Source organism: Numenius arquata, chromosome 2, assembly GCF_964106895.1.
Source record: "Numenius arquata chromosome 2, bNumArq3.hap1.1, whole genome shotgun sequence".
In the NCBI taxonomy this organism is placed as follows: domain Eukaryota; kingdom Metazoa; phylum Chordata; class Aves; order Charadriiformes; family Scolopacidae; genus Numenius; species Numenius arquata.
Window position 1 is genome coordinate 28,172,284 of NC_133577.1, and position 1,122,115 is coordinate 29,294,398.

General features: G+C 40.1%; 10 protein-coding genes across 17 annotated transcripts; 3 read left to right on the forward strand and 7 right to left on the reverse strand.

Annotated features, from left to right (window-relative positions):
* Positions 1–202: 202 nt before the first annotated feature.
* KIF26B (kinesin family member 26B) lies at positions 203–302,989 on the forward strand. The gene is made up of 15 exons (XM_074168140.1): positions 203–265; positions 533–934; positions 93,865–94,398; positions 126,462–126,628; positions 196,797–196,980; positions 238,327–238,533; positions 240,073–240,166; positions 242,369–242,631; positions 245,531–245,714; positions 251,761–251,920; positions 281,179–281,341; positions 282,484–285,919; positions 299,152–299,354; positions 300,725–300,875; positions 302,405–302,989. Exons 1-15 carry the CDS (start codon positions 203–205, stop codon positions 302,551–302,553), a joined length of 6,360 nt encoding a protein of 2,119 aa, XP_074024241.1. The 3' UTR covers positions 302,554–302,989.
* A 19,392-nt stretch (positions 302,990–322,381) lies between these two features.
* SMYD3 (SET and MYND domain containing 3) lies at positions 322,382–744,846 on the reverse strand. 3 transcript variants are annotated; one of them, XM_074168177.1, is made up of 17 exons: positions 744,683–744,846; positions 738,753–738,755; positions 693,600–693,663; positions 682,245–682,352; positions 681,155–681,212; positions 676,795–676,935; positions 550,418–550,455; positions 549,310–549,325; positions 537,725–537,744; positions 453,733–453,744; positions 410,421–410,488; positions 407,829–407,931; positions 399,872–399,982; positions 377,708–377,795; positions 374,109–374,283; positions 329,910–330,018; positions 322,382–323,098 (listed from the first exon to the last, which is right to left on the reverse strand). In XM_074168177.1, exons 1-17 carry the CDS (start codon positions 744,844–744,846, stop codon positions 322,997–322,999), a joined length of 1,380 nt encoding a protein of 459 aa, XP_074024278.1. In that variant the 3' UTR covers positions 322,382–322,996. The 3 variants fall into 3 exon arrangements, with proteins under 3 accessions (XP_074024278.1, XP_074024279.1, XP_074024280.1); XM_074168178.1 differs by lacking the exons at positions 453,733–453,744; positions 537,725–537,744; positions 549,310–549,325; positions 550,418–550,455; positions 738,753–738,755 and having other exon boundaries at positions 676,799–676,935; XM_074168179.1 differs by lacking the exons at positions 399,872–399,982; positions 453,733–453,744; positions 537,725–537,744; ... (1 more) ...; positions 550,418–550,455; positions 738,753–738,755 and having other exon boundaries at positions 676,799–676,935.
* Positions 744,847–751,354: 6,508 nt separating this feature from the next.
* TFB2M (transcription factor B2, mitochondrial) lies at positions 751,355–763,376 on the reverse strand. The gene is made up of 8 exons (XM_074168228.1): positions 762,970–763,376; positions 761,911–761,999; positions 760,839–760,992; positions 760,298–760,446; positions 758,717–758,806; positions 756,081–756,143; positions 754,646–754,797; positions 751,355–753,221 (listed from the first exon to the last, which is right to left on the reverse strand). Exons 1-8 carry the CDS (start codon positions 763,292–763,294, stop codon positions 753,035–753,037), a joined length of 1,209 nt encoding a protein of 402 aa, XP_074024329.1. The 5' UTR covers positions 763,295–763,376; the 3' UTR covers positions 751,355–753,034.
* Positions 763,377–763,426: 50 nt separating this feature from the next.
* Positions 763,427–821,864, forward strand: CNST (consortin, connexin sorting protein). 2 transcript variants are annotated; one of them, XM_074168659.1, is made up of 12 exons: positions 763,427–763,556; positions 765,415–765,510; positions 779,350–779,787; positions 787,108–787,313; positions 791,299–791,329; positions 793,884–793,970; positions 794,443–794,557; positions 797,110–797,131; positions 797,313–797,409; positions 802,424–803,307; positions 816,443–816,578; positions 817,564–821,864. In XM_074168659.1, exons 3-12 carry the CDS (start codon positions 779,400–779,402, stop codon positions 817,767–817,769), a joined length of 2,172 nt encoding a protein of 723 aa, XP_074024760.1. In that variant the 5' UTR covers positions 763,427–763,556; positions 765,415–765,510; positions 779,350–779,399; the 3' UTR covers positions 817,770–821,864. The 2 variants fall into 2 exon arrangements, with proteins under 2 accessions (XP_074024760.1, XP_074024761.1); XM_074168660.1 differs by lacking the exon at positions 763,427–763,556 and adding an exon at positions 764,250–764,399.
* Positions 821,865–851,033: 29,169 nt separating this feature from the next.
* SCCPDH (saccharopine dehydrogenase (putative)) lies at positions 851,034–859,707 on the forward strand. The gene is made up of 12 exons (XM_074168566.1): positions 851,034–851,299; positions 851,516–851,628; positions 852,502–852,582; positions 853,036–853,165; positions 854,491–854,540; positions 855,038–855,168; positions 855,703–855,820; positions 856,948–857,067; positions 857,167–857,223; positions 857,757–857,868; positions 858,701–858,782; positions 859,209–859,707. The coding sequence occupies exons 1-12, from the start codon at positions 851,089–851,091 to the stop codon at positions 859,312–859,314; spliced, it is 1,311 nt and encodes a 436-aa protein (XP_074024667.1). The 5' UTR covers positions 851,034–851,088; the 3' UTR covers positions 859,315–859,707.
* Positions 859,708–862,525: 2,818 nt separating this feature from the next.
* On the reverse strand, positions 862,526–897,795 carry LOC141475362 (protein ELYS-like). The gene is made up of 35 exons (XM_074163715.1): positions 897,675–897,795; positions 896,192–896,445; positions 894,433–894,613; positions 893,456–893,663; positions 891,323–891,439; positions 889,838–889,922; positions 887,190–887,340; positions 884,921–885,053; positions 884,652–884,833; positions 883,801–883,862; positions 882,876–883,004; positions 882,280–882,370; positions 882,105–882,194; positions 881,801–881,941; positions 880,948–881,052; positions 880,120–880,213; positions 877,596–877,719; positions 877,414–877,470; positions 876,636–876,782; positions 875,764–875,951; positions 875,445–875,589; positions 875,217–875,348; positions 874,044–874,191; positions 873,804–873,954; positions 873,453–873,560; positions 872,799–872,979; positions 872,351–872,548; positions 870,597–871,047; positions 870,194–870,296; positions 869,469–869,575; positions 868,158–868,342; positions 864,918–866,454; positions 864,028–864,161; positions 863,455–863,561; positions 862,526–862,780 (listed from the first exon to the last, which is right to left on the reverse strand). Exons 1-35 carry the CDS (start codon positions 897,793–897,795, stop codon positions 862,651–862,653), a joined length of 6,477 nt encoding a protein of 2,158 aa, XP_074019816.1. The 3' UTR covers positions 862,526–862,650.
* A 9,812-nt stretch (positions 897,796–907,607) lies between these two features.
* On the reverse strand, positions 907,608–938,313 carry LOC141474044 (protein ELYS-like). The gene is made up of 27 exons (XM_074161729.1): positions 938,193–938,313; positions 936,710–936,963; positions 935,183–935,363; positions 934,192–934,399; positions 932,824–932,940; positions 931,339–931,423; positions 928,691–928,841; positions 926,426–926,558; positions 926,157–926,338; positions 925,314–925,375; positions 924,380–924,508; positions 923,776–923,923; positions 923,606–923,688; positions 921,780–921,977; positions 919,394–919,541; positions 919,156–919,306; positions 918,497–918,607; positions 917,844–918,024; positions 917,396–917,593; positions 915,643–916,093; positions 915,238–915,340; positions 914,513–914,619; positions 913,202–913,386; positions 909,964–911,500; positions 909,075–909,208; positions 908,502–908,608; positions 907,608–907,827 (listed from the first exon to the last, which is right to left on the reverse strand). The coding sequence occupies exons 1-27, from the start codon at positions 938,311–938,313 to the stop codon at positions 907,698–907,700; spliced, it is 5,595 nt and encodes a 1,864-aa protein (XP_074017830.1). The 3' UTR covers positions 907,608–907,697.
* A 14,498-nt stretch (positions 938,314–952,811) lies between these two features.
* On the reverse strand, positions 952,812–992,350 carry LOC141462570 (protein ELYS-like). The gene is made up of 35 exons (XM_074144515.1): positions 992,228–992,350; positions 990,745–990,998; positions 987,045–987,225; positions 986,059–986,266; positions 984,692–984,808; positions 983,204–983,288; positions 979,142–979,292; positions 976,175–976,307; positions 975,906–976,087; positions 975,054–975,115; positions 974,028–974,156; positions 973,432–973,522; positions 973,257–973,346; positions 972,953–973,093; positions 972,105–972,209; positions 971,277–971,370; positions 969,647–969,770; positions 969,465–969,521; positions 968,125–968,271; positions 967,254–967,441; positions 966,935–967,079; positions 966,707–966,838; positions 965,543–965,690; positions 965,308–965,452; positions 964,961–965,068; positions 964,291–964,486; positions 962,828–963,025; positions 961,065–961,519; positions 960,691–960,796; positions 959,940–960,027; positions 958,659–958,843; positions 955,124–956,942; positions 954,229–954,366; positions 953,660–953,750; positions 952,812–953,004 (listed from the first exon to the last, which is right to left on the reverse strand). Exons 1-35 carry the CDS (start codon positions 992,346–992,348, stop codon positions 952,812–952,814), a joined length of 6,807 nt encoding a protein of 2,268 aa, XP_074000616.1. The 5' UTR covers positions 992,349–992,350.
* Positions 992,351–1,021,752: 29,402 nt separating this feature from the next.
* On the reverse strand, positions 1,021,753–1,044,584 carry SRD5A2 (steroid 5 alpha-reductase 2). Its single transcript, XM_074168990.1, has 5 exons — positions 1,044,295–1,044,584; positions 1,025,545–1,025,708; positions 1,023,587–1,023,688; positions 1,022,394–1,022,544; positions 1,021,753–1,021,819 (listed from the first exon to the last, which is right to left on the reverse strand). The coding sequence occupies exons 1-5, from the start codon at positions 1,044,576–1,044,578 to the stop codon at positions 1,021,753–1,021,755; spliced, it is 768 nt and encodes a 255-aa protein (XP_074025091.1). The 5' UTR covers positions 1,044,579–1,044,584.
* Positions 1,044,585–1,088,891: 44,307 nt separating this feature from the next.
* MEMO1 (mediator of cell motility 1) lies at positions 1,088,892–1,117,897 on the reverse strand. 5 transcript variants are annotated; one of them, XM_074164173.1, is made up of 10 exons: positions 1,117,739–1,117,887; positions 1,105,146–1,105,227; positions 1,102,808–1,102,876; positions 1,100,808–1,100,920; positions 1,099,278–1,099,389; positions 1,098,186–1,098,328; positions 1,096,938–1,097,014; positions 1,091,278–1,091,382; positions 1,090,824–1,090,895; positions 1,089,247–1,089,936 (listed from the first exon to the last, which is right to left on the reverse strand). In XM_074164173.1, the coding sequence occupies exons 1-9, from the start codon at positions 1,117,797–1,117,799 to the stop codon at positions 1,090,872–1,090,874; spliced, it is 786 nt and encodes a 261-aa protein (XP_074020274.1). In that variant the 5' UTR covers positions 1,117,800–1,117,887; the 3' UTR covers positions 1,089,247–1,089,936; positions 1,090,824–1,090,871. The 5 variants fall into 5 exon arrangements, with proteins under 5 accessions (XP_074020256.1, XP_074020265.1, XP_074020290.1 ...); XM_074164155.1 differs by lacking the exon at positions 1,090,824–1,090,895 and having other exon boundaries at positions 1,088,892–1,089,936; positions 1,117,739–1,117,897; XM_074164164.1 differs by lacking the exons at positions 1,090,824–1,090,895; positions 1,102,808–1,102,876 and having other exon boundaries at positions 1,088,898–1,089,936; positions 1,117,739–1,117,799.
* Between the last annotated feature and the right edge of the window lie 4,218 nt (positions 1,117,898–1,122,115).

Consider the following 1,122,115-nt stretch of genomic DNA (forward strand, 5'->3'; position numbering starts at 1 on the left):
AGAGAAAACCCCATCCCCAGGCGTTTTCACGAGAACTGACGGCATTCCGGGGCTGAGCGATCCCGTCGGAGGCGGCGGAGACTGCGACGGGCAGAGGGAGCAGCCTGCCCGCTCCGCGGGGGACTTCCCGGGACCGGTTGTTCCCTTCGGATGCGGACTGGGAAACCTGTAGGAAATTCTCCCGCCGCGCTGCGAAGCCACCATGAATTCAGTGGCTGGAAATAAGGATAGGATTGCCGTCACGGCGCGGAGCAGAAAATACGGGGTAAGTTGTCGGAGGAGGGGCGGCTCGGAGCGGTGACCGCCGCCGTGCCGGTGCTCCCGCGGCCCCTCGCCCGCCGGTTACCGGCGCCGCCGGCTATCGCCCCTCGGCCTCATTCAACTTCTCCGGTGCAGGGCGGAGCGGCGGCTCTGGGAGTCCCGCAGGGGCGGGCGAGGCGCGGGGGCAGCCGCGGGCGCGGAGCGTCCGAGCGAAACTTGCCGGCACGGCCGGGCCTCCCTGCCTGACCCGCTGCTCCTTCTCCCGCTCCAGGTGACCGACCCCTGCTCCCCCACCAAGCCCGCCGCCCCCTTCTCCCCCGAGAGCTGGTACCGGAAGGCGTACGAGGAGTCCCGGGCAGGGAGTCGCCCGGCCCCGGAGGGAGCGGGCTCTGCCCTGGGCTCCTCCGGCACCCCGTCCCCCGGCTCCGGCACCTCTTCTCCGGGCTCCTTCACCGGCTCGCCGGGACCCGCCTCGCCTGGCATCGGCACCAGCTCCCCCGGCTCTCTAGGCGGCTCACCGGGTTTCGGCACCGGCTCGCCCGGCTCCGGCAGTGGCGGCGGCTCCTCGCCGGGCTCCGACCGCGGCGTCTGGTGCGAACACTGCAACGCCCGCCTGGCGGAGCTGAAGAGGCAGGCGCTGAAACTCCTCATCCCTGGGCCCGTCAGCAGCAAGGTGAGCAGGGGGCCGGGCGGAGCGGGGGGGTCCGTGCGCCGTCCGGCGCTGCGGGGCCACAGCCACCTGGGAGCGGTCCCCACGGCCACGGGGGCAGCGGGCCGGCTCCCGGTTGGGACTGCCGGCCGCCTGGGCTCCTCTCTGCCGCTGTCACCACTGAGGGTTTTGGGGTTTATTTGGGTTCGCCCCTTCTTCGTCGTGTTCGCTTTTCCCATCCCCTCCTGCTTCCTGTGGAACTGCCAGGTTTCGAGAGGGGACTCTTTGACAGTCCCTCAAGCTCACTCCTTGCGTCCCTCTTTCATTGCCTTGATGGTGATTTTGTGCTGTTATTTCCTGTGTACTTGCTCTTGTTCCCAGTGAGGGGCAAACAAGGGTGGGAATGTCACACGGGAGTCATTGGTCCCTTCTCCTTTTGCTGTCTTTCATCCTTATGGGATGAATTTGCAAAATATTCTGAGACTTGGCAGCCAACTTAGTGGTAAGATGTGTATGGTCTGATGCACACGGTTTGTACTTCCATTGCAGGGCTAGATGCAGCAGAGACCCTCCTGTAGTTTCGGGTTCAGATGAGACATTGAAATGCTGTGTGAGCCTAAAGGTCACCCAGGGAGGCTGTGGCAGACCATGACATTGAACTGGGGTGTCATTAATACAAGGACAACCTGCTAATGCTTTTCTCTTACAGAGAATTATTTTTAATAGTAAAACTTAAAAATACTCAAAGCTGCTGGACCCTGAGTAATGGGTTGAATAATCCTGTGCCTAAAGAGTGTGTGAAAGCATTTCTGAAATCTGGCCTCAGGTTTTAAGAGCTGACTGATCATGGATAGAGTTGGAAGTCTTTTTGCCTCTGTTGAGTAATCTGGTACCTCCAAAGGCATACTCTGAAATTCCTTGGTTTTGTCTTGTTTAGCATTGGTTTTTTTTTCCCCTGTTTGTTGTGCATATAAGGATTAAGGCTAACAGCCCTGAAAGAGTGACCAGCAGCCCTTGGCTGACCCCATGCTACCAAAATAGTAAGCACTGGGTTCCTCCATAGCAACCCTGTGAGCGTTGTATTGTGAATGGGTCTACAGCTCCCAGAATGTAATACAATGCAATTTTGTTTGCCCTGTTGGGTCCAGGTACTATCAAATGATAATATTTACTCTTCCACTTCAAAGAGTTTTCGTTAGTGGTTACGATAAAGAGGTATCATGGAAAAGAGCCGCCTGCTGAGAAAGGGTCCCTGATATTGCTGTTGTGTTGTACTCTCCATTATTTATTTATGTGCAGTTTGAGAGGGAGTTGGTGCTTTCTTGAACAAAAGGCTCAAGGGCTGGTTGTTACCTTGTCTTAAGAGCTGGCTTAACTGAATTATTAATGAAAAGGGAAAGGTGGAAATACCAAAATAAATACACAATTTAACCATACTAATACATGGCTGATTCCCTGGAAAGTGGCCCTGTACCAAAATCTTCACAAATTTCAGGCTGTGTGATTTGACAGTGATTACTAGCTGTGGGTATAGGTGGGAAATTACTGATACAGATACAGGAGCCATCAGAATAACTGAAATTGGGGGTGGAGGAAAGATATACAAAGCCTTGATGCTTATGTTTCCCTCACACAGTGTTAAACAGAAATTGACAGATCTTGCAGTCATGTAAAGATTTGTATAGGTTTCTCTTATTGTATTAGTGGTAGTTGTTGCCTATGCTAGCTTTCCTGACATGTTACCCTTGTGTTACTACTGTTATTTGCTCTGTTCTGTTGTTCACATAGTTTATCTGATGGTCTTGCACAGGCCAATCTTTATTTGCGTCAGTAGTAAGCTTTACTTCTCCGTTTTTAGCCCCCTTACCTATGTTCTTCTTTTATCTCCTTCCCAAACATTCCAATTCTGTAGGAGTGCCTTTTTCAAAACCATTGCTATCCAATGTGTGTGCTTAGGTGGTCTCTGTGGGCTATGGTGACCCTCTGCCTTATTTGCTATGCTTAATAGTACTTATAGGCTCAATCCTGTTGAGGTGCTCCAGCATTTGGTGTACAGTTCCCTTCTGCAGATGGGTGCTACCTGACTGTGCCTATTTGCAGAAGCATCCTTTTCTCTCATCCTTTCTGGCTTATTTACAACTGTTAAGAGCTTTCTGGGTTTGTGATTTCTGTCTTGAGCAGATGCTGCTGAGCATAGTGAGGTGATATAAGATACAAATATCATGGGTAGTGCCATTGACTTCTTTGGATCAGGGTTGCTGTACTGGTCTTGCAAGTTTGTTCTTGCTGGCACCCACTGGGTAGCCTGATCAGTGTCTGCCTAGGCGAAAGCAGGATCTCTGAGGGTGAAACATACAGAGTTTCTTGCAAAAATGTGGAAACCTGTCATGCGCCTGGGTGAAAAAACTTACTTCAATCTGGACTGAGACTGGAGTCTACCATGCTGTGTTAATGTAGCTGGCATTTTTCAGGATCCTGTGAGGTCTGCTCTTGATTGCTGCTATGGGAATTGGATCGAGGTGTGGGGCTAGAATTGATCCTGCCAATGAGTTCGGTGCAAGAAGGAGCAGATCACATTCCCGGTTCTGGGTATTCCCTCGGAACTTACAAAACATCTTACAATTCAAGACTGTAGTGCCCAGCAGGACACGGCTAATTGGCAATACACCTTTATTAGGGCAATTAAATGGAGCATTTAAAGTGTATCAGTCATTTCCTAGTCAGCTAGATCTGGCTGACTTGCGTGATGATTTTTGTTGGTGCTGTTGAAGACAGCCTAGAAATTTCATTAGCATTAAAAATGCCTCCTGAAAGGAGGTTGTAGAGAAGCGGGGATTGGTCCCTTCTCCCAGGTCACAGGTGATAGGATAAGAGGAAATGGCCTGAAGTTGCGCCAGGGGAAGTTCAGATTAGATATTATGAAAAATTTTTACACTGAAAGGGTTATTAGGCATTGGAATGGGCTGCCCAGTGGTTGAGGCACCATCCCTGGAGGTTTTCAAAAGACGGGTTGACATAGTGCTTAGAGACATAGTTTAAGTAATGTGGTGTGGGTTTTTTTTTTTTGTATGGCTTTCTTTTGTGCTTTTTTTTTTTTTTAATCAGAGTTAGGTTGATGGTTGGACTAGATGATCTTAAAGGTCCCTTTTAACCTAGATGATTCTATGATTCTATGATTCTATGATTCTATGATTCTATGATTCTATGATTCTATGATTCTATGATTCTATGATTCTATGATTCTATGATTCTATGATTCTATGATTCTATGATTCTATGATTCTATGATTCTATGATTCTATGATTCTATGATTCTATGATTCTATGATTCTATGATTCTATGATTCTATGATTCTATGATTCGTCTGTGGTGCCTGTTTCACAATTATACTGTATTTTGAAAGGTATATAACCCTGGGTATTGTGTATTGCAGAACAAGCAGAATATGAGGCTATCTGTGTGCTGACACATATCTAGTAGCAGATACTGGAATCTGCAATAACTTACCCGAATGTGAACCTACATTGATGTTTTCTACAGTGTGTAGTCATGTAAAGGTTTGTGTATGTCTGCAAAGTGTAATAGTATACTTAATTGCTGCATAAACAGACCAGGCTTTATGCATGAACCTATGTACTGAAGCTTTTCGTTTGATACAGAAACCCCCACACTTAACCTAGAGCAAACTCATTCTGAGTAGCTCATTGTTAGTGTTGAGCTTTCAGTTTTAAAGAGAAGCATTCTCTACTAATATATCAACAGGACGAAAACTTGGGATTTGGTGCTTTTTTTTTTCTTTTTGGTGAGACACGAAGGTGAGGAATATATAATTATAGTTGCGCTACTTTAATTTACCCATTTTAAAATGCCAGGTTCCCTGCCAGTTACAAAAAGAAAAATGCTACATGTTTCTTCTTCCCCTCTTGTGATATAGATGTGACTTAATGCTGTACAGCAATTATCTGCATGCAAGGGGTTATGTTTTACGAGAATGAAATCTTATTGTAACCCCCATGCGAAGCATGCCCGTGGGAAATGACTAGCGCAAGTGGTTGTTATAGCTGCACATTGCAGTTTGTAGCTGAAAGGATCTTAGAGCCATTGGCCATTGTTTGTGGGTTTTTTTTGCTACAATGTCAAAACATTTGTACAATGATAAGGATTGTCTCAAAAATTGTTATTTTTCTTTTATTTTAAGCTTTTTCTTAGGCTATGTTTTCAGAAGTGTAGCATAGAGGTTTATGACATCATACTCCCTATTTATCAGAATTTGTGTGAAATCTAGTCGCCTTGGGTTCGAACCTGTGATATCCTTCATCTTCAAAGGAACACTAGCCTTGCAGGCATCACAAAAAAAAAAATCATTAAGTTTAATTGAAGAGTTGCTATACTCATGTGTATCAAATCATATTGTGTGTAAATAATCCATTGAACACTAATAAGAAAAGTCTCAAGATGGTGAATATAGATTTGTTAGTATGGGATTCCAAAAATCCTGAATACAGCCTTAAAGCCGAGGTAATTTGAATGTGTAGACATTAATATCTGCTTGGGCATGTTGTGATTGGGTCAGGAAGTAAGGATGCTATTTTTAAATGCTAGAGATGGATAGCAATGATGTTGTTAGGTGATCTATATGCTGTACTATCCCCTTGCTAAAAAGTGTGTGCCTCTAAGAATTGAGTAAATTCTGGTTTAGCACAGTGTGTCTGTGAAGGGGTAAGGAAAGGACTTGTATTCAGGGTACAGTTTTGGTTTCCTTTTTCACAAATTTACTGACGCTCTATCTCATTTTTTACTTGTGTATGGTTGAATTTGCCTTTTTCAAAGGTGTTTAGTAGTCAAAGACTTGACTAATAATTATTAATAATGAAGAAAACCCTGAAGCTGATCTAATAAATAGGTTCCTGTTAGCTTGTAGCTACTTTAGAAACATTTCCAGTAGAGACAGGACAGTAATGAACCCTTCCTCAAAGCTTAGCAAGTGGCAAAATAATGGAATTTCATTTCCGTCCAGACCTTTAATTTGTGATCAAGCACGGTCAGTCTGTATGGTGACTTAATTCACTGTGCAAAAATCTCGGGCACCTAATCATTTCATCCCAACTCATTGTAATGCAGATAGGATTATTGCATTAGAAATGTGATTTTAAATGGCCTGAGGCAGTAATTTGTCAGCATTTGGAAGGATTAACTCCATTAAAGTTTAGGCAATAACAATCGTTCTTTTGTGTTGCAACACCAAACATTTAGCATAACTCATCTGTGAATCTTCTTACAATTGTATGTTTCCTGGTAAGTTGGGAAACCACAAGCTACTTCATTTGCCCTGGGATTACAGCTGCTTACAGAGGTCCGGAGGAGACAAATGGATATGCCTTCACCTCTGCTGAATTAAAGTAAACTCTTCTCTTGGAGCAGCTGGAAGTCTTGCTGTCTTGCTGCTGCAATCCACAGTGTCAATATGTGGAATGATATAAATATTTCTTTTGAGCTTGCAAAGGTTTTTGAGGAAAGGGTGAAGATACTGTATGTTAAAGGTTGCTTTTTGGGAAGCTGTCGGTCTGTTAACTCTGCAGCTTTCTTCGTGTGATTGCCATTGTTGAGTGCCCTGGAAATTAGGAACAGGCCTATGACTATATTTAGTCAATTGAAACTATGGTATTTTTCCTATCAGAACAGAAAATACTTCTAGGAGACCATAGGCAGAGCTGTTGGGGGTGGTGGTGGGAGTAAAATCTCTAGGGAGGAGCAAAATTGTGATGAAACTGGGGGGGGGTTTGGTGTGTGTACTTTTTTTTTTTTTTACAGAGACTTGGCTGTGCATCTGAAAACACTGTGTTCAGAAATACACAGTTAATGCTTAGTCTGTAGCTGGCCTCTTTGTGCTGGGCTATTATTAGGTGACAAATTTCCTTCAAGGTTCTTTATACCCACCATGAATGCTGCACCGATCTCTAAAATCATCTTGTATCTTTAGACAGTCTTATTATTTTCCTAGAAGTAAATGTTGCAACATTTGTAGCAATCTTATATAACGAGCATAAGATTTTGGCTTATAATTTTGGAAGGGGAGGAGGAAGAAAGGTAGTCCGTGCTGAATTTCCCAGGCAGTGTTAGAAAGGGTCATGCATTACCAGTATGGGCCACTGGCATGTAATGGGATTCACGCCTGTGTCAGCAGGTTATTAGAACACTGCAGTGCTGTGTATATAAGGTTGAAAGACATTTGCAGTTTTGCCACATCAGCAGCACATAGCCTTTGACATCATATAATTGGGGTGCTTCCAAGCACTGAACTTGCAGCCTGCCATGGCAATAAACTTGACTGTCATGCTCTACATAATGATGTAGTAGGAACTGCAGCATTTTGTGATATGTGGTCTGCATGTCATAAAGCATGAGAGATGTCTTAAGTTAAATTGCAAACTTAGATCTCAGCAATGTGTCATGCTGCAGCTTGAGAGGTATGGATGTTAATAAAGTGGGAGGAATACAAGCATGTGGGCTCTCCCCCTGCCATAGGATAAATATTTCCTAGTACATGTTATTTGTTGCTGAAGCTGCAATCCAAGAACCATCCCTGATGGCAGAGAAGCAGATTGCATGTTCATTTTGAATTAAGCAAGCTGTAGTATGTAACAGCACCCTGATAAACAAAGTAGTATCCCAAGAGTGGAAAGTTCTAGAAGTGTCTTCTACAGTCTCTCCAATTGTTGGACCAAATTTTGGTTGCACTGTGACACTGATGGAAGTCACAACAATTAAGGTATTGCTCTTCTAGAAAGCAGTGGTAAAGTAATAATTGCAAGCAGCCTGCTGCAGTCCTGCACTGAGGTGTTGCTTTTCTTTGGAAGCTTCAGCTTGCATGTTTGAATGTTTGTCAATGTTTCATCAAACAGTTTCTGTTAAGATGGGGTAGTCAGTGGAGCAAGGTTGTGTTAGATGATCATACCACAGCTGCATCCTTATTCACAGGTTTATGGAACTCAAGTCCCCAGTGACTTCTCTTGCCCAGTTTTATTTTCAATTGCCTTCTATGCAACTTTCCTACATTAAACTAGGGTTTTAAAAAAAAAAAAATACATAACTGAGCATAATTAAGCTGCTAAGAACTGTGTTTAGATCACTGGTTTTGAAAACTGAAATACATAATCAGACACCCTTTTGGTACAGTTATAATATCTTGTAGCATCTACAACCAGAATATGCATTTGTTTATGCTTCTTTTCCCTCCACTCCCCTCGTTAGATGATATTACTCTATAGCTTAGTAATGTTTCAATGAGAGCATTTTTGAGGTTTCTCCAAGTAAAAGCACAGACCAACACAAGACACTTAATAGGGCAGGGAAACGTTGACTGGACTGTTCTGAGCTTGGGATGGAGGCTATTCAAAAGATCCTGCGAGAAATGTCAATTATTGAAAATACTTTTCCGTTTATAACATGAACTATTGCTTGTTACTTTTAAAAACAACAAAGAAATGGGGAGGGGGAGAGAAGAGGTCCAGATCTGAACCATAGCAGTCTATTGACTTAAGTGAAACTTGCCCTGGTGATTGGATTCTGACTTAAGCAAGATGAGCAGGATTTCTGTTAGGCCACAGCTCTACCTATCCTATACCTCTAACCAGGGAATACTTGCTTATGTTTAAAGCGGCAGTCAGACATGCTGCTTTGGATGAGCAGGGCTAAGACATCCTGGCCCCTAGGGGCTTCCCAAGTGCCTTTTCTTTCTCCTCTTATGAAGGTCATAAGTTAGCAACCCCGCAGCTCTCCTGTGTGAATATGTGGTGGCTTCTCCCTGCCTTAGTCCTTATCAAAATGATAGATAGTTCAAATATTTTCAATAGCGCTGCTTCCTAAACTCAGATCCTTTTGATTGAAAGGTCAGGGACTGACTAGATGCGCTATTACAACAACACATGCGAGTGATGAGAAAGGTACTGATGAGCAGCACGAATGCATCCAACTGTAACCTCAGCTGTAATTAGTACAGAATATAGGGATTATCTTTTAATTACTTTATGAAAGAGAAAGTAAAGGAAAATATGATACCAGCTGTATAAATGAAACCATTTAAAGAAATTGGTATGTTCAGTTGCAGCTCAGATCTATTGTTGTCCTAACAGAATTAAATTTATTTTATTTGAAACAATACAGTGTAGTAAGGCCATTAAAAGCTACTTACCATTCCAGAATTGTTGTGCTTCTTAAAATTTATTTTCACTTTCTGCTGTGTTTACTTGTAGTTGTCACTAAGATCTGCTATTCTGTTCAATCTTTACTATTAAATCATATAGCCTGTGGTCGATCTTGCACTTCTTATGTATTATAAAATATTCTATGTTTTCTAGGAGGGAAGAAAAAAGATTTCAGTCTGAAGGTTTCTTCAGACTGGTTTTCTCTGCTCAGCTTTCCTCTGAAATGGTATTCAGCAGTAGTCTTTGTGGGAGAAAAAACAAACAGAAAAGAGACTGCCAAGGAAATCACGTTTGAGAGACCTGAGGGAACTTATGGGGTATTTATTTGGACTTGGTTTACGACTCAGGATGAAAACAAAAGACTTCCCTCTCCTCAGAAGAAACTGAATACTTCTAGATTCATATATGCAAATCCTGTGTTGGTATAAACTTGTTATGCCTTCATATTAAACAAAGTAGGGCTGAGTCTGCTCACTTTGTTGCCCTGTAAGTAGGAAAACTTAATTTACAGGACCTATGGTATCTGCTTTGTTAGAGGCTGGTCAATGATCTTATTCAATGGATTTGGTGATTCAGGGAAAGTATCAAATGCCTTCTAAAAATTAATTTTTTCTAGTAAAAAAAAGTACTGCAAGCCAATGGGAGTGTGGCTCTGGAAAACACTTTGAATTGCTTGGTGGTGCAGTGTGTCAGAGGAACTGTGTATGCTGGAGATAGAGATATCCTATCGCAGTATGACTGATGTAAAGCATCCATCCAGCTCTAGTGTCCATAGGAAAATCTTAAATTTGGAATACAAAATGTCCTCTCTTCCAAATTACCTGCAAGTGGAACTTGCTTTATATGCATTTCTTTTACAAATGTGTTTTGTCCTACAGATTTTCTGTGTTCTATTAATAACAAGCCTCTAACTTATATTTCACCATGTCCCCTAAAGCATAAATACTTTGACATGATCGTTTACTTGCACCTGAGTATTCACAACAGGTTCTCTATTCCATGAACTTGCATGGGAACAAAATTCTACTCACATAAATATTTGGAGAAAAGCAAATGAAAGGAGACTTTGACATCCACCACAGTAATATTTTCTTTTTCTGAAGAAAAAGTGAAAATTCACAGTGGTCAGGGGGTTTCAACTTTGTGCAGAACTGTCTGAACAGACCTGTCTCAGCTGTGGAATTAACTTTTCCCAAGTTGTTTCATTCCCTCTTTCTTTCTCATCCTCATAATTAACTGAAGATAAATGAGGGTTCAGGACTACAGCCCCTCAATTTCTGTGGGCTGCTGTGTGGTTCTGTTGGGAATTGCCCGTTCCTTTTATCTCAGGCATACTTGCAGGTAAGATTCCTGCAGTGCTGAAGAAGATGGTTGCCCTGGAGTCTTTTGCTAGAAGTGGTGTGGAACGTGGCCTTTGCATGCTTTTGCCCTGACTCATATCAGAGTCACTTGGGCAAACTTCTGTCTTACCAAAGCCAAATTTGGACTTGATTACGCTGAAGTTATTCAGGTGAGTACGCTTCTGCCTTCTAACTGATAGCCTGAATGATTGTATGCTACTATTTCAATTGGACAGTTTTATTTTTCTTGTGCCTCTTAGCTAAATGAACCTCTGACCTGTTAAGTGCCAAATGCTGAAAGAATTACCCGTTTACTCCATCCACCTGATGGACTCCAGCAGAAAGCCTGGTGTGCAATAAGGCAGTTCTGGCTTTAAGCAGGCACTGAACAGCAAGAATAGAAGTCATTACTCTTCATTTCTCTATTAGTTTCACTGCTCATTTAATAGTACCGGGCAAAGAAAAACATTAATATCCTATTCAGCAGCCAAATGCACCAAACTGGGAGTTGTGACTTGTGTGTTTTCCTCTTTTCTAATGGTATCATTAAAATTTAACAAGTCCTCTAAATCATGTTAGTATTCCCTGGGTTGATATTGCTGAAATTGCTGGCAGCGTTCCCACAGGAAGAGTTAACAGTGGCTGAGGCTGTGTGGCTGGCATTTGTTGCTCGGAGGGAGGTGTTGGGACTGGAGAAGCCCTGGCACCAGAAAGGCACAATGAAGTCTTTGGTGACAGGGGCATTTGCAATACACATACATATTCTTTCCTATTCATCTCCCTTTTCAGTCCCTCCTGCCTTTCCTCTCCCCACTAGTCCTAAAGCTGTCATTTCAGCTCATGCTCGTTAGACTTCTAATGGAAATTCTTGACAATAAGCCTGCATACATGTGAACCTAGCAGGAAGGCATATAAGTGTGCTAGTTCATGCGAGTGTCAGATTTAAGAGATTGTTAGACCGTAGATGGCTTTTACTGGAGGTCGAGAAGGCTAACAAAGTGGGAGATGCAATTAAAATAGTATTTGTTAGAAAGGAATAGCTAGCTGTCTGGGCAGACTGAACATGGGGAAATGATGGGTAGCTGGAAGACCATTAATGATGGCTTTGTAAGCAGTTCTGCAGCATGGGTGGTAAGCCTAAATCCAGAGCTGCTCTTTTAACATGCCTAATAAGACTTGCTTTTTTTCCTGTGTGTCAAATCCATTTTTGAATAATGGATTTGACAAAAATTCTGTGGATTTTGGTTTAGATTTAGAGGTGGGAGAAAGAGGTGGGTGAGTAAGAGAAGGAACTGACTTAAAGAGCTTTTGGGTGCAGTCCCATTACCGTGAAAACAAGGCTCTGCAAGATTTTGCAGAGTTGGTTTTTGTAAACTCATTGACACAGTATTTCTGCGAAGAGACTGTTTGAGGAATATGAGATGGGACAGGCAGCACATTGAAATACCTTCTCATTTTAAATAAACGGTATCTCATTCTTGATGAGAGCTCTGATATTACAAAAAAATATTTTCAGAATTGCTTTCCCTATTGCAGTAATCTTTAATTGTTAGAGGTACTTGATCACGTTTCTGCTTTATCCTTTTCTTGACAAGTGAGCTGTTGGGTGTTTGGCTTCAACACAGTCAACTATTTTTAAAGTTGGAAGGGGTGAGGGTAGGCACGTACAGCAAATTGGCCAATATGTTTTGTGAGAATAGGAAAGACCCACTGCAAGGGGAAGTACAGGTCTTTGAGAGGAAGAGGACAGACTATGGGGACAGAAATGAAGTGGGGAATGAAGTATGCCTTGGTTGGTCCAGGGAGTGAAGGAACACTGCTTCTATGGGAAAGCACACTGGGGAAGCAGGGTGAAATGGGTGATGGAAACCAGAGTTCTTTAAAAGGCTGAGCTCACTGTTGGTGTGTTTAAAGCTTTACAGAAATAATTCATATGAAGGTTGTGTTTTGTTTTGGAGTGTGTGTGGTGTGTGGGGTTTGTTTTTCTTCTTTTAAAAAAGCCACACCTGCAATTTCTCACCTGTGTCTCAAAACAGAAACCAGCAAGCAGCCAGAAGAGTAGAAGGCAGTAAACCCAAAGTTGCCTTTGGTTTAACGTACTTCAGTATCTTTCATTTTGAAATTAGATTTTTCCAAAGACTAAAGTACTGGTACATCTTGTGATCTAAGGATATAACTAGATTTTTTTTTTTCTTATACCTAATTAATTTGTTTCTTCTTTACCAGTCATAAGTACCTACATATACTATATTGTCGATTTGAGACTTGGTGTAATATAGGGACTCAACCCGTTGTGCTAGCAGTTTCACTCAACATAGCAAATAAATTACTTTCAACATATTGTACCAGCAATAGTTATGAATTCAGCCTGGCTTCTCCTTTTCCTGTGCCTGTTTCTGAAGGAAAAAAAGTTTGATTTCCAGATTAAGTTGAATTCCTACGGAGTTAATAATACTACAGAATTAGTGAACTTATACTTGACAGTCTAAGCGCACGCTATTAAGTAGTAGTACTTGTTCCAAATAATTAAAAAGCAGAATAGAAAAGACTTAAGGTGTGAGAGGAGAGCTAAAGGTGTGGGTACACATGAGGACTGAATTCACTGGCACTGATGGCTCCAAATGAAGCATTTTACAGACTGAAGTGCTTTAAATTGCCAACCTTCTTTGTCAGTCCTAGTTACTTAGGTCTTTCTAGCTTGGTCTGCCACTGTCTTGCCTGTTTAATATTCCACTTAAGTGTAACAAGAGTTGAAACATCCAAGATGCCTGTATCTCCAAGAGTCAGCTCTACTGATGTGAATACTTGTGTTAGCTGTTTATAAGCAATGAGTAAACAGGGGTATAACGAGGAGGGGGGAGGAAGGGAAGGAAAACTGTTGTGACTTGTCTTAATTTGCTGTTCTTTTTTATCAGCAAAGGAAATAAATTCTGTCCCTTTCCTACTCCAAACGCATGCTCCTTGGATAATAGGAATCATTTCAATAAGCACACACTGCTAAGGCCCAGATAAGAGCTATTTCTGTGCCTGAAATATCAAGGACCAGAGTGTGCTACGTGGGAAGCTGGTGCAGAATCATGCTGCTGAGGAAGCAGTGTGTAGTAATGCGCATGGGTGACACTGATAAATGGCTCCTCTAAGCAAACGTCTGCAGCAAATTGTCAGACTGAGACTTCCCGGCATACCCTAGACCTCTGCATGAATGAAATCTCTGTTGTGCTGTTATTTACCCACCTCCATATGAAATGAGAGGGTAGGATTCATTGCTTCAGTGTAGCTTTTGTATGAGTTTGCTCTATTTATGTACATATATGTGTACGTGTGTATATATTCCTTTTTCTGTACTGCTTTCTCCAGCAATGGCTGCAGAACTCCCAGTGTCCTCTCACTGATTAGCCATACAGCTTTTTTAAATAGGGCAAAATGGCTTTCAGGGTAAAGGACAGGTCTTTTACTTCTGGAAACCTAAAATGAAATGTGTTCTATGTATTCTGTTCTTTGGGCAGATGCATATATAATTAAGGTAAGTAATAAGCATGGCTTGGTTTTTGTTTTATTTTGTTGTGGCTGTTTTAGTAGAGGTGGTGGTGGCTGGGAAAGAAAAGGGGAAGGTCTTGGATTCTTTCTTTTCATTTTTGAGAGTCATGATTACTGTCTTCAAAAGGCAGTGAGACAGTCTACAAATCCATTTTTGCACTGAAGTAAAGCCTCTCATCTTTTTCTTGTTAACACTGGACATCACTGCATGAAAATAATCTGACTTGCTCTTTGCCTTTCTTCAATGTGTATTTTTTTTTTTACTACTTTGAGGCAATTTTCTAGAATAATTTGTCACTGAAACGGAAACTCGTAATTTAAGCTTTGATGGAAAGATCCCTTGAGATCAGGGTAGAATTTCTAGCCAACCTGGAAAAAAAAACCAATGGTAGTCAGCATGCAGTACATAAAGATCCAGGTAAATTGCCAGCTCTTCTCAATTCCAGCCAACACATCGAACCTCAGGGCTCTGAGAAATGAACTTCTTGGGGTTGAGCTGCAAGGATTTAAAATGGTCTGCTGACAGGGCAGCAGAAAGGTAACGCTGTGTGTCAGGACAGGAGGACTTATGCACATGTAACTTGGCTACCAGATTACACTATCAAGCACCAAGTTTGTCTTCACTGGCAATGTAAATAAATCTGACAGAGTTCGGGTGCAGCTGAGGTGAGTATATATGTCCTGTCCCACCACCCTGCTGTGGTGTTGATGGCTGTCCACAGCTGTCAGCTCCATCCTGCTGCTGCAGCTCTCTTTAAATTGTTGCTTGACTGTTGGAGCCCTCAGCTTCTTTCTATCTTAGCCTTTGACCTCAGGCTATTTAAAAAAATAAAAGCTTTAATATTTTCTTGTGATATGGAATGGGACTTTCCCCAGTGAAGTTTCCATAGGAAAAGACCTTAAATCACTCAACAGGGGGGAGGACTGATGCTCCTAGAGGTAAAATCAAGTGGTTTGTAGCACTTAGATGCTCATGGAAGTCACAGGACTTCACACAGTTGCAAATATTCGCATCAATGTGCCCATGACCAGAGTACACACGTAGATCTCGGTAAAATGTCTGCTGCTTCTGTTTTTACAGCTGAGGAGAGGAGATACAGAGCAACTTGGTGAATAACTCCAGTTACATAAAATGGAGTGCAGGTTTTTTACATGCCTGTGCTCTTGGCTAATGTGCTTTTTCCTTTCTTCCTAATGTTGCCCATCTCATTCTGCAGTGGTTCTTGGATGTTGGCTCAGCATTGGCCCTCCTGACTCTGTACAGAGAGGAAGGGAGTTGTGCTTTACATTTCAAAGCTGTCAGCCTTAAAGGGATTGGAATATGGCAGTTGAATATACAGTAACTAATTACCCAGTTACAACAAAAAGTCTTTTAGAAAGACCTTGACTTCTGATTCTTTGATTGGTACCAGAAGCTGGCTGTTTAACAAAAAAACAAATCGAAAAAGAAATTGCTAATGGAGTTGAGTGTCTTTTTGTGATTTTTTTTTTTTTTCCAAGAAAGTGTTTACTAATTCTTTTTTCTTTCCTACCTTGGACAGTTCATATCTATGAATAATTTAATTGTCCTTGGCTGTCTGCTGATGTGAATGGCATGCTGTTAGGCATTCCGTATTCATGTGGTATCTGTTAATGTTTGTTTTGTATTCTGTCTGCCTCTCTGCTGGAGATCAAATGGATGATGCAAGGCTTGACAACATATAAATGCTATTAAACTGTATCTGAAAGAACAGAAAGGGGCCCTTTGTCACTTCATTAGTTAGAACATTTAATTGGAATAGGTTGTTCAGTGTTTTTCTCACTAGTGGAGAAGTAAATGTTAATGTGAAAGCATTTTTCTACTTTTTGAAAACTTTGTCTTGAATATGTCTAGAATTTATAAGCAGCAATTTTTACTTGTTTACACAATATCTCAGATGCGTTTCCTCTGTTTTCTGTCCCTAGACATTCCTTGTTACTGTCATTATTCACAAGGTTTAAACTGCAGAAATACCAGTTTTCAGATTTTAATTCTCTTCCTCTTTGTTGAGGATTGCATTGCTTTAACTGCTCTTGTCATGATGCTTTCAAGCAGGAAAAAAAAGCATCTTGTAACTCTTTTCTGTTTACATCCTTTCTGATCCAAGCATAAACATTACTATTGGTATTCCAAACATTTTTTAAATCCTATCTGTAATCCTCATGAGCCTCAGGTTGAGACTGTGAGAACACTAGGCAGAAAGCACACCCCAAGCTCCACTGTTGTCTGGTGACACTGGTGAATGGAAAACCAGGCTAATACTTCACCACAATTCTATAGAGTGATCTCAGAGATGAATTTCCCTTCTGAGAAAGCATGTTTTTTTTTTCCTGAAAGATGAAGCTAAGAACAAGAAATAATGACATTTGTTATCATGAGTAAATCACTTAATGCCTGCTTTCCTGCTGGCTATTACATGAATAGTAACTTTTTAAGGTAATGTTGAAATTTTTCATCAACCACAATTAAAAAGTGCTTGAGTAAATGCTGCTGCTCTAACAGCCTGCACTTTTGTAGATATTTTGGCGAAGTTCCCCAAAGCTGTTTATCTTCTTGTGGTGCCTACCAGAGTCCGCTACATATTGCTAGGCTTTGTAAAACTTGCATAGCCCTGTAGGTAGCAGAGGGTCTTTTTAAGTGCTTCTGGTGCTGGTTGCACCTAGTGCAGAGGAATAACTTTCCATAAAGCTGACCCCACTGTTGCTGGATGGCTGGATTGCAGATGCATGCTTGCTTTGCTTGGCCAATGCCTTGAGAGTCCAGTCCTGTAGTTCTTGTTTCTGGATTTCAGCCAAATAGCTGTGGGTTCTGAGAGCGGGCATCAGTGCTGCAATGTCTCTCAAGGCAGGCATGTTTGGAGACACTGTTCCCACTGTTGACAGTGCTGGATGTGCTGCCTCTTTGTCTGTGGAATGACTTGTTAGGCTGCCTTTAATTTGAACCATCTGTGGCAACCTGCATGCTCTGTTATAATACTGTTTTTATGTCAGGCCTCCAGCAGCATGCTGTGAGTGAGCTGGAGACTGGCATGGGAATTGAGGTAGAAAATCCACTGGAAACATAGTGCAGTGCATGTACAATTAACTGGAAAATAATTATGCTCTTTGTAAATGGTACATCCTGCACCAGACTCCATCTTTGTTTTTATTGTGGCAACTGTAGTGACTCTGGTGAAATTACATGGTGTAAAATGAGGGTGAAATCTATCTGTAAGTGTTCCAGCATATTAGAGGCCTCCCCTGTGTTGGGTGAAGCAGTACTGGAGTTTGTACTTCCTTTCATCATTGTCTGTTGAAGGATACTGTCAGGCAGTCTGAGGCTTGTTAGAGCACCCAAAACATGGAGTTGCTAATTGGCTACAGCCCTGTGCTTTCTTTAGATACTGCTGTTTCTCTTCCTGTAACCAGCAAACACACTGTACACCTCTTGTTTAAGGAACTTTTATGCTGTTTTAAATTCTCTACCCCATTTTCTACTCTCTTGATAATTTTCTTTTCCCTAACTAATGACTCACCTGGACAGGATTCCTGCTGGCTGTGATTACAGCAATAAACTCTAACCCTAAGGAAATGGCTTGCTGTGTTGCCTGGCAGCCAGGATCTACAGAAGCTGGTAAAACAGAATGGATCAGGCTTCACTTCTCCTTCATTTTAATCTTATTATTGATTAGCAAGGAAAGCAACTTACTGTGAAGGATCTTGTCAATTTTCAGGTTGGCCAAGTTATTCTAAAATTTGTTGACTTAATTTTTCATAGTTGCTGTGAATTCCTTACAACTTGTAGCAAACTGCAAAGGTGGTTCTGTAAACAGACCTTCTTAAGCCTGGCTTAAAAATTGAGAACTAAAACAGGAATTTGTCATAACAATTTTTTTTTTTCTTCTGCATGTTAGACTTCATTTTATAGTGGTGTTTAGTCAAGCCTTAGTATTGTCTTTCATCTGGTGGTAGAGAATCATGAAAATACAGTTTGAAGTTAGGACCTTGGGAATATATTATTGTCTTTAGCAAGCTTGCTCACACATTAATAACTAAAAGCAGCTGTGTAAGCAAGAGTTTTGAACATTGAACAAAATGGGAGTGAGCAGTGTGTATGTGGGTATCTCAAAGCAGGCCTCACTCTGAGTACCAGGTGTTATCAAAGAGCACCTCTCAACTAACATCAGAGGTGATAATGTGAACAAGCTGTCTGAGCTGGGGTGACATGGCACAATGAAATATTTATAGGGCTAACCACAGCCTGCTGCATTGGCTGCATGAGAGGAAAGGTAGATCTGCCTACAAACAAACACAGGGCTAATAAAGCTACAAGTTGTTTTTGTACGTCCATTGCTCCTTTTAATCATTATTTTATCAAATGTCAGCATAGATGGAAAATTCAAACCAAGCTCACTGATCCAATTCTGTGGAATTGGAAAGGTGTGTAGTACACCAGTGCAGCTCCCCTTGGATGGAGTGCTGCCAGACTTGATGGTAGATGTTTTAGATTGGAAGGGACTCCTGGAAGTTACCTAGTCCACCTTCTCTTTAAAGCAGGGTGGACTTGAGTGTTAGATCAGCTTGTTCTGGGGCTTGCAGAGTGAAATTATGAGCATCTCCAAGGCCAGAGATTGTACAGCCTCTCTGGTACACTGTTCCCTTGCTTCTGCAGTTCTGTCCTCACGTGCACATTCTTGTGCTGTCTCGTGTGCCAGCGCTTATTTTTTGACCTTGTGGTGAGCCTGTTAGGGAGCTAACCTGGCAGAAACAACCCCTTCCCCAAACCCATGGTACTAGCGAAAAGGGAATTCAATGCATGAAATGCTACTCAGTAAATCAGACCTTGTTTCACCTATGTTCTCCTTCAGTCTGGAAGGATTTGTGTTTTCTAGAGCCAAATATCTACACCCAGCTGAGTGATTAAGACATTAATTGCTCATCTGACATCAGAATATTTGTAAACATGATGTCTACATATAGCCACAGGCAAATGATTTTTTTTTTTTTTTTTCCCCCACAGTTTATGACTACATGATGAAAAACTGTACTTGTAACTAGAGGGGGAAAAGCCAGCCTTTTCATATACTGCAGTCTTAGTAATTATGCTTCTGTTAGTGTCACAATTTTTTTTGGCGGTAGGTGATAGAAAAATGGGCAGAGGTTCCAATTAAATTATGAGAATACCTACTGTTAGAATTGGTCTCAAGGCAGTGAATTTAGAATTACAATGCAAGTAGATGGACAAGTATAGTATTGACAGTAGTAACAGTCTAAATATAGTGTTTCGTGCTCTACTTATGTGTGGCCGTGAGTGACCACTTGCAGTGACAAATACTGGATTAAGTACCATCTGATTGAAGAAGGTCTATAACAAGGGGGAGAGGTGCTTGAATACCATAAATATATTTTACAGACACATCTGTGTTCCCCTGCACAGACTGAAAATATGTGATTTAACTCTGCTGAGACTGAGGTGTTTGTGATGGGCTGTCCTGGTGGCTGTCTCTTTAACAGTCAGTCCAATGCAGAAGGTTTCTTTTCTGCAGCTGTACAACATGAAGACCTTCTACCTTGAGCTGCTTTTCCTAAGTGGCAAAACAGTCTACTGTAAGGCCCTTTGTGTTTGGGAGGGAGTGTGACAACAAGTGCATGGGGCTTTTGCTGGTTCTGTATTTTTGGTCAGCACAGGCAGTAAGCTGTAAACTCCTCTGAGACATGTGCCTTAGGTGTTCAGTATTCTATTTCAGCCTCGCCATGCTGTGCCTATGAGCAAAGAGGAGTATCTACTTAATGAATCAAACATTGCATCTATGTTGCAACAGAATGAATTCATATTTGATTGAGTACTTACAATAATAACAGAAATTCAGCATCACTTCTTAATCTGCAGTCACTGAAAGATTCTGCCTTATTCCTTTACTGTTCACTAAGGCTGAGATCCGTGAGGTCTGGATTGCTAACTGGAAAGTATCAATGGCTCAGCAATTTATGTTCAAGATATGAATGGACATGTATTGTGAAAGACGAGGACTTTTGCTAAAGCACCATGAGATTTAACTCATCTGCATTATAATTAAAAGGACATTACTGAAAAAACAACTTATTAGCCACAAAATAGCACATCATGGTATTACCAGTTTCTCCTTGGGTTGTGAGTTTGTTGTGGGATACCACTACACTTAAAATTATATCCTGGGCACTTTACTGTGCTACCAAACTTAATTTTGTTATAGCTCTCCAGTAGCCACAGACCTTAAAGCTGATCTTGTGGTCCTGTATGTTAAGATTTCTCTACTGAAGCTCATGGTATTCCACTGATGCAGGGAGTAGATAAGAAACTGAATTTCCATCTTTTTGTAGCTGTTGTGCTATTAATTCACTTTATCTTCATTCAGCTGTGGTGGAAAAAAAGAACTAATTGCAAGTCCCCTGGCTGTGACTGCTGATCATACTTTGGAGTTTAATACAAATATTAGGCTGCTTCTACCTGTTAGAGGTATTTCAACAAGCTCAAGAAATCCTAGGAGTAAACATTGCTCTACTTCTGTTGCATCATTCACTGCCCTTTTGTTAACACTTCTGCCCCATATACCCAGTAACTCTGTCTTTTTTTGGAATTGTAGCTATTTTGACAAGCTTACAAAGAACCCCCAAGTTCCTTTGCAGAAGCTTCTTGGTAAAAATAAACCCATACTTCTAGTTGTCAAATTTTAAAGAGATAGTAGGACTAACCTCAGGCCTGGGTGCCAGACACCAAGCAAGTATGCTTTTGAATTCACACGGTTCTGAGCTTGTTCCAGCCCTATCCATTCCAAGGAACAAATCTGGAAACTCGCTTATTGCACCTGTCTTGGGCAGAAATAGTAGCTATGGACTGGCAAGGTAGAAATGAGCCCAAACAACAGCTTTCCCTCTCTGAATGGAGATGGATGTGCCTGCAGTGGTGGGAGCACTGATGGTAATAGAGGAATATGGGTGCTAGATACCTATTTTCTACTTGGACAAATCCTCTAGAGGCTGGTCACCTGGGTTTGCTGACAGAATTGACTAGTGTCATTCTGGTTCCACATGTGGCTGCTGTCCTGTACTATGGGAGCTTGCCAAGCATGAATGATGGGAAGAGAAAAGGCCAGGGAAAGTGGGGGTTGGATTTTTTTTTTTCATTACCATCAGTTTCTAACGTCCTCTGAGCTGCCTACATGTACCAATGAGTATCATACTTAATAGGAACCTTCCCTTGTTCACATAGTTTAATTATTCAAAATATGCTAAGACTTCTTTAATATCTGGACTTAGTTCTAGTAATAAATACATTGGTTCAGTTTTGAAAATGCACTCAATTCACAAGTATTAATGAATTATCCTCTAGCCTTTTGTCTGCCTTGGGGGATATATGACTAGAGATCAAAGGTATGGAGGAGTGAAATGACTTGTCACAGTTACAGGGAGCCTGATAGTTTGATCCCCAGGACTTGTGTTTTAATGACAAAGCAATGTGACATAGTGAACAGTTGCTAACCGATGTGGAAGCTGGAATTATCATTCTTGCAGTAGCATAGATGAACCTTATGGCCTTGAACAAACTGTACTACCTACAAGTTACTTTTACCTTTGTTTCTTTGCCCAACTCCTTTCTCTTGTCTACTACGGCTGCAAATTGTCAATGGGAAAAAGCTGTCTGTCTTTATACAGTGCATGGCGTAAAGGATCTTGATTTTTCATTTTTTTTAGCTCTTGCTTCAAAGTGCTACCAAAATATGAAATATAAAACAAATGTAGAAACAAACTTTCTATGTGTTACATTCTTTCAGGTTTTACTTTCTTTAATATATTTTTTCATTGCTACTTTAGCTCCATGAATATCCATAGTGCTCTAGATTGCCATAAAGCTTTATTTTCTAAATACCCAGAAACAAAATTACTTTCTCCAGCCTAGTTGCTGCTATTTTACAAATTATATGCTCAAACAGCAGTCTCTTCCACTCTGTTGCTTACCTTCCTCTTATTTTGGATTACAGAAGAACCAGGTAGATTCTTTTTTGATAGTCCTGCTCTATGTTTCATTGTTTCTTTTTATTTTTAAATAAACTGGAAAACTTATATTAACCTCAACTATAACTTGCTGTTCAACCAGGACTGACTCCATCCTACTGTATCTTTTAAAGAAAGAAGTGTGTGTTAACGTCACAAACACATCTTCTCTCCAAAGGCTCTATAGTTTCAAGCAGCCTGGTTGTCTGTGTAATGCTTGCTGACACTCAGAACTTTGTCTTCTAATTGTAGCAGGGCAAAATACAACCCCTGTCAGAGTCAGTGGTGGGTCAATGGAGAACAAAGGCAGTAATCAATCCAATGCCTAATTAAAGGCAGTGGTGCCAGGAAATGATAGGGAATTCAACAGCTTGACACTCAAACTTCCCTAATTGGACTAGTGTTCTTTATAACTGCCCTGTGCCCCACTCCATATTGCCCCCGTTATGATAGCAGTATCTCACTCTGTTTAGTGTTTTGCTTTGCTCTCAAGTTCAAGGCAGAGGTGGAAAGAGGGATCCATTAGCAGTGACTGCTGCAGTCTTATACTCCTTCACTTCACTTTTTTTTTGTTTTCTAAAAGCTCAGTTACTGAATGACGATTATAAGCAAGTTGATAATCCCATAAAAAGAGGTGGTATGGCTAAGAGGAACATGCTGAGGCTGCTGCTGTTCTCACATTCTTCAAATGAGAGGGCAAGTAAGAGAAACAGTACTTTGGGATGGAGAAGATGACTTTGGTTCATTAACAATTTCATTTGAAGTGTTGTGGTTTCTGCTTTTTCATGAGATTAAAAGGAACTCCTTCTGAAGAACTGCAGGCCAGAAGAGGAGCTTAAAAAGCAAGTATTTGTGACAAAGAAAAAAAATTGCTTTCTACATCCTATAACTGTATAATAAAGTCTAGCAGTTGCTGCAGGAATCTAAGAAAAATCCTACAAACCAGTTAGGACTTTTCTATAAGTGTAAGGACAATAAATGTCTGTTAGCTTGAGCTGTGCAATATGTTCTAGTTAAATAACATCTACCTAAATTCTGTCATTTCTGTGGGAAGGGATCCTGCAGAGCATCTTAAGTGCAGAGAAGAAATCCCAATGGAGTCTTCAGTAGCTTTGCAGAGAAATGTGTCTTGAGCATCAGACTAATTTGTTGTACTTCTGTGGAAAATTCCCCTCCCACACTTGATATTTTCATAACTATTGGAGGTTTCTGTACAACAGTGAGAAATAGTTAATTCTTTCTGAATTTAATGTTGAGAAAAAGCTGCTTGGGAATGAAGTGTAATGAGTGTCTGGAAAAAACAATGGCAAGACAGTTTTTTTTTTTTTAAAGGACATGAAAGTCTATAACTGGGGACAGAGAAGATAAGGTTGTGGGTGGTAAATTGCAGCAGGAGAAATAGTTAATATATAGTTGATGCAGGATTTGATTCTGAATTCTTGCAACTGTATCACTTTTGTTACTCCCTCCTCAGCTATATAATAAGATGTTGTAGTACAAGCTAGTCAACCATAAGTAATTTCGTGGACTTCAATGGAATGTTACCCGTGTAACATAAACCAACATATTTTTGAAGGGCTGGGCTGTGGCATTAGTGTATGCCTGGTAGCAGGGTGGTGAGATAGAAGTCTCCCTGTGTGCCAGCTGCCCATCAGCATCAGTGAAATATATGCCCATTCAGTTTGCTTAGTAGCATGAATGCCATGTATACTGGAGACAGATATTTCCCTGTAAACATAATGAGCTGAGATATTTTTGTTTTCTTTTCAGAGAAATTGCAGGAATATAACCACATCTACTAGTTACTCATTGGCATAGTTAAGTGAGCTATGCCTATGACTCTTATTCCCAGGTATTTTTTAATTGAGAGTTGGATGTCACCGAGTAAAGGGATTCTTCACTGTGAAGTGGGAAGACCATTATAAAACAGTATTTAAAATACAGAGAAATGTAAGATATACTATTTGTGCTAATAGCGCTTTTTTTTCACCCCAGAGCCATATAAATGTTTCAAGGAGAATTAAATTTTGTACATAAGTAAAACAGATCTGAGAGAACTAGATATTCTCGAGACATAAATGAAGCCAGCTCTCTAGTCTTGTTGCCTTGTGCACAACACCTGACTGCAGAATGAGCTCTGTAGATAAAAGGGTATTGAAGGAAGCACTGAATAACTTCTTTTGGGTAACAGCTGGTGTCGATGACACTTCTAAACACTTTTAAATTATGTAGATCTTAAAGCAACAGAACAATTCTTATGTATACCAACAAAGTTGAGTGGAGTTGTTCTCTAGTACCTAATGACAATAATGAAAGTTAATCCAAGTTTGAACTTCAAACCATTTGAAGAATAACTAATGAACACAACTAATGAGTGGGCTTTCTGTATATATTAGAAACAATGTCTCTTTGTATGTTACTTAAAGTTGGAAGTGTCTCAGTTGACTGTTATAAGAGGTGTGGAAAACTCTCCACAGGCTTACAGGAGGCTGGGTGGCTTAGGAGACAGGCAAACTATGTACCTTGCAGGGAAGCATTATTAATTCCAGGGGACTGGCCTGTGGCATAGTCTAAAATGTGTTTATAATCTTTCAGCACTCTGAGCACTCTGATATTGCCTACATCCCTAACAAGAAGGATCAGAGGCATGCAGATGGGGAGAGATGGACCCACATTTCAGTGTGATAAGTACTTTGAAAAAAGAACAGCAGCTGCTTCCTGTTGAATCTCTACTGTTTAACTCAGTCTAGTGGTATAGGAGTCTTAAATTTTTTACGTGTAAAAAAATTTGAATAAACAGATCTACCCAATCAGCCAGTTCCTAAGAGTTGGGATGTAGTTTTTTTTTTTTGTTGTTGTGTGTTTGTGGTGTTTTTTTTTTTTTTAATATCTACAAGGTATTCTGATGCATTAAACTTAGATCCTTTTCACTAAAGAAAAGAATTTTGGAGAGCGGAGGAACCAACCCCAAAATGTAATGAAATCTTAATGTTGTATCCCAGGCTGTCAAAGGCTAGTGCATCACTGTTTATCTGCTTAGATTGACAAGTTTATTAGTATCTTTTTGTGTGCTCTAATAGGTTGCTGTGTACTGGGACTTAATAGCATATTTGTGCTGCCAGCAACATATTTAGTTTCAACCCCCTGTCCTGGGCAGGGACACCTCCCACTAGACCAGGTTGCTCAAAGCCCCATCCAGCCTGGTCTTGAATACCTCCAGGGATGGGGCATCCACAACTTCTCTGGGCAGCCTGTTCCACTGTCTCACAACCCTGATAGCAAAGACTTCCTTCCTAGTATCCAATCTAAATCTCCACTCTTTCATTTTAAAACCATTACCCCTTGTCCTAGCACTACAATCCCTGATAAAGTATTCTTCTCCACCTTTTCTGTAAGCCCCTTTAGGTACTGGAAGACTGCTATAACATCTCCCTGGAGCCTTCTCTTCTCTAGGCTGAACAACCACGAGTCTCTCAGCTTGTCCTCGCAGGAGAGGTGCTCCAGCCCTTTGATTGTCTTTGTGACCCTCCTCTGGACTGGCTCCAACAGGTCCATGTCCTTCTTATGTTCGGGGCTCCAGAGCTGGACGCAGTACTCTGGGTGGGGTCTCACCAGGGTGGAGTAAAGCGGCAGAATCACCTTCCTTGACTTGCTGGCCATGCTTCTTTTGATGCAGCCCAGGATGCGGTTGGCTTTCTGGGCTGCCAGCACACATTGCTGACTCATGTTGAGCTTCTCAACAACTAACAGCCACAAGTCCTTCCCCTCAGGGCTGCTCTCAATCCATTCTCCACCCAGCCTTTATTTGTTGAACTTCGAGGTGTGCATAGGCCCACCTCTCAAGCCTGTCCAGGTCCCTCTGGATGGCATGTCTCCCTTCTAATGTGTCAACCACTCCACACAGCTTGGTGGTGTCAGCAAACTTGCTGAAGGTACACTCAATTCCACTGTCCGTGTCACCAACAAAGATGCTAAACAGCCCTGGTCCCAGTACTGACTGCTGAGGAACATCATTCATCACTGGTCTCCACTTGGACATTGAGCCATTGACCACAATGAATGTGACCATCCAGCCAATTCATTATCCATTGAGTGGTCTGTTTGTCAAATCCATGTCTCTAATTTAGAGACAAGGATATAATGTGTGACAGTGTCAAATGCCTTGCACGAGTCCAGGTAGATGATGTCAATTGCTCTTCTCTTATCCACCAATGCTGTAATGCCATTATAGAAGGCCACCAAATTTGTCAGCCACAATTTGCCCTTAGTGAAGCCGTATTGGATGTCACCAATCACCTCTTTATTTTTCCATGTGCCTTAGCATAGTTTCCAGGAGGATCTGCTCTGTGATCTTGCCAGGCACAGAGGTGAGACTGACCTGTAGTTCCCTGAGTCTTCCTTTTTCCCTTGTTGAAAACAGGGGTTATGTTTCCCCTTTTGCAGTCAGTGGGAACTTTACCTGACTGTCACAACTTCTCAAATATGATGGACAGTGTCTTAGCAACTTCATCTGCTAGTTCCCTTAGGACTCGCAGATGAATGTCATTAGGTCCTGTGGACTTGAGCACCTTCAGGTTCCTTAGATGGTCTCAAACCTGGTCTTCTCCTATAGTGGGCGATTCTTCATTCTCCCAGTCCCTGCCTTTGCCTTCTGCGACTTGGATGGTATGGTTAGAACCCTTGCTGGTGAGGACTGAGGCAAAAAAGTCATTGAGTACCTCAGCCTTGTCCATATCCCAGGTGACCAGGTCTCCCGTTTCCTTCCAAAGAGGGCCCACATTTTCCCTAGTGTTCATTTTGTCACTGACAAGAAGCTTTTCTTGTTGCCCTTGATGTCCCTTGCCTGATTTAGCTTTATCTGGGCTTCATCTTTCCTAACCTGATCCCTGGCTGCTCTGACAATTTTTCTGTATTCCTCTCAGGCTGCCTGTCCTTGCTTCCACCCTCTGTAGCCTTCCTTTTTGCATTTGAGATTGTCCAGGAGCTACTTGTTCATCCATGTAGGCCTCCTGGTGCTTTTGCCTGACATCCTTTTTTGTTGGGATGCATCCCTCTTGAGTTTGGAGGAGGTAGTGCTTGAATATTCTAGCTTTCTGGGCCCCTCTTCCCTCCAGGGCTTTATCCCATGGTCCTCTTCCAAGCAGATCCCTGAAGAGACCAAAGTCTGCTCTCCTGAAGTCCAGGGCAGTGAGCTTACTGTGTGCCCTCCTCGCCTCCCTATTTAGCTGGTAGCAAGTTTCGTTGAGCAGAAGGACCAGCTAAATTCAGGGCTCTTTCTAGCTGGCAGATCAATAATACAGCTCTGCTTCTATCCGGCAAGATATGTTTTCCCAGCCTCATTCTGTTTTTATTTAGTGCAGTGGATTTTAATCACAAGGTTGGCTGATGTACTGTATAGAATTCAGCACAAGATACATGTCTGTTTTAATTTCTCCTAAACTCGATGCAGAGAATAATGCTGACTAGGAGAAAACAGGATGAGTAGTTTTTTAGATAGAATTTAGAGAGTTTGTCAACTGCAAATGGAGAATTTTCTCTGGCTTTTGAGTGGATAGAGTACTTCTTCAATCGTAACTGAGTTTCTTTGATGCAGTGGTTTGAAAGCATCCATATTATGATTAGTGCTTGTTATTACTTCTAATTTTTATGTATGAATTTAATCAGAAAGCCTTCTGATGGAGTGATGATTTGTTGTCTGCAGCCTGCATCTGAGAGTTATGCACAGTATTTGTTTGATAGCTGCTATTGTTTTGTGGCATTAGGAAGACCAGCTGTCGCAAAGTGCTACCAGTTGCACTTCGAATTGCACTTTGACTATTTATATGAAAGGTTTGGGCTGTAACTGAATTTTCCATAGACTAGTGGCTGTTTACCCACTTTCTGGCCCTGAGTGAAAGTGGGCAAGTGAGAAGTTTTCAATGATAGAATGTGTCAGGTGAAATGCAGCACAGGACCGAGGCCTTAGCATGCCAGATCTTGACCTCATGATGGACTTACACGTTGGAATGAGATTCACACAGGGCTATTAACTTATGCCTACCTTCTTATGAAATCTTCTTTTTGAACTGGCATAAATGACAAAATTGGTATTTTCTTTCTCATGTGTATTCAGATTTCCACTACATGCCTCCTAACCCATAGCCATTGCTGAGCTTTCAAGCTCATTTGATTCCAATAATATGTTTCTCCTTTCATTTGTGTTTGCCATTAAAAATCAATATTTGCTGACACCTCCCCAACATTCAAAGCTGAAGTTCACTGGTGTGAGCTATGAACACTTGCTGTCTGTCAGACACAGTTGGGCATTAATTAAAGGGAAATGACAGACTCCTTAACAATGTTGTTATATTTTTAAGGCCAATAATGTTTTCTAGCATGTTACATGAGATTGTCATATTCATAATATGGCAGGTTAGGAGTAGAAAGAATACAGCTCACTGGAATTGTTTAGAAAAGTTTGTACACAATGTCATGTTCTTTCATACTTCATTAGTGCTGGTTGAGTTGTCTACTGCTTTGTTTTCCCTTTTCACACCTCTCAGACTCACTCCATCATGTTGGCTGTTGTATTTCATTATTTACATCTCATGCTAAATGCTAAGTATCTGTGAAAAGCAGGGTCCTATTATGGTGCACACTGTGTACACAAAAGAAAGGACAGCTCTCTGCTCTTAAATGATAGCAACAACATTTAGACTAAACAGAAAGTCTGAGGGTGTTCCTCTGAGTATTTATTCTCTTGCTTGTGAAATGGAAATACTGGTTAATCATGTTACATCAGTAGTCATCCACCTAGATAGCTTTCTGTTCTGGAAGATTAGGATTATATTGAGAACACTTCTAAATGCTGTTTAGACCCAGAAAAGGGGCTGCCATGCCACCCGGAATATGGTGTCTTCATATGTTTTCAGAGCATCCAGGAAGACCTGTGGAAGGATTTTAGGACTGAGGCCATAAGGTGGAGATGCAAGTTTCATAGACTTGCCATGTAAGTCGTTGCACGTTCTAATGCCTGAGTTTCACTATCTGAAGTACTACAAGCAAAAGACCCATTGTACAAGGGCCACAGGAAACTTTAGCAGTTTTATGTTTTCTGCAGAAATCTTCTGGTGAAAGGGGTTGTAAAACTTCTATGTGCTGTGGTTAAACATATTATCACTCTAACTTATCACCACAATGTTGATAGCTTAAATGGATTTGATGATTAAGTCAATATGAATAATTTGACATGGTAATAAAAAAAATAAATTCTAAATTGCAAACTGTAAACACAGCTGCTTATTCTGCTTTTATTGTAGAAGCAAATGAGAGAGAAAATGCCATTATATTGATATAAACTTTCCCCCAAGTCCCTGAACTCTTAATGGGTAAGATATTGGAGGCAAAGAAAATCTTTCCTCAAACATCTCTGCTCCTTTTTCTCTTCCTCTAGGCAGCTGTTTTTATGACCATAGGGAAACTTTACCCTGCAAGGGTTATTCACCACCTGGGTCATTATAACACTATAGCTCTTAGGATGTTTCTACCCAAAGGCAAAAGGAGGTAACTTTGGTAAATGGCCTATAGTTCTAGGTCTTGCATCTTTCACCCTGCCCTGTGCTTAGTGCTCTCCTCTGTAGACAGAGGTGGACAGGAATTGGACTGAGAAATCAAAAGCAATGAAATGCTCTCACAGGTTGTTACCCTACTTTCAAATTAGCTAAAAGTGGCAATGCGATCAAACCCTTGTGTTTATATTGTGACAGCCTTTTTCTGGGGAATGTTCTTCAGTAAATAGTCAGTGTATTCGTGGCTATAGCTCTGATCTGGCAAGTGGTTGAACTGGTAGGCTGATTCTGTGACAATGTGTCTGCGAAGGTCAATAATGGTTACTGGGTGTAGGTAAGTGGTTCTTATGCTGTAAGCGTGACTGCCAGCTTGACATGCCAGCAAGCACTTTATTATCCGGCCTCCCCCTTCCTTGCTGCAGTGCCTGGAGCTTACGCAATTAGTGCAGTGTACTTCTCTTGTAGCAGTTCCACCATTCTTGCTGGCTTTGGGCTATCTGTAACGTATGGGCTTCTTCATGAAGCACTGGGGGGCTGGTCTGTGTCCACATATGCATACCATCTTGGTACCCTGTGTTCAGAGGCAGCGTAGTGTTTTGGCATTGGTTTTGTTGTTTGGTACGTCAGTAAGGTACATGGTGTATGTGATATTCATATGATGCTAATGCACAAGCCCCCTCTTCTGCTTCTTGCTTTTGTGTGAACCAATGCATGGCGTTTCAGCTAAGTAGTAGACAGTAGTCTGTGTTCATAGGAGCATGACTCTCTTCAGTCTTTTAAAATCCACGGTAGGATGCCTGTGTGAGGAAACCCTTGATTTTGAACTCAAACAGTTTGTCTAGACTCAGGCACAGCTTCGTTCTTAATTCTCTGTGGTCACTTGGGCAAGAGCAAAATGAGTGCAAAAGGGTGGATATCATTATTCCATGTTTGGTTTGATACAGCCTGGTCCTAGTGAAAACGTGTAATGTGCAAGGCAGCAGGGAGCACAGGATGTTCTCAACTTGAGCTGATTCTGTCATCAATGATGTCATGTAATTATGTCAGATTTTAATATTCAGACCTGTTGGATTTTCTGTGTTATTTTCTTTCAAATACCTACGAAATAGAGTATTTTTGATTTTCCTGAAATCAGCACTGTGCTCAGCTAAACACCTAGTCTGCTCTTCATATAATGTCTGGAGAAATTCTTGGGGCTTCAGAATAACTTTTGCTTGGATGAGGGTATCAGCATTTTGTCTGGTGGATATAGCTGTAAAAGAAATGCTTTGGAAGAAAGGTCATGTGTGCAGGGGATGAGTTGCCTTTTCCTGTGCTGTTTAAAAGACTATTTCAGATGCAATATGTTATCTGTGTTGAAAACAGCATTAAGTGCTTTATTGCTGTCATGGTGTGGGCAGTAGTAGAAAGGAATTACACATACTGGTAGAAGAGAGCTTTGACTTGACTTGCTGTGAATCACTAATCAGGTGTTGAGTGTGGGACTAAATATTAACACCTTTCAGGACACTAAGCACTTATAACTCTGCCTTAAATCCCTATAAAGGTACTTAGCATGGAGAAGGCAGAAGCGATTTTTTTTATCGGGTAGTCATGCCTTTTTGAAAAGAGTTCGTTGATTTGAGAGGCAATTCCTAATCAGGCCCAATGGTAAGCTAAATTTCTAGTTCAAATGCAACAGTATGTCAGTAATACTGAACAAATTCTGTTTTCTGGATGCTTGAAAGGAGTAGGTGATCAAATTATACATGAACCTTGCTTCCAATCTTCCCCAACCAGTAGAACAGCCACCTAGCAAGCCCCTCACTGGTGGGCTGACCCCAACTGGAAGGTAAGCCTCCAACCATTTGCTTGCCCCCTTCCAGCAGGGATGGGATGAGAATTGAAGGGCAAAAGCAAGGGGAAAACCCTCATGCATTGAGATAAAGACAGTTTAAGTGCAGAAAAAAAAGGACCCCCCTCAACTCCACCACAAAAAACAAGCAATGCAAAAACACTCACCACCAGCAGACCAATGCCCAGCCAGGCTCTAAGTAACAGTTACTTTAGAAAACCTCTGTCCCCAAGTTTTACTGCTGAGCATGATGTTATATGGACTGGAACATCCCTTTGGTCAGTGGGGTCAGCTGTCCTGTGGCTGTGTGCCTTCCCGACTGCTCGTTCACACCCAGGCTGCTCACTGGGACAGCAGAGTGAGGAACAGAGAAAGCCTTGGGGCTGAACAGCAACAGCTGAAACATGGATATCTTACCAGCACTATTCTGGTCAGCCATCTAAAACACACAGAGGCTGCTGTGAACAAAATTATATCCACCCCAGCTAAATCCAGTACACCGTCCTTGTTAAAAGGTTGAAAACCCATGGTTTAGCAGAAACCTGTCTGGGAGGAAGGAAAAAACCTTGTACAGTCAATATTGCCTGCCTGTCCAAAGCAATACATTGTTAAGAACCTAATTCTCCCTTTTTTTTTTTTTTTTTGTATGACTGTTTGTTTGTTTGTTTTCATTTAAGTTAGCAAAACAGAGAGGAAATTATGTACCAAATGCCTAGACAGATGTAGGAGATGGAGAGGAAAGGATGCATGGTTGTCTATATTGTGGGGTTTGTTGTTGGGTTTTTTTTTTTTGTAGTGTTTTATTTGAGGTCGTTTGTGGGTACAGATTGTAGATACCTGGTTTGTACAGAAAGTAAAGGCAAAAAGCACAACTCCCATCTCTTTTTGATCTCCCCCTTCAAATATTAGTTTGTGACTTACCCTTTACTTCTTCCTTATTTTAAGTCTTGTGATTCAAGTAGTTCCCATCACATTTCTAACCCCCGCTGTTGAATGGCAACAGAAGAACTTGGTACAGACAGGTATCTTGATCTGTGCATCTGCTCAGGTATGACTACTTGTGGGGAAAAAATACAGTATATGAATACCTATATTTGGAGGCACAATTTTATTTTTACCACCAAAACTATGTGAACAAGTAGAAGTAAAAAAACAAGGTTAAAGTCCACAGTCAGTTAACTTACTTCTTCCAAGCTGCTTAAAGCATCTATTTTGCATGAAGTTCTAGACTTGCTCTCACTTTAGTCCCAAGTTTGAAAAATGTCTGAATAACAAAACTGTCATTGCCATTCTTCCTGATAATAGAGAACTAGCTGCAGTTGTGCAGAAAATACTGAGTGTGCCTGTGGGCTTTCTCAACATGCAAAATGATTCTAAACTATAGCCTGCCTTTAAAAACATCAAATGCTATTACTGGAGAGACTATATTCTTTAGAATAAGCAAGAGGGTGTAGGAAAGGAAGAAAAGGGTCAAATTGCCTACAGCAAGTCTTATGCTGTAGGTAGTGATGGACTGGCAGGTTGTCAAAACACAGACAGACGCTTCTGTAATGTATGAGCAACATGGCATCAGAATGAATGAACAGTGTTCTGCTTTTCCAGCCTCCTTCCACCCCCGTCGCGATATTAGCTGCATTGCATAATTTGTGTGTGTGAAACATTTTATAAAGTCAGTATGGTGCTTGTCAAACTACCTGTCATTATCCCCCTTGTAAAGCAGTTATTCTGTCTGCTCCTGCTTTGGTCTGCTCTCTTCCCCTAGGGAGATGCAGCACAGCTGACTTGGATTTCAGTTTCAACTGCTGCCTAAAATTGTCCCTTCTAAAAAGCATTGATTGACTTTTGGTGGGGGAGTCATTTGTAGAGCTGGAGATAGATCTATCAATAAACCAAGACTTAGGTGCTTTTGGACTAGTGAGAGAACGCTGGTCACATTTGCTTCTTCACTTGAATGAGTCTATTAACTTCATTGAGTTAATTGAGTGCTGACAGAAGAGGTGAATCTCTCCCTTGATTTTGTATGTCCCTTTTAATTTTGTTGTTTATTTTTATATCTTAATTTTTTTAACTTCTCTTAAAAAGTACTGTACATTTTTGTTTAAAAACATGTACATTTTATGCTTATGGTTGTATTATTAGGAAATCCTGCTGAATGTGCCTGATTTTTTTAAAAAAGTATTTAAACTCATGCTTGCAAAGCCAAGTTTTCATCACTCTTAAGATTTCTAAGACCAGATTTTTGTCTTGCAAAACTAGCAAGTGACAGTTGAGAGAAAACTCCCCACATTCTTTCATATTTCAGGTTGTATCTATGTGGAGGGAATGGATGGGAAAGGCTGGTAATTTTTACTGCTGATGAAAAAGTTAGATGCAGAAGATGAGTTTTCAGGTAATGTTTCCTGAGTGCTCTAGGACCTCACTTGAGGGTGTTCAAATACATTTCTTGCATCTATTCTCCTACAAATTACACCTATCATCTAAAAAGCAAAATATTTTTACTTTCTCCTGAAAATAAAATGCAGCTGTTTAATTCAGGGTGGCCTGAATTGCACAGAGACGGGCAGATTGTATTATAAAGAATAAAAAGTACAGCAAGATGCACAAAAAAAAGTATCCAAAATTAGGTCCCAAATAAATGTTCATCAAATTTGCCAGGCCTAGTTGCCTCCATCTTCTGACAGGTTTCAGGTGGCCTACAACATCTCAGGTGCTTGAGAAGAACTCCTGTCAGTGATGTAGGCAAGCCTTTGCATGTGTGCCCATGTATGTGCAGGAGGTAAGTAGCCAGCTGCTCTCGATTTGAATTTATACTTGTTTCTGCTGTTGCTATTTATGCGTAGGTGGGCATAACTCTCTGCAAAAAGCTTGGAAGTGTGTTTCAACTGAGGAGACTCTGACATTGCAATGTATTAAAATCACAGAAATAATTGGGCTGTTACAGGCACAGAGTTAGTAAGAGATGCATGCCAGCAACAGGCGATGAGGAGGTAGGATATGAGGGTGTATGTGTAAGGTCAAGGGGAAGGATAGGTGATGGGAATCTTCAGGGAAGATGAAGGGACTGATGGGGTTATGCTGCAGGTTGCCTGGAAGTGTGAAGTATAGAGCAGGGATATTTGTGGGGAAAAACATTGGGTTTGGGTTAAGTGTATGGGGGGAGGAGACAGGGGACATCCAGGCGCTATAGGGCATTGTCAGCTGCAGGTTTGATCTGCTGGCCTCTGCCCAGATTGCTGTGTCCCAGACTATGCTCTGACTGTGTTTGCTATAGGTAAAAACAGATAAGCGCTTCTTGTGGCACAATCTCCATAGTAATCAAGGAAACAGTTTGATCTTGTTGGGTAACTGGGTGTACTAGGTTGGAGGAAAGCTGATTGTTGCTTATGAGCTGAAGCACTGTCCCTCCAAACATGCTGTTAGAGTGACTGAGCAGCTGGGGCTAGTTGTTGCCTTGCGCTGCTGCAGGACTAGTGTTTTACTTGCCTGTTGCAGAGCAACTTGTCAAGGTAATTCACAAATGGGTGTGCAGTGCTCAATATTATGACCCACACCAGAAGTTTAAAGTTTAGGTACAGATGTTCTTGAGAGTAAAACACAGCTACAATAAACCTCTCAAGTGAAAACAAGGCCTGGAAGATGCTTTTTTAGGCCTGTTAAAATCAGTTTATGAAAGTGGCCCATCACTTTGTAATGCTGTCCTTGGTCTTTCAAGAACATTTATTAGTCGTCTTTAGCATCAAGTTCATCCTCAAACCAACATTTCCTTTTGCTAGTGTGTGACATTTCTGTGTTAGTGTGGTACAATTCCAATTCTCTCCTATAGACAGGATGATTTTCTTGGCAGTCTGTGATACAATTATATGTTGAAGCATGCAGTGAGGGACTATTTTTGGCCAGTGATAAAATGACAATGATTGCACATAATTGCTGAAAACAATTTTGAATTTTATTAATGAGATACTCCAAACAACATCTTGCAGACTATTGTCTCAGTTAACAGCCAATTCGTAAGAGTTGTGTTGTGTAATTTGCATTTATTTCCCCTATTTATATTGAAATGACACTTGCTGTCCATAATTACCCATCCTCCAGATACAAGTTGTTGCTTTTTAGTTGCTGTTTCCCTTAAAAGAGTGGAAATAAACACACAATTTAGAGATGTATTTATTAGTCTCATCCAGGGTATAAGGAGAGTTTTTATTATGCATCTGTTTCCTACATTTTGGAAGAGTAGCTGCAGGCACCAAGAATGATTCTGATAAAGATTTAAAAAGTGCTGAGGCTGATCACAGGGAAATTTTTTTTTTTTTTTTTAAATAGCATGAAGTGGTGTTAGAGATCTCTCTGGTCCTGGTCCAACAAAGACTTACATATTTAACTTTCTATATTATGCTACCATTGGGACTATATAGAGTAAAGAATGTGCAGTAAAGAAAATGAAGGGAACAAATCTTAGCAGAGGGGAAAGTTCTAAATTGTCATGTTGATTTAGGGTGTAGTTTGGCTCTACTCGTGGGCGGGACAAGGAAGCGTGACTGACAATTACAGTTGTTGTGGTTGTTCTTAATCTGGTGCTTGCATATAAGGTAATAACTCTCACAAATCTGTCAAGGAATAAAAAATTTAGTTGCACGTCCTGCATAATTTCTCCCCAAGCTTGTAATGGTCTTACGGTTTACTTTCAGGGTCGGGCAGAGGGATAACTGCTGCTTATTCTTCACGTGTCCCAATTTCAGGTGGGTTCATCAGCAACCCCCCACCCCTCTTTTTTCTCTTCCCTTCTATTGTCCTTGCAGTGAAGGTATGGATGTACTATCCTCAGGGTAGTTCGGTTGAAATTGATAATGAAATCAGTTATAATGAAATCAGCTCAGCTGAGTGTACTCTGTCAGCTGGCCCTGCTTTGGGAAGGAGGTTGGATCTGAGGCTTCCTGAGGTCTGAGGGGTTCTGTGATCCTGTTCTGTGATAAATGCATGCTTTATCCCCATGTTCTAGTGATGCTGAATCCAATCTGAGAAATAGGAATTACTCTGCCAGGCTATATGTAATACTTCCCTTTTTTTATAGCATTGCTTTAGGAAGTTTATTTTAAGTTGAAGTCCTAGTAGTCATCTGGGATCAAAACACTAGGAAAAGCAGTTTTCCTCCAGAAGATCAATAGAGGAGGCTTTTATGTGCATTATTTCTTCCCATAAATATTTTAAAATGTTATAGGTGTGAGGAAATGTAGTCTATTGCAGAAAAATGGAACGAAGATGAACATTTCCACTCTATTTTGGGGGGCTTTGTTCACCAGTACTCTTTGTTTCAAGGTAGAAGAAACACTCAGGTAAACTTACTGTTTTGGGCTAACCCCTTGCCCAGTTATTACAGATTTAATAGAAGTGCATATGGTTGAGAGATTTCTAGTTTGTTTTTGTCCCCCTTCTCATCAAAGCGCTTATCTACTTGGGGAGGTATTACTGCCGGTTTCCTGTAGGTGGTGTTAAGTGTTGTATAATGATGATTTATCTGACAGCAGGGGAGGATGAAGAGAAATTTCAATTAAACAATTATTTTTTTTTCTGTGGTGAAATCCTAATGCTAACAATACCTATCCAGTGCTAGAGGAACTCCATCCACAGCTTTGATATTACCCTCTACGGGGAAAGAGCATGCAGTAAACTTCTGACTTGGATGTGTCTCAATTACTGAGCATTCTTCAGATTTCTGTGTCTGTTGATAACTGAGGGTGTGTATGATGATATTCAAAGATTTTTTTTCAGAAGAAATGCTGTAATCTTCTGATTCCCCAGCCTCTGCAGGTATCAGCAGGAGGAGCTGATACCTTAGTTGTTGTGGAATTCATAAGCTGGGTTGTATAGGCTGAGGAAAAAGAAATGAAGTGCATCTCTCTCGCTTTCTTCAACGAGGTGCAAATAGGATGTGTCACTGTGCAGTTCTGGTGAACGGCTACGTAGACAGTTGAATTTCTTGCTTATCTGATGAATTATAGGAATGCTTCCACAGATGCTACCCAGTGCAATTAAATATGGAAGGTACATATCTCTCTCCCCTTTCTTTCCACTCCATTTGCTGCTGCTAGCTTTGCCTTTGTGCTGACTTGCTCAGGAGGAGCAGAATTATGGGATTTGGAAATGCATTTCTCAAAATAAAAGCCTTCCACATAGTTGTTACATCTTTGAAGCTGATGATAAAAGATTTGTTGTGACTTTTTTTTTTTTGCTTGTGAATGTGTGAATAAATTTTTTTATGAATTTCTTGTTTGTGATGTCTCTCAACAGTGAGTTTAACAGCTCTTGGCCCTTCTCTTCTCCTTTAAACAGGACCTCAAGAGCAAGTAGATCTTGAATGAGCAAAAATGTAGCTCTTGTAGGGGGCTGAACTGGTGGAAAGAATAGACTGAATCACAAAAAGCTTGCAAGTCTGACAATAGAATCATAGAATTATATAACAGTTTAGGTTGGAAAGGATCTTAAAGATCATCTAGTTCCAATCCCCCTGCCATGGGGATAGTTGAACAAACTTTGCACTTATTAATATAATCATAGTTTCCTTCGGCTTTTCCAGAAGGCTACAATAATCATAAAAATGAAGGATTTATTTCAACTTTGCAGGTAGCAGCACTGGAAACATCTTAGTTTGTTGGGTCAGCTTTGAAGAAACAATGCTATTAAACAGGCCTGTAATCAAACAGACCTGCAAATAATAGTAACCACTGGGTAAGAAATTATGGTCTCTTTCAGGCGCAGGGAATATCTAATTAATCCCTGAAGCTATGGGTGGGCTAGAATGCACCTACTGTGATGTCTGGAAGATGACACCTAAGTGTAAAGGGGCAGGAGAGCCAGAGGATTAATGCTCTATTTAGAAAAAAACCAAAACCAATCCCCTCTCCCCTTCCCCCAACCACAAACAAACAAACAACAAAACCCCCCCAAAACCCAATGCCAAACCCCAAAAATCCAAACAAACAAACAAACCCTCCAAACAAAATACAAACCATAGTATTTCTTTTCCTCGAAGTTTTTTATAGGATTCTCATTAATTTTTCTTTTGTAAAGGTCTGTCTTTGTCAGGTTTTGAGGAGAGGATTGGACCCAGATGCTAACATGCACAGTGTAAATATCTGTCTATCACGCAAACTTTTGATTATTTTTATTAATAGACATTAAAGGCTGTACACAGTAAGCACAGTTATTGGTACTTGCAGGAGGAAATGGTAGTCTTGTGTACTTGTGGGTTGTGTACTTGTGGGTTGGAGCCCTTCAATCTGTGAACTAGTTTTGACTCCTAAATAGATATGTGTTTGCTTGCCTTTTTCTTTTTTTTTTTTTTTCCCTTTTCTTTTTTTTCCCCAAAGTCTTTATTATGAGTATCCTCAGGAGGTCTTCAGGTGCCAAAATGGCTTGTGTCAAACAAGAGTTAACTAATGTAAAACATGAGTCTATGCCTTTTCATAGAAAATACTAGTTTTTCTGTTTCCAACAATAACGTTCTTGGTCATCTGGTGTAACGTCTTCTTGTCAAAGCTGAAAAATACTTCACTATTAAAGATAGAAACATCTTATTTGCAAGACAATTTAATCTGTACTTGTGGTTGGATGTGAATGTGAGACAAAACAGAAACATGGAGGAATCTAATTCCTTCTGGGCAGTTATGCACTATTCTTTCTGTGGTACACACCTTACTTCTTTGTGTGTGTAGTGTTTAAAATAGTTCCTTGGGTGTTCGGATTTGTAAGTTAAGCCACTACTAGTGATGGTATGAATTTGAAGTGAAGTAGGAAGTTGAATAGGGAAATATATTCTACTTAGTCTTTGTACTGTCTCACACATACGCTTCTGAAAAGCAAGATTTTTTTCCCAGATAATTCCATTGTACTGTTTCGTTTGCAGGAACAATTGATGACTTGTAAACAAATATTAGTGTGCTGATATTTCTTTTAATTTTGCAATAGTTAGATCATCTATAAAGTTTAAAAAGGTTGGCACTAAGTAGGAGGGACAGCATCTGAAAACAAAGGAACAGCCCTGGAACAGCCCTATTGAAATCTACTATTCCAAAAATGGACTGGTCCCAAGAACTGAAGAAGCTGTAGGATGAGTGATAAGACATCTACTGTGCCATCTGTGGCCTCCTGCTGCAGGTTACTGTATCTGAGCAGTATAAAATAATAAAGTTTAATTTCAAAAGCTTTAGTCATACTTTTTTGCTATATAGTCTATGATTTTTTTCCCCCTTATTTTATAGATAAAACTATTGAGATTTTGTGTGTGGTTTTCCTCAAACTGTAAGTTCTGTGAAGGCTATCATGAAGTGATGTGTCCCTTCCCTAAAACTTTGAATCAGAAATCTTCAAGAGCCTAAATCTGTAGTGGAATTGACAGTTTGTAAATCGGTTCTCCCTTTATATTTTGAAATAGTGTTACCTGTTTGTCATATAGCCATGAGGCTGCATACAGAGTACACTTTCCTCCCTTCTTCCTCTGCTTTAGATGCTGCCCCAAGGGAGACATGGTCCTTGAAAAAGAGGGTTTGATTACATGAGCGAAGGAGAACTTGACCTTCAGATATTGTACCCTTTATAACTGGGAGAGGGGAGATAATGATTTAAGTATATACTTGATGGAAGAGAGATGTGCAAATCTTGCTTAGGGAGGCAAAACTCTTGTGCTCAATTACTGTTTTACTTGAAAAAAGCTTGATAGCTTTATCCCTGCTGTTTCACTTCAGGAACAGTAACTGATGCGGCAGACAGACTAATAGGGAGAGAAATCCTTACCAAAGCTTTCCAGAAGGTGATGTTTCATTCTGGGCTTTTTTGTCTGGTAGCGATTGGTTTGCAAGCTTGCAATCTTGAGCTTCCAGTCTTGCAACAACCTTCTTCTTTCCAAAACACATCCTTGTATTCTACCTTGTCTGCTCTAGCCGGTGATGTATTTCTTGAGGTAAAGGAGTGCTTACAGTTGCTGCTAATGGCTGAGAAGTGAGACATTCCCAGGCTGTTATCTAGACATAGTTGACGCTTGAAATGCAGCTTTGTGACGTCATCTCCGAGTGGTCATTAATCTCTGTGAGGTAATCCTATTTGCCACAGGTCACCATTGTTTATGTGAAAATGAGCACATGAAACATAGTTTTGCAAGCATACTTTTATGTGCTCTTCAGAGCTGTTTTGATGACAGTTTCAACCACTTCATGACACTTAATGTCTAGATGTCTCTGGAGACTTGAAACACTCATGGTTTCAAAAGTGTGATGGAACTATTTATGTCTGAGTATTTCTGTTCAGCCTGATAGCAGCTCTCTTAACATGTGCTTGGGCCTGGGCAGTTAATCTATGTGTCAATATGAGGATCAGCTATTATTAACTTTCTGAAACTTACATGCTCAAGCTTTTATAAAAAACCATGACTCAGTACCTAAGTCAGGTTATTGTTACTGTTGCCTGACAGAATGATTTCCAAACTTGAGCCTATCAAACATTGTGCTTCTTGGAGACAACAGCGTGTCTCCAAACCAGCAGGATAAGAGTGCTAGAAAGCGTTAGACTCTTTCTTCTCTAAATACTGCAAGGCTACTGCTCAAGCACTTGTACTGCTTCTTGAATTTTAGTTGGAGAAATAATGAAATGTCTTTATTTGGAAATGGAGAAATGGTATTGCGTGTTAGCCCTGACCTTTAAGGTAATACTTCTCCTGGAAGGATAAGTTCCACAAACTCTGCAAGTGTGCTCAGTCTTTCATTGAGTCACTGTTAAAAATGCTGTGTAGTACTCGACCCTGAGTAAACCCTTGTAGTGCCATGCTTCACATTCTACTAGCTTGATAGTGAATTACCAAGAACGATTGATCAAGAATGTCTTTTCAGCTAGCTGTGTGCTTCTTTAGCTGTGACTTGATGTAAACCATGCTTCCTTAGTCTACTAATTAAATATTGTGTGATATAGCTCAATTATATTCAGGCAATTAAGTTGCACGTTTACTACTTTTCCTGCTATCTTTTAAGTCATATACTGACTTGACATTATTTGCTCTCTGTTATTCCCTACGTGATTCCAAGTTAAGTTTTCTTCTTTCATTTCAGTATTTTTATGGGTATCAAAGCTATTCTGACCATGCCTTCTCATCACTTCCTCTCTACAGATAGCATTTCAGTTTATCCTTTTGGGATTCCACCTATCCTATATAAAATCTTAAAAACTACTTTATTCTTTAAGTGTTCTCGGTACATCTCGTTAAACTATGCAAGCCTACATATATTCTGTGTGCCTACATATGTTATTTTATCTTTTTTTGTTGTTGTTATTTTAAAATTCCTAGTTCTTAATTCTGATTAAAAATAATGTGAAGCCTAAGGTAAAAGTAATTCAGTCTGTGCTGTGCCATCGGGTATTCCTCCACATTCTTTGTTGGTTAACAAATGACTTTCCTACAGTAATGGATCTGTCTATTCTGCATCCTTTCACTTCTAATTATTAATCTAACTTTCTTATTGTGATTTCTTATTTCCCTTGGTAGTTGTGACTCATAGTGTGCCTGTGCCGTAGCCTTTTCTGACTTTTGTCTCCCTCTGCTTGTACTAGTCTCTTTATACTCACCCGTATCAATGTATCTTTGTTTGCATTTTTGTACTACTTTTTTTCACTTTTAAGATCCTGAAAGAGCTCTTGATGAAGCCTTATTGAGCTCCTGTTATATGTCTTGACTTTCATCGCCAGAAGAACATTTTGCTGTTGGGCCTTTTAGTGCTACCCTTCTACAGAAAAGACGAGCTTTTCATTTTTCCCTTCTGAGTTGCTTCCTATGGGATCACAAACTCCCTTGACTCCTCTCCCCCCCCTCTCCCCCACCCTCCCCAGCTTTTCGTACTCATTGTTGCAGGATCACTTCAATCTTAAATGCCTTTTATGCTTGGAGTCTGGCAACTAGAGGCATTTGTTGCAAAGGAGGTTACAAATGTGATCACTAATTTTGATATAATTGACAAACGAGAGTGACTAGAGGCTGAGGGAAACTTGAGCCCGGAAGGGCTCGTGTTACTCAAAATCAGATTAAATATCTAGAAGGGGCGAAACTCTCATGCATCAGGGCACAAATGAACCCCTAAATGAATTGGTATAGAAGAGATGGATGGACCGTTACTGGGATCAGATACAGCTATTTCTGTGCTTTTTCTGATAACCTGAGGGGTGGCAGATTGGTGTATGGTTTGTCAGAAAGAGTGGAGGAAACAATTGCTTCTTCTACTGTCTGTCAATATGTGTGTATTTTTGGGATAAGGATTAGATAATCATAATAAACATTGGTGTGGCTACTGGCCACGATAGGGAATTATTTTGTTTGGGTATGTGGGATCAGGTGCCAGTATCTCTAATGGTGATGTCTGTTGAGGGGAATTTCTTTCAGGTCTCATGGAATTATTTTAAATCTACCCTTGTAGTAATTAATTTTGCTTATAAATGAAATATATGCAGCTGTATCTAGAAAATACATATGTGTGGGGAGAGATAATTAAAGATGCAGTATTTTTCACATTGCAGTTGATCTGTGTTCACCAGCAGGATTGGCTTAATGCTTATTGTCTGTTTTATGATATCCATGTCACAGACACCTGTATGTGCATGACTGCTTGGAGCACAGAGCAGCTGAGCTTCCTCGATTGATGCAATGTCTGTTTGTCAGGAGTAGGGATGGTGGCTTCAGCCATAATAGTGCTCTGAAGTTAATTGTTTTGTCAAATTCTTTTCTGTTTAGAAAAGGACCATAAGTCCTTCAGCTGCTTGTTTGTTGTTGTTGTTGTTGTTGTTGTTTTTTTAACTGTTTAAATCATGTTCCCATAATACTTAGTCTTTTTTTTTCTTTTTTAAATCTGTTACTTGGTATATAGTATATCACAAACTTTGGAAACTATGAAATTGCTTTCCACAGGAGTGCTTTTTTGTTTTGGGATTTCTGTTTTTCTTGCCAATTAACAAAATAGTTTTCCTGTGTTTTTAAGGGCATTGCTGTGGATGAAGGGGCGTTATGCTTCTTAAGTATGGTCTACTGTGAGGCAGGCAGACCACCCATTTTCAAAACATTCCAGAGAACAAAAGATGTTCATACTGACAGATCATATGTTCTGTCATTGTAGCACCAAACTATTAAGTAAAACTGTCCCTCAAGGCAAAGCATTTCATTTATTTTCCTTTGAATGAGTAGCACGTTTATTAAGATGTTCTAAGTGACTAAATCTAGATTGTACTGCAGGGAAGGAAAATTGATTTATCACAGCTCTTTGGTATTAGATGTTTTATATTTAGTGGAATTATCTTTAGTTTTAGATTAAGGAGAGTATTTTGATAGGAGGAGAGTACCAAGTCCTGCTCTAGAATATGCAATGTGTTGTTTTTAGACTTTCACTCAAGAAGTTATGGCAGCGACTAATGAGAAATTCTGATAATGGATGCTTGCAGGAGTGAGAAAAGGCACATGAGCAGCATGTGTGTACCTGTCTTCATCAGGTATAAGGACAAAACTTGGTGTTCTTACACAGACACTAGATCTTCTTTTGGGGAATGAAGACAGACATGGTCATGCTGAACTCTGCTTGCATATTCTCAGTAGGTGTCATCTGGTCAACATGGACTGTCATTAGAAGATATAACATTACTTTTCTTGAGCTGATATTACTTGTTTCACTGAGAGGTCAGAAGAGATGAGAGAAAAGGGTGAACTGAAGAAGGCAAAGAAAGGAATTCTGTGTAAGGCGTGAAAGTGTTTGAGAGATTATGTGCTTGTGAGTGATTGCGGAGGTGGGAGGCAAACATCCTCTGTGTCTGCATTTTCATCTATACATGGGATCTTGATCTGGCAGAAGGGCCTGAAGCTCAGGGAGACAGTGGGCACACAAGAATTAGTGGTAACAGTTAAAAATCAAAAAAAAGTAAAAACCCAGCACCAGATGGTCTAACCTTGTGCAGTGCTACTTGGTCATCTCGTGGGGACACATGGTGCTGATTAAGCTTAAAACTGCAAATAATGATATAAATTAGCTGGCCAGTGGTAGACTGTTTATGATCCCTAGCTTTTCAAGATTTTGTTACCTCATCTGAAAAACATCAACTGAGACCATCATGTCTAAAGCTTTCAGGAGAGAGTTTAAGGAAAGCAAACGGTAACATTGCTAATGATTTCTCTTTCTCACCCCTAGACCTCCCCAATCTCCCCCTTTCTCTCTTTCCCTTAATTATCCTCTGTTACTCACTTCTACACGTACTGTAACTCTTGGTACACTGAAACTGTTCATGGGTTTTCATTCCATCTGTGGACTTGGGCTCTGTCCTCTGGACTCTGAGTTTGGTTTGGGTATGGCTTTGTGACTGAGATCTGCTACTGAGTTTCGGCAGTAAAACCTTCTCTGACGGGCTGTGACGCTGAGAGAGCCACCGTGATGCTCAGCCTCATTTCCTCCGTGAAAAGTTGAAAAAAGGGTGGATTGAAGTATTACCTGGCTTGTTTTACAGGGATGGCAAGCTGCCCAAGGAAGGGGTGGTCTGTACCTGAGCTCTTGAACAGTTTTAGGACATGTGCCTCTGACTTTAGCTGATTTCTCTGAAACCAGATACAACTGATGATGATAGTTTGTATCCCTTGATTCTAGTATAGCAACAATGAATTATCTAGGGAGGGATGAGATTTACAGCTCGCTGGTTGCAGACAGCTAATATAACCACCTCAAATATTGATGTAAAATCTTTCTAAAACTTGGACCAAAGTCGACACCCTACCTGTGCTGCATGCTAGATGTTGGAGCCTGTTAATTCTGACCCGTACTGCTGGGTATCTTGCTATGTAATCCCCCATGACACCTGAGCAAACAGAGATAAAACCCGAATCATCTGTCTGACCAGGAGTATACCCACAACAATTGTGCAGAAATCAGGAACACACTTGTTAGTAAATACTAGTAGACTACAGCTTAGCTTCCTATTCAAGACATTCCTCTGTAGCCCACATGTATTTTATTTTTCTCATTTGTTCCTTTGGGGGTGGGGTTGGGGTGTGTGTGTGGGGGGGGGTGGTAATAATCTACAGAGCTTTCTGAATGTAATTTATTTTTTTTCTCCACCCCTTCAAAAGTCTCTTTCCCCAATAGATGCAAGCATAGCCGTGTGGTCTAACTACAAAATAGATTGTAGTCAATTCTGCCATCTGCTGATGATCCCTTCTGGCTGCTTGCCATCATGCTTATGATATGTGGCTAAATCCAAGTCACTTGAGGACATTACTAGGATTCGGCCTCTGCTATAGGTAAAGAGAGCCAAAATGTACCCTGACTTTTGATAAAACAACTATTTTTGTGCTATTAGAATTATTCTTCATGTTCTAAATCAGGATTCACAGGCAAGAACTGTGTGTGTTCCTGTTGCAGCTTATTAACTATGTCATATAAATCTCTTCATTTCTGCTGATTGCAAAAAAAGGGAAACTAGCCAGTATTTTGAGTGTCCTCAATTGCTGGGGAATGTAGGCAAAAAGAGGGGATTAATTTGTAAGAGTTAAACCTTGCCTGTATTGGTCTTAGGACATACAAAACTTGCTTCTATTGCAGTTTGGATCAGCTAAAATTTCAGCAGTGTATTATTTGTGTGCTGATGATTTGGTGAGAGGGCCTTCCAGAAACAGGGGATCTTGCAGTATTTGTGTTTTTGTGGGAAAAAGCAAAGAACGGAGTGGACCTGTATCCAGCTGTTGATTTGTATCTGCATTCCTAGTCCTTGCCTTGTCTGGGGTCCCCAGTGCTTTTCTGAATGTATCCCACCACCAAAACCTACTTCTTGGGCCAATCTCTCCCAAAACCATTGAACCACAAAGGTGACAAAAATGAGAGGAAACCTACAATGATCTGGCAGTAGATGACTTATGGCACATGTTATAAAGATACAATACTGAAACAATCTCTGAAGATACACCACTTCCTTTTTTTTTTTATTTTTTATATTCATTTTTCTTATAAGAGAAACTGTTACTGTGGCTGCAGTAGTCAGGATGGAAACGGTCTCAAATAAGCTATGTGATGTCAGTCCTCATTGCCTTAGGACAGACTGGTCACTAGAGGAGGGGAAAAAGCTTGGTATATTCTTGCTATATTGCACATCAGGCTGCATTTTAAGGGTTTTGCATCTTCCTCAAGAAGAGTCAGTTGGTTAGAGCAGAAGTTCTCTCTGGGCCATGTTTCTGATGTAGTGTTTCTTACATGGTATTTCTAATGCTATATTTTAACTCCTTTTCAGTGGCTGAATGTGTATGGAACATACAGAAAGCAAAGAAGTGTCCACTGGAATATTTAAAACATATGTATGCTGGCAAGAAGGGTGTGAGAAAGATTTCAAAGAAATGGGGAGTACAGTGATATTTTAATAACAAACTATAACCAAGTAACATGCTTATTGAGGAATCTATCCATGAGATCTGCTTGGAAAGTGATTATCTCTTACTCTTGAATTCCCATATCTTGTCTTTTTTGCTGCTATGCTTTCTTAAAGCATCATTCATACCTGCAAGTAACTCCTGCCTTTGGAGAGTTGAAGCTAAGACTAGAGATGCTCCGTGATGCTTTTTGTATCTTTTTTTTTTTTACACACTGCAGTTTTTCAGCAGAGGAACCTGGAAACTCAATGACAGGCCTGGCAGATTTTCTTTCCCTTGAAGTCCTCTAAAAGTTGTACTGTGACTTGGCCTTAATTTCTACCAGGCATGTCATAGGTAAAGCTACCAAAGATTAGTGTAGGAGCATAAGGAAGACTAGAGAAAGATCTGAGTAGGATTAGATAATGAAAAAATAATTAGAAATTTTAGCCTCCAGTCATGGAAGTACTTAAGCGTGTTCTTTATTTTAGACACCATGACTAATTGTAAGAAAAGCAGTTGGAATTACAGAGGCTCTGATGCAGTGCAAGGGAGAGATGTTGCATAGCTTCCATCTGTAGTATGATTTTGATCTGTTAAGTGGAATCTACTTTTCAAAAAGGTTCTCCACCTTCTTGCATCACACCATACTGATCCCTTTGTGTTTTAACTGAAATTCAAAGAGGACCTGGAAGTTGAGGAAGTAAAAATAGTGGGAGCGTTTCTCCCTAACTGTGGCTTCCCAAATACACTTTGTGCTTATTGCTTTCTAGGACTAGATACTCCTCTTTCCAACTTCTTGACGGGAGAAGCAGAAAGTTACCTATTTGTTAACAGTTCAGATTCCCAGTAAAAAGAACAGATATGACTTGGGAGTGAGGGAAGTGAAGGGAGAGTGTGAGTGGGTATGAACTGAAGAGGTTCTTGGGTTTTGCAGTAATTCAAGCTCTGGCTTGGATTACTGCCAGCCACTGGAGGTTACAATGCTGTGGGAGGAGAAAAGGGGTAGGTACACAGATTTATTTAGCAGTTAATTCAAGTGGTTTGTAAGCTTTTGAACGGTGAGCAATTAGCCCAGTAGGGGAGCTCTTCCACTGTGTCTTGTGATGCGCGCTTGCTATTAAGTGTTTATAACAGAATGAAAGCGTGTTGTGTTAAAACACTGTGTACTTAACAAGCAGCATGCCTCTTAGCTAATCTAACAGACATCCTGTGTTTGGTTGGAGAAGTCTAAGAGGTCAGCATGGCCCTTTTTTTTTATTTTTTATAATGTCATTTAAATCCTTGTTGACCTCCATCCTCTTATGAAATAACTGAAAAGTTAAACCCACAAATTCAGCAGCTTTTCTTAAAACCTTAAGTGGTTCACTGACACAGACATTGAGAAACAGGGCGTCAGTGTCTCCTTATCATGCCTGAATGCTAGTTGATATGCATAGCTTTTTATTTGAACAAGCTTCTAAACAGAGAATAGTGGCCCTTAAATAATGGGAACTTGTGCCTTTTCATTGTTTATTTATTTATGTTTTCAAGTATAAAATTTTACATTTGCCCTATTCTCTTCTGTGTCCATACTCATGGGTTGTATCAGGAATATCAAGTTTAAGAGCTGTTTTATCAAAGCCAAGTTTGGGAATGTATGATCTGGGGTGGCAACAGGACACATTAACTGAAGGTATTAAATCTTAGCCTAAGTAAAGTTTTAGTTGTACAGTCATGTTAAATGAATGTAAATAAAAGATAATGTTTTTTTTAAAGTAGTCTGACCTGAAACATCTTCCTTTCTTGACAGATGTCTATTGCTGTCAGGATAGGTGGTGGCAAGTTGTGAATTTGGGATACAGGAGAGATGCAGTAGGCTTTATGAAATATTTTAGTGGTGAAGTGAGTAGGTGAGGTGCTATATAATCATACATCCCCAAAGATGGTTGATATGTTAAGTTTGGAGACATAGGATAATAGGAAGAGTTCTCTAACTAAGAACTTAAAAGGTACAGCGCTACATGCAATTAGAAAGGTGGAAAATAGTAACTGACTTTTTGCTGGTTTGTTTGTTTTGAGCTCCTTCCAGCTATAAGCCAGTTGTGCAAAGGAAAGAAGAGTGGTCAGCCCACTACACATCTCCTGTGCTCAGACGGGGAGTTTCAAACTATTTTCCTAGACCTTCTTTCAGTTGTCTGTGGGCACAAAGCAGTTATTTAGCTGTAAGACTGGTGTTTAAGGACTAGGAAGCGAGAAGGGATTGAGTTTCTGCGAAGAGGAGAAACCTATTTCTGCAGAGGAGTTGCCCTGGCGCAAGCTGGTCTTTCAGCTGTGAAGCTGTCAGGACTTGGGTGTGTTGCGAGTGAGGAAAGAGGGGCTGACATCCCGACTCAAGATGGCAGGTTTCTGTTTTTCTGTGGGAACTGGCTGGCAGGTTCCTGCCCCCAGGGACACCCTCATTTCTGGGACTGTGGCTGCAGCAATGTCTCTGTCACATGATGCAGGTATGAATTGCATTTGACCCAAATCTTTGGAAAGCACTACTCCTGCTTCAGTGAATGCTATGTGAAATCTGTTTTGCTTTAGAACAGATATATGAGGGAAATTGTTTTCTCTTGCAGTCCTTCATTTTGTTCCCTATGCAGCAAATGCTTTGTTCCTACTAAATGCTAACAGCTGCTGATAACAGACAGGTATCAAGCCTTCCACTGGTTCCTGTATAATGTGAAGTATGTTCAAGGCTCCCACACCAAAGCACCAACAATACTGTAAAATATTTACCTCCTTCCAGCTGTGTTTTTTTAAGAAGTATCTACTTTTTGCCTTCAGAATCTGTTTCCATCATAGTGAATTCAATGTTTCATGGAATTTTTTTAAAAAAAAGCTGTTTCAATACAGCTTTCCAAACAGTAGGCATCAAGCCCCTTCCTCCGCCTTTTATCTGTAATACTGAATTACCTTCTACAAGTCATTGGTGCCAGTCATGTCTTTGCACTCTAGCCTCTGGAGAGGTTATTATTAAAAGTCTTTTCAGTAGACATGGCAGCAGCTGTTAAAGTATGTTTTTCTTACAGGTAAATGAATGTTTACCTGCAAGAAAGTCAGTCCAGCATTTCTAAGCCAGAAGAGTCTTGGGTTAATAGCAAGAGTTGTGAAATATGCAGCCAATCTCTGAAATAATTCCAGATCAAGGCTGAACATATTGAACACTGTATGTAAACAACAGTATTTGTGTTGGAGATGGATCAAAGCTCTCTTTTCTTGTTTTAAATGGCTGAAGAATGAACAGGTTAGCTACTAGAGAGTAACATTCATTTTACTCATTTCAGGCCTGTCTTATTAGCAATGGGCCTCTTTCCAGCCTTCACCTGTTTCATGTGGGGCTACTGAACTGCAGGGCCTGCAGGTTCTGCAACTGAGTTTTCAGGGTAGCAAAAGGCAGCATTCAGCAAATACGGTTCTAGGGATTCACTTGCAGGAAAATATACTTTAAAATAAGCTAAAGTACTTCTTCAAAACTTACACCTTATTTTTTGCTTTACTGAAGAACTGACTTCTTACTTTTTGCCTTCTTTTTGTCTGTTGCTTCATTGCCGATTCAAGATATTTTACTACTTAGTGATTTAGTTTCTTTAACCGCCTTTGCCAGGGAACTTTCCTGACAATGTTTTTAGAAATAGAGATAAATGAGAAATTGCTTGCGATTCATTCACTTTTTACATGCTGAGGAACTTGAATGAATGGCAATAGTAGGCCTTACATAGTCTGTATTGACTAGCGTGTTATGCTATGTGGCTTTTCCTGTAGTCTTTCTTCTGCTATGGAATAAATGGTAATGGCATACACTTGGGTCCAGCAAACCAGAGAGAAGTGTTTTCCAATGTAAGTGGAGACCTCCACATCAGAGGCTGCTAGCAGAAGGTATTCCCATGTTTGTTATCTGCCTTGATCGGAAGTATTTGTGCAGGGCAGATGTGCAGGGCAGCCTCCCATTTCTGAGGCTCAGGATGAGCCTGTCAGTAGAACAGAAGTTGTGAAAGTCACGTAGCACCTATGGCACACCTGTGGATAATGCCATGCAGAGTCAGCATCAAAACCGGGACTGGAGCCTGGGATAATGTGTGAAACCTGCAGTGGTCCCTGAGGTAAAGCTTTGTGCACTGACTTTTGTTTTCCTGTTAATAAGGAATGGAAATAGCACATGCGGTAGGTTAAACTGCACACAGTAACTCCATTGTAGAGTTCATTCTAGACTAAACAATGGCTTTACCTGAGCTTTCTGCTTCCTAAATCACTGACATTGGCTCCCCCTTCAGAGAGAGATTGCTCTCCTTTAGTTAAACCCCAGAACTACCATAGCACCAATTCACAGATCTGTTTTTACATTTTATTTTTCCTCAGGTTTTCCTTTCTTAAAGCTAAAGAAAGAGAAAAACAAACTATTCCAAACAACAAGAGAAAAAAAATAAAAGCAAATCACGTGGAGTTTGGCCCTTTTCCTGAAGCAAACTTGGCATGCTGTCTGCCTTTGAGACATCCACATGTTCTAGGTTATAGACTTTTATTTTTTATCAGCAGGATTTACTGTGGTATTGTAACCTGATGGCGCTAAATATAGCACTGATGATCAGTTAGTCCTTGATTATACAGGACAAGATTTAGTCCCTCCTATGTTAGGAACGTAGGTATTGACTGCTAAGCAGAATTACTATTTTGATGTGTTTTTTTGAAATAAACCCCAAACCAGAACCAAACCAGTCTCTGTCCTTAAGTCATCCTCTGTTACTAGATATATTACTGGGGAGTATCAGGAACTAGTTAGTATCCCAAAGATTTGCCTGCTGGCACTTGAAAAAGCAAACCATACTGCAACAGTTACCATGCATCTAGATCCCTTTTTTCTAAAGTAAGAAAGATGGTTTTGCTTTCATTAGCAGATATAGGGAAAGGTCATAATGGAAGTGATAAAGGGGTGATTTTTAATAGATTTTCTTTCACTGATACAGTTCTGTATAGGTTTTTAGAAGGGAGAGAAGAGGAATGCAATGAGTCAAGTGTAACTACGAGGTTGTAATTGGTGGGAAATGCCACTCAGAGATCATTTCCTTACACACATAATCTATGCTTGGAACAAATCCTGAAGATAAATTTGGCTTCCTGAAGGGAAGTGTAAAGATCTGAGGATTGATTTATTACAGGGCAGCCATAAAATATTTGGGCTTCTGGGGTTTTAAGTGTACTCACGTTTGTTCAGAGATAACTGACAGGTGGTAGCAATGTCTTACACAGAAAAGAACTAGCGAATTAAAAATGTGACTCATGGCAATTCATAAAATATATGTATTTGTTTAGAAGAGTTACTGTTCATAACCTTTCAAAGACGAGATCATGAGAAGAAAGTAAAAGAAAATATGTTGGAAGTCTGATGCTTCATTTAAGTTGTACCTGTGAGTTTTAAAATCAGAGAGCACGCTGAAGGGTATTATGTTGTCTACAGACAATACAAATACCCACTTGCATGAAGTTTTGTTAGATCTGTCTGATAATTAGGTACAGTTTTGTGCTTTTCAGTACTGACTCTTCTCAACGTAACTGCTGGGATGTAAGAAACAGCATAATGAAAAGTTGTTTTGAAGTCAGCTATTTGAAACTACATTGTTTTTTTCCATAAGGTTCAACTGTTCAGAGCATTCTTGAGAAGAGTAACACAAGTAAGATATGTTGTACATAAATGTGCTGTTATAATGCTGTACCAATTATTGTAAGTAACGAGCTGAAGAAGATAGCAAGTAGCATGGAAAACATCATTTAAATATTCAAAGGAAATTTATGAAAAGTTCTGGTCACAAAGTGTAAACCGGTTGTTTCTTTGAAAATGCTATTAACAGGTGTTAATATATAACACTTGGTTTTACCTCTTCAGAAGCAGCAGCACCCTATTCCTCATAGAAATAGAGGAATTCTGATGAAGCATGTTGTCTTTACCAAGGTGGAAACTCACATGTAATGAATTGAGCATGTGCAAGGAAGGGTCTCCTAGTTGAAATGCTAAGTCTGGTCAAGCTTGTTATAATGGATTCGGAAAGGTATTTAGGCATATAATTCTCTGAAAACTGGTGAATCTTGGGCATCTGTATGCTGGCAGTTTTAATGGGGAATCTGTATTAGAGGACTGACCAGATTTTGAGTTTTAAACTCGCCCTTGTGGCTTGTCCTCTTTTCACTGGAGGTGACCAGCAAGGAGCTGCCAGCACCAACATGGTGAGAGGGTGAGGTGTAAGTCCTCTAAAGCTCATTTACAAGAAACTGCATTTTGTATTAGTTTCTTATCAGCAACAAAGCTGTTCCGGATCTTTGATTTAAACTCTGGGTACCTTCTTTTATTATAGTAAAACCTTTGAGGAGAGGAAACGGAAATCTCCAAACCAGTAAAAAATTTTCTGCTTAGAAATAAGATTTCTTCAAAGTTATGATTGAATTGATTTAACTCCTGGTCCACACAGTAGATCATTTGAACACTTTGTGCAGAAGAAAACTGTTCCCTAGGTGAAACCTCAAATGTACTAATTAAGGTTTCTTGCTTTTTCTTGTAGAAAGCTTCCTGTTCTCTCAGTTCCATATCTTAACATTAGTGATCCCAGTTGATCCCCAAGTCTTTGGCACATTAAGTTACTACGTCATCTGCTCTGCAGTGATTTTGCACATGTTCTTACTCCTGCATTTGTCTTGTGAAAAGTGCAGATAGATGACAAGTTAAGCCCAGCAGTGTGAGGTACTCCCATGAAAAGAGCACAAGAGGGCTGAATTGTGGTAACTTCAGGCCTACCCTTTAGCAGCTTCCCCCCTTCTTCAGTAATTTGTGATAATATGGTGTCTTGTGTGTGAGTAAAAAATCTGGATACAACAAAATATTAAACCTGAAAAAAATAAATAGCTGGTTGTTTCAGGGTCTCTTTTCAAGTTTTCTGATCATATCTGGAAATGCTTGGCAAGATTTTTGTCATTTCTACTTTTAGTGGTTCAAAGTCTTTCAGTTATTTATCGGTGGTTTCTTGTCCCAAACCGTATAGTCCACAAGTGACTGTTTATTGAAGGGACCCACGGTGTCCCCTGGCTTGTGCTTTCACAGACTGCTGTGACTTCTGCTTCCAAGCTCTGAATCCCTGTTTGGCGCGTACCAAAGGTGAGTTTGGTGAGTTTCATTCTGAACTTTTGTTTGAATCTTAGCATTTCACTCAACGTTCATGTGGGCTGCTCGAGTGGGCCTCCAAATAGATTTCTGGGAGTGGAGTTCCATAGGAAATAGATTGGACTGACTAAGCTGTGTCTGAAGTCCCTTGGGAGAGGGCCCTCCCATGAGAATCCAGTCAAAATCATTCTTGGCAGAAGGTGCCTGTAGACATGCTGTGTGTGCATGGTTAAAAAAATATTACTAAAGCCTCAGCAAAGGATTCTACTGAGTTGTTATAATGGCTTTGGTAGATTTAACCTTGAAATTTTCTGTCTGAGAATGTAAGGCTAATTTGTAGGATTGAGAGAGATTTCAATGACCCCTATCTTAACTCAGCTGTCAAAAAGACAAATTTACCCCTTTCCAAAATTTTCCTTATCATTCATCACTTCTGGTTTAGTCTGAGAGCTCAACAACTCACTTTCAGTTGCCTACAAACACACTGTCTGTGTATGATAAGGAGGCATTTTCTAAATTATTTTGGGAAATGAAAGCCAGAGAGAGAAGTTAATTTTGGTAGCCTTTTGTTTAGTTTTACAATCAAGTGTCTCCCCGCCCCCCCCAAGTCACTTAGAATACACCAGTTTACTTAAAAAGTTACGATAGTTCTTAACCTGAATGAAATACATGTCAAACTAAATTAAATTTACTCTTTGGAGATTGCAAGCCCATACCTATTCTTTCAGAGCCTAAGTCTAGTAATAGATTTAGGCGTAGAAATAACTTATAAAGTTCCATAGCTGGTTGAGTGCCCAATATTGGCCGTTACAGGCTCTTGTTGGTTAGTTGTTTGTGTCTGAAGTTGGGAAAAAAGAATTCCATTGTATGTAGCTTTTCCTGGTTCCTCTGTTTCTCTCTTATTGGGAATAAGCTGCATTCAAGAACAGTTCTTACTTAGGGGCTGCATACTGCTTTGGTTTCTCATGGACCAGAAGCGGGTAGAGGTGGGTTTTTTGTTTTGATTTGATTTTTTTTAGTTTGTTTTTTAACTATGAAACATATTTTAGCCCTGCATAAATATACACTGTTAGATTAATTTCTAGCAAAGTATAAGATGTTAATTTAGATCTCCCTGTTAGTATGGGCTGCGTCTTAATCTTTTTACTTTTTAATCGTGTATATGAAGGTATGGTTCTACTTCCTTGCTCCTCTGGTAAGGAGGCAAGCCGAGAGTTACTTTGTTCTTCATTGTATTTTTTGCCTATTTCGGAGCTAATAGACAGGGAAGTTGGAAGCAACAAAGTTTAAGTATGTGGAGAGTTTTACCACGTTAAAACCAGTGTAAGAAGAAAATAAAGTCTTGCAAATTTATCACATGACTATATTTGCTTCTAACTTGAGTGGTGAGAGTGTGGTTTGGGCAAACTGCTTGCTATACTTGTGCGTTGCTCTTGATGCATCGGAATAGCAGCTCAGAAAGACAGTTTAGAGGAAAAGTGAGATTATTCAAGTTTGAAAAGCAAGGTGATGTTGGGAAAAATGATTCTAAGAGCATTTTGAGGAAAAAAAAAAATACCAAAGAATGAAATATTACTGAATTGTAGTGCTGTAATTTTTTAACTTACCGCCACAAACTGCATTTCAGTCTTTGTACATAAATTTTAGTGCAGTGCTCTTCATATCATTTATGCAGACAGCTTTTCAATCATCCAAGCTAATTTCATTATAGTGGGATAACATTCTCAGTTTGTTCCACTTAATCCCAAATATTCTTTTTTAAAGTTTTACTTAGCCTTACAGGTAAAGAGCAAACTGTGTGTTTCATGATATCTCTTGCATGCTTCATGGTATACTGATGTAATTGAATTTGCTTGCATAGATAAGATAATACTTGTCTGTTTAGAAGCTGCTGTAGGTAAGCCCAGACCATTTGGCATTTCAAACTTCAGACCTCAGACTTCCTCTCATGTACTTATTTGGATGTGAATATGAAGTTTTGAAGTCAATAAGTATTTGGGATGTGGCTTTAAAAAAAAAAGTGAGGACCCCTGCTCTTAAGTTTGAAACATTTTGGAAAAAAACCCTGAACTGCTCTATTTTAGAAGGCATGATGTGTTCTGAGAGACTATTGGCACAGTAAAGATGCAAAGCTCAAACTCCTGTGCTACAAGATAGATATGAGACAATGCAACAGAGCTTGCATGGGACAAAACTTCTTCCCTGACTTTGTTATTGGAAGTCATAGGTTGTTGTTTAACCACTTTTGCAGCGTCCTACCTTGTAACGTGAGTGAGAGAACAAATAATGTCAAAAGCTGCTAGGCTGACTTAGTTCCTTCTCCATAGTTTCAAGTGGTTGCTTTTGGTTTTATTTTTCATTGTTTTCCTTTTTTAGTATTTGAATACATAGATTTGTTTTGTTTATAAAGTCTTGAATTTGGAAAATATACTATGTCATAATTCAGAGGCCATAACTTGTAGCTGACAAATTTAAGAATAAAGGAGAAATAATTCCTTCAGTTTTGCAATAAGAGAAATATTCTGGACTATTATTGATGGCTGCTTATCTCAGGAAATTGTTACTGGAAGAAGTTTTAAAGTAGACAATATCTTCCCACAGCTTGATGTCGTAATGACAAGTAGAAAATTTGCCAAGTTTTCAGAAATGAAAAGGCTGACACCATGTATACCTGCATCCATAATACGACACTTCAATTTTTAAAAATCTCTGTAAAATTTTGCTGTTTATCAGTGTCTGTGTGTGTGAGGACGGAGAGTGGGGATACTGTTTAGCTGTTCTGGAAGTTTGGTACAGTGACTCTGAAACAGCTCTTACCAGCTCCTGGTAGCATCACCATGTTAGCCCCACACAAGCTCTAACAAATGTTGTTCACCCCTGCAGCCTCCCCGCTGCCCTCCCAGAGCTTGTTGAGATCTCAGGAGGGGTGAGCAGCCACTGGTGGTTCCTCCTTTGTCAAAAGACAGGGCTGAAGGGAATTGTCTCCAGGCAATCTTCCTTGTCCTGCTTCTCCTGGCCTGCTCTGCTGGGCAGAGAAGAGGAGAGCATGATCTCCCATCCTGCAAGAAGGGAAAACCCAAAACCTTGACAAACAGTCAAGTTCTGCTGGATCAGTTTCTCTATTGACTTAATGCGTTTAGTGGACTGTTTTTGTTTTTCTTTTTTTCTCTTTTTTTTTTTTTTTTTGAGGGGAGAGTTAACGTGTGATTGAATGAATAAAATAACTTAAAAATCACAGTACAACTCTGAAGAAGCCTGACAGCAACTAGAAAGGTACTTTACAGTTACATCAGAGGCTGTTCCTTGTCAGTGGCTTGCTCTGGTTTCATGATTAGGAGGCTATTAACTGATTTTATAGTGCCTTTAAGGATTATCTGGTCTCTGGTCAAACTTACATTGAAAAACCAAACCAAAACAACCCCTGTCAGACAAGAAAAAACCCCAAACAAACCAACCCACAAACAACACCTTTTCTGTTTCACAAAGAAATGAGTCTGTTCTATAATGAACCATTTTAATTTGTTACTTTTAAAAATAATTTGTCTACTTTTTTATTTCTCTTCACTTTCCTAAGTTAAAAGCATGTTAATGTAATGATTGTAGCCAAGAGACTTTATCCAGGCTTCCTTGAGCAATGAGAAGATGAATCAATAAGTAGGTGAGCTAGAGAGTCGGAGAGCTACTAGGGGAATGGGCAAGGATCTGAAGAATACCAAGACAAATCTTTGCTTATTAACATGAGGTAAAAGAAAGAGAAATCAGTTTCTGAAGAAGCCATTTCTTCTTAGGCCCTATGTTTGTTTTTGCCTCTTACTCCCTGGAGAGGATAATTAACCCAGTCTTAAAAGGACAGAAGTGCCATTAGTAGGTGTGTTCAAAAAATACTGTGTTCTAGTGACAACCTAGCAGTGGGTTTTTCATATGTGTATACATAATCCACTCAAGCTATTCCCTATTCACCTCATCTGATTCTGTTCCCTCCTTCCACTTAGGAAATTCAGTGTTCTCTAAAGGCCAGATAGGGGTTATCAATCATGTTCAATATTAGGTTACTTGCAGAAGAGAGTCATTACCTTTAATGTGTAATAACCATGCCATGAAGATAATACAATAAAATCCAAGAAATGCAATTTAGAAAGGCTTCCTGCTCAAGCTTAAAAAAAGAATACGTTATAATCTCATCCTTAGGGTCACAGAAAATCTTGTTTATTTTATTCCTTCTACTTTGTTTGTGCCTTTTGGGGCTTCTTGCAGAGTAATGCATCATCTGCCTGGGACGGTTCTCAGTGTGGATCTGCTGCATTCAGCTATTTCTATAGAAACACCCAAGAATACTTTCTGTTGTAGTATAGGTGCTGTGCTAAGGGCTGCTGCAGCGCAGAGAGCAACTGTTGTGTTGGATTGTGATTTTAATGGTCCTGTGAAAAATGTTATGATTTGAAGAATTACAGGGAATAGGACTACACTGTACTTCTGACATGGGCGTGAAAGATGCCCAAATGGAGGTACTGGAAACATGGAAAAATAAGAAAGCTTTTTGTGTTCAAGATTGTCCCCAGGCAAGCAAATGGCTGTTTTTTGGAGTGACTTCAGTGGGAGGGAGTGTTAGGGTGTGGACCTGCTGTCACTGCTTTTGCACCTTTGGTCTTGTTTTCCAGCACTTACACACTAGCGTGCCGGGCTGTCTCACCAGAAGGGAGCAAGATAGTGCCAACTTTAGAAGGTGGAAGGGTAATGAGATAAGTAGCAAAGTAGACTTCTCATAAACCTCTCTATCTTGGGAAGGGCAGTGTAGCCCAGTCATTACAATCAGACTTCGGTGAGAGATTCCCAGCTCTGACTGGATTTCTGAGGAATAGTTTAATGCAGTGGTTTAAAAAAAAAAAAGTTACTAGCTCTGTGGTTTTAGACTTTACCAGTGTTTCTCTACTCCTCAGATACGGCTGGTAGGTGTCCTTGAACGAGGAACACGTGTTTTTTCTCAACATGTTGAGTAATATTCTGACTCAGCTGCAAGAATTCTCCCTTCGTTTACTTTATTGACAAATGTTTACCTTTCCAAAATGTTTGGTAAACTGTTAATTTTCATTTTATTTCACTATTTCTCTCTCTTTTGGATACGTCCCCACTAGGCTATATACCATTCTACTTACTATAATCCAAATCTGAGCAACAGCAGTTTCTGCTAATTTGATAAATTCAGTTTTCTGTGGGGAAGTTCTCAATAGATTTAGGGCTTCCAGGAACCATTCTCTCTAGAATTAAAGACTGTAGTCTCCAGTTGGCTGTGATGTATTTCGTTGTTAAGCTTTTAATGGGGATCCTACTCTTTTCTGTTGGAGTATGTTTCCTGTTGCGGTTGTCTTCAATTGTACATATCTTGAAAGCAAAGAGTCTTGTTGAGTGAAGATGATCTTGGACTTACTCCTTCATTCCTTTTAGGTACGTACTTATAAGTCAGTGAGCAACCATGCAAAGTAATAAAATCAGTCAACTAAACTCAAGTTCCTTTAGATCTAAAATTATAACTAAGCAATGAATGGAGTTTACAGTACTGATCCTCTGTATTATTAGCAGAGGTAATGAGTTTGAGAGGGAAATCTAAACAAGAACTGGAACACTACTGGGAAAACTTGGTTAAGGATTTTACTCCAGAGGAGGACAACAGAAAGCATGACAGCTAACCAAGCTTCTGCCCCATTCCTACACAAAGGCTTTGGTCAGGTTATGTGGTGCCAAGGGGCCTGAGGTAGGTCCCACTGGGAAGGAGTAGACTGTGGTGGTAAAATTAAGTGTTTTGCCATTTCAGCTCACTTAATATTTGACCCTGAAACTTGATGTTTCATCAGGCAATATTAGGAATTCTGCTTCTTTAACAGTCTTTATTAAGTACAGTGGGTACGAGTTTGTAGTTTCACTGGATATTTCTTTATGTAAATAGTTTGAAAGAAAAAGGGAAGAATTTGGATTATCTCTATGGGAAATGTCTCTTTCCCCAAAGCTCTGAAAAAAATGGTATCAGTTAAAAATAGAGGCAGGTGATTATACAGAAATCTCCCCTCTTCCTTAGTTGTATCTCTTCCCACATGTGCAGCCAAAACTTGAAATGGACTTGCTCTTAACTATTCTCATGATATTGATATTGCATTGTCCCTGGACACTGAAATAATCCAGGAAATGTGCTCTCTGCTTAAGTGCAACTTTAATTCGAAAATCACATCCATAGCAGTTCTCAGAAATCCTATTTGAAATTACTAAGCATGATTGCTCATGCTGGAAGTGCTTTAAAAATCAGTCCAGTCAGATACTAGATGCTATTTCAAGTGACTTTTCTAGCCAATCTTTGTTACTCAGCATGGGTCAGACTTAGAGGCTCTGCGCATCAAATATAGTCAACACGCTGTGATTGTTGTGTGGAGTAAGAATCTTGACAAAGCAGTACGGAATAAATTATAAAAGGAAATCATACTTGATATTCTCTAGAAAAACATGAAGTAGATTTGCCAAATTGTATCTGTTGTGAATTAGTGTCTTGGCTTGAATTAATAAGAGAAGATTTTCTAGAGACTATTATCTGGATTAAACTTGTTGATGCAATGTGATATTTGATCTTTTAAATATCTTTTTCCTAATACTGTACCTATTGCTAGTCAGCACTAACTAGACATTTCTTATTTTTCTAGCCTTAAAAAAAAAATTCTGAAACTTTGATTTTTACTGTAATAAAGTAAATGTTGCATAAATGAGAGAACAAATGATGCAGCTTGTGTATACTCCTGTGGTTGTTATCAGATTTTGCTTAACTGGAAACTGCATCTGAGTAAGAGCACTAGTGTTTGGAAAGATGTTGCTGTGTGGTGAATCCTGACCCAGTACTGGGGGAGGGGAGTGTGTGCGTGTGCGGATGGACAAATCAAGATAGATCTATTTTGCAGCAAATTGAACAGGGCTGTGACTAAGTCTGTATTTCCTTCAAAGATGTTCTGAAATTTGACTTAACTGCTTGTTTATATTTGCTGCTCTTACTTGTCACGAAACTAACACACCCTACCCTTAGTCACAAATCATTTCACTTTGTCCTGGGCTTTGCCTGTGTGCAAGTCAGAGAGGAAGATGCCATCCAGTGTATCCTGCAGCTGTTTGGACTAGCACTGATTTAACTGCTGTTTCCATGCCCCATCTTTAAGGTTATTTATCTTTCATATTAAGTTGCCAACCAGCTGAGATAACTCATCTTTCTCAGAATAACTCTCTGCTGAACTGGTTGGAGATACCAACATTTAGATGAGTGTCTGGCACTCAGGACCCAAAACAGACAGTTTGAATGGGAAGCAAAAAGCCTTCGATGAAGCTACAAATTGGTGGCAGGTGGTGTGAAAAAGTTTAAGAGTAAATCATGCAGCTAAGCATGCAACTTTCTGCATCCTGATTTCTGGCTCATAGCATCTTTCCGTGGAAGTATTCTGTAAGCTGTGCGTTCCCAAGGGGGACTGGACATAATCACAGACAGCAATTGATAATTAGCACCGCAGTTTAGGAGCAAATTGTCTCAATTTAGTTCTCCTCTTTTGAGAGAATGACGTTCTAAAGTGAGATATGCTGTCATAATACCCTCAAATTGTAGTGGTTACTGGAGATCTTTGCTCTGCTGGCACCCATTTTAGCTCTTTAATTAGGGCTAGGAAAGAAGATGGATGTTACCAGTTTAGATCTTACATCATTAATAATAAGGCGGCAGTTAACTATGCTTTGTTAAACAATGCCACTCTGGAGGTTTGCCATTTTATGTGTTGTTGGAGAATTTGCCCACTCTAGTTTGAAAATTAGTTTGCTGTGTTGTTAGCTTTTAAAATAAAAGTAGCTTGTTACAAAAATTATTTTTAAGGCAAATCTTGTAAATAACTTTACTTAAAGGGATATGTCTCTTGTTTTCTTTAGGCTGCTGTCCTTCACTTTAAAACTGCATAGTAGTGGATAATGTGCCTTTTCTTAAGCTCTTTTTTTTTTTTTGTGGGATTTTACTTACTGTGTATAAACCCACAGAACAAAACCAAGACTCCCGTAAAACTAGATAGGCCTTGTATTCATGTATGTGTGTCTGTGAGGCTTTGTGGTTTCCTGTGAAATGGAAACTTGACATAGACGTGTATGTTCTACTTCCGTAACTTGGCAGCAGAGCCTGTCAAACTGGGAAATAAAATTTTTTCTGAAGGGAGGGTAGATCTAGGGCTCCTACTCTTTTGTTGTTTTAATAGCATTCCGCTTTTGTTTTGCTCTAAGAAAATGATTCTGTGGTCTGTTTAGTGCAACCAGAACTTCAACAAGGAGAGATGGAGGACTGGTAAAATATCCATCTGGTGCTCACAAACACAGTTTGCTTGGATTTGTGATAGTAATAAAATGACACTAAAATCCTAAAAGTACATTTACTCAAAGAGGATGGCTTTTACTTTGGACTCTTAATGGAACTGCAATGGCTTGAGCAAAACTAGTTCCATAGTTTAACCTTGTCTCTGAACCTTGCGGTTTCTGTTAGGTTTTGTTGTGATAGTTTTGCACAATGCTAATTAAGATTTGTACTGTGGATAACGGAAATGGAGGCATCAGTAATGTGAGGATATGTGGGCACAATATAATCTAGGGTAGTCAAGAAATATTCAGTTGAGCTTGTTGTATGATTTTTATGTTAGATATCTGTGACTATACACACAGAAAGTGGTTCTGCTAAGCTGAGTTTATTATTTTTATGTGGATCTATGTAATGTATTAGTTCATTGTCTTAAGATCACAGGAGATCTTAAACATAAGGAGCATGCTTAGCATGACAGGGTAGTGTTGTTAAATTCTTCTTTTCTTTTGCTTTTATTAGGTTTAAATTTGCCAGTGGTTCCTGAGCTGTGGCTCAGCGTACTTGTTAGAGGGGAGTGGTATGGTTCGGTGGGACTGATTGTCTCCAGTTGCCATTCACATTAAGAGAAAGCCACACAGATGATGTGCTTGCCTAATGACATTCTGGGGTTCCTATCATCTCTGGACTGTTACAAAATTATGACTTAGAGAGATACGGACTTTGTGCAACAGGAACTGGTAGGGACTGTGTCTTCAAGATCCTTCCAGTAAGTCATGGACTGTCCAGTGAAAGCCTTTTGGAAGCCTTGATTTGCTGCATTTTATGTTTCTTATGATATGAAGTTTAAAAAAATTAATTATTCCTGTGAGTTTTGCCACAAGATTTATTTGAGCCGTTAACTGCTGTGATGAAGGTGATCCCTGAAGTCTTCAGCGCAAGCTTGGTAACAGATGACTTTGTCAGGACAATATATTGGATCTGTTGAAAGCAAATGATGTATGACTTGAACAGATCAGGCTTGTCTTGGATTTTTGTTCTCTTGTAGTGGAAATTTTGTTGCACAGTCCTTCACCTGATTATTTAATAAGGACAGATACACTGGAAGTTATGTGCAACACATCTACTACTGTACAACAAACATTAAAGGTTTAGGATTTTCTAATTTGAACCTAGATTTTCATTTAAGTCTATTGACAGAGGGGTTCTTTACGGGGAGACAAAAAAGACTTGTTATGCAGTCGATACTGCTTTTTTGTTTGTCCCATTCGGCTAATTGATCCATTTCTTCTGAAGATTAGGATATGGAATGGGCCTGGGCTCCTTGCTCTCTGTTTCTCGGTGGTGGCTGTTTTGTATTTCTCATTGAAGGGAGCTGGGGTGTTGGAGTGGGCACTACTTTGGCTCTTTGTTACATTTAAAAAATATGACAAAACAAGAAAGAAATGCCAATTTTCTATTCCTCTTAGAAAAGTGTTGTTTTCTTTGTTCATGTGGCTAGTCCAAGGGAAAACAGCAGGACAGTGTTTGTGAGGCAGGAAAATGGGATTTGTTCTTTGAATTTGTAACAGAAATACTTACAGCTTGAACAAAATCAATTACAGTATTTGATCTGCTTACAGATTCAGCAGATTTTTTTTCTTACTTGATGAAGCAAAGCTTGGAGCAAACAGATGGAAAGTATCATGGGAACTGGAATGAATGTAGCTTTTGGTAGGAACCAAAATGTGATTTGATTTAGTAGCCTTTAATTCTCTGTATTGCATTCAAGGAACAAAATGAGTCTTCCTGTGTGTTATTCATCACCTGTAATTTTCCATAAGAGTTTCTCAAAGTCTCCTGGAGTAACTGTTTTTGTTTCACATATCAAAGGAAGTGAGATCAAATCCTGTTATGGTGTTCTTTTCCATCAGGTTAGCTGAGTTTTCTCATTTTAGAATAAACTTATGGGAGGTGTGGGGGGGTGGTGTGTGGGCAAAAAAAATAAAGTAGTATCCAACCAGCAATTATTTGCAACTTAAATATTCAAAATAAAATTGCATCTTGTTAAGCCAAAATAAGAAGAGAAATCTTAGAGAAGATTAGATAAGAAAGACACCCCACAGATACTATGTGTGCGTAAATGTGTTCCATGTGAACATTGCCGTCAGTGTGCTCAGCTCGAGCAAAGAACCTTGACTGTGCAATAGTATGTAGGTCCTCTAGCCCTTAAATTGTCCATTATGGAAGAAACTATTGTTTCTGTAGCCATGAGAGGGCAAACTGCTCATGCACAACCCATCTGGCCCCTGACTACCTGGGGACTGCTGATTTCCTTCCCTGTGCAACCAGAAGTATCAAGTGTGGGATTTTTTTGGGGGGGTTGGGGTTTTCTTTGAGCAAACTTTTTGTGAGATAGTGCCATTGTCAAAGCAAACTTGCTGTGGGAAGTGTTTGTACAACCTCCACGGGGAAAATGTTTCTCTGGAGTCTGAGGTGCAACATCTGGGGAAAATGAGGAGAGATCCTAGAGAATAAAATGTGTTGTCAGGGTATTCGGGTAAGTACGTTCATAATAGACCTAGGTTCAAGTCACCTGGCCTGAGCAAAGCAGAGTACCCACCACCAGACTTAGGAGAAACTTTGTCCTTTTAGAGCCATTTTATATGAGGAGATAAAACTTTTCTTTTCCCTGACCAAGTGAGCAACAAGGTTTATTGCTTGGTGGTTCAGACAGTGGTATTCTGCATAAGAGTATGATGGTAAGAAACAGCATCTCTGTTACCTACAACTTATACAAACACCCAGTCTACTGGGAGGGGCACAGAAGACAGAGAAGCAAGATACTGACTTTTGTATGCGTATCATAAAACAAATAATAATCTGGCTTCAAGTTCTGCAAAGATATTCTCATTTCATCCAATTAGCAGTGGCACAAAGACATTTTCTAGACTAGCAGACCAGATTTTGGTGTCTGAATCTTTGCAATGTTGGCAGTGGCGTTCATCGTGGAACCTGGTGCTCTGTAACTGGAGTTGCAAGCTCTGGTCTTATGTGTTTGTCCTCCAAATGCATGTCTTGCATGGAAAAGTGCTGGGTAGGCTTTTTGGCTGGGTGCCTTACAGATACTGGTTGTAGAAGCTCACTATCAGGAGGAAGCTGTGGAAGAAGAGATTTCAAAAGAGGGTGTGTATTACATCAGAAGAAAAGTAAGGTGAGAATTTCACTGTTGACTGACTCTTTGGTCATTGACATCAGTGTGAATTTTATTACTGTCTTGGATTTGCTGTGTCCTCTTGGAAATCCCATTCTTGAGAGAAGCATAGCAGCCTAGATCTACCTCTGGCTCTGATCGCTTTTGTACTGTTCTTGTGACACAGCCATGAGTCCAGTTTTAACTGACTAGTAAAACTGAGTGTACAGCTGTATTCTTGAGTGGGTCATGTGCTAGCAAGAATGCCTAAAATGCAGTCAAATTTGTTCCTTTTTTTTTCTGCAGCCTGTTCAGAGACTCAGTGTCTGAGAAATATTCAGTGGCAAACAGGAGGGCACATGACAAAGTCGAACTGCATCTGTTTCCTTCAAAGCTCCTCCTTTTTCGCCCTTGCCTCTGATCTGTCCTAGTATTTTGTGCAACAAAAGGAAGGCATTTCTTTGTGAATTTTGCTGCTTATTACTGAGATTTTCAATTTAAATTTTAACCTAGTGAATGCATCCTAAGAAGAACCAGACTGATACTCAGTTGAGTACTGGCCTGCGCATCATAAGCTGGCTGTTACAGTTGTTCTGCATTGGAACAACAGCGATTCCCAGATATTCATGGTTTTGAGAGAAGTCAAAGGGCCAGACCAGAACATGTGAAGTAGAAATGTAGGCACAATTTTTAAGGAACTATGGCTGAATACCAAGATGTATGCGGTGGTGGTGGGGATGAAATTGCAGCTTAACAAGCTGTGGGAGTCTTGTTGACTTTTCCCAGTGATTTGACAACTGCCTGTTGTCCCAGAGCTGGGGCAAGACCCCCTGCCTCCTGACGCCAAGGCATGTCCACAGGTGGCCGGGCTGTGTTCTGCATGTGGTAGAAAACAGATTCTGTGAACTCTCGGTGGTGCTTGCAAAGTACCTACTTACCTCAAAGTTGATGGTAACTCACTGCTATTTCTTAAAGTGCAAGTCTTTTGCCAGTTAAGTTTACAAGAAACCTTGGAGACTGGCTGTCAGTTAAATCCCCCACCAAAACCCCACCACTTTACAGCTAATCTTTCTGATTCAGAGGCATGTTGCTATACCCATTCTTTCTTCCACTTGAAAGCCAGTCAGTAGCTGCCAGATGCTAATAAAATTGTAAGGGATGGAGATGCTAAAATGGCATCCCTTTGGTACAACTAGTGCATTCCAGGGGCAGCAATAAATGCTATCTATCAGAGGCAGGGAGCCATTTCACTCTAGCACAGATGGTTTAGTGTAGCTAGAGGAGAGGGGGGAGGATAAATACCTGAGGGCTGACAGGGGAATTGTGGGCATTGCAGACTTGCAGTTGGGATGCAGGACAGGGCAGCATCAGAAAGATGTGACCTGCCACAAATAATGCACCTAGACTTTAGGTGAGATTTACAGTTCTGTATTTGTCTGCCTGGGTATATGATATTCATTGTAAATAGTAGCCTATTGAACTGCAGGAGACAATGTGTTGCTTGGCTGTGCTGCTTGCTCAGTTTTCATAGGAAATAAAACCCCAAGCAAAAACCCAACGCCAAAACAAAAAAAAACCCAAACCCACCAACAAGAAACTCCTTTTTTTGGCCATGTATAAGGTATAACAACCAATCACGAAAGCAGCTTGGCTCTAAGGACTAAGGGTTTTTAGTCTGCTCCTAACTTGTGAATTTTGAGGTTTCTTTACTATAACATTTTTTGCACTCTGTAAGGTAATTTCTATGCTAACTTTGTTAAAAAAGAAACAAAAAAAAGGGAAATTGACACAGTGACTCCTTTTAACAGGATTACAAGGAGCTAGAACACTTCCTTTTTGTGCCTGAAAGCACACTTTTTAGCCTGCTTCTCTGCCCACTCAGGGAGGACAAATTAACGAACATCTACCAGGCTCCATTCACCCTTCTGAAATCTAATTCCTGAGACTTCTCTTGTGACCTCCTGTGAAGGGGCTCTCTGCTGAGAGGGAGCCTGATTGTTTTGCAGAAATGGCTTCATGCTTCCACCACTGCGGGAGAGCACAACTTGGAAACTAATGAGTTTTTAGTGGTGGATGATGGAGACCAGGCTGATGGGTTTCCATTTTTATCCCCACTTCCCTCCCACCCTTTCCCCAAATTTTTGCTGTCGTTATCGCCACATCCAGCTGGGATTTGTGAACAATTTGGCTGGCTCTCAGCCCACTGTAGTAGGTATTGCTGAAGCCAAGAGGAATGACTTGAAGAGGTGCAATAAGAGGAGAGGCTGGTGTGCATAGAGGTATTTTTCCAGTGAGAACTATTTCTCCTCTGCTACTTTCTTGTGCCCTCTTCTATACTTCTGTTATTTTTGGCATCTAGGGACCTATGTCGTTAAAGCCACATACAAACATGGACTCTACTCCAGTAGTAATTCATTAAAGCCCTCTTCATAGTGCTTTTTACAGTTCTGTAGATAAACCTTCTTGATTAATTTTCTATTTCCATTTCAGTTGAGCTGCAGCTGGGTATAGAGGTAGTGGCCTACTTAGCAACACTTTTCCTTCACCCTTTTCTACACCAGAGCTACTCTATATTAATTTAACTTTGCCATGTTTTATTTAGGCTGCACCTAACCCTGCAAATCCCATAAAACAGGTGTATCTTACTACCCTTGTGTACTACTGGACGTTGCATTTTAGTTAGCAAAACTTAGTGATACTGCTAGGAAAGCAGAGCACTGGAGGAACTTGATAAGAGTATGTGGATAAGTTTCCCAGACAGGGTGGACACGCAGGCTGGTTGAAAGAGTATATTTTTATTTATTTAATTTTAACTTCTTGTTTTTAAGCATGTAGGGCTGTGTGTCAAGTATTTGACTAGCAGAGCTACTATTATGGCCAAACTCAACTAACTTTTCAAGCTAAGAGTTGGAGGGTTCATTGTGTTCAGCTGTAGAAGTGGTGCACCTCCTGATCTCCATCCACTGTTTTTTTGGTGCTAGCTAAGCTCTGCTGGAGAGGGGCCCAGGGTTGCAGGTATCACACTGCCCAGTAATAAAGGGGAGCTCTGCCTGTAAGCGCAGAGGATGCGAGACCTTGGGCCGCTGAGCTGGCAGTAAAACTTTCCCTTAAGGAAGCGGTGCAGGTTGCTTCTTTCTGACTTATAGTACCTCTTCCTTACCCTTCTCAGCACCATTCAGGTTGCCCTGGTGCCACATTTGAAGAAATATGGGGGATGGTAATTTTAACTTCCTGCCTTTTCTAACCATGCCCTCTGTCCATAAGGACTTGAAGATCTTGATTCTTAATGTTACTATGGGTCACTTTTCATCTCCTTAATGCTGCTCTTCCTGCTCTAGTGTGGCAAAGATGATAGGCTTAGGTTGTAACAAGTCTGAGAGTGCAACACTCATCTCCCTGTAGCTAAATATGCCATTGCACACAGACAATTTCAGTTCTAATTCCTATTCATCAGGTGTTTAATGGTGCCCAATATTCTGTAGCATGTGTGTGGGTTGTTTGGTTTTTTGTTTTTTGGTTTTTTTTTTTTTTTTCCAATAATCAGGATTCCCTGGTTATTTCCTATCTGAGTATTAGCTATGCCTGCTCTATTTTGAAAATTAGGTACGTTGGTGTAATGTGCCCAGCTGTAGGCAGCACTGGGTTGTAGGCTCTATATAAAGATGCTTATTAAATGCCATTTTTTCCCATTTCCAAATGTGTCCCCTGTGAAGTTGAATTACTGAACAGGTGCATATAGTCTAAGAAATGACACCCAAACTGTAGAAACAAAATAGTAGGAGATGTAGGTCAAACTTCAGTAGTACAGCATTTTTAATATGAGGATATTATGTCACTGTAAAAAGACTGAGTGGCTATTGGCTATTCCTTTCAGTTAATATCAGCCTCATATTAGGGGATTATTACCAGTATAATGCTGTCTGCTCTTCAGAAGGTGTCTAGTCAGAAATGTATTAGCTGGGAGCTCTATGTGCTGGTTGAAAGAATCTGACTTAGTCTTGCAGATATATGTGCTGAGTGGGTCCTCAGGATTGCTTTGGGATATGGGAAGGCTGATTTGCTTTACAACTGTGTGTAGCAGGTCAATTAAAACTGGATTGTAATTGAAGCTATACCAGCTTGCCCAGGCAGGACCTACCCCTGCTGCCCCATACTAACAATAAAATTGAGGGTTTTACATGATGTTTTACATCATGTGTAATTACCAATATCTATATCAGATTTGCACCAAAGGGTGACAGTGTTTCCAAATCAGAGTGGGAACATGGAAAATCTACCTTGTCAGTCAATAGAGAGGTGCAGAGAGACAGAGTAAAAAGCCTAATATTGCCCCAAAAGCATCTTATTTATTCAGAAACTGATAAAGAAGGTGCCATAAATAGTCAGCTACTGAGCAGAAACTGGGAAATGTCAGTATCAGTCAGAACTGTGGTGCCAGACAGGAGCATGGATGAGTTTTTAGAGCTAGTTATTTACCTCTCTCTTCTCATTCCCTTGATGTTAAATCAAAGTTTGGTCTTAGTCTGATCTCTCCCGTCGTGTGGATTCCTACTTTGGCATCCTGCCTTTTGAGGGTGATCTAAATCCTCCCATGACCTAAACTTTCGTCTAATCTGTATCAGCACTGTAGCTGTCAGAAACATGTGGATGCTCATCTTTTAGAAAGCTTTTGAGATTAGGATCCAAGCTTCTGGTCAGAAGGACATCAGCACTTAGTGGTATCCCTGCTGCACAGGCACAGGAGTGCTGGCATCTGCTTGTGTGATTCACAGGCCATGTGGCTCCCAGCCACACTTGCAGGTTCAGCAGCCGCACTGAGAGCAGGAGTCAGCCTGGAGAAAAGAAGGCTGCAGGGAGACCACATAGCAGCCTTCCAATATCTGAAGGGAGCCTACAGGAGAGCCGGAGAGGGACTCTTTGTCAGCAAATGTAGTGACAGGACAAGGGGTAAGGGTTTTAAATTGGAAGAGGGGAGATTTAGGTTAGATATTAGGAGGAAGTTCTTTACTGTGAGGGTGGTGAGGCACTGGAACAGATTGCCCAGGGAAGTTGTGGATGTCCCATCCCTGGATGTGTTTAAGGCCAGGCTGGATGGGGCTTTGAGCAACCTGGTCTAGTGGAGGTGTCCCTGCCCATGGCAGGGGGGTTGGAACTCGATGATCTTTAAGGTCCCTTCCAACTCTAACCATTTTATGATTCTATGATTCTATGATGTGCTGTGACACAGAGAGGGGCAGGCTGGCTGCACCTTTAGCTTTTTTCTCAGTCTGGGTACCACTTGAACTGCAACAAGGGACCAAATGTATTAAGCCAAGCTAAGTCTGTGGCTGTACAGTGAAAAAAAGAGGTAGCTGTATTAGAAATGGTGTACCTGCATTGGCTTTGAGCTAACTAGCCTGGAAAATAACCAAGAAGAAATAATAATATGGACTTCAGAGGTAACTGTCCAAAGACATGGGAGATCCTGTTACGTGCTAGGCCTTATAACCCTGATTAAACACTGCAGGTCCATTAATCATACTAATTGAATAACTGTTGAATAACGTGAGTTTAAGGCACCTCCGGAAAATGATTCAGAAGACCTCACATCTCTGGGCAGTTTGGGGACCCTGAAATGATGATGATCAGTACTTCAGTGCTCACATCCAAATTTGACAGGGTGAACTTGTAACTGAAGTTTGTGCCACTGTGCCTTTGTTACAGTGAAGGCCTGTGCTGTTAGCGTCAGGGCACAGAAATGCGTTGTCTTCATTCCTATGAGCCGTGTGAATTTTAAGTAGGGTACATATGCTATAAAACAGAGCTGCTTACACTTTTATCAAGTGTTTTGTGAATGGCTTCACTATTTGCAACTGGGACAGGAAATTAAGGATGGCTGCTAAATTTGTGTTTGCAGTTTTGGTGAGGACAAGCAGGTGGTTAGTGAATGTCAGATCAAAATGCTTGTCTTTCTCTTTTCTTTCTGTAAGTAAATACTGAAGTCCCAACACTTGTAAGGGCCCATACTGTGAATGATGCTGAAGTAGTTTGATGGTGCGGAAGAACCATGATAAGTTGCTAATCCACTGCTTTTGAGGACAGGAAGACATACTGCTTTCAAGGATAAGCCCAAAGAAAATCAATCTGCAGCCAGCAGAAAAGGCCACCTCCATGTTGTTTGGGACTGCATTTATACCAGAATTTTTAGCCACATTGTTCCGTAAATTGCTGTAAACTTTCAATTTTATAGTGATGCCTTTTATACACTAGTGCTGTTCACTTTACTGTTTTTGATTATTGTGAAGGTTTTTGTTCTATGGGAGTGTGCGTGAGGGGGTGTGCAGTTTTGGTTTTGTTTTTTTTTTTTTTTCTTCTGTGCTCCTATGTAACATTTATATTACTTGGTACTGTGCTTCCACATCCCAGGGAACCATCAACATTTCATACATCAGATTTGCTGCAAGACTATTGTTCATTTTAGAATTCAGAAATCCATATTTAATTTTAAGATATTTATTGTTTTTGCAGTAATTATTTCTATTTAGTAAATGAAATGGGTTTAATGTTAATGAACAGCAAATTAAAAGAGGACAAAGAACAGAAACACTCAATTTCCTGGTTGTTCCGTATTAACAGAATAATCTTGAAGTCATCTTCCTAGCTTAGTTGGAGACAATTGATGACCTTGTATAGGATTTGGAATATATGGATTTGGTTCCTGACTCTGCACAGGCTCTGTTTAATCTGGCTGTGATCTCTAGATGTTTCTTGGATGTAAATAAAGCTGCCACAGCAGTGGTGGGTTCATCCTGTCATGACAGAGTCTGTATTCCTTCTCCTGTACCTGTCACTACTTACTTGGACTAGAGGAGCAGGAATGCCTGACTGCATTATTTTCTAATCTTTTGCCAGTGGGAAGTCCAAAGTTGATATTCAACCTGTGGACTAATGGAAAGAAACAATTACAAGTGTGGTGTTTTTCTGTCATCTCAGAGGTGCTGCACCACTTCTGTTATTCATGTTGGTTATTCTGAACACTTTAATGGGTATAGTTTTTTGGAATAGACTTCTAGTCATTTAGGAAGTGTCTAAGTGAGCCTAGCCGTAAACTGTACTGTTAGCCTTTGTTCTTCTATGCAGTAGTAGGTGGAGTTATACTTTAGTGCCTAAGCCGAGTTGAAGGATGAGACTTAACAGATAGAAATCACTCTTGGCTTATGTACAAAACTAATGTAAGTTGCCTCTTTGTGACTTGTATTTCACAGTACATTTCTGTATTTCTAACACAAACATATGCTTAGTGTGGTGATCTCAAGAGCCTCTTTATCTTGGTGGTGTCGTTCAAAGTGAAAAATGGTCTGAGAATTGTAAGGTAAGAGTCTGAACTAAAATAAATTGACATAGTATATGGACTTGTGCTAGGCTGATTCATAAAGTTTTTTCCGTGCTCCTTTTAAAAATGCCCATTTCTTTTATACTGTTCTGTTTTGTGAAGTTTTCTCCTGTGAAATAAAGTAAGTACATTTTTTTTCCTTTTCTTTGTATTACTTTTGACCTTGCCTCAGCATAGATGACATTGGAAGTGGAAGTCATATGGAGTACCCCTACTTCTGGGAGAATGTAAGCAGAGCTGGTCAAGGCAAGGTCTTTGTGCTTTCCTCTCTTTGTGCTTAAGGAATTCTAGGCTGGGGGTTTGCATTAGGAATTCATGCAAATAAACCACCAGGAAAAAATTCATTTTTTCTGTGAAGAAAATGACTTGGAATATGTTTCAGTATTTTAGCCATATTATGCAAAAATTACTTGAAATATTATATTCATTCTAACCGTTTGATGGATTTAGGGTATTTTTATAGTCAGTGGAGAAAAGCAAAGCCCTCCAAAGGTGACTTTACAAACTAAGACACTCTTAAAAGTAACCTGTCTGCCTCCTCTAACTATATTGTGGCCTTAGTCTAAAGTGATGTTAGAGTACTCCATCTCTGTATATCCCCTCTTTTTATGTCTTTATGATGCTGTCCAAATGCTGTTCAGATATGAACTGAATTGAAAGCTTTTAAGTCATACTGACTCTTTTAATGCCTGATATTACCTGTGCAAATTCTTGGTTATACTGCTGTGTCACTGAGGAACTGCTAATACTATTAGTTGTGTCTTTTTGTGGATATGTGTAGTTGTCAGCCTTTCGGGAGAGGTGAAAACTGTGGTAAAGGAACTATAAGAGTCACAAAATCATTCAACTTGACTTGTGGCTATGCCCCAAAGCCCACTAAGTGTGTGGACTGCTCTGATTTAAAGATATGGTTCTCAGACTCAGCGTTGATTCCTTAGATGAAAAGTGTGCTTGCGCCAGTAGAAACCAGTCCCAGGTCTTTTAGTTACACTAATAAAATCATATCTCCAAAGTAGACGGACTTGTCATTGAAGGATCCCTAAATGAAGGAGATTCTAGGTCAGGAAGGCTAATGCTTTCTATGCCGAACTTCTCATGTAATGAATGAGCCTTCCCTTCGTCAACAGAGTTTCACCTTGCTTACAATTTTGATTTTTTTTTTCCCGTTTACTTCAACTTCTTGCATCAATCCCATTCACACTCGCTTATTGTTTTCTCCTTGCCATGTTGATTTGCTGGACTTATATTAACAGCCTGCTTCATAAGACACTATAAATCTTACTCTGGATGGAGAAAAGTGGATATCTCATCAGTTCATTGAAGGAATCTTGGCAGAGAAAAAAATGTACTCACTCCACACACAAGTGTTAGTTGATTTGCCAGCTGGGCAAGATCTGGCTTTCAAGTGAGGTATAATTGCTTCTAGTTTTGTGTTTAGTATGATCTCCCACTGTTTCCTGATGTCTGGGCTTCGGTCACTTGTCAAACACAATGATGATCTGTATGATAACACAAGAAAGAAAACCTTGCAGTGTACCCTTGCTAGTCTGTGGATTTGTGAGATACTTTGCGAGATCAAAGCAGAGAACTAAAACTTTTTTCTTAAAATTATGATTGCTAATCCAGTAGATGAAATAGAAGAATTTGAGGGGTATCTGTTAGTCTGTACTGTATGGAACATAGCTTGAGAGGCATAAATCTGTATTTTTCAGCTTTTATATATACCTTAAAGATTTAAGTTAGGCTTAATTTTCTTCAGACTAAAAGTTGAAAGGGATATGCATAGAGAAGTGCACAATAAACAAAGCCTTCAGTCTGTATTTCTGCTACTGCCAAAGCATAGCTCCTTGGCAATGCAACCTTTCCTCCCTTCTTTGCAATGATTTCTGATGAAATACAGTGTCAAACCTGGAGTGCTTAGTACATGGTCTTAGCATAGCTAAAACATTAATTAAAACTCTGAAATAGAAATGGAAGATCCAAGACTACTCTTCAGAGTGAAACTGCAAAAAGTGCTTGTTTTTGATGGAGACACAGCCCTCGTGCACCCAACTTTAGGATGAGTCTCAATGAAATTCATTGCAAGTCTCCCTGCAGCCTGTTCCACATACAAAGTAGTTTCCTTTTTTTTTATATATGAGTATATTGTGATTTGCATGGTTGATTCCTGTTGGTATTAATACCTGGTATGTCAAAAGAAGTGTTCATACTCTTTCATGTGCTTCTCCGTCTGGGGAGAAGAAAACTAACCGTTTAATTTACAACTGAAAAATGCTTACATGCTGCTGTGGTGAGTGTAATGGAACTTAGAACAAAGTATCCACTCTCATGATGTCTGCTCACTAGTGTTTGTGTTTCACTTGGATCAACATCCTTCTTCTATTAATGGTACTGTTTCTGTACCATATCTAAAAAATAAATTATCTGTTAAAGTCTTCATTACACGCACAGCTGAGCTGGTGGAATGTTGGTTAGAAGCTCTGTTAGTAAAAATTAAAATCTTGAGCAGCAGCACTTCCAAAGTTACGGAGCTTTTCAAACTATGGCCCAATTGAGAGGTTGATATTCATGAGCTGTTTTGAAGAAGCAGACACTGAGGAAATAAATACGTAACTGGATGGTATTAATTTGCTCAGATATTTGATCAAAGGTTGCTTATGTAAGGAGAACCTGGTAAAATAGAGGGCCCTGGGAATTTGCTTTTCTGTTTGTTCCTTTTGGAAAGGGAAAATAGAATGCTCCAAGAACCTCATTTTACAAAATTTAAACTTCTCTAATTTTAAATGAGAACGTGATTTTCTTCATTTTGCTGAGAAAGTGGAAAAGGGAGTTAATTATCAGCATGCAGTGATCTAGCATTTCCTTAGTGTTAACTGTTGTGTGCTGTGTTCACTGATAACAGTTTGAAGTGCCATATACAAAGCAATCCTATGTTTTATCGGAGGATTTTTTTTTTTTTTTTAATTCATGAAAGGCTGGAAAACGTAAAGTTGTTGCATATTTATGCAGGACTTACAGAAGAGCGGAGGAGTTAAGAAAAACTTGGGGACTATGTGAAGGGAAAAATGGAAAGAGACTAAATCCTGGAATTTGGTCCTAATGGAATTAGTGTGAGCAAGACCAGGCCCTGAGCATTTAAAGGATATAGAGCACTAAAGATCTGCTCTTGTTGCCTGACTGCAGTGCAAGTTGTTTATCGTTAGAAGCAAAAAATTGGATTCTTTCTTGCTCTTGCAAGATTCAGTTTCTTTCGGTTAGTATTTTACATTAAAAAAGCCTAATGTGTTTCAAATTAGGGTAATTTGAGGTTTTGGATAAGAGCTCTCTAATAAATGTAATCAAGAAAAGATGTTCCATGGAGTAAGTCGCATAATAACTGGATTTGTTACTGTGCTTTTCTTCCCTTTCTCCTCCACCCGCCCAACACAAGAATAGTCTACAGTTATTTTTAGTTTTATAGGGTTTCTATTTTATTTTAATTTTTTTAGTCACATATTGCAGTGGTATCTTGACTTCTGAAAAGTTTCTGGTAGCTGGAAACCCTGGGGAGCTCAGAGGGGTGGGAAAGTGCTGGGGGGTGGCCTCAGGACCCACAGCTGTTTGCATGGTGCCTCTGTGCTCTCCGAGAGCAGAATAAAGAGAATGGTACAGCAAATATCTTTTGAAAACTGAATTTTGTACTGGTGTTAAGGCTCAGTGATCCAAGTCAGGGAACTCCACAGCTGTGAACAGGGTGCTGTGGGTCTGCAGTGTAGGTATTTGGGTACCATGCTCTTTGGTCAAGCCTTTCTACAGCCCAGTGGTAGGTACGACACCCATTTCCCTCCCGTGGGGTTTTCCGCACACAGGACTGCTGTGACACCAAGTTAAAATTATCATCTTGGCAGTTTCTTATACTATTTACTTCTGTTTTCACAGACTTGTTTTAATATGAAATTAATAGGCCTTAGCAGAAGACAGAGAGACAAAATTTCTGTAGGTTACTGGACATTATGAGCCATTAAAGCTAAAATACATCCCTCCCTGTGGAAGTGCTTTACAGCCTTGTATGGCTATGTGAGGAATCACCAGACTGCACACTACTTGCTTTACCCTAAAAAATCCTTTTTGTTTTAGACATTGCACATAGTCAACCTGTTTCTTGGATTTATCTCATGAGTGATGTACTAAAAGCTGCAAATGAAACATGACATAAGAATTACTTTCTGGGGATGAGACCTGAAAGACATTTTAATGCACTGAATCAAGAATACGCCTAAAATGTAAGGTAGTGTCCCAAATCAAATGGAAGCTGTCAGCAGGATGATGGCTGATTCTTACCCAGGCAGAGTATTTACCAAAGGGCTACAATGCACCAGTTTGCACATTTGCTCCTGTTTTGGAGTGTGCCACAATGTATTTGACAGTAGACATAAGCATATGTGTTCTGAGCCCAGTTTGTACATGTACAGTATGTGCTTTCTGCTCTATCACTGTAAATGAAGCCTGACTTCTGAGGAAATGAGAGAAAATGACTTTTAGTAGCAGTGGTTGCTGTGATGAGTCTTCATATTGGCCTCCTATATGAGGTATACTCACTCCATAGTGAGTATGCCTAAAGACGTGGAATCTTTAGGAATCATGTCCCAGATGGTGGTTTGAACTCTGGATGGGTTTTGCACCTTGCTCAATTTGCTGCGTCTGTTCTACCAGGTACCACAGCCTACACAGAGATCTGCATTGCTCCAAAAGAAATGAGAAAAAGGGTTAGGAGCTTCCATCTGAACATCAGGAAACATTTTCACTGTGCAGGTGATTTAGCACTGGCACAGATTACCCAGAGAGATTGTGGAGTCTCTTACTTGGAGATACTCAAAAGCCATCTGGAAATGTTCCCGGGCAGCCTCCTCTAGGTGGCCCTGCTTGATCAAGGAGGTTATACGAGATGACCTCCAGGGGTTGTCTCTAACCTCAACTGTCCTGTGATTCTGTTGCTTTGCTTCCTGCACTCAGATTGTACCGAGTACTCTTGGTTCAGCCAGAACTGGGGACTGGGGCAAGGAGAGTATAGGAAGTGCATGTTTTCGGGTTTTCTGTTTGGGGCTGATGTGGTCAGGGAGGAGTCAGAATTATTTATTCATTTAACTGCAAATTCCCTTCTTGAAGTTAAAAACAATTCTAAATATGATTAAGAGGGATAACTTATACTGTCTTCAAACCTTTGAGATTTATTTTTGTGTTGTTCTCTGAAAGCTGACTTTATATGTTATTAAGTAGCAAAAGAGATGTTCTGCATCAAGTTTTTAAATGCTAACATGAACATGAGGAAACTAGCCATAGCAGAGTTCAGAACAGAGACATTTCAGTGCTTATTTGTGTGTAAGAGTGCTGGGAACACCTTATGCATCTGGCATGGCTGACATTGCTGCCAAGAATAAATGTGAAAACAATTGTGTACAAAGCCTGGCTGGGAACAGGGGCAGGAGGTGTGGAATCAGAGGTTCACATCTGTTACGGAAGATGGTGTAAAATGTTCTAGCTGTGCAGGTATAGCTCTCCCTAGAAATAAAATGACCTTAATATGCAGTAGTGTTCAATGTTTAATTTAAAAAAAAAAAAGCCATAAAGACTCTGCATGTATATACACACATCAAACTTCGTTACAGTTATTATTTGCACTGGATATACCAAGTGATGTGTCCGTAATCCTTCTCTTTCTGTGTCCCTTAACTTTCGCATAATAAATTCACAAAATGCTATAGAAGTGGATGCCAAAAAAGGTCTCTGGTGGAATTTTGCGAGAATGCCAGAAAACGTTCTATGGATGGTAACATGGGAGAGTGAGTTAAATTACAATGCTAAATGCAGGATTTAGTTGAGAACACCAGAAGCATTTAAAATTGGGGGAGAAGGGGAGGGAGGGGGAGTTGAACTTCCCAGTAACTCCAGACTGCCAGTCCCTATGGTAATCAGTGGAGTCCTCAATGCAGACTCTGTAAACATTAATAAAACAAAAAGGTCCCAGTGTTCTAGTATCACTTCTGGAAAAGCATTGAAGATCTTAGATGTAGCTTGTGTAGTGTTGATAAAAATATGTGAAATAATTTCAGAGACTGAGCCAGATTACACAATTCTGTTTATTAATATCAAACTGTGCAAATGGTTGCAAAAATAGCTAAAATGCTTGTAATTAAAAATATATCAAGCTATTTGATTGTGCCATGCAACTACATTTCCACACGTAAACTTGAAGTATGGGTAACAAAAAAACCCCTTCACCTTAAACATACTAAGCGAAGCCAGTATATTTCCAAAATGGTCTGTTGGCATATAGGAATTGGGTCCTTACATACAGCTCCCAGCTTGCAAGTGTAGTTTGTTCCTCCTATGAGACATATCTACTATTCCTGCTAGCTTGAGTAGCGCTATGTCCTAGGGCTCTGGTACTTGTGTTACTCTGCTTATCAGAAAAAGAAAAGAAATGAGTGAATTCTTGTAGGGCAGTCTCTATCCTTTGCCCAGGTTCTGAGAAGAAGGGCTGACAATGGAGATTCTGTTCTATTTTTTTAGTATTTTGATTACTTGGTGGTTTTTTTCTCCTTTCCCCCTTGCTTTCTCCTTTCTCCACTATGTAACAAAGCCCATGTGATCTTTGAGGAGAATTTCTCTTCTAACTTAATACATGGAATATCTAAAGCTAAGCCTCAAGCTTAGAGGTAGTGGCAGTGAATTTCAAGAAACTGTATAAATCAGCAATCTTTGATTTTGAAGGTCTTGGATGGTATTAAATTAGGTCAGTTGAGTTGGGACACTTGTCTTTGGTTGTGTTGATGTGCCATGACAATTGATCATTTCCCATGCAAGATTAGTCATATTCAGAGGTGCATGGCAAGAGCCAAGTAAATGACACTCCTGTGCCAAAATGGGGACTTGTCCTTCTGACAGGTGGTGCTGCTGCACTAAGCAGCCTTGGCATAAAACAGCCTATACATGATGGTGTCCAGCAAGACCTGGAGAAGCTCAGGTTCCCTGCTTAGGCCACTGCCCTCAACAATTAAGATGGGTTTCTACCAGACAAGTGGATTAAAGTCACAACATCAAGGCATGCAGAGGGTGATTTCTCTCACTAGGTCTTAGCTCTGCAGCTTTCGTACTTGCCTTGCTCCTCGAAAACTGTCTAACTTCAGCTGTGTGGAGAAGGAGAGATGGTGGCAGGGCTGACTTTAGCTGACCCAACACTCCTCCATGGCGCCACATCTGTTTGTGGTGAGCTGGACTTCGGGCCTAAAAGTAGCACAGTGATGGCTGCTCAAGAGCCACACCTTCTGCAAGAATAATAGATATATGTCTTATCTTGCCATGCCTGAAGGTAAACAGTGCAGCTTCTGGGGAGATGGAGGTTTTAAACCCCAGAAGGCTGCTCTGCCAAGTGCTATTGGCCTAAAGGAATGCAGCCTCACCGCTGTGTGGAGAGTATGATGCAGCTGCCTTAGCAGCTGGGGAGGATCTAATGGGTGAATCCTAGTAGAACACAGCTCTGGGTGTTTATAACCACAAGATACAACCTCATGTTTGGCAGCTTTTCTTTGCAACGTTATGTGGTTCCCCTGCTGGGTGTCACTGCTCACAGTCTCCATGTTGCTCCTCATGGCTGATCTAAGGGCCTCAGGCACTAAGGTCCAGGTTCCAGATACTGCTATGGGAGCTCACTGCAAAGGACAAGCACAATGCTCCATATTGCCATGCTTTGTGAATCTAGCCTAAAGCCACAGTGGCACCTTTAATCATGGCTGATCTGCTCAGACTCCTTCTGCTCTCCTACTCTGTCTCCATCTCACTGCGGCTCTTCTACTACAGCATTAGAAATAATGAGGTTTGGTGCTAATTCCAAGACACTGTGCTCCTTAGCCCGTGCCCCATCTTCTTCAGTGAAGAACAAAGTAATCTCTGAAGGAACTGTCCAGGTCTCTGTGAATCAGAGAGATGCATGAGAGAGAAATAGAGACTAATATTAAATTTAAATTAATGAGACCCAGACTCTTGAAATGAAACTAAGGAAAATAAGGTAATGCAATGGTAGGAAAGCTTTCTGTCTTGCAATTGAAGTTGGATTTCCTTACTCTTTTTCTTTCTGGATATGTAGCTTTCAGCTATTCAGACAAAAATAAATTTAAGCTAGTACAATAACAACTCCTTGTTTCACCCTTCCCAGCACTGTTTTCTTTGAAGCATCTTTCCAGGATGATGTTGACAGTATGCTTTTATTTAAAAAAAAAAAAATCTAAATCCAGATGTCAGCTTGTCTGTCAATAAATAACAAAAAGTAGATATTTTTTTTTCCCCAGGCTGTGTGAATTATGCAGGTATGTAGATTTTGTAACATGTTTACTTAATCAGATGTGCTGAAATTCTTACAAGGTGTTTTAAGGCAACAGTGGTTTGCTCTACTGATCATAAATCATTTTTGTTTGAGGAGTTATGTGTAAGTTTTCTTAAATGTTGTTTAATTTTTGAATCTACAGTAGTAGAGAACCTGGAGCCTGAGTTTATAGAGGGTTGCTCTGTAGATTAATTGCAGGAGGTGCCCTCGGGTAGGGACAGAGGGTGGGTAGCCTTATTCAGTGTATTTCAAAAGCAGTGCCATAGTGGCAGTGGCTACCTCTAGAACTAATCGCTTAATCCTTTCAGATGCCATTTCCTTTTCCCTATTGATTATGCTGTAACTGGGTACACAAGGAGCCCTGTATTAATCTGAAGTCATGAACAGTGTCTTTAATCTTTACAAAGGTTGGAAATCCATTCTCTTCCCCAATCATTAGAGAGCTTTTCAGCTGACACTGTAACCTGAGGAACATTGTATTTTGGTTTGAGGCTGGCTAATGTTACCAGGCTCTACTGGAAGCTTTTTCTTCCCCCTCCTCACTGGTGTGGTGTGTAGGTTTTTTTTTTTTTTTTGTGTGTGTGTGTGTTTTTTTTTTTTTTTTTTTTAATGTGGTTCACATGGGGACTATTTGGAAAAAGATTTGTAATCTTAGCCTTCATCAGACCACACAAGTCAAGAGGCTGATCCCCTCTTGGGCTTGTCAGCAGTCAGCTTATTCAGGACAGAACGTGAGCTGTGGTGAGGGTGGGGGAGGCGTGTTTTTAGCCCACACTTGTAGATCAGTGTCATGGGGGGCCAGCAACACCGTGCTGTTTGGCAGTGAGGGCTCATTATGTGCCTGTCCCCTGAGGTCCCACAGCAAGGGCTTGAGGCTTCTGTTTGCAGTGAATGGATGTGGGGAGGGGAGTGCTTGGCCTCCTTCTGAATGCTTTCATTGAGACCTTGGTGAGAACGCTTTCCAACTGAGCCCTGTCACATCCTCCAGCGTTTGAATTTCTTGGGATCTTGTGGGGGTGCGGAGGATGGGATACAGGCTGTGGAGGTTGTGACAGCCTGGGGTTGTACAGTGTGAGTGAGTACTTTTGAACAAACCCAGTAGTCCTGAACTGAAACGATGCCTACTTTCTGAGTTTTGGATGTTCTTTTTTAATAGGCGATAACAATAAAAGTGGTGATTAGCTGTACTCCAGAGCTTCCCTAATGTCACAAATCTGACTGTAAAGATATGTATTGAAACAGAGCATTTACCAGCCTGGAGAAGTGCAGTGGTAAATGCTAGACCACGTTGCTTGCTCCTGGCTGTAAGTGTTCAGAAGCAGCAGTGTTCCCAGGGGGCTGACCAAGGCCCACAGAATCATATTGTCCTCTATATCAACTTCAGCTGGCTTCAGATCCTTGAACGTTTCTGCTATACTCACATCACCAGATGCCTGGCAGCAAAGTGACCCATCAGCCTCGGGACCCAAGCCAGTACCTTCCCTCAGAGCAGCAAACTGTGTCAGCTTGAGTCAGTGCTGGTGTGGTAGATGCCTTCTGGATCACTTTGTGAGGAAGCAGCCAAAAGCAGGTCCTTTGGCATTTGCAAAAGCCACAGTGAGTGGAGTTGGAGCTCTCTTCTCATGTAAAGCCACACTCAGCAGCCCAACAGCTTCCATCCCGACCACAGCTTCTTATCTTCCCCACATATATTCCTGCACTCACCAGCCCTTCAAACCCAGTCTCTGTCACCTACCCTTGGCACAAAATACCAAATCCTGTGCAATCCCTGCCTAAGCATATGCAGACAGTCTGCTGAATTGGAGCTGAAGCATATGCTGAAGTATACAGATTAGCTTATAGTTTGTGTAGAAAGTCATGCACAGACAGTTTAATGAAATTTAGTAGGTATGTTTGCAGCAGACTTAAGAGAAAAAGGCTGTGTATTATGGGCTTGTCATAACACTCATTCTACCACTTGAGCTGGGTTGGCATAGTTAAACAGTGCAACTGCCCCAAGGCTGGAGAACAGAGCTTTACCTGGTGAAAAGGTGTCCCATGCGCTGCAGTTTATCCTCATACTGTATGTGAGACAGTCGTGACAGTGTAATTCTGTTCCCACTGAGAGTTGGCAGATTCTTGTTACTTTTATTAAGTTTTTTTTGGATCTTGTTTTTTCTTCTTCCTTCCCTTTGCATACTCTGAATATTTATACCATGCTAACCAAACATAAGCTGATCTGCCAACTAGAGCAGAAACCTGCAAACAACTTTGCTCCTGAATTTATTCCCAGCTGAAAAGCTGAGGTGTGCTCCTGCTTCCTGTCCCTGTATACTAGGTGGAATAAATGTTCTTTCATGGCTGCTCTAATGCTCTTAGATTTCTTTGGCTGCATGGAGGTTGGGGCCACTCAGCATCCTCTAGGATAAAGATTTTAACTTTCATGGTGCATTTTTTTTTTCTTATGTCTAGTATTTTTGTACAAGCATAAAAATGGTATAAATATGTCTGAACTATTGTACATGAGAAATGTGTAGAAGGGCCATTAGAGTTGATAAAGTTCGAGAGAGAGAAGTGTATTTCATATACAAATTCACTTCCAAATTTCACTTCCAAAGAAGTCTTTGCTGTGTTACATCTCATCTTAGGGGTTCCAGGGATCACAGTCAATGATTACAAGTGATTCCATGCACACAAAAGAAATTAAGGAAAACCATAATTAGACAATTTGATAATAAGATCATTAACAAGCTCTTAATATAACTGTGTTAACAGAAACAGCTATAAATACAAAACTATGTCTGGTATTACATCAAAGCTGAGGAGCTTTCACAAGCAAATGTAACCCATCCTGAGCTAATGTAAAACTGTTAGAATAAAGTTTCAATGGGTTGCACTGGGCTTCTTTTCTCAGTTCACGTTATTAATAAGCACAAAACCAAGTGCTAATAAAAATCATTAGTAATGTCATACACATCCAAAGTAATAAGTATGGTATCAATTAACCCAAAGCTAGGATCGGAGCACAGAGTGAGGCAGAGCATCACGGCTGAGAGGCAGGAGAAGGGTCAAAGGGCATCTGCTGCTTTTGGGAGCTGTGCACCTGATAAGCCTGGAGAGCCTGAGGCTGGACTGCAAAAGGCTGCACAAACCAGGGGAGGGAGCATGAGCATTGTATTGCTGGCAAGAAAGGAACAGGGTGGTGGTGCTTTTCCCACTCTGGGGGGGAAAAAGAGGGATTTCCAAGAGACCAAGTCACTGAAATGTAGTTTGAACCTGGATACGATGGGAGTTTGAAGAATCCTGAGGCAGGAGCAAGCAAAGCTCTTTTGCGGGTGAATGGCTTGGGGTGAGAAAGAGGTGGTAAATAACAGGCCAAATGTTACTGAGGGAGAAAGATTTAGCAGATCGAAGTGAGACTGTGAGAGCCTGTATGGCTAGACAGCAGAGGACATTAGCAGCCTGTGGTGCAAGTGGTTGTCAACACCTGGTATGTGGCTACTATTTAGAGCAGCAACCCGCTGCAGGCCTGGTATGTGTCAAGGAAGATGTTTCAGACAGGTGCTGTCAAACCTCAGAACTGCTTACAGGATGCTCTTCTGCAACTTCTGTCCTCCCGAAACACAGCATAAAGTCTTTTGGGAAAGCAGGGTGGCATACAACATTTTAATAGAGATGTTGTGATCTTTCTCTAGGTCAGCAATTCTGTATCTTTGCCTACCCTATCAGTAGACCTTCAAATTATTTCTATCAGAAACCAGTTGGATAAACATTAATCCTTTCATGGATCATTGCCTTGATTTCTCCTCTCCCTCTCTTTCGTCCCCCCTAGTTCACACCATTAGCTTCAAGGAGGTATCTCATCTTCTCCCTCTGCAACCTCGAGGGTTGCACAGTGATCTGGGACTCTGCTCCATGGTCTTAACTAATCCTCCAGCTTTCATGATGCCCACTTGTTTGATACTGGGTGCGTTCACATGAAGGAAATGGCTGTAAAGAAGGCAGGTAACAGCTCTGCAGATGTTGAGTTGCATGTTTCTTTGGTCCAGCCAGGATAAAAATCTGGTAGAAATCACCTGTTAAAACTAGTGTGAAATGTGACTGCCACTGAGTGGCAAGAGCAGGTTTGTATGCAGATTGGAATGCTCTGCATGTACAAAAATTAGAGAATCGGTGCAGAGGGGAGACTCGCTCCAATTTCCAAATTACACGTTTTTAACTATGTTATCTATCTAATGCAAAATGGAAACAGAGAGAAGAGGCAAATACATTTCAATTTCTCATGTGCCTCTGACTGTGAATATGCATGGGAGAGACTTCATTATTACTGTGAAGTGACTGTTGTCTTTGATATACTTTCCCAGTTGTTAGGAACAAAATTAATTCTCTGTTTCCTAGATGGCACACATATATACTCTATCTGATTTGAATAAAGCGGGCAGGATTTTACTTGCAGTTTTACTAAGATTAAGATTTCTTGGGTTGCCTGGTGTTTTCACGTTCAAGGACAGGAAAGAAAGTCAATTTAAGGTGTGAATTTCAAATGGCTTTGTTAGACTGCAGTAAAACTCTTAACTCCTCAGGTTTTAACTGACCATAGTTAGTGTTGTGCTAAGGCTTGCAATGTTCTAATTCTAGTCAGTCCATATCTTTGACCTTCCCAACTCCTCTGCAGTTGAGTTGAGAAAGGTGAAAATCTGATAGTGACAAAAAAGAAACCAGATTAAGAGACCCTGAATGAGTGTTGCTTGAGGAGAGCAGATCCTAGATGAATGAAAGGTATCTCTGCTGAGCCAGGTTGGAACCTCAGTGTGAAGTGGGGAAATTGGTGACATTGTTCTGAAAGCTGAGCGAATTAAAAAAAAGAAAAACCAAAAGGAACATTGCACGTGCAAAGGCAAAGCTCTAACCATTGTAAAAGTCACCAATAACCTGTATTGATTTTTTTTAAATTTATTTATTTTTACTCCAAAACAGTTATCTTGCATGTTTAAAGATACTAATGTTTCTTAGAGTGGGGAGAAAAACCTAAGTGTGAGCATGCGGAAATGGTTTAAAAAAACAGTATAAAAAAGGCTGAATAGAACAGAAAATTTTTGATTCTCTGATGTATGTCAATTGTAGATGTGCCGAAGCTGAACAGATTTGATAAAAATGTTACATACTGAATAGTTCTTTTGAGAATGCTAAGTTATGAAATAAAAACCACAGTAATAAAAACCACAGTAATCTTCCTCATCATTGTTTGCCTAAAATAGAAGGGATATGATTCTCATGTTGAAAAGCAGTTACAAGAGGTTTCAGCTTGCTAAAAACTCCTTTATAAATCAGTAGAACAGTAAGTACATAGGTGTCACAAATACTGTCCCGACCTTCACACTTGTGATGTTTAGTTACTAGTGTTCAGGTATGACAGCTGTTTGAGAAATCACTGGTTACAGTGTCAATAGTAGCTCAGTGCTGCCGTTCATCAAAGAACTGTAATGCTCTTCTCACAGGAAAAGCAAGCTCAAGTTTGAAAAAGTGGAGGTGTATCAGAACAGTAATTGCTGCTGTAGCCTGGTTACTCAAAGAGGTTCAAGTGATCTGTTGATTTGATGTAGCTTGGAATAATGGGGAAGTTTGAAAGGATCAAAGAAAAACTAATGTTATTCCAGCATTTTGACAGGTCTGGCCCATGTAATCATAGGTCAGTCATGCTTCATGCTTATCCCAGATGGGCTTGAAAGGGTGGGTAACAGGATATCAACAATAAAGAACAGTTTCTATATGAATGGCAATCAGAAAGGTTTTATGAAAAAAAGGTATCATCACATTTACCACATTGGTGATGAGTGAGGCTAAACATTTTCTTGGTAAAGCTAACCATTCGTAAGCTCTTGAAAGCATCTCATTCTAACAATAGTTAGAAAGTTCAAATCAGTAGCCAGCCCCTAGTTGAGTGAAGAGGCAGCAATAGCAACTGAGTTCTGTGTGGTGACTGGAAACCTGAGCCAAAATGCATCTGTGATACATCTGGGTTGCATGCGTGACACAAGACTGCTTATAGCAATGATGCAGAAAAGTACTAGAGGGTCAAGGTGAATAACCAGTTGAACAGAAACCCGTAGTGTGCTCTGGTGGCTAAGAAAGCAAATGCATTGTTCAATGTTCAGGCAGGAAAATACAAAGCAAGGAGGAGAGAATGGAGCTGCTGCTTTTTTCCAGCATAAGTGGTGAGGCTTCTGCAATTCTTTGTGCTATAAAAAGGGTGCTGACAAATTCTGCCTCTTCGGCAACAGCTGAGTTTGTCTACCACATAGCTGTAGGAGCTGCTTCCCTCCAGGATACCCTAATGCATGCTGTGGCCACAGATTCAGTCTGGATTGCAGAGCTATAGACAACTGCATAGCAGAGCTCATTCGGCAAAGCCTGGATTTGCACCACTGAATGTATATTTATATTTTCCTGCTGCTATTTCATCTCTTCTTCCCAACCCAATTAAAAATTTGGCTGCTGTCTAGTTATCAAATGCTAACACAAACACCTGTGTGCCAGATGTCTACAGCTGTAAGTCCATCAGTGCTGATCCATCATCAGAGCCATAAGCCAATCCATGGAGCAATTGGAAAACACTTTTTGCTTTTCCTCTTCTTCTGTCCTTCCTCCCCATTTTTAATCCTCCTATTTTTCCAGGGTTTCCTCTCTTCTGCTTCCTGCTGCTGCAAGTTTGTAAGGTGAGCCTTGCTCAAACTTTCTGTTTCTTTCAGATAAGAAAACAGAGAACCTAAACCAAAGGAGCAAATTTTTCTTGCTGCAGAGTGGCTGGTTTAAACTGACAAATGTTGAATTATAAAAGCCCAAATGTCAGTAGTATGTGCCAGCTCAAGAAAAACACCTTGAAATTATTAATGTTGTGAGGGCTACACCAGACAGGATTAAGATTTGATTTTTTCCTCTCCAACCCCCCACCTCCAAAAGAACTGGTGCCACTGTTCTCCCAGATGTGTTCTGGAGATACTGAGTGTAGTTCAGCACTCTCATGGCCTTTTTGAAAGTGAATGCTTGAGTCAGCAGCAGAAATCAGTTCTTCAAGTTTAAGGAACAACAATGATAATAGAGATGGGATATGATAACACAGCAGAGGTTTTTACTTCAGTTGGTAAAACAGTCTCTTTACAAGGGCTTGCTGGAAACAGGCTAATATAAAAAGCCTCTTTTGTATTCTACTGTGCTTTCCTCATGACCTCTGTCTCTTCTTTTGCCCAGGTTCCCTACTTACTTACTAACTCCTCTCTCCTCTCCCCAACATGTAGTAACAGTGCTTATGGGGGGGATGTTCCTGGTGGGGAAAAGAGAGAGTTTCAGAAGGACAAGAGGGAAACGTGTTCTCCTTTTCTAGCAAAGGAAATAGTTTCACTTACTCATCTGGGAGTGGTAATTGATGGCTTATGCGAAGAAGACATGTTGGGTGTGAGGAAAGTCTTCTGTGACAGAGAAGGTAAGGCAGTGTGGTCTTGCCCAGAGCAGATGTTAGTTGCTGTGTACAGAGCAATAGAAAAAGGGAGGCCACCTCGCTGCCCCCCTGGTCTTGCTCACGTGCAATTTTGTCTTTTACTTAACAAAACATTGCTTGTGCTAGCAGAGATCCTGCCACCGTAGATAATTCAGATGATTCAGTCTTTACTTCGCCAAGCTAACTGATTTTTATCCAGGGGTTCCTGGCTCAGTTTGATTGTACAGCGCTACTAATTTATAGTCATAGTGTGTTATCTCTGTCATGCTTATTTGAGGAAAAACTCCCATTGACTTCAGTTTATTTGAACATACTTTTGCTTTAACATAAGTGGTGCCATTGTAACAGTGAGGAGCTGTTTTTCAACTGTTGGGGCTCTGGAATGCTGAAAACAGCAAATCTCTGAAATGTGGCCGTGAAGATGATAGGATATGTTTAAGTTAGGGTGCAGAGGCACTTGGGAAATAATCCAAGTGCCTCTGGAAAGTAAATTTACAAGTATAATCTCTTTATTGGGCTGGAAAGTATACCCTCAAGAGAGAAAGGAGAATAGAGGAGATTTTTTTTTTTTTTTTTTTCCTTCCCCCTAGCCATGGAACTAACAGGATTGTGTTTAGAGTAGAGATGTTTGCAGAGTCATGGAAAAACATGTGTTTTTTATCAGGGTAAGTCTTCTCTCCTACTAATGTTTCTTAATTAGTTCTTTTACTCCCTGCCTGTGGAGAGTGAGGGTCTGGAAAACACACTTCTTCCTGGGCAGAACTTTGATCATTGCTTTCCCCTGCTTCTCCCCTCACCTTGTGTGATGGATCACATACCAGCAGTCATTGCTGCCTGGACCTTTTCAGAAACAAAAGAACTCCATGAGTCTTCTGTGAACATCTTCAAATGGAAGCTGACCTCTGTGATTTAGTTAGTATTGACTGCTTTGTTTTTTGCTGAAGAGTGATGGATAATATTGGTGTTGAAGAACATAATTTGGTAAGGAGGTCTTGAGATCCATTGTATAGTTGAGTTTTCTTTGACGTAATGACATAGGGTTACAATGTCTAACTTGTGTAGGCTATAGTTGATCAAATCAAATAGTTGTGCACAAAATCCCTTATTAGTGTTTGTCTTTTATATGTTTACAAAAAAGTAGTATGTGTATGAGGTATTTGTATAGGAATCTATGATCAGCGAGGTTCCGTATAACATGTAAAAGTGCAAATTGCTGATCCTATTTCCTGCCCACTTCTGCCCACCAGTTGAGCTCTGCCTGCTTTCATCATATCTTCTTGTGAGCTTTGTGTAAATACCTGTATGAAACAGATTGTTGAGGATGATGGGCACCAAGCTGGGTAGCAGGAAGGGAGAGATTATTCTTCATGTAGTCTGCTTTCTTAATTATGGAATTAAAATGTCATGAAAACTATACAGCAAGGTATAGATTTACAAGGGGAAATGAAAGAGAGGATGCTTCTGCATTACCTTACATGATCATACAGCAGTGCTGTTCCCCCTTTTCCATGAGGTCAGGACTGCATTTACCCTGGTACAGCTGTCTGCGTACTTCAGTTTCTTAACTAGTGCCTGTTTGCTGAGTACGTTCACTGGGTAAATCAAGAATTCCTCAGCATACCTGTCTATGATGGGTCTCTAAAAAGCAAAACTTCTTTCCCTCATCTGTCTTTCCCTTATGGGTTTTTAGTTCAGGACCAAAGATGAGGGATTAATTACTAGCTGGTTACCATGGAGAAGATGAACAACTAAACATAGCTGGAATTGGTGTTACTTGAGCTTGAAAACTCAAAGGTAATGTGAAGAGACTCTTTGCAACAAAACTCAGTGTGCACTCTGTTTAGTTCACTGCTTGCCTTGTGCATTTATGCTATGGTCTGTGTTGTGACTGATCTCCTGAAGCTTTCAGACCTCTTACATGCCTTCATTTGTTTATTATAGGAGTAAGAGTTTATACTAATGCTGTTTATACTAAAGATGGGTGAACCATTACAGCAATAAGAGAAACCATCATGAACCTTTGCCCTGAACTCAAACCAAACTTTTTTTGTGACTTTTAAAGTTCTGTTTCAGTTTTCAGTGTCACTGTACTTTGTTCTGTCAGGACTGGAAATGAGTGCCAAAATATAAATGGTATTTCCAGTGTCAACCTCAGATTTCACAAGCAAATCTGCTCTCATGCCCAAGATTGTGGAGTTTCTTAGACCTCACAAGTTTCGGTAGTGAGTATAACCTTTCCAACTCCTGCTGCTTAGTGCAGCTAGCTCAAAGCTCTTATCCTGTGAGGCTTGCCCATCATTATTTCATATGGGACAAGATACTGTTTATTGAACTAATAAGCAATCCTAAGGGAATGTGTACAGATGGTTGCTTGCAGATGAAATACTGAAAGTGTCATGTAGCTGCATTTCCCTGCTATTCAAGCAAGGGTGTAGTGATGGTCCAGTTTTGGCCTCCTTCCTGTTAAATGTGTTTCAAGGCTGTCAGCTGATTCTTATGTGAAATTACAGTGGAGCTGCCCAGTGCAAAATAAGAAACTAAACTCTCTTTTAAAGTCTATCAGATTTGTTTTGAGAACAAAATGTGACTAGTTGTTTCTGGAACCTGAGTTTCTCCAAATTTATTTGCTGTTCTGTAGGGTTTTGTTTCATATTCCAGACTTGGACCTGGTGTTGAGGTATCCATCTAGTAGAATCTGATAGATTAGTAGGGCCAATCTTGGGAGTAATCAATTCAGGTTGTGCCTGTTTTCCTCCTTTCTGCTCCTGAGGAGGAACAGTCTTCCTTCTTCCCTCCCTCCTTCTCTCTGTTTATTGTTGTATCAGAAAATGATCTTATGTTTGTTTTAACACTGAGATGAAGCTGAACGCACTGCTGTCCAGCACTCTTTAAAGTTGGTGTGCTACTTGAATATTTATATCATGCTGACATTTGCTTACTTTAGAGAAGGCTTTATTTCCTTGGAATATTTATCATAGTATCCAGGAATTTCCATCTTGAACTCCTGCTGGATCTGAATGTTGTATATAATTACCTGGGTTCAAGCCTAGTTGCCTAAGGGAAGTTGACTTTCAAAGAACAACAACTAGCTCTGTTGCCACTAGCTAGCTGAAGGAAAAGCTGGCAAGGTTTTTTCCTGGACTGACGTGGAGGAGCCTGGAAAGAAGACTCACACCTCACTTCAGCTGTATAGGTAGCTTTGTCTAGCTCATTATGGTAGAAATAGAGAGTCTTTCCCTGCATACCTGGCATCATGGGTGGGGTGCCTATATCTGATGTGATCTCTTGACCTAGTTATGGTCTGGGATGGAAAATAAGATTTGACATCTTTTGCAACCTGTTTTTTCCCCCTGATTTCCACCAGTCCTTTTCCGAAAGGTTAAGGGGGGAGGGTTGGTGCAGAATCCAGTTCCTGTCTTCCTGACACACTTTGATGCTCTGACCCCCTTTGTGCATAGAATAGGAATGACCAGCTTGAGGCTTGATCAGATCTCAGCCTCCTGTTGTTTCTCATCAGCTTATATGACTCTCTTGGGCTTCTGAGGCTAGAACTGCTCTTTTGCTGCTGTGCATAAAAAGGCACCATGATTTATGAATCAATTAATCACTGCATGCTGAGGAGCTGTTCACGGTAGTTAAACAGTGAAAATAAAATGCTTGAGTATATAATAAAGACAGATCATAATGAATATGACCCTCTACCAATGAATTCTCTCTCTATATATATATATTATACCCCCTACCCATTCTTTCCCAGCACAGCCAAACTATCAAGACATGAAATTTGTCCATCTTGGATGGCATGGCGTTCATCAAATTACTTGATAAGGGTGGCGTCTATTTGTGTGATTTCTTCTGTCCACTCCCATGCACTCTCCCAGATTGATTTCAGTTTGCTGCTAAAGCTGATAAAGCCACAAAGATGAAGAGGGAAAAAAAAAAAAAGATTCTGATTATACTGATTGTAAATCTTTTTTTGAGTAGTCATAAGAAAATCCACCAATAAGTCTCCAAAACTTAAGGAGGTGAAGTCTGCTCTGCCTGGTCTGTAAAACCACAAAAATGTGGTGTGACATTTCCAAGAAATATTTCCGTCACCTAACTGCCATTGTTTGTTCTGCATAACACACACACTTTTGCTGTGTATTTCTAAAACTGTGTGATACTGTAAGAACTAAGCAAGACGGTGATAAGCTCCTGCTAAGACTGTTGTTTGACTTCACAACTTACTGAATTTAGGTCAGCATTCAATGACTGTAGTCAGATCAGGGTGCGTATTGCACTGTGGAGAGTACCACTGATACTCAGAGATCTACCCGTGAGATAAGGATGTGAGGTTTTAAACCTAACCATGTGGTTTTGCATCAAAACTATATTTTCCAAGAAGAAAATTATTCCTTATGAATTATTGATCCTATACGTGTTCTAATTTCTAAATAAAATTACTATTTTATTTTACATTAACAGCAGATACCCAAAATAGTGGTAAAACATTTGATTACCAGAAAAATTTGTGAGTTTGTTGTTTTTTTTTTTTTTTTTCAGCTGAAAAGTGTATTTTTGGTAAATGAAATGCTGAAAAGCTCTTGAAAACTTTATCAAATATCTATCTGTTTTGAATTCTGGAAAGGATTTTGGGAGAGTGATGGTACTTCTGTTTTTTCATTTTTCCTTTACAAGCAGGCTTTAAAATTTTATGTTTTTGTTACAAGGTATTTCCTGGATTTTCTGAATACCAAAAACTGGCATTGATGTGTAGATGGACTTGTGAACCTTGCTGCAAGCCCACTGGTTTTAGTGGAGGTGCTCTTGATTTCACCTGTGTAACTGAGATTTCATTCAAGCCAGAAATTAGGTGCACTGGTGTGAAGCAGCTTAATTCATTCTCTCTGCCATGCATTGAAGCTTGCAATGGAATTATAATATTTGCCACTTATCAGTAAAAGTAAAATAATTTTTTTTTTCCAGCACAATCTAGTTTCTCATTTTTGTTCAGCTCTACTGCTGGCATATGTTGACTGTGTCTAATGGCCTTTGTTTGCATTCTAAGCTTATCTCATAAATTGGCTTTTGAAATGCACAATCAGCAGTAATAATGTTTCACTGCGGTGACCATGGTTAAACATTTCTCTCCTGTTCCCCCCTCTCCCTTCTCTGTTTGATTTTTTTAGGACCCAGGTTTTTCTTCGGTGATTCATGACAAGCTCCAAGTTCCCAATACCATTCGTAAGGCATGGAATGAGAAGGACAACAGATGTGACGTTTGTGCCACGCACCTGAACCAGTTGAAGCAAGAGGCCATTCAGATGGTGCTGGCCTTAGAGCAAGCTGCCAACTCAGAACATTACGATGCCTCACCAGGCTCTCCCCCACCTCTCTCCAATATCCCCACGTTAGTGAGTCCCCGGCACATGGGCAGCCTGCAGCCCAGGGACTGGGCATACCTGCCTGCTTCTTATGCTACGTCTAATTATACAGGCTTTGTTGCCAACAAACACATTGGTAAACCTAACAGTCTAGGAATTGTCAACGGGGTGGAGAAAAAAAATGGCTCTCCTGGACACCAAGCCAAGGTCAGTTTTCAAATGGCCACCAGCCCCAGCAACGGTAATGTTCTCAACTCTGTAGCAATCCAGGCTCATCAGTACCTTGACGGCACCTGGTCTTTGTCGAGAACAAATGGAGTCACTCTATATCCCTATCAAGTAAGTATTTTTTAATGTAAGAAACCTGTTGGTTTTCTTCCCATCGAATCTTGTGTGGGCATGCTAACACTGCTTGCTCCTGTTGGGTAGAAGCGTGAAGAGCGCTCATATAGTGAACACCAGAACAAGGAGTGCTATACGTTCCTGTTTCCCTGATAGGGGATCAAGTTGGAGGAGACACAGATCACAACCAGTATTAATTAGAACACATTTTATTAATTCAGCTGTTATTAGTAATAGAACCAAGCTGTTTTTTTAATAGCAGATAACTATTCGTACAGTGTATGCAATTATTCCCTCACACAGTTCTTGCTCACAATATTTGACTGGAGCAACAGCCAACCACACTAGTGCACCAGTGACTTCTGGGTTGGTATTCAGGAAGTACCCAGAAGGTCTTTTTGTTCATCATGTGTGCATATGATCCTATAGTCTTTGTCTACATATAACAGGAACTGCCTTTGTGTTCCAAATTACATACATTCTTATTGATGCTAGTGTGTATGCTGGTGGACTTCTGCAGATTCAACTGATTCTTGGTGTTTTAATTTTTATCAGTTCTCATGGATTCAACTGGTCCACCAGTCTCCAGAACTTAGCAGTTCTGGGGAGATTTTCCTGTATGTCTCACATGTTCTTCTTCTCCTCTTTGGCCTGCTGTTTTCTGGTACACCACACCCATAAGTACCTGTAGACCCCATCCACACCAGCTGGCACAAAAGGGCTGTTTATGACAGGGGGTAGGCTTTCCTACGCACTTAGCTGCAGGTGGTGGGATTTTCAGAGTGCCCAAGCACTTGCAGATTGCAACACAAGCCTATTCTTTCTGAATTCTTCCAGCTGCCTCTGTTGGCTTCCTTAGGCACATAAATCTTTGGAAGCTGGTCTTTTTACTAAGTTATGAATGATAAGATAAATGTTAAATATTAATTTAGGAATCTATCAGTATGAGTAACTGATATTACAGCCAGAAAAAAAATGTTATTCATAAGCATTAAGATATTGTTAAACACCAAAGAAGACTTGGTAAAACCAGAAGTGAACTACAGTTATTTTATCTGGAAAATATGTGACTTTATAGTTTTGTGGATTTATGCTCTAGTGAACCTGAATCACATTTGGGCAGGTCAATATGTGATCATAGTTTGATCTAAGAAAAAAAAGACCTGATCTAAGAAAAACATCTAAACAAAGAAGGCTTTTTAAGAAAACAGAATAATTATTATTTTTATTGGGAAAATCAGTTCAGTTTTATTGCATTCACAATCTTTTAGGTCCATATTCTGTGAAAATGTGTTTTTTGTTTACTTTTGAATAATGTTCATGGTTCCTAGATACTTCATTTTGTGTTAAAGATATTCACTGAGGAGCATCTAACATTCAAAACTTTCCAGTCTGATCCTATAGTTTGGCTCCAGTTAGATTAAGGACTGTTCCCTACCATTTCCCTCTCCTTTCAAGAACTTTGAAATAGAAGAGACTGTTGTGTCCCCCCACCCCGTACCCCATCCCCACCCCTCCTCCCCAAAAAAAGAACCCCCCCCCAAACCAACAGAAAAACCCCCTAAGAAGCCCCCCCAAAAAACCAGACACACAGAAACCCCCCCCAAAACCCCAAACAAACCTAGTGATGTTGGTCTGTGATGGACTGTAAGTTTTATATTCTCTTTGAGATTCTGCCTTCAAATGTTAAAATTTTCACTTTACTCAAGTGTCACATTTAATTGTCCGGTCAAGGAATAATAAATGATAGCTTTTGTCTTTAAACACGTTGAAAGGACTTTAGCGTTTGGTTATGTAGTATCTGTATCAGACTGGGAATTAGTCAAGCAAGAAGAAAAGCTTTAAAAAGTAATTTATTTGTAACTTGAAGTAGCAGGAAGATGCAAGCTTTGCTTTTTCTGCTTTTGTGTACAATCTTACTTGCTACACATTTTCAGAATGTTTTAGATCTCTCTATCTTTTTGTTATGCGCTTACAGTTACAAAACTGCTGGGGAAGAGCACAAGGAAGATGAATCTGTTACCTCATCGTAATTAGAACCTTTCTTGATTTGAAGATGAATTAAAAAAAAAAAAGAGGCACAAGCTACTTACTTGTGAATGTCTATATATTAATTAAATTTTCTTGCTTTCCCTTAAGAACAGTGATTAGTAAAACCTCACTGTGCATTAGCTAAGAGGAAAAGAAAATAATTTCTAGGGATAAAAAGCCTTGCACTTCAGAGAGGTACAGTACCCTTCTACATAATAATCTTGTTAAATTGATGTCCAGGGAGAAGTCAAGTCTCATGGCTCTAGACTTAATGGCGCCTGTTGTAGACACCTCCCACTGTAAATTAGCTTTTGTTAGACAGTCTCGATAACTTGACAGAAATGGTTGAGTACCTTGAAAACTGACTGTATTTTCTTGCTGGAAGTATCACCAAAAAGAGAAAACATTTAAGTGACGTTCTGTGGTTTAGAATTGACTCAAGGCAATTCTAGGCACCAAAAAGTATTCCTACTATTGTAAGTGCTAGGATGTTACTCCCTTCCTAGGATCTTTTGCTCTGGACTGCCTGGAATTAGAACCTTGTTATGGGGAATGAATTACAACTTTCGTTTCAGTTTTGGCAGAAAAAATAAGATAAAAAATAAAGTGAGCATTGAGATATTGTAGGTCTTAGCTGCTGCAGTAGTGAAGGGTAAGTCTTAAATGACATGCCCCTATTCAGTAATTGCTCTCAGGAGTAAGTAAAAAAAAAAGAAGTCAATTTATACACTACCAGATTTAGTAGTGTGTTTTATGTTCAAAGTCTGAAAAATAGAAGCAGTAATACTGTGTTTAACTGGAGATGCATGTCAGATGTAAAAGAAACTTTCTAATAATTTCATGGAGGCATTATGGGAACTCATCAATGGAGTCTCCTAAGAACAAGTCAGAAATAACTGCTAAGAATTGTCTAGGCAAAACTGGTCCCACCTGGAGATTAGGAAATGGCGTAGATGACCGCATCAGTCCATACCAGCCCTGTTTTATGCAATTCCATATTTAGCCACTCCTTGATGAAAGAGAGATTGGGTTCCAAAAACCTGTGATGTCCCCTAGGCACAGCTCATTAATGAGCAGCTGATGCTCTTTTTGAAAGGGGCTGAATCAAATTGTGCTGGTAAACGGTCCTCTTACAAAACAGTGAATCAGAGGCAAGGGAGAGGGAATTGATTGATTTTAAACAAAAGGCATGGCCCGTTAAAGCCCTCCTGTGAACACCAGAATGCTGAAATGGTTACCTGGTCAGGGTAAAAGGGACCCCTTTCTGCTGAATACATGTAGGAAAACACTAGCCAAAATTCAATAGAATTTGATCCAAAGTCTGAAAATCATGTTCTTTTAGTCATCGGCAGGTAGCATTTTTATGCCCTGGGGATACAATCCTGTATTTAATACTTGTAAAGGCTTCTGTTGATCTCCCTAACAGTCAAAGAGATTTCAATCTCTGCTCAGAGAAAACTCATTTAAATTGGTGAGGTTTTACTTGAGAAGTGCTGTAATTATTTGTGCAGCTGCTAATGTGAATTATAGGATACCACAGCGTTCAGTACATTTCTGTTGCTTACTGGTTGTTATGTTAACACTTCTAAAGAAACCTTTGGGTCTGGGGTACTAATGTAGGAGCCAAAAGTCCAAATACCTTAATGAAATGATTGCTTCTCATAAGTTTTATAGAGAATGTGGTACTAAATTGAATACATTAAATTTTTATTACTTTATTATTCAAAGCTGGTAAAGTAGCTGAGACAAAACCAGCACATTAAAGAATGAGATAGATTTGCATCCTTGGTAGTTCAGACTGATTTTTGGATTTGCTTTCAAAGGGAAAGGAGTTGACAATAGTAACTAGATTAAGCTGGTTACACTAAAATACTTTTTCTGGAGTAAAAGCGTTCTATTATTTAGAAGTAGTGGTTCCTCTTTAGAACGGGCACTCTCTCTTAGCTAAAATCAACTGCATGGTTCTCACATGTTGTTGTGCCTCTAAACCAACAGCATGGCATTAACTGCATTGTGTGAACTGCAGAACATAAAACAGTGGTCACTTCCTTGGTCCTCTACTTACCTTCCTGAATTCACATAAGAATCTTTTCGTGTCTAAGCAGAATATTTTTAAAAAGCAAACAAAAAAAAATTTTAGCACAGCATGTTTCAGAGACGGGAAGGTAAGAAAGAACCAGAGAACTGGAAATGGCCAACTGTTCCAGGAACAATGTGGGCCATGAAAGGGAAGGGTGGGTGACAGAAAAGGTGGCTGTTGATGTGAGTAGCGTGAGCACCTCCTGCTCCATACCTTGGGGTTGTAAAATTTGAATTTGGTAAGGAAAAAGATGGTGCATGTAAGGATTTGAGTAGGGGTGTTGTGTACATAACGATATTAAAGGAGAAAGTGTTCCTTTCTCCCTTGCTCTTAAAAAGACCCTTTTGACCAAAACTTTGGAAAATGAGATCTTAGACTACTGAGAGCCTCTTGGCCCCAGGCATAACGACCTCAAGCGTATTCAGAGAGTTATCAAAGGCTTTGTGTACAATTGATGAAAGCCTATAGTATGTGCTTTCTGTTTCCTCTTTATGTATAATGTGTGTTTAGAAGAACACTGTTCTCTGAGAAAGTACCAGCTTGCTCTGGAGTTTTGCAGTGAAGAATGATTTGTTTGGAGTTTACTTAGGTCACGGCTGTCTCATAACACATCAGCTCTTTCAAGCACAGGCTTTTAAAAAGAAACTGGTAATGATTAGAGTTGGGCACAAGATGGAGAGTTCAGATACAGAGCCAATGCCTGTGTGTGGGGTATTTCCATCCAGGATTTTGATTCCAAGCTTCTTTTTTCCAAGTCTCTGCTGTCTAATTTATTTCTCTTCCACTTGCTGCTGTTTCTGCTGCTTCTTAAAGTGTTCAGCAGGATAAAGCTAAAATGTTAATGATTGCTACAACAGTGCCAGGGTAATTTAGGTAGCTTCTAAAGTATATAATGCAAGGTACAGAAATCAAGTTACTTGCTCCATCTGTAGACTAACAGGTGTCTTCTATAATTATTCCATGCTTCTTAGAGTGGGGCCTATTTTGCCAAAGCATCTTAGCAACTAAACAAAAGGAGATTTGTATACTGTGTCTTCTAGTACCATATTCATATGTGACCACACACGATTCAGTATGAGATACCTAACGCAGGAGGTATTTTGCCTTTGTGCAGTTTGGTTTTGATCTAGAAATTTTTGATTGGCTTTTATTTCAATAGAAATTCAGTCACTGAATGTGTAAGATCCACATTTGAGCGCGATGGCTCTCTGAATGTAGTAGAAAACTTTGTTTGTATTGCTGTGAGCTCATGAATGATGCTGCTGCACAAATGCGTGCAAACTCTTGCACTGATGGTTTGGGTTTTTTTTCATTTGTGACCTGGACTCTAACAGCGAAGTAACTCTAGTGAGACTGTAGCATGAAAGTGCAGGAATTTTATTTCCAAAGTTTGTTTGACTGGGCCAAGAAACAGTCAAACAAATTCATTGGCACTGAAATGATATCCCTGCTTAATTATCTCTGTTGCCCTCATCCCCCATGCATTAGTTATCTCTGAAGTAGCTCTCCTCTGCCTAAAAGTCTTTTTATACCACATCACTAATAATTAGATATGACCCTACTTAAGTCAGTGTATGTCATCAGCTGACACTTTGCCATGATTGTTTGATCATTCAATTTGTATATTACAGGAGTTGGCTATTTGTATTTCATGCCTCCTGTCCACCCCCTCAACTAACAGCCCAGTTGTATACTGATTCTCTAGTATCATCCAGAGGAGAAGCTAAAATCTATGTGAATTGTAGGAGGGGTTTCTTTTTCACATTACTCTGGTGTGATTTGATCTCTTAAGCATTTTTATGCATGGCTTAATGACCTTAGAATCATTACTTTTCCCCTTCATGATACTGGGGTGACCAAGGGAAGAAAGAGGTAGAGGGTATCCCATGGACTGAAAAGAGCTAAGTAGGCTTATCCTATGAGTATGAAAGCCCCATGACTCAGCTGTGATGTGAGGAAGAAATCTGTGGATTATTAGAGGAGTGAGTTAATCCTATAAATTAGCGAAAGCCAACAGATCACAATTAGTGAGGATTTGGAGTCTTGGTTTCCTCCCCTACTCTTTAGCTTAAGGATTTTGTCCATGTGTGAGATTAGGTTCTTTTCTGAGATAATAGCTATGCTGATTGCTTGCACCATTAAACAAAGTATAAACTGCGAGGATGGGAGGTGTTTTAATGGTTGGAAAAATGATGTAGAGATGTGATGGAGAGAGGGAAAAGACAAACTGATACATGGACCCAAAATTGTCCCTTTGTTTCCTATGCTGTAAATAAGGTGGAACAGAATCAAAGAAAAATGGTCAACTTCTGCTTTATTTCATAGTTCAAGAACATAGAGAGTTAAGTTAAAAGACAGCCAATTTGGAAGTGAGAAGAGGAAATACACTTTTTAGGCAATGTACAGTTCTATGGAATTTATTGCTGTAGAAATAGTATTGAGGCCAAGAGCTTAGGAAATTCATAAAAGGATTATGTATTTATTGGGCAATAAAAATTCCCTTCTTTCTGATACTAGGTTAAACAAAAAAGTAAGAGATAAATTTCCATATAGCATAAGGCAATTGGTATGTTATATTCAATGGAGAAGGCTTCCTTTAAATACATCCAATACATAGCTAAGGACTAGTATTCCTGAAACTACTACTGAAGCTTTCCAGCACAGGTGTAACTGGGCTGACTGGGAGAAGAATACTGATGTACTTAGTGCTTAGACTCTTTGTCCCTCTATTCGGGAAGTGGCCCTTGAGTGGCAGCTCGAGAGAGCCTAGATTAGAGCTTGAACATGGTGAAGGATAAACACCAGATAACTGGTGCTGTGTTTTGGATGGAGGCCTGTGATGAACAGATTAGTGAAGAGTGCTTTTCCAACAGTTCCAACAACATTGCCAGAGTTCAACGTTGTGTGTTGTACATTTCAGAACTTTTTGTTTTTTAAATTTCTTACTCAAGTGTGTGAAGATTCATGGCTTCAAAAAACTCTCTTAGGTTGAATCACCCATATGAGCGACATGTTGGTCTTTAAAGCTGCAAACATTCAGTCCTGTGGCTGATCTTCCTCCTGTATCTTGCTATTGTTCAACATGTGTTGCAAGAAGAGAGGAAATAGACATGTACAAAACCAAGGGAATGATGATGACAAAAGAATTAGAAAGCAAATTTTTAGGAGTTTCCCTTTAGATTCCCAAGGTTTGCCACTCGAAGAAGACACAAATCAGTGTATTGTCTCCTGGACTGGGACATTTGTTTCTCACGTTGTTTTACAGAAATGGGTCATAGAACTAAGATTAGATTTAGGAACATAATCATATGTATTTTTGTTTGCTTTTTGTAAAATCCTGTTCTAACCTTTGATTTTGCTTAGAAAAAGGTTTGGGCTTTTAAATATAAAGAATTGCATTACTGTGCAAAAAATAGGTTGACAAAGCCTTTTTATTTGATACTGTGCTGTGTTTCTGGGAAGCAAGGAATAAATAGCTAGAGGCTGATGTAACTGAAATGTGATTCCACACAGCTATCATGTAAAACCATTGTTTTCTTTTCTCTAAAGTGTTTCTGAAATGGCATCTGAAATGGAGTATCAAGTTCTCTGTTGGGACAGCTCTCTTTAATTCAGTGGATTTGAGTTAAAGTGATTGGTGGTTCCCTTATATTTCAGAGCATTGCACACTTGGGAGGTGGGTGTTGTCAGATAAGATACATTTGAGGCCAGACTCTCTTCTGTCGCACTCCAGGACAATTGCTTTGCAGTTGACATGGCTACATCGATGTAACACAGATAAGAATGAGACCCATGTGAAGCCTTATAAGATCTGATCAGTCAGAGCGTGAGAACAGCTGTGGTGATGGGAGTGAATATGGCATCTTGCACTCTAAGTGGGCTCAACTTCCCTTTGGGCAAGATGGGGATGCTTTCTTTTTCCATACACCTCTGGTCTGACCCCTGCTGAAGAGTCTGTTGGAACTGCTCCCCTTGACAAATGAAAGCAGAAGGATGATCATCCAGCAGCTTTTGAACTTTGAATGTGCGTAGCTGTATTTTATGAAGAATAAGAAGGATTGCATCTGTACAGTGTGAGAGAAAAAAAACCCTCCCAGCTAATTAAACTATCTTTTTTTTTTGTTTTGTTTATTTTTTTAAATCTACAAACTGCTCTGAGGAGAAATGAAATTGCACTTTATTTTTCACTCCCACCTAACCTCTCTAGTTAAACCTTTGGAGCAGTTCTGGATTTAAGGGGAAGGGAGAGTAATGAGCTCTCATCTTCCAAGGGGTTGGTTGGTGCTCATTGTGCTTAATGTCACTAGCAAATCTCAGCAGAAGTATCTGTAGCTTTTCCTTGCACGGGAGCACAAAAGTCACCATCATTCATGTCATTAAGGTATCTGAGGACTTCAGTTTTATAAGCCAAAAAAGTCTCAGGTCTGTCTGGTAGATATGAACGTCAAGTGACTAAGCTGCAGCCAGTGCAAGGTAATAGTTGTATGGGTGGGAGTGCAAGTGAAATGTTTCTGTTGTGACAGCTCTTTGAATAAATGTATGCATGCATCTGCTATGCTTTACTTCAAATTGTTTGATTCTTTTATGAATTTCTGAAAGTGGCATACGTATGTGTTTATTAAATAGCAGGTTAAATTTATGCACAGGCTTTTGGCTAATGGGAAACCCAGAAAAAGAATTAAAGATTTGAACTATGCTTGATGAAATCACTCCTGCTTCCTAACTTCATTGTGGCTGCATTGATTTACAACGAGTACAGCTTGGTGTCACTGGATAATTATAAAACACACCTGTGATGCGAATTCTGCAATTTCTTTACACCTTTTACTGCACTATCTATTACTTGGCAAGAAATCAAGGCTATTACTAAAAGCAGAGTTCAGGCCTAGTTTTGAAAAATATTTCTATTTTAAAGCATATAGAGTGGTACTTACTTTCTTGTAAGAGACAGATAGCTGATAGATAGCGTTTATTATTGCTTGTCTTCCTTCCTGAAAGGTTTTAGGCTACTGGAGCTAGGCAGTGTTGTGGGATTTAAACACAAACCATAAGCACAGTCATCTCTGTTTTATTCTTGTATGTTTTCTCAGTTACTGCAGTGGAACACAGAAGATGAAAAAATAACTCAAGCGTTATTAAAGAAATGATACAGAATGAATCAGAAATTATACAGAACGCATCAGAGGAAAATGTATAGTAATGAGATATCATCAGTTCTTAATTGATTAGTCTCTCTGATCCCTGAAGACTTTGTGTGAAGTTCACTGCCAACGTGCAGGAGGAAAAAATGGATGTGACACGATTCTCAATTGTACCATGCAGGTATATCATGGCAATGATCACAGAACTGACAGAGAAAATGTGCTCAGAAATCTTTGTTGACATTTGGACCAGCTTCTATGAAAGTCATCATGAAGAGTCTTGCAATGTTAGACAGGTTTAACTGAGGGTTAGTTTGCAAGCAAGCTTGTGGAAGATTTCTGATCTTTTTTTTACTTTAAAGTAATGTAAATGAAAACATCATTGTCCTGTTCAGCAAATCATATAACCAGCTACTATTCTGGTGACTTAGGAGAAGGGCACAGCTAAGGGTTAGAATCATAGAATGGTTTGGGTTGGAAGGGACCTTAAAGATCATCTAGTTGTAACCCCCTGCCATGGTCAGGGATACCTTCCCCTAGACCAGGTTACTCAAAGCCCTGTCCAGCCTGGATTGAATGCCTCCAGGGATATGGCATCCACAACTTCCCTGGGCAACCTGTTCCAGTGTGTCTCACCACCCTGACAGTAAAGAATTTCTTCCTAATATTTAATCTAAATCTCCCCTCTTTCAGTTTAAATTTACTCATTGCCATTACCCCTCATACTGTTGCTACACTCCCTGATAAAGAGTCCCTCCCCATCTCTCCTGTAGGCCCCCTTCAGATACTGGAAGGACGCTATAAGGTCTCCCCGGAGCCTTCTCTTCTCCAGGAAGAACAATCCCAACTCTCTCAGCCTGTCTTCATAGGGGAGGTGCTCCAGCCTGCTGCTCATCTTCGTGGCCCTCTGCTGGACCCGTTCCAACAGGTCCATGTCCTTCTTAAGTTGGGGGCCCCGCAGCTGGGTGCATACTCCATGTGGGGTCTCACAAGAGTGGAGTAGAGGGGCAAAATCACCTTCCTTGACCTGCTGGCTGCACTTCTTTTGATGCAGCCTGGATACGGTTCCTGGCCACCAGGCCTCCCTGAGAAATTACAAGAGCATCAGAGGGTATTCTAAGGTTTGGCTATTCTATTTTATTTTAAGGTGTAAATGCTAAATAAACGATCAAGTTGTTTACATGTAAATAAGTTTTTTGTGGGGAAAAAATCCATTTCTCATGTTACCAGCTTTTTATTATTCTCTGCCCTAGTGAGTCATTATAAGGGTCTTTGCCTCTCTAATCCTAAATACCTGAAAGTGGCATTTGCAGCCAGGATTTAGTAGTGATGCTGATTATCTCCTGAGTGTTGTCTTGCACTTCAGAGCCTTTGTAAAGATCCTTTTAAACATTGCCAGAGACCAGATTATCAAGATTTATTCTGCTTGTATAAAAATAGGTGAAATGCAAAAACCTGACCTTATGATAGCTAGGGCTAGATCAAGATTTCTGGAACAGGGCTTGAGACAGGGGTTATGTATGTGCAGGTTATGTAGATTATGAGACTTTTCCAAGCCCAGTGATGTGGGTTTCTCTGCTGCTTTTTCCATTTACTACTCAATGACTTTGGTCATATATTGTGAGTGTTTGCCTCTTGTCCCTGCCCCTTCAATGCTTTGTCTGTGAAGCAGGGACAGTTGGCACTGGTGCAAGAGGCTGTTAGTTCTGGGACCTTTAGGCATTTTATGATATAATGAATATGAATAATATTGCACTTTATTCCTCCTATGTTCTCCAGTCGAGGTGGTTTCAAACGTGGCAGAGGAGGCTTATTATGGCTTGGTGTCCTTTTGAGCCTAAGAGAGCAGGAGGGCACCTATTTGTTAAAAATGCTTAACAGAAATACTGGAAAACAACTGATTGCTCCTAAGTATCCCATTTATGTGCTGGACAATTTTATATCATTTGTGATAAAGATTTTTGTTAACGTTATTTGCTGCTAGTATTCTTGTGCCCAATTTGAATAAATTGAGTAGAAATGCCTCTTTGTAATTTCTTGGAGAATCCATAGCTGGTACCACAGAAAGCCAAAGGACCTGTCAGTAGCCACAACCCTACTAGAGCAAGAGAATGGTTTGTGCTTAGATGATTAAAGAATTTGCTCACAAGACTTTTTAAATGTTGCATGGACATGTAGTAGGGAAAAATGAAATTCTACCAGGAAACACAGAATGTAAACTCAGCTGAAAGAGAACTGGAGCAGTAACTGTATAATATTTTGCAGCCTTTAAGGTCCATTCCTGTAAAAGGACCTAAAATACTTTGAGCATCAAACCCAAAGTACATTTGAAGGAAACCACTGTCTGTTTGTCCCCGCTGACTGCGGGGGGGGGGGGGGGTTGGACTAGATGACCTTTGAAGGTCCCTTCCGGCCCAGATGATTCTATGATTCTATGAAACAAATCTTGTCGTCCCATGCTTTACATGTTAAGAAGCAGATGTACAGGAGAGTGGAAGTTTATGCCTGAGATGGGTACTATGCAGTTTGCGAAGAGTTGAGAAAATAACTTTTTATTCTGTTACAGTCAGGACAAAAAGGGCCATCGTGGCATTTCATAAGTGGAAGTTAAATTTTTCTGTGCCTGCCTGGAAGAATCAATATCAGAGAGGATTATGAAACAGAGAAATTATAAGGGTTCACAGAAATTTGCAAAAACTCTGGAAACAGAAGGGACCAACTAAAAATATCTTGCTGGTTGACTGTTTTTTAACTTCAAATATGGCTTAAACTGGAATTTTTATCAACTGCACAGAGTTCATACACTTTGCCATTTACAAGAAGCTGCTACTGTGCTTTCTGAAAAGAAAAAACTTGAAAACAAGACCTTTGCTTTAGAGAGATGCACTTGAAAGCATGCCCTTGGGAAAGAACAAGACTACAGAAGTTTTAAATTGACCTCTGAAGTTTTTTAGGTTTTAACATCAGTGAAACTTCTTCTTTCAAAAAACTTGAGTCCCTTTTTGTTTAATATGCTTTAATTCCTAATAAAGGTAGTTCCAGCAAATACTAAAATCCTCTCATCCTTGTACAATGCTCTGCTTCCTCCTATGGAACTTTTTGTAATGCTCTTCTGCTGGAAAATTGGGCTTTGAAACTGTAAACTTTTTTCCTTGAACTTTCATAACAATCTGTTTCTGTTAGATAGGACTGAAACCTGTGCACATGAAACTTGCTGTCGGTAGGGGATGCTATGCCGGAATGGGTATTTTAGAATTCTAGTTCTCTGGGTTGGTCACAGTAAAATGCACCCATTTTATGAGGCTTTTGTTGCTGTGGCCACTGTGAGCAGAGCAACTTAGTGGCAGGAAGTATTTAGAGAATTATCCCTGAATTTTGGTTTAATGCATAAATAGTATGGAGAATTTAATGGTTTAATGCCTAAGTATATTCATTCCACTTCTGATTTTTTGGGCGTGCTTGGTCTAGTTTCTTTATTTGTGTGTGCATGTATTTATGTATATACACACACAAATACATCTTTCTTCCACTTAATTTCCTTTAGGAAGACTGTTATGCTGCTTTTCCAAAGGAAATTGCTGATAAACTTCAGGATAGATTCTGATCTGAAATCAAGTTCACTCCACTGGTGACAGAGCATCATCATGCTTTTTGCTTTTAGTAACTCTATGCCATTCCGCTGATATGAAGAAAATCAAAGAATCAGAGTATACCGATTTCTGAAAGCTAGTAGAAGGGGGGGAGTGGTTTAACTCCTCTTAAGGATACCCATTAAGCAGCAGTATTAGTTTTAGGCTTGGTTCCTTATTATCCTACATACGCAATAGCGCTCCACCTTTTGGAGCTAGTTCATGCCCTTCTTGTATTCCCTTTTTTTTCTTCAGTTATACAGATTACAACATTGCGCTTCCATTGACCTGTAGTCAGTGATCCGTCTTTTGGCGTGTCACTGTGGAGCAGAAAATCAGTCCCTGATGCTCTATTAAAAATTAATTAAAATGGAGTAAAGCCTTCCTTCCAAAAACTGATTTAGAAGTAACTTCTGAAACTTTTACAAATCCAGTAAACAAGTTGAAGGGGAAAAATACAAAACATTTCATGTGAAAATAAAAGTTCTCTGTGGAGCGCTGAAAGCCAAAATGAAAACTGAAGATAACCATGAGGCATTTATTATGGTTCAGAATGGTTTACTAGAGCTTAGGCACCATTTCAGATGATGAGCCTGTTTGTTGTTTTTGTATTTGGACTTCATTGAATGCATTTAATTAAACCTATTGTAAATCTGTTTTATTCCCAGGGGGGCAGTTAATGTAATCTTGCTGTTTGCTTATAAAAAATATTAACTAACAGTTCCTGCACTAATTTTAATCACTATTTATTTTTAGACCCTAGTGAAGTGTGTTTTGTCAGTTTGGTTTATTGTGCAAACTCCTTGGGGCAAAGACTTTTTGTCTTTGTTTGTGTCCTATGTAGAAGACAGCATATATTAATTGTTGCTATGTTTAAACAAAAAAAAAAAAAAAAAGAAAGAAAAAGAAAAAATAAGTAGAGAAGTGCCATTTGAAGTTTTTTTTTTTTTCTTTTATGCTGACTTTTATGAGGAAGAAATAAATGTAGCTATAAGACTTGACTGTATACTTTGAGACAATTTTCTTAAGCTGAAATTTTCTTTTAACCTTCTGGCTTTTGACTGTTAAGATCTATTAAGTTTTCCAAGTAGTTTGTTTGTTCTGTCTTGCCTCTTAGGCTGCCAACAGGAAAAGTGATCAGGGTGTATAACAGAAGAAGAATAAAAATTAGCAAATGTTAGTGGTAAAATTAGGAAATAATAAGCCTACAAGGAGGCAGAAATTAAGAAAATGACATGGGCCTTAGATAATGTACTGAGATTAATGTACTATAGATACAGGCAATAATTGATAAAAAAAACTGGAAGAACATGCTGTATATGTACTGTGAACAGATTTTGCTTTGAAAATATATACCAATATATACCAATACGGTACCTATGAGTAAAGAGTAAATAATTGGCAGTGTTTACTGTGCACGCTGCATTCCAAAGTTAAATTAAACACATTAGGTAGTAAGATGCATAGCACTTTGCGTAGAACTGCCATTTCTTTGTCTTTTACAGCCTTCTCCTAGACAGGAAATGGCTGATACAAGATCATTAAAGCTATATGGAGTCTACCGTTTGTTTGATCTAAGTTCTGCTTTACTGGAAAACAATCCTTGATTAATCAAGTGGTTATTTATTTGCCCACCCAAAATTCTCATGAGAGGTTATGCTGATGGAATTTGAAAGTATATCCTTTTTTGAGGAGTGGTTACCATTTGTTAGTGCTGCAGGTTATGGACATTCAATTGTTCCCTCTTTTGCCTTTAGCACAGCCAAACTAGAGCCAATGCGTCTTCTGCTCTATTATTCACTTTTCAGAACTGTGCATTTTTTAAAATATGCATGTCTGTAGTTCATACCATCCAAACCGATCACTGATTTTTTTTTTTTGAATGCTGTATGAGAGAAGTAATTATCTTGGTGTTGTCTAAAAAGTAGTCATCTAAAATCAGTGGTGAGGAGAAAATATTGTTGTTTATCTGACCTTATTTAGCTGATCAGGAGAGATGGGGATTTGTATTAATTACTGAGTCTACAAAAATTCCAGCTGAGAATGGCCAGTCAGTATGCTTAAAGTTCTCAGTGTACAAGGACCCTGATGTGAAAAGTGGGAGTATGATCTTCATACTGTAAAACTGTCATAGTGAAGATGGATTATGATGGTTCCTGCAGACCAAAATGCAGATTACATATACTGGGGAAACATCGTTGTGTGCACTTGAATTAAATGCTCGGTCAGCTTTAGTTAATGTGATGTTCATCTAGCTGCTGGAAAACTATACTTGGCTTGGATCCCTTCAAGACTTGCAGATTGAATAATGGTCAACTGAAACAATTTGGATTGAAAACATGATAGAAGTTGCAGCAAATGATATGATGCAAACCCACATTTATCTTGGAAAATAGAAAACAGTAGGAGTATATGTAAAAATCTGTGAATATGTTTAGTGCTGTGCAAGAAATATCCATCCTGTTCAGCAGAGTACTGTAGCCTGATGCTCACAAGTCAACCTCTTTGCTGTGCCATTGAAAGGTGACCAGAACACAGAGAGGCACAGTTCTTTAATGGTTTACACTACACACCAACAGAACTTAATTTGGTGTTCAGTTGAGGATCTGCTCCTCCTCTTTTTGCTTACATTAGCTGAGAGGGCAGTAAATCTAGAGCAAACAGAAGATAACATAGCATAACCTGGCACCTCATCAGCTGATAAAATTCACTGCAGGAAGTAGCCTCCAAGTCAAATGCTTATAGTTGAGTGATTTTTATGACTGCTAATAACAGCTGTAGCTATGCAAACTAAGGTAATAAGGCAATCAAACCTATGCCTTAAGGCATTCACCTTCAGGGCCAGGAAGGAACTGTTTCTGTCCAGCTGGTGGTTTCATTTGAGGGCTCTTCTGGCACCTTTTGAACTCTTTTCATGTATCCTTGTTAAAAATGATAGTTGTTGCTGTCATAAAATGATTTTAAAACCTCACCAGGACAATTTTATTATTAACATGAAAGAAAGACAGGTGTTTGTGTATTGTGACAGAGGTTAGAAAGACCAACCTTGTTAAATTTACAGAGAGGTCACTCCTGCTGAGGCACAGCTTCTGCAGAACTGCCTGTGGGTGGTTTTGTTGTTTGGTTTGGTTGTTTTTTTTTTTTCCTCCTTTAGCAACAGCATACTGACTTCTCTGGAAATGAGACTAATTCATGTCTGCTTCTATTAGCACTGAAAACTGTGAAATTAGTTATTGCTACATCTCCATGTTGGTACCATGGAGGAAAGAAGTACACCTGCAAGGGACTATTAATAGCAGGGACAGAAAAGGGAGAGACAGCTACTCAAAGCCAAAGGACAATGCAATTCAGCATGACTGTTACATTGTGAGATGGTGGATTAGGCCATGGTTTGTGCAATTCACTGTAAAGGTGGAATCTTACAGTGTGGAAGTTGAGGCTAAATGCTGTTTCCCTGTGAGAAAAGATGAACATGATATCATTATGCTTTTTGACTTGAGAGGTTGGCTGGTGTTGAGGTCTTGCAAGGTATTTGTATTGAAAGGATATGGTGTTGACTTCTGAAGAATGTATCAACATCTTTCCTTGTGAGAATGAAATCAGAGCATTTCCTAGGCAAGTGCAAGGCTCACAGTTCTGAGGTTTTTCGAAGTGGAATTCAGGCCCCTAAAAGTGTCTTTCCTGCAACACTGCTCTGTTGATACTTCTTTTGTTTTCACTTCTGCACGTATTAGTGCATTTTTTGGCCAAGTAATAGCCAATGCCTCACATTTACATTTACCCCCAGTGAACCCTTCTGAACATATGGTGTAACTTTTGAGCACATCTGTATTCAACTTTGCATACTGGCTCCTATGTTGGCTATCCTAGCCTAATCTAAGTGTTAGGACTCAGACACTTAGCTTGGTAACTTTTTAGCAAGCTTATTAATACATGGTAACTGTGAATATATGTTCATAGTTCACAGCAAATTCAAGATAATTTGACTTGGTTTCCTTGACTTAGTTCTAGAAAAGTGACTATAAGAGAAATCATTATTACCTTGCATTTGCCGGAGGCTACATGTGTGTATGTGGACAGCTGTTATGACTCAGCACAGGAACTTATTTCTGTACCTGAGCCCTCATAACTTCAGACAATGCCAATCAGCATTCGGAAAGCAAACTGGCTCCTATATAGCATTACAAATGGTGAGTTAAATGGTTCACCTGAATATGTGCGAATTCAGTGATATTAATTTCATTGTGAGCTTTAAGCTGATATCAGCATGTTAAGAACTAAATTTCATGCGGAAGGTTGGGTACTTTGCAGTTCTAAATGCTTCCTATGGAATCAAGTCAAAGCACTAAAGATGCTTTCTTCTTCATGAATGAGACCAAATGCTCTTTTTAAGATGAGAGATCTTACTGGAATGCAGGTAATACACTGGAACGTGTTGTAGCATTGGTTAAGCTAAACTTGAAATGGAGGGAAGGAACGCATCAACTTAATGACTAGACACTAAGATCTGAACACAGTATTTATTTTTTTAAAGCTTTCTTTGCTGCCCACAGGTATCAGTGGGTTTTCAGAAGAGCTGAGAGTACTTGGAGATTTAAACCTGTCTTGACAGATACAAATTTAACAAAGCATTCAAATGTTCTCCTTAACTTTTATTCCACTAAAGGATGGATCAGGATATACAAGACTCTACTCAGAGTCCTTTCAGAAGATGAATTTTTAATATTTCATTGAGGCAGCAAAAGAGAAAGCTGAGTAAGCAGTATTAGTAATCATTGGCATCAGAGGTTAACTCATTTAATCAGTTTTAAAAAATGTACTTCTGTGTGAAGATGATTTAGGAAAGTGTATGGAAGAGAATACTACAGAATCTTCAAACTTAAAATATTTGATGAGTTGAGAAAGATTTCTCGGTCTCTGTCAACTTAAATCTCCCAGGCTTCTAAATTGCTTGGTCGAAAATATGCCTGGCTTCTAAATGGGTTCACTCTTCTCTGCAAGCAGCTCTTTTGTGTTTGTTCATGCCTCATGCAAGATTCAAGTCCTGGTTCCTCCCTTTTTAGGCACATTACTGATAGTCTTATGACCTAACACACAGAGAAAACAACTTGAATTATTGTGATTTCTGCCAGCACTAATATAACTAAATCTTTGGCAGCAGTTTATTGAGAAGCTGATACACACCATTTCTTTCTGATGGGGAAGCAACTGGAATGGTAGCAGTTTCTAAATAGATTCAAGGCATTTGATAGATCCTTGGGGGTCAAACCCATGCACCTTTCCATGAGCAGCTGGGTAGGAGACCCACCAGATATGTGCTAATCTTGCCTGCCAAAAAGGTCAGATCACGAGGTGATTATGTTTGTGGGTTGAATTTATGTTATGCCACATTCTTATGCAATAATCATTTCAGGAATCTCTAAGCCTGCCAGATTTTTGTTCATCCTGGAAATGTAGTTCTGTCTCCTCATGTTTTCATGGTAGAACTTGATCATATGTCTTTTAAATAAAGACTAACGATCCGGTTCATACACCTATTTGTGGAAAAACTAATGGTGTTTTTTATTGCTTACTTTCTTGCTAGCTATAGAAAGAGATTGCTTTCTGGGTCAATAATGCCATTTAAGTTAAGCCCACATGCTGACACACTCTGGTAGCTTCTAGAGCTGTTTTTGTCAACTGGCAAGTGAAAGGTCAATGCCTTACAGATTGCTGTTTGTGATAGGGAAACAGCTACAGTAAGATTTGAACTTCTTACGATGTCTTGACATTGCTGGCAGGTTAGTAACTGATCGGAGAAATGAAAGTTTGTTTTTGTAACAACTGTATTACTCTTGCACATAGTGAACTAGAGAGTCTTGTGCCTCGGCTTCAAAAGTGCAGTCACTTCATTTAGCTGCTGCCCTATGTGTACAGAGAGGAAGAAGTCAGATGTGCTCATCTTTCATGGTCAGCACACACTCTTCATTGTTGCACTAGTTATTTTAGCACAATTTGCCTGGCTGCTGAGGTCTTAAAAGGTAACTATTGGAACAAGGGATTACAGTGCGGTTGCTGAATCTGGATGTATGAAATCAAGTTTCAGCCACACAAAAGAAGGCCTTTTCTCTTGTAAAATGTTGCTAATCTGATAGCAAATAAAAGTCCCAGTAGAAAAAGATCCAATTAATTTCCAGCTGCACAGGTCTATAATGCAGCAGCAGGATATACAGGTAATTAAGAGAATTAATAACTTTAATAAAGTAGATTTAAAAAACTTCTGAAAGCTAGAGGCAACCTCAGCCTTCCCACAGATTGCCATGTCAGTGTTGTCCTCTTTATGAGAAATGAAGCAGTTTTATTGTGTTGCTACACAGTATCTTTTTGCATTTCTAAAATGCCTTGAGACACAAAAGTGAGGCCAGAACCTCTCTTTGCTAGCTGCTGCTCCTATTTTTCATTTGCTGAGTAAGTATGGAAATATGGCAGTTGGGAAACCTCGCGTTGCTGTTTTGGCCACAGAGACTTGGCTGGTGGAGCTTCATGAATGAGAGGTGTATTTGGGTCTAGCTGATGGTGCTTTACTACTTTACTCACAAGGAGTAGCTCACAGCATTGCAGAGGTCCGCCTGTGGGGAGTCTGCTTCACTGGGGGAGCTCTGGGGTATGGAGGGTGAGCAGATTTACATCCCAGGATGGCTGTCCTCCTTGTGGGTTCCTTGGGGAGGAATAGGAGAGGCTGGCATGATCCTGAATGGACATCAGAATACACTGAGGGTATTGAGGAAGGTGGGTTATGATAGTTCTTGTGTTTTTGTAACAATGTAGAGGCCCTGCCTTTCTGAAAATAGTTTGATAATGAAGTGATAACCAATAAATAAAATTTGCAAGCTATGTCACTCGGACCATAGGAGCACTGCAGACTAGAATCTGCAACTTCTGTACAAGGATTATGTTCACTTGAGGTAGATATTTGCTGTCCTGAATGCTTTAGATCATGTAATTTCCCCTCCTCTAATTTTTTTTCCTCTGTTTGCTTTTCTGCTTAATAAATATACCAGTACAAAGTAAGCAAGAGAGAAGCAGGCTTGGTCAATACTATTTCAGACTCAATATACTGTTTCCTTTTTATGTAGATAGAGTACTAACTATTCCTTCCCTGGATTACTTAGTTCAGGAGGGTACTGGCAAACTGAGAAAAGTGAATTCATTGCTAAGCCAGATCAAAATGAGCCTATATCTCTCACGTCTCAGTGGTGGAGGTTGCTTGGGAATGTGCATCAGTTTATATTTATGATGTTATGGTCTGTATGGGAATTTGCTGATCAAGCGAATGAACCATTGTTATAGGCTTAATAGTCCAGATTTCCTGTTTTATAATAAAGCTTTCATTGTTGTCAATGCAATTCTTATTCAGTATTGTTTTTTAGGAGCGCATACTCAAGAAGTAACTCACAGATTTTCAGGCAGTACCATTGCACTATATGTTTTGGTTTTATTTGTTTGTTTTGCTTTGCTTTTCAGCTCAAAAGCTAGGGCAAGAATGTGCACTGAGTGAATGAGTCGAAAGAGGGAGAATACTGGATGGTTGAGAAAATAGTGTCATTATTTACAATGGACAATACAGAATAAATAAAAAAATTCAATTATACTCTTGTAAGGCAGAACTCTTAGGAGGAAGAATCAGAGGAAAATGTCTTCCAGTAGAGAAATCTATCATTATTTGGTTGTCTGATCAGCCTGTAAGTAGCTGATCTTAAGACATTCAGTGATTTGTTGCAAAATATTTCATTTAATGGTATGGGCTCTTGACTGTGAGATGGAGCTAACTATCATAGCAGTTTTGATGGGAGGATGTGCCCATGTCTGTGCAAACGGGGACTTCATCTGTGCTGAGTGCAGCGGATCTGTGTTAAATAGCTATCTTTTATATAGAGGAACATGGGAGGTGGTTGCAACAGTCAAAGGTCATCTTTCTTTTGGACTGCAGGAAGCTGGAGGTTGCAATTAAGCTCTAGGTGCTGTCATGGTAATTAAGTAATGTTTAAGTAAAAGTAGTTTATGTTAAATACACTCTGACTCTTCCTTGTTAAATGCAAAGCATAATCAGCATTCTTGCCGTCCCAGTGATTTTCCCTTTGAAAAACTTCACTCTTTCCAAGGTGCACTGTTTTGTCTCTAGACACAAAATCTGTGCCGTTATGGTAACCCCTTCTGCTAGATCAATATTTCAGATTTTGCATGTAAATTTGAGTAAAGCAGGAGCAAAGCTTAGCCAAGGACCCTCCCCAGAGTGTCAGTATTCACAATGAATAGTGAATTGCCTTTACTAAGCAGTATTTGGTATGTCTACGTTCAAGAAAGAGACTGAATGCAATAGGCGTTATGTATGTCCTTTTTCAGTGTGTTCTTCATAGAACACATTCTTTTAACAGGAAAGGACTATCAGGAATTGCTGTCTTGCTCACACAGTGTCTGTATCAGCGGTTGCGGTGATCTCGAGCTATAGCAGCTTAGTATTCTGCTATGAGAGAAAAAGGTCATAATCAAATGGCAAGATGCTATAAGACTGTGCCAGTGCCCTTAGCTACAGGAACTTGCAACCGTTTCAAAATTATTTTTTCTAAAGGTGGATTTTGTCCTGAATAATTCCTTAAATGTCACCTCTGTTGTGAGTGATTTGTGACAGATGTGGAGTATGTCCTTGGTACTCCATGGTCTATTAAAAATGACTGACTTAGCAAATCTTCACCACTTTCAAGTTGCTCTGATTGAATGGTGTAATTGTTCCTTTTTGCCCTGTGAAGGATGTGTTAAAATTAATTTGATACTTGTGTAGGCAGCACAAGATTCCTCTTACCCTCTACCCTTCTGCCCCCAAAACCCCACTGCAGTTTACTGGTAGTTCAGTAAACTCTCTACCAGATTAACCTCAAAGCATTTGAAGCTGTATTTGACAATGCTATTTGAAACTCACTTGTTAAGTATTTCCCTTTCCTATTTTCACATGCTAACCTCTCCCAACAACACTCTAAAATTATGAAATTGAAATATAGTAAATGGCAAATTATCTACGTTTTTTTTTTTTTTTCTTTTTGGCACTGAGCACAGTGGGTTCCAGCTATGACACTGTCCTTTGAATGCCTACCATACATAAATTTATGCTGCACGTTTTTGTTACTGCACAGAACTTAATGCAGAACTTCCATGTTAGGCAAAACGGATAAAGTCAGATAAAAGAGCCAAATTGCAGGAAGAGGATGTACTACTTATTGATACATTCCCTTGTTGAGAAATGCCTTCTCTAGATGAAGTAGAACTCCAGTATTTCCTTCATTACCTTCTGTCACCTCCAGCCTTGCTTGTTTTCTGATGCTGCTTCCTCTAAGCAAGTTACTGTATTTCCATGGAAATTTGTAGTGGCTGGGAAGCTGGTAGCTTACTGAAGACTTAAGATTTTTATCTTGTTCTGCAATCCACCACACTGTCACATCAGATAGTAAACTCTTATATGCTAAAGAAAGTGGAAGAATTATTTGAGTTTTCAAAATTAATTTGTAAATTATAGTTCTTGCCTCAACCTGTAAGAATTAGAAGGAGTAGTTCAAGCCCAGGAAAAACAGGGTTGCTTAGTTCTTGGGAAAGATTTGATATTCTATACATGTGTCAGAAGAAAGACACGTGTGAATGATGTACTGTGAAATGCCTCTCCCAGTGCTTGTTTCATCAATCCCATAGACCAGAAACCAGGCTTCTTGAGCCAAAGAGAATCATAGAATCATAGAATGGTTAGAGTTGGAAGGAACCTTAAAGATCATCGAGTTCCAACCCCCCTGCCATGGGCAGGGACACCTCCACTAGACCAGGTTGCTCAAAGCCCCATCGAGCCTAGCCTTAAAGGAAGGCTAGGAAGAAGAAAGAGGAAGAATAACTTTATCTTGTTATGACAGAGTAAACTGTGATGAGCCAAAAGCAGTTGGACAGAAGGTAAAAAATTAATCTTTTCAAAGAACCAGAATACCTGATTGTGCGTAATAGAAAACTTGAAACGAAGCTCCTAAGCTTGTGTTCTAAGCAGGTTTCTAAGAATTTATGATGGTTTTGGTGTGCTAAAGCTTTGAGAGAGACAATCATTAGAGCTTCCTTCAACTCATCTTTTAAAGGGGGTGTCTAAGAAGAACATTTTTCTTGGTTAATGTAGACATTTGCTGTGTAAAATAAACCTGGAAGTAATTTCGGCAGAATTTATTGGGCGGAAAATTCAGTGCTGCGCTGAATCAAGAGTAGATTGCCAAAGAAGTCATTCATGACCGTGTGTGTGTTTATGAAAGAGAGCTTTCTACCTTCTGTTTCTTCTTGCTAGTGAGCTTCTCTCCTGAGATTAGGAACTCTGGGCACGGAGGATTGCTTTATAGTGATTTTGGACACAGATTTCTATCTTGAATTTGACTTCTGACACGGATACATTTCATACATTTCTATGCATCCAGTTCATTCATCAGTCATTGACATTAATTAGATTTTGGGGTTGTTCCTGAATGCTTCACTACTTCCAGATCGAAGGATGTTTTACATCTTTCATCAATGCTAACTTCGATTTGTACAATAATTTCAGTTGGGAATCCTTAGTTAGAAGCTTTAAAAACATTAATGAGCTTGGCTGTAAAATGCCCTTATGTAAATATAAGTAACCTCATTCTGCATGATGGCAAGTCTTATGGACAGAGTGACTCTTTAACTGGAATAGGAAGAGAACCTAGTCTGGCTGACACCTGTGGTTTAACTGCAGCACCATCTTTTTCCTATGAAGTAGAGAATTTAAATCATGACTTATCTCCAGTTCTTGCTGTATGCTGTCAGAAAGCAGTGAAAGAGGAGGTTAATGGATGCCTTGCTTTTATGAGACAGGAGGGAAAAATGGGGCCTTGGGAGGGACATCTGTCTTGTTCCATGTGCACTTAAAAGGTTTTTATTCAGGCATGAAAGGTTTCATTGTTCCATGCTTTGTCTTTTTGTTGCTTATCCAAGCAGTGATGTGCTGCCAACAATTTGATAAAGGATTTTCTCAAAATATATCCTATAAACTAATCTTAAACCTCATATATATGCTATATGGGTACTCACAGAAGAGAAGGGAAAGAGAATCAAGGAATCTATTCTTCTTTTCCCCATTAAATCCAGAAACAATATCTGGTGAGAGAAACAGTGACACCGAAGAGACAGACTTATGTGAACTGTACTTGCCAGGCACACATTATTGGGGGGGCGGGAAGGCCAAAAAACTAAAAAAAGAGAGTGAGTTTGTTAGTGTTCATGTTCAGAGTGTGATTTTTCAACTACACCTTTTGAACTGGGATGAGAAAAAAAAGAATTTCTCTAAGAGCTTTGGACATGTCTGTTCTATGAGTATTTTGATATATCCTGGGTGCATTTACTCAAGTTTGTTTATGTGTGAACTTCAGCGAGCAATGTCAGGGGAGACAGGGATAATTTGATACTGTGACTGGAGGACAAAGTAAATGAGATGGAAAGATTACCTCCAAAGCCCACTCTTCAGTTTGGTATAATAGTTTAAATTAATTTTACACTCTCCAATCTATGAGGGAAAACAAGGAAATGGTGACTCGCAGTCAGTAGCCTCTGGATATATGAATTATCTGTATTTCTTTCTGCTCACTACTTTATGTATATCACAGAATCACAGAATATTTTTGGTTGGATGGGACCTTTGAGGTCATCGAGTCCAACCAATCAAAAAAAACCCAAAAAAACCCCACCACACCAAAACCAAACCAAATGCCCACAACCACACCCCACCCCACCCACAAACAGACACAAACCAACAATCTCGGGCACTAGAGCATGCCCTGAAGTGGCATGTCTACATGTTTCTTAAATACCTCCAGGGATGGCGACTCCACCACCTCCCTGGGCAGGCTGTTCCAATGCCTGACCACTCTCTCAGTAAAGTAACTCTTCCTAATATCTAATCTAAACCTCCCCTGCCGCAACTTCAGACCATTTCCTCTGGTCCTGTCATTATTCCCTTGGGAGAAGAGGCCAACACCCACCTCTCTACAACTTCCTTTCAGGTAGTTGTAGAGGGTAGTTGTAGAGGGCAATGAGGTCCCCCCTCAGCCTCCTCTTCTCCAAACTAAACATGCCCAGTTCCCTCAGCTTCTCCTCATATGACTTGTTCTCTAGACCCCTCACCAGCTTGGTGGCTCTCCTCTGGACACGCTCCAGCACTTCAATGTCTTTCCTGTAGTGAGGGGCCCAGAACTGAACACAGTACTCGAGGTGAGACCTCACCAGTGCCGAGTACAGAGGCACAATCACTTCCCTACTCCTGCTGGCCACGCTATTCCTGATACAGGCCAGGATGCCGTTGGCCTTCTTGGCCACCTGGGCACACTGCTGGCTCATGTTAAGCCGGCTGTCCACCAACACCCCCAGGTCCTTTTCTGCTGGGCAGCTTTCCAGCCACTCTTCCCCAAGCCTGTAGCGTTGCCTGGGGTTGTTGTGACCGAAATGCAGAACCCGGCACTTGGCCTTATTAAACCTCATCCCATTGGCCTTGGCCCATTGATCCAACCTGTCCAGGTCCCTCTGTAGAGCCTTCTGACCCTCAAGCAGATCAACACTCCCACCTAGTTTGGTGTCATCTGCAAACTTACTGAGGGTGCACTCAATCCCCTTATCCAGATCATCAATAAAGATATTAAACAAGACCGGCCCCAAAACTGAGCCCTGAGGGACACCACTGGTGACCGGCCTCCAACTGGATTTCACCCCATTAATTACAACTCTCTGGGCATGGCCATCCAGCCAGTTTTTTACCCAGTGAAGAGTACACTTGTCTATGCCATGATTCGCCAGCTTCTCCAGGAGAACACTGTGGGGGACGGTGTCAAAGGCCTTACCAAAGTCCAGGTAGACAATGTCCACAGCCTTCCCCGCATCGAGAAGGTGGGTCACATGGTCACAGAAAGAGATCAAGTTGGTTAAGCAGGACCTCCCTTTCATAAAGCCATGCTGGCTGGCCCTGATCCCTCGGCTGCCCTGCACTTTCTGTGAGAGCTCACTCAAGATGATCTGCTCCATGATCTTTCCCGGTACTGAGGTCAGACTGACAGGCCTATAGTTTCCCGGATCATCCTTCTGTCAGATGGGCGTCACGTTGGCCACCCTCCAGTCATCTGGTACCTCTCCTGTTGACCAGGATTGTTGATAATGTAGAGAGGCTTGGTGAGCTCTCCCACCTGCTCTCCGAGTACCCTTGGGTGAATCCCATCCAGCCCCATGGACTTATGCGTGTCCAGGTGCATAAGCAAATCATTAACTACTTCCTCCTGGATTACAGGGGGGTTGTTCTGCTCTCCATCCTTATCTTCCAGCCCAGGAGGCTGAACACCCTGGGGGTAGCTGGTCCAACTATTGAAGACAGAGGCAAAGAAGGCATTAAGTATCTCAGCCTTCTCCTCGTCCTTGGTCGTAATGTTTCCCCCCGCATCCAGTAAGGGATGGAGATTCTCCCTGACTCTCTTTTTGTTGACGTATTTATAAAAACTTTTTTTGTTGTCCTTTATATTAATGGTCAGGTTGAGTTCCAGCTGGGCTTTTGCCTTCCTAATTTTTTCTCTGTATAACCTAACAAGATCTCTGTACTCTTCCTGAGTTGCTTGTCCCTTCTTCCAAAGGTGATAAACCTTCCTTTTTTCCCTAAGTCCTATCAAAAGCTCTTTGTTCATCCAGGCCGGCCATTTTCCCCTCCCTTTAATTTTGTGCCTCATGGGGACAGCCTGCTCCTGGGCCTTTAGGATTTCCTTCTTGAAGAACGTCCAGCCTTCCTGGACTCCTTTGCCTCGCAGGATTATCTCCCAAGGGACCCTCCCAACCAGGGTTCTAAACAGGCTAAAGTCCTCCCTCCGTAAGTCCAAGGTGGAGGTTTTGCTAACCCCCTTCCTTCACTCACTAAGAATTGAAAACTTGACCATTTCATGATCGCTAAGACCAAGACAACCTCCGACCTCCACATCTCCCACTAGTCCTTCTTTGCTTGTAAAAAGTAGGTCTAGCGAGGCACCTCCCCTGGTAGGCTCTCCTACCAGTTGTGTCAGGAAGTTATCTTCCATACACTCAAGGAACCTCCTACACTGCCTGCTCTCTGCTGTGTTATATTTCCAGCAGATATCCGGTAGGTTGAAGTCCCCAACCAGAACAAGGGCTGGCGATTGTCAGACTTCAGCCAGCCTCTTATAGAATACTTCATCAACCTGCTCATCCTGGTTGGGTGGTCTATAGCAGACTCCCAACACAAAATCCCCCTTATTAGCCTTCCCCTTCATCCTTACCCACAAACACTCAACTTCGTCACTGGAATCTAGCTCTATACAGTCAAAACACTCCCGAATGTATAGAGCCACACCCCCGCCTCTCCTTCCTTGCCTGTTCCTTCTGAAGAGCTTATAGCCACTCATCGCAGTATTCCAGTCGTGACTGTCATCCCACCACGTTTCCGTGATGGCGACTACGTCATAGCTGTCCTGCTGCACCATGGCTTCCAGCTCATCCTGTTTGTTGCCCATGCTACATGCATTAGCATAGATGCACTTGAGCTGGGCTCCTGATTTCACCCCCATCCTTGGCCCTTTACCCCCAGGCTCATTATCAGTGGGCCTGGTTTTATCCCCTTCCCCCTCCACCTCTAGTTTAAAGCTCTATCCATGAGCTTTGTTAACTCCTGGCCTAGTACCCTTTTCCCCTTTCGGGATAGGGTTTTCCCATTGTTCGCAATCAGAAATTTCTAAATGTCTATCCCTTTTCTCAAATAAACAACAGAGCGAGAGTCCTCACTAACCCACCATCCTTCAAGCCTTGGCATGCTTCCCTTGGGTTTAATTCTGACAGGCCCAGTTAGTTCCCCATCCCCCCTCATATCTAGTTTAAAGCCCTACCAATGAGCCCTGCTAACTCCTGCCCCAAAATTCTTTTCCCCCTCTGGGACAGGTGCATCCCACCTGCCCCCAGCAGGCCAGGTGTCTCGTATAGCTGCCTATGCTCAAAAAACCCAAAACCCTGCCAATAACACCAGTCCCGGAACCACGGGTTGACCTGTTGCCTCTCCCTATTAATTTCCTCATTCATAGTTGCCACTGAAGGGATAGAGGAGAACACAACTTGCGTTCCTGATCCCTTAAGCAGCCGTCCCAATATGTCCCAAATAATGTCCAATACAAATATATATTGGATTCTGGGAATAACTGAGGACTTATTAGTCAAATATTGCTGGCATGTGTCTAGTCAGGTACTCAGCGTGTGGATTGCCCCAGATGTACAAATTTGTGGAGTATGAACAGTACTCTGATAAGTACTAGACACAAAAAAGACTCCCAGCCTGGCCCAGAATGTCATAACACTGTCTTTGCCCTTCATCTGTACTGTCCGTATGACCAAAGGGACAATTCTGTACTTAAATATCAAGTTCTAGTTTGTTGTCCTGTTCTTAAGGAAACCTCAAGCAGAAGATCAGGTTTTGCTTGAACTAGTTCTGAGTGAGGTTATGAATGTTGCAGTATCACAAGGTACTTTTGTGGGCTTTGATCTGTATAACATCAAGTGGTGTTGCAGGCTTCCCAGATAAGGAACAGTAAAATGTTTGAAATTCAGGGAAGTATTTCAGCTTTCATTGCTTCTGGAGACATTTCGTTGTTGAAAAATCCCACTTTGGCAGACAAAGTAAGCAAGTGCTAAAACTGGAAACCGTTAGATTAGGAAATACTGGACTGTGGCTTAGGCCAGTTCTTATTTTGTCTTAATCCGTCTATGTCTTGCATTTAAGTAAAACAGAGTATGTTCCCATTTTGGTATCCTTGTAATACACTACCAACTAAGAAGTGTCTCTGCTGAGGCAAAGAGTAAATCAATGGAGCTCAAGGACATGTGCGTTTGGGAGTTTAGTTCTGAGAGAGCTCATGCTGAGAAATGGATTTTTGCCCAGGAAGCGTGCCGGCATGAGTGAGGAAACCAGGCAGTGGTGCTGGACCCTTAGGACTGAGAAGGTGCTCAACAAGCCCAACATGCCCCATTATGAGTGTCTATCCAGGGCAGCTCTGGGAGGGTTCTCTAACATGGCTGTTTACACTGGAATGCTGCTTTTCACAGATAATATGTCAATGTCAACAGTAGCTTCCTGTTTTCTGCAACAAAGCAAGCTGTGTGAATGAACAGGGAGAGCTGCTACCTCTCTAGCAAGCTCTGGTGGTCAGTACCAGACAGATGTTTTGCAACTTGCAACTTGAGCAGCTGACCATCCCTGTAGTACTTGGACTGTTGTGGAGGATACATGATAAAATAGCAGTACTACTGAAAACCTATATTTATATAGAAACACCCCTATTCTGCATTTGTCCATAGTATGTGCAATTCCCAAAATTATTATTATTTATCTGTCTTCTGTCTCTGTCCTGTGGTTAGTGCAGTTCTCCACAAATGCTGAATTGTAAGTATGTTTGATTATTTCCAGCTTCTTATTAAGTTTCTTTGCATTTTACTATAAGAAAACCATGACCTAAACACAGGCTTTATAAGATCTTCACGCCTGTTTATTAAAATGCATTAACATTCCATTTGTTGACTAATATCTATTTCTCTCTGAGTGCATAGGTGAGAGGGAACGGCTTGTATTTATATCTTTCTAAAAGAATCTCATGTCTCTCTGGTGAGTATTTGATTATTTTGGAGTGCTTATATTTAAGAACTAGTTATTCAAAAGCTCATGAACCAAGCATATAATCAGCTTCTGAGGAAGCTTGAGAATAACACCTTTCAGGAAATGTCCACAATCAGTTTGAGGCTTTTTATTGCTCTGTTTTCTCTGTGCTGTTCACATTAATAGGACTTGTGGATATGGGCATGAATCACCTGAAAGTCTTTATAATCACAGAAACCATTTAGTTACTGTTTTTGAGCCCACGTCATGATGGATGTTTTCTGGGTGTCCCAAACATAGAGACATGCAAATCCTTTCCTGTTTTCCAGCTGGCTGAAATGCCTCTCTCAAGCCTCGCCATCTTGCAACTTCACAACTTGCAGCTGACACCAATAGAAATGTGCTGCACTGACTGTGGGAATTCATATTTGGAGCTGCAAAACTTTATTTGGCAGAAGATGGGGAGATCACGATTGCAATTGAGATTGCAGTTGAGATAAGTTAACTCATCAACTTAACTGCTGTCAGGTTGCTGTGGAAGTGAGTAGCACTTCCTGGTGACAGTGAGCAATGGCAATTGATTAACGGTGGTCCATCCCTGATTATAGGTATATGAATTGGATGGACTAAGAGGTTAGGTTTATAAGTGTTCTCTGCTCTGAAGGGAGAGCTTTTTAAATCTGTGTGCTTAGCAGTTCCAAACATGGTAGGGGATAAAATTGGTTTCAGGACAATTTGAGGGGATAGGGCAAAATCTTGTGCTAGTTCACTGCAGATATAAATAGCTGAGTTAGCAAAATTTATGGAAGATTTGAGAAAATTGTTTAGTGAATTCAAATGTATTGGATGCCCCAGTTGACATAGATGGGTTAGCAGAACACTGAAGAACAAATGTCTATTTGCTTGCTTGCTGGAAATGTAGGGAGGTATTCTGGCAGCAAGCCTAAATTCGTATGTTTAACAGTAGTATGAGATTATTTAAGTCCAGGATTTCAGCTATAGCCTTCTGAAAGCACTGTTCATTCAATATAGTGAATCAGTAAATTAGAAAGGCTTCAGTGTATGACTGATGATAGGGGTATTTTCAGCAAGCTTACTGGTTCCTCGTAAAATAGTGGCTAGTTTAACATTCTTGTTCTTGAAGTACTACAGTTGATTGGCCTAAAATCTATGTAAAATAAGGATAAACTCTTAGATTATCATTTTAGCTGTAGTAGAATGGTAACAATTCTCTATAAGAGAAACAGAGGTGGATTGACAGTGTAAAAAATGTTGCCATATCACGTCTTTTCCTCTCCCAAATACAAATCACAGTTCTTCAACTTTGCCTTTAATAACTGAAATGTTTAACAGCTCAAATAAAGATTGAGCAGAAAATGAACTGCAGGATGATCACAAATACTTTTCTTGATATGCCTCACAAAGATGTTCTGTTACTGTGGTGATAAAGATAGGCATGAGAACTGAAATTGAACAGGTGAGAGACTGATTCTTGCAAACTTTTTGCAGGGAGAAGGAAGCAATGCCTTGGATGATTGCCAGTAGTAATTTGGGAGGGTTCTTTTTAGGCATATGTTGCAATTTTGTGATGTGCATTAGCGAACAAAAGCTATTTGTGGTTGAAATGAGCAGAGGAGGAAAGAGAAGTTAGGAATTGCATGAAGTACAATAGATGACATCGTAGTATTGTAAATTCATGTGGAAGTAATAGTCAAGAAACTGAAATAAGTTTTCAGGAGGTACTTCAATAGGGCTGACCCAGTTTTCTCTGAAGTCAATAAAGATCTTTCGCTTAATTTGAGGAGAGCTGGGTCAAGTCTGGTTGAACTCCCATTTCTTTTCCCAGGCAATGAAAAGCTGAGATGAGGCTTCCTAAGAGGGGAAAGAATGTTAAATGGGCTATCAGAAGAATGAAACCATAGGATGTTTAAAACCTTTTAAGAAAGCCTATGAAAGTGAGTGGTAATGATCCCTATTTTAGAGAGATGATAAATAGTCTAGGATCCCAAGGGACTTCTTCCTGTGCTGTTTGCTGGCTTTTCTGGAGAAAGGTCAACAGAAGTACTTAATACACTAGTGATTAATACACTTATTTTTACAAAGGCAAACAAATGTTTGTTTTTTTTTTTTTCCTGAAGTAAAATATAAATATCTTACACATATTTAAGTTGTCTGTCTGGTATCCTGAGGTAAAACCAAGCAAGGATTATGGTTTACTTTCTTTTCCATATGGATGGAAAGCCATAGGCATTACTGACATTTGTAGTGATGGGATGAATTTATCCCATTAGTTTTAATGCAGACAAGGTTAGAGTTGAGCCAAAGTACTGTAGATAGCATGACAGAGCAATAAACTTTTTCACAGAGCAGCAAAGACGTAGTGAATGAAATACCTCTCTTATTCCATCTACAACCCAGAGACACTTCTGGATGAGGAATGGTCAGCTAGTGAGCTTTAGCTGATGACACTTGATTTTTTCTGTCTTCAGATATCGCAGCTTATGACAGAAACTAATCGAGAGGGCCTGACTGAAGCAGCATTGAACCGCTACAATGCAGATAAACCCTCCTTGTACAGCTTCCCTGCTTCCCAGAGCACGTATGTTGCCAGTGAAGTATCCACAGGCACCTCGGTGGCAGCATCATTTTTTGCCAGGTAAGAGAGATTTCTTAGATTTTCCTTCTCTGGAAATGAAATTTCGTTCAAAGTAGATGATTCTGTAGTGAAGAAGTGGGGTCGACAGACTACAGCACACATGTTGAAACATGGCTATAGATATTTATCACAAACTTGCTGAATTACCATGAAAATGTTTAATCCATTTGGATGCATTTGTATGTAAGATGGGGATAATACTTCTACCCTCTTCTATGAAATATCTTTTTAACTGTTGTTTTGGTTTAAAATGTGATTGCGCTTCCAGAAGAATACCTGAATTAGTGACATTTTTAGAAGGGTGTATCCCTGAATGAGAAGGGCCTACCCAAGTAATTTTTGGAGATAGGCAATTAATTGTACAGTTAACTGGAGATGGATATATTGTTTTGCAGGCAACTTTCAGGCTCTCTTATTGAATTTTACTTTCATTTCAGGAAATTATCAATATTTCCACTTTCAGACTGAGAAGTTAAGGTTACTGATTTCAGTTTCTGTTCCTCTCATGCTGTTGAATTGACCTGAGGGTGGTCTAAACAGCCTCAGAACATCTTTTCTGTTCAATATTCAGACATTGTTTCAAAAAATCTCAGGATAAAGTTTTATTTAAAAATGTTATGGCTATCTTTATTAATTTGTTAGTAAAACTTGTTTGTTAAATGGGCATAGCAGCTAATAAGTGAAATATCTACTATCATCAACAGAAATATTTTTCTGTGCAGAAATATGCCCTTTGAAGAACATAATCTTTTTAGCCCACTTGAATCCTTATGTAACTGAAGAAGTTGAAATAATCCTTGTCTTTTAATTTTTTTCAATAATTAGAATATTGGCTTGGGAAGAGTTGTGAAAGTAATGAAATAAAAAGAGAATAAGCTAATTTTACAGCACTTACAATCCAATCTAGTGAGAGATGCGAACTTCAAAATATGGAGTGAACTTTTGAATAAACATCTCAGGCATACTCACATTAACCTCCTGCCATTTAGAGAGCCAACTATTAGTAATTCCACATGATTCTATTTTATTTTAAAGGTAAATGAAAAGCTTATTAAGTTGTTGCACTCTGTAAATCTGGTAAGAAGACATTCCTCTCCTGTTTTCCTTACAAACATGAGGATTGCGTATGTTCAATCAGTGTCACACCATAACTGAATTATGTAAAAGGATTAAGAGTAGCATTTTAGAAGACCCAGATAACATTGTTTGGGGCAGCTCTGCCATTTTTTCTTTACAGATGTGATGCTGCAATAGCAAATGTGAATGATGACAGTGGTTTTGATTTGCTGCCCTTTTCTGTTTAACTGCTGGCAGTTTAAATTAAAATTGCTGAATGTACTCATATGGTAATATCTAACCAGAGTGCAGATTGGGATTAGCACATATTTTAGCATGTATTAGTTTATGAAGATGGCACAACTCATTTGTTCTTCATTGTTTTACTGATTTATGCAGAGAGAATACATTTGCTCTTAATATACTCTGTTGAAATGTAGGAAACTAATTAAATTTACTCAAAATCCCTAGTGTAAATCACAGCATTTTAATTAGAACTCTGTTAGTTTCTAGCTGATGGTGTGAATTCTTGGGTATGCTTGGCCCAGCAGAGTTCTCATGTTTAGCCTGTTTATTTTTAAACTGTACTTAGCAAGACAAAAATGCCTGGTTTAGTTTGGGTTATAGCATAATTAGAATAATATCACTTTTATATAAGTCAGTTTTGTTCTGGACTTCAAGTTATATCACCTGCTGACAGTTCAAGAAGCGAATCCAAGTCAGTTGTTAAATGCTTGACCTTTTAACAAGAAAATCCACAATTGTTTTCAAAACATGGATCTCATTAATTTTTGGTTTCCATCTTATGTGTCTATTTGCATTTTTGTAAAGTTGGGATAAGAAGTGTATGAACCCATATATATGTGTATTGTAAAACACGAAGTAGAAGGCAGCAGTTGTCAAACTCATGGAGATGGTGCACTGTTTACAATATGAAAGTCATTTCTGCCAGGCTCGTGAATTCTAAACTTTTACTTTTTCTGATTTTAAGTGACATATGGAGTAGTGACTACCAGCCTTGCTTGTTCTTTGTGAATGTGTGTCACACATGATGCTTTCATGGTCAGTAAGTAAGAAATTATTACACAGCCAGGGAAATTTGCTAATGTGAAGCTGAAGTTGGAAGTAGAAGAGTAGAAAATATTCTTTTGAAATTTGAATAATGTCCTACAGTATTTCACTCTAAGTTCCCTAACAAGCAAAGCAAACCTCATATGAGGTTTACCAGGTGCACTGGCAGCCCAGAAAGCCAAACGCATCCTGGGCTGCATCAAGAGAAGTGTGGCCAGCAGGTCACGGGAGGTGATTCTGCCCCTCTACTCTGTGCTCATGAGACCCCACCTGGAATACTGTGTCCAGCTTTGGAGTCCTCAACACAGGAAGGACATGGACCTGTTGGAACGGGTCCAGCAGAGGGCCACAAAGATGATCAGAGGGATGGAGCACCTCCCCTATGAAGACAGGCTGAGAGAGCTGGGGTTGTTCAGCCTGGAGAAGAGAAGGCTCCAGGGAGACCTCATAGCAGCCTTCCAATATCTGAAGGGAGCCTACAGGAGAGCTGGGGAGGGACTCTTTGTCAGGAGATGTAGTGACAGGACAAGGGGTAATGGTTTTAAATTGGAAGAGGGGAGATTTAGATTAGATATTAGGAGGAAATTCTTTACTGTGAGGGTGGTGAAGCACTGGAACAGGTTGCCCAGGGAAGTTGTGGATGCCCCATCCCTGGAGGTGTTTAAGGCCAGGCTGGATGGGGCTTTGAGCAACCTGCTCTAGTGGGAGGTGTCCCTGCCCATGGCAGGGGGGTTGGAACTAGATGATCTTTAAGGTCCCTTCCAACTCTTACCATTCTGTGATTCTATGAGGCTCAGATATAAAAGTCATCCATCATCAGGAAAAAAATCTAATTAACTAAAATGCTGTAGTCTGGAGGAAATGTCAAAGCATCCATGGGAACTTTTGGTTGTAATTACTTGAGGAACATCAGTAGTGGAATACTGGGAGCTTGTAATTTTTCTGTTCTTAGGCACTGCTAGTCCAACAGTGATACTCACTTGACTGGCCTACAGCTGGCATTGAGCCTCGGAGAAGTGTCTGAAGGCCATAGTGACTCTCAACCTTTTGAAAAGCCAGGAGACTTACCAGTTGTTTCAATACTTGACTGTTAAGTTTCATGATCTATAGCTGATAGGTTTCCAAGCCAGTTAAAAGGGCTCCAACTTCTGTGAACTGTCATTTGTCACGATTTCGCTGCAAGAGAACTTATATGTCAGGATTCCCATGAGACAGTAGGTGAATGTTTTAAAGGAACAAATATCGAAAACTGTCCAAAGTATTCTGCTGGTACACTTATGAATATTAGATGATACAGGTATGAGTAATGAATTTCTAATGGTGATTCTGACACAGAAACTGAATTCAATCAATTGCACTTTTAATGACAAGCACCAAATTTACCTTTCTGTTCAGGGCTATCATTCATTTTTTGTCTGAGAGATCCTCCGATCCATGCTAACTTAGCATCATCTTCCTTCTTACTAGTACATATTTGTGGTGAAAATAATTCATTTAGAGAAAGTGAAATAATGGTAAGATTCTTTACACAAAAAGAATAATTTGTGGAGCGTTTAGGATATTTACATGAGTTAGCTTTTGCTGCCATTTTGGATCTTTGTCATAAGAAGCACTGCATTTTTGGGCCATTGCAGTCTAAAGTGTACTAGCCTCTTGTGTCCTCCAAGGACAATGTTGGAGTGTGCAACCTCCAGCTAAGGGAGAAGTATATGCCAGTGCAGATGGGGACAAAGAACTGAGGGAAAGACCTTCTGTCTCTTGTCTTCCCGATGTCTCTGTGAAGCTCTAGCAGGTCAAGGGGCGTTGTACTCAACCTTGCTCCTATCTATGCTGGTTTCTACATGAAGAAAGCTTCTGGGACTCTGACTTCAGCTTTGGCCTGACTACTCCATGAATAAACCTGCCCTTCTGAATAGAACTTCTCTTTGGTTGACTGGGCTGTAGAGTTTCAACAGTCTCTCAAAGGGTGATAGCACAGTGCAGGAACTTTAAGTCACAACTGAACCAAAGCCTTTCAGTTGTCCTTACAATGCCTAAAGGTTTTTGGGATCTTGGTACTTTTCCTTGTTTGCCCTTTCACAGTAGACTTGCTTTCTTGGAGAGGAAAAACTTTTATTGCATCAGGACAAAGGAGAAGCATAAAAGCCAATTTCACTTTGGAACTCAAAAAACACAAAAATTTTTGAGAAGGAGAAATTTTTAAATGGTAGTCCTAAAGTTGTTTCCTGTTGCTGGTCAGGAATTGTAACAGTGTATCTTGAACAAAAGCCCACTTCAGTCTGATATAGTCATATTTGGATAAATTGAGCCTAATGGGAATATAGGTAATCTTGAAAGTAGCCTGAAAAATCTGTTCTAGGAATCATTTTCCATTTCTTCATACAGCTTAAACACTAAGCAGGGCCACACAACGCTACTGTTATAAATGTAGCAAGGCATGTTTTTTAAATTAAATGCATAAATGTCCCGATATTTTAAAAACTTCTTATTTTGAGACAAAATAAGAATAGAAAACCTTAGCTTCCCTCCATATGTAACTGACATGTAGCTACTCAGCATGGGGTAAGCTCTAGTTATAGTTACCTCCATTCTTGGAAAAACTGCCCGTGACCCTTTCCATACTCATTCCCCATCCCTGTGTTTGGCAGCTAGTGGAGGAGGAGGTGAGGCAGTGCCTTACTGCCAAAGGGTATTGAGAATCTTGTGTTCAAAATGCTGCTGAACCCTTCACAGATTTCCTTTCCACTCTTGAGAATCCTTTTTTGAATATTTTTTAAAATTCTGGTACATATTGTGTGAACTACAAAGCTTATATGAGAGTGCCATTTGTGGGACCCTCCTGTTAAAGCTGTTGTGCTGTTTCGATGACTTAGCACTCCAGAGACCCCAGAATCTTATGCCTCACTGTTTTTTGCACACATGTGGTAAACTCTCATCACACAAATTTTGGTGTTTGCTGTTTTTCCTTATAGGTGCAATACTATGTGACTTTTGTTGAAATTCAAAGTAAGGAGCTAGTCTGCTCAATCTTTCTATTTATGGGGAAAATTTTTAAAGCCCAAAGGCTTGGAATCAAAGAGCACCCAGGGCTTTTCCTTAAAGACTGTATATTGTTTTAATTTAATCACACCATTTTAAGCTCCTGGTTTGAATTTTTTAGAGGTCTGGTGGAAATTCACAAAAATGGACTTTTCCTGGCATCGCAACAAAGGTTTTATTGGAATATGCGCAGCAAAACCAGGAAAGAAACAGCTAGTAGAGAAGGAAATGGGTTGGAGTGGGTATTCCTGTACCACAGAGCCCAGCTTCGGCCTGGGAAGCTCCATGGGAGAAAGACTTGATTTGTGCTAGTAGTCCAGCTGTAACTGGTGTAGCTGAAGCATTACACTAGCAGATGTGGATCCAGGTCAGGAATCTCCTCTTGATAGTCCTGTAACTTGTGCAGGTGCACAGCAGGCTGTGCAGGCACACCCAGGGTGTTGGTGCTGCTGAGGCCTGGGAGACCTCTCAGGAAAGCAGCTGTGAACATTGTCAGAGAGTGAAAGCTGCTTGTCCCATGCTCTGTGCCTTTCCAGAGAAAGTTCTCTTGAAGTTTTGAATGTTTTTAAATGGTCTGAACTGCAGATGACTCGGAGGACAACATTTCTTCATGCTGAAGAGTGGTGGACCCAACTGCTTTTTCAAGCCATGCAGTCATTCCCTGGTTTAGGCACTGCTTGAGAAGTCCTCTATAGTGGTGACCTCAACATGCCTAAGAGAAGATTATTTTCTGAGGCTTCGGTGAAAACATACTTTGGTTTCTTGCTGTCTAAACTATGCAGAACCTAACAGGATTTTCTTTCATTAGCTCAACAAACTGAGTTTAACAGTTAAATTGTGGTCAGTCTCTCAGACATTTTTAAGAACTATATTTTAACAACTCTGATCAGAATTTCTACTCTTTTCCCTCATCCTTATCATATACTGCATAAGAAATATGTAAAAACAAGAATGTTAAGATAAAAGATCCATAGACAGTCTTTCAGTAAGAATGCTGGCAGCAAGTTTTAAAACATCTGTAAATCATTTTCACAAATATTTCTACCTTCAAAGCCTGTCTTGGGGCTGACTAGTGGGGAAAATTTCAATCACAATGATCTCAGTCAACCTGAAAGACTGTGAAACAAATATTTGAAATGGGCACTTAGATTTGAGTGCACAACTTCAGGGGCTGATTTTTTCCTACTTGTTCAACGTGCATTAGAAATGTAGGACATCTGTGTTCATAGTCACTGGTTTTCTGTGCTCCCCGTTGCTGTGAGAGTGCTAACTGACAGGCCATTTCTACGTCCTGTTACTGGTGTTATTTCATGTGTATAAAGTAAATGTCAATCAAAAGGGAATCTTGACTCTCCTGAAGCCAAAGGCGGCTGGCAGGTGGGGCATAAAGAATGCTCTTTTTCTGTGGTTCAATGTAAAAAAAATAAAAATGTCCTGTCAGGAAAGACTGAGTGAGCTACATGCAAGAATAGCCAGGGCCTGGTGGTAGAGGCAATGATCTGATATGCAATAAAAAAAAATCAGGACTTAAGCGGCATACCTAGATGAGGAAAAACAAAGGTATTTGAAGGGTCTCTAATTTTGCATGGTAGTTCTATCTTGGTTCCCAAACAATTTCCAGTGATAGGGTTTTTTTTTCAAAGCTGACACATTCCCCATGGCACTTTTGTTTGAATCAGTTCATATCTTTTAATTACAAAAAAGTTTAGCAACAGGATTCCAGACTAGGTCAATTTCTAACAGGAATTGTGTGGGTATGTGTTGGAAACCATGGTGTGTGAATCTTTGGATATTTGCATGCTGCTGTTACTTACACAAAAACTTAAGAAAATATATGCACTTTTAGACTAGGTTGGAAATCTAGTCTTGATATATTTAATTTGGCACTGGGCTGTAGACAGAAATAATTTGGACTTTCATGCCAATTAGATCCACTATATGTTGGCTGCAGATTAATTTCTTTCATTTACATCATAAAATACAGATAATGGACCTTGATTTTTAAACAGGATTTTGGGAGTGATCCATGGAGCTATAAAAAGCAATAACCTAAAATTGTCCTTAGATTATCGTAGAATACTATAGTTGCAGGGGCATGCCATCTGCTTAGCCTCAAAGCACATAACTGATAAAAATGATGTAATTCCTCCTCACAATCCTAGTATCAAAGTCATCCACTTCAGATGTACAGGGGCATTTACCTTAAGTTAACAAATATAGTTTTCAGGACTAAGCATGTTTTAAAATTAATTATTTAGAACCATTTAAAGTAAAAGATTACCATCCAGGAACAATTTATTGACTGTTGAACAGAGAAATTAAAATTCCAATCCACAAAAGGTATGTTACTTTGATGTTATGTCGGTATTGAAATATGCTACACCTGCTTCTGTGCACTGTGCAAGGTAATTATTTTCTGATCTGCACTTGCCCCTCATACAGTATGCTTTGTATTGATGGTAATGTCAATCACTGAATAAAATTGTTATTGAAATGGTCATCAGGATTTGGAGTTCCTTGTGTAACTGGTTAGCCTTTTACAGTCTTGAGAAATCTTGATAATTTTCTAAGCTCCTCTTTCCTCCCTTTTTCTTTGGAAAGTTTTGTGGTAATATGTTGTTTCTCTGTGATGCAATCTCCAATTCCATTTTATGAATATCTGGTTCTGTAAAGCAAAAGATGCATACCATGAAAATCTTTCTGCTTAAGAGATTATTTTAAAATGGTTGTCTTGTCTTGTAAGTATAATTCGTTATATTAATTATTTCTAATATGTATTGCCTGAAAACCAGAATGTTACAGTTTTTGTGATTCATATAAGAATTTGTGGTGTTTAGTTACAGCTTTTTGTTTCTGTAAATGTGTGAGTTCTTTGCATCATTTTTGTTTCTGCTTTATGTACACAAATGTGTGAATTTGTTTGCACTACTATTTTTTTATATAATCAGTTATGTTCAATTTTTGAATTTAAAAAATTCACCTGGGATTACATTTATATGTGCTTTTCCCTCCTTTTTCTGATTGCTTATTTTCTCAATTACAACTCTATGAAAATTTATGGTAACTAGGGTCTCTGTTAGCTAGTAAGCAGACACTGTCCATCTCTCATATGCTAGTCAATAACTGATTAATGCAAACACTACTTAATCTACTTCATGCAATGTACATGCTTTGTAGAAGCTCTAAGTGTTATGTAGCCTCTGTTGAGGCAGAAGGAGGTAAGTAAGACACTTCCTGTCTTCAGTAATTGGCAATGGCCTTTGTCTGATGTTTCTGAGATGTTACCATAGCTGAAGGTTTGCTTTCTCTATTTGTACCTCACTGATGGCTGCTATTACAGATAAGAAGCTTTAGACCTGAAAATGACTGTGCTGGCCCTATTCTTGCTGCGACTCTCACATCTTAGATGTTGTGTACCAATAAATGCTTTGCATTGCAGGGAAGAATATCGAATGCTGGTCATATGGAACTGAGGCACTTGTTATTTTACTGGTTTACTAAGGAAGGAGGCAATTTTTCATGAATATGTATTCCTAATTCTCCTATGTGATTTTGAGCATTCAGTGCAAAAGTACCTACATGTATGGAAGCCGAACTCCTGCTGCTTTCCATACACTATGCTAAAACAGAGGCAACTTCTTTTCTGCTTCTCTCCACATCTTGTGATTTCCTGCTGATTTCAGTAGATCGCACGGGGGGAGGTTAACTAAGGATAGATTTGGCCTTCCAATTTCTAAGAGGGCTTTTAGGGTGCCAGAGTACTTGCTACATGAACATCTTCTCTCCACTGATTTAGGAAAACTTTAAAGGAACTGAGGCTATTTCCTTCCCTTGGCACTGCCTTTCCCTGCACCTGACATGTACATTGAGAAAAATTGCTAGCAGCATATGCAGTAATCCCTCAGCACCTGTTACCAAAGACTCCTGGTGTTTAATCTTGTGTTTTACTCTTAGGGCAGTGGAAATAAAAATGGACAGCATTAATCTTCTGACTTCTAGTATAGTTGTGACTGCCAACTATAGCATAGGCAAGCTCATGTTGATTTACTGTTTTGCATATTTCTTGCTTCCTTTAAACCTTGACATAAGAGTTCTGATTTATAGTGTCTCTATCTTGGCTTGCGGAGAGAGAAAGATGAATTGATGTAGTTGCACTGTCTATAGCAGAAAATTATATGCACCACCAGTTGTTTTTTCCCCTCTGTTCTTAACACCATCAAACTAACCTTCACTCAAAGAGATCATAAATCCATAGTAACAAGACTTTTTCCTAAACACCTGGAAGTTCAGTGGCAAACTTTTTATTCTGCTTACTGCTTTCCTGTTACAATACGTACTGTTACAGTGCTGCCCCAGCAGCCTTGAACTTCCAGCTGTGATTTACCCTGTCTGTAGAGTTCTCCACCACCTGCTCAGAGTCAAGTGTTTTCTTAACCTTGAGAGCAATCTATTCAACTGATAAATGGCTTTTCCTTACAATTATGAATGAATACAGACCATTTTGGTTTTCATTGCGCATGGAATAAAAACTTGTAACAAGAAAATGGGTTGAAATATTGAAGTATTTGTTTATTGCAAAATAATTTAATGTTGGGTAGATAACTGCCAGTTGGGCTTGTATATATGCATCCCTGTGATGCGATTATAAAATCGGGTAAGATCACAGTACACCTGTATACATGACTAGGTGGAGTGTAGCAAATAGAGATTTAGAACCTCACCTCTTTGGCCAGCTGTAAATTGAACATAATGGCCATGTTACAGCTGCTGTCCATTGGCATATTGCAAGTCAAAATATTGGTTTGGTCTCTTCTGAGTCACTCAAGCTCAGGATTACATGTATGTATTGCATGTAGGACAGGGGTTCCAGAGGTTTCTACCACACATCTTGATTTGACACTACTAGTTGCCTTATTAAAGGAAAAAACAAAAAATGAATGTACACATTTAGGAAACAAGTAATTACAGGAACATTGCAGCTAACAGAGACACTTTTTCCTGTGAATCCATTTCATGACTTTGGGATGTAGCTTTAGAGGTTTTCTTATTGACTGGAGAAATCTAGAGGCTTTTACCTCAAGTGTGTTTTCTGTTGTTTGATAAAGAGTTGGCAACAATTTCTTCAGTGAAACTGTTGACAGGGTCTGCTTCTTTTATTCAGCTGTCTATTTTCAGGAAATCAGTTGAGACTCGGTTTCTTTAAGATCTCTGTTCTTCTGGTTAAAATTGGTCAATGGATTCAAATGTCCTTTTTGGACGTAGTCAGAGAGATTCACATAGATTGTGTATTAGTCATCTTCATTTCTTTGAACAACAAGGCTAAAAACTACTGCTGGTAACAAGTGAGGCAGTCTTTGGTTTTATTATCCTAACAGTCATGAGAGAAAGGAACCAAGCTAGTTACTGTGTTGTGAGAATTACAGCAAAAATCTTTCTGAATCTAAGAAAGAATGCTGAATAAGTGAAAACTCTGGAAATCTAGGCAAAGACAGAAAAGACAATATTAGAAGAAATTATTTCTGTTCCTTTTCTGTATACTTCTTTGTATGCAAATATAGGGGTAAATGTCAGCCCTTCATTAGAAAGGATATGTACATAGAAAGAAACGGGACAGCATTGTGTCTCTTGTTCAAGCCATCTGTAAGCAAGCTGAGTTACTAACCTGTCCAGGATGGAGCATATCAACACTGTATGAAAGTTCAAAGTTGCCTAATTCTGCTTTCCCTTTTCATTACTGAAAGAGAACAAAATAATGTGAATCTAAACTTTCCCATTGCAATACCTATTCCTTTTCCAGCTCTCATCTTCCACCATGTTTGTCCCCTGCCACAGCAGCATCAACCTTTTATTAAGACTGTACTACTTTATTTCAGCTATGTGATCTTGTGGAAATATCTGAGTGGTTGCGCAAGGCGAAAGATGGCTGAGTTATGTCCAATGATGTATTTCGAATATGTGTGAGATAGCACTGTTCAGAGATTCCCAAGGGCCTCGTGACCTTTAGTTCAGGTCAGTTAATTAGCCTTGGACTTCCTGTTTGAACTTTGCTTATTCTGATTTATTTTGGTTTTCTCCGTAGGACACTATGCAGTAGGGTCTGCACACCAAACATGGCATTTCTGTATACCTCAACTGTTGCCTGTCATGAGTGAGACAAAAATCATTATGAGATAAAAGATAATTTCTTAGATCTTTAAGTTGTAAGAGTCTTTAGGTTTTGTACACTTAGGTTCGTGGTGTTTGTTTTTTTACTTCTCTCTGCATGCATGGAGGTCAGAAGTGGACTTGCATGATGATAGCTGAGAAAAATAATCCTATGATTCCACATGTTGAAGAGAACCATTATGTATTACAAAACTCATGAAATAGTGTTGAGAACTGATAGGAGTGAGGAATACGTATATATCTTCTAAATCAAGTTATGCATGGGAATGGGATTAGAAGGAAGGAAAACAAAATAAAACTCTGAAAAGGCAACAGAAGGATTTCATTAAGTCATGAAATTCTGAGAGCACCAGAGAGCTAACATGCCACTGTTTAAGGAGGGTTTAGAGGAACAATCCAGGTCTCCAGGAGCAATACTGGACATGCCATTGATCAGGGCGTCATCAGGGCAAACAGGAAAATACCTGCAATGGTATAAAATTTAAAAAAAAAATTAAAGTATTGCCAATGAGTTCAGGATTATGGAAAACAGGTGTTGGTTGTACTGGCTTGAAGTGTTTTTCCTGAGGTGATTACATGTTAAGTTAATAAAGTACAACTTTATATACGTACAATACAATCTATGTGGATTTTGCTGAGCTATTTGAGTTAACACTCTGAATTCTTGATTAATACATTGCAGCAATGTGAAACAAATTGGGAATGCTTTAAATAGACTAAACTACATGAAATTATGTATTATGTTAAGTGACTGCTCCTGTTGGGATTCTGTAGAGATACAGAACGCCATAGGGCACTAACTGGAAAAATATTGTTAAACCTTTCAGATGGTGTTGGGAAGGTTGTTAGTAACAGATTGCTTAGTTATGTGGGCCAACAATAGGTGTTACATGTAATATCGTAAATCTAATAGTAAAGAATGTAGACCATGCTTACAGAATAGGGGCCTATGTACTGAGAAGAACTTACTGGAAAGGAGCTGTGTTTCTTGGTTAATTAGTTGCACATGAGCTCAGAGTGGAGCACTGTGGCCAGGAGGGCTAATGCAACTCGTGAATATCTTTAAGAACAAGAACATATGAAGAGAGACTAGGAAGTTACTATAACTCTGCATTAGGAATAGATATGACCACTGCTGATTCTGTCTGGTTCTGATGTCCACAGTCAAGAAAGATGCTGAAAAAATGGAGGAGTATAAGAGAAGAGACAATAAGCTGGTTAAAAGTTTGGAAAACGTGCATTGCAATAGCTTTACTTAAGTTTATTTAGAGAGAGATGTGTTGACAGTGCAAGGAACCTCTGCAGGGAACAGAATCGTGATGCTAGAGGACTCTTCAGTCTAGCAGACAAAAGCATGTCAAGATGCAGGATGTAATGGCAGGAAGTTGAATCCAGACAAACTCAGAATCATAATGAAATGTGCATGTTTAGGAAAGGGCAATGGCCTGCTGAAATGAAGAGTAGCAGAGAGTTCTCTTTTAGTGTGTGTTTTTTAAATTTAAATTGATATTTGAACAAAAAAGGCTGTAGTTAACCACAGTCTGGGGGGGGCTTTAAGAGATTTAATGTAGGGAAGATACATCATTTTTGCTATGTGGGAAGTTATGTTAGAGAGTCATAATAGTCTCACTTAACAATTTGGGAAGACATACTCAATTGTGTGTAAAGGTACAGCAATAAGGTATGTATTTCCGTTCCTCTTTCAGACAGCAATGCTGTAACAAAGCCCAAGAAAAAAATTGCCATGGAGTAAACTATTCATGTTCTTAATTTAGCTAGGCGAGATTAACAAGTCTTTTAATCGATGGGGTTTTTGTAGATGTACTTCAGAGGTTTTGTCTCGGGTTTTTTTTTTCTTCCCTTTTTTTACACTACCAGTATCTGGAATTTTCATTTTTGCCTTTTTATGCAACAAGATGTGGGAATCTGGTTTTTTCATAGCTTCTCTGGGCGCACATCTGCTTCAGTGGTGCATTGTTTTCCTGTTTTTTTGAGATTCCATCAGTTTCTTGTCGGTTTCAGAAAGCACATCAGTATATATCACTAAAAACCAAAGTAAAAATAATAAAAAAAACCCAAACCATAAAAACCTTCCTAAAGTTATAAGTGCTTTACTTCTTCCTTTGCCTCTTGGGTTGAGGATGTCAGTCAGCAAAGGTGATGCGCGTTCATTGCTGACACAAGTAGATCAGTAAAAATCATATGACTGAGAAAAGAGCATCGTAATATTTTGATATATAAATTAAGAGAAGTTAGCAGCTGAAGCTGAAATAAAAAACATGTTGTATCTGAAGGCAAAGGCTTTGGGGCAAATGTCTGTGCTTTAAAATTACTGGGATGAAACCAGTGAAAAAAAAAAAAACAAACCCCTGAAAAATCCCAGCTGTTCCACTTGATGGCTCATAAAATCCGAATAAAGTCCTTCAAGGGCTTTTTTTATTAGATGGAGACTATTTTTTATATGCATAGTTATGGTAGCATCTGGTTCCCATCTCTGGGAATTCAGAGAATCCACAGGCACCGACATGCTGTCTGCTGCAGAGACGCTCTACAACACAGATAAACGCTTCAGACAAGTGCTCAGTACATAATGTAATTGTCTGCAAGCTGGAAAGATGTTGGGGTTTCCTGGGAGGAGGCAAAATCTGAATCAGTAAGTTTGATTAACATAAGCAATAGAACCAGCCCTTGCATAAAATTTCTTTTTTTCACCTGTGAAGAGTAGAACTGATAAGCTAGCAACACCTGAGTCAATAGGATTAATCAGTCAAGAAGGTAATCAAGGCATACCAAAACCAAAAGGAGACGATGGGTTTTCACAGAGGCTATATCTTTCACAGAGGTTTCAAACAATGGGATCAGTAAACTAATTGTCAACAAATTTGAGCAGGAAATATAAAGGGCTTTTTTGAACCGTCACATTGGGTTTATTAACTGTGGATTGACAAAGAAAAGGAGAATTTGCCTCAGTTATTTCTGGTTCATCACATTTGTCATTCTAATGCCTTATCCTTTCTACAAACAGGATTTGTGTGTAAGAAGTGGTCACATTGTTGTCTTATGTGAAATTATATTACATCATGGTAAGAGTTTGTTACATGTTATTGACATCTGGTATCACAGAAAGCAGAACCTTCAGGATGCCTTGAACATGGGCACAGATCAACACTGCTGATTTTCTGGCTTATATAGTGCTCAGCACATTGTTTTTGCTTAACAAGCAGTATGATAGAGCAAATAGAGAGGACATGTAAAAATTTTGCTTCCCTTGTGGCTGGAGATGGAGTCAACTTCAATAAGAGTCAAATACGAACTGCATTTAAGTACATCTTGAATGAAGCTTACCTTCATCCCTGCTTATACCTGCCTTATGCACATATATATGCAGACGTGATAGCAGATCTCCTTAGAGAAACCACCTTTGTACTGTGTGAACATGCCTGACTTTTGTATAGTAACCTATAGGTCACTATACAAAAAGCAATATACTGGAAACCGGATAACTGGGCTAGGCATCCCTGAACCTGAAGAGAGTTAAAAATGACAGCTCATGCAACCCAAAGGAATGCCTTTAATATGCAAAGGTGGAATAGGTCCTTGCTCAAATAACAGCAGCTGAGAATGTTCCACTGTGCATGGAGGACTGTGGGCTCCACAGGTCCACTGGCAGCAAGTGAGAGGAAGCAAGCTGTTTCCTAGACTTGGAGAGCAGGGCTGGGCAGTTACTGTAGCTGCCCTTTCTTCCCTCCAGCAGCCACATCTAAAAGAGAGTGGCCAGCCATTATGTGTGACTATACCCAGAAAGAAATTTGGGACTGTGACTCCCTTTTTCACACAGGTGCCTAGTTCTGCGATACAAAAGGGCTGTGGTCTAGGAAAGAGACATTATTTAAGAAATGTCTTAAATGCATCCTATGTGTCAGTTTATATGTTTGCAGCATGCCAAGCTGGGATAATGTTGAGCCAAGTGCCTCGATCTTCCTATACTCTATGTATAGAAATTAGGTGCCCAATCTGAGGTTTTGACTTTCCCATTAATAGAGTTGCTAAGAAATTTCCATGCCTAAGGATCACATGGATCTAGGCTGAAGTTTACACCTGAATCTGAAAAGTGTGTTCAGACTAAAAGTTTCAGGTTTAATTTGCATTAAAAATAACAAGTACATCATGAATACAAGAACCATATATTCCTATAATAAAAATTTCAAAATTGTTGAAGAGACCAGGTTTCCAAGAACACTGAGATGGGAATGATTCAGGAGCCTAGGTCCCATTTTCAAAAATTGTTGACACACTTATGAGCTTAAGTAACAGTGACTACCGCTTCAGTCTTCCTGCACATCTAGGTATCTTCTGAAATTGTACCTGTGAAGTGATTACAACTTTTTTAGTACTTCCAGGAAGCAGATTTTGTAGTTGTGTTCTGATTCAGATTTATCTCTCATTCTATCATAAAGCACTATTTTTGTACTTTGAAAATTATGTTTATTTTTAATTCCTAACAAATAACTACACTTAAACCCCAAACACATTATATAATATGTTAGCTCCAAGGGACAACATACTAAACTAAACCAGATCCTTTTCTTTTTCTTCATGCCAGCTCTTTGTTTAGCAGTATGGCAATTGCACACACATATCCCAGATGTTCATGGAAACAAAATTCCTCTTTAATTTACAGCAGAATCTGGTTTTATCCATTGTTGGCTTTGTATTTGTCAAACGCAAATGTTTAAAGCCTTATACTCAAATATACTACAGTAGTATTTTTGCATGCTTCTTAAAAGCAAATGTTTGTAAAATCACAGAGTGATTCGTATTGGAAGGAACACCTGGAGGTCATCTAGTCTCACTCCCTGCTCAGAACAGGTCCAGTTACATCAGGTTGCTCAGGGTCATGTCTCGTGGAGCTTTGAATACCTCTGGATGCAGTTTCTACAACTTCTGAGTCCCTGTTCCACTGGTTGGCCATGTTCATGGTGAGGAAAAAAAAGGATTATATAAAGTGAATTTCCCATATTGCAATTTGTGTCTTTTGTCTCTCCTTCTCCCCCTGTGCATCTCCAAGAACAAATCTGGACTTATCTTCTCTAAACCTTTCCGTCAGCTGTCAAAAGCACTAAGAGTTCCCTTTCACCTACTGAAGGCTACGTAAATCCAGCTGTCTCAGCATCTCCTAATATATTACATGCTCCAGCCCCTCACCGTCCTGGGTGTTCATTTCAGTGGGCAGAGATCGTTGTCTCGTTGGAGAGAAGATCATGGAAATACGCCTTCAGTGAGACACTGTTCATCTAACTATTGCACAGTTTGGCTTTTGCTTGGATTGGTCTTGGAGATCACAGTCAAAATCTGAACTTTAAGATTCAGGTTTTAATCTCTGAAGTTGAATATATTTTCCATTGCTTTCACCCGAGCAATACATAGTCAGGAGGGAATGAACCAATTTATATATTTGGTACAATGATGTGTGATTTCAGATTTTATGTGTAGTAATTTCTACAGCTAATGTTTTCTCTCCTCTTCTCGTAGTGAAATATGGGTAATGCTGTGTAACACCCACACTGGTTCATTTGTATTTGCTTTGCAAAGTCGTTGACCAGGAGTCAAACAGCATTGACAGCCTGAGCCACTGTTTCACATACTCAGGAACTATTAAATATCGACATTTCATGGAAAAAGCCATCATTACAGACTGCCAATTTGGGCACCAGATGATTGTGGAGAACTTGCAAAGGATTTTTCCCTGGAGAGCTTCTTCGTGCAGGCTGCTGCTGTGGCCTAAGGGCAGATGGAGGCTCAGTCAATGTCAAGGTATTGTCAGGTGCTGCTAGGCTGGGGGGCTTTCCATGGTGGGTGGCAGGGCAGGGTCAGGCAACCAGAGCCTGTCCCACCACACAGGCAGGAGTAGCTGGGAGGTACCAGGCCAGCCCCATCTCTGGGTATCAAGCATCTCCCTGGGAATGGGATGGCTCAGCAGGGCCCATGACTGGGCAGGGCAGGGCTGTGGGGATCTGGAGACTGGACCTGCTGCGGCATTGCTGGGACACGGATTGATGGCCCCAGGGGCTGACATGGGGTCCTAGGCCTTGCGCAGGACCTGTAAGGCCTGTGGATGCCCACAGGGCCTTGACAGACCTGAAGTTGGGGCTGGGGTTAGGAGAAGGGCAAAGCCTGGACCTGCAGCATGTGTGAGGCTGGAAAGGGGGTGAGAAACAAGAGTGCAGGCTGTGAGAAGGTTTCTCACCTGTGAGTCTGTTCATATGGGCCACAGTGCTGGGGGAGCTGAGGCTTAGCCAAGGCCTAGCATTAGGGTTAGAAGGCAAAAGCCCAGAGCTGCATCTGGTATGGGGCTGAAAAGGGGCTGCAAAACCACAGAGCAGGCTGCAAAATTATTTCTCTCTCAGTGATTTGCAGAGGGATTTGGCTGAGGATCTGATTAGTACAGGAGAGGGTATTGCTGCATGGTCTGCAAAAATTGTCAGACTGTAAGCATCGATCAGATTCTCAGAGCACGTCCCAATCCCATGTCTGCAGCATGTGAGAAACAGGCCAATAACTAGACCTCTCTGAACTGTAATTTTTCTTGTACGGCTCAGTTTGTTCAACACTCTTTATTTTTACTCTGGAACTAGTGTAATTTCGAACTTTTTTGACTCCCGCTATTGAGGGTCAGCAGAGATGCATAGAGGAGTGACATTCATCTCCGTGAGCCTTACTGCATTGGCAACTACTTCAGCTACTAGTGAAACGGGGAATAGAGGAGAGTCAGGAAATTCAGCCCAGGCACAATTCATTTTGCACACAAGCCACAGAAAAAACAGCAGCAAGTGCTAATTATGGTTTTTAAGTTAAGTATTTCCTCTTTATGTGTCTGTTTGCAAACAGCAAATTCCCTCCACACCCACATAGTTGGAGACACAAAGATGATACTGGAGAATGCAAATAATTACTTGTCTATAATTTGATGTCAGACTTTCCTCCTTAGTTTGGTGTCCCGGTTTGAAGTAAAACCGAACCAATTTTCTGTTCTGTAATTTTACATCTTAGCTAGGCCTCTTCTAACTGTCTGAAATTAACCGTATATTGTGGAGAAAACTGCTTGTTCTCAGAATGATAAGACCAATGTTTGTGCTCCATGCCAAGGAATGGTATGCAGAGAGGCCCTTGCTTATACTTATTGCTATAACAACCAAGGTCAGCCAATTTTTGTTATTTCCCCCTTAGAGGGTTGGAAACGGAGAAACGTAAAGGGGTCACATCTGTAGGGAGGAGTGGACAGAACAGGTGACCCAAACCTGACCAACTGGGGTATTCCATCCCATCTGCCCCATGCTCAGTATAAAAGCTGAGGGATCAAAGGGTCACCTCTCTTTCCTGCGATGGCCGACGTCCAGAGAGGACTCTGTCTGTTCATCTGCCTTTGATCCTGATCCCTGTGTTCCTGACTCCAGAGCTGGAATCCAGTTCCCATTCATCGCTGAGCCCAGCCTGGGACTTCCCCAGTGCCTGCTGGAGACGTGACTGTCATCCTGGGAGCTTGACATGGTTTTGTATATATTGTATCTATTTCATTATTTTCTTTTTTTTTTGTTTTGTTTTATTTTAATATTAATTCTTCATTAAAGTTGTTTAGTTCATTCTAAACTTCTAAATCTCCTTATCTCTTTCTCTCCTCTCTCTTTTGAGGGGGGAAGAGGGGGGGAAGGGCCATCTGTCAGTCTGGTTTTGGTAAATTCAGCCCAAACCCCGACATATGGGTATCAGAATAGGAGATTGTTTAACTTGCTCAGTGAGTATCTCTTGACCAGCTGGATCTGCCTGGTTTTACCCAATACCTTCTGGCCTGGCAAACACAGGAAAATAAGTGCAAACTGGTGAAGTGCTCACAGAGCATCCCTATTCACCCTCAATTCTCTTCTTCAGTACTTTGGGGAGGTTGCTGTTTTCTGGCACTTGCTTTTGCAATTGAGCTCTTTATGAGCTCACAAGTCTTTAGACAGTGTCCCACCTTGAGCTGGAATTTTATGCTGGAAAATAGTGTGGATAATGTTGTTTAGAATTTCTCCCTTAAGGGAAAAATTATTCTTCTCTTTCTTCAGTCTGTTGCTTCAAAGTTGATGTTTGTTGATAAGTTGTACTCGTGCCCATGAGACCTGGCTGGCACTGTCTCCTCACTATGCCCTGGTTTCTCAGGAAGAGCACTCCATGCTCCTACCAGGCTACTAGTCTGCATGCCAGCAGAAAGGGTTGAGGCAGCTGGAGAGATGAACTGCTGGTTTAGGGAGAGCTACCTGGCTTGGTGGTCAGGTGAATCAGCAGAGGATCTGTGCTTAGCTGTGCGAGGACTTGTCTGGTACCCCGTAATGCATATATTCTCTGGAAATGTGCAGGGAATGTTCTGATTCTCACTCCCTTCCCACCAGGGAAGATGCAGCTCCTAAGAAATTGTAGTCTTCTGGCCATGATATTCCCTGTATTTTACCAAAATTCTGATAGAAGAACAAAGCATGGTCAAGTAAAGGAGAGCTTTAAAAATCCTTAGGACGAAACAGAGGATGTGGTATTTTGTGTTCCCCTATATAAGCTAGGTCTTAGGGATTTAAGGGCAAAGGAGCTCTTTAGTCTCCTGACTCCTGGTTTCCTCTGTGCTTTGATAGGCAGAGAATATTTTTTTTTCCTTGGTGCTTCTGCACCACTGTCAACACATTGACTTGTGGTTCATAGTGATGTGGCTACCAGCATTTCATTACAGTGCAGTATAGATGTCTAACAGTCTGATCTTTTCTGATTCATATGATACTCCCATTACATCAATCTTCCTCTTCTGAAAGGATTTCCTACCTTTGAAGTTTTCCTGTGGCCTGTGGAGATTCTTCAACATTTTGTGGTTCTCCGGTCATCTCTCCCAACTCATCTTACTATTTAATCCTACTTTCCTGTTACCACTGTTCCTTGGCTCCTTCTTTGTTGGTATTTGCTTCCATACGGCTCTTAGTTCAATAACTTTAGGACACTGAGAAGCAATTTTTGCTGTGTAATCTTTTAAAAATCCTATCCCTCAGCTTCTCCAGATGCTTACTCTTGCCCTGGTTTGGCTCTACACCTTCCCTTTTATTGTGCTAATGAAACTGTGGGCCTGCCCAGTATGCCCAATGTTAAGGTTTTTCTTTTTTTTCTTTTTAACCTGAAACATCCAGTGATTTGGTTTACAGCTTTGTGTTACAAGGTTGATTCAGTACAGCTGAAAGGGGCAAGAGGTTGTGGTGGGGGCTAAAATGAGAATTTTGTAGGCAAGGAGAGGGAGTGTTATCTCTAACTGCATTCTAAGTTATACTGTTGCACCTTTAAGGCATGATGATGGAGAGGTACCACATGCCAAAACATTATTTCATAAAAGCAACACAAACATTTTGGTGGGTATTTGTATGTATCAAACTGTAAATGTTACTTGTTTAAGTACTGAAGTGTAATAAAGAAAACACTTGGTTTTTAAATTGTTGATGCAAGCCACACCAGAGAGGATGTTAGCCAGTTGCCAACCTCCAGTTTAAGATTTGGGTTTATCTAGATCGTGAAGTAACTGAGATTTGAATCCCACAATAGCTGATAATTATATATCTGTACAGAAAGGCTGCCTTGGCTCTGTTCAAAATAATTTGTAAGCCACTGTAAACAATAAAAGCTTGAGAACGGGTGCTTTGAGTCATATGTAAATTCTCATAGACTTGTTAAAATTTATGGTTTCTAAATATATGCAAATTATGATTAGCAAACAAGTCTAAATGATGACTGCTGAGAGAGAAGAATGAGTTACTACCTTTATGTAAACATTCATGGAGCTTATTGAAGTAGTCATTATAAATTGTATACATGTCAAATGTTGAGTTTTTTAATTCACCAGTCAAGACAGTATTACCCTGATTGTTGCTAAAAAAGCAATCTTAAATGATTCCTGTGATGTGCCAAAGTAGCCACAGGAGGTGTTGAGAGTGGCACCAAGTGCTTTGTGGTATCAATTTTCCTATCATTTAGCACCAGAAATTAGTCTTTTCCTTCTCTCTGATTTTTTTTTTTTTTTCCCCTCCTCCCCAAATTCAGTAGGATTCTACCAAACAATAGCAAAGCTTGCTACATGACCATGGAGTCCTTCAGGTCAAATTATGCATGTGCTCAGTATTCTGGTGGGGTTTTTTCTGCAGGGACGTGGCCGGGGAACAGGAATGCAAGTTGTTCCCCAGAGTTCTCGGAGGCATCAGTACACTTCAGGCATTCTGCAGGCTGGCGGGGATTCACCCCAGTTGTCTTGGTGAGGGACACTTGCCTGTTCCTCACGTGCTGTGAGGCTTCTCACTCCTCTTTTGCATCCTTCCTCCCCCGCAAGCTCTGTCCACCTAGCAGCCATTTCTGCAAGGAGCTCTCTGCTCTGCCAGGTGGGCTTGAGTTGGTTTGTCAGGACTGAACAGTGAACTTAAAGGTAGATGATGTTTTGTTTTGATCTGCAGCTTTTACAATGCAGTTCTTTGCTGTTTTTTGAAACTTCTCTACCATTTCGAAAGCACACTGTTGCTCATGGAGATCCAGTTATGCACCCTGTAAAACAGAGCTGCATATTGAAATTAATAAAGAATAATTAATAAAGAAATAAAAGAAGGCGATATAATTAATGCAAATCAGCATGACCTTACAGAAAATAGCTCTTGTCAAAATGACTTGTAATCTCATGAAAAAGAAATACCAAGTAGAGTTAATTAAATATAATTGCATTGATGTGAAATTTGGTAGTTGAGGACTCTTAAGTCTTCTGGGTGTGTAAAGAGAGGCAGTGGCTAGGACATAGACTCAGAGTTGAAATAAGATCTTTACTGTGAAGACAGTTATCCATTTCAGATTGAAGACTGGTAAAAGCTTATTATTGGGGACTTCTATGAATGTGTTTCTATGAATGATCTGTGGCTTGTTATATGAGGGCAGCCGTGGTGATCATGATGATCTTTTCCAACTGTATAAACCATCAGATCTCGAAATGGGAAGGTACTGAATGTCGGCTGGGGGAGGGTGAGACGATGATGAGCTCATCTTGCAGAAGCGGCAAGGAAGTCGTAATTAGGAGTCAGGGATAGGGCTGGGAGAAAGAGCTGAACTGAGAAGCTGTGTACTCTGAGAGACAGTGGAGCGGTGTATGTACTTTTCAGTGAATAGACATTTATGTTAAATACTCAGTTTGCAAACATGTTTTTCTAAATGTTTCTTAATTGTATAATTTCTCAGTTGTAAAATTATGGATCTCACTCTTCCACCTACTGTCATGATACATAGAGCTTGATATTTGACCATTTGACTTTTTTTCTTTTCGAGTGATGCTATTTGTATAGCAAGTTTCTGCTGAACATGAACAACGGACATACCAGTTGCACTACAAAATAGAAAAAAATCATGTATCTAAATATATGCTTACTGCTATTTCTTAACTACATTAAATAGTACCTTCTACTACTAATGTACCATTTAAGTCTATGGAAAGTCTGAGTAAGACATGGTATTCAAGCTTCATCACTTTGAGAACAGCCACAGGATGTTTTGCCTTAGGATAAACTTTAGTGAAACTGAGCTTGGGAGAGCTATGGAGATTCCTTTTGGGTACAATTCTTTTCTTTCTATGCCCTTATTCTAGGTCACATTTAGTAGCTTGCAATTTACTTCTGACTAACTTCCAACATCATGTTTTAATATCCCTTAAGGATTTCAGTTGCACTGACTAACACAAAAGAATCATAGAATCATAGAATGGTTAGAGTTGGAAGGGACCTTAAAGATCATCTAGTTCCAACCCCCCTGCCATGGGCAAGGACACCTCCCACTAGAGCAGGTTGCTCAAAGCCCCATCCAGCCTGGCCTTGAACACCTCCAGGGATGGAGCATCCGCAAGTTCTCTGGGCAACCTGTCCCAGTGCCTCACCACCCTCACAGTAAAGAACTTCTTCCTAATATCTAACCTAAATCTACCCTCTTTCAGCTTAAACCATTACCCCTCATCCTATCACTACACTCCCTGATAAAGAGTCCCTCCCCATCTCTCCTTTAGGCTCCTTTTGGGTATTGGAAGGCTTCTACTCATCTGTAATGTGAGCAACCTCATTCAAAGGCTCAGAGATAAAAAATATATTTGCCTGTCAAACAGTTAAAGTCAGTTTGGAATCTAGAAATGGTGCAAAGCCTTTCTTCATTTCTGTTTTTAATGTAATGGACTGAAGTACCTCAGAAGTATCAAGCCTATCTTTAGCAAGGCTTTCATGCTCTCGTTTCCAAATGTTGACCCTTGCTTCACCTCCCTCTGGTCACTGCCTGCATTACCCAGTTGGCAGAGTGCCTTCCACAAGGACCTCAGCAGAACCTTGTTGCCTGTTGTTTCTTAGGAGAACCATGGTTAAACAAGATGACTAATGACGCTGGCTTTTAGCAGTGGAAAGGTGATGTAAAATGCAGTTTGTCATTATGGCTCATTCACCATGCTGTGGGCCTTGCTGCTGGAATCAATGAGAAGTCAATGGAATGATTAAGTACTTCCTTGGTGTTACCTCAGTTCACGTGCCAGATTGCATCTGTGTCTCTTGCTGCTGAACTTTATACTGGTCTTCTATTATTGCCATCATTGTCCTGCTATTAGTAGTTCATGATGCAGAAGACCTCCTGTAAAGACAGGTTTTTTGAACTTAAAAGGATGTGAAATATGCAAGTTAGTCAAATCAGTTCTGAGATGGTTTTGATTATTTTGCCAGCTCCCCATTTGCCTCTACAATATCTGTAACTACTTTTTCAACTGAACAAAATAACATAGTCAGTTGTCAGCTCAAACCTGGGCTGATTTTAATCTTCCTGAATCATCATAATTCTTCATTCTTGGTGCTTCCTAAGTAAAATCAAGAAAATTAATACTTGTGGTAAAAGGCTTTTTTCTTTCAGATGTAGCCGTGGACAAAATTTTACCTCTGGAATAAATGTGCAGTTTATCCAATGGTATTCCATACTTGTCTGCAAAAGAAAGGAGTAGAAATGTTACATCTGGGCTCTGCACTTCAAGAGTTGCAATAAAAATTTATATTATTCTAACCTCAACCTGAAAAAGTAAATATGCTGTGTAGCTCTTCGAAAGCTAACTTTTTTAATCTCTTGGTAGCATAGGTATATAGAGATATTCCTGACATCTGTATCAGCTGCATTCTTTTAAAAATATTAAAATGATGAATTTTTTTTAAAAAATGCACAGTTTAGTTCATTTTCTTAATAACTTTAGTATGGGAATGCATTTTCTTTATAGGAAAAAAGGTATTACTGGGTTTAGTATTTCTCTTTGATTATTTTTTGGTTTATTTGAAGGTTTTTGTATAATTTCAAGAATGTGGCTTTAGACATCTGATATCAGGATAATTAAAAAGCTAGAACAAAATTTGAACCAATTTCATTTGTCTGCATAGTGTACTGGTGCAAGCACAGACATTATTAGATATGAATTATCATCCTGGAGTTTTGATCATCAGGATGAAGAGGCTGATTCAGTCATCTTTGAATCTCATGGTTTGTAAATGGCAGAACATCCTTTAGTGTGGCAGCTCACCCAGTGTGTTCAGGCGTTACTTCTGGTCTTTGACCTGCATGAGGATCACCCCAGAACCACCTTTTACTGAAACTTTCAGCAATGAAACGTGCTCGAGTTTGCATATTTGTGTGTGCTTATGCTAGGGATGTGGATGGGAACAAATGCATTTTGCTTCTGTGGAAAGTGAGTAAATGTTGGTTTACTTTTTAGTGTAAATTCAGAATTTTTAATTGACCACATTATTTTTGGCAGTACGTGGGACAGGTAGAGAGAGTGATCCAGTTCCTGCTGAAACCAATAAAAGTCTTTAATATGATGGAAGCTGTGTCAAGTTCTTGGTAAGGTGTCTGATAGCTCTTAGGGATATTTATCACTTTTAAAGTAACGTCAACAGATATTGCACTGCTTTGGATGAGGTAACCTGTTAGCTCAGGGCTTCTTTCTGTTATAACCTACATGGAATAAGTCTTTCTTTACTTGCAGAGAAAGAAGGCTTTAACTTTACAGAAACTTTGTAAAAGAACAGTCTCTGTTGAGGCTATAGCTGATAATTAACTGGATGCCAGACAAGGTAGTTTAGATAATAACATAAGAAGAATTTGTACTCATTAACTCCATATTCCTATTAAAATCAAATTTATTTTCTCTCTCTCTTTTTCTTTTTGGCATTTGGATTATAAATTGTACACAATGTCATGGGCCACTGGACAGTCATCTGAGTGCAGTTTGCTCTGAATAAGTGATGCTGAACAGCATTAGGCAAGCCTTGTTCCTTTACAGAGATAATTTTAATTAAATTTCAATTGACCTAAAAAAGGAAAGAAACTAATTAAAATTATTAAGAAGTATTTCAGTTGACGTAATCTGTCAGTAAGAAAGAGAGAAAATCAATCTGCCACAGAGTTTTCTGGCACCGTTTGTAGTCAAAGCCTTTGCATTATGATCTTTATTGACAGCTGGAGGGGAAGGAGTTACCTAATCAGTAGTATCAAATCAATACTTTTATACATAGAGCAGTTCTGAATAGCTTTAGTGGAGCACCTTTCACTGTTAAAGAAATGTTGGCTCAGTGTTTTCGTAATGCATGATTTTCATCATGTATACATTTAATCTTGACACAAATATCTCTACTGTTCTTATGCTCCTCCTAAATGTCCGTGAACTAGTGGCCATGGTAACCCTCGCTCACTGTAGGTTAGGTTACCTCCAACACTGCCTTACTAGGACAGGTTGTTAATAAGCATAATTTGCTGGTTCACTTGTACAAGGTCATTCTTAATTTCCTTCTGGTTTTACTATTAGCTAGGCATCGAAGAATCTCAGCCCTAACATCCCTAGAGTGTTGTTTTTTCACCTGAGGAAAAGAAAAGGAATATATGTGTATTTAAATATAAATAGTGCTTTGTTTAGCATTTTGCTTATGTGTCATCTTATCAGTTTGCTATTTATTTATCCATTTTTTTGTTGTTGATATATGAAATTGTACCAATTCACGGCTCTGCACTCTATGTCTGGAGCCTCGCTGTATACATTCTAGTTCTGCAGATAAGATCTGAAAAATGCTATAGATTTATTGCCGTCTGTCTGCCTGTAGGCTAGTGTATGGTAAATAGAGGGCTATTTGCATATGATTATATAATTCCACCCTTGTTGTTAATACATTAATTGTGCATCATTACTCTTCTGCTTCATTGGGAACTCAATTCCAGTTTTGTTGGTGAGGGCCTTGCTGTTCAGTCATTTGAAATGGAAATTAATGCAAAAGATGAGAATTTGGGAAAACACCTTGTTATTTTAAGGGTCATTTTTCCTCCCAGAATCAAAAGACTTGCAAGTTGCCAAAGGGAGATCACTTCAGAAAGGGCTATTTGGCCCTTTTCTATCAGTTTACAAATATGCAATAATTTCTTTTAATTGTGAGCCTGCTGGTCTTGATGGTCTTAAAAGATTGTAACTTACATCAAATAACAAATCTCAGATTTGCAAAGCAATTGTGACAGAGGTTGCTATTGTTTTCCTTATGTGATAGTGACTTATTTTTGAAGTCACAATCAACATATTTATCATGTGAAGTAACAACATGATTCTCTGTCCCACGTGAGTAAGATAGACTGTACTTTACATTAACAAACTTATTCTTGCTGGACTTCATCTTTCTCTGTATCGGTGTTTGCTCTTTCTGTGTATTCTCACTTAGAGCCATTAGCTGTAAAGAAAGAAATACATTTTTACAACTTTTAAGTATCATTAGCATTACAGAACCCATAAAGCCATAGGAGAGGGAGTTTCTTTGGCCCACATATTTCTATTTTCCTCCAGGAAGCGTAGAGCTGTGTGCACATCCTCCACATGAAGGCAGAGGCACGAGGCAGTTCACCTACACCAGCTCCCCTTGGCGCTGAACAAGTGAGCCAGAAAGGACACAGTTTTCTTTCAGCTTCAGCATTTTGGGCTGGCAATGGGAGAAGAAAAAACTTGTGAATTTGAAAGCAAAGTTAATTTGCTCAGGATAATTGAAAGACGGTGAAAAAGGAACCTCATGCTGCCTCTTTTAGCAACATTTCAGAGTGGAAACAGCTGGAGGGTTCAGGGCTTACGAGTCTGAATAATACGTAAAGAAAATTAAATGGTGTTTGAAACACCCTGGATTGCTTGTCCTTTTGCCGTACAGGATATTTGTTTGGAAGTTATTTACTGAGCTCCCTTCTCCAGCCATTTTAGTCCCAACTCAAAAATTAGTTATGTAACTATTTCTTAAAGGGAATAAGAAATTAATTTTGGAAATTAAATTCCTAAACAGTGTTGCAAATGGTTGGGTGAAACTTTTTGAATCCTCTAGTTCTGGCTGGGTCATTAAACTAATTAATACTTCTGTTGCAAATGATACCTCAGCTGGAGAAAGCAGAGCTGAAAATCTGATTACAGGTCAAATATTTCTTATCCCTAAACATCATGACAAACCTGCAGTAACATGAAGTAATCAGGCTGGGTTGTCACAACTTTGTGAGAAATAGAAATGTGGTTTCTGGACTAAAGAAGAGAAAGACAGATGACGGGTAATGTTTAGACCTGTTTTTATTTCACCTCAAGAGAAAGCTGCAATTATACCTAAAAAGTCAAAATTTTCAGTTTAATTAACAGCAGAAGCTGATTCATGCTTCTTTGCATGTCCCATGGTGGTGTGTATGCCATGTGCAGTCACCATAGTTTTTAGTCAGTGACCTTTGATCTTTAAAAGTGAAAAGATTGAGTACAAGACAGTGAAACCTGACTGGTTTGTGAAGTCACTTCGCAGAAAAGTGGCTAATTCTCTTGACAAAGAAAGGGACTTGTTTTGGTATATATATATATTGTCTGCTCAAAAAAAAGACTGTGAAAAACATCTCATATTTGTAAGGATGAACAGTTTCTGGAATGGAATGTCTGAAGTAGTGATACAAGTTTTTAAAAAATAGGCATAAAATGGAAAAAAAAATCCAGCATGCTGCTGCTTTGTGGTGTTTTCTATCCATAGATAGTGATGGAATACTTCCACAATATGCCAGTGTTGGCACAGCAGCATATATCACCCCATTTCAACCACCATTGAAATAATCAAAATGAGTATTTGATTCAGTGTCAAGCGATGGTTTGGAAAGAATCTTCTGTATGTCCAGGGGGTGTCCAAAGATTAGTTTTAGACGCCTACAGAAAACCCACAAATCTATGAAGTGCCAAGCCATAAATAATAAAAACTGTGTTTGTTTCAGGTTAATGAGTCTTTTAATGACAGAAAGAAATCACAGAATAGTTGGTTGGAAGTACAAAGTGCTGTGCTCCTTTCTTTTTGTAATGGCTGCTGTCTTAGCGTTGAGCTGTGTTAGCAGAAAACTATTGACTGGATTTAGTTAGATCTGCTGGTAAGCGTGAGTTGAACAAGCACCAAAGTCAGTCCTAGAGAAGAGGAGGAACCGCAGAGCTAGAATCAGAGGAAGGAAGAAAATACTTAAAATCTGCAGTGAGAGGTGCTGAGGACACTTGTCTCTTATGAAATGCCCAGTGTCAGGTGACTCATAAGAATGGTGACAAACATGGCATCATTAACATGTGTCCAGGTGGGATCCTGTGGTTCAACCCCTCATTGGGGTGCTCCTTCGATAGATGCCTAGCTGCTGCTGCTGCTGCCTGTGACAGAGGGACACTTTAGTTGTATTAGGCACCAGAGAAGCATCTTCCCTCTGAGAGCATAGGTTGACTGTGACCCAAAAGCATCCATTAAGAACAAGTACATTGTTCGTTCACTCAAACGTAAATAGCAAGAAAGGAGATAAAACAGCAAAAGGTCTCTGTGTTCTTACGGAGATCTCCTTTCCTTTCAAATTTTTTAAACTTAGCGGCTTATCCTCCTACTTGTAATACACAGGCCAAGCTGCTACTCTGTTCATGTGGTGATATTAGGATCTTGCTCAGGCAGCTGCTGCATTTGTCTCTAGCTTGCTCTCTCTAGCTCGAGGACTTGCATGCATTGGCCTCACCTGCATCCTGCATTCTGCGTTTGCTGAGGAAAAGAACCTGCATCTAAGGACACTGGCATTTCTTCAGTAGGTAGCTCCTTTTTTCTCTTGTTTTACTGAAGCAGCTGATGTTCTTTCTGAAAGCACCTTACCTCTGTTTTGTTTCCTGCACCCTCGCGTCATACAGCTTCCCCTGATTTAATTCTGTAGGGTCAGATAAGTTGCCAACTCGATCTACCTTCAGTGTAAAATCCACATGCATAAAATTGGTAGCGATCAGATTGCCCTTGTTCTTTGCAGGGCAGCTGTGGAGAGAAATGTTTCCTATAATAATGCACTTTGTACAAAACAGAATGTGGTTTTAAAGACTGCTCCAAGTATTATGAACAGAGGGGTCTTGATAGCTAAAGTTTGAACTCTTGTGTTGCCCTACTTCTGGGTGCTTTAACCAGATAACCCAACTAATTTTAATGTAGCTTTTTAAAAAATGAAATGTGCTATACTATATATTTGCTACCTCTCTTGGTGACAGCTGTCAGGTTCCCAAGATAATCCAACAGAGACAATAAATCGTTCTATCAGCCTGCTGCAAGGTGGTACCTTTGGATCTGCATGTGTTGCTAGAATTGTGTGAGCTAAATTACTCAAACTTCTGTCTATGTGAGTTCATATTTTTAGTTTCTATTGAACAGATGAAACCAGGGATATGTATGCGCTGCCTCTGCAGTTGTCTTACCTTGCGGCTTTGTAACAGTTTCAGACTGGAGTATCTGTGTTCCTGGTGCTCCCATTCTCTACTTAGCATAAGCATGTATGAGAGGTAAAGGAATAAAAGCCAATTGCTTTTATAGTATTTTCATAGTGAAGCAGACTCTGCATGACTCGGTCAGGCACTACTTATTTTTTATACCTCAGGCTACTAAGGCATGAGCTTACATTAAGCACTTGGAGTTTGTAGTTGGGCTTTAAAATGTTGAGCATGTACCTCAGTGATTTCTGAGCTGGGATTTTTCAATATCAAAAGTGTTTCTTTCAAGGGGGAGCACCAAGTAAGAAAAAGACATCAGGCAATGGTTTCATGTTCACAAATTGGTAAATTTGTTTTAAGGCCATCCAGAACCAGATGAAAACCACCAGGTAAATGGTGTGAATCAGTGAAATGATGTCAAGCCATTCTGCCAGTTCATGTTTGTTTAAGGTATATGAAGGGCTAATTTGCCCTTGTAGGCTTTTTCAACTAGATTGAGTATAATCTGTTCTCCCAGCATTTGCAGAAATGCCAGCATGAACAATCCATCTAGTGATGTAGCTAGGTCAAGCAAAATACAATTGTACGCTTTTCTCCCAGTTAGAGCAAATTGTACTGCCAGGTAAACTGGAAATATGCAGATGTAGTAGTAATGGTTGTAGAACCATTACTGTAATCTTTGAGGATTAGTGTAAGAAAATATGGATGCTCAATTATGATGTATATTGTAGAAAAATAACAACTTGATGAGCTGACTCAAACTTTTTTGTTCACCCGTTCCCAGTTAGGACTGTATGCTGTCCTGGTGGTACACACCCACACAAGAGGCTGGATATGTAGCAAAGCCCAGGCTAATGTATCTGCTGGGCTTATTAGCATGGGCTCTACAGTGGCACTGCAGGAGGCAGCAGGGGTAAAAGGATGCTGATGAATCAGCAACATGACTGTTGTGAGATGAAGAAACATCTGTGAAGCTTTTCTGAAAAAAAGGTGAGAAAACCAATACAGTCATGGATATTTGCTGACATTATGAACTTTCACACAGCATTTTGTTTTTTCTTTGGTGTGGGTCATGGTCTGCTGCTATCACAGTAGGGGTGTTTAACAAGTCCTAGTAAAAGAGAGCTGTGTTTGTGAAAGCTGCTGTGCAGATTTTGTTGTATGTTAAAATGGAAAGGCAGAACAATCAATACACTGAGACATACCATTAGGCAAAACTGAATTGAAGATAAATATATTTTTTCTCTTTGATACAGAGTGAGTCTTTGTACTGGGGAGCTCAGCTGTTAAATGACTTGCATTTTACTTCCAGGATAATGTCTACTTTTGACCATGATGGTTTCAGAACAATTTCTTTAATATACTGTAACACACAGTGGCTGCAAAGGCAGTGCTAAGGTAATGGTAATCCTCTCTTAATTGCAGCCCTACTGTGTTAGTGGTTAGCACGGTGCTCTTGCTTTACATTTTTTCCTTTGTAATATATGCTTCACTGGATTTTGAAAAATGCAGCAAGAGCTTTGAAGATGGACAACACAATTCCTTTTTCACAACACCACAAGCCTGCATTGTGGATGCAAGAGGCAATGAAGTATTCAAGCAGGAAACACGTTTAGTGGATTAATGGGCAAGAGGTGTGTTCAAATGTATTTCTAAGAGTTGTCCAGAAGAAGGTGGATGATAGTGCCATAGTGCTGAGACTTTTATTGCTGTCAGACGCTATCCTACAGGGTTACTTCTGGTTGTTCACAGTGGCTGTTTGACTCATCAGCCTCATAGCAGCCAGATTAGTTCTGAGTAAGGCTATGAGAAATTGCCTGTACCACCACATAGATTTTCTGGACTCGGCCTGGTGAGTTCAGCATATGCAGTTTGTGTGGGCTAGGCCAGAACCTCACAGAGAGGTTGCTGAAGGCAGGATTAGCAGTTTCAAACACCAGAACCAAAACTGTCAGATAGGTTTTTTATACTACAATACTATAGTAGTTTTATTCACGGTTTATTTAAAACATGACTTAAAGACTGCAGTTTGATTTCCAAAGTCACAGACTAAAATGAGAATGCTTGATCATTTTGTCAATTTACATGAACACGTCAATTATTAATATACATGGAATGGAGATGTAGACATAGAAAAATATACTTGTACACTAACTGAATTATTCCCTTCTGAGTTCTTTTTGGTGGGAAATTATACAAGATGTAATGAAGTCTTGGAGTGGAAATCAAAGAAATGTCACCCTGTATGATTGGGTGTAATGGCACCAAGGGAGCCTGAAAGTATTGTCTCAATTTATCATTTCCAAGACAAGCGCCTTGCATTTTAAATGAAGCAGTAAAGCCTTCAGAAATGTTCTTTCAAACAGCTCCACTTCTGTATGTTATTTTCATACTGTATTTGATTTCTTGGCTTTTAAAATATCTTTTTGGTTGCATCGACTCACTGCTGGTCAATCATATTTTTCCAGCTACACAAGGAAACTAAAAATTCCCTTTCCGGTTCCCTTTCTCTCTCCACCAAATAAAACTGCTGACCAAAACTGTTGATTTTTCCTTAAGAGTTTTGTCTGATTGAGACCCATAAAATAAGGGTCAGCATTAATGTCTCTGGTTTTTTGCCAGCTCAGTATTTTCTTATGCTAATACACCTCCTATCTCATTGCGTCCTCCTTTTCACTGGTAATTTTCCATCCTGTAGTGACAGAATGATATGAGGTTGGAAGGGACCTCTGGAGATCATCTAGTCCAACCTCCCTGGCAGAGCAGGTCTGCCTAGAGCATGTTGCACAGGACTGTGTCCAGGTGGCTTTTGAATGTCTCCAGAGATGGAGATGTAGCGGTCCATTATAATAGGAATCTTTAAAATTATTCATTCATTTGCTTTGTACTTCATCATTTCCTGTTGGCTACTAAAGTGTAAAAAGTGAGCTTTCATGATTGTCTTTTCCCCTGCTTCCCTCCTGCCTTCACTTGCACTGCTCTTCGTAAAAACCTACTAAACCGAATTATTTTTCTGAAAACTTTCCGCTGCACTTGTGCACATTCTCCTCTTAGATCGCTCCTGGGGAGAGCTGGGATATTTGTTTCATTGGTTAAAAAGTCCTGTAGAATTTGGTAGAGGGCTATCTTGTATTCATAGACTTCTTAAAGCAGCTCATGGGATTTAAAAGGGTAATGCCTCTCTGCCATAGAATTCAGTTAGTTACACAAACATTTTTTTGAACTCTCCTATGACCCATATGTTGTTTAGAGTAATTTCTATAGAGTTTGTTTAATTTCTTTCCAACTTTTATTGGTTTCATCCTCATTATATTTGATGGGAATTTCCCATGAGAAGAGGATAAAAACTGAATGAAGTATGACTTGAAAAAAATACCCTCTAGTTGTATACATTTTTTGTAGAAGAAATGTAGAACTGTGTCCTTAATTGGTAACATAATAAATTGATGTATCTGCCTGCATTCTCTTAGGCTTATACTGTATTTGGGAAAAAATGCAAAATTCAAAATGTTTTTCAAATTATACAAAGCTTACTAAAAGATTGAGTAAAAATTTTTCTTAAAAAAATTAATATCCATAATGTAACACTGAAGTGCTTGCACTGTTTTCCTATACTTCCTGAACTTCAAATTTATGTCATGATATTAAAAATGCCACAGTATAAACAATACGTACTCTGCAAGATAAAACATTATATCAGAGTAAGTGAACATCAGGATAACAATACAGACTGTAGCACTGTATCTGTACTATCACCTCTTGTTTCTTATGTATTTCTGCATAAATGTAAATATAGAAAGTACCTTTTCTAAAAGTTGTGAATTTTGTTGTCTTTTGCACTTCCCTCTCAAATTCTGAAAGCACAGTATACAGTCTCCTGTCCCATTTGAAGCTACTACTGACTTCTTAAATTTAGAGAGAGCTGTGGATTGTGCATGGCAGCATAAAGGAAAGCTCTATCATATGGACCCTCTGTCCCTTGATATAAATACACTGTGTACTGGTAGCTTATATTGCGCCTTTGTTGTACATTCAAGTAATATATGACCAAGCTACATCTCTGGAGCTGAAAGTGCAGGGTTATCTGTTAAAATACTTCACCTATATTGATGCGTTCCAACCAGTGATACCTGTGACACAATTAGCGCTTTTCATTGATCTAGGATATGGTAGTCACATTTTAAAATACTGTTAACATAAAAGCATAAGTTTTTTTGGCTTTGCTTTCTTTTACAGAGAAGTAATTTAGGGTTGCTATAATTTTCTTTGCATCTTGAATATTGTGCAAAGCCAGCCCCTTGACCATGCATGTGGGCTGAGATAGAGCTCAGTATGCACATACTGACTGGTTTGAACTCTAAGTATGGCTATATCAGGTTAAGAATTTCCATGGCAAACCTGAGCACCGAGGTCCAATGACTCAAGACTCCTTAGAGTTGTCAGGGCATTCAACGGTTTTAGATATCTTCTATAGAAATACATCTAGTAGAGGAAAACACACACACTTAATACTTCTTCCCTGTGTTTTCTGTTTATATTGAGACTCCAAACCCTGTGCTTTTCAACACACTTTTTGTATAACACATAGGTGTTTTTTTCACATAATTTACAGTCCCTTCAAGTAATAAGGTTGTTCTTCATGGCCAATTAATCTGGGAGGGAAATGAAGACATTTACACAACACTTAACACGATAAAACTTTACGAAATCTACACGTGTAGGAGAATGTTAAGATTTCTAAACAGGTAAGATACTGATTTGGTAAAAACGTAGAAGACAGTTTTGTATAGGTCCTATATGGAAGAACCAAGAACAGAAAAATCAGCAGTTCAATTTACCCAGCTTCTCTGATAGAAAACAAGGCCTTTGAACAAAGAGAAATGCAGTGATTGCAAGCCACGGGTCAAATGGGAGACTAAAATGAAAACATGCTGGTATCTCTGCTGGTTGAAGTTCCTTTGTCTCATGCTTTCTCCTTTGACAGGATTTTATTTCTGCCACCTGCGGTTTACCCACAGTACTGCAGTACAGCTGAAGATGTGTGCCACATTGCACTACTTGCATTTTCAACCTAATTATTCTTGTGTGATCGGAGAAGCTAGAAATTGAATTGTAAACCTCAAGGGCTTCTAAAGTGAAAAGTCAGGAAGAGATGTTAAGGTTATCACTATCAGCTCTGTATGCTTAATTAGAAGTTGAGTAGCAGATTATCATTTGCTTTACCAGTGTCAAAAGCTTCATTAGAAGTGAAACTGTAATGAAGGGTAGCATGTGGCAAACAGTTTGTGCACCATAACTAAGGCTTGTTTATCCGGGGCAACCATTGGAGAGAATGAGAGGAGAGAAATGCTGGGGCTGGCATTATGCATATGAATGAAGTAATGAATTTAAGTCAGTACTTCTAGGGATCTGTTGAAACCAGTCTTACAGGGGATAAAGGGTTTTCAAGACATTATGGTTTTCGGTTGCTGGTATTTCCTTTTTCCTTAAAATGAAGAACTTAAAGATGGGACAGAAACAATAGGAGTCCAATGGAAAGCCAGTGCCCTGATACAAACAGTGGGATCAAGGGGAATAATGTTCTGTATCTGTGGACTGTGGATGGGATTGGGTAATTTTCCTCACTACAGGGATGCTACGTTACTTTGGAGCCTTTGTTTTAAAACCCAGCTCCCCAGACCCCCCAATACCATATTTGTAGATGACAGCTACTGAGCTCCATCCTACCTGTTCATATCACCTTAAAAAAAAAAACGCATCTTGAGCTTTAATTGTGAAAACAAGGAGCACAATCTGTTGGGGCCTGATGTTACAGAGCTTTCCCAAGCCTCAGTGAGCAAGTGATCCCAATGTGCATGCCAAGCCTTGCAGACAGGCTGGCTCGTGTTAGCTCTGATAACCACAGCATTTGCATTTTCACCCTCAACTGCTGATTTACTCCAGTGCTTTTACATCAGATAACTTATTTAAATAATGCTAACTGACAGGTGAGGAGCAGTCACTAAGAAAGCTGTAACGGCTTAGGTGGGCAGAGGGAGATTTGTGGGTAAAGATATTTAAGGAAAACAGATTTTAGTTAAAAACATTAACCACTGGATGCAAAAGAGGTGTACTGCCAGACAGTTTTCAATGTGTTTTTTAGTGTCTCTTCTATCAATGGCAGATCTCTGGTGTATGTGAGCAACAGCAGGAGATTCCCATTTTCCCTTAGCACAGGCTGTTATATAGTGAAGCAATTCTGCACAACAGGAAATGCCTTTTCAGAATAATGAGTGGCAAGAGTTGGGTATGTGATTTGGATTTCAATTCTTCTCCTAATGCTAGCATTGCTACTAGCTTTAACAGGAACATTTTAATATAGACCAAAATAGAGGAGATGTTTCTTCTTCTGAATGGAGCAGTGGAAGTGGACAAAAGTCTTGTGGCAGTGTTCTGTGCGTGGATGTTGCGTAATTGCATTAGGCAGTGTGAGAAGTAATGGCCTTACTCATTGCTGCTTGTTCTAAAAAATTAGCCTTTCACCTGAGTACTGCTGAGATTACTATTAAGAAATGTTGTCTCAAATAAGCAAGTATGTGTTATCCAGCCCTGTTTGGGGATTGCCTTTAGTCACTCCCAAAGTAAAGTGAATTATCCCTGGAGCTGTGGAGATCTAAGCTTACTATTTTTTCCCCACTTTTTAGTTAAGCAAGTAAACTTACTAGATTCATCAAGTCCTCCTCTATATGCTTTTGTTCCCAGAGAAGGCTTTCCCTACAAATGTATTGAGAATATTAGCTGAAGCCTGTTGACTTGCAGTGATTTGCTTGTTCCCTTTGCTTGTACCAGCGTGAGGAAGTCTGAGAAGAGCAGACAAAAGCCTGGATGCAAAAACTGTCGCATGTCTTCTTGTGCCTGGATAGCAGCGATACCCATTCTTTTTTGCAGGTACCTGTGGCCTGGTGTAGTGTCTCCCTACACATGACTGAACTTGTTTTCATCCCAAGATCAGCCTGTAGCTTTCACTCATCATTTCACAAGGCCGACCTGTGTCCTGTTCATGTAATGGATGTGTGTCAGGCCACACGACAGGGAGGCAACAGAGCCCTTGGGGAAGAGAATGGCCAGGAATTGGCTGATGATGCCAGAACAATTCATCTTCCTACAGCCCACTCCCTACCCCTGGCTGAAGGCCCTGCAGGAAAACAACGGTGGCAGGAAATCATCTGTAGGTGGATGAATTGTCTTGAAAGCTTGGCCCTTGCCTGCGGTCTGTAGGTGTGGTGTACGCTGATACCCTGGGGATCATTCCTTTCTTAGGCTTTTTGAACTTTCTGGATTGGTGGCAGTGGTGTGATGATGATAATGCTGATGATGCCAGTGAGGGGAAGAGTATTTTTTGCTGAACTCCAAATATTATCAACGATAAGTTCAACAGAAGTAATGTGAATAGCATCTGGTCTACTACCTGTTAACATATTGAATGCCTTGAGCATGTTGGCAGTGCTTTTGGTATTATTATGAGCAGCTTGTCAATACTGACTTGATTTTCTTTAGAGCCCTCAGAAAAATCTCCAGGAGTGCCTTGTGGCTTATATTGTCCTCAAACTCCATCACAGCAGAGACGGGCTCCTGCCCAGCTCTGAGATAATGCTGAATTAGAAAAGCTAAGTTATTACATTCTCAAGCATCTGTGAGGTCATGAAGGTGCCTAAAGATGATCTAGCCACAAGTGATACAGTAGGTAATTTCTTCATGCTTTATAAGTGTGTCAAGTAGATACCAAGGATGTCAGCTTAGCTGGCATGCCCATTCCTTTATTTATTTGTTTGTTTATTAATTTTTCTGTTGTTGTTGTGACTGCATGCTGCATACCGGGTACACAGCTGGGACTACTAGCCATTTTCCTTAGTCTTAGCTGCGAAAGCAGGCTCTTTAATGAAACTTTAAATTAAATTCTTCCTTTCCATTGGCAAGTTTTTCAATTTTTCCACTTAATGAAAAAAAGATCCCATATGTGGAGAGGAAAACATTCTCCATGCAAATGTATTCAGTATGTTTTGTTGTGGACCATATATACATGGCTCAAAATTTTTTTGGACATAGATACTTTGTGGTTAAAATGATGAAATTTTTTTCATATAAAATGTCTTAGGCAAATATTTGAGCATGCTTAAATGCATGTATAGTGCATTTTATGATTCATGCCCGGTAAAATTGGGTTTTACAGTCATCTTCTGTATTGCAATAGATACTACTTGTGCTTGTTGGTACTGTCATATTCTGACTGACTTGGTTTTTATGCATATAATTAGGCACCTAGTGACATATGTATCCCATTGATGTTCTGAGTAGCTGTCCAGGGTTTAAAAAATTACACTTAGAGCTGTTAGTCTTAGAAGACTGGAAGAGACTTCTGCAGTGAATGAATTTTTTTTCTCTAATCTATTTAAACAATACGTCTTATCTCAACAGAAAGTGTAGGCTCATAGCAGTACTTGCTGAGTGAGTTTCTGTGGCCTGTGTTATGCAGGAAGTCAGGCAGGATTGCAGGATGATGTTTTTCCCTTTATTACCAAAAAACCCTCTTCTGTAACATAGCTTCTTCAGAAACTTACTCAACTCTTCCCTTCTCTTTTGCAGAATTTCACAAATTAGGCTTATATTATTGCATCCCACTGTTTTCACACAAGCTTTAAAAAGGCAGATTCAACCACAGACTGTGTTTTGAAAGGAGTGTTTGTATGCTTTTTGTACATTTGGCAGTTGCCATTGTTAGTTTTTGTCAGTATAACTCAGTTTACAATATAATGAGCTATTTGCTCACATTTGCTGCAGAACATGAATAGTTGCATATGAGCTTGTGCACACGTGTGCATGCCAGCATATGCCAGCACATAGCCATTTACACCCACACATGTTCCTTTCCCAAACATCCAGTTTTAATGATAAGTTCAGTGACCTGGCCTGTTACTTTATACATATGCGTTTTGAAAGGAGTAACATTGCTTGCTGTATTTCGACACTGTCCCTATAATACAGCAAGAGGTATTACGTGGCTCTTGAATGCTTCTGTGAGTGTTTAACATAATTCTATGTTATAGTTGATTCTCAATTGCACAAGAAAGAAAAACACCTGGAAAAACCCAGATAATGCAGTACTAAGGAGAGACAGCTGAGTGACCATTATGCATAGCCAACCCATCCACAATTTGGATAGCTTTGTACTGGAGCTCCTAATCCAATGCTGACTTCTGTGGAGCAGATAGGAGGCCAGGGTTATTCACTCAGCCAGAGCATCCATCTGTGCTGCTCTTCATTGCAGCTAAGATGATTTCCAAGAACCTACAGATATAGGAAGCATTGCCTGAACGGCTCGTGTAGAGGCACGTCAACTTGGGTCTGACTTGTCTTGTTAGCTCTACGTGTCCTACAAGAGGGTCCAGCAGGAGCTAATATCTTGTACTTCAGGAGTCTCTGCACGTGTGCTACTGTTGATCTGAGATAGCTAAATTGTCCTGAAATACTGAAAGATTGATTGAACTTACAGAGTGGTGATTAAGCACTAGCAACTTTGGACTCAGGAAGCAGAATTTGTTACGTGAGCTAAAGGAATTAGTCTGTTAGCTATGCATAAGTAGTAGGTTTTAATACTTTTTGAATTCAGCCACTGGAAGGAAAGATATGATCTTGAACATTAAAGCAAGTATAGTACAGAAAGATTGCACTTTGGACCATTTGTAGAATGCTTTTATTTCCAGAGCAGCTGTGAACAGGTCTTATCTGAAAAACATTGTGTGTAGATGTTTTTGATGAAAATTTAAAACATTTTGTTGATGTCTAAATTTTATATTATATTTTACATTTTATAAGTTACATATTTTAGATTTATGTTTTTGTAAAGAGGAAGCAACCCTTTCTCTCTCTTCCTTTAAAAAAGAAAAAGAATTGCGTGCAAAAATTGTTGCTGGAAACTAATTGGAACTTTTGTTGCCTCAACAGAATTGTGATTTCTTTCTTAATCTTTTATGTGGGCTAAGTTTTCTACCTGGACTAGGTATTACTGGTGGTACAATGCTATGTGTGCTTTCTGTGAAGGAAAGATGTCCCATAAAAGACCCCAACCATTTACATTTCCTTAAAATAAAATTTTGTGTTAGATCTCTTCCACAAGAATTGTTTTTGACCCATACTTACAAAAGACATGTTAAAAAATTTAGATCTTCCCAGGAAGAATTTCTTAGGCATTCCCTGACTGCAAGGAAAGCTGAAGACATTGTACCAAATAGTGCACAATTGCAGGAAAAGGGTAAGAGCCCTATTTTTAGGATCTCTTGAGCACTTCAGAGGGTTGTAGATGTTATGTCCTTGACAGTCCTTTACACTGTCCTTGATATTCTCAGCACACACAGCCTGTTCTGGAGGGCATCCACTCAGTGATAACTGCTGAGGATCCTAGCAGTATTGTTCAGTGGAGCAAGGCTTCAATTTGATCTGAAATGAAATTTCAGATCATTTCTCCATATGCATGTTATGGATCATTCCACTGTATTGGTTAATTGTGGTCTAGTGATGTAATTGGAATTCTGGAAACATAAATTAGTGCCATCTTCAAAACGAACCAGAGCAAAGTGACATGTTTTATTGGTTATTCCATTTAGATGTAATGTAATTTCAGGTACTTGTAGAATTATAACATTGAGGCCTAATATGACAGATTCTGTAAGTGGCTAGATTTGGTGCTTGATAAAAATTAATATTGAGGCAGGCCTTTCTTATTATTATTTTGGTCTGAGACAGGAAAGGTCCTCTCAGAATTATGTCGAAGATTCCCCAAAATACTACTATTACTACTTCACCAATCATTTAAATATAAATCAAACAGTATTTTAAAATTTGAATAATTAAGAGTAATACAAGCAGCTTAAATAAACTTGTGGTTTTTTCCACACACTGTTTTCTTATCATGGCATGTAGTCTGTGAGCTCTCAGTGAGCTCTAAGTGACCACTGGAATAGAACCCTGTGTATTTAACATAAGAAATAGAAATTGTCAATCCTGCTTCAGATTCCAACTCAAGTTAATGAGACAGATACTTATTTAAAGAAAAATATAAAAGAGAAGTGAACAAGTAGATAATGATGTGCTTTCCTCCGATTAGTTTCCCTAGTTCCCTTTCTACAGTACATTTGATTGCAGTGTCCATCGAGCATGATATGAGAAGAGGAATAATTGGAAGCGAGAGAAGAGGGGGCCTGGGAGCATTGCATGGAAGGTGACTGGGAGAGCCAAGGGCAGGGAAGTGAGTTCAGTATTTTCTTTGTGTGCTTTCTGTCAAGTGGAGTTCTGCTTAGTGCGCTGCCGTGCTCCTGACAGCTCTGAGGATTCTGCTCATTCTCATCCTAAATTGGTTTCTGCAGTTACAAATCCAAGAGGAAAAGTAAAGCTACTAATTGAATGTAAAGGCTTTCTGACTTGGCTCACAGCTTACTCCAGGGCTGCTGAGTGTCTACTTGCAGGCCATAAGGAAGAATGAGTTTTCTGTTTACAAACAGTGCATTTGGCTTGGCTGAGACTGCCCATTTGAAAAAAAAAAAAACACCAAAAAATCCCTGGAGGCAACACTGAGATTTTACCGCAGTAGGTTATGCTGCAGTCTAAACTGACAGTGCTTGCTTCATAGGCACATTACCAAGGGAAAAGATGCAGAGTTGTTTTTAATCTTAGGAGTAGCAACTGTTTTCTTCTTTTAAGATTTACTGTCTTGAAGCCCTGAACAGAGCAGGTAGTATTTCCAGAGTTAAAACAGCTGGCTTGAAAGAATAAGACAACACTCCAGAAGTGGGAGTAAGAAGAAAAACAAAGGAAAAAAAATAGCAATGAAAAAATAAGACATAATTTTTCTTAGTTTCTCATGAAGTATAAGGTCTAATTATTTGTTTTAAGGCTCCCTCTTGCCTCCATTGAAGCTCCCCTGGCACTCAGTGTGTACTGCTGAGCCCTGTTGTCCTACCGTGGGGACACAGGACTGGTGAGTGCTGGTGGGGCAGCTGCCTCTGCCCCCTTCTTCCCTATCCTTTCCTAACCCTTCTAGCAGGAGCCACTTTCTTCCTACTTTTTGGACAAAAAGAGGCATCATTCAGTGCTGCTGCAGGCATTCCCTATCTGCCAGGCTGAATTCTCTCTCTAGGCTGGGGTCATGCTGAATTGATTTGAATGGAAAAAAAGTGATATTTTCACATGCTCATAGACTTTGTCTTTTCTATTTTCAGAAATACATTTGCAAATCTTTAAAACCTCCTGTCAGCCCCATCTCTCACAGCCTTCTGTTTTCTTATGGATGTCCGGACTGTAGTGTGGATAGGCACGGGCCGGATCAGTGCCTGGGAGTTGCCTGTGCCGTTCAAGAGTTAGTGTGGGTGTTTGGCACTGTCTCAAAGAAGACCTAGGCATAGCTCACACATTGGCATAGACTAGAGATCATCCCCGGTGGCTGTGTTTGGGTACAGGCACCTTTAGGTCTGAAAGTGTCTAGCTGAATTCTTTACCAGCTGGTCGTGAGGCCAAAATACGATTCCTTGGCCATTTTATGTACAAGCATAGGCACAGCCATGAACTTCAGTTATCTAAGTGCCAGATGACACTGTAAGACTTGTCCTGATGCACCATCTGCATGTGCTGCAGGAGAGGACTTTTGTTGTGGTCCTGGTCTGACTTGGCTCTGGCTGAAGTCTCTGGTTAAATTACCTTTACCTTTGTTGTGGAAGCAAAGCTGTACCACAAAGAAAAGCTTAAAACAAAATATCACCTTCGTCTGCCATGTTTGTTACTAGATTTTTTATTTTTTTTAAATTCCAAAGGATTGTCAGAGTGTTCTTCAAGCATGGGATAAGTACACTGAAGTTAATGCTAATGTTCAGCAAAATGTCTGAAACTGTCTTTTGGCTGAAAGAATGCCTCACTTAAAAGATAAGGACTGGATTTCTAAAGATTTGGTTTTAGGTATTTAAAGCAGCAAATCAAAGGTGCATACAAGTGTGTCTTCAGCATTTTCAAAAAAACCACACCACTTCCATATTTAGTGCCAGTCACTTTTTACCTCTTGTGAATTTGGAGATGAGGGTTGTGTTTTCTTTCTGTGTGTTTACAGTGCAGTGGGGTGCACGATAGGGCTATAGAAAACAATTAGTAATTATAACCAAACCTTTGGCTATGGTAAGAGTGGTCTTGTGTCTGGGCTCTGCTTCCAGCAAGAGGTGATCAAACTGGGGAGAGGACAGGAGCGTGGTGAGAAGGATCATACCTAGAAAACAAAATCTCTAAGGATACACTGTAAGAAATAGGGCTGTTTAAAAGAGGAGATTGAGGAAGGATTTGATGATAGTCTAAAAAAGTGGAAAAGAATGTTTCCACCATATTTATGATGAATGTGACAAATTATAACAAGGATGTTTCAGACTGGACATTTGGAAAACTTTCTATACAGTAAGGAAAACAGAGCACTGGGGTAAATAGCCTAGGAAGGTTACGGAGTTGCCATCATTGGATGTCTTTAAGAATAGAGCGGGCAAGCATCTGTCAGAAATGGCATAGGTACAGTGGGCTATGGTTGGAAAACTTGGATCTGTCAGTACAGAGAAGATTAAAAGTTTTTGAGCCAGGTTTTCACAATACAAAATAAATAAATAGGTTCTATCCACAGAAATGGTTATTCATGTACAGAAGTGACTGGAATATAAAGATATAACTGAGCGAAAGTTGTGCTTAAGAATAACATTATTGCAGTTTTTATTTGACTTTGACTGGCTTTACATTGTGGCTGTCTACAAAGAATGATTTAGATGATGTAGATAATTGCAAATGGAAATTTCTGCAAACTTTTGGCAAATCTGTTCATTCACTGTAAGTGGATTTTGCTGCTGAAAGGTTTTTCCATGTGCAAAGGGAGTTTGTGATGAAAGATTTCTGTGTGAATGAGTTTCTGCAGAGGGGCTGCTCTGTTTTTCTGTTTTGGGAAAGCTCTGCACAGAAAGTGTCCTCTGACAGTGAATTGACTGTGGATGCAATATGCATTACAATTTCAGCACATAAATCATTCTGAATCGGGCAGGTAATGTCAGCTCCAGTGGACAGCAGGATGCTCAACGAATTGCATTTTGACACACTTTCAGTGCTCCTTCATGATTTCTTTTTCAGTCAGTTTCCCCTATTTGCCTCTACTGTGATCTGTAATTCACATCACTCCACTTCTTACCCTTGTTCTTTTCACATGTTGTTGTTGTTTCTTTGCCTTTTTTCCTTTTCCATGTTCCCAGTATAGTAGGCTCTGTGTCACTGGTGTACCAGATGCCATGATGTCGCCCTCTCCCTACGTTTCCTCTGAATACTGCTTTGTTCCAGCACTCACAGTCCAAACCTCAACAGACCAGGCCATGGAAAAGCATGTACTAGGTGAAGAAGACCTTTGTAGTTACTTCTGATATTCTGAAGTTATAGAGGACTCATTTGAAAGTTCATTGGTTAGTTGTCACTGGCTCAGAAATGGAAGTACTAAGATCAGTGATTATGTATGTTCCTGTTCCTGGTGGGTGCACTTATGAATAAATATTTGGTTGTCTAATCATGAAAAACCAAATATTTTACTTCTTGTGATGTGGGCATACTTTTGATTAAGGAGCTGATAAGAAAGAAAAATTCATTTTCAATGAGGAAAAAACCCCTAGGTTTCTTGGAAGACGGATTTTTGGAAAAATGATTATAAAGAGCAGCAGATACTTAGAGGTGCTTCTGAAGTTGAAGATGTGGAGAAGACCTATGTGTGCAACTAAAAACAGAAGTGATAGTCTTGTGATTTTCTGCAAGTATCTTGAGGAGGCCATACCTGATGTATGATGTAGTATTAAGCTGATGTCTGTATAACGAAGGATGTTCGTACTAAACCAGATGTTGAAATTCTCAATCTATGGAGAAGCTGAACTCCTACAGACATCAGCTTAGATAGGAACCTAATAAGATGCTCTCGATGTCTTTTAGAAGATCTCCACAGACTGTATAGAAGCTAGAGATAATCTTTTTTTGGACGGCTCATTGGACAGCTCAGGTTCATGTGGTTCAGCATTATGTATACACCCGATTGTTTTCTATGCACTTTTCCTCACTGGAGGTGACATAAATGGAAATTTATGTGGAGATCTGGGAAGAGAAAAGAAAGTTACTGATTCAGCGTTTGGCACTCTAATTATTTGTTGCTGCTGTCAGAGCTACCCTTCTAAAAGGAAGCCTGACTGTGACTTTTGCTCTTAGACTTCTTTCTGGGTTAGAGCATGTCTACGCAGCCTGAGGGATGCCCCAGGGCCCTCCTTTAGTTTTATATATAAAGCATTGCTCAAACAGCACTTTTCCCTTTTTAAACTCAGACAGTATAGAGAATTGTGTGCATTTGGTGAATTCACTAATAGGCCAACCCAGTCTAATCATACAGCGTAGCTGTTGTTTTAAACCTAAGGCATTCCCAAACGAAAATGTTATCAATTTTAATGAAAACTCTTAAATTATTTTCTCCACAAATTGTAATTAGAATAGTTGCCTCTAAACAAGTCTCCACTGATTGTTGCTACATTACTCATTGTAAGACTTCTTTCTTTTCCTATATTCTTTTCAGAATGTAAATTAATTTAGATTCTAATAATTTGCCTCAGATCATGCCAATTAAAAAAAAAAAAAGAAGAAAGATGGAATAGAAATATTTTGTAAGTGACAATTAGATATCTTGCACTGCCTTAGATTGTATTTCTGGTGGGGTTTTTTTCCCTAATTTCCTTTGAATACAGTTTCACATTTCTTTTCACTTCTTTTATCTTTCAGGGGAATTGTCAGCAGAAAATTCTAATCTAATTATTTGTGGATCATGTTCTTGCCATGGAATGCCTTTCTTGCCACAAAGCCCTTTGATAGGCTCCCTGTGGTATTTTTGGCTGACTTCTTCCTAGCCTGGAGTTTTCCTATCCACATCCTGGTCATGTTATTGAGGAGAAAATGTAACACAACTCCTTTCACTAAAAGACCTTCAGGATTCACACATGTTAGCTTTAATGTGGCCTAGTCAAGCCATTCCATGTTCATGTTAACATGAAATGCTGCTCCCATGCAATACAAAATGTCATAGGTCCGCTATGGACTGTGGCTTAGAACAGCATGTCTGAGTAGCCAGGTGGTGATCACACAGTCACAGCATTTTCGTGGCTTGCTAGATATTGCTGTGGTCATGCCTGCCAAACCAGAGCTACACTCTTATGAAGCAAAAATTGCATCAGGTAATGAAGCATTGTTACGGGAAGCAGAGCCAAAGCAGTATCAAGTGGTAAGAGCTCCTACAGAACACAACATATGCTGGCATGCCACCAAACAGTGGTGAGTTGGTGTGTGAAGCAGCAGTTTTTGCAGAGCAGAAGTAACTTCTGGATCAAGTTTATGCTTGTTTAGTTCACTGTCCTCTTTATAATGAGCAACTTGCAGCTTCTGAGGAAATGCAAGAAATTCTGTGGGGTCTAAGCATGAGTACTTCGTCTGATTACTAGTACAGCACTGTGTGCTTCATTTGATCTAGGACTCTTGAGTAAGTAGCAATCTGTGCATCGTCAGCTTGGGCAGTCAAGTGGTATACAGTGTCTTCCTGGCTGAGACAAGTGGCTGCACACTGTGACTGTTCCTTAACAGACCAGGGCAAGGGAACAAATACCCTGCAGAAATGAAGGAAATATTGAGCATGCAAGTCCTCAGCTAGGTTGGAATGGCATTTCTTCAACAATCTGGGTTTAGTACCAAGATTTGCCATTTTAGTAACTCAACTGTAGAGAGCATGTTAAGCTGTGAACAGCACTTAGCTGCCTTTCTTCTTGTTGTTTCTTATCATTTAACCTTCATTATTCAATATTCTAGTTCACAATAGATTTTCAGCAAATAAAGTATCCAAAATTCTGATAGAAGTGTTGAAAAAAAAACCTGTAAACATTAGATGGAACAAAGATCGTAATTTTGGAAAAAGCCTTTTTTTTTTTTTTAACAACAAAGCCCAGATCCCTTTGTCAAAAGGAGTTCTGCAACTTAGCCAACTGCAATAGAACAATTTCTGGAATATATTAGCATTATATATTACAGTTTGCCACCTCCTGCTTGTAGACAACTCCAGTCAAATTGGAGAAAAAGTCTGTAAACCTGGAAGGTAGGATCTGGAAAAAACCTTAAGAGATTTTTTTACAGAAACAGAGACTAGCACATAGTGCATGAAAGCCAAAATGTGGCATGTATCTGAAGGTCAGCTGGAGGTTAGTGACAGGAACAACAGGCACAGGATATGTAGCTAACATTTGGAAATTGTAGTGTAAATGGCCAGAACAGTCAGGTTTCTGCTAGAGAAATAAATGTTATGGCAGCAGAAGAGAGTATTTTGTTGATCTTTTGACCCACTATTAAATAGTGATTAAGGGTTAACAGTGTCAATGGAAAACAAGGTCCTTCACTGATGGAGTAGTCAAGGCTCCTCTGAACTTTATCATCTTTCTGCCATACTCTGACATCATAGCACCTGGGAAAGGATCTGTTGACTTGTCAGTTAAATTTGGATCTAGTAAATTTATCCTCAGGTAGTGCTTCATCATTTCATCTTTGTCAGGGACTGTTATTTTAGTAGCTATGGACACCTGTGGACAGGATACAACTCCCATACTCTTAGTCAAAGATGCTCTGTAGGAGTCCAGGTTGTTTTTCTGATAAATGTTTTCCATTAACAACCGGGACTGCTCAGCAGATGAGTATTTATGTCACCATCTCTCATCTTGCCAGACTTGTGATTTTCCTTCTCTTACTACTTACATTGCAGAGGTCTCTGCCTAAGCTGTATTTATGTAGGTGTGTGCTGAGACTGTGGGAGGAATGGGACAGGATGCTCCTTTGCCTTCACATGCTGGAAGGAGAGAAGTCAATCTATGTTCCCTGTTCCCTCTTTACCTCTCCAAGGGTACAAAGCATCCCAATGGGTGGAGAAAGGGATAAGAACATGTTCTTCACTCATTCTCTTGACATATATGCTGTAGCCAAAGAGAAGGATTAGTTCTGTGGGAGGTATGATATACTCCATAAATATGTGCTGTACGTGCTTCCCAATCCTTACCCCTGTATCCATCTCCTGAGTCAGTGTAATTCAGAGCCACCTCCTTACCATTTCAGAGGTTTTAATGGTATAACCCAAAGTCACTGATACTGGCAGTGAATTCCTGTTGTTTTACAGTGAGGCAGTGCCTCACTGAATACTCAAAATGAGCATTTTTATTAAATAGTGGCTGATTATTAAGAACATTAGTTACAGCAGGGCAGTGCTGGTTAGTTTAAAAGCCACATTATTTTCACAGCCAACATTTACAGAAAATGCCCATGATGGCAGAACCATTGCATTTTTAAATATAAACTATGGCAGCAGTGAGACACAATTATGCCCACCTTGTTATTGGAGCTAAAGTATACAGCACTGAAAATACTGTACTCGGAAAGAAAATTGATTCCTAAATATCAGCTTATGAATTGTCTCAAATGAATTGGCTTGAGCACAATACACTGTTAATAACATTTAAGCCAGATTTTAGATACTTAGATGCTTAACATACAGTAGCTTTAGATACTACTGAAACCATGTAGAAACTATTCAAAATTGGGCCTTTTTATTACTGCTAAAGTGAACATTGTACTAAGCCTTGAAAGAGAGAGCAATGGATTTAAAAAAAAAAAAAAAAAAGACTACAAAAAGTAAACACAGTTTCAGATGGAGGAGAAAGCCATCTTTTAATTCTATTTGTGGGCTTTGCACCAGTTGGGCTAGCCATGTGGGTAAGGGAAGCAGGATTTGGTGCTGGGAAGCAATAACACTGAAGAAGACATAGGGATGGAGAGATGCAGTATGCAACAGCTAAACTGTATTCTCTATTTCCAGAAATACTGGCATGCAGAAAGGAGAGTTCCTCTTTCCAGTGTTATGATGTGCAGGAACATGGGAAATACTGGCTGCAGTGTTGTGGGAGAGATTGAGAAATGAGGGCATTCAGAGGAAGGGATTAAGAATAATTAACACGTCCTAATAAAAAGGACTAAATATGTATAGTTTGGCTAAATGATGACTAATGTGGCCTGAGGGATAGGACAGCCCACAAATATTTGAGGGAAGTAACTCCCCCAAAGAGGGAGAGAAGAATAGTTATTTAGCATAAAGGATGAGTTGTAGCTGTAAGTAAATGGAGGAAATAAAACAAAGAAAAACTTAATCTGAATATTGGGAATGATTTCCTGAATGAGAGTTCGGTTATTACCCCCTGGAATAATCACTCTAAAGAAATGTGGGAGCCTGACTTTTCCCTGTATTAAATGCTTGTCTGGAAAAATGCCACATACAACTGGAGCAATCTTAGTCCTAACATGAGAGAAGAGAGGAGATCTAGGGATCCACCACCCCTAGGCTCTCTGATGTTTGGGTTTTTTTTCTTTGAGAAATCAGTTCAAATTTCATGTTATATAGGCAGATGTACTTGTATACATGTAGCTGCCTTGGGCAGGATGAAGCCCTGTGTCATGGCAGGCCAGGCTCTGGTTGCCTGGGGAGCAGCTCTGCAGAAGAGGACCTTGGGTCCTGCTGGGCAGTGAGTGGGCACAGCTCACAGTGTGCCCCAGCAGCGAGGGAGGGCACCAGCATCCTGGGCTGTATTGAGAGGAGTGGAGCTGCAGGCTGAGGGAACTGATTATCCCTCTTGGCTTACCTCTTGTTATACTGTGTCTGGGCACTGCATCCAGCTTGGGGCCTCCCAGTGCAAGAGACCTGGACAAGCTGGAGGGAGCTCAGTGGGGACCACCGAGGCCTTGGTCTGAGCAGGGGGATGGACTAGAGACCACCCTTCCAACCTGAATTATCCTATGAATTATCCTTGTGTCTCCTTTGTGCTGGTGGTGCTATTGCCAATGCCTTTCTTCTGAGTGGACTGCGGTGTGCTTGCTGTGCACACTGTATGCAATATGATGCTACTGGGACCTTATGTAAATGCCATCACTTGAGTTCTTGCAGCTGTGGGGAGATGGTGCGGTATTGCTCAGAGTGTCTCTGCTGCAAAGAGGGCATGCTTTGCTTGCTCTGACATCCTGTCTCATCTCCAAACATTTATACCTAGGCCAACTGAGTATAAAATGCTTTAACATCTGAATTTTATGCAGGTGTAAACAATTAATGACTTTGCAAGGTAGTGAAAAATCAGGCCTCAGGTCCTCAGGCCTGCATGGTATATCATCAACCCTGAGCAGGCTCCGTTGTTATTTGAATAAAGAGACATGCAACAGTGATTCTAAAATCTCGGGAGAGTTTTTGCAAACATGGTTAAATCAGACTGTAGTTAGAGAAATGAAATTGAAAGTCATGTTATGACAACAGCTGGGAGAACATTAATAGGATGGGCCAAGATAAAAAAGGACCATTGTTTCACAGAAAAAGAGAGAGGGGACGCAGGGAATCACTCCTCATCACACTTCTGGCTACACCTTGATTTCATGCCACAGTTTACTGACCCCTCTCCCCCTTCCTTCTCCTTGTTGTGCCAACATAACTCTGTGTGTCTGTGTTGTAAACCAGATCACTGGTAGGCTAAAAAGGCAACTCTTCAGCGGTGTGCTTGCTCTCCCGACATGACAAGCTGTGACCAGCAGGGCAGCAGAGGTAAATGCAGTTCGTGTTGGCTGTTACACATGTGCCTTGGCTTTTGCACTGCCGTAATTGGACTTGCCCTTTCCATCAGCCATTCCAACAGCCCATGTTTGCATGTATACAAGAGAACTATGTGCTACAGCTATTTATGTTTATATGTACTTTGCTATGTAAATTATATTTAGCTCATTTAATTACAGAGGTAAAAAGTACATTTTATGCATGTGTTTATAGAAAAAAGTGTACATTTTAAAGGCTTAACCTCTTCAGCTTTCTGCAAGGGAATTCTTGAGTTACAGCTTAAATAGAGTCCCAGCAGGTGTTTGCATCTCTTTCTGCCTCTCCCAGTTACACACATGCTGTGCATCTTGCTCTTTCATAGCCACACTCACACGTTGGATAGCACGGAGGAGAGAAACAGATGCAGTTTCTTTCAGAAAGCTGCAGGGAGAAGTTTATAATGGGCTATTCAAAACCTCCTATAAATGAGAAATGTATTGCTAGAGCAGGTACTGTGTGGAGCGGGAAGTTACCATGAAATTTAGTTGAAATACCTTCTCGGATGAAGTCTATTTGGCAGTGGTTGTGTATGCCTGGGGAACCATGACTCTTCCATTCCTTTTGGCTTTGGACCATCCCTGTGGATATGGGGATCTTTATAGCCGGCTGTCTTTGCCTCCATACTGTTGCACTTCCATGAGGGAAGCTGCAGCTCTAACCAGGAACATTTGAGCAAAAAGTTTTGTTATCAGACATAAAGAAGAGTTTCTTTCATTTGATTATCTAGCCATAACGTAGTAATGATAATGATGGAATGGAAGGCAATGTAAGTAATATGGTTATAGTTACTTGGATGGTGAATTGGGGGAGTTTTATTACCTTCTTTGTTGCTTTTGTAACTTTCAACATGCCCATTTTAAAAGTATAATCAAAAAAATATGTTTCCTTGGTTTATGCATTAGTCACTATGAAAAGTTCCTAGCATTGAGATATGCAGATGTTTTTTCATGAAGGGGAGGCTTTGTATTACATGTGAAAGACATGCCCAAATGGGTCTTTCTCTTTTTGAATCAGTATACCAAGAACTAAATGGATAAAAACCAGTAAAGCATTACCTTAACCTTTAGCAATATTCACTTATTGTAATTTGCTATATTTACTTATATTTTTATTAGCTGGCTTCACTTTCATCCTTTCATCTCTTTTCTCCTATTTTAACAGTCATTTGTAGATTAGGAGGCCTTTAGTTTTGTATCTAATCGGGATAAAGAGTGGGACAAATTTCAAGCTCTCCATGAACCAGCTGCTATGAAATCATGCAGAAGTATGTGGAGTGACGCTAACTTAGGTTTCCTGAAAATTTGGCCCAGATGTCTTGTGCACAGTTTTATGTTAGTGCCTAAATTATGGGTTTTTTCCTTGAGCTTTGGAAAGTTTCTCTGTGGCATTGCATTTCTGGATATGTACTGTTTCTGATCTATACACCCGAGCAGTCTTGGAAGAAGCAGGCAGTGGTTGGTTGGGGTAAAGCTCCACAAACCTGAGTAGTGTCCACGCAATTCCTCCTTTAGTTCTCACCGGGTTAGTAATTAAAGCTGTATAAACAATTGTTTTTTGGTTTGGCATCAGAAATGAAAGCAACAAAATTCTGGTTTGAGTTAGACACAACATTCTTTTCAATCTCATACAGAGAATTTTATTTCTCTTTCCATGTATGCTGAAGCTTAAAAAATTATGCATATGTGGTTTTAAGGCACTGAAATGTTTCACTGGTCTTTTTGAAATTCTAGTACATCCCCTCATCCTAAACACTGTTTGTGACCAAAGCTATTAGCAAAATTCCTAACTTAAAAAAACCACCTAACTTAGAAATCTAAGAAACTGAGGACCACATCCTGCTGTGTGTTAAATGTCTGTTGGTAGAGGGAGCATGTAAGCTCTCTGCACCAGCAGCTCCGGGCAGCACTGGAGCACTCGCTGGCTAAGCTGAGGTAGTGGCTAATGAACCAGCTGGTATACCACAACCTTGAGGGACCCTCCTAGGGTCCCAGCTAAATTGTACATAGATAGCTGATGCTTCACTCATTACCTTTTGGATAGGAAAGTGCTCCTTTGTCAAGGAGCAACCACATGTCCCCTGCCTCCCTGAAAGTGTATTTACCTGCCCTTGAAGAATTTAGACCAGTGTTAGTGACTAGTGCCTGTAAATATGACACGCTGACTGCCACCCTCATCTCTGAGCTTACCATTTGTAAGGAAAGACCTATTTTCCCCTTAGCTTTGGGATGATATAGATAGCATGTAGGCTTAATCTCCGTGACACTTTCTTCCTCTAATTCAACCTGCAAGGATTTATGTAACCAACATTATTACAGACTAATTAAAACTAACAGTCTTCAAATGGTCACACATACTTCTTTATACTTCCTTTGCTTGTGGTGATGTGACAGACGGTGTTCAAGCATCCAGAATAACTGTGCTTGCTTCCTGTTATATAAGACAACTCCTTAAAATAGACTACTGAGAGATTTTTTGTGTACATTGATGCTCCCCCCCTCCCACCCCCAACCAGTTTGACAGTATCACAGCACTATCCTCATATAAGCCAGTGTGACTGCCCTTCTGCTTCTGCTGTAATCTTTAATCTTGGTGGAAAAGAACATGAAAATAATCTTTGTTTTGTTTTTGTCATTCCACTTCTTCCTTTGGCATCAGACAGAGAAGGGGAGATGGCATGGTCACATGCCCTGTATTTATACTCCTTTAATTACCAAATGTGTTCTTCTTTAAGTTTTTGTGATAGTTTATCTGGAACAATGGCAGCCAGCCTCTCTGTGCTTGCAAGCCATTTTTACTCCCAGCCAGGTGTTCAAGGGCTGATGCAATTCAGTCATGCTTGAAAAAATTCTGCATCTCGCTTGGTAAATAATGATTGTGTAATCATGTCTTGCTCTCCTAACACACATTGTGGTAACCCCGGTTTGGCTGGCAGCCCCACCAGTCAATTTTCCTGAGAGTCTCCTAACAGTCACATTGGCAAGCTCCATTCATGAACTGGTTGTCTTCTGTTAAAACATTAGGGCTTTCTGTAATCTCTTCCTTCCAGAGAATGAGAATTTTCTACTTCTGCTTCCTTCAGCAGCAATACAGGCCATACATCACGGTATGGATTCAGGTCCACAGACAGGAATCCCTTTAATAACTCGGAAAATGCCTGTTCCTGAAATTTGTCCAGCCCCTTAAGTCTCTCCCATTAGTCTCAGTAGGAGCTAAAGGCATGCAGCACACATCAGAGGAGGTGCTTAGGTCCTTGCAAAACTGAACTTGCACGGCAAATTTATCATACATTCAGAAAAAAGTGATCTCAGATTGGCCTCAGTGAGCTTCAGAGCGCTATCTTATCTCCTGAGATTCATTGAAACTCCCCCTAACATTACTGATTTGCATTGAATGTGATTAGAGCGTGTCTCCATGCAGTGTTAGAGACGTGAAATACAACCATGCAAAAAGGCCCCACAGATACACTGTTTCTCCTGGTACAAAATGCTGTCTAATTATGTGTCACATAGTCCATGAGTCTTCTTTCCGTATCTTCATTTTCTGAGGTAGATATTTAGAACAGAAAATAAATCCAAAGGGGAGTGTAAGTATGTTCTAGCCTGGGGAACAGAACGGCAAATGAAAGTCTAACTTAATGCAGTGGGCAGGAGCTAATAATAGACTAAGGACTGTAACATCACCCCCGAGTGACCATCAACGTGTTAGTGATGAGCTGAACGCATTTCATCTACCTGCTGTGTTTCCAATATTATTTGATTAAATGAATTGATGGGGCAATAACCAGACAAAGCAAAAAAGAGGTAACAACATATATGTAAAGTAGCAACAAGAGCACATAATGAAATGAAAGAGGAAAGAACTCGGTGATACTGATGACTGAAGGAGAGAGATCTGTGGGCCAGTAGCTTTGGCTGGTGCAGTGTTCTGCTGTTCCAGCTGAGGTGTGAAGCAGCATGATGTTGTTTGCCCAAGCTAACAAGGCCCCAGATTGACTCCCCATCCTGTGCTCCACAGCACTTCTGTCCTTCGGTTTGCACGTGCAGGACTGGTGTGGGTGTTAATGTCTGCAAGGTAAAGTGAAACAGCTGTATTGCATGTGTGTGTTCAAATGTATATTTCACTGAATTTCACTGAATTTTTAGAGTTGGAAGGGACCATAAAGATCATCTAGTCCAACTCCCCTGCCGAAGCAGGATTGCCTAGAGCATGTCAGAGCATGTTACTCAGGACTGCATCCAGGCGGGTCTTGAAAATCTCCAAAGAAGGGGACTCCACAACCTCCCTGGGCAGCCTGTTCCAGGGCTCTGTCACTCTCAGCGTAAAGAAGTTTCTTCTCATATTTGAGTGGAACCTCCTATGTTCCAACTTGTGCCCGTTGCCCCTCATCCTCTCACTGGCAACCACTGAAAAGAGTCTGGCTCCCTCCTCCTTCAACCCACCCTTTAGATACTTATAAGCATTGATGAGGTCTCCCCTCAGCCTTCTCTTCTCCAGGCTAAAGAGTCCCAGCTCTCTCAGCCTTTCTTCATAAGGGAGATGCTCCAATCCTTGAATCATCCTCGTTGCCCTTCGCTGGACTCTTTCCAGTAGTTCCCTGTCCCTCTTGAATTGGGGAGCCCAGAACTGGATGCAGTATTCCAGTTGTGGCCTCACCAGTGCAGAGTAGAGGGGGAGAATGACTTCCCTCGACCTACTAGCCACACTCTTCCCTATGCAGCCCAGGATTCCGTTGGCCTTCCTGGCCACAAGAGCACACTGCTTGCTCATTGTCATTTTGCTGTCTACCAGGACTGCATATAATGCAGTCATTTTTGTTGTGTGGCGTATTTCTTCTTGCCAAAATTTATGTTTAGAAATTTAATGAAATACTTCTTGTGGGGTAAAAAAGTTGTGTTATCAGCTACTTTAATCATCCTCCAATATTTGTAGAGTTCTGAGTTGTAATATTCAGTCTTGAATGACTGCTTGAGTGAGGCTACTTCAGTGATGCCTACAGTTTATGGTGGTGCTGCAAGTGGGCAAACCAGAAAATTAACTAAAAATGGCCTAATTTCTGAGAGCATGGGAGGCCGTGCGGCTGTGTGCAAAGCCATGCAGAGGAGTCCCTTGGCTGCTCTATCAGCCCCGCTCTTCACTGCGAGTCTGATGGGTCCTGTTAAAGCCAAAAGACTGCTTTTAAACTCTACAGCTCTGTGAGAAGGTGCAGGGTGGATTCTTTTGGTTATGAGAAAGGAAAGTGCTATGATATGCTGGTATCTGCAAGCAGCCTTTTAGTAAGGGCTGATTGCAGTCTGTATTTGTTGGGTATTAGGACACAGAAGAATTGGGCTGGGAGGAGAAGGGAGAAGGGAGAGTCTGCCTGAGGCTCCTCAGAGAGTACGGCACAGTTTTGTTTTGAGGCCAGGAGACCTAAACTGATAAAGGTAGGCAGCTTAAATAAGTCCCAAATGGATCAATTCCTTACATATAGAATGAAGTTTTCATTTTGATCTGAAACTTCAACAGGAGAATGTTTTACTCTGGAGGAGCTGGAGATTTCTTTAATACAAGGAGGCAGCCCCAGATGTGCCAGATCAGCCGGACAACTTCATTTTAACTACACTACCCACTCAATAAGGTTTCCATCCTCTCTTGTTTAAATCAGATAATAACATTTCAAATGAGAGCAGAGTCTTGTGACATTGGAAACTAAATTCCAAGTTCTATTTTCTGGCTAGCCATTGTGTTAAGGAGTTTATGGTTCTTTAAAATGACCAATACACTGGATGTGTTGAGGCAATCAAATTTTCAGAATGGAAAAGAAGGGCTTCTCTTGCTGCAAACACAGGGTGAGGGAGCACTTGGACTGCTTGTGCCTTGCAGGTAGCTGAAGTAGGGCAAAAGGAACAAATTCTTATCTCTCTGTTATCTTCTGGTCTGGAAAGCAAGGTGTACTCATTTTTTTCTGTACGCAGGATGTGCTTTTCCAGATAACCAACAATCCAGACTGCAGAGCATCAACATACACAATAGATTTTCTCAAAAAAATGTGAAAAGCTATACTGCTATAATTCTAGTATCAGCTGATGAGTTTTGAGGGCCAAACTGATTCCTTGTAGTACTCTAGACAGTATATACTCTAGGCCTTCTTCCATAAAGCCCTTATTCTGAAAAAATGTACCAGAAAGATAAACCAGCATTCTTGAGAGGAACGACAATGAAAGAAGTTTGACTAGAAAGCTCTATCCATGGCAAGATGAGGCAACCTGAGCTTAGAAGATGGACAATTCTGGAGGCAGATTGCATCCATCTGCCTCTTGTAAGTAAGCATAAGCTGACTTCCTCCCATATTTCTCTAATCTGAGGTAGTCCATACTGTTCCTGGTATGACCAAGGTTTTCCTTTGAATGTGTTGCAGTAGTGCACACAAACATCTATGAAATTTAGAGCTGTCTCATTCTGTCACACAGTGTTTGACAACAGTGTCTAGCTACAGTATTCGGTCAATAGGGTGCCTAGCCAATGTCTAGCTGTGTGCTCACTAACAGAAGAAGACACAGTACCTGACTGATTTTCAGAAATTCAGCTTAAGTGTTTTTATCTTTGACATTACAGAGATACTGTTTTCTGCACTTTTATAGGTGATCTCTCTCTCTGCTTTTCCTGCCTGTCCATTTTCATCTTCAATTTCAGGGGCTGACTTCTACAAAATGCATCATTGTACTGTCTTTATTGCAGAGGGCTTGATTCACAGCCATTGAATTCCATGCTTCTGTTGATGTATTCCTTTCAAAGCAGTAGAGACTTACCATTCGAAATGAGTATCACAGTGCTGAGTTTGTCCCAGGTGCTATCTTTCTCCAGTTCTTCTTCTCCTGTCCTCTATCTCGTATAAAAGAAATATAGTAAGAAATACAATTTTGTCTTATTCTTAGGGTGCTATGTGACAGGGGAAAAATTGCAACTGTTTGTTGCAGAGAAGACAGATGTTAGGGTGTGACTACAGGCTGTCCTGCATCTTACTCCTGGAATGCATAAGCTTTTCCTATATAGCAAATGAGAAAGCAGGATAAAATGTATAGTAGGACGATTTAGGTGTACTTTGACAACTATAGAAATTTCTGAGGGAGGTGTGGAGAGAAAGAATTACTGGAAATGTTTTCCGAGTTGAACAGAAAGTGCTGTCCATAAGATTCCTAACTTACCACTCTGGTTTCTTGACTCTGAGATATTTATTATGAAGGAGGTAGATGAACCAGTTTTCCAGACCTTCTCATCAAAGAAAGAACTTCACAGAGAAGTGATTCTGCTCTGATGAAGGCAATGCAGTGCCCTGATCTCTTGTGTCAGGAAGAAGCATTACTAAGAGGTCTCTTGGAAGAGTTATTTTCTTCCCGTTTTTTCAAGTATTCTCTGAGTTGTTGGTAGAGGCAATTTTTTGCCTACTGTTTACTTTGATGATGAAGACCAGGATTTTTTGAAGAATATGCTTTGTAGCAAGATGCTGTAACATAGGCGATGTGCCTTTTGATAGGTTTGCACCAAGTAGTAGGTGCTGTGGGTCAGTAACTTATGGGTCATTGGACAGGGAGGAACCAAAAGACCTCAGTGCTGAGAGAGCTCACCCAGCTTTCAGGAGGCCAGCTGTCCAGGAAGAAAATTTTCAGATGCAGACATCTCTGGGAATGCTTCAGGTATTTATTGAGCATGGTTTGTTTTATGAAAGACAAGAAAAAGAAAGTGTATCATGCTATCATGCATGACTAGAGAATGGTGGGGAAAGACAACAGGATGGCAAGAGGAGAGCTCAGCGTTACAGCTGAATCTCCCCACTTAGGAAATGAGGTTTCATTCTGGCTGTACCAGCCAAAACATTCATGCCTTGCTGTCATTAGAACAAACAGCAATACTCTGGCCTGCAGATGACAAAAATATATCACAACATCAAGGTCTGTATCCAAAAAGAAAGAAGAGGATTAGTTTTATATGCATTTTAAGAGGGAAAAGAATTTTTCTGGCTAATATCACTGCTCGTATTTGTCATACCTACCATGGACCCATGAGACTTGGAGACTGCAGTCCCTCTGGTGATCTGGAAGAGCAGACCAGACCCTTGCTGCTCCCCCCTCACACCCATCAGTCTCCACTGTATGTTATCAATATTGAACATGAATTACTGGCATTTATTCAGGTGGAACAGAAGGGCAAGTATGGGTATTATCAACAAATCACAAAAGAGGTTGAGGTCCAAGTGAAAGCAAACAGCAGATAGATTTCTTTGATATCTTTATATGTGACAGGATGCATTTAGAGAAGTACTTTTGGCATAAAATTTTGAGCCATAGTAAATAACTTGTTTTTTCATTTTTAGAGGTATTTTCAAAAATTTACTTTTGCTAAGAAACAAAAATACATGTCAAATACTTGTTCAGTTTAGCAGTATACCTGACTGTCTGAGAAGTGCCCTCAGAACTGAAAATTAATTGGCTTTCACTGAAATTTGTACGGGTCATAAGCAAAAAGCTGCAGATTAAAGGCTTTACATCTCATGAATTCTGCTTTTTGATGCCTGTGACACGCATCTGTGTCACTTCTTTCTGGCAATGTCTCACTACTTCGTGTGGTGTATTTAATTTCATGTTGCTTTTTATTTCACTTTCCTGGAAATAGAAAAACAAGAACAACAGGTTTATTTAAAAAATAACAGTAATTGCCAACAGTAATAGTGTTTTCCAGTTTCATAATTTTTTGTAATAATTCCTTCTGCAGCATGATTAAAGTAGGTTAAATATTAAGGTCAGTTCCCAAAGGAGGTGGGGTCTGAGGAAGCAGAATTCTGAGCATTCCTGCTAGAGGTTGGGTGCATAGGACTTCCCCTGCAAATGGTAGGATATGAGGACCTTTAGTGTTGTGTAGAATTGCTTCCTGATTCTTCAGTAGATAGAGATAGAAGGTTTTATAACAAAACATTGAAGGTAACTTGGGTGAAAATTTTACCATTTTTTTCCCCAGCAAGAAATGTGGATTTGATTCAAATTAAATTTCTCCATCAGCTTCTGCTGATTTAGTTTATGTCCCCCCAGAAAGTAAACAAGAATCAAGGAATTTTTAATGTGTTGTGGTTACACCCTTCAAAAAGTAGTTACTAATGTTTTCCATTTGAAATTTTACTTTTACATTTGCTTCAATTATATTTAAATTAATGTTCTAAAAATGAAACCTTTCATTTTGGATTGAATAAATTGCTGAGATTGATGCTAAGTGATTTTGTTGAAACTTCTCAGTGAAAAGCTGTTTTGAAAGAAAAAAAAGCAGAATATTTTTATTATTCTCAGAATTGCAGTAACATTTCTTTCATGGTATCATTGCATCACAGAGGCTGGAAGGGACCTCAGGATATTTCTAGTCCAACTTCCTGCTCAAAGCAGGCTCAGCTCTGGGGTCAGACAGGTTGCCCAGGACTTTATCCATTTGGGACTGAAACCTACCCAAGGACAGAGACTGCACAGTGTTGCTTGGCTGTCCTCAGCGTGAAAAAACTTTTCCTTATACCCTGCCCAAACCTCCCTTGTTACAACATATGCCCGTTAGCTCTTGTTCTCCTTCCATGCCCTGGTTTGAAGAGCCTGTCTCTGTCATCTTGGTACCCTTCTCATAGTTACTGGAGGGAATGCTGTTAGGCACTTCCTAAACCACCATAACTATATATGTGAATCTGCAAGGACATCTAGATTAAATTACTATTTGCAACTGTCCATGAATTTCTTTGTGCTTCAGCATATCTCTGTGAAGGTGGGATTGTAACATTTTTATTTTGTTTTGTCTGTTTCGCTTCTAAGCTGTTGCGGCTGGGCTGATTTTAGCACATGTGCAGTCTTTTGAGAGGAGGACCTCAGTCTTGGACCTTAACGTATTATACATAGTAACGGTGATAGTCTCCAGTAGCTTAGAGCAACTTGTCTCAAAGAATTATCACTATCTCATGGTGATGACTTAAATAAGTACAAGGCAAGATTACAGGAACATTTAGAGGAAATATTTTTGACTATGACAGGAGATTGCTTGTCAGAGCTGGGCTTAAGTGCATTGAATTTTCAGTGCATCTGTGTTGTCAGAATAGTTTACCATTTATATGCTGATGTTATTTTAAATGTGCTGGCCTCCAAAATATTGATGAGGCAAAAAACCCTGTAAAGCTTACCTACCTTTTTTATGTATCTGTTTAATTGTTCTGCCAACTAGAAAGTTAAACAATGACAAAATGGACTGTGAATCTGTGTGCTGGCTGCTTTTCCTCCTAGTGCTATGAGAGGTTTTTGCTGAATGGGACAGAAATGAAGCAAAATAGCTTTCCACACAGCGTGTGGTCAGGCTTTAGCATCCAAGGTAATAGAATAACTGTAATCGTATAAGCTTCATAAAATTTACAGTTAAAGAAATTGCTTTGTATGATTTTAAGGACTGTTATTAAATGGCCAGCAGTTTGTGGGCCTCTCATTGCAAAGCTTCTTTTAGTCACGTTTTTGAGTTGTCATAACTGTCATTACTTCTTGGTCCTGAGGAGAGCCAGCGAGGGTCTGGCTAAACAGGAGTCCTGTCCCATGGTTTGAAGTTTGCTAGGTTGTCTCACACATGGGGAAAATCTGTTTGCCAGACATCCCTGGTGGTATTTTCAGGAGAAGACAGTGTAACTGTAAACCTATGCCCCTAATATTTTCCAGCTAACACTTGAAAACTGACAGACCTGCGTGTGTTTCTTGTTTTACACAATAACAGTACAAATATAAAACAGTGCATGTCTCCTTTCTTATTACTTAGTGGCAATGCTGGTGTCTTACAATCTAAATCTTTAGTATATACAGGCAATACTTCTTAATACCCAAAACTTGAGCTGAACGGAGCTTGTTTCTGACCTTTCCTTGAAAGATACTAGTGCTCTTGCCCTTAGCTCTGTGTGATTGAAATGAAGGCTACACTGGTCTGTGGTTTTCAGTCTCCTGCCTATGCAGTTTTCCCGTGGGACTTGGAGATGCATTGCCAAGTAACCATGGCAGTAATTGGTAAGTGCTTACATTCGAATTCATTTGAGTTATAGTAAATGTAGCTGTTTTTCTTCCCATACTAAACTACTGCTAAACATCTGATTTTGTTTTATCCAAGTATAATGGTTCAGCTTGCTTCATGCACTAAGCATGCAGCGACACATATCCAGTTCATCCTCGGAGCTTTCCAAGAATGGGATAATGCTGTGAGCACTGTCATCTGTCTGACTACCATATTTAATAAAAGCATTTTTAAGAGAGAAAAATAAGCTAGATTAATAATAAAAACAACCTCTACCTACTTAAAAAAATTGACTACTGATTTGTCTTCTGCGTTTGAGTGCTGAACATTTTCTTAGAGTTGGGTTCTTCTGCTGATCACCAAAATCACTCTTTTCTCTAAAAATCCAGGTTGATTATGTGTGCCTGCAGTCAGTAACACAGCAGGAAATGCAAACCTGGTCATTTTTATAGTGTGTGTGGTGACCTGGATCAGTAATGCCTGAAATTTAGGAATTGTACTAAAAGGATAAGAGAATGAGGAGAAAAAGATTTGGAAAGAAAGCAGAAATGATCTTTCTCTAAATGTATCAAGCTATTGAGTCAAGATGGTTTTCTTGACAGATATTATTGAAGGATAAGCGTATGATTTCTTGTAGGAGTTCCAAATGTGATAGTTCATTTGATTTGTTACTTTTTTGGTCAACATTACTTCTATGCATGAGAGCTAATTAATGATTCTGTTGCCAAAGACAGAAGGACATCTGTCACTGAATTAGGGTTTTTCAGAAACTTTTAGGTTAGGTATAATGATCTTTACCGGAGCACAGTGATACACAGTGAAGACAATCTTGTGGATTGAACAGTAATGACATGAGCAGTGGTTTGTTTTGTATCTTGTCACATCCTTGTCTAAAACTGGGAGTTTCACCAAAAAAACAGCTGTGTAGAATATGAGCCCTCTGTCCTGAAATATGTACTTAAGTAGGACTTTGAGGTTCTCATTAAGCTATTGGTCTTCAAGCATATTCATCTTCATTTTTGTGCAACCTAGGAGCAGGTCCATTGCCAGTGATTTACCCAAAATTGAACTTGATATAAGAGCAGATCTGAGCTATTAATTTCAGTAAGATTGCCTGTGTACAATAAGGCTCAGGTTTTATAAGACCTGTCCTGAATAAAGTTTGAAGCCCTATTTTGACTCTGTTAGAATTAAATAAGTTAAAAATAATGAGTTTCTGGACAGTTACGATACAGTTCCAGGAGAGAGCACAGTCACTAAAGCACTGTGGCCAAAATGTCTGAATTAACCACCCAAGAAGTGAAAGATTGGAGCCTGGGACAGCTTTATTGTTGCTATGAAATTGAATGCATGCATAAAAATAAAGAGAACAATAAGGGGCAAGTGTTTACTGGGCATTAGAGAGATGTTTATTATACCTTCTACAGCATAAGCAGAAAGCTCAAATTATCTCCAGATTTTAAAGGCATTGTAAAATAATTAAACACAAATACTAAGAATCTTACTGGAACTACAAATCCAGTAAATGTTCCTCTGAGGATTCTTATTTCATTTTTTACATATCTTACTAGGCTGCAACACCACAGCCCTGGGTTTGGCCACACAGAGAATTAAAGTGGAGTAAAGTTGCCCAATTCTCATTCGTAGCTCGTAAGCCCTGTTGGAAGGCAAGGAATGTGGGCTGGGAAGGAACATGGCAAGCCAACTACAAGATTTGTCACTGTCTTTTTGCTTTCAGTCTGGATGAGAAAAACTGTTCCATGTAGAGGTATGAGAAAAAGCCCTTAGAGGTTGTTCTCACTCTGCCATGGAGCATGCTTCTCAGGTGGTACCCCTGGTTTGCTGCAGATGGTGAAAAGGCAACCTGGCCCCTTGCAACAGAGCATGGCCATTAGCTTGTTGGTTAAAGGTCCTGTAAAGCACCTCTGTTCTCTTTGCTTTAGAAGATGCAAAGAAAGGCATGGCACAAAGGAGGCCATGGCTCCTGGCCACATCATTGCCCTCCACATAGAAAGATGAGATTTTGTATGAAACCACATTTATTGCCATGTGCCTCAGATTTTAAGGTGGGGGAAGTACTTGCTATAGTAATTCAGGCATATTAGCCATGTCAAGTAAGTATGATTTAGACCACTCTTTGGTATGAGCCAGTTCAGAAGGTTAAAGCAGTAGCAGCCAAACCAAATTAAATGTGAGGAAAGAAGCAAGGGAGGTAAAGGAATATGCAGACAGGGCAGTGGCAGGTATGGGGACTCCCCTTTTGGTGGTAATACTCAGGTCAACTTGGCTGTAATTTCACCTTAATGAGCCTGTATCACCTATACAGGTGATTGGGAGAAACTGAATCACTTTTGGTGATGATTCAGAGAAGCTATGATCCCTATAATTAGAAAAAGTGAACGTTCTATTTAGTGCCCTGTGTCCAGTTTGCATAGGCAGCATATAACTGATATAATTCAGTAACTAAATATCCCGGAGAAGAAGGCACTGTTGAGTGACCCTGTGTAACTGCAAATCAAGACTGGCTTTTCTCATAGAAAAAAAGCCTGCATGGTTGAAATTTAGCTGTATCCCATCAGTTTTTACCTTACAGCTACATGAAGATCTATATGATATGATTATATAAACACATTTACCCAAACCAGAAAATACACTGTGAACCCATATTTACAAACATTGCAGTTGGAAATAATAAAACTAATGGCAAGCTTCCAGTATGTTTTTGTTTGACATTACATCCGTTAGCTAGAATACTATGCAGATTACATTTTACTTAGCAGGTGACAGTCAAGAATTTCTACTCTTTCTACAGGAAAAATTATGGCCAGGGTTTTTTTTAAAAAATAATAAATTGATAGGGCTCTTGTGTTGAGAGTGGGGCTGGGGAATGGTGTCTTTTACTTTTGGGTGCCCAACCTGAGACCATAGGATATGAGTGTTTCACGCTGGGTAACCAACACTGTGGTCACAAATGTATTTTATAACTGTATTTTATCACTAGTGATACATCTGCACAGATATGCTCAGTTAGTTCAGGAGACCAATTTCCAAACTAAGCTTCTATCTATTTTCCAACCCAGCACTAAGATACAGCAGGCAAGGCAGTTTTGGCTAAGCAAAGATAGTATTTTAATTACTAGGGAAGACCATTAATCTCCTTTGGGCTTGTCAAACCAGCACATCCTCTGGTAAGCCATCCCTTGCACATGTAAAGTTCATACCTCACTCTGTGAATGGTACAGCAGAGAGTATTTATCTTATAAATTAAATTTATGCCTCCAAATAGAGAAGAAAAACAATTTTTTAGTTTTAATGAGAATTGCGAATTTTTACATTAAAGTTAGCTAGTATATGACTGTTTAGCCTCCACAGCTTGAGAGACATTTTCTCTGTGGAAAATATGACATGAAAGTGAGCATATTTGCAATTTTTATTTTGACACAGAAACTGATATGCCAGCTCACTGGCCCCTATGATCTGGAATTCTGTGTCCAAGGGTGATAAATACTGGATGCATTATAGTGTAGTATGAAACTCCACTAATGAATAATTATACGGAGATATGCACCTAAGGAAATTTCTTCAGATGTCAGTGGTGAAGGGGCACGTCAGGTATTGAAGCGTGAGAGTCAGTGTTACTTATCAATGGTGACCTTTGCTGACACAAGTGTGAATAATATTTTAATTATTCACTTAAATGTCTAATCTCCTACTGAATCTAATGAACCTTCTGGCCTTACTGACCTCTACTTTGACAGTGAGTCCTAAAGTTTTAAATTTGCCTTGGATGATATGTTGGGTAGAAAATAATTTCTTTTATCAAGCTAAATAAGCCTTCCTTGAATTTTATTAGCAGTGCCTGTTTTCTTAGTTAAAAGAGAGGTAGCAAATATGCTATGAGTCGGCATAGCTAGGCTCACTGAAATTCATGATCTTACATGAATTTACGCCAAATGAGGTCCCAGTCCATTCTGTTGGAGCTGGAGGCACATGAACGTTATGTATCGCAGGGAGGCTTTAGTTATTGTTCTTTTCTTTAAGTGCCGTATCACATCGTTTGTGGTTTGTTGTGGTTTTTTTTTTCTCCACTGACTATTGCTCAGCAACAAGTGGATGTATGGGTTTGTCCTCATTTTCTGAAGTTACTTTTTGTGAGCAGCCAATGTTAATTAAGAAGCTATGAATTTTGAAGCTGTTCTTTCCACAGTGTTTCCTTATGTATGTTGTACTGTAACCATTACCCAGTGACTTCTCTAAGCAAGGTATTTACAGAGCTTTCCATAATGCCTTTTATTTTTGTCTAAATTTTCATCAACTTCATTCTTGTATTGCTTATAAGTAGTATGAATAACTTCCTTAGCAGAGATCTTCGCAATACCCCTAGCAGTGCCTTTGTTCTGTGTTAAAAATGGATGATTTAATCCATTTCTGTTCATTCATCTCTCTAGACAAGTGTCCAAAGACCATACTTTGCCCCCTCACGTCTCACAATTACTTCTAAGCTGTTTCTATTACTAAGAACTTCCATTTCTTCAGTGAATCCCACAGAAGATCTTAAGATTTCAGAAAGTTCATATCAGTCATGAATTGGCTTCCAGTGTAGGGGAGTTAGCTCTACAATAAATGTGTTTGAAAATCCCAGCCTGCCCCTGGAGTTTTAAGGGAAAAAAATGTATCACCATTTCTGCATAGATGGAAGGTGAAAAGCATTCTGGCTACCCAAAGATATACACCTTATTAAAATTGTATTTTAAAAAACAAAAAGCAGAGAATGTCTTTCAGGAAATGACCTCAGTCTTTGCTATGGATCAGGTAGACATTCAAAGCAGTTCCCCTTTCCTGCCAGCAATCCATCAGTTTTATCTGGATTGAACTTTAATCAGCTTTCTAACACCCCTTCTGCAATCTCAAATCTTGATCTTGTGATTATTTCATCTGCCACAAATCTTGTAAGCTTTCAAAAAGTCTCCAGCTGCTTGTTTACATAGGGACTCAGGAAAAAAATAATCCAAAGTAACTGAAAGTGTGAATCCAGAGTATATTAGCTAAAAGGGATTAAATCTGCATTATTTTGGAAGATAATTCAGTAAAATGACATTGAAGTCAGTTCTGTTGTGAATGAGTGTGTCCACAGAGTGGTCTAGTAAAGTTTAAATTATGCACTTTGAAAATTTAATTTGGATCAAGTTCCTTGTGTGTCTCTGTGGACACAATCCCTACCACAGCCGTACCGCACACAGCAGGGAAGTGCTTTGCATTGCACTGGAGCCCACTGCGCTCCCCTGCATAGTTCATAGCTGATAGCACTGGGCTCAAGTGGCATGCAACGTAACTTGGAGTATCATCAGCTTATTCTCAATACATAAGGCCATGCTGCCGTCATCACCATTACCCTTCCTGCAGTAGCATGCATAGTCTCAAGCGGAAATCAGAGTCCTATTATACTAGATATTAAAAGAAAACAAACTAGCTAGCTCCTGTATAAAGAGCAGAGTCTAAACAGCTGCTGGCTGGGCTGGTCAGGCTGTGAGCCACAGCAACATCGGGTCTCCTGTGGTCCAGCCTGGTCCTTTGCCTGAGAAGTCTGGCTGTCCAGAGAGTCTGCATGGGAAGGCCATGCATCTGACTTGAAAAGTAAATGGAATTTCTAACCTCCTGTGCTAGATCATAGGGCCAAATCAGCATCAGCTGGCATGACTTACTGTGTTCAGAGCAATGCTAGCCACCCAAGCTGAACAATTTTACTCACGCAGATGTGCTCATAAGAAAGCCACAGTGTACATGTTTGTGTCATATTGCAGCCTACATCTGGTGAAAATATCCTTCTCTTCCTAGTTAAATGCTCTGGGAATTACCTGAGGTTTATTGCCTTTTTGATCCCTATCAAAATTCAGTCAAGTCTGGTAGGGCTTGTAAATGATCTTCTAGTCTGCCGTGCATTTGATTTTTTTCTCCTTGGGGAAAAATGGAAAACCCCACGAAGTTGTGAGAAATAGTTCATTGGTTTTTCATCCATTTTGCCAGTTGTAGGCAAAAATATAAAGGAAAATTCAGGTTCTTCCATTTGAATGTAATCTCAAAGGTTATAACTGTCAAACTAGAATATAGTTCCAAGGTTTTGAAAAGGCCAAGTGCCTCCAACAATGTTTTTTCTTTAAGAAAATGCCAGCTATGGGCTTGGTTGGGTCAAGAAGTGGTTTGTATTACACTGTTTGCTGGAGAATCATTTAGTGGCAAGAGGGATAATGACTCTGTCAGTCAACTTAGAAAATGGCTTTTAGGAAATGTATTTTCATCCAAGGTGAGTCAGTGGCACCAGATGTATAACCAGAGTGGGTGGAACCACTGCCTATATTTAAGACCGGGCTACTGTGCTTGACCACAGGAGTAAATTTTTCAGTGTGTTTGGCCAACATTTGTATTTTCAGTTGCTGCACATAGAACAAGATTTTGCTTAAAATTATTTTATAATGAAGCTAAGACATACAGAAGATCTTGATTAAGCATGGAAAACTTGGTAAAAGCATTAGTGATGGACACTGTGGAAGCTGAAATAATTGAATTCTCTTGAACGATTGAACTGTTGCTGGGAAAAGGAAAAATTGGTGCTTTTTGCTTTTGTTTTGACCAACACATTTTGATTATGTTTTCTGTGGAAAAGAAAGCAGACTCTTAAAAGAGAGGGCCAAGTCATAAACTACAGTCTTCAGGCCAGAGGGAAGGGGAAAGGGAAGGACACGGACAAGAAGGTGGTACAGAAACTTCTGAGTTGTAATTTTGTGTCTGGTCAATTAAAATCTCCTAGTGTTTTTCTTTTATTAAAAACTAATCTATCTGGAACTGCTTTGCACTTGCCATAGGCTAGAAGAATACATAGTGGCAGTGCACACAGTGTGCACACAACCAGCTGACATACGGCACCTTCATGCCCAGTGTTAATTTGTTTATGTGTCTCAGATGTCTGATACAAACACAAGGTACTTGCATACTGAAATCAGTGTACACATATATATTCGATCTTTTTTTCCCTGACTGCTTGGGATAAAATAATGTCATGACTTTTCTAGGTTCAGTGTTGGATAATATATACCAATACCAGTGTAATGGATCTAAAGCTTCTTAAAACTTAGGAGGATTTAGAATTATTGGTCTTGACTGTTACACATCAGCAAAGTAAGGAGAGCTACTGTCAGCACAGACTACTTTTATACCTATCTTAAGTCATAATTTGTCTGCCAAAGCAAACAACATGAAAGGCCTCATGAATTGTTATATCCATGTCTCCTTTGAGATGGTGCTCCAGTGAACCTGCTCTGTTTAAAGCGCCCCTTTTATAAAAGGGAAACCGTGGGATGGTGTGATTAATATTAACATTATCCCTGGGCAGTGCAGAACACACAAGTGTTGGAACAACACAGCTGCAACAAAGCCTGAATGTTGAATTGTGTCTCAAAATAAAGCATTTTGCAAAACAAAAGTACTGAATGTTTCTGTTCCAGAAAAGCTTAGCTTTTTAATCAAAGTCTATACAAACTCCAGCATTCTTATCTAAGATTCTTCATTGTTTTCTCTGCTTAGTGGTTAATGCAGCTGTAGTTGGTATAATTGTCTTCATCTCACTGCAACAGCAATATTTTCATTGGTCGCCGTTTGTTTAGTTTTTAGACTGGCTTATGTTTTAAGAGGTGATAAAAATTTGAAACAGCTAGTGCAAGGCTTCTTACACATCAGCAAATTCACCTGAGCATTTAATACTAATTAACTTAACCGTGGCTACTTGCATTCAAACATTGCACAAGTACTCATTTTCTAATCAGAGACACAATTCTGTGTGAATCATTTGGTGACTGAACTTAATTTTAGAACAGAAATTGCCATTGATTTAATTGAAGGCTTTGGAGCTTTCTTGCAGGCTGAATTGTTTCAACAGATGAGATAGTGACAGAGACCTGATTGTGACCCTACTTAATGCAGACTGTCTAAATTTGGAGCAACTTTTTGAAGTCAGTTGGATTAAGCTAGTAGTAATGAGTTAAGAACAAGAATTATAAGACTGTTGGGATCAATGACATCAAAACCAAGATCCTACTTAAACAGTAACCTGATGAATACCTTTCTTTAGTCTTGACTACTTGTGTTGATGAGTTTGGGGTTGTTTTACCTTACTGTTCTCATTTTTCCCACAGAGCCGCTCAGAAATTGAACCTGTCTTCCAAAAAGAAGAAACACAGGCCTTCTGCATCATCTGTTCCTGAATCTCCTCTCTTCTCCACCAGCTTCAGCAGCATCCTTCAGACTTCCCCACCCCCTGCACCACCATGTTTGTTAAGGGCAGTCAGCAAAGTGAAAGACACCCCTGGTCTGGGCAAGGTAGGCCTTACAAGTATCACTAAAACACTTGTTTTCTTTGGGAGAAGATTTTATCCTTGTGCAAAATATTAAGGGAATTGGAAGACCATGTCCTTTCTCAGTTGGCTTTACTGTAGTTGGTCCCTGAACACATGTAAAAAGGCCTAACAGCGTAAGGTACTTAATTAAAGTTGAAGTTGACTTGACACGGCCAGACCTACTTGTGCAGCAGTAATACATTTCAAGGCCCAGCTAGACTAAACACGCCTGCATTGGGACCACAGTGCTACTACGTGGTGATAATGTCTGTTCTGCCAGGGTTTCTAGAGTTGGCCTCTGTGGCTGTGTTTAAAACTGCGTAGCAGTTGCTTGCTGTGGTATATTCTGGCTTCCTGATGCCCTTGTTGTCCAAACTGGTGTCTTGGCTGGACACACCGTAATTTGCTTCTGGATCATGTTTCCTGTCTTTCTTCCAGTACAGTCAGGATAAGGCTGGGCCACGTACCTGAACAAAGCCTGTGTTGATAATAATGAATTGCTCCTTTTCCTTTTGTCATGTTATTTCCTCCCATTCTCCATAATCAAACCCTCTTAAAATGCTGTTCAGGTGCATACTTGTAATGGAAAATGGTTGAGGTGAGGGAGGGAGGTGGCTGTATAGTTTGCTATTGCTTTGTTGTTTGTCCGAGTGGCCTTTCCTTTTTCCCTGTCACAAATGGAGAACTTGGCGTATTACATCTGGGAATACATGCATGTGGTTGCTGAGGACAGCAGTTTGCTTTAATCAAGGTAGTTTCTTATGCAAGCATCTGTGTGCATGGCTTTTCCATATTCATTGAGTACTAAGTATTGACAATGAATCTGGTGAAAATTTTTGTGTTTAGAAGAGAAATTGTAATATATGATCTAGGGGTGCTGAGCATAGGATGGGCTTCAGAATTTTCTTTGCTGATTTTGGATACTCGCTTTCCTATATTGTGCAGTTCCAGGGTCAGTTTGGGTTTTTTTGTTTGTTTGCTTGTTTTTTTTCCAGAGAACAATGGTATTACTTTTATGGATGGTTTATTGCCTATTTGAAAAGGGATTCCCTCTGCATAGGGATCCCTTCCTTTCCTCTGACGTGGTAGGTGGGAAGAAATGTACAAATCTGTCACGATGTAGTAATGCATACTCTGAATTTAATGGGAGGAAGAGTAAGCTTGAACCCGTTCATTGTTTTAAGAAGCTGTTATGGAAAACATTTACAATAGAAGCCATCCTCTCAAGATTCTTACTTTTTTTTGTGCTTGGGACAGGTTATATCTGAATAAAAATAAAAATTTCATTGAAGAATTATGAAGGGTGTGTTCATTAAAACAAGGGACAAATTTCCCTCGTTGAACTGTGTAAGCACTTTCCCTGATTATCGTTTTTCACGCTTCCCAAGAAGAGGGTCTACACACACAGAAACACAAACATAGCTCTGTCAAAACACTGCAAGCTTGATATGAACCTTTTTTGCTCCTCTAATCATTGGTTTCCAGTGGATAGGGCTTGGGAAACAGTTTTGCAATATGCACAAACAGACCTATGATTTGTTTCTTCATCAACACCATGTACCAGACGAGGCTCCAGACTTTCAAGCTGTGTAAGTAAAACTGAAATATTGCAGTCCAGTCAATGAAGGAGGATATGTTGTGGTTTTCAGTTTAGACTTATCATCCCGTAGCTATCAGAGTATATAGAAATAGCTAAGAGGTTTTAAAAAATGTTGTAACACATGCTTGTCCAAAGTATTAAACTAAAGCATGTTAATTCATATAGTCAAAATAGAGAAAATTCTTTTTTTTTTCCTACATTTCCATTAGCAAAGATATGTCAAACCTGCAGTTTCTGGAATTCAGTTTCCTTTTTCACCTCTTTGGTTTCTCCTAGGGGTCACCTTATAATTATGACCTCAAGCTTTCATCAAAGTTTCCCATCAGCTTACCTCTGTAGCAAATTTTCATTTTAATATGTCAGAAATAGGTGTGAGGCATAATAAGTAAATAACCACAGGATAACAATGTAATTTATCTGTCAGAGTGGGAAAACTTCAGACGAGGTAATGGAATTTCCAGCTTGTTTGCTTTTAATTGTTATTGTTGTTATTTATACATGTTCTGTTCAGTTTGGTTGGCGTATTTTTTGATAGCAGCATGCTAAAAACTATGTTACTTTCCTCAGCGTTTTCTCTCATATAGTGTTTTCTGTAAGGGTATAAATCTATAAAATGTGGACCCATGTGGAGGAAGTAGGTTCAGGGAAGCTAAACGTTATTTTCAGTGCCTTAGGGTTTTTTCTGGTTTGTGTTTAAATAGCATTTTACCAGGAATCCCAGTGTGATAAAACTCTGTTTCACATTGTGTTTGAGTGGGCTGGGCAATTTCTAACATGACAGTTTGTTACTGGAAATTCTGGTTCACCAGAACTGGAAGGCTGGCCATTGCCAAAGATTCTGGATTTCTGAGACTGCCCGGGACAGCTGTGCACAGACTGTCCTGGGACAGGCTTCCTGGCAGGCAGGCTCTTTGCTATAGGTCTGAGAGCCCCAGCACAGATGCTGGGTGTTGCTGGCTTGATGGCAGCTTGAGAGCTGTCAGTTTGCCAGAGCAGGTGGGTATCTGAGACACTGCAGGGTAGGAAGCTAGGTATGCTTTGAAGCTTAGACTTTGAGGTTAAATTTCATTTCATAGTTTTCTAAAATGAACTTGTCACCAAAAAGTTGCCACTTCTAGTAGAAATTTCAAAGATTCTTCTTATTGAAAAAAATTATCACAGTGATTTATTTAAAATTGTCGAGTTTCTCAGCTGTCATGTGCAGGCATGTAATTTTTGTGAGCTAAACTAGAAAGACTTGCCTATAACAAATATATTTAAAGTTAAAGGTACAACTGAAGAGTCTAAACTGAAAAAAGAGAAGACAATTAGAAAGTATATATTCAGGTTGCATGCTTCACTCCTGTTCTTACAAAAGGCCTTGCAAATCAAACTGTACCAACCTGGCATTTGGAAGAAGTATTATTTGAAAGTTAAAGTTCAGCTTCACAGAAGGAGGGAAGTGATATTAATAATGAAATGTTGGGACTGCATAATCATCATTTTACTTCAGTGTTAGAAACACCATTGACACTAGCAGAAATACAACAGCGTCAAAGTGAAATAACATAGTAAAGGATCAGATTCTCTGTTGCACTCATTTCCAAAAAGCTCTCCCTGAAGTAAAACAAAAGGTCTGTGACCATGTTGCAAATACGTTAACAGTTGTTAACATCTGGGGTTGTATGGGTCGTAACTCTGGGCAACATGCTCTGGGCAATCCTGCTTCGGCAGGGGAGTTGGATTAGATGATCTTTATGGTCCCTTCCAACTCTAAAAAATTCAGTGAAATTCAGTGAAATTCAGTGAAATTCAGTAACATACACACGTGCCTTGGGTTTGCATTTGCTGGCAGAGGGAGCTGATCTTGGGTGGTAGTGTGGTATCCCTACAGTTGTTTCTTGAGAGTTTTCTTTTGGGCTGAGAGACAGTCCTGCTCCATAAACTGCCTCAGCTTGAGCATTGCTTTGCCTTCTCTCTCTGCTGTCTTTGAATCATCATATTCTCAGAGCGGCAGATTCCTTTCGCTGGGTTTACACACAGAGAGAATGCCACTGTCCTGGATGACTGTATGTGCAGTTTTGCCAAGTCCCATCGTTTTCTGGAATGTACTTCGTAAGTCTGTCTTGTCCTTTCTGATAATGAGCCAAGAAATAGAGCAAAAAGGCTTTCCGTGCAGAAATAACGAATTATTCCATGCCTGCAGTCAGATTAACTATTAAAAGTATTCTAGTAAGGTTTGCTTAGATTTGCTCCCCAATCTGTTTCCCTCCTTCTTCCCCCTGTCCCTCTCCTTCCATTTTCTATCAAACAAAACCAAAACTAAACCAATACTTTTGATGAAAATATGAAGTGTTCCTTCTGTGAAAGATGTTGTGTTGCTGAATCCCACATTACACATGAAAAACACCTTGAACGAAAAGCTTTCTGCCAGCCTTAATAAATAGGTTGTTTTCATATGGCACAGGGTTTATAATGAATGGATTTGGTCTCTGTGCTTGCTTTCATTTATTTTTTTTTTTGTGTGTAGTCTTATAAAACTCTGTCACTGAGAGGTATTTGTTATGTTTGGGCAGAAATTAGTTTACTGTTCGTTATATTTTATTTTTGGTGTGATTGTTGTTTGTTGGTACTTGTTAATCTCAAAATAAAATAGCATTATTTGTGTGTTAAAATCATCCTTATGCAAAAGGTTTCTACCAGGGAGAAACAAGTCATCATTGAACCTTGTTCGGGTAGTCATTTCAACCTATTAGCAAAATGGACTGTAATTTGTGATACTGTGTTTACTTTCATTTTTCTGTAGTACCAGGACTCCTATTTGCAGAGCCTATCCCCATTTTGCTAAATCATGTACAAATTCAGGTAAAAAAAAAACCAACCTGTTTCTGTCCCAGAGCACTTATGATCTCAGTGCAGAGAGGAAGACCAGACAGACAGAGAGACAGGAAGCAAGAAGAAACAATGAGGTATTATCAGTCATCTTGATAGCAGTGTCCTTAACCCATCAGCAGTCTAATATTAGGTACCCCTTGTCAAGCTTTGGTAGGTGTTGTTGAAGAGGAGATTATTAAAATCTTTGAAGAGAGAATAATAGGTTACACTGCAGATGCTTCTGAGGAGCCCTTTCTAAGTGTGTAGAGCAGGGTAGGAAGCAGCACAGAGAGGGGGTTTTGAGAGTCTAGTAAGTGAGGTGTGCAGGAGCCGATCTCCTGGCAGGGGCTGAGTGTGGAGCCTGACTGGGAAGGTCCATGAATGGGAGCTGAGCCATGGCCAAATGCCTAGAATGCCCACAAAATGCTGGTAGGAGATTGCCGGTGTGATAGACGCTCCTGAGTCATACACCTTTCTCCTAAGGATCTGTTCCGCATACTAAAGAAGGTTCAGTTAAAAATAATTTTTCAGTGCCTGGCTGTAAGAATTTTTCACTTCACTGCCATCCATCTTTAAGGTTTTTTGGAAAGGATCAGAAGAGGTTCTCTTTCCTTCATAAAGCGGAGGTTCTCTCCATCACTCAGGCGTATAGGGGGAAAAAGTTAACCATTAGATGACAAATGCTATTTTAAACCCTTTATCACAGAAAACAATTTCTGAGGTGAAAGCTAGTTTTGCCCAAAGTTACCATGGTTACTGAAATGGAAAAAAAAAAAGAGGATGATCCCTTGAGGTATTTAAAGGAGACATATGCGTTCATCTTTGTTGTCAACAGGATTGTTGTACAAATTAAATAGTTAGTTCTACTTGGAATGAAATCCAGGTGGCCTTTTGCCCTCCAGATAGAGTTGCTCAGAACTGGTATTTTCCTCACTAAATGTACTGTTTGGACCTGGAGGAGGCTTTCACGCTCCTTGGCTAGATTCCTGATAGGTGGGCTTTTCTGGGAGGAGTTTTAATACCTCAAGCTGCTTTAAGAAAAAGGTGAAATTAATAGAAGTTGGAAGAAGTGCTATAAACAATAATCTCTTACCTCTCAATCATATTTTCTAGGCATACTTGGTTTGTCTTTAAGTAAAGCTTATTCTGGATGTGGAAGTACCAACCCAGGCATACCAGGAGTATGTCAGATTGCATTTTGGTTGGTTGTGAGGTTTAAGAAAAGAAATATTTTAAAGAAATTTCTATGCAGTCATGTTTCCATAATTCAGAGAACGGCTGTAATTTCTGTTCCTTCTCTTTGTGAAGTGCAGAAGCTGCTACTTCATGGGAGCTAGGAGCACATATCAACCAAGTCTGCTAAGGGAAAACCTGGTCTGTTGCCTAAACTTTACCATGCAAGAGAGAATTCCTGCATGGAGAAGTAGGGCTGCATTTCTGCACAGTTCCTGGCCTGACAATCTATCATTCCTGACAATGGGATTCCTAAGGTCAGTTGGCAAGGAGCAGATCCCAGAGAGAGGAGCTTGTGGCAAGTGAATGCTAGTGTAATGGTTTCCTGGAGCATTGCAGAGGCAGGCAGGTAAATGGAGGTGGACACCAAGGAATAGGCTTACACTTGAAAGGGGAAAATTGAAGGGAGAATACCGTTGCTGTCCTTACATCTGACTCCACTAAATGGAGCAGTTCTGCTGTATGGCATTCAGAGTGCTCCACCAATCTGGGCACCATGTGGCCAAGTGTGATACTAAGGTATCTCTCTCTTCTGTTAATTCCTTCGCCTCTGCTGATTTTCCATAAAATAAAGCCATCCTTCAAACTAGTGGACATCTCCCTTTTTACTTCGGGGGGGCAGTGAAAACAGCAACACAGAAAGTGAGGTTTTTCTAGAGAGTAACCTACAGTTCTTAAATGAAACTCTTAGCTTTGGGAAAAAAGGCTTCTCTTTCTATGTCATACAGGAAAACTTATACCCTAATCTGAGGACCAACTACTGGTGATAGCAAATATGGGTAAGAGACTGTTGCTCAGTAAATTCCTTTTTTTGCCTCAAAGAATACCAAAAATAGTGTTCCCCCCCTTAGTGACGTTTTCCTATATGTATTCAGAAATTGTACTAATGAGTGAGCTTGTGAGCATGAGAAGTGGATTGAGGAGATTTCCATGTGGAATTGAACTGGACAGACAAAATATGAAAAGGGCTGTGCCTCACTTTGATAACATTTCTTATCTCTGTGTTAGAAGAATCAGTCCTCTCTGTGGTTCTTTTATAGTACATTTCATCCAGGTAAAGAGCTGTAACGCCCAGTTTTGTATTGTTTGGTCTGTTTGGATTAATTTTCCTGTAAACATTTCAAAAGAAAATTAGCTAGCTCAAATCACTTCAGGCTGGTGCTATTAGGTTTTGTATATTCCTAAGGGACTTTATTTATACAGTGCTCTCTGCATTGTCATAGATGCATGATTTTATTCCAGGCAATCTACAACTTTTAGGTTAGTTGACTGTTTTCTTGATTGAAGTCACTTAGGTGCGTGAATGACCATAATTTGTAGACAATTGGTTGGCTATAAACCTTATGCACAAGGCCCACATCGATCAATTAATTTGTTTCAACGTTGTCAACCTAATGAAGCTACAGAAATCTTTAGTACTGGTCACCTAGTAAGTATGCTTTAAACATATTCTCATGTTGTTGAAATAGTATAACGGTACAGCGGCTACATTTTAAAATCTCTTAAACATTGAAGGTTATACAATTTGAATGAAAATTACTGGATTTTTCTAGAATGTAAAAACTCATTGGTTTTAGCACTTGGATTTCCTCAAAGTTTTTCTGAGCCACTGTATTTTTATTTCCTTTGCTTTTCAATTTAGGTTGAACTGCTGGTTGGTATTTTTGGGTATTGTGACAGTTCTAGTTAATCACTTCCACTTCATTTTTAAGACTTTCAGTAGTACTTTTTGAAATGTCCCCTTCTTCCCTGTTCTCTCCCCCATACCTCTCACCTCATTAAATTCATTTTTAAATCCATGAAGAAGAGGTTAATATAAATCAGGAAAGTCAAGATGAAAGAAACTGAAAACTACAAGGGTGTTTCTCATACAATGCTGAGGAAGGAATTTAAATGCTGAATAGTTTGCTAAACCTGGGATCATGGTAAGTTTTCTGAGATCTTATGCAAATTGTAGGCACTATCCTTTAAGCACTCAGCTGTAGGCCTTATTACAATTTTTTTTTTTCTTTAAAACTTCCTAGAGGTCTTCTCCTACCAGCCTTTTCCTTTTGTGTTTGACTCCTCTCGGCATGTGTTTGAGAGCAGTGCTCAGTGGTGCAGGCGGGATGGTGACACTGCAGGAGGCTCCACTATAGCACTGCTGTAACATCATGGGCTAATGATTCAGTTGAGCCTCTTGATTCAGCTGCAAGATTATTCTGCTTTCCATTATCCTAAAGGTCTGGGCTTTACCTCATTTCTCTGGTACAAAATTGACTTAAAGAGATAACCAGCTCAGCTGAGGAAGAGCCTAATGTGAACTCTTATTTCAATACTGAGTATGCCATTAGATATATCTCTTCTCATTCACTGTCTCCCCATTTTTGCCTTTTCCTTTAGGAATCAAACCCATTTTTGTGTATCTCTCTGGATACATTTATCCATTTTTTGTGCTTTTATGAGAAGCCCGTATCCCAATGCTCCAAGTCATTATTTTCCTATCTTTTTCCTCACTTCTTCCTGCCACTGTTATTGCACTCCCTTAGGCTGCAATTCATGTTGCTAGCTGAAGTCAAATGATCACTAGCCTTCTAGTCGAGGATGGTCATATGAATTCCTCCTATGGAGGAATGGAGAGAAGTGCTACCTATATTAGGATGGGTTGACTTGCCAACCAGATATTCCTTTCTTTTTCAGTTGATTAAAGAGGCAACCTAGACAGCTGCTTTAGAATGAGACATCTGTGTTTTGGCTGGCTCAAGTAAGGTGAAATGAGTCTCTCCTTGAGTAGGAACACAGACTCTTCTTGTGTTCTGCTCTGAACTTTTCACTTTAATAGAAAACCAGCTACTGGGAGATATAGTAACAAGATGCTTGCAGAAAGTTCTAGATACTTTCATTCTCTCCTTCAGATGGAAGTCTGCATCCTCTGCTTTCCAGTCTAAGAAAACATCAGAGGGTCACTATATGGTACCAGGTCTGGTCGAGCAGACCTGCATGCAACTGAGCAGGTTGCATAAAGCAACCAGACCTTCAAGGAAAAAGACCAAGCAAGCTTTTGCACATTTGGCCTTATGCAAACCAAAGATCAGAACTGATCTTTACTGATTTGAAGACCAGATATGTTCAGCTGTAGTTATGCCAGGATGGATCTGTGAAGCTGCTCACAATATGCACACCCATTAAATTAGAGCCTCTGTCCCTCAGATGCCCAGATTCTCATTGCTCTGCAATAGGACCTGTGAATCACTTCCAGTGAGGACTCTTTCCCAGAAAGGTAGGCAGTGTGACTTGGGTTTGGAAATATTTCATTAGTGCATCTGAATTCCTGATACCCAAATGCCATTTCATTTTCCAAATGTAAATAGACTTTTTCTTCTATATTGTTGCTAAAGTGATTAGCAGTTAAAAGATATTTCATTGGATAGTGAGATATGAAGTGCCAGGTAGAAAAGCAATACTTTGATGTTCCCATTTTTCTTTAGGAAACAATCTTTCTATATAGTAAAGGTAAAAACAAAGTTTGAAATCACTGATCTGTTTGATCTTAAAAATTCAGGAGGTAGGTTAATAAGTTTTAAGGCCTGTAACCCTCAATATGTCTCCTGTAGCAGTGAGAAATGGAGGCATCTGTGATGGGTGAATGGGAAGGTATATGTGTAATACACACTATACATATGGTGTGTGCATTTGTATCTACAAACATATATAGGTGTGCATATATATATGTATAAGCATACTCATCTATCCTTCCCCACCGGTACAGTGGGAATATATTGCAAAAAGTTATATATGGAGTTTCTGAGCAAGTTATCTGAAAAAAACCTGAGAGGCTAACTAGCTATAGACTTGCTTTTATTTATAAACTAGCAGACTCTTTTTTTAAGAGGGAGAATTCAACATTGCCTTAAGACACTCCCAGTAACCTCTCATGAATTTTAATCAAGAATAATCATCCCTCTTCTTGCTTAGCTTAGTCTTCCCATACATTGCATGATCTTTTTTTCTCCCGTGAGGTGGTTGAAAATGCTCATACAAATAGCAGCATTTTACATTAAATTCTCTAGGTATCTGTGAGGCTCTGCTGCATTTCTGTAGATCCCAGTTGGTCTCATCCATATTTATTGCTGCTGGATTTTTCCACAGATCTGTTCGATTTACAATGTTTGTACTGAAGGGGAGACACTTACTTAGAAAAAGGTGTGGTGTCAAAATGTGGTGTGTATTAAAATGCCAGGAGGAAAGCTGTACAATAACCTTTACAGCAGCACATACTCAATTACAGAAATATAAATGTGGGAAAACTTAAAAACTGTTGATCCTTTCTTCCCTGCCCCCTTTTTCCACAGAAAATATGACGTGTATTTCAAACTGTATAATGTGAACATAGTTATCTTTGCTTTAATGTCTTGCCCCCTTCTTTGCACCATTCTGTATTGCTGGAATTTTATCCAAATACAAATCTTGATTTGTAATAGAAATCTGTTCTTGACTAGCTTGGCCGCAGCCCCTAAGCCCAGAGTCTGGAAGCAGCGTGGCTAGAAAAACTGCTCTCCCTTACCTCCACTCCCCTTCTCTCCCCGCTGTCTCCATCCCCAAGAAAATACCTTAAAAATTGCATTTTTGTCAGCTATGAGGAGCAGTGCTAAGGTATGTGCTGGCACGAGATCTGACAGAGGCACCAAGGATGCATATCACCTGGCCACACAGAAGGAGAAGGCATGCACTCTGATTGATAACAGCGTGTGCAGATGTGATAAATACAAGGAGGCCCAGGCTGCTTTTGGGAAACGGAATAGTAATGCAGAGGAGGAAATGGGATTCCCCCAGGGCCTGGTGCTCCGTGAGTGGTGGGAATCATGAATCTCCTCAGATGGGAGGGAGTTATTCATCATAAAGACTATTATGCCATGCGAGACATTGCTGAAACAGAACACCACCAAGCTATTTCCTATCTTATCAGGGTGTATTAATAATGCAGCAGTAATAATAGAAATACAAATTAAAAATAACTGGATGGGCAGATAAACTGAGTTCTTGAGATTAAGGGGATCGGGAATTGCTTCAAACAGTTAATTGCAGAGCAGCACATAGAGGGAGATTTGCCTTTGCTCTTTTGCCTTTATTATTTTCTTATTCTTCATCTTATCTCTGTGAGCATTACTTCTGGGGCTTTTACATAGACACTAATAGGCACAATATTTCCTCAAGATTTCAGACTGTTCTTTTTTATCTCCAAAGAAATGTAGTATCTTTTGCTGATCCATCTAATTCAGTAGGGACTAATAATGCTGAATAAGAAGAGTATTCTGATTATTAGCCTTCCTCTACATAAACCTCTTATCATTTTCTCCTCCCACTCCCAGCCCACAATATAAAGGCAGACAAGACATTACAAATGTCAAATATTCAGGTTTCAGGATGAATTGATGCAAACTGTTCCCTGGAGGTTCGTAAGCTCCTTCTGAATTGCAATGGCATGAAATCCCCAGTGTCCACAAATCTCTTGAGGTGTAGTAGCTGGGCTGGGCAAAGAGAAAAGTGAGTATCTGGTTCTCTGGCACTGGATTGTGCACCCCCCAGTCATCTCTTGCACGGCCTATGTCTGTCAGTCACTGACCTGGGAGGGCTTTACCTGATTTGGGGCTTCTGCATGGTTCCTTTCAATAGAATTAAAACAATGACTCAGAACTACTCTTTGGTCCCCTGCTGGGTACCAAAATGTGCCTTACTTAGGGCATGAGACTGCTGTCACTTTGATTTCAAGTCCCATTTGCTAAATGATTTCCAGGACACTCAAATTCTACTCCCAGTGAAATAGGTATTGGAGCTACTGCAATGTACAGCCATTTCACACAGCTCCATCCAAGCAGCACTAGCCCACTGAGAGATAAGGCTATCAAGGGAAGGCCTTTTGATTGAACACATGATACACTGAAAGAGCAGAAGCTTAGCAAAGAACTGCAGCACAACTATTACTCCAGCATTTTTCTGGAAAGCAACATCGTTTGTGATACTAGCAATATGGGAGCTCAATAGAAACGTAAATTATACGTTATTCTGCTTTTTACACGGTTTTAGTAGTTGAAAAAGCTTCTGTATGTAATATTGTTATTACTGAAGAATTCAATCTACCATAGAGAATACTTCATCACAGTTGGTTGCAATAGGAATATCCTCCATGATTTGTCAGATTAAAAAGGTCGAGAAAGCTGTTGCTTAAATATTGTTTTCTTCAGTAACAGGAGACAGAAGAAAGTCCTTTGGAGGGGAGGGGATGAGACAGAACTTGGAAAGGGGGGAGGATGTGGGATGGAAGGATGAACATAGCAGTAGGTGAATTCACCAGCTTTGTGGTTAAGGTGAAGCAATGAAAGTAGGTAATCTATATTGGCCAAATGAGAAGTGGGCAGATTCCGTTCACCTGTGCTTACTCTTGACAAAAGCAGTGTGTGAAACATTTTTATCTTATGAACTAGATGACTGAAACACTTTGAGTGCACGAATTCATGTGGATGGTGAAACTTTCAGGGTTCATAGGCATTTTTACAGAAACTGCCAACAAATTGAGTATCCATGATACTCATTACCCATCCTAATAGCTGCTGTCATGTTATTAAAGTCCAAATCCAGATTCTCTTCCCTTTGTTTCCTCCCCAGAAATGGTTCACAAATGTTTTCCACCTACCTGTCCATGTCTCTGATCTGCAACTTATTGTTCCTAACTGCCACAGGTGTCTCTTGTTTATCTCAGTTTTGCTGTTTCACCTCCATTAGCTGGGACGCTCTTCTCACCACCACGGGACCCTCAGGTTGTCTCTCCCCTGAATCTGCGATCCTTCTACCTGTGCCTGTTCCGGTCTGCGCACTGCATGTTAAATGTCAACATTTCTTCTCATTCAGGAAGGCTTTTTTTTTTTTTTCTTGATGTGATTTACATATGTATCAGTAAATGGTTTGTTTTTTTATTGCATCTAAAGGGAGGAAAAGGGAAGAAAGGAAAGACATGCAATCAGTTACCGAAAGCTCCAGCTAAAGTATAAAAATTGAAACTGTTCTTCTCATATGTCTGGGTCTCCCTTCACTATATTCTCAGGCAGTAATCACAAAACAATGATTAATGAGACAATCCTTGTTTTAAGGCGTTGTTGGCATCCACTATCTCTCAAGGCTACACCGTGGGGATTTGGTCAGGGGACTAAACAGATCTGCAAAGAGTACCACAGAAGCAGGCTATTAGTATTTTCTTGCAGATTTCCTAGTTATTGTCTAAACAGAAAATATACAAGGTGGGCACCTGCCCTGCATTTATTTATTTTGTCCTCACTTTTTCAAGGAAAGTTTGTAAGACCTGAAAACACCTTCTAGGCTCTAAGAGTTTTCATAGGAAGCCTTTAATCTCAGTGGGGGTTTTGTGATTTTCTGGGGGTTTTTTTTGGTGTATTACACAGTGATTTATATCAATCTCCTCCTACAGGGTAGTCCTATACCATATGGAAACATGGATAGAAAGGATATGTTCTAGCTAGCAAGTCTAAAATACCAGACTGTGGACAAAGCTCAGCTTTCCTTTCTCTGCAACTTATCTTTACCTCTCTCAACCACCCTTCTACTTCTGTTTAACTTGCTCCCTCATATTCCAATTCTTTTTTTCCTTTATTTTTACGTTCTTTTTCTACTCTGAGATAGAAGAGTATTCACCAAATTCTCTGACCCCCTTAAAAATCTTTTAAAAATACACTACCAAGTAGACATGTCCATTACTTAGTCCAGGACCAAATGACCTGACAAGATAGATAAAGCAAAGCTGTGGTAACACGCTTCCTCCCTCCCTTGTTCCTGACACCTTAATCCTACAGCATTGCCGCCCACCAATACCCCTCGTTCATCTCCTTGGAGGAGTGTTAGCATCTTCCTCCTCATTGGCAGAGGCAAAATGCACACAGCCTTACATTGCAATGTGCAAGTAAATTAATCAAGTCCAAAATTTTAATGGTTGTTCAAAGTCCAACTGATAAGAAACTCAAACTGTGAGTGGTTAAAGGCTGGTAATTGATTTTGATACTTTCTGGAGCCTGACCTTTCATACCTCATAATGAGCTTTGTTTTAGCTAATTTTGGAAATACAACAAATAACTAAGACTGAATCAGAAGCTGAATTGAGCATTTGTCATGTAAATGTTACCATCTGAAGCAAATTTCTTTAATACTAGATACCAAAACAGGCTTCAGTATGGAAGGCAAAAGGACGTAAGGCTCTATAAGAATGATTAGTTTCTTAAACAATATGAATGAAATTCTGCTACAAATCTCGTTAGCAGAAGGCAAATGCTAAATTAAAATGGTTGTTTCATGAACACTGTGTGTTCCTGCTGCTGGGATTTTAAGAATGGAAAGATAAATTGTACCTTGCTTTTGCCTGGCTGTGCAAGTCTTGGGGGATGTTCACAGATCTGCTGCTTTTGTACCCACCCAGTAACACCACATGTAACAGCAGCACATGGTACTGGAGTTCAAGGATTATTTAGGACAGCAGTCACCCCACAGTGGGAAGGGGGTCCTCCGGCAACTGCCTTTTCCTGTGTGGGGATGTGCAGGAATTCTGTTCTTTGGATCCCCAGAGAGATGTTATGCTGGAGAATTCAATTTTTCAAAGAGACCATGAGAGCCTGTTTCATTTTAATAGTTTGTAATATATCCAAAAATGGAAGCAGAATGGAAAGATACTTTCTTAAAAGGAGAATTTTAAGACCTGGTATTTTCAAAATAGAGAGAGTCAGAGCAGTGGAGAAAAAGCTGTTGGTGGTCTCTCAGTGAATAGACAAATAGATCAGGAAAACCAGTATGTGAGTTAGCAGTCTTGACTGAGAGCCCAAGATTAAACAGGCACAGACACTAAACAATCCTCTTGCCCTCTGAAATGGCCCTAATCAAATAGACTTGAGGTATGTTAATAGGTAAACTGATCTGGATACAGTTTATGCAGTACCTGGTCTGTTTAGAGAAAGATTTTGGCCTCCAAAATTGTCAACATGGCATCTTCCATAGTTTTTAATTTACTTAATTTAAAAAAAAAACCCAAACAAATAACATGCTCTGGGCAATCCTGCTTCAGCAGGGGAGTTGGACTAGATGATCTTTATGGTCCCTTCCAACTCTAAAAATTCAGTGAAATTCAGTGAAATCTTGATTTATGCACGTTGGGCAGGCTGTCCCAGCAATCATGCCTTCAGTTCACATCCCAGCCTGTGCATGCAGAAATCAAACAAAACCACCTCTGTCATGCAGTGGTGTTTTTTAATTTACACAAACCAAATAGCTGCCAGAGACTACATCAAGTTCAAGAGTACAGGGGAGGAGGAGGAAGGATGAGGAGGATTTTAGACTCGCAAGAAGAGCTTCATATTAAGTGAGATGTTAATTTGCATTTGTTGATATTTAGTTGAGCTTGAAAGTAAAGGCTGTTGCAACCCCCTAATATAAAAATGCTTTTGCTTGTGCTTTTTTCGCCCATTAAGAAGCCAATTTGTCTGTGTTTTACTGATCTTACAGATAAGACGGAAAGAAGTGAAGGTTCCTTTCAATTCAGACTGAAAAAAACCCCAGTGTTACTCCTAGCTCTACCTAGACATGCTTTTGTCATCATGGTTCAGATCTGGTCCCTTTGAAGAATTTCTTCTGAGTAGATGTTAAAAATGTCACAAAAGAATGAAGGAAAGTAAAAATGAACTGGAAATTCTTAGACGTTGCCTGGCTCAGTTCTTCGCCTTCATAGAAAGTACACAAGGTGGTAGATAAATCATTATCGCAGAGTAAGCAATAATTTTTATGTTATTATGTAAATTGCTTTATTCTATCAGTTATATTCATCAGACCCTTATATTTGTGGATCTGTAAGGCTGTCATCTGCAATTCCTGGGTTTTCTTTCCTTTAAATTTCCAGGGAGCACAAGCAGATGGGACAATACTAAAAAACTTAACTGATAATAGATGGTGGTGTAATTTAGTATAAATCAGATACAGAATACAGCTCAGAGATTAAAGCAGTATGTTTTGATTATGAAGAGTTCCTTGGAAATAATTCTTCCTCTTGACCGTGTGGGTTTTTTTCCTCTTTAAAAATAATTGCAGCTAATACAGCTGATGAGGTGCAGAGGGAATACAGGCAAAGTGAAAGAGACTGGTAGGAGCCGTATAAAAAGTGTAAATGGAGGTGCACAAGGACTGGTGGGCTGGGCTCATGTTATTTCTTTTGTTGTTGTTTTTAGCTACTCCATATCACAAATAATGAATATTTTTTTTGTTTGGTCGTAGAGAGGTTACAAGGATGCTTCTGATGTATTTGCATTGATACTGCTTTAAGCCACTGAATATTGTTCTCAGAGGACATTCATTGCTATGTGCTTCTGACAAAGAGAAATAATTTCCAACTGAGAAATTAGGTGCTTCTGAGGACTAGCCTTTTAGGATAGTGTCTGCAGTCAGAAAGGCTAATCGTCCAAATGATAGACATGCATGGTTGACTTTCCTCTTTATGCAGCCTTGATTGAGACACGATGAGCATGCTGCTGGCCTTTGCGGTGGATAATTTTGTTAGAACAATGTCCTCCGGGAAAGGCTTTTATACAGCAAGGATGACAAGTGTGGCAAATTGCTTACAAACCCCAGACCTAGAGGCTTCTCTTCCTGAAAGCTGCCAGCACACAGTACAGCAGTGCTACAAAGCTGGGATTCAATAGCTGTTTCTGCTGCTGTAAAAGGTGTCATTTTTTTCCAAAACTCTTTGCTTATTTTCTCAGAAGGCTTGTTTTCACAGGACCAACAGGTTTGGGAGGCCCAGAGTACGTGAAAACAGAACAGAACCAAATGTTAACAGTGAGGACTGCTTGTTTTTATACCAATAACAAGAGAAGCGATCACCTCCTGATGAAGTGAAATAGGGCACTATCTTCTTTCCATTCCATTTCTGATAAAGAAATTTTTTCTGTGGCAACTGCAACCTCTCGCCCTCTAGTTTTCTTCCTTTTTACCTTTCCTGTTTCTGTTGTTAACTGACAGCAGCTGCCGAGAACATTATATCCCATTGCATTTCTTACATACTTTATAGTAGCTGCACCACAAATATATAGTTTGTGATGTGCTGGTCTTCTGATCTGTGTATCTTCTGATACATTTCATGGTCGTGAGGACTCTTGTTCTAATTGCTTGCAGTCTCATCAGCAGAAATGGCCTCTGCAGTGAAATGAAGAGGCAGGGCATCATTACCACAATGTGTGACAGATCGGAAAGAATTTATAATCTAATTTCAGTTTATTAATGACTGTGATATTTAACTCTTCCAGCCTGCCCTTTTACTAGCTGTATCTAGTTTTCTGGACTGTAATACCACTTTTACTCTGCAGAATACAGCCTCTGACTACAGCTTGCTCCTCATTGCTTTATGTCTTTGCTTCCAGGAATATGGTCCTTCTACGTTGCCTTCCTTAGTTCCACTTTTTCACCCTCCCACATTCTTCTCAGTGCTGCCTTCCTCATTGACTCCCTGTTTTGGAATCTGTCTTTTCTCTTACACCAGTCTGTGTCTTCACTCCCATCCAGCTTCCGCAAGCTGTCCTGCTGACCTTACTCTGTTATAAAAGGGGAGGAAGATGCCGGCACTGCAGCAGAAGACAATGATCGAGTAGGTTGGGGCAGAGTTCTGTGAGAGCAGCTCTGCTGATCGGTACTTATTTACATCTGCTAAAGATCTGGTGCCTAAAATCTTAGGAACTTGCACTTAATTCATCATGTTTTATTTTCTTTATAGGTAGGAGAAGTAGATGAGTACTTGGTTTTATTCTGGTTATGTGAAAAGGGGCATACAAAACAACAGTAATTTGTCCAGATGCTCTTACTGCAATATAAAATATCTATATTAGCTTATATTTGAGATATTACTTGCTAGAAACAGCATTTTAACAGACTTACCAGAGACAGAAGCTTCCCATTCTCTTTCCCCTTGCTCAGCTGTTGCTGCTGCTCACTCTGTGTGGGCCAGAGTGGGGCTCCCAGCTCCCCCTTACACTCACTTCCTGACCTCTCTCTGCTGCCTTCTAATGTGAGGATATGCTACTATTTCTCCCATAATGCTTTTTATTTCTGCTGATGCCATGATCTTTATTGTACCTTTAGGAAGTATTTTTATGTTATGAATTATATTTTACTCCCACACTGGTTTCTCTTTTCATAAACAAGCCTTACAAAAATCTCTGCGTTGGGCAGTTACATATAAATTTGATCCTTTTGTTTTGTTCACAGGGAGGATAAGGTAAATGATGGATTGCATTAATAAAAAAAAAGTGTATTGCTGTATGTAAACTGGTCCCTTATGGTATAATATACCTCTCTTCAGCCCTGTATCAAAAATGTGTTGAACAAGGCATTCATTTAGAAAAGGGGAAAAATATCACCTAGCCTGAAAGCTGAAGCCTAAAGTTAGTACAACATGAGGGTTAGTGAAGCATACAGACGCTTCTTTGTCTAAACAGTGTGCCAAGGAGAAAAAAGCCAGAAACGACCCACCTGGAATGTGGAAACTTTGGGACCATAAATGAAGAACCCCATTTTCACTTCAACAAAGAGTGTGTTTAGAGGTATGCTCATTATTTATTAGTATGTTCACCCAGAAAGCTACGCAAAAGCTGAATAGGCTGCTCTGGTTTATGCACCCTGTGGGACATGACAGACTTCTCCTGCTTTTCTATTGAACATAACTGTAGATGTTGTGTCAGGATGCACGCTAGTAATTGTAGAGAATAATCCAGGCAAATCCTGGCCTCTCCCAGCCCACCCCTCCATCAAGAGAACTGTTGTCATGTGGAATTAAAGTACTCCTGAAATGATTTACCATGGCTGTTACATCATGTTCCTATTTGAAACTCTCAGGAGGTTATCAGCGCGGTTAATTCATGTGTCATGGATATTGTTGAAGTTAACAACACAAATCAAAGTATATTTATAATATTGGTTTAGAAGTCAGATATTTAGAAATGTGTACATATTTAAAAAAGAAAACCCTTATCATTCAGCCAAAAAAGTAACGCTGGATTTTCTGTCATTAAACTGACAGGATGTTATAACTGCTGTAAATAATAATGACTGCTAAAATCTTTTGGCCTCCCCAGTGTACGAATCAACCAAACATGGATTAACCAGTTTCCCCTGAAGTGGTTTGCACTAATCCAATATCCTCTGATAACAGGAGAAGGCCTTTAATTAGAACATTTTGGTTTCTCTTGTATGTATGCTATGACTTCTCAGGAAACACTTTTTAGCTTTATGGAGTTCAAAGTCAAGTAAACTTTAAAAATCTATTACCTGAATGATGCCTGGGGATATCCGTGTAGGGCTTTTGCTGGGACACTGGGGCTGGATGCATGTGCCTTGTGGTTCAGATGAGAAGTAGTTTGAACATTACCAGAAACAAGATGGACAGTTGCTTCTTCCCTTTCCTTAGACTGGAAAGTCTGCAGATGGGTGTTATTGGGCCACATTCTCAGTCCCCAATGTGCTTCACTTCATACAGGACTGATGTGAGGGATAACAAGGGTTCTAGGTGGCTCCTCACCTTTCTTGTGAGTTTGCACTGTCTTTTGTTCTCAGTTGCAAGAGCTGACGAGTTGCAGGGTTGCTCTCACGTTTTAAGTGGCCCTGCCAGCAGCCATTGCTTTTGCCTGAGAGTTTTTGGAGTGGTGCGTGCTCTTGCAGCATTTCCTTTGCTTATTGCATGCCTTTGACACAGTGATCCTATCTGGGGCTGTCCGGTGGGAATACAGACTTCCTAGACATGGGAAGCCCCTTACATTGTGTACATTACATGAATATTGGCTTAACGACTTTGTTGTGCTGCTGCAGAGAAATACAGAAACCAAATTGCTCTCTGAGGCTGACAGGCAGACAGACTGGCAGCAGCCATCTGAGTTGAATGGCTTCATTTTCATGTTTTAACAAAAAACAAGAAGGAAGTTATTAAAGGTGACAGTAGTAGAAGACAGGTTCTTTGGCAGTTTCTGCCCTAGATGTCATTACGTTCTTTAACTAATAACCACTTTCCTTTCTGGTAATGTCACCTTTGCTCTCTTCTACCCCTTTTGGTCATCAAATTTATAGCAAAATGATTAGGGGTTGGAGGGAAAGAGACGATGAGAGGAGAGGCTGGACAGGAAAAGCAGTACTAAGTTACTTTACTAGACTACAGACAGGCTTGCGGATGAATAACTTCACTGAAACTTTCTTGTAGCAAAGCAGAAAACTGCCCATCAACATGGACGCCTGAAATACCTGTGAGTTCTTGCTGAGGATGGGGAAATGCTAAGCACCTAATAGCTAACGTTCTCAAGAACCTCAGAAGATTACTCTTACATAGCTTGTGTTTGGGTTTGTTAGGATTTTCAGTGTGTGTGATCAGGTTGGTGTTCTTCCCAGAAAATCAGGATTACTCCTATTTCACAATTCTATAGACTTTCTCTACTTTGGGGGAATTAACAGCTGGTCATGGAGAACCTTAACATGGTTGCAGTGCCAGAGATGCGCCAGACAATTTTAATGGGATTTAAGATTTAAGCAAGGTTGTCAAGTCTCATGTGATGTGTATGAGACTGACTGCAGCTGAACCTTGTCTTAAGCTCCCCTACAGCCAGAGCTATATCTCCTGTTTTTGAAGCTTGGTGAAATGTCCTTTTTGCTTTCTGACCTGCTGACTGATGTATTAACTAGCTGTGCCTAGTGTGTTGGGCTGAGGAGGAGGAGAGGTGTGGCTGGAGCAGTACATATTTCATGAAGTAGTTCTGGGGCTCTTGCACCAGGTGAGTGGACATGCAGCTGTCCCATGCATACAACGTGTTGGTATGTGATTCGGCACATGGAGTTTCATGCACTGGAACAGGAGAATGATGAATCTAACCAGACATCTGTTTTTGACTCCCTCAACAGACATTTTACGCTCTCAAGAGGTACATTATACCCATGTGGGTTTTCTCTTGACTACCTAAGCACAGTCTTTCACCGCATAAACCAGTCTTCCACATCAGTTGTGAATTTGGCTCTGTTGCAGAACAGTAATGATTTAAGCAGCTGAGAATCAGAGAAAGGAGGAAGAGTGAGGAGAGAAAAGAAAGTTAACGTCTCTCTCTTAATGAACACAGCCATTTTAAAAGACTTTACTGGGGACAAAAGTATTTATTTGATACACAGTTATTTTGCAGTGTAAACGGTCATCTGATGAACTCATGCTAATTAATGACCTCTCCATTTCTTCTTTTTTTTTTTTCCCCTTCCTTTTTTGAATACATTTGGAACCTTTTGAGAAGGCTGTGTATAAAAGTATTAAAATTCACAGCTTGGGGGAGAGAACATTGATTTTATCATTTTGTGTAGCCACATACATGCACAGACAGAAGCCAAGACACTGAAATAGTCTGTAACAAATGGATCTGATCCAGAAAAGTCTATGTAATTAGATTAGCCTTTGGCCTGGCAAACACTTCATAAAGTTCCGTTAATACAATATGAGAGACCTAGTAAAATAAAGAGTAATTTATAATGTGCTGAAATTGGAAAAAACTCCAACCCTATCCCTTTTTAATTTCATGGCAGTGAATTCACTGGATAAATATATTTATCTGTTGGTCACAATAAGGGCATTGAACTAGGAATGCTCAACTAACAAGCTCCCTATTTTTTTAGAGCAGTATTTTAAAACCTGTACAGCTCTCAGTTGAGACAGATTTCCCTTCCATCATGCACTGAAAAACTGACCTTTAGTGACAGTCATTGTTGTTGTTTTTATCTTTGCCATCAGTTTGTTCAGTGTTGTTTCAATGATCTTCTCTTCTAAATAAGACTGGAAAAACAGATGACATATAGGACCAGGTTATGGACCAAGTCCAAATGATTGGAGAAAAACAGAATCTGAGCTGTGGCATAACACATGGGTGAGAGAGCAGAAGCTTTGGCAGAGCACAAGAAGGGCCCACCTCTGCTCCTATTACTCTAAAGGCAATTGGAATTTTATCACTGGCTTCAGTGGCAGCCTAATTAGGTCTCTGAAGGCTTTTGAAAGATCCCTCTTGACATCTGATGACTGTTCCCTGCGGTGTCAGTGCATGTTCTGTCAGTGCAAAAGATGGCTCCACATGGAACTTTTTTTTTAACTACAAATTAATATTATAGCACTTCTTTTGTCACTGTGTGTCTGAAGAGAAGTGCAGCCTTGTCCATGAAATACAGTGTGAGTTTGTTACAAACACAGACAAATGGCACAGTAGGTTAATGCAATATTCTATCTCTAGACATCTGGGTTCACACCCCTGTTCAGACCTTGTGTAAAAATGAGTTTGTAGTCCCAAAGTACTCTTTAGCACACCTCATTCACAGTACGCCTGCATGTTTTGGCAGCTTTCCATCTCTGGGCAGAAGAGGCTTAGGACTGGAATAGCAGTAGAGCTTTTCCAGGTGAGAAATGAAGAGCGCTGATAGAGAACTACAAGAAAATCATTCAGACTGTCTCTATGGCAGATGAATAGAAATACCACCAATCCAAGGCAGAGTTTTTGGTGCTTGTTTGGACACTTCCACAGTGCCACTTGTCCCAGGCAATTACAGTTCTGCACCTTTATGCCTTCCCTGTGTGCCTGAATGATACTGTAAGGAAGGTGAGATCCTGCAAGTTCTGGGACTACCTAACACTCTCTCAGTAATTTAGGGAGTGATGTTGAAATTTGAGGCGATGTTGAACAATGCCTTACTTTTAAAAAAATTCATTCCATAGAATTTATCAGGAGAGAGTAGTATTTAGCCTGATGAAGTGTTGGATTCATTGATTGTCAGATGCTGAGGACAAAGCAGCATCTTTTCTCCTCAAGATACTAGAGTATCTTGCAAAGTAATTAGTAGCATACAACTACTGAGTCACAATAGTAAGGCGCAGAGAATTGAGTCATGTAGGAATGTATAATGGAATGAAGGGAAGGACAAGAAATCCTGCTCTTGAAGGCATTTAGCACAGTTGGAGATGCCAGGACATCAAATAGATCCATACAAACTCATGAACATGCCTTCGTGTATTTGGCAAATATTAGGTCAGTGGCCTATACAGTCCAGTCTTCTGCTGCCTCTATCAAAGGCCACTGCCAGGTGATTTAAAGAACATCTTAAACTAAATTGCAAACTGTGCAGCAGCATTGGCTGGGGAAAAGGAGAGGAAGGATTCTTTCCTAACACCTGTGGACAATTAGGTAACACTGTGTAGTAGGTGGCTTGATTATTCGTAGCATCCCCTTGGGGCCATAACTGCAGAACAAATCCCGTTAAGGTTACACCATCATCTAGATACTAAAAAAAAATATAAAATAATCCAGTTGCAGTGTTTACCTTAATAGCCTTATGTAGTAGCGAGTACTGCATATTGAAGGGAAATGCCTGGTATTGTCATTCCTACAGTTACTTTCCCTGCTTGAGAATCCAAAGCAAATTTTTTTTTAAATGTTTATCATGGGATGTTAGAACTAAAAAAGCCAGCTTCATCTTCCTGTCATTTATAAACCTTTCTCTTACTATAGTCCCGAATATCTCAACAGCAAAGTTCCCAGTATATGGAGGGTAGCTGAACCTCAACACAGGGATGATGTCCCACTTGCGGGAATTCTACAACTGGCCATACTGATGCAGAAAGCGTTTCAAGTGTTTGGCTATGCATAGGTTTTCTTCCTTCTCTTCACCAAGGGCATCAGCAGAGTTAAAGTAATAGGCTATGTTCAAGCCCCGGGGGAGATGTTCAACCCTTGGGGCAGTGGTGGTCTCCAGCCAGCTCTTCTCTTTCTCTTCTGAAGAAAAAGGTGGGGAATGAGGCGGAGGAGACTCAAAGGCTAAGTCCAGTCCCCGGTCCCCAGCCCCAGGTACTCCTCTTTCCAAAGAGTTTGACTGTTGTTCTTAATAGTTTTCTCTGTTGTGAGGGACCCACTTTTTGGGCTTACTCTGACCATGATCTCCCTTTCTTACTTTTGTTCGTTCCTTCTAATGAAATCTTTTCCTACCAGCCTGAAAAGATCCTGTTAATCTTGAAGAGTTGAATTGACTTCAACAAGTCGACATCCTGTGATTACCTATCTGTCTGAAAGATAGTTTGTGGATAAAGTCAGTGGGCCAGGATTTCATTTTGTATATTTTGGCTTGTCTGTGGACAAATATTGACAAATATTTGAAAAACATTTTAAATATCTATCCTTCATTTTTCTTCAGAGCAGTTCTGTATACTTGTCCTCTACATTTTTATTCTTGTGCAGGAACTATTTGCAAAGGGTTTATGATTCAGATTTCTACATGCTTTTCCAAGTTTATATGTGAAAAGCAATCCTGCTTTTCCTTTGCAGACTCTTTGGAAAATGTAGATTTGAGATAGTATGCCATGTATGCCTACAGAAACTTCAGTTTTCTGCACAAAAGTGTGTTGGCTTTTAGGCTGGATTTTGGGGGTATCTTTTTTTTTAACTCATCTTGTTTCATACTAAGATAATGAATTGCTTTTATTAGTGGTGAAATGTGGTGAATGTATGTAGACTTTGCTCTGAGTGTGCATCTCTAGAGAGAGTAACGTGTAGATTAGCTCTACAAAATACGTTACACTACTTCAAAAAGATAATTGTGTGATTAGAACCCTATAGATATCAGTTTGCTCTGTCTTTATTTTCCTCAATTTTGTGGAGTCTAATATAAAGGTTTTAATTTTTTTTTTTTCTACTGGTATTTTCTTAACTCTTTCAGTACTTAAGTGTTTAATACATGCCCAGTTACTAGGTCTAGTTCTTCTAAAGCAACAACTTAATTATCTAATGTCATGTTTTGTATTAGTAGCTGTATTTCAGGATAGCTGCTCCCTGTCAGGTCATTCTAGTTCACTATATTCATCTAATCAGAATATTTAAAAACTGATGAAATTGATTGAAAGTTGAACTAAAAATTGAGCCAAAAATAGCTGAAATTTTTTCAATCAGTTTTTGTTTGGTTGTTTTTTGATTATGTTGGGTTTTGTTTGTTTGTGTGCTTTCCCCCCCCCAAAAAAATGGTTTGACCGTACCCCATAAGTATGGAGTATTTTAATTTCAAAATTACTTTTTGTTTGTATAATGCATCATATAAACTACATTTTCAAAATATTTTTAAAGTCAGTGAGAGGAAAACATGTTATTTTTTTACCATCACGGACTTCTTAAATTAATCCAAAATAATTTCAGCATTTCTCAGAAAATTTCAGCCATGGGGATTTTTATTTCTATTCAAAACAAAATCATATTTTGAAATATAAAAGTTTCTGTCCTGGCAAAATAGAAATTCTGAGTAATGGATCTTTAAAGATGTAATTGAAAGTTCTCAAGTTAAAATGTATTTGTGATTTTTTGTAATCAAAAGATCTTCAACTGTATGTGTTGGAACAAGATACAAATTTTCAATTTAGATATATGTAAGTGAGAGTCCTCTTACCAAGAGAAAAAGAAGGCTTCTTGCAAAATAGGCTGATCCGAGTTTGGAATTTTAACTTCAGGGAAATAAATGCCACATTGCGGAGGTTCAGCAAGACAGTCTTTGGGTTCATCCCTGCCCTTTGAGGGAGAGAGACTACATTTTATGATTTTTGTAGATATTTGCAACAGTGAGTGTCAGTTGCCAGAACTGAGTAGCTTGATCCAGTCACATCTATATGGTCTATAGGGGCTGAGCTCCACAGGATCCAGAATGCCTTCTTTGCCTGTAGTATCTAAGATTTCCTATCTGATGAGCTGAGGTTTGCTCCAGTCTTCAGAGGTAATTAAAGGTGATTAAAATATATCCAGATAAGAAGTTTTGGATTCAAGTGGTTTTTTGAGGGTCATGTTAATATAGCAGTCTAGAAGTAATCTGCTAGGTATTAGAAATCTCTCTCCTGTGTTAGGGTTATAGGAAATAATGGCATCCCGAAACAGCAAATAAACCACCTTTTTCAAAAGGAAATCACTGGAGAGCCAAGGTAGCTGATGCATAAAGCAGATTCCATGTAACATATTCAGGCATCAGTGTACCTCATTAATGGTAAAACTTTTCTGCTAGGTGAGCTAGTAGGAGGAATTCTGAGTTACTCTTATCTGGAAGTCATTTTAGATTAATAACAATTTCTTTCTCATGCCTTTGTCCATCTGGTCACTTGCAATATTTCAGAGGAGGTTGCAGTCTGTGGAAGTAAGAGACATAGTAAATAGACATGCAGTAAGAGACATAGTAAATTAGACTTACTGTGCATGTCAGTGAGCTATAGAGAAAAGATTTGAACCATAGACCAGATAGTTTGGAAAGAGTTATTATGATCTGTCAAGTCAATAATTGACATTTTAGAAAAGCCCTCAGTATAAATCCAGTTTGGATTCATTTTACAACCTATCAGGCCATTAATCAGGGCTTTGTAAGGTTCCCTAATGCAGTTTTATATAATGTATATTTTTATGTTTTGACATGATGGACTGTAACAGCTTAATTAAAATAATATTAAGAGGTTTACGGATCCCACACTATCCAAGGACATCCAGATATAGTCACTCTATTGAAAATGTACCTTGTTCTGTCTTGTTATTACACTGTGAGTGGCATATGTCCTGAAGCATCTTGACAGAGACCATATTTCTTGCAACATTTACGTAAAATGGTAAAAATTAATGACAATATGCTTTTCCTTTACTTTGGCGAGTTCATATGCAATATTCACCTTACCAAAACTTGTACTGAATATTAGCTAATGTGTATTCACATGCAGTCAGGTAAGATGTCCAGCATCTAACAAAAATACAGTAAGAGCAGTGGTATAGACAAAGCTGTGTGTGAACCATGACATATTATCATTTATTAGGCTGTATGTTATTCAGTAATCTGAATCAAAAGCCAGAGGTAAATATGCCTGAAGTTGAAATGCACACCATCCAAACTAAGATCTATATCCCAATTTTTTCTTTGTATAGCAAAAATACTATGTAAGAATGAAAGATACTTTACTATTAAAGAAGTAAGCACAGAGCTGCATGGTTTGCAGCACTCACAGATGAGTGTTGCTTTGAGGACAGTCCTTAAAAAATTGAAGGGCTAATGCACAGCTATAGTACTGGACAAGAAGTGATTAAGGCAGCTTTAGAAGTGCAATTAAAAACCCGCATCGTTAATTTTTCACCGTAATAGTTGTCATAATGCCTGTGTCTGTACCTGAGGCTTCTCAGCCAGACAGATTTGTGGTCCATTATGTCTAAATGTGGTACTGCAAATTCCAGGAACTATTTGGAAGGATTTTATGTACTGAAAGAAGTGAGGAAAAACCAAGTAGATCCAAGTTAGGACTTTGGCTCCACCAGTGTAAATCTGAATATTGTTGTGGTTGGCATGAATCTCATTTGGATCCTGGCCCAACCCTGGCCACACTCACTTTCTATGTTTCTCACGTTTCATACTGATGCCTGTACTCAGGCTGTCCCACTTCAAGACGTACCCTTTTCAGGTTTTGTGGTATAAAACCAACCTGCACCAGACAGGCAGGCAGTATAGCTGTCTCCTTCCCCACCACACAGTGCTGATTTAGGATGAAGTATAGATATGAAGTTTGAGTATTTCATCGAGCTTCATTCTATACTGCACATTAAAAATCACTCTGTAAGTGCTATTTGTTGTGGTGTCTTCTCCCTTTTATCTTTCTAATATATTTTACCTTGCTCACTTGTTCTGCCTATGCTCTGATCTACTGTGGGAGAATGCTTCTTAAAAAAAAGCATTTGACCCCCACCCCTTTTTTTTCTTCATTAATTCTCTCTATGTTGTAATGAGTGACAAAATGTTACCAAGCATCAAAGATCATTTCTTCCCTGAACTAAGCTACAGTAGTGACAAGCATGGGGGATGAATTAGCTTAAAATGAAAGATCCCTTTACTGCTCCATAGAAGGCTAGTTGCTTCAATCATTTATGAAACCTATACACTAACTGCTACTTTCCTAACCATTGTCTGGCATGTAGGGCCACCCATGACAAATAGCAATGTTACCACAGAAACTTTCATAGTAGGTGGAAAAGGACTGTTTAAGAGATGGATTTCTAAACAAATTCATTGGTGTAATAGCTAGGATATCTCCAGTAGTGTCAACAGAGATGCACCAAGGCCTTTGCTGAGTGATATCAGTTTTAAGAATGCTGGATCTCATTGTTAACTCACAGTGACATCATTGCGACCAAACTGGAAATCATAAGATTTTAGAAGAGATGAAGCAGCCACCTCTGTCACCCACCTGTGAGAGAGAGTGGATGAAGACATAAAATTGTTGCCTGCTCAGCCTTACCAAGACCATCCACTTGTTCTTATCCACCATCAGATCACTCTCTCTGCACCAGAAAAGAGAGAAATCAAATTGTCACTATAGTTCAGGCTAGCTAAAGGTGAAGTCTTCTAGAGCAGCTCCTAAGTGATTAAGAGCTTGATCTTTAGAAAGGAAGATTACATGGCTGATGCAGTCCCCATCCTGGTGATAGGTGCACTGGAAAGAGCCTTGCTTGTATATGTAGAGTCCAGAATGAGATTATTCTTAGTTATTTAAATAGCATGCCTAGAAAACTGATCACACTAGGCTTAGGATTTGACAAGGAGGGATCACTTTGCCACTTACAATGAAGTTTTTTAAGCCATGCAGGACTGAAGTGAACTTCATTAAACCTCTGTTTTCATCATCTTGCTCATATTTGTCAAGAGTGATTATAGCCCTTAACTATTGCTACTCCACTTACTGCTGGATGCAAATTATCAGCAAAGGAGCTGGAGTTACTCTGTGCTTCTCTGTTAGATCTTTTATTAAGCAAAAGAAAAGCTTTCCATAATAGTCAAAACTGCTTGATCCTTTGATTGATGCTTCACCTAGATACCAGGAAGAGGTAACGTGCTTAACATTGTCTTGGTTTGTAATGTTTGTCCAATTACCTCGTTAATCTGAGTTTTTGAAACCCAAATATAAAGGCCTTTTTGCATTTGTACTGAGCAGCTCAGCCTGTCTAGGCTTACAATAAGGATTGTTTTAAAGGCGTACCTGGAAAACAAGATAAAATAATCCTATATAACTAGCAGTTTAGGGACAAAGTACTACTGTGGCAAAGTTTTGCTTTAAAAGGCTATTGTAATGACTATTGCTTTCATACTCAATAAATCCTTATTTTGTGTTTTGGTCATGGAAAAAGCTAATTACACTCAAAAAAACATTTGCAGAACTCAACGAAGTTTGTATTTATAGTTCTTGTGGACAGCAGCTGCAGGCTATCAGCTTGGACCCTTGATAAATTATTTTGACATTTCCTACAGACACCCCTTACGAAAAAAGTTTTTTATTTATTCTCAAATGTTGAATTCTGCATTATTGATCAGATGCCATTCATTAAAGGCTGCTACTTGCTAGAAAGAATTACAGAGTCCCTAAGCTACATACAACATAATGAATTATTCTGTTGACGAACAGCAACCTTAAAGGAACGTTAAGGTTTCATGGTTAAGCACTCAAAAGTCAGGAAATCGCAGCAGAGGTTGAAGATAATGGGAATTTTGCCTGAATTAAGATTGCAGAATTGCAGCTGAGGGCATGTACAAAAAGACTACTAACAAGCACTGAATATTTATTTCAGGGCAAGTGGTTAGTTACCTGGTCTATTCACAAACACCGCTGTTACTTATTACAGCATTTAACAGGGCAGCAAGCAGTGGATGAAATCATTAGTGGCAGGGGTCACTAGGCAGATGGGCACTTTGTTGGCTGTTTCTCATTGCTATAGAGTTCCATTCTTCAAGGAAGAGGGTCAGTTGCAATGTTATGCTGTAACTACAGCTGAGGGTAAAAGTTAGTGGCTCCCTGTGATGTGAGGCAAGTGTCACTTGTCAAAGTACTGTTTCCGTTTAGTTCTCACCTGGGGGGCTGCTGCTTAGTTTTGTCTTTTTTGTTGGTCTGCCTCTTTGATTTGGTATGTTTGCTTCTGTTATTTAGGTAGTTCAGTACAAAAAACACAGGAAAGCATTACAATCCTGATATCTTGGTTCTGTAATCAGAGAGACCAGGATCAGTGCTAAGTATACCATACCATCCTCCTTGCCTGCATACCTGGATTTCGTCCCATGGGAACACAGGAGGCAGTGGAAATGACTGGCACTGTATCTGGAGTCAGATGCATGCCCAGGAACCAATATTGCAGGTACAACATGGAGATCATTTCCACCAGTAGTGTGGACTTAGCTAATATGTCTTTGGATTTTTCCAAGTGAGTAAGAGACATCACTTACACCACCAGAGGCTGTGTTTGCTGATCCACAGCTTTTAGGAGCAAATTTGCTCAGACATAGGACTTCCTTGGATTTGCTTTTCTTCAGGGGTAAGAGTCAGCTTGTAGTGCCTTCTAGAGGCTACTGAAAATCACAACACAATGTTCACTGCTGCTCAGAAAGTGATTGAATGTTAGGACTGGGGAATGCATTAGAAAAAAAAAAATAAAATTGAGGAAGGGCAAGCAACCAGAGCCTCAGCAGCAGATTTTGGGGGAGCTGGGAGAGGCAGCTTCACGTACTGTATGTACCCAGATGAGACTCTTCTGGGGCACTCCTCTCCGCGCCCCTGAAAGCAGTGACAACATCCCACAAATGGCACTATGAACCAAGCCCAATAATATCCCCAACAGGCTGTAGATTTGATTCAGGCTACAAGTTGGCTTATTGGAGCCCGTGGCTCTCTCCTGATAGTGTAAGTTCCCCCAGTTTGTGTAGGATGCAAGTGGCACGTGAACCATGCGGGTATTGGCAAAGCACAGCTCGGAAGGGACCAGTGGGATGTCAGTGCAGCCCAATGCAATGGGAGGCTCACAGGAAAGACTGTTGGTTCACTGTTGGGGATGGGATATTATGGAGCTATATGAACCTTTAGAGGCATCTTGTATGGTCTTGTCTTCTGTTCTCTTGTCCCAGGCACAATTAATAATCCTGTTTGTTTCAGAGCCATGCAGAATCAAGCCCACCATAAAAATCAGTTCCACAGATTTCTGTTAAAGCTCAAGAAATGCATTTTTAGTAAGAGATAATATATAGCATTACAAATGGACCTCATTAATTCTAAGTGACTGGCTGCTTGGGCTCTGTAGTTATTGTGCCTCCCTGTATCACTGCCAAAGATAGAAACATGCAGGTAGTATTAAATAGGATACAACATGAAAGAAAGAGTAAATTTAATAACAGGTTTATGCCCTTGTAAACATTATAGCCTACAGTTATGGGATAAGAAAGGGAAGAAATAGAGTTCAGGCAGTCTGTTTAGGCAAAGTAAGCCTTTCCTGGGTTCTTAGGTGATTCATTTGTTCTTATGCCTTACTTCTGCAGTTGAAAAATGAGCATAATTGTAAATATACATCTTAATGCTGTCAGAAGCCTTTACAAAGCTGTCTAGGATCTTTAAGTAAAAGGTTCACTAACAATATAGATCATATCAATGCTTGGATGCAGGGTTGATCATTTCCTCCTTTTTCAAGTTGCCTTTTGTTGGTGGTTGCTCCTAACTCAGGTAAAATTCTCATCTCGTATACTTGCAGGTAAATAAGGAATTATTGCTGAATTCAATGACATGATAATGTATTAAATTTCTCACTAAAGCATCTAGCTCTAATCCCTGAAGTCTCAGCTGATTGTTTCATGCAATGTATGGCACTGGAGGCTGGTTATACTCCTCTTCTGGAGACTGGATTTCTCCTCTGAAAACCCAGGCACATATTATATATCTCACTATATTGCCTAATATGATAATTGTACCTCCTTCCATTTATATAGACCCTCTTTAGCAATATGGTCCCTTGCTTTCCTTGGAATTCTTTTCCTTCTCATGAATTCTCAAATCTTTTTCCTAGTCAGTACCATGAATCATCTCCTTTGTTTACTGGCTGTTATTACCAACTGCCACTCCAAAGTTTTACACATCTTTTTCCACACTTATCTGCATTAAACTGCAATTTGTCACTTCTTCCAGCTTGGCTTAAATAATGTAAATCCTTCTTATCTGATTGCATCGCTACTCATTATTTATGGTGCTATGCCATACACTGTTATGTGCAGACTGGGGAATCTTCTTTTATCTGCAGTCATGGAGATCATCTTTATAAATAATGGAAAAACTTACAATTGTGATTATACATCTTCTGTGCAATACCTGTATATCCTTTGTTTCTCTACCACTGAAAAGACATCTCAAAGGCATGAGTAAAGGAAACTTTGTCTTTTATCTGCATTCTTTCCATAGAAATTCTTGTTTCCTTAGACAAAAAAACAAAAACAAAACAGAGAGCCTTGTTCCTCTGGGAGTTCCTGTTCTCCTGAGAATGTATAATGTAAAGCCCTCAGTGCCACCCTTTCTCTAATTAGGGGTAAGATGACCTGCCTGCTTAAACTTACCAAACCACATCCTGTACACTTTTTTCACAGCTTCACAAATGGGAAACTGGGGCTCTTAGAAGTAATATAGCAGACATAATTATCAATGAGCATGCTTGAGATACTGCTACTGTTGATATTGCTACTGCTTTCTATCACCTTCAGTCCTTGTGGCAGCTGAAGCGGTTCAGTCACATTTTGCTGGAAGGGCAGGTTTCTAAAATGAAACTTTGAATGAGTGATTCAAAGTTCTCTTCAGACTTTCTGCACTGCAGCAGGATATGAATATGGCCTATGAGAAAGAGCCAAGTGACTTGCCACTGCTGGATGCCTGATGGGATGATGGCAACCTTATGGTGTAGCAAGAATGACAGCAGCCTTGTCATCTATTATGATAACAGAGAAGTTCCTTTAGGGAGGCTTGCCCCAGTGGTGCTGCAAATGTGTTTTCTGGGTTTTGTGAATCTGTCTGTAGGATCTGTAGTTACTGCACTACCCAAGTTTCTTGTGTTTAAGTTAAAGAATGGAAAACATAGACAAGCTGTGCAATGTTCTGTGGCTGGGACTATGCCATGGTTTAATCCCAGCAGGCAGCTTAGCCCCACACAGCTGCTTGCTCACTCACTCCCAGCGGCATGTGTGAGAGAATCAGAAGGCTAAAAGTGAGATAAAGATAGTTTAATAGAAAAAGCAAAAGCCATGCATGCAAGCAAAGCAAAACAAGGGATTAATTCACTGCATCCCATTGGCAGACAGGTGTTCAGCCATCTCCAGGAAAGCAGAGCTCCATCATGTGCAACAGTCACTTGGGGAAGACAAGCACCATAACTCTGAACATCCCCCTTTCTTCTTTCCTCAGCTATTATTGCTGAGCATGACATTATATGGTATGGGCTATCCCTTTGGTCAGTTGGGGTCATCTGTCCCAGCTGTGTCCCCTCCCAACTTCTTGTGCATCCCCAACCTACTTGCTGGTGGGGTCATGTGAGGAGCAGAAAAGTCCTTGACTCTGTGTAAGCACTGCTCAGCAATAACTAAAAGATCTCTGTGTTGTCAACACTGTTTTCAGCACAAATCCAAAACATAGCACCATAGAAAGTACTACGAAGAAAAGTTCAGTTAAAACCAGTACAGACTATAAAGTAAAATAAGCAGGAGCAGGAAACGCTCCTGGGCACTGGCACTGAATCGTTCATATACCTGCATTTTTAACAAGATCCCTGGCATGGTGTTGGGCCACTAGACTGCTCTCCCAAACAATTCCAGGCATAGTTTTTAAATTAGCATGGGCGAAGGACCATCTTGGCAGACCATTGAATATGGCCGCACCATAGCAGAGGGTGAGAATTACAGGGAAGGATGCTGGCAATTTTGTGCCAGGGAAGAGTTTTTGCCTTGTTTAATTTACTAGATAGATAATTTCTGTCTAAAGACCCTTTGGAAAAGTTTGTATTAAGTAGAAAAAAGGAAGGGGGAAACTCTAAAACGTCACTGAAATGAAGCAAAACGGGGAGCTCTTGAAATTCATGGCAGCCAGTTGTACTTGCTCCTCAGAGCAGAAAAATTCTTATAGGTATAGGAGTGAGGGAAGCAGAGAAAATGTTTGCAGTAGTGTGTTAGAGGCTTAAGTAAGGTATCTGCTGGCTTTACCAGTAGGTGCATGCTCACATATCTGCAGATCCACTGCAGGGAAGACAAGACTTGCCAGCTGATCCCATGTTGTTCATTCTGGGATTGTTGAAGGCTGTTTGGTTTGTTCCGTTCTTATGAAAATGCCACTGACAGTGATGTTTAAAGATGTTAAAAAAAAACCCCAAAACCCTGAAATTTCATCCCCACACATGAGCTGAGTTAGGCTGTTGTTGGCCCCATCATAGATGCAGGTAAACTTCTGTGGATGCATGTTCAGGTATGTACTGAGTGTCAAAAGCTGGGGAAAAAATCCTCCTCCTGCTTGAGGCAACATGCAGACTGTCCCAGCTATGTGGGTCTGAAATGCAGACTTCCCTCAAAGAGATCAGAAGGAAGCAAAAGGAAAACCAGGAACACTGTTTGTTGCATGTGGGGAAACTTAGTGAGAGATTGTTTCCATGACAGGATCATCCTCATGTCTTTTTTATTTTATTTTTTTTTAAAGAACAGAAGAAAGTTACAGTGCTCTGTGTTAATCTTGTAAATGCTGAAGTAGCAATGTGACAGCTGAGTGACTAGGCTGATGTGCGTGCTGGTTTCAGACAGTGTCGGTGCTCAGCACTGTCTTTTGACCGTACCAAATTACATTGACAAAACTCAAAGCTACTGCTGACTCCAACAGGACAAGAGCCATGGCCTGTGACCTGAGCATATTTCACACCAGATTTTACTAATACAGTTACATCACCCAATTGAAAAAGGGTACAATCCCACGAAGGGCAAGTTCTTCAAATATTGTGATTGGTGTTTGGGCACACTACACTTATACTACTTCCCATTATTGCCCCAGATGCAAATTAGTTTAACTGCTGTACAGGATGGGGTTGATGAGCTGGTAAAATTTTAGCAATTACACAAGAAAGAAACAGAGGGATAGTTGTAAAAAAGGGGTGACCTGAAAGCCCTAATGGTATTTTTTTCAATTGTTTTCACCTTTTTCCAAAGCAGCAGTAGGGGTAACAGCCATTTCCACAAAGAATATGAGTGATCAGGCCTGAGCATTTTCTCACTGGTGCTGAAGTGAAGCACTGAAGCCTACAAGAATTACCTTTGTGAAAATAGAAAGAGGGGAGAATGAGGCCTGTTTACACATGCTTCCTGACCAGCTTACACTGGCATAATTTACCTGTTTGGTTTGTTGTTTGGTTTTTTTTTTTTTTGGTGTTTTTTGTTTGTTTGTTTGTTTTCTCAAATGTGACCAGGAGACTTCTATTAAAACATCGACTCATTCAATTCTATATTTGTCTGATTCTGGCTCAGTCTGTTTAGCTTTACATCCTAGATTTCATTTTAGCATGATCAGTTAATTGTCTCATAATCTGTAAGAAAGATCCTCTTAAATGCTTAATAGACCGTTGCTTTATTTTATGAGCACTATAGAAAGGCTAGCTTTACATCCACCATACAAAATCATGTACGTGCATAATGTTTGGAATGTCATAGATTTCTTGTGCTGTAGTATTTTGTGGCTGGCTACAGCAAAAATGCATGCCTGCCACCATTATTTACAACTGTAACAGTGAGAAATTACAAACCCCACTCTTCATTAACCTCCAATAAGGCTGTTCCTGCAGCCAGTGATTGCCATTACATTGATGGAGTGCTAATACAGCTCAATAGCCCCGGCTGGCCTGTCTCGCCGTGACTGCACCGCAGCTCCTGCCTCCCACCACTACCCAGCACACGTCCACCAGAAGCTGCTCAAATGATTGATGAGAAAAGCATCTCATAAAGGCAAGCACAGCGCCCAAAGCAACAGCTGTCTAGCCCTGTCCCTGCAGTAATTAGATAAATGAACCCCAAATGAAATCTTACAGGCAGGAGTAGAAGGAAGTGATAATATTCCCAATGTTAATCTCTAATCGCTTGTGTTGCCTCATTTCAGCCTCTGTTTGTAGATATTCATGTTTGATACAGATTTGACACAGCTTACTTCTCTCACCTTCCGTGCTCTTTTCACTGCCGGTCCTCCAGACAGACCCCTGCAGACACAGGAGACATGGGAGTGTCAGTGGCTGGGGCTGGACTCTTGTTTTCTTTTTTTTTCCTATGGCACCAGTTCTACCTTGCAGAGCCTGCTGAACCTTTGTCCTTCTCAACAGAGTAAGAAGATAACAAAAGGTCCATGGTAGGTCACGAGTTTAGCTGGGGAAAAATCCTGCAATTAGCAAAGAAATAGTTGATGTGTATATAGGGATGCACTAGATAAAAAAGGAGAAGGCAACAGAACATGGTTCAGACAGCTGAAATTGTAATAGAGCTGATTAAAAGGTCTGCGCTTATTTTTACAGTATAGAAGCATAGTGATATTACGGCAATTCCCCTATATCTTCCCTTCATGCTACTGAATGGTACCTGTGAAGGAACTCTTCAGTGCCAATAATTATGATTTAGAGAAAAATTAATGAAGAATGTGTATATATTAAATTTTTATATATATCTTCAGAAAATGTATATCCATTTTAAAAATTGCGTATATAATTTCAACACACACAAACTTATATATGCATAAAATAAATACATAGACAAAATACAAAGAAAACCTGTTGAGGAAACCTAAACAGTGCAGCTCTGATTCTGCTTTCATTTGTGGCATTGCACATCAGGAGTAATATTGTGGAATTCAATGACTGTAGAATGCAATCAAGAACAGAACTAATCTTTGTAGGCAGGAACGAAAATCCAGAGAAGTAAATGGGGGTCCTGTTGGATAGAATAGTTGTCAAATGAAATCCTGTGAACTCACAGGAGAAAGCACATTAAAAAATGCTTCCAGCATGAGCAGAATTAAGATGTGAAGTTATATCCTAGAAAAGGCACAATAATGATGCAGAGCAAGTGGCCTTTTCTTTTATTCTCTCTTTTCAGTCTTAAACTAGGGTAATTCTTGCTGAGTTCAGCTAGATTTGCATGAGTGTAAAATTAGATCAAAATTAGGCCCAGGTTGGTTGTTTTACCAACAGTGCATATCTCAAGAGACTGCTTTCATGTTTCCCAGTAGAAACAGTCAGAGGTGCGTCTAAGGCTGGGCACTGCCAAGACGTGATCCCTGGGATTCAACTAAGAATTTCTGGCAGACTGAGTGGTCCCATTAATCGCAAGTGGTATCTCTTAAACCTTTCAATTACAAGAGATTAGTGGGAAACTGTAGTGTTGGACTAAAGGAGTAATGACACATAGGAAGTGAAGCAGAAAACCTGCATTCTTCTTTTTAAGGAAAAGTTCAATTTACAGTTTATTTAAATATAAATTGCAAGTATAAAGTATTAGAGTTCTTAAACTTCACTGTTCAGTTAGTTTCAAATTAACCGTACTGTATTTCTGCCTTTTCCAGAGCAGCACTGTGATCTTCAGCCTGTCTGTTCCTGAAATTGAAGTCTGAAGTCTTTTAAGTCCATTAAGTTCCTATGCTATCCCCATAGTTGGCTGAGTTACGTTCACCCGTCCTCACACTGCCTCTCCTGTGGCGTGGATTGCAGGGGCCAGCACAGACTTGAGCCTCCCCCCACTACCCTCAGCTATAAATTGCATGAAGGACTGCGAAACATCAGACCAGGAGGCAACAGTCTCCCATCATTTCTACTTCTCTAGCTTAGTTGATTTACTCGTCATAACCACTGTTGGGAAATGCTTTGCAAGAATCCTTGGATTTAGGTTACATGCATAATAATGGAGTGCCTACCTAAGGGCAACTGCCAGTCCTTTGAGCCCAGTAATGACTGAATATATCCGTATGCTTGCAGTGAAGTAAGGTTCGACTCAGCCCATTTTACAGATGGGGAGTGTAAAACAGATTGTATTACTCTAATTCACAGTCGTACTGTATCTGAAGCACAGCCATTAGGAGGGGTCTAGCTCCTCAATCTCAGCCTGATTCCCAGACCACAAGCCTGCCTCTCTCCTGAGAAGATACCTGTAGCTCAGATATTTTAAAATCTGTTTTGGTCTGCCTAGCTTATTGGGCCACAGTGATGTATGCAGTTCTGAATCCCAGTATGTGTTTCTCAGGGGTGAAGTTTGCCTGTATCTTGCCTGCTTGTTGGGTTTTTGCTGTAGTCACAGCTCCCATGGCATATAGTGGACATGTATTTTGCACAGCCAGGATCTAATTGTTTTCTCAGTTAATGCAATGTAAATCAGGAGTAATTTGAAAGAGTTACACTGGTGTGAAACTGGCCTGGAAGAATGCTCTAGGGTTTACAAATCACCAGATGAGTTCAAATAATCTATTGCTACTACTTGTGTTCAGTGTCCGTCACACTTATGTGCCCACCTTTATTTTTGCTAGCATGTGATTTTTGCTAGCATGTGATTTTTGCTGAAGACTATCACACACACAGATTTGTGTGCGCTGCTGAATTTGGGCCAGGCAATGTGCTGCCCAAGAAAAGATTTTTATTATTCCTACAACAAAAAGAGTAACTTTAGACAGCCTACAAAGTAGCCACCTACATCTCAGATAATCATTTAAGATGCCTGTGGTGGTACAGAGAAAGCGGGAAGTATTTTCGGAGTGCAACTCGTCTTATCTGGAAGGCAGTTCTATAAAACAGACCATTCAAATGAAGTGCTAGAGGTGCCTGTTTCTATTGTCTACAAAAGCGTCAGGCAACTGGCTTGGATGGAGACAGCTCCTGCAGGCTGGTCTAAATGGGGGTGAGAGGAGTTACCCATGATAAGCTGTGCCAAGGTGCGCAGAGATCTTCATGCCAGCTGCAAAAAACCTAGCAAAAATGTGGTCCAGCTATCAGGATATACAGACATGTAATCAGTATGATGCTCCTCTGCCCTAACACACATGAACATGATCTTTTCCAAACTAAATGTTTCTATGATTCTACATAGACATGGCACTTAGGGGCATGTTTTAGTGTTGGACTTGGTAGCTTTAGGTTAATGGTTGGACTTGATGGTCTTATGGGTTTTTTCCAACCTAAGTGATTCTATGAACCATTAAGTCTCAAAACAAAATCCCCAAAGCACAAGAAATACAAAGGTTCATGGCAATAGCAGTATTTTTATTGAGAAATGTCTATATTTGCCAGAGTTGAGGAGCCAAATGGTCAGAAAATGTATGCTGTTAGACAGCTCCTGGGACTTCTGAGTTGAGCTCTCTTTTTATAGTGGTTCATTCAGTTTATCTGATGCTAGTAAACTTTTGGGATTTCAGTTAAATTGGTCCTTTACTGCAGGGAAAGAGAAAGCTGATGCCTCAGCTTCTATCACCATAGCTGTTGGAAGTTAGGAGGATTTGCAGTATTACTTCAGTAAGAAGTGACAGGTACTAATCTGATTTTGTGTGAACAGGTTTAAATCAGGACCCAAACCAGTGATATTATATTTTAACAAAACCGGTGTAGCTGAAATTAAAACTGAATGTCCATACAGAAGGAACTCTTAGACTGCCTGTATATGAAGGGTTGTTAAATTTCATGCACTATCCATTCTCTAAAACCCAAAGAAACTTAGCCCCAGGGTATTCAGTTAACTCTCCTTTGCACACAAGGATCAAGGATCTGGAGAACGTGGATTCATAGATGCCACAAATACACATAAATTTATAGGGAAATAGTTTTCTAAAGCAGACAAGTATTTTATTTAAAGTAGTTGAAGAATAGCATTTATTTCAGTTTCAAGCAGATCGGTCTAATACTCTAGATATTGGCATCTGTTTAAAAATGTGGGACACAGTACAAAAAGCCAAAGGCATCCAAAGTTGAAAATAGGAAAACAGATTACGACTGAGATTGCTCTTTGTTGCTCCTCTAGGATTCACAGTGTTGAACTCCCTCCCTTCCCTGCTAACTTGACTAGTGCCTCCCTTCTGACCTGTGAGGAGACCTAGGCCTGGAATAAACATTCAGACCTTGCCCAGTTCATGTGGACTGACCGGGGTGTGTTGGCTGCCTTTGTCCCCAGTAGAAATCAGCTCTGCTTAGGGTTGGGTTTAGAAGAATGCATTTGGCAAAATATTGTAAGCGGCTTTTTTCAGTTAGAGGTTAGGTTTCATAAACAGCTCAGACGAACAGTTGAGAAGAGAATGCATTCACACCCAGGCAGTACTTTTTCCATCAACTAATTGTGTAAAACTGAAATCATGTGCACAGATTTATGACATTTTTACCAGTTAATGACAAGTTGTTTTCCCAGATTAAAATACATGGAGTCAATTTGCCACTTTGATTCGCAGATATTTAGAGAAAACATCACAAAAATACTGAATAATCCCAATTAATCTCTGATCTCATTCTGTCGTCTTCAAAGGACTTGGATTTGCCCAGATTGTACTTCTCAAATCAGCTGATTTATTTTCATGTGGGATGAGTTTAGGCCAGCATGAAATGAGATCTCCATGCAAAGAGTACCCGTCTCAGTAAGGCCAACAGGAACTGCCGTCTTGTCTAGCTTTTAGAGCTACAGTATCCTCCCAGGGTACATCTGCCATTGCAATAGCAGATGTGCTCCCACACTATGCTATGGTGACCCTTTGTGGTCATTTGCATGCCAGCTGTGAGTGGGTTTGATACAAGTGGCATACAGTACAGGAGCGTTAGGATGAAAGTTCTGTGTGGTTGGTGTGAAAGTCAGTCTGTGTGAGGACAAAGTGTGTGCAGGTGTGGCTAGAGGCAAGAGCTGGCAGAGAGATGTTTGCCCTGTAAAGTTCAGGAATTTGTGTGTCCGCAGGTGGTGAATTTATGGGGAGAACCAAAGCCAGACTCATTGTCATGAGTTTTACTTACATCTAAATTGCTTACCAACTGGGCTAAGCATGCAGTATAACCTCATTAAATCCATGAAGATGTATTTTTGTTTTAGGAATAATGTCTTATTATGTAGCCATTTAATGAGTTGTGAGCTAACATGTTCTAACAAATCTTTAATCGCTTATTACATTCCACTCCCTTGACAATAATTTCAAAATATGACCATTAAAATGGGGCTCTTTTCACAACTCTTTGATGATCACACTTACAACTGAGCAGTTCATCTTTTTGCATTTGGATTAGAATCGGAAAGGTGTAAATTACAGATCTGGCTTTTATGTGCTTTTATTGATCAGACTGCTTCATAGAAACCGCAGCAGTTCTGATAGCTTAGCAGTATCTAGATTACCTTTCAGCTTTCTTAATTGGGCCACTGGGGCACAGTTAATTTTCAATTTATATTGAGAGTAAGGCAAGGTGATGTAATACCACATCATTGTACTTAAGTAACATGAACACTAAAACACTATAAAGTACCTTGTAATAGCAAATACACAAGTTGCTTGTTGCAGTAGATGGAGATGAGTTCTAGCTTATTCACTGTGTATTTTAGGCCAAATTCTGCCTATAATAATTCCTGTGTCTTCATTTCCTGTGACTTCCACTGAGACACTAGCTACAGCAAGCAAGTATGATTTGGTTGAGTGTAACTGGAAAGTTCATTCAACATACTAGTCTAGAGCGTCCAACAGACTAATCAAATGCGGTCATCTTTTTGTGTGTTTACTGACAGGTCAAAGTCATGGTGCGTATTTCTTCCACCCTTGCCAGAGACACATCTGAGTCCAGCTCTTTCTTAAAAGTTGACCCCCGTAAGAAGCAAATCATGCTGTATGACCCATTGGCCTGTGGAGGTCAGAATGCTTTCCAGAAAAGGGGCAACCAGGTTCCACCCAAGATGTTTGCTTTTGATGCAGTTTTCCCTCAAGATGCATCACAGGTAGGAAATGTATGATCAGAATAGTTCTCTAAACAATAGCATGCACCAGAGCCAAATTTGTTTCTGCTGCAACAGTAGTACTTTCAGTAGAGTTACACCAGGGATGAATTTGGTCCGCCAATGTCATCAATAATGAAATCAGTTTATTAAATTGTATCTTGATAATTGTGTGCTTTCTTTATTCTTTAATGTAAATAATTGCTCCTAAAATTATACATGCAATAAATGTGCTAAATGGTGCCTAGTAGGCAAATCCTCAATATCAACAAGTTATTGTATATATATTATTTTGTGTATACAGCAATCTGATCAGAACTGCAGTTCTCTAACACAGTCCTCTTCATTAAGAAGTCAAGGATTATTTATATAGTGTTCTATTGTACAGTTTAAAATAGGAGGACAGGGAATTTAGTCCACAAATCTTTATTCATATGTATATATTCAGATTTCTTATTTTTATTAGACCTCTTTGGTTTGATGAACTATGTTACCCAAATGTCATGAGGAGGACAGTAGAAGCATAAAGTAACATTGCGAAGTATAATTAGAAAACCATACTGTAAGGCTTCTTCTGTACTTATAAACTTAACAGAGTTAGGACACAGGGCCAGCTAAAGCACTGTTGTATGACCGTATCATTAGGTCAATCCCTGACCTAGTTCTGGTCCAGGCAGCTAGCACCTCCCACACTAATGCCTGGATGCAGTTCAAGGGCTGTGAACAGTCCCTTTCTTGGCCCATTTTATTTACTATTATAGTGATAGTCTAGAAATACCCATGAACTACGTAAATTTACATGATTTGTTACCAAATCTGAAGTGCTTCACATAAAAGCCTAAACTGCAAATTCTGATTTATTTTCACCCACTGTTGATAAGCAGTTGCTGCAGAAGCAGTGTAGACCATTCAGCCTGCTTGAACCTTAAGTCTAAGAATGCCCAGAGTAAATTTGTGTGTTGTGCTTCTTAAAATACTGCTTCAGTCTTCAGGATGGAGCCTATTGCTGCTAAAAACTAAGAAGACTCATAATGAAGAGAAAAAATAAGAAATGTAACTTAGCTAATACCAAAGAGGCTGTTCGTTCCCCTTATGTTCCTTACCCTTCCTTGCTAGAGGAATTGAACTCAGCCCGTAATTGGGCAGATAATACAGCCTGTAAAAATTCCTCATTATTTGATTTGGTTTTAATCAAAAATTTATTTTTAAAGTCCCCTAAATAAGCAGTTCTAACAAGCTGACCACATCCCCTTACAGTTATGCGTATTTTGTTTAACCCTTCAAAGGATGTTGATGCTTCAGCAAATGAAACTTACTTGACTCAGAGCAAAAGTCCTGCTTCATATGTTTACACAAATATGTCACATGAATGAGATAAGCAGGATTAGACTTTTTGATACTTCAACATGCTGCCTGAAGCACTGATGACATTATGACCATTTTCCAGTGAAAATACTCTATTGATTTTCCTTACTATTGTTAATGATTTTCTTATCTTTCTTTTTTTTTTCCTTTTTTTTTTTTTCTTAATACCTGTGACAGGCTGAAGTATGTGCTGGGACCGTGGCTGAGGTGATCCAGTCTGTTGTCAATGGGGCAGATGGCTGTGTGTTCTGCTTTGGCCATGCCAAGCTTGGTTGGTATTGTTAAATTTCCCTACTCAAGCAGCAAAGTGAATATTTTTAACCCAAGATTGCTAGTACATTAGATTAGGGAAAATAAAATTTCATTTGTTTGTGCATACTAATTGTATTTGAAAGTGGTACACTGTGCATGACCTTGTACAAAGCCTTCACCTCTCACACTTCTATTCACTTTGCATATTGTCTAAATGTTGGACAGCATGCTCTTTGATACAGGTTATCTTTGAGTTGTTGCTTCGTTCTGTTCCCTGAGTACAACAGCAATATTTAGCACTGTCTTCAATTTTAGCACTGTCTTCACATCCAACAGTGACCTACAGTTTTACAAATGTGCCTGGTATTGTAGACTGTTTGCCAAAATGCCACTTTTCTCAAGCTGTGTAAAGGCTCTGAATATCCACTCAAGTACTTGATGTGTGTGACACATCTGTTCAAGTGCTGTCACTGGGCCCTCAAATAGTTTGGTTTGTATTCTGTTCCCTGATTAGACAATTCAATCACTATTCGCTTCCTATTCTAGTCTGGTGGAAGGTGTCCCTGCCCAGGGCAGGAGGGTTGGAACTAGATGATCTTTAAGATCTCTCCAACTCTGACCATTCTATGATTCTATGATTCTGCCTCCAACAATTCTTATGCTAATGGTTAACTGAATGTTACCAATGGATCAAAACTGGCTCTTTGCAAATGCATCAACAGCATTTCAGGTATTCATGGAAATACAATGAAAAGGAGAATCATCATCATTAAGAAATTATTCTTTTGAAATAACTGTATTTCAAGATAATCATGTATTTTGTTCATGCTTATCTAAAAGTATTTCGAAAATACTGTGTCTGTAATGAAGAGCGTTGTATTGTATGTGTGCAATGATCTCCATTCTTTACTGTCTCAAAGAAACACAGATGTACACACACAACTTAAAAGGGTAATTCAGTTTCTCAAGTGATAAAGAAGATCAAGTGTATCAGACCATGATTATCCTAAATTATAGATGACTAAAACTGAAGAGTACTGAATGCTGCAATGCCACCAGCTCTGGTACAATGAATGGAGCAGGGCTACTGGTCCAGCTAACCAAGGCCTCTCTGGGCCAGGTGGGAGTAACACTAAGATTAGCACGTGGATATTTAACCCCTTGTGACCTGCCAAACACTACATGGCAAATGAGATGGAAAAGAAAGCCACCAGATAATGGTGTCTCACAATTGCTACATGTCCTTCAGAGAGGTGGCCTAGCCAGGGCTTTGCTGGAGCATGAGTTGAGTCTTGAAAGTTGCTTTGTTAACTGCACCACCACCATTCCACCAACTGTGGATGCACCCAGACTTTGCCACAGACACATGGATAGCAATATTTTCTTCGCTGATCTTTTTCCACATAGATTCAACATAATAAATGAAACAAGGTAAAGAAGCCACAAGTACTTGTCTGAAAGGATGTATACTTTCATCATGTGGCTTATATATTTAGGAGCTTTAGAAAGTTTGGCTAAGAGCATTATAAGTAGTGACACGTAAAGCAGCACAAGATACTCTGTGTGTTCTTAATAAGCAGATTTTTACAGCAGAGACAAGCCAGAGCTATAATTGCAGAGTCAAATATTAGCAAACCAGGGGAAGGTGTTGACCCAGATAAAATATATTTCTTGTTGTGGACCCACTTATGCACGAAATGACCACAGGTACCTGGTTTTGTTTTTTTTCTATATGAAGTTAGATCTTTATGATCCTAGGACCAGGTTTATGTCAATCCCAACCCCAGTCTATGAAGCCTAATATAGTGCTTTGAAGTAAAATGGTATTCAAAGAGTACCACACTCACAGTATCTGAAGCACGGATTTTCAGAGACCATGGCACTCCTGCTCTGCTCAGTTCTCCCCACTATTCAGCTACATCAGAGGCTGCAGTGTTGAGTGGTAGGGACCTGCAGCACCCTGCCTGGGCATTGTGGGTTGTCAGGGGAACGTGTGAGGTAACTATGTTTGAAAGCAGCTCAAGATTTCATCTGTTAGTTTTAAATGTTCTCCATTTTCCATGTACTATTTGTCTGCCTTCCTATCTCTCTCCCTTCTGATTGTTCTTATTGTAAAAAGCTGTTTTCATGAGGCTGTGCGGGATAATCTTTCTTGGCAGAAGGCTGTGAAGGTCCTGGGAGTGATGTTGTTATCTTCTCTCCATCTCCCCATTCCTAACAGGGAAATCATACACCATGATTGGGAAGGATGATTCCATGCAAAACCTTGGCATAATCCCTTGTGCCATCTCCTGGCTCTTCAAGTTGATTAATGAACGCAAAGAGAAGACAGGAGCCCGCTTCTCTGTCCGAATTTCTGCAGTGGAGGTGTGGGGGAAAGAAGAAAATCTGAGAGACCTATTGTCAGAAGTGGCTACAGGCAGCCTGCAAGATGGCCAGTCCCCAGGTGTCTACCTTTGTGAGGACCCCATTTGTGGCATGCAGGTGAATCCAAGGTTCATTTTACACTGAAACAAGCAATGTGACTTTTTTTTTTTTTTTTCTGAGCTATTGAGGTGGTTCAAATTCTAGAACTACTCAGAGCATAAAGTTTATAGACTTGAAAGTGTTTACTTTAAAACATGCAAGAACTTTATGACCTGCAGCTGCAGGGCCATCTGCTCTCCTGGCCTAAATATTTGTACCTCTGGTATAACTGATGTTAAGCAGGGGCTTGTGTTTGCAATAAAATGTGAAAACATTCAGTGCAAGCAAAAATTCACCTCATTCTTAAAAAAAAAATAAAAAGAAAGTGTGATCTCTCTTTTGTAAAACAACAAGCTAAAATATTTACAGTACTGCACAAATAGCTGGAGGCCATTAATATGGCTGTTTATCTCTTTATAAACTACATTATTTATAGCACTTGCATTAGCAATGTTGTAGGAAGCATTAATTGCTACTTATTAATTGCTGCCAAGAAATAAATTCCTGAGCTGGGCAAGCCAAGAGTAACTCGAACTCTTCTCAGGTTTGGAGGTTTAGCAGGAATGAGTTACTGGCTCATGTATTTCCTGGGTAACCACTAGAAAGTCTTAGCAGCTCTTTTTTCCACCCCCTCTTGGTTTGAGGGGGAAAAAGGCCTATTCTTTCATCCTGCTGTCTATGAGGGAATATATCTGATTTTTTTTTTAAGTAGATGAAGAGGGAGCAAACCAGCATGATGGAGCCTGAATACATTCTTTCAACCTTAAAGGCAAAGGCTGCTTCTGTCCAGAACCTGCAGGGCACTGGCTATCCAAGGATGGGGAAGGGAGGGAGGAGGGTACAAGTCTACAGTGTCATGTACCCTATTTCCAGCTCCAGGCATCTAGAAATCATGATTCACATCCACAAAAGTCATGAATTGTGTGATTTTAAACAGCAAGTAATGAATTTTGTGTTTTATCTCTTTGTAGTTTAAGCTTTTTTGACATACTTAGATCATATTTTCCATTCTTTTCCATTCTACTCGAGCACTACAAAGCTGCATCTTGGTTATAAGCAACAATTAAGGTTTGCATTCTCGCTTGACTCCTGGCTTTAATGCTTTATGAAACATTTTCAGTAGCATGAGACCTCACCCCCTGGTATCCAGTAATGGGTGCAGTTCAGTGAGTATAAGATGGGAGATTTGAGTTTTCACAGTTCCCATTTGGGTGATAGATGGGCCAGTTAAAATCTGAATTAGCATACGTATGCATGTTATAAATGTTACATAACTGTGGAACAACTAGCTGCTCCTTATAGTTTAATTCTTTCCTATAGTATTTAAGCACAATAGCAACAATAATAAATATTCCATTATTGTTGCTTATTTTCATATATATAGAGACAGAAAAACCTTTTACGAAATGAATTATTTTAGATCAGTGGAGAAAAGGTAGCTCCATGAGACATTTATGTACCTCTGCAGTGTAAAATACTGAATGAAATTGTGAGGAAAAAAAAGCCTTTTTGCTTGTGTTTACAAGTTTACCAAGTAGTGACGTTCTGGAGTCATGTGTCCTACACCTGAATTCTCAAAACCCTCAGATGAAGGGAGGATATTATATTATAACCATACAGATATGCAAGATCAGCAGTGTGTATAAAAAATGAATAATCACCATATGTCATACTGTCTGTCATTGGGCCTTTCCAAGTATGCACATTTTCTTGTTGCTTACATTAGTGAGATCAACCCCCAGACTTGCCTGCCTTCTGCTTGCCTTGTTAACTCCTTCCTGCCCTCCTGCCTCTTTCTGGAGGGAGCTTAGGCTTCAGCTGTGTCACCACATCCCATGCAGAGTCTCAGCTTTATCCCTCCTCAGGCTGATTAATGGTCATGAAGAGAAGACAGGAGCACTGTCTTCTTTAGAACTTAACTTTTAGCTGTATTACATAGCAGGGGAACAAACCCTCAGAGTGGGAGTTCCTCACTATTTTTATGTGAGACAAAGCAAGTCTATTCTATTGGCTGTGGGGCAGCTCTGTGTACTGCCAAAACTAATGCCATCAGATTACACTGTCACATGTCCCTTCCACAGAGAAACTAATCCTAGGTGACATGAAACATGCATGTGTTCCTAACATTAGGGGGGGGTTAATAATATCTGCCCACCTATGCTGTCTGTCACTTCAGAGAGATAAGAGCAGGCTGGTGCCTGGGACTGAGGTCCAGCAAATGTGAATGTATGTGTATTACCTGCCTTCTTCCATTTAATGGATTGCCCTGACTCATGAGCAGGTGCATAAGCTTGTGGTATGAAGGGGCAAGAAAAAAGCTTCTCTTCTGTGCTGCTCCCCGCATGCTATGGTTCTGAACACAAGCTTCACTCTTGTTATTTCCCAGATTCACCTGTGGACTGCTCCCTTCTAAAACTTTCTGAAGGGTAACACGTAGTCCTGCCCTTTCCAGTCTCCACCAACTGTTAGTTTGGGATTGATGTGTCTTCCACAATTATTTTTTTTTTCACTTCTAACCATCGGAAGGACACAGTTATTGCCAGAGCCAGCAATACAGGTAAAAAAAGGCAGTAAAACCAATTAAAATAGCAAATAAAGAATAAGCCTAAATAGCTTAAAATTCTGGGAAAGTGAAGGAACAAATTTATGCATCTGACCAGCCCATAGGACAGTTTTCAGTTGCTGAGGTTTATTTGTAACAACTGCCACCAGAAGTACCCTAAGTAAGAACCCCCAAAAGCCTGGATTCAATCATGGGGCCAGTGTCAGGAGTGTCTCATTCCACTGGGCACTTCCTCCTTTGTGGTCCTGTCAGAAGCCAATGTATCTAAAGCATGCGTTGACTAAGGGAAGTTGTCTAGTAGTGTTGACTCGTGTGGGAGTTTCTAGATCATTTCTCCCTTGTGTTAACCTGCAGCTTCAGAATCAGAGTGAGCTCCGCGCCCCTACAGCAGAGAAGGCTGCCTTCTTCCTCGACGCTGCCATCGCCTCACGTCGCAGCAGCCAGCGGGACTGTGACGAGGAGGATCACCGCAACTCCCACATGCTCTTCACCCTGCACATCTACCAGTACCGCATGGAGAAAAGCGGCAAAGGCGGAAGTAAGCTGTCTCCTTGCTCTCTTCAGTTTCCTCCACGCATACCCAGAGACTAGCTTTAAGCAGGTCTCCATTCAGAATGCGGTGGGGCCATTCCTACCAGCAGACTGTCCACCTGCCTGGTAAAGACCCACCAAAGGCCATTAAAGGCCACTGGGGATTATTCCCATTAATTGTCAATTTGGTTGCAGTTGTGGAGATACTAACAGTTAGTCCTCAACACCATGTGGGCCTCTGTATCTGAAAAATAAAGTGCTTTTCAGATTGACTTTTAGTATTATCTTTACTGATAGTGTGGAGGTCATGGATTAAAATATTGTGGCGATGAGAATTCCCTGCCACCCTTAGACTAGCTGTTCCCCTTCAGCACCTAAATATGGCAGTGTGTGTGTAAGCTGATTTTGGCAATGCCTAAACTGTAGCTTTTCTTGGAGATACCTGATATTTTAGTCGCTGGTCCAAGTACATGTGCACAAAGCACTCTTGTGGTTCTTTGTAAAGGCTCTGGGCTTTTCAGGTTGGCTCGCTCCCTCTCTCATAGGTGCTTTCACTGGCTTGTGTCTTTACTTCCATCTCCCAGTTATAAATGAGTAGAAGATGCTTCCATGTCTACTTGCATGTTTCTATAATTTTCAAAGGTTTCATTTGACTCATACCACTTATTTTTTTTATTATATTTATCTTCTGTTTCAAGTCTCCCAAATTGTTTATAACTGGAGATAGACAAAAGGGTTTTTTAGTAAGTTCCAGTGTTAAAAGATTTGTATGATATAAGAAGCATCCCCACCGAAAAAGAAAACTTTAACATTAATTTTTTTTTTTTTAAATAATCATTTTTTACATTGAAAAAATGTTTGTTTGAAAGATACCAGAGACCTCTGCTTCTTTAAATTTGTGGGCTTAAGCAATTCAGCAGAAACAGCATATGCTTCAGCTCCTGGCTCTGTATAGGTTATTTATAATACAGAATAGATTGCAAGCTATGATGTGAGAAGTGAGTAGTGGGTGAACAACACTGCGGTATTAATGTCTAATGTTTGAATGCAGAAAATTTACACTGGTTGTACTTATAAGGAGAGGAAACCAGGAATTTGCTCTAAATGGAAATACAGTTTGCATGTGTTTAAGTAATAACCCTTGTGGAATTGGCAGGCAGAGTTTTCAATTAACTAAAGGTTTATTAATTAACCGCCCTGCGGTGGAAAGGAAGACTATGAATGTTCAGACAGACTGGTTCACAGGAATAAAGATGGCTGATTTTGAGGGAATCATTATTACAATTATTTAATGCTCCATCCTTTTTACTGCACGCAAATACATGTACATTCAGTCCTTTTCTACTATTTTCAAATGCAATTAATAAAAGTCAAAAAATTATTTTCCTGTGGGTCTACTGACTCATTTTCAAAAAAGAAGGCATGATCCTGTTGGATTCTAGTATGGCATGCTTTGCCCACTGCTTTTCCTTATATCTTTGTCTCACCACCTCCTGTCTTCAAGTTCCCATATCTGAGTGGCCTCACAAGCCAGGCAGGGTCAGATCTCACTGATAATTGAATGAGGGGGGAATTCCAGCTGCTCAGAAAGGGCGCCTAGTGATTATCACTGTCTCCTGCTGTAATGAAGGACTTCTCAGAACAAAAAACACCTTGAAGATAGTAGAGATGTATAGACTCCAGTAACAGGATTAAAAAAGGATAGGAAAAAGAAAAAAAAAAAAAAAAGGAAAAAGAAACCCAGCTTCTAAAGGATAAGAGATTAAAGGGCTCGCTAACATATGATTTTGGTAAAAAATTACTGTTAGAATAACGCATGGGTACTGTACTTGCCTCCTTGTTACATTCATTACCAGGAATGTCATGAAACATGCTTAGCACCATTGAAATAAATGGCATTTTGGCAGAACTGGCACAGTCATTTTTCAGCTGTCAGCTCTCCAAAGTCTCTGTGACCATAGACAAAAACAAGTGTTAGGATGTTCCACTTCTTTTCTCCATAGTTGCCAAGCATGTTAGTGGAGAACTTGTCTAACAAATAACTTCATTTTCAGATCAAGCAAGTGGATCTGCCATCCTAAAATTGTCTTACTTTGGCCTGTAAATTAAATAAATAAAGAAAGATAGGTTAATTTCTCTTATTCTGAATGTCCTCAGCCTGTGTAACAGGAATATGTGTGGAAACAATATGACTGAGATTTTGAAGGGTAGTGATTTCTTTAATTTTCTTTTTTTTTCCCAATACCCAGTAATCTTGGCAACAGACGTATTTATTATATATAATTCAGTAAAGTCACCTGCAGTCATTTTCAATAACAACTAAACACATTTCTTTTGTTTTCTAAGGAAATCATTGGGGGATACTCAAAAAAGGTAATTTCAGCCTTTTGAGTGTAGCAGTCTTAGAGGACTTGGGGACTATTAAGTCTAAGAGTTTTAATGACTCATAGAGAGGAGGCAAAAGTCCTCCATGAGCAGTTCAGAGGAGATGAAGGTGCAGCTGTCTAGATGATTCCCCAGGGAAGCCTGACTTTCTGCAGTGAGTGCAGGAGCCTGTGGTGCGTGTGAATACTTCCCCATGAGATGTATCCCACCACTTCCCACCACTGCGAGCACAGTGGTGACACATCCGTGGACGTGTTTAATGGTTTGTCATATAATTTGTGGAGTGTTACAGCATTTTGAATGTCTAGCCACCAGCATTACTTTTAATCATTTATTCTTCAGTTCTGTTTTGTGATACTCAGCATGACTTAACCAATATCGCAGTATAATTTAATATAATTTAATATATGCAAGTCCTGTGTTGCCCAATACCTGATGTAGCTGAAGAACTAACAGGACTTATAAGAAGCAGAAGTTACTGCATATTAACAATTGTTGACAGAGATGCTGGATACATTTTTGGAATATTATTCTCAAATCCCATAGCATAAATGACTTTCACAGAAAAAGCCTTCTTTCTACTTTCTTCTTCCCTTTTCTTTCTTCTTCTCTTTTCTTCTTCTTTTTTCTCTCTGCTTTGCTTTTATTTTCTTACCTTCTCTTCTTTCTCTTTATTCATGTATCTTTTTTCTTTTGTCATAAAAAGATATATGCTGGAAAGCAGCTCTACCTGCTGGAAAGCAGCTCTGTAGAGAGAGACCTTGGAGTCCTGGTGGACAACAAGTTGACCATGAGCCAGCAATGTGTCCTTGTGGCCAAGAAGCCCAATGGTCTCCTGGGGTGCATTAAAAAGAGCATGGCCAGCAGGTCAAGGGAGGTCATCCTCCCCCTCTGCCCTGGTGAGGCCACATCTGGAGTCCTGGGCCCAGTTCTGGGCTCCCCACTTCAAGAAGGACAGGGAACTACTGGAAAGAGTCCAGCAGAGGGCTACGAAGATGATGAAGGGAATGGAGCACCTCTCATATGAGGAAAGGCTGAGAGAGCTGGGACTCTTTAGCCTGGAGAAGAGAAGACTGAGAGGGGACCTCATCAGTGCTTATAAATATCTAAAGGGTGGGTGTCAAGAGGAAGGGGTCAGGCTCTTCTCAGTGGTGCCTGGTGACAGGACAAGGGGCAACAGACACAAGCTGGAACACAGGAAGTTCCATCTGAACATGCAGAAAAAATTCTTTACTTTGAGGGTGGCAGAGCACTGGAACAGGCTGCCCAGAGAGGGTGTGGAGTCTCCTTCTCTGACGATATTCAAAATCCACCTGGATGTGTTCCTGTCCAGACTGCTCTAGGTGAACCTTCTTTGGCAGGAGGGTTGGACTAGATGATCTCTGAAGGTCCCTTCCAACCCCTACAATTCTGTGATTCCGTGAAAAATCCTCTCATAATTTTATTGTTGTTCATTTTAATTAGCTATCACCCACAACTGAAACAGAATTATAGAATTTTATATAACACATTCTACAGAAAGGCTTTATATTTTTATAGAAAGTTTTATGTCATGCAAGACACTGGGTAGTAGGATAAGCAGTGAGCCCTGCGTTTTACAGTGCTTGCAAAATGAAATATCTCTCTCCTTATTTTTTCAGTTTATGTTAAGATGCTTTAAGTTACAGCTAATAATTATATATACCCTTAGTAGCTGTATGGTTTCTATATTTATATACATTTTTCATAGTAGACTTTCTTCCTATGAGCAAATATTCAAAATGATGTGTAAACTTATTTCCTTCTACCTCCTGTGGTACTTACATGTCTGTATACCATGGCATGGTACCACAGCTACTGAATGCATTGAAAAACGATGCTTGTGCTGAGAGGCTCAACATGAGCCAGCAATATGAGCTTGCAGCCCTGAAGGACTGCATCAAAAGGATCATGGCCAGCAGGTCAAGGGAGGTAATTCCCCCCTCTCTTTTCCGCTCTGGTGGGACCCCACCTGGAGTACTGCATCCAGCTCTGGGGACCTCAGTACAGGAAAGACATGGACCTGTTGGAGCAGGTCCAGTAGAGAGCCACAAAGATGATCAGAGAGCTGGAGCACCTCTCCTATGAAGACAGGCTGAGAGAATTGGGGTTGTTCAGCCTGGAGAAGAGAAGGTTCCGGGGAGATCTTATAGCAACCTTCCAGTACTTAAAGGGTGCCTACACAAAAGATGGAGAGGGCCTCCTTATCAGGGAGCATAGTGATAGGATGAGGGGTAATGGTTTTAAACAGAAAGAGGGTAGATTTAGATTAGATATTAGGAAGAAATTCTTTACTGTGAGGGTGGTGAGGCACTGGAACAGGTTGCCCAGAGAAGTTGTGGGTGCGCCATCCCTGGAAGTGTTCAAGGCCGGGTTGGGTGGGGCTTTGAGTAATCAAGTAATCAATAATGGTGGAAGGTGCCATGGCAGGGGGGTTGGAACTAGATGATCTTTAAGGTCTCTTCCAACTCTAACCATTCTATGATTGATGAGGCATTTCCAAAACAATGGAATGTATCTGGAAACTTCTTTTATAAGGTCCCCAGGAGGTAGTTCCCATCACCATCTTTGCTTGTGAACTGGTCTTCCACCACCACTACTACATTTTTTTAATAGATGCATAAGTTGAGGTGCTGTGTCAAAATGACTGTGAATTTATTTGCATAGAGATAAACTCAGATGCGAAAGTATTTCCACTCCTGTTTAAGTTATCTTTGTGTCCTTAAATAGTGCTCTTAACTTTTGAGTTAAGATCCTAGAAATAAAACTGCCTTTTCCTACAGATTGCTTCTAACTAACTCTTGAGAATAGGGAGGAGTGCTCAAAGATCAGATGCCAAAAAAAAAAAAAACCCAGCTAGGAAATTGTCCTGAGATAGTAGAGAATTAGAAGTACTTCTAAGTCTACATAGTCCCCATCCTGTGTTCATAAGGAACCATAGGCTTTTAAAGAGAGCAAATATCGTTCATCTTGGTGTTTCAACAGTAGCATCTTTTAACTTTAATTACAGTGTGTTGATATAGAGTAAGCAAGAAAAAAATGTAGGGAGCCACTGCTAATTTTACAGAAACTATTTTCAGAACAGAGCAGCTTGTCCACAATCCATTACCCATGGCATGCAAACCTTTTCTTAGCCCAAATGATAATGTAAAGTATATAGACTTAAAGCAAAGTTGAACATCCTGCAGACACCACAGATTCTCTTGAAGATCCAGTATTCAAGATGGGAAAGACAAGAGAAGCTACCACAGGATCACTGCTCACCAAGCAGCAATTCCCAGCCTGTAGTTTTTCAGACAGAGGAACAATAATGACAAAGACAGAAACAGAGCCAACTCAGGTACAGGCTAATAGAGATATATTAAAACAAAAGAAAAGCAGAGTGGTGACTCCCACAGAGTTAAACCTGCAGGAGCAGGTGAGTACTGAAAGCCTTGGCAATTTTTAAGCAAGTCCAGAGTGGACAGCAATGCACAGCAATGAAGGCTGACAGCGAGTTAACAGGACCCCTACAGTTTGTTGCTGCTAACATGAATTAGGAAAGATTTCCGGATTGTTTCTTCTTCACAAGTCATGCTGAGTCTTTTGCTTTCCTGGGAAGCTGCTTTTGGAGGCACATGCTAACTGTTTGCTTTCTTTGTTTATGGCAGTGTCTGGAGGTCGCAGCCGCTTGCACCTTATTGACCTGGGTAGCTGTGTGAAAGTGCTCAGCAAAAACCGGGAGGGAAGCTCTGGCCTCTGTCTCTCATTGTCCGCACTGGGGAACGTCATCCTTGCCCTTGTCAATGGAAGCAAACACATCCCATACAAGTAAGTGGTATTCTGTGATATTCTCTAATGAGAGGATGCTTGCAAGCAGTGGGCTTGTCTGAGCCTGAGGCAGACCTCGGCTAAGCAGGGAGAGAGTCTGCTGGGGTCAGTGCAGCCCCCTTGAGATACGGCAAAACCTGCCTAGGGTCCCCTGACACCTGATCGAATGTTGTATCTGGTAGCTACACTGTATTTGACATGTGGGTTTCAAAGGAAGAAGCCTGCTGAAATCGGACTCAGATAGGTGCCTTAAAGATCTTAGAAACAGATCTTTAAGTTCATCACAGTATGATTTCAGTTTTTGGGACTGTTCAAAGATGTTTTTAATATTTCAAAGCATCTGAAAGCCAGTTTCATATTTTCTCCACAGAGGCAAATGTTGCTGCCATAATGCAGCACTACAAAGAAAATTTTTTTGCTGTCCATTGTGTGGAGTTTAGTTTCTTCAAAATGTGTGTCACAAGCATAGAATCACAGAACGGGTAGAGTTGGAAGGGACCTTAAAGATATCTAGTTTCAAGCCCCCTGCCAGCATGAGCACGCATGAGCACGCATGTTTGTCATGAGATTCTTTCTGTGATCCAAGGTTACTTTGCATTTTATTTTTGTGTGATTGGAATCTCAGTGTCAGCCTTTCACTTGCAAAAAAGAAGTAGGCCCTATTTGTCACCCTAGACAAGTGGCCTTTGCTACTGCAGGTAGCTTCTAGGAAGTTAGAGTAATTGCTCACCTACTGGGTATGTTTTGCACTCATTTTTCTTCATCGTTGTTTCACCCCATTTGTCATGTGTGCAGGTCTGAAAGCAAGTTTGGATTCATTACCCAACTCAGGCAGTCTTACAGACTTCCTGTTGAAAAGTTTCTGATTTTGTGGATGGTATTGCTTTCCTCTAGCCTAAAGCATAGGGAGTAGCAACTAGCAACACAGGAATGGCTTACAGTAGTATCTTGTAATCAAATTGCTAATGAATGTTGCCATTCAGGAAGGACATGTATGTGATACTCTGGAGTTAGGAACAAGAGGATGACATGAAAAATGAACCAAGTCATTCACAGACCATATTGCAGTCCATACATTTTACCCTTTTTATCATTTTAAAGGCTACAAATACGATTATTTTTTCACGTTCATTCAAGATTGCAAGGCACTGACAAATTTTACTTCTTTGGTTTTATCTTCATTTTGGAAAATAAAGATGAATTGAGTTTGGTTATAATTTTATTTTTCTTCTAACATTTATTTTCCAAAATTATTTGGCAGTCTGGGCTTTAAACATGCTCTCTGGAAATATTCCTGTTCCTGGAGCTCAGTCAGACTGGAATTCAGTTAAGGGCCAACCAAATTTGTACATATAAACGTTCATGAAATATTTTGTGGATCATGCACCTAATCACAGTGTGAAAATAGCTTGAACTCTGCACTTCACAAAGGTAGCTCAAACTGTGCTTATCAAAAACCTGTCTTCCTTCCTCTTGGATTTTATGGATTGAAGGGAAGGCCAACTGTAGGAATAGAAAAAGTGATGTTAATGATGCTCCCTAGGCTAGAACTAAACACACAAGGAATAGTTACCAAATACAACAGCTGTCTTTCCTGGCAATGCCTGACTGGGAGAAAAGCATTACCAGACATGTCTTCTACTTACTGCACTACCAATCTCTTTCTGCTGTGATTCCCAGCTGTTGCACTGCTGAACTTACACTGCCCGAGGTGCCAGCACACTCACTCATCAATGTTTCTGTACCGCTGAAAGAAGATAAAAGATCTCTTCAGCCAGCATCTCCTCTTGAATTCACTCCTGTAAGAGCAGATAGTATAGATTATAACTATAGAGATGTGGTTTGTCATCTGTAAATCAGAGGTGATGTCTCTGTTTCTATGGGGGACTTTTAAAATGCAATTTGAAAAACGTATTGGCATATTTTGGAGCAAATTTTGTCTACTTCTTCATGAGAAGAGTGGAGAAAGCTTTTTTTTCCCAAATGTGATCTACTCATGAACAACGGAAATAAGAGTTTTGGTGGCTGGGTGAGCATAAAGACTGTTTGCTCAGTGATCCAGCCCTAGAGGTGTGTGCTGCTCCTTGGCGGAGAAGAGAGGAAGGAGGGGGTGTGTGCTGCATTGTAGAAGAGGCTGGCTGAGCATCCCATAGACTGATGTGATATGTGTTCAGTAATACGTCTTGTTTAAAGCAACACCTAGCCTATCTAGCTGACATATTTCCCTTTCTTTAGGGGTGTTCTCTTTCACTGTTAGGGATAAAATTAAAATTTTGTTAACTGCCTTTTTTGAGTGTAACCAAAGGAAAACAATAGAATTTTTTTCTTATGTGACAGCACTGCATATTGTGTGTATGGTCTCAGCAAATTTCATAGAGCAGCACACAAAGTGGAGCATCTTTTCTTTATCTGAGCTGTTAAGCAACTATTAAGTATTTTATGGCAGCCTGTCAGTAGGCACTGCATGGCTTCCTGGGAGCCCAGAAACACAATTTCATAGACATCAAGTTTTCTCTTACTGCAGAAATTTAGTTCTCTAAACTCTGAGAGGCTGCAAGCTCTTAAAGTCCCTTCAGTGCTGTATCCAGCTTTATCTCCACAGGTAGTAGTTGTAGGAAAAAGCTTGTTCAGATTCATAGCTGGTATAAGCAGATGCGACTGCATTGCCTTCAGTGGGCTCTGTGTTTATGCCAGGAATGAATTTGCCTTTCTGCCTGTAGTCTCTATGTCAAACACATGCTGGTGTTCAGCACATTTTGCATTTTTATTTCTTACACGTAAGTCCAAGCCTTGGAAGCCATTAAATTTGAATCTTTCTCTCTCAGGAGCACTGCACCCCTTCCGCCTACAAATTTTGGGAATACTAACACAGATTGACACTGGCTTTAGCAGGAATTTGTCTACTAAAGTTGTAAGAAAGTAATGTAGAAATTTTCAGACTTCAAACAATATAGGTTGATATGGTTTGGGATCTTGTCCTGCATTCAAGTTAAATTCAATGTGGGTTTGAAGCAATATAATGGGCAACCGCCTGCAGCTAATGAATGACCAGGCTGTGATTTCTGCGAGTTCGTATCTTTCACATATGTACTTATAATCTCTCTAATATTTCAGTGGGTTATCTCTTTGTCACTATTAAAGTCCAGATATGTTTTGAACCTTACTAATCACATCATTCTGTCTTGGTATGAACCAGTGAGTTCTTCCAGCTCAGTATGTTGTATAAGAATAGAATTTTTAATTTGAATTAAATACATTGCCATTTAATGTCACCCGTTTCTTTTGCTCTGGAGTTATGAGCAAGTCCCTCAAAAGACTGGGCAAGAATTATTTTCTCTGCATGAATGTCAAATATCTTCATAAAAATTGGAAAGGGGCACTTGCAAGCCCAAGGGAGTCAGCTCCATCCCTGACCAAGTTTGACAGGGCTCAGATCTGCTACAGGAGGAGAGTTTTGCTAAGATGCAGTAATTGTTAGTGCCATTTTATTTTTTTAAGAGCATTTCAGCTTTACATTAGTGCTGCATTATCTGCCTCTGATTTCCAAGATGAATGTGTTTTAAACCCTCAGATGAATACCCATTTGCACAAACTCCAGATACTGGTTTATATAGCTCACTATTCAAAAATTACTCTAGTTGCTAGGCAACAGAGATAGTGATAATTCATGGTAATGCTGTTTTGGAAATAATCATTTTTATACATTTTAATGACTATGAGAATGTAAGAAAACTGTTTAGAAAAGTGCAAGGCTGTATGAATTTCTCTTTCAGAAATTGTTGCTTGTTTTATTTAATAGGCTTCTCTCTTAATGTGCTATTGCAATGTGCTAGTGTTTCTGGAAGCATCCAGAGCATTAAGTATTTTGAACTACACACTTATGCTTATCCAAAAAGGGATTCTTGCCCATAAAATAGATGGGCGTGAGTCAAAAGCATGAATTTTATTCTTGACAATTCTGCTTCTCTGTCATAAGGTTGCAGTTCCTCCCAGATCTTACATGCTGATATTGTTTTTTAATCCTATCTGTACAAAATAAAATGATATTAAGTGACTGGTGCAAGGTTGCACAAGAGGCTATGTTATAAGATCTAATCTGGTGCTTAAACCATAGGCTAATCCATTTTTTCTTTCTGTATGACCTTTGGAAAATAATTTATTTCTGTATTTATTTATTTATTCCCATTTATAAAACTGAGCAAGAAAAAATTAAAGTAGGATTTGTAAAGGGCATTCAGACTTGGCAAAAAGACTGCTTACATTTTAACTGTTGCTAGGACTGTGTTACCATATTTTTTTCACTTTTTTTAGAGTTAAGGGCTCACATAGATGATCCTAATGGGATGCAAAATTTGGGTTTTTTTGGTCAAGGGTAGACTATTATTGCTTTTAAGTGAGGAGGAGAAAAGGGAAAGTGTTGGATTATAGTATTGTGTTATAAAAAATGAGCCTAAAGAATATGCTGTATATCAGATATTTTCTTTAAATTGTTAGTCAATTATTTGAATAAAAATGAAAATGAGGTTTGGATGGATCCAGTAATTCAGATTCTTTTCTTGGTTAAATTGATGTATCTATCTGCAATTGTTTCATCTGTGTAAAAAAACTGTGTGAAGAGAACTGGGATCCCAGGTATCTTTTGTTTATATGTCTTGCCTTTGCAAATATAGCATGAGTTAGATTATTCTACTCAGAAGAAATGTCAGCAAAAACTTTTCAGGAAGAGATAAGGAAAGCTAAAAACCAGTTTACAATACAATTCTTGTACCATAACTAGTATTAGTACTGGAGATTTATCCTTCTTTATGAGCTTATACTAAGTCTTAGTTTTGTGTGATTCATGCAACCATGTCTGCTGAATTCAATGCCAAAATTGAACTATATACCCAGTGAGCAATCTGTTTAATGGTTACTTCATCAGCGCCTAAACCTAAAGTAATTATTTTTTTAATTAAGAGATTTCAATCGCTTTTGCTTTCCACTGCTGCATCTACTAGTCTTGTCTTCCTTGCCTTTGCTTCTCCTCAAGAAGAGCACGTTACAAAGACCACAGAAAGCCTCAGAAAAAGTCTGGTGCTGCCTTTGGAATCTCCAGTCTTTCTGTGTTAATTTAGTGTTGAGCATACTAGAAATGGAACTGTTTTACTATTTCACTTGTGGAAATATAAGAGCAGAAGAAGGGGAAATAAAGAATGAAAATGAAGACATGAGTGACAGCTGAAACAGAATCACAGGACTGGGAAATGCCCCAAAATGAATGGGAGAACTCCAAGAGATGCTGACATAATGTGTAAAGGACACAACAAACCACAGAGAAGAACTGGGAAGCAAAAGAGAAAAAGAAATGAGCCCATTCAAAAAGAGGAATAAGCCTGAGAAATACCCCTGAATGATCCAATTGTAGGAGAGTGGTCAATAGAGATTTTGTTGAATGTGAAATAGTTCCTAATTAGCTATCAAAAACATGAGCTGCTCAGGAACAAAAGAATTGTTCCATGATGTTGGCAGACAGGTCATATGGGCCGGAGTGTTGGCTAACAGACACTAAAGCTACTGCAGCAATGCCATATGATACCAGCTGAGGACCTGGCCTTAGGTGCATGTTTTTTGACACTAGCCAGAGTGTTTTGGCAATGTGGAAGAGCAATGTGGTTGCCAGCAAGGGTACTGAAGCACTGTCAGTGCGGATATAACGAGGACTTGGAGCATCTGGCAATTACTTTCACCTTTGGGGGTTTTCTGTAGCTGACAGTTTTACTAGGTTGAATTTCTGTCAATTTTCTTCTTTATTTCAGGGAACTACATAAAATAGATGGAATCAGGGATGCACGGTCTGTGAATGTAGGAAAACTTCTTGCGTTTTATTAGAGTAATTTAATCTGCAGCTCCGGAGCAGGAGGATAACGGATTTTGCATGCTCCAGCAATCACTGTTGTAGTGTTCATCAACAATGCACTTTATTGTAGGACAGTTTGTTTAGCTGATAGTGCAGATTTGAGCTTTATCTGCACGTCTTACAACACTGTGTTTCATCATCAAGTTAATGAGAGAGAGTAGACAAAATCCTCAAGGAAAGCTTCAGTGGAGCTGCCATTCCCCAACTTTGCGTTTTCAACTCAGTCCTGCCAGACTGGCAACGTGATAATTATTGGAGCAGAGGTGTCTGCGTGCATGTGTAGTAGATGTAAGTGAGTGTGTTGCATTCACTGAGCATTATCCCCGTTACACCAGTTTTACAACAGATCTCACTTGACATGCCTCCATTCTGCACAATTGTTGAAGTGGGAAGAATCATGCCTCATGAGCTAGCTCTTTTAATGCTCTTTGAACTGCTCAATGAATTACCGCTTTACAGATACTGTAACAAGCAAGTAATGATGGACTGCAGAATGAAATGAGAAGGGAAATGCTTGTGGTTTATAGTCAGATTTAATAGCAATTACTAATTGCATTTAAATAGCCATTCCTATCAGCGGCAGATAGCTGCCTCATGGAAGGACACTACTTTGGTCCCAGGCCAGCACAGACATGACTGGTAATGAACAAGCAATCCAGTAGCGTTCAGTTATTGCTGAAATATAACTTGAGTGGGACCCAAATAGGCCATTGTGGTGTTTTTATATACAAATGAATCTGTACTTAATTCACTAAAATGCCATTTTGAACCTTCAGTCAGGGTATCCATCAGTTTATTTTCACCTGTTCTACCACTGGTTCAGGCTCAATTGAACATTAATACATTTTCTCTCGTGCAAATGTGGTGATAATTAATTTCATGTATAATTGAACAATTTTTAAATAGTCCTATTCTTGGAATAACTAGCTCTTCTGCAATGCAACAAATCATCAAATAGCATGCAGTAATATTTATTAGCCTTATTTCATGTTTTTAGTTATCTCCAGTTTCTTGAATAGTTGCATATGGATATGATCTGTGAAATTAACTTTCATTTCCTTACTGATCCTTCTTTCCCTGCACAAAACCCGTGTGACTCAGGGCAAGAGAGCAGAGACACCCCACTGCAGATGACCAAAGAAAATAGCTTTTCTTTATATAGCGCCAGTATGTAGCCCCGTGTTCAGAGTTGGGCATCTCATCACTAAGAAGAGGTTACAGTTTGGAGAAAATTTAAGAGAAGCAAGAAGAACTATGAATGGTCTGAGATGAAAGGGTTATTCACCTGAAAGAACACTGTAACAGAAATAAAGCTTCATAGCTGGCAGGGAAAAGGAGACCTCTGAGAGGGGAGATGACAACTACTCTGTAGTATTTGAAGGATGTGAATACACACAGGAGGAGACATTTTTTTCTGGTGAGACAAAGTGTCAGAATGATTTCTTATCCTTAAGTAATGAGACAGAGGAATATAAACTTCAAAGCATGCTAGCAGTGATTCCTGTTAGTCAATGGAATAACTTCCCAAGAGCTGAAGTGAACACTTCATTGGTAGAATGATTTAAAAGCAAAATAAACATGCAACTAACAAATATTAATTTGCAGTTATATAATAAACAGTTCCTGATTGGATAGGGGCTAGGCTTATGCAATTTCAGTGCAGAGTTCTGGAGCCAAATCTTTAACAATTTTCAATAGCTGTACTTCCATTTTGATAATTTATCTTCATCCTTGTTTGGAAAGTCTTTGCACATGTCAGGCAGTTATAGAAATAAACAATAAAACATGCTCTAGTGTGTCTACTCGAATCTCCTCTGCTTTTAGGAGCCTGAAAACTAGCAGTCAGCTGGATTGTTACACTTGCATGGCATCAAAGAAATCCAGAAAGTCTTAGTGGTGTCTTTCTCAAGACTCTACCCTATCATGGATAGGGGATGTCCAGTCCATTTCTGTGCCAGATGATTTAACTCAGTTAACCACTTTTCTTCCTTCATCGTTTAGTTACACTTCTTTTTTAAGGTCTCTTTCTCTTTGAACTGCAAAATCAAGTTCTCCCAGTGCTTGATCCAAAACTCAGTGTAAGTCAATGGAAATCTTTTTATTGGGCTTTGGCTTAAGCCCACAGATTAGTAAACATGCTTATATCTAATTAGATGAGATAATCCTCAAATCCTTGCTAAGGGATATTGTATACTGTAGTTCATGTTCAGTATTTGATGATTAACAGCTTATTTGTTGAAAGAGGTAGTATGCGGTTAAGTGTTAACTTAGTGATGAGGTTTTCTGGGATTGCAAGGGATGTGATCGATGAAATAGGTGAATGTGAAAACTGGAAATGTACAATCATCTATTGACTGGTTGCAAATAGGTCTGGAACCATGAATTTGGAGCTCAAGAAGGTTATACAGAAACTTGCCACATAAATAGGAACTTGTGACTACTGAAGTAGTACAAGCAGGACTATTTGATTTTCCTCTTCAATGTATATAAATAGTATTTGTGACTTTAAGTTAAAAATAAACAAAAACTTGGTTTATATTTTCTGGGCAAATAGTCGAACAATTTTTCTTCATACTCTTTCTTTTCTGCCACTCTGTTTACCACCACACCCTGAATGGAGTGACAGGCCCTAGCAACTTTGAAGCGAACTGCGTGCTTGTAAATACTGAATATTTCAGCCCGTTCGTCCTATTGATTCAAGAGCATTTGAATGGCATTGCAACTGCAAGATGTTTTTTCCCACGCAAACTTTTATTGAAGCTCTTATTTTCATAAGATGTTTATGAGGAAAGCAATGAAGACAGTCCTCTTGTGCTCTTCAGGTACCAACTAGCTTCTGCCGGATGATCAAAGTTTTCTAGCTGGTGGTTGCCTTCAGGCTTGTACACAATGAACAGATGTGAAGTGAATTTTTTAAAATATGCCTTGACTTTTCAGAGTTAAGCAGGCTGGTTAGAACTATCTTCTGAAATATTAAAATTATCTCTTTCTTCTGCTGCTGAATTAACTTGTTAGATTATTTTAATTTCTAAAATTTTGTTTGTTTATAAATGCCATCAGGTGACATGCTTTCTAGCAATATGTGACAAGACTCAGTAAAATTAATTTCAGACAGCAGGCTTAACTGTTTTAGCTGTATTTTTTCTCATCAACCCATCAGCAAAACTCTTCTACCTGCCATATTTAAAATTATTTTCCACCAGGTTATTTGCGAGGGGTGGGGAGAGCTACTAAATTATTTCTCTCCCTATTCCTTAGTTTTGCTCTTGGGCAGAAATAAAGCTTCACTCATTTTGAAAATTAATGACAAAATCTAAGTTCATACTGTCAGAAATACCACCCCTTCTGGCTCCCTTTGGTACGGCTGGTTCTGAAGTGCAGAGAGCTGGGTAGCAGAATGGTGGCAGTGGCTGTTTTGGTTGCTGTTACAAACCTGAGAGCTACAGAGATACAGTCTTTAGTCTCTATGATTAGAAGAAAAGGAGAAAACTGGGAGCTGTGGTAGACGTGAAGGGATTTTTTGGCTTGGAAAAGGATGCACAATGTATTCCACTCTGCAGGAGTGGGTCCTCTCACCAATTGAAGTCTGTTTTCTGCTGCCCTTGCAGTAGACACCTTGCACAGTGTCCTGCCTGCCTTCAGCAGAGCTCCAGAGGACAAGGCTCTCGCATAGCTCCTGTGTCGCGTGTGCCCTTCCCTTCAGGCAGCTCAGACTGCACTAGGCGCCTGAGTCTCCTTGGAGCAGTCTTTTAAGGATCCAGCACAATTTTCATGTCTGCCTCCAGCTATAAACAGTGTAGCAGAATCTTTTGTGCTCCTAGACTGCGTTTCCTCTCTCTTGCAAACAACAGTTTTCACAAGCTCCATGTGATGTGCTTTGAAGTTACAATTCTGTGCAAGAGGAAAGGAATTACATGTAGTATCCAGCTTTGCTACCCAGTCGGCATGTACTGCATAATAAAAAAGAAGATGTTTCCAAAGGTACCATGTTAGAGAAAGAGAGAGAGTATTCTAGGAGCTCTGTGTACTCAGTCAGACCCTGCTGACATGGACCTCCTGAATCCTGCTCATCTCTCTCATGCGGACATTGCTGGAGCCATGGACGATAGTTTTTCTCATGTCAAAGTTATCCCAGGGTAACTGGTGTGAAAGAGGGGCTGATGGAGCACCAAAGCTGGATAAGATTTGACTCTGAAAATACACGTCTATGAAAGAACCAGTTGGCACTCTACCACATTGTGCTCCAGTGAAATTTATGAAACGCTGCTGTTTTTTTTCAGCTGAGGGTTAAGGCTGCTTACTGTGAAGTGTGTGTTACAGAAAAAGTGACGGTGTGTTTTGGTAACCTTTAGGATCTTTGCATCATACAGAATATAAAATAAGCCTGTTAAGCTGGTAACAGATTTTCTTTTCTCTTGTTAGGTGACTACTGCCATTTTGGATGGCTATGTGTTGTGTAATGGCATTATAATCAGTGGCTTTTGTTGTTTTTGAGCTACTCTTGATTGCAGTCCTCTGTGAGTTCCTTCACCTGGAATCATTTATGTGTGTGTCAGACATAAACTTCAAGTAGGTTACAGAACTGGCAAAGTCCTTTGTGTCCATTTGCATGTGCTGTGTCAGCTCCCCTCATGTTCATCTCAGCCCAAAGAGCCCCCTGGCTATAAGGGTGTTGTCTGGGGGAAAGTTCTGGCTGCTGTGAATCTGAAGGTGATGCTTTGAGTCTCTCTACTGCACATCCTGTGCTCCCAGGGGCTGTCACTTATCTTCCCAGCAGGGTCAGGGCTTGTTCAGGCAGGGACATGATGCTTTTGTGGTGCTGTAGCAAAACCCCTCTGCTCTCTACTGGTATCACAAACACATCTGTTAGGTATACTCTGAAAATTGAAATGGATTTTGTCATACTCCCAAGAAAATTCATAGTTTTGCTTAAAATTTTCTACCAAATGTCTTTTTTCACAGAGAGATAAGACAATGAAAGCAAAGAATTACAAGCAGGACAATAAATTGGCCATTGGAAACAGATAGCACAATAAGGTTTTCTTTACAAATTGGGTCATTTGATTAGAGAATAATTTACATTGTTTAATATTTAAGATTTTGAATTTTCTCTGATAATGCTATTATATCACACCTATGCAAAAGATAACATAGCCCTTAAAAATACATTTTTAATTCCATTGACTAGGTCCCATCCATCAATGGTGCTTCTCTGTGGAGCAATACCTGATTCTTTTAAAGAATCTCATCTTCACACTAATAACCATTCAGATGCCTAATCAGAGGGCAAACTCTGCTGTTGCTAAAGGTATCCTTTGCTGAAGGCTGGAGAACAATAGATAACTGCAAAGAATAACAACAAAACACTACATCTTTTCAACAGGGAACAATTAGTTGTGAGCTATGAATAAAGAATGTTGCGGGCTGTGTATGAAATTATAGTAAGGTAATATTCAGCTCTAGCAGTAACAGTGTGTGTATGTGAGAATCATTTTGACTAGCAATTACACATCTATTTTATACATTAAACAGCTATGTTATCTCTCTATTGAAACTAAAGTTCAGAACACAGATAACTTTCTTAATAATTTTATGTTCCTATCCATATAGATATAAAACCAATAACAGTATGCTTCATGATAAGTGTGTTCAACCAGTGTGTTGCTTCACCTTAATTCATCTCCCAGAAATAAAAAAATCCAAATGTTTCCTACTAGTATATAATCTGTAATCCATATTAAACCTAATGAATTCCATATTCTTTTCTGTGTATTATCCATTAATTCTGCCAGTAACTGGAGCTTCATATAAGTTCCTTTTTAAGACTGCAAAATTTGGAAGTACAGTTCTATTGTGCCAGAAGCCAACTAATAAAATTTACTAATGACTATTGTCTTAAACACAAAGGGACAGAGTTAAGTATTCTATGCTGGCATTATAAATTATATGTTGCCCATATGACCTTTAACTGCATTTTGTAATACCTAAATGTGGGAGTAAGTTCTCCTTGGTTAATCTCATAATATGCAATAGGAATATGTACAGTGTTTTTTCCTGCTGGCTCCTTTTTCATAGCAAATGAATATCTCCCATCCCTATGGTCTGGTTATGTTCATATTGAAACATTTCTGGCAGTTAAATCTGCTAACTTGTGCATATTTAAGTAGAGAACATTTGGGAGATCTAGAAAGATGGGCAGAGAGCAGCAAATCTTCACTCCTCTTGTGGTGCAGGTTCCAGTAAGGAGAGTCCTGAGGGATTCTTGCTCCTTTAGCCCACAGTAGGAAGAAAAATTCTCTACCAACATATTTAGGAAAAAGGTCCAGCTTCTTGCAGATCAAAGGTTATGCACTTATTGTCTTAAAGACAGGGCTATATGAGTGTTGAGAACTTGCTCAGCATACTGTCCTCTGCCATTAGCCAAGTTTTGAAATACCCAAGTATGGACCAGCAATGGATGTGTTTGAGTGGTTAATTTAGAGACATAATTTAGTTTTCCAGGCATTAACGTGCATTTTTACCATCTTTATTTTTGACTCATTCAGAGTAGGAACCGGTAAACACTGGTATGGGTATTGCTGTGTGAATCTCATAGTTTTCATAACAGAAACTCCAGCCCAGTTGGTTTGCAGGAAATGAGATAGCCCCTAAATGGGATCTTGTGCTACTTCTCAAATATTTCTGTTATGGCTCTCAATCTGTTTATATTAATCATTAAATATAGAACTTTTATATACCATGATGCTCTTAATTTGCATGAACTTTACAGAATGTGGATCAGATATATTTTCCTACCTGTTCCTAACTACATCTTACCATCTTTAATCCTTTGCACTCATTGACAAGTGGTAACATTATGAAACATCCTATTCTTTTCCTTCTTTATCTCCAGTGTATTTCAGAAGTAATTTTAATTTATCATATAGTTTTGGCAAATAACTGTGAAGCACTTGTTGTCACTGCTGCAGTATCTTTAGTCCACGGTTATTAAGAATCTGAATTCTGGTTGCAGTTTCTCAAGTACCTTCATAATCTCAATCATGCGGGGGAGAAGGAGGTAAACATAATTGGAAGCCACATTTCTGATTCTGGGGCATTCCAGGGGCACAGCGCCCCATGCTAAACCTTCCGGAGGCTCAACTGGCAGCAGTCACCCCAGCGTGTTTGTTGGGCCACCCTTCTGCCTGACATCTCCACAGGACACAATGCACCCTGTCTCTGACATGTCCCCTCTACTAGCAGCAGTCACATCCTTGACATTTTCCTGTGGTAGACTTGTAGGAGACCTGCAGGAAATAGTGTCTTGACTGCTGTCTCAGTGACTGCTTCTAAACATTACCTGGTACTATATATGATGCTCTTTTACATGGTGGAAAAGGTGTAGAGATGTGTGAAGCTCTCACCCTTTTCTATTTTCTTTTATATTTGCCAGGTCTGAAATGGAATGGTATGTTCTGCTGTGCTAATTGATTAAATGGCATCTATCACAACATAAAGAGATCAAACAGGATTATTTTTTCTCCCGTGTTACCATTTAAAGCTCACAATTCTGCTCAGATCATTAGCATACAATTTTCAGGTGAGCTAGCCAGAAGGTCCCTAAATAAAAATTAGTAGAAAAGATTAGCTAGGAAAGCTAGACTGGTAATGAGCTGTTGCACTATGGTAATGTGCTAGGTTTATAGTTCATATCTAGCCCTAATCAGTGATAAGTACAAGTTGTCAGCATTTGATAGCTAATTGGTGTTTCTTGGAATTGCACTGCAACAAAAACACTGAAATGAAAACAAAGCTTTTCTTTATCTATGACAAGTTAAGAGTTAATTATAAATGCTTGGGTCAAATACACCTCTTAGGTACATTATATGCAAATCTTCTGCACTGAGGGAAGTATAAACTTCTTTGGTCCCTTTTGGGTCATTATTACTTTTTTTTGAAATTGGTACAGCAGTGGCTTTGAAAACAAGAAGACCATTAAACCATTTGCTATGTATTTAATGTCGTATGTCACACACACAAAAAAAACCCCCTAAATCTGAAATACTGGAAAATATTAACAATGCAGTAATGACTTGAACTCTCACAACCACCCATTTGTTATTGATTGTATTTACTCCGTGTTCATTTGAGAACTGCTGTCCTCCTAAAGAATTAATTGGACATAAAATCATAACATGGATCTGAAAATTTTTAAAGCAGGAATAATCTAAGCCACAGGACATGAAAGACTTAAAAGCCTGGCTAACTTGACATCTGCGTGCTGAGATTTTTGTCACTGCACAGTTATAATTAGGTGGCTCTAATCACTCTCATAATGCTAATATGGGAAACGTCCTATCTGTCCTCAGTAGCTGGTGGTGGGAATGACTGCTATGCACAATGTCGTGCTTCAAAACTGTGAAGCTTGACAAGCTCTGTGAGCATGACTGGCTCTGACATGCGTGCTCCAAAAGATATTTAGACACCTCCTGAGAGGCTGAAGTATACATGATCACATCATCTCGGTGCTAGTCATCCAAATACATTTTTTAATTGGCCATTTAATTGACTATTTCCAATCAGATTTAACACAGGGACAGGCCTTCAGATATCTGAGGTCTGTGCAAGACTCCTGGGACTGGGAGAGGAACAGAGCAGAAGCAGGCTGGGCCATGAAGGTGTGAAGTCAGCAGTTACCTACCTGCTCCACTGCGTGCTGGCTCGCCACCAAGCTGAGCCTCATGCCAGCCAGCCAGCACACACAAGCCAACAGGGAGAGAGGAAGGAGCTGCAGCTGGAGTGGATGAGTTAGGTGGGATGTGGCAAGGTGAGGTTATAGGGACTATAGAAGAAGGGGCAGCAGAAGTGTAGGAAATGGAGGAACACAGAACACAAACCCACAGGAAACTAGTCTTCATTAATTCCTCTATTCATAGAAAAACTTGTTCATTTATTCAGATCCTCACTATTTGAAATGCAATTAGATTAATATATTTTCCTGCTGAGTAAAATTCGTGCAGTCAGCAGACGAACCCCTCTCTAAATGATTTGCTCATCAGTGTGTATGAAGGAGGAGGAGGGATAGAGAGAAGAGAGGAGCTTGAATGAGTTCACTGCTACATTGTCTGAATTAAGTGATCCATTTTTGTTACTGCAATAGCTGCAAAAGTTAACACTGAGTTGTTAAAAAAGTCCTGCTAGAACAAAAATTCAGTATTAGCATTCACATGTGAGAGGAACAAATCCTGAAGGCCTGAGTTAAAACTCACTTTAGAGCAAATCCAGACAACAGGTATTGCCTTCTCAGAGTGGTAAGCCTTGAAATATCTTGACTGTTCTGAGACAAGGAAATCTGGAACAGCTGTCTGTGCATTTAAATTCAACACTCCTCTGAAAATGGGGATACATTTGGATGCAACTCTCACACTGTTTTATGCAGACTTGAAACCTAATGTCAGAATTTCTAGGTGAAAGATCAGTGGTAAATGTAATCTGTCTAGACCTGAGCAAAGAACTGAATTGGTGTCCCCTGAGAAATTATTAGTTAAGCTGAAGAAGACAAGGAGCTGTAAGATGCAACAGATAGTGAAGATTGATGAGACAACAATAGCTAGTGTTGAAGTGGGAGCTTTCAGACTAGAGGGAGTGCCACCAGGGAAGTTCTTCAAGGACCAGTTTTGGGAGAGATTTTATTTAGTGTTATTATCAGCAGACTTGGCACAGGAGCAGGAGCATGCTAATCATAGTGGCTGGTTACACAAAGCTGAGAGCCATCATCTGTACAAAGGAAGATCAGAACATCAGATGGGAGCAGCTGTGGGACCTCGAGGGCTACTGTAATAGAAATAGCACTAATGCAAGGGCTTGCCCTGATGGTCTGCTAACTATTTCTACTGAAATTTGGGAGCTCATCAGCTAAAAAGGGGGTGGTGGTTGTGTGCTGATTTAGGCATATTGGTTAATGAACACAGGTGTCTACAGCTGATGTAACACTGAGAAAATAATGAACTCTAAGCAGGCATTAGGAGTGAAAACAGAAAAACAGTAATGCCCTTATGCAAGGGGCTAGAAATTCCTTTCGTGGATGCAGTTTTGGTCACCCATATAGATGAACGATGAATTCAGACTGAAACAAGTACAAGAAAGACTGGCAAGGAGAGAAGGAAGGCTTTTAATGTGAGAGAAGATGATATGAATTTGGTTTACATACCCAAATAGAGTTAGGGAATAGAGAGAGTGTGATAAGGAGACAAGTACCTAAAGGGTGGGTTGAAGGATGATGGAGCTGGACTCTTTTCAGTGGCTTCCAGCGATAGGACGAGGGGCAATGGGCACAAGCTGGAACATAGGAAGTTCCATTTAAATATGAGGAAGAACTTCTTTACAGTGAGGGTGACAGAGCACTGGAACAGGCTGCCCAGGGAGGTCGTGGAGTCCCCTTCTCTGGAGATTTTCAAGACCCGCCTGGATGCAGTCCTGAGTAATGTGCTCTAGGCAATCCTGCTTTGGCAGGGGAGTTGGGCTAGATGATCTCTAGAGGTCCCTTCCAACTCTGAGAATTCCATGATTCCGAGTGTACATCTGTACATGTGGCAGGAGCATTCCCATCCCTGGGGAGTGACAGCAGTGGAAACCAAAGGGCTGTGTTGGAGCATGGGCAAATAGAGAAGTAGATGTCTTCCAGCATGCCACTCTGAAATGGAAGTGTGTGGGAGCAGTGCCAGGAAGCCCTAATATTTTTAAGGATGAGTTTACTAAATGCTTAAGGGTTATCCGTATCTGGTAGGGACAGGAGTTTCTCCTCATCCTAAGCATCACCTTTGCTTTGATGACATCCACCAGGGATCAGGCTCACAGGACCAAACAATGCATTTCTCTTTCCTCCTTCTCATTCTGTCGTTGTTGTCCATGTGCTCTCATTAACAGAATGACTGCCTTTCCTCTTGGCCTCTCTTGTGTTTCCAGACACACTGACAAGGGCTGGGTTGACTGCATGCTGAGGAACACTCTTCCCTACCCTTAGGAGCAGACATGCAGAGGGGATGTAGCAAGGAGGCAGAGCCTCGCTGTAAACCTCTATAACCTAACACCAAGAACATAAGAATGACCATACTGATTCAGGCCAAATGTCCTTCTAGTATCCTGTCTCTGTCTAAATTCAACAGCAGACACCAAGGAGAGAGTGTAAGACTAGAATGAGTACTTTGTCAAAATATTCCTGCAACCTCAAGTATTTTCAGCTGCAGGAATTTCTGAGCTTGAGCAGCGACTTTGTAAACAGAAGGGGTATCTTCCAGACATGTTGTGAGTCGAGTTTGAGGCTTTTTGAAAACATTTGAAGGTTGAAAGGAGCTTTTTATGAAAGACTGGCTCAGCTTGTCTTTGAAATTTTAATTTAGTACTTCTGGGATTTTGAACAGCTAACTCGTTAATAGATATATTTTTATCATTTCAAACTAAGTACATACAAACATTAGTAGTTGTATATTACTTTCTGGCACTCACATGTTCTGATTAGCAGTCTTGAGGAGAGGCAGATATTAACATGGAAATACTCAAATTTACAGTTGATTTTCTGGGCATAATAGATACCTATCAAACTCTAAAGCATGCTATGGTTATCTTAGGTAAAATTGCAATCTATGTAAATGGCAAGTTTAAAAGAGTTCCTTTCCTTTGCTGTCACAGGCTATTAAGAGATCTCTGAAGTGTAGAAGATACAAGAGGCTATTGAGGAGCTTGTCTAATTAATGGTATTGTAGTGGGCAAAATATATAGAAGAATCCATTTAAAGGGGGAGAGAAACTTCAGATAACATGAAAAATGCATGTGCATCATTAATATTTTAAATTGCTGCATAGATGAAGATAAATGTATTTTGTTACAGCCTATCTCCAAATGGTTTAAATAGCAAATATATATACATTAAAATAATTATTTATTGATTTGGCCACTCTTACTTACAATACATAGTACTTATGTGGAGACTGGGGTCCCTCATGCTTTATTTAGAGTCCTCTGTGAATAAAGTATGATGGAGTGTGAGAGGGGTAAAAGAACCAAACTTTTAGGTTTTTTGTGCCTGTGTTGATGGTTAAATTCCCACTGCCCTGCAGCAGCTGCTAGATTTGGCTCTATGCTGCCAAAAATATCATCATAAACCTGCCTCTGGTTCCATGTTTTAACTTCAATGCCGTGTACTTGACTTCAGAAGGGAAGTAAAAGGGGCTATTTTATTAATAATCTCATGTACCCTGTCACTAAATCTGTAAAAGTCCACGTCAGACCCTGCTGAAGCTTATGGGAGCCTTTTTTCTAGATTTCAGTGACAACTGGGTTTGAACCACAGTGCCATGGGTTTCAGTTCAGAAAATCTCATTTTTGGAGCTTGTTTTCAGATGTCACCGAAAGCAGGCATGGGTAAAGAATGTTTCATCTATGATCTTTAATTGCCATGCACGATCAACATCATCACTATTGATCACATCTATAAATCAGCCCACCGCACGAGTAGCTCAGGCCATCCGTGGATAAAAGTTGTTGCTGTCTGATGGCATTCATTTTTATGTGAAAGGAGTTTTTGGTCTCTCTCTAGTTCCTGATAAGCTCACCCCACCCCTATTGACTGTTGGCAGTAAAAATATGGAGGCCAAGGTCTTGCAGGCCAGAGAACGCTGTGTTCATCATATTCTGCAAACATTGTTGCAAGTGTCTAAAAAACTTATTTTGACCCTGAAACTATACATCGAATAGTAAAGCAAATGGAGTCTGTGAAGTGAAACCAGCTTTCTAGTCCATTTTGCTGTTTAAAAGCAGCTCGGTGTAAAGGAGAAGCTCAGCTTTCTTACACTTCTCAAAAGAGAAGGAATGTGTAAAGTTGGACAGCAAAATCCATACTTAGCCACTTACCCAGATTTTTAGAAGGAGATGGGCATGCATATTGTCTGGTACCTGTACATATTGCCTGTCCATGCCAACACAGTATTCCTAAACAACAGTCATGGGTTTTTAATTCCTAGATGGTTTGGAGCCAAGCAGCTGAGGCCAGTGTGTCCCCAACTGATAAATAGGAGATGACATACAAGAAATTCCCACATCACTTGGCTGTTGCAAAGTCCATCTTCCTTGCTAATGGATAGGGATTGCTTCTTTTAGCAGCTTTTAGCAGTTTCATGCTTCTCTGTGAAGCAGAGTTTGGAGCTGTATATGAAAAGGAACTTTGAAGGGTAATAAATTGATTACCAAAGATGGAAGCACGACTTGAAGCTTCTGACTGTTTATTTTGCTTTAATGCTCTTAGTTTTATATTTTTGCAGCTTTACTTTGTGTTTTGACAGCTTATAGGTAGGACCTACTTTCATATTGAGTGCATATTTTTTGGTGTACTGATCTAAATGAACAGTTCTAAGAGCATCAGCATTCAGAAAATTATGTTTCTAACAATTTGTCTCTTAAATTTTGACAACCAAATGGTATAAATACTGGCTGAAAGTTCCTCTGTGGTTGGGAATTTCTCTCATCTGTGTCCTTTCTCTAATGTGTCCAAGAGGGAGAGTTAAAGGAGTTTCAGTCTTGTTTCTGTGGGACCACTAATAAGATTTCTCTCCATCCACCCAGCCATCAATTCTCACAGCACTTACAGTGACTTACTATCTTTGAGGCTTTTATATTATTTTCTCCAATTTTCTTCAAATCGGTCAACAGGCTGGAAGTTTAGTGCTGGAGGTGATGAGGCAAGCTTGGGCACAGGTGCATAGGCAGTATGAACTCTTAAGCCTAACTTTCTTTGGGAATACATCTAGTAAGTGGCATAGATAAATTGTATAATTTTCATAATATTAATGACAACTGAAGTCTGCCTTCTTTTTTCTGTTTTTTCCTTTCTGCACAGCAGCGTGTGCACTTTCACAGCCCTCTGCTCTATTGCTGTGTGCTGAAGGCTCTAGGAGGTCAGCATATAAAATCTTACTTATAAAAATGTGAAGTATTTTGCTGAGTGACCTTCCCAGTTTCCTGGATATGTCATCTATTTACGCTAGTGGCAGTGCCAAGCGGAGTGGTTTCTAAAACTGAACAGCAGTCAATTTATTTTCAGGTACCACTCCATTTGGGATTGCAATTAGGATAACTAGAGCTGCTCTCCAGCACAGGAAACTGGGAAGGTCATGCTGCCAAATTGTTGGCATCTTGATGAAGGAGTGTAAACTACTGCTGTCGCTACCGCAGATCAAATGAGCCTAACCAGAATGAAGTAATTATGAAATCCTCCCAAAAGATCATGAATATTCATGGATCAATTACAAACATTTGAGGTTAATTTTCGTTTGAGGAAATAACCCTGGTATTCCACTCTCAGTAGATATGAATCATAACACTCCTTGCAAGCAAAGGGCAAAGCGCTGTTGCTTGCTGCTCAGGGTCACGGGTAGCGCTGTGTGCATGGCAGCCAGCTGCCTCTGGCTGGGCAGCGTGGGAGTGCTCAGTGTGGCAGCGAGCAACCTTTCTGTGTCCCCTCCAAATCACCATTCACCGGAGTGGCAGCCTAAATGGTCACCTAGCTGCCTGGGATGTGGGTAATGCAAGGCTTATGACAGTCTGGTATGCAAGTCTGTCTTTGCAGTGAAAGGGGAGTTGAGGTGGCTGGTGCTCCACCTTCTCTGCAGGGGCTGTCACCGATGGTGGCTTTTCAGCACATGTGACCCCAGCAGACACTGGCAGCATCTGAGCTGCAGTGAGCTGAGGCCTTCTGAAAAACAACCCCTTTGCTTAGCCTCTTGAATGCAGAGGGAAGAGCCTTGCTTTGATCAGCCTACGGCTTGGCCCTGGGAAGGTGGTGGGAGCTGAGGGCAGCAGCGCTGCAGGCAAAGACACTGAGCAACAGAGTGGATCCTGCTCTTCATGCTGACGGAGAGGTGCTGGAAATGCCCTTGCTGGGTGTCTCTTTGCTGTGCTTGTGCCAATATTAGCCAGCAGAGCAGCTGGTGTGAATGTGGTTTCCAGAACATGTCCTCAGAAGATTGTCAGGGGATGTTTCCTCATGCTTCTTTCTTTCTATGTGTTTTCCCCTATTGCTGCCCACAGGCACAGGCACTGGCCAGCCACTCTTCACCCTTTTCCTTCCCAGTGCTCCCGCTGTGCTGCCAGGGCGCAGGCAGCCCAGAGATGAGGCAGGCAGGCTCCCAAGCTGCTCCAGTTGCTATTCAGCAGCAGATACGACTGTCGCCTTCTCGTATCAAGCAACCAAATGGCTTCATAGAGATAAACTGAGCCAAACTGGTGGTTGCCATAATGCTTCCAAATAAGTCGGCCAAACAAGGAGGAGTATGGGGGAAGGGAAGGCGTTTTCCTTCCCTTTGTGAGTGTACCTTGGTAGAAGTTAGCATGGAGCCTGGACACATGCAGAGTCCTTAAATTATTAAAAATCTGGATCATTACTGATTTTAACTGTGGGGTGGTTTTTCTCCTGTAAATGACAGTCTATTTACTGTGCAGGTTTTCTAAGCCAGTGGTGTTGCTGATTTTGGGGAATCTGGCTTTAACTCCAAAATATAGTTGCTGAGCCTAATTAGCTCCCTGGATTAATTGAGCTTCTGTTTTTCAGCTAGAATTTATTAGGAGCTGGCACTGTAATGAGACAGACCACTAGGATCCTTCTGCTTTTTGATTATCTTTGAGCTTTGTGTGTTTTTAATGGTTGCTTGTGAATGTGCTGCCCATTGGAGTACAGAGGGGAAAGGGATTTTTTTTGTCCATTTTCAGTGCAGTCCTCTCTCTGAAACCGTCATTGGTCTCCATCAGAACTACCCTCCCAACCGCCTCCTCCCTACCATTCCAACACTTGCTCTTGTTGTGTCTTTAAAGTACATTTGAATCTCTGAGTTGTCATTCGAGTAACATGTTGTCCTGTAAATAAGGGTTTACGTCTTCAGTTTGATATTACCAAATTGTGAAGTGCACATGAACAAAACCCTGTAAATTCAGGTAGCTGGGGCAAAGACTGCGAGGAACTTTTTTCTCTCATTTGTCAAATTATTTAAATGAAGCCCGTGCTGCTTTAGCTTCACTGGTAGCACAAGGCAGAAATGAGAAGATGGAGGTGCCGTCTTTCTCTGTGCTTTCCCAAGGCTAGCGTAGTAGTGTGCAGCTCAGACCTGGGCTGGCAGTGTCAGAAACCACAGGCTCTTTAATACCTGGGTAAAAGTGGAGCAGGGGTGTGATAGGGACTGCTTTATTGTGAGTTAGTTCTACTATGGATAAGCTTTAATTGGTAAGATCAGTCAGCAGGATCTCCAAAGAGTGAGGTACTTTATGTCATTTTTGGATAACATACTCCTTGGCCATTTTGCAGACTATTGAAGTTTTATTAGTTTCTGGAGCATCTTCTATACAAAAGCTACAGCTCCTGAATGAGCTTCTTTTATGGTGAGAGGGACTGTCTGTTTCAAGAAATCAGAGTAGCTGGAGCAATTTGGACTCTGTCCTTCTGTCATTAATTTTCTTTTCTGTCTTTGGTGAAAAGAAACAAAATATGCTATTTTGTGCATTTCCCATATGCTTATGTCTTGTCACAGGCACAAGGATTGTTCTGCGGTATGAAATTTGCATAGACTCTTAAAAGACAAGAATTATAGGGGAGATCCCCCTACAATTTATATACATTTTGTAATTCTAGAATTCAAGTATATGTCCCTTTTATCCTATACTTGGATGCAACAACACCTTTCTCCTGCCTTTGACTGCAGCAGTGTCACATCCCTTCCAGATGTGATTGTGATTTTCCCAGTACATGAACCTTTCTGAATTCTAGTGCACTTCATACCACATAACTAACTGCAGTGGCAGTGGAGATTTCCACTTTGCTTAATTTTCCCTTTTAGGCTAGTCAGCTTCCACTTGGAAAAAGTTCATGATTTCCCCAATGCCTCATTTCACCAGGTGAAGGATTCTCCAGGTTAAAGGTCCAACATATTCACCATCTTTTGTCAACTGCCTCGCTTTGTTCTGCTAACAAAGCCAGGCTCACGTGGCTGAAACACCGAGGGGTTTATCACTCCACCTGGCCTCATTTCACCTGTGCCTACATACATTTCTCCCATTTCCTCTCTCCCTCTATCAAAATTATTAACAGAAAGGGAAGACACAGCGAAGGGAACTACACTGGCTCATCATGAACTCAGCTGTTACACACCTGTAACATCCTCTATTGGGCTTGTGCTTTTTAAGCTATAAACTGTCCTCTGTAGACATTATTTCCATGCAGTAAGAGCCAAAACCAATTGGAGTATTTATGTGATTCCCTCGTTATGCTAGCATTTATTACTACGAATAAAGCAGTGCATCAGCACAAGGGAGCAGAGTTAAGATCAAAAATAACTACCATAGTTACTGAGATTTTTCCTTTGACATACCTCTATAAATAATTAGATTACAAGACACCTGAGGGCATACATAATCTGATCCTGTAACAATAACACCTTGAGGGAGTTGACAGCCTTCTCCTTTTGGCCAAGTGCCTAGGAAGACACTAAGGTATATGATTAATAGAGAGCACAAACACACACCCTTGCACATCCTAAAGCTTAGTTATGATATTGTATTGTGTCCCTGGTGGAATGTTATTGTTTCTATTCCTGATGGTGCTGCTGTAGTCACTGAATAGCCAAAATCCTCATAGCAGTGGAGAGGAAGGGGAAGACAAAGAAAATATTGGTTATCAAGGTGGGGGAAAACCAAACCAAACAAAAAAAAGCATATAATAGGAATGGTTAAATAATTCCATAGAAAAATCTTTATTTCAAGACTTTAGCTGGATCTTCCTCTCCCATATTCCCTTATTTTGTGGAACAGTCTTGTACTTGTCTCTCCCATACTGAGAATGAGATGCTGGGCAACGAAGACTCCTGCAAATTTCCTGACCGCAATATTTATTCTTATTGCTTCATTTTCTATTCATGAATTCTATTTTGCAGCCCTAAACAAAAGCAATTACCATTTGCCTCTTTTCTGCATAGCTTACTTCAAACACATTGCTCACACAGATTCTCGTAAAGCTGGAGGACCTAACAGAGGAAGATCCAGGAAGGCACTGTCCATGCCGTGCCCCTCACCCTGGCTGGCGCCTCACCTATGCAGTGTGATGCAGTCAGACATGCCAAATTATGGTGGGGTTATGGGGTTCCTCTGCTGGGGATCGGTGAGCAGTCAGGGGTACTTGAGTGGGGAGAGGGGCGTTGGAGGTCAGGCAGTGGAGGATCTTAATGAGAGCAAGAGGTGAGGAAAGAGGAGATTACTACTGGGAGAGGGTCTAGCAATGATGCTAGAGACTGGCAAAGTCCGGTGTAGCTGGTTAGACCACAGCAGGACGAAGTGGTGAGGAGGGCTATTTAGGTGAGGGCTGGGGGATGAGGATCATGGTATGGGAATGGGAATGAGAATGAGTAAGCAGGTCAGATGAGGAAAGCCCAGGATAGACACTGATAGAAGAGAACAGGATTGTCTGATGAGAGAAGAGCATGGCAAAAAAGACGTGAACACAGGAGAGCACAGCTTTTCTACAGTGCAGCAGTGCTCCTGAGTCTCACTGTTTCTCTACAGGCAACTAATACTAGCAAAACCTCATGGTAATTTGTGTCACGTCGCCCTTCCCTATTGCTTGTCCATACAAAAGGTGTCAGCTGGCTGCTGCTGACAGCTGGCCAACTAGTTCAGCAACTGAGTCTTTTTAATACATTGGAAGGTTCCAGGCTTGCTGATGTCTCATTGATGAGTAAACACAAATCCACATGAAATGACAGGAAAAATATAATAAGAGCATTCAGATTGTGAAATCAATCACTATAGGGCCAGGAAATGCCAAAATTAAGGTTGTCCTGGAAAACTTACTCTGGCCCTGTGGTATATATATTGTGTTGTCTCTGCAGGATTTCCCCCTCACCCCTAAAATTATCTTTCTCAAGGCAGATGTAGGACCTACTTTGGACGTGAATCAGGACTGTACAGGGATCTGGTCATTGTCGATAAATTCCTTCGCTAATTTGTAGCAGAAGTTTGAAGGTATATGGAAAATGGGACTGAGGGCTGTGGAAGGGAAGGGAAGTATTCTGAAGGGAGCTGGTACCATCTTCAGAACTGGCTCTGCCAATGCATTCCTAAAAATTTTAGGTGATATATTATTTGTATGTTCCTGGTTTTCTGGGTATCCAGACTGAGAATCAGCTGCCCCATTTTCTCCGCAACAGAAGTCAAAGTTAGTTGTACTTTGAATATAAAAGACTATATAATGCTCAGTACTCTGAAAGATCAGTGCTTCACACCAAACACCTGTAGTTAGTGAAGTCTTCAGTTCTGCAGGTATTATCAGGGGATTCTGTACTTCACCTCAGAGGCATTCATCAGATACTGCACTGATGAGATCCACTGAAAAAAGAGGGCCTTTGAAAAAATCAGTCACTCTGAATTCAGAGCTGAGTTTGTATAGTCCTAACAGCAGATAAGGCACAAGTCCGCACATTAAAAGGCAAGGATTAAATGAAAGACTGAATAACTTCTTTTTCAGTGAGCACTGTTTATCCTGTGCGGTGATTGAGGCAGGGGTCTAGTGGAAAAATAGTATGCAGTCATGAAATTAAAGACTTTGACTTAATGCACATAGGCAAGTGGGATTTAGGCAGTGTCCAAGGAAAATTATCATGGTCTTCATTCTCTTCTGAGAATCTGAAAGATTCTGTGTTGTTTGAATCTGAGTATAATTAATCATTCATGAGGAAGGAAAATACAGATATGTATAAGAGGAGCATAAAGATGTCTATTTTTCCTTTTTACTGAGCAAGTGAAAGGACTAATTTACACTGATCTCAATTTGCATGGTGGAGTCTCAGAAGAGAAGGAATAAAGAACACTGTGCTCACCACAGCACTGCCAAATCTCTTTTTTGGGGACACCTTTATATACCTGCTAGAGTTTGATACCTGCTAAGGTTCCTTGGTGGTAGCTATTGAGAGACTCAGAAAATAGCACGATGAGTCCTCTGGTAGCTGCTGTAATGTGAAAGGGTGGAAATATGAAGGAGATAGGGGAGGAGCATGGAGAAGAGAGAGCTCCTTTTCATGTGAAGGGCTGCTACCCCATGGAACAAACTGGAGATTTCTGCCTGGCAATCTGCAGAGTTCTTCCTTTCTGGACCCTGTGTACCATACTTGCTGACATACTTCTAGAGATCTGAGTTTAGTTTCCTGCCCCTAGGGCTCCTGCCTCTGGACTTCTCCAGAGATAGAGCTTTGCATACTTTATTTTTGGGTTTTACCTGTGTGGGATGTATGAATAGTATTTAGCAGTATTTTGCTGTAGCCATGATGATCTAAGGAGCTAGGTAAGAAAAGTTTTACAAGTAATGGCAATGTATTTTATTAGATCAAGTGATGCAGTTAGAAAAATGAGGTAACTTTTAAGTACTGAAAAGGCTGCAGAATGGACTTAGTGATATAAAGGCTCTGGAGTCTAAAGTGTGGTATCCTTCCGATCCCACCTTCATTGTTCTCTGTGTGTTATATCCCCATATTCACGATTGGTTACGGTAAAGTTCCTAAACTATAAAAACATTAGTGGATGGGATAGAACTACATTTAAAATGAAGATGGCTGTATCAAATGGGGTCATTGTGCTGGCATATCATTTTATTGCTTGTGGAGCAGAATAGGAGTGGACCATTAGCATTCCTGAGGATCTCCCCTTTGCTATAAAGACATTGGTGCAATTCACTGTGCTGCTGTGAGAAATCTGGGGCCTTCTACAAACCAGCCTCTCTTTAATACAGGGAGTAATGTGCACCCAGGAGCAACAGCCCTTCGGTGAGCTTCTACAAAATTTCCTGTGTCTTAGTTTAGTTAGCACAGCTAGAAGATCAACAAAGGTCTTTCTTCTTAAAGCTCTTCCAGTGCAGAAGTGCAGACCATCTCTTTGTAAAACTTCTGCTTTCACAGGAAATTTTGCTTTTGCAAATACCAGCTCATGAATCACCTAATGAAACAAAGCAGAGCCTTTCTTTTTTTTCAGGCAGAAATGCCATGTCAGCATTCAGAAGAACAAAGCATCTACTTTGTCTCACACTGTCTGTCAAGCAAATTTCAGTGAGACATCCAAATATTTTACCAATATTTTACTTGATGAGGATGGGGTGAGTTAAAAATTAAGCTGCACATTTTTGTGTTACTATGTTCTCTTTGATTTTCTTTCTTTCCTTTAGAAGTTAGGTGCTATTGTGAAAGATCAGTGACCATGAACAGATCAACTTGTCTTATGACAATGTCCAGAACGGACAAAAACCCATGTTTAGCAAATTTCTTCCTCTTTATTTTATTTTTCAATGTACAATACTGACATGAGGCTAGTTACTTTGTCTGGGTGTAAAGTGAAGTTGATAGTCAAGATGCAGACAGTGCTAAATGAGCTAACTCTAAAATTATAAATCAGTGTTGGCTGAGCTTTTTTGCTGCTGGGTGTCAGGCTTTAATCCTAAACAAATCTGCCCTTTAGTTCCTATCTGATATATGTCAGAGGATCATTTGAATTATAGAATAGGAATTTCCTCTGTATCGTCATTCTTCTTGCAAGTGTGTATTTCAGTACAAGGCAGATGGCAGAGATTATTTTATATTCATAATGCATATACCTCTAGGAGAGCCACGCTGCAGTGTGCTGATGCTGGCTGCATGGGTTATGTGTTCTCAGGAGACCGACATGTTCAGAATGTATTCTTTTGCCCTTTCCCCTGTCGTCTCATGTTTTGCTATGATAGTAGCACTAGCAAATAAAAGGCTTGTTATTGATTTCTGTGCAGATGTTAATAATTTTTGTGTAACTCTGTATTGGAGTGGCAGTAACTGATGTACAAAATTTGACATCTTAATTATTCCTTGATGGAAAGGAGGGCCACTAACCTGAGATACAGCAGCCTATTAACTCTGGATCTGTGGATTCAAAGCAGCCTGAGGTCATAAGTGAAATGAGTGAGCCTGTCTCAGTGTAGTCTTTATGGACCAACGTTTGCTTCTCAAAGACACCAGAGTCTCTTCAATGTGTATGGAGCAGATAGAAGCAGAAATCCTGAAACAAAAAATGTTTTACTTCCAGTATTGCTAGCCTAGCTGAAATCACAAGTACTGGAAATCTCAGGAGACGCACAGTTTATGAGCTCCCCAGCCCTCTTGCTAGATGCATCAAAATATGTATCCAAAATGCTGTTGTTTATTCAATCAAAAGAGAGGTTCAAGAATTTTGGTGTTTGTCTGTCAGTCCCATCCAGTAGATATAGCTTCAGTTCCCAGCAGTTGGAGCTTTATAGAGAGTTCTTGTGAGCTGGAAATATTAAGTGGACAACCAAGGTCACACACACACCATAGGTCCTTAGTAGATATGAAATGGTGAGCTCCAAAAATCTGATCCCCTGCCACTGAAGGTATTGCTATCATCACAACAGTGAAAGCAATTCCTTTAGCAATAAGTAAATATCAGGCTGATGCCGTCTTTGCTTTCAGCCATATGTAACTATTATTGTAAACTTTTAGTGTAGGAGAGGCTCTCTTCAAGAGGATGCCACTTCCCGACTAACCATCCAGTTGACCTGTACTCCTTGTAGATAAAGCTCTCTTTAAAAATTATATCATGCATTTCTGACTACGGGATTAGATGACCACCATTATAGAAGCATTATATATGCATTATTATGCTGTTAAAATTGTCATGCTTGACAATTCCTATTCCTAGTCCAATCACAGACAGCCCCACAATAAGGCATCAGCATTTCAAAAGCTATACTATGCTGAACAATAGAGTAAATGGCAAGGACAGAAAATTTGATTCTCGCCTCAGTGGAAGAAAAGATCTAATATGAAAGAACAATTGTGCAAAGTCTTAGGGCTTGCTTGTTTTGTATTTCACCAGCATTATCTGAAATTAATTTCAGTGATTTAACTAATATTATTACGGAGTTATGCAGTGCCCTAGCAGGCAAGAAAAAATGTGGGTCCTCTAATCTAATCCTGTGCACTGGAAAAGGGCAGCAGTTTGATGTTTGCTGCAGCGGCTCCTTAACCAGTCCCCAACACTGGTCTGCATCTCTGTATTGGCAGTGGTAACGGTGCAGAAGGACTGACGCTAGAATAAGACAGAAAAGGGGAATTTGGAAGAGGAAAGAAGTTCAAATTGCAGTCCAGGGTCTCTAAGCATGCTCAGCTGCAGACACAACACAGTGCAAACCTGAGGAAGGAAACTAATTAGGATTCCATTAAAAAGAGGAGAAAAAATCTTGCTGAGACCCAAGTCACATCACGATGGTCAAAGTGAAACCTTGCTCGCTAATGTAGCCTTAATTCATTTTATTTTGCAGAGACAGCAAGCTCACCATGTTGCTTCGGGAGTCCTTGGGGAATATGAACTGCCGTACCACAATGATAGCTCACATTTCAGCCGCTGCGGGGAACTACGCTGAGACGCTGTCCACCATCCAGATTGCATCAAGGGTCCTCAGGATGAAGAAAAAGAAAACTAAGGTAAGACAATGTATAAGTCCCTTCTTGTCATGGTGGAGGAGGGAGGAAGAAGGTCCCTAAAGGATCCTTGATGGGGTAGAGCAGCATGTAACAAAATCAGAAATCAATCCCAAAGTGCATGGGTTGTATGTATCCTGTCCTAAGCGAGTGGCTTAGAGCACATAGCAGAGACTAGGGCGGGTAAACTCTCCAGCTTCAGATACGGAGGAGCGAGTTCAGACATATCTGCTAGAGCAGGTTTGTAATCTGGCCTCATTTAACAGTATAGCTGTCAGAGAGCATTTATTTTCAGTTATGCTCTTAGTGCTAATGAAATAATAAGGAATGAAACTGCTGTAGAGTTAAACGAAACTGGGATTAATGAAGAATTAGATTCTCTGTACTTCTCAGAGAGAACAGGAGCAAAATAAATGCAAAGCAGTGTGTCCATTGCCAGCACTGATGCCCCTTTTATTCCCACTGCTTCTAAATATGGGTGGTAAATTTTTCCAAGGAGTGAAGATGGCTTGTATCCGCTTTCATGTTTTAGAGTCCTGGTTCCTTCTATATGGCTTATGGTGTGAATTGGGCACAACAAGTGAATTTTATGAGTTTCATTTAAATTGACAGTTTATGGATAGACAAAACCTTTTTCGTCAATGGATTTAAGAGAGACACATGAAGGGATTTAGTCCACACACCATCACAGTAGCATGTCTCCAGAGACATTTGAGTGCATGTTATGCACTTCCACATAGTGGTAGTATGACCAAACGGGGATTGCCTTTATTTTCTGTGCCTTATTTGTGTAATGAGTTTTCTTGTTCCTCTTCACACACACACACACACAATCAGCAAAGCCTTTGCCAAATATCTGATTTCTTTGACAAGACTCAGTTAAGGGAGAGATCCTAATCGATTTGTTCACTTTTTTGTTTGAAGTGTCATGATTTTGAGTGGGACACAGAGTCGGTGCATTGGGTTCTCCATTGAACACTGTTGTGTGTTTGCTGTAGTACTATGGATAAGAAGCTTCAGAGCTCTGTGCCTCAGTTTGGAGAATTGCCAGTTTAGATGTGACTGTGACCTTTTTGTGTATGTGCTTTGTGCAAGGAGCTGTTTGCAATGCTGAAATGTTGTGGTCTCTCTCTCTCATATTGCAGTACACATCGAGTTCTTCTGGAGGAGAGAGCTCTTGTGAGGAGGGCAGGATGCGGAGGCCAACCCAGCTGAGGCCTTTCCATTCTAGAAACACTGTTGACCCAGACTTCCCTATTTTGCATTTATCAAGTGACCCTGATTATTCATCCAGCAGTGAGCAGTCGTGTGACACAGTGATTTACGTTGGCCCCAATGGCACTGCCCTTTCTGATAAGGAACTGACAGATAATGAGGGTCCCCCTGACTTTGTTCCCATAGTTCCTGCTCTTCAAAAGACCAAAACCGAGGGCAGGTTGGAGGAAGTTAGTGAATCAGGGCCCAGCACATCTGAAAGAGACTGCCTGAAGTGCAACACCTTTGCAGAGCTCCAGGAGAGGCTGGATTGCATAGATGGCAGTGAAGAGACAGACAAATTCCCCTTTGAAGAGATGCCTGCTCTATTTAGCTCAGACCAGATGTCTAAGTGCTCTGTCTCAAGCCAGCTGGCAGAGCTTAGTCACTTACCAGAGTCAGATAAGGAAGATACAATGCCAGAATGTCAGCATCCTGAAAGAGAAGCCAAGGAAAATATAAATGCAACACCCAGCAAAACTAAGCGAAATCACTCCCCTGTTCCTGTTGGAGCTCTTACTAATGTTTCGACTCCGTCTTCTCCCAGGAGTGTAACAGGTAGCTCTAGTAAAGAGCTTAGCTCTTGTCAGTTAGCACACAGCACCAGCTTGCAGAGCAGCAGAGAAGGTCTCAACACATGTGGATTTGTGGAAGGCAAACCTCGACCAATGGGTTCACCCCGGCTTGGCATTGCGAGCCTCTCAAAGACATCTGAGTACAAGCCACCAACTTCTCCATCCCAGAGGTGCAAGGTCTATACACAGAAAGGAGTTCTGCCCAGCTCCACTCCTCCACCAGCTCCCCTGAGTAAGGATACTGGGATGATGTCTAGTGAATCTTTATTGCAGCCAGACATCCGGACCCCACCTGTAGGCATGAGTCCTCAAATCATGAAGAAATCAGTGTCCTCTAGCAATGGGGATTTTGAAGAGACCATTCTTGGTGAAGATCAGCAACAAAGCATTTCTCCAGAATCCAAGAAGGAGATTCTGAGCACCACCATGGTGACTGTGCAGCAGCCATTAGAGCTGAATGGAGAGGATGAGCTGGTGTTCACCCTTGTAGAAGAGCTGACCATTAGTGGGGTCCTTGACAACGGGCGCCCAACCAGTATCATCAGTTTTAACAGTGACTGCTCTGTTCAGGCTTTGGCCTCTGGGTCTAGACCAGTCAGTATTATCAGCAGCATATCTGAAGATCTTGAATGTTACTCCAGTGCAGCTCCTGTGTCTGAAGTTAGCATCACACAGTTCCTTCCACTTCCAAAATTGGGCCTGGATGACAAATCCCAGGATGATGGAAGCAGGCGCTCATCCATCAGCTCATGGTTGAGTGAAATGAGCACAGGGAGTGATGGTGAACAGTCGTGCCACAGCTTCATAGCCCAGGCATGCTATGGGCATGGGGAAGCAATGGCAGAACCCCCTGTCTCTGAGTTTGCAAGCACCATACAAAGTGCCAGCATGATTTGTGTAAGTGACAAACAGAAGCCAGTGACTGACAACATGCTTATACTGTCAGAAATGGGGGAGGAAGCTTTTGGCAAAGTGCCACCTATCAAAGGCTGTAAAATATCAGCTCTAGGGAAAACTACTGTCACAATTAAAAACACTGCAAACCTCAGCAGCTGTGAAGGCTACATCCCAATGAAGACAAACATTACCGTGTATCCATGTATTGCCGTTAATCCCTTCAAAGCACAAGACACTGATGATGCTGTACCAGCAGTAACTGCAGACTCAAAGGTTGCTCATCCCCATGATGGGAAAGAATCCAATGCTAAGAAGGACATCAAATTTGAAGACCCTTGGCTGAAGAGAGAAGAAGATGTACAAAAGGACAGCTCTGGGAGCAGTGATGGGCCAAGGACTGACACGGCCACAGTTTCAGCCAAGCCTGAGCACAGCACAAAGCAGTACTCAGTGGACAGGTTTAGCAGCAGCAGCAGCGGGGACACCTCTATCTCCCCAGGATCTGACAGTCTAAAGAGGATTGTGGATGGGTGTGAGGTGGCAGCATCCAGCTCTGCAACCCAAAGTCCTGTTCGTTCCAGTGACAGCTTGAAGAATGGCAGCCTCCCTCGAGGGTTCCCAAAGGCAAGCAAGCTGGAGGAGCCTGACAGCCACCTCCACCCTACTGCCACTGACACCAGCGGAGTCAGCTCTCCTGTCCTCCCCCAGTTTTCTAAGGCTAGCCTTGACAAGAAAATGGCCTCTCCCAAACACTGTGTCCTCACTCGTCCCAAAGGGACCCCTCCCCTGCCACCAGTGAGAAAGTCAAGCTTGGATCAGAAGAACAGAGCCAGCCCGCAGCACAGTGCAGCCAGCAGCACCACGAGCAGTCCCTCCAGCCAGCCTGGCTCCTTCCTGGCCAGCTTCCCAGAGGAGCTGAATGCCAAACAGAAGGGCCCTGGCATCGACAGTAGTAGCAACAACAGCAGCAGCAAGCTCTTCAGTGCCAAACTGGAGCAGCTCGCCAGCAGGACCAACTCCCTTGGGAGGTCCACAGGAAGCCACTATGAGTGTTTGTCGCTGGAAAGAGCAGAAAGCCTGTCCTCTGTGAGCTCCAAAATGAGCCCTGGCAAAGACACCACCATGCCTAGGGCCGGAAGGAGCCTCAGCCGCAGTGTCATGTCCTCACCCACCAACTCGGGCCTCTCCCAGTCCGCAGGTGCCTCTCCAAAAGCCAGCCAGTCGAAGATCTCTGCAGTCAGTAAGCTCCTGCTGGCGAGTCCCAAGGCCCGCAGCCTGTCTGCCTCTGCCACCAAAACACTCAGCTTCTCGACCAAGTCTCTGCCTCAGTCCGTAGGGCAGAGCTCCAGTTTGCCTCCGAGTGGGAAGAACATGTCCTGGTCAACGCAGTCCCTCAGCAGAAACCGGGGCTCCAGCCTTGCTTCCAAATTGCCCCTTCGGGCCGTCAATGGGCGGATTTCAGAGCTGCTCCAAGGGAGTGCCAGTGCCAGAGGCTTACAGGCACGGGGAAGCTCAGAGGCAGAGGAGCGCGGGGGCCTTCCTGGAGATGAGAAGCCAACTGTTCACATGCTGCCTTCCCCTTACAGCAAGATCACCCCTCCTCGGAAACCACACCGCTGCAGCAGTGGTCACGGGAGTGACAACAGCAGTGTCCTGAGTGGGGAGCTGCCCCCCGCCATGGGGAAAACAGCCCTGTTCTACCACAGTGGGGGGAGTAGTGGCTACGAGAGCATGATGAGGGACAGCGAGGCGACGGGGAGTGCCTCTTCAGCACAAGACTCCATGAGCGAGAACAGCAGCTCCGCGAGCAGCAGGTGCCGAAGTCTCAAAAATCCAAAGAAACGATCAAATGCAGGTAAGCTGACGGTGATGTGAAAGAGGGACGCAGACCAAAGCAGATAACTAGTATGTGGTGGGGAGGCTAGCCTTAAAGGTGAGCTAATTCGGTACCATTTATATCTTTTAGCAGAGAAGTGAGGCCAGGGTAAGTGTCCTAGGCTTTGAGTTTCTTTATTTTGCAACATGCACAAATCCTGTGTGGTTTCATTGCCTTTGCAGTGGAGTCTGCCGCTCAACCATTTCACTTAGGTTTACTTCACATGAACAGAAGAACATTTTTCCCTAAACTGGTTAGTATTGCCAATGGCAGCCATATTCAAGTATTTATTTATACAAATATCCTTCTGATTTGATTCCAGAAAGAGGCCTTTGTGAAGCAGTGAAGTGTAACTGTTATTTGCAAGCGCTTCAGACACAGACTCCCCTCTTGGTATGCACATGTTGCACCAGCACAAGACTTGCTGAGTACCAGTATCTGTTGTCAGCCCATTTTTGCTCCTTGTGTTCTCTGGATGCCCAAAGGTGCAAGATACCCCACAGCTGAAACCACTGCTGAGTTCCTACTTCCCACCTAGAAGATGGAAAAAGTTCAAGGGGCCCATGCCCCTTGAAAGATGTTATCCTGCCTCTGAGACTCTTGTTTTTTAACTTTTGAGTTATCTGTCCTTCTTTTCCCAGTAATTTATTGATAACAAATAATAAACAATATTATATGTAAAATATAAATAAAAAATATAAATAATATAAATAATATTATATAATAATATTATTATTATTAAATATATTTTATATAATATGAGAATTACTGCACTGGAGCACTTGCACTGTTTAGTGATCATAGAAGGGATCAGAAGGACTTCATCTTTGTTCAGGTATTATCCCCCATAGCTTTTAGACTACATCAGAACTTTCTAATTAGAAGGCAAGAGCTTCCTGGGTCATACCAAGTCTGTGCAGTTGCAACTGGTGCATCTTCCCACCAGAACGAGTTTCAGAAAATTGCACGACAGGAATAAGAAACACCCATCAGCTCGTCACCTCACCTTTTTCCTGGGTGATGTTTTCCCAACCTGAAGTGTGAGTCCTGTCTAACCTACTTTTGAAAAGAATACACATTGGCATTGGAACTGGTGTGCGTAGGTATGTGAAATATCAGTGGCTACTTATCCTACAGTAGTGCTACCTGTCCAAAATGTGTCATTCTCATAGAGTTCCTGATTCACCAGCCATTCCCACTTGCTGTGATACTCACCTTTGGGATTCATTTGCAGTGAACTGAGTAATGCATAACTCTCCCTTTTTTTATACTCTTGACTGTGGTAGCAGGAAGAACATGTGCAGGACAGATGTGAATACAATAGATACCACTATTAAAACCATATCCATAAGAGCGTGGCTGATTATACCTGTTCAGAGGATGCATCTGAAAGTGATCACTCTACACAGTGCAAGCACAGACCAAGTGATGAAATAATCTTTCTGAAGTTAACTTTGCATCCTATGAGAAAACCTCTTCCTTATCTCTTCATTTTATGTGGCAATGAATTGATTTTCCTCTTTCTGAAGAGCTGCTCCTTTAATAACTCCTTTCAAATATAAACTTTTTAATGGTAACTTGCAAGAAAAAGAAGGATTGTTTGTATGTTATGGAAAAGGAAAACAAAGTTGTCCACAGAGATTGTGTTTCTGAGTGTATACTGTGAACTGGATTGTATCTTGTGGAGAAACTGCCTGTATGTTACGGACTTTTTCCACAGGACAAGTTCTGTGCAAACAGGCATCTGTGCAGGTCAGGGAACAGAGAGAAAGTTGCAATGAGATTTATCCTATTAGAGACTACAGGACACACACCTTTCCCTGGGGGAGTTACTTTAAAAAAATACTCTGAGAAGAGCTTCAGGCAGAGCCTGTGGATTCTTTAGACTCCAGAGTTTAGCCCAAATTTACATCAGTAGGAGACCAGGATCTGTTTACTCTGATGCTCATAAAACTAGTTTCATTTCACTTCTCTCTCTCTGCTTAGATAGCATATTGGACAAGGCTGGAGGAAAACATCGTCTTTATGTTGTAATTATAGAAAAGCTTCAGATCTGTGTGTTGTACTTTATATCAGGGTTATATTTTGGCTTACAGCTTTGGCTTTCGATAACCCCCGTGTAGGACTGAACATTGTGTCAGTGGCCATGAAGAGGGACTTAAGAAGAGAGGACTGTCTGAGCCTCAGGTTTTAGGTTGCTCTTTTAGCAGTCTGGAAGACACAGCTGGAGAGAAGAGACTTTTCCATGGTCTAGCCAGCTTTGGCCTACCTGGTAGAGCAGTGACGCTGGTTTGTCGTGCTGTGCAGATATGCAAAGGTGAGCAGGCATCTTTCCTTAGCAGGATACATAGAGAATCTAAGCTTTGCTGCTTTTTTACTGCTGTGTAACGTCTGACCTGTGTTTTTCACCAAATACAGCTTTTTCGTTGGCTGACGGATTCATCTCTTTATTCTAATTTCTTGTTAGGTTTAGTTCTTCTCTCCCTTGTCAGCAACATTGCTACCTACCCATTGTTGGACCTGAATGTCTGGGGTGGAGGGTTTTCAGTGGAGGGCCTGTATCCCTGGAAGTTGAGAGCCCCAGTGGGCTCAGCATAACCTGGCACGCTGACCTCCCTCAAAGTACTTTGCAAAGCTGCTCTCTTGATTCAGCCTGTCACCATACGTGGAGACATTCTAAGTGTGTTATTTCTCCTACTTTTGAGAGTGATCCCCTATATTTGCAAGTAATTCCTGTATTGTTTCGAATGACTTGTATTTGTGTATAAGTACAACCAGGGGTTTTATGCAAATTTTAAAAAATAAAATCTTTACTACCTTCCATATCTCTAGTAGCAAACTACTGCCCAGAAATTAATAAGGCTTCACTTTCTTATAACCCAGCTCCTGTTTGCATTTGGTCCTGCAGCAGTGAAATCATAATTCTGTTTTGATGTGTTTGATAATAGTATAATTTTTCACATGTCAGCAGATTTATGATGGCATAAAACCAGGATTATGATTCAATGCAGGAGAACATGAAGGAGGAGCTGATGTATAAGGGAGAATAGAGCTGTTCACAGATATATTTTTATTGCATAATAAACAAAAAAAAATGCAAAGGTTTGCAATCTTTCACCCTCTGTAGTATCTCCTTTCTGTAGGTCAGTTCTAGTGTGAATGTTCTCTCTTAAGGAACACTTTTTAATGAAAAAGCAGACAAAGGTTCTGAGCTCTTAAAAGACAGATATTATTTTAATACATAGTGTCAAGAGCATTAGACCTTCCCTGATTTGCAGTCACAGATCCACTGTGCTGTAATGGATATGGCACTATAGATATGCTCATTTCAGGTCAGACAACCTTGTCCACTTTATTTATGATTATTATTAACAGAAATGCTAGCTGTCAGACACGATCAACATGAATCAGCCGAAGGCCCCTGTAAGAGGAGCTCTAAAGAGTCTTTAAGAGAATCACCAGCAGCCCTGTCAGATCTCACAATTACTTTTGAAGTTCTGACACATTGGAGAGACGTCATTTTTTTTTTTTTTTGAGATTAAGATCTTGTCTTTCAGTGCTTTTAAGTGCATTATTTGTATGTGTAGGTGCTTCTGCCCTGAATGTCATACATGAAGCCTCAGACCTACATTGACAGCTTTTGAAAGATAAAGCTAGTTCATATCCTTCAGTGTTAGCCTTAGGTTAAATTTTGAGCTCTGCCTGGGTACCTGCACATTTCACAGACAGCCCACTATTGTGTGTACAAAATTAAAATAAAATTTTAAAAAATACATATTTGCCTCTTTCAAATTCTGGTACCTACTGAAAAATCATGTGTTTACATCATGAAGCACATACGCCTTTCTCCTGAAGCTAACCTATCCACTTAATAAACATTTCCATCTTTCTCGCATTTAATGTTGGTCCTATAACATCATGTCAGCATATATTGCCCTAAAGTGACTGCTTATGGCAGAAACAGGGCTATTTAGCCCTGATCTACGGCTGTACATTTTGAAGCTTTGTACAGCTGCTCTTTAATCCACCCTGTGGTGTAAATATTATTCCAGACCCTATTTTACAGATGGAGAAATGAAGGCAGAGAACTTTACTGACTTGCCCAATGCATACGACTAAGTGAGAACCAGATCCAGGGTTAAATGACAGGAACCCCTGGCTCCTAATCTCCGTCTCAACTGATTGGGCTGCACATCCTCCCCTGCCCTTGCTGAGCACTGGAGGGTTTCATTTGTTATTTTCGTTAGTGGCAAGGCCCTTTCTCCCTCTACACCCGTAAGCATCTGTGCAGCTGTGTTTTCTCTGATTTCTTTGCTCACTCCATTAGCCTTTCACCTGTAAGAAACAATTGGCATCTCAGCCATGCTTCAGGCTCTGACTCTGTAGTCTCCCCTCTCTCAGGCAGGCAGTGCTGTTTTGAGCAGTGCACTGAAGTGTTAGGGCATAGTTTGTACAGTGATCACAATTATATACTATTTTTTAATTCCTCAGAAATTTCAAGTGCAAAAGCCCAGTGCTGCTTTGTAGAAAGGCAATGACAAGGATACTTTTATAATACATACTAATGTGTTTAATCAGGAAATGCATTTTGGCTGACCTCTATTTTATGAAAGCCGTATTTGTATCCCGGGAACATGACAGGTATGAGAGGGAGGCGGGGGGAAGGTGGCAGTTTAGGACTTGCAAGATCTATGTTGTATTCTCTGTTGTGCTGCTGATTTGCTATATCACCTTGGGCAACTCGTGTAATTTCCGTGCTCCCTGGTGACTAGCTCATAAAACTAGATAATGGTGTTGTGAAAAAAGTAGCAGCAGGTTCCTTAGATCAGAAGTGTTACCTACCTGCTTTTTGCTCTTCTGCTTTGTTTTTTAGCATCTTTTCCCTAGTTTAGTTCAGAAGTGTGTGGGCCTTACTTTAAAATAATTCTCAATGCAAAACATGACTTCAGAGATGTAGCTTTGATGCTAGCTCCAGGTCCTGCCCACTGGGAGCCAACAGAAAACAAGAGCCCAGGCTCCACTGAGCTTTACCCACTAAAGCCAGGTCCTGTTTGCATTCCCATGTAATGTGCACAAATGTGTTGTTTCTCCTTTTTACCTCTCTCTTCCCCCCGCCTCCCACCTATAGGTGTTATTTACTGGTTCCTGCCCCTTACAATGTTTCACAGCTGACTGGAAGGAGACCTTCCCTGGGAACTGCAGAACGGGAGGGGCTGTGAGATGATTCATCACAGACAAGGCTTTTCATAGAGACCGCAGAGATCATCCTGAAGCTGTTTTCTTTCCTGTTCCCTTTTGGGATAGAGTTCGGTGCCTAAGAGAGTCCCCGTCCCATGTGACATTGAGTTAGACCCAAGAGCTGCAGTGTAGCACTGCTTGCAGTGCTCTGCCAAGTTGGGACAGACCTCTGCCAAGGAGTGTGTCTCCTTTGATTTGTCTGGTTGCAGTTTTGTGGAGCTGAGTCTAAGCCTACAGATTTACTGGTGCTGGGGCTGGTGCCAGCAGGGTGATACGCTTGGGGTAGCACTCTGTGACCCAAGCAGGCTTGGGAGAGCAGCAAGCGTGCAGCAGCCAGCACAACGCACTGCTGGGGACTGCTGCCTGTCGACTGCTATGCACAGACCCACTCATGGGGGCAAAGACCCAGAAGCTGGGCATGAGAGGATGTGACTTGTGTGTGAAGGATGGAGATAGTCAAAGAGATGAGGCTTAGAGGAGAAAGTCCTTACCTGTAAAGTGCTTTCAAGGTGGGTCAGTCTAGGCCAGTTCAGCCTTCATGAATGTTGAGCCTCAGTTAACATCAGAAAATAAAAACCTAAGGGATGCTATTGATAGTAAGGCCAAGTAGAAATGAGACTTGGGAAAAATCAAGGTTTCAAATTACTGACTTCCTAAAGTTTAGACCCGTGCCCTGAGTTGGAGTGTGTATCTCAGCATTTGCAGGACCCAGCTATTGCCTGTCCAGGATAGGATTGGCACACGTGTATGTGTGTGTTCATGCACATGCTTTAATCTTCTTTGTACAGGGAACCTGCCTGACTATAGATAATTAAAGATTCCTGCTGCAGCAGTTTATAGCTTTTGCAGTAAAGTTTCATGACTCCTTGCAGCTCTTTCTCAGTACTAAGTTTCACCACCAAAGCAGAGCAAATTGCTACATGATTTTAAGCACTTTAATAAAAAGACAGACTGTTAAGACATGACAATAATTATCTACAATTAGAGTTCTGTGCTCTGGGTTTCATTGATGGAATGGTTTTAAAGATGGAGATTTGGAGGTTCCTGGAAAGCCCTGAAAATTCTATATTTGAACACATTCAATCTCTGGAAGCACTTAGCCCTGCCTACGGAAGCAGCAGAAAAAGCCAGAGGCTGACTTCATGGGCTGTAAATTATGAAAGTCCGTCTCCAACCAATATTGCAGTCCGTCTCCAACCAATATTGCAAAGCATCACATTTTGAAATGTGGCCAAAATGATAATGATGAAACAAAACACCAACAAAAAGAGTTTGAGCCTTTCTTGTTGAATCCAAGTGAAAAGGAATTTGGTTCGTGTTTAGACTGCCTAAGGCACAATGTGGGGAGCTGAAAATTGCCCTTTGTATCATGAAGCGGGAGGGCACCTCCAGCATTTCTACTTTAACTTGCTTACAAGTGATGGTAGCTAATTGAAATCCTGCATTATGCCTTTATCATGACAAAGGGTGTTAAGAATTATACAGGAAAAAGCTGTTTGCATGCAGGTGACCACTTTATGCATGTGACTGCTGGCTGGACAGCCCTGGGGGGAAGCAGAGGGAGGGGAAGTACAGGCTTCAGCTCCAATTTTTTTTTGTTCATTAAAACAACAGCATTGATTTTCCCAGGTCAAAGCCAGGCCATTTCATGCAGCAAATCTGTGTTGAAAGGGATCAGAGTAATCATTTTTTACACGCTTGACTACTGCATGCCAGCGCTGAGCTTTCAGCCACATGAACATAGGAATGATTTAATAGAGGAAATGGCAGCAGGCTATTGTGCACAGTGAAGGCTCCATGTAACATGCATGACTGAGTCGCACACCATTAGGCTGGGTGTAAATAAAACCTGCTCATGACACTGCCACAGAATTAGCTCACTGGAATGCCTCCACCACTGTCTAGTTGGGAGGCTCTGGCTGCAGAGCCACTTCCCCCTCCAGCCTCTGCTTTTGCTGCCCCAGCGACGGGGGGAGCAAACAAAAACCTCTTAAACAAAAATCCAGCCTGAAGTGAGATAAATATTTAGGAGAGACTCTGATCATTTTTTGCTAGGAATCGTGGGTGCTGAATCCCCTGTTGATGTGCATCTTCCCTGGAGCATCCCCCAGATTACTTGTCAACCTGCCACGCTGCAGGAGGGCTGCTTCCTGATCTGGTTTCAGCAGTGCTCATTCACCAGCTTTAAACTGCCCTGAAAAGCTCCTTTTAAAGTGAGAGAGTAATTCAGGAAGCTAGGTTAAGAAATTAACTGTGTGGGTAGATAAAAATTAGGAGTAGTCTGCACCTCAGCATGTTCTATATACCAGTACAGAAGCAACATATTTAGTACACGTATGGTTGGAATGTTATAAACAAGGGCTGCTTTATTTCTATATACAGCAAACAGTGATTTCTAGCCTCAAGTGTCCTTGTACTTCTTATTGATTCACAACTGCAGGATTGCATACAAGTCAACATAGAATTTGACCGAATTATTTTACAGTGAGGTGGACATAGAAGATTTTTTTCTCAATGATGGATCCTTTCAGTGTTTCCTAGTCCAGGTGTTCGGGTGCAACATAGTCCTTCCCATGTAATCTGAGTTGCCAGGATGAGCAAACGTTGTTTAGATGTTCTGACAATAAATGCCTGGATTATTTGGTGTTTGGAGTACTATGGCGATGTGCTCTGCACTGGGGAAAGTGCACTATAAAATAAACTGGGAGAAAGGACGTCAAAGAAATGGGGAGGAGTTGGTTCAGTCATGGACAATTGCTCACTAGGGCAGATCCCATTAGGAAATGGGAATGAGAGGAGAAGTCAGCACTGTGTTTTCAACTCAAAGCAGGAGCCCCATTGTCAGACAGTGAGGAGCAGCAGGGGGAGCAGGACATACAATCTTTGCTAGTAAGCAAGCAGTTTGAGGCTACATTTGAGGTCGATGCTATTGCTACTGGAAGCACAGTATTTCTTTGAAATGAAGCCACAAAAGAAACAGTGGGAGTTTAGGGGCACTGCTCAGCTTAACCAGGGTTGGTTTTTGTAATCGCCTTGAGTTTGGATGGATTGTCTATTGAGAAAAAACGAAATACTGAACAACAGGTTCTGTACAGAAAGGCAATTTTACCTCCCATAACATTAAGTGCAGTGGGGAATAGTTTTGGCTCCACATCCTGCCTTTGAGTACACACTATAAACTACCAAAATTATGATATATCAAGTTACAGTTTCATTTTCTCTTTGGAATACCTTGAAATTTCTAGGACAGCACTTGTTTTGCATTCCATTCAGATGTATCCTGCTTTAAAGATATATGCATCAGGCTTCTTTTCATGAAGATTTTGCATTTATACTTTTTGCCTTTACCTTTTTCATAGAAAAGATGCTCAGGCTGGAATGTGTGCTTGGAAAGCAATCTAAGGAGAACACTCAGAAATATACAGTACTTAAGCAAAACCAGACCTCTTAGAATTTCTACCCTCTTCAACACAAACTTTTATGAGCACACATCTTTATGCAGTTGGGCAATTTTGCTGACGTCAGTGAGTCTTCTTGTCCTTAAAGTTACCCTTACATACCTGGCTGGCTTGGTCTGTGTTTCTAATACTTTAAGGCTTCTCTGGGCTTATCTTTGCTGAAGTATCTTGTAGCTTCAGTGCCGCTCTTTCGTTAGATCAGCTTTCACGCTGCACACCTCCACTGCTGTGTTACTCCCTTTATCTTAATTTTAACCTGGCCAAACCTTAACCTATAGCTCAAGGTAGAGCAAAAAATCTGTTGCGAAAGCAAATCTTGTGTTCTGTGCATTTTCAGAGCTATGTCATACTCTAATTATTCATACCCAAGCTAGACTCAAGAGGGGTTATTCTGAGTGTGGATAAATTCAAACTAAGTGAAAAACATATCCTCCAAGACATTTAGCAAACGGTGTGTTGCTTTACATGCTGTATGGTCATAAATGAAAGTGTCACTATTCTGTCCTGGGTTCAGCTTACAGGATTTCTTTCAGTTAGTTTTTGGTATAAATTTCTTTTTTTTAGTTGAGGAGTGAATCCCATTTACCTGGTGGGAGGGTCAGTCAGTTTGCCAAGGTGCTGGGCAGGGTGCACATTCTCCCAGTCCCAGCCAGTGGAGCAGAGACGGGAGGGACCTGCTGATAGCTGCTCCTGCTGAGCTTCCAGGCTCATAAGGAGCCTTCATAATATATGTGCATGAAAGCAGAGGAGTGATGTGCTGTAATTCCTACAAAGCATTTTATTTATTATATAGTCAAAATTTATGAGATTCTAACCCCATCAAGTGCTCCCAATAAATTTGGGACTTCAAATGAGTATTTTCTATGTAAATGGAAAACTGTATTCATTTTAACAATTTGATTGTTGTGTCTGCATGTTGATACGGATGAGCAAGCTGTCAGCTGCTTTGTGACACTCACTCTGAAGCTCTGCTTTGGCTGTATCTCCCTACTGATCCCAATTAAAGTGAAATCAGAAAAAATAGAGGCTAAATGGAGAGGTCAGTGGCAGGAGTCTCCTGTCAAAAAACATTGTTTTTTTCTGTACCTGGGCTAATAAGCAGCTTATTAATCAGTGCATGTTTAGAATAAACTGGATTCAGTTTTGCCTGACTGCAAAGATGCAGGAGATCTTTCATTTTATTTCTTTCCAAAGCACTCTGAAGCTCAGATAAATCATCCTGAGTCAGCATTAAAGATAAAAAGACATCCCTCTTTCTTCTCTGCATCACATGCAGACGTACCTACTGCAACGGAGCAGGGAGACCTGTGCGGACGGCCCTTGCATCCCAAAGGAGCCCCTGGGTCGATGGCGGTGAGTCTGCCTGCCTCAGCAGCTCTGCCCTGCCACATTGCCCCGCTGTGCCGAGAGCTTTGTTGTGATAACCCATGGGCTATCCAGGCGCAAGCTCTGGCTAGAAAAACATAATAAGCTCATGTTAGCATGTCTCCTGCCACTACTGTAGTCTCTGCTGCCTCTTATCTGAGGAGTAAGCGCTATTAGCCAGAGCTTCAGGTCAGAGCCCTCCTAGACCACAGGCTTCTGTTTCTCATTGAGCTAAATGGATATGAATGGCAACTAAATGCAAAAACATTTACCATCACTCCTCTAATTCGTATGCTGGTGGCATCTGTTTTGCTTTGCTCCAAATAAAAGCCTGACATTGTTCTCATGGTAAGGTGAATTGTACACATCCACCTGCATTCCCAGAGTGTCTCAGATCTGGGCTTTGACTGTGGTCAGAGACACAGTTTTTCCAGTGGGGAAAAGTGCTCCATTACACAAGAAGGTGGTGTTAACAGCCACAGTGGGGAAAAAAGAAAGAGGGAAGAAAATCAAACATCACAGAAAAAGGCACTACCATAGTCATAGTTCAGCCATGCATGGGAGAGCCAGACAGAAGGAATTTCCAATCTGCTCAGCTGCTTCCTTGAAATGCTAGAGCTAGTCTGAAAGCACGGCATGAAAGAAGACATGACCATCAATGTGGGGCACAAAGTAAAAAGAATTAGCAGCACTCAGCTGCATTACACAGGAGGACAATCTGATGCTTATAAGTGTTGCTGGCTCTAAAAGTTGACAAGCAGCAAAGATAGGAAAGAGATTGCTTTCACACTCAAACAAAATTTGAAAGACTGCTACTGTGAGACACCATAGCCAAAAGCCTAAAAAGTATTTTAAAACATATTTCATGCCTAAATCCTTTTGGTCTTGAGTGACACAAGGGATGTACTCAGTGCCCTTCACATCTAAGCAAGTGGAGGGTTCATTTCCCAGGAAAGGCTGAGCCCATTGCAGGATGTCTCCCTGCATGCAACAAAATCTAATAGACCACCACCCTGTCTCACAAATCTTCAAGTTTGCAGCTGCTTTCACCATTTGGTTGCCTTTCTCTAGCATCACTGACAGGAGTCACCCTTAGCATTGCAGTTTGTTTGGTTCTTCCCAAACTGTGTCTGTCTCATTGTTGTCGCTTTTTAGCTATGGTAATGGGTCAGGTCTTGCTTTTCCTTTTATTAAGATCTGATTCTTCTCTTGATCAGGCAGTTTAATCTAGACATTAACTGAAATGCATTCAAGGTAAGTGAATGCTGGCATTGACTTCCAGTGGCTGGTACCGCAGGTCTAAAATAACTCGGACTTGCTGGTATTTGTAAGGCTTCATTTGTTCTGTCATGGGCTTTTTTGCTGGCCTGCAGTTTGAGTAGTAAATACAACTGTGATGTGTCACAGGATGGGCAGCCCAGATCTCGGGCGGTTTGGTATAAAGTGGCCCTGTAGAGCTCCCTGTCTATATGCCTTGGCTGTGCTCTCCTTTTCTTGCACAGAGTTATCTGAGATGCATTCAAATAAGAGCTCTGTAGTCTTAGGTTTTGCAGATAGACAGCAAAATAGACTGTTCTCATCCATTTTAGAGCTTCTTAGGTTAATTACTGGTTACTAACTGCTGGCTTCTAGTACAGACTGCTGCACTCAGAAATCAATGGGATAAGGTGTGATAGTTCGTGAAGTTGGCAGAGAAACCGACTCCCATGAATGAAACTAGACAATGCTTTGTTACTTAAAAATGCAAAAACTAGACAATCAATAGGTATTTTTGTTTAGGGATTATTTTTTTTTTGGCTTTCATTGAAGCACAAAGTTGGCAGATATGTTGAAGCTATTTACATTCAAGTTTCAATAAATGTAGTGCTGGAGACTCCTCTAAATGATTTTATCTTGTTTTTAAAATAAAATCTGCATGATCATTCTGTATCCCTTCCCTGCTGGCATCAGTTTTGTTCTTGCAGCCAAGAGAGTCAGTTAATAGTTTCATTCAAACTTGCTGGCTCCAGCTTTTGTTTTTGGTTTCCCCCATCCCTTCTATTCCTGCTGTCTCCTATGGGGGACCCTGCTGGAGTTGTCAGCTACAAAACCTTTTATTTTTTTTAAACCCAGCTATTGCTTTGATTGTACTAAACCAAGGAAGGAAATGTAACCAGTTGTTTTTTCTTTTTTGTGTGTCTGTTCTTTTTCCCAACAAACCATATGCTCAACTTCCTTACAGCTGCCATCAGGCCAGTGACGTACTTTTTCTCCCTTGCTTTACCTTAGGCCCTGACTTGGCAACTCACACGGCAGATGCTTTCCATATGGCATAGGCTTTATCAACCATGGTACATTTTCAGCTATTGCAGTGCTCCCATCCACTGTGCTGGTATTGTAAAGCAGGGTGGGTGTGCATGGGCATGGGTATTGAAGCAGACATAGTGACTAACCCTTCTGCCAGCCCATCATTCTTGCTGCTTTCTTGCCCATCACCAGTGCTGCATTAAGTGCATAAGCGGGAAATGTTTTAATAGAATAATCTCCTGAACAGAGACGAGGCTAATGCAACTCTGGTGGCAAGCTTGGCATTTTGTCCTCTCTAGTGTTTTTACTTCTTGCCAACCTACAATGGTGTTATGCAAAGGACTAGGTGGTGGTATACTGGCGCTCAACTCCAGCATAGTAAAAGAACTTCGATATCAAAGTGCTTTTTGTGCTGTGATTAAAAAACCCGAAAACCACACCTCCCCTGGAGATCATCTATGCAGTGGCTGGGTAATGCTTGCATTTGGCTTTAAGAGTCAGCACGAGTGAAGAGAGAGGAAAGCAACCTGCTCTCCCCCTTCATTGACATACCTGTATACACCGAGACCTGAGCAAAGGGAAGCAGGCACAAGCTCTGGAAACTTTAGGGTACATATGCCCTGTGAGGATCAAATCCAGAAGTCAGGTACCAAAGAATATGTGAAGATCTGACTCATGGTGAGTGGGTACAGCACATTGCAGCTACAGCTCACTCCCAACTTCCATGGCCTCCCTGGGTTTTCACTCCATTTTCTTCTGAGCGTAAGAAGACTGAATATATAGTTTGTAAACATGTCTGAAGATAGAGCAGAAAGGAGAGGCAATAACTGTGCTAACATGAAATGGCAATTTCTGCATTTGCAGGTTCACAGAGACGGAGGCTTATTCCAGCTTTATCACTTGATACCACTTCTCCAGCAAGGAAGCCCGCCAACAGCCCTGGGGTCCGCTGGGTGGATGGGCCCCTACGAAGTGGGCAGAGGGGGCTGGGGGAACCCTTTGAGATCAAAGTCTATGAGATAGATGATGTGGAGAGGCTCCAGCGGCGACGAGGTGGGGACAGCAAGGTGAGTACAATCCATGTAATCCATGTATCCCTTCTCCTGGAAGGTGTAAGGGGGAATTCAGATTATGCGTTCAGAAATGTGTAGTATCGTATATAATTAATTCAACAGGCAGCAAAACCTATTATGTCATTTAAGAGCAGTTATGACTCAAGTTATGCCTAATTCTGTAGCAGCTAATGGACATTGGTACCTTGAATTTTTGTCCCTTGCTTACAGTCTTGGTGGTTTGTGTGCTCCAGCATCTTGTCATATTTGTCTTTGAAGGCAGAAATGGTGCTGAGGCACTTGAGAGTGCTTTGGGGGTATTATTTTCAGGAGAGCTAATGTCTTCTCTCTGACAAAGTTGTTCCTGCAAACCTCAGGCCTCTAAATTTACAAAAAGATCAGGGAATTGTGAAGGTCAGCTCTTGAGAGTTATGATTGGGAAGAGTATCTGAAGTTGGTGAAATAGCGCCAATTTTAGAGTAACTGTGTATATAGGTTTTATTATTATTTTGAGGCACTTTTTATTCCCAGCTCCTGTCACTTGGTTAGCCTGTTTGTGATGTTGTTCTCTGATATGATTTTGTATGGAGAAAAAGAATCACTTGCTGGCATGGGCTTTCTACTTCACCTACACAGCAGACTTGTGTACAGAGCAGAAGGAAGAATAGTGTCAACGTGGGCTTGGAGGAGGATAGTTCTGGTATTGGGAATGCTCCCATACTAGCGAGGGTAGCACAGACTCACTGCACATCTTGATGGCTGCCATCCCTCAGAAGTCATGCGAGGCCAGGCTGGGTGTCCCAGAGAGCACTGCACCCTATGCTGTTGCTGTGCCCCATATCTTTACAGAAAATATATCTTCTTTATTAATGGTTGTGAATTACTAGAGCTTTTCATAACATATTCCCTTTGTTTAAGGATGTTTTAAATTTTATATCGCTACCGGTTCTCTTATTTTATAACATGACTACTGCATTTCTTATGCGCCAACCACAGAGAGGAATTTAGGATTTTAATACAGCAAGCAATGGATTTCCTTATCCCAAGAGCTTAGATTTTCTTAGCCAAACTTCTGGTGACAGAAACCAGAAATGTTTTGCTACAGTTAATCTGATTTCAAGATGCTGCCTGTTATTAATTATTATGGTTTATTATTAACTATCATTGCAAAGTCTCCAAAGCTCCCTGATTGAAAACATCAAAACCAAACAAAAGCAATAAAAATAAAACAGATGATAGATTATTTCATGCAGTGATTCATACACTTCCAGAGTAAATGGCTCATTGTCAGTATTATTGGTTGAAGGATCATTCGGCTGAATGAATCTGGATATTTCTTCCCCTCTTCACCTATTCCTTCCCTGCTTCTTTTTCCTGGTTGTCAGGAGGTGATATGTTTCAATGCCAAGCTGAAAATCCTGGAACATCGCCAGCAGAGAATTGCTGAGGTCAAGGCCAAGTACGAATGGTTAATGAGAGAACTGGAGGTGACCAAGCAGTACCTGATGCTGGACCCTAATAAATGGCTCAGTGAATGTAAGGGCGTCATTTTATTGCCTGGACTCATAGGTGTCCTTTGGTTTATTTCATGGAGGGGGGACGGAGAGTAGCAGAAATGTTTGCTAAGAATGAGATGTGAGCTATTGTGTTTGTAAACTAAAATGAACCAACATATGACCTAAGGGCAAGTTTTAGATTGACTGTATTTCTAGAACTAGTCCCTATAATTCTTACTAAATGTTGACAGTAGAACTGAACAATCCTTTTTGCCTGAGAGCTGAATGTTGAAATGGTACAGCATTGTAGTGGTGAATATTGCCATTGGTAGATTAACGTTCAAGCGTTTCAGTCCACAGCTTCTGAAAATGAGATATTTTTTTTTGGCCTCAGATCACTCAAACATATGAGCAATATTATAAACCTGCTCTTCTACCACAAAATAACACTGTGGAGCAAACTTGTCCCTTGGCACCACTGGGCTTATGTGAAAAATTAATTTGGTCCATTTTTTATAACTATAGATATGTAAAGTTCAGAGAGCTTAAAAGGCATTCACATCTAAATGAAGAAGGACCTCAACACCTCAAAGGAAAAAATATAAAGAATACTGCAGTAATTGTACAACAATTTTTAGTATTAGCAAGCAGACTAGTTCTAGAAAAAAAACCCTATTTTCAATTTATTTAGCATAATTTCAGGTAGCAAAAGGAGGTTGGTGGGTGTGTTCTCTTAAAGCATCCTAACTCTTCCTTTGATAGCTGCCATAAGTTAAGACTAGATTGGTACAACCTGCGAAACAACCACGGTATATGTTTTAGGAACGCTGTTAAGGAAGAGCAGTAAAAAGAACAGATGTAAAGGGAGCAGAGAATTTGCCATGCGTTGCTGTCTGCTTCCTGTGTGATGCCTTTGCTTCTGATTCCAGTGTGATAAATGCAGAAAGCCTCAAGGAACGGCACAGACCTCAGGGACCAGATAAGATGGGAAGTGCTGGTCTCAGACAACCTATCTCACACTCAGCTTCCAGGGAAGCCGCTGCCAGCTGCTCTCTGGCAGAATACTGGCCCCTATGTTGGAGTGATTGATGTGTACACCTTCCCTTGCAACTCTTGAGTGGTCTAGTGAGAATCACATGGAATAGGTAGAAGTTTGAGGAGCAAGGAGGTTGGAGGTTGGTTTCCAATTCTGAGTTCTGAATTCCACAAAAGACTTGGCCTCCCAGGGGAGGTCAGCAGAATGTGTGAGAGACTCAGTACATGCTTAGCATTCAACATTTGCTTAAGGGTGTTGGAGTGCTGCAAAAGGTACCTGCAATTCTGGAGAGGGTGGCAGAGCATATCTTTCAAGAAAGCATCTAATGCAATCTTAACAGTGTTTTCCAACAAGCTGATATGCCATTTTAATAGCCATTAACAGAAAAGGCAACTTTTAAGGACAATGGCAAGCCAGAGACAATGTTTTGTACAGTACTGATGGGTTTGAAGACTTGAATTAACTCTCTCTCTCCCACCAATCAGCACTGGGTTTTGTTTGCTTTTCCTATCTGTGTATTTTCTTTTTCACAGTTGATCTGGAGCAGGTATTTGAGCTGGATTCTCTGGAATACTTGGAGGCCCTGGAGTGTGTGACTGAGCGTTTGGAAAACCGTGTCAACTTCTGCAAGGCCCATCTCATGATGATCACCTGCTTTGACATCACCTCTAGACGCCGATAAAGTATGAACCTCAAGAGAATTTCAATGCGCATCTCTGCCATCCTCCTTTTCCCTTCTGAATAGCATCCCAAAGACAACAGAATGAGGATGAAGGTTGGAGTCAAGTCTCAGCTGTGTGTATGAGAGATTTGCTATACTAGACAGAAAAGTCTAAAACAGGACAAGCATGAAAAATAGAGATATAAGGTTGTTGATTCTCTTAGCCTAAAAGAGCACTTTGAGAAACTTTTAAGGACATGTCTGTAAATAAGAACTGCTGGCAGAAGACACTTCTTTCCCTGCATTAGCTGAGGGAGGAGGAAGGGTGGTTGTAGGACTTCCATTGAGAGGTTCATTAAAAAAAAAAACTATCCAGAAAAACTGTTTAAGTGCCTTGCAAATCTTTATTATCCAAACATTTATGTTCATACTTTATTGTGTACAGATGGTGCTAGTCAAGAAAAGAAAAAGGAAAAAAACAAACACACTTTTAAAATGTATTTACAGCTTGTTTTTCTCTTGGTGTTTTCTCCTATTTCAGACTTGCTGTTTCTAAGTAACTTGTGTTTGTAGAGATATTTCCTAATCAGTACAACATATGAATAAATGTTAACTGTCTTTTCTTGTTACCAGAGTAAGGGCACTCAAAGAGAAATTCAACTTTCCCAGATGACAAAAAATATTTCTAGCAGAGTAAGGTTTGCTTATATATTCTTCCATACTATCTTACATGCTGGAGGACACAGTAATTTTCCCAGCCCATAGGTTCTGCAATGTATGAGAGAGGAAAGGTGACATTACAGTGACGTAAATATCTTTTCCATTTGATCCAACCCCCATAACTTGTTTTCTTTTTCATGTATTTTTAGCTTCGTACTGGCTAGAGTTATGGATGAGGAGGCACTTTTATCTTAACCCCTTTTTCTGGTGCTAATAACTTTCTGGAAAATTACTCTTTAGGCTGAGAGCTCCCATGCTTATCAGTCCAAAAATGAGTGATTTATTCTGTCTTTCTTTCTTGAGACTATGATTGATAAAATTTAGCTTCACCTCTTTTTGACATATACCACTGCAAAACATGTTTTGGCAGCTTTTGGTCCCTGGCCCAGTCTGTCTGTAGTCAAAGACATACCTGAGAAGTGCAGGCTCTGCTCAGCTCAGCACGTCTAGAAATAAATGGGAGTCGTGCGTGAGTGGATATAGCACTTCAGGCATGTTGACTATGGCATTTTCCTTATTTTCCTCCAGTATTGAAGCCACGGCAAAATTCACATTGACATCAAAAGGACAAGGGTCTGTGCATCAATGCACAACCAAATGTTCTACTTGCTTGTGTTTATCTACAAAGCAGTATGTGAGAAGGAACATTCTTTGTGTTTCTTAAAGAAATGTGTGAAATCTGCATTTTAATTACATATGAGCATGAAGAATTATTTTGTTGAATTAGATTTCTTCTTCTATATTGAAATAAGCCCATTCACAAAAATTCCTCTCACATACAGTTGTGCTACCCTCCTGTTGATTATGAGAAAATAAGAGCAATATTTAACATATACTCAATATGCATCAATTTACTGCTGTACTTAAATGCAACTCTTCTTTTACCTGCACCATCATATTAACTCCACCTTACAGTAGCCCAAGCATCAAGCCCCAATGGAAAAATAACCCTACATAAATACTGACAGATTTTCTAATGGTTAGCTAAAAAAAAAAAGCTTTTTTTTTTTTTTTTTTAAAGCAAAGCAATAACATTTATATCGTTTTATTTTCTTTTAATACTCTTCAACTTGTAATAACAAATCTTATTCATTTTATTAGCCTTGTCACTAGATTTTGTAAAAGATCCTTCTTACGTCCTATAGGATAATTTGGAGGGAAAAAAGGTCCTGTATGAAAGTCTCTTACTAGTCTGTTCCACAGCATTTTCTCATCATGAAACTCATATTCCAAGTAAGTATTAGAGACATAGGTCTGATCTCTTTTCCCTTTTCTCTCAAGGCAAAAAAAACTCTGGAAAAAAAATCCCAGACAATGCGATTGTTTCTCTGTAACGATTTCAGTAGCACTTGTTACATATCAGTTCTTTTGAGGCCATCTCTTCTTTGCAAAGCCCTATGAATTCAATATGACTCCACAGAGCCATGGAAATTGCCCCTGCAGTTTTGTGCTGGATGAAAACCTAGTGCCTTTGGGGTATGGAGTGCCTCTGTGTTTATGGGCTTAGTCCCGCGGAGCCCCAGGTACACGCTGCCAGGTCACATACGCACAGGAGAGAGACTTTCACAGCCAGCTCCCATCTCTCACTCGACTGCGTCCGAGTACCGCTCTCACCTGTGACACTGTGCTGAGCCCGTCTCCCAGGCCATACCCCCACGTTCAAGGAAGAACCACCCCCCCACCCACGCTATGCACATGAAATTAAATGTTGCCTTCTTTAAGCTTAAGCATTTCTGAAAATGTGTTTGCTGGAAGGTGGTCATTGGGTAATTCGGCCACATTGTCCTTCCTCTGCTGAAAACAAGCAACTCAAAATGAGTGTGTTGGGCTCCCTGGGAGCCTGCGGTGAGATGGTAAATGGCAAGTGGTACAGTAAAAGTAAACACACACTTGATAGAAAGAAAGCGAAATCCTAGCAAATGGTGCAGGCACAGAATGCATTATTATCAAGAGGTGCCCTCTCACATAGTCTGGGACTTGCAAAGAAGTGGTGAAGTTTCTATAAATCAACTGGACGCATTTCAGAGCTATTGTAAAATATCTATTACGTGTAATATTCCTCAGCATCATTAACTCAATTAGTCATTGTCTCTAGATTTGGTATTTCTGTAGATTAGGAAGCATAGCAAAAAGCGTGTCTATGTAGCCATTATTTTAAAAAGTGAGAGCATATGTTTGCCCTCTTTATCACAATGGACCAAAATCGATTCCTGAAATCAAATGGATTATGCCAAGGATGAATTTGGCATACTGAAAATACTAACTGAAGCAGAATCACAGTCCTTGCAAATATTTTATTTCTGAGGACTTAATTAGAGTGGCCGTTGACACTCCCATCATATACTCATATTCATACCCTAAAATCCATACTCATCTTCTCTTTTTTGACTTTCTGTCAGTGCATTTCAGAGTTTGCCGCTATTTTAGGGAATTGTGGTGGCTTAAAGCATAAAAGGGAATGAAAATTTGTGGAGATTTGACATCTGCAAAATGTTTTCTCATTGAAAATAGCTTTTTACTTCAGAATTTGTATTTTTATACTTCAAATATCTGCAAAACAGATAATTGAAAGCATCAGGGCCTTATTATGAAATTGATCTTAGTTTAAGATAGCTAGCACTTTATAGAAGACCCATGCACTTCTGCAAGTCATCCAGGAGGTCCCATTCTTTAAGCAATTGCCAGTGCAATGCTGTTCGTATCCTGATTTTTTTGAAAGACATCAAGTTGCCTAAAATACGCATAAGCAATGTGAATGGACATCTTAGTCATTTGCACATTCAGAAATCAATCTTATTTCCCTGGGACAGCTTTAGTAGGAAACAGCAATGTTAAGGTAATTAGGTTTGAAGGTTAATTCTTTGTTCACATGTATGACAGGAGATCCCAGTTCTTCATTGTCAGGTTGTGTGACGGCTGCAGAATAGCACCACTGCTGCTCATCCCCACCTCTGCGCCCAGGCATGGGCATCTGGGCAGTTTGGGCCTCATTCTGAGAACTGCTCGGCTTGGCACACATAAACCTTATTTATACAAGGGACAGAACTTGCTTTATAGCCACTAATTCAAGTGAAACCTTAAACGGGAGAGTTTGGCTGCGATCTGGATTCAGACATCCCACTGATCAGTGTGAGCTCTTGCAGCGGGCAGAAAGCCACGGGTTGCACACCCACCGACTCCTGATACTGGGTCACTTCGTATCCTAAAGGGTGTGGGAGAGCCCTAATTCCCAGTGCATTTGTCAGAACGACACATGTCTTTTCTCCTGCCATGCACATCTTGTATTTCCCTCAAATTGTCAATTGCCAATTCATTCAGATCTAAGCAATCAGAAGTATTTCACAGAAAGACAAGGAAGCAAAGTGATATCCAGGCTCTCCTTTCTTAGCTCTTTACTGGGCATGTTCTCATCTCACCTGTGCAGGTATAAATGAGGCACAATTGCATTAAGAGTCTGGAGAGTTATAGCAGGATAAACACAGTTGCATGGAAAAGGAAAATTCATCCACCTGCCATTTCTGGGTATTTAGTGTGCTGCTAGTTATATAGTCAAAGAATATGTTCCTCTTACCTATTTGATACCCCCTTATTTTGCCTGAGGGCCAAGCACAGGCCTGTCACTGAACATCTGCTGGCTGCAATCCAGTCTTGGAAGACTCCCACTGCCATACAACGTAACTTCTGAAACTTGCAGCTACATAGAATAGTAACCAGTAAAGAGCAATGGCATGATCCTCTGGCACAAAGCAAGCTAAGTGAAAGCTGCAGATAATGTACAAAAGAAGATGAAAGGTACACACTGATAATTTTTTTTTTTTTCATCTCTGAACATGGCAATTACGGAGGAAGAAAGCTGGAAGTGATGCTGAGAGTAATGTACAAGTCCCAAGCTTGCTCACAGGATGGACTTAGTACCTCTTAAAGTGTTGTGGTTTTTTCATTTCTCTCAATAATATGGTTTGTCTTAAAATAGCAACTATTACCTGTGCAATGGAATTCAAATTTTATGCCAGCTGCAGTATCTAGACTTTTTTACAAACATTGTCTTTTACAACTGTATATAGATACAGACCAATGTAGGTGTACACAGCCTGAGACACACACCACCACCCCAGCCCCTATAGTGGGGAGGTGGGGGAGGTGGCATTCACAAATGGAAACAACACAGAATCATGGAATCATGGAATAGTTTGGGTTGAAAGGGATCTTTAAAGGTCATCTAGTCCAACCCCCTGCAATGATCATCAAAGGGACATCTTCAACTAGATCAGGTTTCTCAGAGCCCCATCCAACCTGATCGTGAATTTCTCCAGGGATGGGACATCTACCACCTCTCTGGGCAACCTGTTCCAGTCTTTCACCACCCTCATTGTAAAAAATTTCTTCCTTCTATCTCATCTGAATCTTCCCTCTTTTAGTTTAAAACCCTTACCTCTTTTCCTGTTGCAACAGGTTCTGCTAAAATGTTTGTTCCCATCTTTCTTATAAGCCTGCTTTAACTACTGAAAGACTGCAATAAGCTCTACTCAAAGCCTTCTCTTCTCCAGTCTGAATAATCCCAACTCTCTCAGGGGCTGTCCTCACAGGAGAGATGTTCCATCTCTCTGATCATTTTTGTGGCACTCCTCTGGACCTGCTCCAACAGGTCCATATCTTTCCTGTGCTGAGGGCTCCAGAGCTGGATGCAGTACTCCAGGTGAGGTCTCACCAGAGCAGAGTAGAGGGGCAAAATCACCTCCCTTGTCCTGCTGGCCATGCTTCTTTTGATGCAGCCCAGGATAAAGTTGGCATGCTGGGCTGTGAGTGCACATTGCTGACTCGTGTCTGGCTTTTCATCCACCAGTACCCCAAAGTCCTTGTTGGCAGGGCTGCTCTCAATCCCTTCATCCCCCAGCCCGTATTGATACCAGGGGTTGCCCTGACCCATGTCCCTCTGCATGGCAACTTTTCCCTCCAGCGTGTCAGTTGCACTACTCAGCTTGGTGTCATCTGCAAACCTGCTGAGGGTGCACTCAATCCCACTGTATATGTCACCAATGAAGTTATTGAACAGTACTGGTCCCAATATGGACCCCTGAGGGACACCACTTGTCATTGATCTCCATCTGGACATTGAGCTGTTGACCACTACGCTCTGGGTGTGACCATCCAACCAATTCCTCATCCACCAAACAGTCGACCCATCAAATCCCTATCTCTCCAATTTAGAGAGAAGGATGCTGTAGGGGGTGTCACTCCCCTTCCTTGTCCAAGGAGTATCAATAAAACCTTTCTCCTTGCATTCACCAAGATGAAGCTGACTTATGCCACGCTATAGGGAAAACTTATGCTTTAAACACTTTTGAATGCTTCTTTTAAAGGTCTTTTCTTCCCCATGTTCTTCAGCTTACAAAGCCAAGTTGCCGCAGTTCCCATGTAGAGGCTGCCGTTGAAACTTTAAAGCCTGTAAAACTAAGACAAATGAACTACTCTATAATTGGGGGTGTCATGAATTTAAGGCAACACATCTTACAATCATGGCTGTTAAATGCAACAATTTCTGTGTATGTGTGAGACATACAGCATACTTACATCAATTGAAAGCCTGGACTCTTAGTTGCCTGTGAGATAAAGCTTTCTGTCTACTCCTAATCGTTTTAAAAGTGTAACTTTAAGCTTCTGCATTACAAAGTACTGCCTAAAGTAAATACGATTCTCATAAACCAGAGGTTGAGTGGCCCTCTGATGCCAGCTCATATGGGAAGGATGGTTGCACAGCATCAGGGATGCACCAGCTCACTGCAGAGATCAAAGCATTTGTATCATTAAATACTGATAGAAGGAGATGATGACCATGCAGACAGGTGCTATTTCTCAAATCCCCTGATGAGTGACATACCTTGCTTAATTCTGATGTCCTCAGTGTCTTTGTTTTGTTACTCCACAGGCTTTTGCATTGGCAACACCCAGCAGTTTTTGGAGACACAAGACTGGCCGTTGCTAGCTATTACCTGATCTGAAACAGGTTTCCAAATAACTATGGCAAACAAAACTGTGAATGATTTGTCAATGCAAAGTTAATAATCTTTATCTCTTGCATTTATTGTGCGCTCATCCCAAGGTTATCTGAGCTTCCATACCTGCTCTTGGAAATAATAAACCATTTTATTATTGTCTTTATCTTTTCTTCTTTCTCCTTCTCAAGCAAGCTTTCAAAAGAAAAAAAAAAGAAAAAGAAAAATAATTTTCCCTTGAAAATGTAGCACCCTTTTCCTAATCTCATTGAAGTCAATATGGATTTTGCCACCAGCTTCACTGACAGCAGACTTGTGCTCACTTGTGCAACATTTTGAAGCTCACAAAGGGCATGATGATTCTGCAAAGAATGAATGGGCTGAAAATGAAATAGTGACGTTCATCTGTAATATTTCAAACCACCTTCAAACCCCTTCTGGACAGGAAATAAAACACAACCCAAACTATCTTACTTTGAGTGGTCCTACTTAAGTATTGAGCAAACTTTATAATAATGATAATAAAATGGTGCTTGAGGCAGTTTCAGCTATATTACATATTCTCTGTATACTATAGATATGGATGTATTCACCCTCTATATTGTATATGTATGTGTGTGAGTATTTACATATAGCACACATACATATATGTTTTATGTATGCATAGATACTAACTTTTCTAAGTTTTACTTCTTTCCCTCTCATAGCTGAAACTGCTGATTACTAACATCCACATCATATTCTATGTATGAAGGATATAATTTATTTGTAAACTCAGGATGTTCTTGTTTTATAGAGTTGCTTGTATTTTATAATTTATTTACACATCATGGTTGGAAATGCTTATCTAAGTGCTATGCATTGAAGTGTATGTTTGCTAAATCCATTTCACTCTGTCCGTGGCTATGTTCTTTCTCATTATAACAGTGGTATAAAATAGGGCTAAGGAGGGGACAGACTGATAGATACAGAACTTATGCTGGTCCCACCAGTGAGTAATTCCAGAAGAGGATGTATCAGTAGTGGATATATATATTTTATCAACTAAATTTTATGGGGAAAAAAAAAAAAGAAAAAGAAAGAACAACATGAGGACCAGTTCCAATTGTGGAAAGTCAAGGCCATTTCCAAGTTGGTCAAAAAATGCATTGAGCCTTTTGCCATTAAAATTGTACAGTTTATTGTTTGCTGGCTAAAAAATATCCCTTTTGTGGTATCTGAGGTGTGAAACATTGTCAAAAATACGATGTCTGGAAAAAAAAATCAAACTATAGTGGCATTAAATGTTTACTTTTATCTTACCAATACATTTGCCTCCCCCTCCTGACTGTTTCACTTTGAATGAGAGTATTTATGAAAAGGCAGAGAAGAAGGTGCTTTTGACCCACAAGAGGATGCGCTATTATACTAATGGGAGAGAGCAAGGTCAAACCTGAAAATAAAACAACCGAAGGGGTTCTACCAAGCAAGTATTGCTGAGAGGCAAATTCACCAGAAAACAACAATAAGGAATTGTGGGGTTTGATAGTAATAACAGAAACATTACAACCGAGCATAGCACCATTAACTGCTCCCCTGCTGCTGTCCAGAAACAGAAAGACAGAGTCACGGGGCCTGAATTGGTCAGCCTTTCATATACGCTGCTTATTCATACATGCCTCCCCATATTAGCGGGGATTGCTCTGTCTGCGTCTGTGAGCAAGGGAAAAATCTGAGGCCAAACAAATGATAAAAATGTATTTATAAGCATAATTTTTTATCACCTCTGGGAACTGTGTCATATTTCCCTTGGCCCCCATGGAGGTATATAACACAATGTAAGAGTAATAAAGAGTTTTGAGTCCATTACTCAAGACATGCTTCTCCCTCAGAGAATCTGGTGGCAGGTTCAGCTGACCCCTGAACTTCTGCTAAGGTGTGCACAATATCTGCTTGCCTTTTGCTCACGTTTGTGGTGTTCCCTGTTGATAATTAAGGAAGTGCCTCACTTGCAAGGCAAGATGTGAATTAATGCTGGGAAAATCTCAAATGCCCCTTAACACTTGGGTAAGCCCTGATGAGGATACTGTGCTCTTCCCATTGGAAGAAAACAAGAAGTCTTATTTCTTGTTGGGAAGAGAAAAAAGGAAACTATTTAAAAAGCTTCTTAAAGACACATCATATGCTAGCAGATGAGTCCCTCATATGGCCTACTTTAGGAGGGACTTGTTAGCCTGCTAGGAATCTAAATATCTGATTGACAGTTTGGTAAGCATTTAAAATAGTCCTTTCTTCTATCTTGTTATATCAGCTCAGTGGCAGAGCTAGCAGTCACAGTGGCAGGGGCTGCAGTCATCTATAGCGACCAGCTCTTCCAAATGAAAAATACCAAGGTGGCTACAGAGGCAAAGGCTGGCATGTAATGAGATGGTATGGTGGAGAGGTGGGAGTTTCTCCTCCTGTCTCCTCTCCCAGCAGCAAACCCTATGACTCCAGTACTACCTTAGCTGTTGCCCCTGGGCCAGTGAATTTGCATGCTTGTGCCTCTCCACAGTAGCTGTAAATGAAGATAAACAGCCATTTCTTTTGTCTGTGGGCTGTTCAGAATAGCTCTGATTTGCTCTAAAGAGCTAAAAGGCTTATTGCCTATTTTTGAAGTAATTTATCTTCATTGCTGTTATCATGCAACCACATCAGTATTAAAGAGCCCGAAGTGCCTTACAGTCACAAAACCAGAGAAAAATGGTTTAGCGCAAGTCCTAGACTTTGTCTAAGGCAGAACTAATGGTGAGGAGTTCCGTATGAGCTCAAAACCAAATCAATTCACTCTTGAAGTTCTGCAGTCTTACAGACCTCAATGCTACACAAGTCCAGTTTGGAGAAAGACAGCCAGGAAATGTTTCAGGCATGGAATGAGAGCAGAGGCTCACACCTGGCAACAGGTTGGTGTCCTTATTAGGCCTGCTTGAAACTAATGCCTCCTGTAAACTAATGCCCTAGCCATGACCAAGTCTGAACTTGTCCTTAAAACCAATAACTTACCAGGCTAAAAATCAGGAAAGGGTTTAGTGTGGGAATATGACAAGCCCCCATCTCCTCATGGTATCCTGAACAAGCTCCCCAACTGTTGGAAAACCAGAAGGGGAAGTAATTACTAAAGCTGGTTCCTCTCACACATCTGCCTGCAAACCACTGGGGCTCCCAGGACCTCACCCTCATTTTGGTTGGCAGCGCTAGCTGCCTGGAAGCCGCTGAGGAGAGCAGGGAGCAAGAAAATTCAGCTCCCAGTGTCTCAGATGAACACAACATTAATGTTTAGATCCTCCGCAAAAAGGCCATCTGTGAGCGGATTTTATGTTTTATGATTATCTGTTAGTATTCTTGACAGTTGCCAATCTGGCAGTTTTGAAGGCTGACATCTGCTATTTTAACCACTGAGCAATGCTATACTGGCTGTGACCACACAAATGCTCTACATTGCTCAAAGACCACTTTCATAACCTCCAAAAGCAAGTAGGTAGCTGGCGCTCCTATCCACTCTCCCTTGAAGAACAACCCTGGCAAGTACTGACTTGGGAAAAGCTCTAAGACAGCTGGAAATGGTCCATCCCCAATGGATGCTTGTCTAGGGAAAAGATCTGCATTCATTTTCATATGTGTTTAAGTGTGTCTCTTCTGTGGAAACTTATTGCACAGGCTTGGCACCCATGCTTTGCATCAGATTGCAGGTTACATGCCAACCATCTGGCAGCCAAACGTATGCAGCTGTGTGCATTTGGCACACATCCAGATTTCCATTTCTGCCTCCTAGATACCCCAGTGCAGCCAGATGTGTGGGTGCAGTATGTGGGACTTGGGGCTTGCTGCTTGGAGGAACTCTCACACCTCCAGCAATGGAGGACCTTTGTTACACTCTGTAAAAGGAGCAATGACTGTCCTTGTCCCTGTCTTATCCCTGCTCAGCTTCATTCTCTGGCCAGGGAGATGGGAGAAAAACTGACATTTTCCTGTGCTCTGCAGACTCCTCCACACCAGTGCCGTCGGATGCTCTGTGCCACTGAGCATGGCCCCTTGCAAGATGTCCCTTGGAGCTTGCTTGAAACAAGCACACCCAGTGGCACTGAAGGAGTAGCAGTGTTTTCACCTGCCTTGGCTTTTGTGCTGGTCCATGCACAGTGGCTCAGCTTGCTCCCATCTCTGTGCTGTAGCTGGGTGCCCAGGGACACAGCTATGAAGAGTCACGGTAGCTGTGGGAAGAGTCACAGCCCTGTTTTTGTTCAAGAGCAAGCTGCTTACTCCTAAACCATATTTTATTGAAACCTCACAATACCCAGCAAGAGGCACCACGGGAGCCAAACAAGACACTGTAAACATAATTTTCTCATAATTTCCAAGGACAATGGAAGGCATGGCAATTACATGAATAATGAGAAAGATAACAGTTCAGCTCCTTGCCCTGTGGCTGGTGACTCCTGCTGCCCCGAGGGGCTGGCTAGCTGGGACTCATGCCTGCTCTGAGTTTCCAATGGCTCAAAGAACATCTCTGAAGGTTATATGTAAAGCCATTAAGATGCTGTGAAATACATAGAAAAGCTTCTGGACAGCCTCTAAGCCTTGGCATTGCAGACTTTACATCCATCGGACTCTATTCTTTCTGCTGGCAAGGCCAAAAACAATGGAAACACCAATCCTGGTCTGCTTGACAATTGGCATTGCAGTGGCATGAAGTGGTCTGCAGAGTGGGACAGTCACAGGACCAAATACTATGGGCACACTAAATAAACCCCTGGCCTAGCAAGAGGGCTTCACACCTGAGATTTTGATGAGGCTGCATTTAGTCTGAGAGCACCGGGGCACTGAAATACTTTCACAGTGAAAACATTGCTCTGGGCCTGATTTCTCCACCCAGTAAGATCACCTAGGCACTTGTGATTCTTCTATGAAATATCTATTTATTGCCTCTCTGAACAATTCCTGGCTTGTGTTTATGTCCTGTTAACAGTTTGCTTTCCAAATTTTCCAAAAGTTTCAGGTTTTCCAGCTCTCTGTGGCAGGTTATTGTAGACATCAAAGTCAAAGCATGTGAGCCTCCCTAGGAGGTCATTGCAAAGCCTACTGAGGTGCTTCTGAGCTGGCTGGTTTCACCACTGTGTATCACCTAGACACGAGGACAGTGATGCTGCCTGTGCACAGACCCCGTGACATGTCCCAGTGGTTACAGGCTTGCTCTACAGCCTGAAACTGAGGCCAGTGCTACAGGAGCAGGGAGAAGCCAGTGCTATGCTGCAGAAAGGCAGGACAAAGAGAAGACAAAGGGAAGACAAAGGGGATGGCAGAACCAGTCCAGATCCACAGATGCTGGTGGATGTTCATAGATTTTTCCAGCAATTTAAGAACAGAGCAATACCAGATGAGTTGCAGAGAGGATGAATGTGAGGGTGCCTTGCTCGCCCCTACGAAGGCATGGGACACTCAGTGGGACCACGTGGCTGACGGCCTGTGGAAGAGACACCGTCTCATTTTGGGAGTCATTTCACTGTCACACTGGATGCAGAAAACCCGCTGGGGCTAGAGGGGGAAAAAAACTGAAACAACCCAAACCACTATAATCTGATAGTTATGTCAAAGCCAGCTATGAAGATTTTGACTGTTTTTTCCCTTCCTCAAACAGGAACTTTGTGTAAAATTGACCCTCATGCTAAGCCATTTTGACCTCTTCATAAGCTGGCACCATAAAGTGTGGAGGCTGTTATACTGCCTTATCTTGCTGGGATTGTAAACCTTTGAGCTTTAAATTCCCTCTATGACCCTAGAAATTCTTCCCCAGGCAAGACAGAATAGATCTTTTTCTTTTTTTTTTTTTAAAGCACACAGCGAAGTAACCCATAATTAAACCCCAAATAATCAAAGTGTTTGAGATGGAACAACTGTAAACCCATTTCTCTAAGAAATCATACACCTGACCACATCCTAGAAGCTTGGCTTGGCTGCAAAGCCTCTCTGGCTGGCCAGGAGCTGGCCCACTCGCTGGCCTCCACTTCCCGCAGTGAGATTTTGCTGCAAGACGGTTCAGACAAGGCCTGAGGTGTATGGCAGGGCTGGGCGAAGGCTGGCGCAGGATTGCTTGTGCCAAGACTGGGCTTCTCTGCTTGGGACCATCTGCCGGCCTGAGGCAGTTCAGGGTTTCCACCATTTTCATCTGGCAGACTGCATAAGCTTTTTCATGGGAGTTGCAGATTGTAGAAGGAATTAAAGCCTAAATACAACAAGGTTTGCTTTCCTCAGGTGTCTTTTGCAAACCCCCCTCCGCAGGCGTCCCCAGACCTCAGGCTGCAGAGCCCTGCTCCACAGAACAGTGGTGACAGCTGAATGCAGCTCACTGCAACCCCCATGGCCGGGCGTCGGGGGAAGGCAGACGGCGCCAGGACTGGCCCGGCTCAGGCAGCACCAGGGAGTGACAGGCACAAAAAAGCTGCCATGGTCCAAAGCTGACGTAGTAGTTGAAGACTTGTCCTGCTTAACTGTTGTTCTCTGACACTTGCCAAGAGAGGAGCAGCAAGCTAAACATTTCCGTGCTACTTCAGAAATTATTATTTTGGTGGTGGTTTTTTTTTTTAATTTTTTTAAATAGAGCTTTTTGCCCTCTGTGCCCTCCCTCCTCCCCCCACCATAAGCTGGACATGATATCTTTTTACAAGGATAAAAACCTCAACAGCTTCAAGTGTGATGGTCCCTGGGGAGAGGTTGGAGCACTGGCAGAGCAGGACACGAAGAGGGCAGTGAGGAAGGCATGGGTTTCCCTGTGGCACAGAGCGGGGAAGCGGGCACTGCCCTGCAGCTCATGAAATGCTGGCAGCTGTGCAAGGTGGGGGACCTGCCCCAAGGCACCTTCCTCCTGTCCTGTGAAAAGCACAATGTGCTCTAGAGTTGGCTTTGGCATGTTGCTGCGTTCCCCAAATGTAGAGGAAAGGTGTTCGCTGAAGGCATCACATCAGGCAGGAGGAACAAATTTTGTCTTTGTCTTTGCCTCCCCGCCGGCTCCCCATTTGGCTCTGGTCTGTATTGAGATACCTGCCTGGCTAATTGACTGTCTGACAGGGTGTGGCCGAGAGGAAAGAGGCCCAGGTTAAAGCCTGTCTGGGTCATGGGCTAGACTTGAGTGAGTTCGTTGGCCTGCAGAGCTCTAAACCTACAGCTTTTCTGCAGGTCTGCAAACACCAACCAGGGGCTTCTCATTAAACTGGCCTTTTTCCAGCTCACAAGCAGGACAAGCTCCTCACTCCCACCACCCAACAACCATCATTTCTTGTGATTTAGCAGCAGATTTCAAAGGGCTGTTCCACAGCAGAGAAGATGTTGGTCTCTTGACGAGCTTCTCCACCACCTTGCAAGGAACACCTTTGCCAAGACTTTAGATATGAATAGCAAAATGAACAGCTTTATAGCCTGGGTGTATCAGAGTGGCGTTACATAGATTGCACAAAGAGCTTTGTGACTCCGATGAAATGAACTTGGACAATGCCCATCTATAAGATTTTTATCCATCTTCCCATCTACCAGCCATAAAGCAAGGTGGCATCCTTGCCTGATGGCTGGCAGGCTGCTCCATCCCAGTATTCCTCAGGTCTTTCTGATTTCCAGAGGCTTTGTGTTGGCAGTTTAAGGCATCTTTGCCAATTCCCTTGTTTTCATGTTGAGTTGCAGTTTAACTCCAGTAAAATAAACTACAAACAAACAAACAGCCCAGCAATCAACACAGACCTATTTACAGAAAATAAAAAAAACACCAAACAGATTTTTTGACTGTTTTTCACAAATTATGTAACAGTCCCCACAGAAACCATTTGATAAGGGGAAAAAATATTCTTTGTACACCCTCGTTACACTGACCTTTTAAAATACCATTATTTACTGGTGCCTTCAGCCAGAGACGTTTAGAAATTAACATTCCCAACTTGTGACAAAGTATTGCCCTCACCCAGCATTCCTGTTAGCATGATGGGGAACATCACTGTCCAGTAATGGCATTTTGATCATGGTCCTGTATAGGGCATAAGCTCGGTACAAGACGTTAAAGTCATTAAAGAGAATATAAAACCAGAAATTTCTAGTACCTCACTGAGGAATTTTTCCCCAGAGCCTGATGTGACTTTGAAAAGGAGACTGAAGTACAAGAAGGACCCTTGCATCCAAATGGAAGAAAGGAAATTGCCCGGGAGAAGCAGAAACAGTGCTCTCCATGCAGTCAGTGACTGCTCCCTTTCACACAGTCCCCATCATCTCTACTACTCCAGGGGAATAGTAGTTCCCAGACCACCAGCTGTCCCTCATCCATATAGCTACCGCTGTAGAGAGACCAATTCCTCTCTGCAGCAGTGTGATGCCTGTGCCTCTCTCCAAAGACCACAACAGCTTTTCCATCCTTCACTGTGGGTTCTTGCAGTGTGTTGCTGCCAGTGGGAGGGATGGCAGCTCTGTAACTTCGCAACGTCACTTTGCTGTCTCCAACTTGGCAAGGGATGGCACAAGGAGGATCAGGCCTACCTGTTCCATCACACGGTGCTCAGCACCACACCTGGCACATACTACAAAGGAAGGCAACACTAAAAAGGCTTCATTAAAAGGAGTTTCATTAAAAGTAAATGGAATTACAGCAGAGAGTAGAGCACAAGTCCTGGGGGAGGGGAAGAGTGGAGCTCTGCTAATTTTCTCATCAGATGCCCTTCTCTATTACCGTCTCCTGGCTTCTGCTCTGAAAGTCAAGTGGAATTGTCAAGAGGAATCACCTGTGATTTAAAGTGCAGTTTTCCTCCAAGAAGTATGTAAAATTGCCACCTTCCTATTCCGAGCCTCTGGGGACTGGGAATCAGAGCTGCTGAATTGGAGGGGCGGAAGAAGAAAACTCTGCTCTTCCCTCCAGTCTCCTCAGCCCCACTAGACCAGCCCTTGGTGGAAACAGAGGTGGGGGACCAGGGTCCTTAGCTTCAGGTAAGGAGACCAGCAAGTGCTGCCTGCCTGAGCCCAGGAGATGGAGGGGAGCTTTAAGCAAAGCTGCGTGATTACCCGCTTCCTCCTATCCTGGGGTCAGTCGGATGAAGAGATTGTGCTCTGTCCTCATTTAAGCATCTTTGGAGTTAAAAAGGACTCAGGCAGAATGCTTCAGCCCTGCTTGCTTGCTATGAGCCCCATCAGAATTTGGTTAACAAGGTGCTGGAACATCTGAGACTACTGGAAAGCTTGTGTGTATGTGCCTTTCTCTGCATGCCTGTCTCTGTAGCTATATAGAGATATATTTAAAAGAAGGTTAATTGGTCTTCTGGGAACTATAAAGAACTTGTTAGGTTCCTCTGTGTGAGCAGTGACTGTATGAAGCCTAATTACTAAGCCTGAGTTATTCTTTTTTTGGGGGGAGGAGGAATCTCTAAGGTCCTTATTAAAACCTACAAAAATTCTAAAGAATGATGGAATTAGAATTGATTTGTCCATGTTGATCACAAGTGCAAAGCAAATCAAAACGTTGAACTTTCCCCATGAAATACTAATGGGGGTCATATAAGCATGGCTTACACATCGCTATTGGGAGGGTAAACAGAAACCCCTGTGCTGAACAGCAAGAATAGCAGGCTGCAGACCTTCAGGTACGGTGCACTTTTTACGTTTAGGGCAGGAAAAATACACACTTAGATAGTCTTGTAGCGAGCATTTTACAAACCAGCCATCTCAAATGTATTTTAGGCTGATTAACTTTGTAAAATCAGAACTGAAACAGAAAAGGACTTTTGTATAAGAAAATGTACCTTGATAGAAAAGAGAAAAAAGAGAAAAAAGCCATTTTAAAAAGCAGGGTCGGGGGAAGAAGAAAGAGGGGCTCTAATGTGGCTTTGGTCTGAAATCATAGAATCATAGAATCATCTAGGTTGGAAGGGACCTTCAAGATCATCTAGTCCAACCATCAACCTAACTCTGACAAAAAAACTCATCACTAAACCATGTCCCCCAGCACCGTGTCAATTTTTTGACTGTGGTTTAGAGTTTGCTGCAGTGCTGTGAGTGGAGACCAAAGCTTTCTCAATGTGGTGGAAGCATGACTTAGGCAGGGGCAGCTCACAGCACTCTGCCTGTGTGTGCCAACTCAGTTTTGGTGGAACTCTCAGGCAACACCTGTAATTACAAGAAAATACAATGATCCTATTGCATCCTGTGCATCCCGCAATGACAAAGCCCAGCTATGGACATCAGTCTGACCCTGGCTGATTTGCCCAAGGTCAGACAGTTTCTGATGCAGTGGAGAAGCCAAGCCAGAACTCTACACCCGTAACTGTAAGACCTTCCTTCTTCTCCTTGTCTTATGGGAGATTTAATTCTGAATCAGGGAAAAAAAATATCCTTATAATTGGCACAATCTCTGTGAAAAGCAGAACTCTGTTCATTAAGAGTCTTGCGGTGGCCAGGGACTAGCTGGAATGTGCTGTGTGGGGAAATAGCCTCTGTATTTCATAAATATGCTGTGTTAAAAAAATAACAAGTCTAAGAAAAGGTAGCCTTAAAAACCCAGCCATCAGGAAACAGGGCTACAGCAAGAAGCAGAGAAAGGGCTGAGGAGTGGGAGAGTTTTGCTGGCACAAACCCACGCACAACTCCACACGCAGGTTGATAGATTCAAGGAAGTCACAGCCCTAAAAAATTGTTTCACTGCATTTTCTCACAAGTGTCTTTACTTTCTACTACCTCTGCTACGTGATGCAAGTTCTGTTTGATAAGGGCCCAGAGAGTTTATACTTCCAGCATCAGGTCAGTACACCTTCAGGGTACAGATACAGAGCATTACACCACGCTTAAAGAAACAGCACAGTTTAGGGAACTGATTTTTATTTTTTTTATTTTTTTTTTTTAAGACAGATGTTTTGTTCAACTGTTATCAATGATTCTCAGCAAAGCCGTACCATCCCCCATGTTTTTTTGCTATATGTTGGTATTGCTTTTATTCCAAACACATACTACACTGCAATGCTCGCTCTAAGTGCAATCTAACATTGCTGCTCCTGGACTAATTTAAGGAATAGTGACAAATGAAAAGTAACTGCAAATATATTTCTAAACCTTGTGGTGAACCCAAATTACCGTTACTTTCCAAAAGGTACTGGAAAATTCTCTGACCTGCTGGAAGCAAGTCTGCCTCTCTCTGACTTTAGCATCTTTATCTTAGCAAGCTGATACCACCTGAAAAATTTGACAGATATTATTCTTGAAGGCCAAAACACGATGTCTGTGCAAAGGCAACTCCAGCTACTTTGAGTCTTAGCTGAAAAAATAAGATTACTTGATCTGAAATGAGTGCTTATCTAATGTTCCTTCCTCACTGGCACGCTTGCTTGCTACCGCACTTTCAAATGATGCATTTAGCTAAATCCCTCTGCAGTCACCGGCAGCCTTTTTTGCAGAAAATAGGCTGGAGTGGGAACATTGGGAGAGAAAAATCTGCCCTGTGACACCCTCCCCTGCATCATCAGCAGCCCTGCCAGTGGTGTTAGTATGTGTGAACCTCCAAGGGAAACCGCTCAGTAAGTGACTGAAACCAACCAGAAAACTTGACTCTTTCCTTGATCAAGCTGAAAGAAATGCAAGTTTTGCATCAACAGTAAAGAATATAAAGCATGAATTATACCTCTGTACTAAGGAATCTCCTCAGACCAGCCCAGAGAAGAAGACCAGGCAGGGCAGGCAACACGGTGGTGCCCTCAGGACACTGATCTGGAAATCTGAGCCACAGACCAACAGGGGCCCAGTTTGGTGTCTTGCATTGCTCGGTGAGCAATTTCCTACAGCCCCACCATCTGCTATACACCACTGCTGGAGAGAAAATACCAGCGTTGGTAGATCCTTCAGCTTGATGTAATGTGGCCTTTCTCATCTGACATCAGGTAACTCTGGCTGTGCCCTAGTGCCCATTCTTTCTTGCTATTGCGCTTGTAGACTTGAGGTGTTCTTGGACCAGAAGCCAGCGCTGCAGTTCATACACACAGACGTGTCTGCACACACAAGAGCTGGCGGGCCATCTCCCAGTATATGCTGCATAAACTAATGCATCGTCTTACCCTACATTCTGAAGTCCCTTCCATTGGAAAAACTTAGTATTAGTTATGTAATCATGAGATCACATCATCTTTATGCAAAAGCACATAATTTCTAATTGCATGTGCCCCTTTAAAACCAGAAAAGAGCTCTTGAAGACTGGCTACTCCTCACATTTTCTGTTTGTCCATCAGTGATGCCATTACTTTGTCAGAAATCCCAATAAATGCAAAGGTCTGACCTTTTCCCCCAGATAATTTCCTTTTCATAATAGCAAGAAGATCCAACCAGGCAGTGAATTTCTGCGAGGATTATTGCACTTCTTGGGTGGCTTGATATGACTTGGCCTCTGGCACCAAGCCATGCTATGTACTCCAGAAATGCACCGCATTTCATAGGTTATTGCTTGCATATTACTGCCGGGCAAGTGAACGCTCCATACGCTGGAACAAATTCAAATGCCTTGAAAGGAGATATCTTCCTCAGCATTGGCATTCATGTGCTGTGGCTGTAAATTACGCCCAGAGTGTTCATTTTCTTTTTAAATGTGTTCTCATCTCATAATAATTAATGGTGTCAACTTACTGGTGTGAAAAAAGCCTGACTTCACAACAACTACTGGATTAATGAAATAACAGTCATGGCTGGAGTAGCAGCAATAAATTGTTAGAGGAGTGACACACCTGAAGTGATACTTTCAAAGGCCTTAAATTATTTAGGATTCAAAATTGCTCATAAATATTTGGCTTTTGTTAAGATTTGTTTCTGTGTTAAAAATGGAAGTCAGCAGCTCTGGCAAGAACAACTCTCTCGCAGATGAGTGTGGGGAAATGGGGCGCCTGTGCTTTCCAAGACATCCCTCTCTCCCACATAAATGACCTCCAAATTCAGTGGTCATCTATAGGCCCCAGAGTTTCTCTACGTGAGAAAGTGAAATCCAAACCCCACAGGCTCAGAAAGGTCTAGAAGCCACACTGCTGAGCTCATAGGTCCAAATCTCTCTCTTGCTAAATCTGGTATGAAGGGAGAAACTCTTGAAGCAGTCAAAAGGAGGAGAAAACAGAGTAAGCAATTTCCACATAGATAACCTTTTGATTAATTTTTTTATTCAATCTATTTTAATATTCAATATTATAACATATGAAATGCAGGAAGAAGAGGGACAGAGCCCTGCAGATATACTGGGAAGGAGGAAAATCTCATTTAGAACACTGGAAAACTTATTTGATGTCAAAGAGCACTGGATCAGGCTTTTGTGAACCAAACCTAAGGGCAAGGCAAAGGGAAAGAATATATTAGCTCTGCTTATAATGTGTCTAACATGAGATCCTTAATTGCTGGAATAAACAGGTATAAAAAATTGACTGCTGATATAAATGGAATTATATCACTTTATAACTGATGAAGACTCTATATGTGTTTCCCAATACTTATTATCAATTGAAGTAGGTGTTGTAAATCGATTTGGTATTGTCAATTAGATTGTTTGGTAGGAAAAAAAAAATCTGAAAATTTCATATTCCTCCAAACATCAACTCAATTCAGATCAATTCAGCAAAACTTATAAATATTAAACATTTTTCTAAAGCAAGTAGAAGCTAATGAAAAGACCAAAATAATCAAAAAGCTTCCCAATGTAATAAAAAGCATTTGATTTCCTTTCTCCTTAAATTCTTTGTTTTCCAGGCTGAAGGTTTTCTTCACTGTGTTCTCATGACGGCCTCACACTGTTCCTTTATCTCCATCAAGGCTTGCATCAGGCTGTGGTCTGCCCCATGGGTCACCTTCATAATATTATAGGCCTTGAGGAGAGAACAGAAGGGGACACGTTAGTCATTGTGCAGACCGTATGAAGGGGTTGGTCACTGCAGCGGGGCAGGGATGTGAGTACTGGTCCTCCTATGGTTGGCAGCTGGGGATTTGAATGCATGGCATAATAGAAATAGCAGTGGGGTATCCCAAAGTGTATAATGATTGCCCCTGGAAAAGGAGGAGGCGCTGACACGTTATTCTTAGGTGTTAAAGCCCACTAACATGTTACACAGGTGGATGTTTGGAATAGTAGGGAAAGATACTTCTGCACTGAGGCATGAAGGCCATTTTAAGATTGGTCAAATACAACACGCAAGGTTTTGATACATTATTGAAAAGATGACTGTAATGTTCATGATGTTAGTAGCCTCAAAGTCCTGCGAATAGAAATGGATCAATGCTTAACCAATGGAATAAAGTGCCTTAACTGTATCAAGAGAAAATATGCATAGCATGAAACAAATAAGTCCACTAACAGTTTCACTCTAAAAATGCATACACAGGAATGGTTCTTTGCTGGTTTTCCCAGGGATTATTTTCTCTGTGTGTTGGTCATATATTGCTAGGCCAATTTACACTTGCTGATATTGTCTTTAGTGTTGCTGATTCCCTGTCACAGATATGTCTGAAATACTCTTTTCCTAGCTCATATTTAGATCATCACTCTGTGATGATCCAGGTCATCACTCTATGACAATTCTGCTTCTTCCAACTATTAAATTTCTTCTGCAAGAAGAGAAGTACCAGATGGAAATGGATTCAGCACTTCTGAAGAAAGGAGAAGGGAGCTAAAGGTGTTCTGGTAGGAAAACAGACATCAGTGATTTTTCCTCATTGCAAACTGAGGAATTGTCAAAAATTAAATGGAGCCTGTGTTTCACTGAGTTCCTGGTCCAATCAGCTGATAACATTCATCTAGATCAGCTATTGGATTGCAGAAAAAGAATCTTTTTGGAAACAAGTGTTGAGTAAGAGGCCTTATTTAAATTGAAAAGATAAACCCAAAAATAAATATATTCTTTGGTGGAATGAATGAATGAAAGACTACTTTCAAATTCTATAGACTGGCAGGCATATGGAAATTCTAGCATAGTTTATTTTTCTTTCAAATTAGCTAATTTTTAAAAGAAAAGGGAGACAGCAAAAGAATGAAAGAACAAATTGAGATAGCAGTCAAAACAAAACAGAGAGCAAGGAGCTCTAAAAAGAGTCAAGTATGTTCTAAGCTCCCAAATAGAACTACCAAAAAGAGTCAAATATGTAGACCTACAATGTTCTACTACTAAATGATAAAACAGTTAAACAGAACAATGGACATGCTTTCCTCACCATTAGAAATTCCTCAAAAATGTGAAATAAATTCAGAAATCCTCAATTTTTGAATATTTCTATTTTAGCAGAAATACAAAGCTGGTCATGTTTTTGCAAAATATTTGCAAGTAAGTTATAATTATATTCTCTGAAAAGACTACCTAAATTGTTCTTAGTGTTCTGCTTTTCCTAATTTAACACATTGGGGAAATGTTGTAAAGAATAGATCACAAAAATATTTCAACATGGAGTGTGAGGTATTAAGCTGTACAAAAGCTTTTTTTTTTTTTTTTTAATAAATAATTGAAAAAGTAGTGTTAAAAGCAAGAATAAGAGCCAGTCCTTACCTGACACAGACTGGAATGGGAGACGGGTGTACACTTGCATGGAATAGGAATCCCTGGATGGTGCAAAGCAGGAGATCTGCAGGTGGGATCCCATGTGTGTTGCAGTGCAGCAAGACATAGCTGCACCCAAGCAAACTAGGAAGGGACAGGACCACCCTAGAGCAAAGTGGCCGAGTGAATTGGCCACGGATCCAGACACACTTGGTGCACAGTGTTTGCATGCCATGGCCAAGAAAGCTGATGGCTTTATTGTGAATGACATATGCTAAGAGCTGTGCATCTGGATACATCTGAGTCACAGTCCCGGGGCAGCTGACCTTGACCTTCAGCCCACCTACAGGACAGAGATCAGGCTAGTAGTGATGGACCTGGACAACCCGATGCACAGCCACAGATGTCCATATGGATATGCCACTGTTAATAAGCAAAAATTCTTAATATAAAACCCAATCTTGAGATAACACTACCATTGCTGATTTCTCTCTCATCTCCAACATTTCCTTTCCATGTGCAGATAAATGCACCCAGTCTTTAGCCATTTGTCTCCTTCAGGGAGAAAATAATTCTCATGCAATGTACTGTCTCACACACTGCAGTACAAGTCAGAGCCAGCTGTACTAAAGTTAGAATAGCAGTGGCTTCTGTAATCCCCAAATTAAACTGGTATTAATCTATGTAGCTGTTTTTGCAAAGGTCAGTGCAAAATTGGGGATAATTTCACCTCCAATGCAAGGAATTGTTTTACTGGGCAGAAGCAGGAATATGCAGGCTCTCTGAACACTCCCCTGCTCTCCTAAATCTCACAGCTAACCTGCAGAGTCCAGACTGAGCAGAGGCTTGTGGTCTGTGTGGCCTTCCTCTCAGCTAAAAGAACAAATCTAATTACAAAAAGCTATAGTAATCACAAGACAGGAACACAAGCCACAGTGTCATCAACCACACACTGCCTCCCTGAAGAATAAAAAACCCCATTAGATTAGTGGTACGGCTGTTGCTCCATGAATGCAAATGAAATGCAGCACAGTCGTTTGCTCCTGCTTTGCATAGGGATGGGACGGGATGCCCATCACCACAGCTGCGGGGAACTGTGTGCAGATGCGGGACGGCACCGCTCCATCACAGGGGAAGCAGAAAGGAAATGGCCACGTGCCAAAATGGCACGAAGCGAAATGATATTTCAGAGGGAGTGTCTGTGTTTTTCTATCTCTCTTGATTGAAGGGGACACTTATTAAAGCAGGCACAGGAAAACCAAAATCACAGTTACTATCAACCACAGCTGGCAAACAATTCAGCGTTTGAAGCAAACACCTAGAGAAAGAGGATTTCTTCAATGTTGCTGTGAAATCTGAGAGGGATTTTACCCCAATTCCTGTGCTTTCCGCCTTCACACCAGGGATTACAGTAAGAAGGAAAGCGATATTGTATTTATTGCAGGCCTTCATGAGAGAAGACAGCCATGCCCATCAGGTCATGGGAGGACAAAGGTCCTCCTGTGACTGTGCCAGCCAAGTGCAGGGTCTGCAGGGGAAGCTGGCTGGTCAGTGTCATACATGTGTGCATCCTCCTGCCTGCCTGCCACCGTACCCACCAGCCATCACTCAGTAGCTGGGCACCACTACCCTTCTTGGGAAGGCACCACCATCATCACCGCCGCAGCCCCGAGCATGGAGCAGACTCCGAGACACCGTGCTGCAGCACCCATTGGCTTTCTTCAAGGAGACGACGCTCAGAAATGAAGTCTTCTCCTTGAATCCAAGCCTTCCTCTCTGCCCCCTGCCTGTTCTCCTAAATCAAGTCCAGGTCCACTCAGGTTATGGGCAACTGAAGAGGTGAGTGTACAGTCCTGTGAAGGTAACAAATGACACCTAACAAATATTTATGCTAATGAATGAACCTCAGGGCAAATCTATACACTTGCTAGGGGCTCCTGTGAGCTCCTGAGGTGCAGACCCATCCTGGGTTCCTGCAAAAGTGCTGCTCCCCGGTCGAGAAGCTTTTCTCTTCACAAGACAGCTTGCTGCAACTTTTATTATTGCTGCTTTTTACAGTCATTCCAAGCTCTTTAAATTAGATTTGTCAGAATGGGCTCCAGCTCCAGTCTTTTGCTGACAAAGGTTTTCCTGCCCTATAATTCCATTTGTTCTCCCACCATTGCATCTTTCATATATATATGTATATAAATTTAAAAATAATATGTTGTTTGTACAATAAACCAAGGGCTACCTTCAGGTTTTATTTCAGAAGTGGAGTATTGGCTCTCTGTAACACTTGTATTTCCAAAACCTGGCAAATTAGATTCTGCAAAGCCTAATATACTTTTAGGGGGTGATTTCATTTTAATGGGTAACATAAAACCTTCCACATTACTTAAGCCTTCTTTGGGGGTGCAGGGCAGAGAGTTAAACCCAGAGGGCACTAAGAGTAAGGTGACTGTGATGGTGATTCATTTTCAGGTGGCACCGAGAGCAGCAGTAAGGGCTGGGCTGCAGAGCTGTGTATGAAGATCTACTGGTCTTAACAGACCGCGCATCTGATGCAGAGAGGCTGTCAATCCCCAGCAGCTCTGAGGCTGTGCCTGATTAAGCGGGATTTATATGAGTGAGGTGAATTTCACTCCGATCTCAATTCCTCTGCACCTTACACATCCTTCTCCTTAATGCTGCACTGAAATTATTCTGACGAGGGCTCCAACGGGGTGCTATTCAGTGTCAGAGTGTATTAAGAAGAGTAATGAAGCAGAGAAGGTAATCGAGTTTCTGCTCTGAGCATGTGGCATGTTCTGTTGACACATCTAATCACAAAGGGCCAAACTGTGTTCTCATATAACTCTAGGACATTATCTGAGTTAGATTAGGAATCACATCCTTTACTTGCAACAAACTGGGAATTTTATCTTGCTCTAATTTGTTCCAGTGTGGACAGCAATGAACGGAATCAGTTTCAGACTTTATCCAAAGAAGCGTTGTGTCCTGTGCTTACAAGTTGCATGGAGAAACAGGATGACAAGGTTTTCCTCCTCTCAGCTGTGCTCCCAGAGAGTGGGAGTTCAGTCTCTCCATCTCACACATGTGGGTGAAAAAGGGGAGGCTGAACAGGGAATAGGCAAAACCAGAACAGGATTAGTTTGTAAATGGTTCTGCATCCCAGCTGTAGAACACTTACTGTGTCCTTGTGGAGCACTCATGGCTTGGAGACCACAGTTAGAAACGCACTGAGGTATGGCATAGAACAGGAAGCAGCACCTGATTCTGCCTTTTCAGGGAAAGAGGAGATCACAGCTTGGAAAAAGGTTTCTGTGTTAGGCATTGCTCAGTATTCAAAGGATAATACAGTAGCAATCTGGCTTACAACGGACTTTTTCACTAAAAACATACAAAACCCCATCACAACTTCCACCTTCACTGATGAGCAGCATTCAGATGTCTCTAGGGGAATTCACTCCAGTTCAATTTAATGCAGTATCATATTAGAAATGCAATTAGAAGAATGCCTGTTGATATATTGTGGTAGTACGAATGAAAATATAAGCTCCTCTGACTGGGGTCTCACTCCACCTGCTAAGATGGAAAGACTGAATGTTTGGAAATTATAAATATTATGGGGGAAACAGCAGAACAGATTACCTGGCACATGACAGATATATGACTTACTTCTGAATACTGCGTGGAAAATAGAATTGATTACTCTTCCATCTGCTTTTTAATGATCAGAATTGGCCATAATTTAAGTTAAATATATCAAGTGAAGATTTAAGTTACCAAGACTTAGTAAGACTGTCATCGTATTAAATACTAATTTATTATTTCAACATGTGGAAATTATCAGTTATTCAGCTTGCATAATTAGTCATATATTAAAACCAAATACATATGGGGGTTGAAAAAAGTAAGTACAAAACACTAAGTTATCTAGAGAGTCCTGGCTGATCCTAACTTTATAGGAGATCCAGGCAGGAGTAAAAACCACTTCTCCCCTGCCCCCAGTGCAGACACCCATCCCCTTCTATCTCAAGCAGCTGCCCCAACTCTTTCCCACAAGACTAGCACTTCATATAGTATAGATGTTAAGCAAAGGGGACATACAGCCGACTTCTGCACTTCTTTCCAACACTTGGGCCAGCACTGGGGCCCTCTCCTGCCCAGCAGCAAGAGGCAAGTAGCTGGGCCAGGTGGCTTTCTGCAGCACCCAGCAAAGGCAATGAGGAGGCTGTGTCAGGCCTTGGAGGTGGGCCAAGAGATGAGAGGGGGAACCACACGGACCATCTACTTTCTTCAGGCCAAGTTGACATCAGGACAATCAATAATACAAGGGAATAAGGGTAAGACCTCTTTGGGGGGAACTGGAGGCAGCACACCTTTCAGGGGGAGAAAAAACACCCTAGCAGCAATTGAGGGATTGAGATGGGAAGCAAGTGAGAGCTTATGCCCTGAGGACATGTTGTACATGGAAGGGGATTCTTCAATATATTTAAGATGATACTAACAGCAATATAATGGCAGGACAAATAAAAGCCTGGGGTAGGAGGAAATTAATATAATAAAGTCAGCTCAGGTACAAGAGGGATGGCTTAAAGCTGAAATGTAACTAGCAAAGCACCAGCTGCAAAACCAGATCAAAAGAAGAGAAAGATGATGAACGATTAAGAAACAGGAGGGATCAAGAAGCATGCCTGTTGATTTGGTGTGGCTCACAATAAAAAAAAAAAAAGCATTAAAGGCAAAGTTCTCCAATCTGAAATCACAGATCTCTGATAGGGGATAAGGAGGGTAGAAACTGCAGCTCTGCGCCTGTTCTTGTACTTTCAGTGCTCCCAGATTCACTTTGCTATGGTGAGAAGGAGAGTATGAGGCACTGAGATACTTTTATCTCTTCAGATCTAATAGTAATTTTTCATCCAGGCACCTCTGAGTTATCAAACTGTAATTAGCAGTGACTGATACTGGAGGAAATCAGTGCCTGAAACGCGAGCGACAGTGACCCATCACCACACTTGTCTGCAGCCTGAGGAACCACCAGTGATGGAAAAAGCCATGAGGAGTATCCAAAGGTGTGAGGTACAGTCAGAGCGGAAGTGGGGGACACACAGCAGGTTCGGGGGAAGAGAGGGAGGGGGACAGAGAAGAAACAGTTCACAATACTGACCTGTTTCAAGGTCTCCAGCGCTTGAGGAAACATATCCTGACTGTACTGCAGTTTGCCCACTCGCATTAGCTGGACAGCCCTCAGTGGATGGAAACCAGGATAATACAGTCTGCAGAGAAAAAAGAGGAAAATGTGTCACTGTCAGCTCTCACCTTCACAGTCACTGCCTCTGCAGAGATCTATTAGGGTGGGACTGCAAAGTCACTGTGAATGTTAATAAGCTACTCAGAGAAAATTAGCTGCACTACTGAGAAGCATGAAATACCGAGGGGAATTAGCAAATTATTACTCTCCATCTCAGAGGAATGCCTTTAACATTATCCTGTTAGAAAGTGACGGGAGTGGGATTATTTAATTCGCTACTGTTGGAGAATAAAATAGCATTTACTGTAGTTAGTGTCACAAACAGTGGTCGTTCACAATCCGAGATCTCTGGAGAGTTATAATTTTTAAGAAGGAAGTTTCAGCAGGGAACCCAGTCCTGGATCCTCCAAGATGAAGGAAAGGGACTGCAGGGAAAGCAGGTATGTAGCATGGAGGCCACCATTTCTGAGGGTTTGCTTGCTGCTCCCTGTTAGAGAAGGAACTGGTGCTGCACATTAAAGTAAACATCTCAGTCTTGGCTTGTGCATCTAGACAAGGTATCTGCTAGTGTGAGGATACACTCCTATTCTTAATTAATTTCACAGAAGCAGTCTCACTGGAGTTAATAAAAGCAGAACTATGTTCTCTTTTTTTTTTTTCCTAGGAAGTAGGTGGAGAGTAATGTCATCATTAATTCCTCTCAAGATGTTCTTGAAATGTCCATGCTTTCATGGTGGTCGGTCCACATTTCCAAATCCCGCCAGCCCTTGGCTCACAACACCTGGATTCCACCCCAGCCCTGTGAGTTGGATGTGGAGAGCACGGCATCTCAGAAGAGCAACCTTGGGGCTGTAGAAAATTGTTGATGTGACTTGCCTGGGACTGGCCAGCAGGAAACATGAGGTGAAGGGACACACCTGGAAATTAAGTCACTTGCAAAAGATCTTAGATCTTTTTTGACTAACTACACAAATGAAAGAATAAAAGCCTCAAGCACAACTCACCAAAGACAAACTTCCTATTTGATCAAATAGCAATTTATTTCCTCAAGTACACCAGCAGTGTGCTTGAGGAGTGTCTAAAAAAATACAAAATTTGTCACAACTGCAGGAAGAAGATCCAATAAGCTTCCCAAAATCTACTCTGCATGAGTAGGACTAAATGCATGCTAAGAAATTAAATGATGTAAATTTGTACAATGTATAGGAATCTTGTGACAAGTCTGCATGCAAATGAATGAGTTATCTTTCTCCATTATTTTTCACTAATGAAAATGCAAACACGATTAAATACAACTAATTGTTTAAATGGCAGTGTATCTGTCTGTCCTTACAAATCTCAAATGAAGATATGTAAACACCATGGGAAACGTTTTCACACCCAAATCCCCCTTTTCTGCTGATCCTATGCAGTTTCAGTGAAGACATACAGAAACACATGGGAAGCATGCCTGGCAAGATCTCAGGAGAAACTGCTCTTGATCTGCCAAAGCCTCTCATGAAGCAGCAGAAACCAACTCCTCAATGAGAACAATCCATCCTGAATTGCCACAAGCACTCCCTGTTCAGACCCCTTGTGGGCTGCAGTTCAAAAAGCCTGGAAAGCCAGCAGACAAGAAAGAAGAAAAATTATAGCACTTATCTCAGTCCAAACTGACCACTCAGGAGCTTCAAGGATCCAGTTAAACAAACACTGGAAAATTATCAGTAGGTTTATTTTTAGATTTTGTTTCTGGTTATTACATCAATTAACATGGTGCTATCTGCTACTAGTTAAATAGGGAGAAAATGCAACTAAGTCAGAGATTTTGGTGTGAATTAGTGAAGAGTAATAGAAATTGCAGCACTAACATGGCACAAATGGGAGTAGTGAGCATGTGCACAACTTTGTGAAAATTGCAAAAAAATGATGCCTATATGATTGCATACTTCTGCACTCATCTGTGACTGCTGCAAAGGAAGGAGTAAAAAGGTCATTCCCTCTCCCCTGGGCCACCGAAATGCCAGGATGCCTGGGGCAAGGATCATGACCACAGGAGAAGGAGCCAGGGAGGCAAAGACTTTTGCATGAGATGATAACTCATCTTTGCAGTCCCTACTAGACTGCCTCTGCTGTATCCTGACAGCTCTGATACTTTTTCCACTGCTCCTTCATGGCCTCTTCACATCTCCTTCATTCCACACCTTTACCTTTCATCCTTTCAACCATCTTTTCAATGCCTCTCCTTTTCCTCTCCCTCCTGAATAACCAGCCCCACCCAAAATACCAACACAGAGAACTTGGGTCCTGTCTCGCCTGCAGCCACCACAGGGATGGGAGCTCACATGGACAAATCCAGGCTATGCTTTAGTTCAGTAACGTGGCATCTGCTAAACTTCACACAGGTCCATCAGAATTCAGAATCTGCTCCTCCATGCAAACAGGTTTCTTTCTGAAATGTATGAGGACCATACATTTACCTGTAAAGATTTAGGACTGTGGTATATGGCATACCAGAGAAAACAGGCAGCAATTTAGCAATGTCAGGTTCTTGGCCCAGACTATCAGCCATAAACTAAAGCACATGAAAATTTAAGATGAGGACAGAGGAGTAAGTGTGAAACAAAGAGCCCTGTGCTCATAAATATTTACAAATCTGTTTTACTGAGCTGATTTATGCTCTATCTTATGCACGTACATAGTTACATTTTGCAAGCCTTAAAATTGACATTTGAAACAACTGTTTATTATCATACTCTGGAATAAATCTATTAAACTATTGGAACACCTTTTGCAGAAGCACATCCATTGAGTAAGTTTACTAGAGAAATCCAGGCAGGTTGCAGCTCTTCTGGGAGATGTGTAAGTGGGAAAAATGCTGCTGGCTTCTTCCAGGCATACCTAGGATTCAGTATTATGAAAAACTGGCATGGTGGAAAGAACTAAGGAGCAGTGTCAGGTACTTATGAGCCAATTTATTATCCCCACATATTGCTCTGAACAAACCGAAGTGGATAGATTTAAGAATAAGGAAGACATTTACCAGCCAAGGAACTGATACCTAAAGACTATCAACAGGAGACTAAGACAACTATAGAGAAATACATGCTCTAAAACACGTTACAGCTTGGGAAGAGTAGGATTTCAATCTGAAAAGGATTTTATGAGATTTACCAAGGCCTGAGGGACAGGAAAGGGAAGAGTAACATACTGAAAGCTGAAATAAAGATAGTTCTGTGGAGTGATGTTTCCTGGCCCTTGGCACTGGTCAATGCCCAGTAGTCCCCTTGTAAAGAGAGATTAAACAGAATACAACAACTAACAAGTAAGGCTGCACTGTAAAGAAGAGAACTGAAGGAGGCTGAGAAATATCTGTACATTTTGTATCACATCCTCTGCTTATATAAGACAGCACAGCTTTGTTCCTATCTGTGACCAAAAGCATCTATGCTGGTCTGTCTCTCCAGCCTGCCCTCCTGCCTATCAACCGGTCCCCCCAGTTGGGTGTCATCTGCAAACCTCACAGAAGTGCCTTCTGTTGCCTCTTCCAGGTCATTGGTAAAGATGTTAAACAGGATGAGTCCCAGGACAGACCCCTGTGAAACCCTACTGTTACTGTCATCCAAACAGGGTATGATCCAACAGCCATGACCCCATACTCTGTAAAGCAATACCTGCTTCTAATACACCATGAGATCAATAGCTCCTATTTGTAATTCAGTCACAAGGTTTGCCTTGATTAACCCTCAGAGTATTCACTGATCATATACTTTATAAAGAAAAAAATACTTTTCTTCTTTCTATATATTAGCTCTGAATCTCTTCAAGCAATCCCTTGTGTTCTCATGTAAAGGACAACCCTTGACAAATTTTAGCCAATGCCTTCTATTTCTTAATACTGTAGTTCCATTAATTCCACTCAACTTATCTCCCATTACTGGGTAAATAATCAGAGCTTTTGTGTTCTCTTGTGAGTTAAAGCCTAGTATCGAAAAAAAAAGAGACTATGCAAAATCACTGCCTCTTCTGATGCCTCATGTTTTAAAATAAAGACATGCCTACTATTCCCTGTAAATCAGTGTGTGAGGTTAACATTTACACTGTTGTCTTCAGCCTGATGTAATTAGAAGCAGGAAGGATTTATACAACCTGAAGTAAGGGTTTAAAGCGGAAATGTTACAAGGCTCTTTAATATGGTGACATGTAAAAAGTGATGCTGTACATTAAATTGGTTTGCAGTACCTTTTAGTGCAAGTAAATATGACAGCATAAAAGACATAAAGCAGTTTTAGGAGCCCCAGCAACAGAGAATGAATTAAGAGGCTCCTGGGCTTCAGGAAAGGTGGTGAGCAGAATGCAAAGGGGACAGCGGCAGCCTCATGACACAAAGACACTAGCTACAGCTGGTGGAAATGCTTACCTCAAATATAGCACCCAATAAGTTCAACCTCCTCTTTTTTCTCTGACTCACTCTTGATTTCTGAACTGCTCAGTACTTGAGTACATTCATTAAAGCTGTTCACTGAACTGCAGCTTAGGAATTATCTTTATGTTGTCCAGTTATTTGGTTTTTCATTATTCAGTGATGTGAGATGGTCATAATTCACATGATAGTATTTCTATTCCTTGGCTGGGATGATCAATGGGTTCTAAATATGGCAATTATGAGAAACATTTTTAGGACAAATTTAAGGACAAATTATTATTTGTGCTAAAAAGTACAAAACATTTGGTATCAATCAACATTACCAGGGAAGGACCAGTTATTTTATCTCAGGAGCATAAGACAGGTAAACTAACTCTGCTCATTTAGAAGGTCACAGATCTTAATGTCAAAGGTGCTGCAGCTGTTCAGTCTGATCTCTTACACGTTTCACCTAGCAATTCCTGCTCCAAACCCAGCAATTTGAGGCTGAAATAGTGCTTAATGAGCAATGTTCTATTTATAGAAAATAATCTTAAGCAGCTTTATACACAATTTGCTCAATATTAGTATTTTTTAATAAGCATGAGCCCTGTGCAAGAGATTTGCCTGGGATGGAACAAGGTTACAGGGTTATTTTTGGAGGAAGTGGGAACGTGTTATCGACACTGGACTAAGTGTCTCTGTTTTGCATGCTAAGTATTAGAAGTCTAGTTGGAACTGTAAAATTTCTAAGGGCAATATATCTACATTAACCTGTGTATAATCTTTAGAGGTCCCTGTGAAAGCTTTCCAAAAGAATACTGGCCTGCCTCTCATGTTAATAATGTGTTTTTTCTTGGAATAATAATGGTGTTAACCTGTTATTCTTTCTGGCTTCTGTTTCTCTCTCTTTCTTTTCTTCTCTTAAAAACTTCCTATTTATCATGGATGGCCAGATAACTTTAAATTAAGTCAGTACCTTAAAAATCCCCTTATACCTTCAGCAGCAGCCATGTCATTTTTGGAGTAGTGAACTAATTTCTTTACCTGTGGCAGGCCTGATATACTCCAGCTGCCCTGAAATGTTTATTGTCCATTTTATCTTCCCATCACAGTGTCTCATGGAGATGATCAAAGCATCAGTGAACAGTTTAACGCTGGCATCACTCTTTTCTACTTTTTCCCAGATTTGACCTCTCTCATGTGGACTTTGGGATCAGCTCCTCAGCACTAGCAGGGAGGTCTTCCTAGAGGTAACCGCTAGTGCACATCCCTAAAGCATTACAAAAAAGCTTTGCCAGTGATAAAAATACATTGTTATTTCCAGCTTAATGCTGGAAATTAGCTTACAAACTAAAGCAGGAAAAGTTACGTTCTGTTACTATTACATAAAACTATTAATTGCCCCTAAGAGGATTACGCTTCTTCTGATTTAACCAATAACAGCAGAAAGGCAGCATAATTTTCTGAACCAGCTGGGGTCTGATATCAGTAGAGATGTGTAGACTTAACACCTCTGATCAGAGTTCACTTGGAAGTCTCCATATTCTTATAATATATCCTGGCTATACATCTTTTGCAGTTTAATTTACATGTGCTCTCTATCTGTGTTATTGCTATATTGGCAAAACTCTCGGTATCCCCAATATTGAAATTTTCACCAACGACCACAACTTGTGTACGAGCATCATCATACCAAGCACTAAAAAGCATGGCATGACAGTCTTTGTTCTGCACAGATAAGACATGAAGGCCCAGGCAAATGAAGTGGTTGGTCCAGTGTTACAAGAGAAAACCTCAGGGAAAGACAAGAACCTAGATCTCGTGACTTTAGGATATTTTTTGGTTCATGCAGAGCCTGGTTCTTGTGTCTATGCTATCTTGTCCATCTCTCTGGCTCTGCCAATCCAAATTAAAGTAAATGCAGTTTTATAGGCTTGACAGGCTTGCTGTATTTTGCAAATGAAATGTAGAGACAGTAACCTTAGTTTAGAAACTTTTGCGTCAGATTGCCAATTTGTTTTTCTGATTTTTTTTTTTTTTTAATTCTGTCCTCACTCACAAAATGTCCAGTTATTTTAGTGAAACAACTGCCTCTGCAAACAGTTCAGGATTTAGATCTGTGAAATTATGGCTCAAAATATTTTTCATTACATCTGCATCTCATACTGTTCCATTACTATTTGTTTCAGTAATTTAACTGATGTGATCAAATAAACAATCACACTTCTTAATTGATTCAGTTCTCAAGAAATGTTAGCTATCCATCTCAGAAATAATTTCCCTCTGGCTGCTGATCATTCTGCTGTACTCCTTATGGTGATAATTTATGTCACATTAAAATAGATATTGTTCCAGATTTTGGTTCTGCCAAGATTTGAATGATAACTTTAGTAAAATGACCAAGTGGTATAAACTGCAATTTTCATCTTGGCTCTCGATCTGTCTCACTCATCCACTTAAAATGCTGACACTATCTGTTGGAACTGTCCACTTCAAATTTTCTGTTTTCTTCTGGTGTTAAGAGATGTTAAGGAAAGAAAGAGTGCTCAATCTGGAATGGAAGTAGGGAAAGATTTTATATAGATTGTCTCTGTGTCCTGGCTGATCTTCAAAACATCTTGTAGCTCTTGGCTTTTTTGTCATGAGTTCACCATCTTTACAGCTAAAGATGGTAGGATAGACTGTCGCTGCAGATAGGAACATACCATCTTAGTCCTTGCATAACCAGAACAGCAAGAGATTAAGGTCAACAGTTCAAAGGATTTATAAAAAGATGTTAAAAGCCATACAGAGTAGGTTGGAAAAATGCCAGAAGACACAAGAAGTGTAGGAAAAACAGGAAAGGAAGAATGGGAAAGCTAGTTAAAGAGAACATGCATGAGAAGAGAAGTAAAATATGGAAGGAAAATGTACACTAGAGACACTGTAATTTGTGACAAAGGCTTTGGTGTCACCTTCACCTCCAGTGGTGAACCTATGACTAGCTGTTGATGTTAAGAAAAACAGCCCACCCTCAGTATCTTGTACAGCTGAGAATACAACTTCAAGACTGTCTGCAGACACAAGCAATGCAAGTTTTCTTAGATTGTGAATCTACAGGTTTGCATGATCTCTCCTCTTCAGCCATAGAATCAGAGAGCGACAGGAAAATAAAAAGCACTGCTGGATCCCTTATTCAAGTTGCAGATAACTCTCCTCTAATCGATTCCCTCTGCTATGATTTGAGTCTCCCCAGTATCAAAGCCACATGCATCCAATTGCTACTAGTGTCAGTAAACTTCAGAGAGGTCATGCGAGTGTGTGTGCATGTGTGCAAGCACAAACTGCACAAGGAAGGATGCAGCGGGTAGTACTGACATCCTCAGTGCAAAATGTCTTCTCTCCACTCACCAGTATCTCAGAACCCCTCAGAAATCCGTTGTAATACAAAAGACTGATAACATGTGAGTTAGATCACTTGTTTAAGCAATAGTATCAAACTTGTTTTCTCTTCTATCATATCTATCATATCAGATAATTCTCCAGAGAAACTTTCAGGTGTAGCACAATGACTCTCTCTCTCTTTAGAGAGATGATTACAAATACCAATTTCAGATAGGATGGCTGAAATCTGGAGAGACATAGTAATTTTTCTCATGACAGCTGTGGGTCAGGAAAGAATCAAAGCAGCATGTTCTTGGCTGGATATCTGTCACTGTCCACTTCCGGGGACTAGACAGTTATTTTTATTTTTATTATGTTTTTAATACACATAGATCAGTGTTTTAGTAGGCATTTATATATACAGTGATAGGTTCTGAAGTAACCTGGATAACTCGGGAAATAGATCTTGGAGTTATAACGGATAATTCTGTGAAAACAATAGCTCTGTGAACATTATGGTCAAAAAAGCAAAACAAATATTAGGATATTTTTAAGAAAAGCAAACAGAGAAGTGCTGTAAAAATCCATCACGCCCCTACATGTTGGGTATTGCATGCAGTTATGATTCTGTCTTGTCGGAAGAGTTGAGTAGAAAGGTATAGACAGAGGTGATTAGGACAGTTAGAGGCAGTGCAATGAAGGAGTAAATAAATAGAACTGGACAAGCCTGCAAAAGAAATGATTGTGGAAGGACTTGTTGATGGATCTACAAAATCACAGGTAGCATAGAAAAGGTGAATGAGGAATGACCGCTGTCTCTCGTAATAACCAGAAGATATCAGACAACTGGCAGGTTCAGAACAAATAAAAAGGTGTTCTGTCTCACTCAGACACTAGTTGAACCATCAGCCCAGTACCTCAAGGTGCAGTTGATTTTTGATCAAATAGCAAATGGATAACCAAGTCCAGGTTCATATTGTCTTCTTCCATGACTACATCATTTGGCACGTTACAGTCACTCTGTGATCACCAAATCTTCTTCCCTGTTTGCTATTTCCAAATCATAAGCTTCCAGTTTAGAACACGTGGAAGACTGTGGAAGAACTCATAGGAATGTCCCTCTTTTTTGCCTCTTTCTTGCTCAGTTTCTTATCCACCTTATCATTTTTGTGCAAATGACCAACGACAATGACAGTAACTCTGTAATACTCCACTACATTCTTCTTTGATAAGACATTATATCATCTTATCAAAATTAAAGTCTTGCAGGATCTATTTTTAGCAAATCTACACTGTTTTTTACAGCATTTTCCATTCCTTTCACTTTTTTCTCCTTTCATAATTTGCTGTAAATCTTTGAGGTGATGGCCCTCTAGTTCCTCCTTCTAAAGTACTATGGGTCTTATTCTTCAATTGTCTAGTGTCACCTCTGATGTGAGGATGTTCTTGGAGCACCACTTTTACTTTTTTCTTGCTTTTTGGATACTTACTGTCAATAATAAAAGCAACAGTAACAGCTGAATTGGCATTTACAAAATTTAGTGAGATTTTTATGCATAACTTGTTAACAGCATGTCTGAACAGGAACTCCATTGCCTGATGTCAGATATCTCATTTAGACATCTAGACTTACTCGTCGTGCCTCAGCTTTTTTATTGTTAAGATGAGAATACTGATCTGTTCGGTGGAGCTGATATGAGGGGTAAATTCAATTATGTTTGTAAAGAGCTTTGAGAGCTCAATAGGAAGACTCTGCAGAAGTTCAAAATATTAGCACTAGTTCTGAAGAGAACTACAAATCTTTGGTAAGCTACACAGTTAAAATGTGACAGCTAAACAAGACCATCTGTCTGAACTGGAGAACACTTAACTTCCATCCAGTCACTCAGCTGGCTAGAAAATTTCTTGCATGACCCAAAAGGCATGTAAATTGCTCCAGACTTTCCTAGGAAATAAAACAATCTGGAAGAAAGGGGAGGGGGAAAATAGCATTCTTTACAGAAAAAAAGAGACCTGCTATGAACTTTATGAACAGCAATCATGAGCAATAATCCCTCCCAGGCTCTAAAGTGCTGCCTGAAATGTTGGCTGAATACAAAGGAGAGATTTTTTTCTGGTAACACCACTACGCCTCTTCATAACATGGAAAATGGTGTGCAATACTTCAAAAGACTGAGGCATGCTTGAATTCTCTGTTTGTAATTGAAAGTAGCATGTTCACTGAGCAAGAATTTTTCAAGGAAAGCCAGGTTTGCTGTACACCTTGATTAATGAGCACGTTTGTACCTTGGCAGAACAGGCAAGGGTTAAAAAAAAATTAAGAGAAGATTGCTTGAGGAGGAAATAGATCCATGAAATGAATATTTCAATTCATATAAAGTAAAGCAATTCTCAAGATTTCATGCTTTACATGGTATCTCATATCAGTAGCTAGTTTAGTCTGTGAGTTACTGTCTCCAATGGCTAAATCCAACATGTATGTTACAGATAACAGAACATCTCAAGGCACTTTCCACTGATGTAAACCAGTACAATGCCACTGATCTTAATGCTTGATGCATAGACTGCCATGGTTATATCACCTTTTGCTAGCATGTGGAACATCATGCTTTTAAGAGCTATAAAACAATGTTAATGTCAGCATCACAGAATCAAAACAAAGTTTCCAGAACATTGCTCAGAATGCACAGTACTTTGGACTAAAAGATTTTTGTCCAAACAGTACAGTGTTTGGACAGTGTACAGTGTCCAGTGGGTGTTTTGCATTGAATTTCCTCAGCATGAGATTTGGGATTACATTGCTAGATTAGGTCATTAGAGGTTCATGTCTTGACATGACAAGGATATATTTCTATAGGCAAGATAAGGGATGAACAATTCATTTAAGCTAAAGCGCAATGCATTCAGGGACCTATTGAATAAATTTCTTGAGTAAAAACAGAAACAAAGAGTTCCCAGACTGAAGATATAGGACACAATACACAGGAACCCAGTTCTCAAAGAATTAGCTAGTTTTTCTCCCACTTAATGGCTACTACATAAAAATACATGATGGGTCTGTTGGAAGGCTAGCATTTTCTCCAATCACGGGATTTCCAGCCCTTGTGAGGAGAGCCATGGAAGGGTGGCCGCCTCTCTGGGCCAGACCACAAATGCAGTGGCTGAACATGACACTGAAGTATATGGCCGTGAGCTCACCATAAGAAAAAAACCAACCAAGAAAACCCCTGGAAGCTGCACAGGAAATCCTGTGGCGTTACTTGACAAGTACCTAATCAGTCCAGCCCTTACAACGGTACTCACCCGGGCACCAGTGGAGGCACAGACATTTCGTGTCCAACCTCCTTTCCCTAGAGTCCCTCCTGTCCCCTAGACATCCCATTGGTGCATCACACTTCTGACAGGAATCCTCTGAAATAACCTGATAAATGTTTACCTTGTACCCTATTCACTGAGGGCAGCAGGCACATAGGAAGAGCTACAACTGCACTATCATGCTTAAAGCATGTGAATAAATGGCTTGTAGCAGTCCAAAATTACGAAACAGTGAGCAACCACATTTCTTTCTCAGCCAATGGTGTGGAGGCAATTAGCACATTGATTTATGGACGAGTGGAGGAGGGGAAATGAGCAAAAGAAACACATGTGGACTCTATCAAGTACTATTTTTTTCTATCAAATGTTGGTTGTGTCCCACTGAGCTAAAGAAAGACTCTGTAATACTTGGCCCACAGTTCCCAGTAGACAATTTCCATGCAAAGAGACAAGGTTCACAGTTCTAGCCCAGAAATAATAGCCAGTACACTGGGAAGAGCTCCAGCAAGCTGTTGTGCAAGTGCCTCAGAACTGCCAGGGTAACCGATCTATGAGCCCTGTGTCCCAGGTTATACCCTTTTATTTGCTAAAACCCTTTGGCATAATACTTACTATTGGTTTCCCATTACATGTACCAGCTGTGTCTCAGGCAGAACCCCCAATCTATCTTACAAGTCATTATTTCAAACAGTAAGAAGAAATTCCCTTTTCTCCCTCTTCCCCCATACTTGTCTCCTGTTTTCTTCTCCATTTTCCTCTTCTAGTTTTCCTATTTTTCTTTCCTACTCTCTCTATCCTTACCCTTACATTTTCTTCTTTCGCTATTTTCTATCCCACCAAGTTGCTTTCTTCCCCTCTAACCTCATTTTGCCATCTTTTTATTCATCATTTTATAGTTTTTCCACTCCCAGGTCCTGTCTACCTACACATATCCAAAGCAATGTGTCCTGTGGAGGCTGATTGCTCATTTGGATGGTCTACATGCAAGATACACCTCTTTGAAGCAACTGTTAGACCACTAACAGCTGTTTCAAAGTAAACTCCCTATATGCACTGAAAATTACATGTTAGGACATGCAATGGTGTACTGTGCATGAAGCCTCAGGAAACTACCCATTGATCTATGACATGTCCATTAATCTCTGCAGCCTAAAGGGCATCTTTCTAACTTGATACAGGAGGCAGTCATGAAAAGAAATCTGTAAATACTCCTTTGTGGGGCACAGGAAAACCATATACTGAGTCTTTGCTATTAAATATGGATCTACGGCATGAGGCAGGCATCAAAATCTAAAATGGCATTTACTTGCCTCGAGCTAAAACAAAATGTCATGGCGCCATCTGATTTTGCAAAGTAGCACAATGGGATCTCACCATTTGATTGTCAATTTGTGATTTCTCTGAAATATGGCTTAGATATCTCTTGGCTTTCATGGCATCCATTTGGAGGATTTTTGTATCACTTCCAGTTTGTATTTCATGCTGGGCGAGATGTATCAATAGAGTGCAGAAAAAAGCCTCTGCTAGGTGACAGCTTCTCTCCCAGAAAAATGGAGATCTTTCCTGGAGTCACCTTGCAGATGCATATCATGGCACTGCAAGCTTTTGTTAAAAAAAAAGGACTTTATGCTCTTCCTTGGAGCTGTATCTTCTTTCTTTCTCTACTCATGGTGGTACATCAAGTAATGTTCTTGGTCCATTTCCTCCCCTTTTTCATAAGATTTTGTCAAAGGACCAGGAACTTGGACTCACATGAAAGATCAGTTCTTAGAAAGGACTCTGCTAACTGCTTGTTGGCTTTCTGCAGAATTGTTTGGGCAAAAACTATGACATATCTTATCACTGTCCTTGATATTTAGGACATTTCTTTACATTGTTCCTTACCAGTTGAACAGCTGATGAGAGTTGTACCATCATATAAGAAGGTATATTTCTCAGTTCTAGCCCCTGCTTGGTTGGTGCTGTCATTGACTGTCATCCTTAGCCTTGAACCATCAGACTTGCTCTCATCCAGGTCCGCTATGGATAGGCAACAGGATGGACATGTTGATGGCTGAGCTCCTGCTTTACTTTTCCTAGCAGCTTTGCCATGTGTCCATTTTCCCTATCCCAGACATGTTCTAGATCCTGTCCTAAAGCTGAATGACAACTGCTTTGGTGTTTAGGCCATGGTTTTGAGATCTGACATCCCTTCTCCTCAGAATTTGGGGGTTGGATTACTGTTGCAATTTTTTGGTGTAAGTTTTGTTTTAAGTCAAAAGATAATAATTACACGACAAGGAAACCCAAAGTCATGCAGGTCTTTTTGACAGTGCGCTTCCAGAATAGAGGTAAGAATAAGCCCACTTCTGAACACGGAGTTGTTTAGCTACAAAACAGCAGAAGGCCTTGATAGTTTACCCATGTAAATGACGATTTTTATATATTGCTATAAAGTACAAAAAATGCTAACCATGCAAGTAAGTTTTGCAAAATACATAACCTTTTTCATTGCTCGTTTGAGGCATGATACAATAGATTCTTTAAAACTGCAGAGTATTAACTTTTCCGTGACATTTGTTTATGAATAGAGATGATCCAAAAGGGAAATTTTGCTGTGCACAGAAGTACACTGACAGCATGAACACTACTGTGTAGTAAAAGTATTTCCATCATGACGTAAGTAGATTTAAAATGAATGCATGCAGATATGCAGATTGCCTTAGCATTTAAAAATATGAGCCTGGGCAGATTAAATATAACCATACACAATTTTTTGAATTCCTACATGATAGAACACAGATCAAGTCATTCCATGTAGTATGTCATACAAAACTATACAACACACATAACATTTAAGCCAGTTTCATGTGGAGAAATGCTTATATCGGAAAACAACCATTGAAAAAGGCTCAAAAGAGCCTTTCCCCTCAAAAGAGAAGGAATAAATGGAGAGATTACTGAGTTACAGGGTACAGGAATACCCTGTTTTGTCTCCACTCCAGAGCACAGACACTGATCTCTTTCTCTCCTTTCCTTGGCAGCCTTGTCTTCTTGCTTTGGGAACTGCCAAGCCTCTTCTGAATCCTCCACCACCAAGTCTCCCTTAGCTTTTAACGAGGCTTGCCCATGCCCAAGGCCCCTTCATTGAACATCCTTCCTGTGTTTTTGCCTGCAAAGGGCTTCTGAAAAGATCACTAACCTCCACACCAGTCAGTCAGTCAACTTGTCATTAACAAGTCATCAGACTTGTTAATTGCATCACAAGCCTCATATATAGAGTAGGGTAGCAAACCTGAGACATAACCTTGGTACCCTGTACTCAACTACTTCCATCACATACTTTCATTGTCAGCACTTTTCTAGCATGACCCTACAAGCAAAATCTTTATTTTTAAAAGCAGTGAATGACCATTTTGATAAAGAACAGATTCCATAAATCAGAGTAGTGAACAAACTGATAGCAATTCAGGCATTTAATACCTGTAGAGCAGCTTACCCAGTGTATCTTTGTCACCCTGTAACCATCCCAAAACATTGCTATTGGTTACCTCGCTGTATGTGTATTACTGTATCACATTTAATTTAACACTTTATTAAAAACTCTATGAACTCCAACAAATCTCTCTACGTAAAAGGTAACGTCAACAACCCAAAACATATTAAAGACATTTTAGACGTACATTAAAGGGTGTTTGGTCAAATTTCAGTTCTACACTTGTCAGTGTACGTGGGAGTATCCCAATTAACCCTGAGTTGACTTGATTAGAAACTATGACTGCTATATGAAAAATTTTCCAATCACAATTTCAAATTTTCAGCATTTATAATATGTGGGCAAGCACACTGATTTTCAGGAGGAGTTTGGAAATAACTGTAATTCTTGGGTAGACATAATTCTTCTGCATAGTACCAGAGTTAGACAGCCTGTCTACCTATAGACTTTCAAGGTTAATTTGAATTCGTTAATGGTGTGAATTTAAAGTAATTGCTTCAGCCATGTTGTAGATGCTGTCATTGAAAACTAACGCAGGGTCGTTTCATATTTAGCTTGATTCATTTCCAAAGTAAATTGGGCCATACTGCACTAAATTGAGAGAAACACAGTTAGTTGAAAAGATTAATTAAAGCACTTCAAAATCTATTTGGGTTATTTACCCTTGAGGCAGAAACATTGCTCAAACAAAAATGGTATGCTTAAAAAACCAAAAAGCCTATGCTTCTTCCAAACATTGGACCAAAATGTGCATAAAGTTCAAATCCTATGATGAAGATCATGTAAGTATCCTCTCTTCAGAATAAGTGGACAGGAAGTAGCTAGAAAATTGGCTAATATGGAGAAAAAAAAATATTTGTCCTTCCAGATACTAGACAAAAAGGGGCAAAGTGCAAACTAGATACAAGAATGCATTTTGCATTATTAGGTTAATAAGCTGGTTGTGCTACACTTTAATACAAAATGGATGGTACAATAAATATAAATTGTGAAGTATTAATCAGAAATGGCGTATTATGGTTAATGTACTAGCAAATACCAAACCGCCAACAAACACATAAATTCCAGTCTCCACCTATGGCTTACGAATTATTAAAGGCTATGGCGGATTTTGTCCTTTACAAAATGCATGCTTTCCCATAATCGTGTTTAGTGGATTTTCTGCACAATCCCCATGTGCATACTGCACAAATCACACAGTGTCTAATCAGATCCGAATATCTGATTTGAATTTTTATTGAATGCTGACCTTTCCAATATACATTTCATTTGTGTTTGTATCTAATATATATATCGCGATCTCAAATATTCCACTCTGCCTGTGTTTAAACAGAAGGCAGCGCTAAAGCAGTTCACAGGAAAAATGGAAGCAGAACAAAAAGAATAAAAGATTTTTAAAGCAAAGTGAAATAGCTAATTATTGCAAGCCTAAAAACTAGGAGCAATTCTCCCATGTGTATGGGGGCCAGTACAAGTCCTGTACATCAATTAGGCCCACTTAAAGCACATTTTAAAGGCTTAGGATTTATGTGGTGCGTAAGCCTGGGGCTGTCTGTCTGCATGTGAATTTCATCTTCTACGAATATACCTGTCAAGATAGCTGAAATCTGAATATTAAGGAGGTTGTTAGCAAATCAAAATCAAAATTCTCAGACATTGTCACCTCAATTGTATTTGTCACACTTCCCTTTCTCATAGCAAAACAAAGTGGTTACATTCACAAAGCAAGTGCAAGCAACTGCAGCCAGCATACTAAATTTTCTCATTTAAGCCGCCCTAAAGAGGAAGATGGATGGTACTCTCTGAAGAAAAAGATTGTTTCTCTCTCTTGCCCTCTTTAAAGGAAGAGGTTTTAGTGGTACTCAATAAAATTCATTTCTATGTCAGGAAACACAGGGCAGGACAAATACCGTACTAAGCTCCCAAGATGCACAAGCCTTCGATTACCTGCTTTGTTCACATAAATATAAGACTTTAAATGCATGATTTAATTGCATTATATAAGGAGTTAGAATTTGATCCCTGAGGAACAATTATTTAGGATTCATGGACTCTTAGTAATTAAAGGTTTGTCCATTCCTTTATATTTCTGCATTTGTCATCATTTCTAAGGAAGGTAGAATCCTGAAGTCTAGAACCTCTACTTATCCACAGAATTCAACAGAAAACGTTATTTTTTTATTATTATTTGAGAAATGAAACATTTTGACAAATATGAAATAAGGGCAAATCTACTGGAATCATTTAACTCATAATTCCTGGAGAAAAGCCACAGATAATTCAGATGGGTAATTTGCACTGAAGCACTGAAAGCACTACAGAATTCAGGCTTTGCATTGTACTGGACTTTCTCCTATCAGATCCTATCTGATCTATTATCAATACCAGATTCAAGAAATCTTTTTTATTTTTTTCTTTCCCAATTTAATTTCTGGGCATTTTTCTCTGTATCTACTTAGGTTTCCTCTCATGCCAAATTACCAAAATATCACCATTGCCTCATTTAAATCCCTCTTAGCAAATTACATATTCTGCAGTGCCTGAAGAAAGCAGAATTTGAGCCTTTTTGCACCCTAGGAATCCTTTAGTCACCCCTGCCACTGGATTTTTTGGGAAACGTGTTCTGTCCGTCTATCTTTGAGTGTGTTCTGTGAGGTCATTTCATGTCTTCGTGCTCTACATTTCACTGCACCTTCTAAGCATTTGAGCACTAATTCCATCTCTATTCAGGAAAGCATTTAAAGTAAGTGCTTAAGCATCTGCTTAGTTGACTTCTGTGGGCCTTATGCACGTCTATCTCTTTTCCAGAGCTACCTGCAGTTAATTCTAAATAGTTAACAAATAATCAGTTCTGCTACTATACTTGAACGTGACTTTAGAAAACTCTTACATGACAGTAAGAGTAGGATTTAGCCAACAGTATATTCACGCTGTCAGCTCACAGGCATCTAACTTTAGATGCCTGGACAGGAAGCTTAATCTTCCCAGGTTCCCAGTACAGGCAGTGCAGAGTCAAGGGCTCCTTGAGAAGGAAATCCAGAATAACTAACTCTGTTGAATATCCCCCAGCATTAATAATTCAAGATCACCTTATGAGCTCAGTTTTCTGTCATCTTGACTCAGACTCCGAACCTGGGGGCAATTTGCACCACACTTTGATTCTCCAAATTGAAACAGGGATACAGAATGATTGATTTTGCTTGTAATTTACTAATCCATGACACATACGGGAAGCTTCAGGACAGTTCATTTCTATAGCAACAACACACTTCCAAAAAGAGAAGCCACCTGACTGCAAACTTCCTCCTATAAGTATGTTGCATGTGCAAACTTCATCAGTGATTGCATTTAATAAATGCTGTGGCAGTAAAAGTCTATAGACTAAAAGCACAATTCTCAAAGGGCCACATTTTCTAATTTCTTTGGAAAACAGACACAATCTACACCATGAAAAATTTAATTGCACTTTAATTACCAGTCAGCTGAATAGCATGAGATATGTATGCCTTTGTTTTTTAATAGCTTCTGCCACTTTCAACAAATTGTGGAAAGAAATAATGGATGCCTTGAGTATTCTTTCTGTCTGCTTCTACAAAAATGAAAAAAAAAAAACAAAACTAAAAATTCAAAATGAAGATTCAAATTCTTCTAGATTAGTCATAATCCAGGAGGAACACTAGCAATAATGATTATGGATACACAAACACAGCTGCAGCATTCCCAGCAGTGGCAAGGTAATGCAAAAATTTGCCCCTTTGGTTGAGTTCTGCTACATTAAACTGATAAAAAACCCTTGGCTGGCTGACTCAAGGTTCCTTCTTTGTTTTATAAGGTCAGAGCTTTAGCATTTGAAAAATATTTTGTATACTGCAGTATTTATCACATTTCCTTCTACAGAGGTGTTGTAATCATTCAGGAATAGCACAGAACATCGCATATATAGCGAAACCTTAATGAATAAAAACATACTAGCATTTTGAAGGATTTTATTAAAAGGGTTAATGTTAGGGAAAAAAAAAGGGAAAAATGTTAGGCTGGATACAGCGCAGTCTAGCCTGGCTTTCACATCACACCCGACATACTGTTGCATCTGAATAGCATACAAAATGACAATATGTTGACAAAGTCTCTGTAGTGCTTAAACATTCTCATAACTGAAAACAAACCGACATTTAAAAAGGGTTTCTGTTTAGAGTTATGGGGAAACAGGCAAACCAGCATGTCTTTGTTTTGGCCTCAATGTCTTTTGTTCATGTTGACCTCAAGCACAGGAGAGCTTCCTAAGTATAAAAGTATGGCTGAATGAATTAATTCAATACATACAATTGTATTCAGTACATGCCATTGGGGAATTAGCAAGAACAGGAAACGTGTGATAGGGAGAAATTATTTGTCTATCCATGCTCATAGAAAGAGGATGGAAGGAAATGTATGTGTGAAGCTTTGTGCTTCTTACCATAACAGATTTGTTTGACCATAGGACACGTGTGTTAGCTACAAATGAACATCAGTTACAAATGTAAATATCCCTCTGGGACTGAGGAAATTTTATCTTTGGTAAATCTTTATCAGGCACAGTAACGTGGACTGTTTTTAATTATTATTATTATTATTATTATTAATTACAACTACTACTACTATTTTGTTTTCTACTTTTTAAGGGAGGAGTTAAATAGTGAAATAGTCACACAGTCCCTGATATGGATTATTTAGAGAACCAGGGCTGCTCACTGTGATAAATCCTCACTGCTGCTTTGCTGAAGAGATACATCATACAAGAAAATATTTGGCCTCTAAAGATACAGTACTGTCAAAATTGAAATATCAAAATGCTCCCACTTTTTTTTCACATCAAGAATCAATATTACACTGAAAGTGTAAATGAGGCAGAACCAGGTATTATCATTAGCAAATCACAGAGGAGAGTAAAGAACTTGAAAGGAACACCGTAGATAAGTATTCAGCAGATAAAGAACATTCACTGGAAGCAACTAATTTTGAGCTGCATCTTGCATGTTTGTATATATTTAAAGCCCTCAAGTTTCTCCTGCAATTATTATCATGAAGACAGAGTATAAAATAAAAGAAATTTGCTATATCTTTTTTTTTTTTTCCTGGTAAGCGTGAAATGCAGGCTTTTTAATATCAGAACATTATTTTTTAAAATAAGAACCTGGAAAGCCTTGATGTTTCAGCGACATTTTAAAGTCTGACTAGAGGTTACAGGGAGGTTACTATTAGTCATTGCTTTCTTACTGTTGTGCTCCTTTATTCCCACAAGTTTTCCATAAACAGCATGAATTTGCATCGGCAATACAGCATTGAAGGAAGACATTAAAGCATGGACAGCTGAAGAACTGTTACATGAAGAGTCAGAAACATTAGCTGGTGTAGCACAAGTGTTTCTTAGAGGATTTGCACTGGAGAATAATATTCTTCCTCAGCGCTTGCTTTATTTCCTCTGTCCGGGATGACTAATCACAAAAGCACTGGTATTAAATCAGTTAGCAGAGCTGAAAACCAGCAAAATGTGTCAAAAGTAGATGAATTTAACCTTGCAGTATTCAAGGAATGGAAACTATACCCTGGGGCACATTAGAGAAGTACATGGATAGTAATTACCTAAAAGGAGATAACCAACGTGGATTTAGAAAGGCAAGAGCCTCCCTAACTAATCTACTTGACCTTTATCATGAGGCTAAAGACAAGGCTGATAATGGGCTCTGCAAATAAAAGACTCTGTTTGTATTTTCAGGAGGTCATGTAGGCATACACAACAAATAGATGAAAGGGGTGAAAAGAAAATAGCTTTATAAAAAACTCTGAAAACTCATAAGAAAGCACGTACTGCAAGGGAATGCATTTAACCCTTCATCGCCCACTGAAGCAGATGCACACACAATTTCTGTGACCTGACAGCAGCACTGTGGGACCATTTGTTACATCAGACACATGGTAAGTTTGCACAGTAATGTAAACTGTAACCAGGGAGTGTAGTTCCATGGGAGCTGATGGTCCATTTAAATATAAGGGGAAAATAATATATAACCTACAGGGATCTCAGCATAGGTCAAAATTTGATTTAACAAACTAAGCAGCTATAGCACATGAAAACCCTTTCTACACTGAGCTTTTCTTTTTTAATTTTTTTTTTTCTTTTTGCCAAGACAGCAGATGAACCTGCGGAAGGCAATGCTGGAGGAGGGTAACAAAGGTAAAGCTACTCTCCAAAAAAATGTCTTTCTTGAAACTGCTCTTCTACCTTATGACAGTCTGCAGATGCTTTGGGTGGGGAATGGTTGGGCTATAGTGAAGGTCTACCTTCTGACAATCACATCCAAAGTCCACAGAAGTCAATGAGGTTTGGATGATGTCCTTGCAGTTTCACTTCCCTCTAACCAGGTGCCAAGGTGCTCACGTGTCCATTTGGAAGGGAGCAGCTAAGCTCTAGTGAGCTGACTATTTTCCTCATTCCTGCACTGCCTGAGCAGAGGAGCTTCTCCCCTCAATCTTCTTGGAAGTTGGAAAAGATCCTCTGCTAACTTGGTTGGAGAAAGGACAGTTTATGAAATGAGAACTTTGTGTGACAGGAACAACCTCTTCCTTGGAGAAAAGAGAAGTCAAGTTATAGGGTCGTCATCCATTTTCCACAGGAGCTACTGGAAGGAGGACTAGTTTTCTGTCTCCCATAGTAAAAGGAAAGGCCAACAGTGATGATACACATTTGTACTTTCAAGTTGCTGAGGTCATGGGGGGTAAAGGAGAAGAAATTACAGGAATACACATATGCACCTCCCAACTCATTCTTCACCAAGGAACAGAGAGAGGTATCAAAGAAATGAAGATAAACAGGTAGGAGTCAAAGAAGCAGTACGGAGTGTAAGAAGAATTTGTGAGAGGAAGGAGCCTGATCCAAAACATCTCCCTGAGGTCAGCTACTGAGACAAAGAGAAAAAGAAGAACGTGAAATGAGGGATCCTAGAAGATCCATACTACCTCTAACACTAAAAGTTCACATATCTTTAAACCCGAGAATGAAAATACATCATGCTCCTTCCTGGAATATTTTCTACATCCTTCTTTACTGAGCATGCCTTTTTATCCATGCCTGCTTCACTGAGCAGACAGTGGGCATTGTCAGCTCTCCTTCACAGGGTCACGAATACCCTTCCATATTGCCAGCTCCCTCTTAGGCAAGCAGGCCAACAAAATATACCCAAGTCAGCAATCTTGCATGGTAGTGAGCACAACCAGTGAATCAACACAACTCTCTCAGGTCTAATATCAGGTTTTGCAGCTCCAACCCAAAATATTCTGTGATTCTGTGATTCTGTGTGAAAGGAGGCTTGTTTACTGCCGTAACCTCACCCACAACTTAACTGCGAAATTTGGAACACCCGGATTTTGACTTTGGTCACTGTTGCCAGTGGTACAACTGGATCCAGCACAAACACACCACATTACTATCTTCTTGTCTTTGTTTCAGAATAAAGTGCTTAGATGGAGTATTTTAGGTAGCTCATGGAAGTCAGCAACCACTCAGAAAGTGTGAAGTATCAGGGCCAGGAACACAGGAGAGAAGTAAATTAGATCTGTAAACTAGACTATACAGTAAGCTAGATCATATGCGTAAAAAAAAAAATAATTAAAAAGTCTTCCACAGATAGCATTCATTTGTTGATGCAAATCATTTTGCAAACATTTAAAGTATTTCACCATCTATATAGCATCCGGAAATGTACACATTACAGTTTTTTTTCTCCTCATTTCATAAACATGCTAGAAGCAGCACAAAATATTCTGTTCTCTGATATGAAGTGGAACATACTTGCCTGCATTTTAACTGAATTTATCAGGTCCCTGATTTTGTTTCACAGTCCATGACAACTTGAATTCTACTGAAATAAATATTCATAGTATGCGTATTCCAGTCATATGTGCGAATTTGTAAACTTAAGCTTGGTTCCCATAATTAAAGCCATCAGTAAGAATTCTAAGATGGCTTTGTGCTTGTGCAGAAACTTGCAGGAGAATTTTCTCAGTTTTTTTTAATGCCAGCGTTTCGCTGGAAATGCCTTAATGCTCAGGTAGAATGGAAGCAAGCATTTTTACCAGAGGGATAAAAGATGAGCTTTGGGTTTTAAAGGTTCACAATACAGTCACAAAGTAAGATATTCTAAAATATTCTAAAACATAGTCATTTAAATAACTCCACCAAAACTAAATCTGGGAAAACTACAAATATGCTCATGGCTGTTCTGAGGACAAAGGAGAAATGAATTTTGGGAAAAAAATTAGTTGTTATTCATTATTTTCTTAGCTCTATTCATAATTAGCTCTGTTCAGGCCCAATTCTAATATCACTGATGGAGGTCCGTAACCTCTGGCTGAGTCGAGTCTTGTTGTGTGGGATTGGCACACATTCAACTGCTGAAAAATCATTATGGGAACTACAAAATGCAAGATGGTGATATATCCTAATGGAGTAGTTCCCAGGATATGGTCCCTTGAGAATTGCTTTGGGTTTGCAAGAGTCTCCCCTTGAATCAAATATCTCATTTTTAAATGTTAGGAAAGCATCCAAAGGTGAATATTGCCTGCAGCAGGAGCAACATCCAGGCAGTGGAAGTGGTGACAGTATTAGGGGGTAAACAGAGAGGCAGGAAGGAAAATTCTGTGCTGCTGCTTGTCATTTGTAGATTGTCTTCTAAAAGAAAAAGGTTGGCATTTGGAAAAGAAAATACATACCTGTAGCTGAGTGGGCAGGGGTGGGAAGGTGCCTGGAGAGGGATAGCAATGTGAGGAAATAGGAAGATAGTGTTTGGTGTTGATAGTGGGGCTATGAGGGGGGAAATGAGAATCCAACGCCAGGTGGGAAAGAGAGTAACTCCTGGAGATTTAGCAGCTGCCAAAACTGTCTTGCAAAAAGAATTTGATGCTCCACTGCAATCAGAAAACTGATTAGCTAACACTATCAGTTTTACCTTAGCACTAACAGTGCTAAGGTACCTAACAAACTGATATGTTCCATTGTCTCTGCTTAGTTACACTAATAGGAGAAACATCCCCCCTAAAGTTTAAACTTTCAATTTTTCCCTGCTACACTTTCTCTCAAGCTGCCCTTCACACCTGGAAGAAGCTTCCTATAAGCATCCACAAAACTACTTCATTAGCTTTCAGCAAATTCCTCATTAAAATTCCTCCTTGTCACAGTTCCTGAATAATGTCTAGATTATGTGGTAATTGGTAACACGTCATGCACGCCCAGTAGTCAAACCATCTAAGGCTGGAAAGGACTGATGTCCTGGTCATACTCTATCTTATTGTTAGCTTGTCTTTCCCTGACCTGCTGGCTTTATCTTCTTCTGTGATAGCTCGGGAAAAGAATCCCTTTTTTAGCCTGATAACAAGATTTATGGAGCCTCATCTGTCTGCCAGTTCTTCTCTAGTAACATCTAAATCCATTGGCCAATTTTAGCTAAATTTGGCAGTGAAGGAGAAATCTCAAAGATTCTTTAGTACTCTAAAAAAACAAGATGACAGAAGATAAAGATACCAATACTACGTTCCCCAAGGTAAAGAACACAGTGTGAGCTTGCCTCCAGATAGATATCATAGAATCATAGAACGGTTTGGGTTGGAAGTGACCTTAAAGATCATCTAGTTCCAGTCCCGCTGCCACGGGCAGGGACACCTTCCACTAGACCAGGTTGCGCAAAGCCACATCCAGCCTGGTCTTGAAAACTTGGAGGGATGGGGCATCCACAATTTCCCCGGGCAACCTCTTCCAGTCTCACCGGAGACATTTTATGATTTTGTATGATGGAATATTATTATTTTATATGATGGAATGCATGCAGGAAAAATATTATAAATTTTTCATTCATGGGAGACTGGTTTGTGCACTATAAAATCATTATGCTGTCTGTCTAGTGAATTCTCTGATGTGTAATAAGTTGTGCATGAACACTGCAGCATAGTTATCACTCAGTCAATCGGGACAAAAAAATCAGTCAATCAGAATCAAAAATCTTATGGAAAAATAGTTCCCTAAGTTCTGGAGACCAGTAAGCAACTTGCTTGTTGACTGTTGGCATGGGGGTATTTTTCCTTTAGAGCTGACATGCCACTGTCCAGAGCTTCTAACAGCCAGAAGTTGTCCTGGTGTTGCTCACAGCTATCATGAAGTACTTGTGTGTTAAGAAGCAGCGAAGAGCTGCAAGGCACATACTGAGCCAGGTTCTGAAATCCTGTGTTTTGAGGAGCCCCCAGACTGTGAGTTTCCAATATGCTCGTTGCACATGTCTGTAGCCAACTTTTCCGTATGCTTGTACATTTATGGATAGCACTTCAGGGAAATCTGTGGCTTACAAAAGGCAAACATTTAAATGTAAAGAAGAAAAACAGATCTCCTGAGTGACTGTTGTTAGCAAACTGTCTTCAGGAGGAGAATAAACCAGACAACATTCTATAAAGTATGTCTACTTAATAACATTTTTTTCTGAGATAACAGAAAACAAAATAGAAAAATTCTTCTTAATAGAGGGCTGGATACATAAATATCACAACTCTGGTTACTGGTATGATTTGTATCAGCAGAAATTTAAAGGTCAGCGATAGCTTGGTCGAAGGGCAACACACAGGTTGGCGTCAGGGATGAAACAGGGCAACATGACACAGAAGGCAGATCATGTACAAAATTGGGGATATTTTCACACTAGAGAAGGAACAAAGGTGGCAGCTATTAAAAACAAGGCAGTACATAAATCAGGGCTTGCTCCTACAGACGGTGGTGAGCGATTCCCAACACTTCCACTACCAAATATATTGTCAGCGTCAGCCAGAGGCTGGATTTATTCTCACTATTTAGACTTACACTTACACTACACACTGACTTCATTTTTCTATCACTTCAAGTTAGATAGTATCACTACCTCTGGTCCCTCTGATCCACCAACCTCTCTTTGGCTTCTTTTTAAAAACATTTTGAAATCAAAAGTCACCGTACTGAAGTCACTGAAAACCAAATGCTGTGAAAGAGTAAAGAGGGCAACAGTCATACAAGTATCAATCTTCACAAAATTGGATACACAATCTTATGACAGTTTTGGCCCCACATAATGTCCATGCAAAAAAAAGTTTCTGAGAAATGTTAAATACATAAATATCAGCTTGTTAAGGATTGCCATTCAAAAAAATACCATAATATATGACAAATTCCTACGCTGCACAGTGTGCTCTTCAAGAAGAGGAAAGTAATGTAGTTGGACAGTTTCAAAATTATTAATTATAAGTTTCCTTTTCATTTCCCTGAACTCTTACTCACTAGTTTTCTTCATTGATGTTAAGTTAAAAAGTGATAATTAAAAAAAGACTTGATAATGGTTTTTTTTGCATTATCTAAACCCCTTTTGCTTAGCAGAAGAGGGTGTGTTATACAGTGAAGAGCATTCTACTGATGCCTTATGAAATCTTCTTTGCTTGCTAAATCAATGCTTTGTCTGGGTTACATGATAAAATAATTTGTAATCTCCATCAGACTGTGAAAAGCAGCTATCTTCAACTACCGAGAATAAAGTAAAATTGCAAAATGTGGCTACACTAAAATTAAAGAGCAGACAATGCTTCATTGAACTCAGGGAGAATTAGAAACATCTGTCAACATATTGTAACAAAAACTCCTACAGTGAACAAAAGTCATAAGTGCAGCTCTCTTACTTCCAGAGAAGTTTGCTAATTTAAAAATTATGTACATGAAAGAGAATCAGGTCCTGAATTTATGAAAGTGTCCTTACTCATAAAGAATCAAGGAAGAGAAATATGCTACAAGCTCCACACACAAGATTCAAGCATTGGATGATGGGTGTGTAAGTGTGTGACTGTCTGCACTTCCAGGAACATGAGAAAGGAGGACCTGTCACTGCATTGCTCCTGGATAATGACTCACCTAGTAATAAATTATTTCAGCTGACTTTTCCCAGGAATCCTCATTATCAGATGAGACAGACATGGAGATGAAGCCAAGCAACAGCCACTGCATCAGGGGTGGGGAGTACTAGGGAGAGGTCAGAAGAACAAGTTTCTTACCCAGTGTGTGAGATTTGACAGCTCTGAAGATACTGGGGACACTTCCATATGACTCATCCACAAGCCATCTACAGCTGACTGATCTACAACCAGCACAACAGATGAAACTCATCCCCTAATGAAGCCAAGAGAATTTTGCCAGTAACTACAACAGTGCCAAGTATTCCACCTGAGGGCTTTGAATTTTTTCCAAACATATTAACCAAAGATTGTGTTTACTTTGATATATAAAAGATTGCAGACTTGACAAACCCTCTCAACTCTGTCCAGGCAGGGTAGTAAGAACTGCAGTGTATGCAATGACTTTTTTTCCACATAACGTTCAAGTAACATTGAAGTTGCAGACAGGATTCGAGATTTTCCTTGGTTTTAAAATTTTTGCCCTGTTTTTACCATGGTAATTTTTTTTGCTCCATACATTAAAAATAAAATAATTAAAACAAACCAAATCAACAATTCTGTAGCACAAAAAGCAGGCAGGAAAGCAAATATTTCCACTGATACTGTGCAAATTCTGTTAATCTAAAGCATTCACTGAGATATAATATCACGGAGCACTATGACTGTAAAATACAGATGTTGAGCTCTGATGACATCATTTCTAAGAAAAATATGGGCCTCAGAATAAACAAATATATTGGTTGCTATTTATGGCTCTGTTTCACTTTCTATTGTACTTTGTCTCTGTCCCAACGTGGGTGAGAAAGGGTTTAGCTGCTGCCCATAGCTGTGCCACTGAGATGAGTAGTGAAATGACAGAGTTCAACTGGTGGGAACACCAAAATTTACCAAAACCTTCCTTTGTGGCTCGTGGTCGTTTTACACTACCATAGTAAGATAGGTGTGAAGCTTTTTCCCTGCCACCGGGACATTAAAAACTGCTTTTTGCTATGTGGACTTTTTGGTGTCTATTAATACATTTGAACATAAGCTTAAATTTCTCTCTTTATAGGCACCCCGTATGTTACTTCTTATTTTCTACAAACTTGTAGGAACTTCATATGCTTGACATCTCTGTCCTTATGCAAGTTGCTAGGTAGCACTAACAAGCAAAGGTACAGACAACACAATCACAGAAGCCTCATTGACACCCAAATGTCTTTAATTTCTTAGTGATTGCTGCAAGAGGAAGCATTTACTGGGACAATGTAAGGCATTCTTTCAGCATGTCCCTGACCCTTGACGTTCTGCTCTCCTGTGCTCTGGGCAGAAAGAATACACACGATACACTACTACTGGGAAAAATTGAGGGGTTTGGTCGGTTTTTGGGTTTTTTTTTTTGCAGCTCTACAGCTTTTGCCATACTTTGCATAGTCAAGATTCACTTGGATTTGAAGACGTATGACCTTTGTTGTGCCTTTTAAAAGCATGCTAAGGATGTGTCCTCCTACCAACAGCACATGAAAACTATCTCAATAGAATATTATATACTATACCCTGAAGAACATATAAAATGTAGTTTTAAAGTTAACTGGAGACTGCAACACACATAATTCACAAGAGCAGAATTATATTTCCAGAGACACATTTTTAATATTGTTTCTTACTCCGCTCACCCCAGGCAAATTTCTAGGAAAATTCAGCTGAAACAATATCTTTGCTACAGGTACAGAAATCCTGCACTACACAGAAAGCAAGATGTTAGAAATCTACATGCTCATTTTTCATTTGGGAGACACATTGATTTGATTGCTTTCAAAAAATGAAAAAAACCCCAAGCTTCTGAAAATCTAGCCTTTCTTTTGAATCAATTATTAAGCTGATTTAAGTCAGTATAAAACACTAGGATAAATATCAATGCAGGTTATCTGTAAATTCCATCCCAAGGTTCAACTCGGTGCAAATTCTGGAACGCAAAAACTAAATTGTCATCGCCACAATGGCACACAACTCAAAAAACATAAAGTAGTGACTGTGGTGACGGTTTGCACAAATATAAGGGTCTTCCAGATCTTGATATGGCGCTTATTATTTCTTCATATTAGCAAGTGGTGGAGCTCAGAAAGTCAGCCCTAAGGATACAAATGTAATGTCTCCCTTACGTACATACCCTAGTGTAATTCAAATTGCAACTATATCCATTGTCTGCAGAGTTTTACAATATGCTTCAACAGATCTGTAGGATGCTTAACATTTTTCTATTAAATGCTACAGATTTGTATGTCACTTCCGTACAGCTCTACCTCATTTTTATAGATGCTATTGATTTATACTAGAATTTTAAGACATGCGTGCTATAGATTTAGCTTTCCATTGAATTGTAATGAGAGTCCAGCATCTTATTCTTTATGTTGTCACTGAATCCTTGAACTTTTTTTCAGTTCCTTAGCATATACCCACAATGATAATGTACTTTTTACCGATCTCATTATTTTAGGAGAGAAGCATGCCTGTTAAGTAAAAGTCCCTTCCTGATGAATTTCTGTGCACCTATTAATGTTAGGATCCCCACCTGCAGCTACTGGCACCTTACTGAAAATACAAGCATATGTGGCCTGTGTTTATTTAGGTTAAAACAAGGAAGCATCCAACAAATCTGATAGAAGCTGCATGCTTTCATGAATCAGTCTATTTTACAGGTTCCATCTGCTCTTAAGTGTTTCCCAGAGAACAAATACTGTGTCACTATACCGCATATTTCCATTGCGCTATCCCAAACACACTTAAGCTGCTGACAGATTAATGCTTAGTTCACTTGTGGCATACATTCTTGGGTTCTTACACATGTTCTTATAAGGAAATGGAACTCACTAAGCACTTAATCAAAGTTGGGGTAGTGTTATTGTATTGAATACAACACACTAACTTTGTTTCAGGAACAGGCTAAGGTATCTCTATATAAGCCATTGCTGTCACTAGCACTGCCAAAGACCCTGGAAATCAAATCACTTTTGTCAACCTCAGTTAAACAAAAGCAAGCAGAACTTTGCCAAAGGGTAGCCCTGGGGGATAGGGATGAGCCACTTGAGGGGTGTGCAGAAATGGCCAAAGGATTGTGCTGTTTACTGGAATGCAACTTGTGTGGCTTAAGCATGCATATATTTGCTTGAAGCCATTACAAATAGATCTTCATAAAATGACTGCAAAGACAGGGAATAATAGGCAGATATAAAAACCAACATCAACAAAACTGAAGTAAAATACAACCCAACTTGCTAAAGACATCAGCAATCCATGAATTTACCTAGCTAGGAAGCAGTGACAGCAAGAGAAACTGGTATGAGTATATGCAAAACATATATACACCATGAATATCTGCATTTTTGCCTGGGAGAAAGGTAGTTTCATGGAGAATCCTTTACGCCCGTACCTGTTGTAAAACAAGTTTGGTTAGTTCAGAGCAGCAAAGAATCTCCCCTTGTCTTATGTTTAATTATAGGGCACAAAAAGGAAGAGAGAGCATTTTAGGGTGAATTGTAAATTCAGAGAAAACAGAGAAATTGTAAATAAATTTTCTTCCACATTCAACCAGGCAAATATATGTCCAGTTCTGACCTTTGAAATACATTTTATAGAAGAAAACTTAGTGCTTGACTCCCTAAGCAGGCTGATATATTCAAAAAAGGAAAAAAAGAAGACCCAGGGAACTATAGGCCAGTCAGCCTCACCTCTGTGCCCGGCAAGATCATGGAGCAGATCCTCCTGGAATCTCTGCTAAGACACATGGAAAATAAGGAGGTGATTGGAGACAGCCAGCATGGCTTCACCAAGGGCAAATCGTGCCTGACAAATTTGGTGGCCTTTTATGATACTGCCACAGGCTTGGTGGACAACGGCAGAGCAACAGACGTCATCTACCTGGACTTATGCAAAGCGTTTGACGCTGTCCCGCATGACATCCTGGTCTCAAAATCGGAAAGTCACGGATTCAATGGATGGACCACTCGGTGGATAAGGAACTGGCTGAATGGCCGCACTCAAAGGGTTGTGGTCAGTGGTTCAATGTCCAATTGGTGGCCAGTGACGAGCGGTGTTCCTCAGGGGTCTGTACTGGGACCAGTGCTGTTCAACATCTTTGTCAGACACATGGACAGTGGGATAGAGTGCACCCTCAGCAAGTTTGCCGATGACACCAAGCTCGGTGGCGCGGTTGACACGCTGGAGGGAAGGGATGCCATCCAGAGGGACCTGGACAGGCTTGAGATATGGGCTCGTGCAAATCACATGAAGTTCAACCAGACCAAGTGCAGGGTCCTGCACCTGGGACATGGCAATCCCAGGCACAAATACAGGTTGGGCGGAGAATGGCTAGAGAGCCCCCCTGAGGAGAAGGACTTGGGGGTGTTGGTGGATGAGAAGCTCAACATGAGCTGGCAATGTGCACTGGCAGCCCAGAAAGCCAACCCCATCCTGGGCTGCATCAAGAGAAGTGTGGCCAGCAGGTCGTGGGAGGTGATTCTACCCCTCTACTCTGTGCTCGTGAGACCCCACCCGGAATACTGTGTCCGGCTTTGGAGTCCTCAACACAGGAAGGACATGGACCTGTTGGAATGGGGCCAACGGAGGGCCACGAAGATGATCAGAGGAATGGAGCACCTCCCCTATGAAGACAGGCTGAGAGAGCTGGGGTTGTTCAGCCTGGAGAAGAGAAGGCTCCAGGGAGACCTCACAGCAGCCTTCCAATGTCTGAAGGGAGCCTACAGGAGAGCCGGAGAGGGACTCTTTGTCAGGAAATGTAGTGACAGGACAAGGGGTAATGGTTTTAAATTGGAAGAGGGGAGATTTAGATTAGATATTAGGAGGAAATTCTTTACTGTGAGGGTGGTAAAGCACTGGAACAGGTAGCCCAGGGACATTGTGGATGCCCCATCCCTGGAAGTGTTTAAGGCCAGGGTGGATGGGGCTTTGAGCAACCTGCTCTAGTGGGAGGTGTCCCTGCCCATGGCAGGGGGGTTGGAACTCGATGATCTTTAAGGTCCCTTCCAACTCTAACAATTCTATGATTCTATGATCCCCCCAATTATATACACCATACCATTATTAAAAAACTGGCTGGATGGCCGTGCCCAGAGAGTTGTGATTAATGGGGTGAAATACAGTTGGCGGCCAGTCACCAGTGGTGTCCCTCAGGGCTCAGTTTTGGGGCCAGTCTTGCTTAATATCTTTATTGATGATCTGGATAAGGGGATTGAGTGCACCCTCAGTAAGTTTGCAGATGACACCAAACTAGGTGGGAGTGTTGACCTGCTTGAGGGTCAGAAGGCTCTACAGAGGGACCTGGACAGGTTGGATCAATGGGCCAAGGCCAATGGGATGAGGTTTAATAAGGCCAAGTGCCGGGTCCTGCATTTCGGTCACAACAACGCCAGGCAACGCTACAGGCTTGGGGAAGAGTGGCTGGAAAGCTGCCCAGCAGAAAAGGACCTGGGGGTGTTGGTGGACAGCCGGCTTAACATGAGCCAGCAGTGTGCCCAGGTGGCCAAGAAGGCCAACAGCATCCTGGCCTGTATCAGGAATAGCGTGGCCAGCAGGAGTAGGGAAGTGATGGTGCCTCTGTACTCAGCGCTAGTGAGGCCTCACCTCGAGTACTGTGTTCAGTTCTGGGCCCCTCACTACAGGAAGGACGTTGAAGTGCTGGAGCATGTCCAGAGGAGAGCCACCAAGCTGGTGAGGGGTCTAGAGAATAAGTCCTATGAGGAGAGGCTGAGGGAACTGGGCATGTTTAGTTTGGAGAAGAGGAGGCTGAGGGGGGACCTCATTGCCCTCTACAACTACCTGAAAGGAGGTTGTAGAGAGGTGGGTGTTGGCCTCTTCTCCCAAGGGAATAATGACAGGACCAGAGGAAATGGTCTGAAGTTGCGGCAGGGGAGGTTTAGATTAGATATTAGGAAGAGTTACTTTACTGAGAGAGTGGTCAGGCACTGGAACAGCCTGCCCAGGGAGGTGGTGGAGTCGCCATCCCTGGAGGTATCCAAGAAACGTGTAGACATGGCACTTCAGGGCATGCTCTAGTGCCCGAGACTGTTGGTTTGCGGCTGTTTGTCTGTTTGTGGGTGGGTGTGGTGTGGGGTTGTGGGTGTTTGTTTTGGTTTGGTTTTGGTGTTGTAGGGTTTTTTTGGGTTTGTTTTTTTTTTTTTTTTTGTTGGTTGGACTCAATGATCTCAAAGGTCCCTTCCAACCAAGAAGATTCTGTGATTCTGTGATTATCACCAACAGCGAAGGCTTTTGGCACTGAACTGTATGTTGCCGACACATTCAGTGAAATCAGGATCCACAAACCACCACTGATTTCTATGGAGCTCTGTCTTTTTATCAGATAAATTATTGTCATTCTTCCCCTGCTTAACTCAGCAGGGTCTGAGTACAATTCACTGTGGGTTTTTATTAATGTCACTGGATGCAGTAAATGCTCCATCCCTGGGGTTTTTCAAATGCAAAGATCAGGCGCAGTGACAGTCCTCACCACTGCAAACAGGAGGGAAAAAGTCATACCCCACTGCAATATCTGGAGTTGACTGTTCACCAATGGACAGTTTAACACATCAGAGGTGTATAACCACTGTATTTTTTTGTTCTCCTCAAGTTATCAGAAGACAGGGGTACTTATCTGGGACAATGCTGCTCTCAGAGCAAGGCAGGGGGTTGAACGCATGGAGTACTTAACAAAATTATCAATTTTAGTGAAAGCCAATATACTTTTATTTCTGTCACAGCGTAATGTTTGGGGACAACCTTTTTAGCAGCACCTATTGCAACAGGACAAAGGCTAATGGTTTTAAAGTAAAAGAGGGAAGATTCAGACCAGATATAAGGAAGAAATTTTTTACAATGAGGGGATTGAAACAGGAAAATGTTGCCCAGAGAGGCAGTAGATGCCCCATCCCTGTAAACATTCAAGGTCAGGTTGGTCGGGGCTCTGAGCAACCTGATCTAGTTGAAGATATCCCTGCTCATTGCACAGAAGCTGGACTAGATGACCTTTAAAGGTCCCTTCCAACCCAAACTATTCTATTGTTCTATGAATCTTGATGCTCTGTTACATGAAAAAGACCTTTTTTTTTCCCCCTCCCTCTCTTTCTAGCTCTCTAGTGGCACAAGCAACCTTGCAGAATTTCAGTGTCTTTTGATACATATTCAGCATTGGTAGAGCTCACCTGCACTGCAAACATGCCAGCAAGACAATACACAGATGATCTTAATCCAGACAGGCAGCAACAGATAAAGCTTGAGTATGCATTCAGGATGTTATCTTACTGCAAGCACGTAAACCTGCTTTTCATCTCAAAATTCTGAGATGTTGAACTCGTAGAGGTAATGTTACCCAACTTTGTTACGTATTTTGAAATCTCTTGAAAAACCTTATGCTGGTGTAGTACTGAGACAAATATCTAAGATAACTTATCTCTAGCTATTGTCATGAGAGCAAGCAACTAACTAGCAGTACATTCCCCTGGTCATAAGTTACTTTGTGTGATTTTTTTGTAAGATTTGAGAAGGTACAATGTGTTTCATAGGACACAATGTCTGTGTTTCAGAACACCTCAAACAGTCCAGCATGCAGCCTTTTCCCATTCTTCCCAAGTAAGATCTTCAGTTGTATTTAGATAAACATTTTTAAAACATGTTTTGTGCCACCGTCTAAAGCGAAGTTTTCCACAAAATGCTGTGGTAAATCTCGCAAATTCCCTCTATGACAAGAAAATTAATCTCCCAAATGTTTTTCCTTTTTATGACTGCATATACTGAGGCTTTTGTTTTGTAGCAATGTAGGATCTAATTCAATTTTTCAAAGTCTGCCAAGCACGCTATTGCATGAAAAGATTTTCTTTTCTCTTTTCTATTTCATCAACAATAAATTGAGTTGAAAGACCTGGTTTAGGATGCTTCTACTTGTTGGCTGTCACTTTTGCCAGTTTTCAGAAGACTTCTGAAATGCTGGCCAGCCTTAAAAATACATTAAATCCTTGGTGTGCATCATTCAACATACCTGAATTAATATGGAAATGTATTCGTGATGTGGCTGTAATGAACACACTTTGATTCCAGAACTTTATCTTCACTTCTGGCAGCGCATCAACCATACCTTCCAAAAGCACACTGTACAGCTAGAGAAAGCTGATTTTCCTTTTAGGAAAGTATTTGCAACTGTAGCAGTATCAGTTTTCTTTGCCCTCTCCCTCCTTTATCTTTTGTGATGATGGGGAGAACTTAAAAGGAAGGCTTTTCCTCCCTAATTTTTATATTTCTGGGCTTCTTCTAGTTATTCTTTGGTTGCTTATATTCTTCCCTCTCTCCCTTTACTGGTCATGTGTGTATTGCATTCCTCAGTTTTCCTCCAAGATGACTTTGTTTTGCTTGTAAAATATGATTTTTTTTATAATTCATTAGTAAACTTGCATAATTTTCTGAAGGGGATTTTTTTTTTCTCTTTGATATATTTATCTTATTCTCACTTTTGTCAGTTTTCATGGCCCTTTGGACAGCCTACTTTCTGTTTCTCAGAGAATTTCTTCTTACCAGTGCTGTAGCCTAGCCTGTCTTTTGTTAGCCTTCCAACATTTGTAGTCAGTTACCATCTTTGTTTGTCTCTCTAGCCACAGTCATTTGCTTTTTGTTTCTTTCTTGTTACTTTCATCTTCAAAGTCACATTACTAAAGGTGATTCAGGCTTCTGTGTTTTGCCTGATGATGAAATGACAACGTGAACCTGAGAAAAGAGGTTCCAGTATACCCAAGGGAGGAGAAAGGCATCTGGGAGAAGGGAGGGGTGGGAGAGGAGAAACACTGAATCGGCTGCTTAACCATGACATTGGATTATCTGGGGCTTGGCATACATCTCAGGGTTAGATAACATCAGACAGCGTTTGGGGTTCTGGCCTAAAGCAGATAGATAGATTTTCTAGTATAAAACCAGAGAGGAAAGGAAGGAAGAAGCACCTTCTGCAGGACGTGAGCATAAGGTCACATCACACCGTCAATCCTTTCACTCTAAATTGCATAATCCAACATTTATATGTTGTACAGAGAAGTAAGGAGAAGATTAGCCATTGACTAAATTTCTGAAGGCCAGGAGCTGTTGTATTTATGAAGCAGTGCAACTAGTGTTTGTGTAGCAGTCAGTATTATTCTCAGTATTTCCTTGAGTAGTCACCTATGGCACAATTCTACTGCTAATTCTATGAGGCAGAGTGCAAACCTAACGTGGCTATGTCACTTCTTATACCAGGATTAGATAATTTACAAGTAGTTCTGATACCTCCAAATGCTCCCTGTATAGAAAGACTGGATTTTCTGGTTTTATGGGGTTAAGAAAAGCTGACTAACAGACCTTGAGCTTGTAGTCTACCATCACACCAGTAACTGTGTGGTCTCCAGGATTTGCTCACTGCACTAATTAACCTTTTCCTCTCACCTGCATGTTCAGTTTTTTCTCTTCCTTTCCTGTCAACATCAGTCTGGGAAATTTCAGCTTTACTCAGCATCACCCATTCCGCTGCAGAACCTCTCTGACCTTCATTCTCTGTTTTCCCTGCTGGATGGATCATCTCACTAGGAATTTGGTCAATCATTGACACGGTTATTGTTTGACAATACTTCCTTCAATTTTCTGGTTCTGCACGACCCTTTTCAAAGCTCTGTCTTTCCATCACTCACTCCAAGCTCATTGATTCACCCTTTACACAGACTCTACTTTCTTCAATTTCTTTGCTCTCCTTATCTGCTGCTCCTTTCCTCTTCCCTCTCTCACAACTGTGTTTTAACTTTTCAGTAACTTTTCCACTTTTTCAATAGCAAAAAATATTGCTTTTTCATCTTCTTCAGCCTTTATCTCTAAGGTTGTTTAGACTGTTTTCTTGCAATTTATACTACAGTTTTCCTTTTTCACCATTGTTCATATCTCCACCACTAGGAACTCTTAATTGATTCTCTCTTAAAAGCACTGCCAAGTCTCCACTCTCTGCCACCTCAACTCAAATTCACAATTTATTAAAACAAAGAAATAGATATTTTCTGAATAAAGTCAGACTCTTCCTAATTCTCCCCCCAGAGAATGCTTTGTTCCTTATGACTTCTCTGATGCAATTTTTCCATGCCCTCTCTCTTTTTTCTCTTTCATCAGAGATACTATTGTAAGTTTATCTTTCTTTTTTAATGATTCTCCTCCCCTTTGTCTCCCTTTTCACCGTGACTTCTGCCTCCAAAATAGCTTTTTCAAAGCAATGTTCAGTTACTGTCAAAGCAGTCCAAAACTCCACATATGCTTCATATGTATCTATTTTTAGCTATTAATTGTTCCCTTGATATCACTTCCCAATCCCACTTTAGCTCAGGTTCTAACCAAACCTTTGTTTAGAATCTCTATGCCACCAACTCCCCCCTTTTTGTCTTAGCAAAATTCACAAAGACACTGTGAATTCCCAAAAATCATTCTCAAAATCATTCCAGCTGAGTAACTACACTGCATTTTTCCCACAGCACACAGGTCTTTGTAATATCTACTCAGGCATTTTTAGGTTAGCATGTGAGAGCTTTGGTTTTGCCTAGAATGTGTTTAATTCCCACTTCTATTTTATTCATGTGTGTCCTTTAATTGGTGTGTAATAGCAAGCAGACTAATGAAAAGAGCTCAGATAAGGGCTACATAAGTCCTTTGTAAATTTTGAGTATGCATGTACTAAAAAGAAAAAAAAAGGATCCCCTGATTATGAGATAAAGATACCAACTATTCCTGCTTACGTAAAAACAAAACCAAACTGAATCTTTCAGTTCTGATAGGCAGGTAGACTAGGACTGAAATTTTTATTCCAGAAAAAGCTGGAAGCCCTGAATGGTCTTGTATCTTAATCTGAAAAAGATCCCACAGTGCAAATAAATAAATAAATAAATCTTTACAGATGAAGTAATCATTGACAGAGAACACAGCTCTTTCAAGAAGTTTCTTAAAACACCTTGGAAGTGCTATGTGAGAGATGGAGAAATCAACACTTGTAGTTGTGTCAGAGAAAAATGAAACTCTGGGAATCTTTTGGGTTCTTCTGGGTTTTTATTCTGGGAAATGAAACTCTTGGTGATTTAGTTCACTAACATCACTAGGAGATTACTGTCTGTAATATTCAGATTCATATAGCTCTTGGCATAAGTGAAAGGTGAAACTAGAAACTAAAACTGAAAACTGAAGCTAGTTAGCACCAGTATATAAATATAGAGCTACTGGATGAACACTGTCAGAAAAATCTTGCAGCAATGAAGCTATTTAACAAAGTCTTAGCCTACCTAAGAAATGTGGTATATACTGAAAGAGGTACTGCAAATTAACGCTGATGTTGCTGAACTTATGTGTGATAAGAGTATATTGGACAACCTAGAGACATCAAAATTATGCCTGAAAAACAGCTGGCATGACTGGAGAGAATAGTAAGAAATTTTACCCATATGCACAATATGTGAAAATGAGGAAAGGTAGATGGTGGAGCAATTATGGGAGTGTGAGCTTATAGGAGTCATTGAGAATTATGCAGCTCTATCACTTTTGGGGACAGCATGTGGTTGTAATGGAAGAATACAAGAAAAACAAATAGAAAAGAACCAAAGAATGGAAGGTGCTGATGCTATGCAGACATACCTAGCAAGCAAGCAGCAAACCGAAAAATCCATTTCCTATGTGGGAAATGGATTGATCAGGACACAGATAACTTGGGCACCAGATTTCAGACATAAAACATTTCTTTTTCTGTTTTGGAAAAGGCTGTTGAGATTGGAGGGATCTGGAGGGGAAAAAGTAGGGAGGAATGGAATATAGGATTGGACTGCTGAAGTGCTTTAAGGGATTCCTAAAGATATCAGGCCAGGGACAAGTATGCTCCCTGTTTATCTGTAAAACAGGTACACTGAAGCCAGAAATTGTGCAAATACTGCTACAAATATCTGTATTTTGGAAGAGTTACCTACAAGAGACAATACACTCTCCAATTTATACCAGGTTCTCCTACCATGAGGGCCAAGAAAAAAGAACCAACTGGAGTTTACAGTTCTCATGGGTTTGTGGTGTATATTTTTGCCCTTTCAGATTTGCACAAGAGCTATCCAAACTTCTCCAGAACACAAACCATCTTTAAGTTTCTGATTAAAATAACAAATATGCAACAAAAAATTTTACTGAGGCCTGTGTTATCTCACATAAAAGATTTGTGAGATAAAGTGGGAACAAAGACAATTATCATACAAATGACACAAATGTTCATATATATTCTAATTTTTTGAAAAGCTATATAACACGACAATATACAGAGTACAGAGCATGAGAATGTCTGCCTTACACTAGGAGACACGTTCAAGTGAAGAATGTTTTTGTTAGACTACAAATATAACAGTCTCTCATGAGGATTTCTAACGCCTTCATGAACTGTGGTGGTTTGTATATGTGGTCTGGCCACCACTGATTTATGCTAATAATGTCAGCTAATTTCATATAACTCACTAAACACAGGCAGTGAAGAGTGATCCCTGGGAGGAAAATGGAGAGGTGATCTTGGTGCTGTCCACTGTTTCTACCTGCTTTAGCAGTTTGTCACTATCAAGCTCTCATCCTTCTGTTGATTTCCTTACACTGACGGTGCACCAAGGAGGCCTGGTGCTCTTCACTCACTTTATGGCAACAGCTCCCTGAGGTCCAGTGAGTTGTGATGCCCCCAGTCTTGCACATTTACACAGACACAACCTACTTTTTTAGCAAATGTACCTCGTTCTTCTTTTCACAAACCTCTGTTTACTTAGGACTACTGTCTTACCAGCTCTAGATAACAAATCAATGGAACCATTCATGAACCAAAAATCAATTCCTAAATCTTACTTCACACGTTTTTGTTTAGGCAACCAAAAGAAAGGATACCTCAGCTATTCAGATTTTCCCATTTTTTTAATCTCTTACAGTTCTTTGGTAAGATTTTTTTTTTTCTCTTCTTTCCACATATTTTGCTCTAAACATTAGAGATAAATGCCCATTTATCTCTAAGTGGCCATTTTCTAAAACCCCAGAAAAGTGAGCAAGGTAGATTTCATTCTTTTTGTTCCTTGTTTCATTCTTTCTTTGAATTGCTTTCTCCACCTTCACATTTTTGTCTCCCTCTCAAGTGATCCCAGAGGTAAGATTTATGTTTACTACTGACGTTTATGATTAAGACACTGAACTTTGGTCCCTGAATTACTACTGTCTCTGGGTTCAGAAATCTGCCAGCCACGCACAAGTCCCCAGGGGACCTCCCACAACCAGGGTGCCGATTGGCGCTGAATCCAGACTTTAACCCTTAAGCACTAGCATCCCCCAGTGGTCCTATTTATCACTGCAGTTCACTTTTTTTTTTTTTGAGTTTTTTAAGTGCTCTTTCAATGTAAATGTTAATTCAAGCCAAGTGCCTCATAACTAGTAGGTACTCAGGAGTTTGCTGAACTCCGTAAAGAACCATATATCTTTGATCATAGGTAAAGATGAAAAAAAATTAATTTGTTTCCAGTCACGGCATATATCATGAGTGTACTACAAAACACCTATCTGTAAGAGCAGGATTTTTTTGTAAAATGCATTTGAAAATGGGGGGAAATCAGACCAAAAGAAAATCAGACTCTTTATTGGAGAGCATTTTTGAAGAAGAGAAAATAAGTTCAGAGTTTCTTCCAATAAGATTAGATTCTACAGCTATTTTTGGCTTTTTTACAAGATCATGACTCATGGAAAAGACACTATAGCAACCATCAATTTTTAATCCTCTTGTTGACTGAAGTTCACATACTTAGAAACTACAGTCCATCATATCTACTGGATTAGAATTCTACATAAAAAAATCCTGGCTGAAATTTCATTCACGCAATGAAAATTCAACCATGTTCTCTGAAAATACTCAACAAGAAGCATATGCCAGTCACTGTTCTTTAACTCAGCCCTTTGCAAAACAACCAAAAATTGTGTTGACTGGGATTGTTTTTCTGTTCCCTAAAAAATCTCACTCACTGAGGAAAGGTGAAGTAATGGGATACTGCAAAACATCACTGGAAGGGGTAGGAGGAGTGAGAAGAAGAGACAAAGGATGCACACCTCGCACAAATATGGGATGCTTGCACCTACCCAGCTCCCTCCCACTCCAGAAGCAGAACAGCCACATCAGCACAAGCCCTGTATCCGTGCTGACTCAGCGGAGGGGGGATGGAGAGGGAAGGATGTGCAAGGCTGCCAGGGGAAGAAACGGAACAGCACTGCTGCACAACACTTCTGTACAGCATGAAATGAAGGAATTTCCTCTCATTAATGTTGAAGCCCTCCAGTAACTTCAAATGTTGCAGCACCAGAGATGAAGGATTGTTAATTAAAACAGCCCATCTGAAAATCAGTGGGTTTTACACATTAGGTTTAAGTTCAGCAGATGATGAGCAGTGCAGAACAGAAAAAGATGAACGTTTCTCCTCTCAGTATAAGAATCTGAACAGAGCTGACGCAACAGGAGCCCAGAGAGGCGACACAGCTTTACCCAGTCCCTTCTGCTTCCTAAATCCAGTAGGCCCATGGTGTCACTTAGCTACTTCTTTTCCTCCTATTACTCTTGTTACAATAGCTGAGGACATCCAGCAGAGTTTTATAACAGGCGCATACTTCCACTCTTTGTCTATATTGTAAGCAGAATACTTGAGAGAAGGGAAAAAAAAAAACCACCCCAACCCAATCCCCAGAACATTTGTGCCTTCTCTGCAATTTAAGGGCTAAATGCTGGGGTCCTTCCTCAGAGGTAATCTAAGGGAAGTCTGCCTTACTCGGTATCTCTGAATTTGATTCTTCATGAGCAGCAGTCAGCCCAGAGTGCAAATGTGCTAACCGAGACATGACAAACCCACGTAACACCTCTTGCTGATATTCTGTTATTATGTGGTTAAGGCTCATGAGTATTTTTGAAAGGAAGTTTATTTTTGCAAGCTGCTGAATGCTGACTATGATGTGGGGCAGCTTTCACTTAGGCAAATGTCTTAACTTTTGCTAAGGCTCTTGGACAGACAGACTATTACTGTGACATGTACAAGAAAAGCTGTGTAAATAGATTTGGCTTAGGCTACTCAGTGAAAGTACACGTTGTAGGTTTTAACAAATAATGGACAGTTACAGTTTAGCATAAAAGGAGAAGGCAGCCTTTCATCTCGACAGCTGCCATCTCTCCCCTTCTTTTGGAAGTTCTAAAAATATTTGAGAGGTCCTAAATAATGTTCCTCATAGGCTATTGTCACTACCTAAAACACAGAGGTCAGTACTCAGTACGACAAATCAGTTTCATGTAGTTTAACCACCTGTCTCTGCCAGTTATATGAAGTGGATGATTCTGAAAATGCCAGGAACCACCATAATGAAAACATACGTTATGATACAAAGTGTCACACAGCACTGAAAATTAATCCTGCTGCTAAAGAAATGGAAGATGCACAATAAACAATTAAAATTGTTTTTGATCAAATCTCCAGAGCCTTACAAGTTGTAACAATGATTTCCTATTTATATGGACCACATGAATTCTCAGGTGATTCCCTGTGGAGAGCTGTATGAATACTTTTTCCAGAGCTGAGGAAAGGAAAATAGATAGCTATAATGGAACTGCAGGAGCAGCCAAGCAGTAGATTGATTCAACAGGAGAAATTCAGTGCATCCCAAAAGATTTCCTAGGATTTGCTCTCCTGCTGCTTAGGGCACAATTTGTTGTAATGAGAAACTGAGGATTTTGTTTCAGGTGTGTCAAAGCTTGTAGTGATGACTTAAAGGTATAAAGAAAAAACAAAACCTGAAAATCTCTTTTAAATAATGCTTTTGGATGAGAAGAGAACACGGAAAAGCTCTTCAAGGTGCTAAAAAAGTCAAATACCTCATGTAAATAGCATTGCTTAAGAGATACTAATTGAATGCACTGTAGAACCCTTTCCTTCATCTCCAAACTCCTGCATTAACAGCTTGAAAACTACAGTATATTTCAGTAAGCAGAACAGAGAAAGCTTTATTAAATTATCTGGTAAAATTGCAGTTGGTCTCACCTTAATCTCTGCTCTCTGAAATGTCTGTAGAAAAATCCTCAGTTGTCAGTTGTGAAGAACTGAGTTAACAAGTTATAAAATCAAAAAAAACAAGTGAGGTTTTTTTTATTTCATAAAGGAACATTTAAACAGGCAGACTACTCTGTTCATCTGGAGCATGCCACACAATAAAAGGCTGGCAGGAAACATGTACTGCTGCAGTACTACGTAAGCCCTGTTTGAAAGATTAAGTGGGACATGCATGATGTGAATTTCACCCTGAAGAAATGTGAGAATTTGCAGGCACTCATGCCCTCTTCTATGAGAAGTAATAGTCATTATGAACACTGAGCTTCTCTACAGCTCCGGTGTACACCAGCCTATGCAGTTTTCTTGCTAATTACTTTATAGTGAAAGCTCTGAAATGCTGTGTTGTTTCTCAAGTGAAGCCCAAACTTTTATGCAGAAACAGGCTGCCAGATGAAGTTTCCTCAGGCAAAATGCTGAAACCTGATGGCATCTTGGTTTGCTTAGGGAAGACATGTAAAATCCGAGATGTTCATATTCACAGTAGCACATATTGTTCACCACTAGCATGCTCATCTCACTTTTCAACATCACACTATGTACTAGAACATCGTATGGTGTAGAAGAACCAACAGAGAAGAAATGGACATTCTAAAAAATACCTTACCAAGAATGAACATTCATGCGTGAATGACATTGTATCTGGACGTTCAGCACAGGTTTACATTTAGTTACAAACAATGCAAATATCCAGAATCCAAAGATTAGAGTCAGAGAGCTTTTAGAACAGACCAGAGCAGACAGCACCTGCTCTTCTTCCACTCGATGACCGAAGTTGCATTACAGATCCAAGCTCCAACCAATTTCAAGACCTACCACATGAAGTGGGATCTCCTAGAGCATCCTTCCTTATGGATAAAAGGCCATCAGACTCAGAAACTCTCCCAACATATACCATAGGAGCAAGTACTGACCAGGAGAGAAGAACAGGAACAGCAAGTGCTTCACCACCTCGGCCCATTTGTTTTTTAATTTCCAGTTGAAACTGCATTTTGAGACTTTTTTTTATTCTTTCTGTAAATTCTATGTATAGATTATACAAAGAATATACATTATTTCAGCCAACTACCTGCCCCTCAAGCTTGACCTGGCTCAGCATAAAACACTGATACCCTCATGGCAGTGGAGTCTGAACCAGAAAGTCAGCTTCTGATCAGGGATGGGGCAGCATCTGAACACATGAAACAGTCAGGAGCTAATAATCAGTTATTACTATAGTTCCCATTATCATTTTAGTTGCTCTCATCCTGACTGTGGAAGGAGAATGAGAGTTCTGCCTCATCCACTAACCTGGAAAGCAAGGCAAGATGTACAGCAAGAAATAAAACCAGTAAGAAGCATCTATATGAAATGCAGTATTTGCTTAATAAAGAGACAGTCCCCCCTCCCCCATCTTTGGAAACCATTGAACCAACTACATCTCTTACCTGTATGGTCCCAGAGTCCTGCTGCCATAATACAAAGCTTCTTCCCAGGATTCAAGGTTAATACAGGCATCCATGGCACAGTCAAGCATTTTCAGCTGATAGATATTTGTGTCTGGAAGACGACCCATATTGCTGCTCAAGAGATTCTGGCATCTTGCCAGAATCCGCTCCCACTCTTTTATTAGACTCAGTTAAAGAAATATCTTTAATCAAACAAAACCACAAGTTCTAAATGTTGTTAGCAAGGAGTAAGAGCTATAGGGCATTAAGATAAAAAAGCTGCCATCATTCCAGACTCTGCTTCAATTCTTGCAAACATACTTGAACTCAGAAGTGGTAGCTTAGGTAACTATACTTTGTTTTCATTTAGCAAAACAATTTCTAAAGAAGGCAGTATTTCAGAAATAAAGGGTAAAAGCAAGATGAAAAAATGAAAGGATATTTTAATACATAACTAAATTTCAAGTACTTTTTATTTAGCTGCTGAAATATTATTATTTACTTAAAATACTCCTCCAAACCTTACACCTAAGGGCACTAACCAATGGAAACATGTCTTAATGAAATGTCTCAGCAGCTAAAAGAAGAAATTTATTTTTTTAGATTTTAAAATAATGACATACTTTTAAGCTGCCCAAGACTTGGTTTAGAATTCTTATGAAACTAGAACCTTTTCTCGCAATTAATTTTCTTTCTCCTTGAGACAGTTGTAAAGAGCATTGTTTTTTTTCATGTACAGTTGTATGTTTCATGCATGAGAAAGAAAAGTATCACAGTTCTGATGTCTTACTGTACTTCAGGATTAGGTATCTTGTCAGTAAAGATTTTTACCTCCAGTGCTACAAGAAGATTTTTTGTGTTTGGAATAGAAGTAAGCTGGGGCTTGCACCCACTTTACTTGGATATTCGTGGCCACAAATCACTTATTTTCATTGCATTCTGCACTGGTTTGACTTCTCCGTGGACCAGATTCTTCTCTCTCTGACCACACCTAAGCTGAATACCGATACACCCGAATTTTAAATGAGTACTGTCATCTGGGACTTCATGGGAGTCGCAGCATGCAAGCAGTGTAAACACCAAAAAGATACCATACACACCAGTAAGAACAAATGAAATAAAAAAAAATAGACTTATAGTAAAAGAAGTAATAACATTGTTTGTATCACAGTCCTTTTCGTACAATCAACTCAAGGAATTTCAGCAGTTATCTTCATGACATTACTGAAAATACTATTCACCCCAATTCAGCAATGGATTTAAGTGTACAATGATAACTCTGTGATGAAGTAATTAGTCCTTTCTGAACATGGGAATATTTACATACTTCAAATTTAAGAATGTGAGCACTATATGGCTGGGCCAGGATTTATAGCACAGTTGTTACAAGGCTAAACTAATTATTTGTGAATTGCTCTCATGCCCTTGGATTGAAAGAACCATATAAGGGAAGGAATGTGTTATTATAAAATTGCACCTTAACCTTTATATCTCTGGCAAACATCCATGTATTCTTTACAACTGATTAAGGACAGACAGACAGAAGAATGAAGGATATTATTTCCACTTGATACAATTTTTGTAGAAAGTACAAAGCACTGACATTCTTGAAAGATTACCATTTTAACTGATGCACAGTATTAGTCTGTCTGCTTTTGCTTCTCATTATACTCCTTTGTTCAGTGACTAGCATCTAATAGCAGATATGCTACATTGCAAAACCTGTTCGGACCAAATTTTCAGGTACATAAATTGCAAACTGGAAAACCCACTCTCAGCTGCAACAGGACAAAAGGGAAGCTGGCTGTCCTGTATCTGCCCAAGAACAGAGGAGCCACCCTCAAGCAGCTCTGCTACTGTTGTGTGGCCTCAGATGCAGAGGAATCCTTTTCCCCACAATAATCCTCTTGCATTGGGCTTTAGCATCTCAATTTGTATGCTTAAACTGGAATTTGAGCCTGAGTCAGCTCACTCACCCATATTGTTTCAAGTCCTCTGACTGCAAATTTAGCATTACAACACTGCATCAGTTATCAACAGCAGCTCAGGTTTTGGAAGTCACTAAGTAATTGTTGGTTTAATTTGCTAAAAAAATTAGACTTGCAGAAACTAATGACTATGCGCCTCAGTCAGCAAGGAAGGGTTTCTACTCATTCTTGGCAAGTAGACAAACTTCGAGCCCCCTCTTCAGGTACTGCACTCACTGCATGCCAATTAGCACCGGTATTGTGGTGCAATGGAAGGAAAGATGACACATTTCAAATAGCTCATGTCTGACAACAGAAGCTGAAAGGACAACAAGGACATATTTTTTTTCAACCAGTCCTGATACCTTTTACTACCATGTGTTTGATTCCTTTCAAAATATCAGTTAAATCAGTAAACTTAATTAAAGACCCTAGCAAAATTCAGTAGGTGCAATTCCTCCTGCAATTAAATATAGGAACATTAAGTAGGACTGGCTCCATACTTTTGGTATAAAAATGATTGCAACTGCATGTTGCACATCTATAATTTAACTTTCATGTTAAAACATTGGCCCTGAAGTGTAACTGAATGCCTGAAGATCTATTTCAGTATTGTCTGTCTCAATCCAGTGACTACAGAGGAACTTAAGACAGACTAAAAACTATATGAAGATTAAAGTTAGATGCGATGAGTGTTTCCCTTTTGTTAACAAATGAATCCCTCTGGATTAGAAAGAAAGAAACTCAGTTGTTTGGGGTTTTTTTTACAATAAAAATTGTGATCACTTGTTTCCAACCTGGAATATCACTATGCAAACTTGTCTTTTATGCTACTGAAAAGGAGTACTATAAGATTTAATTCTTTCTAGCTCCAGAGATAGCCCATGTTTCTGAAAATGGTCAGGCACCTTGCTACAATAGACCAAATTCACAGTCAGTGAAATTTCACTGAATAGACTAAGATGAGAGAGGGATCAATCTACTCATAGTCTTCTAGTAAAAAAGCCCACCTCTCTTCTGCTCATCTTTTCTTGGTTGTTGCTGTTCACTAGTTTTTTTTTTAATTGGATTGAATATCTACGTGATGGCCATTAGGCTCCAGTTCTGTTTATTAGTGCAAGATCATCTCATTCAATTTGCTTAATTATCTATTATTATAACTTATTATGATTCTATGTTTGCAGTGAACCTGACTCTGATTATGTCCTTGTTATAGTCCTTGTTGAGCAAAGAATGAGAACCTAGAAATGTTCACAACTGGACTAACGGGACAAAGAATTTAACAACATTCCAAATTAAGCTTTATTTCATTTAGAAATGGATTTATATGAAGTGGTAGGCTGTGATGGCAGAAGTCTAAACCTGAGCCAAAATATCCCTTCAAATTCTAGGTACCTACTATCCCTGCCATGAAGCAGTTCCAGTCCAAATAATTAGAAACTCTATTATTTTTAATACAATTAAGAATATGACATGGTTTAAACATCAAATGAATTAAAAATACATTTTAAAACAACATAAAAATGTAAAACTTTAGGAAATAAATCTCAAAAGATGAATAGCTTATTAAGGGGCTCTTTGGATTGTTTTCACAAGTGACTGACAGACTGTAGCCTGTCACTGAAAGGATACCTTCTTTCGATTTTGGATATCTCATTTCATTTACAGCATCTTTGACTTCTTTCCAGGCATGCTCTTCACCAGCCAATTTCTCAGCATCCTGGTTAATGGAAACAAAAGTATTTGATGAGAAAAACAGTAAACTGAGAATACGCAGTAATGATGAAAACCACGGTAAAAAAATTACACTAACTAAAGCTGCTTGTGGGGATTGCATCACTTTTTTTTGTAAATACACAAAAAATCATTTCACCTGGCATTCATACTCACCCTATGTTTGCAAGCAGATGAAAGATATCAAGAAAAAAAAAGATATAAAGAAAGATTAATGCAAACTTGGAAACACTAAATACTCAAACCAGATACAAGTTTTGCAACAAGACCTATGATCAACCAGAAAAGAGAAATAATAGCATGTGATTTTTACTACCCAAATGCATTGAGAAGATCAAATTCTCTCAAAGACCTGCTACCTAATACTTCACAGATCCTCTACCACACTGTAGAAAGGATTTAGCAAATAATTTTGATGAACCATGTGGTGATTATAGAGACTTTATAAACAGTGGGAGTCTACCTTCATCCATTACAGTTATAAGCATGAGTTTACAGGAGAAGTCTACTACTCAGAAAAAGATGAACTTCAGCTTTCTTTTATAACTCATTGCTATTTTTTCCCTATTCCATCAGATTTGATAAACAGTTATATTTTCCCATCAGTTTGTCATAAAGAAGGCAAAAATGTTTAATGGCTACAGCAGTAAGTTTCCCTTTTAACCTTTGTTTCCCTAGGCAAACCATTTGGAACAAATTTATTAATGCATCTACAGACACAGTTGAGCATCTTGTGGGATTTCCAAAAGCATCTAGATACTAAATTTCCATCACTGTCAGCATTTAAACACCTTTAAAAATCTGGCCTTTAAGACACTGCAGTTCATTATCTCTCGCTCTCTCCTTATAAAAGGCCCTGCTGCTCACAAAAGGGTTTGTAAGTGCAAATTCTTTCAGGAATATTTTAAATACAGTTCTAAAAAAAACAGCCTTCAGCAGGGGTGGGGGCTTGGAGATGAACAGAGACGGTGCGTGAAAATCTATCCAAGCACGTTGTAAGCAACTGATGATCACTGGGCATCACAGGATTACCTCTGTTAAAAAGCCTGTAATCTGTATCTGTCTAGAACTGCATAATTTTCTTATTCCACTGCTCCTTATTTACCATAAATTCAGAACAGAAAATATTTATAGTGAGAATCAGCACTGACTTTCACATTTGATTTGCAGTTTTGTCTTTCTATCTGCTCCATGAAATAGCAGACCTCTGTGTATTCCTGGGATGAGTAAATGAAGATTAAATCAAGATTGGTCTCAGCTGCCCCACCATTCTGTAGAGCCTTACAAGAAGGGCAGCCTGACCCCACTGGATTTTGCATGTGTACTTCCCCTACAATCAGTTCTCTGATCAAAAAGATCACCTGGAAGTAATTGTGTTCATAGCTGAATTTGCCATCAGAAGGCATAAGGTGAATGTTAGGATAAACAAGCTTGTACTGTAGAAATTTTATCAGCACAGTTAATGTACATACCCAGCATTGTGACAGACTTCCCCTGAATCTGTTAGCTTTAATGTAACCTCTACCACTGATTTCAGAACTCAACCTATTAACCTGTAATAATTTGTCTCTAAAACATCTTTGTAGATCAAGCACTGCTCACTGATTGATCCAAAAGGTAAATCTGGCCTGTAAAATACTAATAATAATGTCTGTGAAGTTTTAGGTTTAAGGAGCTACCTGAAAAAGAAAAATTCTTTTAAGCTATCTTTTCCCACTGGCCCAAGTATAATTGTCAGTATTTCTGTAACATGCTGTAAGCCTTACAAATAAAACCTCAGAAACATGGGAATTGGGACAGATTTATAGGTGAAGAAAAAAACCAACCATACAGTTGTTACAGGCAATGACTGATGCATCATTAGGGCTCGCTTTGCACACAGTGGGACATATGGATGAATCAGGTTAAAGTGTTCATTGACACAGGATTAATCTTTCTCTTTCTTGTGCAGTCTTTTGAGTTGCTTTTCATTGTCTTCTAGCATTTCATTAACAACACAAAGCAGTGCAAGGTTGGGGCTTCCTCTAACCTTTACACCAGTGCACAGGGCTAAGTCATTACTGGCTTCATATCCAGGTAGAGAATAGGAAGTGTCTGTTGGACCAATAATCTCCCAGCCCTCTCTGGATTCATGGTCTTTATCCTTTTGTAAGAGACTTTAGGATGAAGTGAGCTGGGCAGGATGCCCAGCTCTGGGAAGGATTTAAGTCACAGGTTTCAATGAGACAATGTTCGCAAAATGTGGCATTTGGGGGATTGGCTTACATAAGAACAAGCAAAGACAAGGCTAGCTGGGCCTTTTACACCTCTACTATTCTTCATCAGATTTTCATATACCAAAGAAGTCCTGTCCTTTCCTAAACAACACTCTAGTTCAAGGCACGGAGGCTGCTACCAAACAGGCAGCCAAGCAGGGACTGCAAAATAACCAGCAGGGCTTGTCACTGAGAACACTTCCGTCTTCTGGCCTAATAAGCTTTTTCCAAGTAAATTTTTTCTCTCCCTTGGACAATACCTTGAAAGTCATGGCCATGTGATATGACTAAGCCAGCTAAAAATACAAAGCTGCCTTGGAGTTGGAATTATGGAAATAATTGAAGTGATTAATAGTTATGCCAAACTGTTTAATTTAATCTAAGAGCATGGCCGTAACAGCTATGGGAGATTTAGCTTTCCACAGAGTAACACCCATTCAAAGCATCTCTTTTCAGAACATGTTCCCAGTCAAACCTCCAGGTGTGCAGAGCTGCCAACAACAACGGCAGAAAGGCTTTTTTCATCTGTAGAAAAGGAGAACCCTAGCTGAAGAAGAGGAAGAGGCTTTTGAAAAAGAAGGAAGAGTTAGCGACTCGTGCCTAATTATTTTCCTTATTTCTAACATTGACACTAAACGTAAGAGTTTGTTCTTCAGAAAAACAAAATATTTGTGTCTTGGTCTAAAAAATAATTAGACTAGATAATCTAGTCACAAAAATGCATGACAACTTTATGATGGCTGAAACTGGCACTCTTTTCAATTCAGCTTTCACACACGGAGGCATGCTGGAGAAAAATGAGGTGTTGAAGTCTCATGGGGAAAGCAGAAAAGATGGCTGCAACACATGCTTCTCCATGGCAAGAACACAACCTCGCAATACTCTTAATAACACAGGTACAATCCATTGGAGGCAGAAGCATCACTGGATGTGCTAGCTGAACCCACAATCTAGAGCGCAAGGAAAGATAAAATTGATGCTGTGACTTCTTTTGAGCAATTATTCCAGATGGAAGATGGTTCCAGCACCTGCTTTCCACTTACTTCAAGCATGTGCAGAGGAAACTTGTTCATTAAAACGTGAGTTAACATGCAACAGCAACATTTCAACTCCATCTCTCTATGCTACCAATACCATGGCAGGTGCTACTACAGCTTTCTTGAAAAAACACACTTGGGGAACTGTCATCTTAACACTGAAGCTTTCTGGAAAACTCCATGGTCTACCTATTCCTTGGACTACCTATCCCTGACTACTTAGACCTGTACTTCAAATCCTTTAGATGGAGCAATTTCCAGTTATATTTGGTCCTTCTAGTAAAACAAGCTATAAGCTAAACTCTTCACACCTGACATCTCACATCTTGAATTTAGTTAGGGAAAATAAAAAACAAAGACTCACCCACACAATCCACTTTACTCTGCTCTGGTGAGACCTCACCTGGAGTACTGTGTGCAGGTCTGGAGCCCTCAATATAGAAAGGACATGGACCTGATGGAGCGGGTCCAGAGGAGGGCCACCAAAAATGATCAGGGGGCTGGAGCACCTCTCCTGTGAGGACAGACTGAGGGAGCTGGGGTTGTTTAGCTTGGAGAAAAGGAGGCTCCGGGGAGACCTCATAGCGGCCTTCCAGTACCTGAGGGGGGCCTACAGGAAGGCTGGAGAGGGTCTGTTTACAAAGGCCTGCAGCGACAGGACGAGGGGCAATGGTTTTAAGTTGGAGAAGGGGAGATTTAGATTGGATATTAGGAAAAAATTCTTTACCATGAGGGTGGTGGAACACTGGAACAGGTTGCCCAGGGAGGTGGTTGAGGCCCCTTCCCTTGAGATATTCAAGGTGAAGCTCGACGAGGCCCTGGGCAACCTGGTCTAGTAGGAGGTGTCCCTGCTGACTGCGGGGAGGTCGGACTAGATGACCTTTGGAGGTCCCTTCCGGCCTGGACCAATCTATGAATCTATGAATCCAACGAGACAAAATTCTACCCTTGAAATCTATTTGGCTCTTCAAAAGGGGCAAATGCAAAATATTCTGTAAAGCAAAATCTTCCTGACATAAAGAACCATTTTTCCTACTCTAAATTTCACAGTAATTTTGCTGTATAAAGGATGCAAGAACAAGATTAATTTTTTTAAATATTTGCTTGAACATCATAATTTCTATAGCTTGTAGATCAGAACAACAACATTTTTTGTTTTCCTTTCAGAATACTTGCAGCTTTTATATCCAATTATTCTCCAGACTTTTAAATTTGTAGATAGTCATTGCAATCTTTGTTTCAGGAGTCTGAGAACAAACATGATCAGCTCTTTCCAGTGCATCCTGTAAATGCTCATATAAATAGTCTGTGGTACATAATACATGACTAAATGTCAGTATTAGCTTTAAATATTATGCAGTTTTACAAAGTTTAGGTTCCATTAGTGACACTTACAAAAATGAAGATATAATCACTTATAGCAAAGCTATAACAAAAGAGAGACAAAATAAGAAAACCAGGGGATATCTGATGAGGATTATAATCTGTTTGCATAGTGACCAAATGTAAAATGTTCTGCGGTTCTGGCTTTAAGTGATAGAAAGATTTATTATAACAGCACTGTCTCCTGAAACAATTACAGATATCAACCACCACAGAAATATGCATTTACAAATGTTCACTTGCCCCATTCCTTCCTACTCCTTTGCTCCCATGTCGTTTGTAAGAATTTTTAAGATATCTCTCTCTTCTGCTATCCTAGTGTTCTGAACACATCCCATCCTTAACTGAACTCCCCTTAGAAAGGACTATAATCTTCAAAGTACAGATACATTTTTCTCTTTCCTTCCTGTTACTTCACACTACCCCTCTTCCCCTGACTACTCTTCTGTTTCTTATACTCCCTAAAAGTGCTCCCTACCTATTCAAGTGCCACCGCTTTTGCAAGCAATGTCAGCAGTCACTGTTCTTTGCTATCCCAACATTTAAAATCCTGAATGTTTAAATATTCCCCCACAGACAGCACATTCTCTGAGAGATCTCTCTGTTATCAAAACAAGCATATGTCACCCAGTCAGCGTCATTGCCCTCTCGGCCCAAATACACTCCCGTGGCCCCAGAATTGCTCACCAGTAATACACTGCACCTCCAAAAATATCCTGAACGTTGAAAAGGTTGATTAAGGGCTAGTCCTTCTTTCATACCTAGGCCACAGGATAGAAATAGGACACAGATTTTCTGTCTTCTCTACAAAGTTAATCTGTCTCCTCACAGATGGAGGTAGAAAAGCAAGCCAGAGATTTGCCACAGAGAGGAACCGTGAAGCTCTCCCCTCCTCCCTCCACAGAAGGGAGAGGTGGGGACAGGAAACTCCAAACAATAATTAACTCCTACACATCTTTTTCTTCTTCCCAGCCTTCCTCCTATAAGAAGTAGGTCCAAGGGCATCCTCATTATGTGTCTATTTCCAGTGTTCAGGTGTCCAGTCCCATATAGGCAGAAATGAGCAAAGCTTTGTAGGGGGTACTGGAGTGCCAGGCTGCCCTGAGAGGAGTAAAAAACAAGGTCTACGCTTTTCTATGATTAGTATCTTCTCTTCTAAATACACAAATGGTATACAAGAGTGCAAATACCTTAAATATCCGAGTATTTCACATAAATTGCTGACCATGGCTTACCATTTGCTTAATTTCTAAAAATTTAAGTGGCAACTTGAGATGTGCATCTCACAGAACAATTCTGATCAACTTGATGGGTTGAAATCAAAAGAGGTTTTCTTAGGCTTTGTTTGCAGAAGGTGTCAGAAGAGCTTAGACACATTTAAATTAGGGCATGACATTTTAAAACAGATCTCATACTTTAAGCTCTGAAAGCATAAACAACAATTTTCTATTTCTGATTCTATTTAAAAGTGCAGCAACTACTGAACATATGTTTCTAGTAAACCAAATAACTCATTGTTTTATATCTGGCAGCAAAAGGAAAGCATTAAATGAATAGAAGATATTGCAGATCTTCTGAAGCTTCACTTTCAGTAAGACGAAGAAAAATGTCAATAAAAAAATGTGATATGTAAGTTGCTGTACTGCAGGTAACCTGAATTTGTGACTTGAGTGCTTCAGAGCAAACAGGGTACAAGGACCTGTCGGGCAATCACAGGTGCATGCAACTACAGGTACAGCAAGAGAAAGCACACTTGAGCAGTTTACCAAAATATCTGAGGTCATCTGTTATAAAACATTTTCAGTCTTTCTCATTTCCGTAGATAATTTGTGCTCAACTTTGAAGCTGCAGTTTTGTGGTGGAACAGCAGTTTGTGATAGAAGACTGTATAGCTGAAGAATGTATACTCACTGGGAAGCACAGGCTATTGCAAAGCAACCTGTGGTACTAGAGTTTGACTCCACACTGGAACCTGGGCTGGATTTATATTTGTATATTGGATGAAGTTTAAATTCAGAATCAAAGACCCCTCATCTATTATTATAAGGGCTGTGGTTTATAGAAGCCTACAGCTTCAGCTGAGGATTTCACTCACCTTCACACTTGCAAATGTACTTTGTTAAGAACTACAAGTGTGTGAAATGATCAGTGCACAAAGCAAGGTTTAAATGTGATTTCTGAAGTTTTGAAAGCTCCTCTATCCTGTCCCATGAAAAATAATGCCAGCTCCATAAATGCCAGTTCAACAATCCTTTCCAACAAGGTTGCCCTGACCAGGAGCCGAGCTGTCAGAAGAGAAGACCTCGTGTTTGCTGTCATATGGCTCTGAAGAGCGCCAACGGGACACACGGCAATTCCAAAGCTACTCTGTCTGCAGACAAAAACAATGTTGTGTTCTGTGTGAGGCTATTGGGAGGTGGTGAACTTGGCTTCTGAACTAATTGAATTTGTAATTTTTAGTTTTGAATTCTGACAGCACAATAAGACACATTGCAGTTGGATGCCATATTGCAGCCGTGCAGTACATTGCTCAGTATTAGGCAGGCTACATTACCTCACATAATCAATACCAGCTCTTCACGGATTACTGACTCCGGTATCTGGAAGTGCATAAGAACTGCACAGGCTAGTAATAATCTAAATTGTATAGGTATTGAAAAATTTAAGTTGTTCACACCATTCACGTTTAAGTGCTCTACTTAGGCATTCAAATCAAGATGAAGGTTTCCCCAGACCCTGCATACAATTAGTGCAAAAGATCTTCACATGGCAGTATGAATAACCTTCCCTTAACTTTATCCAACTTAGATATAACATTACAGTATTTACTCAGAAATTTTAAAAGACTAAAAAGAGGCATCGAAAACAACTGTGGGAAATTTATTAAAATGAGATGCTTTTCATAAAGAGAAAATTAAGAGCAGCAAGTCCATTTTCAGAAGTAGTTCCATTTAATAAAATTAAATAGGACTAAGATGTTTATCCCAATAATACCTTAGATTTAATTAAGTCTAAAAGTATAAATTAAGAGAGGAGCAAATAGACCAACAGTTCTCAACCTCTCCAGTTGCAAGACTAATATCTGTCAGGCTCACAGCTCTACACACCAAAAACAGTAACTGCATTTTTGTCAGACTCATACTCATACTCCACTCTTACCCATTGCAATCCCACTTCAGCTATTTCTATGGTTTTTTTAGACACACACATTTTTAAACAGCCTTTTCAAAGATCACTGCATCTGTATATCGTATATTAGAGAGGCAATCTCATAAATGTTTTATATTGAAGTAAAATGACATCCCTCTTCCTACTGACTGCCCTGCCTACAGATTCAAGGGTTACATTAGTCTTCTTTGCCAGAGGAGAACACAATGTTTTCCATTTCTACTCAGGTACCCACGCTGAGATTCATCTGACCAAGTGTAGTATTTTGGGCTACCTTCTATTTGACAGAGAAAAAGAGACACTCTCAGGGTGTAATTTGTATTATCCTAAAGCAGGCTCCAAAAATACATCAGATGAATAAGAGTCAAAGTGTGCTCATTTTTCTTCATTTTATCCATAAAGGAAGTCTAGAGTAACTAACCCAGATGCCGACATTTACACTGTAGCTGTCTGAGATATGGTGAAATAAATCATAGCTGTAGATCCTCAAATCAGATGTGGAACATGTGTTCTACCTTTGCAGTGGTTGTGCATTATATTTCAACGGGTCTAATTTACCAAGCAATTCCAGTTACTCTGTATTATTTACCTGTTCTCATAAGTGTTTATTATTCTCTCAGTCTTTGTCATCTATGAATTTTACTGGTAATGATTTTGCAATTACTTCCAATTCATTCATGAAAATGCTGGGTACTGTAGAAACAGGCTTATTATGGACACACTCTGAAACTATTTGGTAAGCATTATATATAACTGATGATTACAGTGATTTAATGTTGAAGTGTGTTGTCAGAACAACCTTTAGAGTGTTGTAGTGGGTTTGCATGGCATTGTTTTGGTAGCGGGGGGGCTACAGTGGTGGCTTCTGTGAGAAGCTGCTACAAGCTTCTCCCCTGTCTGATAGAGCCAATGCCAGCCGGCTCCAAGACAGACCTGCCGCTGGCCAAGGCCGAGCCCGTCAGTGATGGTGGTACCGCTTCTGGGATAACATACTTAAGAAGGGGAAAACAAGTTGCTGTGCAGGGGGTTAATGGTGGAGCAGATATCCACCTGCAGCCTGTGGAGGACCTCCCACCCACAGCAAGTGGGTATCTGCCAGAGCGGCCTCCCAAAGGAGGCTGTGGCTCTAAGGAAAGCCCATGACGGAGCAGGCTCCTGGCAGGACCTGTGGACCCATGCAGAGAGAAGCCCACACTGGAGCAGGTTTGCTGGCAGGACTTGTGACCCTGTGGGGGACTCACTCTGGAGCAGGCTGCTCCTTAAGATTGCACCCTGTGAAAAGGACCCACGCTGGAGCAGTTTGTGAAGAACTGCTGCCTGTGGGAGGGACTCATGTTGGAGAAGTTTGTGGAACACTGTCTCCTGTGGGAGGAACCCCACGCTGGAGCAGGGGAAGAGTGTGAGAAGTCCTCCCCCTGAGGAGGAAGAAGTGGCAGAAACCTGTGATAAACTAACTGCAATCCCCGTCCCTCGTCCCCCTGCGCCGCTGAAGGGGAGGAGGTAGAGAAATCAGGAATGAAGTTAAGCCCAGGAAGACGGGAGGGGTGGGGGGAATGCATGTTAAGATTTAGTTTTTATTGTCTCATTATCCTACTCTGATTTTGATTGGTAATAAATTAATTTCCCAAAGTTGAGTCTGTTTTGCCTGTGATGGTAGTTGCTGAGGGATCTCCCTGTCCTTATCTCGACCCATGAGCCTTTCATATATTTTTTCTCCCCTGTCCAGTTGAGGAGGGGAGTGATAAAGCAGATTTGGTTGGCACCTGGTGTCCAACCAGGGTCAACTCACCACAAGTGTATATATATTTAGAACGCATATGTATAAATTCCTGTAATAAGACAAAAGACACCAAAAAAGCTCAAAGCTTTCATCAGTCTTGAACACCACAGCCCAACTGAATTTCTAAAAAGACCAATAATGCTCAGAGATAAAGTGTTATTATTAAAGCTTTTGTGTTTTACATGCACTCTTTGTGATAAAAACCTAAGCAAATAACATTACAGACAGTATTTCCTCTCAGCAGCATAAAAAGCAGCATACAAGAATGCCAGGCAATTTAGCAAGAAAGCAAGATAGTATCTAAAGAGAGCTGTCAAAATATAAACAATACACAGGGCTAATACACAGCTAATCTTCACCATAGCATTTTGCCTGGACCTGGGGACTCTTCAAATGAAAGGCACGTGCATTTAACACATTCTGAAGTCATTACAGTTAAGTGTTGGTCATTCTGGTCGCTCAACAAAGCATTTCCCATATTTATTTGTAAATTAGATACCTTAAATACTACTCCTTCTGGTGAAAAAGGAGTCATAATTACACTAGGGCTATCATAGTTCTTTTCATTGCCTTTTCTCTGTACTGTTTTACAAAATCCTAGTGCTGCACACAGCTCAAATCCCTGGGGATGACTGGAACTTTGCAGGCCCAAAACCCCAGTGCCTACTCCCAGCCGAGACGACGGAAGTTGCGGTTTATTCCATGAGCAAGAGGACTGAGTTTTGTGTCTGTAACAGCACTGCCTTTATAAACGTCCTGATTTTAGGCGTTTAGAGATGACTGCAAAATTCCTATCCAAGCTGCACAGGTTACAAACCAAAATAAAAATTGATTGGAACATGGGAAGAGATATAAATTGAAGTTCCCTATTTATCAACTCATAAAAGCCAGAGGATGGGAGGAAAAGCAAAGGAAACTATTTACAGCATAGCATCAGAGAAATAGGGAGAAATATGCCAGACCACCCAAAATTTCTTGGCATGTTTGTAATTCCATCACCATCTCCAGCATCAGTCAAAAAAAACCCTGTGGGTAATTGGTTACCTGAGGAAGGATACTGTTCAGCCTAATCCCTAGCAATTGTGAGGCTGGTATTGCAGGTTGTCTTAGACATTACTCATTTTTTAAGGCAATCTCTAGTTCTATCTTATCAAACAAACTGACAGCTATAAGGCAAATCTGCTTTATTCCTTAATTCTGCAACCTGTGGAGACACAGAGTGCCACTGAGGACATTTAGTGGCTGAAAAGAGATATGTAGGTCCGAAATCCTCAGAATACTTAGGTATTCACAATCCATAATCCAATCCACATTAATCAGTGCATTGAAAAATGTACTTAAGTTTATATGCATGCATAAATCCCATTAAAGTTAATAATTATGTGAATGACTAAACACTTCACTAAGTAGAGGTGTAGGTATTTGTGTATCAAAGTTCAATTTATGCTTCAGGGATTTGAAGAATTTGTGCCCATTGAATTATTGGTTCTAACTGAAGATATACTGACATGAAGTTAGATATTTATTTTGAATACTAATATAAAAACTATTTAATATCTAAATGCATGATATATCACATGATAATATGGTATCTATACTAGTTATGTTTTGTAATGTATACTGCAATGTAAAATACCAATATTTACTGCAGTATATGTTTTCTGAATGAATGGGTATGAAATACAGGGAGTTTATGGTTTTGAAAAGCACATGAAACATGGTTAAGATCGCACACAGTTGATCAATCTACTCCATACCTTAAAATATTTGACAGATACCAAGTGAAAGTGGCAATTCCTAGAGTGCTGATAAAAATTGACTGCCTAACTCACTAGCACGTTGCTTGAATATTCAGTGTCAATGCCCAAATCCACACTGACCAGTCTCCAAGTTTTTTGAAGTCATGAATAAAAAAAGGTTGAATTAATTTTGTTCAACTGCAGCTCTTCAGAGAGCACAGCATGTGGAGTTTCCTCCTCTAGAATTTTGCCAACAAATTTGATCGTCCCCTAGCTGCATATTAGTTTCATATAACCAAAGGAGCAGTATGCAAATACCTTTAAAAGATTTTGTACAGTGTTTTAGTCATTTCAAGAACTTCTACTTTGGAGAATTATTATTGACTATCGTCTAACTAACACCAACTTAAACTAGTAGAGGTTCTTCCAGTCTTTACAGGAAGCAGCTAGAAACACTCCATAAGGCAAATGAGTGCTTGAAACAAACTGTTTCCAGTACTTTTCTAGTACTCTATTATTCTGATTCAATAATATGGACATTTTAGTCACTGTCAGAAAAAACAGGAAAATGTCCACAACCCAGAGAGAGAAAAGGACATTCTCTAAAATGTAATAATGTCACGGAAACTATTATAAGGCCTTTAAATATTTCTCAGGGCCTTCATCTGCTGTTTGAATAGCTATCACACAGCTGGTTCCTGCTGACTGTCGTTACAAGTTTTTAGGTGACTCAGCAATCAATGGTGATTGGCCAAGGTGACTCAAAGCAAGGAGAGGCAGACTAGATCACAAAACGTGTACTGAAAGTTAGACCTCCTGACTCACGTGTAAGCAACTGTTTATGGGACCTGCTGGAACAACATAATCTAGTGATGCATAATTTATATTGGATTTCCAATTTTCCAAAACAGTTCATGGTACTAGTAATGTATCTCTCTGTCTCCTGGTAAGTACTCTCCACTAAGTGCTTCACTCATCGCTTATAAACACTGTTTTCCTAAAATATTTTTCCTAATCAGATGGATGAACATCACCCCTCTAAAAAGCATGCTATCTCAACCCCTCCTTTTTAAAATTTCTTTTGCAGCTGAGGGTTTGGGGTAGGGGAGAACCAGCTCACTTTGCATGGATTCCTACCTTCATTAACCACATACAACGTACTAGTGAAAACTTCACAGCATCTTTCTCCCCTATACCAAATGTCTATAGATTCAAACTACGGTATTATTAGGCAGTAGCTAGAATCTTATCAAAAGCTTTCAAAGCTCAGGACTCATTTTGTGCATGGAAATGATGCAAACTTAACATAAGGGTGTACACCATAAATATTTTGAGAGTAAAATTTAGTTGTCTAGATCTTGTCAAAGAAAGTGCAGAAACTCTAGTTTATATCCAGCACTTGTCAGCACTGACTAAGGCAAAGTTTCATGCCTTATCTTTTCTAAGGCAATATGATGCAGCAACATATTTTTCTTAATGACTGTGGTCAGGTAAATCTTTGGGTAGAGTTGGGATACACTGTTTTACCAAGCTCCCCAATTCAAATCACTGTTTGCAGTGTAATCAACGGCTTTCATACAATTCACCGGGCAGTCTTGTGGAAAATAGCAGGACATCCTGCAATGGGTCAACAAATTACACAGTCCTCTGCTGTAACTCGCATGGCTACAGTAAATTCAGCCTTGTCAAGCCTGCTGCCTTTTACACAACAGAAAGTTCCTATTCATGGCTAAAAATAAAGCTCACAAATGCAAAATTTGTAACTACAGCTTTAATTACTGCATTATTGTGTTATTAAATTATTGGCACATTGCTTACCATAGCAATTTTTCAATCCAAAGCATTCAGTCTGCAGTTTTACAGTCTCAAAAGTTATAGACTTCCTTGCTATTCAGATGAGCTCATTCTGGCTTGAATAGACTTCAGAGAATATTATTTAAGGACTGGAACTGATTTAGGCACTGAAGAGCCTGAAAAATCAGGCTCTTTCTTACGCTTTGATGCTTCCTAAAAATTCAGCCAGAGCCCCAAACTTTGAAGAATTACACTGTCAAAAAGAAATTTGAATGAAGTCATGATACCTGATGACCTTGCTAGAGGGTCCTAAATCAATCAATAAATCAATCTTTGAAAAATAAAATTAAAAATAACATTTGGCTTGTGAAGTGTCTAAAAGTTTAGAGGCAGATGACAGAAATGCTATCTTCATTTAAATAAGAAGAGTAGAGTGAAAGATGCACTTCCACAATGTGGCATGGGAAACAACAACATCTTTGTAGTAAGTTTCATACTGAGATATTCTAAAGAATAATACATCTTTTTAATGTTATTTATATACCGGGCATTTCTGTATCTATTTTATAGAGGGAAATATGAAACAGGGCAGTACATTATTTACCAAAAAACACAAAAAAATAGCAGCAAAAGACAACAGCCACCAAAATGTACTCTGTGTATAATATATTGCTCACTAAAAAGGTACAATATCTTCAAAATTGTCCGTCTGTTCCATACATGTACCCATACACATATGCATACAATATATGCATATATAATATAGCTTTTCCTTTTAAGATCTCTTTTTTTTGCAGTGTAGAACATGTCCACTTCACCACATAAAGTAATTGCAGTGAAATGGATCACAGAATACACCTGCAAGTAGACAGGTTAAGGAGATTGTTTAGTTCATAGATTTAACAATGGGACAGACTACCATATTAAAATCTGGATTACTAGATGAAATTTTTTTCCAGACTTTTTCTTAACCCATTCTTAACCCATATAAAGCAAAATGATGATCAGGGCCCACTGTGCACAAGTCTGTTTTACAAAACCACTCATTGTTCCTTTCATTGGAATTATCAGAAAACTGGGACAATAGACAAAGCAATGAAGCTAATACTTTGTTTTATCAAGCATAATAACAGTAATAACTAGCTCTAATGACCATCCCAAGGAAGCTGGATGTCTGGAAAGGGGGAACACTGATAGCTGGGCACTTAAATATATCCACTAGAGCCTGACACAGTGATGAGAGCAGATTCCCTTCCCTTGGCAAAAACGTGTCTCTGCTTAAAATCTGCCAAAAGATATAAATTTCTTCTTATAAGGCTGGGTCAGAAAGGAATGAGATTCTGCTCCCCTCAGATGAGCAGAAGGCCGGGCTCCCAGGAGAGTGCCACACTCTAACTCCTGCATCAGCTTGAAATACAAAATTGTTGGACCAAATTGATGCAGACTTCCCTATTAAGGATCCCCTGAACAAGAAAGGAGTCTGCATACAGCTCTCAACTCCTGTCTGTTTATAAGAACAGCAGTATCTTTTCTGTGACCTTTGACAACCCAAGTGAGCTCCAGCTGACTGCTGCCAAGTTGTGACCAGAGCATACTGAGGCAGTCCCGAAGGAACTGGGAGAGGTAAATTGTCATGGAAAACTGATCACAGTCCATTTGTCATCGTCTGACACTGGCTGTGGGACTGCCCTTTGATGGAAAAATATTACAGTGTTGAAAGATGGAAGAAGCCTCAGAAGTCATGTAAGAAATGCTAAGAAGCTGAAGAGATGACGCCTTTGTTAATGAACAAGAGAGCCCAGAAATTAGAATTGGTTGCCTTGGTTTTCAGTGTCATTTTTGGCACTAGAAAAAAAAAAAACGGCCTCTGTCCTTGGCTGTTTGGAAATACATCCCAAGAGGGTAAGATCCTCTGAAAGGGAACAGAAGAGTGTTAGACTGACTGTTGCATTTCAGGAACATATCCAGGCTTTATGTCACTACCAAATGTCTTGCCACAAGGAAGGAGATGTTAATCAGCCAACTACCTATGGAAAGAATTAGCATTGTGTCCCAGTGGGCTGCTAATTACTGCCACTGGCTTTTGTACACAGTGGTTATGCTAACGTTGGGCTGAAAGGGTAGGTGGGTGAATTATGATTGAGCTCTGGCCTGACTTCCCTCTGTAGTTTGCTTCAAAGGCAGTTCTAGTGGCAAAACAGTAAAAAGAAGATGAGGAACGAAGAGACAATTTCTAAAATAAACTATTGCAAACCCTATCTTTTGATAGGAAATGGAGTAAACCAGCATTTTGTAGAACAAAGTCCTGATCCTTTTTTTTTTTCCTTAACACACCCTTAGTACCTCAGTACTTAGCAAGTACCTTAGAATCATGACTACAGATACAGATGCTCCTACTTTACTCTTTGCTTTGATCAAGAAACTTTATGTTCAGTTAGCTGTATGAATAGGCTTGTTTTCAACAATGATATTTAAACCTTGCTTCTCAGGCTTTATCATTTGAATTAATTTGGAGATCTCACCTTTCATATCATTCTTGTAAAACTTAGTGAGAATTTAAACGGCTGAAAATAAATAAATATTGGGGAAACTGGGACACAAACTTCTGGAACTTGACAATTCAGCAATCTAAAAAGGCGCTTCTTAGCATGCAATTTTGTATTTCCTGTGTCCTAAATATACGTTCCCTGAGGGAGGGATGATATTTTTGTACTAACACCAGTACACTGATCATAAATGAAGCCTTTACATGCTAATTCAAAACAACAGTCCATAATAATATTCTTCATGTATTAATGCCTCTGTGATTTAAGCACATATTCTTCAATGGGATTCAACCTCCATGAGGCAAGTCAACCACAGATATATGCTCTAGCAACAAATTTCATCAACTGACATAGAAGACCATTTACATTTGATGAAATTCCTAAACTACAACTGTGTTGTTTCCTAGGATAGGAATAGAACGTCAAAACTTCTAGTAGGAAGTTTTCAGGAACTTAGTCACTTTTTTTATAAAAGAGCTGGTAGATATATGGAAATGCAATACCAGCTAAAGAATTGCAGGTGACATTTTTATGTAGATGGCTTGGCTGCTGTTCAGAGGACCTAATTTTGAGAGTCCTTGAGTTGGAAACTGGACTTACGATGTTCTCTACCAAAACTCAGGTTGCAATATAAATAAGTACTAAGCAAAGCAATAAACTGATTAAAGGAATAACGTACTTACTGGCATTATGTTATTATTAGCTTTGGCAACTATCAAATACTGGCCAAATATAAAAATGATTCAGATTCAAACCCATTGCTCTTGACCTTGTAATAAATAAAAGCCTTCCAAAAACCAAGATAGACTAAAATATTAAATCCTGGCTCCAAAGGAGAAAGACGACTAATAACAAAGTGATTCTATAAGCACAATTCTCCCTGAAATCCTTGGCTGAAAATGTAGAATGTGAACAATACCCTGGCTCATGACTGTGGAAAAAACTGTTCTCCATTTAAAATGTTTGTCATCAATGTAATCCCATCTTTAATTACAACTAATGTAAGGGGCTTTTATGTGCTGGAATGGTAACACATTGCCAGGAGTTCAGCTTTTAGGAAGGCACACATTTCCTAATTAGAGTGGAGATTGATCTTAAAATGGAGCAAATAATAATGTATAAAGCTGTCAGAGATACAATGAACTGAAGACATTACAGTAGCAATAACAGAGTACTGACACCCAAGAAATATTCTATGAGTGACTTTTAGAAAGACATGGTATTTTTCCTCTTCTACTTCCTGATTATTTTTTTTTTTCAACTTGGGCCAAAATCAATTAAAAATATTGGTTAGATTTGTAGCTTCTGCTATTGAATTTGGCAGTAACTGTATTTCCAAAAGGTGCACCTTAATCTTTTCTTAACCAGTTGACATTGATGTGTTAGCACTTGCTACTCTTCCCTTGTCAAATCAGCAGCCAAGCTGCTTGACCAGCTGCTAAGAGAGACTGGTAAGCATTATGGTATGACCTCTTAGAATCAAAATGCAGCTGACATTGAGGCCCAGGCACCGAAAATTATTTGAGATCCAAAGGTCCAGCTAGTTGCTACTGTCTGCCTCCACATTTTCTCCTCCTTGATGACAGGTATGCACCTGGATTATTCCATGGCTGTGCAGAGATTCACTTTGAAGTCCTTTCATCAGCAATGACCAGTGAGGAACGTTTGCTCCCATGATATGCAATGCAATTGTGACTGCACAGGCATGGACCTCTCCATTTGGTCTAGGGCTGTGTCTGTTCACACTGAGCATGCCAGTGTGCATCAGCTGAAGTTGATGCTCAACTTCAACCACTTCAACAAGGTCCCAGTGGTTGGGCTGCAGCATAAATGTACCTGAAAATCTGGACTTTGCCGTATTACAGTCTCAGATCTAGACAATTGTGCAAGTGAATTGTATATGCTTAGGCAGGGGTTAGGGAAGATTCTTATGCTGTATGAACTTGCTGCATCTAGCTAAAAAGACCAAGTGACTGTGAATTTTAAAGTCATTGCTGGTGTTGGAGTGAATTTTGCTGTTTTATACATTTGTGACATAAAATACTACAGTAAACAAGAAATAAAGAATATTTCTTAATAGATAAGTTGTCTCTTAAATCATAGGTCATCAGAGACCTGAAATATTAGAAAAAGCCCACACAGAATCATGTAATCTAGAATGGCAGAAGAGCACTTTGACACATTACTCTTGTTTGTATGCATAGCTAAACCATGTGATTCTAGTATGATGTAACTACTACCTAAGTTTAATCAATTTTAGCAAATGTAACAGTGAAGAAGCAGTGACACTGGCTGTAAGATATATTTGGCTACAGCCAGACACAAATGCTTGAAGTGATCCGCATAATCAGCTTTTACTGACAATCTGGATGCTAAGTGTGCTGAAACATACATACTTGCAACTGCACTCTGCTACCCGTGTCAGCCAGCACAGAAACATAATCATGTGATTCTTGATTTTGTGTTCATATATACTTCATGGATCACCATAATTTATTTCGCCCGACTTTATCTGTCTAAAGTGCAGGCATTTACTCAAAGGAATTCCTTTAACCTCTTTTATATTCATTGCAGTTTTCATAGATTTCTACTGCAACATATTATGAATGAGCCGTTTGTCTTTTGTTTGGGTAGAAAGGGAGGCTAAAAACTGGCTTGGATTAGATACTTAAATAAAGTTAGGAGAAATTAGTAGCATTTTGTAGACTAAATCTGTTATTTGCTCATGTAGAGGTCTCTGAGGTTAAATATGACCTTTTTTTTTTCATTATTTTTTTTACAGCACTAAGATACCACAGGTTAATGGGAACTGCATAAAGCACACAGTTAAACCTCAACTAAGTCTCAAACCATTCCACTTGAAGAAATTATTCTCATTAAAACAAACCTATCAGTTAAAGGTAAAAGATCTTAGAAAATGCAGCATTCTTTGGACATCAGAACATTCAGCAGAAGTAAATTGCCATCTTAATGCTGCATTTGGGGAAAATGAGCAAAACAGAGCTTCACAGAACATTCACCAAAAAATGGTCCCTGATTTAGACAGATTGGTCTGGTTTCTAGTCAAAAATCTGTTTAGCACCAACTGAAACGGTAGCTTAAAATGAATTACCCAAGGTCACTCATGAAGTCAGTAACTGACTTGAGAGTAGAAACTTGATACCATCTTCCTTCTTCACTTGAGCATGTAACTCTAAATGAACAAGCCTTTAGAAAATACAGCAGGAGACATTAACTTCACTGATGAGAAACTTGCAAAGTATTTTTATAAATATGAATAAATAAGCTCACATGTAACTAAGTACCAATACATATAAGGTTTATATGCCCTTCATATAAACTTTAAGGTATACTTCCTATAGAATTCTCAGGATCGCTTTAGAAACATTACAAAAGATATAGAAGATATAGAATAAAAGCTACAATGGATATGACTTTCTCAGCCTAGAGAAAAGGAGGCTGAGGGGGGACCTTATTGCTCTCTATAACTACCTGAAAGGAGGTTGTAGAGAGGCGGGGGTCGGTCTCTTCTCCCAAGTCACAGGCAACAGGACTAGAGGAAACAGCCTCAAGTTGTGCCAGGGGAGGTTCAGGTTGGATATTAGGAAGAATTTTTACACTGAAAGGGTTATCAAGCATTGGAATGGGCTGCCCAGGGAAGTGGTTGAGGCACCATCCCTGGAGGTGTTCAAAAGACAGGTTGACATGGTGCTGGGGGACATGGATTAGTGATGGTTTTTTTGTCAGAGTTAGGTTGATGGTTGGACTAGATGATCTTGAAGGTCCCTTCCAACCTAGATGATTCTATTCTATAGTTTTACTGTAAGTTGATGTGTGCATCTCAAGAGTGATTTGTCTGCTTTCCTTGGTCCCTAGTATGTGCTCAGCAGCTAGGATGCACACTCAGCAAGACTGGAACTTGGAAATAAGAAGAAGCTATGATCTCTATAAGTGGTTCTTAGAAAAAGGATTCTAACTTTTTTGATGAGATGACTACAACTGAAAAAAATCCCCAACACCCAAGAACTTATTTGAAGGCCTAAAGTCGAACTGGAATTTGCAATTTTACCTATAACAAAGTTTTATGAGATGGATCACTCTTGACTAAATCATGGTATTTACAAGCAATGTTGTAATCTGGGAATTTACTGTTAGCTGATCATATTTGTTGAATCACAATGTTGAATCTGCCACCCTTGATGACGCAAAGTTGCAGCAGTTCTCTGTTCTGTTCACAAAGACTTTGCCTTTTAAAAATTTTCCAAGATGTCTTGGAAATTTGTCTCAGTATCAGGGGTATTTCAGCACAGATATTATTGAATGACTTTTAAGCATCTAAATCCAGTCATTCTGTAATTTAAAAACCCCAGAATTTCCAAAAATATTATCTCCATTGTAGCTGCAGTGTTACATGCCTCTCAGCTTACTGACAGTGTCTGAGATTAATGGGAAAAAATAAAAATCTGTGTTTCCAAATTAGTCATGTAAACAGTTGTATTTATAAAATCTCTGTCACAGAGAAATAAAACGCAGTACTATGAGGACTACTGCAGATTATATCTAATCATCCTAGACTGAGGCTGAGGATAAAAATGTCTTCTTCATAGACATCAACAGACAAAGCTGACATGAGGTTCCTAGTCCTTCACAGACCTCTTTATATGGTAACAATGAGGGAAGTACAGAATTTCAGAATGCAGTCACAAAGAGCTTTCCTAACATTTTGCAATATTATCCCCACAGGGAATTTTGACAATGGTCGAAAAAGATATATAGAAGATGAACTCAAACAACAGTTAAAATTTTCAAAGAGAGAAAATCATTAATTATTTTTAACCTATGTATGAGACTTTTGTTTTCATCAATATATGCACATATAATTTCACTACAATATTTTTTGATGTTGTATGTTGACTCTTATAGTGAAGTGCACTCCAGCCTGTGGATCTTGTCTCTTAAAACATTCCACATGCTGAATGGTCTTTACACCACTTGTCTACCCTTTCACAAACTGTTAAGCAATCCTTAAAGATTCTTTAGCTTGCTTACTTTTCTTAATTGTCATTGCATCTGTGAGGATACCTTTCCCCAAAACTAATCTAAGATTTCATGGCACTTGAGTTAGCATCTTTGAAAGAAAGACAAAAAGACGTCTTCCCTTCACTGCCTCCAAGTAGCATTGCAGCAATCTTGATCAGGCACAGAACGCCAACAACTTTTGCACACGGACAGCAAGTAATTTAGGGTTATGTCATAAACCTGAAACTTTTCTGTGTTCTCTTTTTTGAACTGCTTACTGATGAATCAAAGGATAAATGCTTTTGCCTTGATACTTTGCCTTGAACACAACTACAGACACACAACTGTCCCACCCAAAACAGAGTTTAAACTTTGATGTGGGGTTTTGTTTGTTTTTTTTTCTGTACAGCAATTATTTCATGAATCATACCATGCTCCTTGGAATCACATTTTCATCATAACTTTCTTACCATTTCTAATATACTGGGAACACATTTAGCTATGGCAAGTGACTCACCCAAAACAGGCATTTGTGAAAATAAGAACAAGTGTACATATAACTAGAGGGACAAAGTGTGTAAACTGCTATGAAGCCAGCCTCATTTTGCGTATTCCATTTGACCTCATGAGGCTTGGAGACAAAATTATTCTGGCCAGGCTGTATAAATATGAAGAAACCTAGAATATAATTAAACCAGGCTAGGCTGAACCCTAGTAAAAGTTTATGCTGAACAAAATTTTATCTACTACAACTACTGACAAGCTACTCCAAGAACTTGTGAAAGAGACCATAAAAACTACAGTCATCCAAGGAGGCTCACCACCCTCTCTAACTACTGCTGAATATGTCTGGTAGCTCTTGAAAATTATTGATGCAGGTGTTTTCTCAGAATTAATTTAACATTATTATGAGGATGAGCACAGCCTTCCTGCAACATCAGACAAGTGGCTTCAGTTAAAGTTCCAAGATTATTCTTTCAAATAGAAAAAAATAATCCCTTCTTTTCAGCTTAAAGTCATGTTAACTCTCATGTTCAGAAGTCCTTGAATCTCAAAAATGATCCAAACCACATCTCGGAACTGAAAGTGGTTCCTAGCTTTATGAACAATGCATGTTTTAGCAAGAAATTATTCTTATGTTGTCAACATTTCCTGCTTTTCTTTCCTTCACGTTTGTCTTTCATAGGAACACAAACAACACTGAGGCCAGGGGTCATTTTATTCTCTATTCTAGCTATTCGATTCATAGCAAAAGATAAGTATTACGTAAAGGAAGGGAAGCTGCTGACAGGCCTCGGAAAATTCTGTTTCATTGGCAAGGAATTTCTTCACTCAACCTACCTTTTCTTGATCCTGGCAGAGAGGACAGTCACATTCAAAGCAATACTGGCGCATCAGTTGCTTTTGGCGTTCGCTGGTGGGCACCAGTGATTCAATATAACTGATGGTGAGCTGTGTGCAGTACGTAAAAGCAGAGTTGGTATATTTAAAAAAAACTCCATGTTCAGTGTATGTATAGCTAAGGTAACATTTTTGAATACAATGTTTTTACAGCATAAAATAGAATTTTATCTTAACAAATTATTTCCTAGAAGAGAGTGACAACTTCTTCAAAGGGAAAAAAAAAGGTCAAAAATAATTTCTGTGGAGGAACACTTTTTGACATTGCCAGTTCCATATTGTTTGAAATTATTAATCCCCTCCAAATTATCACTACTTCAACTTTTCATCCTAATTTATAAGAAAAACAAAAAAGAAAGAAGAAACAGGGAGAAAGAGAGAGGAAAAAGCAGCTCAGTATCTGAATTCCATGTGCAAAAAATCTCTTTTTCTATCTAGCTCCAAAGCTTAAGTGTGTATTTAGCACTGGATTTATATAACATCCAACTATCTCCAAAAATGTTGTCTCAGGGAAGCCCCTACTTTCTCACAAATATATGCTTGAGCCTGAGAAAAGCTCCTTTTATGTCATACCCATCTCCAGTATGTCTGTGATGTTTCTTTTGTGACCATGGAAGAACAAAAGCATTGCAGTCAAAGTTGTTGAAACAATTGACAAGAAAATCTATTAAAATGATAAAAGAAAATGCTTATATTTGTGCCATTTTCAATGGCTCACGCTGTAGAGAGTGAATTCCAATGAACTACAGAGAAGTCTGTAGTTTGTTCACTTTGATGCCTGCCAGAAGGAATATTACAGGGCTAAGCATTTGTAGCATTCTTCAAATGTTTAAAGTGCACAGGCACAAACTAACGATAAGGGAAAGCATATAACAAAATAACAGCCCAGCTCAGACCAGCATTCAGTCATACATGCTATTGAGTGATTACACTATAGGCTCAACACACTCTGAAACACTCCAGAGAGGTCAGAGCTAAAAAAATCAGGTCACATTATTTCATCCTGAGCCTAGACACTTCAACTAATTGGGAGAATTTTCACATGGTTCTCAGTTAAATCATGAGAATCCACTCAAAGAAATTACAGGAAAACCTGACCAATTTGTAGTAATGACTATGAAACCCATTGTCAGAACCTGCATTTTGCAAATTAGTGAGCATTCTAATTAAACGAGCAATTAACAAGCAACTAAAACAATGCCTGCATTTTTTTTCATTTATTATTACCATGTAATTTGATTACACGTTGAAGGAAAACTGTATTAAAAGAAGATCACTGAGATGGCAAAGTCAAGCATTTAAAATGATCATAAGCAGAAAGCCTGCGGAAAAAAATAAGTATGGTCTCATAATTGAAGATTAATAGTATAATTAATGAAAGAGAGAAATTAAAAGTTCCACAGATAATCAAAAGTTAGAAAGTGTGAGAAGATTTTTAGGTTTTGCATTCTATATAATGTTGTTCTGTCCCAGCTTATGCATGTCTGAGCCAAGAGGGGATTAGTTTCACCACTGCTGGTTTAGAGCAGAACAGTCTGTACTACATTTACCTGGGAGCTGTAGGCTTCCATCTGAGCTTTCTGTGGTGAACGGGTGGAAATTGTTTTGCCTATTTCTTTTCCACTCTTTTCTCACAAGCTTGGTCTCTTCTGCTAAATTCTCTCCAATCTGTCCCTCTTCTCATTCTCTCTCTTCTCTGCTCCTGGACACGAGTATCATTTTCCACTCTCATTCTCCACACTTGGTTATCTAAACCTGGTTTCCAGCCCTCAGTTCTAGCTCCTTACATAGCCATTCTTGGTACAATGGGCTGATTCCCGCCCCAGATTTGCCCTTCTGCCTCCCCTGCATACCTGATCTTATACCTTTTCCCCATATTTGATCACCAACACTCTTACTCTCCCAAGTTAACAGTCCTTGGTTTCTCAATCATCGTCAGTGACCCCACCAACTTTGCCCTCATTTCTTTCCCCAGCTGGTCCTACTCTGCATCCTTCCTGGTGTGGTGAGAAAGATCTGTCTCTCTTCCTTCCCATAAAGCACTTTCCAGTCAAGCTGTAGTCCTAACCTCACCCTTCAGCCGTTCCAAGCCCAATTTTACTCTCCCATCTCCAGCCTCTGATATTCATGTCTCCTTCCAACTCACAAGTGTTTTCTGTCAAAACCATTCCACAAACTGGATTGTTCTCTGTCTCTTATCCTCGGCATAAACAACACTGGCTCCGACTCATGTCCTACTGGGTTTTAGGTTCAGGTGGCATTCAGCAGTAAAAGTGATTTAGCAAGTTCAGGCACCGTGCAAGACTGTAGGAATCTTCTGGGAAAAATCATTCATGTGAGATTAGTCTATGCTTTGCCAAAATACTTAAGACAATGGTTTAAACCCTATCATTACTGTATAACCCATCATTAGGCAGAGTTCAGTTATAGTACTGCAAAACAAACCCATAGCCAACATCGAACATGCTTTATCTGTCTTCAGCCTACAGGCTTCATCCCTTTCTCTCTTTTCATTTTTGGTTTTTTTTTTTTTTTTCATGCATGTTACAGAAACCTTGGAAGTAGGAACAAGTTTGAAACCAGTAATTTCTTTTTCAGAGGTTGCAAGCAGGTGTGGATGTGAACAGTCAGGTAATAACTTGCTCTGGATTAGACCATATTACTGGGCAGAAGGAGGACAAGCGGCTTCGTCACATTGATTCCTCCTTTCAATGTTTTAACAACATAGGGTTTTGTTTGCTGTCAGAGGCCTGAATCTGAATTCCCACTCCTGCCAGCAGAAATCCGTAAGTAAAAAAATGTTCGTAGTTGGCAGACTGAGTGGGAAAATGTAATTAGAATATTTAGAAACATGACCAACCTAATGGTGACTAAGCCTACACTAATAATTTACTCATTTAAACATAAAATTTCTGTATTCAAGTCTCTCTCCTACACTTGTTTTAATTTTGGATCCTTTCATTAGATGCAAGGGTCATTTAACTCGCACATATTTAGGAAATATGCCCATTATCAATGGTTGTCTTAATGGTATTTGCATGTGGAATGTATGGTATTAATTAAAACATTATTTCAGCTGACCAAAACTTGCCTCTTTATTGCATTGCTTATAAAGAATGCTGTAAATCTTTTCCCCCAAACCGGAGAATATATACTAAATAACATTTATGAAAGCAGGGAATTATTTAACAGCCATGAGACTTACTGAGTCTCAAGACTTTCTCCTTAAAAATGCAGCACTGTCTGAGCCCTGCTTCTCACTCTGACACAGAAATTTTTTAACCATGGGTATGGTGCTTAGTTTCTCGTGTTCCTCATCTGCCAAATGAGGTGGACGCGATGTTCCAGTACTTGACAATGCTGCAGTGGACTTAATTTATGGTTTTTGTAACAGGCTATAAGCTACAAAATTTCTAGACAGAGGTTTCTGTAGAAATTTAAAATCAATTATTTTAATGCGAACAGCAGGGGTCGTGGGGGAAGTGAGCCTTCTTGATTTTGCACTCATTGGTCTCAGGATCTTATGGAGGTTTGTGTACAAAAATCTGTTCCTGAGACAGAGTTGTATAAGTGGTGAACAGTCTGTACTCTTTCTGTTTTGGCATATATGATCAAAATGCCTTCTAACTCAAGGCATTTGTAACGTGACACAATGTAATATGTCAAACAGAGACATAAAACTTCTCACAGAATTGTAACAACAGAAATATTAAATATCTTCATTGAAATCTATCATGAACATAGATTTCATTGCTGGTCATCTGAAATTATAAATTCTATTTAGTATTAATTTTAAAAATTAGTTGCTCTGTAAGAGTATGGTTTGTTATGTGACTTTCTGCAGAAAGATACAAATTTGCTCTAACTGAACTCTGAAGCTGATGAGAAGCCATGCACCCATTTTTTGAGCAGAACTTTATTTTTTAGATTTAGTTTTTATTTTCTCATTACCCTACTCTGATTTGATTGGTAATAAATTAAACTAATTTCCCCAAGTCAAGTCTGTTTTGCCCGGGACAGTAATTGGTGAATGACGTCTCCCTGTCCTTATCTTGGCCCATGAGCCTTTCATTGTATTTTATCTCCCCTGTCCAGATGAGGAGGGGAGTGATAGAGTAGATTTAGTGGACACCTGGTGTCCAGCCAGGCTCAACCCACCACACAGATCTAAATTTTCACTTTAAAAATACCACTTTTAAAGAGGATTGTAAATGTTATTTAAACAGACAAATAGATTAGATAATGGCAGAAATGGAATCTTTTATTTTGAACATCAACTAATGCATTCATTGGCCAAACCAATGCGAATGTAGTGTTTTTGTTTACAATGGTAACTTTCTGCCCTCAAAGAGCATGTGACTCCATAGAAGCACATTAGTATAAAATCCAAACCTAAAGATAAATCTTAACTTTTGGTTTCTGAAGCAAAATTTAAGGACCAGATACTTCTCCATCTTGCCAAATCAAAGCATTTTATTATGATTCTTGCAATACACTTCGTTTTCTTAAAGCTTCAACTTGGGAAACCATGTAATTATACATGAATGAATCCCTTCTTTCAATGCCTACAAAAAAGTAACATTCATGACTCATGCTTTCTTGGTACTTCAGGACTGGCAACACTGCCTTTGCCACAAAAAAAAAGGCCTAGATGGCTAGAATTTTTGCATATGATTTTAGGAGTGATTAGTTTTCCAAATATAAAGCACCATAAAATTTAGCACTTTCATCCTATAAAGATTGAGGCAAACATTTTCTGTCCTAATTTTCTACTGCCTGAGATACATTTTGGTGTTAGGATTTGAACAAATTTCAAAGCCCAAACCAAATTTCAATTAAAAAACACTAAATGCCACTTGCCTTCCTGTCAAAAACATGCAAAGCCAAAAAATCTGCCTAGACATCAGACTAAAACTGAACTGAAACAAATTCTATCAGGACATAAAGACTTTTTGAGGTTCTCATAATCTTGCATGCTTTTTATCACTGATTTGATAAACATAATTATTGTGTATAGCATGAGAACTCTAAAGCGTGGTCGTGCCATAAATTTTATTCCTGAATAAATCTGCATCACACTGCAGCAGCTACATCCAATGTAATAATATCTCTTCTTCTGGTTTACAACCCAAATCAGCTCCACTGCTGCCTCCCTCCTTATATAATTGTGAGATGACCACAATCACATAAACTCCCTGTAAACTCCCTGTGTCTCTATACTCACTCCCTGTGATTATAGGTGGTCAACAACTCCTTAAACATGAGTAAATTGTTGTAGTGTCCTCTGACAGAAAGCACTACAAATGTGCAAAAATATTTTTACTTCTCACTGGCCTAGTGAACACATTATTGCAGTGGTTGATATTTTCTGGGCAAGGGTCCAGAAGCTCTATCAAGTTTCTTCCTGTATGGATACTAAAGCCATAATCATCTTCTACTAATTGAAGCTTGACTTGCTACTTAGCTTCTCATTTCTAATAAACCTTACTGCTTATTTACTTTCTATTAATTGTTATGTAGGGGATCTCATTCTGACCCTATCTAGTATAAGTTTGAACAGTATAAGGCAAGTTTTCTACTGCTTATAATTATTTAAGTTTTCTTGTTGTCTCATGACTTGAAACAATGTTCATCTTAGCACCTCAGAGCGCTTGATGTATTCAGAAAACCCAATCAGATTCCTCCCTAACATGTATTTTCTCTCCCATTAGCTCCGATCATGACCTCAGTAATATAAGTAGAAACTCAGCTCATAACTGGTAATGTAGTTTCATGTACATAGGTGTGTGAATTCAATACATGGCTATTAAGAAAACCGAGCTCACCCTGCTGCAGGCAAGCAGTAAGGCAGTGTGGAAAGAGTTATATCAAAGCTACCATGCAGAACCCAAAATCAAAAGCAGTAGCAGTTGTGTGAGAGGAAAAGTAATTGGGTGTTGAAAACAATATTAAACTGCTGACTTGTACATACCCTCGTAATAATTTTCTTTTCCTTCCTCTTCCCATAACAGATCTAAACTAATGCTCACTTTGTATCTTGACTTTCTCACTTATACCCATTTTCTCCCTTAGACAAATCCTTATTTAAAGAAGGACGTACCTCAGACTGAGACTTTTATTTCTAGGTAAGTTAAGAGGGCACCTGCTTTAATACAGTGTATATATATGTATATATATAAAACCTAACATGTTCCTTAAGGCAAGTTTTCCATTCAGTACCAAACCCAGGAGCAATACATGCAACAAAGAAACCAGAAATTGAGCTCTTTGGAAAATTCTGATTTTATTTTACTGCCTCCTTGGATGCAGAGTTTTTTAGAAAATATAACATGACCACATAAGGTGCAGTCATTTTAAAGGCTGTATTCACACAATTGCTGAAGTCACTGCAAACAAACTGGTCCTAGCTGCCCTGCTTTATAACTTATATTTATTTCTAGATTGCCTTATGAATGACTTGTAACTTACACCATACTTGTTTCACCACTGATTTTAGCCCAGAGACTTCTGTGGGTTACAGACCACTAAGTCTAAAATTTGGGTCACAGCTTCACAGCTGTAGCATAGTCTGCATGGGGGTCATGCCTACAACAGAATTCTACTTCACTTCTCACTCCAGAACCATCCAGGGCCACTCAAGGGCCCCTCCTACCCTGGAAAAGCTGCTTGTTACAAAAAATCACTTTATGAAATGTATCTGGAAAAATATATCTACATACATAAAAATAAGATAGCTTCAGAATTTAGAACTCTAATAATTAAGTCAAATGTATCCTGGGAAGACATTAAAATCTATCGCATTTTAAAATGACTCATCTTGGTGAATTGGGAAGCCAAGAGAAAAGTTATGGTATATGGATGAAATGCAAGAAAAACGTGTATAATTTGGCTTGAATGAGAATGCCAGACAGAATGATGTCTATACTTAGTAGCTCCACAAAAGTATATTGCATCTTAAAAGATCTCTCTTGGCAAAAGGTAAGTATACAAAAGCATTTCTGTTGGTTCTCCCCAGTATTTTTCCTTAAAAAATTATCTTACCATTTACTTATTTTGATAGACGACTATCTTAGAGAAAGGATACATTAAAAAAGAAAACACCTTATAGGGAGGAAAAGAGATACTACTTCTAAGTTAGGATAAATATGCCCTTGGTCTTCCCAGAGCTTGAATTAGAGGTGTGAACTGTATTTACATTAGGTCATGATTTTGAAATGATCAACAGCTAGGACTACATAGGTCACTGGTGTGTGTAAAGTTACATAGATACACGTCTTTGCAGGCCTTGCGAAGCAAATTCAACATTGCATTTCTGCAAAAGACATTTACTTCTAAATGCTTACCTAGCCACAAATCATTATTTTCAAAGCAAAACAAACGCTGTCATAAAAACAAAGCTGAGAATACCTTACATCAAATCTGAAATCTCTTGAAAGGGATATTTTGAAGTCTTTTTTAGTGAAATGGACAAGAAAACAAACCTTGTCTTGCTACTTGCACTGCCAATGAAAGGTTTACTACAACAGTCTGGTTGCAGCCTGACAAATGCTTATTGTTGCAATGACTTAGTGAACACTGCGTTCCACCCAGAAATATTATAAGTGCTTCCATCAGGGTTAAGATGTTAAAATACAAACAAAATGAAGTGCCTAGAGGAGAAAAGAAGGAACAAGAATTTATCAAGACTGCTAGTGATTTATGAGAAGTAATGATTATGGGGCCCAGGCAGTGTGAAGAGATGATTCTATTTATCATTTTCCCCCTGATAGCTATGTGCTAGAAAGTGGCATCAATATATCATCAAAATATTAAGCTGGTGGCCCTGCAGTCTGGAATTTATTTAGGGAGATGTCATTGTTGCAGGTGTCTGTGATGGAAGGGAGGACAAGTTAATTACCTCTTCACCAATCTGGATCTCTCGGACAGAGCGAAGTAAAAGCTGGTATCCTTCAAAAACAATCACGCAGTTTGGGTCACAGCTGTGGTTCAGTAAAGACATGCTGTAACGGGTGGTAGAAGGGGAGAAAGAGAGAGAGAAAGAACTTTACAGAGGAGCCTCCACTGCTGCTGCCCTTTATTCATTTAAAAGTAGCTAACATGATTACATCTGAAGTATCAAGCAACTAAGTTATTAAACAAATAAAATCCCTGGTAAATCAGCTGCTCTTGGATAGGGGAGGAAAATTAATGCTTAGAAGATCCACATTCATTGCTAATAGGAGCCATGCCTGGATCTCTTAACGTGTTTCTGCCTTCTGTGTGCTCAGGGCTTGGAGCAGTTGATGGCCTCCAAATGACTCTCCAAGAGGCCTGACTCAGGGGAGAGGGCAAAGCAGGCAAGTGGGGAACAAGGCAACCTGGAGAGTTCAGAGCAAAATGTTAGTACTCTGGGACTGTGTTTTATTTCTGCTGCTTTTGCTCAGTTTCAGGGCACTTACCTTATTGGTAACCCTGACCGTCAGTGGAACTGCAGCTAAAGAGGCCAGCAATCAACCCGCATTTCATATCAGGTAGAAAATGGAGTATACTATGTCCCAAACCCAAAGTACTTGGTGTGCAGAGTTGAAAGAAGAGATAAAGCCATTGCCTCTGGTTTATGCATGTTTTGTTTCAGCCTCTGTTTTTGTGGCGTGTGAGAGCTAAAGCAGCACAGCTCACTGGGGAGCTTCTGCCACCCCCAAGAGGTACCACCACACACAGGTAGATCTCCTGACACAGACACACACTTCCCTCTATTTTGAGGGGGACTGTTAAGAAAAACATCAACAACATCCACTATATACTTTTGAGTCCCATGTTTCTTTTAGCTGAGAAACAACTGACTTTGCCAGGCCAACATCAGTCCCAGAGCAGATGTGGGGCTGATGGTTCTTCCCCTATGGGAATGATCCGTTGAAAGAACAATTCTGGCATCATTAGGCTGGAAGAAGAATTTTTGGGTTATCCAGCTCCTGGCTGCTTTTACTTGCTTTCCTTGTCTGCCTGATTCAGCAACTCAAAATCCCAACTGCTGTTGGCAAAATAGAGGATGTTGCTGAGGGCCAGAGTCCTGCAATAAACTCTTAAAGGAGCTATCAACAGGAGCCTGACTCTTTTGATATCCCTTCTGGACTAATAAAATGTCTGTCGCTCATCTCCACATGACCCCAGTAATGTACACTGAGAGAGAGTATCCATTTCACTTCTTGTGAGATCACTGAGCATACTCCCAAAGCTGCTAGCAAGGTGGTGCAGAGAAGGACCAGAGGATTTTATCTATTTTAAAATATACTGGGATGCCAAAGCTATCAAGTCATGTGGCAATATACAACCTCTTAATGAGACTAAACAAAGCACTTTTAATCAAATTTCATCTTATGTAAACACTAGTGGGTTTGACAACAATTTCATCTGGAAGGGTATTTTCCTAGGATTTGGGAACCATAGATTTAAGTTTACAATTTTCCCAGCTCAGAGTAATTCACTACTGCAAAACTCAAACTGCTCTGAACTGACTTGAGAAAAAGTCTCTTGCATCCCCTGGCAGTGCATTATCACAGAACATACATAGCCACTTTCTTCACAGTCAGGGGCTTTTTTCAACCAAAAGAAAACATTTCACTAATAATAAGGCTCTGAATTAATGTTCCATTTTTTCCAAGTATGTGAAAGAATTTGTTTCCATTCCACTACGAAATTAAATGACTGTTCTGTAATTTTCATAACACTAATTCCCATGTGCTCCTAACCACCTTTCCCTTATCTTTACCACAAGTCAGGCCCCAAGATATTAAGTGTCCTTAGTCAAAGCTTGCACATGTGACATTAGTAGAAAAAGAAAAAACAGTGACAGGCCCACTGAGGTATTGACAGCATAGTTCAACCGTGCATTAACAAAAATTTGAGATGGTAAAATATAATTTTAAACTATACATACTAATTTTCCACATTAATAATTACAGGTAACTAATTCTATGAAAACAAAATCTTCCGTTACATACTTTTTACCTAATACAAATAAGAAATAATAGTAAGAAATTAAAACATTAACATCCGTCTCTCAAGGGGCTTATCTTTTCACCTTACTGGTTTCTTGGTTATGGTAATTTACAAATAAATGTGTTCAATCTTTTTCTTTTAATTACCAGCTCAGAAGGCTCTCCGCTGCAAAATATCTATATTCTAAAGCAAAGCTGAACAGGTTTCCTTTTAATAGTCCCAGTCACACATTTTTGATGTCAGCATTTATTCTTACTTAAAAAGACTACCACCTCCATAAAAATAAAATATAAAGATGTATTTTATTTAAACTGCTGTAACTCTGTGACTGGGAATATTAAGAAAGTTTTCAACTTGTTCATATTTTTTATTCTCCTTTAATTTATTTGCATTTCCCAGTTTCTTGTTTAGACATGTTACCTGTTGCTTTGATGGCCCTTGCAGCTACCTAGGAAAAAAGGAAAAAAACTAACATAGATTTTCCCTGTGAATGAAACGGTGTCCACAGTACCTGGGATACAGGCCAACACCAACATCCTGCATCTCTCCATTACTGATGGTGAAACAGTTACAGGTCACCTGTAAAAACAAGGGAAAAAATCCAGGATTACCAGAATCATTTGGAAACCCCATACTCAAGTGAAAAAAAACTTTCAAAATAAAAAGAAGGGGCAATTGGTAATTGGATGGGAAACATTCAAGCCCAACACTGGTGCTTTTTCATTTTAGAGCAATCACATCTGGGACACACTCTCCTGTAAAACTGCAGTCAATTAAAAGCAGAAATATTAGTACCCTGCAAAAATGTGGGGTTAAACACATGCAGAGGCCTTGCTTTCCTGTCCAGAGAGGAAAAAAAAAAAAGCCACCCTACACAGAGCCTGAAAACATCAGCCCAGAGACAACATAGCAGATGACATTGACGGCTGATGAAAACAGTGACAGTTTCTATGCAGGGACTCTGCTGATGCCAGGCTGTCACAGCACCTTTTAATGACTACCAGTGGAGCCCAAAGTACATATATGAGACAGTTTTGAAGTAAATAGCAGTCCTGAGTGTGGCAACCTGAAAGGGGCATAAATAAATACAAAGACTGTGCAACAGCATATCTTTCACGTTATGGGTATTTTGGTTTGCATGTAAAAGATCCCACAAAAAAGCACATTCAAATTGCCATTCAAGAGGAATATTTGGCTTGACAGAGTATTCTTCCCCCGTATAATCATACCAAGCTAAAATGGTTTAAGAAAAGAGTGGAGAAGAATGGAAGCTGCTTGCAGGTAGATATAGCACTACCCCAAAATATCAGACTAAAGTTTCTTCGTGCTCAACTTAAGATAGATCAGCGCTTTGTAAATGATTAGCAAGTATCATTTTCATGGGCTTAAAGAAGAACCAGAACCCAATTCCTAATGTATTTTTTAAATATATGATTTTTTGGGGGAAGAGGGGTTTGTAATTTTTTTTTTTTTTTTTTTTTTTTTTAGATAATCTGTTTATCAGTTATCTATGACATACTAATAACATACTTTATGTAGAAAAACACTGCATGATACTGCATATACAAGAAAAGCCCCAGGTCTCCTCTGCATAACATTCAATTACTAATTTCATTAATTCTCGTTAGAACAGAAAATGAGTTAGGGTAGGATTTGGCAGACATGCAAATGAGATTTGAAAGTTGCAGTTTTATCCATAGAGTAATTGCCCAGAACAGTAAATGCACACCTCTATTTTAAAGAGGTACACTGAACAATCTAATAGCATATCTTACCCTATAAATTGACAAATTATTATTTATGAGAGCATTAGCCATAAGGTGAAAATGAAATCCTCTTTCAAAATTTCTCATAAATTCTGACAGCAACGTTAATTTAAATAAATGTACATGCAGTAGGGCATGTGTTTTTTTAAATGGTTAGACAATACTTTGATTAGCCTACTATTTATCTAACCCATTCAAATGTTCGTGATCAATTACCAAAGGCATACATCTTAATTATTTCTTTCCTGCTGGCATTGGAGATAAAGTGTCAGACAACTTCTGAGCAAAGATTAGTCCATTTAAAGTTGCAAGTATCTTGGTTCTAAAAATATTGACTTGATTTTGGTATTTATTGAAAAAATAATGGCTTTCAGGTAAAAGTGAAAGAAAGCCAGCTTATGTGGACCTCAGCCTCTCTCTAATGGATTATGAAGTAGCAGAGGTCAAACATCTCTTAGAACTAAATGAGTTCCTCTTCCTTGCAAATCTCCTTTTATTACCATTAAACTGTTTATATTAATGATATTGAATTTTAATCACTGTAGAATTATAGAGACTGTTTCATCATTTTCTATTAAAGGTATTATGTGAATAGTTTTACACGCAGAAGTCACAATAGTTACTTTTTCCTTTTCATAAACATGCATTAACTTTTTATACCAGGATATATGTGAAGAAAAATGTGCGATGAATGGATGCTCCGAGATTCAGACATCAAGAGCTTCTTTCAAGAGTAGTTAGCCATGAGGCACTTTTTAACCTCTCTATCTGACCTATTTTCACAGTTTGCAGTTGCATCTCAATATCCCAGTAAGGTAGTGAAATACCACCTAATTTCTAATTACTTGCCGTTTCAAACATGAGACTGGGAAACCAAAGTATACAGGGCCAGATCTAAAAAGCTATTTAAGTACATAAACACAGGCAGAAGTCTAACTGGTCCCAGGAATTTTGAGCTACATGATTTTGCTCACAATTCTACCTGAGGCATAAGAAGTTTCAGGTGCTCTGAGATTTGAGTGACCCATTAGGAGACAATCTTTCCTGTCCTTTAAACTTGGGTATGAAAGAAACAGTGATGCACATATAAAGTGTACTACAGATAGTAACCTTTGTCATGGCTGTTTTCTGTCCTCAGCAAGTGGAGGAAGAGGAATTGAGGTGGTGGTGGTGAGAGGAAGATCTCATCAAAAATTTTGATATAATGACAATCCTTCACAGACAGCAGCTGGTTAATAGGTATCAAATATGAAATCTCCATAGTCTGTCGACCAGGGATAGGGTTGGTTAGTTGTTTTCTTTATAGATTTGTTACAAAGTCTCTAAAAATCTGCTGAATCTCCTCTACATTTCAATGTATGTAAACTTTTAAGAGGTTTTAAATCTCAAAGACCAGTCCTACCAAGGGGAGTTCTGAGATTTCAAAAGTCCACCACAAGAGTTTTTGTAGACCGCATCTCCCAAGAAACAAAAGGAAGGTATTTATTTTACAGAACACCTGAAGAAACATCCATTTTCCTAGCTTCCCAGAATTCACAGATGTTTATGTGTAGCTCAAATAACAGCTAAATCTGGAGTGTCTAACACTGCAGGAGAGTACAGGTAAGCTGCTTGTTCCTGAGGCAATCGTTTACGGATCAAAAACTGCTGGGACTGGAAGTTAACTAACTGCATCTCTAGGAAAAAAAAAACAACAACAAACCAAACCAAGGCAAAAAACCCAACATCTTCCTCAGTCATCACAGTATTTCTTTCAGGTTTCATGGTCACCTTGCATTGTCTTTTTTCTGCCTTAACTGACTGACCTTATTCCTTATACTACAGTCAGGTTCTGATTCTCTGTGATCCCAGATTTTAAAATAAGAAAGAATTCTTGGCAATCTGGCACTTCAAGAGATGGCTCCTTCCTTACAAAGGCATGGCCCTTGTCATCTTAAGTCCTGCAGAATCATTTATCTCTGTTATTTAATTTGCGCTGTTGTTCAGCTTGTCCCTTCTGATTCCTCTAAAAATTCCTCTCTATTCAGCTACACAGCGCTAAAACTGCATATCCACATATGGAGACACAACAGAGGACTCAGAGAGTTTGCTGTACTCACAAATAAGGATAAATGCCTATATTTCAGAACTTCAAAGTTGCAAAGTTGAATTCCTTGCCATTTCTAAAATTTCTGAAATAATACGTCTCCCAGCATGAGAAGCGAGGGAAAATTCTCTGGGGAATCACAGACTTTTCAAACCTCCGCAATGCAAAACTTACTTAGGAATATCCAAGAGCTCTTAGGGTTTATCATGGTAGCCTGATTGGCCATGCAGTTCACTAACAATTTAAAGAATCAATTCTCAGGGTTTGAGTTGGCTCCATGGCAATAAATCCTGCAAGTTTATTTAAAAGGAACTGCTATTTCAAACAACAAACAATATTATATAAACCAATTGAAATAAATAGATTTGTTCTTTTGAGAGGCTGCAAATGTTTTAGAGAGGTATCCTGTACTCGGAAAGGTAACCCAAGTAGAAGACATAATCTTTCCCAGACTGGTAAACACACAGAGATAAACCAACTTTATTGACTGACCGTTATTCACATGCATACTTTATCAGCAAACAAAAATTACTGCAATCTGTTAAATTGTATTTCCTCTGAGTGACATATGAAAACTCAGTAAATTTACCCTGTAAGGAGGTTCTCAAGACGTCTGTAGCTACTGTCTGAGCAATCCCTGCCAGACCCACAGTCTAGTGGACAGCCATGAAGATTTATTTCTGTGTTTGCATTTGACAGGGTATGAAGGCTTCAGTTTGGCAACATACTGAGTTGATTTGCTTTCGGTTCAGACCTCATTCATATTGCTTTATACTACGGATTTGCATTCGGGTTAAATAAAGCAGACTCAGACCTGATAGCAGGGCATTCCAGATTTGGAATTTTGGACACTAAGACAATGAAAAATGTCAATAAGGGAGTAAGGGAAAGAAAACAAATCATTATTGGCTGACACTTGCAGCACAGATCAAATTACACACACCAGGACTAATAATCAATCATTTTGTCTCCACGTGTTCCTGTATGTTACTGCAACACAGTGAGGCAGCTCTTACAACCGGGTGACAAACCCTCATGAGAAGGACTCCAAAAGGGTATATTGCCCTGATAGGGTCAATATAATTTTCAGCTTTAACGTACAATGACTCCAGCCATCTCTGTAAATGGTGTGTCCCAGCTGGTGTATTCTAACCCACCACCAGAAAGCAAGCCATAACTAACACTTTTTTCCCTAATTTATGAACTCAATGTAATGTAAATTAAAGATATAAAAAAAAACCTTCATGGATTATTAACTTTCTCATTCACACCAAAGCTGGCTGGGTATACTTGGTCATTGGCAAATATTTAGCACAAGATGCTTTAACCAGTTCTCATGTTAACAGGCTTCTCAAGAGACACAAACATTATCCAGGAGGAAGGGGTTGGCAGTAAATGCTGTGCGAGGGGCACACTAATTCAAATGACCAAGACATACCCCAGAGACCTTCTAGCACCACTACATGCCACTGTAGCTCTGCATTGATAGATCTTTCCCACTTAGGGATGAACAGATACCAGGCACAGATGGTTGATAGATCTCAAATCCGCTAATGACCTCATTTGGCACATGGAGCGCTAGAGCAACAGTGCTAAACACAGCAACAGTGCTAAACTGTAAATGCACAATATGCCACGGCAGTGACAGACCTGTCAAGCCCCTGTTTTTGAGTGTATTTCACTCAGCTGTTCATGGCCACAGCCCACAGCACCCAGGCTTCCCATGCAGGCAGAGCTTCTCGCTCTGAAACCCCAGCTCTGTCCACTGGATGGGGTATTGGAGAGGGAGAGAGGAGATGGGACATAGTGGAAAGGCATCTGCTATCAGAATGCTGTGCTGAAAGAAGTCCTGTTACAAGGCACATTTGCAAATTAGGTCTTTGCGGCTTATATATACATACTTGCATGTTTTACTAAATCAGGATCTTTGAATCCATTTCTACATTGCGTTGTACTTGGGACCTACCTACTGGCTTCCACGGGAACCACAGAACCAAAACTAGACGAGACATCAGAAGGATCAAAATAAACCAAGGAAAACAAGATTCTTTGGTGTTTTCTTCCAGACAAAAAAATCAAAACATTTTAGAATGGCCTTGGGAAAGCTTTACCTCATTTAGATTTTCAGGCTTAGGAAAGGGGACAAGTAGTTAACTGTTTGTGATACTTGCTCAGAAGCCAAATTTTATTGCAATACCATGAAATTTTGAGAAGTTACATTTCTTTCACATCATGACTGAATTTGCATTTATTTCATTTTACTTAAAGAACAATTCATTCAATTAATCTCTTGTGCCAAAACACCAATGTTTTGGGTGAATTAGAAACCACCATTACTTCAGAGCTAGTTACAGCAAAGATGTGTACTTCCCACTGTTCTCTTAGTTCTTCATCTTATGTCTTTGGAGATCTTTCTTCACATCAACTGTCAATATTTCAGGCCTTTTTTGCTACCCTAGCACATAAAAGATTCTGACAAGTGTGCAGAACACAGGTATCCATTGAAGAGGGCTGTCACCACCTACAAGCTAGTAGACCAGATAAATTTGGCCTGACATTAACAGATGATTTAATGCAAGTGTGCTTCAGGCATCCCTTTTTAGTACTCAGCTAAGTGGTGCAATTTTGATTGGAATGGAATGAAAATAGGTCATGGCAAATTACCTCCTCTCTTCTCAACCCCACACATACTTCTCCAATCTTTCAAATAAAAATATTTAGCTATGCAGCTAAATATATTCGATTACTAAGAATTTCAAAGCCATCATTACTAGGACAAATGTTATGTTTGCTATGGGCACTTTTTTGGTTTTGGGATTTTTTTAAGTGTGTGCAAGATGTAGTTACAAATCTGATAGTTGAAAAGCTAAAGCCTGAAACATGCAAAAATATTGTACTCTGAGGGTAAAACAAAATATCTTGAAGTTTTGTAGAACTCCCATTAAAAATTTTGTACAACCTGTCCTAACCTTTTCACAAATTTCTCCTCTGACAACAGTCACCAAGCCTCATATTCCCTTTGGTGAAATTCTAGCTTTTACCTAGCTCTGCAGATAGTATTATTATTATTCCTGCTTTTTTTGGAACAGAACTGAAATGCATCTATTTCTGGAGCAGAATTGGAGAGAGGGAACTGCAAAACCACTAATAAGTCATATTACAGTATGCTTGCAGCATTTGGCATTATTAATTGGAGTGGGGTAGAGGCATGACATCCTTCTCTTCATTCTCATTTTCCTACTGGTAACTCCACTCCTGTGAAATGGGGCAGAGTTATTAACACGATTTCAACAGCCGCTGTATGTCCATCTATTGAAAATGCTTGTTTATTGAATGGGATCAAACTTCATGGGCATCCAAGAGTGGTTAACTGACTTTGAATTTGTCTTGCCTATTTTGTTACAGATAGCTGTTTATCTGCTTTGTAATGGTATATTCAAAAACTAAATGTTGGAATTAATATGAAAAATTAGGTTGAGATTCAGCTATGGTTGCTGGTATGAAAATTACATACATAAGCCCAAAACACTAATGGATTAGTCTTATATAACTGCATCTAACAATACAAGTGGAATAAATTACTACCTGTCATCTCCTTCCATTACCCAGATGATTTCCTCATTCCAGGCTCATAACCACTAGGCAGCCTAAGTTAGGTGAGATGAAACATAGCTTAAATGTTTCAAGTTTTGCTGACTTTATTTTCAGAGTTGCAATATAATTGTTATTCCTTCTGGAGGTGCTTGTTGAGCTAGACCTTCAAGTATATTAACTCCTGAAGTTCATCAACCATAAATCTATGGATTTGGTCTGTTTGGCTTAGTAGTTTTTTCAACAATATCTTTTCTACTGAGGGGGGGAAGTGAGAGAAAGTTGAAAATCTGGGGAAAACTTTCTTTCCTACCATTTCCTTAAAATTATTTCCACCAGGAAATTTCTGAAAGCAAAAAAACTGAGGATATTTGAAGAGGAGGAAATTTCAAAAAAAATTAAAAAAAAATTTAAACTTATCTTCCAAAATGCGATGGCATAAAATGAGTATTTTTAAATCTTAAAAACATAAACATAAATAAAAGGCCTGATTTTAAAATTTTTTCTCAAAAGGGTAACAAAAACATTATTCCTGATCAACTTAGAAAGTTGGAAAGCATTTTTTTTTGAGAAAAAAAACCACATTTTTTCTAATAACTTTTTCATAAGTAGTATGTGGTTTTTGAACTAGCTCTAGTCTCTGTTTGCTATTTGAGTTACAATCTAAACCAGAGATGACTGGAGAGCTTTAGAACAGAATCTCAGACCTATTTTACATTCTTTTTACACAGAAACCACTCATGCCACATATGACACTGTAACCCTGTATGTGTCCATGATCACTGCAAAGCAAGACTATCTACAACCTGCTGTTTTGTATTAACCAGACAAAATCTCAGGCTCTTGTAATGTTTGCACATGGAGGCGCAAAAGAATACTGATATCACTGCCAGTTTCCTCTATTTTTCTTATGCCCTTTCCCTATAGATAAAGTACTACTATTTTTCTTTTGACATACAGTTTTACAAAAAGGAATAAGCACTGTTCTTTTTATCAAATCATTAAAACAAAAACAAATTAAAAAATATTTAAGTTATTCAGATATAATTTATTTTTTAACTTATTAATATCATTCAAACTGGGTGACATTACTACTTCTAAAAATCAGTGGACTAGACATACCCTTTTGTAAATCCATCACTGTCAGTGGTCTAAACCCCCTTCTCCCCATTAAAGGCCTTTGGAAAGTAAGTAAGACAACAGGAAACATGGACTGTGTTCTTCCAGATAGCTGCAGATCAAACATCAGCTGAGAGTCGGTCATTTAAATTACATGCAAAAGTATAATTTGAAAATTATATGAGCTGTTCACAAAAGCCAATGTAGAGTTTAATACATAAAATACTGTCTTTTAAAAGTTTTTTCAGACCTTGATTAGCATACGCCTGAAAAATGCTTTTGAACTCACCCTTACTTCTTTCTTCCACAGAGAGCATATGAACGGTGTTGTCAGGTACAACAGCTGATGCTACTGTACCACAGGAGGTGTTCTGCAGGAGACAGGCTAGAGCTGCCTGTGGCCAGTGAAAAGGAGTGGAGTACCAGTTGATATTTATCACATATAATAAGTCCAGGAGACAATTACAAGTTTAACAGGACAAAGCAAAACTGTGAAACAAAAAGTCCATTACGTATTTAATCCTGAAACACTGAAATACTCAGCTGATTGCCTTAGGTCCTTGGGGAAGAAAAAAAAAGGTAACTGGCTACTAAAGGCACTGAAGAGATGCTTAAATCCAGACCACAGTTCTAAACCCCTTTCTCTCTGAAAGGGAAACCTGACTGCACTGTGAAGGTGTGCGCTGGCACAGAAGGGTGCATATCAGGAAACAGCAGGATATGATAAGGCAGCAAATACAAGTCAAACTCTATTTCCTTCTCAGGACAAAATAGAACAGTATTACATTTAAGGTAAAGATGTGATGTGATGCATAGAACAAATTAAAGCTAAAGCAATAATTTTAAGGCCTGTATAACACAAGTACTCATTATTCAAAGAGTTCTTGGATTTCCATAAGATGCGTGCGTTCTTAGCATCTCTGAAAAATCAACTCCCCAGGGGTTTCCAGCCAGCACTACTTTTTTTCTACATCTCTATTTTCTGGGCTATTTCAAACATTGCTCTGATCAGGAAACAGTTGAAATAATTTAATTTTCAGAATTCCATAACATTGGAAATGTTTAGTCTCAACACAGTACATACTCTTCTAGTTACTGTGAAGCATAGCTTTCATGCTGATGCCACTCGTTTTCTCATTCCCATGATGCTAGTCCAACATTATCGGATAATCCTATTTGATGATAAACCACAGTCAGTCAACAACATCTAACAATACCAAAGACAACTTGCCAGCATTGTGTCCTATATTTGACCATATAGGGAAGCAACAGGGAGCTAAATCAGGGAAAAAAATAATAATCCTGCTCTACTCTTTTGGATCCTCAGGGTGCATTTGACACCCGGGATCTAAACCAGAGCATCTCAGAGCTGCATTACCTATCAGCAGACTAGGGCAGAAGATTTTGCTTGAAGAGGCTCTGGATGCTACAACCTGTTCCATTCAGAAATGCCTGAAAACCTCCCTTTCACATTTTGTTTCGCTTCCTTTGTGACTTTTGAAAGTACTAGTAGACAATAACCGTTTTGTTTCCCCAAGAGAAGGAACCATGTATGTATTTTGGCTGGTTATAAGGGAACAAGGCTTGCGGCACCCATAATGCCTGTAACCCAGAAACTAGTAGAGGGAACGTCACCATCCCACCCATCAGAATTCCTTAGTAGAAGTGCCACTACTTCAACAGAACAGATAACTCCCAGGATACTGTTCTACCTACAACTGAATAGAATAGATTTTCCTTTGAAATAGCATTTTTCTTTACTGTACCAGATTAGTACTAGCCATTATACAGATTTTCTGTATCACTACTATATGCTATTACTATTTAGGAAAAAATCCACAATACCTGGAGACAGCACAAAGCTACGTTTTCATTTAAGTAGGAGCCACGGAGTAAAGGAAATATAATGCTTTACTGCAAAATAAGCTGATAAATTAAGTTCAAACAGAGAACTCATCAATGTGACATTGAACAATGAGTTGACAAAAGAGCTGTAAAATAACTATATATAGAGCAGCTTTTAATAGTGCAGCTAGAATCATAGCTTGCAGAAAAAGTCAGGAAAAAGCCAAACTCCTGTGTATGCTTCCTACTTAATGAACCCTCTTACGGTACACAGACTGTAAATTGGTGAGAAAATGGTCAAATAACTGCATTATTTGATCTTTCACATATAAAGCAAAAGAAAAGTATTTCATTTTGAAAAGTCTCTATCAGGTATCTTGGAAATACAGAAATAAAGGAAGGTTAGACAAACACTACGTTGAGCTCATAGTTCAAATGCTTGTGGGTAGCTAACTAAAGTTCACAGACCTGTATGTAATTGCTGTCTACAGGAAATACTTGCATTAGCAGAAGAATTTTCTTCTCACTCCTTCACCTTTGCCCTTCCACAAACTCAGCAGCAAAGAAACCTCCTAAGAGCATTTCTGTGATGAATAGGATTTTCCCCACCTCTATAAGATGAATTAAATCTAACAGCTAGGAACAGAATCTGTCAACTTCTCCAAAACATGATTTTAGCAAGTATTAATTGATAAAGGATATACTTTTATACAAATTAGCTTGAAACAAAATGATCTACTCCCTGTTCGTTTGTCCCTGTTTAGACCTAGGTGGTTTTTTTTTTAAGTTTTTAACACAAATAAGAGCACAAAATTTGCACTTACATTAACGTAAATTGGCAAAGACTTCAGTGGCATCAGATGAGCTACACAAAACAACAACTGGGTAGGAAGAATGTTTACAAGTTGAACTCGAAAAAATAATTTCTGTGAGCATTGAGATTGGGTGATCTAACACCACATGTTTAAAATCCTGTACATTTCAGACAAAACAAATCCTTGCCATTAAACATCTGCAAACTCTGGGTTGCTTAATTCTTAACCCAAGCTCTTCACCACAAATGCCTCAAGTTCATGTCAAACACTAAAATGAAAAGACAGAAATTTTTTTAAAAAAATAGACAGTAGATGTGATATCATTCAATAGCCTGACTAGTCCAACTTTAAAGCTGAGCAAACATTTTAAAAAATAACATGTAATTTTGTTTCATTCTTTTTTTTTCCTGGCTTGAGATAGCCTGAAAGGCACTGAAGCTTTGCATTTATCAAAAATGTCTGTGTTTTCCCAGCATTCAAATGATATACTGCCATTTACAAAGTGACTGCCATAACCATGTATTCTTTCATGTGAAAGTGACACTTTTACCTACCAGCAAGTATCAAATTTCTCTATAGGAAAACTTGTATCATCTTCCCTCATATATGCAGACCAGGAAAATAAATACCAATCGTATACCCTAGAAAGCTGATGAATACCAATATGCTTTAATTTAATTTTCTTCATCTTATAATTTTTAAGCCAATTGAATTGTTTTCATAACCTAGATTCATGATCTGAGAAACTTTAAGAGCAGACGTCAATATCTACATTTCAAAGTCTCAATGCTTACTATAGTCTGAGAAAACTACAACGCTGTTGTGTTATATATTTCAAGCAAGAAAGATGGCTGAGATGGCTGCGCTGGCCTTGCAAAACTAACTACAGATTTACAAAATACTCCTTTGATTCACAACACTCTTCTAAGTGCTTCATGCTATTTTTTTCTGATATGTAGATTCTCTCTCAGCAATTCTTTATCTACAGTTTTCATACTCCTTACTTTGAGCTTTTTTTGGTTTTGTACAAACCAGATCTTTACACATACTCAAGGCAAGCAAACCAGCTAGACAAAGAGATTTCAGCAAGCAACAATGAGCAGATGGCGTTTCTATTACACCTGACAAAAGCCAGGGTGACAGGAAAGAACATACTAATTTTGGTCACAACAATACCAGTGGATCCTAGAAAATTCCTCATCTCCATCTCCAATGAAAACTCTAAGCTCTCTCAAAAATGTCACAGAACTAAAGAAAGTGCAAAATTGCATCAGAAATAAGAACCAAAAGGCACGAGGTTATTCAAATCTACTGCTGCATTTCACCTTACAATTTGCATTATGACACTTCATACTTTTTTACCCCAGCATAATGCCGAGAACTACATGACTCCCTTTAAAATTCAATATTCTGGCTATGATTATTTTCCTTTCATCTGGGACTTGTCTCTCATCTGATTTGACTGCTTATGAAAATTTTATCTTTAAATTCTTACATTTTCATGAATAGAATGAGGTAAAATTACAAAGTATTTCCTAAAACCAAGATGTTTCACTCTAAGGATCCATTCATGTTACATTATGAATTTAAAGAAAAATTACAAAATCACACTAGGTAAGGTTTCGTTGACTGTTAGCTCTCGTGATAAGAGCTATATGAGAACAAACAAAGTTACCTAATACCTTTTTTCACCAACAAATGTGGAAATAATTCTCCTTTTTACATGTTATGACAGAAAAGAGTAATTTATTACCTTAATTCCTGTTTAAGTTACAAAGAGATTATTGCAAAATAAAGCTCACTGGTATTTACTCAGACTTCTCTCTGCCAGATCTGTGTGCATGACTATGAACATACTCTTATGGTACTTCATGTGTTTCTCTAAAAAAAGACAAGTTAATTAACAATACGGTCTTTGGCAGAAATTTACCCATAAAGACACACATTTTGCAAACAAAGTGTCTATAGTAACTAACCACACAATAATTGAACTTGGGTATTATCAGTTCCAAAATTATTCACAAACAAAAATGCTACATGTTTGCATTAATAAACATCTGAGCCTGTACATTCCCTTCATTTCCATGAGTCAAAAAGTTTATCCTAATTAGAGCTGAGCAAATAATTTCAACAAATCGTATACCCTCCAAAAGCAGTTTCTGTCTTTACATTTGGAATCCCTGAAAGTAATTATAAGACTGTCAAAACTCATTCAAAATCAGCTGAAATCTTTCTTTCTGGTTGTTGCTATTTTTGAAGTCAATGAACAAACCATGAACTAGGTAGTAAAAATTCACACTCAAATACTAAAATTGTGAGAGTCGCTGAGCCTGCAGACACATTGACTGACTTAAAAACTGAAAATACTGTAGCTTATTACTGTGATCGCATTGCAGCATAGATGCTAAATGTAAATCACAATCCCAAAGACAAGCTAGAAAAAGCCCTTCCCTAGAATAGTAGCAGTTAATGGCATAATGAATCTTGGAAAATATTAATTCTTTATTTTTTAGCCCATACAGAAATTGTCACCCAGACTATCCTGAGGGTTAAGATTTTGGGGAGAAATTTTTCTTTTCCCATTATCATCTTGTTATTGGCATAACAACTCCTTAAATGCTTTTTGAAAAGAACTGGGATCAAAAAATAACAAGGCTTCAAACACAGGAAGTAAAATAATTGAACATTTCATCTACATGGAAGAAAAAAAGGTAATGCTTTTGGAGATCCTTTCCTCACTGCAGCTTCTCACTTTGACAATTCAGTTTTGTGACTTAAAGTTGAAACTGGAGTTCAGCCGGCTTGAAATACTATTATTTGTCTGTATATCTGTAGCTTTATATATCAATTTGCTCAAGGACATCAATGTACAGACATTAATTAGTTAAGCAATATAACATCCCTGTGAAGAACGGAAATGCAGAACTAAATCATAAAGATGTTGAGTGTAACACCAAGGCCACGGAGCACATCAGCAGCAGTTTGGTATACAAAAGAATTTTGTTAAAGTCTTTGACTGTAACCAAAAGGTTTACATTTAAAAAGAAAAATAAAGTCATTGTTCTTTGGAAAATAACAGAAGCATAAAATCCACAATTGAAATGGGATTCCTGGCTTTACACTTCCCTGTGGCACATCGTCAATGGTGCTGTGTTGCAGTACAGCTGCAGGCACAGTGTCGGTCATGTTATGCCAGTTAAGGGGACATGTATTATTTCATGTCTTCTGTCTTGGCTGTGTGACACTGTGAAATTGTCTGGTACCTTGCGCTTCTCCAATGCGCTTCTCTGGTGCATTTTCAGTCTGTGTTTGCCTTTCTCTGTTTATGCAGATTACTGCATGCCTGTTAACTGCCATTACAGAGTAAAATCATCATATAGAAAACAAGACAGTGAGCAACACAAAGAGGAGGGAAAGAAATCTCCTCAGCAGCCAAAACCTATAAAGCACTAGAACATTTTTAAAAGCTCAAGCATGAATCAGGAAGGGAAAACCCCTGAAGAACTGGGGGAAAGAGCAACCAAACTAGCACAGAGAGGCCACGCAGCCACCTCATCCACTTGCTGTAGGGCACCCTCCATCCTGATGCTGCAGCCAGAGGCAAGGGTTGGCAAGGGTTATTTTGCCTCTCAGCACCTCCAGAGCTGATGGTGAAGGGGTGCCCACTGCAGGGAACGGCTCACCTGGGCCCTGCCGGGTGAGGGGGGTAAGTGGCAGTGGTGGGCCACCATGTCTACACCTCAGACACAGATGACTGTGCCAGGCCAGGAAGGCACTGAGGAAGGTACCCAGCACTAAACTTGTCGGGCCCCAAATTTAATACTAACACAGCTGGTGTGCTTTTTGTGTGCCCTGTTCTCAAAACACTCGTACTGGGAGCTGAAAAGCTCCAAGTCAGCTCCCGCCTCCCAGCAAGCTCAGAAAGGCACCCGCTGCCCGGAGTGGAGGCAATGTGGTAAGGGCCTTCGCCATGCCAGTCACAAGGAAGCCCCGAGGCTGTCACCAGTCTCCCTGGAGCAGTCAGAAAACAAACGTGGTAGGGCTTCCTGTCAGGGCCTTGAGGGCACCAGTAGGCCTCCCCCTGGGCCTCCCCTCACCTGCCCACAGCCCAGGACCTCTCCTCAGCCCCCCCAGGGCAGTCTGTCCATCCCTGCCACAGCAACATGGCAGCAGGGCAGTGGGACAGGCCCTGGTTGCTGGTTCCTGCTCTGAGATCATGGGGGAGCCCCCACCGTCCCCAGCCCATGCCGTGCCAGTTTACATTACTTGCTTTCTTCAGCAAATCAGGTCATGGCAAAATACTGCTATGAAAAGATTACAGTACTTAAGAAATAATCACAACAGAAACATAATTACGCCAGCCTGACAGCGAGTACTTTCAGTTCCTCCTCCCCACCCTCTGTGACGCAGGAATATCCTCAACAAAACCCTGCAGAAAGAAGGTTTAGTAGAAAACTAGTGCGTAAACTGATGTCTCCAAAACAGGCGTCACAAGAAAAGCATGATGATTCTGGAAGAATTTAAATATTTTTTTTTTTAACTGAAAGAAGAAACCGTGACAAGGTCTAAGGCTGTCTCCCCCTTTCCCCTCTTCCATGAGGAAATAGCCCTCAGTAGTCAAACTTTTGCTGTGACAGAAGAAAAACAATTAATCATCAACTGTGTATTTTCCAAAATTATGCTCTTCTCTGTATATTGAAAGCATGTGCAGACTCTGGCTCCTATACAAGTTGTCTATAATGAATTTTAGAAAAAGAATGTATTTTTAGTCTGGAAAGTGAGAAAACTAATGCATATAGGGCATATATAAATGTATATAGGAAAACAATGCATGTGGGAAAATAATGTATGTAGGAAAACATTCACTGTTATTCATTTTCAGTGGACAAATAATATGAGCTATTTTACTTGCAAGTCATTGAAAGTGAACAATGAAATCTATGTTATTTGCCATATCAGGAGGAGCAGGTTGGGATGAATGGCAACTTATTTCTCTGGTTTGTTGTCATGCTTTGGGCCGGACTGGCCACTGGGTTGAATGACGGATGTTCTCCCCCACCTCCCTCTTCAAGACACAGTTTATTTCACAGTCAGCCCAACTAGAGATTCTTAATTCAAATCCATATGCAAATTCTTAAAAACCATGAGAGAAATACATCGCTTGTTTTGGTTTCAGATGATATACCCATTTGCTTAATTTTACATCATATTTCAAAAATAATTTCAACAAATTTCTGGTGCTCTGGAACCTTTCATATGCTTTACATGTATGCACACTGCTGTCAAACTGTGCTATGTAGCCTTCTGTGAATAATGCCAAAATTACAAGGCTGTTTCAGGAAACTAAGGCAATTCTTGTATAACAATTTTGCATTGTGCTTCACACAAATCATAGCCTCACTGGAAATACAAGTTTCTTTTCTAGGTATGGTCCATAAGCCTTAATAACACCATCAAGTAAAAGAAAACCACAAATTCTTGCATGATTCATGCTGCTTTCAGGAACTCCCCCTCAGTCTTCATGCAAGCCATAGTTGAAAACAGCTCTGTAGATGCCATGAATTTAAAAGAGTGCGAAGGCATTTACATTAGCAGACCAGGAACTTCATTCTCAAGCAAGTAAGATTTTAACAGAAGTATAATTGTTTGACTTAGATGGCATAGGGTATGTGACCATATGTTTTACCCAGACAATATCTCTTCTGGAGATCAAAACTGAAAGCAGCTATGGCTTAGACAAATCAGAGGAGAATATCCTCCACAGGAAGGAGAAAATAGGTTTGACATTGAACACTTTAAGGATAATCTGTAAACGACATTTAACTGATGGGTTTTTCAGAAAATGCAATATTGCAGAATGCAAGTATTTTTCAGAAATGCCAGTCTCATACAACTGTTGTGATACTGGAGAGCACATTTAACTTGAGCAATAACATGTATGAAGTCTGGGAATTTTTCTGATATTTTTTCTGGGAATTTCCTATTTATAAAAAATTTTTTAGAATGAAGTCTCATTCTAATTTGACATGAGTCAGGCACTTGGAGCTCAACCAGCCACATCACTACAAAGCAAAGCAACACCATGAATAAAGCCATTGTCAAAAAACTAATACAATTGTTTCTAGCAGTGTTGCTAAACAGACTGCATATCGTACTACTGGACCAATTTGATTTCTCAATTGCACTAACGAGCAGAATGCCCCTACACTAACGTAGCCAGACTTGTAATGATTAAGCCCATCCAACTTCTGAGTTCCAGTTCCTCAACTATGCTTATCAGCACAGTTCAAGCAGATTTCACACAGTACTCTTACAATTTCTAACAGTGAAGGATCCATCAGATAGTGACGAAAACGTAACATAATTAGGGAGGAAGTCAGTTGCTTTCTTCGCAATGTTAGATATTCTACCTAGGCCCAACTCATTTACTGAATTCTTTTTGTCTGAGATTCACTCTCATTTCTTTTTGACAGGAATCTCTGTTAAGTTTAGAATGAATTAAACATTATCACAAGAAAGAAAATGGCAGTAAGAACATTAATTGGTAATGACAGCAGATTCATGATAGCATCCTTTTTTAATGTACAGCAGTACATTTGTCAAAATGTGAATTCTCTGCTCTGAGGACATTAAAACATAAAACCCACCAACTCTTATATGGACTTTAAGAAACATCATCAAACTGATCAAATAAAAATGTAGAAGACTAATCACAGAAGCCCTTGACCTCCAAGACAGCTTTTCCAATCAGTTAACTTTCTGTCTTGAAGTAGAAGAATAATTTTCTTATGCTTATCACAGACTGTGTGGGCGGATGAATGAAATCAAGTGTCTGTGAATCTCTCATAAAGATACGATGCCTCTGTTCTCAGGCTCTAACAGCAACTCTTGGTTTTTTAAACCAACATGCCTGATGAATGATACAGTTTTCACCATTTTAACTATTCAAAAGAATGTGCATAATTATTTTCTAAAAATAATTCCGATACAATCTCTGTCTAGGTTTTTTAACTGTCTAGCTGGAGCCCTGCTTTGGCAGCACTCATTGTAGGATCTGAGCACTTCCCGACTATCAGCCTGCACTTTGTATTCTGGAAGCCCCTCTTGTCCCAAAAGCTCCCCCAACCAGCATGTTTGTTTATAGTCCCATTATGAAAATCTGTTTCTTCCAAGGGGAACTCTATGGCTATGCAGTGTGTCACAGATCTCCAAGAAAACACAGTGCCTGTTAAATCTATGTGTCTCACATTGGATAAAGGAATCTTAAGGGAGCATTCTGGCTCATGCCTTGCCCCTCCTTCTAAAGTGTGCCAAAATTATTTGTATATAGAGCTTCCCAAGAAGCTTCCCAAGACTTCCCAAGAAAATTCTGCTGTCCTTTGGTTGATCCCCCATTGATTTTAACATGTTAGTTATTGAATAGAAAGATGTCAACATCTAACACTGCTTACTTCAGTAAACACAGAAAATTCAAAGGCAGCAGAGAAGGTACAGAGGCTACACCATCCTCAAGGACAAAGTGTTCAATGCCCACGCCAGAGTAACCAAGCCAGCTGGTGTGCCACCATGCATCAGCACTGGAAACAGAATCTAAAACCAGCAGCAGCCTCGAGTGCCATAAACATATCCCTGAACAGAATTCATTTTCTGAAAAGGCTAAGAGTCAAATGTGTGACCTTGTATTGACACTGTCATATGACTGAGTTTTAGATCGCTTGTAAGCAACTTCAGACTTCATTGTGAAAAAAATAAAGTTACCTAGGTATTTAAAAGAACAGAAAGTAAGGTAAGGTCAGACAATCATACACTACATAGAGACTTAAATTAGCGTTAAACGAGCGAGAGTTTACCTGTCATGAAATAGAAGCATGCAACAATCAGTTACTGCATCTCAGCTCAAGGTTGGTAACTTCTTAAGACATGCTAACTTAATCATTTACAATCATCTACTCACATTTCTAATTTACATGACATTGCTTCAGCAAATAGATTATGCAGGTTGCAAATGACCTGCAGGGATATTATTGTATTAGTTAAAATTTTAACAATGCAAATTAGGGCAGGCCCTTAGCTATACACTCCGTCACAAATCATTATTCTACTCGTGCAAAATGTAGAATACATAACATACAAATAGGGCTTCCAGAAACTGTGGTACATCAGTAAAAATATACCAGCTACTGCCTTCCTCAATTTTTTTTTTTTTTGCAATGTCACATAAGAAAATAAAACAAAGAGGTAGCAAATATAGGAAGAGAGTGATAGAGACAGTGAGTGAGAGAAAAGACATGGTGTTGTTTGGCTGCAATGTTCACTAATTCTTGCAGTAAAAGAAGAGTAACAGAATCTGAGCACCAATTTTCAATCCTTTGCCTTGGAACATACTTCCTCTGTGGCTTTGGGCAAATCACTTACCCTCTCTGTGACCCAGAGTTCTGCATTAAATAGAAATAGTCTAATCCAACTCTACAGCTCTGTATCCCGGTTTTCTTTGTTTTCTCCTTGTCCTGTGAGGATTACAATACCATTTCATAAGAATGTGATGGAACAACAAAAAACTCAGACGCTTTGTTCTTGTTTCCTACAACTTGCCCTAATGTTACACCCTGTTTTCTGCAGTAAATAAGCCCAGAGTCAAGCTACAGCCAAGACTCTTGGAATGTAAAAACTGTACATCTGACATAAACTCAAACAAGCTAAATATCAGTGTTTCAAACATACCTGAACTCTTAACCAGAATTCACTGACTTGGATTAGACTGCCTCATATGGTTGACAGACAGTTGTCAATTTCTCAAAAACTGTTTTGTAATAATGAACTTCTACGTGAAAAAGATACTCAGAGGTCTTTCTTCAACTATTTTGGATAATTTTATCTTCTGTTGTTTATTTGTAAGAACAATGACCTTCTGTAATGTTGCTTAACCAACTGTGATTTCAAATTAGCCTAGGGAAGAAAACAGCAGGTTTTCTTAAATGTAGCTTTACAAGATAGCAGACTCTTGAGTGACACATAAAATTACTACAGTTATGCTTATTGTAAATGAAGTATTCATCAGTGAAAGATTGTTTTAACTCAATTATACTTCCATCCTAGAGGAAAAAAACTGTATAAATATCAATCATTAAGTGCTTAAAGAAAAACTCAGTGGTTTATGGGAATAACAGTATGAGAGAAAGTTCTCTCGAAGGAAGCCCTGAATACTTGCTGAAATTTTACTTGCTTGGAACCAACTGAAATGAGGGGTTCCTTTGCCTTAAATAATTACAGAAATCCAATCACAACATGTGTGCATAAGAAGTGCTGGATCTGCACTACAAGAAATTGCTTACTAATGTATGGCTACTCTGCTCTGGTGAGACCCCACCTGGAGTACTACATCCAGCTCTGTAGCCCTCAGCACAGGAAGGACATAGACCTGTTGGATCAGGTCCAGAGGAGGGCCATAAAAATGATCAGAGAGATGGAAGACTTCTCCTGTGAGGACAGGCTGAGAGAGTTGGAGTTGTTCAGCCTGGAGAAGAGAAGCTCCAGGGAGACCTCACTGCAGCCTTTCAATAATTAAAGGGGGCCTAGTGGAAAGATGAGGACAAACATTTAGCAGGGCCTGTTGTGATAGAACAAGGGGTAGATTTAGACTAGAAGTAAGGAAGAAATTTACTACCATGAGGGTGGTGAAACACTGGAACAGGTTACCCAGAGAGATGATAGATGCCTCATCCCTAGAAATATTCAAGGTCAGGTTGGACAGGGCTCTGATCTAGCTGAAGATTTCCTAGCTCATTGCAGGGGGGGTCGACTAGATGAGCTTTAAAGGTCTCTTCCAACTCAAACTATTGTATGATTCTATGAAATGTGCCCCAACAAAACTAGTTCAGGTATCCAGAAGTAAATTCTGTCTTTAAGGATCATTTTGTTCTTGGCCTTTAATGTCACCAGAAGTAGGGAAGAGTATAGTGATATCTGCTGACACTGGCAGATGCCCAGTACTGCCACATCTAAAGTCATTCTGTCTTATTCTTATTCTCATTTCTCATTCAATATGAACCTTCATATTCAATATTCAAAACAATCATGTGCTGGCATTAGGACAAACATTATGCTTGGTCTCTAAATAGGCAGAAAGAAGTCACAAAATCCTATTAGTTTGCTCATCAGCATAGAACTAGTAAAAACCAATCGGCTATCCTGCATCCTATGATGCGGAAAACCAACACTACTTCCTCATTTTTAGCATTAGACCAGTGGAGAAACACATTCCCCATGTCCAGCAAGTTTAGCACAAGTTGTCACAAGTGTCTGACACAAAGCTCACAGCACTCAATGGAAAAACTCCCACTGACTTCAAAGTGTTTTGATCTGATGTTTTCATATACAAGCCCGAGAGTTGTTGATTTGCAGAAAATGAAGGAAGAGAATATGTTTTCATAATATTATTTAGTCAGTTTTTTGGCAGAATAACATCTGCTCTCTAAAAAAGGAATTTTTTCCCTCCCATTCTTAAGGACTTTTCCTCTAATTTTTGTTTATAATCATTATATTTTAATAGCAATCAACTTTATAAAAAACAGATTATAATCCATTAAATATTTGCTATGTTATTAAACAGCATTTCCCTACTGCTGGCAACAGACTGTTTTCTTGACAATTATACATGCACCAAAAATCACTAAAAGTTAAAATTTTCTGGGTTAAAATACATCCTCAGGGCTGTATCAAAATTGCCTACTGAACTAAGCAAAATAAATATTCAGTTACCTGCATATTCATCATTACCATCCCTATGGTTGACCATTTTATTCTAGTCCAGAAAGTCATTTAATGGCATTTATCACTACAAAAAAGCAGCACTAGGATAAGGAGTGTTTCCAAGACAACTGTCTATGTTATGATAGGAGAGCCTATAAGGCCCATCTCTGCCATTGCTTTGTACTCTTTACAGTATCAACTACTAAGACTAGTACAACCACGTGTCATACATTTGGTCTCTGTAAAAGTTGCAAGCAGAGTGGTGCCAGCTGGTGCTACCTGTTCAGCATCACAAGAAAATGCTAGTTTTAGAAAAATTCAGGACTGATGAAGTTCAAACCTACTTTTCTTTATTACAGTATTGATTTCAAGTTTTAAGACTGCGCATGGCAAGACAGTCACCAAGGAAAGACAAGAAAACTCTATCAGTAAAGGAAAGTTTACAAATTGCAAACTGGAGATGAAATCACGCTGATCTTCTGAATGATGCTGCAACATTTTCTCAGCCTTGGGGCTTGGAAAGCGCTGTTATCAACACTGTTTTAGTCACAAATCCAAAACACAGGACCATATGGGCTGCTATGAAGAAACTTAACTCCACCTCAGCCAAACCCACTATGGACCAGTAACTATTCTGTGTGCTGACAAACTAAGAAAAATTGCTGACCTTTCTGCTCCCTAGTGCTCACTGCTCTTCTCTTCCATAGTTACTTTTACTTGAGCTAAAATGGATCACAGCTAAACTCTACAAACCTGTCCTCTTTGTTGCTCTCTCATGCCATTCCTGACTTCTCAGTAAAGGACATACCATTGCCGTAATTATTTTCACTTCCCATATGAGCTGCAGCTCACACCTAGAGTGCTACAAATGATCCTCCACATCTGTGGGAGCCAAGATACACTAAGGGTGTATGATTGAAGCAAATGAAGCCTTTTCATTTTTGCACCACTGCTAAAGTAACAACAATATCATGCATAAACAGCTTATTCCTTGGAGCCCAATAGCTTCTTTAAACATAAAAACTTTGACATACTCATACTGAAGTCATTAAATTATTTGTTTCTAGCTGGTTATATCCAACCACACACATTTATTAAGTATCCATTTTTGCACATACAGATACTTAAAACCAAAATAATTTTATATAATTTTTGCTTTTATAACGTGAGGTTTAGGAGAGGAATATATTGACAAAATCAATCTAGGACATAATTCTACCAAAATCAAAAGAGCTACAGAAGGCAAGTTTGGCCGAGTATATGATATTAAGGGTTAAATCAAGACAATGTATGATCACTACTTTCTTGTGTATTCTCTGCATAGAATTAGCTATTTTCTTCTGTCACTGCCTGCCTCTTCTGTAGAATATGAAAGACTTTCTCTTTTCCCCTCGCTGTGTCTGCTTCCTAACCCACACAAAACCTTCGCTGTTTCCTATCTTTCCTTTTGGCAGGACTGAAAACTTATCTTCAACTTTCAAAATCCAGAGCAAATCTTCTTTGCAGATTTTTCTGGTTTTGTTATATTTTTCTGTCACTTTTCCCAACTGTCAGGGACTACATGATCCTTTCCAACTTCAATTGCCTCATTAACACATTTCTCCCTCAAAGCTTTCAATGATGATCTGCTTATTCTTATTTCTTAGTACTTTTAATCTGTTTGCTATGCTTAAGTTTAAAGTCTCAAATTAATTTTGTTACGAAATAGGAGGTGAATCTGTCTGACTTTCACTCACTCAGCAAGTAAATACGACATTCAGCTGAGCTGTGAAAGCTTTGGATTTCAGATCCTTCATTCTGCCCATAAAAGGCCAAACCCTCATATGATAACATTTTTCAGTTAGCATTTCACGCATTAGAAAGCACCGAAATTAACAGGAGTGAAGCCAGTGATCCATGTCAAGCTACAGTATGCACAGCATGCTTGAAATCCAACATCTTCGGATATTTCTGTCTCCCATTTGGTTGGCACTGGATGAAGATCTGGGCTGCTCAAGGCATGCGTAGCACAGCAAGACTAACATCTGGAGTATACAAGTATATCAGAGCTTAGAGCTGGAATTGCAAGTGCAGGCTGAAGCTACTAAAGATCATTGTGCTGAAAACTCTAGCCACATAAAGAACAGAAAGTTTAAAGCAATTGGATGTAATCTATTTTATCAAAAATATTTTAGCTTTGGGTATCTCTCAACCTTCGGGGAAAACATGTAGGAAGATCTACTGATTGGATGATCAAGTTAGCAGAGGCACTTTTGAAAAAGTTTTGAGGGACATGGATAAATTCTCCTGCATTTACACTCTTAGATCTAGAGCATATACCTTTCCAAAAGATAATGTTTTAATTCATCCTTAAATCATTAGTCTTATTGAAAGAATTGGGATTGAAATGTTGCAGTCTGTTTCACAAAAAGAAAGATTGGAGTATCACAGAGTATTCTGATTTTCAGAATGAGAAAAAGAAAACCTTAATATCTTTTCCAGCTTTGGCAATTGCCTCAAAATTAAATGTGTAAACTTCAGTTTAAATGTTTTAGTATGTAGCTTCACGCCACTGTATAGTACAGTTCAAACCACTTCACTGCAGTCTCTGCACATCAGAGATCTGTGCTTTATAATAAACCCAGCCTGGAAAGGCTGCCTGGCTTAAGCTCTGCTATACATTCATCAAAGCTTGTTTCTTTACTTCCTTTACCTTTGTCACATACAACCTCTCAAGTAATCAATATTAAAAAGTGCACATTCAACATAAGAATAGATGTCCTCTACATTTAGAAAGATAAATATAACAGCAAAGGTTTATAGGAAGAAAGTAGTATCTTTCACAAGAGCGATTGATATTAGAGAAAAAAAACAGATAAGCTTCTGATATTTTTTCCAATTATATCAGACGGTCTAACAAAAGACTACTTCAGCCTACAAGCCTCAATTCTTTCTTTTGACGTTCATGGCTACAACACAGTCCCTAAACCCAATATCTCTCATAGCACTGTATGGTAATCCCAGCTCAACACTGCACTGAGGGTCTCACATTCTTCCGCTGATATTGAGATATATATACACAACCCATACTGCGTTGCAGAAGTAACATGATCCAAATTCTGCTCTTGCTTAGGAGAAATGACCAGCTTCTAATCACTTTGCTATGATTTGTGCAATATATTTTCAATGTATTTCTGGACACTTTTTTTAAGTAATGTATTTATCAACTTACATAATCACAGATCAAATTTACTTTCCAAAAGATTCCACCATTCTGAGACATAATTTAGTTTTTTGATTTGCTAGCTTATGCATAAAGACTTCAGAGACTTTACTAGAACCTCTCCATAATCTTGATATATCATTTAAGAAGTATAAAACCATCTACCGTTTGTACATAATCTTCAATCCAAAAGTATTTTAAAATTCACTACACAAGGTATTTCACATGTGCATCGCTTGATGTTGAAATTTGTTAAATGAGAACTTAGTGGAGCAGCACATCAGCTAATGTTGCACAGGCTCCTTTATGGCAAAGAACTGTCACACTGCACATCTGACCTGGCCAAGTGGACACGCTGCCCTCGAGGGGAAAGCATTACCCTATTCCTGTTCCCCTCTTCCATCTCTCCGTTATACTCTTCAGACTTCTAATGGGTGTGTAATGGTCAAAATACCTCAAACTGGAGTTATACCCCTGACATTGACCAATCCAAGGGGATCACATGCATGGGAAGCAAAAGATAACTCTGACCACATACGTCGAATAAGTAGTAGGTGGATCATACCAGATTTTTAACTGACTCATTGTCGATCATATATACGGTCGAGCAGCACTTTTCCATTTGCTTGCAGGTGCGCCTCAACAAAAGGAGGGATGAGGAGTACGACGGGGTGGAGACCTAAGATGTGTCGACCCGAAGTATGAACTGTGCTTGCATGGAATGGACAAACTGTGCAGAACTTGAAAGTGGACCAGAAGTTCTTGGTTGTTTTCTGAGTTGTTGGTTTGGGGTTTTTTTTCTGATCTTTGTATATTTGTTTTGATAAGAATAATTTTGGTTGTTTGTTAACCTAAGTTTTAATATTAGATGCTGTATCATGGCAGTGATTGTAAGGCCTTTTGTAATAATAGTCATTAGCTCCATAATAATCATAGGTATAAGTAGGCAATCTAGAATATGGAATAGACAGCCTCGGGCTTTTGAACAACATGTTGATGGATCCCCAATTATAAATCACGCTGAACCAGACAATGTGATCTATAAGATGATACAAGGCTATGCCCGCATGCTTAATTTTTCTCATGTAACTACCTGTCTGCCTCTACCACATACCCCCACTCAGGGGCTCCCCATAACAGCTCTCCCCGTGGATATGGGTAAAAATTTAGACTGGCACTGGAATCAAAATAAGTCTATTATTTGGGGTGAATTTGAATGGAGGTGGCCATTTAACAATACACTAAATCGAACTTCTGTTTGGAGTTTAAACTGTTCCTATGCCCTTCTTTGTCTGGACAATAAGACTGTGGGATGTAGAGGTAAACAACCACAATTCTTCCAACAGCCGTGCTCCAAACACCCTTGGGCAGATACGCGTTATGGGGAGAAACCATACTGGGGGAAACGTTTAGTCCTGAGGTATGTGGAACCGGTAAACACCCAGTGGTGCTTTGAGTTTCCTTCAATACCCAGTAATTCATGTACATGGTTCAATGTAATGCAGGGGCCACCTGCTGATTGTTTATGGTCTCACGTCCATGAGGAGAAAAGAGATGACAGGAAGGATTGCTATCCATGGAGGTCTCAACAGAAGACCTCAACACAACCCAGTGTAGAAAGCCCACTGTGGAATTGCACAAATATTATCAATTGTACCACTGGTGGGAATCTACAAAACAGTTGGGTGTGTTTAATCCCTTCATTACGGCATTTAATTAGTGTTGCTGCTTGTGTCAAAATTACACAAAGCCATATCCCCCAGCAATGGGGTGTAACACCAGCATAAGCTATAAGGACTTAAAATATTCAGAAAAATCCTCCTGTCGGATCCCTCGAACCATGGGCAATTGTGATGACTCACCTATATATGCTCCTCGCCAGTTAACTTGGATATGCTCAGATGGGACTATTACAGATATGTTAAACCCTATTCATCCTGGTCTGCAATGTACTTTGGGAGTACCATCATTATGTCCTTCTTACTACTCTGAGAAATTTATTTCTCAAGGACTGTGGCATCCCCGTACCAAACGAAGTACAGATGGTACTGGTTGGACTGTATCCCAGAAATTAGCAGTATGGGCGGAAGGATTCTTTGGATTAGGAATAGGTCACCTTAGAACTAGAATTATGTTGTCCAATTTAACTGCACAAGTAGAAACTTTAGCAAACCTTACTAATGACAACTTTGAATTGCTCAATGCCCAAGTGCAAGCTGTTTCGAAAGTTGCACTTCAAAACCGACTTGTGCTAGACATGATACTACTCAAAGAACAAGGAGTGTGTGGATACCTAAAGGCAAACCACGAACAAGAAGAATGCTGTGTCACAATTCCTAATGTGTCACTACCTCTCCGGGAAAACCTCCAGAAGATGAAGAAGATAGCTGAAGTGACACATGAGCTGCAGGACCAAATGAAGGACACTTGGTTGGGAAATATTTTCGCTAAAATAGGATGGGTATTTACTGGATGGATTACTAACTTGTTGCAAACATTGTTTGTTATCATAATTTGCATTATTGTAGTATGCGTTGCCGTTAGTTGTGTCAAAAGAATTATTGTAAAATCTATCTCTCAGGTAAGGGTCCTGGAAACTGGGGAATACCTGGATCTACTTAAACACTCAGATGAAAATCATACAGACACATTGGGTGATGATGACATATCCGTGGTGGATCTGTGACTCAGGTCACAGGGTGGAATGTATGGGAGCACCCAGCCAAACCGGTTTCAGAGCACAATAGGTGAGATGCAGGGGGTTGTCATCCGACTCAGCTTCATCTCCGCCTTGCCTTGTCTATGCAGAGATAACTTGGGGGGAGCTGCAAAAACGGTTCAGCCCGGGGTTGTCTCAAGATTGCATCACAATAAGAACCGAAACCGAATGGAGCCTTAACTCCCTTAACAAATAAAATGCCCTGAGTCTCATCCCACCACTAGTCCCATGACTTTGAGTGCTAGACATCACAAAATTGGCAACAGAGACTTGGCCATCGCACCACCAGAGGTAAACATCCCAGATAGTGTAATCCACTCAGGCATAATCCTGCACCCCCACAGAATTAGGAAATATAAACCGCAAGGTTTGAGGAGGAAAATGGGGGGTAATCTTCCAACGATACAGCTGGCCTGTAGGAGATTCGTCCCCCGCCTTGTCCAGGACGCTGTACAGGGTAACTTCCCAGGGATTGAGCGACCTTACCTGAGAGAAAGGGTAAGTGATAAAGAAACATACGTATGGTATATGGCATGCTATTAAGATCGTGATTTGTGCACTCTTTTAAGGTATTAATATGTAGCGCGCTTGTGGTTTGTGTTGTTACTTTTCGGGATCACTTGTAGGTTGCAATAGTGTATTCCATGAATTGTTTTTAAATTGCAATAGTGTAATCGCCATTGTACACATAGAACTCGCAATAGTGACGTATTGGACCTGTGAGTGAAGTCCAAATAAATTGTTAATTTGAACCTCTCAGTGAAGTCCTTTTTCCCGTTTCGTCACAAAAAATGTCACCTTGTCACCTGATATATTTAGGCATTACTTTCTTTCTTGGAAATACCCACTCAGGTATGACAACCCCCCCAAACGCAGTAAAAAAAAGGCCATTTAGGAAGTCACTTTCAGTACTAAGTTACTATTTGCATTATTAATATGTAATACAGAATTTATACTCAAAGCTCCCAGTGAACTAGAATTGATGAGTCTAGTAACATGCATATTTACACTGAGTGTATACTGTATGATTTATAGAGTTGAGTAGAAATTGTGGAGACACTGTAAACAGGAAAAAGCCAGCGAAGCTAGAAGGAATGTGCTAATTAAAGAATACAAGTGAAATGCAAGTTAAAAGCAGCCAGAGAAGGAGAAGGGAAAATCCTGGCCCCAAACAGGAAGGAAGGAGGGAGAGTACCCCTTGCTAGATTTGCATATCATATCCCAGGGCCCAGCCACAGCTAGCAGGGGAGGGAAACACTGATCCTTCACATCTCTATTTAGTGCAGGTCCCCAGGCAGCCTTCCTATTGAAAAAGATCTAGGAAGGAAGTTGAAAAGAACTTTCAAAAGGAACAAAGGAGAAAGTGAGGGAGCAGAGCTCAGAGCAGAAGCTGCTACAAGGGAAGGGCGCTTTCTCGGCAGCTCACTCCACAGATACAGTCCAAGGACAGCCAAAGTCATTCCAGCCAAAACTAAGACACAGTGACTAAGGAAGAGGGTAAGTTCAGAGGCCGAGTAGTGGCATCACTGTATTCCCGATGGGTTAAGTATTTAAGCAAGGCAAAATTTCTTGCATTGCATCAGAACAACTGATACAGTGTGGAGGGGCAGGGGGGAAAAGACAAGTTTTTGGCTATACAAGCCCTTCTTCAGGTGAGGTGCCAAGGTGTGACATGTTGGGGCAGCGTGTAAGGACAGTGCCCTCAGTTCTGGCACCTGAGTGAGATGTTACAAAAAAGACACAATTAAATCACAGGTATACCGGACCACATGCCTTCTTTTTTTTTCTCCTTTGTGTAATACTCTTTTTCATTCTGTAATTCAATACCTAACCTAAACTTGACTCATTATTTTCTTTGACTTTTCCTAGCACTATGAGTAACTTCTAAATAATCTTACAGGTAGGAAACTCTCCATTCCTGAGGAAGCAACCATCAGGCTTAGCCCAATGGCAAGTATACTCTTATTTCCAACACCTATTTTATGGTTGTCAGGATATGAAGTGTGTCCTTCCCTCAAGCTGGAAATGGCACCACAGGGAATGGCAGGAAGATGCGTGGGTATGGGAGAAGGCTTTGGCAAAACAAGACGTGCCTTCCACAAGCAACAGTCTCTGGGAAGATGGCTTGTAGCTATAGCAATATCCATAGATGCGAGAAAAGGTCTGGAGTTTGGTGGCATAGACCGAAGTCCCTCAAAGTCTGTGGTGAACCTGCTAACTTTGGGAACTTTGAGTCAGGTCCTTAAATCAGATCCCATATGGGAAGCTGCAGATTAATCCATGAAGCAAAACAGACTGACATTGCTTGCAGTTTAGATCTGAAATAACTGCTAATTTCCCTGGTTTTAAATTGCAAGCGTTCCTTGGTATTCAGATCACTGGCTTTTCTCAAACTCAGTCTGCCAATAGTGGAAATGAAGCCTAAAGAGGAAGCATTTAAGATAATTAATAATTGTTATGGGCTGGGTTTAATTTAACATGGTCTAAGTGTGGTTTAATGGTTTAAGCATTATCTGTGGTCTTGGAATATTTCTCTGAGGTTTACTGGAAATTTATGAACCATGGGAAAAGACATATTGATAATGGAAGGATCAGACAAAAGCAAGAGTGGTTTAAACTGCAGAATCTTAAGGAGCTTTTCCAGTTGTTTTTTATTATTATTATTATTATTATTTTTAAAAACCTAAATGAGAGGGTTTTTTTCTAATTTTGTCCAAACTTTGAAGCCTAAACAGAATAACAGACAGTAAAAATATAAATAAAAAATGCTTTTGGCTTCTTATAGCTCTGTAAAGATCTAAATTAGTGAAGGTCTTAAAAGCCAGTTCTTCACCAAAGGGAGTAAACAAATTAAATAACCATTCTGCTATTCCCTTATGATATCTGCATTGTTAAATGGTCTCCAAACGACATAAAAGAGAAAATTTTCAACTGTTGAGGATCAGAAGAGTTTTTCAGTTTCACTTTAATTAGCTTAAAGCTAAGAATATGTCCCATAAACTAATACCAAGTTCTTAGTCAATCTTTTCACATTTTTGCCATTAATTATTTCTGTTACGCTAGTGGAAAAACAAAGATACAGGCCCTAATCAGTGCTCCCAAGTGTTTGTTAATGAACTCTGAGGGGACCAAACAGCCATAATTGTCTTTCATAACTGGAAACCTTCCTTCTAAAGTGGTTCTTTGTCTGCATATCACATCTTTGTACAGCTTAATGTTGCTTTTATCACTTTATTGCTTTTGTTACTTTTTCATGTGGGAAATGTTTTGATTAGATAGAACATACCTTCAGAGAATCTTCCTTATCTTTGACAATAACTATTTCTGCATTTACAGCAATAATGCAATCCCCATAATCCTGAATTTGTAGAATTTGCTCATTATTTTATCATAGTACCTTCACTAATGGTTATCAGCCTCTAAATACATCGCCAGTTTAGCAGTTATAATGGCTGTATTATTACCATCTAACATTGAGTTGTAAAGTTTGTCACTAAAACAGAAAACTTGACCAGAATCCCAATTTCAATAACCAAATAAATTGTTGTGACAACACTAAAGACACTCTTTAGTGACCTTCAGTATTTCATCTGGGTCTGCGACTGCCACAGTGCTTCTGCACCAAGATTGTGATTTAAATGTTTCCCAAGAATGGTCTAAGCAAGTAAGGAGGCAGATTCTGTAACATTGCCTAACATAGCCCACTTCAGGTTCTTTCACAGTATATCTACAAAGAAATTGGATTGCAACTCACACCAGCGCGTCTAAGCAAGTCAGATTAATTTCAACAATTAATTTTCAATTCAATCCCAACAGCAGCCAAAGCAGCTGAGCTGTGATACTGGCCAGCTGGCTGCATGCAGGTGAGCTTGAACAGGCTACACTGGGGTGTATGCTATGACAGTCATGCTGTTTGAGTCCACTTGGGTAAGTTTACAGGTGCAATGCACACATCTCAGCTAAGTGTAAATACACGATAAAGACAACTTTATGTTATCATGCACGGGGTGGGTCAAGGATGCTTACTCAACAACCTCAGATGACAGGAAGGGGCATGTAGGATTCTCTCAAGGCAGGAGGATTCCCAGACAGAATATAAATGTGATCTGGTAAAACACTTATGTTTCCCTTTTCTGAAAAGAAGTACCTGCCTAGCATATATTGTAGCTGTCAGCTGGATCTAAACACCTATGCAGACCTGTCCGTCACGTAACAACATTCTTTTGTTTGCATACTAGTTCCCAAATGACATATTATGCTTGCTCTGTGCCAGACTGGGCGTGAATGAATTACATTGCTTTGACTTTCCACCAATGCAGTCCTCTGCTAAGAATGCTACAAACAACAGCCATCACACTGCTTTCAGTCCCACTTGTATCTTATGTGGTGTTTTTAGATGTAACTGAACTCAAGTAGAGGAAATTAATTTCAGAGAAGATCAAGCAATTGATCCAAAATATTCCAGGAAAGGGATAAACAGCTTAGTTTCTTCCCGTTAAAGTACATGCCAAATTGTAATCGCTAATATGCTCCTCGGCATAATCCAGAAAATTTATAACACAACATGCAGTTCATAAGCTTTAAATTTAAGTTAAAACAGAAAGCAAATGAGCACATACATAAAGATTTGTTTTGATATCTTGAGATGAAATTGTGGCTCCATTTAATTCAGTGGAAGATTTGTCATTGACTTATGTACTCAATAATGTCAGCAGGCACTTCTTTCACATAAAAGACTAAACTTTCAGAATAAGGGGTTTGAAACTAAATTCAGTATTTCTCATTACTTTCATTCCTCTCCCTCCAAAAGAAATGAGAAATCAATATTGGTTAATACAATGTTTAGATTTCTGTCATCCTGTTTTAAATCTAAAGTGAAAGGGGTTGTTTTAACATTGCAAATGCTTCTTCCTTCCATAGAACTGTAGATCAAGGTTTGACATAAGAAAAGCATAACTCTATAGGGAAAGTGAAAAATATTTAAAGTATTTTTTCATAATTTTTGAACACATGGAATTCATTGCATAGATTTATTACTATAAATTCATGATGTATGCACTCACATATCTTTCTGTGTGTCCTGTTCCTTATTATTGCATCTGTGTCAACCTCCTACTTTTTCTAGTGAACGCCACCTCACATCAACTCTCTAGTTAATCGTGCATCAGTCCAAAAGGCTGGGCAATGATGAGGACTGCAGGAAACACTGTTTGCTAGGTGTAACTGGCTTTCATACAGTTCATGATGTTTTTCTCTCCTGGATAACATCCGTTGTTGAGACAATTCATTGAGTCCACTGCCAAGGATGTTTCTTGGGAGTGGTCTGAGGAATGAGCCCTTGGAAAGGAGGCAGGCGTGACCTTGTTTTGCCTGCACACAGTATTTTGCCTGAATAAACCCTCAAAACTCCCCACCTGTTCTTAGGAGGAATGAAGGAACTGAGACGAATCCTAGAGCATGTTGAAAAACTAGTGACAACAGTTCCTTTCCCCCTTCTTTTGGTTTTAATGCTTTCTCTAAGTGTTTTTGTGCAAATGCAGGAGAATCCAAGTACTGGATTTATGCACCGCAGAAATAATACTAGACAATATGACAGAAACTAGGCAATAGGACCAGAGAGGAATTTTGATCACATAAATCAGCAGTAGCAGTCAATCAAAAAAAGAGGTACAATTTACCCTTAAATAAATTAAACCCAAAACTAACATAAACCAAAGTTTGAATTAAAATACAGAATGAGTTATATATAAAATAAAATACCAGGTTTGCACTTCCAGTGGCAACTGTACACAACTATGGCCTTAGTTTTTTAGTTTAATCCTATTTTTATTTTCAAACATATTTTATGTTTTAAATTAATTCTATTTTAAAAGTTATTAATATATCCCCTGGAGCCACTAGGACTGTATTACTGATAATTACTACTAACATGCATAGTAAGTAATACCTGCATGCACATAAGCTTCCTTTTTCCAATGTGCACTTTCACCCAGCCTGTCTGCTGGTGCATAGCTCTACTGATTCAGTAAAACAAGGCTGATTTATACGAGCTGGGGATTTAGCCTTTCTTGTTTCCATGAAGTCAAACAGTATCTCCCAGAGCTGTACAGATCTCTTATACAGGTATGTAACAGAAAATGTAGAAAGCTCTAAGATGGCTGAACATTTCCTCGGAGTGCTGACACTTCCTTCCTGCTCATTTCACTTGTAAGACAGAAAGAACTCTCCAATGACTTGATCTCTTCAAAAAAAAAGAAATTCTGTACCAAGATCTGCTAATCAGGTCAAATTGCAGAGGCAAATTTATTGTTATGATCCTCTGAAAACGATGAGTAATTCCTTACCCAAAGACCTGAGGATAAATTCTGAAACACTCCCTGTTTTACATCATAAAATCACTCTACCCATTTGATTTAATGTTGCTGGACACACATCGCTGTCTAGTGAAGAAATCGTATGTGGTTCCTTATGTTACATCTACAAATTGTGCCATCATTTGTTGGGACATAAATCATCAGTCTTTATAGTGTTTCTGCCAATGGTACGTCTAGGCTCCAGGTCATCTATATAACCACAAAGAGAAGTATGTAACAGTCGGTATTTAACAAACTTAAATAAAATCAATTTCTTGCTAAATAAGATTAGACATTGCATGGACATGCAGGTGTACAGAGTCCTGGTGAGACAATGTCAATACTTTGGGCATGCTGCCAATGATTATTTAAACACCATCCCTGAAATGGATTTTCTTCTGCAAAAGAATAATAGTGTTTCCAGAAATGAAGCCCAGTGCTGTCTGGGTTGGGCAGAAGGAAGAAAATATCAAATTATCTTATTTAATCCATTAAAAAAGGAAATATCTATCATAAAAAGGTACTTTACAAGATGGAGCAAATCATATCTTCAAACTGACTCTTGCAGAGGCCTCAGCTATGACAGGTGCATAGTTTTGCCCCTTGAAATGTGACTTGGGTTTGGCAGGCTGTTATAACGTGTCAAATGCAAGTCAGAAGTTCTGTATAATTCATTAGCATTCTTTCTTGATTAGAAACTACACAGCTACCTGTCCTTGCTGTTATTCAAAAAAAGAAGATAAGGTAGTGATTCAAAAAGTACTGGACAGACAAGCATTTGGTGGGGATGAATACCAGTGTATCAAAAGACAAGTACAGAACAAGAGCAATGAAACTGCAGATGGTTTTGGGAACTGCTGGGACTTAACGCAAACCTCACTTCTGCATCAGATCTATCTCAAGCAAATCATTGTTTCTGGGACGCTGAGCTGTGCAGTAATACAGCACAAGCAAAATTTTTTCTGCACCAGTTATTACAACTCTCACACAAATTACATAAGTGTGAGAGCTAAGAGAGAAAAATCTTTAGTATTAAAAGGAAATTGCTACCTACAATAACATATAATTTGCATATTTCACAATTCACACTACTGGATGCAGTATTAGCTTGCAGGGATTCACCTTATACATTTCTCAGTCTTAATTCTATCAAAAAATACAAGCAATCTGACTTTACTAATAATGCATCCTACTTGCACCAAACATCCGTTTCTAACACCAAGAAACAAAGAACCAAAATTTTTCTGTTACACAGACACCTACATAAAGTTTGTGAAGATATAATCACTTATTTCTTTCCTGTCTCGGTTCATGCTGTAGATGGGCCGGACGTGACCATTTCTCCCTTTTTCATTTCTTTACTTTTAAAACTATATATCTAAACACTGAAATGCAGATTCTATACAAAGTGTTTCAATACTGATGTTTGTTTAAGACTAGACATTTTTCATAGACAACAAACTGCCAAAGATTAGCATTGTGATCGCTGACATTTCACATACTTATCCAGGTCCAAAGACAGCTTGTGATAGGCAGATTAGACCATTTGCTATGCCGTGTTTTTTAGATATATAAAAAACATACATATCCCGAAAAGTGTTCCTAGCTTGGCTGTAATATAGTTTCCCTTCAAGTAATGTAAAACTTTAAAGAGATACAGAACCACCATTTACTTCCAGTATGTTCAGTTACTAGCCCATAAAGAGACCTGTTTTCACTGAGTTACTTATATGTGTGAAGGTTTTAAAAGGTGGATTTGTTGACAGAAAGCCAGTCAGTAACAGTGAGCAAAGTGAAGTATTGCAAAGCTGTTTCTAATGTACATTATGCCACATGTGTGGCAGGCCAGTTTTCTAAGCAGAATTTGTACAAGCAGCCAAAAAAATGTAAAAATGTGAGCAAGAACCACACTCTGGAGTTCTTCCATTTCGAAAACCAATATTTTTAAGTTTTCAAAATCCGTACACATCCTTTTAAGCCTTAAAATGATTATACACCCAAGTTCATAGCAATAGCTGCTTTTTTTTTTTTTCCCTGAAAAAAAGAGCATAGGAAGAATAAAACTTCTAGTGGACTCTTAGCTGAAACTTGAACTATGAATCATGTCTATAACATATATAAAGAGTTTACCTGAAATTAATTCCCCCTATCACTTGCATAAAACTCTTACGCTGTGCTTACTTGCATACATGTAATATATGAACACATATGTTTAACAGATTAATTTATAAATTACAATTTCAAAGTTCACAGTTGTTGTTTTTTGATCTCTTTATAGAGGGTTGGTAAAAAAGAGACTGAAAAGAATCCTACATGAGGAAAGCAGAAAGGAAATACCACTGAACGGGGCCTCTTGTTATTACAGAGGAGACCAGATAAGCTGGAGGATAGCTAGGATTGCAATTTTCTAGCCTGCAAAAAGCCCAGCATCATCAGTATGTACACAACTCTTTCAATCCTCAAGGAACGATTTAATAGCCTTAATCGGGAGGTTCAGACTGGATATCAGGAAGCATTTCTGTACCAAGAGGATGGTCAAACGCTGGAACAGGCTTCCTAGAGAGGTGGTCAATGCCCCAAGCCCATCAGTGTTTAAAAGACATTTGGTAAATGTCCTTAATAACATGCTTTAACTTGGTCAGCCCTGGATTGCTCAGGCAGTTGGACTAGATGATCGTTGTAGTTCCCTTCCAACTGAAAGATTCTATTCTATTCTATTCTATTCTATTCTATTCTATTCTATTCTATTCTATTCTATTCTATTCTATTTCTATTTTCCCCTCTAACAAGCCGTAAGAAAGCAGGGGATCTAGCTCAGGTTCTAGGTCATTTCTTAATTTCCTTGTGCTAAAATCTTTTGAGGGGGTCACAGCTGAGGAAATTCTGCCAATATTGCATTAAAAACTTCAAGCTTCACAGTATGAAGCCTGGTGCAGTGGGAATCCTCTGATTCCACCGAGATAAGTACTTACAAATAACTTAATAAGTTATTTGTAATAATAAATTTGTAATAATTTGTAAAAAATAAGAGTATGGAATGAAAGTTTCAGTGTTCTCTCTTTCATCAACAGTTATGCAGATCACCTTCTGCTCTACCACAAATATTGATTTATATTAATCATGGAAACTTCATGGCTTGAAGGCATGAAAGAAAATCAATGCAGTAATGTTCTTGTTGGTTTTCTGCTAGCCAGCACATTTGCGTGACGGAAGAGGGCACACAATGAAGCCCTTTGGTGAGTCTGTAGGTAAACAGATGAGAAATGTGAGAGCAAAAATGCTGGTAGTGAATGGAAAGCAAATCTTTTAACAGCCCTAACACAAATATGCTCTGAGTGCTGATTTTATTCTTCCGTCTCAGAAGACTATATTTAGCATTCAGTATAGGAAAAGAGCTCCAGGAACCACATTTCTACTAGGCATTTTGTACATTTCGGGATTATTATTCAGATATTACAGAAAGACAGATCTCCTTTCATACTCTCCATATGTAAAAATTGCCATAGTGAAGCTCATTTATTCAATACTAATAGTGCATTTCATTCATACATCTCCATAAAATAATAGATGCACTACTGTTGTGTGACTTCATGACTAATGTAACAATGTCGTGACCACATACATACCTGTGTCAAAAAAGTCAGGACACTGGATGAACTGATAATTATGCTTCCCTGGACCCAATACAAATAGCATCTGTAGCATGAAAACCAATGCACAGATGCAAGCCAAATGACATATCTAATATAGTAAGACTAAAAGGGAAGTGTACATTAATTTGTATTGTGTGAGGTACTGACTGCTTGGACTGCTCTATCTTCTGGAATGCACAATGCCAGTGGAGTCAATGGAGATATTACTATATATCGATTGTTTGCAATGAATTTTCATGCAGAACTTTTTCTACTGAACTGGTTCACTGCTCTACAAGCTTAACTACTTCTGCCTAAAAAAAAAGTATTATTATTCTGGGTAATTCCCTAATGGAGTGTGTAATTCAGATTATAAAAAGCCACTGAATTCACTCTCTTAGAGTATCCCAAAATTCCCTTTGCGTATAAGAACTTTTTGGGGAAGTCAGATTTCTTTTTGTATTGCACCAGGAAGGCAAAACTTCGCAAAAAGACGCAAGTGAACTGCAGTTTTACATGCTACGTAATGAACTACATGGTCAGTAGTTTGCATTTTAAAAAATGAAAGCAGAATCTAATCCTCACTACCAGAAGAGAACATAACAAAAGTAATAGTATAAATTAGTGCTAATACAGGCTTTAGAGGGGGAAAAGAGCACCAAAGAGGAGGATTTAACAAAATATTTGGAAATTTAAAAAATTATTTTAAGCTACTCTGCAAGTTCAAAGAGGTGGGTATGCATTTTATGGAACTCAATAAGTGGCAAAATTTATCTGCTAATATTATTCCTCCTTCTATGTAGGCAGAAGCCCTGTATCATCTGGGAAATATTTTCACTGAAAAATATTTTGCCATGTAAAAACAAGACCAATGTAACATTATGCACCCTAAGGAAAAATTGGTTTTTTTTAAAATCAAAATGCTTTACAGAATGAAATGTTCTGAATTTTTTTATTTGAAAATTTCAGTGTTTTTTCTGGCACTTTCAATTAAAACAAAAGTACTTAGTTCATTAAAGCCTCAAAATATTTAATGGCAGTGCTGGAATATATTTGCCTCAGTCCCTATGTGATGCTGCTTTGCAAGAAGAATAACTCAAATTCAGTGTAAAACCTGCCATCCTCAAGCACTGGAGCTTGATGGGAGCTGTAGTTTCAGTGACTGTCACCTCACCTTCCCCTGTCACCTACGAAGTCTGCGGTCAGACTCTCATAGGCTTGACAAATTCAGAGATATCTCTGTGCACCAGGAGAGCTGGGGAGCAGGCAGCACAGAAGGAGTGAAGGACGAGGGGACAAACCAGTTACACACAGGTCCCACCAGGCCCCAGGGTGGCACACACCAGCCACACAGACCTCAAACTCACCTGAAATGAGACCGCAGTTCAGCAATCTGGAATGTTTTGTTGTGTTTGATTCAAACCAAGACAGAAGGTTTCTTTTTCCATTTCCATGGCAGAACATTTGCACCTGAAGGCACTGAGAGGGAGCTGAGGTTGATGCATTTGATGACCAGAGGATACATGAAACCAGGCGTTCCAGCGTACTGCACCTCATGGAATTCATCAGTCATGTGTTTCCTATCATGCAGGGCCAATCCTGTGAGAACTTCAGCTACACACAGCAGCAATAAATCCTTCTTCACACTAAATTCTACGCCTGTGTAATTCGATCCAGTTCTACTGAAGTTAATAAAGCTGCAGAAATTTATAGCAGCAGATAATTTGGCCCAGAAAGAATGAACCACTAATTAGTAAAAGCAAGGGTTGGCATGACAATCTCAGCCAGCTTCAACCTTTGTATTAAATACAGAATATCTCCACTTATCTCATTTGTTCCTGTCATAAATGTATTTTGGAGAGTTCTACCTGATGCATAAGAATTTCTTTCCTCAAATTACTACATCATGCATCAGACTAGTTTCAACACATAGTTCCTTTCAACAATTCAGATAATTACGTTTAAGAACTTAGAACAAGCTTACATAAAGTCGCTTTACTCTGTTTATTATGTGACAGATACTGTACTACTCATGAGTAACCAGAGCCTGTCACATTGGAAAATATCATGAATAATATGTCATATATTATTCATGCATGTATAGTTCAGCATAGTCAAATATAACCAATTAATAAAACAAATGAAGAATGCATAATTGAAGTGCTAAATCTGAGAACTCAAAACTGAATTGAGTAGCAGAGAATTATTCATCTGCCAGAAAAATATCCATTGTAAAGTCATCTGAGTGCACTCAAGTAACCTACAGCCTTTTTAAAAAATTAAGTATTGCTATTAGAAATTGATTATACTTTTTAATAGCAATAAATCCCCATGAAATTAGTTATTGCTTACCATAGCTATAGCATTAATCTTTTGAAGCAAACTTAGCAAATTTAGCTAACACTAATGACCAATTTTGAAAGGGATTACTCCTTAATTAAATTATATCATATACAGTAGTACCCTAAGATAGGATCATTTTGATGCAAACTGCACCTTAACATGAACAGTCTGTATTGGAATGAACCACGTTAATCCAAAATCAGTAGTTAGTGTAATTAGGAGGAGCATGAAGACTACTTAGATGTGTTATTTTTGAGTGACAGGAAAAAACTCTTTGGCTTACATTAAAAAGATTATGCTTTCAAAAAAAATGTTACACCATGAATGACTCCTCCCAAATACCTATCTATTGTTAGACTTCTGCAGTGTGTTTGCTCAGTTGTCTACTTAATGTTACTTAACCACCAGGACATAAAGGGGCTTGGGACAGTCTTATTTTCAAGACAGATATTTGCCATTTAGTAGTCTCCCTGAGTTAGTTACTGAGTTTTTACAAAGGGCCACTAGCTTCTTTTGCTACAAAAACAACAAAACCAAAGCAAATCATATCTTCATATTTATATAATATGTCATGAATCACTGTAGCTATAAATGCAAATTTCAGAGTCTGATCAACACATGCAAGATTGTTTCAATGATTGGTGGTGGTTTTATTTGTGGTTCAAATGGAATGAAATGAAAAGTGATTGACATAATTCCAGTCTCTGCTGGACATGCTTTGGACCCCAAATCAGGCAGAACTCCAGTGTGCAGAGGAACTGCGTTTTAGTAGTTCAGGTAGTGAAGCTCTAGCAAAAGTGGGTTTCTTACAAGAAGCAGGGTCTCTCTAGCACCTCCAAGAACTAAGCAGCTCCTGCCACAAGGAAAGCACAAGAGAAAAGGGAGAAGGTTATAGGCAGTTGCCACACCAACTCCAGCAGTCAAAGCCATTCCCTCAGGTTCAAAAGAATTAAGCAGTCTCCATCATCTTCTGCACGCTCTCCCTCATCCAATTAAGTCAGGAAGATGAGCACAGTATGTCTATATTTATGTTAATAGCAGCAGAGTCCCCAGAAATGAGGTAGAAATCAGACCTCCCAGGCAGAAAGGACAGCTGGTTAGCAAAAGGCAGCGGTACCCTACAACATGCTGCATCTCAATACAGCCATTTCAGCCCACAGCAGGACCCGTGGTTTGGTGACACTGGCCAGTGGCTGCCACACCACTGCCAGCACAGTGGCTCCCAGGCAGTCTTTTTTTCCCTAGTAGGGTTAAAGAGCTGGTTTTAGAGTAGGACAGGAGCTCGCTCCCTCCTGCAGATAACCAGGTGCTCCCTAGAGCACAAGATCTAATGCAGAGACACAAGTGGCATTTACTCCAAACCTGATTTCAGGTTCATTTGAGACTGAAATGCAATACAAGTGACAAAGTATTTGTCATATATAAAGTAAATTTGTTAAAATAATATAAAATAAAACGCACAACAAAATTTTGTGTAATCCCCTGGTTAATCAAAACTGCTAAGGAGCTTGTAGTATTACAGCCGCAACTTGGAAATCATCTTTGTTCATTTTTTACTTATTTTTGTGCATAGTTAAGATGAGCAAAATCTCAAACCAGAGGGCTAACTATTCCCAAACATGCAGAAGTTTGGATCCAGATCTGAACTTTGTGGTTGGCGTTGCTTCCCTACTGGCTGGAGCCCAAGCCTCTACTACCAAGCACCCCAAACTGTGATATGGATGAGAACACGTGTGGGAAACTTTGCTCTTATGCACATTTAACTCTGCAGTTGTCATCACTTCCCTCTTCACAGTCTGGGCTGCAAATTTGAATGAAGCCCAGTGGTGCCGCAATCCTTTCCTCCTCCTCTTTATATTTGTCTTTTTCTCCCCAGTTTGAAATATTTTTGCATACAATGCCAACTGAAAGCCCTCAAAGCTGGAACGCTTACTGTCACCTCGACTATGCAAGGGAGACAGACTTTTATTGGAAACATTCCTTCCCTTCCTTTTCATTTTTGCTGCTCCCACGCTGTTGTTGGCAGCTTTAGATTCATATCAGAAGGAAAGCATGTAGAATGTACGCAGTTAGGCAGTGGTCCTGTAAGGCACTTCATGTGCACAAACATCTGCAGCTGTGCACTGCTTCTGATCTGTAGGAGACTACATATGGGCACTGAGATCAGAACACATCAAATCCTTGTTATTAAATGCATGAGTCTTTAAAGCAATGAGTCTTAATTCCTGTTAAGAGACTCCAATAATAAGAAGACAAATAAATTATATTCGGCCCCACCAGAAGGGAAATTATGATTTCATTCTCTCTGTTCAGGTCACACCAGCACAGAAATGCAACAACCCAGAAGACTAATAAGTCCTATAGCAAAAATGTCTTAAAAATACTAAAGCACAATTAAATTAGCATTCAAATAATATTTACAGTTTTTCCCTCTGCATAGCCAAAGCTCTTCTATTGCTTCACACTCTTAGGACGCAGCAAGAATCAGCAGCTAGAAGCCAAAACCAGGTGCACTCAGATTCCTACATGATGTAGATTTTTAACTGTAAAGAGGAGGAGCTGGGAACAAATTAACAGGCAGGACTTTCATCTCCAAGTGCATTCATATTGCGTTTAGCTGTCTTACTGAAAGCTATCCTTAGAATCTAAGGAGCACAAAAAAGGAGAAGCTAAGTGATAACCAAGGAATTGCTATATACAAGTGAGTCTAGCTGATGCAAAGCTCCACTTTGGCTTCATGCCCTGAAACCTTATGCTGTAAATGAAGTAAAAACAAGAAGTAGATATATGGAAAAGCCAATGGAAAGCAACGCTTTCCTGTATTTATTATTTTTCTTTCTCATATATGAATTGAGACAGAACTCCATGCTGACCTTTGAAATAGATGCCTAAAAAGTACAGCATTTTTGCCATGAAATCAGGAAATGTAAATTATGACAACAGACTTAGGATGGCTTCTACTAATAATTCACAGGAAATACTGCATTTTAGTCAAGAAATTTTACAACCAACATGAATTCTTAAGAGTACATACTACAGCTGGGCTTATGGAGAGATACCATTGGTACAAATCCCCACAGAATGAAGCAGTGATACACCTCAAAAGGTACAGACGTCAGTAGAATGCCGTCCTTGCTCATGCAGAAATCCCTACCGACATCTGGAGAAAGTTAACTGGAACAAATATTTTAGGACATAACAGAGAAGCTGGCAATGTGCTGAACAAAGGCCACTTTCTTTTTTTAAACTCTGCTTGCCAGGTTACTGATACAACCAAGTTTTCATGCAGTTGTGTTTTTGTCCTGCTTTGATTTTCAGATTTGCATTGTATGTGCAAATTTAGTACATTTATCCACAGTTACTCCTAAGGTGTTTCGATCACCCTTCCAGCCTAAGCACTACCCCTAGAGAAGCCAATTGTGCTTATGACCATTGTGACTTACAAAAGAGTCCCCTGGAAGGGGCAGGCCTTTTGACTGACATTTCGAGAAGAAGCAGACTCAATCTGATAAAGTTTCATCATACTCTGACCTGAGGCAAGTCACCCATGACCGCCCCTCTTCCGCGCTCCTCCTGGACTGTTTATGTACAAGCACCCGTGACCACAGTGTCCACCTCAATCTGGGCAAAGGGCAGATTCACTTCTAATTAAATTGTTCTGGTCTTTTGAGAGCAGCAGACCTTTGACCAATACCTTTCTGGGATATTGAATCCAATCCAATCTACTGACATATGTATTCAGGGATTCCTTTTATAAAGTCTAGAAATGTTTTTGTCTCCTTCTGCTGTGCAGTATCTAAAAACACTGTCCTCACCAAAAAGGTAACAGGAGATGTCTGGAAAGTTTTTCCTGCCTTCTGTCCACTGAAAGAAATCAGCTATTTCTTTAAACCAGTCTTTCAACCACATCAGCTTTTTCAATAATTTCAAAAACTTACTCTACTAAGTTTCATTAAAATGGATAATCACAAGGATGGTTTAATTTGGCCAGCAGATACTCTATTTCATTTTATAATTAGTGTTGGTATTGCAGACTATGACAGGAAACACGCATCGAGACACTGCCCTCAATTTTAATATTACAGCTAGCTGTGTATAATTAACTATTAAGAGGCTTTTTTTCCTTTAGCAGTTGAATGGCCCCATCAGTTGGTGAAATTCATGAGAATCTTTTACATCATGTCAATGATCTCATATAGATAAACTGATGCAAGGTATAAGGTTTTCAATGGAATTACGCTCAAGTCAATAATGTCAGTCAAACAGCTATCATCTACGAGGAATATTCAATTATAGGCATGGAATAGGTTGGTGATCCCTATCCTAGCTGATCCCTGTGCTTCTAGTGAATATATAGGTCCAACAGGACACACATCCTGGCACAAGTTTATATATTTGTAATTTTACTTACAGAAGGAAAAAATCTTGACTATAATATTTAGCAGGAAAATAAAAGAATAGATACTTTTAAATTATTTTTTAAATACTTAATGCTGCATATATAATATGCAATTGATTTAGCCTAGGCAACAGTTAGTCAGAAAGGGCTGGAGATTTTTCTGGGGTCTTTTTGGTTTTTTTATTTCATTTCCCAGTGTAGTAAGATCTTAAATTACAGATACGGGTATCTGGCATAACCTTAAACTAAGCCCAACACTTCATACTTTCATTTGCATTTTCAGTCAGCAGCACCACTGGGTGCGAACTCAGACTTCTGCACTGGGGTATATAAGAGCTGACCTTAAAACCTTTACCTTTGGAATGAGGTGGGCTTGACACCCTTTAGTTACTTTCCTGCAAAATGAGTCTACCGCTGAGATTTCCATTTTCTTGTCCACACTATGAAATACTGAATTTTGGTGAGTGTGCACCAATACTGCAATTCTTCTATGAGTCTGATGAGAATTTCAGCTGATGATTTATCAAAAGGTTCTCCACACAAGTTAAGTCTCCAACCAATTCACAGGTGACATAATACAAGTGTCTTTCCTAATGCTGATGTCAGGAATATTTTGCCACCTGGAGTGAGGTGGAGACAGGCTTCAAAATCACATTGATCACCCCCCCTCTAAAACAGTGACATTTTAATTCCTATATCCCTCTGGTGTGGCAACTGACAGGCCTGGGCAATTCATCTGTTCTTTCCTGCATTCCCAATCTGCTGTTAACAGCTGTTCTTACACTGAAAACCAACTTCTGTTTGCAACTAGTCATGTCAAATATGACTTAAAAACCCATATCAGTAACAGTGAAGATGGTAATATGAAAATGTTAAATGCCAGACTGCTGTTGACTTTGGTATTTCATGTTTGATGAACAAGCTGGAATTCCCAAATTGAGGAAGCAGTAATTAGCATGCTGACTACCTCAAATACACATCCATCCCTGTTAACAGGTTGGTCTTGACAACTGTGAAGAGGCAGTAATAGACTGCATTCTTCATTGTTATAACATGTAAAGCCATATTGTGAGGATAAGACGTGCAACTTGTGACAAATCTGCAAACTTCAAAGTTCTCTTTGTGGGAAGAGCCCCTTTCACATCAAATGGATATTTATTTTTCTTAAATTCAGAAACCAGATGATGACTCATCAAGTATTATCTACCTGCAGGCAGTAAGAGAGTGGTGAGTGGAACAGAGACTTGGAGGATTTCTTGAAAATGCCACAATGAACAACGGGGAACCATTTATATTTGGCATATACGCCTATATTTTCTAATACAAAGTGAGATGGTAATGCAATATCCCCTCAATGTCTCTATCAAGGAATAAAAATATGAAATAATATTTACAAATCTCTTGTGTTTCTCCTCTACCTTTACATAAAGCATTAATACTCTGCTTTTACCTCCATGTGTAACATCAGTGATGTTACAGTAATATTCACCAGATTTTTTACCTTATAGCAGTAAAAATAACTTCACTGCGGAATTATTAAGTGAACTTTAATGGCTAAATTGAGGATTTCGTTTCCATTTCAAACGACTGTTTATTCAGTCATTACATCTACCCAAAAAACCCTCTTAATCTTACTGGACCTTTATAGTTCCTCCCAATCTTTACTAAAACACTTTTTTTTTTGATCAGTAGAGTCAGTAGACTGAAAGAATTCTGCATTTGGATGTCGTGATGATTTTTCTTGGACAGTAAAGATCAGACTGTGCTCACATACATCTTTTCATATGAGTTTTCCAATATTTAAAGAAGGACTAGGGAAAAGGGAAATAAAATTTATATAAGAAAGAAGAGTAGCAAAAATGATATAAGAAACATTTATGTATGTCACAGAGCTCTTATTTAAGTCTTATTTCTGATAGTTTTCTGATGCACCTTTGTACACAAAATCCACCACGATACACTCCTTTTCCCTGCTTTTGCTAAAACAATTGAACAAAAATATGTCCCTGCCTTGTCTGAGAAAGCTGCTGCACATTAAAAGAAAATGTATGGGTCACTGAAAATGTAGTTTTATAATAGAACACATTAGTATACAAAGTACATTAAAATAAGAGGAAGCAAAACTTGCTAAAAGCAAATTTCATGATTTCGTACTGTGGCGCATCTGTATAAAACAGAAGCTGGAAGAACTTTGCAGCCTTTATAACCTTCCCATTAGTGGTTCTCAACACGCTGACTTACTGGTGATATATATGCACAAACAGAACCTGCCACATCATTATCAGACAGGCAGGCAAATGCATTATCTTCTCACTTTTCTCCTATCCCCAGCTAATGTCTCATCATAACAACCTCATCAGCTATCACCGATAATCTGCCCTTCTTCTTGCCTTCATCTCAAATGCAATCTCACAAATTACTATGAGGAAATGACCATGGCTGGCCTGGCTATGAGCTGAAGGTGGACAGGAAACCTGGCAAAAGCCGTATGTGCAAATGGCTGACCTTCAAAGCGGCAGTTTGCAAAACACATGTGCGGACACAAAATAATATTAAGTAACCTTTCCAGTGCTGCCACTCTTAGATTCACACCGGGGCTAATCAATATTGCCCTTCAGCACCGGAGAGACATTCCCACATCCTCATGAAGGTTTCCGGTTTAATTTAATTCAGTACAATAATATCACTAGCTTCAAAATAGATCAGTGTACCCCACAGAGGTGGCAAGAAAGCAAAAGTCAAACCTGGCCAGACACCCCAGCGTGTCCCCCAGCAGGTGACAGAGAGCATGGTCCCCTCCTGTAGAAACCCTCAAAGGCAGAAGCACTTTCCAGGCTGAGGAGCTAGACTGTAGGAAGTGGACAGGATCAGCAAATTTGCTACTTCTGTGAAATAAGCGAGCCTTCCTTCAACCCAGTCTGTCTATAGCTTTGTGGGGAAAAGGTTTTCTTTTATAAATAAGGTTTCACCTACACCCATGAGGCATTGTGGGGCTCACGGTAACTGCCCTGGTGCTGAGGGATTCTTTTTCTAACGTACAGCTGGAAATTAGGTTGCCGCATCCTGCGCTCCCTCAGTCTGCAGAAAAACCTCTGCACTAATGCCAAGACCAAAGAGGTTTGGGGAACCAGCACAGCTTCAGCCACAGTCTTATTCCCTTTACCCCCAATGAGCTAATGACTGTAGATCAGGGCATAAAGTATACACACTAAAGAAAGAGCTTGAAGACAACTTCTTCCTTCCACACCCTCATTAGCTTTCTCTGGTGATGCTCAGGCCTTGCAGCTCCCCGGCTCACAGCAGGAACTTCAGCTCTTGTGAGTCCAGTGTGTTATGGCAGACACACTCCAGCTGCTAAGGCAGCCCCTCTAATGGACCGGCAGTGTCATTTGTCAGCTCCTTCCAGCATTATAAAAATTAAAAACTCAGCTGATTTGGCATGCATCTGATATACTTCTTCCATACAGAAGCCCATCTGCAAATATATATATTTTAAGTGTTCCTTTATCCATTACTTAATCCCTCCATAATTTGTGCTTATATTTTGTAAAGCAGAGAGAGATCTGTTGTTCGTTGAAGAGCTTAAAATCCATACCAGCTTCTTGTAACTAAAACCAAGGCACTGCTGCACTCCAGCGAGATCTACTGCACAAAACACAATTACCCTATCAATCGACTACACATCAATAGGACAGCACATGATTAGACAACAGTGGGGAATCCTAATGATCCCCTGTGAGAATTGGGGTAGTGCAAGTGTCTCATTTTCTGCTCCGTGATGTGTAGATGAAAAGTACACTAGAAAGAATACAAAATGCATGGCAGTATTTCTGTGCACATCCTAACTTCATTTTCATGGGAATGTGGAAATTTAACAAAAGAGCAAGGCCATGATTATCAGATGGAAGACAAAAAACACTGGTTCTAATGTCTTACTTAAGAGCACAGTGACTTGTCTGCTTCTTTAGCCCTGATACTTCCAGAGGACTGATATTTTCAAAGCAGTTGCTAGACACACACGCTCACCCCACAAGAATTTGTGTGTTCACCAGCGTCCAGAGGTATGTGGCAAATACACACTGTGCTGCAGCTCTGGGCACACTGCACCTGACTCTGCCTGGAGGCTTCCTCTGCAGCAACACTGTTCCTCTCACAAGGTGCTTCAGTCAAATTAATACAACCCTCCCAGGACCAGACATGTGCCACAGCATGCTGCAAGGATGCTGACCAATTTTTGTTTGTGTTTATTCCATTCCCCATCCTCTGGGTAGTGTTAAGTTCAAACCAAGCATAGGAATTTTTTTAATCTTCTGAAGAAGAAAATGATTTTGAAATGAGCTATAAACCGTGCTTACACACTCTATTCATTTCAGCCCCGGACATATTAACATCCCAAGAGAGATCTGCATGTTACCAGAGGCTGTCAAATTAACAGAAATACATTGGCAAGGAGAGTTTTTTTCAGGGAATGTTAGTGCAGCAATAATGGTGCTAAGTGGTGGCAAAGCATCATTTTGCTTACAGCAAAATTTCATGCATAAATGCAAAATAAATGCAATTTCTGCCACCTGATTTTTGTCCTTGCTTCATCTGTTTGGTGTATTTTAAAGGGATTCTGTGGTTTTCTCTTTCATACACTTTTCTGGCAGTTTCTAAGAATCAGTACTTTACAATATGTGACACTTAGAAACTCCCAAACAGAGCTGATCAGATTGCTTCACAGTTTTAGGAAATTTGGTGATGCACACACTGCGATACAAATCCAGTCATACAGAGAAATTAGGGAAGTCCTTTTTCAAGCACATGCTATTTTAGCGAATACCTGCCATCTGGTTCTGTACTATCTTTCAGTAACCGGATTTTTTGACTGCTCCAGGTCTCTTGTGTTACACATTAAAGTCAACAGAGCTGTGCTTCCCTTGTTCCCTTGGCAGCCAATTTTGTGGGGCATATATCGACATTATCAATGGGATTTTCCATCCTACATTAACCTCATAGTTCACTTTGTCCAATAGCAACTGACTAATGTTATCCATATGGTATTTTCAAATATTACTTATTTTGCCAGTCTCAATACAACCTCGTTTGGTTTCCTTTCTTGGCAGTAGAGGTACATTGAACAGGACTATCTCAACTTAGTGAGTGAGTGCTCTCTAAAATGTAGCTGAGTTTTCTCTTAACTTCATCTTCTCCCAAAGCTTTGCTATCTCACTGCTCAATTGCTATGCAATTAGTAAGCTCCCTTCTTTCCTTAGTTTTTTCTATCAATACAATCCAGCAGAAATTAGTATGTTTTGTACACTCTTTGAAGGAAATAAATGGTTGATTTAGCCTGAAAATTATCTAATGCCGTGTCTGGTGATGATTTACATCAAAGGATTTACAGTAAGGCACTTTTTACACTGCTCTAAGATATAGTCAGTGATGGGCTGGCAAAGAAAAGGTTGGGACATTTCTATGTTCCTAGTACGCATGAACATCTACTGTTGTTGCAAGCACCTGAGACCCTCAGGTCTGGCTCAAAGCCATCTTTCCTTCCATTGCTCCGATTTTGTTGTGAAAAACCTCAGGTAATCAGAAGGATCTGACAGGATATCTATCTTTCTAGTGTTTGCACTCACCAATGTAGTACTTAAGTAGTTAATGATAACAAGCAGTGTACCGCAAACAATGTGCTTTGGCAAACATCACTTAGGGCACTTCTGTTGCAAGCTTTACACATGTAAAGTGAATATTTCACTTTTACTTTGAGGAAGTAATGAAGCCTTTGCATCACAGACATTAAAACGACTCACATATTAAGATATTTATAAGCTGAAATACAAAGGTCGCTATCCCATATTTTGGATGACATTCTCAACCCTAAAGCGTCCATGACTATGTGATGTTCTTTGCTCCCTGTCCCAAGTCACTCCCCTATAAATTCAATTAGCAAAAATAATTGCTTCACTACAAACTGACTAAAAATGCCAAGACCCCTTTAGAGACAACAGCAATCATTAAACAAAACCCATTTGCAGGAGAGCTGAAGGCATTTCCAATACTCATATGAGATTTAAAAATAGAAGACACTTCAGAGTGCTTAAACTGCAGACAAAACCCTGTTTAATTTCAAAGGTGGCAGGGTTACTAATGCACCAGCTACTTCAAAGATAGCAAAATAAATTGCTTTTTTAAAACACTGCAGCTCCATCCAACATGATGGGAAATACATAAGGTTTACCAAATATGAAATTTAATGTGCCTAGGTTGTTCAAAAGTTGCCTTAATTTGGATGAGTGAGCAGAGAAAAAGGCATAACTTACCATCTCGGTTAGGCTCAGCTTTGGAAATTACTGTTCAGTCATGAACCTCAAATAGTCAACCCACAAGGCCACCTCTCCCTGTTTTATTCCATAATGCTGGAAAAATAAAGTGTTGTTTATATAGCTGGAAGGCTTTGCTTTATTATAAAACACAACAGGAGAGTAATTTATTTAATATCATTATTTAGCATGTGCATGACCATAGATAAATAGCAATCCACTCAAGAATTTAAGGCCTCCCTTGAAATATTTTTACAATCCTTTCAAAACCAATGAACTTTTGACTCAAGACTGGCTTATCTTTTCCAAAATTATTCTTCCTAAATCTATTAGCAAGCTCTGATTACCTTTACACTAAATGCAATTAAAAATCCAATACCATGCACGCAGGAAGGGCATGCCTGGTTACTGGGATCCTCATTCTCAGGCTGAGCTGGCAGGAGCTGTTGCTCCACGTTGAGTTTTATTGGCTCCATAGAGCAATTCAATGAAGCCCCCAAATAAAAACTCCAAAGTTATGTTTGGTTTATGTTTGCAAAAGTTTCCCTTAAAAAAGTTCCTTCTCTTTATGTTTGAAAAGTTTCCCTTGCAATTAGGAGTTCATATAAACACAGTGCTGCATGATTAACACTGGCTGTGGCCTGAGACATCCAAAGTGTGCTATGTTGAGTCCTTTGGAAAGATACCTTGATGAGAAAATGGTCACCTGGAGAGACGGAAGCCCACCCATTTTTATGTAACTGTAGCTTACTCTAAAAGCAAAATTAGAAATGGATTAGGTGAAACTATAAGATGTTTTCAGAAGAGAAGGACAAGGAAATATATCATGAAAACATTCAAGTTTACCAACAAAAACCTGAAGCTTGGGCTAAAAATAAAAAAAATAAAATAAAAAAAAAAACACAAAAAAACCCCCCAAAACAAAAACAAAAACAAAAACAAAAGAAAACCAACAAAAAATCACTACCAGGAGAGAAAAAACTGGAGGCTAACTGCACAGTTCTTTGCAAATAGTGGCTGTGTAAATACATTCAGGCACAGGAGTAGATACACACTTCGTGACAAGGGGACTTGTTCCCTGCCAAGTGTGAATTTTCATCAGGGCACGCAGATCTAAATCTGATGCAGCGAGCCAAAAGAAAAGCTCAAGCTCCATGACCAGTTTGAAATTTGGACGAACTGCTGCCAGGACATCAAGCAATAGGGCAAACCTTGTAAAAGATTCGTTCTTAACGCTTCATGTTCTATAAATGATGGCTATTGATCCAGTTATTGAATGTGTTTTACAGGGAATTGAAGTATTCCTGAAAAAAATCCTGGTAATATTTAGGAACAAACGGAACTCTTACAGCCTTTTTCTATCACTTTCACATATGTTTGTGTGTATCTACATAAGGTATAATACTTAGATCAGTGTCTCCAGCTTTTGTCAAACAAAAGAAATGTCAAAGTAGTAATATCATTTTTTTCCTATTAATAAAACAAGAGGATGCTATTAACTTTCAGGAGAGCTAAGGCCTCATCATGTTCCTCCTTCCTGTCCAAACTCACTGAAGAGTAAATATTTCAAAGGGTTCAAGCTTGCTCATTCACTCCCTTTTCCCAGCTTTGCATACTTGCTTTGAAGCAGCTGTCCTCAAAGGATCAGATACTGAGATTTCTAATCCTGTTTCAACTTCTCAGCAAGACTTCTGAGTTCTGTTAAAGATTAGGCAACCTTTTTTTTTGTTCTGTGCTGAGGCCTTCTAGGTATGTGAACAAGGAACGAGCCTCCAAATATACTAAATGAAGGTGACATTGCTGCTGGCCATGAAACCCCTTAGAGGAGATAACTTCCATTAACAAGAAAATTACAAAAAAATACATGATTTAAACCAGCCCTTATTATTTCATCTGAATCAAAAACCATATGTACATAACAAACTTCTACAACAGAGTAAATAGGAAACAACTGGGATTTTAGGAATTGTGCTATGTATGAAAAACATTCCAAAAAAGAGTCAAAGTACATCTTGTGATGGAAAGCCAAATGTTCTGCACATTCCTTTTCTAAAACACTGTTCTATTTAGCAAAGCAGCCCACTCTCAGGTGGGAGGTTCGGGGAGTGGATACTATTGTAGTAGTCCTGCAGGCAGATATTTGCTGCGCATGTGCACAATGCCAGGAAATTTAAAGTGTGTGTGTGTGCACACGTGCATGCGCAGGGGCAGACACCATTAGGAGAGCCACAATACAACAATACGAAACACTGCAGCTCACAGGTTCAGCGTTTCAAATTTCAGCTGGGCTGGCACTGCTTGTCAGTCAAATTAAACTTTAACCATTCCTGTGGAATATTTGGTGACAAGATGGAGATTTCATTTTTGGAAATTAAATGGAATGAATCCTAAGTAGCTCTTTGGACTATTAATATAATCTGTATCTGGCAAATTTCTTCTCTAAACACAGTCCTGCTGTAGTTAGGGGATTTCACAGGGGAACTGACAACTCAGGCTGCCGAGTTCATACCCACACAAAGGCTCCTGCCCAGAAGTGATCAGAACGGCACTGTCAAAGTAAAGGTAAGTGCCAAGATAAAAAAGACATGCTGCTGACCTTTAACAGTTCTTTTTAGATGTGATGCCATATGTAACTCACACACAGGGTACAGGTAATGCTGGCACCTGGAGAGTTTCTACCCTAGCAGCAGATGCAGAGGCCACACCATGAGCCACCCTCCCTTCATGGGGTGAGACAGGGGGCAGAGAGGGATCCTTCCTTGCAGCCAGAGAATTCAGAGATGAGATCAAACACTTCAACAGGGGAACTGTAACAGGAGAAAAGGTTGCAAATGTACAGACTAATGGCACGTTTCAAAGTAGGAGAGATACAAGCATCACACCCTTCTCCTTTGAGTGCCTGTGCGTAGAGTTAATGGCTCCAGACAGGACCGCATGACTACAGCTAGGGTGCCATGGGGATTCACAAAGCCATGACGTGAACAAAACCCAAAGAACAGCCCCCACCAACTGCAGCATTGCTCCTAAAAGACCAAGAGTGACACACACAGCAAAACTGTGAATCCAGGCAGCTGCTCTGCCAACTTCTCAGATATAGTGCAATGGAAGAAACCATGAGTCTTGCTTGCTGGCCTTCAGGGGAGTGGGGGATCCCAATTTGAGAATGTTCCTTTTCACAGTAAGAAATTCACTGTGGCAGGGTTTTTTAAGGGAGAACAGAGGCCTGTCCATTTTAGACACCCAAAGGTGAGTGGTCCTCTGAAAAGCTGTGCTCTATCAATACAGAAACACATACCAGCAGTTCTGGTGCTGACAATTTTCTCTTGAAGACTATTCTGTCTGTTTTTGGAGCCCGGTTAACAAGAGCACAACTTCCTGTGTCCCAAGGAACCTGTGCCAGAGAGCAGCCCTGGAAACAAGGGCTTTTTAAATTATTTTTCTTTATAGCTGATTCTAGGAGCGCTGAGAAGGGAAAATGTGGTATAAACCTTTGCAGGCAAACCTATCGGGCAGCTGAGGATCCCCCTTCTTCATTTCTTTTTAGCTCTGGGTTTAAGGGCCATACAGGTTATTTAATTGGGATATTTTCTTCTTCCAGACAGGAAAACCAACTGGGTAGGCCCACTAGAAACCAAAAATTCTCTACCACAGCCCTTGATGCTCAAGGAGATCATAACCACATACTTTCTGGGACAAAGCCAGAAGCTACCGTATGAGATTAAAGAATGAGATTGGCAAACCCGGGACCAAAGTTATAAAGCAAAAGAATAAAACAGTACAAGCCCTCAAGAGCACTAAAAGAGACCCTAAACCAAAGTTAAATTAAAATTTTAAAAGACTGTGATACTTTTAAACAGTGGGAAGATAACCCAGAAAGTGTAACACAGACAATAAATGGGAGGAAACTGAAGTAGAAATGAGCTCCAATGCTCTTAGTATCATGTGAACCACAGAGAGTGGAAAGTCCAGATTATGTGTCACAGGTACTACAGAGGTAAAAAAAAAATTATCTGAACAGCAATGATTGAATGTGTCCAAGGTGTGAACCCAAGCACATACATGAACCAGCTGGATCAGTGATTCAACCATAGGAAGGAAAACCAGGACTTCTGAACACTTGGTAATGATAATGTCTTGTTTCTTACTTCTCATTGCCTGTTTGCAAGCTACAAACCATGGAACTGCCAAAAAACATAACATCAGAAGTTTCATAGATGATGAGATGGTTTTATAGTATTTACAGTCTGGCTGTGAGACACAGATCAAAACTAGAGTTACAGATCAAAGACCCAAGAAAACCTCTAACCAAGGCTTTTTCATCAGAAAGTCACGCACTCACACATAATTAGTATGAGTAAGTAATAATCTAGGCTAGGATTAGTCAATCCAATTCTAGACACACATCTCAGGAAGCTGTCCAACTCCGCTTTAGAATCACTAGAGAAAAATCGCCTCATCTCATTTTAAAGTTGCTGTCTGGTTTAGATTTGATGAATTACACCCCATCTTACTTTTGAACTCCTGACTGCAAAGAGAGTCCAAACAACCTGCTTTGAAATATATATCTATCTTTTAAACCTCCAAAATGACACAGGATAGATTCTATCCCTAAGGCAGCACACATTATGGTGAGCAGGAGGAGTTCATTCTAGATGTTGGGCAGTGTCATCAACACATTTGACAGCTTTTGCTATTTGACTACAATTTTTTCCTAACAGCAGTGTTGCCTCATGAAAGTTCATAGCTCATCCAAGTCTTTGGTGGACTTTAATGAAGTTTCTTTTAATCTAGAGCTTTTAATCAGTTCTGGAAACAAGCTCTGTAATACTTATGCAACGGCGCCTCTGAATTTATCCCCTGAAAAATAATGCACGTGACAGTCATAAACACATGATGCTCATCTCTTTTTTTTCTAATAGGGTTTGGGCATTCTGGCACAGTTTACCTTATACAGGCAGATCCACCACACCTTATGACAAATTTATCATATACATCCAATGATTTCATGTGGTAGAGTTTATGATAAGCATTGTGGGTAAACATTTTCCTCTCTAATTTCTGGTTACTTATTCTCTTTTAGGAGAGAAGAGTATCCTAGTATGTCCTCATTTTGGATGTTCAACTTTTTAAAAACTGCAGTTGTATACTTCTCAACATCAATAATGGTCAAACATATCTGACCGAAACATCTGAAATGTTCTCTCCTGTGAAAGAAACATTTGACTACATATGTAAACAACATATTTGGACCCTAGGGTTTATTAATGGTTCTAAATTGAAGTGAAGAGTTTTGAAGTAGCATGTCTGTAGTATGCCTACAGATATAATTTGCAATTCCAATTATAAGGAAGCTCAACTTCAAAATGTGAAAATAAGTCCCATCCAAGTTTTACACCAAATTCTTCCCATCCTTCCTGCAGAAGCCACATTTAGTGCAGGGAACTGCATACTTGCTACATATGTGGTACTCCCAGCATCCTCAAAATCTCTCTCTAATCCTATAATTTAGAGCTCTTCAGGTAAACTAACTTCCAACCAACATGAGATTAGATCTTCTGTGACTTCAGTGTGAACATGTGACTGCTATTCTGCAGTCTCAGACCATGCGCCATCATTAAGACGAGGTTTCAGAAAGGAAAAATTGGAGGAAGATATGCCATGAAGCAACACTCAAAGAGCATTGATTACATACATCATCCTATGCATAACAAAGTTTCACTGTCCCTGGAAGAAGGCAAAGTCCTTTGACCACATGGTGTTCAAGACTCTGTCTAGCTCTTTGGAGGAGCTCAAGGAGGACCTCAGTTCTGAAACTGTTAATTCCTGATCTATCCAGCATGCTTCTTTTTCCCAGTTGAAGCCAAGAGAAGGGAATATTGATCTGTAGCAAATCCAACTGATCTATTTGAAAGAACAGTAAACGATATGCCAAAATATCACAATAGTATAAGAAACAAACCTGAGAACATAGGTGAAATAACAAAAATTATAAATAGCACAACATACTGGAAACAAAAGATTTCTTCCAAACCCTAAGTTGCCAGAGAAAAGCACAGGATTCCAAATTCAGAGAGATTAGAAAAGTATTTGAAATAAATATGAATGATAACCCAAGTGAGCTTAGGTAAATAAAATGCCAGGTACCTGAAGACAGTCTGACAATTGATCCATTATAAGCCTCTTTTTTCCAGTAGTAAAGGTCAGGATTTAGAAGATTTTATCTAACTTGAGTAGTGCATGCTATGGCATTATTGTGGGAAGTGGAAGGAGAGATGAGGAACAAGGAAGGGACCAGCAGGGGAATTCCACGCCCATTCTTTATTATGAAAAAATACTGTAAGAGAAGGTCTTATACAACTTTGCTTGCAGATAACATAGCACCTGGATTTATTTTTTAAATAAAAAGTTTCACTAATGCTGCATCTGATCTAGAATTTAAAGAGGCTAAAGATTTTCCAGTACTATGCTTTTATTCTGCTGAATGTTTTGATAAGCAAAACTAGGAGCTACTTCAAAGAATTTATTCACTGTCCACTCAAATTTTTAGAAAAGGAAGATCTAAAAGCATATCTGGCTGCCTGTTTCTTCACAGGAACATTCAAGTATTTGTCATCTGGCATCAGCAAGCAAAATAATGCTGAATCCCTTCTACTTTTCATTCCTTCAAAGGATTAAGTTCAGAGATTAACCATAACATCTTTCAAACACAGGCCCACATATTCAGCAATAACAAAAAAAAAAATTAAATCAGTACTTACCATGTAATTTTATGCTGCATTTTCAAAAGCATCATGCTAGCAACTATAATAGTATGGAGACGGGAGTCATTCTATAAGCTGATTCTGAAATACTGCATGCATGGTACCAGCACAATAGTTTGGGGGTATTTTTAAGAGTTATATTATTTAGGTTTGGGAAAATAAGGTCAGACAGGGCTGTAGGTTATTATTTCAAAAGATAAATAAGAATGCAGGCAATTTCAATCATTTCCATAGTAAGTCATATACTACAAAGATATGTTAAGACAAACATTTCAAATATCTGCAGTATCAAGAAGCAATGCAAAATAATTTTAAAATAAGGTATTAAAGATTGTTTAGGTATATTGACATTACAGGTGTGTGCTGGAACCCTACGTACGCTCAGGTTGGTTTGCCATGAAAACCTGATGAAGACTTGTGGGCACCCAGCTTTGGCTAGACGAAGGAACACAACAAAAGAGAAAATGGTACTTTCTATGTCCCATTCAATGCAGAGTACAGAAGCCAGACCCATTTGTGTCAGTTCATCACTCTCTAAGACTCAGTTCCTTCCTGCTGTGTCCTGTGTCCTTGGCAATGTACAAGTCACCTTGCATCCCAGAGTTGCTCACACTGGCTGCAACAAGATGTTCTATGATTCAGAGCATATATCTTGGTTTCACAAAGTGGGCACGGATCATCATTCAGATCACAATTCATTTTTTAACCTTTTCTTGCATGTATGTTTCATGGAATTGGTAGAAACATCTTGTAAGCCTCATGACTGTCAGGAGCCTCCCTGTAATCTAACAGTGACAATAGCGGCTACAGTGCTGGGTCTTCAGTGACCTCTAATAATAACCACAACTATCTAAATGTCTAAGAAACACAGATTTAGCCAGTATTAAGGAAGCCAAACACCAGAAGTACCAAACTCTAAGGAAAATAGCCTAATGATTCACATTCTGGCCTCCTTTATATGAACTTTATTGAAAAAAATCTGTTAAAGACTGGAAATCTTTCTTTCCTAAAATTGAGAAGAGTTAATAAAGAAGAAATTGGTGCTAAACATGTGAAAAATGCAGTTAAAGTTTTATTCATATATCCTAAGTGCAAATATTATATACAATGCTCCGCAAATATTCTAGGAAACGCAAGATGTATTTTCATTTTTAAGCTGTTATTCACTGTAGATAAATTCTGAATCCATCACTGCAAGCACTGGCATGCAAAAACTGAGCTATTCTAAACACAAAATATTCTGAAATATTTCCTTCTCAAACTTTTTTGTTCTTTCTTAAGCAATTAAGACAGATTGGAGATCAAAACATTATTTTTCATAGATTCATTTTTAGTAGTATCAAAATTTTCATTTCAACTTTTTATCTATATATTATGCTATAAAGACAATATTATTTTTACATTACGTAAATTACAATACAAAAGTAAAAAATATTTTCAATAGTAGAAAAAAAATGAAATGCACACATTTCTATTAACATTCTGATTCTAAAGAATCTGCATATCTCAATTTAATGTGTGCTGACTGGAAAGAAAAGCAGACCTGGTTTTGAATAAGAACTATTGGAAATAGGGCATGGGCAACATAAATGCTTTCAAATCACTCATCCAATTATATCAAACCAGAGTGAGATAAATGAAAACTAGAAACTTTGCAGATAATATTCACAGAGAAAAAAAAAGGAATAAATCCACATATTCCTTTTATGATGCACTGCACGTGCTGAAAAAAGAAGTCGATGGTCTGATTGGTAAGAACTTACATATACTCACTAAAAAAGACACAAACAGTATATATTAGCTTGAAACACTTATGTAGTTGTAGAATTTGAGAAAATTTAACCAAAGTTTGGTCCACTGACTGTAATGATGATTTTTATATGCAGCAGATCCTAACATATATTTAGGTAATAGATATTTGAGCAAATTATCATGGGCTAAACTGAAATGTTAGCACTTCAGCTGAATTGCTGTGCCTGTCTTAAGTTTTGAATTGCCCACAGTGAAGCCATGAAATTATTTTAAAGCTTTAGAGTTAGACCCTAAGTTCCTCATTTCAGTTTGAGCTGACATCATAATTCTTATAATAAACATTGAACTCCCAGAAGAAATAGCAGGAATGTGAGTGGATGCAGTACGGTAACGGACTGAGCATTGAACCACAGTTATAAAACCTGGATTCACTTCCCAGCATTACCTCCACTCTTGGATTACCTTCAGCAAGTTTCTTCGCTTTCCTGCACCATATTTTTTTCCTTCCCCCCTTTATTTGCTTTGGCTGTTTCTACTGTATCTTCCAGGCAGAGACCATCTCACATAATGTGCTTGGGCAGGTCTAGCACAGGGTGGCACTACTGCAAATTCAAGGCCTTTAGATGCTACTGCAGAATTAATTAGAATGTAAGAATAAAAGCTGTTTTCTGAGTGTCACTGTTTCCATCCTGTAATGTCTGCTACTTTGACTACTACTATCTAATACATCAGTGTTGCAGACTAAATACTATTAATCCCTTCATCAAATATTTTTTTCAATTAACATGAAATTTACACCAAAAGCAACTTTAATATCTCTAAATAGTTGTTTGATTACTTTCTGCAATCTTATGAACTATTATGAGAAATGAATGGTGGTGTTTGAACTGAGATTAAAAAAAGTTTTAAAGACATCTCTGATTCCTTTAATTTTCTTTTAAAAAATGTCTTTATCAGCATCAGTGACTTTTTTGAGGGAAGGGGGGAGAAAATTGCATTTGCTTAGGTAAAACTGCTCATATAGTTATCCCTTCTGAATCACTTGTCTTGGCATAATATTTTAAACAAGAAAGCAGTCCTTTCTTAAACAAGAAACATTCTCCTCAGAGTGAGGGCTGAGATCTGCGTCTCTCATCTCATTCCTGTCTTTCTGGTTTTTAATCAAAATATATGAAGTCATTGCTTAAAAAGGGTATTCAGTCATGTGAATGTTGTGAAACCAGGAGAATGTAGATGTTTAGTGGTAGAAGAGAGGCATGTCAGAGGTTAAATCCTACTGATCTCATTCCATATCAGAGCCAATGGATCAGATTCATATGATCTTCATAGGATCTCACATAAAGACCATAAACCACATGTAGCCCCCTATACCGTTCCCAATTGCCTATCCTATTATATTTTAGCTTTATGTAATACTCCTAGACATCTAAAAAAAAAACAAACCCAAAACTTTATTCTGCAAAGTGTTCAGTGCTCTTGCTATAATCACAGCAAAACCTCAATAACATAGTTCAGGGCTCAGCTGAAACAGCATTAGAGTGCTCTGCACCTGCCTGTTCAAGTCCTAAGGCCACTGAATTGAAAACATCCTCCAATACATACACACACACAAACAGAAAGAGCAGGAAATACTTTGTTTTTGTATCACACAATCTCCAAAGCACTTTTAAATGACAAGTAACAAGCGTTTAATATGAGCACTCCTAATGAAAACCAAGCAATTGCAACTCCCAAAGTGATAACAGTCAATATTTATTTCTTCAACCAATTTGAAATATTTTATCTGAAGTTTTAATGTTCCTTTTTATCCTGCCTCTTTGAAGACAGGAAAGAAATATGATGCTCACGAGGCAGACACACTTTTAGCTGTTGTAGGAGACAACCGGGCACAACAGCACTCTCAGGGAAGCCTAGCTGTGCTCTTTCAACCTGTCTTTCTTTCAAAACCTCTCATGTTTGCTAGATTACATATTATATTAAAGCCACAAGACTTGACACAACCCACCTACTAACTACTACCTGGGAAACCTGCTCTTTCCCATTGTGACACACCAGCTTTACGGTAGTGACAGTCTGAGAACGTGGCATTCTCATATTAACGCAAGAGCCAGGCTTCCCAGTAAGACTGCACGTTTCCTACATCAGAGGGCCTCCAGGGAACCCCTTAGGCATGTGGTTCCCATAACACCCTCAGAAAGGTATGCCACACTGCATTAGAAAAGTTGTTCTCTACCAGAGAGAATGTCATGACACCATATCAAGCAAAAGAACACAACTTCAGTTTTTTAAAACCGATATGAAACAGATTGAGACAGTAGCATTTGCGTTTTCCTACAATGTTTAATGTAACAGATAGATGTTCACATAAAGAAAATATAGATATAAATATTTCTTCTGCATGGAACCACCCATTCAAATGATAAGAGAAAATATGCCTTTCTTAAATAATATAACATGTAAACATAAAAATCACCAGCAGTACTCAATGATGTAATTAACGTATAAAACATACATTATGAATGAGTTTGTATTGCATTTTCCAATTTGTTTTTCTACTTGCAATCATAACATTGCATAAGTTTAACTTTTTGTATTTAACATTCTCTTTGCACCCAGTACTCTACCTCTCTTTTCCTACAAACTCTCTTGTAATCCACAAAGCCGAGCAGGGTCAGTATATCCAGACATTGGGCAGCTGCCACCTGAAGATTTTCCAACTGTGAGGGTTAGATAGTTTTCCTGAAACAAACATCTCCTTCATCTATCAGGTTGCTTTTGCCACCTTTCCATTTTCAGTCAGCAAATGAAAATTATATGCACAACTATTTTAATGAGAAAAAAAAAAATACAAATTGAAGATCTCGTGTCAGAAACCCAGTGGTTCAAGGAAGATTGATTTCTTTTCCTTCCATCTTCATACTGTTTTAATACTTATTTCTTTTTTCCCTCCTGTTCATTAAACTTTCCTGTCTATGGTAATACGGATCAAAGTCCATTCTGAAATACACAACCCTAATGCAAAATAATCTACAAAGAACTTCATAATGCTGCTTAATTTGCCCATCTTTTGGGTAAGCTGCCCAAGATACAGAGATACCATTTGCGTATCAGCTTTCCTAATGACTGAAACTCAGTTCTTAGATTAGCTCATCAGAAAGAATACTCATCAAGGCTAATTTAATCGCATGTGGCTAATGTGTCTAAACAGCCTCCAGTCAATCGAGAGAAAAACATTTATGACCAAAGCCTGATTTAACTGTTCTGAGGCCCTCTCTGGAGGAGACGTGCCCTCTCCTCCACTGAGTATAGATGGAGTTGATGGAGAATCATCCTAATGTCAGCGGTCACAAAGAGCTCCTTCAAGTTTATCTGTTCATCTCTATTTTCCTTCATTCAGGCTAGTGTGTGAGAAGACAAAACTGCTGCCAAAACTCAAGACTCTGGAGGTCTTAAGAAACCTTTAAATAGTCTCCAAACCTCCGAAATGTACACATTTAGGCAGTTCTATCTGAAATTGAGAATCATGTGAAGAAACGTCATATTCCAGACATCAAACTCTCACTGCAGTGGAGAAGCTCAGGAGCTGAAAAAAAAACCCTGCAACAAAATGCTCAGATATAAACGCAGAATTTACAAAGTAAACTAAAATCTGAGCATCTGGAAAGGTCTTCATATGCATATATTTTGCTATGTAGGTGACAAGCGCAGAACTTTATGGGATGAAAGCAGAGGTCAGCACTGTTGGACACTTATGTATACGTATGCCAGTAAAAATTAAGATGTGTGTGTATTGACACACATTCACACATGCAAGTGAGCTCAGAAACATGTTCAATGACTTGACAACAGCGTTAGTGTACATTTATTTACAAGTGTAAGGTGGATTCCTGCATTTTGTAAATTTCCAAAGTGACCAAAGAGCTGAGAAAAGAAGCTAATGCTGTGATGCGGATCATAGCACCATCCTGGGTGTCTGCACTGTGTGGAAAGAGGCAGGGCCCTGGTAAGAAGCAACGATGTTGTTACAAGCCCACAGCCTTTAGGAGCAGGGGTAGGGAACGCATCAAGAAGACAGACAAGACACATACAGAGAAAAAAGACTAAAATACATGTAGGGAATCACGAGGAATAGACACGAACATTATTCATATAATAAAAGATTACTGATTACTCTTTTGTTACTTCCCTCGATCATCTGAGGGCATTGCAGTATTGCAAAGCATTGACTTCACAGCACCGCCATGTGGGTGAGAAGCACTCCACTTCTTATATAGGTGAACTATGAGGTATGAGTGATATGTCTGATGCTGTCTGGGAGATGGCACTGAAAAGCTTGGCCAGCTGACTAACCTGAGACAAGAACTGAGGAGCCGGAGCATGTCTCTTTATTCAGACCCTGAAGAGAGAACCAGGGACTCACTCAAATAAGATAAGGAGCAAGGCCCAAACCTTCATTTGCCTTATGAAGGCAGAACACAAGGTACAGGAAATAGAAAACAATTTTAATCGCACTTATATCTTCAGAATAGGTTGAAAGTATTGCCAGCACCTGGCTGACCCTCCACAAACAGGCAATGACCTTGTTATCCCACAGGCACTGGGGTTGTCCACAGAAAAAGGTACAAGAGAGGTCCCATCTGTTTCTAGATTAAGTCTCTGGTTAAAAACACAGATACTTTAATGAGTGTTTTGGATACTTTACTGCCTTCCCTGCATTGCTTCTTTATCCACTGAGGTGATAACAGTGTCATGGAGATGGTGAAGAGAGGTGACCTGCCTGCTCTAGACATGATAGTATCCTCTAGGTGGAAAGAGGTTGAGGCCTGCAAGCACAGAGGGAAGTGACTGCAGATCACTCTATATCCTAAGTGAAGCACAACCTGATTTTATGAATATTTACCTTCCAGAGATAACAATCAACTGAACTAGATTTTCCTATGGTACATGGAGATGGAGATGTAAAATATAGTTTGCTTATTTGAAAGTATATAACATCTAATTTCCTTATTGCCATATATCATACAACTATGTTCAGAAACACCAAAATAGGAAAACATACTGGCCATAAACTGCTCTTTTCAAAACATATCACCAGCCAAAGCACTGGTATTAAAGTTAACTTTAATGTAATGTGAAATATGATCAGAATAAGATCACATTTACCATGTTGCGTCTATTTTCAGCTTGAAAATTTTCATAACTAAAATGTTTACTTCTTCCTAAATTTAAAAGCAGCATGCATGGAAAATTACATTCTGGCCAACACTGCTCATCAATCAAACACTTCAGGGTTTTCCTGGACATACAGAGCTCTCACTGCAATGACTCAAGACAGATCTGAATATAAATTTTTACCCTGAATCAAACATAGGACTTAATACTAACTCGTGAAGGATTACTTTCAAATTCTTCTTTTAACTCATTCCTCATTTTCAGTCACATTTTCTCTGAGCTTTAAGAATGAAGGTAGGCTATTCAGTTTCAGTGAAACTGGCTGGATAAATCAACTGTATCACACATTTTGCATCAGACCAAATATTGATCCAAGAAGAGCTATTTTTGAATATTATTAGAAATGGCAAACTGTCACGTGTCCTTTTTTTTTGTAGCTCATTCACCTATTCCAATTCAAACTGAACTTACATTTTTACAATTTGGTCTATACTTAATCTGGAAAATTATTCAAAAGTAGTACACAAATATTACCATGCATTTAGGAATTTTAAAATATAAATCTGCACTTTTAAACTACAAATACATACTTCAATATCTACAGATAAAACAATGTACTATTTTATGAGTTATATTTAATACTTTTTTCAGAGAAGTCAAAGTAAAAAATTCAAAAATTTGGGAATTACAATCTCACCACAAATTTAAGGATCAGACTCAGCTGAAAACATGACCTTTAATGTCCATTCCTGAATTCCAGCAGAATTAAAAGCACATCAAACTTCTTACAGGATTCCCCATCACACTGTGTACTCTGCTGTGCTTTGTGAGAACTCAGTACAATCAAAAATTTCAGCTTCGAAAGACATGACATTATGTACCTGAACTGGAACCCGTCTTCTTTGTATATCATTTAAACACATTCAAAAGGATGTAACTCAGAGTTTAGATTCTGGCCTGGTGGCATTTCTCAGCTGTTTGCTGCTAATAACTAGACAGAATGCAAAGTACTAGGGAACATCAAAAGATGGTTCTAGGATAAAAATGGTTAGATTAAAATCTTGTTGGACATTTGAATGGGACTGGGCTCCTCACAGCTTTCAACACTACCCCTTGATTTATTTCTCTGAAAAAAACAGGCCCATCAGCAGTATGTGTTCATTTTCATTAATCCGGGTAGAAGAGCCATTTGGGTTTTTTTTAATGAAGAACTGATTCTGAAAAGATCCTTTACCCCTCTCTTCCCCCCAAAATAAACAAAACAATTCAATTAGGCTTGGGAAACACCATGGTCTTGAATAGAGTCTCCATGCTCATTCACTGCCAACACAAGAACAGAGAGTTTGTGCAAATCTAAGACAGAGTTTGTTTTTTGTTTAAGAACTGATGTTTTGTCAATGCTTTTAAACATGAGTGTTTTCCATAATGCAGTCTGTATATTAAATTACAAGTTTAGCTTTCAAGCAAAGTCTACTGTCACAAGATTGTTCTTCCTCCCATATGTTCCAAACTTCAAAGATTTCTCAAATCTCTGTTTTGGTCCTAATGCTATTCTATTGAGAACAGGCACAAACAGAATTTGTGGAACACAAAGGTAATGAAATTACAGAATCTGTCGCTTTGATCTGTTTTCCTCAGTATGCCACACAAACCAGACACAGAAATGCAAATCAGAAGATAAATAGCTCATACACTGTTGAAGCCCTCTGCATTTTCAGCATTTCCTTTGCTGAGACCCAGCCCCTACATAGAGAAATGAACACCATTAAGAGCACAGATAGATCTGCTTGCAAGATACTTAACTCTGCCTGTGGGATAAACATTCATACAAATCAAGACTCCACTGAGTACATATATATTAAATATATAATTTGAAAATACAATAAACAAAGATGTTTCACAACCTTATAACCAATCTGAGCAAGTGCAGATCAAGCAGAGTACAATCTACTTAAGTTACACTTTATTGACACTGCAGCATTATCAGCAGACACCTGATTTCACCAGAAGTGCCCCAGCTTCCATGCCACATACACTATTCTACATGTTGTACAGGAAAATCAGGGTACCACTCAGTGAACTTAACAGGATTAAAATATAGATGAAGGCATAGGTCGATGCTGACTTTGGCTGAAATGGTTTGCAGTGACAGTCTGCCTGGATGAACTAACACTGAAGAGTCACTTCTTCCCTTCCACGCAACTGGCAGCAGGGAAGTGATACAGCCCAAAAGCACAGATACAGAAACCAATCCAAAGAAAGGGCACTTGGGCCACTAAAAAGACCTGCAAGAGAAAGGCACAGCTGTTTGCCCTCCCTCAAGCTAAGTGGTTAGTGAGAGGGAACATCATTCATTGCCAACTTTTGTACCCAAATTCATTCATGTTGGCTTTAGCAGATTGTTTTCTTCCTCATGCCAGTAGAGGATAAACAAACTTAGCAGTGATTCCACGATACACATGAAAGATGATTCAGATCAAATCATTGTGACCCCCAAATCAGTCACACCCTAAAAGTTCAAAAGCAGAATACTCTTTTACAGATCCAGAAATCTGATTGTGATCTATTGCTCTTTCAATATGAACAGTAGTATCGACTGGCAAATTGTCAGTATTTTTTCGAGCAACAAATGGAAATGTAAAAATCTCTTTCCTTATATCAAGACCAAGGCCAAACCAAAACTGCCTGGACCACTTCTCAGTCAGAGATCAAATATAGTGTCCCTAAAGGTGATGTCAAGAGCCATCCCTCAAAGTTAGTTACATTAGATAATCGCTATAAGCAAGTAGATAACAATAGCTAAATAGCCATTTCCTTTTTGCAGCATGTTCTCACGGATATCAGTAGATCTGCTTATGGGAGCAGGTGTAGCTTTAGGATCTGAGCTAGGACCGCAGAGGGTGCATCATCCACCTCGCAGCAGAAATATACAGCGGCGAAGAAACAGGATTCACCTTGCATAAGGGAAAATCAGAGTTGCTTCAGAAACAGCACAGCTGTTGTCAGCCCTGACCTGCAAAAAGCCCATGAGGCAACTTCTTCAATTTATTCCTAGGACAAGATGGATATGAGGACTAAGCGTACAGCTGGCAGAAATTCATGTTTTTACCTTTTTTGCTTAGCTGCACTGTCACTGCACAGGCTATGACCACAGTTGATTAGGTCTGAATGCGTGCTGCAAAAGGAATTAGGTCAGCTAGGAAACTGAAAAATAAGCAGATTACACAGGAGGTCCAGAGAGAGCGATATTGACTTTGGTCAACATCCAGGGAGAAGGTCATGGTCAACATCCATTTCACAGTGGCAAAAGACTGAGTTTCACAGTATGGCCATCCCCTACTGTGCTGGAAGCAGCTGCTGATAGCTCCAGCATCAGAAAACCTATAGAAAAACTGGTTTTTTGGGAAGCTCCTTCCCTCAATACAGGTCTCGGGCACAATTAATTCACACTTGCAACTTTGAGGGCATTCTTTATCCATGGAAAGGTCTAACAAAATGGGACTCAAGATATACGTATTTTCCCATCACCATCATGCAAGCACTGACTTACACACTAGCAAGGTGTGTATCTTTTCACCACAGCAAGCTTCAATGATCTTAATCCGACTATTCATGCTGGAAGCATCTGCTTCAATCAGTCTATTTAGTTTATTTAAGAAACGATAAGAAGGCAATTACTGTATAGTCTCAGTGCAGAAGAGATTCTTTGCTTTTTCCTCTGACAAACTCATAACAATCCATACCAGTGGAAACTGAAGCTAACCGAATGCAGGCTAGAAGTTTAATCACTGCAACACCGTAGTGAAATGCAGAGGCTTCAGCATTGCCTGATGCCATTAAATCAAAGCTAGTTATCTTTTCAAAGATGTGCTATAACTCAGACACACATCCATGGGTCTGACATAGCAATTATTGTTGTGGTTTGTTGTCCAATATTATAAAGGGTATCACTAAAGATCTTGGCTCTACCTCTGGCCATAGAACATTTTAATCTATGGTGCTATTCATTTTACCTTCACTGTGTCAGAGGAAAACATAAAATGAATCGCTCTGGATATCAACTTAAGTCACCAGCCTAAACATGTAATGAGGACTAAAAAGATACAAACTCTCCTCATTTTAAGAGATTTTTGCAAGGATAGTTTTACATCTGTTTTTACAATGTCCTTGGAGTTGTGTTTTTTTTGAGGAGAATGACTAACTTGTGATAAACGAATTGTATTCTTAATAAGGAAATGATTCAAAGAAAACAAGTGACTGGAGTGACAATCATTACTAGAGAGTGGTTGTCTTTGCCTATTTACCACAAGCTAGGGAAAATCTGGGTTGTTTGGGAAGGAAGGGTGGGAAGTGACCATCAAAATGTTTTCAAAATTATTCCAGTTAACTCATAGAGGGTGTGTCCTTTTGGATAGCTCAGTCCACAAGATGTGAATAGAAGGCAAAGAGAAATTTTTCCTCAAAAACATTTAATATAAACTAATAAGCAGAAGTGAAATTAATGGAAATGATGATAAACTAGATAAAATATCATTACAATAAACTCCCCATAGAACTGAGGAATGTGAAATTAACAGCTGGTTACAGGCGGTAACAATTTCTGAGTTTTTTCTCCAACTATTTCTGACACAACTCAGTGGTAATATAGATTGAAATTAAGGCCTAATTTTAAGTGATAAGGCATGGCCAAAGTATTTTTGAAAATACTTTGAATACTCCAAAAGTATTTTCTAGTTTGATTATCATTCGCAAATTCTCCTTGTTTGGTTTTATGTTGAGGGTAAGATTGTGGCAAGTGTAAAAGCAAAAACTGCATAAGAGCATTTTTGGAAGCAAAGGAGTGTTGAGAGCCCTTGAGCCCTCTCTGTCTCACCTTTCCTCTTCCAATCAGCACCAGAAAAAAAAAAAAATTGGTCCTGTTGTGTTCTCTTAATATCACTTTTCTCCTGTAGAACATTGGCTGATAGCAGGTCTCCCAAACTCTTTAGCTTCTGCAACAGTTTATCTGGAAATGACTTTCTGAAATTATCCTACTTAAAACAAATAAATAAAACCCAGCCATTCTGCTCAGAGCTAGAAACTATTGGATACACAGATACACAACACTATAAGCAAATAACTACAGAAGAAAGTTTGTGAGCAAATTCAGCGAGCAAGGCATTCAACAAAACCACAAGAATAGAGCCACAAGGAATGTGGCTAAGTGAAATCCTCAGGAATGAGCATATGAAGAGGACAAACTACACTTCCTTCAAGTACTCTCCTATTCCCAAAACATTTAAAGCCAGAGCCTTTCTTAAGCCAAGAATGCTTTCATGCATTTATTAATTCTCAAGAGAATATTCTAAAGAATTTTTGCAACCTTTTAATACCCTCAATGTCCTGCAGCAAGGATTTCCACTGATTAACAACATATCACACAGAGAACTGGTTTCTTTGTTTTGCTTTGAATTTACCATCTGCAAATTTCATCATGTATCCTTTACCAATGTTCAATAGCTATAACACTTTTTAGAAGGGTAAATACTGCCGAATTCTAACTTGCTCCTCTTTCTTCAACTAGTTTTGGCTGAATTAGACAACTAATAGCAAAACAATCAAAATCAACCACTCATCTCAAGTTTGCTTCCTGCAGGATCCCTGAGGCACTATCCCCTTGTCCTGGGTTTCCCACCTTTCCCCAGAACAGGTATCATGAGCTCCTCCAGCCACAGGGAGTTAGCAGAATTCAGACAGCTCTTTCAGGGAGACTTCTGGGACCTACCAAGGCAGTGGCATCCTTCCTGTCACAATCACAATCTCTTTCTCAGAGACAAATTCAGAGAAAGAGTGTTAGGAATAGCTTGTCTTGCTCTAATAGAACAGCTATATCGTAAGTACATAAAGGGTGGTGTCTGCCTTCGCTCCATTCTCACATCAATCAGGAAGGCAAAATCTTCTCCTACTGACAGACACTGCTTTGGCTCTTGCCAAGTTTGAATGCTGTGCTGTTACTTATTTAACTTTGGTACTTGCAATGTACACAGACAGAGAATCCTGGTTACATATATCTTTTACTGGGCTAGAGAAAATTAGAAGCAGATGGTAGCAATATTACGTGTACCTGCAAAAAACAAGCACCCTCTGTTCTAAGGTTCTGATTCAGAGCTATCTGAAATCAAGGGAGGAGCTTTCACCAGTCTGAAGAGGTACCACACCGTGCTGTGAGCTCTTGGTGATAGTTTTCAAAGCCATGGACGAATGGCCTGGTTCTCATCTTAGCACACGCAGTAAGCAGGCTCCTGGGTGATTCACCCTGTGCACTTGCGCTAATGGGAGGCAGGGAGAGAGGGGACACATCCATACCTGCTCCTCTCTGGCACCTGAGGTGCTTTCGTCCCTCAGGAGGGAGCTTGCTGATGAGTTGAGCAAGTGCAAACTATAGACAGGACTCCACACTTCACAGAAATCAGCATCATCTCAGGTTTAGAACTGGGTGACAATTTTGCAAATACAGTGAGAAGAAAGCACAGGATCTCGCTCCCCACCTCTGAGTGCCACAGACAAACTTCCACATCTATACAGCCCAAAATGAATGGACTTCAGTAACTATCCTGATAACACTTCAGTAGGAGCCTCCATTAGGTTTGTAAGGATCCTAATAACAAGAATCACTTTAGCAGCCTTCCTCCATTCCCCAGCTATACTCAACTCCTCACTTTCCATCAGCAGAGAAGTGAGATAGACCTTTACAAAACAGGGATATGCACAAAGTGCTACCTTTGCATACATCAGAAAGGAAAACTACAGATAAGGTATGAGTCCCACTAAATCAAAACCTGCAGTTAAAGAAACCGTTATCTGCGCTCCATAGTCAAGTTGTGTTTATACAGCAATTTTATCCAGCTTGTCATCTCATCAGCTTTCAGACCTTCATATATTTCAGAGAAGTCATTAGGTAGCTACATTATGCTGTCTCCTCAATTATTTCCATTAGATATCATTAATAGGTCATATTATAAAGATCTCATTGTTTTAGAACTGTTTTTCTGGCTAACGACTAAATAAAAATTCTTTATCCGAGTCAACACTTTAATGTTTTAAAACATTTTAATTGCATCTAGAAAGATCCCAGATATTAATTTGGAAGCACTTCTCTGAGTTGCATACTGCCTTTATGATTTTGCTAGAATTTACAAAATTTACAATTTGAATTAGCGTTTACATTTAAAATGAAATGTTTCATAATCCAGTGTCATTCTCTTAAAAAACTTTAAAATTATTGAGAGAAGACAAACCACTTTTTTTCACTTAATCTAGGAGAGTTTTTTTCTTTTCACTAATAGTATAGACACATATACTGTCCTTTCAAAGATGGGAAAATTGATGGAAAGTAATTAACTGCACAAATTAAGCTTTGCTATCACCCTGAAATGAAATTACTATCACAAGATGCTAATTAGCTGGCAAAGTATCAGGAAAGAGTGTCTGGCAAGGGCATTCAGGAAAAAAAGAAAAGTACCAAGTTTTATTTATTACAATTATCCAATTTTCATGTGCTGCATGCCTCTGGCTCCCCTATTCAAGATCTCTGTATGAGGATGGAGTGGCTGTTTCTTTCCTCCTCAGCAGAAGACAAAGAAGGGTCAAAGAGTACTTGCAATGTCAATCTCATTTCTAAGTAAAATTCAGCCAGCTATGAGCATAATTCAGAATATAAAGTAGTGATGCTACAAACCATAGAGTCTGGGCTTCGTTTTTTTCCTCCCACAGATGTGACCTATACATCAACCTGAATTGTAGGTATCTCCTCCACATGCTAAATTATACGAACCACTACATTTCCTTTGAGCTTCCTGACACACCTCTATAGAAAAAATGCTGCCCCCCTCAAAAATAATAATAAAAAAAAGGCAGGCTGTCAGTGGCAGCAATTCTCATTATTTCTATGCATGAGCTATGGCACAGCACCCAACGTGCAGGAGGATGTCCTGTGCTCTCCCTACTAGGAAGGGAAAAAAAGCAGAGATCTGGTTTAATGGTCTCTGAGACCTTCCTAACCCTTACAGGAACTACATGATTCAACCCTATAAAATCAGCCAAGTCCACGCGAAGGGGTAATAATTGAATTTGCCACAGTTGCTTTCCAGTGTGTGTGGCTGGTCTGGGCAAGTCTATATATACATAGTTTCTTCAGTAATTTACTTAAATAAAATAGATAATGGGTATAAATGCTAAAAGAGGAAAGAAAACAATTGCTATACTTCTGGGCCACTTCTTTCCTCCTATAACTTCCCATATTCCCAAAACTCTAAAGATACAAATGCATACGCTGCAGTGATACAGTGCAGGTGCCAGGACACAACTGAGGGGTAATGTTATCTGCTGGACTTCAGGAGCAAAAAGCAAGAGCAAACACAGGCAAGGCACTCTCAAAATCTCCTGCTTACTGGAGAGGAAAAGCCGTATTTCCTACAGGGTCCTTCCTTGTTTATGTCTAGGAGTTTGTCTGAGACTAAAACCAACTACCTTCCCTGTCACTTTTAAAATGTACTGTATCTCTCTCTCTTCTCTCATCCATGTATTTTTTCAATAAATTACATATGTTGGTAATAGAAAACACAAGCTATACAACGTGGATTCCTAAATTCTTAGAGTTAATGAGTACTTCACTGAAGGGCCATTTAAGAAAAATGGACTTTTATTACTCTGACTAATCAGAGCAACGCTGTTTACAGTAAGGGTATACTGTGGATGCCCCTAGACTGTTCTTGCAATATAGAAGAAAAATTGGCAGCACATGGCATATATTGGCTTGCATCCATGCTGTTCCAGGTTGGTTATATTTACAGTGCTCTGTAGAAAGCAGGCCCCAGTGGATATGTGGAAACTATGTCAATATATCTGTGTTCAGCGGCCAGGGTTTCCTCTAAGAGAGAACAAATTGGTTTTGTGCCAAGGGGAGGCCAGAAGACAACTGACACCGGACAATCAGAGGGCTGGGGCCGTGCCATGAAAGAGAGCGTGAGCCAAAATGACAGCATAAACATATCCATGAGATGCATGTCACACACTCACGCATGTAAATCACTTTAAAAGATTTTGGAAGGACACCAATAACTTCAAAAATCATTTGTAATCTAATCACTATGTGGGCATTTACCGCTACAGCACAGTATCCCGGGTCAGGAAAGCAAAGAGATATGAAGCTTTTCCTTCTGTTTTCATTTTGCTTGCTTTCTATGCCAACAATATTTTGTGCACCCTGAGTTTTGCTGTCCTCTCTCCACATGTGCTCCTGCAGTTCTGTGGGTATTTCATCCAGAGACAGACAAGAAAAACAACAGAAATCATTGACATAACGATATACAGCGGGAATATGAAGGGCATCACATTAGGCGAAGCTATTACTTCTGGTTTGGTTGGTTTTAAGTCAGCAACATTTCACTGTGCCTCTTTCTAAATTATTTTTTTTCCTGACAGACGTTATTTCTTGTGATTTAAATTGTTTACTTCTTCACAATACTTAAGGTACTTTATAGCAACACAAATGTAATTTTAATAATTTTCCTTTCCTTTTTGTCTCTGAGTCCCTGCATTCTGTTTAAGTTTGACCAAAGAGTCAGTCTAGCAGTCAACACGACTGCACTTACCACGTAAACCAGCAAGAACCTGTTCTCACTGGACCACTATTCAAACTGATGTTTATTTTGGCACCAGTAGTTATGGTATGTCTCTGCTAACATAAACTACTAACTGTGATCAATAAACGGACAACAAAGTTCTCTCGCAGAAGCCATCCATCTGTTACTTGCTGTCGAGGTATTGATTTGTATTCTGTACGTGTAGCCACATTATGACACAATATACATAATACAACGATGCAATTACTGAAACTAAGAGCTAAATCTTCATTTGTCTCATAGGTTGATCAAATAAAAATAATAGACTCGTGACATTCATACCCAAGCAATATTATCACTTCTATTTCCCCATTTTGAGGCCAAGGAAAACATATTCACATAAAACATACCTAGCAGTATCTGGAGAACAACAAAAGGTTTCAAAAATTATGGTATTGTAATAACTCTTCTTTCAGAAAGCTGATTAGACAATCTTAATGGGAGGTTCAGAATTTCAACAACAACAAAAAAATCTTCTGCCTTGTTTAATGAGATCATTTAATGAAGAGCGCTCAATCATAGTTTTATGAAGACTTCCTCACGTCCCTTTAATTGCTCTTTCCCATTCTAATTAACCTCTTGAATGCCAATCTAGCTTTCTTTCTGGCATGCCCATTACTATGCCTTTTAAGTGTGATCCAGTAACCCAGAGTAATAGCAGGTCGTACAGCACACATCCTCCACATCATGCGTGATCCCTCCAAGGAACATATTGCACACAGCATGTTGCAGGCACCTTCGCGCTACAGCCTGGTATCTGATGAGTTATCAGCCACACACATTGCTTTGTGAAGAACTATATGCTTTACTCCCTGGTCTTAGCAGACTTTTTTTTTTCTTTAATCAAATTATTAAATGAAAAGGGGTTCAATTCACCATTTTAATTAATATATTACACAGATCAGCTAGTAATAGGAAGGCCCACCAAAGACTGTGCACTTTTCTATCTCCCACAATGAAGTGAAACTCCTCTCTGATTGACTGAATGCAGATAAATTCTGCAGCACCTTGTCACTATTGCGCTACAAAGATGACTCATATGCCAACCTGCCTTTCAGGGACAAACTTTTGGCTAATATTTCTGAGGAGTAGTGTAAGTGATCCTGTAGCAAGAAGACAATATGTATTTTGAAAACAAGCCAAACATTTTATTCTAATTAGGATGCAACTAGTAATGTTGAGGTAGATGCCAGTAAATCTAGACCACTTAGAGAAAAACATTAAGAATAAAACTTCTGTTAATCTTTTCTTTCTTCTTTCCCAGACAAACTACTACAAGATTAAACTACTACTCCAGACACTGAGTTTCTTCGCAATGTGAGAGAAAAATACTGTAGGCAGACATCAAAAGTACATATAGTATATCTATGCCCTTAGTTCCCACCTAAGGCAGGGCAAAGATTGCACAAAGGTAAGAAAATAAATCAGTAGGGGAAACTTGTCTAATAGGAAACAGAGACTAAAACATTTGCACTATAAAGAGACAGTAAATTGCCATAAGCAATCCTGGATTAAGCTACATAAAATCAAGGAGAAGTATAAAGACTGAAAATTCAGAGATTTCTGCATAGGCAGAGGAGAGAAGCAGTCATGGAGATATAAACAATCTTGCTGTATGTTTGGTTCTTCACATGACTTCTCTGGTTCTTGTCAAGTTCCCCCATAGCAGGAAGATCTCTGTACTCATAAATACACCCCTGACCATGACTTATCTTGTTTTCATTCAGACTTCCTTGAACTCAGACTTAAATTTCTGTAGAAGAAAGTCTGCAGGCAAGTATATCTCCCTCACATTATCTACCATCTGTGGACGGCTATTTGTACTAAGACCATATTAGTAGATTACAAAAACAAAGTGAAAAGGATGGCTGTAAAACACAGTAACTTCCTGAAATCTCATAAAAACTCAATATGCTTTACACAGACGCTACAAAATAGGGTAAATCTTAGCTGTAAGCAAACCAAGTACAAGCATCACACCTCAACCCCGCGTGTTAGTCACCCCTGGGAAGAACAGCTTTCTCAAATATTGCTTTTGGACCAGCACAGTTTTACTGCATTTAGAGTATTATTTGCCATTATTAATCAATAAGCCCATTTCCTGAAACAACACCAGCCTGCCCGCTTATTTTGTTATATTCTTGTTTTCCCCTAAGATGGGCATTTCTTGAATGGGAAGCCTTACTGAGCACCTCCTCATTGAGCAAGTATGTTTTGAAAGTCAGCCTCCATCAAATAATGTTCTTGCAGCTCTTACACCAAAACGAATATGTCAGCAGCGCCTGTGTCCAATGTCCACCTCCATTATTTTCTTATAAATAAACCATTTTCAGACCACGCCTCTGACAGTCGCTAATGCTTGCAGGCACAGCTCTCAGTGAAAGGGGCACGGGCTGGCATTGACAAGCAACACACCAGGGAGACAAATGGTGGGCTGGAATGAATGGTAGCTTTTTGACATCCCCCAGGTATCTGGGTGGTTTGAGGGTCAGAGCCAGGAAAAAGCAGTCCTAAGAGCAGGGCAGAGGATACAGGGAACTACAGTACCTATACAACAAAAGGATAAAGGCAGAGCAACTGCAAAAGGACAATGTCAGCTTGAAAAATTCTGCACGTCTTAGACTTTAAAGTTTAAAGGAAAAGTACGTTTAGAAGTACTGCTGCCCCTAAGACTGAGAGGAACTGCATATCAGAGAGCTTGGGAGCCCTGAGCAATATGATCAGTTTCTTCCAATTGAATTAAAGTTCACCAGGACACATAGTTCCAGATAAATTTTGAGGATAAAATACTCCCTCTCCTCCCAGCTTTTATTTTGTAAGCCACAGAGAATGCTATAAACAAATACAATCAAATTAAAAGTTCAGAAATACCTTCCAGGTCTCTAGGTTAGACTTTACAGAAGCAGTTTTTAGTTTTCTTCCAACATAGAAACTAACAGTATATGGGCATTTTGTGATACAGGGAATAATGCAACAGACTTAAAAATGGACTAACTGCATAGATCACACACCAAAAAAATTTGCAACCTCTATCAAAAAGCAAGTATGTTGTGTAACTAAGAAAATTTTTCATCTCATAATATTTTCAGTATAATGTCTGGAATATTCCAGTGTTTCTGCTATAAACTGATCTCATTAAAGTCCTGACCAAATCACTGTTTATGAGAAAAAGCCCCTCTTTCCCATTACTCCTGCTATTTCAGACAGTTCATGATTTGCTTCTTTAGATATCTTTATTTTTAAAGTTTTATTCATTTCATAGAATCGCCATGTATCATATAATATCAAATAACCAACTTCTGTGGCAGATATTTACTCCTAGGTGATGAATCAATGTTTTCTCCCTTTTAAGATGAGAGGGCTTAGGTCAATCATAGATTTATTGTAACAGGCTATTATTCTAATGCGTTTAATACTCTGAGATTCCTAATAACAGGTATATGTTACAGCAGAGCTTTTGCTTTATTTTTTCTACCATTATTAAAGAATTCTTTATGGAAACAATTACTTTTGACAGAGAAATAAACAGGCTGATCACAGTACATTGAAAAAGCATCTGCAATTAGTGCTGTGATTATCATTTGAGTAAGAAACAAACTATAATCACTCTGAACATCCAAAAGAAATACAGCTTTTGAAGCCTGTTTTTCAAGTGCGGAAGCTATCTATTCATTCACACACACATTCATAAACAACAAACCAAGCTTCTACTTTATTTTTTCATGCAAAGATTGGATAGAAAAATCTGAATCTTGTCCAAAATTTGATACTGTATATGTTTATCTTTGGCTCAGGTACAGCACCACATAAATACAGCACTTGATTTTAAGTATGCAATTTTATAGCACTGCAAGATTATTTAGCTCTTAGTGGTGACAGCAGAGAGCAAAGGATAAGCTGTCACACTGTGCCAAAACTTTCAGTTTTTTGAAGAAGGAAACAAGGAAAACCAGAATTAAAATGGGCAAATAGCACATAAAACCAAAAACGGTCATGCCAAACCCTTAAGATAACGAACTTCTGCTATCTCTTCTGTACTGCAGAGGTAGACTGGAATAAAAAAAAAAAAACATTGCCAACTTCTATAAAGTTGAGAATAAGTTTCTAAAAATGTAGCCAAACCCCTTCTATGGTAAAGATCATAAACTACATATGTATTTCCTTTGGGGGAAATTCTTGCAATTAAACAAAAAAAAATACCAAACCAAAACATCAGAAGCAGTCTTCTGGTAACAAAGTTTCTTTCTGTACTTTTTAAATTTTAAGAACTACTCACAAACGCTGAAATCCAAATAAATTATACAGTTGAGTGCAAATGAATGTTCATCCATATACCATGTTTCACAATGATGAACTTGGGTACACAACATGGGAAAAATTAAGGAAGTTCAAGTAGAACCTCAAAAAATGTCCTTCAAGACTTTGTATAAACCCTCTTAGTATAAACCCAGATGCCTGTCACCAGCTGTTCCTGTGTAAAAGACTCACTGAAAGGAACGCAAACCTCACCAGAAAGTCTTGGCGCTCAGTCCCAGTATCCTTCTAAGATCTGAAGGATGTCTCACTGAAAGCTGTTTTTCTCCATTTTTTTCTCCAATCCTAAAAATGTCTGCAGAGTTTCTGAAGGAAACATTACTTAATAAAGGAGGAGTTGCTTCTTTTCAAATACTTATGGAAATGAGATTGCAAAAAAAATTTAGCATCCAACCATGAACAATCAGTTCAAAGTCAAGTAACAATAGTGCATGGCACGATTTACACTTATAAAGCCTTCAAGTTCTTCCAGACTAACAGCATTGTGGGCAAAAATCCTAATCTGATACAGTTACTGTAATTTCAGAAACTAATCCAAGCTTTGAAAGCAATTCACTAACGTTCAGATATGATCCAAATTACTTTGGTGTAAACTTCTACTAGCCCAGTGAACCCCTGGCGAGAGGACTGACGGTGGGACAGCAGTTTCCCCAGGGCACACGGGTACCTGTGCCCTCTGCAGAAAAGGTACTAGCAAATACCGCTACCACCACCACCTTCAGTAACCTCTTGTCCTTAGGTCTCTCTCAAAATCACAGGACTTTATAGATGCAGCAGAGACTCAAGCAAGGATGATGCTGCATTTCTCACCCCGAGCTTCTGCTCTGTTCCCAGAAAAGGCAGTTTACATTTTGCCGAGATGTGGGCAGCGCTTCTGACTGAGTTAAAGCTCCCATTCCCAGACAGATCAGCATTGTCTAAGCGCATCTGCCACAACTTCGACGTGACTGGGATGCATCCAACCTGTACCACTCACCCCCTTTAAAAGATGCTGTTAACAAACTGAGATGCTTGCTGTTAAAGTGACCTGAGTGAAATTGGAGTATTTTGTTTAGATTTTTCCAAAGTAAATAAAAATATTTCAGCAAAAGTGGATCAGTTCCCATGTGAAAATTTGATTTTAATGGAATTTTCTTTGTAGATACACTGGCAGAAGGTTCCCAACAAAATATAAACTCCACAAAGACTGGAAGCAAAAAAGCTGTCTGGATAATCCACTTTGCTAATCTTATGTTAAGAAACAATACTGAGAAATAGGAACTCAAGTCTAAAAATTAACAAAGCATATAAGAAAACAGAAATATTGCTCTTTTCACTAACGCAAATATGAAATAATGAATACACACAACTAAGGAATAGAAGCTGCTACCTCAATGACCCATTTTGCATAGGGCAGGGAGGGCTCAGCTTAAGCTTGGTTCCAAAAAGTTTGGTCTATCCTGGCCCCACATGAGGAACAAAATCAAGATATAAATGTGCAACACCACTTCTTGTAACTTACCCACAAGTGGGGTGGCAGCCCCAAAATATATCCAAAGGGCTCTTGGGGAAGTTGAGGGTTTCCTTGATTCTCCCAAGAAAAGAAATAATAAAATGAATAAGCAGTGGCATGGCTAGTATCTATTCAAGAGTTAGTCATCTGTTTAGTGTGAGGAAGAGGAGGCTGAGGGGAGACCTCATCACTCTCTTCAACTACTTGAAAGGACACTGTAGAGAGGTTGGTGCTGGTCTCTTCGCACAGGTAACTAATGACAGAACGAGAGGGAACGGCTTCAAGCTCCAACAGGGTAGGTTTAGACTGAACATTAGGAAAGAATTTTTCACAGAAAGAGTGGTCGGGCATTGGAATAGGCTGCCCAGGGAGGTGGCTGAGTCACCATCCCTGGATGTGTTTAAGAGACGTTTAGATGTGGTGTTGGGGGATATGATATAGGGGAGAACTTTGTAGTGTAGGGTAGATGGTTGGACTCGATGATCCCAAGGGTCTCTTCCAACCTGGACGATTCTATGATTCTATCTTCAAGCCTGCAACAGAGGCACTGATGTTTTGTGTAAAGCTGGTATTTTAGTACTCTGGCTGTCCTCTGGCACATCCTCTTTTTCATTATTTTTTGTTGCCTGAAGTAAACCCCATTTAATCTTGTCATAGAAAAAACAGTACTTTTAAACAAAAGGTTTATTTTTTACGTATTTTTGATAGTACTAGCTTCCAGGGGCTTTTCTTTGGGACATGACTTTTCTTTGAGACACCTGTTGGCAGAAGGGAAAGCAAATGGCATGCACACTTGCAGGCACTCCTTGTGTGGTGCTCGCAGGCATTTTGCTACCCGTCCAGTCAATTGCAGCAACTCCTAAGACTATATGCATCTCCTTCTGCAACACTTGCTTGAAATTTTGTTCCCCTGCCAACTTGTCCAAAAACATCCAGAGCTAATCAAACTTCTTCGTTTGTTTTTGGCTGCTTCCTTATCAAAACTTTACAAAACTTTAATTTCAGCCTCATGAGCCCTGCAGCTGTAAATTAATTGAATAAAATTTACAAACATTATGCACTGATAAAGCACTTTCAAGGCTTTTCCCTATTCAGTTGACTTAGCTGCCTGGCATTATAGTTTTGCTTGACATGAGTTCAGAGCCTCTGGAAACCTTCCTAATCCCACTCTCCAGGCCTTGTGCCTATTCATGGAACCATGTTAACCCAAATCCAGAAAATTAATAAATCTAAAATGGTTTTTAAGCCCTCAGAAACTTGCCTTTGTGCGCATTCCACCTTCTTTATATTGCAGACCTCTTGTTGCACAGAGTAACTCTTACTTGAAAGACCTAAGTGGAAACCAATGTAGTCCCCAAAGTTACTGATATTTAATAAAATATCTCATTTAAGATTATTGTGGGTTGAAGCATAATTGCATTTAATGCAGTCATTCTGAACTCATCTGTTTATGTTTCAGTGCAATATCTCCATGTCAGTGTTCAAACTAAATCTTTTCAACAGAATCACAGGATGATTTCTTTTATACTAAAGAGCAAAAAATCCCTTCTACCTATATACTAATCCATGATCCTCACCATTTCTGTTAACATGTCTGATTAGACCAGGAAGCACTACTTCTCTGAGACACATCGTGCTAGTGCTGGTAGTAATCTAAAGTGGATTTCTTACACTTTCTGCTGAAGTAGGAGTACAAACTGTAAGTATTTAATGAAATATTTGACTGCATGGTAAAGGGATTTTCTTATACCTTTTATCTGTTTAGTGTTTTGCAAACAACTGTCAAATGATAATCTTTAAGGACTATTCCTACAGAAGTCTTTAGGGATTACTTGTTACATGAAATCCATGGAACTTTGAGTTGTTCCTATTAGAGCTCACAGAAGAAGGACATGGAAGTAAATATCCAGGGTGTAAAGAAATCGTTTGTTACGTGTAGGCATGAAGAATAACAGAGGGCTATATTGACCTATAATATACATATATATAGGTCAGTGAAGTTTCAACAAGGATGAATTTGTCCCAATATCTTTATCTCACCCAAGCTTCCTTTCATTTCTATTTTTATGGGCAAAAAATATGATGTTAAGCAACAGAAATACTACTCTTTTAACTGAACAAAAAAGTTTTCCAAAAGTATCAGGTGCTCGGGAGGGGGGAGGAAGTTCCCAATAGTGATATACCAGAAGAAAATTTCATAAAATCTTCATGCAAGAAGCAAAAGAACATAATTCAAAACAAAGTCCATAACATAAATAAAATACTGGAATGTATTCAGGCATATAGCAGATGAGGAGAATACAAAACATTAATGGTTTGGCACTCTAATAATTTTAACAGAATCAGATCATCATTTGTGTTGGACCACTAGATCAACAGATGGGATGATGTCATGAAACTCCAAGAAAAAATTTGTAAACGTATTGCAAAAAATCACATCGCAGCTATTAAATGACCCAAAGAAATATAAAAAGAACAATGCTTTTTTAGCTCATCTTATTCATAATTCAGTCAAGGACTATGACTGTCGAATATTTCATGTGCAATTTTTAAGCAATCAAAATTGAAATAAACTGGGAACCTAAAGGAAAAGCACTTTCAAAGGCATAGAGTCTTGTCAGTGCCCCATTCCCACAGAAGGAAAACAGAATTTGGGCACGTTATTAGCATTTTTGCTTTGAAAAGCTCCCACATGAATCAACTGTGCCCTTGAGACCAAGTATTTGAAATGCCTTCCATTCATTTTAGGAAGAAAAAAAAAATCTCATACAAATACTGTTTGTATTGTAGGCATGGCACTGACGGGGACCAGGCTAGCTTAGGTAATGATAATTCCTAAAACCTTGATATGAATTATATCCAAAGCACACTGAGAAGTCACAAGGTTAGGAAAAAAACCCCTCCATGCAAGCAGCAAAACATGTTTTAAAAAGCTAATGGTTTTGAGCTTGTTTTTAGCTTTATCCCAAGCCTTTAACAAGGATTATGCTCTATTCCATACCATCTCAGCATCATTCAAAGAGAAATCCTTTTCACTCTCTCATCACACCGGCACCCAATCTGAATTCCTCATGCCAATATTTTGATAGGAAGAAGGTAGGCAAGTTTATAAAACACCTGAACTGAAGAGCAGGAACCCTATTGTCACTTCCATGTGAGTACTAGGGAAAATACTGTGGCAGGCTATATATTATTTATATCATCTGCTTACAAGTCACTTGATTTGTACTCAAAAATCCTGCCAAACAAGCTCAAACAACACCTAACATAACAGTCCGTATATTAGCTGGTCAGCAGGTTCTGCTGTTCATTTATCAATACAGTATAGCAACTAAAGGCTGAATTTATTTCTGCTCTTTTACTAGAGATGCTGATGAACTCTGAAGATGCTGCAAGAAAGGAGCTCCTGACCAGATAAATGCATAAATATATCAATTATATTGTCGCTTCAATACACATGAGAGTAAAAAGGAGTGCAAGCCTAAAAATTCATAAAGGCTGTCAAAGAGATGCAGAAGACCTTTGCTGAGTACAGTTAACAGCCAATAATGTTATGCTTTTTTAAATATGGAGACCTTTTAAAATATAATGGCGGCACTGCATAACAATCTAACATGAAACTCAGTGCAACACTCAAGCTCACAAAATAGACTGATATCTGTAATAAGACGAAGATACATCCCTTCATCAGAATAAATCAACTTTTAATGAAATGTGATTAAAAAATTGAATAGTCGAAATTATAAAGTACATGGGTTTGCACACTATGAAAACTCTCAGACCTTAATAATTGTATTTTTTCAGTATATGGTTCTTATCTAAGTTTTCTTAGCTGTTTTACCATCACTGTTTGTTATTTACAACATATGATTGCCCCTTTGCAAAAGAGTAGTGATTTGGAAGAACTGGCCAAGTTTTTCTGGAAAATAAGATACTCCTTGTTTTCTCCTAGTTTATTTTTATTCACAACATGTGCATAAACTGAAATAACTTAAAGAGGATGCTGCAAACAGTTGCCAAACCATGCAAAGACAATTCTAATAGTAGAATGCTCAGATGAAATCACTTTGTCCAGGCAGGTGGTCAAAAACCACTCTTCCAGCTTGCGATCTCTCTTTCTGACGTCAGCAAAGTGCCTTCCTGCACCACTTGCACTACGTTCGTGTGACCCTGTGTCAAAGACATATCCCAGCAGGGATGAACGTCAACTCAAACCATGGCAGTCATTCTCCTTTCTCCCTGTTCCAGTTTAGCTCCCTTGTTCTGAGGACAGAATGCATAATGTAGTGCTAAAATGGCATATTTTAAAAATATTTCAAAAGATAATGATGCAGAAGTAAAGCTGTGAGCTCGCTCTCCAAGTACAGGCTTAAATGTGTAACCCAAATGAGTTAGAAAGAAAATCACCCGGTGTTGCTCTGTGGGAAGACTAAGAGAAGGGCTGGTGAGCCAGGAGCAGACGGCACACGTAGACCTGGGGATGCTGCTAGAAATTGAGCACTGATGACTGCGTAACTCAGCAGTGAGAGTCTGAAGGCTTTTCAGATATCAGAAAGTGAGCCACTGCACTGATAAGCATGCACAAATTTCATCTAATGATGGATAGTTTTGCTCTAAGTTATTTGGAGAGCAATGCATGAAATTGTTATATTTAAATGAATGCCTTTGATGTCCTTTCCCACATGAAATACAGACATAAAGCATTTAACCCACATGAGTATTAAAGAAAGGTAGAATTACACTAAAACTGAAGACCAGGTAAAAAAAAAAAAAAAAAGATGAAAGAAAATATATTAGGATAGCTTATTTTCTATCTGTCTGAAGGAAAGAACAACTAAAAGAGAAACGGGCAAATGTACTTAGAGCAGCACTGTAAGGCCTGAGCAATTTCAGTCATGCAACTCAATCTGCGCTCTGACCTTCAGAGAGTGAGCACCAATTCCCCAGCTTCACCTCTGCACCTTTAGAAATTATGCTGCAAGTACCTAATACGTGTTTTATTCACCATCTTTTGGCCACCCGAGCATCACAAAGAGAACTGGTCTTCAAACAGCAACAAATAACATTCATTTCAGATTTTAAAATGACTTACTAGTGAAATAAAAACACTGACAGTTTCAAATAACTAAAACAGAAATAAGATCTGTCTTTGGAATGACCAGGGAGCAAGAGGACAGATTGCCTATATCTACCCCAAAGTGTCTTCATCCATTCCATGATACATATTTGTGAAGATGAGCAATAGCATCTAAAATTCAGTTAGAAATCAAGCAAGAAAGGCAACATACTATTATATAACTGTAAATACTGCCAGAGGGATTGCATATTTAAGGATCAAGGTCTTTTGCAATTCTGCTAACAGATTATCACCTATTTAATTAGTGAGGTCTGTACAAATTATGGAAAGACATGCAAATGTAATTAGGAAGGCTAGCCTTTTAATGAACTAACAAGAAGTGCTATAGGTAGTTAGACACTCATTGCTACCAGCAACACTAGAAGCTTTCTCATTAAAAAGTTAGTTCGCAAAGCCAATTTTTTTTCAGGTGATGAAAAATGCATGTAGAACCCTAATACAAGTTCAGTTATGATTTCTGCTCATTTTAAGTCCTCCCTTTATGCAGAAAAATAGTAAGCAGTGCTCTGATATGTTCGTCCCCTGAATGTGAAGGTAGCTCAAAGTCATGGCTCTGCACCTACATACCAGCAACAGGGAGAGTAGAGTATTACGCATTAACTCAAAGGGACAGGCAAAACATCATACTAAGGTCCATTAAAAAAAGAAAAAGAAGAGCCCACATGTGATGAGCCCACATGTCCAGCTCCCAAAGTTCAGGCTATAGCCAAACAGATGGGAATGTTACTTTCCGCATAGACCAATCACGAACTGGAATATTCACAGCGTTAAGCTTCCGTTAAGCAGATAAAATTAAATCAATTAGATTGTAGAGGTACCGTCCCAGTTCTTTGGGACTTTATGCACTTAAGGCTGCACACATGTGTTCACTTCAGAGGCTTAGAAAGGAAGCACCGATTCCTCTCCTGGGTTTCTGCATAACAAAAAGTCTGGGAGAAAATTTTCTTCAGATTAAGGGTTTAATGGCAGCTGTCTGATAGAAACTAATCTGCTTCCATCAGATGACAGCAGAAGTTAATAAGAACCAAGAAACCATATCAGAAGTGACTGAACTGTTTTATTCCTCTCAACCAGGGCAAAAGCCAAAGGGGAAGCATTTCTTCCCTTCAGCCTGTGTGCCAAACGGCTGCTCACAGCCTGTTGACTCAGGGTGTGACAGGGAAAGGAGTGTGTTACAGGCTCTATAATCACACTAGTTTCATGCAACTCTTTGAGCAATCATTCTGGGATTTTTTTCCTTTTTCTTTTTTTTTTTTTTTAAACAACATGTTGAAATCATCAAATCATTCTACAATGAAGCTATTGAAAGAAACCTGACTTTGCATCAGCACATTAATGGGTTCAAATAAACAAAGCTGAATGATATTTCCAAAAGATAATTAACACAGATGTGGAATCTCCATTGTTGAAGATATCTCACCTGTGAAAGTCTCTGGGAAACCTGATATCCCTGGCCCTGCTTTGAGAGGAAACAGGACCAGATGATCTCTGGTTCGGACATCTCCTTCAACCTTGAAGTACTTTATGATTCTCTGATTGATTCTATCAAATGTATGTGTAAATTCAATGCTTTTCACAGCAGCACAATGGCATATATAATATTTCTCTACACAAAATGAAACATACAATACAACTTGCATTATGATAATAGAGGAACTAAATAGAAAAATGTTCAATAGAATCTTTTTCTTATGAGGTTTAACATGGTACAGACCTTATGTGAATGACATTTTCATGGGGGGTCTTGAGTTTATAAATTTTAGAATGGTCTAAAGGGTCTTGAGTTTATAAATTTTAGAATGGCTTTTCTATAACATTTTAACTTCAACATGCATAAAGAATACCAAGGTTGAATTTTGCAAGAAGCGGATGTTCTGTTCTCCAATCAGACCCAGTTAAGAGTTACAAGCAATATCGACAACTTTTGTTTTTCAGTACCATCAGTGGCTGCTAATACCAGCATCTTTTCACAACAGGATCAATTCTAATTCTGTTAAGTGTCAAATTAAAAAACAAACTGATGCATGGAAATGAAAAAAAAATACTCTGCTATCTGAATTTGAATTAATTATAAGGGGCAAATAAGCGATTATCGATTCAGTTCCATGATACTAAGAACTTGCCAGAGCTACCAGTGACCCAGAGATACAAGCATAAATGCTCATAATAGAAGCAAATCAATAATCAGCCTCCTGGTTTCCTGGCAAACCTTTGCTTTATTTTGATGTCGCAGTTTTTATGCTGTGAAGGTAGCTATATGCATTTGCACAATATGTTATATGCAATTTAGCTCGACTTCTTTAAAACCCATTCCACTTCCCAAAACTCCCTCTGTTTTTTAATTATTATTTTTAGCAGGTACCTAGTATTCGGTGTACAAGTCCTGGACCTGAAAAATCAGTGAAGGCAGGTAACCTTTTGCTACTGCTCTGATGTAAAGGATGTCTCAGTACACAGATGCAGCCACTGCTGGATGGGTAAAGCTTTGCTACCTCAAGAGCTCCAACGGCAACACTCAAAACCCTCAGGATGAGCATCTGAATAGGAAAAATTCTGACTGAAGTTGATTGTCCTCATCTATGAGTGCAGATTACTCACAGAAGAAAGGGTTGCAAGTTTGTTTCAGCTACTGGCAATTTCCAATCATTTATCTTAAAATGTATCGAGTCAAATTTTAAAACTCACCAGTTCTCATCTCAAGGAGATACCTGGAAATACAAAACCAGTATTCTTTGTGAGTCTTCAACTTGGCTAACTCTATAGAACAAGTGCTGACAGACCATTTACATGATGAATGGGATTTAGATGGAGGAGACTAAACAATTCAAGAACCATATACATTGACATTTGCTGATAACATATCTCTCCCTTTTTCCTGTGTCCTAAAATTTTCTTCTTGCAAATGATTCACAAAAAGCAGCAACAAAACACTGCTTTTATGTCAAGCAGGATGAACCATCAAGAAGCAGAAACTGTGAAATTTCCCTGCTCCTACTCTAACCAACACGTGCGATGTTGTTCCCAGATATAAATGACCAGCTGTGCCTGCAAGTGGGAATCAGTTCAGCAATTTAGGAACTTAAAGTCCCTGCAAACTTAAGTCCCTGCAAACTCTTTCTGATTAATGTAATGTTTGCTAATTGTTTGGAGTCACTCAGTTAGGATAATCTCAATAGTAGGAATTAAATAGCAAATGTTTTGGGGATCTGATAATTTAATTGCCATTTGTAGCTCAGTGTATTGATTTGTTATTTGTACAGTTTGCTAGGTCAGGGATGAATGAAAGGCCACTGGGAACATTGATGCTGTTACAATCTAGCATACTGCAGAACTAAAGGTTGTTTGAATTTAGACATCTTACAGTCTTCTAGAGTAACTTAGTTTAATCTTCTAACTTCTGAAATTAAAAAAACACTATATAATTTATTTAACAATTTATGGAGTTCTCAGTAAGATCATAATTGAACTAAAAACTGATCGTCAGATGAAATAAAAGAAAGGAAAGACAGCTCTTAAAAGAGTTAACAGAAAAATCCTGAAGTACCTTTTTTCTACTAATGTTGTATATGCATTATACGAACTACTTGTAGGACACAACAGGTATTAAAAATACATTTTAAAACTACATCATATCTAACAGAATTTGAAATTCCTAAGTTGTTAAATCAAGTCAACTTATTAGCTAGTAATCCATGAATTAACTGTGGCTTGAAAAAGCCTGCTTTGGGTAATCACAAGTAGGTACTAATGAAAATCCCTAAACTTTACATAATTTTCAATAAAAATCCTGCATTATCATGACCTTATTAACCTATCCAAAATAAATGTGTAAATCCTAGCATCATTAAAGTCAATGGCAAAATTTCTATTGAATTTAACAGCATCAAAGTTTGAGCCAGTATTTTTCTAGATCTAGAAATGCTGGGCATAATACAAATTCTGAGACTTTGGAGGACTCTAACACCAACCTGAAAACAGTCAAAGACAGTTTTAGTGAAAAGTTCTTATGAGACTATCCTAGGAAGACTAAAGAGAAAGAAGAAAAGATCATATCTGTCATTTCTTTATATAATTAAAACCTATAAAATACACTGAATTGGAAATGAGAGCAGAAAATAAAAGCAATGATTAAATATTCACTGCATGCAAACAGCAGCCCTTTTAATAAAGCTTTCATAGTCCAGCTGAGCTGATTTCCTCTGCTAAATTATGTTGTTTTTATTTGGAAATCATTCTGGTAAGAGCCAAAGAGATTCAAGAAAATAAAGTAATGTCATCAAATTTAAAAATAATAAAAAAAGAAATTCAATTTGGTAATTAATATAGCTCCACAGAAAAAAAAAAAAGCAAGTAAGCATTGAAAAAAATCCTAGTATAGCTGTGAAGAAGTTTGCAACCATAATACACTGAATTTCGCACACTGACACACAGATCGAATTACTATACCAAAGTACTATATTATTCTTAAGTATTACACATAGCAGCAGCCACCAGCTCACATCTCTGACAAAGTAAGACAAATGTAGCATGAACAAAGAGATTCCCAGTTTGAGCCTGGGACAATGTAATTGCCCACAGAGACTCCAAAGGGCAACTACACCTTGGAAGTTATGTAAATTACACCAAACACATGGGTAAACCTAAACCAGAAGATGAGCTACCTTTCCACCATGGACCCTTCACACTGCAATAAGGACACAGGAAATTTGCCTACGTGCCCCTAAGAAAAATGTCAGGTTTCTAGCTTCTTGGTCAACGGTTTTGTAGACTCATGAAGTATTCCCTTGAACTATTTCTGTTACTGAGCAGTAACTGATGTCCAGCAAATACATTAGGTGCCTCTAATCAACTGATGCAATCATTATGTCTATTCTACTAATGGTGCCTCCGATGAAACTCTCATGGTACCTCGGAAAGTTAAGGAAAGAAAAGGGAAGTTGTTGCCAGGGAACACAGGATTAATTCAGAGCGGCTCAATCACACACTTACACAGCAGTACTGGCTGCATTAGTCCTCACACAAGGAAAAAGAGGAGATTCAGACTGAAAAGATCCTTTGGAAGAGCAATCAGAACAATTCCCCTATAAATAACACATCAGCATACACAGGGAAAAAAACTGTGCCCTATTCATAGCCCTATAATAATTACAGTAATATACATATACCCCTTGCTAGCATTCTATATAATTTTTTAAAAAAATAAATCACTTTCATTTCCAAGGGGAAATGGAAATACTTTGAATCTCTCTTGATAAAGAGATATAGAAATAGTACCTCAGAATCAAACAAAAAGATTTGTTTCAGTTGTATAAAGAAGCAACTTGAGCAACCGTTATCACAAAGATTGCTTTTTATTGTTCGTTTCCAAGCACTGAAATCTGTGGCTAATGTGGCTGCTATGCGACAGCTGCTAATACTCAAGAGACACTTTTTGCTATTCCGATTTGCAGTGTTGCATTGCAATACTGAGGGAGGCTGGATAAAAGCAGGGCAACCACCAGGAAAACACACTCAGCTATGAAACCCCTATGAACTATCCAGTGCAGGCAGGCACATATTAAGGACATTTACTTTTGAGGTTAATAAACTTGTCTTTTGGATACTACAGTCAGTAAAGCAAATGACTACCAATGACATTGGAAACGGACTGCCTTTTGTACTGAGTAACACTTTTCACAGCTTTGTCTAGGAACAGTGATGCATGACATAAAGTCATAAGATTTTAATATACCTTGAAGTGCCTTTTAATAGACTTTCTAATCAGTCCTGTGCCAGCAGAAAAGATGTCAATTGTAAAGGGCATGCAGTGTCGGGCACGTGCCTTCATAAATTTGTTTTACCATATTTTGTCTTCTTCAGTTTCTCAAGATTGGAAAAACTCAAGAACCGGACTCAGAATCAAAAACAGTGAACCTGCATAACATTACAAAGTTTAATAGCTGTCCCTTAATAACCCCTTAGCTTCCCAGAGCCACAAGGAGGTTGGGAAGGTACAAAGCAAAGGAAGTTGTGGAAGAAGTATCACGAAGAAGCACACAGAGGCGCTCCAGTAACGCTGCAGGTAGGCTAAGGCAAGCTATAGATTTAAAAGTAGCTTATACAAGTGGGGGCAGAGAGCAGGGCAGTATTTTTTCCATGTTTCAAATCCATTATGTGGCTATCGTGTCCCCTACATAATCACTGAAACAAGCTCTGCATCTTTAGGTCTTTAAACGTTTCCTCACAGGTCAGACCCACCAGTGCCCATGGAGGCAGAGCTGCCTCGCTGAAAGCCTTTTCTCTCCCAGTTAATGCTTTCTGGTGAGCACACCCTCTTTGGGGCTGTATTGATGACTTTAGACCACACACTACTGCTGGGTCACCAGCAGGATGCAGAGCTTGTGCTTCCTGCCCACGTGCAGGCTTGGCCCAGATGGAGCTGGCAGAGGCTGCGGCTGTCACGGTTATTTTGCAGCACTGTGACAGCAGTGCTGGATGTGACAAGGATCCCTGCGGCTGTGACAAGGATCACTGCAGTGCCCTGCTGCTGGGCTGCTGGCAGAATGCACAGTGGAGCTCAGGGACACTTGCTCTGCAATCCCCAAGACAAACACGTTTACCTAGAAGGAGCTTTTCTAGCAAATCTAGAAATCTCAGAGGATCAGGTACTCGAGTCCTGCGGCTAACACCCCCAAGTTGAGTTACAGCCCCATCATGCTTGGACTGCCAAAGTAAATGTACAGCAACACATCAACAAAAATATTAATGAGGTCTAAGCTATACAGGTGGAAGAAAAGAAGGGCAGTGGGATTTATTTTTTAATTTCAGGAGGACTTGTTTCCATCAGCTCAGGATGGCTCTAGAGCTATTGCCATTGACCAAGCCCACCAACAGACAAATTTTCCAGTGTTGGTTCTAGCATTTCAACTTTAAACAATTTCAGTGTCACCCCACTGACCCACAGAGAGTGAAACAGTCCCTGGACACAAACGCTCACTGCAAAGGTTTGACTACATCTTCTGTATAAATGTCAGGTACATCTGTACATGTTTCTACAACATGGTGAAGGTCAGCTCCTGCGCTGCACTAATGTCTACAGCCTTGTTCCATAACCAGAGACAATGGAAAGGAGCAATCTCCAACCTCCAAGCTAAAGATGTTACTTGAAAAGACCAAAACCATGGAATTTATATATTATGCTATTTAAACTTATGTTCTTCTCCACATATACTTGAGAACAACATTGGCAGACCGTCACCAAGTGAAAGATTTTTTGAGAGAGTTAAGGAAGACTATTTTTTATTTTGGAGGGAATGCCTGGAACTGCCCAATGGAAAAAAAAAAAAGCCTTTTCGCTCACCCCTTCAACACAATGCTATACATTTTTCTTGTGTTGCCTGTGAGGCATAACTGAGAGTAAAATTAAACTCACTTATGGTATGGGTTGTTATGAAAGGGCACTTTAAAGGGAAGCTTCATCCTGCTTTGTTTAGAAACAATATTGTTAATATTTTTGAGGTTCAGTGGGATTGAAAAATCTGATAGGATTTGACCTTATGATAGACATGAATGTATTTATCCAAAAGAAATGGTTAATTCTAAGGTATCTCAGTATTTTCCATGAGGTATCAAGCTGGTCTTTTTTCAGGCTAGTGTCTTACCCCACTTATATTGGTATAAAGCTAAACTACTCACTGATCTTTTCTAGAGAGTCTGTAACTGAGATGACAGTTCTGCTTTCTACTTAAAAATGTGGCCTCCATTATAAACATCTATTTTCAGAGGCTTCTCAGAAATGGCTAGTGTTTGAAAATAATGGTATCTGGAACACAAGAGATGACTATGCAAAAGAAGCTGGTTTGTGTTGCATTTTTGGTTTGCAGGGAATCAACAAACTTTTAGCTGAATGCAGTTTGCCTGTGTTGAATTAGAAATGCATAAAACAAAAAAGAAGTTACCAAACTCCAACATTATTTTAACATCATGTAACTATACATGGTTTCAACTTAAGAATATCAATCCAACTAGCAGATACACAAAGCGAGTCTTTTCAGCATACTAAAATAAAAAGAAAATGCCACGACACTGCCAGCAGTGTCACAAGGCTGTGAGCATGAAAACAGCCCATCAAGGGAATGCCAGCAGCCAGCACCCTGCCTTCCTGGGCAGGAGTATCCTTCAGCTGCCCGTGTGAGCAAAGGGAAGCCACCACCTGTATTTTCACCTAAGGCTCAAGGCAGCAGCAGTGACTGCAAAGGCTTTCAGGTGAAAGGCGGCTGAGCTGCAGCCATCTATCTGTTGCCCGTGCAAGGTTAACAGAGCCAATCTTTTCTTGTTATTATGGCTCTTGCTTCTTGCTCCCCTTCTCTTCATTTGAAGCTTTGCTGTCAAAAATCTGTTACCATCTGAGTCTGCTTGCCGTTATTTTCTCAATGATTTTGTGTAGCTCTCAGGAGCCATAGGCATAGGGATCACTGTGAGAGATCATCGAAACCGAATGCTGCTTCTCTGATCAAATACTGACCCATTCTACTTCCTTCTTTAAAGGAAAAGTGAGAGGTTACATTTTCTGGAAAAACACAATGCACAACCTAAACCAACACAATAATAGTTGCTTCTGTTGATTTCAGTAGCCAGGCAAGACATAGCATGGTCTTTGAGTAGTTTGGGTTTTTACAACTTTGCCATGCATGACAAAACCAGACTCTCTCAAGGATAATTAGTGCCATCTGGTTCAACTTTCAGTCTTCCACCATAATAAAATTCTCACATGAGGTTTTTCTTTAACAAAACACATTAAAAAAAAATGCATAAAGCATTGGACAGCAACCACACCAAGTATTTATATCACGTAAGTACAAATGATAATCCAGTTTCCTGTAGGACCAGTCATGATTTTTCAGTTCTATGAGGTAAACTGGGTTGACACTTTTTTCACTTTTTTTCATTTTGTTTAACATTATTGTAGAGCCTTATACACTGTCTCCATTATTATGGCTTGATATACTGGCAGCAAACACTTATTTACACAGTATGCTGTATTTCTTGGAGTTTGATAAATGCATTCCTTGTTTAGCCTTGTATTCATGGTCATTTGCACGTTGAACACACAAGGAAATCTAGATGAATTTAAGGATGAAGTGAACCAGATTTGTTTGTTCTCATGAGGAGGTTAAGGGAAGACTATGATCTTTAACTGAAATAAAAGTAGACTCACATCACAAAATCCACCCCTGCACAGAAGCTTTTCTTCAACCAAGTTTTCTGGACTCAGGTGACAACCTGAGTCAAATACATGTCTTCCACATGAAACCAAAAGCTTGCCTAGCTGTCCAGGTGGACCCAGTGATCATCAGGAAGAGTGAAGGCTGTCACTGGGCTCAGTTCCATGAGCTCCCACAGAAAGCTTCGAAGGGCCTCCTTGCAATTTCTGTAGACTTTTCTCTTCCCTCCAGCTCCATTAGCACACTCAGGATGTACAACAACCATTTTGGAGTAACAAAGCACCCGTTCTTCCCTCAAAAAAATAACACTTTATTTCAGAATAATAGCTATAATACTGCAGCATCCATCATCTAGATCATAAACTGAGAGCTGGAACCACTTGGTCATTTAGTTAATGGGTTCAAATAATGAGAGTCAAACAACAAAAAATACACCATAACAACAAATACATTACATTAAAGCAGCTTTCCGTGTTTTGCCAGGGTTTTCTTCTCTAACTTAAATTAAAATATGCCAATATAGAGAGTTTAATAAATGCATGTCTGGCTTGGGGCTAGCATGTAAGATAAAAAAATATCTCAAAAATCTTTGCCCCAGTACAAAATCCTACTATACCACATTTTCAACATGGCAAAGAAATTCAGCCAATGTCCCTTACTCAGACTAAAATTGTCAAATTTAAGATAGCTGATAAAGATTTTAGAAGGCCAAATATGATGCTGGCATTTCTCCCCTAGAAGACACTTGGAGTCTAACCTGAAAATACTTTCTTAACATACTTCACATTGTTTTCTCACAAACCAAACATTTCTCATTCAAAAGCACAATAAACTATATCAAAATCTAGAGACAGTACAGTGATCATATTAGCCAGTGAAATAAAGACAAAAGAAAATGTGCTTGGGAAAAAAAAAAGAAAAGGATTATAAAAATTCATACATTAACTTAAATATAGCTACATCATCTCGACATAAAAAATAAAATATCAAATTGTACTTTAGTACTAATTGAGTCCTTCCTTCTCTTTAGAAAAGTGGGAGTATAATGTTACATATAATGGAGGCTTTTCCTCCTAAAAGCATTGCTGAGAATCTTAGGAGGCTATCAAAACAAAAATAACAGGATGGACTTTATCAGTAGGCTTTTATAGAATGACCTCCACTCAGATAGGAGGTTAATAGACTCAGCAAACTCTCAGACGGCACTGAGCTAGGGTAAGTAGCTGACATGGTGAATGCCAGAGCCTCAGCCCAGAAGGACTTTAATAAATTTGAGGATTGACCAACAGAACTGTCATGACCTTCAATACAGGAAAACGCAGAATTCTGCAACCTGAGCAGAATAACTCCGTACACTGATACAGGCTGGGAAATACCTTACCAAGCAGCAGCCCTTAAGAAAATGCCTGTGATGTTACAGGACACCAGGCTGCAAAAGTGAGCCCTCACTACAAACAAAACAAATTGCACACTGTGTTAGGAGGACCATGGCAGAAGACCAATGTAAGCAAGTGGTGAGGCAGCCCTGGGAGACCTTCGGTTCTAGAGGGATGCAGAGAAAGTGGGAACGGTCCAACAAAGGGGCACCAAGGTAAGGTACCCCATGCCCACACCCTATGCAGAGGGGCTGAGGGAGCTGGGTATGGTAAGTCTGGTGAAGAGGAGACCAGGGGGTGATTTAATAACTGCTTACAACTATTTGAAGGTCAATTACTAGGACACCATGACAAAACTCCTCTTGGTAGCACCAAACAGCCTAACAAGGACAACCACCACACATTGCAGTTTCAGAGGTTCAGGTTGGGCAGCTGGAAAAAGATTTTCCTGAGCAGCACTGGAATAAGTTGTCAAACAGGTTGACAGCTTCTGTCCTTAGAAAGGCTCATCCAGATAAAGCAATGGCTGATCTGGTCCTGTGTTGCAACAGTCCTCTTCTAAGCAGAAGCTTGGATAAGGTGCCCTCTGGAGGGCCTTCACAATAGCATTTTTAGAATTGCTTGAAATAGTAGAATTCAAAACTATCCCTCCATTCATTCTTAATCTACTGTTTCACTGATCAGATATTGTAAACATTGATTTCTTTATTTCTACTAGATATTTCAATGTAATACATGTATTCACAGAACGCAACAATTCAGTGCTTCTTTGAGCAAAAGCTGTTCTTGAACATGATCATGGGTGCACCTGTCTGTCTATTCTGGAAATCATTGGCACAACATTAATTATTTTCTTTCTTGCTTAAATAAGTGTTGTTTCTATCCTTGCACAAAGATTTGATTTTTCTAGAAGAGCTATGCTGTTAAATATCCAGTGGTATCAGAAACTGAACATTAAGCACAACGAAGTGAAATTTGCAAGAGCACCGAAAATAATTAATAATAAATTACCTCCTAAAATAATATCCTAATTCTCATTGCAATCTCTGTATTTGTTCAGAATGCACTGGTGAATTTGCACCAAACTATTACATACAAAAAAGGGAGCATATCATCTGGGAAATATAGGACACTAAGCACCGCTTTGTTCAATGAAATTCAAATGTTCTCATCACTGACAAAGTTTCTTTCTTAAAAGGTAGCTTCTTCCTTAAATTTCTAACCAGGTAATGATGTGCATCAGGATTCAAGAGAGACACAAATGGCAGCCTTCATCTCTAAAACAGAGCATATGTGCCAGTTACAGACTATTTCTGTATGGGCTTTGTAAAGACGAAAGGGAGAAGCTTGGGGAAAAGCAGCACAAAGCCCATCCCCAAGTAACCTTAACACATAACAACTTAACTGCAATCCTCACTGACTTGGAGCTGGGAGGAGGCTGGGCAATGAGCACTCAGCCCGGCACTGCTGAGCTGCTGGCAACTAGCACCTCGCTGCTAGTGCCTGCTGCCCAGCCCCAAAGGTGCCCGCTCCCCAGCCTTGCCCTTTCCTCCCCACACAACTCCTCATGCATTTCTCTGGAGGCAGTCACCAGGCAGTCTTTAGCCTGCTTCTGGTTAACAGCCTGGCATAGCTGGCAAATAAGCAGAAGGTATTGTTTGAAGATGCAACCTTCAGTTCCTCGGACATCACGCACCACACAGTCTGTCGGGGTGCTTCCCGAGGGCCACCCAATATGACCAGCAAACCTGCTGTCAGGTACTACAGTTCGGCAAAGGGACATAATCCAAATTGAAGTTGTCCAGAAAAAATGTTTATAACTGTTCAGTGGATCAGCAAACAGCCTAACTTTGAAGTGGGAAATAACAAATGAAGAAGTCAACCAGTACTTATTTAGAAATCATAGCACAGGAAATGAAGAAAACCAACAACAGCAACAACAAAAACCCATCCTGCAGACGAAAGCTGAAAGGCTGAGAATGTCCTGGATTCTTTCCAACAAGCAGGCACACTTCATACTGATGTAACTGGGTAAAGGTGCTTGCTTGCAAATTCAGCAAGTTCAGTGTTGCCATCAATAAACCGATGTTTGAATAACAAGCTTTGATGTAAATGCTTTTCTCTGATCCTTAATTAGTGAAAGGAAAATATGTCTTATAGCAGCAAAGAAAATCTCTCTGCAGCAGATCACAGGTATGTGTCTTATGCAATACACAAATGTTTAACCTTTACCCACTTTCAATGCTACTTTGCCATTTTGAACTTTCAGTACTTGATCTAACCCAAACAAACACCAGTAGGCACAAAACCACTCCTACCTTGAGATCAAAATAAACACCTGACTTCACATGCAAAGCACATCATAAAATCTCTCTTTTTTTGGTAGAATTTAAGCATAATGATTAATTTAAATTAATTTGCTACTGTCTAGCTACAATTATTAATAGTAAATTATTCAAAAATAGTTTAATATTTCACTATCTAAATACTTGAAATATTGCTCAGAGTTAGCCTTTGTTTTTTTGGAAGGACCAACAAAAGGAAATGTTCTTTTGATAGTAAAGAAGTTTTAAGGTGTATCATTTTAAAAAAAGGTGTATAATTTTTAAAAATTTCAACAATAGAAGTTGGTTGAGTTCTAAAACTAATTTTAAAAGTTCAGCACAAATCCAATCCTCGTGGTAACAATCAGAGTTTCTGAAAAAAGAATTCTAAAACATGAACTGCTGATTCACTGGGTTTAAAAGCTTTGGGAACATTAAAGGCAGATAACAATGCGAATGAAGGAAAAACAAAACAGAGAAGTTTTTTTGCTCTTTAGCCCCTTTAAAGAATTTTCTTTGGTATCATTGAGCCTCACAGCAATGATCCCATTTGATGGCTGTCTTTTAAAAATGGTTCATTTACAGTATTAAGAAAAATAGCTCTATATAAGTAATTGAGCATGTCAAAAGACGAGGCTTCAGGGGCATCAGGTGCTCGGCATGAATCACCCTATTTTAAAATACCCAGAAAGGTGCTCAGTATTTTCAAGGGCTCCAAGGCTTGTGTTCAGATGCATCATGGAAAAAGTGCCAGCTCCTCAGTACTTGTGCCAATGGGGACCCCCTCAGAAACTTAAATACTCTGGGGCAAAATATTGCCAGGGCAGAGCAGAGGAAAACGTGGACTCACCTCCCCAGGATCCCAGAGAACCACTGCAGCCTGGACAGGGGGTAGAAATACATTAAGGTATCAGTTTCCCAAAATACCCATCTCTTTGCTCATCAAACTAGAGATGGAAGATTTGTTGGGAGTGCAGAGGGAGCAGATTAGACCAAGGCTTGATTCATTTCCTAGCTGATGCAGATGTGCTCATAACTCATCCTGCAGGGATGGAGTCATTTCTACTGAATAGGTAGAGAGCTGAGACCGAAATCTTATAAATTCCACCCCAAATTATCAGCTCTGAAATAGAGAATGAAAACAGATGCATGAAACGAGTCTTTCCTGGAGATCAAATCCCTAACAGCGGCTTGTGAAGAACATGATACACTTTGTTCTCATGTGCAGTACTACAAAATTGCTGTGCATGTTACTGCAATGGTTTCCCCCACTATCTTACAATCACTGCGGGAATCAAAATCCACTTGGAGGGTTACAGGGGAATGTTAAGGTTCACACAAACAAGCAAGCCCAAGCATTACCACAAATGCCCATAGAACATAAACACAATTACAGTTTGGAAGTTAAAGAAGTGAATTAAGAGTGCTATCTGGCCAGAGAAACCTGATGAAAGACAATGGAGATAGAAAGTGATATTAGATCTAATTAGTTCACCAAAAAAGAAGCAAATCCTTCAATTCTAAGGCTGAATCATCATTAAAATTAGAAAAAAATGTTTGCTATTTAAATTTAAAATCACTATATTTAAATCAAGTGTAGTTCACAGAATTCAACAGTCATCTTTGGGAAAGGACCATAGATTATTAGATACAGAAAAATACCTTACATAGCTTGTGGCACAGGTACTAGTATTTATTTTTTCCGTCACACATATTCTATATACTTAATAATGAAGTAATAGTCTGGCTTCTCATAGGGTTCATTTCATACAGGCACTGTATTTTTGAAAGAATGAGAAAATGTCTAAGCATCTCTAAGACAGTCCTCAGACAAAAGAACTTTATGAAAAAAAAACTTTTAAAAGAGAGAAAAGAAAAAAGAAAATAACTTTTCTAAACAAAATTTAAAAATCGTTTGCCTTCAAAAATAAAATCTTTCCTTTTTCGAAAGAAACGTGAGTAATGGAGGAAGTTAAAATGGAGAATAGTTTTTAAAAAAATCTCACACTGAAGCTATCTGAAGTGTGTAGTATCTCAGACCTATCTTAAAATCTGAAGCACTATGGCAAACTACAGCATCTTAAGGAGATAATCTTACATAGGAAGCAAACAACAATATACATAAATTTACAGGGATCCCGGGATTCTTCAAAGAGATCAGATGAATGAATCAGGGTCAACTGGCAAGATCATCAGGACAGAGTCCAGAACCACCATCTCCCAAGCTCCAAGTCAGAGCTGGTTTCACAATCTGAGTTATGTACATTTGGAAATCCAGGCAGATTTACTGCTCAAGTATGCTAAATTCATGTCTCCAAAAACCCAAAACCTTTGTTTAACCACAGAATGATTTTGGGCAAGGAATAACTCAAAATTTCCCTGGTATTAATTATGGAATTCAGTTACTTTAGAGAGTCTACTAGCATCTGTAAGTAATGCTTCAGAATTAAAAAATAGCCATTAAAAAAAAATTCTCCAGAAAAGTTAGTATATGAGACTTGTAGACCCTGATCCCACAAATACGGTATCAAATATAGCCATTGGAAATAAAATTAGAAAAGTCTATGAGACTATTTATTTTGTTAAATATAACAGTTGGTAGAAATAATTGGGAAGCTCCAGCTTCTTCTTGATGTAGACTCATAAAGAATATCTCCATACTATCATGGAAAGACCAGTCAATGACATTTTCCTGAGGTCAGAATAGCAGCTTCAGTGGGGTTATTTAAAAAATTAATTGAAGAAGCCTTTCAATTTTCAAAAGCAGGATTGCTACAATTGTACCTTTTCATTTTCTCAAAAGTTCCATTTTTTCCCCTTAATGCTTTACTGAAGACTCTTATTCACCATCAAGCATGATTGCTTACTAAGAAGTATATTTTTGGCCAACATGCACATCTGAGACATTATCTCAAAGATATTTCTAGAAAAAACATCATGGGAAGTGTTATACAAAAAGAAAACAAGTCTATTTTGAATCCAATGAAACAACAACTTCCAAATTAAAAAAAAGATAATCACAAAATCTGTTCCTTGATTTTTAACCAGCCTACAGAACATCGTTTATAAAGATACCTCTCAGTGACAGCCAATTTAACAGATGCTGCATCTAGACCAAAAATTAATAGCATCACACAAACCTTCACTTCATATCTCCATTGTCATTCACTGGTTTTCTCTGGCCAGATAGCACTCTTACTAGCTCCAGGTCAATGCTGCCATAGCTGTAGTTGTGTTTGCAGTGAACCACACAGAGAACCCACCCGTGGAGCTTTAATAGGCCCCAGCTCTGCAAGCTGGGTGTTGGGGGTTTTTTCAAACTTATTGTTTGAAAATAAAAATTATCTTCACCCCTTTATATTCTTGATAAATAGATATTGTATAAATATCCCAAGAAGAATTGTGAATATTGATTCCCTATTTAAAAAGTCATTCAGACCCACATTCTGATACATAAATAGACTAGAAGGTCAGATATACATACATATGCATATTTATATATACATACACATATATCCCTGGGTACGTGGCAATCATCTGCACACATACAACACGGACATGGAATGCAAATGTGAAACTGGAAACGCACATATTGTTTCTTAATACTCATCTTTGCATCAATTAACCTAAATAGAAATGAATACTAAGTACTTAAAATATTTGATACACACACTGACAGTCTCTAGGATTAACCCCAAATTTGAACAGAAGATAATAGTCATAACAACTCTCACCAGCAGTAGCCTCTTTCTGTCATTTTTAACATCCAAAGCGTAAGAGAAGCCTAACCTGAGCCTGGTTTTCTTTCTGTATTCTACAGATAGTCATCTCCAGCATCAGCAGACTGAGTCTGGGCTTCACATTGATTTTCTTTTTTCCTGATGTATACAGTGAAATTGAAGTCTTACGCATTTCTGCTAAATAAGGTTCTGCCTTAGCTAGCAGCGAACTATGACAATAGTCTGCAAAGAATTGGGGAAAGGGAAGTAGTCTTTTAAAAAAAAAAAAATGCCAACAGCAGCTGTGAATTTATAACTGTCAATAAAATTGCTGAGGTTTTTATATGCACATTAACAGCATGCTTCAGTGTAAAATGGGATTCTTAATTCTTTTTGCAGAGCATTAAATCATATTTAAGATTTTTAAAAAACCCTTGATCAGCTACTGACAGGTCCCCTCCCTATCAAAACCACTCTGCTTCCCGTGTTTGCGCTTTGTAGACTTCAACAAGCTAGTTGCAAAAGATTCTTCCTGAGGTAAAATATAAAATAATAGGGTGTGACTACACAACATATGTTGTTCTTTATTTACTCCAAGCATGACTCCAGGAGACTAATGTGTTGTAATGCCGGTGAGACGTATTTCAAAAGGAAGGTAAGTCACAAGTCTAAGATGGTCCAGGACAAGGTTCCTTCAGCTGCACAGGAAAATGTCTTTCATTTACTGCATACTTCATAAGAGGCCACCTTACATCCCTTGGGGATGCAATGATTAACTTGTGAAGCAGTTCCCAACCTTCTGTTAGGACTCACTCGAGAAACCAGCAATACCTGGACCTCCCAAGAACTGTGTATTGCCAAAATGATTCTCAGTTCCCAAATCCCAGTAGGCACAGTAGGCACCAAGGGCATCTTCTTACCCTTGCTTAGATTTCATCCTATCCCTCAGAAGCAACATGGAACGTATTAGGAGAAATCTGTCCCCCTGAGTTTATCTTGTTCCTTGAGATATTAAAAAAAACTAAGCAGCCATCAGAGCATCTCCAACCTTGCCTACCCACCTTTTTCTTAATTTAACTGTCAGTCTGAACTAGCTGGGGCGCTAAGGCGGCACAGGAGCCATGAGTATCTAACCCATGCCTCTTGCTAAAAAACCCCACATTGCTACCTCCGAAAAACCGTCATGAGGGCAATATATTACCTGTATTTTTTTTATATTATTAAAGAAATAATTCCGCATAACCGTGGGACTTTCTTTTGGTAGGAATCTGACCATGACCTGCAGTCTGTTTTATGAAAAGTCTGCAAAAGGCAAGACTATGATAATTTTGTGGCACAGCCGGCGCTAGCAGTATGTAAATTCAGTGGCCTAACAGTGTTCTGGCCTAAAGACTTCATCTAATTTGGCATTAGTTACACAATAAGATCAAATAAACATCCCCGAACAGCTCCAGGGGTGGCACTTCCACCTCTGCATGACCATAGAATCACCAGCGCACCCACTACCAGACAGAAAACATGAACAGATCACGCACTGCGACACGTGAGGTGTGTTGATGTGCGTGTGGACAGTCCCACACCAGCCATGGGCAGATGCTCCAGCAGCAGCAGCACCCACCAGGGATGCTATCCCCTGCACTGCCCAAGGGGAAGGTCGAGGTCCCAGCAGAAGGGTGAGGAAGCCTGGGCCAGCCTGGCTAAAGGGCTCGCTGGCACCCTGTCCACCCACTGCCGCACTGTGTGTTTGCCAGCACGCTGCCCTTCATCCATTCCCCCGCTCCCGGGGCCCACAACAGCGTCTGCACCCAGACCCAGGGGGGTTCTGAAACGCAGCCCCCGGGCACTCAGCTTGCACCACTCCTTCCTGCCAGACCCAGCATCCTGGCAGAGCGGAGGAGAGATGAAGCAGCACACGTTCAGCTTCCCAACCTTCTCCAGAGAAAATGACAGTTTGAGTGACCCATTATTATTGAACTGCTTTTTAATGAAATGCTAGTACTGTACACCACTACACAGAGAACATATGCGGCTGCAAGTGATTAATTACACTCTTGAAGAACCTAATAAGAGATTCTCATACTTAAAATACTTTATGGCAACTATTAATTTTTCTCTCTAATTATCAGAGTGGCAATGGAGTAATGCGCCCTTCACCTCAGATTTGCTTATTTTTCTTTTTCCTTTCCTCCATACTATCGCTTTGTTAATGTTAATTGTTGGTTCTGTACAAAAGACAACCTTATTTCCATTTTTAATTTATAAAAGATAAAATACATCAAGGCTGAAATAAAATTTAAAAACTTCAATTTTGACAAAAATAAATATTTCTATTTAGGTTTTTTTCAGAAACGGCTGCCTTAGGAAATTAAAATTCTTTTATTTTCACCACATTTCCAAAGAGAATGAATTTTTGTATTGTGACTATCTGAAGGGATGCTGAAAATGCTAAGCAGAAATACATCACCTTTGAGAAGTGCTGAGCATTTACCATTGGGTACTAAAGATCAGCAGTAGTGTACATACAGAAAAGTACTGAAAATTCAGACCTATGTAGACCAACTTCATTTGGATACCACTCAAAACAGAAATATGATTTTTCACCCTGCCAACCTGTTTGACAAGTATGGACAGCCCTATGTTTTAAACGGAGCTCTACACAGAATTCAACAGAATCAGTGTTTGACAAACAGCTTTGCTATTCTGTGCTGGACCGTGAGCAAGTCTGAAACCAGAGTTACTGACCTTCTGTAGTACCCTAACCTAAAACCACTGGTCAGCAGCAAAATTTCAGTAGCAGTTCCTAACTGTTGAAGAAATATTGTTTCCACTGATGTAAACTTTCATATTGATTAAATGTAACAGAAATCCATTTAATTTTTCACTAATTTTAATACACTGCAAAAGGGTTCAAGGAACATTGCATCTTGCTGGTACTGTAGAACAAGCGAAGTTAGTGTGAGGAAATGAGGAAGGCACCCACACACAGACCTGACCTTTCTGAATACTCCTCTATGGTCGGTCTTACTTAATGCCGTTTTCCAAAGCAAAACTATTCTCAAACCTTTACTTTATACAGATGAAAACTGTACAGGTACAGAAGGGCAGGAATAGAAAAAAAGAAACTTTGAGGATACTAATCCATGTGCCTCTAACTACATTTATACTTTTCCAGAATGAGAAAAAAACAACCACACTCGATGAGCACATATGATTAATAACTATACTATAAAATGTAACCAATTTCAGCAAAAGGCAATTATTTCAGGTGTTAAAATTATTTTCAATTTTAGAGCAGGTCTATGGATCTCTGCTTTTAGCTGCTGAAGCTCAGCCATGACACCTGGCTTAGCAGACGGTTGTGTAGGCACTGCAAAGCCATGGGCACCAGCTTGTCTTGTTAATTTGCACGTGAGGGTGCTGCTGGTCCAAAGAGCACAGTCCGCTCAAGACCAATTACTTCGTCTATTACCACTCCTGTTGCTGGTAGCTGCAGCCAAAGCACTTAAAATGCCATCTATTTGCTGTCATCTACAACTGTATGTCAGGATAAAGCTAGATAAGCACAGACACCTATGGTAAATACGCTTGCCTTTGCAAGCCTGATGGGAGGATGCAAGCCTCATTTTAGGGGAAAACAACACAGTGAGTTCTGCTGATTCGCCTCTCGAAACACGATTCGCATGCGAAATAGTGTGTCCTCAAGAATGAGGAGTGTAATGATGGTTTATTGCTTGAGAAAGCCACATGCCCCTGGAGAATTTGTGTCACCATAAGCCACAAGTAAGGCTGGTGGAGCAGGCTTTAGGCTCTAATAAAAGAGGTGGAGAAGAGGAGCTGAAAAAACACCATGACAAAAGATGCTTTTGTTACATGTTGAGATGAATCTAAATCAAAATGTGTTCACAGTTATAATTTCTTCTAGAACTGGGAAAAATGCCAGTAGGAATAGCATGATTTTACTTTCCTGTGCCACTATAATTCTTGCTCCTATCAAAGAAGGCTGAAAAAATTGCCAACTTATTTCATTAGGAAATGCAGCTAATTTACAGGCACAGTAATTTTCCCCCTACAAAATTGTATAATGAGCTTTAAACTCACTAAATAAAGGGTCTCTTCTCCAAGTGATTATGCTTAATTTACACAGAAATTAATGGTGACTGGACGTCCTTTCAGAATAGCTTTAAAAGAGCTGCATTATGAAAACAACTTCAACAGCTTTGAAAAAAATCCCAAGTCAATGGAGTAAAAAATACTTATCTTTATAACAGTGCATACATATAGGTGTCTTCATCAATATCTTTTACATGATAAGCATATAACCATTAAATCAGGTATCAAAATCCAGTGAACATATAATGCTGATTTTATATTAAATCACTTGCTTAGGCATTATGCTGACAGAACGTATAGAAAAGCCTAAATAAACAGACAGACAGACACAACAGGGAGTAACATTTTCATCTTTAAAAATTGCTCTCACTGTATTCAATGCTAACTATTTATCTATTTATTAGGTCTATTTTTTAATCTTGTTTTTTCACTCGTTAGTCTGTTAGAATGGAAACTTTGGTTTACAGACAAGCCTTATCAAATGTAGCCCCATTTTCACATAGCTAAGTAGTACCTAGAAAACCCCAGAATTTTAAAAATTTTGGATACTTACACAGAAACTAGATATTAGAAGCCATTCCCAATAGCATCTATGTTTATGGTCTCATTAAGTTGGTAGATGTGCCACATAAACAGATAGCATTTGTCCATAGCAAGTTATTAAACCAAATTAAAATGCTTATTCTGGATACCAAAAGCAGTAGACCCTGAGGTTGTGAAAGCAGAAAAAATGCATTTGGAAGTTTTAGTTAAAAAAACTCCACCCTTTCTTCCTTTGTAGTGTAGGATGTCCTAGTTATCTTTTTAATATACCATAGAAGGCAGATTTATAAAACTTCAGGTCTGGAAGGGGCCATTAAATCATGTAGCCCGTCCTCCTTTATCATAGTATTTCATAAGAGTTCTACAGATAATACAGAATCAGTGACATCTGTGAAAGTGATTAACAAAATCTAGGCCAAAAATATTATGAGTGAGCAGACCAAGATCTTGCTATCACAGCAGCTTGATTAATTTACAAGAAAGGAAAAGAAAAGAATTTGATTAAAAAAAAAGTAAAAATGAATTAGTGATATACAATCCTTGGGAACCTAGCACATCAGGATTGCGGATCCAGTATTTCCTCCGATCAAAATAGGGATGAAGCAGCGTTTTTAACACATCATTACCATCTACTGGACATGAGGGAGAATGCAGCTCAGAAACAAGACCGAGAAAACACCCAGACAGCAAAAGGTCTGTCAGGAAATCTTGCAAAGCATTCTTCCCCACCACCTTGTTTCACCTTCACCCTCCACACCCATCCTAACACACTCTGACCTCCCTCAGAAGTTTAGAAAATCACCAGTCTGAAGGCGTGAAAGTGGATCTGGTAACTAATGTATAACCCAGCACCAAGCCATGAATGCTGTCTGAGTCTGAGGTCTACCAGGAGTACAGTGAACTACAGCCTGAGGCTTCTCTGGCAAGTGACACACACGCTATCTAGTTTCCAGCAGCTTTGACAGAAGGAAACTCTTGGATCGTGTTCCTGATGCAAAGTTACAAAGGCTTTCTGGAGATGTTCTATCTCCTCCCCTCCCGCCTAGAAGTCATTTGCACACTTTGGAACTAAATTTAACACTTAGGGAAGACACAGGAGAGTGACAAGACCAACAAATTTGACAGTGACAATGGTTTTCTCTGATAGAGAAGTCTCTACTTCATCTCAGAGAAATCTGTTCGTACGTGGGTGAAAACATCTGCTTCTGAAAGTAACTGTACATCCGTATGATGTATGCATGTGATTAGATCCAATGGATTCAAAAGGAGCATATGCCTCTTGAATACAAATGTAGTAAAGCACCTGTGGAAATGTTTTTTAAATCAGAGCCAGTATTTACTGAACTGACACAAACCATTTAAAACAAATTAGATAATAAGCACTATCAAAGAACACAAAATGAACTTACTAATACCTACAAAATGATGAGGGACAACTTACTGACAATATTGCTACTCAACAAAATTTGGACATCACAGTAGCTCATATAAACAGTTTAAAGTATGGAGTTAGATTACGTATGGAATTTGCATGACTACACGTAACTTTTGGTATCAACTGAATGACACTGGCCACCTGTAGGAGAAGGAGGAGGAGGAGCCCACCTCCAGTCTTCCTCCTCCCCATCCCAGATCAGGTACTATGCAGGCTGAGGACACCACCGGAACAGCAACAGCTCCTGGTGGCTGAGTGAGCACCCCCATGCAGAGCCCATCCTACTCGACAGAGTCACAAGCTGGTGTTAGTTAGTTTTTAGATACTCTGCACACTAACTGCTGGCCTGAGACTTCAGGGAGATCCGGGAACTGTTTCTCAATCAGTTTGGATCAGCTGATTGACTTCAAACAAATAATTTCACCCCTTCATCATCTCATTTCCCCACACAAAGAAACGGGGTAATGCCAGCAAGCTCCTTTGTGTAGCAGTTTGAAATTGAGGAAATTATTAGGGCTGCAATTAAATTCCTATGAACTTCTTTGCATATGTGAACAACAGTGGCCCAGGAGCAATTTTTCTAACCCATCTTTAGCATTACTAATTGAAAAGCTTTGTTACGGAGTATGAATGTTTTCTACATGCACTCATTTCCTCTGCTTTTTTATCCTTTTTTTGTTTCCAGTCAGTTTTTCTTTCTTGTTCACCAGCAGCTTCCCTAACACTGCCACACTGGCTTATACTTGTCACACTAGCAACTTCATGGCATCTTCTCTGAGTCTTCACTAATACCAAGCTTCATTCAGCAATTTCAGGAGCTGAATCATTATGTTGTTATTCAGACGTGCTCAGCTGGTGTACAAAAAGGTGCTGAAGCTTTGCACACTGCTTAGAGCAGGATATCATCAAAACCCACAGCAACCTTATTTCATTCTTCAGAGTATTCAGAAGACTAAGACGCAGCAACAATGATCCAACACAACCAGCCACACTGAGGTTCATGCACCTCTAATGCTAAAGCAAAGATTCTAACTCATCTTTTCAGACACAATCAAGAATTGCCTTTTCAAAGGAAGAAATGCATGAATGCATTTAAAAACTGGGCAGAACCACCCATTTCATAATTCTCAGCTTTGCCACTCCTCACTTATTAACACTTGTCTTCCCAACCTGCGGAATGACACACATTTCTGTGATATTTTATCAGTACTAAGCACTATGAAAAGCATAAGATTTTATGCAGGAACTGTGTTAGTATAAATCATAAAAGTGGACACACTTTGTCCAAAACAGAGATGTTTTAACTCCATGAGTCAGTAAGCACCCAAAAGGCATATGGTAGCACTGGCTAGGTATATGTTAGCAGCTATTACAGACAAATAGGAACTGGTCTATCGAGCAAAATTTAGTGCTGAGGATCTGTCATCCCTACTGTATATATTTCAGATTTTTCTGTTTCTTTGTTTAAGCTCCAGACAAGCTCTGCTTCAGTGCCTTTTCTTGAAGCTCACTTGCACCGGAGTGCATTAAGGACTCCCTGAGCAAGCCCTCCACTATAGCAAAAGCAAAAAAATAGCATCAAGTTTGTGCACTCCATGACTGCTGCTCAACCAAAATCAGCTGAAGGAGAAATTAACTTCAGAAGAGCACTCCTGGTCTGAATTAAAACATGAATATAGATGCACTTGTTGAGACACTCCTATTTTATGGTCCATTAAGTTTTGACAAATGACCATATCTCAGTAATAATCACATGGAAGCTCATCACAGGAATAGGAATTGTATTTTTGCTGTAGCTAGAAAAGACAGCGACTAAAACCCTCAGGGCTTTAAGCATATATCCACTGAACTGTTTCCTTCCACAAAAAGCTAAATGATTTTCAGCCTTTGTTTAATCACAGCTTACCATCTCAGCGGATGCACCTTCACTGCAACTGGCTTACCTCCTCTTTCCTAGACCCTGTGATTTTTATTGTCAAAAAGTATGCCAATTGCACATTTTAGTTACTCACAGGCCTGGAATACAAGGCATGGGATCCCAGACATGGCCAGAATACCAGGGACACCAGCATCCCTGCTTGCAACCAGCCTGCGCTGCTTGGCTGAAGGACTGGGTCCTGCTCTCACATACGTTGCAGGACACTCTGGATGCAGAAGAGAGGACCCGAACAGCAGGAGTGCCAGGGCCCAGGCAGTCCCATTGCTCTAAGTGGGGTGTAGACATCACTTGAGTCCAACTTGTAAAAGTTGGTTCTACTTTGTAACTTGACATTTTCAGCTTCAAAGTCAAGCTAGCAAAATGGCGGTTGTTTTGAAAGCATTACAAAGCACACAGAAAAAATACAAAATTTAAAAAAAAAATTTATAACAGGGAACAGAAATTCCTCCATAAGCTATTAGTATGAATCAGCCCAACAAACCAGTTTGATCACTAGTACAATTTAGCTGCACCTGACTGCTCAGTGACATTATCTTGGCAGTATCAGCCCAGCCTGTAGATAAATATCCAAAATCAAAGTCACCACTGAAGTTAGCATTAATTTGCAACATTGTGGAAAGGGCCTGCAGACAGGGAAAATGGATGAAAGTCACATGAGGGACATCCTCTTGTACACACAGATGTGGTTGCTCACATTTTCCACCTGAGGCACACTGACAAAACAGCGCAGAGAAATTGCCACTTGTGCTGTTCTATAAATGGTGTATGCTTCTCCAACCCGGCAACTGAGAATTTTAAACAATATCAGACCGAGACCCTTCCACTTTCAGGAAACCAATCGACATATCTCTGCTTGACGCAAGTTCTCACATTTAAACAAGTTAGAATGGGGTTTGTTTTAAAGGATGCTAAAGGAAATAGTAGGAAACAACCAAAACAATGTTAGCTACCTGTTACATTTCAACAACTGAACTACAAAATCTTCAATCAATCCCTTCAATTCTTTTACAAGAACAAAATCCCAAATAATTACCCTCTGATATGAAGATGGCATTTTAAATTTTTCCATTGAAGAAATTAGTGCCCTGTACTCTTGCTATATAAAATAACCATTTTGCTCTCATCCCTTTTCCCCAGCTTTTTAGAAAGCATAGTGAAAGGGAGAGCATAGCTTTCACATTTTCAAGATAGCACCTGAATTTTCACCTTTCGTATTCCAACAAGGCAGCTAGCAAAAAATTTTGAGAACCACAAGACATAAATGTGTCTGAGAACAGAAAGTCACAGATAGATCTCTCAGACAGCCACTGTTTTTATTCTTTCCTCCACTGATGAAACTACAGTAATGAAAGAGTTATAAAATAGTGAATGTGACAGCTACATGTTAAAATGGAGTCACACAGAGATGAACTAGTATTTTATTATTATTTTAATAAATACATAATCTAGCTGATTTACTTATCTAAGACATGAAATGGGATGTGCTAGATCCAGTGTAATTATTTCTATTGACACAACCTGCTTTTGGTTTTTGGTGCTATATGAGAGTAAATCCCTGCCATCTAAAGCCAATAGGAGATCTAATCTTTACTGCCTATAAAAAGGAAGTACTATACAACCACTGAGACAAAGAAAACAGGCCCATTATTTCCATTGATGTTCAGTATTTTATACATCTTGTTATAAAGCTGATGATACTCTTGGGAAAATGTAGAACCAAATTTCTGACCAGAATTTATATCGTTTCAGAAAGAGAGAGTACAACAGCAAAAAGAGCACCAAAAGAAAAACAGCGAAGATAAACAGTGTGTGGAATGTCATGATGAAAGGACAGGTGATCATGGCTGCTTCTTGCTGCCAGTGGGAACGAGGACAGACTGATCTTCCTTTCCCACACTGTCAGAGCGCCACGAAGCCTGGCTGGGGAAGGTGCGTAGCAGTGCCCATCCCAAACCACAGTCAACAAATTAATAGAGGATGATCTTTCTGAATCACAGAATCTTCTTGGTTGGAAGGGACCTTTGAGATCGAGTCCAACCAACAACCAAAAAAAAACCACCAAAAAACCCCAAAACAAACAAACAAACAAACAAACAAAAAAACCCACAACACCAAAACCAAACCAAAACAAACACCCACAACCCCACCCACCCACAAGCAGACACAAACCAACAGTCTCGGGCACTAGAGCATGCCCTGAAGTGCCATGTCTACACGTTCCTTAAATACCTCCAGGGATGGCGACTCCACCACCTCCCTGGGCAGGCTGTTCCAGTGTCTGACCACTCTCTCAGTAAAGTAATTCTTCCTGATATCTAATTTAAACCTCCCCCGCCGCAACTTCAGACCATTTCCTCTGGTCCTGTCATTATTCCCTTGGGAGAAGAGGCCAACACCCACCTCTCTACAACCTCCTTTCAGGTAGTTGTACAGGGCCATGTCTCCCCTCAGCCTCCTCTTCTCCAAACTAAACATGCCCAGTTCCCTCAGCCTCTCCTCATATGACTTGTTGTCTAGACCCCTCACCAATTTGGTGGCTCTCCTCTGGACACACTCCAGCACTTCAATGTCCTTCCTGCAGTGAGGGGCCCAGAACTGAACACAGTACTCGAGGTGAGGCCTCACCAGCGCTGAGTACAGAGGCACCATCACTTCCCTACTCCTGCTGGCCACGCTATTCCTGATACAGGCCAGGATGCTGTTGGCCTTCTTGGCCACCTGGGCACACTGCTGGCTCATGTTAAGCTGGCTGCCCACCAACACCCCCAGGTCCTTTCCTGCTAGGCAGCTTTCCAGCCACTCTTCCCCAAGCCTGTAGCGTTGCCTGGCGTTGTTGTGACCGAAATGCAGGACCCAGCACTTGGCCTTATTAAACCTCATCCCATTGGCCTTGGCCCATTGATCCAACCTGTCCAGGTCCCTCTGTAGAGCCTTCTGACCCTCAAGCAGATCAACACTCCTACCTAGCTTGGTGTCATCTGCAAACTTACTGAGGGCGCACTCAATCCCCTTATCTAGATCATCAAAATAATTTCTGCTAAGGCCATCTTTAATTAATAGGCTCGTCCAGAACAGGAGGTAAAAAACACTTTTACAGAGGAAAAATCTTCATTAATTTCTTTGAAAAAGTCACTTATTTTCAAATGCTTCAGCATAGAAACTCCCAGGTAAAAGCAAAAAAAGAGTTACCTCCAGAAATATTTTCATGAACTAAATAGATGTACTCACTAGTCACTTTTCTGGGAACTTTCATGCATGTAAAGCATCGCCTTCACTGGGATCATTTGCAACAATAACAATAAACATAGTTCAAGATACAAGAAACTTATTACATACAAGAAAATTGGAAAACATTAATTTTATCTCAGTCTAAATGACCAGTGTGTTGGAAAAACTGCCAGCACTTCAAGAATATGGGATATTGTTTTGAAGACATGCATCATATATTTCATACACAATCTTGTGATACATTTCAGTCCTTACTTTAACTATAAAATTCATTGTAATTATAAAGGCACGATGGGTATCTTTTTAATAAGGATGATTCTTTCACCCTTTTATTTTTCTGCTTATTACACTCAAAAAAATTTCCCATGTTACTATTTCCAATGTATTCATGAAGTAGAATTTTAATTGAACTGTTTTTAAGTCTCCATATTTCTACAACCTTTTTGGAAACATTACCTCAGAAACAATATGCAGAACTGCATGCTACAAATTTCTGAGACTACATTATCCAATGACTTGGTTTTGCTGTATGACTTGAATATATGATACATTCTGTTTCTGCTGGAAGGTGGAAAAATATACTAGAAAGTATGTTTAATGTTAGGAAAGCATATTGAAAGTAAGCTATGTAAGTAGTAGACCAAAAAAAACCCAAAATAAAATAGGTTCAAGTAAATTAGCACCAGGGTCAGGTTGTGGGTTTTTTTTACCTCTGCTGTTCAGAGGTAAACTTGTCAGCCAAAAAGACTGCTAGTGCTTTGAACTGCAATAGCCACAGCATAGTCAGCAGTTCCAGCTAGATTTTCTTAATTCCATGCCTAACATGAGGCACTAGAGCTAGGAAAGCACTTCTTGAAACCCTTCCCTGCAGATGGACCATGAGCCCAGTCTCTGCCAGGAAAAGCTGTAAGTCCAAGATGTGCCTCCGCACCCCTGACCAGATGGAACAAAAAGAAAATATGAATGAGAAAGTAATTCATTCATCCTTATTTGACTGTACCAGCCCTGTAACCTGCTGTCAAAAAATTAAATTATGGAAACACAGTGATGTAACCAACTTAGCACAGAACAGATAAAATGGGGATAGAAGGTGATAATTGTGTATCAAAAGCAGAAGGAATTCAGAGTTGACCTCTGCAGAGAATATGTAACTTCACATCCAGATTTGAGTCTAGACAGATTTAGCAGACACGTCTTATCTCTCTGTCAGCCTGTGTTTAAATACGACTTCACATTTACCTCACTTTTGCATGTGCACGCACAAATACGTATTAGGAAAATCTTTGGGAAGAAAATGATAGTTGACGTAGAGCAATAATCTTCTGCCAAAACATTTTACAAAAGATGACAGAAAGCAGGCAGCAGAAGTAATGGAAACCTCTGGAGAAGATGAAATGAGAAAATGAGAAAATATAGTCAAAGAAAATCAGCTAATTAAGGCATTGGTACAACAAATACGTTTGAATGACTGAAGCTTAAAATAAACAGAGTAGATCAAAAACTTACGGGTGTTGTCGAGATACAGTAAGGACGAAAGAAAATCCTCTGTGACTAAGGACAACTGAGTTGTGTGATCAGTTGAAGAGAACAATATGAATTCAAAATAAAAATGCTTCAGCACAAAAACCAGGACCTATGGAGAGAAAAATAGAGAAGAGAAGCGGAAGAGAAGCGGAAGAGAAGTAAGATTTATATGAAGTCTATCAATAACAATAAATCTTCTAGAAAGTTAAAACTGCAAGGAGAAAAAACACAGTGACTTTCTAAGAGGATCAAATGCTCAAACAGCATCTGTGTCAAGTGCTAATGCTCTATCCAGTCTTACCACAAGAAAAAATGTACCATGTGCAATTATTAAATTCCAAACACTGCACTGCAAAACTGTAACTCCTTTCACAGTATATTAGCTGCCTCTGGAGAGTCTGGGAAGTAAAAAAAAAAAAAAGCTAAGAATGGACAATCAAATTTTAAAATTTGCTTGGGCAGCGACTAAGTAACATATTAAGACTTTAAACTAATGGAATGAGTGATATATGCTATAAAAATTAGGTTTTTGTTAGAATACCAGTCCTCCCACAGAGGATGCTGAGCCCTGTAAGAGCCCCGCTAGAGACCCAGGACACATCTTTTCACCATACTCTGTGAGTATGGTCTGTTCAACATACTCTTTCCCCAGCTGAACCATAAGAATGATGAAATTGGCATCTTTGAGAAAGCACAATGAGATCTATCCTTTTAAGTAGATAGGTAAGAATTAAGTATTAATAGTATTTTCATCAAGCTAAAGACAGGATAAGCAGAAGAGCCTAAGAAATATCCTGTAGCAAAAAATGTTACAGGGGCACCAAAGTTTATGTACTGCATTTGTCTATGAGATTTTCATTTAGTTACAAACAACTTCCACGATTACGATAGCTGAAAGGAGTTGAGAGTAAAAAATAAACCCTCATTTGTTTATTTTGTTTAAAGTAAACATTGTTTGCTCAACTTCCTTGAAATACTGCCTTGAGTATTTATATTTATTTCTTCTTGCTACAGATGAATAATGCTTTGAGAAGAAAAAAACTTTGTAAACCCACAAAATCTGCAAAGATTCTGGGCACAGACTAGCGTCTAAAACCAATTTTATTGTATGACTAACTTCCTAGTTCATATATTTCCTCTAAAGAACAAAACATGAGTTTAACTAACTTTGTTGCTAAGTACAAAATATACTTACCTTAAATTGTTGGCTAACAGGTGCTACGTGCTACTTACCTGCAAAACAAATCAAAGAAACAGAGTTACTTAACAGCACAATAAACTGCATAGGAGAGTGGATATTATTTAGGTGGCTAGGTGGTAAATCATTCCTACTTTTGATACCAGAGTTAGTTGGAAGAATGAAGTGAACTAAGGATTTAGTAAAAAAGAAACATAAATTACAAACTTCAGGTTGAATACTGTGATGGGCTGTGCAAAGCTCAGTCTCAGCAAAAACACCTTATGACTTGAACTTCACTGTCCCCAAGGTGATGGTGAGATTGCTGAGAGAAATGACTCGCACAAAGACCTGTTTGCTCTGACTCTCTGAATTGCTTCTGTCTCATCAAAGATGAGCATCTAACATGGAACACAAGCACCCTACGAGGTACCGTCTCTAGCATGTTCGTTTTCTGGACTAACTTCACAGGAACCATTAACCAGTAGTGTTGATATTATACCGAATTTCACAACTTAAATAATTAAATTTATTAGAAAACTCCACTAAGGCGCTGTACACGTTCACTGAGAGTTGCGTAAGAGTATTCCCATTACTGGATCTCACATTTCCACATCTTGCCCCCATTTTTCTTTCAAAACTTTCTTCCTTCTGAAAATTACAAATACAGTATCTGTTACTATTTTTGTTTCTATCAAAGGTGAAAAATTTGCAAGTTTGTAAGTCGTTGACAGCAGCGTCTTTAATCAAACAATGATTGAAATGTTGGTCGGGAGGAGCCTCTGGATGTCATCTCATCCAACTTCCTCTATTGGGAGGGCATTTTCATAAATATACATAAATTCTTGAGTTTAATGTTCTTCAAAATAGAAATATCAAATAAAGAGTTAAATAAAGGGACAATCCATGTTTCATTGGTGCAATCTTGTAATTAACAGTTCTAAATATGTATTTGTCCTGGGTTGAGAGACACAGGACTAACTTTTCTTCTAATGCTGGGGAAAATTACACTTTTAGAAGACTCTAGTGTCTGAATTTGTGAAAATATTTATTTTATAGCCAGCCAGGCTCTGTGGGATTCAAGGTTAGTGTTTTCGAGCCTTGCCAGGTGCAGGGACAAGGAGGAGCAAGGCCTGGGCATTTGACCCAGGCTGGCCAACAGGAGTATTTCATACCATGAACGTCACATCCAATATAAATTAGAAAAGTTTGCTGCGTAGCTGGCTCTCTCCCTGATGGCGGCGGTCCGGACAACTCCTTGCCCCGGTGCCAGAGCCCTGAGGCCTTCCCTTCCTCCTGAAGCCATTGCGCTCGCAGTGTCTGATACTTGCTATTCACTGCTGGGAGTGCACAGCTTCCTACTGATATAGATGGCTGAGTATAATTTCTGTATATCTTATATCAGTATCGGGATTAATACTGATTCTTTAGTATTATTGTTAATTATTTAGTCTTAGTCTATTAAATCTATTTATACTTCAACCTTTGTGTTTTCTTTGTGTTCCCCGATTCCCCTTTCGGGTGGGGAGGGGTCATCGGGTGATAGAATAATTGTCTAACGACAATAGATTGTTATGGGCTCTCTCAAACCATAACAGTATTACAGTCAGACACCCCATCTTTTTACAGGAGACACCCTATTATTGCAATACTTAGAGATACACAGGATTAAGGTTAATGGAGTTAACAGGTTGTTCATCTAAACCCAAAGTTCACAAAAATTTGTCTGAATACTCTTTGGCATGCAGCATCTTTGGCACTGTTATACCAAATATTGTGTTATTAATCCCTTAAATCACAAAACGTATATGAAGATGCCATAAATCTTTTGAATATTTATACAATTCACAGATATACCAAATTCACATTTTTACAACGTATATACAATGTCCAAATCCTAAATTCATAAACCCACCCTGTATTCATATTGAGGTCCTGGCAGCTTCCATAACAGAGAACTGGCAAGTGGAACAAAACATTGTTTAGAAACATCATCTATTACAATCCACCACGGCAATGGTGTCTTTTGCTTTCAAGATTTAAAATAGAATAAAAATTTGAACAATAAAAACTTGTCAAAAAATAAAAGGTACGTTTTGGGAAGAAAAACAAATAAATAAAAATAACAGCAATGAAGACAGAACCAGCAGCGGAGCCTTAAAAATGGCAAGACATTCCCACTCATAGCTTTGCCATTGATTATGTCAGAATTCTTGTTAAATGCATTTCATCTCAGCTCAAAATTTGAAGGAGGACTCATGTGCAGCCTAAATAAATCCAGAAAATGCTCATAGGTATGTTCTACTTTTAAGCCAAGCTTGTTAATCAATCATGATAAAAGGTATAGAAGAATTACAATCTTTAGATTTCTGACTATAAGCCCAACAGTTATTTTTCATATCTAGAATTTCCCTGGTGATGTAAGGAGATTAATGCAATACACTATTCACAACATTATGACACACTATAACTATGTCCATGAATGCCAGAAACAATTTTGACCACTGTGATAGACCAGGTACTATCCAAAACAAACAAAACCAGTATAGATTTTAAAATACATGGGTACAAGTGCACTATACTTTGATTGCACTGACAAGAACTTGAAGGAAGCCAAGAACAGCGGGGGCTGGGGAAAGGATGATGCCAATTTAATCTTTAACATTGACAGCTCTGTTTGGGACAAGGAAAGCTGAGCGGATGTTATTCAGCAAGGGAAAATCACTGTGGATGAAGAGAAGCTCTAGGAGTAATATCTTAAAAATAAATATGGAACTTGAGGGCAAGTTTAATGTAAAGCAAGCCAAATGCTTTGCTAAAAAACGTGGCCTTTGTACTCTGGAAATTATTACATGCTAAAAATGTGGCCTTTGTACTCTTTTGAAATTATTACCTTTTTTTTTTTGTTCCCCTCGAGCTAAGTCCCTCAGCAAACATTAAAATAGTTGTAAATGGTAATTAGTATTCAGAAACACATTTCACCACGAGAAACAGAAATGTTCCCTGAGGAGTTCAGCCTCATTGAAACTCCATCCTCAACACCAACCCTCGGCAAACAGCTTCCTGAGCCCTTGCTTGTGGCTCCAGGGGCACAATATGCTGTCAGTGCCCCCACAGAGCACACCCCTAGGAAAACCCAAGATAGGAGCCAGCAAGTGACAGTGGAGACCTGGGATGGCACAGATGCACAGGTCTGCTGTCCTTGTCACAGGGAGTGATGAGCACTGCTGAGTCTTCAGGAAACTGGAAAAATTAGAACTTGCAAACCAGTTGGAGGGAAGGAAAAGCTGCTAGGAAAAGCTTCTCCAACTAAAATGAACTCTGGAAACAACTGCACTTCCCCAGGAGATCCAGCTCTGATGTTTGCACAGGGCCATTACTTGCATGCTGTTTCTAAGGTGCACTGCTTTAAGGAAGAATGAAAACTCTGTAAATCTTACATGTCTTCTCCAACAGAAAGCTGACTGGCAGTTCTGCATCTGCTCCTACTCAACACAAACAATCAAGTAGACTTGATTTGGCTTCACAACCTTCCCAGCCTGCCTTTCCATAGCACCTCATGTCCTGTTCTTCCCTCCTGCACACTAGACAAGTTCTACTTCAAGCTGGCCAAAGAAACATGGCCAGGATTTGCCCACAATAATTTCTTCATCCAAAAATTCCATCTATGCAACAGTTGCTGCCTTCTTATTGCAATAATAAAAAGGCATCAATAGTGCAATCCGATGCCATGTCCCTGAGGATCATTTAAATGACTGGCTTGAAACCATGCACATTTCCCTCCAGGAAACAGAAATATAATACTCTCAACAATTTATAGAAAGCTGTTGAAAAGCCTTTGCCAACCTCAGGAAATCAGCAAAAGTTATTATTTTTACCAGGTTTAGAAAGAGGGGAAAATAACAGAGACTGTAGGTGTACTCTTGGTTTGCTCTTTGAAGCCATTAATTCATTGAACGGCCAGCTTGTCATATAAACATCTGACATCGCTGAATGAGGCTACAAGATGCAAGGATGTACTTTCAGTCAACAGGCTATAATTCATTTGTCACCTGCAAGAAATTAGAGTGTTTCCCTATGTTTTGAACAAGCATGGCAATCCCACACTACTACAGATTTCTAAGGTCACAAAGGAGGGTCTCCAGCTTCCAGGGTTTTATATATACATGTTAATCACACTAACAATGTCAACATCTAGTGAGGTAAAGAGGAAAAGAGGAAATGTTTCAGTTTGCACAGTAACATATATCTGCAGAAAAGCTCTTATTAAAAGAAAAAGATCTCTTATTAAAAGAAAAATATCTCTTATTAAAACTAACACCCTCCTTTGAGCCCAGAAGAGACCCTATCAGCTGGTTTCTCCCACCTACGCCCAGAGAGAAGGATGTATCCCTTTGGACCACAAATATAAATACTTTAAGATTAAATTCCATTTTGGTATATATTTATGTAATGCATATATGTTATTTCTCTGATAGGATATTGTATTTCTGCTCTACAAATGCTCCCCACATATACTATGACTGATCTACTTGGCTACACCAAAGTTTCATACACAAAGTCTCTTTCCTAAACATAATGTTCCAGCTTTCACAGGTATTTAGGATGCACCTACTTCAAACACGTTACACACTGTGGCCTAATAAAAAGCATACTGAAATCAAAATTTCACTGATTTTTAGATGGTATTTGAATCAAGTATTTGTGCTCAAAGAAAGCATATTTTTTTCAGCATATTTCACTGCAGTCAAAAATATTCAACTCAGTTCCGGCACTCTCCCTTCAACATAATTTTCCACAAATAATAAAGAAATTCAGCATTGAAGCAGTCCCTATAAACATCAACGAACTTGCATCCACTGAGTTAGTGTTCCAGTATGAGTCAAAGTTTATTTATTACCAAAGAACAACAATCACGTTGTTCGCTTCATCCAAAAACTGCAAAGAACAACTGTCACCCAGACACTGGTAACAGGTAAAAAGGCTTATATTAAACCTAGTAACTTTCATGATCAATAGTATTAAAAATCAAAAACTGTTTGCAAATTAAATGTATATCTCTGTGTACTTTCATTACACCAGAACATTTACCATAACAATGCACTACAATTCTTTTCTAAAATTCCTTATGTCTCTAAGTTAGGGGGCAAAATTCTGTAATTCTTACTCAAACAGACCATGAACTAAGTTTTTCTGGACCAAGGACTGTAGATTTTGGCCTCAAATTTAGAACGGAACCTGGACAGGGAAATTCCTCCTGCCAATACATCTTTAAGTAATACCATTATTTCTGTTACACGTCTGACTTAATCTGGATAAATTCTCACGTGCATTGCAGCAATTATTTCTGATGATACAAACTCAACTGATTGGCTTTAGAAAATCTGCATCTCTTCCCTGTAAACAAGTTCCCCTCCTTCATGTTGAAAGTCATCAGTGTCAAGATGAAAGCAGGTACATGAAAGTTGCAGCACGGTCGACCCCTTTGCTTTCAGCTTTTCCCAGTATGGCAATGCAACAGCTCCAGGTTTCATTTTCGAAAACACTCCTTTCTCCAAACATCAAACACTTGTTCATGTTACTAGCATGAAAACTACTTAGAAACAGTTACAATAATAGCTGTGATCATATGCACAATTAAATTACAAGAAATTAATGAAAGTTTTGTTCCGGAAGCTGGCAAATTCGCATGGATTTATCCAATCTATGCTTTGGATACCGTCATTCATCCCAACAAATAATTTCAGAAGCTCAGTGGTTGGTGGGGTTGAAAGTCTGTGCTTGTGCTAAAAGGTGACATTTGAAATGCAGCAGATATGCCACTATTTTCCACTTTGCACATTAATAAAAAAACCCCAATGACACAAAATACAATAATGCTGAGCTTTGCTAGGCAAAAACTGATCTGAACCCAAACAATGGGGGCTCATACAAGCCAGTCTGCAGTCCCATTAATTCAGTGTAAATACTCCTATGGATCAATCTAGTTCAAAGATTTTTTTTTAATCTAAAAACTTGGAGACACTGCAGCGACTGACCTTGATGCAAACATCAGTTGACTATCTGTCAGATATCCTCTTTTTGAGCAGGCAGCTTCTGTTTCTTTTTTAGCAGCATACGCTTTTCCCAACCATTGCTCATTCCATCTCTCACCAGCACTCTTATTTTTTAAATACCCTTTAATATTTCCATACTTATCCTTAATTTGAAGTCTCATGTCACTCATTGCCTCTCATCTGTTTATTATTATTTCTGTATTTTTTCTAAACCCTCTCTTTGTTATTCCTGATACGCTTAACACTAACCTGTTATTTTAAATTAAAATATCTTTCTGTTTCATCAATGACCTCACATTGCCTTTTCCAATACAAGGTCGCAAAATACATAACAGTTTTAAAATTAAATAAAAAATACAGAAATCCTGTAACAACTGAGAACTTCAAATCTTGACTTCAGAAACACAAATACTAGAACCAGCTCTCAGCTGGAATTCACTGTAAGTTAGTTTGCTTCAGAACCAGGCTGTCCATAACGAAATTCTTAACAGGATTAACAAGCACTAACTCAACTTTCATGATTTAGCTTAAATTGTTTGTAAGGGCACATAACACTGTCAGATGAAACATATAATTGAAAAAAAAATTAGTCAGCATTCTAAGAAAATTGATATTTTTGTTTAGTCATGGAAAAACACTGTCACTACTCAAGAATAAGATAGACCTGGGTTTCAAAGCACAGAGACCCAGGGTACACATTGAGTACATTATACAATCTCTTTCACAAATGTTTCTTCCTATAGGCTGCCGTACTTTTATCTTGGATTTCCTCAGCAGAAATGCACATGGAGAGCTCATGCCCAGTCAGCTGACGCATTGGCAAAGCCCCTCACCTAACGTAGGCTCACTGCACTGAGGGTTCACACACACACGATGCATCAAGTCTTACAGTGCATACACAAGCCAAGGCCAGAGCACACGTGCAGGCACCGGGGAACACCTGGGATTTGCCAATCCACTGCACACACACTGCTCAGCCTGTCCACGTGCTTGGGAAATACCAGGGCATGACAGTAAGTAATCAACCATTTTTACAGTTTTACTTTGTAGCTGTTCCATTTTGATTTCAACCATCTCTGACAGGACTTGAGCTCCATTTAAAAACCATCCCTGGAAATTCCTGAGCCAATAAATTTCAAGCATGCATTTGCTTTTTTGTTGTGGCAGCATCTCATTAGCGGTTGGTGTTGGTGATTCATGGTACAAACAAGCAGTATACACCAGTCAGTACCTACTGATCAGTCATTTCCAGGCTGGTGAAAATCACTATAGTTGGTGATTCCCACTCTGTAAACAGTTCTTGTTCTCTGTCTTCAACCACTGCAACTCAAGTTGATCTGGTATCCTTTCCTGAGATACCTGACTGGAGGATACAGAGAAGTCGAAATAAGACTCTTCTCGGTGGTGCACAACAGGAGAACAAGAGGCAACGGATACATGTTGGAAATTCCCATTAAATTTAGGATTTATTTTTTCTTTACCACAAGGTGGTCAGATACTGAAACAGGTTCCCCATAGCAGTTGTAGATCTCACTCCTTGGAGGTATTAAAGACTTGACTGGACAAAGCCCGGAGCAACCTGATCTAATTAGACCTGTTTTGACTGTTTTGAAAATGGAGTTGTACCACATGACCCCCTGGAGGTTGCTTTCAACCGAAATTATTCTAGGGTTCTTTCATTCCAGTTTCTCTTGACTGATGAACAACATGACCTTATTTTTCATTTCTATTGCTAATGACTTCCAATGACCACCAACACATTAGCAGTATTCTACCTTTTGCTGAAGTCACTGCTTACAAATAATTAAGAACATACAAACAAATCAGTATTTTATACAACACATTTGCTAGCAATAATCATGTGCTAATCTGTTCAAAATAAAGGGATGAATATCATCCACTTTTCTATTAGAATTAATTAATTTTTTTTACATGCTTCAACTGCTGATATTACTGTGGTCATTCCCACTCTGGGATGTGTCCTATCTTTATTCCCATGTTTGGCATCACAATCCTTACCAAGAGTTCAACATTAGTCTTCATTACCCTGATTATTAGCCTAAACTAATCCTAACCCACTTCTTGTCATAGTAGCTCCAAGTCTTCTTTAGTTGTTCATTCACTGTTGTTATTGTTATACATAAAAGTATATTTCTTTTGCAAGATTTAAACCAGTTTGGCAATTTCATTTTATCCTTGTGTTTCCTGACTGTGACAAAGCAGCTGTGTTTTTCATTTATTGTAGGATTTTTGTCAACTTCATAATGCCTGTTTTGGAGGTGGTTATTCAGACTTAATTTTGTTCATCTGCTCATTTTACTTAAATACCATTACAGTGAGGCTCTTCTCAGACATTCTGGCTTGCCTAAGTCCAGTTTAAAAGGGCCCAAGCCCCTGCTAGCACAGGGGCTATTAAGTAAAGAATTCTCTTATATACAGGAATAGTTGGCTTCAACCATCATTCTCCAATATAAATTTAACAAGTAACATGGCATGGCTGTTGCGCACGTCATTGTGTGGCTGTGAATGAGAGTCATATTCAAGGAATATAAAATTACATATTCATTTTGCCGTATTTATGATGCAATGTACGAACATGGGTGCTTGCTGAGCGATGATGAATGATGAGACTAAAAGCCAGACATCTGCACTGAATATCGTAAATAATTCAACTCCTGTTTGCTCTTCAGAAACACTGAGGATCTGCACCTTTAAGCTGCAAATTCTTAACTCTATCAGCTGTCAGGTGCAAGTCAACAAACTACAGGATAGAGGCTTGAAGTATTTCTGCTCAATTCATGACATTTTAGCCAGCGTGGAAGTCTGTAATTCACCAACAGCTTAATAAAATTAACACACACACCCCTTTCACCTCCATCTTTCAGGCCAAAAAGCTAACCATCCCTGAAGGCAAAGGACCCTGGTCTTGCTATGGAGTCAATAAACCCTCTGGTTTCACAGGATGCAGCCAGTTTGCCTACAAAGGCCAGTCCCCGAGTGCAGACAGGTAAAATACAGAGAAACCCTCAATAAGGATTACTTCAGCTTCTAATAGCTGCTGTGGGGGTCCCGAATAGCACCAGCTGGTAGCAGACAAAGTATTTGCTGGTAACTTCTCTGCTCAGCTCCCTCCAAGTACACTTTCAACGACTAGGAGAGCTGGCCCTCATATTATGCTTTCTGCTGTAATCCTAAACCGACTTGAGCTCTTCAATACCTTACACGGCATCATTCTAGTCTGCTAATTTCACTTGCTCCCACCTCTTGCAAGTCCTGAGAGTGCACACTTCTTAATAGCTGAAATACAGCTATTGGAAATCATACTGCCAAAATAGATGTACATACTTCTAACTTGAAGCAATAGGATAATGAGCATTTTAAAAGTAAAACAAGAGTAAGACAGGCAGTGTTTTCCTGCTGACAACCATGTAAGACAATGTAGCAGACATGCACTGATGAGATGCAGGTGGGCTTTTATCCCTGCCAGTGCAATGCCAGTGGTAGTTCCAGATGTGGGGAAATCGACACACACTAATTAAAAAAAAAAAAAAAAGGATTTGCAATGATAGAGCATGGAGGAAGCCTGGAGCAAAATGGGACCATCTAGAAAGTTGGAAGAGTGCCAGATGAATTATGGCTTGAGCTCTTTGGAGCCCTGTTTGAAATCAAAGCTGCTCCCCCCTTTGGTGGGAACTGCACAGGAAAAGGATGAATGGGAGAGGGTAGATGACGGGTATAGCCTTCATTGCACACGCAAAAGGGTACAAATTAAAATCACTTGAGCATACAGAGGTGAAGTAAGGTTCCCAACACCTTATTATATTAAGCCACATTATTAAAATGACTGTTTACATTGGTTCACTAATGTTTGTACAAGGCTGTGAACATGCAAAGTGGTGAGTATCAGCACAGGCATCAGTATGGTCTCTCAAGTTTGACATGTTCATGAGTGCTGTAACAAAAGGAAATACAGTTTAATCATAGCGTATTATTGCCCAGGAAATATGGTGTTTACCGTATCGTCTCACTACATCATTTCTGACCATTGAAACTAAGTCAGAAATTGGTATCATCAGTGAATATTGTTATCCGAAGCAATTCATTTCTTCCAAAAGGCAAAATGTGTGCAATCACCAATAAATTAACAAATTCAACCCACTAAACTAGCACATTTGGCACTGCAAGGCTATGTAGGTGCTGTGTTGTTAAAATACCTTTAGCCAGATTTGACACAATGCTTTACATTGTATTGCCTGGTAAAAGGAAGGTTATTTCTCAGCTTTCTTTTTTCTTTTAATTTTTTAATTCTTTCATAACTGTAGCAGACCTCAAATCAACCCAAGGTTTTAGGAGGAAGTGCCAAGATCTATTGCCTAAGTCAACACACCTGAAAGTCAGTTTTGTTTGAACACCAGCTAGAGCAGTAAATGCTATAAATACAAGAAATACGTATCCTCAGCTCTGCTGGATGAAAGAGGGAAAGCAAGGGGGACTGCAAATAAGTCTCTCCCCCAACCTCTGTGCCCTTTGCAGAGCAGGTCCTTCTCTCCAGACAGACTCTTGGCTGAGCAATACCTGCTCATTTCCTGGATCAAAGCAAATACTACAGAGTCTTTCTTGATGCACTTTCATATATCTCCGTCTGCCATCCCGAAGGGCTGGCTATGTCTCTCTGCCTCTCCTGGCAGTGGTCTGGCTGCAAAGGCAGTGCTCACCGTGTGTGCTTGGGGAAAGGGCAGACTGCCCTGCGCCCCAAAGGCATCCACTGAAAGGGGGGTGCAGGGGCCGGTCCAGGCTTCCCCTCTGCTTCTCAGTACAGACTTTTAAAGGAGCATACAGCCTGCAGCAGGAGGGAAACTGTTAAAACTCAGACAGGTTAATAATGAAAACCCTCAAAGACTGATGTTGGGACCAATCTTACTTAATACTAGTATTAACTACAATGGCGCAAAAATATAAAAGCAAACAAATACATTTCCTGAGACCTACATGTCTGGAGGCCTTGTTAATTGAAGGAGGATCAGGGGCTCACACAGCAAGAGCTTGATTATCTGGAGGAGTAATAGAAATGGCATGAAATTTAACAGCAGTGTGCAAGGTCAGAAGCTTTAGAACTAATAACAAGAATTTCTGGTGTAAACTATGAGGTTGTCAGCTGAAGGAGCTATGCAGGGAGAAGTATATTTGTAGAATATGGAATGTCTGCAAATCATCACCCATGAAAAGAGTAAACCCATCAGGTGATTTATTGTCAGAAGAGTGAAAAAAGATTAATTTCCATGGTAAAGGCCCCTATGAGAGCTCCTCCTTTGAAGTACCAAGTGCAATGCCAACCATGTTCCAGAAAGAGTCCTTCCAACCAGAACAGGCCCAGAAATAGGCTTCAAAATTATCAAGATAACATTCTGATGCAACAGGATTAAACAACCTCACGTTCTACCCTAGCAAAACTAGGACGGGAAGGATAGTATTCCTGTCTGATCATTTACTAGGCAAATCAAACAGTCCAAAGCAGACTTTAAGCTAAAACACACAGAGGTATAAATTTTAGAAGAAAACAAGAAAAAACATGTCTAGCAGGAAAGTTCTGGAAGTGCCTCCCCATCAGAGTTCCATCATCTCAGGCGGGATTTGAAAAGTTCATAGGAAGGTAAAGGTCAGGGAAGTAAACCTGATGAAACAGGACAAGATTTCACAGAATCACAGAATTGTAGGGGTTGGAACGGACCTTCAGAGACCATCTAGAGTCCAACCCCCCTGCCAAAGCAGGTTCACCTAGAGCAAGCTGGACAGGAACACATCCAGGTGGGTTTTGAATATCTCCAGAAAAGGAGACTCCACAACCTCTCTGGGCAGCCTGTTCCAGTGCTCTGCCACCCTCACAGTAAAGAAGTTTTTCCTCATGTTTAGAAGGAACTTCCTGTGTTCCAGCTTGTGTCTGTTGCCCCTTGTCCTGTCACCAGGCACCACTGAGAAGAGCCTGACCCCTTCCTCTTGACACCCGCCCTTTAGACATTTATAAGCACTGATGAGGTCCCCTCTCAGTCTTCTCTTCTCCAGGCTAAAGAGACCCAGGTCTCTCAGCCTTTCCTCATATGAGAGGTGCTCCACTCCCTTGATCATCTTCATAGCCCTCTGCTGGACTCTTTCCAGTAGTTCCCTGTCCTTCTTGAAGTGGGGAGCCCAGAACTGGGCCCAGGACTCCAGATGCGGCCTCACCAGGGCAGAGTAGAGGGGGAGGATGACCTCCCTCCTACAGCAGGAAACCTACTATCTATATGTTACATATTAGCATCAGATTGTTATCCAACACTTTTCTCTGTGTTTCTTTGCAGCAAACATCCACAAAATTTGTATATTTTTTTAGCATTTCTGAATAGCACTGGCAAGTTTTTTCCCCTCCACTTATTGCAAAATTGCCAATAGCTTTTTTGCTTTTCACACTAACACCGTAATGGGACATCTCTCAAACACCTGAAGGTACGCCTGACAGCTTGTCTCCTGCTGTGTGCCACACAACCTCTCCACAACACAGAAAAGTAGAATGTGCCCATTCTGCCTTGCTCCAGCTACCTCCTCTCAGCTGACTTTTATTATTTTTGTAATTTCTAAAACAGTATGGTGTATTCCTTCAAATCTGTGCTGTCTGTCATACTTCCCTAGCCTACAAATAATACAATGTGCCACCTGGAAGAAATACATCATCTGCACTGCTCTCTCCTCCTCTTTGTGGTTGCAGAGACATCCCTTCCCTTTAAACAAGATGACTTGTTGTAGAGCAAGCCTGTCCTTAGCCTTGCACCACAACAACTGCTGCAGGACTATGCCTCACAGTCAGAGAGGAAAAAAAAGTAGAGTAGAAGAGAAGAACATTTATGTTCTCAAGTTCTAAAAGCACCAGAGACTCACATGGCTCCTCAGAGCTCTACTCTTGACTGAAAGTGATTTCAGGAAGCTGGAAATATCTCAGCAATAGCACTAAGGAAAGTGGAAATTTATTCCATGTTTTCCTTGACAAGCCCCATGTACTACAGAAACAGCTGCTAGAAAGGGATAGCCAATGGCTCAGAGCTCCAGCTTGGATTTTTAGTAGAAAGAGCAGAAAAATAGTTAAATTAAATGGGCAGAAATGAAGGCCTTCCCTCAGAAGGATGTGTACTCAGTCCCCAGATAATCAAATAGCAAAGGCATTTCTCGAGCGAGCTGTTTGCTGTTGAAAATTTTAATTGAATCAGATCATGTTTCGTAAACATTTAAACAGAAAAAACAAGAGCATTCTGATTTCTTTGGACAATACTAAACCTGAAATGTTTCCATGCCCCTAAATGAGAATATTGTAGAATGTTCATTTTGCCAGACTTTGCCTCAAACTAGAATGACAGAAAATTTAAAAATGTCCAGCTCTCGTGGGGAATGGAAATTCCAGTCTCCAGTCAGCTCTCTCAGGTGTCACTGACAAAATTAGACTGGCTTGTCCCCACACTCAAGTTTTCTTTAAGTGTGCTCACAGCCTTTCTGTCTTTGAGAAAATTTATGCATTTATTATATAACTAATAGCAGCCACTGACCTCTTCTGTTACACCTTACCAGGACAGATTTATTTTGCAGGCTGGAAACAAATGGTCCCTTCTTAAATGTTAGGTGCCATCTGCTAAGCCTTGAATGTAAATGAACAAAAAGACACTTGCAGAACACAACCCACAAGCAGGATCAGTTCCTCCTGACACTGTATCTATTACCTAGATTTCTCTTCGCTTTTCTGACAGCATCAGACTCAAGCCCAGTGCCCAAGGCTGCATCAAATTTTTAATTAAAACAAGCAAAGGTTTGATTTCTCTTGTTTCCTCTGGTAAAGCAGCAAAGGTCTTTTTCACCTGCTCCAGGAGAACCACTTAAAAATTCAAAAGGCCTTAAAAATTTCAGTATAAACAAGCTCCTAAAAAACTTCAAGAGAAACAATTTTCCCACTTCTTTAAGGTTTACATGTTAAAATCAGTCTTTCACAATGACTGCACATTAGAAAACTGAAATTGTTGCCAACATGAACACTACACTTAGATCACAATATGAATTAATGAGCTTGCTTTTCACCTTCATCTCCCCCTTCTTCAGCACTTTCCTCCCCCTCCCAAATAAATGAGCTGTGCTCCTAATAAAGTGCTTGAAAGGAAGGCTGAGAAATTTAATAATAAAAAGCTCTCTGAAATTAAGTTTCTGGCAGTGCTTTAAAAAAGAAAACGTTATTACTTGGTCCTTTTCTTTTCCCCAAAGCAAATTTCAGTCCTTTGAGGACAGCACAAATATAAAGCAGATAATTTACAAACCTTTTATTCGGCAATTTGCCTGGTCCAAATAAGCAACTATAATAGGAATTGCCAACTGAGTACTTTAAAGATTCTAGTATAGGAAGAGAAACTGCATATTGCAGAAGAAGAAAGTCTTTGTCTAAAGTATCAAATATTAGACTTTCAATAGGGAGCAAATTGTTGAACATGTTAATTTTCATAGGAAATAGAGCATTAAGAACTCAAAACCCAATGATTATTGTTGGGGTTCTTATCATATAATAAGTTTCCTAATCTCAGCTATTTTGCATTTGCTGTACTGAAGACAACGAAAGGGAAAATACCGAGAGTTTGCCTTAGACTATACAAGTCCAGAGCCACAAACGAGCAGATATTTGGCAAAGCAAACCCAGACTTTTGCATCTGCTCATGTCTTGTCAAAAAGAGTTATTAAAATACACTTGGCAATTTATAAAACTAAAAAAGTCAATTAAATTGTGAAAACTTAATCAGGAAAACAAAAGCAAGGCTAACTGCCTAATTTTGCAACAGCTACAGTGTCTTAGACTATTTCTTACATAGCTCTCAAAGAACAGTGTACAAAAATCAAGGTCCACTGAATACTTGAGAAATTTTCCTGTTGCATCCATTGGGTCAGGATTGTGTTACAATGCAATACATAACGCTGTAGAATTATTTATCAAGGGACGTACAGGCTAGATTTTCACATCCTCTCTCATAGTTAATACCATTAGTATTACCATAGTCATACCATAGTCATAGTCATACACATTTATGGTGATGCAAAATGGTAACATTTTGCAAGATTTTATTCATCTTTTCCAGGAACATTGCCATTTGTAGCCATGGGCATACACTGATTTCAGTATTTGCACCATATCCCATCCTCCTCCTCTCCCTTCATTACAACCATCTTCCTTCTTCTAAAATATAGCACGATATTTCAGAAAAATATACCACAAAATATGTATTCAGAAAGCTTAAAAACAAACCCAAAACCAAAAGCCCACTTGGAGACAGGACCTCCAATTCAGAGATATTCAAAACTGGAGATTTGGCTCGTGACCGCCTACATTGCATGGATCCAGAAAGATTTGAAATATTTGGACACTGGTCTTTCACAGAATCATAGAACAGTTTGGGTTGAAAAAGACCTTTAAAAGTCATCTAGTCCAACCTTCCTGCAATAAAGCAGGGACATCTTCAGCTCAATCAGGTTGTTCAGAGCCCTGTCCAACCTGACCTTGAATGTTTCCAGGGATGGGGCATCTACCACCACTCTGGGCAACCTGTTTCAGTGTTTCACCACCCTCACTGTAAAAAATTTCTTCCTTGTATCTAGCCTAAATCTATCCTCTTTTGATTTAAAACCATTAGGCCTTGTCCTATCACAACAGGCCCTGCTAAAAGTCCCCTTTAAGTAAGTCCTACTCTTTGACTAGGATACAAATCATTTAAATGCATGCTCTGGTTTGATGAGTGAAATAGAACTGCCATTAGTCAAAAGAGTATCTTGCACATACATGTAGCAATCTTTCTGTTTCAGCTTCAAGGTCCACAAGCTTTGTTGAACTTGACTGTTCCTACCTTTTACTTTAAAAAGGCTACCCAGTCATCAGCCCAATGCCTTCAACAAGCAATGAGCTTCTTCACAACCAGAAGCTGAGAAACGGGATGTCAGCTCAACCATGCACAAGTATGTGCAATCCAGTCAGATAACATATTGAAACTACAAAGCCTTACGTGGATCATGCATAAATGGATGCAAGCAGGTGATTGTGCGAGTTAAAAATCAAATACAGGATTATCCTTCATTGTAAAAAAATAATTCCACCAAACCAATGACTTCGATATCAAAAAGGCAGTAGATGACTCCTCTGAGCTTTAAAACCTTTTGGGTTTTTCTGTCAGTAGCAGCCTTCCATTAGACTGAAGGATGGTTGTAGGATGTATGAAAAGTTAGTGACGTCCTAGCTGCTGCCTCACTGTAAGAGGTTGGCTACAAGCTTTTAATCGTTCTATAATTTCTAGCAGCATGCAAAAAAACTTGTAGCACATAATTTACTAAAAATAAAAATTCAACCCCTTCCCAGTAGAATTTCATAGTGCAATCAACAAGCCACTTCTAGCCTGCAAAACCTCTGTTGTGTGGTTCCCAACAGAATTTGTTAACCATAGCGGTTGTCAGCAGGACCAGCTGATTGCCTGGGCAGCAGCCAATACAAAGATGGCTTCAGCTGTTGACACAGCAGGAATGAACATCCAGGACCCAAAGACACAAGACATCCAGAACTGCCTGCCCCAGTGCTTCCCATCACTCTGCCCAGCAGCAGGAGGCCAGTGCAAGATCTGACATCCTGGGGCCTAAAGAAGAGAATGATCCAGCTATGTGGACACCAGCGGGTTTGAATTCAGAAAAAGGAGAAGATAAATCTCCTTTCATGACTTGGTAAAAACTGTTTCCCCCTTCTGACCAGGGGGACTTAGGGACTTAAAAGACCCTCTCCTCCACGTCACCATGTGGTGGCACGATGCACAGCCCTGCCACCCTCCTACATAGATCAGAGTTGTGTAATCTCACTTAAAGCAGAAGGCTGGTCCACTGTACTACTGCAAGACTCATTTCATAACACTTCTACTATTAATTAACCAGTTTATGTATACAGTAAATTTAAACCAACAGTCACATAGCAGACATTTCTATAACCCCATTAAGCCACAGAATATTCATAAAGTCATACAGAGATTATGCTCTGTCCTATGCTAAAGTCCAGAGATTATGCTCATCACATCACAGGACTGGTTCAGGGAAATAGTTTCAATAGACAGTGAATATATGGGGTGATATCTTCAGCTGGGGTAAGTTAGTGGTCCTCACCTAATGCTGGTGGTAAAATCCTTCAGTGCACAACAAGTGAGCATTTGGGCCTCTGGATTTTGCACAGGGTTATCATAGTAACACACATATCATGGTCAGCCCCCCTGTAAAATAAAAATGGGCTGAGAAATTTCAGGATTGGGTTTAGAGTTTCAGGTTGAAAACCCATTAGGTCCTGTGCAAGTTTAGATTTGGAGATCAAAATTTTGAAATCTATGCTAATGCCACCTTGATGTTTACAGGCAGGGAGCTTGTAAAACTGTTCATTTTTGACCAAGAAAAGTTGTGAGTAGGTATACGTGTATCAGAACCAGGAAGCTGGCTCTGACATCTATTTTGCAATTTGTATGTTGCCTATCCAACAACAGCAAAGCGTTCAGATGGATCAAAGGTACAAATTCTGACCCATTTTTCACACGCTGAGAAAATTCTATTGGAAATTGTGTTTTTAAAGTGGCCAGAATTTTCAATAGTCTACGAAAAGTTTCTAAACAGCTTCTTCCAAATTTAGAAGAAAAGATGGATGAATAATTATTCTTCAACCACTACTTTAAATAAAACTCGAGGTTGAGACTTTACAAGTGAAGCTTCAAAACAAATATTTTTAAAAAGAAGTTATATATGCCAGAATTTAGGATTTAAATTCAAGTATCACTTCAGCCTTAACTACCAGATCACTTATTTGATGTAATCATTAATGCAAAACAACACCTGTTTTATTATTTTACTTTATCTGTAAATATTTTAATCACATTCCGTACACAAAGTTTACCAATTAAATATGTATGACTGATGTTACTGAAATACTCCAAAGAATCTTGATTCTATCTTGATTTATCGCTCATGTAGAGTTGTGAAAAATACACATAAAAGATTTTATCTGTGGAGCCATCTCCAATAGTAATCATAAATGAAGAAATCTATGAAGGCTTATAGAAACCTCCTTTATTCCCCCAGGAAATCTCAGAGATCTGCCAGATAACCCCTAAGAATAAGATTTTTTTCATGTAGATTCCTGATTCAGCTGCAAATAAATTGCTACAATGTGCTGCCAGACAATTCCCTATGCTCTGAGAACAAGAGGAGACTTCGAAACTAAACCTCATCCCCACACAATGCACATAAGTATAGAATGGTTAAAAAGCATCATCTTCTCTCTCTCAAGAACAAAGAAGGGTCCTTCCGTGTCAGCACTGCTGGCATGTTTAAGGCTGGGGTGGGGCTGGAGGTATCCAGGCCACACTTGCTCCCACAAGCGTCTCTTTCAGCAAGATCTGTTAGCACAGGCTGTTAGGTGCCTCCTATCTCACAAGCAACATAAGGCATTTTCAAAATCTTGTGCATCTTAAACAGAATGGAAGACACACACTTTTCTGGTTTAGCTTAACTAAAACAGCTCCCTCTGATAAAAGGACGAGTTATGCCTTTAAAGTGTTAAAATACACCATGTAATAAAATTAGGTTTTGCCCTGGATAGCCACACCTAACGCTGTTTTTTCTCCTCATGAATGAGAACTGTATGCTTATACCAAGAGCAAAAAAGAGCAGAAAACTGACAAAGTGTGTATAATCCTTGGATGAATTAGAAAAGCCAGAATCCATAAGCAATTCTGCATAAGAAGGATTCCCAAGTGGAGAATCTCATCCTGAATGATGCTACTTTTCAGAGATGAAAGGGGAGTAGAGAGAGATTATCCCTCTACATCTTATTCACGCCTGGTGTAAAATAAAGTGGGCTTTTAAAAAAACCAAACCAAGACACGTAGCTTATGGATCCACTATTGAGCTGAGCAGATTGTGCTGGGAGGAGAGCTGCTATTATGCTCCTGAGAAGAAATCATTCACAGCTTCTAGCACGAAGGGGAAATACATAGGTTTTATGCCATCTTCCTGCAAGGTAACTAACAGGGATCTTCAGCTTTACTCAGCTGATTTTTCTTTCCTTAAAATGTCAGAAAATGGCCTTCTCTAGGTTCAGAGTGAATCCTGAAGTCAAAACCAAACACTAATTCAGACATCATACAGCAGACTCCGTATTTCTGGAGCCTGCTTCCGGTGTACTTCACAGGACTGACTGAGAAGGCTCTGGCTGAGGAGGAAAAGCCGGATCTGGCCTTTCATTAACAACAGGCTGCATTTCACCAGAGAAGACACACACCACTCTATCACACATCCCCTGCTTTGACAACAGCAAAGAAGTCTGGCAGAAGTGGTACTTGCTCTTTGAGCACCATTTGAAGAATCATCTACAGAAGGCAAGCAAGACAACGAACTGAGGGCATGGAAACAACCACCAGGATACAGCTTTCACACTGATGTCTCTGAAGGGGGAGGCACACTGCACAGCAGTTTATATGTCCGAGTGCCAGGGAGGACAGCTGCCTCCTGCGTCTCTGCATGTATCAGTGCCGCTGCGCAGGGTGCCTCTCCACAGCTCAGCACCCCTCCTTTCAGTATTATTGTCTTACAGGATTATATTTAAATCACAGACCTCAAACTAAAAGGGAAAGTTAAATCCTCTGGAGAGTGAGTCTAAATAGGATTACCTGTAACGCACAGTTCTCGCCTACCTGCACCACCACGGCTCCTCTGACCTCTGCAGAGGAACAGAAATCACACGGGCAGAACAACAAAGGGCATTATTTTATTTTTTTCTTCCCAGGAGAAAGGAAGAAAGAGATAACAGATGCTACTTGTTAATATTTCTATTCTGCCTGTTCACCTCTCTCTCTTCTGCCTTGTGGCATTTCACTGTTGCTGCTGACTGAGGTCTCCCACATTTCCCCCCAGAGGGGACAGCACATGTGAGCAACTCTGGCAAAGACCACCCGCCCCTTGGACGTTCATGCCCCTCACTCAGCTCAGTAGGGCTCTCCTAACCAGCACCAGTTTTTATTCATGTCCCCAGCTTGCAGCAGGAGGAGTCCAGCCCAAGCCCCTCATCTGTGGTGCAATAAAAATCAGTGCTGCTCACGCTGCTGCTAAATCATCAGGCAGCTCTACCTGGGAGGTTGCATACCATACTCACTGGAGTTTTCATTGCCTTCCTTGCCCCTCAGACACCACCATCTCAGAGGATTATACTTCTGCTAGTTCAAGCAACAATGGCAAGTTTCTGGATAAGCAGAAGTGTAATACTTCAGGGGGAAAGAGGAGATTTTTAAACAAAGTGACTTCACCTGACTACTTTGAGACGGATAGTATAGTCTTAAGTCGTCAATTCCTATACTGATACCTACAGGGAAAAACACCTCTTAGGGTTCTTTGAGAGAGACCTGCAGCAACCACTGGAGAATGGCTGAACTTAAACACTCCTAATTCCTCTTTGGTTCTGCATTTCAGGCTTCAGAAATGTTTGGGCTTGTCAGTTCAAGAGATGGACCTTAATCCAAAGGCTGGACCAAGCCGAAGCCCAGAGTAAAGGTAGCAAAAAAACTTCTAGGGTCCTTGCATCTTAATGTTCAAAACATCCTAGTTGTGGTACTGGCACTAACAGACACATAATCCTCAGTAACTGTGATCTCTTCATTAAATGCATTCCTACAGCAACTGAAGTTGTTCTCATCTGCATTTCAGTCAATATTCCTTTAAAATCTTTATACCCATACATAAAGTGGGGCTACTGTTTCAGAACTGCATCTATCTTGTACGTTGACCAGCACTAAAGACTTCTGCCCACTGAGTTTGCTTATTATTACCCTGAATGTCCTGGCAATTCCCATATTACACTATATGGCTATATATTTCCTTTATATACCTTTTGGCTCCTACTGTAAATGTAGGGATTTTCCTATACTTTCCTATAAATAATCCTTGTAGATAAAAAAAAAAACAAAACAAAAGACAAAAGTAGCAGTAAAAATATTTTCTGTCTATACAAACAGCTTAGGTAACGGGCTAGATTAAATTCTCCCAGACAATGGGAGATGCCTCTCTGATTAGATTTCAGTGTGGTAGGAAGCAGACAATTAGATGATGAGACAGCATCTTCCACTCTGGGCAGATTGATTGAAATCTTTTAACTGGTTTTTAAACATAGTTTAATGATAAAGAAACTTGTTTTTCATTTTTTAAAACAATCTAAATACAGTTAAGTGCAACTGAATTCCTCATTCATTCCAGTACCTAGAAAACATTTTTTATCTTGATACACACCATCACACAGTGATAAGCACAATTTCTCATTTATTAGTGCTTATTTATATTTAATGCATATTTATCTTAAACTCCTCCCTCTCTTCCAATGGGTAAATTATCTTTAGAATTATGTGAACATCTTCTATATTATGGAGCATCTACATGGAAATTATTTTGTTCTCAAAACATAAATATGAATAAAAACCTTGTTTTTCTAAAGATCACTACACAGATCTTGAATCCATTGAAGGGTTAAGCATAAGCCACAGCGTGTATCCCTCTTAAATTCTATATAAGCTTTCAAAACTCTGATTCTTCAGCTCAGTTGACTTAGAATAAGCAAACAAACAAACTCACTTTTTTTTTTAATTCATTCTCTTATGTACATATAACCCAAGATGGCATTCTGGGTCTGACAGAGACAGCTGGCAGCAAGGTTGCCTGACTCTGTTTTGCAGGTATTTGTATTTGCCAGCTATTTGGAACAGTCCCCAATCTTGTCTCACAGCAAGTCAGCTTGTGTACCCACCTGGCATCAAGCCACAGCCATCTTGGCAAACTGTAAAAGACTCTGAAGAAGCAACAGATTTTCACAGAAAGAAAGAAAAAAAAAAACCAACCCAAAACTAAAAAAGAAGAAACTGGACTGTGAAGTGTAAAAAAAAAAAAAGTTTAAGGTAATTGGAATGAAAATCTCTTCAAAAAGTTCTTTACCTCTGGATTTTAGAATATCATCTGGTTTGAGATCATCTGTCCTTTCAGTGCAAGCATTACCTGCCTGCAGCTGGGAGAGCTGTGTAATCCCATCCTCCTGATTACATTAAGAGAATTTATACCAGGTCCTTGAGCTTTTACCTCATTCCAGACAGATGACTTAAATAATAACTTCTTTAGGACACTCAAAACTGTACAGGACTCTGAACAAGTGAAAATAATTTTGAAGTAATGCACTTTCAAGGGAACAATTTCAACTAATCTTATACTCTGCTGAACTCCTAATTAGCTTTTACTGTCTTAACACACAGTAACACACATGCAGAAATTACTACAGGCATATTGATTAATCAGCCTATTTGGCAAGAGTTGCAGTGATGACAATGTAAGTTGATGAAAATGGAAGTTCTGCCCCCCAGAAAGCATGTCCAGCAACCAGCTCAAAGGGAGCACTGGTAGCGCCATGCCACCGAGGGAGGGACTTGGGCACACCAGGCAGCACCTGCCTCACCACCACCAAGCCAAGCCACAGAGACTCTTCACGGGGACTGCAGAGGAATTTATAGTGGATCTTCAGCACTGGCTGCACTGATGCGTGTGCACAGAAACATCAGGGAAAGAAACCCTGTACTAGAGCATCATGGATTTAATAACCATTTTATGCATTAGTGGCAAGGCCACAAACAATTTAAGCAGGCCTTCATGAAAATGGTATTATCAAAGCAGAGGCGGGAATTACACAGCCATCAAAGGGACAGGAGTCATTCAGAAATCACAGGAAACAGAAGGCAGAGAGCCATGAGAACTGCACTGCTGAAGGATAATGAAGAGAGAACTCAAAGTGAAAACAAAATTCAAATTCCAGTCCTCATATTTGGCCACGTTTTGCACAGCAGCTGCTGACACTCACTTGTAACACATTTTTAAACAAGAAACTTTCAAGACTATGCAACTGTTCCTAGGAACTTTCACTATTTTGCAACATATAAATCAGAATTACAAATCAGATTTGCCATTGGTACCCTGGATTGTTGTTTTCATGGGCTACCAAACTGTCTGCATCTGTACCTTTACTCACTGATTCACTTGTCACCTGTCTGAAAAGAAAACAGCTTAAAAACTTTGATTTAATAGAGAGAGTAAAAGGAAACATAAACCAGCACATTATGAAAATGCCTTAAAAGTATCTGTTATAAACCCTCTATTTCATTTATTGCTTAAGGGATGGCAGCAGGTGTCACATGCTCTGAAGCTGGTGAAGAATCACTTCTTTACTGCAAAGCTCATCAGCAATGTCAGACTCCAAACATGAGCATGGTTCATTACTTATTTAGTCAGTCTAAAATCCCCTAAATTTCAAGCCTCCTCAACCATCTTTTCAGCCAGCACATTTCCAATATAATTCTCGAAATCCTCGTTATGTTGATGGCCATTTTTGGAGACCGTGGGGCAGGGAGTGTTTCTTCTAACCAGGGAGACCTAGTCCATAAATCTCCCTTTGCCCAACAGTCTCGAACAGCACTGCACACCCACCTGGCCTCTCCTTTCTTCCCCATCTCCTCCCCTTTAACCCAACAAAAAGTCCAAACCACACTATAAGAACTAATTCTGGTAACTGAACTTTTAGCACTAAAGACAGACTATCCAGTGTGCCCCACAAAACTTTTCCAGAATCATTTCTTTCTTCCCCTCATGCAAGCTATAGACAGGAGTATGAGATGGTCTGTAGGTATTTTCTTTTTTTACATGGATTACTACCAATATTTAAATTGCACATCATGTTTTTTCTACCATAGGCAATGTTTTAGCTGCTCTAGTTGTTTCCTGGTCATGCTTTTTCAGAGCATAATGCCCCTGTGGTACTTCACAAGTAGCTCTACAGTTTCAGCTGAATTTTGCACGTGCATCCTGCAAAGGCAATTGCAGGCAGCGCATACAGGATGCCCAAAACAAAACTGCATCGCAACACACCCGCATAGCAAGTAAAAAAGTCCAGATACATCTCTAACTTCCAATATGCAACTGAAGTATCCTGTTTAATTTTGAGCTTTTACATCATTTTCACTACACTGTGCATCTTTAAACTTCATGAGATCCTAACACCATTCTAGCTCCAGAAATCTTAAAGAATTACTAAATGCTGCTGTGGTACTACCTTGGCTAAATTGAAAAGAGCACTGTTTTTCAAGTTTTCTAACTGATCGCAGTCAGGAAAGATATAATCATAGTTACCAGAAGATATAAAATGACACAAAATGAGTCATTCCTTAGTCCCAGACTGCTTGACATTTACAAAATTGGCCTGATACAAAAGGGGAAAAATATGACCTTGAAGGTAATTAAGCTTACACAGTTATTAGCCTGGGGCTCACTGAAGAATGGTAATAGACTTATTAATTCCTAACATGGCAAAATAGTCAAGGTGCAGAACACAGTCCCAAAATCCTCTGCACCCCATTTCTATTTGAACTGCTTAATGTTTATTAGCTGCCTATAACTGCCCAGCCTTCAACACACTGCTTGCTTCAAAACCCAAAAGGGGACTGGGGCATTACACAGCTTCACCTTAACCTGGCCTGGCTGGAAGCTGTACTGGAAGCAATCTTGCTACTGGAATTTTTTGACAAATTCCCAGAAAGGCTCCAGGAAACATCCTGGATTCACTTCAAAGAGCAGACAGCATATAGTAGGACTGCCCTTGTGCAGGACTTCTCAGTTGTCATATGTCTCTGTCTGCACTTTTGATGCCAGACCATGATCTAGTTTGCCCACTTCCCAAAAGGTTGTGGAGAAACAGCAGTTGCAGTAACTCCATGCTTAAGCAATCAAAACAAAAAAATAAACACAGATTGCTACCATTTTGCTTGAAAAGTAAACAAGTGAAGAAAGCTACTAAAAATTGCTAGGATTTTTCTATGAGTAAAAAAACCCAAGATTCCTGTTATTTGACTATTGGTTCATAATGGTTCACTTGAACAATGTTTTCAAGCTGTCCTCTGCATCATAAAGGCTGAAAATTTGCATTAATCAAGGAACACAAATAGTTTGCTGAACTTGCCTGTCAGTGGGCAGGAGACTATCCTTAGCTCTATACTTTATTACTACTGTGCAGGGATCAGCTACACACGTTTCTCTCGCAGCTCTTGAGCACGTGTCCCACATGGCTCACCCAAGACACAGGTCCAATAAACTAGGCACTAAATATCTGATCTCTCAATAAACTCACAATTGACAAAAAATGACACTTTACTGCAGGTGGCTGTCACTTGTAACCCCAGAGACGGAACACAAATAGCTGAAAACACCAGAAAGGTGAGCAGGGCATGAAGAAAACATTTTATTTGGCTAGCCTCTGTGGAAGGGCAAAAATAAACAAATAAATGGAAAGATCTCCACTTGATGACGTTACCTCCTGGCCCTGAACCAGCCCACATGCTAGTCTAGCTTTATTGCATAATCATGGAAAACACATCAGATGGGTTAACAGAAGTTTGCTTACTGTTTTGGTGCGGTGCTTAAAATGGTATCAGACCATGTTTTCTTCCCAATATTCATTAATGCTCTACCTGTCTTAAAAACTGAACAGGCAAACATGGTAATGATCCCCAGAGACATTTCATAGAATTGAAGAGATGGTGCCCTCTCCCTCGTCAAAAGACAAGATTTCAGCTGCTGTAACAAAACATTCACTAGTTGATAGTACGATACTTCCCATGGCAAAAATACAGCTTTCCCTGGTTTATGTTCACTCCATGTGCAGTACAAAAATGCCCTAAACCCTATTTAAATATAGTACCGGAGTAAAAATCAATTGTGAAAATGTTAAAATAAAAAGGAATAAAATAATAATACAAAATCTTGCGGCAAATCTGCTCCCTGACTCTACGCAGTCAGATCTGCAGACTGAGGAGCAAACCAAAGCTTTTACTTCCATCAGCAAAGCTGAAGCAGCTCTTCTATCCCATGACTGTAGTTTTTCTGCCACTTTTCATAACAACAACTTTTTAACTAAGTGTTGGCTGTGATCATGCCAGAAGAGCCATTCTGCTTGCTGTGTCCTGGCAGTGTGGAAGGGACACAGCACAGGGATGTCCACATACAATAGCCATCACTTCCTCTCTCCTGTTGGACACAAGCCTGGCTGAGCTTGCCATGCCTGCTGCTGGAGTGATGTGCTTTAAGCCAGGCAGGATTTCAGCAGTAACAAGCAACCCCATTTACACACCCAATTTTGCTCTCGATAAGTCACAAATTAACCCTCTGGCAAGCATGGATATTGAGATTTGCATTGAATGTTTGGCTGGCCCTCAAAGCAACGAGCAGGTTAGCATGCCACAAGTTCCTATTTGTGACTTGATACATATTTTAAAGCACTTCTACATTTCAAAAATTTGTTACAGAAATCTTTTGTTCTGCAGTATTTCAAATAGCTTAATACAGAATCTAAAAAAGGAGAAGGCTATCTTCTGTTTTAAATAATTCCTAAAAATTACAAGACTGTATTAGGTGTTTCTGTCACAAAATTAATGGATCTGTAGTAGTACTTATACTCTAAATTTAAAAATTACTTAATTACCCACAGATTTTCAGTACATTGAACATTATGTGTTAAAAAAATAAACTGAGTTCAAACTAAACTTGCTATTAGAATCTTTGTTTTAAAAAAAAGAAAAAAGCAATTAAGTAAAGAGCTTGACAATGAAATATAACATACTGCAATTGTTCATCTTATGACCAGATATTTCCTGTTAGGAATTCACTCATTTCACAAAAGGAGTGCAGAATGCTCCCATGAATTAAATGTTTCACCTCTACTCTCAGATAGTGACAATCTCCAAGAGCATCCACAAGTCATTTCCATGCTGTAAGAACAGTAATTAGAGAGGAGACCAACCTGAACTCTAAATCCAAACTTTCTTCATTTGGATGTGGGAGCAAGTTCTCAGTTACAGATTTGCTTGTTTTCCGTGACAATTAAAATTTCAACACTAAGAGCCATAGTTTTTCCAGTGCAGAACAGCTTGAAAGCCATTTCCACACTCTGACACAGGTGTTTTGGCAGACACTCTTACTTACCTGCCATTCACAGCTACCACGCAACCTCCACTGAAATGCCAAACCAGAATGATTCAAAATTAGCTTAATGACATTTTTTTCTAGACTAGAACTATGTCCCCCAAAAAAGTATGTGATCTCATTGGAGGAGTCCCATGCCTACAAGATTTTCTGAACAAATTATCACCGATTAAGGTGTGATTTAGCATGCAAACTGCCAGAGGCATCTGAAAAGCCCTGCTGTCACATGATGCACAATTTCCTTCAATATTCAAAACAAAATTAAACTTAAGTTCAGGTGAGCAGCAAAGATGCTTTCTTCAAATGCAGAAATGTTTTATCACAAATGTTCTTTCTATTGTATTGCTGCTTCCTAGAGTAGTTCATAACTCGTTTTTCACAAAGCTGTCTATAGTTTGACAGTCTAAGTATACCCAAAGGTTCCCCTCACCCTTCCCCTACCGCTTTCATTTTCCTCCCCCTGCACTTCCTGAGTATTCATCTTTCAGACAGAGACTGTCACAACATCTCGCCTATACTCTCTTTTCAGCTAAAAATCACTGTTTCATGACTTCCCAGAAATCGGTGCCAGCACTCTGTCTCACGTTCCTGACCTGCCTGCACCACATGCGCAGCCCAAAACCACATGACACTGGCACCGTGCAGCTGCATGGGGTGGGAGGGCGTGTGGAGGGGCAGGGAGAGGAATTAAGGTAGTTTATTGCCTTTTCAGATACTTTGAAAATGAATGACAATATTCTAAAAGCTGGTATGATAATGTGAGAAAATTACAGTCATATATAACTAGCTCACAGAAAAGAGACTGGATTTTCTGTTAACCACTTGAAATGTTCTCCAGTGGCAGTAGAAGAGAAGACCTCTGCTAGGGAGAAAATAATGCAAGCTGCAAATGATTTGCTGCTACCTCCAGCAAATGATATTGGTACATATTCCTCCATAACTACATAGGTTAAGATATGACAGTCCAAAGCAATTTCTCCTGTAGTGCATTTCTGGGACCGTGCTTGTGCCATGACTGCAAAGCTGGTGCTGCTGTTCTCAGGCACTGCAGAAGGAAAGCAGCGGGCAATGTTTCATCTGAGGTACCATACCATTTTGCCACCCAAGCCAGGGGCTAACACGGCATTCAAAAGCACAGGTTCAATTTTTGCATTGGTAAAAAAAAGATTGATTGTAAATTGGGATTACTGTACATACAGTGCATGTAAGGATAAAACACACTAAAAGCAGCTTAGCAAATAATCTGCCAAATTGCGTTACAGACATAAATTGTCTATAGATCATCCTCATCAAGATACATGACAGCTGTAAAATCTTTTTGTAGCAGAAATTCCAGTTGCTAAATCCTCCAAAAAAAGCCTATTATTGTGGGCTGTGAATCATACTAGGCTAGTTTTTTGGCTGTGGCAGACCTGAAACACAGTAGACAGCTTTCACTTATAAAAATCCCACTGTTATAGTAACATCTTTTCAAAAGTATCAAGCATATTGTAGCGTGCAATAATTCCATCTAATTAGTTAGAGAGCCCTGGGCACAGGTTCTGAGAGGGCAGCTCCAGCGAACTCAGATCTTTGTGCCTGGAGGTGATGCAGGACACACCAACCAGGGTACACCCACCTGTGCATTCAAGAGCTTCATCATTCAAACTATGGCACGGGTGCATGGTGCATGAGAACCAAAGCAGAACTGTAGAAACCCAAGAAAGCTCATTACCAAAAGGGTCATTTCTTTAAAAGATAGATCTCAGTTGAACAATACGGGCTATAAAATGGACAACAGACTTCCAAAGCTCAGAGAATCTACAGGTATGATAATGTATTTTTTCCAAGAATGAATATCCCTGTTTTCTTAATGCACAGAAATGGCAGCCACTTCCAAATGTTTTCAGTACTGAAATTTCAAGTCAGTATTTCAGGCAATCTTTAATAATTTTTGGCATATTTAAAACATTCCATTAGTGTCCCTATCTGTTTTATTATGAGAAATACAGTATAAAGAGTACCAGAATGCAACAGGTCCTTCAACCGATAAAGAACTATATTCTTTAATCAGTGTATGCATTTTGCTTAGCCTTTTATGACTAAACATGGGGTTTTCTCTAGTATGAATCACACTAAAACAAAGTATTTTGTCTGACCCAATGAGAATAATGAACAGCAAATTCCAGTAATTCTTACTAAGTAAGGATTATTAAAGAAAACTCCTTTCTTTAATCAGACATCTCCTTTAGCACTAGGAATTCAAGCTTTCCCTGCTTATGCAGATGTTCTTCGCCTGAATTTCCATCCTCGCATGGCAGCAGCCAGCAGCTGGTCTCCTGTCTGGAGTATGTTGCTTTGAATGCAGCCACTAGTGAATTACACACCCTAAATCTGACGCAAATAGAGTCTTGAGATATAAGGAGTCATAAAGGAGATTTGATGGGCTTTAACTGCAGCCGAATGCTACACGAGGAACATACTCTGCAATAACATGTACATCGTATGGATCCTATTTGCTTCCTCGTGATAAAGTGGCAACTTAAGCTGGGAAAATTACTGTCATCCATCTCACCCCATGCATTCACATGCTTGGGAAGCGTAAGCGAGTATGCAGCTACGTGTTTCGCAAACAAAATATTTCTCCTAAGTTAAAAAAGAGAAGACTTTAATGAATTTCACAAGAAATGACCAGGCAGCTGGCATGAGTCCAGCTCATCAAAAACCATCAAATCTGCTTCACAGACACTGAACTTTCCTACCTCACAGGCCAGAACCAGATCCACATTACAAAGGTCCAACACCTCTGAAGTCCAAAGGACAGAATTTATTCCTTAATTGATTTTTTTTTTTTATTACATGCTACAAAGGCACCTCCTTTTTGCTATTATGTGCACTGACAGTATTTGTTCTCAGTCCTCCCACCAGATCTCACTGATCTCACAGTGTGTTTATACAAAGGTTGATGTGCGAAGAGCACACGAGCATATGCTCTGCAATGCAGATTTATAAATATATATATACACTTAGTTTATTTGAACTTAAATAAAATCCACTCCCCCAGAAGTCATGCATACCATGAGAAAATGGTGTGCTCTGCAAAACAGCGCTCATGACTTTTAAAGACTGTTTTGTTAATTTTTTTTATGTATTTTAAGGAATATTTCTTTGAAACATTTTTACATCATATGTGTCTCACTTCCTTATTCTACATTGCCAGTTCTTTATACACTTCACATTTCTATTTAATACCTCTTTAAATCTAATAGTTCCTTCACCCATTTGTTGTTTTATCTTTAATGCTATCAAATTTTCATTTGCTACCTCTCGATCCTTTCTATCTCCTTTGCCACAGAGAGATCCCACGTTATTAATTATCTCACAGGGATATTGAAGAATTTATTGCTGCTGATGTAATAGGAAAAAACTAATTGATTTAATAAGGATATGCTTGAATCCATCAGGTGAAAATTTGGTCTGATTTTGTAGGACACTACCTCAGCAAAACTCTTACAATGCCAGTCTCTATGCCCAATTATAACACGGCAGTGCAACCTCCTCCCATAAATCTACAAGCAGGACAAAATCCAAAATTTTACGCTAATACCCAAACTCCAGAGTCTCCACATACTGCTTTGTAAAACAGAATTGGGTTACTGAGACATCATACGACTTCAGAGGTCAGGGCAGAGATAGTGATGCTTTCATTTGTCACACAGGACAGAAATGTAAAGATGGCTTTGTCTAGAACAACTGACAAGATATTTGCAAAATTAAAGAAATAAAAGAAGGCTTCAGGCAAGACACAATTTCTCATCTTAATGTCCTGCCTGTATAGCTTGGCTTACAAAACGAGAAGTATGCAGCTCAACACCTACTTTTTAATTAGTCTCCATTGATTTTTTTCTTGTATTACAATAACAATTCCTATAGAAGTTTTCACCAAAGTTCCTCAAACACTAACTGTATGAGGAAGCTTATTATTCCCATTTAACAGATGAGAATACTGAGGAATTAAGATTACATGTGACCCCACGTCTCAAGAAGACTTTGACATATTTGCCTGTTGCGTGGGCGCTTCCCAGAGCTTGTATGGGCACCCACAGCCATCCCTGGCTCCGGGTTCTGCCTGTGCCTGGCTAGTTCAGGGACCATGGGACAGAAACAGCCCTGCCCGAATGGTACAGGGAAGGCTGGCTCATGTGAATTCTGCAACCACACACAGACCTATGAATGTTTCAGTTAAAAGAAAGAAGCATCTGTTTCATCAATAGAGAAACTGAACAAGAAGGTAGCAAAAGTCAATGAATCCATCTCGTATCTAAATATTCTTTTGCTGGAATACCCAGAGGGAGGAGAAACCATGAGGAAACTGTGGAGGAACGTTTCAGAGCCCAAAGCATCAGCATAAGTAAGGCCTGAAGCAGTGCATGCAACAGCTTTTAAAGGGTTCAGGGCCTGGGCATAGTACCAGAAATTAGAAAATCAAATAAAAGCAGTGAAGGAGAAATTATTTACTGGTGGGTTTTTTTTCCTCTGTGGATGCAGAGACACGTGAAGCAAAGAAACCTATATTAAAAATAAGGCTAAGTGATCTGTGACAAGAGAGAAAACAAGAAAAAAATAGAATCAGACTTCAGTACCCTGCCAGCTTATACATTGATATACATAGAAAAAACTTGGCACAGAGCTACCGTGGTTTCCCCAGGACTGCTGAGGGACCTGGCAAACCAGCAGGAATATCAGCAGGACAGGTTGTCCCTGCCAGCTAGGAGGCACAGTGATTCAGCCCAGGTTGTCAATTAAAATCTTTACATCACATTTTCTATCATCATATCAGCAGGGTAAAATTGATATCCAAGAGATAAAACAAAATAAAATAAGTTTTTAATTATTCTGAATTAACTGAGAGGTACTGTTTATAAAAGACTTATTAAAAGCCTTTAAGAGAAAATTGGGGGAGGAGAAGGGAGGGAAAAGGAGCTGTTGAACTTTTAACATGCTTTGATTTTGCAAATATATACCATATAATATAATTATATGAAAATATTTCAGTGAGCTGCTCTTCTAAGGAGATACTACATGTAACACATTTTGGAAACTATTTAATGTAAATAATTAGTAATAATATTTTGCTCAAGGATATCAGAAACCATCTTCAGATACTGGATGGGCCAAGAGATTTTGAGCACTATACTTATCATGTACCTCAGACCTCAAAGCCTGCTGTCCACTTTCCTGGGTACCGGAGCACAAGGGATGTCCCCAAGGCCTGGTGCCCGGAAAAAGAAAAGGTAGTTCCTAAAAAGCAAGACTACCCTGAAGATCCCAAAAGCCCAAGATCCAGCTCACCAAGCACAGGCAAGCCTCCACAGGCCAAAGTGACAAGGAGCCCCGACTCCTGGTCCCCAATTATTTGGGCAGGACTGACCCTGAACAGACAAAGGCAACAGAAAAAGGCATTTTCCTCCAGGGAGGACAGGGAACTTTCAAAAGCAGCTTTGGATAATTAAGGGTGGGCTGAACAACACATTTTGTCCTCTTCGGACACAACAGGGTTACGAACACTAGTACAATCCTTGGAAGGAAGGAAAGAGAGGAATATGGAAAAGATAAAAACATTGCCAAAGCATCTGTCCTGGCACCTTACAACCTCCTCCCCCCTGGTGTATACAGCAGTATTGAAAGGTCAGAGAAGTTATAAGGTTTCTGAAACTAAAAAATGAACGTTACTGAACATTCCCATTTAATAACTGTAGGAAAGAAATGGCAGAGTGACTGCCAGCACTCACTGGGTTAGGGCTAATAGGCTGTTTTAAATTGCTTTTCACCAGCACTATCAGCTGGACAAACCTGCACCAAGACACCAGGACAAGCTATTAGTATAATAGCATGTTTACACATGTCAGAGCAGTAATGGAAGGTATTGTAACAGGGATTGACATTAATACAAAGAAGCTCAAAAGAAAGGAAGAAGACGTGAGGCATGTGGTTGGATTCAGAAGACTGAGTGGAAATGTAGATTAAGGAACAAAAGAGTTTTACAGTGGACAACTGCACAGATTAGCAAGTTAAATTGTACCCAAACAAAGTATCCAGCATTGAGACTAACCACCAATGAAAATAACCAAACAGAAAAACACAGATTCACTGAAACATAACATATATTTTAAATAACTAGTAGCAAAGTTTCTCTTTGACGATACCAAGAAGTATCTTTAGACAATAGAGGGGCCAAGACACTTTGAAGTCTTTCCAATTTTTGTCTTATAATTCACATCTTTTAGACTGTCATGCAACTGTGAAGTTTTCAGGAAGCATCAGTGATAATCTTGAAAGCCACAGCAGGATGAACAGAAATGATACGCTAAAAAGGAAGGAATATTCTTCATTCATTTTCTTAACTTAATCGTTGTTTTTGACTGATATATCACTCAAGCATGTGCTAAGAATCAGTATTCATATATTGAAAAGCACCTAAACTGAAATATCTCAAATTTCAAAGAGCTTGGACTCTAAACCTAACAATATTTTAACAAACTAGTAGTGTTCTATTGCACTACTCCACCTCTTTTGGGAAGCACAAGTCAGTTGAAAAAGGGTTATATATGTTTTTGCTATTCAAATGACTTCCACCAGAACATGAAAAAAATAGGAAGAACTGCAGAAGAATGTTCAGAAATTAGTAAAGCGATGTATATGAATAAAGTTTGTGGAGTTCAAGGACCTGCTCTAACTAGCCCTGAAAAAAACCAACCCAAAAAGCAGCCATTCTTCAATTAAAAAAAAAAAAAAAAATCATAATTTCTCCAAATTTTACCTTCTTGTTGCTTTCTCTATTAATAAAGGAAACAATACAAAGAAAATGAGTTGGGACTTCCTCCCCCACACCAGATTGAGTTCAGAAGGTAAACTGAATTAAAGCTGTAACAAAAATTCAGACCAAATGAGATGAACTATTCAGAATTTCAGTTTTGCAACACTGACACCTCTCTAGTGTGAAGTTTAAGGTTCTAGACAGAAAACAGTATCCAACTTTTCAAAAGCCACCCAACTTACTACACTAAATGTTAAATAGAATATTTAATAGAAATATTAAATAGAAGCAGGAAGAAGTATGAGTAGAAAGTGTTAGGCAATAACCAGCTTAACCCATGGTGAAATAATGTACTACAAGTTATGGGTAATCAGTTACAGAAGTGTAATAAATCTATCTCATTTCTACTGACACCTCATTATAGAATTACTTTCTAGAAAACTGATGGTACACAATACAGCATACAAAAAGTATAAATAAAGTCCCAACTGACAGAGAAAAAGAATGCAGAAAGACATAATAACTCGTTTCTTAAGCCCTTAAAAAATATTTCTGAATATTTCTAGTGTATTCAGAATTTTATTCAGCTTTTAAACAGACCTTTAACATTCAGGTCTTTGTTAGCACATATGATTTTTACTATGTGTCAGCACCTTTGATATGTAAAAATCACTCTGCATTATGTTTTAGCACGTATTTCACAGTTCTTTGTTCCTTGCACCACAAATAGAACTGTGTTTTTGAAAACTCTCTAGACACATGCTGTACTTTTTGCAATCTATTTTCTGCAAAGCGCTGCTCTCAAACTAGGCAGCACTCTCTCTCGACCACGTGAGAATGTTAGGACACATCCAGAAGTTATTTATGCCCGATACCTTTTTTTCCTCTGGTAAGTAAATCATTCTTCACCTGAAAGTACATAACGGCAATTATAGTGGCTTGTGCTGACAGCAGAAAAACAGCACATAAAACAATAAATAGCAGAAAGAAGGTATTTAAATAGGCGTGCAAAGTATGCTATACACATTAAAGAACATAAGAGAAATATGATCCCATTTTATCAGAACGTGCAGGATGGTAGGACTGTGGTAGTGCGGTCTACCCAGAGACCTAGAACCATACATCTGCCAAACAGTCAAACAAAATAATAAATTTTGCCAGAAATAATAAATTTTCAACAATGCAGTTGAAAAAAGAGATGGCAGTCAAGATAATACCAGAAACTGCATCTCAACAGCCCCTGCAGTTCTTTAAAGAAGAAAAGGAAAGATGATTAAATACAGAGCTATCTGAACAATGTCCTTCTTCATTAAGCTGGCATCATTTCAGATAAACTGTACTGACCACAGTACATTACTCAATAGGGTTATTCCAGTTTTAGTACATCATAAATGATTTCTGAATTAGTATTTTAACCATGTAACTTACAGCTGGTCTGCAATTAATGGGAAAATCAGACTTGCACAACGTATATATAATATTTTCTACTTCGTCCTGATCGCCAAACTGCCCCTAAATACTTCTTGGGCTGCCCCCCTCCCAAATGTCGGTGAAATATGAAAAGCAAAACCAATTTCATCACAATTTCACCTTAGTGAAATGGTTCCTGCTGGGAAAGAGACCAGAATGAGGTCTGTGGTCTGTGCAGCTGGATCACAGCCTCACTTCACAAACCGAGGAGCTGGCACAGCTTGGACTTCATGCCATGCAAACGCTTTACATGACTTTTGCTGTGACTGGCCATGGACTGCTCTGGTGTCTTTTCACCAATGTGAATGTCAGCCCCTCTTTCACTGTTTTTCACTAGGACTTCCTGGAAATAATTTTCTCTCTTTCTACCTATACTGTTTTGCTCCTGGAATTAGTATTAGGAAGCAGGCACACAACAGTATTTGACAGATAGTCTGTCAGGCCAACCTACACCACTTCTTTAAATAACGTACAGAAACTGAGGTTTGTAAGAGGAATGCTAAGACAGTTGTAACTACAGCAGCTCAGACTATGATGCTGTAATGAAAAGGTAACTGTGCCATTACTGTAATTTGAAAGATAGTAAGAGAGGAAAGAAGGAGGTGGGGAAGGGGGGAGGAAAGCTTTCAGGATTTATTAGACGTTGGCACTGTAATGCCCTTTCTTTAAAAAAATAGCATGCAGTACCATTCCCTGCTGACTCTAAAGCACAGTGACTGTGAGCATGGCTCACAATTACAGCACGCTCTGAAACCTGTCAGTCAAGGAATGGAGCTGCTATTGCCAAAGAAAGCAGCAGATTTACACCTGGGAAAAGAAGCTATAATGTAAGAAATACATTTTCTTTGCTCTCATTTATAACCGTAGTGGGGGAACTAACTACAGGGGGTGCTTAGCATATTTACAAGATACTACAGGAGGTTTTTAGCATATTTACAAGCAACAATGGCATCATTTTACACGCAGAAGTTTAAATATTGTAAGATCTGCTCTTTCTTTAGCTTCTGTGATTTAAGGCATCTGTATCTACACCTCAAGTTGAAACTTTCAAATTGAATAATTTCTACAATGAAAACTCCATGCTCTACTAACTCGTCACGCTCACAGAGATCTTGCTATGAATTCTCTAATAGCAATAGGGCATTTTGATTTGGAGTTTTTATTTTATTTTATTTTATGCTTTATTTTAAAAGGAAAAAAAAAGCTTTGTTAATGCTTAAAAATAACTCGGGATGTTATTTTTAGTCTTAGTTTTTGTTTGCAACAGTAAAACGTGCCAACACTAAAGATGCACACAGTATCTTCAGACAGCTGTGTCCTGCTGAGTACCACTAAACACTGGCATGCTGGGCTTTACCTCTTTTACAGGGTAAGAATAAGAAATCGGTGTATTTTCTATTATGCTCTTTGGTCTTGGGAAATGATACCTGGAGGTGGACAGAAGGAACAGTGTATATGCCAGGAATGGTTTGCATCTGGTACAAACTAGGTTGGGTGCAAAATCCAGACTGAGCCTGGCCCTAATGGGAATCTGTTTTATTTCCATTTTCCAGCACTAGGGCAGCCCTGGGTGCGGGCTCACTGGAAACAACAACGCTCTGAGCCATTTACTTCACAGCTGAACAGAGCTGGGGCTGAGGGGTGCTCAGCTGGCAAGACTGGCCAAAGCTGCCTCTTCAGCCACATTAATGTTATCTTTTTCTGAGACCTGAGATTCCATGGCATACGGGACCCCTGTTCCAACACACAGAAGCACGCTCAGAACACACATGAACACACATGCACACTCCTACTGAAAGTACTTGTGGATGCAAAATAGGAGTTTGCCTCTAAAGATCAAGATGTTGATATTTTGTTGTGTCTGATGCAATTGCTGCTGCAGTTGCATCATGGTGGGCGCCACACTTCTTCGTGCAGCTATTTCTTTGCCACTGCTCTGCTTTCCTTCCTTCTTATGTGTATGACCAAGTGTGTGCTGATCCACAAACCTGAATAACTCACAGCTCACGAAAACTGATCACTTCCAGTGCCTGAACTACCATCATAAATAACTTGGATTTAGACCCTGCTGCAAAGTAACAAGACTGCCAAGTATCAAGCCAATAATTAATTAGCTGAGCTTAAAAGCAGTCACTCTTCGACATAATAAATTGTAACTGGTGGAAAGTGAGTCAAAATCCACCACTAATAAAGAGATATATTGTAATGCCACAGCTGTAACTGTTCGATACAACTCAAAGTGTGACAGTTAAGTACCCCAAGTAGATAAATTCAATTTAATCTGGATTATTTAATCCTCTAGTATGTATCACTTTGGTACTGTCCACATTACTTGCCTTTACTGTGCATACATTTCGTATTCAATAGACACCAGTATTTACAAAATGATTAAGTGATGCAGGATGTTTAAGGCCCCTTACACAGTATAATACTTTGATAGCATACGGTCTGACATATAATTATCTTACTCTATGATTTATTTTTATGCTGTAAACTAAAAATATTTAGAAAGCTGTCTTCTGAATTGTGAATAACGGACTGTAAGAATCTGGCATTATTGCTATTTTAATTTTTATAGGAAACTACTGTTACACACGGCCTCGTCTCAGTTGTGTTGCCCCACTACTATGGATTTCCCATTTTGTATTACGACATCTGGGGCAGTTTAGAGTCCAATGAAAAGGGATTCATTCTGTTCTATTTCACGTCATGAATTTTTTTTTTGGGTGCATAAACAAGCTTGACTCAATTTCCATTCTTATTGCCATTTTTATAGTGCAAAGTTAGATGCCTACTCTATCATTCCTCACGCAAATAGGTATTTTTTACTCACAATTTTGTGTTGCCTGTATCTGAAAAGACTGCACAAGATTTACTTGGACAAATATGGTATGCCAGCCTGAGCCTCAGGGGAGAATTTCCTTACTTCAGAAATTTTGTAGTTTTGAGAAAAATGCCTATAGGACACCACAGTACCCAGCAGTACATTGGAAATCAGCCCAGACTGAAGCTGCCTCCTTGCAGTCCCCAGGAAATAATTTCTCACTGTATGATGTAGCATTGGAGACAGTGCATTTACTTGCAAAAGTATATCAGGAATTGTATTTGCAACACGTAAAACTTTAGTTTTAAAATTTTAAAATATTCTAATACATTGTAAAATGACTTCTGAAAGTCATTTTTTGAGTTTTCTTTATGACTGTTGAAAGATAACAGCAAACTACTAGGACATACAAAATAACTTAACTTGTTGCAAAATGCCTGTTGATATGTTTCTGCAAAGAATGATAACTTTTAAGATTAATTTTAATGCATTCAAATGATATTCAAATTTTTGTAGGAGAGAGGATTGAATTCTACTAACAGTTTTCCTGTCCTGGGGGAATATGTCCAAAATCATCTTCATTTTAGAGCAGAAATACTGTATAAATGAGAAAGATAATAGAAAACAATAGACTGAATACTGAATAGAGGCATAGCACATATGCATTATTTACAAGGCAGAAGGTTTAAGTATTACAAAAGTTGAAACCAGCTCCCATATTAAAGAAAGGGATATTTGAGATAAGATATTACATGACTCCAATACTAATCTTTTAGGATGTTTCAAATTCAAATTCCATTCAGTAAGAAACACTGTAGATTGTGGTACATTTATGAACAGTAGTCAAAAATATCTCTTCAATTTTATCTAATATAGTTGAAATAGAGGAAAAAATCCATTTAAATTAATGGGCTGAAGAAAAGAGTACAGGTTTGCAGAATCAAATCCTTTTGTTTGTAAAACCTTATTATCAAAATATGTAACAAAAAATAACCACAAAATGAAAAATATCTCATGAGAAAGACTGTCACTGGTTTAAATCAATTGGACCCATCATGTTGGTTTCTGAACAGGCGCTCTCAAACCCATGTGAAATCTCCAGCGGGCAGGAGAGAATTAGTGTTTCCCCACACAGATTCACCATGTTCTTGCAGCACAAGAGCATTGCTCCGGTCCCTCAAAATGTTTGACCAACTCTGTCTCATACAGAAGTCACAGAGCAGAAGGGATCCTTGACACCTCAGGGGATAAGGCAAAACCTTTCCTTTATTGAGCTGCTAAAGCTGAGGTAATGCAATATTACTGAAGGGGGAGAGGGGCTCTTGGTTTCTATCATGAAGACAATGCAAAGTGCTTTATCGACTCTTCCAAGCAGCACACCATGAAAAACGTAGAAACAAACCAAGAATGCTGAGAAGGAAATACTAAAGGTCAGGTTAACACCTCTTCCTTCTAGTGCTGTGAGGCAGCCCGGGTGCCCTCTTCCCCCTGCTGATGGATGTTTCCTTCGAAGCACTCAGTCCACTGCACTTCCTGCTCCAAATTTCACCAAATGAAGCTTTTTCAAAGGAGACAAACACAAATCAATAGTACTTGAATAGCTACCACTGAAACATTTACTCTTTTCTGTTGTGCTAATTATCGTCCCTTGGTACGTTTGTTTCAAGCAAGGAATACTTTTCTAAAGGTAGTGCAATAGGCAAGTCTCAATTTTCAAATACTGCTGTTCCTAAATACTTATGGTATAAAAGACCCAATATGCAATCTATCCTGGGAAAGTGTCAGACAACAACTTTCAATATGCTAAAATTTGGTTCATTATTGCATAAGCCACCAAATACCAGGTACTTCTGTTTAAAGAAAATAAATAAGTAAATAAAAACCCATTTAAGCTTCCCAGTCTTCTAAAAGCCTGCTTAATATAACCATAACATGCCTCCACAAGAGAGAAGCTATAGCCGGCTTCATGCTACAGAGCTTGCTCACACCCTTATCAAAATTATACTACAAAATTATTGTGTCTTTTTCTGCCTCTCCCTGAAATGTCCCAGCCTTGTGAAGATCAGGTTACAGAGATCAACAAAAGCTACAGCAGTGCTGGTGGTGATACTGTATGTTATTTACTCACTAAAGAATCCCAAATACAACAAAGCTTACAGCAAATATCACACTGTTGACCACCAGTAAGGAGAACCTCCGAGGTACCATGGGTCAGTACTGGGCAGTAGAGCCCTGGAAAGAGCACAGCGCAAGGGTGCAGCACCAGAACAGTGGCCTCCCTCTCTTCCTCCTCAGGCCCACAGGCAACAACACGGATTGAAGGATTTTCCACGTGCCCTGACAGCAACCAGGAGACTCTGAAGAGGCCTTTTTAATGATGATGTCCTTCAGCTAAATGCATCCAGTTGCAGGAGCCCTGTTTCCATGGCGGAGCCGGGCAGCTCCCGGGAGAGCTGGGGCTGAGCCATGTGGCGCTAACAGCCTCAGCTCTGTAGAGGTTCCCGTGCCATGACGTTTTGTCTAACACAAAGAGCAACTTCAAAAGGATTTCTGTCTTAGGAGTAGGCTTTTTGTTCTGCAATGAATAAAAATTACTTGCACCACCGTCTCAACACAGTAGAAACTATAAAATAAATAGTTACTTTCGGCTTCCATGATATTGTATTTACAAATATTATTTTACACCTTCTTACCAATTCTCTTAAAACACCATTTCATAATGTACTACTAGCAGCGTGAGAATGCCTCCTATCAAACGAATTTTCAGATTTTGGTTTTTTACTGTTCAAAATGGGGAAAATCCTCCTTGTTCAAAATGAATTAAAAAAAAAAAAAACTAAATAAAGCCAAAAAATCTGTATTCCATATTAAAAAAAAACAAAACAAAAACAAAAACAAAAACCCAACCAAAAACCACACAACAAAAAAACACAACAAAACCCACCAGAATTGACATAGGATTACCTAGGCTTTTTAAGAAGAGATGATACAAATCAGTAGCTCTACTAAAGAGATGTCTATACTTCATGGAAATGTAGAGTTTAAAAAAATGTAATTTTTTTCTCCATGCATATACAGTATCATACCGATAGGTGAGAACACTCATATTTGTGTATGAAATCCATAAATGACTAGAGAGAAATAAAGGCTATTTATATTGTGTTAACATACAAAGTACATAACTGCTAGCTCCTTAGATGAAAAGCATTCTGGTCTCTTTTCCGTCCACAGGATTAAAGAGATTTTCCTAATTAGTAAGTAGAATTATAACACTTTTGAGGAAATTTCTGCTGTACTAATATGGAAATCTTTCATTCCCTAAAGAGTAAAATTTTAAATAGTAAATAAATGTATAACTTCTAGTCATATTAACGTACTAAGTGAAAATGCCTAAGATGCAAGGAAACTTGTCCTAGTGTGCACATCAGCCATTTGTTTGAAGGCTGTAAAGCATTTCACATTTCCCTCCCCTTTTAATGCATATTGCTAAATGTAAGCATTGCTCCATATCACACAGCTGGTAGCTTCGGGCTGCTTTATTGTTGTTGTTTTTTAAATCGAGCTCTTCTGGAAGCTTCTTTTCCTTTCTTTTCTTAAAATCCTGCTCCATTTTGAAAAAGCAGAATGATATGAACAAGAACATTTACAAAAACCTTACTTTCATTTTCTCTGCATTGTTTCTCTTCTATCAAATGTCTTTCTCATTATTGTTTCCCACTAGCACCTCATTTCACTCAATAGAGATAAACAAATAGCCATATCCTCTTAAAAAACCATGGCACTGTTAACATATGCTCTAAAGGACAATTTAGAGACACCGCGTGAACAATGATTATTGGCCTGCCTTTTCTTATGCAACTTGCTAATGTTGCTGCAGAACGGTTGTTTTCTCAAAGCATTCATTATTCATACAGAATACTGCACACTGCATCGCAGAACCTGGAAATCTAGATTAATTGCCATATTAGAAATCCTGCTTAGTATGAAGCAAGGGTTGCTGTTCTGGAGGAACAAAAATCTATTCTTCAGGCTCTTAGCATACACGTTTTTGGTATTAAAGCATCTCCCTCAGTGGAGTACCTTCTTTTCGTAGGCTTGCCCTGAAAATCTTGTATTCTTTAGCCAGTGTAGGAACGATGTCGGAAATAATTAAATTTGCTTCCTCAGCATCATGACACTTCACCAGAAACTCCAAGATCAACATCTGATGTCAGCAGTACAAGCTTTAATGATACCGGAGTACATTGCCTCCTTTTGAGAGACAGAAAAAAAGATTGTAGGCTTCTCAGTATATTGTATACTTCTCAGTCAGACCTACCTCAGCTGGCTGCATTGCATATCAAACGTCAAAAAATGTACAAAAACCTTGTTATCATTTCAGCTAATCAAATTCTGTGGCTTCCTTGGGCGTATATGTGCTCACTGACCTCCACAATGTCACGACTTTCAGGTTACTCATTGATTTCTGGGAATCAAAAATGTGATGCAAATAAGGAATTGCTCGTCAATTAGTTCTTATCACAAGCTCACAGTCTGTGGTAATGGTATGACACACCGGCCTGCATAACAATTGGAAACAAGCCTTTTCTAGCCAGGTAACTGTCCTCAAAGGCAAGACATGTTCCCTTTCCCAAGAACAGATGTAGTGAGCAACATGATTAATGCCTCTGTGCATGGTACAAGACTGATTTTTAACAGCTGTCAGCAATTTCAGATGGTATGGGCAGTCCCTTCCCACTTATCCTATACACGTGATACCAATGTAATCACAGTTTCAGTCCACACACAGAAGGAAAGCTTTTCTTTTTCTCATTACTATTATTTAATTCCATCACTGCCAGCTAACTGTAATGAAACTATTTGGAGCTTCTTTAAAATGTCTATCATTTACCATATGTTCATTTAATTTTTAAGAGACAGCTATATCATGCAAGTTGCAATTCTTTGCCTACCAATGTATGCCATTAAAATGAATATTCATGTGGAACTTCCAGTGGCTTTTCTTAATATCAAATCTATTGGAGTCATTAAAAGGCTTCTCAAGTGCCTCTGGCACTTGTAAATTATGAACTTTAACTCTCTGTCTGCAAGTGCTAATCTCAGCGTAAAATAGAAAAATAAATTACAGGCATCAATTATCAAAGTTTATAATTTTCATGAGTAAATTGGGATTTTTATAGTACCTACAGCACGCACTTAGCTTTATTAGAAGTCACTAATAAGTTACTCTTGACTGGTCTAAACAAACAGAAAATCACTTTAAATACATTATCATTTCTGTTTCTAGATTTTATGAAATTGCTATTATCAGCAAGCAGATATTCTTACTAATTCCAGAAATATTGCTATTTATTATCTTTTATCAGGCAAGGCGCTGCAGAAGAACTTGTATGAAATAAAGGCTTAGTTGCCTTTCCTTCTGTGGAAATACCCGAGTGCAAATGCCAAGCAAACATCAGTTCGTATGTGGAAAAAGTGAGAATCAATGGCTAATTAAAGGTCTCTTGACCCAGAGTGGTCATTCCCAGGGAGTCCTTACATTACCAGCATACAGGGTAGCACACCTTAAGATTGTAAGGCCTGAAAAGCTGCAGCTACTCCATACCCTCCACTTTTGGGGTGCTGGGGGGCCGCAGAGGGTGACATGGGGAGGGAGGGGTGCTGTTTTGCCTGCCTGATGTGAGCAGCCATAAAGGTGGCCTGGTTAAAAGGGGAAAATTACTGAACAAAAGAAAATGTCTGCTGAAAAATACTGACAGAGAAAGTGCCTGCCAGCCTGGGAGCTGTGAGCCTTGAAAACATCCTTGAAAAGTGCAGCTGGCCTCCCTGGAGTACATCTGGGTACCTAGAAACCGGAGACATCCTCAGATAATATCTATAGGTGCAAAAACAAGGAACTGCAACAGCGATTTATAGTCTGAAAAGGTGAAAAACAGTCTGGCAAAAGGGGAAAGGAGCTCTCTCCAAGAAATTCTCATACCTTTCCTTTTCCTAAACAGATTGAATTTTGCTCAAGCTTTTTACAAGCTCTTAGACTCTCGCCTGAGATGCCAGGCTGACTGCAGACCCTGTGACACAGATCATCTTTCATAGAATCAGAGAATGGTTTGGGTTGGAAGGGACCTTTAAAAGTCATCTAGTCCAAACTTCCTGGCAATGAGCAGGGACATCTTCAACTACATCAGGTTGCTCAGAGCCCCACCCAACCTGACCTTGAATGTTTCCAGGGATGTCATCTACCACCTCTCTGGGCAACTGTTCCAGTGTTTCACCACTCTCATTGTAAAAAAAAAATTCTTTCTTAAAAAAAAAAAAAAAAATAGGCCCCACTGAAAAGTTTGTCCCCATCTTTCTTATAAGTCCCCTTTAAGTACTGAAAGGCCACTCTAAGGTCTCACCAGAGCCTTCTCTTCTTCAGGCTGAACAACCCCAACTCTCTCAGCCTGTCTTCATAGGAGAGGTGCTCCAGCCCTCTGATCATCTTCATGGCCCTCTGCTGGACTCACTCCAACGAGTCCATGTCCTTCTTACGTCGGGGCCCCCAGAGCTGGATGCAGTACTCCAGGTGGGGTCTCACCAGAGCGGAGCAGAGGGGCAGAATCACCTCCCTCGACCTGCCGACCACACTTTGGATGCAACCCAGACTAAAGTTGGCCTTCTGGGCTGCAAGCACACATTGTCGGCTCGTGTCCAGCTTTTCAACCACAAGTATCCCCAAGTCCTTCTTGGCAGGGCTGCTCTCAATCCCTTCATCCCCCAGCCAGTATTGATACTGGGGCCTGCCTGGACCCAGGTGCAGGACCCCATACTTAGCTTTGTTGAACATCATGAGCTTCACATGAGCCCACTTCTCAAGCATCCAAGTCTCTCTGGATGGCATCCCTTCCCTCAGGCGTGTCAACTGCACCACTCAGCTTAGTGCTGTCTACAAACTTGCTGAGGGTGCACTCAATCAAAGTGAGACTCTGCCTGTTACTTTATTGGTCCCCCTCTAGGCCCGCTTTTGGGGTTGGTTTGGTTTGTTCTCCCCTCTGGGAAGGTTTGGCTCCTTCTGAAATCTGTCTAATTTATTGATACCAGTATTATATATCCATTTAATTAACTGATCATAAGTATATCTGCTGTCACCTTGTTGGTAATTTTGCTTCACTAATGTGAAGTAGTTTTTAGTAACCTGTAATAGTATACACCTACTTGGTTATTGCTATACTATTGATTGATACTATATTACTGATTGCTGATAGTAATTTGTAATATTTTGAGATATATATATATATTTGCTTTATTAATCTTAGCCATACTTGCTGTGGTGACTTTTTGTAGTATTTATGGTAATCTGTAAAAAAGTAGCAACATTTAGAGGGTAAAGCCTCCATGTATTACCAATCCTACCCATGGTCTCCAATTCTATACGCCCTCAGACTGGGTAACCCTTTAGGTCATGACACTGCCACACTCCAGTGTCTGCATAGAGTGGGGAGGATGGAAGTGGCACAAATGACCATGGAACTCCCACCTTTGCTCAGTCTCCCTCTCACAATAGCACTTTATTAGCACAATCCTGCTGAAAAGCGGACAGTTGTCCTAGATCAAATTGAAAACCCTCAGACCCAGACTCCAAAAGGAGTGATAGGCAGGGACCTGGGCAAGGCTAAGAATTTGGAAGTGCAGAGGGTGTTTCCTCCTAACTCCCGAGTAGTTCTTCCTCCTCCTAAAATTGTCTTATACATGCTCCCAGGACCCTCTGCTGCCATCCTATAGCTCAGCATATACAGAAAGCTCCATGGAAGATTTGTGAAAAGGTGGGATGTCTTCATTAGTGCTGATGACCTCTGATGCATCTCTGTTACATCTGTCCAAACTGGAAAAGTAAAACAAATATTATAGTGTCAAAGGCCACCTGGTTTTGACTTAACTCAAACAAAGTTGAGATAACATCATGGTTGTGACTGCCGAATCTTTCATTCCTGGGTGCAAGTCTTCTTAAAAGCACTGCTCAGGGGGCAGAATGAAGATGCAACATGGAAACTTAACTCTGGCATTTGCTGGCACTTCAGCAGACATTTGAATGACAGCTTTCTCTTAACACAGTGTTTTGCATAAAATCTCCTGGTTTGTAGAGAGGTAGTGGCTTTTGCTGAATATACTTCAAGAAAAACAATCTCTGTCTAAACAATACCAAGAATATGTATTATTTGCCACATCCTTAAAAACATGGGGTTTGCACTTTTTCTTTTTTTTTTTCATACATTCCAGATTGCCTTCACTCTATGTGTAAGATTTCACTTTAGGACGTCATTGCTCCTGAAAAGACTTAGGCTCTTCTCTGAGTGCTAACACTAAATGAGCAACCAAGAGATACCCAGCTATCTGTCACTACCTACCCTGGTCAGAATTTTCCTATGCTCTGTCAAGAAGCAAATTCTCGCTTTGTTTCATTTTAGACAGCAAAATAATTCATTCCAATATTCCAAGCAGCCAGGTTTTTATAAATATGAGTTCTTGTTGATACTCAGTTTTTTGGAAATATGGCCTTAGTGTAGCACTTGTGCGAAAGCCAAGGACTTCTGAAAATTTGGCCCTAGTACACACCATTGCCAGATATACAACATGTTTGTTTACACGTGTCTGCCGAATGTTCAGCACTTAAAAATCAGGTCATGGAATCTTCCAGAAGGCTGGCAGTAACTATCCAGGACAGTCATTTATCAGAATAAACAAGGGATCTAACTCAAATTAGGCAGCTAGGAAGTGCTCTGGATTTACAGCAGTTTACTTTATACGATGCCAGTGCAAATGTCTTCGCTTTTCATTTTGGTCATTGTATCAGTGAACAACTAAACAGATGGTACATGAACAGTATGCAAAACATTTAACCATGCCGGGCAAAGTACAGTAATACCAGCTGTTCTGGCCTGCTGACCTTGGTGGAGTTTAGATAACATTGAAAAAAAGAAGATGCATGCCATTTTACTCTCTTTTTTCCCTCCTGAGTCCTCCTTTGGTCTCACCTCTACAAAATAGAGACGAAAACTAGGAAATTAGACTAACATGCTGAAAATGCAAGAAGCATTCCACACATTTTACCTCACTCACATATGAATTTAATACTTAAAGACAGCAAAATAATGCAAACTATAGAGGTGCTGCCTCCACAGGCTTATTATCTTTCCCAGGTCTACAGCCAAATCTCTATATAGACCATTAATTCTGACCAGAATTTGGCTACAGATAATTAGATAACCTGAAGCTACCAATAAATTATCACAAATCCTCTTCCTCAGCTGAACTAAGGGTGATGGACTGGTAGAAGAACAGGGATACCCACCTTGCCTTCCTTATGTGCCACCTTTAAAGCCAAGCAAAGAACTGAAGGCCCTGAATAAGGATTGATAAGATATACACCTTGCCACCTGTAAGCATCCCTCACTGAACAAAGAGGAGAGGCCAGGACCAGACAGAGCCCTTGGGCCAGGTTTTCCAGCCAAAATCACATGGCAGATGATATACAAACAAAGGGTAGTTCAAAATACTCTACCTCCTGCAGCTATATTAGGCTCTTGATTTTGTCTTTGTCCCAAAGACATGCATTTTTCCTAATATCTTAATGCCTAGAAAGTAAAACAAATTAAAAGTCAGAAACACCAAAAAGCTTGTAAGTTTTAACAGCTGATAAGAACAGTATAGAATTACAAAATAAGCCAAAGCTAAAAATTGAATTAGCCCAAAGTTTGGGGAAAAGTTATTTTAATCTACATTTCTTAAGTGAGCCTCATGGCTTTTTCATACTTCAGGTTGACTTTAGCATGCACAGCTCACTCCCACTTCTCTGCATGGGTTGAACTACTTGCATTTTAGACTGACAGCTAGTTGCACAGACTCTAGTGTTATGGTTTGCAAACTCTCGCAAAAATGACGATCTTAAAAAAATGTTTGAGAATTTCAAGTTACTGGCAAGTTCTATGCAATGAGCACACACTGCACCACAAACCTGGATTTAGCAAAGTGTTCCCACAAGGCCACATGGCCATTAACAGAAAATGTTTCCCCCATAGTTTAAGAAAGGTCTGATTCTTGGGTTTGGGTTGTTTTTTTTAAAAGAACTAATAAAAGGTGCTTCTAACATCCCCCTTAGCTCAGGCTCTCCCTCACTGAGCCAATAAGCCTTCATTAAGCTATCTGAATTACTTTTTAAATTAAGAAAGCGGCACACGTTCCTGCATATGAAAACAATAAGAGGCTTTTGGCAATGATCCTGCTTGAGTAATTACAATATTTTACATTTTTTACACTGCCTTTAATCTCCCTGAGTCCCAGAGTGCTTCACTAAACAGAGGGCTGTGTCCACAACTGCTGCCTCCCAGTCACGTCACACTTGCTCGCAGGACGTGTGAAGTCCAACCAACTTTGCAGGTGTTTGCCTCACACACACAAGTGAAAATGCCACCGTTGACAGTATACTGAATTAATTTCATTAACATAGAAAGCATAGGAGTAGTAAATTCAGGTCAAGGAAACTGGCCTGATCCAATGAAAACTGTTTGAAAATGAGAAAACGTTTCCACCAGGCAAACATACAAAACTTAAAAGCAACACTAGCAGCTGAGGTACATCTCCTAATATCCTCTTGAAAGCAGGAATAAACACAGTGCCATGCTAATGTTTAAATTGATGGGGTAGCTCCTAAACAGCATTTTCTAAAGTGACCAACAGTTACTTAAGCTGGTGTGTAACTAAAAAAGCTTCAAAAGCAAACCTGCTTTTTAGCAGTGATATTCACTGTGTTAACAGTTACTGAACTAAAAATCTTGCTGCCAGTGAAGAAACATTGCATAGTTTATTAGGGATACATTTGACTATGAAGGTGTTACTCAAAATCAAAGACCACATGCCAGTTCTCCTGATGATTGTAGGTTCTCCTCTCTCTACCAGCTGATCACCCTAAGTGTACCACTATCACTGTGCTGTCTCTCAAGGTTAAGAACCTGCTCTCCCAACCAGGAAAACCACAGACAGCCTAAATCTGGGTACCACCTGTTGACAACAGCAGTAACAAGTGAGCTCAACTACATCAACTGAAGTAAAAACACTCCCAACGAAAACATCTCTAGCTGAGAAAGCCCCTGCAGCATAAGTACGCAGACCTCGCACAATCCTCTGCGGGTCTTCATTTTCTGACCGACAAAAGGCTGGGAAGATGGCATGACTCCCACAGCTGATTGCTCAGCAGAAAAACAGTGCCTGCCCCCCTGTGCTCCTCTGGCATCCCAATGGCACACAAATCACAGCTGGGCTCAGTGTGGTACCATTTTCTCCCAGGCTTTTTGCTATTAAACAGAAGGGATTGTTATTTTGTTTTGCGCTAACAACTGCAAAGTGCTTTCCCCCTCTCTCTCACCCCCTGCAAAGCGTTGCCATCCCTTAGCCCCTGAGCCTTTCTGTGAGTGTGGAGCAAAACCTGTGATTTTGTCCATTGTGCTGATCAGGTTGTGAGCAGGGCTATAATGGGGGCCCCGATGGCAGTAATTCAAAATGAGCCACTCCACTGAAGTCACTGTGTTGTTTTGTCCTTTTCAAATAGAAGGATAGCAAAAAATGTCAGCAGTGCTTCAGCCGCTGTTTCAGCTTCTTTTAGATACAGTGAATGCGTACATAATTACATGCCGAAAAGGAAATGGCACTTTGGTGGCAAGGGAGATGCAGCAATCCGTGGGAGGTGGCTCTGGCACCAGCCACGGCTGCTTAAGCTGCTTGGTCCACCAGCATGAACATATGCTTCTCACACACAGCTTACTGAAACAACAGGAATTCGAGCCTCATCAAAGTTGCACTGGTTTTAACCCCAGCCAAACTTCAAAGGTTTTCTTGATTTACACCCATATGAGATCAACATAACCCCCACCATCTTCAGCTTACTGTAAACAAAAAGCTCTTGAAAGCCTGGCCCAAAAATCAAAGTCCCTGAGCTTTTGGAGGGAGGCAATAAATCTGAGCCCTTCGCAATCTTTTTCTTCAAATAATTACCAGTTGGGTTTGCACTTCTCATTTAGAAGCTTTCCTTCCAAGTAACTATAAGATTAAAAGAAACATGGTAAAAAGTGTGACGAGACAGCAAATTTAATTTCTGCAAGTGAAAAGCATGAAACAATTACAGAAAAAGGACTCACACTCTGCTGAGAGACACCTCACATCCAGTGCTCAATGAGCTAACTAGGAAAGAATATGATTTGCATAGTGTTAAATTAGCAGCATAAATGTATGTTAATCATACCCAGCTGCAAGTATCTCACTTCTCATGTGTTTAGTACAATGAAGTGGTGGTGTAAAATACTAAAGATAAACCTCTGTTACAAAATTTAAAGGTAAATCCAAACTTCCTCAAACCTGAAGCTTGTTCTCAGCTTGGGACCTTTATTTGGAGGGTTTCAGGCAGAGTAATCCCTGGAGTTTCTTTCTCTTTTGTTTTCCCCACACTGACCCACTACCAGTCTACCTCTACAAAGACCTGCCCTCACTGTTCTCAATACACTGGTTTAATCTTGCAGTCCTTCCACCAGCTTTCATTAAGCTCCAGATCAAACACAAGTGGCTTTAAAATTGTTTAACTCCTAAGTTGCCCCCATCAGCCACTGAGGGCAGTTAAGCACAGCAGATAGGTCTCATCATAATAAAAAAAAAAAAAGAAAAAAAAAAGAAAATAAGGGTTTTCTAAATGAATTTCCCCAAAAGGCAGGTTACTCATGAGCGAGTCTATTTGTTATGGGAATATAGAAATATATTAACTGCTGACCAAAACAGATGCTTTCTGTCTAGTTGTCTCACAGGTATTTAGGAAATACTTCTAAGTGCAGGTAAAACAGCCATTTTATATTAGCTTATGCTATTTTGTTTAGGGGAAAATAAGAGGCCTATAAATCTCTGCATTAGCAAACCCAGATCATTCATAGAGGCATATACCACTCCAGACTCAGCATGAAGAAAGCAAATCAAACATAAATGAAAGCAGAAGTTGAGATTCAGTCTTTACAGGAAAAGAGTATTACTTAAGTAACAGACTCAGCAAAACCTAAGATGTGATTTTAGAGTCTGGTATCGGTAACAAAAATTACAAAGACTTCAAGGGAATGCCTTATGGTTTTCTATGTCAAATTAAGTGAAGATTTAATGCAAATATTTGAAAGTGAGAGAAGTTTTGTGCATATATGTATAAAAACGTAAGAAAGTTTATAAGGAAAAGAAACTTTTTTGGTATAGGTATTGCATGTGTTTGCATTGTCTGTTGATACAAACACAAAACAGATTAGCAAAATCAATACTCAATTCTTTTTCTAGATGTTTATCCACTGTAGTACACAAAAGCAATTTAGGTCCTGGCTGCACTGAATCCTTACTTCAGCATTTCTTAGACGAGTATATTTGTCATTCCCTCTGACAAACAATAGATAACAGGTGGCAAATCAAGATTGTTTTATATTTAGTACATTTTAAAAATGTAAGCAAAGCACAAAGTTAATAGATAACTTTTCTTGAAAAAAAATACATTTAGGCTCTCGTGCTAAAAAGAGCAAGAGTCAGAAAGAGCATCAGCCGTTATCAACCATGACCACAGGCTTTCTAAAACCTTGTCACTTGAAAATTAGAAAAAAAGGTTCGCAGTACAATTAGCTGCCTGTTTCACAACCTTGAATAACCACTGCATGTTCTAGGTCATTCTGTATGAAGAATATAATTTTTTCCTCTGACAGTGGTGTTGACTAGTTTGTAGACTAAAGCTACAGAAACAAGATACTGAATTTTATGCTGGTCTACAGAGGTGAACATAAAATTAGTTCATCAAAAGATTCTGGTCACCTCACAGGGTGAGACAGTTTAGTATTGAATTTTGGCTGCAGTCGGGTATACCAAGTAATTTAAAGAAAATTTTCAAAATTATACTTTCAGGAGCTAATATACAGACTTACAGTGCCAATCACCAATGCTGAGGGTATCTGCATCTACTATGTCACTTCACCCTTATTTCTACTCACATGCTAAACATGACATTTTTTAACTTCCAAATTCATAAAAGCAAGCCTTAGTTTCCAGCTCTCATGACTTCTGCACTTTCAGGGGAGTCTAAAGCAGTTAGCCGCAAGACACAAGTACAGAGCAATCTGCTGGAAGATCATTGTAATACCAAGTTTAGATATGAAATGTTCACCTTTCCCCCTTTGGCTGTGGCCAGCAAATACACTCTGCTGGCAGGAGATCCAGGTTAGGATGCAACTATCTCTAGTTGCTCTTTCCTGTAATTTTTATTTTTCTTCTCCAGTAAAAGCCCCTACTTAGCGTGGGAACGGCAGCCTCTCTCACACAGGTCTGTCACTGCAAGGAAGATCATCTGACCAGGCCTTAGGCCAACAAAGAGAGAATTTTTTGCTAAAATGGATATTTTAATTTGTGTTCCCTTTAAATTGAGTTTTCCTTCTATCTTTTGAATGGTGTCAAACACAGCCATTGTGCATGTTATATTGAAATAATCAAGCGCTCACCTTTGTATCTCAGATTCTGGTTTTTCATCCTTGTCCTGCATGAATGTGTTTCTGTCCTCCTCTGTTTCCAGTAGTCAGTAGAATGTGTATAAAATTCACATATTACTGTCTGTTTTTGAGAAGCAGTGAATTTGCAGCACAATGTAAAGAAAACAAGTCACTGTTCCAGGAGAAGGAATCCCCATTGAACAGCAAGGGCAAGCACACAAATTGGCTGGTACTGAAAATAAATAGCAAGTTGAAACACATGACTAAAAAGTCAAGGGGATCATTTTTTTTCCTTGATTAGGAAGGAAAAAAAAAAAAAAGGCAGGTGTACTGCAGCATCTGCCTAGTGTGTTTTCACATACAGAGACTCAGAGGAGAAGAAACAAAAGGGAGGACCACACATCAGAATCAGTGAAACGCAAAACCAGAAGGGAGTTATATAGGAGATGCTTTATAGTTACAAATCCAAGACCCAGGAAAACAAAGATGACAAGGTGTTTAGCACAGCATTTAGGAGACACACAGATGCCTCTAAAATAATATTGTCATGTCATTTGCCTTAAGGCACTCTGAATGCAGAAAACAGTATTTGGAATTCAGGATCTGAAGCAACATAAAGATGGTTCACGCTGCTGAGGACTGACACCCAGCCCCAGCTGGATGCATTATTCCTGCCCCTTATCAGCCTTGGGATTCTTGATTTACTTGTTGTTGGAGGTAACTTTAGGTCTGCCAGTAGCAATGGCAATGAACATACAGGCAAGGATCTGGCCAGCATTTCTGAAGTTTAAAAAAATATATGAAAATTACAGCAACTAGTGGATGGGGAACTGAATAAAAGCAATCTGGAGATGACTACAGATTATTTCAACACAAAATATGACAGAACGATGAGAATATTTTGCATTAAGAGTAAGGCTAATGAAAGAAAGCTAATAGTGACAAAAGTTATGATTTGAACAATGTTCATCCAGCCAAGCAAAAAATTAGCAATTTTAGAGACAGAAATATGTGCATCACTCCTGTCACTTGAAATAGCATATTAACCCAGCAACTGTCCAAAACTTAAGTACCACCTTCTTCTATTATTATTCCTAAACTACAATTCCCTCTCTCCCTATGCTCTGTTTTGAACTGGATGATTAGAATTGCTGCCTCAGCACTTTTTCACTTCTCCAAATCCCAGAATATCATGTATGTTGTTTACTAGACAAAAGACACGCCTGCATTAGTAAGATTATTCAGCTTCCCTCTCCATACCCATAAGCAAGTAGATCTTCTGCTCCAACACCATCATTTTTATGGTGCTTGTGTTTTAAAGACATCTATGCACTAGAAACTGAACTGAGACCTCTAACATATTTCATGCAAGCCTTCTAACAGCTGTCAAATAGTAATGACTTTTACAGACTGGGAAATATTAGCTTTTGTCTTTTTAATGTATTATCAGATTCTGAACCAAAATACGGTACTGAAAACAGCCACTTTCCCCACAATTCCTTTTCTCATGGTTGAAGTCATCTGCACTTTTCAACACACTTGAAACACTAAATAAGAATTCACCTTAGAACTTACAGAGTGTCATCTTAAAATATCCTGACCATAATCCACATGTGTAATTCTCATTATTATTAATGCAAAGTATATGTATGAAGGAAGGGAGACTATATACCTTGAGACCAAGTATTGCACTGCTCCATGAAACTGAAAAGGAAGCTATTGCCATTCATACCAAGCAACTGAAATATGAGCATTTCTTTTACATCATACCAACACTACATTAAAGCATGCTTCAGAGCTGCTAGTTTTCTTGAGAGTGCTACGCCTGTTCATTTCATGAGGTTTTAAGAGTTGGGATGATGAACACTAAGCTCTGAAAGGTCCTCTTAGACATAATGGAGTTATTCCCTTAAGCTTCATGACTGAAATACATTCAATGCCAATTTAAAGAAAAGATAGTTCGTAATATAAATATGTATTTTAATTTTTTTTTTAAAAAATTACACAGTAATTTCTCTGTCCTACTTCAGAGGCAGTTCTTCTGGGAAAAAATGAACAACATGTAAAAGTAATGTAAGTCATCTTCATTATACAGAACATTAACTAATTCTTATTGCTGATTAGTACAACACTTAAACCCCACCTGATGAAGTGCTTAACTGGAAAAAAAGACAGATATTATGCTGCACAACAGAAACTAAAAGAACTTTTGTAAAAGATAAACAATGAGGTCAAAATTGTTATTAACAGAAATACATTCCAAGGCCAGCTCAATAAATATTTGTGTATTTATGTTTATAAAACATCTGCATTGTTAGTTCTGATGAAAACATAATAATTACTTGATGGGCAAGTTAATAATCAGCATGCATTGGCCCTTATGCGAGTCCTTAGAAAACTACATTTTCTATTTGCAAAGCTGCAGCTGTACTGAAACCTCATTCCTCCTTATCATGTGTATTTCTCTTCTGAATATATAGATAGTATTATTGCATAAACTTATTTAAGAGGTCAAATCCATTCCTCTGGAGCTGTATAAGCTTTGAAAATACCTATCACCAGACAAAATTTCCACTTTGAAATATCTGAATTCCCAGGCAAAGCCATTGTTTACAGCTTGAATTATTGCTAACTTAAAAAAAAACCTACAAATGCATCAGAATAAACATCGTGAAACTCTAGGCCAGCCATTTTGTATAATAAATCTGGGCACATGCGTTTTCTCTGTGTACTGGACTTCAGTCCTGAAAACTACCCACTACTTTCACCAGTGCAGCAGCTCGGACCTGTTTATGGTGCTGTCTGCAGCCCTAGAGCTCTCACTGTAAACCTTGTCTATGTGCTACTGAGAACATCTCACCCAGTGGACACTCGGCTGTATTACACAGAATTCTGCAAATGATAGCAAAGTTGGGAAGAAAGTTTGCCATACACTGATCAATTAGGAAAACAAAACTATAACATCTGTGGCTAAAATTATTTGGAGACTTCTCCCACCCCCAGCTCTCCCACAGCACCCAGTCTCCCATTCCCTCCCTGGCTGCAGAAATAGGCACTTCTCAGAGTAACCAAGGATGCTCTGGCCATGTCACTCCTGGGACACCCCCACTGCATGTGTGCTGTGGTGCAGACTATAAACCCAAACCAGCAGATCCAGATTCATTTCTTCTGAAGAGATTGTTATTCCTTTTAAGCTGTGGGGAGAACAGCAGAGGGAAACCTCCTGCCTCCAAACTTCCCCCAAAGGAAAAAGCAGATCCTCACTCCTCTATCCAGAAGTGTGGGGGTTTTTTATTAAAAAAAAAAAAAAAATTGAAGACTATCACAGATCTTATTACCTTGTACTCAGCATCAACTACAGTTATTTGACCTCATGTTCTCTAAATTACATATTTAATTATTTGTAGTTTAAAAATTGGGTGGAAAGATGAACCCCTGTCATCTTTTAACTCATTCACATTCTTATGCCAGAAGCCATCACAATGTATATTACACCACAAAGTAGTAAAAAATGTTGTGTTATTTTCATCACTCCCAATGGCAAATTCTTCTGAAACAAGTGCTTTTGCATACATTTGGCTTTCTAAGTCTGAGGTCTTCTGGAAAGCAACCACTACACTTCAACATACTGAATATGAATTTTCAATGGACTTATCCAAACAGACTGCTTTCTTGGTTTTTGTCTGGAATAAAATATACTTAATTTTTAATTGCAAAAGTAAATAACATAAGTAAAAACACTCTGGGAGTTAAGTACAAGTGACAAAAACACGTTACACCAGTGTTTATACAGAAGCATAGATCACATTTCTCTAAACACTCTGGTTATTTTCTTTTTAGGCACTGATACAGTCCTGTGAATAGGAATGATGTTTCCTGTAAAAGAAATGCCACAAAATCATCCTACGTAGTTGGCTGGACTGTAGCACTCAGAGGACCAATATGTCTTGCAAATGCTACACAGCCCACTGAGCACAGGACCAAGAAGACCTGGACTCCACGTCCAGCCCTGTCGCTGCCTAACCAGCAGCTACAGCAGCTTTTCATAGGAAAGACTAACCTTTTGTGTCCTGTTTCCACATCTGCAGAATGGGAATAACAGCATTTTTCTACACAAAACACTTTATGATCAACAGGTGAAAACATGCACACAGCTAGTACAACCTTATTTTCTGCAACGTGTCAAGCTTTCTCTGTGCAACCTCCTTTGTATTATTCATGCCTGAAGGATGCAAGAGAAAGATACTTTAGCATCGTGATGCTAAAATTGTTCTTCTTTGCTATTCCCTGCTGCTGCTGTAGCATATTTTGTTGACAGACTCCAGTACGGCTGGTGTTAAACAAACAGGAGTGGTACCTACATCTGCTCGGAGAAGGGTTGCCTAGCAACAGCAATCAAAGGGTGTTTTACCCTCACCGATCTACTGTAAATTAATAGAAATCCCTTTACAATATTCTAACACCTTATGTCTTAGTGGCTATATAAATGCTTTATTATTATTATTTTGTAGCTAATGTGTTTCATTTCGTGATCTGCTTCAGTCAAAAAAGAGAGCAGCCAGAAAAGGTCAGATTATGAAGTGCAAAAAGGTTCAGAGACTTGTTTGATGTAGAAACATTCTTTGACAGCTCATTGCGTTTATTTACTATACCCTTTTCTTCCGCCATTTCAGAATCTATTTCAGCTGCCCCATGGGAGCCTGAAGCCATTAGCCTGAATTATCATTCTCAATGCAGATTTCACAAGGTAATACCAAATTGTGAAGGTTTCAATTCCTGTAGTTACTGAGATGTTTTTCCTTTAGAGAGGTTACAGGTCTGTTATTTGTTTGCATATTAACAGCAATGATTTTCAGTATGCCTGACACTACAATGTTCATTTATCATATCTGTAATAGCTGAATGCCAGAAGACGTACTGCAGAGTACATGTCAACACACAAAAAAGAAATTAGTATCTGAGATTTTAAACAGGCTACGCAAGCGAGGGAACAAATCAATCAAACGTGGAGTAAAGAAAGACGGTAGAGTGTATTCATTAGGTTTTAGCAAGTTCCATTTCCAGTCATACTGAAACAGGAGCAGAATTTTGATTTAAAATGCTTTTACTAAAGATCCCAAACCAAAAAGGCTAGAACTCATTGGTGAATGTTAAAGGTCCCATACTCTCCTCACCACAAAACCAACTATCTTCGGTAGCAGGATCAAACAGGTTGCTAAAACCCAGATGTGCCTACGTACTTCCTTTCTTGCACTGTGTCCAGACATACTTTTACCAGGTCTGCATCTGAGCCTGAAAACGTTCTGGTCCACAGCCAGGCCCTAAAACACCATTTCCTCCATTTGAACTAGCTGCCCTCAGCTCTCCATCTTCCACACCACACACACTGTCCATATGTATTTACATGGTATGTGATTTTTTAAGTTCCTCCACCTTCCTGCCCCAACATTCCATATATTAATTCTTAAAGGGAAAATGGCTTTGCTATCTGCTAGACTCAGGCATTTCACCAGACAGCAGCTAGTGGAGCAAGATGTTAAACAAATAGTGATGCAACAACAAAAGCAAGCATGAAGAAGCAACAGATAGAAGAATATACTTGAACTTAAACAAAAGCTTAACATTCTGTCATTTCCTGGCTCTGCCTGGACCATTATGGGAGATTGCTGGGTTTTTTTCCATGACTATAAGAAGGTGAGGAAGTTGAAGTGCTTTGCTTAGCAGAATCCTCCACACCTCCCCTTCTCTCCACATGTCAGTGCCCTGTGCTCCATGCAGTTCAAGATCAAATGCAGCTCCTGGATTTTTCTGCTGTGCTCATCTCTGCTTAAAGGGTGAACTTTAATGTAAACAGCATTTTACCCCAGGTCAGGAATTCACACAAAACCAGCAACACTGTAGGATGCAAGATGGACTTTTGATTCTTCCAGAAACTACTGGAGGCTTGAGCAACGCAGTGACTTCAGTTTAGCTCTGTCTGTGCTTATACTGGTTTTCATCCTCCTAAAATATTAGGCTCCGGGGAGACCTTATAGCAACCTACCAATATCTGAAGGGAGCCTACAGGAGAGCTGGCGAGGGACTCTTTGTGAGGAAATGTAGTGACAGGACAAGGGGTGACAGTTTTAAATTGGAAGAGGGGAGATTTAGATTAGATACCAGAAAGAAATTCTTTTCTGTGAGGGTGGTGAGGCACTGGAACAGGTTGCCCAGGGAAGCTGTGGATGCCCCATCCCTGGAAGTGTTTAAGGCCAGGCTGGATGGGGCTTTGGGCAACCTGCTCTAGTGGGAGGTGTCCCTGCCCATGGCAGGGGGGTTGGAACTCAATGATCTTTAAGGTCCCTTCCAACTTTAACCATTCTATGATTCTATGAAAATATGCAGTATATTTGTGCAGCTCCCTCAGCAGAACTGGGGCATATTCTATGAAAAAACAGCTCATAAACATGGCCATAACTAAGAACTACAGACCACAAAAGTCTGACATAAGATTGTTTAGTAATTGTACAGCTCTCTTGAAAATTTACATTGAAATCAAATCTAAATTCTTTAGAGCTGGGGGCTTGTTTGGTTGTTTGTTTAAAGAGGGACATTAAAGTACTGTCTTCTCAATCCAGATAAAGTATTTGTGGTAATTGCTGACAAAACTCAGCTTGAAAATACATTTCTTCACAGTTGACTTTTCCAGCCTGGAGAGTCCTAAACTGGTGATTCTCTAGAATGGAAACTGCTCCATAATCTCAATCCCTCTTCTGGTTACCTAATTCAGATCTACCACACCTTTATGAATGGAGAGGGAAGAAGAGTCCAAGTGTGAAAGCACCACTGACCTACAAAATGGCATGTTTTCTGCTCTGTTTTCCATTTTCCAATAATTTTTTCTTCTCATTTTGAGGTTTTGACTTTTTTCCCCTCCCTTGTGCATAATTTAAGATTCCTCTACATTGAATTTGATCCACCATAATCGCCACAGTATGCAAGCTCTTTCCTGTATCAATTATGAATATGTTGTGCTGGATGGACCCACATTGGACTTCACTGATGCCCTCACTCCTTCGACCGAACCAACCCATCCACCTTTTCTTTTTGATTTTCCAACCAATGCACTATGCTCTTAATTAATGGGAATTTAATTTCTTTGAGAGCCTTTAATGAGAGACTTCCCTTGGCCACACACTTGCTGAGACCGTCAGGGAACTCCACTGATTTCTGAAGCATGACTTCTTTACAAAAAGCTGTGTTGGCTCTTCTTCCATATGGCCTATAAATTCCCATAAATTATGGGCCACATGCCCATAAATTTCACTCTTTACTACAGTTCTTATCCACTTCCTCTGAAATAATGGTTTGTAATTTACCTTGGAACTGTTTTTTATTTTATTTTATTTTATTATTTTTTAAACTAGCACACCATTAATCTCTTGAAGTTGCAAGGTAACAAATTGGTTTTAAACAAGTGGTTGCACACTAAATGGCTTCGCATTTGTCTTCACATTCCTAGTAATGATGTCCTACTACTTTTGCCTATCGGATCCACACCTTTGTCTACCAGCTGTTCAAACCGAGGCAGCAAATGAAAGTTACTCTTTCCTGTAAATGAGAATGAGTTGGAGCTAATGCCTTCTAGAATGATTTTCAAAATGCTAAAGAAAATTTTGCACAGAACAGCCCTACAGCAGCTACATGTATATAATTTATATGGTTCTTTTACAAAGACATATGCATAAACATGAGAGTCATAAAACCTCAGAACTGGTGATGAGTTTTCTATGGAAAGAAAAACTAATAACAAAATAATTATGGCAAAGAAACAAGGTAGAACTAATATCTTAGGAAGATGCTTTTCGTTCTTTGATCTAATGTAAAAGATGAGCAGAAACACTTCCATGGCATGCAAATCAGTTGAAACAGAATTCTACAAGTTATTCATCCCCTTAAAATATTAGCAAATATTTACTTGTCTCTGTAGTCAGCCCTTCCAGACTCTGTCTCCTCCCCTGAGGCAGAACCATGACTTAGAGTAGGTCCCTCAGGGGTACAAGGAAGGAGCGAGCAGGCGCTGAGGCTTCGCCCTGTGAGCAGGTGGGTAAGGACAGATAGATACTGGGTTTTACTCCTCCAAAATAGTCAGCTGTCACAGCTGGGATGGTTGGAGAAACATCATAATGTGAGACTGATATCAGCCAAAGGCAAACTACTACATACATGCACAGCAAGAGAAAATGGGACAAAGTCATATCTCAGAGGGTGCCTTGGTGGCAACACGGCTTCCGAAAGCTTTTACTGGTCCAGTAGCTGTATTGACTCAGAGCTGTGCTCAGAAACAAAATCTAGCCTCTTTGCAAGAAACACATACAGAGACCTAAGTTTGTTTAATGAGTACTAATTTGTTCATGAAGCTGACAGCTGGATTTCCTCTTCAGTCTACATTATATTGCACGTCACCTTTGTTAGTTTCTGGGGACAACAGGAAAAAAGAGCAACCCTTATTTAAAAACAAAAAAACAATTCCTGATGAGATTGACATGAGAGAAAGTTGTTTCTCATCAGTAATTGCTTCCCCCTGGGCTTGACAATGTTTACAAATGAAAGCTTTTTCTTCATATGTGACTTGACCTATCATGAATTATAGCTGCTGCTACCAATTCCACTTCTCCCTGCACACAGAAAAAAGAAGATTTCTATCTCAATTTTGTACTGTAATTAAATATTTTCTGATGGCATATTATTTATTCTTCCTCACCTGCAGCTCTCCTGGCATTTATACATCTTGAAATATTAGTGGGCAATTAAAAAAACTGTTATTAACAATATTAACATCCTAAGAGCTTGTTTGATGTGACTGAGACATGGGAGCGAACAGCTTGACTGCAAGGAACAGATTTTTTTATTATTATTATTTTTAATTTGTGCATTATCTAGCACCTTACAGTCTTTGTCCATAATCAAGGCTTTTAAGCAGTCCAGGAGGAAATACAAAAAAAATGAATGCTGAGTAAAATTTATAGCTAATCTCATTCTGACCATAAAACTACCAAAGAGAGAAGCAAAGTATCGAAAAGAGAACAGGTAGTTTTTTTAATTTTACATTTTTCTTGATGTTTTGCTCAAAACAAAAAAAAAAACAAAAAACAAACAAAAAAAACCCCACAACAAACAAACAAACAAAAAGAATTTGAAATAAGCTACCATTTTTTACACAAACCAACCTGAAAGTAAGTAGGACCTGTTGCACTAGAAGGAAAGCCAAGATCAAACAAGACAGAAACTCTATATTTCAGCCATTCAAATTGTCTGTCCAAGTCTCTCAAAACCTCAAGGTTTTTTCTCTTACTTTTTTCCTCTGTAAATCATGTATCCTGATTCTATGACAGCATAATTCAGTGCAGCCTCTGGAAATCACTGTCAGTACCAATTGAGAACCTGAGCGAGGAGATAAAAAGGTTTTTACTCACAAACAACTCGGTGTGCTTCAGAGCTGTGTAGCAGAAACCCCTCAACAGCAATCCGAACTTGCCACGCTCATGCATTTGACAACTTTATGACTGTCAGTTTTCCATTTTGCATCTTGCTCTGCATTTCATGTGATCTCTCTCCTGCTTGAGATAGGTCCCTGTTAGCATCTCATGCTGCATGGGCGCTACTGGCCCTAGGGCAGTGCGGGGCAGGGGGGGGCAGCAGCAGTGCCCCATCCCTGGAACGTCTCAGCAGGGACAGACCAAGCGACACACACACACACACACACACACAAAGCTTTGCAACAGCTTCAGGTGTGCACCAGGGCACAAACCACTGGCTGTTCTCCACAAAAAAACATTTGGTGATGTAACAAACCAAGTTTTAAAAGACATTAATATATAGACCAATAACAAACTGTTTAGAGGCTCCACAAAAAAAGCTCCTGTAACCACTAATAAACATTTTGCTTTATTACATACAATATGATTTGAACTTATGTGCCCAGTGTACTAATGGAAAATAAGATGTATACTGTGTAATGATTAGTACACACGAATATACTTACGTTTGGTTGCTAAAGTTACTTTTATCCAGCAAGTTGGACGTTTTCCCATTTTGTTAACTCATGGGAAAAAGGAATTGCCTCGGTAAAGGTAACTAACTTGGGGTTGAAATGTATCTGAAAGCCAGGATCTGCAAAACACGTTATTTCTCACTTAATTTAAACCTAATCTATTTGCTTTTAAGGACTTGATCCATGACCTCTGATACACATTGGATATATTGACAACAACAAATTTTTCAAAGGGCATTTTATAGGCATCCCGTAGCAGAGCAAATTTCATCAACTTCACTTTAAATATATAAATTAAAATAGCATTTTGTGTCCAAAATTTAAACTAATGTAGTTCATGTAGTGTAATGTAGTTAAGACAATTTAATTAGTGTTCATATGAAATGGTGAATTTTCAGCAATTTAAGGTAGTGAAAGTATTTTAATTTATTTTCTACCCTTACTAGTCTTTTTCTTTTTTCCCCAAAAAATAAAGCTACGTACACATACATCTATTTTTTTCCCTCAACAGAAGAAATAAATTAACAGCATCAGGAAAATGGGATTTTACAATGAGTTAGTATTTATCACACTAAACCACTAAGACTTCTTGCTCAGCTGGAACCGTGCACATTCCCAGATGGTGTATTGGATTATTTCACAAACCGAGTTTACTCTCACAACAGTTTCTCTTGCAATTTCCTCTGAAAAGTCACCTAAATACTTCCACAGTCTCTTTTCCTACTCCCTGTGGAGTCTCCTCTATCTTTTCTATACAGCATTATTTCATTTTGCTATCATAGAATAAATTATATGTAGGAAAAATGCTACTGAGCTACTTCTACAGGATTTTTTATATTTTTCTTGTTTCAATGTAATATTTACATTAATCTCTTTACAAGTATTTATTTCATGTTTTTTATCCAACACCTTTCACATGTTTCATTTTCCCTGTATGATATCTTTAATAACCAAATTATGACCTGTCATGTTTTCTCATGGCCCTTTCAGAAGGACAATTAAAAGTAAAACATCATCTATGTTGACACACAGGTGATCCAAGATTTAATCAATATTAGCAAAATATTAGATCTCAGGTTATTAAACACCAATAAATACACCACCTGTGAAAGAGGCAACAACCTCTGCTACAGAAGAGCTGCACAAAGCCTAGGAAGGCAACAGCATTTCTGCTGTAAGCAGAGACCAACTCACCGACCACGCTGGGGCAGAGCACCGTGGCCAAACCACCCAGTGCTCGAGAGCCAGGCTTACCACAGCTCCTGCCACGCTTATGGAAGGTGGTAACAGCCAGAGAGGGTTCATGCTTACCCCCAATCACATGAGAAATCTGTCACCAATCAGATTCGTGAAATATGAGCGAGGGGGGCATCTCATTAACTTCTCTGACCAGAAATTTCTCCGAACAGAAATTTCTCCTCAGGGGGATAACCTGAAAAAGTCCCTATCTGAAGCTCATGAGGCAGAGAGAAATATGCCGACGCATACTATTTTAGAGATGAAATGGAACATTTTTTTCCTCACCTTACCTGGACTCAAATATATCAGGAAAAAAATCCAACAGTTTTATAGCTAAATTAGCAGGTTACATTGCTCAGAGCATAACGCAATGTTACAAGAGGGCTTTACTTGGCTTTAGGGCTTTTCAGTGCCATTATATAATCCGACATCCAAAGACTTATGTTATCCTCCCTTTGTTCTAAAAAGAAGGCTTCTCGCTGATTTATTGACTTTGTTTGTACAAGTGGAAGGAAGCTCATGGGTACTCTTTGGTGGTGGGACATTACAGCTCTAATTAGGTTATCATCTCCTGGTAAATTGGAACGTGGCTTGTTTTGTTAAAACCTGATACTTTTTGCATATTTAAGAAGTTTTAAAATGTCATTGCTTACTGCATATGTATGTTCAACATATCTCAAATAACAGCTGATCCACTTAACACAATTAACGCAGCAGTTACAGTGTTGCAGTGACACCTTTGCTACTGTAGACCTCTTAAAATAACCCATTTTTGTGATTTGTGTAGATGGTGAAATGAGTCACATTTCTGAGAAGCATCACTCTTATTCCCAAATAACAAAGTGAACACGGCCATATACTCTCAAAATAATTCTGATAAGTGAATGCAAGCAAGTTTCATATCAAGCTCATCCTCTCATGTGGTTATAATCACCATGAGGATGCCTACTGCTTCTAGCCACATATGGAATGTCTAAGTTGCTCAGTCAAATATCATTACTGGTCAATGACAGAACAACTCCTACTTACAAGTTTGCTTGCCTCTACAGTCAAACTTGTGCAACACCTCAGATGGTTTAGTATGCAGTACATATTAGAGAATAATAAGAAAAAAATAATGGAGGAAAAACTACCAAAAGTTACACAGTTGTGTTGCCCCCTCTATTCCTGCTGATTCAGTGGACAATGAAAAAAAATCCACCTACGTACATGACTTTTCAAACAACTTTTTAAGAATCTACAATCTTAACAAAAGTGAATCAGTAACCAATAACTACTGTTCCACTGTAATCTCAGTTGTCTACAACATAACTTCCTGGACATGAAAATGAGGAAATAAGGTAGCAATATTTGAATTAATACTTTATATATATATTCACTCACTATATACATATTCACTATGTGCTGCTCTTGCAAAATCCTGCAAGCAGCTGAACTATTTAAACTGTCATTGGAATTAACACATTGATCAAAGCACCTGGCATGCACCAATGTTTTGAGGAGGAGCTGTGCTTTCTCTTTCTTTCTGCCTTACCAGAGATCTGGTGACTCATCTGTAAGACACATTCACGCGTTTCTCCATCATTTACTCTTTTCAACATTTTACTCTGTTTACTTAATGCAACAAGTTAACCATCATAAAAAGTCTAATGAAGAAAAAAATTAAAAGCTGTTTGAAATTCACAGATCTGGTGCTTAGTAAAAATATGTAAATTTACAAATCAGTAAACAGGCAAAGCTACTTTTTAGTTAATAAGTGAATGGAGTGCTTTGGGATTTTTGTTTTTCTTCATGCATTTCGTGTGTCCAACATGACAGATTTTACTAGCAACGTTTCAGCCCACGAAGGCTGCATATTTTAACTAGTATGTATGTATACATTTATACACCTATATATACATATAAAACACATACATATGCCTATACACAAACGCATATGTATGCACACATTTCCTATATATCCACAAATAGATGTATATTTATATATACATGCACACCCCTTCAGAGACCCAAGTGTACTAGAGCATTTAATCAAAGCACAAGAGGAGACAGGATATATATGGATTTGCAGATCTGAAGATCAATCACTGACCTGGCAAGTAACTTTTCCTTTGGCTATTTGTGAACATATACTCTCCTTTGATGCGAGTCATATGTGGGACTATATAACAAACACACACACACACAAAGTAATGCCATTATTCACAAATTACAGACGTTTCATATCTAAGCATTTCTGAAACAGGACTGAATCCAAAACATTAATACTACAGGAAAGTTCATCGGAGAGACAATTTAACAGACTAGAAGATATATATCCTATGATACTTTCTCAAATGATCCTGTATTATTTGCTAAATGGGCAAAACAATATCACTTGTGCTCCCAGCAAATTTCCTGTTAAGATCCAGAAGACAGAAGGGTGAACATTCAGGTTGCGGTTAAATAGTCATCTCAGACACAGACATGGTTTTACTCCAGCAGTTCAAGCCCCACCCTTTCATTTTAGAGATGCATAGCAGAACTCATTGGGAAAACATTTTTCAAACACAGTGGAAACAGAAGTAAGCAATTTTGACATAGCTGGAATTTCTGTGCAGCCAAAGGTCTTTCAGACTCCTCAAAGTACTCCATAACCTGGATCTGGGACATACAGCTGGGACTTCAAAGACCAAAACATAAACGCCTGCTCTGCTTGATTCAGTTCTAGGACTTCAGGCCATATTTTCCAAATAATGATTTTTCTGCTACAAGTTGGTTATTAGCTTTTCTATCATAGGAAGAGGTCTGTCTCTCTCCTCGTCTCTTTCTCACTGTATCTGGCTTTTCCCTCCAAAAGCCATCCCAGCTTTATGGGTTGAGAAAACTGCGTGCTGCACATTTATTACCAACAAAGCCGCAGGCAGAGCAGCCAGAAGGGATAACATACGGGTCTTGCCAAAACCACAGCTCATAGAGGCACTTTGCCATCCACATCTGCGCAAAGTCAACCAGGTTTGCTCACACAACTGCAGTCTAAGTCTAAGACACCCAGGCATTGTGAATGTGAAGCAAAAGCGGAGAACCTGCACCCCAGCTGTCGGTGGTGGGACAAGAGCAGCAGACAGGCAGGCAGGGACGTGCAGCTGGTCACACCTTACCCTGCTGCTCTGTCTTTAACCGTGCCAATTTCTCCGATGATGGTCTTACCTCAGCACATGAAGAAACATCAGGTTATAATATAGGGGAAAAAGTCAATAACAGTAAAAGAATTTTGGTTTCTGTAGGATAGAAATTCATATCTAGTCTATCTACTTTGAGTGCAGGTGGATGCCATACACAGCACTGACCGTCTCACCAGAGGCAAGTTACTTATTTTCAGTTCCCCCTGAATAGAGTAGAGCAAATAGGTAACATTCAGAAATGCAGCTGCAAAAGAAACCCGCATCAGCATATTGACATTTGTTGAAGTAATGAATTAAGAGAGTTAAGAGAAAGAGCATTTTCTGGTATTATCTTCCCTTGATCACTGATCAGAAACAACAGTTGTTTATCAGAAAGCTGACTCTCACACAACTTTAGTTACCCACAGATAGCAAGCACACTTTTTCTTTCACTATTTCTCTCAAATACTACTTTTTCTTTGCCCTCCTAGCCCACCCCTACTCCCCATCCACCCCCTTGCGCTCCGATTTTGCATTTCTCCTTACACAGTTATTTCTGCTTGGAAACATTTGATTACATCTTCCTTTGATGTTCAGAGTTTTCTTTAAATTTAGCCTGGATTTTTTTGGCTCTTGATACTTGAATTTGCCATTTCCATGAATCATGAATTCAAAGACGCATGAACAACCTTAGTTGATAGACTGTGTATTATGTTACCTCTCACTTTCCTCTGTTATCTTACATGTTGTCAAATCAGACTTCACATTATGTCACAGCTACTTTCTGAATGGTTAATTTTTCACTGCAAGTTACACAGATGGGCAATTATTTTAAGGCTTGAATACCTGCCAATAATTGTAGTCGCGTAAAGCTGATCCCCAAAGCTCACACAACCACAGGGAACACCAAAAACAGAAGACAACACTGAATGCAAATTATACCAATTTTTATGGATGGCAGAGTTAAAATGAAAATTTTTCATACTATTAAAAAAGCCTTCAATCACTATAAGTGTATACTTCTGTATGTTTGAAAATGAAAAATCTAACAATTTAAATCCACAAAGAATAACTAGAGAGAATCAAACCAACTTAAAGAATAAAGGGGTTTTATTTATTTACGTATTTTAAGATAAGCATACTACTCATGGAAGGAGTAGAGTAACCACCCTTTAAATCCTACATGTGTTTGTCTGTAAAAATGAATAAAATATAAGCACTACTCTTGAAAAAGAAATGTCACCTAGAGAAGCGGAAGTGGCTTACTTTCGATGTCCTCTAGGTTGACAGCAGAATGGCCAGTGACTAACAATTCCTCTGTTAACTAGCTTTTATCCATACAGTGAAACTGGGACAAAAAATACAGAGCATTTCACATAAGCTACCAGAAAACTGTTCATGCACTGTGGCTGCCTCCTGTTGCTAGCACACATTGATTCTGCATCCTGCCACAGTTATTGCTGCTCTAAGGGTGCAACATGGTCCCACCTACAGAATAGCCCAAGGCAGAACCAAGATCAAAAGAAATCCAGTGGTCAAGTTTACATCCTTGACCACCATGGACAAATATAACATTACACTTAAAAGAGATCATCTAAGTATACAACATCATGCAGCACCTAGCAAGGCCTGGCACTTGTAAAATTACCTGCTGCCTTCCCCTTTCTCCCCCTAAAAGCCCCACAAAGTTTTTATCATTTTTCCAGAATTCTTAAGCAAGCAACCATAGGCCCTGAAAAATGTACATTGAGATTATGACTTATTAGTTTACACAGGATGAAACAAAACAGTGATGATAAGGATTAAAACCAGACAGCAACCTAAATCAGCCTTTCAACAGAAAGCATTGCCATAAAGTGGTCTATGCTTCAAGGTCCTCAGAGAGAAGTCTTTGATTTCCTGAAGAATTGTTTACAGAAAGACAGGAACATTTGCTTCCAAATCCATAAATAATTAAAGAAGTTAATAGTTAAATACATGAGCCAGTCTTGTCTGAAAAGACAATTTAGAAACTGTTGCAAGTACTTTTTCAATTACATTGACTTTCCTAAGCATAGTACAGACTTCCCTCCTCTTTTTGTATTCCTTCTCCAAATGGAGAGATACTAAACCATGAAAAATGGAGCATGTGATGTTCCACAGAAGACCCAGAAAAGGATGGGTGCTGAGCCACAATTTTCTGGGGGACGATTCATGTTACCTGGACTTTCATGCATACTCTGGTTACTCAATACCACCAAGTGCCATTTCCATAAAATACATATCAGTAGAATAAAAAGGAACGAGCGTTCAGGTGAACTGTAAGTATTTCTGAACAGAACAAACCCTGCTATTATTTGAATCATATGAAATAAATAATTTTCCCAATTTTAAAATAATTTGATTTTGTTTATTTTTACTTCATTAACAAGCAGGTCACATTTGCAGAATGTCTACTACAGAAGTTTGAGGAGATCCTGACACTAATTTCAGGCACACGAAATTGTGTGTTCATACGTGGGCAAGTGACCAGCCTGGAGATCTGTAAAGATCCTTCTTGGCGTGAGCATCCTACTAACCAATTATGGTCCATGAGTAAAGAAGAAAGGAATGAGAAAGTGAAGGGACACACTGGAGTATGTCAGTTAGCCATTTATGATTAACAAGGCCAACCAGAACAATAAGCTTCAGTGCTAAGTTTTAAAATTTCATTTCAATAAACTCATTAAAATAGATGCTGCTGCAGAATAGCTGACTTGAAAAACTACACACGATTCTGATTTCAGAGCATATTAAAGACATGTTTGGTAGCTGCTGTGGAGATTTCTTATTTCCAATAGGAGTGGAGTTAATTAACCTCTGGCTTTCCAAAAAACATTACGAAAGAGGAACAGCCTTCTAGGCTGTAGTGATTTGGCTACATGATAAAACTGGTTTATTAAAGCAGCTTATCTATTCACCATAACATGAAGTACCAAAAGCACACTCAACACTTCACAGAGGAACGACAGGCTGTTCGTCTTGCTCCCGTCTACTTGACCCAAACATAGTCCCCAGACTTCAGTGGAGGTATTAATGGTGGTGTGAGTCAGCCTGCAAAGGGAGGGAAGACCATGCATCTCAAAATCACAAGCTCCGTGAATGAATTTACACAACAGATAGGAGAATGAACAGTAGCCAGTGTAGAGATAGGTGGCATGAGAAAAAAAGCAGTGTACTACAGCAGAAATCAGGCATGTGACGAAGAACTACAAAAATTTCATCAGGAATTAATGGGAACTCTTCTACTGGCAGCCTTCTCCCATTCAAATTAATGCAGAAGGGCTCCCCGAGCAGATTGCTAACAGGATAGCACCAGCCTTAGACCTAGATGACTGCTAATTGCTACCTGGACTGAGAAAGATTCTTCATGATTTTAGTACTTGAAAGAGGACTGGGTTAGCAACCTCCGTATAATTAGTTTCCTAACAAGAGAAAATATTTCAGACATAGGATGCCTGAGGAGGAGGGAGAGAGGAAGGTTCACTTTTATTTTTTTTTTTTTCATTTGTTTGTTCTCTTTTCTCTCTGGTGACCTCCCCCTTATTTTCCTATGCTGTAAGGGAGAAATGATCATTAATGGAACAATGCATGTAATTATTCATTAGCATTGCTTTTCATATGTTAACCTATCCTAGCTTCTTGACTTCCACAATTCTGCAAAATAGACTCACTATATATAAATATATATGTATATAAATTGCCTTGACAGCTTTCCTGCAAAAGAGAACCACTACTACAGCTGACCGAAAAATTTCATTAAAACGATTTTCTACTACAGTATGTCTTTGAAGGCACTGTGGTTTTACTAAATATTATTGACTAATTTAAAATAACACTCAAAATGCTTTTTGTTAAACCAAAATATTATATTTCACAGCAATTTCTGTTGTAAAATATATTTTACTTTGCTCACTTATGACTGTTCCCAATAGTAATTCATACCATCACCAATAGCAGAATTCCACTGATAGCCCAAAATTACAAGATACCACAATCACTTGATTGAGAATTTCAATTGAGTATTTAGACTGTACAATAGCATCAAGCACATCATGAACTGCTTACTACTTTTGTGACACTAAACAATATAAAAATTAAATAAATATCCAAATTAATGTGGTTTTGAAGCAAAAGTTAAATTTTCTCAAGTTAAACCTTAAGTATTATTTTGTCTCAAATTTGCAGCGGCTTTTGGAAACATTGCAGTTTTGCAAGCATGGGATCAATGCAAAGTGCCCTCTCCCTCGGCTCTTGTTGTGCTGCTTCAGCTTCTCTCACTCACCAGAGCAGAACACTCTACAGCTCCACCAGCAGCTTACCCCATCTGACAGACACCTGTCCACTTCTACAGAAAAACCAAAGCACCAGCCCCACAGCAACTGGTCTTTCCCTCTCTCTCTCTACATGGCCTACATAGGAGAATTATCCTCTGCATCTCTGACACATAAGGTAAGTGTGGAAGTAACTTTAGTCCTCACTTCTCGGGCTTCTCCAATAAAACAGCAAAAATATTTTTCCACATACTCTAAATGACTAACACCACTCAACCATGAAAGTTCTCTTGGAGAATGCTGGAGAGGTAAAAATAAGAAGAAGGTTTGGGATAAACAGCTATTATCATATTTCATAGCTAATTGTTTATAAGCCTCTCTGGTCTACTGGACATTTCAGTGTTCTTCAAACCTCAGAAATCTTCCAAGACTCTTCATTTCATAATCCCTAAAGTATATTCCAGGAGTCATTAGCTTGCTAACATTGTAGAAAACCCAAAAGACAGAGAGAGAAGAAAATAAAGATTCATAGAAAAAGCAAAATAAGAAGGAAAAAAAAAAAAATCTCATTTTATTCAGATAAATGCCGGTATTACATTGCCAAGCAGCCTGAAATTTCAGAAAGAATCGCAGGACAATGAAACCTGAATGATAAGGGGAAAAACTGCTGCCTTACCAACATTCTGCTGTCCCCTATTTTATCTCCCTGTATGGCAAGAAGCCTTTAGCTACTGTGCTGAGATTTGAATGGAAAAATAAAATTGCTCCCAAATCCCAGTGTCTGTAAAACCAAAGACAAAATTGCAAAACAGAGATCTAATTCTGTACTGATTATCAATGGTCTAAGATACAGGTAGCATATACTTCTAAGCTCTTTGGTCTGAGAAAGCTACTATTATAGCATTTCTCCACATGGAGAGTTTATGAGAGTTTCCGATAAGCTTCGGCAAGTTTTTCCTGTATAACATATGCAGGCTCATCTATCACATAAGAAGTTTTGAATTAATGACACAACTTTTTAAAAGGAGACAAAATCCATTTCATCTTCCATCTTTCCTGACAAAAGTTGTCTTTTTTAATTTAAGTCCTTCATTCAGTGATCAGAAACTACATTGCCATTAGTTAAGTTTCACGTAAGTGCAGCCAGATCAGTGACACACAAAAATAAATGTAAAAATGTAAAATAAAAAAAATTACTGTCTGAAGTTTCTATCAATGCATTCTCTTTCTCCAGACCAGTTAACAAAAAAACAAACCCACCAAACAGACAGCCCTGATTTTTTCTTTCCTGCTTTTGTCTCATAAGAGAAATTTTCTACAAATCATACTCCTACAATGAATGAAACAGTGAATACAGAAAGACATTGCAAAGCTAAAGTGTACGTGTAAAAGAAACAGCATTTCTTTTCATTTCTAAGAGCATAACGTATTTCTAAATATTGCCTAAAAGTGTGGCTTATAAATAAGAAAAATGTTCTGTGAAAATGTGATCCTGTAAGCAGCAATTCAAATTTATATAGAAGAAAGCTTTAAATGCCTGTCTGCATTTAGAGCTGTGTTTGTTTAATGGCCAGTCAGCTCACTCCTGCTTTGGCTATCTCTAGAGGGGAAAATGGATTCTCATTAACAATTCTCAGGCTGGGAGAAACCTCTGACCTATGCACAGGGCTTAGCACGGTCCGCTTTCTCTGCAGCGGCCACAGATGAGGGCAATCCTCAAGAGACTTGTTCCTGCTGTTCTCTTCTGATGAAGGAACCTTTTGCATTTCCCTCTGCTTTTTATCATCCAAAATATGGATCTCATCAATAACCACAGGAAAGAAACATCTAACTATTTTTATTGTCTGGGTTTTCTCTCCAAACACAAGGCCAGAATAGAAGGGTTGAATACAGTAAGGTTTAACTATGAAGAACACAACACCATGTAACCCCTCTTGGGGGTTACTAGGTACTAGGAAAAAAGAGCCAAGAAAATTCTTGAAGCAGGGTGTGTGTAGGAGTGTGCTGGTAAACGGGCTCTTTATACAGAGACACTCCATGATCTTTAAAATATAAGCTGAACCGTGAAGTTAAACAGAGCCCTTCAATAATATACATATTCCACATCATCACCATCACCACCACATGAAGGCTAAACTTCCTTGTACTGTTCTGATCCAGTATCAGCCCAGCATAACATTGATGTTAATGGTGCTACTGTAGTTACACTTGTTATGGAAATGAAGTGTGCAAATTATGCCTTAAAAAAGTACTAGATATGATGTTGTTTCTGTAATACATGTGGTTTCTTTTGGGGCATGTCTTTTTTCCCCTTTTTATCTGTTTAAAACAAAAATCGTCTTTCCTTCTCATGGGGTAGGAGCTGGAAAGGCTTCCTTTTAATAGAAGAGATTTAACTGCCTCCTATAAATATTGTTTCTACTACATCTACATGATCTAAGGTAATGGCTATAATAGAAAAGACAATGAAAAATAATGGATAAGCTGATTTTATATACAGGAAGCTTTGTCTTACTAGTTACAGCCAGAGGATGCCGTAAAATAAAATAATCCCTTAAAAATGCCAGTCCAGAAAAGCAGTCAATAGACATCACAATAAGCACTTGCTAATCAATAGTGATAAGTCAGCACAATTTAGCTAACAGATGTTTCTTCAACAACTGTTTTTGTAATACCTAACTCACTAGTATAAACATATCAGGCCAATGCTGTAAATAAGAAAGCTGCTTAGTGGATTACAAGGCCGCAGGATGAAGGAACGATACAGCACCATACAACCCCTTAACGCTCATGTTGAGATCTGTTCTGTGTCTTGCAGATGAGAGATCTGCTGTAATGCTGGAGCATACAATTATTTTAAAAAGGTACAAAAATACAATGTTTAGAAAAATCCACTTATTTTAAAGGAATTGTACCTTTAAATAAGCCTTAAAAACAAGCTTTCCCTAACTGGAAAACAAGTGGTGGGGGGAAAAAAAAAAAAAATTGAAAATTATGGTTAGTAAAGATGAAACATGAAATGTATACACTCATGAGATTGCTATGCTGTACGAAAAAAGATTAATTATAGGCAATCATCTGGAGTACCTGGAAAACTAACAGTATATCCTATGTGTATTTTATTACTCACATTTAACCTTTACGTGAAGTCTTCCAGCTTTATTCAATGTATATTGCATATAATGAGCACTTTACCTGGACAAGACCTCCTTAGGGACAGTCCTGACTACCAAAGCCTTATTTTTATATGAGGGGGGAGGACATGTGGATAACCGATACTCCTTGTCAAAAGCAGCTGAACACTGCAGCATGCTGACGTGCTTTCAGAGAACACAAAAGAACATCATCTCCTGGAGAAAGGTGACATCTGAGTAACCACAGCTTTGATTTCTCTAACAAAGATGAAAAGAAAAAAATAAGAAAGGAAAAGTTATTTACCAGACATTTGCTTCAAATAAATTGAACTGAAATGGAAACACACTCAGGTTGATCGTTTTTTAAAGCATATTCAAATACTTCTACAGCAGAAACCTTATCTACGTGTGCAGACTTCAGCAACAAGAAACTTCTGTGTGAGATATAAACTCAGGCTACAAGAACAAGCCGCCGCCTTTGACAAATGCAGTTGTTCCTTGCTCCTATCCATTCCCACAGGGTGCTATAGAGGATCCCAGCCCCATCACTTTGGCCAGGCCACCCGTCTCTTCGGGCTCACCTTTCCTCTCCACTCTGATACAGGCTCCCTGACTGCCAAGGCTCTCTCTGGCCTATTCTGGTTCCTCTCTAAATCCCTGATGTTTGGTTTCCCAGTGACAGTGAGGTGCTTTGCTTATTTGTTAAATTTTCAAATCTGCAGTCATATGTATTTCACTGAGCAGCAGTTTGCTTTCTAGGGCTTTGCTATCACCATGTAACACCCTGACCACTGCTGTGTCTCACTGCACTCCCCAAGGGACAGAATGGGCCACAAGTGTCTTCAGCTGTTCCCCTTCTCCCAGGCCCGCTTTGATTAATACTTTTATTTCTTGTTTCTCCTCTTTTAGGTGGATTCTAAGCTCCTAATACAAGAAATCTGTTTTTAAAGCCTGCTTCCTTCAGAGTATCAAAGAAAATTCAAGATCTTGGGGCCAATTGCAGGCAGGGATTTCAGCTTGCTGCTGCTGATGTGAGATACTTAGTCCTCTCACAAAACCAGCAGGTTTCAGTACCTGCATAACTTCACTGCTAAAACAGAGAATGCTTGTGATTTCTCAGACACCTAATAAGTTAGGAAGGGGGTTGCTGGAGAGGTCATTAAAGAAAGAAAAGTTAATTAGTCACCTATTTTCAATCTGGACATTTGGGACAATCAAGGGCATGGGTTCTAGGCACAGAAGATATCACTAATCCTCCAAAATGAAGGCCATGGTCAACCCTCTTGACATAGCCAAGCCTTCAGCACAGATGGAGAAGTCTGTCTCTGCAATATAGCTATGAGAGAGACGGTTCCTTAACAAATTTATGAGTAACATCAGCCTCTCTGCCTTCAGTGGGCAAGAAACACTTACCCAATTTGCCTTACCCCCTAAAGCCACAGCACAAAACAAACACATGAAGCCCCTTCAAATCAAATAAAGCCCCTCAAAGCATACCTGCCTCTCTGGAAAAGCTGGAAGAGCAAATTGCGTAGTGAGGGTATTAGTTGCCTGAAGCAAGATTAGTTAACTGAGAGCCACATGAGATGCTACATGCATCTAAACAACCTCAGAGGCTGGCAGACACGACAAAGATACAGGGCCACAAGGGGCCAGGTGGGACACTCAAGACCATCTCAAATGGCAGTGGACACTTAGGGTCACACTACAGCATCCGACTCCTAACATATTACTCAAAGTTTTCAAGTGCAGCCACAGAAGGAAATTAAGAACCTCTGAAGTAAAAAGTAGGACTCTATAATAAGGTTGTCAGCCCTCAGGTCCTGTGCAGCAGGAGGGCAACATATGAAAGAGATCTTAATATGGATGGGCCTCTGCACTTTGTGTCTGGCTGCACTGGTCACAAGAATTCAAGTTGTTGGATTTTTTAATGGCTCTTTTTAACAGTGTAGCAATGCTTCACATACTGTCTCTACTGTATACCTTCAACAGAACTCCTGACCCATGCAAATATGAACACTAACACAAACGAAAGTTATTTTTTATTTCATTGCCACACCATCCTAGATGTCTCTCTAAAATTAGATGCTGAGGGGCAGAGACCAGGACATGTGATGTTTCTTGGTCTCTCATTCCCTGCAAGTATGCATATGCTGGGTGCAGCAGAGAGGGAGATAGGGCAATTCTTCAGATGCATTCTAAATTACTCAGGAATAACAAAGCAAAATCAGGAAAGAATGAAAGTAAATTCCTCCAAAACTTAAATGTGTAAAGATACCATTTATAATATTCTAGTAATAATATCTTCTGCATTTTAATATTCAGTTAACTGAGGCGATGACTCGCTTATCATGCAGTTGACAAGTGAAGGGGCTTCATGAATGACAATTTTTGGAAAAAACATGAATTGTATCTGAAACATAATATATCCCAAATTCCAAAAATATTCACTGGCTTTTCACTGCTGGCAGTTCTATTTTTTTTAAAAGACAGTTCTAAAATCAGTTCGTTCCTGTAATTCCCTATTGGGGGGGGGGGGGGAGGGGGGCGAGAATCAATTGAGAATTGTTTATCCTTCCAGTTTGCTTGGGGAGGGTGGGGGGGTGTTGCACAGTGGTGCTGCCTGGCTTTTAGTCAATTCAATATAACTTTACTATGGCAACAGTTACATCACTTCACATCACGCAGTCTTGGATGAAAAAATAAAACCAGCACCTCCAGCACCCTCCTCCTCCTATCCCTGCACTTTGATCTTCTTGGAGGTGGACTTAAAAGCCCCTGCTTCCCAGATTTCTTGTCAGTGAATGTATGCATAGAAGATTTTTATGCAATTGAGAAGATTTTTCCTATTTACGATTAATCTAGTAAAAGCATTTTGCTTTGACAGCTCCTTTATGCTACACAGTATATTCAGTAGTTAGAGGGTTAATGCATGAAATGGATCACTGGGCTGAAAATAAAAATCACTGTTAAAAAAATGTGATACCAGGAGAATTAGGCACAACATAATATTGTAACCACTGAGAATTCTCAACAGTAAAATAAAGCCTTGTACTCCCAGCATTTTCATTAGTTTTCCAGTAGTGCTGGACGCAGTGTGAATTACAATGAGCTAGAAAGCGGTGGTTGCTCTCTTTAAAGAACATGCACTGTATAGGGGGAAGTCATTTCTTCAAATCATACTGTGCTGGTTATTGGTTTGTATATGCTGGTATGCATTTTAGCACTTCAAAATTATTTTTCTCTCCATTACTGAATGCTGCATATAGCTTGCAAAACAATATGTGTTTAGCAGCTCTCAAAATGAGCCTCAATGTAAGGTAAATATTTGTTTTGAAGCATGCACAGTGATATAAATCTGTAGAAAAAGCATTCTCCATCAATTCTTTCACTGGGAGGATGTTTTTAAGTCTGGACAGGAGGTACTATGTTTTCATTATAACAACCACAGAAGATAACATCAAGAAGATGAATAAAAGCCTAAACAGGAAAATTCAGGTTGATATAAGCTTCTAATACAGAATGTTGTTCTGCTGGTAGTTAGATATTCATCAGGAAAAAAAAAAAAAAAAAGAAAAAAAACCCCAACACACACACACACACCCCAAACTAAAATAAACTGATTTGGGCAAGTGAAGTATGTATCTGTTGTGGTTTAATCCTGTCCCAGCCAAAACCAGTACAGTATCATAACAACATCTTGGAAAAGAGACAAACAAGCTTATGTGTACAGAACGACTATCTTCTCTAAAACCGCTGCTTATGTAGCTCTTGAAAATTAAGCATATCATCCACATTTGAAGGAAGATTTGAGTTGATCCAGGTCCCAGCCTGAACTTCCCAAATACTCATTTGGGGAATCTACAGATACAGGTCAAAAAAACCAAAGGAGATGTACTCTGACCATTTGCTCTACACAGACCTTTATTTTCAGCTATTTGACATTATCTAGAAGGCCAAGATCAGACCAACCTGTACAACCACTGGAAAACTGGAAAACCTGAGCCTCTCACTCTTAAGAAACCTAACCAGCCTAGATAGAGTTGTACAGAGCCTGCAATATGCCACTGGGAGGACTCTGGTACAAATTCAGTGACATGTGTCACATGCAGAACAGTTTGTAGCAAGTATCCTTTCTCAGAGCCTGACTTGATTCAAAGCCTGAAAAAGTGCTGAAAACCAATTGCTTTGGTTGCTGAAAACCTCATAAACAATGACCTATACAACGCCATGTGGACATTTCAACATCTACCTATGGTGAATTTCAGTGTGATTCACAGAAACATTGAGGTTGGAAAGGACAGCTAGAGATCTTCTAGCTCAGACAGGGTCGCCTATAGCAGGTTGCCCAGGACCATGCCCCATCATCTCCACAGATGGAGACTTCACAACATCTACAAGCAATCTCTTCCAGTGTTTGAGCACCTTCATAGTGAAAAAGTTTTTTCTTGTGTTCAGATGGAATTTCATGGTTTTTTATTTGTCCCATTGCCTCTTGTACCATCAGTGTGCACTGCTGAGAAGAGTATGGCTCCCTCTTTTTCATTCCCTCCCATCAGGTATTTATACACATTGACAAGATCCCCCTGAGCCTTCTCTTCCCCAGGCTCAACAATAGCAGCTGGGTCAGCCTCTCCTCCTCTGACTGATGCTCAAGTCCCTTAATTATCTTTGTGGCCCTACATTGGACCCACTCCAGTAAGATCATATCCTTCACCGACTGAGGAGCCCAGATGTGACTGCAGATGTGGCCTCACCAGCACTGCATAGGGAGGAAGGATTATCTCCTGCAAACTGCCAGCAACACTCTTCCTAATGAAGCCTGGGATGCTGTTGGCCTCCTTTGCCATGAGGGTGCCTTGGAGGTTCATGGTCAGTTTGTAGTCCACCAGGATATCAAGGTTCATTTCTGCGGGACTGCTTTCCAGCCAGTCAGTCCCCAGTATATACTGTTCCTTGAGGCTGTTCATCCCCAAGGGCAGGACTGTGCATTTGCCTTTGTTGAACTTTATGGAATTCCTGTTGGCCCATTTCTCCAGCCTGTCAAGATCCCTCTGAATGGCAGCACAACTATCTGATACAACAGCCACTTCTCCCAGTTCTGTATCATCTGAAAACTTGCTCTTTCCCCCTCTTCCTTCAATCATGTACACTAAAGCAAGTAGTAGAGATTTGTACATGAGCAGTGCCAGCCTGGCTCTGGATGCAGATGTAGGGCCATGTCTGAGCTGCTCAGCTCCAGGGCATGGCGTCCCTTCTCAGACACGGCGATGCACCCACCGCATGGCTCTCTAGCTACTGGGCCCCAAGCTAATGCCCCTGCATGAAACCTCACAGCTCACCGCGCTGCAGGCACGCATGCACAGCATCTTGACCTGCAACATGAGATATAAACTACTGACATTTTACTAACATTTTGCCTCTCTGTTCATACACTGTCTAGTCAGCTGCAGTCTAAGGTAAGTAGAGACATAATATTTTTTTGATGGTTATTTTCAAATTTTAACAGTACCTCTAACACTGTCTCATCCACCTTCTTTTGACGTGGCTCTGCCTTGTTCTCAGAAAAAGTAAGGAGGTTTTTTGATTGCATTGATTTGCATTTTATTTTTAAGAAAAAGAAGTAAAAGCATATGATTTTTTTCCTGCAATGCTTAAAGGGAAAGACTTGTCTTTAACCAGCTACACTAATAACAGAAGCCTCTAAAGCATGCAATTAACAAGCATTAAAGCTTTTTTCCCCTAACAAACGATCTGATATTGTTCTCTTGAGGATTCTTTTTTCTTTTTTTTTTTCCCCTAAATGTGAACAGCAAGCTGTTTACAAAGTCATTAAGATGAAATATTTACTGAAGAAAAATAAATAAATTTCAACGAGTAATAATCAGATTTGGTTTGTACCTTTGGCATGTACCTTTAAATACCAAAACTTTGTTGGACTTCAATGGCAATGAAAGGCCAGCAATGCAAGGTGTAGAACATGCCCATATTTGCTGTTTTCACAGGGATCACCAGTCATGCAGCCCCTCTGAGCAAGGGACAAGCGGTGATGGGTGAGGCAGGGAACAGACACTGTACGATCTATCATGTCTAGACCTGCTACAGTTTACTCCCACTTCAGAATAGCAAAAGACAAGACCACCAGTTAAACCACTGGTGGCTTCATATCATGAAATAAAGATCATCACATCATCAATAAAGATTCATCACATCATGGAATAAAGATCTGCTGCAATTAAACCACTGCATTTAATGCAGCAGATCTTTATTTCATGAGGAAAACTCATCATACGCAGACTGGCTGGACTGAACAAGGAGGAGATGACCCATCTGCAAGGTTTGTCCTACCTCTCAGAGGTCAGAAAGTCCAAGGCACTCCCTGGACTGCTGAAGGTACATAGCCTGGTTCCAAGGCCCTCGCTCACATGGATCCACTGGCACCTCTGGTGTTACAGGCAGTCCACACCACAGCCTTTCCTTCATTGAGTACTCCCTAACCAAGCTACCACTACTGAGGAAGCTCATGCAAATAGGCTAACTGTGAGACCTCCATCCTCCTGTCAAAGTCATTCAGAACTCACCGATGGGTTCAAAACATTTCTGGACAAGGAGGCAGCAACACAGAGAAATTAAAAAATCTTTGTCTTCCTAACAAATCTGGCTAAAATCAGCCAAACTACAGCAAAATAAGGACAGAGGAGGTAGCCATAGCTAACATGCTATTAACAGATTCTCTTTGAGATTACAGAAATCCATCATACATAGAAAAGCATTGATGAACTAATGATCCACTACATTTTACTTAGTTACTCTGCACACCTCAGAGAAACAATTTTAAGACCTTATCCTACAACTCTTCATGGAAGTAAGGCAGTGTCAAGGTACAACTGAATGCCAGCACAGCGCACCAAGTGAGAATCACTTTTTCCTTGAAATATCCAAGGACTGCAGGGCAGAAACACAACAGTGTCACAACTGCCATGTTTCTAATGCATGTTTAAAAGTCTGGCTACCCTGAAGCGAGGCATAGCAGGAGGGCAGAGCTACACTGATGTTTTCAGGACAGTCAGCCAAACACGCTGCATTCCCATAGAGAATCACAGCAGAAATTTGTAACAAGGGTATCAGTTATGCACTATGTCCCCAACTGCCACACAGCAACCCCTCCAGACTCCAAGGTGGTCCACAACATTACTGGTAATAAATAACAATCAGGAGCTAGGATCTCGATCTTTGTCCCACCTGAAAGTCCAAACAGTCCACCACTTGTAAATCAAATTCAAGCCCAGTTTCAAGTAGCAAAAAAACTATGGATTGACTTTTTTTGTGTCTGTTACCATCGCCTATTATGGAAAAAGTAATAAGCAATAGATTAATATGTTACATTTAGTGAACCACTTGAAAAGGTTGGTTCTGTCAATTACAAAAGCTGCAACATTCATTAACTGCATAATACACAGAAAACTTCTCATTTCCAATTAAAAAACATTGCCTAAGTCTTCATGAGTTTTTCAACAAATGTTAGGAATAAAAAAAAGTGCATATTAAGGTAATCTGTTAAGAGTACTTATTATGTTTTTCCAGGTGTTTAGTGTGATTGGAGTACTACACATTTGCATAACTTTTAGATTTTTCTAGACATTAAGAGAGAAGCAAACATAAAGAGAAGCCTGTGATTTATCAAGTGGTTTTTCAGGAAGGAAGAGTAATTTTCCTTTACAAGCCATCTGTACAGTTCACCATGTAAATAATTCTCTGTTCAAGACAACAGAATCGTATTTTACTTGTGGGTTTAACATACACAGCACATTCCCACCTCAATTCTGTTCCACCACCAGAGAACTCATTAAGAACTATCAATTAACACAACAGCTACACTAGCAGGCAGAATAATGAAAGGACATTTACACCTAAAAAAAATTTTTCCCCCTCCTTTAATTTTTATTTAATTTCAGAGGGAGCAGATGACATATTAGTATATAATTTATGGATATTTCTACCACAAGGCTTCTAGTAAAAACAAATTGTGATCACCTTCCTATGGCACCTTACTAAATCTCCTGAGTCTTTATTTATTTATACAGAATCCATCACTGCAAAGTCTAGAAGCACAAACAGATTAAATATGCTCCCTGCATGCATCCAGGCTGCTGTCATTGACATTGCCCAGGAAAGCAACTGTAGATTCTATTTTCTCTTTTATCGCTTCAAACCTGAGCACAACAGGGAACCTGTGAACAGAATTTTCCTTCCCGAGACTAAACCACACTATTTACTGAGCATCAGTCACAGACCAACAGATGGATGCTTGAGCTGTGGAGAACACACCTAAGCTTCAAACCTTCCATCTTCTTAACACCTTAATGCACAGTGATGGAAAGACAGACAATCCCCAAAAAGCTGCTTGGAAAATAAAGTTTTAGCTAAAAACAGTTCACTGTTTACTTTTTTTTTCCTGAAATATAAGCATCTGCTTTCTCCTGTAATTTCCTTGGCATGGGTGCCTTGTACCAAAGTGCTTGTAATTGATGCATTTCATTTTAATACCTTGCAACATGGAGCAATACAGTTTCAACACTGCCAACCCAGCATTACTGTGACACAGAGAAGCATAGGAGATCATGAATCCATGGAAGAAAGAAGAAGTAAAGATGACTTTCCATGGAATTCTTCTGCCTAGGGTATGAATTAGTATATTGATAAAGCAGTGAGGTCACAGACTCCTCTCCATCATGTGTTTCTGTTACAGGGAAATCCAGTGATATGTCATTCCATGTATGACAAAATGTCTTCTGTGTGCATTTATTTTTCATAGATAAACACTAAAAACCTCATCCCTTTCAATAACCAGGCAACAAATTGCTAATAATTAGGTAGTGCAATTTATAGTTTAATAGCCTGTGGGATTTAGGGCTTCCACCTTCTCTGAGACTGTCACACCTGTGCCCTTTTAGCATTACATAGTAGCTTAGTGTTCTCATTAGAGTTCAGAGATTAATATTAACGAGACAGATTCTCACTCGAGGCACGCTAACTTACATGACTTTAATTTAAATTTTTTAGTGCAATTTATAATGAGAATTTAACTTTATTACTATTATTTTTAAGAGCTTTCAGTTTCTTTCTGCTATCAAATGATATCAGAAATAATTCAACCTTAATTAAAACCAGGAAAATAGTAATCGGTTCCATGCAACAACAGAATTGATATTAAAAGGAGATTTCAGAGTTTGTAATCCTTTCCTCTTTGAGGACAGATGAGTTGGTTTTGACTCAGGTAGGCAAGGCTTGAATAAGTAAATCATTTGTAAATGCAGAGGTTGAGGAAGCATACTACTTACGATTATCAGAATTGCTAATTCAGGCAGCCTTGTAAAAGGATTGCGATTACAGAGTAAAAAAAAAAAAAAAATTTCCTGTTATCTACAGAACAAAGATAGAATCTAGCTTTGCAGAATGGGTTTTCTGACTGTCTCACACGGAAGAAATTACGATACAACTCAAGATTCAAAATTTCAGTCACCTTTCAGGGATTCTCTAGGAACTCAATATAATACAGCAAAATTTGCTCTGCTGAGAAGAAAAAAGTCCATTGCGGAGTACCAGCGTATTAATGATATAGATACAGCTATGTACAGTAATACTTGTAATATTGTAATATAAAGTAATACAATAATAAAGATTGCTGAATCCAAATACGCAGATCAAACGCACAGGGACATTTGAATATGTAATACACGTTGAATGTGTAGCAAAATTAAGGTGGTGTTCTTCTTGGGGCTTGGAGTGGTTTTTCAGTCATGGGGTATGCAAAAGCAGGCTTCTACAATCAATCACAGAGCCTATCAAATCTTCTCCAAGTAACTCCCAAATTTTCTGGCCAGTTTTAGCTTAATTTGACAACAGAACAGCGGTCTGGAAGACATCACATCTCCGCACGTTACAGGAAAATTAGAACGGGGTAAAACAAGAGAAATACAAAAAATTGTCCCTCTGAGGGCACGTCAGCAGAATGACCATATCAGTGCTCTGGCTGGACACAGGGCATACTGCCTCTTACTTAGGTGACCTGGAAGAGACCCAAAATGCAACAGATGAAACACAGAGCAGTTTAGGACCTAATTGTCAAAAAAAAAAAAAATTTGTTTTTAAACTTTTAAGCTTTTTTGCAGCTGAAAGCTGAGCTTCCAGACAATGGAAAAAAATTCATGGGGCAGCTTAGTTCTGCAGCTGTGCACCAACACTTGTGAAATACAGCAACTCACTGTCCTACCGGAAGTTGTTCTAAGCTAGATTCTTTTCAAAGCCAATACATCACAGGGTGCTGCCAGCCTAAAAGAGCCGGCATTTTCTGGCTCCTTCACATGCACTGCAATTTAGGAAAAAACAAAAGAACTCAAACAATTGTCTAAGCTGGCTCTGAAAACATTTATCTTTTTATTTGGTTCACCAAATTAGCTCCTTAACATAATTAAGGCTCCTAGATTTGGGGTAGACATTGGCTAACTAAAATTTGCATTTTTGTTTATTTCTTTATAATGGCCCAAGCTGAATTTTTCCCTCCTGCATAGTTTTCTATACTTTGCAAAAAGTAAAGCACATCAAGTATATTTAAAAGCCTAGAGTAATTTTACAAATAGCTTCATTATTGGCCAAAGGTGACAGGATACAGCAACTGACGTGGTACCTGCTTTGAATGCAGGTTATTGCACTACCACCGTAGCTATACTGGATTGTTTTGCATTATGCCCCAGTGGAACTAGAATGAAAAATTAGCTGTTCCACATTACAAATTACCTTGTTCTCAGCTACATCAGGTAATGGCATTTCAAGGTGCACTTACAGCATAGGAGGGGAAAAAAAAAAAAAAAAAAGCTGCTTAGCCTGTATGCCTCACAAACTCACTCTATCTCTAGATTCTATGATAATATCTGTAAATAATTCGGATTCGTTCTCTTACTTTGCAAAATAATAAAACTACTTACAATCTAATGAGTAGTTTAATTTTAAAATTCCGTTTCCTACGTATTTCACCGCAAACATCAGAGAGGCCAACTAACAGCACAGCAGCTAGGGCAGGCTTCCCTCAGGGGATGCACGGGAGTGAAAGGGGACATCAGAGCAGGCTGAGGGTGAGCTGCCTGCAGTAAGGGGGTCTGAAGAAGAGCCCTCCAAAGAACTACCCACAGCCACATGAAAGTCTGTGCCCTCCCAGGACAGAGCCATATCCAAGGGCACAGGTACCACCGCTCCCTTCTGCAGTCTGCCTCTGTCCATGGAGCAGCAGCCTAAGAGCAAGCTGTAGCTGTCACTGAAGGCTAAATAAGCTTAAACCCCTTAACTCTTCCCTCATAACCAACTATTATTTGTTGTATATCACTTTTATTATGACTGCTATTAACTGCATTTTCCTGTCTGCTTTCCTTCAGACCATTTGAGTTTGAAATCCCCTTCAAAGGAAGAGACAAATAGGGAGGCACAACTCCAGGCACGTTCCTACCCACACACTCACAACACTCCTCCGTCTTGAAAGGCAAACCAACTCAAAATCCTCCCAAAACCAAAATGGTGTGCTTTTATCCCATGTTCATTGTGCTGAATATTCACATTCCAGCTGTACTCCTTCATTACCTCCACCCTTTTCTTCATAAATATTCTTAGATAGGATTTATACCTACTCTATTAAGTACTTATGCCTGCTTACATAGAGAAGTGCAAAATTAACAATAATCCTCATAGTATTATCTATGCTTTTGTTTATTAATATGACTTCAGGCAGTCTAACACTCAGTCCTCACCTATCTCACAATACACAGCAGCCTGGAAGAATTTTGTGTCTGAGACACTACAAAATTAGGCACTGCAAAACATATTTGCAAAATTTTTCCCTATTAGAAAAAAAAAAAAAAAAAATGTTCCCAGCCATTTCTATTTCAATTTGATTTTGTCATAGAAAAGCATTTGGCCACTTGAACGTATGTCAATCACTTATTCTTCACTCTCATTTACAATTTGATTGTGATGGTTCTAAGGAAACTTGAGAGATGAAATAAAAACACAAAGCCTGTATGCAAGCGTAAGGTAAGGGTTTAGTCTTCCTGTTATCAAAGACAAGCATTTGCACGGTCAGGGAGATTAATCCTAAATTCACTTTTTGTTTTGCCTAACCAACTCCCAGTTATGAAGTGCTTCAAACAAAAATAAACCAAAAAACCAAAGAAAAAAACGCAACCCCTCCCAAAACTAATATGATTTTGTTACTCCAGTAAGTGAACTATGAAGTGCATCCTCCTCAGGGTTGTTACACCCAAACTCCTGTAACAGCCTCTCATTAAAGATAAGGGGCAGACAGCTATCCTTTTCTCTTGCACATTTGTCACATACCGTGACTAAGTTACCACATGCTACATTTGTCCAAATTCACTAGACACAGCCACCGCTGAGGGCTTTACTCCCTCTCTCCCAACTCCCCGAAGGCACAGCCACATAGCTGAGGGAGCACAGCAGCAACGCAGCTCAGCACAGGAGTGGCATGGTGGGAACGCAAGCTCGGGGCAGTTGTGTGGGATGGGAGCAGGGAGGGAGGGATAACAAGGACAATCAGCATTATGGAACAAGCTTTGACAGGACATGAATGATGCAAAAGAAGAGTGAAACAGAACTGTACAAGCAGAAAAAAAAATAATAAGATCCTAAAGACAGAATTAGGAGATCAAAAAATTATCAGAAGCCTGAAAACAGAGAATGAGAAGGGAAAGAATACATAGCCTTCAATATTTTAATGTTGCATTTACATGTGAAAAGGGAAATTGGAGAGCACAAAAGATAAGACACATGAAGATGCAGAGAGACAAGGGCAAAGGAGGAGATGGAAAAGCACTGCAGCAGTGAGGAAGAAAACCCAGCTTCTAATGGTCACAGGTAGTAAGGTTTTGAAATTTACTCATTTAAAGAAAATATAGACATCAAAACCTCTTTGGTTTGTATGCTGACAGCTTTTTGGCACCAACTTGGTTTAAAACTACCAACTAACAAAATATGCTGCAGTATCACAGAGTAAGTTTTCTGCACTTGAGTTTGACTCTTAAGACACACATGAATAGGAGCAGGCTTGGATAGGCCTCACAAATGTTTGTAGCACGCTTGGTAGCATTAAAAATGCAGAGAAGCAGATTCAGCAGCTTCCTTCCTGAAGCCAGTAGAAAAAACACCTTTCTGTCCCAGGTTTCTAAAGACCTGCAGCAGCTCCCTGGCCCCACAAAGCTCCAGCCAGCGCCTGGAAGCCAGGAAATACAAGTTTCTGTGGGCACGGACCTAACACCTCCTCAACCAACAAGTCAATTATTAAAACTAGAGAAACCACCCAGGAGCTGACTTCTATGAGCAGAAGAACAGGCAGGGGACGGCAATGTGGGAAACATGCTGTGGTACCAGCATGTAGCAGCAGCTAATGTTTGTGCTCCAACACCTTGGGCACTATACGCTTGTGATAAGTAGAAAGTTGTCACTATTAAATAAAAAGAAAATATATGTATTTCACCCTAAAACCTTGATACTAGGAATATTCATGTTCAGAGTCATAAAAAAGTAGTTCTTTGTAACTACCTTGGAATAATTTTTATTTTTTTTTCCCCTCCGCTCTGCTTTTTCTCACAGAAAGCAGTATTTGGTTAATATCAAAAATATAAATCAATTTTTTTATTTCTAGATTCTGGCAGTTAGGTAGTAATGAAGGCACTCAATGTTTAAACAGGAAAAAGGAGCCTGTGGTACCAGCCAAATATAAATCAGGGAAGGGGAACCCAGGGTGGGCTGCAATTTTGCTTGGGCATCTCAGACTTGGCAAAGAGCACACTAATGTGCAAAGAGTGAACTCTCTGAATGCTACCAGGCAGATCCGACCTACCTCTGGCTCTGCTGTGGATGGGGCCAGGAGGTTAGTACTGCACTAGGACAGTGCAGCGCTAAGCATGAGCTCTGCCAGTTCAAGACAAATGCTTTTAGAATAACTCCTAGTCACTAAACAGACCATAGAGCAGCACACTTTAAAGTTTCTGACGTCGTGTTACCCTGTGCATTTCAATAATAAACTATGCTATATGTTAAAGGAAAACTTGTAAAGCAAATCTTAGTGGTAATAATAAATATAAGTAGTTATCCTACTTCGGCAGGGGAGTTGGACTAGATGATCTTTATGGTCCCTTCCAACTCTAAAAAAAATTCAGTGAAATTATAATTATTAAATGCTCAGGGAATTGCAAGTGCTGGAAATTCACATTCTGCTTAAATTATTATATTTTAAATACATATATAGTATTTAAGAAACAAAGACCAGAGTTAAGAAACTCTGACTGGAAGTGAGGCTATAAGGAGACAAATAGAATAAAAAAAATATCTCTAGCATCGTTAAAAAAAAAGTCATTGTAATCTAATGTACATTCAACAAACACTAAGATTTACCATAGTCATTTTTTTATTGCATAAAATCAACTGGAAATTAACTTGACAATATTGAGACTTTTTTTACCTACCTAGTTTTTCTAATTTAATAATTTCTGTAACTGACTCCAAAATTCCTAACTTCCAATTATAATTCTCACTTACAGAATAATTGCACTAGTACCATTTTTTGTTCTTGGTTTTTACCCTCAGCTTCAAGGAAATTCTAAAGGAATTTTTTCCAGGGGACTTTGAAGACTTTGTTTTCCTTTAACTAAACAATCTTCATAAATAAGGCATCTTCTCTCTTAAATTTACAAAAGAAGAAATGCTAGGAGCTTCTTACAGGCAACAAAGTACTCAGGTTCTTTTTTTTGATCTATCCATATCTGTAAGTTTAAATCATATTAAAAATTAAATGTAGCTGTATTATTTAGCACTGTTGTTTATCTGAAACCATCAATTAACATTAATCTTGTTCAGCTACTCTACAGAGGATCAATCCTTAAACTTCATTTCAATTTAACTTTGTAAAAGAGTAGAGGTCAGGCTCACGACAACTGCACATGATATCATCTTTTTGCCATAAGTATAATAAGGGCTAGAAGTACAACCTATAACTCACAAAAGCTCATAAATGTCTTTTGGTATCATTGAAAATGTTAAGTTTTCTTTACTTCTGACTTTCATTGCCCACCCATAATTAAGAATTATGTTAATAGGGCTTTATTAATACGTATAGGAGCTCACAAATGCACAGCAGCTGCTGTAGCGTAACACTAACTAAATTTAAACAGCAGTCCTGTAATAAAAGAGAAAATAAAAGAGTTGCTGAAACATTTGCAATGGCAGCCTCACTTAGGATTATAGATTACAGTCCAGGCTGCCCAGCAAGGCTGCGCAACCGTCCTTAGCAGGGATGACTGGGTAAAGCCCTGAGCATCCTAGTCTGACCTCAGAGCAGAACCTGCTTTCAGCACCGCATTGGGCATAAGTTATCCTATGATGGTATTTTATCTTTTCTAATTTATCTAGGATAACAGTTCAACTGATTCTGACATTTGTCTTCCACTGGTGATGATCTCAAAAAGATCCCACCAAACAAAGACAAAAAAAAAACCAAACGACCAAACCAAGAAAAACCCCAAACCCCACCAACAGCACAGCACCACAAAAACTTCCAAAGCTTTAGAAGACTTCCCAGCTTTTCTATATGATATTAGTTGTTAGTGAATAAATGAGATTTTCTGTTATACAAGCAGAATATTTCTTCAAGCCAACTCTTCGACTACAAAACCACAAGAATTCTATATAAAGACTTGTAGTTGTTTCTGAACAATGGTCCCTGAACATATCTAATTGCACTGAGCCCAGAAGGAAAAAACCTTCCCCAAAACAAATCAATAAAAGTGAGTAAGAAATAAAATTATCTACATAGAATGGTTGGAGTGTACTGGTATGGACACCTTTTCTTTTCAAAGCAAAGACGGTCCCCACCAAACAACTTGAGATGACACTCTATCATGGTGCTCATGTCCACGTCACTACACAGTGAAAGACAAAGCTTTCAGGTGTTGTAGATATAATATACCAGACCTTGCCATTTTTAGTAGGATCCATAGCATACTGAAGTAGCAATCAAATCTCAGTAATAACAAATGCTATGAAGCAGGAGTAGATCACAAAAATCTCAAGAGTCATCCTTATGCATTTTGCAATGCCACTTCATCATCAGCCTTGAACAAATAGTCAAGGAGATGTTGTAACAAGGAGATCTTGTTACAACACAGCAAAGAATAGATAGGACTCTAACAATATACCAGTACAAGGGATTAGCAAGTATCCTCTGGAAGAAAACATGAAAACTCTCTTTTTGATCGTTTCTCTCTCACATACTGTTCTGCTGCTTGTTCTAAATCAACCAGAAGTCTATAGCTGAAGCCCAAATTTCCAGCTGTGCAATACAAGATCTTGACACTGTGGTACAAGTGCACACAAAGTTGGACATCGAAGGGAAAGAAGAAAATGCAATACTGTTTCTAACTGGACTGCTCATATTTTATGCAGAGACATGATACCATCGATCACCTGATCAATGGATTTCTGCTTCTGTTGCAGAGTGAGAATCCCACTGAGCTGGGGTACTGCGAACCTCTGCTTCTCAATGAGTAAAATTTCTTAGCATGTCTAAGACAGCTTCTACTGTCTCCTTAGCACCTTCTGAAGCTAAACCTGACCCCATGTCTTCTCCACCTATTTTCTGTTCTGAACATGCAGTCAAAAGCATGCACAAGAGCTCTTGAATGCAGTGAGCACAGCAAGCCAGAAACCAGCATCCCACCAGGGAAAGCAGCGGCATCCATCACTGGATGGAGCCTTTGTTTCTCTCTAAACCACAGCCCTTCCTGACTCCTACCTTCTGACAGCAGGTGCAATTTCCCCTCTCCAAGGTGACATGAGCCCCCACCCATGGCCCTCCAGGCCACCCAGCCCCACAGTGCTCAGAAAAGCTCTCTAGCAGTGACTGTTCCCAAAGCCATTCTCGGTGGGATCTCCTTCCCCTGTGAGCTACACAGTACAGTAACATTAATAATAAAGAAATAAATTAAATGAGAGTGCGATGTAACACATTATGCTCACTCATAGTGCTCACTTCATACCTAAAAGAAAATCCTTCCCTTCATTTCAAAGCCAAACTATAATTTGACCTGAAGCTAAACCCCAAATCTATGTTCCTTCAACTCATTTTCTACTCTGAATAAGTACCAGAAGCCAGAAAGAGTACCACGCACAAGAAAACACACATGTCATTTTAAATCCCATGTACACTTAGCAACTGTTTTAAGGAGATTTATTAAGACATACTACAACCACTGCAGATGTACCAAAGCAAAGCTCAGTCCTGCCTGCAGAGCAAACCACATGGTTTTGGAAGCGTGCTGCTCACTACCAGACCTGCAGACTTTTTAGTCAGCCAATATGGTTTCTCCTGACAACTGTTCTCTTGTAAGTCTAATCAATTACCATCACAGGGGGAGAGGATATACCCAGGGAGTATCTACCTTTCAGTTGTCAATCACATTTGGTAACTGTCCTAAAAACTGCTTTGTGTTTTATAGCCAGCTGCGTGTCGCACAGGTGGTTGGTATGCAGCCTGAACTGCAGACCCCGAACAGTACAATAACAACTAGCTTCACAGCATCTACCTTTGCACAGATACTACAATGTAACTATGGGAAATCTATCACCACCCAGGGAATCTGAAAGTAAGCAATATTGATCCAACTTAGTGGTCAACTCTTGAATAAGCAACATCCATCAGGAAGGTTTTATTGACATCAAGGCAGACAGTCACCACACCCACAACCACCTTAGAATTTGACCTAGAGATCTTACAGCAACATGATTTATGTGATTTGCCAGATACTAGAACTAGCAGAGTATTTTATGGTATTCTTAGAGACTCATAATTTTTTATAACCCTGACACTGGATGTTCAGGCTATTGTTCCAACGAAACAGATAATAAATGATAAACTATATAATTTATTGGTAACTATCATTTATTAGTCACTGTAGCTTTCAATAGTGTATTTTGCTTAGGTGTAAAAAGCAGTGTTTATCACTACGTTCTATCATAAAACAGTTCCTTGTTCAACCAAGTACCCCTTGTGACTGCAGCTCATACAAGCTGTCATTTGACAATACAAGGACTTTGATGGCAATAGCATTTTATGGACTCTTTACCCTTCTCCCCTGTTCCCAGCTGTAATCTTCGGTCATATGGTACAGGTTGTTAATCATTATGAACCAGAAAAGAGAGAGACTCTGGTTAAAAATAATTTAGAGGAGGAGGAATTTTGAACCAGAACACTTTCTTGAACAATTTATAGTACAGTTGATGTAAACAGCATGACAAGATCTGCCCCTCTACAGCAGGTACAGACAGAAAGGGACAAGGGAGCAGAAAGTTTTGTATAGGCAAAACCATTGTATCACTGAGTTACAAGCACCACAGCATCCTGGGAGAAGAGTGATCTGTGGCCAAGGTATTCCTCATGGGAACCAATGCTGCCCAGGAAACAAACAGCAAGTCACTTTTGCTTACTGAAATGACATACACACAAGAAACAGCAAGCACATCAAACTGACAAATCCAGTTTTTCTTTTAACATCAGAAAACTGAGAAATGAAATGAATGGTGAAAAACATGAAATCAGTTTTTAAAAAGAGTTTCAGAGAGCACCCATGAAATGAACGCCTCTAAGTTCAACTTCCACACAATGCAAAATGATAGAAATAACCAAAAAAGAGAATAGAATTAATAGTCATAGAGATTAATGTAATGAATCAATGTATAGCTCTCTTGGGAAGAAACTAGACCTCATCCAGCTTACGGAGTGGGTGATTGTGATTTAGCTGACAGCCTACCTGAATTTCCAAGAAAGCTTTTTACAAAATTCTCACCAAAATCTCTCCCTCCTAGAAGCTGAGACTTCATCAAGCAGGAAGAAAAACCTTCCCACAAATTAATTAACTACTGTAGAAATGCTCAGTTTTCATTATGGGGAATAGGTTTGTGGAGTCTCACAGACATCTGTGCTAGAACTTACACTGTGCAAAAGAAGATGAGCTGGTGAAGTCTGCTAACAATACAAAATTATTCAGGATAGTCAAGCCCTAAAGTGACAATGAAGACCTGTGGAATTTCTATAATGAAGGACTGAAAAATAAAGTAGCAGATAAAATTCAACTTTGATAAATGCAGAGTAACACATTTATAAAAAATAACCATGACAAGGCACACACCATAGTGGGTTTTACAGTCCAAATCCTCACACCAATCAGAAAAGAGATTTTTGTGTCTTCATTTAAAGTTCTCTGAAAGTATCAGTTGAAAGCCATGTAGCAGTGAAAATGGCAAATTAAATGGTAAGTGCTATTAGGAATGGAACAGAGAACAAAATAGAAAAAGTTCAATGTGACAATGAATAACTCCATAAAGCATTCAGTTCCCTAGCACAGCGTGTGGCTGTGGCCACCCTATTTCAAAGGGAATGTAACAGAACTGAAAAAGTTAGAGAGAACAGCAATGCCACAGATGGAAGTTATGGAGTGGTGTCTATATCAAGAGAAGTTTAGGAGGCTCACCTCGGAGAAAGATATCTGAGATATGAGGCAAAATTACTCATGGAAGTGAGATGATGAACAAACACTCATTTTCTCACATGTAAGAAATGAGGCCGAACAGGAATATCACGCAGAAAATTCACAACAAATTAAACACCATATAAAGGATAACTGCATAACTACAGACTGCATTGCTGTAGGATGCTGTAGAAAACAAAGACAGAAACAAAACACAATTAAATTAAGAGGGACAACAAGTCATTTTAGTCCTAGTAAACAAAACAATTCCAATTCATCTTTGCTTGCAAAGACTCAGACCACAGCATACTGCATCATGGAAAGCTACATCACAGGGAACATAATTTTGTATTTGTCTTGAAGTGTTTCTTTCCGGTCACTATCAAGATAAGAGAGTGGGCAAGGTGGATTTTGGTTTGATCTAGCACAGCCATTCTTATGTTCCAATTGCCCCATCCTCACCCCAGTGAATCCCACCCTGCTGACATCCTTCTTCAGGGAACAGAAAGAAAAAGCTCATGAGCTTACTTGTCCTGACCTCTACTCCTTCATCTCACCAGCGGTTTCCTAAAGGGCACAGGGAAATCCCTGTGTAAATCACAGAGGTGAAGCCTAAGGAAGAAGAGTAAATCCCCACACACTATCCTCTGACATGTTTCATATATCAGTAAGCTGCTGCTCTCAAGTTTCCTTTGCAATACTACTGCTATCATATTGGCATTAACTACCACCTTCGCTGACACTTGCAGAGAGGCCCCACAATTCATGAACACAAATGGTAATCTCCATGAACAAGTTCAGAAAATTATGCTCATCTTCCTCCATACATCAAGCGCCACAACAAAGAGGCACGCATGTCGGCAGCTTAAAATGTCGGAGGATTGATTCTCCCAATGAAAGCAGCACTCCTCTCATCTCATTTTCATGATTCAGTGTGGTATAAATAATTTCAGTCAAATAATTGGATACCATCTCCTCTTTGAAAAAAGGTAAAGTAGCTGCAAAACGACAGGACATTTGAGAATTATGGCAGCCCTGCCATTATCAATGGCATACATATACAGCATTTCCATTGCAGAACTGGTAAACAATCACCAAGTAAAAAACGTAAAAGAAAGGCTACAAAATACAAACAAGGAGAAACTCCAATCATATTTGCCTGCATTTTCTAGAGCTTTATATGGCGTGTGAGAAAAGTAGGTGCTTCACAATAACATCTACTTAAGTACAAGCAACAGGCAAAGTAATAGAAGCAGATGAGAGAGTGGAAAAGCTCTTTTTGATGTCTTATGGCATGCTTTGTCTAGTATGCACAATCAAGCTCTTTGCCTTTTGTTTATAACCAAGTTTCCCTCTGTGCCATTCTGGTCAATGCTGTCATTCTGATTACTCAAGTTTGTAATCCGAGCATAACCTCCTGTTGAGACATCCTTCAGATTACATATCCAAATTGGCACTTATACTGACATAACATTTCAAAGACTTAGGTCTTGCACAAAGAACAGAAATGAAAAAATTTTAAGTCATTTTGTAGTTTCACAGTATCCATGCAAAATTTACATACTAACTTATAAAAACTATACAGGGAATGGCAGTATGAAGGGAAGCCATGCATTTGAATCATCCTCTAGAAGGCAGCTGTCACTCCATACCACAGCATGATTCACTGTAGTCACTAGGATGGCAGAGAAAAAACAGGACTGTAACAAGCGCATCAGGGAAAGCAGCAGGACAAACAGAAAGTTTAAGATAAAGATAAAATTCCCTTAACATCATCAGTAAAAACTCCACTAGAAACTGCGAATATAACTGGAGTTGGAGAATTTCTATACTTGAAGATCTTTAGAAAAAGGGTCTTAAGTGATTTACCAATGAAGCTTAAATCAGCCACATGAAAAAGTAATTATTTGATAACTACCCTGAAATAGCTAACATACAGTCAACAATATCACATTAAAAATGAGCTAAATTCATAACCAATATAATTTCAAAATACTAGATCAATTTGACAGAGGCATTATTAAATAAATTATTTTTTAATATTGAATATCATTGTGATCTTTGGAGCAAATTGATAATATTTTCATCTTCTGTGTATCATAGCCTTAATGTTTCAATTTATAACTGATTCTAAGATCCATGGACTAAAGCAGTGGTTCTAATATAATAAATGTTGTAAACCACATTCTGCTAGCAATCCATAATTTGATCTTGATATGGCCAATAAAGCTACTTACAGAAATAGAGTTTCTATTTTCTCCCATCAAAGCTATATAATCTTCAAAAAAAGACATTCACTATATTAAGGAAGGTCATAAATCTGCAAGTTTTAATAAATGTGTATCAGTCTAGGAAGCAATGAAAATTAGAAAAAAAAATAGGAAAAATTAATTATCCTGAAGAGATAGTAAAAAAATTAGTAAGATACGAGTTGACCTTAGGAAAAATAAATAAGTAATCCCTTTTCCTCTTCACAGGTTATATACCAGTTTTTTTCTCTGGAAACTGCAGCATAGATTAAATCTATAAAAGAATCTAATTAATGATACAAACAGCAGCAATATTTTTTGCAGCTGTCACTTAAAAGGAATTTATTGGATGTGGATACCTGCCTCCAATCTAGAAGTTAACGGGGCAATGCACATATAGAGCATAGAGTTGTGCTTTGAATCACTGCAAATACACTTGTGCATATCTGCTTTGTCCTTGCATGGAGACCAATCTATGATTTGCAAATAATATTTTCTGGACATACCATATAGTAGAAAAAGGAGGTGAAACATGCAAACAAAACTATAAACCAGCTACTGATGTCACCCATAAAATTTGGAAAAACATCCCACTTCCAGACAGTTCTGCAGAGATATCTTTTTCTTATTCTTTCTTTTTTTTAACCACCAGAAATATCAACAGCAAAGCAGGATCTTAACTGCTGCTTACAGTTCTTTTGTCCCTGCAGCTTATTCTTAATCTAAATTCAGAACTGTAGTTTGGGATATCACCGTTAATTGCTTCAGAGACTGTGAAACATCAAAAAGTAGGTGGTTTTGAACTGATGCAGGAAATTAAGCATAGGAAACAGCAATTCCTCAAGTCCAAATTCATTAACCAACATTGTTTAAAGCAATTCTCTCTCTCCTGTTTTCTGCGCTTGAAAAAATTATTATGCAATACACTAGTTACATATGGGGAATTACAATCTTTAGACAAAAATTTTCAATTTTAGTTACCTTTGGAAGCAGGAAGGAGGAAGATGGCAGCTTTACTCTCTTTCATATTTTTTAGCCCTCCCACATACCTCACCACTGAAACAAGCCAACAGATTTGGTACACAGTGAATTTTGTTAGTTTTTGAATTTTGACTTGGCATAGGTAATACTATGCCAACGTGAAAGAAACACTGGCTGTAGGAAGAGGCAGAGCAGTACCTTTTCAGCTCAGATGAAACACACTTTAGACTTCCCATCATTAGCATACTTATCAATGATCTAGAACAGGAAAGAAAGTAGAAATGGAAAAAGTAAAAATGGCAGTAATACTTGTGGATGAGAAAGTTATTACAGTGTGCAGGACCAGAGAATACAATGAGGCATTCAGAGTACACTAAATGAACCAGTAAAGCAACAGCAAAATATGCTCCATGTTGATGAATGCAAATTAAGGGGGGAAAATGACCATCCAAATTATCAACTCAAGAAACCTGGCAATACAGAGAGCAATGGCAGAGAAAAAAATGAAAATAAAATATTTCTGCTGGTGAGCAGTTGTGGTTAAAAACCAATAACGATGTGCAAGGAATACTTTGGCAAAGCATGTGGATTAAAATTTGAAGAATATTACTGAATTAGTGGATGAAAAAGAGGAGAGTGAAGAAAATCACTTTAAGTCATTTGTATGAAAAATCATGACTGTTACTTTTGAAAGAAAAACCTAAAGGGACATGACATTGTGAATGGTCTAGAAACCAGTCATGAGCTTCTTCTAATGCAAGAACAAAGGAATTCTCAATTGAAGAGAACATTCAAAAGAGATTAAATTCAAAATGGATAAAACTCTCCCCAAATTATGTGATTAAAACTCACTTCCACCAAAAAGTAAGTGAAAAGAACTTAACAGATTTCAAGGCAGGAATGGATATTCAGGCATTTGTCAGTAATATCCATAGGATTGCAAATTAATTTACAGGAGAGATGTTAATCTTCCTTGAATCAATTGCTTGTGAAAATAAGTCCAAATATCTGTCTGTTAAAACCTCATTCATTTTTCTAACAATGTAGCTAGAGTTGATTACTTTCGGAATTTGATGACTGCTGTAGACGGCCACCAGATCTAAATTAATTAGCTCTTGCTAATATTCAAATAGACATCCATCAAATAGATCCTGCTCCCTGCAGGATCTCCAATATCTCAGAGGTAGAAAGGGAAGGATGAGATGCCAAAAATCCAGCTTCATACCTTCAGCAGAAGTAACAGAAAATGTTTCTTCATAAATTTCAGAACAGCTACATATTTTATATGTTTCATGCTTTCAAAGCACAAATACTTTAAAAATAATATTTATTAGAGATGGCATTACGAAGATAAGTAATCACAGATGAAGCTGAAAGGGCATCAGTTGGTATGGGAGACACCAGTCTGCACATCCCCACTACAGAGTTTAGGAATAGGAGCTCATTAACAATGTTTTACCTTGAAGTGCCAGAGAGTATGTTTATGGACAGCTACCGTGGAGCAGTTAACAGCACATACTTTGTTCATGTATCTAAATCCTTACACTCTCACATCTTGAAATGGCTCAGTGAGTTTTGAGGTTTCCTCTTGGTTGTTTTTTCTTTTCCTTTCCTTTCAAGATGAAACTCAATTTGATATTTCAACTCCAAAAATATTATGAGAAAATGAAGATAGTTTCATACTGGACATACCTCTCTACTGAATTAAACTCACTAGAAGAGTTCAATCCAGGCTACTGTAAGTCATCGCCATCCAAATGCACCAGTTCGAAATAAGTTTTAAGATTATTTGTTAAGCTGAAGAAAAAATAATTGGGCCTGAATAAAAGAAGTACAATGCAGTTTACGCTCAATTAGCTCATGTCAACCATAAATAAATCTAGATGCGTTCAAGTAAGATTTTTCAGTTTACCTAAACCAATTTTTAGTTAAATTGAACAACTTCTGTGATGCTCTTTTTCTTATAAAATGACTAGATGGGGAGAAGTTGGCACCTTCAGATTTGTCAGAATGACAACGACCATCTTAATGTTCCTGCTCTGAAAGAATTCAAAAGGAAAAAAACTTCAACATTTTTCTAGTGCTTCCACTAGAAAGGCCTGCGAACAGGCATAAAGCAGACAGAGATAAGAAAGAACTAAGAAGCCTTCAGTTTACTGGATCAATAATGCTTTAGTGTGTTCTCTTATTAATCAGCATATAGGTCATTCTTTCTAGCAATCCCTTTGATTTGTCTCTGGTCTGCAAAGGCTGCTGCATAGAGAATGCTAGATTCTGTTTATATTCATTATTAGTTTGTATCTCTTCTCTCCTTACATATTTGTTTGCATAGCTGGGTAAACTATGGACCAAACCAGTGCATTTCTCCTGTGAATTTAATCCAATACTGGAAATAACTATTTATATAATCAACGTACTGACACTGAAAAACACAAGGCCATCCAAATTACTGCTAGTAACCAAGTAGTGTTGATTTTCTTCTGAAGACCTCCTCTAATCCAATTTAGAATATTCCTCCATCACAAAGAAATTTTGTCTTTTTTTCCAGTAAGCATGTAACTCTTTCACCATCACACAACACATCTTTTACACACACAAAAAAACTGAAATCACTTTATTCTTGCCTTAGAAATAAAACTACTATAAAACTAATTGTTTAATGACATTCAGGGCAAAATGAGAAACTAAAGCCAAGCAGAACACGTCACATGTACAGCTCCATATTAATGAAGTCTGTTTTCTTACCAGCTTAGGAAAAAAAACTAGTAAAAATCTACATTTCAGAGGGCATAAGGCAAATCAAAACACAGACTTCTATAAAGACTTTCTCTTTTAATAAGGAATTTACCAACAGTTTTGGATGCTATCACTTCTGTCTCACTTCAAACTACACTTCTGAAGGATGTGGGCTGTCATGTAGGATGTCTGGATAGTAACTTTTTATTTAATTTTAAAAGGCTAAATTTAAATCATTAGTTTAGCCATCATCTCAAAGCACAGAGGAAAAAACAAGTCTAATCATTTGCCTTTCATATATTTTACTAAGGTTGCTTGAAGACCATTGGAAGTCCTAATAAACAGCTATACTACAGACGACAAAGATCTGATTCTGCACAGTAAGGGCGAAGACATATAGCTGCTTAAACCATTTGGTCCAAAAGTGTCTTAAATATAGTGCTAAAAATGCGTGCTAAAGGTCTCCAGCCGAAGGTCTCCAATCCTCCTGAGTAACTATTTTTGCCCACCTCTGGATTGACTTTAATGAAAGTATGAGCTTCTTTGACTCAAGTCACAGCTGAAAATTCCAGGACCTCACTTAAGTCATGGCTCCTCTGAAAACCATACCTGCTCTGAAATGATGAGTGAAACACTCACTGGAGGTTATGTTGAGCACGAATACAGTTAACCAAGATTACTTCTGAATGCTGAGGGTCCTCTCCTTGAGGATAACAGAACAAGATCTCTGAAGTCTATTTGATGGGAGGATCTATGGACATAATTGAATATTAATATCCAGCACCACTGCTTCCCCCACACACACAGGGTATCATTTCTCAGGCGTATTATGCTATTCCAGTCTGAAGGACCATTTGGCAATGTGACGGCAAATACCTTCAGCAGTCTGGTCTGCTAGTTTTCCTTTAGCACATTTCACTTCATATTTTCACCAGCATATAGCTTCCTCGTGTTTCTGAGGGAAGCTCACATTGCGTAAGTTCAGCATAAAAACAAGTCAAGCATTCTCTACATACCAAGAATCTTCTTAACCACCTCAGATCGTTGCTTACCTGGCTCCCTATTGAGGTTTGATTTCTGGCTCCCTATTAAGATGAATTCCCTGGCTATTCGTCCATATATAGCTGACGAAGATTGAGAAATGGCGTTTTAATAGCCACAAAAGTCACACATTGTTAATGTTGCCTTGTAAGTCCTCTGATTTACACAAGCACAGACCAGCTCCTGCCTCAGTCATTGGAAGATACTGCCCTCAGTCACTTGAAATAAGCCATCTTTCAGTTACAAAGGTGTAAGGGCATGTACTGGTTGTTGGGGACATGGGGCTTTTGTGGTTTTAATGTGCATAGTATTATCTTCTGTTTTCTTATGCAACACTTCCTTTACTGCATTATAAATTTGGGGACACTATCATTATACTAGGTACTTTCATATAAAAATGCTTCCTTTTGAAGGTTTGCACTTAAACACCCAACTCCTGAGAATCTTTTGACCTTCAGAGTCCTTTGCGAATTTTTTCTCAGACCACCTACCTCATTAGAGCTGATTTCAAAACAAATAGAAAAAGAAGTTCCCACATAACCCCTCCCATCCTGTGGGGCATTTCATGCACTGGGGGCTTATATACATTTTAAAGGAACATTTCCACTTACAGATGTAGTGGTTTCCTGCTCTTTGTTACTATATGTTATTAGCCTCAAAATACGCAATTATCAAGTGATTGCATCAGAAAACCTGCTGATTATAGCAAATTACTTCCATATCATTGAGAGGTTTTGCCAGTTTTGCTATGTATTTTCCTCTTAATCCATTTCCCACATCTTGCAGGCACCACGCTGTATGCCTGACATACGTTCTGCAAAGGAAAAGCCTCTGCAACAGGGTACTGCTAGGGCACCTTAGGTTATGCACCACTTGACGAGACATTGAAATAAATAGCAGGGGTTGGAACAGGAATTCAAGAGTCTTAAAAGTTTTCGTTCTCCTTCCCACTTCCCCTCTGCAGAAAATATAGCAGACCTTCTCCAATCCCCCAGGCACACAACACTGGCAGACCCTGGCCCATTTTTGCTCTATGAGTAGAAGCACAAGAGACCACAAGACAACAGAAGTGTTGTTGCTGGAACTATTGAAATTGAAGTTCAAGACACTGGCTCAAGACTCTCTGCTAAGTAAGGAGCTGAAATCTAAACACTCCTCATGGGATAAACCTTACCCATTCAAAGGGAGACTAGCAGTCAAGAAAAGAAAGGGTTTGCCCTTTGCAGAAGATAAAATGGAGAGCAGAAGATAAAATGGAGAGCAGAAGATAAAATGGTTCTGAGCAAGCGATCCTGTTTCTAAGACTTGAGCAAAGATGAAGACACAGCATGTGAGGACAGACCTTGAAAGGCTGGTTCCCTGGATACTTAATAGAGTGCAAGAGCATAATGGAGGAAGGAACCGATGAAATATTGGAGGAGAGGGGAAGACAGCTCGAATTTTTTGTTCAAGGGTAGTACTAACTAGAAAGAGTAACGATTTAGGACCTGTGTCCAAGACGTGTAGATCCATCCCAGGGGAATTACACTGGAGACAAAAGTATCCTTTTGTTGTCTGTCCAGGAAAAAAACCACAGGTGCCAATGCAGACACGTAAACACATGGAACAATGTGAAGGAGCCAAAGAGCTTTGAATTGTGGCAGCTCAAAAGGGACAAGCGAGAGAGGCAGCAGCTCCCAGCTGCTTTTTGAACTAAGATTTATCAACACACCTACTCTTTAAATTCAGGAAGGAAAATAGAACTCAACACTTGTAACATACTGCAAGCATTAACACTCCTTCAACCAATAATTTTTCAGAAGCCTGCCAAAGCCAACTTTATAATGGAAAGTCAGTCAAGAGGTGCAGAATCAATGTAGTTTTTAAAAAGCAATACAGCTTGTCTCAAAATGGTCAAAATTAATTTATTCCATTTTCTATCAAACAAAACTCATTTTACTATCAAACTAAACTCTATCATTTTTCTATCAAACAAAACTCAAGATCATTTTAAGGAATATTATATTCTCATGGGAAAATGTTTCCCTTCAAAGTATTTAAAAGTTAGCAGTGAATAAAGCTGTATTCTAATTCATGACTGGTTTCCAGAGAAACATGGCCAAGCCCCTAAGTCCTGCTATATCTTTTAGGAACATATGCATGAACAGGGGTATCTAACATTTGTACCTGAAGTCCCAAAGTCTGGGGAATCTTGCACTAGCTTTAGATACCAGACAAGGTCAAAATCATCATGACAAGTCTCTGAGAAATTATGACAAATAGAAAGAGAAGTTAGGTCCTCACCCTGAATTTTTGTGTAATTTAATTAGATATATTTTAGTAATGCATAAAGTCATATCCACTTCAATTACGTAATCTGCAGTGTGATAGAGTGGAAATAGAAGTACAGAGAAAAGCAGAAAGAGGATACAGTTTCCAAAGAAAATGAGATTTTAAAAAAGAAAAAAAAAATAAAAAAAATCAACACAACACAGTCGTAAAGCTACCCAATAACATGATGTTATTCCAATCTTTCAATCTTGCAATAGATTAGGTTATTTCAGTCTTGCCTAGGCTACAGGTTTGAATCAAAAAACAATTTTTGGAAGCTATCAATATTATGTTTCCTCCTACACTTTCATTAAAACACAGCTCGTTGTAACCCTGGGCCTCAGTTACATAATTATATTGCACCATTGATATTATTAAAACTAGTATTGGACCTAATTTGAACTATGGTGACTAGGAATCAGAACAGAACAAAAAAGTAGAGAAAAAAATTATAGGTGATTACTGCTTTTCAAAATACTTCTGTAAATACCATCATTTTAACATTCTTCTTGTCCATTTCAATTAAGAGCATCAACCAATATAGAACAAGTTAAGTTTACTAACTCTGTTGAGCTCAGATGTCTCACATGACTCTTAATATCCACTAAAGGTTTTTAAAATTCACCAGGTAAAGAGCCATCTACATACTTCTTGTGAAAAAGTGATCAAATGCAAACTAAGAATCTCTACAGGTGTCATTGAACTAACAAGAAAGTTAAACCTTTCTAAAATATATATGCTGTCATTTACTTTCCCCTGGAATGCAATAATCTAAAAATGGTACCGATTCTATACATGCAGCATGTATCAAAGTGGCAAGGAGTGCAGACAGAAGACAAAGCTATCAGATATCTGCAGAAAAAGCAACTGCGTGAAAAACATAAAGCTGACAGGGACTCTCCTTATCTTATCAGACACCTATTTATTGTTTATCCCTATTTCATCCTCCTCCTGCCTTCTGATTTTGCATGTTAGACATGCTTACCTTAATGAATTATTATAGCCACTCGTGATTTCAGACAAACACCAGAAATTCAAAAGCACACCAGTGGTCCTAACGAAGTCAATGTCAATTTCTTTATGGGAGGAAAGAAAGGTGGGAGGGATATGAAATTTCAGTTTGTGGGTAGCCTCTATACATATAGCAGTATTTCTACCTTTGAAGAACTTGACCTGAAGACTTTCACATACCTACTTCAGGTTCAAAATTTTCAGTTTAAATGCCAATCATCACAGAAATTAGCCTTTTTCCTATCCTATTGTTTCTATGCTTTTTGGAATGAACATGCACTTTTCTTGCAAAGTGTCATATACACCATACACATACTCTTCAAGGACAAAATAATGAAAATATTGTGGGAAATCAGCAAAACTTCAAAAAAGGTTATTTGTTCATTTATTTTTAAGAAAAGAACTCAGACCCAAAATCCAGTAGGAATAGCAGAGGTGGTTTTAGTGGCTGTCTACCAAGTTATATACACAATTTATTTGTAGTCTGATTATACAAGCTTCACATTTGTTCTAGCTCCTCAAGTTTACAGTTCCGCAGTTTCAATTTCCATTGGTACTAAACTGACCCCTGCTGGCATGATTTGTAGTTGTTGAAAACATCTGGACTTTTAAAAAAGTTTATAAGGATGGAAACAATTTTTTTAATGACACCCAAAAGTGTGCCAATCTACCTCCTTGTACAAATCTTTGTAACCCAAGGAACTCACAAAATTAGTTTCTGACATGACCCAGAAAGGAGCAATCAGAGTGTAAGAAGGAAAAATGAAAGCAGACATCCAAGATTATGTGGCTATTCAGCAAGTCTGTGCATAAGAGATAACACTTTCTCCCCAACCTTAAAACCAGATAAACTCTTAATAACAAAATGGTGTCACTTAGAAAAAAAAAAAAAATATTGAAATAGTGACACATTTTTGAAGTTGCATTATTTGAGGGTTAAGATATGCTACTTTTGGGGAGTTTAGTATAACGTTAACAGCAAGCATTGAAACTGATGGTTTTTCTTGTAGATTTTTTCCTCTGTTAGGTTAGTTTTTCCTTTTGTTTCTTTCCTTTGTTGCTATTCCCTGTCTGCTAAATAGCAGCCTCTGCCACAGAAAAGGCAGTCCCAGCTAAAACACAAGGTCTCTTCTCATGCATACACATACATGTGTAAATAGGTTGGTCCGTGCATCTTTTTTTAAAGAAAATCAAAATAAATGGCACCTAATTCTTTCCATAAGTCCATTGAACACGGTCGCTGTGATGAAATGAACATGTGTGCTTCATTCATGTTTTGACACTGAAAACTGTTAGACAAAGAAACTGAATCTACAAACAGCAAAACTCACAAAGCCTAGTCTCCTTGGCTTTCATTCACATTTCTCTCTGCTTCTATTATCTTGTGTCTACTACTACACTAAGGGGGCTACATGTGTATTTTCACAAAACTTGTAGGAATAGCTTTAAAACCTCTGTCCCTCTATTAAATGTGGTGGCAGTTCTAAAAGTTATTGGGGAAAGAAGAAATGATTGGCAGACAGACAATACAGAGCATGATCAACTAAGTCACACATTTCCTTAGGAAACCAAACCAAAAAAGGATATGAATTGAAAATAAAGACCACAAAAGAAGGAAAAAGGAAGAAAATTACAGAAGAGAAGAGCTAGAAAGCAATATGGGGTTGCTTTTTTGCCTTAGCACAGAATAATTAAAGAGTAGCACCACAGCACAAAGCAACTGAAAACAGTGAAATAACAGCATTGGGAAAATAGGGTCAAAAACCACCCCACTTGTCAGAATACCTGTTTTTTCTGCATCCTGTCAAAAAGAATTCATTTAGTCATTTTACTCACACAGTATTTTAGTCCTTTCAAGCAATTGCAATTGTAGCATGCAAAGCTATATATGCTTGGAAAGAAAATATTGAGAACAGCAAGATGGGGGATGAAGACAATACAGACTAACACTCTCCACAGACACTTTTGAAAAACTAGAAAAAGTAGTAGCAACTTTGTAAAGTAGGTTTTTACTCTGTTCTGACTTATTCCACCAGGCTTAGGGTAGATTATCATAGACATACATGCACACATCTCCCTGATAACCTATAGGCAAGCTGTTGTATATACATTTGAGTGTCACATGCACACGTGTGCAAAGTATAATTATAAAAAGCTTCAACAATATATATGAAACATTTGGATAGTTGGGATTGATGAAGTGTCATTTGTGGGCATGCACATATTTTAGATAATGCAAAGCAGGTACTAACTCCTGATAACCAACAATTGCTCAGGCATTTATAACACTCCCAGATACAAGCTACAAGATATGACTACAACCCTGTAAATGAGTTTTTGGAAGACTCTTTAGACAGGTCTTGTATTTGTTATTGTTGTTATCTTTAGGTTATCACATATGTGTTTGGACATTACCTGAAATATTACCTGCTTTTATTTAGCATTTAAGAATATTAAGGTTGATAACAGAGAATTAATACACACTCACACAAGCAAATGTTATGATGAAATTATTAGGATGATCTAAAATCTTACCTTAATTGAGGATTTTTTATTTTTTTAATTTTTTTAAGATGGATACTATCGTTATCAATGCTGTGTATTAGTGCATACAGAGGAAAAACAATCTATGCTTTTAGTCAGAAGAGAAATATCCTAAAAAGTGAGAAAAATATTACTTCAGGTATGGAATTGAGGTGTTCCCTATGCCAATGGGACATTTGTGCCCCCACGGTTGGCACCAGTTATGTACATGCATTCCCTCTCTTCCTACAGTATTGAAATCAAAACAAAGCTTCAAATGTAACTATTTAAAGAAAATAGGGGGAAAAAAAGTTAAAAAAAAAAACAAAACAAAACAGAACAAAAAACCCCAAACTGTTTTCTGGCTAAGTAACTATTCCCATCCACCATGTTGCAAGCTGCCCCAGCATAGAAACATAAACATAGTTATTTAATTATTTCTTGGCATCTCCAATTCTCCAACAATTTTTTTGCTGGTTCTTCAAGACCTAAAGTCACTTCTGCATATCAAAAATGCTTTAATAGAAAAAGAGAACAGCTTATTAATTTATTATATTATACTTCTTTGGGAAAGCATGATTTCAGGCATTTGTTTACTTTAAAGACACAGTGTTCTTTACATTCACAGTTCAATAATTAACAAATTAACGGATTAAATCACTTTTATTCACTGAGGTTATCAGCCAGCTAATGATAAATTATACATGCTTCTTCATTCAAGGGACACATTTTCTACTCCACATTTTGAAATTAGTACTTCTGAACATAAGTATATCCAGTCGCATTAGAACAAATATATACTACAACCAATCAGAATGTCCCGCAGGACTCTGATTTTTCTTGGAAAATCCTGAAGTAATTCAGCACATAAAACTTGTAATTTTTTTTGCAACGTGTGCAGAAGTACTAAAAAGATCAGAGACATTCAGATTTACATTCTGGTTTAATGCAGTGACACTACCTGCGAACTGCCCCTTTACTAGACCGAGCTGTCTAAAAAAAATTCTTCCAGGAATTAAATAAAGAAGCAAACGCCTTTTGTGTATACTCTGGGTTTTTGGCAATACCACAATCCAAAGTAATGGAGGATAGTGACAAAACCTATGAACCTTCTTAAAGTGTATAATACAAGGCTGCTGCTGTCACTTATCAGCTGTAAATTTCTTCCAGCCATGTCAGCCCCATAGCTAGAAGGCAAATGTTTGATATTTCTACGCATTCAAATGGAACTGTATGTAGTGTGCTACAAGGAAATGAGTTAGAAACACTCTAAAGTAAACTACTGTTGTCAAAGAAAAATCCGAAGCAGAGGGAATTCGTAGTGCAAAACTGTTTAAAAACAAACAACGCACACACCAAAAAACAATCAACTTAAGTCCATGATAAATTCTTGAACAAGCAAAGAATTAAAGACAGAGTGGCCCAATAAGTAAGAGATGGGTCAGCAAGAATTCTAGCTTGCATTACTGATTTTTCAATACACTCAGCAAATACATTTCTGCCTCAGTTTCTTCATCTAAACAATAGGAGTAAAATACTGAAGAACTCAATAATAACAAGTTAAACAGGAACATTCTAAAGACACAAATAACATTTCAGATAATTAAACATAAGTTTAATATCTTTTGTCCCTGCTTTGTCAATTTGCATCTTCTATTAATTACATACTAATTAGAAAAGTTAAATACATCCATAAGAACACAGGCTCATATAGTAGGATGCTGACCTTCTGAATTATAGAAACAGAATAATTCTGCTTATGACACGAAATACTATTTCAGCTAGTAAGTTGAGAAAGTGAGTTTTCTTGCCTATTCACTCAGTTGCATTCGAGCTTAAGCACCTTGCTAGAATAGCTAGGCCGTCTCCCTCAAAAGTATAAACCACGTACTGAAAGCAAACACAAGCTTAAGCTGCCCATACTCCAACTCAGAAGCCAGGACTGCCTTGGCACTGGGTCCCAGGTAACCAACCCTACTCAGGGAACAGCTCGGATTCACTTCCATGCTAATTGTGCTGGTCACCATTTGGCCAGCTGAGGGCTTTACAGGAGTACATTTAAAGCTGCCTGCAAAACACTGTACGAAAATGCTCAAAGTCACCTCTTTAGAGAGGTTAATTTTGCTCAGGGGACCAAGGAAACATGAGTCAATTCAGGTTATTTAAAAAAAAATAAAAAGGGCACAGATCAAATCCAATGAGTACCTGGTCGAATAACTTTGAAACATTTAAGAATAAGACACATTTAATTGGAGACATTTAAGGACTGGGTCAGATACTTCTCAGAAAAAAAATAAAAAAAATTAGAAGTAAAACATACGTCCAGTGCTTCCTAGCATCCTTGCACCCTAAGCAAGTAGAGCAGCCTTCACTATACGTTTGGAATAGCACTATTTGCAAACTGCATAGCTTAAATACAGGGTTTTTTTAATAAAATACATCTCTTTGTCTCTACTTTTGAATATGTATAAAATACAATTATCATACAGAACTGGTAACTGAAATTCAATGCTTTGTTCTGTAAATTGCATTTACATGTTCAGAGCAGTGGTATATAATGGCAGAACCTGTAGTGAAAGCCTGATTTGTGTTCTGCATTTAGCCGGAAGTACTAGACCACGTGTTTGGAGGCCATTAGGAGTGTAAGAGGCCCATTGTCTCTAGTTTTCTCTTTATGATCTAGGTCTTGATGCTTATTTATACGTGGACTTCAGCTCAGTTTCAGATAAGGAAATTTCCTAAATTAAGATGAATAAATAATGATTCTTCAAAAAATGCAGCAATTTTCTTTCCAAATGCTAAGAAAGGTCGATGAATCCTGAGAAACTTGAAATACTACCACATTAAAAATATGTAAACTTTTCGCTGACAGAGCTGATAAAGAGTTGATAAGATAGCTTAGTCAACACAAATGCCCATATGTCTAGACCACTGAGTACAACCACAACTTGCACATACAGCATAAGTAATCTATCTTATTCCAAACTGAGCAGACACAAAAACACTTTTGACCGGAAATAATTCATCTTACCCACATAAATACGCCACACTCTTTAAAAGTCAACACAGCTACTCAACTGAATAAGGCATCAGGATTTCATTTTTTTTTATGGATGCCTACGGATTCTGTTTTAAAAAGTCTTAATTAAGCTTTCTCAGAATTATAGTTTCCATCGTTGATCTGGCATGATGACTTCCACATCTCCTTTCACTACTAAGGATTGAATCTTCAACAGACCAAATCCAATAAGGGGATCAAGTTTTAAGTGGGGTTCCTTTTGTTTTCTTTCTAATGGAAAAGGCTGATCTGTGAATTCACAATTGCTGCCTGTGGAGGTTTGTTTAGCTTTCACAAGTATGTCAGTTTGTTATTCACAAGATTATCAGCAGAAAGAATGCAAAAGAGACATCAGTATATGCAAATTTGAGGACAACCTTCAAAATACTCAGTCAACTGACATATAAATGGCTAATGTAGATTTTAAACTGCATATAATGGACAAATAACTGTTTTCTTGCAGTTCAAATGGAATATCAACAAGAAGACTATCCAAATAATTCTAAGAAATCTGTAAGTTTGCTTTTCTTTTGCTTAATCACAAAAGAATGGATTTGGTAATGGACATAGGAAGAGGTTCCCAGCAACTACAGATTTGAGGCCACCAAAGTTATGAGCTATTCTCAGAGGCTCATAATTCTTCCGTATCAGTCATTTGTTTTGGCTGAATTTTTCCAAGCAGGCTGTCTGATTCAGGCATTCTTTTTTGGGGAAAGGATGAGGAGATCAGGGAAGGGGGGCAGAAGTGAAAGATTTAGGCAATAATATCTCAAACATTTTTGAGGTTGATAGAAATATTTCCTTTTGCCCATAAAAGAAAAAAAAAAATCTTGCAATTATTTTGTTGGGTTACTGTAACATTTCTACACCTTACAGTTATGATAAAATCTCTTAGAGGTGTCTAAAAATAATTCACAAGAACCCAAATTTATAAGACTCGGAAAAAATGCCAGCATAAAAAATTTCAGTACCAACTTGTCAGAGCTGAACTATCTTCTACTTTTACTCCAAATATGCATTAGACTCTCAACTCCTATGTGTGACTGAAGATGTATTTGTCACTCTGGGGTAACTGGCTTTTCATGTAACCTTCCTTAATTCACCTAACTTATATGTTCTCAAAAAATTGAAGGATGTTGTCCAAATGAGTACAAAAGAGCTATTGCATCTTTTTCAGCGAATTTGTACTGATCATGATCATTGTTAACATTCAAGCAACACTGAAAACACACAAGAGATCATGCGTTTCAGTTTACATTCCTACTACTCCTCATTGCTCAAAGATGAGCAAATCTAATTACAAAGTCTAGATACTTAGGTTCTGTATTGGTAAAAACTGACTAAGGGAAAACTAAATCTCTTTTTAAAATCCCAAACCCTATAGATGCAAAAAGTGTTCCAAGTTCTCCCCTTTCACAATGACTTTTCCACGACTAGAAACATCAACTGGAAATATCATGAGACAACTTTAGCATAACTAACGTTTCCAACGTTAATTGAAGATATGATGCAGAAACTGTAGAAAAGCAAACTAATCTCTACTACGTTGCCAATACTGTTGTTTTTACCTTCTGTAAATATACTCTATAAAAGTATACATTCTATATATGTTTATATTCTATAAGAACGTCATTAAGCTCTTTTTACTTATTGGAAAGTTTTAATGACACAGGGTTTTAGTATTAACAAGAAAATACTGTTATATTTTTGTGAGGAGAAATTAGACAAAATACCACCAAAGAGCTCATTAAAGAAGCTAACAGACAAACTCAAGACATTGTAATTCAGAGAACACTGACAGGATTTAAATATGCAGCGGCAGACCCTGGTGTCACAATACCCACTCTACCTGCAAAATTAAAAGATTTTGACCTTGACACCAAGGCAGGATAAAGCCACCAGCCCCAGACGGTTGGATTCCCTGGGCAGCAAAGATAAATTGTGAAACAATCGAGAGGCATGCCAAAGCGGGGGGAGGAGGAAAGGACACAAGGGATCTGAATTCATAAAGGCAGAACAAAGATGAGGCTCAAAGGAAGCACAGAGATTTTCAAAATGGTGCTCCTTACCAATTTTACAAGCAAAGTTCATTTTTGCACTTGAAGACGTGCTTTTTTGTTTTAAGCTTTTCCTAACTTTCCATCAGATTTTTTAAAAGATTTTTAATGTCATTTCTATGCCTCAAGGCATTTGAGTTTTTATAACTCAAACCACATTTACAGAAAACACACTATGCAGCATGTAAATTGAGTGAGTGGCTTGGAAAAGGATGGCCTAACACAGAAATCTGCTAAGTAATCTTACCACTTCCACGTGAAACCAACAAGGAGCAACTCTCCTATTTTTACCACCTCTATTATTAGAGCTACATCATATTTCCCCTTGGCTCTTACCATCTTCCCAGATTCGTCACTTCATCTAGTATCTTTCCTTGTTCTCTGCCTTTTTTTTTATCGCCCTCAATCATAAACTGTAACTCATGTATCAGCTCTTCTTGCTGCCCATTTCTTGCACCCCAGTGCTCTACTTTTTCTCTTCTCTCCTTAGCCCACTTGATACCTTATGTTTGCTTTCCCACCTATATTTCAAATGGCTTCTTTTTTTCCTGGGAAGCAATCTCTTCAAATACTTGCTCAAATCCCTCTCTGACTGGCGCTCTGTTACTGGCCTCCACTTCAGTGTGCTCCCCTCTTTCTTTGCTGCCTGACCTTCAAAAAAAATTCTTGCAGCAAAACACAAAATGTACTACAAATATTGTACCTTATACAATCTGTTTAAAGACCAGTCTGGGCTCCAGCACCTCGGCAAATGCAACACCTGTGATCTTCCTTTGTACTGAAATTGTTTTGCTGTGCAAAACTCCAGTTTCCATTTATAAAATAATGTAGCCGCTACTTATTTTCTCCCAAACCCTCTCCTGACAGAAGTGTGGACACAAGCCTTGTGGCATGCTGAGTATGGCATGCCACAAGGCATGCTCATTTTCGAGCCCCAAGATATTGGGTGGGAAGGAAAAAAAGTGAAGAGGTGGGAAGAGGGACTGATGAAGGTCAGCTAAAGCTTACCATGAGAAGATTCCTAAAAAACACCTGAAAAGCAAAAGGCAAGTTAAATAAAAACCGAACTTATTGTTGTATTTCTTTCCCAAATTTAAATTAGTTCACTTCTAAGTCTATGCTATAGTATTTTATACTTGGCTTTTGCAAAATACACAGGGTAGCATCTAGTTCTGTACCACTGTGGATTCCTTTGAATGAGAAGAAGTTACAGTTACGCTGATGTAACTAATCTGCATTCCTCTTGCATGATGATAGCTCTGAAATACAGTTAGCAAAAGAGGCCATGCTCCTCCTTTCCTTTGGAGAAGAGCTCCTGATTGCTTTCGCTTTCTTATGCTTGAGGGAGCAGAATATCACAATAGGGCATGCAGGAGCAAATGTTAACTGAACCTATAGTGTCAGAGGAAACAGAAGCAGCACTGGCATCACCAACCCTGAGGCTTTTAAATGTATCTAAACAAATGCATGAGGAATGAAGGATATGCATGAAAGTGTGCTCCATTCCTCAAAAGTTGGTAACATGAAAGCATTCCCATTTGTAGATTCACACACAGCCTGTACATCAGTGCATGCACAAACATACACAGCCCTTCTTTAGCTACATACATTTTCGTACTTGGAAGGAAATCATTAGGCTAGATACTTGTTCCACTGTGTTCTATCTTTTTCTTCACAACATATTTAATACTCAAGATTATGCAAATGTACCAACATGTCAATTTTGATGAGATTCTATTATAGTCTACTTTAACTATCCAGGCTTTGCAACCTCTTACATACACTTTCAACATTGCCCAAAACCCAAGAACCACAATTACTGACTTAACCACACTATAGCTTCATTTCTTGTAAATAGTTCAATGCTGTAAATAGCAAGTGAGGAGCCTGCAATAGTTTGCGTAACACAATCCACACATAGCACCTGTGATTTTCAATGCAAAATTATGCTTGGACACAGAACACACGATTTAAATGCAAAACAAGAACAACCAGCCAAAAAATCCCGAAAATGGATGATGCTGAAGAGGAATGCAGTTTTTGTTGAGTTAAGAAGCTTTAATTATATTCCTTTGAGCTAGAAAAGCACATGGCACAACATGGGGGAAGAGAAGGGACTATTCAGTTCTACCAGTTCATGGCCCACAAGAAACTTCTCCTTTCACTTAGTCAGTACAGACATTCACCCTCCTCAGTGCTGGGAACTCAAGCTTAGCCCTCAGGACCTGATAAGAGCTGATGTTACTGTGGAGTCATCCTAAAAAAGTTAAAGATGCTGAGCCAGAAACCACTCAGGAATCTGACCTTTCATAACAGTTCTAGTAACTTATTCAAAGCAGTCTTGATAACCATCGATGTCTATTGCTAGTTTCAAGATAATTGATGCTTTTCTGAGAAATCAGGGTGCCACATTAGAATTTGAAAAAAAAAAAAACAAAAAACACTTTTTAGCATGTATAGAAGAGTAAAATATGCAAATGTCATCCCTAAAAAGTTACAGACTACAAAACAAATGAGCACTACCCCAATTATGCTAATCATGATTTGAGTATTCCTGCATCTGAGAAATTCAGGAATTAAAATTCATTACACCTCAGGATGCCTATATATTGAAATAAGCCATCAGTGTCTTGGACTGCTGGTCCAGTAACTTTACAATAGATACATAAATTGATGTCATTCTAGCAAGACAGAGGTGATCAACAGCAGGTTCATAAAGGGTGACCCCTTCCTATCAGACCAATTACAAGAAATGCTGAACCAGTAGCATGACAGTAGCTGAGGTGTTGAGCCATGTGAAACAACAAAGCCCTTCTCTTTTCTCAGCTGGAGAAGAACAGCCAAGGCTCATTAACAGTTGATAAAACGAAGACTCATCAAGCAAAAGAATTCTCACTTCATCATAAGCAATTGTTTCTGTTAAAACAGAATTAACTATATTACATTGCTCAGCTGGTTCTCAGAAAATACCATGTTTGCATTGTGATGCTGCCTTATTTTGTAATATTCTTAATATATCTTAAAAAAAAAAAGTATGGAAATGCCTTAGCTTTTAGAATATGTATGCTTAATACCTTAGCTTTTATGAACACTGGAATGTACTGTCATTTACAAATATTGTAGCATATAATGCTCTACTACGGAAAATCCTTGAGGCAGAACTTATCAGAACAAGTCAGCGTGGAAAAAAAGCTGGTTTTATCATTATCTTTTCACTGTAAGAGGCAAAGGTTTGCATTGCCTATTTTATACTTGCCAGCAAATTGACATTTAATATTTTGCTAATTCTTTCTCCATCAGACAAGTTTCTTGGCAAAAAAGTGATACTTTCTCATCTTTAAATGTCAAAATTTCATTTACTTTTTGGCTTGCAAACAGTGCAGTCCCATAAAATCCAATTGTAGAGGGTTACAGAATCTCTCTAGGATTAATTATGCTTTTAATTAAATTAAAAGATTCCTACTTACGTGACCTCCATATCAGTCCCATATGCACGTTATCTCTTCTCAGGCTTGTCTCCGAGGACAACAGACTCCCCATTACAGAACTAGACCATTTTCCCTTTTGTTGCATCTGCCAAGAGGCTGTTTGGAATTTAATTGCTGCCCTTATTTATGAATTATAACTGCAGGAACAGTTGTTTGTGTGACAAATATTCTATGAATTTGAATTTTTATTGCAATGGTTATTGTAGGAAAAGAAAAGAAACACAGTAGGTTTTTGTTTTGTACTCTGTTTTAGAGACTAGTACAATCTGCCTTGTAATTAATTTTTACATGTCCAAAACTATTGCATCTGACTACTAAATACTGTACACATCTAATTTAAAATATACACAAACAGAAACATCTATGTAAGTATTTTATGTAGACACATGCACACACACAAATTTTTTGAGGCTAAATATTCCTACGATATATCAGCAGGCCTACATAAATTAATATGGCGGGGGGGAAAGAGTTATCCAGTGGATACGAAAAGAAGAGACAAACTGCAGTGGCATACACAGCAGGTTGAAAAAACAAAACAAAACAAAACCAACAACAAAAAAACCCCACCAACACACAAATATTGTTCATTAATCTTCTTCTCCAGCAGAGGCTGAATAAAATAAACAAATTCCCAAAACTGAATTAGACACGGTTCGATTAAAACACAAAGCACATGGTGGAAGATAAAAGCCGTAAACAACATAATGGGGTCCTTACATGAAAGCATGTTTGCAATACAACTCTAGATAACATCCCTTTCCCTTTTTCTTTCTGAGCAGTCACAGCAGCAGAATTAGTTTCTTATGAGCCCGTCACAAAACATGAGGGATGGGAAATCAAAAAACTGCACGCTGATGAAACAGAAGATAGATTCCTGACAAGCAGCAATCTTTCAGACCCTAGCAGTGTTTCTTAAAAGAAAACAAATGGGAACAGGTCAATTTCCCCCACACACCATCTTTTCTTAACGCAGCTTGATTTGCAATTAGTTTTGGCTCGGCACACTTAGTGTTATCATAGGCAACTGAACGGGAAGGTGGGAAGTGGCATCGATCTCTCACTAAAAACCACAGAGCACATTGTATTAGCTCTCTGCACAGGTCAGTGAAGCATTGGCTCATGAGAAATTATCTGCTGGGAAGTGTTCTGACAGTATCAAGGATGAGAAGTGCTCCTCTGGGTTGACCATCACCTCTCTTTCCCTGGAGGGCACCCACATCCATGGGAAACCTGCAGGTGCAGCACAGCCAGCAGCACCAATGCAGGTTTCCACATGGGGTGAACAAGAGTGGGACGGTGCAGCTTCTTCCACAGATAGCAGTGAAGAGGCATGTGAGATGATCCTCAAATTTAATTTTCAAGATTGGGTGCATATTTGTCAAAAATAAGGCTGGTTCAAGACACAAAGATGGATGAAATCCCTCATCAGTTTTTAACTTATCCACACAATTTCTATTCGTAACAGGAATGTCAGAGTAGTAGTAAGGTCAAGCCAGTTATTACTGATGAAGCCTCACCATAGAACGACTGGTCCGAATATCTCCTAATACACTTCTCAGCTGAAAAGTCTGTAGAGTAACACCTAATCTGAAAAGAAAGTGGGACAAAAAAAAAAAAAAAAAAAAGGCAGAAAAACCCGACATATGAAATACAACCCTCTCCAGACAAGCCCCAGTGTTCAGGTAGCCGCAGGTACTCTCTCGGGTGCTGACAAGCTAGCGTCCATCTCGAGATCAACTAACGGATGGTATAAATGGAGCAGACAGTTATCACAAAATGATGCTCTACGGACAAAGGAATAACATATGGAAACCTAATGAGTTTAAGAGGATTCATTCTGAAAAGCAAAAGATAAACTTAATTTCTTGTACATAAGATTTCTTCATTTTAAAATTAATTTTAAGATGGGATGTAAAGTACCTCTTCCTGAGGTACCTACTTCCTCATCCAAACTGTCAAAGCCCAACAGCTTCCTCTGTAGTGGCTATTCCTGTCCCACCAAGTGACTCATCTTTTAATGTAATGTGCTGAACAGTTGTATAATGGAATGGCATTTGCTCGTTACGCCACTAATTACCTCTGCATTTTGACTGAAACAGGACAAAATCCCATTCGTGTTTTTTCTACTATGCCACCTGCATTAATGAAAATCAACTTGGCTGAGCACCAAAAGGCCAAATGTCTCCTCCCTCCTCCTAATTGATTTGTCCTACTCTGTAGGAGCAAGCATTTAATCAGGTGTCTTCCAGGAGGATGACACTAATTATTCTGCAATTCTTTAACTGGAAAAGCTTATCAGTTAGAAATGAGATTGTGATGTGTCCTAGAAACGCTGGGACTTCAGTCATTCTTGAGCTCAATGTCCAAGAACTCCTCTACTTATCCTCTCACGCTGGGAGGTGCTCATGCTAGATCCCGGCTGCATTTACCATTGGTATCACACAGACAGGTAGAAAGGAAAATAAGACTTCAGAAAATGTGATTTCACCCTGTTACACATTTTCAGCTCAGGATTACTGCCCTAAATCTCCTCATGGACCAATACTCAGTGCAAACTCTGGTGTTACAGACTCTCTTATTAGTCCCATTTTCAAAGCGAAGAGGAAGTCAGAAAGTTCTTGTATAAAACTTTATTTTTCATTTCAAAGCTTATTTCAATACTGAAGTGCCATCTGCTCATGCTGTAATGAAACTTTTTTTTTTATCGTTGCATATTTTAAAATTAATTTCATTATGGGGAAAACAACAAATACATGAAAAAGTTGAAAATATAATTTTAAAATTATGAGATAAGTTTTCAAAAATAATTTTGAAGGGCTTTTTTGTAGAGAAGTGTCAACTATTTTTAAGTTGGATTGGAAACTGTTTTTATTTCAGTTTCTGAAAATTCAGAAACTTGACCATTTCTAAACTGGAGGAACAAAGTTCAGCTTCCCGTTGTGCCTGATGAGTTAATCTCAGATTGCAGTAGCACATCATGGAAAAGACAGACGTGGATTAGTCCAGCAGAACTTTAAATAGATACAAATATTGAGGGATGGAAGAAAGCATATTACATTTTAGCCCAGGGAAAAAAAACCTCTCTGTGACTTCTTACAGCTGTCTGGATATCTGATAGCTGTAACTGAAACCCACAGAGCACAAGATACAGCTTGGCAACCAGAGAAAGATGCTTTCAATATGGGGGAAAACACCTCATACCTCATATTATTCATCCAAGTCATTTTCCATCCTGATGGTACTTCCTGCCAGTTTTCAAAACTATACATAGCCTTTGGACAGACCTCTGATTTCTGGAAACAATGGCATAATTTGGAAAGCAATATAAAAAGCTATGAAATGGAGAGTTAAACATTATTTGTGTAGTAACAGTAGTCAATCATCCTCCATAAGGCTACCAGAGGCTCCCTGCTGGACTGTCACCACCATGCAAATGTCATTTGATCCTGATCTATTTTGGTACAACAATAAAAATACTTTCTTAGAAGTCATTCTAATCCTATCAGAATGCAGGGGTCATGTACTACCACACTAGGAGAATTTATTAAAGCAAATGAAAGGTCTAAAACTATTGTCAAAAAGAAGACTTTCCAGCCCAAATCTGAGTTTTTTTCCTTTGGTATCAAATGAACAGCCCTTTTTTATTTTGCAGTATATCAGACTATAATAAAGTTTCACATCATAGTTACAAGAAGAGCAAATAAACACATCACCTTTTAACATAAGGGAGGCATAAAGACAGCAGTGCCAGAAAAAGTAAACATAGAAAGAAAAACAACCCCTTTGTTTCTTCTTAATGTCTGCCTCAGTGTGAATTATTCCAAAAACCTGCAATATAAACCTCAGCAGATTCTGATAATTTGCCTGTGAATACTTTTCTTAACCTCTTCATTTACAGATTTTCCCTCAAATCTACCTGATGAGGAAATGCCAACTCAAAAACACTAGAGAAAAGAGGGAAACAAATGGCTGAAGCGTAATGCATGCACTTATTCTCATATACTCGTACAGCTACAGTTTGCTGTTCACCCAAGTTTTATTTCTAGTAATAGTATTACTATTTTTGAAATCACCTCTGTATGCTAAGACAGGAGAGGCTGAAGAGGCCTGGTTTCACTTTTAACATGCTCGTGAAATTTCACCCAGAAGCAGCATTCAACCATAGCAGAGCCAAATTACTGAAGTTCTCATTACATTCAAGCTGGTGCAGAGTCATGGTTGATATATGAGTCCATCACTCTCAGCATTGATTTGCAGAGCTCTCTGAATGTCTCTCAGCAATACAGTCCCCTTAAAGCATTTTTCCCTTCTCTCTGCTATACATCATAACTCAAATTGTCAAGTCTTATTTAAATTTCTTTGTTACATTAAAAATATTCGTCAGGTAAATCATTACATTTTAGTTATGCATCTTCTTTCCCTTTAAAAACAAAAACATCAAATCACAGCAACAAAAAGAATAAAAACCAGCTGATGTATCAACATAAAGCTGTCATGACTGTCATAATGAGGAATGTTAAAGAAAAACATTACAGATAGCCTTTTCTTAACCGATGTAGTTCAGCAAAATGTTTCTTGTGTCCCATTGCAGACATTGCTCATCTAAGCAGTATGGGGATCAAGGTCAACGAATCTTTCACTAAACTCTTCATGCTCTCTTTTCTGTGTAGACTTACACAGAGTAATTGCATCATCTGCAGGTAAAACACACACAAAATGTATAACCCTCCTATTTCTTTTAAGATCCAACATCTTAAATACCACTGCTCTATTGTATATATTCATAAACAAAACATATTGAACCATAAAATAATTTTTCAGCAAAAGAACAGCATGTAAATTTACATGAATAATTAATGACCTGGTAAAAGTTCCTCACTGAGAGAAACTGCATCGGTTAAATTCTACATAAAGCAATTTGTTAAGAAGCATACTCTTCATGGGAGGTAAGGAAACTGTCCACTCAGCATGTGTACCAAACTTGTATGTGCCTGCACTACATCTTCAGTAGGTAATCAAATACAAGTATGTCTTGTCAAAGGCCAGATGTATTCAGCTGACAAACTACTCAAGAAGGAAGGCAAAGCTATTGTTTCCATTTTATTTTGCCTATATAGTACTGAAATAAATTAAAAAAAAAAAAAAATCAGAATAAACTATCAGTATGAATTTTTGCCAGCAGAGATTACTATAGCTGGCATATGACGGTGCTCTATCAACAAAGGCCCTAGGCAAACACACAAATGAAACCATAGGGTCTCCACATGTATTATTGTTTATAATCATTCCCACACATGACTTTGCTTACAAGACTTTTTTTTTTTTCTAAAATTTTTTGGTTACTGCCAAAGAGGGAGGACGGGAAACGGAAAATTTACCTACAATTGTTGCCACTATGAGAAGAACTGCCCCAATGGTAACATGAAAGTATGTAATCTAAAAATGTTTACTACTAATTTTAGTATGACTAAATATAAATTTAATTTCTCTTCATAAGTGGAAGTATCTGCAGTTCAGATTCTCTCTAAAGCAAGTTCAGGATAGGATCAAAGTCTTGCTCAACCAACCTTTTACTCCATCAGTCCCACCTTAAATAGATCCATGAATATTCCCCTCAATAAAGCATCATAAAGCTTAACATTTTTTCCCTTACTTTCAAAAACTCCCTTAACTTTCTCCAACCGAAAGCCATCTCAAATTCTAGTTCCTCTATAGCAAGCACCAGGTTTTTCCCACTACTTCACAGCTGCTGATTAGTATACTTTATTTAAATGAAACAGGTTTAACAAGAATGAATTCTCAACACCTGGGTCACTATACTTCACTCAGAAATATCAATTATGGTCAATGAGACTTTTACCAAGAGACATTTAGAATAAAATCTTGAAATCACTTTGATTTTTCCATACCGTAGGATTCCTGATGAATAATTTTAAAAACAGGAAGACTGCTCTATCGTATGAACCAAAGGCAAACATATGAGATCAGTTAACTCACTGAAAAGTCACCCACAAATTAATTATAGCACAAAGCACTGAAAAACAAATGTGCTAAAACAAAATGCAACAGGAATTCTGAACCATCAAGATACAGCCATGCCTGAACTTATAATTATGATGCCACCAACATGCCAATTTTTTTTTATTTATTATTTTCACAGACTTTGAGACTGCTAAATTCTATGACCTACTTTTCCACCTCACACAAGACAAGGCTTTCCTTCTCTGGATTAGTTTTAGTGGCTTCGGATCCTGAACCATCCTCTTTTCGGTCAGTTGAGTGCCAATGCTATGGCAACGAAGATTGAACTACATGGTTAAGGATGGCAAGAAAGGGAAACCACAAGTATCCCCATTTCAGTTTGACTTACATAGTCAAGAAGTCATGCTCTCAGGTATAGTTTGCCCCTACAGATAAGCTTTATCACCAGAAGAGGTGGACCCCTCCAGCTCAGTCCTCCAGCCTAGTCTTGGCTATGTTCCTGCTCCCCCTTTACTCTCTCTAGGATCTCACAGTTCCTTAAGTGGAGGATGAGACATTTCCACTGTCTGACAATAGCAAACCCCCCACATGCCCCTTTTGGAGAATTAGTTTTTCTTATCAGCAATGCTCCACAGCTGGATCAGTTTAGCATTAAGGATAGCAGCACCACTACACTTCTGCTCATTTCTATTCCTGGCTTAGGTACCTGGGGTCCAGTCACATAAAGTTCACCAAGTAACACCTTTTCTCTCATCAGCCTGGCCCTACTAAAATGATGACTCAAAAATTAATAGAGTAATAAGGATTCAAATACAAAGATACTGCACTAATTTAGGATCAGTCCTGCAACCTCAACTGCCAGGCAAGATGCTTTGTTTACACAGCACAAAACCAGTGCAAGGCAACAGTCCAATATCTGTGGGGGTCCTTGAGAGTCAAGATTACCAGCAGGATGAAGATTAAGTAGTTTTTCCATGACAGACTTCATCAATCTCTCAGCACTTCATGATTTTACAGTCACCTATGAAAAAAATCAGACTTAAAATCAAAGTCTTGAAGTGACACCACAATGGTGATTTGAGTCATCTGGAAACCCACACTGATAATTAATCCCTTGTGAGCAAAAGTTGTTTTAGTCCTATAACAAGATAATTGAAAACTGTCAATTCCACTCTGATGTAATTAAACAACATTAGATCAGTATCCAAAAATAATATTCATTTGGTAGCTGACTGGCACTTTTCATAATATCTGCCTCCACCTGAAACCTCTTGAGATTCTTTCATTATAGTGAATGCATCAGAAATCTAATTGAAAAATGTGCTTTTCAACAGTTTCACTTCGTTGTATGAGATTCAGAAATAAGATTGTGAGTGCAGACTATAATTTGCTGTCTCTGCTATATCAAAACTATTGATCACGTTTGCTAGAAACACACAAATCAATACAGCACGTATAGATTGTGGACGACTATAAATATCAAAGTATACTTTTTATCCATAACAGGAAATAAAGATAATTCATGTAGCCAGGTAGCTCAAGAATTTCTATTTTTAAAAAAAAAAAAAAGTAAGAACGTTAATGGTGGGGGGAAACACATACTTTCAATTGTCTACCAAGGACTGACTTCAACAGTCTATTTTTCTCCTATAAATCTCACTTTTTCTGGTGTTTTTTTATGACAGGCTGTACTGCATGCTTCAGAATATCCAAGTTTGGGAATAACACATTTTCTGAAGCACCAACAACAAAAGGAATGAGAATATGGGAAGATAAATGGTTGGAAATAAAATAATAAGATGTATGAAGAAGTTGGCATGGGTTCATTCTGAAGCCTCTTATGGAGATTGAAATGAAAATGCCAGAAACTAAGGTGATAAAAAAGGAAGACTGAAGCAACAGCTGCAGGGAAAGAGTCCTACTTCACCCTTGTCCTCTCTCTAAGGAGTCAAATGCAGATGAAAGAGGTCTGTGTCGAGAGCAATGAGGTGGTAAAGATAAGGAAGTTATTTCAGCTCTTTGAGTGAGTTTTGAATAGTTTGGAAAATGCACAAAACCTCCAGTTTCTCCTTTTTTAGCCAAAGAAGCTCACCCATCCTGATCACAAATAGAGTTTCTGATGCCACAGTGGCATCTACTTCGCTTTCAAATTTCTTTTTCCTTCTTCAATTGTTAAATTTAAATATACTACCCAATGAACTCAGAAAGTTACAGAACCAACTTATGTTGCTGAGGACTCAAAACATTAAGTAATGTAAAATTCCAGCTATTATTCTAATTCTGTCTGCTTTGCAGAAATTGTATACTGCTTCTCAACTACCCCGCATTTTTCCTACATGCCTTCTCATAAAACGCATTTACATTGAATCATACATTTAAAAAATAAAAAAAAGCCAAACATTTAAATGGTACTAAGTGATGTTGACTGGTAGCACACCATAGTACTAAAAGATAGTCCTGCATTTTTTTTATAATTAAAAACATCAGATAAAATATTTGATACAATAGGTGATCTGTGGTTAAATACATATTGCCTTCCTTCATAAACAAATATACACGGAAGATTAAAAGAATGAAGTTGAAAGTATTTAATCAGGCAATGTTTAATGAGAAATACAAACATTACTGGCGGAGACGTATCTTTGTTGGTTTTTTTTATCTTTGGGTGTTCTTTTTTCATGGTCACATTTGTATCATTTTCAGATTTTTGGGTGGCTGGCAGGGAGAGAGTTGTTTATACTGTTGTAGAAGTTCCCAAAGGTAAGCAATATTTTCTAGAAAAGTTAAGAAATGTCATTTTATCATCTTTTTCACACCAATTATGTCATTTTGCTTTTTGTTTCCCCTGTTTGCGACTGTTTGGGAGGGAGGTATGTATACTATGTATACATATGGTATTTGGACAAAATCTCTGCCTTCTTTACAGGCAGCACCTTTACAGACGTAAAGGGGTCAGAATAAGGTTATGAAGCTATTACCTCACATGCTTTATAATAAAGCTTTTATACAGGATTTTCCTCAAAATTTAAATTAAACAGAATACATAAGTCAGCATTCACTCAGCACAGTAGAACTCTGTCATAACTTAAAAACTTGAAATACTTGGCCAAACCCCATAGCAAGTGTAAACCGGCATATTAAGCCTTTTTGTCCTCCCTGCTTTTTCAGATTTTCTGTGACTTCTGATCCCATTTTAAGTATCCACTATTCTTCACACCCTAGCTCCTAAAGCATAATTTATTAGAGCATTTTTCACCAAAAAGGAAAAAAACAAATCTGAGTTCCCCTGGGTATTTTAAGAAATAAAAAGCAAAACTTTGTAATATGTTACCATAAAATGTACGAAACACATTCATAATACCATCTAAACTGGTCATGTCTTATAGGGATCTCTGAACTTTAGACAGAATATCCATACTTTCTCAGAATTGATCTGCATCCATGTAATACAGCAACACTTTAAAAGAAACATTCAGTAGCGGCAACCATAAAAGAATAAATTGTTGACATATAAACAGTTCCCAGCAGAGAGTGAACATATTTGTTCTTAGAAATTCCCATGAGATAGCTACAGAAAACTGCAGCCCTCCCTCCCCAGCAGAACAGTGCAAAGTTTTTATGCTACTCTTCATTTCAATGAAAAGATGTAATTGGCATGTTTGCAAGGAATTGTGGTCAGGCACAGTTTTACTACACTGCTATCATATAATCCTTTCTTTTGACAGACTGTCTTGTGGAAGAACAGGGGGTTGCAATAATTTCTTCAGGCTTGAAGTACATGAATCAGACCTACATCTTTCACTGGAGCTCCTGACCTTATGCATGAACATGGCCAGAAGTTGGACCAGATGCAGCTGGCTAAGGCTGCTGAGGTAAAACTGAAATACCACCAGAAAATTGTGGAGATCAGTCAGAACAATGGGAGAAGATTATTTCAGTGCTTTTGTTTTCTGGCCAGTCCATGTTTTCTTGTACAGTACTAACAAAATGTAATAAGAGTACCAAGCCTTGCTCTGAGGTAGAGCAATCAAAACACAGTGCCATGGCTTCTACCAAGGCAAACTTAATAGGAGCAGTGGTCATGTGAATATGATGCAGAGAATATTGTTCCTGTTATTGAGTTGGTGTAATGAATTCCCAACTGGACAGTCAGAAACCTTCCCCTACCTGGAGTACATATATGAATGGTCTTTTCCAACAACTCATAAATGGATAATAAAGAGAAATCCTAGAAAAAGCCTATGTTTCAACCAAGTGATACATGTGCAGATGACTGTTCTGGGGAAGAACTCAACTCCATCTCTTTTCATACAGGATCACACCTGAGGGTTTCGTTAATTCTTGAGACACTCCTATTCAAATGGATAGCCTTAAGTTGTAAGCACTATTTTTTGCCTCTTCTATTCCTACAAAGAAATCTGTAAGAAAAGACAGTTCCAGTTATGTTCTTTGCTATGTTTACCCAAGACTGCCACATCAGGAACAGATTACTGTAACATAATCCAGGCAGACCACATGAGACCAGCTAAAAGATGAAGCCAGTGCAGAAAACAGCTGTTTAATTTTGCTATATGCTGGCAACACAATAAAACAACTCTGTAGATTGGCCTCTAGCTATATATTACTTTTCAGATGGCATTTACTCTTTAAAGCTCTATGCAGGTTACCACTTGTTTACTGGCAAATATCCAGCTAACACTCTAGCTAATATCACCCCTCTAAAGACAAAGCATTAATGATCAGGTGTTTTCCATGAGATATCCTCTACTCCAGAGCTCGATTCTCAGCAGAAGGCAGATCCTACCAACTTTACCAGCACCAAATCTGCATTATTCTCCTTACATGGGAGGGAGTGGTGGACACGGGGCTTATTATGGAAATCGGGTAAGCACCCTTGCATGACACTGTCAGGGTCTTCCTTGGGATACAATGTGAAAGCATAGTGTATTTTTCAAACAGTATCTGGAATCTTTGCCTGTTAGATTTTGAAAAGGAGTAATTTCAAACATATATTCCTCATTGATGCTCCCTTCTCCCTTCAAAAAACATTTCCATTTCTATCAGGACAAAAAGCTGCTTTTTTAAATTGCCTGCATAAAATGACCATACAGACATGGATTTATGATAACACAGTGAATTTTCCCAGACAACTTGATTATCAGGAAGGACATCAAAAGATGACTTATCTCCAAATACGACCTCAGCATAAACTTAGTCAGGCAACCACAAAAAATGAGGATACTGTATTTTTTCAACTTGCTCTATTCTTCCTCTGACAGTCTTGAGCCTACCAAGAAATTGTGCAACTTGTTCATATTTAATCCCTTCTATGATGCCAAGATTTCCAAGTTCAGAATAAGCTTGCATATAATTATTAAATAGCCCTTTATTAAGCAGTTTTATTACTTTCTAATAGAAAAGGCTTACATTTAACACAACTCCATGATTTGCTATCACAATAACTGGAAAAGAAGTTACTTAAATATTTTGGAGTCTTTTAATTTACTGGAAGTGAACATTTGACTTTATTCCAAATAAAACATTGTAGACAGTCTTCATCTCGTTATGTAAGTAAATAGCAGCTAGTCTTATCTGAAGAGTTAGAAAGAAACCATTTATGGGGGAAAAGCTATATATTAAAATGTTCATATAATTTTTAAAACAATGTTTAGATCAAGACCATTCATAGTATTTCTAGGACTATAATCCCCACAGAAATGTTAGCTTGCGGTTCTCCACTGTAAGACACCACCATCTCCATGCTTTGCCCCTAAGTATATATAACATGATGTGAAAAAAGCTGGACACAAGGGCACACACACATCACCTCTGCTCTTCATCAATACCCACTGTTGGTCCTCTCACCAGTACCCAAAACAAAATCTTTAAATCCTAGAGAACACCTTAGGAAGGAAAGTGTCCCAGCCATTTCTGCTACAGCATACACGGCATTTTGGTCTTCCTAAAACGGCTCTCAAATACTTCCACAGCTTCATGAGAGAGCGAAAAGAATGTTTACATTTTGCCTACAACACTTCTGACAATGAGAAAGTCTGCTGATGTTTGCTAGGATTGCTCATGACAAATCCATCATATCATAATCCATCATATCAGTACCTGCTGGTACTGTCTATTGAAACTCAGGAAGTTCAGTTATTTGACTGCCTTAAAAGGGAAAAGAGAAAGTAATCTAAAATGTTTTCAGGGGAATTTCAAACATACACTGAATACTAGGATACCTCAGACCTGCTATGGGACTAAGAACTTCTTTAATTCTGCAGTTTTCCATTTACCTTGAAATTAGCTGTCACTCAGTTTCTCAAAGACAGCTTAAACGCTCAATCTCCCATGGTAATCTACTGTCAATTTTGAATTGTCTAAAGAAAAAAAAAAATCAGTACTACCATAACCATGCATTTCAAAGGAAGAATACAAGAAAATTACCTCAAAAGAGAGAGTACAATGTAAACACAGAAATGAAATTATTATTTTTTTGGCCTTATTCTGTGTGGCTCTAGAAGTACAGTTAACAGAAACTGAATTTCTGCTGAACGGAGGCTTTAGAAGGATCAGGACTTTTATATACTTATTAAAAAAATAAGTTGTAAGACAGTAACATTCCCATTCTCTCTCAAGAAGCTATTGAGTTAAAACTTTTGCTTCGGGGCGAGTAACATACAGCTTCTGACCTCCATGTCCTTGTTATAAAGAAGAGTAACAATAACATTGTCAAACTCAAATAAAGCCAGTAGCATGAAAGGTCTTTCAACTGCTATGAAAACACTCAACTGTAATAAGATACAGTGCTGTGCTAATCTGTTAGCTGGGGGAAGGAAATATTCTCTGCCATACTAACTTTTAAAACAGAAGACAAGGTTTTCCGTACACAGCCTGGTCTAAATAATTCCTATTGTTACGAAAGTCTTTTGCTTTCTTCAATTTTTTATTTACTAGAAGCTAAGGAAATTTGAAATAAATGAAAATATATCAGCTTCTGTCTCTCTTTCACTATAGAAATAGAATTATAAAGATTTTAGTCCTTACTCTGTAAAACTCCTTCTAAGACTGTCACTTTAATCCCATAAGGAATTTCTGTTACAGTAAGAATATGTGGGTTTCGTAAACTGAGGATGCAATTTACTGGGTAACAACATTATGCAATAAATATTGGCTTTATTGAAGTAAGAGGTTTGGTTCTACCCACTTTACCAAGCAATATAGGTCATTCCAAAGAGCTGACTGCTCCTTAGTCTTTAGTTAGAGTTTGCAGATGATGATCACTTTATTCATTTTTCCAAGCACTGCCAAAAGTATCAAATAGCACAGGGTCAAGAATCTATCCCTGCGAGTGAGACATCACAAAAGCATGTCTGTACAGTCAATATTCATTCATTTTAAATGAATGCTGAGATAAGATACCTGCAAATTCTACAAGGATTTCAGCTGGTATGTGATTTTTTCATAGAATCATAGAATCATAGAATCATAGAATGGCTAGAGTTGGAAAGGACCTTAAAGATCATCTAGTTCCAACCCCCCTGCCATGGGCAGGGACACCTCTCACTAGAGCAGGTTGCTTAAAGCCCCATCCAGCCTGGCCTTGAACACTTCCAGGGATGGGGCATCCACAACTTCCCTGGGCAACCTGTTCCAGTGCCTCACCACCCTCACTGTAAAGAATTTCTTCCTTATATCTAATCTAAATCTCTTCTCTTCCAATTTAAAACCATTGCCCCTTGTCCTGTCACCACTCTTCCTGACAAAGAGTCGCTCTTCAGCTCTTCTGTAGGCTCCCTTCAGGTATTGATAGGCTGTTATAAGGTCTCCCCGGAGCCTTCTCTTCTCCAGGCTGAACAACCCCAGCTCTCTCAGTCTGTCTTCATAGGAGAGGTGCTCCATCCCTCTGATCATCCTCGTGGCCCTCCGCTGGACCCGTTCCAACAGGTCCATGTCCTTTCTGTGTTGAGGACTCCAAAGCTGGACACAGTACTCCAGGAGGGGTCTCACGAGCGCAGAGTAGAGGGGCAGAATCACCTCGCGAGACCTGCTGGCCACACTTCTCCTGATGCAGCCCAGGACACGGTTGGCTCTCTGGGCTGCCAGTGCACACTGCCTGCTCATGTTGAGCTTCTCATCCATAAGCACTCCCAAGTCCTTCTCCTCAGGGCTGCTCTCCAGCCATTCTCCACCCAACTTGTATTTGTGCCTGGGGTTGCCACGTCCCAGGTGCAGGACCCTGCACTTGGCTTGGTTGAACTTCATGCAATTTGCACGAGCCCACCTCTCCAGCCTGTCTCTTTTTTTCTCTTAATTTAGATGACAAAAAAAAATTACCTTAATATCAATATTATCTTTCTCCACCAAACATGCAAACTCAGCAAAAAACATATAATTAATTTAATATGAGTCTATCTTTCATAATGTCAGTCAAGACTGATTTGATGAGATTTCATTTTTATCCATATCTTGTCCTTATTGAGAGTATTTTGTATTTGACAGTGACATTATTATCAGGACAAACTGGAAAAAAACTGATGCATGCTGAACTTTTTATTTTTACATACTGATTGAACATCACCTCTTGTCCAGTTTTCAAAAAATTCACCACTAAATGACTGGCAACCAGCATTAATATTCCTGACACTGTTTTGTCCTGTTAAATCCAAGTTGTCAGGTTATGGTGATAAAAAGATAGTGCAGCATCACAATAAAGCAAATACAGAAAATATGATTTGTTGGTTGGTTTTTTTGGTTTTTTTAAGATAACATACATTTTTTTAAAAAATCCAAACTCTTTTTATGTAATATTCCCTTGTTTATAAATATAACAATAACTGCTAATATTAGCTAACAGCTCTCTATCCTCATCAAGAGACCAGCTTACTGTAGCAGGCATGTACATGAGTCCTGCAAAACGACAGAAGTAATTTATTTGTTCATTTTCCCACATAAAAATCAAATGCAGATTATTTCTACCCACTGACTATAAAATCCACAAGCTATTAATCAGCTGCTAGCAACCATTATACTTTGTTTCTTGGAAAAAAAGTGTACAAGTGCTGTTCCTAATACAAATTATTACAGCTATCCACTGAAAGGAGCAAAGCTATCTGAATTTATATCCATTAAAGATTTTTCACATGGTATGGAGAGAGCATATTAAAGTACAAAAGTGACCAGTGCACGTTACAGGGATAAAGATTTACAGTGATCACTATAATTTCATCCCTCCATTAAATATCCATCCTGTGTCATAATGTGACCTATTTAAAAGATTTTTAATGCATTTGCAATGCATAAAATTTAATTTCATTCTGTCAGGGAGTTTTAATTCTTATTCCTATGAATGTGAGTTCCGATACAAGTAGGTATTTCAGAATCACGGATCACAGAATCATGGAATTCTCAGAGTTGGAAGGGACCTCTAGAGATCATCTAGTCCAACTCCCCTGCTAAAGCAGGATTGCCTTAAGTTAATTTTCCCCCTAAATCCAGTGCCAGAGGTTAACCACTGGAGTGCTGTTCACCTTTTTCCAGCACAATAATAAAATGCAACTTCAGGAATCTTATATACAAATGATCTTTTAAAATAAAAAGATTTATGAAAAACCCTGACATTGAGAATAAGGAGAACTATTGTCTACTTGCAGGCATTTTTGTAATGAGACTCAGTAGGTGTTAATTAATTCTTATTTCAAATCTAGAAAAAAAATATTATAGAATATTTAACGTTGTGCAGCATGAGACACTGACAGAAGAGGTATAAAACAGAGCAAGAAGCAAGCAGCCCAAAGTAGGTATACCTATGTAGTCGAAAGATGGTGGTAAATTCGTGTCTTGTAAGTGAACCAGGGTTTGGATCAAGAATCGGTGGAACAAAGTTTCCATTTCAAGTCAGATCACATTGCTTTGCTCACTAATATGGAGAAAAATCATTCTTCCCTTCTTTTAAAGGGTGTTTGAAAAGACATGAGGAATTACAGAGGTAGACAGACATCATCAGGTTTCTATAGAATAGGATTAACAAATCATCATTTAAGGACAGCTATTCCAGGTCAAACCAAAGGACAACATGCAGCACAGTATCACGTTTCTGACTGGCCCATGCCAGATTTCCTGTGAAAAGGCATTGTAACAGCACAGATATAGAGGGATCTTTCCACTGATATATCCATCCTATCAACCACCAATTGCCTTAAGTATTTCTTGAGCCAATGGCTGCATTCATCTTAAAAATGACAGTAACTGCTTTTTCAAATCAGCAGACGCACCAGTCTAAGACACAACAAACCTGATGTTATCTTCTCCCCTCAGGCCTTACCTTTCGATCCTCTAACTTCTTACATGCAACTAACAGTACAACTGCAACACAGCGTTAGAAACACAAGATGCAATGGCTCCCACAGCTCCACCCAACTTACAGAAGACTGATGAAGTAGAGAGATCAGATCAGACCGGCCAGATGGTACCTCTGATGAGGGAAAATACTCCTAAGCCCAAGGTAACAGCTGTCAGGGCAGACCTGCCAGTTCATTACTTGTCTGTAGCTACCCAGCATCTTGGATCCCATGCATATGGACCAAAAATAAATAAATGAAAAATCACCAAATGGAAACCTTTACTCATCTTGTTATACTCCCTCACTTTCCCTTTATCTGTCTAATTTTTTCATTCAGCATCTGGGAAAGTGAGGATCAGGGTTCAGACACACGAATGAGTTGCTGTACTTCAGCACAGCTCAGCCACAACAGCTCTGCGTCATTCCTCCCCACCCCAAAGGTCAGGTGAAACATGGCTGCTCAGTGCTCTCCAGGAGGTGCTGGCAGTAGCTGCAGAGCACAGCCACTACCTGGCCTATGCCTGGAAACTTGCTTAGGTGCCTGTGCCATTACCCTGAACTCGCAGCCAGACAGCAAAGCTACCCTTCACCCAACAGCCTAAGCCTAAGAGACCTTCAAAACAACCCACGTCTCTATAACAGTGCAGACTCAAAGTCCATCGACCCTATTAGCCTGTCTCCAAAAGCGGCCAGCAGCAGGAGTCAAGGGAAGAATACGTGAAGACGACAAGTGCTACTTTGGCAAAACTTTTTTTTATATGCTCTCCAAGGCTTTGCTGATTTGTTTCTCAAGGACATTGCAAGCCAGTTATATTGTCCGTTTTTTTTTAATTCCATAGTTTTAAGCAACGTAAATTAGAACAGATACAACAATTCCACTGTTACAGGAACACAGAAACAAGAGGTTCAGTTTTGATCAGACTTATTCTGTACCTTGCAATCCAAAACATTTATAATTAAAAATATTCTATAGCGTTTCAGAATTTTATGAGTCTCTTGGTCTGTTTGGTATAGTAACCAAGACAGGGAACATCTCTACATTCAAAATACTAAACTATCTAAGTGCAAAATTTTAATCATTTTTTAAAGGACTTTGTTAAAACCATTGCCATAAAATCCAAAGTGTGTTTACTGTGAAATGCTAGATAAAATGTACCTGGGACTGAACTCCAGTCCATTTCTCATTAATCTGATATCTCTCTACCTGAAGCTAATTGGTGAATAGGAAAAGGCCACCTACCTCTTAGTTCTACCTTTCTTGCTCCTTTTCCCCAAGCACATCAAACGGTTTCATAGAATCACAGAATAGTTTGTGTTGGAAAGGGGCTTTAAAGGTCATCTAATCCAATGCCCGTGCAATGAACAGGGACATCTTCAAGGTCCATGTTCTTCTTATGTTGGGAGCCCTAGAGCTGGACACAGTACTCTAGGTGGAGTCTCATCAGAGTGGAGTAGAGGGGCAGAATCACCTCCCTTGACCTGCTGGCCATGCTTCTTTTGATACAGCCCAGGATGCAGTCGGCTTTCTGGGCTGTGAGAGCACATTGGGGCTTATGTTGAGCTTCTCATCGACCAGTACCCCCAAGTCCTTCTCAGCCGGGCTGCTCTCAATCCCTTCATCCCTCAGCCTGTACTGATACTGAGGGTTGCCCCAACCCAGGCGCAGGACCTTGCACTTTGCCTTGTTGAACCTCATAAGGCTGACAACAGGCCCACTTCTAGAGTTTGTCCAGGTGCCTTTGGATGGCATCCCATCCCTCAGGTGTGTCAATCGCACCACTCAGCTTTGTGTCATCTGCAAACATGCTAAAAGTGCACTTGATCCCACTACCTATGTCACTGATGAAGCTATTAAACAGTACTGGTCCCAGTACGGACCCCTAAGGAACACCACTTCTCATTGATCTCCATCTGGACATGGTTTCTTAGTTTTCTGCTCTCACCTTAAGAACAGTTAGTTTCAATTTCCTAATTGAAGTAGAAAAAGAGAGTTGGAGTCAAATATGCAAGAGTTTATTTTTTCAAGTTCAAGATTCAGGAAACATCTATCTTTTCAATGATAACAGTATTTAAATAATAATAATAATAACAACAACAACAACAATAAAGTAAAACATTGCATTAACATGATTAGATCACAATATACTGACCCAGTTCAGCTTTATTTATATGATCTTAACAGGCCATTAGAGACACCAGAGCTTTGACGTAAACTAGTCTTCCCCCTTTCAAATTGTTTAGTAACCACACAAGAACAAATAGAGCCTTCCTTAACAATGCAGTTTCTGGGGGCAGCATTTAAACACCAGCCATATTGTTTGAAATACTCCAAACTGGTCTGCAAGAAATTGACACAGTCCCTTTTTAATAAAGTGAGCCCAAACACTAATCTATCAAAATGGACTGTGTTTAATCAAAAAAGGAAAAGTTGCTATCAACAACAACTTCCCTTTAAAGAAAGCCAAAAAGTCCATCAGCCTTTAAGTCATGCATAGCAACCTACTGCATCCAGATTTCCAAGGGCAGTCCCAACCCTGAAATTACCCAGTAGTCACAACTAGTTTTCATGATAAAGTCGAGCCTACGCAGAAATACCAATTATAACAACTTTGTATTAGGATTATTATTTGCTGTGTTTTCTAATGCTAAAACAAGCAAATTTCAGAGAAATAACAAATGGCAAAAGGGATAAAACCATGAATGATTTAATTCTAGATCCTGTCACACATGATCAACATTTCCTCTTTTCTAGTTCAGAATCCACTGAAAGTCAATGGTACATTTTAAATTATAAAAAAAAGAAGAGACCCATTAAGTCTTATGTCACTTCTGTGACAACATACTTTTTAAAGGGCAGAAATAACTCCACTGCAGCCATAAAATTCATAAAATTCCGCTGAATATTTCTACATCATGTCCTGTCTGGATTTAGCTGCTAACGCCGTCTTCACAAAAGCAGTTAGTTGATACCAAACCACAGTAAAGATAAATCGACCGAAATACTCAAGACTTTTTACATCTTGTTTTATCTCCATGTACTGGTTTTCTTGATACGTACAGGGTAGCATTTACCCCAAGAGTAGAAAGCAGTTGCAAATGTTAATAACATTTATATGATGGGTTTTCTGGTAATCCAGTAATACTGCAAGAACAGAAAATAAATGTTGTAGTGAAGTCTCTATTTTATTTTGAACTATATAAAAATTTCATCTTTTCTTCAACCTCACTTAAATAACCTTTGGATTGCCTCTTCTGTTCTTTTAAATCCTTTCTAGCCCATAGGAGATACTCCCGTCTACAGACGAGTTCTGCTTGTGACAATGCTTTTGTGCAGCCAGCAACCACCACAGGAAGCATTTCTGTAAGTGTGGTATTACCAGGCTGCATTCAGACAGACCCGAAAAAAAGTCATTTAGGTCCAAGGACAGCACCAGATCTTTTCAATAGGAGCGGCAATGCTAAAGCTGTTTATGAAGTTTTAAGTATCATAATGGCCCTCTTTCTGTTCTATGAAGAAGGTGGTGTGTTTCAGCTGAAACACACTCATTCCTTTAAAATCCTTTGGAATTTTTCTTCAATAAACCCACTACTACTGAAAGAGTATCAGTATCATCATCCTAGCCTCAACTTTATATGTGTATAAGACAGAACTGCTGGAAAATTATAAAAATTACTTTAAAAAGCTTAACTATTAATTTCACTGCCATTGACATTAAAATTTCAACTCTCCATTTGCCAGGAGATAAGTAAAAAACAAATATTTTTTCTACTTAATTCCAACAATCTTTTCAACTTAGGCAGTGTCATATCCTTATATTCAAGTGAGTTCCAGAAGTCCCCAAAAGCACTCATTTAATTCAACGAATTTCATTCGAAGTATTTTTGTGTGAACCAAAAGCTATTTAGCATAGACAGGTAGGCTTTTGGTAACAACTACTGAAGCTTAAAACATGAGCTATCAGGAAAGGAGTTTGTCTCACATTTGAAGACATTAAAGGCAATTGCTTCTTTTAACTCACCAACTACTAGAAATACATCTGAAATAATTTTTCATGGGTAAAGTCTATCAATACAATGGACCATAACCAAATTCTGTTTACAGAGTGTCTTTTATACCACATCATAGTTATACTTAGGTGAACCCTAGTTCAACTTTTTTAAACATTGTATTTTCTATCCTTTAATGCAAAAATATAAAGTCTTCAAACTTATTTCCCAATTATTCAGTCACAGAACCACAAAGCACTCAAAAAATGAAATGTGTAAGAGTTAATTTGGGCAGTATTTCACAACCTCAGAACAAAGCAGTAAATGAGTACATTTTCTTCTGCTGTTTTTTCTTTCTCAAAAGAAGCTTTCTCAAGGATAGCTTCCTTGGCAACAAGACACAAACACATAACATCACTGATTCAAACAGCTAATCAAGGACAGATGTCTCAAGAGTGTCAGAGCAGCCTTCTGCATTTCCAAGCATGTCTTACTTTTCTACAAATAAAAATATCCCCTTAGCTAGGAAAACCAGTGGCATTCAGAAAGACATAATTCATTTTCCAGTGCATCTTTCTATACTTTAATTAGATTCCCTCACAGTTTGATAAAAAAAAAAAAAGAAAAAGAAAAAGAAAAAAAAAGAACAGAAGCATTTGTCATAGCCATATGGAAGCAGAGAGCAAGAGTGTTTTCATGGGAGATACTTTTAAAAGTAGTTGTTCTCATCCTAACTTCCAAAGTACACTAGCACTTCTGTAAGATGCTGAGTGCCCTAACTTACAATGAACATGTCAGTAACATTTTCAAAGTGATTTCAGAGTGTTCTGGCATAAGATCAAGCCTCATAACAGTTATAAAGGTCTTCTCTTAGGCATTCAAAGTTCACAGGTTCACATATACTCTTCTGTATAACTGACACATACAGAAGTCTTGTGTGATCTATAAGCTTCCAGTATCATTTTACCTAGAAAATGCATCTTATATCATTTTAAGGCTAAAGGTAGAAACCCCAAGCAATCCTGATTTCACTTACCTTCCTTTTGCATAACAATACATTCCAGTTGCACATGTGAAACTGATTATTGAAAGCTTTTTATAGCATAAGACTACAGTGTAAGATTAATTAGTAACATTATAATAATAGCAGTGCTAATAAATTAATCCTAACCTATAGCGAAGCAGTATGCACAACACTGCTAGCGTTAACAATTATTCCACAGTGTCTATCTCACACTGAACATACTCACATTGTGCTGAACATAATTCAAACCTAACATTTTCCAGAAAACAGAAGAGCTAAGGTAGATCTGTGGAGGCAGACTGACGTACCAAGACAGAATAATATGGGAGAGGTGGCAGACAGTTTCTGACGCCAAATCAAGGTTGAGAAAATTCAAGTTTAGTTCCCCATTTGTACCTAAGCAGCAATGAATACATTCAGATCTTGTCCCTGATGCCATGAAATCAATGACGGGACTCCTGATGACTGAATCTCAAGTTACTGGAATCTCAACACATAAGGTTCAATATAAGGCCACATGGTGGGAATGGATACCCAAGTCAAACAGCATATACATGCCTGGGCACGCAGTCCCAGGACAGGCTTGTGCCTTGTATGTAAGAGCACACATGTAAGAGTGCAAAGTCCCTGGAGCCCAGATGCAGCTGAACTTGTGCCTTCAAACAGGACAGCCCTCCCGCTGCAGAGCAGCACCTCCATCAGGACCCCACGCAGGAGGCATCAGTGGACTCCCTAACCATGTCTGTATCTAGCACAAGGGGTATGAGAAGAAGAATATTACACTGTAAATGCAGGAAATTAATGAGCCGCAGAGGCAGAGGGCAAAACAGGATGCCTTGGTACATGAGGCTTGAGGGTCCATCTCAGGGAGGTTGGATTCTGAACCCTATTTTTCAGTGTTTGGAGACCTCCTGAAGATGCACATAGTGCATTACCATTGGCAGCGGCCCCTGTTGCTTTCCTTTTATCAAGAAAAGGCCACTCTCCACCCTGAGAAGAAGAAAGCCTGTACAACTGTATAAACCAGTCTGCCAAAGCCAGTCTTCCTAGAGTAAAATTTTTGAATATATGGGCAAAAGCAGAAGTTGCAGAAATCACCTCAAAATTCAGAGGATGTAAATCAACTGTAATTGCAAGATAATCTGCAATCTGGGCCAGAATAGTAGATAAACATCACTATGCAAAATTATCTTTGAGCTTTAAAAATCTTTCAGACACTTTGGATATAAAAATATATTATTTTTCTTTTCATTTAGACTTAGTTATAAAATCAGCATTAGAAGGAGATGAGTGAAGTTGACTATTTAAACAAAGCTACATACAGTTTTTAAAAAGACCACATGAACTTTGTAGGATCCTATAGTCAGATCTTTTACTGTGTTTTTTTTCCAAGAACTCAGCTTTACTTGGAACAATAAATCAAAGCCATTGTACCTCATTATTCTAAATGCCACTATTTATCATTACATTAATTTAATCAATGTCATTTACTTGCATGAGCTAGAACAGCCACCTGTCCTCCCTCTTGAGCATCCTCCAAATGCTCTGATTCTAAAGAGTGGCATGAGTATTCATATACTCAGGGCTTCTCATTTACTGAGCAATGAGTACTTTTGTTAGTAGCATTGTAATGACAAGTAAAGGTAAAAGGAGAAAATTTTAGTGGTCTAAAGAGAGTTGTTCCTTTTTCTGTTGTAAAGAACTACAACAATAGCATCTCCCCACTGAAATGGCAGATGTACAACAAATACCCAATGTAAAGATTAGACACCAGGAGAAAACTTGCCAAACCAAAGCTACACACCTTATTTAATATTACTACATGAAAATAAATCATTAAATGAGATCCAAGGAGATTCCTAATCACTAGCAGTACTAATTACAGAACTATCATCAGACAATTGAGCATTCCCCACTTAATCCAAGGTGAACTAAATATCAATTGGCACAGAAAGAATGAATGCAACACACTCCTACCTTCGCACCTTGGAAAACTTACTGTGAGAGCTCTGGAGTTAAACAGTTCAGAAGGCACTAGATAAATATAAATTAGTGTTATTATACGCTTGCTTGATCCAACAAGCTTGGTGCAACAAGCTTCATCTTATTTCTGCCTATGCACCATCTCCCCTCTCCACCCCAGCAATGCAAAAGTATAGTTCAGGGAAATGCTCCTCCAGCTGTACTTTAATAATAAAACTCCAATCAAATATGTATCAGCAAGACAGAGTGATTAAAAGCATGTCGTAACATATATTCACAACTTCCCACTTCCCCTTATATTTTACTAGTGTTAATCTGTATATAACTAATACCAAATATGATGAACTACACAAATGAGTAGAAAACCCACCAGCCCACTCTCCCTTCATCAGCTCCATTTCTTACATTTAGACACATTCACTTAAATTTCTACAAATATCTTTATTCTCATCCCAAACAATGAAGATATGCTCTGGCAGCAAACAATGGCGGTCAAATGTTGTCTCAAAGTTAACTGGAAAACACCATTTTCTCCCCTAATAACCAGCTGTCCTGGTTTCAGCTGGGAAAGAGTTAATTTTCTTTCTAGTGATTACCCTGAAAGGAATGTCAACAATCCATATTGGTTTAGTTGTTGCTAGGCAATGTTTATGTTTTTCAAGGACTCTCTTCAGCTTCCCACAGAAGCTGAGAAGGAATATAGACAGAACAACAGAATGGACAATAAAATAATCCGCACCATAGATCATAGAATCGTAGAATGGTCAGAGCTGGAAGAGACCTTAAAGATCATCGAGTTCCAACTCATGTCATGCTCAGTATATAAATGGGGGTTGGGCTCTCACAATCGCTGCTCAGGACAGTGCCAATTCACCAGGTGGTGAGATTTATGTCATTATTTTTATTATTTTTATTTTCCTTTTCTGATATTAAAGTATTAAACTGTCTGTGTTTGGGGCTTTTTTGTTTTGTTTTGTTTTTCCTTCGCCCCTTTTCTTCCTCTTCTCCCTATCCTTCTGGGCGTAGAAAGAGGAGGGAGCATGCAGCTGTTGGTCCTAGTTGCCAGCTGGGGTTAAACCATAACAGTCCTAGTGCCCAATGTGGAGCTCGATGGGTTGAGATAATGACAAGCCTGATCAGAGCATATTAGAACAAATTTGTCATTCATTGTATTGGGTTAATAGTCACAATGTTGCTCTAGGGATTGCATCTTGTAACACGTAACCTGCTGTATGTGCTCCCCGTTGTGCTCTTTATCATCGCTGCGAAATGGCTCAAGATTATCATTTTGCTGTGCCTTGTAGTACGGGCTTATGGTATGATGAAATTGGGTACTTGTACATGATTAAGAGCGATGAACAAGGCCAGATGGCAGCAGCAGTTTCATCTTTGTACTTTGGAAACCTAGCAGAAAATTTTAGTAACTACGCTTTTTACCTTTTCTCCCCATAGAGTTACAACAGCATTTGAGAATTTTGAATACCCTTGGGATGCTTGAACCAGTATGCTCCTATTGTTAGGTGTTCTGAATGTGTTTGAGGTCTTGCTTAGGGCTAAACATCAGTGCATATGCAGGCACACTACTCAACACCCTTTGAGGAGTGTTGCAGCTACTGCAATCCCCTCTACAAGCGTTGCTGCTACTGCAACCTCCACAACGAGCATTGCAGCTGGAAGCAGGACACCAGGGTTGTTTTATCTTTCTCTGTGTTTCTCATGACACCCCTCATTTTCCTCATCCCTCTCATCTAGAAATGGAGTGACCAGAAAATTGAATAAGCAAATTTCATTTCTTGCATATCTACAACATTTAAATAGTAGTAAAAAGAGTTCCTAGAAATCATATAACTGTGGACCTTCTAAACTGGATTGGTTGGTTTGTTTTTATCATGGGCAGGTTTGCCAGCATAATTTATAACCATTTTGTTGTTTGTAGTAAAATTCCTTGATTAGCAGATTTACAAAGACTTACAAAGAAAAATACCTGGCAGCAGCATGCTTGGAAAGCAGATGTGCATATGCTTACTCTTCTTCCAAACCATAAGCTGCTTCATGGTCAAAAATCCCTCGCTGGAAACATACTGTTCACAGCTCTGGACATCCCAGCTCTTACAATTCACTCTCCCAGCAGAGTCGTACCATCGGATCACAGTTTCTTCCAGAATACACAAAGCTCCCCAACACGCCTCTATTTATTTGGCAGAATTTCTTTACATTTACACAATTTGTGTGGTTATGGAAATATGTTCTCTTTCTGATCTTGTATCCACATAGTGATTTGTTTTTGTCTTTCTGACACAACAACATGCACTATGATTCATTGTCTACTGATACCACCTGCAGCAGCAGGGGCCATTGTGAGACATCAGCAAATCTACCTAAGTTCAGCTGCTTCCAAGAAGATGCAAGTATTGAAAATAAAAACCATCAACATTGTCCAGGATCCTGCTGTTCCAGGGTACTTTATGTTTCCAGACAAGATATTACAAGGACAGTGAAATAAATAAAGATAGGAAGCATATCCATTAACACCTTCATTAAGTCAAGAAGTCTTTTAGAGAATAAGTAAAGTTAGAGTTAACCTGGAAAAAAAACTTTTCAAAATTAAAGTTAACACAATTAGCCCAAATTGATTCTATTTTTATACCTTGTGTTTTATGCATGCTGAAGATGTTGCTGTATTCTCAACACCACTGCTAATTCATTTCAAGTATAATCTTTCTATGGGAGATGGTTAAATACACTTACTCCTATTTTAACTAAGAAGTCAAGGATATTAAGACAACAAGCTGAATTCTTCTCTTGGTCATTCCTACCATCAGTCAGGAGCTGCTCCCTGTGGAGTCAGCCTAGTTACATCACCCAGGTAATGGTAGGAATTTTGGTCCCAAGTGTCATTGCTGACAAAGTGACAGAATGGGGGTAAAACAAGTGCTGCACTAAGCTTCACCACTGGAGCTTGTTTACAGAATTGTGGCTTTTCAATTCAAATGAACTGGAACTTAAATCAGAAATTACTAGCTGGTTGTCTGATATGTCTAAAAAGATGGTTTAATGAAAAAAAAATGCTATGGAATGAGAAACATTATGATCTTGTATAGGTAAGACAGCAAATGCTGTTGGGTTTGTATCTATCATTGGTCCAAATCCACAATAAAAATTCAACACTATCACTATATTCTCAAGACAAGCTGCTTCTTCAGCCAATATATAACTTTTTATAAAACTATAGACATACTTCACTTTTTAAGACACATGAAAATTCAGTTAATGCATGCAACATTAATTATAAAATCTGAGGAAGTGAAATCTCTCATTTAGAGAGATGCTAATTTCAGACTCATGCAGGATCACCAGGACGATGGATATTGTCTAAAGTTAAAAAAAACACCCAAACACACAAAACTGTAAAAAAGTTGGAAGTTTAAAAGCAAAATAAGTGATTCTATGCTGTTACAAGAGTTTCTCACTATGGAATTATACCTCATACTCTGTAAAGTATAAAAGCAAACACAACTCTTCAAAAGATTAGACAGCACAAATGCACACAGTGCAAGTTGCTGTTTTAAATGCAGATTTTTAATTTGAGTTCAAGCTTATTCAGTAAGGCTGAAATGACTACAGAATGAGAAACATGTCAGCATTACTTAGACTATATAATTTCTGCACAGCAGAGGAAATTGATGTCACTGACTGCAAACAATTTGTGCACCTCCCTCCATTCTTTACTATCTTCCCAGGCTAGAGGCCCAAATAAGTAAAGATTTTTCACCCGCAACACTGAATGAACATTGACAAACCAGTCGTCTGCCACTTCACCCTTTCTACCTATACTAGAAGCAACACATCACCACATCCTATTTACATGATGTGGTTAGACAACTTTGACTTCAGTGATCTTGTGATGCACAGAAATACCTATCAATGAGTGGGTATCCAATCCAGTTTCCTCTGAAGGCTGAGTGAAACCTTGGCCTTGATGGTAATGGAAGAAGAAAGAAGATGAATTTTATACTTGTGAGTACAGGCAAAGCACAAGGTTCATTGACAGATTGAAAAATGTTCTTGAGGAATGGGAGATGGAAGGGAGCTTTAATCCTGAAGTTTTTCTATTTTAAACTAGAAAAATACCACCAAATTTCCAAAAGCAATTATAAACACTTTAATAACAGCCCACAATTCTTTAAATTCAGAAGGGAGATATGTTCAAATCCATCATCTGCAGTATCTATGACATTAGGGACGCATCTGAGCGCACACACTTCAAATTTCAAAAAGCCCAGAAACAGCACAGGAAGTTTCAAAGGATCTGTAAGAAGAAATGCAATTAATTGATGGTTATAGGTATGAAAAATCTAGTCAATATTTACACAATCAAGAGGAAAGGGGTGAGTATGGAAAAAAAGAAAAAAATTAAGTCACTAAGGCAAATAAGATGAGCTCCTAAAGGGAATATTCCTGGATCTGACTCTGCCCATCAATCAACATCTAACTACCCGAAGATAGCATAGGAACTTCCAGGGCAGGTGTGCAGAGAGTTGCAGGCAAGAAAGCATGACTGATTGACATCATGTCCCTCAATCGCAGAGTTCTTGCACCTTGCTCCCCAATATCTGCTGCCAACTTCTATTACAGCATAGTTATACCTACTGCTGTGCCAAGAAACCGTCTAAATTAGACTCCACCACCTTCAGTTTGCTACGGTACAAATTAAGTGATCTCAAGCCAGCTCACAGTGTATCAGCACTACAACCCCTTTGTAACTGCTGCTCACCCATACTAAAATACAGAACAATTAAGACTGCGATCCTAATCCAGTATAACTACTGTTTCTTTCTCCATCTTATTTCCACTACAAACTTAGTAGTAATTTTAATGAAATAGGACACACCAAAAAAATTTAAATATCAGAACTACAGTGTTAATAAAACAAAAATATATATACTCATTTACTGGAGAACAGGGAGAGAACATACTTCTAAGGACTAAACTTCCTGTAGGATGGCATCATTTAATTGACACCCACTGAAATGCCGACATGTGACAGAAGTTGTCTCGTCTTCCGTTGATACTTAGACTGTAACAGCTATTTAGCTCTATAGGATACCTTAGACAGACAAAGTTACCCTCATTTTCAGAGAGATTGTTATCTCAGCTGCTTCAGAGCAAGTCAACAGTAACACCACAAAAACATGGTTCCTCATCCTATATTCAAAGAGCACGGTAATTTTTCAACAGACTGTCAATCTACTCCAACACCATTCTGGAAGAAAAACAATTTTTAGTCTTTTCATCTATTAAACATGTTAAACAAGTCTCCGAGCTGATTAATAATCCTGCCATACAGAATTCTAGCTCTGCTCACAGCCAAAACAAACAAGCAAAAACACTTTGAGCAACCCCACTGCAGGTCATCCTAAAGATGAGGATAGAACAGTTTGCTGCCAACAGCATTACAAGCAGTTATCAGGCTTATCCTCCTCAATTAGAGGCTTTTAAAATTGCTGATAGAGGATGTAAGTGTTTTTTCATTTACTACTCAGATCTTTACTAAACGTCTCCATGACCTTGTTTCACATTGGCTTTTTCTAAACATAGAAGGTGCCTCACCCCACATATTTTTGTGTGTGTACTCCAGTTGCCACAACTACTAAAGCTTTTTATCATTACTGTTCCAGTTCACTTCCATAAGTGTGCCAGAAAACAGACTGATGTATATCACATGTCAGAGACCATTAGTTTTTTAAGCACTGTATTTTGCGGATATGCTTTAAGCAGCGTTAGGAAAGTAATGGTAATTAAGTCCCTGGCCACCTGGATCCTTTTCAGTTCTGCACAGCACTATCACAGCTCTAGATCTAAACAGGAGTAAGGAAAAAAAAAAAAAAGATGCTAAAAAGAAGTGAGAGTTGCAAAATAGCCTACACTACTCTGCCATTTATTTGTCCAGATTCTTTTCTGTCTTATTACTTCCAACTTGCATGATAGAAAAAAGGTCAACTGAACAATAAGTATACACAATTTCCTCCCTCCCCTTCCCCGTGCCCAGCACCACTCAAGGCAGTCACTTTTCTAGAAGCTTATGCTTTTCAATCGGGGCTGAATTAATCTCCTTAAAAAACAGTCTTTTCTCTTCCGTATACCCCGCCCTCTGAGAGCAAACCTTCCTTTCCTACCACACACAACCAAATTTCTACCCAACAATTCCTTAGTTTAGAACTCCTCCACCCTGCTTTCTACATCTGGAGTTTGTTATACTAGACGCAGTTTGTAAAACAGATAGTGCACACAACAATTAGATGAGGGGGACCCAAATTATACCATAAACTTAGTTTGAAGTGTTGTAGTCTCATGGTCTTACTTTCACTGCACTGAGCTTTGTTAGCAACAGCTTGTCGTTTAAATGTAACCATGTTGCTGTAATTTCAAATCAGATAGGATGATTTTATGGTCTGGTACAGTATTCTATTGCTCTTGAAGGTAACTGTTGTGACTAAAAATTAAGATAATTGCTATGGAAAATTATCTCCCCAAATTATAATTCAATGGGGAAAACAACAGGAAATCAAGAGAGAAGAGTCTTCTCAGACTGTTTATCACCCTCATTCCAGTGTACTGTTGCAACATTACTTCCCATTTTATTAAAATTTTTACTATTTTTTTCTTTAATTTCTATTTACACCATTGCTTCCAAAGCTATTGCACAGTAGTTGCCACTTCCTCTGCAATCTTGACTTAAAGAAAGACCATCTAGTTAACCAAACATAGTGATAATCCTCACAGCAGTATTCTCTGCAAAATTAAAAAAAACCAACCTAAGACATAGGCTCTTATTCCCAACTGTTCCTGTTCCAATTGTCTTTACACTTACTCATTGCTACATTGTGGAAACAAGCAGCAGAACACAACTGCTACACTGTGCAGCAGGAGAGGTGATTTAGTTCTCATTGCCCTAAGACCTCTTATGAAAAGACAGCTATGTGACCTTTCTCTATTAGCCTTAATTTTCTTCCTTAGAAATAATACTGGTCTGCCACACAAGAAAACCATGAAGATACACTCATCAGAAGAGCTATGCAAGTGAAAAACATTATTGCCATTTAATAAACATGCCAAAAACATAGGTAGAGAAAAATGAAAAACAGGAAGGTCAACTTCAGACTTTCTGCTTATTCCTACACTTTCAAGAGACCAGAATTGACAGGAGAACAAGAAATCCCAGGCAGCCAACACTGTGATCCCAAACCAAGTAAATGAAATGCTAAATAGCCCCAAGACCTTCCCTACCCCTCCTCACTACAAAACAGCCTCCTGACTTTTTTTCCCTCCCCGTACTTATGAAATATTACCCTTCCTCTAAAGAGCTAAGATGCAGAATGAAAGTTATACCAGAAATTAGTCTGCATCATGGACTTTTTCTAGTGCCATACTCAACTCCAGGGGTGAAACAGCTCTGCCTGTTAGCTGACACTAGCTCATTGTCTCTTGAGGGATGTTCCTCTGCACTTTACAGTACCTTACTTCTTCTTAAGTTAAAAATAAAATCAACTATAGCAACAGCCTAAATGGGTAACCGGTCTTTCAGTTAAAACTGTCTGTAGATACAGAGAGACTAGTGCGCAGCATGAAATTTGTACCTCTTCTTCACTTTAATTTCAACGTCACAAACCTCAAAAAAATGAAGTCGAAAAAAAATTTTCATCCTGTCCTAGACTTACAGCCCTATGCTTACTTAGACGTGTTTTTACTCTGTCATTGATCTGTGTCAATTCTAATCTGACCTGAAAATGAAAGAGTAGGACAGCAGCTGAGAAGAGGGTGGTGGGCAGCACACCACCTGCTTCAAGAAGCATATTGACCTCACACGTGCACAGGTGTGTGACCTCTCCAGTGAACTGAATGAAAGCAGCATATCTACTTTCAAAGCAGCTCTGCTCACAAGAAAAAGGTGGCAGGATTGGAACTGTAGGAAAGATTAAAACTTTCATAAAGCTAAAAATTCTCTCTCTAATTCCTACCACCCCAACATTCAGTTAAGATACTGTCCAGAAAATGAAATTTTGCAAAACAGAAAAATTAAGGAGATTGTTATTTTATCAGTAAAGTATCATCTCTGTTCTATGGGGTTCCCAAGAATCTTCAGTCCAGCATCTTTTCCCAAAAAGTTTATCAACTGTTTTATCAAAAAAACCTTTAGAAACCCTTTGTCTTCCAACAAAATTCTGTTTTAAGAATTACTAAGCTGCTCTAGAAGTCTGTTAGCAGTTCATTAGCTGTCAATGAATTTTACCTTACTGTTATTTAATGACAGAGGTTGCACATATCTTACTATTTCTATAAATATGACGATCTTAAATTAGGAGATCTTTAAAATGGCTACCACTTTACCTAACATCAGAATCTCTTCTTTTTCTTATTAATTGGATTTTTTTAAAAAAAAAAAAGTTTTCAGGCAATTTCAAAATGCTCAAAAAGTCAATTCTGACATAGCGTGAGTAGTTGCAATTGTATGCAAGACACCAAGTCTGTATTTGGTCTAAAAATAAACCGTCATTTTAGGCCTGATTCCAGTCAGTGGAGTCACTCACAGTTTTACAGTCAACATGGTACGTAAAGATTTCATTCAATATCTTAAGTAGTTTACACAGTTCTGTCTGCTGTTATGAAAAGAACCATAAACGTATACAAAAAATTTTAATTCTTTATCCCACATCCATTAAATGTCTCACAGGATTCCAGGCCATCTCCTCACACAAGTAAGTAAAAGCTGAAGAATAAAAAGCAAGGACTGATTTTATCTCAAGGTTATGGAATCATAATTAAACCATAAAACCATGGTGTCAAAAATTTATCTTGACATTAGAAAATGTCTCAGTGGAGTTAAAGCCTTATCACGTAATTAATTGCAGATAATTCTGTTTAATACTTAGGATCAGAATTTAAAAACAGTCACAACCTTGATAAATGGCATGTTAAATAAACTGGAGCTTCCTAAGAGTGATCAGATAGCAAGAATGAAAAAAAATTCAACTCCAGCTCAAAGGACAGTTTATAAAAAAGCAAATTGTCTAGTAAGGACAGGGCAACACTGTCAAAAAGGAAGGTACATTATCCTTCTGAAACACCTTCCCATCCAGTACAGCTGATATTTTCCACAGGTCTTGCAAACTAAAAATTCATGGGGGTGAAATTCTGTTCCCATGGAAATAAATGGCAAAACTTTCTTTAATTTTTGATGGGAAGTTTCTACAAGTTTGCACTCAAGGGGACTCTCTGCCCATTAAAGCGTCACAAGCAAGTGACTAAAACTATAATTAATTTCCACAAAGACAAAAGCAGTGGCCAGCAGAGAAGGAGGAGTGTTTAAAAGAGCTTCTGAGAAGCTCTTTTGACCTAAATCAGGTTGGAAATTTTCCAGGAACTATCTGGAATTTAGTCATCTCGCTGCAGGACTGTTTTTCTCTTTTGTCTGGCTGTCTGCTTATTTTCCTTCTTGAGGATCCAGCATCAAACAGAATAAAAAATGACCTTTGACTGGATCTTTTTGTGGCATGCAATGAAAGAACTGATCCAAAAAAGTTCAATGTTAGAATAAGCACCTACTGAACTTGAAAGGAATGTTGGAAGAGGTTGGGAAAACAAGATTACATCTTGAAATCATGTATCTGTAGTACTTCTTTATTCTATGACCACACAGAGAAGTCATCCCGGCTGGTCTTTTTTAGAATCACACCACAGAGAAGAGACCGCATGAGTCTTTTATCAGAGACTTTAGAGTTTCAAAGCCTTAAATTTTACCTGCTGGGAACAAGAATCTCTATTCAGTTTAAGGGAAAAAAAAAAAACAAAACCAAAAACAAACCACACCAGTATTTTTCCTATTGACATTCAGCTTATCTTCCAAAAAACATTCTACAGGAGTGGCAGAAAATGCCAGATGCTGCCTCACTAGGGATGGGGGCATATTAAAATCTTATTTTAATATAGTGCCATACTTCATGGCACACTCATCTGACAACCAAATTGGGAAGGCTATAAACTACCACATGGAAAATTAGAGAGTGACAATAGAGCTTTCCAAAAAGTATTGTGCTTGACAGAACTCCAAACAAGATACTAATTTTACTCACATGTAAAGCAAATGAGTATATTTAGTTGACAGTTGCTTTCTCCCAACCAACTCACCTGTTCGGTCGGATTCTTCTGTCAATTCTTTTTATTGTTAGTGATATGAAGTACCTGTACCTATGATAGGTCTGTGTCATTTGCTCTCCATTCTTCTAGGGCAGACTATCACACAGGCTCAGTAAAATGATCAAAAGAAGGAAATGAGTCCTACTTTAATGGTATGAGAGCCTCTGAATTTCCAGAAGGCGAAAAAACCCCACAAAACCAAACAAACCAACAACAACTAAAAAATGCGGTACTTTGCAGTACATTGAATTTATTCCTACCCTATTGACAGTAAACATAAGGTATACAATGAGTTAAGAATATCTTTGTTATAGCAAGGCTATAGTGGGACAAATGTCATTTACAGGAGCATTGCTAGTTCTCCAGTTAACAGGATATGGAGATGGGAAGTCTTGACTTTCACTCTGCCCTTGATGCCCATTTGAATCATCTTGGTGGAATACATAGGAAGGAAGAGGAAGTGCACATCTGTGCAGATGCTTGTGCACACGTGTACACAAAAAATTTAAAAAGCTTCCTTATTTTCCTCACCAGTGCTCTATATATTGAGCAGCCATCACACTGCTCCTGTAAAGCCACCACAGCCAGCCTCCATCTTAAGCTTATTATTACATAGAAGGTAACAATATTTGTAAAGAATTTCTTACAAGCTGCAACGGTTCAACCAATTAGGCAGTAATCACCTTCTGATACTCAGTCTTATCTTCAGCGGTACAAATTCTCCAAAGCAGATAACGCAGCGTGCGTATTTCATATGAAATGCATCTGATGTAGTTTAGGCCAAACCAGCGCGCTGACACAAGACAGTGGAAACTAGGTACTGCATAAGGTTTTTAACTATGAGCCCTTTTGACTGCGTGTATTTCAGTCTGCATGGTTTTTCAGGGAAAACTGCACCTTTACATCACAGCAGTCTTATCACCAGTAAAAAAATCCAGAAAAGCAATACAGTTAATTATATTACCCCTACTCCTTCTATTCATAGCAAAAAAGATTTCAGAAATTGTGCAAACAATAAAAAAAGGTAAAATTTTTATTTAATTTCTTTAAAAGAAGCTCTTCCTTTTGCTTATATCAGAAATAAAACATAGAAAAAAATAGAAGAAAACATATATCATAGAAAAACATCTAAGAGTTTGACTTACTTCATAAGAAAACACTTATTAAAGCAACTAAAACATGTATGAGTTAAGATCTTATGGCAGAATTTATCAATCAATTATAAATCACAAAAATTAAATCAAGTTAAAACTATGAGTATTCTGCATATGAAGTACCTTGCTAGTGTTGTCCAAATGAAGCTTTCTGAATTGAAAGCAATAAAATATGTACAGCAAAAGCCAACAATACTTAGTAACATAACAAGCATTTCACATATTGTGGAAATTAATTTAAAATACTTTACATGTAGCCTTTTAGAATAGCTGAACCACATGCCCCCTGAGAAAGCAATTTGTGGGATACAGGACTGTCAGGAACACTTGTTAGCACATACTACTAAATGACAAAATGGAATAGGAGTATATCTGCAAATATAAGATATTGCACTTTGCAGAAAAATTTTAGGCTGAAGAGTGACGCTATATGCTCTTTATCACTGTGGAAACATTACTTAGGTTGACTGACTCAATTGTTTTTGAACTTGTTTGGTTTTTAATGCAACTTTTTTTTTCCCTGGAGCTTTTAAAAGATAATTTAAAAAGGGAAAAGAAAAAATATCCTGCTGCTGCTTTAATTTTGAAATGTTACAATTATATAAAAGCTATACTGCTTAAATACTGAGTGAATAGAAAAAATAAATAGTTTTATTTCACTTTGTCATATATCACATTCTGTATGTATCTACTGAACTCCCACTCAAAAATAAATCAAGAACACAAGGAAAGGATAATTTATGAGTTGTCAAGCAATCACATTCTAACACTTACTTTTGTGAAGATCTGAAAAAAGTCAATCGCAGGTGGCAAGCGAGACACATCCTGAATCTCCGTTTTCAAATACAGTTGCAACGTCTGTGCAAGGTGCCTGAGGCCATCTTTCATTTCTTCACTTAACTGTTCAATATCTTAAGGGGAAGGGAAAAAATAGTATATCATGTCATAAACAGAACCTTTCGCAAACATTTTGAAAATGTACAATGGCAGCCATACAGTCTAGACATTTCCAGTCCCAGAATTAATCTTGACAGAGGGCAATTTTGACAGAGGGTGGACATTTGTCATTTTTTGTGATGGCTACCTATCACATACAGAAGAGTTTTTCAAGTTACTACTGCCAAATCATATGAATACAATGGTGAGTTAAAGATCAAAAGCCAATAGATAAAGCCAATGTGTAAGTAGATGTAAGACATTACATACAAAAAATAGGTATCTGGGTTTTTAAACATTAAAAACATGCTTGAAATTTTATGCAGCAGTATCTTTCTCCTTGCAGCAGTGCACACTTTTATACTGTATTCGCCATAGATGTGTCAGAAACACATTATACTGGCAGATCAAAAGGGAAAGTATTTTAGAGATAAAGGTAGTTTCGTACACAGCAGCTGGTAAATGGAATCGATATGGAGGAATATTAAGCAAATACCACTTTATTGAATACTAAAGCACCATTATTCATGCTTTATGTAGAGGAATCCTGAAGCAAAAAGGAACATAGTGCCGTATTTTCTAATGTATGACCCCACCATGCATGCATCAGGTCACTGATAACATGGGAAGTGAAACTCAGCTGCCTTACAGAATCACAGAATCACAGAATATTTTTGGTTGGATGGGACCTTTGAGATCATTGAGTCCAACCAACCAAAAAAAAAAAAAAAAAAAATCCCAGAACACCAACACCAAAACCAAACCAAATGCCCACAACCACACCCCACCCACAAACAGACACAAACCAACAGTCTCGGGCACTAGAGCATGCCCTGAAGTGCCATGTCTACACGTTTCTTAAATACCTCCAGGGATGGCGACTCCACCACCTCCCTGGGCAGGCTCTTCCAGTGCCTGACCACTCTCTCAGTAAAGTAATTCTTCCTGATACCTAATCCAAACCTCCCCTGCTGCAACTTCAGACCATTTCCTCTGGTCCTGTCATTATTCCCTTGGGAGAAGAGGCCAACACCCACCTCTCTACAACCTCCTTTCAGGTAGTTGTACAGGGCAATGAGGTGCCCCCTCAGCCTCCTCTTCTCCAAACTAAACATGCCCAGTTCCCTCAGCCTCTCCTCATATGACTTGTTCTCTAGACCCCTCACCAGCTTGGTGGCTCTCCTCTGGACACGCTCCAGCACTTCAACGTCCTTCCTGTAGTGAGGGGCCCAGAACTGAACACAGTACTCGAGGTGAGGCCTCACCAGCGCTGAGTACAGAGGCACCATCACTTCCCTACTCCTGCTGGCCACGCTATTCCTGATACAGGCCAGGATGCCGTTGGCCTTCTTGGCCACCTGGGCATACTGCTGGCTCATGTTAAGCTGGCTGTCCACCAATACCCCCAGGTCCTTTTCTGCTGGGCACTGCAGTAAGTTCAGTGCCTGATTACCTGCCTCACTTTTTTTTTTTCCTGACAGCACAAAATGAGTAAGACCTAAATGGAGACTGTGAAGGTGAACAGATTCACGCACCTGTCTATAAGAAAAGGCAAAGAGGATTATTATGCACTATGAATCAATTTCATCTCTGTATAATGGTCAATTGTTACTTTATTTTAAACATCCATCCTTAATGGGAATGGAATTAACCTTTTACCAAGAAAGCTTCTTCCCCATACATGCTAGCTGGTCCCACCCAAGCTTGCTGGCCTCCAGGAAGGACAATTCAAGATCTGTGCACCTCCAAAGCTATCTCTTAGTCACTCACTTAAAAACAGGATGCAATTAAAGCAGGTGTCACTGGGTTTGGTTAAACAGCTGTCTAGTGTGTACGACAGTTGGGTTTCTGTGTTCTATCTCACCCGAGCAGTCCCTCTGCTTGAAGGTACTGACTATTTTGTAGGTTGTAAAATTAGCTATCACAGAGTCCCCATTTCAGAAACACCACAAAAGTGAGCTGCTTTAATAATCTCCTGTGAACTACTTCTAGCAGAGCACTAAATGCTGGCTTACTAAAATGGCCAGTACTCATGGTTAGCTACCAGCCAGTAGTCATCCAGTGGAAGGACCTTCAATGTGCTTCTAGCCTGGTATGGTTTCTGTATTTGCAAACTCTTTGGTTCTGTTTAGACTTTCTCTGGAGCCACTGAGGGCCACCCTCGTTACTTACACTATTTCCTTGTTTCCAGTCAAGTCAAGGGAAGTGGAGATTATCTTCTGAGGGGTCCTGAGAAACCTCAGTTTGTATGGAATTATGAGTTACACAAAAATCTCTGCCTACACTAGATAACATTGTTGTACAAGTGATCAATATTTAATTCTTAAAGGGAAACTCTTCCCTCTAGTGTCACTGTGCAACCTGCCATTGATACAACAGAGAATAATTTTTTTCCTTGGATCCCAGCAGTCCCATGAAGCACAGAAGGGCATAGTCTTCATAATTTTAACTTCATTTGAAGCATTTGGAAATGCTGCTCTTAATTCACATACTCATCTAACCCCCCACAAGCCTTTGTTACATGATTTGAGAATATCCATGGCTGAAAATCATGATGCGGATTCAAATTGCAGAAATGCATTCCCTCTATCCCTTTTAATTTGTTGCCTTAAAGTCTTTTGCTCTTCCAGCTTGGGAGAAGGTGGCAGAATGTCATGATGTACAGAAGTAAAACGTAGTACTAATTACTGTACTTTTTTATATTTTTTTTTATATTTCTACCCAATACTACCAATAGATCAAGCTGGTTTATAGCCAAAGCTCTGAATAACACTAAGAAAATGTTGAGATAATCAAGATATTCACATTACTCTCTAGAAAATTCCTTTAAGCAAGATGCAAAAGAATGAACTAAGGATGTATTTCTTCCCTTATAAATCTTTAACCTTTAAGCTACCACAAAATCTGGAAAAAATGTTTTCTACTTCAATGTCAGCTCTGCTGAGAGATGATAATGAGCATCCTTTCCTACCCAAGCAGCTGAAACTTGTGAAACCACAAAAATAGTATCTGCGTAATTACCTTTTTTTCTCCATTGAAAAGCCAGATACAAGACAGATATACACGTATCCCTTGTAAATTTTAGATTTTTTTTCCTTTTTCTGAAAGCTATTTTGAAGCTTTATGCAAGAGCACATAAATATTAAAAAAGTAAAAACTCAATGTAAAAAATATATGTATTTTTGTGTATGTTTATAAAAATATTGGCACTGCATTTAATAAGGCAGACAACAGGTAAACTAAAAATTGAACAGGCAAGATGTAAACTGTAAAATGTGAAAAAATATTAAAGCCAAGAAATCAGGTGGAAGTTTTGCTTGAACAAGACATGTATTTTTCTTTATCTTTGAAAAAAATGTTCTTCCCCACGTGGCCAGCAGGAGTAGGGAAGTGATGGTGCCTCTGTACTCAGCGCTGGTGAGGCCTCACCTCGAGTACTGTGTTCAGTTCTGGGCCCCTCACTACAGGAAGGACGTTGAAGTGCTGGAGCGTGTCCAGAGGAGAGCCACCAAGCTGGTGAGGGGTCTAGAGAACAAGTCATATGAGGAGAGGCTGAGGGAACTGGGCATGTTTAGTTTGGAGAAGAGGAGGCTGAGGGGGCACCTCATTGCCCTGTACAACTACCTGAAAGGAGGTTGTAGAGAGGTGGGTGTTGGCCTCTTCTCCCAAGGGAATAATGACAGGACCAGAGGAAATGGTCTGAAGTTGCAGCAGGGGAGGTTTGGATTAGGTATCAGGAAGAATTACTTTACTGAGAGAGTGGTCAGGCACTGGAAGAGCCTGCCCAGGGAGGTGGTGGAGTCGCCATCCCTGGAGGTATTTAAGAAACGTGTAGACATGGCACTTCAGGGCATGCTCTAGTGCCCGAGATTGTTGGTTTGTGTCTGTTTGTGGGTGGGGTGGGGTTGTGGGCATTTGGTTTGGTTGGTTTTGGTGTTGGTGTTCTGGGATTTTTTGGGCGTGTTTTTTGGGGTTTTTTGGGTTGTTTTTTTTTTGTTGGTTGGACTCGATCTCAAAGGCCCCATCCAACCAAAAATATTCTGTGATTCTGTGATAGGTTTTAGCAGATTTTGTCTTTGATTCTGTTATTCTACAGAGTAGACCATCAGAAGGCAAGCTTCAAGAAAATCAGATGGCCATTCTGTAAAGCAGAACTTGGAAGCATTTCATGCAATATGGTTGGCAATTACTTACTTGACTGAAGATTGGAAAAAGAGTAGAGTCTCTCAGAAAGGCATACTGATTGTCTAAGCTGTAGAGAAAAACAGTAATTAACACTTACATAGCACGCTTTATCTTGAAAACACTCTAGAAGATTGATTATTCAATGTGATATGCCTGCAAAATAATTATGTAAGAAATACTAATTTTTTCTTGCTGTTATAACACTTTTAGTAATTTATTTTTTTTATTTTTTTAACTTTGACATCTTACACTTAGTAATTTACTTTGGCCCTTCACACTATAATTGAAAGCAATTTATGAGGTTAGCAGTCTCAGATTTCATGTGACTATAATTAATGCACAGTATAGCTAGGTACATATTTGCCCTTTAAAAACATTCATGTACACACTCTTCTTAACAACGTATAAATTAAGGTATTAAATAATTTTTTATCACCTCAGACCACAACAAATGCACATATTTTTATCCAAGACAGACAACATCATGGCAGGGTCAGCAAAAAAATTGAGCAAATCCTTTTTAATGTACAATTCTAGTCATAAGCTGCTTAACCCAACACAAAATTTAGTCCACATAAATGTCAAACACCCAGGACTTCCAAGAGAGTTTAGAAAAAGGAAAAAAAAAAAAATTGAGATTGAGAACCCAATATTGAAAGCATGGCATTATGCCCTCTAAAGGAAGGACTAGCTAACAGTGTTTCTGTCCTTACCACTCATCCAAATAAGACTGAACGAGGTTCACAGTGAAGTTAATGGAAAAGCACCAATAACTTCAGTAGTATTGAAGAAAAAAACCCTATCCCTCTGTGCTTTCCTTCTAGGCAGAAATAAGTTCCAAATGCTATCACATAGTCACAGGGAGAGAAAAATCAATAAATAGGTCCCTTGAGACTAATTATGTCCATTTTAGCATTTCTTGATCCTTTCAGCATTTCTGCAAATTAATCAGTAGTCTTGTAATGCAATATGCAGTCCAATTTTGTTCAGCAATCCCAGTCACTTCATCTTTCTAGCTCTTAATTACATTAAAAATGTAGAGTGAAAAGTATTTATCTGAATCTGCTACACTGAATAAATCTAAAAGAATGTTACTTACTAGTTTAAAAACAATCCTGCCCGCAAGTCTGACAGAGTCTGGAGGAATATTGGGCTCAACGCTCTTAAGACACCGGCATTCTTGCTTGTGGTCCAGCCAAGCTTCTTTCTATTAGGATTTTTTAAAAAGGAAGAGAAGGAAGAAACCTGCATATTATTTTAAATAACTACTTTTTATATATACACATATATATATTTCACATAAATATATATTTTACATAACCTACTTTTTATATATATACACTCATATATTGTGCATATATATATATATAGTTATTTATATATGCACACACACAAACACTCTCAGCCTTGCCATGGGCTGGACCTGGGGAGCCAGAACTACGACACCATCACAGCCATTGAGCTGGGCTGGGAGGAATGGCTGCAGAGCCAAAAGTCAGCTCCCAAGGAGCAGAAAGGGGACCTTCCTTGGGTACTGATATCCACTGATTCTGGCAGCCTCTAACACAGGGAACCTTGGATGCCCACTGCCAAAGAAACAGCAGCATACATGCTTTACCAGCATAGTCTAAGACTGCAGCTATAACACGAGTGTTGTAGAAAGGGATAGGCTGGGTTATCCACTCAAATCAACCCCATCATGCCACTCCATCCTCCAATGTAATTAATTGTGTAACTATGGACACTGGATTGAGATACTACAGACACTGGAGCTACAGCAGTGCAGGTTCAGAACACAACAGTATCACCATTATTCTACCTCAGAATTTAACTTTACCTTTAAGAAAGCCTAAGAGAAACACAAACAAAAAAGTGTATGGTCAAGTTTCCCAGTCCAGTTCCTTGCCAATACAAAGCTTTCTTCAGTCTACTTCATGCTACTGTCTAACAACGCAGTCCATACCATACTTTTTCAAACACTCGAACATTTTCGAACATGCCTTCTTGGCCTCTGTCTTCAATAGTCGGACCAGCTACCCCCAGGGTGTTCAGCCTCCTGGGCTGGAAGATAAGGATGGGGAGCAGAACAACCCCCCCGTAATCCAGGAGGAAGCAGTTAATGATTTGCTTATGCACCTGGACACACATAAATCCATGGGGCCGGATGGGATTCACCCAAGGGTACTCGGAGAGCTGGCGGGAGAGCTCACCAAGCCTCTCTCCATTATCTATCAACAATCCTGGTCAACAGGAGAGGTACCAGATGACTGGAGGGTGGCCAATGTGATGCCCATCTACAAGAAGGGCTGGAAGGAGGATCCGGGAAACTATAGGCCTGTCAGCCTGACCTCGGTACCAGGAAACATCATGGAGAGGATCATCTTGAGTGAGCTCTCACAGCAAGTGCAGGGCAGCCGAGGGATCAGGGCCAGCCAGCATGGGTTTATGAAAGGGATCAACCAACTTGATCTCTTTCTATGAGCATGTGACCCACCTTCTCGATGTGAAGAATGCTGTGGACATTGTCTACCTGGACTTTGGTAAGGCCTTTGACACCGTCCCCCACAGTGTTCTCCTGGAGAAGCTGGCAAATCATGGCATAGACAAGTGTACTCTTCACTGGGTAAAAAACTGGCTGGATGGCTGTGCCCAGAGAGTTGTAATTAATGGGGTGAAATCCAGTTGGCGGCCAGTCACCAGCGGTGTCCCTCAGGGCTCAGTTTTGGGGCCAGTCTTGTTTAATATCTTTATTGATGATCTGGATAAGGGGATTGAGTGCACCCTCAGTAAGTTTGCAGATGACACCAAACTAGGTGGGAGTGTTGATCTGCTTGAGGGTCAGAAGGCTCTACAGAGGGATCTGGACAGGTTGGATCAATGGGCCAAGGCCAATGGGATGAGGTTTAATAAGGCCAAGTGCCGGGTCCTGCATTTCGGTCACAACAACGCCAGGCAACGCTACAGGCTTGGGGAAGAGTGGCTGGAAAGCTGCCCAGCAGAAAAGGACCTGGGGGTGTTGGTGGACAGCCAGCTTAACATGAGCCAGCAGTATGCCCAGGTGGCCAAGAAGGCCAACGGCATCCTGGCCTGTATCAGGAATAGCGTGGCCAGCAGGAGTAGGGAAGTGATGGTGCCTCTGTACTCAGCGCTGGTGAGGCCTCACCTCGAGTACTGTGTTCAGTTCTGGGCCCCTCACTACAGGAAGGACGTTGAAGTGCTGGAGCGTGTCCAGAGGAGAGCCACCAAGCTGGTGAGGGGTCTAGAGAACAAGTCATATGAGGAGAGGCTGAGGGAACTGGGCATGTTTAGTTTGGAGAAGAGGAGGCTGAGGGGGCACCTCAATGCCCTGTACAACTACCTGAAAGGAGGTTGTAGAGAGGTGGGTGTTGGCCTCTTCTCCCAAGGGAATAATGACAGGACCAGAGGAAATGGTCTGAAGTTGCAGCAGGGGAGGTTTGGATTAGGTATTAGGAAGAATTACTTTACTGAGAGAGTGGTCAGGCACTGGAAGAGCCTGCCCAGGGAGGTGGTGGAGTCGCCATCCCTGGAGGTATTTAAGAAACATGTAGACATGGCACTTCAGGGCATGCTCTAGTGCCCGAGATTGTTGGTTTGTGTCTGTTTGTGGGTGGGGTGGGGTTGTGGGCATTTGGTTTGGTTTGGTTTTGGTGTTGGTGTTCTGGGATTTTTTGGGTGTGGGGGGTTTTTTTGTTGTTGGTGGTGGTGGTTGGACTCAATGATCTCAAAGGTCCCATAGAATCACAGAATATTTTTGGTTGTATCTGACACCTTTAATGCACAAAAGGAACTTGTAAAGACAGAATGAAAACTCCATAGAGACCTAGAAGAAATACCTTCATTTTTTGTCCCATGTTACTGTTATACAAATAATTTTCTTTACCTTTATGCAACGTGCTATAAATAACATCATCAGCTTAGTTCAAATTGGTATCACCATTCCAGCTAGGTGAAATTTTTATTAGATAAATACATAGGCTCTGATTCTCATTTCATTGTGGCAAGAAGAGATGGAGCTGCACACTTCACAAAATGGGAGAGAACTAGAAGAGATGCCAGAATTTCCTCTGTCTTAATTCTGCCAACATACGCAACACTCTAGGCAAGCATTCACTCAGCAATCAAGACCACAGAAGCCTATAGCGTCTATCCACTTCACCAAAATCCAGCTGCTCTAAAGCAATGAACAAGTTTTCCATGCTGCAAAAATTGTCCCCAAACATCCCTGAGCTGATGAAGCATTAATGTCCATGGCTGGGAGGACTGGTGATGATATTTTCACAGTTCAGACCAGGAATGGTCACTGTAACCAAAATTTACTAAAACAGAAGACAAAACCAGAAATATTTTAGCTGAGTGTACTACCTGAGCCTGCAATTTGTTTCACAGGTCACTTTAGAGTAGCAGACAAAGACTAACGCTTCCAAATACCAGAGAAGAGACAGGATGACAAGGTGAGGGAAAGCTGCTATGCATCGAAATGTCTTTTTTTCTTTTTGCCCCTTCCTTGTCCACCCCCAAATCAGTGTGGAAGAGCAACAAGACTGAGTCTTCATCTAAAGAAACATGTTGGAAGAAACAGTCAATTTCTGATCACTTTTCTTTTTTTGCCTGTCTTTACAAGCTGAAAATTCTGTTTATAATTTACAAAAACTCTAAGCTCATCTCATTAACATAGAACATATCTACACATTTTATTTATATATTCACAGTATATGTTTGAAGCCACCCAGCTGTTTCAAATACTTTTAAAAAGCAAATTGAAAAAACAGGGCATAACAAAAAATTGCTGCAATGACAAGAACTCAGAGTAACCAAGGGCTTCTGAAGGTGACATTTTCTCACAGATATGCAGTAAGAAAAAAAAATTAACTCAGAAAAACAGCTTCTGTTAGATATCTGCCACAGAGAAAATGATAAAATGTCTAATATAAAGAAATTACATGTTCAGCAATAAAAAAAAAAAACAAAGAGGGAATGGCAGTGATACATGCAAGTGCACATCACACCTGTAGACGCTGACATGCTAGTTATAAAGATTACAAAGGCTATCAAACATTTCTTTCTTAAGCTGCTGTTAAGTGGGGGAATTGTTTCAGGTAACTAGGTTTCAGCACCAGTAGCATTTATTCTGTTTCATTCAGGGTGTTGGGTTTTCCCCCCTTTGGCTCACACATAATAAATAAATTGGACTTTTTATTTCTTTCAGATACATGGGAGATTTTTGATTTCATTTCTTTTACCCATAACTCTACATGGGGAAAAAATGACACCAAGAAGGCATTAATCCAAATACAGTTAGTGTCACATGCTGTCTGACAAATAAAAGTTAAGTATCTACTGCTGAATAGAATTATTCTTGTCTAGAAGAAACAAGGTCATGCTTGTAAATGTCCAGACATCATTCTGTGTAATATAATTATATTGGCATTTTTATCCCACTTAAGCTAAAATTGTTCTTTGGAGTAAGACTTTATCTGTCAAATTCTTTCCCTACATAACTGTTGCAGAGAATTTTAAACATGCTAGAGGTGACATCAAAATGATTAATGGCTTACCCAACCAATAAAGCCCTAATGAGATGAAATCTGCAGTACCACATAGCATCACATGCCACGTTTCTTTGAGATGTACTCCCACGTGAGAAGAACAGTTCAAACACACGCCTTCTGCAAAACAGCGCTTCAGCCAAAACAGATGCCAAAAAGGAATTAGTCTGACTCCTCTACAGAAGGAGCGCTGGAACAGGGACTGCCATTCACTTCCTCCCAACTAGCCAGGGAGAGGGGAAAAAGCTCCAAATGCATTAAGTATAATGAAATTCAACAATATTTCTTCTAACTAGCAATACAACGAGGATACAAATTACAGAAGAATATGAAACCATGAAGATTTATGACCCTGGAGAGTCAGTCTCTAACAATACTTGTTGGTGGGCTTATATTGGTCCCACAGTTCTCCATGTGAGGTTTTCTTAACTGCATATTCTGGCTTTCAGTCAAAGCTTTTATATCCCATATTCAGCATGAGTATAAATACTGCAGTGCAGAGGTACAGCCACGTGGTACAACCCTTCTACCTCTCCAACAGGGAAGGTCTTCCAATTTTGCAACAGATTTTTCCCCTCCTGTTAGAAATGAATGCTATCAGAAGGAAGTAAAGACAGACAAATAAACAGCGCAGGACAGTACCCAGCCCTCCTCCTCCAGGCCTCAGTACGCTTAGTAACTTATAAAGAATATCCCTCCTTTCAGCTCCTCCCAAATCACTGTCTCTCAATTCAAGCTCAATGTATCCCAAGTGCAATTCCTCAGGCTTTACCCAAGTGAAAGGGTCAGCACCCACATAGTTTAGGAGATAGGGCCATATATAGCTGTTTACTGGTAGCAGATTGAGAATCTGTGCCCCCAGAACGAGCACCACACAAACACCAATGCATTACTGGGTTTCACTGGACAACTGGCTCAGGGCATGGGCAAAGACCCCTCTCATCTGCCTGAAAGGTCTTGCATGTTTTTTAGCTGAGCTGTTTTGCCAATGTGCATCCATTCTTGACAGACTTATGCTACCCTTGTCTCTCGGTGGTCCCTATCCCTATGAAAGATCCTAAACCAATGTTTATGAAATGAAGGTTTCCTTTGTCTCCTATGCAGGATCAAAAAAATGAATGTTTCCTGCAGATAAACATGCTAATGAAAAGCAGCTAAAGACTAGAGCACATAAAATAAATAAAAATTAAAAAACCTAAATCAACATGGGGTATTTTTCCATTGGAAGGTTTTGATTTGTTAAAAAGACATCATTTGTGATTTCCAAAGGATCCTTCAAATGTTGAGAGAATTTTATTTATTTATTTTTTAATTAAGCCCTTTGAATAATGTTTGATAACAGCACATTCTGAATTCTGTTTGAAATGACTCTCCCATTTTTTAGGGATTATCATCTGTATTACTAGTCCCAAATCTATGGGATGCATCAAATTAAGAAATATTGCCAAGGAAGATCACAGCAGTGATTACGAGGAGCAGCAGACATGGTAACTCTATGTTTGGAGGGACACCCAGCCAATGTAACAGTGCTAGAAGGCAGCTCCAGGAAATTAGGTGTCAACAAATGGGAAAGGGGCTACAACAGCAAAATGTTGAAGAGGGAGCAAAAGTCAATGATGTCCAACTGAAAAAAAAAAAAAATTAAAAGCAAAAGTTCTACATATGCTTGATCCTTAAATCAGAATTCAATTGAAAAAGGTAAGCCCAAAGGATCTCTTGTGATAAACTGCAGCTCTACTATTCTAATATTTCTGAAGTAAACTAAAGTGGTAAAATTGAAAGCAAACTGCTTCAACTGGCAAAAAAAAAAAGGGGGGGGGGAAATTTTGAAATTTGGTACTACTCACTTGAAATTTTCTATTTTGACATTATGGAGATTTCTACACACTGGAAATTTTAATTCCCATATAGTTTTGTTCAGGACTCCTGGCTCTGCCCACATATCTCCTTAAAGGATAACAGTTTACAAAAAGGAAAATATCTTTCAAAAGACTATTTCTTCTCCTATAGGTTAGTCCAAAGACAGTTTTTCTTAACCACCTAACATTTTAAATCAAATTCAGATTTTTACAAGTTATTTTCACCTTTAAAAATGGCTCATTTTGGTACATCCTAACATAGGAATCCCCTGCTGCATTTACACTGAAGTTTCATTCATGAAGTCCACCTTTATCCTAAACCTCATTCAGCTACTCAGATTAATCTTTTTTTTTTAAGTCAGATTTTTACATTAATTCTGATTTCATTTAATGCATTAAGCATAAAACTCCAGAAAATTGACAGTTTTTAAGCTAAAGCTAAGTCCTTTCAGTTGTAGGATAGTCTCACTTTGAGGTAGAATAGAACCACTTTCTGTTCAGTAATTTTACTTCTTAGCTAGGTCTCTTCTAACTCTCTGAAATTAACAGCTGATTGTGCAGAAAATGGTTTATTCTCAGAGTGATAAGACCCGTGTTTATAGTTCATGCCAAGGAACGGTATGCAGAGAGGCTCTTGCTTATTGTTATTGCTATAACAACCAAGGTCAGCTAATTTCGTTAATTGCCCCATTCATAGATTCATAGATTGGTCCAGGCCGGAAGGGACCTCCAAAGGTCATCTAGTCCGACCTCCCCGCAGTCAGCAGGGACACCCCCAACTAGACCAGGTTGCCCAGGGCCTCGTTGAGCTTCACCTTGAATATCTCAAGGGAAGGGGCCTCAACCACCTCCCTGGGCAACCTGTTCCAGTGTTCCACCACCCTCATGGTAAAGAATTTTTTCCTAATATCCAATCTAAATCTCCCCTTCTCCAACTTAAAACCATTGCCCCTTGTCCTGTCACTGCAGGCCTTTGTAAACAGACCCTCCCCAGCCTTCCTGTAGGCCCCCCTCAGGTACTGGAAGGCCGCTATGAGGTCTCCCCGGAGCCTCCTTTTCTCCAAGCTGAACAACGCCAGCTCCCTCAGTCTGTCCTCATAGGAGAGGTGCTCCAGCCCCCTGATCATTTTGGTGGCCCTCCTCTGGACCCGCTCCATCAGGTCCATGTCCTTTCTATATTGAGGGCTCCAGACCTGCACACAGTCCTCCAGGTGAGGTCTCACCAGAGCAGAGTAAAGTGGCAGAATCACCTCTCTGGATCTGCCGGCAACACTTCTTTTGATGCAGCCCAGGATGCGATTGGCCTTCTGGGCCGCGAGAGCACATTGCCTGCTCATGTCCAGCTTCTCGTCCATCAGCACCCCCAAGTCCCTTTCCTCAGGGCTGCTTTCTAATACCTCATCCCCCAGTCTGTATTTATACTGAGGATTGTTTCTTCCCAGGTGCAGAATCCTGCACTTGCTTTTGTTGAACCTCATGAGGTTCAACTGGGCCCACCTCTCCAGCCTGTCCAGGTCCCTCTGAATGACATCCCGTCCCTCTGGTGTATCGACAACACCACACAGCTTGGTGTCATCTGCAAACTTGCTGATGGTGCTCTCAATCCCTCTGTCTATGTCTTTGATAAAAATGTTAAACAGTACTGGTCCCAGGACGGACCCTTGAGGCACACCACTAGTCACTGCTCTCCATCTGGACTTAAAGCCATTGAGTACCACCCTCTGGGTGCGACCATTCAGCCAATTCCTTATCCACCGAACCGTCCACCCATCAAATCCATATCCCTCCAACTTGGCAAGCAGGATGTTGTGAGGAACTGTGTCAAAGGCCTTACAGAAGTCCAGATAGATCACATCCATAGGTCTCCCCTTGTCTACTGACCTAGTCACTTCATCATAGAAGGCCACTAGGTTAGTCAGGCAGGACTTGCCCCTAGTAAAGCCATGTTGGCTGTCCTGAATCATCCCCCTGTCCTCCATGTGCCCAAGCATGGTGTCCAGAAGGATCTGCTCCATGATCTTCCCAGGCACAGAGGTGAGGCTGACAGGTCGGTAGTTCCCAGGGTCCTCCTTTCTTCCCTTTTTAAAAATGGGTGTGATGTTTCCTTTCTTCCAGTCTGCAGGGACTTCACCTGACTGCCATGACTTTTTGAATATCATGGATATCCATTGGAGGGTTGGAAACAGAAAAGTGTAGAAGGGTTCCACCTGCGGGGAGGAGCGGACAGGACAGGTGACCCAAAACTGACTAACAGGGGTATTCCATCCCATCTGCCCCATGCTCAGAATAAAAGCTGAGGGATCAAAGGGTCAGCCCTCCTTCTTCAATGGTTGACATCCAAGGAGGACTCTGCCTGTTCATCTGCCTTTGATCCCAATCTGTGTGTTCCTGACTCCAGAGCTGGAATCCAGTTCCCACCTGTAGCTGAGTCCAGTCTGGGACTTCCCTAGTGCCTGACAGCAACATCATCCTGGGAGCTTGATATGGTTTTGTATATATCATATCCATTTCATTATTCCCTTTTTATTATTAATATTTCATTAAAGTAGTTTAGTTCCTTCTAAACTCATAAATCTCTTTATCCCTCCTCCTCCTCACCTTGGAGCGAGAGGTGGGGAGAGAGCATCTGTTGCCCATAATTGGCCAATTTGGTCTAAACCATGACAAGGATTAATTTAATGAATCAAAAAATAATCAAATCATTCTGCAACTAAGTGTAAATTTTAAATCCAACCACACAATTTGCATTTTGAAGTTACCTGTAATTATAAAACTAAAAGAGTCTGGTTCTGCCAATATTCATTTTTTAAAACGTGCAAACTGCAATTTCATTCAATACCCTGCTGTTTATTTTGTTCAGCAATTAGTTAAATTAGAAGTGCACATATTAATGAATTGCACTAAAGCTACAGAAGCTAAGTAGAGCACGAAGCCTATGGCTTGGCCAAAGAGAGCTTTGCTAACAGCTGCTATAAAACCAGAGCTGCACAGTAGTTTAGCTAGCTTAAAAAAAAAAAAAATATATCAACTAGAGGACAGTCCTTAAAAGTAAACAGATCTAGCTGGTCTCAGTTTTATCTGGATCATCTGTCCTGAGTCAGCAATCCCAATAAATTCACTGTTTTGACTAGAAAATAACATTTTTTCAGTTATTCTCAATTGCTACCTAATATCACAGGTTATTATATAATATTAATTAAATATTAATTTATTGATATTAACTGTTCAAGATACTACATAACAGTAAATAGACAGCACTTAGTGCAGATTACTTTTAGCAGCAGCAGTTTGTCTCACTGAAATCAACACCTACAATTGCGGATGGCTTCAAGCACATGAACCCTACGGCAGGAAGCATGAAGGAAAGAGAGCCAAGGTGGCTTCAGACTATTCAAACATGAATCCTTGAAACATATTCACATGGTTGTTTTGTCCAAGGAGAAAGCCCCATTTCCTACCGTCATTGCTACTACACCTAGGATGGCACAGGGTATTGCATTACACCTTGCAGATTTGCTTGTGCAGGTCAGTGCCAGCACAGTCTCATTTCACAGTAGACACTTGCCAACAGTAACTGTACCAATGACTCCCCTGGCAGATATTTGTTTTAAACTTACATTGCAAATACTCTGGTCTTTTATATTCTTCAGTCATCTTTTCCTCATGATCTCCCATAATAAATCTACCTGTGGCATTATTATTAATGCTACAGTAAGCACCTAATGTACGTTGCACGCATTTGCCATACAATGAATCAAAATGACATATCTTCCTCTTTTCCCTATCCATATGTTTTAATGCCAAAAAGGAGGGGGTTCTGGCATGTTGAGAACACTGCAGATTATACTAAGGATTAATTGTTTATAAAAGCACACGACATGAAAAGATCATTTGAACATCAAGGACTTAACTTAAAAAGTTCAATTTGTATACATCAAATAGAGTATTACTACTAGTCTGTTTTGACCATTAGTTGGTTTTCTTCATTTTTCTCTATTTAGGAAAAAAAAAAAAAAAAAGAAACAAACCAGAAATCACAACACAAAGCTAAGAGGAATCATTTAAAAAAATCAAGGGTTCTGTAAGGCAACCCTCGTGTTTCATAACTCAGGTGCCTGGTCCTCTGCTGTGTTAGACGTTACACAGTCATTTACCTTCGCGTGCCCACTCAGTACCAAGTCCTGCCAACTTCTGCACACATTCTTAAGTGTCAATACAAGCCAAATATAAAAGCTAAGGTTTTAGGTTTGAAGACCTTTAAGAACTGTTTCATAGGATAGAATCACAAGATATTTCAGGTTGGAAGGGATGTACAGAGTTCTCTAGTTGCAAAGCAGGGTCAGCTCTGTGGTCAGACCCAGCTTAGAGCTTCATCTAGTGGGGTCTTGAAACCCTCAAAGCATGTAGATGACACAAACACCCTGGCCAGCCTGTTCCACCTTTTGGCTCTCCCCAAGGTGACACAGCTTTTCCTTATATCCCATGTGAACCTCCTCTCTTTCAACTTAAGCCTGTTGTCCCTTGTCCTCCCATGCACCGCTGTGAAGAGCCTCACTCCACCTTCTTGAAAACCTCCTCAGAGATACAGTTTTGCCCAAGGTCTTCTCTGCGAGTTCTTGACGCATATTCCCTCTTTAAAAAAAATGGAATATATCACAGAATCATAGAATATATATTTTGTCATGATAAAAATTACTCTTGAAATACAACTTGTTTTACTGCAAAATTGACTTAGAGCCTTCAGTCTACAGCCAGCAAAGCTGAAGAATTTTTCCTCCCCCTCTAACCAAGCACAGCCAAACTTTTCAGCTTAGTTTTGTCTGTTGCACCGATCATAATCTTATATTTGTAACTATAAAAATACTCAAATAAAAGAAGGCATCATGTTTACACACTCTGTCCATAACTACAAATAAGAAATTGCAGTGTGGAGGTATGACAATGCGCAAAAAGTGTGGAGAACCTGTAAATAAAGACATCAAATGCCTATTTTCTTCAACCCTTTAGAGCTGTTATTTTTCGTCTTACCTGACAAGATTTACCACAGTATTTAGCAACCTTGCACTGAGAGCACCTCTGCAGATGTTCATTCCTGTTTAGAAAAAAAAAGAAAATCAGTTATAAATACAAATAGAGTTTTGTATTTATCCATCTTACATAACTAGCAATTTTCAAATATTCTAAGACAAGAAAAATATGTGAAAAACAACACTAGTCTAAAGTGCACTGTTATGCAAGAAGAAATTGTGCATGGTTACATTCAAAGCTATATTCACAATCCTTTACTCATGTGACAGCACCTCTGGGGCCACTTTGGGTCAACAGTAAATATATCATATGCTTTTTTTTTTCCCCTCCATATAGCTATAATACTCAGGAGTTTGATTTTTTAGATAGCTCATTAGAGCTGTGCAATACAGCTAGTTAATCTATTTATTATCTGTCTTGGGTCTTGTCTTAAGCAAGCGTCACTCTCTGTCTTAAGCAAGACCTTACTGTGAACCTGGAATTGTGACATCAAAACATAACTTTAGAACAGATTCCAAAGTTGACACATCTGCAGAAATTTCTGTTCTAAGAAAATACTTCTGACCGGCAGACAATAAGACCAAAATAAAAATTAATTGGGGGTGGGTGTTGAAATAAAAATCCAGTGAAAGATGGAAGGATAACTACCAGTGCTATACCTCACAATCTAAAGGTTAAAAGCACCTCCCTGACTCTAGTACCGTTTTCTGATGCTGTCTTAGTTCACAGTTATACGAGTTAAGAAAATATCATGGAAGTTTTTAACTTTCCTTAGACACTAAGGAAATAAATGTGAAAGCACACAGAGAACAAATCTTACACCTCAAATACATAAGTTCAGGTAAAGAGATTTATTTCAGATAAGTAGAAACGAGATAGATTTCGAAGCTTCCCTCCTCTCTTATTTCCCTATAGAAACTACTGAACATGTTACGTTATTCTGGTAATACTGGGAAGTTTTCATTTTGATTTCTTAACATGCAAAGTTACTTACATGCTTTATGGGTGCTCATTAGGCTGGGAAAGCAGTATATACTTTTGTTGTTGTTGTTAACACTAAAGACACAACAATTTACTAGACTGTATGGATGGCAGAATCTTTATTACTTCCCCTCAGACTTCCTCCTGGCCATCTCTCTGCCCTTAATCAAGCACAGTGCCTGACTGGGGGCCACCATTACCTTGCAAGCTGCACACAGCTCAGTTACAACCACAAAACTGTCACCATGAGCTACTCCTCAGTACTCCCCTTCTCCATCCTTCTGCAAGGCAAGGAAGGAGGTATGTGTCAGTCACGCCACTTTCCCCCACTTTCCCCCTCAAAAGGCAATTTTAGTAATATAATTTTGCATTGCTATAGTGCTTTACATTTAGCTAATATAGATTAATTCAACCTTCGAATTTAATTGGGAGATAACTAAGCATTTAACACAGCCCATTTTTTACTAAAAGGGCAAGTTTAAATGACCAGATGAAGGATCTTTCTCTGCAAGATTTCTGATGTCTGCACATGGGTCCTAGGTGTGTTCTTTTCACTCACACTCCCAACTCACATGGCTAAAACAAGGTGTAATTCTCTATCTCTGCTTACACCAAGAATCCCCCCCATTATCATCAGTAATCTATAGGCTGCATACCCTACACTCAGATTCCCAGCTCAACTGCTTTATGACATGACCTTTCTTTCTTCTTTTATTTACATCACCCAGTTGTCTCCAAATTTTAATTTCTACAGGTGACTTCAAAATGGTAGAACAATCTCCAAAGGCCACATCCAAAAAAGACAGCACCAACATGTTCACAAACTTCATTCTAGAACTTCTGGATGATGAATTCAGCCCACTGATTGCAGCCATGACACCAAAACTATCAGGAGTAGGGGCAGAACACCAGAAATACCATGGAGCATCCTCTAGCACAAACCAACCTCTCCTTTCCCTCAAGTCCCAGAATTTGAAAAGGTATTTTGCTGCTATATCAAAGTATTGCTATGTTTGAATTATTAAAAATAACAGCTTATGCACTGTCTTAGGACTCATAAGCATTCAGGGAGTTTAGATAGCTGCATTGGTCAAAGATTAAGAGGAGTATTAGGTACAGATCATCACAATCAAGCAACCATCTTCATTTCTACTGCATAAAAATCACTATTCTGTTGCACAATATTTCATAGCCATTTCTAATAACTACCAGGAGAAAACTAAATTATAAATATTTCAGATATAAGCACATTTTGCTAGTGCCTTCTTTACCTTCCTACCTGCAAAGCCAGACCTGGAGACTGAAAAAACTAGCAACTGTTGGATTCCTATAAACAGAATCCAAAATCTTGTACATGCACAACAGGTTTTTGATTTGAAGGTACAATGTCTGAGGATGATTCAGAGTTAGAAACAAGTGTGAAATCTTCATTTTGCCAGCTGGAGATAGCTGCTTCATTTTCAAGGTTGAGCAATAGCACAACTTTAACCAGCCTATGATAGAGGAACACATATTTCTCATTCTAGATTAGATGCTCAAATCAGAATAATTTTGGGAAGAAATACACTTCAGTGAAATAACAACTGTAGACAAAAAAAAAAAAAACAAAAAAAAAACGAAACAGAAATGCTGTTTGGACCTGCTCATTGATTTGGATATCAGAAGCAGTCTGGGTATAAATACATGCTCATGAACTATGCATATAAATTCTTTCCCATCAAGACAAGTATTGACACACCGTTTATTACTAAGCACCATGTTGTATCAAGGACATAAAAGAATCATTTAGAAGAAATCCACACCTTCTTTCTAGATATTTCACAATTAACAGGATAGATTAAAACTTTTCTGAAGCTAGACCTTTCAAATTACTGAAAGATGACACTACTAGGACTTTAACCTGTTTAGTTATTGCTTTATTATCTTTCAAGTCTGCCAGTGAACCATTCACATCATTGCAGGCAACATAACCACTAAAAATCTGCCTCCTTATCTAGAACAAAAAAAGAAAGCCAAGCACCTAGAACTTTGGTTTGCTCTTCAGCTTCCCACATGCATGGCCGCAGCCCTTGAGATGCTCACTCTGCAGCCTGTCCCTGTTGTCCTTTACAGGTCTGTTTTACAAGGCTGCACAGAATCACAGAGGTCAGGAAGGAGCTTTTGACCTCTCTGTTTCTAGATATGTCCTTTGTATTCAATATTCTACACCCATGCTAGCAGCCTCTATCAAAATTCTCTTCATTGTTATACACTATTATCTGAATGACTAAGTGCTCACCCTGCTGCAGAATGAGCAAAACCGTTTTGAAGACAGACTCTTTTTGTTCTAAATGCTATTCATAAAAACACAGTAACGAGTTAGGACTTTGATAACAGAGCATTTGCAACTTCAGTCCCATACACATTAAAGTACCAAAAAGTCTCAGCAGCAACAAGTAAAACGCAGATTCCCAGAGCAGAGTAACTATAACTTTCTGGAGCCAGAATTTAAGTAAATGAATGCCCATAACTATCAGAGAAGTCTCTCCTACAGATTTCACATTCTTCCATCAGAGGGCTAGATCTGACAATCTTAATATACTGCAAGCATAGCTTGCCTTGGTATACCTCTTGGTATTTTTCCAGAAATGCCAGGATTTACTGGAAATGTTGGTGTTAAATCATCAACATGTATTCATTCTTTCTTTTGTAAAACAAATAGTGGACCTGTCGCCACAAAACACCAAACTCCTTCAGCACCTACTGAAGTTTCAATACTTTACAGGATTATTTCTTTCTATTCTTCATCCCTAACGGTTAATGATGCTGCCGTAACATATACAAACACCAAAATCTAAGAACCATCACTCAAAACTTGGATTCTTGCCAAACTGACACTACCAGTCAGATTATTTGAATAAGGTGACTCCCTGCTAGCACTGTATAATGAATGAACTATCCATTCATCTTTTGGGGTTTCTTTGAATGACAAGCAGATGTAGAATGCCTGAATGCCTGTTACAGAGCTGAATAGTAAAGCTACTGGTGAAATTGTTGCTTTTTCTTCCAATCCTCTCCTCCCTCTTGGACTAAAAAAAAAAATATCTTTGAAATTTATAGCATCTATTTATCTTGCTACATGACATTTTAAACATAAACCAGCATGATCTAAAACACTTAATCTGAATATAAAGAATTCAAGAATAAGATTAATGTATTCAAATATACAGGATTCATGTATTTTAGAATGTTTTAAAAAGTGAGACAATTTGCCTAGTTTATTCCTGTCCTTCTCAATATTTTATTGATGTTATAGGCTTTATTGAAACATATTTAAAGTTACTGTCAAGTATTCCCCTGCATTTCTCATTACCTGTAAACATCATCTGGAGATAGTATCAGGTTACTCACAAGGTATCTACCGCATCTTGCCTAATGCGACTAATTTCATGGATGAGAAAATGCACAGAATTTCATCTAATGCATTCAGTAATACTTTAATCTCTGAAAAAGTTTCTGCCACAATAGAAAAAGAAAGAAAGACGTAGCAACTGAAAATAAATTATTAATTTTCCAATACAGCTTCAACAAGATTCTCCAAACAATTACAACCCCTTATGAAATAGCAAGCTCAAGTGAGGATCTTATCCTGTACTAAAAAAAATCTACAAGAATAAAATAAGCAGAGGTTGTCAGTTGCTGTCTAGCATAGTGTTCCAGTCAGGTGAAGAATCTTTACCCAGAGGAATTTGGATATTACTAAATCTTTTCATCATTATTGTCTGCAAACACTATTCACAGAACAAGCTCTCCCAATATGTATTGAGCAGGCAAAAAAATAAACCCAAGTACATAGGTGGATGGGGAAAGTCCCAAGGGATTGATATGGACAGGAGATGAAAACCTACGAGATAAGGAAAAAACTAGTAAAACAGTTCAACTGGAGGTGGCACACACATGCTCCCCAGCAAAATAACTCTGTTTCTTTTGGCTTTTTTTTAATTTCCTTTTTGTTAAAGGTATAAGAAGACTAGAGCACTGTAAGGAGAGGGCTGACGATGAGCACTGAAGCAGCCAAGTTTATGGGAAGGTGCTCCCAAGTATAAGTTTCAGCCTGGGAGACAGCCTGAAAACACATGGCTAAAATCCTAAGAAGAATGTGCCAAGCCTGAATCACAGAGCGAAGAGGTTGACAAGGGTTTGCCTGGACTCTCAGGTCCTATCAGAGCCACACTCACACTCTCACAATGTACAAAATGCGCCCTTTTAAAAACATCACAAAATACTTGTTTCCCAGGAAGGACCTAATATAATTTTAAAAACCACAACAAAACCCAACCAAATACAATTAGACTACTTAATTTATAATGAAAATGCATCTACACTTCTCTGCTGATTGCAGGCACTTGACTTTCAACCCTACTCACAAGTTAAGTGTCAGATATAACAGAACATTTGATTACCAGACTGCACTCAACACTCCTTCCTATGCAGTTTATTCACACTTCTGCTTCTGCCACAGCTTGCAGGACAAAAGGGCAATCTCACACAAATCCCCTACTGCATTTTTGTTGTTTATGTTTTTCAGTTAATAATACCGTAATATATACATATAACAAAAGAGCGGCTCTTTCAGACGCATGTCACGTTGAACTAATTTCCTGAACAAATTCTTAGACCTCTGCGATTCAGTCGAACATGTCAAGTGCATAAAGTCTACTTGGATTTTCTCATGCCTGTGCATTTCAGACTTGTCACAAAATGAAAGCAATCAATACCCACAATAAGCAAACATGTCATTCATCATTTTACCAAAATTCTTCTGTCTTCTAATAATAAAAATAAAGATGCGAATAGCAAACTTCCATTTTAAATTTGGTAGATCTGAGAGCAGAGGGGTTATGTTAAATGCATTTACAAGTTACTTTCCTCACCTCTCTCCCAGCACAAGAATAACACAGTGTAGCAGCACAGTTGGTCCCCAGCTGTTACCCCACTGTTGACCCACATGGGCATCAGGCACTGTGGGTTGGAGGGCATCTCCAGCATACCAAAAGCCACAGCATGGCTCTGGGGACAAGGACAGAGGGTGCTGGGTGTCAGGTGGCAGCAACCCCAGGGCATACAACCTCTGCAACATCCCAAATCCAAGCCCTTGGCATGCAATAACCCTCCACAACCAGTGAGCTGTGCCCACAGCAGAGATTCCTAGCCCCTCTGGTGCCCTGGGTGCTGACTTGGGGGAGCTTGGCAGGCTCAGGGCTTCTCCTCTGCCAGGGCCCTGAACCTGCTCTGAAACTGCAGATTAGCTGGTGGAGGAGAAGCCATCCTCCATGCGCTCCACGGCCCACAGCCTCTGAAATAAGGCTGACAGGGTTTTCTGCCCTAAGCTTATTCTGTACACTCTTCTCTGGTCCCACGTAACCTGTTGGGTCTTGGCGAACAAGAGTACAACAGGTAAGAAGCCTTTGAAACCTGTGTTCCTAAAAAGTCATGCAAAAAATCTTCTATGTTCTCAGACTTCATTGTGTTGAGCAACTAAATGAATTATCTTTTTTATCCTAAGAGCAGCACTGGGGAGAATTAGCTTTCTGAGAAGTAGCAAGAATGACAAATATTTAGAGTTAAACGATAGTAACTACAGCTGACCATCAATGATCAGAGTCACTTATTCAAGTGAGAACTAAGATCTTATATATAAGAAAAACACACCTACTTTGTTTCCCAATATAACGATTATCTGCTTTATACCTAAACATACTACAGAAGTGGTAAACAAAACACCTGGTCCATGACAAAAGTTCAGTTGAGGTATTTGAACTCACAAGCCCATGACCTACTAACACAAACAAAAATACAGGTTATTCAGGATGACTTCCCATAATTTAAGTCTTGGGTTCTTAAGTCTCACGTGCCACCCTGAATGCCCACATTCAATGCTGGTTTCTGTAATTCTTGTTACACGCAGCCTTATATTTAACACCCTGAAACCTTTCTGGATACATTCTATATGGAAAAAACAGAATTCAAATAGATGAGGGAAGAGAGAGGATCCTTCTGCTTAGGATGGGCATCAGTTCTGTTCAGATTTTGCAAACATTGTTTTTGTGTATGTGTATATATATACACATATAAAAAAAAAATCTTTATTTGGTTTTAAAGTATACACCAAATTGGTAATGAACATGCTGGGTCATATGACTTCAGCTGACAGGAGGTTCTGGATGGTATTTTTTATCTGTTGTTGTGTGTTAGGTGTTTTTCTGCATCTTGATTTTTCTTCTGAAGAATACCTGGTCTGAAAATTATGAAAAACATTTTCTAAATTAAACCTTGTTATGGCCTACAGTCATTTTGTCATTCCAGTATCATCTTTTCTGAGAATTTATGTTGGATTTTTAGCTTTTTCTTCTTTTGGTGGACAAAGGAGCCAAAATCAAGGTAGGAAAAACAATAGAAAGACATTTAAACAGTAGATTTTCATTTACTCTTATGTAGAAGCTAGTCTTTGTGTTCATGCAATGATAGCAGCATTGCTAAATTATGATAAGAAAATATTTGTTTTTCAAAACTTTTTTGCACTATATCCAACACTTATAGAATGGTGCAAGATTCTTCACTGAAACTGAAAAGTTATCCCGAGCCACAAAGAGACAATTCTCCTTCAATTAAACTGAAAAAAAAACCTCATGTTAATTTTCAGAAAATAGAGCCACTAGAAGTGCAGTACTTATTCTGAAACCAAGAACAGAATTACACACCTCTCCATTAAGCTGGTAACTGATAAAATGCTTCAGATGCAATGCTTTCCAATAAAATCAGTGAAGGAAGTTATAAGAAAAAATACCTAAAAATACGGCACTCAAACAGGCAAGAAATTTAATGTTACCTTTGAATTATATTTCTTCATTCAATATTTACCTCTGATCCTAACCTATGCCAGGAAAAACAAGAAAATCTCTCTACTGAAAACCAAGAAAATACTTCAGAAGTAATTTCAGTAGAACAAGGCCCTTTAACTGAAAACGTTGTTCCGGAGAAGCACTCAGCATCTCCCAAAACAGTACCCTTTTGTTCTAGAAGACAGACTAGGTTTAGAATAAAATACCTTTTACATTTATACGTGTGTATATATGTACATATGCATAGTGTGTGTATATATAGAGAGAAAGACTCACATGCACACTTTATCAACATGCACGATGAATAAAACAAATGCCATCACAACAGAGATCAATAGTTGTGTGAAAATACTGTAATTAGCCTCTCAGCAAAACTCACAGCTATCCCCCACTGAGAGCACTGAAGCAGAAACACAGTGGAATTTGGCTCCAAGAGCACAAGGTAACTACTACAAATTGTCTCCTACACCTACTTGCCCTAAAAAGCTAATTTGACACAATTTCTCTCAAATCAAGACCATCTCCAGTGTTTGCCTGCACTTGACACGCCAACATGACTCCAGCAATTTCAGGCTTAAACAGATTAATTTCAGTCACACAATACCTTCATTCCACCTCGGGATTTTAATCAAAGAAAAAGCCAAATACTGAGGAAGAGTAAGATTATATAAGATTACATTTCATCACAATATGAAAAGGTCATATCTGTAACTTAGAAACACGTAAAAAAGCTACATGCAATAGTTTTAAATGCTTATTTCAGGAACATATGGTTACAATCCAATGAAGCCAAGTATAACAAAACATCCCATCTTTCACTTTTCCCTATAAAAATGATAAAGTCATTGCTCATTAACCTGCTGTATGTCCAAGTATTTTTTTCTTTGACCTATAAGTCACTGTTCCACAAAAAGAAAGTTGTTACTCTAAAATATCATACTGCTGTAAATATTTACATCCTGCTAGTATTACCTCCTGGATCACATGGATCTATGATTTTCAGTGAAATATAAACCCCTCTGACCCTCTCAGAGAGAAATATCTTCATCAGCTTTTTTCTTTCTTAGCTCCTTTCCCTTATTGACCTTGTGATTATTTTTTTTTTTTTTAAATATTACAGGCAAAAAACTTGAACAGATACAGCTGGACTCAAAATAAGCTGTGGTGCATTTCTTTTTGTAGATTTAGAATTTGTACATCCAAATGGCGGAAAGCAAATGAGGGTATACAAGCTAAGAAGCACTCCCGAAGCTACATGTGCAGTGAAGACTCAAGTTGCTTTCAAGGCCTCTGCTAAATATTCCACTGTAACAAGCACACAAATACCACGGATGAACTGTGTGGTGATATTTGTTCACCTCTTGCTTGCTTCTGCCCCCACTTCATTTTGTGTCAGTGCCCCTACAGAAGCAGGACAAGGTCCCAAACCTGTTCCTTGCTCAACACTCTAAGAGAGTCACAGCCATTGTGGGGCTGGCCAAGATACTGCAACCGCTGATCTGAGAAAGCCTCTGCAGGACTGCAGTCTTCCCACTCCAAAATAAACAACCAAGGAAAGCCATAAATAAGTTCCACATCACTGAATACTTACTATCTGTACTCTGGTGACATCTGATGGCTAAAAGCATAACAGATATTTCTTCAATTTCAAAGATTAGTTATCCAAGTTTGCCTTTTCCACTTAGTAGAGAAGCAAAAAAAAGTCAAAAGAAATGTCTCTATAACCATAGTAACACCTATATATTTTCAGAAAAAAGGTAATAATAATTTAACATTTGAGAGCACTAGTGTTAGTGTACCTCAGTCCACTTCCCACCCATTATACCTACTAATTAGTAAGCAAGCAAAACCTGTACACCCTTCATGGTTTCCAAATTTGTCAATTTCCAACAGAAAGGTCTTTAAAAAGAAATTGGCCCAACTGAGAATTGTATTTTAGAATCCTATGTCATCACTAGCTTCAGAACAAACTTTCATGTTGAAGAATTGTGTTTGACCTGGAAGGCGCGTAACCCTGAAAATTTCAGTAGTACTAACCTGCTTGAAGATATGCACATGTTTCGGCGTGGCTGCAAATGGCAGCTCTCTCTCATAAACTAGTACTGTTATTAGTACTGCTATGTTTCTAACTGTAGCCAATACCTTCATAAAAGAGAGTTATTTCAACTGATGAAGTGTCCGAATAATTTAGTGTCTCCCAGAAACTGCTCCTTATTTTAGAGAGGGAGCACAGATAATACTTGCAAAAAGATTTTTGAATAAATTCTGTTGGAAATGTAAAAATGGAGATAAAAACGTGGGTAGCTTTCATAATTCAAATAACTCTTGAACTAATTTTGTTCAATCTTTAATTTTTAATAAATGATCCCATATATTTTTAAATGAAGCCTTTTCCATTTCTAGCTCAGTTTATCACACAATATAATAATGATCTTGCATTAACACGAGATAACCAAGTGCTTTTTAAAAATCTGAAACTATTATTTTCATTAATAGAATTAATTTCTTAATTAAGTCATGGGAATTTCAAGATGCAATGTTCTCCCTCACACCTAGCTAACAGTTCTATTTTTTTTTCTTACAACAGCATTCCATAGAGAATGTTGAAAGAAGGAGGAGCTGCCAAGCCATAATATTTGTCATAAGGTAAGAAATTGTCATTGACCTTCCTGCTGACTTGCCCCAATCACGATGCATCAGTGCACACATTTTCATTTCAAAAATTGCCACTGGTATTGAAGAAGCTTCAAAGAGGCACAGACACTGTAAGGAGGTTTGAACAAATATGGAGAATCACAAATTGATATGGATTCGCCGTGGATTTTGCACAATTATCCAGTTAAAATTGTTTTTTATGTTCCAGAAAATACTACCTTTACACCACTATAAGTCTTCAGTTAAATCTCATTTTCTCCACGGCCAAGAAACATGGGCCTTTAATCATTGTACTGTAGCTTCAGCAATGGGTCGTGTGTGAAATCAGATTATTTGTTTCAGTTCAACAACCATGGAATGAAACTTTGAAGAGCACAGTACAAGAAAATGAGAAATATGTTATTCCTTATTTGCAAAGCAAGAAAGAGAAGGTTTATTGTGATGGGCAAACACTGGGAGAGAGATAGAGTTTTTGTTAATGTATGTCAGCGCTGATATGGTTTAAAGATATCAGTAGAAGTTAAATAATCGACAGCAATGCTCCACTTTGCAGAATAAAAGAAATGCCAGCAGTACCTATTTGAAAAACATGAGCCTCTGGTAATTTCTAAAGTCAACCATGCCCCAAATCAATGAACTGAAAAAATGCATGGGAAGGAATGATCTATCACACTGTTTTGTAAAAACTTCACTTTCATTAAGCTTGCAAAATGAAAAGACTTCAAGTGTATACATATATACATGTATATATGTATATATTTTTACACACATATGCAACCTCTCTTAGCTTTCTTACTCCTATTCTGAATTTTTCATCTCCTATTTGCTACTTCCTTCTGTGTCTCATGAAAACATGACACACTAATTCATCCCCTTTCTTCAATATCCACCACCACCCCTGCAGTAACACAATGTAACTCAAAGAGGTTCCTCACCAGATCGGGCACTGGTCCCCTTCGACAGCTCTGCTGTCACACACGTGAGTGGTTCGTCCATATTAGAAAGGCTGGTGCACTGTCAGTATGATCTACATAAACCCTACATTTAGCTTATTTATATGCTTGAATGCTGATCTCCAGTCAAGCTTTACATCCAAATCAGAGACTTTGCTGTTATAAACAGAGGGAGAGACAAGTGTTCTTCTGCTGTGCATGCTTCACTCAAAAACATTACAGCACACCAACAACTTTAAGCAGCTCATGTTAAGCCTCCACTGTTGTTACATGGCTGCAACAGGCACTCAAAGCTGATTTGAACATTTCTTATGAAAGCATCAACATGCATTAGCTGTAGCTAAGAGGTGCAGAGAAAGTTCTGCTCTGCAGGCTAGCTGCAAGAACAAGCACCTTGCAGCCCAGGAGGCAAACACCTCACCTCTGTCCTTCTGGTTGCTTGGGCTGTGCAGGAAATACTCACTGAAGCGGGTATTTTTTTTTTTTTTAAGGTCTGAACACAAAAAGCAAAGTTGAATTGTCAGTATAAAATATAAGAGATGCAGGTTTAGTTTTGGGTTTGGGGATTTTTGTCTTGTTTCGTTTTAATCAAGAGGCTGGCTCCTCTGTTCGCTAAAATTGGGATTATTCCCAACTAGTAAATGGATTGAAGCCTCTGACTAATTTCACACAGATCATTAAGACAGCTAAAAGAACCCAAATCACACCTACAATTTAAGCTGAGTGTAAGAACTCAACATGAAAAGACTCCACATCTCCTTTTGGTGAACTCTTCAAGACCCAAATACACTGAAAAAGAGATCTGCTACTTCTCAGTAAATGCAGCTAAGGGAACACAGCTCTGTCATCTACAAAAACTAGTTCTACTACTAAAATATTTGTCCAAAGGAAAAAAAAAACAAAACCACAAACTCTTTTGCATTTGTTAGTGCTGCTTGTGGAGATCATCTCTGCTAATACAAAAGAAAAATGATAAAAACATTCCAACACAGGAAGACCAAAAATAATAACAAAAAGCTGAAGAATACCTTTAACCCACCACAATGCAGCTACCTATTACCATAGCAAAAATCAACTTCGGAGGAGATGAGATCTCCTAACAGACAGCATTCTTGACCATGTCAACAATAAAATTCCCATTAGCCAAGGAACCACTCATATTTCAAATCTGCAATCTCACCGCTAAACAATCCATATTATTGGGGTTATTTAACTTAAAAGTAAACTATATTTCAGAACTGATGTGTAATGCATTTTCTACTGGTACGATGGCTTCCGCACTGAACAGGTTATGTTTAAAGAATATACATTTGTTCAGTGCTGTCAATTAGAAAAATTACGTATTTCAATTAAGCTGTGTTCTTACTTAGAAATAATTCTTGTTTTCTTCTTAAAAGCAGATTGAATTTACAATCTGCTATTATGTAGGTATTTCAATTGTTCCAAAACAACCTCACTCAGGGGGCTGAGTAGTGGCATCCCCTCTGCTGTGCACTAGTGTTACCGAAGTCAGGCTGAGTACATGCTGGTTACATGACAATTAACCAAAATGTGGTCAGCTTCACATCAGTAACCCCAAGATTTTGTAAAAATTTTTCACTACAGATAGGAACTTTCACAAAACCTGAAAAGCTTGCATTTATGCTATATTTTGTGCTGCGATTCTGCCAGATGTTTCCAAACTAAGCCACTGAATTGGGAGAGTATACAGAAGACATTGACACAGAATAATTTGCTGATTCAGGACTACATATTTGCACTTCATTTAAAGCTACTTTTTCATCCAACTTGATAAAAACTTTCCAGCATGATACTAGGTCGTTGCACTGCTGAAGATGAGACCTTCTGTGGGAGATAGAAAACCAAAGCTCTGACTTTTAAAATCCTTGGGTGGAAATCTGGATTAGTGCATGTTTGGTATTAATCATTCTTGTAAAACTCATGAACCTTGAAAATGTCTGTGAACGTTTTAACCTAAAATATGGACTGAGCTTCCAAGACTAATTTGTGTTGGCGATGTTCAAGACAATTACAAACAGATGTTCTAGGTCTGTCTGAAAAACTAAGGGATTTGGGGATAAATGTCTTCTGAATGATTAATTATATTGCCAAAATAAATAAATATGCAGTCATCTGCTAAAACTAAATTTATATAAACACATAACTCCAAACCAAAGTATATATCCTATGAAAATACTGAACAGATTAACACAAGCTAAGCAGTGCCAAGACAGTTGTTTCAGGACACTGAAAGAACATGCTGCAACTCTCTTTTAGAGTCAAAATATGATATACTTAATGATACCATCACATATTAAAAAAAATACATGGGGGGGGGGGAAGAACCTGAGACTTGGACTCCAAAATAATTAAGAATGAGTGACTATCAAAATCAGAGCCTTAGCTAAGGATAAAAACAGATAACAGGTTACAACTTAAGTAACACTTTTACACAGCCTTACAAGGTGCTTTCTTTTCACAGGGACACTGATTTTGAAGACAAAACTTTTAAAAAAAAATAAAGTAAGAGGAAGTGCAAATACTTTAGAATGCTGGCAAGAAAAAATAAACCCTAAATGCAGTACATCATTACATTTAATTTGTGAAGTACTAAAATAACATATTAAGCGTACCCTAAACTAATTGCAAACAGACAAATTGGCAGGATAAAGCGTCCTACCATCCTATAATGCTTATAATGTTTAACTGGAATTCTTATAACGACATAAACCAAAAAGCAGCTTAAGTCAATTTTATAGTGGAATTGTGTATTTTTAAAGAGGAGTTACTCATTCTTGGATCTCTTCTACTCTTACAATTTTCTCATACTGTGTAATTACTAAGAAATACCACAACTCTCATAGCTATGACGTGAAGAAACCAATTAAGTTCCCAAATACTTATTTGATTCAGAGTTAAAACTGTTTAAGCACATTTTCCAAGATGACAAAAATTCTGTTTATGAAAGCAAACTTAGGATGCATACATTGAAAACATTTACACGTTAGCATTTTCTAGTGGAAAACATGTCTGTTGGATGAGTGGACAGCTGCAGGTACAAATACTGGATAAAGGCAACTACTAAATGAAAGGAGGAAAATCACAGATTCCTGGGAACGAGAACTAGTGTTTTCTCCAGTGCTGCATCCTGAGTCCAGAAGACAAAAAACTTACATAAGTACAATACTATCACCTTGCTCAGTGATGGACTTCTCTTGTACCACTGAAGTCCTTGACAAAGTTTTCACCAACTACACTAGTGCAGGGTGAAGACAGTAGTACAAAAACAAGTTACACAATTGAGTCAGTTTCTTCCAGCAAGGACTGTTCCTCTGTTCCTCTGAACAGTGAAAAAGTAAATTGACATTGACACCAAAATTATCATCTCTAGGTTTCAGGTCAGATGAGAGTAGATCAACTATGCACTAATGCACTGCAAAAAAACACAATCTGATGATGTTAGTTGGGGCAAACAATGAGGGGCATTTATGAGCTGCAGCCCCTTGTGCTATGATCCAACTGAAACCAGCAATCAACCCAGCAAGTCTAAAGCTTCAGGCAGTCATTCCACAGCACAGACACACTCAGATCTACATTTTGTAACAAAAACAACTCAAAACCTTGATTTGGGAAAAAACTCTTTCTAGAAAAACTTCAGCACTAATAGAAAGCTGTTTTGGTGATCATTATTCATAAATTAATCATCTACACAATGATAGCCAGGAAGCAGCCTGTCCTCCAAATTTAAGACTTACTGACATATCTCTTAGTAACAAACATGTAACTAACATTTAACATGTAACTAACACTACAAGCATGTCTGATTCCAGGACTGGGAAAACAAAGGAAAAGAGAAAAAGCAGGTATAGATTAGACCAGCCTAAGAAGGGCAGCTTTCTGAAGATTTTCAATTCAAATTAAGAAACAAATTTTGTGGGGACCATTCTGAGGACCCCTTGTAACTCCAAGGAGAGAGCAGCGTGTAGCTGTGGGAAGATTCTTACACCACAAGTCAGCATGGGAGATCCCAGAACCATAACACCAGTTAGGTTTTGTCACCTTGTCCCACCTATTGTCCAAAGCAGGGCTGACTTCAGAGGCTGATCATATGTAATGCAACCAAATGTTCTGCTTAAATGTGTTACTGAAAATGCCACAACCTTCAACTCTGCTGGTCTCGCTGAACATCTATATATCCATCCTTCTGTAATCAGTTCAAACCATTTATGTGTACTGGTGAGTAGCTACCAACGTGAGTTGGGTCACCAATTCGTTTCAGTGACATCCAAGAGCCACTGGCATTCAAATTGCCATCACTGTGATCCAGCAGTGAGCACAGAGAATCAAGAGTGAATACAGAAGAACAGAACAGGTCACACTCATGAGACCTATTGAAAGAGGTCATTATTTAGCATCAATAAGCATAGGTCATATACATCACCTGAAAATCCAGTTCTTTCTGAACTGGAATCCAGAACTTTCTGAACAGAAACTGTCTGAAGATTCAATAAAGGAATGCTGTGTCAAGTATACACCACACATTTTCATGGTCTCTTTCCACACAACAAAAGAAATAAATCTTTTGCTAAAAAAACCCCACCAACAAACCAACCAAAAAAAAAAAACCCAAAAAAAACCAAAACAAAAGAAGAAGCAGAAGAAAAAAAGCCCTTTATATATCCACACTTTCAAGATGTGTATTGTCAGGGATGAACAGATAGAAAAAGAGGTAAACTCACACCGCATATGGCCCTTATTATAAAAAAATAAAAATCAATGAACACGTTTTAAAAAAATAATAATTCGGCATCTATATATAGCAGAGATTATTTAATTTTATGTTATATGGCCAGGAAGCTTACTATATTTAGAACACAAACCCAAAATGCTTGCAATAACCCACCGGGTATAAAACGTAATAAATGTTAACAACAGATCCATTACCTAGCATTCAATAACTACACAAATACCATTAAAAAAAAAAAAAAAGTAGTTCTTCATCTGCTGAAATGATTTAGCAAGTCCATCTGAAAGAGGATAGGATATCCATATACGATGATAACCTTTCAACTCTGTGGCAGAGATTCCTCCATCCATCATACCAAAAGGAAAGGAAAGGTTATACAGGTTAATAGATACAGAATAGCCATGATTAACTTCTGTGTTTCACTACAAACAGAATATCCAATGATCACTGAGCTGTTGGAAAGTTTGTATGAATCAATGTTTTCATGTTCAAGATATCAGACTATGAAGACAAATTATAATTCTACAAATCCTCACTACGGTACATAATGCTAAGACAGTATCTGTTTACAGCAACAAGCAGAGGGCAAGCATATCCTTTAAAAGGCTCAAATGTCAGTGACAGCTCAAATAGAAGACACCAGCTCAAAACCTACATTCTCTCATTAAAAGTTATATTTTCCAATACAGTATTTGCAACTATGCAAGACAGCTTTCTGCCCAAATCCTCCTCCTCCCCTCACTTTGAAAGGGGAGGAAATTCTTTATTTTCTCCCCTGCAGCTGATTGCTTGCAGGTCTGATTTTTTCTAGAGGTCTAGGTTTCCACACACTGAGTAAATGAATCTCTAAACAAACAAGTATAAATAAATTTCACTCATTTCTTTGTTTTGAATTCTGTGCAACTGGTTATTTAGCACAAACCTGGAAGATGCATTGGATCATTGTCATGAATTCTTGAGAATTTTTAAGTACTGTGGCACTTCTGAGCAATAGAACTCCTTAACAGTGGGAGTTTATTTGTTTGGACAGCAACAAAACAGAAAATGAAATAAGAAACAAGATAAAAATGCCAAGCAGAGTGCAAGGAATGAGGCAAAGCTGACAGAAAAACCACACAACCTTTGAAAATCCAAGCTCAAAAGAGTCCAGGAGCAGTGATTTAAGGGAAGAGCCACAGCAGTTGGACAGTGCCCTGGCAGCAGACCAGCATTCACAGAGAAAGGAGACCTGGCCTGCCTCAGAACAATGGCACCGGCACCCCTCTGACCGTCCATCACTGTTTAGTGCGCAAATACCAGAAGAAATGCATGCAGCAGCACACGTGGACACACACACCCTGCTCACTGAGGCCATGTTGCCCCTTCCATTTCCACAGGAGCAATTCGGTGCTCCTCAGATTTCTCTTGCAACCACTGTGGCCACAAAATCTTTTTATGTGCCTGAGGCTTCAGTGAGCTCAAACACCAACAGTATCACCAAGCCCTGCCAGTGGCACTGGTATTACACAGGAGGCAGGAAGGCTAAATTTTGTGCTACACAGGGAATTGCCTTAAAGGAAAACAAATACAGCTAACCTGTGAAGATTTGAAACTTAATGGAAAATGAACTCTAGAATAAACACTCGCAAGTCACTTGCAGATAGTCTTTTTAGGCATTTTATCTCATCTCATTTGTATGTTATCCCATTATGTACTTTAATAAAATTTGGCATGAAAATCTTCCAGCAAAATAACAGTTGAGCTGTATTTGCATGCCCCACAGGAGTCACACAAAGACCAATGCTCTACTAATGTATATAAATGACTGCCTGAAGGTTGCACAGATGCTCCACTGTGCATCTGCACTGATGATGTGGTCATTTTGAAAAGCCCCTTCCCAATCTGTTACAGAATACCTTTTTCTAGTTTCCTGACTTAGGGAATAAGCCTCACCATAAAATGGCTTACTGATAATTGCCTCATGTTCAATCTGTTATGAATAAAATGCATGATACTCCTGCCTCACTTTGAGAAACAGTTGCACATAAAGCAGTTGGAGAACTGACAGTAGCATTTAGGTAGATGATAAACACAGCAATTTAATACACTTTAGACCTTGCGCTTTGGTTGCTCTATGTAAGTCATGTGGCTTTTAACATCTGATAAATTTTCCCTTCCAACATGGCTCCAACCATACTGCCTGTGAGCACTAATTACGGAGTAATCAATGTTAGCCCATACTCCTTGCTAAATGGTTTACAAAGAATGAATAATAAAAGCCTACTGCAAATGGAAACAGATTACCTTATTATCATAGATTCTGGGTCTGCGTTCAACCATTTTCTATCAAAGATAGAAAGAATTAATCCACAGTAAAACTTCTTTGCTCTCTCTAGTCAGATGGAAGCAAGAACTGGGCATTTACTGCTTATGCATACAGGATTGAATGCAAGAGTTGTCAAAGATAAACTTGATCTAGCAGCCAGATGACTAATAACCATAAACAATTTAAAGACAATTTAAAATTTAAGATCACAGGGACAGAGAATTGTTGCATAAGTCACAGCTATTTCCACATTCGTGTCCAACGATTTACCATTACCCAGGAGCCAAAAATGTCCCCTATAACACACAAAGCTGCAACAATACAGAAGAATGTTACAGCAAACCACAGCACTGACCATACCCAGGCAAGTATTCAGTACATTGGTTTTTAAAGCATCTTATTGATTAGTCTCAAAATCATAAAAGCTGTTAAAAATATATCAGATGCTATAAGCAGCAGAAAAAAACTTGATACAGTTTTACTGGAATAAAAAGGAAAATTATAATTTAAAAAACTATTTTAAAATACAGTAATTGTGGAAAACACTAGAGGTGTTCTATTACATATTCTAAAGATGGAAAATAGTAGTTCTGGTGGCAGAGTTCAGTCTTATGACTGTACTCACATTATTAAATAATCTTTCCTGGTTTGTTTCTCTGCTTTTTTAAAGTCTTCACTAAAACTCTCCCAGCTTCACTCAGGAGTTTCTGAAAAAAAAAATCCATCCACAGTGAACCTGTTTCAGAATATTTCATCATTTAACTAATGATGAATAGGAGAAAAGAAAAAAGCTGCTGATGCTTTAATAATTATTGGTTCACTTGGCTTGGAACAGTCAAAATTTTCATGAGTATAATCACTGCAAAAGGAGAAAACGGTACAAAGGATAAAAAGACATTACAGTTGCTCCCGATCATTTTGAATCAGACCCTGCTGTATCACCACTAAGTTCTAATGTTGACGGCAAGTGCTGAATGCAGATCCCACATTACAGCAGCTGGGCAACTTATGATATGAGCAGGGCTACTGAAAGTCAAAAAAAAGTGTCTAATACCATATGCTGAATACCGCAGGGAAGCAGAAATACTAGCACAGGCTTTAACAGGACTTGCCCAAGTAACAGGAGAAGCATTGCTGTGACAGCCAGCACTACAGCCCTGGCTGATGTCCTTTGTTGGCATCTTGGCCACCATAGGGAGGTTGACTTGCCAGGAGAGCCCCATCACTAACAATCCCAGGGGCACTGGCTTTGCACAGTGGGGGCAGTGGCTCAGAGAGGCAGGGGTTTGGTCCCTTCTACTGCCCCATGTCCCCTGTTACCACATTTGAATCATAGAATCATAGAATCATAGAATGGCTAGAGTTGGAAAGGACCTTAAAGATCATCTAGTTCCAACCCCCCTGCCATGGGCAGGGACACCTCTCACTAGAGCAGGTTGCTTAAAGCCCCATCCAGCCTGGCCTTGAACACTTCCAGGGATGGGGCATCCACAACTTCCCTGGGCAACCTGTTCCAGTGCCTCACCACCCTCACTGTAAAGAATTTCTTCCTTATATCTAATCTAAATCTCTTCTCTTCCAATTTAAAACCATTGCCCCTTGTCCTGTCACCACTCTTCCTGACAAAGAGTCCCTCTTCAGCTCTTCTGTAGGCTCCCTTCAGGTATTGATAGGCTGTTATAAGGTCTCCCCGGAGCCTTCTCTTCTCCAGGCTGAACAACCCCAGCTCTCTCAGTCTGTCTTCATAGGAGAGGTGCTCCATCCCTCTGATCATCCTCGTGGCCCTCCGCTGGACCCGTTCCAACAGGTCCATGTCCTTTCTGTGTTGAGGACTCCAGAGCTGGACACAGTACTCCAGGAGGGGTCTCACGAGCGCAGAGTAGAGGGGCAGAATCACCTCGCGAGACCTGCTGGCCACACTTCTCCTGATGCAGCCCAGGACACGGTTGGCTCTCTGGGCTGCCAGTGCACACTGCCTGCTCATGTTGAGCTTCTCATCCATAAGCACTCCCAAGTCCTTCTCCTCGGGGCTGCTCTCCAGCCATTCTCCACCCAACTTGTATTTGTGCCTGGGGTTGCCACGTCCCAGGTGCAGGACCCTGCACTTGGCTTGTTTGAACTTCATGCAATTTGCACGAGCCCACCTCTCCAGCCTGTCTAGGTCCCTCTGGATGGCATCCCTTCCCTCCAGCGTGTCAACTGCGCCACCGAGCTTGGTGTCATCAGCAAACTTGCTGAGGGTGCACTCTATCCCACTGTCCATGTCACCGACAAAGATGTTAAACAGTACTGGTCCCAGTACCGACCCCTGCGGAACACCACTCGTTACTGGCCGCCACCTGGACATTGAGCCATTGATTGTAACCCTTTGGATGCGGCCATCCAGCCAGTTCCCTATCCACCGAGTGGTCCATCCATCAAATCCATGAGTTTCCAATTTTGAGACCAGGATGTCGTGCGGGACAGTGTCAAATGCTTTGCATAAGTCCAGGTAAATGACGTCAGTCGCTCTGCCCTTGTCTACCAAGTCTGTGGCAGTATTGTAAAAGGCCACCAAATTTGTCAGGCACGATTTGCCCTTGGTGAAGCCATGTTGGCTGTTTCCAATCACTTCTTTATTCTCCATGTGCCTTAGCAAGGATTTCAGGAGGATCTGCTCCATGATCTTGCCAGGCACAGAGGTGAGACTGACCGGCCTGTAGTTTCCCGGGTCTTCTTTGTTTCCTTTTTTGAATATTGGAGTTATGTTCCCTTTTTTCCAGTCAGTGGGAACTTCACCAGACTGCCACGATTTCTCAAATATGATGGAGAGGGGCTTAGCAACTTCGTCCGCCAGTTCTCTCAGGACCCGTGGATGGATTTCATCAGGTCCCATGGACTTATGGACCTTCAGGTTCTTTAAGAGGTCTCAAACCTCGTCTTCTTGTACTGTGGGTGCTTCTTCATTCCCAGAGCCCCCGTTCTTGCCCTCCGTGACTTGGGCAGTGTGGTTAGGGCCCTTGCCAGTGAAGACTGAGGCAAAGAAGTCATTCAGTAGCTCAGCCTTATCCATATCCTGGGTGACCAGGTCTCCCGTTTCCTTCCGGAGGGGACCCACAGCTTCCCTCGTCTTATTTTTATCCCTGATATATCTATAGAAGTTCTTCTTGTTATTTTTCACATCCCTGGCTAGATTTAGTTCTGCCTGGGCTTTCGCTTGCCTGATCAGGTTTCTGGTGACTCGGACAGCTTCTCTGTATTCTTCCCAGTTTACCTTTCCCTGCTTCCACCCTCTATAGGCCTCCTTTTTGGTCCTGAGTTTGTCCAGCAGTTCCTTGTTCATCCACGCCGGCCTACTGGCTATTTTGCCCGATTTCTTCTTTTTTGGGATGCACCTCTCCTGAGCTTGGAGGAGGCAATCCTTAAATACCACCCAGCTTTTTTGGGCCCCTCTCCCTTCCAGTTCTTTTTCCCACGCTACCTTACCAATCAGATCTCTCAGGAGATCAAAGTCTGCTCTTTTGAAGTCCAGGGTAGCCAGCTTGCTGCGCACCCTCCTTGCTGCCTTATGAATCTTGAATTCTATCATCTCATGGTCACTGCGTTGAAAAGGTAACATCTCATGGTCACTGCGTTGAAAAGTTGAAAGGTAACAACTCTTGGGGGTTACCGATAGCAATAACCCCTTGTTCTGTGCCTTGGAAGTCTGGACCTCCCCTGTCTTTGATCTTCAAGAGCCACAAACCCAAGGCCAGAAACAGATTTTTAAGCCTCTAACCTAGACAAACTTGTTTCAAAGAAAAACAAGAAAGATTATGACATGGATTTCACACACTGTTACACTACACTGTGTCATTTAATTTTTCAGATGCTCTGCCACTTTTATCTTAAAACTGGTGGGGAAAAAAAAAAAAAAGAAATAAAAGGTGTCTTCAAACGACCCTGGTAGATGCAAATGAGACTTTTACTGCTTCCTACACTGCTCATTTCAATGCTGTGTTTATTACTACGTCTGGCAATACCATTTAAGTAGCATAGGGTATCAAAAAGCTTTAAGGGAGGTGACATGAAATGGGCAGGCTCAGAGATGTCTCACAGCAAGTCAGAGCAAAGGAGATGGGATGCAAAGGGGCACCAGCTTGCACAGAGGTCACAGCTCAGAGCCACCGGCATCTCTGTGACAAAGGAGACAGGCACACAGAAAGGAAAGAGAACAGGAGGGCAGCAGCACTATCCTGGTGCAGCAAAATATCGCCAGCCCTGCTGTGTACACTCAATGGGCAAGCACAAACTGGTCTCAGGCAGAAGCACTGAGCTCCACCAGTGCAGTTTTGAAAGGGTGGCTGGCTTTTTATTGTGCCCACAATTCTGACAACTTTCCTGTCTGCCTATGCGCTCTCACACACCTCAGTGTTTGCAGGCAAGGTCCTCCCCAAGGGCAGGACTCAGAAGTGCTGCTCTCAGGTGGGAGAGAGATGGTTCAGGTGCCTTAACTATGAAACAGGTTGCCTTGAGAGTCTATTTTTATTCTGCAGAGGTTTGGTTTTGCTTTGATCATCTTTGATATTTTTTTCCCCTGTACAGTTTACTTCAAATGTATGTGTAGATTTGGATTTCACATAAAACAGATGATAAGTCAACAACTGCAGGTGATAAAGCCCAAACATTTGCCAGAAAAAAAAAAAGCAAACAACAACAACAAACAGTTGATAACATGACTATCTTGTAGAGGATAGGAATGATTTGCAACTAAACTGAGTTTTGAATGCAACTAAATTAAGTACTCAGCTGCTATATAAAAACTGTCTCAGAATAATTACATTTCTACTCCAAAAAGAAGAGAAAATTATTTGAACATACATCCACATGTGGAAGTGACTAAAATTACTTTGTGTCACTATTTTAATATTCAATATTTTAATGTATATGCATACCAGAATCTCTCAAATATTTACCATCCAACCATTCTTGTCCAGAAATACTTTATATACGTAAAAGCTATAAAAATTATTTAAACGGCAATCTGTTAAAATTTACATTTAAAATGGTACAAATTTCTAGCTTTCCTGCCTATTTACCCATCTAAACATGAGATGGACAAAATAACATTGGCTCAAAATAACAAACACTAAATGAGGTAAAACATTATCATCATGCTTGTAAATTTAGAGTGAATGGTATTCAACAGGAATAATACTGTACACAATAAAAGGTATGTGTTATATTCCCTTTTTGCTATAAGGATTGTTACTACAGTAATATTCTAGTCAGTCTAATTATCACTCATAAATATTATAGCTAAGGCAAATAGCCCCAAAATAAATTTGCAATTATTCTTAACCCTTAAAAAATTTTCAAGAGGCATTACTCAATGCTGTGCCTGCTGATTATAAACTGATTATCTTTCTTTTTTGCTCTATTTACCAAAAATGGGTCTGTCATAAGGTAATTTTTGTTCAAAAATAAACACACACACACAGACATGAATGTACATGTTCTACTTTTTCTAGGAAATTTTTCCTCCTTTTACGAGGGGCCATGTGGCAGCAGCCTGGCCAACCAATTAAAACAAAGATTTAAAATGGCATTTGGCAAACACATAACTTTTGTCTCTTATAAAACAGTGATAATATTAAGAAAAAAAACACATTGACTGAACTACACCCTAGAGAGCAAAAGTAAAGTTTCTGATAATCGATACCCAACTAGCTTTTTGGAAGAATTACCTGTGAACTTAAAATCACCTTGAAGCTTATAAATGTCTTGTAAGATTGTTTGTACTATCAAACCTATCTCATAAGGGCAAAGTGCATGGTGACCACTGTCAAATTAATTGTTCAATCAAGAATCAGTAAGTAAAAGGCATTAGCTCTGTTATGCTCCATTGCATACAGTTACATCTTTGATAACTACCCCGTGGGAGTTTATGGATCCTACACAAACCCTGTCGAAACTCAATTGACTTCTTCCCTGCAAATTCTATTAGAATTGGTGTGTGCATCACTGCCCACAACAATCAAGAGCAGAGAGCCTGATTTATGTATAAGCATTTTGGTTTAGTCTAACTCAATAGAATATAAAATAGATGAAGTGGCTGTTAAAAGGCTGTTAAAATTTAAAAAAAAAAAAAAAAAAAAAAAAAAGGTCAACTGCATCTCATTGTGTACCGCAAATTAGAAAAGAAGTTTTAAATATCTACTTTAAAAAAAAAAAAAACCTGGAAACGCTTCAGAAACAAGGAGGAGGGGAAAGGAAAAAGGGTTTTGAAGTTTTGACAAAATATTGGTCTTTCAAAAGTATCAGGATAAAAAGAAAAATCATAAACAATTAATAGAGTGTGGAAATGTAATTGTCCAAATGTTCTGAAGTTTACCTGCAGCAAGAAGCATTACTTATACAGAATTTAAAAGTTCCTAATAGAGGAAAAACTGATTAATTTATTGAGAAAGCATATGCTATTTACTAGCAAGTTTAAAGATCTGTGTTAACCCTTTTTCAAAGACTTGAAATCCCAAAGAAAGAGCCTGTAATTCTTCCTTCATTTTCTTAAAGTTATTGATATTTCTCAGCTACAAATACTTAGCACTGTTCAACTATTCAGCTCATAATTTTAAGACATTAAAACTGACCAACAACCTAAAATCTTCATAACATAAGACATCTCATAACATAGAACACTGATACAACAAAGGTATTAATTGAACTTTAGGTATTTTGTTTGCATTATTATCATTTTACTCCTGAATTTCTACAGTATAGATCCTCCTACAAAGAAGAATCCAAGTAGCTCTGTGTATAGAAACTAATTTCATAATACTTTCATATTTTTACATTTATATATTTTATATTACTTTCATAATTCGAATAAAATCTGCTGCAAATAATTATCAAATTATGAGCAGTACATGCTTACAGAAAAAAGATAAATTTAACTAGCCAAATATTATACTTGTGATATATAAGGCAATGAAAGCAAGAAACAAACCAGCTATCAATTTTTTCATGCAAATAAGAAAATGACTGAAAATAACATATCACCTTGCTAAAAGTTCAGGAGGTTACGATGAAGACTGTAGAAGTCAGGATGGGCCCTTTGTCAGGAATGTTTATGGTTATGGAAAACAGAAACACAATATAATACAAAGTGCAAGAGATAAGTGGACTACATCAAAAACGTAAAAACATTTAACCTTTGCAAGTTTAAATGCACTTTGGAAACTATTTGAAGCCATGCAAAGTTACTCAGAGTTCAAAGAGTAACTCACAGAATGACAAAATGGTAGGGGTTGGAAGGGACCTCTGGAAATTATCTAGTACAGCCCTCCTGCTAGAGCAGGTTCACCTAGAGCAGGTTGCACAGGATGGCATCCAGGTGGGTTTTGAATATCTCCAGAGGCGGAGACTGCACAACCTCTGCCATCCTCAATGTAAAGTTTTTCCTCATGTTCAGATGGACCTTCCTGCATTCCAGTTTGCGCCCATTGCGCCTTGTCCTGTTGCTGGGCATCATTGAAAAGAGTCTGGCCCCATCCTCTTGACACCCGCCCTTTAGATGTTTATAAGCATTGATGAGATCCCCTCTCAGTCTTCTCCAGGCTAAACAGAACCAGGTCTCAGCCTTCTCTCATAAGAGAGATGCTCCAGACCCTTGATCATCTCTGTAGCCTTCTGCCAGACTCTCTCCTTGTCTTTCTTGAACTGGGGAGCCCAGAACTCGACACAGTACCCCAGATGTGGCCTCCTCATGGCAGAGCAGAGGGGGATGATGACCTCCCTTGACCTGCTGGCCACACTCTTTTTAATGTACCCCAGGATACCCATTTGCCTTCTTGGCCACAAGGGCATGTTGGCTGCCTCATGGTCAACTCGTTGTCCAACCAGGACTCCCCTTTCCTCCTCCGTAGAGCTGCTCTCCAGCAGGTCAACCCCTAAGGTGTAGTGGTGCATGGAGTTATTCCTCCCTAGGTGCAGGACCCTACACTTGCCCTTATTGAACATCATTAGGTTCCTCTCCACTCAATACTCTAGCCTGTCCAGGTCTCACTGAATGGCAGCACAGCCTTCTGGTGTGTCAGCCACTCCTCCCAGTTTTGTACCATCATCAAACTTACTGAGGGTACACTCTGTTCCCTCATCCATGCTGTTGATGAATACATTGAACAAGACCAGACCTAGGGAACACCACTAACTACAGGCCTCCAACTAGACTCTGCACCACTGATCACAACCCTCTGAGCTCTGCCACTCAGCCAGTTCTCAATCCACCTCACTGTCCACTCATGCAACCCACAGTTCCTAAGCTTACCTATGAGGATGCTATGGGAGACAGTATCAAAAGGTTTACTAAAGTTGAGGTAGACAATATCTACTGCTCTCCCCTTGTCTACCCAGCCAGTCATCCATCACAGAAGGCTATCAGATTGGTCAAGCATGATTTCTCCTTGGTGAATCCATGCCACCCACTCCCAATAACCTTCTTTTCCTCCACATGCTTAGAGACGACATCCAGAATGAGCTGTTCCATCACCTTTCCAGGGATGGAGGTGAGGCTGGCCAGTCTGTAGTTTCCTGGGTCCTCCTTCCTGCCCTTTTTGAAGGCCGGAGTGACACTGGCTTTCCTCCAGTCCTCTCGTGTTCTACAGGACCTTTCAAAGATGATAGAGAGCAGCTTCGCAATAACATCTGCCAGCTTCCTCAGCACTTGTAGGTGCATCCCATTAGGACCTATGTATTTGTCGGTGTTGAGTTTGCCTAAACGATCTCTAACCTGATCCTCCTAAACCAAGGGAAAGTCTTCCTTTCTCCAGACTTTTTCCTCTTACCTCCAGGGTCTGGGATTCCTCAGAGCTGGCCTTAGCAGGCTAGACTGGACTGGGGGCGGGACTGAAGCATTCAGTAACTCCATCTTCTCTGTATTCTCCATCACCAGGGCACCCACCTAATTCAGCAGCAGGCCCACATTTTCCCTAGTCTTCCTTTTGCTACTGCTATACTTGAAGAAGCTCTTCTTGTTGTCCTTGACGTCCCTTGCCAGATTTAAAGATACCTTAAACACTTCAACTAGATACCAACATCTCCAGCTCTGGAGGAGTTAAGCAGCCAATGGAAAACCTGAAGGGAACACTTTGAAAAGTCCCAATCACAGGAACAATGTACCTGCAACGCACAGGTTAGAAAACTTGCAAATACAACTGAAACGACATTGAGAGCAGAGCCTTGCATAGGCCAACTTCACTACCCTGAAGCAGAACCCCTCTGCTAGTTTGTTGTAAGCAGATAAATCCTTCCAGTACATGCATTAACTACATCACAATTGTAACCAGAGAGTAACTAATCTCTCCAAGGTTATAGAAAAATCCACACAGTTCATTAACCATGTAATTATCTGTACTGTCATCGTCCCGACCACTAAAAGTCAGGATGCATCCCTAAACCAGGCTGCTTCACTGTAGCTTTATGGATCCAAAACTCATCTCTCTAAATCAATAGATCTAAAATTTGGATTAAAGACAGCAAAAGTCAGATTCAGATAAACACATACAGGTTGTCAGAAAGCCACATATTCACAGAAAGTTTAAGAAGAAATCTTACAGGTTTGTAGCCAAAATTTGCAGTACCTATATGAATGTAAGCATACCCATCCAAAGAATTCAACATTTAGCCTCCTCTCAGTGGTGCACAGGTGCTTAACTGCAAAAAAGATCTTGGAAGATCTGACCAGATCAGCTAGTCACCATCCTTTGGCTACCTACATAGAGAGTGCTCTTTTTGAAATACTTTCTTGGACAACAAACTTCTCTTCCTTTGCCCTCTCTCACGATAAGCCATCTGTACAGGCATTTGAATCTCACCCATCCAAACTATATGCACCATCCATCACAGCAAAGCTACAGCACACGTGGTCCATCAGACTGCTGGCCAGCATGCCATGCCACCCCATTGAAAGTAAAGCACACACACGCTCCCAGACAAATTTCTCCACCTACTGCTTCATCTCAGCAATTTCAAATTGCACATCCTAACAGCTCCACGGGACACAGAGGGGCTTAGCATGCCCTGAGCCTGGCATACCCCTTCACATGATATCACTGTATTTCCTTCTGTAAACTTAATTAACAAAGCAGACGTTTGTGTTCCTAAATGCAAGCCATATTCTAAGAAGAAAAATACCTAGGAAAAAAACACTTTCAAAATCTAATTAAAAGTATACGGGCCTTAAAATAAGGGAGGATTTATGAAAGCCCCCGTGCTGGCATGAATTTCAATCTACATAAGGTACAGTTACTGAGACCAATTGGGAGTAAGATTAGAACAAGAAAGCAAGAAAACACTTGCATGCTTTGACATCTTCAAATTGCTTGGACAGACCATTCTTATAAAATGCCTGCAATAGATATTTGCCATACTTGGAAAATAAATTAAAAAAAAAAGAAAATCAATTTGAATTTTTATTTTAAATCTGCCTCACAGAGAGTATTTATGTGGGCCTATTAATCGCACTTCTAAAATACACCACTACCAAGCCTGTGGCACGCAAAATATTTAAGATATATGCAGGACATCCTACTTTAATTGAAATAATAAATAAAATACATCTTATAAAAATAAGATAAGATCATATGGCAGAAAAACTACCCAGTATCTACATATGACCATCATTACAGTCTTTGAAAGAATATAGAAATATTTTAGACTGCCTGTGAATCTTGGAATTATATCCATTTACTTGGAACAGGTTACACAATTCTTCTACTTCGGTGGAAGAACTCTAGATATTTCACACCAATTAGAAAGTCAATCATTATGTTCTTACAAAGACAGTCTTCTTAATGAAATAAATTCAAGGAATACTCAATCTGAATAAATTTATTAGCCAGGACTAAATACATTAACCAGGATTAATGCACTTAACTTGAAACAGAATTATCTTTTTTTCCTTCTATTATAAGTACACCCTTGAAAATGTCTCCATTTGTAATAACAGATGGCTTTTCATCAGAAGTCACAGTCTCAAGTCTGTATTTTAATGCAGAACTATATTTGAAATAACAGTTGCATAGCAAAAGAAATTCTAATCTTTGAATAGCAAAGTTTGCTTTTGCAAGCTAAAGCCATCCTTTCGAAACCAAAAAAATACTCACAGAACTCCAAACCTCATCAGCCATCACGAAGTGGTACCAGGGCCACAGACACCCAACCCAGTGATTAGCACTGTGTGCTAATACCATAGAGGCTGCATCATTGTATGAATACCTGACAAAAAGCTTGGCGGCTGACTGATGAAAACCCTACAATTTAACAATTAGAAGTGAACCTACTGACAGTGCCAAAAGATTAATTGTGACTTTAAAAGAAATGTTATTCTTAGTGTAGTACACAATTTCAGTAAGTCTACACTACTTGAAATTTGAGCTTTTTTCTACCAAAACTACTTCACCCTTTATCTTTTGCTCCTCCCAGAACCAAACCAATCCAGTTTTTGAGTTCAAGATGCACACCTTAGGCAGTAATATAATACTTGTAGGCCTTAAGTTTATTTCTAGCAGCTATTCTTATCTTCCAAATTCCAAAACATCCTTAATTTTGAGCAAACTTGAAAATGCGCACCTATATTTGTATGTATTTAGAAGTTATTGCTCAGAAGCAGACTTCTAACATAAATACCTAACTCAAATTTATAAGCTAACAAAGTTTGAAACCTAATCTTTATCTTTTATTGTGTTTGTTACATAAACACAATACAAAAGAGTAATTGGAAACCATAGCCTGGATACTTGGCGCTATTCTGCACCCTGCAGAATCATCCGAGAGTCCTGTTAAGTGCTGTACTGCAGGCACTTGGTGAACAGTGTAGCCCCAACACTGAACCCTTACCAAAACAATAGGTAAGGCTTCTCGTCAGGAAGCCCACCTATTAGCAACAGGAACACAAGAAAGAAAGAGCTCACTCTTTAAACTGTTTTGAAGAAATCAAAGTTGTCTCTAGTGGGACAGTGTCCACTATTCAGACCAGTAAAATCACTGCAGGTGATGGACTATGAATACAGATGACTTGCAGCTATAAATATGTCTGGGAGGTCTCCCCATAATCTTTGAATAAATTTGCATATATTCTCATTGATTTGGATTGTTCTATAGGAGAGAGAAACCAGAGCATCATCTTGGCTAATAATTCTATTAGGTTTAAAATAAGACACATAAGAACTAACACAAAAATCCATATTCAAAAATACCATAAAAATTCATAACTGACTCTTGGAAAAAAAGGATCCATGCAACATCATATACAGCTAAGGAAGCTGTAAAATAAACACAAATTAACAAACAGACTCAGAACAATTTGAATATCATGAAGCCCAGATCCAGCATGTAACGGAAGTAAACTCCAAGGTTTATCTCCTAATTAAGAAGAAACAAAGCAGGGTTTGGTTTGTCTCTTGTTAAGTACTAGCTACACATACAGTTTCTGGATAAAAGGGGAAAGCTTTGGGCTTTTAACCACACTGCACCTGCTGGAAACACGTAGTAGACGGAGCAGAACAAAGCCATCAATCGCACCTTGCCTTTGGGCCACCAGCTGTTTCTGAGCTGCAAAGCTGCAGCTGTGATGCATATCCTGCTTCTTCAGCTCTAGTTAGTTACAGGCCAATCAACAAAAAAGGTTTCCTTAGACATCCCTGCAACCACTTTCTTTCTGTCATTTCTGCATTAAACTTCTGCAATGCATTTTTTCCCAGTGTTACTCTTGAAGAATATGATCTGGGGTGCCACTAGGCAGCATGTTAGGCAGGGACATTCTGACAGCTCCACTTGGCATAGCATCCTGTTGCTTACTAAAATTGGTCCATTCTCTTGTTAATCAGAAAACAAGCTCACCTGCCCTCTGGGGAGGCAAACAATGGCAGCAGTACCCATCACATGGCACCCCTCACTTTCAGTTCTTGACCTCACCCTTCTGCAGACCCCTGCCCCACAAAAAAATGTCACCTTAAGAGACCAGGCACATTCCATTTTAAAACCATACCTCATTCTGTTCACAAGATTGCTTTTGCATTATCGTAACCTAGTTTCTCCTACACTTACAGAATGCAACTAATAACAGTTGAGCTATACTCTCCCCCTTATAACTTACTAATTAGCAATACACATCCCTCATCAGAACTGTTACTGGGGTTTTTTTGTTGTTTTTTTCAGCAGAACGGGATTTTTCTTGTTACCACAAAACAGCTGAAGAGTACATGATGTCAAGTCATTTCTTGTTTCATGACGCAAACTAGTCTTAGGAAAATGTCACTGTTAGATTAAAAATGGTCCTGAATTGCAAAACTAAAGCTAAATAAAAGCCCTGTCCTTCTCTGTGGCATACTAGCAATTTTTTTTTCAGCTGGTATGTATGACAACCATGAAAAAAGAACATCTTTTAACTAGAAATGATACTGAATTGACTCTGCCTAAAGTTAAGACAGAACTCTTGTAAAATTCAACCCCCTTAAAATCCATACACATACAAAATATACCTGTCAGCAGAAAGAAAAACAGCTGGCAAAGTTTTTTTTAATCAAATAAATCTTTCTGCCTGCGTGTCACATGATCAGATAACTGTTCCACTGCACTCTGTATGCTTTAAATTAATTCTGAACCACCAAAAACATTTCACAGAAAATTCTATGATTGCAGAAATGATCACATAGCGATGAATGATGTAAAACATACTCAGTTATTCATAGCAACTGCAGCTGATATATATCTTGTGCACAGACTGTTCCAACTGAATGTGGAAGACTGCAATACTATCTAATATTTTCTTAATAAAATCCACAATTGAGATTATTTTTTTTTCAGGTCACAGGTACACTTGTTATTCATTCCATATAGCAACAGCATATGTAAATTTTACATTCTATATCATATATTGAGGAGGTTTTTTTTTTTTTAAAGCAGAATCTGTACAGCTTTTTCAGAGCCTGACTTAACTTTCATGTTTTCAGTTCTTCATAGTGATTTTGTTTCTCATTAGCAATTTCATTTCTTGGCTGGCAGAGTCATCATCAAATGCATCAAGCATCAATAGCCAGACCAAGGAAATAATTACTTCTTAGAGACGTACAGAGATTCAGGTTATAGCTAGTGCCTACAGAAGTAGTTTTAAACACTTCAGCACTATAAATACAAGACTGGTTCCTGATTTAAGATGTCTAAAATTGAACATCTTCTAGCCACACAGTGGTCCATATTCATTGTTCACATCCTGCTAGACAATTCTCAATAAAACAGATCTATCATTTGAAGATAACTTTGCATTTCAATCTAGAATATGCTTCCTCATCGGCCAGAAAGATAACCACAAGAACTGAGAGTATGTTTACATCTGGAGGAGAATCTGCAGATTAAAGCCAGCGAAGGGAGTGTCTGAACACAAGGAACAAACCCAGCTTACACAATCACCATGATTGGACTCCCTACTCATCTTTGTTTTGAAATTTCAGTTCCTTCTCCAGTTGGGTTGGATTTTTTGAGTTATCCTGCAGAACGAACCTCCAGAAAGATGTCAGCCATCCAGTGTCATAAGACGGGATCAATCATGAGGAAGGAACAAGAGATTTCAATAGAACTGCACAGACAGTAACAAGCATAAGTTATCAAAATTTCCACTTGCTGTTAGGAGAAAAAAAAAAAAAGGGGGGGGGGGGAAATCTGAAGATATAAATAATCTTTTCCATTACTGAACGCCTCTCAACATTTGACTATTTAACATACAAACATTCAGAGAAAGAGTCTGATGTCCTTTGGTACCAAGAGTGATCCACATCTTGTATCACAAAATGTTATACAGAGTAGTTCACAAGAGCAGGGAAAAAAAAAAAAAAAAACACCAAAAGGACCTTCCCTGTACACACGCTGTACATAAATCAGCCTTTAAAATTAAAACTTGATTTCCTAAGCATCGAAATCCAAATCCAGAGTCCAAATTTTAACCAGAAGTAACTTCAGCAAACGAAAAATGTTTCAGGTCTTCTGCAAATAACAGAGGAATAATTTCCGAGGGAAAAGCAAAAAGTTAAAAGGGGTTAAATAAAAATGTAATACCAAAATATATGGATATCTAAAGGATTTATTTTGCTTGCACCAGGCATGTGAAATGCACATTTCACCAGCGCTGAAACAGATGTTCTGAGTTCTCATGTAGTCTTGAAGTATAATTTTCTAATTCACCGCAGCATCTTAATGAAATGAAATAGCAGGACTAAGCATTCATTTCCTGAAAGTTGAGTTCAAAGCCTGATTAAGTCACAAATGTAGGGAAACAGCTCAATCCCACAAGATGATACATCTCCTGCATCTCATGTCCAATGTCTATTCACTTCAACAAGAGCGGACACGCTTACACATCTCAAACTCAGACCTTGTGTTCACAAGGGAAAAGAGAGCTACAAACTTAACACTCATTGAAAAATCTGTTTGCAACTGCAAAACCATCTCCAAAATAGAGTATAACTTCAAATTTCAGATTAGCAGAGGCATATGGAAGGCATCAATCAGAATTACTGTTGTAGAGCACAAGCTCCTATTCCCTTGGAAAGAGATACACAACTGCACTCTGGCTGCCTAAAAAACAAAAGCCAAGTATCATCAAGCTGTAGTTAATTTCATTTTGGTGGTTTTCACTTGCTTTTCTTTCTGCTGTTCATTTTGCAAGCGGGTAAACAGAGTTCATTTGTTACTTTGCCTTTTTATTTTTTTTCCAACTTATCTATGTGTATACAGACAGAGAATTTCAGCAGTCATGAAGATGGAGTTGTCTAAGTCTTAAGTCCTACAGCTCTAAGTAATGGATCAGTCACCAGTGCAACTGAAGAAAAAAAAAATCCCACAGAATTATTGAAATAAATTATCTTACTTCTTATCTAAAGAAATTGTCATTGAGTTAAGAAAGTAATATATTTGCAATAAGGAAAACATTAGGCTTCACATCAGGAGCAGCGCTATCATAACTTTACCAGCTTTTCCTTAAACCCTCATAGTGCCTAGAGATTTGTCAACTAATGGGACAGGTCGCTTTATTATACACAAAATACACTAAGCATATCCAATACATAGTAACAACATACCGAATGTTGTTGAACGCTTTTCTCTTCCCAAATACAGTCCATTTGCAGTCCGCATTTTTGATGTGATTAAAAACACTCCAACAGTTCAAAACCACAAAAGTGGTAAATGTTCACACAAAATGTAAATATTCAGTCTTCCCCACACGAGGGGAAAAGGGTAAGCTCCGTATCACCAATTCCTACAGATTAGACTCATGCACGCTCCTAAACCCCAGGTTAAGCAGAATTAAACCTGGAGGCTTCTGTGCAAGTTCAGCAGAAAAGCAAGAACTATTTAAGAGTGTTTTTGATCAATTTCCCATTCATATCTTTGAGAGTTAGTTTCCAGTTCCTTATGCATGCTTACAACATGTTACGTCCTACCTAAATACTGTTTCTTTGTCTGGTATCAATCTTTTCAATAAGCATCCTTTCAAAGAAACTGAGCATGCAATTAAAAAAACCTGAGCACACTACTAGGCCTTTTTAGACCCACTAACTTTTTCAATGTTGAGTATTTAAAGCGAGTTTAGGGGAAAAGATAAGCAAAAATTTTTAGTTGCATTTATGAAAAACAAAGCAAACAGAATAGTGGTTTTGTCTGATATAGAAAAATATTTTTTTTCTTGGATAATTCTTGTTTTAGGGTAATTCTAGAAACAAACCAAAATTATTGCAAGTCAGGCTTTCTCCAGACATAATGACTTTAAAAAAAAAACATTTTTCTTATTTTAGTCATGTTAAGGTTTTGTTGACTATGTTCCCAGGTTAAAAAAAAAAATAAAAAAATTAAAAAAAAAAAAACCTCTCATCACATAAAAAACATTTAAATGTTGGAAAACAATCTTAGAAAAAAGCAAATCTTGAAATAAAAGCACGACTCCCCCTACCCTCATATGAATCATCAGACACTACCATAGTACATGTGGTGAAATTTATTTTTCCCTCCCACTAATCTAATGTAGTTTCAGATGAGCGTATTGTGAAGCAGTACACAAGAGAATGTTTGTTTTGTGTCTATTACAATCATGTCCATTTACTTCCTCTTCAAACCGCATTGGTCTTCTTGGATGTTCATTCCCCGCACTGCTGTTACCTGTGTTCGCCAGGAACAGCTTTTCCTCACTACAGCAACATGTCCTGGAAAAATTCTTCATCTTACTGGGAAACAGCTTTGCTTACATGACAAAGCAGGACAAATCAGTCCCTCCCTAAGAAAACTCTTCAGCCCTGGAGCACACAGAAAAGCCAAGCCCCAGAGGGTCTTGGTCATGGGTGAACCCCCAGCAGCTGTTGCAGGGTACAAGTGTTGAAAGGAAACCACAGTTTCTGAAGAGACTCAGGGCCAGGCTCTGCTCATAGCATGTAATCCAGAAACAAAGCGTCGAGCACCTCCCCTCCACACAGAGCACCCAGAAATACCTACCCTAGCACCACCTAAACACTACTCTTTGGGTGTTTAAAGCAAAGCACAAGAAGAGCAGCTGCACTGACATCCCCTTGCCCCGTGGCATAATTAAGAAGCTTACAATCTTTCAGCATGAGGAGGAGTGATATTTGCTTTTAAGTAAGTCTACAGCTGAAATAGGTTAGGGAATTAAACTGTGTAATTGGAAAACACTCATCATGGACAGTGCTGTAGGAACCACAATCACATCAACATACAATGTCTATGCTTACTGCAGATGTAAAATGAGAGTGAACTTTCTGTCGATGAGGCTCTGTCAACACACAATTATGCCAAATATATGAAAAGCCTCATGTGAAGCAAGAAAAAATAGTCTAAGTGTTGTCAATATTTTTCCATAACTGCTATGACATTTTTTAAATAGAATAAAATAGAATTTTTATATGAAGGATTCCTCCAAAAGCCTGATATTGAAGCCATTACCATAAAAAGCTTTGTGGTAAATCTCATTAAGTAACAAATTGATTTGGTGGCCTATCACCACCGTATCACCTTGTAGTACACAGTGCCAGGAGTAACCTTACAGCTACAATAAAACTTGTTTCCCCAAATGCATACCATATTTATTTGTTAAATATATCATCAGTAACTGTAAAATAATTATCAAAAAGAAGGAATTAATGGATTTTTTTTTAAATTAAAATAATCTAAATTTGGTTGGAAATTACTTACCAAGAATAAGAACTAAATTATTGAGAGACTGCTAAAATATAATTTTCTATTTATTTCAGCTACAAGATAATTTTAAGGGAACATACTGTTCTTCCAGTTAAAATTAATCCAGCTTTTTTATTGCATAACAAGCATACATATGCATAAAACCAAAACACATGTGAACAAGAATATTGCACTTTTGGAAAATACTAATTTTAGGAGACATATGAGTTCAAAAAAATTAAAATCTTTTTATATCTTTATTAGAAATTCTGATAAGAGATAATTGCAGGAGTGAGTCCACAGAGATTTTGCTCCTGATTGTGAACTCACATCCCCAGCAGCAGTAAACAAGACATACACCATACACATGTCAAGGACAGACTTTACTGCATAGGTACAAGCCTGGCAAAAACTAGGAGTCACTTATTTCCACCAGTTGTAACGAATACTAAGGATTCATCATAAGATAAAGCCAAAACACATGCTCTACTAAAAGCTACAAAAGTTTGTGGCAAAATTGGAAGCATTTCGAAGCTAAGAAGTTTCTAACCTCGTCTGCTCTTAGAATGGGATAGGACAGCAGGGAAGGAGGAGGTTTTTGTTGCAGAGACCAAAAGGTGTTTGGGGGAAAACACAGCCTGGGATGACATCACTAAACTTACAACCACTGATTAAACATTGTCTTAAGGCAAAAATCCTACACAATGAGCTTATGCATGCATTATGGTTTCTAGCTAAGTTACTATCTGCAATAAACTGATAACCATTCATTAACTTCTGAACATAAGACACAACTGGCAAGCTATTTCATGCCTCAAAGAATTTACAGCAAAAGGGAGAGAGGTAAACACACAATGCAGGTGACTGTATCTGGAAAATAAAATGAATATTTAAAAATACTGTTACCTTCCAGCGGTAAAATGGATTGACATTGAGATGTCCCAACAAATGCAGTTGTTAAAACTGATACTGAATCCTTATGTGTTATTGAGCAGAAAAGAAAGCATAATCTTTCAATTAATAACAAACAGCTACTAGTAAAGTACTTTTTAGTATAAATGGATTTTGTAATTAAAGCCTATGAACATATGAGAATGAGTAACAGATACTTGCTTCACAAGCAGTCCTAAATACAAGGGTCATAAAATAGTATGTGTACAGACAGTTACAGCTCATAAGACTCCATGGGGGGAGGAGAAGTGTTAAAAAGATTTGAAAATTAAAAATTAATAACTCTACAGTACAGTGGTTCTGAACAGACATATTCCCAAAGTCACAACTCCCAGGCAATCTCTAAGGACAAGGAATTTGGCTCCATAATTATTTCTGAAGCACTTGGGAGTTCTGTAAATTATTTCATCTGCCTCAAAGCACATTAATAAGGGAAGGAACGCTGCAGGAGAAGTGACCAGAGCCCTACAACAGCTTCCCCCAACAGAAAGCGAAACACCAGTGTATTCCACGCACACAAAACACTGACATTGCTGAGAGCTACCTGTTCAAAGGCATCATGTGTCCTTTAATAATTCAGTTCCTCCCAAGACTCAGTAACAAGATAAGAGGCAAAAACCAGCTTTGAAACAGGATATTCAGAATTGCGGGTAAATTCAATGTTCATTGGTACAGACCATGATATCCATGTGCTCTTCCACCACCAGGCAGATTAACCACCCCTACGCTGCCATGCAAACAACCCCAGGCTCTCCAGCTACGTATCTAGCATTGGTGCTTCCAGCCCACAGCTCTCCCAGGCAAATACAATGACATAAATTTCTACTGCCCCGCTCAAAATCCAGCTTCTCTCCACACTAGCGTATAAGTTCTTAGAGATCTTTTCCATTAACAAATTCAGTTCATTTAAAAAGCTTTTATCCTCTCCTTCAGATGGATCTCAGCTTCAGGAAATTCAAATCTTGTACAGAAATTATGAATCTCTTCCAGATCTGTATTTTCCACTTCCCCTTTATTCTTTTAAACAGAGGGGCCACAGCCTTGTAACTTTCTAGGGAAAACAAGGACTGTAGGTCCCACCTTTCAAAAATCTCTCTGAGATTTTTACACATATATGCAAAAACCAGAAAGCATGTTTCATAACCCTTTATACCATACATACATAGAAGCTAAAGTAACAATCTGCTAAATTCTCTCTTTGATTTGTAAGTGATTTATACCACAGTATCATCCATGGCAGACCAGTACTTTAAAAAAACTGACATGTTCTTCCTTAACGATCAGTTTTCCCCAGAAATATTTACTATCCCTTCTGCTTAGAGCAGGTCTCTTGGTTATGTCTCCTGAACCCATCTCAGGTAAATAATTTTTCATATTGAGGTTTTCTTTAGTCTGTTGTAATTCAGATTCCACTGTCCCCTTTTCTGTTCTTCTATGGTATCAGTTAAACTGTTTTTTTTACCACACGTACACACTTTTTTTGGCCTAAGGACAAGCAAGTTTCACAGCTTATGAAACTGGAAGGAACTATCACATGATCTAGTACCACAATAATCTGATATGGCAAATTGCACAGGCCATAAAGTTTTGCACAGCAAAGCCTTCAGCTCTGGCAGAATTAGTACATATTTTTTTCAATTTTTAAAAGCCATGTTAGTTCTAAATATACATATAAACCTGTTGGTGTTGGATTTTTTCCTAGTGGTACTATTAAATTTATAGCAGATATGCCTTCTGCTGCCTATAATCACTTTTAAGGATGTGGGCTAAGTGGGCTAAGGTCAAATATTGCCCTGAAGGTGATATACAAACATATAATTAAAATATTTTCTATTTTACATGCTATCAACAACTTCTAAGTATATAGATGAATGCAATAAACTTCTAATCTCCCTCAAATAGGTAAGCAATGAAAGACCTTATTCAGCTTTCCAGGTGAAGCCAGTGACAAAACAAGGGCTCTAATCCTCCAAATATGTATCTGAACTACAAGGTCATCCTTCATCTGTTGTGTTCCTCATACTTGCATTAAAATATACCCATCAGCTGAGAAAATCTTCAGTTTTATACACAAGCAAGACAAATTGAAAAGGTGAGCACTGCCTGCCTTTGTTTTGATTGACTCCCTATCCCAAGTTGTGTTTCAAAGATTGTGTATAAAAGACTTCATCCGATGGCAGAAAGGGAGGGAAATGACAACCAACCCTCATAAGGGAGAAATCTTACAATAGCCTGTTCAGATAAAAACAAAAGTGGCATGTATACGTATCTCTGAACAGACACACACACCATCTCCCACACATTTATCTATTTTTAATCCTAAGTCCTATAAGGGGCAATTAACTCAGCACAAGTTGATCCAGCCTGTGTTATATTATATATATATATATATATATATATATATATATATATATGTATATGCAACAGTATTCTCCAGTCGGCACACTTCTCAGGAGAAAGGCGAGTCCAGTAAAACGACTCCAGCCCAAATTTCCACTAAGTCTTTAGAGGTGTCTAATTGTTTTGCATACAATGCTCAGCATGTCCACACTCATTAATGGATTTTCATTAAAAATCTAATTTAAGTAGTTTTGACTTATCAGAACACACAATAAGGCGCTAACTACAAAAAATAGTGTAACTCAATCAAAATGACTGCCAAAGTGGTAAAGGCTATTAAGCGGCAGCAAAATCCACATATGAGAAACATAAAGACTAGCTGCATGTCTAAAAAAAATACTAGGTATCTATTAGAAGTGGCAAGACTAATTTAGCAACTCAGTTACTACAACAAGAACCTTGATAACTCTCTTGCTATTATTATGCCTGACCTGTCACTCTTCTTAGTGTCAATTCATCTACTGTCTCAGCCACAGAAAGTGACATTTTTAGAGTAAGAGATACTATTCTGTGCTTATTTTGGAGAATAAAACCAAAACTACAGTCTTTGCAAGAAAATAACATAATTCTGTGATAGATTTTATTAAAGATAAAATACATTTCATTGCTATATCTGTTTTACACCTAATATAATATATATCTTGTGTGGATTACTGCATAGCCTCTTTTTTCCTAGGGCAAAAACTTCACATAAATCTATCATCACACACTGAGTTTCATACACTATTTCAAGAAATTGTTTCCACAGCTGTTCCATCTGTTGTACAGCAATATCAACTAATAAGATGGTTTTAATATGACAAGTGGATAAAATTCGTAAAAAGCTTAGTAACCCATCTCATTTGCTAAAACAACATAGACACTTATGAACCTAAACATCTGAAATGGTTTTCTGTGCCACCTCAATTTTTCTTTTTAATCTTCAGTCTGTTTTTGCTTCTTCAGAAATCTGGACTAAGATACTTTCAACAGCTAGAGGACTTGAAGTCAATGCACCATAGAAATCAAAGCGAGCTACAGAAAGTACAGACCCACATCAATACTCACACAATGCTTAGAATATCTGGACCAAGAGCTTGATCAAAAAAAAATCTCAATTTTTTTCAGAGTAAATTAAACTGCAGTGCAATAGCCTGGCACAAACCTTTCTCATCCCATACAATATTCAATAAAGATTCCTACCAGAGTGGGTCTTGATCTGCAAAGCGGTACTTGAATTTATTCCTGACACACAGACAAGTTGCATAGAAATGGAAGAGGTAAAATTTGTGAGATATACTTTTATATATAGCAAGTGTTCCTCAGTACACCACTTATCTCAGAAGGAGCTACAAGATCTATTTCTGTGAGGTAAAACAGCAGCCAGGCCACAGCAAGAAGAAGAGGTGTGATGGTTTGTCTTATCAGGGAGAAGTACTTAAAAAAAACAAAAACAAAAACAAACCACCAAAAACCACACACACCAAGATGGCAGTCCAGTTTGAACCTTTATGTTAAAGCAAGATGCTTTCAAGCTTTTCTTGATAAATAAATAAAAACAAGTTTCTGGCCTTTGAGAAGCATGAAATACACTGAACAAAGATTTTTACATGGGAAATATATGTAGTTTATTTCATGCTCAACATTTCCTGAGACAAACCTCTCCTCTGAGGGCAATGCTTCACCAAACTTTTTGACTCAATTTCTCTCTCCCTATTCTATCATGTTTCTTCCCATAACCAAGAATGCCACCACCACAGAAATCGTCTTTTCAGGTCAGTAGCACCCACTCCTAGCAGTTGCATGAGCCATTTGAATTAAATTGTATGAATAAGCCATATTCATTTAAATTGTAAGAAGGGGCTTATGGTTGGTGAGAGCATTTTTACTTCCTCTTCTTTCTCAATGATAGTCTTTTGTTCCTTTTTTGCACTTCTACATCATAACCACTCCTAATCACACCCTCCTAAGAAGTCCTTCTCAACACACTTGCTGGCTTTTTTCCTTTGAATGCTGAAATCTGCTTAAGCCAGCAGTGAACAAGCCCTACATGAGTGCCCAGACAAGCCATCCTCAGCGAAGCCAAAAATTGCAATTCCTGCCTATTGACTGTAGGATCAGGTGCTCTGATACTCACAGGCCAAAAAGATAGTTTAGTTAAAAAAAATACCGTCTTTAATTTCACTTAAGCTTGAGCAACCAAGCTAATAGTAGAACAAGCCCTGAGCTGAAGGCAGTTAGTAGTTAAGATGATAAACAGGAAAGCTAAATGAACTGGGGACTGCAGCTTCAGTTAGCATACGAATTACTGGTGTTCAACCAATTGTGCCATTTGGTGCCAACCCTACAGCCATCAGGATGCCCTGGGAATCATTCAAAACTTTACCTTGGCCCCTAAATAAAATCTCCCATTCAGCCGCAGAGGTGCTGTGAGAATTACAGTTGCAGGAATTAAGCACAGATCCTGAAATAAGTAAAATCAGTGATAAAAACAAAATCAGAAAAGTCAAGGCACTCCTATGTAACCAAGACAACAGCCCAGAAGAAAACATTGGTTTTTTGCAGTAAGAAACAACTGAAAACTTCTGCAGTAGTTTGTTCTACTATACTGAAGCTAATGGTAGGAAATGCTTCTGGGGAAGTAAACTATGGCAGAAACACGACTAGGTAAAAGAACGAAGGTGGGGCCTGATTGTCCAGGACTGGTTGGGCTACAAGGCGGAAAAAGCCCTCCTCCACGCTAACAAGCCAGTTGGTCCTGCACTCCCAAAATCCCTGCTTCTCCTGAAGACACTCCTAAGAGCTTGGATATTCCCCTAACTGCCTTGGAAATTCCCCTAAACTTAAGGTTTCGCGTTTAGCTACAGCAGACTAAAGGCTAGTTACTACCAGAAGGCACAGCCCTGACTGTCTGACCTTGATGCATCTGTTCAACAGCCACCTCAGCTCCTCTCTCTCCCCAGCAATAATTTGATTCAAGGGCACTAAAAGATTTTTATATTTTGGTAAAGTGTGTTTTCTGCCAGGTTATCTCTCTGCACCAGTATATCATAGATCAGATAAGCAGCAAAGCTGCCAAATGAGAAGCAGAAGGAGCATGCAGGAAGGAGAGCAAGGACTCAGGGGAGCAGTAAGAATACCTGCCTTTTCAGTAGCTCCTAGCCAGGACATCAGGTAAGTTGTCATGCGTATCTGTATCCCACTTCAAAACATTGAGTGGGGTGGAGACACATGCCAAAAATTCTGTAAGCCTCACCTATATTGTTTTGAATAATTCAAACTAGCTGTTGTGACTGGTTCTGAAGAAGACTGTAGATTCTTCAAGGGAAAACAGCATCATCCTATACACCGTACAGCCAAAAGCACGTAGTAGCTTTTCAGTATAGCCACAATGGAATCAACCACTAATAATTAATAAATTCTAATGCCTATGGATAAGATATCATTAATAGTTCTTAAAGAATTTAAACAATAAATTCCCTAATGCAATGTAAAACTTTCAGCAACTTACGAAAAATTAAAAACTTCCTCGGGAGATATCAAAACTAATTGTGTCATTACATATTACATTAGCTATAAGTTACCCATATTTTAATCACTTATGCTTTCCCTTGTAGCACTAATTTTAATTTTGTACTTGCACAATTACAATTCACCCTAAGAAAATTAATACTAAAGATAATCCAATTCACAAACTTATTTTCATGGCTTTATCATTTACCACAAGCAAAGATTATTCATGCAGAACATATTAATATTTTAAAACATTAATATTATGGACTGCACTATGCAGAAAAGAAATAAAGTATCAGGTGTGGATTGCAGATGCACAGTAAAGCCTAAATTCAGAAGAATTTATGAGATGACTACAACTTAAATTGTCAGTCACAGCTTGACAAGACAATTTTGATATAGTACCTTTCAAATTACAGAGCAGTATAAGCATAGAAATTGTAAACACAAATTCACAACATGCTAAGGCCTTTAGGGACTTCTAAAGCATGGCTAAACTTAAATTTTCATTTTCCATAAATGACAGACACAGTTGACCTGGGAGAATTTATTTTTAACAATGCCTCTCCCTTTTCTATTTCTGCTATTATTAACAGGGGCAAAGCCAGGTGGGAAGCAGAAGGCATTAACAGTAGCCTCAAAACGGCAAGGCAGGGGAGGAAGGGAAGGAGGAGATGGGCAAGGACACACACCTTGCCTAAAGCAAGCCCAGAGCATCTAAAGCAGTAAGGAAGCATGGAGCGAAGACCAAAATACTGTGCAATGGAGAGGAGAGGATTTACAGCAAACAGAACATGAATTACATTCCCAAAACAAATCTCCAAGAGAAAGAAACAGTTGATAGAGGAAAACACCTACCAAGGGATATTCCTAGCAGGAACACAGGAAACTGTTGACCACCCTAAAGTGTACTGTGAGGAAGGCAACCCAAATCAACGGGCAGGCCAGGACAACAATGCTATCCTGGATGCCAGAGCTTTCTTCTTCCCCAACTTCAACCTGACTCTGAACAGAAGGGAGATGGGAGTCTGTAAATGTATTTTCTACTACAGGCTTTATTCATCTGGACAAGAAAGCTCAGGGCCTTCTCTGGAGGAGATACTGCAGGAAAGCACAGTCAATAGTCTATTCTGTTCACTCTCTCACAGGTTTTCCTGGCAGCATGGGACGGCAGGCTGGAAGCCAATTCTATGGCTCCATCTGGCACGAGGACAGCTATCCTGCTCTTTCTAAGGTTGCTTCAACGTTCACTATTGTGGTCAGATGATGTGGGGAAGGGAGAGTATCTTCTTAGGAAAATGCTACTTTTTTTATGCTATTAGTCATTCAGCTACAGATAGAAACATTTCTGGTGGTGTGCGATTTCTCAGGTCTTGGGAAACATTCTCACATCTACATGGAACCTGAAATTCTGAGCTGTATAGCTCATGTCTCACATTAAAATTTTGTTTCACATCCTTTGCCCTTCACACAAAATCGGGTCTATCAAAAGAAGAGCCCTGCAATTGCACTCCTAACTAATTAGTCAAAAATGCTACATCAAGTTATTGCATATACTTCCCAGGATTATCCTACCTTGGAAGCAAAAAACCATACCTGCTCCTAATAATCACACTATTTCTACTCTGTGATTACCACTAATGAGATATAATTTGTTTATATTCCTCTACTTCATGCAACTACTGGAAATCTGTCCAAAACTTTGACTGTTACTGAAGGGACATGAAACACACCATACTTCTCACATCTTAAAAATGCTACTGGTAATAAACTCATGACACCAAGTCATGCTGACCAACTTTAATTAATTTCTGCGGTAACTCTAAGAATTTTTTTTATATACAAGATTAAGGAGTGTTATTCCAGCCTATTAACAATCATGGAAATACAATAGTCCACAAAAGGGGAAAAAAAAAAAAATTAAAAAAAGCTTTTTATGTAAGCAAGCTATAAAATGGGGTTATTGTTTCATATCTAAAAATATAACATCTAACATTCTTCATTTGATGAGAATTGAAAGAAAGTAGATAAAGAATGTATCATCAAATATTACTTTTCCACATTTCAATATTCCTGTAGAACAAACTACAAGTGTACCAAGAACGCCTAGAGCAACAAAAAAAGTATGTTTTCAAGAAGCTAGCATAGTTTTAAAACTATCTCTATATTAACCAGCAACAGAAGTACATTTCAGAGATAAACGAGGAGACAGTGTAGATTTTATAGCCTCATGCATTACTGGAAGTCTCATATGTGCTGAACTTCTGTCCATGGAAAGGAAGAGCATCCCTTAGCTCACACCTCCTAATCACCCAGCACAGCTGGAAGCAGCAGCTCAGGCACTGTGCTAATGGTGACACTCGCTTTGGCATTTAAGGAAGCATCTTAGGTTCGCTAGTGAATGACAGCAGCTTCATGGAGAAACCCCCATTGCTACAGAGCCAAAATAATGAGCCCCTGTCCTCTCTCCACCTCCCAGTTGTGGTGTGACAAAGGTACACTTGGAGGCTTAAGAGCTATCTGTCCTCAAGCAGAGCTGTGCTAGTCCAAGAAAGAGTCACAGTGGTGTGAAGGATGACACAATCACAATCATCGCCCTTGTCACTCTCTTTCTGAATCAAACCCTGCTTCTCTCTACTTAAAATATTGCACATCGCGGTTATAGCTTAATGGTATTTTTGTACCTTCGGGATGCTGTTAACCTAGGCACTCCATACTTTAACAGTGGTCTGCCAACATTCATGATGATGATAACAATATAATGTACTGTTACTGATGATAATAATAAACCAGCAGCTAATTTTTGAGTGTGTCTATGCCAAAGACACAGTACTGAATGCACAGCCCTGAATGTAAGGGTGTGTCCATTTGGCTATTTTTAAGCCAGGTGAAGTAAAGCAAGGAGCATACATTTGCTGGCCTGTGTTTAGCGCTTTGTAATTGCCCAACTATTTACCAAATTCTTGTTACATTTCCTGTACTTCAGTAGTGTCTGCTGCCATGGCTAGCTTACCAACAGCCCTAACATAGATGTTTTTCCTCTCTCTAGATATGTTTACAAAAGTTGCAGTCACACAAAAACATTTATACTTCCTCTTATTACATTACCAGAGACTGAATCTCTGACCTTACCCAGACATGAAACACTTAAACTTTTTATTTCATAGTATACATATAATGTTGTACATCACCTGTTCTCAAATACTCACTTAAGTGTCTCCTTTAAAGGCATAAGTGGTATAGCATTTGGAAATAGGCTAATGCTACTTCTTTTTCCTACTTTCTCCAAGACACAGATTCTAAAAAGTGTATTTGTTCATTCCCAGGTATCAACCAGGGCCCATCACAGATGTTTTGTAAAAAGCAAACAAACACCAAAGGCGTAATTGACTTTCACCCTTGTTTTGACTCCTACTTTGTAACAGACCGAGTATACTTTCAATTCAAAATCTGAAAGTCAGACCAAGCAGTGCCACCACCACCACATACCTTGCAGGAAACCATATCAGCAGGGACTAGTGGCCAAAAGAACATCAAATACACAGAGGAAGAGAACTGCCAAGCACCAAGATGCCACTTTTGCCACTCATCACAAAGAACATCTTTAAAAGCCATGTAAAGACTTAAGCTGAGCAAACTGAGCAACACCACCAGATAAAATGGACATCCTGCTCAATCACCATGTGAAAGCAGACTTTGCAATGTTAAATTAAAAATCAGTACTGATTTAGGATTATTTTGTTAAATCAAGAAGTAACTGGCTATACCCAGATTTTAATGGAACTTCTAATCTGATCAACTATATAAAAGCAAATTCTAATAAACCATAAAATAATAAAAAAAGTAATATTAAAAATAGTACCAATTAATGGCAGAAAGAGAGGTCAAAGAAGTCTTTTCCTGTAAACTTAAAATTTTGCATAGAAAGTTGAGAATATCATTATTTTCTGACCTATTTTGATATTTATAATCTCTTGTAACATTAACAGCATAACTTCAAACATATAAGCAAATCAATTATTCCAGTGTTTGCAGAACTTTGCTTTTTTTAAGGAAATAAAAAAATTCAGTCGTTACACACACTCAACTTTACTAACTGCAAGCCTGGCTTCTGATCCTGGCAAGAAAATAGAGACTACAATCAAGAGTAAGATCGCTAATCACCTGGATGAATAAAATCTACAAGGAAAGAGCAAGCACAGTCCCCGTGAAAGCATAGCCTCCTTTTCTAACTTGCTAGAGTTCTGTGACAGTGTCAACACACATCTGAATAAAGGGCACCCACTGAACACAACATAACTGTGGAAAGGCTAAATTAAGCTCAATTGCCAGGGACTGGAAGAAAGGTCATTTTATAGACTGATAGCCAGGTAAAGGATAGAGAAGAAGAAAAAAAGGTGTAATAGTCACTTTCCAGAACAGAGAAAGGTGAGGGAAGCCTCTGGGGATCACTGGCAATTAGCTTTGTTCACCATCTTTATCAATGTCAAGCAGAATGGAAAATACAGTGAAATCCTCCAAGTTTGTAAATGAAACAGTTTGCTTTACCCCCTTAGTCCTGCTACGTAAACCTGTACTGAGCTGTACTGCCACTGACCCCACATTAAAGAGGTATTAAAACATGGAAGAAGCCATACAAATAATCTTTAGTTAATAAGGGTAGAAGAATCTTTTGTGTTGCTTTCCACAGTAAGTTGTTGGAAGAAGATGCTGGCCACCCAAATCTTGTCAGATTTCCATAAAAGCACAAGCAGCATGTTTACAGCAAGGCACTGACCCTAACACCACAGCTACTCTTTCGCAAAGAAGGTACCATCATATAACGCAACATCATGCGTTCTCTCAAGATACTGCTTCCATAGCAATACACACTGTTAATAAACAGGTTTCTTTTTTATTAAAATTTATATTTCCAAGCAAATATTTAGTATGTATCCTAATTCAGGACAGAATTATTTTTTAATTGCTTATGGGATATAATTCACAAGACCTATGCTATCATATTAAATCAGCTATAGCAGAATATTTTAGCCAAGCCTTCTATAATAACATAAAAACATAGAATTGTTTAGATTGGAAAATACCTTTAAAACATGAACCTATTCATTAGAAAAGAAAGGATTCTATCCACAGTGAGAAGAAATCATAAAAGGGGAGAGTTACCAAAATCTGCCATCTGGTTCACATACAACATAGATGTAATGACACTGACAAAAAAATTTAACGTCGCTATACAAACAGTACCAACAGCCCAATAAAGTAAGGAAGAGATGTTATTCTGTCTACTGGTAGATGCATGAACTATATATATGCATATATATATATATGTGTGTATATATATATATATAAACACTTAAGTATTTTACACCCACAATAAGGTTCACTTTAATTGAGGTAAGACTAGGCAGAACTAGTGCATTAGCCAAGCTTTCCTCTCTGAATTGACCAGCAAACTCTACCCTCAACAGCCATCCTTACCCTGCTTGGGTACGTCAGACCCTTGCTGTAAGGACTCAGCAAAGGTCACATAGTAAGTCAGCAATATAACAAGTCTGTGACCCCAAATCCTGGTGAAGCCATGCTACCTCTCAGCAGGCAGTCCAGAAATAAAATATTCTGCACATCATTACCCATCTTCTGGCTCACCCAGCACTTCTGACGCAGCCAAAAGCTGCATCCAACAACATTTACTACTAGAAGCTGGGAGACAAAAGGAAGTATAAAATTACACTTTACAGTATAAAGCCTCAAATACTAATTTTATATATAACAATGCTAAAATGCTAAATCAATTTCAAACACAAGACCTTTTGTGTGTGTGTGTGCGCACGTGTGTTCTTGTACTGCCACCTAAAGATCAGAGTGAAAAACAGGAACAGCAGTAGACAACACATTCTTTATCTCTAGTCCTCGAAATAAATGAGTGGTATCGTTTTGAGTTCTCATACCTGGCTTTGAACAAAGATCACACTGCATGTTAAAGGAAAACCAGATTCATGAAACAGTTTGATTCCACATCCTACTTTGCTATATTTCTAATTTCCATGCATTAAAAAAAATAAAAAGAACAGCCTATGTATGGACATACGTATCACTCACTAATATCAAAACAAAGTCTGTTGATTAAGGAGCCGCTGCCTTTAATGAGATGAATAAGAAGAAAGTCAGCTTGCACAGTCTTGATCTATAAACTCTGTCTAGCCCCAGTACATTTTGCAATGGAAGCTAGATTGGTGAAAAATTATTTTTAACTGCCTTATTTAACTTTTATTTAACTTTTTTAATTGAACTGATATCCCTATTTAGAAAAAAAGACAAGCTTTCACAAATGGATAACCTTTCATGATGTATCACTGTTCCTCCCAAGAAACCTTGCCCTGGTTACACTTCTATATTCAAACACTTCAGACGTATTTTCCCTCCATCTGTTGCTGCATTCAGCCCATCTTCCGAAGTCTGCAGCCTCTTACAACTTGAAGTTGAAAAGGCACAGGCAGTCACTGTCCTGAAGGACTCTGATGTCATGAGTCAGAATTCACAGATATATTAGCTAAAAATTTTTGTTTGTTTGTTTGCTTGGGGGTTTTTTTGGTTTGTTTTTAATAGGTTAGATACAAGAGTCACCTGGAACACATTGTCAAACTTTTCTCTGGGAAAATGAGAATCACATTATCATTTCTTTAAAGAGAAGCTGAGAGCCCTGTAAAGACATGAAGCAAAGCACAGAGAATGTTTCAATAAACAAAACATCAAATACCATCAAAAAGAAAAAAATGGGAAAGGCTAGAAGTATTGAATTGTCTCTCCGAGTCTTGGTAATTATACATGGTTTTGGATTACCTACCAATATGTTTAAGGTACTAATACACAGATCCCCTACAAACAGGTCTATGACAATCAACCTTGCTGCAAAATTGCTAAAGGGTAGGAAACAGTTGGGTTTGTTTGGTTGTTTTGTTTTTTTCAAACAAACACAGAAAGCTACTGTGGGTTTGTCAGTTTCCACTTGCAAGGCCTTGAGGGAAGGCGGCGAGCACTTATTCAACGCACGTCCCCAAACCCCCTGCTCCTTACACAAGGATAAACTCGCGCAGGCCATAGGAAACTCGACCAACACGGATGGTTTCCTGGCGGGACTACCGAGGGTGAGAACTGCACCCTCACCACGACAGGTCGTCTTGGGCTAGCCGGCAACAATCACACCATGTTCACCGCGGCCCGGCACCGCCGGCACCGGCCTGGCCAGCCCTTCGCCCCCAGAGGCGACCGGCCCAGAACAGCCCAGCCAGAAAAGCCTTAAAAAAGAGCGGGAGGCAGCGGCAAAGCCGCCTACCTCAGCCCCGGCTGCAGCGGCCCACGCACAGCCGCCGATACCCGCCATATCCATTCCCCCAGAGGCGCGAGACTCCCCCCGCCCCGCCGCCATGGCCCCGCCTCAGCGGAAGAGGCGGCGCTGGCCGGGCGGGGATGGCGGAAGGTATCGCTACGGCGTCCTCCCTCCGTTCTTCCTTTCCTCCCGCCGATACCTGCGCAGGCAGCGCTCGCACACGCCGCCCAGCTGCTCCTTACTGACGATATAGGCGAAGGGCTGGGCGCGGTAGAGCAGCTCGCCGGGCCGCAGCCGCCGGCGGGTGCGGAGGCCGCTGCCCCTGCCCGGGCTGGGAAACCGCTCAAGCGCCGCCGGCTCCATCCTGCCGCACGCGCCGCCACAGAAAGAGCGCGCGGCAGCCCCGCCCGCCACGTGACGCGGCGCGGCCGCCGCCATCTTAAGTGAGGGCCGGGGCGGCAGGAGGCCACATCGTCCTCAATCAGGGGCTGAGGGGAAGTTTTCATTACACCTTTTTCCTGGCCGAGACCAGATCTCTCGCTTGTACTGAGAGGGCGCGGGTCAGAGGGTAGCCCTTCCCCTGAAGGAGGGTTTAATTTTACCTTTCCACTAACACATCACCCTGCTGTGCTGAACGAAGTGGTTATCAGGGTTTCTGTGGCCAGTTACCAATAGGGAGTACATTGGAGTTTTTCCAGTTACTTTCTGGGTTGGTTGGTTTCTTTTGAAAGGGAGTGAAGCAGTGAGAAAATGTCTAATTAGAAATCCTGTTGACAATGAGACCAGGGACTCTTCTGACAGACGCGACGGGCAGTCCGGCCTCAGAAGAAGCCTGGAGCCGTAGGGAGTTCTATCTGCCACCGTTTCCTTGTCTAGTACTGTTACGGCTTCATTTCCATACTGACCTAGCCTCAACGCTGACACAGAAGTCGAAAAAAATACATACAAAAATAAAAGTGGCATGAGGACAGGTGGAGGTTGCATACCCACAGCTTCATATCTAACGAAGTGAACATCCCCAGGCCCTCAGCTGTGCAGAGGTGGATGGCTCTTCCCAGCCCCAGCCTGGGGCTGTGTCCTCCTAGGGGCCGCAGGAAACCAGACAGCCCTTCCAGCTGAGTGGCTGATGCATGGAAACGCAGCAAGTCCACTGCATCCTTCAATGTACCACGAAGGGAAAAGCATATTTATTTTGTACCAGCACCCAAGGGTTTGTCAGCAACTTTTCTTCACTGATGCAACATTGAAACCAGCATAGATCTCTGACATAGAGAATCAGATCTCAGCCAGGGGCTTCATTATATGTAAAGCCATTCGTTGCAGATGATGATACACATTTTTCAGTTCATAATCTTGATCAAAATATTAAACAGTTTGGTTCACAAAGGAAGAGATGTGATAATGATTCTGTCAAAAAACATCCTCAAACAGGACATTTTACTTAGGAGCTAGCAGCTGGACACATTCCTAGATCCCAATTCAAAGAAGTATGGCTGGCCCTGGAGCTGCTCAGCACCCAAGCTGTGGCGGTGTGTATCACTGGGAATACACCTCATACACCAACTGCTTTTTGCCAGAGCCATCATTTAAAGGCACCAGATAAATGAGAGCGGGAAAGCAAAACACTTGCACAATTAACTAAGAGCACCACTCTGAAATGGTGATGCGCAAAGCCCGTGAGATGATGAGTGCTTTCCATATGGGTCTATGTAGCTTTCATTCATTTATGAGATTACACACAGGATGCAGGCTAAATGTAATGGACTCGGTCTGTTTCTCCTTATTATGCCTATAGAGGGAGTTAGGGCTTGTGTTTTGGAAAGAAGTGTTGCATTGTCCTGTCAAAGAACACTGAGAGACAGACCTAACAGTCTTGCAAAACAGCTTTTTGTTTCCAAAACATACCCAGTTTTGGTCTCAGTAATGATTATTTCAGTCTGCAGCTGTTTTCATCCAAGTTCCAACAGGGTAATCAGAAATGGTAAATATGCATGTCCAAAATTCTGCTATTGGGAAGAACCAAGGTACATCAAGCCACAGGATTACCACAGAAAAATGTATTTTGACATTCACTTAAGTGCTGCAGGGACATAATTCATTAACAAAAGAACTGACAGCAATCTGGCTGTCAGTTAAATAGTTATGCACATTATGACACGTTTAGTTCTCCCAGCAAATTTTTTAAAAGTGTTCAATTACAGTGATACTGTGACATGCTCAAGAATTATCCTTAACAGTTATTAAAATATTAAACAACTAACTCTGTATTTGGCTTGTATGCTTTACTCCTACACCTATTTAATCTTCTGCATTTCCCTGTCTATGCTGTTTTACTGATTTTCTTAGCAGGCATTGCTCAAAACCTGTAACATAAGCAAACCCAGAAATAACAGCAGTTAATGTCTATCTCTTGGGTGGATAAACTTAAAAGATGAATGGTTAAACAATATACAAAAAGCATGAACTTAAGTCCTACCTATGAACTGCAAAAAGTCCGCTCAGAGGAGCTAATACGAATATACAATACCAGATGTGGCTTTCACTATTTTCTTAGTTTTCCAAGTCAGCTTTTCTCAATCACGTGTCCCACAATGTAACAAAACCTCATAAAGTACAAAAATGTGTCTGAGGGAACGACAGTCATCTGTCACATGCACAAAAAAAAATTCACAACCTTAGAGAGCCCAGCTATTCCAGCAAAACCTGGAGTATGAATGCCTGAAGAAAGGGGTTTTGATCAGCTTGGCATAAGTTGTAGTGAAATAAACCACAGAAGCCCAAGAACAACTTTTGGCTGACATTGCATTTCAATTGATAGAACGTAATTGTAGTAATAGAGACTTTTCTAGTATAGATAAGCTTTTAAACACAGCATAAAAATTTTCATTGATGCGATGTTGGATATTTCAACATCTGTAAGAAGAACCTGGAAAGCTGATTCTGGGTATCAACATCTACAGTTTACAGACCTGTCTGTCTCAGAGGGCCATTCAACACAGTCTTTGAGCAATGGCAATCAACTGAATGCCCAGCTCAGATGTTTCCAGAAACAGTCTGAACTTTCTGAAAAGCATAATGATGTTATGGCTATATACTCCAATAAGTGGTCATTTAGCCATTGATCATACTTAGTTGAATTAATCCCTGTTATTAGTATGGGGTGTTTATACAACCAAGTCATCCACTGACCTAGACAGGTCAGACTTCTGAACAGCTATTTGAAATGCATGACACATTCTGGGCAGAAGCAGCTGTCAGGGCATGTAATGGAGGCACTTGTGTGGCAAATGTCACTTAATTGTGGCTGATGCTGGTGAATTAGTCATACTTCCTGATTGTCAGTAGAGGAGACACGGTAGTGGAAGTTTAGCTCTTCTATCTCAAGACAACATGTTTTACAGCATGAATTCACAGAAAGAGCTGCAGTAATGAGACAATCCAAACAGCTAAACAAATTCTGCTCTTTAGTCATAAATGTGCAATACCCATTCCAACCAACACGGCACAAAACTGAATTTTTTTGGGAGCAAAATGTGGCTCAAAACACACAATGTTATATTTTGAATTAGTACAAAATCTGTGTCACGAATGGCATAGAACAGCTACCAAATAATTAGTTGAAAGCTTGTAAGCACAGACAGATCTTTTATGAACACATAGGAATCTCTTGTCCTGGTCTCTTCACTTCTAATGTTGGTATGCTAGTTAAAAATTGATTCTAGAATGTAAAATTAAAAACAAACCTCACTGCAGAAGCATTTTAAGCACAAATTCATAGTAAATTTCACTCAGTTACATAGTTTTTGCCCATTGATGTTTTACCACAAACTTTACAAAAACTTTCTCCTTTTGTCTTCCCTGCCTCAAACACATTAATTTCCTTCAGATGGCAGAAAAAAGCTTCTGAAGTTAGTCAGTGTGATTTCTTAGCTGAAAGACAAGACCTGGAAGTGTACTTTATATGGAAAAAAAATGCCGAAGCATAATTACACAAAAAATTATCATCTCTCATTTTTACAGTGGCATGAGTCAAACAGTTCTTAAAATTGTTTTCTCCTGCAGACAATTTCTGGCAGGAAGCATTGAATTCTATTAGCAAAGGCTTCCAAAAAACCTACACACGCAGTGTGACATGCCTTTGTTCCCCACTTTTTTTTAAAAATCTGATTTTTCTAATTTAAGCAGTAATGCTACACATGGCCAACTACTCCCATGTCAATTTGTAGACTGGGTGCAGATCTGCGTAAAATCAAGCAAAATCATTGCCAAGTCAAACTGGCTGGAGGCTTCTCAGCTTCAGAATGTGATTCTGTAGCAAAGAAATACAAGTCTTTGCATGTGTCTACTACACTCTGCAGCTGAAAGGAGGGGAACAGCTAGTGGTGATATCAGATGTTTGCAATCACTATAGAAATAAGACCCCATAAGCAAAGAGACAAAGACAAAAAGAATCCTGAAGAAAAACATTAAGAACAGCCATCCTGGAAAAAAAAAAAAACAACCACAACCAAAGAAACAAAAAATTTAAAAAACCCCAAACCTAACTCCTTAAGACACATTCAAACTTATGAATCATTCCAAACTCTGCCCAAATAAAGTTTTACGTAAACAGGTAATGTTGCACGGTTATTTGGTGTCTTACCACTAGGATCAACTACATCAAGTGTTAAAGTCTTGCTTACGTTATGAGTAATTGACTGTTCCATTTGGTGTATCTTAACTACCCTTAATTTCCCTTGGGCTCCATATGCTTGCTGCGTGTTGTGTTCTATCAGCTGGGGACAGCCAGCATGTCTATTTTTAGCAATGACATGTTAAACAGCGTCCACAAGGAAAGACACAATAGCTATTGAGCAAGGATGCAACACGAGTGAATAAACATCTCCCACTGACTTGTTGTCCTTTCTGGAAAAGTTACTTGTTGATTCCATTTTCTCGATGTTTACAGAAGAAAGGTACAGCTTTGCTAATTAAAGGCTTACAAAGCTTAGATTGGAATTTTCAATATACAGCCCCATGGATTGCATTTAGCCTGCCAGAACAATTAATTCAATATGTTTCTCAGGAAGCCTCAGGTTCTTCCTATCACATTCTAAACTATACCACACAATCGGTTGTTTCTCAATTTTTATGTTGATGTTTCTATCAACATTATCATTATTACCTGCAAGGCTAGGCTGTAATTATTAAGGTGTCAAATGCTGAACAATCCTAGTAGCCAGTATATACACATTCCACCTTAACAACCCCTTATCACATCATCTACTGTGTTAATTAGCACAAGGCCACAAACCCTTCTTCTGGATCAAAAGCAAACTACTAACTATAGAATCCAATGGGCATCATAAGGACCAAGTTTCTCTCTGTTTTCATTTGTGTTTGCTATGATTTCAATATAGTTAAGTAGTAAAATTCAGGCAATTGCCATCACAGTCAAGTAATTTTCTTTTACAGGCAAATGGACGGCAGAAATGATGAGGGCCATTACAAGACTTACTTAGCACCTCTGAAGTTACAATCAAGATACAAACTATGATATATTGATGTTTAATACAGCATGCCCAAAGCCATGTTCTTGGTAACTCCTCTAAGAAACAGTATTTGAAGAGTGGAAGCAATACTTAAGAGTTCTACTTGAGAGATGTATCATGTGTGGTTCATGTTTGAGAGGTTCATTAATTAAATCTGTCTTGGGGGAAAAAAAAAAAACACAAAAAACAAACAAGAACAAACCAAAAAACCCAGAGTCTGGAAATAATTGAAAGGAATGTGCTTTACCGTGGACTTTCTCTTAAGTATACTGTATGTATATTGTCACCTTCAACTCATCCAAGATCACAAATTCAAAGAAACAAAAACATTGGAAGAAATAAATCTGCCCCAAAGCTTCCAGCTAATTAATGTAATTTTAAAATTCTATTACTTTATATCTTACATATAAAAAGTTTAATAACACAAAATTATGTAAAAAACAACTGAACTGTGCAAAATTTAAGTGATGGTGCTAATTTCAAAATACTTTTTATTATTTACTGTATCTAGCACAGTAACTTGCAAATTAATGCACTTTCAAAAACAGGAAACTGCTCTCCCACCATGATAGAAAAGTAGTTCCTGTAAACCTTTTGGTCCCAAAGTTAGCATGAAGATCTTCTCTTCTGAAAAAGTCTTTAAAACATTTTAAATTTTGAGTGAATTTGCAGCTTTGTTTTCTCTTTGAATAGTATTTTTGAGAGTTATTAAAATGTAAATATTAACTATATACTGTTGTTCTAGTTGCAAGTTCTGTCTTTGCATTTACATGAATCAAAAATAACCGAAGAGATGTTGGCTCAATTTTCCATCAATATGGCAAAGGCAGATATGCAAAGGAAAGGAATACAAGAAGTACAGGGTTGGTTAAAAAATTCTAACAAAAGTGCATAAGAAGTCTTTACATACAATTTAAAATTTTAGAGAAAGTTTGCATTCAGCATTATCCTACAGAAGCTGTAAACTTGCAACAGCAGGAACTACTAAGTGGACATCAATGGATCCGTGGACCTACTGCAATTTCACTCCCCCGTATTCATTCACGTACACCAGTAATTTTCACTTTTTTCCATCTCTTCTGTCAATACCAAGACCACTTTTATAATGACAGCCATTGTTTTCTTCATTTCACATTTGTGATAGGGGCTAAACATATAGGTTAGACTTAATAGCAGAGTTCTGGTTAGCGCTAAATCTCCTCAAGTCCCCAGTTACACAATATTCCTTCCACTTACAAACTCCTGCGGTTATCTTGGGACTCTCTGCATTGGCTCAGTAAATGCTGTTTTCCAATAGTTTAAAAAAAAATCACAGCAAATAATTTTCTTGTTTTCCAGTTCATGTTTGAAATGTTACCAGCAACACAGTTAAAGAAGTTTATATAGACAGTGGTGGTCTTACATTTTATGCATTGAATACTGCTCCCGGTTTGTTGATATAAGACATCTTGCTGCAACAAGAGCAAGGTATTTGATTCAAGGAGAAAAGAAAAAAAAAAGCAGGCCTAGAGACACTGCATTCTTTTAGACCAGTAGATAGGACAGTTACCATCTATTGAGACTGAAAATAAGTGGATTTGCTTTTGTTGATGCAAGTTTGCCATTCATGGTCAATTTCTAGTGCAAGTTATCTGAAATAGTAAGAAATGTAAACAGAAAGCAAGCCTCAAATCTTCTAGACCTACACCAGAACACCAGTAACACTCTGAGACAGATTGCAAATTAAACCTCAGCTTTTCCAGTAGTTTCATCGCAACAACATTACAAAGGCTTATCAGCAGCTTAAACTGAGAGGCAGAGCCTGGCAGCAGAGGGAGCCGAGGCTGCCTGAAAGCAATTTACCTTCTGCAGCAGGAACTGCAGGAGGAAGACAGAGATGAAGGGTTGTCACATCTATACCTCACACTATGCTAAAGAAATACAATTGTGTGTTGGTCACTGCTCTTCCAAAGCCTGAAAATAGCTCAGACTTTACTAAAAAGGCATTTTATTAACTTGTACTCTGCTAAAAAAGCATCTTTTGGGCCACAGCTCTTCCCAAAGTAGTCAATACAGAACACAGAACCACTACAGCCTGCCAGCACTATCAGACAACAACAGAACAGTCATGTGGTCGGACAGGAAGAGAAACTAGGAACAGGCTGCATTGTGGAGGACTATGGCTAAAAAGATAATTTTAATAGCATATTGTTTTAAAGTAAGGTTTTATGTACACGTAATACACATTAAACAAATACATATTATCAAAGGTTGCAGGTAAGATTGTTTTTCCTAACTCTTTATACACACTATTATTAACACTGAATGTTCTGGTGACTTTTTTTTTAGACTTAAGATAAAGCCTATACAGATATAGGTGTTCGCGTACTGTAAACTAGAACAGGCTGCCCAGTGTTCTTTTCAAAATTTCAAAAGAAAGAATTGTTACAACTTTTTACTCCAGAGATATAACAATCTTAAGTTAAAAAAACCTAAACTCTCAGCTGATGTTTTATCATGCTGTCATTACCTTGTCTTCTATTAACCCACCACTACTGATTTATTAATATTACGTTGTCTTTAGACCGCAAGGTTCTTAGATCAGGAGACAATGTAACAGATTCAGAGGTGGTAAAGACCTATGTATTTTGGGAATCTGTGAAAGGGCATTTAAATCTCTGAGCACTAAAATACAAACCACACAAATAACGATATTTGGTCTAATATTTTTTTAAATGTTGTAAATATACACAGTGTAACAAAAAGTTCCATTTAAGTGGTACATCCGAAAGCAGCAGATCACTAATATGCTCCTGGAAAAGATGCAAAGTTTGTCCATTCTAGATAGGACTGTGACCAAATAACTGTGAATCCGTTACTTTCGTCCTGTGTAGAAGGGCTCTTGTTACTTGCTAAATTTATTTTCCTGTTTGGACAGGAAATTACCTAGCTAACAATAATCCAATTTTATTTAAATCATTTCTTATCAAAGTAATCTTCTAGAAGCAAAGGTGATCTTCCGAAAGACAGCAGCTTTAGATTTATAAGTTTATGTTCCTTATACTTTCCAGGACGTCATCATGGAACCAGGTTTCAGTAAACACACTAGAGTTTTGCAAAGCCTCAAAAAGACGCCTGTAGTCTTCTGGATATAAGTTACGTGCTTCAGCATTTTTTGGAATTTCTAGCTCTCTCAGTAATTTGCCACCATTGTCCAAGCTCCATGAACTGAAACAAACAAACAAATAAAATCATAACAGAGCATTTCTTTCTGTGAAAAATTAAAGAGCAAGAAACTACCTGGAGGTCTATTTCACTCTTTCTCAGCTTCTAGAAGTTAACATCTTCCTACAACACAAGTTATTTTCAATCCATACTGCAAACAGGAAGAAGCCTCTGCTAATGAGACATGTAAATACCAAATAAAGCCCCCAGCAGACATAGACAATACCAAACCACATAAGCCTCCTCATCCGAGGGCGGCTGCCCTCCATCCCTCCTCCGCCCCAACTGCATAAGTCAGTAACAGACATTACAGCATAAAAAGGGGTTATTCTTCAATGCCTGGGAAATTAAAGCCAAGATCAACTCCAAGAAGATGATTCAGTATAGCATGAGTTAGTGTGACTTATACCTCCGAGGTATTTTCTTCTATATATAAATAGATGTATCCACTGTCTCCCCATCTACACCATTGCTATGAAAACTGGATTTCATGCATGTGCATATACATTAACTATTTCCCAGACAAGAAAAGGGTGTATAAATACACAGAAGATGCACATGAGAAGCCTTCAAGGTTAGCTCCACTTCCTGGCCAAAGGATCGAGTGGAGATTAGGTACACCACTGAGCTTTAAGAAAGAAATCCATTAAGGCTCTTTGCACTTGTCTTTGCTAAATGAGTTACTGAAATTTATTAGCTTCCCCCCCTTCTGGAAATTAACTTCCATAAACTACTACCAGGAAATTACAAATACATTCATTATTTTCATTAACAAGTTGAAGTAAATGCTTTCCAAACTGCAAACACTTCCCGTTTATGGGAAATGGAAATCTACTGATCATACAGCGAAATTAATAGCTCCAATGTAATACCAAAAAGAATAATTAAGGGGAGTTGCATAATTGGTAAATAAGTCTAAAGCCAAATTTTTTAATTAGATAACAGAAAGCCATTTGAGGACATCCCCACTCCACCTTCAATAACCTTCAGCTGTTTTCATTAGCATTACTTTGATGTCTGTTATAAACTGAAACTCTTTTTCAGCTTTTAATTTTTATACCTGCAAAACTCTTGGTGACTTTATTATTATGTCTGTAAAGTGAGTGAAAACTTCTTGCGGATACATGACCTCACCTCCACTGGAGTACCAATAATTACTGCACATCTACATTCTAAATGCTTGTCTATCTTCCTGTCAAACCTCAAGTTTTTATCATCTGTGAATACAGGCCAGGAACAGTCCCCAGAATATTGTATTTGTAAATTGCAAAAATGAAATCTTCTATTCTACATGCAGATAATTAATGAAAAAAAAAAACAAACCTGTATTTCAGCTGTAAATAAATACTGCTTTGAGAATATAATTCAACATTTTCCTATATTTCTATGAAGAAAAAACATAAAAACTGTAATTTTTTCTTACTTACTTTAATCTGTCAGTAAGTTTAGACTTGGGCTTAGCAAGACACTGTTTCACCATGAAAATAAAAGTAGCTGAATTTGTGGGCTTCAAGCCTCCTGTAAATAGATTTTGCTGAGGAGTCAGTCGTACCAAACATAAATGGTCATTTGGCAGCCACTGCAAGAAAAACAAAACAAGTCACTGAAAAGTCCTTTTTAAGACAGTGTCTGTCTTTAGCTAAGAGTAAGCGTTTCATCTGTGCCACCAGTAACATTTCTTGAAAAGTTTTAGAAAGCTGAAGTCGCTCAAAATTTTGAAGCTGAGGCTTCAAAATTTTGTTCTAGAGCAAAGATGCTTTACCTCCCCCACCCCCTCCAAAAGGAAAGGAAATAGGAAACAAACCAAACACACATCACATTGGTTTTATTTTTAAGACAGAACTTTCCTAGTTGAAATACATAATACAGGCTCAATGTGAGTTTTCAAGAGATTATATGGCTTATAATATTCCTGTACTATACAAGGTATCAGATAGATCACTTCAACTACCTGCCTTTTGTATATAAAGCTGGAATTATTTGAGTGTAACACTAAGACAATATTGCAACTTGAGAATTTTATGAAATTGGGAAGTAGTGGAGTTTTTAATTGAAATAAATGTACTTCTGTATTGGCAGCAATGAGTATATTGTCCAATAGATCTCACATTTATACTTCTAAGGCAATACATCTTACATAATCCACCTGATATGCCTCTCTACATGGCTTTACAGCATCACACCTAAGTGTGTAAGGCACACCCAATCACTTGCATTCAGTCATAGTCACTTATATTGTACAGTAACATTTCAAACACATTCAATATTCAATATACGTAGCAGTCTTCTGGGGAGAGTAAAATCAAGTATTAAGTACATACGCTTTTATATTATTAGTATTAAATAGAAATATATTATACAAAGAAACATCATTACTTCTCTAGAAGAGAAAAGTAAAGAACTTTACACAGGGTATTTTTCCACTTCTCACTCACACTTTTCAGCAATTAACTAGCACACAGAATCTATAATGGTCCTGTGAATAAACATTTGAATCAAAACCAGCAGTGCTGATTGTGCTATTAGTTGTGATAACAGTTGTTTTGTTCAAGCAGGTAGATGTGACCCTATCAAGTAACTTCATTTCAAAAAGACTTCACCTGTCCACATCCCTTTATGCTGTTTATTCACTGTATTTTTTCCATCACAGACAATAAAGATACTAGTTTATTTGAGTTTCTAAGCTACTAGAAATTCTTTACCCCACTTCCGATGCATCTACATGCTGCCCATAAGTTTTCATTAGAAGAACACTTCTTACAAAATACATGTGTAAATGCTGTTATAAAGTTATTTTAACCTTTAATTAGAAGTGGATTAGCTGCACCTCCAAAAGGAGAAAAGTGCACATAAAAATCTTACCGTGCTTTTTGGTACCGCCAGTCCCCCATTTTTCAAATTAGTTACAAATGATGACCAAGGTTCCTATGGGAGGGAGAAAACATGTTACAGAATTAAAGTGCTTTGATTAGAATAGTGTAGAATAGCATAGAATAGACTATTTCAGATGGAAGGGACCTACAACGATCATCTTGCCCAACTGCCTGACAAATTCAGGGCTGACCAAGTTAAAGCATGTTATTAAGGGCTTTGTCCAAATACCTCTTAAACACTGATGGGCTTGGGGCATCTGCTGCCTCACTAAGAAGCCTGTTCCAGCATTTGACCACCCTTTGGGTAAAGAAATGCTTCCTAACGTCCAGTCTAAACTTCCCCTGGCACAGCTTTGAACCATTCCCACGCATCCTGTCACTGGACACCAGGGAGAAGAGCTGAGCACCTCCCTCTCCACTTCCCCTCCTCAGGAACCTGTAGAGAGCAATGAGGTCACCCCTCAGCCTCCTTTTCTCCAAACTGGACAAGCCCAAAGTCCATAGCTGCTCCTCATAGGACTTTCCTTCCAGCCCTTTCACCAGCTGTATTGCCTTCCTCTGGTCACATTCAAGGACCTTCACATCCTTCTTAAACTGTGGGCCCAGAACTGCCCACAGCATTCAAGGTGAGGCCACATCAATGCTGAATACAGTGTGATAATCACCTCTTTTGACTGGCTGGTTATACCGTGTTTGATGCGCCCCAGGATGTGGTTTGCCCTCTTGGCTGCCAGGACCCACAGGTGACTCATAGTGATCCTGCTGTCAACAAGCACCCCAGATCCCTTTCCATAGGGTTGCTCTTCAGACATTCCTCTCCCAATTTGTACTTTTGCCCAGCATTACTCTGTCCTAGGTGCAGCACCCAGCATTTCAACTTGTTTAATTTCATCCCATTAATCATTGCCCAATGCTCCAATCTATCTAGATCCATCTGCAAGGCATCTTGTCCCTCAAACAAGTCAAAAAACACCTCCCAGTTTGGTATCATCACCAAAATCGCTAATGGTGCATTCCACTCCTGCATCCAGATCGTTGATAAATATATTGAACAGAACCAGCCCTAGAATTGAACCCTGAGGAACACCACTGGTGACCAGTTGCCAGGCAGATGTAGCCCCATTCTCTCCAACCCTTTGAGCTCTGCTCTTCAGCCAGTTCTTCACCCACTGCACCGTGAACCTGCTCATCCCACAGCTAGACAACTTGTCCAGAAGGATAATGTGAGGGACAGTATCAAAGCCTTAATAAAATCCAGAAAAATTACATACACCACCTTCTCTTCATCCACTAGGATGACACGGTGACCCTATCATAGGACATCAAATTAGTTAAATACAACTTTCACTCTGTGAGCCGGTGTTGACTGTGCCCGATAACTGCATCAATTCTTTAAATGCCTTTCAACAGTACCCAGTATAATCTTCTCCACAATTTTTCCAGGAACTGAGGTTAGACTAACAGGTCTGTAGTTTTCTGGGTCTTTCCTCAAACTCTTTTCGTAGATTGGAATAACGCTGGCTCGCTTCCAGTCAGCAGAGACCTCCCCAGACTCCCAAGATCTTTGGTAGATGATCAAGAGGGGTCCTGCCATAACATCCACTAGCTCCTTCAGTACTCCAGGATGAATCCCATCAGGCTTCATCGACTGGTGAACATTCAGCTGATACAGCTGGTCCCTTACAATTTCAGTATCCACAAACGGAAAGTCACTGTTCCCACACTGGTGGTCCTCTCACTCAGAGGACCAGGCAGATGAAGGTCTATCAGTATTATTAAAGACTGACGCAAAAAACACATTGAATGTCTCCACTTTCTCTTCATTGCTATTAGTCAGATGACCATCTTCCACAAGTATCATCTTATTCTTCAACTCCTTAATATTTACCTTAATATATACCTTGTGATATAAGGTATTTAGAAGACAACAGGTAGTGAAACTTTAAATTTTAGATTAGCAAAACATTTAAACTTTGAAGGTAGGTTCCTAGAAAAACAGAGCACAAAGATAAATCTAAAAAGCATAAAGTAAGTGAAAGTTGATGGCCATGTGCTCTTGTGGAGGTGGGGAAACAACATAAAAATTTTTTTAAAACTAAACCATAGCATATTTGACAAGGTAAGATAGTTATTGACTCGCAGGAGAAGCAGGCCTGCTTGGAACATAAAGGCACTAAGACTCAAAAAAATATTTCTACTGAACGCAGCTCAGGAAGTCAAAAGCATACATGATGGCCAAATACAGAGGACGTAACAGAGCAGACTGTGATAGTTTGGAAGAGCAGTCTTTTAGTCTCACACAAACCTGAGCAAGATGGAAAAGACTTATCTGTTGTGCAAACATCTCTTACCTACCAGCTTCTGAGAATAAATGTTTTTGAGTACACTGTCTTGTAATGAAAATACTGACATCATAGTTAATGATGATGATGCTTAACTAAAAGTGTTTTACACAAAACATGATGACTGTTCCAGGTTTTTACGTCCAAAAGTTTTCAATAGTTCTCCAACTAATTTAAATGTCAAATTAGCTTCCAATTAGTTTACAACAATGAAACACAAAAACCCTTTTCTACAAATGTGTCCATAGCATTAGAGACGATGTCAGCTGGTCCAAAAACTTACCATGTGCAGTAGCTGAATTTCACATCCTACTTGCCAAAGTACAGTAAGTGCTTGGTAAGCCCTTGCTTCCCTAGGCGTTGCTGTTAGTACCTAATAAAATGGCAGAGAAAGAACTTTTTTATTGCAAAAACTAAGATTGCTTCTTTATCTAAGCAAAATTCGTATATATAAAACAAGTGGTTAGAAATTCACAGTTAAGTCCACAATTCCAAGGTAAAGTTAAATACATACATTGTGCTATTTTAGTACATCTTGTCAGAACACATGATTAGAAGACATTATGGCAGCCTCAGTATTTCATCACAGCAGTTATTTGGATAACAGAACTGTGTAGGAATTTCCAGCTAATACTTTCTGGCCCCTTTTAAGGCAGAGAAGTTTCACACAGAAAAGAAACAGGGATCATATTTTGTATAAAAAGCATAACATGGACAGAGTAATCAGCTCGCACTGATAAGATAATAGTCCCAGTAAGACACAGAAGCAGAGTAAGCCAAACATCAGGTGACCTCACTGAACATTAAGCAGCATGCACAGTCATCGTCCTGAGCAGTATTACAGCTCTTAGGGCAAGAAAAAAAGAGAAACTTGTGTCTGTTCTCCAACAGGACAAAGAAAGATGTAAATTGCAGCAGGGAAATTTAACTTCTTATAATAGATTTAGAAAGCCTCGTCATAGGATTGACAAAAAAAAAAAAAAAGAGGAAGTTCCAATTGCTTTTATTAGGTACACAACTTTCATTTAACAGGTTTCACAATAAAAACAGAAAACTTAATAAAAAACCCAGTGACTGCATTAAATGAATAGGCTGCCCCCTATTTGCTCAAAAATTTGGCAATTAAAAACATACCATTTAAGTGGATATTTCAGTGGTGACCAACCTGTCATTTTGCAAAAGAATATACTTAAGACTTCTAAGGCTTCTAATTTTTTTCAGTAAGGTGTTAGGCACAGCACAGGTTGTGTAAGCACAACTGGAAGTCTTTGCTTACTTCAGGTAATTAAAGGTTTGTGGCTCTGTACAAACCTCACAGTTTCACAGAAAGAAAAGTTACCCTTGAACTACAAGTACAGTTCTAGAGGTTTGGGACAGCATAAATTAGGAACACAAAACCCAGAAAGCTGCTCTGCACCTTAGCGTACAGCACTTTAATATTTTACCTCAGTTTTTTTCAGTACTGCATACAAAAATGGCTCAAGAGGACAAGCGCAACTCACTGTGCAGTTTTGAATTCAGTCTTCATTGACTATTACCTACAACTAGTAAACAACTTTGTTGCAAAAGCAAGTTACAGAATTTAAGCACCTCACAAGTTACAATGGAAAACAGCTAGTCTGCTGCTGCTGCATATCCTTCTCAAGGACCGGCCTTCACTTTTGTAAGATTTGTGGTTATGTGACAATAGAATGTTTCTTGACAGTGCTATTACTGCATAGAGGACAAGCAGAAAACAAACAAGGCTTAATTTCTGGCAGATAAAGAAATTCACTAACAAAAACATTAACTATACAATATAAATGTTCTGTGTTCTGTGACGCACTACTTTTTCTTTACTACTTGTAAAATATCTTACACATACCTTGTACTCTTTTTCACTTATAAAGATGTTGAGTTCTACTCTTCCAAATCTGTATATGGAATTGCATTCATACAGGGCAAAAAGAAGCCTCCAAAGTGTGTTTCTTTCCTTTTTTTGTGGCAAGATTCCAAAAATTTTCACAGGTACATCTGTTTCAATAGTGTGTAAAAGTATCTTTAAAATTTTGCAATATGTACATTAATGCTCATGTCTAAACTACAAACAATTAAGAAAGTCTGTCAGCTCATGTTGTTCAAGAATGAACACAATACAAGCTTTAGTCAAAGCTAAGCCCAGTTTGCATTAGACTAAACCTTTAATACAAACAAACAGCTGAGACTGCATATTGCCACAAGGGTTTTTTGAAACTATCAAGAACCTAAATAAAGCCGAAATGTAGGAAATAATATCCATGATATTATATATATAATAATATTAATAATATATATTAAATAGAACCTATACCTCAAGCAAAGATTTTGTCAAACTACCTATGCACCCTTCAAACATATCTGTAACATGTGTGATCATATACATATACCTGCCCTCCAAGGCACTGCTGCTACACCCATGGTTTCAAAAAGTTTGTCAGAACACATAGCAGGTGGTTTCAACGTTCCAGTCACCAAAGGATCCAGTCGGAAGAAGTCACCGTAAATTACCTTTAATTGTCCATCCAGGCTATTCTCTAGGGACTGAATAAAATTAGTTCCAGTTGAAGAAATCTGGATGCAATAACCTGTCTTGCAAAACACCCAACCCAAACAAACAAAATATTCAAGCGCTACCTAAAATTGTTACCCAGTCAACAAAAGTCAAATCTCAGAGCTGCCTCTTAGAGCTGACAAAAAGAATTTTTTCCTTCATTGTGGCATTTTGACATTTCTGTGCTGCTCAACTGACACTTTAAAACACGTTCTTAAATTAGCAAGATGTTCTGCAAAGTTTTGCAAAAAAGGCTACACTCAACTAAACAAACCACTGCATTTAATGATTTACAAGTAGAATTCTTCATATATGCAGAGAGAATGCCATGTATACACATTTTAAGTCAGGTGAGAATCTTTGGTTCCAAACCTCTACTTAACAGCATTGTAACACAATCCTTCCAGTGCAACTTCTGCAGCTGTGTCAGACCACCTTTGAAATCATGCAAAGCCAAGGTGAACAGGAGAAGACAACACATGCGTCTTAATATTATCAGTCAATTGCAGGACAATACATTAAATAATACCAGGAGATAATCAGAAAAACCACGACTATTTTTACAGATTTCTGGAAGTTACATACAGACATCTTGCTAAAATATACACAACTACAATGACTTTGATTAGCATTAGCCTCAAATTTATGCATGAAAATATTCATAGGAAGACTATGAACTTGAATTCCTGCATACATAAAATCCCAAATCAATTGATTACGAAATAGCTTGTTGCTCAATGTGCAAGGTAAAACCAAACAATACTTACTATCATTAAGCATTATTTCAGATGTTACAAGTAACAATCACTGGCTAATTCCTTTTTGATCCAACTACACAATTATAAGCTGATTTCTTATTTTCTCTTTAATTAAGTTTTAGAAATGTGCTACCAAATCAAAAGTTGTACCTGTAAGTTTGGAAGAAAAGCTGAGTTACTTTCTAGAGCTACCACTCTAACACCTGCATTGAGCAGAGTTCGGGTCAAGATTCCAGGACCTGAAGTGGAAAAATAAATAATAAAAAAAAATTTTTTAAAGTTCTGGTTTTTTTCTAAGTGATTTCCTGTAGTGATTTTCCCAACACAACACTTGGTACATACCACCTTCAACAGGAGATCACTTATGCTTGTTTAAACACACTTAAAACAAGAGTTAGAAAAATGATTTACATGCAGCCTGCCTGAGATTGCTCAGTGAATTACACTAAGCACAACATTATGATTAGATACCCAGGAACATTAGATAAAATGTTTCAAATATTTCTACTACTTTTTCTTCTGCCAACTGAAACAAACTTTGAAACCTTACCCATATTATCTCTACAGGTAAAATACCCTCTGCAGAAATATAAAAAAAAAAACCCAACAAAACATTAAGTAACTGCAGAGTAATGGCCCTCAGTCTTAGGCATGCTTTTACTAACAAAGATAAAGCCTACAAAACCAAAAATACCATCTGGACAGAAAGGTGCATCTCTACTTACTTTATAGCAAAGTTTTAATACCAGTGATGGCACAAGCCTCCAGACTTGAGCACTCACTCATTCCTCCCAAAGCTCTGTATAAAAGGTCCGACCCCCCGCCGCCCACCCCCAGCGTCCCGCAGCGCCGTGACACCCAGCCAGCCCTGCCCCTCGCTAGCGTGCGCCCCGGGAGTAGCCCCTAGTACGGATCCCATCTCGGCGGGCCCAGGCAGCGCCGTCACCCAACGGAGCCGCCACCCCTGCCTGAACCCCCGGGAGAGGAAGGGCCCTGTCCTCTTCCCTCGGCACCACCATCTCCCCGCGGGCCCCGGAGAGCAGGGCCTGGCGCCCGTTACCGCCGGTGGCGAGGGCGGCAGCTCACGCTGACCCGGCAAGGTCACCGGGGCGCGCCGAGCAGCGCCGCGTCCCAGCAGGCCCGGGAACGGCGAAGTCCCAGAGGGGCCCAGGGCGGGCAGAGGACGGCAGAAGTCCCGGGGCGGCTTACCGGGCGCGCACTCGAGCAGGACAGGCTGGGGGCCGGGGCGGGCTCCGTCCTGCAGGCAGCGCTGCACGGTGCGGGCCAGCTGCGGGCTGGCGATGAAACGACGGAGCGGCACGCCGGTTCGCTGCACCTGCTGCACCAGCCGTTCCGCCTCCGCCGCCTCTGGCACCCGCAGGCCCGGGCTCGGCCACTGTCCCACCGCCCGCCTCGCCGTCGCCCAGCAGGGCGGCAGCCCGCATAGCAGCGGCCGCAGCCCCGCCGCCAGAGCCGCCGCCAGGAAGCGACGGCAGCAATCCGCAGCGCCCGGCGGGGCCCGGCCCGCAAGCATCACCGCGCCGCCGCCACCGGCCCCACGCTGGCGAGCACCGGGTGCGCGATCGCCGCGGCAACGGGAAGCGTCACTTCCGCCTTTCCCCGGCCTCTCTAGCGCTCTTCCGCTCTATCGTCGGAGGTCTCTCGTCCCGCCGTCCTCTGTATGGTGCCAGCCCTCCACGGCTGGGAGCCTGCGGCGGCGCGGCGGGACCCTTCCCCTCACCTCTACGCTATGCCAGCTGGCGGGGCCCGGCCGCCTGAGCCGCAGCGGAGCTGAGGTGAGCTGACAGGGGCTGATTAGCAGGAGGAAGACGAGGGAAAGGGGAGATGTTTCCCCCGGTGCCGCGCGCCGCTGCCGCCTTCCGCTCGCACCGGCCGCGACCGGGGGGCTATAGGGGAGAGTGAGGACCGCCGGGCGGGCGGCGGGAGGGTGCCTTAAGGTGAGACGGCGGGGACGGCACCTTCCCGCCGCGAGGCGGGCGGGCGAGTGAGGGCGGGCGGCGGTGGAACGGCGGCGGCGCGCGGCGGCGGGGAGGCCGGTACCGGCCGGGCTGAGCTCGCTGCCCGCCTCAGCCGGGTGGCAGGTGCCGGGGCTGCGGCTCCTTCACCCGGAGCGGTGCCCCTGAAGCAAACCGGGGGGAGGGGGAGACGGTGCGGCGGCGATGTGCCGTTCGAGGAGGAGCGGGGGGGGACGGCGGCGAGGAAGGCGCTGGCGGGCGCCGGTGGAGCGATGCCTGCTCGGTTTTGTTGATGGAAGTCCCAGGAGCTACGTATTTAGTTTGAGGTTTGCCTGGGTGTTCGACGGGCGTCTTTGATCTCCGCGTCTGGAGCTAAATAGTCACTCCGGGACTCGGTTCTTTGTGTGGCCCCGCCGCCCTCGGCAGGTGCGGGATCCTGCTCCGGCAGATCTGCGACATCAGTCCCTGTGTCGCTTTCTTTCTGCCCGACACCGTCTTGCAATTACGTTTTAGGTAAAACCAGTAATTCAATAGTAGCGACTTTGAACAATTTCCCTAATGCCTTAACGAGAAATGACTTTAGGACCGTCTTCCAAACGTATTCAAGTTCTGCGAAATGAGTTCATCCTTCAGGGATACTGTGCTAAAACCTGTCGGGGGCAGGTGAGTAGCCGCGGTGGGATGGAGCCCGGGGGAAGGGGGGAGAATTCTCCCAGACGTGTTTCCCTGCCCAGTTTGTGCAGAAGACAAGAGTGATCTGGTGATCACAGAGTGGACCGGTCTGCAAATTAACAGCTCAAAAGTAGACTACGTGGTTTTATGCAAATTGCTTAATTTCTTATATCTTGCTTCGCTGTCTGTAAAGTGAGAAATTAACTTGTGCCTACTTACTCAACAAAGTAATTTTGTTTGACGTATCTCTATTAAACAGAACTTGGGACAGAAAATTGTGGGTTTGCTATTCTCTGTTTGGTGGATCTGCATGTGGCATGAAGAGGGGCTGCGCTGAATTTATGGAAGATTGCAGATGCCTTGTTGAATGCAGCAGTTCTACATATCTGCAATTTATTTTTAAATACTCTGCTCTTTTACACTGAGTTCTGTGATAGTCTTCCCTGTGCCTTAAGGGAAATGGACAGACTGTTCAGCTGAATGATGGGATAGACCTCAATCCATTTTTAAGCTGGACGCTTTACATTTTTAATAGCTTTTTTCTTCTCTTACTAATTAGTCTGATAATTCAGTAATTCATAGGACCTTTAGAACATTGAGCAGAACTTGGTTTTCTTAGAGCAAGTGTTTAGTAATGGCCCAATTCAGCATTCCTTTTAAAAGTTTATTGATGGCTACAGCCACAGAAAAGTTAGGTATAGTTACTATATTATCCTGTTGTATTCCATACATTTTAAGGTTAATTAAAGAATTTTGGAATTTTTTGTTGCCAGTCAGAGCACTCAGGAGTGCTAGGGTCATCTTTGAATGGGTTGTTCAGAGTAATTGAGATTATTCAGAGGAGTGTTTGCTAAGTAAAGCCAAAATACTTTGACATGCTTCATACACTAGAAATGCTACACCTTTTCTCCATATTTTTATTTACTTCAGCTTAGCACTTGGCTACATTGAACCACAGATCTCTATAGGATCAATTTATGATTTTACTTTCCCTCCCCCCACCTAGAACTGCCAGATACATACTGAATCTTGCATGCATAAACGAGTACCTCCTTCTGACCTGGTCACATCCTTGAGGAACTGTTGAAGCCTTAGGAAAATGGTAAGTTTTGTACATTTTTTTATTAAGGAATTATAATGCAGAAAGTTGTTTAATACATTAAAGCGTACCCCAAGGACATTTGAACAGTATTTTTAAGTTAATGGCTGATTGTGGCGTATATTTTTCTAGTTTTATTTAGCTATTGCCACATGCAAACATTTGAATTTGCAGTCTTACCTCATAGTCTTTGTAATTTAAGTACATTGTTGGGTGCTCTGAAATTATCGTTTCCTCCTAATGATTATTTTTGGAAATAAATCGGAGAAGAAATCAAAAGGGTTACCTGTTTGATTGGATTCCAGCCTATGCTTGAAATAAAAGAGCTCATTAGTTGTATGGGTCAAAAAGATCTGTAAATAGATATTTTTCTTCTTAATGGTTCTAAATGTCTTTTGCATTTACTTTTATTTAGTTTCATTTAAAGTTTATTTTTAAGTCAATATTAAAGCATTAGTATTTTAGTATTATTTTGTATTATTTATATTTTATTTTTTATTTATTTTTTATTTATTTACTATTTTAGTATTTTTGTATTATTTGTACTTAGCCTGAGTAAATATTGACAAGCATTTCTAAGTAAGGGAGGAAAAATTGCAGTAGTACATATATTTTGATCTCCGTTTTTCAAACTCTTATGCCCATTCAGTAGAATTCTCATGTTGCACAAAAAACCCCCAAGAGTTATGTGAATGAAAATTTGCAGGATCATAATTTTTCTTGCCCTGGTAGTGACACTTATCAATAGTCTCCTATTTGGCTCAGAATAAAGATTAAGTTTGTTGGCATGTAATTGTTTCAGAAACTTTATCTTTTTATTTTATTCACCATATCCCATTTTATCACTGTAAAATTTAATCTTAAGATTTACTCTTAATATTGATTATTCTGTTTTGTTGTGTGTTTTTTTTAATTATGCATAGATGGAAAGGCTTACCTGTTATGCAATTATCGTTTTTACTTATTGTATTTGACATACTTCAGTAATCTTGTTGTAATACTTTGGAAAGTAACCAAGGAAAATAGTAGGAGTGGTAAGTCAGAAGTGCTGTAAACACTGTGCACTGAGGAAAATAGTCTCTAGGAAGAATTGTTTTTTTAAAAATCAATCAGAGCAGTAGCCTCATTCTTTTGTGCTACTCCCTTGGCAACACTGTCCCCCACTCCAAGCCCTTGCATGCACAAAGGAAACATCCCAAGGACTGAAGCAGCATTTAATCCTATGCCACAATCTGGTTTGAGGTCCAGTAAGTTTGCAGCCTGTGGGTTGTACTGGACATCTCCCTTCTAAGTGAAAATTGGTCTTTTTAATGAGGTCAGCAATTTTGTATTTAGAGTCACAATGCTCTGTAAACCTTAACTTACTGCTTTTCTATGTGAAATTTGTTGACAATGAAAAATGGCTTCACACTTGCATTTGAGAGGTGGGGTGGAGTTATTTTGCTGTTTGGCCAAGCTATTAGTAGTAAGGGAAATAAGAATCCAAGGTTCATTGGAAGCCTGCCTGCTCCATATGACAGTGTAACTTCTAGTCTAGTGCTGAAAACCTGATTAATAGGGAATTACTGTCCATTAAAAGTGGGCTTGATCAGTTGTAGAGATCACTGGAGAGTGAGTGCTCAGGTACCAATTAAATGAAACTATCAAGTTAGTTCTCCTTTGATACCATTTCTGAGTACTAGATGTATGGTCATGTATGTTAATATAAGCTTATGTGAAAAAAAAAAAAGTTATGTTAAACCACTCTTTTCTTTTGCTATTTTTATGTTGTAATAACATGGTGTTTAATAGGAAGGCATTTTCACACCAGGTGCAGATTGACTTTGCAGCCTTAGAAACACTGCAGCAAAGTTCACAGCTGACAAAAGAGCCATTCAGCACGAAAATAAACATTTTTAAATGAGCTGATGCCTCAAATTCCATCCCTACTAACAGTGTCCATAGCTAGTAAGTGTCCGTGTCTTATTTTCCCTTATTGACACTAAGCAGCAATATTTTTGACATTTTCACTGGAGAGGCAAAGAGTTCTGTAGTGGGAAGACTGTTGCATAAGCTGAGTATTGTAAGGCATTTTGGCAGGGGTACAAACTTTCTCACTCTGTGCTATATCTGTTCTGTGTATACAAAGAAACTCAGTCCCTAGGGCTATCAATCTGGCATCTTTCATCAGCACTAAATTTACTGCAAATATTTTTTGGTGTGTATACAAAAAAAGTGCCATTAAACCTTTGCGGACAGGAGTAAAAACATTCAAGTAGGTGCATCTTCTGTTTACTTCTCTCAGAATTCCTCCTCATTGAATTCTAATAAGCACGTTCTGCTGACTCTCAAATTTACTCAGCCTGTGGTTTTGTATATGTCTTGTCATAAGTATTTTGAACACTTGGGCAATGTTATCTTGCTTAAGAGCTCATCACGCTAAAGATTTTTTTACTCTTTTTTCCAGTTATTTATCTACTTACTGCTTAACTGGGATATCTTTGAAAATGTGTTGCTAACTTGTAAGGAAAGTGTAGAGGAGAAACAATATTCTATAATTTTATTTCTATATTCTATTTCTATAGAAATATATTCTATATTTCTCTAATATTTCTATAGAGAAATTTTGGTGTGCTGCATGCTTGCTTTTTAGGAACAGAGTTCCTTAGGAGTGTGAAGTGTTTTCTGCTGTTGTTCCAATACACTGCTCCATCTGTTCAAATTGAATTACTAACATGTGGCCTTATAACGTGAGCTTTAACCCTGCTTTTCCCCGTCCATGGAATTAATTTAATTTTTTTGTTTTATTTTGTTTGGAAAAATAATATTACTCTTCAGGACAAATAAAGATTAACTCAAAATAACTTTAGGATTTAAAAAACCCACCCAAACTAATTCTGGTATTTGTTTTATCTTTGTAATATGAGCACGTTAGACTTTTAGGTTTACTTGAGGAATACGTCACTGAAATAATATGGAATTTTGTAGTGTACATTCCGGAGGTTCTTTCCCAATGGTTAAAACTTAAAATTTTGTGTGCTATTAGCCTCAAAGTGAGGGCATGATGATCTTATCACTTTAGACCAACATTTCAGCTGGACCTGCATCACAGTTCAGGTGGCATTCATTCTGTTGTTATAGTGTTACAGTTAACTAATGGCAAAAGAAACAATTTGGGCCACATCTCTCCTGAAACTTAGAAGTTTTTAAGTTGTTCAGTAATATTTTGGCGTCTTCCTTTATTCATGTCTTTTATAAAATGACATTCATGGTGCAGAGCTTACACGTTTGATCCCAGAAAGATTTTATGACAGCTGGCATATAAAATTACCCTTTATCCAATGTGATTTTGGTAGCTGCTTAGTTTCTTATCTCGTTTTCCCTTTTACTCATGGAAAACTATTGAAGTCTACTATGTTAGCACTGAAATATGACATCATTAGTACAAGGAGAAATAGTAAGCACTTAATGTCTCTATAGGCTGTAAATCTCCTGTCTTGGTATCATTTAAACTATCTTGGTTTGGATTTTGAGTGAAATTATTTTTTACCCTCTTACAGTACTGATGCCAAATTTTATTAGTGTTTGCAATATTTGGGATTTTCTAATGAAAAGATGCGTTTTTTTAAATGCGACTACTGCTTCAAGTGACCTTGACAGTAAGAGTTTTCTGGAAAAATTGAACTAAAACAAATTAGATCTCTGTTTACAGGCTCAGGTATTACAAACTTACATTCAAATTCTAATAGAAAAACTGATAACTGTACTTCAGAAAGCCTCTCTAAGATCTATTAATCAAAAGTATGTGTAAATTATTAGCGACAGCTCATATAGCTGGCATCTATTTACACAATTAAAGCTGAGATGAATTACCTTAGTAACTTCCTGTTGGAAAGGGGAGAGTTGTGACAGCACTCAAGGCTAAATTCACCACTGTGTTTAAGTGGTCACAGCTTCATTAACTTCAATCAATTTACACCAGTGATTAATTTTGGGGGGATTGTGATTCATCTAACATAGACCTCTTCTGTTTTATATGTGATTGAGTTATCACTCATGCATTTAAGGGCAAAAAAACTTGACCAGATTTAATTTTTTTACCTCTCTACAATCCTTGTATGGTCCCCTTTACCAAAATATCTATTTCACAGTCTTTTTAATGTATTCAACTTTGTTACATCCCTGTGAAATAAGGCAGTATTTTGTCATTACATCATGTTTAATACATTTCTTAACAATTTGACCAACTTCATGGAGGACGTTCAGAGCAAAGAAAGGGTTTGATCTCAGTCATTTGTATCTGGTACTAAATAATGTAAAAACTAGACCATCCTTCCCTTCTGAAATGTGAAACCAACTGATGTAACATTTTGGTAGAGCTGGTGGATATTCTAATTTTCTAATGATTACAATTATTAAAGCTGTAACAACTATCTCTGTTCCTGATTAACCTGCTTGGAGCTGCAGGTTTGATAACAAAGGACAATACTTGCAGACAATAATTGTCTTAAATTTTATGGACAGATTTCTGTTCTATTTGTGGTTGCTTCTGGCCTTGATATGGTTTAGGATCTAATGCAATATTTTGACCATGCTGATTTTCTTTGGATTGATAAGACCTATAAAACTTGATCATCCCTCATGTATAAATTACGGAATTCAATCTCACTATGAAATTCAGCTGTCAAAGTCTTGAACACTCTTGTTTCTTCAGATGGGCAATTTTAATATAATTGTCTTGTCCTTCTTGCTGCTCCATTTCAAGGGACTGTATTCTGTCACTTTGGCCTTCTCATATATGTTGACAGTTGTTACCTGGGGTTGTGGGGGATTTTAGATCATTGTGAGTTTTTTTAGCTACCTCTTATGAGGTGGTAGGATGTATCAGCTTTCTCGGGTCTCTCAGGTCCTGGTAAAGATTGAGCTGAGCTGATTAGTTCTATTAAAAATTCTCTGTACTGATTTGCAGGACTTTTTATATTATTTTTTTTTTAAACCTGTAATAAAAAAGTACCCATCCTAGAAAAGGTGCATAAATTTGTCTAGTAGGAAGGTTTTAATTTTTGTTTTACTTTGTAATCAAACTTGTGCACATGTTCTGAAGTGTAGCAACAATCTCTGGGAGTTGTTCAATTAGAAGGAAAATGTAAAAATCAAACATGGCAAATCACTTCTCATAAGACTTAAAAGGAGATTCATACACATCCCAAGGCAGGACCAGTTAGGTTATTCCTGACCAATGTTTGTCTAGACTGTTTATAAAAGTGCTGCAGTGATGGGAATTCTCCATACTCCTGAAACAGTCTATTCTGCTGCCTTTCTATCCCTACCTGAGATATTCTGGTGTTTTGCTGCAGACAAGAACAGAAGATGAACATATCAAATGGTAAGGTACCCTTTTATTCTTAGCCCATTGAGTGAAATTTGTCCTAGTGAAGCTTGAAACCCAAAACTTTTCAGACATTTGGGGGACTGATCATTGTGTATTTTGAGTGCTGAAGAAGAGCTTGTGTGAAATTTTTGTCTGAACTGTTGTGTGTTCTAATAAAAGATACTATTTGTTCCCAGACAAACCTCCTGTATTTGATTGCCGACTGAAACATATTTCTATAGAAATGTTAAATGTGGAAGAGTAGATTATGCTTAGCAGTATATGCTTATCATTATTTATTAAAGCTGTGAATAAGCAGTATGTCTAGGAAGCTTAGGAGTTGAAAATAGCATGCGGAACTTCCTCTCAAAACCTCACTATTCCTGCTGTTTATAGATGTAAAGATCATTGTGTCTTAAAATGCCACTGCCACTTGAGAAACATCACTTCAATGTCAGAAAGTGCTAAACCACCAAAATCGTCATGCTCAGACATTTTTGTAAATTCAGTGAAATTAGGTAAGCCACTCCTGCATTTGAACGCTTCTTGGAGAACCGCACACTTAACGTGTTTGAAGAGATAGACCTCCAAAATCACTTACCTGAACCAGAAGCAGAAAACACGTATAAAGATATTTTTACCCCTAGTACATTATTTCAAAGCTGAACATAGGGCAAACTGAACAGTCAGGAGGATGTTAATGAGATTCTCTCATAGCAGGGCTAACCAGTAATGAGATTGTTATGTACGACTGTCTTGTGAAATGATAAACTACTGAGTCCCTGCTATAAGACAGCATGGTAGTTTTTTTCTGTGGAGATGTCAGGTAGATAATGGGAGTATACATATAAATATTCTTATTTCCATTTAGAAACAGTAGCATTCCAACTATTAAATGTTGCATATAAAAAACAATGCAGAGCAAAACTGCTAGCTGGAAGTGGTCTGGCTTTGTGAGATGGTTATAGCTAAATGAATTGCCTGCCTTCTTTATCTGCTGTCTCTGTCCTGCTGCAGCAAATTTTGTAATGGTTAAGTATATCTTCAGCAACTAGTACTTTTCTCTGTTTTTTTGGGGGTGGTTTTTTTTTTTTTCTTGACTGTGGTGAGGCAAGAGCACTCTGAAGCAATCTGGTGATAATATTCCAAATTACTTTAGGTGTATGTTGGCTTCCATATCAGCAGAAGCAGCAAACAGTTGTAGAGAATTGCACTTGCACTTTCTCAAAAGAACATACAGGCTTTTTGTTTATTAGCTCCTGTAACAGCATAGTAGGCATTGTTCTTTTTCTTGCAAGCTAACGAACTCGTAATGGTATGTTGTATGTAGTTTTAGATAGTGCCATGTAGCTGCTCTGTCATCTAGAGTTTCTTCTCCATTGCTGCATCTTCATTTTGTTAGTAAATGTAATTGTAATAAAATGAGATCAACGTTCTTCCTTGTGTGTGAAAATTAATGTGCAATAATAAGAATTTGCAGTACATGTTTTGATTTTTATATGGCCGTGATAGTTTTTACCTTGGTTTGTGTTAATTTTAGAATTTCATATTTATCAATATGAAATGAAATACTAACATACAAATGTGGTCTTGTAACATATCTTTACACCAGCTATCAGGAAGATCAACAGGTGTATTCTTTTTAAGAAATATGTGGGTTAGGTTTAGTCATTCTTTAAATTTCAATATTTCTACAGTTTCCCTTTTTTGTTGTTGTGTTAGGAACACCAACTCTGTAAAAATAATGGTTTAAAAACAATCCAGTTTCCTTTTCACAGAATCACTGTGAATTTTTTTTTCTCTAGGACTTGTGAAACTGCTTGTATTTAAAATAAAAAAAAAAAGGCAAAAACATTGCAACAATTAAGAAAATTAAATTCCTTTAGTCCTAGGTATTATCTATTTTTTACCAGTCACTAAACCTGAGACATGTTTAATTTCTTCTTTAAAAGGGTGGGGATTCCACAACATCTCTAGACAGCCTGTTTGGTTGTTTATATGGCAATCTTTTCTAGGCTGAATAAACGTTACTGGGTGTAGAGAGGAAGAGACAGCTCTAAAACTCTTACCTCACTGTAATCTAGATTCTCTTATTTGTGTGCATCTTAGATATTGTACACAGAACAAAAATACTCAGCTGTAATTGATTAGTGTCTGGTAGGGCATAATGAATTCTCTTGTGCCTGTAACACTTGCTGAATTATATCTCAGGAGAAAAAAAAACCCACTTGGACTTGTGGTCAGTTTTCTGTTTGGTATCTCTTCGTGAAATATTTTTCATTAGAACTGATGACCGGTTAATCCCTATTTCATATAGATGTGCATTGTTTATTCAAAAGATACAATGTGTTTTGTTTGTATTAGTGAATTTTGTGTTACTCCTTTTGGAGCACTGCTTGCTACAATTAATTTTGAATCAAATCCTAAAAAATACTAATGACTGTTTCTAACTGCAGATTTTATTTTGCTATTGTGTGTTATCATCGAAGTTAATGAAAAGATCAAGTAGAAGCAACACTGGGAACCAAGCTGAAATGCCCATTCAATTAGAACAGAACAATATAGGTGATAGAATGGGGAAATTGACTTTCAAAGAATTAAGTCTTAAATCTCCCCAGTTAACATAGGATAATTAAGTGGCATGAGAATGAGAGAGGGGAAAATAGTGTCTTTGGCAGAGGAGCTGTATGAAGGCAGTCAAATGGAATAAACAAATGATTTGCCATGAGCTTTTGAAATGTTAGAACCTTTCTACCTTTTGCCAGCAGATGTGGTGTTATGATCTTGGTCTGTTCTGTAAGATACTTCTGAGATCAGTAAATGAAATACTTTGCTGTATATTCAGTAAACATTCACAAAACCCACCAGCTTTCCAGGATAGAGGAGCTGTGTTAGTATGACAGTCTGGGGGAGGGGGTGTTGTTTGTGGGTTTGGTTTGGTGTTGCTTTTGTAATGCCCTCTTTGAATTTCGTCTGTGCCAGGTCAGGAAAGATCCCAGTTCTTCCCTTTTTTTCAGAATACAATCCAAACAACTGTATTTAAGGTTATGTTTCCTTAGTAATGATAAATGGAAGAAAGGCTCTGTACACACACAAAAATGAACAACTAAAAAAGTTCTTGAAATTATAAGAAATCATGTGAAGTACATGAAAGAGAACACTGAAGAGCACAGGCTTTTTAAAATTGAAATTGATTTAAAATAGAAGTGAGTACCATGATATATCTATGATGTACATAGTTTGTCCTCAAGCAAACAAACTTACAACTAATTTTTTCAATACAGACTTTGTCTTTTAGCCACTTGGCAAGTATTTTCCATCTTCTTTTTGATATGTGCTATAATCACCATGACTATATATGCTAATTGCATGAATCTGTGTGGCAACTGGAACTGAAGCACTTTCATTCATTGGCACCTTTTAACAGAGGTCAGCACAGTTCTACTCAGTGTTAGCTTTTATTTCAATTTTGGGCTGCCAGTGAAGGGAGGAAAGATGTGCCTAGGAAGAAACAAACATGTTCTCTTAGTATGTTTGTGTGTACAGTTCATTTCAATGGCACACCAGTAAATACAGTAACTGCACGTTAATGGTCTGTTAAATATAGTTCAAATCACTAGTGGTTTAAATTCCAATTTTGGTTATAAATAAGTGTTTGTACTTATGGTTTTAAACAGAGCTACAGTTCATTCTCACAGGGTTTAGCTTTACTTTGGTACCTGCCTGGTGCCTTGGTAAAGCCAAAAGTAATAGCATATAGCAACACTGAAAACCAGGAAGGGGAAAAAAAGTTTCATCTTGCGGTGTACGGAGGAATCCTTTTAAAAGATCAAGGCCAGGGCTCTTCTAAACTCTTTGAACTATCTCTTTCTGGATTTTCATTCTCTAAAGAGTCATAAGGGTTGCAGAAAGAAATAGATTTTTCAGGGCTACTTTTATTTGGAGAAATACAGAGTTTCAATCAAAAAAAAAAAAATCAATAAATGTTGATCTCTTCTAGCTGCAGAAGCTCTCCAGCCTCTCAGCTAAAGAGCAGCTATCATTTTAGCTACACATTCAAAGGAAATGAGTTAATATTTTTCTATCAAAATGTTAGCTTCCTCTGTAAAAACTGCCACTTGTCAAAAGCATCTTTTCCTCATTTTGCACAATCTAATAGGAAACACCTTGTTCAAATGCATCCAAGTTTCTGTTTCCCTGTGATAGATGTTGAAAGGATAAACTGTTGTCTACTGACAAAAGCAAGAGAGTGGTGGTAGGGCATCCTGATTTCTAATTATTTTTTAATTATTGCTGTTAAAACTAATTCCTTCTTGGCTTTGGGCAATTTACTTCAACCTCTTTTGTTTGATGTATCATTTAATCTAGGAGCTGGGGAAGGCAGCAGTAGTTATTATTTCATGTGCTAGGAAAAGTAAAAAGTGAACCTTTTAAGTTTAACATGTTTTTGGGATTATTGTTCTTTTTTAATGATTTAGAACACTTATCAATAAATCAACATAACTATAGTGTGGGTGTCTGTAAATAGTATCTTTCTAGTTCTGATTCTTGCTGGTCTCATTGAGGTCTGTCCTTCTTTTAACCTTTCATTTCATGTTTAACTCTTTTTGAGAGAAAAGGGCTTGATTAAGGAGCATCCTTCTAATGAACAGATGAGTTCTCCAGATACGTACGTCCTCTAGAGTTCCCTTCTGTGTCTTTCTGGTGCTCAAGGAAAGCCAGTTCTCTTATTTGGTTGCCAAAGAGAAGTATGACTTATGTCTCTAGTGTACAATTCATTGTTCTTCTAGAATAGAATGCTTCAGTTGGAAGGGACCTATAATGATCATCTAGTCCAACTGCTAAGGACATTGTCCAAATACCCCTTAAACACTGACAGGCTTGGGGTATTGACCACTTCTCTAGGGAACCTGCTCCAGTGTTGGTCCACTCTCTCAGTGAAGAAATGTTTCCTAATGTCCCATCTAAACCTCCCCTGGTGCAGCTTACATGCTGTAGGAATGGCAATGTTTTTTGTTAGACTGGTATGGCTGGAAATAGTTAACAAGTTCTTCAGGTTGGAAGCAGAGATGGAGTTGTCCTAGTTGGTGCTGATTTTTGTGTTGCCCAGCTCATGGAGGCTTGTCACCCTCTGCATGCTTCCCTGGAACACCTAGAACATTCTTCTTGACAATACTGGCATGCAGCCCTTGTAACCTTCTGATTCCTAATCTTTACAGAGCATGTGCCAATTGAAGTATTATCTGAGGGTAGGTGCAGCTGCCCAGGTCTTGCTGCTCCTGTAAAACCAGTAAAACAGTATTTGATGGAGGAGCCCAGGAATACCTAAGTGGAGGAGAAGTAGACTTTTGCTAAGAAGGGGTAGACTACTATAGGTGACATTAATATGTGTCCAGGAAACTGTTAGCTCAGCAAAATTTATGTTGTGTTAAGAATAAAGTCTTTAGAAATAAGCTCTTCAGGAATGCTAACAAAAAATATTTTGAAACAGGTGTAGAGGGCAGTCACAGGGGACCAGAATAATTGAAAGTAGTGAAGAAAATGGAGCGAACAATTAAGAAGAATTAATGCAGTAAAGGATTTCCTGGCTGTGCACCCCAACAGTTAGCATAGATGGTCAGCAGCAATTGTAGTAGCTGGTATGTATACAAGTACAGGATAATTTCTGTACTGTCCTCTTCACCTCTGCAGTCCTGCATCCTTTTTATTCCCTCCTAATCCTAGAAATGGGAAAATACATTTGACTTCACAACATAGTGTCCAAGTGAGTCCTTGGTAAAAGGAATGTATGATTTACACCTGTTTTCACCCCTCAGAACTAGCAAATTTGCTTTTTTTATATGAGCATTTTAATAAAGAATACTTTAAACCTTGTATGAAAAGCAGATACAGAAGGAATTTTCTCTTTGTGGTGTGGCCTGTGTCTAATTAATGATCCCACCATTCGGTCATAGAATCATAGGATGGTTAATGTTGGAAGGAACCTCTGGAGATTGTCTAGCCTCACTAGACCCCTTCTACCCTTCATCCCTGCTCAAAGAAAGGCCAGCTCAGGTCCATGACCAGAGGGGTTTCAAATACCTCCAAAGATGGCACCTACACAACCTGTTCTGGGCAACCTGTCCCAGTGTTCAATCACCCTTACAAGTAAAGCTTCTTTTTATGTTTCAACAGAGTTTCTTGTATTCATTTTGTGTCCATAGCCTCTTATCCTTCCACTGGATACCACCAAGAAAAGTCTGACTTGGACATCTTTATTTGTTCATATCACATTTATGTGTGTTGATTTGACTCCCTCTGAGCCTTCCACATGTTGAACAATCACAGTTCTCTCAGCTTTGCATCCTCAGTCATCTTTGTGGCTCTGTGCTGGACCTGCTCCAGTAAGTCCATATCTTTCTTGGACTGGAGAACCCAGAGCTGGATCCAGGTGTATCTTGCCAGTGCTGAGTAGAGAGGAAGGATCGCCTTCCTTGACCTGCTCTTCCTAATGCAGCCTGAGGTGCCACATGGTCAGTTGTTGTCCCAAGTCCATTTCTGCTGGGCTGCTTTCCAGCTGGGTGGTCCGCAGTGTGTATCAGTGCATGGGGTCATTCCTTCCCAGGTGCAAGATTTTGCATTTCTACTTGTTGAACTGTGTGAAGTTCTTGTCAGCCCATTTCTGCAACCTGTCGAGGTCCCAATGAATGGCAGCACAACCATCTGGTGTATCATCTGCAAACTTGCCTGAGGGTTGTCTCTGTTCATCACCTATATTGTTAATGAAGAGGTTAAATGGTACTGGCCTCGCTGTCAACCCCTGGATGCACACCACTAGTTAGTGGCCTCCAGCTGGACTTCATTTGGTTGATCCCGACACCGTGGGCCTAGATGTTCAGCCAGTTTTCAGTCTGCCTCAGTGGCCGTTTATCTAGTCTGTACTTCATGTGCTTGTCTGTGAGGATGTTATTGGAGACAGTGTCAAAAGCCTTACCAAATTCAAGGTAAACAGCATCTATTGTTCTCCCCTCCTCTGCTGAGCCAGTCACCTCTTTTGTAGAAGCCTATCGAGTTGGTTAAGCACTATTTACCCATTGTAAATCCACACTGGCTACTCTTGATGACCTTCTTGTCCTTCATGTTTGAAAATGGTTTCTAGGATTACTTGCTATATCACCTACCAGGGATTTAGGTGAGGCTGAGCAGTCTGTAGCTCCCTGAATCCTCCTTCTTGTCCTTCTCTAAGACAGCAGTGACATTTTATTTTTTCCAGTCCTTTTACCAACTACAGAGCTTGTGGAGGAATAATTTTGGGAAAATCTTTTTAGTAATCTTTAACAGAAACATGCTTCTGTTTTTGAAGGAAAACCTACTTATTCTCTAAGGCATTTTCCATTTTTCTGCAATTTGAGTTCTTCTAGCAAATAAAATGAAACATTAAATTAAACACACACTTGTTAAATATGCAAGATATTTCAGTTGTATATACTGGGCCGTAAGACTGAAGAAAGCCTGGTGAAGACAGGTTTCCTAAAATGCCTTTTTATTTAAAGGAAAGGATAGGAAGCTGCTGTAGGCTTGTATAAGGTCTTCTATAATACAGGAGTGCTTGCTGATTTTTGGCTTTGCTATTTAAAATAGGTGAGCCTAGATCTAATGTGATATAGATAATGGAGCTGTATTTCATCTATATAGTTGCTAAGTTAAACCAGTAGTATTGCCACACTTCTAAAAGCTGAAGATAGGAACTGATACAGTAACAGCCCTGGATAAGTACTGTATAACTCTGCTGCTTAGAGCTACCCTTTTTTTCCTGTGAATATGCATCTAATTGCAGCGTTGATTAGAGTTGCATGTTCACAAAAAGGGAAAATTGACCCCTGCTGAGAGTAGGTGGGGGATTAGGTTTTTTTATTAACAAACCATCTGCTTCTGTGTATACTGAAGACATTGAATGTTTTCTTGAAAATAAAGTGACAATCTGAGTCAATAAACAGGTTCTATTTGCATCTAATTCTTGTAACAAAGTTAATCTGTCTGCGTATTTGATATCATACCATCACTGACAGAATTAAAAGTTGTTCTGCTTTTATTCCTCCCTGATTTATTTCAGGAAAAGTATGATCTTATGTGGCAAGAATGCTTTTGTTTTAGCCATGGACTTAAAGGGGGGTGGTGTGTGGGGAGGTTCTGTCTATCTTTTTGTTTTTCTTGTTACCTCAGCTATAACATTGTGAGCACTGCTGTAAAGATCAGCTATGCTATTGGTCAGGTAACTGGAACTGATTATAATTGGATAAAAACACAAGTTTATAGGTAGTTTTTTGAATGTAGATATACTTTGCTTTAAGACTTACAATGGGGCAATGGATTACTGTTTGAAAGAATTTCTCCATACTTTTAAACTGTATCACTAAGCTAATGTGATTCTTTATTGGTTGGCATTAAGTACGAGGTTATTTATCAATTATAATATACATATTATAAATGCTGTTTCTGGTTTTATATTTTAGGTCTAAAAATATTTGGAGGGAGAATAAGTGGTTCAACAAGTAACGCACTAATGGATGACAGAGAATTTCCACCAAATGATCTACAAATAGACTCAAAGGACAGTCTTCCTGATGACTATAGGGTAGAAGGTTTGGCATCTCATTTGGTTTCTTCAGCTGATGAAAATGAAAATCAACTTGACAATGATGGGAATGAGGTTCTGACCAGTAGTAGCATTGCTATGGGACGACAGGATAAAGGTGAGCAGGACAGCATCAATAACAATGAGAATATGGACAGTGGAGACTGTACCCCAAGCTGTAAGGAAGGTGAGACTGAGAGGAGATCTGCAAATGTCCGTATGGACCCCCAGCTGGAGGAAAAGCCTATTACAGAAAAGCATCCTGGTGGAAAAAGGAGTCCAAGAAGCAAAAGAAGCTCCACTAAAAAATCTAAAGGTACTTTATAAAAAAATATTTTTGTTCTGTTTACTTAATAACACTGTAGTTCTAATCTGTGAACTAATAAGAAAGATTATTTTAGTTGTCATACTAATTATTTTTAAAATTTCACTGAAGTTTTTTTTGGAAGGGGGCATGGAGGTCTGAACTGTTAATAGTCCTAAATCAGATTCAGTTCTAGATGTTTTCACTTTTTGTATTTCAACATTGCTTATGTAGCAAAATGAACAAATTGAGGAAGCACAAGTAGAGGGAGGTGCAGAGTTTCGGTATGGAAATTGGGTTGACTTCCAAATCAGAACAGCTAGAAATTCAGGCAATATGATTTTGTTCATTTAAACATTGTGGTTGAGTGCAAGACTTTGGTGTCTTGATCCAGTGTCAAGATGCTTTTAATCTTGGTATGAGTATCAAATAGCTTGATCTTGGCCTGATGTTGTCAAAATTTACTTACTTTTTTCAGGACTCAGTTCTAGGATATGCATTTTCGGTAATGAGCTATTCAACCAATGTGTTTCTACTTCTCCTTTAGATCTTTTGGATATGACTTGGATAAGGAAAATGTAAATTTTTATTATGTATTCTTATTTGAGATGCTTCTTCCCTTTTTGAACTCGTAGGATTTGTCTGCATCAATACAATGTGTTATCATATTAGGGTTTTGCCATGAATCATAAAGTTTATGTGTCATAGTGCTGCAAATATATTAATTAAAATCAGTGTATCTTTGAAAGTTGCTTGGAACAATTCAATTATGCCTGTTTTTTTTTTTTTTCTCCCCATGTATTTTTTTTTTTTTGTCTAAAGACTGAGAAGATGACGAACTTTGCTACTTAAAATAGCTAGTTTTAAAATAAAGTTTTCATGCTACGTGGCAAGTCTTTCATGGTCTAATCTGAAAACTGATGATAACCTGAAAGGATTAAAAAATAGGTAAAGAAAGGAAAGGAAGGAAGCCTTGCGTTCCATATCTTGTACTTATCAGCAAAATCTAGAAAAGAAAAATTTTGTTTTCTGGTAGAGCTAAGAGGATTCCTGAAATCTTTCATTACAGGAAGAATGAGTTCTTATTAAATTATGCAGAAAGTCATTAAGTATATATTTCAACCGTAGATTTAATGTCTAAAAATAGAAGAAAATACTTAATTTAAAAAAAGAGTTTGGCAGAAGTAATTGAGAACCAGTCATCTGTATGATGGGAATAACAAAAAACAAGTTGATGAAATGTGATACAGACGTGTGGGCAGAAGTATCTGAAGCATGATGAGAAGAAAAGGAGAAATTCTCCCAAACACTGAAAGTTAAACTCCACCTGTATTGTCTCTCCATCAGTTCGTATTTTTCTTTATAAATGAAATCAACTGATGCAGAAGTACCACAAAACAAGCTGTGCACAGTAGATGGCAAAAAGCAGAAAGCTGAAATATAGAAAATTTAATGGAAAAATCTAGAGCTGTAAAAAACCACAACAGAAAATGTCCTACCTGCAAAACTCATTTAAAAGTTTTCTTGAATTCCTATGAACAAACTTCACTACTTATCAATAAAGAAAATTGACTGTTACAGAAAGATCAAAATATAAAATTACATCATATCTCCCATTGCTTACGGGCAGATTTACATTTAGCTTTTTAGAGGTTCTCACATGATGGTTCTTCTGTTTTCACACAATGTAGTGATTGTGTGACAATTTCTTGATGTTGTAAATGTCTTTATTTTAGTGATAATCTTCGTTTTAATTTCTAACACCAGCTATTTTAATCAATTCTGAAGTACCCCTCTACATAAAAGAACTAAACTAGCTTGCTTGTCTTTATACCAACTCAGTGATAAAGGAGAGAGTAATCAAACCAGAGTGGAAGATCCCTGAGTGGGTGACAGCAGTGTCACAAAAGCAAGCCAGCATCACAAACGAAATACTTGCATGGCATGTATTATGGTGATTTTTTTTTAATTTTTATTTTTAGCTATCAAGGAATCGTGGATGAGTTGCTTTGACTCATAGCTAAAGAAAGGATTTATGAATCTTCTTCTCTGTCTCTCTGAGCAAACCTGTTAGGGCTGCTGTTAAATGTTGCCATTCTGGAAAAGATTATATTTGACTTACAAAGCATGTTTTTCGTGTTCTTCTCTTGCTAGTGACTAAGCCAATGAACCTGGATTATGGAAAACTACTTTTACTTATTTTCATTTATTCAGGACTTGCTCAGGAGAAGACTGGTGATCCCGTCTTCCACTCTGAGCATATGTTTTTACTTTAGAAGAAAGAGCGAGTACTCACAATGCATTTGAAACTCTCATAACCTTTTATGCTTTATAAGCAAATATTTAAAGTATTTGATTATTATGTTTCTGTATATCCTTCCAATGCATTGGAGCTAGAATTATCTTAGCTCCCTAAGATCAGTTGACTGAGGTGCAAGATTAAGAATCACTGTATCTGGTTGAAGATTTACCTGGTAAATCTTCAGTATCCTAGGGCAGTATCCTCCCCCTGACAGTGGCCAATAGAGGATGGGTGGGTAAAAGGACAAGGCAAAGAGATAGTGATTTGTTCATGTGTTTTCCTTGTCATCAGCAATTTTCCATCCAGGACTTCCCCAAGTAGGAGTTGGTAAACTGTAATAGCTTACAGTGAATTTGTCACCTGACTTGCAGTTGTTTTTTGAGTCCATTTTGGTGTCCTGGAGTCAGTAGTTCCAAGGTATCTCCTATACATTGTTTGAAGAAGAACCTCCTTCTAGCTCTCTTGGTGCTGCAGTAGATGTATTAGAGGAAATTGACAAGTCTGTAGCTTCCAGATCCCAAATGTCTCTCACATTCTTTTTGTATACTAATAAGAGTTTTGAATAGACTATGATTATATCTGTTTAAGGAGGACACTGGTGATCAAAGAAGAGATATAAATTTAAATTGACAAATTTAAACTTTGGTGATTATTCATACTTAGATTCCTTGTAATGAATCATACTAACTTTAGTGCAGTAGAGATAGTGATTCATGAAGTGTCATCTGCTTCAATGTATTTTTGTAAATACGGACTTCAAATTATTCCTGTTCTCTGAAAATAATTTCATCTTTTTCCAAAAGATCAATCATGGCATAACTAGTGACATACTATTGTAAAATGACACTGTGTCATTCCTGAACGCAGTATAGCATGGTAACTTGTGCTTAATCGCTTTTCCCCAAGTTAAATTCTGCCACATACACTTTTCCTGTAAAATATTCAACTTATTTCTTGGAACAGCTTGAAGGTGGGGGAAGAAAGTGGAATGGTTGGGATGAAACTGGTGTTGCAGCAAGTGAAATATACGAATATAAATTGGTCAAATTATGTGAAGAGTCAAGCAATGTAATTTTATTTAGGGTTCTGTGCTGGACTAACCAAGATTTTGAGCTTCCTCAGTTAGTTATCTTTACTGCCAACACTCCCGTCTTAAAATCATTTCTCTTAGAAATGAAATATTTTTTTAAATAATTGGTAGTCTCTTTTTTTTTTTTTTCTGTCTCTTTTTTACTTGTTCTTGAATGAATCAGTCTGAACCAGATTTCTGGTATTGAGTACCAAAGAATTTTTAAAAAAAGAGATTACCATATGTTTTCTGTACTAGAAAGTTCTGTTACTGGTCACTTAAGCTAATGCTACTGAATGTGAAAATTAAAATTCAATTAAAAAATAATTTCATTTTGATAGCTTTATTTGATAGCAAATACCTCATACCTGCACCTATGACTCATTCTCAGGCAAGGTGGCAAGAGCATCTTAATTTCATATACTTGCAGTACTGACAAAACAAAAAAAGGTGAGATGTATTGAAAAATGCTTTTGTCATTTTTATTCACAAGGTCTGTCAAAATTTGAACTTTTTGCAAAAACTTGAGGCTCCTTCTGTGAACTCTTAGGGAAATTTTGAGAAAGTTTCCTTCTCCCTGTGTCTAGGGAAACCTTGGCATACACAGCTGGGTGTGGAAGATGTCAGTTGAAACCTCTGTGAGTCTGGCAGATCACAAACTTGAACCCAGCTCTCTGCCACCAGTGAGTGCTCTAACCATTGGAGAGTTGATCTGGGCTGCATCAAAAGAAGCGTGGCCAGAAGGTCAAGGGGGAGGTGATTCTACCCCTCTACTCTGGTGAGACCCCACCTGGAGTACTGTGTCCAGCTCTGGAGTCCTCAACACAGGAAGGACATGGACCTGTTGGAGCAGCTCCAGAGGAGGGCTACAAAGATGATCAGACAGCTGGGGCACCTCTCCTATGAAAACAGGCTGAGAGAGTTGGAATTGTAAACCTGGAAAAAGAGAAGGCTCCGGGGAGACCTTATAGCAGCCTTCCAATACCTAAAAGGGGCCTACAGGAGAGATGGGGAGGGACGCTTTATCAGGGAGTGTAGTGATAGGACAAGGGGTAATGGTTTAAGCTGAAAGAGGGTAGATTTAGGTTAGATATTAGGAAGAAGTTCTTTACTGTGAGGGTGGTGAGGCACTGGAACAGGTTGCCCAGAGAAGTTGTGAACACCTGCAGGGATGGGGCATCCAAGGCCAGGCTGGATGGGGCTTTGAGTAACCTGGTCTAGTGGAGGTGTCCCTGCCCATGGCAGGGGGGTTGGAACTTGATGATCTTTAAGGTCCCTTCCAATTCTAACCTTTCTTTGATTCTGTGATATCTTCTGTGTTTTTTTCACATTTATTTTCATAAAGGCTTTAGTTCCATTCTAGTATAGAACAAGATGTTTTTTAAATAGCAATGCTTTGCCAAGTAAAAACACTTAATTCTTGTTTCGTAAAATATATGCAAGATACCAGTCTTCAGTAAAGAAAAAAAAAATTGCTTTGTACAGTAATATTGATTGATTCCAGGAAAAAGCAGTGTTATGTGCCCTTTTCAACAACATGGAGAAAAAATAAATAAATAGTGGTCTTATTTCATCATAAAGATGTTACGGACTAGCATTACTAAGCGTTTCTATCTCAATAGAAGTTCTTCGTTATATTGCTACTAAGGCACAAATACTGTCTTGTGTTTAAAATAGAACAAGGTAGAGTTAACCTGAATGGATGTAAGGCATTGCTTCAGAATCAGGGGAATAATTTGAGGGCAGAATTTGATGCCAAGTGAGTGACAGCTTAACTATATGTAGGGATAATACGCAGTTTATAAACTATGTGTTAGCAACAGTACCAGAATAACACTAAAATGAAGGTTTTTCATTATGGTTGCTGTTGAGCATGTTTCAGTCAACGTTCACGTTTTGATATGACAGGTGATTATTGACTACTTAATAAAGTGCAGTTTGAAGTGACTTTTTCTCTGAGAGAAAAGGTTTGCCAGCACATACAGACTCTCTTTTCTGATTTCATGATCATGTGCTGAGCAGTAAGCTATATTTTTAAAGACAGCCTTAATTCCATCTCTAAAAGTACTTCCTGGTTTGAGTCTTGCATCCAGTTATGTCTCTTGTTGCTTTTGGCCCACAGGAAGCCCAAATAAATACTGGAAAAGCAGAGACACGCATTAATACTGTAAAAATTTCACCTGTATTTTGTCTGGCTATAAGCCCTGTGAAAATAGCCACCCACAGAGATTATTATTACTCCTGACCTGGATATTTTGCTTAACAAGAGTTTAAAATAACCAAAAATGGAACAGTGGAGCCTTCAGTGGACAAGCTAATGCCTTTCTTAAGCCCTAAATATTAAACCTGAATCATCACTATGGGCTTTCAGTTGTGATGCACACAAGGGAGTCTGAAATATGCTGAGTGCCTAAGCTGTAGAAACTGTAAAGTGTGATGGTTACTTGAAACAGAGCCCCCATCTGTCCTGCTTTTAAATGATAACATGATTTTCAGAAAAATCAATGTAGTTGGGGAAGAATTAACACAGTCATCATAACTTCAGTTTATGAAAGTTTATTGTCCATATTTCAGTGGCGAAATCTCTTAATTTTTTTTGTAAAAAATATGGGTGTTTTTTTTTTAAATTCAATCCTATGTGAATGTATTAAATTCAATGTTGTTTTAGGAAAAAAAAAATAAAATTGCTCATGAATTGGTGGAATAAACTGTGGTGTTCTGGTTACTCCTAAGACTGTTCATTATAGTAAGCCATCATTTATTGCTTTTATTCTGTGATCTTTGTGAGAAACTGTCCAGTCTATATATGGACAATTGATTTCTCCCACTGCTACTGCCTACTCTACGCTTTTTCCCTAATCACATGTTACATTTCCTGATAACTATCATATTCATGATCAGCAATATACCACAAATATAGCTTTTTCTACAATAAAATGTGGGATTTGCACCCAGAAAGTATTTCCTGTGCTATTGTTATACTGTTACTCTTTATGTTATCCTCCATATATGTTGCCAGTCCTCTACCTGCATGTCTGACTTTTTTCACTTCTGTAAAATTGGATACAGGCAACAGTGGGCTGCCAGGGAACGTACCATGGAGAACCTAGTTTTCTGCATAACAAGAAGTTCTGGAGGCTAAATTCAGCCCTTATGTCATTGTTACCAACATACTGGTACTGTCACCGATAGTGGCTTGTTCCCTGGACTTGCAAATAAACCATCCAACTACCTAGGAGGGTCTTCCTTTTCACTCAGCAGGATGGTCCCCCTGGACATCTGTCCCCCATGAAAAAATCCCCCACTGTCATCATCTGCTTTTTTTTGTCCTTTGAGATCCCATTGTCACTGTGAGGAGCCTCTGTGTTATCATCTGAAGAATAGGTCAAATTGTCCATCCTTCCTTCCTTCCTTCCTTCCCAGGACTTCTCCCTGTGCAAACTCCTTGGCAGGAGTGAAGACACTAACTGAGAACCTCATTCACACTCTCCTTGCATACCTTCTTTTTGCCCTTTTTGAGCAAAACTGTGTTGCAAGCAACCCTGCTTTCTGCCTCTGCTGTATTACTCAGTCTTAACATAGAATTATGTCCACTTGGATCCAAGTATTAATTTTTTAGCTAAAGCTGTAAAGTCATAACACTTTATTTTAGGTCATCCTGGTCTCTTATTAATAACTCGGTAGAACAGTTTAGACTAGGTGGGGCATTTTTTTTGCCCCAAATAAAGTCAGATCCCTGTTAGAAGTGTACAAAAATACCTAATGTATGTTACTGTTTTTTCAGGTTGGTGAGTTGACACTGAGAGAGACCTATGACAATTTTGTCAAGACCAGTATTTTATTTACTTGCAGGGTATTTAACATACTAGGTTTTTATTCATAGCTTTTGTATTGAATTTTCCTAAAGAAGCAACTTGATGTACTTTTTGAATCCTAATCTAAGTACTTGTTCTTTTTGAAGGAGTTCCTACAGTGGAAACCACAGCAATCAAGGAGGAAATTACTCTTATTACAGATACAGATTCTGTGCATGCTGAAGGTGCTGTTGAAACAAATGAAAACGTTCACCAAAAAGAACAAAACCAAACGTTGCAGTCCCTTTTCTCTTTGCTCCGTGAAGAGGTTGAGCAGATGGATTCAAAGATACTGCCCCTGTGTCTCCATCAGGTACTTTCTATGTTTCTGGGGTGTTGCACACAAGTTTGCTTTAATTTGAAGCCTTTATTCATTAGGAAAAAAATGCATTAATTCAACATACACCAATATTCGTACCTGGACGGGGTATTTTGATGTATAACAGGTGATCAAGGCCAATATCTCCTCTAAGATTTTTCTAATATACGTAAAATTGTAAATTGCCTTGAAACTATATTCTGCAGTTAAAGGAGACTCTTAACGATGGATTTTCTAATTTTCCAAATGATAAAATTTTAGTTTGACAGGAAGATTTAGGAAAATCACTCTTCATCAACGTACCTTACATATGATTTGTAAGACACTGGTATAGATACAAGACAGCTGATGTGTAAATAACATTTTAAATCTGGAATTATTTTTACTGTTCCCAACTTCTTCCAAGCAGTAGTTTAATGCATGAATGCTAAAATTCAAAGTTTCTTAGTGTATATTTTTTAATAGCATAGTTGCCACACCTGCAAGACCAAAGGAAATACTGTGGGATTTGTAAAGCAATCTTTTTTTTTTACTAACTGGCCAATATGTTTTTCTTTCTAGAGATTACGATGCGAGATGAATAAGTTGATAGGACTTGATGCAGTATTAAGTTACAGTTTAGTTGTGTCAGACTGACAGTGGACTAGAAGAATTTTTGTTTGTCTATAGTGTCTAATATAGGCTATATATATGTAGTTACTATAAAGTGTCTGATTTGATGTAGTTGCATTATCTTTATTGTGGAAAATTGGGTGACTGATATTTTAAACTTCTAAACTGTGATGACGCTTCTGCATTGTTATTCTCTGATATAAATCAGTGATTGTATTTGAGAAAGAAGCTTCTCTTTAGTGTTGCAAATTATAGATAATTTACATTTGATATAAAATTTTAAATTTTTTTTTACTCTGTGTTTGAACGAAGATATTTCATATCATTCCTTAATCTATTTGAAACTTAGCATTAGGATTAACCATTTGTACTTTTAGCTACACCAGATTTGGTGGTCATTTGTGAGTCAGTACAAAAATCTGTTTTGGAAAACAACACAGGGCAAAAACTTCAAAACACTTTACAAACATTAAGGAGTGTCATCAGTCATGACAGGTGAATTCTGTTTGATGCTTTTTAGATGAGGACGACAAACCCTAAGGGTAACAACCTTTTGCAAGTCATACAGGAACTGTGACAAAACTGAGAACAGAATCTGCATTTCCAGATTCAAACATGTAGTCAAACACCATCTCTTTTTTTCCTAAGAAATGTCAAGGGATTTGTAATGGAGTGTTTGAAAGAAACCTAACAGAACTTACAAGGATAATAACACACTTTTTAATCTGGGGGAAAAACTAAACGATTTTAAAGATAGCATTCATGTTTTTAATGTAAAGTGGTTCTATTAAGAATTTTTTTTTTCTTTTCCAGTGAATTAAACTGTCATCTTCAGTCTTTTTTTCAGATTGCTAATACAGCCTGCCAGTAACTTTCTTTTAGGCTAAGTCTAGCAAATACTCTTCTATCACATTCTCTTTTTATTCTATATGACAAGATTCAATGTAAAATAAAGAGCTGTGTGAGATGTCCTGGAGTATTAACAATCTGCGTTGTTAGTAGGATGCCTGTATTAAGTATTTAAAGGCTGTGGGTTATTAGGGGCTGTTCTAAGGGTTAACTTTTAATTAAAAATAAGATGCAAATTTTTTCCTGTCTTGAATGGGATTCATGTGATTTGTTTAGCACTTGTTACAGAAACTGAGAAGTACTTATATATAAAACAAAGATACAGAGCTTTGGCAGCTCCAGAAATCCTTAGGAGATTGCTGTGGATAGCAGACAAAATGTGCAAGTAAAGAACCTTAGAAGTCACTTACCAATTCTCTTTTGGAGGTACTGGGCTTAGAATGGTCTAGTGGTTAGTAATAAGGCCGAGAGCCAGGAATACGCAACTTGCCATATGGTCTCTTCTATCAAGTTGCTGTCTTTTTTGAGCAATCATCTTTAGACTCTTACAAAAGTGACCGCTTGTTAAGCCTTTCAAATTATGAGCGCCTAAATTGATAGGCCCCAAAGATTTTGAGACTGAATAGTTTGTGTGATCCCACAGAAGGCATTGGAGGTGTCTCAACCTGAATGTTCAGGCATCAGGGTACCTGCAATCACTGGACACATTTTGCAAGCGTGGCCCTTGCCACATCATACATAGCAAATAGGGAGACTGCCAACATTCACTGTCCCTGAAGACTGGTTAGTTAGTGCTTGTAAAGGTCACTGATACTGTAGAGTTCTGTGGAACAAAATATTTTTACTTCTGAGGTTTATAATTTTTGTACCTTATTGCATTTACAAACAAAGCCATCAGTATTCCTCAGCTTTCTAGGAAAGCCTGCCCGCTTTTCTAGCCAGCACAAACAAGTTTTTGTTGTTGCAAAGCTCAAAGCTTATTTGTCAACGGGGGGGAACTAGAGGAAAAATGTTTTGGTTGCCATGTTAGCTCTTCTATACAGAGTTACACCTTTTCCTTTCCAGTTATCAGCTCTATTTTTTCTATAACACTCCCCACCGCTAACTCAAAGTGAAATTCTGATTGGAAACATGCCCATTTTTTGACTGTATTTGGATACTTGTTTTTGGGATCCCGTGTTCAATTCCTAGCAATTGGCTGAAACAGCAGCTGTTACAGCGGCATTTAATGTCTGAGTTAGGTATTTTATATGTAGTCTGTCTTAAGTTTGATTTTTCCTGGTCCTCAGTAACTACCTTGGAATAATTTTCTCTATATAATGTTCTCTATATTAAACCTCCTTAGCACTTTGAGCCCTAAATGCAACAGGTAAAGTTTGCTTATTTCGTGTGTCAACTCCCTGGTATTTCTTTGTTTTGACTTACCTGTATTAACTCAATAGCCATCTAAGAGGAGTCTTGAAGAACTGTGATTTTAGCAGTTTCTGTCAATGGTTGTCTTTGGCGGAGCTGTCTTGTTACAAATCCTATTTTAATTGTTCTGTTAGAGAAATATCAACGTAAGGAGGAAAAGCCTCAGATTTGTTCCATGTCATAAAAATGACATTGCAAATCAAAGAACTGCCATCTGGCTTAACTCCATGACTTGTCCTATTGTTGAAGAACTTCAGATATCAAGATGTTAGGCTTAGTGAACTGACACGAGGTAGAGGATCTTTAAATCTCTTTAACACAGAAGAGCATCTTCAGGAAAGGAAGTAGCAGAAGGCTGCTGCAATGGTATCGTCTGGTTTCTGTGGGTGGATTAGGAGTAATACAGGAAAAAAATGGAGAACTTGAGTCCTTTTATGTTTATCTCATGAGTTTCAAATACTCATATTGTAAATATTTCAAATTCTATATATTTGAAATATTTATTGTAATTATTTATTGTAAATATTTATTAAAAACAGGAAGGTCATTGGTATGTCTCCGATGCTGCCATAGGTGATATTTTTAGTGTCTTTTATCCAGAGATAGTTCTTTTCTCACCAGTCAGGAAACCTCTGTTTCTCCATTTTATCACACCATACTGTAATGGTCAGGAGAGCTCAGCAATGATCTTAATTTGGTCAAACATAATGAAGCAATCGTCACTAACAGAATTCAAACTCTTCAGCTCATATCAGTAAACACGATACTTCTGTTCCAGGTTATTTTAAAACTTTCTAATATGATCATCAAAAATGTTTCTGAAATAAATGTTTGTTGTTGTTACAAGAATAAAACCCAACTAACGTTTGGGTAAATCCATTTGTGAGAAAGGACTTCATATTTCTGTGTTGTTTGATATTGTTTTTAACCATCTTTCCTAGAATAAGAATACATGCATTTAGACTGGATTCGCATTTTGTTCAAACTAAATATGAACCTGCAAAACAAATATTTAAAACCATGATTAAAAGTTCATGCTATATCCTTAACAGTCTCATGACAATTACAGAATCCTAGTTTTTTACTTTTTTTTTTACTTTTGCAGATAGCTGAAACCTATTTTCAAGAGGAGGAATGTATCCTTTTACTTGGAGAAATTGTTACGCAATATTAAAATAATCTGGCATGATAAAACATAAAAGACAAGTGCATTACTGTTGACTCACAGGTTGTGTGTCAGAGTTAGAAAGAAGCGAACAGCAGTAATTTATCCATGAGTGAATATAAAATATGTTAGCAAGTCCTTCTTAATCAGACAGCTGGAATATGAGTTAAGTAATAAATCCACTTCCAAAAGCTGTACTGATATGATCATTAGTAGTTGTGCACAAGCAAGGAAGTAAGAAAATATTTTCAAAGAACTTCTGTTTTTATAGGAAAAGTTCTGGTTTAAGTATTAGTAACTGGGAATATGTCCAATCTAGATAGGGTATGTGTTCTATTATATCAAATAGGGCACTGTTATAGTAAGAACAAAATTATCACAGCAGTTGATTAGGATAGGTACTACAAGTTCTAGATTAGAATAAAAATACCAAACACCCTGAGCTAAGGGAGATCAGCAACCTGCAGACAATAACAACATGTTCTTTGGCAAATGCTAATTAGTCAAAATCGTATCAAGGTAGTTTGAGAAACTCTCATAGGAAACTATGGGTAATTGCTTCTGGGAACAGCTAGTTCAATGGTCCAGGTTATTTTGATTTGTTACTAGATAATACAAATAAGTTTGGTCAAAAGGTTATAATAGTTGAACTGATGCTAATTACTCTGATAAATTTCAGTAATTGGGGGAGAGGATAATCATATTAAACCTTAAAGTGAAATTATATTTTTAGAAAAGGTGGACTGGGTTTTCCACTGTTTGCTTTTAATGGAAAACGATCAGACTATAAAAAGAAGAGGCAAGAGTGGTAAGCCCTTAAGGTATATGTGATTCACTAAGGTGCGTTATAAGTTACAAAACCTGTGCATACAGATTATTTCTTTATTATGTAATTTATTACAAACAAAATACAGCAAATAGGCAATTATAACGGTTAAATAACAAAGCATAAGAAACCTGGAAACCTAGCCAAATTACATTAGCCTGTAGTACAAAACCAGAGAAGTAATTGTTGCACTATTATAAAAGCAACGCGTAAAATAAAATATCCTTCACTGTCTTAGAAGATTTTACTTCTGTCTTGGTTGTCCTAATTCAAAAGCTTCCATCAGAAGATACAAAATAAACAGCACAAATTAAAGGAATGGAAAAATTCTTTAGCAAATTATATGGCTCTGCAGGGGGAAATACAGTAAATTTAAAATGCATTCAACAGTGTGATAGAAAGACAGTTGTTTCTCTTTCGTAGCAGTTGCTTTAACCAAAGGGCACTGGATTTAAAGCTGATCAAAGGAAATATTTTTAATGCAGTGTACACCTGATGCGTGGAATTCAACACCGCTATATAATACATATTTATGAAGGATGTCTCCTCTGTACTTGCAACCATCAGTTTCCTGATGTTAATAAAGAACTTGCTTGATCATGTTGCACTATATTAATTATCCGTGGCAGGCATTTTAATTCATCCAGTGTAGAACTTCATATTCACAATAATTCATGATTTGTTGCTGTGATCCTCTAGGGCTATCCCTCTGATCTGTAATTCTGTTTCTAATAACAGATTTCTTGAAGGCAGAGAATATTCTTTCCATTAGTATAATTGCATGAGGCTAACAAGAATAACAACTACTGGTTGTGTTTTTGTAATAATTACTCCAGTATTTTAATTAGCGTGAATAATAGAAAATATTTTTTCTATATTACTAAGAACCTCATTCATTGTACTTCCATCCTTGTTATACTGTAGAATTAGATTTCAAATAGCTGGCAAAGCATGGTTTTAAACAGAACAAGTAACAATCAGGCTTAACGGAACTAGAATTATCCTGACTATTAGTGAATATTTAACTATCAGTATACCTTTGTGAATATATTGATAACTCTAAGGTGAAAGAGTTTTCCATATAGAAGAAAAGTAAGAATCTTCAGAAAGAAGACAAAGGGTGAACTCAGCTGTCCAACAGCATTGCATACAATAATTGAAAAAGGAGGAGGGTATTTTTTGAAAGTTTGTTGGGGAAATTTTTTAAATGTGCTATCTCCAGCTGGGTAGTAGAAAGGAGCCGTATTTTGAGTTAGTTATGGTTATTGACATATAATTGTATTTCTTGAGATACGTATTCCTATTTGTATAAGTGTTTCATATTTATATAATTGTTCTGCTTTTCATTTCTAAGAGATTTCATTTTCTGATAAGGGTTGTCATAATAACATTTTGCTCGTTTCTTTTCTAGAAGAACTTTTGTTGAACTTAAAGCATGTGGGAAGAGATGACTGCTGAAGAGAATAGGGTTTTCATTTTTGGAACTTTTCTCAACTTATTTTACTTCTTACTTGCTGTTTTTGTGTCTGCTATTATTTGCTTCCTTGCACAGGAATCTGGATGCTAGCCATTATTCATTCTAATTCAGTTATGTTGAATTTCAGGTACATAATGATTACCCTTTCAAATATGGTGCCAAATGTAAATAGATCATAACGTGCCCATATACATGTGAATTTTTCTTTAACCTTCCATTCAGATGAGAAGGCAATGAAGTTCATTCAGCTCGAAAAACTGTATCATGAACAGCTACTTGCAAATCTTTCTTCCATACAGGAGCAGTGGGGTGAGTACAGGCTAAACTAGTACAGTAGAAGAGTGAGTTAATTTGTTTTGTGTTTCTAAATCATAGAATATACATTTTTCCAGCTTAAAAATGTTACATCACAAAAGCAGCATTTATATCAGAATTTCTCTGAGCTTGTTACAAGAAAAGTATTCCTGCTTTGGATTTCTTCTCATACGTCTAATGAAACAGGTGCAAATAGTTTGTCATTATTTATTATATTAATTGAGACTTTGATCCACAGTTGATTTGAGCTTGTTTTTTGTTTAGGGTTGGTGAATCTGATGTGATGAAAATAAAGTGTGTTGTGAAAAAATACAGTGCTTTTTTGCATAGTCTGAAACAAGGTTGTAGAGCTTACACAGAAGAGTTGTCAATATTTCTCCATTATTAAGTTTCACATACATGTTTTACGATAAATAAATACTACTTTTATAATACTTCGTGTAAAAATGATTTTGATTTAATTTAGAAAGAAAATGGAAAACAGCAGTTCATAGTCCAGTTACAACACTGAGGAATTCAGCTAAAGAACTGAGTGGTGAAGAGCTGGAAAAGCTTACTAGAGTTTGCTCTTCGCATCAACAGTACGTATAAGAATATATTATTACCCTTCCAGTACTAATATGTTAGCACAACTGTTGTCTACTTGCCAGTATAGAGGTGTTTCAAAATAGTCAATCTCAAAATGAAAGTTGCATCCAGTTGACTTCAGTGAATTTGGTTATAAAGTGGTGATTCTTTTTGATAAGTAACTCAAATGTTTCCATGTTTTAATGTGGTTTGAGGAATGGACTAGATCTGTGCTGTTTTCAGCAAATCTTTATTTAGCCAGAAATAGAGTTTTGAGTCAATTTGTAAGTATTTTCAGTGAAAGTGAAAACTGAGTAGTGTTAATTTAGGAAGAGAGAGACTGTAGAACTGATGGTGGTGATTGCGTCTATACCTATTGTTTTAATAATTGTTTTTAAATGCAATTGCCCAACATCTCAGACTCCAGCAGTCACATCTACCCTATAGGATCTTATTCCCAAATTTTCCACATTTTACGATAATTCCGTAATGCCTTAAGTCATTCTTGTTATCTTCTGTTGATTTCATATGGGTTGCATAAACACTATGAAGCGGCTATTCTGTAGTTCCCTGGTGTGGCAGCGTTCTGAAAAGCTGTGAAATCATAGTTCATACCTGCTTTGCCTGATGTGTCAGCCTCCTGAATCGGTATATCACAATATCACTAACTTTTGGGCAGCGCTTAGGGTGCTCTTCTGGGCAGGTACACGTAGGGGATTGTAACCATCAGGAAGGAGATCTGTTATTTCATGGGTGAGTGTCCTACCAACTAGACATTGAGTTTAAGGGACAGATAGAAAAAATTCTACCAGCTGCCACTGAAAAATGATGAGCCAACAATAATAAGGAAACTAAACACATTCAAAGGCTGTGAAAAGACCAACCTGTGAGAGGGGAGACGTTCGCAATCAGATGGGGAGAGAGAACTTTTTCATATACGTTTGCATTGGCTTAGTCTGGATGCAACAAAAGCCAAAATGCTGCTGATGTTTATAGAGAATATAATTGGGCTTCCACATTCTTTTTCTTCTGAGTGACCATAAAGAAGTTTGAAAACCCCCAGGCTGGCTGCCAGAATCCAGGCAGGAATTGTTTTTTTTATAATGTGACTGTGTTTGGGAGGGAGCCTCTGGAAAGCATATGCTTGCACTTCCACATCGGGAGGAAGCAGCTCCAGCACCATAGCTGCATGTTCACACCCACAACCTGCTGCTACTGAGAGATTGCACTGTGAGTGCCTGCAGGGCTCCTCAGCCTACATTTCCTTGCACATGACCTTGCAAGCCCATAAAAAGATTAAGATTCAAGTTTATTACGACTTAGATGCTGCAACTAGCAGCACCTCCCGATTGTCACCTCAATTGTCACCTTGTTGAGAATAACTCTGCTTTCTCCTTCTAATTCATCTGTGCAGTCTCACCTTTAAATGCAAAATTTCACTTATGAAACGTCATTCCCTATTCTGAGAAACCCTTCAATTTGATAAAAATTTAGGCTTGTGTTCATTTGCCATGGTTAGTTCTCTGTATTTGATATTATTACTCTTCCACGCTCTCTAGGCAAAAACCTATTTGCTTTTATTGTTTCATATATTTATTTTCCTAAGATTTAATCTCAATTTATTTTGTAATTAAAATTATACTTTAATTTTTAATGAATAACATGCAGGCCTCAGAAAATGTGAGCATTTTGCTTTTGTAATTGGAAGTAATGTAACTTTTTCTGATACTCAAGGTCTGCAGCTACATATTGGATGTATTTGTTCTTTAAAGATAGTTTTGAATGTCCCTTATTTGAAGTTTAAATGGTAAAATTTAAAAGTCAATGCAGCTTGAATATGAATATCAGTACTTTTCAGAATATCAGTACATATCAGAATATGAACATCAGTACTTTTCCCTCTTGTCTCTCCTTTTTTTTTTTCAGTGGCTTTAAACAAAATGCTCACCATTTTATCTTCATTGCTGTATGAAAGGCTGCAAGACAGATTGTGCATGATGAAATACATCGTGCATGAATCTCTATATGGTTTGCAAAGTCTGCACTGGCTGTTAGCAGTGCTGACTCACCTGTGAATCCCAATGGAATCGGTGGGAGCTGCTGTATCTTACAGAACCCAGAAAATGTGTCCCAATGTGAACAGTCTGTGGAGGGGGAAATACCTTTTGTGGGTTTTCTCCCATTCCTCAGTCTCTGTTATAGTGATTAGTATTTTTAATACTTGGAGATACTGAGTCCTTACATGATTAGAGTTGGTAGAGTTCCTTCTAAGCGTAAAGTTCTACAGGAATTTAGATTGCTTGATACATTGCAGTACATTTTCTTATGACTGCTTTCTCAATTAGGTGGAGCAATGTTGGGGCTAATTGGACTTCTGATGATATTCACATATGGTACAGATCTGTGCTTAACAGTGTGCTTAGCATGCTGACGCTGTTTCAATGTAAGAAAAGTTCTATGTTAATATCAAAGCAGAGCAAAGGCTTGTAAGATTTCTGTGACACTTGTTATGAAGAATGTTGCTATGAAGTTGTTTAATTTATTCCTGTTTTCTTTATTGCTACAGGCCACAGGCATCCAAAAATAAGGTAAGCAGCTGTTTAATTGAATTCTGCTTTGTCAAAGATTGCTAATAAATTTATCTTTAATGTTATTAGATATAATCTTTCCAGTTTAGTATAGAAACTGTTTGAAATTTGGATGTATCAAAAAGTCACAGTGTTCCTGTTTAATTCCAAAAATTACAGGAAATAATATCATATTTTACAGCTAGTAGCTGCAGAAAATTCATGGGAAAGCGGTTGTTTGCTTCAGTTAATGGAATCAAAAAATTTAAAGGAAAGTGAAACTGCTGCTTTTAAATCAGGTATGTGTGTGTATGTACGTGTGCATACATTTGTTTTACCTGTTATCCTGTACTGATGTACTGCTATAAATACGCTGAAGCTATTTCATTTGAAGCTACAGCATTTGTTGGATTCCCACAGATTCATCCATTTGTGCAAACCCTAATTTTTTTCACAACTGCACAATGGACTTACTATGCAATTTTTAATTAGTCATTGATACTCAGAATTTTAATTAAAGTAATTCTAGCCTCCACCAAAAATGTCTTTTAAATGTGTATGCATTTATAGCAGCCTAACAAGCTACAAAAATTTGTAAAACTAGAGATAAGGTCCATAATTTATATGTATAAAATATAAGGAAATCTGACGACAAATATTCTGAGTTGTGGCAATTCAGTATGGTGAACAGTATTAGTAACTATTTTAAATTACATGTGATGTAGTGATTTAAAGACACATTTTCCTGTGCCAGCACAGAAAATTAGGAAGCTTTTGGGGGGTCTTGAAAAGAAAAACATGCTTCAGTTAATATATTTCAGTAGACACTTTTCTGTCAGCTTCATTTTACTCCTCTTGCCTTGGGGCAGTGACTGTTTTGTTTGAGTAGTTTGTTAGGATCATGAGTTCTTATGAAACATTTGCAAATTAATGAATTGTTAAAATTGAGATAGAGGGGGAAAGACTGTTGGTTTAGGCTGTGCTTTATCTCTCCTCTCAAAAGAGCAAAAAGTTTTTCTTTTTTTTTTTTTTTTGGCCACGTTCCAGTTGCCAAAATTGGCCTAAACTGAGTACCTTTCCTCAGAATTTCGCACAAGATGAGGGTTGGCCAAAGTGCCCTCAGGTCCCTTTCAACCTAAACTATCCTACAAGTATGTATCAGCCAGGATGTTCAGGAGAATCAGGAATTAATGAAGATACTGAGTCACAGTTCTCTACATGTGTGGATCCTCCCCGTCTTCATCCTCTTTTACCATGACCCCTATACTGCCTTTCCTCTCTCTTTGTTCTTGTAACCTAGCTAAATATAAAACACTGAAAACATAGAATAAACATGTTCTACAGCTCAGAAAGCACATTAAAAGAACCCAATGCTTTTTATTTTTGGATGGTTGGAAATTCCCATGAAAAAAAAAGTAGGCGCTTATAATTTTTCCACTGTTTTTATTCCAAGTGGGAACAAAAGCTTTCTGGACAGCAGAACTTCTGAACATTTGAAACTTCTGAGTTAAGGAGCATTTTGTGTCGATGTTAGAACACTGTAGTACAACATCTTGACATATTAAACTTAATGGGGGAGTAACTAATGTTGTAAATGGGTGTTTTTTCGTGCCTTTCTCTTAATGTAAGTCTTGTCAAAATGTCATCAAAATCTTTAGGTTCCTGTGAAATGTTTGTAAATGAGTTAAGTTGTGTCATCCCATGGAAAGCCTTTCTGCTGAGAACTTTCCAGCAGTAGTAAATACTTTTTCAATACAAAGATATGAATATTTCAAGCCTAACTCAAGTTTAAATGCTTAAGATTTGCAAATGATGCTTTTCACAAGATTAGGACATTCTTGAGGAAGCACCCTGACAGGTTCATTGGTCTGTTAAGGCAGTGTGTGATCAATTAGCTGCTGTTGCCCTTCACTGAGTCAACGCGTTAGCGGCATGGGGCCGAATGTGTTTCGTTGCAGTTAGAAGGTTTTGGGTAGGGAAGGTGTCTGTATGAACTAATACAGAAATTGGACAAAGATGATACATTACTCTGAATTTGGACACACAGCTCAGTGCTTTTCAAAAAATATTCAAGCTGTAGCTGAGCCAGCTCAAGACTAGAAGCAATATGGACATTTGGGGTGGCTTCTTGATTTTGCCTGAACCTCAGCAGAATCCGATGCTATAATAACCACACAGTAGCTAATATTTTAACTAAGTTATTCAGCATTAGCCTAAATGCATGGGCATTTTCGTTGAAAACTTAGAATGCTTGTCTTCTGCTTTTTGGGTGGGTTTTTTTCTCTACATTGAGAAAAATGAGAAGAAAATGTGTAAACTTTTTCTTCTTCTCTTAGAAATTTATCTGCCAATCTGCAGGAAGAACTACTTAACTCCCTTAGCTGCTGGTAGTAGAAGTCTGACTTACAGTAAGACAGGAAAAGGAAATTCTCAAGTGGTTTGAAGACTGTCCTTCACATGAATTCATATACCCAAAATAAGAATTCGTCTAGCAATTATCAATAAGAAGAAGCAGAGATAGAGAGATATATATTACATTGTAGAGATGATTGCCCTGCACTATGGTAGCATTTTTGAAGTAAAATCACACTTCCTTACTAATCTAAAGCAAAAATTACTCCATTGACTTATTGCAAACATTTGGTAACAGTTTGAGCCTCTGTAGGCAGCTGATCCTAGGAATTCATGGTTCTTCTCTTCTGGGGATACCATGACCAAGAAGTGGCTTTATAAGAAGTTTGGCTAGTCAAGATTCCTGTGAGAGTCACTGAATTAGTTTTCTGCCCTTCTGAGCAAGAGTTGTGAATGATCTGTTCTGTTACATTTTCCTTTCTGGTAGGTTTTCTTTTCGAGTCTACCAACAGAGAGAACTGGGCCCTTAAAGCTATGTGTGTATATTAGAAGATAAGATCTGATACATCCTATAGCCATTAATTTCTTCAGTTTCTGACTGAAAGCCTTAATAGCCTTAGTGTTAATTAAGTACATAGTGTACATATAGACCTGTTTCCAAGGTAGGAGAAACTGCTTATACCCCGTTTTCTTTTAGGTCATGTGGGATTTGTTTTTAAATGGGAAGAGGAACAAAGATGGAGAAGTATGAATTCTCCAATGGTAGAATGCCATAGGTCAGTACTCTCTCTGCCAGGCTGTCTTGGATTTACAGAACAAAAAAGTTCTGGCTACGCATTTCTGTGATGAACAAAGCAAATGTCAATGTTAAAGAAACTCTGGTGAAGAAACATTTCTTAAATTACTGTAAGTGCTTTTGTTGCTAGAAAATTTTCAGTAGACACTTTGTTATATCTTTGACGGTCAGATAAATATTACTGCCACATATGTCTTCATTTAACTTAGTAAGAAAAAGCATCTTTTCTAATTAAGTGTTTGAATATTTGTCTTAACTTGCCTTGAGTCTATAGTGGGCATGGGTTGTCTAAAGCAGGTGTTTTGAAGTAGGTGTAAAGAAAATATTGAAAGCTGCTGAAAATTTGATGTGGAATGTATCAATGATCGTTACATTTCAGTTCCTGTACGGCTGTACTTAGATAACAATGCTGCCGTCCTTTATTACTTCCTTAGGAACAGAGCCCTAAACTCAAGGGCCACCTTTTATGGTAAAGAATGTGATTTAATTTCCAATTCCATTTAATCTTTGTTGCAATTGGGGCTGTCATCAAAGATGCCTGTTGTAAGGTGGATGTATCCACTAGGAAAAATTGACAGATGGTAACAAAATCTTGTACCAATAATCCAGGCTGTCTTTGAACTCATGACCTATATGTGAAGGGCTCAGTATCCCGTTACAAATCCCTTGAGCTATCTACTCATCTGTGTCTAATTTTCAAAAAGTCCCTGTCTCATACCCATTTCTTCTTTCAGTGTTTTACAGAAGTTAGGTTCCCCGTACCCCTTCTATCTGTTAATGTTGTTCTGATTTTCTTTTTTCTGCATTTTGATATGGTTGGATATTCTCTTTTTCAATTTCCAAGCCTATGCTTCCTTTCCATGCGACCTTTTCTTTCATTATGCTTTAAAATGGGGCTGGTTTAGAATTTAATAATTGTTCGATACGATGAATTAATGCAAACATTTCTTTAAAGACTAACGAATATGACCCTGTTTCATGTAACAAATTCAGGAAATTGCTCAGATATTAAGTGAGGTTTTAACAGGTAAGGAAGGATAATATTGGCATAGAGATCTTCAGTCATTCTTGTGAGAACGTATTTATTTAATATGGGCGTTGTTTGATCTCTTCATTAATCTGTTCATAAGACCTTTCTGCTTTTCACTATGACAAAAAAATGCAAATGAGCGTTCTCTGGAGCTATTAATTTGTTGTTTGAGGCTATTACTGTAACAGTAGTCCTACTATAACATATTCTTAACTTAGTTTTTATTAAAATATGGACAAGAAAGTTTCTGTCATAGCTAGCTTGCTTTAGTATTCTAATACGAAATGCCCCCTTTCCCTCTTCATAAGCTTGAAAGGGGAGATTTGCCTTTCAGCTTCTTATAATGACAAATGTGTAATAATTTTATTGACAACCTGGGCTAACCATATACTCCTTCATCAGCAGATCATGCCAATAGTAGGTGAATTCACAAGCTATGTAGAATTCACCGTGTTTCTCTCTGAAGTTTTAGATAAGAAAAATCAGTTTTCATTTGTGTTGTAAATGTGAATACAGAAATAAGCAGCATTCAATTGCATTTTTTAATATGTAAACTAACTTACCTATCCAAAAAGCAACATCTTTTTATGCAGTCCATTATGTAAAATATTGTAATTGGATATTTAATTTAGCAGTAACCAAAGGAGCTGGTTACCCACTTAAAAGAATTGAATTTAAAATTTATTAAATTGGTATGGTTTTTGTTTCTTTAAAGGAAATGCAGATATCTCCCTGCGTGATAGATACACTAGCATCAAAATACAGTTTTCGGTAATTGCATTTGGCTGAGCTCCAGGCCTCCATGAGATGCACTCACCTAAAATGTGCTTTGGAAGAAACGTGGCTGTTCAGAAAGACACTTATATACATATTTTACTTTGAAGTATGGGAGTAACTTTTTTCAGGAGACCTGCAAGAATGTGTGCAAACACTTTGCTGAATCAGGAGTCAGCTTCTCAGACTACTAACAAAACTTTTATTATGACTGCAACATAAAATACCTGTCCTTTATGGGAGCACGTTTTAAAGCATTAGGTTACAACGTTATCAAATCACAGTATATTCTTCCCCCCGCCCCAGGCTGATGCTTTGAATCATTTAAAAACGCTGGAACTGTTTTTCCTGTTGCACCTAGGTACTGAAACTTGTCCTGGCATTGGACCAAAGAAAGAAGATAAACAGCTGAACGCCAGTTCTCCAGGTGAAAACAAAACCGAGACACGGACAGAGGCACCAAGCCTTTGGGTAGCTGCAGGAAAGGACCACATGGAGGAGCAGCACTGCAGTGCTGAATCAACATTGGAGCCACACGCCCAGTCCACAGGGACAGTGGGCAGGCCTTCTTCGGGCTGTTTATCATCTGGGGATGCCGGTAAAGATAACAGTTTGCAGCTGAGAGAAAGACAGCTCTCCAAGGATGCAGAAAAAATAGAAGGTGCAGCTGGGGAGCCTGGAGTGCAACTCCCTCCTGAGCCAATGGTAGATGCTTTGGTTTTAACAGATGCTGATTATATGACTACTGATCTGGTTCCTGCTGATAAAGATGTGCAAGCTGATAGAAATCTGCTTAGATCAAAACATGCTGCTAGCTCTCCAGAAATTGCTAGTGGCCAGCTTGGGAAGAGTGATTTAAAGCAGCAACAGAAGCAGCGTGATGATGGTGATGATGATGAAAAATCTTCGTGGGTCAGAACTGTACCAAATGTATGCTCTGGATGTAATAAAGTATCTGAGCATGAGAGTACTGCCCATTCACGAGTATGCAAAGAAATACAGAGAACAGCAGGACACAAGGAGAAGGTAAATAATGAAGAGCAAGAAGATTTATTTCTCAGATTTTTAAATGGTAACATAATAGACAGTGAAGAATCATTTGCAAACTTAGCAAACCAAGAGGACTTTGACACGGTTCCAAATATTTCACCTGAACGAGCATCTTGCAACTCACTGGAAGCTTTATCACTAGATGACAGCTTTTCTTCTCTTGATGAACTTGCAAGAAGGATAGAGATCGCTGAGGTAAATACTGTGAATCCTATAAAATCTTCCGTGTTTATAGCAATTAAAATATTTTAGATATTTCCAACTTCAGAATGTGTTAAATATTACCTCATATATCACTTTTTTAATTGGAAAAGAAATCTATACTTATTTAATTGTTCTGAGTTAATTCAGAGAAAAGTTTCTTTTAGCCTGTTTGCTGCCTCCACAGCAGTGCTCTGTGTTTTTGAAAGTTAGATGGATTTTTACATATGAGTGAGCACCTTTTTTTTTCTTTCCTTTTTTTTTTTTTAATTCTAACAGAGTCTGTGAGGAGATGAGTTCACAATTCCTGTATTCCTGTTAAATCACTCTTTCACATCAGAGATCTATATAATGCCTGTGATGTAATAGGTGGTTCATTTCTATTCATAGAATAAAATCTGCTTTTCTGTTGCAATTCTTTATAGGTGAGAAATATATATGTAATGAACTCTGTATATGAATATATGGGCTTCTAAGTTTGCCAAGTTTAGGCAGTTTTGTTGTTCAGCCACACCTAAGAAAGAAATTCTAAGCCTGAACCCACTTTTCTGAAGCACTGCTGATAGGCCATAACAAGGATGAGTGCTTTATAAGATAAATTGCTCTTCTGAAAATATGGAAGATGTATTGCTTTTTTGGAGAATGTATGATGACATCTTTGCTTTATTTGTGTTCTGGTTTTGGTACATTTGCAACCATGGGACCTTAAAAGCTGCTTCCTTAAATGAAAAAATGAGATTATTGTGAAATGATGTGATTCCACATGCTGGAGGGGGAACTCTTGTAAAAAGGTATCCTTTTAGTTCATCTCTATTTTTCATGCATTTAACAATACAACATCCCTTGGCAATAAAGTAACAGTAGTTCTCTATGGATCAGAAGCTTAGTGCACAGAGATCAAGAACCCGTGATCACTTGGGGACAGCAGCCAAGCAGGGAACTAAACACTGGGGATCCATGCTGATGTTATTACACGTTTGGCAAAATCTCCAGAGCTGGAAACAGAGCATTTTGGTTTTTCTCCCCACCTAAACAGCTTCTTATCTCCTTTCCAAGATCATTTATCTTGACTTGTCCCTAAAACACCTTGTCTTCCTGTAGGGTGCCAGAAATCATACCACTTTACCAGGACTGAGGGTCCTGTGCACAAAGCTGTACGTAAGCTCTTGACAACACGCAGATGTGGAAACCCACATACATGTAATCAAACTTTTGCACTAAATCCATTGGCTTGTGTTCATTTAGAGGAGGGTTTTGAAAAAGAGCATTTTGTTGACAGTCTGTGCTAAGCCCATATACATGTATAACAGAAGAGTAAGTTAAATATCATCCCTCAGGATTAGTCTTCTTTTGGGCCACCTGAAAGTTCAGCATTTTAAGATACAGGAGAAAACTGTTGTGTTTCATGTAGAAAAATCCTAAATTAGTCCCATAGCAACTATTTTTAAATTGCTATGTTTGTGCCATTTTAGAGGGTGGGATAGGAAGCAGCATATTGATACTGTGAGAAAAATGATGCTTTTATTGATTGCCCCAGTGACTGATGATGATGCTTTACATGGAATCTAGTTTAATTTCTAGTTTGCTGTCCCAATGCTAGGACTGCCAGTACTCTGATGGCAGAGTTGAGTCTTTGGAGAGGAAAAAGTACCTTAAGTCTTTCCGTAGCACTTTTTCTAGCCATATAAGGCATAATGTTGGCTAGCAGTGGTGGGAGCCTTTTTGAATCGTTCTTCACAAGAGGCCTGTGTGTGATGCAGGGGGTGTAAATCAGGGAGAAGAGAAGAAGGATTAATCTCGATACCAATTAAAATTTGTACTGTGCAGCATCTGGGGCTGTTTTGCAATACCTGAAATTTCTAGGTGCAGCAAGGTGAGTTAAGGACAGCACAGCAGCTTGTATTGTTTCATTATACACTTATATTTTGTTTTTCCAGTTAATCTTACCACCTACCATTGACCTAAGGGTTGCTTTTTCAGAGCAGCTACAGCTTCCCTGCAAGACACTAAGAATTGAGAGAGTTTGGCACCCCTGAGAAAGTAGCACTGTAACTTGCTTTCACTGATTTTGTTTTAGTGCTAAAATAAGATTCCTCTGATGTTTTGACAAGCAGACTGATCTTTGTACCCAGCCATAACATTATGTCCTTTCTTGTCCTCCTGATGCCTTTGAAGTTGCATTGTTCAGGCTGTGGCCATCTAATAACATGACAATGTTTTCATACAGTAGGTGTGAAAGAAATACCTAGAAAATGCATTGGTAGCCACATGAATGAAATGAAATTAATTACATTAAATATGCCAGTGTGACTGTTTAAAAAAAAAAAAAAAAACACATACATCAATTTGACTGCAATAAAACTTGTGGCAATTTTGGAAATACTCACTCCATGACAAATAAGTTAGCATGGAAGGCAGAAGTAAAGATTATTTTGAAATAACCTAAGTACAAAAATCATATGGTAGGACAAAATTTCATTAATATTCTTCAATGGAGGTGTAATATTAATTTATTGAAAATGGGGGACGGTTAAGTACATACGTGTGTATTTACAGTTAGAAAGTTTTGTTTGACGCCATACTGAGATCGGAGAATCACCTCGTAGTTCTGTAATTTAATCCTGTGTGTCACTTTTTTTTTAGTCTACGATTTACAATAATAATTAAAATCCACTAAATTATGACTGATTTAAAAAATCGCGAAACTAAAATAGTACTTCACATATTGTACTCTGCCTTATACTGGATATTTCTTCACTAGTACAAACCATGCATGACAACATGCAAATGATGGAAAATCACTGTCATTTTATAGAAACTAGATTCATACAGCTAACAAAGAGCTTTGAAGCACAGTCAGCAGTTGGCAGCAACATGTAGCAGACGTATAACTTCTTAGATCTCTTTCTTATCGTTTCTGTGAGAATGAAGTGACACATCTGCAGCCAAACAAACTGTAACCTCAGTAATGGAAGTTGCATTTTGCCATATGAAATAAAAGTTTATAACATAAGTTTTTTATCTGAGTGACAATTAGGGAAATGAGTAAAATCTTAATGTTCTTCCTTGTTCGAAAATTATCATTTGAAATTTCTTTCAGAGAGCAAAGATAGTGAGACTCTCTACCACAATGTAAGGTAATAGCTTTTAGTTGGCACTGTTTGTACACCAAGACTTTAAAAGTACTGAGTATGTACTGACTAGCAGCTGATTTGATTGCAGAAATGAAGTCTCCACCTATCTGTACTAGGTCGGGAGACAATGCCGTGTTGAGACCCCCAGTTCTCTCAAATGGCTTGGGTCCTGTAGTTTTGAGTTTGCAAGAATTATGCTTCCATACGAAATGCTTACACGGTATCAGAGCTATTTTTTGCTGTATAAAGGAGCCCCAGTACTTGCATGGCCAGCGTATCAGCAGAAAAATGGTTAGAGTCTGATGCTGTGGTATGAATACTGAATCTGCCAAGTTAGCTCCTTTTCAAAGTCAAATTATTCATGTATCTAATGCATTTTATTAGTGAATGGGTTTGTCTGCTGCTTATAGCCTAACCCAGGGCAGTCTTGCATTTTGTTAGTTTGTCATACAGTTATGGTTTACTGCTTAAAAAAAAAAAATCTGGTATTGCTAGAAATAAAACTGTAGGCCTTTGCCAAGTAACTGAATAAGGAATACAGCCCACATAAGAATATACAAACAAAACTCTTCCTTGAGTAGTTCTCTGCATCCAGACCAAAATACTTCATACAATGAACTCTTCTTCCTAGATCCCAGTTTGCAGTGCCTCTGGTTTTGGGGGTTTTATTTACTTCTGTATGCCACGAATTATTCCAATAGTCAAGTTTAATCTGTTTTCTCTGAGAGCTTGAAGTACAGGACCTTATTTTCATAGTTTTGTCTAATATGTTTATAAATATATATACATAACATATTTGGCAAAAATATGCATAATATAAGAAGTTTTTTTAGTATTTTATTAGAAAATGTTGTTTTAAACAGAGAAGAGACCAGTACTTTAACCAGAGCTTATTTTTTCTTACTTTGCAGCCAGGACACTAAACTTTATTCAAAAAAGTTTAAAACTTTTCTATGAAGCAGAATCGCTTTGTAATAATAGTGGTAAAAAGAGAAAAACTAAAATTTTTAACAGTTTTAGTTAACTAATAGTCATTGTTGCTTTCCTTTTTTGACTGCTGGGCAAAATGCCACCATGTACCTGTGTGCCACTTCCAGTTCCTGTACAGTAATTATAAAAGCTCTGGTCAAAAGATTTTTGTGAAGCCAGCAGAGCTGAGTGAGTAAACTCAGTTACATAAATGTTCCAAGAGCATCTTTTGTGTAATTATCTAACTTAGAATTAAGAAAACGTTCGGTGTTTCAATAGGGTGCTTTATGTAGGGTTTTGTCGCGACGGAGGGAAGACAGGGCCACTCAATATGAGTGATCAGCAAGCTTCGTTTATTGATTCACACAGTGGCCTTTTATGTTCTAACATAATTAGCTCATACATATTACAAAAGTTAAGCTCATGATTGGTTAGTTCTTAGAAAGATCAACTCCGCCCTTGGTTCCTTCTTTACAGTTACTTTCATCCTCTTTTCCCATGCCTGAGCAGCTGCAACCTCTCTGTTATCATACAACAATTATAGTCAAGGACGAGGTGTCTTTACCAGCCCAGTAGTTACGGGGGCTGAATCCGATGTTTCTCAAGCTTTTGCTCGGCCAGCTGGATCATGTCTACGTGACCCTTCTCAGCTAGCCATTCTCCCACAATTCCCCCGTTTTTATTTTGAATGACACAGGCTTGGTTAAACATCCGTAACACAAGGGTTTTCATACAAGACAACATACAACTCACACAAAGCAATGCTATTAGTACAATGATTAAGACTAGCAATCCTGTCTGTAAAAGGTTTCTCAGCCATCCGGACAGACCCAACCAGTCTCCAAGAGCACCCCTATAAGGCACGTAGTATATGGGGAGCGGGGTGTTGCTAGGCTTGCACAAAAGCTGGTCGTGTTGAGTGATTGAGCTAAAGTTATCCACACATTTTCTCGTGGGTCAAACATCTCGCTATATGGGATGGCTCTTATGCTTACAACTAAGGCAACTACTATAAAGCTTTCTATACCTAAATTAACCATTTTCTCTGTTTCAACTTCTAAGCAAATAGCATGCACATAATACCTAGGGGTTACAGACCCCACAGATTGTACAATTAATTTCTGTCTTTGTGACCTCGTGGTTCACACTCAGGCGCAGCGGTCTCAGTCTGTTGGTTTATGGTGATTAGTCGGGTCACCTTCAGCGGTGACTTCAGGGTGGTCGATGGCGGGCCTTACCCAACGGCTGGGAACCCAGATGGTACCTTGTCCCCTATGGTCCATCGTAGAAGGGGTGATTTGCGAGCAAGGGTCAATCCTCCTACTCCCGCGACCGTGGCGCTGCTCGCGTAGGTCGGCCATTGAGCCGGCCATTTCCGTGTACTGATTATAGAAACATCGGCACCAGTATCCAAAAGTGCGACAAGTGAGATGGTTTGGTCGCCGTACTGCACCGTAACCGATCGTCGTGGCCGTTGGTGCAGGCCGATAGTTAGCAAGGCCATTTGTCCTGTAGATCCAAAACCACCTTGCCCTCGAGGTTGCTCCTGCAGCGGTTGAAGGGCCCCCGCAAGATGTGGTAGGGGAATTAATTGCGCCACCTTGGTGCCTTTAGCGATGAAGAGCGGTGGGAATAACGTGTGGGCCATGATCTGGATCTCACCGTGGTAATCTTTATCAATCAGTCCCACCAACACATTAAGTCCCAGCATGGTGGCCGATGAACGGCCTATAAGTAGTGCTCCGACAGCTTGTCCATTGATACAGATTGGTCCCTGTGTGCCGGTAGCAATGCTGACAGGCTTTGAGTCCAACAGGGTACAATCTACTGCTGTTGCCAGGTCCAAGCCGAGGCTTCCGCTTGTGGCTGGTCTGAGCTGAAGGGATTGAGTGCTGCCGGATATGCAGCCACTTTTTGTGTCGGCGCGGGGCGGCTTTTCCCGCTGAATCGTCCGTTTCCCGGTTTAGAAGCGCGACATGCAGTCTCATTGTGGTTGTCCGACCGGCAGTTTCTGCACCATACTGAGCCGGCGTTGCAGTTCCGTCTGATGTGTCCAGCAGCGCCGCAACGGTAGCATCGTGGGCGAGATGATTCACTAGCATTTAATCGTTGAACGGAGGCTTGCAAAGGAGCAAGGGCTGCAAGAACTTGACTCTGCGTAGCCTGCGCATGTTCCTTTAAACTATTCCCTAGTTCCTTTACTGCCTCAACTAACATTGCCTGTGGCCCTACCGGTACCTGAGCCATCCTTTCTAGTCCTTCCTCGATAGTCCATGTCCCTGGCAATGTAGCTAAGATGTTGCGTGTGGCCGGATTACTATTTTGTATGGCACACTGCTTTAGTATAGTGCCTCTGAGATAATTGGGCACCCCGGCCGCCTGTATGGCATCTGCTACTTGATCTATAAATAGACCAAATGGTTCCTCTCTTCCTTGCTTAATACCCATATATGAAGGGATTCCTTTTTTTTTTTTTTTTTGAGTGAACGGCTTTTTTCTCTCTTTTTTTTTTTTTTTTTTTTTTTCCAACTCGGTTTGCAACGGGGCGTTAGCGACTGCCCGCCATGGCTTTATCAACTTTTTGGCTGATTTATTATCGCATATAACTTTGTCAAACAATTTATCCTCATATTTACGCCATTCCTCGTGTTCAAAAACCGTATCTGGATTATCAAAGCAACCTCTCGCTACTCCATACGCTGATAACCCAGGCAACTCCCTTTTACAATTTATACCCTGAACGCTCCGCTTTTCTAAAAAGCATTTGAGCAAATCGTACGCCGCTTGTCTGTTCATACCTTCGTTATCTATACCCTAAATGCTCCGCTTTTCTAAAAAGCATTTGAGCAAATCATACGCCGCTTGTCTATTCATACCTTCGTCAGCGCGCTGTTGCAGCCTTCCAGACTTCGGCGGCGCGTAGCCGGCAGGACACTCTCTATAGGTGCTCCTGGGCGCGGGGACCTTTTCCTTTAATCCCTTTCGCTCTTGGGCGCGGGGACCTTTTCCTTTAATCCCTTTCGCCTCCTGCGCTGCTTACAGGACCAGCACTGAGACTCCGTTGACCGTGGCTCGCAGGTTCAGCCCTCTGTAGGGTCCCTGTTCGGGCGCCATTTGTCGCGACGGAGGGAAGACAGGGCCACTCAATATGAGTGATCAGCAAACTTCGTTTATTGATTCACACAGTGGCCTTTTATGTTCTAACATAATTAGCTCATACATATTACAAAAGTTAAGCTCATGATTGGTTAGTTCTTAGAAAGATCAACTCCGCCCTTGGTTCCTTCTTTACAGTTACTTTCATCCTCTTTTCCCATGCCTGAGCAGCTGCAACCTCTCTGTTATCATACAACAATTATAGTCAAGGACGAGGTGTCTTTACCAGCCCAGTAGTTACGGGGGCTGAATCCGATGTTTCTCAAGCTTTTGCTCGGCCAGCTGGATCATGTCTACGTGACCCTTCTCAGCTAGCCATTCTCCCACAGGGTTTTTTTTTATGTAACGCAGAGCTGTTTCAGTGCCACCTGGTTGCAAGCCTACGTTTTCCCTCCTGTGGTTCAAGTCAAGCAGAGGCTTGACTTGTGGTCAACTATATTAACCACAGTTCCCTCATTAACTTCCAATTTAAATAATGTATTCTGCCTTTTAAAATTCCTCCTGCCTCCTAAAGACTGGGATGGAAAACTTCAAGTCTTGCATGGCAGCTAAGTCCCTCTTCTTGGATGTTTCCATCTTGGGAGATGGATCTAATACAATCAGCTTCTATATTGCTTTGAAATCTTTCTAAATGAAAGGTATGGTAGAGAAATACATCTATAGCTGTTTTAATTGAATGAGATTTTATTTGTAGCAAAATGGACCCTATTCTTACATGACAAACTTTGAGTAATGGCATTTTTATGACTGATAGGAAAAAATGTGATGGTGTTTGCATTAAATACTTTTGAGCTGCAGTTGAGGATATGGTAGAAAAGAAGGTGTAAATAGTGCTTTTTGCAGGACTCCGTATGTTTGTGTTTGCGTTTTAACAATAAACTGTATCCTGATTAGGAGGCATAGCTTTGTGGGTCCTTTGCAGAACAAAACAAAAACCTTAATTACATGACTTGTGAAATTCAAAGGCAGATGAAATATTCTAGGTATGAATTACATATCACGGAGGGGAGACATTCTTAAAAATATGGTCTATGATTTTTGTCAGGACAGGGGAGTAACACTAGCCACACATTTTATTGTAAAATCAAAAGCCCTCACTCCCCGTTTTTAAGCAAAAGACGACGTTCAGAGTAGAGAAACCTGTGCTGCATCAATTAGTTCTTTATACATTTGGAAGTAAATCCTGAAACATACCTATATAGGCTAACAGGGAAAGTAAGTGAACCTCATTGTAGCGAGACTTTCCTTCACAAGCCTTTTACGTAACTGTAATCACTGAAACACACATTTCCACATAATCCTGTCAAAGATAGCCCTCTGGTTTTAAGCTTGGAGAAGACAGAGCTTGTGACACAGTCATTCAAAAACCACCAGGAGCCAACAGCCAAAATGATGTATCTCAGTTTGAAATTACTACTTGCACAAAGGACCACCACCTACTAATCTTGGGGCAGACTGGTACAAGCACCCTGCTCTCTCTGGGTGACATTCCCGCCAAGTGCATTCTGAGCCACTCACAAACACGCATGCCAGGCAACAGCTAGCCTGCTGCGGGGGTGGTGCAGGAGGAGCCATTGATCCTCTTTATGAAAGCAATGCCCTACACAGAAGCTTAAAATAATCTACTCTTTTAAAGGACATAATTTCATCTCTGCCCTCCCAAATAAATAAGTCAAATGAATGCATTCCTACACAATTCCCCTTCCTTGTCACAACAAGGAAGCATAAGTGTTGATTTCTTGGCTGGCCTGATAAATTTTCATGGCAGTTCTGCAAGGCTAATTTAACATTACCAGTAGAAGCTTCACCCCAGTGCACTTGTCTGTTGTGATGAGACACTTGGTGGGCTATTATTTCTGGTTCTTTTGTGCCAAATAGTGGTCCTCCATATGTTGATTTAAACAATTTCTTTGTACCACCTGCACGCTTTCACTACTTTGTAAGTACTTTATTGCACTGTTTCATTAAATAATCCATTCAAGCTCTTGAGCACATAATCAAAAGGGGCAGTGTGGCAGAGATCAATTTTCACAGAATCATAGAATGGTTAAAGGTGGAAGGGACCTTAAAGATCATCTTGTTCTGACCCCTCTGCCCTGGGCTGGGACACCTTCCAGTAGTCCAGGTTACTCAAAGCCCCATCCAGCCTTGAACACCTCCAGGGATGGGGCATCCACAACTTCTCTGGGCAACCTGTTCCAGTGTCTCACTACCCTCACAGTAAAGAATTTCTTTCTAGTATCTAATCTAAATTTCCCCTCTTTCAGTTTAAAACCGTTACCCCTTGTCCTATCACTACAGTCCCTGATAAAGAGTCCCTCCCTACCTTTCCTGTAGGCCCCCTTCAGGTACTGAAAGGCCACTCTAAGGTCTCCTCGGAGCCTTCTCTTTTCCAGGCTGAACAACCGCAACTCTCTCAGCCTGTCTTCATAGAAGAGGTGCTCCAGCCCTCTGATCGTTTTCATGGGCCTCCTCTGGACTCACTCCAATAGGTCCATGTTCTTATGTTGGGGGCCCCAGAGCTGGATGCAGCACTCCAGGTGGGGTCTCACCAGAGCAGAGTAGAGGGACAGAATCACCTCCCTCGAGCTGCTGGCCATGCTTCTTTTGATGCAGCCCAGGATATGGTTGGCTTTCTAGGATGCCAGTGCGCATTGCCGGCTCATGTTGAGCTTCCCATCAACCAACAGTCCCAAGTCCTTCTCCTCAGGGCTGTTCTCAATCCATTCTCTGCCCAGCCTGTATTTGTGACTGAGACTGCCATGACCTGGATGTAGGACCTTGCACTTGGCCTAGTTGAACTTCATGAGATTTGCACAATCCCACCTCTCAAGCCTGTCCAGGTCCCTCTGAATGGCATCCCTTCCCTCCAGCGTGTCAACCGCGCCAGACAGCTTGGTGTCATGGGCAGACTTTCTGAGGGTGCACTCTATCCCACTGTCCGTGTCTCTGACAAAGATGTTAAACAGCACTGGTCTCAGTACCGACTGCTAAGGAACACCAATTGTCACAGCCCACCACTTGGACATAGAGCTGTTGACCACAACTCTTTGAGTGCGACCATCCAGCCAATTCCTTATCCGCCAAGTGGTTTGTCTGTCAAATCCACAACTCTCCAATTTAGAGACAAGGATGTTGTGTGGGACAGTGTCAAATGCTTTGCTCACAAGTCCAGGTAGATGATACCTGATCCAGTGGGAGGTGTCCCTGCCCACGGCAGGGGGGTTGGAACTTGATGATCTTTAGGGTCCCTTCCTACCCGAACCATTCTATGATTCTGTCAGTTGCTCTTCCCTTATCCACCAATGCTGTTACCCTGTCGTAGAAGGCCACCAGATTTGTCAGGTATGACTTGCCCTTGGTGAGGCCATGTTGGCTGTTAACAATCACCTCATTTTCCATGTGCCTTAATGTAGTTTCTAGGAGGATCTGCTCCATGATCTTGCCAGGCACAGGGATGATACTGACCGGCCTGTAGTTCCCTGGGTCTTCCTTTTTTCTCTTCTTAAAAATGGGGGTTATGTTTCCCCTTTTCCATTCAGTGGGAGCTTTACCTGACTGCCACAACTTCTCAAATATGATGGATAGTGGCTTGGCAACTTCATCTACCCTCATCATTCCCTCAGGACCTGTGGATGTATCTTATTAGGTCCCATGGACTTGTGCACCTTCACATTACTTAGATGGTCTCAAACCTGATCTTCTCCTATAGTGGGCGATTCTTCATTCTCCCAGTCCCTGCCTTTGCCTTCTGCGACTTGAGCTGTGTGGCTAAAGCCCTTGCCAGTGAAGACTGAGGTAAAAAAGTCATTGAGTACCTCAGCCTTGTCCATATCCCAGGTGACCAGGTCTCCCCTTTCCTTCCAAAGAGGGCCCACTTCCTTTTGTCACTGGCATACCTATAGAAGCTTTTCTTCTCGCCCTTTATGTCCCTGGCCAAAATTAACTCTTTCTGGGCTTTAGCTTTCCTAACCCAATCCGTGGCTGCTTCAACAATTTTTCTGTATTCCTCTCAGGCTACCTGTCCTTGCTTCCACCCTCTGTAGGCTTCCTTTTTCCATTTGAAATTGTCCAGGAACTCCTCGTTCATCCGTGCAGGCCTCCTGGCATTTTTGCCTGACTTCCTCTTTGTCAGGATGCATCGCTCCTGAGTTTGGAGGAGGTGATCCTTGAATATTAACCAGCTTTCTTAGGCCCCTCTTCCCTCCAGGGTTATATCCCATGGTCCTCTTCCAAGCAGATCCCTGAAGAAACCAAAATCTGCTCTCCTGAAGCCCAGGACAGTGAGCTTACTGTGCACCCTCCTTGCTGCCCTAAGGATCTTGAACTCAGCCATCTCATGGTCACTGCAGCCAAAGCATTTTATTCTCTCAGTTGTGGTTTTGGGAAAAATTGTTAGACTGTAGGTTCTGTGAATTGTTCAGGGCAACATTACTTGTCCAGTTGAGGGCTATAAAATACTGCCAGACTAGAGACCTGCAAATGTAGTTGTGACATTACCAGTTAAAATGCTTCAAAGGCCAAATGCTGTAGTTGGTACAGTGCCTGTTGGACTGTGCTCTGCCTTTCACTGTGTTCAATGCACCATCTCTCCGATTGCAGCATGCACCGATGCATTACATAAGCTTGTAGCATGAAACAAGTTTAGGGGCCTAAGTTATGAAGTTAATTGTTTTCTGGTTTTCTGCACTCTTATAATTGCAATACAAACAAATTCTTATGCATGATCTTCTAACTTGAGTAGATTATGGGGGGAGTCAAGCAGTCAGTTGTCTGCAACTACAGAGTTACCTGGAAAGCTGCTTTTCCTCCACGTTGATATTTTGTGAAAATTATAGGCATTTGGGGATCATCTCCTACATAGATGAGTTGCAAACTCAGTTCCAAATGGGATATGTTTTCTTATCTGTAGCACAAATGCATACAGATTACTTTTCAATATAATAAATGTTATCGCTGATCTACAGAATGAGTTTTAAAAAGTGCTACTCAGATTTATGAAGAGATGACAGATTTTTTTTCAGGTAAGGATGATAACAAGATAAAAAAGGGCATGTCTAAATATGCTTCCTATTTTAATTTCTATTTATCTGTAGCACATCGGGAACTGCTTGCTTAGGAAAGCATTTTTCTCCTGATACTTCTCCTACTTTAATTTCTCTAATAACTAGGAAATTACAGACTGCTTAGGCTGGTGTAACATCGTCGTATGGCTTAGCATATACTCTTGCAGCTAAGCCAAATGATGTAGCAAAGGAAAGAGAAGTTATGGCTTATTGACTTGTTGACTGGAGCTGAAATCTATCCAGAGCATTGAAGCTTTCTTTTTCCCTGGTGTTCTCTCTCTTTGGTTTTGTTACCCCACTGTAGCTTGTTGTCCAAGCTGGGGAACCAGTTGCAATGCTGGAAAATATATCTCACAATAAATATTTGATAGCTTCTGCAGGATTATATCTTTGGAGAGGCAACATCAATGTGTCATTGACTTCTTATTGCCCTGACGATGGTGGGTTTGACATGAACCTTCCTCACCACTGCCTCAACCTATGTGATATAATAACATGCTCTTACACAGGAACTGTTGCAGTGAATACAAAATATGATCCAAACAGTAAGTGTATGTGTATTTAACTGATAGCAATGAAGGGCAAGTGGTGTCAGCAGACAGCAGAATGATACTGTGGCTGTCCTGCGTGTTAAGGAATCAATATATTCAAGAAGGAGGTTTCACATGTGCTGCGATGTTTAAGAAAAGTACAGTGGAAAACATTTTTTAACTGTTAAGTTCATTCCTCCTTAAAGTCATTATTAAATAGAGCTCATGCTTGGATTCTCATGTCTCTTGTGCTACTCACTGTCTTTCCTGATAGATTGCCCCAGTGGAAGGATTGGTGTCTATACTAAAGAAGAGAGATGACAGGGAAGGAAAAACAATTGCTCAAGTCCAGCAAAGGCAGACAAAGAGAAGAGTGCGATTCCAAGAAATGGAAGACACATTGGATCAAGGTAATTTAAAGCTGTTAATTTATAGGTTGCAGTCTTGGGGTGCAAAGTGGGCATTCATTGTACATACTGTCTTGGCTTTTTAAAACTGAAGTAGTTAAGTGAAGGTGGCTGATCGAAGATTATTTTATACCATGTTTGGGTAACAAGGCTACAGATTTCTTTTTTCCAGAGATTTAGTGATTGAAAAGGAAAGTTGTTCTTGTTGTTATCATTATTATTATTAAATCTAATTCCAACCACCAAATAAAAGTGCTTGAATGTTTTCTTCTTTCTTCTTTTTTGCCCCATTTTCTTCTCCCTGATGTAGAGTGAAGGGAGTTCAGAAATTTTCTTAGAGTCTCTTCAATCTCACAGAAGATTGCATACAAGTGACCAAGGCCAAGCGAGGTTGTGAGGATGTATCAGTACCCCTGCAACCTCTTCATTGCTCTTACTCTGGAATAAACAATCATGTAGAGAGTTACCACAGAATAACTGGGACGGAAAATAACCCTTCACATTAGCCTAACGTGAAGGTTTTGTTTCTATCCTTACAGTCAAAATGTGAGAGTAAACACAACCAGTTCGTGGTAGCACAGTCAGTGTCAGTACAAATGAAGGAAGAATATTTCCATTTGGTTTAGTTTCAGTGCTTCAGTTTCATTTCAGCTATTTCCATGAAGGAAGCCTTCGATTGTGTGACATTTTCATAGTTAAGTGTGTTTTGCTTCAGTGTGAAATGACTCCACGAGTGATATCAGCAAGGACAGGTACACAGGTTGCAGAAATGAAGCTGTATAATTATCTAGGTTTCTGAAAAGACTGGGTAGAGAAACATATAGTTCCTGGTATGTATTATTGTCAATTTGAGATGGTGAGCATTATTAAGTGTGTTTACCTCCTTACCCATTCATGGTAAAAACCTGTCTCAGATTTTCTCACACACATTCATATTGCTTTGTATACAGACAGTCCTTTTTCACCTTTTCTTCTCTTATATTTACAGATGAAGTAGCTGGTGGCTCCTGTATTTTGCTGATCCTGCTGTGCATAGCAACTGTTTTCCTTAGCATTGGAGGAACTGCATTGTACTGCACCTTTGGTGACATGGAATCCCCTGTGTGTACTGATTTTGCAGCCAACATGGATTTCTATTATACCCAGATACTGCAGCGTATGGAAGAACTTAAACACTGGATAGCCTTCTCATAGTTGATATGAGCAGAGACAGCACATTGAGAGATCACCAATGGTTACTGGAGAGGGTAGAAAAAAATTGTGATTTCAAGTTCTCTAACACTTGCCACCTGCAGGTGATGTGTATTTTATGATGTACTTTTACTTAGAAATCAAGAAAATTCTAGTTTAGCAATCAGGTGGCAAAATGTTCACATTTTAAGCTGTAGCAGTGTGGTATGGGAGAATAAAAAGTTATTCTCTTCACCCTTTTGAGAGTAGGCAAGTAGCTTTTCAACAACTTCAGCAAGTGAAGAAAGAAGAAAATGAACTCTCTTCTATACGCTCTCCCATTGCCACACATTGTGTAAGCAATCTCTGGAAGCTTAGTAAAAGGACAGCTTTAATTTACAGCTGTTTGTGCAAAAGTGTTGCCTCCAGCTATCATGCAATAAGTCTGTGTTTTATGGAAACATTATTTTTCTTCTAAGTCTTACTATTTTTCTCCGTTTTAATTCTCCTGGTGAGCCATGTAATTATTTGGGTGGAGTGAGAAGAGTGCAGTGGCATTCATAGAGCTCTCATTTGGTGATTAACAGGCTGACCCTGTTTCTCATAGCTTATGGTGAATATCATGAGTGGGATAAATCTGCTGGCAGATTTCACTAAATTTCCTGGGACTTTGCTCCCAGTATTGTGTGGGCTGTTTTAGAAATGGGAGGTTAAAAAAGAAATCACTGGTCTCATTAAACACAGAAGCAAAAGTAAGATGTTTAGTAAATTAGTTATGTTAAATAGTAAAGTGGCTTTTGCCAATTTTAAATCACCTGGTAGCAGGTGTGGGGCTAACTGGGTTTTCTGTCCAGCTACGTCACTGACTTGCAGTAATCACTTTGTGCCTCAGTTTCTCCTCCATAAATGGAGAATAATGATCCTTGCCTTTGTGAATATTTATTACAATTAGGGCTCATGTCTGATTCATCCCAGATGAGTGCACAGGATCACTGAACTGTGTGGCTGCAGCCTCTCTCAACGAGTGAATGCTTATGTAAAGTGGGACAGACACAGCGGAAGAGATTCGGAGGCTCACTGCAGATCTGCGGCGTGTTGGTAGTCCAGGGCACTCGTTCCAGCAGATAAAGCACATTTGCATCTACTTGCCCTGCGGTTCCGAGACCTGTATTGTAAAATCTGTTCTTTTTCTATCAGCTGTACAAACAAATTTAAATCAGTACAGAGTCATTTTAAATGGGTATTTCTATCACTTGGTGCTCAGCCCTCCCAGTGTGGGATGCGAGAGGAACACTGACATGACTGTGAAGGTGAGAATTAAATACACGGGCCTTTGGCCCACACTCTGGTCAAAACATGGGAACTGTTCTTGCACAGAGTGTAACAGCAGTTCCACAGAACTGCTGAAGGTGTTAGTGTGAAACGATTCCTTTACACCTCAGGAACAGCATTTTTGAGAGGTCCACTTCACTCTGTGATTTCCTGCTTACTACCATTGTATGATCTAGTGTGTTCAGGTTTAGAATATTATTTTGTAAAATACTATGAAATGAAATCTTCAAGATACTGCTCAGAATTATAACATTAAATGATCGTGCTTTCTGGCATTTGCAAGCAAATTGTCCCTCTGGTGAGCTTGATTGTTCCTAATGCACTGTTATACTTAACAGGTTTTTAAAGTGAAAGTTAAAATCACATTTTTTTCTAGAATAAATTGCATGTATGATTTCTCTTTTTGTTTTCACTCTGGAGGCTTAGTTTATTTATACCTTAGGGAGCCTCATGTGTAGCTTTATATTCAACTAGCAAATTTTAAATGCCCAAATTAATGAAAACTTTCGCTTTCAGAATGAAACTTGAGAATAATAGTTTGGTATGTTTTTTGTTTGTTGTCCTCAGAGTATTATAATGCTGGGCTAATCTAAGGGAGAAAGGGAAAGACACTTTTGTATTTTAAAGTTACTGACTGGTTCAGTTTATTATTTCAAGTCTGGGTTTGTTTATTTATTTAGTTTTTCTTTTGAAGAGAATCTTAATTTTCTTTTTTGGTAATTTACTCAGAGTAATTATAAAGCATGCATTCAGTTAAAATATGTATTTATAGTGACTATGTAGTTAGAATATATTTTGGGTTTCTGTAACTTTGCATTGAGTGCTTCAGGATATTAAGTTTATTCCTAAAGAGGCAACTGTTGATTTCAGCTTAAAAAAATCTTTTTAAGTTTTTGTGCACTTCATCACCAAAAAAATCAAGAGGTATATATAGAACTATTTATTCAAAAGTATATGAGATATGGGGATCAAAGATCCTCTACTTCTAGGTTCATTTAATTAAAACTATTTTAAAATAATTATTTTATTTAAAACTGTAAAGCTATTTAAAGTCAAAGCAATTTTTAATAAGCAGTTGAGTTAAAATCAGTGGTCCAAATTCTGGTATGTTCACTTTGTGCTATATTCCCAGTGCAAAGACTCACTAGTATCAGCAGAACTGCTTACAAGAAGATCATGAAGAGGTTGGGCACCACTCTATCAACACATACTCGATGAAAACTGAGCGACCAGGCGTTCTGTGTTAACTCAGCTACCTTACTCTTGTGTTGTAACACGGAGCATCTCTCCAGCCTTCCCAGCCTATGCCAAGGTATCACACCCGCAAAGTCTCTCGGGATTTGAGGGAGCGGAAGGGGCACATACGCACAGGCTGCCTGGCTCCTGATCTGAGCTGTTCACTCCTCAACCGAGTGGTTGCATCTGGATCTAATTTCTGTTGGCATTCCTTTATAAAAAGATGATGGTACTAATTCTTGCTTTGTGTGACAATTCTGTTAGTGCAAATAGTTTGCATGGTCTGTAGTACATTATCAAACTTGCAGCTGCCAACGTAACAAAATGTGCTTTGCATTGAACTCCAAAGAGCACGCAGGTAGGCCTGATGTTGGCCTTCCTCTGTGCTTTGTTCTCTTTAGATTGCTGGTGAAATTGCTTCCACCTGGGTGACCTGAGGGGTTTAGGATCTTACAGTCAGGTAAATCCAAGCTAAAAGAAATAGTGGATTTGAACAGTTATTCCTCTTGCTTGAGGTAAAATAATACTGAGCAACAGCTAATACTGTTACAAGTAGGAAGAAAACGGAGGAAAAAGGCTTCCCCTATGCCCCGCTTTGTGCATTTTAAAGACCTTTGTTACAAGTTTTTATTTATTCTGTTTCCTTCCCGGCCACTGTCTTCATGGCTGTTCTGCTTGGCAGTAGGGGAAACATTCTATGCCAGCGTAAAACCATTTGTAGTTGGTAAAAAAATTCAGGGAATGGTTTGGTACTTGACAGTAGCCAAAAGTCATTTCTTAAAATATGACTGGATTTCAGGCTGGTAGTGTACTTTCGAAGAAGTTGTGGCCACTTAATCACCTGCAGCGCTCTACTAGAAACCTCCACCTTCCAGTTTATTCTCTGAGCATAATTATTTTGAAGAGATTCTTGCAATAGAGCAAAACCAACAAGACTTTTGATGTGGATTAAGCATATGCTGCCAAAAAGAGTTTCCTGATGATGTAATTAACACCCTCATGCCAAATAGCGTAGACTACACCAAGAAAAGCACTGTGCTGTATCATAGCCACACTATTCTACAGGCTTGTTTTCAAAACAGTTCACTAAGGAAGCAGATATTCCACAGCCCAGAGGTGCCAGCAGAAGTTTGTAATCTAGACACAGCCCGTGTTTTAAAACTTTTCCGGTGTCTTTGCTTTCGTACTTGGAAAATACATAGCCCTGGTGACAAGCAGTAGGAAGTAGCCTAACAAAAAGGGAAACTCTTGTTTAGGGTTTTCAAGAGTAAACAGCAAGCTTGAACTGTCAAGCAGAGTAGATTGGAAGTCCAGATTCTTGTGTGACCGGGTACTGTTCCACTCAATAACCTAAAGGGATGTTACCCTCCTAAGAAGACGTTTGCCGACTTTGTACTGTAATGTAAACCAAGACCATCTGAAAGGACTAATAACTATTTGTAACAAATTTAACTTAAGCTTCCTTTAATGAAAGGAGTAAATAATTGTGTTTGAAACTGTCACCCAGGCTTGTAATTTAAATACTGTAGCAAAAAAAATAAAAACTGTCCCAAAGAAAATATATGAACCTTCTTGGGTACTGTGATTTCTAAATATGTAAAAAGACTGAGAAGATTTTCTGTGGAATTCAAGTAAATGAGCAGTACCTCCAATAAGAATTTCATGGTCAAACCCAAACCAGAATGGAAAATGAGGTAAAACGCATAAGGTTTGGTTTGGTTTTTGTTGTAATGTAGTCTTCCTGGGTGGATTGGTTTGTCGTTGCATTAATAGCTAAACAAAAGCCCAGCTTCCTCATAGAGCCTGGTTCCTCTAGACAGGTGGGTTTAAAGTACTAAAATACTGCCTTACTGCATCGTTCTGAAAACAAATCGACAGGCGGTAAGTTTCAGAATTCCTAGTGGGTGGGGTGACCGGTCACAGGCCAGTCTGCTCTTTTGAGTTCAACTAATTAAATAAATAAATAAACCCCAATTCCAACTCAACCCAAGCCAGCAGCCTCTGATTTGAACAGGAGCATACCAACGCTGCATTTTGCAACATCCCTCCCTCGCCCCTTGGCAGTTCCCCCAAAAGCCATGGAATGAGTCCAAGCAGAATTTTAGACTGCTAAAAAAAGTAGTGAAATCCTAAGAGAAAATGAGGCGGTTTTATACATTTTATTTTGATTTTGTTATCTTTGTGTTGTTTTCAAGTTGTTCTTCACAGTCAGAAAAAGTGAGAACTACTATGAAAAAGGAAAAAAAAAAAAAAAAACAGATTTTCATACAACTTCATTGAAACTTGTGAGATAACATCCCACAGCACCAAACTAAATTGTAACATAATATCTGGCAACCTGAGAGCATGGCCTAAGAGTGGTCTTCATATGTAGAAGGAACGTGCTGTTGCAAACAGTTCTGTCAAGACTGACATTTGGTTTCAGGAAGACAAGCGGCTGATATTCCACTTCTGAGTCTTGATCTGACTAACCAGAAGCGTTGCTAATCTTAAGGAACCTGGGTGGGCTTCTAGAACTGGTCAGTAAACTCTTTTGTCCAAAAGACAAGCTTTGCCTTAGGCTTTGGCATTGTAGACACAGCTGGGCTTATTCAGTACTACTACGGAGTGAGTTCACTGAATGTCAGTCGCTGCTTTCATTCCTTGGTTCTCCTCAACAACCTTCTTGTGAACAGTTTTCTATCCCTGCCTTTATGAGGAGCTGCTGCAGTCTCTATCCGTGTCTTCATCCCAGTGAGTCCCCTCTTATTTATTCCTTCTGTCTCCCTCCCCCTTTACCATTTCTTTACCACTATGAAATAGCATGTGTTCTATCTTTCATAGGATCATAAGGTAATTGAGTTAGGAAGGGACCTCAGAAAGTCTCTAGTCCAGCCTTCTGCTCAAGGCAGGGTCACCTGAGATCAGACCCAATTGCTCAGGGCTTTATCTAGCTGGGTCTTGAAACCTTCCAAGAATGGAGACTGTACAACCTCCCTGGGCATATTCCACTGCTTAGCTGTTCTCAGGGTGAAAAAGTTCTTCTTCATACCCAGTCTGAACCTCTGTTTCAGTTTGTTGTCTCTCATCCTCCTGATGTGCACTGCTGTGACGAGGTTCTTAGTAACCTCCTCATACTTCTGATCCTTCTCACTTTCCTGTCCACAGCATCTTCCTTCCTTGAACCAGCATTCTCCTCTTAGGGATCCTGTGTGCTTCTCCCTTTCCTCTCCCACCTTACAGTCTCAAATTCAATATCAAGATTTTAAAATCTGTAATGAGGCCACAGGCAAAACTGAAATAGCAATGACAACTACTACTACATTAAAAACTATCAGTGACCCTCACCGATCCATTAGAGTGGAACAGTGATTTCAAAACTTATGCTGATTCTTGTACTACTCTTAAACAGCAGATGTTTGAAGGATCATGCTGACTTCCACGTGCCTTAATGAAGTAATCTAAATATTTTTCTCTAAGATAACTATCCAAGGAAACTCAAAATATTTAACTATAAGGTCTTTTTTTAAAAAATGAATTTTACAGACATTGCTTTTTTGAGGGTCCTTTTTATCATTTGTGATTTGTATTATTTTGAATTAAACATCATGGTAATTCTTTGGCGTAACATGAGCCCAGGGTTTACTGCATTCAGGAATGTCCAAAAATTGTGTTTATCTCTTGAAGAAAATTATGATGGGGAGTAGATGTGTGCTGTTTTACAGAGTTGCTCTGTGACAATTGCAGAATTGATATCAGTAAATTTCAACCAAAGGTCTAATTCTGCAGTTGGGTTCATCCTGAGCTTATTTTTAAAGGCAAACAGGCTAAAATAAAAAATTTAGAGACAGCACACCCAAAATTTCAAAGGCATGTATAATACCAGACCAAAGTCCTCCATTAATCTGGAATTGTTGAGCTGCCCTGTCTTGAAAACAAGTTTGTATCCAGCTTCACACAACAATAGATCAGTCAGCTCTCTCCTTTTGCCTTTTTGCCAAGAAACTGTCTGGCAAAGTGTCATCTTTTAGTCAAGATGGGCCCCTGATGTAGGACTCATTTGTTAGGCTGTTGGGGAAGTTTCCAGTAACACTTCTGTCAAATGACAGTTAATGATTGTTTTCCATTTCATTGCCTGGCATTGAAAATGAGTTTAAGCCCCACTATTGTGCTTTCATGGAGTGATCAATTTTAAACTGAAAGAGGGGAGATTTAGATTAGATATTAGGAAGAATTACTTTACTGAGAGAGTGGTCAGGCACTGGAACAGCCTGCCCAGGGAGGTGCTGGAGTCGCCATCCCTGGAGGTATTTAAGAAACGTGTAGACATGGCACTTCAGGGCATGCTCTAGTGCCCGAGATTGTTGGTTTGTGTCTGTTTGTGGGTGGGGTGTGGTTGTGGGCATTTGGTTTGGTTTGGTTTTGGTGTTTGGTGTTCTGGGATTTTGGGGGGGGGGGGGTTGTTGGTTTTGGTGGGTTGTTTTTTTTTTTTTTTTTGTTGGTTGGACTCAATGATCTAAAGGTCCCATCCAACCAAAAATATTCTGTGATTCTGTAAAGCTGTTACCAAAAAACAACTTTCAGAGTGAGATCTATAGGTTTTTTTCAGAAAGTGACATGTACCGAGTACTCCAATGAGAAAATTTTACTGGTTTCCCAATTTTGCCAAAACGTTACCAGATTCCACAATTGCTGTGTCTGGTACACAGAGGCAGTGCCAACGTAGTGCTTCCTATAGTGCACCCCTTCAGCTGTTCGGTTGGTATTCATTCTGTTCTCCTGAACTGGCAGCCTTGCATGAGAAGGTAATGGTGCATCAGAAGTGGCAGTGAAAGCATGTATGCACTAGAAGTTAAGCAACATGAGGATATTGTTACTTCCACTTAAACCTTACACCTAAAAATGTATAGTTTTTTTACTTTCATTTAGGAACGATTCATTATTTTTCCTTGACATCTTTCTATTAGAGAGAGACAGCATTAAGCCAATTCCTCCACTTCTTCTCCAGGAACTGGAATTGATGCCTTCTGCCAGAGATAACATGAATCTCGCCAGTCGTATGTGATGCTGAGAATCCTCATGTTTGTACAGCTTAATCATAGAATCACAGAATGGTTAGAGTTGGAAGCGACCTTAAAGATCATCGAGTTCCAACCCCCCTGCCATGGGCAGGGACACCTCCTACTAGACCAGGCTGCTCAAAGCCCCATCCAGCCTGGCCTTAAACACGTCCAGGGATGGGGCATCCACAACTTCTCTGGGCAACCTGTTCCAGTGTCTCACCACCCTCACAGTAAAGTATTTCTTCCTAACATCTAATCTAAATCTCCCCTCTTTCAGTTTAAAATAATACTTTTCTTGTATTTAAAATAATATTTATTGTATTTAAAATAATACAATTCTGGCTTTGCTGCCAGAATTGATAGATAGTCTCTGAGGCTATGCAAGTAGCAAGAATATCTTCCTCACCTAGTTGAATTCAGTGCACTATAGAAAGGACTTGCAGAAGAAAGGTTTGAATCACTAAGGATCCATACAGTCAATTTCAGCAAGACAAAATGTCAGCATGTACCACCATAGAAACTAGCAATGTTGCTCCAAAAAGGTCCACCATAATTAATAGACAAGAGTATATTTGAAAAGAGTTACAAAGAAAACAATTATATTCTGAGGTTTATCAGTGACTATTCAAAGATCTGAGGCTTTATGTACAGGTTAGTAAATGAAATACAGAGAAACAACTTCTGAAGGTTGTACAAAGGGAAAGACTATATATTATGGGCAAAAGGGTTACAGAAAGAATGTAAAAAGATGATAAATTTTTATTGGTAAAGGATGAAAAATATTTCTGATAACGATACCTCTCAGTGGTGGATGATTTTTTCCAATCAGATCTTATAGAAACAGGGAAGAAAAAAGAAAAAAAGCACAATAGTTTAATGACATCAGGGAGGAGAGGGACTAATGGTTAAAATATTGCTGAATTCTTTATAGGACACCTTAGGAGGAATTCAAGTAGTTTGCACAAGGTCATGTAGCAGGAAGAAGCAAAGCAGGACCAGAGCTTATAAATCCTAACTTCTTATCTTCTGTTTGGTCCCAGTTCCCACTAAGACAATGCATATTAGGGAAGATAAACGAGTACCCTGTTGTTCACATTATCTTTGACTTCACACAGCTTTGAAGACTTTCTTTTAAAATATATTTATATTCTCATGAATTTTGTGGTGATCTTAAGAAGTAAAAATGATTCAAAAGATGAATTTCCTTTTCAGTATACAGCACTAAGAACAAATGCCATTTTAGCATATTTTTAGTACTTGATATCATCATACCCATGGTAGCTGGTTGCTATTTACATGTACTAAAACAAATTGTATCAACAGACCACAAGGGAACACATAGTATAATCCTATCATCAGAAAATGAAGCTCTATCTGTCTGTAGTTACTTTGTGTTTCGCCATCTAACCCTTACTACTTGTGCTCTGTTAACCACCAGGGAAGTAACAACGCTCAGCAGAGCAGGCCCTATTAAAAAAAACAAACCACAATCTCGCAGCTTGCTGGGCTTCACACAATACCTATCACTGTGCCAAGAGTGAGGAAACGAAGCGATGTGGAAAGAAGTAGCAGTCACCAGATTCTGCCTCCCAGCAGAAATGAAGTTCTTGCAAGGGGCAGAAATGTTTTGACCATAAAGTGGATGTTGTCGTCACTGTCTGCAAATGTGAAAGACGAAAATAATTTCAAATGTTCTTGGCGCCTCTCAGAATGCCCTTAATAATCTTTTTTTCCTTTCAATTTGTATATTATTGAAAGCCTTCCCTTAGTTGAAGGGAAAATTAGTTGAAGAAGAAAATTAAGCAATGGAAATTGTGTTTAATTTTTTTTTCATTTGGCATGTACTGTCTTTTTTATTTTTCTGTAAATAGGGCATAGCTTTTCTGAGCCAATTCACTGCAGGGTAATAGCCCACGGTTTACCTACAAAGGCAAAATAGATGGCCATTAGCAATAAGTGACTCATGTATTATAAAACAGCCCCATTAAAAAGAGCCATCTCTATCAACTCATGCAGTAGGATGATGAAACAATATTTTCAGTGAACTGGATGAATTTTGCAATATGGAGCCCACCCACACTGTCAGCTCAGTCTGACACTTTGTTTGTCTTTGTGCTGGGCCCTTTCACAGCTACAATTTCCCAGTAGAGAGCAGCCAGGGAGGGCAAGTATTCTAGCCTTTGCTCCTTTGACCACTGAGATGACCAGCAGCCGCAGGTCTCTCAAAACCAAACAGAACAGCCATGAGTTTCAGTCGTGAACCTCCCAAACAGCCTGTGTTTTCATACACTCCCTGCAGCTAGAGATGAGGTAGGCAGTAGGTGCCTGTAAGGAGTCCATATGCGTGCAAGCCTGGAGGAGATGCTCTTTGCCACTCTGTAGGAGACCAGCAGCCATCACTGTGGGCCAAATGTTCAGCTAGCAGGAGACCAACCAGCATCCTTCAGGACTGAGCCTGAGATTTTATTGTCCAGCACAGAAGAGACTGCACAGTATGTCCTGTCCTTTCAGAGGTATTTCAAAGTAATTGCTATGCTAAGCACTCCCAAAAATGTTTTAAGAATCTAAACTTGCTGGTCTTCCTTAAGTAGACATATGTAGGATGAGCGACTGAAGGCTTTAGGATCCCACCACAGAAGCGTGATGGCAACTAGAAAAATACTTGCAGAAAGTTTTGAATGGAAGCAGTGCTGCTAAGACTGCCTCAGGATTTCAAAATCATTCAAATATGAAGAAGAAGGGCAGACTTCAAACAGTTCCTTAAAGAAAAAAGGCTAAGCTCTGTGGCACTTACCGTCACAGAGCACTTAGTGTCACAATCATGAATTCAAATATGGTTTAACAGGTTACACTAGGACACAGACAGGGCAATTTTAAATATTTTTATTTTCTGGCTATTGTTCTGAACTGCACTGTTAAGTAGCAGACCACTTGCTTTTCAGTTCTGTCCTTATATTCTTTTCTATTTAATTTCCCTCAAACCTTCATTCCTGCCTCCGAATGACATCCCTTTCAACCAATTGGCTCAGTATTTTTTTGACATGGCCAGAAAAAAAATTCGCTGTAGCTGAAAAAGGCTGTTCTGTGACATGGCTTGAAGTAGCTGGGAGAGAGAGTTGATTGAGTGATAAGAACACAAAACTGGAACTTGAGAGAGTTTGATTTAAGTGCCTGCTCTCCCACAAATTTCCTATGTGGTCTTAAGCACATCACTTAATTCTCCTGTGTTTTGGTACCCTGCCTATGTAATGGGGACAATTCTCCTTTGATGCTCCCTGGGGTGATGTAGCAATACACATTCTAATGTTCCTTATAGTGGGGTCATGGTGATCTCAGAAGTAAAACATTTTAAGCAATATCAGCAATGTGCTAGTCACACTTTGTCTGAAATAGTTACTCTGCATTGTCTCAAGTAATTGCAATGAACCATACATCTGAAAAGAGAAGGGAAGAAAACCTTTCTTGTTTTTCGCTTTCTTTTTTGAGTTTTCTATGAATATGGTAGCTGTTTCAGAGGGGCTGTAGGAAAGAAATATTGAAAAATAGGAAAATACACTTTAGTATTCCTGCCAGGTTTTGTGCTGTGCTATCAGGTGAAGAAATTGCATCTGGTTTTATTTTTTGTGAGTTTTTTAGCATTTTAATTACTATACTGTGACATTTTACAGCTATTTTAAGTTATCTGTAGAACTATAAACTGCTTTTGCATCCTAGCTTTTACCTATGGGAGTGAGGGGTAAAACCAGTTGCTTAATGGATTTCAGTATCTGGTATCTGCAGTATATAGGCTTGTTAGTCTTTCCCACCTTATACTATATGCAGTGGAGTAGAGCTTTTAATGGTCTCAATATTAGTGGTTACCTGGGGCGGAGGCAGGAACAGACTGTGGAAAACACAACCAGGTTGTTTTTTAAAGTGTTCATACTAGAAGCTTTGAGAGAGAATCTGAAAGTCCGTCCCCCATACTATTATGCTATACATTTACAGCAATTAAGCTTTTTCTACTGTGTGACTCAGTGTAGTGACAGGATTAGTGGGGATTTAGTGATTTAGACATATTTAGTGATTTAGATTCTCAGATTCACTGAGAAATTGCCCATCATAAGCTGTTCACCAGAAATATTGCAAACAATGTGGGGACACTGACATAAAGGAAAAAATGAGCCAAATTAAGGTAGGGCATCTGGTCCAAACACAACCTAGAAATCCCCTAGTGCAGTCACCTCCAGAAGCACCTTTCTGTCATAGATATTAGCTGTGGAAACTGCCCTCAACTGCAGAAAGATTCAGGCATCGTGCCTGCTGGTTCTGTGTTTTTCCCCTTTTTATAAGTGAATTCCTTGTGGGCTTCTGTGCAGAATGTAGAGGTTATAGCTTTTGCCCATTTGCTTCCAAACACGTACCCAGGTGGTGGCAGGGAAGAGTGATGCCGTCATAATCTCTTACTGAAGTAGAAACAGAATATGGTCACAGCAGGTAGCACCCCTTTTTCAGTGCCATCGTTACGTTTCTGTGCATCCATTTTTTGGATCAATGCATGTCCTATTCTTTTCAGTTTATGCTAGGAGTGCTAAGCACAGAGAAGCCACCATTTCATGCTGCCTACCTTTATGTCACATAGGAAAACCAGAAACAGACATTAGATGAATACTCCTATCAGCCCCTATTAAAATTCATGGTTAGATCTTCATGGGCTGAGGTACTTATCTCAGCATATCTCACTGAGGTACTCCTTTCCAGCACATGTCATGATTTACAAGGCACATGTGAGTAAATGGTAGAAAAACCCTTTAGTAGGGGGAAGAGAAGGGTAGGTCATATAATTAGATGAAAATAGGTCATACAACTGGGATTTTCCATGTGATGAAATACTCGTTGCTGCCAATTTATTCAAACTGGTGAGGGAGAGAGGAGGAAGGGATGTAACTGTGTTGTCCTTTCTTCAGGCTATTTCTTGTTTCTCATTGTCTCTTGACCTCAAATATCTCATTCTACAAAGTCACAGATTCCTGCTGCTTCTGTTACTGTGAGAAGCATTGCTTTTTTAAAGTAAATTACTGATAGACTAGGTTTGAAATGTCACCAGGACTGCATATTATCATTAAGAGAAGTTATTTGCTTCCTTTTGAGTTTTCCTCTTTAGGAAGAATTTTATTTAGGTGTACTGCAAATTTCAAGTGTAACTGCATTTGAATTTCAAAATTGTCTTCAATCCAAGAAATGGCCCATGCATGGTGTCTGTACTTGGCCCACTAGTTTAATATGCATTGTAGAGCAGCCTTCTCTCAAATTATGCAAACTTGTTGGCAGAGATCAAGTTTTCTATCTTTTTAAGGCAATACCTCAATATTTACAATAAAGCCTTCAAACACTGTAGTTAAATTAGTGCTAATCCATCACTTCAAGTTAATAGTTTCATAAGCAGAACCTGATGTGGAGGAGGCATTTTAACTAAGACCTGAATCCACTCATTGAGTAAAGAAGGCAAAAAAAATACTGAATAGCTTTACAGTGACTGTATGAACAGAAGTCCTTGGAGACAATAGGGTATGTTAATGTAATTAAAGACAACATCATTATACATAGGTACCAAAAACCTAAATCACAAAGTACAAGCAGCCTTATTTCTGGGATTTGAGGCATTGACTTTACAATCTTAATAAATACTGATCTTCAGGGAAGCAGCAACAGAGCTGCATTACTTTAAAATATGCAGTTCCATCAAAATCAGAACACTTTGAGTATTAGGCTATTTTCTTCCAAAACATAATTATAGCAAAATGGGAACAAGCCTTTTGATAGTCTTACAACATCACATCCAGCTAGAGCTAAGCCAGAGATTTATATTCTCACAACTGTTCTTGTGCAGAAATTCTCGTGCAGATTTGTTATTGATCTTCTAATCTTGTAGGTATGTATTTTATTACTATTATAATTAGTGTTTAAAGCATGTGAGGTGTCAAACTAATTGGCAGTGCACAGGTCCTGATATCATGAGGCCTCTGGATATGCTTCACTTCTGGTATATGTCTACATCTCGGTAAACCAGAGCCACTGAGTACACAGGTGGACTTTGCCCCCCTTTCTTCCACCTCCCAGGTACCTTGTACTTACTGCCAGGGAATACCAGCGTAAGAGCAGCCCCGCTCCCCAAGCACTGCACTTCTGACCCATACTTTTACAGGACATGGCTGGGGTATAAGGGTGCTTGACTTTCCTCCCACCATCACGGTGCAGACCTATAGAGGAATTTCATTTCCAGTAGATTTGACACCCACCTAAAACTAGTACAATGCTTTGAGATGCTCTTGACTTAAAAAAAAAAAATACTAAAAAAGCAAAAAAGATCCTACTGTTATGATTTGACACCAACATGAATTAATTTCAAGCTATCTCATATTTTTTCAATAAAAGACATACTGAAAGAATTCCATAACTGGCTGCTATAATTTTCCTGTTGTTTCTATATCGTACTATCCTGCTGTAAATTTTCTCTCTTTGATTCTTGTAGCACTGCAGTTCAGAAACTGGAAAGCAGCATGACACTGCCTAATTCTTTTTCATGACACTGACATCCTGATATTACTGGTTTTTCCCTTCCAGGTGGGTGAGCAAGAGAGGCTGGAAATCTATTTCAATAGCAGTTTTTACTTTTCCTGCAATTCATATTTTTCGTGCTGGCTGGGTAATTTAATTTGTTGTTGACCTATTTCCAGTTATGAAAGATTAGACTGTTCATTATCACAGAAGTTTTATCCTTTGGCCCTTAAAATAATTAGATTTTAAAAAATATATACTATAGATTACTAGCAAATGTTACAATATTTTGTTTATTGAGTTTCTTATTTAATATGAAAACATTTTGTTTGTACACAGCCTGGATGATGATTCTTTTTTATTTGTAAGGTGTAATTACCACCAGGAAGGGTGACGCTAGAATTTAGCCATGAACTAGTATTTGATCAGCGTGGCACATGATGTTGTTGACACAGATACCATGGCTTCATTGCATGAATGTTTCCCTCCAGCAATATTGAGGCAGAAGCATCCACTGTAATTAGAGGATTGAAACCTATGTTGTGTAATTGGTTCTGCTACACTACAGAATGAGTGTCCCTTTTAAAAAGTGGAAGAAGACAGAAAAACAGGTTATCTGAGTGATTCTTGCTAGCTGTCTGCCCTGCCATCCCCTCTAGATGCCTGATGCTTGCTTGCTTGTTTGCTCTCACTTTGGCAGTCCTGGGAGGAGCAATCAGTTCTCTCAAAGTTTCTTGGCAACTTGTCTGACTTCTAATAGATTTTGGGGAAGATCAGTATCCAACTGTCCTTGGACAAGAGGTTGTAGCTGTGAGAGTGATGGCTATGGCTTTTTTGGTTCCACCTATAATGAGAATTTGCCCCGGTTCCATCAATGCTTGACTAATTTCCTGCACAGCTGAGCCAGCATAAACTTCTGGTGTAGGCAAGGAAAACGAAATTGTTATTAGTCAGAAATTCCAGCAGACTTAAGGTAAGTTCAGCTTTTTTGGACTATGCTTGAGATTTGGATGCAGGTCCAAGGTACAGCAGCTTGGCCAGAAGTTTGGTGGAATCTTGGACAAATTCCCAAAATGCCTCTGGGAGGTTTCTAGGTTGGCAAGATCCGCAGAGCAACATTCCTGGAGCTGCTCGGTGATTAACGATGAACTCTGTAATAACATGTTCACTCTAAATGTTTCTGCTGTTTTCCCTTCTAAGCGTGTATTTAGAAACAGTCCATGGAGACCTTTGTGCCATCCATATCCATCAGAGTCCTCGGCTATTCTGTTTGGCTGCTGCAGGGAACTATGCGAATGTGGGAGAAAGGCAGCTGTATTTAATAGTGAAGCTCAGCCTGGGAGAAAGCAAAAGGGCCTGGGGGAATGGGAGGAAATAAAACTGAAAACGTTGCAGCTATGGCTTGTGGATTTGAATGAGAGAGAAACTCCTCACGACCCTTATTTGTAAGGGTCGTTTAGGGATATCCTTTTTGCAGTCCAGAGTCCTTATCTGCTGCTAAGCGATTACACAATGTTAGTTGAGATTTCAGACATTTTATGCAATCAATTCCTTCTAGGAGAATGATAATCAGAGCTGAAGGCCTCCTCTGTGTGTTGTATTTCCAACGCTTCATGTTTTAGCCCAGCTCCAACAAAATTTTTCTAGTTTCGACAGATGGGTGTATATTCTTACTAGAGTCCAATTTTTTTAATATAAAAATTTCTGTCCCCTCTGGCCATGGAGGACCAAATATTTTAAGAAGATTGAAGAATCTGAAACTACAAGTTAAATATAAAAAGCCTCATATTCACTAGATTTGTTTGATTGTTTTTACTACCTATTCATTGTATTTGAATATTTCAGGGTCAGTATTTATAGTCCATTAGAGTGCACACAGATATTACCTGTTTATATCCATAAAATAGTGTCAAGATATTGAAAAGATTAAGAGGTTATTAAGATGTCTTGCATCAAGCCCTAGCCACAAAGTCCTTGGGAGATCCTCCAAGTGTTATCTGAGGAAGATAAAAGCCATGCACACAGGAGGACTTTTTAGTTATTTGCAAGCAAAAATTGTGCCTCCAATTTTTGAGACACTTGTGCAGAATCAAAATGAATTCTTGGTAATATGTTGCCACATCAAACTGAGGAGATGTTCTCTCCCTCCTTGTCCATCAGTAAAATGCAGGTAACTGTGTGAGGTCACGTGGGTCCATGTTCTGCCTGAAAATGTGGCACTTTCAGGTGCCCCAGAGAAAATGCAAAGAGGAAGCAAATTAGAAAAGGACACAAGAGGAGGACGGAAACAGAGGGATGAGCTGTGGGTACAGTTTGATGGCTTCCAGGAAGTGGAGGAAGAAAGATGGAAAAGCTAGACACAATCTTGTTTAAGCAAGAGGCCAGATATAACAGTGCCTTCTTATTGTGTTTAGTCTAGTTGTGTGTTCATCTTCACTCTTAGATTTGGTAGAAATTCTTATTTTCACTTTCATTCATTCCCTCTTCTCTGCTGGGCCTTCAAGAGAGAGAAAATGGGGCATGTGTGTGGGCTGATGATTTGAGACCAGATAGTACTGAGAACTCCTACAAAAAGAAAGTTAACCATAGTCTCTGAGACCGCTGATAAGGAGTAAAGCACTGACACTTGGTTTTAAGCAGACACCTCAAAACCAAACAAGCATCCAGATTTTTATTTCAAAACAAATGTTGACCTCTGTGCAGCAAGTACTTTCCAGACTGCTGCTTCAAAAATAGAACCTTTTACACAATTTGCCCTTCTTTGGATTTTTCCTATTCCCTCCTTACTTACATCAAAAGAAATAAGAACAGCTCTGCAGCCCTGCCCCTGAGGATGCAAAATATTCTAAATAGGACAGAGCACATACGTGCAGTCCACACACTGATGTCAGCAAAATACATAAAGGGTAAATTGTCAAAAACCAGTGGCAGCACAAGCGAGCGGTGCCGCCTGCTGGCTTTCTGGCAGCTGGGCTCCATGCTCAGCACTGGAGACCGTGTCCCCCGGGATCATTATACAGGAGGAGGTGCTGCACAAGCGAGGAGAGGTGTTTGGTATTCAGTGATGCAATCTGATGGTTGCAGCTGAAACAAAACTGCTTGAAGTAACGACATTCTTTTTTTCTGTCTGTGTATGTTACAAACCAGCCACATAAAAATACAGGAAAGGACTGAAGTGTTAATAAGAGGAAAATAAGTCCACATTACATGGCTGTAATAGCTGATAACAGCACCAGTCTGTTCCTCAGATCTAAGCAATGCTGAGTGACTTCTCTGCTCCAGATGATTTCAGTGCACAACCATGTGATCGTCAATTTATCTCATTAATGCTAAGGAGTAAATTTCAGGATATTTGTAATGTTCTCTGGACCAGACATGCTGGTTTAGAATCTGTTTTTAACTGGTAATTCTGATGAGCATCTATGGCCTGTTTTTAGGTGACTTACATACTTAAATCCTAATGAGTTATTTTAAAGCTGGAATGTCCTAGTTTCAGCTTCACCTGCTGGATCTTGTTACTTATTCCTATAACGAAGATTGGGCATTTTTCATAAAAAGTAAAATTCCAGTGTATTGTATAAAAAAAATTAAAGGGCTAGAAGGACAACCAGAGGTCTTAATAATTATCATGGCTATGGAACCATTATAAGACATAAGAGAAATTAGAAATAACCTTTCTTCTGCAGGGGCAGGTATTGCTGTTAGGTATCACAGAATCACAGAATCACAGAATCTTAGTGGTTGGAAGGGACCTTTGAGATCATCGAGTCCAACCACATTAAAAAAAAAAAAAAAAAAAAAAAAACAAAACACAAAAACACACAAACAAACAAAAAAACACAACACAAAACCAAACAAACAACAACACCCCCCCAAAAAAAAAAAAAAAAAAAAGCAAGCAGCATCCATCAACTAAACCCCACACACAACACCCCACCACAAACCAACAATCCCGGGCACTAGAGCATGCCCTGAAGAGCCACGTCTACACGTTTCTTAAATACCTCCAGGGATGGTGACTCCACCACCTCCCTGGGCAGGCTGTTCCAGTGCTTGACCACTCTCTCAGTAAAGTAATTCTTCCTAATATCTAATCTAAACCTCCCCTGCCGCAACTTCAGACCATTTCCTCTGGTCCTGTCGTTATTCCCTTGGGAGAAGAGGCCAACCCCCGCCTCTCTACAGTTTCCTTTCAGGTAGTTGTAGAGGGCAATGAGGTCTCCCCTCAGCCTCCTCTTCTCCAAACTAAACATGCCCAGTTCCCTCAGCCTCTCCTCATAGGACTTGTTCTCCAGACCCCTCACCAGCTTGGTGGCTCTCCTCTGGACACGCTCCAGCACTTCAATGTCTTTCCTGTAGTGAGGGGCCCAAAACTGAACACAGTACTCGAGGTGAGGCCTCACCAGTGCCGAGTACAGAGGCACGATGACTTCCCTGCTCCTGCTGGCCACGCTATTCCTGATACAGGCCAGGATGCCGTTGGCCTTCTTGGCTGCCTGGGCACACTGCTGGCTCATGTTAAGCCGGCTGTCCACTAACACTCCCAGGTCCTTTTCTGCCAGGCAGCTTTCCAGCCACTCTTCCCCAAGCCTGTAGCATTGCCTGGGGTTGTTGTGGCCGAAATGCAGAACCCGGCACTTGGCCTTATTAAACCTCATCCCATTGGCCTTGGCCCATTGGTCCAACCTGTCCAGGTCCCTCTGTAGAGCCTGCCGACCCTCAAGCAGATCAACACTCCCACCTAGTTTGGTGTCATCCGCAAACTTACTGAGGGTGCACTCAATCCCCTTATCTAGATCATCAATGAAGATATTGAACAAGACTGGCCCCAAAACTGAGCCCTGAGGGACACCACTGGTGACCGGCCGCCAACCAGATTTTGCTCCATTAATCACAACTCGCTGAGCACGGCCATCCAGCCAGTTTTTTATCCAGCGGAGGGTACACTTGTCTATGCCATGATTCTCCAGTTTCTCCAGGAGAATGCCGTGAGGGACGGTGTCAAAGGCCTTACCAAAGTCCAGGTAGACAACGTCCACAGCCTTCCCCTCATCGAGAAAGCGGGTCACATGGTCATAGAAAGAGATCAAGTTGGTCAGGCAGGACCTCCCTCTCATAAACCCATGCTGGCTGGCCCTGATCCCTTGGCTGCCCTGCACATGCCTTGAGAGCTCACTCAGGATGATCCTCTCCATGATCTTTCCCGGTACCGAGGTCAGGCTGACAGGCCTGTAGTTTCCAGGATCCTCCTTCCGGCCCTTCTTGTAGATGGGCGTCACATTGGCCACCCTCCAGTCATCTGGCACCTCTCCTGTTGACCAGGATTGTTGATAAATAATGGAGAGAGGCTTGGTAAGCTCTCTTGCCAGCTCCCTGAGAACCTTTGGGTGAATGCCATCCGGCCCCATAGACTTATGCGTGTCCAGGTGCATAAGCAAATCATTAACTACTTCCTCTTGGATTACAGGGGAGTTGTTCTGTTCTCCATTCTTATCTTCCAGCCCAAGAAGCTGAACTCCCTGGGGGTAGCTGGTCTGACTATTAAAGACAGAGGTAAAGAAGGCATTAAGTATCTCAGCCTTCTCCTCATCCTTGGTTGCAAGGTTTCCCCCCGCATCCAGTAAGGGATGGACATTCTCTGTCACTCTCTTTTTGTTGATGTATTTATAGAAACTTTTTTTGTTGTCCCTTATATTAATGGCCAGGTTGAGTTCTAGCTGGGCTTTTGCCTTCCTGATTTTTTCTCTGTATGACCTAACACAATCTCTGTACTCCTCCCGAGTTGCCTGTCCCCTCTTCCAAAGGTGGTAAACCTTCCTTTTTTCCTTAAGTCCCATCAAGAGCTCTTTGTTCATCCAGGCCGGCCATTTTCCCCGCCCTTTAATTTTGCGCTTCATGGGGACAGCCTGCTCCTGGGCCTTTAGGATTTCCCTCTTGAAGAGCGTCCAGCCTTCCTGGGCTCCTTTGTCTCTCAGGACTACCTCCCACGGGACTCTCCCAACCAGGGTTCTGAACAGGTTAAAGTCTGCCCACCGGAAGTCCAAGATGGAGGTTTTGTTAATCCCCTTCCTTACCTCACTATGAATGGAAAACTTAACCATTTCATGATCACTAAGCCCAAGACTGTCTCCGACCTCCACGTCCCCAACTAGCCCTTCTTTATTTGTGAACAGTAGGTCTAGCAAGGCACCTCCCCTGGTAGGCTTACCTACCATTTGTGTCAGGAAGTTATCCTCCATACACTCGAGGAACCTCCTAGCCTGCCTGCTCTCTGCTGTGTTATATTTCCAGCAGATGTCTGGTAAGTTGAAGTCCCCAACTAGAACAAGGGCTGGCGTTTGCGAGACTGCAGCCAGCCGCTTATAGAATACCTCATCAGCCTGCTCATCCTGGTTGGGTGGTCTATAGCAGACTCCCAGCACAAAATCACCTTTGTTAGCCTTCCCTTTCACCCCCCCGTATGTAATGAAATGAAAGCGCACTCTTCTCCAGGCCCATTAAAGAGCCTCTACTGGTGCTAATCAGCACTTACTTTGTGATGTGTCATTTTTTAACAGGGCCCTGGCATGCTGCCATTAACTTGGTTTTATGTCTCTCTTGTGTTTTCTTAGTTGCAGGCCAGATGGTTTCAGCATTTTATGCTTCCTCTGATATGGAATCTGACCATGGTGCTCCAAATTGCTTGTAAGGTACGTTTCATTCCACATTCTGTATTTCTTGCTAGGTATTGCAGTGCATTCAGCGTTGGTCACTTCACCTAAAAACAAACCTAGAAACTTTTAGACATTATAAGGAGCGTGTAGAGCTCATGACTGAGCACAGATGTCAATTGACCTACTGTTCTCCTTGGAAGTCTCAATTACTGCTGGGTTTTTAGGATAGGGTACAGCAACTGCTCTGAAAAATTCCATTCAAATGTTTAGTGCATCAAATGATGAACTAGGCTGGGACACAGAGAGATAAAGCAGTGGTTTCTACTATCAGAGCCTTTGGGTGCTTCCTCTCCTGCTGAGATCTTTTGTAAAAACAAGTGAGCAAACCTCCTGTTGGTGAGCATATAATGAGCCTGATGTGGTGGACAGGGAAATATTGCTGTTCAGTAATGTCAAATACAAGACCTCCAGTTCTTTGTTCTCTTCCTCATTTAGGTAAATTGACTTCCTCTACAGCTTTCACTCCTCCTTGGCTGATGGGATAACAACATCTCACCCTGCTCTGATCAACTTTATGGATGCTGTCATGCCTACTCCTAAATGTGTACCTGAATTTGAGAACTCTGGAAATGAAGTCCAGGCAGGACAGTGTGAGGATGAGAACTGTGAGGGAAATACTTCTCTGCTATACCCAGAAGGGGATAGGACTGTAAATAGGTTGTTAGTGGCATATATCTAGGAGACAGGGATATTTTTGGTGGCACAGGAATATTGAAAAAGGATTAATATCACAGAATCATGGAATGATAGGGGTTGGAAGGAACCTCTGGACATCATCTAGGTCAACCCCTCTTCCAGTGCAGTCCACCTACAGCAGGTTGCACAGGATGGCATCCAGGCAGGTTTTCAATGTCTCCAGAGATGGAGACTCCACCACCTCTCTGGGCAGCCTGTTCCAGTGCTCTGCCACCCTCAAAGTAAAGTTCTTCCTCATGTTTAGGTAGAAGTTTCTGTGTTCAAGTTTGTGCCCGTTACCTACTGTTACCACTGAAAAAGGACTGGCCCCATCCTCCTGATACCCATCCTTTAAGTATTTATAAGCATTGACCAGATCCCCCCTTAGTCTTCTCTTCTCCAGACTAAAAAGATGCAAGTCCCTCAGCCTTTTCTCATAAGAGAGATGTTCTAGTCCCCTAATAATCTTTGCAGCCCTTTGCTGTACCTTCTCCAGTAGTTCCCTGTCCTTCTTGAACTGAGGAGCTCAGAACTGGACACAGTACTCCAGATGCAGCCTCACCAGGGCAGAGTAGAGGAAGATGACCTCCCTTCACCTGCTGGCCACGCTCCTTATGTAGCGGGTCTGGTCTGCATATCGGACCTTCCGCTCCCTTCAATAGCAAGTAACCTATGACAATGACCCATCTTTTATTCTTTACTGCAGAGGTTTTGATTCAGGGGGTGGTCTGACTAGATCTCAGTGACACCTCCGAGCTGGAAGAACTACCATCCTCATTGTTGTCCAGTTCCCCTTGCTCTACCTGTTATGCAGAGGCAACTGGGAAGGTGGGGTAGTTGCTGGGCAGACGTGACTGCAACACCTGTTGCTCCAGGCAGGAACTTCTTGCCATTACTCTCTGTCCTCCAAGTCACCACATTCAGTCAGGCAGAGAAAGGACAGGGAGTTCTCTGTAGCAGGGCTCTGTCTGTGTGCTGGCTTTCTATTGTGGGAGGCAGGGTGTGACTCCAAGCATCTCTCTCTCACACATTTCCTGATGGCCCTCAACCTGCTTACCTCCTCCCTGAGCTCCATCACTAAGCAGAGGAGCTCCTCTACCTGGGCTCACCACTGCCATCCAACACCAGTGTAAGAGCAGGGCACACCCTGCAGCCCCACGTCTGGGTAGCAGCATGTTCCCATGAGAGCTCTGTCATGGAATATATATGAACAGAAGTTAATTTGTGGTTGCAATAAAATGCAATCCCATGAGCATAGCAGGAATGATAACAAGCCAGAGAACAGCAGTAGCAGAAAACAGTAATTCTGATGCTCACAGCTTGCTCTAGCAGGAGTGCTACAGGAGTGCTGTAGCAGGAGGTTACAACCAAGACAAGAGGTCCCATATGCTACAGAGACAGGTAAAGTAAACTCACAGCAAACCACCAGCAGAGCTAGAGGACATATTTATGTTGAGCACAATATAGCTGAGTGTTGTTTTAATAAAAGTATTCCTTTTTTCCTCCCATTGTGGGGAAAAACATAGGTAGATGTGTGTGCATGTATGAAGGAGCTGGGGCAACACCTCATCGCCTTTGTAGCTTAAGGGATCCTACAAAAGGACCCCTTCCATTCCTTATTCCAGGAGGAAATGATTAAACTGGCAGGCAGAGAAATGCCAACAGGATGAACATCCATGTCTCAAACCGCATGTTCCATGAGAAAGTTTTTAATGTCTATTTTAGTTTTTAAAAAAATTTACTGTTAAAAATGAACAATTTTGAATATTCTTTACAGTTTGCAAAGGGGATATTATTGGGGGACAACCCCAAATCCTGTCACTTAAATGAATTGCACAGTCTCCTTTTTGGGTTACAGTGGCCATGTTTTAGAGTTCATGTATCATGAAGAAAATTGAGCAGTCTGAATTTTTAAAAAAGTTAGTGATTCACCCATTTGCTTATTCCATAAGATAGCAAGTGAACTGATCTATACGCCAGCCTTATTTCTTAGTTGTTTTGCATTCATGATGGCAAAAGCCCTCTACCACACTCCCTTCTGTGTTTTAGAAAATATTTCTGTTACCTGCAGTAGGAAGTTATACAAACCTGCTGCTTTTGTTTTGCAAGTGCTTTGAAAACAGTCTAGTTTCAATTTGTCTCTACCACCATTATAACTGCCTTTATTCTTTTTTACTTTTCTGGAAACTTCTGAAAAGAAGAACTTAGCTTTGTGATGGAGAATTGATGTGAACTGTTACAGGACAGGTACAAAGATCCTTTGCCTGTTTATTTGTTTTAAAAGTATTTGGGTTTGAATTTATCTATTCAATCAATAGGCAGTTGGTAGCTGGCAGTGATCTCTGAGTGTAGAAACCCAAGGCAACTCGCTAGAGGGAGCTCAGACACAGTTTCTGAGCCTAGCAAGGCGCTACTATACCTCCCCCTGTTACTTGCCCTGTGTTTTGTCGGTAAATCTCTGTCGTTGATTAACTTATCGTTTCTGTGTGGGCAACTACATAGCCTGCATTATGAAAAGTACGCTGAGCTTTCAATTGCAGATAATTCGCAAATCAATACTGAACTTGGCCAAGGAGGTCTCAAACTTTTAATTTGTTTGTCAGCATTGGTAGATATTACCAGAATACTTTTTTCCAGACCACAAAAATGGGTCAGAAGAGATTTGTTTCCCCTCCTCCCTCCTAGTGCATTCCTTCCCCTTCATTAGATCCATTAGAGCTATTTAGTGACATCCTTCTGCTGCACATCCTGCTTCTACAAACCAGTATATCTACCTCAGATGCTCTTCCTGAGTATCACACCTCACTCAAACACACCTTTCGCATCTTCCCATCTACTGCATACACCTGACCTAACCCACTCGCCTACCCAAAGCACATTAGGTTTCACCAATACCTTGTGCTTTATCTCATTCTTTCCCCTTATCTTTCCTTGCTCTACCATCCTGAGCTGCAAGCTCAAGTTTAGGTACCACCTGGGTGGCTGCTGGAGGCATTTTGAGAGGAGCAGCTGAATGCAGTATGTGGACCAGCTGAATGCAGTATGTACAGCAGTGAGGTGCTGTTGACTGGCTGCAATTGCTGTTGTGAAAGTGTTTATCTAATGTTCAGGAAGTGATTAATGAGTAAAGACCTTTATAAATGTGCTTCCCTTGTGGTCAGGTACTTATCTGCCATCAGGCAGTCCTCCCCCCATCACACACACACTGTTCACGTGGAGTTATTTGCTCTTGTTCAGACAAGAGTCAGCACACAGCAGACTTGGAAGCCACTACTGCTGCCACGTAAGCTGATTTTTTTCTTCAAAAAATACTTGTAAAAAAGTTTATGATGTGCCACACCTTAGGAGCCTTTTTGCCAGAGAATACTAAAATACCAGTATGAGTTAGAAAAATCACCCAAGCCACCTAGGACAGTCTTAGGCATTCTGCTAAAGAGGAGGTGCTACAGGAGGAGGTCAGAGAAGAACAGTTGGAGGCTTTTTACCCTTATCACTCTACACATATTCAGAGACAGTGAAAATGATTAATAAAGTCAACTAATCACTTCATATGAGTTGAGCAAGCTTTGGCAGGTGACAAATAAGATGGTGTTACTAAAGTAAATCCTTAAATAACTGATTCTCAGTCCAGGTTAGACACCTTGGTGCTATCCCAGAAATTCAGAAAAGTGTGAGAGAATTGTCTCTGTGTTGGCTCTGTCCTGACACAAACCAACACAGGGCTCTCTAGACAGGCCTTGCAAAGAGTCCTCCGGGGTGTTGGAGCTATGTCAAAGAACATGGCAAAATGTGCTGCGCTGCAGCTATTCCCCACGTTGTAGGACCATCTGGTTCTTTAGTATTCCTCAAAGTTCAGTTACTGGCCCTGTATGTTACTGAGCGGCCAGCTCTATAAAATGAGGGGAATTTGCTGCCTCTGCATTACATTTCCATCCTCACAGTAAATGCTACATGTGCTGACTGCTCAGCTCTAAACTTAGTCCTGAGGCAAGACAGTGGTCTGAAAGCTAAACTTCTGCTTTCTACAGAATGAACAAAAGGATATAGTTGATCATTCTTGTGGTAATTCTCAGAAAAACCTCCTTGATGAGATGTATTTGTCAGCAGCAGATTTTGGAAAATGTGCCCAATTCCACCATTACAGACATTAGAGATCTGCTAGGATCTTTCCTACGAGGAAGATGGAAGACATCTTGCCTTTGTCCATACTACAGACAGATCTAAATTAAATTGCAGATATCCTGTGAGAAGCTCAGTTAGGGGGTACTGAATAGTAGCTACATGGGAGACACAGAAGGAGCAGCAGCTTGGAAGTGTTGCTTGTCACCCATATTTCAGCACAGAAATACCTCTGCAGGGTATGGTGGCTGAGAGCACAGGACATTTGGCATCCTACTCTCACCCCCAAAACTCTGAAGCAATTGTCCTGCACAAAACATCCACAGAGCAAGAGCAGCGCATAAAACTAAATGGTGTGCTCTCTTTTACCACTTTCTTTCACGGGAGCAAGAAGGAGAAAAGCTCCACCACTGCACCATTTCTTCTTCCCTTATCAGGAATTCCCTTCCCTTCGGTCTCTGAGAGTTCATGAGGATGTAGCATTAGTGAGAGAGGATGGCTCCAAGGGAAGTTATGATGGTGCGAAGGTTTTAAAACTGCTATAGGGTTAGAAGGAATAACTATGTGCTCTGCTTGCAGAATGGGGGGTGGGTGTGTGTTGCACTGAGTTGCTATAGTTTCTGGGATGAAAATCAGAATTCTGTGAAGGACCGTCCTTCCTAACCCTTACTGTAAAGGAAACATGTACAGCAGATAGCTTCACAAAGGAGTTGTTCAAGATAGTACTGGGAGAAAGAAAAGTCTTTGGAGGTCAAAAGATGCATTATATTACCAAATCAAAGACAGCTACAAGGGTTTTGAGAACAGTAATACCTGTGTACTTAAGCTATGGTTTATAAATGTGACAAAAATGAGTGGTCGTGGTTTTGCAAATGTATAAAACTGGACAATCTGGGAGTCCTTCTTTGCTTGTGAACAGACAGTATACAACCTGGAAGTACTTGTGGATACTTTGCATGAAAACTGACAGAATATTCAAATGTACTGAACAGAGACATCTGGGTGTGGAGCCAGGTCTTGGCTGGCCCCCAAGAAGTTCTATAGGCAACTAAAGTCAGTAGAGTAGAGAGAACAACATCGAGGAACTATATATTTTTGCCCGAAAGCAGTTTTGGCTAATTAAAGCATATAGATATTTTCCCTTTATAATGACCTTGCTTAAATAAGATACAAGGAATATTTTAAGAACTATTAGACTCTGTTGTTATATTCATAACGTAGTTGAGGGAAAGGTGGCTAGAGAATTTTACAATGAAGACTGCAGACAGTAAAGAACAGGCAATTTATCTAGCCATCTGCTTGCTCTTCCTGCATCGTACGGCTTCCTCACAGTTAACATACTGGTGCTTTGTCCCACCTACTTACACACTCAGTTTCACATGCCCTGTCCATTGGCACTCACCAAGTCACTGGTCTCATCCTCCTATCAACACCTCCCATGCTGTGATGAATGGGTTGTGCTGTTCAAATCATTGTCAGCCATGTTTGCTCAGGTGCGCACCTCTTTTTGTTTTCCAAGTCCTTCACTCTCCATCCCTAGAAGCTACATCCTCAGATATTTGCAATGTGTTATCGTGCCTCTGTAGCTATTTTTAGTTTAATGATATATACCTTGAACTTTGGATTTTTCCTGGAAGGTGTCTCCATACCTACTCCTCAATAATTCATTATTTCCTGAATGATTTTCTTGGAACTGTCTGCAATTTGTCAGTCTATTCATTGTAGTGAAGTGGCTGAACCGGAATGCAATGTTTTAAATGAGATTTTCAAATGGAAGCAGATTTTTATTTCCTTCTATGCAACGTGAAGCTTCTACATTGCTAACATCTCCCACATTTGCCATCCACTGGGCAAAACATTTATCCCAGTTTCTTTTAGCATAGCTGTATTCCGGGTTTTAACTTCTCTAGTACAGATTAGTTTGCATTTTCTGAATCCTTTCACTTTTAATTTCTTAGCTGTCTTTAAATTATTTCTTTGCAACTATCGGAAAAAGTCTCAAATCTCTAATTATTGTCATCAAAATGACTACTGAGCTGTGAGGTAAGGCAGAGCCCTGCAGTACCCAGCCTGAGCACTCTGGCATTTAACTCTCTATGTCTTAATTTACTCTGCGGCCACTTTTGCTATAGAGTGTTCTAATGCAACATTTGTTATTATTTAGTGTCATCAGAAAAATGTGCTCTTCCACTACACTTTATTGTACACTTTATTTATCTCCATCTACTGAAAAAACTGTACATTTATCAGTCTTTTCATACCTGTAAGTGTTTCAATTTCAGTGTGAGAAATCACAATTGCAGTAAATATTGATTGAATAGCCTGAACTCCAGCGGCAATCAAAAGCTTTGACCTCTGCCGTACTTCTATTGGTCAATGGTGCCTTCATTTCTTCTTTTAAGAGTTTGTTTACAGTTGTGTACAAATGGGAATGTGTATACAGCTTATTAAAAAATAAAAGGGTAGGATCTGCAGGTGTCACAGGCTTCCATCTATTGTTTTGTAATCTCTCAATTTAGAAAGAAGCAAAATAGCTGGAATTAACTTTATTTATTCTTTTTATTTGGCTTAATATATATTTGGTGGAATATATATGTATACAATATACATATTATATATGTGTATGTATACACATTTTAAGATGGTCCTGCATTTGGGTCACAACCACCCCATGCAACACTACAGGCTTGGGTAAGAGTAGCTGCAAAGCCTGGTGGAAAAGGACCTGGGGGTGTTGGTCAACAGCCAGCTGAATATGAGCCAGCAGTGTGCCCAGGTGGCCAAGGCGGCCAACAGCATCCTGGCTTGTATCAGAAATAGTGTGGCCACCAGGACTAGGGAAGTGACTGTCCTCCTGTACTTGGCACTTGTGGGGCCCCACCTGGAGCACTGTGTTCAGTTTTGGGTCCCTCCCTGGCAGAAAGACACTGAGGTGCTGGAGCGTGTCCAAAGATGAGCAATGCAGCTGGTGAGGTGTCTGGAGCACAAGTTTTATGAGAAGTGGCTGAGGGAAATGGGGTTGTTTAGCCTGGAGAAAAGGAGGCAGAGGGAGACCTTGTTGCTCTGTACAACTACCTGAAAGGAAGTTGTAGAGAGGTGGGTGTTGGTTTCTTCTCCTAAGTATCAAGCAATAGGACAAGAGTTTTGCCTCAAGTTTTGCCAGGGGAGGTTTAGATTGGATATTAGGAAAAATTTCTTCACCAAAGGGGTTATCAAGCATTGGAATGGGCTGCCCAGGGAAGTGGCTGAGTCACCATCCCTGGAGGTATTTAAAAGATGTGTAGACATGGCACTTCAAGACATGGTTTAGTGGTGGACTTGGCAGTGTTACGTTAATGGTGGGACTCGATGATCTTAAGGGTCTTTTCCAACCTAAATGATTCTATGAGTCTAGGGTTTTAATATTTTTTTTCAAAAAGGCTAGGTGATATTTTAATTTAAAAATGAAGTAAAAATAAAATAAATAAAGCATTACTGAAGTGACGCATGTGGCAAGCAACTCTGTTGGATTCTCTGCAGTTTGTAATTTCAAGCTCCTCTTTTTTCTCCCAGTCTAAATGGTTTGGTTTATTACAAATTCTTAAGTTCTCTATGAGGTGGCTCTTTGGAGCCTGTTGCTTCTTGATTATAAAGCAATATTCTGCATAAATTAACAATTAGATACTGGCAATAAGAACTGTGGGCTTTGTTCCAGAAGCATTTGTTCTCACAGTCTTCAGTACTGAGTAACTGTAGCAGGTATACAGATGCCTGCCTTTTTATTTTAATCTCTTATAAACTCACCCACATAATTCTTCATACTCTGCAGCGAATTACCCATGCATTGTTAATCTACCTTATTTCCCAACACCTCTGCCTACTCTTATGCTCTATTTTTCCTGTGTTCTGTAGTAACTTTTGCAATGATGCAAGCCAGTGATTTTATTTCATCCTTTGGAGTACAAGACAATTACCATGTTGTGTTTAAAAAAAAATGTCTTCATACAGCATTGTGCAATTGACATATTTCACTCTTTCTGCTACCTCATTATTATTTTAATTAAAAAGTAGTCATGGAACATCTACATTTCCACTCTAATAAACAAAAAGTACCCTAAAGTTATAAATGAGTACAAAAAAAATTACTACAAAGATTGGTGTTCAAGAAATATGTAAATATTGATAGCAAGGGTTTTATGAGAATGCCTACTGCATGAAATGAAGGGACATACAAGTGGTCTTATAAATGCTTATACAGATTCCTCAGATCCTGTCAGAGGCTCTAGGTGCTACAGAAGAAGCTAGCAAAGGGAGGCATGCCTCTTTTTATTTAAGGAATTCGAAAAGATATGGCTTGTGTGTGTGTGTGCACGTGCATGCGCTTGTGCACTTCTCTGTACCAAAGAAATTGGCAGGAACCTCTTGTAATTGAAGTTATTTTAGAATGAGGCAGTCTGCCTAAATGAGGCTTTAAATGAAGTACTGAAATATTTAAGTATCTGTATGCAGATACACATGGAAAAAAAATAAGCACCTTCAAATCTGAAAAACAAGATTCTAAAAGAAACAGCAATATCTTTTTTTATGACCTTCTAAAGCTGATTCAGGTGGGAACCTCCGTTGCAGAACTGCACTTGGCAGCAGATCTGGCATTTTCCTGTCTTCCTATTGGACGAGGAAAAACTGTAAATCATCCTACTGCTTTCCCACAGAATAATTTTTGCAATCTTGCGTTGGCGACACTAACTAGGGAGACAGGTTAACCTTTGCTTTTAGTTAAGACTGCTGTAAGCCTTCCACTTAAAATCAGAGCCTTGACATTGCCTTGATTGCTATTTTGAAACCTACCTGCCTACTTGTTAGTTTCACAGGCAGGAATGTAAACTGGTTTAGAGACTTGGCTTTTTGTTCTTTTTTAACTCAGTGAGCTGGAGTGGAAACTCTTCTGCTTGCCAATCACAGGTCTCTCTCTCAACAAATGAGTTGGAGCTACCATAATGATATTTTATGTAAGCAAAAAAAAACCAAACCGGTTTGCCTCATGTTTTGATGTCCCTCTAGTTGGTTTTTAGGTGTCCTGGTGTCCCTGGGCAGCTATGAAAGCTTGATTTCTTGCTTGTGTAAGCTGCATTTTAAATGAATTATCTTGCTCCAGCAGGGGTGTTTTAAAGAAATACAACTGACATTGAAAAGTAGATGAAATCTTGAGAGTTGTGGATTGATAAACAGGGTAAATATACCAAATCTGGTGTAAAGTTTCAGTCACTGAGAGCAGACAGGGTTCTGAGCACTGCAAACGAGCTTGTCTTGCTGCGCCACTGCCTAACAACACAATGCAGGTCTTCTCAAATACATATGGTCCAAGGAAGCTTGTGCGGTTCTGATTCTTTACAAACGGTTGAGTCAGAGTCATAGCTTTATAAATTGCCTTGTTTTCTGGGAGTGACAGGGGAATGGATGTGAAAAGGGGATAACATGGAAGAGCGAGAGAAGGCAAGAGAAGAGGCAAGCTTCTGGAGCAAAGGGATAAAAAAAGCAGGCTGAGGATCGCAGCCAGCCCTGCAAGCTATGTCGGAATCCCTCTGCAATTTGCAGGGCCCTTACAACCTCCTATCACTGAACAATTTCAAATATTAATGCAAAGTCTGAAGAAATAATGATTTTTGTTAACTCCAAATTAGGGGAAAAAATATCTATTGCTTATTGTTGCAACATTTTTTCAAAGCTTTAGCAAAGGAGAAGGGAGAGTGGAAGACCGAAGAGTAGCCTCAGAAAAAAACATACGTTACTTTTAGAATTGGTGGCAGAAGAGAAAAATTGAAGGCAGGAGGAAAGTAGCTTAGAGGAGTTCAACAGTATTATGAGCACAACTGGAAAGGTAGTAAGAGACCAGTTTGACTAATGAGATGTTCAGTGACCTCAAGCACAAGAAACTGGTTTTGCAGGGTTGCTCTGAAGATCAGATCAACAAAATGATCTGGATTAAAAAAGAGCACAAAAAACGCCTTTGTCCTTCCCTCCCCCACTCTTTGTTTTTTGTTACATTGAGTTGTTGCACTGATACAGCAGATAGTGTAGGCCTACAAACAACTGCATCAGCACTACTCAAGGAGTTGATGCCGGTGCTTAGAGGTGAGGATCTCCTGCTGCCTCAGAGATGAGATGTTTAGAGTGTATTCAGAGAGGACATTAATCTTCAGTTCAAATCTGAGATGGGAAAAAACTGGCTAGGCAGCAGTGATTTGGAAAAGCCTCTAAGGTGAACAGATTATGAGCTGCAGGTGCATCTACAACGTGACATTTGCCAAAAAAAAAAAAAAAAGGCAATTGTTTGGGCCATGTGAAAAGAGGGATAAATTCTGGCACTTCACATAACCTTCTCGATTGATTTAGCACTGAAAATGTGAATGTAGGGCCTAGTAGTGGACACTAGATTTCAAGAAAAATGCAAACTAGCCAGAGAGACACCAGAGAACAGGAAATATGTATGTATGAAGTGGCCTGTGAGGAAAGACCAAAAAAAAATGAGTACTTTTAAATCTAAGGAAGACTGAGGAGATGCATGGATCTTTCCAGCTTTGCAGCACCTTTTTTATATACTCTTCAGGGGTTAAATCTTTTACCAATGTCCTCTAGAAACAGGAGAAATAGTATGGGGCTGAATAGTACGGAACGTGGAGATGTAGCTTCTTGTCTCCAGCCATAAGTATAACAAAGTGCAGGAGGAGATTGCTTGGGGAAGAGTGTGAAAGCGTCTATGAGTAGTGGTTTTAAAACAGGTTAGAGAGGCATCTGTCAGGAATGGTTTAGATATGGCAGATGCTCCCTGGGAGCAAAGGCCAGCGAGCAAGATTCACGAGGTTCCTTCCCGTGTGACTTGCTGTGAACCTCTGGAATCCAGGTGAGAAGCCTGGCCATGAAAAACACAGAAACTATGACCGTACCTCACTGCACTGCAAAGTTGCAAATCCTCCTTACCTCGTGGCTTTGAAGCTCACTGCTTCTCCCCACCACAATGGTAACTTCCAATTTTGTGCTGTTCTGCTCTTGTTGTTGAGTGAAACATAAATATTTGCTGTAGCTGGGGGGAAAATAGTATTTCATTTTACTTCTAGTTAACGAAGGTTTACTTTTTGATTGGTAACAGTCCACAGTTCATCTGTATTACCTGTGCTGAAATGCTTATGGCTGGCAATAGCTCATAGTAACGAGTTCTGCTCATCAGGAGAGATGATGTCTGCCATGGGACCAGTAATGATGGCATCTCTCTACAAACGTCGTTGCTTAAGCTGCTGGGCTCCAAAACCTCCTGGCTGTATCTCAGTACGCTTTTATTTGTTCACAGTATGCTAAAAATCCCCTGAGAGATTGCACTTCTTCCTCTTTCCCAGCTGCTGGAACGCGAGCAAAGGGTGTTTCTCCCCAGCAGGGGCCGAGGGCTGAGCCGCGCTGTCACTGAGGTGATGCGGCAGCGTCTGAGGACCCGCCTCGGGAGCGGGGCCGGGCTGTGGCACCGAGGGGGCCCGGCAGGCCCAGAGCCCCGCGCGCTGCCCGGCACCGCGAGCCATCCAACCGCCGCAATGGCTGTAACGACAGCTCGCGAGCGGACCTCGCGCACGGCCCGCGCCGGCGAAGGGCGTGGCCTGGGCGGGGCCGAGTGGTATCGGGCGCTGCCTGGCGCTGACCGGCAGTGCGGCGGCTCCTCTCGCCATGGCGGCCGGCGGCGACGGGGCCTGTGCGCCTGAGCGGCCCTACGAGCTGGTGGTGTTCGGGGCCTCGGGCTTCACCGGCCAGTTCGTGGTGGAGGAGGTGGCGCGCGCGGCGACCGGCGGGGAGCTGCGCGGCGGCCTGCGCTGGGCCGTGGCCGGGCGGAGCCGGGAGAAGCTGCGGGCGGTGCTGGAGCGGGCGGCCGAGAGGCTGGGTACGGGCCGCGGCCGGGGGGCGTGTGGCGCAGCGCACTGGTGCGGGGACGGGGTCTGCGCGGCCCCGTCCGTTGGGAGCCGCCCGCGGGCGGGACGGGGGGCGAAGCGGTGAGAGCCCCGCGATGCTGGGGCCGCGCCGGGGAGGCGGCGGCTTGGCCTGGGGAGAGAAAGGAGGCGGCGGGCAGAGGTCGGTGACGGCGGTCTCCGGTGCGCAGGGAAAGCGGCGCTCGGGGCGGAGGTCGGCCTGCTGCTGTGCGATGTGAGCGACGCGACCTCGTTGGCCGCCATGGCGAGGCAGACCCGGCTGGTGCTCAACTGCGTGGGCCCGGTAAGTGCGGGGTTGCGGGCGGTGCTCCCGCGGCCTCCAGCGGGCGCGACTCCCGGCAGAGCCCGGGGCTGCCGCCGCTCCTGGGCTGCGTGCGGCTGGGCTCTCCGCTCCGCGGGCGGGAGAGCTGGGGCGGCCACCGGGAAACCGGCTGCTGGGCTGAGGGGTGTCAGGAGCCGTCTGGGTGAAATGCGGCTTTTTAGAAGAGAACCACAAGTGCCGCCGCGTGCTGTAATCGCCTGAAGGTTTCCCACCCTGATTATTGCTGCTGTAGTTCGCAGACAGTTCTTGCTGAAATGCAGCGGGGTTTGTTTTCAGTCTTTCCCAGGCAGCCGAAGAAACTGCTTGTGAAGTGGGGAGGAGTTTTGGGCTGGGCTGGAATGTTTGAGGTGGTGTTGGGGTGTAAAACAGAGCTGGAAAGAAGCCCCTCGACCTGCTGGTTTAGGTTCTTGGCCCCTTTAAGACTATCAGCTGTGCTATTTCCAGTGCATTCGGAGGGGATCAAAGTACGAGAGCTGGAAGTAAGGTCTGAAATTCAGAGCATTTAAGTAGAGAATATGCTGATAAAATGAGTGCAAAAAGCATAACTTGAGATTGGATCTATGAAATTGGCCTGGGTAATCTTCTCTTACGAGAGAAATATGGTGGAGTAAGCTGTGCAGCAAACTCCATTATGAGCATGAAGTTTGTTTCGCTGTGCCTTCTCTCCACCCCACCCCCCAAGAAACTACAAGTCCTATTACATTTTTGCCCCACTTGGCAAAATCAGTAGCCACTGAGTGTTACTTGTAGATGCATATGTTAGAAAAAGCACATTGGGTGAGTTGTGGTGTGCAGGGATTATTTTGTTATGTGTGGTGTTTTTTCCTTTGATAGTATAGGTTCTTTGGAGAGCCTGTGGTGGAAGCTTGTGTTGAAAATGGTGCAAGCTGCATTGATATCAGTGGAGAACCCCAGGTATGTGGCCATAGAAAAATGCTACCTTATATCAAGGATCTGTTAAAGGAGTATCTGTTCAGTATGTTTCATGTTTCTGCTAGTGGTTTTGAACATGAAGGCAAATTCTGCCTCCTGATCTACAACTTCAAGGTGCATTAATTTTTCTTAAAGTACAGTAACGTGTTTTAGTTGTATAGTTTTCTTACTTTTACACAAAAGCCTCTCAGATTCTCTCTGGAAATCCCAAACTTCTGAATTCTGCTTCAAGTCTCAGTTGTGATTCTATGTAAGAATTTTGTTTGTGTAGATCACAGATCACATTTCTTTGCACTGCTATGATACTTAAAGATCCTTGTCAGAGGCTTGAAGTATGCCGGGTGCTATGATACAACAGTAAAATGCTGATGGCTAATCTTGGGTATGGCCAAATCTGGAGTTCTGCTTAAAATATTTGTTCCGTCTGTGTTTTAGTTTCTGGAAGGAATGTACCTGAAATATAACGAAAAAGCTGCAGAAAAGGGAGTGTATGTCATTGGAAGCTGTGGCTTTGACTCAATACCAGCGGATATGGGAGTACTGTACACCAGAGACAAGTTGAAAGGTGACTAAAATAAGTGTGACCTTATGCTGAAAAACAAATGCAGGTGATGCTTTCATATAGTTTCCTTAAGCAGCAGTGCTTAAGTGGAGACTCTTTCAGTCTCTCTTTTTGCCTGCCTTTACAAGCTGACTGGTTTCAACCAACGCCGGTAGATAAAAAATTTAGAAGTAAATCTTACTCCTGTTAGATTGGAGAAAATTGGTCATTAGGTGGAGGAGGGATTTAAGGAGAGGTTGCTCACTGAGTGAACAGAAGCTTCAGTTGTCAGCAGCAGGCTGTTCAGCCAGCATGTGGACATCCCTGGGCAAACCTCAGAGCACTGCCTCTTGTGAGAATCTTGTAGGGAAGAGACAGTGGGCACAAGAAGGCTGAGGGAAAGGCACCACAAATTAGTGGTGATCAGATTTCATAAGTTTTCTACCACAAGTATTGAGAAGCTGTTACCTGAGTGTGTGAGACAATGCCATAGAGTGCCTCTTTCTTTAAGAGCAGCTACACCGTAACTGAAGAAGGATAAATACATTTGAGAAAAGATGTGAGAGTATTTAATTCTATGCAAATAGTACTTGGTCCTTAATCTCAAATGAGGATACTATTTTCGTCAGGCCTGACTTTCAGTTGGAAGGGCTGATAAGAGTATCCAAATGTTTTGCTTTTATGGACTGTTAAAACTGCTATTAAGTGGGATTGCTTACTGGATCTGACTGGAGGGAGAGGAGAGGCATGGAAATGAGTATCTGTTGTTCATGGGATTATACTTTGATGTCTGATACTTGTTTTGAATAAAGATGTCTTTTATCTCTTCCTATTTTGACTTTATGGTATTATCACCTGGCTATTCAGTTGCTTGCCCATACAAGTACAGTTTTACAGTGTCAGAAGGAACTGAGCAAAACAAAGCAGACTTTAGTAGCTAAGGTCTACCAAAATCTGTCAGTCCCTCTTGGTTTTCACAGCCTATGTCATCTTTTCTTTTGAAACTGGGAGGGAAAACTAAATATGGCTTTGAATATTTGTTTCCTTTTTTTTTTTATTCATTGATTATTTGCATCATCTTATTAACTAGATAAGACAAATGAAAAACTTAATTAGTAAAGATAGTATTAGTGACCCTTAGTGAAGTACTTCACATAAGAAATTTGATACTTGCTGACTAAAATAGCTATGGAACATAATCTTAGTTTATTTTACTTTGAGCTAAAGATGTGACTCTGCCTTTTCAAATAATTTTATCAGTGGCCTGCTATTGGAGTCTGCCAGAGTGTACTCTGGCTTTGTGAACTAATGACTGCATATGCCAAGTAATGTTTTCTCCTCCCTTAAAGGTACCTTAACTGGTGTCGAAAGTTTCCTGACAGTGAAATCTGGGCCTGAGGTTAGTTGGTTTATACCTTCTTGGAAACTCAAGAGATATTTGTGATAACATTGCTGTAGCCCACTGGAATAACTGTCATTACCTTAATTCACACGAAAAAACAAGGTGGCAGTTCACTGATGATGAGTCAAAGAACTTTAGGAGCTAATAAAAGTATCCCAAGCAAACACCCTTTTGTAAGGCTCATTTGCATAGAGTATCTACCTAAAGTTTGTTGTGTTAAGCTGTTTGAAGAACTACATGGTTTTTGCGGAGATGTTGAAAAGATTCATATACAAGTAAGCTATAACAGATACACAGTGGATTGCTGTTGGCTGTTTGGGGATTTTTTTATTTTGGGGTGAGGTGTGTTTCAGTATATTTTAATGCATGAAATCATAATACATATATGTAATAATGTGTAATATATGTAATAATTCTAAGGTTGTTATTCATAATAAATAATACATGAAAACTTGAGATACCATGAAACAGTAATTAATTCAGTATGTCACCAGGGAGCTTGTGTACATGATGGGACCTGGAAGTCAGCTGTTTATGGCCTTGCGGATCAAGACAACCTGAGGAAGCTTCGAAAAAAGATAGGATATGCCCCTGTTCCAGTAGTTGGTGCAAAACTTAAAAGAAGGTATAAGAAGTGCAAGATGTGAAATGTGCTGTTTTCTGGCAGTTCCAGTATTTATTATAAAGGTTAAGATACTCTTAAATAGTAAAAAGATGCATTTATGACTTTAGTATCATACAAACATGCAGATGCTTGTCTAGTAGAACTGAAGATAAGTTCAGTTTTACTGATTTGTTACTATTTTAATGAACGAGAATACGTCCCAGCATTTACTGGGTCTCAAAATCAACTTGTTCTAAGATACCCTTAGTGATGTGGCAAACTTTTGAGTTTCATTTCAGAAGTGATCAGTAGAAGGGAAAAAAGAAATTTGAAGAAAATATTATTTTGATTATCAAATTCATTCTTGCTATAGCACATGGAATTTTGAGTTGAGCAGGGATAAATTTGGAATGGATTGCTTTCAGTGAAAAGAGATAATGTAAAAATCCTCAAGAAAAAGCCAGTATTGGTAGGGCTGTTACGATCAGTTTTTTCGGTTTGTGTGAACATTTGAACGTTTTTTCTGACTTTTTTTTTTTTTTTTTCTATTTGCAGAGGACTTGTGTTTTACAATCGGGAATTCAAAGAGTACTCCATTCCATTCATGGGATCTGATGTTTCTGTTGTGAAACGGTCTCAGCGTTATTTGCACACAGAGTTGCAGGAAACGCCTGTAAGCTACTGTTACTTGTGTACTATGTCTTTATTACTGTTTTCAACAAATCTTTCGTTTATGTAATAACCGTTCTTAGTGCAGATCCGGGTTTCTGTAGTTTGATACATAGTAATGAACTGTGGTGTGCTTTTGCTTCTGTAAAGAAGGAGGCTTGTTCTGTTGGTCGCCTTTGGAAGCTGCTTGACAGGTCCAAGTTCTTCTGGGTTTCATACTACTTGATACTCTGCCTTATGAGCTTACTTATTGCTGCTAGCATAATAGTTGCAAGAGTCTCTCATAGGGTTCTCATGCTGTCAGGCTTCTCAGTATGTAGTTGTGGGGAATGGACGCCTTGGGTCACAGAAATATTTGAAAGGTAGGCTTCTTGATTGTTGGGAATGATAAATACATTACATTCTGTATAGAGGCTTTTTTTGTTGTATCAACAGAGCTTCTAAAAGCATCTTAATTGTAGTCTGTGCAACTATAGTCAGGTCAGTGTCATGTAGTAAACATTCTGATAAAGAATTCATATGCTGCTCATATGCATCTGGAGAATTCCTTGATGCTTACAGGGTCTGGTGTGCAGAGTAAAGGCAATGTGAAGTGGTGGTGGTGAAAAAGATGTTTAGATTCTGTTTTCTGTGGTTTCCTGAGGGGGAGACCAGCACTGACAATCTGTATAACAGCTGTGCAGAATCACAGGCATCAGTTAAGGCGAAATAGCACTCCAAAAATATACTTGGAAACTACCAATGAGAAAGGTTTGCCATTGCTATTCCAGAATTCCAAAGTAAGGCCTCGATTTCTCTTAAACTAAAGCATAAAGAGGAGGAAATATCATCTTGGGAGAAGAGCGTGAAATCAGATACCAAAACGCATCTTTCTTTAAAGCTTTCCAGTCTTATTTACCATGCTCACTCCCTCACCATTCTGTAGTTATATTGTCTTCTCATAATGAATTATGAGTGAAGCATTATTCAAAGAGTTGCTTAAAACTAAGGCAATTGTTTAAGGCCGTATTAACAGCTATCTGTCGTATCAAACAATTGCATCCAAGTTTGGGGGTAGATTTATTTTTACAAATGAATTGATGCAAAAATTTCAATGTAAATTCTGTCACTGAAAATATGTTTTTGCCTCAGGTGCAGTATGGTGCTTACGTAAACATAGGTGGTCTTGGCTCTGTCATCAAGCTGATGTTCGCTGGCATTTTATTTCTGCTTCTTGTGAAGTTTAGCTTTGGAAGAAAACTTCTGATAAAAGTAAGTGTTCAAAACACAAAAGAACTAAGTGGAGATATTTTTTCGCCTCTGGCTTAGTTGGTCTTTTTATTGTCTTTTTTTCCCCTTTCTACTATGCAGTATCCGGAATTTTTCTCTGCTGGACGCTTCACAAAGAAAGGACCAACCCAGAAACAGGTAACTGACTGTTTTCCATCACAAGTGTGGAATAAATTTGTTATGGTAATGCTGGAATAGTAATCTAGAGTAAACGCTTAGACTGAAAGAAATAATTTCTGAATGCACATTGTGTGTGTGTGTGCGCGCCTGTTCAGGTAGCTTTGAATAATCATACCTTCTGTTACTAGACATGGAAGTATGTGGAACTCGTATGAGGAAAAAAATGGTGTTGCTGGGTCTGATGTATTTACATGGATGGCTCAGAGCACTCAGTCTGTCAAAGGTAATGACAGAGGGAGACGAAGTAGCAAAACCCCAGGACTGAAAGCACCAAGAGAATAAATGGACTTTAGAGCAGTAACAGTTCCAACAAAGTGGAAGTGATTAAAAATGTAGATGAGATTCTACCTTTTGAGCAATAACTCAAAATAACTACTCTCATGTTTAGATGCAACTTAGTATTTGGCATAATAGATACTTAAATTTACTCCTTGTGCTTACTCTGATGCGAGTTACTGTTTTGGTGACCACACTTGCCTTGTCTGCTACAGATGGATGGAACCTCTTTTACAATGACTTTTTTCGGTGAGGGTTACAGTGAGGGGCAAGATCCCCAGAATGGCAAACCAAATGTAAAGATCTGCACTGAAGTGAAAGGACCAGGTATGTATGTTAGTAGCAGCTCACTGCTTTTACCTCCCATTCCTTTCTCTGAAAGAGGTTTATGGTTCCACTGCTATTCTTTTCACCCTCAAGGAGCACTTGCAACATGGGCAAAGTCAACAGCATTTACAGAGTATTACCTTGGATAGTAGCATTCACTGTGACCTGTTTTTTGAAATAGCCAGTTCCTTTGCGTTCCCGTCGTTCTCTTTTCTTCTGACTTCCCTGTATCAGTTTTCATTTTTGCAGAGTAGAGCAGCTAAAGGGCACGTGCTTTAAAGATAGTTTTCGGTTGTTACAGCCTGGACTTATTACCTGTTTATTTCCAGTCCCATGTGAGTGAACTTAAATAGATCTGGCAGGATATCATTTCTAGCTGAAACATACTTGTGTTCAGATTGTTCCTTTTAAGGGGAGATGACACCTGGAGTAGAGTTTGGAGATAGCAAGCATGTATATTAAGAAAGAAGTTGATGAAGCATAGCTTCTTTAAATAGCTAGAGATGTGGCCGAATGCAGCAATCACACTGCAAAAGTCAGAATTTAAGCGCAGGACAGGAAAAGCTCTTCCTGTAATGGAGAGCCCTCTGTCACCGTGAGGTTATCGCTCGTGGTGGTTGTGTGGTTATAGGCCTGCATATTTGAAGCAGTGTTTGTCCGGACTAGATCTTAAGGACTTCACCAACTACTTAGGATAAATACCAGGTGAAAAAGCTGTTCTTAAGCAGGAAAGGCTGTTTCACTGCCAAGGAGATTATTTTTCAGCATGCTGTAGGTAAGAGCAAGATTACATCCTACACTTTAACATGCTGTACATTATTTTTCTGCTCAGAGCCTGGCTATGTTGCTACACCAATTGCAATGGTTCAAGCAGCTGTATCTCTTCTGGAAGATGCAGCTTGTCTGCCTAAAAGGTAAGTCCATGTAGGACAGCTGATTTCCCTTAAAGCTACTGTGTGCATATGTTTCTCTTGGAAAATACAGGTCTCGTAACACTGTGGATTTCTGTGTTGCCTCACCCAAATCGCTGTACAAGCTGATTTAAAGCCACTTACTCCCCATCTGCCTTTCAGTTTGAAAGGATGTAGTCATAGGCTTTTAGTAATGCTTTTGCAGGATCTATTGCACCAGATTCTATATATGCAGTGGTTTCTGTTGAGTTTGCTGGATGCAGAAACAAACCTGTGATTATAACCAGCTTGCCAAATTCCTCATATGCTCTGCTGTAGGACAAAGTGGCTTTTTCTTTCTTAGCAGGGAAGCACATCTTTGACTTCAAAAAGAGGTGCCACTCAATCACTGTACTGCTAATGTTTTTCTCTTTTGATTTTCATTAACAGGGGTGGTGTGTATTCTCCGGGAGCTGCCTTCTCCAAAACAAAACTCATTGAGCGCCTCAACAAACGTGGTGTTGAGTTCTCTGTTATTAGCAAGCCTGAAGTCTGAAGTCAAAGCCTAACTGTATGAACTAACACCTTTCCTGAGTCTAACTCCAATAAAACTGACTCGGCTGTAAAAGCTTAACCCTAAAATAGTTTCACTGTGCTGTTGTTTACAGCAGAAACAGGAGAAAAAATGAGTTAAAAGTTGTAATACTATCTGCTGTAGTGATCATACCCATGAAGGGTATTGCATTTTCATTCACAAGCATATTAAATCAGTGACTTGTTCGATAGTGGTTCTAGAATTTTGTTTAATCTCTTTCATTCAAGTGTTAAGTTACTGCATAATGGAACTGCAATAGCATCTGCTTCACAGTTACCCACAGCTACCTTGCTTCACCCAATTCCCCAACTATTAAAAGCAGGCAGGATAACAAGTGCCTTGGCAGATGAAACCACTAGTTTTGTCATTCTTTCCTGTGTTGTTATTATAAAGATCCGCTGACTCTGTACTGTTGGCTTAAGGTATGCGGACTTCCGTCCTTACTAGCTTGCCTGTAGTAAGGTTATGGGGTATCCTTCTCTGCAGATATCTAAAATGTGACTGAATGTGAATCTCTGCAACCTGCTGTAGGTGAACCTACACACATCACCGTGGCACATGCGCATTATGCCCTTTAGGGGCTTCATGGAAGGTCTTGTGTGGTCCGTAGTGGTGGTTAGTGGTCACTCAGGAGTGAAGTTTCTGTGAATTCTTGGTGGTTCTTTCCGTATGAGGCCTTGACTTGGAGTGTCCTGTTTGATTAGTATGGCTGGTTTGCAATGATAACTCTTTGAATGGATTTGGGATGGTAAACGCAACACCTCCATTTATTTTGCAGGCTTCTAAACAGATTCTTTCTGATGGCATTCTTCACTGTTTCTGTTTGTATTCACAAAAGGTGCCATCAATTCTTTCAGCTAGGCTATCGGTCCCTGATTGTAACACCGCGAGCTGGTGGTGTTTGGGGCCTCGGGCTTCACTGGCCAGTTCATACTGGAGGTGGTGGCGCGGGCGGTGGGGAGCTGTGCAGAGGCCCGTGCTGGGTCGTGGCCAGGTAGAGTCGAAAGAAGCTGCGGGTGGTGCTGGAACAGGCAGCTGAGAGGGCACCTGCCCTGGTGCGGGGTGGAGGTTTGTGGTCCGCTCCGTGGGCGGGAGAGCTGGGGCGGCCACCGGGAAACCGGCTGCTGGGCTGAGGGGTGTCAGGAGCCGTCTGGGTGAAATGCGGCTTTTTGGAAGAGAACCACAAGTGCCGCCGCGTGCTGTAATCGCCTGAAGGTTTCCCACCCCGATTTCTGCTGCTGTAGTTCGCAGACAGTTCTTGCTGAAATGCAGCGGGGTTTGTTTTCAGTCTTTCCCAGGCAGCCGAAGAAACTGCTTGTGAAGTGGGGAGGAGTTTTGGGCTGGGCTGGAATGTTTGAGGTGGTGTTGGGGTGTAAAACAGAGCTGGAAAGAAGCCCCTCGACCTGCTGGTTTAGGTTCTTGGCCCCTTTAAGACTATCAGCTGTGCTATTTCCAGTGCATTCGGAGGGGATCAAAGTACGAGAGCTGGAAGTAAGGTCTTTGAAATTCAGAGCATTTAAGTAGAGAATATGCTGATAAAATGAGTGCAAAAAGCATAACTTGAGATTGGATCTATGAAATTGGCCTGGGTAATCTTCTCTTACGAGAGAAATATGGTGGAGTAAGCTGTGCAGCAAACTCCTATTGGTGATGGAGTTTGTTATGCTGTTCCATACCCCCAGAAGAAAGGGCAAGTCCTATTACATTTTTGCCCCACTTGGCAAAAATGATAGCACATCAGTGCTGTGCTTTGTATTGGTAGCTAGAAAGGCGTTGATAACACACCAGTGTGTTGGCTACTGCTGAGCAGTGCTCACACAGCACCTGGCTGGTCTCTCCACCATCCCAACCCCCTCACTAGTAGATGGGGATAAGGTCCTGGGAGGGGATATAGCCAGGACAGCTGACCCCAACAGAGCTAAGGGATATTCCATACCCTATGCTGCCTGCTCAGCAATAGAAGCTAAGAGAAAGGAGGAGGGCTGGGGGCATTCCTTATTACAATGCTCATCTCTGAAAATTCCTCTGAGCCAGAAAAAGCTCTCCATCTGCCTCAGCTGCATCGCATTCAACACTTTATTATAAGTCAAATCACATGCAAACTGTTGCTCTATAGTACCATAGCTGTATTGAAGATTGCCCAATGGATGTAGTTCACTGTATGGTAATGTTTTGGGTGCTTCTTCGGAAGTTTGTGCCTAAACTGCAGTATCTTCAATCACTTAAAATTAAAAAAATACCTGTGAATGCAGTACTCATTACCAAACAGACTAACTTCCAACTGACCTAGAGGAAACTGAGGACAGCCAAATGCTGCTTTTCCTTTCAGATTGTCCCTGGGTGCAAACTCGGAAGCATACAACGTGCTCTCTGCTACAGGTAACTCTTTATGCATTTAAGGGACAGAGAAGAGAGGACTCGGTGTACGCAATCACACACTCCATCTCTGCTATTTCTGCTCCTGACGAACCATTTACCACCACTCGTGAACAAAGTGAGCAGTATTACAAGACAAGCTGCATACACAGCTGGCAGTAACCATCCCATTGCAGTACCTCCCGGGCTGACTACAAATGCACACAGAGTGACCGACTCTGCATCTGACAGGGTGTCTACGGCAAATGATTGTCTTGTCTCTCAAGTGTGTTTCAGTAATACCTGGGAGGAATACAGATAAATTGTCCAAGAAGCCAAGGATCAGGTTAGGAAAGCTAAAGCCCAGATAGAGTTAAATCCAGGGACATCAAGGGCAACAAGAAAAGCTTATGTTCAAAAGGAAGACTAGGGAAAATGTGGCCCCTCCAGCAGGAAACAGGGAACCTGGTCACTCAGGATATGGACAAGGGTAAAGACTTTTTTGCCTTGATAGTGCTCTATGTAACACCATCAAAGTTGCAGAAGGCAAAGGCAGGGACTAGGAGAATGAGGAACCGTGCACTGTAGAAGACTAGGTTCAAGACGATCCAAGGAACCCGAAGGTGCACAACTCCGTGGGATCCGACGAGATGCATCCGCAGGACATGAGGGAAATGGCGGACAAAGCTGCCAAGCCACCATCTGTCACATTCAAGAAGTCGCTGCAGTCACGGTATACATATACACAGTATACAAAATACATCATTTTACTTAAATATTAAGTTATTAAGCATCTAGATGACAATGTAGAAAATTCAAGTGCAAATTTTTAATTAACTTTTGATAGCTGGGCAGGGTCATTCAAACAGTATTTATTTTCAAGGATATTTTAAGAAAGAAAAAGCCACTTTAAGAAAGAAAAAGCCAGTTACTCAGTTATCCTCAGACATATTTGCACACTGAGCATATTTTTCCAATGCGATCAATTGCTCTATCGAGTACACTTCCAAAAGGAGAGATGAATTTCATTTCCACTGATGGAGGTGACCAAGAGTCATGTTTTCTTGTGGTTCTGAAAAGAAAGAGAAGTATCAAATTGATTTTTTTTATTACCAACACTATTCAATAGAAAAAAAAAAATTGTATTCAGTAGAGAAAAAAAAAAATTGGAATTACAAAATCAATGCTGAAAAATTATTTATGGGTTTCTTTGAAGATAGGATCAAGGCAGAAAACATACATAAATAAGCTTCCTTGTGCTTTCATTCCTCACCAGACTGTCCCGAGCATTGTCAGTCACTATTTGCGTGAGCTTTTAGAGGCTCCCACCCCAGATTTTAAGAGGCAACTCTCCTCAAACAGTTTTCCAGAAGGAACCAGAAACCATGCCAGAAACAAGAAGTTCTCTTTACTCGTTGTCTGGCCCGCTCCTGGCTTCTGTGGGGAACTAAAGACCGCAAGATTTTGGTTTCATAAGGTGGAAGACGATGATAGAAGAGCACGCCATCGTTGCAAAGAGTAGTAGGATCCACTTGCCCTTTTCTATCCCCTCCCTCTTCTGTTTCCAGTAGAAAACTAAACCATTAAGTGGGGAAAATGGTGCCCATGAGGCCAGCAAGCTGGACAGGCTCGGAAAGTCAGAGCAGAACCGTACAGCCAAGCGAGGCAGAGGAAGTTAGGCGGCTAAAAGCTGAACCGCTACCACAATAAAGGAATGCAAATAAGTGTTCAAAAAGAATGTCATACTTGCTCGATTTCTTCATTTTGGATTTTGCAGTTCTACCTCTCTTCAGTTTTTGCTTTCCCACAGACTCTATGGATTTGGTATCCTCTTCCTCTTTAGTCAGAAGCTCCTACGTTAAGGCAACACACACATTACTCATGCACAAGTTCTTACGCTTCTACAGAATACAAATGAATGTGTCTCTCATGAAGAAGTCACGACAAAATTATTGCCAAAAGCACTACGGTTTCTCTCCACAGAAACAAACCTTCCATCCCAAAGTCTCGTACCATCCTAAAAGCCGAAATTCTCAAATTAAGAGAGAACACACCAAGTAAGTTTCAAGAAAGGCACCGTGCCTTTTCTTAAAGGCAAAGCAATACTTATTAATTCTTGACTTAAGCAGATTCAAAATTGACTTTCATCACTAGTTTTCATGAAGGAAAAAAAATAATAAATTGTTTAGCTGATTAATTTAAAGCTCTCTCTTTTCAGACCTACTTTCAAGGAGAAAGGCAAAGCTTTGCAAAGTATGATTTGAAAAAGCGGTACAGAGCAAAAATCAAGAAAAGGAGACAACCACAGGTTTTACTTACTGGTTCCTTCCCAATTCGGGAAATGCTAGATACATTTTTTCTCCTTGACCTCAGAAGAGGAGGCGAAAAGACAAATTGAGAAGACAGGTCCGGGTCTAAATCCTTAAGCTGCACAGGATGGTCTGCTTCTCCAGCTAAAACCACAATGCACTGTTAGCACGCACGTACATTAGACATAAAGGACAGTGACGCTAAATTGCAGCTGATCATCAAAAGCAAAACAGCTTCCTGAAGCAGAAGGTCCAAGCGGGTTTATAAACACTCAACGTGGAGTATTTTTCCCCCCTAATAACTGCCTCTTGGCACCCATTCTTTGGCAGTACATTCTTTACCTACACCTACGTAACCAAAGATATTATATGCTCTGGAGGCATCAACGATCCTTACACATCTCGAGAGTTTTTTTTATCACGTACTCTAACACAAAGAGCCCAACGTGTAGTAACTTCACTAACAGAGGGTATGTCCATGAAAAACAATCACATAAGTAAACAGCTGCGTAGTTTGTTGCAAGATGCAGCTCCTTTTAAGTTAAAAACTGAACAGAACTCGGAAGCACGTCTCCTTTATTTCTCCACTGGGGGGAAGGGATGGCCATCACATATTACCACACACCCTCCAGTTTTCGAAACAGATAGAAACTAAGCTCATGACAAAAAGTCAGATTAAATTTCATTTAACTCTACTCAGATCAGCCCGCTCACATTTCTACCACAACTAGCCAGCCAGTCCTGTAGAGTTCAGAAAACGGATGAATTGCCTCTTCCCAAAATTTTTTTTTTGTACAGTCACATTCTTTACAATGCTTAAAAGCCATCCTCACAGCCTGTTTTCTGTGGCTTACAAAACAGCAATATGCCCTGTTTTGCACACAAACATAGTGCTCTTACCTTTACATTTCTTTGTCAGCTTTGTGAGAGGAGGAGAGAAAAGGAAGGACTCATTTTCCTCAACAGGCAGTTTCTGACGCACGGCAGTTTTGCGGGATCTGGTTCTTGTAATACGATCTGTTAAACTTCTTGGTGTTTCATCATGCCCTGATGGGTTTATGTCTTCAAGCAGCAAAGGACTGCCACCAGGTCCTTGGGGGAAGGCCTCCTCCCCTGTGCCTTCCTCTAATATTGATTGTCTCTTTCTGCCCCGACGCCCTGCCCTTACTGTAGTCCTGGGCGTGGTTAATTCCTCATCTGGCTGAGCAGGTGTTTGCTCACGAGCATCCATTTTTTCTGGTTTAGCACGTAGAATTCTTCTTGTACTTCTCCTCGGAGTATCGAGGATTTCCCCCTTCCCGCCTGAATGTATGCCTTCCTGAGTAGAGAGAGGTTCTGGGTCTGCCAAGAGATTTTGTGCCCCCTTCCTAGCACTTCTTCTAGGAGTCACGGGAAGTTTAAATTCTGTTTGAGGAAGCGATGATTTAGACAGACCAAGGTCAGAATTTTCTGAAACTTCTGATGAACTCATCTTTCTTCCTCTGCCTCTTTTAGGTGGCACAGCTAAAAGGTCACTGGGCTGCACCTCCTGACCCTTGACAATATTTTCAGTAAATTTTAAACGAATGCTCTTCTGTTTTCTCGCGCTTCTGCTGGGACTGACTGCCATTTTAATCTTATGATCAGCATCAGTCTGGCCGGTTCCTTCATCTCCTGCTGAACTTTTTCCTCCTCTAGTCCTTTTGGAAGCAGCAGAAGTAGCAATGCTACCTTCAGGAAGCGACATTTCCTCATTAGCCTCTTCCAAGACTTCAGACACAGCTTCCTTTGCTCTCCTTAGACTTCTACTCAGTTGTCCCCTTGTGCGTGTTCTAGGAGTGCTGACGTACTCGTCTTCATCATCTTCCACTTCTTCTGGCACAGCTGTTAAAGCAGCTTTGGCCTTCTGGAATCTAGTTACCTTTTTACCTATGGTTTCATGAATAGATTGTTCCACAACTTCAGATGTAAATTCTTTACTTCTTGTGTCTTTGATTACATCCAGTAAGTTCTCAGCAATAGCTACCTTAATGGGTTCAGGCACATACGGGAGCGACTCTGCAATGTTTTGAGATTCCTGATCGTTAGTTACAGTGGACACTGAGTTTGTAACCTGTTCTTGGTTTTCAGGATTGTTTCCTAAACTGTTCACAGGTTTTCCCTCTGTCGTTGCGCCAGTCGGTTTAGAAGCACCTACTGATGTAGGATCTCCCATCTCCCCTTCACCTTCTTCTCCTTCCAAGACTAAAGTAAAATTACTCTGAGATATAAAGAGCTCTCCATCTGCCTCAGCTGCATCACATTCACCGTCTTTATCATCAGGCAAATCACATGCAAACTGCTGTTCTACAGTACCATAGCTGTATTGAAGATTGCCCAATGGATGTAGTTCACTGTACGGTGATGTTTCTGGTGCTTCTTCGGAGGTTTGTGCCTTAATCGCGCTATCTTCAACCACCTAAAGTTAAAAAATACCTGTGAATGCAATACTCATTACCAAACAGACTAACTTCCAACTGACCTAGAGGAAACTGAGGACAGCCAAATGCTGCTTTTCCTTTCAGATCGCCCCTGGGTGCAAACTCGGAAGCATACAACGTGCTCTCTGCTACAGGTAACTCTTTATGCATTTAAGGGACAGAGAAGAGAGGACTCGGTGTACGCAATCACACGCTCCATCTCTGCTGTTTCTGTTCCCGACGAACCGTTTACCACCACTCGTGAACAAAGTGAGCAGTATTACAAGACAAGCTGCATACACAGCTGGCAGTAACCATCCCATTGCAGTACTTCCCGGGCTGACTACAAATGCACACAGAGTGACCGACTCTGCATCTGACAGGGTAAAAGACAACTTTTTTGAGAGAAAAGTTTAAAGTTTCAGTTCGCAACGCTTTGTCAAACTGCCCAGGTATCACATCTGACAACACCACCTTTCCTAAATAGTTCCACCTCGTGTTTTACAGTTGCCTGTAGCGAGCAATTATTCTTTCCTTCTAGATCCACATGAGATACTCGGGCTTTTACGGCGAGAACAAAAGTAGCATCTGTTACGTATTTCCAGTGACTCAGATGCTCAAGATAATTTAATCCCTGTGTAAAGACCTTTGCCCAGCCCTCTAAGTTGTAGCGCTAGCCAACGACGGCAGAAGGAAGAAGCCCCTCCGCAGCAGTCTCCGTAGAACCTGCTTCTTTTCCTGCCGCCTGCCTTGTCAAAAGTCGCTAAAGCATCATATTGGTAGCAACATGCCACGCTCCAAAACTCAACTCAAGAAAGGCTAGTCCGCATAAACTTTCCTTTTATGCTTACAAATCTACAAACAAGGAAGCAGGAAGCACTTTGTCCCAAATTCAGTGAAGGCAGACAAGCCATTTACATCTAAATGGGTGCAAACCAGTTACAACGAAAGCAAAAAACTATTATTAATTCCTGTGAGCATAATCCTACAGGAATTTGTCAGAATACTCCGTGTGGTACTTGGATTCACTGCGGGTGTCCTCTAAAGACTCATCACCCCCAGCAGGAGTGAGAATAATGGGGGGAAAAATGGGACAACTGGAGAATCAACAGTTCTAATTTTCTGTCCGTGTGACCAGCCTTTTAAAATTCATTTTAAAAAGTTTTAAGTGACTGGAAATATCTAAACTCATTACTGGGAATTCTGTTCGTGTGAATAAGGAAGAACGAGTAAAGGATCCAAGCACCTAAATCATTCTGAAAACAAGTTTGGTTTCCACATCATTTTGTCACTTGGTAAATGGCCCCCAGTATTGAAAAGCTGCGCTCCCCAACCTTGTGTATCCTCTTTAACAATAAAGCTACTTCTTTTTTAAGTCAAATGGGAAACGTCTAAGTTCCAGTAAACCAAATAAATGCACGGTTATTTTAAAAAATAGTTTAGGGGTTTTTTTGTACTATTACAGCTCTCAAAGGCCCAAGCCTTGACAGGTTCTATTCGGTGTTATAGGTGCAGAAAATGCACAGGAGAAAAAAAAAAAACAACTTATCTGGCCTCACGTAATGAGGTTTTTTCACTTGTGTTAACCAGCTAAAGAAACGGAGACCTTTTTGGGTGCCTTCTCATTGTCAGTAAGACAGGACTGTTCCCAATTTGCAAATTGTTTTCTATTTTGTAGAAAATGGGAAAATAGTTTACTTACATTCATTTCCTCAGTTTTAGCAAGACAGCTAGAAACAGGTATTTCTTCCTGCCGAAAAGGAACATTTTCTTCAACTTCAGCTGCTTCATGTTCACGTTCTTTAGGTAAATCCACACGCTTCCCCTCAAGGTGGTTTTCTGAATGAGTACTGACCACGTCCTCACTGTCAAGGATACTTATCACAGCTGGAAGAGATTTATATCATTTTAACATAACTGCTACGTAAATAATACTGGTTTAAGCAACAGGAAGTAACAGAGGAAGCAGGAGACAACGACGCTGTTCTCTATCCTGCCACATACACAAAATGGCAAAAAACTAGAATGGCTTCTAGCTTTTCTGCAAAAACTAGAAGCCAGAACTATCTACCTGGTGAAGGAGGCAGCCCCACAATAAACTAAAAAAAAACTAACTAAAAAATACAAAAAAAAGAGGAAGTTACTCCTCCTGAATGCCGAGGATGCATCATCTTTTAACATAGGAACTCAAGCAGCAGATCCCTGCCCTGGTTTCAGCTGGGATAGAGTTAATTTTCCTTCTAGTAGCTGCGGTGGTTTGGATTTGGTATGAGAAGAATGTTGAGGAACGTTGATACCCCAAATTGTTTTAGCTGTTGCTAGGTAATGTTTATATTAGTTCAGGACACTATCAGATCCCAGAGAAGCTGAGAAGGAGCACTGGCAGGACTGGGGGATATTCCGTACCACAGACATCATGCTCAGTATATAAATGGGGGTTGGCTGGGGGGACAGGGATCCGCAATCGCTGCTCAGGACAGGCCGGGCAACCCATCATCTGGTATTCTATCATTTTATTTTGTACACTCCTTAAACCATTATTATTACCATTATTACTATTACTTTTCTCTTCTGTTACTGTTCTATTAAACTGTCTTTCTCTCAACCCATGACATTTTTTTCTGTCCCCCCTTCTCCCCACCCTACAGGGTTTGGCGGGGGAGGGGGAGAGAGGACTAGTTGCGTGGTCCTAGTTGCTGCCCGGGCTTAAACCACAACAATCCCGTAACACACAAATGAGTGGCGGTGTACAAGATTAAAATAAATACTGGTGTCTCCTCCTAATATTTTAAATGCGACCACTTTTCTCAGTATCTTTTTCAAGAACAGGAACATTCGCATTTTCTACAAGGACTTGCTCTAAGGAGGGTATTCTCTCCAGGGTTTAATGAAAGTTGGCAGTAACGCGCTAGTACTACTTCAGTCTGAAACGCCTGTAGTGGCAAACTACATGTTTTACTTCAGGAGTTGAGCTACCTCCACTCACGTGACAGCTCCAACACAGTGTACCTACATTCACTGTCTGTCTCCGGGGGTGCAGAGAGCTCTGGATTTGGTGCAGCTGGAATGGCTTTTTCTTCTGATGAAGAGGACATTTTGGACTCCTGCTGGTTTGTTTCACTTCATGAACACAAAGAGAAATTCATAGTCAAGCTTCAAAACAAGCCTTGAAGAGCTTTACAAATTACTAACATTCTCTCAAAAAGCAGTTGCAGCTTTTAAAGTATCTGGTGAGAAAACTGCTTCCCTTTCCATAAGCTAATAGATGCTCGTTGAGCACACACGAGAAGTCAAAATCAAGTCTATAAAATACTGCAACAAATTATTCAAACCCCCAAATAAACCCGCTTACATTGCAGGAACCTCGGGTGTAATTTTCAGCTACACCATTTTCAGACAAAAGCAGGGCTGTACAGACAAAAACAAAGCTTCACAGTATCTGCTTAGTAACCCTCAAACTGTAAAAACGTTTACGTAGCCTGTTGAATGAAGTCTTTATCACCATACCCTGGGCTCTGCAATGACTTGAGAAAAAAGGCTCAACCTGAGAGCTAGTCAATCGGACTTACACTCACGCCAAATTAGTTCTGTTCACAGACAGAAAGGAATGGAAAAGCCACGATACAGAAGAACACAGGAAAGAACCAATGCCACGTCAAACCCATAGACTGCCAACACAGCAAAGCCAGCAGTTACATCTTGGGTGAACCCAAAGATGTATCTCTTTTATAAACTTACCCTTCACTTGCAGTCCCTAAAGGACCAGCCTCAGTGGCTTTGAACACCAATTTATCATCCTCAGGAAGGGCAAGACATTCAGCGTTTGATTCTTCCACAAATCCTACAAAAGCAGACAGATGGGTGACTCCCCTGTTGCACTTAACATCATTGCTTTTCAGATGCTCATAGGATTTTAAAGCGAGCCTTTACGCATTTCATCTAGGGTAGGGATCTAACTAAATCATGCTACCAAGACTTCAAATGCACAGAGGGTCTGACGACTTCTCTCCAGGAAAACAAGAACTCTGACACACCATTTCAGCCAAGAAAACAAACAGATCATTGATTTGGGCACTCCTGTGATTTAAAATAAGAAAAAGAAAAAAAAAAAAGGAGACGAGGAACTTCAATAGCAACACACCAGGTTTTTTTCCTAGTTCTGATGAATCGGGTTGTTCCATCTGGAAAGGTTTGTCTTCAACCATTTCACTGCCTCCTTCCTTCTCCGATTCTTGGAAATTGGCAGTTGCGTCAGTGGAGGAATGAGCTGGTTTAGCAGCTATAAAGATGACATCATCTTCAAAATCGCTGAGTGATTTTGCGTCGTGATACTCCAAAGTAGTTTGGTCTGACCTGGCAGAGATGTTACTATTTTCTTTGCTGACATCCACTTTCTCCAAGCCATCCCCAGGTGTGCTTTCTGAAGACTCTTCCAGTTCAGCATGATCATCCTCAGGATTGCTCAGAGTAAACAGAGTTGGTTTACTTCTGCTTTCACACCAAGCATCCTCCACCACTCCATGATGATGATGGTGATGATGATGATGATCTTCAGACGAAGGTCCAGACAGCGCTTTATCATCTTCTGTCACCTTTTTTAAAAAAAATAAAGTTGACGATCAATAACATGTAGGTGCTTTTTGTCAAAGAAAAAATTAAAAAAAAAAAAGGACAAACATAGACCGATAAGTCTAAGTTTTACAAGTGTCAACTTAAGCAAGGCCCAACAAAATTCATTCTCGTTCTAGCACTCTGTTAGTTTTTTAAGGCTAAGTGTCAAAATAAAGGACACTTTTGACTGCTTATTGAGTTTCCAGAACCTTGGAGGATTAGGATGAATTGAATCTTGAAAGTGCTTGCTTATCCCGTCATCTCAAGGTTGTTCATTGCGTTCACCACTGTCTTTTCAAAAGAGGGAGCTTCGCACACCTAAAATCATAACTCAAGATTTCTATTTCTTTACGTTTGCACTTTTCAACTTGTATGCACCACTAAAATATATTACTTTTCTCTATGCCTGGAGCATGGAATAAGTAAATTCACTACAATATCAGTAAGAACTTCATAGAGGAGAGAGAGATTCTTGTTATAGCTGAATAGCTCTTTATAACAGGCGATAAAACATATAATACAAACTGACCATAACAATTTATTAGTAAATGTACGGAAAGCTTGTACATGTAGACACTAGAAAATGCCCCCATTCTGCACCCAATATTGGTACGTTATTTTGGCAACGGCATGATGAGCTGAATCGGAGAATCCAAGCGAGAGAACAAAAGGAGGAGTAGAAAGGGACAACTTGCAGATGGACCAGCTTCCTTTGACAACTATTCGAATGCTATCCCTGGGGCAAGGCTAGAAGAACAACTGAGAACTTGAGGGCTGGAGAACAGACAGCGCTACAGCTCTCTTCATCAGGAGTCTTTTTTAACATAAATTTACTTTTTTAAGTAAATCCAGCCTTGCAAAAAGAGAGCCTGAAAGGCACTGCAGCCCATGACTACAGTGCTTTCAAAAATGTTGAATTCACAAGGTTTAACTAACCCAAACACCTGGCTCAATCTATATTCCTTACCTTCCTGCCATACCACCCCTTGATAAGGTACACCACAAAGCCGAACTAGCAATTTTGAACGCTCCCAGCTCCTAACAACCCTTGAGTAACCACCACCAAAGTCAATGGCATTTAGTATGAACATCTTCCTGCAGGCAGGTGATGCTACAGAAGGTCTAACAGCCGTTTAGGACCAACTGCAAGTCTGCCATTCTGATTTGCAATTCCAGTTCTCAATATAAGGACTTTGGGCAAACTCTATAAAAATCCAAATCCAAATCCAAACACAGTCTATAAAGCCTTTAACTGGAAAAATCACTAACTACAGCCCAACTTACCCTAGCAGTCCATGTTGCATTTGAGTTCTCCTCCCCGGAAGATACTCCAGGTTCCTTTGCCTGCAGAGGAGGAGGAACTGATCGTCCGGGAGAGGCGGAGGGAGTTGCTAGGGGTGTGGTGCCAAGGCTGGGTCTGGGAAAGGACTGAGGAGTAAACCCAGGAACACCAGAAGCAGATGTGGCCAAACCTTGAGCTCTCTATGAAAAGAAATAAAAACATTTAGTTTAGAACCCGTCAAATCTTCAAAACAGAAGGCTTCCCTAGTCAAAAGTGCTAGTTTACATTGCAAACTGAGTTTGTACCAGCAGAGAGGACAAAGTTTTGCCTCTGCACTGCTCTTTTTCCAAAGGTGTGAAAACCTTAGTGATAAAAAGCCGTGCTTTTTATTTATGTTTACAGGCTTTTGCTTTGGTTGGTTGTTACCGTGGTGTTTTTTTAACTACAGACCTTAGCCACAGGAGGAGTCTGGAGGAAATTCAGCTCTGAGGCTCCTGAAAAATTCTTCCGCGAGATGGAACCAGGCATATTTGACCTCAGTGGGCTGGATGCCCAGAATGACATGGAAGCTCTGCATGGTGACTGCGCTGCCGAACAGGAAGGAATGGGATGGTCTACCAGATTCGGCAAGCTGTTAAGATACATAATTTAAAAGAGTAAAATAAATAAATAAATAAGTGGGGAAATCACGCTGCATTCGAGAAATCTGACATGATACATAACAAAAACATTCAATGAACAAGAAATACAGGTGAGCCCTCCCTGTCTGCGTGATGTATCGGGCCCACGAAGAAGTAACAGGCATTTCCTTAGTTTAATTATTTAGGTGCATTTCCCAAATCAACGCCTCTGAGGCAAGAGTAACCCCATTTCAAGTTGCACAAGTCATTTAAGTCTCATGCCAGAAGAAAACTCACCTCCATTTCTATGCTGGGACCACTTCAAATTCTCCACTTCGTTGTGACCCTAAACTGGCCTTTTCTTTAACTCATTCAAAACTGAATGCAAACACAACACAGACAGAAAGTCTACGCACACACGCACATACATACATATGTGAGAAGCAACACCTTTTGGAATATTCATTCTGTAGCTCTACTATACCTGGAACATTTCGGTGAAGATTTTGTGACCGGCGTCCCAACAAATGCATCGCGCAGCTCTTCACCAGGGAGAGGGTGTGTTGCGGCTGGGGGTTCTGTAGCTCCAGGTCTAGAACTAAAAGGAAAAAGTAACTGACTTTCATTCCCCTGAGTCCAGACGTACCAGAACTCAAGTTTAGTTGACCATGCCACTTGTACTATTTGCACAAATTACCATAGCAGAAAAACTCTCTCTCCAAACATTAGTTTTGATGTATTGAGTATTAAATGTTATATATTGGAGCTGCTTTTCTCTCTCTCTCTCTCTCCAGATATGTGGCTCAAGACTAAACTTTCTCAAAAGGCTGCTTACCTATGACCTGGTGACAAACCGGTTTTCTGCTCATTTCCTGCCCAGACTTCTCCAATTTTTGTCAATACATTACTGATAAAAGTAGCTCTTGTATGCACATTTCCTGCATTAGCTGGTTTTGCTACTGTTGATAATGGCTTTGGTCTTGAGACTGTAAAGCAAGAGGGGGGAAAAATATGAACTGGTGTAATCGAAGGGATGGTTAGTTCTCCACTATATTTCCCCCCCGCCTCAAATTACCTTCTCTTAAGAGCGATGAAGACAAATGGTAAGGCTTGGCTTTCTCTACAGCCAGCTTCCTTTGAACTCGAGGAAGGATCTTGCCATACTGGTCTAATATAGAGTTTCTGGCAACTGCTCGCTCTCTCAAGCGAGGATCACGATCATTCTGTTGAAGGAAAAGCATAAATCAACATGTTAACTAATTACGAGAAATTTATTCCACAGACCTACCTGTACTATTTCTAATTAGTGAATGGATTTCCTCTACAGTTACGGTAAAATACGTCCACTGCACAGAACAGCTTTTTTCAAACAGCTTACTACATACCAGGCTTTCCCTTGGTCTTCCTGAAACGCCAATGTCCGAGGTGACTGAATATACAGGACAACTGGAAATTACCTTGGACAAAATGATGTGAATACCAAAACGAGTAAGAAAAAGCGACCTACACGCACTTTCTGCCTGGATGATAGGCCCTCAAAGCAGGACCTAAAACTTCCAAAACCAACCTTGAAGTTTGATTCGCTGGAGAACCATGGTTCCAGAAAAGAGCAAACACATCACAGATTCATAATGCAAGTTCCCACAACACAAAACGTAATCTGGCTATCATGACAAACAGGAATTAGACATGAATTTGTCACAAAAGCGGTAAAATGAAAGTAGTTGAATAGCAGAGCATGCTATACTGTGAAGAAATAAAAAAAAAACCCCCAAAAAAACCAACACGAAAAACACCAACCAAATTGTCTCTGCAGATTGGCATCCAGCCTGCTCTCAGCTAGAAAAACACAGTCACATGCAGGACACAAGAGATGACATACAACATGCTCGTCATTCCGCAGAAAGGAGCAACACAAACAACGTTCAATAATCTAAACCACACATAACATACGTATCTGAACAACTGAGTGATAAGATCGGCTGATCGAAAAGATACATATTTATTCCTCAGTTGCATACAAACTATTTTAAGTGGGGTCAACCATGGTGCGTAACATTTAATTTATAGCTTCATAGAGTAGCTTTGCAGTAATGAAATATTTTGTTCAACACTTAGCTTCAGCTGTAACCTAAGGCATAGAAAATTCTTCCTAGTGTTTCAAAGAATGGTATAAAAAACAAAGCAGGATTTTTATTGAGTACTATCAAAAACAGTTAGTAACACCTAACAGAACTTTCACACTTACCATAAGATTAATGTTAATTGACTGATTCAGCTCTAGTGCTGGAATATAGTTGGCACGCTGCAGATGGTGGACTAAAAGGAATTCATGATTCTGAACACTAGCGCTGGTCCTTAAAAACTTCTCCAAACAGCCCTGTGAGAAAGAGCACGTTTCAAAACATTATGATGATTCTGCCTTTGCTCTTTTCAAAGAGACGATTAAGATTTTTTTTTCCTTGCTCACACTTACTTGTTCAGTGTCTGTGAAAGGCAGCTTCAGCAAGTCTTCCATCAGTCCCATCTCCTGACAGGTTTCATACATGTGTTTCAACAGCTCTTCTATGTTTAACTTAGTGGCACGTTGATGCAACAGACCCCAAGCCTCCACCATGCACCTGTGATTAATTTTTTGAGATGTAAATGGACGTTAATAGTATAACCAAAGAGATGCCACCAAATTATTCTCCTCAAAGTTTAAAGGAAACTAAGGGCGTCGTGATTAATATTATTTGTTCTCCACTTTTCACAAGATTTGCATGACATGACAAACTGGTTGGCTGTTTCTTTACCTGTTGGACAGCAACACAGTGAGGAAAAGCTGCACTTCACTCCTGCTTGACACCGATGGCTTCGTCATCTGTAGGTATCTGAGGGCTTGCCTGTGCTCTCCTTGGCACATGAGGGATTGAATAATTCTCTTATGTTGCCATGACACAGTTTTGATTGTGGCTGGATGAAAGAGCAGGGCCAGTGAATTCTGTAGAAGTTAAGAGATCGGCTTTATTGCCATGTAAACATAGGCACACACAACAAAAATAGTCAAAAGTTTCTTACGGAAGGGTGAATGTGTGTAATTAAATAAACAGAGGTCACTAACTAATGAAACACTTGATACAGGACACGAAAATAAAAATTCTTAAGTATTTGCAGAAAAAAAAATCAGCTAGCCATACAGAACCAAGTGAGCGTTTTAAAAGGAGTAATTCTAGCTTAATCAAAGTCCTGTGTACAAACACCACTTCTTAGAAATACATGACTAAATACTAAGTTACTCTCTCAGACAAACAAATTATATTAAACATTGTGACAGGCAAACAACAACCTTCAGCATCAGGAAGAACATGAAAGGACCTACAACCTTCTCTTTGCGAGAAAGTGCTCAACCGGTCTGCTGAAAACAACCTAAATGGATGGCTTTGAAAATTCAGATGTCAAGCATTAAATAATGTTGATTTCTTCCTTATTTCAATCAACTTCCTGTCAAAGTAATTCAAACAAAATTTCAAATCACAATTTACTGCTGAACATGTAGCAGTATTACAAAAAAAAGCTTCTAATGTTTCAGCACCCGTTATTAGCAAAGCACCAGTTTTTAAAAATCTTTTTACAGATTATAGCTTTGCACTGCAACATATGTCTAACTGAACCGTAACATACTTACTTCGTAATCATTGTGATCTAGAAGCCAAAAACCTTGGACAAGCTTAACAAGACCCCAAGGGATAGCAAAGGCAGTTGGGAAGGAGTCGATCGAAGTTTCTGTTTTATTCGGAAAGGAATGCATGATATCTAGCAGCAAGTAAATTGTCTGACATCAAGGATCTCATTAAGGCTAATAATTTGTAAGACCAAAACTTTATCACGTTACAATTCTGTGTATTTCAGCAGCTTAAAAATTAAGTTTCAGCGCAATGACTCTTCTTTTCTTCCTGTTTATTCTTCTGTGTGCCTGCACTTTTAACAGAACCAAAGCAAGCACTGTGAGCTGCACTGGAAAACCAATGATTTCAGCAAAAATCAGGTACTGGTAAACCACTGTGAGAAATCCTTTTGCTCTGAAGCAGCACCTTTTAGCACGTCATTCCACTAAGTAGCCATTTGCTACAGATAGGGGTGGTTTGAAAGATTTAAAAATGTGTTTAAATTTTGAGAAAAACTAAGGGCGTTTTTTATCTGCAACGTTTCTTACTAAACCTGTTTTCTCATATCAGAGAAGACTTTGCAACAAAACATTTTTTTAAAAAAAATCATAAAGAGTCCGCAGTACAAAGAAATAAAGCAATGCTTCTGTCTACTACTTAATGCTAAACTAAATGTTTTCACTTGCATTGTGTTTGAAGCATAAATTAAAAAACGTTATTAAACAAGTAGGGGACAAAGCTTTAAGAACATTTATGTGCATACAATGAAGGTGTAATAAAAATAACTAGAAAGGATACAATTGCATGTTTGTAGTTTTCTTCAATGCTTTCTAGCAAATAGAGATCCAGCAGTGCCTGAAATGAAAAATTAAAAGTTTTTAAAAAAACTCCTGTCTTTCATAAATCGTTGGCTTTTGTGGGGGTTTTGGCAGGAAGGGCGGCGGTTTGTCGTCGTCGTTTCCAGAGAACAGGACACTCACATGCAAACTTGCAGGTGGATATTTCCCAGTTCCTCCTTCATCTCTCCGCCACAACTTCTCAGCTTGGTCTCCTAACTGGGAAACCATTCCATCAATCATCAAGCAGTCAGAATCCCATTTTCCTCTGGAACAAAAAGGAGCAAGGATTTGAACGGAGTAAAACACTAATTCCAGCCTCCCAGTGTAACAGGTTTCCTCCCGTCAAAACCAAAAAAGCCCAAACCGCTCCCCTGAGTCAAAGAGAGGAACAGCCACACAAAGGCATGACTGTGACTTGAAACAGACATGAAAGGAATTTCTGAGTCAGATGAAAGATCTTTGTTAGTTCATATTCAATTCTTGAAGGAGTTCAAAATAGAAATCCTAAAAGCTCTCTTATTAAGGGAAAAGTGGCAATGACCTTTTAGTTTTCAGGGTTTCTTCAGGTTCAGGCTGGATCGATGGGCTGAGACCAACGGGATGAGGTTCAATAAGGCCAAGTGCCGGGTCCTGCACTTGGGTCACAGCAACCCCAGGCAGCGCTACAGGCTTGGGGAAGAATGGCTGGAGAGCTGCCTGGCAGAAAAGGACCTGGGGGTGTTGGTCGACAGCAGGCTGAACATGAGCCAGCAGTGTGCCCAGGTGGCCAAAAAGGCCAACAGCATCCTGGCCTGTATCAAGAACAGTGTAGTGAGTAGGACCCGAGAGGTGATCGTCCCCCTGTACTCGGCACTGGTGAGACCCCACCTCGAGTACTGCGTCCAGCTTTGGGCCCCCTACCACAGGAAAGACATTGAGGTGCTGGAGCAGGTCCAGAGAAGGGCAACGAAGCTGGTGAGGGGTCTGGAGCACAAGTCTTACGAAGAGAGGCTGAGGGAGCTGGGGTTGTTCAGTCTGGGGAAGAGGAGGCTGAGGGGAGACCTTATTGCTCTCTACAAGTACCTGAAAGGAGGCTGTAGAGAGGCGGGGGTCGGTCTCTTCTCCCAAGTTACAGATGATAGGACAAGAGGCAATGGCCTCAAGTTACGCCAGGGGAAGTTCAGGTTAGATATTAGGAAATATTTCTTTACTGAAAGGGTTGTCAGGCATTGGAATGGGCTGCCCAGGGAGGTGGTTGAGGCACCATCCCTGGAGGTATTCAAGAGAGGAGTTGACATAGTGCTTGGGAATTAGTGTTGGGTGGTGTGGTGGTGTGTGTGTGGGTTGCGTGTGTGGTGGTTTTGTTTTTGTTTTTTTGTGTTGTGTGTGTGGTTTTTTTTTTTGTTTTTTTTTTTTTTTCATTGGTTGGGCTAGATGATCTTAAAAGGTCCCTTCCAACCTCTGTGATTCTGTGATTCTTTTTTGTTTTATTACTTGTAATACAAAGGAAGTGTAAATCAAGTTCTTTAAGGGCCAGAAGTAACAACTCTCACGCTGTCCAACAGAAGAAACGTAGCAGTATCAAAATACCAGGACTATTCTTTAACACAAATCTAATGCCTCAAGTTGGAGCGTTCCACTACACAGCTCTGAGACAATGTAATCGAATTTTCAGATTTTGTTCTCAGCACCTCACTTCTGTTATGAAAATAAGTTACTTTCAGAAAGCTGAGCATACCCTTAGATTTTAGTAGCACCTTAAGCAGCATTTATGTTTCTACACACGTACCATCACCGTTGCGGACGGCTCAACTTTCTAAAAGTCCACCACAGTCTTCTGCTGACTGAGACACTACCCTTTAATTTCCCAATAATAAGAAGCAGAAAACACACACTAAGGCTCTACGCTTCTAAGGAACACACGAGCCTGTAAGTTACTTGAGAAGTAAGCTAAGTAAGATGAACTTTGAAGGCTATACCTGCTACGCTGCAGCTTCCACCTGAACTCATCTTGCAGCATCTGGGTCACAGTGCCATAGTCTAAGCTTGTTTAGGTCTTTATTTGGTTTTCAGAACAATTTCCAAAGAAATACTTACTATCAGCTAATCCAAGGTGTATCAACTATGTGCTAGGAAGCCAGTCCAGGACATTAGGAAGCGACTTCTATCCAATAGCCAGGAGAGTGCTAGGCGTGCCAACTATGTGCAACTCTGGCCCTTTACACAAAGGTATTTGTCAGTAGGAGATTTAGGCCAATACAATTATTACCATCCATTACCAGTCAATGAAAAAGATGCTTTTTTTTTTTAAAAAAACATACTTTCTTCTGCTTCCAAAACAACTGTTCTGTGAACACCGTGCTTTGCTGAAACTGGAGATGACTGATCCTATCCTAATGACGTGATCTTTTTCAGTAGTCACAAATTATACAGGTTTGCCAACAAATTAAGTGCACTTGAAAAAAAACGATGATACCAAGAAATGTTACTAAGCAGAGGTATATGTTAACATTTTAACACAGGAAAAGTAATCTCTGTGTTCGACAGAACACATGCATCACCGAAGTCAAGAGTATTGCCAGCAAATGCATTACGCATAGCCAATACAAGTCTTGAGATAAAAGCCATTCCCTTCCACTTCTGAATTTGCAGTGCAAATGACCTAGAGTTTTCCTGTAAGTCTTACCTTGATAAACGCTCAAGTTTCTGTCGATGACCAGTATAGTAGCTCTGAATCAGAGAATAATTGTAGAAAGGTCTAGACAAATGCATATCGTCATCTACAGGCAATAAAGTAAAAGCAAGTTAAAGGAGTAATATCACACCTGTAAACTAAAATTTTTGACTAGAAACACAGAAGATCCTACAAGTTAAGCATCAAGAAGCCTCCAGCTCTGAAAGAAGCCAATCCTGTTTCTGCCTTTACTTAAAGAGGTGTAAGACACAAGGCTCAAGTCCTTCTTGTCTCAAGGGCCATTTCAAGTTTACAGTTCATGTAGCGTTCGGAACACGTAGGGAAAGCTGAGGTTCACTATAAAAAACCCTACCCAGTTCTCAAAGGCAATGGTTTTTAAACATCTCACGTGAGCATTTGTGAGACAGTTAAGGCTGACAACGGAATTTACAATCCATGCTTGAGGACTTTTTCCTCAAGCAATGAATAGAAAGTTCAAAACATGCAGGTAATGCTTTCACTGTAATCACAAGTGTTCCAGTATTTGTTGTTTAAGAGTAATTTGTTTAAAACCCCAAGTATTCCAAGCTGAGGACACAAGCAGCTCCTGGAAGTCAGAGGCTTGTCGCTATTCCTTAAAAAAACATCCAGGAAAGAAACTGCTTGCATTATTCCACACTATGTATTTGAAAAACCAGTAAAATCTCAACTTCACCAACAGAACTTCAGCACACCCTGCCACTGAACCCGCACGAGCTGTTATTGATGAAACAGTGGACAAGTACATGGTCACTTACTGGATGGTCTCCTTATCACAAACGTGTTGCAGTTTTTGCTTACCTGAACCCTCTGGAAGGAGACCGGATCGACAGAACCAGATGACCACTTGCACATACAGAGAAACGAGGCTAGTTACCACTCGCTTATTTGTCAGGTCTGCAAAACCTGAAAAAAGGCATAAGATGATTTATGTTATGCAATTCCTTTAGTTTTCACAAAACTCCCTTCATTAGTCTTTCATTTTTCACACTGTATCACTTTCTTATTTGAAGAAAACCCCCACAATCACCATCAAAGCAAAAAGCAACCCCTTCAAAGAACCAGATTCACTAACGGTTAAAATAAAAAAAAAATAAAGCCTGAACTATTAAATACACTCATGAATAGGGCATTTGTTTTTCATGTAGCAGAGGTTTTTATGACAGCAAAGGGATAGTCTTGACTTTTATTTTCTTTTCTCAATAGGCCAGGAACAATTTCTAATATAAAAAACTAGAGAAACTCAAGTAACTTACTTTGCAAGTTACTCCTTTACGCTTCCTTCATATCGTTTAGGAATTTGCAACACAATGTCTGCATGCAATTATAAATTGCAAGCTAAGAATTAAAAGGAATCATTTTCAGCATTACCACATTTGGTTGCTGGCATTTCAACCCAGTGCCTACACAGCTTCTTGCTGAACGTAGCCTCCCCTACCCAATTCCATGAACTCCAAAACAAACTATTTCCCTGAACGCAATGCATCTTAAGTGGTGGTCCCAACTTCTCAGATTCAAGCCCCTTCTCCCAGCTAAACGTGACTGTCTTCCAAGCCTCAAAAACAATAAAAGCTCTTGTTGCCACAATTACAACCCAAGCATAATTCCAAATCTTTGTAAAACATAGCCAAGATTTTGAAGCAACACTACAAACCTTTTTGAGTAAGCTCTTGTGCTTCTGTTAGAAAACAATTTAAGACCGTGCTAAGGTTGCTCAAAAGCAACTGGCAGTGCTGAAGAGACTGTAAGGTCTGTGGGTCAATGAAGTTGCAGGAGCCATCAAACAGCGGAACACCTTGTCAAGAATCAATATAAAATCGTTAGCCAACAGAGCAATTTCAGAGCTTCAAAGTACACTTAAAAGAACCAGATGCAATATCATATAGTGGCATATTACTGAAGCAGCTCAATCAGAAAGAATGAGTTTACGTTTCCAGAATGACTACACTAGTACTCACATATTTGGTCAAATTCATCTTTTGTCGAGATCACTTTGTTCCATGTCCACTCAAGAACAAACCGTAAACTAGCAGCAGAACTTGGCTGCTCTTTAAAAAAAATAGAACAAAGAAATGAATCAACAATTTCAAAGTAAAAAAACACATCACGTAGAAACAACATAAGAAGCATTACCTTCAGAAGTCCAATGTTTAATGCATCCAGTCAGAAGTTCTAGAGAACCTGTTTGCACAGCAGCTGACAGTACCGCTTCCAACTGCTCCTCCTAAACACAACAGACAAATTATAATGAGAATCTTACCTACTTTCAACATCTCAACCATTAACAGTAAATGTTTGTTTCTAACTGTATACTCCTTCAGGCATCACAAAGTCAATCGGCACAATGTCAGTAATTCCACATTCTTTGTCTTAATTCTAGCCACAGGCTGGAGTGCTCCTTGGTCTGAGGAACACATTAACTTCTCCTCTGACATTTCAAGCACTGAAGGCTCATTCTAATCCTTATTTGCATGCCTCTGCATTATTGTCTTCACGTACTGAGTTCCAAGGAGCCATTTTCAGTAACATCCTCTGCTAATACCTGTTACACCTTCTGTGCATGGAAATTTGCATCAGGATATGATTACTTCTGCAAACTCAAGTCAACACCTGTATTTCAATGCAACTTGCAAATAACAGGAAAATATGATTATCGTGTCTTGTAGCCTCTCCCGCCCTGTCAGACCAGATGGATGTATCTCCCCCTTGATTCCCTGATATGCACTCACCTGACTCAAACTGGATGGCTGGACATCAACTAGTCTTGGAGACTGCAAGCCAGCTACAAGACACCTATTGTAGCTGTCAGGAATGGCTTCACATATTAAAGGACCAGATTTCTTCAAAAAATTCAAGGCCTGAAACATCTGTCAAAAACAACAGCTCAAGACAGCATTGTTATGCACTAACAGGAATAATCTAAATGTTCACTTAAACTGTCAGACTGCATCAGTAAGATGCTTTAGGTTAGCAATCTGAGTAATTGAGTCTTTTCTAGCCTCTCTGTCAATACACAGGCCTTTCACCTTCCCTGAGCACTGACACCAATCACATTCCATATAAGCCAAACTAACACACAACTTCTAATCACGCTTTGGGAGATCCTTTCCGTGCTTGTTCGTGTGGAAGCTGCTTGATTCATGTTGGAAATATTTAGTGAGCTGAAACGTAATTCAAAATTATTTGTCGCAATCTGTGCAGTGGCTCGGAAGTTATAATTTGGCCAAGTTTGGGAGAAAAAAAATTTCAGCTCTTCTCAAACACTTCAGTAATTTTTCTCCCTTCTGCCCTCCTTTTTCAAGTAAATTGGGGATCAAATCTCTAACTCAAGACTGTGCAGGCAGTTTGACTGATGGGTGATACCGTAACAGCTTTCCCCGACTTCTACAGTGGTTTTCCTAGAGCAACCTTGCATTCCTTTCTAGACATTCTATCCCTGATCGTGCTTCAGCAGGAGACAATGGTAGTTTCACAGTCCCAAGAGTGGACCTAGAACCATTTGCATAAAATTGGCAACAGGACACAACTGCAGTTATGCCTGTGGATGGGGCAGGATGAGCACAAAAGGGTCTCTGACGCTGAAAGCAGTGCAACAGAAAACTTAGAAAAGGTACATCTCTTGCCATTCTCCATAAAGTTACAGTAAAAGATCACCTCCTTCTGGAAGCCGGTGCAAGTCATGTGAACAACTCCGGAGTTCAGCAAGCACGTGCCATCTGCAGAAACAATGAACGTTTGACAACCTTCCATACTCTGACAGTTATGTTATGACCAGCTTACATTTTTTAAATAGCAGTATCTGGAAAGGTATAACTGAGTACTTTGAGCTTCAGTTCACACAGAACCACAGCATCACAGAATGATATGGGGTGGGAAGGGACCTCCGGAGATCATCTAGGTCAACCCCCCTGCCAGAGCGGGTCCACCTAGAGCAGGTTTCGCAGGAACACGTCCAGGCAGGTTCTGAATGTCTCCAGAGACGGAGACTCCACCACCTCTCTGGGCAGCCTGTTCCAGTGCTCTGCCACCCTCAAAGTAAAGAAGTTCCTCCTCGTGTTTAGATGGAACTTTCTGCGTTCAAGTTTGTGCCCGTTACCTCTTGTCCTGTCACTGGGCACCACTGAAAAAAGACTGGCCCCACCCTCTTGACACCCATCCTTTAAGTATTTATAGGCACTGACCAGATCCCCCCTTAGTCTTCTCTTCTCCAGACTAAAAAGACTCAAGTCCCTCAGCCTCTCCTCATAAAGTCATTTCATTTTATAACCAGCACCACTTCACAGGCTACATTACAAAAGAACCAAAACTCAGCGGACTGTCAGATAAGCTTCACAATAGTAAATACCCCGTCAGTACAACGTAACCAGAGTTGGGTTTGGGGGGGCTGGGGTCTTTCTGGTTTGTTTTGGCTTTTGAGTCACAAACAATGAATGAACAAGAGAACCAATAAATGGCATTTGACCTCATTTGAAGCTCATCGCTCTCAAAGGCAGTGAAATACCTACCAAAATTATAGTTGCTTGGATGGAAAAACCTCTCCGTTGGTGGATGAAAAGAAAAAACTCCCCGACTTAGACTCCGCTCATGTACCAGAATATCCAAAAGGAGCTTCGGAGAAGTCATGCTTATTACAGTATCCAGTGACCACAATGCAAAATAGGGGCAATCATGAAGGAATTCTTCCAGCCTTAAAGAAAACAAGGGCGCAAGCTAAACATCAACAGTCAAATGAATTATTTGCAGGTATATTGAAAACAACTTAAGAAAAATCTACCTTAGTGAATCTGGCATTTGAGCATGATACCAGCGATTAATGTCAAATACACCCAAATAAGTAGATGGTGTTTCCTCGTGGTGGTATTTCACTTGCCAACTGAAGATCGAGACGCTGGTTGCGGGAGATATTACTGTAAGAGACAAGACATCGTTACTTATTTGTAGAAAATACAATAGATGGGGTATTTTAAAAACACCACTTCCTTTTTTGGCTTAATTCTGTTCTGTCACTCATGAAACACAACACTTACTAAGAGTAACTAAAAAAAATAACGGAGTAGCAAACATCTCTGTGATCAAGATGTTTAGCTAGATAAACAGTTTAGCAAAACAATATGCTAGGAACACATACATTGCTACTTTCAGAAAGCATACCAATAATGATCATATACGCTTGTATCACACAGCTGGCATTATTAATTTCCAGCTCCAACTCCATTACAAGTTTTAAGAATAGCTCCTTTCCACCATATTCTGAATGAAAGAAGACAAGTATCACACTAAATAAATAAAAAACCTGCACCCAACAAACCAGAAACTGGAATAAAGATTTTAACATCAGCCATTCACAACATTCACACCTGCCCACTCACACACACAACTCCAGCTCTCTCAATCCAAAGGCGTTTTTATTAGGTTTGGAACTGCATCACAAGAGACATGGTAGCTGCCGCATCAGGACTAAGTCAAAGATAATAAACAGAAATAGCCAGAAAGATCACGCAAGTGTCATCTTTGTGATGTCAGACATAAGGTAAGGCCAGTAAGAAGAGAGGGAAGGTGAATAACACACTCAAAACAAACGGCTATGAAAGTTATCTCTGCAGCAGGCTTAGAGATACGGTCAGAGCATAACTGAATTTGTAAGCTCAGAGATGTATATTCAATTATTGCAAGATAATAGAATCATAGAATTGCCTGGGTAGGAAGGGACCTTTCAGATCATCTAGTCCAACCATCAACCTGACGCTGACAAAGACCATCACTAAACCATGTCCCTCAGCACTATGTCTACCCGTCTTTTAAATACCTCCAGGGATGGTGACTCAACCACTTCCCTGGGCAGCCTGTTCCGATGCTTGATAACCCGTTCAGTGTAAAAATTTTTCCTAATATCCAATCGAAACCTCCCCTGGCACAACTTGAGGCCATTTCCTCTTGTCCTATTGGCTGTTACTTGGCAGAAGAGATCGACCCCACCTCGCTACAACCTCCTTTCAGGTAGTTGTAGAGAATGACAAGGCCTCCCCTCAGCCTCCTTTCCTCCAGAATAAACAACCCCAGTTCCCTCAGCCGCTCCTCATAAGGCTCCTTCTCCATACCTCTCACCAGCTTCACTGCCCTTCTTTGGACACGCTCCAGCACCTCAACGTCTTTCTGCCAGGGAGGGGCCCAAAACTGGACACAGTACTTGAGGTGGGGCCTCACCAGTGCCAAGTATAGGGGGGATCGTCACTTCCCTAGTCCCACTGGCCACACGACTTCTGATACAAGCCAGGATGCTGTTGACCTTCTTGGCCACCTGGGCACACTGTTGGCTTATATTCAGACAGCTCTCGACCAACACCCCCAGGTCCTATTCTGCCAGGCAGCTCCCCAGCCACTCTTCCTCAAGCCTGTAGCGCTGTGTGGGGCTGTTGTAACACAAGAGCAGGACCTGGCGCTTGGCCTTGTTACGCCTCATACCATTGGCCCTGGTCCATCAATCTAGCCTGTCCACACCCCTCTGTAGAGCCTTTCTACCATCGAGCACATAGGTCAACACTCCCAGCCAACTTGGTGTTGTCTGCAAACTTACTGAGGGTGCCCTCCCTCCATCCCCTCGTCCACATCAGTCATAAAGATATTAAAGAGAACTGGCCTGGTACAGAGCCCTGGGGAACCCAAAGTGTGACAGGCCACCATCTGGATGCAGATGCAGACACAGGTTTGAACAAGAGAACAAAATTCAGGTGACATGCCTAAGCAATGGACAGAACCATCTTATTGTTCAAAGATGACAGCTGGAGGAATAAATTGACGAACGAGCATTATACAGAAGACCCCACCACACATTGCTATTGCGTGTCAGCAAGCATAAAATAAAACCTATTTCTTCCCTTAAAGAAGTTCCACAGAATTTAAGCACCCAATTTTTCCTTTTAAATAACCCAAGCAATCTAGTCTTTGTAGATATTTAAGACTTTCAGACTGTGGGGACAGAGCAGCTGTCCTCACAGTCTCAACCACTTATTTTAGAATCACCAAACACCGACATCAGAACAAACCTTCATTTATGCTATCCTCACTGTCAACATGGTTGGGAAATTTTTCAACGGTCTGGCAGCTGATTAACTTAATATTCCTGGTCTGGCCTCTCAAGGGAAAGACTCCACCTGTGAGATCTACACTGTACCTTTCATCACAGTATTCCAAGCCCTGGGGAAAAAATAAGAGAAAAAAGTCATTTTGAGATAAAAACTAGATACGAAGGAAGGTCTATATCTAATATAATGTGCATACTATGCTGTGTATTTCGCCTGAGCTTATTTCTGATAGTAAAAAGAAAGTACATCTGACACGCAAGAGAATTAAGTGTCAAATCCTAACAGGTAAGTTTGGCTGTAAAGGCTTTGCAGATCTAAACATGCTTTGCAGAATTCCTTGCAACATCCAGGTTTCTTTAAAAAAGACCAAAATATATTCCTACAAAGAGATATCTGAGATAATGCAACACACAAGCATGCAAAGCTCTTTGCTCCATGTCTTCATTACAGAACTGGTAAAGTCAGAGAAGTCCGGGCACTAGAGCAGCTAAAGCTCTCTCAAGAGCTATTATCTATAGGCACACCACCAGAGTGAACACGCATCCCTCTCTAGCAGCTATGAGAACTTCGTACTGATTAACCCTCAGTTAATATCAGTGTATTTGTATCAGTAGTAATTCTTTCAAACCACGTAAGCTCTTGCCAGCTCCTCTTCTCATCTTGTCAGAGATTAATGGGTGAAACATCCCTCAGTTCCTTCACCAAGCACAGCCAACAGCAAAAAGGAAAAACAGAGAGGACATGGCATGCCCATGGCCAAGGCATTGAGGATCACGAATTACTACAGAGAAAGCAAGCTACTTTGAGAGACACAGAAACCCTGGCGGGATTGTGTTCTACCTCTGAGACCACCATTTTCTAAGTAAGCATTAACTGAGATACTGTCTTTCCAAGTACAACACTTGTTCAAACTGTCCACCATACAACGCTTGAACAGGTGTGTTGTGGACAAACAGCAGCTCTACACTTTAAAACAAAAAAACAAAACACCAAAAAAACAAAACCAACAAAAATTCACCACCACCAAACAAAAAACAGCCTAGAAACTGATCATGCCACATTCTGCCCAAGTTTTCTGAACTTTCAGAGGTCTAAAATGAACTGGCACGAGAGAACACATTCCCATATGATCTTCTAGGATACATTTGATTCACCTGAGATGAGCTTTCTCTTAATCTTCCCGGAAATGCTATAGATAGATATCAAGGCTGTCTGAAAAATTGCCACCATCTGCTCTGAAGCATGCACAGTCCATCCTCTTTTATCAAGTGACTTTGGAAATAACAGCTATGTGCAGAGTAGATAAGAAAAATCAAAACCATCTCTTTGAAAAACCAACGTGAAGCATAGGCAAAGAATCTCATTTTTCAGGGAGAATGAATAAACGCTAAAACCAATTTGAATAAAAGATGTTGTCCTGAACGGGACATCCACCATTCCAAAAGACAGTTTCATCAGATAAAGTGCTAAACTCTCCACAATGGGGCACACAAACCTAAGTTTAGGGACTCCATTGCACGGAAGATATTAAGTAGTGACTTTATTGACCAGTAAAGTATGAAAAGAGTTTTCGAATTACATGCACCGGTAAGACTCTGATTAAAGTAGAGACGTTTCTGCCACTAAAGCCGGACGAGAAGCTTGACTCAGACAGCCACGTAGTACTGACCAATCTGTGACTACTAGAAAGCGTTCTGAGACTAAAAGTGCCCGCTGCAGAGCACAGGTCCCGTCCTAATGCATCTTTTGGCAGTGTTTTGGGTTTGAGAGTCGTTTTGGGGCCTGGGGGGTTTTTTTGGCAGTAGGTGTTATCAGGGGCTGGTATGAAGCTCCGTGTGTACGTGGCTCATCTGGCAGCTAGCTCAAGAACCTGTCTGCTCTTGTCAGATGGTCCAGCTGTTTACTTCTCTCTTCAACTGCCCTGTAAGGTTGCTTCCTGTTTCAATCTTCCACAACACTCATCACGGGCAAGCAGAAACAGCAGCGGAGTAAAATATCTCAGAGCCAGAGACTGGTGGCTGACACCTCTTACAAGCCTGTGAATATGTTACTGGTTGCATTTTGTGTGCTTTTGTTTTTAAAGAGTGTCAACTGGAATTTTGAGTAGACCCGTTTTTAAAGGCTGCTGAAACATTTCAACCCTCTGAGGTAAAACCTGATACTCATCACATCTTGTTCAGCAAAATAAGCTGACCAAGACAAAGAATTGGCAAAGAGTTAAAGGTCCCACATTTTAACATTAAAGTGTTGAACAAAGTGGCCACGAGACAAATGCATATAAACAATTGGAGAGAGATTAAAGAAACTTTCTCCTTTCAGCCCACCAAAGCGCTTACAAGAGATGCAGCAGTGAACTGCAATGAAAGCCCTTTTAAAACTAAAAAACCCTGCTCCTCTAAAGCACCATATGTTTTTGTCATAAAAACACTCCACCCCAACAAAGATAAAGAGATGACATCCATATTTAGAACACACTGAATCATTTGAAGATCTCTCTCCTTTGTCACCATTATATATAATGCATTTTAAATCTTACCCCTGCTAACTCAACTCATACTCACTTAGACAAAATAACTATTTTCTTCTTTTCACACGCGCGCACGTCTTACCTCATACATGACTTGACCTGATGCCAAGCGCTTTCTGTCACCAAATGCTAACTGCAACAGATGTAAACTCACCACATCACCTTCGCTGAAAAAGGGATAAAGTACGAAATTTGATTACAAAGCTGCTTTACGGTCCTCACTATCATTTTATTAGATCTAGACAGAAGTTTTCTTAATAGCATTCAGCTCTCGCTGAAAACAAAACCACCTCTTCCCAAAACATGATAATTGGCCACATTTAGCCGCTAAAACATACAGAAGGACAGTCTGACACTAACAGCTTCAGGGGCCAATGCTAACCATACAATTTGCAAGCTTTAACACGTTGTATGGACTAAAAATTAATGGAAATAGTTCTTCACAGTGAAGAGTTCTCGATCTGGGCTGCCTCAAAGAGAAGTGTGGGCAGCAGGTCAAGGGAGGTGATTTGACCCCTCCACTCTGCTCTGGTGAGACCCCATGTGGAGTAGCGTGTCCAGCTTTGGAGTTCTCAGCACAGGAAGGCCATGGACCTGTTGGAGTGGGTCCAGAGGAGGGCCACAAAGATGATCAGAGGGCTGGAGCACCTCTCCTATTAAGACAGGCTGAGAAAGTTGGGGCTGTTCAGCCTGGAGAAAAGGCGGCTCTGGGGAGACCTTATAAGCAGCCTTCAGCGTCTAAAGGGGGCCTACAGGAGAGATGGGGAGGGACTCTTTATCAGGGAGTGGAGCAATAGCACGAGGGGCAATGTTTTGAAACTGAAAGAGGGGAAATATAGACTAAATATTAGGAAGAAATTCTTTACTATGGGGGTGCTGAAGCACTGGAACAGGTTGCCCAGAGGAGTTGTGCATGTCCCTTCCATGGAAATGCTCAAGACCAGGCTGGATGGGGCTTTGAGCAACCTGGTCTAGTGGAAGGTGTCCCTGCCCACGGCAGGGGGGTTGGAACTCCATGATCTTTAAGGTCCCTTCCAACCCAAGCCCTTCTATGATTCTATGATCAAAGCTGCCTTAAAGTCAAAAAGATTGCCACTCTACAAACAGCTGAGCTGATGAAATCTCTTGCTGATGCAGAAAGAGAGAGATCCATAATACTGTCACTGCCCTCCTTTGGGGGGCAGCAGTTTTGTCGGCACGTTTAGGCCTCTAGATGTGCAGCCTCAACTACTTTTAATGGTATTTTAAGACCACGGGGTGTGAATATCAAACAAAGCATGAAGAAGTCATCGAGAAACAAAAGGAAATCATTTAAGAATGCAAGCACAAAAATATGGCCACTCTTGCTTTGCCTTCTCTCAGAAGGTGGGAACTGGTAGGTCCCTCTTCACGCCTGTTCAATCCTGTGACAATTGCCTTCTAAGTGTAACTCCTTCCCTACCTGAGAGAATCTCCTGCACAGCTAAAGAAACACAACAGATATACATGTATCAACTCCACGTGAGCAAATATGTTAAAAAAAAATATAATTATTTCATGCACTTGTTTACAGTAAGCTTTTATTCACCTTTCCTGTGTAGACTGAACAGCCCACAAGTAGCAACAATTGCGAGGATCATTCTCAGGCTCTTGAAAAGTGACAGCATAGACAGGAATCCTTCCTCCTTCAAGCTGAGAGTGGTGCCTACAGGTTTAAGGAAAAAAAAAAAAAAAAAGGTGAGCCTACTGGCCCTAACTCTTTGTGGAAGGGAAGAAGCATCTTCTGACAAAAGAGCACTGTACATGCTTATCCTCCAAAGTACAGAGGTCATATTTCCACCGCAGACAAGAGAGTCAAGGAAGCAACTCCTTCTTATGCAACAGTCAACAGGTGAGGAAATTACTGTCCAGCAAATGCAATAACCTCTGTCTTTATGTCCTCCTTTGCCTCAGGAGGAGGAACAAAGAGCTGCCTGGCAGAAAAGGACCTGGGGGTGTTGGTCGACAGCAGGCTGAACATGAGCCAGCAGTGTGCCCAGGTGGCCAAAAAGGCCAACAGCATCCTGGCCTGTATCAAGAACAGTGTAGTGAGTAGGACCCGAGAGGTGATTGTCCCCCTGTACTCGGCACTGGTGAGACCCCACCTCGAGTACTGCGTCCAGTTTTGGGCCCCCTACCACAGGAAAGACATTGAGGTGCTGGAGCAGGTCCAGAGAAGGGCAACGAAGCTGGTGAGGGGTCTGGAGCACAAGTCTTACGAAGAGAGGCTGAGGGAGCTGGGGCTGTTCAGCCTGGGGAAGAGGAGGCTGAGGGGAGACCTTATTGCTCTCTACAAGTACCTGAAAGGAGGCTGTAGAGAGGCGGGGGTCGGTCTCTTCTCCCAAGTTACAGATGATAGGACAAGAGGCAATGGCCTCAAGTTACGCCAGGGGAAGTTCAGGTTAGATATTAGGAAATATTTCTTTACTGAAAGGGTTGTCAGGCATTGGAATGGGCTGCCCAGGGAGGTGGTTGAGGCACCATCCCTGGAGGTATTCAAGAGAGGAGTTGACATAGTGCTTGGGAATATGGATTAGTGTTGGGTGGTGTGGTGGTGTGTGTGTGGGTTGCGTGTGTGGTGGTTTTGTTTTTGGTTTTTTGTGTTGTGTGTTTTTTTTTTTTTTTTTTTCATTGGTTGGACTAGATGATCTTAAAAGGTCCCTTCCAACCTCTGTGATTCTGTGATTCTGTGATAAAGGACTCCTTCAGCTGCCAAGCAAAAGATCACTCCTACTGTTGTAGCCTACTTCAATATCAACCTTACAATGCAGGGTATCTTCTGAATGAATGTGTAACGGTGCCAAACACAAGTAGTTTCTCATTTCTTGGACAACGTAAAGTATTTTTCTTCCAGACTTCTGAGCAGTCTATTCTTGTCACCTAATTATTCCTCCACTGTCTACTTATGCATCCAATAGCTTCTGGTGAGTCAGTGCAGATCTGCTGAAGTGAATCCCTATCTGAAATTGGTCAAATATTTCAAGTGAGATTGCTCTTTGGCAGATTTAAAATCCTCTCTTAATTATTCTGTTGCTTATAAGTTTACACGTCCCTTATTCTCCCCGACAAGTGCTCTAAGCAAACTTTCTTTCACATGCATCGTTGCCTTGGAATGGGCCAACCTCCTAGCTTGGCCAAGGCTGACACGTAGGAAAGAATATATTTGTCAGGCACAGATCAGCTATTGAGTTTTCGTGTCTCACTAGTTTCACCCTGGACACTTCCGAGAATATTATCACCAAGATCACATCATTAACATACTTCAGCCTTTCAAGGTATGCCCCAATTGCAGCAACCGGTTCGGAAAAATAATTTCTAAAATCCGTTCCATCGAATTACACACATTTCCCGGTTCCACTGAATACTACTGATAGAACAAAGTGTCTGATAGAAATCAGCTCTATCGCATCCTAACTGCTTGACATAACACAAAGATTCATGCTTTCCACAATTCCTCAACCACAGGCGCAATAAGGAAAACAACCCTAGTCCAATGGGGAGAAGGCGGCCCACTTAATCCAGGTATGACTCAAAAGTTATTTCAGAAGAGGACTGCTAAACATGCTCAGATTACACTTACTGCAGTCCCTGAAAAAGCTCTCTTTCAATTCACATACCTCCTTAAGCAAAAATTTGAGACCCCTGCACCTCCGGGCGTGGCCGAGGGTAAAGGCCTACTTACTCTCTCTTCAAAGTTTTCATATTCCACAGTGACAGGTAGCCATCTGAGAAACCCACGACGAGCTGATTGCTTCTGCTTATGTAGCACAGGGTTGATACTGCTGTTCCGGAAGGATTTTGTAATTGAAAACAGAGATGTCTTCCTTCTCTGGTCACAGTTTCTCTTCTTAGGGCAACTTCAGCAGGGTTTCTAGTGACAACTTCTAGATCTACGCAAACAAAACCATGCAATAAATGAATACGTTATGACATTTAGGCTGCCTTTGATACACTGACATGACGACACCTATAATCTAATTCTACTCTACCAAGCAAAATACCCATTTATGCAACATTTCTTTTGCCATTTCCATTTTGTGTGTCTCAAAGACGACAAGAACTCTCTGATCAGACAAGTATTCTCACTCGTATTTGAAAATCAGGTAAAAGGGTAACCTTCACAGACAAATTCCTCTAAGACTCTCTACATTGGGCATATGGGCCTCATGATGAAGCTATCTGAAGTGACACCAGCTCCTGAAGCCACTGTTGTAATAACCAAAAGAGGGTATGCAATCTCAATACACCAATTAGAAATTTCCTTCATCCAAATGCATGATTTTTGATACGTCGGATTTCTTTTAAAAAACAGGCCTAAAATTTGCCCCAAGTCAATTAACACGAGCAGAAGAACATTCCCAAGAAATAGGGCACCTCTGACACAACCCCCTACCAGGCAGCTGCACCGACTCAGATGGCAAAATTCCTACACCTCACTGGCAAGAATCATAGTGACAGAGGGAGGACATGTAGAGCATTAGGAGTAGTCAGCCCCTCCCAGATTTGATCAGTTCAGGACTATACAATGTCAAACTGCCAGCTGTAATTAGTAGCCATAAATGTCCGAGACTTGCATCTTCAAAGTGGGACGCGTACTGTTTGTTGAAAAGACACAAGTTTTCTTACATTTAAATTCAAGTTTAAAAACTGCAAGCGTACCCAATGCTTCGATACCATTCCGATTGCAAGATAAATCATCCAAACAAAGGTCAACCAGAAGCAGATGGCCAACATCTGTAGCCACTGCTGCCACGCCAAAGAGCCATCGCAGACTCTGATGGAGGTGCTGAGTTCTCACGCTGGCTCCTCCGTGATTCGCTATGGGTTCTATAGCAGTTACCTACAGGAAAACTACATGTTAGTATTTTAGCTCTTTGACAAGCTAAATAGAAATCATCAAAAGCAAAACCAGAATTACCACATCAGAAACAAGAAAGTAAATACGGGAGCACAAGACTTAAAACCAAGGCATTGTTTCCAATTACATCATGAAAAAGAAAAAAAATCCATCTGCAAAAATCAGCTTCTGCCTTCCATTTACTACATTTCCTACAGTTAGTGAATTGAATTAATTTCAACTTAAATGGTGCTTTCTTTTATTACAGCTTACCAATTTCCATTTCCTACTTAGGAATCATTAACTCAAAGAGAACAGAAAATCAGTCATATGCAAGAAACTTTATCATATTCAAGGGACTTAAGGAAGACACTAAACAAAACTAAATCTAGTTCTCCGACTGCTCACAGCCCATCAGCACCGTGACACAGTCTATGCCTTCTTCCCCAAACCGGTGTTATAACCGGTGTTATAACTACTTTCAGTTTCAAATCACTTCTCTAGACACAGATTTGATATGGGACACAATCCTTCTTACCCTTTCTTTTTCCTATTCCCAACTTGCTTAGGTTTACAAAATAAATCTTAACAAAGCTATGTCCTTTTTCTCAAACATAGTTTACTTATTGATGATACGCTTATGTCAGCAGACAGCTTGTCTTTCCGGCTAAAACTCTAAGATTTAGGGGCAAACTAACACAGCGGAGCACCAACCCAACTCCTGTCTCTATAAATGACCACAATACAAATGCTTACTACTAGTAAGCACGCTGTGGCATCACAAACAAAGCTCCACCTGTATTCTCGCAAGTCAAACCAAATCACCTGAGGGAAAGCTGGGCAAGAAGTAAGTATTTATTTGTTGCAGGCTCTAAGATGATAAAAATACAGTGAATCTTGATGTTCTATTAACTTACACTCATTCTTGTTTACATTAAGGTAATAAGGCTAGGGGACATTACATCATTTGAGGTTACGCGTTATAGAAGACAGAAAAAAATCAGTAACATTACGCCCACCTACCCCACTGCTGTATCCCATCTACACAAACATAACAAAGAGCAGAGATTCAAGGACTGCAGGCTGAAAGTCAACCTTTCAACAATCTGTCGGGCAACTCACTAAAGGCTCTTTTCTCCCCTCCTAAGGCAACAGGAAAATGTGTTCTGCTCTACAGTCACCTGCCTGCTAGGCTGAGATTCCTGGGAATGTGTCTAAGTCATTTACAGCACAACTGTGGAATCCTGAGACATTTTAAAGACAGTATTTCTGACAGAAATCAAGCAATTAGGGCCAAAAATGGGGTATTTTCAATCCCTTTTTGTGGCAACTAACTATGCGCTCTACAGTAAAACCAGAAGACTTGGTTTACTATCAGTAAACTCAAAGGATAATGGTACCGCTAAGCCCAAGACTGCACATCAATGCTCTCTTGACTGGATACTCTCAAGTTGACAGTAGGTTAATGCACCGCAGAAGAAATAACTCCTACAAAGAAACGCTCCAAAGCTTGTCCTGAAACAGGGTTATGCAGCACCTAGCAAGATAAACGCTTCGTTTCTCCCATTAAAAAGTACGTACCCTTCCGGGAAGAACAACCGCTTTAACCACTCTTGATACTCCAAGGTCGTACAGACAGAGAACACTTCCCTCTGCTTCTTCCAACCCAACCAGCAGCCCAGTTCCCTTCTGCCAGGAAAACTCCTTTACCACACGGACAGTGGGAGACTGTTCATTTACTCCACTGAAACGGTACGCAGAGAGACGCTCTCCTGTCACAGAGTTCACTACCTCCAGTTGAGAACCACATGCCAACCACGTGAGGCCGTTTCTCCCTGCAAGAGAAAAGAAAACTGGCTAAAGCAAATCTCCAACGGAAGACTGAAAACAACGGGAAAAAAATCACAGTCACTGCCCCTTGCCTTCAAAACACGTACCTAGCAGAGGGAGACCAACTTACCTCGTTCTGGTCAATTACTCAAAATCACCCATTGAAATCCTCAAGGAATACCACTTCAAAATAACAACCTTGTTGTTTTACAGTTGTACTTCTCATTCCTGCACTGAAAAATCTGGATTGTCTGGGACAAAGATTACAGTATCTTGATCTATAGTCTTTATACCGTGTTTGGCTTGGGATTGGTAGAAATCGTCCAAATACATACGGGAATACAAGCCTTAAAGCGCACCCCACACATAACACATCTAAGCCAATTCATTTCTGGTTTATTAGTTCTACTTGACACATGCCTCCTTTGGGCAAGGATTTGGACTTCAACAAGAAATTATCCTAAAATGGGCACTGCGTGAGGGAATTTAAACTTTCACACGGGCTGACCACAGGAAGAATTTAACGCATTTTGTTTCACTGAACTACTTCAAGCTCGAAGGAAGAATTAACTCAACTACTCCATTTGCAGTCAGGTAGATAGATCCTACCTGGTCTCAACAGAAGCCTAAACATCCAGATCGGCACCCAGCTCTACTGTCAGATCACCTAGGAAGCCAACTACCTAATCTGCTTAGCCACTTTCAGCAGCTCTCACTGGCTACTCATCTGCATCCTATTAGATACTTTGGAAACATAGCTGCGGTGCTTAACAGTCTTATCCTCTTCCTTCTCTTTTTGCTCAGACTACAAAAGAAAAAGCAGGGGGGGGGTTCCTCCGTAACACTGTAGGAGAACTATTTCTGCATCTGATGTTACAATGGTCATAGAGCTTGAGCTGGTGGAACGAAATGCCCCCCAAAACAACACTATCGCTCTTCTGAAAACTGCCTTTTATCTAATTAAAAACTGAGGAGGGCTCACTGACTCAGCATGTTCAAGTGAATTATTTTAACAGCATAAGATTGGTGCAGGTTGTTGTAACTTCAAAGTTTAACTATACTCATGTTTTCATATTAACATTCCTAAGCGTTAAAGCATCCCTTTTGTTCTCTCTAAACCTGACGCATCTTCAACGCACCAACCTGACACAGTTATACTATGACCTGCGGCTTCAGGTAACTTCTGGGCAACAATAGCTTCACACCAAGACCAAATTTAAAGGAAAACGCTCACCTCCAGAAAACTTCCCGCACAGCACAGAATCAAGGGTTATCTCATCTTCCCCAAGTGCCTGAAGAGTCACCTCCGGAAACTGCAGCAGACTGCTCGTTACCTGGGCCGTTAGGTCTTGCATTCTTCACTGTAAATAAAGAAAAAAGTGCAGAAATAGACTCACATCAGCCAGAAATATTCTCGAGATTGACAATAGTTTCATCAGTACACGGTGAAAAATCTCCCAGACATCGCTTGTAGCTTTTTTCCTTGAAAAAAAATGGCACTCAGGACAGTTTTCGATCACACAGTAGAGCAAAAGGAGAATCCTTTGCTTGTCTGATGCCTATGAGATCACCAACAAATAGTGACACAAAGATATGAACCGGTAAATAACAGGAAAAAGCCTGATACACTGAGTTCAAGTCTACCCACGTAGGTTATTAAGATGGGATTTGAGAAAAATCGTATTTTAAAAAGCTTCTCAGCAACAGGTACAACTTTCCATTTGTCCTTTTGATTTTATACTGTATACTTTGTTAGTTATTGTCAGTTGTCCTCTAGTAGCCAAAATGACCATTCTTCTTCAGCCTAGGTACTTAGGACTTCCAAACTTCACGAACTTCTTCCAAAGAAAGGAACATGCCACAGGTCATAGACTGAGGATCGATTTTTGGATTAAAAAGCCCCAGGGCAAAAAACAAACAAACAAATGAAAAAAAAACCCCTACTTAAAAAAAAGGAGAAATTACACATTCAAGCAGAATCACATACAGCCACATCAGAGTTCTGGGATGTCAGTGTTGACTGATGGTAGTACATGAAAATCCATTTCAAAAGCCAACAATGCTATGCGCTTCCTGAAGAAAAAGCTAAAACTGTGGCCAGCTGCAGCTGAAGAGATGATTTCACAAAACATGTTGACTTCACTGCCACCAAAAGAGAGGACCTACTGCCGCCTCCCATCTCTTTGTCCGCTCCTTTGTTCTGCTACCGTACTCCTCCGGCTCACCTTGCACTGCCCTGTACACTTCTTAGAGCACTTTATGAGCCAAGTTAACTCCCTAAGCAGGCAGGAAACTAACCCAGAAAAGCAGGTAGCGTTCCAGCAACTTAGAGAGTTCAACTGCCTTGCAGAGAGAACTAGCAAGCAGGAAAGGTGGCACAAGGAAGGAGGCAGGACAATGCGCTGGGAAGAAGGAGAGGGAGTTCGTCCGTCTCCGTTTTGTGGCAGTCAGACGGTATGCTAGCTCATACTCGGGTGAAACGACACACTCAGTCTGCAGGGAGAGCTAAAAAGCCCTTTACTTTCAGAAAGGACACCGCTCAGGACACAGTCAGACATCTTTTATCCCCTCTTGCATGGAGAGACTCCCTGTCTCTCTGAGAAAGGCTGCAGCTGACAGGCATCGTTCTTTCATTCAGCCAGAGGTAGAAGCTGAGAAGTGTTACTTGGTCATCAGAAAACAGATAACACTGTGTGACGCTATTCAGATCACATTTTCTAAGAAAATGGGGCAAGGAGTGGGAAGAAGCCAAAGAAGAAGAAATTAAGAAAAAACTAAGTTCTTTTGAGAAAAACAGCACCCACTTTGTTGAATAACAGGTCAAGAGGACAATTACAGAATTTTTATAAATATTTTTAGTGACTGGTACAACGACATTTTCCCCAAAATAACAGGAAGCAACTCACAAGCACCAGAGAAGTAGTAGATGGAAAATTCACTTTCTGCACTTTAGTAGTCATGTTCAGTGAATTTGCACTTTGCCGGATTTTACACCTGCAGAAAGAGGATTTAGCAAGTGTGTTAGGAGGTGATTTAGTGAGTACCACTGGCTCATGTCTTTCCCACTCTAGGCAGAAAGCCTTCTCCGCAGCGTTTTAGGCAAAACCCCTACGTTGAATCTGCACAGTTTGTGCAGATGCTCCACAAGCACAAATCTACAGCAGAAGGCAAGATGAAGAAAGAATTTCAGCTCTCTATCCCAACAGTCCCCAACAGCTAAGATCCGCTGTCTGATGCAGACCATAGATTTGGGTTCCCCTTAAATGAAAAGAGAAACAAAACCAACACAGGTCAGAACTTGACACTGGAGCTGCTCTATCCAGCTATCTCCTATGGTTATTCCCTAACAGGACTATACTTTCATTCCAGAGTTGCAGTCCCCGCCTGGGTGGGGATGGGGCTAAGCTAGCAAAAGTTCCTAAAGTCAGTTCTGAAATTATGCTCTTTTTTACCTTGCTCGGTGCACCTGGACAGACAGACATAGGTGTTGAGTGTCTCAGTACAGCACATACACACAGCCTTCCCAACGGAGGGAGACAGTCGGGAACAAGACACTTCCAGCACACCACACCGCACGCCCCTCCCAGCACGAATTCCAGAATCAGAGAATCACAAGAGAAAGGCTTCCAGAATCACTGGAGGTCATCTGATCCGGCCCCTTTGCTCAAGGCAGGGCCACCTACAGCAGGCTGCCCAGGACCGTGTCCAGGCAGCTTTTGCATATCTAATTCTGAAACATATTTTGACAAAGAGCAACTTGACCAGCCGAACTGCAAAAACATTTGCAACACATGAAACAGGCCCAGGTTTTTGCTGACTCTCTCCTGTCAGTTTAAGTGTTCTCTCCACCACACAAGGAAAGCAATACCACACCAGCAAAGCCTTGTCACCATTGGTTCTCTAAAACGATATCCGACAGCTTACTAGGTAGAAGACACAAAATTAATAGAAGCCTGATTACGCTTGTTTCACTGTCTTAAAAAAGCAAACCCCAGGCAAATCAGTGCAGGAAAAACAGCTGATGCAGTAGGTAAACGAGGAGCGGTCCTCAGCAGAACAAGGTATGGTCCTGTGTGCCCAACACCTGTGCCAGCTCAGGGAACCAGCATTAAATCTTCTACTCCTGATATCTCCTAATAGCTAGGCTGCTGCAGCTACAAGGTCACCGAGCCATGATCCACTTTGGGATAACAGACAGACCATCCAGAAGGAGCCAATGGACTGGGAAAGTGGCCGGGAAGCAAACTGCTCCTGGGCAGGATTAGCTCTGTGTGGAACTGTCGCTAGGATCTGGGACTGGGAAGCAGAGATGACAAATGGCTGGCAGCAGAGATCATCTGTATGCTCTACGTTTCAACTATGTGCTGCGTTACTGGGAGAAAAAGGGAAGGAAAGAAGCTGAATTGTCACACATATGAGAGACCCAGACTTCTCAGGAAAAACAGTTACCTCTGTCATATAACTTAGTCGTCAAAATATATGCCGTTAGGTAATAAGAATACAGAATACGCTCTTAATACGTTCCCTTGCTTGTTGACAGATTCACTCTTTCTTCGTCCTGAGCAGTCAATCACTTTGAGCTGGTATCTTTTGTCAGTTTGCCAGCACCTGACTGCAATTTGCACCAAGACCAGAGCCGGAAAAATTATGAAAGTGTACCTTTTGGCGTATCGTAACGTTGACAAAGTTTTTTCGGAACAGAGGTCTGCTGGACTCACGACTGCCATCTGTAAGCATATGAAAAGTCTTAACTGCCATTAGGACTCTGAAGGAGATGTTTAAAAGTAGTCTTAAACACTACCAGATTCCAGATAGGCATTAACATGGAAAAATAGACCATTACGTCCTTAAACATAAAAGGAGAATCCCAGTGGTTTAGCAATCTGGCTATAAGTTAAATCTTTTTAACATTTTGGCAAGAAATGAGAAAGTGAGAGAGAGAGAGAAGAGAGAGGGAGAGAGAGAAGGGGAAGAGACAAAGGGAAAGACAGATGGGAAGATACAGGTGGGTTTTGCAAAAAATTAATACTGAAGGTGCTCAAATCCTGGTAAGCCTGGCTTATGCTAGAATCAAATGTAAAAAACCTCCCCAAACCACTTTGAAGTTATTTGTACAAGTAACAATTGAAGAATCTGTCCTTAAATTACTTCAAAACACCTTGGATCATTTGAGAAAGTTAGCATTTGAAGAAACTCAGGTAGGCTGCTTTAAGACTGTCAGCATTTACAGTCAACATTTCCACATATGCACATTTTCTATTTGTATTCTTCCATCTTTCGTTTGATAGTACTTTCTTTAAGAAAAGTACTTAAGAAAAGTACATCTTCTTCAAAGATGCTGGAGTATACAGTTAATGAGACAAAGAAGACCTTGTGGGAGTTTCATTTTATTTAAGGATGCAACATCTGGTGCACCGCACAAACAAGAATCTCAGAATTCAGGAAATAAAAATAGTTGTTTCATCATACTGCCTCGTTTTTATGCAAAGAACACGGCATTTATATAAAACAGGTGCCTGTGAGTTTTATAGCCACGTTTATCTCTAGTCAGGTAGATTTTTTACAAATATGCAGAAAACCCTTGCAGAAGAAATGAGGTTTCAATCTCTGCTGTAGAAAGAGAGATACTGATTTTGTGTCGGCTGCATTTCTGTTCTGAAAACAGAAATACTCTCCATTTGAGTAATACATTTAATAGTGGCAAGAAACTTTTGACCAGCAGAAGGGTCCTCACCTTTATGTTGCACAGGAAGCAATCTTAACTTAAACTGCACCCGCTTTCACCAGTGTTAGAGCCAAGCAATTCCATTTCAACAGGTCAAGTGGGTCATAAACTCAAGAATCAATTTATGATCATGGTCCTGCTCTTGCTCCACAAAGCAGCCTCCAGGAGTTTCGTCAGGACCAAGCCCCTGTACGGGATATGCAGCGCTTCCTTTCCTGTAGCAACCTCAGCTAGAGTACTAAGGAAAAAGAAAGTGAAAGCACGGGAAGAGTAAAGCATAACTATCAAAAGCAAATTGCAGGGGGGAGGAGGTACCAGAGGCTTGTTCACTCGTGCTTGTGTTCACGCTTCAGCATATCTGTGCTTATGTACATCTCAGACTTTACTCATTTAAGTAACTTTATGAGCCACACAGCAAGGAATCCTGAACAGAGGGAAGGTTTTTTACATAGGTAGAAATTCACTTTTTACTTCAAGGACAGGATTTCGAAAAAAGGATACCTGATGACATTTCCTAATGTGGTTAGATTTAGATTTACGCATACCCCTTTCTTCAACCTATCTCTTTCAGATCCTGTGGATTTTTACCTTTCGCTCCCTGCCAAGTCCACCACGTTTCGAACTGACTGTTTCGTGATTCCTTCATTGAGAAAAATCTACTAAAATATGGTATCAACAGCAGGAAAAATTACCAAATCAATTGCTCAGACATTATTCAGTAACATACAGAAAATAATACTCTGCAGAAACGCAGAGGAAATAGGTGGTGATAGTTAGCGGTATCGGATCATCTTATAGATGAACAATTGCTTTAAAGATGAGAACTGCAAAGGTGTGCCTAAAAATGAATGACTTACAGTCTCTCAGGACGAAGCAACAGGCAATGCTGCCCATCCCCTGCAGAAAGGAAACACCGGTATGGAACACTGGCTCCTGACCTCTCCTGCCTGCAAAGACGATGTCTCCCTCCCATTCCCGTTCCAGAGGAGCCCAGGACCAGCCCTGCCTGCCATTTGGAGCTGCACGCGCAAGCAGCTGTGGGGACCTGAGCTCACTTCTGCTGCAGAGATGGGTCATGTATACGTCCAGGCCACCCAGAGCCAGCTCCTCCTCAACCAGCCCCAGCCCAGGGCTGCCCTGTGTCAGCTGCTCTGCAGACACCTCTGTCAACGGGAGGCTTCAACAAAAACTGTAGTTCCGATATCACTCTACCAAGGGGAAATACTGGGGGAGCGATGATATTACCATAGAATCATTTTGGTTGGAAGAGACCTTTAAGATCATCACGTCCAACTGTTAACACTGCCAAGTTACCACTAAACCACGTCCCTCAGCACCACATCTACATGTTTTTTAAATACCTGCAGGGATGGAGACTCAACCACTTCCCTGGGCAGCCTGTTCCAATGCTTGACAACCCTTTCAGTGAAGACATTTTTCCTAATATCCACCCTAAGCCTCCCCTGGCGCAGCTTGAGGCCGTTTCCTCGATATTGCGAGCAAGGCCCCGTTTCCAGAGCAGAGCCGTGAGCGGTCATCCTCCCCAGCATGGCTGCTCCCAGGTGGCTCGGCCACGCGTCAGCAGCAGGGCCACGGTCACCCAGCACCCCTCCGCCTGGCCGGGGGCACACGCAGCAGGATCGGGCCCAGGTGACCCTCTGTGGTCATGCCTTTGCAGCTGCCCCACTGCAGCGCGCTCTCATGCAGGACTGAGGAGACGCCACAGGCCTGACCCACACTTGTGCCCTGCTGTATGAGCTTGCCCGCTGTAGGGCCACGTGTTATGCCGGGCCCGGGAGTTCTGCATAGAACCCCTTAGGGGGCAAGCAGCAGCCACCACACATCAACAGTGACCATAGGTTGTTTCTGGACACCTGTGAGATCATCTTTTCAAAGACCACTTTGTCATATTTGGGACACAGAAGATCTTAAATATGGAGTCAACCTGCAAGCAGGCAGGGGTTTAGGACATCTCTGCCTTTGGCCACGCTCACTCCAAGAGCAGCAGTGGTGCGAGTGCCAAAAACAAGGGCTGGCAAGGCCGACCCTGCAGCCCAGGGTGAGGAAACCCAACATGCTCTCCTCTGCTCGCTGTTGTGGAGGTGGCAATAAACAATAGTGGCTCTAGGAAAAACAGAGCCAACCTGGATTTTGTGTCTGCATAAACCTCCACGAGTTGATTTTATGACGTATCTAACAGGTCTAAGTTCATTAAGAGTGCTAAACAGCTATACTGATCAGTGGAAACAGGGCCTGCACACTATGCCTGTTTGAATTGGATGGTGACGACTTACGTGAGACCAATCACTGGTGGCATTCATGGTAGTTGTAGCTGTTCTCATCTTATTCCCTTGTCCCATTAACCTCCTGGTCTGTGCATAATTATCACAGTCCAAACCAGCTTCAAACCGCCCACATGCTGGTCTGCTCTGATCTTGAGCCCACCAGGTTTTAGACAGTAAGTCTGTTACCTAGGGAAAGAGATTTATAGCAAAAAATTGCTACACTTAGTAAGGATAGAACAAAAATTAAGATCGACTACAGCTGCGCACGGGGTACTTATTCTGGCTTTACCACGTTTAGAAACTCATTCCTAGAGAGTTCTGCTTTCCAGGTAAATTTAATCTACATTGAGAGCTCTAGAGCTCTCTAGAGTCGAGATGTTTGCAAAACTCAGGATAAAGGTGTTATTTCCCTCTGCGTCTGTTATCGTCATTAGATGAGGAGTTTTAAACAAGCTGATTTCATGAGCTACTAAACCTAATGAAGTTTGGGGTTTCATTATTTTTTTTCCTCTCTCTCCTGCCCATTGCATCAAATTTGTCTGAAATTGGCCACATGGCTCAAAACCAATGAGGAAGGTACGGGGGAAAGCAGTTAACAAACAAGTGGCAAATTGTATAAACCTCAGAAGGAAAGCGAAAAATTCAGTCCTCTGAGACTTCACCATCTTCAAAATCCCCTCCCAGCTTAAGAGAAACAGATGATCCATTTTCCATTAGCAATGAGTCCTCTGTCGACCAACATAAGGGACCAACAAGAAGAGGAGCATAGGGGAAAAAAAAAGTAAATAAACCCGCCAACTTTCTTCTTAACCCCGTTCTTCTTCAAAAAGGAGCAAAATATGGAAAGGAGAAAGAAAAAAAGTACCACTAGGGAAGAAACAGCTCGGCCAGTGGTATGGCAGAGCAGCCGGGTAGCTCGAGCAGCAAAAAATGCTGTTAGGTCCAGATAGCACCCACACACTGCAGCCAACATGCCCAGAAGGGTCATGTTAAGAGAGAGCATAAAGGATGATTTTCAAGTTACAATGAGGGGAAAAAAAAGTACATAGAAAACTAAGATTTGTTAATACTGAAACAAAGAGAGTTCATCACCTGTTTGTTATAAATTTCCAGCATGTTGGAAGTATTCTGTAAAGACAAGAAGTAGAAGGTAAAACGTATTTGGAAAAAACATTCAATCTTAATGGAGTTTCATCCCATTGTAAAAATAACACAGGTTACAAGGGTCAAAACTTCCCTTCATCCCAAACCCTTACATTGTCATTGTTGTTGAGACGGACAAACGACACGGACAGCAGTCTTCAGAAGTTCAAGCAGTAACAGTCTACCTTTATTAGCACACGTATTTTCTTATATATTCTTTCTTAACGCATGTGTTCTTTTACTATTGGTTACATATTGTTATAACAATATATCATTGGTTGTCTCTTGCAAAACATCAAAACTACTCCTTATCTTGTTAGTCTCCAGCTGGTACCTGAAAGTTGTTTTACTTCTCAGGATGTTTTCTACTCCCTTCTTTCTCAAGGATATACTTTAATCTCTGCAAGGTCAACTCCTGACTCCATTCCCACAATCAAGGGTTCCACGGACCCGCCGCAGTCCCCCACATTACATAAGCTTAATTCATGCAGTTATTTATCGGATCCATGCTGTTTCATCACAATGCTGTTTCTTCTCCAGCATTTCTTCAACCTACCCTTATGTGCATAATCCTTATTGCTGTCTAGGTAGATGTGGGAAAGCAAAGAAAGATTGGTGAGGAGGACTGTAAACGTGCTTACACCACTTGCAGCTGAGATGTTAAAAATACACATATCATACTAATAATTGTTTAGTCTTGTGTGCTTGACAAGTAGAACGTCTCCGTTTAGATATTATGGGCCTGTGACACTCAGAGGCACCCTATCAAACATGCTTGAGATTCCTGCCCTGCTGTCAGAAAGATCAAAACACAGTGGTCGGCCTGAATCCCTGATCTACAGGCGAGAACAGCAGGTTCAGAAAACACTCTCTAGCAAGGACTGAGCCCACCGGTACCTGCGCTCCCATTTGTGTGCCTGTGCCCGGGTGCCACTATGGAGATTCCCCAGTTCACAAGATATTGAGATTAAACTTACTCTTTGCATTTCATCCCTGGTTTTGTGGTTGTTCCTGTGTCCTACCTGTGTCAGTTCACACAGTAGACTCCATCATAAGATATGACAGAATCATAGAATATCTCAAGTTGGAAGAGACCTGTAAGGATCATGGAGTCCAACTCCCTGCTCCTGGCAGGACTACCTAACACTAATCCATATGACCAAGAGCATCGTCCAGATGCTCCCTTGAGCTTTGACAGTCTTCATGCCCTGGCCACTTCCCTGGGCAGACTGTTCTAGTGACCGACCACCCTGTCAGTGAAGAACCTTTTCCTAATGTCCAAACTGAACTTCCCCTCACACAGCTTCATATAATTTCTATGTGTAGAATCCAGTTGTATTTCTACGTCCTATGAAAGAAGGACTTTCCCTTTATGAACCCATGGTGTCTACGGCAAATGATTGTCTTGTCTCTCAAGTGTGTTTCAGTAATTCCTGGGAGGAATACAGAGAAGTTGTCCAAGAAGCCAAGGATCAGGTTAGGAAAGCTAAAGCCCAGGTAGAGTTAAATTTAGCCCAGATAGAGTTAAATCCAGGGACATCAAGGGCAACAAGAAAAGCTTATGTTCAAAAGGAAGACTAGGGAAAACGTGGGCCCTCTCCAGAAGGAAACAGGAAACCTGGTCACTCAGGATATGGACAAGGGTAAAGACTTTTTTGCCTTGATAGTGCTCTATGTAACACCATCAAAGTCACAGAAGGCAAAGGCAGGGAATAGGAGAATGAGGAACCGTGCACTGTAGAAGAATAGGTTCAAGACGATCCAAGGAACCCGAAGGTGCACAACTCCATGGGATCCGACGAGATGCATCCGCAGGACGTGAGGGAAATGGCAGACAAAGCTGCCAAGCCACCATCTGTCACATTCAAGAAGTCGCTGCAGTCACGGTATACATATACATGGTATACAAAATACATCATTTTACTTAAATATTAAGTTATTAAGCATCTAGATGACAATGTAGAAAATTCAAGAAGTGCAAATTTTTAATTAACTTTTGATAGCTGGGCAGGGTCATTCAAACAGTATTTATTTTCAAGGATATTTTAAGAAAGAAAAAGCCACTTATAGTTTAAGAAAGAAAAAGCCAGTTACTCAGTTATCCTCAGACATATTTGCACACTGAGCATATTTTTCCAATGCGATCAATTGCTCTATCGAGTACACTTCCAAAAGGAGAGATGAATTTCATTTCCACTGATGGAGGTGTCCAAGAGTCATGTTTTCTTGTGGTTCTGAAAAGAAAGAGAAGTATCAAACTGATTTTTTTTATTACCAACACTATTCAATAGAAAAAAAAAAATTGTATTCAGTAGAGAAAAAAAAAAATTGGAATTAAAAAATCAATGCTGAAAAATTATTTATGGGTTTCTTTGAAGATAGGATCAAGGCAGAAAACATACATAAATAAGCTTCCTTGTGCTTTCATTCCTCACCAGACTGTCCCGAGCATTGTCAGTCACTATTTGCGTGAGCTTTTAGAGGCTCCCACCCCAGATTTTAAGAGGCAACTCTCCTCAAACAGTTTTCCAGAAGGAACCAGAAACCATGCCAGAAACAAGAAGTTCTCTTTACTCGTTGTCTGGCCCGCTCCTGGCTTCTGTGGGGAACTAAAGACCGCAAGATTTTGGTTTCATAAGGTGGAAGACGATGATAGAAGAGCACGCCATCGTTGCAAAGAGTAGTAGGATCCACTTGCCCTTTTCTATCCCCTCCCTCTTCTGTTTCCAGTAGAAAACTAAACCATTAAGTGGGGAAAATGGTGCCCATGAGGCCAGCAAGCTGGACAGGCTCGGAAAGTCAGAGCAGAACTGTACAGCCAAGCGAGGCAGAGGAAGTTAGGCGGCTAAAAGCTGAACCGCTACCACAATAAAGGAATGCAAATAAGTGTTCAAAAAGAATGTCATACTTGCTCGATTTCTTCATTTTGGATTTTGCAGTTCTACCTCTCTTCAGTTTTTGCTTTCCCACAGACTCTATGGATTTGGTATCCTCTTCCTCTTTAGTCAGAAGCTCCTACGTTAAGGCAACACACACATTACTCATGCACAAGTTCTTACGCTTCTACAGAATACAAATGAATGTGTCTCTCATGAAGAAGTCACGACAAAATTATTGCCAAAAGCACTACGGTTTCTCTCCACAGAAACAAACCTTCCATCCCAAAGTCTCGTACCATCCTAAAAGCCGAAATTCTCAAATTAAGAGAGAACACACCAAGTAAGTTTCAAGAAAGGCACCGTGCCTTTTCTTAAAGGCAAAGCAATACTTATTAATTCTTGACTTAAGCAGATTCAAAATTGACTTTCATCACTAGTTTTCATGAAGGAAAAAAAATAATAAATTGTTTAGCTGATTAATTTAAAGCTCTCTCTTTTCAGACCTACTTTCAAGGAGAAAGGCAAAGCTTTGCAAAGTATGATTTGAAAAAGCGGTACAGAGCAAAAATCAAGAAAAGGAGACAACCACAGGTTTTACTTACTGGTTCCTTCCCAATTCGGGAAATGCTAGATACATTTTTTCTCCTTGACCTCAGAAGAGGAGGCGAAAAGACAAATTGAGAAGACAGGTCCGGGTCTAAATCCTTAAGCTGCACAGGATGGTCTGCTTCTCCAGCTAAAACCACAATGCACTGTTAGCACGCACGTACATTAGACATAAAGGACAGTGACGCTAAATTGCAGCTGATCATCAAAAGCAAAACAGCTTCCTGAAGTAGAAGGTCCAAGCGGGTTTATAAACACTCAACGTGGAGTATTTTTCCCCCCTAATAACTGCCTCTTGGCACCCATTCTTTGGCAGTACATTCTTTACCTACACCTACGTAACCAAAGATATTATATGCTCTGGAGGCATCAACGATCCTTACACATCTCGAGAGTTTTTTTTATCACGTACTCTAACACAAAGAGCCCAACGTGTAGTAACTTCACTAACAGAGGGTATGTCCATGAAAAACAATCACATAAGTAAACAGCTGCGTAGTTTGTTGCAAGATGCAGCTCCTTTTAAGTTAAAAACTGAACAGAACTCGGACGCACGTCTCCTTTATTTCTCCACTGGGGGGAAGGGATGGCCATCACATATTACCACACACCCTCCAGTTTTCGAAACAGATAGAAACTAAGCTCATGACAAAAAGTCAGATTAAATTTCATTTAACTCTACTCAGATCAGCCCGCTCACATTTCTACCACAACTAGCCAGCCAGTCCTGTAGAGTTCAGAAAACGGATGAATTGCCTCTTCCCAAAATTTTTTTTTGTACAGTCACATTCTTTACAATGCTTAAAAGCCATCCTCACAGCCTGTTTTCTGTGGCTTACAAAACAGCAATATGCCCTGTTTTGCACACAAACATAGTGCTCTTACCTTTACATTTCTTTGTCAGCTTTGTGAGAGGAGGAGAGAAAAGGAAGGACTCATTTTCCTCAACAGGCAGTTTCTGACGCACGGCAGTTTTGCGGGATCTGGTTCTTGTAATACGATCTGTTAAACTTCTTGGTGTTTCATCATGCCCTGATGGGTTTATGTCTTCAAGCAGCAAAGGACTGCCACCAGGTCCTTGGGGGAAGGCCTCCTCCCCTGTGCCTTCCTCTAATATTGATTGTCTCTTTCTGCCCCGACGCCCTGCCCTTACTGTAGTCCTGGGTGTGGTTAATTCCTCATCTGGCTGAGCAGGTGTTTGCTCACGAGCATCCATTTTTTCTGGTTTAGCACGTAGAATTCTTCTTGTACTTCTCCTCGGAGTATCGAGGATTTCCCCCTTCCCGCCTGAATGTATGCCTTCCTGAGTAGAGAGAGGTTCTGGGTCTGCCAAGAGATTTTGTGCCCCCTTCCTAGCACTTCTTCTAGGAGTCACGGGAAGTTTAAATTCTGTTTGAGGAAGCGATGATTTAGACAGACCAAGGTCAGAATTTTCTGAAACTTCTGATGAACTCATCTTTCTTCCTCTGCCTCTTTTAGGTGGCACAGCTAAAAGGTCACTGGGCTGCACCTCCTGACCCTTGACAATATTTTCAGTAAATTTTAAACGAATGCTCTTCTGTTTTCTCGCGCTTCTGCTGGGACTGACTGCCATTTTAATCTTATGATCAGCATCAGTCTGGCCGGTTCCTTCATCTCCTGCTGAACTTTTTCCTCCTCTAGTCCTTTTGGAAGCAGCAGAAGTAGCAATGCTACCTTCAGGAAGCGACATTTCCTCATTAGCCTCTTCCAAGACTTCAGACACAGCTTCCTTTGCTCTCCTTAGACTTCTACTCAGTTGTCCCCTTGTGCGTGTTCTAGGAGTGCTGACGTACTCGTCTTCATCATCTTCCACTTCTTCTGGCACAGCTGTTAAAGCAGCTTTGGCCTTCTGGAATCTAGTTACCTTTTTACCTATGGTTTCATGAATAGATTGTTCCACAACTTCAGATGTAAATTCTTTACTTCTTGTGTCTTTGATTACATCCAGTAAGTTCTCAGCAATAGCTACCTTAATGGGTTCAGGCACATACGGGAGCGACTCTGCAATGTTTTGAGATTCCTGATCGTTAGTTACAGTGGACACTGAGTTTGTAACCTGTTCTTGGTTTTCAGGATTGTTTCCTAAACTGTTCACAGGTTTTCCCTCTGTCGTTGCACCAGTCGGTTTAGAAGCACCTACTGATGTAGGATCTCCCATCTCCCCTTCACCTTCTTCTCCTTCCAAGACTAAAGTAAAATTACTCTGAGATATAAAGAGCTCTCCATCTGCCTCAGCTGCATCACATTCACCGTCTTTATCATCAGGCAAATCACATGCAAACTGCTGTTCTACAGTACCATAGCTGTATTGAAGATTGCCCAATGGATGTAGTTCACTGTACGGTGATGTTTCTGGTGCTTCTTCGGAGGTTTGTGCCTTAACCACGCTATCTTCAACCACCTAAAGTTAAAAAATACCTGTGAATGCAATACTCATTACCAAACAGACTAACTTCCAACTGACCTAGAGGAAACTGAGGACAGCCAAATGCTGCTTTTCCTTTCAGATCGCCCCTGGGTGCAAACTCGGAAGCATACAACGTGCTCTCTGCTACAGGTAACTCTTTATGCATTTAAGGGACAGAGAAGAGAGGACTCGGTGTACGCAATCACACGCTCCATCTCTGCTGTTTCTGTTCCCGACGAACCGTTTACCACCACTCGTGAACAAAGTGAGCAGTATTACAAGACAAGCTGCATACACAGCTGGCAGTAACCATCCCATTGCAGTACTTCCCGGGCTGACTACAAATGCACACAGAGTGACCGACTCTGCATCTGACAGGGTAAAAGACAACTTTTTTGAGAGAAAAGTTTAAAGTTTCAGTTCGCAACGCTTTGTCAAACTGCCCAGGTATCACATCTGACAACACCACCTTTCCTAAATAGTTCCACCTCGTGTTTTACAGTTGCCTGTAGCGAGCAATTATTCTTTCCTTCTAGATCCACATGAGATACTCGGGCTTTTACGGCGAGAACAAAAGTAGCATCTGTTACGTATTTCCAGTGACTCAGATGCTCAAGATAATTTAATCCCTGTGTAAAGACCTTTGCCCAGCCCTCTAAGTTGTAGCGCTAGCCAACGACGGCAGAAGGAAGAAGCCCCTCCGCAGCAGTCTCCGTAGAACCTGCTTCTTTTCCTGCCGCCTGCCTTGTCAAAAGTCGCTAAAGCATCATATTGGTAGCAACATGCCACGCTCCAAAACTCAACTCAAGAAAGGCTAGTCCGCATAAACTCTCCTTTTATGCTTACAAATCTACAAACAAGGAAGCAGGAAGCACTTTGTCCCAAATTCAGTGAAGGCAGACAAGCCATTTACATCTAAATGGGTGCAAACCAGTTACAACGAAAGCAAAAAACTATTATTAATTCCTGTGAGCATAATCCTACAGGAATTTGTCAGAATACTCCGTGTGGTACTTGGATTCACTGCGGGTGTCCTCTAAACTCATCACCCCCAGCAGGAGTGAGAATAATGGGGGGAAAAATGGGACAACTGGAGAATCAACAGTTCTAATTTTCTGTCCGTGTGACCAGCCTTTTAAAATTCATTTTAAAAAGTTTTAAGTGACTGGAAATATCTAAACTCATTACTGGGAATTCTGTTCGTGTGAATAAGGAAGAACGAGTAAAGGATCCAAGCACCTAAATCATTCTGAAAACAAGTTTGGTTTCCACATCATTTTGTCACTTGGTAAATGGCCCCCAGTATTGAAAAGCTGCGCTCCCCAACCTTGTGTATCCTCTTTAACAATAAAGCTACTTCTTTTTTAAGTCAAATGGGAAACGTCTAAGTTCCAGTAAACCAAATAAATGCACGGTTATTTTAAAAAATAGTTTAGGGGTTTTTTTGTACTATTACAGCTCTCAAAGGCCCAAGCCTTGACAGGTTCTATTCGGTGTTATAGGTGCAGAAAATGCACAGGAGAAAAAAAAAAAACAACTTATCTGGCCTCACGTAATGAGGTTTTTTCACTTGTGTTAACCAGCTAAAGAAACGGAGACCTTTTTGGGTGCCTTCTCATTGTCAGTAAGACAGGACTGTTCCCAATTTGCAAATTGTTTTCTATTTTGTAGAAAATGGGAAAATAGTTTACTTACATTCATTTCCTCAGTTTTAGCAAGACAGCTAGAAACAGGTATTTCTTCCTGCCGAAAAGGAACATTTTCTTCAACTTCAGCTGCTTCATGTTCACGTTCTTTAGGTAAATCCACACGCTTCCCCTCAAGGTGGTTTTCTGAATGAGTACTGACCACGTCCTCACTGTCAAGGATACTTATCACAGCTGGAAGAGATTTATATCATTTTAACATAACTGCTACGTAAATAATACTGGTTTAAGCAACAGGAAGTAACAGAGGAAGCAGGAGACAACGACGCTGTTCTCTATCCTGCCACATACACAAAATGGCAAAAAACTAGAATGGCTTCTAGCTTTTCTGCAAAAACTAGAAGCCAGAACTATCTACCTGGTGAAGGAGGCAGCCCCACAATAAACTAAAAAAAAACTAACTAAAAAATACAAAAAAAAGAGGAAGTTACTCCTCCTGAATGCCGAGGATGCATCATCTTTTAACATAGGAACTCAAGCAGCAGATCCCTGCCCTGGTTTCAGCTGGGATAGAGTTAATTTTCCTTCTAGTAGCTGCGGTGGTTTGGATTTGGTATGAGAAGAATGTTGAGGAACGTTGATACCCCAAATTGTTTTAGCTGTTGCTAGGTAATGTTTATATTAGTTCAGGACACTATCAGATCCCAGAGAAGCTGAGAAGGAGCACTGGCAGGACTGGGGGATAATCCGTACCACAGACATCATGCTCAGTATATAAATGGGGGTTGGCTGGGGGGACAGGGATCCGCAATCGCTGCTCAGGACAGGCCGGGCAACCCATCATCTGGTATTCTATCATTTTATTTTGTACACCCCTTAAACCATTATTATTACCATTATTACTATTACTTTTCTCTTCTGTTACTGTTCTATTAAACTGTCTTTCTCTCAACCCATGACATTTTTTTCTGTCCCCCCTTCTCCCCACCCTACAGGGTTTGGCGGGGGAGGGGGAGAGAGGACTAGTTGCGTGGTCCTAGTTGCTGCCCGGGCTTAAACCACAACAATCCCGTAACACACAAATGAGTGGCGGTGTACAAGATTAAAATAAATACTGATGGCTCCTCCTAATATTTTAAATGCGACCACTTTTCTCAGTATCTTTTTCAAGAACAGGAACATTCGCATTTTCTACAAGGACTTGCTCTAAGGAGGGTATTCTCTCCAGGGTTTAATGAAAGTTGGCAGTAACGCGCTAGTACTACTTCAGTCTGAAACGCCTGTAGTGGCAAACTACATGTTTTACTTCAGGAGTTGAGCTACCTCCACTCACGTGACAGCTCCAACACAGTGTACCTACATTCACTGTCTGTCTCCGGGGGTGCAGAGAGCTGTGGATTTGGTGCAGCTGGAATGGCTTTTTCTTCTGATGAAGAGGACATTTTGGACTCCTGCTGGTTTGTTTCACTTCATGAACACAAAGAGAAATTCATAGTCAAGCTTCAAAACAAGCCTTGAAGAGCTTTACAAATTACTAACATTCTCTCAAAAAGCAGTTGCAGCTTTTAAAGTATCTGGTGAGAAAACTGCTTCCCTTTCCATAAGCTAATAGATGCTCGTTGAGCACACACGAGAAGTCAAAATCAAGTCTATAAAATACTGCAACAAATTATTCAAACCCCCAAATAAACCCGCTTACATTGCAGGAACCTCGGGTGTAATTTTCAGCTACACCATTTTCAGACAAAAGCAGGGCTGTACAGACAAAAACAAAGCTTCACAGTATCTGCTTAGTAACCCTCAAACTGTAAAAACGTTTACGTAGCCTGTTGAATGAAGTCTTTATCACCATACTCTGGGCTCTGCAATGACTTGAGAAAAAAGGCTCAACCTGAGAGCTAGTCAATCGGACTTACACTCACGCCAAATTAGTTCTGTTCACAGACAGAAAGGAATGGAAAAGCCACGATACAGAAGAACACAGGAAAGAACCAATGCCACGTCAAACCCATAGACTGCCAACACAGCAAAGCCAGCAGTTACATCTTGGGTGAACCCAAAGATGTATCTCTTTTATAAACTTACCCTTCACTTGCAGTCCCTAAAGGACCAGCCTCAGTGGCTTTGAACACCAATTTATCATCCTCAGGAAGGGCAAGACATTCAGCGTTTGATTCTTCCACAAATCCTACAAAAGCAGACAGATGGGTGACTCCCCTGTTGCACTTAACATCATTGCTTTTCAGATGCTCATAGGATTTTAAAGCGAGCCTTTACGCGTTTCATCTAGGGTAGGGATCTAACTAAATCATGCTACCAAGACTTCAAATGCACAGAGGGCCTGACGACTTCTCTCCAGGAAAACAAGAACTCTGACACACCATTTCAGCCAAGAAAACAAACAGATCATTGATTTGGGCACTCCTGTGATTTAAAATAAGAAAAAGAAAAAAAAAAAAAAGGAGACGAGGAACTTCAATAGCAACACACCAGGCTTTTTTCTTAGTTCTGATGAATTGGGTTGTTCCATCTGGAAAGGTTTGTCTTCAACCATTTCACTGCCTCCTTCCTTCTCCGATTCTTGAAAATTGGCAGTTGCGTCAGTGGAGGAATGAGCTGGTTTAGCAGCTATAAAGATGACATCATCTTCAAAATCGCTGAGTGATTTTGCGTCGTGATACTCCAAAGTAGTTTGGTCTGACCTGGCAGAGATGTTACTGTTTTCTTTGCTGACATCCACTTTCTCCAAGCCATCCCCAGGTGTGCTTTCTGAAGACTCTTCCAGTTCAGCATGATCATCCTCAGGATTGCTCAGAGCAAACAGAGTTGTTTTACTTCTGCTTTCACACCAAGCATCCTCCACCACTCCATGATGATGATGGTGATGATGATGATGATCTTCAGACGAAGGTCCAGACAGCGCTTTATCATCTTCTGTCACCTTTTTTAAAAAAAATAAAGTTGACGATCAATAACATGTAGGTGCTTTTTGTCAAAGAAAAAATTAAAAAAAAAAAGGACAAACATAGACCGATAAGTCTAAGTTTTACAAGTGTCAACTTAAGCAAGGCCCAACAAAATTAATTCTCGTTCTAGCACTCTGTTAGTTTTTTAAGGCTAAGTGTCAAAATAAAGGACACTTTTGACTGCTTATTGAGTTTCCAGAACCTTGGAGGATTAGGATGAATTGAATCTTGAAAGTGCTTGCTTATCCCGTCATCTCAAGGTTGTTCATTGCGTTCACCACTGTCTTTTCAAAAGAGGGAGCTTCGCACACCTAAAATCATAACTCAAGATTTCTATTTCTTTACGTTTGCACTTTTCAACTTGTATGCACCACTAAAATATATTACTTTTCTCTATGTCTGGAGCATGGAATAAGTAAATTCACTACAATATCAGTAAGAACTTCATAGAGGAGAGAGAGATTCTTGTTATAGCTGAATAACTCTTTATAACAGGCGATAAAACATATAATACAAACTGACCATAACAATTTATTAGTAAATGTACGGAAAGCTTGTACATGTAGACACTAGAAAATGCCCCCATTCTGCACCCGATATTGGTACGTTATTTTGGCAACGGCATGATGAGCTGAATCGGAGAATCCAAGCGAGAGAACAAAAGGAGGAGTAGAAAGGGACAACTTGCAGATGGACCAGCTTCCTTTGACAACTATTCGAATGCTATCCCTGGGGCAAGGCTAGAAGAACAACTGAGAACTTGAGGGCTGGAGAACAGACAGCGCTACAGCTCTCTTCATCAGGAGTCTTTTTTAACATAAATTTACTTTTTTAAGTAAATCCAGCCTTGCAAAAAGAGAGCCTGAAAGGCACTGCAGCCCATGACTACAGTGCTTTCAAAAATGTTGAATTCACAAGGTTTAACTAACCCAAACACCTGGCTCAATCTATATTCCTTACCTTCCTGCCATACCACCCCTTGATAAGGTACACCACAAAGCCGAACTAGCAATTTTGAACGCTCCCAGCTCCTAACAACCCTTGAGTAACCACCACCAAGGTCAATGGCATTTAGTATGAACATCTTCCTGCAGGCAGGTGATGCTACAGAAGGTCTAACAGCCGTTTAGGACCAACTGCAAGTCTGCCATTCTGATTTGCAATTCCAGTTCTCAATATAAGGACTTTGGGCAAACTCTATAAAAATCCAAATCCAAATCCAAACACAGTCTATAAAGCCTTTAACTGGAAAAATCACTAACTACGGCCCAACTTACCCTAGCAGTCCATGTTGCATTTGAGTTCTCCTCCCCGGAAGATACTCCAGGTTCCTTTGCCTGCAGAGGAGGAGGAACTGATCGTCCGGGAGAGGCGGAGGGAGTTGCTAGGGGTGTGGTGCCAAGGCTGGGTCTGGGAAAGGACTGAGGAGTAAACCCAGGAACACCAGAAGCAGATGTGGCCAAACCTTGAGCTCTCTATGAAAAGAAATAAAAACATTTAGTTTAGAACCCGTCAAATCTTCAAAACAGAAGGCTTCCCTAGTCAAAAGTGCTAGTTTACATTGCAAACTGAGTTTGTACCAGCAGAGAGGACAAAGTTTTGCCTCTGCACTGCTCTTTTTCCAAAGGTGTGAAAACCTTAGTGATAAAAAGCCATGCTTTTTATTTATGTTTACAGGCTTTTGCTTTGGTTGGTTGTTACCGTGGTGTTTTTTTAACTACAAACCTTAGCCACAGGAGGAGTCTGGAGGAAATTCAGCTCTGAGGCTCCTGAAAAATTCTTCCGTGAGATGGAACCAGGCATATTTGACCTCAGTGGGCTGGATGCCCAGAATGACGTGGAAGCTCTGCATGGTGACTGCGCTGCCGAACAGGAAGGAATGGGATGGTCTGCCAGATTCGGCAAGCTGTTAAGATACATAATTTAAAAGAGTAAAATAAATAAATAAATAAGTGGGGAAATCACGCTGCATTCGAGAAATCTGACATGATACATAACAAAAACATTCAATGAACAAGAAATACAGGTGAGCCCTCACTGTCTGCGTGATGTATCGGGCCCATGAAGAAGTAACAGGCATTTCCTTAGTTTAATTATTTAGGTACATTTCCCAAATCAACGCTTCTGAGGCAAAATAACCCCATTTCAAGTTACACAACTCATTTAAGTCTCACGCCAGAAGAAAATTCACCTCCATTTCTAAGCTGGGACCACTTCGAATTCTCCACTTAGTTGTGACCCTAAACTGACCTTTTCTTTAACTCATTCAAAACTGAATGCAAACACAACACAGACAGAAAGTCTACGCACACACGCACATACATACATATGTGAGAAGCAACACCTTTTGGAATATTCATTCTGTAGCTCTACTATACCTGGAACATTTCGGTGAAAATTTTTGAAGTTTTGGCGTCCCAACAAATGCATCGCGCAGCTCTTCACCAGGGAGAGGGTGTGTTGCGGCTGGGGGTTCTGTAGCCCCAGGTCTAGAGCTAAAAGGAAAATGTAACTGACTTTCATTCCCCTGAGTCCAGACATACCAGAACTCAAGCTTAGTTGACCATGCCACTTGTAGGAAAGTCACCTGACACCTATGAGCTTCCTTCCTGCTCTTTATAGTTCTGCCTAATTTTAAGTCAAAAAGGAACAGAAACGAAGCAGAAACTGCGCAGGAGGTGGTAAGAGATTACTATTTGATCCCACAATCAAGTCTATCAAAATCTGTGCGCCAATACCTTGAAGGTAATCCTAGTTTTAGCTTCGGCTATCTTAAAGTCTGCAAACACATTTACCATAACTTACATATATATGTATTTGCATAAATAAGGTTGCCATAGCAGAAAAACTCTCTCTCCAAACACTAGTTTTGGTGTATTGAGTATTAAAAGTCATATACTGGAGGTGCAAAAAAGCCAAACAAAGCTTTATTCAGGTACATCTTCCCTCCATAACACTCACATAATGCAAAAGGATTTTTTTCTCTCTCTCTCCAAACACGTGGCTCAAGACTAAACTTTCTCAAAAGGCTGCTTACCTATGACCTTGTGACAAACCGGTTTTCTGCTCATTTCCTTCCCAGAACTCTCTAATGTTGGACAATACAGTACTGAGGAAATTTTCTCTAGTGCGCACGTTTCCTGCATTAGCTGGGTTTACTACTGTTGATAATGGCTTTGGTCTGGAGACTGTAAAGCAAGAGGGGAAAAATATCAGCCTGCTGTAATCAAAGGCGTGGTTAGTTCTCCACTATATTTCCCCCCCCTCAAAGTTACCTTCTCTTGAGCGTGATGGAGGCAAATGGTAAGGCTTGGCTTTCTCTGCAGCCAGGTTCCTTTCAACTCGAGGAAGGATCTTGCCACACTGGTCTAATATAGAATTGTTGCCAACAGCTCGCTCTCTCAAGCGAGGATCACGATCATTCTGATGAAGGAAAAGCATCAAGCAAAACGTTAACTTATTACAAGAAGTTTATTGTACACACCTATCATCTGTGCTATTTCTAATTAGCGAATAGATTTCCTCTACAGGTACGGTAAATTACATCCACTGCACAGAAGAGCAGCAAGTTCTACCCGTCCACACACACCCATCTCACCTGCTATTTTTAGCAAAGCAGGAGGAAGACTAGAATAGCCACAGAACCTACAACATGAAGTTAAAACAATGCTGGCACTCCGCAGAACCTTCATAACAAGATACACTTGTTATTATCACCTGCAATTTTCAAACGGCTTACTACATACCAGGCTTTCCCTTGGTTTTCCTGAAACGCCAATGTCCGAGGTGACCGAATATACAGGACAACTGGAAATTACCTTGGACAAAATGATGTGAATATCAAAACGAGTAAGAAAAAGCGACCTACACGCACCTTCTGCCTGGATGACAGGACCTCAAAGCAGGACCTAAAACTTCCAAAAGCAACCTAGAAGTTTGATTCACTGGAAAACTGTGGTTCCAAAAAACAGCAAATGCACCACAGGTTCATAATGCAAGTTCGCACAACACAAAATGTAATCTGGCTATCATGAGAAACAGGCATGACACAAGAATTGGAACCATGCCAGTAATTCCACATTCTTTGTCTTAATTCTAGCCACAGGCTGGAGTGCTCCTTGGTCTGAGGAACACATTAACTTCTCCTCTGACATTTCAACCCACTGAAGGCTCATTCTAATCCTTATTTGCATGCCTCTGCATTATCATCTTTACATACTGAGTTCCAAGGAGCCATTTTCAGTAACATCCTCTGCTAATACCCGTTACGCGTTCTGTGCATGGAAGTTTGCCATCAGGAACGCAGGAAGGGGACAGGACAAATGCAACTGTGCAATGGTTGCATGGAAACAGTGAAGCTAAGGTCAAGCAGCTTTCTAGACTGTGAAGACATGAAGCAGCTCTGGCACCCAAAACGTTAAGTTAGAATTTTCTAAAGGGACAGAAAAGAAGTGAAACATTTACATTCTAATTGGTTTCAATTTTAGGCTCTTCAAATACCAAATTATAATCTAGTGGTAATCCTTTAGAAGGATAATGCACAGGTATGCACAGACAGGCGACATTAAGTCGTAGCTCCACTCTATGATGAGCGGCCAGCGGATCAGCTTAGATGCTGCCAGGGGGAAGAAGGGCTGTTTATCCCAAAGGCTCCAGCTCTCACAAAACTCTTCAGGTGAGAGAAAGGTTGGTGCACTGCAAATGGAAAACCTCCGACTGTGGGGAGTGAAGTCACTATGGTGGGATAAAGCAGACAGGAGGTAGTGAGTGTCATGAGATAAAGGCGATTAAGGAGTTGCAGCTACAAAAAGGAAGCCTAAGAGGAGTAAATGGGACTACTGTAGCACAAGGCAAAGGCTACAGAGGGGAAGGTCCGCTTTGAGAGGATGCAGAAGAGCCTACCGGTGAAAGGAAAATGAGGGGAAGCGGTGATGGAATTGCCAGCTAGAGCTCACAGCAGGAATCCACAGCCCTCTTCCAGGAATCCTTGCCTACTTTGGCAACGGCATGATGAGCTGAATCAGAGAATCCAAGCGAGAGAACAAAAGGAGGAGTAGAAAGGGACAACTTGCAGATGGACCAGCTTCCTTTGACAACTATTCGAATGCTATCCCTGGGGCAAGGCTAGAAGAACAACTGAGAACTTGAGGGCTGGAGAACAGACAGCGCTACAGCTCTCTTCATCAGGAGTCTTTTTTAACATAAATTTACTTTTTTAAGTAAATCCAGCCTTGCAAAAAGAGAGCCTGAAAGGCACTGCAGCCCATGACTACAGTGCTTTCAAAAATGTTGAATTCACAAGGTTTAACTAACCCAAACACCTGGCTCAATCTATATTCCTTACCTTCCTGCCATACCACCCCTTGATAAGGTACACCACAAAGCCGAACTAGCAATTTTGAACGCTCCCAGCTCCTAACAACCCTTGAGTAACCACCACCAAGGTCAATGGCATTTAGTATGAACATCTTCCTGCAGGCAGGTGATGCTACAGAAGGTCTAACAGCCGTTTAGGACCAACTGCAAGTCTGCCATTCTGATTTGCAATTCCAGTTCTCAATATAAGGACTTTGGGCAAACTCTATAAAAATCCAAATCCAAATCCAAACACAGTCTATAAAGCCTTTAACTGGAAAAATCACTAACTACGGCCCAACTTACCCTAGCAGTCCATGTTGCATTTGAGTTCTCCTCCCCGGAAGATACTCCAGGTTCCTTTGCCTGCAGAGGAGGAGGAACTGATCGTCCGGGAGAGGCGGAGGGAGTTGCTAGGGGTGTGGTGCCAAGGCTGGGTCTGGGAAAGGACTGAGGAGTAAACCCAGGAACACCAGAAGCAGATGTGGCCAAACCTTGAGCTCTCTATGAAAAGAAATAAAAACATTTAGTTTAGAACCCGTCAAATCTTCAAAACAGAAGGCTTCCCTAGTCAAAAGTGCTAGTTTACATTGCAAACTGAGTTTGTACCAGCAGAGAGGACAAAGTTTTGCCTCTGCACTGCTCTTTTTCCAAAGGTGTGAAAACCTTAGTGATAAAAAGCCATGCTTTTTATTTATGTTTACAGGCTTTTGCTTTGGTTGGTTGTTACCGTGGTGTTTTTTTAACTACAAACCTTAGCCACAGGAGGAGTCTGGAGGAAATTCAGCTCTGAGGCTCCTGAAAAATTCTTCCGTGAGATGGAACCAGGCATATTTGACCTCAGTGGGCTGGATGCCCAGAATGACGTGGAAGCTCTGCATGGTGACTGCGCTGCCGAACAGGAAGGAATGGGATGGTCTGCCAGATTCGGCAAGCTGTTAAGATACATAATTTAAAAGAGTAAAATAAATAAATAAATAAGCGGGGAAATCACGCTGCATTCGAGAAATCTGACATGATACATAACAAAAACATTCAATGAACAAGAAATACAGGTGAGCCCTCACTGTCTGCGTGATGTATCGGGCCCACAAAGAAGTAACAGGCATTTCCTTAGTTTAATTATTCAGGTGCATTTCCCAAATCAACGCCTCTGAGGCAAGAGTAACCCCATTTCAAGTTGCACAAGTCATTTAAGTCTCATGCCAGAAGAAAACTCACCTCCATTTCTATGCTGGGACCACTTCGAATTCTCCACTTCGTTGTGACCCTAAACTGGCCTTTTCTTTAACTCATTCAAAACTGAATGCAAACACAACACAGACAGAAAGTCTACGCACACACGCACATACATACATATGTGAGAAGCAACACCTTTTGGAATATTCATTCTGTAGCTCTACTATACCTGGAACATTTCGGTGAAGATTTTGTGACCGGCATCCCAACAAATGCATCGCGCAGCTCTTCACCAGGGAGAGGGTGTGTTGCGGCTGGGGGTTCTGTAGCCCCAGGTCTAGAACTAAAAGGAAAAAGTAACTGACTTTCATTCCCCTGAGTCCAGACGTACCAGAACTCAAGTTTAGTTGACCATGCCACTTGTAGGAAAGTCACCTGACACCTATGAGCTTCTTTCCTGCTCTTTATAGTTCTGCCTAATTTTAAGTCAAAAAGGAACAGAAACGAAGCAGAAACTGCGCGGGAGGTGGTAAGAGATTACTATTTGATCCCACAATCAAGTCTATCAAAATCTGTACGCCAATACCTTGAAGGTAATCCTAGTTTTAGCTTCGGCTATCTTAAAGTCTGCAAACACATTTACCATAACTTACATATATATGTATTTGCATAAATAAGGTTGCCATAGCAGAAAAACTCTCTCTCCAAACACTAGTTTTGGTGTATTGAGTATTAAAAGTCATATACTGGAGGTGCAAAAAAGCCAAACAAAGCTTTATTCAGGTGCATCTTCCCTCCATAACACTCACATAATGCAAAAGGATTTTTTTCTCTCTCTCTCCAAACACGTGGCTCAAGACTAAACTTTCTCAAAAGGCTGCTTACCTATGACCTTGTGACAAACCGGTTTTCTGCTCATTTCCTTCCCAGAACTCTCTAATGTTGGACAATACAGTACTGAGGAAATTTTCTCTAGTGCGCACGTTTCCTGCATTAGCTGGGTTTACTACTGTTGATAATGGCTTTGGTCTGGAGACTGTAAAGCAAGAGGGGAAAAATATCAGCCTGCTGTAATCAAAGGCGTGGTTAGTTCTCCACTATATTTCCCCCCCCTCAAAGTTACCTTCTCTTGAGCGTGATGGAGGCAAATGGTAAGGCTTGGCTTTCTCTGCAGCCAGGTTCCTTTCAACTCGAGGAAGGATCTTGCCACACTGGTCTAATATAGAATTGTTGCCAACAGCTCGCTCTCTCAAGCGAGGATCACGATCATTCTGATGAAGGAAAAGCATCAAGCAAAACGTTAACTTATTACAAGAAGTTTATTGTACACACCTATCATCTGTGCTATTTCTAATTAGCGAATAGATTTCCTCTACAGGTACGGTAAATTACATCCACTGCACAGAAGAGCAGCAAGTTCTACCCGTCCACACACACCCATCTCATCTGCTATTTTGATGATCTGATGCATGCTTCCTTCTGCGTCTCTGCGGCATGGAATTAAGAGACAGGTCTTAAAGACAAATCTATTATTATAGATATTATTATTCCTGTTTTCAGTCAAACTCAGTGCTTTGGATCTAAGGATATGATTCCTTCTGCTAACTCAAGTATTTCGACGCAACTTGCGAATAACAGGAAAATATGATTATCATGTCTTGTAGTCTCCCCAGCCCTGTCAGACCAGATGGATGTATCTCCCCCTTGATTCCCTGATATGCACTCACCTGACTCAAACTGGATGGCTGGACATCAACTAGTCTTGGAGACTGCAAGCCAGCTACAAGACGCCTGTTGCAGGTATCTTGAATGGCTTCACGTATTAAAGGACCAGATTTCTTCAAAAAATTCAAGGCCTGAAACATCAATCAAAAACAACAGCTCAAGACAGCATTGTTATGCACTAACAGGAATAATCTAAATGTTCACTTAAACTGTCAGACTGCATCAGTAAGATGCTTTAGGTTAGCAATCTGAGTAATTGAGTCTTTTCTAGCCTCTCTGTCAATACACAGGCCTTTCACCTTCCCTGAACACTGACACCAATCACATTCCATATAAGCCAAACTAACACACAACTTCTAATCACGCTTTGGGAGATCCTTTCCGTGCTTGTTCGTGTGGAAGCTGCTTGATTCATGTTGAAAATATTTAGTGAGCTGAAACGTAATTCAAAATTATTTGTCACAATCTGTGCAGTGGCTCGGAAGTTATAATTTGGCCAAGTTTGGGAGAAAAAAAATTTCAGCTCTTCTCGAACACTTCAGTAATTTTTCTCCCTTCTGCCCTCCTTTTTCAAGTAAATTGGGGATCAAATCTCTAACTCAAGACTGTGCAGGCAGTTTGACTGATGGGTGATACCGTAACAGCTTTCCCCGACTTCTACAGTGGTTTTCTTCTTGCTCCTAGAGCAATCTTGCATTCCTTTCTAGACATTCTATCCCTGATCGTGCTTCAGCAGGAGACAATGGTAGTTTCACAGTCCCAAGAGTGGACCTAGAACCATTTGCATAAAATTGGCAACAGGACACAATTGCAGTTATGCCTGTGGATGGGGCAGGATGAGCACAAAAGGGTCTCTGACGCTGAAAGCAGTGCAACAGAAAACTTAGAAAAGGTACATCTCTTGCCATTCTCCATAAAGTTACAGTAAAAGATCACCTCCTTCTGGAAGCCGGTGCAAGTCATGTGAACAACTCCGGAGTTCAGCAAGCACGTGCCATCTGCAGAAACAATGAACGTTTGACAACCTTCCATACTCTGACAGTTATGTTATGACCAGCTTACATTTTTTAAATAGCAGTATCTGGAAAAGTATAACTGAGTACTTTGAGCTTCAGTTCACACAGAACCACAGCATCACAGAATGATATGGGGTGGGAAGGGACCTCCGGAGATCATCTAGGTCAACCCCCCTGCCAGAGCGGGTCCACCTAGAGCAGGTTTCGCAGGAACACGTCCAGGCAGGTTTTGAATGTCTCCAGAGACGGAGACTCCACCACCTCTCTGGGCAGCCTGTTCTGCCACCCTCAAAGTAAAGAAGTTCCTCCTCGTGTTTAGATGGAACTTTCTGTGTTCAAGTTTGTGCCCGTTACCTCTTGTCCTGTCACTGGGCACCACTGAAAAAAGACTGGCCCCACCCTCTTGACACCCATCCTTTAAGTATTTATAGGCACTGACCAGATCCCCCCTTAGTCTTCTCTTCTCCAGACTAAAAAGACTCAAGTCCCTCAGCCTCTCCTCATAAAGTCATTTCATTTTATAACCAGCACCACTTCACAGGCTACATTACAAAAGAACCAAAACTCAGCGGACTGTCAGATAAGCTTCACAATAGTAAATACCCTGTCAGTACAACGTAACCAGAGTTGGGTTTGGGGGGGCTGGGGTCTTTCTGGTTTGTTTTGGCTTTTGAGTCACAAACAATGAATGAACAAGAGAACCAATAAATGGCATTTGACCTCATTTGAAGCTTATCGCTCTCAAAGGCAGTGAAATACCTACCAAAATTATAGTTGCTTGGATGGAAAAACCTCTCCATTGGGGGATGAAAAGAAAAAACTCCCCGACTTAGACTCCGCTCATGTACCAGAATATCCAAAAGGAGCTTCGGAGAAGTCATGCTTATTACAGTATCCAGTGACCACAATGCAAAATAGGGGCAATCATGAAGGAATTCTTCCAGCCTTAAAGAAAACAAGGGCGCAAGCTAAACATCAACAGTCAAATGAATTATTTGCAGGGATATTGAAAACAACTTAAGAAAAATCTACCTTAGTGAATCTGGCATTTGAGCATGATACCAGCGATTAATGTCAAATACACCCAAATAAGTAGATGGTGTTTCCTCATGGTGGTATTTCACTTGCCAACTGAAGATCGAGACGCTGGTTGCGGGAGATATTACTGTAAGAGACAAGACATCGTTACTTATTTGTAGAAAATACAATAGATGGGGTATTTTAAAAACACCACTTCTTTTTTTGGCTTAATTCTGTTCTGTCACTCATGAAACACAACACTTACTAAGAGTAACTAAAAAAAATAACGGAGTAGCAAACATCTCTGTGATCAAGATGTTTAGCTAGATAAACAGTTTAGCAAAACAATATGCTAGGAACACATACATTGCTACTTTCAGAAAGCATACCAATAATGATCATATACGCTTGTATCACACAGCTGGCATTATTAATTTCCAGCTCCAACTCCATTACAAGTTTTAAGAATAGCTCCTTTCCACCATATTCTGAATGAAAGAAGACAAGTATCACACTAAATAAATAAAAAACCTGCACCCAACAAACCAGAAACTGGAATAAAGATTTTAACATCAGCCATTCACAACATTCACACCTGCCCACTCACACACACAACTCCAGCTCTCTCAATCCAAAGGCGTTTTTATTAGGTTTGGAACGGCATCACAAGAGACATGGTAGCTGCCACATCAGGACTAAGTCAAAGATAATAAACAGAAATAGCCAGAAAGATCACGCAAGTGTCATCTTTGTGATGTCAGACATAAGGTAAGGCCAGTAAGAAGAGAGGGAAGGTGAATAACACACTCAAAACAAACGGCTATGAAAGTTATCTCTGCAGCAGGCTTAGAGATACGGTCAGAGCATAACTGAATTTGTAAGCTCAGAGATGTATATTCAATTATTGCAAGATAATAGAATCATAGAATTGCCTGGGTAGGAAGGGACCTTTCAGATCATCTAGTCCAACCATCAACCTGACGCTGACAAAGACCATCACTAAACCATGTCCCTCAGCACTATGTCTACCTGTCTTTTAAATACCTCCAGGGATGGTGACTCAACCACTTCCCTGGGCAGCCTGTTCCGATGCTTGATAACCCGTTCAGTGTAAAAATTTTTCCTAATATCCAATCGAAACCTCCCCTGGCACAACTTGAGGCCATTTCCTCTTGTCCTATTGGCTGTTACTTGGCAGAAGAGATCGACCCCACCTCGCTACAACCTCCTTTCAGGTAGTTGTAGAGAATGACAAGGCCTCCCCTCAGCCTCCTTTCCTCCAGAATAAACAACCCCAGTTCCCTCAGCCGCTCCTCATAAGGCTCCTTCTCCATACCTCTCACCAGCTTCACTGCCCTTCTTTGGACACGCTCCAGCACCTCAACGTCTTTCTGCCAGGGAGGGGCCCAAAACTGGACACAGTACTTGAGGTGGGGCCTCACCAGTGCCAAGTATAGGGGGGATCGTCACTTCCCTAGTCCCACTGGCCACACGACTTCTGATACAAGCCAGGATGCTGTTGACCTTCTTGGCCACCTGGGCACACTGTTGGCTTATATTCAGACAGCTCTCGACCAACACCCCCAGGTCCTATTCTGCCAGGCAGCTCCCCAGCCACTCTTCCTCAAGCCTGTAGCGCTGTGTGGGGCTGTTGTAACACAAGAGCAGGACCTGGCGCTTGGCCTTGTTACGCCTCATACCATTGGCCCTGGTCCATCAATCTAGCCTGTCCACACCCCTCCGTAGAGCCTTTCTACCATCGAGCGCATAGATCAACACTCCCAGCCAACTTGGTGTTGTCTGCAAACTTACTGAGGGTGCCCTCCATCCCCTCGTCCACATCAGTCATAAAGATATTAAAGAGAACTGGCCTGGTACAGAGCCCTGGGGAACCCAAAGTGTGACAGGCCACCATCTGGATGCAGATGCAGACACAGGTTTGAACAAGAGAACAAAATTCAGGTGACATGCCTAAGCAATGGACAGAACCATCTTATTGTTCAAAGATGACAGCTGGAGGAATAAATTGACGAACGAGCATTATACAGAAGACCCCACCACACATTGCTATTGCGTGTCAGCAAGCATAAAATAAAACCTATTTCTTCCCTTAAAGAAGTTCCACAGAATTTAAGCACCCAATTTTTCCTTTTAAATAACCCAAGCAATCTAGTCTTTGTAGATATTTAAGACTTTCAGACTGTGGGGACAGAGCAGCTGTCCTCACAGTCTCAACCACTTATTTTAGAATCACCAAACACCGACATCAGAACAAACCTTCATTTACGCTATCCTCTCTGTCAACATGGTTGGGAAATTTTTCGACGGTCTGGCAGCTGATTAACTTAATATTCCTGGTCTGGCCTCTCAAGGGAAAGACTCCACCTGTGAGATCTACACTGTACCTTTCATCACAGTATTCCAAGCCCTGGGGAAAAAATAAGAGAAAAAAGTCATTTTGAGATAAAAACTAGATATGAAGGAAGGTCTATATCTAATATAATGTGCATACTATGCTGTGTATTTCGCCTGAGCTTATTTCTGATAGTAAAAAGAAAGTACATCTGACACGCAAGAGAATTAAGTGTCAAATCCTAACAGGTAAGTTTGGCTGTAAAGGCTTTGCAGATCTAAACATGCTTTGCAGAATTCCTTGCAACATCCAGGTTTCTTTAAAAAAGACCTAAATATATTCCTACAAAGAGATATCTGAGATAATGCAACACACAAGCATGCAAAGCTCTTTGCTCCATGTCTTCATTACAGAACTGGTAAAGTCAGAGAAGTCCGGGCACTAGAGCAGCTAAAGCTCTCTCAAGAGCTATTATCTATAGGCACACCACCAGAGTGAACACGCATCCCTCTCTAGCAGCTATGAGAACTTCGTACTGATTAACCCTCAGTTAATATCAGTGTATTTGTATCAGTAGTAATTCTTTCAAACCACGTAAGCTCTTGCCAGCTCCTCTTCTCATCTTGTCAGAGATTAATGGGTGAAACATCCCTCAGTTCCTTCACCAAGCACAGCCAACAGCAAAAAGGAAAAACAGAGAGGACATGGCATGCCCATGGCCAAGGCATTGAGGATCACGAATTACTACAGAGAAAGCAAGCTACTTTGAGAGACACAGAAACCCTGGCGGGATTGTGTTCTACCTCTGAGACCACCATTTTCTAAGTAAGCATTAACTGAGATACTGTCTTGCCAAGTACAACACTTGTTCAAACTGTCCACCATACAACGCTTGAACGGGTGTGTTGTGGACAAACAGCAGCTCTACACTTTAAAACAAAAAAACAAAACACCAAAAAAACAAAACCAACAAAAATTCACCACCACCAAACAAAAAACAGCCTAGAAACTGATCATGCCACATTCTGCCCAAGTTTTCTGAACTTTCAGAGGTCTAAAATGAACTGGCACGAGAGAACACATTCCCATATGATCTTCTAGGATACATTTGATTCACCTGAGATGAGCTTTCTCTTAATCTTCCCGGAAATGCTATAGATAGATATCAAGGCTGTCTGAAAAATTGCCACCATCTGCTCTGAAGCATGCACAGTCCATCCTCTTTTATCAAGTGACTTTGGAAATAACAGATATGTGCAGAGTAGATAAGAAAAATCAAAACCATCTCTTTGAAAAACCAACGTGAAGCATAGGCAAAGAATCTCATTTTTCAGGGAGAATGAATAAACGCTAAAACCAATTTGAATAAAAGATGTTGTCCTGAACGGGACATCCACCATTCCAAAAGACAGTTTCATCAGATAAAGTGCTAAACTCTCCACAATGGGGCACACAAACCTAAGTTTAGGGACTCCATTGCACGGAAGATATTAAGTAGTGACTTTATTGACCAGTAAAGCATGAAAAGAGTTTTCGAATTACATGCACCGGTAAGGCTCTGATTAAAGTAGAGACGTTTCTGCCACTAAAGCCGGACGAGAAGCTTAACTCAGACAGCCACGTAGTACTGACCAATCTGTGACTACTAGAAAGCGATCTGAGACTAAAAGCGCCTGCTGCAGAGCACAGGTCCCGTCCTAATGCATCTTTTGGCAGTGTTTTGGGTTTGAGAGTCGTTTTGGGGCCTGGGGGGTTTTTTTGGCAGTAGGTGTTATCAGGGGCTAGTATGAAGCTCCGTGTGTACGTGGATCATCTGGCAGCTAGCTCAAGAACCTGTCTGCTCTTGTCAGATGGTCCAGCTGTTTACTTCTCTCTTCAACTGCCCTGTAAGATTGCTTCCTGTTTCAATCTTCCACAACACTCATCACGGGCAAGCAGAAACAGCAGCGGAGTAAAATATCTCAGAGCCAGAGACTGGTGGCTGACACCTCTTATGAGCCTGTGAATATGTTACTGGTTGCATTTTGTGTGCTTTTGTTTTTAAAGAGTGTCAACTGGAATTTTGAGTAGACCCATTTTTAAAGGCTGCTGAAACATTTCAACCCTCTGGGGTAAAACCTGATACTCATCACATCTTGTTCAGCAAAATAAGCTGACCAAGACAAAGAATTGGCAAAGAGTTAAAGGTCCCACACTTTAACATTAAAGTGTTGAACAAAGTGGCCATGAGACAAATACATATAAACAATTGGAGAGAGATTAAAGAAACTTTCTCCTTTCAGCCCACCAAAGCACTTACAAGAGATGCAGCAGTGAACTGCAATGAAAGCCCTTTTAAAACTAAAAAACCCTGCTCCTCTAAAGCACCATATGTTTTTGTCATAAAAACACTCCACACCAACAAAGATAAAGAGATGACATCCATATTTAGAACACACTGAATGATTTGAAGATCTTTCTCCTTTGTCACCATTATATATAATGCATTTTAAATCTTACCCCTGCTAACTCAACTCTTACTCACTTAGACAAAATAACTATTTTCTTCTTCTCACACACGTGCACGTCTTACCTCATACATGACTTGACCTGATGCCAAGCGCTTTCTGTCACCAAATGCTAACTGCAACAGATGTAAACTCACCACATCACCTTCGCTGAAAAAGGGATAAAGTACGAAATTTGATTACAAAGCTGCTTTACGGTCCTCACTATCATTTTATTAGATCTAGACAGAAGTTTTCTTAATAGCATTCAGCTCTCGCTGAAAACAAAACCACCTCTTCCCAAAACACGATAATTGGCCACATTTAGCCGCCAAAACATACAGAAGGACAGTCTGACACTAACAGCTTCAGGGGCCAATGCTAACCATACAATTTGCAAGCTTTAACACGTTGTATGGACTAAAAATTAATGGAAATAGTTCTTCACAGTGAAGAGTTCTCGATCTGGGCTGCCTCAAAGAGAAGTGTGGGCAGTAGGTCAAGGGAGGTGATTCGACCCCTCCACTCTGCTCTGGTGAGACCCCACCTGGAGTAGCGTGTCCAGCTTTGGAGTTCTCAGCACAGGAAGGCCATGGACCTGTTGGAGTGGGTCCAGAGGAGGGTCACGAAGATGATCAGAGGGCTGGAGCACCTCTCCTACTAAGACAGGCTGAGAAAGTTGGGGCTGTTCAGCCTGGAGAAAAGGCGGCTCTGGGGAGACCTTATAAGCAGCCTTCAGCGTCTAAAGGGGGCCTACAGGAGAGATGGGGAGGGACTCTTTATCAGGGAGTGGAGCAATAGCACGAGGGGCAATGTTTTTAAACTGAAAGAGGGGAAATATAGACTAAATATTAGGAAGAAATTCTTTACTATGGGGGTGCTGAAGCACTGGAACAGGTTGCCCAGAGGAGTTGTGCATGTCCCTTCCATGGAAATGCTCAAGACCAGGCTGGATGGGGCTTTGAGCAACCTGGTCTAGTGGAAGGTGTCCCTGCCCACGGCAGGGGGGTTGGAACTCCATGATCTTTAAGGTCCCTTCCAACCCAAGCCCTTCTATGATTCTATGATCAAAGCTGCCTTAAAGTCAAAAAGATTGCCACTCTACAAACAGCTGAGCTGATGAAATCTCTTGCTGATGCAGAAAGAGAGAGATCCATAATACTGTCACTGCCCTCCTTTGGGGGGCAGCAGTTTTGTCGGCACGTTTAGGCCTCTAGATGTGCAGCCTCAACTACTTTTAATGGTATTTTAAGACCACGAGGTGTGAATATCAAACAAAGCATGAAGAAGTCATCGAGAAACAAAAGGAAATCATTTAAGAATGCAAGCACAAAAATATGGCCACTCTTGCTTTGCCTTCTCTCAGAAGGTGGGAACTGGTAGGTCCCTCTTCACGCCTGTTCAATCCTGTGAAAATTGCCTTCTAAGTGTAACTCCTTCCCTACCTGAGAGAATCTCCTGCACAGCTAAAGAAACACAACAGATATACATGTATCAACTCCACGTGAGCAAATATGTTAAAAAAAAATATAATTATTTCATGCACTTGTTTACAGTAAGCTTTTATTCACCTTTCCTGTGTAGACTGAACAGCCCACAAGTAGCAACAATTGCGAGGATCATTCTCAGGCTCTTGAAAAGTGACAGCATAGACAGGAATCCTTCCTCCTTCAAGCTGTGAATGGTGCCTACAGTTTTAAGGAAAAAAAAAAAAAAAAAGGTGAGCCTACTGGCCCTAACTGTTTGTGGAAGGGAAGAAGCATCTTCTGACAAAAGAGCACTGTACATGCTTATCCTCCAAAGTACAGAGGTCATATTTCCACCCCAGACAAGGGAGTCAAGGAAGCAACTCCTTCTTATGCAACAGTCAACAGGTGAGGAAATTACTGTCCAGCAAATGCAATAACCTCTGTCTTTATGTCCTCCTTTGCCTCCGGAGGAGGAACATAAAGGACTCCTTCAGCTGCCAAGCAAAAGATCATTCCTACTGTTGTAGCCTACTTCAATATCAACCTTACAATGCAGGGTATCTTCTGAATGAATGTGTAACGGTGCCAAACACAAGTAGTTTCTCATTTCTTGGACAACGTAAAGTATTTTTCTTCCAGACTTCTGAGCAGTCTATTCTTGTCACCTAATTATTCCTCCACTGTCTACTTATGCATCCAATAGCTTCTGGTGAGTCAGTGCAGATCTGCTGAAGTGAATCCCTATCTGAAATTGATCAAATATTTCAAGTGAGATTGCTCTTTGGCAGATTTAAAATCCTCTCTTAATTATTCTGTTGCTTGTAAATTTACACGTCCCTTATTCTCCCCCACAAGCGTTCTAAGCAAACTTTCATTCACATGCATCGTTGCCTTGGAATGGGCCAACCTCCTAGTTTGGCCAAGGCTGACACGTAGGAAAGAATATATTTGTCAGGCACAGATCAGCTATTGAGTTTTCGTGTCTCACTAGTTTCACCCTGGACACTTTCGAGAATATTATCACCAAGATCACATCATTAACATACTTCAGCCTTTCAAGGTATGCCCCAATTGCAGCAACCGGTTCCGAAAAATCGTTTCAAAAATCCGTTCCATCAAATTTCACGCATTTCCCGGTTCCACTGAATACTACTACTGATAGAACAAACTGTCTGATAGAAATCAGTTCTATCGCATCCTAACTGCTTGACGTAACACAAAGATTCATGCTTTCCACAATTCCTCAACCACAGGCACAATAAGGAAAACAACCCTAGTCCAATGGGGAGAAGGCGGCCCACTTAATCCAGGTATGACTCAAAAGTTATTTCAGAAGAGCATTGCTAAACATGCCCAGATTACACTTATTGCAGTCCCTGAAAAAGCTCTCTTTCAATTCACATACCTCCTTAAGCAAAAATTTGAGACCCCTGCACCTCCGGGCACGGCCAAGGGTAAAGGCCTACTTACTCTCTCTTCAAAGTTTTCATATTCCACAGTGACAGGTAGCCATCTGAGAAACCCACGACGAGCTGATTGCTTCTGCTTATGTAGCACAGGGTTGATACTGCTGTTCCGGAAGGATTTTGTAATTGAAAACAGAGACGTCTCCTTTCTTTGGTCACAGTTTCTCTTCTTAGGGCAACTTCAACAGGGTTTCTAGTGACAACTTCTAGATCTACGCAAACAAAACCATGCAATAAATGAATACGTTATGACATTTAGGCTGCCTTTTATACACTGACATGACGACACCTATAATCTAATTCTACTGTACCAAGCAAAATACCCATTTATGCAACACTTCTTTTGCCACTTCCATTCTGTATGGCTTCAAAGAAGACAAGAACTCTCTGATCAGACAAGTATTCTCACTCGTATTTGAAAATCAGGTAAAAGGGTAACCTTCACAGACAAATTCCTCTAGGACTCTCTACATTGGGCATATGGGCCTCATGATGAAGCTATCTGAAGTGACACCAGCTCCTGAAGCCACTGTTGTAATAACCAAAAGAGGGTATGCAATCTCAATACACCAATGAGAAATTTCCTTCATCCAAATGCATGATTTTTGATACGTCGGATTTCTTTTAAAAACAAGCCTAAAATTTGTCCCAAGTCAATTAACACAAGCAAAAGAACATTCCCAAGAAATAGGGCACCTCTGACACAACCCCCTACCAGGCAGCTGCACCGACTCAGATGGCAAAATTCCTACACCTCACTGGCGAGAATCATAGTGACAGAGGGATCTTGGTGGGAGGGGGGCATTTAGAGCATTAGGAGTAGTCAGCCCCTCCCAGATTTGATCAGTTCAGGACTATACAATGTCAAACTGCCAGCTGTAATTAGTAGCCATAAATGTCCGAGACATGCATCTTCAAAGTGGGACGCATACTGTTTGTTGAAAAGACACAAGTTTTCTTACGTTTAAATTCAAGTTTAAAAACTGCAAGCTTACCCAATGCTTCGATACCGTTCCGATTGCAAGATAAATCATCCAAACAAAGGTCAACCAGAAGCAGATGGCCAACATCTGTAGCCACTGCTGCCACGCCAAAGAGCCATCGCAGACTCTGATGGAGGTGCTGAGTTCTCACGCTGGCTCCTCCGTGATTCGCTATGGGTTCTATAGCAGTTACCTACAGGAAAACTACACGTTAGTATTTTAGCTCTTTGACAAGCTAAATAGAAATCATCAAAAGCAAAACCAGAACTACCACATCAGAAACAAGAAAGTAAATACGGGAGCACAAGACTTAAAACCAAAGAATTGTTTCCAATTACATCATGAAAAAGAAAAAAAATCCATCTACAAAAATCAGCTTCTGCCTTCCATTCACTACATTTCCTACAGTTAGCTAACTGAATTAATTTCAACTTAAGTGGTGCTTTCTTTTATTACAGCTTACCAATTTCCATTTCCTACTTAGGAATCATTAACTCAAAGAGAACAGAAAATCAGTCATATGCAAGAAACTTTATCATATTCAAGGGACTTAAGGAAGACACTAAACAAAACTAAACCTAGTTCTCCGACTGCTCACAGCCCATCAGCACCGTGATACAGTCTATGCCTTTTTCCCCAAACCGGTGTTATAACCAGTGTTATAACTATTTTCAGTTTCAAATCACTTCTCTAGACACAGATTTGATATGGGACACAATCCTTCTTACCCTTTCCTTTTCCTATTCCCAACTTGCTTAGGTTTACAAAATAAATCTTAACAAAGCTATGTCCTTTTTCTCAAACATAGTTTACTTATTGATGATACGCTTATGTCAGCAGACAGCTTGTCTTTCCGGCTAAAACTCTAAGATTTAGGGGCAAACTAACACAGCGGAGCACCAACCCAACTCCTGTCTCTATAAATGACCACAATACAAATGCTTACTACTAATAAGCACGCTGTGGCATCACAAACAAAGCTCCACCTGTATTCTCGCAAGTCAAACCAAATCACCTGAGGGAAAGCTGGGCAAGAAGTAAGTATTTATTTGTTGCAGGCTCTAAGATGATAAAAATACAGTGATTCTTGATGTTCTATTAACTTACACTCATTCTTGTTTACATTAAGGTAATAAGGCTAGGGGACATTACATCATTTGAGGTTACGCGTTATAGAAGACAGAAAAAAATCAGTAACATTACGCCCACCTACCCCACTGCTGTATCCCATCTACACAAACATAACAAAGAGCAGAGATTCAAGGACTGCAGGCTGAAAGTCAACCTTTCAACAATCTGTCGGGCAACTCACTAAAGGCTCTTTTCTCCCCTCCTAAGTCAACAGGAAAATGTGTTCTGCTCTACAGTCACCTGCCTGCTAGGCTAAGATTCCTGGGAATGTGTCTAAGTCATTTACAGCACAACTGTGGAATTCTGAGACATTTTAAAGACAGTAAAAAAAGACAGCTTGTCCTGAAACAGGGTTATGCAGCACCTAGCAACATAAACGCTTCGTTTCTCCCATTAAAAAGTACGTACCCTTCCGGGAAGAACAACCGCTTTAACCACTCTTGATACTCCAAGGTCGTACAGACAGAGAACACTTCCCTCTGCTTCTTCCAACCCAACCAGCAGCCCAGTTCTCTTCTGCCAGGAAAACTCCTTTACCACACGGACAGTGGGAGGCTGTTCATTTACTCCACTGAAACGGTACGCAGAGAGACGCTCTCCTGTCACAGAGTTCACTACCTCCAGTTGAGGACCACATGCCAACCACGCGAGGCCGTTTCTCCCTGCAAGAGAAAAGAAAACTGGCTAAAGCAAATCTCCAACGGAAGACTGAAAACAACGGGAAAAAAAATCACAGTCACTGCCCCTTGCCTTCAAAACACGTACCTAGCAGAGGAAGACCAACTTACCTTGTTCTGGGCAATTGCTCAAAATCACCCATTGAAATCCTCAAGGAATACCACTTCAAAATAACAACCTTGTTGTTTTACAATTGTACTTCTCATTCCTGCACTGAAAAATCTGGATTGTCTGGGACAAAGATTACAGTATCTTGATCTATAGTCTTTATACCGTGTTTGGCTTGGGATTGGTAGAAATCGTCCAAATACATACGGGAATACAAGCCTTAAAGCGCACCCCACACATAACACATCTAAGCCAATTCATTTCTGGTTTATTAGTTCTACTTGACACATGCCTCCTTTGGGCAAGGATTTGGACTTCAACAAGAAATTATCCTAAAATGGGCACTGCGTGAGGGAATTTAAACTTTCACACGGGCTGACCACAGGAAGAATTTAACGCATTTTGTTTCACTGAACTACTTCAAGCTCGAAGGAAGAATTAACTCAACTACTCCATTTGCAGTCAGGTAGATAGATCCTACCTGGTCTCAACAGAAGCCTAAACATCCAGATCGGCACCCAGCTCTACTGTCAGATCACCTAGGAAGCCAACTACCTAATCTGCTTAGCCACTTTCAGCAGCTCTCACTGGCTACTCATCTGCATCCTATTAGATACTTTGGAAACATAGCTGCGGTGCTTAACAGTCTTATCCTCTTCCTTCTCTTTTTGCTCAGACTACAAAAGAAAAAGCAGGGGGGGGTTCCTCCGTAACACTGTAGGAGAACTATTTCTGCATCTGATGTTACAATGGTCATAGAGCTTGAGTTGGTGGAATGAAATGCCCCCCAAAACAACACTATCGCTCTTCTGAAAACTGCCTTTTATCTAATTAAAAACTGGGGAGGGCTCACTGACTCAGCATGTTCAAGTGAATTATTTTAACAGCATAAGATTGGTGCAGGTTGTTGTAACTTCAAAGTTTAACTATACTCATGTTTTCATATTAACATTCCTAAGCGTTAAAGCATCCCTTTTGTTCTCTCTAAACCTGACGCATCTTCAACGCACCAACCTGACACAGTTATACTATGACCTGCGGCTTCAGGTAACTTCTGGGCAACAATAACTTCACACCAAGACCAAATTTAAAGGAAAACGCTCACCTCCAGAAAACTTCCCGCACAGCACAGAATCAAGGGTTATCTCATCTTCCCCAAGTGCCTGAAGAGTCACCTCCGGAAACTGCAGCAGACTGCTCGTTACCTGGGCCGTTAGGTCTTGCATTCTTCACTGTAAATAAAGAAAAAAGTGCAGAAATAGACTCACATCAGCCAGAAATATTCTCGAGATTGACAATAGTTTCATCAGTACACGGTGAAAAATCTCCCAGACATCGCCTGTAGCTTTTTTCCTTGAAAAAAAATGGCATTCAGGACAGTTTTCGATCACACAGTAGAGCAAAAGGAGAATCCTTTGCTTGTCTGATGCCTATGAGATCACCAACAAATAGTGACACAAAGGTATGAACGGGTAAATAACAGGAAAAAGCCTGATACGCTGAGTTCAAGTCTACCCACGTAGGTTATTAAGATGGGATTTGAGAAAAATCGTATTTTAAAAAGCTTCTCAGCAACAGGTACAACTTTCCATTTGTCCTTTTGATTTTATACTGTATACTTTGTTAGTTATTGTCAGTTGTCCTCTAGTAGCCAAAATGACCATTCTTCTTCAGCCTAGGTACTTAGGACTTCCAAACTTCACGAACTTCTTCCAAAGAAAGGAACATGCCACAGGTCATAGACTGAGTATCGATTTTTGGATTAAAAAGCCCCAGGGCAAAAAACAAACAAACAAATGAAAAAAAAAACCCTACTTAAAAAAAAGGAGAAATTACACATTCAAGCAGAATCACATACAGCCACATCAGAGTTCTGGGATGTCAGTGTTGACTGATGGTAGTACATGAAAATCCATTTCAAAAGCCAACAATGCTATGCGCTTCCTGAAGAAAAAGCTAAAACTGTGGCCAGCTGCAGCTGAAGAGATGATTTCACAAAACATGTTGACTTCACTGCCACCAAAAGAGAGGACCTGCTGCCGCCTCCCATCTCTTTGTCCGCTCCTTTGTTCTGCTACCGTACTCCTCCGGCTCACCTTGCACTGCCCTGTACACTTCTTAGAGCACTTTATGAGCCAAGTTAACTCCCTAAGCAGGCAGGAAACTAACCCAGAAAAGCAGGTAGCGTTCCAGCAACTTAGAGAGTTCAACTGCCTTGCAGAGAGAACTAGCAAGCAGGAAAGGTGGCACAAGGAAGGAGGCAGGACAATGCGCTGGGAAGAAGGAGAGGGAGTTCGTCCGTCTCCGTTTTGTGGCAGTCAGCCGGTATGCTAGCTCATACTCGGGTGAAACGACACACTCAGTCTGCAGGGAGAGCTAAAAAGCCCTTTACTTTCAGAAAGGACACCGCTCAGGACACAGTCAGACATCTTTTATCCCCTCTTGCATGGAGAGACTCCCTGTCTCACTGAGAAAGGCTGCAGCTGACAGGCATCGTTCTTTCATTCAGCCAGAGGTAGAAGCTGAGAAGTGTTACTTGGTCATCAGAAAACAGACAACACTGTGTGACGCTATTCAGATCACATTTTCTAAGAAAATGGGGCAAGGAGTGGGAAGAAGCCAAAGAAGAAGAAATGAAGGAAAAACTAAGTTCTTTTGAGAAAAACAGCACCCACTTTGTTGAATAACAGGTCAAGAGGACAATTACAGAATTTTTATAAATATTTTTAGTGACTGGTACAACGACATTTTCCCCAGAATAACAGGAAGCAACTCACAAGCACCAGAGAAGTAGTAGATGGAAAATTCACTTTCTGCACTTTAGTAGTCATGTTCAGTGAATTTGCACTTTGCCGGATTTTACACCTGCAGAAAGAGGATTTAGCAAGTGAGTTAGGAGGTGATTTAGTGAGTACCACTGGCTCATGTCTTTCCCACTCTAGGCAGAAAGCCTTCTCCGCAGCGTTTTAGGCAAAACCCCTACGTTGAATCTGCACAGTTTGTGCAGATGCTCCACAAGCACAAATCTACAGCAGAAGGCAAGACGAAGAAAGAATTTCAGCTCTCTATCCCAACAGCCCCCAACAGCTAAGATCCGCTGTCTGATGCAGACCATAGATTTGGGTTCCCCTTAAATGAAAAGAGAAACAAAACCAACACAGGTCAGAACTTGACACTGGAGCTGCTCTATCCAGCTATCTCCTATGGTTATTCCCTAACAGGACTATACTTTCATTCCAGAGTTGCAGTCCCCGCCTGGGTGGGGATGGGGCTAAGCTAGCAAAAGTTCCTAAAGTCAGTTCTGAAATTATGCTCTTTTTTACCTTGCTCGGTGCACCTGGACAGACAGACGTAGGTGTTGAGTGTCTCAGTACAGCACATACACACAGCCTTCCCAACGGAGGGAGACAGTCGGGAACAAGACACTTCCAGCACACCACACCACACCGCCCCTCCCAGCACGAATTCCAGAATCAGAGAATCACAAGAGAAAGGCCTTCCAGAATCACTGGAGGTCATCTGGTCCGGCCCCTTTGCTCAAGGCAGGGCCACCTACAGCAGGCTGCCCAGGACCGTGTCCAGGCAGCTTTTGCATATCTAATTCTGAAACATATTTTGACAAAGAGCAACTTGACCAGCCGAACTGCAAAAACATTTGCAACACATGAAACAGGCCCAGGTTTTTGCTGACTCTCTCCTGTCAGTTTAAGTGTTCTCTCCACCACACAAGGAAAGCAATACCACACCAGCAAAGCCTTGTCACCATTGGTTCTCTAAAACGATATCCGACAGCTTACTAGGTAGAAGACACAAAATTAATAGAAGCCCGATTACGCTTGTTTCACTGTCTTAAAAAAGCAAACCCCAGGCAAATCAGTGCAGGAAAAACAGCTGATGCAGTAGGTAAACGAGGAGCGGTCCTCAGCAGAACAAGGTATGGTCCTGTGTGCCCAACACCTGTGCCAGCTCAGGGAACCAGCATTAAATCTTCTACTCCTGATATCTCCTAATAGCTAGGCTGCTGCAGCTACAAGGTCACCAAGCCATGATCCACTTTGGGATAACAGACAGACCATCCAGAAGGAGCCAATGGACTGGGAAAGTGGCCGGGAAGCAAACTGCTCCTGGGCAGGATTAGCTCTGTGTGGAACTGTCGCTAGGATCTGGGACTGGGAAGCAGAGATGACAAATGGCTGGCAGCAGGGATCATCTGTATGCTCTACGTTTCAACTATGTGCTGCGTTACTGGGAGAAAAAGGGAAGGAAAGAAGCTGAATTGTCACACATATGAGAGACCCAGACTTCTCAGGAAAAACAGTTACCTCTGTCATATAACTTAGTCGTCAAAATATATGCCGTTAGGTAATAAGAATACAGAATACGCTCTTAATACGCTCCCTTGCTTGTTGACAGATTCACTCTTTCTTCGTCCTGAGCAGTCAATCACTTTGAGCTGGTATCTTTTGTCAGTTTGCCAGCACCTGACTGCAATTTGCACCAAGACCAGAGCCGGAAAAATTATGAAAGTGTACCTTTTGGCGTATCGTAACGTTGACAAAGTTTTTTCGGAACAGAGGTCTGCTGGACTCACGACTGCCATCTGTAAGCATATGAAAAGTCTTAACTGCCATTAGGACTCTGAAGGAGATGTTTAAAAGTAGTCTTAAACACTACCAGATTCCAGATAGGCATTAACATGGAAAAATAGACCATTACGTCCTTAAACATAAAAGGAGAATCCCAGTGGTTTAGCAATCTGGCTATAAGTTAAATCTTTTTAACATTTTGGCAAGAAATGAGAAAGTGAGAGAGAGAGAGAAGAGAGAGGGAGAGAGAGAAGGGGAAGAGACAAAGGGAAAGACAGATGGGAAGATACAGGTGGGTTTTGCAAAAAATTAATACTGAAGGTGCTCAAATCCTGGTAAGCCTGGCTTATGCTAGAATCAAATGTAAAAAACCTCCCCAAACCACTTTGAAGTTATTTGTACAAGTAACAATTGAAGAATCTGTCCTTAAATTACTTCAAAACACCTTGGATCATTTGAGAAAGTTAGCATTTGAAGAAACTCAGGTAGGCTGCTTTAAGACTGTCAGCATTTACAGTCAACATTTCCACATATGCACATTTTCTATTTGTATTCTTCCATCTTTCATTTGATAGTACTTTCTTTAAGAAAAGTACTTAAGAAAAGTACATCTTCTTCAAAGATGCTGGAGTATACAGTTAATGAGACAAAGAAGACCTTGTGGGAGTTTCATTTTATTTAAGGATGCAACATCTGGTGCACCGCACAAACAAGAATCTCAGAATTCAGGAAATAAAAATAGTTGTTTCATCATACTGCCTCGTTTTTATGCAAAGAACACGGCATTTATATAAAACAGGTGCCTGTGAGTTTTATAGCCACGTTTATCTCTAGTCAGGTAGATTTTTTACAAATATGCAGAAAACCCTTGCAGAAGAAATGAGGTTTCAATCTCTGCTGTAGAAAGAGAGATACTGATTTTGTGTCGGCTGCATTTCTGTTCTGAAAACAGAAATACTCTCCATTTGAGTAATACATTTAATAGTGGCAAGAAACTTTTGACCAGCAGAAGGGTCCTCACCTTTATGTTGCACAGGAAGCAATCTTAACTTAAACTGCACCCGCTTTCACCAGTGTTAGAGCCAAGCAATTCCATTTCAACAGGTCAAGTGGGTCATAAACTCAAGAATCAATTTATGATCATGGTCCTGCTCTTGCTCCACAAAGCAGCCTCCAGGAGTTTCGTCAGGACCAAGCCCCTGTACGGGATATGCAGCGCTTCCTTTCCTGTAGCAACCTCAGCTAGAGTACTAAGGAAAAAGAAAGTGAAAGCACGGGAAGAGTAAAGCATAACTATCAAAAGCAAATTGCAGGGGGGAGGAGGTACCAGAGGCTTGTTCACTCGTGCTTGTGTTCACGCTTCAGCATATCTGTGCTTATGTACATCTCAGACTTTACTCATTTAAGTAACTTTATGAGCCACACAGCAAGGAATCCTGAACAGAGGGAAGGTTTTTTACATAGGTAGAAATTCACTTTTTACTTCAAGGACAGGATTTCGAAAAAAGGATACCTGATGACATTTCCTAATGTGGTTAGATTTAGATTTACGCATACCCCTTTCTTCAACCTATCTCTTTCAGATCCTGTGGATTTTTACCTTTCGCTCCCTGCCAAGTCCACCACGTTTCGAACTGACTGTTTCGTGATTCCTTCATTGAGAAAAATCTACTAAAATATGGTATCAACAGCAGGAAAAATTACCAAATCAATTGCTCAGACATTATTCAGTAACATACAGAAAATAATACTCTGCAGAAACGCAGAGGAAATAGGTGGTGATAGTTAGCGGTATCGGATCATCTTATAGATGAACAATTGCTTTAAAGATGAGAACTGCAAAGGTGTGCCTAAAAATGAATGACTTACAGTCTCTCAGGACGAAGCAACAGGCAATGCTGCCCATCCCCTGCAGAAAGGAAACACCGGTATGGAACACTGGCTCCTGACCTCTCCTGCCTGCAAAGACGATGTCTCCCTCCCATTCCCGTTCCAGAGGAGCCCAGGACCAGCCCTGCCTGCCATTTGGAGCTGCACGCGCAAGCAGCTGTGGGGACCTGAGCTCACTTCTGCTGCAGAGATGGGTCATGTATACGTCCAGGCCACCCAGAGCCAGCTCCTCCTCAACCAGCCCCAGCCCAGGGCTGCCCTGTGTCAGCTGCTCTGCAGACACCTCTGTCAACGGGAGGCTTCAACAAAAACTGTAGTTCCGATATCACTCTACCAAGGGGAAATACTGGGGGAGCGATGATATTACCATAGAATCATTTTGGTTGGAAGAGACCTTTAAGATCATCACGTCCAACTGTTAACACTGCCAAGTTACCACTAAACCACGTCCCTCAGCACCACATCTACATGTTTTTTAAATACCTGCAGGGATGGAGACTCAACCACTTCCCTGGGCAGCCTGTTCCAATGCTTGACAACCCTTTCAGTGAAGACATTTTTCCTAATATCCACCCTAAGCCTCCCCTGGCGCAGCTTGAGGCCGTTTCCTCGATATTGCGAGCAAGGCCCCGTTTCCAGAGCAGAGCCGTGAGCGGTCATCCTCCCCAGCATGGCTGCTCCCAGGTGGCTCGGCCACGCGTCAGCAGCAGGGCCACGGTCACCCAGCACCCCTCCGCCTGGCCGGGGGCACACGCAGCAGGATCGGGCCCAGGTGACCCTCTGTGGTCATGCCTTTGCAGCTGCCCCACTGCAGCGCGCTCTCATGCAGGACTGAGGAGACGCCACAGGCCTGACCCACACTTGTGCCCTGCTGTATGAGCTTGCCCGCTGTAGGGCCACGTGTTATGCCGGGCCCGGGAGTTCTGCATAGAACCCCTTAGGGGGCAAGCAGCAGCCACCACACATCAACAGTGACCATAGGTTGTTTCTGGACACCTGTGAGATCATCTTTTCAAAGACCACTTTGTCATATTTGGGACACAGAGGATCTTAAATACGGAGTCAACCTGCAAGCAGGCAGGGGTTTAGGACATCTCTGCCTTTGGCCACGCTCACTCCAAGAGCAGCAGTGGTGCGAGTGCCACAAACAAGGGCTGGCAAGGCCGACCCTGCAGCCCAGGGTGAGGAAACCCAACATGCTCTCCTCTGCTCGCTGTTGTGGAAGTGGCAATAAACAATAGTGGCTCTAGGAAAAACAGAGCCAACCTGGATTTTGTGTCTGCATAAACCTCCACGAGTTGATTTTATGACGTATCTAACAGGTCTAAGTTCATTAAGAGTGCTAAACAGCTATACTGATCAGTGGAAACAGGGCCTGCACACTATGCCTGTTTGAATTGGATGGTGACGACTTACGTGAGACCAATCGCTGGTGGCATTCATGGTAGTTGTAGCTGTTCTCATCTTATTCCCTTGTTCCATTAACCTCTTGGTCTGTGCATAATTATCACAGTCCAAACCAGCTTCAAACTGCCCACATAAAAACCCCACTGCTGGTCTGCTCTGATCTTGAGCCCACCAGGTTTTAGACAGTAAGTCTGTTACCTAGGGAAAGAGATTTATAGCAAAAAATTGCTACACTTAGTAAGGATAGAACAAAAATTAAGATCGACTACAGCTGCGCACGGGGTACTTATTCTGGCTTTACCACGTTTAGAAACTCATTCCTAGAGAGTTCTGCTTTCCAGGTAAATTTAATCTACATTGAGAGCTCGCATCTCTAGAGTTGAGATGTTTGCAAAACTCAAGATAAAGGTGTTATTTCCCTCTGCGTCTGTTATCGTCATTAGATGAGGAGTTTTAAACAAGCTGATTTCATGAGCTACTAAACCTAATGAAGTTTGGGGTTTCATTATTTTTTTTCCTCTCTCTCCTGCCCATTGCATCAAATTTGTCTGAAATTGGCCACATGGCTCAAAACCAATTAGGAAGGTACGGGGAAAGCAGTTAACAAACAAGTGGTAAATTGTATGAACCTCAGAAGGAAAGCGAAAAATTCAGTCCTCGGAGACTTCACCATCTTCAAAATCCCCTCCAAGCTTAAGAGAAACAGATGATCCATTTTCTGTTAGCAATGAGTCCTCTGTCAACCAACATAAGGGACTAACAAGAAGAGGAGCATAGGGGGAAAAAAAAGTAAATAAAATCGCCAACTTTCTTCTTAACCCCGTTCTTCTTCAAAAAGGAGCAAAATATGGAAAGGAGAAAGAAGAAAAGTACCACTAGGGAAGAAACAGCTCGGCCAGTGGTATGGCAGAGCAGCCGGGTAGCTCGAGCAGCAAAAAATGCTGTTAGGTCCAGATAGCACCCACACACTGCAGCCAACACGCCCAGAAGGGTCATGTTAAGAGAGAGCATAAAGGATGATTTTCAAGTTACAATGACGAAAAAAAGAAATAAACGTACATAGAAAACTAAGATTTGTGAATTAGTTTTCAGTTGTTAACTGAAACAAAGCGAGTTTATTGCCTGTTTGTTATAAATTTCCAGCATGTTGGAAGTATTCTGTAAAGACAAGAAGTAACTAGAAGGTAAAACGTATTTAGAAAAACCCCTCAATCTTAATGGAGTTTCATCCCATTGTAAAAATAACACAGGTTACAAGGGTCAAAACTTCCCTTCATCCCAAACCCTTACATAAGCTTAATACATGCAGTTATTTATCAGATCCATGCTGTTTCATCACAATGCTGTTTCTTCTCCAGCATTTCTTCAACCTACCCTTATGTGCATAATCCTTATTGCTGTCTAGGTAGATGCCATCTTATGTTTCAATAAATCACTTTACTTAAATATTAAGTTATTAAGCATCTAGACAGCATTGTATAAAAGTTTTTAATTAACTTTTTCTAGCTGGGCAGGGTGGTTCGACGAGTATTTATTTTTTTTTCTCTATCCAAGACCTGTCTAAAATAGGAGTAACTCTGCTTCAAATAGGGCTTTGTATTTCCACATTGATACAGTGACCAAGATGGAAAGGAATGAGTTTTCACTGTTGCCTTTATCATAGGATGGTGATAAACATTGGCTTGCGCACAGTGGATGACCATGTCAAAGGGAAACAGAAACATGCTCACAAATGGCATCCCTGTATAATTTCTGCTGGTACAGAGCTCGGGAGGCTGGTTAGGGAAAACAAAGTGCTCTTTCTTAAGGGAAGTAACACAAGAGTAAGTCACAATTAGCCTTCAGTAATCAGGGTGATATTTTGGTAGACAGAAAGCACTACTGCACTGGAGCGAAGCTTCTTGCTTACAGGAATGATAGAATCCACTGGACTGCAAGCACAGAAGGATGCTGATGGAGTGGGAGCATCCAGCAGCTACAAAAGCTGTGCTGCAAGGCTAAAAATATCGCTCCTACTGTGTAGGAGAGATATGGCACTATAAAGAAGAAAGCATCAGTTTTGTCTATTCAGGTGCTGGAAAGACTTTCTCATCAATACCCTGCGCAAAGAGCAAGTTAGCAAGCATAACAGAGAATAAAGAACAGCTCACTTTATGGTAGGTAAAGGAAGATCAGCGTTTGAACAGCTGTTAAAAAAAGGTTTACTAAAAATGAACAGTTTGGTTCCTATGTTAGGGATTTATCATTGTAGGATTTATCTGTAAATCTAAGTGTGCAACATCAACTTTTTTTTCAACACTATTTTATAGGATCCACTATGGCTTGTACTGTTAAGTTGTTCCATATACTCACAGTTTCTTTTTTTTGCTATTTAACTGACTCTTTCAAAGTACAACATGGAAAAATCTTGGGAATAAATGACACTTTGTGCTAATCTCACCTGGTACTGCTTGTTCTTTTCCTGATTCCGGGTGGCTTTGAAGAGCTCTTCACACACAAGCACCAACCATCTGTTTGCACCATATCTGATGGTCAACTAGCTCTTCCCTGAGCCGGTCTGACCATACGTCAGCAGAGTAGCTTTATAACCTGGCCAGGCAGAGTTCTCCAGCATCCTCGACCAAGATCATGAAAGACCTCTCTAAAAAAAGGATCAAGTGCATCCTTTTCATAGATGAGCAAGTGAATGCATACACAAGCACTGCTGTCTGGTGGGAGCACCCCCACTAAATTAGAAATTTGGATTTGCAAACACACTTGAAAGTAGTACTGAGTTCCAGGATGATGGAAACATAGACAAAATCTAGATAGGGCTTCAAACCAGTAAATGGTGTCGTGTCGCAGGCGGAGTGATAAACTTCACTCCTAACAGAGTAGTAGTGAAATATTTATTAAGGTGAAACAGTTATTTAACAAAATTAGTAGTAAATGCAAGTGTTTTACAAGATTCGATGGCAAGGTACACTTGGTTATTTACTGCATAGAGGACAGGGTCAGATAAGCTGTCAGGGAGACCCTCTCGTTGAGTCACGAGATTCAGAAAGGACCCCCTTGCTTTCTAAACTCCTTCTCAGAGAGGAGTCTAGGTGCGGCTGGATCCAATCCTAGTCCCAGACTTGGTCAACGGTTTATGTCTAAAGGATTATATATGCACAATCAATCCTTTACATTACTTAGCTAAGATTTCAAGGTTTAACATGCTATTAGTCACTTATCGAGAATCTGTTGTGGCAAGGAATCTCTCAACCTCAAGGAGTAGAACCTTAAGCAAGCATCCTCACAAAAGGGGAGATCCTGCCATGCAGCCCGCTGCCATACAGGAGAGCTCAAAGGGCTCTTGGGCTGTCCACCATTTATAGACTAAAATAATTGACCTTTAGTCATATTCTCATGGGAACAAAATATCTAGGTCCCCCCTCCAGACAGTGTTTTGGCTGTGTTGCCAGCCATCCCCCAAAGTCCAGGTGTGACTCATCACAACTCCCATTGAAGGTTATGGCTTGGGCAGGAGCCAGGGGGGAGGTGGGGGAAACAGGGAGAGCACACCGCCACAAATGGATAAAAGCCAGTCATTTGCATTCCACTTACATTAATGTTAATTATGGGAGATAAATGAACTGACCAGTCTACAACTGTGTATTAGCTAAAACTGCTTTTAGTTGTTCTTTGAATAAAATCTTACCTGGCTTGCGTAAATGTTGGATCCTGCTGACATAGACATACCATTCTCATCTTTAGGAAGCCACTATGAGACCAATAAGCTGGATTAAAAATAAAGGTCTCCCTGTGCTCTGGATTCCTAGAATCATATATGCTTGTGCGACTGGGAGCTCGTAGAAATCACACACCTACTTCCTGCCTCCTCCTCTCTCTGTGTATTAAAATTACAATTGTAATATCAAAATACAAGCAATCAGTCATTCACTAATAATTCATGTTTTAGTCTGGATTTAAACAAAGGTCAACAGCAATGCACACCACACCAAGGACTGCTGTGGGATAAGCCTGCTCTTTAACCACAGACAAAGAGTAAGCGATCTCAACAAACCGACACATCAGTAACCGTAACTTGCGTATTTCCCTCTACTTCACATATCGGTCATCCACACAGCACAGTGCTTTGGAAAATGCATTTTATTTTAGGAATGGCTTTAATTCAAAAGGGGCCACGGTACATTTATCTCCAAGCATATTAAAGAGACTCATTATCTTGACTATTTTGGTGAAAAAAGCATTCCTGGAATGGAAACCTGGAAGTTTTACACCGAAGTACAAACAAAATAAAACCAGATGCTATCTTATTACTTGAAATTCTATTATTTAATAGTATTTTCAGATTCACCTAGAATAACAGGTTACAAGCACTGCCTAACAACTCATGAGAAACTATGGACTGGCTTCTGCCTGTAACTTTTTTCCCCACCAGAAATCAACAACAAAGCTATTTATGACTAGTTACATGGGAACTGATGACATTGCAGCAAATAAATTTATTGCGCTGACAACCCTGAGAACAGCCTTTCATGAGAGGAAGTTCCAGTGGGGGATTAAACTACTTGGTTGTCTGTGGCCTTATTTGCACACTGTACAAATATTAAGGCAAATAAACTAAGTCAATGTGAATTAGTTAATGCTTTAAAAACCAAATGGCTATCAAAAGTAAAATGGAGTTGCTTTAATTCTCCATGTTATAACTTAGAGTTAATACTTTCATCAACCTTGGCTTCTAAACATTTGAAGAAAAAAAACTCTTACAAGTATTTGGGTTAAATCTCTGAAGTAACTCAGGAACCATTTCTACCGAAACATTTATTTTCTTGAAAAATCCCCTTCTAACAACAGCCCTTAATCTGATTATTATTCATTCTGCCTTCACTAATATGTTTCCTGGAAATAAAGTGTGCCATTACACCTATTTTTATTCTTTCTGAAAGGTGAAAGTCTACTACTCCAAGGCAGTCAACCTTCCATGTGGAATTTTCTCTGGGCTTACAGCCCCAAAGATAAGAGATGCACAATTTAGCTTCAGCTTTTGGCCCTCTGACATTAGATCAAAGCAGATGCATCGGAACACTCTTGAGAAATTCTAGCTTTTCTTTAGGGTGAGAAAAGCACACGCCCCTCAAGCAATTCAATTTCCTATAGAAAAACTTGTGCTTAGCGATGAACTGCACCAAGTAGCTCCTAGGAAATTCTCATCTTGCTCACAAGAGAATTGCAGCTCCATGCCCCTAGAGCTTTCTGTGTGCATCCATCACGGCAATGCATCACCCCTTTCTTTCACAGGCCCCTCACGCCCTCTCTGGCACCGCAAAAGCTCATTTCCTCTCAGACACATGTGCAAGACTCCTAGCCTGCTCAGCCACTCACGCCCAAGCCATTTTAATCTTTTAAAAGGTAGTCTCCTTCCCAATTCATCCTCACTGTTAAACAACGCTCCCCATCCACTGGATCTCTCTCACCCTTGTTATCTTTACCACTCTACCCTTCACATACTTGTAGCAAGCCTAACACAAGAAAAAAAAAACAAAGTAAAACCTACTTTCTCCACTTCATTATAAACTCCTTGAGTCGTCATCTTGACGCTGTTACCTGGCTTCTTTTCCTTTTCTCAGGCTCTAACAAAAAAACTCCCAGTGCCTGTTTTTGTTTCTGTTTCCTTCTGCGTTCTTCAACTTTCTGAAATCCCATTCCTTGTTACAGGTTATGCTTACACTCCTATTCTCCTTAAACTGCTCCCTGGGGAAACTGGTCAGCACCCAAGAACTATGCAGTTAATCTAAGTAACTGAAAAAAAAATGGAGGAAAATATTTTAACATAATTGGATTAAAACTCCTTTAAAGTAAAAAAATTACTAGACTACTACAAACCTTTAGGAAGTTATTAAATCTCATGCCAATTTTCTTGTTATTACTACCCCTTTCTTTTTTCCTCCAAAGCACTGCCAGTCAGGATAATTCAGCTGAGCTGGTTATAAAATCAAGAGGCTAAAATTTACTACAAATAAAACTAGCTAATATGTTTTCATTTATTCCAATTAATTTTCATACCAAAAAATATCCGCTAAGTATAAATGACAGAAACATGTTAAAATCTTATTAAACAATCTTCACTAGCATTTCACCAGTCAATTCTATTTGATTAGAGCATTTTATAGATGCTCTTATGCACTACACAAAACATACATTCAGATTTGACAATTTTATTTTCTGGATTTGAAAGTCTGACATTTTGCCCCATTTTCTGAGGTATTCACTGTATTTCTGTACAAAGTGAATTTAAAAAAAAATATTGCCAGAACTTCCCCCCCTTTCCTTTTTGACTATATTTATACTGTAGTTCAAGTACAAAATACTCAGAGTAAATAATTACTAACCTGACTGAAAGGTCTCACTCGAACTGCCACTTTCACACTGTCAACATTAGGCATTCTTTTTGCAAGCTTTCATTCAGTCATGAATACTCTCAAAGAGAAAAATACCCAAGTGCATACAACTGCTGCTTCTAGAGAAGGACCTGTTCTGAAATAGAAAAAATCATGGCCCTAGAAGAAACTTCTTTTACAAGCTTAGTCTGTTATTAATACATTCATCCATTATGTGTAAGAAATTAGTTAACCAAGAAATTATTTCTTAGAGTAAATGTAGTAGTTCTTACTAATCAAAACGTTTAATGTCAGGTTCCACCATTCTGTAGTCTTCGAAGTTGCATCCGTATATAAATTAACATACATAAAAATAATCCATTGTCTAAAAGACCGCACATCAAAATAGTACTTCAATGTCTGCTTTTAAAAGAATAGGTTTTTGAATTTATTTTTACAAATTGAGGCTTTATAGGGACATTTACTCCATAACCCACAACTATTAATGCAATAATTATTCAAAAATATGGTTTGTAACGAAGATTTCTGTACATTTTTGTACCTTTTTCAGGCTACTGTTAGCTATACCATCAGGTTTTCAGTGCTGTGATATGCAGGCTTCAAATATGGCAAAATATGTTTACAGACAATGATTGTTTCAATTACAGTAGCTTTCTTATTAACCTTATGAAAATAATTTTGGCTCAAATTTCAAATTATGTGGGTAATATCCCTTTAAATTTGATATGCTATTGTAAGCATCACACTCTCTATAGTTAATTTTTTACTGACAACAAATTGTAAAAAATAGTGAAACAGAGGTGTGATAGTTTTATGAACTAAAGAGCAGCTTTCCCAAAGTTTAAGACAAATACAAAAAAATATTGCACGGCTTAAAATACAATTGTTTACATTCTGACTTCAATACAATACAACTTAACTGTGAATGTAAGGAATTATCATTTGTATTGTGAGCCAAATTATTTGCACCAGAAGGTCAAACAACATTTATAAAATTTAAACTAGTATGTTTTACATGTTTCCTTGTTAGAGTAGTTCTAAGCACACTTTAAAAAGCTTAAAAACCTTTTGGCCTGACTTTTGAGAGCTTTAAATGCTTTTTCAAACCACCAATAAAATCTCTGACCTATAAATGCCATTCAACCCACAGTTCCCTCAAAAAGCTATCAGACAGTAATCATATTGTGAAGTATACATTTTATTTCACATTCCTAAAATAAGTTGTATTTACATATTATATAAATGTATGAAGTCTTAATATAAAATAGAAAACTGCATTGACAGAAGAAATCACACTCCATATGGAGTTACTTATTGAAGACCATTTGTTTATGAAATTTTACAATAATTTATATAAATTATATCTTCCAAATTAGATGATTTTTTCTTTTTACTAATCCAGACAATTTTGATGACTTTACAGACAGTGGTATACTTCATAAACTTAAAAAACAGTTACAGCATTTTCCGGCGCACAACTGGCTTTGGAAAATTAGACAGTCTTTTTTTGTTCTTTCGTAGAGTCTTCTCTGCCCCGTCTGCGGTATCTTTCTGTTTGCTTTTTGTTCCATCCACTGGACTTCCAAAAGGAGAGATGAACTTTATTTCCACTGATGGAGGTGACCAAGAGCCTTCTTTTCTCGTCGTTCTGAAAAGAAAGAGAAGTATCAAATTGATTTTTTTATTACCAACACTATTCAGTAGAGGAAAATATTTTCTAATTTTGGAATTACAAAATCAATGCTGAAAAATTATTTATGGGTTTCTTTGAAGATAGGATCAAGGCAGAAAACATACATAAATAAGCTTCCTTGTGCTTTCATTCCTCACCAGACGGTCCCGAGCATTGTCAGTCACTATTTGCGTGAGCTTTTAGAGGCTCCCACCCCAGATTTTAAGAGGCAACTCTCCTCAAACAGTTTTCCAGAAGGAACCAGAAACCATGCCAGAAACAAGAAGTTCTCTTTACTCGTTGTCTGGCCCGCTCCTGGCTTCTGTGGGGAACTAAAGACCGCAAGATTTTGGTTTCATAAGGTGGAAGACGATGATAGAAGAGCACGCCATCGTTGCAAAGAGTAGTAGGATCCACTTGCCCTTTTCTATCCCCTCCCTCTTCTGTTTCCAGTAGAAAACTAAACCATTAAGTGGGGAAAATGGTGCCCATGAGGCCAGCAAGCTGGACAGGCTCGAAAAGTCAGAGCAGAACCGTACAGCCAAGCGAGGCAGAGGAAGTTAGGCGGCTAAAAGCTGAACCGCTACCACAATAAAGGAATGCAAATAAGTGTTCAAAAAGAATGTCATACTTGCTCGATTTCTTCATTTTGGATTTTGCAGTTCTACCTCTCTTCAGTTTTTGCTTTCCCACAGACTCTATGGATTTGGGATCCTCTTCCTCTTTAGTCAGAAGCTCCTACGTTAAGGCAACAAAAACATTACTCATGCACAAGTTCTTACGCTTCTACAGAATACAAATGAATGTGTCTCTCATGAAGAAGTCACGACAAAATTATTGCCAAAAGCACTACGGTTTCTCTCCACAGAAACAAACCTTCCATCCCAAAGTCTCGTACCATCCTAAAAGCCGAAATTCTCAAATTAAGAGAGAACACACCAAGTAAGTTTCAAGAAAGGCACCGTGCCTTTTCTTAAAGGCAAAGCAATACTTATTAATTCTTGACTTAAGCAGATTCAAAATTGACTTTCATCACTAGTTTTCATGAAGGAAAAAAAATAATAAATTGTTTAGCTGATTAATTTAAAGCTCTCTCTTTTCAGACCTACTTTCAAGGAGAAAGGCAAAGCTTTGCAAAGTATGATTTGAAAAAGCGGTACAGAGCAAAAATCAAGAAAAGGAGACAACCACAGGTTTTACTTACTGGTTCCTTCCCAATTCGGGAAATGCTAGATACATTTTTTCTTCTTGACCTCAGAAGAGGAGGCGAAAAGACAAATTGAGAAGACAGGTCCGGGTCTAAATCCTTAAGCTGCACAGGATGGTCTGCTTCTCCAGCTAAAACCACAATGCACTGTTAGCACGCACGTACATTAGACGTAAAGGACAGTGACGCTAAATTGCAGCTGATCATCAAAAGCAAAACAGCTTCCTGAAGCAGAAGGTCCAAGCGGGTTTATAAACACTCAACGTGGAGTATTTTTCCCCCCCTAATAACTGCCTCTTGGCACCCATTCTTTGGCAGTACATTCTTTACCTACACCTACGTAACCAAAGATATTATATGCTCTGGAGGCATCAACGATCCTTACACATCTCAAGAGTTTTTTTTATCACGTACTCTAACACAAAGAGCCCAACGTGTAGTAACTTCACTAACAGAGGGTATGTCCATGAAAAACAATCACATAAGTAAACAGCTGCGTAGTTTGTTGCAAGATGCAGCTCCTTTTAAGTTAAAAACTGAACAGAACTCGGAAGCACGTCTCCTTTATTTCTCCACTGGGGGGAAGGGATGGCCATCACATATTACCACACACCCTCCAGTTTTCGAAACAGATAGAAACTAAGCTCATGACAAAAAGTCAGATTAAATTTCATTTAACTCTACTCAGATCAGCCCGCTCACATTTCCACCACAACTAGCCAGCCAGTCCTGTAGAGTTCAGAAAACGGATGAATTGCCTCTTCCCAAAATTTTTTTTTTGTACAGTCACATTCTTTACAATGCTTAAAAGCCATCCTCACAGCCTGTTTTCTGTGGCTTACAAAACAGCAATATGCCCTGTTTTGCACACAAACATAGTGCTCTTACCTTTACATTTCTTTGTCAGCTTTGTGAGAGGAGGAGAGAAAAGGAAGGACTCATTTTCCTCAACAGGCAGTTTCTGACGCACGGCAGTTTTGCGGGATCTGGTTCTTGTAATACGATCTGTTAAAGTTCTTGGTGTTTCATCATGCCCCGATGGGTTTATGTCTTCAAGCAGCAAAGGACTGCCACCAGGTCCTTGGGGGAAGGCCTCCTCCCCTGTGCCTTCCTCTAATATTGATTGTCTCTTTCTGCCCCGACGCCCTGCCCTTACTGTAGTCCTGGGTGTGGTTAATTCCTCATCTGGCTGAGCAGGTGTTTGCTCACGAGCATCCATTTTTTCTGGTTTAGCACGTGGAACTCTTCTTGTACTTCTCCTCGGAGTATCGAGGATTTCCCCCTTCCCGCCTGAATGTATGCCTTCCTGAGTAGAGAGAGGTTCTGGGTCTGCCAAGAGATTTTGTGCCCCCTTCCTAGCACTTCTTCTAGGAGTCACGGGAAGTTTAAATTCTGTTTGAGGAAGCGATGATTTAGACAGACCAAGGTCAGAATTTTCTGAAACTTCTGATGAACTCATCTTTCTTCTTCTGCCTCTTTTAGGTGGCACAGCTAAAAGGTCACTGGGCTGCACCTCCTGATCCTTGACAGTATTTTCAGTAAATTTTAAACGAATGCTCTTCTGTTTTCTCACGCTTCTGCTGGGACTGACTGCCATTTTAATCTTATGATCAGCATCAGTCTGGCCTTCATCTCCTGCTGAACTTTTTCCTCCTCTAGTCCTTTTGGAAGCAGCAGAAGTAGCAATGCTACCTTCAGCAAGCGACATTTCCTCATTAGCCTCTTCCAAGACTTCAGACGCAGCTTCCTTTGCTCTCCTTAATCCTCTTCTTGGAGTAACGGCTATGGACTGTGTGTCAGCGGACAATATTTGTCCATCGGAATGGCCGCTGTCTACTTTCTCTAAGTTAGTCGGTTTAGGCTTCCTACCTCTCCTAGGAGTAACGGGCATCACAGGTATTTGCTCATCTGGAGCATTTCCTTCTGTTACAACACTAGAAGTCTCAGATGCTTCTTTTGTTCGCCTGGTACTTCTCCGAGGAGACAGTCCAAACAGAAACGGTTTGTCTGCCTTCAGAAGTTGCTGAGCGCCTGCGGATGGAATACTTAGACTTCTACTCAGTTGTCCCCTTGTGCGTGTTCTAGGAGTGCTGACGTACTCGTCTTCATCATCTTCCACTTCTTCTGGCACAGCTGTTAAAGCAGCTTTGGCCTTCTGGAATCTAGTTACCTTTTTACCTATGGTTTCATGAATAGATTGTTCCACAACTTCAGATGTAAATTCTTTACTTCTTGTGTCTTTGATTACATCCAGTAAGTTCTCAGCAATAGCTACCTTAATGGGTTCAGGCACATACGGGAGCGACTCTGCAATGTTTTGAGATTCCTGATCGTTAGTTACAGTGGACACTGAGTTTGTAACCTGTTCTTGGTTTTCAGGATTGTTTCCTAAACTGTTCACAGGTTTTCCCTCTGTCGTTGCGCCAGTCGGTTTAGAAGCACCTACTGATGTAGGATCTCCCATCTCCCCTTCACCTTCTTCTCCTTCCAAGACTAAAGTAAAATTACTCTGAGATATAAAGAGCTCTCCATCTGCCTCAGCTGCATCACATTCACCGTCTTTATCATCAGGCAAATCACATGCAAACTGTTGCTCTATAGTACCATAGCTGTATTGAAGATTGCCCAATGGATGTAGTTCACTGTACGGTGATGTTTCCGGTGCTTCTTCGGAGGTTTGTGCCTTAATCGCGCTATCTTCAACCACCTAAAGTTAAAAAATACCTGTGAATGCAATACTCATTACCAAACAGACTAACTTCAAACTGACCTAGAGGAAACTGAGGACAGCCAAATGCTGCTTTTCCTTTCAGATCGTCCCTGGGTGCAAACTCAGAAGCATACAACGTGCTCTCTGCTACAGGTAACTCCTTATGCATTTAAGGGACAGAGAAGAGAGGACTCGGTGTACGCAATCACACGCTCCATCTCTGCTATTTCTGCTCCCGACGAACCGTTTACCACCACTCGTGAACAAAGTGAGCAGTATTACAAGACAAGCTGCATACACAGCTGGCAGTAACCATCCCATTGCAGTACTTCCCGGGCTGACTACAAATGCACACAGAGTGACCGACTCTGCATCTGACAGGGTAAAAGACAACTTTTTTGAGAGAAAAGTTTAAAGTTTCAGTTCGCAATGCTTTGTCAAACTGCCCAGGTATCACATCTGACAACACCACCTTTCCTAAATAGTTCCACCTCGTGTTTTACAGTTGCCTGTAGCGAGCAATTATTCTTTCCTTCTAGATCCACATGAGATACTCGGGCTTTTACGGCGAAAACAAAAGTAGCATCTGTTACGTATTTCCAGTGACTCAGATGCTCAAGATAATTTAATCCCTGTGTAAAGACCTTTGCCCAGCCCTCTAAGTTGTAGCGCTAGCCAACGACGGCAGAAGGAAGAAGCCCCTCCGCAGCAGTCTCCGTAGAACCTGCTTCTTTTCCTGCCGCCTGCCTTGTCAAAAGTCGCTAAAGCATCATATTGGTAGCAACATGCCACGCTCCAAAACTCAACTCAAGAAAGGCTAGTCCGCATAAACTTTCCTTTTATGCTTACAAATCTACAAACAAGGAAGCAGGAAGCACTTTGTCCCAAATTCAGTGAAGGCAGACAAGCCAAAAGCAGCCATTTACATCTAAATCGGTACAAACCAGTTACAACGAAAGCAAAAAACTATTATTAATTCCTGTGAGCGTAATCCTACAGGAAGTTGTCAGAATACTCCGTGTGGTACTTGGATTCACTGCGGGTGTCCTCTAAAGACTCATCACCCCCAGCAGAAGTGAGAATAATGGGGGGAAAAATGGGACAACTGGAGAATCAACAGTTCTAATTTTCTGTCCGTGTGACGAGCCTTTTAAAATTCATTTTAAAAAAATTTAAGTAACTGGAAATATCTAAACTCATTACCGGGAATTCTGTTTGTGTGAATAAGGAAGAAAGAGTAAAGGATCCACGCACCTAAATCATTCTGAAAACAAGTTTGGTTTCCACATCATTTTGTCACTTGGTAAATGGCCCCCAGTATTGAAAAGCTGCGCTCCCCAACCTTGTGTATCCTCTTTAACAATAAAGCTACTTCTTTTTTAAGTCAAATGGGAAACGTGTAAGTTCCAGTAAACCAAATAAATGCACGGTTATTTTAAAAAATAGTTTACGGATTTTTTTGTACTATTACAGCTCTCAAAGGCCCAAGTCTTGACAGGTTCTACTCGGTGTTATAGGTGCAGAAAATGCACAGGAGAAAAAAAAAAAAAAACAACTTATCTGGCCTCACGTAATGAGGTTTTTTCACTTGTGTTAACCAGCTAAAGAAACGGAGACCTTTTTGGGTGCCTTCTCATTGTCAGTAAGACAGGACTGTTCCCAATTTGCAAATTGTTTTCTATTTTGTAGAAAATGGGAAAATAGTTTACTTACATTCATTTCCTCAGTTTTAGCAAGACAGCTAGAAACAGGTATTTCTTCCTGCCGAAAAGGAACATTTTCTTCAACTTCAGCTGCTTCATGTTCACGTTCTTTAGGTAAATCCACACGCTTCCCCTCAAGGTGGTTTTCCGAATGAGTACTGACCACGTCCTCACTGTCAAGGATACTTATCACAGCTGGAAGAGATTTATATCATTTTAACATAACTGCTACGTAAATAATACTGGTTTAAGCAACAGGAAGTAACAGAGGAAGCAGGAGACAACGACACTGTTCTCTATCCTGCCACATACACAAAATGGCAAAAAACTTCACTATCTACCTGGTGAAGGAGGCAGCCCCACAATAAATTAAAAAAAAAATAACTAAAAAATACAAAAAAAAAAAAAGAGGAAGTTATTCCTCTCAGCCTGAATGCCGAGGATGCATCATCTTTTAACATAGGAACTCAAGCAGCAGATCCCTGCCCTGGTTTCAGCTGGGATAGAGTTAATTTTCCTTCTAGTAGCTGCGGTGGTTTGGATTTGGTATGAGAAGAATGTTGAGGAACGTTGATACCCCAAATTGTTTTAGCTGTTGCTAGGTAATGTTTATATTAGTTAAGGACATTTTCAGCTCCCAGAGAAGCTGAGAAGACTGAGCAGGACTGGGGGATATTCCGTACCACAGACATCACGCTCAGTATATATATGGGGGTTGGCTGGGGGGACAGGGATCCGCGATCGCTGTTCAGGACAGGCCGGGCAACCCATCATCTGGTATTCTATCATTTTATTTTGTACACCCCTTAAACCATTATTATTACCATTATTATTATTACTTTTCTCTTCGGTTACTGTTCTATTAAACTGTCTTTCTCTCAACCCACGACGTTTTTTTCTGTCCCTTCTTCTCCCTGCCCTACAGTGTTTGTGGGGGGGAGGGGGAGAGAAGACTAGTTGCGTGGTCCTAGTTGCTGCCCGGGCTTAAACCACAACAATCCCTTAGCACACAAATGAGTGGCGGTGTACAAGATTAAAATAAATACTGATGGCTCCTCCTAATATTTTAAATGCGAACACTTTTCTCAGTATCTTTTTCAAGAACAGGAACACTCGCATTTTCTACAAGGACTTGCTCTAAGGAGGGTATTCTCTCCAGGGTTTAATGAAAGTTGGCAGTAACGCACTAGTACTACTTCAGTCTGAAACGCCTGTAGTGGCAAACTACATGTTTTACTTCAGGAGTTGAGCTACCTCCACTCACGTGACAGCTCCAACACAGTGTACCTACATTCACTGTCTGTCTCCGGGGGTGCAGAGAGCTGTGGATTTGGTGCAGCTGGAATGGCTTTTTCTTCTGATGAAGAGGACATTTTGGACTCCTGGTGGTTTGTTTCACTTCATGAACACAAAGAGAAATTCATAGTCAAGCTTCAAAACAAGCCTTGAAGAGCTTTACAAATTACTAACATTCTCTCAAAAAGCAGTTGCAGCTTTTAAAGTATCTGGTGAGAAAACTGCTTCCCTTTCCATAAGCTAATAGATGCTCGTTGAGCACACACGAGAAGTCAAAATCAAGTCTATAAAATACTGCAACAAATTATTCAAACCCCCAAATAAACCCGCTTACATTGCAGGAACCTCGGGTGTAATTTTCAGCTACACCATTTTCAGACAAAAGCAGGGCTGTACAGACAAAAACAAAGCTTCACAGTATCTGCTTAGTAACCCTCAAACTGTAAAAACGTTTACGTAGCCTGTTGAATGAAGTCTTTATCACCATACCCTGGGCTCTGCAATGACTTGAGAAAAAAGGCTCAACCTGAGAGCTAGTCAATCGGACTTACACTCACGCCAAATTAGTTCTGTTCACAGACAGAAAGGAATGGAAAAGCCACGATACAGAAGAACACAGGAAAGAACCAATGCCACGTCAAACCCATAGACTGCCAACACAGCAAAGCCAGCAGTTACATCTTGGGTGAACCCAAAGATGTATCTCTTTTATAAACTTACCCTTCACTTGCAGTCCCTAAAGGAGCAGCCTCAGTGGCTTTGAACACCAATTTATCATCCTCAGGAAGGGCAAGACATTCAGCGTTTGATTCTTCCACAAATCCTACAAAAGCAGACAGATGGGTGACTCCCCTGTTGCACTTAACATCATTGCTTTTCAGATGCTCATAGGATTTTAAAGCGAGCCTTTACGCATTTCATCTAGGGTAGGGATCTAACTAAATCATGCTACCAAGACTTCAAATGCACAGAGGGTCTGACGACTTCTCTCCAGGAAAACAAGAACTCTGACACACCATTTCAGCCAAGAAAACAAACAGATCATTGATTTGGGCACTCCTGTGATTTAAAATAAGAAAAAGAAAAAAAAAAAAAGGAGACGAGGAACTTCAATAGCAACACACCAGGTTTTTTTCCTAGTTCTGATGAATCGGGTTGTTCCATCTGGAAAGGTTTGTCTTCAACCATTTCACTGCCTCCTTCCTTCTCCGATTCTTGGAAATTGGCAGTTGCGTCAGTGGAGGAATGAGCTGGTTTAGCAGCTATAAAGATGACATCATCTTCAAAATCGCTGAGTGATTTTGCATCGTGATACTCCAAAGTAGTTTGGTCTGACCTGGCAGAGATGTTACTATTTTCTTTGCTGACATCCACTTTCTCCAAGCCATCCCCAGGTGTGCTTTCTGAAGACTCTTCCAGTTCAGCATGATCATCCTCAGGATTGCTCAGAGTAAACAGAGTTGTTTTACTTCTGCTTTCACACCAAGCATCCTCCACCACTCCATGATGATGATGGTGATGATGATGATGATCTTCAGACGAAGGTCCAGACAGCGCTTTATCATCTTCTGTCACCTTTTTTAAAAAAAATAAAGTTGACGATCAATAACATGTAGGTGCTTTTTGTCAAAGAAAAAATTAAAAAAAAAAAAGGACAAACATAGACCGATAAGTCTAAGTTTTACAAGTGTCAACTTAAGCAAGGCCCAACAAAATTAATTCTCGTTCTAGCACTCTGTTAGCCTTAAAAAACTAAGTGTCAAAATAAAGGACACTTTTGACTGCTTATTGAGTTTCCAGAACCTTGGAGGATTAGGATGAATTGAATCTTGAAAGTGCTTGCTTATCCCGTCATCTCAAGGTTGTTCATTGCGTTCACCACTGTCTTTTCAAAAGAGGGAGCTTCGCACACCTAAAATCATAACTCAAGATTTCTATTTCTTTACGTTTGCACTTTTCAACTTGTATGCACCACTAAAATATATTACTTTTCTCTATGCCTGGAGCATGGAATAAGTAAATTCACTACAATATCAGTAAGAACTTCATAGAGGAGAGAGAGATTCTTGTTATAGCTGAATAGCTCTTTATAACAGGCGATAAAACATATAATACAAACTGACCATAACAATTTATTAGTAAATGTACGGAAAGCTTGTACATGTAGACACTAGAAAATGCCCCCATTCTGCACCCGATATTGGTACGTTATTTTGGCAACGGCATGATGAGCTGAATCGGAGAATCCAAGCGAGAGAACAAAAGGAGGAGTAGAAAGGGACAACTTGCAGATGGACCAGCTTCCTTTGACAACTATTCGAATGCTATCCCTGGGGCAAGGCTAGAAGAACAACTGAGAACTTGAGGGCTGGAGAACAGACAGCGCTACAGCTCTCTTCATCAGGAGTCTTTTTTAACATAAATTTACTTTTTTAAGTAAATCCAGCCTTGCAAAAAGAGAGCCTGAAAGGCACTGCAGCCCATGACTACAGTGCTTTCAAAAATGTTGAATTCACAAGGTTTAACTAACCCAAACACCTGGCTCAATCTATATTCCTTACCTTCCTGCCATACCACCCCTTGATAAGGTACACCACAAAGCCGAACTAGCAATTTTGAACACTCCCAGCTCCTAACAACCCTTGAGTAACCACCACCAAGGTCAATGGCATTTAGTATGAACATCTTCCTGCAGGCAGGTGATGCTACAGAAGGTCTAACAGCCGTTTAGGACCAACTGCAAGTCTGCCATTCTGATTTGCAATTCCAGTTCTCAATATAAGGACTTTGGGCAAACTCCATAAAAATCCAAATCCAAACACAGTCTATAAAGCCTTTAACTGGAAAAATCACTAACTAACTAAATAACTAAGCCCAACTTACCCTAGCAGTCCATGTTGCATTTGAGTTCTCCTCCCTGGAAGATATTCTAGGTTCCTTTGCTCGTAAAGGAGGAGTAACTGATCGTCCAGGAGAGGCGGAGGGAGTTGCCAGGGGTGTGGTGCGAAGGCTGGATCTGAGAATAGATTGAGGAGTAAACCCAGGAACACCAGAAGCAGATGTGGCTAAAACTTTAGCTCTCTATGAAAAGAAATAAAAACGTTTAGTTTAGAACCCGTCAAATCTTCAAAACAGAAGGCTTCCCTAGTCAAAAGTGCTAGTTTAAATTGCAAACTGAGTTTGTACCAGCAGGGAGGACAAAGTTTTGCCTCTGCACTGCTCTTTTTCGAAAAGGTAAGAAAACCTCGAAACATGAAAAGCATGGGTTTTTTTTATAGTTGCCAACACAAAAATTTTTTTTTAAAAATAATTTCCCTTATAAACAAGGATATGGCACCCTGTTGACGGCAATCTCCCATCCCAGTACTTTCAGCAATTTCTACACTCGTCTTCTGGAAGTCATACAGTTTCAAATGTTACACTGGATACAGTGACTGAACACACTGCCATGCGAAATGGTAATCAGCAAAGAAACAGTAATAGCTTATGTTTTCACTAATTAACCAATCTGAACACTAGACGAAATTAAGTGGCACTGCTGTAAAAGTACCTACACATCTTCATCTACAGTGTTCAGCTCTTCTTACCTCAACCTGAAAAAAGATTTTACAGTATTGAAAGGGTTTAAAAGGAGAATAATGAAACGAACTTAATGATATGGACACTATATAATAAGAAGATAAAGGTTGTAACTCAGAGAGATCAAAATTATTTTGTTCAGATAGGCAAAGGCAAAAAGATGAGCAGCAAGAAGATAGGTCAAGTGTTCTCCTTGCATGATAAGAATTTGATGGTAGCAAGTGGAAACACAGTTTAACACAGTAACTAAAGTTACTGTAAAAAGCCATCACTGAATTTGACAGTGACATCACTTAACAGACACCATTTATGTGTCATTGATTTAACTGGATTAAAAAACTGAAGCATATACATTCTTGACTGTAGGTATGCAAGTCAAACTATACAGAGCTATTGAGCACTTAAATAATGAGATGGTGACGCTAAAACTTGCATCTTTAAGTATCTCAGTATATTGGAAAGTCCAATGTCAACTTACTTTGTTCCATGCAATACAAACAAATGTACTTCACAATGCTATGAGACAACGTGCAAACTGCAATTAAATTAGAACTAAACTTTCCCTCAAGACTGGTCTAATGTACTGCTTCCAAAAGGACCGTATCTAAAATAACCACATGCATGCTGAAAATATTACACAATTTGAATGCAACAGTGTTCCTATTAAATGCTTTGCTGGTTTCATTTTAAACCAAGTTTAGAGGCTTTTGGTTTCTTTGGTTGCAAATGTTGGGTTTTGTTTTTTGGGTTTTTTTTAAAATACAAACCTTAACCACAAGAGGAGTCTGGAGTAAATTCAGTTCTGAGGCTCCTGAAAAATTCTTTTGTGAGATGGAGCCATGTATATTTGATTTCAATGGACTAGATGCCATAAATGAAGTCGAAGCTCCGCATGTTGACTGCCAGCTACCACCCTGTGCTGGAGTACCTGAAGGAACTGGACGAACCACCAAGTCCAGCAATCTATTAAGATACACAATTAAAAAGAGGAAAATACATATATAAATATATAAAAGGAGGGAAAAAATCATACCGTGTTCAAGAAATCTGACATGATACATAACAGAAACATTCAATGAACAAGAAATACAGGTGAGCCCTCACTGTCTGCGTGATGTATCAGGCATTTCCTTTTTTTAATTATTTCTGTACATTTCATACTGAATTTCCCAAATCAACGCCTCTGAGGCAAAATAACCCCATTTCAAGTTGCACAACTCATTTAAGTCTCACGCCAGAAGAAAATTCACCTCCATTTCTAAGCTGGGACCACTTCAAATTCTCCACTTAGTTGTGACCGTAAACTGACCTTTTCTTTAACTCATTCAAAACTGAATGCAAACACAACACAGACAGAAAGTCTACGCACACACGCACATACATACATATGTGAGAAGCAACACCTTTTGGAATATTCATTCTGTAGCTCTACTATACCTGGAACATTTTGGTGCAGATTCTGTGACTGGTGTCCCAACAAATGCATCGCGCAGCTCTTCACCAGGGAGAGGGTGTGTTGCGGCTGGGGGTTCTGTAGCTCCAGGTCTAGAACTAAAAGGAAAACGTAACTGACTTTCATTCCCCTGAGTCCAAACGTACCAGAAATCTAGTTGACCATGCCACTTGTACTATTTGCACAAATAAGATTACCATAGCAGAAAAACTCTCTCTCCAAACATTAGTTTTGATGTATTGAGTATTAAATGTTATATATTGGAGCTGCTTTTCTCTCTCTCTCTCCAGATATGTGGCTCAAGACTAAACTTTCTCAAAAGGCTGCTTACCTATGACCTGGTGACAAACTGGTTTTCTGTCCTGCCCAGACTTCTCCAATTTTTGTCAATACATTACTGATAAAAGTAGCTCTTGTATGCACATTTCCTGCATTAGCTGGTTTTGCTACTGTTGATAATGGCTTTGGTCTTGAGACTGTAAAGCAAGAGGGGGGAAAAATATGAACCTGGTGTAATCGAAGGGATGGTTAGTTCTCCACTATATTTCCTCCCCGCCTCAAATTACCTTCTCTTAAGAGCGATGAAGACAAATGGTAAGGCTTGGCTTTCTCTACAGCCAGCTTCCTTTGAACTCGAGGAAGGATCTTGCCATACTGGTCTAATATAGAGTTTCTGGCAACTGCTCGCTCTCTCAAGCGAGGATCACGATCATTCTGTTGAAGGAAAAGCATAAATCAACACGTTAACTAATTACAAGAAATTTATTCCACAGACCTACCTGTACTATTTCTAATTAGTGAATGGATTTCCTCTACAGGTACGGTAAAATACGCCCACTGCACAGAACAGCTTTTTTCAAACGGCTTACTACATAGCAGGCTTTCCCTTGGTCTTCCTGAAACGCCAATGTCCGAGGTGATTGAATATACAGGACAACTGGAAATTACCTTGGACAAAATGATGTGAATATCAAAACGAGTAAGAAAAAGCGACCTACACGCACTTTCTGCCTGGATGATAGGCCCTCAAAGCAGGACCTAAAACTTCCAAAACCAACCTTGAAGTTTGATTCGCTGGAAAACCATGGTTCCAGAAAAGAGCAAACACATCACAGATTCATAATGCAAGTTCCCACAACACAAAACGTAATCTGGCTATCATGAGAAACAGAAATTAGACATGAATTTGTCACAAAAGCGGTAAAATGAAAGTAGTTGAATAGGAGAGCATGCTATACTGTGAAGAAATAAAAAAAAAAAAACCAACACAAGAAACACCAACCAAATCATCTCTCCAGATTGGCATCCAGCCTGCTCTCAGCTAGAAAAACACAGTCACATGCAGGACACAAGAGATGACATACAACATGCTCGTCATTGCGCAGAAAGGAGCAACACAAACAACGTTCAATAATCTAAACCACACATAACATATGTATCTGAGCAACTGAGTGATAAGATCGGCTGACCGAAAAGATACATATTTATTCCTCAGTTGCATACAAACTATTTTAAGTGGGGTCAACCATGGTGCGTAACATTTAATTTATAGCTTCATAGAGTAGCTTTGCAGTAGTGAAATATTTTGTTCAACACTTAGCTTCAGCTGTAACCTAAGGCATAGAAAATTCTTCCTAGTGTTTCAAAGAATGGTATAAAAAACAAAGCAGGATTTTTATTGAGTACTATCAAAAACAGTTAGTAACACCTAACAGAACTTTCACACTTACCATAAGATTAACGTTAATTGACTGATTCAGCTCTAGTGCTGGAATATAGTTGGCACGCTGCAGATGGTGGACTAAAAGGAATTCATGATTCTGAACACTAGCGCTGGTCCTTAAAAATTTCTCCAAACAGCCCTGTGAGAAAGAGCACGTTTCAAAACATTATGATGATTCTGCCTTTGCTCTTTTCAAAGAGACGATTAAGATTTTTTTTTCCTTGCTCACACTTACTTGTTCAGTGTCTGTGAAAGGCAGCTTCAGCAAGTCTTCCATCAGTCCCATCTCCTGACAGGTTTCATACATGTGTTTCAACAGCTCTTCTATGTTTAACTTAGTGGCACGTTGATGCAACAGACCCCAAGCCTCCACCATGCACCTGTGATTAATTTTTTGAGATGTAAATGGACGTTAATAGTATAACCAAAGAGATGCCACCAAATTATTCTCCTCAAAGTTTAAAGGAAACTAAGGGCGTCGTGATTAATATTATTTGTTCTCCACTTTTCACAAGATTTGCATGACATGACAAACTGGTTGGATGTTTCTTTACCTGTTGGACAGCAACACAGTGAGGAAAAGCTGCACTTCACTCCTGCTTGACACCGATGGCTTCGTCATCTGTAGGTATCTGAGGGCTTGCCTGTGCTCTCCTTGGCACATGAGGGATTGAATAATTCTCTTATGTTGCCATGACACAGTTTTGATTGTGGCTGGATGAAAGAGCAGGGCCAGTGAATTCTGTAGAAGTTAAGAGATCGGCTTTATTGTCATGTAAACATAGGCACACACAACAAAAATAGTCAAAAGTTTCTTACGGAAGGGTGAATGTGTGTAATTAAATAAACAGAGGTCACTAACTAATGAAACACTTGATACAGGACACGAAAATAAAAATTCTTAAGTATTTGCAGAAAAAAAAATCAGCTAGCCATACAGAACCAAGTGAGCGTTTTAAAAGGAGTAATTCTAGCTTAATCAAAGTCCTGTGTACAAACACCACTTCTTAGAAATACATGACTAAATACTAAGTTACTCTCTCAGACAAACAAATTATATTAAACATTGTGACAGGCAAACAACAACCTTCAGCATCACAAGAACATGAAAGGACCTACAACCTTCTCTTTGCGAGAAAGTGCTCAACCGGTCTGCTGAAAACAACCTAAATGGATGGCTTTGAAAATTCAGATGTCAAGCATTAAATAATGTTGATTTCTTCCTTATTTCAATCAACTTCCTGTCAAAGTAATTCAAACAAAATTTCAAATCACAATTTACTGCTGAACATGTAGCAGTATTACAAAAAAAAGCTTCTAATGTTTCAGCACCCGTTATTAGCAAAGCACCAGTTTTTAAAAATCTTTTTACAGATTATAGCTTTGCACTGCAACATATGTCTAACTGAACTGTAACATACTTACTTCGTAATCATTGTGATCTAGAAGCCAAAAACCTTGGACAAGCTTAACAAGACCCCAAGGGATAGCAAAGGCAGTTGGGAAGGAGTCGATTGAAGTTTCTGTTTTATTCGGAAAGGAATGCATGATATCTAGCAGCAAGTAAATTGTCTGACATCAAGGATCTCATTAAGGCTAATAATTTGTAAGACCAAAACTTTATCACGTTACCTTTAGAAAAACATAATGAAATAAGAACATAAAAGTGGTAGGAAGCAGAAAATACTGACATAGTAGTCTTGCCATTTTAAGCTACTATAACCACAAGACAGGCCGGTCCTCACCACAAAACTGCACTCCAAATAAATAACCAGGAAGAATCCTCTCTGATTTCTGCAAGGCATTCCAAAAAGGTTAGCTTTAGATAGTTAAACCTTTTGGTTATAAACTCAGGCTCCCTCTTTAGTCAGTGGAGCTACCAGCAGGACATTCAAAACATTTGAATATCCAAGGCTTAATTATTAAAGCAAACAAATTCTGCAGTTGTCTTTCCCCCTCATTTCCAGAGTACATAAACCAATGTAAATTATGGCCTCCTTACAATACAGCTTAGCTCTGAACGATTAAAACCGCATTTAAACCAGTGTGCGGATCACTCATCGGTAGCATCATTTTCTCTTCCTGACATACAGTTTTAGGAACATATTCTGATGAGGCAGCTCTGGGGTGTAACTGATTTTAAACCCCTTGCTCTCTAGGCTCCCTCGTAGGTTAGGCAAGAAACAGCAAAAGCAATTCTGTGTATTTCAGCAGCTTAAAAATTAAGTTTCAGCCCAATGACTCTTCTTTTCTTCCTGTTTATTCTTCTGTGTGCCTGCACTTTTAACAGAACCAAAGCAAGCACTGTGAGCTGCGCTGGAAAACCAATGATTTCAGCAAAAATCAGGTACCGGTAAACCACTGTGAGAAATCCTTTTGCTCTGAAGCAGCACCTTTTAGCACGTCATTCCACTAAGTAGCCATTTGCTACAGATAGGGGTGGTTTGAAAGATTTAAAAATGTGTTTAAATTTTGAGAAAAACTAAGGGCGTTTTTTATCTGCAACGTTTCTTACTAAACCTGTTTTCTCGTATCAGAGAAGACTTTGCAACAAAACTTTTTTTTAAAAAAAATCATAAAGAGTCCGCAATACAAAGAAATAAAGCAATGCTTCTGTCTACTACTTAATGCTAAACTAAATGTTTTCACTTGCATTGTGTTTGAAGCATAAATTAAAAAACGTTATTAAACAAGTAGGGGACAAAGCTTTAAGAACATTTATGTGCATACAATGAAGGTGTAATAAAAATAACTAGAAAGGATACAATTGCATGTTTGTGGTTTTCTTCAATGCTTTCTAGCAAATAGAGATCCAGCAGTGCCTGAAATGAAAAATTAAAAGTTTTTAAAAAAACTCCTGTCTTTCATAAATCGTTGGCTTTTGTGGGGGTTTTGGCAGGAAGGGCGGCGGTTTGTCGTCGTCGTTTCCAGAGAACAGGACACTCACATGCAAACTTGCAGGTGGATATTTCCCAGTTCCTCCTTCATCTCTCCGCCACAACTTCTCAGCTTGGTCTCCTAACTGGGAAACCATTCCATCAATCATCAAGCAGTCAGAATCCCATTTTCCTCTGGAACAAAAAGGAGCAAGGATTTGAACGGAGTAAAACACTAATTCCAGCCTCCCAGTGTAACAGGTTTCCTCCCGTCAAAACCAAAAAAGCCCAAACCGCTCCCCTGAGTCAAAGAGAGGAACAGCCACACAAAGGCATGACTGTGACTTGAAATAGACATGAAAGGAATTTCTGAGTCAGATGAAAGATCTTTGTTAGTTCATATTCAATTCTTGAAGGAGTTCAAACTAGAAATCCTAAAAGCTCTCTTATTAAGGGAAAAGTGGCAATGACCTTTTAGTTTTCAGGGTTTCTTTTTTGTTTTATTACTTGTAATACAAAGGAAGTGTAAATCAAGTTCTTTAAGGGCCAGAAGTAACAACTCTCACGCTGTCCAACAGAAGAAACGTAGCAGTATCAAAATACCAGGACTATTCTTTAACACAAATCTAATGCCTCAAGTTGGAGCGTTCCACTACACAGCTCTGAAACAACGTAATCGAATTTTCAGATTTTGTTCTCAGCACCTCACTTCTGTTATGAAAATAAGTTACTTTCAGAAAGCTGAGCATACCCTTAGATTTTAGTAGCACCTTAAGCAGCATTTATGTTTCTACACACGTACCATCACCGTTGCGGACGGCTCAACTTTCTAAAAGTCCACCACAGTCTTCTGCTGACTGAGACACTACCCTTTAATTTCCCAATAATAAGAAGCAGAAAACACACACTAAGGCTCTACGCTTCTAAGGAACACACGAGCCTGTAAGTTACTTGAGAAGTAAGCTAAGTAAGATGAACTTTGAAGGCTATACCTGCTACGCTGCAGCTTCCACCTGAACTCATCTTGCAGCATCTGGGTCACAGTGCCATAGTCTAAGCTTGTTTAGGTCTTTATTCGGTTTTCAGAACAATTTCCAAAGAAATACTTACTATCAGCTAATCCAAGGTGTATCAACTATGTGCTAGGAAGCCAGTCCAGGACATTAGGAAGCGACTTCTATCCAATAGCCAGGAGAGTGCTAGGCGTGCCAACTATGTGCAACTCTGGCCACTTTACACAAAGGTATTTGTCAGTAGGAGATTTAGGCCAATACAATTATTACCATCCATTACCAGTCAATGAAAAAGATGCTTTTTTTTTTTTAAAAAACCATACTTTCTTCTGCTTCCAAAACAACTGTTCTGTGAACCCCGTGCTTTGCTGAAACTGGAGATGACTGATCCTATCCTAATGACGTGATCTTTTTCAGTAGTCACAAATTATACAGGTTTGCCAACAAATTAAGTGCACTTGAAAAAAAACGATGATACCAAGAAATGTTACTAAGCAGAGGTATATGTTAACATTTTAACACAGGAAAAGTAATCTCTGTGTTCGACAGAACGCATGCATCACTGAAGTCAAGAGTATTGCCAGCAAATGCATTACGCATAGCCAATACAAGTCTTGAGATAAAAGCCATTCCCTTCCACTTCTGAATTTGCAGTGCAAGTGACCTAGAGTTTTCCTGTAAGTCTTACCTTGATAAACGCTCAAGTTTCTGTCGATGACCAGTATAGTAGCTCTGAATCAGAGAATAATTGTAGAAAGGTCTAGACAAATGCATATCGTCATCTACAGGCAATAAAGTAAAAGCAAGTTAAAGGAGTAATATCACACCTGTAAACTAAAATTTTTGACTAGAAACACAGAAGATCCTACAAGTTAAGCATCAAGAAGCCTCCAGCTCTGAAAGAAGCCAATCCTGTTTCTGTCTTTACTTAAAGAGGTGTAAGACACAAGGCTCAAGTCCTTCTTGTCTCAAGGGCCATTTCAAGTTTACAGTTCATGTAGCGTTCGGAACACGTAGGGAAAGCTGAGGTTCACTATAAAAAACCCTACCCAGTTCTCAAAGGGAATGGTTTTTAAACATCTCACGTGAGCATTTGTGAGACAGTTAAGGCTGACAATGGAATTTACAATCCATGCTTGAGGACTTTTTCCTCAAGCAATGAATAGAAAGTTCAAAACATGCAGGTAATGCTTTCACTGTAATCACAAGTGTTCCAGTATTTGTTGTTTAAGAGTAATTTGTTTAAAACCCCAAGTATTCCAAGCTGTGGACACAAGCAGCTCCTGGAAGTCAGAGGCTTGTTGCTATTCCTTAAAAAAACATCCAGGAAAGAAACTGCTTGCATTATTCCACACTATGTATTTGAAAAACCAGTAAAATCTCAACTTCACCAACAGAACTTCAGCACACCCTGCCACTGAACCCACACGAGCTGTTATTGATGAAACAGTGGACAAGTACATGGTCACTTACTGGATGGTCTCCTTATCACAAACGTGTTGCAGTTTTTGCTTACCTGAACCCTCTGGAAGGAGACCGGATCGACAGAACCAGATGACCACTTGCACATACAGAGAAACGAGGCTAGTTACCACTCGCTTATTTGTCAGGTCTGCAAAACCTGAAAAAAGGCATAAGATGATTTATGTTATGCAATTCCTTTAATTTTCACAAAACTCCCTTCATTAGTCTTTCATTTTTCACACTGTATCACTTTCTTATTTGAAGAAAACCCCCACAATCACCATCAAAGCAAAAAGCAACCCCTTCAAAGAACCAGATTCACTAACGGTTAAAATAAAAAAAAAATAAAGCCTGAACTATTAAATACACTCATGAATAGGGCATTTGTTTTTCATGTAGCAGAGGTTTTTATGACAGCAAAGGGATAGTCTTGACTTTTATTTTCTTTTCTCAATAGGAACAATTTCTAATATAAAAAACTAGAGAAACTCAAGTAACTTACTTTGCAAGTTACTCCTTTACGCTTCCTTCATATCGTTTAGGAATTTGCAACACAATGTCTGCATGCAATTATAAATTGCAAGCTAAGAATTAAAAGGAATCATTTTCAGCATTACCACATTTGGTTGCTGGCATTTCAACCCAGTGCCTACACAGCTTCTTGCTGAACGTAGCCTCCCCTACCCAATTCCATGAACTCCAAAACAAACTATTTCCCTGAACGCAATGCATCTTAAGTGGTGGTCCCAACTTCTCAGATTCAAGCCCCTTCTCCCAGCTAAACGTGACTGTCTTCCAAGCCTCAAAAACAATAAAAGCTCTTGTTGCCACAATTACAACCCAAGCATAATTCCAAATCTTTGTAAAACATAGCCAAGATTTTGAAGCAACACTACAAACCTTTTTGAGTAAGCTCTTGTGCTTCTGTTAGAAAACAATTTAAGACCGTGCTAAGGTTGCTCAAAAGCAACTGGCAGTGCTGAAGAGACTGTAAGGTCTGTGGGTCAATGAAGTTGCAGGAGCCATCAAACAGCGGAACACCTTGTCAAGAATCAATATAAAATCGTTAGCCAACAGAGCAATTTCAGAGCTTCAAAGTACACTTAAAAGAACCAGATGCAATATCATATAGTGGCATATTACTGAAGCAGCTCAATCAGAAAGAATGAGTTTACGTTTCCAGAATGACTACACTAGTACTCACATATTTGGTCAAATTCATCTTTTGTGGAGATCACTTTGTTCCATGTCCACTCAAGAACAAACCGTAAACTAGCAGCAGAACTTGGCTGCTCTTTAAAAAAAATAGAACAAAGAAATGAATCAACAATTTCAAAGTAAAAAAACACATCACGTAGAAACAACATAAGAAGCATTACCTTCAGAAGTCCAATGTTTAATGCATCCAGTCAGAAGTTCTAGAGAACCTGTTTGCACAGCAGCTGACAGTACCGCTTCCAACTGCTCCTCCTAAACACAACAGACAAATTATAATGAGAATCTTACCTACTTTCAACATCTCAACCATTAACAGTAAATGTTTGTTTCTAACTGTATACTCCTTCAGGCATCACAAAGTCAATCGACACAATGCCAGTAATTCCACATTCTTTGTCTTAATTCTAGCCACAGGCTGGAGTGCTCCTTGGTCTGAGGAACACATTAACTTCTCCTCTGACATTTCAAGCACTGAAGGCTCATTCTAATCCTTATTTGCATGCCTCTGCATTATCATCTTTACATACTGAGTTCCAAGGAGCCATTTTCAGTAACATCCTCTGCTAATACCTATTACACCTTCTGTGCATGGAAATTTGCATCAGGATATGATTACTTCTGCAAACTCAAGTCAACACCTGTATTTCAATGCAACTTGCAAATAACAGGAAAATATGATTATCGTGTCTTGTAGTCTCCCCAGCCCTGTCAGACCAGATGGATATATCTCCCCCTTGATTCCCTGATATGCACTCACCTGACTCAAACTGGATGGCTGGACATCAACTAGTCTTGGAGACAGCAAGCCAGCTACAAGACACCTATTGTAGCTGTCAGGAATGGCTTCACATATTGAAGGACCAGATTTCTTCAAAAAATTCAATGTCTGAAACATCAATCAAAAACAACAGCTCAAGACAACATTGTTATGCACTAACAGGAATAATCTAAATGTTCACTTAAACTGTCAGACTGCATCAGTAAGATGCTTTAGGTTACAAATTTCAGTGAGCATTACTATCAAGAGTCTTAAAGACAGCAGGGAAACTAACCGTTCAAGTTGATTTTAAAAAATCCTGCAAAACAAAATATCAGCCCTTGCAATTCTAACTTAAATATCTTCTAGCCCCTCTGTCAATACACAGGCCTTTCACCTTCCCTGAACATTGACACCAGTGACATTCCATATAAGCCAAACTAACACACAACTTCTAATCACGCTTTGGGAGATCCTTTCCGTGCTTGTTCGTGTGGAAGCTGCTTGATTCATGTTGGAAATATTTAGTGAGCTGAAACGTAATTCAAAATTATTTGTCACAATCTGTGCAGTGGCTCGGAAGTTATAATTTGGCCAAGTTTGGGAGAAAAAAAAATTTCAGCTCTTCTCGAACACTTCAGTAATTTTTCTCCATTCTGCCCTCCTTTTTCAAGTAAATTGGGGATCAAATCTCTAACTCAAGACTGTGCAGGCAGTTTGACTGATGGGTGATACCGTAACAGCTTTCCCCAACTTCTACAGTGGTTTTCCTAGAGCAACCTTGCATTCCTTTCTAGACATTCTATCCCTGATCGTGCTTCAGCAGGAGACAATGGTAGTTTCACAGTCCCAAGAGTGGACCTAGAACCATTTGCATAAAATTGGCAACAGGACACAACTGCAGTTATGCCTGTGGATGGGGCAGGATGAGCACAAAAGGGTCTCTGACGCTGAAAGCAGTGCAACAGAAAACTTAGAAAAGGTACATCTCTTGCCATTCTCCATAAAGTTACAGTAAAAGATCACCTCCTTCTGGAAGCCGGTGCAAGTCATGTGAACAACTCCGGAGTTCAGCAAGCACGTGCCATCTGCAGAAACAATGAACGTTTGACAACCTTCCATACTCTGACAGTTATGTTATGACCAGCTTACATTTTTTAAATAGCAGTATCTGGAAAGGCATAACTGAGTACTTTGAGTTTCAGTTCACACAGAACCACAGCATCACAGAATGATATGGGGTGGGAAGGGACCTCCGGAGATCATCTAGGTCAACCCCCCTGCCAGAGCGGGTCCACGTAAGAGCAGGTTACGTAGGAACACGTCCAGGCAGGTTTTGAATGTCTCCAGAGACAGAGACTCCACCACCTCTCTGGGCAGCCTGTTCCAGTGCTCTGCCACCCTCAAAGTAAAGAAGTTCCTCCTCGTGTTTAGATGGAACTTTCTGTGTTCAAGTTTGTGCCCGTTACCTCTTGTCCTGTCACTGGGCACCACTGAAAAAAGACTGGCCCCACCCTCTTGACACCCATCCTTTAAGTATTTATAGGCACTGACCAGATCCCCCCTTAGTCTTCTCTTCTCCAGACTAAAAAGACTCAAGTCCCTCAGCCTCTCCTCATAAAGTCATTTCATGTTATAACCAGCACCACTTCACACGCTACATTACAAAAGAACCAAAACTCAGCGGACTGTCAGATAAGCTTCACAATAGTAAATACCCCGTCAGTACAACGTAACCAGAGTTGGGTTTGGGGCGGCTGGGGTCTTTCTGGTTTGTTTTGGCTTTTGAGTCACAAACAATGAATGAACAAGAGAACCAATAAATGGCATTTGACCTCATTTGAAGCTCATCGCTCTCAAAGGCGGTGAAATACCTACCAAAATTATAGGTGCTTGGATTAAAAAACTGCTCGGGTGGTGGATAAGAAGGAGGAACTCCCCGACTTAGACTCCGCTCATGTACCAGAATATCCAAAAGGAGCTTCGGAGAAGTCATGCTTATTACAGTATCCAGTGACCACAATGCAAAATAGGGGCAATCATGAAGGAATTCTTCCGGCCTTAAAGAAAACAAGGGCGCAAGCTAAACACCAACAGTCAAATGAATTATTTGCAGGGATGTTGAAAACAACTTAAGAAAAATCTACCTTAGTGAATCTGGCATTTGAGCATGATACCAGCGATTAATGTCAAATACACCCAAATAAGTAGATGGTGTTTCCTGACCATATGTATTCACTTGCCAACTGAAGATTGAGACGCTGGTGTCAGGAGATATTACTGTAAGAGACAAGACATCGTTACTTATTTGTACAAAATATGATAGATGGGGTATTTTAAAAACACCACTTCCTTTTTGGCTTAATTCTGTTCTGCCACTGTGGAAACACAACGCTTACTAAGAGTAATTAAAAAGAATTAAGGAATAGCAAACATCTCTGTGATAAATTTCAGTCATACACCCCCTTTTTCTTGTTCAAATTGTATCAGTTCTAAGCCAAATCAAATACAGAATTATTAGCTAATTAAGTTTTTTATACATAAAGAGATGGTCGAGACACTTAGCAAGATGAATACTTTCACAAAAAAAACATGCCAGAATCACATACATTGCTACTTTTGGAAAGCATACAATTAACTGTCGCATACACTTATATTCACACAGCTGGCATTATTAATTTCCACCTCCAACTCAATTACAGGTTTTAAGAATAGCTCCTTTCCAGCATATTCAGAATTAAAGAACACAATTACCACAATAAATAAATAAATAACTAATACCAACAAACCAGAAACTGGAATAAAGTTTTTAACATAAACATTCACAGTGTTGTATTTCAGTTCTCTTAATAAATGCAATGGTCTGTCTTCTTTAAAGAGAATACATTCTCCACATGTCAGTAAAGTATATGGTATATCATTTATCCTAATAGCATAAGGAAAAAGATTTGTTTGGCAAACGTTTCTCAGTTGAATTCATCATTACCATTCAGGGATCCTCACACACTTTGGTATGTTTCATTGTGAGCTCCTGTGCCATTTCGGTTTTGTTAGCTGCTGAAACTGCTTTCATATCAATTATATCAAGATTATCAATTATTTTTATAATTTATATGACAGCTTCATTGCTAGCCTCAACCCACACCCAACAGAAGCTGATGTTTGCTTAGAATTTAACAGATTCTGAATATAAGCTGATCAAAAAAATTGCAGGTCTTTCTCCATGCCTCATACTTCATAAGAAGACGACAAAGGGTTTTTTTGTTGTTTTGGTTTGGTTATAGGGGGGAGGACTGGGGTGCTGGTGTTTGTTTGGTCTTAGTAAGTTTTTAGCAGACACTTTCCTAAGAAACATAACACAAGTAGCAAAAATACAAAGGTGTTTTTATTAGATTTTGACACACTGGTGGTAGAGGTTGGCATCATAAAAGAAATGGTAGTTGCCATTTCAGGACTAAATCAAGATAATAAGCAGAAATAGCCAGAAAGATCATGCAAGTGTCTTCTTTGTAACATCAGACATAAGTTAAGGCCAGTAAGAAGAGAGAGAAGGCAAATAATGCACTCAAAACAAAAGGCTATAGAAATTATCTCTGCAGCAGGCTTCAAGATACGGTCAAAGCAGAACTGAATTTGTAAGCCCAGAGACAAATATTCAATTATTGCAAGATAATGAAAGACACTGTAAGAGTTTTAACTGTGTCTAGTGCTTTAAGAACCTGTAGGTTTAGGAACCTATTAGACTTAGAGAGGAAAAAATGATCAGGTGGATCATAAAAACATTTAAGTTGGAAAAGACCCTTAACATCATTGAGTCCAACCATCAACCTAACAGTGCCAAGTCCACCACTAAACCATGTCCCTAAGCACCACATCTCCATGTTTCTCAAATACCTCCAGGGATGCCCACTTCCCTGGGCAGCCTGTTCCAATGCTTGATAACCCTTTTTGTGGAGATATTTTTCCTAATATCCAATCTAAACATCCCCCTGGCACAACTTGAAGCTATTTCCTCTTGTCCTATCGCCTGTGACTTGGGAGAAAAGACCAACCTCCACCTCGCTACAACCTCCTTTCAGGTAGTTGTAGAGAATGACAAGGCCTCCCCTCAGCCTCCTTTCCTCCAGAATAAACAACCCCAGTTCCCGCAGCCGCTCCTCATAAGGCTCCTTCTCCATACCTCTCACCAGCTTCACTGCCCTTCTTTGGACACGCTCCAGCACCTCAATGTCTTTCTGCCAGGGAGGGGCCCAAAACTGAACACAGTGCTCCAGGTGGGGCCTCACCAGTGCCAGTACAAGGGGACCATCATTTCACTAGTCCTGCTGGCCACACTATTTCTGATACAAACCAGGATGCTGTTGGCCACCTTGGTCACCTGGGCACACTGGTGGCTTATATTCAGACAGCTCTCGACCAACACCCCCAGGTCCTTTTCCACCAGCAAGCTTTGCAGGCACTCTTCCCCAAGTCTGTAACGCCACATGGAGTTGTTGCAACCCAAGAGCAGGACCTGGCACTTGGCCTTCTTGAATCTCATAAAACTGGCCTTAGCCCATTGATCCAGACTGTCCACATCGCTCTGTGGGCCTTTCTACCATTGAGCACATAGATCAACGCTCCCAGCCAACTTGGTGTTGTCTGCAAACTTACTAAGGATGCCCTCCATCCCCTCATCCAGATCAGTCATAAAGATGTTAAAGAGAACTGGCCCTGACAGCCCTGGGGAACCCAACTTGTGACAGGCCACCACCTGGATGCAGACATAAGTTTGAACAAGAGGAAAAAATTCAGGTAACTTTCCTAAACAATGGAGAGAATGATCTTATTGTTCAAGATGACAGCTGGAGGAATAGATCAAATGACCAGCATTATACAGATGACCCCACCATACGTTGTGATAGCATGTCAGCAAGCATAAAATTAAACCTATTTTTTCCCCTTAAATAAGTTCCACATGACTTAAGCATCCAATTTTTCCTTTTAAATAACCCAAACAATCTTGTCTATGTAGATATTTAAGACTTTTAGACTATGGGGACAGAACAGCATTCATTGCTTAGATTCCAAAACCACTTATTTTAGAATCACCAAACAGAGACATCAAAACAAACCTTCATTTACGCTATCCTCTCTGTCAACATGGTTGCGAAATTTTTCTACAGTCTGGCAGCTGATTAATTTAGTGTTCCTGGTCTGGCCTCTCAAGGGAAAGACTCCACCTGTGAGATCTAAACTGTACCTTTCATCACAGTATTCCAAGCCCTGGGGAAAAATAAAAGAAGAGAGAAAAGGTCATTTTGAGATAAAAACATGTATTATAGGTAGATGTGAAAGAAGGTCTATGCATATTATACTGTATATTTTGTATGACCTTATTTCTGATGGTAAAAAGAAACTACATCTGACACGCAAGAGAATTAAGTGTCAAATCCTAACAGGTAAGTTTGGCTGTAAAGGCTTTGCACTTTTTCAAAATTTAGAATTTCCCTAACATTATTCAGATCTGAAATAATGCAACACACGTGCATGCAAAGCTCTTTGCTCCATGTCTTCATTACAGAACTGGTAAAGTCAGAGAAGTCCGGGCACTAGAGCAGCTAAAGCTCTCTCAAGAGCTATTATCTATAGGCACACCACCAGAGTGAACACGCATCCCTCTCTAGCAGCTATGAGAACTTCGTACTGATTAACCCTCAGTTAATATCAGTGTATTTGTATCAGTAGTAATTCTTTCAAACCACGTAAGCTCTTGCCAGCTCCTCTTCTCATCTTGTCAGAGATTAATGGGTGAAACATCCCTCAGTTCCTTCACCAAGCACAGCCAACAGCAAAAAGGAAAAACAGAGAGGACATGGCATGCCCATGGCCAAGGCATTGAGGATCACAAATTACTACAGAGAAAGCAAGCTACTTTGAGAGACACAGAAACCCTGGCAGGATTGTGTTCTACCTCTGAGACCACCATTTTCTAAGTAAGCATTAACTGAGATACTGTCTTTCCAAGTACAACACTTGTTCAAACTGTCCACCATACAACGCTTGAATGGGTGTGTTGTGGACAAACAGCAGCTCTACACTTTAAAACAAAAAAACAGAACAACAATAAAAAAATCCCAAAACAAAACGACCCACACACAAGCCAGAAATTGGTAACAACGCGTTCTACCCAAGTTTCCAAAAGTGTCAGAGCCTTAAAATGAGCTGGCATGAAACAACACATTCCCATGTGATTTCATAGGACACATCTAATTTACCTAATCTGAGAAGAGATAAGCTTTCTCTTAATGGTTCCAGGAAATGCTATTAATAGATATAAAGGCTGTCTAAAAACAAAAAAAAAAATTATAATTAAGAAGTCTTTAATTACTAAAAAGAAAAACACTTCTGAAGCAAAGCAGTGGACTTTAAACTTTCCACAGTGCGTGAAGTAAATCTAAGGAACTCCATTGTATGAGAGGTATTAAGTAATGATTTTAACGACTAATAAAATACAAAGACAGTTTTCAAATGAGATCCACTGGTCAAACTATGATATTGAAGTAGAGAGTGTATACCAGATCCATCCACAAGCATTGGGTAGGACAAAGGTAAAAATGTGCTCTATGATCATGATGCGATGCACTAGATTTAGTAACTGCTGAGATAGTATAAAAAAGGTCTTTTCAAGCAGAACTTAAACATACCTTTATGTTTAATTACTTGAGATGACTTAAACCAGCCTTGAAGGCAACGGAGACATGAGTGTGACACACGTTTGCAAAAACACAGTACCACATGTTCCAAAAGTCCTATTTGTGACTTTTACCATGATACAAAGTCAAAGATGCACTGCTTCATAGCTTCAAATCTCATTCCTGGAACAAAAAGCACTGCTGCAGTAGAAAATTCTTTTAAGTTCCTATAAACCCTATCCCATGAACAAGGATTAACAGCAGATTACTCCTTGTTTACTCAAATTTGGCCTAGCAAATGGGAGCCACTCTTAAATTTTCTGCCACTGAAGACGAACAAGAAACTTGACAGCCAGCCATGTAGGTAGACAGCCACGTAGTACTGACCAACCTGTGACTACAAAGAAGCTTTCTGAGACTAAAAGTGCCCGCTGCAGAGCACAGGTCCCGTCCTAATGCATCTTTTGGCAGTGTTTTGGGTTTGAGAGTTGTTTTGGGGTCTGGGTTTTTTTTTTGGCAGTAGGTGTTATCAGGGGCTGGTATGAAGCTCCGTGTGTACGTGGATCATCTGGCAGCTAGCTCAAGAACCTGTCTGCTCTTGTCAGATGGTCCAGCTGTTTACTTCTCTCTTCAACTGCCCTGTAAGATTGCTTCCTGTTTCAATCTTCCACAACACTCATCACAGGCAAGCAGAAACAGCAGCGGAGTAAAATATCTCAGAGCCAGAGACTGGTGCCTCACACAGCCTGTGAATGTGTTACTGCTTGCACAGTCTATAGAAGGTTAAAAGTCCTACATTAACCTCACCACAGCTTTCTCAAGTTACAAACACAACTACATTAAATCAATGTGTGTCTTTTTAAAGAGTGTCAACTGGAATTTTGAGTAGACCCATTTTTAAAGGCTGCTGAAACATTTCAACCCTCCAAGGTAAAACCTGATACTTGTCAAATCTTGTTCAGGAAAATAAGATGACCAAGACAAAGAACTGTGAAGAGTTAAAGGTCCCACATTTTAAAGTGGGACATTAAAGTGTTGAGACACTTGAACAAAGTAGCCACAAGAGAAATGCATAGACAACTGGCTTTTTTCCAAAGAAGCACACAGTACGAGGTATTGTCTTTGCCACTGCTAAGACTGTAGCTAAATATAACTTTTAAAAGAGAATTAAAAAAGCAGAAGTTCAAAAGTGAAACTGGAGAGAGATTAAAGAAACTTTCTCCTATCAACCTGCCAAAGTGCGCAGAGCGCTACAAGAGATGCAGTGAATTGCAATGAAAGCGCTTTCAGAACCGAAAAACCCAATCAGGGTGCTCTGTTCCTCTAGAGCACCATGTACTTCTGTCATAAAAAACATTCCACATCAACAAGGAGATGACATCCATATTTAGAACAAGCTGCATCACTTGAAAATACTTCTACTTTGTCACGATTATAAATAATGCATTTCAAAGACACACCAACTTTTCCAAACACATAACCTTTATCTATTCAAAAGCAACATTGACAAATAAGGAAGGAGCTTTCCTATATATAAGGAAGAGTCAAAAACTGAACTAATTAAAAAAAAAAATCAAAACAGACAATCCCTATAAAAAACAGAGCACCAGGATACAAGAGTCACCCCTATATCATTCTGTATCTATTTAGAATATGCAAAAGGAAGTATCAAAATAGGAGGAAAGACTTGTTCTGAATTAAGATTACCTTCCCCTCAAAAAGATTTTAGAAAACTTCCAAGCATACTACTGAATGGAATTATACATTATACAGATGTGCCTCATACCTGTTAGCTATCTGAAATACAATTATACCTCATTTATATTTTAAACACATCCTCTTTGGAGCCAGATTTAACTTTGTTGTATACTATTCTGACCAGATCATACCACTGTTTACGCTATTTACATATTTTGCTGGCTTTGACAGCATATTTAATAGGCCACCCAGCCAAAAAGAAGAACGAGTTGTCTTTACAGCTACTAAGTTTCAGGACCAACACTTAAGAGACACTGTAGGTACAATGCATATGCAGTCCAGCTGACAAAACTCAGAATAAAACCAAAAAAACAAAAACCAAAGATCAGCAACGAATACAGAGATATACGAGTGCATTTTAAAAAAGGCAGACAGAAAAAAAACTTACTCAAGTCTGCAGCTTAGTTAAAACTATTCAAGGCCCTATCTTCTCTTCCTACATGCATTAATTTCATGGTTAGGAAAAATTTCATTTGTAAACGTTGCTTCCTCTTCAGGAATAGAATTTATACAGGCTCGTTGCAGATTAATCTAGTTGGAACACACGGCACTGCAGAATAAAATTATATGCCTTATTTCCAAAAAGTGTGGACAAAACACCATGCCAAAGAAGACTTGGCAAAAGGTTTGTTTTTTTTTAATTAGCTCTGAATTTTGATGGTAAATCTTACCCCTGCTAACTCAACTCTTACTCACTTAGACAAAATAACTATTTTCTTCTTCTCACACACGCGCACGTCTTACCTCATACATGACTTGACCTGATGCCAAGCGCTTTCTGTCACCAAATGCTAACTGCAACAGATGTAAACTCACCACATCACCTTCGCTGAAAAAGGGATAAAGTACGAAATTTGGTTACAAAGCTGCTTTACGGTCCTCACTATCATTTTATTAGATCTAGACAGAAGTTTTCTTAATAGCATTCAGCTCTCGCTGAAAACAAAACCACCTCTTCCCAAAACATGATAATTGGCCACATTTAGCCGCTAAAACATACAGAAGGACAGTCTGACACTAACAGCTTCAGGGGCCAATGCTAACCATACAATTTGCAAGCTTTAACACGTTGTGTGGACTAAAAATTAATGGAAATAGTTCTTCACAGTGAAGAGTTCTCGATCTGGGCTGCATCAATGAGAAGTGTGGGCAGCAGGTCAAGGGAGATGATTCGACCCCTCCACTCTGCTCTGGTGAGACCCCACGTGGAGTAGCGTGTCCAGCTTTGGAGTTCTCAGCACAGGAAGGCCATGGACCTGTTGGAGTGGGTCCAGAGGAGGGCCACAAAGATGATCAGAGGGCTGGAGCACCTCTCCTATTAAGACAGGCTGAGAAAGTTGGGGCTGTTCAGCCTGGAGAAGAGAAGGCTCTGGGGAGACCTTATAAGCAGCCTTCAGCGTCTAAAGGGGGCCTACAGGAGAGATGGGGAGGGACTCTTTATCAGGGAGTGGAGCAATAGCACGAGGGGCAATGTTTTTAAACTGAAAGAGGGGAAATATAGACTAAATATTAGGAAGAAATTCTTTACTATGGGGGTGCTGAAGCACTGGAACAGGTTGCCCAGAGGAGTTGTGCATGTCCCTTCCATGGAAATGCTCAAGACCAGGCTGGATGGGGCTTTGAGCAACCTGGTCTAGTGGAAGGTGTCCCTGCCCACGGCAGGGGGGTTGGAACTCCATGATCTTTAAGGTCCCTTCCAACCCAAGCCCTTCTATGATTCTATGATCAAAGCTGCCTTAAAGTCAAAAAGATTGCCACTCTACAAACAGCTGAGCTGATGAAATCTCTTGCTGATGCAGAAAGAGAGAGATCCATAATACTGTCACTGCCCTCCTTTGGGGGGCAGCAGGCTGTTTTGTCGGCACGTTTAGGCCTCTAGATGTGCAGCCTCAACTACTTTTAATGGTATTTTAAGACCACGAGGTGTGAATATCAAACAAAGCATGAAGAAGTCATCGAGAAACAAAAGGAAATCATTTAAGAATGCAAGCACAAAAATATGGCCACTCTTGCTTTGCCTTCTCTCAGAAGGTGGAACTGGTAGGTCCCTCTTCACGCCTGTTCAATCCTGTGAAAATTGCCTTCTAAGTGTAACTCCTTCCCTACCTGAGAGAATCTCCTGCACAGCTAAAGAAACACAACAGATATACATGTATCAACTCCATGTGAGCAAATATGTTAAAAAAAAATATAATTATTTCATGCACTTGTTTGCAGTAAGCTTTTATTCACCTTTCCTGTGTAGACTGAACAGCCCACAAGTAGCAACAATTGCGAGGATCATTCTCAGGCTCTTGAAAAGTGACAGCATAGACAGGAATCCTTCCTCCTTCAAGCTGAGAGTGGTGCCTACAGGTTTAAGGAAAAAAAAAAAAAAAAAAAGGTGAGCCTACTGGCCCTAACTGTTTGTGGAAGGGAAGAAGCATCTTCTGACAAAAGAGCACTGTACATGCTTATCCTCCAAAGTACAGAGGTCATATTTCCACCCCAGACAAGGGAGTCAAGGAAGCAACTCCTTCTTATGCAACAGTCAACAGGTGAGGAAATTACTGTCCAGCAAATGCAATAACCTCTGTCTTTATGTCCTCCTTTGCCTCAGGAGGAGGAACATAAAGGACTTCTTCAGCTGCCAAGCAAAAGATCATTCCTACTGTTGTAGCCTACTTCAATATCAACCTTACAATGCAGGGTATCTTCTGAATGAATGTGTAACGGTGCCAAACACAAGTAGTTTCTCGTTTCTTGGACAACGTAAAGTATTTTTCTTCCAGACTTCTGAGCGGTCTATCCTTGTCACCTAATTATTTCTCCACTGTCTACTTATGCATCCAATAGCTTCTGGTGAGTCAGTGCAGATCTGCTGAAGTGAATCCCTATCTGAAATTGGTCAAATATTTCAAGTGAGATTGCTCTTTGGCAGATTTAAAATCCTCTCTTAATTATTCTGTTGCTTGTAAATTTACACGTCCCTTATTCTCCCCCACAAGCGTTCTAAGCAAACTTTCATTCACATGCATCGTTGCCTTGGAATGGGCCAACCTCCTAGTTTGGCCAAGGCTGACACGTAGGAAAGAATATATTTGTCAGGCACAGATCAGCTATTGAGTTTTCGTGTCTCACTAGTTTCACCCTGGACACTTTCGAGAATATTATCACCAAGATCACATCATTAACATACTTCAGCCTTTCAAGGTATGCCCCAATTGCAGCAACCGGTTCCGAAAAATCGTTTCAAAAATCCGTTCCATCAAATTTCACGCATTTCCCGGTTCCACTGAATACTACTGATAGAACAAACTGTCTGACAGAAATCAGTTCTATCGCATCCTAACTGCTTGACGTAACACAAAGATTCATGCTTTCCACAATTCCTCAACCACAGGCACAATAAGGAAAACAACCCTAGTCCAATGGGGAGAAGGCGGCCCACTTAATCCAGGTATGACTCAAAAGTTATTTCAGAAGAGCATTGCTAAACATGCTCAGATTACACTTATTGCAGTCCCTGAAAAAGCTCTCTTTCAATTCACATACCTCCTTAAGCAAAAATTTGAGACCCCTGCACCTCCGGGCACGGCCAAGGGTAAAGGCCTACTTACTCTCTCTTCAAAGTTTTCATATTCCACAGTGACAGGTAGCCATCTGAGAAACCCACGACGAGCTGATTGCTTCTGCTTATGTAGCACAGGGTTGATACTGCTGTTCCGGAAGGATTTTGTAATTGAAAACAGAGATGTCTTCCTTCTCTGGTCACAGTTTCTCTTCTTAGGGCAACTTCAGCAGGGTTTCTAGTGACAACTTCTAGATCTACGCAAACAAAACCATGCAATAAATGAATACGTTATGACATTTAGGCTGCCTTTTATACACTGACATGACGACACCTATAATCTAATTCTACTGTACCAAGCAAAATACCCATTTATGCAACACTTCTTTTGCCACTTCCATTCTGTATGGCTTCAAAGAAGACAAGAACTCTCTGATCAGACAAGTATTCTCACTCGTATTTGAAAATCAGGTAAAAGGGTAACCTTCACAGACAAATTCCTCTAGGACTCTCTACATTGGGCATATGGGCCTCATGATGAAGCTATCTGAAGTGACACCAGCTCCTGAAGCCACTGTTGTAATAACCAAAAGAGGGTATGCAATCTCAATACACCAATGAGAAATTTCCTTCATCCAAATGCATGATTTTTGATACGTCGGATTTCTTTTAAAAACAAGCCTAAAATTTGCCCCAAGTCAATTAACACAAGCAGAACATTCCCAAGAAATAGGGCACCTCTGACACAACCCCCTACCAGGCAGCTGCACCGACTCAGATGGCAAAATTCCTACACCTCACTGGCGAGAATCATAGTGACAGAGGGATCTTGGTGGGAGGGGGGCATTTAGAGCATTAGGAGTAGTCAGCCCCTTCCAGATTTGATCAGTTCAGGACCATACAATGTCAAACTGCCAGCTGTAATTAGTAGCCATAAATGTCCGAGACATGCATCTTCAAAGTGGGACGCGTACTCTTTGTTGAAAAGACAAGTTTTCTTACATTTAAATTCAAGTTTAAAAACTGCAAGCTTACCCGATGCTTCGATTTCATTCTGACTGCAAGATAAATCATCCAAACAAAGGTCAACCAGAAGCAGATGGCCAACATCTGTAGCCACTGCTGCCACGCCAAAGAGCCATCGCAGACTCTGATGGAGGTGCTGAGTTCTCACGCTGGCTCCTCCGTGATTCACTATGGGTTCTATAGCAGTTACCTACAGGAAAACTACACGTTAGTATTTTAGCTCTTTGACAAGCTAAATAGAAATCATCAAAAGCAAAACCAGAACTACCACATCAGAAACAAGAAAGTAAATACGGGAGCACAAGACTTAAAACCAAGGCATTGTTTCCAATTACATCATGAAAAAGAAAAAAAAAAAAAATCCATCTACAAAAATCAGCTTCTGTCTTCCATTCACTACATTTCCTACAGTTAGTTAACTGAATTAATTTCAACTTAAATGGTGCTTTCTTTTATTACAGCTTACCAATTTCCATTTCCTACTTAGGAATCATTAACTCAAAGAGAACAGAAAATCAGTCATACGCAAGGAACTTTATCGTATTCAAGGGACTTAAGGAAGACACTAAACAAAACTAAATCTACTTCTCCGACTGCTCACAGCCCATCAGCACCGTGATACAGTCTATACCTTCTTCACCAAACCAGTATTAGGACAAATCACAGCTCTATGTCAGATGAGGCAGCGGCCAAGTTGCATGGTAGACACACCGTTTCCATGGAAATGAAACATATTTAGAACGTGTTGAAGGGACAGACTAGCTTAGTCCTCATTTAGAATGAAAATAACAACCAAAGTAAAAGAACTTTTAAATGCACACCAGCACTTTGATTAATGTTAACAAAAATGTTAAAAGGCAGCCTAGGACAACAGCAGAAGGAACAGCAGCTTCTTAGATCAAAAGGTAACCCCAACTAAGGAGAAAGCACACACTGCTCTTTAACATGCCACGTGGTCTGCATGCAACTGTATTACAAGGTGAAGACAGACAGTCTTTTCAGCACGTGTTGAAACACACCCAGGACAATACTGAGTGCTAGAGCAGAGATACAAGCACCGTAAGACTCCTGCACTAAAGCTGTACAACGAAAGAACATAGGCTATTACTTAGCTCACTCACAAAGCACAGCACAATGTAAACAGAAAGCTTTACATCCACAGCAAAGTTTTATATGAAAATAAAACAAGGAAGTGAGCATCACAAGGTACTCCATTTTTTAATATATGTTTTTAACCTTGGAGGTGGGGAAAAATAACCAAAGCCCTGAGCCCCAAAGGTTTCTCCTCTCCCATACCAAGCACTTGCTATCCCTACACTGACAGGCTGTCTACTCCAGAATTTACCTTTCGTCTTGCTCACAAGAATTCTAACCTTAGAAGTAGCTAGAGTAATTTAGACAACTGTAATTTTCTGGTCTAGATTTCCTGTAAATCGAATTAAATTTCCAATCTTCTCTGCTACTCGAAGGACTACCCAAACTGTTTGGATTATTCCAAATCTTGCTGAACCATGTCTCAATGACTGTTATGAGGGAAGCAGAAATACTGTACATATGTCGCTGCAGAATTAGCCAAAGCTCAAGTGCTGCTTCCAACTTCTTTCTAAGATTTTTGTCATTGTACAACTGGCTCCAAATGAATCTTTTCCATTTTCACATACAGTCTTCCAAAAACATTTCCTGATTTTGACACTTCAATTTTCCATGTAGAAGCTCCTGAAACTGCCTCTTTTTACACTGTGCTAAGCAATGGCTTTTCATATTCTAGACTAATGCCAACTCGTTCTGGAAACGAACAAAGAAAACTTTTCTCAGCTCACCGAATCTGAATGCTACCCTTCTGCCTCATACAATCCAGGAAAGCTTGTGAAAATACCCTTCAATAGTTCTGAAACATACAACCACTATAAAACCATTTAAAAGAACTGATGTTTTCAATTCAGATTTGTTTTTACTAGAATCCAATTCAAATAATACTCCATTAACATTTCCAGTTTTCTGCTGCATTTCACAGGTATATCATCCAGAGGGCAACGGGAAATGCTCAAAAAAAAAAAAATTATGACAGAATTCTAAGCTTGGGAGTTTGGTTATTTCAGCTCATCCCTTTTCTCTCTGAATCAACAGACACCTACTCTTCCACTAAAAGGCAGTCATACGGTACGCTATATTAGTACAGTACGCTATATTAGTACAGTAATGGCCTGACACCTTGGACCAGAGTTACTCTAAGTTGCTGTTAACCTATACAACTTAGCTGTCCACAGAAATTCCATCTGCTTGGTTTTGCTTACACTTACTCCCACTCACAACCTGGAAGTTAACAGTCCAACTAGCAAAACCTGTCTCCTGCCTATGGTCATCTAACTAATCTAATGGCAAAAAGATAAGAAGCAAAATGAAAGCAACGGACCAGACATCCTTGTCATCAAGAGCATTCAAGGCATAAGAGCAGAAATTCAGGTAAGCTTTGCCTACATTCCAGAACTCATAACCTTCATCATACAACAACCAACTTTTCCCCCCAAGGCTTTGTCATACTTTCTCCAGAAACACTTGTTTTGTGGTCTGGAAAAACTCCCTAGTACAACTGAGAGTTATAACCACATTCAGTTTCAAATGACTTCTCTAGACACAGATTTGACATAGGACACAATCCTTCTTACCCTTTCCTTTTCCTATTCCAAACTTGCTTAGGTTTACAAAATAAATCTTAACAAAGCTATGTCCTTTTTCTCAAACATAGTTTACTTATTGATGATACGCTTATGTCAGCAGACAGCTTGTCTTTCCGGCTAAAACTCTAAGATTTAGGGGCAAACTAACACAGCGGAGCACCAACCCAACTCCTGTCTCTATAAATGACCACAATACAAATGCTTACTACTAATAAGCACGCTGTGGCATCACAAACAAAGCTCCACCTGTATTCTCGCAAGTCAAACCAAATCACCTGAGGGAAAGCTGGGCAAGAAGTAAGTATTTATTTGTTGCAGGCTCTAAGATGATAAAAATACAGTGATTCTTGATGTTCTATTAACTTACACTCATTCTTGTTTACATTAAGGTAATAAGGCTAGGGGACATTACATCATTTGAGGTTACGCGTTATAGAAGACAGAAAAAAATCAGTAACATTACGCCCACCTACCCCACTGCTGTATCCCATCTACACAAACATAACAAAGAGCAGAGATTCAAGGACTGCAGGCTGAAAGTCAACCTTTCAACAATCTGTCGGGCAACTCACTAAAGGCTCTTTTCTCCCCTCCTAAGTCAACAGGAAAATGTGTTCTGCTCTACAGTCACCTGCTTGCTAGGCTGAGATTCCTGGGAATGTGTCTAAGTCATTTACAGCACAACTGTGGAATTCTGAAACATTTTAAAGACAGTTTTTCTGACAGAATTCAAGCAAATAGGGCCAAAAATGGGGTATTTTCAATCCCTTTTTGTGGCAAGTAACTATGCGCTCTACAGTAAAACCAGTAGACTTGGCTTACTATCAGTAAACTCAAAGGATAATGGTACCGCTAAGCCCAAGACTGCACATCAACACTCTCTTGACTGGATACTCTTAAGTTGACAGTAGGTTAATGCACCGCAGAAGAAATAACTCCTACAAAGAAACGCTCCAAAGCTTGTCCTGAAACAGGGTTATGCAGCACCTAGCAACATAAACGCTTCGTTTCTCCCATTAAAAAGTACGTACCCTTCCGGGAAGAACAACCGCTTTAACCACTCTTGATACTCCAAGGTCGTACAGACAGAGAACACTTCCCTCTGCTTCTTCCAACCCAACCAGCAGCCCAGTTCTCTTCTGCCAGGAAAACTCCTTTACCACACGGACAGTGGGAGGCTGTTCATTTACTCCACTGAAACGGTACGCAGAGAGACGCTCTCCTGTCACAGAGTTCACTACCTCCAGTTGAGGACCACATGCCAACCACGCGAGGCCATTTCTCCCTGCAAGAGAAAAGAAAACTGGCTAAAGCAAATCTCCAACGGAAGACTGAAAACAACGGGAAAAAAATCACAGTCACTGCCCCTTGCCTTCAAAACACGTACCTAGCAGAGGGAGACCAACTTACCTCGTTCTGGTCAATTACTCAAAATCACCCATTGAAATCCTCAAGGAATAACACTTCAAAATAACAACCTTGTTGTTTTACAGTTGTACTTCTCATTCCTGCACTGAAAAATCTGGATTGTCTGGGACAAAGATTACAGTATCTTGATCTATAGTCTTTATACCGTGTTTGGCTTGGGATTGGTAGAAATCGTCCAAATACATACGGGAATACAAGCCTTAAAGCGCACCCCACACATAACACATCTAAGCCAATTCATTTCTGGTTTATTAGTTCTACTTGACACATGCCTCCTTTGGGCAAGGATTTGGACTTCAACAAGAAATTATCCTAAAATGGGCCCTGCGTGAGGGAATTTAAACTTTCACACGGGCTGATCACAGGAAGAATTTAACGCGTTTTGTTTCACTGAACTACTTCAAGCTCGAAGGAAGAATTAACTCAACTACTCCATTTGCAGTCAGGTAGATAGATCCTACCTGGTCTCAACAGAAGCCTAAACATCCAGATCGGCACCCAGCTCTACTGTCAGATCACCTAGGAAGCCAACTACCTAATCTGCTTAGCCACTTTCAGCAGCTCTCACTGGCTACTCATCTGCATCCTATTAGATACTTTGGAAACATAGCTGCGGTGCTTAACAGTCTTATCCTCTTCCTTCTCTTTTTGCTCAGACTACGAAAGAAAAAGCAGGGGGGGGGTTCCTCCGTAACACTGTAGGAGAACTATTTCTGCATCTGATGTTACAATGGTCATAGAGCTTGAGCTGGTGGAACGAAATGCCCCCCAAAACAACACTATCGCTCTTCTGAAAACTGCCTTTTATCTAATTAAAAACTGAGGAGGGCTCACTGACTCAGCATGTTCAAGTGAATTATTTTAACAGCATAAGATTGGTGCAGGTTGTTGTAACTTCAAAGTTTAACTATACTCATGTTTTCATATTAACATTCCTAAGCGTTAAAGCATCCCTTTTGTTCTCTCTAAACCTGACGCATCTTCAATGCACCAACCTGACACAGTTATACTATGACCTGCGGCTTCAGGTAACTTCTGGGCAACAATAGCTTCACACCAAGACCAAATTTAAAGGAAAACGCTCACCTCCAGAAAACTTCCCGCACAGCACAGAATCAAGGGTTATCTCATCTTCCCCAAGTGCCTGAAGAGTCACCTCCGGAAACTGCAGCAGACTGCTCGTTACCTGGGCCGTTAGGTCTCGCATTCTTCACTGTAAATAAAGAAAAAAGTGCAGAAATAGACTCACATCAGCCAGAAATATTCTTGAGATTGACATATTTCATCAGTACACGGTGAAAAATCTTCTAGACATCAGCTCTAGCTCTTTTCCTTAGGAAAAATGAGATCATCAACAATAAGTGACACAGAGGTATTGACAGATAAAAAGCCCAGTACACTGACTTCAGGTCTACTCACATACATTAGTAAGATGGGATCTGAGAAAAATCATACTTTAAAAAGCTTCTCAGTAACAGGTATAAGTTTCCACTGCTCCTTTACCTTGAATTTATACTTTATTACTTATTGTCAATTGTCTTCTAATAGATTTCATGAATCATTTTTATCTTGTTCACTTTCAGCATGTTTATTTTGAACATTAATGAATATAAAGTTCTTAACTACCTTCACTTCTCCTGGAAAAACGTACTGTTGATATTTTTACATTACAAGAAATACAGACTTTTATAGCTCATCAATTATAAAGCAGTTTTTCAGCACTTTAAACACTGATTGTATTCTGTACTTAAATCCTCATATTCCCTATTCCAGTCCCTTCCTTCATATTGCCTGTCCTTACCACATCTCTGTACTATTTTACAAAAAAAGTGTATGCCATTCAGTTTCCACATTTCTGTAGGTGCTCCACAAAGAGCCCACTTTTCAGCATGTCAAGATCAATTTTTTATGGAAAAATTTAAAAGCTGGAGGGATTTACGAGATTAAATAGGTGGCTAATTAAGAGATATTCTATACACATGGAAATACAAAGTACTCTAAGTAACTACGTTTTGCAAGTTCGCTGGGTTATTAAAAAAGGCTCCAGAAAACAAGGCAACTTTAATCATCTTGTTCAAATAGCACTGCTTTCTTCACAAAGTCTCAAAATGAAGATACTATACACAGTTCACCATTCCTGGGTGTTGCGCATGCTGACCAAATTGGGCATCAAGCAGAACCCTTACCCTATGCTACAAAGCAGTACAGCCAACCACTTAAATGTGCACACAAAGCCTAATGGATTAACTGTACCATGCATGTTCCCCTGCAAATCAAGTTTTATGATTGTTTCTTCCACTGCGTTCCAGTAACCTATTTTCCTTAGAGCATAGGAGGTTACATCTAGTTTTGAAGGCAAGACTCTGAGAGCAACACCAAGTTATCAAAGGGAAATGTTTATAAATAAATACAATTTATATGAATTGTGCTTTTCTGAAGAAAGACTATGCTCTAAAGCCTGGGCATTGGAATCTACTATATTTCAAGCCACAAGCACTCTATTTGAGAATACATTCCAGTATCTTCTGCCAGCATGAAATCAATGAGCGCATGAAACACGGGAGGTGTATGTCAGGATCCCACACTAAGCTTTTTGGCACTTGTCATCATTTCAAAGTGACAGTGGGATGAACTTTCAGACTGCATCCAGGAGCTCCACAGAGTAGAGGCCCACAATTTGACCAGCATTCTGGCTTAGTTTAACTGTAATGATTTAATGAATATATTTTATGAGTTACCCATAATACCAAATACTAATACAGATATATTGGATTGGTGAATAGCATCTTTTAAATGTTTCATTTAGTGCCCACTGCCCCTAGTCCTGTCACTGAGTACTGCAGGAAAGTACTTGGCTCTGTCTTTTTTACATGCTCCCTTTGGGTATTTATATGCACTGGGGAGATGCCCCCTGAGCCTTCTCTTCTCCAGACTGAACAGTTCCAGCTCTCAACCTTTCATCACAGGAGAAATGTTCCAGTGCCCTCTAACCATCTTTGTGGTCCTTTGCTGCACTCTCTCCAGTACCTCCATATCTCTTGTGAGATTGGGGAGCCCAGACCTGGACACAGGACTTCAGGTGTGGTCTCACCGCTGCTGATTATAGGAAGGATCACCTGCCCTGACCTGCTGGCAATGCTCCTCCTCATGCAGACCAGGCTACCGTCAGCCACCTTTGCCGCAAGGGCACATTCCTAGCTCACGGTCAACTTGGTGTCTACCAGAACACCCAGGGTCTTCCCTGCAAAGGTGCTCTCCAGCTGGGCAGCCCCCAGCACATACCAGTGCATGGGGTTGTTTCTCCCCAGGTGCAAGACTTTGCACTTCCCCCTGTTGAGCATTCAAGAAAACTTCTCAACTGCATGCTCTCCCTGCCTTTGCCACTGCCTGCCAGTACAGGCCAAGAGCACACCTGGACCATTCATCTAACTTTAAATTTAATCATGCCCAGTTATTAACTACATATAAAAGCATGCGAAAATGCTAGAGCATCAGGCATGCACAGGTTTCCTCTAGTAAGCCAATAGGCATTTTAAAGATTTTTTTTTCTAGACATCTGGATTGGAAATATGGAGCTAGGAAGATAAAATCCATAATAAATTACGAACAAAATATATAGTGATCTGGCTATTAGGATGTTCTACTTGCATTCTGCCAAGTTAAACCAAGGATTACTGGGAAATCAAAACAGTGGGAAAACAGAGAGAACTGGGTTAAAGGCATGAAGCCACTCCTTTAGGAGATATATCCAACACTAACTGCATTTCTGCTCTATTTGAAGACAAGAAATACAATCACATTCCTATTTCTGTCTGTTAGAAATCAGTGTAAAATACTACAGGCATACTCCATGTTCAGAAAGAATCCAACCTCGCAACTGTATCCTATACCAAAGTACTCTGTGTACAAGTTGTGAAAATGACCATTCTTCTTCAGCCTAGGTACTTAGGACTTCCAAACTTCACGAACTTCTTCCAAAGAAAGGAACATGCCACAGGTCATAGACTGAGGATCGATTTTTGGATTAAAAAGCCCCAGGGCAAAAAACAAACAAACGAAAAAAAAAACCTACTTAAAAAAAGGAGAAATTACACATTCAAGCAGAATCACATACAGCCACATCAGAGTTCTGGGATGTCAGTGTTGACTGATGGTAGTACATGAAAATCCATTTCAAAAGCCAACAATGCTATGCGCTTCCTGAAGAAAAAGCTAAAACTGTGGCCAGCCGCAGCTGAAGAGATGATTTCACAAAACATGTTGACTTCACTGCCACCAAAAGAGAGGACCTGCTGCCGCCTCCCATCTCTTTGTCCGCTCCTTTGTTCTGCTACCGTACTCCCCCGGCTCACCTTGCACTGCCCTGTACACTTCTTAGAGCACTTTATGAGCCAAGTTAACTCCCTAAGCAGGCAGGAAACTAACCCAGAAAAGCAGGTAGCGTTCCAGCAACTTAGAGAGTTCAACTGCCTTGCAGAGAGAACTAGCAAGCAGGAAAGGTGGCACAAGGAAGGAGGCAGGACAATGCGCTGGGAAGAAGGAGAGGGAATTCGTCCGTCTCCGTTTTGCGGCAGTCAGACGGTATGCTAGCTCATACTCGGGTGAAACGACACACTCAGTCTGCAGGGAGAGCTAAAAAGCCCTTTACTTTCAGAAAGGACACCGCTCAGGACACAGTCAGACATCTTTTATCCCCTCTTGCATGGAGAGACTCCCTGTCTCTCTGAGAAAGGCTGCAGCTGACAGGCATCGTTCTTTCATTCAGCCAGAGGTAGAAGCTGAAGTGATTTCAGAGAAGTGTTACTTGGTCATCAGAAAACAGACAACACTGTGTGATGCTATTCAGATCACATTTTCTAAGAAAATGGGAAAAAGAAAAAGAAATTAAGAAAAAACTAAGTACAAATTCCAGAATCACAATGAAAAGGAAGGCCTTCCAGAATCACTGGAGGTCATCTGGTCCGGCCCCTTTGCTCAAGGCAGGGCCACCTACAGCAGGCTGCCCAGGACCGTGTCCAGGTGGCTTTTGCATATCTAATTCTGAAACATATTTTGACAAAGAGCAACTTGACCAGCTGAACTGCAAAAACATTTGCAACATATACAAAAGGCTCAGATATTTGATGACTCTCTCCTGTCAGTTTAAGTGGTTTCTCCACCACACAAGGAAAGCAATACCACACCAGCAAAGCCTTGTCACCATTGGTTCTCTAAAACAGTATCCGACAGCTTACTAGGTAGAAGACACAAAATTAATAGAAGCCCGATTACATTTGTTGTCTTGAAAAAGCAAACCCCAGGCAAATCAGTGCAGGAAAAACAGTTGATGCAGTAGGTAAACAAGGAGCGGACCTCAGCAGAACAGGGTACGGTCCTGCGTGCCCAAAGGCCTGTGCCAGCTCCCAGCCAAGACTGATTCAACCATCAGAGGAATACTGGAACTACCTCAGTAAGCCATACACCCTAAACGGGGTTCAGCATTCCTGACAGAATTAAGTCCCTAAATTTCGCATAATTTTACTAAACGTAATCAGGAAGCAATTATTAGACCTGAAAAACTAACACCACGCTTCCTTTCTATTGGCAGAAGCTCCAAACCTGGAGTCACGGTTTCCTACGGATAAAATTAAGCACTTTTGAGTCAGCACCTTTGCTGTGTGATGCAAAAAAATTAAGAGAAGCCCCCCTCCCCCACATCAAAATGCACTGGGTTCCTGTAAAGCTGCGCTCTCCCCATGAAACCCAGTCCTCTTCCCGCGATCGCCGCTCGAGGCAGATCGCGAATTTCCCGCCTCCTCCTGGAAAACCACACCGAAGGGGAGGAGGAGGGGGGAAAATAAAAAAAAAAAAGAAAAAAAAAAAAGAAATAAAAGAAGATTAGAAAAAAGATAAACCCTTCAAAAAAAAGCGAAGGAAGGATCGAAATGCGGGGGCCAGGCAGCGGGTGACTGGGCAGGAGGGGAACCTCCCGGCGGCAGCCGCCACATCTCCCACGCCCCCCAGCCTCTGACGGCCGTCTCCCGGCTGCCGAGCCTCGCACGCCGCCGTCGCCTCCCATGTGCGCTGCCCAGGCCTCCCCGCCGGCCGCCCTGGCCTCTCCCCACCGCGGCCGGGCCACGTGTGGCAGGGCACGGCGCCACAGCCCGTGGGTCACTTACATAAGGGGCAGGGCCCGCCGAGGGCCCCGGCTGCGCCGGCCTACTCCGCCTCAGGAGCGCCCGGTACCTGCTGCTACCAGCGAAGGAAGGTCCCCACCGATGCCTTCTCCCCGCGCCGCTCCCTCCTGCCCGCCCACCCCCGCCCGTTTTTTTACCCTGGTACGTGCCGACGAGGGCGGCAGCATCTCCCACAGCGGTTAAGAGCGGCCTCCGCCAGTCGCGGGCCCGCAACGGCCGCGCCGCACCGCCCCTCGCGCTCCTGCGCAACCCAGCGCGCCGCGCGCGACCTCCTGCGCCGCCGCCGCCACGCGCGCCCCAAGCTGTTCGTTCCGCTCCGCGCTGATCCCCCTCGCCCCGGCGCGCGGCACCCACCTCGCTCGCTCACCCGCCGCGCGGGGGGCGGAGCGGGGGGAGGGGGGGGGGAGTTCTCGCGAGAGCGGCCGCGGCCACAGCGGGAGTTTTCAAATTGGCGGGACCCGGCCCCCGGCGCTGGCCACCGCCGGACTACGTGTCCCAGCGTGCCACGCCGCCAGCCCCTTTCCGCTAACGAACCTCCGGTACGGGCGGGCTTAGCGCGGGGCACGCCGGGAACTGTAGTTCCTGGCTTACCGTAGCGCCTTGCGGTTGGCAGGGGGTAGGGGCGGCACCATTTTGCCTCGGGGCTCGAGCGGCAACCCCAGCCGGCGGGCGGTCCTGAAGGGGAGCGATCCCAGAGCACGCAGGGAACGCTCCCACCCACGGCAAAAGCACACACTCTGCAGAGCCCACAGCACCTGTGGGGCCAGGCCTCCCCCCTCTCCCACCAAGGGGGAACCTGCCATAGAATCACTGAATCGTCCAGGTTGGAAGGGACCCTTAAGATCATCGAGTCCAACCATCAACCTAACAGTGCCAAGTCCACCACTAAACCATGTCCCTAAGCACCACATCTCCATGTTTCTCAAATACCTCCAGGGATGGTGACTCAACCACTTCCCTGGGCAGCCTGTTCCAATGCTTGATAATCCATTCAGTGAAATTTTTTTTCCAAATATCCAATCTAAACTTCCCCTGTCGCAACTTGAGGCCATTTCCTCTTTTCCTATCGGCTGTTACTTGGGAGAAGAGACCAACCCCCACCTTGCTACAACCTCCTTTCAGGTAGTTGTAGAGAGCAAGAAGGTCTCTCCGCAGCCTCCTTTTCTCCAGGCTGAACAACCCCGGTTCCCTCAGCTGCTCCTCATACGACTTGTGCTCTAGACTCTTCACCTGCTTTTTTGTCCTTCTCTGGACACGCTCCAGGACCTCAGTGTCTTTCTGCCAGGGAGGGGCCTAAAACTGGTCACAGTGCTCCAGGTGGGGCCTCACCAGTGCCAGGAACAGGGGGACGATCACTTCCCCAGTCCTGCGGGGAGGTGGCCTGCTCGGGCCAGCCCTGCTCACGCCTGTCCCTCTGATCTCAGGAGCAGGGCACTTGGTTGCTGCTAAAAATGGGTTTCGGAGGAGCTTGGCCCTCCCCAGGCGCAAGGCCCCGCTGGCAGGGGCACCATCCCTCCCCACCGGGTTCCGCTCCTGGCGAGCTTCGCCTGCAAATCGAGCTCCTCACTGGTAGTTTGCAGGCTTGGCTCGTGGTTTTGTTTTACACCTCATTACAGACTCTTGCCAGCACAGCTGTTTCAGCAACAACTACAGTCTTGGCAGTGTCAGTGAAAACTCAGAAGATGCAACCTTATTTCAGTGAAGCTTGAAGCCTGGTACCGGTGTGTGCGGTGTCTGCAAAGGCAGTGGTTCTGTCTTAACATCCTTCAGCAGTCCGAATGGGGTTTATGCAAGGAGTAAAATATGCTCAGTGCCAATGAGAAGAGAGCTTTGTACATTTTGTAAATACGCAGGTTTCCAGGCTTGCTTGATTCCTGGTCTCTAGCTTATTGCAGTTGTTCGTACTCGACTGCAATGGTCTAAACAGCAAAGAAGCAGAAACATAGCTAGACTTTAATGAAATAACACTGGCAATTAAGAATATGAAAAATAGTTTAACTCTAGACATTAGATAAAATTTTAGATTATAAAAATTCCCATATGACAGCATAAATAAGCATTTCTTTACAAATAGAAACTATGACTGGTTTCTAGTTTTGCACGCATTCGCCACTGAAGAGAGGGCAGCTGGAGGTACTTACCTGTACAAAACTATTCTTCACAACCACCATGATGATACTTCTCTGTGTTGATTTGCCAAGCTAAGTTGTGACCTTCTTTCCATTTGTTTTACAACACAAGGTACATGTCACTATCGCCTCGGCAAGATACTTGCCCTTTCGGGTTTTGCCTCTTGGAGTACAACATCAGCAATGTGAGGAGAGAGAAGTATCACTGTACTTGTGAATTACTGTTCATTGAATCCTAGTTCATGGCTTTTGATGTTCTGGATGTTGTTTCAGTTGGTATGAGACCGTGATAACAGACTGATGTATCTCTTGTGCAACACTGTTTATGTACAAAGAATGAGCAAAGTCCCACTATCTTGTACTGAGCAAGAATTAGATGACAGAAGGTATTTCCAACCTAACAGTTGCCACCAGGACCCCATCTTTTTTTCCAGGTAGCCAATAACTAGGCATTTGTTCTTTTTTATCATGTGTATCCAAATCTCCATGAACATGCAGAAGACAGTTATTAATCAACCTGCACATGCCTGTTCAGAATATGGTACTCCTTTTCTTTCAGCTACCAAAAGAGCTCAATTTCTTTTATACTTGTCTTAAACAAAAGAAATCCATTAGTTATCCCAGCTTCAACACAGTATAATGCAGTCACTAACACACTCAAATGGCAGCCACCCAATTCCTGTTACGTGAGTATTTCACTGTTGTCACAAGTTAAGTAAAGCTCACTGAATTTACAGTAGTGCCTGCAGCATAATTCCTCTTCATCCCTCAGTTTAAACTAAGGAACTAGGTCTTCTGTTTTCAACTTTAAAAACAGGAGGAGATACTTTTGGTCTTTGGCCTTTTAACATAATGTTTACTTTCATGCTATTTTTTCTCCAGTCCACATAGTATCCTTCACAAAGAGATTGATTGCTCATCGCATTCAAGATAATTTTCATTACAATTTATAAATTGTCCAGAAAATACCAGAGCTATTAAGTGTCACTCCAGCAGTTTAATACCTACCTTTTCTCTCACACTCCCACATGTATGTCCTAAAATACCCTAGAAACGGTAAAAGTGAAAATCAGAATACAAGCCAGTTCTTGCATTCCAGACCTCTTCACCACATCCATGATGAGTTCAATTGATTTTAGAGCAAAGCGGCTAAAAATTGAGATGGATGTTTAAACCCACAACACAGTACTCAGATATACATGCTCAGAAAAGTTTACTGAAAAAAACCCAAACCAGGTAATAACACTAAATGATCCTACTTGAGATTCCTGTATAGGCTTTCAGAACAATAGCTTCTTGTAAGTGAAGACTAATCTGTTTCCCATCACAGCAAGGACTCCCTGTTAGCCTCAGAGTTTCTTTAAGGACACAAATTTATTCAACACAAAATTCAGAAGAAAAAACCCTCAATATAAAACATTTTCACTAGCACTCTAGAATATAGTCTACGCAAACCATCTAAGCCTCATGATTCAAAGATGACTCGCAGACACCCACCTCTTTCTTCATCTTCTTTTATCCCAGGAGAGGAAGCCTCTGCCAATATCCCAGACTTGTCTGATAACTGCTTGCCCCCCTCCCCAGTCCCTCTGGATTTTAAAGGGGTAGGCTATTTACCTGCAATTTTCGTCTTATTTTCAATCAGAAAGCATATGTAAAAAACCAACACAGTTAACATAAAATTAAAGTTACACTGTTAGTCACTGAAAGGAGAGGAATGAAGTATGAAGTGAAAAGTGCAAGTCTAATGCTACAGCTTAGAGAGTATGTATTGTAACATGGTCAAAATACTCTTTGACTTTAAAACAGAAGTTTTCAGATATTAATAAATCTGCAGTGCTTCCAAGAAGTGTCAGGATCATCAAAGGAGTGACAAATACATTCAATTTCTTCCAGCACTACTAACGGCATACATTATCTCTAAATTACAGCTGTGCCTCTTATGGTTAATTCTTTATATTATTATGCAGATGCTGATTGTGACTCGGTAGCTGCTCTTGCCATTTTAGATCTATTAGTTCATAGCATATAAGAGCAGCAGTCATGGACAAGGGGCCCACTGTGCCAGGCAATGAAGTCGCACAGGACAGCTTGGCTCCTGACCTAACAGGGGAGGTTGTGCACACAGTCACGAGGCATTGGTGAGGCACTATTTGCCTGCACAAAAGAACGCCCAACCCTTGTCAAGTGTTTTGTGCAAGGAAAAGGGGAATTTTGAAGGTGCGTGTGCAGGCAGCTCCTCCCGGACATGCTGGGCAGTGTGACACCTGTGTGGCTGCGCTCACCACATAGTGAGCAGGATGATAACACCGGCTGATGGATGATGGCAGGGCTGACTCTGGTACACATGAGAGGCTGTGCATGAGAAAGGCAGAGCTGGGGTGGTCTTGAAAGCGAGGACAAGCGTCTCTCACCTGATGTGACAGAGAGGAGGGAGCTGGGGGAGAAATGCAAAGATAGGCATGGCAGCACAGAGGACCAGCTAGAGCCATATCCTTTGCCAAGGCATTTAGAGTGATTATGTGCAGGAGACAGGGTCGCCCTCATTAAGGGTAAGCGCTTTGTCAGTAAGCACAATTCAAAGTCGTAACAGCTTGGAAGAGAGCCTCAGCTGTACGGATGGAGACAGAAAGGCTCCATGTCAGGAATTTTTGTAGAGGACAAACCTCACAAGACTCAGACATGGCCTGAATAAGGCCGCAGGGAGAGGTCTGGATCAAAGACACAAACACACACACCCCAGTTAGAGGCATGCCTGAACACTGGCCTAAACAGTGGCTGAGGAGCAACACAATGGAGTGGTCTGTTTTAGCCAGCCTGAGCCTGGGCTGGCAGCAAGGCTTACCGGGGCAGGCATCAGAGAGTCTGGCAAGGTTGTGCTTGAAAAGAAGGTCTGGCATTCATCTTGCCCAGTTTTAAGTATCCACAGTGCAGTCACCAGCATCAGAGCTACCCAGCTGGGCTACCTTTTTTCGTAGAGGAATGGAACAGGTTTTTCCTGGGTGCCATTCATCTGCCCTGCTTTAGATTGGATTAGCTGTAAGGGGAGTCTAGATGGCCATTGCAGGTGGAGACACCTGCACTGTACTCTTTTATTTTTGGTCAGGTTAATCTCACCTTGAGAGACTGATCTGAATAGAGCACTGCATCTTTAAGTTGCTCAGCAGCTGAATTTATGTTTGCGGTTGGGATTACCCAGAGAGAAGGCATAAAAGAGAAAGAGGACAAGGACAGAGCTTTATACCACCTGCGCTGGAGTCTGGCGGGTAAGATAAAGAGAAAAAGCCATGCTGGTCAAGTGAGGGAAGGGAAAGGGGAGGGCTGTGAAAGACGGAGAGAATAACCTCTCAGGGAGAGCAGCTTAGTTGACTTGTGGCAAGTGCCTGGTGGGCGAACAGAGATGTAGGGGAGAGTTGGAGCTGCCTAAGAGGAGGTTGTTCAAGGCTCCCACAAAAACAATGCTGACTGAGTGCGGGGGCAGAGGCCCAGAGAGGGAGAAGGAGCCGCAAGAGGAGGACTCCAGGCATTCACTGAGCTTACAAAGCGAAGAGAACTGAGGTGCATGTTGTTTAAAAGAAAGAGAAAATGTATAAAGAGTAGTTATCGGGGGCGGGAGAGGGAGGTTGATTGTTCGTAAACAGTAAGAGGATTAACAGATGCATTTATTGAAATGATGAAGAGCCAGAGAAGGGTAAGCAATTAAAGAGATAAAATGAGAGTGAGGCAATTAAGGAGATGGGAGAAGGTGGAACCAGGAGCAAGCAGAGGAGCTGGAGGACAAAAACAAGAGAGAGAGCTCTGTGTCTGTGGCATCAGCAAAGAATTACAGAGGGATAAGTGGAAGTGGATGTGAGACAACGGGCAGGGGGGGTGCATGTAAAAGTCAAAACACTGGAAGAAAGCAGTGAGATCCTGTGCAAATAGAAGACAGAAGGAAGGAAGATGCAGTGAAGAGGGGAGATGCTGCAACTGAAATTGTACACAAATGGTATGCAAATTGAAATGTTCAGCTAAGCTGGAAAAATCAGGCTGCTTGGTGTACAAGATGTGACCAGGTTTCATGCATTTAAGACTGTTGAAAACATAGTGGACAAGCTGTATTTGAAAGCTAATGTTCTTATTTAGCTTAGTTAGTGATTGCCGAATCTCATTGTTAGGGCTGAGTAAGCTACAAGTGGAGCCACTGCTGCAGCAGCACAGCAGCTCCAAAATGGGTCCCCCTGAGAGCCAGGCACTGACTCTGCTGGTCACCACCTGCTGCCGTACAGCTGTGGGTGCTGGGGGGCTGCATGCTGGTGAACCATATGGGGGTACCCGGCCCTGGCGATACTCCCTCCCAAAGGAGCAGAGAAGGGCTCTAGCACCGCTCCTCTTCCCACCAAGGCAGACTTTCTGCTCTGGGAGAGCTGGGGAAAGAGCCCCAAAGCAGTTATTGAATTTCAGGGAGCCAGAGGTGAGGCTCAGGCTCTTCGGTGGTGTCCTGGGCAGCACAGCCTTCCTTCCAAGTGAGTAAGTCAATATCTAATTACGGGTGAGACTCACCAGCACGGTCTGCTGCTTTGAGCTGCCCTGGCATTGCCATGCGGCTGTTGCTCCAGAGTAACCAGTCAGCATCCACTTTTGCCTCTGTGTTGCATTTGAGTATCTGTGACTCTGCCTCAAAAAGCTAAAATGGAAACTGATTCATAGTTTGATAATATCTTTTTCAAATCATTGAAGAGCATACAGTAGCATCCTCTACAAGCACTTATTAATTGGTGCTCACAGTCTGAAATTTTCCGTAAGCTGTACCAAAATTAAGCCAATTCTCAGATGAAGAAAACCCTGTGTTAAAATGAATTTCAGACTGTAAGTATATATCAGGGATGTAAAGGTGAAACAAGAAAGAAAATTCTGCAGTGCTGTAATGATTTTCAAGCACAGGGTTGTTTATAAACACAGGATGCTCAGAGATGTGGTTATACTTATCCAAATATGTAATTACAAGGATACAAGTTTAAAAACAAGAATTAAATATTGCCTTTCAGTAATTACATAGGAGGAATCTATTTGGAAAACACGTCCAGTGTCCTTGAAGCCAATTATTAAAAAGCCTAAAACACAACAGACAGGCATTTGAGCTGTTTGAGAGGTTTCACTGTGAATTGTTTCAACTGAGAATTTTTTATTTACTCTGTTTCGTGAGTTTTAAAAGACTAATCTTAATTTAATTTTCTGGATTTAGAATGCCTGATTATGAGATAATAGCAATTAGTTCTATACATTTTTTACTCTTAAGTAATTTATAAATATTCTCAGCCTTTAATTCTACTATATATTTCATTGGGAATAAATATTTTCTATTTTTCTTTTAAAATTATATTAATTCGATTGTAGGGCATTACTAATATTACACATTAAAAGCATTAATTAGTGTTTTTCAATATCAAACCCAAAGTAATTAGAAACTTAATGAACCAAAAATAGTATAATGAGATCTCTTCTATTCTCCACTAGAGCGGCAATAATTTAATATAAAGAGAGGCACTCCAGAATTTCCCAGAGAAAGAGAAATTTAAATGGTGGTTGGAACTGCAGTTGCTAGACAGTCATGTAGCCATAAGGAAAAAGAGAGACAGGCATCTGCATTTCAGTTCAAGCAGAAAAAGGGACCTTAGGAGACCTTAAAAACTGCTTTCTTGAGCAGCATACAATGTATTGGTCGTGTCTTGGTTTCATCTGTAAAAAATGTTATAGCCTGATTGTCAGAGATACTCCCAGCTGCATTTTATGCATTAAAAAGTTATATATTATGAAGTTGTTTGGTTGTTTTGGTTTTTTTTCCATTTGGGGTAGTGGTTTGAAGCCTTGACATCTTCCTCTTTCTGATTTAAAATGTGGCTTCTCTGCCCTTAAATGAAGCTGGGGCAGGAAGGTGCGCGGCGATTGGGCAAGAACTGTATAGAAACTGAATAGAAATACTATTTTTCTTCAGCTATGCTGACTGATCCGTAAGTCAGATTTCCCTTGCTTACAATCCTGTAGTGCCCAGGACCTTACACCCTCCCACCTACAGCACCACTGCCAATAAATTGCAGAAGTCATCTGGGCTCCCTGCAGAGCTGGAGGAAACAGTATGCAGTTCAGGAGACCTTGTTTGTCCCATCGCAGGAGAGACATGGGGTGGGTCAGCATGAACGTCCCTCTGGGGTGCCTGGGTCTCCCTCTGGCATTAGAGGGAACCTAGACAAATTGCGGGGAAGAGTGCTTCACTTTTAGATAGCTACCAATGGCTGGGAGGAATGGCTCTGTTCATCAAGGGTTGGGAAGCTGCTGCTGCTACACCTTGTTTAGTGTGTAGCCAATTAAATCTCCTTAAAGCAAGCTTCTCCCATATGTTGCACTTGTTAGACTGCTCTAAGACCTTCCAATTATCCACACTGATCACGAAATGAAAGGGAAAAAAACCTGCCCAGATGCAGGAGTCTGTAATTATATATCACAGCTCTTTATAGGGAAGTTCATGAGCCACATTTGCTTACCCTTTCTTTTATGTTTCTTTTTAGGTTCTTGCAAGTAAAGGTACGTGGTTGCTTCAATGTGTCTAAAATGACCAACTGAGGGTAAGCTGTGCTAACGTGGATATACCTCACACCAGTGAATTCACAGCAGGCAGTTTCTTTCTTTTCAGTTTTTTGTTAGCTGATCACACAAGAAATCCCCAAGTTCTCCAGCAGCATTTCACTTGCCCAGCCTTTTTGAAAACTGATGTCCCTCGTTGTGCAACACAAAGGTCACACAGCAAAAGCACCCACCAGTCAAGGAAGTGGGATGTTCACATTCCATAGTAGCACTTGGTGTGCATTGCACATTTTGAGAAAATTCGTGTTTATACTTGATAGTGTAAACAACAGATACTCCTTTACATAGGAAAGGAATAGAAGATCTTGCATAGCATGTGTGCAATGTAGCTGAAGTAATCATATTGTTGAAATGCAATGGGTTTTATGCCTACAGTTTTGCTGATAAATCTCAATGGTCATTTGTCCAAAATCCAGCTTTTCCCATGAAATAAAAAAGAGATTTTTTTCAGATTTGAGGTTCCATTTCTGGTCTCTCCTATGGCTCTGAAAACCCCCATCACCTTTCATGTTGAAACAAAGGAATAATGAGTTTGCACATTTGGAAAAAAAAGAAATAAATCCTAAAGAGTAAGGTCTTAAAATCTAACTTTGAAATACAGTTTCCTATGATTTCTGGTGCAGAGGGATTTTTTAATTCAGATTATGCAGCACGATAGCAACAGACAGTGCACTGGGACTGAGAAGCGGGTTGCTATGCTAAGGTGCTGCAAAGTAGCCTGCAGATGCTTTCTGAGGTCTAAAATAAAAATACTCCAATAATTAAGAGGGGCGTTGTTTCACTGGCACCAAAATCACTCTGCTGACTGCAGTTCATTATCATTGTGCAAATATTGCATGTGTAAGGTGGTTTAAATTTACCCTGTGTTCAAATTTGGAGTGCCCTAATTTAGCAAAACTTGAGCTGGGAAGAGATCAATTGGAGATTGTTGGTATTAGCCATTGTCTTTGGTGGTTATAGTCTCCCTGTATGACCTTAGGTCAAGATATCAAAAGGTGCAAACTAGAAAACTTGGAGGCAATCGAATCCAAACTTATGTAGTGAAAACACGAATGCTGGAAAATAGAACCTGAAAAAAGAAAATAAAGTTCCCTTCTTTTCATAGGGAACGTGGTCATGTATGTTGAAACAATGGTCAAGTACAGATTTTTAAAAAGCATGCAGTATCTGGCAGTTCCTCTCTAAGCAGACAAAGCAAATAATAGAAGTTCCTCCTGGCCATGTTCAGGGGAGCGCAGGATATCTGTGTTTCCTGAAACCATCTGCAACAGACCTACTCTTGAAAATATTTGAGAGAAAGAGTCATTTCCCTGTGCAGGTAAGGTTTAATGTCAGTGTGCCCAGCTGTGCGAGAAGCACTGCTGAGCGTGAGTGTCATTTGCCAGCACAGCAACTGTGATGTCTAATTTATTGCTGTGTGGGCTGTCTGGGTAGCTCAGCCCTGCAGCCTTTTATTCTGCCAGATGCTGATCACCTCCTGAGAGGTGCTAAGACACCTCATTTGTCAATGGGTGCTTGGCACCTTGCAGAAAGTGATCAACGTCTTATTGGGTTTGACTCACGAGTACTGAAAAATAAAGGTTATCCATCCTCATGCATACAGAGACAGCTAACACAAAGCCAGTGCCCCTGAAAGAGCCACTGTGACCTCTGGTGAGAGCAATTTACAGGAAGAGACATCACTCAGTCTGCTGAATTTGCTAGAACAAAGATTCACTGTGAATAAATAGTCCTTGTAGCTTCTCCTACTCCACCGTTTCAAAGCTAGAAAATACTTTTCTGGAAGTGCCATAATGGGAATGGAACTGAGTGCCATCAGATCATGTGAAGGTCTCCCTGGGCAGCCGCAGGCAGGGTGCAATGCCCAGTTGGGCTTGAGGGAGGCTGTGGAGGTTAGCCCCCATGCTTCTCCCTCCTGCCTGGCTGCCCCTACCTGCATGTGTGTGTTGGTTTGTGCTGGGATCATGTCCCTGGCATGGCTGGGGCAGCTCCCAGCACTGGCACTACCTCACCTACAAAGCTTCAGTTTCTTTGCCAGAGGTTCCCAGGGTCTTTCTGGGGAGGGGTGTTTTCCCTCCCAGGGAGCCCCAGATTATATGTAGCACCAACTCCATTGAAACATACCACCTGTGGCAGGGGTTGGCTGGATTGTCTCCTCTTTTCCACTAGAAACTACACCAGCAGCTTGTACTATGCTAATTAAACAAGTCAGTGCAGCTTACAGGAACAAAACAGATGTTGATGTCCTACAAGGAGCATTTAAAATTAGTTTGTTTGCCAACTTGTGTTGCTGTTTGTTTGCTGATTGTAAGAAAATATTTCTTTTACATGAGGAAACAAACAAGTATATTTACTATTTTCTCCCTTCTGCTAGCAAACATTTCTGCAGCAGGTTGTATGGCTTTCAACTTCAGCCAGTGGGAAAAACATGGGGTTCCCTGAAAAAACGCTGACCAAGAATTTATTTTGTTGTTTCTTTGCTCTCTCCTTGCACTCTAAGCCTCAAACAGCGGATGAATCTAGGAATTATTTCAGTAGCTCAATAGGGACACAGGGCAGAGTGCTGCCTCCCTGCCACCAGCACCTCAGGCAGAGCCAACTTCTCCTCCTGGATGCCACAACATGCAGTACGTCTGCATGGGACCAGCCATGCTGCAGCACCATAGCTGTCATCCTGGTGCCAGGTAACTACATGGTATTTAGCTTCCTGTGGAGGGTTATTTCCATCCAGAATTTCATAGGATTCAGAAAAGGACTGAACATTTAAAGGCTAGGAGGGATTTCCAGAGCAAGGAAGAAAAGCCAGTATTGTGTCCTGTTAGACACATCAACAGCTGTGTGATCCATAACTGGTTGTGAGTAAGTTGCATGATTTCACTTACAATCATTTATACTACAGTAGTGTCTACACCGGAACGAGTTGGTGAGAGGACTCTGGTCGGGGATCTCACTGAAAGGAAGTTTAGCCTGGTTTCAATGTGTGACTTGTCCTAGAAGTGAATCAGCCTCACGAAGTGCTTGCAATTTGACAAACTGGAAGGTAAACACCTATAATGAGAAATGCCTTGCCAAAATCCATTCAACAGATCGAATGCTGAGCCAGAAATATTAGCCGGGTATCCCAGTTCCTGCATTCACTTGTTCGAGTAGATCTGCTCCAAAGTGGGAGGCAGGTGGATCTGTGTGTTTATTCATACCAGTGGCTGCTGCCTCTTAAGAAATATGCTCAAAAAATTACACTGCTAAATTAAATATGCTTTGGAGGAACTGCCAGCCCCTGGCGGAGCAGCACTTCAGCCAAGGAACGGCTCCAGCAGCAGCTGCTCCTGCTGGATGATTAACATCACCTGCCTTGAATTTTGCAAAGTTAACAGCATACAAGGACCTACCAAAGGGCCAGATGACACCATTGACTTCTGGTCCACATTTGTCCTTGGTTTCAACAGAGAATTCTACCTAAAAATAATTGCTGTGGCTTGGCCCTGGCTTTGGAGAATAAAGATGCATAGATTTTTCAAGTTATAAGAGACTAATTCAGTATTCTAATCCCTCTTTCTGCATGAAAAAAATCACTGGATTTTACCTAGCCCTTTTCACATCAAGATTGTGACTTGGTTAAATGACAAATTATACTGCTACAGTATGCGTGCCAGCTGAGCGCCTCTCACTTTACCTGGAATTAAACTGTGGGAGTGGGAGTCCTTCTCCCCAGCCCCCGCCCTCCTCAGTGAACGTGGTGTGTCCCAAAGTATGACAGATTATTTTATCTCCGTCTATACGTGGTAGATTCTAGCTGCTCTGCACCTTGCACTTTAATCATCAAAATCAGCTCCCGGTGAGAGAGGATTAGTTCCAGAATTTGCTTTTGACTGTGTTGCCCATTAGATCTGCTGGATAAAAAACTACTGCTCTAAGTCAGGAAACATAACCCTGGAGATTGATATGCTTGATCCCTGGGCATGCACTTAGAATCATGTACTTAAGATTTCTGTTGTGGTTAACCTTCTGCATTTTTAATAAGGTAATTCTCAGTCCTTAGTACTAGTCAATCTCTGGTAAGACTATTTTGCAATGAGCTGATGCAAATTGTTTCACCTCAGCCCTGAAGTCTTTTTGGACAGTACCAGGATATAGTGCAATGTACTGGTGAGACAGACAGAGGGACAAAGGTGACATCCTCACAATGAAAAGGAGAAAAACAAGGAACCAAACTGCAGAGGTTTCATGTGGTGTTAAAACCCCACAGCCAACTGAGGGAAATCAGGGGTGATGCTGAGGAAGGAAATTGAGCAGCTTGGCTTCCAAAAAAAAAAGAAGAAAAATCAGAACTCAAGGATTGCCTCTACTGAGAAAGTGATTTTTTTTTTCTGGGATACATAGTAATAGGGATTGGGTTTGCTCAGCAAAGGTTTAGCTGCCCTGTGGAGCTAGCACTATATGGATTGCTGGTTGCTGTACTACTCAGGCTGCCTTGACAGAGCTTCCCTTGAGAAAACTGTTCTTATGGCCATGACACTGAACAATTATAAGAAAAAAGCTGTGTGCACCACCAAAATGATGTGTTTCCATCTACTTCGTCAACTCAGGCAAGAAGACGTCGTATTTCTGAACCAGGCAAAGCTTGCAAGTATCTGCCAGCAGCAGAGAGCAGAGCAGGCAAGCAGCCACGCATAGGGGAGCCCCGCCATGCCGTTTAATTGTCACAAGGCGGGCATTTTCTCATGGCTCAATGTAGAACAAATAAATAAAGTTTCTGTCAAGAAAACGACTTGCTGCCAAGAGGGAGAAAGACCGCAGTTGTTAATGCAGCAACCGAAAAGGACTTGTAGGAAATCTGAGGCAGCACCCCGCCAAGTGACAAGCGGTAATAATTTCTTCTGCTGCCGCCCTTCTTCCTAGGTTAGTGAAAGGGCCAGGTCTGATTTCAGGGCCATTACATCTCCTTGTGGCCAGATTATTCTTGTTTCTTATTTGGGTGCCAGCCATGGGAAGCAAGCTTGATTCATCACACACCTTTTACCATTTTGGGTTTGGTTTTTTTGGGGGTTTTTTTGTCTGTTATAAAATTCTGTATAGGATGAGCATCAATAGGGCAAAAATTACGCTTGCCAGAGGCAACAGCTGTTATACTTGTGCTTGAAAAGGAAAAAATAAAATCTTTTTGTGATGACTGCCAACAACTTCTTCATGCTTTTCGGATAAGAGTGAAACAACAGCTGGTACACACACGTGTTCTTCTCCCTCCCCATCTTGCATTATTAGCAACTGTTAGTGCAAGTCAAAATAATAGTCATTCACTGGTAATAAGTAATTTTATCTGAAAATAGTTAATTCCCTACATGTGTGAACACTTTCTCAAATGGAAAGATACAATTTAGTCATGGTAATTTTATTGCAGTAAATGGGGTTTTGGGCTGTTTGGACTGAAACTTGCACAGCACTTGATGTTTATGGCTATAGCAATAAAACAATCATAATATTTTCATCAAATCATTTGAATGAGAGGTAAGAAACTTGTAATGCTCCATCTGAGAAACTAGTAATGTGACAACACTCCACATTAAGCAATTGCAGCATTGCAGTTGGTAGGAAGTGAGACTGTTGACATCTCCTCTGACTGAGAGACAAAAACATCACCAAAACACACTTTGCTGCAATTGAGAAATCTTTCTGGTGAAGAGTAATAAAGGACAATACCAAAGGGTTTCAAACCAAGCATCAAGAGCAGGTGACACACAGTGCTTGGCCTGACTCACACAACATGTTATTGATGAGCTGCTCCTCCAGCTGCCTGTCTTCTCCACTCCTTGCTCCTCAGAGAGCAACAGGCCCAAAACACCTTTGCTTTCACCGTTTCCATTAAGGATAATGTATTGTTGCTTCTGTTACCTTCCTCAACTCAAGGAAGAGAGGGGGAAATAAATCTGTGTCCTATCTTGGATGCATATATTTGTTTTCCAGGGAAAGAGTCTGCTTTACTCTTCCAGCCCTCCTGAATATATTTCTTAGCCCTTCCTGCCATTTCCCATGGTAGCAGCTGTGCGACATGCCTTCATACAGAAGGACTGTCTCTGGCAGGATGGGGAGGGCACTGCATCCACCTTAGGAGAGTGAGTGTGCACCTGGCTCTCACAACAGCCTCCCTGTGACAGCTCTGGCTGGAGGGTGGTACCAAGAGCTGCTTTTTGCAAGGATTAGCTGCTCAAGCTGAGCATTTCTCCAGGCTGGACGAAGCCTCCACAGGAGGTCCTTCCAAGTCCCACAGAGATCCCTTAAGTAGATGTCATGGGTGGTCACCATGGTGTGTTAATCAACCACAGGACTATGACAAGTCCCCACTGTGATACAGACGTGAAACAAAGTAAATATATTGTCAGATGTGTCAGGCCAGGCGTTTGCAGTAGGCTTTGGTGCTATCACGTACAGGCAGAGGTTGAGCCCTCGCCTGCAATCCCGTGACTAAGCCTGGTCACTTGTGTTCAGGGAAGATTAAGTCAGATGGAAGCAGGTGAACATTTGAGACGCTTTCTTTGCCAGAGAATGTGCTAAAAGGTGCCAAGAAGTCACTGCATCCTTTGTCAGGGTTGGTAGTGAGGATGGTGTGTTGGGAGTCTCTCCAGCCCCACCACTGCCTGAGTTGACTGTGCCAGCCCTGTGATATAAGGCTGCAGCGGGCCTGTGGGCCAGCTCCACCTCTGAGTCATCCCCTAGTCTGCAGCGTGACCATGAGTCACCCCTCCTTGGCTGTTCCTCCTCTCAGAGTTTCAGCATGGCAGAAAACCCCAAACAAAAGTGTGTTGGGTAGAGGAAGCATGGTGCTCTCGTCAGAAACTGCCACACACTTGCTACCCTCCTGGGGGATGCTCAGGCAGACCTGCTGCTGCGGTTAGGATCTCCCACTCTCTGTAGTGCACTAATTGCCCAGGGCATCTGACATAATCAAAACCATTCCTTTGATTTACTCAAATTGCAGTTTACTCGTTTCCCAATTGCTGCTTCACCCAGGGGAGCAGGGGGGGCTGGCAAAGAGCTCATCGTGTCCTCTGGCCAGTAGCAGTGACGCAGTGTCAGTAGACCTCAAACAAGATGTGTTCACAGCTAGAAAAACTGAGGAAACACAGCAGTACAGCAACAGCTGCCCCATAAAGTCAGGGCTTGGCCAGAAGTTGTGGAGTGGTTTCACTGAATATTGGTTGCAAATTAATGGTAACGATTAGTTAGATATAACCAGATGATGTCTGGATTACAAGAACAGAAGAAATTTAGACAAATGGATAAGTCTGGGGCAGCATCAGAAGCCACTTTATCTTATAAAGGAAGCCCAATTAGCAAACTTTTTCTTGGTAGCCTTTCTAGCCAGGAGTGGTTCATCTAGCCTGGGATAAGTCAGAGATAGACTGGGTCTAAACAGAGCCCTGGTCAACAGAGAGTCCTAGGGGACTCACAGCCCAGCATCAACTGCTAGCATCACAGCACTTCAGGGAACGTAACACCATGTTCAGAGCAAAGATGATGCCCTGAAGACACAGAGCCATCTACTGCTACCCGTCAGAGCTGATGTTAAAGGTGCTCCTTCATCCTTAGCCTGAAGAGCTAAGTTTGGGAGTGACTTCTCTGAGCAGGGAGCACTGGCTCTACTGCTGCCTTCACACCATCCTGAACTCCCTCCTCAAAGCCCCCAGTGACCTTGCCAGCCACACTCATGTAACTTTCCTGTTTCTTACTGTCATTGAACCCTATATGGAAGTCTTTGTCTGATCTGGGCTGACCTCCCAAGCAAGCCAATCCTGCCATGAACCCCCTGCCCTGGTCCAGGAGTTGACCCTTTTGTTCCTCACAGGGGTTACAGGAAAGTTGCCCCTGTATTCGCCCTCTCCATGACCTGCTGAAGGGTAAAAATTCTGCTCTTTTCTGGTCTCTTCTGACTTCACTTGCTTTTAGAGCAGGAAACTGTTAGTTTTCTTTCCTCCACTGGCCACCTGAGATTGTAGGCTGCTCGGTGGGTAGGTGCCTAATGGAAGTATGCAGGGCACAGGCTTGCATCTCCCAAGGTGTCAAAATCCAGCCGCAACATCCCAGAGAGCCCAAAGTTCAAATCCTCTAAATGAAGGGCAAATGCTGAGATCAATTTTGAAGGCAGCAGAGGAAAAACCCAAGAGAGGTGGCAAGAGATGGCAGGGCATGAACCCCACAGAGCCAAGCCACAGCTCAGGGCCTGCCAGCTCAGGAGGAGTCTGAAGGATGATGCTGGACTTGCTTACACAGACCCAAACACCACACCACACATTTCGGAAAACTTCAGAAACCTTGGAAGGGTTTGAAGGAGAGGAAACTCTTCAAGGAGGTTGTTCTTGGCACGTGAACAAGAGAAAACCAGTGCAAACTTTAAGTTAATCAAATGGGATCAAATGGCGCAAGGTTTTGCCATCAGGGGATGCTGAGAGAGGAAGAGCTGTGTGGATTGGCCTCCCTCCTGCCAGAAGGGCAGAAGATACTCTCAGCTGGGCTGCAGGAGTGGCAATCTCTGCTTGGGGTGGTGGCTAAACCAGAATGGAAAGCGCTAGTCTGATAACAAAAAGAAGGGAAAGGCATAGGGGTATAAACTCAGGCTGTTCTACTTCCCCTTGTAATTCATTGGGAGCCCAAGAAGTAGGCAGAGAAGAAATTCTGAAATACCTGTGAAACACAGTCTCGGTCAGAAATAGGGGAAAATGGCAATATTGTTTTATGAAAAGAAGCTTGCCAGAGTTGCTATGGCTAACACATGGCTGGATGCTGGGTAGGAACAGTGCTGAAAATCACTGGCTACAGGCCACTAATATATCTGAATAGAGAAAACACGGGTGAAACCAGAGCCTTGCTGAAGTCAGGGAGAATTTCGCCATTTGACATGCCGCGAAGCGACAGTTGCCAAGCCTGAGTTCAGCCCAGCGTTATTAGCAGAGCTCCAGGGCATCCAACTCAGTTTTGGGACAGTCACCGCGTTTTGCTGTTTATGACTGTGTCTACAGATATGAAAACAACCACTCAGGCTCAGGCTCTAGCTTGCTGGCTGTGAAGCCGGAGTTGTATCACACGTAAGAGGACTGCCTGACATAGCTCAGTTAACAGCCCCGGAAACATTTCTCCGTGTTCGAGGCTGCCAGGACACGCGAGGGTAAGGTTTCACCCTGCTGCACAGAGGGCAGGATTAGTACGTTCGCTGCTGAAATACACATTTGCCGATTTACTAGCACAGTGCCAGTCCTAATTCCCAGCAGAGGGAAAAGAGGATTTAGATCAGGCGGCTCCGTTGATGGAAATGTATTTTAATTCCTCCAAACCAGCTTTTTATCCCAACAGTGATGTTTGCTGGTATTTTAAAACTGCCTGTAGGCCTGCCAGAGCCAGCTTCCCACATCTCTAGAAATCCACCCTGAACAACATTTCCATGGTTTCCTCTACTTGAATGCCTTCCAAGTTTGTAATTGGTGAAAGGACAGGTTTTCTGTTCCTGCAGAGTTCTGAAACACAGGTTTTCTGGTCAAATGGCAGAGATACTATTTGGCAGAGGCAACTTTCCAAATCATCTGCAAGCTGCTCTCTTGCTGAGGAGAAAGGAGTCATTTCAGGAGTTTCCATCACAGAAAACAGATTCACTCAGGGCTGGTCATGTGTACCTGGCTGCGCTGGGCAAAGAGAGCTTTGCTCTGGTGTAACATCCTGAGCTATGGCACTTCACTATTAAGAAGAACGAGGATGAGGAAGATGAGGATGAGGATGAGAAGAAGGATGTGTATGAGGAGGACAACTCTCCCAGGGTTACCGGAGAGCTGAGTTCCTTTCACAGGTGTGATACCCACCACCCTGTGGGCAGGGGGAACCTGTGGCCAGCTCCTGAAGGCTAGTGGCCACAGCATGGAGACACAGGGGACTCATGGAGCTGCTCCCCGTCCCACCACTTGGCCAGACAGGGGAAATCCACTCCACCCAGACTTGGTTCAGGCCCAAGCAAGGCTGCTGTGAACCCATTAAAATGAACTCCTTATCAGCATCATCATCTTTTATCACAGTGTAAAAATGCAACACATCCCCATATAGCAAAGAGCCTTTCCTCATGGCAGTAAGATCGCAGGGTGAAAGAAATTCAGCCCAAACAGACTTGGTGTGTTTGGTTTAGTAGGGAAGTGTGGCTGTGACAACATTACGTGTAATGTCACATAATAAACTTGGGAAAAGTAGGCAAGTAGACTGGAAAGCAATCTGGCTGGTGCCTTTGATGTTGGAGCTGATATGAGAACTGTTCAAATACGATAACTCAGGTTCTGGGAATGACACTGGAGGTCAGAGTGCCCAAACACAGCTGTCTTCCGCCTGTCCATAAGCAATGCATATGCCATTAATGGGTGGATGTGGGCTCACTGGGGTGTACTTCTAGAGAACAAGTCATATGAGGAGAGGCTGAGGGAACCGGGCATGTTTAGTTTGGAGAAGAGGAGGCTGAGGGGGGACCTCATTGCCCTCTACAACTACCTGAAAGGAGGTTGTAGAGAGGTGGGTGTTGGCCTCTTCTCCGAAGTGATTAATGACAGGACCAAAGGAAATGGTCTGATGTTGCGGCAGCGGAGGTTTAGATTAGATATTAGGAAGAATTACCTTACTAAGAGAGTGGTCAGACAGTGGAACAGCCTGCCCAGGGAGGTGGTGGAGTCGCCATCCCTGGAGGTATTTAAGAAACGTGTAGACATGGCACTTCAGGGCATGCTCTAGTGCCCGAGATTGTTGGTTTGTGTCTGCTTGTGGTTTGGGTTTTTTTGGGGGTTTTTTTTCGTTTTTTTTTTTATTTTGTGGTTGGACTCAGTGATCTCAAAGGTCCCTTCCAACCGTGAAGATTCTGTGATTCTATGATTCTAGCATCCCTGTATCCTATGTGAGATTGTAGGCTTTCAGCTTGGGTGCTGTGAATCACTGCCTGGAGGAGCTAATGTCTCCACTGACTCTGCTGGGGGAAAAAGGCCTCGGTACGCAGCTGAGAGGCATGGTGGTGGGATTATTCCAAAATTTGCATCAGTTAAGCTCAGTCTGTTCTCTTCTGAATATGCGAAGGAACTAACTTAATGAACTTAAGAAAACTCTGTAATTTTCTTTTACCTTTTAAACTTACAATGCTAAAGACAGGTTCATTGGAAAGGCACTTGTAGCTTGTGGTAACATAAACCAGAACCAGACCTGAACATCTTCCTTTACTTTTCCAGGTGTAACCATTAGGCATTTCTTGATGTCTGCCCACCAACTTTGCTCCCACAGACATCAAGCTTGCTCCCTCTGTACTGAATAATGGCATATTATTGAGCAGCTCAGTGGCCATCGATGCCTTTTACTCACAGAGTATGGTACTATTCATAAGGAACTGGCAGGCTCTGGCCCTGAATTAGTATTAGATGTTTGTGTTTCCCAGATCACATTACTCATGCAGGGACAGCACTGTTTGGGTTTGAGAGCAGACATCTCTAGAAAAGCCTGCTCTGAGAAATTAGACCAGTTCAGGAGGACCCCAGAGGTGGCAGAAGAGAGGATATGAGGCTTACAGGACTATGCTTGGATTTAAATGAGACTCTGTGGTGATTTGCATTAAAAAGGATTTTGTTGATTTGACAAGTGAATCAAATACAAGCAGGCAATCCCTCTGCTGTCAGCAAATGATTCTAAGGTTCAATGGGTGACATATATTAGCCTTTTTCTGTGACTAAATATCACAGAAGTATCTCCTCAAGATACATTTCAGTGCATTTGGATATCTTGCATGTCATTAAAATATTTTGCAATATTATACTATCTCTGTCTCCCAAGAATATGTAACAGGCTGTGTCTTATTTGTGTTGTATCAGTATGTACAGGCTTCAATTGAGTTTGTGACTGCTTTGCCAAGTACTATGAAAACAGATCCTGGCCTTCAAGACCATTTCCAGAGACATGCAATAAAAAGAAAACAACCCCCAAAGTGGTAACTTGCTGAAGTTTGTCAGTCAATCGGTGACAACACCAAGAGTACAAAATAGATATTGGTGAGCCCAAGCCATTATAGCACCCTACCTACCTAGGGAGAGTTCCGTGGTATTTGCAGTTCTGGGACACACAGTGGTTTGGTATTTCTGCAGAAACATTCAGAGCTTCTGGCCAAGTGTAAGAGGCTTCATGTTCCAGGAGAGTAATGGGAGTAGGAGTGCAGCTCCCAGAGGAGTGCTTTTCCTGAAGACAGTAACTCAAGGGCCAAAATCGGGGGGTTGTTGCCTTTTGTGTAAATATATTATGTAAAATATGTACTTTAAAACAATAGCTACAAATGCTCTATGTTGCCTGGAGTCGGGTTTTCTATTGTCTTGAGCGACTTCTCATCTGAAGCATGGACTGAAGCCAAGTGAAGGCTGAAGTGTGTGTGGTACACAGAGACGGGAATGAGGGCTGGCAAGTGCCATTGTTCTCCGCTTTGCCTCCCAGTGAACAGCATTTAATTCTGTTTTCGGTTGTCAGAAGAGATTAGATATCTAAATTCTGGTATCAATAAGTGGTCTGTCTGATCACTTAGGTGCAGAACATGTGTTTCACAGAAGAAATTGTCAGATGCATGATTAAGCCATTTGTGTATTACCACAGCGATATAGCACGTTTACAGAAAGTCAGCTTTTCAAAAAAGCACTCAAACAATACAAAAATAATTAAATTAACAAGACTCATGGGGATAAAGGATTAATTTTCCCAGCAGGCTGCCAGCGGGGATGAAGGCTGAGTTATCAGCTCCACATAAGAGAGGTCTTTCTAGCAGAGCAGCAGCACCCAGAGCTGTCCCGAGGAAGGCCCTCTCCAGGGGAACAGCACCCGAACATACATGTTTGTCAAAGATAAATGAAAACTAAAATGTGAATGACGGGAGAAAATCAAACAGAAAACAGTATTGCAAAAAGGGGAGAAAAGGAATGAGCTATTATTTTAGATGCTTACCAGCAGAGTACACTTCTGTTAGGTTTTGGCAGAACAAAAGGACATTGCAAAGAAAGACAGAAAAGTGCTGCTTTTCAAAACATTTTACAGTCAACTCTGAAATCATATGTGTACATAGCCTCCAGAGGCTTGAGCAGAGGGATATGAAAATGTCTGCTGTGTTTTTTCTCCCAGAGTCAAGGGGAATATGTTTTTCTTTGAAAATAAGGGATGATGAAAGAAATTTCTCAGGAGTACTGTGGCCCCAGGTGTGCTGCCGTGGGGCATTCCCATGCACAGTGGGGCAGGCTGGTGTCCCTGCAGGGAGGGCAGCAGCCACCAGCCCCCAACATGGGGAGAGCCTGTGTCTCCTCTCCATCACAATTAACTGCAAACGTTGCTTGTCAGGGCTTTAAAGTGCATGTGTGTCCCTCCTGCTCTCCAAAAATGCCATGGGAGGGGGCAGAAGGAAGACATGCTGCTTTCCTGCCTGCAGCCCCTTTCCACGCAACATCTCCAAGGTCCACGACAGAGAGGATGGAGTTGCTCCTGCAAGCCATCAAGCACCTCGAGGCACCCTGTGCTAGGCCAGTGCAGGGGTGGCAGGCTGTGGGGGCCCCCCAACCTGCAGGCAGGCCATCTCTCACCTTGGGCCAGCACCAGTTCTCCCACCCTGGTCCCCAGCTCCTTGCAGTGGGTATCCAGGCCTCAGACCAACAGTGGCAGTAACAGTCCATCTGGTGCAAATATTAAGCAAGATAAAATAAATACAGGGAGTAGTCCTGCTCTGACAGGAGGGGTAGGCAGGAGGGACAGAGAAGTTGCACGAGCCCTGTTCTTGCCCAAAGGGTGAGGCAGAGCTCAGTCCCTGCTCTCCCCCTGGCCTAGAAATTGATGGAGGAGATGACAGCTAGGAACACTGACATCCACAGGCTATTTGCTCTCTCATCACTTGCAAGGCTTTGTGGGGGGGGAAAAGCACAAAGAGGAATCGTCAAGGAGGGTCTGCTGAGGCAGGCAGTGCTGGGGAGCACAGCCAATGCTCACACTCAGCATCCACTCCCTGGGGAAGAGGCCATTCCCACCCACCTTTCTGTCCCTGACTTCACATCCAGCAACCTCCTTCCCAGTGTGTTTCCACATGCAGGATTTAAATAAGGAAACAAAAGGAAAATATGTTTGTGTGCTGATGTGAAATTCACGGTCCATGCAATGACAATTGCATGCCTTATTTCATCCCTCCCTTACATTTGCCTACACATGGCAAAGAGTCCAGCTCTCCTGTGTGCTGCACAGGGACTAGTGCAATGGGACCCAGCCTCAGCTGGCCGCTCTGCTCTAGGGTAACGGAGACACTAATAATATGAGCAAAGATGGGAGGGTTTGCCCAGAGGGATGAAGCCAGCGTGAGCAGGACTTGGTATGCAACATCACAGAGACTTGTTTCTACAAATAGTGAGTGATAGGCTAGCACAGGTCTGTGTTTTACATACATTTTATTGTGTTTTGGAGAAAATTGTGTACAGTCCATCAGGTTACTCCAGCAGCAGGTAGTATGTTTAGTATATGCCATCTGGTCTTTTTCTTTCCAGCTACTCAGCATAACTCTTAGCAGGATTTGATGCTCTAAAGGGTAACTAAAACTATCAGCATCCATGAGGATGTCTCTTCCTATTGGGGTTAATGACATTTTTGGGAAAATTCCTAATTATATTCTGAAATTAAGAAGAGACATCCTGTGTTTTTGTGAAAATTCAATATCTCCATCAGTCCCTAATATGAGCATCTGAAAGTGTTCTCCATAGACAAAATGTACTGCCAGTGTTGAAGAACATTTTCTTCAACACAGAGCTTTTTATCTGTTGTAATTTTTGTCATACATCACCATCTCAAGTATTTTTATGAATAACAATTGAGTGGTTTTGAGTGGACAAGTTTTTATTCTGAAAAGAGCTCTGGATTTGCAAAAGAAAAAAAAAAATCTAATGGAGCTGCAATTGCTTTAACAAAGTACCTTAAAAAAACCAAACTGATGGCTGATGATTAATCATCTGACAGTGAGGACAGTATTGCTTAAAGAAGGAACACAGACATTGTGCTTGTGAGTGCCAGCTTAACATACTTCCATCTCTGCTTACTTCGCATCGCCTCTGTGCCGTGGTACACTGCTCCCAGCCTTGTGTCAGCACAAGTATCCTCTTGTTGCACTGTGGTTCTGGGAGCTAAGCTGGCTTTTAGATGAAAAATAACAGGCTGAGTTATTTTCCTGGCAAAGGAGACCCCTACTCTGGTTTAAAGTCTGGCAACACCTAGGGCAGTGCCGGCAGACTGAGGGCACGTGTGCATGGAGGCAGGAAGAAGCAGCTGCAAAAGTGCTATAAACTGGAGTGGCTGCTGAAGACTTTCTCTGAAATCATGGGCTAACTTTCTACTTTTCTGCATCAGTTTCTACCCAATGCTTTTTTTCTGATGTCAGTGCAGTTATATATCCATTTTCCATAGGTAGAACTTCACTGACAAGCAAACATGTTGTTTGGGGTGTCCCTTTGCCCACAATTATCGCAATTTCCCCCATAGTTAAAAACAAGAACTTCAGTTCAAATTACCTTTTTGTCTGTTACAACCACAGGTTATCATTTGTACAATTAATTATAGTCAGACCTAACATTAAAACTAGGAATTGAAAAAAGCCCTATAAAAAGAGAAAACAGAGTCCATATTTCAGTCATTAAAAAATAAAAGGAATCAAGGCTTTCCTTGATTTTGGATAGTCCGTAAATGTCTTGAGATAGTACCTGAAAGAAAAAAAGCAAGAGAGTGAACCTGCAACCATACATACAACGAAACTGCACAGTTTCAATACAGCTCAGCTGAGGAACCTTAAAACTCCTGCAGACTGCCATGCTTGGTTACCTCTATGTTACTCTGCAAAAGAGCGTTCTGTAACTATTTACACCACGTGAATTAATTAAGTGAAAGCTGATAATACTGTTAAGGTCCTAACAGACCTAAAGTAGAAACTTTAGGAATTCAGAGCAGGGGGCCATGTCTACTCCAAAGGATTGCAGAGGTTGCAAAGGAACCATTAGGAAAAGTTCACATCTACAAGGCTCAGTAAAAAGAGGCAGTGGAAGCAGTGATGTAACTCCTGTCGGATTAAATGACTATCAGGCCCACTTGACCCGACAGGGGCTCCAGCTGACTGCCTTACTTTTGCTCAGTCAAAAATAAGACAGTACACTTCTTGTACATAGTATTAAACTTCAATTTTATCTTGAATCCTGGCCCTGCTCCTCTGCTCCTCCCTGGCATTTTGCAACCTGCACTTCTAGAGCAAGCAGCAGCGTACAGCAAGAAACAGTTTGATACCTGTGATGGTGATAAGCACGTGGCCCGATGCAGCAAAGAGTAAAAAAGGCAAAGGCAAAGGCTGGTAGAGACCAGGTTGCTATGGCAAAACCAAACCATTCCACAATTTCTCCAAAGTAGTTGGCTCCGGAAACATAGGTGAACAGTCCCCCTGCATCAACAGACAAAATATGTAATTTTTGTAGTCATCTCATGCACATGGAAAGTTCTTTCCCGTAAAGTCAGCAGCAGAATAGGCTACCTTTCTTATTCAGAGCCCGTAACAGCAACCTAAACCCACTGCCCTGAAGCCAGTGGAGGAATGCCAAAGGAGGATCTTGTACAAGTACAAGAATCACAGGTGATTCTAATCCAGAGGCTTCCAGCACTTTCACAATCATTTCTTTTCATTTGCAAAAGGGCTTAAGAAAGCCCATTATTAAATTTAAGTTAATGTTATCAAGATCAGTCAATTCTCTTGAGGCCCTAAAAAATATTTTGCAACTCTAGTACCTTTGGGGTATGCAAAATCTGGATCTCAGTTTTGCACCTTAGCTAATCACAACATCTACAAGAGGCAGGTAAGTATTGGCGGTGAGAAACTCCAAGGGAGAGATTTTACCATCCATAATAGGCCAGCAGAAGGAGTCAACACTAAACCAAGGAAACTCTGGGATCCCCATCCATAATTTTCTACAGAGCTAGACATTTCTTGGTTCACTGCTCTGGCCCACAGCCACTCTTCATCACCAAGCCCCACCTTGATGGAGATGGAAAGGAAATTCTGCACCTTGCATCCTTGGTGTTATTTTTCCCCTAAAGTTTACACTTTGAATCTGCCTTTTACAGTGTAAGAAGTCCACTGCTTCTTGTCCCTGGGCATGGAGAAGACTATTATTTCCTTCTTTGCGGCTGCTTTTTACAAGGCTAATATCCCCCTCCTATGTTCCACTTCAATCTTCTCTAAATTACCCAGCCCCTTTCCTAAAACCTCTCCTCACAGCTCATGTTTTCCAGATACTCTTGTTACTTCTTGTGGACTGTGTGCAGCCAGCTCACGCCAGTCTCCACAGCTCAGAGGGGAGCCTGAACCAAGTACCTTGTGCGGTACTGGCATCTCTGCTATTATTGTTGCTTTGCTGTGAATTCAGCCAGAAAACATTAGCTATCCTGCTGCCCTACTTTCTCCAAGGAGATGGGGGATAAGAATATACCTTGAGGAATCTTGTAAGTGACTTCCCCAGGTTTCCTCAGCTGGCGCAGCAGGAGGTCACTGTGAATGTTGATTCCCATTCCCAGTAGAAATAAGAGGAGACCTAAGAAACGAACGAGAAATGGATTAGAAAGACAGCTCTGCCTAGTTACCCCTACTCAAGCACATATGTGAGGTTTATCTTTGGAGCAGACAGATAGAAGACCTGATGTAAGATGAGTGGATTCTTTTTCAAGTCAAATGATGTGCTGCTACTGAGAAGGCTACTGAACAAGAGAAGCATAGGTGAGAAATAACCCTATATCTCTGTGTCTGTTGTGAGATCACCATCATGACCAGTGATTCTTCAGTGCGGAGAGCAACTCTGAACACAAAAATTACCATCCTGAGAACACTGTTGCGTTGGTAAGACCAGAGCACTTTCAGCTGGTGTGAGAAAAAGCTGAACTTCTCAGCTGGCCATAGTCCCCATTTATTAAAAATCAAGGGGAAGAACAAAGTACACAGCTGACCCCACTGGCTGATGGCAGCCAGCCACAGCTGCGGACGTTATTGCAGAGTAACCACAGAGCTGTAGGCAAGTACCATCACTCTCATTTTACAGCTGGGGAAAGAGAAGCACAGAGAAAAACTTATCCAGCACATCACCGGAGATGGGAAGAGAATCTATATCTCAGTGCAGCTCAACCCATTGCCAGCAAGGCTGCTTGAACAGAGCTATGGACACGCTTGTGGAGTAGTTACTCACTGAAGGATGCTAACAGTTTCTGGCCAGAATAATTCATTGACCATACTCCATTTAGCTGAAAAACTAGAGGCATTTGATTGAGAGACTCTGCAGGTGACATGCCCTACATTTCATGCCACATTAGACACTGAGAAAACCACCCCCGACAATGATTGGGAGGCAAGGAAAGAAAAAAGACTAAGCGCTGATAAAACCTCAACACTTCCAGTAGCAATAGAAAGTTGGTAAGTCTGTAGAGGAAAAATACACTGTTTGGATTTTATTTAATATTTCAAGTACTGCTAATGCTGATTTCTTTGATTTTCATTAAATATATGTTTTATTTATCATGCAAATTTTGTGATGTGGTGCTTTCTTAGTTGTGTATGGAGCTTTTACTAAAAAATGTCTGCGATTTTTAATACGTGATGCTGTCTGAAAAGACTGAACTTGCATCTACGGTCTGAAATGGGGTACAGAAAGTACCTTGTTATTTGTACTTGTCACATCCAAAACATTTCCTCAGACCTCCATGTTAATCTTCATTTCTATGTGTGCATTTAAAAAACATCCTCTGTGCAGAAACAAATGCCACCTAGCTGCTCTTGTTCAGTTATTCTCTCAGGGATTTTACGGGGTGAAATTCAGCTGGGCTATTAAGTTACAGAATATAAAGGAACCATATTAACATACAACCAGACTGTGCGTGATCTCTAATCTTCCCATGTGCCTTTACACAAGAAAAAAGAGTCTTTTGTGTCTAAAGCTTCATTTATGCTGGGGTTCTGCCCTTCTTTTCTCTCTGGGTTGGAATAGCTGCATTGAGTGCAAAGCTCCCTGGTGGGGAAGAGAAAGCCACAGTTTGTGCCTGCACATGGCTACTGCTGGGTGGACACTTCTGGCTGAGCAAGGGCACATCCTCATTCAGCTGAGGCCTGAGATTGCATCTCCGCAGCCCGTAGCAGCGGGAGGCTCTAAAGTGGTGTCAGTAAAACAAGGCTGGTGATTTGAGACTAGCACATTACATCGTTCGCCCTCGAAGGTGGCTGCCTAGTAAAAAAAAAAAAAATCACTGCATATTTATTTGTTTTATCTGTGCCAGCAGGCAGGTTTTACGCTGATTTCCATCACAACTGATTTGACTCACATGTTCAGTGAAGATTAGGACATAATTCAAAATGCTTCCAAATTGCTTGGAGATTAGATCTTGGGAATCCTGCAGCTCTAATTACCTGATGTAAATCTGATGTCAGTGCACCAATCGTTTGGATATTCAGCGCAGTAAATCAGGTAGTACCCCTGGAGGAAGCCATTATAGATACAGAATAACGTGCCAAAGAAAAGCAATTGCAGTGGGAAAGGTCTGCCTCTAGTGAAGAAGGGGTAAATAAATGTCCTAAGGTAGATAAGAAAACAAAATCAGCACATTACTCATGATAACATTGTATTTGCAGTTTCTCTGCTGTAGGAAAAAAACCCTTTTTAACAAAACACAAAATATCACAGAATCACAGAATCACAGAGGTTGGAAGGGACCTTTTAAGATCATCTAGTCCAACCAATGAAAAAAAAAAAAAAAAAAAAACACAACACAAAAAAACAAAAACAAAACCACCACACACGCAACCCACACACACACCACCACACCACCCAACACTAATCCATATTCCCAAGCACTATGTCAACTCCTCTCTTGAATACCTCCAGGGATGGTGCCTCAACCACCTCCCTGGGCAGCCCATTCCAATGCCTGACAACCCTTTCAGTAAAGAAATATTTCCTAATATCTAACCTGAACTTCCCCTGGCGTAACTTGAGGCCATTGCCTCTTGTCCTATCATCTGTAACTTGGGAGAAGAGACCGACCCCCGCCTCTCTACAGCCTCCTTTCAGGTACTTGTAGAGAGCAATAAGGTCTCCCCTCAGCCTCCTCTTCCCCAGGCTGAACAGCCCCAGCTCCCTCAGCCTCTCTTCGTAAGACTTGTGCTCCAGACCCCTCACCAGCTTCGTTGCCCTTCTCTGGACCTGCTCCAGCACCTCAATGTCTTTCCTGTGGTAGGGGGCCCAAAACTGGATGCAGTACTCGAGGTGGGGTCTCACCAGTGCCGAGTACAGGGGGACGATCACCTCTCGGGTCCTACTCACCACACTGTTCTTGATACAGGCCAGGATGCTGTTGGCCTTTTTGGCCACCTGGGCACACTGCTGGCTCATGTTCAGCCTGCTGTCGACCAACACCCCCAGGTCCTTTTCTGCCAGGCAGCTCTCCAGCCATTCTTCCCCAAGCCTGTAGCGCTGCCTGGGGTTGCTGTGACCCAAGTGCAGGACCCGGCACTTGGCCTTATTGAACCTCATCCCATTGGTCTCAGCCCATCGATCCAGCCTGTCTAGATCCCTCTGCAAAGCCTCTCTACCCTCCAGCAGATCAACACTCCCACCCAGCTTGGTGTCGTCTGCAAATTTGCTGAGGGTGCTTTCGATCCCCTCGTCCAGATCATTGATAAAGATGTTGAATATAAAAAAAGGTCAATAAAAAATTAAAAAAAAAAGACAAGGAAAACAATGATAACAAAATAAGATCAGCAACTAACGGGAAGAAGAAATACTGCAGATACCCACATTTTTCTGATCTTTCAGGACTGAACACAAGATGGGTAGCTAAAAATCTCATCCAGATCCACTGCCACCTCAGGAATGTCTCTCTGCCTTCCTTCTCCCTTCTTGATAAAATGGGGAACTTGTGCCCACAAACAGCATTTTTGTTTTAAGACCTTGGCTGCCCTTTGCAGTAGTGCTGCAGAGGGCTGAGCAGAGGATGCTGTGGAGGCGCAGGGGCACACTGATGTTCAAAGGAAAGTATTGCAGGGTAGTACCAATTCCAGTACTGGTTCCCCAAATGAGCATTGCTATGCCATACGCACTGTGGAGGAGCTTTGTTATGGAGAAGACATTTCTGATCCCGCTATGAGGACTGATCCCTGAGGGCTTTAGCCCATGGTAGCAGATGGAGTTGAAGGCCACGTTGAGACCCCTCTGGCTCCCTCATCCCCTGCAGTGTAGCCTGAGGTGTAATCCCCTTTCCCAGCCTCTCCCACTCCACTCAGATGACCTCTGCTCATCTCCGACACATAGCAGCTCTCACAGAATCACAGAATAACATGGGGTTGGAAGGGACCTCTGGAGATCATATAGTCCAACCCCACTGCCAAAGCAGGTCCACCTAGAGCAGATTGCACAGCTCTGTCCTGCTCTGCTTGGATACTTTGACACAGAGGCAGAGCAAGGCTGTTGGCTGCCTGGCGGAGCTGCTTTGCTTTCAAACTTTTCTTTAAAATAGTAAGAGCTAAAAGCCTAAGTTTAATATGCTAATCACCAAGATTTCCATACAGCTCCAGCAGCTAGCTCTTCCTTAGACAAAAGCTGTGCTAACACTAGAAGTGACATTTGTAGGAGCAAATAGATAGCACTTGTATAGTTTTAATTTTCACATATCTTTGGTTCAGGTGGGTGGATCACTCTTGACACTTTGGACAATCCATATCATCCTTGGGAGAGTAAAATGGAGAAGTTATATTCATGTTTGTTAGGCATTTTCTTACACGGCCAATTAAGTTCTGTATGTGATAAAATCTACACTCTCTATTTCTTTCTTTTGCCCTCTTGGGCTTTGGATGGGGCTCACGATAGGAATACATAAGCACTATATATAAGCACTGTTGATAAGTAATCCACCTCCCGGTTGCCAATATCAATTTAAACAAGCTGAGGCATAAAATGTCATAACATTATAAATCTAGATTAAATCATACCGAGCATGTCTAAAAGTGAGTAAGCAGAGTACAAGAAACAACATGTGAATGTATTCACTGCTTTCCAAAGCAAGGTAAGCCAGATTTCCACCAGTTAAGACAGCTGTGATGCGGAAGTGCTCAATATTTCTAAATAAAGTGAAACCAAAGAGGTATGGAGAATATTTTTCAGACAGTGATATCACACTTGTCATATTTACTACAGTATGGAAAAGAATGCGTTTTGGAGTAACATTACCAATAATTATTGGTTTTGCCCTTCAGGAATGGGATGCTGGATTTATGAGTAAGCAAGGCCAACTTTAGCAATCTGACCTGCCTCTTGAAGTAATATTGACAAGCTGGACCTGAGTAGCTATGAGAAGAAGTGGGAAACTAGCGAATGAAAACTTGGAGAAAGCAAATTGTATAGAAGAGAGAATGGTATCACTCCACACAAAGTGAGTTTAGAAGGGGAACTTATACAGCAGATTGGAGTGGGACCTGCACTGCTTTATCCTTCATCAAAACCATTTATGTTTGAGAGTCTCTTAAATTTTACAGCAGAGACAAACAGAAGTTTCTAGCACGAGCTGACATTTCTCGGCTCCCAGCAAAGTTGATTGTTCCCATGGTGCATCCTGATGCTGCTGTTGCAGGATAAAGGTTATAGGCCCTTGAATGTGACTTGTCCTGCAGTAACAGGAGGGCAAAAATCAGCAGTAGACCTATCTTCCATGGATGTAGTGGATGCAGGACAGAATGAACCAGCATGCAAAGCATAAGTACAATTGCAGGGGAGGGGAGTATAAGTACAATTCCAGAAGGCATCAGCTTTTCTTTTGTTGAGGGAGTGAAATCCTGGCATTGCTGAAATCCTGCCTCATAGCAGTTTTGAAAATCCAAGTCAGGATTTCATCCAAGAATCTTTGTTGTGGAGAAACTCCTCTGAGGAAATCTGCTTTGTCTGTAAATCCAGAGGTCAGATTCGGTTTTCTATATCTGAACAATACCTAAGTCTTTGTTTTAATACAGCACTTGGTAGCTTGTATTACACAGCTACTTGAGAGTGCATAAACTACTCCTCATGGGTTTTGAAAAAGCAACTGAGATAAAGTGGGGACATTCAGTAGATTTAAATATTCCATGGAAGAGCCTACATCTCTGCTGGAATTATTGTGCAGTGTGAAAATCAAAGGGGGACTAAAGGCCACCATTTTAGAATAACAGCACAAAAACTAGCCTTTTGGATTTAGACCAATGACAAATTTGACCTTTTTTTTCAGTGGAGTATTGATGACTACTCCTTTATCCCTTTGTTAGCTTTATTAGCCAAAGGCATCTGCACCTCCATTGCCAACAGCTTCTTTTTAAATGAGTGAATAATAAATTATTCTTCTCCATCATTTATTTTGCAGAAGAACAGGTTTTGAAGAGAAAATAATTTGATGTTGCATCAAATTTCATCTTAAAAGTATTAGTCCAGCTCCAGAGACCTTCACCCAAACTGGGGGAAACTATAGCTTTGCTCTTATTCCCATAGAAGGTGGAAATCTTTTCACAAATGGTACCATAATCCCCTAAAAGTGGGTTCTCGGTCCTCCTCCAACATCTTGCTAATTGGAGACGTCGATGCTGATGCTGCTATGTCTTTTCCTCTCAATGGCCCAGATGCAGTAGTTCAGATAGTAGCGGGTCACACTTTCCAGTCTGAAAACTCAAGGTGCTTGCAGTGCTCATGAGTTGTTTTACGCCTGGGGCAACTGAGTCAAGGGCTCAGTGCAATGGATCTTCTTCCATTATTTCTGAAACTGTCACTGGAAAAAGCTGGTATCTCCCAGTGATTAACAGCATCCAGTTAGAACCAACAAAGGAGAATTCTTCCTTGTCACTGGTAAAAAAGGCATTGAATCGTGAAAAGCATTGACCTTTTCTACTTGCACTAGCAGGTATAAAAACAAAATGCTATACTTCAATTATTATGCATTTTCTAAAGGGAAACCAAGAACAGAATTGTTGGGTTTGGTACATTAACAAGTTGCATCAGCAAGTCACAATGCATCAGCAAGTTACACTCAGTATGCATTTATGTTGGTATATTTGTCTCTCAAATGTTTCCATTTTGGTGTACAAACACCAAATAGGTTTTAAATACCCTTAAATATGAAATACTAGTTTATTTATATTTGCTATTAGCTAAACCTTTGTTTATTCCTTCTTGTTTGCAACGTGGAAAGGAGATCTGAATAAGCGCTGAACTAAGTGTTAGGAAAAATTGATTGAATGCCCATAACCAAAGGCAACTGAAGCAAGAGCTCAGAACCAGCTGTTAATATCTTTCCCGCCATCACCTGCCAAACTGGGAAAATTCATTGGAAAGATGGAGATTTGTTTTTAAAATATGCTGCTTTTTCATAGCCACAGAAGGTAAAGTGAAGCTAATAGAGCAAAGGAAATATATCTTCTGTACAGGTCCCTGTTGAAATTGGTACCATCAGACACTAGACAGCCAGGATCCTGGAGTCCAGGACATATGGCATGATGGATCTTTTGTCTAAAAAGCTAATCACTAATACTTGTAACAGCCTCTTTGACTGGAAGTGCTATGTATCTACAACTGTAGGAGGCGGGACTCATTTCTATATTTAACTAGGTAATCCTATTTTCTTAAAATAGGTTTGTTGAGTGAAGGAATTAACATAAATTGGATTTATTATAGGAGACACAATCTCTCGTGGTGAGAGAGGGGCTCTGACAAGAAGCGGGGGTGTAGGGACAAGATCCGGAATCAAAAAATCTAGCACGAGCAAAACCTTTTGCTCAGGCTAAAGACTGAACTCAATGCCAAGCCAGATATCCCAGTTGAAACCCTAACTAAGCTTGGTCCAGATTTATACTTGTATGAGCATAAGAGGACAGGGCAAGGGTTAACACAACCAGATGGACTGTGGTGATGACAAGCATGCAGATCTCACGGTGCTTCATGCTTACCTCTACTACTTGATAGTATCCAAAGGGCAGCAGTACTTTATGAGAATGTTTGCTGTTTTATCTAAGCAATGGTGCGTTAAAGGCTTAGCCAGCCAAAGTATATATTTCAGCAAGGTATCTCACTCTTTTCTTCTCCAGAAATAACGATTTGATATTTATGAAGACAGATCACTTTGTTCTTATTGCTGAAGTGTGGGTGTCTGCCAAAAGCGTGAAATGTGTGCCAGAGTAACTTAACCAGACACTATGTTATGAACTTCAAAAAGCTTACTGCTCCACTGGAGCAGAGAGTTCAAAGAGTTCACAGAGGCTAAGAGAGTGAGCAGAACAAAAGGATGCAACTGCATGAAAAATGGTACAAAATCCAAGGATGCACAAATCTGTGCTCTTACAACTGCACTTAGAGAAAGTGTAATTAATTTCCATGAGTGGTCTACCTGGGTCTGAGAAATGACTAAAGGAAGTCAGACATTTGGCAATCTATCCATCTCCAAAGCTAAATCTTGGTCAGACTGTATCCTGACCAAGGATACATACAGTATCCTTAGTGTAACAACTAGAGTTGCAAGACACATTACTAGTAGTCTTTAAAATACTCTTGACTGCCTTTTTCCACCCTAGTAATTCCTTCTTTTCTTCTTTTATGCCTAAACTCTTGCTCTGTTTACATTTTGCTCTTCCAGCCTTCTTGGCTTTGTCCTTTCTTCTTCAGATTCTCACCTCCTTTATGGCTCTTCTTGGTTGTTTTTGTTTTCCAAGTAGGGTTTGTCCCTCTCACTTCCCTACCATTCTGCCTCTCTTTCACTGTAGTTCTCTCTCCTTTGTCCGTCTCCCTTTGCAGTTATGGTTGTGTATCTTTAGCAATAAGATTGCTCCTCCTGGGCTTCCTAACAGGTCTTTGCAGCAGCTTTTCTGGATCCTGTAGCTGGAAAGGACTCAGCAATGACACAGGATCAGTATGGTTTATATTGACATGTACATGAAAATGCATCATGCTTCCTATACTATTTAATTCCACATTCCATTGGCTTTGCACTGCCTCCATAGTGTCATGTTTCAATAAACTACAAACTCTTTGCATAATTGGGACATATAACAGCATTGATATACACAGTTGCTGCACTAGAAGCTGGCTGTTTATTCCAGAGCAATTCCTGTTCTCAGGAACAACTCCGCCAAGTTTAAATTGCTTTTCCTGGGAACAGCCAGAGACACATCTCTACATTTTAGTAACCTTAATCCAGGCCAAGTTTGAAAACATGAAGGCTTTAATGATTCTTTTTTTTAAAACAGAAAGGTTCTGAGGAGAAACAAATAAATAGAAAGAACTCGATAGCATAATGTAAATACAACTTTTTTTCCCCTCTCTTTCACTGTTGTCAGGAGCGGCAAAAGTTTTCTAGATGCACATGCATTGTCCTGCCCCAGATGTGTGACAGGAGTCACTGGGAGGTTTGCTTAGGACAATACTGTCCAAAAGTATTTCCATGTGCATCTCTAGCAGGAGACCACCCTAATGTGACTAGACTGCTTTGAGTAGCCCAGCTAGCTTATTCAGAACTCTTTAGCTTTCCTGCCCCACACTAAATGATGACATGAAGACCTAGCTCAAGGGGATTTGGCTTTCTAGGAAAGCTGCCCAGCCCATCTTTGCAGTACATCAAAGTGCTGCATGTCCTCACTCTGCCCCAGGATCTGCTCCAGCATAGTCTTGCCTGGGAACTGATCTGTTCCTTAATATCTCTGACAGGAGAACCTTCTTTCTCTGCTGGACAACACATCTCTGCAGATAACCTTGATACAGTGACATTTTCCAAAGATGTTTCTGGGAGGCAGTCTCCCAGCATGGACAGTGATGGATTAAGTTGGTGAACTGTAGCACAGTTTAAAGCAAAACAGTATCTTATATATGGCAAAAGTTAACTGGGTATTGCTACTCTACTACATGTTTATAAAGAGTAATTAGGAAGAAGGAGGTCAAAACCAACTTCCTTCAAATGTGAACTTTTTTCATTATTATTGCAAGTCACATTTTGATGTGCCTTTCTAGGAATGGTGAAAATTTCTGCCCATCCTTAGATATGATATGGTAGCAAGTGATGTTTCAAAACTTCACAGCTAGATAGAATTTAGCTGGGTCTTAAAATTAATTTGGATTTATAGAAAATTATATACATTTTTCTTCTTATCAGTTGACTTTCCCCATCTTCCTGTGCCAAATATTTTAACCCAGTTTAAGTATTAACTTTTTTTATGAAATAACTTCATTGCTACTTTTGTATCTATGAGATGTTCCAAAAATAATTACAATGTAAGCTGAGTGGTCAGCAAAGATTAACACAGCTCTTATATTCAAATATGTGTAGATGTACATGAATTTAATTATTTTATCAAATTCAGTAAAGACCACCCTACTTATCAATTCACCTGTCACATTTAATCAACATCTAGAGGAAGAGAAGGACACTGCAAGGTGTGTAACTTAAGAATAGTCTCTTGATTTATAGTTTGAAAGTATTTCTTTACCCTAATTCTTCTTGACCAAAATTACTTTAATTTTGAAGGAGATACCAAGAATATAACTTACACCAAGGGAAATAGGAGCAGTGTCTGGGATGGACATTTATTTGTAATCATACTCCTATGGTTATTTCATAAATTTTTATTCTTAACTGAGCTCTTAACTGAGCTCCCCAAAAGTGTGAAATGACCTAATTGTATAAGCTTTTGAGTACACAATGAGGCTTGTGAAAATTTGTTCTTTTGTCAAAGTATATTGGCTCAGTAAAAAAGTGCTACATCACCCCATAATGGCTGCCTCTCTTACGATAAGAAATGAAAAAAATAGACTTGTGGACCTTGAAAGAGCAAGGTCCATAACAAATTTCCCACTGTGCATATGGAATGAACCTTAACACAATAAGGGAGTATTACAGACATCCTATTATTAAAACAAGTAATTTCCTTGTTTGGTAAAAGCATTATTATTTTTAAGTAAAAACATTAACTGAAACTCCTGTATATAATTTAATCTTTTTTCTCTCTGTCTTTGTATAGCCTTTTGTAACTCTACTTTTCTAATATCAACAGCAGGAATCTGGTAATGCAAATTCAGATCTTTACACCCTCATCAGTCTTATGAAAGCTCAGCAGAGTTCAGTGCTCAAAATGTATCTTCCAATAAGGCTTTAAAATCCCAGGATATCAAGTCTTATAACTTCCTCACTGGGCCCAGACCTCACATAGGTGACATCAGAGGGACCTACTTATGCCCTGGTGACAGCCTCATGGCTGGGACTTCAGGTCTCTGCCCTGGGACTGCAATTTGAACAGCTCTTTGCAGAGCAACTGGGACTGAACACCCACCAAGACTTTGTGTACTTATCAGTGACAGGTAAATAGGAGTGACAGAGAAGTTTCAGAGCAAATACAAATACTCCTTTAGCTATGGCCCTGCTACATGTAGCAGAGATGGAATGAAGAGAACAAACTCCTGTGACCTGATCTGTATGTACTGTGCTTCCCTTTCCTTCTGGAGGACAGAATAGTCATTCCGTGTATGGAGCTCAGGCCAGTGGACTGACTCCAAGAAAACAAATGTTGTCTGGAATCATAAATTATAATACTATGCAGCACACAAGTATACAAAACATTCTTCAATAACCAGATTAGGGAATTACAGCCTTAGGTCACACAGTAGGAGTGGCGGATATGATGGAGAATGGAGAGCAGGAGCATGGCACACAATAATGACTATCTGGGAAGAAAACCTGGAGTGCAAATACAAAACCATAAAGGATTGTAAAGCTGCCTGGTAATGACAAAATAGCACAAACGAACTGGCATCAGACAGAAATATACTGTTAACCGGCATGTTGTCTTGTAAAGAAGTGAAGAAAGATAAAAGTTACCTCTGCAGAACTTCTTCCAGTCCAAGGGATAAAAGTAAAAATTCTGTGGGTACACTTTGGGCTGGGCAAAAACTATAGGTTTCTGTAATGTTAGCCCACTTTCCAGTGGGAAAGGAATGTTTGCAATTAGGATTATTGTGAATTTGATTATTTGTGCTAATAGTTAGGAAGGCAATCAGCTAGTATTCTATTCTGAGAGCGTAATTAGGAAGGCATTAAATAATGTTAGATGAGGCTGCAAAGAAGCAAACTCCATACCAGCACTGGGTATGTGAACATTTTACAGTTCTGTGGCAAAGCATACAGAGATATTTTTGTTGACTATTCATACATTAATTTGAGGAACCTGGGTAAAAATAGCAATGAATCTAGTATTTTCACTGAAGAGAATAAATTAGCTATTAGCATTACTGAAACTCACTAGGATAAATCAGATAAATCACAAAAAGTTGAACTCGTTAATTGGGGAGCAAGGAATTCATGAAAGAGGCAGAGCCAATGGCCAGCCTCTGTTAGGGATATCACTACCAGATCTAGAGTTACTGGTAAGCCCAAACAGCAGGAGAGAGGATGCAAAGGTATTACCATGCAGCTGGTAAAGGCCAAAAGAAATCTGGTTAGGGTCTATTACAAAGCATCGAGGTGAAGCAAAACAGAGAATAGGATTTGTTACTTGTCAAATACTGTATGTTGTATATTTGGAGATTAACAATAGAGGTTTCATGAGGCCAATAATAAAAATGTCTTTAGTTATTGACACTTGATGATGGTGACTTTCTAAGACAAAAGGATAAAATAACTACTTCTATGAGGAAAAAAGAATTAATCTCTGGATTGAATCTGGTGGTTATTATATGGTCTGATCATTTTCACCATTAGCAAGGAGAGTACCACTTAAAAATCTATACATATACTTCAAACTTAATCTAATCTCTCTGTTTATCCACTTCATTTTTCAAAAAACATAACTAAAACCCCTTATGAACTAATACAAAATACATCTAAAAATTATGAGCAATTTAATTTATAAAAGACTTACTCATTTTGGGCCTGGATCCACCTGCATTTCTCTGGAGGCCTGAGCTGCTTTCTTACTGATCACAAGTTGGCACACCTACATGAAAAAAATGACCAGCATGTCCAGGTAAATGGTGCACCCACCTGACCAACCAGGCAGTACAGGTGGGCTTAAAAAGGGACTGCACAAGCCATAGTCTGCAGACCCTGGGGAGAGGGAGAGTCTTTTTCTTTCTGCCCCCAACTTAGTTTTGGAGAGAGGGGAACTGACCAAAAGAAGTGTAAAAGACTTATGCAGGGATATTGTTTTCATTTGCTCCCCATTTCCCACTCTTTTGCCATGAAAGCCTGCTTTCCCTGATCTTTTTAGAAAGATGTCAATTTGTAGAAAACCAAGTACACGCACACCAAATGCATCACCTGCAACCGAAGGGGTTTGGGGATCCAGCTGTGTCTGAAAGAGCACTCTACTAAATGTCTGTCGGATTCACCTGAGTGCACTTCAGAAATGAAAACAGCAATAATTTTAATATACTATCAGAGTAAAAGATTATGGTTTTGATCGGAAACAAAGTTGCAAGAGAAGAAAATAAATAACTGGTGGTATTTGAAACTGCAATGCCTCTTTGAATTGCTGGTGCCCCAGCTACTATGGGCAGCAGAGCCAGGGGCAAATGCACCATCTTGTCTTTTACACCAGTATTTTCGGGATTAGCTTTGTAGGTCAGTGAGACAAGGCCTTCCTCCCTGCCATTCATGGTGGAATCTCCTCTGCTCCCCTGCCACCCTGTCTCTCTCAATTCTAAGAGAAATGCAGCATTGCAGTTTATATGGAATTTCATTGTGACGGCTTCCTTTCATGATCTTATATTTTGTTTCCCTTACTGTTTTTGGTTTTGAAGCTGGACTGCAAAATGGAAATACAGCAAACTCTTTCATGTGGCATGAATGACACCACAAGACAGAATCTGGCCAGAATGAAGGAAGACTACAAAGCCCTGGGAGTGCAAGCAAAAAGGATTGGTGCCTAAGTTACCTTTTCTTCCATTTTACCAGTTAGAGAAAAGGGAGCAGCGAGAAATGGATGGATAATGCATATCAACTCCTGGCTATGTGGCTGGTGCTGTCATGAGGGTTTTGGCTTTTATGAAAATGGGACATTCTTTGATGAATACGGCCTGCTAGAGAGAGATGGAATCCACCTGTCGAGAAGAGACAAGGGAATCTTTGGCAGCAGACTTGGTGAGGCAGGCTTTTAACTGAAGGACTCAGGGGGTGGGGTCCACAGTGGCAGCACTCACACCACTGCAACCAACTGGGGAATAAGCCAGGCCAACCAGTGCAGTGACAAATATCCCTCAGCTGCCTCCTAAGATGAGAACCAGAAGACCGACCACCTCAAGTGTATGTACACCAATGCATGCAGCCTGGAGAACAAACAGGAGGAACTGGAGCTCTGTGCCCAGAAAGTGAAGATATCATAGGAATAACTGAAACATGGTGAGACAACTCACATGACTGGAGGAGTGCAGTGGATGGTTATAGGCTGTTTCGTACAGACAGGCAGGGAAGAAGAGGAGGAGTCATGCTCTATGTCAAGGAGAACCTTGAATGTATAGAAGTCAACTACAGCAATTGTGCAAGCTCTATCAAATGCCTCAAGATCAAAGGGGTCATCTCCAAGGAGGATCTTACAGTAGGCATCTGCTACCGACCTCCAAACCAAGACAAAAAGGCCAATGAAGAATTATGTGGGTCAACGAAGCAAGCTTCAGGTCAACAGAATCTGGTTCTTGGTGACTTGAACTACCCAGACATTTGTTGGAAGAGCAATGCAGCAGTTCACATGTCTTCATCAAGTTCCTGGAATGTGTAGAGGACTGCTTCTTCATACAAATATTAGATGCGCCAACCCGGAATGAGGCACTGCTGGACTTGCTACAAAGCAAGGAAACTTGCTTTGTAGTATCTTAGTTAGTGATAGCCTTGGTTAGTGATGTCTCAGTTAGCAATATCTTGGTTAGTAATATCTCAGTTAGTGATAGCCTTGCAGTGATCACAATATTGTAGAGTTCAGGATCCTGCTGAGCATGCTGAAGGTTAGTACAAAGACAAAGGTTTTAGATTTTAGAACAGCAAACTTCAGCTCACTCAGAGCTCAGCTGGGAGGGATTCTGTGGGAAGCTTACATGGAGGATAAAGGAGGAAGTGAGTGCTGGGAGTTTTTTGAGAACACTCTCCTGGAAGCGCAAAAACAGTTCATCCCCTTTAAAGGTAAGGGAACTAGGCAGAGCAAGAGACCCCCTTGGCTTAACTGTGAACTTCTAAGACTGCTCAAAACCAAAAGAGAAGAGTACCAGAGATGGAAAAGCAGATGAATACCCATTGAGAACTACAAGGGCATCGCCAGGGCATGCAGAGATACAGTTAGAAAAGCAAAACCTCAGCTTGAATTGAAGTTGGCCAGAGATGTCGAAAATACAAGAATGGGTTCTTCAGGTACATAAACAACAAGCACAAACAGAAGGAAAATATGGGCTGTTAAACAGGAGAGGTGAATTAGTCACCGACAATGCTGAAGAAGCAGAGGTTCTCAACACTTTCTTTACCTCTGTCTTTACCAGCACAGGTAAAGGGTGCTGGGCCATCTTGTCTAGAACATGCTTTTGCCAAGAACGGTTGGACCAGATGATCCCTGTGATCCCTTCTAACTTGGTATTTTATGATTCTATGATTCAAACAGGCTTCTCCTTGCCACCTGACAGCTTCATCTGGCATTCTCACTGTACTCCTTAACCAGCACAGCCCCTCTAGCAGGAAAGGCTGTATTACAAACTACATTTCAAAGCAAAATATTTTGTAAGTCATTTATCACAGGAAGTATTCCTGTACATACATGTTATGCCACTCATCGTTTTCAGCTCATGGCCAGGTTTTCACTGAGACTGCATACACAGATGGCAGACTTGGGATTCAGTGCTTTTCTCACTTTCTTCCTCCTTTTCTCTGCCTTCCCACCCCATCAGTTTTGGAGGCCCTACCATCACAGGCCCTACCTTATGAAAGTGAAGAAACTATGAGCTTACCTAAAACAGATGTGATAAATTCGATGTTTGCCTTAGCACCATGGAGCATTTGGATTTGATTAAATTCACACCATGGTACAGTAATGAAGTGCACACTGAGAGATAAAGAGCTGGCTAACTAAGGATAGCAAAGATGCAGGTATAGGATTGGGGATTCCTCCCTTCCCTTTCCTCCCCTCAGTAGCAGCAGTCTGCCCTTCATGAAAGCCTCAGGGAACACACCATCTTGTGCTTGCCACAAAGAGAGAGGCTGCTGCCTAGTGGTGGCAGAGAAAGACGGAGAGCATACTGCTGTCTCAATTCACCACAGGCCGTTGGGCTGCTGCTCACGGGCCAAGGCAGGAAGCGGGAAAGATCTTCTGGCTCCATCCACCTCCCGGGCATCCTCTCGGACAGCAAATCTTTGCATTAGACTATGCTAGGGGAGGGATGGCTCTTTGTCCAGCAGCTGGTACTCAGATGACCACCTCCCTTCTCTTTCAGCAGGTAGGCTAGATGGGAGCACACCACTTGCCAGACCTGGCTCATGGGGCTCCACTGGACAAGCAGAGAGGTCCTACAAAGTCCTGTCAATGAGGAGCCATCAGCACTAACCCAGGGAGTTTCCAGAAGAGGATTAGAGTGTCTTTACAACACTCCAGCATATTCTTCAACGACCTGGTAATAAATACAAAATTACCACTGATAAAGCTGGCACATGATACAAATTCTAGACAAGTGGTGAACACCAAGTGGGTAGAACAGCATTACTGAGCACTAAGCTCATACAGAAAAGTTACTTTAAAATCAAAGAAATGCAGCCATACAAACACAAACCATTCCTAAGGAGTGGTAGATTGTAACCTTGGTTACAATAGTGGTTACACCAGTTCCAGGGTGCTCAAAGTAGCCTGGAAACACAGGTCTTCCTAGTGTGGCTCCAAAACAAAAAGCACTCTTCCAATCTGTAAGCATGCCAGTAGCATATGGGAATAGGAAGGTGATATTGTCTCTAGATATACTACTACAACTCTGATATTGTATTCTACATCCAACACTGGTGTCTTCATTTTAAAATGGATGTAGGAAAAGAGAGGAAAAAAACCACAGATATTATCTGAGGGCTGAGGGGAAAAAAATGTCTTGCATTGAGGGCCCTCAGCTGTGGGTCAGTGACACAATAAATCTAGTTTAGGATACCTCAGATCAAATAAAAAATGTTGCAGCTACTTGACACCAGGTGCAAAAGCAGGACAAATGAATTTTGCTGGTTTAAACCTGTTCCTAAATTTATGAAAAGGTAATTTTATCCTAACCAACTTCATGCTGGATGAAGTATCATGTGTCTCCACCACTCTATGTCAGGTCAGGTAATGTCTGTTCCCCTGTAGCTGGCATAAATCCACCATAAAAACATAAATCCAGCATAAGCACCATATCATGTGCAGTAGCTAATTAATCAGAAATATGAACATGTGCTCCTATATTATCTGGATCACACTGGTGCAGATAAATGACCTGACAGCTCTGTACGAGCAAATTGAAAGATGATCTGATTACTGTATAAGTAATACCATGGTAAGAAAATACTAAAGGATACTAAGGAGTACTTTAAATCAGCACAGAGTGTGAAATAGCAAGCACCATTGGGAATAAAATGGGGCTAGTCAAATTAAAGCAAGACATTTTAAACACATTGTTTAAGTGATAGTGAAAGCGTTCAGAAGACTACACTACCAAAGAAAACAATGGATTATCTGTAGAAAATGATGGATCCTCCATCTTCTGGGGTCTTCGGATCAAGACTTGAGGTTACTCTGAAATACATGCTTCAGTTAAACACAAGCTACTGGGGCAGCACAGCTGATCATGACACATAGGAAGTCAGAATAACTAGCACACCAGTGCTTTAAAAAAATCTATGTTTCTCCATTATGGACTATATTGTCCTTCTGAGCACACTTCTAATCAAAACTTCTCTTCCACATGCATGTTGGTGTAATAGATGAAACAAAATTAGGAATGATAAAAGCTTCCCTGTGGAGAGGAAGAAGTCACTACATTATGTAACAATATACAAAGAAACTTTTCTCTGTTTCATACAAACATAAAGGAATGCTTAAAAACAGATGTCAGATGCTCAGTAGCAAAAGTAGGAGTAGTTTAACAAAATATATTTATAATTAAATGTGGAACAGCTTTATTCACTTCAAAATTTTAGTCAGAAAAACTGCAGCAGGCTACATCCATTAAGTAACTGTAATTTTATTATTGATCAGTTGTATGTTTTAGCCATTATACTTGCAGTCAAGTTGAATCATGAAAATATTTGAAATTCTTGTTAGATTATTTCTAGTAAAGATAATAAATTGAAAAAAAAACATCAAGACAAAGCCTGGCTGTTATATCAAAGTACTGAACTTCTTTTCAAATACTATACACCAATTAAATGTCCTAACCCAGTGTGACCAGTACCCCCTGCTCCTAACCCCTGGTAATATGGTTAGCATAATCAATGCCATTTTATAAGGCAAACAGCCATAATATGTAAGTGTGCGGACCAGGTATTCCTCCCCCCTCATTCTTTCTACCCCTTTTTCAATATCATGATAGGACAGTTTGCCCACCAACGTTGTTGCCAGGATGTGGTGGCACCAATTATTGAACAGGGAAGTGTAACAGCACATGGGTCTATGAAATCCAGCAGCTGCAAGTGGACTTAGATGGGAACTGCTGCTGGATGTCACACCCTGTGATCCCCCGCTGGCCAGGAACACCTCCACTGTCGTCGTCTTCTTGCTCCGAAGACTGAGTAACTCATGTTCTTTTAGGTAAAGTCTGAGTCTAGATTACAATTATTGTATCATGTGGTGATTATTAAGAATTCCACCAGATCTGCAGATGGTCCAGGTGACTAAAAAGTCTAGGTAAATAAAAATTCTAGATAATATGAAAGCTATGCAAATTATTAGAAATTCTCTCTAATTGCAAGCTATGCTAATTGCTAAAAATTCTGTGTAACAATAAAATTCTATGCTAACTCCTAGAAACTGTAGATAACACTAAGCTATGATGATTGTTAAAATTTTTGTGTAATAATAAAGCTCTAATTATAATGTGTGGTCACTGGTCATTCTACCAAGGATCCCCCAAAGAACTTGTCTCTACCCATAGCCTCAGGTGATACCCAGAAAAAACTCCTAATTTGTGATTTTTGTTGCTCTTTTATATAAGAACAGAGCATTAATAATTAACACAATATTTCAAATATCAATTGATTTGGTAGAATCTCAGAATGGCTTGCATGAGAAGAGACTGCATGCTGTAAGAATAATACTGGAGTAACACACAGTATTAGAAACAAAACTGTTTGTTGTACAGACCTGGTTAAAATAAGGGCTTTTATTTTTACAAAGGAAAAAGTATACTCTAGCCACAGATGAGAAGACCCCCAAATTATTTGAGGAATAAAACGTATGACAACACAATGCCTAAGTCTAGCAGTAATGTTGAAAAAGAAGCCACTGACTCAGAAGACGTACGCATACAGGAAGGGTAACAGTTCTTTCAGTTGTCTAGTGGTGCACGTTGATTTCTGTGTTTCTGAAACAGTCAGAAATTGTTGAGAATAGCAGAATGCATTAAATTAAATTTGGTATAACTACATATAATTAATACATTTAGCTTTCTGGGAGCCAAATGTGTTATAGTGCCTTCCAGCTGACTCACTGCAGCAAAGAAAAGACAATGTTAGTGATAACGAATATATCTCTAATGTAGTGTTTTAACACTTTGAACCATTCTCCATTTTAAATTTATCTACAACAGCCTAGAGTTTCTATCCCTAAATTTTCTGTAGAGATATTGCAGCTGGATTTTCAACATATTGATTTTGGTTGAGTTGCAAATAGTAATTTCTGATCAATTACTATATGAATGTTTTTTATTTCTACTTTTCTAAGCAAAACAAGAAATAGAAAAAGGAATTGGGGTAAAAAATGGCAAATCAAGTCAGAAAAAGTTTTGCTTCAGAAGCTACACGGCTTTTTACTACATAATGGCATAACACTGTCACATGCACTTGCCATTTCTGAAAAGCCAGTTTTTTCCATGAACAGAGAACCAAAAGTCAAATTCCTCATGGAAGAACTCCATAAAAAATGGAAGTGGAGCAGAAGATAAAACACACTCAGCTCAATATGTCAGAAGATATATTCTGCTGATATACGCCAGAACAAAGTCCCACTGACTGCAGAACCAGGTGACAACTGTAGAGCCATGCCACTTCAAAGTTATCACCAACAGCGGGTCAAAACTCTACTTTTTCTTTGAGGTCCTGATTAGTAAATACAGAATTAGAGTTACAGCATTCATTGACATCTGGTAAGGCAAAATTTCTAAAAAGGAAAAAAAAAAAAAAGATAAATGCGTACTTCGGTAGTGAAGTAGAAATGACGAATTGAGCATAAAGAACCACGTTTTGTGCTACGGTACAGAAAGCCTGCAGTGACTTTTTTTTTTTCCCGTGCTAACTGCACAGCAATGCGGCTCATTCAGTCCTTGCTCCCTCACTGCTGTAGTGGTTTTGCATTCGGGCCATCCTCACGCGTGTTCCCACAGCTGGCTTCGGCGGCCGGCGCTGCTCCCGGCACTGCGCGCTGCGCTTCTCCTGCCCGCAATAAGCACTCGGCACGTTCCTTCTCATCTATTTGGATTAGTTTCAGCCAAAACTTTCCGCCAGCTTAGCGAAACCTCGTTCTATTGTATTTTTTTAAGCAACAATCCAAAGCATACATCATCTCCCCTGCTTCAGGCACCCGAGTACCACCTGCTTCTTCCCCCGGCGGCCAGGACGGCGGAGAGATGCCGACCCGGCAGGGACCCCGTACGTTCCGAGCAAAGCCCGGGGGCGCGGATGAAGGTGCTCCCGCGTCCTGCCGCAGGCGATCATCAGAAGGACCGCGCCTGACACGGCAGGGAGCGATGCTGCCACCGAGACCTGCCCCAGCCCCATCGCCCAGCCGGCCCCGGCTGAGTGCATTCCCGCAGCCTCCCTGGGTTTATCGTTTCCCCCGTCTCCCGAGGGGAGGCCGCAGCTCTTTGCAGCCGCCGCTCGACCCCGGAGCGCCGGTAGCGGGGCGGCTCCGGGCGGCGGGGGCGGGGTGGGGGGGGGAACTGGGGGGCTGCGGAGCCCTGCCCGGCGGCGGTACCTGTAGAAGTAGTGCCAGCAGAAGAGGCAGCAGAGGAGGCGGCAGCCGAGCGGTTCGAGGCGGGGCGGGCTGCGCAGCGCCAGCAGCAGCGCGGGCACCAGGAAGGAGGGCAGCTCCTGCAGGAACCAGGCGCAGCGCGCCGGCAGCCGGCCCCGCGGCCGGCACAGCCGCTCCTCGTGCTTCCCGTAGCGGGACGGCACCCGGAGGTACAGCGAGAGCTGCAGCAGCGCCAGGGCGCCCAGCAGCGAGCTGAGGGCCAGCACCAGGCTGGGGAAGCACTGCATGCTCGGGGGCGGGCGGGGGCGCCGGGCAGCGCGGGGCACGGAGGCAAACAGCCCTCGGCCAGCGCCAGCCCCGGCCTTATTAGAGCCGCGGCCGTCACCCCGCCCCGCCGCGCTGCCTCCCATCGCCCGGGCTCGACAGAGGGCGCAGCCCCTCTTGCCGGGGCGGGCGAGGCGCCCCAGCCCGCCCCGAGGGGAGCTGTCACCCGCCGGGCCCGCATCGGTCCTTCTCTCAGCCGTCCGGCTAGCGGCCCCTCCGCTGGGCGCGGCCCGGGGGGTGACGGGCGGCCGTTGGCGGCCGTTGGCGGGCGGCACGAGGGCGGTCGCTGAGGGCGGGTCGGGGGCGCGAGGGCAGCTCACGGGCGACGGCGCGGCCCGGAGGTGTGGGTGTGTGATTCCCAGCAGGAGGCGATTTCTCCCGGTAAGATGGGAGCAGCGGCGTTTCCTTCCCCTGCCCCCGGGGAGGTGTTGCAAAGGGTTTGGCTCATGGCGGCCTGGCGGTCCCAGCCTGGGTCGCGGCGTGACTTCTGGGTCAGCAGGCACTAGGCCATTGGCAGGCCGTGAAACGGTAACTGGGCCTGCTGTGCATCCGTCACAGTGAATGCCACACCGTGGCTCGTCTGGGGATCTGTGATGGGCTGCCTGGGCAGCCCTGTGGTAGCTGGGAGTGCCACCGCTCCATTTGCTTGCAGGTGAAGAGTAAAGGCAGAGAGGTGCTAAAGGCCAGGTGAAAATTAAGAAACGTAGATACCCGTGGTAGGACGAGGGAAACCTAGTCCAAAACCTACGAGTCTGACAAGTCCAGCTTCTATTTGGCATAACCAGGCCATGCTTAAACTTTCTAAGTGGCCCAAGTTTTAGTGAAGATGATCCTAATGTAAGTACTAGCTTTGGGGTATGCTGAGAAAGCCTTTAGTCTCAACCACATGAAACAGTTTTGACAAGTTTGTTTAAACTACACTCCAGGAATTAGGCTTTTCTTTGCCTGTTTCCTCAGGGATCTTCATATGGTAAGGATTGTCAGGGCATTGAATTACTGCAGGAGGGCTCACAGAACATTAAACTATTGTTACTGGCCATTACAGCATATCACCTCAAGGCCATGAATTACAGTTGCATCCATCTCATTTTGCAGCTTCACTGGGAAAGCGGTTGTATCCAGCTCCACAAAGGATTGGACACCACACAAAATGCTCTTGTGGAGAAGAGATAGAAATTGTTTTTTATTCAAGGTCTAAGTTATGAATGTGCTAATCTAGGATGTGGGAGATTTGGGTTCAGTTGCTTCCTCTGTTTAGGGGGATTCTCTTTCTGCAGAGGCTGGCCAAACCACCAGGCTACAGACTTTCCTGTAGTCCAGGAGGCATTTATACTGGTAGGTTGTCTATTCTATGGCGCAGTTACTTAAAACAAAGGAGCAGAGCTTTTCGGCCATGGACAATTTCTCCCTTATCACAAAAGTCATGTTTATTGCAGTAAGTAAAACAGGTCAAGGCTTTTTTGGCCTCAGAGATGTGTGGCATATTATGGCTGTCAGCCACATGCCAGAGCACTCTTCCCCCACAAAAGATGCCTGTCTGCCTCCAAGCTGCCTGTTGGAGACAGCCTCTGGCACATACTGTCTCCCAGCTCCTCCTATAAAAGAGGGCTAGCTGGGCTGGACCAGAAATGTGCCAGGTATGCTGGCCATAAAACAGTATAGATGATAGCAGGCTAGTGGCATTGGCACCTGTGTTCAAGAAACAGTTCATGGCTGTGAATCATCAGTGGAGAGAGGTGCCTGTAGGAAAGATTTTAGAAATGTAAGGTTGTATCTGAATTAGGAAGAAGTGTAGTCCAAAAGAAATGGCTCCCTAGCAAAACAGCTGGATATAAGGACCCAGCATCCATAATATGCAAGTTTCATGGGGAATTACTTCAAACTACCTCTACCTGATCCCATGAATTGAACACACATTAGCTATAGAAGCACATTAGGGTCATTCATGGAGTGCATCTTCTGGCTTAGTTTCATCTGAAGGAGAACCAGTGATGGACTAGGACTATTTTATGAAGCAAAACAAAGCTCAGTAGTTAGTTGGGGATGATTGTGGGAATCACTTCAAAAGTATGCTTTGGATTCAAACTAAAAATCTAAAGGAGGCACAGCATAAGAACTAGATGGGGCTGTGGTCTCGAACACAGTGCTGGTGGCTTCAGGTAGTCCCTTGCTCATCATCCTGTTGGTTGGATTCAAGCAGAAGGGTCTTAGTTCTACTCATTTACAGAGGAAGATGAACAGGGTGGGAGTTCTTTTAATGTTTAAACAGTGAGTTAGTCACATAGAAACCTTGAGAAAGGTGAAAGCAGTGCTGCAGAAGCATTCTTTGTATACATCAGTGGGTTTTGAGAAGGCGGCTAGGTGCAGTGCTGAAAGAGTGTCGTTTGTATAGAATCACCAAAACTTTATTTTAAACCAAACTTTAGTTTTCCCTTGGTTGCGTATGTGGATGTTCATTTCACTAGCCCAAAGGAGCATGAGGCAGTAATGAATCTTGCCCTGGAATTATCTCAAGCCAGCACAAGCAAGCTGCAAAACACAGGCCATTTAATTCAGACTTTTTCTCCTCCAGTAAATTACAGATATTCTGAATACTTTTTTTATGTGTCAACAGTAAATAATTCAGTGGGAGTATTTGTTGGAAAAAAAAATTCAACAGTAAAGTGTTCACAAGCCTGCTCAATTTGAAGGGAGAGGGGAAAAACATACAGTCTAAGCCCTGTTTGCATATCTGATAAAACTTCTGAACTCTTGGCTTATTTTATCTTTGAATAGAAAAATCAAAGTCTTCTGAACAATTGAATTGTACAAAATGTTCAGGAGATACAAAATGAGGTATGTCAGAGGTATAAATTTATAAATAGGAATCATCTGGAGAGAAACCGTGGGTCACATAAATCTAGAGGTCTGTGGATTTAAGAGGCTTTTCAGAAGAAAATTATAGATGGAAATCAAGGTGGATCTCTTCCCTGAGTTCAGGAGTTAGCCAAGAATCGGTATGGCCAACTGCAGAATCTCAGGATGGCTGAGTGTAACGTTCCCAAAGCACAGCCTGCCTTATTTTGACATGCCTGTGCCTCCTCTGATCCCTTGGTGCACGTCCCTGCTCTGGTAGCTCTGGGTTCTTTTTGATTGCCTTTCTGCTGTCCAGAGAAACTTCTTATCTGAGAGTTCTCCTGTAAACCAGAATCGGAGCATAGTGGAAGTAAAAACTGATATGTCACTTTTACCGAAAGAACCTGGAGCTTGGGTGTAGAGAGTACTATTAGGTGTGCAGTCCTTTCAGTTGCACATATAATCCTTAGGAAGGGCTGCAGGATTAAGTTCTGAATGAGAATGCTCAGAAAGATGACTAGTTGCATAACGTAGTTCCTTAGATCTCCCAGAAGTTTATATGCACTGGTGCAATTTTGAACAAATCTCTTTCCAGTGCTGACGAGTGTAGCTACACTGAGATTAAGAAACATTGGAAGCCATTGGCTGCTATTGACACTTTGTTTTACGTCATATGTACCCTGCACTGAATAAGAAGCTGTTTGTTTCCTTATGGTTCATTTCCTATTGTGTTATCCTCATATAATTTTTAATGCTGCAAGAGCACAGAGTTAATAATCCAATATAGACATTTCCCTGTCAGTCACAAGTAGTCTTTTACTACTTAGCAGGAATTGTCATCTACTGACATAAGAAGCTGCATGACTGTCACTTTCATAAGTTAGATCCAGCAGGTGAAATTTAAAACATTTTTAAAAAGAGAAAATTCTTTTCATTTTCCTGTAGCCAAAGATGATGGTGCATAGAAAGAGTAGGAACCAAACAACATATGGTTAGTAAAACTACATTTTTAAAGGCCTGTTCTGTGACTTGTGCAAGCAACTGTAGAAAAGCAATTAGAACTGTAGAAGTGTGCATTAATTTGGCTTGTGAAATTTAATAAATAAGCTGCTGCTTTTGTTTGTACTGCTAACACTGATGGAAGTGTGAGGATAGGTTTTGAGGAAGACAGGGCAGATTACTGCAGCATATGTGAAGAAGGAGGAATAAATCTCTTGCAGGATTAACTTTAACCTAGTGCGCACAGAGTTTTGCAGCAACTTATTTTTATAGTGTGTTCACATCATTACTGGGATGAATGTAAAAACTATGACAAACAAAAGTCCACGAACAATAGGAAGAGACTGAACATTTTAAGGCTGGCTTTCCTTTTACTTCAGATTTTCTTGACCAGTATCTATATAAATCAGCCATGAGTTTGCAATCTGACTCCCAGTTCTCTCCCTTAATTCATCTTATTTTATCTAGTGACATTCTTGCTGTGTTGTCTTGTTTTCATATTCCAATCCCTGAGAACACAGTTCTTTCAGCAGAGAAGGAAGATACCTTTACACCCACACTGCCCCACCTATTCCAGTTTGTTAGCAGTAAAACATCCTAGACACTGAATGTTAAAAGAGCATGAGGAAACACACTCAAGTTAACTGTCTGGCTTATTGAAGCTGAGCCAGAGAATCACAGACTGAAAAGCAGGGGGAGCTTGAGGAGCACAAGAGAATCCTCCTCATCTGGTGTCTGGTGTAAAGCACTGAGTCCACACAGTGCAGAACTGCAGTTTCTGTGCTCACCAGAAGCTGGGACATTGTTGTTGCAGACAGTTTATCCTGGGAAATTAGCTATAAACTCTAACATATTTCTCCTGATCATTGTAAACCACATACTTTCAAAGACTTCTTGCTTGGCTTGTTCCAGACGGGAAGACCACCTCCTGGCCCATTTCATGTGAATACTCCAAAGCTTGTGGGTGCTAGAGCAGCTCAAAGAAAATGTCACTGCTTTTTTAACGTGGTTAGTTACTTTCTTTTCAGAAACAGTTGAATTGTTGGCTGACCTTTTCCAAAAGCTTTGAGCAGGCACCAAACTTTGACAACTGCAGACTGTATGGTTAGAGCTGGCAAAGTTATAAGCAAGCTAAGATGTGGCCTAACAACCATTAATAATTTTTGGTATTTTTTCCCCCTACCTGCCATATATGGAAGTAAAAAATGAGATAGAGCAGCCCCTATGCTGCTGCGTTTTCCTGACTGAATCCCAGCAGCAGGGGTTGCCACTGTACCACTGTTGTTGCCTGCCCAGCCTATGATTCAGTGGTGTGGGTGGTCTGAGCCAGCAGTGCGTGCACCTTGTGGAAACTTGGGCTGTGCTGGTCAGATGCCTTCCCTGGACGTCCAAGGCCTCTTCCTGTTAAAATCAGGGACCTGCCTGGAGTGTGCCACAGCTTCCAGCTGATGCAACTGGATTTCTCCTCCATGGAAATGGAGAGTCCAGGAAGGGGACAGGACCTGGACAAAATAGGGCTGGTGTCCTGATACAGAGTTGGCTGGGTAGTAAGCTCTGAGCACTCAGGTCCTGCAGATACATATTTATGCCTCAGTTGTCTTTGTAGGGCCTGTTTCCAACCATGTAAATTAGAGAAAGTTTGAGTTCTGAGCTCTTACGATGGTTAGCAAGTTCTGAACCAGGAAATTTGATGAATACTTTAAGTTTGTGGCTTACTAAACATCTAGCAATTGTTTTGTGTAACTGGGAGGCATGGGAAAGTTTTCTTTCCTCACCAACAAGCATGAACCTTCCTAGTTGGCTGTGCTGGTTCATTTTGCCTGTTTGCTCTGCTCTGAGGCAGCAGTCCCACTTTGGCTTCTCTGAGCCACTCCAGTATCCAGATTACCTCCTGAAGGCTCTCCATATCTAAGGACACTCCACAGGTGGAGTCTGAACTGCAGCAATCCTCAGATGCTAGAAAACTGTAGGTAGTCTGCAATAAACCAAGGAAGCCCAAGCCCTTATTCACAGAAAGACAGAGTAGGCTGCTTGGGGTGGTTCAGTGTGATGCACAAGACCGTTGTCATGAATATATCTATGTGATCATCTGGTTTTATTGTATAGTATCTTGAACCCTCAGAGCTGTGATAGCACACCAGTATTAGTGTTCTGCCTGTCAGTACTTTATAGCAAGTCAACTCTAAATTGGGCCCTTGCGACAAAGGCAGCTGACAGTATCCTGGGCTGCATGAGGAGTGTTGCCAGCAGGTGGAGGGAGGTGGTCCTTCCCCTCTACTCTGCACTAGTGAGGTCATGCCTGGAGGCAGTGTAAGAGAGACACAGACATACTGTATGGAGAGTGTCCAGCGAAGGGCCACAGAGATGGTTAGAAGAAATTGAAGCACCTCTCCCATGAAGAAAGGCTGAGAGAGCTGGAACTGTTCAACCTGGAGAAGAGAAGGCTCAGAGAGGGTTCTCATCAATATCTGAAGGGAGGGTGTAACGAAGATGGAGCCAGGTGCTTTCCAGTGGCGCCCAGTGACAGAACCAGAGGTAATGGTTACAAACCGAAACACAGGAGGTTCCATCTGCATATCAGGAAACACTTTTTCACTGTGAGGGTGACCAAGCACTGGCACAGATTTCCCAGAGAAGTTGTGGAGTCTGCATCCTTGTAGACAGATACTCAAAAGCTGTCTGGATGTGATCCTGGGCAGCCTGCTGTAGGTGACCCTGCTTGAGAAGGGGGGTTGGACCAGATAACTTCCAGAAGTCCCTTCCAACCTCAGTCGTTCTGTGATTCTATGAAATTCTGTGGCAATTTCTTTTACACTGAAGTAGGAAGTTACCAAGTGAACTATTTACTATTTGAATGTAGCCAACACTTTTTTTTCTTAACTGAATGGATATGTTTCTGCTTCAGTGCATTTTCATTTAACCACAGATTTTGTGATTATAAGCACAGTATATATAATCACATTTAAACATGAAGATTGCTGATCTGTCATGATATTGTTTTTCATTTCCAGTTGTTTACTCTGCCAGAATTACAACACTTGAATGAAGATAAAATCTTCATGTAATCTCTCAATCCTAATATTTAGAGCATTATGACAAACCTCAATTAAAGTAAAAGTTGCAATAAAATTAAGATGATAATGCTGTATATATATATTATATAATATATTATATATATATATGTATAATTTGGGCAACTGCGTAAGCCTTATCTAAATCAGGACTGAAAGAAACATTAGTGAAGCAGCTGAGAATACTGGTACGTGAAGTGCAATCCCCAAGTATAGCTTTATCAACCCATTGAGAGGAATGGGACAGTTCATATCTTTCAGTGATGGTACTCCAGGCAGTCAGCAGACTCCTGGACCTATTTCTGCATTGGTCTGCCATGAGTATACTTCTGGTGAGTATAATTACTGAGTTTAATACATGACTAGTTGGATAAAATAAAGGGGCCTTTGTTAGGTACTCGGATAAGATGTTTTAGGTTCTTTCTGGCCTTGAAATGAGTGGATCTATGAGAAAGAAGAAGAAGCCATTGCTGTTCTAGTTATAAGCATGAGCTTGTGTTATGGTTTGAGAGAACCCATAACAATCTATTGTTGTTAGACAATTATTCTATCACCTGATGACCCCTCCCCACCCGGAAAGGGGAATCGGGGAACACAAAGAAACACAAGGGTTGAAATATAAATAGATTTAAGAGACTAAGACTAAATAATTAACAATAATACTAAAGAACCAGTATTAATCCCGATACTGATATAAGATATACAGGAATTATACTCAGCCAATTATATCAGTAGGAAGCTGTGCACTCCCAGCAGTGGACAGCAAATATCGGACACTGCGAGCGCAATGGCCTCAGGAGGAAGGGAAGGCCTCAGGGTTCCGGCACCGGGGCAAGGAGTTGTCTGGACTGCCGCCATCAGGGAGAGAGCCAGCTATGCAGTAAACTTTTATATTGAATGTGACGTTCACGGTATGAAATAATCCTGTTGGCCAGCCTGGGTCAAATGCCCAGGCCTTGCTCCTCCTTGTCCCTGCACTTGGCAAGGCTCGAAAACATTTACCTTGAATCCCACAGAGCCTGGCTGAAAGTTAGTCCTGTGTCTCTCAACCCAGGACAGTTGAGAAGCTGTACTGCTCATACGAAAAACTTCATTACTTCTTTGGCCATTCAAGAAGTCAGAATACACCCTAGAAATAAGTGCTCTCCAGAACAGTGTGTCATGCTAACAATACCCACCCACCTCCACCTGTCATACAGGGCATGGATGAGTTTTTCCAGCAGAAGCCAGAGAAAGTAAAGGGAGGCACAAAGCCACCAACCACAAACATACACTTACCAGCCCAGTCTCTAGAGTTCACCTTTGCACATACTGAATTGAATGGTTCAATTAGTTTTGCAGCAACAGTAAAGATAATATGATACTAGATTATTTAAGGAAGTTTATTGTGATCAAGTAATCAGGGAATTGTTGCATGATTATGGTTATATACTTACTTGTAAATAATTTAGTGTGTTTAATTTAAATTGGGCAGTGATGGCAGTAAAGGTTGTGCAATGTAGAAGCAGAAAAAACAGTTGTCTTTGACTTGGTCTGCTAGAAGCTGATATCCTTGATTATACCTCAAATTGTTTCTTGGTGTATTTTGTTATCCTCACAGTTTGTTTTAATTTTGGCTCATTTACTATTTGGCACTGATCTAGTAACAGGACACCACATGTTGCTGTGTTGTGCCTTCTAAAAGCCTGGCTGGAGAATCACTATTTGCCAATTTCTAACTTTCACTTCTGCCAATATAATAAGCAGCGGATAGACCCTTATGAAAGTGTAATGCAGAATGAGAATAAGTTGTGTCTGGCAGTTACAGTAAGAATCTGGGTAACGTGCCATCTGGGCAATAAAAGGCACCCAGACCCTTGTGTTAACTTTATACAAAAATCTGAAAAATGCAATTAGATTTCTGTCATTACAGCTGAAGATCTACAGTCCAGCATCTGAAGTGCCAGCAGGAACTGGAGGAGAGACACAAGGAGAGTTGGTCATGGACTGAGCAGAGAGCAGTGGCTGCTAGATCTACAAGGGGTAAATATGAGGAAGGAAAGGTGTGTGATGTGGGGCAGAGCGTCTGTGTACTGAACATATGATTAGATATGTATGTGGATTCAAACAGAACATTTGAAGTACCTGGTATGAAATGCTTAGTACAGGGTTACCAGGTGATGTGATGTAGCCAAAAGGATTGTTTTCTGGACTGTAAGCTAACACTGAACACTATGGCTTTTTCTTATGTGTATGTCTATGTTTTTCATATTTTAATCAGCATAGCATCTGTTTAACATGTGCTTCATCTCTGTTTGCTACATGCCTTCTCCCCACTCCCGTAAATTCATCATAAATTCCTTGGGATTACTCGAAAGACTCCTCTTGACTTCAGGAAGGTTGGATATGGCCTTTTCTTAGATTTCAGGGGAATATTATACTAGCCATTGGCTACCATTTTGTGTTAGATTTAATCAGTACCATTCGAGAGGAAGCCCTGGGGACATGTATTTTTTCATATTGTTTCTTCAGACTTTGCTGTTGTTCTAAGTATATGCTTGAGCAGACAATAGAAGTTTAGCAAGAGAAAGAATGGTTCAATATTTTACCCAGCACTTGGGAGACTTACATTCACTTCTCAGATCTGCCAGAAACTCCCCAGGTAGTTTTGAGCAAGTTATTCAGTCACTTTTTCCCTTAGTCCCTGCTTTGTGAAATGGTAATTATAGCACTCTATTAGGTCACAATTCCCTGGTTTGTAAGAAGGCTAGTATGTTCAGGACTATGAATTTCTTGAACACTACAATATTGTGAGCTACTTGCTTAAAATAGACCACAAGGAACTAAAACGAAGGAAGTGTACATCACCAACCCTCCAAGACCTTGTCATTAGCAGCAGTGCTTTATGGCACAGCCCGTACATGTGCTTTGGTGCACAAAGCAAGCTGTACCAGTAATGAAGCATTTCTGACTTCACAGTCTGTGGGGCTGACATATTCCTGGCATGACCTTAAACAATGTGGGCCACACTGAATTTATGAGTGTGCTATTGAAACGTAATTCTCTTCTTTTACTCCTGGCAATATTCTTTTCGGAATGGTTTGTCATTTTTCTTACTTATGTTATAAGCAGCTTTGGTTGTTCTTCTATTTCAGCATTTCCCTTCTGTGTGCTTGCAAGCCTGGTATACAAGTAGTGGTAACAGAGGGGCCATAATACTGTTTACCTCTGTTTTGCCAAGATGCTCTGACTATTGTACAGGAGGTAGAGTTCAGTACTATGTTCAGTACTTTAAGCATGTGATTGCTTTCTGGTTGCTTCCTTTCTGGGGCTGCTGAACCTTTAAGGATTTGGGAACCACAAACTGCCCCAACTCTTGCAGAGGCCCTTCTAACCAGTACTGACATCCTATGCTCCCTGCAACCATGCTGCAGAGCCTTAGGTAAGGTTCGCTGCCCAATTCCTTTCACTAAGCCCCAAGGACTTGTAGCAAAGGAAGGAACAGGAGGAGGAAGCATGTGAACTGAAAATTGCATCTCTGGAGTAGTAGCTTTAAAGTCACATTGTCCCCTGTAAGAAGATTTCCTCCCCTGTAAAATGGGGTTGCCAACAGCCATCCCCAGAGGCTTGGCTTAGCTTGAACCCCTGAGCAGAGCAGGGAGGCCCTTCCTGCTAAACCTCCCCTTGGGTCACAGTGGTGGGATCTGTGGCTTTCCTCCATCATCTCCCTATCAGCTGTGTTCTCCCTCACAGTGAGTTTACAAGCCTGGTCCTAAACCAACACAGCTCAACAGCAGACTGAGACTTGGCATGGGCTCACGGAAGAGAAGGGACACGACCTCTTCTTGGGGGTATTCTAGCAACGTTTTCTTTAAGTTGTATCTCCTCCATGGTTCTGAGACTTGCTTCTTGGGAGTACTTCAATCTAGGCTGTGTTTCAGATATGTGGCATTTGCCATTCTCTTGAAGATTCACATACATTTGTTGAAGTTAGAAGATTGTTATCATTAACTAGAGCTAAAATAAAAATTTATGGTGTTTATTAATGAATTAGAATAAGATCAACATGATTCTGGCAGAATTAGAAGACAACTGTAGCTGAAGTGCAGACCTACATAAAGAAAAAGAACAAGCTGAGAACATTTTCAATTGGTGTCAGTGACAGCAGAGAAGCAACCTTGCCTGCTTTAAGCCATATGCCAAGTCCCGTAACTTAGAAGTTCTACATATTGGCAAGCATACAGAACTCATACACTTTTAACGCTTAGCAAATGTCTACTTACAGCTTTGTAGAAACTCAAAAAATGTCTAATTGTAATAACAAGTGGAATATGGATTCAAATGGACTAAAATTAAATTTCTAAAACTAGAACAAGCACTTAAACTGGTGCCTACCCAGGAAAAATTTAGTTTCTCTTAGGAAAACATGCTGAATTTCTGCATTATATAGCAAAGTAGCATGCATTTTTAAAAATACACAGGCAATTCAACATATATGAAATTGTGTTTCTACATCGTGCTTTTAATATAAATCCCATCAGTCCCATTGAATTAATCTAATTGTTTGCTGTTATCAGGTGAGTCGCTGACTGACCTCTGGTCTTGCTGTATTGACTTGGTATGAAACCATGCCTTTTCCTTGCTGTAAGACTGAACTGGATACAGAAACATACGGACAGGCACAGACTGGCTGTTCAGTCACCAGCCAGCTGTCTGACTACATATGTCAGCTGTAGCTTAGTTAATGCACATAGCTAATAGATAGCTTCTGGTTGCATTAACAACTGAATGAGAACAGATCTGCACACAGGATAGAATATGAACTGGAACCAGTTCATTACTCTGGTATGAAAAGAGTATAATTGGAAGCCTTTGTGAAAAAGATCTGATTTAAACGTCACATTCTGATTTGAACACTGAAAAAGACAAATGTTTTCATGTGGAACTAACTGAGCTGCCACAAAGACAATCAGCACAATTAGCATCTACAAAGCCACAGTAACTGAACTTGCTGTTGTTGCTTGAGAACAAAGTGCATTGTTGGAACTAGTGTTACAAGTAGCAGGTTGCTTTCAGTGTTGACCTGCTGCCTGTTGAAGAGGGATGGAAGCACCCAGACTGCTGTCACACACCATAGGCGTTTGGGAAACTCCATGAGAAGGCTGAGAAAGATGCTACTTCATTTCCAGGCATGGGATGGAGACTGTTCAGCCATTTGGTGGAGATCAGGTATATTCAGCCTGCTGGGAAGGACTCGGTGTTTGGAGAATTGGACAGCAAATTTAAAAAAGTTTCTAAAGAGCATACAAGTCATCTAAAGTATGAAATTTTACTATATTTCAGTGGGGATTGGCACCAGGACAAAACATTGCCAAGTGAAAACTGCCAGCTCTAAAACATGGAGGTCCTTTCTCTATTTAACAAACTAGTTTTAAGAATTTTCTGTGAGGGAAAAGACATTCATTTTCCCTCCACCTCACCCTCAGAAAGGTTGGTGTCTTTCTCAAAATGAATTTTTGAATGATTTTATTTTAAATTACCATATTTTAACTAAAATATTTTGGTTTTCCTAAAACTGGAGGGAAATATATTGGTTTTCCCATGAGTGATGTCCCCAAAAGTGCTGAACATTTCACCTCTTCTTTTAATCAGTCTTAGGCAGATACCAAGAAGGAAAAATATAGGAAGGAAGAGAATAGGGAAGTGTCAGCAACATTAAGCAGAGGCTTTATTAATGGCACTGCTTATAATGGCTTCTGGAATAGTGGGAACAAGCTGGGTCTATTTATCCCCTTTTCCAATATGCTTATTTTATTTTACTTAGGCAAATTAGTATTCTTCATCCATGTTATAACATGAACATTTGAATGGAGAAGAGATACTGCTGAAACATTATAGGCAACTAAAAAGGAACATAGTACTAACTGTGGATTGTTTTTTCCTGTAGGGAAAAAAAAAAAAAAAGACACTTACTGATATTGTCCCTTTTTTTTCCAATTTGACCCATATTTTTTCTCAAAATGATTGGAAAGATCTTTGCCACTTTGTTAGGAGTTGAAAGCAAAATATGTAAAAATGTCATGCTGATGTATGTCCAAGCTTAAGCAACTGCTGCTACAATTATTCCTGCCTCTGCCATCCCACAAGGGGTGGCCTGCCTAATCACATTGTTCTGGCACAGCCTGGGCTTGAATGTCCCACTTTTCTCTGAACATTATTGGTATATGCCGAAGAGCTCATGGAGGAACTTACAGAGGATCAGACTCTATCATAACAACTTGTTGAGGGGTCTTTCCATGGAGACATGCCTCCCCATTGACTTCTTCCCAGCAATCACAGAATGCTAAAACATATCAAGAGCAGTAAACAATATGCGGGAAAAAACCCCACTCCTGAAATGCACCAGGTGTTGTGACAAAACCAGTGAACTCCGTTAAGTTTGTACAAAAAAAAATAAGGATAATGTCATCTAATTGTCATCCTCAGAACATCTCCAGCAGAACTCATCTGACAAAGGAGTGTTAAATTAGGGCACATAACAATGGTACAAGAATTTTGCCAGGAGATTTAACTGGAAGAATGCCTTTCCATTTTCAGGCACTCCCCACAATGGCAAGAGCAAAAAGAAATTAAATTCCCAAACTGAAAAAAATTAAGGGAAAATAACATTTTATCTATGCTGGCAGTTGGCTAACATTGTTATGCCATGTAACTATGTGGTTTCTCTGTTCTGGTAACCCCTGCCTGGGGATGGCCTGTATAGAAATGTTTGTTGATCTCATGAGTCATTCCCAGGAGATGGCAAACATGACTAAAAGACTGGAAGACAACACACACGCTACAGGATGAGAATGAAAAGAACTGGAGGATGATTGAAAACCTGTCAAGAGAATATCTGTGCTGTGACTATGCAGGGAAAAGGATGTGAAGGAAAGATGCAGAACATGATCACAGCAGCCTTTTGCTCCTGTTCCTCCATAGCTGCTGTTCCTGTGCGGGGAATCCTTTGGAATCCCTTGTAGAGCTGAGGGGAGACAGTTATCTCACTGGTCCCAGCCCCAAGACAAGGGGACCAGTAATGGTCCCCCTGGCATGTAACTACCATTCTCCATTACACACGTACCGTAGCACTTTTGTAAGCTGTGCAATGGTTTGCTTGGCTCAGGGTTGACATTGTCTTGCTATTTATGAAATCAATAAAAGCTTTTTGTTTATTGAGCATATGTTCTTGGTTAAAAGGTTTATTGAAGCACACTCGTCCTTCATAAAACATGTGGATGTCTTTTGGGACGGACAGTCAAATTTTTAATGTCACAGGAGGTCATATTCAATTACAAATACCATAGCATATTAACAACACATGTACAGCAGCTTCAAAATTGATAATGTGCCATTATGAAAGTTCATTAAAAGGGTTGGAGGGTTTTTGTGAATTGATGCATAAAGAGGTACAGGGTCACATTTAATGCCCCTGCACGCTGCTTTTGAAGATAAAAGTGTCTCCACACACTTGCCCAACTGATGGAGGCAGTGAGCAGTCACCTCTCCTTCTGTACTCTGCTAGGAAAAGCTTTCTGCTATTCTGCCACCCACCGAGTAGGCATTTGCCTTTAGAAACTTCTAAAGCACAATATGCATTGGTAACACAAGGCAGAAGTTTCTCAAATGCTTCAAGCCATGCCCTGACATGTTTCCATTTTTCTTTCCCTCTTCCAGAATTCATGGTTATTTGCCAAACATTCGTACTGTAGCTCAGAAGATATTTTTCTCAGATTTCCACTTACTGAAAAATCTATCACCCTGAGAGCAGATAAAATCGGAGTTCTCAAAATAACAGTGCTATTAACATACCATTTAATGTCTATGATGTGGGGCTGTGGAAAGTGGGGGGGATGCAATATTTATGCAACCAAATGTGTTTTGAAACATCTTGGCATCAGAGACTATTCCAGTACTTTGTACACTATGTAGCTTAAAGCAATTCAGGGAGAGAAATATGGAAACATGTTTTCAGGTTCAGTTCCACATTTCAGCAAAAGAGAAGCAAATGAAGAGAAAAAATTAGTCAACATTATTAGTCAAATTATGCATTTTAAAACAATGTTTTAATTTAAAATCTGAAAAAAATAGTATTAATAATAAAGCTGCTTAAATCTACAAAGCATAATCTAATATAGTATTTGAATTTTACAAAAATAAAATCTTATTTTGCCTAGTTTTTGTTATGTTTAAAAAGAAAAGCCGCTAATCAATTATTTGTACAGCTTTAGCTGAGGCTGGCTGCTGTATGACATTTCCTGTTCTCTTTGTTTCAGTTTTAACACCTTTTTTGTACTTTCATACACTCCATCGTATTATCTCCATTTCATTCCTCACATGTCCTTTTAGATTAAAAAAAATATTTTATTTTACTTTGAATCTAGCAGTGAAAGATGATAAGAAGAAGATATTTTATATAGAATCATAGAATCATAGAATGGTTCAGGTTGGAAGGGTCCTTCATCAAGTTCCAATCCCCCTGCCATGGGCAGGGACACCTCCCACTAGACCAGGGGGCTCAAAGCCCCATCCGGCCTGGCCTTGAACATCTCCAAGTTATGCACACGTTCAGCCATGGTGTCACTGAATTTCCATTTCTGTCAGTAGTACAATCAATTGAAACATCACCACATTCTTGCATTTTTCTTTATGGAAGAAAGAAAAGGAATGTTGCAGCAGAAAGGTTCACATTGTAATAAGAGCTGGATGAAAACCAGGATTTCCATTGTGCCACAAAAAAAAAAAGTAATGTAAATTGGTTTTATTTCAATTTTTAAATAATTTTTAAATTTAATTGCAATTTCAGGATGGAATTCATTTGCTTTATGTATCAGTGGCTAGTAATAGTGAGTTTTACATTAGAAAAATAAACTTGGGTTTATTTTGGATTTGTGAAGACTTTTTTTCCTTACCATAGTATTGTCAGTATGGACTGAATAGAGTTTCTCTTTGTATTTTTCCATGCTCTGCACTCATTTGAAAAGCATCAAGGAAATTGTCATTTTTTGAAAGACTGGCATGTAAGGGTCACTGTTACAAGTCAAAAGTTAAAGAAACTCCTCTTCCACATAGAAGTTTAATTTTTCTAATTACAATAATTTCTGTGATGTGTACAGTCAGATGCTGAAGTAAGGTTTGGGAAGACTTCCTAGCTCTAGCAGATGTTAAATATAGGAAGACATTACATCTTTTGTTTGTTTGTGAAATTACAGTGCTTTTAAAAGTATTTTCTTTTGGATTCTTAGAAAACTCTGAGAAAGTCTGACCTGAGTCCAGCAAGGATACCTGAATGGGAGGAGGTGTCAGTGTACGTCAGCCTTGTATTCCTGTTGCCTGCAGCAGTGACTCATGAAATGCATGTACCTACAACATGCTGGCTCCTGTGGAACCCCTGCTGACTCCCTCCCTGTGAACCTCTGAGTGGGTGGCCTTTCTGGGGGACTGTGGGGCCCCAGGGCAGCCCAGGCCTGAGGTGCAGGGACAGACGCGGGATAATGCAGTGACAACAGCCTTCCATGCTGGCCAATGAACACTGGGGACTCTTGGATCTGGGGCACCCTGGTAGCCAAGCTGTCCTAGACCCATGTGGCATAAGTCGATATTCCTTCCTATGTCAGAAGGAAACAGGCTCCTCCCGCAAAAAAATTTGCGTCTTTCTGGTTATCCCTATTGAAGATGTTGAAAGGAGTGTAGGACAGCAATACAGCGTAGTCCCAATGGATACCAGTGAGAAGCAGGTACCTAACCACTTGAGGTGCCTTGGAAAATCCCAGACAATTCCAAAATCAAGCAATACTCAGCTGTCTTCACACATTCCAGCACAGGCTGTGCGTCTCTCATTTGCAGGCTCCAGACTGTCTGTAAAAATTTGTGTCTCTCTTTTTAGCATGGGAACAGTGCTGCTTCAAGGAACAACGACACGTTCCTGGGGCATTACAAAGTAAAACCCTTGCTGCTCTGAATGCGCCTGTGGCCTGAAATGTGGGGACAACAGATCCCACTAAAGATAGGTTCATACTCTGGGTGTCAAAATGTTTCTCAAGGACTGGGCTTCCTGTTCAAGCTTTTGCTGTATTCACTGGTTTGTATTTTGCCACTCATTTTTTCCATTCTTCTGCTGCTAACTATTTTTCATTAATATCTAGTCAGCAGGAACCTACCCTGCTTCAACTTTACAAGAATTTTGACAATTGAAATTCACCCCATCATGTGTTTCAAAGCAAATCTCAACAATTCTTCATCTATTCGTAGCTGTGAATTGCAGAGACACATGACCCAAATTATGGCTTCAGCTGGCAAGAACAGGAATTTGCTCAATGCAAATCAATTGCTTCCAAAGAGTTTGTCATCCATGCAATATTCTAAATGCAAGTTTGAAGGCCAGATTGGTAAGAGCTCTTTGTTATCATTTATTACCAACTAAAGACTGTGATTTCCTCCACTATTTTCAAAACAGATGAAAAATTAATTTCCATGAAATTTCATTTTTTAATGGGAATGTATCAATTATGATGCAAAATTTCAAAAGAATAATATTGGAATGACTTAAAATGAAAATGGGAGATTGCAGTCCAAATCTCTCAATTTATTTTCAGCCCTCTCATTTCCCTCATTGTTACATTGCAATTTCTTTTATGTCAGAAGAAAGTTTCTGTCTTTGCATACATTTTTCTCTTTCCAAATTTTTATTCTGGATTTTGTTTATTCATTTAAATTTTGACTTTTCGTCCTGAATTAGAATGAAAACAAGATTCAAAATGAAATAATTTGTCTTGAGATTGAATTACTTTCATCAGCTCAGAATTTGATCACAGCTGAATCATCGCATCAGATTCCAAAGAACAGACTGCTGTCCATCTCCGTCTCCAGACAGATGTACTATCTTCATCTCAGGCTATCTGAAGCTGGGCTAGTACCCATCTGCCATACTGAGGAACTTTTGGTGAGATTGCATGTGCCTCCAGGCAGGTGGAGTGCAGTTATATCTCATCACTGATTTCAGCTCTAGGGCACCTTTTACCAGCCTTCCCTTAGAAACCCCATATTCCAGCTCTCCCAGGAGCTGAAACTACTGGCACAGGTCACTCAGTGCCCTTCTTGCCTAGTCTCATTCCTAAGAGATCCACCTATGCATGGGAACTTGCATCTTGTCACTTATTTCCTCCAGGATAACAGAGTAAGAAAAGATACAAGGCAGGTGCAACAAAGGATGCCTTAGACACTTTAATATCCTAAGAAATTACACATGAAAGTATCCTGAGCTGTGATGTCCCCGCAGCAGGCCTCATCCCTGTCTGTATGTCTGAGGCAGCAGACACAGCAAGAGGTGTGACAGAGACCTTGCTGTACTGTAAAGCCCCACTTACATGTCCTGTGAATACACACAAGCTCACTGCAAAGTAAACACAGTTCTGCAATGACTGTTCAGACCCTCAGGGTTTGACTGTGTCCTACATCTCTTTTTTTATTAGCATCTCAGTGTCTTGATATTTTGTCCTGGGTTTCCACAGAACAGTTCACGTTTTGCTCAGAAGCTGCGCTTTGTGGCAGCAAACAACTCTTAACAACACCTTGTAAAGTCTTTTGAAAGCAATACTGTCAGGTGCACTTCATTAGCTGTCCTGACAGCTGTAGCCTTAGCAATAGACTTGATCTAGCTGCCATAAATACTAATGTAAACAGAGAAGGGGCTACCACAGTGGGCAGCCACAGTGAGACAGGGTTGCTGGGAGGCCACCCATGGCCAAAGATGGAGTAACAGGAGCATTGACATTTCTTGCTCTTTGCCCTCTTCAAGTCAGGATATCATTTGAGGTTAGAGGAAACCAGGAAGTACAGCAAGGTTGAGATGCAGGTCCCTAAACATAGGTGTCTACTGCCATTTTACACATAGGACCTACGTGGGCTTGTACACGGCAAAGAGATGTAGGGTTTTATATGTCTCTCTCCCTCTCTAGTGCGCCTGTCGGTCCCATGTGACTTTAATCCATCTGCACCCAACTCTAGCCACATGCCATCCTTCATGCTTTCGCAGCATGAATGCTCCACCAGTGATAATGGCCTCCTGGTGCCAGATCAGGTGCTCATCAATACTTTCCCTGCCTCTACAGGATCAGACCTTTCCACATCATGGCTTATCTGCCAAGGATCATCATCCAAACAACAAACAGGTCATGGCTGGCACAAGGAATGGTATTTGGTGACACCACTTGCATTTCTCTCTTTCCAACCCACCTCAGTGTTTCTGAGTGCCTACCTTGAAGCGTGTAGTTATTCTCAAACCTATTTCAGAAAAAAACCAGTTGCACTAAGCAAGGATTTAAGAGGTATTAATTTACTTGTTGCTGCAATGATAAGGTTTAAAATTAATTTACTCAAGCAAATCCTTGTACCAACACGTCAGCATCATGTTTTAGCTAACAACTGGTGCCACGTCTTATCTAGATCTCCAAGGCAAATTTCCAGCATGTTATTTAGGAGTGAAGGAATTGTTACATGGAAGAAGGTCCAGAGTCCCTTGGCCTGCAACAGCAGCTGGTGTTGGGTGCATAAGAGAATTGTGCAATTGGCACTCCTCACACCCACCCAGGGCTTCTCTTGACATGTGAGATGCGAGAAGTCTGTTTTCAATGGCAAGGCCCAAGGATGCTTCTTCAGAAACATCTCTTGTGATAAATGTTAATGAAAGTATTCTCCACGTGTCCACTCAGTATCTGATTTCTGTATGAGTTGTTGGCCTGAGTGACAACTGTCTTGGCAGAGGGTTAAGACTCTGAGCTTAGGAGCTGGGAATCAGGGATATGTTTGGTCTCACCATGCCCTGAGGGCAATATGCTCAGATGTTTTTTTGATGGATCTGAAGATAGGATAGGGGTGATATTTGTTGCTGGATTTTACCTCATTTTACTTGTCCAGTCGATGTATTATGGGACTTGTATCTATACGTAAAGCCTGACGACTCGAAATTATACAGGCTGAAGAGAATGATAGCTGCTGTGCATGTCGGGACAGTGGTGATGCTGGAGATTAGTGACAATAAACCGTTCTAGTTTCAGCAGTTTGTCTGACGCTTTACAGTTGGCTCCTTTTTAGTCTCTGTAAAAAGTGTCTTGTGAACAATTCAAAGTGTGGGTCTCTGCTTATATGTCTTTTTAGAGACTCTTCTTTTCATAGTGCGTGTACCAAGAGATGATAGTTTTATGTTTTGTGCCAGAGGTGCACTTGGGTAAAGACAATTACACTGACTGCTTTACTGAGTAGTGAAGGGAAGTTTTTCTTAGTTGTGGTGTAGAGATTGCAGCTTTAGCTTGATTTGATTTCTGTTCAGGAAGTTATTCCAGGTTGTTTATTGGTGTTTTGAGTTCCTCTTTTGATCAACATAATCTTTTCTTTAATTAATGTTTATGTTTCTTCCATAGGGATAATTTGTTCTTTTGGCAAATTGCTTAATGACTGACCTTTTATTCTGGGGCAGTGATCTGAAACACTCTTAACTGGATGTTAAACAGGAAACATTTGGAACTGCATCCTCTCTGCTCAGTGATTTAGTCTTGGCTGATGTTTGATGACATTTCCACCCTGAGGAAAGACAGTATAACTCAGAGTTTTAGTGTCACTCTCTTTGTGGCCCATCGGACAGGTTTTAATGCAATGGTAGATAATTTATTTTCTGTCATTGTTGTCTCTAACAGAGCTGTAGATAAGAGTCTGAACTGGTACTTTATAGTTTGTGTTTTCTTTCAAACCTTTCCTCCTATGACTTTCTAAGACTCACCTTATATAAAACATGTAATTGTGGTACTGTTGGGATTTCTCCTAAAGAGATGGGTTTGCTTTGAGGGATGGCTTTTCCTCCATTTAAGCAGTGCTAGGAAGTAGGAAAGAGTATATTAATTTTCTGTAAGCAACACATGGATTAGACAGCCCTGGGTCTTTGCCACTGGGTGGAGAAGATCTGGGATCCACAGATCTAACAAAACCCCCTTTTGATGTGACCTTTAGGCACTACCAAGAATACGAAACAGCAAAAAACAATCTTATAGGAGATGTGGGGTGACAAAGTTTGGGGTAAGTGGTCTGGGCTTGGCTCCTGAGCCCCCCAAATTTCTGCACGAGCTCCCTTTTGCCTTGCTCTGGGCTAAAGTGTGGGACACAGAAGGGAAATGGCAGTGTCAAGGGCCTTGGGAGATCAGCTCTTCTTGGACATACATTTTGCAGAATGTGTGTTCACTGCTGACTTGCCAAATCTCATCAAGGTCCTCACAGTATCTCAGCTTTGGACCTGTAAGGATTGGACAGAAATTGATTCTCTCCTCATTGACCCTTGACTCAAGCAGCTGTGTTCCTGGGATGGCACCCCGCACTAGTGGTTTGCCACTTGAGTTTCACAAGATCTGTTAGTCTCTTTTTTCAGGCCATATGAAAGAGACTTGGAGAAAAGTTTTGCCACTTAGTTATGACCAAGCCTTTATCCTGAGGCTTAAGGAGAGATAAAGGAACCTCTGGGGGATGAAGCAGTGAAGGGTTTTGTCCCTTCTCTGGTTGTCATCTTTAGGCAAAGAATTTGGCAAATAGATTGCAAACTGTGTGTGGTTTGGCTATGAAACCTCATCATTCTTCCTTTGTTCTCAGTTGGGTTTTCTCTCTGGAGCACGCAACTTTTGCCTAAAACACATGTGGTTCTTCCACCAGGCTGATTTCTGTTGATGGGGGATGTGTTTTGATTATGGGGATTGAGGGTTCTTGGTCTGTATTCCAGGTGCTTTTGGAGTAAAGACTGCCTTTGTCTCCTGTGTTCAGTAATTGTATAATGCCTAGAAAATGAGACAGCATTTGGCTCTTGCTGAGTTATTACAGTCTCATTTTAACTGAGTCTTGGTTAGGAATATTGTGAAGTTGCCTTTCTGGCCTTTTCATATTGCTCATTTCAGGCTGCCTCTGAGTAAGCGAATGTATCGGAAGAGGGTATCTGAAGACATCAATATCAGCTGCAAAGGAGAAAGTTTTCACTCTAAAATAGGCAACGAATGAGTTAAAAATTACTCAAATAATTTATAAGTTTTCAAATGGACTAGGGCTGATAAACCTCAGCCTGAGATCCTGAAGACTTCGTGGAGGTAACCTCAGAGTGATGCAACCTCTGCAAACCCACAGAGGGCAAACAAGGTGGTCTGAAGATGAGAAAATGGAGAATGTAGCAGATAACTTTGAAAAGCATAGAATGGAGATGGGAAATTATCAAATGACCAAAGGAAATTTTCTCTGAAAACACTCTTGATGGAAAAAGGGCTGTGCTGCCATCCAGTGTGACCTAGACGGGCTGGAGAGCTGGGCAGAGAAGAACCTAATGAGGTTCAACAAGGGCAAGTGTAGGGTCCTGCACCTGGGGAGGAAGAACCCCAGGCACCAATATAGGTTAGGGGTGGATCTTCTGGAAAGCACTACTGAGGAGAAGGATCTGGGAGTCCTGGTCGATAGCAAACTTTCCTTGAGCCAGCAATGTGCCCTTGTTGCCAAGAGATCCAATGGAATCCTGGACTGCATAGGGAAGAATGTGGCCAGTAGGTCGAGGGAGGTCATTGTCCCCCTCTACTCTGCACTGGTGAGGCCACAACTGGAATACTGTGTCCAGTTCTGGGCTCCCCAGTTCAAGAGAGACAGGGAACTACTGGAGAGAGTCCAACATAGGGCAACTAAGATGATTAAGGGATTAGAGCACCTCCCTTACGAGGAAAGGCTCAAAGACCTGGGGCTCTTTAGCCTGGAGAAGAGAAGGCTGAGGGGAGACCTTATCTATGTTTACAAGTACCTAAAGGGTAGGTTGAAGGAGGATGGAGCCGGACTCTTCTCAGTGGTTTCCAGTGATAGGACAAGGGGCAACGGGCACAAGCTGGAACATAGGAAGTTCCATTCAAATATGAGGAAAAACTTCTTTATGGTGAGGGTGACTGAGCACTGGAACAGGCTGCCCAGGGAGGCTGTGGAGTCCCCTTGTCTGGAGATTTTCAAGACCCGCCTTGATGCAGTCCTGAGTAATGTGCTCTAGGCAATCCTGCTTTGGCGGGGGAGTTGGACTAGATGATCTCTAGAGGTCCCTTCCAACTCTGACAATTCTGTGATTCCGTGAAAAAGTTGAACAAACTATATCTGGAAGACAAGGACGGTGAGTGTCGGCTAAGATAGCTTGGTCAAGTATAAATAATGTTAAGCCAGTTTGCTTTCCTTCTGCAATAGGGATAACAGGTCTTGTGGAATGGGCAAAAGCAAGAGTTTCCACATTCCATGATTCTAGCCAGGCCTTTTTATTTGATATTCTTATTATAATTTAGGGAAGCATGGTTTAGATGAGTGGTTTTGTCTTTTCTAATTTAGATCCATGAGGAAGCTCACAGTCCTCAATAGTAAATTTTAGTTACTGAAAATATGGCTAGTTCTCTTTGCTACATTTCAGAAACACCTTAAGGGTAGCCCATATAAAGCCTAAAGCCAGTAATTTCAAAATCACTGGTTTACACAAATCTGCCATAGGGCCAGTACAAAACTGGTTGCACAGGTGACTACAGAGTAGCCCCTAGTGGGCCTAGTATTAAAAAGTAAATCGTACAGAGGTGATTTCTTCGGAATCTCTTCTAGGTTTGCTCTATCACTAGGTAAGGAACCAAAAGTACATGTGTCTCTAGAGTCACAAATCATAGCTGGGAATGCTACAAAGCATCCTCCAGAAAACAATCTGAGAGGTTTAATAAGCTAGTTGAAGAAGTTGAGCTCATATCAACAGTGGTGTTCTGGTGGCAATAAAGCAAATATTGTTCTTGTAAAAGCAAGGCTATAGACTGCAAGACATTAGAAACCACTGTTCTACTCTACTCAGTGCTTGGTAACGACTAAGCTGGAATATTGCATGTGCTGGTCTGGCTTATACCCCTGCAAATGGAGAAAGTCAAGAGAAGAGCAGCACAAATGACTAGTGGTCTAGAAAATATGATTTAAGAAGAAAGATTGAATGAACTGGATTCTCAGGCCACAGGAGAAGAAGACTGAAGAAGTCATGATCTTTTATGTCATTAAAGACATATAAGGTTGCTGTACAAAGGAGAGGAATAATCTGTTTCCCATATTCACAATGAAAAATAATAGGCTTAAGTTACTGCAAAGGATATTCAAGATAAACATTACAATATTAAGGGTTACAAAGTGGAGCCTGTGGGTTCCCCAGTGCTGCAGGTCTTTGAAACACAAGTCTGTCAGGAAAGGTGCACATGATGCAGCTTTAGGGCAATGGACCAACTGGCCTCAGAAGTCCCATTACAGCCTTTATTTCTAGGAGCTGGTGAAGCTGTCCAGTTTAAGCTAACATCTGATAGTGGATTTCAGCCAGCCCTTTTGGCCAGCTATCTCCAGTTTAAAGAGAAAGGATAATTTACAATAGGCAGTTCTTTATAATACTGATTTATAGTACTACAATCAGGTTTTTGTATGATTTTACTCGAAAATTATGTAGATGAGGCTATTTATAAATCCAGATTGCAGCTGCTATTTGTTTTGCACCTGGGTTATATTCTGGTTATGTCTTGAACTTTTTATTAATTTGTGCATTTTCAGTGTTAAGGATCTGCTTGTATATCATTATGTGCCTTGAAAACCTTGGCTGAACTCAGAGGGGCACAGTCCATCTGAATAGCGTTTATAATCAACAAACTTTGCTGCCTCACTGTTGACACACTTCTGATTGTTTCTGTATATGCTGAAGAGCACAGGCCCTACCACTGATTCCTGAGGGATTCCAGTGATGTCTTTTCTCCATTGAGAGAACTTTGTTTTCTATTATTCAACCAATTATTAATACATAAATTATCTTCCTTCTAACCCCCTGGCAATTTCATTCTTTTTTAAAAGCTTTAAAGGAATCTAACACACATCATAACTTTTCTCTATACAATATGTGACCTTTCCCAACATACCACATGTATCTGTGTGACTACTTCTAGTCTTCTCCTGTGCCATGTCCCTGAGTGGGAGTCAGGATTGGTGATCTGTTTCCTGGATTAAAAATTAGTGTCATATCTGTCATCTTCCATTCCTGTGGCACCACAGCTGAGGTAATACGTCTGGCTGGATTATATATCCAATTAGTAGTTTCATGACTTTATATCTGAGTTGTAGCTATATTCAGAACTCTAGTGTGAATACCTGCCAGCCACCCCTTACTTGTATTATCAGCTCTGAAGTTTCATGTATTCATTAATTTTAGGAAGTTTCTTTGCCATAAAGGCTACATTCTGACACAGTGGACACCAAAGCCTTTCTGCTAACCTTATTGCCATGGCCTCTTACTTATCTTGCTCGCTTCTTTTACTCCTTGATATCATATCAGTCCCACAGACTTTTGGCTAGTTTCTGTTAGAGGAAAATGTATCATGCTGGATCTGACAGCTCAAGAGAGGTGAGGCTGACACAGCTCCATGCCCCAGGTCAAACCAGTAGCAAGGCTGAAAATGTATTCCCAGTAGGTACATACACACAAAGCAGCCCAAGTTCCCTAAATCCCTGCCAAATCTCTTTGGTTCCTCCCCTAAACATCTTGTAATAAGTCACATACAATTCCAAACTCTTCTTCCCCAGCATCCCATAATGTGTCCTACAGCCCCAGGCAGTGACCCCCACAGTTCAAAAGAAGATCCGGAGAGCTGCTCCTCATGACACCTTATGATGGGTTTCAAGTCTGGACACTAGGGCTGAGGCCCTCCTCAGGACAGCCCTGGGAGGGGCCCGGAGAAGTTGTTCCCTCATTCCTTGGGAATCCTTGATTTGGGTTGCCACCTGCAGTTGTGCCTCTGGCATGTGGACGTGGGCATTTGGTGAGCTAATGGCCTCAGTGATGGGCCTAGGAGGAGCTGGACAGGGTGTTATAAGCCCTCCTGCCCCATCTCTCTGTGCTTCTTTGTGGGTGTGCAGACAAGCTTTTATTATACAACCTAACAATTTCCTGCTTCTGGTGTGTTTAAAAACATTTAATATTAGTTTCTGCCTTTGGTGACTTGGTCTTTAAAATCTTTTATCTGGCCCAACTTATTTTGTTTTCACATTTAACTTGATAGAAATCATACTTTATTCCTTGCTTGAAAAAATCTCTCTCTTTTTTTGGTAAACTTTTATTAGCTTCTGCTGTTTAACCACAGTGGCTTCTTTGGCTTATCAGGGGTCTTTCAGAGTTTCTATTAATTAGAGAGATACATTTATTTTCAGCTTCTAAAATGGTGTCCTTAAGCAACTTCTGTGATGCTCTATGCTTGGGAAGACCACAGAACAGATCTTCCTAGAAGCTATGCTAAGGCACACGAAGGACAAGGAGGTGATTCGAGACAGCCAGCACGGCTTCACCGAGGGCAAGTCCTGCCTGACCAACCAAGTGGCCTGCTATGATGGAGAGACTACACCAGTGGATAAGGGAAGAGCTACGGGTGTTGTCTCTCTGGATTTATGGAAGGCCTTTGACACGGTCCCCTGCAACATCCCTCTCTCTAAATTGGAGAAATAGGGATTTGATGGGTGGACTGTTGAGTGGATGAGGAATTGGTTAGATGGTCGTATCCTGAGGGTAATAGTCAATGGCTCAATGGATGGAGATCAGTGACAAGTGGTGCCCTTCAGGCGTCCATATTAGGGCCAAATAATGTTCAGTATCTTCCTCAATTACGTAAGCAGTGGGATCGAGTGCACCCTCAGCAAGTTTGCAGATGACATCAAGCTGAGTGGTGTGGCTGACACACCTGAGGGACAGGGTGCCATCCAGACAGACCTGGACAAGTTCGAGAAGTGGGCCCATGGGAAGCTCGTGAACTTCAACAAGGCCAAGTGCAGGGTCATGCACCTGGGTCAGGGGAACCCCCAGTATCAATACGGCTGGGGGATGAAGGACTTGAGAGCAGCCCTGCCAAGAAGGATGTGGGGGTACTGATGGATGAAAAGCTGGACATGAGCTGGCAATGTGCACTCGCAGCCCAGAAGGCCCACTGTATCCTGGGCTGCATCAAAAGAAGCGTGGTCAGCAGGTCGAGGGAGGTGATTCTGCCCCTCTACTCCATTCTCGTGAGACCCCACCTGGAGTACTGCATCCAGCTCTGCATCCCTCAGCACAGGAAAGATATGGACTTGTGGGAGCAGGTCCAGAGGAGGGCCACGAAGATGATCAGAGAGCTGGAGCACCTCTCCTGTGAGGACAGGCTGAGAGAGTTGGGGTTGTTCAGCCTGGAGAAGAAAGGGCTCCGAGGAGACCTTATTGTGGCCTTTCAGTAGTTAAAAGGGGTTTATAAGAAAAATGGAGACCAACTTTTTAGCAGGGCCTGTTGTGATAGGACAAGGGGTACTGGTTTTGAACTCAAAGAAGGTGGATTCAGACTAGATATACAGAAGAAATTATTTACAAATGAGGATGGTGAAACACCGGAATGGGTTGTCCAGAGAGGTGGTAGATGTTCCATCCCTGGAAACATTCACGGTCAGGCTGGATGGGGTTCTGAGCATCCTTATCTAGTTGAAGATGTCCCTGCGCACTGCAAGGGGGTTGGAGTAGATGATTTAAGGTCCGCTCCAACCCAAACTATTCTATGATTCTATGCCTGTAAGCATATTATCCTCAGTTTCCTTTTAATTTCTTATCAAACACCTTCTTCATTTTTACACGAATCTTTTCTTAAAAAAAAAAAAAGTTTTAAGTCACTATTTTGGGGGTTTTGTGTGTGCTTGTCTATTTTGTTCCTGCCAGAAGGCTGGATTTAATACATTATGATCCCTTGTATGGAGTACTACTTAAATAGTTACCCACTGCACCATGTGCACTGCTCAGGATTGAATCAAGAGCTGTGTTTTTGCTGCAGATCCTCTAAGGTCATGGCTACAGCATGACTTTAATCACTTTAATTAGTTTGTGCCGTCACTGAAGGGGGTGATCTTGCCTTTCCTCCCTGCTGTTCCACCTTCTCTCTGCACCAGGAAAAAAGAGAACTAACTCAGTAAAACTATGTGAAACTTAACAGTGACATTTAAAACCTGCTGTCGTTCACTTTGGGAACAGCGTGTTAAACAGGGAGTTGAGCCATCAAAAACTCCAGGTCAGCTCCCTTTCAGGTTTGGGGCTGAAAGGGCTGCAAACAGCAAAACTTCAAAAACATGGCTTAGGCTCAGCTCTGGTCCAAGTTCCTGGTTCCAGTTTACAGCAGACCCCTTGGACCACATGTCCTTTGATCTGTCACTTGCCATGCTTGAGCAAGAAGCAGAAGCAACTGGCTTCTAAAAAAGCTGGTATAAAAGTAGAGAAGATTTATCAGGAACAGGTTCAGCGCCTGTTGGAGGAGCAGCCTTTTGCGCTCTTCTGCAGTCCACTAGGAAGGGCTTTGGCCTCTGCAGCTGGCAATTTTATTGCGAAGAGGAGGAGATAGAAAACATCACACTTCTTACCATCTTTGCCAAAAGTGCTTGAAAACAACTTCAAAGGACACCCCCACCCCCCACCCCTGCCTCGATGCTCAGAGTGCAAAACATCCTGTTGTAGGGAGTTAAACCAGACCAATAAAATGGGGAAAGACATCTTCTTTGATCATTTGTTGCTCAGACAAGCTCCTCAGTAACAGTTTCTAGGTTAATTAAATGTTACTTTGTACTGACAACAGCTGAGCTTGTGTTCAAGCCTCAGACGTTGTTGCTGTGACTGAAAGCTCGTGCTCCTTCATAGTCACAGCATAAGATAGAAGCCTTCCAGCTAAGTAACGCACAAACATAACAGCAAACAGCAAGGTACAACATCTGCCTTCCTGGCTTAAGTATTGGTAGTGGGGGAGTGAGCTTCCCATGTCAGAGAATCAGTTATTTTTTTCAGATTTAGAATCATGAATGCGTAACTCTCCAATCCATTTCTTTTCTTTAAGGAAAGAAGCATGCATTCGGTTTTTATGAGCTTTCCCTTTTTTTTCCATCCGGTCCATGATCAAACTGGCTCAGTCAACTCGCTTTCTCTACACAAAGGAAGAAATGAGAAAACAAGTCTTACCTATTCCTTTTACGATTAGGAGTGAGAGGAATGAGTGGATTACGTATGGAGAGCTCTGGTTGCTCTGCTACTTTCCTGTTGGTTTCCCATGTCTCTATGTCAAGTGTTGCAAAGCTTAATGGTAGTACAAAAATTCTGCTGTCGTGGCAAAACCATTATTTCTATGAAGTGCAATTTGTAGTCTATCTGAAATAGTTCCTGTCATAGGGGAACACTTAAGACAGAAGTTCAGCTGTTACTTGGGCAGCCTCTCCTTTACTTGTACTTTGTTCTGGGCAGTTATTCCAAAGATTTCAAAAGGTTTCAACTACAGGAATGAACTGAGCTTAAAAATACCCTGTGGTGCTATGAATGTCAAGTACCTGTATTGACAAGCCTGACTGTGAGTGCTACCCCTGGAAAAGTGTTTCTTTCTATAGCTAGAGACACCACAGGTAGTGTCAGATGCTGCAATGCAAATACTAACTAATGCCCAGCAGCGTCTCCAGAACAGATCCAACGCAGCCAGATTTGGAGAGGTTTAACTGACAAAGGGACATCAGGGTCCTAATTTCTAAAATATGCATATGGAGAAGCACACTAACTGAGCTAGCATATGCAAGGTAGTCCTGTTCACAGAATTGCCAACTACACATGTCCAAAAATCACGAATCAGGCTTTTTCTTTATATAAAGAGGCTAGTTTTAAAGTAATGAGGTTAAAAAAGAAAATACAAATGAGATTTTGCTTGTTTGAACCCTTTAATCAAAACCAAGTAACAACTTCCAGCTTCTCTCTAGCTCGTGACAGCTAGAAACTGAATTATTACTTTTAATCAGTCTGGGATTGTCATGTGTTCACTGGACTGTGGGAGTCAGGGCTCTAAGAGACCCTCTGGTAGCATGATAATTGTAATAAAATGTCTCGGTTCCACAGAGCACACCCTTGGCAGCAGAAGGGCAGATCTGCTTATGAATATCATTCTAAATAGCTGTTGGACTAAATTCTCTTCTCCTTCAGCTATTTAAGTTGAGGAAACTGTGTATCTCCAGGGATGGGCTCAGGCCTGTCACACCAGCAAAGACAGTCCCGCTTTTGGACTGACCAGTGAGGGTCACGGAAAACCATTACGGGGGTTTCTCCCCACTACAATGCAGGATTTCTGCTGTCTTTGTGCTTGGGAAGGCGCAAACAGCTGACAGTGCGGCATTCGGGCAGGACCTTTTCCAATGGGCCTGGTCTCTTTTAAAGTATCTGAGAGCTTTGCAACCCTTTTGAGTTGGTATTTCCAGAGAGAAGAACTGCAAGTCAGCTTTTAAATGAGTATGTATGTGGGGAATGAAAGCCTGCTGATGTGACCACCGCTTGTGTTTTTGCATAGAGACATGAGCTCAGGACATCTATTTCATTAGAGGTGAGGTGCTGGTAGTTACAACCATAAAGGTGGGAGAGGAAGGTAAAATGAAGGCTCTGAGCATGTGGACAACCTCAGTATCTCAGACTCAGTTACAAAACACTTGTGCCTTGTCTTCGTGAGGTTTCTATCAGGGCAGTTTTAGTCCAAGGCAACCATTTTAAATATCTGTAACAGGGTCAGGAGCTACCTCCCTTGAGCAGAGACAGTACAAACGCAGCTCTCCAAGCCAAGCACAGAAGAAGAGACCAGGCAGCAGGAAGTATGACTCAGAAGGCCAGTGAGGCTCCAGTCTGTGTTCCCAAAATTGTTTTTGCTTTTCATCCAAAGTCCAGAGTGCAATGTGTATGCAGTCCTGCCCTCTGTACCCTGAGTGCACTTGGTCATCCTTCAGCTACAGGCTCGCTCTTACTGATACTCTCTGATGTGGGTTTGAACATCCTCCAGCTGAGAAAGGCTTAAAACGCATGTGTCTCATTTTCTGAGCACGTGTTCAAACCACTAATTTAAAATTTAGGCATTGACACCAATGCCTTTTTTTTGTTTGGTTTTTTGTTTTTTTGAGTTTGGGTTTTTTTTTGCTTTTAAAGGATGCAGCGAGCATTGTTTGGTTCTGAAAAGGCAAGGTGTTACCACCAGCCCTCAAGAGACCCCAGGTTGGGGTGCCCAAGGTCTGGAGAGGGGCACTAATGCTAGACCTTTCCCAATATGTCTCCTGGTGGCAAACTGTAGAGGCTCCCTGACCCATAGTACGCCTGGTTTCCAATCCTCTTTAAAGGGTGCCAAACTTTCCATGTCTTCTGTATCAAAAGTATGAGCTCCAAATTCTGGCTTTCTTGTTGGTAGTCCTGATTGACTGCTGCAGCCTGACAGTCCTGTAACACACTCAGGACTTTAGAGACAGTCGTGCAGGCAGAGTATGATGGACCATGGACCCACTTTCAGCTCCTCTAACTTACAGGCCAGCACTTTGATGGCTTTCTCTCAACATCCACTGCACAGAGAGGCTTGGCTTTGAACAGGGCAGCCTGGAGCTATTACCTCTCACTGCTAGGGAATAATCATAGGCATTTAAAAGGAAATGAAGTGTGTTCTAGAGCTGTTAAAATCAACCCATTGAACTTTAATAAAAATGGTGCTTCTGCTGTCAGATACTCCATGATTAAAATACCACCAGAAAATACATGTTTAGTGAAATTATACACTTTAATAAATTGCTATCACATAGCAAGTGCCTGATTACTTTCCTTTTTAATAAATCATCTAAGACTTTTCCAAACAGATTTAAGAGGCTAACCTGACTTGAAAGTCTCAAAAGAGAAAGCACTTTTTTAATGCAAAGCAGTCTTGTCTAAGGATTTAATTTTAGGACACTGTTTTTGTAGAAAAAGATTTACCATTGCTAAGAAAACCTTGTGTATTGTCACTCTAAATATAGATCTGCTTGCTGGAGGAATACTGAATACTCTGTTCCGATCTTCAGGACAAACAATATTTTTACTTCGACATGAAACAATACTCAAACTTCAATCCCTTCACGGTTCAAGGTAAGGCAATTATTTTGCCCGATGCAGACAGAAAGAACTTTTTCTGAACTGACATAGAATAATGTTTTCTTATTCCAGGACAAATATACGAATGGTATTCCTTCTCAGGTTGAGTATTTGATGATGCTAAAAGAAGAAAACATAACAGATGTTTATTTTGTCATAGACAAAGTGTTGCTTTATTCTCTGAGCACAACATCACATCCAAATAACATCTCAAATTCCCAGATCAATGTAACAACCCAGTCAAGTTCCCCCAAAATCCAAGGGGATTCAGCACACAGGCCACCATGGGAGTGGGATCATTCGCTGAAGATGGCAAATTCTGTGTTTTATTAAAAATTCCTGTGTAACTGTTTGTTGCAGGGCCTCTCCTGCCTTTTTAACTTCTCTGAAGATGATGCCTGCACAAGTAACATTACTCCATGAGCAGCAGGACTGATAAAGCCTGGTTTCATGTGGATTCACCTCCCTACTTGAGCCATTCTGCAGACTTTCTAGAGGGTCCCCATCTCCTCCTCCCTCCTTTCCCATAGTGCAGGCATGCAGCCCTGCTTTTACCTGCTGGGGCTGTGCTTGTCTTCCCCTTGCTGCCTTCTCCAGACAGTGCCCTTGGCACCCCAAGCCACTGGGGCAGCCAGCAAGAGCTTCAGCCCTTTGGTTGCTGGTCTGGTGGGAGAAGCAGAGATAGTGGTCCATCATCATCCCTTCAGGTGTTGCGCTGAGCATGCTTGGAGCCAGAATCTCCAGATCTGCCTTTCTACCAGCGATGCCCTCCCTTGTACCAGATACCAAGGCAGACGTTGATATGGTACCTTCCTTCAGCACAAGCCAGAGCCTGTGTGAATCTGTCTGTGAGGGATATTGCACTTTGTTCACAGGATTTTTTTTTGCTTAGAAATATTTCACAACTATGAAAGGAGAAAAATTGCTCATGCCATCAGTTCTGTCTGCAAACTCTCTCCCACTTCTTGGCAGTGGAATTTACTAGTGGTGCTTTGGCACTACCGTGCACTCCCAGGATGAAAAGATCAGTTGTTCTAGTTATTTCTAATGAATATACAATTTTAAATGTTTTCCACATAAATTAGAGTTTTACACTCTTCAGTAGTGCCAGATGGACCAAGCCATCTGTCAGAGATTAACACTCATTAAAGGACCACTTAGTATTAAAAAAAATAACAATAAAGTAACATTCCAAGAAAATTTTTGCTTTGTGCATTGGTTGAACTAAACAATTGCATGTGAAGCTGCTCTTGTTTTCAAAGATCAGCATTTGTGACTGCTTGTATAATACTTTACTGAATTGGAAACAAGAGATCGTTGCATGATTAATCATTTTTATAGCTTGGGGACATTTCTGAGGGTCTCTGATCTGGGATGATGCTGCAAATGCTGCAAAAAAATTTGGAGAGTGAGTGACAGCGTGGCAAGCCATGGGCAAGTCACAAGCAAATCAGGAATTGTTGCAGGAAAGGGTAAAGCCCTGAATAAAGTGTCTCTCCCTTTGAATTGAGAACAAAAACCTGCAGAAAAGTTAGCAATAACATTGTTTAGCTGATGAGCACTGCCATTATCCTGCAGGCTCCCTCCTGGGGATCTCGTTTCTATTTTCCCTCCTCACTGTCCACCACCAGCCCAAAGCCTTGTGCCAAGGGAGCCCAAGCCCAAGCTTTGCACCTCCCCCCCTTGCACCGACGGCTGGGAGAGAGGCCCTTTGCAATGACAGCCCACGCTGGCACTGCCACTGCAGCCACCTGCTGCCTTGGGAACAGTTCCCCCCGTCCGCTCTTTCCCACCACAGCCCAGGTTGCCACCCAAACAGTGGTCCCTCATGGCTTGCAAGGGCAGTCCACCCATCAAGGGCAGCAGTCAAGAGCGTGCTGATGCTGCAGTGATGAGTAGGAGCATAATCTTCAGTAATAAAGACAGGCCAAAGGTAAAGCTCCATGTCTCCAAAAGCTCAGGCTGCCTTTTCAATGTTAGCAGTGCAGGAGAATAACTTCCTGGCAGGAGTTTGTTAAATGGGGTTTGGCTTGTTAGGTACAGAGATTTGTGTAGTCTCTGCATCATGTTATACTTTATGGCCACTGGAGATGGGACTTACTGATCCAGGTAGTCATTTCCCTCCCCACCTTTCTATTACTTAAATCTATTAATGCCAATACTGACAGTGTTTATTTTTTTTTCTGTTTCCACTGAAAGGGTCAAGTGTGATCAGACAGCTGACAGAACTGCCAGCAAAAGACTGAGGTTTCAGGGAACTACAAAAAGAGAAAGGTATCTAAATTTACCTAAAAAGACTGTTTAGATAAATTATATGTTTTCAAACTTGTTGTGCCTAATGAAATTCCCCATAGGTATTTCCACCACTGGCTGAAGCTATCTCAGAGCTGGCTGAGGTTACCTGAGAATTTGGGGAGGGTGACCAAGGTCACTTAAGACTGACCAAGGACAAACGGAGTGCCCAGCTTTATAAAGGGGGGACAGATGAGCAAGACAACTGGAGACCAGCTGGCTTAACTTCAGTGCCTAGAAAAACAGTGTAAGAACTAACCAGGCTGCTTGCAAATACATGAAAGACACCAAGCAGATGAGTGATGGCAAACGCAGATTAATGAGGAACTAATATGAAACCCATTTCAGGTTCTTCCTGTGAGAGGATAAAAGTGGGAACTCATTCTACATAAGCAACAGATGTGCTTTGACTACTACTAAAGCTTTGACTTCTTCTCACACGGTGTGCTTTTAAGGGGAAGTGACTTGAGTCAACATGGCACTATTGTAAGGGAAGTTCAGAATTGGTTAGAAAACTCGTTTCAGAGAGTCATTGTCAGTAAATCTCTGGTCAAACTGGAAGGTTGCATCAAGCATGGATTTCACTGAAGCCAATCTATGGTACTATACTGTATTTTCATTAATGCTTTAGATACTGAGAGCCTGGAGTACAATTATTAAATTTGCAGATGACAGCTAGGGTGGAAGGACTTCCAGTATATAGGAGACAGCCTAGGAATTCAAAATGATCTAGCCAAACTGGAGAAACTATCTAAAACACAGAAGGCAGTTTGATAAGGACAAGAGAAAGTGCAAACCTGGCATGGGTTTCTGGATGAGCAGACATTTGACAAGGCAACACCTGGCTACACAGCTGTTCTGAATTTAGGTGTTAGCGTGTGTCACAGCACCTTGCTGCTGCAGGGAAGGGTTAAGCATCATACTGGATCACACCACACAGTGGTGAGATGTGTGAAAACATGAAGTGATACTCCCCCCATTTGGCACTAATCTGGCTTCAGCAGAAATGTGTCATTTGGGATGCTACAGTCTGAGGAAGCATAGACCAGCAGCCTGGAGGAAAGCAGCAAGAGCAACTAGTTATGGTGTAGGAAAGGATGGCAAGAATTAGGGCTGTTCCTGACAGGGAAGAGAAAACTGAGAAGATAAGCAGTAAGATTTTCACAATCAAAAGCAGCAGCTGCAAAGAAGATGGGAGAATTTAACAAGTCTGCTGGGATAGGAAGACAAATAGGATGAAATTGCAGAGGAGATCCCAACTCAAGTGCCCCCCCCAGAAAGGGCAGCAAAGTCTTGGCAGGACCATGCTGGTCACCACACCAGAGGCATTTCATGGACACATCGGAGAAACATCTGTCAAGGGCAATTTAAGCGTGCACTGTGAATGAGGGATGGCATGGCGGACCTCCCGAGTGTCACAATATAACACTGCTATCTCTCCAAATGCCTGCAAGCAAGAAAAAGCCCCTGTTAGCTTTGGTGGAGGTCACTAACATTTCTCTCTTGCTGCTACCAAAAGAAAGTCAAGTACCATGGTTTCACTTTTAAAGATGAGGAAACTGAGACATATATGCCTGCTTGGATGAAAGTTTGGCATTTGGTCAAGCACAGAGCTGGGCAGGAAGGCCAGTGTGCCTCCTCCAGAATGTGCAACCCCATCACCAGTGATCTGGCAGAGCAGTTGCGCAGCTGAAATATGCTTTTTGATAAAATTATCAAGATGAGAGCCAGGGCTCATTTTTGTGTCTATGTGATGTTGCTCAGGGAAATAGTTAAAAAACCCATTATGTTTCATTTATAGAACAGTTTAGAAAAAGTTTAATCCCTTTCATGAGGCGTATGCATAAGAGAAACATAAGATTTTATTGAACCTCATTTATCTGCAAAATTGATGGATCCCTCTTACTCTCCAAGGGGGTATTTTCTCCCCTGTAAATTTCTTTCTGGAGTTACACACTGCAGAAGGTGATGGATTTGACTGTTATGCCAAAGGGACGAGGGCAGTTAAAACAATGGACTTAATTTTTCTGATCTGGAGATGGGAAGGCTGAAGAAGCTTTCTCCTCCTTCAAAAAATCTTAGGAGGGCAGAAACTGAGAGCTATTCCTAAAATATCCTTACAAAGCATTTTGAAATCCCTTCATGAAAAATACCCCATGGCAATGACTATTATCAGTACCTGACTGTGCTATATCAGCAAGAGTGCAGCCAGTGGAACAACGGATGCAACTCTCTCGCATCACACCTGGGCACTGTGTCTGGTTTTGGTCCCTGACACTGAAAACCTGTGGAGAGCCCAGCAGGGTTGGGGTGGTAAACACACCAAGACGGTTATAGGATTGGAGACCTCAGCCTCTCAGAAGAAAGGCTGCAGGGATTGGGTTCATTCAGCCTAGAGAAGTGAAGGCTTGGGGGGATTTCATCCCAGTCTTTCAGTGGTGGAAATGCAGAGATGATGAAGGCACTCTCTTCATTAGGATGCACAGTGCATCCTAATGGACAGTCAAGTCGTTTCAGGCCAAATTTTTTCTCCAGACACAAGAAAAACTTCTCCACTGGGAGACCAACTAGAGGCTGGGATAGGCTGTCCAGAGGTGTAGCAAAACTTCCCTCAATGGAAAGAAATATGCAGGACATGGCTTGGCAATGCCCTCGACCACCTAACCTAAGGCCCTGCTTCCAAAACATGTTGGCGAAGCTGCTCTCTTTGGCCCCAGCCAAGCCGGGCTTTCCCTGAGTTTTTGTTTCTCTCAGTACAGTGAGCTGCTGGAGACTCAAAGAGGCAGCGTCTTCACAAGGCTGTCTCTTACCTCTGCTTTATCTTTCCTCCTACGGAGATACAGTTCTGTGGTAGCAACAGCCAGCAGCAAAAGGGCATCTTTACCATCCCATCAGCTATGCCCATGCAAAGCAGCTGTATCCAACACAGACACAGTAGCTACACCCCCCATTTCCACATACATCTCCCTGCTGCTGGAGGTAGAGCTACACCAGTGCTAGGTCTGCAGTGGTGTGTTCCCAGAAAGGACTAGTGATGGCACACTCCAGCCATACGAGGTGCCAGGGCCTGGATGCCAGGTGCTTGCCAATGGCAAAAGCAACTCGGCAATGGAAATGAATTTCAAAATGTCTTTACTGGCCCAACTCTGCTCCAGCTGGAGACAGCTGGAAAAAAAGTGGACATTGTCTTTTTTTTTGCCTTTTCCAGGCCAACTTTTTAGTCCCTCACCTTCTGACTTCAATTTGGAACGCTGCTTAGTTATAAAATAAGCTAGATCCAGCCTGAGATTTCTTTCTCAGATGAGTTCAGCTAAAAGAAACTCTAGTCATGGAAAAACTCATATGTCAAGAAAATGGAACCTAGCAGTATTTAAAAGGAAAAAAAAGCGGGGGGGAAGCAGCAGCTTGGCTCCTATTCCTTTTTTAACAAACAAAATAATCTTGTAAAATCAACTGGCAGATCAGATAAATGAAACTTCTGCTTGGGGTTAGAAAGCATGGACATTTGTCTTCAGAAAAAATTTGAGTGCATCTTCATCATCTCTGGTTTTGTTCCACTGTGCAAGCTGCCAGCAGCATCCTTCCACAGCCTCTCCCCAGGTTACAACAGCTGAGATCTGACCCCCTTCGCCGCCTTCTTGAGCGGCTCCATATCTCCTTAAGAATGTGAAGTTTGATCCATCTCCTGTTTACTCCAGTGGGAGCTTGGTCAGACACAGAGGTATTTCATCAAGCTTTGTGAAAATACCTTCACAGAGGTAGGATGCCACATATGTGGCCCAGTGGGTCCCCTCCGTCTGCCAGGCCAAACCACAGCACACAGACCAAAGTCTGGGGACCATCCTGAGTGTGAGGGTGGGAGATGCTGCAGAGGATGCTCACATCTGTCCTGTCACCCCCAGCTTTGGTAGGGCAACGGCTCCAGCTGCTATCTCAGGCCCACCCTGCTGAAGCCCATTAGACCTTTGCCACCACCTTTTACATGAACAGGAGCGCGTCCTTAACAATTTACCTGCAATGCCACTTGCCGCGGAGCTTGGGGGAAACCCTTCCCTTTTGCCTCACCCTACATAGGGTGAGAGGAGGTTCAGCTTCTAGCCCAAGCTCCCACCTCATCCCCAAGTGAACAGCAGGCCGCCTTCAAATACCAAACCAACCAAGGGAAGTAATTTTTGCATGACTTGCGACACACCAAGAGAGCAAGAGAGTCTGTCACAGCTGGAGGTGCACCATCCCGTTACTTTGAATATTTGCTTATGAGCTTTGTCAACAAAAAATATGCTGTTGCCATTTTTTATTGTAGTTTGTGACAGAGATAACTTAGTAGGCGAAGATCTCCAACATCTTTTTTTTTTTTTTAAGAATTTTTTTAAAAACAGCGTTGTAAAGGGACTGTTGGAAAAGGCCACAAAGTTCAGGGCAAACTGGAAAAAGGAAAGGTTTTGGCTGATATTTGAAAAGTAATATCGACTGCTACTGAGTATTTGGGGCTCGAAGCCCCAGCCGGGGCGCCCCGGCTTCCCCTGGCCGGCAGCGGGGCTCGGCGGGAGCGGAGGGAAGCACGACACTGACACCTAGTGTCGGCCAGCCCTCCCCCTCCCCAGAACAACTCCTTTCAGAAACAAAGAAATACCACTGAGGAAAAACCCACCTTCTTTCCAGAACGCTTCGAAATGAGCATCGCTGAAGATGGCGGGGCCGAGGGCAGGGCCGCCCCCCGCTCACCGGCACAAGGCAGCGACTGCGGAGGTGCCCGGCCTACCTTTGAGAGGGGTATAGGCAGGAGAGGGAGAAGAGGTAACAGCAGCAGGAGACTCCTATTTTCCAGTCCACCACTGTGCAGTAGTGGGAACACATCCCTGACCCCCAGAACTTTCTCTCAGTCTCGTACAAACGGTCTGCTTTCCTGCAAGCAGAGTCTCAAAGAAACTCCTACTAAAGTTCACTCTCTAGTATGAGCCAAGACAGTTTTTTCAAAAGCCTCGCTGATCACAAGAGACTTCACCTGCATTTAGCAGAAAAGGCCCTTTCCCTCTGGATTGGGAGTCCTGAGCCCACCCAAGGACCACCTGCCCCAGCCAGCCCCACCGAGGGCACCCACCTCTCTGAGGGCTCCTGCTGCGGATGCAGAAGAGGAAGCCTCCCAACCCAGGTTCATCCCAGCCTTCATGAGGAGGTTAACCTTCTGTTAACTTTTTCCCTACTCTTTGTAGAAATATGCTTACACATTTTCTGAGTTTTGGGGTGGTTTTGTTGTTTGCTTTTATTTGCTTTCTTGGGGTTTGGTTTTTTAAGTGAATATGAGAATACTCTTGTAAAGCTTCCGTAAAGCACAGGTTTATACCTGCCACCGTGTATCCGTTATCCACTTTACTGGAATTATTTTCCCACACAACACCAGCGCTTTGGGGTTGGCTTGGAAACACACGGGCACATGTGAGTAACGCACCCCGTTGCCCTGCCGCCAGGTACCTCCTCTGACGGATGAAATGCTGAGCGCGCACCAAAGATAAGTGCTTATATACAATAACCAAGTCAGTTTATTTCAGAACGGCTTGAAAGCAGCAATTGGGTTACATCTCAGCCCCGCAAAAAGAAAGCCATTTCTTATGGTGAAGAAAGATGTGATTTCTCCCTGAAAACAGTTGTGACAGCAGTCAGCATTTCCAGACCAGCCACTATAAATGCAGACATGTTACTGATGGGTTATTTGTAACTCTGGCTGATTGCACCGTGACCACAAAGGAAAAAGAGATATTTATCATAAAAGATATGCACGAGCTCAACGCTGGTTCATCACAGCTGAGCTTAAAGGCTCACTTTTCAAATCTTTCTAACAATTCCTAGAGACAAATGGAAAGTCATTTAAGTACGTAAGTATCAGCCGACACATCCCAGGGGACGCCTTTCCCTACCTGCCCGCACAGCCCAGCAGCTCAGTCAAGCCTCTGCAGCCCAGGCCCTGGGATGCTCATACTCCACTTTGTGCTGCAAGAGTTCAGCAGAAAAATAAAATAAACACCTTTTACCAAAGAAGGAACTTCATCCAAGAGCACTACTGTTTTCAGCCTTGTGAAGCTGCAGTCACAGGCTCAGGAAAGTCATTTCTCACTGTTTTCAAATTCACTAGAGAAAAAAAGAAATCTGAGAATTTTAGGTTCAGAGAGCTCCCAGTTTAACGCTTAACACAATGTTTTATTCCTCGTCACTTAGGTCTTTGTCACATACAGAGCAGATACGACATCACTGAAGTCTAAAGTTTCATTACCAGCTTCACGCAGCAGGATTTGAGGCCCTGGATAATTCTTTAATGGGATTTAAATAAAACTACTTGAATTAGGATATATTTTTGTTTGAAAACAGTAATTATATAACTTTAGTTTCACAAGTTTTGAAAAGAGTACATAGAACAGTTTGTAGGGAATACATATTTACATTAATGTCAGTGGAAATCACAGGGCTGAGATAATGATTCGCTTCTCTCAAATCCACAGAGAACCAAACACGTTGCCTTAGAAACCTGGGGGGTGTGGGGGTCACCTGTCACTACCTGTAACTTAAAGATACCAGCATAGGATTCTCACCCTTCAGCTTCAACAAGTTGAACTACACTTGATAAAGTACCTCCAACATTTCTTCTACTCTGCATTCAGCCCGCAGCTGCACTGGGCAATATTTTGCAGCACGTCAGCTCCCAAACAGGACATTAAATTGGAACAGCAACCATTTTCTTCCCCATCTATGCCCGTTCTTCTAATTTCTCTGCCCTTTCCAACAAGATACAAGCCTCTACAAGCCTCCCCCCAGCCAATCAACACCAAAAAATACAAGCAAACAAACTGACATAATCTCTTCCTTAATTTAGAGCTCATCACTACCATGGCATTTTCATTCCTGGGGTATAAGCAACGGGAGAGAGGTCTCAGACCCTGGTGCTGGGGGATGCACAAACTAAACAGGTACCAGTGACGACAGGAAGAAGCCAGTGCTGAATTTTCAACTAACGCTGGAATAAGATAACCCCCAGATGACACCAGGCATCTGGAAGTTGTCTGCTGTACGCATGGACAAATTGTTTTCAGAATTAGACAAAATCAAATAAGACCAAAAAATGAAATAAAAAAAAAATCTCAAGACAATTAAAATAGAGGCAATAGATTTTGCATTACTGAAAGAATAAAGTCAGTTCATCCCAACAGACCAATTCCAAATTGTGTTTTGCATCCAACTATTGAAAGAGCCATCTGGCTGCACTGTGGGCCCCGAACCAAAGCATCTGACAGCTTTGGGGTGCACTAAACTGGTTCCTGAGATTCACCTTTTCTTGACACTGAAGATCTTTTCAGAGGTGAGCCTCAAGGGTTAATTTCAGAAGGTTTCTCACAGAAGTAGGAAGGCAAAAGGCCACCTATATGAGGGACTTTAAACAGTTTTCCATGAATGTAATAGTTTGGGGAATTTTTGAGAGCGGAGGAGATGCTAGTTAGCACACTAAACTCAGCCCAAAGAAATAACAACTGCAAACCATGGTGACTGATGTCATTTGAAAGCAAAGCTTCCTTCGATGACAGGAGGACATTTTTCCTGAGGGAACAAGGGCAAAAGGACAAACATGAAATGGAAAACCCCTACACCAACCACCAAAACAACATGCCAAGGTACCAGGAGACTCCGTGTGCAGGCGTCAAATAGAAACCCCCAGTTTCAGTGCTTGAAATGTCAATTCAAAATTCCCAAGTAAAGCCTGCAGCAACATCCAGAACCCCCGAGACACAGCAGTGAGCCTCTGCCTCGCTGGGAAACAGCAAGGGCGAGCCGTGAAAACACCTGGGCAAACTTGGCATTTCCAGAGGCTCCAAGGAGACTCCACTGGAGTAAGAGTCCAGTTCAAATAACAACATCGATCAAAGCCACTCAAGTCAGGATTTTTTAAATAAAGCCAAACAGTCACTGTGAACTGATGAAAGTGGAAAGTTGAAGTAGCTGCAGGTAACTCTCACCATGCTGCGAGCGGCTGGGTGCCAGTTAGAGGTGAGAGGCAGCCGCTGATGCCCCTGGAGGCACCTGTTGCTGCCCAGCAGCAGGACACTGCTCATGCCTGCCCTGGCTCCAGCTTCTGCTAATCTAAGCAGTGGAAGACCTCCTGCTCCATTTCAATATCAACAACATCAGTGAAGAATTCAGTAGACAGCACTTTAAAAGCACTTTTTAAACACAGTATTAAAAAACAAAAACAAAAACCATAAAGCTCTTTTGTGAATGAGAACAGAAAAACAAAGTAGTATTTTAATCAACATTTTCACACATTGGACATTTCTCTAAAATGCCAAAATTTTAAAACAAGACTATGTGCCTGGCTGGATTTATTGCACCAGAGGAATGGGCAAAGCTCAGTCATTGTAGGCAGAGAAGAAACCTCCACAAAAGCAAACAGGACTGCGAATATTCAATATTGTCTAAACCAGACACACTTTGTCCCCAAATGCTATATTCAAATGTGTATTTAAGTGAGAATAAAATGTGTGGTGGAGGTAAAATACTGAAAGTAGAGTCTTGAGTGAAGATTTTTTCAGGAGATACTTTGCTTTTCCTTCTGACACATTTTAAACTGATGCACCAGGAAACTGAGCACTGAAGTCAACTCTCTACAACCCCACCGAGAGAGGGAAAAAAAAAAGTTGAGTTCTTTGAAATCAGGTATTTTCTGCTTTCAAACAAACAGGGTTTGGTTTTGGTTGGGGTTTTTTTTTTTTGGAAGGCTTCACAAGGCTTTAAATTTCTCCAAGTAGGCTTCTGCACTGTCATTGCTGGTTATTATTAGTAGGCACAGAAATTCCCATTTTAATTAGAAACTTTATTTTGAAATACATTACACAGTTTACATGTGAAGTGCTTTCACTGTAAGATATTTCATAACATTGTGCTGAGCAGAATGGCTGACCGATTTCCTTGAAGCTCTTCCAGTTATGTTTTGTTTTTATTAAAACTATCTTACAGAACTAAAATGCAACTTCAGCATTTGTATTCAGAAGCTAATTACTATGTTTACCTTAGGGAGAAAGTATATACTTAACTGTTGCAATTCACCATGTGTCCCAGTAATGACGTTAAGCATTTGGCATAAGACTGAAAGAAACCTGAGTCCTAATTAAACTTGTATTCATCAAAGATTAAAAAGAAAAAAATTAGTCTTCATGATCAAACTACTTTTTTTTTTTTTTTAAATAAGGCACAGTCAGACAAGTATTTATACAGACTGGCTACCAATTCAGTTTATCTACACAGCCTTTCTGCTGCTCTGTCAAAAGTAGTCCGAAAGTTGTTTTCCCTGTCTGCTGCTGACTTTTCAAGAACAAGGCAGAACAAGGCAGCAACTAAAAGAACGGACATGCAAAGGAGTTCGGTGTCTGGGATGGATTCTGAACATCTGCAAAGTAGTTCATTTTGTAAATGGAGCATTCACCTGTTCTTATTGAAACAGTGGTCAACTGTGACAAAGAAAATAGAAGTGGTGCAAGCAGTGCCTGTTTGCAAAAGGGTATTGTAATAGGAATAAACAAGATGTCTGGTATGCTTTCAGGTGAAGACTTTGCATGCAGCAATTCCCATGACTTTCAAAGATAATCTAAATTGAATTCTGAAATTCCCCTCTGCCACTCAGAAAAGCTAAACGTACCAGGAGGTTGCTTGACAGCAGGTGAAATATCAGGGAATGAAATCTCCATTTAGATAATGAGCCAGTACTGCCATCCTACTTTGCATTTCTTATTAGAACGAAAGGAAGTCTTCAGGAATGACAAATAACTACACCATTATTTTGGCTGGAAGAAAGTTCAAGAACTCTTAAGATGTGGTGATGTTTAAAGAACATGAAACAATTCTACCCACAAAGGATTAAAAAAAAAAAAAAAAAAAAAAAGAGAAGCCTTACCTTCCCCTCCCAATTAAATCTTTGAGGAATAATTGCTTGAGCTTCGCACTGTATGGCTTCTGTGGCCTATGAATGCTTGAAAGATACTCTAAGAATTATAATTTTCAAGCTACTGTTTAAGTATTTTCAAATAAAAATACTGCATCTATTTCACTTTAATAATCAAACAGCATAAAAATCATTAAAAGTATTTCTGATACAAATTTGTATCACATACTAAAAGATACTATTTTATAGATAATTGTAAAGCAAAAAGAATTAGAATATACAAAAGGTTTTTAAAATTCTTTTGCACAGCTAAACTCATAGTGGAGGTTTAAGATAAAAAAAAATCTGTAAATGAAGTAGTCATAACAAATGTTGAATATAAAATACATTTTAAAGTATTTTACAGAATGGCTGAATTATCAAGCGTAAGAACTGAGGAGAAAAGATGTTAATGACAAGCAGCCACATACAGAACACAAAGCAATAAGTTTAAATCAGACTATTTTGGTTTGTGTAGCCCTTTATTAGCAACTAAAATAGAAGATATCTGTTGTACATCACGGGTAGTAACTGACTATACTGGAGTTTTATTATATTCTAATACAGGATCATTTATAAATGCGTTGTCTTCCTCTTTTTTTTCCTTTTATTAAAAAGCTTCCACCCCTTTTTCCGTTTACAACTTGCAAAACTATTCTGAAAGCTGAGTACATGTGCACAGTTCTGCAAAGAGTGCAAATTTAGGATATGGTAAATGCTTTACATGTTGTGTTTGTAAGGACTGTCTGCCACCATGCCGTCATAGCCATTACCTTTTTTTTTTTTTAAAAAAAAAAAAAAAATCACAAAATGTTTTGATACCAGCCTTCCTTCCATTGTCCTAAACAAGAAAGCGTTTTTAAATGAGTTGAAACTAAGGAAGGACTACACCTACTAGAAAAGAAGAGAGTTCTATTAGTTTGAGGTTTCAGTATACCCAAAGACCAGGGACTGTATCTTTGTAAGGACTAGGCTGGGACCCCGTATCGAGTGTGTGCAGGTGCCATCCCTGAGCATTCAGCGGTTCAGTGGACCATAAGTGCTCCAGCTGCGTAACTCACTGAGCTGTCTTGCCAGTTTCGACACTGGCTTGACTGAGCATAATTCAAAAACGAGAAGCTCATATTCATTCCATTCTTCTGGAGCTCGTTGATAGCCTGAAGAGAGGGGGGAAAAAAAAGCCATTTTAAAAAAAGTATCACTGAAATGATGACATTTTCTAGGTCTTGGTCCTCTCTCCTCCCCCAGGCGGTCCTTGCACCATCTCTCGCAAGAATATAAGCATCTCTGAGTAATTTGTGGACATAACCCATTTCTGTGCCGTTTCATTCACTAACACTCCCCCTTCACTGGAGTACGTACATCCATGCAGTTGTATAAAGCAATACTGAACCTTTCAGAATAGATCCTTTAGAAACAACGCTTTCAGTTCCAAAGGGAATTCATACAGGAACACAGATGTAACAGAAAAAAAACCCACCGCTATCAACACTTTTTAGATTGCATGTCTTCCATTAAGGAAAAAGAACGTACCAAGATAATTTATTGAAGTGTGATAATTGGCAAAAGTGAATTAACAGAATTTAGCTCAGACTCACTGCAAAACTAATCATTATCTGAGGTTAAGAGTTGGATATTTTTGCAGAGTTGTCATAGTGCTGATTTTTGCTACGTGCATCCCCAATATTGATATTGCTCTTACAAACTTTTATAGTCTCCACTTTAAAAGGTTCCTCTGTGTTCTCCATATAGACTACATTTCCAGTGAATTAAGTCTTCTCTTTTACAAAGGTTAACATGCTTCCTGTTTCAGATTTCAATTACAATAAAACTACTGTGATATTCACTCAAGCAATATGACAAATCTGCAGCACTCCAGCAGTGCTGTAAAGCAGCTGTGACCCATTTTAGACACCCAAGTTAAGCCAGGTTTATGTCTGCGCTGCATCACCAAAGCAGAATAGGGTAACTAGAAAGTACCAGTTAATATGAATTCTAATTGCCATTAATTTATGAGTTAACGGAGCACTGCACTAATACTTACAGAGCAATCTTTCATCATATTTGCAAAACTCAAAAATGCTGCCAGCCATCACAAGGCACTCACAATAGCTAGCTAATAACAATACAGAAAAAATATTTTTATATTTTAATATTACATTTTTCTAAGTAGTGATTCAAAAGAGTAAGTATGTACTTCTTCAGGGAGATGGATTTGTTTGTTTGTTTAGGGCCAAAAGAAACTGAATGATTGTATTTCATTGAAATTCAAAAGGAACATGGTATCTCATCTCCCTTAGGGAACTGAAAACCCTCAGCCCTTGCAAGAGCTTACATTTGCCTATATGCAAGGCATGGAAATTGGAGACCAAATCGAGGACACTTGGAAAAATAAACTAATTCAAGACTTGCCATTTTAGAACTAACAGCAAGACTGTGTTTAAACAAATGTAGGCATTGTGCTAAAAGTTACATTTTTCAACAGATCAGTTACTTACATTTAATAATACTCCAATAGGATGTCTTCCGCATATTGTATTATGGTATTTCTTCAAGTAATTGCTAAAAGATACAGGATCTAGCTGCTCTATAATGCTCATACCCTGAAAAAGAATCAATAGCAATGATTACTTTACACATTCATAAGCAGGTGTTTATACATCACCAATTTATGACAACACAGAATACTTCAGGAGTAAAACACCTCTACTTTGTATCAAGGAAATCAATCTCAGCACGTGAGCTCTAGCTTGCAGTCATCTTGTTGCCATCCCTTGCCAAGCTACAAGTGCAGGAGCTCTTCCAAAGCTGTCAATGATGCACAGATCTGTGAAGCTATCTTTGCAGATACCAGTGAAGCTCATGGTAAAAAAAGCTCCTCCCACAGACTAGCTGATCCCCACCTCCAAGGGCGCTCTACTTCCATAGGATTTTATACAGCAATAACCAGACAAATTTACTACAAGGGCAAAGCAGAAAGAAGTTTTGCCTCCGTCTCCTCTCACTGGTAACGGAGCTCAGGGCTGAGCACTTGCCTGGGACTTCTGGGTATCCAAAAACCCTAGACAAGCCATCAATATACACACATGCAATTCAAGCACGTAGGAAGTGTAATGTATCCTAGACACATCAGGCACGCAAGGCAGTTGATCTGGGCACCAGCTGGCCATCTGCTCAGAGCATCTAAAGCAGATCCATAACATCTCTAAAGCACCGGAAAATCGGTACATGACAGAAACAGAAGAGCCAGGAGATGATGCTTCCACTTCAAATGAGGCAGTCACATATAGACATCCTTTTCTCCACCCACAGTGAGACCCATGATCCCACGGAGTCATACTATGAAAACCAGCACATGTATGGAATCCAGAATCTTCCACATATACAAACATTTGCATTCTTAAAAGTAAAAAGAATCCTACAACTCCAGATACAGCCTACTCTTACCCCCTCCTACAGAGTAGATCAAACACAATGAATGTAGTTTAAAGCAAGTCTAAATCGATTACTGTCTGAATTTTATCACGGTTTTGCTATTTTGCCTGTATTAGATTCCATCCTCTTGTGTTTTTCCTTCCTCTGAAAAGGATTAATTCCTTTCACCAGGTAAATGAGCTCCAGACATCCAGACACTCACTAATTCAAGTAAGACACATAGCTCTGCTTCTTACGTGTAGCTAATGAAACAGGAAGGGTTTCCCTAGAGACTGGAAAAAACAATACACTTTGCATGGGAACAATGGGAGGCTGATATCAGAAAAGGGAGAGAATTTCTCTTAAGGTTTCTGCAGTTGTCCCATCCCCTTCCCCTGCTTTTGGGAAAGCGTGGGTGATAAAAGGAGAAATCACGATGCAGGAAGCAGCCAGTCTGTCTGAAGTCTCCACCTCAAGAGTGAAACCTCTTGAATACTCTGCAAGGGCGTTGGCTGATCTGGCAGATACGCTAATTATTCAGACTGGATCACAGCTTACAATGGAGGAGCTGGAGATTTCCAGGAGAGTCAGGGAGGATTAGAAAACAGCAACCATAACCACCACCTTTGTGTACTTTTAATTAAAAACAGACATAAGATGAATTCATAAAGAAATAAATTTTATGGAAAAATAAAACCAAACTATGCTGACCAAGTGTTGGCAAGAGCTCAGTTCTTCCAGGGTCATGGAGAGGGATTTTTGGACCCCTGGCCGGTAATGACAGCTGTTACTCACTCCAGACCTACAGAACCTAAATGAATGCCAAAAAGTAAAGGTAGCTATTCTCTAACTAGCACTGATTACATAGATACCATTGCATTTCTGAAGTTTAAGCAGCATGTTTTTGAACCATTCATTTACTCATAAATTGTACATGTCAATACACAGCTAAAGAAAGCAGAATTGAACTTAACTATATACTCAAGGGAAACTAAACATCTTCGTTTAGGCACTTACTCAGATACTGAACAGCTCATAAGAATATATTTTATCCATTTGTAAACCCTTTCATGGCTTTTTAAAAAATGAAAATGGCTGCTCAATTGAGAGACTCGTTTTATAGCTGTAAGTCACTGGAACATAGTGGGCAGAGGCATTTGAGCATTTGTCTCAAATGAACGGACATGGATTTATCAGAATGCCTAGTAAGCTTATTTCAATGCATGGTTCAACACTGCGAAACATTTACAGCTATGCAATTCATCCCAGCAAATGCTAACAGAGCTCCATACATCACAGACTGGAGAAATCCATAGGAAACGGGTATTAAACATATATCCTATAAGCATTTAGCTGTACTGAAATTTTCAATCTTTTGGATTTAAAAATTGCTGTGGCAGAGGAGCAAAGACTACCAAGCTTGTTTCTCAGTCTAGAATGGCGTTGAGGAACAAAGGAAACATTTTTGTCAGGTTGTGTTTTATTTTCTATAAAGCAGAAATACGAAGCTAATAATTTTCAGTATTCAAAGTAACTCAGCCAGGCATGGTTTAGAACAGAATTTATTTGTTGAAATACACAACAAAACCCACATGATAAAAATGCAAACCATCATGTAGTTCTGCAGTTTATCACATGGTTATTATGGCACCACATAGAAATTGCATATCTCAGTTTTAACCAGACACTGTAAATGTCACCTACAATATCCTAGCACAGTGCACTTAATATGAGAAAAGCAGTTACATTCTTAAATATCACCCCCTATAGGATCAAGTATCAAGCTCACACTATCAAGTATCAAGCTTACAAAAAAACCCCAAAACAAACCCCATCATACAGAGGCTTGTTTTAGACTATACTCCAATAATCCTTTGGCTGGTCAAGTCTAAGTTTGCAATCAGTTACTTCAACTGCTTCTCCACACTTAAAAATTACAAGCCATTAGCACGCTTACAGAAGTAGAAACAAACTTGGTCTTAGCCCTAGCTAGTCCAACTATCTTTGCATGCCTGAGTCACTCAGACTAGAAGATAAACAACCAAAAGGGAAAACTACTGGCTGGGCGCAGCAGGGCGAGCAGGGAGCCGGGCACCGCGGCAGAGAGGTGTGCTCTTGCACTATGCCCAAGCTAAGAAGCCTTCCCAGGCTGGAGCACCGGAAGGTGATGGCACACCATAGCAGCACTGCAGAAGCCACCAGAATTCATCAGTCCATTAGAGCCACCTGAGAAGCCACCCGTGCTGTGCACGGCTCCTGCACAACGACTGCTGGCTGCTCCTGCACAGCTCTCCTCAGTGCCTTCAGCATTCAGGGTAACAGAATCCTCCTATCGACTCAAGCGAGGCATACGGTTTCACAAATAGATATAAAATAAGCAATCTGGCAGTGAAGACTGCGTTTGCTGGCTAGCCATAATCAACAAATAATTATTCTTCAACGTCTTACAGAAATCTCCCCCATCGTTATTTAAAAAGATGGCAGGTATCAGGTTATGATATACAAACAAATTACTGCACATCAGCTGCTCAGTTATATCTCTTCATTTGAGGATTTTCCCCTAAGGTGCCCCTGTTTACCACGGGGCTCTTTGCCGGCTCTTGCACCGTCACTTCACAAGGCGCACTGTGGTACCCCCAGGGTAACGGAGTGGTCACATTAGGAGTTACCATGGAGAAACTTATGTCTGCCCAGCAATATTTACTATTCTGTATTTTTTTTAATGCTTGAGTCTAAGGGCTCTAACCTAAAATCACAGCAAATAAAATTTCTCACAGTGGTTACCAAGTTAGTAAATCTTCAATGCTCAAAGCATTTAGCGTTGTTCATGCACTAGCCAGGAAAAAAAAAAAAAAAAAAAAAAAAAAATCACTATGCACCTGTACTTAAGGTCCAATCTAAATAAGAAAGAGACCATTGTCCTCCCACAAGGGCATTTCTAAGGAAAACTAACTTCATCTTAACCCAGAATATCTTCCTGCTTAACAAACACTGAGCCAACTGCTTTCCTACTTAAGGCCAATAAATTATTGGGCCAGTAACAACAGAGGTTAAGACCTTTGATGGCTTTAGTACAGTTTTGTCTCTATCTTAATGCTATTTTCTCTGTGGAAAGGCCTAGTGCTCGTAACAATACAAGCTTCTTTAACAGGCCAAATGACATTAAAAAAATTCAATACTTAGATAAGGAAACAAGAAGTAGAATGGGGCATGCAAAATCAAATAAACTCCTTCCAAAGCTGGAGAAACATGACAGGGAGATCTTTGTGGCATTGTGGAGAGCATCCCAAGTGTACCCACAATACTCCTAAAAAGAAATTTCTGAGAGTCACCAAAAGCAAAACCTACTCTGTACAGAGTTTGAATACTGAGTCATGTGTTTGCATATGGCATGATATAAAGACAAAAAATAACCACAGTGTACTGCTACGCAGCATGTTCAGTTTTCTAGATAAACTTAAGATTGAAAAAGTATTTTCATAGTTATTAAACAGTAGACATCACTTTCAGTGTTACAAAAAATGTCATCTCCTTTTGGCTGAATAACTACCAAAAGAAAGAGCTGGTGCAGCAAGGTAGTCACTAAAAGTAATTAAATGCCAAAGTCCAGTCTTTCTACAAGCTTTCACCGCAGAAATTAACAAGGGGAAACTAATGTTTGATAATGCACCTTAATCTGCTCTCCTGCAAAAACACTCAGACCTGCAAATTCTGGGACTCTAAAAAACCACTTCGTCTTTACAGAGAAACCTCTCAACTGACATAAAGAATTATTAAAAATGGGACAAACAGAAGAGGCAAACTGTTTCCATTCCAGTGATTAATAGTGCAAAAACAAAGAAGTTAATATGGACATACAAAGCAAAAAACTCCAGAGATCCCTCCAGCAGATAGGATGTATACCTTCCAAGACAAGGAAAATAATTAACATGCCCTGAACAACAACAGTTCTCTCTTCTAACAGATTTTACAAAAGTTACATAAATGATCCAAACTGTTTTAAAACAAATTTTAAGGTTATGTATTTCCAGAAGAATTACTTCTGTGCCTTAAGTATAGTCTTGAACGTTAACACAATTTTTTCATTTAAAAATAAATCCTTGGCTCCTGTGACTGCAAAGAACATGCACCATAATTGGCATCATGATCTTTATGTATTTCGCATTCCTTTCAGCCGTTTGCCAAACCCAGAATAAAGTATGGTTTACTTTTCCCCACCACCTACTACAGAGTAAGGGCTAGGGGAAAGACAACTCCTCCCAAGGAAACGGTGCCTTTGGTTTTCCTGACAAGCACAATCCCCTACAGCCTTTCCTCCTCAAAATGGATGTTGCTGAAACCATTAACATAATCACGATGCTGTTTCGATATGCAGGTATCACAGCTATCAAGCCTGAACTACCACAATACTTGATTCATAATTCTTACTGCTTCTCGAAAACTCAAGAGTTATGTGGACAAGAACTGCATTACACTAGGGCATTTTAGGTAGGCAAACATGCATTTATTCTCATAAATTGTTCTTACTAGATTATACCCACAATATACTGTGTGCAGTCAGCAAAATGGAGGATACTAGCTAAAAACAACAGCTAAGTTCTTATTGTGGTAAACAAAGGAAAAGTATACATTCAATAATATAGCTAATCTATAATATTTTGTTAGAGAAATTTCTAAAGTGTTCAAAGAAATGTAATGTACAGGAGAAATTTGTTAGTTAGTTCCACCAAATCTGAAAACTTACCATTTTATCTAGGTGCTCAATGGATCTATAAATTTCTCCTTGGGATTCATCATAGTAACTGTAACGGAACCTCTGACCTTGAAACAAAAATCATGTATAAAATAAAAAAGGGAAAAATCGTAGCTAAAACACTCCCTAGTACTTACTAAATAATTGAAATTCTAATATTTGTAAAGTAATAATCTTCATTTATTTTATACTTTTTAGCTCCACTGAGGACATTCTAGGGCAATCAAAGCAGCAGCCCAGAAGCAAAGTAAAAACTAAATGATGGGCAGCTATATTCCTAAAGAAAAGCCTACTGTCTAGAACTGACACTGCAGTGTCACTCATTAATTGCCTGTTATTGCCTTGGAATCCAATTCTATAAATTAAAAAGTAAAGCAACATTTCATTTCGCTATCCCTCTTGATAAAGTCAACCCTGAAGTCAGGCTACTTCTGCTTGCACAACAATATCCACAGTAAATGAAGGTTAAAAGAGTAAGTTCATGATAATTCAGCGAACAGTTCTAGATGGTTCATTAGCCACAACAGAACCCACAGGTCATTGTTATAAACCTCCATCTACTCCACAATTCAAAGACAAGTAATATATGCACTTAATTACGTAAGTTGACAGAGATGACAATGAGAAAAGGGAAGAAGGTCTGTTGTGTAACATAAAACGTATCTTTCTGAAGCAGTCCCTTTTCCAGCTATAATCACACTTCAAAGAAAAATAAAGTGTTAAAGCAGGACAGAAGTCAAGGCTTCTGGAGTCTTTATAGCTCTGCCACCAAGATGATCTAGGATAGCCCTGGTGAATTGGCATATATACTCCATCTGCTATCTTACCCAGGCAGTAAAATGTACAAAACTTATTTCCATCAGAGGGATGTTGCCATGTCCAGTGAATTTTTAGCTAATCAGTTTTGCAAGTTGCTTTGAGGTGCTTAAAAGAAGAGTAAAAGGAGCAAGAAACTTCAGACACTTACTTCATTACAACACTAAAGAGATGCATATAAACCCATACACCTTCACCATTTACTTCCTCCACTACACTGAAAACATATTACCATTTTAATATTTTTCATCTATTGTTCCAGATTAAAAAGAAAAATCCTTTTTAGCTTTACAAAAGCATTTAAGTCTTTCAAAGATACATTTACCAGAAGTTAAAATGTTCAATGTTTAATAAAATACACTATTTGAAAAAACACTACAAAATATTCATCATACTGTTATAATGAAGAGATGTGAAACTTACCCCAATGGCAAAAGTCAGAAGAAACCACAAAGAGGTTACTAGGATCAGCTAGGTATTTACTGAAGAGTTTTCCAAATTCCTGCTCTTTTGACTCACTCAGTGCTCCGACCAACACAGGAATAATAGTAAACTCATCCTTATGGCTTATAAGCAAAAGAAAACATGTTGTAATTCAAGTAACATCTGAAGTCTTTTTCAGGGCTTGCTAACTGAAATTGCAGAATGTTTTAAGAGGGCACTATTGAATTGAAGATACAGATAATTTGGTAAAGTCACACTAGAACGTTGTTTTAGAACCTGAAACTACTTCAACTTCAGAAAACAAATCGTCCCCCAAAAACAGTATTTATTTTTGGTGCAAAGTGAAAACACCAGGCTAACAAAAAGAAAAGACACAATGAAACCAGCAATAAGTAGGAAGGAAATTCTCCCAGTATAGATGCTGCACAAATATTGGGTAATTTTCCAACGTATATAAAAATGCTCAAGAGAGCACCCAGATGTATATTGATACTCCAGGGAAAATTACAAATACTATGGAAGAAAAGTTAAAAAAAAGACTGGGGGGAAAAAACCACCACGAATGGACAAAAAGAAAGTATTCAAAGTACTCATTTGAAATTGCAGGTGTAAACAGAACCCTGATCTCAAAATTAGTATTAAGGCTCCAAACAAACTTAATATCCCACAGAAAACACTTATTAGTATTTTAACTTCTTTCAGAGATGCCTTGAAAAAATAAAAACAAAAAAATTAAAAATCAGCTATTGAAAAAGGTTCATGAAAGCATGTCTACTATTAACTCTATTAAGTCAATATAAACATATAAACTTGTTTATAAGGGGTGTTCCAATTTCATCATTCGGGCATTTGCTCTGCTTACAGTTTTTATTACAGCAACTAATCCTCATCTCTGACCCTCTCCTCCCCAAAAATTTTTACTGGGGGGTGAGGGAGTGTGAGCATTATACACCATATAGGGCATTATACACCATAAAGGGCGTTATTACTTCCTCCTGCACTTCACATGTGGTTCAAACATTTAATGCACATAATGCCCATTCCTGTAGAAGAAGTCATTAGCCCCAGTACCTTTCCATGGCTTTAGCAGTATAAGGCAAATGCATTTCAATACTGTGTTCATCTTCATCTGTCTGTAGGGACATACGCTCAAACATTCCCGTCTTCCACAATTCTCCATAAACTGAAATGAATTAAAGATTAACTTTTACTACTTTAAAAAAAAAAAAAACAAAAACAAAAAACAAAAACACAAACAAAAAACCTACTGTAAAGCAAGCTACAGAGCATCTTTATCAGAACAAGCCCTTGATAACAAATTACTCGCCTCCAAGGGCTGTCATCATAACCCCCTGGTTTTTAAGTAAGTTCAGGATTAAAATTATGTTCAAGTCATAAAGATACAAACATAACTGATTCAGTTTACAAAATATGTGTGTTAAATCAGTAACCTTGTTAGTATACTGAGAAAGATCTTCAGTTATGATACAAAATTTAATCCAAATAAAACACACTTGAAAATAGACATGCATTTGCCCAGTCACTGAATTCATATTTTCACAAACTACACCATCATAAGTAAAAAAATAAAAAATAAGAACTGCTGATCAGTTGAGCCATTGCTGGATGTGTTACTATTTAATACAATTTATTATTAACTGAATCATGAAATCTAGAGACAGCAAAAACCGATTAAGAAATGCACATTTATAAGTTATCTTTTCTACTCTCACGTGCGCTTGGCGGTATGCAGAGTCATCTCTACGTTTTGAAAACTCTCCACTAGATGAAGAATTTGATGTAGGTAGGGCTGTGCCTCCTTCTCCACTCCATAAAGGAGTTCTACAGAAACCAAAACTTTTGTTACTTAAGCAAATTTCTGCAGGCAGTATGTAGAAAGCCTGAATTAGCTTGCTTAATCACAGTCATGAAGAAAGAGCAATGCATCTGCACTAAGTACCCCTTTTTAAAAAGATATATTATTATTTAGGTGTACCTCAAAACACGTGAAAGTCAAAATACCAAATTTACCTTCATTGCACCTTTAAGCTTAGTCTGAAAGACTGGTATTTCATGGACTAACAGTTTTTAAGTTCTGTAAGTACTCTGCCAGTAAAAAAAAAAGTCACATGCAATAACTCATCCAAATAAAAGCAGCTTTCTGTTCCTCTATTATTCCTCTATCAGAAATAAACCAACTAAAGCACTATCTTTTTTTTTTGGCAAACAGAATACTTCACAGAACAATGCAGCAGGTGTGCAGTGGGCTGTTATCCAAATGTAACACTTTTTCATTTTGAGATTCTTTTTAAAAGATCACTTTTCAAGAGGCACAAACACAATGGAAAAAAAGATAAGCAAAGGTTGAGAATTCTTTACTTGCAGGAGCAAGAGGGACTTTAAGGTTATAATATAGCAACGTCCACAACCATCAGGATCTTTCAGAAGTTAGCTCTCATTGCAGTAAAAACAGATTTATACTTGTATGCCACTTAAAAGCAATGAAGCGCCCGACAAGAAGAGAGTCCTCAGCACTGCAGGCCAACAGTTAATGCTCAAGCCTCAACAATCTTCAAGATGTAAGCTTTATCACGCACTTACTCTTTTGGTCAATTCGGAGATCATACAGAGGTGTTCTATATATGTCCACACTGGAAAGTGCACATCGGGAAAGGGGCACATGATGGGAAGGCCCAAGAATGAAAATTTTTCGGCTACAACAGTTAACACAAAAGCCCACGATTTAGACAACTGCAATTGTACAGTTTAGAGTTTAGAGTAACAAGTTTAATAAAAACACACAAAGCGATACTTTCTGGTGGTTACCAATAGAATTTTACTCTGCTGTGTGTAAGACCACAGATCTTGCTCGATATCTCAGAAGTGATCATGAGATCAGTTCATTAATGCTTCCTGTAGCCTTAAGCAGGTGATAGATTAGAGGGCACTCATCAGCTAGAAATCTAACTGGACTCATTTGGACTTAAACCAGATTTTTGAATTCTCTCCTTCCAACACAACCTTCAGTTACACACCACCTTCAACAACTACAGGTATGTATGTGCCCTCAAATCAGGATGATGGATTTATCACCCATTCAGAGCTTTTTACTTATTTACTTGATTAGCCTTACTTCATATTTCACAAAACTCAAATTTAAGTCACTTTCAAACGCTGTTTTTATCTAGCTGTTGCATCAACAACAGGGACCAAAACCTGAAAATTCGTAGCTTTAGCTGATACTGCAAGCTTTCACACGTCATCATGATGTTATTTCATCAAGTCCTCAGTTCTCGGCTCTTGAATAGATGTTAAGAGTCTCCTGCCACAGGACTTAAAGGAAAAAAAAAATCTATAGGAAATTCAGCTTTTCAGATTCAGGATCTGAATTAAAGGGATCGCAGACATGTAAAGCTATTTTTTTTTTCATTACATGTGGAGTGCTATAGCAAGCTACACTGAAATACTACAACTTTTTACAGAGCTCATAAAAAACAGAATATCCAAACAGGCAATACTTCAGCTGAAAGATGAATTCTAAACATCCCATGTGATAAAATAGCACATGATTCAGAAAGTTCAAATCAACTCCATGTCACTGAACCTGGGGAATGCAACTTGTTCTAGAAGTTTTAGAGAAACTAGTTACTCACTCTGTAAGTTGTCTTCACTTAGTTTACAATAGTTTAGAAAGAATCAAAACCATTGTCTTTGGAGAGCATTACAACATGTTATCTCATAAGCAACTAATAGACATAGCCAGTTTTTATATTAACATTGCAAAATACATACTTTAAGCAAATACTGGAGATGTTTTAAATTTTTGTCATTTAAAAAACCATTGCAGTCAGCAGAACACAAGGATTACATTCCTTTAACCTAGAATAACTGGATTCATATTTTCAGAGGCAGGCATAGACTATAGGAGCGTGCTGGGTTTCTTTTTAATTTTTCTTTTTTTACACTGTTGTGCTGTTAGAGACACAAGTCCATTTAAAATTATTACAACAAGTAACTTTCACTGACTTCAAATATTATAGACACACACTGGTCACTTTCTCCACAGCAGAAGAGAATCCTGGCAGCATTCAGCCCATAATCCTGCACTGAAAAACCAATGCAGAATCATGATAAAATATTTTAATATACTTAAAAACCAAACAAAATCTCCCAACAAAAAAAGAAACAAAAACACCCTGTGATCAGTTAAGAAAAAAAAAACAAACAACCCAGCTTTGGCTTTTATAAAAGCAGTGGAACATCAAGCAATAACATGTTAAACATTACCTGCAAAAAAGCCACCTTTAACCCCTCCCTTCCAAAAAAAATTAGTTACCAATAATTCTCAGTTTTTTTAATATACTGCTTTACATTTTCAATTTCGACATTAATTTCAATGCTACATTAATTTTTTCTTTTGTAACATCCAAACAACTTGCACATTTATGATGTTAAAACAGAAGGGATGCATAAAAGACTTAAGAGTACAAAATTAGAATTTGAGTACTTCAAGGTGTACGAATATAAAAAGAACATTCAGCTTCTCATAGAATTGCAATGGCATTGTCTTACGCTTTGCAAAGAAAAACTTTAGTACTTACGTAATATTGGGATCCACTTGTTTGTAAGCATGGGCTGCACAAGATCCACAATAGGTATATCCTGCATGGCTGCAAACCAAGGTGTACAAAATGTTAACATAATAAATTTTGTTTAACATCTTAAATATGTTGATTTTGCTATTAAAATGTTAATATCTTAAGTATTATTTGTCCCAATGAGATTTCACTGGAGATAGAAATAGTAAGAGCGATCCAAAAGTCAACTCCTGGAAGAGCTCGAGCGCACTGTTGCAGTATTGAACGTACAAGAGACACATCTGTTAAAGAACTAGCAGTGACCATTTACTTGAAAGTTAGTAAGACTAACTCCAGACTAAAGCATCTTTTGTTACTTGTAAAAGATACCAGTAGGCAGACTACACAACTGCGTTTTATCAGAGGCTCGTGATAATGCTAAGAGTGCAGCCAGGGGACAAGGGAACAGCGAGCTGCTGGAGAAAGCTTTTCTAACCACACTCCAGTAACTGAACACAATGACAGTAGAGACTACACTTTACAGCAGATAAACAGAGAATAAAAATATTCCATCACTGAAGAAGAATACCTCAGCAACAGAATGAATGGGCACAAGGAAAGGAGTGGAACATAGCATGGTAGCTTTTACTGCAGAGAATGTGATACGTGCTTTATCATCTCCTATCACTCTGGCCTGGAGCCTCTCTTGCTCTGTGTTTCTGTGTGTTCCAAAAACATCCATAATTATTGTGACTACTTGTTTCAAATATCACAACCAAATCTTAAGACCCATTCCCTTCAAGACTGTTAAGAACAGGAGAAGATTCAGTTTTCACTGCTAAAAGCGTTCATTCCAGAGAACATTCATTCCCCAGGGTGCCAGGCCAAAAGGTGGAGAACACCTCACATCACTCAGCAGCATGTCCACAGCGGAAGGCCATGCCCACATCACCTCTGGAGCGCCTGTGATCCTGGATCAATAGTTATCATTTATTTGGAGTCAAGTAGGTGCAACAATACAACTACAGCTTTTCAGGTGGTCTTTTTATACAATGATACAGAGAATGATATGTGCTGTGAGTCCTGGGGCATACAGAGTGTTTGAAGATACAAATTCCCCACTGACAGCACTGGAGGATTTTATATTTATTTATGCATATGTATGCTTGCATGCATGTATATTAATCTACACAGAGTGACACCTGGAGCAAGTTATCCTCAAAATTACCCTGGAGTTTTACTTCAGTGTCACTTACCTCAATCATTCTAAAGAGCTCAGAAAAGTACACACTAAGGCATCGATGAACTGGAGACTGAGACCTAGTGAACTGTCAAAAGAGCCTTCTGAAAGGTTCCCTCTGCTACAGGCTTCTTCAGTCTTTCACAAAAAAAAAATTATTAGCCATATCCCATTTTACAAGTGGGAAATCAAAGGCACAGTTAATGAAATAATTTGGTGAGACCACGGGAAGACCTCCACCAGTTTTGGAAAAAGAACCCAGGTTACCTAATCCGCAGCTGAAAGGCCTCTTTACTGATATTCCTGCGAGACAGACTAAGGCAATTTCTTCTGCACATTCAATATTATTATGGAATACTGCAAACATCATGTCAATGTTATGATGTTTTTCCTGTGCTAACATATTTAAGATGTTTTTTCTAGTGTTTCCTTCCAACTCATAATAAATTGGAATGACCAACATACTTTTCTTATTATATGTCTCAGTGACCTTCAGGAAATTGAATCCTACCTAAATAGTTCAGATGATCCCAATTTCTGCTGTGGAACAAAAAAATTAAAACCACACAAAAATAACAGAAGTAAACCACTTCGGATAGCTGAATATTTTTATTAGGTTTTGGTTTAAGTTTAGTTAAGTTTTGATTTGGGGTGGGATGCTGGAGTTTGGTTTATGTGTTTTGGTGATTTTTTTGGGGGGGTTTTGTTGTTGTTGTTGTTTTTAAATAAGTGTAGCTGTTCTATACCAGAAGTGCATCGAAAGAGCCATCACCTTAGATTACCACTGCACTAATACAGCTCTTATCTGTCTTACTGGATCTTACTTGTCCCTGCCCATGACAGGGGGTTTGGTATTAGATGATCTTTAAGTCCCTTCCAACCTAAACCATTTATGATCACAAGTGAATGTTATGTCTGCAATGAATCAGCAAAAGGAAACTAATTATATACCAAAATGTGCACAGATTTCTTCCATTCTACACCATATCCAAAATACTTAGAAACCACAGGACATTCCTTTCAGCTAAATATTTGCTTTCACCAGTTTTCAAAGCCACTCAAAATAAAGAAGCATTTAACCAATCAAGTATTATACATACTAGAAACAGATTTCAGACTTACGGTGCAATAATGGCTCTAGCAGGTCTTTTTGTGGACTGTACTTGAGAAAGCCAACCTTCTAGTTGTGCATTCAGCTGGGGTCCTGTAAAGAGACAAGGAACTACTGAAGCCATAAAAGAATCTAAAATACCTCAAGAATTAACAAATAAAGTCCAACAAATTTAAAGTAATCTTAAAAATCAAAACCTGTATTTAAATCTCAAAGAAAAAAAAAAAGAGTAAATTCAACACGCCTGTAACATTGAAGGTCACAGTAGGAAAGTTTCAACCCCCTAGTCCAGGAAGTTCATTTACTGCACATCCAAACACACGCTTATTGTTTCTTGGTCTGTGGACTGATGCTCATACCATTTCATCATTAGAAAGGATGGCTGCTGACCTCAAAAGAGAGGCTAACAGATGACTGATTCCTCTGGTAACCATATTTGCAAAATTCAGAAGTAAAAAGTTAAAGATGACGTACACCAAGACAGCGCAATATGAGAAAAGGATATAATACAAAGACCTCACATACCGATAGGATAGCCAGTGTCTATGGTATTTAGTCCTTTATTGTTATCAAGCAAGCATAAGATCAGAACACAAAGCACACTGTAACCTGGAAAAACTGTAAATACACAGGAAAAAATCTAAAAATGAGAAAACACCACACTTATACTAATGCCTTAACAACTTCTGATCAATCAACATATACTACAAGTACATAAACTTCGTGGCAACCTTAACTTTGGTAATTGGTCAATCCAGTATTTAATTATTTTTTTGTAAACTAAATTCTGTACCTCAACAAGTGGCAAATGTTCTCAATTCAATTAGGTGATACAAATGCCTTCTAGAAATACAACATTAAAAAAAAACTCACTACATTTTGATTATTTCTCATCAGAAAGAAAACTTTTGGATGTAAAGCTACTCCTGAGGAAGCAAGTCTGGCAAATACAGTGCAATATTCTTTATATTAAAGAACACAAACTTTCAAGTAAAACTCATTCAGCTGCTGTTTTTACAAGTAACATATCATTAATAAAGAGAAAAATAGATGCACTGTTTTCAGTTGACATTATGCTTTTGACAGAGCAGCATGTCAGCAGAGTTTATCTGGAAAGCATGGTGTAGTAAGCTGCTTTCTTCTACCATACATTTTGTAGATTTTGGTATCTTCCCCATGCAGGTGTAGAGCCACCAATTGTCCAAAACCAAAACCAAATTAAATACCTGAGACTATTCGACAGCTATGTTCCAGACAGCCCAGATCTCAAGCTGACAGCTCTCCAAAAAGCTGACAAGAACTAGCGATCGGAGCAAAGATGTCAACTTTTGCAGAATCCAATCAGTCACTCACCAGTGATAGCCATAAAGCTTTCTCTAGAAAATCAGAGGGGGTGTTTATTCAAAACTTAAATTAATGTGTTTCATGGGGGGGGGAGGGAAAGGATGACTTCTGTGGTTGTAAAGAACCCTACCTTCTTACATGAAGAAGGTGAAGTAGTGCAATGCCGTTTCCCGAAGCCTACAATCACCTTGAATGCCTTAGATGCTGTCTACAGCTCTAACAAGGCAAAAGAGTGACATTGATTAGCCACTGTCACTCCTGTAATACAGTGGCTTTGTGAAATGATGAGATTGTCAAAAAAAAAAAAACCACATGCCAATTTTGTTCTGCTGCTTCTGTTGCTTGGGGAAATAACAAGCAGCAGAGACTTTCAATAGAGATAAGGATAATGACATCTTAGAAAATGGAGGCTGTTGGGGAAGCTAAGTAAAAATAAATACATCTCTGTTTCCATCCTCTTTCTAAGCTACTAGGAGACTAACAAAACAGTACTCTATTACCATCTTACCACTTTTCTTTTTATATATTTAAGAGTGAAGACACGTTACTTAAAAAAAAAAAATTACTTCCTAACTCTCCATTAGTATGTAGAAGGATAAAGCACTTCCTGAATGAAATTCTTTAGGAGGACACAGTTGCTTGGGGTTGTTTTTCTTTTTCAAACAGGTACTACCCAGAGTCTTAAACAAAACTTGACTCTGCCTGACCTGAGCTCTTCTCCTGAAAGATGATCCACAGGCAGCACAACAGCAGAAGGGCCAGAACCTCTCAAGCAAAGTGAGACAGCAAGGAACAGTGCTTGGCCTTCCTCCATCCCTTCTTTAGCAAGGATTTTTGATTAAGAAGGTGGCTAAGGCGATTTGTCTTTGGCTAAGACAAATCAGGTAACTTGCAGAGCAGTTTAAAGACAAAGTTCAGAATCTCCGGTAGTTTCCTAAAATTCCATATGATTTTTCAAATCTGGCCAAAACTTCTGATCTTACAGTGTGGTAGCAGAGTAAGATGCCTGGTTTTGCTTACTCTGCTATTTCAGACACACACTGACAGAATAACAAACATTTTTTTCCTAGAGGCAGTAAAATAGCAGCTCTGTGTGACCCAAGGGATGAAACTTCTGTCAGTGTTTACATAAGAACCAGGTAACACATCAGCTTTCAGAGTTTTTCCCTTTAATGCAACTACAAGGTGTCTTTTTAAATCATTAACTCTGACCTAAATTAAGTTTCCGTATCAACTGATACTTATTTGTACTATTATAATAAAACATGTAATCAAATCTCTCTCTCCAAAGGACTAACGGAAAGAGGGAACGGAGAGTACAACATCTCCGCCTGACCTTTTGGCTAAAGAAAAAAAAAAAATTAAGAAAATCACGCAGAACCCACATGAACTGACAGGAGTAGAGCCCCCTGCAGCTTCCTCTGCTTACAGATACTTTAAGGGAGATATTCTAACACTGTAATTTTCTCATCACCAAATTAGCACCAACTTTTTGTTGAAGTGTTCAGTGAAGTTTTTCTTCCAATTTCCCAAACATGACAATGCTTAAGGCTAAAGTCAAAATATTTGAATTGGATATACAAAATATAAATAAACCCACATTATCACAGTGGATATGCTCTGCCATATGGAATTGTGTTATAGCAGATGAGTAGCTTCTTCATGAAGAGCTTTATAAGTAAGTTTTGTTCATATGTAAATTAAGTTAAATTGGAAAAGAGTCTTTGCAAATAGTCAGTGAGATAACTGCAGTAAATATCCATGTCCTAAGCTGACAAGCACGAGCCAGGAATAGCGTTGCCGCCCATGTGTCCTCTTGCCACAGTGGTGGGAAGCAGGAGAGGTCCCTACTCCTCAAGCCACAGGTGGAAAGTCCAGCTTGAGAAAGCTGGCAGGATGAGTGCAGCGGGGCTTTTAAGGCTAACCCAGCAAGAAGGACAGAAAGTCTTACGGATGCAACTTCTGGATGCAACAATCAATACGCTTCAGCATTAATACTGTAAGATCAGACCTTTTATTGATTAAAGGAAGATTAGGGGGCAAAATATGAGCTTCACTGAAGCTTCACTTCTCCCAAGTGAATAATGACAGGACCAGAGGAAATGGTGTAAAGTTGCGGCAGGGGAGGTTTAGATTAGATATTAGGAAGAATTACTTTACTGAGAGAGTGGTCAGGCACTGGAACAGCCTGCCCAGGGAGGTGGTGGAGTCGCCATCCCTGGAGGTATTTAAGAAACATGTAGACATGGCTCTTCAGGGCATGCTCCAGTGCCCAAGATTGTTGGTTTGTGTCTGTTTGTGGGTGGGTGTGGCGTGTGGTTGTGGGTGGGTTTTTTTAGTTTGGTTTTTGGTTTGGGTTTTGTTTTGGGTTTTTTTTTTGGGGGGGGGGGGGTGGGGGTGGGGGGGGTGGACTCAGTCTCAAAGGTCTCTTCCAACCATGAAGATTCTGTGATTCTGTGATATAACACTAAGATCTGCTTTTCAGTCCTGTGCAATAAGGTATAATATAGGTACATAACTAAAGAATGCTGACATTATCTGTGAATATTTCACATCCTGTTTTGTTTTGGAAACCAGCAGAAATTATGCCAAATTAAAAATAATTGGAAGCACAGACCAACTCTCTACCAGAGAAATTTATGGATACAGATACAGGCAGCATTTATTCAAATACCTTGCCTAAAAGAATAAATTATTTTGACAATCAGCATTATCCCCTCACAAAGTACTAGAGTAGGTAAGAAGGAATCCTTCTATGTTAAATGCATGCCAGTGTTACCCAATGAATAATAACACAGAGACATCTGGTAGTCACATGTTCTGAGGTCGTCCATCACCTCAATTTACAGCTGTCATGGTCCAGGCTTTGTAGGTTAAGCCAAACCAGCACATTCTTTCCACAGCCAAGCACACCTCGTCCCATGAGGCTGAAGTGATTGTATGCCAAGCGTCAACACAGTATAATGGGAACTTGCTCCTGTCCCAGCAGCCACCGTGACTAGTGCAAAACCTACCTTTTAAGATCAGTGGGGAAGACGCAGTGCTTGCTCCGAATCCTCAGTCTCGGTGAATGCTTTTTTTACTAGAAGAACATAAGCCTCAACCAAAATTCAGAGTGGCACCAGGGAAAATTGCTCATGTCTGCCTTGGTTGCATGTGTACAGCACTTGCAGCAATGCAAATAATGCTGGAGCCCAAGGACGATAAAGCTGCAGCCCTCAGCTTTCACACTTCTACTTGACAGCTTTTACTTGCCTAAGCATGTCTCTTACCCTACAGGAGCCAATATTTTTTGCTGAGCCTTACACTCCTTTTATCTTTTAACTACCTTTATCCACTGACAAAAATGTCTACACCTCAAAAATACTGCTAATACATATTGCAGCATATGTACTAAGTAGTAAGTCAGTCTTTATTCTTGTAGGGTGTTAGAAAAAATCAAGGTAAGTAACAGTGAAACCTTGGGGGTCAGCACACAATTAGTTCAATAATTGTTCAACTAAGGGAATTCCTCTCTCCACAACTTTGAAGGAGAGTCCAAAACATGTAATTCAATTGTCAGTGAACTCTTTGAAACATGACAGAGGACTAACTAGTTTTTTCTCTTAGTTAAAATTGCAGAAAGTATGAAGATTGTTTTAAAGAACACAGGCCCTGCTTGAAAAAAAAAAAAAAAACATCTCTGTTTCTCACTGCAACAAAAGCCAAATCCTTGAATAAAGAACAAGTTTCATCTCTGCAAAGACTAGGATTTGTCAGGAACAGAAGGTGATTTCCAACAACTCCTGTTGATGGGCACATTCTCTACTGCTAGTATATACTCTTTTCCAATACTAAATACTGATGAAACAGTGAAATCAGCATATAAGCAAAGCAGAAATTTACTTATGCAAACGATAGGACTGGGGGAAAAAAGAATTAAGATACAAATAAAGATTACACCGATGCTACATAAACTCCTATTATACATATTGTAAGACCAACATTAAACAGCAGGTAATGTTTGAATAGGGGAAAATAAAACTGAAGCCATAACAGGAACGTTGAAATCTGCTTTGGTGGCAGTTCTCGCTCGCATGTCCCAGTTTTCCAGTATTCCACTAGCTCTTTAAATTCCTTTACTGAAAATTATTAGGAAATAAATAATCAAACTACAACACCACTCATTAAGAATATCGACCAACATGTACCTACCTACCTTTATAAAATACCTTAGCAGTTAGGTCATTCAGCAAACCAAACAAATGACTTTGTTTTATAGCTCTGAGAAAGTGATTCTGGCTCTAACACATACTAGATGTAACCTGAATTTGTAGAAGTATTCACCAAGTGATACTAGAAGGCCTATTTTAATAATACCAGGACTGTACGAAATGCAAGGCTCTTTTTCAATTCCCATTTTACAGTAAAAGTTGAATATACGTTCTTTACTTGAAGTATCTCGATTCTGACTGTATTTAAATGATTCAGCTAGAAACAATAGTCTGGAAATTGTATTCTAAATTATTCCAGTATACTTTTGCAGTGTACAATGTTAAATAATACAGTCTGCATATTAATACTCTGTTCCATGATAAATTCACAGAAGACCCAGCAATGACACATCCACTTTCCCCATAAAACATCTAAAAAAGATAAAAGCCCAAAAGGGAGAGAAACATTACAATTAGTATTTAACATTGCAAAGCAAATACTTTAAAAATCTGCAAGACACGCTATGATTAGTTGTTCACAGATTGCAAGGTGAGAACTTAAGCTAATAGCCGTATTTGCAATGTTCCAGCTAATGTCACAACATTAAGATTTCACGGTAAGTACATTAATTATCCTGCTACTGCAGAAAGCTCCTTTCACTACAACAGAGATCAGGTCAAAACTTTCTCTCATTTCAGTGACCCTCACATGCTTTTTAAATTTTTTCCTGGTTCCATTTGTCCGTGATCATCTACAAACAAGACGATGGTTCATTACTTGCACATTAGATTTATGAATAAGCTGTGATGAGTTATTCCAACTTTGGGGAATATGCCAGGGTCCTTGGCACTTTCACAAAAACCCTTTTATGATATAGTGAAAGTCTTCCTCAATCCCTCATCTACATTCATTGTCCAACACCACACAATATTGCACACATTGTTTCCTTCTAGCCACTTCAGCTGCTGCAGAGACTCAGATCCAACACACTACAGAGAAGGGTCTCTACTCTAAGTTAAGGTAGGATGCAGCCACCCTGAGGATCGGTGACAGAAATCCTAGCAGCAGCGTTTGCCCTCAGAAACCACAGGCAGCAGGCCTGGGGAACACATTACACATAGTCAGCGACATCATGGGAGAGCAGAAGCAGCTGTAACCCACGCATGCACCTTCTCTGATGCTGATGAGAAGTTCCAGCTCATGCCAACAAGCACACAAAAGCTGGGATTACATCAGTGTTCATTAAAATGGACACTTTCATGTCACTCTCCAGGGCCCCCCAAGTCCCAGAAGGTGCAAGTGAGAGAAGCTGTACTATCTCAGAATTACACTGCTATTGCACATTGAACTTGTCTACCTCAAAGAGCTATTAACGGAGAGGTAGTGGGTTTTGGCATCAGAAAAATCAGTATTTGGTACAAAGGCAGTAAAAAAGCATTAATGCAGGTCTTCCTGGGGATTACAAAGGAGTAGAAGAAACACAAACATGCTAAAATAGTGGCCAACTTTGAGAGAAACATAATTTCTAAACAGATCATTCACAACTGCCTTTTCATTTATTTTCTGATCTGTAGAAGTTTTTCAAAGTATTATCCTTTCCAGCTGACCTAGACACCATCATGCAGACATCAGCCCAAAAGACAAGGCCTGAACACCCCTGGCTGCATGACAGCCAGTTATTCCGAAGTTCTGGTGTTTCCTGTCCAAACAAGTTAGAAGCTTAATCCTTACAAATGCTAGCAACAAGATGTCAGTGCCTACCTCCTTTGGGGTTATTTTTTACTTACAAGCCAGGGCAGCAGAAAAACAACTCTTAACACAAGAGTTTAAACTCTCTTCAAACATTTATGTGGAGACCATTTACTTGGCTCATCATAAAAAATAGCTTTGAAGACAATATGTGTAATGGCCTTTCAAGTCACCACAGCAATTACTCTGCCAACTCACGTTCGCATCAATAAGCGTATGAAAATTAAAGTTCTCCTACTTAAAACAACTTGGTCATAGGTACACCTCTGACCACTATGGCTTGGTCAAAGAAAACAGATAAATAAGCCATATCTAACACAATGACAAACTCGTTTTGCAGGGCAAGAGTCAGATCATGCAGTACTGTTATTCACACTCACACTCAATTTTATTTTACTCCTGTGATTTGGAATAGCCTACTAAAACTCTTTGTGTGTTGTCTGTATCAGTGTGCCACTGACTGGGGAAAAGTTGAGACAAGAAGTCTTACCTAACACTTTAATAAAGAGTAGTAAAATATTCAATTAGCACTTCAGGAGCCAGGCAAGGCAGGCCAGCTGCCAGAGAATAAGCCATGTTAAGTGCCCTAATGCGTGATGCCTCACTTGGAAAGGCATGCTATACATGAAAAAAGATGCATGTGCAATAATGCTTATTTTCATTTCAGGACTGATTCCCCCCTCCAGAACTGTCCAACACTCGCAGAATCTACTCACATGGAAAAGTAAATCAGGAGAGAGCATCCACACACTGTCCTGCAAATAGTCCATGTTCAGGATAGTGTGACATTCCTGTTATATTTCAGCTACTCCTTTTGTATCTAGGAATGTATCTGTCCTGCATTTAAAGTAATGGAAATATATGCCATTTTTGTTTCGAGTTGTCCTTAATCTTCCTCTTCCCCTGCTGGTCAAAATCAATTTCTAAAGTGGTCTGGACGCTAGGTGGTTGAATTAACCCAGCAGGAGTGGGACTTTCTTCCAAAAATAAGTCAGTGTAATATTTTTCACTACACAATGATACATTAAAAAAACAAAAAACAAACCAATCCACATGACAGCAGCACAACAGGTTGATACTTTTATTTACACGGAATGCCTTTATCTCACTTTTGCAAGTGTTTTTAGGGGCCACCATACACCAGGCTGCTCATCCACAGAAGCAATGGCATGTCACATACCACTTTTAACTTTTTTTAAAAGCAGTCACATAGAACAAGGTCTGCAAGTGAAAAAATAGGTTATTTAGACCAGGGGCCTACTATCAGCGATGGTCACAGCATTATTTCAGTTTGGAAGTTCAGCTGTAAAGCTTCCCATATTCAGTGCTACTGCTAAGTAGGAGGAAGAACAACTGACCAGACCTCATTGTTAGTTTGCTGCCAGACAAATGCTCCACAGCTCTAGATCCAAAGTCCATTATGGTGCTACTCAGACTGATGGAATGAATGTGAACTTCCTGACATTCCAGAGAAGATATGATGATAATTTTGGTCAGGTTTTCATACCAAACTCAACTGCAGAAACTTACTAAGGAACTTTCTTTTTAAATTTTTCTTCACAACAGCACATTAGGGATGAAGAACACATGGGACATTACTAACAGCACCATGAAAACCATCTTCTCCTCCCCCCTCTGCCTCTCTTAACTTCATCAAGCAAGTAGGAAGTAGTGAGCTTTCTGCCTGGGATCTCACTGTCCCTCCAATAAAGTTGTTTACTTATAGTTAGATGTGACATGCTAACATGTGAACATGCCTGGATGTGCATACTTGCACAGCTAGTCTCACCTGCTCTAAGAAGTTAATTAGCATCATACAATTAGGTGATATATTCACACTACTAAGTAGTGCATATTTGTATTTCCCCAGGCAGAACCTAAGAAGTGGATATCTTTATACCTGGAGAAAATAGGGGAACGAGTGTCTACTTTCAGCTGAAACAATTGCTGCCCCACAGAAACGAGCAGTCTCTAAAGACAAGAAGCGGTATTTCTTCTAAACCCTCTTACCTACGTCACATTCACCCTCCATGAAGGATAGTGGCTCCCTCTTACTTGGTTGTGACTTCACCTCTAATGTTGCTTCCACTCCTGCACCACAGAGGAGCCAGCTAATCCAGTTCAAGGATATCCTCTGGCCACAAAAGCTGGTTTGCATTTTGGATCTATCCTTTGCCCTCTTCTCCCTCAGCTCCTGCAGCCTTTCTTTCCCAGAGCTGACTTCTACAGCCATATTTTGCATATTTTTTTTTTTTTTTTAAAGCATAGCAATGGATGCTCTAGTTTTGCTGTCAACCCCCCACCCCACCCCCAATCCAGGACCCCATGCATCACCCTGGATGTTTCACCCTCAGGTACCAGGCACCTGGGATAAACTACCATTTAACTGAGGTCATCCTCACACAGCCTCTTTAAAATTCTTTCAGACTTAATGAATCTGAACCTTTAAAAACTATGCTTCTTGTTACCCTTTTGGACAGGTAGACAATATTAATGCAGTCATTTTAACTATGGAGCTGGATGAGGGTTTCCAGGGCATCCTTGCTTGTGTAACCAAACTCAGCTCTGTAGAAGAGGAGCAGCTTTCAGGAAACGGGAAGCTTAAATGCTGACCAGTTTATATATTAAACTCAGCAAATTGCTTCTGGGCCGAGACAGTAAGCACGAAGAGAGTGGGTAGAAGGACTTGACAACTCAATCTCCAGAGAATCACGGGAATGCACTGAAGAACTATCACAATTCAAACTGTAATCTCTGCCTCAGCTCCATCCTTGAAGCTATGCAGGTTGAATCCATGTGGCAAAATCTAGACTTCCTTCAAATAGTAAGGTTGAGGAAATAAGCCTACGTTACAAGTTTGAAATAGCAGCTGACAGGAGTTTGGCCTAAAACACAGGAAGATTTTAGGTTAAGTCTACAATGAATACATACTCTCTTGGTCCCTATTTGTTTCCTCTAGAGTTTTGATGGACCATCCTAAGTGGCACACAAAAATTAGTTTCCAAGCAGCAAATAAGAGGTAGTCCCTACCTTGCTGAACTGGAAGAATTCCTGCTCTCACAAACCCTACGGTAAACAGCACAGGATAGCTCTACAGCTCTTTTCTTGTTTATGGAAAACCCTACACAGGAAAACAACACACACTTGCCAAAACACCAGCCTGTGCAACATCAACCACCTACCCCCACCACACACACTGTAACAGTTACAATTTAACTTGTCAGAAGTACAGTCGCCATAACTTGTTACAACATGATTCAGTTTGGTTTTTTTGCACGCAGTTAAGTGTCTGGACAACCATCCCACACCTCCTCAAGAAGCAATACCCAGAGGGCTGCCCAAAAGCAACAGGAGCAACATGCTTTTGGATGTTCTATTACAGACAAGTAGTACTGGCCCAACTAGTCACACAGACTTACCAGGGTGTAGGCCAACAAAATTATGCACTGAATTTGCATGCAAAAGAAAACAGACAAACACAGCATCCAAGCCTCTTAAACTAATTATGAAAAAAAAAAAATATCTCATTTGTAAGTATCCAGCAGGAACTTGGTATGAAGTCCAATATCTAACAAACGACAAAATGTATGTGTAAGGCCATCTAGCCATTCCATATCGCAAATCAATTTTCTGCCTTATTCATAAATGAAAATATAAGTAGCACAAGCAATTTGGGAAGTGTTACCACAAAGCTTCAACATTTTGATGTGTTTGCATGTGTTTAAATCTATACCTTTGACATGATTTTGTTTGCTTTCTGTAAACAGAGTACTACCTACCTCTCCAGACCATTGGAAAAAACTGTAATTGCAAGCTGTCAACGCTGGATGAAGACCTGAGACCAGTTTTGTAATGGACACAACCCTTATGTTTAGATTGTATTAAACTCGGAAGGAAAACAATCATCGTCTATTGTTGTCTCCAAACTGCCTACCCACCATTTGAAGCCCAGCTACTTATCTCACAATCTGCCTCTTCCTGTCTTACCCTCCCTCCTGTATTTCTTTTCTTCCTTTTCAATTTTTTTCGTCGTGCTTTGTTCATCAATTTGTGGAGGAGAGGTGAAACTGCACCTATTATAGCCAAGTGAGGTGTATGACTTTTCACATCTTGTTTTTCTTAGATGTCAATTTAGGATCTCTCTGTTTTCGGGGTTGGGGGGGTGGGGTGGTGGGGGTGGTGGGGGTTTGTTTTGGGTTTTTTTTTTTTAATTGTACTCCTCCTCTCCCTCTGAACTATTCTTTACAGCAGCCTCTTGTTCATCCAACGTTGTTCACCCAATGACCTTTACTCCTGAGGCCAGCAGAAAACCATCCCTTACAAGTCTCCCTAATAACAGCTGTGGAACTATAAACATGCCCCCTATCCACAACAGCAGAGCTCTTCCCCAAAAACCAACAAAGTTTATCTCCAGTGCTACCCATTATTACAGGTTTCTGTCTTTTTTTTTTGTGAGGGCAAGGGCAACAGTGGTCTGCCCTCCAACACCCCACTTCTTTTTTCTATTCTTTTTCTGCAAATATTTCTCATTTAAACAGACAAAGCTCACTCTGTACCACCGCTCTGCAACTTCTTTTCCCTACTGCTAGAGAAAGCGCTCTGGAAGAAGAGGTAGAAGCAGCTCATCTTGGACTACAAGAAGTGAAATAAACCTCTTTATTCCCCCCCCCCCCCCCCATCACCTGCCTTCAAGCCCTGCAAGACACCCCAGTCACCAGGAGAAAATAAAAAAAAAAACCAAAAAAAAACAAACAAAAAGACAAACCAAAAAACCACCAAACCAAACCCCATAAGAACACTCCAAAATACCGAAATTCGTCCGTGTGCTCTTATATGGATTAAGTGCAATATCGGGTACGAGGCACAACACACAGGCTGGCCCTGCTTGTGGTCACAGCCGTGCGCGCCCCCGAACACCCGAGAGCGGTGGTGGTGGAGGAATCCAGCCCTGCCCACGCTCAGACGCCGCTTTCCGGCGAAAGGCGCCCCTGCCGGGCTGGGCCAGGCCGGGTGGGGGGTACCGGCGGCGGCAGGTCCTCAGCTCAGCTCCAGCCACCAGAGGCCGAGAGGCGCCCCCTCCCCGTCTCTGCCCACCCCACCGGCCTCCCGGGTCGCTCTCCGCCGGCAGCCGCCAAGGTCCGCATCCCCTCACCGGGCCATGCCCCCCCCTTTCGCCCGCCATGTGCCGGCCGCACCGGCGGGGGCGGGACCGGCGGCCCCTCCCCGCGCCCGGTACCATCGGCGGCCCCGGCGGCAGAAAGTGCTGATTCAGCCCCCGCCCCTCCCCCGGCGGCGCTGCGGGCCGCGGCGCCGGTACCTGAGGCGGTGTACCAGCTGCCGGCGTGGCTGGCCTCCCGGCAGAGCACCCGGTTGGACATCTTGGTGCCGGAGCCGCCTATGGTGTTCGGGGGAGGCGGTGGGGGACGGGCCCGGCCGCGGCGGCGGCGGCGGCGCTGCTCCCCCTCCTCCCCCGGCACGGCCCGGGCCCGGCGGGCGGAGGCGGCGCTGCCGGCGGCGCCTCCGGATGGGCGGGCGGGGGGCGCGCGGAGGCGGCGGCGGGCGGGGCGGCGCGAGCCCCCGGCGGCGCGGTGCCGGGCTGGGCCGCAGGCGGTGGCCCCTCGGGGCTGGGGGGAAGGGCGGACGGGGGGCGCGGGGACAAAGCCCGAGGCCGCCGCTGCCACTGCCGCCGCCAACTCCGCGCTAGCAGATTGGGGGGACGCGAAGGGAAGGAGGCCGCGGCACCAACTGGGTTTGGCCCGGCTCGGCTCCCGTGGACTAAAGGGCCGCACGGGCGCCGCTCCCCCATTGGGCACGAAAGCAAAAGCCTCGTTGCCATTGGCCGCTTTCCCTCGCCGGTCCCGCCCACCCGCTTTAACAAGCCCGGAATGGAGCGGCACCGCCTCGTGGGGGAGGTGAGGAGGGCGGAGCGGGGGGAAGAAGGCAGGGTTTGGAGGGAGAGTAGCCCCCTCGGATTGGCCAGCCGCGTTGCCGTGGCGATCGCTTCTGCCTTCGCTGATTGGTGGGGCCGTGTCTCCGTGGTAGAAGGGAAGATTACGAGCTCAGGTCAGATGAGGGGAGGCCGGGCCGGGTGGCGGGGGCTGAGGGGGAGCTCCGCCCCTGCTCTCTCTCCCTCCTCCCCCCCTCCCCCCCCGTCGTTTCCCGGGCCGCGGTGGCCGGTACCCTCATGTGGCGCCGCCGTTGGGGGCGCGCGGGTGCTGGGCTCCCTCACCGCCCCCGGCCCAGGGAGCGGCTGCGGAGGCGCGGCCGGCTGCAGGAAGGGCCCTTTCACAGGCTAGGGCGGTGGGCAGTGTTCTCGGGAGCGAAGCGGCGCTTTCTCGTGCCGGCGGTTGTCCCCTTGTTGTGAGGAGAACACAGCGCAGCCTCCGGTGCCGCCGCTGCTCCCCCCCTCCCCGTCTCCGTCGCCGGTACGAGCTGTGGGGGCAGTTGGGATTTTGAGGGCTCGAGGGACAGAGCATCGTATCGTTTCCCATCGTAAGGCAGCGGTTTCGGGCCGAGAGAATAGGGAGTTTGCTGGGCTGAAGCTCCTTGTTTGTGAGCTATCGCCGTTCCTTTCCTGCGCCTCCCCGCCTGTACCGTCAGGGCTTTGGTACCCGGGTACGCAGTGAGGGCCGTGGGAGTGCGTTTGTGTAGAGGCCTCCCAATTCTCCTCAGCTTAATCCTTGCCCACCTCTTTAATTTCTTTATTGGCGAGGTGAATGGACTGGTGCCATAGCGACATTATAACTCAAAGTAGCTAATAAGGCAGAACTGGAAAGAGGAGTATGGCCGGTACAAATGGGGGGGGGGAGGGAAAAGGCAATTTTAGGCACTGACGTATGAGATGCAACGAGAAGAGAGGACATCTCTCCACAAAAGGAGAGATGAGGGGCTGCAGCCATTAAGGTATTAAGGCAGAGTGATGCTTTGTGAGGGGGAATATGTGTGGGCCAGGTCAGGAAACACATTCTCCTTCTCCCTCTTCTGTCATTTTGTTCTTCAAAAAGTTCTCCAGCCAAAGTTATAAATGCATGCAAAATATAGAGCTTTTAGTTTGGGGATTTTTGTGTTGGTTTTTGTTTGTTTGTTTTTTAAAACAGTAGAACAAAGACAACAGGGGGACAAAGGCAGTGTTTGCAGTATGTCTTGAAGATCAAAGAGGCTCGTGCTGCAGAGAAATGGCTGATGTCATTTTTATCAGTGAAGATCCTCCTCAGCACCCGTGACACTGGCCTCCCAATGCAGCTGAGGGGCAAGAGGAACGGGGGTCTCCAATTAATAATATTTGTCATGAGGAAATGGGGCCGGATTATCCCAGCAAATGTCTAATGTTTTATGAAGCCTTCACTGCTCTATTGATCCTGATAGTGTTCAGTTGTTATTTTATAAATAGTGGATTGGAAAAGGTTAATGTCGATTATAACTGCTGCCTAGACTGGAATAACTATCCTGCCTGACTGCTTTAACATAAAACTATATTGTGATACCCATTTATAACTCTCAAATCTTTTACATAAACTTCAGTACTGGGAGTAGTTCCTGAACTGACTACTCAATAAATTTAACTAAATGCAGCAGAGGATAAATTTTAGTCCATGGGGAAAAATAAATGTGATTATATACTTACAAAAAAGGTCATGCCAGCGTATAGTTAATGTTTTTGATGCACCATTGTCCCACAATCCACCAAGAACAGTTAGAGGAGGCTGCTAGGAGGAACATCTTAGGGGAATTGGAGGTTAAAAGAATTCTTAATTATCTGGTATTCTTCTCTACCACTTAGAGGGAAGAGCTTTCATCTCCTCTAAGCACTTCCCCTCCTATGAAAATAAAATATAAGAACTTCCAAATGGTAATCTAGTTTCAATGAGTAAAAACATTTTATAAGTATTTTTTTCTGGGTTTACTATCTTTCTTTATATAGTGGTTTATTAAACAGCCTTTTTTGCTAATCCTTAGGTTTTGACACATGCCACAAACACCATGATAGCTTGTTTTCCAGTGAATCTCTGTCCTTCTCTGTTAGCCAGTAGCACTCTCAATCCAGAGCCCAGTGAAGCTGGAGGACATACTCCTCAGTTTCTGACCTTGCTAAAGCTTGTCATCCATAGTACTATGGGAGGAATTTCTGCTGTTCCCACTGGCAAGGGTGACAGAAGGATTTTTTTCTTTGTTCCCTATCACCGGTGGACATTAATACCACTGAGCAGTGTTTAGTGAATCGTGGGTTCCTCTTTTTAAACTTCTATCACCTCCTGAGCCTGGATTGTTTCTTTGTTTAAGGGCTGGTGACACACTCCCTCAGTACCACATAATGAAGGAGGCAGAAACAGAAAAGCAGGCGGTTCTTCAGTTAAATAGAATCTGGCGGTGCTGGGGTTCCTGGTGCTCAGGACATGGAGGTATGGAAGTGTTCTAGCCACAGGCTGAGAAACAGCTCAGCTTTCAGTGAATGCTGTGAAGCATGGGTTTGGTTGGGAGATCCTCCCGCTTTGTCTGTAATTCTTCCGAGCACAGAAGTTACAGGTTCAGAGCTATTTACCTGAGGTGCATGGGAGGGTTGACATGATGCCTGGACAGATCCCCCAAGTTAGCATACCCTTGAAGCACAGGCCACTGCTACACATGTCTGTCTGCTGGCAGTTTGTTCCTTACCTGGAAAAAAAGCGTGAAGGTGGGTTGTGGCACGAGTGACTTGCCAGTTAGTGTGCCCTTAGCATACAGGGTTTTCCTTGAGTAACAGCCTGCACCCAGCTCGGGTGGCACATGTCTTCCGGTGACCAAGTTTTCAAGGTTTGTTGCTTTCTTGGTTTTTGCTCTTGTTGTCCTCTTGCACATGGCTTATTTTACCTGCTTTCCTATCATGCTTTTCATGTTTTCCACTTCCTGTCTCCTCCCTTCTCAGGAAGCTGTGTGCTGCCACTGTTATTCTGGGTTTTTCTCTTTTCAAATTCTCCATCTGAGGAACCTACTGTTCCTAGCAGTCCTGCCTTCTCCTCTTAAAAGCAGGCCCCCACAAACTTCGTAGTCCTTACAAAGGGAAATATCTCCACTTCCTATATAACGTAATAGCATCTGAGATAATATCAGTGGGTAATTATCCATCTTGTAAATACCTCAGTGAAAATACCTCAGAGAAAAAAGAAAGCCGTATGCTGTCCAGGAGATACTTCTCAACCATCCAGCAGCCTTTTATCAATATAGGCTCCTCTCAGAAAACTTTTTTTTTATGTAGAATGGCAAAGCAAACTTTGAGAAGAGAGATAAAAGCACATTGGGAAGAATATGACGCATTCCTAGTCAGTGTTGCACTAGCACTGTTGTAGACTGCCCTGTAGTTATTCACACAGCATTTACATTTTGAGTCCTTAACTTAAAACTGCATTTGAATGGGGACCATTAGCACAAGAAGTGCTGATGCTTTTTTGATCATGGTACAATGCCTCTTTCTGTAACAGCTGGCTTCTGTACTTCTGTGATCTAGGCTATGTAGTCGCTCTTAAAATGAATTCTGACTATGAAATAGAATAGGGAACACAAGCTAAGGCTTGGCTAAGAATAATTTGTTACGTAATTAGTACAACGATGAGAATAAATCAAAACCTGTATTCTGTCAAGCATGGTAGGCATAGGGATTCTTCTAATGTGTTTCCTTTCCAACTTACTGATTTCAACTGCTTCTATCTTTCAGAATTTT

Bases quoted from the DNA above. Each gene is read 5' to 3' on its own strand.
- KIF26B (XM_074168140.1), top strand. From the start codon at position 203: ATGAATTCAGTGGCTGGAAATAAGGATAGGATTGCCGTCACGGCGCGG. The intron at 238,534-240,072 runs GTAGGAAATGTA...TACCTGTGACAG, and splicing joins TCCCTCAAGATGCATCACAG to GCTGAAGTATGTGCTGGGAC. The intron at 242,632-245,530 runs GTGAATCCAAGG...GTTAACCTGCAG, and splicing joins ACCCCATTTGTGGCATGCAG to CTTCAGAATCAGAGTGAGCT.
- SMYD3 (XM_074168177.1), bottom strand. From the start codon at position 744,846: ATGGAGCCGGCGGCGCTTGAGCGGTTTCCCAGCCCGGGCAGGGGCAGC. The intron at 676,936-681,154 runs GTAAGTAATTGC...CTTCCCCTTAAG, and splicing joins TTTTTCCAATCTTCAGTCAA to ATATTGAACAGTTAAGTGAA. The intron at 323,099-329,909 runs GTCAGTATTGTG...TCTCTCCTCAAG, and splicing joins CGCTGGAGACCTTGAAACAG to GCCTATAATATTATGAAGGT.
- TFB2M (XM_074168228.1), bottom strand. From the start codon at position 763,294: ATGCTTGCGGGCCGGGCCCCGCCGGGCGCTGCGGATTGCTGCCGTCGC. The intron at 760,447-760,838 runs GTATATGTATAT...CTATTGAAACAG, and splicing joins AGCAGTGCCTTGGAGGGCAG to ATGTACCTGTGAAAATTTTT. The intron at 753,222-754,645 runs GTAAGTAAGAAA...TGTTTGTTTCAG, and splicing joins AAACTTACTGACAGATTAAA to TTCATGGAGCTTGGACAATG.
- CNST (XM_074168659.1), top strand. From the start codon at position 779,400: ATGGATGACAGAGAATTTCCACCAAATGATCTACAAATAGACTCAAAG. The intron at 797,132-797,312 runs GTAAGCAGCTGT...CATATTTTACAG, and splicing joins CACAGGCATCCAAAAATAAG to CTAGTAGCTGCAGAAAATTC. The intron at 816,579-817,563 runs GTAATTTAAAGC...TTATATTTACAG, and splicing joins GGAAGACACATTGGATCAAG to ATGAAGTAGCTGGTGGCTCC.
- SCCPDH (XM_074168566.1), top strand. From the start codon at position 851,089: ATGGCGGCCGGCGGCGACGGGGCCTGTGCGCCTGAGCGGCCCTACGAG. The intron at 855,821-856,947 runs GTAAGCTACTGT...TTTTTGCCTCAG, and splicing joins CAGAGTTGCAGGAAACGCCT to GTGCAGTATGGTGCTTACGT. The intron at 858,783-859,208 runs GTAAGTCCATGT...TTTCATTAACAG, and splicing joins GCAGCTTGTCTGCCTAAAAG to GGGTGGTGTGTATTCTCCGG.
- LOC141475362 (XM_074163715.1), bottom strand. From the start codon at position 897,795: ATGCAAGACCTAACGGCCCAGGTAACGAGCAGTCTGCTGCAGTTTCCG. The intron at 889,923-891,322 runs GTGAATAAAAGC...TCCCTTTTTCAG, and splicing joins GTTCAGTCTACACAGGAAAG to CGAAGGTGATGTGGTGAGTT. The intron at 875,590-875,763 runs GTAAAGAAACAG...AATTAATCACAG, and splicing joins ACTGTGTTGCTGTCCAACAG to GTGCATGGTGGAGGCTTGGG.
- LOC141474044 (XM_074161729.1), bottom strand. From the start codon at position 938,313: ATGCAAGACCTAACGGCCCAGGTAACGAGCAGTCTGCTGCAGTTTCCG. The intron at 932,941-934,191 runs GTAAGTAGGCCT...TTAAAACTGTAG, and splicing joins ATGAAAACTTTGAAGAGAGA to GCACCATTCACAGCTTGAAG. The intron at 915,341-915,642 runs GTGTGTTGCTAT...CTGCTTTTGTAG, and splicing joins AGAACTAAGAAAAAAGCCTG to GATTTGTGGAAGAATCAAAC.
- LOC141462570 (XM_074144515.1), bottom strand. From the start codon at position 992,348: ATGCGAGACCTAACGGCCCAGGTAACGAGCAGTCTGCTGCAGTTTCCG. The intron at 987,226-990,744 runs GTACGTACTTTT...GTTTTCCTGTAG, and splicing joins CGGTTGTTCTTCCCGGAAGG to GTAACTGCTATAGAACCCAT. The intron at 967,080-967,253 runs GTAAAGAAACAT...AATTAATCACAG, and splicing joins ACTGTGTTGCTGTCCAACAG to GTGCATGGTGGAGGCTTGGG.
- SRD5A2 (XM_074168990.1), bottom strand. From the start codon at position 1,044,578: ATGCAGTGCTTCCCCAGCCTGGTGCTGGCCCTCAGCTCGCTGCTGGGC. The intron at 1,022,545-1,023,586 runs GTATATTCTTAT...CTGTTGATGCAG, and splicing joins CACTTACAAGATTCCTCAAG to GGGGACTGTTCACCTATGTT. The intron at 1,021,820-1,022,393 runs GTATCAAACTGT...TTTTTCTTTCAG, and splicing joins CGTGCTTATCACCATCACAG to GTACTATCTCAAGACATTTA.
- MEMO1 (XM_074164155.1), bottom strand. From the start codon at position 1,117,799: ATGTCCAACCGGGTGCTCTGCCGGGAGGCCAGCCACGCCGGCAGCTGG. The intron at 1,105,228-1,117,738 runs GTACCGGCGCCG...GTCTCTTTACAG, and splicing joins CAGCTGGTACACCGCCTCAG to GACCCCAGCTGAATGCACAA. The intron at 1,098,329-1,099,277 runs GTACTGGGGCTA...TTTGCTTATAAG, and splicing joins ACTGCTAAAGCCATGGAAAG to CCATAAGGATGAGTTTACTA.